At 44.6% G+C, this 1153433-nt stretch overlaps 17 protein-coding genes across 25 annotated transcripts; 12 read left to right on the forward strand and 5 right to left on the reverse strand.

Annotated features, from left to right (window-relative positions):
- Positions 1-2429: 2429 nt before the first annotated feature.
- Positions 2430-47673, forward strand: UBTD2 (ubiquitin domain containing 2). The gene is made up of 3 exons (XM_065734557.1): positions 2430-2503; positions 27323-27559; positions 47183-47673. Exons 1-3 carry the CDS (start codon positions 2434-2436, stop codon positions 47578-47580), a joined length of 705 nt encoding a protein of 234 aa, XP_065590629.1. The 5' UTR covers positions 2430-2433; the 3' UTR covers positions 47581-47673.
- Positions 47674-57943: 10270 nt separating this feature from the next.
- On the forward strand, positions 57944-99221 carry STK10 (serine/threonine kinase 10). Its single transcript, XM_065734568.1, has 19 exons — positions 57944-58135; positions 68514-68678; positions 81856-81904; positions 83555-83704; positions 85427-85499; positions 86225-86419; positions 87172-87253; positions 88367-88501; positions 88994-89545; positions 92793-92923; positions 93664-93787; positions 94920-95099; positions 95339-95431; positions 95574-95703; positions 96112-96236; positions 96790-96978; positions 97134-97259; positions 97450-97563; positions 97680-99221. The coding sequence occupies exons 1-19, from the start codon at positions 57980-57982 to the stop codon at positions 97818-97820; spliced, it is 2910 nt and encodes a 969-aa protein (XP_065590640.1). The 5' UTR covers positions 57944-57979; the 3' UTR covers positions 97821-99221.
- A 3920-nt stretch (positions 99222-103141) lies between these two features.
- On the forward strand, positions 103142-166542 carry SH3PXD2B (SH3 and PX domains 2B). Of its 4 annotated transcripts, XM_065734569.1 has the most exons (15): positions 103142-103258; positions 114520-114600; positions 131914-131989; positions 141499-141575; positions 143966-144057; positions 151550-151575; positions 151934-151969; positions 156981-157115; positions 158622-158726; positions 159400-159483; positions 160987-161104; positions 162294-162520; positions 162739-162788; positions 163431-163556; positions 164439-166542. In XM_065734569.1, exons 1-15 carry the CDS (start codon positions 103187-103189, stop codon positions 165867-165869), a joined length of 2736 nt encoding a protein of 911 aa, XP_065590641.1. In that variant the 5' UTR covers positions 103142-103186; the 3' UTR covers positions 165870-166542. The 4 variants fall into 4 exon arrangements, with proteins under 4 accessions (XP_065590641.1, XP_065590643.1, XP_065590642.1 ...); XM_065734571.1 differs by lacking the exon at positions 159400-159483; XM_065734570.1 differs by lacking the exon at positions 151934-151969.
- A 4065-nt stretch (positions 166543-170607) lies between these two features.
- Positions 170608-196620, reverse strand: NEURL1B (neuralized E3 ubiquitin protein ligase 1B). Its single transcript, XM_065734577.1, has 5 exons — positions 196492-196620; positions 176226-176786; positions 173244-173951; positions 172662-172787; positions 170608-172412 (listed from the first exon to the last, which is right to left on the reverse strand). Exons 1-5 carry the CDS (start codon positions 196520-196522, stop codon positions 172168-172170), a joined length of 1671 nt encoding a protein of 556 aa, XP_065590649.1. The 5' UTR covers positions 196523-196620; the 3' UTR covers positions 170608-172167.
- Positions 196621-301837: 105217 nt separating this feature from the next.
- Positions 301838-304402, reverse strand: DUSP1 (dual specificity phosphatase 1). 2 transcript variants are annotated; one of them, XM_065734560.1, is made up of 4 exons: positions 303970-304402; positions 303704-303852; positions 303372-303591; positions 301838-302865 (listed from the first exon to the last, which is right to left on the reverse strand). In XM_065734560.1, the coding sequence occupies exons 1-4, from the start codon at positions 304337-304339 to the stop codon at positions 302495-302497; spliced, it is 1110 nt and encodes a 369-aa protein (XP_065590632.1). In that variant the 5' UTR covers positions 304340-304402; the 3' UTR covers positions 301838-302494. The 2 variants fall into 2 exon arrangements, with proteins under 2 accessions (XP_065590632.1, XP_065590631.1); XM_065734559.1 differs by having other exon boundaries at positions 303704-304402.
- Positions 304403-329053: 24651 nt separating this feature from the next.
- Positions 329054-383593, forward strand: ERGIC1 (endoplasmic reticulum-golgi intermediate compartment 1). The gene is made up of 10 exons (XM_065734578.1): positions 329054-329183; positions 349483-349544; positions 355876-355948; positions 365515-365609; positions 366233-366357; positions 369031-369135; positions 373080-373140; positions 373884-373984; positions 376871-376993; positions 382707-383593. The coding sequence occupies exons 1-10, from the start codon at positions 329164-329166 to the stop codon at positions 382812-382814; spliced, it is 873 nt and encodes a 290-aa protein (XP_065590650.1). The 5' UTR covers positions 329054-329163; the 3' UTR covers positions 382815-383593.
- A 3719-nt stretch (positions 383594-387312) lies between these two features.
- RPL26L1 (ribosomal protein L26 like 1) lies at positions 387313-391999 on the forward strand. The gene is made up of 4 exons (XM_065734579.1): positions 387313-387365; positions 388523-388695; positions 389338-389478; positions 391828-391999. Exons 2-4 carry the CDS (start codon positions 388528-388530, stop codon positions 391954-391956), a joined length of 438 nt encoding a protein of 145 aa, XP_065590651.1. The 5' UTR covers positions 387313-387365; positions 388523-388527; the 3' UTR covers positions 391957-391999.
- An 812-nt stretch (positions 392000-392811) lies between these two features.
- ATP6V0E1 (ATPase H+ transporting V0 subunit e1) lies at positions 392812-401370 on the forward strand. Its single transcript, XM_065734561.1, has 4 exons — positions 392812-392970; positions 394533-394580; positions 397990-398127; positions 400860-401370. The coding sequence occupies exons 1-3, from the start codon at positions 392867-392869 to the stop codon at positions 398081-398083; spliced, it is 246 nt and encodes an 81-aa protein (XP_065590633.1). The 5' UTR covers positions 392812-392866; the 3' UTR covers positions 398084-398127; positions 400860-401370.
- A 2627-nt stretch (positions 401371-403997) lies between these two features.
- On the forward strand, positions 403998-919920 carry CREBRF (CREB3 regulatory factor). Of its 4 annotated transcripts, XR_010622094.1 has the most exons (10): positions 403998-404097; positions 411850-412026; positions 412888-413013; positions 413796-414873; positions 418872-419066; positions 420813-421002; positions 421413-421486; positions 421624-421746; positions 421987-422260; positions 919909-919920. XR_010622094.1 is itself a non-coding variant. In XM_065734573.1 (9 exons), the coding sequence occupies exons 2-9, from the start codon at positions 412018-412020 to the stop codon at positions 422100-422102; spliced, it is 1911 nt and encodes a 636-aa protein (XP_065590645.1). In that variant the 5' UTR covers positions 403998-404097; positions 411850-412017; the 3' UTR covers positions 422103-425389. The 4 variants fall into 4 exon arrangements, 3 of the variants coding, with proteins under 3 accessions (XP_065590645.1, XP_065590648.1, XP_065590646.1); XM_065734573.1 differs by lacking the exon at positions 919909-919920 and having other exon boundaries at positions 421987-425389; XM_065734574.1 differs by lacking the exons at positions 403998-404097; positions 919909-919920 and adding an exon at positions 409687-410071 and having other exon boundaries at positions 421987-425389.
- Positions 427931-432804, forward strand: BNIP1 (BCL2 interacting protein 1). Its single transcript, XM_065734563.1, has 6 exons — positions 427931-428017; positions 428155-428247; positions 428382-428473; positions 429023-429124; positions 429794-429912; positions 431971-432804. Exons 1-6 carry the CDS (start codon positions 427931-427933, stop codon positions 432165-432167), a joined length of 690 nt encoding a protein of 229 aa, XP_065590635.1. The 3' UTR covers positions 432168-432804.
- On the reverse strand, positions 452714-454346 carry NKX2-5 (NK2 homeobox 5). The gene is made up of 2 exons (XM_065734973.1): positions 453935-454346; positions 452714-453334 (listed from the first exon to the last, which is right to left on the reverse strand). The coding sequence occupies exons 1-2, from the start codon at positions 454200-454202 to the stop codon at positions 452727-452729; spliced, it is 876 nt and encodes a 291-aa protein (XP_065591045.1). The 5' UTR covers positions 454203-454346; the 3' UTR covers positions 452714-452726.
- On the reverse strand, positions 478730-486689 carry STC2 (stanniocalcin 2). Its single transcript, XM_065734974.1, has 4 exons — positions 486353-486689; positions 484378-484520; positions 482580-482791; positions 478730-479331 (listed from the first exon to the last, which is right to left on the reverse strand). The coding sequence occupies exons 1-4, from the start codon at positions 486504-486506 to the stop codon at positions 478938-478940; spliced, it is 903 nt and encodes a 300-aa protein (XP_065591046.1). The 5' UTR covers positions 486507-486689; the 3' UTR covers positions 478730-478937.
- On the reverse strand, positions 582827-587805 carry BOD1 (biorientation of chromosomes in cell division 1). Of its 2 annotated transcripts, XM_065734564.1 has the most exons (4): positions 587517-587792; positions 586536-586660; positions 584849-585049; positions 582827-583687 (listed from the first exon to the last, which is right to left on the reverse strand). In XM_065734564.1, the coding sequence occupies exons 1-3, from the start codon at positions 587760-587762 to the stop codon at positions 584851-584853; spliced, it is 570 nt and encodes a 189-aa protein (XP_065590636.1). In that variant the 5' UTR covers positions 587763-587792; the 3' UTR covers positions 582827-583687; positions 584849-584850. The 2 variants fall into 2 exon arrangements, with proteins under 2 accessions (XP_065590636.1, XP_065590637.1); XM_065734565.1 differs by lacking the exon at positions 584849-585049 and having other exon boundaries at positions 587517-587805.
- CPEB4 (cytoplasmic polyadenylation element binding protein 4) lies at positions 666161-704551 on the forward strand. Its single transcript, XM_065734566.1, has 8 exons — positions 666161-668955; positions 677835-677916; positions 692228-692401; positions 694599-694688; positions 695324-695442; positions 696302-696416; positions 696632-696813; positions 700117-704551. The coding sequence occupies exons 1-8, from the start codon at positions 667834-667836 to the stop codon at positions 700342-700344; spliced, it is 2112 nt and encodes a 703-aa protein (XP_065590638.1). The 5' UTR covers positions 666161-667833; the 3' UTR covers positions 700345-704551.
- On the forward strand, positions 712158-719767 carry CUNH5orf47 (chromosome unknown C5orf47 homolog). Its single transcript, XM_065735059.1, has 5 exons — positions 712158-712443; positions 714051-714139; positions 715627-715729; positions 718392-718441; positions 719448-719767. Exons 1-5 carry the CDS (start codon positions 712158-712160, stop codon positions 719472-719474), a joined length of 555 nt encoding a protein of 184 aa, XP_065591131.1. The 3' UTR covers positions 719475-719767.
- On the forward strand, positions 727173-761986 carry NSG2 (neuronal vesicle trafficking associated 2). The gene is made up of 5 exons (XM_065734567.1): positions 727173-727374; positions 727691-727841; positions 740685-740804; positions 759668-759778; positions 761312-761986. The coding sequence occupies exons 2-5, from the start codon at positions 727713-727715 to the stop codon at positions 761501-761503; spliced, it is 552 nt and encodes a 183-aa protein (XP_065590639.1). The 5' UTR covers positions 727173-727374; positions 727691-727712; the 3' UTR covers positions 761504-761986.
- Positions 919921-1027007: 107087 nt separating the features above from the next.
- Positions 1027008-1033149, forward strand: MSX2 (msh homeobox 2). Its single transcript, XM_065734580.1, has 2 exons — positions 1027008-1027630; positions 1031063-1033149. Exons 1-2 carry the CDS (start codon positions 1027276-1027278, stop codon positions 1031485-1031487), a joined length of 780 nt encoding a protein of 259 aa, XP_065590652.1. The 5' UTR covers positions 1027008-1027275; the 3' UTR covers positions 1031488-1033149.
- Positions 1033150-1153433: the final 120284 nt, after the last annotated feature.

Consider the following 1153433-nt stretch of genomic DNA (forward strand, 5'->3'; position numbering starts at 1 on the left):
TTTGGCAAATAACCCCATCTCTGGTCTCCCTCTCCCATCTGTCAAAGAAGGATGAAAGAGAGCTGGGCAGACTTTCCCTTACAGTGATAAGACTTCGACACTACAGCCCTGGGTAGTGCAGATGAAAATCAAAATGTTGATTCCTGAGACAGAAGTTTCAGCACTGGTGTAATTTGTCGGCATCGCATGCTTGTTCCCACGCAAAGATGAGTCATCAGAGAACAGAGATTTATCATACTGTGTCATCATGTGACAGCAAAAACCACCACCAGTGACTGCAAGCAAACAGTAAGATCCCAGTTGGAGACAAAGCTGGGTGAAGCATACCAAATGTTTTAATACATAGCAATGTATAGGAAATAACCCAGGCAATACAAATGGAGGCCCACTTAAGGCTTTTCCAGTGCCTCATTCCTTGGGCCAGGCATCCCATCGCTCTGACCCTCCTGCTACAACACACAGTTCAGCAGCACCTTGTACCAAGAGAAGACCCTGCAGCCATCAGCACTGTAGGGTTTACAACTGCAAGGAATCATTTCCAACCGTATAGGGTCATTGCACCTGCATGGAATAGCCAATTCATTACACCATTTAATTTGTGAAATGGCACTTCTGATCTTCAAAGTGTTTTACATCCCACACATTGCAGCAGTTAACAAGTAATGAAGAGTAAGAATTAATTAATCCTAACCATACCCCAAGAGATAGGTAGACAAACATTAATCTACCAACAGAAATAGAGCAAGTGAGGTTGTGTGATTTGTCCAAGGCCACAGTGATTATCTAGGGCAGAGCCAAGATTAGAGTGCAGAAACTTCCATTGCAAAGTTCAGTCCTCGCTTCTCATGAAACATGCTTTGAGAAGGCTTTCTATTGCTAAAATTTTGATTACGTTCAATCAAAATTAAACAAACAAACAAAGAAAAGCAGCCAGTGTATTTCTGATTACGACTCAAACAACTGAGCACTGTGTTTTCTTCCTCTGGATTCAAGTTCTGCACAGAAAAGGAACTTTTCATTTTCTTGCAATTAGTGTGTACACAGGCAGATGTTATAATCTTTGCCCACATTTCTTACAATTCCTGACATTCTTAGACCCACAGAGCAGGTCAGCTCAACGTCTTTTTGTTCTCAATGAAGCGCTCAGCTTTTTGCACTCAGCTTATCTCATACATTTGGGATTTTAATTAATGACACAAGTGCCTTCCCAAAAGCTGGCTGGTCTTCCAGAATGAGGAATACATGTGAAAATTAATGCTAGAAATGGAGTTGTCCATGTGTTGTTCTCACTGTGGTGGCTATGAGCTCTACCAACAGAGACCGTATTTTAACTCTAAAAAAAGTCATCTTTAAGGATGTAAAATACGTTCAGCTTCAGTTCTGCTTTCTGCTTGTTTGTGTACTGAAAGATTAAGCTACTGTGTGAGGCAGAATGTGCAGGGAAAACAGAACTCGGACTGTTACCACGTTTTATTTTTTGCATCACTTTCACTTTTGAATGTTCTGACTTATTGCTGGTTGTTCCAGAGAGCACCTGTACATCTGGAGCACACAAACTCTTAAGTCTCCAAGCCCAAAGCGAGACTGCTGCTAGAGCAATACAGGATCACTGAATTGAGTTGGAATGGACCCTTAAAGGCCACCTGGTCCAACTCCCTGCAATGAACAGAGACACACACAGCTCCATCAGAGCTCAGAGCCCCTCCAGCCTGACCTTGGGTGTCTGCAGGGACAGGGCACCACCATCTCTCTGGGCAACCTGTGTCAGTGCCTCACATCCATTATTGTAAAATTCCTCATATCCAAACTAAATCTGCCCTCTTTTAGCTGAATTTCCCCTTGTCTTGTCACAACAGACAACGCTAAAAACTGTCCCCTTCTTACAGCCCCCTTTAAGAAGCTGTAATATATTTACGTATGTATCTATAAATATAAGCCCTGCGGGCACAAATAGAAAAAATTCCAGCCTCTCCTCTCAGAGGGCTGAATGCCCAGATCCATCTGACCAAGAGGCAGCGATTTCACTCAGCTTTCTTTCTAATTCAAACTGACAGGCTGCAAACGCAGAGGTGTTCCGATTATTAGCAGGATACGGATTTATCTGAGCCTGCGTGTACTTCGTTTTCGTACCCAAACATAAAGAGCACAGGGATAAATAAATAAATAAAAAGGGAACGCCCGCAATCTACCAATGCGCCGGGCTGCCGAGGGCCCGGCCAGGCGCGGAGCACCGACCCCGCCCGGGCGTGTGTCCGGGGCGGGCCGCGGGCGGAGCCGCGCTCCGGGAGCAGGCCGCGCCCCGGGGGCGGTGTTGCGGAGCGAGGAGGCGGCTCCGCAGCCATCGCGCCTGCCCGGCCGGCCGCGGAGCTCGGCTGCAGGGGGAGGGGGGTGGGGGGGCGGCTCAGCGGCGGGTCTGCGGGCCGGGCGGGCCCCATGGGCGGGTGTGTGGGCTCCCACCACGACTCCTCGGGCAGCCTCAACGAGAACTCGGACGGCACCGGAGGTGAGCGCCGGGCCGCGGGGAGGGGCGGGCGGGCTGCTCGCGGCGCGGGGACCCCGGGCGGGCGCTGCGGGCCGGGGCCTGCCGCGAGGCCGGGGCAGGCAGGGGGAGCCGCGCTGCCCCGCTCCGCGCCCGCCTTCCCCGCAGTGCTCCCGGCCGCGGGGCTGCCGCCCGGGCCGCAACTTTCCCACCGCGATGTGCGGGCGTGCTCGGAGCCCTCGGCCCCAGGAGGGGCTGCCCCCGGGTCTCGCCGGGAAGGTGCCGGAGCACGTGTGCGCTCCGCGGGCGGATTCTCCGGGCTGGGGGCTCTGCGCTGCCCCCCCCCCCCCCCCCCCCCCTCCCGCACCCCGCCCCGCAGCGCTCCCGCAGCACACAGGGGCGGGGGAGCGGCCTGCCCGGGGCTCCGGAACTTTGTTTTCTTTGGGCTCAGCTCCTTGTGGTGTGTGGAAAATAATTCTTCAGATAACTTAGGTCCTGGCACTGCCGTGGGTTGGGCTGTGTCCCCTCCTCCCCTTTTTATTATTATTATTTTCTCTTTATTCTCCTCGAGAAAGATGGATGCTTTCTTCTAGCCTGGATCACCCGTGCTAGCGGTCAGTTTCCAGTGACTTCGGAAGCTGGAGCAGTGTGTTCTCACTGTGTGGAAGTGCACGCCTCCTGTGTGCAAACACTGCTGCGGTGTAAGTGCCTCAGCCCTTGTGCTGCCCTCCACCTAAACATCTGAATGATTGCTTTTTCAATCTGAGGTTTGTGGACCCCTGATGTTTTCCAGCAGAGCTTTTTGTGGTGTGCGGTCGTTTAAAGTCAGCCTACCAACAGGACAGTTGTCCTTGTGCATACAGGGGCCATGGATTCCGGGCTGAAATGCTGACCTGGATGTACGTCTTCCAGTATACCTTGCAGAGTGTTATCTATTGCTCTGATTTTACTTCAGACAGCCCCGCTAGTTGGTGTTCTGTCACATCAGTGACTTTACTATCGTTCTATAAAATACATACAAAAATGCAGTTCCTACAGTTAGGGCTGAAGCAGCCACCTGCTGATTAATGCCACATATGTAGTTTACAGAACTACGGGGAAGTCCAGCTGTGTGGGATTTAATCACATCATTTTCATTAAAGGGAATCTTATTGCTTTGTCTAGTACAAGTCTTTCTTGCTCTTCTCCTCTATTTAAAATAGGTAATTCATTTTTTATTTTTTTTTTAAGATTTTCTTACAAGCTCTGTCCAGTGTTAAGGAAGCTTACCAGCCAGTACGAGATGCAAAACTGAGTAAAGGACATGGAACTCAGGGAAAAAGTGGCAGAAATCATCACTTACCTATAACATCTTGACCAAAGACCACGTTGGCAGTTTTTCAGGCAGGTGTTATGGGGCAAGACTGTGTCACAGAAATGGCTGTGTTTTAATTTCCTTACTCTTATCTTGCTTCTGATGCCCAATGAATGAGATAGGGGAAACATAATTATCAGGGTTTTGCTAATGTTGTGAAATAGTGCTTAATTACATGCTTGGTAGCGATGCAGAGGTAGATGATTTCCATTCAAGTTGTCTAAAGATTGCTGTCCCAGGAAGACCTAGTTGGAGCACGTTCCTGCATCGTGTTTATGTGGCGTGACATGCTGCAGCTCTTGGGTTAAGAACCTATTGTGCCTGGTGCATCAGAACAGCAGCTGGACTGTTTGAGATGTAAGATGCAGAATGCATGTCAGCTGGCTCGTGTTGATTCACGCTCTGAGGATAACGTTCCTTAAGGTTGTCTTGTTCAAGTGAGAAGTGATGTAATTTCAGTTGAATTATGTCCTTCTTAGGACTGTCTTAAACAGTGAGCTGCAGTGTGCTATAGCCTGTTTTGTAAGGCTGCATATCTGTTCTGTTTCTCCAAAACAAAGGGGAGGTGGGGATATAGGTTAAGGGGCAAGAACTTCAGTCCCTCTTCTGTTACGTTTAACTCCCAAGGTGAAGTCCAGCCTTTGCTAATCCTTAGGGTTACAAATTCTGAAAGTGTGCCCGTGCTGGGAATGAAATCTGACTTGAACTCTGGAAGGAGCATATGTCTTAAGGCATCAGAAAATGAACCAGCTGAAGCCCCAAGTGAGTGTCATTTTTGAGCCCTTCCTGGACGGAAGGGCAGCCTGCCCCTTAAGATAACAAGGCTTACTTCCTCCAACTGCTGTTTTGTGACCAACTCAAGTGTAATCACTTTCAAATTGCTGTCAATCAGCAGAGCTACCTCATTTTATAAATCTCAGGAAGATGTTATAGAATAGAAGTGTTCTAGCGAGAATGTTGCTTCTGGTAGTCTTACTTTGGAGGAGCTTTGTTTTTTTTTTTTTCTCCCCAGAATAGGAAAGTTTCTCAAAGAATGACAAGCAGTCATGAGATTGATTAGATAGTAACAGCAGTGTTTGATGTTGCATAAAAGCAGGAGCTGGATCTGAAGTCTAATTCATACCAGTCTCAATCTATTACAGTACAGTGAAGAGCTGATGAAATCCTGCTAGATGATATCATTGGAATTAAAATGAGAATTTGTCACATCCCTGTATTGTCCTCTGAGCTTTTGTCAGTCACCGGCACTTCCAGTTATTTTCCTGCTGCTCAGCAGAGCTGACAGTGCCCTATCTGCGTGCAATTCCTTTGTTTTTTCCCATTGGGAAGGTCAGAGAGATGCTTGCATTTATCCAGAGAACTATATAATGTACTTAGGTGTGTCTCTGAGTGTAAGAACAAGTACTGCCTCGCCTGCGTGTGCACAGCTTACTGTGTGTTCTGTTCCCATTGACCAAAGCAGGAGGAGTCTGTTCCTTGGCAAGAATTAAACAGATGCTGTTCTGCCCATCCTGCTGGAGATGAAATGTTTTTTTCAGCTCGGTACCACCTGTTTCATTATCACTGCTCTTTTTAGTGGGTTTTCATTTTGATAGAACGGTTTTGTTGTATTTAGAAAAAAAATCCTGTCTCAAAGCTCGGGGCGTTACAGTCCAGCAGAGATGTGTGGTGGTGTGTGGATGTCCTGGATGGTGAGGAGGATTTATTGGCAACTCTTTAAAGGAGATAAAAAGAACAATGTGAGATGACTGTATGGAGACACAGATGTTTTTTCCCATTGCTTTAGCTCAGCTGTCTCCCATCAGACATTCCAAGCTTTCAGGAGCCAAGCAACAAATCTACTCTTGCTGTGCCTTGTCAGAGGTGGTGGAGTTTCTGCAGGACAGGGAAATCAGGGGAGAAATAGCTGTTCTCTGGCTGTGTACAGGTAGTGTGATGACCTCCGCTGTTCAAAAAACCTTTGAAGCATTGGGTTTGGAGTTAGCTAACTACTGGAGAGCACTTCAGTGTGCTCACAAGTATGGTCTATAAGCTTATCAGGTTATGTTCAGCTTGTCGTGAACCAGAAAATCTGCATCTCTGTGTAGAAGTCCTTTTTGGAGGGTTCTTCTTAGATTTCCTTTTCTTGGAGGGGATGATGAGGGAAGGTTGTGAAAGAGAAAAATGAATCCATTCATTATCTTCTGGTAGACTCTTTCTCTGTTACTAGTTGCATATTACTTTGTCTTACTTCCCAAAGTACAGAGAGACTGCTATCTGTGCAGAGTAGCACAGGGCAAGAAATCCGATGTCTTGATGTGCTGGCATGAGGAGTCATTACAGATTAAGTCTCTTGGCTGCAGCTGTCTGATTGCTGCTGTGCTCTCCTTGAAGGGATGTGAGCTGCCTGTTGGAGCTCTTACTGCCCTCCTTTGTTAGGTAAGACTCGTTCTGTTTGAAATTTGTCTCCATTACTGTTGCCCCTATCACCCAGCAGTGATAATGGGTGCAAGTGGAAATAAGGCTGCACATCTGACCGCCACACCAGGATGTGTGAAAGGTATAACTGATTCCTGCAATATTTGGTACAGTGCTGATGCTATAAGTTCTAGCAAGCCACGTGCCAGGCTTGACCTCTGCTTTCAGTGGCTGGATGATGGTTTCTGAAATATCTTCAGCTGAGTGCTGTGTCGTGCTGTATATCACATGTCTGATCTGGAGTTACAATAACTGCTTTCATGGTGCTTCTATGGAAGGCTGACCAAGGGAATTTGCATATTAAGTAGTCAGATTTGTTGCTCACAATTGGGCTAATACAGTGGGCCCATGCACAGCTAGCACAGGGTTTTTAAACAAGGATCTTATGACTGAGCAGTTAATAGCATTTGGTGCGTACCCTGTGTGTCAACATACAAAGAATCTCCCAGATTGCATTTTGCAGTGTTTTAGCTGCTGATGGCAAGCAGAGGATTGTGCCTGCCAGCTCGTAGCACCTTCCTGGCATTGTAGTGTTCCCAAACAACCTGCTTTGGAGACTTCAGGTAGTTCCTGCTGTTTTATAGTGCAACCCTAAGATAAGATGCTGGGTATGTTTTTGCAACTGTAATACTAAATTTGGAGCAAGCATAGGACGTCACATCCTGCTGTGTTTTTTAGCTTTAAAACAGAATAAAGAAGGCTTAGTATGGTTCTCGCAACTTGTAAATCTCTCATGATTTCAACAACAGTACATGTGGTTTTTATCAGGGCATTTTAATAAAAGCCATTAATGAATGACTTGGTTTTCTAATGGCTGGGCACCCACAGCCTGCTTAGATTCAGTGGGACGTGCAGATTGTTGAAGAGAGCACCTGAAGATCAGTTTGGTGATACCATTTGTAACCTCATAGACATTGTTTTTCAGGTGTTAACAAATAACTCTTAGGAAAGGAAATAAGGTATAATTTTTACTGTTAATAAGGGCTGACTAATGCAGCTGTTCTGTTTCCTTTTTGGCATTGTTCCTTTGCATAATTGTTTGTTTGGTTTCTAGATGAAGCAATTTGTTTTAATTTCTCTGTTTGGGATTTCGGTGTTGAAATCACTGAATATTAAATATAATAAATTGAACATTCTTTATGCCTTGGAGATTTTTTGATAAATGAAAACACACTATTCATTGCCTGTTTGAATAAACCCTAAAAAAAAGTCAGTAATCCCCTCTTATTGCAGTGGGATAATATGATAGCTATTATTTTTCATATGAATGTCAAACAATACAGTTTATGAGTCACAAGTTATAATGCAATTGAATCCAGAAATAAAGATCTGCCTAGCAGTTAGGTCCTGGCCACTCCTGCAGGTCCTCTTGTGAGCGCCAGGAAGGATCAAGGAGCTGCAGCTGATCTGGTTGTCCAGCTCTTAGAAATAGACATCTAACTGACTCTGAAGAACTTCTGACAGGATGATGATTCCAGCAATGGATGCAACTGTTGCTTTATGTATCACTGTCCTTTTTTGCTCTGTGGGTTTTAAGAGGCACAATTGCTCTGTCTTGTAGGAAATGCTGTGTATGTCACTTAGTCTTTTAGGTGGTTGTTACCAGCTTGTAACCAGTATGTTACCAGCATCTCCTTCACTTAGAATTCAGGCTCAGTTGAAGCAAATTCTTACACTTTATTTCATTTTTCTTGTTAGACTTTATAGATTTTTTTGGGTTTTTTTGTATTTTTTGTCACACATACATAATTTTATTATATATATGTAAATGAGCAAATTTTGCTTGTGCCTGCTACAACAACAGATGTTTTCCTGGTCAGTCAATGCCTCACAATCCTCCCAGTTCTTTCTCATCAGATTGCAGTGACTTTGAGCTTGACTGTTGTGGTATGGCCATCTTCTGCTGCAGAGGGGCTGGGTACCAGCACATACACTGCTGTGCATCATGACTTTCCAAAGGAGTGCTCTGAGGAAAATGCAGGATGAAGTTGGTTTCCATTTGTGCTGGGGATAGTCCATGAAAATGTAACTTAAAAGTACAGCCAAATATGCAGCTGCATGCTTCACTTTCCTAGTGCCAGTGGCATCTCTGCTCCAGGAAGGGAAGGACAGGAGCCTTTGCAGCCAGAAGTCCTGCAGCTGAAGAGACCATGTGGCATCAGTTGGATGTATGTCAGGGAAGTGTCAGCCTGAAGGCAGGAGCTGCTGGTTTGCTTTCATCTTCCCTAGGCAGGTGCTTAGGGTGTAGTTCATGGAGGTTTGTTTTTTCTTCTTCCAGCTGGAAGCTCTGTAGGTCTTAAAGGCACATAATGAAAATAAGCCTTTCTGCATGTTGCTATATCTGGTTTTAAAAGCCATTCCATTTAGACAGCTCTTATCATCTTACTCATACTATGAACACAGCAAGCAGGCTGAGCTAGATGTCTCCCCAGTTTGGGGTGCTGGAAGGTAGCTGACCTTGGGTGGATGCTGGGCGATGTGAGCAGTGTGTGTGCACACATTGGGCTCTCAGTCCTCTCTGCATTTTGTTTACTGCCAACAGACGGTCTGTATTTACTCACAGTGAAGCTAAGCCTTGGATGTTTTCCTTGCCACTTGGCACTGTGGAGGGGTCAACAAGTTGAGCACACTGACACGTCAGAGTCGTTCCATGGGCAGCAGCAGTGCCACGGCCCCCTTTGCCCTCCAGCAGGCTCTGGTGTGGGGACTGAAGTGGTCATTGTGTGATACAGGAGTGTAGCAGGGCTCACTGACCTGGTTTCAGTGGGGCCACCCTTTCTATGAAGAACAAAGAGCAGAAGGAAGAATAAAAATGAAGTCAGTAACCTGGTTTCTGGCTGTTGGATGAACAGCTTTACTTGGACTTTGGGATTTCCAGTTGCAACTTAATCTGCTGCCTATATGTTGACTGGCTGAAATTTAAGATTTGAAGGAACAGAAATGTTCCACTGCTTGAGATGCAAAAGAAGTGAATATTTGTTTATTTATTTTAAAGAAAAATAGTTTTTTCCTCATGCTGTTACTGTGTTTTTGGTGTGGGAAGTGTGGAATTCAGTGCTTCGTACTGGTTTATCGGAGATGGGCAGAAGCAGTACAAATGACACATCCAAAAGCTGCTGGAGTGCTCATGTTACACTGCTTGTACGGTTAATGGAAAACACCTATAACATCGCATGTAACTGGATCTTTTACTGTCTTGACCTGTGTGCAGTAAAATATGCAGGATGTCTGATGTGGTTTGAGGTTCAGCCAGATCCTGAATTTTACATTTCTGCCTCTGCTGACCCTGGGCTGATCTCCCAGCTGTCACCTGGCAGCAGCTCTCTCCTGGCAGGCTTGGGTTAGGGCTGTGCAAGTGAGCAATGGACAAAGACAGGGCAGTGCAAATCGTGTAAGTGGATTCTAATCTGTTTCCTACCTTCTGAAGTGATCTAAAGCCTCCATTTGAAATGCTGAGTGGTGCTGGTATCTCTTAGGCTACCTTAAATGTTTGAAATGACATAAGCAGCCTGTCATCCTGAGATTTCACAGTAGTCAGAGAAGCAGAGCAACTGCAGATTCTGCAGGTAAGAGGTGCACGAGCACTAATATATGCAGTTAATGAATCTGAATCTGTTTGACCCATTGGGAGCTAATGTGTATTTGAAAAGTACATGCAGGACAAATGCAGGTGGACGGGGAGGCCTTGCCCGTTACACCACTTTATCAGCTCTCACATTCTTCTTTTTCCCCATGTCTTTTTCTGTTCCCTTTTCCCCTCCTCAGTGAATGTGATTTAACAGGAAAAAATTCAAAGCATTGCTTGGAAGCCATTTGTGGGAGGAGATGGGCACAGTTTAGAAGGGAAGAATCTTTTCTTCAATAGGAACTCAGGTGTGTGTGTATATGTGCATACAGACATCCTTGTGCTGAAAGTGAGGTAGAAAGGAGAGGGGCTGGGGAGTTCATGCATGAGCTATCACGTGGTTTTCCCACATTCTCAAATGTGAAAGAGAAGGCTCTTTACAAATGGCAGTGAGGAGTACTTCAGTGGTTTTAAATGAGAACAGGTGCTGCCGTGGAGAAAAAGATTATAGACTAGCACATTTGGAAATGTACAATGTCATATTGTCATCTCATGTTTCATAGAGTGTTTACGTTCAATCTCCCATTATTGACATTTATCTATAAATAACTGAAATTTTGCTCATAATGATGAACATTTTATAATTTGTGATTTCTAACAAACGTCACAACTAAATAATTTGTGTAGTGCAGACAACCTATAATGTAGGAAGGCATTTTTCACCTTTTTCTCATTAGAGATGCGTGTTCTTTGAGAATACTCTCAGGGCCTGAAATTGCATCAGAAGCAGAGCACAATAGTTCGGGGTTGGAAACCTGCTACCTTTGTATTTTTAAAATTCAGTTGTGGAACTCAGTTTCTGCTCTCACGCTGTGATCAAGGGCACTCCAGATTCATGAGAAGGATCTCTCGTGGCATTTACTTTGTCGCTTTATTTTTCTGCCATAGAACTATCATCTCCTGTGATTTCTCGTCTGTAGGGATAAATACAGTCTTTTTGTAAAGGAGTACCTACAAAACAGCAGATAGCACCTGCAGCTGGCAAATGCCATTTCCTCCTGCCAATTTTTATTTGGCAACGTGCTGCTTTTGAGCAACTGAGCTTACTGTGGAACACTGGCAACTGCAGGGTAATGCCTGTCTGGTGAAAAGGGAAATAGTTGAAGAAAAATGGCTAATTCTCACACTTATCATAGACTCATAGAATGGCTTGTGTTGGAAGGACCTCGAGGACCGCCCAGTCCCAAGCCCTGCCATGGGCTGGCTACCCTTCACCAGCTCTGGCTATCCAGGGCCCATCCATGGCCTTGGGCACCTCTAGGGATGGAGCACCCATAACACAGAATGAACTGTGGGTTGAAGGCAAAGGAAAATAAGCTGTTTGGAAATGTTAATAGGAACGAGGAAAATGATTTGGAAACGATAAACATTGCATGGAGGCTAGACTAACAATTTCACCAGCATTTGCTGCATGTACTCTCGAGGAAGCTATATTTGGTGGCAGCAGTCGTTAAGCATAAGTTGAGATGAAGCTTTGCTCTCCAGTCCTTCACACCTCTCGCTAGCGTCGTCCTTCACTCCTGCAGCTTTTGGTGTGGTTGTGTTTGGGACGTGAGCTGAACGCCCTGCTACAGAGGGTGAGCAGAGCTGTGCTTTGCATTGCACATGTGTCACGTGCACCGAGTGCCCACCACAGAGTGGGGAACCACCGTCCCATTTGGGAGCTAGTGCTTCCAGGGCTGGGGAAGGCTGTCAAAACGCTCTTTGAACTTTCTTTAAGGAGTTGGAACTAATTTGAGTTATATGTTGATAACCAGGCTCAGTAAAATGCATAGTGGACTGTTTTTTTATTTATTCTGTATGCCAAGAGATTTACCATCAAAGAACGTGGTTTGCTGTGTATGTTCTGCTATTCAGTAATGGCTTGTGTTCTGTGAAGCGCTTATCAATACTACTCTTAGACAACTTATCTCAAATAATTATTTTCTTATTTGCTCATTTTTTACATCAGTTTTTCACATCTGTGAATCTCCGTTGTATCCCTATCCAAATCTAAAACTAGTTCTGGTGCCAAAACAGCTTGAGTTCCAACAGAAAACCACATGTGTATTGAAATTGCATTGCTCAATTGAAGTCACATGCTTTAAATCAGTCACGTATTGTATAGCCTCATGCTGATGGTACTTAAGACAGCGATGGAACTTTGCAACTGAAACAAACATGTTCATTGTACGTATCCAGGGCATTTCGTCCACTGCATTGATACTACAGCACAAAAATAGCTCCAGAAGTACTACAGACTCAGTTTCTGGCCTCAGCAGAATGCCTTTGGAAGGGAACCAGGGGGAATACAGAACTTTGGTCTTGTCTCTGGGAGAAGCAAGGAGAAGCAGCACTGTCAGGGAAGGCAAGCAAGGATGTGTGGTTCAGCATCGCGAGGCAGCACTGCAGCAAGGGACCTTGGGCCATAGGGAACCCACCAGATCTCCAACTGTCACCCACAGGAGAGGCTCTGAAAGTCTTGGTTTTCCTCTCAGAGTGAGGAAAACAATACAGAAAGCAGTTTATTTTCCTGTAAACCTCTCAAAGCAGCTTAACTACTTTGAAATTTTTGTATGGTTTTTTTTTAATGGTGTTTTCCATTAGTTAGTGCCCTGAGGTAGTGGCCTTGTGTAAAGTCTCACTTCTGCAGTGATTTGTGAGCGTTCACTCGCTGAAGTCCAGTAGAGGTGAAGCTCAAGTTCTGTGTGTTTGTCTTCTTGGGATGTATCACACCCTTTCTAGTAGGCTCGCTGGTCTGTTGTGCCTTACTCTCCCAAGTAGCATTCTTTCTAATAACTGGTTTTAAGTTTGGAGGGAGGAGAAGTCAGAAGGAAAAATGCTATATGGGTAGTTGGGGTGGTGGAGGCAGTTCAGTTCCTGCAGGCATCCTGTCTTGTTAACATCTGCTGGCAGCCTTCATGCAGAGATGCTGTGGGAACTGCTGTCTGATGATCAAACCCGTTAATAGTTTTTGTTTATTTGTTTTTATACAAGTAACGACATTTCAGCTTGAAGCAAGGCTGTGCAAAGTCCAAGATGACAGTGCTGGCAGAGGTGTCTGTGTTTTCTAGTTCAGTGCTGTGTCAAACAATTAGAAATGCTACCAACCAACCTAATCTTCTCTTAAACTCTTTCCAGGGTTGCCTTCTCAAGTATGCTGTCACTGATTGCTCTTCCTGCCAAATTTCCCAGCTGGATTCATCTCCCATTGATAAAGTCTGCTTCTAGTGGCTCAGTGCAGCTGCCCTTCCTACTTTCTCATGTAGTATTTTGTTATTATTAAAAAATGAGAAAATAAGGGATTTTTTTCCAGCAGGAGGTATTGTTCCTTGCAGGTCAGATTTAAGTATCTGCCCCATTTTTGTTATTGTCTTGTTTTGATGTGTTCCAATGCAAATTCCCTTGTTCATGCTGAAGGTTACTAAATAAGGAACATAGTTTCCTGGAAAACAGGTATTTTCTAAGAAGAGTGCAGACTGTTTTGTATGGAAGTCAATTTTAATGCTGAATAATGAGCCCATATGAATAAGCTGTTTTCAATTAGGAGAGTAAATGCTGGTTTTACTCCACAAAATTTATCTTAGGATGATTCAGTGAATGGTTCTGGGCAGTGAATATTCTGTATTGCTTTTTAAGGACTACTGGAAGGCTTAAGAAGAGATCCTTGCCTTGAGAATGGGATTTAAAATAGTTCTGCCTGACTTAAAAACAATGAAAAAGTATTAATTTTAGGTTATAACTCTATTGAATGATGTGTTAGAGGGGAATAGAGAATGTGTGATGTTAGCAAGGCATGCTCATTACAGGTGCTTAGAAAATTTCATCTCAGCAAATATATGCTATCTAGGAATAGGCATACCTTGAACATTGTTAGCCAGAGGTTGGTCTTTTTTTTTTCTACTCAGTTCCTACCAAATGAATCAGAAGGCACAAGCTATTCTGTGACAGCTGAGAGGAAAACACCATGATCTGGGGAAGGGAATTACAGCTCAGTTGTAAAAATAGAAGTCTGTTCAGAATGCAGGAAATCAATCTTTTAGGTTTAGAATGAAAAGAATATGAACAGTGACTTATTCTTTCTGGTGGTTTTTCCACCCGTTTCTAAGTAGCTTGTACTCATCATGGACATACCCCAGCAAGGATTACTATTCCCACGGCAAGGGAATCTTTTGTTTCTTGCTGCTTTTCTGGTTATTTTTAATGGCCTCTGTTGCTAGTAGTGCCTAAATATTGCTGGAAATGGGAGGGTACTGATGCTGGCCATAGTTATCTGAACCAGAGATAAAGCCTAAATAATAAAGAGAAACTACTGTTGGAAAAAAACCCTTGCCTAGGGGCTGGCTGTGATAACAGTGCTGGATTGATGGCTTCCAATCCCGGCCGTACGTTTTTTAGTTCTTAGTTTTGATACAGGCTTTTGAAAGCAAGAAAACTTAAATAGTTTCTTTGTGTGTTTGTTCTATTCACTGGAGGATCTGAATGGCTTTCTGTCATGTTTACAATGGGATTGCTAGCGTCAGGGAGGCAGCAGTGGGGTCCCTGCTCGGCTGGGCCCTGGATGCAGGGTGCCCTGATCAGAGTTTTGCAGAAGCAGCGTTCTGTGTGCATAGTTTGCTCAATAGAGCATAGCAATTAGTACAGCAAGAGGGGCCAATCAGAAGTGTTCTTGCAGCCAGCTGTTCTGTGAGTCCTTCCCTTAGTCCCCTGTAAGCAGCATTTTGCTGAAGACTTTCAGTAGTGCCTTCACCTGAACCAAAGGGTTGCACCTGTGCAATAAGTGTATGGAACTCTGCAGGAGATGGCTTGTTTTCAAATGGCCCAAATAAGAACTTCTTTTTGCCAATGCTGTCATACTCATTACCTGTTGGTATTTCTTATCCTTAAATTAGCTTAAGTGTATTTTCTCACTAAGTAAGGGAAAAGGATCGAGGAGAGGTGGCTGTCAGATGATGCCTTAACCTCAGGGCCAAAGACTTCTCCTGCAAGAACTAAGCTCTCAAGTTCATTGTCAACATAGACTTGCTTCAATCTGCTATTACAGCGCTTCTTTCTTAACTTATGTGGAAATAAGAGAAGGAGCATGTTTTCTGTCAAACAGTGCTACTTTTGCTTACAACGGGTGATAACAATAGAGGAATAAGCTCACTCAAGTCTATGGTGAGCACTTCTTTGAGAAGATGGAGGTAGCCCACATTCAAGGCCTGTTGCAGCTATTGCTGGGTACTCAGTGGCTTGTACCTTTGCCAACATGATCATTGCATGGCATGCTTTTAGCATGCGCTGAGCTTTTGAGAATTAAATATGTAAATCCTACTACCTAGTTATCCATTCCTTACAAAGGAAGAGAAGTTCCTTAAGTGCTGTTGTGTCTGTTGGAAGTGCTGCTCTTCGTTACAGAGCAGGCATTGCTCTGTGCATTCATAGAGCTGAAGGCTCCTGCATTTGGGGCCATTTGAAGGAGATCAAATTAATATACTAAAGGTGGAAGGATTCTGGCTGCTCTAATCCATCTTACTTTGAGCAATTTCAGTGAAGAGAGCAGTTCCTTGGCTCACCCTGGGTCCTTCATCTCACGTGGGCTCTGTAGGAGGCTGAGCTGGGACTGAGCTGGGCACTGCATGAGGATGCTGGGCTCACTGGCTGTGGGGATGTGCCCCTGCTTTCAATACCTTCAGTTAAATGCTTAGATTTGGATTGTGTCAATAGTCCTCAAATAGAGGCTACAATTTACCTCCTTTCTTTTTCCCTTTTTTTTCTTTTTTTCCTCCTTTTAAGTGCATCCACCAGGGGCTAAAATGTCCTCAAAGGGATGTGATTTTAAGGCTGCTTTGTGCAAGCGCTCCCATTTAGGAGCAGTTTTATTTCTGCCTCAGTGTGAGACACAAGCTTTTTTTTTTTTTTTTGCAGACTTTGCATATTTGTGTACACTTTTCGTTTTGGGTTAGGATGACAGATGATAACTTCCTAATTATCAAAGCAGCGCATTAAGGACCCTCGTTATTACAGCATGTCTCTAATTCTAGGATATGGATGGTTTTCTTAACAGAAGGTGTACTTGGAAAGGAGTTCTGTGTCAGAGTTTTGCATGCCTAATACAGACATGATCTTTGCAGCTCGGTCTTTTAAGTTGTTTGGGCATTATTAGCAAACAGCACATAAAATAGCATGGATATGCTTTGTGCAGTTCTAGAGAAGTTCTGCTTGTGGGTAAAAGGTAACAAAAGCTCCTGTGGGTTGTTCTGAAGCTTCACCTGTTAAACAGCCTTTCAGGAATGTCTTGATATCTGACCAGTCCTGTAAATCCTATCTCTAATCTGATCAACAAGTGAAAAGTGACTGAACCAGCAGAACATGTTCAACTTGGCCTCTGCTAAAATACAAGAAGTACCAAACAAACCACCCCAGCCCTTGAACAGAGTTTGTTGCACATTGGCATCAGATGGTATTAGCTTTGTCATCTTGCATTATACACGTGTAGTGCACAAAAGAGAGGGATTTCTCTGCATTTACCACAAAAAGAGAGATTACTCAAAGGTAGCTGTGCTAATTAATGATGAATTATTATCGTTGGACTGTAGCTACTTATTAATTATGTAGCAAGACAATATGGAAAGTAAACCTTTATTCTGATTACAGAATAATAATTGGCTGAAAGTTGTTACCCAGAACTCTGATTCTGTGTAATATCTTCTCTCCTTTACATTTAAGGTAGCGATTGAAAACCAGTTTTACCACAAAAACTCAATTCCTGGCATGTTTTAACCTTTCTTCAATGATCTATATGTTTCCATGTGGAAACCAGAGCCAAGAGGATGGCTGGCACCGTGTCACTGTTGGAGCCTTGTGGCACCGTGCTGCCTTATAGCACAGGAGGGAGTTGCATGCACCAGACGCGAGCTGGGAAGCATGAACAGGCACTGGTGGTAGTGGGAAAACAGTCCAGCTTTGCTTATAGTCGAGAGAAAGTGATCCTGGTCCTGTTCTCAAGATGTCAGGAGATGCTGGTATGGACCTTCCCATATGGAATTGCTGTCCTGGAGTGCCATGGCACTGCCTGCCTGGAGCCTTCTCTTCTCCATGCTGACTAGCCCCAGCTTGCAGCCTGACCTCATGGAGAGCTGCTGCCGTGTGTGTGCCAGCTGGGACAAAGCAGAACAGCTACTGAGCACGAAGCAAAACTGTTAAAACATCTCTTAAATGGGAAGCACATCGAAAGCATCTAAAAATTGATAAAGAAATGATTTGTGAGTGAGTGAGAAGCAGTGATTTCATCATGGAATAAACTGCCTTGTAAAATAGAGCTTAGTGAAGCAGCAAGTGCGAGAAACAGAGCTTATTGATTAAATCCTTAAATGTTTGCTTACCATGGCTTACCCATTCCTTACACTGAGCAATTGCTGTTTGGCTTTCTAAATGGCGCCTGTGGAACATAAAGCAGAACTGTAAAATTAAATCATTAAGATAATGTATGTTTGGTATGTGTGTCAGGTGAAATGCCTATTTTCAGTTCATACTGATCTCTTAATTAACTGATGAGCTTAAGTAGCTGAGATGCAGTAGCAGTGCATTTAATTAATTGGCTAACGTGAAATTCTAGCCCTGCCAATAGCTATGTCACTGGAATACATTCAAGATATGGAGTTGGGCCCTGTAACTAAGCTAATTTAATCACTGATCTTTGTAAAAATAACCGTCATTAACCGGGGGCTTTTTGTTCTTTCCCCTCTGGAGTTTGTGACATCTGTGCTAGGATCCTTCCTGAGCACACCTGGCCCCATGCTTCCCCTCTCAGCTCTTTGCTGGGTCAGGAGATGGGGCAGCAAAGGGAAACTTTGTATTATCATAGGGGAAATTCACTGGTGGTGTTTCATGAAAGCCTTCAGAAGTAGCAGCATCAGAGTGCATGCGGCCATATGTGATTCAGCTGGCAAGAGCTTGCAGGCTGCATGTCAGCAGGATTGCACCTAATCAGGGTGGAGCTGGATGCATTGTTTAAAAAAATTATTAACTTAAGAATTCTTATCTTTCATCCTGCTAGAGTTATAAGGCTGCCTTTGATTTATTATTCTTTTCTGAAGTCCTTCCAACGTTAGCAAAATTGTGGTGCACTAGAGAGCAGACTGACAGCTGATGACCTTGCCTGTCACTTGGTGAATGCAGGGAACTCGTGACACCCCTGTGCTGCTCCGTTGCACGGCAGATCCTCAGCGATGGCACTGCTCCATGGGCACAGCCCCTGGGAAGTCAGGCTATGCTGAGCTGAGCACGGTGCTGCCTTTGTCTCGCTTGAAGCGCACACAGCTCAGCCGTTGGCTTGCAGGGAAGCACTTGCAGCACTTTGGCTGCAAGTTTTCTGGTTCTTGCTGTTCCCTGATCAGCAGCAGGCATGCAGCTGGCTGCAGGAACCTCACTGTACGGTTTTACCAGGTGGCTGAAGTTCCCTTGCTGATGGAACAAGAGGGAGAGGCTACAACAGGATTTTGGCATGTTCGTAGTGAAACTGCTGAATTGCATTCTTCCGCATAATAGGAGACAGAGCACACTGGGTTTTTAGGTGATTCCTGCAGAAGCTTCCTGCTGCGTTCTCACTATGGTTTCCAGCTCTTCTGTGCAGTGTGCTGTGTTTTGTTTTGCACGTGAGAAGCTGCATTGGTGCCAAGCTCTCAGTTGCAACCAAGCCTGAACTTAACCACCTTGTACAGCCTATCTCAAACAGAATCATAGAACATCCTGAGTTGGAAGGGACCCATCAGGATCACTGAGTCCTGCTGACAGCTTTCTTCATGGTGGTTGCCATAGGTACCCAATGAGATGCCCAGGTTATGTGCTGTCACAGTGCACAGTGAAGGTCTTGGCGCTTGCGTGCTGCGATTTGGAAACGCTTTCTCCTGTTCTGAATCAAACTGAAAACAAAATGTTCCTATCTACCAGAGATAGAAATAGTTTAGATTCTAGTGTAAAGAGCACTGAAAGGTAATTATGTTGATAAGGGCAGTCCCTTGAAGCTCATCTACCAGAGCGGGGCTGAAGCTGTGCAGTCAGTGTCTCTGCACTGTGCTCCCTGCCTGCTGCAGAGCAGGATCTGTGGCTCTGAGATGCCTCTGGGGTGCAGCCAGGGCAGGTGGGCACCATCTGGCCATCAGCATTCCTGACAGCATGTAGTTCCATGTGCTGTCCTCCCTTGGTGGAGGTGCTGAGGATTGGATGTGTTGACTGCTCCCATGAACATTTCTACTGTCTGAAGAGATACCGTATCAAAACTTTGAGGTGAAAATCTTTTGCTTGTGCTTCCAGCAAGGACCCAGTGGGCAGGCAGGGCTCAGAAGTAACCGTAATGTTCATTGAAGCTTCTGCAAACAAATAATAAAGCCATAAAACTAATACTAGGAAATAGTGCTGAGGTTTCAGTGACAGACAAGGCAAAAAAAAATCCCCTTGAAAAATTGTTTGAGAAGTTGAGGCAAATAACAATAGAGAACCTCACAGTGCCTTTTCTTGCATTATTGCTCTATCCTGCAGCATTTAGACCATTTGTAAATGTCAGGGTTCGTCGTCCTATTCTTGCAGCCTTGGAAGCAGAGAAACCATCCTCATAAAATGTGAATGAACAGACCCGAGGCTGACTCTCACCTCTCACCAGCTGGCTCTCTGCTGCATGCTGCACCTCACAGACAGAGCACAGATAGGTTTCTGAGTTCTGTGAAAACCACGTTCATCATCACAGTGCAGACAAGGTGTTAAGACTGCTGGGTAGCTGGGCAGAGCCTGGGTGTGTTTGGGGATGGGCTGGGATGTTTGGGTCTGAGTTCTCACAGCTTTGAAGCTTTGACTTCTTGCTGCAGTACTGTTAGTTTCCTTGAAATGTGAGAGGTGGTGAGATGAGCTGCTGGAAATCCAGGCACTCTTGATTTCTTCTGCAGTTCCTGTTGAAAATGATGGGAGCAATGGAAAATACAGTGTAATAGCTGGTAATTAGAGTCAACTCTCTTTGTGTAGCACATTTGTACGCCTTCATTGTTTCGTGTGTTTTATCTCTTGCTGTGAAGCCTCTGGATTGACTCCGCAGGGATCTAGTGCCTTGTGTCTGCAGAGTGCATTCTGTATGACTTGTCCAAAGCTGCCTACCTGCATAACTTACATTTTTTACCACTCTGCTGTTTCTGTACAGTTAATTGCTTTTAGAGGAAGATCTCGGGTAAAAGTTGAAGAGAAACTTTGAGAAACAAGGAAGGTGTGCTCCCTGTTCCTGCTTCGAGTGATGCTTTGTGACATCCACAGTCCTAACAGCAGCCATTGGGATGGCACAGGGATGGCACCTTCATCCGCAGTAGACTGCATGCACTGCTTAACACCAGCATGATGATACATCTGTTCAAATACAGAACTTGAATTCCTCTCGGAAGGTATAGTTTTTCTTGGTAGTTTTCATTCCCTCCCACTTTACGATCTCCCTTCATGGAAAACTTAGTTTCAAGCATTACCAGTTGGACAGATAGACATAGGCATTTGGAAAGTTTGTAACTTTCCCAGTCCTAAGCATCCCTGGAAGCATTACCCTGATTTAAATGCCTTCATGGCTGTCCTAATAGACATTTCCTTCAGTTTTCTTGTGAAATCTTGATGTTCCTTCCTTTACTTGTTATAAAAGTTGGACTATTCGGTGACACGTAGGGCTGAAAACCTTTTATTACAGCCCAGGGAAACTTCCTTTCCGAAATACTGTTCTTGCCTTGCCAAAATGTAGCCTCCAGAAGAAAAAATAATGTGGAAAGCAGTAAACATCGGATTCTGCTATTTTCCCATTGTTGTGTAAGTCTGCATTACTTAATGCAGTTTAGATTGTATAAGCCTATGTGACTTAATGTAATTCAGATTGTCATCCTCCTAGATGCAATGCGTTTTTCCCTACCCCCCTCCCCAGTTTCTCTGTTCTTCTGCACCTACCCTTTGTAGTAACTTTTCCTCCAAATGTGATTGTCATTCACTGTCTGGATGGATTACACCAGAGACGGTTACAAAGACAGGTACTAGATATTGATGCTGAATTGCAAAATGCTTTATGAGGAAATTGGAGCAAAATAGATTTAAAATGAGAGTCATTTGATGATAGAGTACTACTCTGTGATTTTGGGGAGGGAAACCCTTGGGACCATTACCAAAAGAAACTTTATCGGTAGCAAATTGTTACTTTGCATTTCATTTATCTTAGAGAAGTATTTTGTTAGCAACCGATCCTGGACTGCAAAGCAATTCTTCAAACGTTATTTTTGATTAGTTCAATTTGTATAATAGTTAGTTAACGTCTCATGACTATCTTCCAATAATTACCCTTTGTTTCTTCTTCTTTTGTACCCTATCCCTGAGAGGATATCACTTCCACTGTTGAAGCAGTGCATACCTGCAGTTTAAATGAACTGAGCAGGAGCTGCATGCTGTGTTCCTTGCTGGCTCATGCGGAGCTTGGTCCTTGCTGTTTCCTCGATGGTTATTGCTCCTGTCCTCCCCTGGAGCCTGGCAGTCATCAGACATTGCCTCTTCACTGAGAACAGCTTTGGAAAATGTCTTTTTTCTTCCTATTCAAACAGTCTCCGTTGTGTTAATTTTCTGCCCTCATTTCAGCACTTGTGTTAAATGTTCCTGCTCTTTTCCCCACATTTCATTCACAATTTTTCCTTTCTTAACACTTAAGCAGTTGTCTCCGTCTCTTAGATACATTGGGTGTTTATTTTTAATATGTTACTACATTTTACCAGTGCTATTGTCATTTCAACATTTTGATGTTCTCTGCTGACACTTGCCCATATCTGCTCTTAACCTGTGCTCTCCAGGCTGAGGAATCCTCCACGCCTATCTTCCTTTTGCTCATTGCTTGATGTGCATCACTCTTGCTGTGCTTCTGCTAAATGTGTGGAGATCACCAGCTTTGGGCCTGAAGCCCCAGACCAGAGTTTGACCAGTCCACAGGACTCCTGAGAACTGTGCTGTCAGGCTTTCCACACCCTGTGGGCTGTGTGCCCATGGAGACATTTCTGATGCATGCTTTGGCCAAATTTGGTTGTGTTTTCTTGCAAGAGTAGCAGAATTCTGATGCTACAAGCAACAGTTTCGAAAGAGAAGGAAGAAATTCACTGTGGAGCACTTGCATGAATTTAGCAGGCAAATATTATTCCTAACCCCATTTAAAGAAATAGATGTAAGATTTCCTAAAAAGTGGCATGAGAGGGAGGAAGCTGGCATGAGGATGACTGAAAGCAAAGGGACCTTTCCCTACATGGTTATGGTTCAACTCAGTTGCAGGAGATAACTCAGGCAGTTGCAACAGACCAAATCCTGTGGTCTTAGGGGTTTACCTAGGTAGTTAATAAGAGGCAAAGGAGGAAGATCAGATTCAGCACTGAAGCAGAGATCCACCCATTCTTCTGTGTAGAGTGTACGTTGTCTGATGTCTTGTTTGGCTGTTGCATTGTGTCATTTGATTTGACAGTAAGCTCTCTGGGGCAGAAATATTATCCCATTTGGTTATTGAGTGCTGCAGTTCATGAGTTTATAAACTAGGAATTACGAGTGCTTTAACTGAATATTGGCATTCAGTGTGAGACTTTGCTACCAGCTGCTTCTGCTCATCTGGCCTGCTGCAAAGGAGGCAGCAGTGCTGTGATCTGTGGTGACAGAGGCATAACAAACACAGTAGCTGTCTGAAAAGAGTTCTGCATAGACACTTCTTGACATTCTGTGAGGAAACTGCTTTAAATATCTGGATTTATCCAGATGTAAGCTCAGTTGAGGCATAGATAACCTACTGATTCTGTTGCTTTGCCTGGGAAGTTGAAGGGAAAGGAAACAAACCTGCAGAATCCATGTTGTGAAATATGTGAATGTGAAGTGAAGGCATCATGTACTGCTGCACAAGCAGCTTACTTGTCTCTCTGAAATAGTCTTAGGCTGCTCTGAGGGATTAAGCAGCCTGGTAAGGGACCCTTGGCAGGGTGGAGACCTGATCAGTGCTTGGATTCTGCATCTGTAGGAACAGCACATCACAGCTGTCCCTTCTCCTGCCCTGACCCCCTGTATCCCACAGTGTCTCTGTAGACAGGCATTTTTTCCCCCTTTGCATGCTGAGCCCTAGGAAGTTCAAGTGTCTGTGAGCTGTTGAAGCAAGAAAACCTCAGGTTTTTTTTGTTTTGTTTTGAGGTGTCACTAATGTGCTGACCTTTGACTTTTTGAAAAGCAGACTGTTAATGGTCTTTGCGCTTCCATCTAAATAAATCTCTTGCCAAAAGATCAACCATTGCCATCTATTGAGACTTTCAATATTACTTTAGAAAGAGCATGCCTTTTTGGCATTTAGAAAACAGTTTCACATTTTCAAGAAGGGTATTAATAATTTCTTAGTTATGTTGAAGTGATGTAAGGTGAAAATTTAATGTGGATTTGACTGTCTATTTGAGATCTTGCAAGCTGTTGTGCCTCTGATGTACATGGTTTAAATGAAATCAGCGTTTTCATCTGAGCTGTAGTTAACTTCTGAAGTGAGGATTATAAAACTGGCATTGTAAATACCTGACAAACTGCTAACATTCATTTCAGCGAGGATTCAGCTCATTTTTGTCAGCCTTATTACAGCTTTGATGTTGTCTAAAACTTTGATGGTAGAAACATCACTACGTGAACTTCTCTTTAGTTACTGAAACATCAAGAGGAAAATGAGAGATTTTGGCTATTTTGCACATTACATTTTTTACACGTCTTACTGCTTTTTGTATCATTTCTGCTCCATCTATTCACACAGCTGAAGAGATATGGATATTTCTTCCACAGGGCCTAAAGCTTTTAGGGGATTCTTGAAACGTTTCCAATAAATAGTAAACACGTTAAGAACCTTTTTGAATAGCAGCTCATGAAGCCAAGTTATGTTTAAAGGCGTAGTGCTGGGATGGATGGCTTCCATCTTTCCAGCTTGGAGAGAAATTAATGCTTGGTTGTTCATCCCCGCTGTCTATAGGCAGGCTTGTCTTTCTAGGGAAAAGTTACTTAAGACTACTGAAGTCTCTGTCTCTTTTGATCTCTGCCCTGCTGTTCTTGTGTGGTGAAGACCCATCTATTTAGGTGCTGTCTTGGGCAGGGAGGGATGGGAAGGGGAGAGAAATGGCCTCGTGCAGCTCCTGCTGCAGGAACAACCACTGTGCTCAGGGACTGCAGGGAGTGCCTTTAGCCTGCTTCCATAATTCATGTTGGGCAGGAGGAGAGTGCCCTGTGGGATAGATTAACATCCATTGAATGTACGTGCTAACAGATGTTCGCTGAAGTAAAATGGAAGAAAAGATGCCCACTGACCCAAATTTGTTGTGTTGCCCTGTTTATTCTGTCTGAAATTTCCATGCTCTGACTGCTAACCCTTAATAAGGAAACAATTCCTTGCTCTCAAGCATTTTACCACATATGTTTTTACCATTTCATAACATACTGTTTAATGCATGCAGTGCATCTTGTCTGGACTGCCTCCTTTGCCATTGTTCTTTGCTGAGCCATCAGCAGCTCCCTGCCCGTGTACCCAACCAAGACTTGGACCATTAACATGGGGACTTTGCCAGGAAACTTGGTGTTTTGTAAACACTTAGGTTTGCTGTTCTGAAGTCTGTTAAATGGTCAGCACTTCTTTGAAAAGCAAATGGAAGCAATCTTGTGGAAGCAGTCCCATGGAAACAACAGGCAGTAAATGCTTGTGGTCACTTGAAAGGATTCTGTTTCAGAAGTTTATTATTGCTAGTTTCTGCATGGGATGCAGAATAACGTCTGGAGTGCCATGCAATTGTCATTTGTTACTTTTGATTGTGATCTGACTTAAGTTTCCAGTGCAAATAAATTCTCTACCATCATTTTCTTTCTAGATTTTAAGAAGCTTCATGGCTTCGCATAGATGAGCCTGTCACCTTGCCATCAGAAGTTCCATTAAATACTCTACTTCTAATGACTTACGTCACCGCTTCTTAAGTGTGAATGTCATTCTGAGCTATGAATTGAAGTAGATGCTTCTGTGGTCCTAGAAAATCAGACTGTATAAGGGGGCAAGCTCTAACCATGAGCGTGTTTTAATTTCCTTAAAGGCTATGTGAAGTCTAAGGCCCTTCTGCATCACCAGACACTGGTGGTTGGTCTCAACACACAATGCTTGCTGTCCTGAAAGCAGAGCTGAACGTGACTGTGGCAAGAGAAAAAGATCAAGGAAGGAGGAGTATCAGAGTAGGATATTGAGGCAAAGTGTTACAGCTCACCTGAGACTAGTATTTCCAATATATTGAAATTTGATGTTCCCAATCTTGTCTCTCCCCTATTCCTCACATATACTTGTGTTAAAGGAACTGTAATTAAAGGCAAAGTACAAGCTGCAGCTAAATGTGGGGTTCACAGAATCATAGAACCATAAAGGTTGGAAATACCATTAAGGTCATTGGGTCCCATGCCTGTGACTGCTCTAAGCCATGTCCCTCAGTGCCACATCTGCCCTTTCCTTAAACACCCCTGGGGATGGTGATTGCGCCCTCTCCCTGGGCAGCCTATGTCAGTGCATCACCACTCTTTCAGAGAATAAATCATTCCTAATATCCGACCTGAACCTCCCCTGGTGCAGCCATCACCATTCATCTTATTGCTAGTTACGTGGGATGCAGTGTAGGTCTAGATCAAGAGTTGTGAAGGATATTTAGGCATGAGATTATCCTTTCATTGAATTCTGAGCACTAGAGTAACACTAGGGAGAGATACAAGGCTGTTTAATAGCTATTGCCAACTCTCTGACAGAAAAGTCAGTGGTTCTGGAGAAAGGCAGTGTGCCTGCTTCTGTGCAGGCACAGCTGTGGGATGCAGGATGCTGAAGGTAAGCCTGTGTTTGTCCTGCTGCTCTCCAGCCCTCACAGACTAACCAGGAGCCTTCCAGCAGCTGGGAAGCTGCATTCCCATGTGAGGAGTTCAGGCCTCAGCCCCACAGATGTGGGGTGACAGGAGGTTGGCTTGTGCTTCCACGGCCTGGTAGCAGCTGTGGTCCCTCTGCTCTCCTGGGACTGCCCAGATGCTTCACAGAGACAGGATGTCATGGTGGGATCCTTACTGATACTCCTAGTAACATTTACCTGTCCCTCAGGAACGTTCTGGAGCCGTCATGTAGTGTTTGTGACCTTTCCATGTTGATGCAGCTGCTTATTTTCAGCCCCAAACACCCTTAAGTACACTATGACTGCTGAAGGACATCTTGCTTCCTCTGGAGCCATCTAAGCTATGTACTTGAGGTTTTGTGGTAGATGAGTGGTGGTGAGATCTGCTTTCGTGGTTTGTCATTGTTCTCTTCCTGTACTGTTGTCACAGAGTCCCATTTCAGCAAAATTTCTGCTGCCAGCAGGGTTCAGATTCTTGCCAGGGGAAGTAGCTAGCTCCCTATGCTGTAGCTCAATTCCTTCTTCGTGCCTCAGATGGCAATAGAAGTTTCCCTGGTCCATCTCAGTGTTGGACAGCTAGACTGTTGTTTTATTTGTCAGAGACTAAAAATTGTGAAAGAATTCTTGGAAAGCACAATTTTCATTTTCATTTTTGTAGCATACTGGAAGCTAGTAATATGTATCTGGTTGCTCTCACAGCGTTGAAGTGCTCGTTCAATTCTTTTATACTTGGAACGGATGTCTCCTAGCTTCCTCACATGGACCACAACAGAAGAGCCCAAATGAAGGATTCTTCTGTCACCAGAATATATTTGGGGCAGATACTAATGACAGAGCCTATTCCATGTGTAGGGAAGAGGCACTCACACTGCTCCCAGGCACCTCTGGGCATTCTGCTCAGACAGGAATCAAGCTTACACCTTGCTTGCAGAAGCAAAAAAATGGAAGAAGTCTTTCAGTGTGCTCTCAGCAGTGCTGTAAGTGACCAGGTAGTTTTAATCCACCAGCATTAGACCTAAGTGATTATCTTAACTGGCTTTTGCATAAACATAGCTGTAGTTAAAGTAAAACAAACGCTCTCATGTTTATTGTGAATGAAGAAGCTACTCATTAAAGCTTGACAGATTCCTGGATATTCTTCAGGGATTCATCTCTGGCTATTCTAGTGTTTGCGCATCTTATCTGCTTTTCCACACTTATTCTGAATTAAAACCATTTAAAAGAAGATGCAAAAAAAAAATCCTTAGGCTTGTAAAAGTCTGCACTTAACAGAGCATTGCAGTAGCTGAGCAAAATGCAAGGTAGTCCCTCAACTTCTTCAGAGTGCTAAAATTGGATCCCAGCAGAAGGAAGGCGATCTCCTGGAGAAGGTTGGTGGGACACAAAGGATCAGGGTTGCCCAAAATTAAGCTTTCTCTTTATAGAATAACCAAGGGACACTTGAGTAACTTTATGCTGGAACTTTTTTTCTGAACTTTTCTCTTTTTACTCCACAGTTGCTCTTGGTCGTAATCAGCCCTTGAAGAAAGAGAAACCGAAATGGAAAAGTGATTACCCCATGACGGATGGACAGTTGCGCAGTAAGAGAGACGAGTTTTGGGACACAGCACCAGCTTTTGAAGGCCGCAAGGAGATTTGGGATGCCCTCAAGGCTGCTGCTCACGCTTTTGAGAGCAATGATCATGAACTGGCACAAGCAATCATTGATGGTGCAAACATAACACTACCACATGGTAGGTTCGTCTGAGATGGATGTGGCCTGTGAGAAGCATATCGGGAGGTTAAGCAAACGAGTTTTTAATCTGAACATCATTTGAGAAATGCAACAGGTTTAAGTACTCATATTTCAGCATCCACAATATCTTTCTATTTGGTGTGTCAGAGCAAAATGATTGTAGAGGGACCAAGGAAACCTACGTTTCTGCAATTATTTAAGTATGAATGTTTGATCTGTTACATTTTATCGTGGGCAGGTTAAGCTCTGATCTCTGTGAGTAACAGTTTTATCTTTTCCTAATCCTGTAAAACACTTGAATGTACAAAGATACAGTTTTTCCAGTCTACCTTTCCAAGGCAGTAGCTTTTTGCCTGATCCCGTGGGAATCTGTGACACTTGAATTTCTTCTTAAAGTTTCTTTTCTTAATAGTGTGAAAAACCAGAAACTTGGTGCTGTCAGTCTGCTGTAAGCTCTCACACAAGACAGTAAGCACTCACCATTTCAGTTGCTTTCCCTTTCGCTGTTGTTCCAAATCCTATTTCTGTTCTTATTCAGTCTGCCCCTCTGAAATGAATCACTTCTGTTTATGCTCAATACAAATATGGAAGAGAGAAAACAAATGGGAGAGGGATAAAGAGGTTTATACCAAAGAATGGGCTGTTGCCCCAGACGCATGGAACTGAGTGCTTTATAAACAGCACTGTATATATGCTGACTTAGGTCTCCTGGGAAGAGGAAAAAAGTATAATTCAGAATCTTCACAAGGTTGACTGCTCATACAGCTAGTTCTTCTTATCCTTTTATTGTCGATGTTCAGGATCTCAGTTTCCTTAAGAAGTCACTGTTTGTTGCATTTCCTTTGGAAAGTGGATTTAGTAGTCTTGCTGTCTTTTTTTCCATACGGAAGCATGAAGCATTGCTAGTTGTTGTGCCTCAGGATGACGTTCCCACTCCTGTTCAGCACTCAGTCTGTAACCTAGCTGAGAGGTGGAAAGTTTCAGGGCCGCAATATGACCTGTCTTTTCCATAATTCATGGGCAGTGTATTGTAGTCCTCCAGAACATTGTTTTCAAGGAGGTTTGTATTTTGCTGGCTTGATTGTCAGCTTCAAGGACAGTTACACGTATGGAAATGATTTCTGTAGTAGCTTTAAAGAGGAGTTTGTCAATTATTTTCAGATCCTGACAATGCTGAGTAAATCTCAGTTTTTCTTATACAAACCTGCTACAGTTATGTCAATAATTAGTCCTAATCAATTGGAGAGAGAAGTAATTCCCTTCCTTTCCTAAGATGACTTATTTCTCTAAAACGTAACTGATGTCAGAAGGCCTCTTTCTGCAAGTATTTGTCATACCACATATTACCTCTCAGGGTTCTTGATTTTATATATCAATACTATATTTTTAATAACATATTATATTTATGATGTCCAGAAAACAAAATGTTCTCCTTCTAAATAGACAAAATTACTGATTCTTTTTCCTTCCCAAACATCCGTGTTGCTGAAAACATCCCAAAAGAAATTAGATTTTGAGACAGCTAGTGAGCTAATGATAACTGTATGGTTGAGAGGGGTCTGGCAAAGTAGGTTAGTGAAGATGGCAATAATTTTGAGTTGCCATTCAAACCCATGGGAATCATGTCTCAGAGACTGAGGATTTGCAAGGCATAAAACAGCCATCACATTGTCTTGCTTACTTGCTAAAAAAAATGTTATAAATGGATTAAGTCCAACAAAATATGGATTACCTTCCACGGTGGTTTCCTACTGCATATATGAGCTGTTCTCCAGGTCAGATTTTAGCTTACTGTGAAGAAAAGTCTTTGTCTATGAACACTCACTCTGCAGAGAGGGTCTGACTGTGGTTATATCTGTACACCAGACTGACAGAGACATAAATTGTTTTGGAAAACGATAATCTGAATCACAGAGCATGCTTTTGTGGAGAGAGGGTATTATTTGTATAATGCAGCACTGGAATTTGACAAGACCCTGATAATGAGCTATTTTGACAGCATTAGAATATGTATTCAGTTTAAATGTTGCACAAGTGTACATGTGAACAGCACTTCCAGGAGGAATGTTATATTCATGGCATCCAGTCATGCAGAGAAGCTGCTTGACGTGTTAGGTCTCTGCTTCCACTCATTAGAGTGGCACAACAGCTTGTAATTGTGGAGGAGGATTTCATTCAAATGGGAAAGTTTCAGCAGTTGAGCTCTGCTGGGAAAAGAGTGTCTGGATTCTGAGATGGAGTCACCTTATGTCCATACACTTCACCCCTGAGGAGAGAGATTGAGTTGTGAGTAGTTCTGACACCACCATGTTTTGAATCACTTAATTCCTTGACCAACTGCTTGCTGAGCCCGGTCAGAGTTTTGGGCTTTTAGTCCCAGTGCTTTCTGCTTGCAAGTAAAAATCTGAAAGCACGCAGATAACTCTCATTTCTCTTCTTTGGACGATCTGAGGAATTCAGAATGAATGCTTTGCCCTGGAAATGAGCCCTTTCAGTGTCATTAATGCTTGAGGGGGAACAGGTATGGGCACCCTGAAGGTTTGGCCCTTGAGCAGATGGTTTGGTGAGGATATTGCCTTCTACTTTCTGAGCCCCACATACAGATGATTTGTGGAAACAAACTCTATAACCCAGGGTTAGGTTGTACAGCAGGTATGTTTATTCAGGGCTGGGCACATACGCTGGGTGCAAGGGGGGTAGCCCTGCCTAACTTGCACACTGAAAGGAGAAGTGCTTACATCTTTAAAAGCACAAATCATACATATTCAGTGCATTCCTGAGAGTGGGGCGGACTATTACAATCAGTTTTCAGGAAATCATTTCCATAGGTACTGCCTTTTAGGCTGAGCATGTGCAGAGCCCTCTGGCGGTCGTGGGCAGGGGTCCTGAAGATGAAGGCCATTCCTCGCTGTGTCCTTTTCACCCTGTTGCAGGTCGAGGAAGTAATCCAGTTCCACCTGGTTGTTAACTAGCTGTGGTTTTGCAGTTTACTGTCTTTGCTTACCCACCATTCAGCCGTTACATTGTTTTAACCCTAACCTCCATTAATCTTGTCCTCCCTGTCCCAGGTGGTACCTCCATTAATCTTTCTTCTCTTAGCCTGAGCCATCTTAACCCACTCTTGCCCCCAGTCACAGAATATTCCAAATATTTCAGCAATAAGGCAGGAATCAAGCTTGAATTAGAGCATCTGTTGCCTAAGCGGACTTGGCCTTTGGTCAGATTCCAAACAGTGTGAACATTTTGAGCACTTATCCAAAATCTCGAGTTTGGTGCAGTGATTTTGTATCCACAAAACTGAGTTACTTGCTTTTTATCCATCTTTTTGCTTGTGGCACTTGTCTCACTCATCGGCTGCTTGCATAGTTCTCTGTCGTGTGACCTTTCCACTACAGAGAAAGCAACTCCATGTAGGGACTCCAGTGCTTCCTAGTCAGCAAGCATTGTTGGTGTCATGCATGTACAGATGATGATGAATGCCTTCTGTCTGCAGGGCAGCTGTTATCAGCTGAGCTTGTCTCCAGGTAGGTAGAACAGACAAACTCTCCGTGTTCCAAGTAATGCCAGAACTCTCCAGATCTTTATTTACAAAAACTCAATTTGTGCAAAATTTAAGAAGAAGGGAGCTGCTAAGGCTTTAAGGAATGTGGCTGCTGCTTGTGCATTAAATACTGAACTCTGTGCATTCCTGGCTCGTGCCACCAACCACAATTTATGTCTGCTCACAAATGTCATGCAGAGCTCTTCCCAGTGCCAGTAGCTCTGTCTCCATGGGGTTCCCTGCTCTCTGCTCTGATGGTGCAGCAGTGCAGATGTCACTCATGTTACCTCATCCAGCTTTGCACCCTTCTTATTTCGTATGGCTGCTTACTTGTCCTTGCAGAAAAGGCACTATGGTTCGGACTGTTCAAATTTAGGATGCAAACTGAATGCTTGCAGGCCTTCCTGAGAGAACATGTATGCATACCCACCTGTTTTGTCTTTAAGTCCACTACAAACCCTAATAGGAACTGCCTGGGTGTGCCAGCGTGCCTCCTTGGAGCTTAGGTTTTGCTTCTTCACATGAGAGGAAAATAGGAAATAGATTGCCCACACTGTGCATAAAATATTGTATTTCCTCAAGGAAAGCAAGCATTTTGGAAGATGAAGTGTAGGAATCACATCAAGGCTATTTTTTTCTGAGTAAAGCGTTTTGACAGTGTAGTTCTGGTAATTCAGCACATGAAAATCTGTATTTGTGATGGGACTCCTTTGTCAGATGGGGATGAGACATTCTTTCTTTGATCTCATAGTTCACCAAAGAGTGTTGATTCCTAAAGGAAACTGTTACAGGCACCAACTAACATACATTTATTTGACAAAAAAAAATAGAATTATGCAGTACATCAGTGTGAGCCTATGGCATTTCCTCACATTTATTTTCTGTGTACAACTGAGGCTTAAGAAAGAACCACACCAACAGAACAGCACAGCCATTCCTCTGCATTTTGCCTGTCCCCGTGTGCTGGCATGCTGTGTGCCACTTCCAGAATTACACCTTCAGAGGTGTGGGAAGAGGGGCTCAGAGCAATGAGTGGAGGCAGTCAGCAGCTGGGGATGCTAGCCTGCAGGAAGGGAATTGCTCTTTCATTCCAAAAACCTAGGGGGGTGTGGGGGGGAAACACATCTTTTAACGTTGCATTCGGCATTTTCTCACCTGGCTGAGGACAAATCAAAACGATGTAATTTTTCTAATGGATGCCTTCAGCTGTCTTCTGCAGTTAAAAATAGCACCTAAGTATTAAATAAATAAATAAGCTTGTAGGCTGGGCTTAGCACTTCTCATCTATCTTGGGTGCCTCTGTGGGATGTGTTTAAAAATAGAAATAACATTCTCTCCAATTTATACGTTTTTCTGATGTCTTAAAGTAGCACATCCTCAATATTTTATTAATGAACCCATTTAAGTTTAATGAATGCTTTTATATACTTCTCAGCTATCAAAAAAAATGTTAGAAAGTGTAGTACTTTATTAGGGTCTGCACCAAACATTAGTGTCAAGCTGAACTTATACTGAAAGTAGTTAATTTTAATGAGAATCTGTCTGGGGTTAAGTGGAGTTTTTACATTTCAGTATGGACACTTAATCTACTGTAGCATAGTAACTAGAGTATTGAATTTAGCTTGTTTAATACTATTTGAACGATAAATGGTCCCTTCTGTTAAGCCTGGTGGCTTTGTGCTCAGGAGCGGTCAGCTTCTCTGTGCCTTCAGGTGCAGCTGCTGCATCTTGCAGTGTGCTTGCTTGGAGAGCAGTGCTGGCTCTGTGCATGTAAGCAGAACTGTCACATTTACTCTGTGTAACACGTGAGATCATGAGAAGTGGGGACGTATTTACCTTAAGTGCTGGGGAAAAGCAGGTGAAATCACTGAAATGTTATAGCAGTGGACTGAGCACTTTCTTCCCCTTCAGATGAAATTCTCAACAGGAAACCATGAAAAAGCCTCCTCAAGCCAACAGCAGTGGTGTTGCATGCTTAGCCTGTTCTCTTCACCTTTACACTAGCTCAAACACAAATATCTGATTGTGGCTAAGCTGTTTTTCCCCTGCTGTTGAGCTGTAGTTCTGCATCATGCTGCAGTACTTGCTTGCCTGCTGAACTGAAGATTCGCTCCTGATGCCTGTGCCTGAAGTCATGCATCTTCTGTGCTACGCCTCTCATCTGTGTGCATTTGCATGTCTGAGGCTTTCATCATCTGAAAGGACATGTTGTGTGGCTTCCGTCCTTGTCTTGACTTAAAGTCCTGCATCTCAAAACAGCACATCAGGAGATGGTCACAGGGAGCCATGGCTCAGCACACCATCAGGATGGATGTGCTCCACACTGATTTTTGTGTGCTTGACATTCATAGTCAGTGCTACGGCAGTGCTCACTGGTTTTATTTTATGCAGGAAGTTGCCCTCTCCTATGTTGAAAACTGCTCCATTTCTGTTTGTAAATGCTTTCACGCTGTCAGATGAGACTTTTGAGAGTACAGGGTGAAGGGGAGAGAGGGAGATGGCTGAATGTGATCAGACGCTGCATGATATTGGGCAAGTGGGAGAGCAGCCTGTGGTCTGTGTGTGTTTGGCAAAGTGTCAGCACTGCTTTTAGTGCTGATTGCACTCATGGCACTGAAAGTCCTGAGGACGTTGTTCTGCTACGTAAGTAAATCACTGGGAGAGCTTCTGTTGACCGCTGAGGTGGGTATTGCACCTTCCTCACTGGTCTTGGAGTGGGCCGTAAGAATTTGAAGGTTCTTCGGAAATGCTTTTATTGAAGAGGAACCAGTCAGCTCTCTGTACCCGTGGAGATAAGGTAGCACTTGATCTTATTAGCTTCTGGGGCTGTGTCAGCACTGAACTGCCTGTGCTGCTTACTAGTAATTTAATGCAAGGAATTACATATCACAGACACGGTCTTCTTTGTATTAAAGCCAAATCCTAAATCAGAAGAGGGCTTCTTTATGCCATACTGAGAGAAAACAGACCTTTTTTCCTGAGAGGTATTGAAACATCGTCTCGAGATCAGATGTGAGTTTTGTTCTGCTGTAGAGCTTGTACATCACCTTCTAGAAAATGTACCTGCTCTGCTGTTTTCCCTGCTCGCTGGGGATACCCGTCATATTCTTTAGTCCTCTGTGAGCATTAGGACTCCTGCCACACAGCTGACCTTTGCTGAGGTCCAGGTGTTGCACAGGGATGCAGGGGTGTGATGCTGCTGTAAGACAGCTTCCTGCAAAGGACCCTGCTTGTCCATCTCATGTGCTGTGTTCCAGGCTCCCAACCGAGTGTCGCAAAAAGCGAGCTGCCAGACAGGGCATGGGGAAAGGAGGCAGTGGGAGGTAGTCAGCAGGTGCTCAGATGCTCATCTTTAAATTTGTACAGTAATTCCAGAATATCCACAGCAAAATTGTATGGTAGATCTGTAACAGCAACTATGTAGTATGTCTCATTTAAAGTGAGTCCTTCCCAAAGTGGAGCTCTGATTTTTGCCCTTCTTTGTGTGCAGTAGCTACGTTTGACATCTTAACTACTGCATTGATCAAACTATAGCTGCAAAAATCTATATGGTACATTTCACAGTAGTACCCTCAGCTTTTTAAGTTTAAGCTGCTTCTTTGAACTGCTGTATCCATTGCTTAGTTTTTGCAGGCCAGTTGAGCAGCTTATTTGCTTTCTCACAGCTTATTTGTCTGAAGAGACCTTTTAAGTGTCATTAAGAAAATATTTTTTGATGCATGGTCTGCACTCAAATTTTGAAGTAATGGTGAATTGTGTTTTTCTGTGGATCCAGAACACTTGGTCAGGTTTTTGGGATGTCTGTTAGAAATGCTAGTGGTATTTATAGTGGCTGTAGCTGTCTAATTGTAGGTTCCGCACTAACCAGCGTTCCCTTTGCCGTAGGCTGAGCCCATCCATCTGGTGGGATGGCTCCTTCCACTGGGGAGGCACCTTTTACCAGGAAGGCACCTGCATGAGTGGTGTTGGGAAAGAGAGGATGTACTGTGCCTGTGCTGCAGCCCTGGTGCATGAGCAGAGGCATTATAGATGTTGGGCTTGTGTCAGGAAGGTCCCCTTTGCTTTGTCATTGTTTATGGCTGGCCAGATACTTATGTCTAGCAAGTTGTCTGGTAAAAGGAAGAGAAGTGTTTAATTTTTGTCCTGGATGCATGTGAAATTTAAAAAGACAAATAAGTATTTCTACCAATGATTTCACCTTTTGTTGTCCTTCGAAAAGGAATTAAGTATAGATGCAAGCTGGGAGATGCTTCAATCGTTTCTAAAGGCCTTGCTTCACATTGTTTCCAACCATTTTGTAGTTGTTTGGTTTAGAAGTCCACAAGCTTCATCACATGATCTCATTGCATGACAGGCAGCTACAGCTACTTATTTTTTTTCTTTAAGCTAAAACTTCAAGGAGGAGATTTTCAGTTTACAAATGTGAGTGAGATCAACTCCTCCAAACTGAAAATACTGCACTTTATTTCAGTTCCTGGATGTTCAAAGCAATGCATTTGTTTACCTTCACAGTGAGAATGGGCGAGTGTGCTGCATTCATTTATAGACTACAGCGCCGCAGAAACAACTTCCAAGTAACTTCTACAGAGCTGGTATTGAAAGCTTTGGAGAAACCTTTGATTTGATTTTTTATGTTTAAGTGGAGCTCTGGATTCTTAAGCTCTTGAGTGCTTTGCCCATTTCCCTTTTGAAAGCCTTGTAGCAGAGGAGGGCAGGGAGTTAACTTGAAGAGCACAATCCTGCATTGACCTGGAATCTCCCAGCCAATTGTTTCTACTCTTCAGTTCCATTTTCTCCTGTGTTAGCTCCAGGTTTTGCTCCAAAAGGACCCATGCAAGCAGAGCCTTATGTGAAGGTGGCTATTAGACACAGAAGAGAAAGCCTTGATTTTATGCGAAGTGGTATAAAAGATTGCTTTCCTAAATAGTAAAGCCAGCTGCTGGTATTTTTTTTTTCATTTGATATAATTCCTTACATTGTACTTGAGTCAGAAGAGGGATGTAAGGAAGCAGAGTGTCAGTTCTGTACAGCAAGATGGGGCTGCTTGTTTGCCATGCCCTCATCTTGAGAGCTTTTCATACTTTGGAGGGGAGAGTGTGTATCTTAGCAGGGCATATACTGAAAACTACTTACGTTAGCAGAGTGTGAGCGTATGTTCACACTTTTTTTGTACAAAAGGCAGGAGAAACGTGCATTCTTGATTCAAGAGAGCAAGGGTGAAGTGAAAGAGTTGACTTCCCAAAACCAATCGTGGCTGAGGACCCTGAAAGCTTTAAACAGTAGAGCAGATCTAAACAGGTTGCTTGCTTTCCTCTGTGTGTAGCTTCCTTGTTCCCCCAGTACATCTGTTTGAAGGGACACAGCAGGGTCAGAGAATATTTCTAGGTTTAAAATATCCTTCACCACAACTGCAGGTTGACTTCACTATCCATTAGCAGTTCTGTTTTTAATATAGCTCTGAGCGCCTCTAGCAACTCAATGGATAGTGCAGGAGTTGGGAGTCAGGTGGCTGCTAGGACAGTTCTGCAGCCTCAGAGGTGGTTGTGGAAGGGATCATTTGTGAAGGGCCCTTGCCATTACAACCAGCAGCTTGTGGGTATTTTAGAAAAGCAAGGATGTAAGCCAGCACATATTTAAAGTGCAGTGCACTGCAGAGGAACCCTAGTCTACCACGTCCCAAAGTGATTCTTAACAGCACTGTTAAATGGATTATTCATTTCCATTCCCTCCCAGCTGGGTGTGATGCCAGGTTTCCAAGAGCTCAGGGGTATATCCACTGTGTGTGAGGATGGTGTACACCAGCAGTGTGATTGAAGGGGGGAGGGAGAAATGTTTTGGTCATTGCCCATTGCCAGGCTGTCACTCAGCAGCTTGTGGCCAGATCAGAGCCACCTGTTTGTATATCATTTGAGAAATGCCTGTTGTAAATTGAGCCCTTCAAGAAAAATGCCAATATATTCTTTTGTAATTGGTGAATTCTGCTTGAGAAGGCTGCATTTAGAGTGCCTAGCACCTGGTGCTCTGAAGAGTCTCTGTTTCTTTCCATCTGAAGTAAAGAAATAACAAGCTAGGCTAACATTTGTCCTGTTGGCTGGGTTTTTCTCTGTATTGCAACCCTTGCATAGTATGCAGTGGAAAACTGAGCACAGAGACCTTTGAGTTAAGAATGAGAGGAAATGACAATAGCTAATGAATGAGGCAATTAAAGATAATTGTTTCAATTGGGTTAGCACATCATTACTGCAAGGGCTTTTATTTTATTGATGCACTCCCTTCTTTTATTTTCATTTTGTTTCCCATCTTCTTATTTCCAGACCAAGGCATAGAATGGCTTTTTCCAATTGCTTCAAGCTAACAAGCTGGGGCAGTACCCAGATCCCTTCTAGGGATGTTGTTCATTTCCTTATCTCCTTATGGCGAGTGCTTGGCACCATGATGCTCCAGCAGCAGCTTTCTCATCACTCGTGTTTTCAGTAGGAATCATTCATTGCTGCTTCTGGTGAGGTGTGTTGGTGCCAGCGAAGGATGTGTCCCTGATGCTTGTGTTGGATTGGGCACTTCACATGACTCCTAACCTTGAAACAGAGTGTATTTTCTCAAAAACCCCTCAAGTCCTGAGTTACAACTTTAGGTGATGCTCTCTGTCATGGCTGCCACAATTAATGCTTTTGAAGTAGATGCACAGCATCCTGTCTGAGGGGTGCTGGATTTCCATATTTTCCTTGTACAGAATGTTGAAGCAAATCATCAGGATATGAAGCAGTGTGACTGAAATATTTATAAATCTAAGTGAAGGTTAGAAACGATCAACCCTTCAAATAGAAACCCACTTACAGCTACATCCTACAGTTGTTTTCTTTAAGTATTTTTAACTGATGCTCTTGTTCTCTGAAAGGTATTTTGAGAAGTTTCATCAGCGTAATTGCTTGGACTGTTCTCAAGTCTCTTCCCCTGGTAGCAGATACCCGTCTGTTTCCTGTCTTTGGTTTTAGTTTGCCTTTTCTGCTGTGGTGAGGATGACTGTACAGTGCTATTTTCAAAACTGCAGCTTGTTTGTTTGTTTCTTTTTTACCATTAATATATGATCAGGGAAGTACAGATAACTCCTTCAAGGAAAAAAAAAGCAAACAAGACAGACTGTAGGTTACAACCATAAAATACTCAAAATAAATCGGCCTCATGATGAAAAGATGTCTCAGATCCTTCTCAGAAGGAGCTGCAGACTGTCCTCGTTGGTGTAGCAGTGCAGATTGTGCAGACAGGAGTGTATGTTTGCCTTAAGTGAATAATGTTCCTTTGGTGTGTGACAGTGGTGAAGACATGATGCGTGATTTATTAGATACTCCACAGTGGACATTTACTCCATTCCTGGATGCTTACAGCCAGGAAACTAGGTATCTGCTTAATGTGCCTTGCTGTCTGCTAGTAAAATGAGAAAAAGAAATACGAAGAGTTTAAAATGTGTTTGTTGTAGAAAATGTCAGTGTAAGCCAGTGAAAGGTGCTGCCATTTCTTCAAATGAGCGATCTTCAGAGGGGGAGATGTTCTAATACTTTTAATCTTCTACATCCTTTTTCAATAAGTACCTTGGGGAATTAATCTCAAGACATTTCAGGGTCTCAGTGTGTGGGTGATACACCTTTAACATTCAGTCTTCTGCCTTTATTCTTAATCTATATATGTATATTTCATTATAAATAATTCTAAAGGAACAGCATCTTGGAGGTGAAGAGGATATTACATAAAATAAACTTTCTGCAGTCTTGCCTCAAATCTTTCCCATAACCTTGTTTAATCATCCCCTTGCCCTTTTTAGATAGTCCTTTGCTGTAGTCTTACTCTCATTTTCGGATGTAGATACTAATGTGGGGTTGTGTCAGTGTGCTTGGCCTCTCTGGAGCCTTTAACATTTTTCATGGTTATCCTTGGAGGCTGAGCATGCAAATGAATGACTCCTGCACTCATTAACTTGGCTTTGAATGTTGACTCAGGGATATGAGCAAGCTTGGGAGCAGTAAGAAAAGAATATTCCAGGGCAAACTTGTCTAGGTTATTCTGTGCTTTCTTTCCATCCCCTGCTACATGCAGATGGGGGGTAGCGTTGTTTAGTCTTAGAGAGCAGAAATTTTCTGCGTGTCCATCTCTCATTGCAAACAGATGTGGGACTTCAGCACACTCCATAAAAGCCTACATTTGGTTTTATGTTAGTCCATGGAGTTGTCTCCACTGCTGTGTTAGCTCAGGCTATAATAAGTACTGTCTTGAGCCAAATTTCCATCCATATCCACTTCTAGCTCAGACTAAACCAAGTCTCAAATATCATTTTGCTGCTCAGAGAGGGCAGTGTGGCTGGCAGGGGATTGCTCAAGGTTAAGCACACTAACACTAGTCATGCAGGGATGGAGTGGCTCGAGTTACAGCAGTCACTAGTTGCTGTTTGAGCCTCCCTGTGTACAGCAGTACTTCTCCTGGTCAGCCCATGCTTCCTTTGCCTGATAAGCAAAAGGACATGCTGCATCTTGGGGTGGATATGTTAGTGAGTGGGTGGATTGCACCTGAAGAGGTCAGTCCCAAGCAAAGGTAAAGTTTCTTGCCATGTGTTACTTGGAAGGGAGCTCAGCCGGCTCTTGTGTATTTGTCAGATGCTGGAGTAGTCAGCGGTATTGATCGATAGTGTCCCTGCTGATCTCAGCTAAAGGAAAATCCTTTTAAAGTGAGATGCAGATAGACAGCAGTTACCTTGTCTTCCAGGAGTAAGTGGAAATAGCAAAGTGTCGTGGTAGGAAAGTGAGGCTGAATGGCTGTATGTTTGGTGTATTGTTACTCTGCAGTGTCCTGTTGTATAGGACGGAGGCTTTTTTTTTCTCAGCGCACCTAAAACAGCACCCACAAAACACACCACTGTTCATGGAATGATGGAGTCCTCTTGTAAATGTGGTTTCTCCAGTCTGAATGGCACCTTCTCTTCTATTTCTGAAAAATGAAGTGCCTGTATGCTGAGAGCTCTTATGCTGTGTTTTGCGGTGACCTTTCTGCTGCATCACGGTCAAACATCCATGAGTTCTGCATTGGAAGGAGACTTACACAGGCCTGAATCAGGAGAGCAGAGGGAGAATTTTGCATGAGACCTCATTGGCAAGAAAAACCTCTTAACAGTTGTACGAAATGCTGTTAATAACCTCCCATCCAGTATTCCATTTTAACATCTTTACTTATAGGGTTTTGTATGCTGAGCGCTAAGTGTTCCCTGCTGGCAGAGTGCTTGAAAATTCAGTGGTTGTAGAGGCAGTGACAACTTTGTGGCTGAGTTCTGCTTCTGTGCATCTTCACACTGAACAGATAACCTGGTCCCATTGCCTGCTTAGCTGTCTGCAAGGGGATGTGATCGGGATACTGTACTTTTTACCCTAGCACCAACTCACCCCCTTGAAAGAAAATGGATATTTGCAGCAAATGCAAATGAAGAGGGCATACAAAGGAGCTCTTTTACTAAAAAATAAAAATCTGGTTATCCAAGAAGCCTGTCTAGACAGACATCCATTTTAATGAAATGCAAAGCAGGATAGTGCATGAATACTTCATTAGTAAAAAAGGCTTGTCATCTATGAACCCTGATATAACATTTCCTGGAAGCTGTTACCTTCTTGCAATATTAGATCCAAGTTCTTAGGGAGTGATAGAGAAATGGCAGTACATATGGTACTGTTAATGTGACAGCTACTGAGCATTAATACATAATTGACTTTCTCCATCCGACCTCATTTGGATAAAGAAATACTCAGTGGTGAATCTGTTCTAAAGTTCCTATAACAGCAAAAGTCTGCGCAGAAAGGGAGGTGGAAACTTACTGGCAGGAGGTGCTCTGAGCAGTACTACCATTTGAAATCTGAAGAAAAGTGGATTGCTTACCTAATTTCTATCTTTCAGAAGGCAGTGTTAATTATCTTTCACCTTCAGCTCAGTTAATCAGTGCTAATGAAATAACTGATGCTGGTGCTCTTGTTATGATGAAGGGAGAGGATCTGCATGTCCAGAGATGCACCTAGCAAATCAACACCAACATTTTCCCAAAAGAAACACCATTGCACCTCGCTTGTCCCCTCTCTCCCCTTCAAAAATACAACCCAGTACAAAAAGTTTTCGACAAATGCAGGTAGCAGTGGTGTGCAGACCAGTTGGCTTTAATTTGCAACACATGCCTGAGATGTACCTCAGATTGGGTAATGCACATCCCTCTTAGGCAGCACATTATTGCAGAAAGAGCTGCACAAATCTCATTTCCTCTCAGATCCTTTGGCAGAGGAGCATTCACAAAATACCATTGTGGAGCACAAGCACTGCTCTTTGCAGTGCTGCTGCTTCTTGTTCCTGTTGGTATCTGGTGCTGCTGATGTAGTGATCATGGTTTGGGTTTCCCTCCTGTGTGCCTAAACCTGCAGGTTAGGAGTGGTCTCCTATGTGATTGCCAGCTTGGTTCCCAATTCCTGCCTTTAACACACACCCCTTCCCTGTCTGGATGCTCAGGTGGAGACTGACTGTTGGTTATCATTCAAGTAAGGGGCCTCAAGGGGCTGTCCAGTGCAGAGCTGTGCTGCAGGTGTGTGCAGCTGATTGCTTTGCCAAGCTTCTTCAACCAGCTGCATGTACATTATTTTATCAGTCATCTTGGAGCCCAGGTGAGCTTTGCTTTATGGAGAACGTCCAAGTGTGGCTGTGAGCACAGAGCAGCCACAAGGTAGTCCTCCTGCCAAGGAACAGGGAGGTATGTTACAAAGGTAGCAGCAGAAGGCCCAGATGTCCTCCTCCTCCCCCTAGCTGTGCTGTCCCAAGTGCCATTGTTCCCTGTCTCCTGCACAAGCAGCACAGAGCTCCCAAAGCACGGTGGTCTCCTGGCTCTGGGACAAGCAGTGCTGAGGAGCTGAGCCAGACCAATGATGGTCCCCTAACGGAGGAACTCTTTTCCATTGAACTTGAAATGGTATTTATTAACAGTTATTATCTACAAAACCCATTCTTTATGATGGTGGGGTAAGTTCTTTGGAATAAAAGAGGCTGAAGAGGAGAGCAGAGCTGTGTGAGGTGAGCGCTCGTGGAGCACGGCTTTGTACAGTAGCCTAATGGTAGTTGGAGTTTGCATAGCCTGTGCAAGTGTAGCAGGAAGAGGCCAGGAGGGCACTTGTCTGTGTGGCTTGTTACGAAACGCTTCATCTGCACCATTAATGATTAGAGCAGGTTTATTGTTCTCTATACGTGATGTGAGGCACAGCATTCCACAGCGCTCCCATGCGGTGCCCTCCAGAAAATGGGAAAGCTCCCGTTGTTAACTGCAGAGCTAATCTGTTTCAGTGGTTATTAAGTTATATGGGCTTTCGTGTGAAATTGTTTTGTTTTGTTTTTTCTTTTTAACTCCTCACAGTTTGCATTGGTTGTAGGTGAGCTAGAACAGGGCACTGCATGTTTTCACTTGTCTCGACCCGTTCTCTTACTGAGCAGTCACCCTGCACCACTCGTGCATGCTGTTGACGTCAGTGCACTTTTTTTCCTATAGGATTCTGTGTTTCCCAGCCATGACCTGGAATCAGCTGCTAATGAAGATGAAGAGAAAGCTCAGCTTCTCTGCCTGACCTTAATCATCACTCTCTAAGAATTGTACTGTAGTATTCAGAATAGGACCCACTTGTTTTCTGATGCTTGTAATGAGTTTTCAGGCATTTGTGACCTATAATGGGATAGAAACCAATAGTATACAGGTGAGAACTCTGCTCTTGCCAATTTATTCAGCAATCCAAGCTCAGCTTGGTTTTGGAATGGAGTTTTTGGTAAGAAAAACAGATGAACCAGCTGTTCCTTGGGCAAATGTGTTATACACAGACACTTAAGCTCCTTAAAGTAGGTAGTCTCATTGCAGTGCTAGATTTTGTTTCACGTTGGTTTAATTCCTCTTCGTGCAGCAAGTCTGGCTGAGGGAGGGGAAGAGGAAAAATCTGCTCAGTTGTTAGGGCATTTCTGAACAATGCTCCTCAAATTGCTTAAAATCTTAGAGAAATAAAAGCCACTTTAGAAACAGAAGACAAGAAGCTCACAGCTTTTTCTGAGGAGGGAATAGCATGTAGCTTTCAAGAAATGTCATTAAAATGCATGAAGACTTTCTGTGTTTCTGAGTGACTGTGATCATGTCACCTGATTTCAGTAACCAGAGAAGTTTGCCTTCATGCCACTTAGGTCTGTTAAATTGCTGGTGCATGCATGTGTGGAAGGACAAAGTGTCCAAGTACCAAGCTGCTCAGGGGTGGAAATGCTCTCCCAGCCAGTCCTTTTCCAGAAAAACATGCACATCCTCATCATCTTAGGAAAGCAACATTTTACAGCCTGTGAAGCAGCTTGTTTAGGAATGATCCAGTTCCACATGCTCCATTCCATGAGGGATCACATCTGCTTATTCTTCTGCCCAGAACTATCAAGCTGTCTCCTACCTGGGTGGCAACCAACAAGAAGCTCTGTCTTATGATTCTTTCCAGGATTCCCTGGTCTCCAAGTTTATATTACTTCGAAACACTGAAAAAGAAAACCAACAAAACACACACGAACACCTTGCTGTGTTTCTAGCATTGGAGAAGCTTATGAGTTTAGTGGGGCTTTTTACTTCTTTCTCTCCTTGGCTTTGCTCAGAGGCAGTTCTTTGTCTTGCTGTCTGGGTACTCTGTGCAGGAGTTTATTAAGTCACGTTAGCATCTAGAGAGCTGCTTATATACTTGAGTATTTACTGCATATTTACAGTATCGACACGCTTGGTCTGTGCTCTCCTGGCTGTTGCTGTAAGCCTTTCTGTAACACTGTGATCTTCCACGTGAGCAGCAATTGCTTCTCCTCCCTCTGAAGGAGCTGCATCCTTGCTGTGCCATAACTGGCTGCTGGGGGCCCTTGTTGCCTGGGTAACAGGGAAACCTTCAAAACATTATATGTAATTTTTTTTTCATTCTGTTTTCTCGTGAGAGCTCCACGTTATTTTCTGTGTCCTTATGTGCTCAACAACTTCAGTGTCCTAAGCTGGTGCATCATGCAGGAGGGCTCAGAGTTAAAACAGCAGCGTTGTGAGGGGCTGCAGCTCAGGCCTCTGCTTGCTGTGCTCAGTGCAGGGCTCACTGCGTGGTCTGGGTGGGAGCTCTGACTGGCTGCAGTGATGGGAGCACCCCTGTGGGCAACGAGCTTGACTTCTCCTTCTCTCCAACAACTTGCACTTGCAGGCATTGCTTAAAATAGCTCCAAACTCGCCATGCCTTCTGGTAAATGCACTCAGCCTTCCCTTAAATTTTGGACTCCAACCAACATGATGCTTCTTCGCACCCTGCCTTTGAGCCATTTACAACATTTTAAAGGTTGTCAGTGGAGCCCAACCCTCTCCAAAAGTCACAACCAAAAGCCTCACAACCACAGAGCTGTGCTTGTCCCACTGGGCTTCTGCAGGTGGGTCTGACGTAGGTGCACACCCATAAAATGAAAGCTCTGCTTGCACTGGGCTGCTTTTATGCCTTAATCCACATGTCTGCTTTATGTCCCATTCCATGTTCTGGATGTGATGCGGCTCAAGAGTCTGGAGTATTTTTACCAACAAGACAGAAAGAATGGGTTTCTCTTGGCTAGGTTTCTGGTAGCTTGTGACATTAGCAACTTATCATAGGCTGATCATTAGTGTAGAGGGCCCTGGGCACCCTGAGCTGGTGAGGGGCAGCCAGCCCACAGCAGGGACTGGAACTGAGTGATCTTTGAGGTCCCTTCCAACCCCACCCGTTCTGTGAGGCTATGCTGCATTAGGGCTGTGCAGTTGTTATTGCGAGAGGTTTCCTCTACGGTGTCTTGGAAGAACTAGAAAAGCAAACCTAAAAACACACACCCACACTTCCAAGCTGGCTGCTCCTTCATAGGATTTTTTATAGTCTTTACTTATCTGATGATGATTAAGCAATTGAATGTTTGTAGCATGTGCCTCGACCTTGATGTTGGTTCAGCTGGGCAAGGATGTAAATGATGAATAAATTCCACAGCAAGCTTACCCCATTGTATTGAGAATCAGCTCTTGAGTATACTTCTCCAAAAGAGGGACACTCCTGTTAAAATGCATGGCTCTTGCAGAATGAGACAATTTTAGTTGCAGTAGCTAAATTTAAAAACTGTTGGGGTTTGGCTCCTTTTTCAGCAGCAAACTGTCTGCTTGGTTCTGTGAGCCACGATCCAGAATTCAGCACTGCGCCATTTACGAAATTGATGAGGTGTGCAGAATGAAAGGAACGTTTTAAAGCTGAAGGATGAGGACTTCGGGCTTTACTACGTAAATCACACACAAAGTATCCTGGAAGCTCTGGAGCCGATATGGTTTTGTTCAAGCTGGTTTGCTCTGAGATTCATAAATGATGCAAGGCTGCACTGAGTGCTGTATTTGTCTGGATTTCCTTCTTTGCTTTGTTTTCTCAATAGATGTTACAGCACGGTGTTCTTGGCACTACAGGTACCAACAGAAAGTCCCCTGAAGGGGCTGATATTTTAGCTGAACATCTCCTCTGTGTGTTTTCATCAGCAAAAATATATATATATATCCTTTAAAAAGTAGTTAAAATAAAAAGCAGGGGGGCTAAGAGACAGCACATATCCAGTAAGAGTGACACGGCATATCCCCAAGTTACAGTGTTAACAGTGCGCTCATTTTGCTGATCAAACAGCAAAGCTGAAGGGAGCCCACTGTCAGCGTGTAGAAGCTTCCAGCCTGAAAAAGAAAAAAAAAACAGAGAAACAAGAAGCCATCGTTTCTGACACGGAGCAGCTGGGTGTTTGCTGTGTGCAGGAGGGCCGAGTCAGAGCGCTTCTTTAAATATTCCGTAGCTCAAGGACTTGGCTTCTCTTCAAACGCTCCAACTACAGAAGGATGGATAATGCTGCAAGTGAACGTGCCCCCTCTAGGGGCAAAAATGTGGAAATTCGCAGCAGCAGGTAAAGCCGAGGCACTGGGGAAGCATTTCCTTGGAGTGGGAATATCTGTTTTATTTTTTACTCCTTCGAGAAGGGATTTCTGTTGTGGTGGGGATGCAGTTCCCTTGGCATCTTGTTTCCCTGGCTCACTGCAGGCGGTGACGTGTGCTGTGCGTAGCAGGGCTCACTTCTTGGCTTCTGGCACTTCAACCATAAGCTGTTACAAAGAACGTGCTGCTGCTTTTCCAAGGTAGCTCTTGAAATGCCTTTACAAAGGGTGTGTTTCATACTGTGTTTAAAAAAAAAAATCAGCTTACATTTATTAGTTCTACTGGAGTCCTGGTTCTTGAGCTGTTTAGTGTGTGTGTGGTGTGATTTCGGTAGGGAAGGATGTGCTGTATGCAAGGCAGCACAGCAGCTCCCCATCTTTTATGGCAGCAGGCAGGTTATCCTGGGGAACCTCTCAGGAGTCCAAGGAGATGGAAATCACTCCTGACACTACAGGGATGTGGGACTGCTTTTGATGTGCTCTGGTTCTGTGTGTGCCGCGTGTCACTGCTCCAGCGATGACACCTCACTCTGTATGGAAACAGAGCTGACCACCTTGGGAGGCTGTGTTTGTTTTCTCTGGCAGTGAACACTAAAACATAAAGCCTATATGAAACCAGTTCAGCTATTTCTCAGTGTTAGAGAAATTACAAAGTCTTTTTCTTTTCATAGTGGTCTTTCGCTTCCAGTTTCCGCTGTCTTTTCATTACACGTTTGGGATCACGTAACTCACCGCAGGAGTATTTTCTGAATGTTTGCATGCCCTAAATACCTGGTCATGCTGCCAGCAAAATGCTCTTCTGTATGGTCCATGTAGAGAACAGCTCACTCCATCTCTTCCTTTATCCAGCTCTGTCTGGAGGACTGGGTGCATTTGGGGGAGTGCTTCAGTTCAACCCCAAGTTTCCACATGGAAACGAGGTGAAGAGAACTTAAGGTTGATCCTTTAAGACCTGAAATGAGGCTTAATCAATGTCTTAATAGCGGGGTTAATGCTCCCAAGTGTGACTATTTCAGTTTTAAACATGAAATGCATCCACACTCACTGTTTCCTGTTCTCTTCCCCTCCAGGTGCTCTTACAGAGTGTTACGATGAACTGGGCAACCGGTACCAGCTTCCCGTCTACTGCCTCGCTCCGCCCATCAACATGATCGAGGAGAAGGGCGACCTGGAGACTCTGGACATCCCCGACCCACCGCCCAACTCAGGGCACGAATGCCAGCTCCGTTTGCGCCTGTCCACAGGCAAAGACCTCAAACTCATGGTCCGCAGCATGGACACGGTGTACCACATGAAGAGGAGGCTGCACGCCGTGGAGGGAGTGGAGCCCGGCAGCCAACGCTGGTTCTTCTCAGGCCGGCCACTTGCAGACAAAATGAAACTGGAGGAGCTGAAAATCCCAAAGGACTACGTGGTGCAAGTCATTGTGAGCCAGCCCTTAGCAAACCCAACCCCGGTGGAAAACTGATTTCTGCTTGTTTATCGATTCTCCTCCTCTCCCTCTCTGTCGTGGGACTGGTTTTCACTGCCCTCTCTTCTTTCATTTTGTCCTGCTAATGGATTGGTTTCAAGAAATGACCAGCAAAAAAATTCCATCTGTGATGGAGATCTGCAAAAAACAAAACATAAAAATGTAAACTGGCCTTTGGGGTTTGCCTGATCTCATATTTAACACAACAGCAAGCAGCGAGGGGCAAGGGCAAAGAAAGAAGTGGGGAAGGGAGGGTGTGCAAAGAGGGAGGGAAAAGGTTGTCTTTCACTTAATAAAAACACATAATGACCCTTATAACTGTAGGTGGTGTCCTGATCCATGGAATAAGAGTAAGAGCACTTTGATTTAAAAAATAAAAATGGATATTTCGTATCAGCACCACCTACAGTTAACACAGGACTCACAGCCGCCCTGCGTAGGTCCCGCTGTGTGGTGTGAGGATCTTGCTGGCCAACCCAACGCACGGCTTCATCCAGGCACTGCTGAGACACCACCAGCCCTGGGCAGGGAGCAGGGCTGGGGCTCAGTCCCTATCCTTCTGGCAGCTTCTGCCGTGCTCAGCCCAAGCAATTGTACATTCCAAGGTGGCGGTGCAGTCCTGTGCCATTGCTGGTGCCAGCGCTGGGGACACGGCCTGCTGGGGCCTTAGGCAATAACTTCGTAAACGTATTCTCTCACGTACTGTACTGTAAACCTGCTACAAGACTGACTTTGCCTGAAGTTTACTGGCTGACTGGCACCCGGGTACGTGCCTGCCGAAGTACTGTATAGCACTCAGAGCATTAAAACTGACTTGGAACAAGCTAGCTAGGAGTGGTGAGCTGGTCTGCAGTTAAAGATGAAGTGCACAGCTGTTGTCTGGTGGCACCGGTGTGCCCGCTGCTATAGCTCGAATGCAGTTCCACCCAAATGCAATGGATTGCAGCCTCCCCTGCTCCGCTCTGGAGGGCTCCGTGTGGAAAATGGTAAGAGCACAAGAGCACACACAGTTCAGCTTTACCTGTGTCATTTGAAGCAGCAGTCATTCTCGATCTGGAGATACCCTCACCAACACACAGCAGCAGCCCAGCGTGTGGCTGTGGTGTCCAATCACCAGTACTTTCCCTTCAGAATGTAAGAGGAGCCCTTGTGGCAAATGACAAATCCTTTTTTAGCCTCAAAAATCTGAATCTGACAAACATATCTGGGGGGGAAGAATCTGATCGTCAGTTACGCTGGGTAGAGATGTGCTCTGTTCCTCAGCCTTGTCTGGTAATGCCTTTGCTTGAGATCAAATCCACTGTTCCTTTTAAACTTCATTTCTGGTGTGCTTGTTTTTTCAGCCATCAGTGAAATCACTTCTTCGAGGGTCCGGCACGCTGGCCAGGTTGGATTTTTTTTCATAGATTTCTGCCTTCCCTTTCTGAATCTGCAATCTAAAGCTCCTGTTATCTCAGCTCTCACTCATCTGCTAGTGAAACTGCTGGGTTAGGATTGGCCATCTGACTCCAGATGCATTGCATAGAACTCACTGTGTCTGGCAGTGCAGGAGTTTCTTGCTGCACAAGTATCAGTGCAGAGCCAGCAGGACCAGGGTCCCAGCTACGACATCACAAGTCTTACCCAACAGGTGGAAGCAGATGCAGGCACAGGCACAGCCAGCTTTCACCTCTTGGAAAACAGATCCACATTTCACGCACATTTCTTCTCTATCTCAGAGCAGCTTTTATTTTGGTCCCTGTGCTGCACACTGCGATTTCCTTACAGCTCCTACAGTTTGTGCAGGGTGATGGAAGTGTAGTGGCAGAGCTGTGTAAATGAGCATTATTCTTGTTCTCACAAGCACCCAAGTGACTTGGTTTTTTGCTTTTTTTTTTTTGTTTTGTTTATTTGTGTTGTTTTGGTTTTTTCTTTTTCCTTTTCAGAGATTAAATCAAGGCTGATAAATACTGATGTAGAACAACAGTTTTCTATTGTGCAATTTTTTATGACAAGTATGCTTTCTTGTACTGGGGTTTTGCAGCCAAATCTTTTGCATTCCAGAGGGAAAAATATTTATTTGATATAAAAACAACTCAGATCTCTTTGATATCTCACTGGGCAAAGGGCAGCTTTGTGCCAGGAAGACTCTCCTTGTCTCGTGAGGCGTACTTGTACATCTTTGTGTGAATGGTCACTCCCCTCCAGTCCTTTCTGGGAAGGGGAAGTTGTGCTGAGTGATTAAGAGAGAGCAAAGCTAAAACCAGGGCGACGTTTCTGAAACTGAACACTAACGCACTGCTTTGGGAAGGATATGTTTTGGAGGGTTGTTTTTATTTTATTCAGGCGGTTGTCACCATGTCCAGCTTTTGAGATTAGACCACGTAGGAGCCGGGAGACGTTGTTCTTTCCTTCTTGCCCCTCTCAAGAGTGGCATCAGTTGCATTGTGCTGTAGCAGATGATGATGTTTGGTGTTAACTGCTTTCCTGGCAGGGTGCAAAGTGATGATCTGAAGGCTGTGTCACGTGTGCACTCTGAGCAGAGCAGAGAACTGCTTGGTGAAGATGCTCTGTTCTCTGACAGCCTCTCCTCTCTCCTGGCCACTTAAGCACACAGCCAGAACTGACAGAGCTCCAGTGGTAGAAATGCTTTTACAGGTGGCAGCGAAATCTTTTCATTTCTTCTCTATAAAACGTGCAGATGTGCGTAGCACCCACCCTACTGGAAACAAATTCCGCAAGATTAATGTGAGAAAAGTTCCCAGTTGCAAATACATATATATATATATATTATAAAAATCAGTAAGGAAAGCGTACAGCATGCTGACTAACTTATCCCTTGTATATTCCTGGAGGCTGCAGTATGCATTGAGAGAACAGTCACTTCTGTCTTTGTCCTCTGAGGTGGTCTGCAGTGTGAATGCCAGTGCAGGGGACCCAGGCTGGGTCTGCATGGAACTCGTGATGGTTCCCAGAGCAGGGCAGAGGGAAAGGCTGGTTCCAGTGCAGAGCAGGGGAGGCATGGCTGGAGCAAGGCTTACCGGATACTGAAATGCCCTGGGGAGAAATAGGATGGAGGCAGGGTTGTGGCTGCTCAAATGGGGAGGACGAGAGGAGCCCGCTGGGGCTGCCCCTGTGTTTAGCAGTGTGGGCATATGCTGAGTGGTGAGCTCAGTGCTGCTGGCAGCCTGGGCTGTGCAGTGCTGTGGGCAGAGCACAGGTGGTGCAGTGGCTTTGGTGATGTTCACAACCATGAACTGCAATGCCAAGTGCACCTAGATGAGGAGAAATAGGGCTCTATTTTTTTGTTCAGCCCATCAGCCCTTTATGTCATTGCTGATCAACTCTGGCCACGAATTGAACCAGTCGATGACATTTTTTACTGTCTGATGTGCTTCAGATTTTTCTGCCCTTTGTTGTTGCTTCTGCCTGATCCAGAAGTGAAAAAACAGTAAAGACCCACACTCCTGGGTGGCGGGGAAGGCAGGGGACAGGAACAGTGCCTGCTGCAGGATGGTGGACACTTGCAGCACGGTGCTGTGGGTCTTCCACAGCCAACTGACAGCACTCGTGCACAGTGCCCAGCACCTACAAGCCCAGTTCACTGCATTGGCTGCTTGTGCTTTGCTGGGTATCCTGTACAGAGAACACAGCTGGGAATAGCCACACTGTGAATGTTCTTAGTTTTCTGGAAGCCTTTGTTCTCTGGAGCTCAGATGTACTGAGGTGAACCAGCAGTGTAACGAGTTGGGTTTTAAAAACCACACAAATGCTAAAAGGAATAGAAACAACGCAGCAAATGAGCTCACCCACCAGGCAGCTCCTCTTTGCCTTCCTCGGTGAGCTCACAGCTTGGCATGGGGAGGGGAGGGGTGGGATTTGCTGGCACAACAAGGCAACACGTGCAGAGCGAGTAACACTCCATAGAGCAGATGGCCAACCGACAAAAGTATTGCTGTAGTATGACATGCTTCTGCATATATATCTATTGTTAGTGAGTAACATAAAGACTTCAACAATACCCTTAAAGATCCTAGCTTGTTTGAGACGGCGGGATGCTTTTAGCCATGGGATTTTGAAAGCATTTTAGCTGTGTAAGTGTTGGCAAACTGAATGCTGTACATTTCTCCATTTCTGTCTTCAGAGACACGAGGTAGCGGCGTTTCTGACTCCTGGTCTATATTTTACAGTTTTTTCTGTATCACTGTAAATACCTTCCAGGCTCCCTGCATCTTTTGCAGATCATGTTTACGTTGGGGTGGGGGGAGGTGGGAGGGAGGAGAGGAAGATTTTTGTTGGCTTTTTCACTACGCTGCTCATTCTGTTGAAATAAAAGGAGGCTCTGTTGGAAAGGGGCTTTTTTCCTTCGCCCTTCACTTCCCCATATCCCGACCCCTTGTGGCTGGCAGTTCTCGGGCAGCTCGCGCTCCCTGGGTCAGCATGGAGAGGGATTTTGAGAAAGGAGGTTTTGAACAGTTGCTTTGGGGAGGAAGGATGAGCTTTCTATGCTGTGCAAACTTGCTTGGACAAACCAAACAAACAAAAGATCTCCCTGAGATGTTGGTGTTCTGCCTTGCGAGTTAACGGTTGTAGGAAGACTTTGGGCTAAACTCAGCAGCTGCGCTCCCACCTTCTCCCAAAGAAGATGAATGTCCTGCTTCATGTCTGCAGCTGCAATGCTTCTGTTGGTCAGTGGCTGTATATACAAGTCTGCCTGCTTTGAGACTTCCATTTTCATCACGCGTTTTGGATCGCTCTGTTCTGCCCATGGCTCTCCTCCTCCACGCTTCATCCGTTCAGACGCTTCGTAGCCGCATGTGTGTGTTGCTCTTGTTCATAGGAGCTGGAGCTCCTTCCATGGGAGACGTGGCATGGTGCTGAGCCTACAGACATCAGCAGTTAGAAGATGAGACTTGTTTGACCAGCAGGCTTCTTTCTGTGGACTTTGAGACCTGTCATAAACGTGTCTGCTGGACTGTCCATGAAGAAGTGTTCCAGCAGGGGCACCTGTTGGGTATTTATCCGGTAGAACTCCGTGTTTGTATATTTTACAGACGTTGACCATTCGATCAGAGCCATGGGGCAAACAGAGAACTCAAAATCCTGACTCCTGCCTTAAGACTCCCAGTTCACCTTGAGCTCCAAAAATTCTGCACCTGCCCATCTCGAAGTCCTCGTTTCCATAGGAAATTGGAGTCCAGTTAAAGGCTGGAGACAATTAGATAAAAATTAAAACAAATTAATTCTTAGTGGATGGCTTCATTAAAATAACTAACTGGTCTTGTAATAAGAACCCTGTTTGTGCCTCACAAGTCCAGGGAATGTCTAAAAAGCAGAGGTGGCTTTCGAGCAGTGATTGACATGATGGCATTAGCTGGTGATTCGTAAGACACTTGCTTTCACATGTCCTGAGCAAGAGACTTAGGTTTGTGTCCTCTCTGCCTCATGGTAATGGTTTTCAAAGATGGCTGGTACCATCAGATTTGTACTTCTTGAATAAATATCTTCATTTTTATGGTAAAACCTTTTGTATGCAGTTTGTTTGTGTGTGCCATGTAAGAAAGAAGCATCCGTATTTCGTCGGGCATGGTGCTGGAGCTGGCACTGACACGGAGCGCACGCGGTTCCAGCACACAGCACAGGAAGGAAGGGCGAGGGAATCCCAGCGATGTGACCTTTTTGATTGCTTCTCCCCCTGTGATTTTTATAAAATCTTTTAGCATCCAGCACACTGCTGTGTAAAACACGCTTTTTGACTTTGCCCCCCTCCCTGGCTCACTCCATCAGTGAAGAAGTCCCAGCCTACACAGAGACGCTGTGAACATCAGGTCACTTCCAATGCCTTCCGTGGTTTTGTTGTACCTCTGTTTCTTGGCTGATGTGTGGCAGTAGCGTGTGCACATTTTTAATCAGTGGCAAAGCACAAGTAGGTTGTCTTTTGACTGTTAAATTCTGTGTTGTTTTATTTTTTTTTAACCTAAGGAAGATCTTTTGCCACTGGGAGCAAACCATCTGAGTTGGAAATGCTGTACAGAATTTCCTGTATTGAAAACAGAAAAAGAGCAATTCTTCTTTTCCTGCATCTGAAAATAAAAGTCATAGTGGAAATGCCATGCCTTAAGGAATAAGCGCGGCGTTGTTTTTCTCTTCGAGTTTCTGCAGCAGGGCCTTGAATTCTGAATGGGAACTCCACAGCTTTTCCATGAGCTTCTGGTGCAGCAGTGCCTCGTTCTGGGGCAGGCATCACACGCAGCGGTTGCAGCCATGGGCTGGCAGTTGGACCCGATCATCCTCGTGGTCTTTGCATTCTTTATGGTCCTATGTTGGTGTGTGACAGAGTCCTTTGCCATGAGGTGTGCTGTCCATGGAGAGCCCAAGGAAAGCAGCGCAGCGCTGCGCCCAGCGGCAGTCATTACTCTGTAATTACATTAGCTGGTACGTTGTCTTCATTCAGGTCACCACTTCGTAGTCTTGATTAACTGCTGATTGCATCAGAGGAGCATGAATAATTGTTTTGTGAGCCATGTTGGTCCAATGGTATCACAGCAAACATTTCAGTGATTGGGGTTTCTTCTAATCTTCTTTTCCAGGTAGAATCAATGTGAATTAGGAAGCAAACAGTTTGCCTAAATTTATATATTCCCTCTATGTGTGTATATGCATATCCCAATATATAGAGAAGGGATTATTTATATATGTAATGCATATACCATCCCTGGAGGTGCTCAAGAGCCGTGGAGATGTGGCACTGAGGGACATGGTCAGTGGGTAAGGTGGGGGTTGGGTGAGGTTGGACCTGATGATCTTCGTGGCCTTTGCCAACCTTAATGATTCTGTCATATGAGCATGAGGGAATGTACAAGGTATAGAGCTGTGTTACACAGACTGCTTCTGTTCCACTCCAGCTAACATGGGATGTAATTAATGTTCATATTGGGACCGTACTGATAGTTCTTTGCGCTCTGTCACGCAGAAAAGTCACGCAGTGCGCTGGGACCGAGGAGGCATTCCTTCCCATGGTGGGTGCTGAACGCTGCCAGCTGCTGGTTCTTAAAAATGTAGGGCACGATGGTCACATCCAGCTTTGCAAGGAACTGTTCATTGCATTCTCTTCTGTTCTGTCCCTGAAAGGTGTGGGTTCAGCTCTCGGTTCTTTTTCTTCGGAGCAGAGGTCGGGGAGGTGGATGCTGCGGGCGTGCGTCATGTGGGGTCAGCAGCTGTGCTCACAGACAGGAAACTTCTGTCCTAATTAATCCCTGATGCTATAGCCTCACAGCTTCATTAGGGGAGGTCTGTAATGGCAGTGTGTTTGGAGGAGGTTGAACGCTGTGATGCCGTGTGTAAGGTGAGAGGGGAAATACATTCAGCAGCCTGCTGCATCCAGGGGGTAAACAGCCAACATTTAGCAGGAGAAATTGCCTCTCTGGCTTTCTCTCCACATGGCTTTAATTAAGTGTCTGAGTTAACATAGAAAGCAGCGTTTCCTTCAGTCAAACCACTCCTCATGAGCAGTAACGAGGACGCAGGGACTGCCTGACCCCCAGGCGTGTGCTGCTAATGCAGAGCAGAGCAGCAGCAAGCTGACAAACCCGAGTGGATCCAGCACTGAGCCTCAGAGTGCCTCTGCGCATCACAGAACGGCTGCGGAGCATCGTGTGATGGTTTGGGGGGTGGGAGAGGTCATCCCTAGTGCCACGAGGGCCACTGTTGTGGTACATGGAGGGGAACCGAGTTGCACCCATTCTCTGATTCTGTGTGATTCCTCCTCCTCAGGTGCCACTTTGGTACAGCAGTGGAGATGTGAAATGGAGGAAACAGAACACAACATTTCTGGGCTCCATTGCTTTGGTTTCTTGCCTTGTACACTGTCATCCCATCCGCTTGGTTGCCGTGAGCTGAGCCCAGAGGGGAGGAGGAGTGTGGCTGCAGTGTTCCCAGCTGGGGAGGGGGCTCCCACTGGGGCTGCTGGGAGCTCTAGCTGGCAGGATGGCCGCAGCCCTCTGCCTTCGACTTTGCTTCTCCTCTTGGATGTCAATGCAGTGCATTGCAGACATCCCCAGTTCTGCGCAGCTCAGTTTCTGGTTTTGGAAATAGTTTAGCAAAACAGCCTTGGCTAATTCAAACTCAGAGAGACCCCCGAGCCTCAGCCCCTGTCCCCTTTTCCAACACGCTGTTTCCCAGCTAGCTCAGGAGAATTTGATTCCAGCTCCTTGCCTGCGGCTCATCCCAAACATGTTACATGCTAATGGGGCACCTCCCTGCCATGTTTCTCCACCACGGCACGATGAGTTCCAGATGTGGCTGCGATTCATAACATCTGGGGCTGGGCGTGGCTGGCACAGGGGAGAGCAGAGCCTTCACAGCCATGTCACACAGCTCGCTCACAGCATCCCTGTCACCAGGCAGCCCCTAACAGGGGACAGCTCCAGCACGACGCAGGCAGATCCCACTCCCTGCAGGAGTACACAGAGAACTGGCTCCGTCTGGGGGCAGAAAGATTTAGAAGCAGTCTGTGAGCACTGATTTCCTGCTTTGAAGAATATGTGGACTATCAGGTGATGCTGCTGTCCAGAGAATAAAGGTGACCTCTCGTTGGCTGTGCCTGCAGGAAATCCTGAGCTCCAGCGCTTCCTGCACATGGGCTGTCCCATCCCTCCTCTGCTTTCATGCCTGCACAGCAGCATCATGGCCACGTCCAGGCCCACAGACCCTCCCCACCACACGTATGTGTAAGAGGCAGACAGAAGTCGGCCCCACACCTGGAGCACCGTTGAAGTCACTGTTCCTCATCGCGTTGTGGCCCAACTCCACTCAGAGTTAACAGACAGCATTAATGAGATGTCTGATCTCTGAAGCGGTTTCTGCACGGAAGGCAATGTTAAAGCACTCACACATTTCTGACTTCCTCCTCCTCCAGCCCACGCCCTTGAAAGGGGAACAAAAAAGAAAACCAAATCAATCAACAGGAAACATAGGGAAAAGAATTCTCTTTTGGAGGTGTCACTCCTAACCCACGGCCCACCCACAGTCCCTTATAGTCCATTCCCATCTGCCCCAGCTGCCCAGGAGCTGGGGGTGCCAGCTGAGGCCAGCACTTCTCTGTCACCTGATGGAGAGGAGGAGCGACCTGTGGCTGTGAACAGCCCCATGCAGAAGCTGTTGGCAAGACACCTGCCCGCCCTGTAGCACAGAACACGGCTGCTTTATGGAAAGGATTACACCATGAGGTCGTGGCTGTGCTGAGGAATGAGCTTCACTGAGCCAGAATCCCCTCTTGCCCTATGTTCCTGGCATCTTGCTTGTACAGTGCTGAAGACCTTCTTTATCTCCCACCTTTTGTGTGTCAGTTATCAGCTCACGGTGGCCAGGAGCTGGCTATCATGTTTGTGCAGCACTGGAAGCCGACCTGGGGCTGGTAGTGACAAAATCAAGGGGGGTTATGGGCTGTGAGACAGCAAAGAAGGGGGGAATGCCTTCAGTGGGGGCTGAAATCCATCCCAGTCTCTGGGAGTGGTCCCGTGAGGCCAGGTAACCTCCAGAGAGCTGCGCTGGAGGGCCGGGGCTGTGTGCTGGGACTGCAGCTGCTCTTCATTCCAACCCCCCAGTAGCCAAGTCCCGTGTGGATGAAGCCCAGAGACAGCAGATCTGCTTATGGGGTAGCAAGCGTAGGGTGAAAAATGCCACAGTTTGTTTTCAATGTTGTGCTGAATCGGAGTTGCTTCAGAAACTTCCAGAGAATTAAGTTGGGTTTGCAAAATGAACGTGAGCTGAGAGCTCTGCTCTGCCGGGGCTGCCCACAGAAAGGCAGAACCACAAGCCCTGAGCATGGGGCTCATCCTGAATTCCCTGTGTTCACAGAAGCTGCCAGGGATGGAGATGCCCGATAGCCGCCCGCAGCCTAGAGATGATGGAGTCAAATGCTCTTTGGGGAGGTAGACGATGGCACGGGGAGAAGGACCATAGCGAGGTCCGGTAGCTCGGAAAAAACCCCCCCGGCTGCACCGTCGGCTCTCTCCCCTAGATGTCCCCATCCAATACTCGATTTCACTGCGGCTTTTCAGAGGGGCTTCAAGTTCTGCCGGGCAGAGCGCGCGGACCGGCACCGGGCCGGGTCCCAGCAGCGCTCAGTGAGCCGGCTCTGCTGGCGGCCGCCCAGCTCGGCTCGGCAGCGTAGTGCAGCACGGCAGTGCCGAGCCGAGCCGAGCCGAGCCGGGCCGGGCCGGGCGGGGCGGGTGCCGGCCAATGGCACGGGGGGGCGGCGGGCAGGCAGGCCAGCAGGTGGAGCGGCTCCGGCTCCGTGTGCGCGGCTGCGGGCGGCTCCGCGCTGCCCCGGGGCGGCTGCCGGTAGCTGGGGCGGGGGGGAGGGGGGGTGCGTGGGAAGCGCCGTGCTCCCGGCTCTGCCGACGGCCCCGGCAGCATGGCTTTCGCTAATTTCCGCCGCATCCTGCGCCTTTCCACCTTTGAGAAACGGCGTTCCAAGGAGTACGAGCACGTTCGGAGAGACCTGGATCCCGGCGAGGTGTGGGAGGTCGTGGGGGAGCTGGGGGACGGAGCCTTCGGCAAGGTGTACAAGGTGGGTGCGCGCTCCCAGGCAGCTGCGGTCCCCCCGCGGTGCTGCCGGGACCCCCGCTCGTCCCGCCGGGCTGTGTCTGCTCGGCCCAGCGGGCGGGGACCGGGGATGCTTCTCCTCCTGCAAGCGGGGACAGCGGGAGAACTCTGGTTCAGTGAAACCGAAGTGCGGCCGTACTTGGGTCAGGGGCAAGAAGAGAGAGGAGCTCGCTCGTTCTCTCTCTGTTTCTCTTTTTTTAGCTTTTATTTTATTTTTTTCCTTCTCCCTCTCAACTGTCAAACTTCTAACCCGTGCCAGGCTGTCGGAGCAATGAATGGAGAGAGCTCGCCGGGAAGGCAGCCGTCTCGGGGCTGCCTCCAAGTTTTGCGAGCCTCTAGGGGTGCCATTACGTGTGTGGAAGCTCGGCGAGCAGAGGAGCGCAGCTCCTTCCGATGAGTACAGTGCCATGATAGTTTCACCTTTAGGGTTCTCAGGGCCAAATACCGAACCGGACTTGGCACCCCAGAGCTCACCCGGTACCGACGATGCTCAGCTCTGCTGCTCAGCACTGGGGTGGGTGGGATGCTGGGGCTGGCTGGAGGAGCAGGTTGTGCTCCAGCTTCTCTGCCCTGGTTGCAGAGATCATTTGGAAGCGGAGCTGTGAATGAGCTGTTTGGCAGCAGCTTTCTGGCAGGCTCCTAAGAACATTTAGCAAGGTATTGCCATTTCAGAACTGAGAAGTGTGCAGTGGCCAAGAGAAGGGCAAGAAGGGAGCTGGCTGTTTTCAGGCCAGGACAGCACTCTGCCATCCATTTCATCTACTTATTGCCGTGTTATTTGAGAAAAGGACTCTTAAAAATCAGGCGTGAAGTGGAAATCATTGGTGAAGGATCCATGCTTCTAATATAACGCAATTGCTTCCAATTGTGATTTAATCTCTAATATATTTATCACTTTAAAAATGCCACCTGTGTTAATTAGTTCTTCTGTGACCCATTTGCTTGGTGTTGTATATTGGAAACCACTTTGTATATAGCAACGCTCACTCTTGCCCGGGTAATCATTCGCTTGTGTTTGCTCAGGTTTCTTCTGCAATGAGAGGAATGAGGTAAACATTGTAAAATAAGTTAATGGGCGCCTGAGACAAATGAAAACTCAGAGGAACACCTCATTTATATCTCCTCCACTCTAAGTGTGCTCAGCATATCCAAAACAGTGAACTTTCTGAGGAAAAAAAAAAAAAATCCACCGAAAACCCTTAAAAGCAGTTGGGTTGGTTTTTAAATCCGTTGTCAGACCTGAATGCCTCTGCTCTGCACCCCAGCCTGACACTGCCTCAAACTCTGGAGGTAGCTTCGCGTGCTGAGCCGACAGCCTGCCATGCAGCAGGACTGCTGTGTCTGCAGCTCATTCCATCTCCTTCCATCCCCTCTTCAACCCAGAGGAGGACGTGGGCTGTCGCGCGTGACGCAGTGCGGGCCGTGAGGTTATAACCCGAAGTTCACTCTGTCTACAGCTGGAATTGTACTTTAACAGCTAAATGTAGGCTTCGGTCTGCTTTGGGCGTGGGGTGCTGGCTAACCTCGTGACGGAGGAGAGGGCTGTTCTGCTTCACTGGTCAAGCTTCAGTTCTCCATCTTTGAACTCTTCTGTGCCCACCCTTCGTCTTGAAGGACACGGTTGGCCTTTAAGAGCTCTCGCACAAGACTTTGAGAACCCAAATAATCCAGGTGACACTAAAGCCTTGTTTCAGGTAATAGCCAGCAGCAATATTGCAGGGCTGTTTCCTGCTGCGTTAAGGTTTAACTTGCATATTGTCTTCCCTTGTCGTTCTAATCTGGAGCACGACCCTAGTGATGATGCTGTAGGATGGTGACGTGAGAGATTAGGCTTGCCTTAGTGCTCAGCTGCCAGGAAAGCCCAGAACAAACAAACCAGCCCTTGTGCACAAGGGAAATGTAGGAGGCCAAGGTGCAGTGACAAACTGTAATCCTCTTTGAGTTGCTTTGAAGTCAGTTTGCTTTTCACACCAAAGCAATCACTGGGAGCGAGTCGGCGTGTTTGTATGGCACTGAGAGTTTCAGGATGCTTGAATGAAGTTCCTGCCCTCCACCCCTCCATGCAGGGATGTGATGTCACCACCTGTGCCTGCATCCTGCCCTACCTCCCTGTGTTCAACTGGGTTGTGAGAGCAGCACAAAAAAATGGGATTTATTCATACCCAGAACAGTCTGAAACATGACCAGAAAGCTCCAAGCTGGGAGAAATTTAGGTTTTGGTAGGAAAACTGCGTTTATTGGAGTGGGTTTAATTTTTATGATGCTGGGTTTGAGCAGGGGAAGGAGGGTTCAGCTGTGCAGTGCTGTTGCTGTTGTTTGTGTTGCACAGCACTCGGGAGCTGTTCTGGACTCACCAGGCCCTCAGCTGAGCAGAGCTGAACTGGTTTGACACTGTTCACAAAAGTAGGATGGGCTTGATTTTGGTGTGTGTTAGTTACAAATAATCAAGAGCCTGAAACATATATGGTTGACATTAAGAAACGCACAGTTACAGAGAACTATAGGGATTCCCCTATCTCTCTATAAAGCCTCCTCATTTTTTTCCAGCAAAAGGGGACCTGATTGTACGAGACAACAGAGAAAACTTGCTGCAGAGGGTAATGAAGCTGAAAAGTAGGAAGGGGGTGGGGAGAAACTGTTTCTTCTTTGCTTTTACTCTGAGTCCTTTGGTTTTGGTAATTCCAGTGGATGTGATAGGGCAGTGGTAGCAGAGAGCTCACTGTGTGCCAAATGTGCTTAGTTAGGCTGGTGGTCAGGAGCTGCAAGCAGAGTATGAAGTTAGCAAAATAAATGCAATATAAACATAAAAACACACTGTCCTAGCTCGGACCCTTTTAACGTCAGCAGGAATGGATGCACCCTGGCTCTCGTGGGTGCTGGGAATGGGTGAGCTGCTGGGGACGAGGCTGGGTCTAGCAGAAGCACGGGCTCTGCAGGAAGGAGCCTGCAGTCTCGCCGCCTCTCTGCTGTCTGTTGAACCATGGGGTCGTTTTGCTTTCCCCACGCCTCTTGTTGAATGCTATCTCCTCTCTCCAGTGTGTGCTGATGGGGTGCTGCCCTGATAACGCTTTCCTCTAGCAGGGTGGGGATGGGATGTCCCCTCCAAGCAGAGCTGCCCGCAGCCACCAACACTGCACAACACTGGGGCAGCTCATCCCACCCTGCTGTCAGCATGCGCAGCACGGAGCTGTGCCACAGCACTGCCCAGGAGTGCCTCTGGCACTGCTTCTGCTTTCCTTTGTAAGATGCAGCTTCAAGAGCTGTTTGTGTGGGTTATCTGATGTGTTATGGTGGCATTACTACTTCGTGTATAGCCCTTCAGGCTCTAAATGCTCTGTTTTGGATTGAGGGTGGCAAGGAGCTCGTGATGGAGGTGCTGTGCAGTTGTGGTGTAAACCCAGCGCGGGCTCAGGGCTGCTCCCAGGTCAGTGGGGCTCACTTCTGGCAGTTTGGTTCACAAAGAGTTTAACACCCGGTTCCTGGAAAGGGTGCTGCAGAGGGACGTGGAACTGCAAGCTTTGCTTTTTGCTGAAAAAAAAAAAGGAAAAAAGCTGAAGTTGAGTGCAACTCGGTCCATAAAAATAGGGCAAAAGTAGAAAATAAAAGGTGAGAGGATGATTTTCCCTTGTCCCTTGGACTAGTTGAAAGGTTTTCACGAAGTGTTTCACATGGGGAGAGAAGAGGAATGAGAACACATCACTCCTTTACTGAGGGAGCAGCGGCCCAACGATTTTAAACTTGGTTGAACTTTAAACTTGATTGAACTTAATGTTCACTTGAAATGCACTGACACATGCACTGCTCCGTCCCCACTGAGGGCCAGGAGAAGCCTGACTTCAGCTCTGCTGAGCTGCAGCTCTGTGTGCAGGGGGAGTGGGATCGCTCTCCATGCCCTAAATATTTTGACAATGACTTCTGTGTCACGGCCAGGAGCTTGGCAGTGCTGTGCGTGGTGGGCTGCATGGAAGGGAGAGCTCAGAGCAAGCCCTGGGGCCTTTCATCCTCGGGCATGTAGCAGTCGTTGTCTCTTAGAAAAATCCCTACATGTCCCATGATCTGTTTAATTTTTTTCTCTTGCATGTGCAGTTTCTTTGAAGCAAGGATGGGGACAGTGTACTTTCTCCTGTCTTTGAGATGCTGCTGTCTGTAAATCTGGGGCTTTCCTAATAAACCTTAGGTGAAACCCACCCCCACTGCTGCACGGCGTGGGTGCTCATGTAGCTGTGAACACCCACAGCCGTGTGGCCTGTCCCCTGCCTGTCCCAGCCCTGTCCCCTGCCCCATGCACAGCTGCTCAGCCCACTGCCAAGCACTGTGTGCTAAACTCATTGCAAAAAGATGCAAACACTCCAAAGTGTTCTCATGGTATTTTTGTTGTTGCTTTTGATTTTTTTTTCATGTTCTAATTATTATTTTCAAAGCAGCGGTGGTGACTGAATGAAGGCATGATGAACTTGGGCCACTGTGCTCTTCCAGGTGGTTTGGAGGATGGTCTGTGAGTCCATACTCTGAGACTGTACAGGCCAGAAGAGTTTCATCTGTGTCAAGCTTTCTTCTTCCCTCTCTTGGCACCTCACGTGGTTTGTTCTTTTTTTATCTTTCTGGCTCACGTTGGGACCATGCCTCCAGCTCAGTTCCTGCTGGTTATGGTGTGGTGTATCAGCACAGAAGCTTCTCACCATTCCTTCAGCTTCTCCTGCTGTGCTTGGGTACAAGGTTCAAAGCGCTGCATGGAGCTTTTCTGCACCTCAGCCAATATGCTGCTGCTTGGGTATGTTGGCACCCACTGCCTTCTGCTGGGCTGCTGCTGAGCCTTTAAGGTGGGAAGGGGTGCGTGTGCCATGCTCCGGTCACTTTCTTTGTCCACGTAGAACAGAAGTCCTTGGTCACTGCTCGAACTTTCTGGCTATGTCCCTTTCTGTTGCCCCTAGCATGTCTAAACCAGAGGAAGGCATCTCTGCATTTTCACTAACGCTTTTCTGTTTGTTTTGCAAGCCACTTCCACTTCCCCTTAAACTCTTGCAAAGGCGTTGCCACAGCTGCCAGCGCAGCAGTGTGGTGCAGCCCTCCTGCCCGGCCTGCTGCCTGCGTTGTGCTGTGTCTGGTAGGGGTGCCAGGCCCATGTAGCTCCATGGCTCCAGCAGTGTGATGGGTGCAGCACATGAGGCTGCAGGCGTTCAGACGGAAGGTTTGAATCTTGGGTGGTCCTTTGTAGAGCCAAGAAGCGCACTCGACAATTTTCATGTCCCTTCCAGCCTGGGACATTCTGCATGTCTGTGATTCTGTGCCAGGCTCAGCATCTTGGGGGCTCCACACTGCTGCACTGCTGTGCCCACTCATCACTGCCAGCTCTGCTGCCTGCTACTCTTGGGTGGGGTGAATTCAGCATTTCCAAAAAAGAAAAAAAAAAAAGAAGCAGTAATAATAACTTAAAGAGAGCTATTGTGGCAGACTGAAGTGGCTCTGTGGGGCTCATCGGACATGGAAGTAATTTCAGCTCCCATTGATTATTTGGCAATAATAGGAACACTGACTTGAGCCTGTCTGCTCTGTGTTTATTGATGCAGACAGCTCAGGCAGAGTTCATTGGAAGCCAATTAATCATTGTGCTATCCCTGAGAAATACCTAATCAAGCAGCTGCTTGCATACTAAGACAAGCAACGGGAATATGCTGCATGGAAAACCAAGCCAGAACCATCAATCCCCAAATTCAGCTTCCGCTGGAGGGAGGCCAGGGGTCTTCTGGTTCCCCCAGCTCAGTACTACCTGAGGCATCAGCTCACAGTGCACAGAGAGAAGGGACAGAAACGTGACTGCACATAATTGCAGACCAGCTCAGAAAGGGCCATCCCAGGCTCGGGAAGCCCCCAGGCATCCATGTGGCAAACAGCACTGGCAGGACTGCTGTGGCACTGCTTGGAGCACGCTGGCTGCCAGCTCTGTTCTTTGTCACTGGTGGGTGAGAGCTGGCGGGGATGTTCTCTGTGCTGTGCCATGGCAGTGCTGCCACCCCAGGAAGGACAGAACAATCTGCCTTCCGGCAGCGCGTTCTGTATGAGCTTGACGTGGTTCCTGTGTTTGTCAGAGCCTGGGTTTCACAACAGGGTGAGTCACAGGCAAAGGCCAAACAGCCTTTTGTGTCACCTGAACAGCCACCTCTTAGCCCTTACATGCATGAACTGAGCAGTGCTTTCTCTGCTGCCTCCGAGCAGTGCTGGATCCCTGGTGCTCCCAGTGTGTTTGGGAGCAGGATGCCCCACACCCATCTTTTCCAGAGGGCTGCAGCGAGGTCCTTCCTCCCTCTTGCCTTATATCCCAAGTGTTGGCTCTTCGCATGGCTTTCTGGAAGCTTGGTAACTTCTATTTAAAATTGGGTAACTTTTATTTGATTCGTGTTCTCCCATGAAGTGCATGCCCTGTTCCTGTCTCTGCACAGACCTGTCAGCCTGTGTCCACGCGGTGCATTGATCTTCAAAAAGGCACATAGGGCCAGAAGGGCATTTCGGGTTTTAAATACCAGGACTGTAATGAATCCAGCTACAGCTCAGCAGCACATCCTGGGCACTATGCTGGCAGCTGTCTGCTCTATATTTTGTGCTAATTAGCACTCCAGGGACAAATTATCTGTGGCATTAGAATGCCCAGCAGTAGACAAGATATATGATGGAAGTGAATTTTTTTTCTTTTTAATTTAACTATTTTTATTGCTGACTGACCAGCCTTAGGTCACAGACTGGCATCAAACAATTTCTGTTCTTGGGATGTCACCAGCAAGCAGTTCTTCTTTCTCTTCAGCCCACAGATTTCAGTGGAAAATCTGGTGGTCTGAGGAGCACTAATTCATCAGAGTGTGCATTTTGGGGTATTTTGTGCAGGAACAGAAACTCTTTCCTCGTCTCTGCATTCTGTAGAGGTTATTTCAAATGCTGTGGCTGTCTGACAATCTCACTGCTGGTCCAGTCAGCCTGTGGTGCTCTTGAATCTTTTTGGTTTTCTTTTCCTCTATATTACTGTCTTTAAATCCCAAAGAAATGAAAATAGCTATCGTTAGATGAGTTATCATTTCCCTTGATGTAAAATGAGGACTTACACTCTATTGCACCTCCTGATGAAGGTGAAGCTGTAGAGATGCAATTGTCTTCTTCCATCCTGTGGCTCTCAGAAAGCAAGCAGTGGATGCTGCCTTCCCAAACCCAGCACCGTGTCCCCTCATTGTGAGAAATACTGCCCAGGTCAGCAGCTCACAGACAGGAGGTGCAAGTTGCTTCTGTGTGACTGCTGGTTTAGCTTTTTGAGGCTGGAATGATCTGCATTTTGCTTTGTGCTGTCTTGGGGTAGGTTCTGACTTATTGCATGAGGGCAAGTAGAAATCAGGAAAGGCCTTTAAGCCCTAAAGCATCATTGCTTGCCTCAGATGCCTGAAACTGGCTTGCAAACATAGCAGTGTCAGTATTTGGCCTATTTAACATCCAAACAAACCTTCCTGGAAGAATATCTCTGCAGGAAAATACCAGCTGAGAAGCTGGAGGAGATTGCCAGATGTGAGTTACAGGGACCGCACAGCACGCTTAGCCAAAATTTGACACTGCCTGTGCACATCTGGCTGCTGCAGAGCAGGGCTGTGACACACACATGATGGGGGACAGCTGTCCCTCGGCTGCTGCAGGGCTGGCACAGTGGGAGTGGGAAAGCTGCGTTTGGGTTTGGTGAGATCATGGGCAGCTCAGGAGGGGTCAGCAGTGCTGCCTGGTGGGGCCTGGGTGCTCTTGTCACGGTGGAGGAAATTTGTGCTAGTGAAAGCCAACTTGTGCAGCTCGTGGGGTCCTGTCCCTTGCAAAACTGCAACCCCAGTGTCTCCCCTAATGCAGAAATGGCCAGGAGCGTGCTCTCACTCAGGACAGTCCGCAGTGGTGGGGAAAGGCACAGCTGATTATGTTGTGGGCATCTGTAAGGTCCCAGAACTGCTGTTCTGACACGTAAGATAACCCTTGGCCTGTGCCAAAGCCACATGGACCTCCCAGCCCTTCCTGCTGGCCTCGTGCACAATGTGGTGAGGCACTGTGCAGGGCCAGGCGAGTCGAGGAGAAAACAGCCTCTGCTCCGAGGCTGTCACCAGCGGTATGATTTCACCCATAGCATGTTTGCACCGAAAGCAAAGCAGTGTGCTAACAGGCTCATATCTGGAGAGGAAGCCGTATCTGGATGTTGCTGGGCTACTCACCGTTAGTAACACGAGTAACGATGAATAAGATCAGATCGCAGACTGCGATTGCACCCCCACCCACTGCCTGCTTTGCAGGACTGTGTCCTCTAGACCTGCGTGCACAGCTCTGTGCCAGCTGGGGCTGCAGGCTGGGTGGGTGCTGGGACCATGGGGACCACGTGCTTGGGGTTGGTGAGCATCCTGGGCCCTCAGGACCACCACCCTGGGCCCTTGGCAGTAGGCTGAGCCCCTTGGGCTCCGTGGGTACCTTTAGGGCCCCTGAGTCCTGTCCTGAGCCCCGCTGGTGGGCCCATGCGGTAGCTGGCCTCCAAGGGAAGCCCCACCTTGTCTCACAATATTTACTTTCCCTCCTTGGCTCCCTCCCAGGGCGGTAAGTGCAGAGCAAACATGGTGGGGCATTTGGTGCGGAGGTTGGGAAGCACCATGTGCTTCCCTGTGCTTGCTGCTCTCCCGGCTCCTTGCCCCGGCCTGCCTCTCTCCTCTGGTAGCTGGTGGCAACTTAAGACACAAACTGGAGGGGAAAAAGTCCCCGCAAATCCAATGAAAAATGTTTTTCTTCTGAAATTAGCATGAGCTGCTGCCTTGCATTTGGGCAGCAGGCCCAGGTAGAAATGGGTTTTTCCCCTGTGGTAAAGACACAGAGGTTGGTGCCAACCAGTGTGAATTCAGTCAGGACCCCCATGTTCTCCCTCTGTCTGTTATATGGCTTTTCCCTCATTCCCTCCTCCTTCCACAGGCTGGCTGGTAATACACAGTGATATTCTCACCTAAGCCTTGTAAAACTGTTCAGCAGGGCTCATGGTGTTTACGTGAGGAATTAATCCTGCTGCAAGCTCCCATGTACGTTTTGCAGACACGGATACATAAACCACAAAGGAGTAAGAAAGGTTCCAACTGCTCCTTCAGCACGAGCATCCCCACTGTGACTTCTGCCTTGAGAAGCAGTCATGATCCTGGGAGGAGCGGCCTGGAAAAGGCACAAGGAGTGGGAAATGAGCTGAAGTCATACTGCAAGGGCTCCCCGTGTCAGTAGAGGAACAGAATGGGTGAGCTAATGGGGATTTCTCCTGTTCCTCAGCTTGCTGATTCAGTGCACTTCTGGGAATGGCATTCAGCTCCTGAGTCAACAGCTCCATCCATCTCGCCCCCTCACCTAGCCCATGACGCTTTGACAGCAGAGCTCTTTGTACAGATGTCTTGCAAACACACCCTTTTTGCATTTGGTTGCAGATTTTTGCAAAAGCTGTGCCAATTTCCAACTGCAAAATGCCAATTTGCCGTGACAGTTCTGGGGGAAGCAAATGGACATCAGTTGGAGAACATCTGAATGGTGGCACTGCATTCATTGCACGGTGCCTCGTGCTGCTGGCCTAGCATTAGCAGCCTTCTGGTGCATAGCATCTACAGGCAGAACAGTTTCTATGCAGCTGTTGGTGCTGCTTGTAGAAGAGAGGTTGGAGGTGATGGATTGCCCTAATCCCATGCTGTTAACCCTTAGAACAGCAGAGTTGTTCTCCCCCCATAAGGAGTGAGAAAGTCGGCAAGGTTTCCCAAGCAACAGGACAAAGGTTTGGACGTGTTTCTAGGTGTTGGGTGAAACAGGTTACAATGAAAAGATTAAATGGGACTGTATGAAATAGCGGGGCAGCTTGATGAGAATATTTTTCTTACCATGATCTGAACAGCTCACAGGAATGCTGGACAGTCCTCAGAAATGGAGACGCTTCCTTCTCGGTGCTCTACCCACTGAGGAGGACATCCCGATGTTTCCACTATGCACTGCAGAAACTGTCCTGCTGAGGAAGAGTGTGGGGAGAGTGGTGATGGTTCACTGCTGTACTGTGAGTTTGGCTGGATATTGGAGCTATCGCCTACAGGGTGATCAGAGAATTTCTAGATTCTGAGGTTTTCGTGCTTCCATCTCTTCTCACGCTACAAACAAAAGGAGATATCTCCTTGTCAGTGTTCATCCCTGGTCTATAGCTTTGCTCAGGCTGGGGGGAGCAGCAGTGCATCTGCAGGCTCCCATCCTTGCGTTGCAGATGATACTGGAGGAACTGTGCAAGCTCTGCGTGTTCCTCCCTCTCCTCACCTACTGATACTGGTTTTGTCTTGCAGGCTAAGAATAAGGAAACCGGTGCCTTAGCAGCTGCCAAAGTCATTGAAACAAAGAATGAAGATGAACTGGAGGATTACATGGTGGAAATCGAAATACTGGCGACCTGCAATCACCCGCACATCGTTAAGCTGCTGGGAGCCTTTTATTGGGAAGGAAAGCTGTGGGTAAGAGGTGGTTCCTGTGTGTGACTTGTATGTTTCTCACTTGGCAGAGTGAAAGTGGGTAACTCATGGTGAAGCAGAACCTCTGGAGCACCTTTGAGCATCAGTGTGAATTAGTAATGCCTTGTAGACTGTGCTCTGCTTGCTGGATTTTCCCCACTTTCTTTGACAGGCAAACTGTCATCTACCTAAAGCCACTTATAAATAGCCCAGGGAAGATCAAGAGATCTTAACTGTGAAGCGAAACTCAGACTTGTTAGATTTTTCACCTTTTGTAGCTTGAAGAGGTAGAATATGCAGCACTGATGAGTTCCTCTTTCCCAGCCACCCCCTCGTTTGAAGGATCTGATGGAAGCGTAACCCCATTTTTTTGGCTCATGCATTATTTCTGGCTCAGCATCTATAGCACACAAAAAGCAGGTACACCAAAAAGCAGCCCAGTGGGCTAGTGTGAGGCCTGGAACAGCAGCTCCCTGCATTGCTTTCCTTTAGCCCAGCTGCTACAGTCTCTACTCATCCCCTCCTCTCCCGCTCCTAATTTTCTGCTAATTCCTTAATTTCAGAAGCAGGTTAGCATGGAAGGCACTTTCCCAGCACAGGTGCATAACCCTATGTGTATTTGCCCTTGCTAGACTCAGATAACTCCCTGTTCACGAGCTGTAGCTCACAGCTTGTCCTGCCTGCCCAGAACCAAGGGCAGAGCCCAGGCTGAGCTGCAGATCCACCACCTGAGTAACACAGCTCACATCCAGTTCGTTCCTTGGTTAAGCATTGCTGCAGAAATATTGTTTTATTGTCTTATTGCTTGTTCAGCAAGCACCTCTTGGAATGCTAGTGTTGTCAGTGTCCCTTCTTCAAAAAGAAAGCATCAGTGAAGCTCCCAGCTGCTCAGTGACATCCTTCTCTGTGACATCCTTCTTGGCCAGGCTGCCGTGCTCAGCACTTCCTTCTGTGTGTTGTCTTGCTTCAAGGGAGAAGGCTTAGAAGTTGTCAGAAGACCTAGTGTTTAGATGGCTGCTAATCATGGTGCTGAGACGCTGGGTGTGTTAAAGGACAAAAGTAAATATGTGCTGTTCTAAGTGAAAGGCAAACATCTTCCCTAGGAGGGGACTTGGGATTTGGACAACACTGCAGCAAAATAAATCCTGGCAAAATGAAACAAGCAAATGTATAGCGAGCTGAGGTGAGGTGGGGCAGACTTGTACTGCAGAGTTCTGCTTTTCCCTCCCCAGTCTGCCTGTGTTGCACACGCTGACCTCGCCAGCTCACTGAAATGTCAGCCCCCTCCCCTTTCCCTTCCACCTCCTTCCTGCAATAGGAAGCTTTGCCTTCCTTCCTGAAGGGAAAATGGATTGCAGATCTCTTTTGCTCTGCTTTTGTCTGCAAAGTGCTTTGTAATGTCATATGCTTGCCGACCTACTAAAATTAAACAGCCTCTTTGAATCTGATGGAACAAGAGCCTCCTGTATGAGGCTGTCCCGTGAGGGCAGACGTGACAGCCCTGGCCGTTGTTTCGGAGAGAGGATCGTTCCCTTGATTTAATTATTTGAGTGGCATTTCCATTTCAGTGCTCAGGGTGTTCCTATTAATGCTGTGGTGTTTTACTGGCTTTAGGGGAAGTAAATACACCATGCTGTTGTCCTGCTGGAAGGTTTCTAGTTGCTCTCAGGCCTTCCCTGAAGTCAAAGGTTTTTGCTTCTTGGTCATCAGCACTGCGGGGGAAGATCTGCAGCCGTATATAAACGTCTCCCCATCTGGCCTTCTCCATCCCACTGCAGTTTCTGCCTGTGCAGTCCTTGGAGCAAGGCTTTCCTGGAGCATTTGCAGATGTTCTGCAGGGTGGGTGTGCAGACCCCGCTGCAGTTTAGGGCCCAGAGGATGTGTGTCCTATGGTTTGCTGTGTGGGGAAGGCAATGTTAGGGACAAGGAAGGGGCAGGAGCTGGCACACCCAGGCTCCAGATGTGCCCAGCCTCCCACATGGCAGGAGTGCTTTGGTCTGAATAATTTATGGCTTGATCTGTGCCACAAGCGGTCTCAGCTGGCAGTGCTCAGAAGTGCTCTTGCTATATCAGTCTGTTGACTCTCCTGTTGAGTTTTGAGTTAATGAGGAAAATATGAGAAGAAACCCGGGCTGCCTGGACCCCAGAAGTTCTCTCTGCTAGGTGGGGCTTGAGCTGTGCTGCGGGTAACAGAAGGGGATGTTCAGTTTTCGTGGGGCAAGAACCTTTCTGTGTGAAGGGAAGTGGCATAGCTTGGAACAGCTTCATGTAAATACACAGTGCTGAAATGGCACTGTGAAAAGGCATAAACCAGCAAATTCCTCTTGCTTTTAAATCTGATCTATACCACGCTGAAGGAGGAGAGCCCCAGTCCTCACCCACAGCAGAACAGAACCCCAGTGCAAAGCACAGGCTGGGCCTGGAGGGATTCAGTGAGTCCCTAGTGATATAACTTGTGACATGACAGTGTCCAGCATGAAACTCCTTCCAGTATATAAATCCTTTGCAGAGATGCAGGGCCCTCGGCACCGGTTGCTCTCCTGTCCCAATCCTCCCCCATGGTCTGCTCTGTGCTCATGGCAGAGGCTGAGCAGCTCAGCAAGGCTTGCAAAACTGCAATACTGGGAGCTCTCGTGATTTGATTTTATTTTTATTATAAGCCCTGTGGCATTTGATGTTCTTTTGCATAAATCCCAGCTGCTGGAAACGGGGGCACCAAATGAAAGCTGAGAATCACAAGCTATTAAAAAAGTCTGGTTTAAGTCCTTGTGGCTGGGTCACATTCTGCATGTGAAGTGTATTGTGGAAATTGGAAACACAGAGGCAGACACCCCCTGCCCAACTTGTGTGCAACTTGAAAACAAGGCTTTTTAACATTATTTTGTGATTGCAAAATGGGACAACTAAGGTGTGGGTTTCGAATGCTTGGAATTCATGGTGCTGAATTTGTGCTGATAATATTGAGTACATGGGAAAGGAAAACAAACCTCGCGTGTTCTGTCCCTCTTGAGACTTTGGGTTTCTTTGTTATGTTGGTTTTTTTCTTTCTTTCCACAAGAATGCAGGCTGAGACCTCAGAGGAAGGAAAGGCCTTTTGATCTGCTTCTGAGCATCTCTGCAGCTTCCGAGTGCCTCCTCGTGCAGACAGAGGAGCAGCAAGGAGATGGGGAGGAGGGTCTCACTTGGATGGCGAGGAGGTCTGTGCTCCCAGGGCTTTGTGGTGTCTCCACCAGCACATCCCTGTCGAGATCCTCCAGCACTGAGGCTGTAGGGTGCTCTGGAAAATACTCTATCATTTGGCTGCAGTATTTAATATATGACTCCTCCAGTGGCTGTACAGCTTTTCTAGTGAAGCACAGGGGGATTCTTTCTTCACCCCCACTCCTTCTCTATAAACCGTGGTTGCTATAGCAAATGGACTTTTGAATAAACAGATGTTTCCTGGAGATCAAAGCATAAATTGCTGTAGCATGCAGGTAACCCTGCCTTGCCGTGGTGTTCTGGGGATGGTTAATTCAATCAGCTTAGAGTTTCCTCTCACTGGCCCACTGTGGGGGTATGTAGCTTGCAGTTAGGCAGCAGCTCTGTAGCCAGTCTTTGTACCTCCCATAGGAAAACATTTTGCATTTTCTGTGGGCAGGCCCTGACCTGTTCAGCCAGGGACTTTTTGGGTTGTTACCCCTTTGATATGGATGTTGACTTGGGCATTCTTGAAAATCCTGTATTGTGAAGAGATGCTCATTACCCCATGCACTAGACTGCTGGGCTACAAAAAGCATCTCCAGCTTTTAATTCTCTTAAGTACCTTTTCTTAAAAACAAACAGCAAAGAAAGCTGGTAACAGTACTGGGTTCCTAATGAGACTTTCCTAATGAGGAGGGGTGGTTACAGCCTGCAGGGAAGCAGGGGTGCTTTGCAGGGTGAGCAGCCTTTCCCAGAGATGTGGGGTTCTGACTTCTCCCCTCCCTGCTCTAAGCTGGGCGGTGTGGTGCACAGCAATGGGGACAACGTTCTGCAGATGAGAGCTGGAGCTGTTGAGCTGCTGGCAGTTCTCTGGCAATCCTGTTCTGGGTAAAACTGGGGCTTTCCCTTAAAGCAGGGACTGACTTGAAATGATTTTGATAAAGCACCAGGGATGACTTATGCAGCAGGCATATGACCGTAGCAAAGCCAAGTTCAAGAGCACTTCTGCAGGTAGCAATGTGACAACATGAACTAGAAAAGAAGCCTTTGTGTATCATCCACTATAGAGGATAATGTGGCAAGAAAAGGTTACTGAAGCACTAATAACGCCTAGTGATTGCATCCCTTTGTCATATACACTGTGGAATGCTTTCATAAAAGAGACTAAGTGTCATTATTCTGGTTATTAAAAGAGAGAGCTGGGGCACAGACAAGAATTTGCCTAAAGTTTACCCAGCAGGTAAATGATACCTGGGAATGAGTCCTGCGTGCTGAATCCCAGTCCAGGGCTCTAACCATCAGGCCATGACTTTATGAAAAGAAAGCAGCACACAACAAGCCTGTAGGCAAATTCACTTTCAAAGCGTTTTATAACTTTGTTGAGGAATGAATCGCAATGAGCCGCATTCCCACTGGGCTGGCTTACCAAGGGAAATGCTCAGCAGCTATGTTTGCATTTAAATGAATATTTATGAACTACCTGTGTATAGGAGATGGTGCCTCGAAGCACAGCTGTGCCCCGGAACAAGTGACAGACTGCAGTTTTAGACATCTTTTTCTTTTTCTTTTTCATCAGATATAGTCTGGAAGTTTTTATCTGTGAGGGAGGGATGTCACTGTGCAGACCTCGCAGCCTCGAGTGGTTTCCGCTGGCTTCAAAGCCTTCACTGAACAGTTACATAGCAATAGCTCGTCCTGTGAGATGGATCTGGGCCTCTTCTGTTGTCATCCTGGGGATGGGCTGAATGAAATATTGCTTGTTGCCTAAGGAAGATCGTTTTAGCTCATTGCTCATTTTAGCTATTTGGATTTTAAAAGATTGTGTGCTTTTTGCTGCCCACCCAGTGCCAAATGCTCCTGGTGAGCAGGTTGAACTTCAAATGACTTGGTGGGAGAAGGGGAATCTCAGCCCCGCTGCTCTGTGCCTGGGCAGACAGCTATCACCTCAGTGTGGTTTTGTGTTCCTATAGCCAGGGAGAGCGATGTCAGGAACTGTGAATTCAGTGGGGTTGGCTGTCACTTTATCCAAAGAAATAAAATGCTCTGTGTGATTCCAGCAAGGGGAGGGATGCTTTTTGCAGTGTCAAAACTCTGTGGTTATCCTTAACATAGGTCTGATTTGCTCTACCAAAATTTCAGTAGGAATGGGGATATTTCTGCTAGCCAGGGGGTGTTAGTTCAAGTAAACAGTTGGTCAGCTCAGAGTGATGTAGCTGTGACAGAACCCATCCGCAGTCTCCACGCAATCAGCAGGAAGCTCTGTGCTCCAGGAGGAGTATGCTGTGCTCTCTGACTTTGGTCTCAGTGACTCTGTGGTACTTGGGTTTTCATACTTGCTGCCCTGCCTCTTTCCTTCATTGGCTATGAGGACAGACCTTTTTTTATTTCAAAAAATATTTTTTTTCTGTAGGTTATTTTATTCAGAAGAGGGGAGGGGAAAAAAAGGTTTATTATATTTAAAGTCTCTGAATGGTGTCCTTGTCTATAGGGAAAATTGGCAAGCTCGGAGCGCTCTCTTACAGAGAGCTAATTATTTCACTTCCACCTACAGCATACTTGCTGTGTCAGGCAAGCTGTTGACATTTATTCTTCTCTGTGGCAGCAATGGATTGTTTGATGGCACAGCCAGCACGTGTTATACAGGGTAGCACAGTGCTGGGCTTCTGTGGGTGCTCATCCACCCATGGCTGCTGGGGATGGCTTGTGAGCAACCCTAGTGTGCAACGAGAGAGGCAGACTGTGCACAGGGCTCCACCACAGTCCTCTCTGACTCCCTGCTCTTGTCCCCTCTTCCAGCCAGCAGAGCAGTGTAACTGCAGTGTTAACCAGCAGAACTTGGGTTCAGATGTCAAGCAGACGGAGGAAAGGACATGCCCCCTGACAGTGTCTAAATGTGGTTTCTGTGCCTAAATATATCACTTTGTTCTTTCCATTGATGGAGCACAGCTCTGTCCTGTGGGGTTTGTGTTGGTTGAAGCTCAACTTCCTTGCTCGTACTCTGAGGATTGTATTCATCCCAAGCTTTTGCTGCAGCCACAAGGATGGGCTCAGCTGATCAGGGGGAGCATCAGCTGGAGGGGCAGTGATAGGGGTGACCTCCACCCTACTCTGGTGCATTGGAAGGCACTGGGAATCACTGCTTGCCCTGGAGCTAGTGACAGGGCAGTATGTGCTGTGACCTGCCTCAATGTGGCTCTGATGAGGTTCACCTGCTGCCAATCTGCCCTGGCTGATGAGCTGGAGGCAAGCTGTGCTGTTTGACAGAGGCAGGCTGCCCTCTGGACAGCTGTGCCATGGGCAGGACTGGGCTCTGCGCTTTCCTGAGGTCCACATCTGTTATGGTGGGTGGCTCTTGGGCAAGAGACCACTGATGTTCTTCTTGCTTCAACTTGTATTTGCTTCAGCGAGTGTGTCTGGGCAAAAGTTGTCCCCGCCACTTGTTTTGTGCAGATCTTGTTCTCCATCCAGTTGCTTCTGACCCCAGTGGTGTCCTCTTGGTGCTGCAGTAATGTGCAGTTTTAAGAACAAGATTATCTATTACCTCCATCCTTCATTTTCCCTGCAGTTATGAGGTGAGTGGCAGTGTAGGAATTCAGGACCCAATGAATGACTGCCATGGGTGAGGGAGCAGGGAAATGTTCTGCTCCTCTGGAAGCAGTCCTGAGTGCTGCAGGATGATGCTTTCCTGGATTGTTCCATCCTGATGCTGAGTCAAGACCAAAAGCCCCAGAGAATGTCTGGACACTTTGCTTGCCCTGCTGCTGGAGGGCTGGGGAAGAGCCCATCCCATCCAGGTGCCAGGAGGGCAGGCTGCCGAGTCATTGCTCCTTGAGTCTGTCACAGATGGGGGAAGTCTAGACTGCTTCCTCCTTTCCCTTCTGTTGCACTCCACCACCTTAGTGCCAGGAGAGTCATCCTTTGTGGAGGGTGAAACAGTGCCAGGGTTGACAGCATGGGGAAGCTCTGGGAAAGCCAGGCTGGATGCTCTGAAGGGAGGCTCTGTCCCACTCTGAAGCCGGGAAGTGTTTTTGGAGGTGTGGGTGGCTCACAGAGGGGCTCTGTTCCCCAGGTGGGCTCCAACACATGGCTGAGTGGGACATTCTTTCCTGCACATTTACTCTGCAGGGCTGGAGAAGGGGAAGGAAAGCACTGGAGGCTGATGCCCTTTCTACAGGAGGAAGGGTGGTGCTAGGTTTTGGGGCTGAAGCCTTTGCTGTTGTGCAGCACTTGACCAGCTGAGCAGGACTAGGGGTTCTGCAGGGACCAACCTCGTGCATGTGCGCAGCCTAGCTCCTGCTGAGCGGGGTCTGGCAGCTCTGCAGCTGCAGAGGCTGTTGCTCAATGCAGAAGTCTGTTGAAATGCAGGCGGGGGTAGGTGCCTTGTGGTTTTAACCCGAGGTGATGCTGCTGAGGAGTGCCCCTGCTGAAGGGGAAGAGGACCCAGACTTCCCTCTTCGGGTAATCCCCATGCAGAAAAGAGGGGCCAGCTCTCTTGTGGCAGGGCTGAAAAGGAGTTCTGAGGGTGGGGTGTCTGCTCCTTCCTTCCTTCTCTCCCACCCCTCCCCAGGGCAGCTGGACCCAGCACATGGCTGGGCAGGGCTGTGCACCCTGTGCCTTCTGCAGGAACGAGAGGTCGGCACAATGCTAGAGGCGCTGGGGTTTTGTTCATGGCAAGCCCTGTAGCTATCCCTCACCATCCTCACCCATCCTCTGTGTTGGGCAGCTCAGCTCATTTGCAGCACCGAGAGTGCCTGGAGGCAGCTGGGGCCTCTGTCTCTTTTCCTTTTTTTGTGTGTCTTTGTTTTGTTTCTTTTCCTCTTGTACTTTGCTGAATGTGAAGGATTTGTAGTGACCTGGTCGGTCTCCACCCACTACCATTTACTATTTCTTCTGCTTTCATGGAAGTGGGTGGGCGATGCCAGCGAAGCCCTGTGCTGGCCAAGGGTTGGTGTGCACCATTATCTGCATCTGCTCATCCTTCATCCTTGAGCCTTTCCCTCCTAAACAGGAGCAGGGCACGGCACAAGAAAACTCTGGGAAAACAGGGATATAAATGAGAGCTGTGAACTGCAACATCCCTGTGGGAGCTCTGAGCGTCAGGGGCTGTGATCGCTGGCAATGTGGCAACCTGAAAAGCATTCTGCTTTAACAGCTTGGTCTATAAACAGAGCACAGTTTACACTCCCACGTGTGCTTTTCTAATTTCCCCACAGGGGGATGAGGCAGGGGAGCCAGACGGTGCTGGCTGTGGTGGTGATGGAGAGCTGAGCTGCCCCAGCAGCGTGGCAGAGCACGTGGTGATGTGGGCAGCACAGGCACAGGATGCTGTGGGTTACCTGCTCCCTTGCAGCAGGCTGTACAACGCAAATGAAACCCTTCACTACACATTGAGAGAGGAAATTGCTGAAGATCTGAAGCAGTTTCATGGCCAGGCAGTGTGAACTGGGGACAGCATCAACCTCCTGTGCCTGCTGGTGCACAGGGCTGTGAAGGGAGGTGGGGTGCTCTGGAGCAGTCTGGCTGCTCAGTGTGCCACTGTAAAAGCCACATCACAGCAAGAGCCCCTGTTGTGCTAGGAGCAAACATCTGTCTCAGAGTGCTCCTCCAGCCCACAGAGACCCAGTGGCATCGTGCAGCCCAGTGTACTGGTGGGAAAAGCCTGCCCAGGGCCCCCACTGCCATGATGAGCTGCCCACAGCTTTCCCAGCTGATTGTTTTGGTTTTTCTCCTTTTCTTTTTGTCTGCCTGTGAGAGGCTTTTCTCCAGTGCCGTTGCAGAGGGAACAGTTCACGGGCCTCTGCCCTCTGACGTGCCAGTTGGATGAGTAACAAGTTGGCTGAGCTGAGGGTGTGTGCTCTAATGCTTCAGTTACAAACCTCAGTAAAAGTTCAGGGACATCAGCTGTTCCACCCCAGGCGACTATCCGGTGTTTGCTGAAATACCTTTTGAGATAAGATTTGTTTTGTTTTTTGTAGTTCTTTTTCTCCTATCGTTGCAAGCTCCTGGAGTTCAAGCACCCAGGGCAGAGCCAGCCCTGCCTGAGCAGGAGGAGGACAGCAGTGTCTTTAAAGAGTTTGTAATTGAAGTCGTAGTGGCTTCAACAAATGTACGTATGTTTATTCTTCTGGGGAACACCGTGATTGCTGAGCACATCGCTCACACTTCAGTTTGTTGTGTCTATAATCTGGGTGCCCAGATCCATCCTGTGCATGCCCCTCGTGTGTCCTGTTGGGCTGCAAAGCAGGCGGGTCCCCTGACTGAGCTGTCAGAGCGAGGGCTGCTGGGCTCTGGCTGTGTGGGAGGGTCCCCTGTGTTGCCTTTTTCAGCATCAGGAGCTGATGGTGAATATCTGCACATGTTTGTGAGATGTACTTACAGCTTTGGGCTTATAAACGCACTTGGAGCATTTTCGTTTTATATACAAACTGCTTTGGAGCAGAGGGAGGAGGGAGGGCTGGTGCTGCTGCTGCTTCCCCTCCGCAGTGGGCAGGCTGAGCAGGCAGCAAGGAAGCCCCTGGCTTTCTCTCATGGAGGAAGTCATTACAAACAGGATGTTTGTCCCGGGCTGCTCGCTGGAGACCCTGCAGCTGGCAGGAGGATGCTGGGCAGGGGGGCTGCACACCCAATGCACATAGTTTGAAGGAGCTGCTTTTACAATGCCTACATGGGGCTACAGCCTGGTTCACAAATACACGGGGCTGTTTGGGCTGTGCGTGGCTGCTGAGACTCAGCAGCAAGCCCTGTCCCCACGCCTCACCCATCAGCTGAAGGCAGCTGAGCACAGGGCAGGCATTAGCTTGGCACGGAGTGGAGGCAAAGGGCAGCTCAAGATCAGCACTGCTGATAGCTAGGTCACAGATTCAGCCCTGCCTTGGAGACACGTAGACAAAGGTGTTGTCTGCCTGTGAATCAAGGAATGTAACAGCAGTCCCAAGCAAAGCATTAACCCATAAGTCACAGCCCTTGGGTACGTCTCCTTGTTGCATGGGCTCTTTGCCAGCAGCTCGTTTGTTTGTTTGTTTTGAGCTCCTCCAAGTTGCTGCTTCTTTGCAGCCAGAGCAGTGAGGTGCCCACCCTGGGGACAGTGCATGGACTGCTTCCCTGCCTGCTCCCAGCTGGGTAGGTGCAGGCACAGCCCCCTGCAGCCCCCATCCAAGTGCTTGCATGCAGAGGAGGCTGCACGCTGCTGACACCAGGCCTGTGTTCCCACCTGGCTTGATGGTGAAACTTATTTTTAAGCTGGCCCTGCTCCTGGAAGGAAGGTTTGTACGTGTGGTGTATGAGCTCTGGGTTTGGGAGTTGGATTTATTTAAATCAGGATTTCTGGGCTGAAATGAGCCCATTAGGTTTTTTTGGATGTTCAGACTATCTAGCCGCACCCATAATTATTATTTGGCATCTCTGCCCTTGTTGAAAATGCATATTTTAAAATTTCATATATTTTCCATATTCCCAGTGGCTGGCTTGCAGCCTGCTGTGCCTGCGTAAGCACACACATTCATGCTGTTTCAGAGGTAATATTTCCCTAATATTCTCATTGCTAGCCTGTGAACCAGAATGGAACACTAATAGAGATGCAGTGTAGCCCATGCTGACCCAGAGTGGGGTCTGTCATGCTCAGCTCTTCTCCATGGAGCAGCTCTTTCTGGAGCACATCCAGCTGTGCCAGTGGTGCATGCAGTGCCTGTGCCCTAGGGCAGGAGATCTCAGCACTGTGCCCACCTGGCTTGGCTCTCACTGAGCCCTCTGCTTTCCTCCCAGTTTCAAAATACATTCCTCAAGCTGGAGGCACTGCAGAGGGAGCTTCAGGAAATGCTAGGTTGGGGTACACAAAGAGCTGTGCAGCTTCTTGTTGGGCATTTGCAATAGTAGCACCCATGTCACCTGGGTACTGCATTAGCAGCTGATTTGGATTGGGCTGCTGGAAGTCTTGGGATTCCCAAGACTGTTCAGAGCCAAGAGCTGAGCCTGGTGGCACAGGAGGGTTTCTCATCACGTCTCCTCTGCTGACTGAACCTGAGGGTTGAACTTGGAGACTCCTTGTCTTTGGGCAGGTGATTCCCAAGGTGCATGGCTCCAACAGGAAAGGATTACTCACGTGGGATGAGCCAAACTGCAGCTGTGATTCAGTGATGAGACAGGTTAATTTGTGCAGGCAGCTCTCATGCCAGTCAGAGTGGTGTGAAGAAGTGATGCTTGCACTCACAGGTCTGAGTTGCATGTGGATGACGGTGGAGTTCTCCTCACAGAGGCAACTTTTGCCTTTGCTAGTGAAGTGCTGATGCTGTAGTTAATGGTACAAACTCAAGTAAGAAGTGTGATCGCATTGCCTGTTACTGTGAGGGCTCTCCTGGCCCGCTGTCTTCCTCCCTGCCAGCCTTGTACTCAGCTCTGAGTCAATACAAATTTGTTCTCCTGATTTTCAAATCATTTGAGCGTCTTCCCAATTGCTTCTCTCCATCTGCCACTTCCCCAGCTTGTTCAAAACACTTTCCCCCTCCTGGCCTCTGGTTATTCTTCTCTGCTTCCTCCAACTGTGCCTGTGTAATGCTGCCCAACCTGTCTGTGTTTCTCTCAGCATTGTCTCCCCTCTTGCTCTTGGACCAGGGCCGATTCTCACGGCACACTTGGAGGTGTGCTGCATATCAGTGGATCCCTGCTCCTGCTGCCCCGTCTCCAGAACAAAGCAGCCATGTCTTCCATCGTGGCCCAGGTTGAGAAATAACGTATGTTGTGACCTTGTGTAGGAAGCACAGGATGAAGGGCTGAGCTGTGAATCACCTGTAGCTGCAGATCTCAGACCATGGGGAGAGGGAGATTGAACCTCCTCCTCTCGGATGGAGCAGCACTGAGTGACATGAACTCCCTGTGAAGGGCAGTTTCAGCTCAGGGAGCTGTGCTGAAAAACAGTGCCTGCAATGTGCTCAGTCCTTGTCCTCAGAGTAAACTCTGGCATATTGCCTCTCCAGCACGTCACCCTGCATTGCTGTAGCAAGGAGTAGAAGAGCTTGCTGGGGCACTAGGCTGTGAAGTGTCTCTTGTCCTTCTTAACCCCTGCCTGCTTGAAATTTTTTGTTTGCTTATCTAAGCAACTCTGTCTGCCTTGAACATAAGCAAGGAGCTGGGGTCAGCACCAAGCTGGCCCCAAAGAAGGCTTCAGAGACAGGGGTGCTCCCTGCAGACTGTGCATCTGTGGGCTGAGGTTTAGTGGTGCTGGACTATGCCGTGGCCCTGCATCCTGTATCTTGCACCTTGTGGGACTTGTGTCCCCAGTGCCTGCAAAGTTCTCGAGTGCTTTGTGCCAAGTATGTTTAATGCCTGGTGGATGCAGCCCTGTGGGGCAGGAATGGGGAGAAGAGGGGAGGGCAGCAATGGGAGATGGGCAGGGTTCTGCTCGTGTCCCTGGGAGACAAACAGCAACGATCTGGCAGATGCACTCAACCTCTTTGTTCACATATTTTTTCCTCAAATTGCTCGAAGTCAAGAGAGCAATGAACTACTGAGTAATGGGAGGTTGGAAGACCCAAATAGCCCTTCCCATCCCTCCCAAACAAAATCCTGCCTGATTTCTCCCTGCCACGTCAGCTCACAGCTATGACAGCTATCTCATCCTGTTGGCAAGGCTGTGTCTCTGGAGCAGCCTTCGCTCCAAAATGCGATGGAAAAAGATGTAAACAAACACGGGGAGCGGAGCTGAGGCCGACTGCTCTGGCTAGGCCCGCAGGTAGGGCTGGGGGCCGTGAGCTGTGGGATGGGGCCGTGCTCAGCTCCCTGGGGTGCAGTGGGATCTATGGTTCACAGTGGGGACGTGTCTTGGGGAGGGCCGGAGCCTCAGCACTGCCATGTGGGCAGTGAGGAAAGGTGCCTGTGTGCTGTGAGCGGGCGGCTTTGTCACGCAGGAATGGCAAAATGAACGCTTTGTATTTCCTCACCCCTATCCCCCAGGCTTGTGTTGGTGGCATCTGGAGCTGACTGTAATTCCTCTTTTTTTCCACAGATCATGATCGAGTTTTGCCCGGGCGGAGCAGTGGATGCCACCATGCTGGGTGAGTGCCCGGCCCTGGCGGGGGGGTCCCATCCTGTGCGGTGCCATGGGGTGCACCCCAGGACAGCAGGCAGCCCGGCTCTCCTGCTGCTGCTGCTCCTGTCCCATGAGTTTGCCTATTTCCCTACCTGGAGCACAAGGTGTGGCAGCCCCTGGGTGTTTTCCAAGCTACTTTTGATGTCCTTTTGTGATGTAAATGCTGCTGGGATCAGCAGATCACAAGGCATGGGGGAGAAGGCGGAGTCTGACTGAAGGGCTTTAAATATTTATCTGCTTGGGGCAGGGGTGCTGGTTCCCACAGCTTCCCAGGGACGGCTGAGATGCTTCATCTGGGCTAGCTGTGGTGGATTTCTCAGGGTCTCCTCACTGACTTCTCCGTATGGTATCAGTCATCTGGAAAACAGCCCAAGCATCCAAATAAACTGCAGTTTGCAGCAATTCCTGGAATCTTCCCGTTTTTAATTCCTCCCTTCCACATAGCACCACTGGGACTGGGAGTGTGTGAGTGTACCTCAAAACCACCCTAGGGCTCTAAGGGCCCAGGGGAGGTATTGTCCCCTCCATGAGGCCAACCTGGCTTGTACCCCTGGCCCAGAGTCATCTCCCGGGCACTATTCCCTTCTGAAACATAGATAATTCCAAAGGCTTTGCTTTCTCTTTTGTTTCCAGAATGTGCTCAAAATTATTGCCCACAGCAGTATTCAAAGCTTTTCTTTTGCCAAACGCTCCACAAAGAGGGCTAAGCCAGTTGCTGGGGTCCACCCGTCAGCCCCCAGCTCCGCCCTGGAGCTGGCTCACGCTTGCTTTGGTTTCAGCGTGCTCTGCTGTGCACCCAGCTGTAGTGCAGGGGGGAACATGCACTGCAGTGGGCTTGCGGAGAGAGGGAGCAAGGCTGGGCCGATGCTAACCATCTGCAGGTCTAACGACTTGCAGAGCTGCTGCTTTGGAAAGTGGTCTTAGATGGTGAAGGCAGTCAGGAAAAACTTAGCAGGGCAGTCGTGCCAGTGGTCGCATGACTCCCTGTCCAGAAGCAGGGACAGACAGTGGGGTGTGAGCTGCTGCTACCATAAGAAAACAGCTTAGGGATTGCAGTGCTCATCCTTTCCTCACTGGGGAGGCAGTGTCCCTCCACTCAGAGCCGTGGGCAGGGGCACACTACATTGCTGCGATAGAGGACAACTCCTGGGGTAATGGGGTATAGCTGAGGAGTGTTCACACTTGCATTCAGCCCTGCTGCCACCTGCAGCTGAGTTCAGCTCTTTGCTCCCTGCAGCACTGTCCTCTAGTGTCCCTGTGCCAGGTGAGACCCAGCTTGTCTGCAGTGACTCAGTTCTCAGTCAGGGACCTGTTTTCCAATCATGCAGGGACTGTCATGCAGCAGCCCCTGCAGCCTCGCTTGTGTCCTTGTCCCCATCATCTGCTGATTCTGGACCAGGCAGCTCTGCTGTGCATCCCAGTAGGAAGCCATGGACCAGGAGCTCCGAGCTGAGTGCTGGCTTTGAGAACAAATTATGCTAGTAAGCTGATTTGCACTGGTCTCCATGGACAGTGGTTTTTAAATGGTCTGACAGGATTGTCCATGCCTTACTGAGGCTCAGGGGAAGACAGTTCAAGTCCCTGCCCCGTTTAACAGCCCTTTCTTCCCTCACAGAGCTGGACCGGGGCCTTACTGAGCCCCAGATCCAAGTGATTTGCCGCCAGATGCTGGAAGCTCTCTACTACCTTCACAGCAAAAAAATCATCCACCGGGACCTGAAGGCTGGCAATGTGCTCCTCACACAGGATGGCGACATCAAGCTGGGTGAGCACAGGGTTTGTGTGAGCACTGGCTTGATGATGGTGCTGCTTTTGTGACCATTTTACACTAAGTCACTGGGGGAGGCTGTTGTGGTGCTGTGTTTCAGTGTAACATGATTGGGATCGATGGATGCAACTCTTATATCAGCTGTATGCATGGGAGTGGGACTGGGATGGTGTGCACATTTAGTTGTCCTGCTTCTCTGCTGATTGATGAGTTAAGGCAGGAAAAGATGGGAGAAAACTTTCTGTTATGCAGTGGGGCAAATCCAGCATCAAGCAGAGTGCTGTGCTTAGCTGAGGAGTTCTCTCAGTATCTGCTGCAGATGGAAATACAGTGTATTCTGTAGCCTGGTAGGGAGTTAAAGATTACAGTAGGAAAGAAGTGGTTGAGAAGCATCACTGCCTGGTCCCAAGCAGGTGTCTATGGTCAGCTCTCGCTCACAATGTCCACAGATGGGCTGCTGGGAGGGCAGGTGGGGAAGGGATGTCACTGCCTTCCTTCTTGGGGGTCCCAGTCTGTGTGTGCCCCATGAGCTGACAAGGGAAGTGGCTACAGTGGGTGCAGCACCTTTTGGTGGGAGGGTGCAGCACTGTGAGGGTTCTACACTGATCAACAGAAGTGGTGTGGAGCAGGGAGGACCCTCCCAGTTCACCCCAAGCCAGAGCCTTGATGGACTTCTCTTTCATGAATTTGTTTAATCATATTTTGAACTTGATTTCTATGCATTTTGTCCTGCTGAGCATCCTGTGAGGGGTGCCAGTTGGCAGGGCTGGGAGCTGAAGGAATTTGTCTTATCTCCAAAGCAGGTCTGGTGGTGACAGGGGGAGTGGTGCCAAAGAGAGACTTTGCCAGTTCACTTCAGATCTGAGTTAAATTGGTGTCCAGCTAGTTGGGAGGATGAGAAGGCAGCCTTCTCTTTGGAGTCTAGTTGGAAAGGTACAGATCCCTTTTAGACATTGCCTGGGGTTTCCAGTGGGCGCTCATGGGATGTGTCTGTGGGTGCCAGTGGAGATGCGTGGATGGCCTGTAAAATGGGAACCCATGCATAGCCAGCCCAGGATGTTGGACACCTTTCTGTGCTCTGGCATAAGAGGTGCTCTGCTGCCTTGAGCCAACAGCGACCTGTGCTTAAGGATATTTTGGGCTCAGGCTGTGGATGGACAGCAAGTCCTCTGAATGTCATCACTGCCATCGTGGAGAGAAAAGGGACATGGGGTGAGCTCAGTGCCTCCCTCAAGTCTTACTGTGTTGGCTTGGCGAATGTCTGTAGGAGGACAGAGTCAGGGAATGGCATCATGCAGCTGCTGCTGTGTACAGGATTGAAAAGAAGACAAAGAATACAACAGTGCTTTGTCTTTTGGGGAGTAAAATGAGACTTTTTGTTATGAAGTAGTAGTGTTAAGAGAAATTTGTCATGGAGCTGCTTTTGTTTGTTTGTGGGAAAGATCCCAACTTCCCTTTAAATGTATAATGTTTGGGTTACAGCAGGGGTGGTTTGTTCGGCCTATGTCATACATAGCACATGGGTGGGAGAGGTCCCTGGTGGTTGTGTACCCAAAAGCAAGTTTAATTTCTGATGCTCTGTATATTGGAAACAGCACGTAGTATCGCGTTCTTTCTTTAAGTGTGTGTTTGCCTTTAAATCTGTGTTTCAGCCAAGTGTGCTAATTCAGAAGGGTCTTTCAGTTCTCCTGCAGCATCTAATGTTACTGCTCTTTGCAGCTGACTTTGGGGTGTCTGCCAAAAACGTGAAAACCTTGCAGAAGCGAGACTCCTTCATTGGAACCCCTTACTGGTGAGTGACCTGATGAGGAAGAAATCCTGCCTTCGTAAGGAGCCGCACGATGGATTCGCTCTTCTGAAAATGATACTTGCTCAGAAACGTGGAGCTGATGGGATGTGCGTTTTTTGTCCACGTTGTCCTACCGAGGATTTTAACAGGGAGACTGGGCCACCACTAGCATGTGCAAGGGTTCCTCTTGCCTGAAGGGAGCCACGAGGAACCTCGGTGGCGTGGAGCACTATGCAGTGTCACAGTGCCCCGTGGTGCTGCCGTGCCACAGGCTCAGAGGAGTGAGGTACACACATGTGCTTGCGTGTGTGCTCTGGCTGCTCCCCTCTGCCTGGGTGGTGGAACGTGCTTTGAAGCAGCTCCAAGCACATGAGCACGACTCCTCGCTCCAGAAATGCAACCTCTAAATCACCCAACTTGCTGAAGGAATGGAGTCGGCAAGTATTAATTTATTGTCTGAAGCAGCATCTGTGCCAGATGTCAATGGCCTGGGGGTTCTCGTGGGTTGCCTGGGCTGCCTCAGCTGTTCTGCAGAAGAGGGAGGACCGTGACCCGTAGACAAGATGCTGCTACTTCCCAAACCCAGAGCTGGGAGGAAAGGCCTTTTTTTTTTTTTTTTCCAGTGCTGCACTACTGATGATTTTAAGTGTTTTTAATCTTTGGTAAGAGGCTCCTGAGTGCGGCAGCAGCTGTGGCATCACCCCTGCTCCTTGTTCTGCCCCTTGCAGGATGGCCCCAGAGGTGGTGATGTGTGAGACCATGAAGGACACTCCGTACGACTACAAAGCAGACATCTGGTCCCTGGGAATTACGCTGATCGAAATGGCCCAGATCGAGCCGCCCCATCATGAGCTCAACCCCATGAGAGTCCTGCTGAAGATTGCCAAGTCTGACCCCCCCACACTCAGCTGCCCTTCCAAATGGTGAGAGGGGGCACCCCGGGATTTGTGATGCGCACTGGGCAGCAAAGCTTGGAGCACGTCTTCCAATTTGTGTAGCACCTCAAGAGAAGAGCCAGCTTTTATCACAGCAGTGTTTAGTTTGAGATCCTAGTGTGGGATCTGGGGTCTGGCTTTGTGCTGGGACCCCGGGAGCTGCTGTCTGAGGGAAGCTCCTGGCTCTGTGACAGACAGTAGACAGGATCCCTAAGGACAGTGAGCCACCACTGACTGCTAGTGGGTCAGTGCTGCCCTTGAGGCTGCTCGGAAGCCAGAACTGAGTCAGAGATGCACTCTTCATCTGGGAGTTGTGCTCTGTGGGCTGATGGTGCCCTCCTCTGGGGTTTCTGGTCCCTTGCAGTCATGCATGGGGCTGAAGGGGGTTGGGTCCTGGAGCATCTTTGTTCCCAAGTAGTGCCTCTCTTGGGATTTTTGGAAAGCCAAATGTAGGTGTCCTTTCCTGATCTCTCTGCACAGGGTGTTGGCACAGCAGCTGGCACTCTGTCCTGCTGCCTGTTGCCATCACAGATAAGGGAAGATCTAGTCCCTCGCTTGGCCATGTTGCTGATTCTCTTACAAATAATCTGAAAAACTGAATGCTGGGCTTCCCATGCTGGGAGTGAAGCAGGGATTGTGGCCAGCTGCAAGGAGATACAAAACCCATGAGAGAGAGCTTTCCCCTGAGGTATTTAAGGTCTTTCTGTATTCTGAGCTGCTCTCAATGACTGTGCTTGAAGGTCCCTGGAGTTCAGAGACTTCCTGAAGACAGCACTGGACAAGAACCCAGAGACCCGACCCAGTGCAGCCCAGCTGCTTGAGGTAGGAACCAGCAGTACCCAGGATGGGACTGCCCTGCTCCTTGGGTCTTCACTGGGCCATGGGCGTCTGAACTTCACTCTCTTTTCTTTTTCTGGGGGGAAAAAAAGGTGATGATGAGCTCTAGATGGGTTTCAGATAATCTTGCTCTCATTCAGCAATGCCACAATACTGCTTAGCCACTAAGATGCTCCAAAAAGCAACAGCTATGTTTTTTTCATTGGTGCAAGCTGCAGAGTTCCTATTGATGCCAGCTGGAGTACAAGTGGTTCCCATTCCCTAAAAAGGCCCAAGTGGCAGCCAGCTCACTTTATAACTAGTTATACCAAATTTAAATGCAACTGTTTTCCTCCTGTTACCTTCTAAAGTAACAAAACAACCCTCCATGGAGTGCAAACACTGCAACATGAGAATGTTTGCTGCATCCTTCCCACCCTGCATTCAGCTCAGCCTGTGCAGAGGGCTCTGTCCCCATAAGCACTGGGAGCTGCACAGTGACAGATGGGAGAGGAATGGCTCTGGTTGTCACTGGGGCAGCCCATGGCGGATGCGTGTTTACCTGAGTCAAGAAGAGGAAGTGCATGATGTACTCTGCGAACCACAGGGACTCCCCAGCCTCCTGCTGAAGCTCTGCACAAACATGCCACTGTTTACTGAGTGATCTGAGCTCAATTTCAATTAAACCTTCCCCTCTCTGTGTTTTCACAGAGGCTTCCTGCTGCCCTGCTCTGCCCCAGCAATGCCCTGAGGGCTCAGACCTATACCCCAGGGTCAGCCCACCCGCAGCAGGCAGGAGGACATCTCCTTGCAATGAGAGCTCCTTGTTTAAATGCAGCTGGTGCTTTCTGGGAGGAATGTTGACATAACTGAGCTTTGCAGAGGATTGCACTTTGAACATGTTTACAGAGCTGAGGTTTAACCTCAGCATCGTTTCCTCCCTCATACAAAGCTGTAAATTCATCTAGGGGGTTAATCCTAGTGATGCTGGCAAAAACCATGCCCTTAGGTCTCTGCAGTTGTATAAAAGCAAGATGTGTACCTTACTGTCATCTCAGCACCCTTGCTCTGTTTGTTTTTTTTTTTTTGGTGTCTCACATGTTGTACTTTGCTTTTCAGCATCCCTTCGTTAGCAAGGTGACCAGCAACCGCGCCCTGCGTGAGCTGGTGGCTGAGGCTAAGGCGGAGGTGCTGGAGGAGATCGAGGACAGCCGGGATGAGGCAGAGGATGATGACTCGTCCGAGTCAGCCTCGGTGAGCTCTCCCCTGCCAGCCTGGTGCCAGGCTTGGCACAGAGTGCAGTGGATGAAAAGCCCCCAGCCTGGCTGCAGAAGGCTGAATCCTGTGTCTTCTCCTAGATCCCCAATGGGAGCAGGCTGCTGCCTTGCTGGGTTCCCTCGGGTGTATGGGAAAGCAGTTTTGTGACCAGAGAGGGGCCAGTTTTCAGTGGCTGTCGAGGACATAGGGAATCAGTGGTGCTGGCGGGTGGCCCAGCTCATGGGAGGGGAGCGCGCAGAGCTGATGCTGTGTGCAGGGCTGTGAAGGATGAAGAGCCTGAGCTTTCACTAAGCTACCTTTCTTCCTTTGAAAAGAGACATCAGTATTCCGGGGAAGATGTCCTAAAAGGGAAGATTTCTTCACAGTGTCTCTTCAGCTGTGGGCGACTTTACTCTGAAGCATGGGGACTTGCAGATATGTTGAAGTAGTAGTGCAAAACCCAGCATCTTCTGTTTGTTGTCTTTTCAGCTGCCTGGGAAGCACAAGCGAGACCCCTCTGAAGCGAGTCAGCTGAGTTTTGATGGGGACAAACCTCCAGACTCTTCATCACTCAAGACAGCTAACGGTCCTGTAGGGACTGACAAGGAGTTGGTGAACGGGCAGCGTGATAAAGTCTCAGATGAAGGGATAAGCAGTGACAGTGACAAGCTGGTGAACAGCCACTCCACTAAAATCCTGGTCAGCTCTGGTCCAGATGAAGGGAAAGCCACCCCAGGCAAACCAGACATCATCTCGTTGTCTGCACGGCGGGGTAGTTCAGCAGGAGGGGACAAGCAGCCCATGCCAAGCAGCAAGGAGCGTAGGAGCATGGTGGACCGGCCAGAGAGCAGCCACCTGGAAAACTTCCCAGAGGAGAAACTTGCCAATGGAAGCTTGGATTCATCAGCAGTGTTCCCTGGCAGCCGGGCCAAGGGGGACTCGGATTCTGGCAGCACATCAGCCTCAGAGAGCATGGACCTCACCATCTCCCTGTCTGCTGACCTGTCCCTCAACAGAGAGAGTGGTTCCATCTCCCTGAAGGTGAGAGCACCGGGTAGGGGATGTTGAGCAGGAAGAGCAGCAAACCCACAAGAAATGCTGAGTATTCTGTTTAGCCAAGTCCCTGAAATTTAGATCCTTTCCTTTATAGACTGTGTGCATGTATGCATCTATACCTCATTTAACTCTTTCCTGAGAAACCAGAAGGTTTTTTGGAAGATTTTTTTGCTCCGTACATTGGACTTCCTGACTGCAGAAAAAATGAGTGAATTGCCCCAAGTCTGCCATGTGCCTGGAGGGGGGGAGTGGGTAACAAGGGAGAGCACAGAGGCTGGATGACAGCAGAGGTCCAGGAACATTGGCTTTTATCCCTTAGCGTGACCTAAAGATCTCTCAGTGCCACGCAGGAGCAGAGTGCTGTTCGGTGGGATAGCCAGGAAGGTTCGTGGCAGTGCTGGGTTAAGCTGTGCCATGAGCATGTGGCATGTCCTCAAAGTGGGGAAAACCTCCCAGTGGAGCTGCTGCATGTCCCAGGCATTGAAATCTAATGAAAGATCAGTGCTCTGTGGCTAATTTTAGCTCCTGGAGAAATCTGGAGGAGCCATGCCTGACTTGTGCAGTTGTGTGCAGTCTGATCAAGCTCAAACAGAGAACTCAAAATATCACTTCCTAAACGTTATGTATTGCCCATCATTCCCTGCTCTTTCCTAGAATACCTACCCCCAGGAGGAAGGCACCAGTCCAGAAAAGACTTTCTTTAGTTCTCCAACCTGCTGTACATCTGGCATGGTTTATGTCAGCAGTGATTTGCTCGAAGGCCTCCCAGGCTTTTTGGCTTTTGCAGAGTTTTTCTGGAGGCTGGGAATGCTTGTGAGCCAGAGCCAGCCAGGTCAGCGTGTCTTAGATGAAGAAGCAAAATAATTCAAATGATGTTTGCTGAGCTTTAGGGGAAGAAATGTGTGTGACTTGAGGGGGCAAAGAGATATGTTGCACAAGATGTTTATCCAGTAGCATTCATGAGGGATAACTTCTCAGCACTGCAATGTGCCCAAATTCCATTCTTGGCAAAGCTTTCCTCTGGTTTGCCCTGCAGGAGCCCACACTCAATGTAGATCTGCCAACAAGGGAAGTGTGGTGCTCTTGCATAGTAGTTTACCCCTCATTGCCTTTCCTGTGCCACCTGGTCTCCTTGGATCTAGCTGAATACACATATGATGCCACGTGTGTAATTGCTCTCCTGGAAGGGGAAAGGAGTTGTCTGACTTTACAGAGAGTAAATATCAAAGAGACAGGTGTGTTAGATGGCAGTTTGGTCTGCCCCAGTGAGAGACTGGGGGCAGTCTCAACAAACGATATCATATCTCTCCAAGCAAGGTTTTTGAGCAGAGCTGTTCTCCAGGAGTAATGCTGCTGGAAGGTCCTGGATTCCCTGCTGGTGTCTCTTCCTTGCTCGACAAGCTGTTGGGGCATGGGGAAGTACAGCCTGTGCTGCTCCTTCCTCAACCAGCAGCATTTGTGGTGCAATTCATTGCTCTCAAGCTTGCCTGCAGCTCAATTCCTCTTCCTCCCAGCTGCTGGGTGTTCCTCATGCAAGGATGTTTTGTGATTTCCAGGGGCTCCTGTTCTACGGTTGAGGAAAGAGCACTGCTTATTTGTTTACTGAAAAGATGTGGAAGCAGGTTTCTCTTACTGCCCCTTCCCTCTGTTCCATACGGAGTATTCCCCCGGGCTTTGCTTTGCAGAGAGAAGCCCTGTGCTGCCCTTGTTTCTGATGCTGCTAGGTTTTGTGCACAGAGAGCCAGGCAAGTTGCAGCCAGAGAAGGGACAATTTCTATGTTGTTCTATCCACTAAGGTACTGCTACGTTGTTATTGAGTGGATAAGTCATTACCCTTGGTGCTTCTATTGCTCTTCGTTTTGGTTTGGTTGGGACAGAGTTCATTTTCTTCATAGCAGCTCACAGGATGCTATGTTTCAGATTTGTAATGAAAACAGTGCTGATAACACACTGATGTTTTAGCTATTGCTGAGCAGTGCTTGAGTCACTGAGTCAAGGTCTTTTTGGCTTCTCATATTGCCTGCCAGCAAGGAGCTGGGATGCACAAAGAGCTGGGAGGGGACACAGCTCTGGGACAGCTGACCCAGGCTGACCAAAGGGATGTGCCCTGCCATAGGGTGCCAGCAATAAAAGCTGCCAGTGCTTGGGATCTTGCTTGTCATCATTTGGCTGCTGGTGAGCAATTGCACTGTGCATCACTTGTTCTTTTCTCTTTAGTTGTAGAGTTCTTTTGTTTTCTTTTATTTTTCTTTCTTATTTAACTGTCTTTATCTCAACAGTTTTCCTACATTCACCGTTCTGATTCTCTTCCCCCCATTCAGCTGCAGGGATGTGAACAAGCAGCTCTGTGGTGCCCAGCTGTTTGCCAGGGTTAAACTTCAGCTGTCTCTGGTTGCTGCAGGCTCTTTGGGTGCTTGTTTGGACTCTTGCAGGCTCATGGGAAGCTCTTGTGCCATGTTCTCTGTAGTGGCCATCAGTGTAAGAACAAGAGGACTTTGGGCAGTCTCAGCCCATTTCATTACTGCCCTTTTCCCATAGGACTGCACAGCTTTAAAGACATGGCTTAGTGGGCATGGTGATAATAGGTTGACAATTGGACTAGATAGTATTAGTGCACTTTTCCAACTTCAGTGGTTCTGTGAATCTAGGTATCCCTGCCCTTATTTATTTGCCAGAGAAGCCCGTTGCCCAGTGGCAGCCCTTCAGCCAGGCTACAGATGCAGGCCCTGTAAATGGATGCAGGCTTCTTCGCTTTCCTCAGCCTGAGTAGAAGTGATACCATGCTGTGCTTTGTGGAGGTTGCTGTAAGGAGCTTGGAGCTGCTTGTGATTAGAAAAGCACTGTAATGAGAGCCAGAGGGACATGAACTCAGAGATGTTATGCAGGGTTGGCTCAGTTCTCTGTAGCTGTGTTGGAGCCACAGCCTCAGCTGCCTTGCACCTGTGGGTCAGAGAGCCCAGGGGACTTAGAAGGAAACACTGCCAGCTTCATTGCTTGTGCATTTCTAGGCACTGCAGTTCTGCTGGGTGGAAATCACACTACTCCATCCATCATATAGAAAAGACTGAATGATTTGAATGGTGACTCCAAGCCTGCTTTGATGTGTTTTCCTTCTTGTGTTTATTCTTTATCAACAACGGCATCAAAAATGCTCTGAGATCTCCAGCTCTGTACCCTGTGCAGCAGTGGGGCTGCTTCATGGCCTTTTTCTTTCCTCCTCTGCCAAATGCAGGATTCCAGGATGCACAACAAGACTCTGAAACGCACCCGCAAGTTTGTGGTGGATGGAGTAGAGGTGAGTGTCACCACCTCAAAGATCATCAGCGAGGATGAGAAGAAGGATGAAGAGATGAGGTTTCTCAGGCAAGTTGGCCTCCAGGCTGGAGGGAGGGCAGGGAGGCAGGCTGGGCAGCGTTATCTTCTCCACAAGTAGAAGCAGTCCTGTCACTATCTGCCTGTGGAAAAAGTCTGTGTCCATCTCATTGATAAGGCCCTTTAGGTACTGGAAGGCCACAGCAGGGTTTCCCCAGAGTCTTCTCTTTTCCAGGCTGAAAAAGCCCAGCTCTCTCAGCCTTACTTCCCCTCAGTGAGGGGAGTGATGCAACATCTTGGTAGGTAGGGCAGGGTTTTGTCTTTGTCTTTTTTGCCCTTTCTGTCACCCAGGTGTGAGCACAAACGGATGCAGGGTGTTGGGAGCAGGCAAGCACAACACTAGCTTGCCCTGAGCCATGTTTTCAAGACATACATGCAATAATCTGGATAGTAGGCATTGCCTGCAGTGTCACCTTAGGAACTTTGTCAAGGCTTGTTGGAGAAGGCTTGAGTGCTAACAGTCTGTCCTTATGAAAAGTGACAGCCTGCCAATAGTTAATGTAATTAGCATCTTGCTTTCTTGAAGTGATCTGGTGTCACAGAGAACGATGCATATTGCTTTGCTGGCTTTTACCTCCTGCCTGTGCTTCCAGCAGTCAGTAGCTAAGGGATGCCCATGCAGTTTTCATTCACTCCTGCAGTGCTTTGGTTATTGATTCTGCCATCTCCACTCAGGCACGCAGCTCATCTGATGGTGTTTCTCTCTCCTTCTCTCTTTTAACCCTCTGCAGGCGCCAGGAGCTGAGGGAGCTGCGTCTGCTTCAGAAGGAGGAGCACCGAAACCAGTCCCAGCTCAACAGCAAGCATCAGCTGCAGCTGGAGCAGATGCTCCGGCGCTTTGAGCAAGAGATGACAGTACGTGGGCAAGGGGAGCTGCTGGCTATTAGCTGCTTTGACTTTTCGTCCCAGCAAACTCTGTCACAGGGCAGTGCTGTCTGGGTTGTGGCAGAACAGCTGAGAAGCCCTTTGGGATCTGAGGGATGGGATGTGTTTGTGGAGGATGGAGCCTTTTGTGGGTGATACATGCTTAGGGAACACTGCTATTGCAGAGTGTGGCAGGGGAAGGGTTGTTCAGGACATTCCTCTTTAGTGGTCTTTTCTTGCGTGTCTGTTTATTGCTACTGTGAGAAAAGAGTTACAGTGCTGTAGTGTTTAACAGCAACAACAAAAAACCTCTTCACATAGGAAAGCAGTGTGGTCAGGATCTGAGAGCAGGAAAACTGGCAAGTCTTTGAGTATAAATTGGATACATTATGCTGACTTACTTAGTCCCTCTGTGGGCAGCGTACACAGAAGTGAAATGGTTTTGTAGTCAAGTCTCTGTAAAGCTTTAGTGAGCCATCTTTAAAATACCCCTTTATTAATTCACCTTAGCTTGTGCATCTGGTAGCCCCATCTTCCTGCAGCAGGCTGGGAGGCATCAATCATTTGCACGCTGTTAGATTTTTAAAGTCTTGATGTGCCACGTCTGTGAATTGCCATCTTAGGAAGTCACTTCTCATTTCTGAGGTTATTCACCACATGGTGCAATGTGCAAAAGCCCCACATATGCTTCTTGTACCATTTCCCTGTGGCAGCTTGCAGCCCAGCCCCACTGATGCTGGTGTTCTCCATCGCTGCTGCTTGCAGGGAGTTCAGACACAAAGGCTGTGTTGGAGCAGAGAAAGAAACATTATGTTTGAACTCTGCTGCCTGTTAATATTTGCTCAGGGCTGTGTGTCTCAGTGGGATGCTGCAGATCAGGACTTAAGCAAGGAGAAAGTGTTGAAATGCATCATTTCTAGAAGAAATTAGAAAATGGTTCAAGCTTGTGCTAGAGGTGGCTCTGCCCTGTGCACTTCGTGCATCATTCTGCACGAATTTCTTTCCTCTATTTTCAGTAAAGAGGCTCAGTTTGTGTGAGGACACCTACACCTGCCTTTAAAAAAAACTGAGAAAATGAAGCTCAGAGGGGACTGAGGTTGACTTGTGTTCCCTTCCTGTGCAGGCTAAGAAGAAGTTCTACGACACCGAACTGGAGAACCTTGAGCGGCAGCAGAAGCAGCAGATTGAGAAGATGGAACAAGATCACTCGCTGCGCCGGCGGGAGGAGGCCAAGCGCATTCGCTTAGAGCAGGAACGGGACCACGTGAAGTTCATGGAGCAGCTGAAGCAGAAGAAGAAGGAGGTGTGTTTGGGGTCAGATGGAGGGAAGCTGGCTTCCTGCATCTGTTCCTTCCAGCAAAGTGTAAACAGTTCTCCATAGCAGCTCTCAAGGGAGAAGCAGCTGTTGGCATTTCAGCAGCAAGCTCTTAGGTTTTCTTCAGTATTTTAGGGTGTTTCTTGTGGTCTAGATGTTTAGCAATGTTCCACGGTGTTTTCTTGGCCTAAATTACCTGCTGATAAATCTCCTTTCCCTCTCTGAAGGTCAAGAATGAGGTTGAAAAACTGCCACGGCAACAGCGCAAAGAGAACATGAAGGTGAAGATGGATGACTTTGCCCAAAGAAAACAAAGCATGGTAAGGTTTGAGAGAAGTGCCACTACTCGAAGATAGAAGCATCCTTCTTCCTTGAGGGATTGGCAGCTTGTAAAATACCAGCAGATGCTTTTCACGTTGCAGTAGGAGGAAGGCTCATGCTGTTATTGCTGTTTCCTCCCAGGAACAGGATTTTTTGGCCAAGCAGAAGGAAGATCTGGAGCTAGCCATGAAGAACATCACTGCCCAGAACAAAAAAGAGATCTGTGACAAGGAACGCGAGTGCCTGAACAAAAAGCAGCAGCTCATGAGAGGTGGGTGGCAAAGGCTGAGAAAGAAGAAAGCAAATGCTGTGACAATGGCCTCATCCACTGCTGGCTCATCCCACGCAACAGCTGCTGTGGCAGAGTTGCAAGCTGGCAGGGTAGAACTTAGAAAAAACAGCCCTGCCAGATCCTGTCGAAATGTTTAGCAATAATAATAAATAGTGCTTTAATCTTCAAAGCACTTTACAAATATAGACCAATTGACTTCATAATTGCAAGAAATGATTCTCTAATATGGTTTGCAACCACTTTTGCTCGGAAAACAGGTGGTGAGTGGTCACACTCTACATCTGCTCTGCTGCTTCCACCTGTAGGACCACTCATGCTCGAGGTGCTGTGTGTGACTGAGCCAAGGGGCTGGGATGGGTTTTTTCCTGACTCTCTTCCTTTCCTTAGACCGGGAGGCGTGCATCTGGGATCTTGAGGAGCGTCAGCAGCAGGAGAAGCACCAGCTTGTCAAGCAGCAGCTAAAGGACCAGTATTTCCTCCAGAGGCATGAGCTGCTCAGGAAGCATGAGAAGGTGAACAGTTAGCTCCTTCTTGTAATGGTCCTGTGTGCTGCTTGGTGGGTCTTTGGGTGTCTATGTAAAGGATGTTTCCTGTTCAGGATTTAAATGAGAGTGGAATGTGGGCTAGGAGTTGAAGGTCTTGGTCATTATTAATCCAAAAGGACAAGAATAACACTCAGGTCAGATAACTGAAAAGAGTGGTCAGGCACTGGAGTGGGCTGCTGAGGGAGTGGTGGAGTCACCAACCCTGGAGGTGTTCAAGGAGCGTTTAGACATTGTGTTGAGGGACATGGTTTAGTGAGAACTGTTGGTGATAGGCAGATGTCTGGACTGGATGATCTTGTAGGTCTTTGGTGATTCTATGGATTGCTTGGGATCTATATTCTGTGCTGCTTGCATTTAACATACAAAAGAAGCAGCTGTGAATTTTGATGGGGTTTATGGCTTGCTTTTTTTTTCTGGAAACGTTATCCTGTATGTCAGCTGGGGGATTCCCACAGCAGTGAGCAAAGGTTGGCACATCTGACGCGTGTCTCCTCCTGATAGCTTGTCTTGTACATCGCAGGAAAGGGAGCAGATGCAGCGGTACAACCAACGCATGATAGAGCAGCTGAAAATTCGGCAACAGCAGGAGAAAGCTCGGCTCCCCAAAATCCAGCGGAGCGAAGGGAAAACCCGCATGGCCATGTACAAGAAGAGCCTTCATATCCACTCCAGTGGAAGTGCAGCTGAGCAGCGGGAGAAGATAAAACAGGTCAGACCACGCACTTGGGTCGAGGGTTGGCTTGGGGGTATAGTGCTTCACTGAGGAATTCAGGTTGGAAAGAAGAAACCGTTTCCCAAATTCTAACCTGCTGCAGTGATCAGAGCAGCGATGCTCACACATGCTCCTGCTTTCCTCTCTTCCAGTTTTCTCAGCAGGAGGAGAAGAGGCAAAAGGCAGAGAGGCTGCACCAGCAGCAAAAGCACGAGACACAGATGAAGGACATGCTAGCCCAGTGTGAAAGCAACACGAACGAGCTCCAGCAGCTGCAGGTACCTGTGCCCCTCAGATGTGCAGAAAAGCTCCAGCCACTGTAAAAGTGGCTGCAGTGAGCTAGAAGTGGCAAAGTGGCCCTGGAGCTTAGTGCTCTGGATGCCCTCTGGCTACTGCAGGTCTTGTTGGACCACAGGATTTACAGTCCCACTTCCTTAATGAGTGTTTTGCTTTGTGGTCTGTGTTAAGAATGAAAAGTGTCACCTCCTGATTGAACACGAAACGCAGAAGCTGAAGTCCCTGGATGAGAATCACAACCTGCACATGAAGGAGTGGCGGGACAAGCTGAGGCCACGGAAGAAGGTATTGCACCCCCTGCAGATTGGGCTGTGTCCTGCTGGGATGGTTGGAGGGGGGCAATGTCCAGAGCTTTGGTACCCTCTCAGATGTACCTTTTGTTATCTTTCCTTTTGCTTTAGGCCCTTGAGGATGAGCTGAACCAGAAGAAGCGTGAGCAGGAGATGTTTTTCAAGCTGAGCATGGAGGCAGATGAACAGACCCCAGCATCCCCAACCAAACACACCAAGTTCATCCCATTCAGCTCCACAGAGAGCTCGTAACCCTGTGGCTGGCAGGACACCAGCTGGGCCTTGCTGCATTCTCCTAGGCTGCAGTGGGGCATCTTGGACTTGGAAGACTCTCAGCAGCCTCTTCTCACGGCACACACCTGTCCCTGTGCTGTCTCTATCAGAAACGTGCCTCTATCCTTTACTGGGAGATGCTACTGGATGTTTTGGAGGCTTTTCCAGAGTCTGGACCGCTCAGCAGAGCTCATGACTTGGGGGGGACAGTTTCTGTGGTTTACTTGCACTGTTAGCTGAATGCATTGCCTGTGCCGTGAGCCTGGTGCTCAGCGGGCTCAACAGCTGGAACTGAAGAATACCAGCCCTGAGCAGGAGCAGCAGACAGGGCCTCAAGCACACTGCCAGTGGTTAGGCTGCTCCTCCCCAGTCCTCTGTAACCAGCCAGCCTGGGACAAAGCATCCCTGGTGGTGTCTTATGCAAGCTTTGGCCTTGTTGCCCCCCACGCTTGCCTTAGATTTATTTGTATCTGCCATGGCCCTCTTTGTCTCAAGGGAGACAGTGATTTGGATGTTTTTCCTTTTGGAAGAGTGAGCTGGGTTCGTTCTTTCCTCTTCCTCCCAGCACAGACTGTGAAGAAAAGGGACCTGCTGGGCAACCTGTCAGAGTGCCTTCAGTTTTTCACTGTCATTTCATTTGCTGTGATTGCAGGCACCACAATCCCTCTGCACCTGGCTAACGTTATCTTGCCAGGCTTCAGACTTGCAGCTGATAACACGGGGTTCATCACTGTGCCTCTCGACTGCCTGCAGGTTTTTGTCTCCTGAAGAAGTGCATGTGGGAGTTTGTAATGGTGGTCAGTCCCACAGTGATGCAGAGAGGGGTTGGCCACGGGGTGTTACTGCAACAGCTCTTGTGGTCACAAATGTGCCTGAGATATTTTTTTAAGTGTTACATATGTGTGGGCCATGTAAGTCAGCCCCTTTGAGGTCAGGGTCACAGGAAGAAGCAAAGGAGTCTTGAAACAAGGGATACAAGGGAAGAGGAGATGCAAAGACAGGTCATGGTGGCTTGTTAACCCTGCTTTATCTCCTTGTGAAGTGAGAAGGTCTCTTGGATGGTTCTCCTGGCCTTCAGCTTAGTGTCAGGCTGAGCAGAGCAACAGCAGGCCAGCCTTCCATCCCTCTGTTCCATGGCAATGTCTCAGGTGGGTGCTGTTCTGCATCAGCACAAGGCACTGTGTAGCTGAGCTTTGGGTGGGACCCAGAGCACGGACCTGGGAAAGGGAACAGAGACCTCACTGAGCACGGCCCTCTTCATGCAATGGCAGTGGCCAAAGGGTGTCTGGTAGCACTTGGGTTTTTCTCTCTTCGATGTCTGGATAATTGTTCTGTGTAAGAACAAATGTCCCTGCTAAAAAAATAACTTTTATAATGTCATGTATCGGTTCAGAGATGTACTGCCATTTCAGAACAAGGTGGTGTGTGGCACTCTGTGCTCCCAGCTCTCTTATCTGAACGAGTCAGCCTCCAGGTCCTTCCCAGACCTTTATCTGAGGAGTGCATTCTCTACCCATTTAGAGTTCATAATACGTATTTATAAGCTTCCTGCAAACTAGCAAGACTACATTCATTTGGGCTGTTCCAACATTCTTCTGAATCCACATCATTAATGTCTTAATAAACATAGCCTAGAGATGTAAGTGCTGGGTCCCTTTGCAAGCAGACTGCGTGGTGACTTTGCAATAAATGGGCTGCCCGAGGGAGGCTGCCTCTCCCAGCTCCAAAAGCATGGTTGTGCCTTTCAGATACGATGACAGAACCAGTTTGGGACATGAAAATGAAGGCGGGTTGATCCTGAACCAGGACAATGTGCTTGTTTCAGCCTTTTAGTATGACAGAAGTGTATGATAGCAGCCCCGGTGGTTTAGTTCCCTGTCCTGCTGGGGTCAGGCTGCAGCTGTTCTGTAAGATGATGGTTGTTGCAGGAAGCAGTACCTGGCATGTGGCTTCTGGTTCAGAACGTGTGCCCTGCAGAAGGACGTCTTGCAGCTCAGCATTGCTCCCATACCTTGTCCAGCTGAAGGGGGCTGCTGCCCCTCTGATGGCCTTCTGAATACTGTGCAGCTGTGGCGATGGATGGGGGCTATTTCTGGAGGCTTTTAAAGATCTGGTTAGATCCTCTGAGGGAAATGGGTTGCGCCTTCCTCCAGTTCCAGCTTACTCACAGCCTGAAGTTAGCAGCATGGTTTTGCTTCTGCTAATAGAGGATGGGAATGGTTTTGTCCCCTGCCTGTTTCTGCTCCTCCAGGTGCGCTGGGGCTGTAGCACCAAACCCTCTCCTGGCAGAGGGCAGGGGAGCACATCTGACGATTGTCACGTTTATGGGGAGGTAGGTTACTTTGCCTCCCTTGAAGAAGAGGATGTTTTGTTGTTTCCTGTTCAGAAGTAACCACAAATAAATCCGGGTGGGGAGGTGGGGGGGCACTTTTTAAATGTGGGTTTTGAATCAAAGGATTTTTAAGTGTTTTGAAAAACTTCTTCAGTGGACTCATCACGACGATGTAAAGAGCCTTCTAATAAAGTAACACACTGAGAAACCCGGGCGTGTCTGCATCTTCGCGACGATGCTGGAGCTCACTCTGACCCAAACCCTCAGCAGCTCCTCGATGGGTGAGAGCAGTGCTCGGGTGCCCCTGCTTGGTGGAGAGCAGCATTGCATCCTGCTGGGGAAGGACGCAAATCGCTCCTTTTCCTTCTTTTTCTTTAGACTGCCCGGCTTTAACAGAAGCTGCACGGGCTGCAAAGCACCGGGCTGCCCGTCTCCTTGCTCCGTGATGCAGTAAGTCAGAGATGGAGTAGCTGAGTACACGCAATGAGCCGTCCCCTGGGATGCCCTGGTGGAAGGTGGCCTCATTCAGAGCATCTCGGGAGTATTTCATTCATCCGCCCGTCCTCGGCAGCGCCTGAGGGAGCTTCCACCGTGACAGCTCTCACTTATAAATAGGTGGAAAGTACCGCTGTACTCCATAGCCATTATCTGCCAAAGTGAAAAATCTTTCTTCATAAAAACAGAGACAACATCCCGGAGAAGCAGCCTGTGCTGCACGAGAGCTGTGCCGCTCTCGGCTCTGCTCGCTCTCCTCTGCGCACCGTGGGCTCCGAGCCCCCCACGGGAACGCTGCGAAGGCCTTCGGGCAGCTCCGGGGAGAGAAAGGACTGCGGGCTGGGGGTCGGGCATCGCCTATTGCAACGTGCCCCGGGCCGGGCAGCGCTTCCCCTCGCCGGGCAGCAGGTGGCAGCTGCAGCGGGCTCCCGGGATCGGGAACCTCAGCAGCACCGCAGCCCTGCCGCTCCGTGCGGATGCTGAAGTGCTTCTGACTGATTTTGGGCGGCCACGTGGCTCTGCCAGCGTCCGCAGCCTGGAGGGGGTTTGCACTGGAAGACACAGCAGAACCTCCTGCGCATAACGAGCTGCCTGTTCCCTTCGTGTGATTTACAGACTGCATCGCTCACTGTGGGGCACATCCAGAGCACAGCGGAGAGGGGCTGGAAGTGGGCGGGCAGCGAAGCACCGTGTACTCCTGAGGATGGGCGCGGGTGGATCCGAGGGCCCACGAGAGCTTGTTCACATGCTCTGCTTCTGCCTTCAGTCTCATGCTACTCCACGTGGGGATGTTGTAGCATTCAGGAAGTGAAGTCAGCAGCAGAGGAACGTCTGAAGGCTCTGTGCACTGAATGGGGAGCTGAGAGCAAAGCTGCCCAGGCAGAGCCCGGCCCGGTCTCCCTGGGCTGCTCAGGTTTCCCTCTCACGGCCACTGGGGTCTGATGGCTGTCTCTTGCGGCTTCCCACCAGCGGCTGCAGGGCCAGTGTTAAAGGCAGTAAGCCAGCATGCAGGGCACTGAAGGGCCTGTCTTGTACTGACGCTGAAAGCAGCAGTGACAGCTCACTGTGCGCGTGGTTTCACACCGGTGCTGACACTCACTGACATTCCCAGGCACGTGCGGGCTGATCCCGGGGTCCATAGCAGTGAGTCCAGGGTGTGTAGGTGACAGGCTCTGTATCAACATCCAGAGGCAGCGAGCAGCAGAGCGATCAGCCTGGCTATGTTGCTTTCAGTGTGCGAGGGATGTAGGGTCAGCCTGTGCGCTCCGTTAGATCGAATTAACGGCATGCAGGAGGCCAGCAGTGCATGCAGGTGACCAGCATGCCCAGCACCGTCACTGCAGACACCTCGCATCCCGCAGTCACACAGCAAGCCGGCACCCAAAGCGAGAGGGACAGCAGCAGACGTGGCATTTCCGACTCCACATCTCACTGAATTCCCCTCACCTTGCAGGTTAACATCTGTTGTCTGCACCTCCATGGCTCTCTGCGGCAGCGATAGCAAAGTTAATAGCACAAGCAAGCCGCATTTAAGGAGCAGCCGAGGAGTGAGATGAGTTTATGATTAAATTAAATTCATATGAAAGTTAATGACCTGCCAGCGTGATGCTTGGGTAACTTCGTAATGTAATTAAAAGCCCATTGGGGAGGAGAACTGTTGGTTATGCCATGTGTTGAGTCGCTGCTGGGAAGAAGCGGGCGATGGGTGGAGCTGCTGCGGAGCAGTGCTGGGTTGCTGCCTTGCCTTCCCTGCCAAGGAGCGGGCTGCTGGGGGCAGGGCAGTGCAGTGCCTCAGCCCCCAGCTCTGAAGTGTCTCGAAGTTTACCTGCGTAGGACAGTTCACCTCTGCGTTCTACTCAACTCATTTCCGAAGTGCTTTAGGCATGTTGCTGTTTGTGACCAAACCAGGAAAGCTTGGGGGCAGTTGTGGAAGAGTGGGGTCGAGAGGTCCAGGTCCTCTAAGCCAGAAAATACACACAGACCTGGACCCGTCCTGCATGGATGGCAGGGCGAGCAGCCGCAGGCTGTGGCAGCAGGAAGCCGGGCCGGCTCCCGCTCCCGCTCCCGCATCGCCCCGGGGCGCTGCTTTGCAATATAGCAACGGGGTGAAGAAAGAGCGGCACGGCGCGCTCGCGGAGCCCTCCAGTGCTTTTTCCACACGCGCTGCTTAGAAAAGCACCGCTCGTGGGCCGACGCAACTTCTGCATTCCCGTGCGGAGCCGTGCAGCGGCTCTCCACGCCGCGTGAGCCGCCACTCCTACACCACCCGAAGTGGGGCCGCACGCTCGCGGCCCGGGTGGAGCCGCGCGCCCCTTTAAGCGGATGGCGGCGGGGCCGCCCCTCCGGCTGGGATAGGCCGGGCCGGTGCGGGGCCGCCTCCCTCCCCCGGCAGCGGGCGGGCGGCTCGGCCGGGCTCGGCTCGGCGCGGCGCTGCAGGCTCCGGTCCGGGCTGCGTGCGCCAGAGCCTCCCCCAGCGCCGCCGCTCCCCGCCGGGCCGCCGGGCTGCGAGGGCAGAGGCATGCCCAGGCGGAGCATCGCGGAGGTGAAGGTGCTGGACGTGCAGAAGCGGCGCATCCCCAACAAGCACTATGTGAGTGGCTCGGCTCGGGGAGCTCCGCCGCGCCCGGCCCGGCCCTGGGCAAACAAAGGCCGGGCGCTGCCGGTCCCGGCGGAGCTCCGGGCGGGAGGAGGGCGGTGCTGCCGGCTCTGTCCCGCTTCTCCCGGGGCGCCGCCGTGCGGGACGCGGAGATGTGCCGGGGAGTGGAGCTGCGGGACGGGGCGGCGGGGGTGGGTTTGCCGGGAGGGTCCGAAAAGCGCATCCATCCGCCGTGTTGCGGGTGGGGGCCGTGGGACCTGTTGGCTGCGGGGCTCCGGTGCGAGGGGAAGCCGGCTGCTGTCCTCTGTGCCTGGGACGGTGCCGCCGTCCTCTGCCGAGCCGTGCCCTGTACCTCTTCTGCCTGAGGATCACGTTCCTACACTCTCCGTGGCATCTTCCGAGCAGCCGTGGGTTTGCCTCTTCCTCGAGGGGGTTGAGGTTTTTTTCTTTTCTTTTTTTTTTTAATTGTTTTTATTTACACTTTGGTGTGCTTCCAGGCATCCACGGAGACTTTGTGGGGGAATCTTGGCAGTAGCAATAAAGCACAGACTGAGATATTCTCCCCGCCCCGCTCGCCTTGGAGCAGGGTGACCCAGTGACACAGTGCTCGCAGCGCTGTTGGGTTATGGGGACACAGTGTTCCTCCACTTCTGTCGGGCAGCCGCAGTTCTGGGCAGTCATGGGCTTTTCAGGGGTTCCCCTGAACCGTGTGTGGCAACAGCCTGAGGAGAGCAGTAGCCAGGATTAAGGAAAGGGTAAGGAGGACTGATAGCCCTCCCCTTGTGTCCAGGGAAGCGCCTTGGCTCTGCAGCATGGTGGCTGCCTCCCAGCCCCTTGCCACCCCCTTCCTCCTGTCCTTCCCTGGCTTTGTGTCTGTCAACCCCAGCTCTGGCTGTGCCCCCTTCCTGCTGCATCCATCTCAGAGTTACTCATCCTGGCTGGGCAGCGCATTGGATCCGGAGCACCATGTACATGAGGCAGCTTGATGAGCTGCGTGCAGTTGTGTTTGTATTGGCAGAGCTGTTGCATCGTCCTCTGGTCCTGCAACGGGTGTGCTGGGGTCACTTGGGGCTGCTCCTCCCTTCTGCGCCTTCCCATACTTTGCTGGGGCTCCATGCAGCCCTTGGGCTCCTGCTGTCCCTCAGACCCATGTCCCTGTTGCTGGGACGTGCAGCCTGAGTGCTGGGTGCGATGTGCTTTGGGCAGGGCAGCTGGGCACAGGATGGGTAATCCTATCAGGATGGAAAATGGGACAGCAGCACTTTAGAGAAGAGAGAGGTGCTGCTGGCTGGGTGGCAGCTCCTGGGTCTGGATCCCGGGGTTGTGGAGGCGACAGCAGAGCGTTTACATGGAGCTCATGACAGTCAGCTGTGCAGCCAGGGTGCTCAGCCAGCTGCTGCCTGCACTGCTGGCGGCTCAGTCCTCTGCCTCCAGCCTTCCCCTGTACTCATCTTGGACCCAAGCGTGGCCGCGTGAGCCAGCACGAGCTGAGCCTGGGGAGGGCAGGGAGGGGCGGGCAGCAGCGTGCCAGGGCAGTGCTGGAGTGAATGGAGCACTCGCCTTGTTGGAGGGGATCGATCGGAACGAGGCAGACTCACAACGCCAGTTAATTGTATGGAGTCAAATCCTTTTTTTTTTCTTTTTCTTTTTCCCCTCCTGCAAAGAGTGAGAGAGGAGGGGCAGCAAATCACGGCTGAGTCATCTCTTTAGACTGTATCTGTTGGCAGTCTGCGAGCCCAACTCGGCCACTAAATGTTATGTGCTAAGCCTTTGCACTCTCGTGTCTGTTCTTTGGGAACAAACGCTGCGCTGTCCCTGAGTGCAGCGGCTCCAGGGTCCTTCGGCTGTTCCCCGTTGCCCCCACTCTGCCCGACCTGCGGCTGACCTGGAACGCTCCGCTCCGGCCTCTGCTCTTCATCCAGCAGGACAAAGGTGCAGTTGTGTCGGCTGTGTGAGGCCGCAGCAGAGCCGTGGCATTCCAGTTTCCCGGAGAAGTGAGATCAAACCGCTGTTTCAGAGCTGTTGTTGATCCCTGCGGTGGGGCAGGGGGCAGAGGCCGGCTGTGCTCAGGCTTTGCCCATCACCGTGGTGATCGGTACAAGAAGTGTTGTGTAACCGAGACAAAAACTTGTGCTTTCACAGCTCTGGTCTGAAGCAGGACACGTTTTCCCATGCTGGGGGAAGGGCTGGTTTAGGAGTGTATATATCTTCTCAAAAAATGCTCTGATGCCATTTTGGAGCTGGGCAGCAGAGTTCTCAGATTTACCCAGTGCTGCAGTTCTCCTTCCAGCCCTGCCTCAGCCTTCATCCTCCAACACCTCTGAGTTTTGCAGCCCCACTAGCGATGTCACATGTAACAGTTTCCAGGGACAGAGGCTGCACAGGGCCTCTGTATTTCCATCCTTTCTAACCCTTTGTGGCCTGTTCCCAGCTGGCTGAGGCTGTGTTTCTGGCTGTGAGGGGCTGGTGTTGCTCAGACGGAGGCGGAGCTGTGGGAAGCATCACTCCCTGAGCCTTTCTCTGGGCTTTCCCTTTTCCCCTGGGTATGGCAGCAGTGGAGGGTACCCCCTGGGATTAATGGGAGAGCCAAACACAGCCCAGTGTCTTCACTGAAATGCCCAAATGTGTCTTTGTGTGCTTCCAGTCCTAGTGTGAGAGTGCCAGCCTGGTGTGCTGCTGCCTTGCTGCTTACCCCTGCAGCTGACCTTGTGCTCCTGGTAGGATTTTACTTCTGTGATGTTGGCATGGTGTGAGGCTGACACTTCTGCCTCCTGCTCTTGTCAAACCAGCTCAGATCGTACAAGCGGAAGGGCCGAGAAGGGAAGGAGAGCCAGGCTTCCAAGTTGTAGGAGCCTCCAGTTCGCTCTGCAGCTGCAAAACTGTTTCTCAGCCTCCTGACCTGCTAAGCCTGGTGTTTAAATTGCAGGTGTGCCATTTGCATTTTTAATTTGAACGGTAAGGGGAAAAAGGGGTAGTTGGAGAAATGCTCCTTGGGTGGGTGTGCATAGCAGGCTGCGCTCTGTCAGGAGAACAACTGAGTGTGGAACTATCAGAGCCCGTTATTGGAGTGAAGGAATCATGGAATCCTTAAGAGTTGGAAGGGACCTTTAAGGGTCATCCAGTCCAGCTCCCCTGCAGTGAGCAGGGACATGCACAGCTCCATCAGCTTGCTCAGAACAAATGGGCCCCTTCTGTCAGGCAGCGAGCGGGGGTCAGCCCGCTGGGACGTTTCCCTGCAGTCACATTTGCAGGGATTACAGCTCATGTCTTGGCGCTCTGATGCTCGGGAACGCTGGTGGTGAGAGCTCTGGGTCCATACTGCATTTGTTTCGAAAGGCAAACTCCAAAAGCGGAGTTTAAAAATATTTGTTCTGGGCGACAGAGTAACGGACTGTCACTTCTATTGTCTGGCCACGTCTCAAATTCTGATAAATGAATGTTTATTCAGAAAAGACCCAAAACAAAACCAGACGAGATTTTCCTTTAAAGGACTCCATGTGAGATCTTTTTATAGCTTTGTGTTGGTTACTCTCTAGTAGAAGTCCCCGGAATAAGGCTTTGGCTTACTGAATCTAGACATTGGTTGTTTTCTTGCAAGCTTCGGGAGCTTTCTTCTTAACGCAGCCACAGTTTGTGTGTTTTGTTCCACGTGTTAATTACCGTGCAGTTGAATTGTATTCAGTTTCCACAGTCCTGTCTGCCAAGAACACTCCCTTAACTCATATGGTTCTAACTGGCTGCTCCCAGGCACAAAACAGAATTGCATATACATCAATCAAGAAAGAAGGAGCAGCACGTGCATGTTTTTGCTGGCGTATTGGGCTGTGCTCTTACAGGCCTTCCTTTCCCAACCTCAATGCATACATATGTCACTTGGAAAAAGGGAAATTTCAACCAAGTGTGCAGCGTGCATTTATTTTGTAAGCCCGGTTAACAAGATGGCAAACTTGAAACAAGGCATTACCCACATGTGTTTAATCACCTCATTGGGATCTGCAGGTGCCTTGTGAAAGTAATTAGCGGTGTTGGGATTTGGTGTCTAGATTATAGAGTTGATAGGCATTTAAAAACAAGTTTGACTAAAACCACATTAAAAAAGTTATATTTTTTAATTTGGAAGTTGCAAATTAATGGTGGTAACTTCTCTGCTTCTGTGCCCTGCAGTTAGGAGGCTGTTTGTGGTTAAATTTATCACACAGCCCAACCCCATTGCTTATCTGGAATTGATTATTGAGTATTTGGAGAAGAATGCTCAGCTGGGGAGAGGAAGAGGGCTGCTGATCTACAGAGTCAGTTGTTCCTGTGTGCTTAATATGTATAGAGCAGAAGATGTCTTCTGGGAAACTTGCATCCCATGGGCTTGTGTCACAGCCACCCAGTGCTGAGTTGGTCATTGGGTCAGAGCTCTGAGGGGACCTGGCCCCATTGCACCATGTACATCTGCTGTACTTTTCCCTCTTGTGAATCATAGTGGTTGCTTGGATTAAGAAGAGCATTGGGGAGTGACTCTCCACAGTGCGATGCTCTGTGGAGGGCTACTGTGCTGCCGGCATGGCTGGAATGTCCTGTGGGGAGCCAGGAGGGTAAAATAAATGGAGTGAAATCCACCCGGTGGCTATTAGCTGAGCTGGAAAAATGAAAATAGACTGTATAAAGTAATGCTGAACCTGGAATGCTGGAGTCTGTTTGAAGAGTTTCTGAGCATCTGGCATTGGCCCTGAGAGTTTGAGGGCTCTTGGTGTTGTTTTGATGCTCTATCTCCTCCTGTTCCCTGTCAGCTGGCTGATGCTCTGCTTAGGGCAGGCCAAGGGCAGCGTATTTTGTAGATGGGGAGAGATTTGGATCCATTCTTGCACCTGCTGTTGCTCTGTTGCACGGCACTGAAGAGCTGATCAGACCTTCCCACTCTTCACTTCTCAAGAGAGCTGAGGCTTCAGGGAGCACAACCTTTGCAGGTGAAACCACCAATCCAATTCCAAGTAACCTTCATTTTTCTCCCATTCATGTTACTTAAGGCTGGAGAAAATCTTGAATGTCGCAGTTCAGAGGAAGGGCCAAATCCTGCCCGGCAAGCATCTGCCAAAGCCAGTGCAGATGGTGGAAAGCTGATGTGCAAGCTCAGCAGTGAGCCCCAGCCTCAAGGGCCATCGCACTGCCTGCTCGGAGGTCTGTGACTTGATCCCTCACAGCTTTGCTTTGGAGGGTGTCTCCATTTTCTGGACATTTCATGTAGCTGTGGGAAATAGGAAACAAATGCATCCATATGTTTGACCTTCAGTGTGACTCAAAGCAAACAAGCTGGTGTGCACGCTTTGTGATGGGAGCCTGCGCCGTAACTGAGCAAGGCTCAGTGTGTTGTCCTTGGGGTCCCTGCATCCTGCATGGCCGTGCACTTTTGCACAGTGTTGTGCCCAGGTGACCTGTGTGAAAGCAGGGCAGGATGAGCTGTTGTTGAGGAGGATAGAGTGGAAGGGGCGAGTCAGAGGTAGAGGATGTGGTTGGTTGGTCCTGGCAGGTCCTGGGTGTGTGGGCTTTGGATATTTGCTGTGATAGAGGGAATGTTCCTGTCCTCATGCTGCCTGTGGCTGCATTACCAATGTCTTCCCTGCACTCTGCCTTGCTGCTTCTTCCTCCCTCCTTTGCTAAAATAGAGAAACCATGGTGGCATCTTGGATGTCCCACTGCTATCGCTTCTCCTTGCTGCTCCCATCTGAGCCAGCAGGGCCCTTCTCCCAGCTGTCCCTGTCTGCAGAACAGGGCTAACATGGTCTCCAAGGATGGAGCTGGTGCTGATGTCCCAGCTCCAGTGTCTGGGGCACAGCAGCCCTCGCTCCCCTCAGCAGCCCTGTGCTCCTGGTGCGGGGAAGGCTGATGGAGAAGGGCCAAGCACAGCAGCTCGCTGCCAAGAACTTTCTTTGTTTCCAGCCACCTCCCTCTTTTTTTTTTTCTTCCCTCTTTTCCTTTTACAATTTCCCACTCCCTTTTCTCTATTAAACCCTGCTCTGCTACGGTTCGTTCCCTCTGCTGCGGTTCGCTCCCTCTGCTGCTTTGGTCTCTTTGGTCCCTTTGAATTTCTCCTTGCAGCCGGGCTCTGGGCTCCCCATTGTTTCCCCATGTCTCAGGGTGTGGGAGAGGGCGGGTGGAATAAAGAGACTGATGCTTTTTCCCCTCTGCTGGCAGAAGATGCTTGAAATCTGTGGAGTTTTCCACAGAGAGGTTTATTGTACGTAGTCTCTCTGGACCCAAGACCACACAGGCTCAAACCCATTTGAAAGAGCTCTGCAGACAGCTCTGTCTGCTGGAGGCTGTTAGGTCTGTCTGTGCCCTTGGAGCCCTGTGCATGGATGCTGATGCCTGCCAGTGATGGGTGGGCAGAGCTGGGTGTCCTGGGGCCCCATGGAAGTGTCTTTCCAGGTGACAGCAGCATTGCTTTCCAACCTGCTGCTGTTCACGTGCCTCTGGTTTACATGAACACCAGCGAGCCTTGGAGCATGTAGGGGAGCTGGCATGATGCTGCCCCACAAAGCTGTTTTTTGGGCCTTTCCATGTGCCCCTGTAGCCAGGACATTCTTCAGGTCTCCTTGGAGGAGCCGTGGGAGGTGGTAGGCTGCAGCACTGGGTTTTCCTGCAGCTGCACTCTGCCTTTTCCACGAACTTGAGCAGTCCAGGCTGTGATTCCTGGTTGTGCTCTGTGCGTGTCCTTAGTGTGTTTACATAGGGAGTCCAGAAATGATTATTCTAGGAGGTCACACGGCCTCGTGTTTCAAGAACAGGGAACTATTTTTATGTATTTGTTTTTTGTATCTGTTCTTAATCCCATTGCTTCAAGTCAGCCGCTTGAGCAACCCGCTCTCCGTAGCCTTGCATTGGGACAGCATGCCTCTTGGCAAGGTGTAAAACTGGGGGCCTGAGAAGGCTTCAAAAGTGCTCAGCCACTTCTTGCTGTGAAAGTCCCCAGAAATCACTGCGATCTGCAGCACTGAGGCTCTTATGAGTCAGGGAGAGCCCTGCCATGCTGGCCCTGATGTCTGCCCTTCCCAAGAGGGACGTCCCACCGCAGCCTGCTCTGCAGGGAGGATGGATCTCCCTCACAGAGCCAGGGAAGCCTTCTCCAGCTGCCAGCACGTTTCCCCTGCAGTTGCCAGAGCCCTTGCTGCCACAATGGCTGACGGTCAGCTTTTGTTGACAGCTCTGTTACGGTTGGCCAGGTGCCATTTGCATTGCTTTTAGCAACCTGCCACTTCTGACAGTTCCCGTACGAAGAGTTTCAGTCCCACTTTCCACTGGCTTGGTCTCCTTCTGAATTGCATCTCAAGGAATGCTGGAGCAGGGGGAGGGCTGTGCTGCACACTAGGTTGTGGGAGAGGCAGTGGGGACCGAGCAGAACAGCCTGGGACAGCTGAAGCATCATTTTTCCACCTTTATATTCCCATTTAATGCACTCAGTTTCAAACATGGGGTCCTGATGGTAAACTCCTCGATCAGTAATTTTTAAATAGTTGGTATACGGCCAGTTATGTGTAATGTAGAGCTCTGCAGGAAGTCTAGAGAGCCAAAGCACCACGGTGTCTGTCAGAGTTCAGCCTTCTGCATCTGTTGGTTTCCATTCCCTGCACAGGATTTGTTCCACTCTGTCCCTCCAAGGGATGGGAGCAGATGGTGTGCTTTGTGTTAATATGAAGCGCTCCTCTCCTCTGATGCTAAACAGGACCCATGTGCACCTCTGAGGCTGTCCCTGTGGCCTCTGGTCTCCCTGCTACCCATGGGAGGCCCCGTGATGAGACGTGGCTGTGATGGAGTTGCCCATCTAAGCGTTCCTTCTGAAGCCTGCAGCTCAGGCTTATGGGGGCAGCCTCACGCTTAGATTTTGCAGAATGTGGTCCATTGAAAATTGAAAACACTACACCCCTCTTCTGTGCCATGCTGTAGTCGGACAAATGCTGTGAATCACATTTCAGCAGTTTCTGAAGCAGGGGCACTGTTCCTGTGTCCTATGGCTGCAGTTCAGTGGGAGGGTTCAGTCACGGTGATTTCTTCCTGTCCCAAAGCGTGGCCCGGTGCCCTCAGCCATCCAGCCCGGCTCCATGTGATGTGCGTGGGTTGGAGCAGGGCAAGGGATGGGGGATCTCGGGGTGGAGCAGACTGAGGTTTCCTTTCCTGACAGGGTTGATTGTTGGTTCCCAGGTTTCATGGAGTCAGCTAGATCCCGTCTGCCGTGTAGAAACCAGTGCTGGCCCGGGCAGGCCTGTAAATATTTAGATAGCGTTGCCTGTTGGTTTTGGCCATGGCCCAGGCCAAGCGATGGGGTTGTGGTCCCTCCTGGGCCTGGCTGCCCACCATCTGCTGGGCTGTCCCAGCCCTCGGTGGAGCGGGGCCTCCCTGCCAGCGGAGCAGAGCTGCAGAAAACCCATGAAATAACAGTTTCCGTGTGCCCTCAGCTGCACAGCTGGGCCTGGAAAAAGCCTGTCCTTGGGACAGCCTCTGCAGGAGCAAGCTGCTTCGTGCCACACCTGTGGCTGCGAGGACAAAACGGAGTTCAGGGCTGCTGCTGCTGCCTGGGCAGGCATTGTGCCTGGCAGGACAAGGCGTAGTACTAGGCCATTGTGCAGCCTGAACACAATGCTTTCCAATTGGCCTTTATCACTGAAGGAAGCACCTGAGGAAGGGATGGATGGGTGTCTGTGGGAGCTCGATAGCTCTCGTCCTTACAAAAGGCATTACAACTGCACCGTTCATCCCTTACAAAATTTGCTATTTCCATGCTAATTAAGGAGCACCTGAGCTTTGCTGCGTGGTGTGGTTTCTTTCCTTTTTTTCAACAGGTGGGATAGGGCCATTGGAGTTAAGGACAAGGGATATTCAGAAGGAAAGAGGAAGTCAGCTTTGCAAAGGCAATATTTTTATGGATATTGAGGATTTCCTTTTTCCATGGGTTTCCTCGTCTCTTCTATTTTCAACAGATAGATGGGGAGTTATCCCCAGAGGCCAGTCAGCTGTTTAAGTAGGATGAGCAAGAAACCATTATCCAGACTCCTGGGAGATCTGCACTCCAGCAAAACAGGAGCAAGTTCATCAGCTGGGAGAAGTGCCCCTTCCCTCCATTACAAGGATGTAATAAAGCTTGGTGTGCCCTCAAATCTCAGGGCTCTATTACTCTTCTGAGCACTGAATTCATTTGAGCTTGAGCAAATCCACATCCTGATTAAAATCCAGTCTAATAAACAGTTGACTCCAAATAAAGGCAGGATAGGAATAAACAATGAAGAACAGTTGGCTCTTAGTTCTGCCCCAGTGGAAGGTGTTCTCCAGGCAGGCAGCCAGTGGTGATATAACTCTGTGAAGTGCTGCAGACTGGTAAGAAACCTGGGATATCTGCTGAACTTCCAACCAAAACGAGCTCATGCTGGTGTGCTGTCGAGTCCTGGGTAAGGGTAAAGGCAGCTTGGATGCTTGCTTAGTATGAAGTTAATGCTTGGTTTGCTGATGGTATGATTCCTCAAATGTAAACAGCAGGTGCAAGCCTTGAGTTCAGCCAGGAGACATCTCCGTGTCACTGAGGGGTGGTATCTGTGGAGATGCTCTCAGAAATTTCAGAGGCCACATTGTCCAATGTAACCTCATTGTAATGAGGGTCAGCCAACTTGTCTCACCTGTTGAGATCTAAGAGTATATGCTCAAAACAGGTGTTGGCCTGACCCAAAGTACTTGCTAAGCCACTTTTGGTGGTAAGTATATTGTATGAGCCCCTCTTGTAACATATTGTACATCAAGGTCTTCACAGCTGCTGCAGGTGTGTTACTGCAAGCACCCTCTGTCTTCTTTGCATTAGTGTGCAGAAAGTGCAGGTCCTTTGGTTTTTAAAAAACTATATATTATAAATGGAAGGAGGGGACTGTGGTTAGCTTCACCAGGAGGTGAGCTGGGAGATCCTGAGTTTGCTTTTTGGAAGGTAGTGGTTGCAATGCCCAGTGAGCTCCCTACAAGACAGCAGAGCAGCAGCTGTGCTTGAGCTGAGCATCTGCTTTAAGGCAAATGGTCATTGAACTGCTGGCTTGAAAGTAATGAACTTATTTTATTAGTAAGCACTTGCTTCATATCACTGCTTCTTTCTCTGTCTTAGTTTGGAATTGATTCCACCAGGAAGTTTGTGGTTTGTTAGGGGTCCCCTCACGTTGGTAGCTTGTGCTGCATCAGCCCTCTGAGAAGAGAATGGCTTTCCATTAGAGTTTTAGTGCGGCATTCAAGTAGGTTTGATTAGTTCAGACAGTTTAGTGTTGTGTTATCCATTTAAGTCTCCTGGTATTTGAGTTTCGCTATTGGACTGGGATTTTGGTCACATTCCAGCATTGGGAAAAATGCACGTCTCTGTAGGAAGTGTTTTGAAACTCTTAAGAGATTGTGTTTTAAGCACCAAAACATCACTGTTCTAAGAGCCTTCTCTCTTTGTTGTGTTAGTCTGAAGTTCCTACCAGGTCCCTCACCTGGGCTTCTAAGAGGTTTATTTCTGCATCAGTGAATTGATACTGGAATTTCTTTGGCGCTCTGTGAGACGTGAGAGTAAAAAAGAAAATGGACGTGCCCTTGTTCATTTTACTCAATCTGTTATCAATTAGTGAAGGCTGAGGTTTACAACACTTGAGAGTTATGCTGGCATCTCATCATGGGTCATCTCTGGTTTCTGCGAATAACAGGCAAGGATGTTAAATAAATAATTGCCCAATTCTGTTATTTGCTTGTTATCCTTCATGGAAGATCAGTACAACTGGGGTGTTTTCTTACTTTTTTCCCCCTCTCATTCATCACCTTTGAAAGCCTGATTGTATGGCCTGTGAATAACTGAGGATTGCGAGGATTAGTTGTGTAGCATTTCATGTAACCGGAGGGTAATTTGCACCACAGCAGGCTTCGGAAAACAAAACCTCAAGGTGACAGCAAAGCTGTTTATGGAAAACCAGATGGAGTTTTGAACTGTGTAGGCTTGAGTTCTCCTTGCAAGTCTCGTTCTGGGGTGCAGAATTTGTTGTGTACCTGTACTTAGGGTAGGGAACTCTCTTAATTACCAGCTTGGAAGAAATGTCTAGCTAAGTCGCAGCAATGGAGCGTAGTAATCTAAGCTTGTTTCTTTTCTAGTATTGCTGAAACTACTCTAAGTGCTCCCAAGCACTGCCTGGTTGATGCTCAGCCGTTCTGCAGACATTGGTGTGTCATGGGTTATTCTGTCACTTGTATCTGATGTCTTCCTTTGTTCCCTACAGGTGTACATTATCAAAGTCACCTGGTCCAATGGATCCACAGAAGTTATCTACCGACGGTACAGCAAATTCTTCGACCTGCAGGTAAGCACTTCTGCAGTTCTTGTGTTTTGGATTTCAGAGGGCTGACAGACATGGTAAATTGAGAAGCGTGGTTTGTTTTGTGCTAGAGGTAAGCATTCCTTTTGTACTCTACCAGGAAATGTTTAGATTTGAGGGAATTTAAGCTTTGGACATTCTTGGGAAAGCAAGAGCAAAGCAACCTCCAAGGCTGCATTTGGCACCAGTGCCATTTGCAATGTGATGTGGGGACTGTGTATGTCTCAGTGTTAAAGTTCATCTCTTGTTCCCTGAGCTGAAGGTGTGTAAGGGATCATAGGTATGTTTGAGTTTCTCCAGCTGAAATCAATGCAAGTGGTGGTGGGTTTGTTTGTTTGGGAGTTCATCTGAAATTCCACTCCTGTGGAGCTAATCCTGTGCCTTTCCCAAGTGCTAGCACACCGAAACAGGGCTGCTGCTGGGAATCACTGGCTCCCACCATTTCAGATAGCGCGTGATGGGAAGCTCCCTTTAACCAGCACTCACTGGATTCACTGCCAGCCTGGAGGGCAGCAGGCAGCAGCTGCCTTAGCAATTACCTCCTGGTGTGGAGTGGAGTGGGGAACTGGGAGGAAGATGAGGAAGGAATGGAGGGAGGTGGCTGGAAAGGCAATCTGGGTCACACTGGGTTGCAGAAAATCTGATGCAGTTGTCTGGGTGAGCAAGCAGAGGGTGTTCTCCACCCCCTCCTTGTACTGTGGAGATGAGCCAAGGGGTCTGTCTGAACTTTATGAGCCAAAACATAAACTGAGTTGCAGAAACAGGCTCTGTACAAGTGCAAAAGGAAAATGTGCACAGTGATCTATGGATATGCCAGAGAGCTCACTGGCACATCCCTCTTTCTTGTGTGTGGGACTGGGAGGGAAGCTAGGCAGCCTTCAACCTCCTGCTCGTGTAATAGTCAGATGGCTGCAGGTCAGCTTGGAAATCCTTTTGTAGGCTTGGATGTGCAGGAGGGTTTCTGTGGGATAACTGCTCCCATCCATGGTGCTGGGCTCCTGCCCAGCAGGGCTCTTGCAGAACCACGAGCATGGCCATGGGGATGTCCATGGTGAGAGCACAGGTTGCTCTCCTGTGCCCATGCTGTTGGTTCACACATCGTGCCAGGCCAAGGCAAGGTGGGCAGTGCTGTGGGTTACTACTGGTGCAGGGAAGGGTTAATCTGTGAGCAGCTGCCGGTGTAACCAAGGAAATATGAAAATAAATAAACAGGGAACAGCTGTTGGGCAGTGGCCAGGGCTGGAAGGAAAGGGAACTCAGCTCTTCCTTGTCCCAGCATCTCATCTTCTTTGCTGGTGCCCTGAGGTTGTAGCCAAACTCAGGATGTCCTTTGCTACAAGAGGGACATAATTTTGGGATTAGTGTCTGCCAAAGCAGCGCCTGCCTCCAGCTGCACTCTTTCCCTGTTGTTGCATGGTCTGCATTGTTGCTTATGGAGAAGGGCACACAGGGCCATCGTGTCCATCCTTCCTCCCTTCCTGGCTCTGCATCTTGGCTGGGGCTGTGCGTGCTCCGAGGTGCACAGCATTGTCGCCAGAAGCAGCTTAGGGGCAGAGTTTGGCTGCGAGCACAGGTCTGCAAAGCATCCTGGGGCAGCTCTAGAGGAAGAAATGTTGAATGTGTAGCGTGGTACAGTTGGGAAAGTTCAAGCCAAACACCTTCCCCTTCCCTGCTGCCCTCAGCATTTTCTTGCAAGAAAAAAATGTAACCACTCCTTTCTGGCTTTATTGAAAGAATGAATGAAATTGTGGTTTTTGCCTTCCTTCCCTGTTATCACACGTTTCCTGGTGTCCTTACTTTAAACTTGTGATGCAGTACAGTGGAAATTGGACTGAAAGGAGAGAAGTGAAACAGATCCTCTTAGCGCAGTGGAAAAAAAAATGCTGTAGGTAGGCTTGGTAGCAGTGACTGCTGCAGTTGCTGGAGGCCTTTATTGAATGACTGTTTTATGATTCTCTGCCAATTTTAGCTCTTTAGGCAGAAATTTTCCGTGCTGGAAATTATTCATGCTGCTGGTTATTAGATTAGAAAAGGAAAAAAAATGTAAAAAGTAATTGGCTAAAAGGGTTTGATTGCTTCTGAAAATGTAGAAAGAAGGGAAGAGCTTTGCCATGTCCAATTCTGATGATCTTGATGCAGTGGAGGAAGAACTGGAATCTGGAGTCCCAGGTGATCCCTGTGTCAAGAGTCTCTCTTTGGGCTTGTCCAGACTTACTCATACTCATGGCTCTGAGAAATCTCAGTAAATGCATGTCTGGGTAGAGAGATTTGTTAATTTAATATGTGTTCCAGTGATCCTGGTTGCGCTTTCCATGCTCCAACCAGAAGCCAAGCATGGGTTTGTTGTTTTTTTTTCAGTAGCAGCTCTGGCCACATTGGGGTGGATGTTGGTGTACTTTCTCTCGCAGTCATTGAGCCTCCTGTCATCCATGCAGGGTTGGGGAGATGATTTTCTTGGGTGTCAGAGTGAGGGCAGTGGGACCTGAAGGTGGCTGGGTGTGATGGCAGTGTTTCAGAGCAGCCCCAGCACGGTTCCATGAGTGCTTGGGGATTTTCTCCTGGTATTCCCCTGGTGGGGTTGCTGCTGAATCATTTGTCACCTTCCATTGTGGCCAAACAATTGTTTTAGGAGTTGGGCCAAGTAAAACACATGCATGCTTACTACTGACTGGCTGGCTGTCCTACTCCCACTGCAACCAGAGGCACCGTTCTATGTCCTTCTGCTTTGTGGGATGAGGGGAAGAGGCCCCTGGTGTGTGGGCCAACAAACAGAAGTGTTCCCAGACACTGAGCCCTGCACGACACGTCCCTTGTGGCACTTCTGAGACTGGCCAGGTCTGTGATGGTGGAAAGCCATGCAAGTTCAGTATTAGCAGTGCATAAGGTTGTAGAATAAAATAAAGCAGCAGCAAATGCAAATATAGTGATAAAATAAATAGGTTAATATCTCAACAATAAAGACCTTGCTGGCTAATTAGTGTAGTAAGTTGCACCATGGCCTTGGGCAGGGCCAGGATGTGAAATTGGGAATGTTTAAACTGAGTAACACCTCCCTCCTCCTATGTACTGTTAATTGCAGGAGTGCACTCAGTGCTTCAGAATGTTTTTCTGCTCTCTGTAGATCTCTGGGTTCCTACACAATCTCCTCCGTGCTTTCTCTATAAGTGTTTTGCATCACACAGCAGTTTATGTAACAGCAGTGTTTTAGGGATAAAACCAAAACAAATAACCCTACGTGAATTTATAATTCTGGAATTTGAAACCTCAGGTAACTGTGTGATTTGTACTAAATTTGTAACTTCAGATACTAACCTCAGTTATGCATGGGTCCCTTGGCTGGACGAGTGATTTCCTTCGGACAGGATCAAGGCTCTTTTCTAATGCACAATATGCCAGATGTGAGCTATTGAGAGCAGATGGATGCTGTTCCTAAGAAATAAAGCAACGAGACTGTTGCTTTCAAGAATGCCAGTTGTATTCTGGACACTAATTGAGCCTGGCAGGTATGCTGGAAGCTTTGGCTGGCATGGAAACTGGTAATTGAATCCTTGAAGGGCTGTCTCTGGTAGACAAAGATCAAGTGTGAGGGTCTGTGCCCCAGAGGTGCTCCCAGCACTGCCCCTGGGTGAGGAGAAAGCTGTGATTGTGGGACCCCAATGGCTCACGTCAAATGCAATGCCCTGGAGGCATTTAGCAAACCTTTGGGAAGGATCCTCTTGAAGCTGTACTCTGGACTGGCAGTATTGGTTAGAGAACAGACACTGGCTTGCATTTTGTGGTTGTTTTTTTTTTTTCATGGAAACCCCAAGAAAGAAACACTTTCCCCACTGTTTTGTAATTATGAGCTCAATCAGCTGCAGTGGTCTTCGTTGTGAATTTCAAGTCCTCACGTGACCAAGAGTCACCACTGTCTTGCTGCACTTGTGATGTGCCCTTATGCCCAAACTTCACTCTTCACCAGTGACACTCTCACGAGCAGCTGCCTGTGCTGGCCCTGGGCAGGGCTCCATGGGGCTGTCCCCTTGGTCTTCCAGCTGCAGCCACCCTAGGTATCTCCAGCCCTGTTGGCTTTTGCATCCTGGACAGCAGAATGGATGTTCTTGCAGTTGGGTGTGGATCCAGTGCATCAGGAAGCTGGGTAACCAACCTCCCCTTCAAGCAAGCTTTGCCATTCACATCACAGCGTGCCTCCTCACCACCAAGGCAGAAGCTTCTCCTTTGTCAGGCTGCTGCAAGCCCTTAAACATCAAACTGTCATACAGGGGTACCCTTCCTGGGCACTGGTTGCCCCTTGCAGTGAGAAACTTTTCCTCAAGTCCTGCTCCCTAATGAAGGCTGAAGGAAGAGAGGGTGATGCCTTGTGGCTGCTTCTCTGCACAAAGGTTTAATTGTGAGCCAAGGGAAGGAGACGTGACATAGTCTGGAGTAAATGTGCTTGCTGCATGGTTCAGAGGCAGACAAAAAGAGAATGTTAAACATACTTAAAAATGGCTCTGGCTCTCACCCGCTGCATGCACATTAAGTGCGTTTCCCAGTCCTCTGTTCTGTCCATATGCTTAACAAATCCTTCAGGTTCTTAGCTGGAAACTTTCAGCCTTGACCCACCTGGAGCTATGTCATCTTGGAGAGAGTCCTGAATCCCTCAGGCCAACAGCTTTGTGTGTGAGAGGGGAAAAAAAAACACAGGCTGTTGAAGTGGTGCCTACTTCAATGAGAAAATTGGCAAAAGGCAGTGGTGTGTGCATGTCATCTCTATGTGAAAGGCAGATTAGCTGTTCTAGGGTTTTTTTCACCTGCCCTGCACGTGCAGCAGTGAGGCAAAGATGGGGTGGGGGAAATGTCAGCATCTTGGTGATCTAGACTGCTTTAAAATAAAATGTTACATGAAAATGTGCTCAGAAGATGCTAGCTGGCACAGGGGTGAGTTATTCTTGTAGGCCTGTTGGCCTGAATAAAAGAAAATAAACTGAATACATTCAAATAAGCCTGGTGCATTGCTTCCAGTGCTGCAAGATGCACCAGTGTGGGATGCAGACCCCCCACCAGCCTTCCTCTTCTTGTCTTCTTGCCTCCTCCTCCTGGGGCTGCAGCCCATGGCAGGTCATGGTGTGTTATCTTCCTTCTCCAGATGCTGGAAACTTGGGAATGCAGAGCAGTTTGCCCCCACCAGCACCAGGCTCCTTCAGGTGTAGCACAACCTGCTCTCTGCTTGTACCTCATGCCTGCTCCAGGCTGGTGGTGCTATTTCTGATGGTCTCTTTGATGGAAGGCCCTAAGGCAGTGCAGGCACTCTGCTGCTGGAAGATGGATGTCTTTTCGTGTCCAGGGATTGTAAACAGGGCTCGTTCAATAGCTATTTCATAACACAGATCTTATTTCAACACTTTGGGAATTTCTTTTTTCCAGGGTTTGCAGAGTTCAGTGGAATTCTGTGCTGTTGTGTATGCTCAGCAACTGCATGCAGCCACAAAAATAAACCAGCAGGATCTGTCCCTTAGACAGCTGCTCTGTGAAAGACAGGCACTTGCGTGACTAAAGACAAGGAAAAAACCACAACTTCCTATGGTGAGGTTCCTGCTATGAAGCACCAGCAAGGATCTTTCCTTTGTTCTCTGCATTCAGACTTTGCCAGGAGCCACAAGCTTATGCACTGCATGCAGAAGTACAGAAAAGGTGAACTGTTGTAATCTTACTCAAAAAGAAGAAGCAATTCCCATTAAGAAAAGACAATCTCTGTCTTTGTAGAAGAAGCAGCCTGGATTTTTCCAGCAGCACATCAAAGATCTTACTCATTCTCTCTCCTCTCTCCCTCCACAAAGAACACGTACAGCCCCATGCACTTCAGCCTAGTTAAAAGTTGGCTCCCTTCATCCTTTTCTCTCCAAACGTCTCCCATTTATAGCTTTCCAGCGTTTGGTAGCGGGTAGCCAGCACATTCCCGTGCGTGTTAGCGCCAAGGCAGGTCAGTTGAGTTATAATTGGCTCTTGCTGGCTCTCTGACTAGCTGCTAAATTCTTTACCTGGCAGCTGTGCAGGGCTTTGAGCTGCTGAGAGCTGTGCCTGATGCTGGGATGCTGCAGCCCATCCTCCCAGGGCTCCTCTCACCTACTGATCTCATCGCTCCCAGCTGTGCTGAGTTCATCTTCTCAGCTTCATCCCCCATCCCTGGAGCTGCCAGAGTGGCCCCAGGGTCCACCTTCATTCTGTGTTCTTGGCCCCTGCCTGTGGAAACAGGACAGGGAGGGATGGCACTCAGCTACACACTGCTCCATGGGTGTGCTGTCACCCTCAGAGGTTCCATGGTGGGGTGATTAAAGCTCTCTGGGCTCCTTGGAGACCAAGCTTAAGTTCTCTTGCTGGCAGTCCAATGTGTTTTTATTTGGTGCTGCTTTCAGTTATGTGTTTAAAGATTGTCCTGTAAAATGAGGAGATGGGTTACACCCCTCCTTCTGCCTGGCTGCAGGGCTGAGCTCATGTCTTTTGGCTTTCTGGAGGGAAGACCTTGCAATTTATGTCATGCAAAAGCAGCCCTGGATCTGAAGCACATCGTTTGATAAGAAAGCACTCCTGGTGCTGCTGGGGAGGAGCTAAGGGCTGGGAGCAGGAGGTCGGTGCAGAGTGTATGACTGTGCCTGCTGAATTTGTGGTGAGGTGGCTGGGAGCCATACACATTGCTGAATCTGTGCGATGCACGCATTTTCCTTTCACCTCTGACTTCTCATCACCATCTCCAGGACCTAGCATGGACTTTTCCTGGGTATGAGGCACTCTTGAGGACAGCAGCAAAGAATAAGGCATGTCTGTGCCAGCCAGGCTGCTCCATTGGGTGGGGGAGGATGTGTGTGCAGGATCTGCCCTTCCTCTGGTTTGTGCCTTCCTTCTGCTATATTGGGACAATATCTTGAGGTCTTTGCAATGGTGGTGAGCTACTGAGCTCACCATATTTATGGTTGTCTTTACCTGGAAAAGTGGGACTCAGAACCTAGGTTTGGTAGATGTAATTAAAGTTGGTGGATTTCTTGTTTTAATACTTCTTTTGGTAGAAAGTTTAAAGTTGGGGCAAGAAGTAGCTATCATTCAGATGTTTCTTGCTTTTCCAGTGTTGGTACCATCATAAATTAGCCAGATGAGGTGTGTTCAGAAGCATGCAAGAATTCCTTGTGCTCCTTGTTTTCTCTGCAAGCTGGGCTGGCCATCAGCCAGCACCCAACCCTTCTGGAAACTGAAGATATTTTGTCATAACATGCTTTGAGAAATGCCCCCAAGTCCAATGGATCTCAGTGTGCAGTGCAGCATCAGTTGAAGGTGGAGGACCTCCCCACCTGCAGAGCTGTCCCGTCCATGCAGGCTTAGGGCAGCTCTGAGGGCCAGGAATGAGGAAGAGGATGGAGGAGGTCAGACCCCTCCCTATATTTTGCTGCAGGCAGAAGTTCACTTGTTTCAACTGCGTTGTGCAACTGCAGCTTGTCTCAGGCATTGGCATCCAGAAGGGTTTGGCCAAGGCTCACAGAATGTGGCTGCCATTTATCTGGGAGTGTTTCTAGGGTTGAAAAGATGAAGGAGAAACTTTATAGAAAGCTTAATTTGTGGGTCTTCCCACAAGAGAAGCTGTGTATTGGGCATCTCCTTCCCTTCTCCTGACTCCAGCTACCGGTGCTTGTGGTGGAGACACAAAATCTTAGAGTTCTCACCCAATCTCATCAAGCAGAAATCTGCAATCCCATGTTTCTTCACAACTCACATGCATGATGAAAATGACTGATGAAACAGCCACGGAAGAAGTCTTTATTCCAGGCAGAATGATCCCATTTCCTTATCCTGGGTTGGGAGGAAAGTCAGAGTTTAAAATTTAGCAAAGAAAGAAATTTATTTCAGTATGTGTGCAACATTCCCTTGTTTTTAATTTAAAATTGGTTAATAGCTACTATTAATTATTGCTATTAACTGTTCATTTCAAAAAAGAACCTTTTTATGAATGCGTCACAATGTAAAATTCCTTTTAATTTCTGTGGCTAGATTCTGCCATTTAAACTGCAGTGTTTATTGAAATGGATACCCATCCACTCATCCCACCTCATGGCACATCAGCACTTCCCAGCCCCCCACCTCCAGGAGCAGAGGTCCCGTGCTGGGGAGCTCTGAAGCCTCTGCTTGGGGGTGGAATATTTCCACCTGCCAACAGGTGAGCCCCCAAACTGTGGTGGTCCTTATGGCAGTGGGTTTGGGCAGCAGCTTTCCATTTTTTAAAAGTCTCTGGTGTAGCTGTGCTTAGAGAAGAGCTCTGACGTTCCCCAGATTTGGGGACTGTCAGAGTTTGTGCTCCTTTAGGGGTTTAGTTGTGCTGACAATTCTTGGCATTGCTTTCTCTTCCCCTATCCCCCTGCTGGGTCCTAGAAAAGCAGATGCAGTTCCAGCTATGTGGTTTGTGTGTGTGTGGAATCTGTGCTCATGAGCACAAAGCACTGAGGCTTCTGCTCTGCAGGGCTGCTCTGTCTGCTGCAGGCTTTGTGCTCACATACCCCAGTGCCCTGGAGAGGGAGGGACGAGCATCCCGGGTCAGAGATGCTCTCCGTGTCCCCTGCAGAGGCAGTGCTCTGTGTGCTCTTGGAAGCTTCCCGTTACGCCCGCTCCCTGCTATGTGCATTAGCTCCTCGGTGAGCTGCGGGGCCGCTCTCCCCCACCAGCTATCGTTTAACAGCAGTGCTCTGGTTTTGCAATAAGCAGAGCTTCTTGGCGAGCTCCAGCCCTCTGGCAAAGACTGTCTGGACTCCGAAGCCCCAAAGCGCGTGTGTGTGCGCTGGCTGCCGAGGCTTCCTGCCGAGCTTGGGTTTTGGGCACTGCTGAACTTGGCACCTTTAAATTCCCTTTTCAGTAAACAGGGCAGTACAAGGGCAGCCTGTGGTGCTCCTAGCCACCCAGCCTGGAGCCCTGTGCTCCCCGGGAGAGATGCTGGGAGTGGAAAGAGGGGAAAGTGGAAAGCAGCAGGGTCATGCAAAGAAGACATATCTGGTTTATATGGAAACTTTGGGTTTTGGCAGCTAGACCTTAAGGGTTTGCCTTATCTCATTTTCCTGTCCCATCTGTGTAGTAGTGGCCCTGGCTCCCATGGAGCTGCTGGTGACAGGCACCTCCATGAGCCCAAGCAGGGTGAAATCTTCCCTTGCATGGAGGGAAAACAGCTCCTCGCAGGCGTCTGCTGATTGTGCTTGCTCAGCTGGAAAATGGGGTATGTGTTTAGGGAAGAAACAGCAGGGAAAACAGCTGGTTAGGAAGAAGTCTGATGCAACAGAAAGGTCATGAGGCTGCTGTTTCTGACCAGCAGTGCTCTCTCAAGCGGTAGGACTGCAGCTTTGGCAGCTCTGCCTCTAGCTCAAATGCCACCTTCTTTGTCTCATCATGTTTGGGCCTGCCACAAGTGTAAAACTGCACTGAATTCAGGAAAGGAATGCACGGCAGTTTGCTTTACCTTGTGTGCTGGAGCAGGGAAGATTTTTGAGAAGGGAGAGGTTGAACAGAAATCACATTGTGCGTTACGCAGGGGAGAAGCTGGTGAGCAGCCACCCGGAGGGTTGGGCAGGCACGTGGTTGGAATAGGGTGGCATGCACATCGGGCAGCCCTTGGTGGCTGGGAGCTCAGAGGGTTTACTGGGGGCTGCCTCTAGGTGCAGAGCGTGGCATTCTCTGTGAAGTAAGATCTGCCTACTGTCTTTGGGCTCAACCCCTTTATCCTTGCAGATCAGGAGATCCACTTTGGGATGCTAGAGGGATGTGAGTGAGCGTGGATAGGCTCTGCAGCCTTCCCTATGACCGCTGCTGCTAAACAGCTCAAGTTGTGGTGTCTGCTCAATGGACTTTGGGCTGATGCAGGTGGCACAGCTCTGTCCTGCTCCCACGCCAGGCTCCAGCCAGGGGTGACACATTGTGGGTGTGCTGGAGGGAAGTTCCCAGGGACGGGATCTGGAAGAGGAAGCGGTGCAGACCAGCATCACCCCCGGGTATTGCTGCTCAGTTCCCAAACACGTCTACTGGCAGGAGTCATTTCCCATGGCTGGGTCGCTCTGGTGAATGATGGATGCTTATTGATTGCTTGGTGGTGTTAATGCTCTGCTCTCGGTGTGCTCGTGGAGTGTGGAGCTTTTGGTGCTCTTTGATATGGTCTGGGACCTGCCGACCCAACATAATGCCAGCTAGTCTGTGCTGCAATTATCAGAAATTGTGGGAAATGTTTTAGTAAAGAACTGTAAAGAGAAATACAGCTTCCAGGATGTACCACCTCCAAATCAGATGTAAAAAGCTATAAATATTAAACACCCACTAAGCAGCCAGGGAGGCCAGCAGCTCAGTGAGGAGGCTGTGTTAATGGAGATCAGTGCTGTGGGATTGCTGGGGGGCAGAGAGACCTTGCTCTTCTCCAAATGGGAGATGTCTCTTCTCCCCTTTTTTCTCCTTTCACAGTTTTTAAAGCTTCGTAGTCTCTCTCAAATATATTCTTGGCATCCCAGAAAACAAACAGTAAACACTTCTCCAGAACTGTTGGTGCCATCGTGACATGATGATTCTGGATCCTATCATTTTGGGGTGTCTCACCTAGTGCCTTACTACAGGTGGGCTCTGGGAAGGTGCACGTCTATCTGCTTCCTTTCTGGGTGCCTCAGGGCAAGCCCCTGGAGCTACTTGTTGCTTGTGAAAATGCAGCTTCTGATGACCTCAGACATAGTTCTCAGAACCCTTGGAAATGCTCTTGGATTAGCACAGAAGTTGCTTCAGGAAGCAGAGCATGACCTGAACAAAGCGTGTTGTGTCTGAAGACCAGGGTATTCCTCCTGCTCTCTTTTCCTCTTGGTCTTTGGACCATCTGCTGCGATCAGCATGTGGGGTTGTGATGGGGATATCGGTGACAAGCTCCCATCCTCTCATCACAAGTGACTACACTGATAATCTCTTACTGAGCTCTGGGGTTTTAAGTTTCAAGGCTGGATGGTAAAATACAAAGCTCATTACCTTGAGGTTAAATAATGGCTTTTAGGGGTTAAGATGCTTAGGGCTTTCATTGACTGGAGTGACACTGCAGTGCCCCATCTGTTGGGCATGGTTGCAGCCGATGGGTGCATCAAGCAAGCACTAGTGAAGTTCTATGTAGAGAATCAGTGTGTGCTCTGGCTGGAAACATCTCCAGACTTAAGCACAGCAGCTTTTTGACTGGTTCCTCTTGGAGACCTCACATTGCATTCAACCCACAGGGAGGATGGGAGCAGGAGGGCTGGGGGTGCTTCCTGCCCGCACCCGCTTCCCTTTCCATGTGAGTGAGCTATTCACAGCCACTGACATCTCCCTCTGTCTAACGTTTCCTGTGATTTCATAGGAAATTTCTCTTGCTGTGGCAGCTGCTGCCAATTTGTGTAGCCCTTTTCTCTGACCTCAGTTAATTCTTTTTTGTCGTTGCTGAGCCATGCTTAAAGTTTTCCATCAGGTTTTCACAATTTGGCCTCTGTGATGTCATTTCCTCGTGTTGAGCAGGTCAGGATCACCCTGCCCAGTAATGCGTAAGATGCATTTCAGTCTATCCCTTGCACTAGAAAGGCAGAAACAGGAGAGAAGCTGTGGTCATCAAGACGCTGCTTGGTTGTGCTGCCCATCAGCAGCAGTTTCTCCCTGAACATCCTTCAGCTCACACTGTGTGGTCACTGTGAGCTGAGTGTTCTGGGACCAGTGTCTGGAAGGTCAGAGTGGTGGTACAGCACCAGCAGTGAGCCCTTCTCTGGGCTCAGCATCACCAGCACTTGGGGTCCGAGCTTGCTCCCTGTTGGTCTTTCTGTCTTCGGGGCTGCTGCTTTCGTGTCTTCCTGTCTTTGCAGGCAGTCTGTGGGGATGAAGGGAAAGTGCCTCTCATTGCATGATAAAGCGACTGAACACCAGCAGTCCCTGAGCTTCCAGATGTTCTCCCTTTTGCACAGCGTCTCCTTGGCAGGCGTTCCCTCAACATTGGGATGCCAGGGTGCTCTCATCTGCAGAGGCGCATTTCTGAAGTCTTTGGTTCATATCTGAGTATCCCCATGGGTGCTGCTGTGACAACAGGCAGTGTCTGGACCTGAGTCCCTTTCCCATTGCACTTCAGGATGATTCGGTCACATCCTGAGGGGCTGAATGAGGGAGATGAGGAGGTATGAAGAGCAAATGAATGTCCCTGGCTGGAGCAGGCCACCGTGGGGACAATGGGGCACACAACACAGCCATCCGCCTGCTGCCTCCCTTTCTCACAAGGAATGGGGCTGAGGGGAATTTGTGGGGTGAGAGCATGTTTGGCTCAGGCCCATCTTTTCACCAGCTGCCTATTCTCACTGGGACGTGGTTGCTCTCACAAAGAGGCTCCTGTGACTGCTGCCCCTGCCCAACCGGATTGTGAAGGCTTTTGTTGAACTTTTTTTTTCTCTCAAACTTTTTCCTTGGGGCATTGTCAAAAGCTGACTGCCCTGCACTGGATCATGGCTGTGTCTGGTGCGGTATGGATTAGGTCAGGCCTTCCATGTGGGACCAAAGCACAGGAACGTGGTTTTACTCTGAACCTCCATCTCGGAGCCAAAGCAAATCCTGCCGATAAGAGAATGGGGAATTTCCCTCTCTCCACAACCGCAGCTTGCACGTCGTGTCCTCTTCTTAAGCAAGAGTGGAAGAGTTTGCTCTCCTTGCCTGAGTATTTCATCACCACCGTCCCGTGGTGTTATTTCACGCTGTTCGGTGACACGCAGCATCCCCTTCATGTGCTGGCAAAGATTTGCTTTCCCTTTTGCAGTCCTGGTGTGAGCCACACAAGATGCAACACTCCAGAACAGAAAACCCAAGCTTTGAGCTGGCACAGCAGCTCAACAACAGCAAATCCCACACCCCCACCAGCTGCCGAGCTCTGCTGCAGGAGCCATCCCATGCCCCTTCTGCTGCATTGTTATCAGGGAACGCATTCCACCTTGACAGATGCTTTTCTTTCCACCAGACAGTGCCTTACCAGCTACCAGCACTTGGTCTCAGTGTGCAGACTCCTCTGGGTTTGGCTGGAATTGGGAAGCACCCTCACAGCCCTGCTCCTCCAGCAACCATCCATCCCTCCAGCGTCGCTCTGTCTGCATGAGCAGTTCCAACTTAGGCAAAGCCCATCCTGAATGTTCTCCTTCCTGGGAATACTGCCCAGTGTGTTCGTTGTCCCTCCCCTAGGATCACGAGCAGCCTGCAGCTCTGATAATTGATTCAATTAGGATGTTATCTTACGGGTTTCCTGTTAATGAAGAGGCTGCCTGGCAGTGTTCTAGCTGTATAAGCATCTGGGGAAGGGCTCCTTGCTCTCCCTGGGTGCCCTCATTACCTCCCGCCTTGTTAATGGGCTGCTCAGCCACAGGCAGGCGTGGGAATGTGGAGCCCCAGGAATGTGGCTGCACAGGCAGCTCTGAGTTAATAGGGAACTGATAAGATAAGACAAATCGGTGTTGGGCAGTGAGAACCACGGGTCTGTGCTCTGACGTGCTGTCAGGAGGAGCCTTGAGGTGCTCTGCTGGGACACCCATACCATGGTGCTGGCAAAGGGAGCTGGCATGGGCAGCAGTGTGAGCACCATCCAGCCCAGCCTTCACTGCTAGTAAAACAGTGAGAAGTGCAATGCAAGACTTCAACTTCCTGCTTATCAAAAACACCAAAATGCTTTGAGCTGCACCCGCTCTAATTTTTTGTTCTGAAGATTTTGTCTCCAGTACTTTTAAATAATCTTGGAGGGGAAGAAACAGTAACATTCTTGTTTCTGTCCTTTGTTTTCCTTCCCAGTGTAGCTGACTGCATTGCTGGGAGTGAGACTGCTTCGTGGCCCTGTCCTGTCCTGCTCTGCATGGATAGTGGTGCTCCGAAGGGCTCTGCAGCTGCGTGCTGCTCCTCTGCCCCATTTCCTTCTCCCCCTTGGATCTTGGCTGGCTGGGAGAGTTTTCCCTTCTGGGAATGTGATGTGATCACTGTTATTTGGAGCTTGGATGGAAACCCTGCCCGCTGACATGATTTGTGGGAGTCTCCCCATGCTGACTGCCTGTGTTCCAAAATTCCTTGTCTGCTTGGAGTGCGTTTCCCTGCTGGGGCTGAGGAGGAGGGTTCTCTGCAGAGAGAGCTGCCTGGTCCTCCTGCTGCATGCTTCATGTTCTGCAGCTCGTCTTCTGGTGTGTTTGTGCATCCCCCCCCCAGCACCTGTGGGGCTGCTGCTCTTTTACCATCTTTTGTCTCTTTTTCAGGACTCCTGGGCAGTAGTGATGGAACAATGTGTGCTATAGCCCCTGTCCTGCAAAATCAGCTGAGACAGGATGTGCTGAAAATGGCCCAGGGAGCCTTGAAACACAGAGACTTGCAGCTGGGTTCCTCCAGGGCTCCAGTGTCACCTCTCAGCCCTGAAGCCAACTTTTTCCCATTGCTGTTACATCTCATTGCTGCAGCTTTGTGTGCCACTACAGCGGAAGGACTCTCAGCTCGTGACCAAGCCTGGATTTCTGCAGACGTTTGCTCTTGTATCACTAATGCAAGCTGCCTGCTGTGGTTGGAGCAGGCTCTGGGGCTGTTTTCTTTGGAGTAGGTTTCAAGCTGTTCCTCAGCCACAGGCTGATGTCTAGCAAAACTGATGAACCAGCACGTGCTGCTGCCTTCTGTGGAGCTGCGTGATGTGGCAGCCAGGCTGGGTGGGATGGGATGAGGAACACCAACTCCATGGTCCTTCCTCATCATCCTGTTCCTTCTTTGCTGCAGGATCTCTCAGCATCTTTTCCTTCCTTTTTGCAAGGGAAGGGCTAGCAGGCTGTGTAGAGTGTAGGGCAAGTCCCAAACTTTGGGCAGCCACTGTGAGACGTGCTTCAGTTGAGAAGCAGCAGGAAATGGGTAACTTAATGGCTGGAGTTCTGGCCTGGTTTGGTGGGATCACATAGCTGGGAGCAGCTCTGGCTAAAGTCATTGTCAGGCACGTGTGCATGAGGAAGCTGCAGCCTGCATATCCGTGCCTTGGAGGCTTCTGGTACTCAGATCCTCAGCTTGCACTCAAAAATGAGAGGAGGGGAATGCTTCCAGTGACTCAGGGATTGCACTGCTAACAGCAATCAGATGTCAGCGTTTGTGACTTGTTTTGTTTTGCTCGTCCTGCACCAGTCACAAGCTCTGAGGAGCTCTTCCAAACAGGAAGAGTGGGGTTAGAGCAGTCAGACCCCGTGTGGCACAGTGCTGGGGCTCACGGGGCAGCAGGACTGTTGGGACATCCTTTGTTTTGAGAGCTGGTGGAAGAATGGGACATGACTGTATGCCCGAGGAGCTCTTTGCTGCACTCACTAATATTTATAGTGGAAAGAAGCTGTAAGCACAGTGTAGTGTCATCCTGGTTTTGAGATGGCTTGTTTTCATTTTGAAGAGAATATTTGAGAGATTTTTTGGTTTTCCTGTTGTGTTTGGGGACCTTCTTTAGTTTTTATTTTAATCACAGTGTAGGAAAAGCACCTCTTTCCTTCTGCCCCTTCTTCACCAAACCTCAGGAATTTTATCCTGGTACATTTGAGAGACAGTAAATAAAATATTCAAGTTTTGCATGTGCCAGAGCTGGGGTGCTGTATGAAGGGACTCAGTTGCATTGTTACAATACTTTATATAAGCTCGTGACTCACAGTTGAAGAACCCACAGCCATTAGCTAGGAGCAGATGCCCTCTTTAAGTGTGGAAAAATAGGTGCCAAAGATCAAGAGCCATGAAAACCAGGGAGCCAGGCAGGAGGACCTGCCCCAGGGCTGCAGGGACTCCAGTCCCTGGCCCTTTGTGAGCATGGGGAATGGCTTCCCAATGTTTTGTGGCCAAGGAGGAGGCATGAGGGAGCATAGCTTGTCTGTCTGTCCACTCAGAGCTGCCCTCCTTCCTTCCAGGCTGCTTCAGGGCTGCCCACAGACATCTCTCGTGGGGGCACCATGGGATGGATGCCTGTCTCCCTAGTTGTGTTGTTTCCTCTTTGCTTTAAATATTAATTGTGCCAAAGGAGAATGAATGTATTGGCTTTGTAGATGCTTAGGGCAGTTCCTGGGCAGATTGTCTCCAGTGCTTCCATAAGTGTTTAGTCATTTATGTGGAGTGCAGCAGGCTCAACAGGAGAGGGTAAAACCAACTTTGGATACCCTGGGGACCAGGGAGCTCTTTAGGTGATGGGAGACTGCTCAGATCCATGCCCCAGAGGAAACAAGGGAGAGCTTGCATCTCCATCCCATTCCTTCCAAAGTAGAGAGTAGCGAAGCTGCAGGATGGGTGGATGAACACAGAGTCGTTAAGATTGGAAAAACCCTTCAAGACAGTCTAATCAAACCATCATCCCACCCCCCACCATGCCCACTCACCCATGTCACTGAGTGCCTCATCTCCATATTTCTTGTACACCCCCAGGAGCAATGACTCAACCACCTCCTTGGGCTTTCCGTTCAAATGTGTTACCACTCTTTTTGAGATGAAATTTTTCCTTACGTTGCACTGTTAAATGCAAAGTCCAGTCCTAATGGTGTTTAACAGCAAGGCCACACAAGGAAAGTGCTACAGATATGAAGATCCTTCTGGAATCTGTTGTTAAGATCAGTGGCAGCTGCAGGCGGGTTGCATGCATGCCCTTGAAGCACCGGTGTGAACTCCAAACAGACACCAGCAAGAGTCAGAGTTGTCTATCACCTCCTCACCTCCATTTGCCAACTGAGCTTAACTGCATTTTCTGTGCATTTGCATTCAATCAGGAAATTATTTGTTCAGCGCTGAAACTCTTTAAAACCAATCTCTGCAAATTGTGTAGCACAAAGCGTTCTCTAAAGTTGACATTACTTTACAGTCTTTCAGGCAAACATGAGTTTGTGCTCTGGTTCCAAGCCAGCCATAGCCCAGGAGCTCTGTCAGTGATGTGCTATGCTTGAGCTAATAAGCCTAAAATGCAGCTATTTTGTGGAGCTTCTCAGCTCTAATGGCTGAGATTCATCGGTATGACGCTTTGTAATTGCAGAAATGCAGGTGATGTTAGTCACCCATGCTGGGCCAAATGATAGTGGTGAGCACAGCAGTGGTGAGAAGTGACTTGAAAATAGTAGAAGTAACAGTAAAAATCCTGTGCTTCTGGCACTTGGTGTTGTGCATGGCCATACCCTGGCTGATCGTGCTGTGTACAGTGTCTCAGGACGCTGCTGGTTTGGAGAACAGTCTTAGCCTCCTCCTGGGGGGAGAAAGGTTTTGCATTGTGTACAGATTACCTTTGAATCACCTTTCTTGCTTTTCTTTTTCTAGATGCAAATGCTGGACAAGTTTCCGATGGAAGGAGGGCAGAAGGACCCCAAGCAAAGGATCATCCCCTTCCTGCCAGGTAGGAGAGTGCAGTCCTGCAAAAACCGTTCAGGGTTTGGTGTGGCTGTGAGCTTTATCTCAGTACTGTGCCCGTTAAAACATCTGTGTTTGTTAGCAGGGTATGCAGTGGGTGTTAAACCTCTTCCCTCTCTCTCCAGCTAGCATTATTGGGTGACATCAGCCTCTTGCACTGCCTCTGCCAGGAGCAGCCCTGCAGCAGTTTGCAGGAGGGGCACGGCACAGGGCTGAGCACAGCGTGAGGCTCCCCAGGAACTGCTCATGTGCTGTATTTCCTGTCCTGTCTAATTCGAAGGGATGTCCAGAGAGGAGGAAATGACAATTGAATTCCACATGTTAAATCAAACTGATTGACAGCCTCAGCTTCCTCCCATGGTGTTTGGGGTTGCTCAAAGGAAGGAATTCTGTGGTATGACACGTGCCCTCCAGCCCGACGTGCTGCTGAGGATTTTGTGTGCCCAAGTAACAGATGCAATGGCCCGTTTCAAACTTTGTGGTGCAGGGGATTGCTTGTGGCTGCCCTTTGAGGCTGATGGTATGGGGGGGAAAAAAAAGCCCTAATGTGCCATGCAAAAATATCCGAGCTGGGGGCACCCTGGGAGTCTTTCATACATCCATAACTAATGGGTTTGACCACAAAGTTGTCCTTACCCCCTTCCACAAGTAGCTAATGGGCACATTTAGAAATGTCACGGTACCATAATCACTTCCAGTGACTGTCAAGCTCATTTAATGTAGCCCTTTGTACTGTGTTCTGCCTCCTGGCTTTTTGAGAAATACAAAGCATTCAGTGGGGTTTAGTTTTCTCCGACTGGCACAAAGAAAGTCATTTACACCCCGCACTGAGTAAGGGAATCTTGTCTGGATTTCCCACAGGGGGATTTGTGATTCTGGCTTGTCCTTGAGCTGTAGCATCAGCAAAGCACACCTAACATTAATACAGAGGAAGAACCCTTGCTGCACGACTACTCCTGCCAGCAAACTAAATTGCCAAAGGGCATAACTTGGAAAAATTGGACTTAGGGTTTGGCTAAGCTATATTTACAAAAAATTATCACCAAAATGCTGCTATTTTTGGAAGGTAACATTAGGCTCAGGTGGCCTGTTTGGAGCCCTACTTTTGCAGCACACTCATCAATATTTGTTTCTTCTTCTTCGTGCTGAAATATTTTTGCTTTGCTAAGAGGCTGTGTTTTCCATTGGAGGAAGAAGGGGGTTGAAGTTGCTGGAAGAGTAAAGCCTGAGTGTTGTGTGATAAAGAGCTCGGGGAAGTTAACGATGACCATGCTCTGTAGGAGCTTGTGTATTTCGTCTGTGAAGGTATTTGCCCTTTTGCTCTAGTCCCCTTTTTGCAACAGGATTAAATAATACAGCTTCCCAGTTTGCTTGCAGCAAAACCAGGACTTTACCAGTCTGTGCAAGGGGTGCTGCCATCTCAGTGAGCTCGGTGCACAGCCGTGGGTCTCTCTACAAAATGCAGCTCTTGCATGCTCCAACTTGGAGATTTTTGATTATGTTCAGCTTCAGAAAACTGCACTTTTCTTCCAGTCCCATTTTGAGCAACGTTGTTAGCATCTGAATTTCATTACAAGTAGAGATTTGGCTCCGGAGGCTTACTGAAAGCGTGCTGCTGCCTGGGAGATGGTTGTAGAGCAGTGTTAGACGCTGTGGCCACTGAAATTCTCCAGTGTCTCCTGTGACCCTGTGCCTTGTGCAGTTCTGCCTTTCCTGGCAAAGCCCTCGACTTCCCAAACTTGGGGTCACCACCACCACCATGACGGGAGGAGGTGCCACCTGGGTTCGTTCATCAGGCTGCTTTCCTGGAACTGGAGTACAACTCCATGACTGCTCATAGTTACAGCATCCAGCCCAGAGGAGCTCTGTTAGCTTTGTGTCACTTTGTTTTGCTAGTGCTATTTGTTTCGAGGATTTGCTTCTTGGAAATTTCTAAAGGTTCAGGGACTTTTGAAGTGTATCAGAAAACACTTTTGTAAGTGTGAGTCTTTCAGCTCACTCAGCTCTTTTGAAATGAAGCCATAAAGCTGGGAACTCTGAAGGGGTGTGGAACCAACTGTAGTGTTTGAGGAGTTTGAGGCCAGGGTTGTCCCTTCCCAGGTGTAAGCTCCATGTTCCTCCATAGTAGAGCTTGGTTGGGTCGGGTTCAGCCTCACTGCAGCTGCAGCACTGTGCCTGGAAAGCCTCTGCTGCCATATAGGGGAATCTGAAGTGGACTCTTGGCTACTTCTGCTGGCTTTGAGTCACCAGCACAGCCTGCCCAGCATCGTGTGGTGTTGAGGATGGCCCTTTGAAACAGTGCTGGCTGCACCCAGCCCCTGCATGGGATCGCCTGTGGTCCCTGGGGCAGAGCCAGGAGCCACTGGTGGGAATGGAGGGAACGAAGGCCCCAGGGGATGCTGTGCCTGCAGGATTTGTCCCTGCCTGCAGGACTTCCCGCTAAGGGTTACGTGTTTGCTGGCTGGGGAGATGGTGGGATGGAGACCCCAGGAAAGAATGAAATAAGAAAACAAATGAGCTCAGTTGGGTCCGTTGTGTAAGGGCTGCGCCAGATCTTTCAGGAAACAGCTTTTATAAGGAGAGCAGAGCCTTCCAAACACTGTACAGCCCAAGTGGCCTGGAGCTGATCCTGGCCAGCCTGCTTCACTGGAAACGTGAATCAGGCAAGGAGGGGTTGCCTGAGGCTGAGCTCACTTTGGCTGTAAAATTGCTTTTTAGGAAGCTTTAGCTACAGACAATAGCAAACTCCCAATAAAGGAGAGGGAATAGGATTTGGAGGGATCATTTTAAAAAGCAGAATGATACCTCTTTTCTACTCTCTTCCCAGCCTACTAACCTGCTTGGCATAGGTGTCACTGCTACCACATCCTTCAGGGCTTTTCTCCCAGCGGTGAGGTTTTTAGCAGTTCCCCACAAAGGCCTTATGATGGAGATGGAAGACAGCTCATCCCTTGTCCAGCTGTGGTACCTGACTTTCCCCAGTCCCACTGCATCTGCTCAGAGCTGGAGGTGGGCGAATATCCTAAATACTCTTTTCTGTTGTAGCTAGATGGGAGCCTCTGCCATTGCAGTGTTGTGTGGAGAGTCCCGGGCTGATTTGCAGCCCACAGTCTGTACAGCTGCCTATTCTGTAGAGTTTCAGTTGATCCTGCTGATGTGCAGTGTTACCAAAAGCATAGTCCAGTAGGGAAGCAGTTGTTCTGCTTCTGACCTTTGAGCTGTCTTTAAACAAACTGTCTTGTGCTTTAGCAGGGGTGTTGGACTCGATCTCTTGAGGTCCCTTCCAACCCCTACAATTATTCTGTGATTCTCTGTTTTTCTCCATCACATGGCTCTGCAGGCCCTAGGTTCAGTGCCTTTGGAAGCGTGTTGATTCAGGGAACTCTTGCATCTCTTGGTGGCCTACTCTGTTGATGATTTGCAGAAGTGCTTTCAGGAAGATTTTGAGGCATCTTTCCATGCAGTTTCGTTCTCTTTCTCATGGACAGCAGCTGCTGAGTCTGATGGAACAGCCAGAATTCACAAGGGAGAGGCTGCCTTTCCTCCTCCTTTTTGTTCCTTTCAACCATTTCTTTTATCAGAGATCTTTCTTCTCTTTTTTATTCCTTCAGTAGGAATGGTAATGAGGCCATTGCTGTCCTGCAAGTAGCAGGGAGCATGGAAGCCAAAATACTGGGGTTTGCAGCAAAGCAAAAAGAAGAAAAATGGAGAAGAAAAAGCATCTTCCCTTGCACCATCAAACGAATCCAGCAGCACCCTGAAGAGCTTTACTGTTTTAGTGTGGACCAGAATTCCTATTTATGTACCCACAGGAGCCTCAGGTGCTCCCCCCTCTCTTTTCTTCCATGGATGTGTCATCTCTTCAGATCCATTCTTCTGGCCATCTCACCCTATTGCTGAGGCTTTGCCAAACAGATGCTAAGTACAAGGCTTCTGGAAATGCTGTCTCCCACGCCTGCTTCCCCATCCATCCTAGGAATAGCCTACATCACTGGCTGCTCTGTCGGCTGGGTCTAATTATGTGTACCTTTGGGGCTGCCTTTTTTTTTCCCTTTTTTCCTTCAAAGTGAGTTGGGAACCTGTGCCAGGGAAAATCTGGATGTGATTTGAAAGGTGCAGAGAAGTGAATTCTTTCCGAAGCAGTGGGGTGGGGGGAGTCCTTCGGGGCAGAGCGAGAGGAACAGACGTTTTTCCAGTCTCAAAATCTCTGCCTTCTCTTATAGCTGTGATCAGCAGGGTGATGGCTTCCCTGCCCCTCCAGCTTGCTTGAGATCCAGTCACAGCCTCTGGGTCAAGAAGACCCTCAACTGTTTTGCTATGAAATTCCTCTCCATCCCTTCTTCTGCTCCTTGCTCCTGTCTGCTTTGCCTGGAGAATTCCCATGGACAGGAGTAACCAGCACAGCTCTCCTTCCCTACCTGTTTGCTTGGAAAGATTGATCCCTCCCGTGGGCTGCCTGCTCCATCTCGTACCACATGGAAACCCATGTCCTTATCAGTTCTTTCCCCTAGCTCTGTTCTGATGCTGTGCAGTCCTCAATGAATCAGCACCGTATCACTCCCCACCCCCTCTCTTGTGCTCCTGCAGTGCCCTTTGCTCTCAGTCCATCAGATAAAGCAGCTGTGATTATCCACAATGGATTGGTTTTCTTTTCTAGTCCTGACTCCAGATGGTTTTTGTGAGCAGACTGTGTGTCTTCAGCAAGGCTTCCCTGACTGGACCCAGATGCCAGCTCTTCTGCGTGGGGGCAGAGCTCATGCCCTCCAAGTATCCTCCTGCTCCTGTCCAGCTGGTTGTGGAACAGCCCAACAGTGTTATTTCTGCTGTACCATATTTCTGAGCCCAGTGCAGCTTAAAAGTAGAGGGACAACCTCTGCTCCTGAGAGTTTCCTGCTAGGTGGGGAGTAAGAGATTATTCCCCTGTGTCCTGGCTGCCCTGTGTTGTTGAAGGTTACAGTGGGGTTTTGTTGGGGGGATTGCAGGACATGAAGCTTTTAAGGAGGGATTTGAAAGAAACCATGCCAATGGCATGACCGTATTTCCAGGAAAAGTCCCTCGGGTGATGGGACAGAGCATGAAGATGCTCACTTAGTAATCTGTCAACTTGGATATGGAATGAGACAAGCAGAAACCAGATTCGTGCTTCAGACCATCTGGAAGTGAAGATACCTCTTCTACCTTTGAGTGCATCATCTTTTGTTGTCCCATGCATGTCCCCTCATCCCTGGGCACATGTATGGCTCTCTTTGGGCAGCCAGCCAGCAGCTTACGGTAACTGATGGCAGTGACATTTGGAAACTGCTGTATAATTGGTAGCAGAAGATGCTCTCTACTGTGTTCAGCTCTTCTCTTTGCTGCCCTGGCTCCAGCCACCAGTACTGGTGGGTGGAAATTGGCAGGGAAGACTCAGATGGGTGTGAGGATAAGGGAAGTCACTGCCTTGGATGTGTGCTTCTTGGTCCCCTGGGGAAGGTGGAGAGCAGAGGGATCTGGGAGGCAGCCAGCACAGCACTGGGCTGTGTTGTGGGAATGCATGATGCTCACGGGGATGTGTTGGATGGATTTGCTGCCTATCCATCATGTTGGGTGAATTCCTGACAATGTGTGGTGTACCTCTGGCCATGGTGGGTGGAAATGAGTGGCAGTACTGCAGGAAAAGGAATGTCCCCGCAAGAGAAGGGGAAGAAAGGAGGAATGCATCTACTCAGAGCTCTGTAACCATGGAGCAATGTGCCCCTGGAGGTTGTGAGCTGTGCTCACTGATAGAGTCTGAAAAGAGCGACAAGGCACTCGGTGGTTTTCCAGGCTTCCCTCTCAGCAGGGCACAGAACAGTATTGGCTCCCTCCTGTCTGCTGAGAGCTTAGAGCTGGGAAAGAGGAAATGGAAGAACTGGAACAAAGTGAGCACCAGAGTGATCAGATTGTGTCAGCAGGTCAGACTGGGAGGGAGAAGAGGTCAGGCAGGGCAAGGAGAAGGAGCAGGAGGAGTGCCTGCAGCTGGCATCAAGTGCCCTTGGCAGTTCTCCCCTTTGGTGAATCCCCTGCCCAGGGCTGCCCCTCATTGGGGTGTTTGTGGGGACAGGGTGCAGCTGGGGACACCATGACAGAGGTCTTTCCTTTGTCCTGACTGCTTCTGTGTTATGCACAGAGCACGAGGTGGATGCTGGAGAGCCTGGCACAGACAGCTGAGTACTTTGGTGAAGTTTGATTTTGGCTTTGATGCCCTGTTGATGTGAATATTTATGGTGTTTTACTTCTTTCTAAATGAAACTAATCCTTGTTGCTTCGGAGCAGTCCTGTAATGATCAACCATTCTGCATTGCTCAGTTCTCCCCAGCAGCTGCAAACAGCCAATAAGTGTGTGAATGTGGTATCAGGTGTAGGTGGAGATGCAGGTAGGGAGCATCCTCCTGCTCTTGTACTGAAAACTAGTGAAAAGAGACTTCATTTGCTTTGATTTCTATGGAGTTGCTTATATTTCAGCTCTCTTTACAGTTTCATTTCCTCTAACTTTAAAGGATGGATTGTGCTAGTCAGATTTCTCCAGTTAGAATACTAATTAAGAATAATAATGCTGCCAGGTTACACTTGAAGAACATATGCTTGCAAGACACCTAACTTCTGCTGTGAAACAAATACATATCAAACAAGGCAGGTGTGATTCTTCAGAGCAACTACAGTGTTAGTAAGGTAACGTAGCACTTCACAAATGTATTCACTGGGATAAAGTGTATGTTAAACTGAAGAAAAACACTTCCTAAATTGTTGACTTGTTTGACATATTCCCAGGTGATAAAAAACCTGCTCACAGCTTTGTGTCCATGAAGGGCATTTTCCTGCGTTGTCTTGTGTGGTGACATTTCTTGTGCAAATGAGGGAGACTCATTGGTCTGTTTGTGCGTGCATAACACTGCATGCAGGTTAACGAAAATAAAACCATTTCTAAATGCTGGAGATGTGGCAGGAGTGAGGAGGTGGTGGAGATTGCAGCAGCAGTTGGTGAGACGTGCAGGATTGCCTTCCTTCATGTTGTCCCAGTTGTTTTCCTCATGCTGGGGCAAGGAGGGATGCAGGCAGGACATGAATAACACCACACACTTCTCTTGCACTGTATGGTCTTCAGCCATGTGAAAGGCCCCAGTGGCAGCACTCTTATTCCCATTTTGAAGGTATGGTTTATAGAAAGTGTGCCCAGGAAAATGTTGCATCTCATTGACCCAGGAGGGAAGCAATTTCCTGCTCTCTCTTGCTTTTCAAGTAAAGGATTTAGACAGCTGTATTTGGCAGCACTGGAGGGCCTGCAATTATGTTAATTAGACATTTTGATGGGAAAACAGCTTTCTGTTAGAAAATAAACTTCATTGTTGAAGAATACTAGATGCAGAGCCAATCAAGCGACGAGCTGGGTTTCCTGCTGTTTCATATGCTCTGTGCCTGGGCTAATTTAAGATCACTTCAGTTGTTGTGATGTATTTATCCCCCCATAACTATATTCTTTTTTATTATTATTCGCTAGCATCTGTTTGTTAAACATTTAAATATTCCCACACTCAGAGTGTGTTATTTTAGACATTTATAATATGCACACCCATCAGTGATTTTGGCAGACCTAAGAACTAAACAGCCACTCTTTACAATTGGCAATAAAACTACTCCGATCCATTCGTCTTTTGAAAAATCATCAATCATTCAAATAGAAATATATGCAGCAAATACGCCATGACTGCAGATGACAAAACTGTTGAACGTTTGTTTTTCTGATGGAAAATCATTGCTATCAAGTGAGGGAGCTCCGGCCTGCTTGCAGCTCCCTTTTCCCTCCTGGTCGTTCCAGACAACTTCTGTTCCCAGACTATTCACCCTTCTAAAAGACAGATCGAATGGAGGGGGATTTTTATTTTCCACTGAATCACAAAGGCTGCCAGACTTGGCTGTGGCGGGCTGCAAGATGGAATGCATTTCAGACAAGAGTATTTCCCACTATGAATGTCTCAGCCCTTCGCTGTCAGTGGAACATAAATGAGGAGCAATCCTGGTATGAGCAGTCTGACCCTTGGAGTTTCACTCGAGGGCAAGCACGTACTGAGTGTGATTGCTGTGTGCTCCCTTTGAGAACCCAGTCTTGAAGGTATTCTGCATTAACTGAACCTAATAAGAGATTTGGCTTCTCCATAGTGTTCTCATTCACACTCTTTGTGGGCTGAAATTGGGTTGTTTTAGTTCCTCTCTACTTAAAAAAAATGTGTTGGCAGGCTGCACAAATCATGCACATTGGAGTCGGGGTGGTGGAGGGTATTAAAGCTGTGATAGGCATGGGGCTGTTTTAACCCATCCTGTTCTCAGGTAGCATGGTAGCATCCAGCCCTGATTCCAGTGCTGCCATGGCTCCTGGCAGGGCTTGCTGGAGGGGTTGAGGAGAGCCACAGCACAGGGAAGGGCTCAGTGACTTTTCAGAGTGCTTTCCCATTTTGCGGTGTTGCATTGCTGTTTGGCTTCTGATTTACCTGCTTGATAAATGAAGGGGCTGTTACATCAGTTACGGTTTGGTGGTGGGGTCAGAAACCCATGTAGGGACAAAAAGAGACATAGGTAGAGGAGCTGTCAGAAAGAACTTGTGGGAACTTTATTACTCCCTCCCAAAACGCAATTTTTTCATGTTCTGTTGCAGAAGTGCCAGTGTAGGTTCATGGAGCACTGAAAGTCTGAAATCCCACCACATACCAGTGCTTTTGATCACGGAGTCTCCGTGTGTATCTGTTTCACTGTCCACTAATGGCTTTTGTCTCATTAAAAGCCAGAGGAGCTGTTCTCTGTGAAAGCAGCTTGAAGCACTTAGGACTCATTAGGCTTCAAAGGAAACAGGGCCGTACCACAAGCAAGAGTGGAGGAGGCGGAGTGGCAAGAGGATCCCATTAATGGAGAACAAAAATAAACCCCAGACAGGAAGGAAAATCCTATAGGTCTGACTCAGGGCTGCAGTCCCGACGCTGTGGCTTCAAGGACCGATTCAACACTGGAGCTACACGGGGAGAACCCCCTGGTTTGGCAGCTGCCCACGCTGGAGCTGAGTGCTGTGAGTGAACCCAGAGCCTGTAGTCAGCAGTGGGGACAGATGTCCCTGTTGCAGAAGTCCCTGTTGCAGGGATGTCTGCCTCTCTGGCCAGCTGGGGTTTGTCAGTGGGCTTGTCCACCCACAATGTGCTTGCCAGCAGGCAGTAAGGTATCAGGCATGTGTTCCTCCTTCGTTGCCACACTGGTGAGGGGAGATAGGGATGCACTTTGCTGGTAATTGGTTCCTCTTCTTCTACTTAAACGTGCTTGCCGTTGTAAATATACTTCGTTCTAACATGGGATTTAATGCACAGGAGGGGAACATGCTATAGGTACAATGCTTTTTGTGAGATGCATGAGGAAAAGGTCCTGATGAAGTGATTCAAAAGAGCGTCCCCAAGCATTGCATTGACCTGCTCTTTCCTTTTGTCTCCCCCATTTCAGGGAAGATCCTCTTCCGCCGGAGTCACATCCGCGATGTTGCAGTCAAGCGCCTGATACCTATTGATGAGTACTGCAAGGTAAGGGAAGATTTCTAGCAGCAACCAAAGATGAAACCACCTTGATCAGGCTCACTCCTGTCTTTCTGATAGTATATAAAGGCACTCCACTACTGGCAGAATGCAGAGGGTAAGCTCTCTGTCTCACCATCAGACCTTTTCAGTAATGAAAACCCACCCACTGGTCAAGCAGAAGCAAGAGACAGCTGATTGTGACCTTTTTCTAGTAGGGCTGAGGCAGTTTCATCCATGTGCAAGACTGTGCTAAGGTGTAAAGCAGATTGTAATGTTAGAGCAGGTTGGGCTTGCTTTTTTGTGTCGTTTGGTTTTTTTTCTGGGAAAAATAAAGTCCACTGAAAATTATTTCACATGATTCATACCACATCTCACCACGTCAAAGAAGGGCACTGATACTTACAGCAGCCACAAGATGGTCTGGAAGCAGGAGTGATGCTTCCAAAATCTGTTATGAATACTGTTGAATGCATATATACAAAGACTGCAAAGCCTGAGGGAGAAGATGGGGAAACAGTGAAATGCTTGTCACGTTCTGTAGGAGTGGGAGGCGTAGCGGTGACTTTGCATGGTGGGAGGAACTATGGATCTGGGGACTCAGCCAGACCTAGGAGAAGGTTGTGTGGCTGCAGGAGCAACTACAAGGGTAAAGGTGAATTAATGAAGGGGTCTTGACATCTGTGCTGTGGGGATGCAGGTGAAAGCCATGGAGGGCAAGAATGGCAGCTGACAGGAGAGTGATGGAGATGGAGTGCAAGGTGAGCTTGGACCTGTGAGGTCCAAACAGAGTGGCACCAGGAAGCTGGTGGTGCAAATCACTGCTTGGCTCCAGCCAAGAATCATCAGCCCCTTGTCATCTGAGTCACTAAAATGCACCAGCTCCACGCAGACACACACAGTCGTAAATTTAATTTTTGAGAAGGTCCCTGAGTGAAAAGATGCTGCAGCTGTCTGTTTCAGAACGATGCCATTAATGGTATAAAATATAATGAATCCATTTGACTTAACAACTGGAACGTAATGGCTGATGTTATATGACCCACTTAGAGAGCTGCTCTCTCCTCCTCACGTTAATGCATTGCTAAGTAAAAAAATGCACACTGAGCCTGGCCTTCCAGTAGCTGCTGTTAACCATAAAGCTGCTGCTGAGCTCAAAGTGTGTGGGACCAAAGAGCTGCAGGATGAGCAGAGGGTCAGCAGGAGCAAAGACAGCTCCTCCAGGGCACATTGCACTACAGGACTCAGACCTGCAGTCCCAGCATGCTCCCCCTGCTCAGGTTATTGTTGCAGGGGGACATGGTGTGTTGGTGAAGAGCGGAAAAGCAGAGTCTCCCCTGGCCTGCTGAGTTGAGGGCTATACAAACCTGTTGTGAGTGGGTTCCAACAGGAAACTGCATAGCAAAGATTTTGCTTTCTTGCTGTCCCCTGATAGAGAAATGGTATAACTTCATTCTCTGGGAGAGCCCTGAAGAACGGATTCTGAAGCAGTGAGGTGTGTTTGTCTTCAGTAAATGACAAAACTGATTTGCTGTGATTCCAGCACAGAGCTGTGTACTGACGACCCTTTTCAGTTCTGTCTTTTTGGTGTCAGAGCCAGAAGTGGGACAGAGATCTTGTGTTCGTGGCTATGGCTGCAGCAGTCCTTTGGCCAGATGCATCCTGACATCTTGAGAAATGATCTGTGGGTCTTGCCTTCTGTCCTCCCGTCATAAGATGTTTTCTGCTATCAGAGGGTGTGGAGCCTTCTCCACACTGAAGAATCCACACTGGGAATTTTGGCACGGGAAAATGTCTAGATCACGGGATGCTTGGTGCTGGGGAGTGGCACCCCCATGGGGATGGCATCCATGCAGATCCTGTGCTTCGAGTAGCTGTTCCCTGCACAAAAAAGCCATGGAGTGAGTGGTTTTCTCTCTCCTGTCTTCCTCACATGATCTTGTTTGCAGCAGGGCTGTGATTAGTGGTCAGACCGTCTGCTGTGCTGGCAGTGAGTGATCATATGCTGAATGGCTGGAAGGCTTTTGGGGGCCAGCAACTAGGTCAGGATGGAGCCACATCTGATCTGTGTGGTAACCCCAGGCCTTTGCAGATGTGGCTTTGTCTCTGATACAGATTCAGTTTGCCCTCACTCCTTTTCTGAGACTGCTGTGACAGCAAATGGAGGGTCAAACATCTGCTTTGGGATGAGGAGCAGGGCTGCAGCCCTGCTCCATGATTTCAGATCTCCACTTGCATATCTGTTTCACTTTTTGCAGTCACCATCGCTGGTGGCTCTGTTCCTTCCAATCAGCACAGTGCTCCACAGAGCTGTGGCCCATGCCCCTGCACTCTGAGGCTCCTTGCTCAGGTGGCAGTGCTTCACATCACCAATGTCTCTGTTTCTGTTTCACCTGCAGGCTCTTATCCAGCTGCCTCCTTACATCTCCCAGTGTGAGGAGGTTCTGCAGTTCTTTGAGACCCGACCCGATGACTTGACTCCCCCAAAAGAGTAAGTTGGTTGGGTGGCTGCTGCCACCATGGTGGTGATGAAAAGCAAATTGCCTTCAGCTTGCCAGCATCCAAGAGTCCAACATTCCTTTACAGACCCTCCCAGGAGCCACAGATGTGGGATTTCAGTGCTTTCTTGGGGAGGGAACAAGGGTTGTGCAGCTCAGGTGGACACCCCCACTCCTGTTGTACCATCCTTGGCAGTGAAGTGCATACATCACTCTGGGACCCATCAAGTGTTGGTGTTCCCCTGAGCCCACCAGGCACAGCACTGCTTTCTGCTCATAGGATGCTGGTTTCAGAAACGTGGTCAGACTGAAAGCCTCGTTTCACATGGCAGTGCCCAGGCTGGGGCTACTCCGCCTCATTCAAGGGCTCTTTCCCTCAGCCATGTCTGTGAGCTCCATCCATAATCACTGCTGACTTTTTCCATGCAAAACATGTTTGCAAGGAATCTCGCGTGCCTTACGCAACCCTGTGTGGTTATAAGTCTTGTGACTATGAGCTGCCTTGGCCAGGAGCCACCCATCTCTTACTAATCACAAGCAGCATAAATCTGAGCAGCTGCTTCCATCTCCTGCTATGCAGCTCTCTCTTTATGCTGCTTGATGCAGCTTGTCCCATAGCTGACACTGTGCGCAGCTCTACTGAAGGTTGAGCAATGGAGGAGGCTTGATTAATTGTACAAGGGTAAGGCAGTAAATTGATTTGACATCATTCTGTATTGGAAGGGTGTGGAGAGAGATACAGGGATTTTGTTTTTCTCCTTTGAGCAGGAACATTAAGTCTTTCAGGTCTTTAGTGAAGTGTTATGCATGGTGGATTACATCTTCTCTCTGGGTTTTAGATTTTTTTTCATGTGTTTGCTTTAATTCCCCCCTTCCTCCATCCTTGTTTTCCTCCTTTGATTCCCCTTTCTTGGCCTGTTGTCATTTGTCACAGTCACTTGATGTGATTGGTCTGAGGGCCCTGCAGCCCATTAACTAATTGCATGCTGTCAGCCGGTCCTCTCATCCATCCTGCCCCGCTGTTGCTCAGCACTTAACCTGCCTTGATAGTTGTCCCTCAACAAAGACAGCAGCTCAGGGCAAGCAAGAGACACAAGAACAAAATGAGCTTGCGGGGACACTGGGTGGGGATGGGATGTGCTGCTCTCCTGGGAGCAGAGGTGAGTTTGCAGCTTGCAGAAAGACTCAGCAGGTAACTCTCCATTTGCCTCCAAGCTGCAAAGCGTTGCAGCATCTCAAGGACGTCTTTGTGGTGTTGCATATCCCAGCTTGAATGCCAGAGGGGTATTTATTAGCTACAATTCAGAACGCTAATTAATAAAAGTCCTTGGCTCTCTCCTTTGGGGAGATTGGTGGGAGCCCTTTCCCGAGCCCTGCACGCTGGTGTGCAGCCAGCTTACCAATAATGATACGGGAACGGTGATGGGTGGCTGGGCTGGATCAGACGTGATGGCGTGTCTGGGGTTTGGCCGGATGTCATCATTCATAAAGCGGATAAATACTTTTCTCCGGGAATTTGAAAGGGAGCCAGGAGAAGAAAAAAAAAAAAAAAAAAAAAGGCAGCTTTTATGCTGGGTGGCTGGAAGGTGGGAATGAGGGAGGAAAAAAAAGACTGGTCAGCATGCTCTGTGCCAAGCCAAGCCGCCGCTGATGTTGCACTGTGGCTGGGAGTGTTCCTGCTCCCCGTCCCTCAGTTTCCCTGGCTGATGACTGGGGACTGCCCCAGGTTTCAGCACAGAGCAGCAGATGGTGTTGGTGATGAGGATGAGCCCTTAGGTGCTGCTGGATCTGTCTTCTGCTTTCCTTTTCCTGGGGTAGGCAGTCGAGGATCCTCCTCGCTCGCTTCATGCTGAGATGTGAAGCCACTTTTAGAAGCTGCAGCAGACTGCAGCCTATGGATCTCTGTTTAACTGCAATGGGTGAATTAGTCCTTGGATGTGGCAGCCTTTGCAATGGAAAGAGGAGGGTGGACAGTCTCTGGGCTCCTCTGGTTTCTGTTTCCCCAGCACTGGAACTCTTCCTGGCTTTCCTTTTGCTCTCCTGCAGTGCAGCTTCCATACAGTGTCTGCTGGCGTTGAGCATGCCAGTAAAAGCCAGTCACCAGTTACCAACCTGAAAACTGTTGCTTTTCACAATCTTTCATTCATTTTTACAGCCTCTAGCACTGCTGTTAGCATGCACAAAAGGAGATAGAGGAGGAGGAGACTTGAATGGAGAGGGAAAGAATCAAATGCATCCTTTTTCCCCCACTGCTTCCAATTGGCCAGTAGATCACAGCCAAAAGCCAAGCTGAGACAGGAGTCTGCAGCACTCGAGGGGTGGAAGAGGGAGGTGAAGCCCTTGCTCCATCCCCTCTGCACACACTCACCAACTTCCCATCATCCTCCTTCCCAGAGGGACCACTTCAAACAGGAGTGGGCTGAGGCTGTGGTATTTCCACTGGCAGAGATGCTTAGTGGCTTTTGTGAGGTGGAGCTCTGTCCAGCAAGCTCTGGACTGAGATAACTCAGTGAGCCCACAGAGAGCTGCCCAGCAGTGGGTAGAGCAGGGCCATAATCTGGAGGTTCAGATTGAATTTGGTAAGAGGTGGCTCTGCAGAGCTGGAGTGAGGGAAAGAAAAGAAATGCTTGTGGAATGAGAAACATAGCAATCAGTGGGGCTGTGGAGTTTTTCTCCCCAGTGTTGTATGGAAGCCCTATGAAAGCCAGTTTCAAAGAAGAAAACTCATCACATTCCTGCTCGCTGCAGATCTCAGCAGGTCTGACCAGCAGCAGGATACTTGACTATTAAGGTGAGAAGTTGCTACGTGTGCCTCTCGCCCCTCAACCACACTTTTTCAATTTCAAGCAGTTTTTGACCACAGCAGAGAACTGCTGGGATAAGGCTGGGGACATCTGAGCTGCTGGGCACAAAGCCACTGCTGAGCCAAGGCATTCAGCTGCTCACCCACGGGAGCCCACGTTAACTCTGTAGTGCAGCAAGGTCCTGAGGGGCTCTTCAGTAATTGTCTGTACTGTACAAGTGAGGAGCAATGGGAATGGAGCTCTCGTGTGCTTCCCGGGGCTGTGGAGGTGAATTCCTTGTGAGAGGCATCTCGCAATAAAGGCTGTTTTCTTTCTTGTAGCTAGGCATCTTGTGTCTTGTGTAAGATGCTAAAAGTTATTGTTCTGAACCTTTCAGCACATGAACCCCCAATTGTTATCGGGTTTTTTCCAGCATAGGCATGCACCTTTGTAGAGCAAATTTATTATCTGTTGCCATGCCTAAAAGTTGTCCTCAGGCACCTCTCTGCACTCACTGTGGATTCATGATTTGAAAGCTGCTGGCTTCAGGAGATTACAGTGCCTCCAAAATATGTAAATTCCTCGTCCTTCTATAAAGCAGCTTTTCCCTTACATGCTGTGTGTGCCCCAGTCCAGTGTGTCCTCTAGAAAGGGAGGACAGGGCTGAAAGTGCACTGTGTGCTCCTTGGCCAGCATGCTGCTGCTGTGGGAGCAGTCCCTGCACCAGCTCCCTGAGAGACTTTTAAGGGATGGGCACCCTTAGAGCAGATGGTAGTGGAGGTGGGTACTCCCAAGTTGATCTGGCTGTCCTGTGTGCCTAGAGCTGTAGGCAAGCACAGTCAGGATGCATTCCTCTTGCAACCTGGCTGTTAACAGCAGCCGAAGCCCAGGACATTTGTAAAATAAATTCTTTTCCTCATATATGTGCAGGAACCTTCTGAGCTCACATCCGCGGCTTGCAGTCCTGCAGTTCTCCCAAACAGCCCATGGTTATGGAGGGGGATCTGGGAGTGTTCCAAGGGCAGTGCAGTTCTGCTGCTGGGGAGGAGGTCTGCAGGAGGTGCATGGTGAGGAGCTGGGGCACAGCCAGATGTGAGCGTGTGCTGCTAATCAGGTTATGCCTCCAGCAAAAGCTCAGCAGCCCTTCATGATTCCATTAATGCTGAGCTTCTGGTGCTGGGTGGTGAGGTGGGGGTGGCCATAGTGTAGCAACGGATCGCTTCTTGTATGCAGACTGAGGACTCCAGGCAGTCACTAGCCCCAGTATATCAGTGAAGGGAGAGCTGAGCCAAAATAAGAGTCAGGGCTGGTGAGATTTAATTGTGCCAGCTTGTCTCCATATGGGTGATTGAAAGGTCCTGCTTAGGGCTGCTGTGCCAGCAACCATTGGCAGGTGAAAGATTTGTGTTAAGTCCAAAGCACCAGAAGTCAATGCTAGACAAGCAAATTTCCATCACTGCAGTAGAAAGCAAATCTGTTCCTTTGCCTTATTTCCATAAATGTGAAGAGCAGACTCATAACTGATGTCTCCCCCAAAAAAGTCTCTTTCCTTCCTGCTCCCCTGGAGCTTTTCACCTGCTTACCTTTTCCTGTAATGGAGTTGTCCTAGGAGCAAAAGTTTTCCTCATCGTGCTCACGTGGTGTCTGAGGGGATAGGGGCTTGAACTCCTGGGCCGAGTGAGCAGGAATTTAACAGAAAAAGGAGAGCTCAAGTCCCTCAGTGGTTGTCCTGTGTAGGGATCTATTCCTTTTGCCCATAAACTCGAGCTCCCTGAGTCGACGGATGTTGGTTTGGATAAGGCTGCTTGTTGGTTTGTGGCTTTTGAGCTGTGTCCTGCTCTCCAGACAAATTACAGCTTGTATAAAGAATTGTTTGTTTTGCGGTGCTGCTGGTGCCTACGTGCAGATTCACCAGGAGCTCAGGCTAGACCTCAGCTCCAAAATAGAGGTCTCTGTCATTCTCAGCTGAGAACTGTCCTTTCCAGGTGACAGCAGAAAGAAATAGTAATGGGATTGAAGCCACTATGCATAAACATGGCTTGCTCCATCACAAGGTTCTTGCATGGACAGAGCACTTGATTTTCTGTGCTTACAGGGCACAGGACAGCCTCCTGAGCACAGAGGTTTGGCTCAGATAGCTCTCCAGCAGTTCAGCACAGGAGTGGTACTGGCACTGCAGTTTGGGGACAGGGGCCCCCTTTCAGTCTTTTGTGGAGCACTTCATGTATATCAGCTCTTAAACAAAGCCCTGTTGTAGCCCAGTTCTCGGCCAGTCTTGCTTGCATATACCTTGCTAAGACTCCTAACATCTCTATGCTTGTTGAATACTTACAAGCTGAGCTGCCTCCTGAGAGTTATATTTGATGGTTTATAGAAGGGCTTATTATTATTTACAAGAAATAGACTTCTCTGCAAGAAATGTTTTCTTGGAATGCTGATTTCAGACCTCTCTCATCTTGTTATTGATTGAGGGCTGCATGGTTGGCATTGCAGCAGCTGGAGTTGTCACCCTCGTGTTTGTGCTCCGCTGCCCCTTTCCCACTCTGCTGCTTGGCTGTGGGGCAGCACAAGTAGTGCTGAGGTCTGCAAGTGCTGTGTTGTGCCAGGGCCTTTGTCCCAAGACCCTTCTGTGGGGTCTTCCTCCTGTGAATCCCATTGCAAGGTGGGCTCTGCTGTGTGCCCAGCACAGCCACCTGCCTAATCCAGCAGCCACCACACCCCAGTGGTTGTTGGAAGTCAGGCAAGCTTGTAGCAGCTCTTCTCTAGGCACTGTTGTACCTTTCCTGGTTTTGTAATTAACATTTCATGCCTGAGTTACAACCTTGGAAGCCTGTAAAAACCTTTCCACAGCATCCTGAAGTAGGAGATTAAAGGCTTACACCTACATATTGTTGTAGAACAGGCTGCTTTTTTGGTTCCAAACCTGCCTGCCCGCAACCTTGTGTTCCTCATCTCCTTCCTATCACTGGTTCCAGGGAGATGCTGTCTGACACACTGCAGAAGATGGTGACGAGAAATCTGACTTTATTTTCCTAAAAAGAAAAAGTGACATTGAAAGTATTAACTGATCCTGAGTGTTCTCTACTATTAAAAGCTTCCTGTAAGGATTACACTTGGGGATTACTACGTTCCTGAATGATGCTGAACTGAGCCTACTGCACCCTAAAGCTATTTGGGTCAGTGTTTTGAGATTCTCATTACACAATAACCCACACCCTTGATGTTCCTAATAAGGAACTGGGAAAGTCGTGGGTAGTGGCTGGACAACTCTCCTGGGTGTTGCCTCTTGGAGAGCTCTGTGTGGCTGCTTGCTGGCACTTTGTCACTGTGTGCCTGTACCTTGCCCTTGTGCTGTGGCTGCCTGGTTCATCTGCACACTGTTGTGGGTGAGAGCTAGATGAGTTTCCCAGCAGCAGGCAGCATGGCCTTCTCCTCTGCTTCCTGTTTCCAGGAGGCTGTATGTGCACGCTGCTGCATGCCTTTCTCTGGTCCGTGGGGAATGGAGCAGGAGGAGATGCTGCCAGCAGTCTGTCGCAGTTTCCTGTCCTGTCTGAGGTCTTGTGCCCTCTGAGGTGGTGGGCTGGTGTTCAGAGCTGCACTTCTTTGTTTCTATGCCAGGAACAACCCGGCAGCAAATTGACATTGCAGCTCCTTCCTTGCCCCCTCACCCACACAGCAAAAGGAAGCAGGGGGATGAGTTACAGCAATAAGTGTAGCAGATGTCAAGGAAAAGCAGCAGCTCTTCCTATCAGCACAAGGAGGTGGTGCCCACCTGCTCTCATCACCCCATATTAGTGCAGCTTTTCAAGGCCATAGGGGCAAATTGTGTTAAAGTGTTGAGAACTCTTTTGTAGCAACATGGACCGCTGCAGTTGGAGCTGTGGACAGGGCTGGTGCATTTGTTTGGATTTCAGCCTGTTTTTGTGCCTTGGTTTATCATCTGTGATCGTGTGAGGTTTCTCTCAGTGCCTGTTTTCTTGGGTTCATTTGCTTTTTAATAATGTAATGCCCCATATTTTTTTTGTGCCTGAAGAGGATTGTGCCCAGGGTGTGAGGCTGTCCAGCAGCCATGCTTCTTATCAGCATTCTGATGTGAGCAAGAGCACAAGACCTCTGGTTTCTAATCCAACTCATCATCAGTGTGGCCAGTGCTGTCCGTAGTGCCTCCTTGAACCTGTAAAATGCTCCTGCTTTGTGTTCATCCTCTCAACACCACTTTAATGAGTTGTTCTGTTTTAAGGCATAAATGCTTGCCCTTTCCCCAGCCCTGCTTCCCACCCTTGTCCCCAAGAGAGGAGCAGGACACAGAGCAACTTCTGTATTTCCCTCTTGACATTCAAAGTGGTGTCCACTTCTTTGAGAACTGTGGACTGTGCTGAGGGGATTTGGGTTTCCCTCGTGCCTGGCTGCTGCCAGACCATCCTGGTCTGCATGTCTTTTCTGTGTGACGTGCTGGGAGTTGTGGCTGTCAGAGCAAGTCCCTGAGGAGCCAGGCCAGCTTCCTTCTGGGGAAGGCAAAAGCATTAAATTACTCAGTGAGAGGAGGAGAGATGCAAGGCTGGTGTCTGGTCCATGGGATGTTAGCTGGTGTGAGGGAGGTCAGCAGCACCACTGGGACCAGCGCTGCTGTACTGTCCTGTATAGGTTTCCTATGGCCAGCTGTCCCCATCCCTCTGCTGACACTCTTCCTTCTCTTTTTCAGGGAGCCCATTGGAAAGAAGAGATCTGGTAAGCACTCCTCCCCACTTCAGTTACCCATCTCCTCCTTTCACCCACAGCCTTAGCTTCCCAGTGCTATGCAGGGGCCTAGCCCCATGATGAGCCCTGCTGCCAGCCCCTGTGGGGCTCTCCAACACACCATGTCCCCTCCCTGCATCCCTGTGTGCTCCCAAAAGAGGATGGCAGTGAGAACATGAAGACTGAAGTTCCTCACTGTCTCTGCAGGCGTCCAGGAGGGATGGGGTGGCAGGTACCCGCAGCTCTTGCAGTCTGCTCATTCAAGTCATATCCACCACTGCAGTCACCCCCACATTCGTGTCCCTCCTCCCCTCACACCTTGTCTCCCCTCGTTTTGTTCCTCCATCAGGGTTTATCCAGAGAACGTCCTCTTTCCTGCAGAGAGGTAGTAACCCCCGCTCTGTCCCTGGGCCTTGCTCTCGCTTTGCCTTTCACTGGGGGACACTTGCTCTGTCTGGGTTTGCATCAGCTGTCACATCCTCATAGCTTTCTGTGGTGGCTGGTGGACACGGGGTGGTAGCAGTGAGGAGGTGTGACAGGCACAGGACCGTGTCACAAGCCTCCACTGAAGGACAGGGCTTTGTCTCCAGCCAGGAATGTGCCATCATGGTGTCACAGTGCCTTCGGGCCTGGAGGAGTGTCTGAGCTGTGAGGTGACCACTATGGTGCAGTGGCACTTTCTGCTTCGGGGTTGTACCAATTCGGGAGCCTCTGGGTGGGTGGATGGAGCTGGGATGCTCTGCTCCTCTGGAAAGGGGCATATCTCTGAAAGCCCTTTGGTTGATGGGTTTTAGTGGTTATGTGAGGGCATCTTACAGCTGGAGGAGTTTCAAAATGGGACCAGGACCTTTGGAAAGGGAGATCTGAGCCGTGGCTGAATGGAGATGCTGCTGAAATAACTGTGGAAAGATTTTTGGCCTGATAGTTGATGCTGCCTTAAGCTGTATAAGCAAATTTACTTGTAGATAAGTGGGTTCCTCTCTAAGGCGAGAAAAAAAAAGAACAGGGAAGACTCAAAGACTGAATTCTGCCTTATTTTCTGTTTGATCTGGAAGGCAATCTCCCTTGACAGCTGCTATGTCCCAGCCTCTTACTAAGACAAGTTATAGGATGTGCATGACAAACAGATGTTGTCTGCTCCAGTAGTGGCTCCTGGTTTTGCTCCGTCCTTATAGCCAGGTGAACTCCTGACTGACTAACAGGGGGCTGCATGTGGTTAAAACCTTTGGACATGTCATACTCTTGACAGATACAAGGTATGTCTGGTGAAGCTGGGCCTTGTGAGGGTTGTTTTACAGCTCTCACAAGCCTTTTGCAATCAGAGGCTGCAGTTTTCACACTAGCTTTCTCCTGCTGTGGTGGTGTGTCTTACATAGCTTTGTCGAGAGATGTGCTCAAGGTTTTGCTTCAAGCTGAGTTATTCCTTTCACTATAAACCCATGTGGTGGCATAGAGAAGCATCTGGCTGTGGGTGGGATGAAAACAGGCTGTGCTTTTTTTTCCCATCTCCTCTCTTTTGATAGAGCAGAGGCAAAATAAAGACACAGAATCCCTTGTCTTGCAAATGTCTCTGGTGTAATGTCTCAGTGGGAATGTCTGCTGGGTAAGGGAGGGGTGTTATGTTTCCCTGTGAGAACAGAGTGTGTTTAGATCAATTTTATTAAGCAGGAGAAAAGAAGACCTGTCTAGGATTGAGGAGAATAAAACAAAACAGTTATGCAGCAGAATTTTTTAAGGACACTGGCTGTTGGAGAAGCAGGAGCTTTTCTCCTGTTTGTATGGAGCTTTGTTCTGCCATCTCATTTCCAATGAGCCCATTTAGCTAAGTGGGCTTATGGGAAGCTGTGCTCTCCCTCTTGCCCTCTAGGCATGGCAGGTTGACAAATGATGTCGTGAGGGCTATGCTCATTGGGATGCTGTTTGCTTAGCACCATTGAGAGAGAGGGAATTGAGACTTTGGTTAATTCCCAAGCCAGAGCCCTGTTCTGGCAGGACAGGCTGCAATGCTTTGACTGTGGCACTGGCACTTGGTTTGGCCATGGCATTTGTGCAGGGAAAGGTGTGTGCAGTAACATTCCAACGAGCTGATGCTGTGTGCCAGATGTGTTCAGAGACTCCTCTCACTGTCATGCATTTTCTGGCAGAAGAAGCAGAATTTGGTTCTGTTACCATCACCTGCAGTCCTCTCCTGCCTTGAGGAAGCCCTTGATGGTTCATCAGTCACTCAAGCCAGGCCTGCTTTGAGATGGCAGATAAGCAGTAAGGCGCAAAAATAAAAGGCTTTTGTAATATAACCTCCTTGTGGAGGGGGCAGCTGATAAATGCTAGCAAAGAAAAATAGCTGGAATTGCTTATTTCTGCAGCACTGCCAAAGGGGGCTTCAGCTGCTCTTCTGAGAAGTGCAGTGCTTCTGAGCACCTGGCAGGTTTCCCATGGGCTTTAGCCAAGCACTGGGTTGCACAGTGAGTTAAAGTGCTGCCCACAGCTTTCTGTGGGGACTAGGAGGCTCAAGGGATGTGAGTGGCTGTGGGGAGGCCCAGCGACAGAGACTCGCCCAATGTTAGTTGGTGAGGATGGTTTCCCATTTGTTCCCCACGGTCTGGGGTTCCAAAGACCGACTTGGCCACTGATTTAGGTACACCTGATAGCAGTTGTCATAATCAGTCCCCAAGATTCATTCAAACATTTCTGTTTGTTCCTTCTTTCTGAATTCTGCAGAGGCACGATTCATAGGTTCATTGTGGCACCAATACAGTGCATAGAAGCCTGAGACCGTCTCAGCAGTTTTTATTTGGGTGGAGCTGCCCTCGAAGAGCTCCCATATCCCTGTCAGCTTTATTTCACACGCCTTCTCGTGTGGCCGTATCCCTTTTGCTGTGCTACACATTGTTCCCACAGTGGCTTTTGGTCTGAAATTTGTTTTATTTGGGACAATAAGCACAGCTCTCATATCCTACAGCAGCGATAGGAGGACTGTTCTAAAACTCCAGAGTTTCTGGCACAATTTTAGATGATTACATTTATCCCATTGCTATTTTTAAGAGACTGAGTCTGCCCATAAATAGGATGTTTTATTGTTGACTTGGCCGTGTGTTTTTGTGGTTGAGGACGATTACGCCAGGTGAAGGTGCTCCTCAAATTAACTCCTACTTCTTCCTCCAAGCTTGGTTTACCAGTTCTGTTGCTGGTTTAATAGGTACATTGGAGGATCCAGAATTGCCCACTGAAACTACAAATAGCCTCAGAGCATTGTTTGTAATTAGAGCTGGGGAGGCAGAAAGGAGAGTATTTCTCTCTTCCTGGAGCTGTTATTCTGCTCTCAGGGGCTGAGTAAATCCTCTGATCACTTTAAGCACAAACCTTTAGTTGAGTTAGTAAAACAGATCGTCCCCAAATTCCTGGCATCCTCCATTCACTTTAGGGGCCTATTTTTAATTTTGTCTGGGGCCCCACCTCTGGGTTTATGGCATGGAGGAAGTTTTCATTAGTGGTAAGAGATCCTTTGTACTTGGCCAGCTCACCTGCAGCTCTGCAGAGGGCTGTTTATAGCAGAAGGGCATGGACAATTTGCCTCTTCTTCCTTTAAATAAAGACTGTCCTGAAAAAAGACATTGTTCATTTAAATCTTTGTTGTGGTCATTCTTCCTCAGAGCCAGTTGGAGAGGTGGTGACCTGAGGGAGCAGAGTGTTCCAGACCTGCTGTTAGATCTCGTCCATCTCTTACTCATCCTTGCTCTGCTGATTGCAGGATCATGCCCTGCAATAGGTTCCATCATAGGAAAGATCTCAGACCTCTTACGGTGGGGAAGCCATTAGGTGGTCCTGTAGTGTAGCAGCACCAGCCTGTGGAAGTGTCTCCTTGATATGTAGCTTCATTTGTTTTGCCTTTATATCCCAAGGGACCACCACTCTTTGTACTGTTTCTTTCTCACACCTTCCTGAGCTTGGGAGGTCACTTTCTGATGTATCTGCCATGCCCTAGCAGCCAGAAAGCAGCAGTGATTTCTGCCTCTGATCCACAACTGGAGGCCCCCACAGCTCCAGTAAGCGTGACTTAACAGCCGCACTCAGGTGTGTGAGTCTTCTGTATCCTTGTGCTATAATAATTAATACTGCTCTATTTCCAAAGCACTCGGCAAATATTAATTAATTCTTACTGCACCTGTGAGAATTGGGTAATATAACAGTATCCTCAGCTGGCAGGCTGTGAAGCTGCATAGCAAAGTGCTGTGCTGGAGGCTTGGGACAGCAGGGAGAAGAGTACAGGCACTTCTGGCACCTTTTTGCTCCTCAGAGGCTTTCTCAGGCAGATGGGCAAGTGCTGCCCATGCTCTGAGTAACAAAGTCACTCGGTGCAAGGCTGAGCCCAGGGCAATGCCCTCAGCAGTGGGGCTGAGTAGTCTGAGTTCAGCACTGAGCATCCTCAGCTGTGCAGAGCCCTGGGTTGCTTCGTGATCACCCTGCACGTGTGACAGCAATGTCTGTGCACTTGTGGGAGTGGGGGAGTTTTGCTGCATGTGGAGAGATGAACTTAAGGGCACGTTTCTAAAGCAGAGATTGATTTGATTTGAAAGCTCTGTTCTAGTGCTGCCCTGGTAAGTGATGCCAAGCAAAGGGGATGGGTCCATAACCAGAGCACTCTCCTAAATGAAAACGTGCTCAGGAGGTATAAATGAGCAGCGCCTTGCTGTGCCTGACAGGTGCCCGCAGGTCCCCTGGTGCGGGGCTGGCTGTCCCCTCGCCTTAGCCTGCAGTGCCACCTTCAGCCTGGCCAGCTCAGCACAGCCAGCCGGAGCTCCCCAGCTGCTTCCATCCCTGTCAGGTGTCAGGCCCCTTGCTGACTCAGGGCATGCTTTGCTTTCTGTGCCTCCTGTCTGTCTGCCCCTCCTGGGTTGCTTTGTCTCAGTGGACACGGAATGGGGATCTTCTGCAGGAGCTGAGCAGTGTTAGTGGAACAGAGAGCTGAGACAGCAGGCTGGTGGTGAGCAGTGGGAAGGGCAGCTATGGGGCTGCTGCTGTACCCTGCAGATGCCTCTCTACCCGGGTGTGCAGGCGTTCAGCCAGGAGCAGCAAAACTCTGTACAGGCTGTGTGTGCTGGGCTGGGTCTGAGCAAGTCCATGTGCTGGTCTCGTGGTGGTGGTGGGCTCGCTTGGATGGCTCTGTGTATCTGAGCAGGAGGTGGGAGCAAGTGCAGGGCCTCACCTGGCTGTACCCATCTCACCTGGCTGCTGGTTTGGTCCCTCTCGTCCTCACTCTGCCCAAGCCTCTGGCACACTTCTCTCACGCTGGGGTGCCCAGGGTGTCCTGGAGCTGCTCGCAAGGCTGCCTGGGAGCAGTGCTCTCAGGAACTGCTGCTGACCTCAGCACACGGCCGGGTTCTTGTCCCCCTGTGCAGGAGCTGACTCTGCCTCGGTCGATCCCTTGGTGCTGGAGCAGTATGTCGTGGTGGCCAACTACCAGAAGCAGGAGAGCTCCGAGATCAGCTTGTGCGTGGGCCAGTTGGTGGATATCATTGAGAAGAACGAATCAGGTACAGAGAGCCTGGCTTGGCAGAGGGCTGCAGGTCTGCTCTGCACCTCAGAGCAGGGCCAAGAATAGCAATCCTGTGCTGTTGGTGTTTTCTTAATAGGAAAGGAAGCAGAACAGCCTCCGGGCACCTCACAGGGATGTACTTGGATGGTCATTTTAAGTGGAATGTGGAGGAAGCAGCTTCAGTCTTGCAGGATTTCTATGTGAATATGGACAGGACTTAGGGATTCTCTCTACAGGAAGCATCTGATTACCCACTGTGCTGAGCGCTAGGTGCCATCCATCTTTTACACTCTCACTTGATGCTTCTTTGTGCTGAGAAATGGGGCCAGTGGATCCCACAGCCAAACAGCAGTGCCAGGGCTGGCAGGCAGGTTTTGCAGACGAGGGGACACTGGTCACAGAAGCCCCATTGTATAGCAGTCCCTGCCCCCTCCGAGAGAGAACGTTGTGCAGCACTCAGCCCTGGTGCAGGAGCACCCAGCCCAGCCCTGTGCTTGCTACAGCTTCAGCAGGCTCTTTCCCTCTGCAAAGGGAAGGTGTTGTGTCATGGGTCCACCTTCTGGAGTTCACTGAAAAGGGGAATTTATTCCCCGAAGTTAATACAAGTTGCTGAGGGAGTTTAAGGGTAAATTATGAAAATAGATTTTAAAATCCCTGAAACCTGATCCCAAGAGGATTAATTGAACCAGCAGCTTTTTGAGAATGAGAAAAAATAAAAGCAACCCTAAAGCAAGTGAAACCTATTAGCACAGCCAATTGCACAGGTATGGCAAATCATTTATTTATGAAATGTCAGCTCTGATTTTCCTTTCCATGCAGGTAGCTGCTGCTTCCCTCCCTGACAATCTAGTTGTGTTTCTAAATGTCTCACTGGTGGGATTCTGAGAATAATGCTGGGTTATTATTTTTTCCCCTCTAAAGACGCAAACAGCTTGTGCTTTTCATAACTGAGGAGCGTGCATTTATTTTGATTGGACACACAGGGTGGCCCAGGATTGCTATGGCCTCTGTGGAGCTGGCCAGGTTTCCACTGGGAGAGCTCAGGTTTTAATCCTGCATTTGCTCTTAGCTTTTAAAATTTGCTGTTTCCACAAATGTAAAGAAGGCGAGAGCACAGCAGGAGTCAGTTATCGATTTGCAGACAGTGTATTCATCTCTGCTAATTAGACTGGGTTTGCTGACCCATGCTGAGGGAAAATGAACCATGAAGAGGAAAAAAAGGAAACCAAATGAGGTGGCTGGAGTCATTCAGTTCTCATACTCTGTCCTGGTTTTTGTGGCTGTGGGGAGGGAACCATACATGTAGATATCGTTAAGCTGCAATTCTCCCTTGCTGCTGTCTGCGCTCCCTTTCAGATAGTGCTTGGCTCTGTTGCTTTGGGGTGACCTCAACCTCTTGTGTGGCAGCACGAAGGTGGCAGTGGGCCGCAGACTCATGGTTGTAGGAAGGGAGGTGGCTTTGGGTTGGTGTCCTTGGCTGAGCTACTTGCTCTTTTCTTCCCAGGCTGGTGGTTTGTGAGCACATCGGAGGAGCAAGGCTGGGTGCCAGCGACCTGCCTGGAGGCTCAGGATGGCGTCCAGGATGAGCTCTCAATGCAGCCTGATGAAGGTAAGAGGTGGCTGGAGACATTTGTCCCAGCTTCTGTCTGCTGTGCTGAGCAGCTTGCAGGACTGTGTACTGTCTGACCTAGTGAGAAGAGCCCTGGGAAGAAGAAAGCCACAAGTGGCACAGTTAAATCTGCCCATAACGATCCTGCCCACACAGTGCTGCACCAGGAGTGAGGCAGGTGGATATTGGCAGTGTAACTGCTGCCCTTTCTGTTCTGCTAGAGGGGCTGGAGGTGCTTTCTGCAGAGAAGACCCAGTCCTGCTATCACGTCTCCTGTTACTCCCAGGGAGCACTGGAGGAAGAGCAAAGGTCCTAGGACAGTTCTTTTGTCTTCTAATCTCATGCAGAAAGCAAGAGAATGCATGAGGACACGTGAGAATAGCAAAGTTGCAGCTTTTCTGTACAGTAAAACTGTATACAGTAAATTTAAAATACCTCTGGAGAACACATCCTTCCCTTAGATCACTGAATGCTCAGAGCAGTGCTGTAGTTTGCTCAGCCCCTTGCCTGGGGAGGTGGGAGGGGGGCTCAAACTGGAAGGGCTCCCAGCATGATCCCAGTGAGTACAGTCTCTGCCTCTCTCTGGTGTCAGCCTTATCTCCTCTTAGACCTGAAGTGCTGCCTCCTTACATCCTCTCTTATCCTCCTGCTTCCCCTGACATGCTCTCCCCAGTCCCATGGAGATACTGGTCTCTGCCCAGGCATGTTGGCCGCCGTCGGACTCTTGGGGACTTGTACACAAGTGGATGGGGTCAAGGTGGACTTTGTAGAGATGTGTTTGGCTGCCGTTGTTTTGTGCCTGGAGCCTTGTTGTGTGCATGTTTGATTGCTTTGCATGTGATGAACATTGCTTGAATACTGCTCAGTACATGCTGTACATGCTCCTCAACCTTCTACCAGGCCTATTCACATCCACTTCTCTTTCCTCTGCCAGCTATTCCTTCTAACATTTTTAGACTTGCTCCAGGTACACAGGCTGAAGTTTCTGCTTTCACCCAACACATTCATGTAGATTTCTTCCAACTGCTGCCTTAGTCCCTGTAAGAGCAGTCCCTGCTGTGAGCCATGGTCCTGGTGTTGGTGGCTCAGCCAGCATCAAGAGAAGAGCCTGCCTGGTTGTGCTGAATGGGGCAGGACATTTTCTGCTTTAATTCATTGACACAAAGTGGGTGGAGAATGAGATCTTTCTACACTTTTGCTCTTCTGAGAAGGCAAAGACATGAAAACTGTGCAGTGAGGATATAAGAATGGCCAAAGGTGTGGGTTTTGGAGACGGTGTAAGGGGCATTTTAAGAAAAGTCTATTGTAGCACTGCTTAAGTACAGAATTCCAAGCTTTCTTGGACTTATTTCAGAAATTATAGGTCCAAGTGAGGGAGAAGGAGTAGGTGGGTAAACCATTTTGGTCTGACAAGCTGCACATGTGGCTGTTAGGATGTTTATCTTTCTCCTTGAACGGCAGAGCATCATGTCCCTGCTTACTGTTGTTCATCCAGCAGACACTGCAGGCCTACTACGTGGTGTTTGGCAATCTCTTGGGGAACACACCTGTTGAATAGGGAAATTCATGTAGACTTGCTGTCATAGAGCAGTTTGAGAGCTACATCTGAAGGCACAACTGTATGTGTGGTGTTACTTCCTCAGGTCTGTGGAATTCCTTTCCCTGTATAGCAGAGAGTTCTTTTCAGAAAAAGAAATCTGAACTGAATGGATACAAGGACCTCTTTGAAGAGCAAGTAGAAGGAGAGTTATTGTGTAAATCAAGAGAAAGAGATCTTCATCTAGATTGTCCATGTTGAGGAGAGTTGTAATTTCTTTCCCTTCAAACACTGGGGCTAAAACTGGAAGAACTGTACATGTAAAAGTGCAGAGGGCCAGCCATCCAGTTTGAGTGTATTTTCTAGCCCCTGGAGGAGTATATTTGCAGCAACAGTAGCCATTTTGGAGAATGAAGTAAAAAAAGCAACTGGAAGGGAAAGCTTGAACAATGTATGAAAGGGATGAAAGGAAAAGAAGGGGCATTCAGTACCTCCTCAGGCTGGCTGTCAGCAGGGAAAGTCACAAAGCTTACATTTCAAAATGCATCCAAGTTTCTTTTGACATACATTTCACTGACATTTCTCTTCCAAATGGTTGTGTATCTCTGTGTGTTTGCACCTACATTGCAAGAACTACTGTTCATAGGAAGCACGTAACCACTGTTAGACAGAGTTCTGGTTTCTGTAGAATGTATCTGTGAAACTGCATTTTCTTTCCAACAGAGGAGAAGTACACAGTTATTTACCCATATACAGCAAGAGATCAGGATGAAATGAACCTGGACAAAGGAGCAGTGGTGGTGGTGATCCAGAAGAACCTGGAGGGCTGGTGGAAAATCAGGTGCCGTCCCTGCTTCTTGCTCTTCCCTGACATCGTAGGCTGTATAAAGCAGAGACCCACTGCACCATCCAAGGGCAAGTCTAGGGCATCAGAGAGGGCAGAATAGCAGAACTCATCTCTCTGCATCCCTACATATTAAAACTGACTGAAATTCAGGGCTTCAGCCAAGCATAGTTGTGGTTAAACATCTTTAAAATCCCTCAATTTCCTGTGTTAAGGAGGTGGACTGCATCACAGCGTCACATGCCCCAGCAGCACAAAGGGAACCTGTATAAGAGTGTTAATGTAACCTCATGTCTTGCTGATAGGAAAAGCAGCAAGCGTCCTGGAGGCAGGCTGCATCCTCTGGCCGTGTTAGGAGGTTCCTGAGGAGAAGAGCCATTTTCAGGGCCAGTTCTGCTGTGTACAGGGTGTGCTGAGGCCAAACACTCCAGTCATCCCAAGTTGATACTTGTTTTCTCCTGGAAGCTCATTTTTGCTTCTCTGTGATCTAGCAAGTGGCTGAACTTGAGCAGGGGGGAGCATATACCACCATTTTCTTAACCTTAAGCTGAACCTGTGATATTGGCAGCAGCAGTGGCCCAGAAAAATGTCCATTGACTTCTTAAGCACAGGAGAGCTGCCATGAGAGCTCTGAAGGCAATTACAAGCTCAGGAGCCTGTGCCATCTGAGTGCAGTGGCTGTATCTCAGCCAGCAGGAGGGCCGCTGGCGTGAGACCCTTGAGCATGGCAGGAAGGCTCCATGAATGTGGTTTTTCAATCAGATCGTGGACTGGTTTTTCTCCTAAAGAGTGCATATGTAGAGCAGGGAACGGGTCCAGGCTGTGCTTCATCCAGAGAACAGGTACATCAATTCTAGCAGCAGCCCTCTGGTTTTCCCCTTTTCTTCCCCCGCCAGTGCATTTCATTCCTGAATTGGTTCCATTTCCAAGGTGAAAAGGAACCTGGGCTTCACGCCACTTCCAACCCTCAGCCCTCTGGCTGCAGTCAGGCATTGCTGTGGCTTTCCAGCTGCCCAGGGGTCACAGAGCCTGATTCTGAGCTCATTTCACTCAGGTCATTGCTTTTGCCACACTCTGTCTCTGGGACATGTGGCCCCATGCTGCAGCAGCACAGTGGGTTGCTCCGTTGTGCAGGCTGGTGGTGGCACTGTGGCTCCATGCAGTGACAGTGCCATTGTCACCACAGGTACCAGGGCCAAGAAGGCTGGGCTCCCGCCTCCTATCTCAAGAAAGGGAACGGAGAGATGTTCTCACAGAAGCTGGGGTCGGGCTCCTCCACTCATTCCTGTGCCTTGGATCTGGATGGCATCTCCCGGCAGCAAGTGGTCACCAGCCGAGAGAAAGATGGGCTTGCTGGCCAGAGGGATGGGAGGTTTGACAGCCGTCCCCTGCCCAACGCTGACATCCGCCGCAGTAAGTGGCAGGTTGGGAAGATGCTGGTGGTGGCTGGGTGTCAGTGCAGCCTTTCCTGCACGCTTCTGGGCAGTATAGCCCAAAAAGGAGGCAGAAAGCTCTGCAGCAAGGTCTTGAGGTGGCACTGCCTTTCTGTTCCCTTTTTCACCTCCCTTCTGGGAAATCTCACAGAACCAAAAGCTAGACCCTCAACAGCATCTGAAATTCTTCCTCTGCAGAGTCGCCGAAGATGAGGCAGAGACCCCCTCCTCGCCGAGATCTCACTATAGTAAGTGTATTCTGAGCCCTCCCAGAGGCTCAGAGACCCGAAGAGGGGAGGTGCCACATACAGTGCCCTGTTCGTGATTTTTTGAAGCATCTGCTTACTGTTTAAGTCATCACTGGAGAGAGAATACTGGGATAGGCAGTCCCTGCCTGGGACCAGTGCAGCTGTCCCTACATCCCACTTGCTAGCTGACATAGGAGAGCAATAATGGAAAAGGAAGCTGAAGAGACATGAAAAAAGAGCTCTGTTCACTGGTTACTCTTTGCTTGGGATGGACTCTGCTCTTGGTCGGGGCTAGAGCATGCATGCTATCTTCCTGCTGTCTTAAAACTTCTGTTTGCAAATAGTATTTAGGTAAACTTTTGGCCAGTCTGTCTGCAAGGCTTGGTTGCCAATGCAATGTAGCAAGCTGTCTCCCTCCTGCTGGAGAGAGGAGTTCTGCTGTCAGTGACAGCCACACACAGTTATCTGTTCATCCTGAAAGCATTTTGCTTCTTTGCCTTGGTGAGGATGCTGTGTGGGCTGAGCTGATCTCACTGGCATGTTTGGGCTACCTGGTTGCTCTGCAGGCTGTGGGTCTGTGCATATGTTGTGTTGCACCTTCTGTAGAAGTATGCTGATGGGTTTTCTTTTTTATCCTCGTAGCCACGTGGTTTGAACCTGCCTAAACCTCCTGTCCCTCCTCAAGTGGAAGAGGAATATTACACCATTGCTGACTTCCAGACCACCATCCCTGATGGCATCAGCTTCCAGGCAGGAATGAAAGTAGAGGTGAGTCTGTCACCTGCCCTCCACACATCTTCACTTCCTGATTTCCACTGCTATGGGACTTCTTCCAGGCAAGAGCTCCCTTTCCAAGCAGAAAATGCCACAGTGTTCTGTGTAAAATCCAAGTACATTGGTGTTTGTGACCTCTGGACACTAATGTCACAGGCTCTCTTACAGCAGGAGAGAAACCTGTATGAGTTTGTGAGACTTTGGAGGCCCTGGTGCTTTTGTGGCCTTCTGGCCCCTAAGAGGTGTGTTGTCTGAGCTCATGGAAAGTAAAACTACATTACAAATAGGGGTATAGATGGTGGTTTTTGTCTTATTTAGGCCAGGTGTAACACTAAAAGCCCGGAGCTGCTTACCTGACACAGTTAGTTTTGCTCGCGGAATCACATGTGGCTTTGCTTTTCAGACTGTACTCTGTGCCTTTCCAATGGGGATTTTTCCTCTATGGTTGCCCCAGTTTGCTCGTCCAACATCCCAGTCCCACTTCAGGAGTACATTGAGCCCAGCTGGCTGCTGATCAGCGTGGTGACATTGGTTCCTCACTCCAACAGTGCCACACAGTGGCCATTGCCAGCACCCAGCATCCCAGCTGCGTGTGCTGCAGCATCCTTGACGTGACTGTCACTCCTCAGTTGTGCACATCCCCTTAGCAGGATTCCCTCCTGTTTGGATACGTCTTGTGCTTTTCATGCTGAGCTGAGCATACAGTTGGAAAAAATGTTTTTTTCTGGATTTTCACATGATTATTTTGATATCAAATTAGGGAAGTAAAAACCTCGAGTGTGTGTGTCACCATGATGTCATTTTAGAGATACCAAGCATCCCATTGTTTGCAGAGGGTGCATGAGTGCCCATCTGAGGTTTCCTTTCCTCCTGCAGGTTATTGAGAAGAACCTGAGTGGCTGGTGGTACATTCAGATTGAGGAGAAGGAAGGCTGGGCTCCTGCTACGTTTATTGATAAATACAAGAAAACCAGCAATGCATCCAGACCAAACTTCTTGGCTCCACTGCCCAGTGAGATGGCCCAGCTCCGGCTGGGCGACGCCGCAGCAGAAAGCGGTGCCGTAGAGGAAGCAACAGGACCATGCAGGCCTCTGCCGGAGGCTCCTCCTAATGGCATGGATTGTGGTGTGAAGTGGGCCAAGGACTGGAAGGGGAAGGAGCCTACTGAGAGTGGGGACCTGGCCTTCACTTGTGGCTATGAGGAGATCTCAGACCGGGATGTGGAGGAGAAGCCCAGCCTGCCACCCAGGAAGGAGTCCATCATTAAGTCAGAAGGCGAGTTGCTGGAGAGGCAGAGGCCCCCCCCCAAACCCCCGGGCATGATTTTGCCCATGATCCCCCCAAAGCAGTCAGCAGCCCCAAAAGACAGCAAGAAGCCAGAGCCCAAACCTGAGAAGGGCAAACTCTTCCAGCTGAAGAATGAAATGGGGCTGGAATGCGGACACAAGGTGTCGGCCAAGGAGGTGAAGAAGCCAAACCTCCGTCCCATTGTCAAGCCAACCAAGCCGAAAGCTGAACCTATGGAGGACAAGCCTGAGCCCATCACCCAGAACCCCTTCTTGAAGTCAAGGCCTCAGATCAGGCCCAAACCGGCTGCAGCTCCTCGGACTGACCCTCCTCCAGCTGATGACAAACTGGACATTTGCAGCCTGCGAAGCAAGCTGAGGCCTGCCAAGGGCCCAGAGAAGCCCTCTGAGCCGGACCCCGCCGCCAGTGAAAGCTCCTGCAGTAACCCTGCAGTTGTAACAGAGGCTTCTGGAAGGTTTCAGGAGCGACCGAGCGTGGAGAGCAAAGCCCTTCCCAAATCCCCCCCAGGCCCGGCCGTCACCCCGCCTGCCCGGGAGCCCGCACCGCAGCGCCCGGTTGTGCCGCCCCGCCGGCCACCACCACCCAAGAAAACAACATCTCCTGCCACCGGGCCTGTGCCCGAGGCCAGGGCATCCCCGCTGCCAGGCAGGCCCATGCTGGTTCCCCCCAAAGCCAGGCCCTTCCTGTCTGCCGCCATCCAAGACGAAGCCAAAGTGAAAAGCAGCGTAGGCCCAAAGGTAATATCCAAAGCGGTGGAGAGAGGGGGAGGCAGGGAGAGGACGTCAGCCCTCTTCTCCAACCCAGACGTCGCCAAGGAAGCTCTCTACGTGGCTGTGGCGGATTTTGAAGGCGACGAGGAGACCAACAGCTTTAGAGAAGGGACTTTGTTTGAAGTGCGTGAGAAGAACAGCAGCGGCTGGTGGTTCTGCAAGGTCCTGACTGGGGGGCCCTGCTGGGAGGGCTGGATCCCTTCCAACTACCTGCGGAAGAAGCCATAGCCTGTCCTCTGTTTACACGGTTGGAGGTTCCCCGTTCTCCCACCTGAGTATTTAATTAGCATCTTAATTTATAGTTTTCCATAAGGCTGGCTTTAAAAAAAGATAATAATAATTGAAATCCCATACATTTCAGCTGGTGCCCCTCTTCCCAGCTGTGGGCTCCCACCCACTGCCCCCACCCCGAGCTCCTGCTCTCTCTTGGCCCAGCAGGGCAGCCCTGCACGTGAGGTATGGTGGCCAGCCCAGATCTCCATGCTGGGGAGAGCCTTGGTAGATGGGTTTTGCCACCTGTACAGGGAATTCCAGTAGCAGCAGCAGCTGCCGGGGAGACAAATGCAGCTTGGTTTGGTATCAGTGAAGGAAATGTGGCCTCATGGATGGATTTACTTTTCCCTGAGTCATGGTTGAATGTTTTATGTCCTATTGCTTGGTCCAGGTGTGTAGCACAGTCATAGAGGAGATGTGGCAAAAAGGGGAGGGCTGTTGCTCAGAACAGCGTGTCCCCGTAGCCCTTCATGCATGTGCAGACACGACTGCACGCTGCAGGTGCTCCGGGCTCTGCCTTGCTTTCCCTTGCACGTGCCATGGGACAGACCCATGGTCCCTCCCCACTCTGCAATGACAAGTGTTAACTTAAACATCCTCATGGTGGGAAAGAAAAAAAAGAAGGAAAAGAGAAGAAAAGTGCACATGCACACACAGATACCACATCCTCTCTGCTGACCCAGGGCACGGTGCAGGCTGTACCTTGCTGTGGTACAACCCAACAAGAGGTGTTTTGCTTTGGTAGCTGAAGAATACTATGCAACACACAGAGGACCACAGTGACCCCAGAAGCCTTGGAGAGAGGATGCTTTGCTTCCCTTCCGACATAGACTGTGCTGCCTGTTGGACTAATAGGGGACCACCCGTTCCCATGACCCGCCAAGCTTCCCAGGGCTGGCAGGCAGCAGCCAGGTGGGTCTCCCAGTAGGTGCTGATCTTATCAAGTGCAATCCAGAATGTGGGAGCTCAGCTCCTCATTGCATCCAGTTGTGAGGTGTGTCTGGTGCTCAGGTGCTCCCTACTTTGTCACCCCAGCTTTCTGTCGTCCTGTCCCCAGGTGCTTTCAGCTCACCCTGTGTGTTGGTTGGCTTGGGGGGAATCAGGTCAAACGGAGCCTGTTTTATTTCCACACTGACACCTCTGCCTTCTGGGCCTGATCCTGCTGGCAGTGATGTTTGTCCCAGTGGGAGGATATATGTGGTCTGGTTGGCTGCCACTGCTTTGTGCTGCTTTCTTTTGCAGATTCAGAGCTACATTTCTCTCTCTAGAAGAAGCTTTGTGCCCTTCAATTCTGTGAGTTTATGGTCGACCATGTGCCCTTTCTATTCTAATTGAGTGGAAGTGCTGCAGATGTGGCTCTGCAGCCACTTTGGCTGCTGAAAATGATTAATGTTTTCCTTCAGATCTGGGGTTGATGGAATTGAAGACACGGAGTACCAGAGGAGTGCTGCCCACTCCCCTGTGCCTCTCTGCCTTCCCTTGTCCCACACTTTCTGCCCTGGAAACGTGAACTTAAAGATACCTCTTCCTATATGCAGAATGAATATGGTGGTATCTCAGGGCAGGGCCTCACCAGGAAGGTGATGTGGCAGTTCATCCCAACCCCACTGTAGCTATAGAGAAACCCCAACCACCCTTTCTGGAAGCCTGAAGGTTCAGTTCCAGCTGTGGGCACTCATGTACCACCATTTCTGGCTGATTTCTCTCTTTCCCACCTGCAGTTTTCTCTGATCACACATCAGCTTTCTCATCAGGCTGACTCACCTGAGCTGGCAATAAGCAGTGCATCTGCAACCCAACCCAGTAAGAGCCACTTGTGTGGCACATTAAGAGGTGTTGATGTGCTCCCTGAAGAGTTGCACAATGGGTTTGGGGAGCAATGCTGCCTTGTCTCCAGTAAAACTCCTTTGCTGTGGCGTTGAGCGGGGCCAGGCTGAGTTAAGGCAGAGCTGCCCAGCTGAGCCCTGCAGGACATGGGTCCCATCCGCTCTGGCTGCTGGCAGTCACACTGGGGTGACAGCAGTGTGCCCTTGTCCCATGACCATACATCCTTGCTCCCTCTGTGCTGAATGTGTCTGCCTCGTGGACCTCACTGATCCCGCTGTTCCTCACACAGAACAATGCTCTTTCTGTTGCTTCCATACTAAATGAGGGCTATTTCTGCTTCCCTCCCAGACTGGGCCTCAGAACTGGTAGTGCTTCATTTTGCTGACACAAGTACTGTATTTGGCTCATTGAGCACATGACAGCATCGCTCCCTTGTACCCAGAGAGCTTCCCAGCATCACAGAGGTGTCACCTTGTTGGTGTGGTGCTGGCAGCAGGACCCTTACCCCTTCGTACTGCTCCTCCATCTGCAAACGGACCACAGCCCCAGGGGGGAGGGAGCCAGGTGCCATGGTGCTGGTGACACGCTTGGTGGCCGTGCAGGTGAGCCAGCCCCATGTGCCTCTGGCTGGTTGTAGGCTGAGCCCCCGCCTACCTCGTGACGAGGAGGAGGAGGAGGGTGGCCCAGGGTACTCGGGCAGCTCAGCAGGACCCAGCTCACCTGCAGCCTGTGGCCAAGCATGGGGGGGGACATGGGGACCTGGTGGGAGGGGGGAGGGGCTGGAGACCCCAGCTCCATCTCACTTGCTCTCGAAGCCAGCTTGTCTGTCTGTCACTGTACTACGTAAGCGTGAATAAATCTACATTACTGTGGGCGGGTGGGGGTGGCAGCAGGAGATAGATGTAGCTGTGTAAATGCCGTATCTATACTTTCACCATTAGGGGTTGGGGTTTGTCGTTTTATTTTGTTGTCTTTTGTTGTCGTTGGTTTTGTTTTTTTTTAATTCAGTGGGGTTTGGAAGTTTTGCTTTTATTTTACTTTGTTTTTTGGTTTTTTTTTTAATAAATAAAAAGAAATTGCTTGACTGGTTTCAAGCACCCTTGTGACCCCTGTCTCTGCCTGGAGTGTGTCTGCACTGCTCGTGGTCCCCAGCTCTGCGTGGGGACTGCTCTGGGCACTGAGCACTATGTCACCTGAGCGAGAGGACATAGTGAGAGCAGTGACATCCAGCTCTGAGCACTGGCTTTTGTCTCACAGTCCTCAGTCCCCACACCTGGCTGCTCTGGGCCATATGAATGGTAATGCTCAGGCTAACGCCTTCTGGCAGCGGGCAGGGTGCACACAGTGCTTGGTCAGTGGGCCTTGGGGCGGGCTGTCATTGCAGGATGAGGGCAGGTGCAGGGGATGAGAGCAGGCAGTGGCCCTGCAGGCCCTCCCCGGGACTCCTGTGAGTGAAACTCACTGCCTGGTGGCATCCCAGATAAAGCTGGGCAGCACAGGCTCCAAAGAAGCACTTGGGCACCCGTGGCCGCTGTCGGCTTCCTTCACCACCCGCAGAGTTGGAGTGCAGACAATTCAGCGTGGCTGTGCCCTTGCCAGGACAGAGTTATGAATGAATGCATGCACCCTTCTCCACACCACAGCCGAGGCTGCCGGCCTGCTCCCTGCCTGCAGCTGGCCACGGGGCTCCTGTCGGTTCTCTGCTAAATACAGAGCAGCTCTGCAAAACAGAAAGGATGGAAAGAAAGAGCAAGCAGCTCCATCAGTGCGGCTGCAGCACCGTGCTGATGACTGCAGTGGTCTGCCAAGTTCCCAAGGGTTTCAAACGCCAGGCAGCCCTCCGTACAAGCGGAAGTTTTATTTGTTTCATAATCAAGTAAAATTAATTATATTAAATGTAAAACAGGTAAATGGACAAAAATAAAACACACACAGCACTGAACACAACGCTATAGAGTACTGACATGGAGAAGTGCAGCTCCCCCCCGTGCGTCCCCCCCACCCCACTCCCAATGAGGCGCTTGAGAAGCCCAATGCAGAGATCCAACGTGAGTCAGCTCCAGCATGGTGTGCAATCACAGGACTGAATCATAAAGGTAACAACAAGAGCAACCGCCTCGAAAGGGGGAAGGAAAAGGGTTCCCCTCACTCTGCTGTTTCTCTCTTCCTTTCTTTAAAAAAAGAACAACCCAACAAATAGGAGCAGGGGGGAAAATCCATGGAAATAAACACTTGTTTTCACTACTATATTTATATATATATATAACTTCATATACATATATATAAATATACACAAAGCAGGATTCTCAGTGAACACAAAACTCTATAAAACTACCATTGATCTGTGTTATTTTCTCCCCGATTTATTTTAAAAGTCGCTTTAAAAAGGATAAAAAGTGCACGGACACCCTTATAAGGCACAAACAGATCTTCTGTACAAATCATATATCATCAGACTGTTAAAAAAAATAGCAACACGAGTACTAACAATTAAACCCATTAGAGGCTGCCTTCTCCTGGACGTCCTGTTGAGAGGCCTCCGCCACCTACTTAAGAAAACCCCTGCTGCTCTCTGATGGGGTGCACCCACTGCTGCCTGCTCCCCACTCTGCTGGGTGCTGGGCTCTGCTCACTGCCCACAGGAGCTTGCTGCTTGCTGAGCACTGCCATCCTGGAAATCACTTGCAGCTGCTGCAGCAAAAACCTGTACATTCAGCTTTCCTTGAGCTCCTGCTCATGCAAAGGGTTCCCACTGCAGCCCGCACACAGCAAGGCACAGGGCAGCCCACCTGGCCAGGTGTCTCCCTGCAGCCCCATACTGTGCTGTGCCCTCTGACCACAGCTGAGCCTCGAGCTATAAAGGCTGGGGGGTCCAAAGGCACGCGGCCTTGAGCTCACTGCAATGCTTCAGCTGCTGGAAAACGGCCCAGGCCAATGGACTATGCAAAGGTGATGCTGCACGGGCAGGGATGAGCCAAGTTTCCCAAAAGGGCTCTGCGGTACCAGCAGGCACTCGTGTCAGTGCAGCAGGGCAGTGGCTGAGAGATCTCATTCTGAAGCAGCCTCTCATTTACACACTTAATGGAAGTGCTCATTAGCTCTTGAAGCTCCCACTGTGGCAGCACAACCCGGCCACCAGCAGCAGTGGCAGCTGAGGGGTGGCAGTGCACCCATGGCACAGAGGGACAGGAGCACCTCTGCACTCAGCAGCCCTGCAGCACAAGGGGTGCTTTTCTCCATTTTTGGCTGAAATATGATAACTGCACCCTTCTTACTCACTTGGTGGCACACGATCACCGAGCTAGAATGGCATTAGCCTCCCTCTCACCCTCTGGATTGCATCCTGGAAATGCAGCCAGGCTTGAGGCGTGCACAGGAGGAAGGAGAAGGGAGAAGGGAGGAAACCTGCAGAAGTGCAGATCAGAGAGGACACCGAGCCCTGCACAGCCCCACTGCCCACCCATACACTTCTCACCTCCTCTGGGCTGCTGCTGCTCGTGGCTATCTAACATCACAGCTGAAACCCATTTACCTTTTAAGTCTATTAACAGCCTCAGAGGCTTTCCCTTCCTACCTCCCATGCAAAACCAAGTTTGACCGCCATTCATCCCAATGAGTTCTAGTGTGTGGCTGAAGCCTCCCCTGGGAGCCAGCGTGCACACAGTGGGAGCTGTGCTGGGAAATCCAGAGAGACAGCAGAAATATGGCTCAGGCCCCAGAAAGAAAGTGAGCCCGCAGGAACTGGCGCAAGGTAAGAGACATGAGCCAGGCAGGACCCCGTGAGACTGCAACTGCCCCGTGCTGGGAGGAGCAGAGCAAAACTTGGGCTCTGTTCTGCCACAAAATGCAAGAGCTGCTGCAGCCAAGCCCAGAGCAGCTCCTCCACGTGCCCCAGAGGCCTGCTCAAAACCCAAACAAATGACAGTCTGGTTGTGCTACTATTCTGGCCTTGGCTAGTTCCCCTTAAATGGATGGGTATTAAATTTTCCAATCAATTTTGTCTACTCCAAACCCTCCCACTGGGCCACGTTCTAATTTTGCTCCACCACAGCACCAGCAGCACAAAGCTGCCTGAGCTCGGGCTGGGCAATCCAGCAGCACCCAACAAATAGCAACATTCCCTCCCAACCCACATCACATCAGCCTCATACTCTGGAGGATAAAAGAGCTTGGCACAGGGAATTTCCCATCTGCAGCTGAGTCAGGTCCCTAACACAATTCCCTCTGTGGGCACGCAGCCCAGCAGGGCGGCCCCATGTGATCCTTAGCTCAATTTGATCCCTGAATTGTGCCCTACCATTCAAATAAGGAAACACAGATAACGAGCCACTTGATAACGACTGACCAGCACGATAACCCATAAGCAGGGACGGAAAGGCATGGTTACTGCTAGCGGCGGTCTCCCTTCCCCAGCCCGAGCCGGGCGCTACGGGCGGTAAATCTTAATAACATCTTTGATGACCCGCCGGCAGATGGGGCAGCAGGCGTTGAGCTGCTTCTTCAGCTTAAGACCGCAGGTGTTGCAGAGGCACATGTGTCCACAGGTATAGATCACCGTGTCCACCTCGCTGTCAAAGCAGACGGTGCATTCCCCGTTCTTGCTGCCGGATGGCTCCGGAGGGGCAAAGACAGGAGAGACGGGGGGGCTCAGGGGGGAGCTGGGAGCAGTCACTGGAAGGAGGAGGAAGAACAAGGTCATTCAGTCACCAGGAACCTGCCTGATAACGTGGGGATGGGTGATGGGTTGATGGTTGGACTAGATGATCCCAGTGGTCCAACCTTAATGATCATCCCCAGGGTCTACATTTAAGGCCCCTCCTTCCAAAGCCTTCCCCATACATGGCCCAGCGACCTCCACCAGCCAGTATCCACAACCCAGCGTGCTGCCTGCTTGGCAACCCCACGCTAAGCCCTACTCACCGAGTGAAGACTCCGAGGCAGATGATGACCTGTTGACGCTGAAGGCCATGTCAGAGTCGCTGTCGTACTGCGAGCCGCCAGGGGATCCTGAGGGTGACACGGTCACTGGGCTGGACTGCACAGTGCCTGCAAGCACAGGAGAGGACTCAGCCCCCTCAGGGCAGAGGGACACGCGGAGCCCTCTGCTGAGTCCCGTGGTGAGCTGGTGCCACCCCAAAGTACCAGAGCTGTCCTCACAAAACCCATTCCTCTTAACAAAGGCAGGAGTCTAATGCCTGCTGGCTGGACCTGTGGGCCTAGAAAGAATCTTCTCTAAGCACAGCTCCTCTGAAAACCAGTCAGCTGCACACACAGCTCTCCCAGCTTCCCTACATGCTGCTCATTTTACCTCTCAGATCTCAGCCCTTTCTGGAGGGCTCACAAAAGCTGCATAAATCCCCATGACAGCTGCCATGAAATAAGGTTGGGTCAGGAGCTGCCTATGCTCATCAGTGAACACCTCACACAGGCAGGTGATGGCAACCCATAGCTCCCTTTTAGCAGCCAGGTGCTCCCTTGTTTTTCTTTCCTTCAATAACTTACCCAGTATTTTCAGCTGGTTGATTACACCATGGATTGTAAAAAACACCCAAAGAGACTGCGAGGTATCCACGCACATCAGCATGCCACGGCTCGCTCCATTCACCCCATGGTGCACCTCACCATTTGGCAAGACCATGAAACTGAGGATGTCACCATTGCTGAGGACCGGGAAGGCCCGGTACACCACCCAGTACTCTTTACGGTCCAGGAGAAAGTCAGGATCTGCCGGGAGCTCGTTTGTCCGTAAAGTACTCGGGTCACAAGAAGTGATGCCGAACGAGAGGGCCCCGTAGTACGGCAACCCAAGGTGTCCCACTTCCACAAACAGGCTCTCGCCGATGTGCAAAGGGCGGTCAGAAAACACCAAAGTCCTATTGCTCTCTTGCCAGTTGGTGGAGGCAACCATCCGGTCCTGAGAAAAGGTGATGTCAGGTCCACGGGTGGGATGGAACCGCAGGTCTGTGTCCAGGAAGGCCGGGACCCCCTGGGCACGCGGCCGCCGGTTCGGGCAGCAGGGGATGATGTGGTTGTCTGTCGCGAGTCCCGGCACCCGGCTCAGGTTCAGGTTTGCGATTTTGGCCACCACTTGGTTGTTCTCCAGTTCATTGTTATTGAAGTTGGCTGAGTCGTGGTTGCTCTGGGGAAGGCAAGTGCTGAGCCGGGCGGTGCTGAGACGGGCAGTGGTCATGGTCTCTGCAAACATGCTGTCTGTGAGATAAACCCAGCGATAAGCGGCGTTACAAACAATTAGCCACTTCTACAACTACTTGTGTTGTTATTTCAGCCTATGGATGCCCTGAATTCTGTTCCTCTGAATAGAAAAACAATGGAAAAATTAGACAGAGGTCAACCACTAATAGATAGCACTCACGCGGAGCAGGCAGAGGAACGACTGCATCTTGGCACCAGCTGAGGTGTTGTGAAACACTCATCTATCTGGGAGCTCCCTGCACTGCTGAGCTGGGAGAAGCTGCAAAGTAGCATGGTCCCACAGCTTTCTAAATCTAATACCTAAACCTTTCTTAGGTCTAATACATTTGAGGCTGTTCTTTAAAGGAAAAAATGTCACAATATCCCACTGTCCAAAGGTCTCGTGCAAGCCAAGTCTGCAACACAGTGATGGGTGAAGGAGCAGAGAAGCAGTTATGTATTCATTTTGCATATCTTCATGTTATTGCCCTACAGGTGTGCCTAAGAGAAGTCATTCTACAAAAAAAGCCTTAGAGGAGTTCATACCACTGCAGAGACTTTGAACTGAGAGCTGTTACACTATAATGTGATAGAAAGTACCCCAATAATAGCAGAGTGGCAACGTCTTTGCCTGCAGAAAATGAGGATGACCCCAAATGCAGCAGCTGAGAACACAGAAATGAAGGAAAAGAGCTGCTTACTTTTAGAAGACCTCAGGAAGACAGGCATCTCCAGCAACATACCCTCACCTCCTCTGCCAACCCTTCAATAAGGTCTGGGAAGGGTTGGATCCTGGCTCCGCCCCTTCCAGTCACTCAGGAGCATTGAATACACCTGAGCTCCCCTGGGTTGGCCCTGCCTTCTCACCAGGTGCTCAATCACTGCTTCAGGCCATGCCTTAGCATTTCTGCTTTAAGAGCTTGTCACAACACCTTGCTGCTGGCATCAGAAAGATTTTTTTTTTTTACAGTAAGAGTTATTTTCCCCTTTCACAGCAAAGGGCAGTTCAGGATGATGACTCTTAACTCATTTCTCCACCTTGGCTATGCCAGGCCCAGGGGGGATTTCAGAATTTGAGGAGGTTCAGGAGTTACCTTCCTTCTCCATGCCACCCAAAGTGGCATCTGACAATAAATACTTCCCCAGAGCTGCAAGCTACATCCAAGCTTCATGATGCTGAGAGATGCATTTTGTGCACCTGTAAGCAAGCTGCATTTCACAGCTTTCTCAACTTGCAGAGTTTGGGGAGGAGGAGACAGAGAGATGAACAGGTCTGCTAAGGCACCACCACTCCTGAAGGAAGGAGCATCTACTGGTGCCCAGTGGTTCAGAATCACACTGGAGCCTGGGACAGCTTACAGGGCCCGGCACCCCGATCAAAACCAAAGCAGAACACAGGTACCACTGGCACAGGCTGACTGTGCACTTGGCCTCCACAGGCAGGGTGGAGTGAGGGCAGAAATAAACAGCATTTTATCTGTCTAACTATAACCTACTGAGGAAGAAGGGCTGCTCTGGTGAAGCAGCTGCACTGGGCAGCACAGCAAACACCCTCTCACCTCCGTGATGAGCACCAGAGGCTGGAGAGTGTCACGGTTGCAATTGCAAGATAAGCTACTGGAGAGGTTTAATTACACATTTGAGACAGAGCAGGCAGCACAAAGTGTTGTTTGTGCGTAGCTTTCTCGGCTGTAAAATAATTGGTACCATTCTGAAGAATTCATGTCAGAGCTGCCTGCCCCTACACTAACCACTTCGCAGCCAGCAGCTGGGACCTGGCTGTAAAGTAATACCATGCTTTTCCACACCACAGGAGCACATCAAGCTCAGTACAAGCTGGGGGAAGTTACATGTAAAGATTTCCTTCTAGCCCAGCACACAGCTGCTATGACGTACCACGGAGATTTAGAGGGCAGTGAGGCAGGGGCACTGCTGCCCAGAGCTGCAGGTGCCCCATCCCTGGAGGTGCCCAAGGCCAGGTGGGATGGGGCCCTGGGCAGCCTGAGCCCATGGCAGGGGTTGGAACTGGGTGATCTTCAAGCTCCCTTCCAATCCATCACATTCTGTGACTCTGAGACTGTTAGAACTTTCCATGACTGACCTCTTTGAAATGTCCTGCTTTCTGCATCCCATGCCAAAAGAAAAACCATTAATTTGGCGAACAAAACCAACCGGAAATTAGTTTTTAAGTGTCCCACAGACATAATCAACCCGATATCATGTTCTCCATGAAGATGCTGCTGTGGAAAGAGCGACCAGAAGAGCAAGCCACGGGCACAAATACACACTTACCTAGTATTTGCACTTCGTGGGTAATTCCATAGACATCTATGAGTGCCCAGAGAGGACCGGAGACTTTAATACCACAGTGAAACAATACTGGCTCCTCGTCATTAATACTGTAGAAGACTCTCCCGTGGTGGTCAACCCAGAAGGCCAAGATGTTGTCCCTGACAGCAAATCTTTCTGGCAGGGCTTTGGCCCAGTAGCCAGGACGGGTCACCAGGTCCGGGCAGGCGTACTTTGGTATGTCATCAGAGCTCATCTGCGACGGGTCGTGAATGGTGAAGCCGAAGCGCAGGGCCCCGCTCCAGCCATGGTGCACGGCCACCAGCTTCAGCCGCACCTTCTCGTAGACGTGGATGGGTCGGTTGGTGAAGGTGACCCCGTTACAGAAGCTGTTCCTCCGCATGGCCCGTCGGGAGTGGGCGTCCAGCCGCACATTCTTGCCCTTGGCATGGGAGTGGAAGCGCAGCGGCTCCGTGACGGCGAGGACTGAGCGTCGCTCATGGCTGCTGTTGGGCAAGCTGTAGTAGGGACGGCTGGACACTGAGCGGGTCTGGTGGCTTGTGTCTGCAAAGGGAGGAAACAGCAGCCTGTGAGAAGGGCCTGAGCACGGCCACCTGAAACTCCACTACCAGCCTCCCCCACTGTGTGCTAGGAACTGCAATAGTCTTAAAACGCTGGGCTCACTCTCAGCCTGCTCTCTGTTACGCCAGTTTGGCTCTCTGCTTTATGTAATTACAAAGTAGATGTGGCTCTTGAGTAGAAAGGTTAGCAGCTTCCCTCTACGTAAAGCTGGACAAAAAACTTCCTTCTTTTTCTCATCGAATGCCTCCATCTGCATTCGGAAAGGCCTGAGACTTTCAACTGCAGCTCCCCATTTCCTATGTAAAATGCACGTGTTGTTAAATCATCGCTCAGCCTGGCTAGGGACAGATTCACACAATCTCTGAGAATCGTGCTAGTTAAGATCACAGATCTCAACACGAAAGGCCTAAGGAGGATTTTTGCAGGACGTGCATTCTCTGCCCCTTCATTTTGTAATGATGAACAGGAGCTTTTGAGCAACACAAACAAACCAAGACATTTAGCAGCTGTAGGACTACCTCTGCATCACCAGAGTGTTCTTCCAAAACTTTTAGCCCAGCCCTTGGTTCAGACATCAGATCCAGCTGGCACAGGAAGGAACATTTCATCCCGCAAAGGCTTGCCTTTACACAGAACCTCCCATTTCAGCTCAAAGCACTCCATAAACCATGATTGTTTGCAGCTTCACAGCACCACAGATGGCACAGAGATCCTGCCATCCTCCTTTTACAGATGGAAGAAGGAGAATTTATGGGTGAGATGTTGCAGCGTTTGAAGTCAATAGCAATTTTGAGACCAATTTCAAGAAAAGCAGATCTGGGGCCTAAAGTGAAGTGCAGACAAGCGTGAAGCAGAAATGAAAAAAGGGCCACTTTCAGTGTTAGAGCCCCAGCTGGAAGTTCCCTGAGGCTGAGACCCTCCCCTTGCACATCCTGAAGGCAGGTCCCTGCTCTGGGTCAGCAGTGACCACCACCACGGCGTCACCACCACTTTGGTCTCACCCCCCCACCTTCTCTTCTTTGTAGATTGTTAAAGCAAAAACATGTGGCATCCTGGGTGCCCAAAATCACGCTGTTAAATAGAACACCACGTCACACGCACACTGTGACTTTCTGCCACGTTTGAAGCATCAGAAAGCACCTGCCTGGCCCTTCCTTCAAGCTGCTTCCTCCCTGTGTGCAGCCCCTGGCTTTGCTCCAGGACAAGGGAAGGATTTTCTGACGCCTTCCTCTCATGGGAAGAAACATCTGAAGGCACCAGGAGCTCAGCTGGGAAAGCTGACAAGGGGAGCTGTGCTGGGGCACCTTGTTAGCAAGCCAAACCAGCTACAGCAGCGAGAGCCTCATGCTGCCACTGAGCACAAGGGGCACTCCTGAATTATGACAGGCAAATGCAGCGGTGAAATAAAAGCTCTTTTGTGTTCTCCACATTCAAATTGCACGTGACAACGACTGCTTAGCACAAGGTAATGGTTAATCCCACCTGCACGCTCATGTAAATAGGTACATCCCTACCCTAATGCCAGCAGGCAATGTGCCACTGCGATGCCAAGGACAAGGAGTCCAGGGGCAGATGGGATGGGAGCTTGGGGCTTGTGGACATCCCCACGCAGGACCTTCTCCCGAGCACAGTGCAGGAAATTCCCCTTGCCTGCTCTCCCCCTGCCAGCGGGGAACTTCCGGACAGCGTTCTGGGGGATTTTTTTTGTTGTTTGTTTGTTGTCAAAACAGGAAAGCACATTGTGACTGAACAATAGGAAAGTCTCCAGAAGGAAATGAAGGGATCATTTATTTATAACTATGTTCCCTCTCCTCCCCCCTCCCCTGCATGAACACCTGTCGGTTGCCACCAGCAATAAAGTCTGGCAGGGCCCCGGGCCGTGTGTTTCGCTCACCATGTCCCAGAGGGACCAGCCAGCCCAACAGGATGTCCATGCATCGGGATTGCCCTCATTTCCTACTCCACATCGTGTTTCAGTCCCGCTGCTATTTCTCCAACCTGCCCTCTCTGACCCATGCTTGCCCACGCAGAAGTGCATCAGTGGGATAACTGCCTAAAAGGATTCTGAGCATTCATTCCTGCAGCTTGTGGGACTGTAAAAGCACTACAGACAGTGATGTTCTCTGCAGCTGCAGAGCCTTGCAGCATGCCAATGGGTTGGCTGGGTGATGCCCCATGGTCTCACCCACTGCTCTTCACTCTGCAGTTCCCTGCTTCTCCTCTCTGCTCTCACCAGCTGCACGCAGGGTGCTCGCAGCACCCGTCTCCAACACATGGAGGGGGCTCCAGGAGATGGAAGAAAAAGACGAGCTGAAGAGCTAAGAAGGATTTGGTGGAGCTCCTCGCTGTCACCCCGGGGTAACAGGGACCCACACTCCCAATTATAGTGGTCATCATACATTTGAAGCCCCTTCACCATTTTTCCAGAAGCCCAGCACACTTATTTCTTAGGTTGTGCTGAACTTTGGAGAGGGTTTTTAATACGCACACACTTAGCATTTCAAAAAGATACAGCAGGCAGACCCTGGACAGATTGCACATATTTATCATGGTTCCAGTTTGAAAAATCAACATTTTCGCATCCCTTTGACCCAAGTGATGGGTCAGCAGGTGCCCAGCAGGAATGCATACTGGAGAAAACAAGGATGTGAAGGAGACAGAAAGCACTGGAACAGCTACTACACAGCTCACCAACATGCATGACCACCATGTGCTGTTCACGCAAGGAGGGAGAAAAGGACAAAGGGTGGCAAGCAGCACAAAACCCATCCAGTAACGCTCGTTGCACAAGCAAAAGGGAATTCAATGAGTGCACCGTGCCTTATCTTTATGGTCGCTGCACTATCAGCAACATGAGGACTTTTTCCTATTACAGTAGATAGGTCGCTGCTGCAACAACCCGGTAGAACATTAAACAAGACTTCTGGAGAGCGGGGCAGGTGGCTTTTTCTTTGAAACAGGAAAATGCCAACAGGTGGGAACTATGCAGGCAAGCTTAATGCCCCTATTGCACACCTGCAGAGCCACCTCATGGACCTAACAGCATCCGTGCACAACCCTGGTCCTGCTGCACGCTGGCGGGATCTTATCTGCTGAGAACAAGAGATAAAGCCTGGTCACACAGAAATGTAGAGCACTGACTTTTACTCTCTTTTTTTTTTTTTTTTTGCTTTTATTATTTTTTTCTTTTTTGAATACAGAAAATGTGTTGGAGCTCTCTGGGAAGTGCCAGGTTTCCCATGTTGCACACTCAGCCGTGTGAATGTGAAGTTGGGCTCCCAGAGACACTGTCCTGCACAAAACCAGCCCTGCTTCCAAACCCCTGACTGATTCCAGCACGCACCAATGGGAAAATGCAACCGTGCAATTAATAAATATCCCCACTTGAATTCCTGCGGTTTGCATGAGCAGCCCAGAGCCCTGCGCGGACAGAGGTCTCAGCCTCCCACCACTTGTTCTGATCCTTCTCTGCAGGTAGCAAGCACGGGCAGGGAGCGTGTTAGAGTCCTGCAGAGACACCAGCATGTACATTAAGGTTACTCTTTAAGGCAGTGAGGCAGTGGCACTGCTGCCCAGAGCTGTGGGTGCCCCATCCCTGCAGGTGCCCGAGGCCAGGCTGGATGGGGCCCTGGGCAGCCTGATGTGGTGGGGGGCAGCCAGCCCACAGCGGAGGGGGAACAGGGTGACCTCTAGGGTCCCTTCCAACTCAACCACATTGCGACTCTATCACTCTCATCACTAAATCCAGTGTAGGTGTCACTTTGATGTGTGGCATTTTCAGAAGAGGGTTTGCTGCCCCAAAATCCCCCGAGGGGTCTGTGGGTATCAGCAAGTCCCCCTGCACCCCCTGCATTTTCTCCTGCTGCGCCTCTCACCCTCACTGTGTGCATGCATGACTTCTGCTGCAAAGTTGGCCCCATCTTTATTACAGGTTTTCAGCTCTCCCGCATATAAATAGCACTAAGAATATACAGAAGCCAACGATTAAGCAGAGAAAAAAATCTCCTCTCCCCCGTATTATTAGCAAATCTGGGTCAATGAGTCTGCAACTCTAGTAACAAATTCTTAGACTCGATTAAGGAGAGACAGAGCAAGAATGAGCAGGAGAGAGCTGGAGAAAAGGCCGAGTTCGTGCCATAATCCCTGCTGAAGCACTCCAGTGCACGCACTGAAAGCAGTGGTGTGATGGATGGGAGCACAGAGGACAGTACTGCTTGCTGCACCCCAGCCCAGGGCTCGTGCTGTGGCCATGTTCGAGAGCCAAAGAGCTCCAAAAGATTTTGTGATCTGAGAGCAGTATAACACGAGATGCAAAACTCGCCTCACTTTATTTGCTGGCCCTGAGCTGCAAGTTCATAGCGTGGTTTTGGGAGGTGATCAAAATCAATGAGAAATAAGTAGCTGACATCTGTCTAAGCGACTCCACCAATGGTTGCTGAGGACAGCTGCATGAGGAAACTAAATGTTTTCTGAGCCTGAATGCTCTGCTTGTCAGTTAGCAATTAAAGTATGGATCACTGTGATTTATTATTGCCACTGCCTCCCAGAAGCAGACAATAAAGCACACCATGAGGCAAGGAGCAGCGGAGGACCCAGCACCTGGGGTGGGCAGCAGTGAGCTCAGCTGGGGACTAGTGATGGGACAGGGGCAGCAGAGGCGTGGAAAACCCTCTTGTTCTGCTTGGTTTTACTAAATGCATACAGAAATGAGGTATTACCATCCAATTTCCATTGATCTGCAATACTAAGCTATTTTTGTTTCCTTTGGGCAAGGCTAGAATCCACTCCCATGTCCTGATGAATCACTTTTGTTAGATCAAGTGCACTGTGCTCACTGCCAGTTAGACCCAGCTTAGGCCAACACCCAAGGATCTCACTTTCAGCAGCCGTTCAGCTGTTACATCACACACCGTTTTCCCTGCACGTTCCCGTTCTCCACAGCCTGACTCGAGCACAGTCCCACAGTGCTTCTCACTCCAATGACTCCTGCAGTCATCAGACTTCATCTTGGCTGTGCAGCACAACTCAGGTATGGATTTTCAGAGAGAGATTCTTAATTTTCACAGCACATCGTGCCTCTGGGGTCTGTCTCACGTGTGCAGACCACAAGCACAGCCTAAGTGCAACCCAAAGACCCCAACCCAAGGACCCTCCACATCAGCAGTGTCCCCAGGGCAGAGGAGCTGTGTCTGTGGGACACCCACTGTGTCACTGCTTCATCATCCTGCGTGGGATCCTACTTACAGAATATCTCACAGACTAGAACACAAACCTGGTTTTGTCTCCTTGTCCCCAGTTTCTCTCCACTCATTAATTCCTAATTTCCAAGACAACTTTTTTTCTCCTCCTTACAGCACAAGCAGCTCAGAATTCTTTTTCAGAGCCATGCTTTATGCTCGAAACCCATCGCTTTGAAGTCGTTTCTTTCCCCAGACATGACAGTGATTTGTTAAAGAGTTATGGGCACACGTGGCCAGCAGAACTGTTGGCACTGAAATGCTCCACGTCCCCTCGCTGACGGCCGAGCACATAATGACCATGAATGTGAACAGCCTCCCTCTTTCCATCAGACCTCTTTCTTCTGACCAGCTGTACCAAGTCATTTGCACTGGGGGTTTATAAATAGTGGCCATGTCATTCCAATGCTAATGGCTTTTAATGAAATTGGAGAATGAAATGCATTCCCTCCTAATACTCTCAGAGCAGCAGTTTTATTCCATTGCAGAGCTGCAATACGGGGCGCATGGAAAGAGTGCTGCAGCTCAGCACATCCTTCCCATTGGCCCATCCAGCACAGGCAGGAACAAAGAGGGAAAGAATTTTGTTGTCTCGGACGCAGGAAACCCACCCATCCCCTACAGACACACCAGGAGGGCAGCTTGTGCAACAGGAAGCAAACAACACGTGAAAAGCTATAGAGGTGCCTTAGCCTAGCTTTGATTCCATTGTTCCCTGCAAACACCCAAAATGTCGATGTTTATGTGGTCTTCAGCACCAAATTCGGGCTGTGTACCACGCACACCTATCCCATTCCCACCCCCAAGCAGTCTGGTGGAGGCTGGCCAGCACCTGATGCGCTGCCAGATCCCAGCCCCACAGAGCAGTGCTGCAAGCAGGGATGTGCGACCAGCCCGACTCCCAGACCCCAACAAAAACACTTGAAAACCTCCCCGTGAGCACTGAGCTTGTTCAGGGACAGGGCTGCACAAAGGAAGAAAAAGCACAGGTGAAGAGTGAGAGCGGCACTTGGAGTGATGTTACGGGAGCAGAAAGGAGAGCCAGGCCATTCATTTTACCTTTCAATTTTTTCCAAGAAGGCCTCACAATAAAGGGGAAAAACCTGCTATTTTTCTTTGCCTCAGATTTGGTATTGAAGCCACTGTCATCTTTATCTCCTCTGTACACAGCACTTCTAAAAGTCCTTTTATTTTTTTCCCTCTCTAATTGTAACTTCTCTAGATGGAGGGCAGGAAAGAACTCAGTTAAAAACGATGGAGCTATTTCAGTCCATACAGGGATGGATAACCGTCAGACATCACAGTGGCACCCATACAGGGCTTTCATCTGTCCTTAGGGAGCCACAAAACCGCAGGGAAAGGGGAAAAAAGGCCTCTAGGAGGCTGTGCTCCCAGCAGCCCTGCGCCCAACATGGTGCAGCGTCTCTAAACTCTGTCCATAGCTCCCTTTATATTTACACACAGTTTAAACAGTGATCTGGCAGAGAGAGGGGAAAATGCTTTGGGAGGAACGCATGGCTGAGGAAGCTAAATAAAGAAGTGGCCAGGTCTTCAATCATCCTATATTTTATATATACAAAGGCTGTGATTTCACCAAGCTTTTCAGAAACAATATGTAAAGAATCCAAAGCAGGGCAAAGAGATGGGAATAACTGGTTACAATTAAATCCAGGGGGGAAAGCACTGCTCTTCCGCTGGGCCAGGAGAGTCTCCTGCAGGATTCACAAGGTGTAAGGAGAATGTTCATGGTGGGAATGGGCCCTTCTGGTTGGTGTCCAAGGCCACCACATCCCTCCAGGGATTGCACAGTTCATCAAGTGATATTGGCCGAACCCTGACACCAGCCATGGCTGAGCACACCCAGCCCACGTGCAGCAGCTCTCCTGGCTCTCACAGCTCACACCATCTCTCTTGTTTCCCCTGATTTGGATGTTTCTTACCAAGAAATATACACTCTGTGCTTCCAGCTACGACAGACAAACAGATTTTTCTGGGGTGCATCTCAGCATGTTGTTTTCATAGAATCGTAAAGGTTGAAAAGACCTCTAAGATCATCAAGCCCAATCACCACCCATCCTCACCATGTCCACCTACCACGTCCCTCAGTGCCATATCCCCACGGTTCTTGGACACCTCCAGGGACAGGGACCCCACTCCCACCCTGGGCAGCCCATTCCAGAGCATCACCACTCCTTCTGAGAATAAATTTCTCCTAATATCTAACCTTTTTTCCATTCTTTCTTGCTCCTCCTCCTTCCCTGTCCTGTCGCTTGCTGGACGTTTTAGTAGCTGCTCTAAATAAATTCAATTCTGCAGCACGGAAATGAGTATGGGAGGGTCCTGCTTGCCCCTACTGTTCTTGGTTCTCCTTCCTTCACCGCCTTTATTCTCAAGCCATTTGATGCCTTTGCAGTTTTCCATGGTTTTTATGATCTCATCACAGCTGGAAAGCAGGATAATTTGTTAATTATTTTCTTTACCATTCAACTTGGGGATTCTTTTATTTATTTTTTATAACAAGTCTTTTCCTTGCCTCTTTCTGAAATTGCTCTTTTTATGGCAGCGTTCCCAACTGCTCAAATCCCAAAGACGGAGATTGGGTTTAACCACAGCCCCAGCATGACTGGAAGAAAGGGGCTTTCAGGCCAAGCAACTGAAACTGCTCAGGAGGAAAATCTCCGGCTATGCAACTGCAAATGGACACCTTGTCAGGGATAAGGAGAATCACTGCTGGAGATCCTCTCAGATATTCCAAGCAACGTAATGTTGAACAAAAGGAGCATCTGTGCCACGATGCTGTAGTGTTTCACTTAATCGGACAGGTCTTCAGAACATCTGACCTCCTCACCACAAATGTGCGGATGTGACTTCACCCGACTCACGTATACCTACAGCACATCTTTGCTGGCTGCCTGGCTTTACATTCGGCTGAAGCTACAGCTTTTTTCTAAATATGTACCTTCAGAAATAAAGCCAGAAGACAAACAAACAGACAAAAATAAAAGAGAGGAGAAAAATAAACAATGGAGCATTCTTTGCCGGTGAAAAAGCAGAGGAAAACGTTCTGGGAAAAAAAAGTCCAATCTTTTTTTTCCTCGGCTGAAGCTCTGTGAGATGTGTAGCCCCGCGCGGCGCTGCAAAGCACTGTGAGACGGACAGTTGTGCAACGCTTGGCTGCCACATGGCTGAGCCCTGAGATCCTTTTCCACGATATTTACAGGAATTAATAAGAGGAAACAAGAGCCACTTCAAGACATTAAACTGTCCAAACAAAAGAAAATACAGTCATACCAGTGCTGGACACACAGTGACCTCAGCCCCTTTCTTCAGCTCAAAGACCTTCAATTATTTCAACACAAGGATTTAAGAAAGAGGTTTATTTTTAAGCCTCCATGTCAATCTTCTCAATACCGGCAGGATTGGATCCCAGCACAGCTCAACAGACACCTTCCACCCTTTTCTCACCCTTTTCTCTCCCTTTGTGGCACCACGTCCAGAAGATGACAAAGAGAGAACCCTGGAGGTGTGAGACGTTTCCTCCCTTTGCTGAAGATTAAACTTCTTTTTTTTTTTTTTTAGCCAAGAAAAAGGGCAGAGCACTTTGTCACTCCCTCCTTCCAAGGGAGGAATCACTCCTGAGAGATGGGAGCTAATGTGTGAATTACAGAAAGCCCCACAGCCTCAAAGCTCAGAGGGGCAGGCTGAGCGCAGCACGGCTTTGCATCACACCTCCCCACCTCCGGGATCGGAGCTCGGACCATCGCTCAGCAGAGCACACTCTGTGGCTTCAAGCAGTTTGCTGCAGAGGTGCAAGCTGCTGCTCTTTTTACAGCTGGTTTACATTTTTTGTGTTCGTCACAGATCACTGACGCCGATAAAATCCCACTGTATGGTCAACCAGCACACTCCTTGCTAACTGCGGGACTGGGAATTCTAGAAATCACAAATGAAACAATATAAACAGCTGTCTGAAACCTCCCGTTTCCACCCAGATGGCTCTTGTTTCAATTAACAGAATCAAACTTTAATTCAGAGTCAGTCACTGGCCCTGTTTGGATTTACTTGGAAAAACACACCTATAAATCATGAGAGAAAAACCGTGGAGAGAAAGAATTTGTTTCTCTCTGGGTGTTGCCTTCTGGTGTTATTATCAGACAAAGACTCCACAATGCTGTGCTGATGGCTGGGAGCCTCTGCTGGTCCTCAGTACAAGTGAGGCTGTGGCACAGACGTGCTGTCCATCCACTACTTTGACACTCATGGCACCAAGTGTCCCCCAGATGCACGTGACATTCCCAGCAATTTCTGATATGCAAACATACAGAAAAAAAAAAAAAAAAAAAGGATGCCAAATGCATGGAAAGCCTGAATCCACCAGAACAGGCCCAAACGAGAGCTGTCCCCCAGAGCTGGACCTGCAGGTCCAGTGTCTTCACTCACAAAGCAGTGCCCTAAAACCATCCCAGCCATTGGAGCAGTGCTGGCTGGCGGTGATGGTGGTGGCACGTGTCTGTAGGGGACGTCCAGCACTGCACAGTCACAGCAGGGTGAGCACACAGCTCAGTACCTGGCTGTGCTTCCCCCCAGCACCCACAGCAGGGCACTGCCACCTCCATCCCAAGGAGCCATCTGCCTCGTGGTGACACCTCATGCCCCACAGCACTCAGTGTGACCCTCTTGTCACTCCAACGAGATGCTCCCAATCAGGCAAAGCCCAGTGTGCTACACCCACCCATCCCAAGGCCTGCGTTCACCTCAAGGGAGGAAACACGGACTGCTGGGGGTGGTTTAAAATGAGAAGTGGTTCTGCCCTCTTTGTGAGGAGCACACCTCTGGCCCCCGGATGCTTGAGGCGGCTGAAGGGCAGGGGACATCCCCGGGGAGCTGGAGTGCTAATTTCCTTTTGTGTTTTGCTTCTAAAGCTCGCTTTTAATACTTCTAGAAGCAAGAGATATTTCAAAAGCAATGTGATACCTTGAACGTCGCTTCTGAAACGGGGCTGACTTTTAGTGAAAATAAATTTTAGAAGAGAAAAATGCGAGCACTTCTACAGAGTGACACATCCCAGCTGTTCCAAGCGGGGCCTGCGCTGTAGGGGGAAAGCTCTTCCCAGTGCTCCCAGTGTCCCCATGGGGCCACTGCTCAGTGCTACCACCACTGAAACGGAGTGAGAAGGGGATTGCTGAGTGCTTCAGGGGGTCCCCAGCCCTGGCACCCCCATAGCACAGATGGGAAATAGTGCTGATGGGAAGGGGTGCAAGCCAGCACAGCTCCTGCCTGAGGGGGAAAGGGACTTCTTTAACCAATGAATTAATTATGGAGGTTAAACAAATGAAGTTCTGTTTGTAGCTGCCCGAGCTTCCATTGTAGTTCCACTCAGTGGAGTCAAGGTCTCCAGACAGCATCTGTCAATCTGATGGTTCTGCTGTTAAATGGGGGAGGAAAAAAAACGTCTCTCTCCCACCTGCAAAAAACTGCCTGTGCTTGGTAATTTGTTGCCTTGATAAATTCAATTTGCTTGACTTTCCCTTTCTAGATTTGGCTGGTCAAGCTAAACCGTGAGCATTATTCATGGAAACACAACCACAGTTGGTTACTAGGATACAAAAAATCACTCTGTTATGTTTCTTCAATGAATTATCCCAGCAGAACACACATAAATTCAATAAATTATGAATTTCTCTTTCTCTTTTGCATAAGCAGTGCGGTTGCAGAGGTATTTCTTGGAACCTTTTAAAATAAATTAATATCTTAATTACTGTGCAATAGCAAAACAAACAGGAGCACCAGGCGAGCCCTGCAGGTGAGCCACATCTATTGTCGAGACATGCATGTTATTTTGGAACAAAGCAAGGTGCAGACGGGCAGCACAACCACTACTCCTGCATCTGCGGTACATGCTCTTGTGCCTTTTCAGAGCGGATAACATAAGCAGGAGGCTGAGTTAATTTGGAAGCAGCCATTCTTGTTTCAGCAAAAATCTCTCTTCTTGCACAACAAAAGGTCTCACGTAAAACCATCTGCTGCTCAACCTACAGGTGAAGCAGGAGTTCTGCTCAGGGCTGCAGCGGGGAAACACTGCTCAGGGCACAGCCAGAGCAAGGCCGGGGTCTGGCACTCAGGCACCTCTGGAAACAACACCCAGCTTTAAGGATTGATTAAGGATACTGAACAGCATTTGGTCTTTTTTGGTGCGTTTGTATTTTGCTTTGTCTTTCCCTCGCCCTCGTAATGTCCCCTCAAAACAGCAATCAATCCCCAGGGACGACTCGGTACAGACCGCTGTTCAAGGCTGCGGTATTTAAAGACACACCAAAGGCTCTGCTGGCTAAGATCAGTTTTTATAAACTTTAACCGAGATGGATTTCCTTGAAACTGCGACTTGCAAAGCATCTGTCCTTCTCCCCCTCTCCCTTTGATCACATTGGCAGCACTGCTGCTATGCTGCTGGCAAACCGCACGGCAATTGCTATTTCAGACTCACAAATCAGACGCCCGCATGAAGATCTGCCTTGTGTTCTTCAGAGGACATCTCCCCTCCAGAGGAGACCAACCGAAATGCCTGGCATTCCGAAATGACTGCAAGCCTTCTCCCACCGCATTCTGTTTCCCAGCTGACGGGGTCTCACTGTGCAGGTCCCTGTTCCCACATCCCCCTGACCCCAGTGCTGCTGGCACGCAGTGACATTTGTCAGTCACCGGCCCCAAAGAGCCCTGCTGCTTATGGCCAGGTAGTGCCAGGCTGCTCGCATCCTCCTGCCATTGTGCACCTGGTCCCTACAAACCATTGCATGGAAGTTGTCTCCGTTTTACAAGCCCACCCAATGGACACCGCATTATTTGTGGGTTAATGCTATAAGTGAAGCAACAGGCAGTTAGTAAACGATTTCAAATCTCATACTTGGAAGTTCTTTCACTTTCCAGGACGAAGTCATCAGGAGTTTTTGATGGCATCCCAATGAGAGCCACAGAACAGCCCTGGCAGCATCCCTTAGGAACACGGTTAGTGGACACGGTGGTGGTGGTCAACAGCTGGACTTCATCTTACAGGTATTTTCCGTCTTAATGATTCTATGATTCTAAGGATCACCTGGCCCCTCTCACCCCAATGGGCCCAGCTGATGAGTGACATGCTCAATAAAATCTCCAGGGACACAGATCACTTCAGTCCCACATTCCACCATGGCACTGCTTTGCAAGCCCCAAGGTGTGGTCCTGCCCCCTCCCCAAAACTGCAATGTGCTGCAGTTTGTCCCCTCCTTCTCTGGCAGCAATTTGGTCACCATCAGGACACCAGTCTGGGCATCTTACGCCAGTCCCAAGGGCCAGCTGCAGCTGTGGGGCAGCAGGAGGTGAGGCAAGCTGGAGTAATGCGTCTGCAGCTTCAGCTCCACTCAAGGGTTTTCTCTCACCAAAAAAGAGCTCTGCCCAACCGTGTCAAGTTCAAGACCCCAAGAAATTGCAATTTCCCCTCATTAGGAATTATGCTTTCAACCTCAGCATCGCACTAAGGAGATAACTTCTGAACTTCACTCCATAAATTACAAAGCACGTTAAGCTGAGAAGCCAGAGACCCCGAGAGACCACAAGAGAAAGCAGGCTGAGAAAAGCTGCTGCCACAGCGTAGTTATCACTGAGGAAAGAGAGATAAACCTGAACGAAATTATTTCATTTCTGCTGCCAAATGGGATATTCTATCTTTTATCTTTGGCTTGTCAAGCAGGGTTTGGAAGATGCAATATTCGAGTTATGGAGGAGGGCAAAAAATCAGACAGCTATTTTCCCTGACATTTGGAAACCTGACGGAAAACTTTTGCTCAGGAAATTCTCCCTTGTCTGCCTGCCTGCCTTCCCATGTTGTTGTTACACAGGCTGAGATTTGCTTTTATGTGATCTATCTATTTCTCCCACATAGCAATAAGACATTATGCCATCAGGAATGCAATCACAAGAAAATAGGAGACTAGGACAAGTGGATGGTTAAAATAGGACAATTCCTAAAATACAAAAGTCTCATTATTATGCAAATATCCACAGTGGAACAAGAAAATGAAAGTATTTTATGCAAGTATCTAGAAAACAACCCCACACACACAACTGCATCCATTTTCCTCTCTTCAAAGAATAAGTAGCTCTTAAAAAAATCCTAAATGTGATTTCCCTGCTGAAAAGCTCTGAAACGCAGTTAAATGGCTTTTCTTTAAAGAGTCTTCCTGGGTAATTCTCAGCAGCAAGCAAGAAGTCATTGCTACGTTCTGATTTGCCTTCTTCACGCCAGTGCTGTTGGTGTAGGAAGGAGAAAGACATGGGGCAGGGAAGGGATGGGCTCTGCTCCTCCTGGTGGGAGAGCTCTGAGCTGCTCTGCTGCCGGAGGGCTGAAAGGATGGGAGAGAAAACGCACCCGGCAGCAAAGCAAGCCCAGCTAACACAAAGCAGAGGAGGAAATCTCCCTGGACGCAGAGGGAAAAACAAATTAACAAGCAAGAAATCACTTTCCCCTCCCTCGCTCTGCCCAAAAGCCCTGCTTCATCTGTTCAGACACCGGGAATTCAGCGTCCCAGTGCTCAGAGACAACAGGCGAACCAGCTCTGGGGAGAGGAGCTGGCACAGGTACACCGAGATGCAGCTTTCAGCCAGACGTCTCAGCACCAGTGATTCATGTTTTTTAATGTATAGGAGAAAAAAATACAGCCTTCAGCAAGATAAGGAACAAGGCAAAGGGAACCGCACCTCCTCCTCAGCTGGCACACACCTCAACATGGGACCCGTGGGGAGCTGACACCAACCAGCCCCACTGCCTGTGCAGCCAGGTGGGACAGGGAGGACTGCAGGGTGGTGGCAGCAGCTAGGGGCATCAAGGCCACCAAAACACGCACAGTGACCACTACCCTTGAGGACATGGCAAGCTACTGATGTGCATATGCCTCTGGGTACAGCCTGGAGAAGCAGCAGCCATGCTGTGCTTTGGTGCCAGGAAGCCCCAGCCGAGCCAGCTTGTTAGCAGCCGGGAAGGTGCTCGCACAGGGCACAGGGAGCCAAAACGCTGTGGGCACGAGAGAGGAGAACAAAAGGGATAGGCAGATGGGAAGGCAAAGAGATGGAGGAGATTGCACACACCTGCGCCAGGAGGAAGCTGGGGTGAGAGCTGACGTGTGTTCCAGGGATCACATCTGGCCTCATCGCACCTCACCACCCCACGCATGTCCCTGCTCGTGGCTCCAGCCAGCTCTGCCCCTGCCTGGCACATCCCACCTCATGCACACTTGCCCTGTGTGACCCTCCCTGGAAGCTGCTGAGGAAGAAAATGTTTTCTCCCAAGGCCAACGGTACAGCAGGACAGTGAATGTCTGAAATGGCAACTCGGAAACTCAATCAGCCTGAATGCTAAATGCAGTGGGGCTAATGAGGAGCAAGGTGCTTATTTTTTGTTCCTAATAGAAAAAGTATTGAATGTGATATGTGAGAAGGATCCTTACTAGAATGGAAAGAAAAGCATGGCATAAGCTTTCAAGTGACTCATCCTTTGCATGCCAAGTAAACATTAATTCCTGCACATTCAAACTTGACTGCCTCAAATTAAACACCTTAAGCACACTTAAGCACCTCCATAGGCTGTCAAACCTTCACAGGATGGGAAGCAGCAATTTCCTTTGCCTGCGGTGAGGGCTCTCCATCAGCATAGCCTACAACCATAGCCCTCCATGTAGCATGGTAAGGGTCTGATGGTGACACACACATCTTTACCTATAGCAATCACTGGAGAAATGAAAAAGTGCCAATTACCAGATACTCTACCTCCTCCTACAGCAATTCCCTTTCAGAGTTATAAAACAGGAGGGAAGGTACCTGCACGACACAGCCCAGCATGGAGAGCAGCAAAGTGTGCCCTGCTTTGATGACACACTTGGCAACGTGCTGCTTGTGTCTGGCAGCCCCAAGGGCTGCGGGCACAGCTCTGTGCAGTGCTGCCCCGCCGAGTGCTGGCCTGCCAGCCCCAGTGCCACACCACCACAGATGCCAATGGCAACGTGGAATTAATCATGCCAGTTGGCTGTGGCACATTTTTGGGTATGTGCTGTGCGAGGCTGGTTAAAGATAGTCCTCAGTATGAGATCAACCTGTTCCAGCTCTAAATCACGGCGAGGGCTGAGCAGTTTCACAGGTTTCCTTTTGAAGAGTGGAAAAGGAGAAAGCTACAAAGGCAGCAGTGAATTAATCTATTCTTTGCACTTCTGTGACCTTTCTCCTGGAGATGCTTCATGTCTGCATGTTAATTAATTAACTCTCGTATGCCCAAGTGAGCTGGCACTGCCTACCTCCCCAACTACAAAAAGAGACGCAGGGAGATAAAGCCACTTGCTCAAAGGTCGCACAGGGAGTGGGCAGCAAAATCAGTGACAGACTCCAGAAAGCTCAGCTCCTGGGATGAGAGAGGCAGGAGAGCAGGAAGAATGGGGCTGTAATGAGGGGCAGCACAAACACCTGTAATCACAGAGAGGAACCGAACCCAAACCAAGAACTAGGCTGAGCAGACACCTTCTGCACTCAGACCTGAGCACCTGAAGTGTTATTCTGTAGTTTTGCTGAAGTCAAGCTGGAACCAAACCAGGAACCTTACTGAGCTGTCACAGCACTGACAACTCCTCCTAGAGTGTATCACTAGCAGCTAAACAGGGAGGAGAGACAAGAGAACAAATCTAAACAAAAACGCTTCTTGAATCTGAGATTTTACCCCTGGAAACTGCAGAGGGATTTCTTCCCACTGAGTGGTCACTGCTACTCATTCCATTCAAAAGAGCAGTGTACATTAAGATAATGGGCAGAGGATACTAAAAAGGATGCACAGGAATATATTTTATCCACAAGCTAAGGATTGCTGCTGCTCTGCTGTACCTGGGACCCTCTGACCATCATCACTTGGAGCCAATTCAGAGGTTGATGCACCAGCCCACGAGAGGTTTAACAATTGGGATTTCAGACTTGCTGGGAAAGAGTTAAGCATTAAAAGTGTTTTTCTTAAGAATACAAAATAATCTCTGAAAAATAAGAAATTGAAGCCACTTCTCCTAAAACAAGCCCCATTCTCTCTCCTGTTTACCAGTCACAAATGCCACTCATACTTGGTATTCCTCGCAGTTGTGGGAGAAGCGCTGCACCCAAATCCCAGCCGGATTCTTAAAAGGGAATTTGGCTCCTTTGTTAAATACCGACGGCTCTATTTGGGCCAGGATCAACAACTGCATCCCAACTGCAGTGTCCTCTGCTCGCCTCCTGCCCTTCTGTCCAGCTGTCCCCTGTCCCTGGTACCACTGCAGGACACTTGCTGCTCATTATTCACCCCTCCTATCTCCCACACCTTCCAGCTCCGTGAAGGGCTTCTCCAGGTCAGGGCTATTTTACCCTCTCCCAGCCTGCCTGTCCTCATAGGGATCCCTGTTCTTCGCGCCCAAGGCAAGCAATTAGCGTGGAGAAATGAGCACCATCCACAGCAGCCCCAGCATCAGCAGGGCCACGCAACCCCGCAGCAGGGTGCACTGCTCCCGGCCTCCCCACCCACCCTGCATGTCGGGACAAGTTCCTCCCGTCAGCTGCAATGCTGCACGGCCCGTTCGTCACCTGTACGAGACAGAAAAACGAGTGCCTCAGTCACCAGGAATTCGCTCTTGCCCAACTGCCTGCCTGCAAATTATCCTCAACAACGGGCAAGGAGCAGAAGGCAAAAAGCCTATGGACACCCGAGTGTGAATTCCCACAGCGTGCTCCGGGAGGGCTGGGAGGCGAGGAGCAGGCACCTATGGAGGAATGCCACCCCGCAGCCGCTGTCATCGCGATAAGAGCACTTCCACCAGCACGCAGCCCGGGGCCACTGTGCAGCGCGTCTGACACATCTCAGCCCTCTTCCATCCCAATGCCTCCTCAACCGGTTCAAATATAGAAGCTGCCTCTTGTTAGCCTGTGCCTATTGCTCATTTCAATGCCGCTCCGGGTAGAAGCCTTGCTGCTAATTTGACAATGCCTTCATCCGTTGTGTGTTAACCATGAGGCACTTGGCAAGCACAAGATTCCCAAGCTCCCGATACAAATTTCTCCCACGTCGACGGCGTGTGCTCTTCTGTCATTGAAAGGAAATGTGGACAGAGAGGATTTAGAGCTGCAACGGGCGCAGAAAACCTCTTTGAACAAATTTGGATTTCAAAATGAATTGAATTGTGTTCAACAGGATTTAGAATTTAATTCCGCTATTTGAGAAGAGTATGTACACTTACGCATAAAACCCAAACTGTTGATGGTTTGGCTTTTTAGGAGCCTAAGAATGAAGGCCCCTCCACATTTCCTCTGCAACTGAAGTCATTTTCCACCTTCACCTGTTTATGGTGAAGGAAAAAGCAAAAGTGGAACAACGTGTGTAGGTTTCATCTGTTGATCAGTTTCACATAACAAGTAGGCAAATATTGGTTCGGAGGAGTTTCGTTTTCATTTTATGTTTAAATAATCTATTGAACGTTGAGCGAAGAATAATTCCTTTGTTAGCTAAAACAAGAGTGAAAATGCAGAGCTCAGCCCATTAGGGTGAAAAAAGTGGTGCACATTGGACAAAGAAAAGGAAAGACTTAATTCTGATTGATTATCTTTGAGCAATTCTGAACAGCCGTGGCTTTTCCTAGTAGGACTCCCTCCAATCATTCCATCTTCCAGAAAAACTTTGCCGTTTCAAATCTCCTGTTCCGAGAGCAGCCCTCAGCCCACTTCCCTCCCTAATGCCATTTGACTAATGAAACACAAACAGTGCACCCAAGAAGATCAATATGAAAAACTGCTGAATTGTGTCCAACTCCAGAAAACACATTTTCATACTTCAGAACGGCCAACGGCCAAAATCTCTTCTGCAGCCATGGGCTACAGCAGCTCCCTCTGACTGCCATTATTCCTTACCAACAGGACACAGCTCTGTGTGGGGAGAAATGCCTTCAGCATCTATCGGTGAGTCAGCAAACAACGTCCAACTGTCCTGCGTGGCTTTGCGCAACTTGACAAATGTCTGCAAATGGACTCTCCCCAGCAAGGCAACGCTCCGCAGACAGCCTCCACCTGGCAGGATGGGGCCGAGACTTTCTAGGCCACGAGAATGATGTTAGAGTTGGGAGGTCTACATAAATCAGGCTGTAAGCTTTTTTTTCCATCAAACTTTTTCCTCTTTCTCAACGACTTCTCAAAGCGCCACGCGGAACTCCTTCATCGCAGAACTGCGGTACCACTTATGTCATCCCTTTTTATAACTTCACGTGTGTGAGGCTGTGCATGGGAAGGCTGCTCAGCAGAGACAGCTCTAGCAACAGCAGGCACAGAGCTCAGCTCCTGCACAACAGCTCACAGCGAGACCCTGTGGTCCCCAGGGGATCCGACCCCATTTTCCAGCCATGGCTCTCCGGGCTTTTGGCATACGTCCCTTGGCATTGCCTCCAGCTGAAAAGCTGACCCACGAAAAGCATTTTCTCCAAGGTTATGCACTCCTCACTACCCCGATTTGCAAGGTGTTTTTAAAAAATGTAAACTTCCTCCTCGAGAAATAATCTGATTTCCCATTTAAATGTAACAGAGTGAGAGAGGAGATGCACAAGATTACAGCCAGCAATCTAACGACAGGTTCATAGCCAAACCACAAGCCAGAAGCTTTCTTTTGTGCCTTGAAGGTCCCAAGTAGCCTCTTTGGAAGGCACATCCAAATGCAAATCCATTTTTCCCTTTATTTCTATATTCAGCTCTCTGGACGATTACAGAGGGACATGTGTGTGCATTTGGTAGGTCCTGCTGCTTCTTAAATAAGTTTAATAATACCCTTTTTATTCACGGGAGCCCGAAGTACAAAGGATGCAATGCAGGAGCAAAGAAAAGCCAAGCAAACTAGCTGAAGATACAGATGGGCAAGTGCTCAGCAATTCGGTACTGTTGATACTATAGGGACCACCGACTTTGAGGAGAAAAAAGCCCAGCAATTACAAACTTGCGACGAAAAACGGATCTTGTGTTAAGAACAGAATTAGCTAAAAGATCAGATTAAAACCGGGGCGGGCTACCACCCATTTCAGTGCTGCTTCCCAACGCCTTTCCTCTGGTGCCCGCCAACAACTGGTGGCTCCCCGCATCACAAAGTTGCGTTAAAAGAAGCAGCAGCGGCAGAAGAGGGAGAAAAGGAGGAAATGAAGCAGAGAGGCGCTGACAGCACCCGCCGGGCAGGCAGGGATCCCTAGCGGAGCAGCGAGAACAGCTCCGCTCCGCCGCTCCGGCTGCTCCCACCCGGCCGAAGCCGCGCGAGCATCCCCGCGCCGTGCCCACCGCACCACCCACGGAACATCACCGCCGCTCCGTCCCCGCTCCGAGCGGCTCTGCCGAGGACCTCCCGCCCTCCCCCGCCGCCTCCCGCTCCGGGACGCCCCGCAGCCCCTCGCTACCTGCCAGCGTCTTGTGCACCGTGTTGCCCATCGCTCCGCTCGGCGGCGCGGCGGAGCCCGGAGCTCGGCAGGGCCATGGACAGCGCCCGCCTCCTCCCGCCGCCGCGCTTCTCTCCGCGCCCAGCCCGGCCGCGCCGCCCCCCGCCCCGCCCCGCCGAGCCCCCGCTTCCTGCCTCGCTGGGACGGCCGGGGCCGCGCTCCGCCCCGCGGGGAAAGAGACGGGGTCAGCGGGGCTCAGGGTTGCCCCCCGTGCCACTCGTGACCCCGGGCACAGGCACTCCGCTTCCCCACCTCGCGGCACCGAGGGCGCTAACGGGCACGCCGCGTGGGCAGCTCATGGCTTAGCTTGAAGCCCACCGATGCCACGGTGACGGAGGACACCCACAGCCCGGAGCGCAGCGCTGCCGAGACTGGTGGCGCGGCCCTTCCTCCTCCTCAGCTCAGCCGTGACGGCGCAGGGTCCCGCTTTCCTCCCGGCTTCACTCGCGCTGAGGGGTGATGCCGCCAGGTCTCTCCTCCCTGAGGCTGCCTTCTTATTGTAAGGATGGAGAAGTGGGAAGGTCAGAGCCGCGAAACGCGCTGCAGCTGACACCGGGATCCCTTGGTGCCCTGACAGAGGTCACGCCTGTCGCGTGTCCCGACAAAGTGGGATGAGGGGGAAAGCCCAGAGCCAGCAGCCCGGCACAGAGCAGGCTCAGATCTACTGCAAGGAAGCTGAAATACCGCCAAGCCTTTAATCCCTAGATCGTCTGAGCGGGTCACGTGTGGCTCAGGAGATGAGAGGGGACAGACAAACCTAATTTCCAGTATTTTGTGCCATCGCGGGGATTTGTTAAAAATGGGATTATCAAAGGAGACACAAGCAGCTGTTCTTACAAGCGCTTGCCCCCGTCTGCTGTCATCTCAGGTTAGCACGTGTCTCCCAGTGCTTCGACACAGGAGCTGCGGGAGGGCAGAGCTGTGATCCAGGCATGAGGCTGCCCTGCAGGGAGAAGGGGAGGGAAGCAGAGCTGTGCTCACGGAGGGGAAAGTCCTTGCTTCACTCCCGAGGCTTTGGCTAATCCCAAGCAGTTTCCCTCGGTGGGGAGTGGCAGTTGTTTAGGGCTTAACCGAGGCTCTGGAGCCAGCGGCACCCAGGGGTCCTCGCAGCGGGGCTCTGTGGCTGCCAAGGCAGCGGGCATGCTCACCCTGTTTCAGCTGTGTGCCACCTCCCACAGCCTGTCCCCAGCAACGCAGGGCGGTCAGTGCCTCACCCAAGGGTGTTCCAGCCCTTCCTGCCCCCCAAATAGGGACAAAAATAGAAGACAATGAAATGGCAGTGAGTATCCTTAAGGACAACAGAGGCAGCCTCCAGGAACGCAATCAGCACTCCTACTTCTTGGCACTGTAAGAATGTAGGGTTTGTTAAAATAACCGCTTTGCACGACGCTAAACAATGAGCGTGAGAAATAGTTTGGTGAGGATGACTTCGTTCTCTCCAGAAACCACAGTGAGGAAGTACAAGGGAACCATAGGATGACACTGAGCAGGGAGTGAAAGGAGATGTGGAGTCACCACCACTCAGCTGCAGGAATCGTTTGGGTCGGACGGGACCACTAAGGGCCACCTGGTCCAACCCCCTGCAGCAAACAGGGACACACACAGCTCCGTCAGTGCCCACAGCCCCTCCAAGCCTGACCATGTCTGCAGGGTTGGGGCACCATCACCATCTTAGAAAGGACATGGACTGCCCAGAGCAAGGCACCACGGTAAGAGCTCATTAGCATGTTGAAATTATTTCTGCTCCAGCAAGTTTGGGTAACTATCGATAGCACGCTTCAGTGATTTCCTCTGTAAGCCTGGCAGATGGCTGCTTCACTGCAAAATCCCTGTCCCTCTGGCCCCCTCGTGCTGACCAAGGGACGGGATGACCTGTGTATGTGTCCTCTGCTTTACTACCCGCATTCTCACTTCCAGACATAAAAAATAATAGCATCCAAGCTCTTCCCTAGTGTTTTTTATTACTAGATCTTAAACCATTCTGCAGATGAGGTGGGTGACATTATTCTTTTTTTACAGGTGATGAAACCAAGGTGCAGGAGGCACACACAAGGTCGCTTAGCAGCAGCTCAGAGCAGAGCTCTGACCAGAGCAGCCCCAGATGGACCTGTGTGGGGATCAGCCCATGGGATCAGCTGCACTGAGCCACACATACTACACTGCTGCTTCTGTGCCTTCTGGGTCCCCCATAAGGATAATGGCATGCAAGAGAAGAAGGATCAGAAAGGCATTCTGTATTACACTGTTGTAAGACATCTACTGCCCAGCTCACTTCAGTCACCTCTCAAATCTGGGACAATAAAAGGAGCAGACAGTCAACCTTCTTTCTGAATCAAACATGGGTGAATTCCACCTACGGGTTGTTACAGACAGGGATACGATTCAAACCCTCCTGTACCACATCGACCTTTCACAAATGGCATGGGCTGTACCCAGTGGTAGCTCTCACAGAAATGTACACATAGTGGCTCCAGAGATGGCAGTAACTCAAAGCACGGCTACATTTCTACCAACTGACAGCAACCTCAGGTGTAACTCTCCTTAGGACATTAAATGAGCTGCACTGGCTGTATCAGTCCCTTTGGGGCTTGGGCTTTTTAGGATGTGGGACAATGTGAGATGTAAGGTATGTCCGTTCAGCCATCATAGATGTGTATCTAACAGATGGCAGTAAGTGATGCCAGGCTCAGCTCTTTCTGCAGCAGCAAGTTAAACCTGACACATCTGTCCATCCCTGCCCTGCAGAGCAGCCCCCCACTCCTGCTGATCTCCCTGCAGCTGTGTACTGGGTGCTGCTGGAGAGCACAGTTCTGCTCTCCTTTCCCAGTTGGCCACTTCTGTCATGTTCAGAGGCGAGCTCCACTAAAAACCTCTCTCATCCCATTCCCACATCCTTTTGCTTTTGTCACCTTTAGGGATTCCCCAGATCTTTTTAATGGAGGTCAGATTGCTGCTTGCAAGCATTCGCCTCCAGATCTGTACTTAGCACTGCTCCACAGCCCCAGGGCTGTCCCCTCTCGCTCCAGTTTCACACCCCCACACCTTCATTTCTTCTCTTTCTTTTGTGGCTCTAACTCTGAGTAGACAGTTGGAGCACCCATTCCTTTCATCCCAGCTCTCAGGAGCATTGAGATGGTCCAAAGCACTTCCATCACATCTCACTCTGAGCCCTCCCACCCTGAGCAGGAGCTCCTGGGAATTTTCAGAGGTTACAGATGGAAGATACCATGAAAAAATACGTGAGGTGATGGCTGGAGCCTCGAGCACTCTTCCAGCATGCAGATATCACCACATCTTAAAGCATTTGGCTTGGGACACAGTTACCCTGGGATGGCACCGATGACATGGAGCACACCTACTGCAACAAGCATGCATCCAGCATCAACACACCAAGCAGTGTCACCAAAACGGCTTCCTTCCTACTGACAGCACAGCAAAAAGCTTGTTTCTGTACTGCTGAGTGGCAAGACGTGCTTCCCCCTATGGAGGTCACTCCCGCTGGCACCTTGTGCTTCCTCTCCCCAAACTGCTGGCTCAGGCAGCTGCCCGGGGACACAGCGCATCTGACTGATAAGAACAGCTATTTCTCATCTCCCAGCCTCAGCACCTCTCCTCTGGAAGGAGAGAACTAACGAGTCCCACTCCCTCTCGGAGAGAAGCAAAAAAGCTGTTCCCTGAATTCCCACAGCACGCACTTGGGAGGTATTTGTTTAGGAGGGATGTGTGTACAGAGCGTCCTCCAGCACGGCACCACGCCGTCCTGCCACCCACACGTTCCAACTGCTGTGAGCAATCGCTTTCCATTGCTTCCCTCCCTGCTCCAGCACTAGCACAGGATGCACAGGGTCCCCCGCAGGTCACACAGAAACTGGCTTTTACTTTCTTTTTTCCATTAAAGAAATCAAGGGAAGCGGGAGCTTCCAGTGCAGCAGTAGGAAAACCCACACCTTCCCAAGAGCTTCGTGAACTGGCCTTGACTGCTTGGCCATTGAAGCTGTTTCCTTTGCTGCCTGATGGAAATGTGGCCACTGTGAGGTTCACTGACCCAAACCGGGGACGTTAAAGCACATTTTCTGGGAGACAGAGCAGAATGGTGTTGGACTAGAGGTGACCCATGGCCAAACAATCCCACTGTGCCTTTGAGAGGAACAGTGTCCACTCACACAGACGACAGTGCTTGCTGTCCAGAGGACCAAAACGCACCAGCTCGTGTCGCTCCCTGCCCTTTCCTTTTGGCATGGGGAGAAGGCACTGTGGTTCCACAGACACAGCTCTGCTGGGGGTGCCCCATCCTCCCGGCCCAGATGGATGCCCTTTCCTTTGGCGGGGGCAGCGGGTGGGTTGGGCCCCTGTAAGGAAGAATTTCCAATTTAGCAATGAACAGAGGCAGTTCCTATTATTCTTAGTGGAATGTCAGCGTCTCTGGTCCCAAGCACCGCTGTCAACAAATATACTCACAAACGCTCCTTCAGCTTCAGCCAAAATAAAAATACCCCCCCCACACCCTGTTTCTTTCAAGGAAAGCATCTCTAACTCAGCATTCATCACACACATAACAAGCTCTCTTTTTTTCTTCTTCAACCCAGTCTTGTCCACGTAATTTTAACATAAAGGAACTGGTTGTGGGCTGTGTTATCAAATGAGTCATCAATTTATGTGACAGTATAATATGATTTCGAGAATTCCCGGCACGCCAGCATGGGTTATGCATTATAATCTCCTAATTTTGACTGCACAGCAGTGACCGGAGCAGGAAGGAAGGAGCAGGTTGTCCAAATTACAACTGCTCTGCAGTGTGACCTTTGCAGACAAGTTACCTGCTGTATGCCTTGCTTGCTCCAGCTGCATGCCCGTGTGTAGCAGCAGGGTGAGCTGATGCTTGCACAGGAGATTGGAAGAACAGTACTGAAGTGCAAATTATTATTTTAACAGGAGGAGAAAAGCAGAAGCAGTTTGTTTTGGATGCAGCAGGCTGATGGCCAGCAGTACTACCAGAAATTCCCAGGGCATGATCTCTGCATGCTGTATACCAGCCACAAGCTAATTGAGGGTAACGAATGACTTTCAGGAGCATGAGGAATAGGAAGTGCTAACAGGAAACCTACTGATTTGCAAACTGCAGCTCTCGGGGAAATAATTTCTGAGAAACATTGACACACAGAAGATAAATAAGAACCCTTGCAGATGCCCTCTCAAGCATTGCATGGTAATGCAGTCCAGACTGGCTCTGGAGCTGAAAGGACTTATTACCAAAGGGGAAGAGAGACAGTGACAGAAGCAGGATGAGCTCCTGCTGCCCCCCAGGTGCGGGCTGCCCGGGTGAGCAGGAGGGCTGGTTGCCTGGTGTGGCTTCGTCTGCGTCACTCTGCACAGTCAATGGTCTGCTGCTAGCAAGGAGCAGCCAGGAAGACGAATGTTAGGACCTAAATACTAAGTGAGGAATTTGGAGAGACAGAGAAATCCTCCCAGAGTGAAAAATCCCATTCAGAAGAAATTAAACCCACAGTCTCTGTTTGTTGGCAGGAGAGCATCTTCTGAGCTCTTTGAAAAGCAGCATCCTCCTGCCAAGGCAAATGTGTCAGAGCTGGGGCTGATGGCCACCCCTCCCAGCCAGCAGGCATGGAGAGGTCACCCGTGGGGAAGGGATGAGTACAGAGCAACGCAAACATGGGATGTCCATCCGTGCTTCAAGTTCTCTCCCATTACTCATTTCCCCAGCCAGGGCAATGACTTTCAAATGCAGTAGCTGGTAATGGTTTCTGTCTTAAGAGCTCGTGTGAAAACAAAACAAACCAAAACACCCTTCTGTAATACCTTGATATATTCCAAGCATGGAACCAACTTCTTAAGTTCTTACTTGAGAGTTATTCCTTTGAAATCAAATAGAAAAAGGAAAGAGAAAGGAGGAATAATGGATAGCCCAGAAAACCATCAAAGAAAAAAAGATCTTTCACTCCTTGCCCAACATTCTCAATCTTTTCATACATTTTATAGCGAAAGGGAGCTGACCCTCGGTGGCTGGCATTTGATGTATAAACAGAAAGTTTTGTGCACAGAGGATCCCATGCTGCTGTGACAGCTGTCGGGAGCAAGGCTACAGCTGTTCAGGGCTGGAACAGAGCAGAGCCCACCAGAACCCACATCTCTGCACCCATCGTGCCTGGGCTGTGCACAGAACCATGCACGTCACTGTGGGAAAATACGCACACAAGGGCCAGAGAGATGCATGGAGAGCTACACAGGAACGAGCAAAGCCTTTTCTTCTGCACATCCTCTGCACCACACACAGCACAAGCAAGGGGAGATGACTCACAGCTCTCATGCACTCTGGATGTGCCTCTGCCAGGGCTGAGCTCCTCAATACCCCCAGGAGGCAAAGCATTGCTGAGCAGGGACAGCACTGGGCACAGTGAGCAAGGACAGGACTGAGAGCAGTGCCACCAAACACCTGGTGCTTCCGAGTCAGAACCTATGTGCTGCTCTTATAAAAAAATCCCACTGGGATAAAGGAGAACCCAAACGAGACAAACTGTGGACTTTCCCTTAGGTGCGAACGCGTCATAGCTACGTGAATGTTGTCCTGCTGTCAGGTCCAGCACTCACTATTAATGTTATCTCCCATCTTCCACAAACTGTCGTTCCAGAGCTGTGGCATCGAGTCCTGACCCCACGTGCAGAACACTGCTGCCTTTATCCCTAGCCTGGAGAGCATGAAATCAGTTGACAAAGAATCCAACCTCAGCTGTCCTCTTCAGGGCAGAACAAGCCACGATTTATAGATTTATATACACACATGCCCATCTATTCATCCTCTTAGCAAACAGTTCATGAAGTGTGCCTTAAGCCTTTCTGAATCGGGCAATTCTCTGTGTGGACAATCAATCCCTAACTGAGAGTCTGCAGGGAAAGACATCATGTTGCAGGAATGCTGCAGAAGCTGTTGCATATACTGTTCCCTTTGTTGAGAATAGCATCTTTGCCTTGGATATATTTTTTTTCCTCCTTAGCCATCTAATTCCATGAAACGAGGCCCGGTTCCAGCAGGCAAGAAGAACATAGCTAGATTTTGCTTCTCCTTTCCTGAAAGGCTGAGAAACCAGATTTAAAAAATGTGTTTAGTGGGCGTTTGGTGGGACGAATTCTCTCCCATAGTTTGGCATTTTTGAGACAGAGCAAGCAATAGCTACATTGCATATGGTGCCTGGTTTTCCTTCCAAAGCAGGTAGCCTAGGGAGCTGTAGCTTCCCCTGCCCCCAAAAAATCGCAGTAGCTGTTTTAATTCAGAAAACCAAACTTTGCAAGAGGCTTCAGCTTAGACCTCTTGCAAAAGAGGCTCAGTGCAGAAATGTCTAGCAATTTGTTTAATGTGCAGTGCAATACGTAATGCAGCGTGTAATGAATAGCAGATCTACCTTTACAAAAACCCAAAGGGCAAATGGGCATAGCATACCTCTCTGTAGCCCAGTGCTAAACACAAGGTGGATTCCTGGCACAAAGCTGGGGCTATTGCTCACTCATATATAACCACAGGAAAAATAATAGTGAGAAACGTCTGATTCATCTCTCATACGGACTTTAAACCTGATGCAACTCCCTTGCATGTAACGAGGGTGACAGAAAGATCAAGGCCAATGTCCCTACCCACATACAAGCCAAGGGTCTCGTTCAGCATAACCATCCCCACAGAGCTGGCAAAATGGGAAGCGTGACAGTTCTGACCCTTTCCCTGCTCTGTGATGCCACCTGCAGCAGCCGTGGTCCCACTGAACGCCCAGCCAAGCCTTTCCTCTTTGTGCTCAGTAGGTGGAAAAGGTGTTGGAGGTTGGGCTTAGAGACCAAGAAAACCATGGTGATTCCATTTTAAGCCACTGCACATGTCAGGTGTGCAGAGCTGACTCACTCAACACGCCAGACACTCGCCCGCTCAGTTTGCAGAAACACAGATGGGTGCTGCAGAGATCTCTGGGCACCACTGGGAGAGGGTCAGGAGAGCACGTAAGGAACACACACAGGGAACAAAGCAGGAGGATTCCTAATGAATGATGTTCTTAGTAGGAAATTAAAAAAGGGAGAAAACAATTGCCAAGATGTGCTACATCTGCAGAATCGCCTCCAAATTAAATGTGTGTACAGGTTTCATAAAGCATTTGTAATTCTTAAAATCTACTGGGTTTTTTATGTGCCAATTTTAGAATTTTCCCAGGAGATTCAGACCTAAACCTGTTATCTCAGCTATTAAAGAAAGACATGAGATTAAATAAAAAAACCCTAAAACAACAAAACCCAGCACAAGCAAACAACAAAGCAACACCCCTGAGACTCAGCAACTTGGCCTGGAGAAAACAGCCCCGCAGTCATGAAACACAGTTTGAAAGAGACTCCATTAAACAGCTCCAGTTCCTAAATCTTACCTCTACATTGCATCTGTTTGGCCAACATTCAGCTCACAGGGAAGCCCTCTGGCACCAACCTGCTGCTGAAAACCATCTCTTTGACCAACACACACCTCTACACAGCCCACCTTGATTTACGGCTATTTGCCTACGTTTTAATTTTTAACAGGCAATTTCTGGTGATGATTTCCAATCCCATGACTGCTGGGATCACAGCCAGCTCAGGCAGCACTTAGCTCACAGGGCTGTGTCCCAGCAGACACTCAAGACACTGAGCTTGCCCCAGTTCAGACCCAATCCATGCACCTGGTGAGTCTCCCTCCCACAAACAAGGCTGTTATCTGAATCCTGAAGCCTTGTTTTCTGTGGCTGGGAGCAGGATCCAGGATTCTTCTTGCGTTTGGAGATAGGCAGCTGATCGACAACTACTACAGTGCCTCGTGGATTTGGGGATGTTTACAAAACTGCAGCTGTCTAATAAAGGGAGAACACTGAATTCATTACACCCCCAGACTGGGTTTGGGCTCAAAGAAATTTCAGATGAAGGAGATGTTACAAAACTTAATAGGACATTAAAGCCTTTATTTTGTGGTGCCAGAGAACCAGCCTTTTGTCTTGACATTTAACTCTTCCTTTTGAAAAGCCCAAGCCCCATCCTAGGCTTCGCATACACACAGATAGTAAGACCCATCCCAGCAAGTCTCTTAGTCCATGTGTGCCTCAAGAGGTGCACACCAAACCAGCACCAAAACAGCCCAGGGATGAGGAGCAAGGTGGTGGTCTGACCACACGCACTCCTGGCAGCTGATTTTCCCAGGATAAGGGCTTGGCCCTTTCTGGAAACCTGCCCTTTTTCAAAGCATCTCAGGTATTTTAAGTGAAAAAAGAGGGAATTCAGCACCGAAGCATGGGTTTTGGTAGGAGCTCCACAGCTACCAACTCCCAGCAGCTCTGGGATGGGGGCTGTGTTGGTGGGCATAGCTTGGGAGAGACATTCAGGCTGAGCACCTCCTGGCAGCTTAGATCTTGCCCCTTGGACCAGCTACTCCCTGCCAAGCAGTTACACGATGCCAAGTCCCCTGCTTGGATTTCTTCATCATGCACCTGTTCCAGCTCACCTCAGTGGTGGGGTCCTTTGGCCTGAACTGGGTTTGCCCAGGGTAGGAACTGCATTAAGTTTTGAGAGGAATTCAACAGAAAATCTGTCATTGATTTTCCTATGGCCACAAATTCACACTCTGTATTTTAAAACCACATCTATTCCTGTTCTGAATGGAAGGATCCATTCTTGCAGAAGAACACTTTGTTGCTCAAGGATTTTATCTGAGGATAAGAGGAAGCAGCATCTATTTTATATCTCTGTGCAGTGAAAAGGAGGAAATGCCTTGCAATACTGTGATACATCCAGGTATTGAAGAGAACAGTTTGCAAGACATCACCTCCTCTGCATGGCAAGGGCTGGGTCTGCTGCCTTCGCTGTGCTCTTGGCTTGCTCTGGCCCATTCATCACCTGCCTTTTCAACTTGCAGTGATGAGGAAACTGCGCATGTGGGCAGCCACGTGCACCACAGGTTGTAATTCCGAACATCCCATAGCAAACATTTTTCCTGGTGCCAACAGGTGTTCCAGTCCTTCATCTGGACTTCTATGAGCAGCACCGCTGGTATCTCCCTCCAGTTGCTCCTGTCAGCTGTGTGCCAGCTGGGAAAGACGGCAGGGATGGTTTATGGGGCATCCCAAGCATCTTGGGGTGCACTGAGTGTGTGCGCTGCCACCACCATTAGCTAAGTTGTAGGGGCTGGGGGAGGAGGAAGGGATGGGATCGGTGGCTTCTTGTGTTCCCTTGGACTCACTTCCCTTAGACAGCATAGGATAGTGTGTTGTGAGCAGGCCTGGGACACGAAGTCATAGGAGCCCCACAGCAATGCTCACATTGATCTGAGCTCTGCACAGACAGTCTGTGGTCCCCTTCTTCTTGCTCTGTGTTCTAACAGCTGCTCATAGCCATCACAGATGCATCCAGCTTTCTGGGACTGAGTAAACTGCACTGTAAGCAAACTGTGTAGCAAGAAGCATTACCTCCAAGCCCTGCAGCTCAAAGAAATGGAGGTCACAAGCACTCAGGCTGTGCCTTTCCAGGGAGGGGTTCTTTTCCATGCATCTCAGCACTTCATAACATACAGACAAGCCTCAGAGCACTGCTAGGAAGTAAGGGCTATTGTATGGCATTTCTGCACAGAGAAGCCCAGCACAGAGACTTCACACACTTGACTGCAGCCCATAAGCCACTGGAAAGTCTCCCTACTGCTCTGCTGCATGTGGAAAGGGCTCTGTGCTGGGGACAAGCATCACATCAGGCACCAAAACAACTATCATCTCTGAGCTGTACCAGACCCAGAGGCCAACTCTCCAGAAACCAAAAGGTCAGACCACATAGCTCTACAGTGGATGGTATTTCTGGGTTTGCAGCTGTGTAAAGTTCTCAGCAATAAGAGAGGTAGGGCCCCCAGTCAAATAGCCGATTAACAAAAATGGCATAGGGAAAAACAGGATATGTGTCTACTTTTCTTATTTCTTTTGCTGTAATTGTTCCAGATCTGTCCAAGGAAAGCATCCCTCAGGGCTTATCAGAGCAGCCACCGCAAAGGAGAACAAAGGAAACACCAATCATTTCCAGCAAATCAAAAAATGACAAGCTTTAACCTTCAGGAGGGAGCAGATTATTGCAAAGGGTGTGGCTGCTCTGTCTTTGAGTTTCCTTTTCCCCAGTCCCAGTTTCCTAGCAGAGGTCTCCTCAAACAATAGAGATTGGCATCAAAAGAAAAAAAGATATTATTAAAAAAAAAAAACACCCCTCATTTCACAAATAGTCTTAAAATGGAAAGATGTGGCTTGTCACTTGGGAGCAATCAGTTACTCTGAGGAGTTCATGTCAAGCATCGTGGCCCTGCTGTACCACCACAGAGAGCTCCGAGGTGCTTCTTGGCTCCCTCTCCCTCCTTTCTGTGAGCAGGAGGGATGTCAGGGGACCCTTTTTGACACCAGTTCCCTCTGTACTTTCTCTCAGCTCATGTGCACACGCTCAGATGTAAAACAGACTTACAGAGGTTTCTAAAGGCAAAATGAGGGCTGGCCCAGACACAACGGTTGACCCTGTTCTCCTTTCAGAAACCCACGAGATGTTGAGCGAGATGAGCATGAATGGGAATTCAGTCCAACCTGAGAACACACTCATTTAAAAGGATCACCTGAATCAATAGAGGTAAATCAACTACGCAGAAGCACACGTCTGTGACTAAAAGAAACCATGCAGAGCTAGGTAACCAAGTGGCTCCCTGAGAGATGCAGATGTGAGATACAGCTGCATAATCACTCTGGATGCTGTTAATCTGAACTCAAGGGCCTCCTTTTCATGGAGGATGCTTTTCAAAGCCATGCAGAGAACAAGAAGTCCTTTCCACTTTACTCACCCTGAGAAGACAAAAAATTAAAAACCTCAAAACCTTTTCTGGGGAACAAGGCACTGTGGTGCCCTGATCAGTGCTGTTCCTGGGCTGTTCAGTGGGCTCACTGCAGGCAGGGCATGCACTGGGCAGGCTTGTTCCTTGTCCCAGCTCTCCCTCCATTGCTTTGCCATCCTTTAATCTACATGGGCCACGACTGATAAGAAAGATTTGTTCTCTGGGAAAAAATGCCTCAGTTGACTGCAGCTGAAGCAAGAACTATAAAAGGGTAAGTGGCTGCTCCCAGGAATGTGCCCCAGCCTGAACAACGGGCTCTGCAGAACTCTCTGCTCAGACCTCTGTTGGGGCCAGTAGCTGCACAGCACTGTCGGTTGGGCTGTGCACAGGCAGTGATACTCAGCAGTGCGTGCAGAGGGCTGTTCTGGTCAGGTCCCAGTGCCCCAGCAACTCAGCATCCTGCCTCACACAGGGGTTGGGCCCTCACTCCTAAGAAAGATGGAACCAAGGGGACTGTAGCCAAGTGGAACTTCTGGTATTTTCCCGGTTAACAGAAGTCTTCATGCAAGGGATGACTGGAACAGAAGGGAGAACAGGTTTGCTAAAGTGAGGAACGGGCCACAGAAAGATAAGAGACAGCCCAAAGTTTTGTGTGTGCCTGCCTGGGGAGGTCCTGGCCAAGGGCAGCAATGGGCTTCCCTAGGAGAAGAATACAACTGCACTAACACTGCTTTATAAATATCCATGTGTTTGCCCTCCTTCAGCGAGCTGAGCCATCGCAGTCATGATGCCCCTGTACAGCCTGTTTGGCAGCTCTGTGTTTGAGACATGACTCACCAACACGCTACTGGCTCACTGCATCACGGCCACCACGGCCACCCAGACTGCCCAATGCCAGCCGGAAACATCCCTGCTGAGCTGGCAACGGCCCTGCCAGGATCTAGGGATCCTTGCAGAATAGTTTTTGATAATGTTGAGAGAGAAAGATTATGACTGTGTGGCTGCGCCGGTGCTCGCTGCAAGTACAGAGTGGATTGGGAGACTAAGAACAAAGCATTGGTCATGGAGACACTTCATCTTCCCTCTACATCTCCAGGATAAAAGGATTCTAGAATCATAGAAAAGAATCATAGAATCATTAAGGTTGGAAAAGATCTCTAAGATCATGTAATCCAACCATCCACCTACACCAATACTGCCCACCTACTCATGTCCCTAGTTAAGTACTACATCTACCCTTAAACACCACCAGAGACTCTGACTCCTCCACCTCACTGGTCGACCTCCATGCTTTTCAAAGACACTTGAGCCTCCCTGATCCATTTGCTACAGCTGTAAGCTAGGAATAAACTGCTAGAAGCTCACTTCTGTGCTATGGAGATTGGCCTTCAACAGAGTGATCCATCCCAGTGACTTCCCCACAGGCAGGGGGCAGTGACCCTGTCATTAATGCCAGGCTCCAGAAGGCCCAGCATCTCCAGACAATGGCTGTTCTCAGCATTACAACACCCCAGCAGGTCACAGGCTATCTGCAGGAAAGGAAAGCACCAGGAAAGGAACTTAAACTTGTTTTGGGTAATTGACCCAAACACAGTACCCATATCTCTGGAGTCTGCTCCGATAACAGCTGCTAGCTCCTGAAACACAGCTGCAGGAACAAAGCTCCAATGCTTCGCTTTGCAGAAGAGCACTGCAGTGTCCCAGCATCAAATTCAGACTCCCCATCCTTCAGTACCCATCACCTCCAAGACCAACCACAGATCTGCTGTGTGCTGCTCAGGGGCTCCACAGCCACAACCCCAAAGCCTCAAAAGTCTCTGACATGATGGTGCTAACACAAATAAATGCTACTCCTGGGGGAAAGCCTTCAAAAGCAAGCTGCCAAATGACTCTGTGCTCATCTTCTTACCCAAGCAAGGTCCTCAGCAGATAGGTGCATGGAGTCAGTGTGGAACTGAACTGACTGAAGTGAAATAATATCTCAGGAAAAACTCATGTTTACACATTAATTTGTTAGAGCACTAAGCCAAAGAGACACTTTGCTCTATGTGTGCTTTGGTTTTCCCCAACAACTGTGCTGGGGTTAGCCGTGCTCCTTGTCCTAGTCCAGCCTCAGTTCTCACTGAGGAAATGTTGAGCTTTTTCCTGCCAAAGGTTAATGAAAATGAGGTGAATTCCCTGTCAAAATGGTCAACTATGAGAATAAGCTATCCCACAACAATAATAAAGCTTTTGTTTGAGAACTCAGAGGCATCGTGGAAAGGAAAGGCTTTTCACCAGTATTGCATGCACTGTGATATAAATTTTGCTGTTGTAAAATCTCTTCTGCTTTGAAGTTGCTGTAGTCTCAGAGCAACCTGATGAAGTTTCTGTAGTCTCAAAGCAGACTTAATTATGCTAATGAGAATTGGGGCACACAAGGAAGCCTTTCAATAGGAGTTTTTGCATTGTTTGCCCTGCTGTTCCATCAGCTGTTTAATTAATTAAGATAACCTCAAAAAGTCTCAGAGAGAAAACAAGATGAAGGAAGCCCTTTGGTTTCAGAGCACCCAGGCACAGCATTGCTTGGCTCAGCCCCGAGTCCATCACTGCAGGACCTCATGAACACACAGAGCCAGCTCACACCAGCAGTGACAGTGACATAATTCACCCTTCTTTTGATCTCACCTGTCCTTCCCTGCAGGTTGGCTTTAGCCCAGGACACTCATCTAATCAGCTCATGCACTTGCACATAAGGGAGGAGCCAGTGTGAGAGCAGATGAATGCAGGTTGCTTCTTCCCTTGGCAGAGGTGCCTTTTGTCCCTGAAGTGCAGGTGAAACCCTGCCCATGGGTGTTTTCTGTACCTGCAAAGTGCAAACCTGGAGGACTGACAGCATGAAAAGCAACTATGGCCATCAGACGGCTGTCCTGAGGGGTCACATCTTGCAGCCCTGCAGGCTTGGTTGATGTGAAAAGAAGCAAAAATTTTTAATGATTTTTGTTTGTTTGTTTGTTTGTTTTGCACAGGAACAATTAGTAATTTGCCTCCATTTCACTTAATTTCCTCCAAGAAAAACATGTGAAGATTAGCCTGTGTCTGAGCCATCACCTCATTCATTGCAGGGGAGAAATGATCCCTATAAAGGAAATGGTAATGGAGGTGAACCAGAAAGACACTTCTTAAAATTAAAAAGAGAAAAGAGAAGCCCATGAATTTTATATAGATGGCACTCTATGTTTCTGGAGGCTTTGAAATCCCATCCACTGCATTATTAGATTTACAACCTAAATACTGTTCTCGTTTATTTTCCCCAGTATGCCTTTTCTCTTTTAAAGATGCAGCAATGAGCGACTGAGGAGCAAGAGCAGAAGCCATGAGCAGCTCGATGCATGAGGACAGGACAGCAAACCCCTTGGGAGCATGAGCTGGCTCCTTTGATGTGCCATGAGGACTGCAGATAGGCCTGAGTCCAAGAAGAGAGTGTTAGGGTAGGTGCCAGCTTTATGATTTCTAGGATGAAGATGGTGTCCAAGAATAGTCTACTTTGTCTCCAGTGACCATCCAATGAAGTCACAGATTGGGCGAAGAGACACGAAGCAACATACAATATTGATACATATATACCTATAAGCTCAGAAAGATGTGCTCAAGCCTCAGTTTATGGCTCCAGAAAAGGGCAAAGAGTTGGATCTGGTGTTTCTGGTGCCTGGCATGCATTTCAGACTGAAAAATGCCTGGAATTCATAGGCTGAGAATCACCACTTAGAGACATCAAGGGACTCTCTCAATGCAAACGAACCAGGTTCCTCTCTCCCAGACAAGGACTTTCTGCTGTTTTCTCACCTTGCTGTGGAGAAGGAAAATTCAGATGGCGTTTAAACCGTGCAGGCATTAATTAGGAACAATTGTCTTGCATGTTCCTCATCTCTGCTGACTTTAATTAACAAGGTGAGGCCCTTAGTTCCTTTTGTCTACTCGCAATATAAGTCGGAAAGAGTTAAAATATCTCTTCTGGGACAGATATCCCATTTTTCAGTCTTACTTTGTGTGACCACCTATAGTGTGTACAACATGCAATGTACAAATCTACATCTCCAAACTTGACAAGTATGGGGCAGTGGTGTCTCTGTGCATCTATTCCTGCCCACATACCAGGCCTGAGTTAACACTGCTCCAGTATGCCCCTTTTGGGACAGCGATGCGACTGGTATTCGGGGACTGGAGATGAGCAGCGCTGGTATGTGGCATCACCCAGCCCCTGCTTCCCTCTGCCAGCTCTCTGTTCTTGTTCCGCCTCAGGGCTTCTGGGCGTGGGCATTTAGCAGCAGCGCATGGTTCAGATGTCTGCAGCTCTTGCTGCCTGCTCCCATCCCTCTGCGCTGCCAGAATGTGCCCATGCCCCATCCCAGCTACTTCAGTCGAGCTGCCCTGGGCGTGCTGTAAATCCAGGGTCCAGACTGGAGGAAAGAATTCCCTACTCCCATTCACAGTGAAGGTACAGTGAAGTAAGTCTTGGTGCAGAAGTGGGAATAATACGGTGCTGCGAGCCAATGGTTTATGATATAAATCTATTGCCTTTAATAAAATAGCCCATTTGACCAGAGCAACTGCCATGCAGTCCCTGGGCGAAAGACATTTCCAATCCAAAAGACAGAAAGGACACGCCTGGAAAAGGGCCATCTAAATATCATTTGCAAGGTGGGTAGATGTAGAATTAACCCAAAATGTTCGATCCTTGTTTCTCTTGACCCAAAGCATCCATTACCCAAAAACCAAGGAGCAGGCACACACATCCACCATGCTTGTTTTCTGCCCAGCTCCTGAATGCAGAATCAGGGTTTAGAAGAGGATTTATTGCTATGTTCTACAGAGATCAGTGGGAAAGCTGAATGTGAGGCCGGGTCTTTTCTTTGTCTTAGACCTAGAAAGGGCCATTATAGTAGGGTAGGGTCTGTGCCTCCAGCTGGGGCCTGGGAGAGGGGGAGGTATGAGACAATGATGCATTGCCTCACTCTACAGGGACTGTGTCCTGTCTGCATGGCACACACTTCCATATCTCTGCAGCCTTTTATAGGTAAGCTTAGAATAACTATTTGGTATTAAAATTAAGTCTGTGAGTATTGCTGGGCTTAAGACAAGATCAGAAACCATGCCAGATCCAAATGTTATCATATTAAGAATTAAACTTGTAATTAACCGATTCTTAACCAAATAGTAAATTGAGCAGACAGGCTCCTCTTGCTGCAAGCACAAACCATGGCTGTAACCCTAGCCCAAAAAGCTGCCTGAGGCTGACAGGTTAATGACAGTAGAAAGCAGGAGTTTCTAGGGAGTCAGGGATTTTCCAGAAGAAAGCATTGCCCTCACCTGCACGACAAAAATTGAGTTGCACAACAGAGCTAACATCATCCACCCACTTATTACGTCTTTTCAGACTACAAGCACAGATTCAGTGGTGTGACTCCTGGGACAACGGGGTTTTCCCCTTCCCTACAGAGCGTCCAATTTTCAGTGGAATTCAAAAGACCATTTCCTGAGCCAGTTCAGCCTGGGAAGGCCAAGCAGGATGCTGGGAAATAATGCCCATTCCTACAGCAAACAGCTTGTTTGTGCTGGGAGAGCAAAGGCAGCACCGCTCGTAGCTGGGCTGGTGCCAGGCAAGAGTGACTTCGTGGGGAGAAGACACTCCATGCTTCTACACATACAGCCTGTTATTTTGCAGAGCTCCTTTTCAGACTTGTTAAAGCTACAATGCTCAAGCAGATATCCAAAAGATGGATGGATGAGCTAAGATGTGTGAAATGAATGAGCACTGCTCTCGTTCCTGAAAACGAGACGCTTCACATTTGGCAAGAGCATACAGCCAGTCGCTCAGCTGCTTTCCCTATGGCCACACCTGCTTAGAAAAACACCCATGCTGGCTGCAGAGTTTCAGACTCTCCTCCAGAGAACGGACACCAATAAAGCACAGGATGATCCCACACAGAACAATCTTTGTTTCATGTTGCTCTTCCTATTCTCAGACAGATGTTTCTGCCATTCCTAACAAACCCTAACATGTTTCGTTTTGTTTTTTTTGTCTAACCTTTTATATACATTATTCAGGACATCTACGTGCAAACAGAAGCACCTCCTGGACACCAAGGCCATCCTCTCCCTTTGGGAGAGCTATCCAGAGAAGCAGCAGCTCGTGCGGGATACATCTGCACTCCTGTGGGACAGCAAAAGTGCAGAGACTACTCTACTTCAGCTACAGGTGAAAGGCTATTGGAAATAGTGTGCATCAGGGCACAGACTCTCTAACTTTTCCCATAATGGCAAGAGGAGGCTGTGAGATACTGAAATAGTGTAACTATCAGGGTTTTCAAGAGGAATTCTATTTTGGGACCCGGAGGAGAACTCCTTAACCTTTACTCTTGGAAGGAATTGTTGATGATCTCACTGCATGGCTATCAGTGTCCTGGGCCAAATACTCCTTATGCTCTTGGACTTCTGATCAGCTAAGAAAGCAGATGCATGGACTAATTAAAGAAGCAGAGCCTGTGTCTTCTGATTCTTACAGCTCTATATTCAGTAGCTGGTACACGACACCTCATGAGCTGATGCTTGTCTGTCTGTGATCTAAGATGAAAGAAACATTCACAAAATAACCCAGGGGGATGGGAAACCAAACACTCTCTTCTCGGGCTGTTTCAACATATGGAGAAACAAAATCAATTACAGGATCCCAAATTCACAGGCTGTAGCTCTCAGAAATGCTATTACAAAAATAAGCTGACCTCCTCTGGATAAAAGCACTACATACATGAGATGATGTCCTGTGGTATTTGCAATCTGATTTTGCATGAGGATAGACTGTGACCAAGTTCCATGGGTCTTTTCAATCTTTAATAGCTATAGGATGTTTAATCCTATAGCATATTCCATAGGAGACAAGAGACAATAAGAAAGCTGCACTAGCTTGACTCTGGAAGAAGCACAGATAATTTCAATGCCACTAGCCTGTTGCTGTTTGACATAGGCTCTCAAGGAATTTTTATAGGGCACATGAGGAATATCATTAAAAACAAAGCAAACTAACATGCGATTTAAAAAAAGAAACCTTCTCTTCTCTGAGTTATTTATTAACCAGTTAAGAATCTGCCAAGGCCTTCCTAGCTATTAACAAATGATTCCCAAGACCAAGACAGAATCTCAGACCAAACGGCACGATTTAACGAGATGGGATTCTGAATTTATTGCTCTCCTTGGGCAAACACTGATCTGCAGCTGCACACAACCACCTCTCCCCCAGATCTCCGAGAGGAGGGCAGAGCACGGGGTCCTGCTCCCAAAAACACCGCTCCCAGCACAGCAAGGTGAGGCAGGACTGGGGAGCCATAGAAACTGAAGGCAGACAGAAGCACCCGATGAGAATGACATTCTCACACACCCACTATTGAGAAACATATTTAGCTGAGGAAGATGTATGCGATTGCTTGTTTTAATACAGAAAATACGCCACACATCTAGCAGGAAGCCAATAGACATGACAGACGTGGTAGGGCACACCTTGGGTGAAATAATGACCAGGAAACCAAAGCTCTGGGCCTTAAGTGCTTCTGAACAGTTGAGAGCACTAAGCCCTGCACCATCCCAGCTGGGCTCTCAGACCAGCTCACAAGCAACAAGGCTGAAGCAGACAGTCATGAGCAGCACTGGGTGAAACACAACCAACATAAGAGAAAATCAATAACGTGAGTTTGTATCACAGCTTCTGGAGTCTATGTTCCTGGAGTTCAATTTAGAGAAACGTGTCATTTCAGCTTTCCTTTTTTCACCCACCAATTCCACATTACAAGGGCTGCCTGTGCTGGCCTCTGCAGCATAGAAAGGTCCCTTGACCGACACAGACAGGAGCTGCTAGGTGTCACACATCGCATCACCCTCTTCCCAGTGCTCCTTACAACCAGTTTACCATGTGACCCAGGTTAGTCCTGAGGGCAGGTATTACTCTGGCCTCCAAATCCAGGCACTGCTTCGCTCCGTGCCAAAATATCAACATCAAAGGAGCATGGCACAGGTGGTCACTCTGTGTATCCACCTGCAGTTCTCTTTGAAAAGGCATCAGAGATGGCGGGCATTAAATTCCCCTACCAAAGTTTGCTGCTAATACTTCTCAAGAAGTCGTGCTCTGAGGAACATCCTTCTGGACAGCATCAGCAGAGGAGAATCAGTCAGAGAACCTAATAACAACCAACTGGCCCAATTTCATGTCCTGTATGATGATTGCTTGTATGGGTGGAAAAGAAAACTAAGAGCAATTTGCTTACCACTAGATATGTTCTCTACAAAATAAAGAGTCTTGGTTCAACAGAAGACTCCTTTGGGCAAGGACGTGGCATTTAAGTTATGGCTGTGGGCACAAAGCACATGTCTGATGTACCATAAAGATGTTCTCTTGACCATTATCTACAAAGCACAGTGAATTAGCATTGCTGGAAAGCTGTATTTTGACATTTCACTCCCCCTGCCGCTCTCATGGGTGTCCTTTGGGCTCATCCCAAATTACAACTGAAAAACACTCTCTGCTTCTTCCTTTTTCAGCCTTTTATTAGCATTTGGATGTCTCTGTCCTCCCCGTGGGGCATAAATGATCTTTGACATGCACGTCCTCCTCAAAGCCTGTATCATGGCACAGCGAGCTGTTGTGCTGACTAGCAGAAATCTGCCTTACTTTGGTTTGTCCCTAGAAATTTCAAGCAACATTATCCTAATTTATTCACATTATTCACCTCTAAGTCAACATAATCCAAACTCAGGTTGAATATTAGGAACAATTTCTTCTCCGAAAAAGCAGTAATGCTCTGGAACAGGCTGCCCAGGGAGATGGTGGAGTCACTGTCACTGGAGGTGTTCAAGAAACGTGGAGATGTGGCACTGAGAGACATGGTTACTGAGCAGTGTTAGCAGTGGGTGGATGGTTGGGCTAGATAGGTTCATAGGTTCATAAGGTTGGAAAGGACCTACAAGATCATCTAGTCCAACAATCCTCCTATCACTATCCCTACCCAACTACTAAATCAAATCCCTAATGATCTCAGATGATCTTAGGGATGATCTTAGAGGTCTTTTTCAACCTTAATGATTCTATGATAATCACTTATTATCGGGATCCTTCAGCTGAAAAATGCCCAGCCACGTTTCTCTTGGAAAATGGGCTTTCCTCTCCATCATCTGGATGTGTTCTTAACTAGGAACAACTACTCTTTTCCCCATTGGTTTAATGCCTTTTCACTTGAAATATATCAGCTTGTGCTATCTCCTCCCCTTCTCAGGGAGTACATGCCAGCACAGTTCTGCCTCATTCAACATCTTTTTCAGGAACATCATCAGTACTTCCCATCAGCACTAATTATGCTCTAGAAACAAAACTTCTTCATGACAAAGGCATGCTCTGTGCTGCTTACAGAAGAGAGCATGAATACTGCAAGGTTCCAGCAACACTTGTTTGGATTACTGTGACCATTTGATTTCCTTGATACCAGGTCAGTGAGCTCTCCTTGGCTGTTCTAATTATGGATCCTATAAGCTGCTGACATCTCCCAGCTAAGTATTTTCTTGCATGTCAGATCATCCCCTGGAATAAGGAGTCAGTGCTTGGGACATAGCTGTTGTGGAGGCATAAGGTGACACAAAATCCAGCTGACAATCTTTGTTATTTCACTAAACATTATGTCAACCCAGAAGAAAGGAGAAGAGTTACTGAGTAACAGGAAAGTCATTTCTTACAGTCATTTTCTTAACAGTTGCCACATCTTCCATGTGCAGTTCACTCTTCATTACGCTGCTCTAAGTGATTGTCAGTCCCTGGTTGCTACCATTTCCCACAAAAATACCCAAGAGTGCTCTACCTTAGCATCTCTTTCCTTCATAAACACCTTCAAAAAAACATTTCTTTTTTGCTTGTGTTTTGATCAAAAACAGTCATCTGATGCTCCTGCTTCTCTGCAGACATCACCATCCCTGGGGCAGCTGGTGGATTTTGCACTTGGGTTTGTCCAACCCTTTTCTCCTGCATGCAGCCCACCTTCCCTTGCTGCCCTAAAGCACACAGGTGTGGATGAAGCAGCACAGCCCTATGCCAGCTGCTCTGGACAACAGAGTTTGGAGTGTAACTGCTTCAGAAATGGGAGCAGAGACACAGTTTCTTCCTTAGGCACTTCATAGGAGAATATCTCTCCATTTACATTTGTCTTTTAATGTCCAGCATCCTCATCCCACATAAAGGGAGATGGCAGGTGCCCTTGCCCATCACGTAATTGGTGGATGCCCACAAGCATCAGTTCTTGGAGAGGTTTTTTAGCCACCGTCCCTGCAATGCTGTTTCCTTGGAGTAAAAAACAGACCTTAGCTACACCTGTGAAGCTTTGACAAAGCCATCACAGCTGCTTGGCACAGTGCATGACAGCAGTGCGTGGATTTACAAAATGTAAAATCCTCGTTTGTGGAATGTATCACAGAAGATGGTTTCTAACTGCTACCTCGTACTACCCCAGGGGCATTCTTGTTCTCTGTATGAGAGACATGCCTAAGGTTGTTGGAGATGAGGATGCTAATGGAACAAAGACAAGACACGCATGTTTTCCTCTCTACAATTGCCAAAATTTTGCAGTTCCTCAGGACAGAGTTTAAAAGCTCTTGGAGACCACATCCTGCTCCCCTTTCCATCGGGATTAACCCTAAGAGTTGCTTTTCCAGGGATTTCTTTTTATTTACAGAGGGAAAAACAAAAATCAGGACTAACAGCAGTGCATTCCCACCATGCTCCTGCTTAGAGCTTAATTTATGGATGCGGGATTTAAGAATCCCTGATCAAGCACAGATATAATCTGGAAGAGAAGTTCTAATTTCCCAACTTTGTTACCTGTGGACCTGGCCTGCCACTGAGTATCTGTGTCTTCATGGGAGGGCACAGTACTAAGGCAAATAAAACGCACAGCTGTTGTGACAGAGAAGGAGGATTCTCGGAAAGCAAGACATTTCCCCACCCCTGTCCAAAAGGACTTTGTGCTCATTAAGTTCAGATTCTACTGATAATTTCCAAAAGCATGGGGTTACCTGTGGGAACCAAGCAGAGGCACTGAACGCCCTGCTGCCTTAGTCACATCTGGTACTGTTTATGACGCACAGGATCGAGGCAATGAGAGCTAGTGCAGGGCGATGTCAAACCATCTCTGATCTTTTTGCAGTGTTACTGACATCCCTGACTCATTTCTCTGTGAAGGACACTGCTGTGCAGCTCCACCTGACTTCCTTTCACGAGTCTTAGTCGCTTTATGGTAACTCAAGGATCCTGCTTTAGGTCACCCATCTGCAGCTGTACTAGGTTTCAGAAGACAGCTTTGTAGCAGTCAGAAATGCTTGCTTTCATCTGTGCAATGGCATTTTGCACCCCAAAACACCAAGCATGTGAAGCAGTGATGTTCAGATTTTCCCCCTCTATTTTCAGCCCTGGTTTGCCTGCTGTGTTATCTTTTATTGCTTGAGAATGAGTTTAGATCTCACCAATCCTGAGGTTTTTATGTCCTCTCTGCCCTAACACCCCAGTTCAACTGCAAGCCCTACTTGTATCTAGTTGTATGCACCTTACACTATTAGCCTGTTATAGTAGACCCTCCCCACACCATTAATTTGATCCATATTTGATCCTGTATTGCAGCTTTCAGTGTGTGTGAAACAGGTTTGGGTCGGCAATCGCCAAACACAAAGCTATGGACAGTAAATCCACTTCATAGAATAGAATCACAGAATCATAAATGTTGGAAAAGACTTCCAAGATCATCTAGCTCAACCATCAACCCACCACCACCATGCCCATTTACCACAACCTTCAGTGTCACATCTCCACATTTCTTGAAAGCTCCAGGGATGGTGACTCCACCACCTCCCTAGACAGTCATCTTGAACGTTAACCACATGGAAATACAACTATTCTTTCACAAAAGCAGACTAGTAGCAATGAAACCACCCAGGCCTACAGATACCTTTAACTTACATTTAACATACACATGCTTTTGCCAAAATCCCACAGCTGTGCAATACTGTACTGAGGGTCTAAAAATCCAAATCTAACTTCAGAGAGTGGTTTGCAGATTGGACACTGTTCCCTGTGTTATTTTAACTTTCTTTCTAGCAAGACAGATCATCATCCATCAAAAGAAACCCCATTTCTGCACATATTTATCCCTAATCCCCTGCCAGGACTTCAGAAAGCGTTGCTGTGGAGACCGGCGTATGGCCACGAGCTCCAGCATAGCACAAAGAAAGGGACGAGGGCTGTGCTGGCCAGCCCGTGAAGTCCTGCCTGCTGGGAAGGCTGTGGAAGAAAGCTCTGGGCCAATACACTGCATTTGGGACCAAGCAAAAAGGACAACTATCAGTGATGGCAGAAAGAGTTGCTCTCAGATGGCCCCATCAGAAACCCAGGGCTCTTTGTGGGATAAAACTTGCACAGCTGCAGAGCAGAGAGAGGAGCTAACATCCCTTGAAGTCAATGCCAGGCTTTACACCAGCTTCACTGCGCTTTGGATGAAAGCAACACGCAACTCTTCTCCTTCACCCCAGGGCTCTGAATTACCAGACTTTTTCTGAGGGGTAAAAGAAACTTGATTAAATTCTCTGTTAGGAAAGAGACCAAAGAAAACACAGGTCCTGAAACCCTACTGGTCTTGGGTGAAGGTGAATGTCTTTACTTCTGTGATGCTGTTCAGATCTGGAAAAGGAAAAGCAGGAAAAAAGATCGTCTTCTAAAGACTCGTCTCAAATCAAGCCCCGTGCTCTTGTTGCCAAGGTATTCAGGATGTTATAAAAGACAGACTTCAGTGGGTGGAAATGAGCAGAAAGATCAGCTGAGACTCCAGTTCCATACAGCAGAACATAGTACGAGAGTGAAAAAAAGTCCCCATGCAGAGAAACACAGAAGATGTAAGCAAGCTGGCTAGGGAACAGGCTGACCCTGACAAAAGATCACCTGCTCCTTAACACCAGGCTGAAGGCTGTATTTCCTATTAGGAATTACCATAGCATAGGAAGCATTCTAAATAACTTTAAATATACATATATATATATATATATATCTGGAGGAGGGGGAGGAGAGAATACATGTAAGTACAGATCCCTGCAGCCAGTAAGGCTCAGAGCCAAATCCACTTCCTGCTGTGCGTACTGAAGCACTCAGGACTCCAGACTTGCTAAAATTGGGTACCTCCAAACTAACATTTTAACTAAATCCTATTTTCTGATAGCAGAATACATCTGGGACCGCAGCTGAAGAGCTGCCTCTTCTTTTAGCATACGCAAGTAGCTCATGGAAATCATGGGCTCCATCTTGGGTGTTCCTAGCTAAAGGAGGTACTCTACCACAGGCAGACTAAATGGGGCTGTGAGCACCCAACTGAGCTGTAGCCATCCCTGTTCATTGCAGGAGAGTTGGTCTAGATGACCTTTAAAAGTTCCTTCTCACTAAAACAATTCTATGAATCTATGACATTTCAGAACTGGGGCAGCACAGTCACCAGGCTGCACCCTGATACAGCTGATAAGACAAAAAATAAATAAATAAAATGTGTATATCAAAACACCCAGTCACTGACTCATTTTCAGTGTCTGGGCTACTCTTCTATTGGCCACAGCAAATCCCTTCTCCTTCAAGCCCTAACTGTTGTGAAGGAGCCAACACTGTGCTACTCAAAAGCCCACTGGGAGACTGTTCCATGGTTATTAATAGCACTGAGTCCAAACAAGGACTACTGATGATGTTTAGCTCATTGACGCTGGATTCAGCAGAGAAAACACTGCCTTTCCACAGCCTTATCAGTGTGTTACTGTCAACAGCAAGGGTAAGCAGAGGGACAGAGAAAAGCCTTGGAACCACCTCAGCCATTTCTCAATCAGCCCAATCTGTTTGTATTTATTCCCCTCCCCTCTATATTTAGTGGCCTCATTGTCTGATACTGTGTGTTGTTAGGATTCTATTGGATAACAGAACAGTGGGTATCTCAAGTCCTCCTCCTCTGTGGTCTTTTTTTTTCTCTTTCCTTCTGCCTAAAATCCTCAAACAATTTCTTGCAAGTAACCTTACCTCCCCTCCCAAGCAGTGCTATCAGCTGTCATCCAGCATCACGTGCTTCTGCCTTAACTGGATCCCTTACACACCCCACACCACTCTCCCCAGGTCTGTCACAGTTACTAAAACCTCCTAACAAGCTGCTTTGCATTTAATCCCATCTGTCATCAAATCCTGTTTAAACACCAAGAATTACCACTTTAATGCGACTGCTTCCTCAACCATGACAGCTTTCTTCCATTGATCTCAGAGCGCTCCGCAAGAAAAGATGAGCTTCTCTGAGCCCCTTCTTCTGCGTGATAATTGATGCACAGAGAAATAGGACAGCCCAAGCTCAATGAACAACCCGATGCCAGGAGACAAGAGAACCAGATGACATATCCCAGCCTTGATTTGCAGCTACCACATCTGGCTGCCCACAGTACACACCTCTCTGGTGTGGGACACAGGCACACCAACAGCACGTGAAATCTGGAAACACCACAGGTCAAAGTTGGTATGCATGCAGCAGGGAGAAAGCATCTCTTGATGTCTGCAGAGAAACCATGTTGGACCGTACAAGCACTCCCATACCACCAGAGTCTATCTGTAGGTTCCCATGTCGTGCCTGCATTGCAGGCTGGAGCAGCTGAGCCCATGTGGGAACTGTGTCCCTGAGGCAGCATGGAAGGCAGGTTGCAGAAGCAGGCAATGGTTGTTCTTGTGCAAGAGAGAATGCAAAAAGAAAGCTGGGCAACTGTGCTTGTAATAACATTCATTAAATGTACTAGAGGTGCCTTATGTGCTAAATGTTCTTACCCTGATGATCTTACCAGCTAATTAAAGAAGACTGATGAAGTATGATAGCAGAAATGTGTTGGTACTTCCAAACCGCAAATGGAAAATTGAGGCAGAGAGAGCATACGTATATATAACCTACATGAAATAGAGAGTATGAAAATCTGTATGAAGCTGGCCCCGTCCCTTCAGATCAAAACACTCCTTCCTCTCTTTGAAACTCTGCACTAGCATGACGTGTCAGAGGTGTCCTCCTTGCCAAAGTAATTACCTGCTTTGTGATGCAGGCCAACAGATTTGAGGAGTCCAGGATTACTGATCAGAGAAACTGGTATCTGGAAGCACGAAGGCTGGGAAAGTTTTGCCAGAAATACAGTAGAAGTTGTCCCCGTAGAAATGCTGGCCTGGGGCCACTTTCAGAACTGAACATGAATCAAGCCTTCTGGAAGGGCTTATTTATACTTACACAGGTTGATAACACCGTGTACTGGGATACAATGAGAAAGCTGGTTCTCATGGAGTTTTCCATCCTACATTTAGGTTGTTCAGATCATTCAGTGGTCCAGAGTCCTTTGAAAAAATCCAGCTTTGTACTTTTTGGGCTTTCTCCAAATAGGAGAAATAAGGATATCTCAAGTTATAACTCCAGTTCTCAATATTCCATCCAGATGAAAAATTCCCAGTTAGGTACTCAAAAGACTAATTCATAACCTGCACATCGCAGCTTCAGCCAAGAAAAGGAGTTCAGATTCCAGTTTCACTGTTCAGCCTCTACCTTACTGATGTTCCTGTATTATTATGAATACTCAAAATGCTAGATATTACTGCAATGACATCCTTGGCATCCATCCTTAATGACTGGCCATAAGTCTCAAACGAATTCCCTGTGGTTTAGCTCCTACTTCCAGTCAGACTGGAATTCTCACAGAACGGTGTCTGTCAGGATTTTGACATCAGAAATTACAGATGCTTATGAAAATGGAAACGACAAAAAGCCAACTTGAGTTTTTTGTTGGATTGTTGTGTTGTCTTTTTCTGGACTGAGACTTCTCAAGGGATTTAAGTCCAGTCTGATTCACAAGTCTGGGCTGGTTTCTGCTTTATCCTAGTCTGCTTGTCCTTAGTATGGCAAAAGTGCTGGATCCTACTTTCACTGACTTCAAAAGAAGGAATATCAAGCCCAACAGTCACGTTAAAAAACACAGATCACATAATATCTTTGGATTCTGGTCCATCAAGCCACATCATAAACAAGCCTCCATCCACATTCAATAATGTTTGGACAAGCACAATCACAGTTCAATGTTTATCAGCTATTTGATGGTTCAACAGCAAAGTTCCTCCAATTGCAAGCACTGCAGCACTGCCAAGCTTTAAACAAAAGACAGCTATGTGCAGCATGGATAACATGAAGCTCAGATGAGGCACAACCTGCTCCTTGCTGTGCAGCCACTGTGGCATCACCTGGCCCCAGAGCCACTCCTGTGTCAGGAAGGACCCTCTGTTGAGCCAAAAGGTGGGGGACAAGGTCTCATCTTTCTATTTTTAACCCTTTTCTGGCATCCTCTCAAATCTGTGTGGCCATCATCAGCCACACTCTTCTGTAAATGAATCATCTGCAGGTACTGGTTCACATCAGTGCCAGAGTGGATTTAAACCCTCAGGCCTGAGGTATGTGAGTCTAAAACCCACTAAAAATCCCCGGGGCAAGAAAAAGGCTCTCAAACCAACAGATCTGACTTGGATTTTAGAGTAAGATTTTTTTCTGGGAAACAAAAATTCCTCTCTGCTTTCCTCTGCATCATTCCCAGGTCACAGCTGCACAACAGTTTTGTAACAGGGAATTTGACCATGTGGGCTGGCACAGTGCTTATTCTGCTCCACACATTCCTAACACCAAGCTGTGGTTATCAGTGTGCCCAGCACAGCAGGGGCTGCAGCTCAGTGCAGGACTCTCCTTCTCTCTCAACACACCAAAGGGTATTTGCTTTCTCCCTTTCCAGCTGCTCAGCCCTTCCATGGTGCTGACATGGAAGCCTCAGGTAGGGCATTGCATCCAAATCCAGGTGCCTGAAATACTAGGGCTGCTTCTCAGAGCTGTGTGCACTGAAGGTGAGAAAAAGAAGTTTTACCCCTTCATCCTACCACTTCACCCTGTGGCACAGGACTGGCCTTCAGGGGCTGTGATTTTTCAGTGTCTGGGTTATTCCCAGTTTCTTTTTCAAACTGAATAGAGGTTTCCAGCATTTGTCATTCCAGCTTGGCAAATGTAAACTGATCCCTTGGTTGGTTTCTTCTAAAGAGCCTAGAAGACTTCAGCTTTCTGAAAATTAGCTATCAGAGCTGGGAGGGACAGGAAGATGGGGATGGCAGATTGGAGCAGTGTTAAAATGTTAACAAATACAAAAGCTCTTTTCCTCTCTAGACTGAAAGGAAGTTTACCAAAACCTTCACTACAGATGGAAACCCTGGCAGCACAGTGAGGGACCCATTCCTCCTGCTGCCCATGGGCACTATACAAAGCCTCAGACCCAACGAAGGAGTCAAGAAGGAGCCAACAAAAGCATCACCAGGGACTCAAAAACTATGGATAGGGGTCTGGAAACACTAGAAGACAGAAGCAGATAGGGTAAATAATGACCTCACTTTACATTTGTCAGCTCAACCACATAAAGTCAGCAAAGGAACAGAGGAGGTCTGGTGAGATCATTCCTGGGTGAGCTCCACTGAGGGGAAGAGAAAAGCAAGGTACCGAGGAGGGTACAATTCTCTCCAGGTTCACACGTAGCAACAGTGCAAGTTTCTATAGCAACACCAGGCTTATTTTTAGCATTAGTCATATTTTAACAGTAACAGCCCAGCATGGATCTGGGGTGGAGGGCTGCATTTCACCCCCATTGCTTCTTCCTTTCCTCTTGGAGATGCAGAAGCACAACCAGAGAACTATTTAAGTGCATATATATGAACTCATTGTACTTGCAAATAAATGAAAGGCAGGGGCAACAGGTAGAAAACCCCTTCACCTCCCCTGCTCCTTTGCTGATGTCCCCTCAGTGGGTCCCATAGGTGAGGTCCAAACCCAGTGACAGCATTGCTGGGCACTCAGCACACAAGAGGACAGTTCTGAGGCATTCTCACATCTCCCTTCAGTCTTGATAAGTTCTAAAAACATACAGGAAGGAGAAGAGGAGTCACAGGTCCATCTGATAGGACAATGATATAGCAGGGTGATGGTATTTCAGATGGGCTGTGTTCCCAGGGGTGCTTCTACATCACACTGGCTGCAGAAATTTGTGGCAGGAGGGCACAGAGGCAGCTCCTGGGCATAGGAGGGTGCAGAGTGAAAGAAAAGGTGCAGAGCATCTTTCCCACCCTTGAGGCCATGGGGTAAAACACAGCCCAGGTGTGCAGCCTTGGAGAGCGAACAACAGGATCAACCACATCCTGCAGCTTCTATTTTTCATAATACAGATATAAGGAAGGCCAAACAGATACAGCTATTGGGCTCTACAGACAAGCAAGCATCCTTAGACAAGTTCAGAAATTCTCATTCTTGTTCTACAAAACCCAGTGCAGCACAAACAACAGTCTTTATTAACGGTTACAGGAGCTGGCGACAAACAGAGCAGATCCATGACAGTCTTGGCCGTGCAAAAGCAGGAATGCAAATTATAACATCTTCTAAGTATCTGTTATCCACCCACACAGCCACAGACAGTCCCTACTGCCACTCAGAGCAACCCAAATCATTAGCAATAAAAATATGTGCAGTGATAATTAATAATTTCCTTCGCACAGTTTCTTTCACGCAAAGAAAACCCAACGGTGTTTCAGAATTCATATCATCTCCAAACTGCAAGCAACTGTCAGCTTTCCAACAGGAGCAGGAGGTGTCCATGCACACGTCAAGAGCATCCCCAGCACTGCAAGGCACCTGCTTGGGCTGGGACCTGCAGGCAAGACCTGCTTGATCTACAGTCAAGCCAAAGGAAAAAAACAACATCTTTCCCTCTCTGTGGGTCTCAACATATCTCAAATTTATCCCAGTATATGTTATCACACTGTTGCTTCCAAGGCAATGTGAGCATGTACTGCACTTCAGGCTGGGAACAGATATGATGCTTCCCAGGCTCTCTTAACAGAGAATAAATTCCTTAATGGAAACAGCTGCTAAAGCAACAGTGGTGCATTGGGTTCCCCAGCCTCCTCACTCTTTTGGACAGTGGGTCCTGCTTCAAGGCTCAAAGATCCATGGGTTTATACATGGAGTTAAAAACAGAACATCACCCTTTATACAGCAGCTTATTTACCTAGCAGGACCCACTAAAGGGGGATATCTCCACCAGCAACATAAACTAAATCAGGTTTTAAACAGCTGTCAAGTGAGTCAGATCCTGATCGTATCCATGGAAAGCATTCTTTGCTCTTCTCTTACTCAGACTGATTTCTGCTCACTCCTGAGCTGGTGCAGAAGGAAGGTCACCATGGAGCCCTGCTTGGAATAACAGGGAACCACTCCTAGAATTGTCCTCACGAGCTGGAAGCAAGTTTTCCACCTTTATTTTCTGCACTGAATACAATGTTAGTCATGCCATCTACATGACTGCATCCAATTGACTGTCCCACCAGATAGCAAGTCAGAAGCAGCACTCACGGGCCCCAGCACTGCTAAACAACGTGGCTGGCATCTCCCAAAGAGCACAATGCCCTGAATGACTAGAGAAGTCAGTCCTTTTTTGACCACTGGCTTATGCAATCTGTGGATCCTCCACATATTCTAGAACAGAAAGAAAGTACAAATGCCCTTGGGGAAAGGCCAAGTTTGTCTTGAGAGTTAATTGCCCGTATCCACGGCATCCAAAGAAACAGAGAAGCTCCTTAGAGACAAGCCTGCTGCCTTGTGAAATTATGGATGCTGCCTTACCACTTCAGTAAGTACTCCACGTCCCCAAAAAAAGGGAGGTTGATTAAAACAATTTGCTCTTCAGCCTTGGTCCATCTGCTACAACACACTGATCTTCCCCCAAGAACGCTTCAGCATAAGCCAAGTCAACAGGAACAGAGAAGATGGGAAAGGCTCAGATAATTGGGCTGTCACTGACATAAGGGAGCTGTACAAGCTGGGAGAGACAAAAAGGCAGCCTGGCTGCCTGCCAGCAGGGCTGTCATACCTGCAGGTGAGCTAATATTAGGCTCTGGGAATGAAGTCAGAAGAGGCGGCTTGCTCTGCTCTTATGCTGCCTTCCACACTGCTCTCAGCCCTGGCCCGCAGAACTCAGCCTCGGGCATCACATCATGTTGGGAGCATGTTATCCTGCAGCTATTTTCAGATGTGACAATGAAAAGCAGAAGGACCTGTGATGCCCCAGCTGAGAGGCAGCCAGTAGAGCTGCTGTCCTCACTGCATGAAATCCTCGGCACCTGCTACCTCTGCCTCTGGCACCTCTCCCCCAATCTCCCTACCAGGATGATATCATCTGCTGTTCTGACTGCATTTCAACATCTACCTGACACTGAGTGATGTAAAACCCCATGATTAAGTCAACACAAGCAGTACCCAGAGAATTTAAGGATGCTCCTGCTCTGAAAGGCAGGGATCACTCTGCTTTGGGGGCTTCAATCCATACCACGGCTCTTGGCTGCAGGCTACAAGCAATACCAGACCCCATTAGCTTTTGGCAAGCTCTGCAAGCACTCTGGTTGGAAACCACTGGAGAAAGACCAGACCTTCTGGCATTTACCCCTTACTTTCCTTATTTCCCCATGTCACCAGGGCTCTGCTTGCAAAGAACATGCATTATCTCCCTAGGGCAGATAGTGGCTATGCGGGGAGGTTCAGATGCACAAGACTTGAGGTTTAAAGGAGTTCTACAGCACACTGGGCCTAACAGGAGTTAGTATGAACTAAAGAAAAAAAACACAAGGCTCAATCCTACGTGGTAGAGGCGGGTCACTGGGCTGCCTTGGATTTCCAGATAAGCAGAAAACCGCTGACTGAGAAGCCTTAGAGAGCACTACCCACACCATCTGGTGCTAAACCCACTACAACAACAGTTTAACAACTAGCAAACCCTGGTCCTGCTGCAGCTCTCAGCATCCAGCTCTTGCTGCTGAAGTTTGGCAAAGGACAAGCTCCCCTGGTGCTAACTCAGAACAAAGACGAGAGCTGGATTTCAGGCACTGGATCTGGGCAGTAGAAATGGCAAGAAAGAGGCTTCTCCTGGCCAAAGCTGTCAATGGGAGACTGCAAGAGAGCAATAACAAACATCCTCATCAGAACTGGGAGCAAGAAACTGCAGCTAGCTTCCATCACTTTAGGCAGCCTAGAATATAATTCCAAAGTTACAGCAGAGCTGACAATTCAGGAAAATGATGAATCAATGCAAGCTTGCACATGATTATTCCTACAAGATGTGCAGGTGTTTTTTTTGGTTTTTTTTTTGGGGGGGGGAGGACACTACACAGACTGCTTGTGGGAAAGACCTGGAAGTATCATACTGACTAGCAGTCTGCACTGGATCTCAGCAACCTTGCTAACCAAGGAAATTAATTTGTATTGTTCTTTATTCACTCCCCTATTATTTTACACACACAGGGACTTTTTCACAAGCCTGGCTGAGTCAAAGCTGTTTTCCAGAAAAAAAAATCTACCTCTTGGCCAAACTGAGATGTACAAGGGAGGAGATCACAGGGGATGAAGGCGCCTGCCATCCAGCCTCTACTTCTTAGATACTCAAATTCAGCTTAAGCTCTCCACCCTCCATTGCCCAGAACAGAGAACAAGAATGTGAGAAGCAGCACATGTTTATGGAAGGCTCTGATCTCCCGCACTGCATTTCCATGAGGAAGCTGTGCTGGGATGATGAGGAGCAGCATGCCTGGCCTGCCCTCAGCTGCAGCACATCTTGTCTTCCCTGAGGAAACAGAATTTTTCTAATTAAGCATTAAAATGATTCAATTATGAGGAATGCTCACTTGTTGAGTTAAAATCCAACTCAGACAAGAGTGCAGCGGGGCTGTGGACAACTCTGGGGAGGTTTTGCTGAGTAGTAGGTCAGGAAATATCAGATCTCAGAAACTGGAGGGTTTTTTTTCCTTTTAAGAAGGAACTGCAACCTCTGCAAGCATAGAAGACTGTAGAGGATGTTCTTTACATCCTGTCCCGTCCATACTGGCCCCAGGGCCACAGCACGGGCTATCTCCTGCTTGATTTGCTCAAAAGCCTGCTGCTGCTCAGGACCCCACACAAAATTATTCTTCTTCTGCCTCACCTGATAGAGGGGGCTCACAATGAGACTGTAGTTAGGAACATGCATTCTCCAAAAGCCCACTACACACAAAAAAGCTTGGGTCTCTGTCTTACTAGTGGGTGGAGACATGACAGTGATTTTGTTAATCACATCTGTAGGGAGATCACATCCTTAAAATACCCCTTCTGAGGTAATCAATACCAAGTATAGATGGAGCCCCTGGGCCAGTCACAATAGGATGTTTTTGCCACAAGGCAATACGTGACATAGTCTTACTGTTGTCACTTGCTCGAGCAGGAGAACATCCTCTTTTGATAGCTGAGACATTGCTGTTTTGGGAATCGTGGTTCCCATCAGATCCATCAGTTTCATCAGAATTAAGCACAGTAGTCAGTTCATCCATTATATCTTCTTGATTGCTCTCTAATCTGAACAGTCTTTCAGTTAGCCTTGCAAAGATTGAAACACAAGCTCATAGAGAGGTTAAACGTTACTCAATGCCTTGAAGTTTGTAAATCAGTTCACTTACAAGGGGTTTTCTTTCTCCTCTGCCATACATTGCTGCTAATGTTCTGGCATACCTGTCTGGTGCAGTCCTTGTGAATATATGCCACATATTTGGTGTACATCTGATTCTCTCAGGATCATGCTCTTGGTCTGGTTTGTCGTGAATAATGCAGGTCATGTAACATTTCCACCACAGCATATTCTCTCAAATAATGTATCCCCTTTTCCATATCAGACCATTTCTTTTTCTCAGGCATCAGATAATCTCTGAAGGGGTATTTTTCTTTCACGGCTATCAGCATCCGCTTCCAGAGAGTGAAGGGTCTATTGTGGCATGTACTGATGCCTCTGTCAATGGCAAAGTCCCTGGCAATGCTACCCAACTGGTGAGCTTCGTTACCGTCTAGCCACACACTAGGCCTCACTGTCCCAACAGCGTGGTAACCAGGTGACAATAGGTTCACTTGAGTGGCATGTAAAGTCTTTTCTCAAACCTCGATTTTCATTCATTTTTCAGAGGTTGAGTAATATTGTTAACAATCTCTCTCTCACCTCCTACTCTATCAGGACTTGTTGCCCTCCTAGGCATTGGTGACCATGATCTTGCTGGGGGTGATCTCAGTCCTCCTAATGGAAACCCTAGAGCTTTGAACTACTCCTCTGGATCTCTTTTCTCCTCTTCTCTTTCAGTGCCTGCTTCCTCTACTTTCTCCTCCTCTTTCTTCTCTTCTAAGGGAGTCCTTTTTCCATCCTCTTACAGGGGCAACTGACATTGATTCTGGTGTCACCTGTGGTTGATCAAGTTGGTCAGTTTCAATGCTCTTTCTCTCTAGCACAGCTCAGAGTCTGTCTTGTTGAGACTGGAGGGAGTCTCTCTCAGATTGGAGATATTTTCTCTCTGCTTGGAGATCTTCCCTTTCAATTTGGAGGTGTTTTTTCTCAGCTTGGAGATAGTCCTGCCAGGTCTTGAGATCCTCTTTCCTGACTAGGAGCTACTCTTTCTCGACCTGGAGATTCTTCCTCTCAGCTTGGAGATTCTCTCTTTTAATTTGGAGACCCTGTTTCTTGACTAGGAGACTCTTTTTCCAAGCCTGGAGATTATCCTTCTCGGCTTGGGCTCTCTCCTGGAAACTCTCTTTCAACTTGGAGACTCTCTCTTTTGGTCTGGAGGGTGTCTTTCTCAAACCAGAAAGTGTCTCGCTCAGTCTGGAGGGTGTCTACGTTGGATTGGAGAGTGCCTTGTTGTCAGCTAAAAGACTGTCCCTTTGAGAGCAGTTTTAAAAGAGAAAGCATTTTTTTTATTCTTTACTAGAACAAGCTGGCAGCACCCAAAAAAGTTTACAAATATCCCAGAAAAATTGGCGATACGCCTGGACTTCAAGGCCGTGTTTTTTAGTACAGCACCTGCAGTACAGATAAGCTTCCTAACAACAGAGAGATTCACTCTAAAAGTATGTCTCTGCCCAGCTAAGGCAGCTAAACTGCCCCACGTCGGGTGCCAAAAATGTCGATGTTTTACAGGCAGGTTCGGCCCGGTTCCGTGACAATTGGTGCGGGGGACCCACGGACCCACATCCCATAAAAAGGGGAAAGGGAAGAGGGAGATGGGCCTAGAAGCAAAACAGCGGCAACGATCTGAGGAGAAAAGCTAATTTACTAACTAGGATATCAGAAAGCAAAATAACACAATATAATACAATATAATTGAAATTAAAACTAATAAATTAAATAAAATGAGCAAGAGAGAGTGTCCGATAAACCGAAGGCCTTACACTAAACACTGAAGGTGAGATGGCAGCGAGCACCCACTGCTGGGGAGATCCCAAAGGAAAGAGAGTGTCCCGTGACTGCAGACAGTTTTTATCTTTCCCTCTGAGCGGAAACACATAAAAATACAAAGCAATGCAAAGTCCTCTGGGGAATGTAGTTCTCTTCTGGGACAGGTACACCCATAACTATTGATGATCCATGGAGCTAGACACTGATTCTTCTCAGTGCACTACATGATGTTATAATGTGGAATACCAATACCAAAAAGCCATGACATTGACAGCGGAAAAACATGAGAAATTGAGACAGAGAATAAGAGACACATACAGGCTTCTTGAGAAGCATACACCCAAGTATTTCAGGCTGCAGGCACGTGCTGGTCTGTGAGCAGGGGATGTGCCCCAGTCCCTCCTAGCCTGCCATGGACAGTAGGAAACTGGGATTTGTGCAAATACACAGGATAGCTTTTGCCAATGCAGTCCTCATAGACCATCTCAAAACCCTTGATGAAATTTGTGAACTGACACATCAAGCCTCTATGACTGACAGCTCCCTGTTAACGCAACCTCACATCAGCTCTGTGATATCCCATGAAAGACACATCACTATTTCTGCCCTGAGAACAAGCAGACCCCTTCCTGCTGGGCTGCTGCCTCTGGCAGGCACATCTCCCATTGGCAGCAGCCTCAAGGGGCTGTGGGGTTTGGTCCAGCCTGGGAGGAGCTGCTGGTCCTGTGTGCGCTGTGGCTATAAGGGGACAGCCCTGCGGCTGCTTTCCCAAGCAGGACTCAGTCCAAGTCCTCTCCTCCCAGATGTGAGGGAGGAGCAGAAAGGCCTCCTGGGCTCTCTCCCAGTGCTGCCAAACCAGCCCTCTCTGCAGGAGCACTGTGTGAGTCCAGGGCAGGAGCCAAGGCTGCACTCTCAAACCAGAGAATGCACGCACTTCCAATTGTAATGTTCAATATGGACTAGGTTTGGGGAGGGGAAAATCAAAATGTAAATCACAGACATTGTCTAGACAAACACAGCCATCTTCCAAGATCCCCCTTCCATCCAATGACTCCATTTGCCTTCATGCTCTCCAGCTGGCCCATCCAACATCCCTTCCCAGTCTGCTGCTCTGCGTTAATGAAGTCCCCATGTAAGCGTCTGGGAGTCTCCTTCCAAGCCAGCACACCATGCAATCACGGGGCCAGTCAGCCAGCAGCACAACTGCAGCTCATGGAGGCATATCTGAGCCAGCTGTGTATAGACAAGGTGGTACTGATAGGAGCAGAGCTGTGGCAGGAGCTGCGGCAGCAGAGCTCAGTTCAAAATCTGGCCAAGAAGTTGAAACAAACAATCAAACAAAAAACTTCTTGCAGGCAGTGTGCCACAAGCTTCATTATCCCTTCATTGCCATCAGCCTCCAGTGACCAAGGTACATACATAAGAAGGTGTTTTTCCACCAGCCAGCAAACTTCACTTGAAACAGCTTAGCAGGCATGGCTGGGTACAGCCTGCTCAAACCAGCAGTGCAGCTCAAGCCCTTCCCCAGCTCTGTCCCCACTGTTTCGGTGAAGCTCACACCCTGGGGCAGCAGTGGGAAACAAGCAGCACGCAGAGGGCTCCATAACAAGTCCATAGCACAGGATGACCTTGCACGACCCAGGCAATTTGTGCCCTACTTAGATTAATCCCTGGAAATCCTGGACCATAACCTCAGGACCTGCCTGCGGCATGCTATGCTAAAATTAAACCAAGCCTTTTCCAGTGAAGTTTGCAGACCTCAGGCATGTATTTTTTCTGCTCAGAAGCTTTGCAATTTAACTGTTTCCAGCCCAGAAAGGTGAGTTAGGAATGGGCATGGGCAAGAACTGGCTCTGTGGCAGCCTCAGTGGGGGCTGGTTGAACTCTAAGAGCTGAAAGCCTCAGTAGTGCCACCTGCAAATGGAGATGACCCTCCACCTTCACAGAGCATCTTATGGACCCCAAGTGAAGTCACGAGGAAACATCTGAGGATTATTATCCTGAAGTATAATTACCAGGACAGAAGAGACTCTGAGACCATCGCCTGGCAATAAGCAGGGATTATTTCTGACACATTATCTCATCTCCTCCTTTCTGCCTACCCCAATCCCTTGGCATGCTGTTCCCAGTTCAGGCCTATGTTTCCCTCCAGCCAGGACAGAGATGGTTTCCTTCACAGCTGGAGAGTCTGCTGACCAAGAACCCTGTTCTCTTGCCCCCAGCAGGAAGCAGATGCCATGTTCTCAGGATGGAAGGTACATCCTCAAAGTGACAAGCCGTATCAAACGAACAGTTAGACAAGCCACAGTTTGGCTCAGGTTCAGCTGACCTAAATTCTGCCTAAATTCCCAGCCTAGTGTGGGAAGACCCACAGCTTTCAGCAGCATCTGCCAATAGGAAACATCAGATGGAGACAAAGGTGGAAATTAGGCCATCTGAATCTGGGCCAGTGCTCTTCAGTCTTGAGATCCCATCCCCGCTGCTGGGGCAGGATGCCACCAGCCCAGCCATGTGCCATCGCAGACCTCATGCTCTCTTCCTCCGCTGTACATGACAAAAGCCAGGCATAGCAAGATGGAGACCTGGAACTTCAGCTGAAAATCAGGAGCTGCCATTTACAAGCGAAGTATCTCTCCATTATTCATCCATCTCAAGCCATGCATGCTACTCTTCCTGCCACTGTGCCACATTTCAATCATCTGCAGTAAAGCAAATCAATCATTTACATGACTTATTACTTGGCTCAACCTACACACAGCTGAAAAAGGCGAGGGCTCTCCCTGAATTGGGACAACGTGTTACTGGAGTGAGGCTGACGAGAACAGCATCTCTTTGGCTCATCTCCTGCTACTTGCTGACAGTGATTTAGAAAGGGCTTTTTGACAGTAATTTCCCCTTAACATTCTTATGCTGCCTGACTGCAAAACTACCAGTGCAGAAACCAAACAGTTCAGAAAAACAACCATTTGAGTCAGGTGCCTCTCATTTCTCCACCCAATATTTTGGGTAATTTTTGATCAAAATAAGGGAAGAGCACAGGCTCCAAGGCACACTTGAAATACTTGCTCTCAGCATCCTCCCCCTTTCCCCAGGGATGCTGTGACTGGTAAGCATGCTGCGTGGCTACGGCGTGCCTCTACCACCGGAACCTGCACGGATGGAGGTGCACAGCTCCTTTTGGGGCACGCTGCACTCCTTGTGCCAACTACCTGCCTGCTCAAAGCACACTGCCCTAGGCCTGGTTAGATTTGGAGAGCTGATTTTTGGAACCTGGCATATTCTACAAGCGCACTTTGCTACAAAGTCTTTCTGGTGCTTTGCTATTCTTGAGATCTCACCTCTTGCAATCTACCCAGTCACTAAGCCACTCTACAGCTGAACTGCCAGAGGATTTGCTTATACATGTCTTCTCCCTGGAACAGCCCCAATACCCATGTCAGTCATGATCACACAAATTCCACATCAGGCAGCTTTCTTCATCTGCCTGGAAATATTATTTTAGCCTGCTGTCACGAAGACGCAGAGCAGTATCAATTTTAGATCAAGCTATTTAAAATACCCAGGTCACCTTTTTAAAGCTTTCTTTCTTGTCTGACTTACTGCAGGCAACAAGTACAAGACACCTGAACTTTTGGTGCAGACCGTGGTATAAAGCCCACTTCCTCCACCCCCAAAAAGGAAGGATGGTGCATAAAAACGTAGCCCTTAGGCTGCATTGTTTCCACAATGAGATTCACAGCGAGGGTCAGAAGTGCCTAAGATGACTAAGATGACCAATGCATGCAAGAAGCCTTCTTCACCACAGTATGTGTGCAGCCCAACGTGTACTCACTTATAGATACTAATGAACACAGTGCTTCTCACTGGAAGCAGTCCTTCAGCAATGATCAGGACACAAGAGTCCTTACTGCATCTTTTATGATGATACTGATCCACACCTGGGGAGGAAAAATCCCCTCTCGTCTGCCTACACCCCGTTCCAAGCAGCTTCATCAGACGTCTATAGCTGCAGAGGTTGTTGGATTAAACCCAGCCCTTTGCAAAAAACCTGACCACTATATTTTCCAGGAGATTTGCCTGTCTATGAACCTGCTTGGAAAAGTAGCTGCTTGGGGGGAACCCTGCAGCCCCAAGCACCACTGACACCAGTGCCAGCACCATGCACAGGCATGAGGGAGAGCACTGGGGACTCTGCTGCTGCCTGATGTGCCTTGTCTCCTCTGTGATGACAGAAGATCCCTGGAGGAGCAGAAGGAATCAATGGGGAGAAGATGAGTAATGGGAGATTCCGCTGTGAAAATACCCTTAACACACACAGGAGGAAAAGGTGGAGAAGCTTTCGTCACTTGAGTACCTTAAAGGCAGGCAGTCAGGCTAAAGAGATGTCACATTCACTCTTTCTCTTTGCCCTTTTCAATGAAGATATTCTGGTTCAGTTCTGACATTTACCTCATCAGAGTGCAGAGAATAAGGAGTACAGCCATATCAGCCTGTCTTCCATACTCAGGAAAAGTAAACAGAAGGAAACCTTTAAAGAACATGTTCCCAGGCTCCCTCGCATAGTGTGAAGAAGGGCACAGAGCTTCATGCCCCCACTCTTTCCCAAGACACATTCAACACAAAGTGTGCAGCATGCTGCAATCCTGACTCTGGAATTAACCAATTTATGGGACCATAGCATTGCTTCTATGCTGAACAACCAGTGCCTCAGCACGGAAACACCTCGCAAAGCATTAGCCTCACTTTCTTCCTGCTGCCCTCCTGCTTGTGAGGGCAGGAGGTACCTCCTCTGTGCTCTGCTGTGCTTGGCAGCATCTTGAGAACACTAAGTCAGGCAGATTGCCTTTCAGGCATGGGAAGATCTTGATGGAAAGCATAAATAGATTATGCGTCTCCATCCGCTACTTACAGTGAGCATATAAACAAAATGAGCAAAGACACAAACACATCTCCAGCACTGCAGTGGAGTTCTCCCTGTGCCAAACTGTGCCACTGTCGCCACAGAGGGGGCACAGCATGAACCCCCATCTGGGACCAACCAGGAAGAGCAGCAGAGCTCAGGAATTCATGCTGAGAGGTTTTCAGAGGGTGATGGTGGGTGAGGAGGTGGCAGAGGAGAAGGCAGACAGCTGTAGAGGATGGGCACTGCAGGAACAGAGCCATGGCAGAAAGCCAGAACAGGCAACAAACTTCCTCCATTTTTTATTTTATTTTTTTCATTTATTTTACCCTTCTGCATCTCTTCTTGCTCTCATCTAGAGCTCTTTGCATCCAGGCTACATTTCTCAATCCCCTGCTTGGCACTGCATGTTGCTCCTTCAATTTCTCCCAGCTCTTTCCTCCAAACATTCCTCACAAACATCCTTTTCCCATTCAGAAGGCACTAAAAAAACACACGAGGGAATGCAGAAAAAAAAATCTAAACAAAAACCAGGGCATCGTAATCTGAACTTGGGATCACTGACGCTTTGCCATTAGTCTTTCCAGTCCCCACCCTTTCATTTGTATGTTTCCATTTCAGCTGCAGACTCTTTGGGGGCAACAATACCTATTTCATTCTGCCTTTGACGTATTTATTGGGAAGCGATTAAAATCTGAAGTGGATGGGAACAGTCTTCTTGGAGTACACAAGAGCCCAGCATCTCCTCACCTCTTATTCTGCAGACGAGGGTGTGAATGGTTGCATGCAAAATGCCAAAAGCAAGATCTTGAGCTGAGCAACCAGCTAACCGGGGGCACAGCAGCTCTCACACACCATCTGGAGCAAATCACAACAGCTTGGAGCTGGAAAGTGCCAAGTGACACAAGCTGAGGCCCAGCCCTGAAAGCTTTGAGTGCGGCTCTGTCAGCAAAGACCAGGAGGTCAGCTCCCTTGGCTGGAGCTGGAGACACTTGGCAAATAGATATGCTGCAACAAGGAGCCTGTGGGTCTGTCCACGTGCTCAGGTCAGTAACAAACTCTCCCAATTCCTTCCTGCTCATAAGCAGTCCCAGTGATGTGCCCTTAATGGGATAAAGGTGCTAAAGAAGATGATGAAGACAAATGGCATTGGCTGCTTGCAGTGCAGGGGAGCAGCAAAGGACAAGAGATATGGCACTGACATAGGGGTGCATGTGCCTGCGTGCTCCTCAGCAGCTTCAGAAACGTTCCTCAGATTTCCTGGTAGCTGCAGTACCTCAGAGGTGGCAGGACAAGGAGACTACCTGTGAAAGAGAACACACCTTGTCCTCCCAGCCTGATGCTGAAATCCCAGAGCTATCAACACTGGGAATCTAGCAATAAACTGTCTTTCTCCTGTCTTTCTCCTGGCTGCAGCCAAGCATGAAGCTCCCTGAAGGCACATGCATGCTCTTTGTAGGGTGCTTAATGTGTATGGCTTGCTTGTGGAAGGTCAGCTATGTAACACAGCAAATTAAAGTGACTGAATGTTTTGCTGCTCTCGGTGAAACCATGTCTAATAGATACAGCTCTTTCTTCTACTAACAAGTATCCTTCCCAGCTCACACATGATCAGTATTAAACCTCAGGAGCTTCATCAGCCTGTCCTAGCACTCTCCTGACCCCTTGTCACTCCAGGCAATGTGAGCCTTGGTCCCACTGCTGTGCACACATCACTCCTCTCCCTCCATCTCCCCGCTGGTTTCCTTCTGACATGAAACATCAGCAAGCCTTCTTCTCACCCACACTCCCGTAGCAGCTCTGTCAGTTCTGATCTGCAATATGCTCTGCCATCACGTTTCCCCTATTCCTTTTCCCTGGCACTTGGACAAAACACCTCAGCGTTGTAACATTTCTTGGTTTATTCCTTCCTGGTAGGACTGCCAGTCGTGTTGCACTGACCCACATCACACAGCTATTTCTGTCAGGCAGGAGTGTGGTTTTCAGGAAACCGATGCTATTTTACCTTGCGATATCAAAACAGATTGGAGCACAGGTTCTTCCTAGGTGATATCAACTGTATGAGTTATTTACACAACCTCTTGGCTGTTTCAGATGGAAAGAAACACAGAAGAGAAAATCAAATAAGTAATAAAAACCTCCACCAGCCTGCATTAAAGACACTTCTCTCAGCGCAGGACTGAGCTGGCTTTGCCCTATGAGCAACACACGGTGACCAAGCACAGCAAGTGCAGCATAGACATGTTCCAGATCTCAACATGAGAAATTATGCCCCATAACGAGTGGGTCAGAAGACAGTGGTGAACTTGGGACACAATGGATCCTAACCAGCTTTGACAGGATGATAGAAAAAAAAGTCATAAATAGAAAATTGCTGGAGTGTTTTCAATTTGTGAGAAACCCACGGAAGATTCTTAGTGACCTGACCCAAAAGAGAGAGGAAATCTGGATCAAGGAGGTTAAAATGGATTGAAGAAATAGCTCTGGTCTTCTGATGTAGCTCAAGTAAGCTTGGGAAAGCCACATCTTGTGTGGAGCACCTGCCAGGTCTGCTCTATGCTGAGCAGTTACTTCTTCTATGGAAAGGATGGTTGGGAATCCAATTGCAGATGTGTGGCGATATCAGCAAATCAATTTCTTTCATTGCTTTTGTGACATTCACAAATGAGTGAACTATTCTAAAATTTCATCCTAAAGAAAAAAAAATGTTTCCATCCTCATTCCCATGCTCTCTTACACAAACTCAGGTTCCCCACAGAAGCTACACACTTAGTGCCATTGTTTAGGTCAATTTGCAAAGCCAAGATGATAAAGAAGTATTCTGAATCCACACAAAACTTAGCAACGTCTGTAAAATGGTTTTCAATTTATCCAACACATTCGATTAAATTTGACCTATGCTTTACATTCAATTTAAGAGCCAGGAAAATCTCAAAGATCCAAAACCAAAACCATTAAAGTATTTATCCGTACCGTGGCAACAAAGAAAGGCTGTGAAACACCAACAGTGTGAGGCACAGCCACGGGCCGGAGCCCAGCACTGGGCTGTGATGGGTTCTGTCATTCCGAGTAAGTGAATTAACGTGCCGTGCACATCAAAGCGAGGTGGTCTAAATGTGGAGAGTTAAATACACGCTGCAATACATCTTGTGTTCACCTCCACATCAATTCACGAGCCAGTAATTCTTCATCTGTGGCCTAGCATTCAATTTGCTCAGTTAATTTTGTAGCTTAAAAGGCTATTGAATACCTCGGGGAAAGAGAACTACACAGACAAATAGAATCTCGTCAGATCCTCTGCCCGCTGGCCACATGTGAAGCATTAGCACAGCCAGTTCAGCTATTCCTGCTACACAGCAAGCTCAGGGCAGCTTAACCAACAAAATCACTGCTGTATGCAGCCTCTCCAGCCAAACCTGGAAACCTTTGCTCTTTGTTCACGCCTACTTCATCCTTTTGCAGAGCATCCTCTTTACAGAGGGAGCTCCAGTACGCCACTGCAGAGACAGAACTACAGGGTCTGGCATCACACATCACCGAGCTGAGACAGCCAGAAGCTGCTCAGGATGTGCAGGCTTGGGTACCCACAATGTGCCCCTGTGCCACCAGCAGCTTTGCAGTGGCGATGCAGGACCCAGAAGGGAAAGGCATCCACGCCTTAGCACATCTAAGTGTCATCCACTGTCTCTTGCACAGCAAGAAATGAACTCTAGCTCTCACAAGTCTGCTTTACCTAGCAGGCCATCATTCCTCTCCAGGAAATGCTAGGCATATTTCCCAACTAAGTAAACTTGAACCCTTAGCACAAGGGAAAGGAAAAGAGGCAGCTCCCACTGGGCTTGGGGTGAATTCTTGGCAGGGGTTGCGCTCCTCATCGCCAATGCAGCCACAACTAATGTTTCCTTTAGTGAGTTATCTTTACAGCCAGGAAGTGGGTCTTTCCATCTGGACAGTGTCAGTCTCTTGGCTGATTCTGCCTAAATGTTAACAAATCCCTGCTGCTGCCTTTATTTCCCCTCCTCAGGGATACTTGGAATTTTTATTTTTCTTCATGACCACTGAAGAATACATATTTCACAGAGTCCTATGATCTTCTAGAAGGACTAACCGGGAAAGAAAATCTCACTGGGTCTCAAGGTTATCTGTTTAGCCTAAAAAAAGCCATAATGCAGAACAAGAAGCCAGAGGTTGCACAAGAGATTTGCAAGGCCTCAGGGGACAAAATATTCATTTACCAAATGGATTTCACAGAGAAATCCCATAAGAGAAAACAGATATAACTAGATATAAACATATTTCCACAAACAATGCAAAGCTCCCGTTATAAATGGGTATTCACACAGTTTGTGTGAAGTGAGATGGGGGAAGGCTTGTTGGCAAGATGAAGTACCATGGCTGAGCTGTCATGAGAGAGTAAGAACCCCGCTATCCTGACAGCAGCTCAGGCAGCTCCCTCTCCTTTATCCATATGGAGGAACCATGGCTCCCATTCTTTTCTCCTAGCATGGGCCCTGAGCCAGGAGGGCAGAGATGGAAGCATACATCCATCGTGTTCCTCCAGGCAGGGCTGGGATGCAGAAGGGGAATGCTGTGAGATAATGGTGCTGCTGGGAGCACTGTGCCTTGGGGTGTGGAGGAGAAGCAGCTGTGCCTGCAAGCTGCAAGTGATCACACTAATTAGGGATGTGCGAACTGCCTTTGCTGTCAGCCAGGCTCAGCTCCTTCAGAGCAAGGGACTTCGTATTTACACCCACAGCCCATCACTGCAGCTATTTTATTCCCCACCCAGGAGGACCTGAGGTGCTAAATCAGGAGGTCACACAATGGCAGAGGAGCCAAACTTTCCTTAAAGTAGAGAAAAGCTCACATCAGGTCCTAGCCTTTGCCATGAGCATCTGTGCAAAGTTTTCACCTCTCCCACATTAGCTGTCATTTAGCTGAATGATTTTCATCAGTATCCTCTCTGTTCTTCCATCCCTGCTCCTCCTCAGTATTGAGGGACACCAGTGGAAGAAGACAGCCCCAGCTCTGCTGCACCAAGCACAGAGCATAGGTCTCCAAATGGAAGTTAACAGGACTCCAACATATCCTCAGGGCGCCCAAAGCCCATGAGCTGTCCTGTCCCTCAGTCCTTTCCCAGGGAGTTTCCCTTTCTTTTTCCTACCCAGTGGCCAAAAAGCTCAACCAAGAGGAGGTCCCATAAACACATCACATGCATTTGGACCAGGTGGAACTTTTTATGGGATTCTTCATGGGATCCACTCCCACGGGATCCTCATCAAAGTCACTTTTCTACTTGGGGCAAAGGAGCATCCATTGGGCAAATGAATAAATCACAATAATGCATTTTTTTTCCATGCCATGGGCATGTTTTCAAGCCTCTGGATGAGAGGGGAGCATCATTCAGTCCAACTCTTAGTTTCCTTTGGTTTCAGTCTGACTGACCCAAACAAAAACATTCTGGAATTAACAAGAAACGTCCATTGTCATATCAAATTAATGAAAAGTTTAATCATATTCCAAGGCATATTTTTTTTCCCCAGAGATAAATGACTCAGTAGGATCAAAATACTATTTTTATGTTAAGTTCATCTTCACCACAAAAAATATTCTATTCCAAACAGGACCTAAGAGGGCAGGTAGTTGCTATGCAACTCCTGACAGAGGATGGCAAGTCAGAAGGGCACTTTCTCAGAATTAAGATCTTTATAAGAAGTTAAAATAATCCCATCAAGAATTATTTTCCTCTTCTCACGTTCTATTTAATAATTATATAAAGCTGCTTCTTGGAGCAGATGAGCCAGGATGTTTAACTAGGGAAATTCTGTCTTCATAGAGAAATACCTCTATTTTCACAAGATAAGAACTGCACTTTTCTAAAGGAAAAAACACAGAACGGCCAACATAACTGTCTTGCCAAGTTGGAGCACTTTGCAGACCCACTCCCAGCACAGGGCAGTCAGCACCACTCACACCCATCAGTCTGTGCTGCCCAAAGCTCATGGACGGATAACCCTAAAATCATATCCCTATTGCACTCAGACTGCTGAAAGCACTCTGGCTCGTTTCAGAGTGGAAGCTGACAGCTCAGCCAGTCTTCAGCATCGAGGAATATAAAATACCCAGGAATACTCAATGGAAACAGAACTCTTGCCCATACTGTGCTTTTATATGCTAATGGGATTGCTTAGTGAAATGAAGCTGCTGTCTGCCCTGCAGGGAGCATCCCTGTCAGTGGTAAGGCAGTGCCTCTGCTTGCATAGAGCACCGCAAGATTTCTGCACACACCATAAGTCATGCCAACCCAGATAGAGGAGTTTGCATTGCCTGAACCTGCTGGTAGCTTCCCAGCTCCACGGGACTCTGCTTTGCAGAGCCTTCAGGCAAAGCTCCAGCAGAGCACTGCATCCCGTGCCTTCACCTAACCAACCCTCAGGGAGCACATGAAGACTAACAGCTAATGATGGATACCAGAGGTAACTCAGTGGGATTTGGGAAAGACAGAAGAAATGCGTTTAACGAAACACCACCACCCAAAAAAACCCACACAAAATATAGCAGTGAGGAACAGCTCTCCAATGGCTGAGAATCAGCCACTAACACATCAAGGTTACCCCAGATTTACTCCAGCCATGCAAACACCCATGGGCTCATCTTGGGCCACTCTGCACAAGAACTGATGACAGGACTCGGGGCAAGGACAGATGAGCCCTGAGCAATTGGGAAACTCATCCTTACCCAGACACTGTTCTGAACCTCACTACCCATGTTGGACAAGGCTCCAAAATCCTTTCAGTTCAAGGTCAGAACTCATTCCTGGGCATTTCTCTGCTATCTCTATGCCAAATTCAAGCTCTTGACTTTAATCGCCTTTCTTATTCCCTTCCATGAATCACAGATATCTATTCTCTGTCATTTCAACAGTCAGGCACAACATGGCATTGTAGACGTGACAGTTACTAGAAGGAATTCAGACTGATTTTGGGACAGGCTGACCCAGATTATTCATATCCTGAAGCAACATAACCCCCCCTCAGAAAATGCTGTCAGGGAAAGAGAAAATAGTGCTAGCTGCAGCATTTTAGCTCTCCAAGAAGCATAGCTGCATTGATCCTAATGAATAAATCAGCTACAAATGGGCAGTGAGAAAAACGTTAATGCGATGCAAAATGGCTCCAAGTATGCAGGAACTTTTGGCATCAGCACTTCATAAGACACTGATTGTGCTGCCTCTGCAGGTAGCAGGCAGATGCTTTCAGACAGGTAAGAGAAGATCACTCATCTGATGCAGAGATGCCTAAGCCATCACTCAAACACAGCTATGGCTGGAAAAGGAAAGGTTTGCTGGTTCCTAATCGGCCCCCACAACAGACTAATGCATGGTTCCTATTAATCCATCATGATGGAGCAAGTGAAAGACCCCGCCAGGTCCCACCCCAGCCAGGAGCTGCTCTCCGGCTCTGAACAAGAGCTGAGTGCCTTCTTCCTCTCCAAAATGAAGCAAGGAGAGATGAGAAAGTCCTAGCACAAGCACCCTAGCACCAGCCACACTGCCTGGCCAGCTGCAGCCATTTCTGGCACAGCTGTGCGGCTTCATGCCTTCCCCAGCACTGCAGTGCAGACATGCATGCTGCACTCCCCAAAGCCAGCAGATGCATTTTAAATAACATACTGAACACGTACAGCACAAGCAGCACAAGCAGCACAAGAGAGGAGACAAGTCTGCATCTTCATTCCAGTAACTGAAGCCCAAAGTGCTTCACAAGGGAAAACAGGGCACCTCTCAGTCCAGCCCAACTGGGATTGCCAGTATTTTCCTTACCCACTTGACACCAACCCTGAACAACAAGACCAAGCAGCCTCTCGTTATTTGTTTGAACGTGACTGATGCTTTAGGCCAGACATCAGGCACATCCTCTGCTCTGAAGAGTCTGCCACGAACAAGCATTAGGTCCAAGAATGGACATTTTTGCCCTCTTCTTTCTTGGAAAAAAACTAGACACGATTCTTTTCTTTTGTCCAGAGCTTCCCAGCAGAATCAGCAGTCCCGGGTCAGCCCAGCAGCACCACCAGCCTGCTGTGTGAAGGAGAAGCTTCACCTTAGAAGCACACAGACTGGAGAGAACATGAGAGTGCTTCACTGCAGAATACAAAAGCCACCCCACAAACCCGGGCATCAGTACCAACACTAGCAACAACAAAGAAAGCCATCGCATACAATTCCAGTAGGTAATCTTACTTTTAAGTTTGAAATAATTTGTTTGAAGATGGAAGATGGGAACCGCATCCAGCAGGGATGGGGGGGAAGATGTGTTATTTCTGTTCAGCAAACCATGCCATCCACATACTGTTATTCCCACAGACTTCAGGACGTCAGCACAGAGGAGCTGGGTGGCTTTTTTCCCTGAAAGGTTCTCAGAGAAGAAATAGAGGAAAGCGAGAAGACACAGCCCAGCCTCGAATGCAGCTCTGCTGGCTGCTCCCAGATGGGTTCCCAAACCTCCCAGCAGGATGCTGTTGTGCATTATCAGCAAGGCACAACTTTCCATGTACATTAATGAGAAACACTGCTGCGCTACCAATTTGTCTGGCTTGGTCTTGGCAGTGTTTCTAGGTTGGAAATCCCATAGTTCACATAACTAGTCTATTCACCCTGCTGCTTAATCTGTCTTCACTTGAGGAGATGAACTCCATATATAAACATGCAGTGCTGTATATAAACAGCCCCCAGGCCCATGGACAGCAAGAATTAAGCTTCACTTTGCATATATATGTGTACATGTATATGTGTGTGCTTGGGAAAGAGGCTGCTATTTGCTCATGTATCACAGCACTCTAAATTGCAAAATGGAAAGTATCTGAACCCCAGGCTGGGCTCCAACCTCAGAGATAAACCCTGAGCAGAGAAGGGCTGCCAGGGGCAGACTCGCAGGCGGCAGGATCCTGCGCTGCTTGTTGTGGTTGGCAGGTCAGCAGAGATTTCACTCTAAAACAAGATTAGGGGAGAAAAAAAGAAAAAAAGAAAAAAAAAATTAAACAATCCCACCCTAAAACCCAGAGACTGACCCTGACTTCTGGAGCAGAAGATTAAGAGAGGAGCACAGACTGTGGGAGACACAGCTCCTCGGCATGGAGCCCCTCCAGAGGGCACAGCCCCTTGCACATGGCTCAAGCTGTTTCCCATAAAAAAATGACAACGGGGAAGATCATGTTTTCCTGCTCTGTATTTACAGCATTTGCCAACTTAAATGAAAACAAATTCTTTCAGTTCCTTGTGGTTGTTTTGTTTTTTTTTTTTTGGGGGGGGGGGGGGGTGTCGTGCTTTTTGGTTGGTGGTACAGTTATTAATTTGCACTAGCTTCCCTTGGAAACATCAGAAATTATAAATAAAGGGGAAAAAAACAGACCCTAAAAACTAAAAGTGGGAGGGAGGGAAATCCCATGTGGATCAGGGATCAGAATTCACCTAGGTCACCAGAAACACAACTGGCTGCACAACCCTGCTGGTCCTTGGCGGAGGGAGGCAGTGCTGGCTGTGCAGTTCTGAGCACACACGTCTCTCCTTTCCCCTCCACAAAGACTGAGAGGGGAAACAAAAGAGATGAGAAACTCCAAATTTGGCAATTCTAAATACTCCGTATTTGAGAGGGGGAGTTACAGCAGGCTGCACATGTTCTGTGGTGCACATGGAGAAGGGGCAGGAGTTTGTCAGCAGTTCAAGGGACACTTCTGTTGCTGTTCAGGGAATGGTGGAAGCAGCATTTTTTCCTTCAGAAGCTGAGTTTCCTTAATGGAGGTTACTATGTCAGGCTTCTATGTCAGGCTTGAAAGGGATTTATTTTAGGCTCTTCTGCAGACAGAAGGCTATGAAGGAGCTCCAGAAAAGACCTGCTCAGTGTCCCAGCAGCAATGCATATAATCTTCATGCCAAATCTTTGCTCTAGGAGCAAAAAAAAAAAAAAAATCCTCAACACGTGAACACTACCAGCAAGGCTCTTCTGCAGCAGGATGCTTGTCAGGAGCAAGGGGCACAAGAACTGCCAAAATCAACCACAAACAACTTGTTCCTAAGTGCCTCCAAACAGCCTTCCACAGAGCACCAGTGGAGCAAAGGGGACCGGGAGGCAACAGAAGGAACAAACTGGTCACGAGCAGCCTCCTGCCTGCCTCTCCTTGTCCCTTCCCAGGCCAAGGGCTGCACCCCAAGTGAATGCATCTGTTGTTTAACCCATGCTTACTAAGATCTAAGCATCAGCAGTTTTCTTGCAGGAGCCCAGTGCATGCTGGAGAAGTTGAAGAGCAAGTAGCTGGGCCCAGAGGCCACAGCCTAACAAAATAACACAAAATCCTGCTAGGAAGCTGGAGAAGCTGACTCTGCTCCAGGAAGCCTGGCTGGAAGTGAGACCTTTCCACAACTTGCAGCACAGCCAAGCCCCAAGCAGCATCCAGGGAGAGCAGGCAGAGGCAATCTGGGCTTTCTGCAGGAGCCAAAACGTGTGCTTCAAAATAACCAACCCAGCCAGAGGGGGAAAAGTGCAGCTTTTGCCCTAGGGGCTCCACAATATGTTTTAATGCTTTGCAAAGAAGAATCTAGAAGCAAACAACTACATTGCCAGCTCACACACACCCAGGAAGATCTGTAGCAGTCCACCAAGGCCCAACAGCATACCAAGTGTCATTCAGCTCAGATACATTACTCCAAATTTGATGCAACATGGCGTATCTGGAGCATACAAAGTGACTTATCCAGTCTGCCCACTCCCATCCATCACAGAAGACTGTAAAGCTCCCCAGCACAAGGCTTCTTCCAGAGCAGAAGAGGTCAGCTGCTTTAGTAGCACAGACAGACTGCAAATGGAGGAAGCTGCAAAAGTGGGAGAAATTACATAGGAGTTTTTCCTCCGCTACCGTAAGAAAAGGTGCAGGGGTTTTAAGTACCCTCTTGCAATTGTTACCCAACTGCTATATACTCTGGCTGCACACACAAGTTCTAACGGATAACCATCCTGCCAAACCCCTGCATGTATTAATTGCAGTTCTATGGCAGATTTAGCTTTCCTACCTTTGAAGCTGCTGTATTTCCCTCTCTTTGCCTCATTCCTTAAGGACATGGTGCCATACATGTCCCTCTTCCTCTGTTGCTCACCACCAGAGCAGTGCTTCCCATCACAGGAGCCCCACACTCTCACAGCTGCATATCAAGGAGGGGCTCAGCCCTGGCTGTCACCCCACTCCTCCTGTGTCCCAGGCTCCATCTAGAAACCCAACACTCAGGTTAAGACCAGGATCAGATCCCCAAAGGAAAGCCACACACCCGCCCACCATATGGGCGCAGAGGGATTAATTACAGCTGTACCAGGGGACAGAGTATTCATAACCCGAGCCAGGGCGCTGGCAAGTGGATTTCTGCACTGAGGGGATCATCAATGATGCAAAGGGATATGTAGTTAGTGTAGCTTGACCCACCCATGGGGCTGTAACTCTCCATCTCATTAACTCCTGTCTCACATCTGCCGTCTGCTAACTCAGAGCAGCCTTGGCAATGAAAGTTTCCCATTTTCAGTGGCTTTCCTCCCAGGGCTGTAAGGATCCAAGCCAGACTTCCACCTGTGTCCTCTCTCATGGTGTGAGGGATCAGCCAGGAGGCAGCAGTGCCCCTTGGGGAAGGACAGAGGCAGTTCGCATGCACAACCGCATCATTACCTGAGGAGATTCAGCTGAGGTTACCCAGGTCTCACTGGAGCTGTCTAGAAGTAAGAAGCTCTAATTCAATTTCCCAGTGCAAAAATGCATCCACCACAGAGGTTTGCATTAACCGTTAGAGAGTTTCAGATATAAAGAGAATTCCCTGCAGCCTTTCCATCAGGTCATTAAGAAACTTCTTATTCTTACCACTGAACAACTAAGGTGCTGTTTCTGGATTGGACATCCTATGATTTCATTTTATTTCTTTTAATGCAAAGTGACTTTCCAGATGCACTTAGAGACATTCCTCAAAAACCTCCCTTGCCTCAGGAGGTCTGGATCGAATCCCAGCTCCCACACCAATTCCTTCAGACCTGGAACAGTTCTCCTGCCTTGCTGTTGCTCAGCAAGTACTTTACAGGTCTCAGTGGTGCTGTGAAGGTTAATTACCTAAGGTCATGCGTGTTAGGAGAGAAGGGTATGATCTGCATGTCCACCAGATGGTTTAGACATCAGCTTCTCAGGATGGGTTACGATCTTACTATTATGCCAGTGAAAAATATTCTGGGAAAATATGTTTTAAAAAAATCTTAATTGAGATACTTACTTAAGGCCTGACCCATTTTTCCCTAATTCACATGAATATGCTTATCAGTCAGACAAGCAGCAACACAGAGAACCTAAAATGAAAATCAACAGACACACAGACAATAAAGCAGATGTCAAAATCTTTGACTGTGAGTGTTCTAGAGACATTGTGTATGTCTGCCTTGTATCCTTGTCCACGAGCAAAGGTCCTGCTGCTGCTTCTTTGCAGCCAAAGTCTCAGCTCAGAAAGGAGGTGGGAGTATTGCCATGGATTTCAGGGGGTCAAGAAAGTCCTCCAGATGGGAAACTCTTTGCTACTCATGTCACGTACTTTGATGAATGGATATCCTGCAGCAATAAGTCTGGACAGACCCATTCTGCTTCAAACAGGTAAGAGGGCTACACATCCCCAGAAATCACAGTAATTTACATCTAGGTTGCTTGAATGCCCTTGTGGCTTCACAGTATTACAGCCCCCTTAGGAGCAGGGCTTCAAACTAAGTATAGCCTTTGCTTTCCTGCGTGCACGTGGCCTGCAGGCAAACCACAGCGACAGTCTGCTGTCCGGGGCAGGCAGACTGTACCGTGTTGATTCCAGTAATGAGAAAGACAGATGTCACAGCTAAAATCTGATCTGTCTACCAAAATAAGGAGAAAATATGTCTGCTTCTCTGGACTAACCTCACCATTTCACATAGGAAAGGCAAAGGCAGGAGCTGCAAGCATCCATAATCGTGCCTTCTCCCCCATCTTAAAAAACCTACACGATTCAGATGAAAGCTTGGACTAGCTGAGTTCAGTAATCTGTGGTTTGTGATCCCTGAGAACATTTCCAGCAGTGGTACAGTTTGGTGGGCATGTATGACCACAAACATGGTCCTGTCCTCAGCCCTGCCCTACAGCAGCTGCCAGCAGCTGCCTCCAGGCTAGTGTTCAACTTCTCTCCCCTTCTTTCCCACTCCCCCTGCCCAATTCACCACCACCAAGACTACCCATCCTGTTTTGTTTTGTTTTGTACCACCCTGTCTGTTCTGTGCTTGCTTCCTAGGTGGGATGGAGGCAGGAGCCCAGGCCAGCACATCACAGCAATAAGTAATTAATTGCAACTACTCTAACAGAGGCTACAATTTGGGCTGTTCAGCCAGACACATGCACTCTGGAAATAATGGCTCCAAATCACAACTCTTATTTAGCGAGCTGTCAAGGTCCTGGCTGTTCTTTAGTACATTAAAGCTGAGAGCATAGCATGGTTTTTAAATCAGTCTATGATGCATACTATGGGTTAGTACAGCATGTAATACTTTATCTAGAGCAACACAACCCAGAAGGGCTTTTCACTTTACAAGTGTAAGCTACTATTGCCTGAAGAGGAGAATTAAATCCATTAGGGCTGACTCTGAGGCAGGTCTTTATCCAGAATGCCAGCCACCCACTGCTGAAGACATGATCTCTATACGTTCAGTGTACATAGGTAGAACAAGGAGTGCAGCTGACTGTGGCAGATCCAGCGCACTGCCTTGCTACTGCAAGAATACAACTTCATTAAAACTGTACAGGAAAAAAGAATCAAAATCATTTCAGTAATTTTAGCACACAAACCCCATATATTTTCAGGGTAGATTTAGTACCCTAAGGCACAGTAGAGAGCAGCACTCTGGTTCCTCTAGATGTCTAACCACCAGTTAAAGTAGTAAATAAATAACCATGTCACAAGCAGACTTTCCTTGTCCAGAGCTCTGAGGTCACTGAATGACCCAAAAGAATATATTCCTTTGAAAAAAATCTCATCTGTCTTCAGAGTTTTGGATTAAAACCTCATTCCAATCATAATGCCACCAAGACAGACCAGTGCTTTTATCTGCAGCCAATATCCATATCAACAGACATAATACTTGTGGAATTAAGCCAATGCTAGTTAGCAACTTACTTGTGCTTTTCATCTCGTATAGTTTCAAAGTAGCCTACAAAAGCTGCTAAGAGCTATGAGAATTAGCATCCCATGGAAAAAATTAAGTTGCAAGACCTGTATGGCTTGCCCAAATTCACATACTGGATAACCATCAGATCTAGACTGCAAGCTATAAAAAATGGCCAAGTAAGAATGGCGTGAATACTTTTTATTTTATGAGTGCTAGACAATCTTACCAGCAAGCTCTTGAGATTAATTAGGTACAGATGTAATAATTTATAACCCCTTGGAGACACTTATCTTAAGTGACATCACATGTGTTACCTGCTTAAAAGAAACTGAAAGAAAAAATATCCAATTCCTATATCCTTTGAAGAATCAGCTTGTAAGGACAAAAGTACAAAGGCCTTGTTGACTGATGACACAGCTGCACAAACTCACTGGTACACAGATTCACTTTCAGAATCAGTTTCTTAAGGACTGACATTGTGGCAGGGGGAAAGTTTTGGTTGAGTGGGGGGAAAGGTGTTGCTCTCAGTGGGGGTCAGTGGTTCCACTGCATGTATGCTTTGCAGAGGGAATTTGCTTTTCTAAGTCTTAAGGATAAGACTTGGAAGCAGCACGTCAGCAAAGAAAGCATCCTGATCTCAGGCACGGGTGAGGAGATGGGGCTGCTGCTTCCCAAGCGTGAAAGAATTTGGAAGGACAGCACAGCTCTAACAAGATTAGCAGTTCTTAGGAAAGGGGTAGCAAGGAGCTGGAGCTTTCACTTTGTTTTGCACTGCCGCTATTCCCAGAAATAACGATAACAACATGCATTAAACAATTAGTGTCTCCTGACCACACATTCCCAAGTATCAGCTCTGTATCACCTTGGGCTGAGGCAGGCAGCTGATACAACCCAATTCTATCTGAGTACGGAGCAAAGGTCTGGCACATGCCAAAAGGATCTGAGGGTTTTTGTGGGAATGGCAGGTCACAGCGAGATGGGGCAGCAGCACTCAGTACAGCCCTTTGGCTGCCCATCTGGAGACCTCCATTTTTATCTGCTCAGGTCAAAGGCAAATTGAGTTCAACAGCCTCATTCCTCCAAAAACACAGCCGGCACACCATGACACAATTTAGTATGATGGATCATTCTCCTGGGCCAAAGCCCAGAACTGAGAGCAGATAGACTGCAGGTGATGATCACAACATCCTCAAGCAGTGGGTGGAAAGCCCATGGCCAGGGCAGAACTCCACATGAGCTTGGGGAGCCTGGTGTGGGTGACACCAGGACAGAAGGGAGGAAGGACATGCAGTCCTAGCATCCCAGCCATCACCTGTCCCTGGGAAACTAAATCCAGCCTGCAGCTATTGCTCCAAGTGGGTAATGCTGTGGAGCTTCTAAACACATTGCATGAGATTCCAGATCAAACTGTCCTTAAATTCGCAGAATAAGTACACAAAGGACCCACTGTCCTCTCATCACTCCAGGAAACTTTTCATGTGTTTTGTTGTTTTTCTTTTAAATACTACGTGCTATCAAACAGTTTTGGTCCTAGGCAGCTTTTTCTTTCAGAAAGAAAATGTACGTGTTGAGGTTTCTATAAGTCCAGATCGCCTGAAGGCTCTGCTGATGATCAGGATGGAGGGTCAGGGTCTTCAGAAATGCAGTTTCATCCCTCTAAAATCACCTCAAAGGTGATTTTTCCCCAGCAGCGTGGCTGTGCTGTGAAGTCTGGGGGAGTCACCGTGAGGAGCTGCAGGAAACACAGCAGAAGACATGGATGGACACCTACCTGTGCAAGCCGGTCTAGGGAGCCTGCTTTGGCAGGATGTTGGACTCTATGGCCTCTAGAGGTCCCTTCCAACCCCTACAATTCTGTGATTCTGTCATGGCTTTAATCCTGAATAGAGAAGGTAACACGAAACTCAACAGCTGGAAGAGTTGCACATTCTGAGCCAAACAGTTAAAAAAAATAAAAAAGAAGAAGAAACAAACAGGAACACCAGTAAAAGGCTCAGCAAGTAGCTCCATTCACCATTTCTCATACAGTAACTTATCTGTGACCTGTTGCATCTATGTCTCATGAACGTGTCTAGATTGCTCTGCAACTCAAAGTGAGCCTCAGACAAAGAAAGCAACTCTGGAAGATAAACTGAGGCCATCAGAGCATGTCTTTTGTGATAGAATCGTGCAAGTGATGGAAGTGCCTCTTCACCCCACATGGACCCTGTCCTCATGGGGTCACTAGGCCTCAAGACAAGTCCTGGATATAACTGATGGATAAAGTCTCATGGCAGGTTGCACAGCAGCTGTTTTACAGGTTGGGAAATCAGGGCAAAAGAGCTCAGCTGAGTGCACAGCTCCTTCCCTCCATCCTCAGATAGTGTCCTGATTTCTGAATGGGGCTGTATCAGCTGCCTGCCTCAGCCCAAGGTGATACAGAGCTGATATTTGGGAATGTGTGGTCAGGAGACACTAATTGTTTAATGCATGTTGTTATCATTATTTCTGGGAATAGCGGCAGTGCAAAACAAAGTGAAAGCTCCAGCTCCTTGCTATCCCTTTCTCAAGAACTGCTAATCTTGTTAGAGCTGTGCCGTCCTTCCCAATTCTTTCACACTGCAGAAGCAGCAGCCCCATCTCCTCACCCGTGCCTGAGATCAGGATGCTTTCTTTGCTGACGTGCTGCTTCCAAGTCTTATCCTTAAGACTTAGAAAAGCAAATTCCCTCTGCAAAGCATACATGCAGTGGAACCACTGACCCTCACTGAGAGCAACACCTTTCCCCCCACTCAACCAAAACTTCCCCCCTGCCACAATGTCAGTCCTTATGAAACTGATTCTGAAAGTGAATCTATACCTAATTAATCTCAAGGGCTTGCTGGTAAGATTGAATTATTGGAGAACCCATCATCCAGGATGGACTAGGGGGTAAGATGTCCTGCAGGGCAGCACACCGTTTCCACAGCCTTCCAGTCTGGGAATTTGCACCTTCAGCTGGCTCAGGAGTGATACAAGAGACACTGGTTGAGTAGCATCATAAAATATCACTATGACTCCCTCTTTCCTGAATAATGGCAGAGAATGATAGAAAAGAGCTGATTATTTAAAATGCCATTTTTTTCCTGCAGCACTGCTGCTAAAGCACCTGGAGCAGGCACTGTTCTATTAATGGATGAGGTCTTTCTGAACACGATTATCACCCCCCCCAAACCCCCCCCCAAAAAAGGGAAGAAGTGGAGACAAAAGCAAAAGGAATAGAGATGGAGGAGGGTTCAAAGGAAGTGTCCATTTCAGATCAGAGCATAAATCTGACTGCAAATAGGACAAAAAGCAGATAGGAGAAGTCATCAAAGCCTATTCATGAGCATGACTGTCTTTCCTTGGGTCTCTTCCTCAGTCTGCCTCCAACCATCCCTGGGGAATGCAAGGACACATCCCAGCCTGCACAGCCATCACACTAGGGCTCTGGGGTTATTTTTATGATAGAGTCATTACAGCTCTTGTGACTCACTGACTTGTAATGATGGAAGTATGTTGTTTGATGTGCACAGACCCAGGCATCCAAAGAACAAAACAACATTAAGAACCCTGGGAAAAACTAAAAAAAGTTCCACTGAAAACAGCAAGGCAAAAGGAAGATGGTTCAGCAGGGCAGAGCCTGGTGCTGACCCACACGCACAGTGCTGGTGCTGCCCTTGAAATGCAATTTTCACAGCTCCGTGCTATCCACAGCTTCCCAGGGTCCTTCACAGTGTTGCTCCAGGGTAGTTAGTGCATAGCAGTGCGTCAGAGAACATGCAGTGATTGGGGAAGTCTGAACAGAAAATAGAACAGATTGAGGTCAATCTCTGAAATGATTTTCCTTTTCTCTCTGAGCACCCCTTCCACAGGAGGCTTTGGTGGATCTGGTTTGTTCTTGTCCTTCACGTTTTCCAGGGATGGTCTTGGGCTGTCTTTTCTGGCTAGAAGTGGTAACAGAAGGAAGCTGGTAAGAAGGACAGCCAGAGTGAGCCCCAGGGTGCTGCTGTCTGTGCAAATACCAAGGCAGGCTCAAAGTATTGCCTATAACTTCCAAGTGACATTCCTAGATGAGTAGAGACTGTGACACCACAAGCACTTCATCCACAGCATGGCTTGAAGGCTGATTTTCTAATGTTGGCACGAAGAAGCCACCCAGTGACTTTGGCCACTGCAGCTTTTTCTTTGATACCACAGAAATACCCAGGGTTAAGCCCAGCACAATTAATTTCACTGGTCTTTCACTCTTCTTCACTTACATAAAGGTGCAAAGCAGAGCTGCCCTGGTTTCTGCTAAATATAAATCATATGGCCAGGGAGTGAGCATCATTTTGACAATGAACTAATACTTCTGGGCTGCTATTTCTGTTCCTTTGTTTGTCCAGACAAAAAGACTCAGCCCTTTGTAGTTCCCAGATCACAACGTCTATGTTGAATGAGATCATGTTTGTGGTTTTGGACACATCTTTTTTTAACAGCGCCTATTGAATTCCCTCAACTCAGCACTTTCCTTCCTCTTGCCCTCAGAGGATCAAATAATATCAAACAGAGCATAAACATGTCCCACGTGTTTTTAGTAGGGCCAGAGGAGCACCTTGCTCTTCATGCTAGCTTTTCAGGTGGGTAAGTGGAGGACAGAGCACCTGGCAAAAGCAGCCCAGGGCAGCTGGAATAGAGGTAGGAACCAAGAAGTGAGAAGCAGAACAGAGTAGTTCTGAAAGAGTCAGCAGTAACAGCAAGGACAAATAGGATAAGAGTTCGTCTAGGCAAAGATAATGAATTCCTTGCTTTGTACATCACAATAATCTGTCAAGAGATAACACTGAGCAAGGAATAACATCACCAGGCTGGGAATACAGTTCCAGCTCTTAAACGGAAATAATTGGCTTTCAGGTAGTTTTAAAGGAAGAGCACAGAGTTGTCCTGGGCAGCACGGTGCCCATGGGGTCAGGAGCAGAGGTCCTGTCCCAAACGTTCTGCATGTTCACGGCCACTCTCCTTCAGGAGAGCTAAATGTTCAGACAGCCTTGAAGACCCAGGGCTGTTTGGGATGGGACTGGGAGGCTCTCCCAGTGCTGACACCGCAGAGGTGCAGGGCAGCAAGCCAAAGCAATACTTAGTGTGCAGCAGAATGTACAGAGAAATTGGTTTTAGAAAGACAGAGGCTAATTCACTCAGACAAATCTCTGATTTCCTGGCCTTCCCACAGCTGGAGTTTTCAAGAGGAAAGGGGGTCACAAAGCACCGAAGGAACAGAAATCTCATCTCTACATGCCAGCTCACATCCTCCCCATAGGACCATAAATACCATAGCCTCCAAACACAGCGTGCAAACAGGAAAACATTAAATCATGAGAGCCAATTAACAGTCTCCATCCAACATGTTCTTAATGAACATTTCTCATCAGCATCTCCCCCTGTACAAGCAGGGAGGTGCGCCAGCCCTGGCTCCACGCAGGGGCTGCCACCAGCATCGCACAGCGATGAGGACCATTTATAAAGAGTTGATGAGATTCTAAACAACTGCTACCAATAACTTCATCTCCTTCCAAGTTTTCCACTGACAGACGTCTTCAGTTTGTTTTCATTTAATTGATATCTTATTAAATTCCCTATAAATAGAGCTCAGGAGAGTAGAGCTACACACAAGTGGGGGGGGAAGACCAGCACAGCACTGAGATGCCCCCAGGGAGGAGAGACAAGCGGCTCACGGCTGCGCGAGGGAAGCGAACCACCTTCCATGCGGAGCAGGCCAGCCTGCCACAGGGAGCACTTGTGCTACTTGGGACCTTTTCGCTCTCCATTTACCCTGATGTCAGCAGGACAGCTTCGAGCAGCCCCAGCCCTGTTTGTGCAGAGATGCTGCTGGGGCCAAGCTACCGTCCTGCAGTGCACATAAAAGTCCCACAGCGCTCATCTGCAGGAGGGACTTGGCCTCCTCTAAGCTCTGTCATTCTTCTTGGCAGAACTCCAACTGACCTCGATGGATGAGAGACACAAAACATCTGCACCCAGCCATATACTTCTCAGCAAACAATTTTTTTCCTTAAGCTCTGTGCTCCCATATCCAGGGCAGTGGCCAAGACAGAGCCAGCTGGGTCCTGGTCCTGCACAATTTCCCCCTTCAAATTGAATGACAGCTCTGACCTGCTCACAGCACCTCCCCAAAACCCCATCACATCAGCTCCATGCTCAGGACAGGCCTGTCTTGAGGAGCCATTTGGATGTTGGGAAAGAGGAGAGAGGTCACTTCACCTCCATCCTTGCTTTGATAAAGACATCTATGGGACTGATCTCTGAATCTAAAGGTGCAAAGCTGGAAACTGCCTGATAACCATTTTTTAGGTGGGAAATCAAGGAGCAGAGGGAATGAGTGGCCCATCTGAGCTCCCACTGGAAGCAGGAGGCAGAGAAGGGGCAGGCCCACAACAAAGCATCCCTCCCCAGTGCAAGAGTTTCGTACCCACTTCCCATCCTCAGAAGAAGAACATTACAAATAAAATAAATAAATAAAACAAATACAAAGGGATATTTTTGTTCCTTTGCAAGTGCAGCTGCCCTAGCAGTGACAGCTGCAGGGCACGGGCACGCAGCGCCTGCACGGCCCTGCCATGGCTTCCACCCAGAAACTGTGCAGAGTTTATAATACTTCTCACAAGGCGGTCAGAGAGCTGCACATAAATAACCAAGCGGAATGTTAACTGACTGCAAATTGCTTTTATTCTCACTAACCATTGTTAGTTTAGATCTAGGAGAGGTCTGGGTTTTTTTACAGTCACTATCTGATAACCATATGGACAACTTCAGAGCATTTTCCCAAATTATGCTCTGTGAAGCGCTCGCTGGAAATTAACATTACCATTAAAGTTATAATCAAAGCCGAGAAATAAATCATTATTGTGCTAATTGGAGGTGGAGAACTGCAGCAGAGCAGGAAGTTGAGTGACCCAACCGGAGGCACTCAGTAAATCAGCCGCAGTGCTACGCAGTGAGCGTGCTGCCAGCTACACATAGCTAAATCAACTGCACACAACTAAGCAGCGTCTTGGGCCGAACAGGACTTCCCTGTCACCCCATCCTCAAACTTCAACATCACAAGTTTTATTAATGTCTGAAGCCAGTGGGGTGGCCAACAGAAGGGCTTAGGATGTAGACTGAGATAAATTCCAAACAAACTGTAACGTGTTGATGTTAACAAAATACAAAGTGACAGCACCGTGCTGCTAACAAATAATAAATCGTGGGGGGGAATACCACTGGCCCTCCAATGGCTTTGTATCCACAGAACATCTGCGATAAATCGGGCCCTGCTGTGCCATCCCTGCTGCTGGGAGCCCACCACAGTGCTGGGCTGGGCACACATACTGTCCCTTAACCAGAGGAGATGCTGAAACAGCCGGGGATTAATTGCAGCCCCAAAAATTCACACTGGGAATCTCTAACAAAACCAAACACAACAACCAATGCTGTGCTCAGACAACTGCTGACCTCCCACTGCTGCTGCTGCTATATGATAAATTCCAGTTTCATGGTTGTTGTTTTGGGGTTTTTTTCCTGAATGAAAATAATCTTTGCCTGGATACACACGGATCACAATGCCATATCCAAACAAACACCTCGCTTGCAGGCAGAGAGTTTTGTTGACACAACTAAACACGCTGGCTTATGCCCACGAGTTGCCTGAACACAACGTGTCGAAGTTGCAGTGATTGCCTGGAGCCCTCCATCCGTTACAAAGCCACACTCTGCAGGCTGCATTCCTACTGCCTCACTCTGCAGCACCCAGGGGTGCACGGCACTGCTGGCAGCTGCACAGCAAAGCCCCTCTGCTCCCATCCATCTCCCTGGTGCAGCTGCTCAGGGAGGGGAAAAAGAGAAGAGGAGGAAAAATGAAAGGAAACGCGGCAGAAGCATTGATCAAAGGATTTTTCTCTACATCCAGCCTAGGCTTCACGGTCCCCGAGCTGCTTTGCATTTAACAAAGAACTCCTCACGCCAAATCATCCAGTCCTCAGCCATGGCTCCATCTTACATTGGAGCACAAGGAGGCCCCAGGTCCTGTTGGGAGAGTCATCCTGGGCCTGTGGACAAGCAACTCAGGTTTCCTTAGATCCTCTTTTCTTCTCCCACAACCAGCACAACTCTCACCTGCTGTACAGAGAGGGGTCCACCACACCAGCTCCTTTATCTGCCAGTTTTCATTTTCATCTCCCAGCATTCCCAAGCCATTATCGTTCCCTTTCTTTGCCTCACACACTGTAAAAATAACCCAGACTGCAGCAAAGCTTGCTTCACGTTTATAGGGCACTGTGGAAACTTACAGCTCAAGATAATTAACTTTAAATAAAATGTTAATCGACAGTAAATACAAAATAGAGTACAGGTTGGGGAAATGCTCTGAAATCCACTGGTGGAAGACAGCGCACTGAGGGTACAAATTGGTAACATCTATTAATGGGAGGATCTTGCTGGATTAAGCAGACTAATAAAAGTGATAATAATTAACAACATTAGTCACATAAAAAACATAATTGACTTCCAATTGCTTCTAATGTTATTTTTCTAATGAAGTCACTGGAAACTAATCAGAGCTGGCTGCATGGCTTATCAGGGACAGCCGCAGCCAGCAGGATTAGCACCCAGTGTGATTCAGCCGAGGCAGAGCTGTGTGCCCTCCCTGGGGCAGGAAGGAAGCCCTGGGCAGCCCACCCTGCAGCACTTCTATCCGCAGCCTGGGGACACTCAGGGACCTGGCACATGGAGACCTTTACATCTCCACACTGATTTGCTTGTGATCACAGGCAAGGTCCTGAACTCCTCATTCTGTTGTTTTTTCCTCTTTTTTTTTATTTTTTATAATAACATCTAACTTTGTTGGCCATAGAGAAGAGCTCAATTTCGCCACCCCTGGACATGAGGACACATATTTCCACTCACAAGCTCTGAATACTTCCTCTAGGGCCAGCACCTTTTCCATCAAACATTCTGCAAATAGCAGCATCCCTCAGATCTTGAGAGAACACCTCAAGCTCTGATACGGTCTAACATAGCAGCTGCTGTGTGACACCAGCCACACTCCATGCTGGAAAGAGAGGCAGTGCTCCTACGAACACATCCCATTCTGGCCAGCCGTGCTCCGGGCAGGCACAGACACCACCGGACAGACTGCAAACAAATTTCCAGACAATACAAAGATTCCTTTTGCAGCAGTCTTTCCCATGCCCCAGCACACTGCTGCCCAGCTTCTGCCACCACTCAGGGGCCGTCCCTGCTGGCCCATCCAAAACACACCCCACTATCACATGAGACGTTTCATTAGCCCCAGGGATCCCACTCAGTCATTTACCAGAGCAGCCCTGCTCCCAGCAACCACAGGGGGCCAGGATAACAAGGGTGACATGGAACATCATCTGTCCCTCCCCGAGGAGCAACACAGCTAATTGAGCATTAACATCCTCAGCGTCACACAATGTCACACTGCCATTCCCCTGCTTGATAGCCTTCATCTGACATCACCTTTTTTTCCCCATTCAGCAGCAGGAAACCACCTTCAACAGCAGCCCTCGTTAGCGCCTGCACAGAGAATCTGGAGAGGACGTTCCCACCCACCTGCCCCTCATCATCCCCAGGGACCAGGAGGCTCAGACTTTGCCAATCATTTTGAAAATCCCATTCACGCTGGCTCGGAGAGCCCCAGGCAGAGCACACAAGTTTGTTATGGAGAATCCAGATCACATTTTTCCACCTGAACACTATCTTGTTCACACCCTCTCCACCCACTTGCCCTTCCTCCTTCCCTCAATCTGCAGGAAGCTCACTGGGTTTTTCCCTGCCCAAATGTTTCAGCTGATCTTGTTGCTCCAAGATGCACCAGTTGAATGCTGGCAACAGGCAGCAAATTCTGAGCTGCAAGGCTAACGACAGGCATCTGCATCCTTCATCAAAGAGGTGGGGAAAGATGCATCCATCAAGAAAGCACAAATCCCTATTTCTAATTGTTTTGTGCTAGCAAAACATTTATTCCCCATGATTTCCGAGAAGGAGAAGAGGTGAGTGAGTAGATTGCTCAGCACCTCCTGTTTACTGGGAGGAGATAGGAGCAAGGTTGGCTGAACATTTCTTGTTCTATGCCAAAGAGCTGGAAGGGATCCAGCTTTCATTCTTTTGTCTTTAAGAACAAAAGGGACCACTCCCTTTTTTTGGAGAATCTCTGCGGGCTGTGACATGACCAACACAGGCAGCATCACCTTGCAGTGATGGGATGCTTCCTAGATACCTGCATACAGATGGTGAGGGATGCCCATTCCCAAGCCAGCACCTGGATTCTCACCAGGAGTTCCTTCCTGGTGGCCAGCAGAAGTCTGGAAATGCTTAGAACTACAATATCATGTCTTGTCTACCTGCCATTTTTCCTCAAAATCTCTGCAGACAACGGGGAATTTAGTACAAGGATATTTAAAGCAGCAAGTCCACAGCAACCGCTGTCTCCTGATAGCTCTCTGCTCTGCTTTTCCTTTTTTTCCCCTCCTAACTTCTCACTTTGCACTCACATCCATTGTTTTCATCATTTAGGAGGAACAAATGATCTGTTGCCATCCTTGAGGCAAAGAAAGTTGCCAACGGGCAGCTTTTCCAAAGAGACCAGCGAAAGTAACCTGACATACTAAATATTTGTAAGGTTGAGAATACAAAGGAGAAAAAAACCCCTCAAAAATAACAGTAATTTCAGCTTTCATAACAAAGAGCAGCAAGCACAAATTACCCTACAAGCCACCTTTAGGCTACAGCCATCTATTTTTAATGACTAGTCTCAGGTGCACTGCTTATGACTGTTGCCTTGGTGTAGCAGCCAGGTCACAAAGCCTGCAAATGAGGCAGAGGGGGACCCACAGCCCTGTATAGTGCATCTCTAACCAGCTTCCAGCCCTTACCCGGACATCAGGGATGCCATGGGGCCCCAGATCCACCAGGAAGCCTTGTAGCAACACCAGCACTCAGCCAGCTCCCACCACCCACCCACACAGGACTGGCTCCATCCTTAGGGAAAGCTCACAACACCTGCACTTCGCAGCCAGAGCCCTGCCAAAAGCACTCATCCCTCTGCACTGCCCTCCCTCCTGCTGCAGCAGTCCCAGCTCGCACATTTCCCAGGAAAGAAGATCCCATGGGGATGCTGTTTTGCCTTGTACCCCCCTGCCCCCCCAGCTCCAAGGCCTCTGCTTGCCCCAGCCAGACCACACAGCATGGGCATGGCAGGCATCCCCAAGTCCCCACACAGGGCCAGAACTCTGATGTCCATTAAGAAGATGTCTGCTTCCTGCCTCTTGACTTTCCTGATTTACAGCTGCTAAAAATTCGCTTCTTCAGGGAGCTGGGCCAAAAGCAGCAAACTGCTGCTCCTTCCCCCTCCTGGGGGCCCAGAGCCCAGCATGCAGAAGAAGCATTACAACTATGTAACCTGAGGTCACGCTTCACCCTGGACTCAATTAGCAAGGGTTAAAAATGGAACAAGTCTTTACTTTCCCATAGGAAAGTTGTACTCGGCTGCCCACTGCCCCCAGGGCCTGCTGACACGTGTAGAGCAGGCAGCAGCATCCTTGTCTCTGGTAAGCAGGGATTATCCCCCCTCGTCCCACCACCACATCCTGTTTGCGCAAAGCATCTTTGGGCTCCCGAGGTCCTGCTGCAGTGAGAAGCACCCATCAGTCTGTGCACAGCAACAGCACAGCACATCGCAGCCCTCACTCCCTGCTCACAATCCTCACAAAGAGGACAGAACTGATATGCACAGGAAAAATATCCTGCAGGATGTCAAACACCATGCTGTACACCCCTGAGGGCAGCAGTTTGGGTAGTGCAGCCACATCAAAAAAACATTTGCTAAGGGGCTGTGGTACCTTGCACCACGTTTTGCCCTTCCCTGTCCCACCAACCTCCATCCACCTAAGAAGCAGACTCAAGGAACTTCAAAAACTGGGGCAGATCTGAGGGGACACTTGACTCAGAGCCAGCTGACCAGAGGACACGTGGTTCTTCAATGTCCCATCTAGGAGTGAACAAGGAAGCTTTGGCCACCCAGTGGCTCACACATTAACAGCTGCAGCCTGCTGCTTCCCCCCTTCCTATCCTGCCTGCAATTTCTGGGTGGATCCCCGGGCATCACACCCCTATCAGCATACACCCATGGAGCACAGAGCTGAGCAACTCTTGAGTGCCTGCACAGAAGCCACCCCACAGCAGGAGTTGGAACTGGATGGGTTTTAAGGTCACATCCAACCTAGGCCATTCTATCATTCAGATCTCACTCTCAGGGACTCTCACAGAGACAGTGTTTCTGCATAAGAAAATAAAAAAAAAAACCTTCAGGGCAGCCAGACAGAAAAGCTCTCACCCCATGTCTTCCCAGCTTCAGAGCCACCAGAGAGGGCAGAGCAGGCACCCAGCTGCAGCCAGCTCCAGCAAGGGCACCAAGGGAGGGATTTTCAAACCCACAACTTGTGTATAAGCAAAGCAAACCTAGAGCATGCCTAGAGACAGGAAATTGCATGCAGAGAGAAGTCACATCCATACATTCAGTTGCCTTATCCCCCCCAGAGCTGCACATCCCAGAGTGCAGAGCCTGCACTGATGCAGCAAGGATGCACTGTTCCCATGGGCTTCAACTCATGCTAAAGGGGATCCATTTGGGAAGGTCTGGGCTCTGCCTCTTCACTGTGCAAAACATGAGAGCATCATGCTTGCTGTGTTTGCTACCACCCATTTACCTCCTGCAGTTCCTGTGGGCTGCTGGCTGTCAGCATCAGCCACATCTCCCCTGAACGCGACACAACATGCAGCAGAAGAAAAATGGGAGAAACGTTTTAATAGCACAGCATCTGGGAGCAGAGTGAGAAAAGGCAGCAGCCCTTTGACTGGAAGGGCTATGCAGCAGTCTGGGAGGTTTCCCAGCTGTGCTGAGGGGCTCCGGAGCTGCTCACGCACAGCGCTCGGACCAAAGGGATTACGTGCGATGTGATTAGGCAGGAGGAGGAAGAGTTCAACGTACAGATACACAGCAGTGAGAGGAGCCGCTGCTCTTTCCTCTCTCCATGGAGCCTTGTCAGCTCACACAGCCACGTTGGTGCGTGCAGCTAAGAAAGCCCACGTGTGCTTTGCACAGCCCCCAGCGCTCTGCAGAGCAGCTCTGCTCGGGCTGTGCCCCGTGCACACCATCGTTACAGCAGAGCCACGAGGTTGCTCAGGCACAATGACTGCCACCTGGCAGGGGGACGCCGGCACCATGGGATCCCCTGGCTGGGGCAGGGCCGGGGTTGCAAGTGGTCAGTGCCTGCTGTAAAGTCAGATTTCCAGCAGTGCTGGCTGCTGCCATGGGACATCTCCCAGCACCCATCTCCAGAGGCATTTGGAAAACCTAGCCCCACCACCCAAAGGACTTCACAAAAACACATGCGGCAGCATATTATCCTCTCTCCCCCACACGCTGAAGCATGTATGATTTCCACCACAGTAAAGGGAGAGATCCATCAGTGATCCTCCTTCATTTTTCTCGCTGAAAGACTTTGGCTGCAGGATTTGGCACCAGGGAGCAGTGGCACAGCTCACACGGCTGCACTGGGTGGGTTCAAACTCCACATGCAGCCCCATCCCCCATCCTCAGCCCCGTGGCATACCACACTCAGTTCTATCACTCATAAAGAGGGATAAAAGTAACCTTTAAAGGTTGCTTTCATGTGAATCAAGTCCAAAGCCAAACAATGACTTGGCAAAGAGTGAATTGGATTATTGAGAGCAATGCATTTCAGTGAAAGTCTTATTTCTTCCCTTTATTTCTTTTCCCTCCTCCTTTTGAGCCTGATGGTGGATTATTTTTCCTTGACACAATCCCGCCTCCGCTGTGATAGATGATGGCACATTTAGTAGTGTTCAGCCAAAACTTTTTATCTCCATATGGAAGATGGATGGATGAGGACTCTGAAGCCTGCATCAATCCCTTCAAGAACAAACAAGGATCCAGCCCAGACCCCCTCCTAGGATTGTTTAAAATACACAGAGCAGAGGGTCAAGGGCAGGATCCTATAAAGCTTTATCCAGCAACATCTGCAGTGCTCACGGAGCAAAATGGAAGGAAGCCATCCAGGACCTGCAGCCACTGCAAGCAGGAGACACAAAGGGCTGCTGGAGATTTGGCAGGTATTGTGCACCTCCTGCACCTTCCCATGCTGGGAGTCCTGAGGGTGTTTTCCCAGTAACCTGAAGAGCAGGGACCAGAAGCTGGAAGTGCCAGAGAAGCCAAATGGCCCCTAAGCAAAGCAGCAGGCACTCCACCTGCAGTCCTCACTGAGGGTGGGCAGTGCAGGAGAATCACCTTACTTACTGTGGGATCACTAGCTTGAGGCAGGCAGGAGAGAAAGGAGAGCATACAGGGGATGCAGAGGCTGACAGCCAAACACCTGCAGGAAAATGTTTGGGCCTTATCCTCACACAGCAGTAGCAACAGCACCAAAACCAATGCATGCACCAGAGCACATGCACACCTCATTAATAATGCCTAGAGCTCCTCACGCAGCATGCCAGAGGAGTTACCTAACCAGTCATGAAAACTTCTTGGGCCCCTTCTCAGGTACAAAAGCCAACACTTCATCTTGTAAGGCCAAAAGCCCCCCCACTGATGTTTATAAAGCTCTGCTGGGCAGTTCAATGCAAGCTCCATTCACCACTGCAGCACTAGGGATATCACCCAGCCATCAGCACCTCCTGCTCAGCCCCACATGGCTGATAGCAGCTCTGCAGTCACCAAGCAGCACTGTGACACCCCCAGCCTATCTTGGTGCCACCCCCAATGACATGCTGCTGACCCCACCACCCGCAGCCACTCCAGCACATCCAGCAGGGCTCCTTCCAAGAGCCAAGGGCTGTGTGTGCCCCACGGCACAGGGACGAGGCTCCCAGCCCACGGTCCTGCTTGGTCGGATGGGGGACCCCAGGGCAGCCAGTGACGTGGCATTACGCACAGGAACTCCTCTGGCATTTCCCAGTGACAAATGCCATCCCAGCTCAATGGCTACAATCAGCCAAGAAAGCACAGTGTGTATTTATTGCTCCCAGGAAATGCTTTCATTTCTTCCCCCCCTCCTCCTCCATATTCACTTCAAGACAGCAGCAGCAAACTAGGAAACACTCCCTCCATTTGGTGCTGCTAGCCATGGAAAGCAAACGCGTTGGTTGGGCAGATCATTATCCCTTCATGCACAGGGCTGAGAAAGGGGGTGGTAGTCTATAATGACGCTAATTAAGTCACTAAGTGTCTCAGTAAAAAGCAGGTAAGGCTTCAGCACAAGGCAGAATATTCCATTAAGGAAGGCTTCACCATAGACACAATGCTGCATAATGGGATCCTGTAATTATGCCTGCACTGCAGAGACTTTAAAAAAAAAAAAAAAGAACCCTGTTTTACATTCTCTAATGCAAACAGCATGAAGTGATGTTGCTTAGAAACCTTTACACTCCTACAGTGCGTGCAAAAAAAGTTATTCCAGACATCTGTATTTAAAGTAAAATTTAAAAACAATCCTACTGCACACACTCACATGGATTTTGGCTTCACGTTGAGTGATGAAGCCTATGAAATGTCAGAGGAAATTTAAATTAAAAAAATGGCACACGCATTTCTAAACTTCAGCAGCTCGTTAAGTCATTTCAGGTTACATCTGGTACTGTTCCACCTCACCTGCTCACGTGGGGCTGTCACTGCAGATTGACCGACACACACTTGCAGGACCATAATAATTTACCCACTCCTGACCTCAAATATCTGAAAATATCACTCCAGAACAGAGTATTGCCCAGGAACACCCGTGCAGCACAGCAGGACCTATAACGGTATGCACGTGATTTCAGCAAGACCAGCTTCCAAGGGGATGGACCCCAGGTGAGTCCCTGCCCGCTCTGGAGTGATGCAGAGTGTGGCATGGATGGATTGCCTCATCTCCCCTCCCCAGCCACACAGCACATGTGTCTCTGGCTTCCTTTTTGTTACTTCCTGCTGGCAGAGGGGCATGTTGGGGGGGTGCGTAAGATATTGAGCCACAGAATCATTCTGGTTGGAAAAGACCACTAAGATCATCAGATCCAACCATCAGCCCATCACCACCATGCCCACTAAACCAAACCCTCATCAACAGAGAAAAGTGTGGTGAGGCTCACCTATTCTATGACATTCTATGCCATAGAATCACAGAGTGGCTTGGGATAGGCTGTAAGGGACCTTAAAGATCATCTCACTCTGACCCCCTGAAATGAGCATGGTTGCCAGACATTAGATCAAGTTGCTCTAAGCCCCATCCAGCCTGGCCTTGAGCACTTCCAGGGATGGAGCATCCCTTGTGGAAAGTCCCCCCTGATGGGACACTGAGGTGTCAGCTGCTGTACCTCTGATACAAAAGCACAACTCAGGGAGGAGATATCTGAGCACTGCACACAGCAGACTGTCAGCCCTGCTACTGCTGCTATCTCACCCATGGACCCTCAGGGGACTGTGCTTCTGCCCTGTGTCCTTCATCCCCTCTGATATACAGAGAGCCACCAACTGCTCTCACCTGGATACAGCAAAATCAAACTAAGGATACTCTGCAAACTTTCAGTAAAATAGGAAGGAAAATTATCACCAAGTTGCAATAATTTATACTTCATCCAGAAAGCAGATGCTGGCCAGCTGCTGAAGACAGAGGGCTGGCAAATTCCCCACTGCACACTGCTCATCTCCAACTGGAGCAAACAGCAAAGCCATTCTTCCTAGGGAGAGCACACCGAGTTCCAGGGCTGGGCAGGTCTCCCTCTACTGGCAGTTCTCCTTCAGCCAAGGAGGTAACAGCCTTTTGATTTATTTTTTATTCTTATTTTATTCTTAAATGATTCCCAAACTTATCAGTTCTAATTCCACAATTCACAGTGGATCTGAAGTCCAGATCAGATCCAGTGTAATTGTGCAGGCAGAGTGCTGCTGTTTCACACTATCCATTGGAGACACGTACAACTTCAGTCATCTTCCACTCTGGCATCCATATAGCCAGCTGAGAACTCAGTGTGTGCTCCCTGAATTCCCCCTCATTACCAACGCTCAGTTGCTGACAGTAACATGTTTTGGGGTGGATTGGGGTTGGTTTTTTTCAGAAAAATAAAAAAAATGTCCTTTTTTTTTTTTTTTCTAATCCTGGTAAAGTGAGAACATGGCAAACAGTTAAAGAACAAGTCTGAAAGATAACACTACAAAATTCCATGTGCTCGTAACTTTCACATATGCTCCACTTTCAAGATGCTCCAGAACAAACCCTGGAGCAGTCAGGAGGTCTCATGCCCTAGCTGTGCATTTCCACTTTTGAGGAATCCAGAGGACATTGGATGTTTTTATTGGTAATTACACAGAGCACAGGTTTCACCTGGCTGCCCTTCGCATGAATAATGGACCTTTTACTGAGGGTGGGCAAAGGGCTGAGAAAAAGTGAAACTCAAAGATTTCTATTAGAGATTGGATTAGAGTACCTGCAGAGCCCACGGGATCACTTCAGCTCCTACCCAAGAAATGAAGGCCACGATCCCACTGCTGGCTATATCTGTACCACAGTGTTTAAGAGCTGCTCCAAAAGACTCCATTCATTGCTCACAGCAGAGCAGAACACTTCCCCACCAGCTAGGAAAGAGTTAAACACATGCAACCTGTTGATTAATCTACAGGCAACAAGCTGCACTAATAAAGCCCCAGGGACCTTAATCAAGCTGTTTGCTGGATGCCAGACCACAAAGTAGGAAGATGGGCAGAGCTGTCAGGATGGATTAGTGTTTGCCCACCGGCAGCATTTCTCCTGAATGAGAGCAGGGGAACACAAAGGGGAAATGAAGAGCCCACTGCTGGCTGGCTGAGGGTCACAGGGCCGGATGGCTGCGGGAGCTCTGCAGCCCACACAGGGCAGTTAATTGCAGGAGATGATTTTGCATCTTGAGTTTTACACTCACCTCCATTGTTTGCAGTTCCTTCCGAGAAGTGGAGAGGAGCTATTGCTTGTTGTTTGGGGAAAAAAAAAACCTCATATTTTCCACTCAGTAAGTTTCCCTGGCCCCCTTTCTCTTCCTATTCCATCCAGAGCTGAATGAAACAAACTTAGTTATAATTGACCCCATTTTGAAACACAAGTTGGGGTTGAGGATATTTTGCAAATTCAATGTCAGTTCAAGACGGAACATTTCCTTTCATTATTAGAAGGTTTGACCTGGGTGCCTTTTTCTTCCTGCAGCATTTACTGCTCTGACACAGCACTACCGAGTTAATGCAGCAGAATCCAACTAAACCTTCCACCTCCCCATCCCTTCAAGCTGCAAGGAACCTAATTGGAATTAGTGCCAGGAAAAAAAAAAAACAACAAGAATTACAGATCTGAACTCTGCTTCTGGTTACACGCAAGGAAAATCTTCAGTTTAAGTACTTAAACTTTATTTAACCCAACAGTCCCTTCCATCAGCAGTATGAACCTGCTTGCAGCCAGAAAGCATCTATCTTGGGGCAGTCTGTATAATATGCTGCTCTGTGCCCAGGTGAGTGTACAGAACTTGTAATACAAATGACTTAGGAAGGAGTAAGCACAGCAGACCTAAAGATTTCTTGCTAACCCCAAACAGACAAAACAGAGAAGCAGAGAATTGCTCAGCTGTCTTTTACTCATGTCAGGTATGCTTGAATTAAGCCCATTTTCTCCACCAGCTTTCTGCCGTTCCAGCCAGCAGGAATGAAATAACCTGTGGCCATTTCTGCAGCTGGTGTAAATTGCTACAGCTTCACTCTTATCGGCACAGCTTTGATTGTTTGTGCCAGACAAAGTTCTTCCTCTCCCGTGTTTACAGCTCCACCCAGCCTCACAAGGGACTCAAGGGACAGGACGTTGACACTCCCTAGCTTGTACCCATGGATGAAGGCAAAGAGGGACATCAGCACTGAGCGAATGCAAATGTAGCTGAGGATTAGCAAAAGCAATTATGAAAAACAAGTCATGAAAATAATGATTCATGAGGAGTTGAATCAGATATTGGTCCCAGTCCTGTACTTGGTGGATTTGGTGACAGCAGGAAGCAGTAAGAATGCTAACCCTATAGAGATAATTTTTAAAGCTTTTTTAATATCCAGAGCAGCTGGTGTTAGTTGTATGAGGGCCTTTTTGCCCACCCTGCCTTCCAGGCAGCTCATTACCTTGGCACTTTTCACTCTACAGATCTCTAACAGAAACTTTGGGTCAAGAAGAACCACTTCATAACACAAGTACAATAAGAAAAGTGACAAATTATGGCTTGCATTAAGCCAGAAGCCCCACCACAATACCATAACCTGCATACACCATTGCTCAGCAGATCTCCAGCACACTTTACAAAATACTGGCAATGTCAGTGGTATCCCACTACAAGGGCTGGAAGATGTGGGGGCAGAGACACATAGAAACTTTGCTAAAGGACACGTCCTCCAGCAGAACAGTGGGTGCTCCCAGGACCACCAGCTCTGCCCAGAGGTATCAGACCAGTCTGTGCACTGAGCCTGGCCCAGCAGGCAGCTCCCAGCCATTGCTGGGATGCCTTCTCCAGGTCAAGAGCACCAATAACAGGGATGCTCCTGACCCTCTCATGGTACAATATTTCCATTGTTTTCACTGGGAATTGGATCAGGCCCAAAGCTAGGGAAGGACTGGTGTGGAAACCTGACAAGGACTAAGGAACATCAAACCCTGAGTTAAATCTTCTCACACCAACCAGGCAAAATAACACTATTCTAGTACTGCCAGCTCCCCATCTGCCGAGTTTCATGTCAAAAAATGTCACTATTAAAGAATAAAGTTAAGTGTCAAGTCAATCATTAAAATAAAGACAAAATAAGAAAGCTCTGCTTGAATTCCCCATCCCACTCCACAGTCAGCAGCCAAGACACTCCCCATCACCTGCAAGCTTTCTGCACCACCAGAAATATTGCAAGTGAAAAGCCAGTAGAACTGTTTTGCCCAATGCAGCAATTTGATTCCCCAGGCTGCAAATCCACTGTCCCTTAGCTAGAGGCTCTGCCAGAAAGGCGTTAACACCACACTGACATGCTACACCTGCCCCACTGCTTCTGCTCCAAGCACCTTGCTGAGGAGCCATGCATCCCAGGAATAATTCATGATGCTCTTCCTCAAACTGGGAGAGCTGGCAAGTAATGGTTGGTTGTGCTGCAGCCAGAGAGGATACAATTGCTGATGAAGAGTAGACTTTGCTCACAGGCTACATCAGCCCTGAGCTGTGCTGCTCAGTCCTCTCTCATGGCTGAATTACTTTTTGGATACCAAGGCACAGTGTCCCCAAAGCACGAGTAGGCCACGGGAAGGGCAGTACTGCTATTCCTGACCAGCTCTGTTCCCATTAAACAGACTGTTGGGCTATTTCAGTGGTTCTGAAACAAAACCCCAGGCAATGCTCTGCCATCAAATAGGAGATAAAGCCTGGCTAACTGAGAGGGAATCAATGGTAACAACTGAAATGCAATTTTCCAGCAAAAAGCTAGAATATAAAGATAGCAGAGGGAGTCCATCATAAGCATAAGAAAAATAAAGATGATTCAGAGGAGACAAAAATCAATGGGGAAAAGGGTGGAGGGAAATCCAATATTCAGTGCTCAGATCACACAGAAGAGTAAATAGACAAAATATCTATTTTTCCTTCTTGTAGTCTAACAGGAAATGATATAAAAGCATAGAAAAATAATCTTACAGAAGCCAGTGGAGCATGGCCATAAATTATAGCTGCCAGAAAGCTGAAAACAAAGTCAAACCAGGGAGATTATTTGCAGGAGAATTTTATATGGCTCTGTGGGTCACCTCGATCTCCAGCAGTTAAGGAAGAAAAGGAGGGGAGAGAGCAACTAAATTATTTATGTCGATCAAGCTTTCCTGTCACAGCACTACACCTTTCCACTGCTGCGCTTTGCTAGGATTAATGATCAGGCACTATCTGGAAGTAGGCATGAGAAGAAAAGCTGAAGCAATTTGGTGTTGGAATAAAAAAAGATATGTCACCCAGCTCAGCTAACACACTCTGGAACTCACAAGAAAACATTCCTGAACTAGCAGAAGATGAACTTTGGGGAAAAAAAAAACTCAGAAAAAGGAACTCTATGGGTAGCGAGAGCTCCAGCTCTACTGGAAAGGGCATCCAGAAGCAGCAAGTCAGTTAGCATGGTGTCACTGCCCGATAAACTAATTAAGATGCTAATGAAAAACAGAGCACTTTCATGTCTGGGGCTCACATAGAGACAAGCTGCAGCCAGAACAACTCTCACCAAGGAAAGAGGATGGGGGAATGAAGAAGGAAATGCAGAAGAGCTGACTGACAGCAGATTCAGACATTCACATGGTCCTCAATGAGACCCTACAGAAAAGGCTGCTACAGAAACCAAGTAGTCACAGCAAAGGAAATTGGTTATGGATGGGATAAGGAGGAAAAAAATGAAGTTGAAATAAACCAATTAGTGATGTCCACCACATGAAATAAGGGTCACAGACCCAGTCTGTGGCAACAGAGCCCAGCACTCCAAATAAAAAAGGACATCAAAACCAGGGATGAATGAATCCAACTTAAGAAAGCTGAACAAGGGGAAGCAAAGTAAGCCCCACTCCCCCTTTCTCCTCTCCAAGTAAGTCATTGGTTAAAGATTTAGGCTGCAAAATGAAGGATCTGAAAGTCAATAACTGTCAAAGTTTATACCACGAGATCTTAATTCCTGGATGCTCATCTGGTACTGTGAACACAGCAGGTGTTTGTACGGGGGGGGGGGGGGGGGGGGAAAGAATGCATTTAAGTGCAACCCATTTAAGGGCAACCTTTGCATGTTTATCTTTGTGGCCTTTCAATGTGTTTATTTTTGTTTGGGTGTGGACAGATTTGCTGGAGGAAATGATTTAAAAGACACCATATAATTGCACAAAAGTGCATTGTGTTTCATTGCAATCATCCTCCCATTAAATACATTGCTCAGCGTCAGCAGCACCAGGCTCCCATAGAGCCTGCAGCACAGACTCACTGCTATGCATGGTCACACCCTGGTGGCACCAACACAGGTCCCACACAGACACCTGGCCCCAGTGACACACAAGCTTGCTCAGGCCACCAGCTGTGGTGACATCTGCAGGAGGTGACAAAGCTAACCACAAGTTAGATGGTAGCAGAAGAAAGTGGTAGCCCAGGAAAATGTCTTGCAGAAGACAAGAGGCAGAGTAGAAGCAGGTAGCAGAGATCTTCTGTCCCTCATCCCTCCCAGGCTCATGGGAGAGCCACAGATGGAGGCCAAGGGAGGAATAACCCAAGATGCTCTGTCTTCAGTGAGCTACTACTCCCACACACTGCCAGGGACAGCTCCAGAGCAGCGAGGTGCCAGTGCCAGCAGCCCAAGACAGGGCAGGCAAGGTGTCCAGGGACATCTGCTGTCACCTGCAGACCAGGTACATGGAGACATGCAGCAAAGCCAATAAGGCAGCACTGATCCCCACATGCAGCCCTCACAGGCACAGAAGGAGCAGGCCTCACAATTATCTTAATAGCAGAACTAACCAGAGCTATGAAAGATGCTGATAATAGGATTTTCTTAAGTGCTTCTAGGGCACATTACCACTGCCCTTCAGAAATCATCTGAAAGATTCCAGTGACAATTAGGGGCAGATCACTTCACCCAGATGTCTACCATCCCATGAACCCATGGTGAGGGGGAAGGGTCCCTGCAGCAGGACACCAGCACCTGAGAAAAGCTCTGTCCCACAGGCTGCTATGCTGAAAAACGTGGGTGGAGGGGCAAGGAAAGGGTCGCTTAGGGTTTCCACTGGCACCAAATGTGCTTCTGGCACTTTCGTAAGTTTTTTTTCCATAATCAAGATAGTGAGTTTGTTTTTCTTAAATTAACAAAGGGCTATAATGGGGCATCTGTTCTGTGCTATGTCTGGAGCCTCCAGCTTATCAAAACCAGCACAGGACACAGAACTTTTGTTCATTCTGGAAGAGAAGTCAGCAAAGCCCACAGACCCAGCCTGCAGCGTGGGACAGAAACTCCCCATCTCCAGAAGATCCTGGGCTTAGCAGAGCAGCATTAACTGTAGGATCACAGCAAATAGCAATCACACAACCTGCTGTGGCCACCCCAAACTCTGCTGTGAGACTCAAGCACTATGTTAGGAGCAGCACAGAAGGCAGTCACAGATACCATCTCCAACTGCATATTTCTGATCCTGAGAATGTGCTTTCCCCAAATACTCTACCCAAAGGGGTTTCTCGGCATCCTGCCCTGGCTCTCATATTCTCAGCCAGGGGCTCCCAGGAGATGATCCAGCTTTCCCATGGTCAGAGCGGGTGAGCAGCGGACACCAGGCATCCAGCACCAAGCTGGCACAGAGCCACAGTGCTGGGACTAGGAGGAAGGCAGCAGGGACCACATGGGGGCAGCCCTTCCCCCATGGGGTCTGGCTGCTCCTGGACTCGTGCCCCCCCTCCCCCCCTTATGCCCACACACTGTTGAGGAAGGGGATGCTGAACAGATGCAGAAGAGCAGATAAAACTGTCTGCCCTGAGTGTGTTTACGCAAAAGCCACTGTTTTACGAGGAACAGCTCAAAGGCAGCACACAAAGAAACACCCTGTAATAATTAAGGTTTTTTTTTATTCCTTTGAGAAGCAAAAGGTTAGCAACAGAAATGGAATGAGGCAATTTAACAAAACAACTGCTGCTTGTTTCTCTCATCCTGCATCTCATCTTCCACCCCCCTGCCAACCCTGTCTGCCCCAGCTCCCATTGCTTTTGGGTGTACAGTGGGATCTGGTAAGGAGAACCAAGGATCTGAAAAAACCTGCACTCAGGAAGGGGAAAGGCCCCAAACAGCATTTGTCACAGAGTGGCCAGAACAGCCTAGTTCACATCTATTTCTGTGCATGCGCATGAAGAGAAGGAGGGGAAAAGAAGCTGCTCCCAGACACAAGAAGAAACGCAGTTCATCAGTGAGACACATCTCATCTTCCCAAACTTCAAGGCAGCATCCCAATTCATCACCAGGCTGATGGCAGCTGCAACAACCAAGCCCAGGGACAGGGACTAGAAAGCACCCCAGGTCACAGCCCATGGCAGGAAATACTTGTGTTGTTTCCTTGCTGTATTTAAAGAGGTCTGTTTGTCTGAAACCCATTAACAGTCAACAAATTACTAATTAAAAGAAAAAAAAAGCAGAGCAGCTCACAGGCTTCAACCAACCTGCTTTTCCAGTTCACAACATCAACTCTTTTTTTTCATTGAGTGTCAAGTCTGGGGAAGGTGAGAAATAGTTCCTACCCTTATAGCATCCCACTGCCTTCAGCTTCCCTCTGCAGGCCATTAGCAGGGAAAGGGCTCCAGCCACTACCTGGCAGCCCTTGGCAAAACAGTCCTGCCACAGCTGAAGGCAAGGAGGTCACGCAGGGCCCCACACTCTGCCAAGGCTGCAGACAGCTGTGTTTTCTCAGAGTGCCTGGCAAGTGAAAGGTTTGGATTTGTTGGCATGTGAGTGCCACACGCAGGAGAAGAGATGCACACACATTTCTGGGAGTTGGGCTCTCCCACTTGTAAGGCTAAAGCAGAGAACAAAACCTGTTTGACAGAGAACAAATTAATTCAGCATGAAGACTTCCTAAAACAAAGTTTATGCCATTTGACACATGAAAAATAGATAAAACATTGCAGGAGATTACTTTAACAAGGCTGAACATCCATCACAAAGCTGAAGATAGGAAGGTTCAAAATGCATGCAGTATTCTTCTACCTTAGCTTCAAGAAAGCAGCACAGTTCAGAGATGACAGCAGGGATCCCAGCCAGGACTCCTGGTCTACCCCAAGCTGTGGGAGGACTGCTGCCACCAGAATAGAAGCTCTCCATCAGAGGCTTTATCCTCACCCCTTTGTCCAGCACCCCTCCTCTCTGGGAACACTGCCCTGTGGCCCTACACACCAACCATGGGCAACCTTCTTTTGTCACACTCTGCCTTCTTGGCTATAATGGTCTGGGGTTTAACCTTGAGGGACACACGAGAGTCACTTCTCTCAACACTGATACTCTGTTTGAAATCTTTAAATACACACTTAACAAAAAGGACTGCCCCATCTCCCCAGCAGAGCACATCAGAATTTCTAATGGCTCCTTCAGATTCCCACAGTCCTGTTCAGCTTGCAGGCTCCCCTCCACCTCACAGCTTGTGCAAGTCCCATATTCAGCCAGGCTCTCCAACCTGTGTGAGCAGCTGCAATTTCTTATACATCCCTTGTTTCGTCCTTTCCTCTTGGGGAGTCTGCAGCCTCTGTCCCATGCCCCAGCCTCAAACAAACAGGTCCCTCCAGCCTAGCCTTTAGGAAGTCCTTTTGCATTCATCCTATTGCCAGAACAAAGACATTCCAGGTTAGCAGCCTCTGGGATAGTTTTGTAGCTGCTTTCAAGCAGGGCACATGTTGTGACACTTCACATCCATATTTATAGCTATCAAAATGTTTTACGTATGTATTCACGGCCTCATTATACAACCAAGGGCACTGAAGGGCACCACCAGTGCAGGAGATTCATCCAAGAGTCAAACAACACGACAGCAGAATCGTGAGTGGAAGATAAAGCCTCAGCTTCCAGACCCAAAAAGAGCACCCGGGAGCTGGCTGTGCAGGTTATTGAATTGTACAGGCTGCAGTGTATTGTATATAATGCTTCTAAGTACTCTTCTATTGTCCGATTACAGTACTTAGCCTTGCATTACAGAAATCCAAGCTACCTTAATAACAGTCCCAAACCTCCATCTTCCAAACCCAAGTGTAGATCACATCTGACCTTTGCAGGCATTCTAAATCTGCACTGTGAAGTGCATATTGTATTTTGTTATGCTCCTGTATGTGTTTTCCATAGATACAATGACACAAAAGAAGCAGAGTCTGAGAGCCAAGCCATGGAAAGATGGTGGCTTTAAATAGCCTCTTTGTCTCGCTTTTCCTTGCTGAAATATTGTGCGTTTAGAATCAAGCTTCAGTTTTATCAGAAACCCCAAAATAGAGACAATAGAGGGCTGGGTGAATTTCAGCGTCATTTGAGGTCTTAAAGTTTCTCATTGCTTTCTCCCCTCGCCCCATCTCATCCTCCATGTGGGGTTTGTGTCTACATCCCAGCAGCCAGCTCCAGACTTTCCTGGGTCCCAGAGCCCAAGAAGTGATCTCTGCCAGAAAGGAAAGGGGTGCTCCTCTACAAACTCAGGGCTGGATTGCAAATCCAAAGCTGCTGTCCTTCATGGGGGGAAAGATTGCAGCTTTAACAGACTTTCAGGCTGGTACCCAGATGAAGTCAGAAAGGGAAGGTTTTCTGAGCACTAAATTAATGGGAAAACTGTCAGGAGAGTAACAGAAGCAATAAACATTTATGTTCCAGTTCAAGGCAAGAGCAGACATTTATAACTGTGCTATTCAAATGTCAAACTGTGAGAACTGGAGTCCTCTCTAGACAGGGCATGGGGATGCTCCTTTTTAGGAATGTGCAGCAGCCTGCAGAGAAGATAAAGCACTTCCCTGAGCGAAGAGCCCCAGATAGGGGTGCACCAGAGTGACATAATGGGAATGCCCTTCTTGGTATATTCCCATCTCCTTCAGGAGCTGTAATTAGTCATTTCATCGGGGTCCTGGTACACTTGCCTGTGCACTGACAAGGAAACACACCATGTATTCCCTCTCATTACCTTTGTGATAAATGAACAATGCCTATGTAGATCCATCAGAACAAACAGACCTAAGGCTATCATATACAGCAAGGTCCCAAGGTGACAGGTGACCCAAACTTGGCACAGCATTTTGTAGAGTGCTAAACTGTAGCTCTGCAGCACTCTGTTAACATATGGTACAAAATGAAAGCACTGAGCAAACCATACTTAACAAAATGAGAATTATCTATTTTCCTCACAGCTAAGGGAATCCACCTGCAGCCCAGCATGAGCAGGTTAGCTCAGAAATGTAACTGCTGTTAATCTGTGCATGACAGGCAATGGATGAAAGCACCACTCGTGCAGGAATTAACTATGGCACACGTTATTTGGGCAGCTGGGTACAATGACTTGGGGTTAGCAAAGTTGTGAGGACAAAATATGCACAAATAAGTTCCCAGCTGAGAATGCAAGACATCAGTTGAATATTGTGCTTAAAAGCACTCAACTTGGCCAGCTTCCCTCTGCTCAACTCATGCATAGCCACACAGGTGAGGAAGGGGCAGCCTGGGACCATGGAGGGGATTTTGGGGGTCTGACAACACCTAAACACAGTAACTCTTGTTTTGCTCTGGCTGTGAGGCTTTGTTCAGAGCAAGTGGAGAACAAAATCTTCAGAGACAAAACTCCCTTGCTTCTGCAGCACAAGGTCTATAGGGAGCATCTTCAACAAAAGGAATCTTGGAGATACAAGCAGTTCAAAGGTCCTGCCACGCTGCAAGGCTCCCTGCTGTCCTGAAGGATGCACATTGCCCCTGGAATATGCTGCATTTGGTCAGCATATATATTTTAAAAAGAAAAAAAGGAAAAAGGAAAAGACAGGCGGCATATATGGTGAGTCAGAAGCTCTTGGGGCTCTTTCTGAAAGGAATGTGCCTTTGAAAAAAGAGATAATTGCTCCCCTGGAACTTGTCTGCCCATTGCAAGCTCCTTTCCAGGAAATAAACCAGACATTGGTAACTGACCTTTCTGTACAGATCTCAACCCAACCACCTCATTCAGGCATCAGCTCACAGCCACTTCCATTAGACACTGCCCTGCATAAGCATCATTCTGCTGAGATGCCAAGAAAGGCCTCTGCACTCTGGGCTGAAGAATTAAACATCCACCCAGACGTAAGCAGTGCTCACACCATGAGCACAGCAAGGCCACCACAAGCTGTCAACCAGTACACACAAACACATACACAAGAAATTAGCACCCACTCTCAGGTGAGCCCTCCCCAGGTAGCAGGAGAGATCTCTCCTAGGGACAGACTGCTGAGTGGCATTTTCTCTCCAGCAATAGCAACCCCTTAAGCGTCTGCTTCTCAGCATCCTTCTCCCAGTATTTATGAAGCTCCTCCTTCCCCGTCCTGCTTGGTCCAGTTACCCAGTAGCAGAGCTCATTTTCCATTTCCTAATGACGGCTGCCCTCTAGTGAGAATCGCCACAATGGTACTTTGCTGTCACCCAGCCTCTCCAAGCCAGAAGAGTCTGGGCCAGCTGTCCCCTGACCTTGTCACCCGGTCCTATGGTCTGCAAAGCGTCGTGCAAAGCTATATTTATAAACTGTCCTTCATATCCTGGTGATAGCTCCAGCTCGTAAGGGCAATCCATATGAAAGGCAGCAAATCAGCACCAACACACCAAACTATATCACAACTGGAGCAGATGCACTGCTGGCCAGAGCATCTCCTTGCACACTTCAGCTCAGGATCACAGCAGAAGGGGATGCATTGGGTAACCCCTCAAATCTCCCCATCTCTAACAGAGTACAGGCTGCAGGAACTGCAGCACACAGCCCCCATGAAAGCTGTAGTGCATGAAGGTGGCACAGCTGGAAACTCAGCTATGGGATACAGTATAGAAACCAGCTGGAAGTCAGGCAGTCTGGGCATGAGCAGCACTGCTGGCTTTGGAAAGTTTGATGTTTCACAGAATCACAGAGTTGCAGAGGTTAGAAGGGACCTGTAGAGATCATTGAGTCCAACCCCCCTGCCAAAGCAGCTCCCTAGCCCAGGTTGCTAGTCTGGCCTCGTCCCTTTGCCTTCCACTCCTTAGATATTTATAGACGTGGATAAGATCCCCACTGAGTCTTTTGTCAAGGCTGAACAGACCCAGGTCTCTCAGCCTTTCCTCCTAAGAGAGGTGCTCCAGGCCCTTTATCATCTTTGTAGCCCTCTGCTGGACTCTTTCCAGGAGATCCCTGTCTGTTTTGTAGCAGGGAGTCCAGGAGTGGACACAGGACTCCAGGTGAGGCCTCACCACAGCAGAGTTGAGGGGGAGGATCACCTCCCTTGACCTGCTGGCCACGCTCTTAATGCACCCCAGGATCTCATTGGCCTTCTTGGCCACCAGCTGTTGGTGTTTGGTGGCTGCAATGTTCAAGTGGAAAAATTACTGCATGTTGAGGGCAGGTTGAGAGTTTTATGTATTCTTTCTCAGTCCTTCACTGTTAACTCCATGTTTGTTCTGATATCCAATACCGGTACCAAGTGCATTTATTTACCTTCTATGTAGAGCACAAGAGTGCAGCAGTAAATGTTGACACAATGCATTACTGAGGTCTGACTTTGCCTGACAGTGCATTAAACTTCAAAAATGTTATCTCAGATACTGTTTTGTAAAGCTGGCTTTATAATCAGGACTTTGGATTTCGCAGCATTAGGGAGCACAGTTACATATCAATTAGAAATGATCTATTATATAGCAAACTGATAAATTTAATGAGGACCATTTAATGAGGACCAGCTACCCCAAAAAACAAACACAGCATTGGCAACTCTCAGGAGAGAGAACTACAAGGAGCAGGGGAATGAGCTACTGATCATTGCCCACACCCAAGGCACACACTCACTGGGAATACAATCAGCACCTGATCCCAAACATTAGCAACACCCTGCAGAGCAGCAGAGACCCTCCCTTAATATACATACACACCTGAACTCAGTAATGCCCCACACACCTGAGAGCAATAGGAATAGGACAGAAGGATCAAAAATCATTGGATCTGTTTCATTTCTCATTCCACACTGCCTGCAGTCACATATTTCCTGGGGTGGAAACCTAAATCTGCAATAGTTATCCCAAACCCTGCTCTGCATTCCTTTTCCTTCTGCAGAAAGTGGCACTTGGCATCGAGTGAACCTGCCTAACACAGAACAGCTGGACCTCGGCAAATGCATTTGCTATTGAGCAGAGAGGAGAGCAGTGTGACCTCAGGCTCACGGCACAGCCCCAGGATGACCGTTCTCTTCCCACGTACCACACACACTCAGGTGAGAGCATCCAGCTCTGCAGCTGCACATCGCTGCAGGACAGTCAAGTTTTCAGTAAATCACAACGCTGGCATGTTCCCAGCAGCCAAATATTCGGTTTACCCCAGCGGAAAGGAAAACAAAACAAGGTACTTAAAACTTTTGGAAAGAAGTCATGGAGCCACATCACCCTGTGAACACCTGAAGTCATCCGCGTTTCTAACAGCGCCGTTAAGAGTCAGGTGTGAAGAACGGCAGCGCTTTATTTAAAAAGGAGCTCAGGGGAGGTCACAGCATCTGGAAGTGATGTGCCAATCCCAAGGGCACGCAGCCAGAAGGACGTTAAGGAAACAAGTTCGGTCTTGTTGAAGTTTGTTGCTCGAAAGGAGCGGCAGCGACAAGACGCAGTTGGAGCACACGTTACCCAAAGCCTGGCTCCTTCCAGCCCGCGTTATTCGCGTTGTGGAGCGCGGGTTGGCTGAGCGCAGTTATCAGCTCCCTTCAAATCCAGCCAACCAGGCTGCCGGCCTTCTCGGACTCATAAAAGGCAACAAAACCTGACACCCGCCGCACGGACAGCGCGAGCCCGAGCGCTCTGCCAGCTCCGTTTCCCAACCGACAGCTGCGCTTGGCGGGAGGTTTGGGAGCGGAGGACTTTGCATCGCAGCAGGCGGGCTCAGCAGGGCTGAGCGGGACGACAGCGCGATGTCACCGCTGCTCCCCTCGGGGGGACGTGGGAGCCCCACGCAGGGCAGCCAAGAGGCGAACAGCACGGCTGAACGCAAGCACTCGGACGCAGCACCCACGGCCACACCGCAGACGCTCTGCCTCCAGCACCAGCGTCACGTCGCACGTCCCCACCGCCGTTGTCACTGTCACGACCCGCGCTCCGACGGACAACGCGGGGCTGCCCCTTCAGCTCCTCACCCTCTGCCCACAGCCACACCCAACCCAAGCGGCCGCCCCGCGCTTACCGATGCTGACAGCAGCGCCGTGCAGGACGGACTCGGCGTTCCCCATCCCGGGCCGGGGCAGCGGGCGGACAGCCGGGCAGAGCGGCGATTCTCCCGCGCCGCGGGTTCGAAGCTGCCGCCCGCCCCGCCCCGCGCCGCCACCGCCAACCGCAGCGGGAGGGCGGGGCTCGGGGCCGAGAGGGGGCGGCCCGGGTCCCTCACGTCAGCTGTTGGCTCAGCGGAACCCGCCGCAATCTCTAAGGGCTTCTCCAGCCCGACCTGATGCTTTGGGTGCTCGGGCGGTGAGCACGGGGACGCACTTCTCTGCGGTGCCCGCAAAGTGACGGTGGAAGTAATAGAACTGGTCAGAAGGAAAGACTTCCAAAAGAGCGGTCCCGCAGTGGCTCTGAGCTATGGCGGCTTCTGGGACAGGAGAAGGTCACTGTCAGAGCAGGGTGAGGATTTCTTCCCATCTCAGACAGTGCCAGAATGCAGGGACGAGTCCCAGTGCCCCAGGATGCTCTGTTCCCCATTATATGATTTGCTCTTATGTTTTGCACGGGACTGTCGTGGGGTTTGAAGGCAGTAAAAGAGCAAAACAGAAGGTGTGAGATTCCTGAGTGTTTCTACTGTCACCACTCCCAGGCCATCCCGGAGGATAACAGAAGGAATGAAGGGAATGGCAGCAGGGAGGCCACCACTTACCCCACTGCTGATTTCTGTTGATAGATGCAACCAGGAGGTTACTGGATGCCAGCAGCTTTGAATGGCTTAGATGCAGATAAAAGCACGTCCTGCCCTGAAGACCAAAGACAACAATAATGAGAACACAACGTGCAGATGAATGTGCTGCTGCTTTGAGCCAGGGGAAGGGCCAAGTCCTGGAGAATGGGGACAGCAATGTGTTCATAGGAGCACTGCTGCCATCGTCCCCCCAGCTTCCCAGTGCCCCTTATCAGACAACGCGGTCATGCGATGAGAGCCCCCCGAGGCACGGATGTCTTGTTTGAGTGTGAGCAGGCAGTGACTGGAACACGCAGATGCTCCTTCAGCCGCTAATGCACTTCTTATCTTCTCCGTTAGGTGGGAGCAACGCAACAAGGTGTCTATCGCTCCGGCAACCTGCGGAGCTCTCGGTGCTGTCCTCGCACAGTAGCGACAGCCCTCTCACCACCAGTTTTGGGGTCAGTCACGCAGTTTGGGTTTCTAATAATAGCCCTTGGAACACCAAAAGCAGCAGCACGATGCGGAACTGCTGAACCCGTGGCGTTCCTAGCAAGCCCAGACTGGCAGCAGGAGGAGAGCTGGAGCCCTGAGTAACTGCAGCAGCGACAACAAAAGGGTGCTTGGTTCTCAGACTTTCTCAAAGCAAAAGAGACGTCTTTCTCTCTTTGTTCCCAGAAGACAGACACGCTCTCATTCCTGAGGAGGGTGAGTAGTGCCCTGAGAAGCTTTCCCAGCCCTCTAATAACAGGGAAGCTGCAGCTACCTAAGCAGGTGCAGTGGGAACTTGAATTCATGAGCAGCGAACGCACGGCTGCCTACCACCAGATCACCCCACTGCCAGGGAAATGGACCCTGGAGCCATCTGATTGGCATACTCAGCACGCTTCATTACTCAACCATCTTGTTTCCTGCAGTTTAGCCAGGACCTCAGCCCCTGCTGCCCCAGCAAGTATTTCCAGATGGATTAGAATGGCCTCCATTCATCTCCAGCTTGTCCCAGACCTGCTGGAGCAGCCCTGTCCCCAGGAGGAGCAGGAACTTTGGCAAGCCACTCTCTGTCCCTCTCTCCAGGCACTCAGGATAAGCTGAAGGGATCCCAGTGTTCTGCTTTGAGGGCAGAAACAAACCATCAGAGGAGGATGCAACACCCACCTCCAATAAGCTCCACTGCTGACAGAACTGCTGCTGGGACACAGGGTTGCCAGAAGGTTCAGCCACACCTGCTGGTCCTGGCAGAGCTGCAGTCTGGAAAGCGGTGCTGTGGCTCAGACAAAGGGCTGTCCAGCATCATGCTGCCTAAAACAGCCCTAGTGCCATTCTGCGCAGTTCCTGTGTCGGTGTCGTGCTCTGGAAGAAGGCCTGATTAGGGTAAATTTTCATGATGTTTTTCCACAGTTACAATATCACAAAGAGAGCAGATTTCCCGTGCAGAGTTGGAGCCAAAATGCATTGATCCTGACCTTTTTTTTAAATTCTTCTGTGCTTATTCAAGCTCTGACCTTCCTACTGCTGCCAAGGAGCAGTCTGACAAGTAAAGACCACAGTAATGATTTTTTAAAACATGAACATCTGTCCCCATTGGGATCCAAGCTGAAGTTCACCGACTCATTTCATACCATCAAGCAGCTGTCAGGCAGTGTTAGCCCTCAGCACGCATTACTGGACTGGAACTGAGAGCCTTCAGAAAGGAAAGCTTTAGGTCCCATAAGCAATCACACCTCAGCTCTAGGGATACAGCATCTGCACCACAAGTCAGCCAGCTATTGCAGCTGCATGGTGCAGCCCACAGCTTTCCCAGCAAGAAGCGAGGAGGATTTGGAGCTCACTTACACACCCAGCCACTCCTGTCCTCCAGTAAGGACAGTGCCGGCCCCGTCTTTGGTGCTACAGAAGCAGGAGGATGTGATCTGTGGGTTATGTGAGGCCAGATCCTCTGAGCAGCAAGACAGTGAATTACCTCAGCAAGTAACAAAACATGCCCTTTGCATGCTTCTTCCCTTAAGCCCTTGCTCTGGAAGCACTGGAAGAATAACACAGTATGCCAAACAAACAGAAAAGAGATCAGAGCTTACATAAGCAGAGCACTGCAGCTACCGCCCAGGGCCAGTCCGTGTTCTCAGTCCAGTCCCTGCAGTTGTGTATGGTTGCACATATTGTCACTCTGCTGCTCGTCCTTGAGTGCCCATGAACTGTCATGTAGTTGTGGAGGTCACCTCGATTCCATGTCCTGCAAGGAGAAATTTTCAGCGCTGTCACACTGTAACCCTGAATAAAAATGCGTATCTTCCATTCTGAAACACTGAAAGCTGCAGCACTAACAATATGAATGCTTAGCTTCTGACATAACTATTTTATGAGCAGATGTAAAAGCACTCTGCAAATCTTGATCCCCAGACTGCAGAGGGAGTGCCCCATTCCCAGGGAACACGAGGAATAATGCTTCCCTCGAGGTCTCTCAGCTGCAGCCCTGGTACAAAGCCCCAGATCCCACAGCACTGCAGTGTTAGGGAAAGCTGTTGCTCAGATCTCCTGTGTTACTCCCCCATGCCCTCAGTAAGGTGCTGCTGAAGAGCATAGAGTACACTTCACATTTTTCAGCGTGAAACTGTTAAAGGCCACTTGCAGAATGACAGAAAAGTGTTCTTTCTGCGAACACCGTCTGAGTGATGTGACAGGTCAGACTCCCTCCAGCATCTCCGAGTCCTAACCTCAGGTGACTTCTCCGAGCAAAGTCTTTCCAGCATTTTCTCCCTCTGAAAGCACAAAATAACGATAACAACAAATTCTGCGCTCAAGATGCTGTGGGAACTGAACACTTATCTTTAAAATCACAAACGGAAAACTAAAAGCGCTCCGCAAGCATTGTTACAGCTCCATGACATCATCACCGCCCTCCTCGTCGGCCGGGCCAGGGCCGGGCTGTGCCGGCAGCTGCCGGGATCACCGCTAGAGGGGAGCTCGTCCCTACGAACCCGCAGCAAAGTTCTCAAAGCACGAACCGAGCCTGGGATTTACTGGTTGAGTTTGCACCGACAGCGGTCCCGGCCACCTCTCTCCGGCAAGTGAAAGAGTTTCTCTTGCAGCTGAGCTGATGTCGCTTGGGATTGGGCTCGTTACATCTGCTGCTCGCACACGGGTCTGCGAATATCTCAGGGTTCGTCTCTGTACATTGACATTGCTGCTCTGGATGCACAGGACATCCAGCACCAGCAGAAGGATGGCATCCTTCCAGCCAGTGAGCCCTCCCCAGAGCCAAACACTTTCTTATTGGTACAGCATTTTGCAAGAGGGCAAAGGCTCTGGGGAAGGTTTCAGTCTGGGGCAGCACTGTGAGCCTGGTGAGAGGAGGAAAGACACTGTGTCAGGCAGACGTGCCTTCGCTCTTCAAAGTCTGCCCTAAGAGAGCAGAGGACAGGAAGGAAGGAGACATCCTCGCTGAGACCATAGCAAACTTTTCAGACATCTCTGGTAGGTCACGCATCTTCACACTCCTAAATGTCATCTGATAAAAGCATGGAAAAAAAAATAACAAAAAAAAAAAGACCAAAATAACCCCGCGTGGCTGCAGGCCACGTGGAAAGAAGTCACTGGCTGTTCCACACTGCTGGTCCCAAGGTTTGTCCCCCAGATCCCTACCAAGCCAGCCTCTGACAGCTGCATGGAGTCATCCCATTTTGTGCCTCAGATCCAGCAGATGGCATAAAGACATGCAAGGATGGAGAAGAACATGCTGCTAATTGCAAATGTGGCTATTACTTGTAGAGCAGTACCCAAAACCAGATCCCTGTCACAGTTCCAAGTTCCATCAGGCTGAGCATGACGGGATGATATTTCTATGGTGCTTTTCACCCTAGAGATATTTCAAGGATGGACATGTAAATACCTGGCCTGGGACACGTGCACTGTTAAATAAATGCTTTTTGAGTTCCATAGCACATATGTGCTGCACTGAGGACTAGCATGCACCCTACACAGGATGTCCTTAGTGAGAGCTCAACCCATTCATCCTGATCCCCTGTCCCCAGCTACCCACAGCCCCCTCAGTTACATTATTCTGGCCTAATGGCATCCAGGAATCGCAGATGAGTGTCCTTAAATTCAGCACGGAAAAAGATGTCTATGTAGGAAAGAAGCTACTTCTAAAAAACACCATGAGCAAGGCAGCCACTTTTAAACTCTTGGCAGCTATTTATTTATTCATTCTGCAGTAGCTATTTTAGAGCATGTTGCATGAGAGGGAAACTAAAAAAAACCCTCTCAGCTAATGTGACAGCAAAGCTGGACAAGACAAACCTCTGTGAAGGAGGGATCGTGTCCTCTGTGGGTGTGCTGGCTTCCACCCACCGCTTTGGTTTGAATAGGAACAGTGGTTTGGCAGTAACAGCAATGTCATATAAGAGTCTATGGTAGGAGATAAAAAAAAAACCCAAATCAAATTACAAGTATTAGGGTTCCCAAAAGTCTTTCTCTAAGATGGAAAACTTGGGTATGGCGTTTTCCTTATTGTACCTCGAAGACACACTGTTTACGACTGTTTATCCATCCCGTAATGCCATGAAACAGTGGCATAATGTTGCAGGTCTCAGAGCAACCCCAAAGAAGTATCAGAAGTTCGACACAGGGCTGGAAGTCCAGATGTGTAAGGTATGTGACAGCAACTTCTGCTTTGGCTTTGTGTGAGTCATTTGGACTTAGTGGCCTCTCTTTTAGAATGGAAAAAACAGTAGTGGAAAATGTGCTGAGGAACATTTTGAAGCATGTGGAAGCTGATAAAAGCAGTGGCAGCTGGTGCCTGGACCTGGCAGATGGACTGAGGAGGCACCAGCCCTGCTTCTCTCTTCCCCCCAAACATCACTGACTGTCTGGATGATTTTTCACAAGTTACCTCATGACTCAGACACCTCTTTCCTCTGTGTAAAGCTGGTGGAGACACCTCAACAGAGCACGTCAAAATCTACACTGATGTGACTACTGTCTGAATAACAGCTTGAGATCACAGTAACTCGCCGTATCTCTGTGGTGGTCACTGTGCTGACGCAATGTCTAACAGAGTGGTTTCACGTTTGCTGGCAAATCGGGTATGTGCACATCAGGTGTGGTCACACAGCAGTGCCTCTCTGTGGTGACACTGCTGGGGGACATGCACACCATCAGAGGCGAGGTTTCCTCCCCAGATTGCCAAATTTGGGCTGAAGAGAGTTACCTGACTCGTTCCTGTTTCATTAGCAGGCTCCAGGTGTCCTGTCAGTACATCAGCATCATCCTCTTAATGTCTCAGCATGGCTTCTGACTGCAGCCCAGACAGCCATGATCTGCTTTTCCCTCCTTAACTCTTTCTGAAGACTGCATTCGCTTCTAGATTCCAACCATAAAAGCCCTGAGTTGTTTACACACGCCTCCCGGTGTCCTGGGAGCAAGCAGCTCTGAGACCACACAGTTCGGTGACACAGGTGACACAGGAGATGGCATCGTGGAGGCAAGTCTCACCCCAAGCTGTGTGCTGCTCCCAGGCAGAGGGAGCACATGGCAGGAAAGCAACAGGCGCCTGTAAAGTCCAAAAACAAAAATCAAGCAGCAAGTAAGATTAGCACTGTGGGCTGCACTTGCCGAGCTGTGAGAGCTGATTTTGTGTGGGAAGGGGAAGTGCTGGAGGTTGTGTGACCAAGGTGTGTGGGAGGAAGCAGAGAAGGAAAGCTAAGCAGCCCTGCTCTGTCATGCTGCTTCAAAATATGAGACCTAGCTGGCTGAGGTGGAGGTTATAAATGGCTGGGCAGCTGGGGTGGAGTGAAGGAAACAGTGTGTCCTGCAGGACGCAGGGAGCTGGAGAATATATGGCCAGAAGGGTCAAGAGAGCCAAATTGTGCAAGTGGGTTCTGAAAGGCCAGCCTGCTTTGCTAACTACTAATAGCATTGGAAGTTATGATAGCATTAATCTTAGCTCTTGCATCAGCCGATCCATCTGCCCCCTGCTGCCCAGCATCAACAGGAGGTGGGCTGGGGCTGGTCGTGGTTTCCATCCATCCTATGCAGGATGAGCAGAGGGTAGGACAGTGCCTCTGAGTGGCTGCGACCCGCAGCAGTGCTCCATCGGGACAGCTGTGGGTTGGAGCTGGTACAAGAGCTCTACCCTCTGCCCCAGATGTGGGTTTGGATCCCCTCTCTGGAGCTCCCTCAGCACAATGTGGGCATTGCCATGGCTGCTACCAGGGCCCAGCACTGCCCCAGGACACCACTGGCAGGGCTGAGAGCTTTCACAGCACTCAGCCTGACCCACCCTTTGCCTTCTTCCACACTGCAAAGCCCAGGCAAGCCTGAAGAACTGGTTTGGGTTCACCCCGTGCTGGTTTTGCTGGCGCGGGTGCAGGCCCTGCTGCTGCTGTTGCTATGTTTTGTGGTGGTTAAGCACAGCGTGCTTCCCACTCCAAGCGCTGACGTGAGCCCTGCTAATCTGGAAGGAGTTAAAGCAGCCCTGATGAGAGGGACAGCATGGGGCAGCTCCACTGCACAGCTCCACACCACTCGGGGAAGGCTCTGGCCCAAAAGAGATGGAACTGGGCTTAGAACCTTCCCAAAGACAGTGAATGTGGGGATGAAGGGTTGTGTGCTGCTCCAGGATGAGCCTGTCCTGTGAGCCTGTCCCCAGGTCCAACACCACACAGAAACCAGCTGAAGGTTTCAGACTGTTTGCTGTCACAGCACAGCAGGCACTGGGGTGTAACTGCTGCACAGAGACCCCCAGGCACAGTCTGCCTGAGTGGTGAGTGTCCACCGCCCTGAGCAGGAATCTGCAGAGACAGCCTTGCAGCGTTTCACCACCTTTGGGATGTGGGAGAGAGGGAGTGACAGCGGAGGTGTGGACACATTACTCCAATGCATTTGTGCTGGAGAGACTTGGGGGTCCCCCCTGCACCTCATCTTCCCTCTTTTCTAACAGGAGTGAGGAGGATGCTCCACCTCCCCCCCCCCCCCCCCCCCTTTCAGCCTCTCTGTGTGAGCGGGGGTTGGCTGCTGGGATTGCAAAACCTTGAGCTGTGCCATGTTTAAGGCTGGTTTTCGCCAACGTTTCCAGGGCACTGGTGACTCATTCTCTCCGAACTTTCAGTTTCAGCCTCAAGCGCTGCCTTCCAGAGGGACCTGGTGTCTGTTGTGTGAGTAAAAAGCTCTGAAACATCTCAGGATCGCAGCTCTCTAGGGCAGAAATGTCCGTATACAGAAATTGTCCCAATAATCGCCAGTGCTGCCTTGACTCGGCAGGAGCGAGCCTAGCCCCAGGAGGCAGATGTAGAAGGGACGAGCACGCAGTCCCATCACAGAAACCATGCTGCAGCTGCCAAAGCCTTTGGCCAAAAAATCGTGAGTGTACTTCTAAGTCATAGGAAGGAATGAAACAAAACTGCTGCAAAAAGGAGAACGTTCACAAACACAGAAGTGAGCAATGCTGCGAGAAGCAAAGACTTTATGAAATGGTTTTTCTATGTTCAAAGTGATCTCTGGTCATTATTTCAACCATAACCAGTGAATAGAAAAAGGGATGAAGGGCACAAGGACACGGTGCCTTCCCTCATCGGGGCCCTGAACTATGCCCAGCCCCACGCATCTCCTTGCCCGCTTTCCCCAAGCATTCCTCAGAGCTGCAGGGCTCCCCTCACCCCACGCTGGAAAAGTACAGCCCATTCTAGAAGGCTCTGGATTAACTCCTCAGGGGGAGCTGCTTCCACCCTCCTATGTGAGAAGAAATACAGGCCTGGAAGCGTGCCACGGCCACGGGCTTCAATAATAGCCTGAGCACCCGGCGGGACGCGAGGGGCCCCGCAGAGCTATGGGAGGAATGTCCCCTGCTCCCTCAGGAACCCGCTGTTCCTTCCTGCCGAGCAAACGTCAGCACCGGCCGGCAGGAAGGCTCCTCCGCCCCGGGCCCTGCGCAAGCAGCCCCCCTCCAGGGGATGCAGGGGAGAGGGGGATGCATGGGGCCGGTGGTTGTGCCCCTGGGCTGGGCAGGACAGGAGGTAAGAGCTGCCCAGCCCTGTGCTGGCTGCACCGCGTGGGATGCGGGCAGCTCCAAGCGGCACACGGGGAGCTGGTGGTCTCACACAGCCCTCTCTGATGTGAAACTTATCCCCACGAGGATCACAGAGGGATTCCTGACACAGTTGGCACCTCGTGCACACCAGGTTTGGTGAGCAGCTTCTTCATCGCCATGTCCAACCACCCCCTGTTCCTCTTGGATGCCTTGGGCTCCTGAAGGAGGGCTGGGTGGGACGGGGCCACGGCAGTGAGGTGCTCACTGGCCCTGTTTGACCTCCCCTGCACTATGCCCAGCTCCCCACATATCACCTGTGTGCAGGGACAGCTCAATAAGGAGCGCAGTGATGACACCTCCCATGCAGGCAGTGATGCTGGCACAGTCACCACAAAGGAGGAGCTGGCTGTTCAGCTGGCAAGCAGGACCTGAGCCACCCAGGTATCCTTTGCACCTCGCATGGGCTCTGCACCCCTATTGCATAAGCAGCCCCCAGCAGAGAGCTGTTGGCACAATGGCCAGGCCATCACTTTTTGTAGCCTGCGATCTGTGGGGCCTCATGTGAACTTTGCAGCACAGGGAACAACCATTCAGGCAGCTCAGGATGAGGATAAACACATCACAGCAGCTACCAGGCAACGAGGCAAACAGCACAGTTGCATGCATGGCCCAGCCCCATTGCTGTGACAAGTGGCAGCTCATCTATGGCCATTACGCTCCTGCAGGCAGCCACCAAGTCATTACTCTTCCGCAGGTCTTGTTTCTTTGCTGCCTCTCAGAGATCCAGTGCTGTCCTGAAACAGAATGGGAAAATAAAAAGTTTAAAAGCACAGTAGGAGGATACAGAACTAGTCCATTTTTCCACTTCCTAGTCTCAGAACAGTTATTTCCACAGGAAAAGGTGACACAAGAAAAGACTTCTGACATGGTGATGTCCGACGCCTGCTTTTGTCATGGAGGGAAGAACAAAATTGGTCTTTGGGATCCCAGGGGTTAAACTGTCCCTCAGAAGTGCCAGGGGGAAACAGAGCAACAACACAGCTAGGGCTGCAATAGCAGGGAGAGGCTTAGGCAAACAGTGACGAATGTCAGGCTCTCCAGTGCTGCCAATAGAATCCTTAAATCACCAACAAAAGATGGCACACGGCTCTGCAATTTTGCCTGAATTCAGCTTCACCTTCTGTCTTTATTTCTGCTTCTCCCACTTGCATAAGGAATAAATGCCTGGAAAGCTGGAAGTGCTGCAAGACCACGTGCAGCACCTGCCCGTGGGTGAGAAACACCAGAGCTAGTTGCAAAGGGGGAAGAATCTTGTTGCAGCAACACACAGCTGAGCACAGGGCAGTCTGCTGTGAATGGAGACATCCCAATGGGGCAGCCCTTCCCAGGGACCTATTGGTGCTGGCAGCTCAACACATTGCCAAAGCACTCATGCTCAAGGAGCAGGGCAACTTCCCACTAGAAACTCAGTGAAGCTGGAGGCAGCAGGCAGAGTTCTGGCATATAGGAAACACGTATTTGATCACAGAGCTGTTCATGAAAGGAGATGTCCTAGAAAGGTAGTGCATTGCCAGCCTCCACAGGACCTTGACATTGAGCAATGGATATTTTGGTGAGCCTCCCGAAACAGAAGAATAATTTGAAAACAACAGCGCTGCCCAGGAATGCAGAACTCTCCCCATGAAGGATCCAGAACAACCCAAGTGGTCAGCTCTGAGGGAGAACACACAGTCCCCACCTCTCACCTTGTTATGACCCTTTCTGACCTGATTTAGGTAAGCTGCGCTCACCCTTGCAGATTAGAAGCAAGTTTTTCCCCTTTCTGCACAATGGGGATACTTCTTTAAAATACAGGAAAAAAAAAAGCCTTATTTTTTCCTGTCCCTGAGCCCCCACTCCAACCTGGCAGCATTGAGAGATCTCTCTATCACATGTGGCTTCCAGCTGCCTGCTCTCAGCCCCATCCTTTCTCCCTCTTTTCCTTCTCTGTGCCTCAAACGTCTTTGATTCATTCATACCATCCCCCCTCACGTTTCTGCCCTTTCTCCCAATAATCTCCAAATTTAGCTCACTTTCAGCATCCATTGTGATAGATTTGGCATTCACATTGTGGAGTGAGCCTCTGGCATCCAAGGACTGCGTCTCACATTGCAGATTCATTCTTCAGTGTACCCGTTCTGCCTCCTTCTTAAGCCCATGGTTTAATTGCCCCCAGCAACTGCATTTCCCTTCCCTTGCACAAACCCTCCTTGTTCTCTCATCCAAACCTCTTTTTCTGCTGCCTTGCTCCACAGCTCTCCACCAGGACCTCAGCTCCCTGTGCAAGGGAAAACCACCACCACCACCACCACCACCACCAATAGGAAGCAACCTCACTGGAAGCCAGTCCTCTCCAGCTCCACTTACAATGACCAATGGAAAAAGGCTGATGGGTGTGTGCTGTCACCAGCCAGTGATCTGCCTAATCAAAGCTGACAGCATCAAGGCTTAGCATCTCAGTCTTCACTTCAGAGAAAAGTAAACTGAGTTAGAAAAGCAGGAGGTGAGTTGGTGTAAGTAAACCATGTTAAGAATCAGTGATTTCTGACTGTCCTCTAAAGAACCATCCAAAAATTATACAAAAATTATACCTCCATCATTAGAAATCTTTCTTCAGATGTGCCTTTCAGAAAGGGACACATCTGTCAATGTGAAGTTAAGCAGGCTTTAGATTGCATGATCAGAATAGTCCATTTTGGCCACAGAAATCAGGTTGTATCTTTACATCTGCTACCATTGGTAACCAGAAAATTTGATGGGAAGCATCAGCTCCAGCCCAGCCTGCTGAATCTGCTTATCTTTACCTACAAACAGACCACATTCTCTTTCTAAATGTTATTATCCCTTCCTTCCATCTGCTTTTTGGTAGGAGGTGGAAGGGAAGTGTTGTGTGTCCCTACCTGCAGGAGCCAAATGGTTATACACAAACAGTATTAAATCAGCACCGATCAGAAATCAGAAAATAGAAACACTTCATCCAGCCCCCAAAAAGTAAACATTCCCACAGACCATCAGAAAGGAAAAGCTGCCATCAGCCTCTCACTAGGCTTTGGAATTACCAAACATTTCCACGTGGGATTTATGTGATTGGAAAAGCCCTTCCTGGTGCACAGGTGAGCGGAGGGTGAGAACAGCGTGAAGAACTTCGGTCAGCATTAGTGCAGCAGTCACAGCACTGTTGTGCCACCTCCAATTGGAGTGGATTTGAGGGACATCAGCCTTTCCAAGTTAGCTAAAAAATTAAGGATGTCAAATTCCTGAAGGCCTGAAGGAAAGGAGCTTACATCCTTCTCCATTTTCCTAGAAGCCTTTGTGCTCTCAGCAGCCCACATGCGCCGTAAGAGTAGGAACAATTTCAGACCTCTGGTTTCCAGTATAGGTGCAGAGGTCGTCCTGGCAAAGCATGCAGCCACGAGGCATCGGTCCATGGCCAAGCATGGAGATTTTCACCTGCAGAATAGGTTCCTGCACTGAGCAGGCTGTGGTTATGATCTGGTGTATCTGTTCAAGCACCTGGAGGCAGGAGTAAAGCCATTCCCTACCCTGTCAACATGACATCCCTGATGTAAAGAAGCCTGCAGCACTATTCAGGGCATCTTGATATTACTACAAGGCATAATAGTAAACTAACAACTCTTTCTGATTAATTCCTTTATTGGAATTTCTTTAAGCTCCAGCAAAGAAAATAAAAAGATGTTCTGCTCTCCTTGAGATTCAGTCAATCTGGAGTGAGATACAGGTCTTAAATTGATGAAAGCAACCAGCAAGGTTATGCTCTGCATTTAGCATCCTTGTTCATCCTTTTAGCCCTGCTAAATGTATTGAAATCTGAAGCTCACCCATCAGCCTGTTTCAAACAAATACAAAGTCCTATGGTGTCCTCAATACACCCCAGCTGTAAAACAAACCCAGCACCTTCTAATTCCTGATCCATGAGAAAAGCACTGGCAGTGAGCTCCCAACGTTGGCAGCGAGTGCCGAGTTCTGGGTAAGGCCTCCATAGCCACCAGCCCTCCTTGCTTTTCTTGTCCTTCTCTTCCAGTTGCATCCAGTTGTTTCTCTCCCTGACTGCGTGCCCAAACCCACGCTTTTCGTATGAAAAAATCCCTGCATCCCCCACCCAGGAAGATCATTTTGCACCAGAAATAGAGCGCACTATACTTGGGTTGCAGCCCAGGCTCCTTAAAAATAGCTTGGTGTGTAGCTCATAGTGCCATGTGCAGCTCTGCCAGCTGCCTGGACAGACGGACAGGGTGGCAGGGGCAGGTCCTGCCCACACATGGCCATAAATGACCATGGTACTCTCCAGCACACCAATTGGTGCCCGGCAGGGAGAGGTGGTGGGCACTGTGCTTCGTCCCAGCACTGTGCCTTCCTCCCTCCCACCCCCCATCCATGTTCCTGCCACTCCTGGAAGGCATCAACAGCAGACAGCAGCCGTGGAGCCCAAATGGAGTGCCCTGACGTCAGCCGGCCCCAGAGCTTGGAAGGAAGCTGCACACGGAGGAACAAAAGGCAGTTATAAAAGGCCATCTCCTTTGGTGCTGGTGGCCAAGAAGAGAGTGAGGGAAGGTGCTGAAATCTGGGGTGCACTCAGTGCTGTCTGCTGGTAGATATCCTGCAGGGAGGAAGATCCCCTAAGGGAGACAGAAGAGCAAAAGATTGGGGCTGACTGGGTGGTTTTTTCCTCCTTGCGAACTGTTTTGTTCTTTTTGTTCCTCCCAGTCGGTAGGAAAGGGTGGGAGCTATTGTTCAGGCCATGCAATGTGCTGCACAGCTGGCTCCTTGCAAGGCTCTGGCAGGACATCCCACAGCTCCCAGCCCTAGGCTGCCGCAGCAGCAGTCCCAGTGGCAGCCACACTCACGTGCCCACCAAGCAGCGAGCACGCTGCTCCACCTGCACCATCACAGCAGAGCTCATAGTGTACCCTCAGCTCCCTGCCCAGAGCAGGCTGTAGAAGCAGCGGGTACACAGGCCTGGCTCTCTGACCCTACTCAGACTGCTGTCTGGAAGCTCTGATCTCTTGCAACACCAAAGCAGAGCGCGGCGACGCAGGGGGAAATTCCACATGTACTCAGACGCAGACAGAGTTCGCAACTGCTGCTGTCACCGCCAACATGAGTGGAGGACTGCTGACTTCTTGTTTTGACAGCAAGCAAGAAGAAAACATCCTCTAATGAAACGTTTAAACCAGTACTCACCCAATAAGAAGTGCAACCCCCAGTTCATGCCACTGGTGTATAGGCAGTGACCCCACTGTCTGGGCAATGGAGGTGAGAGATGGGCACTCTAAACCAGTAAGAAGCAGAAAAGTTTTCACCTTGCTAGTGGACATTTTATACATATAGGATGTTTTCAATCCTGTGTGCATATGCAATCACATACAATAAATAGCAGATGCAGTTCTGAAACATTCATCACCCAGAAGCCCCTGAAAAATGCCTGCAATCAACAAGATTTCATTGCAGAAAGCAACAGAGAAATCTCTACTTGGTCTGCAAGTTAATCAATTAGTTAATGAACATCTGCAGTGTATATCCTCCCTGAATTAGAGAAACCTGCCAACAGAGCCATGTGGTACTTGGCTCCATGGGCAGTTAACGAAACCATAACACGATTCAAAGATGAGGAAAATAATTTAGCAGCAGTGATCTTTCTACAAGAAGACACTGAAAAGAAATTCCCTCTTTCCAGTACATCAAATACCCAGAAATGTTTCAGCTGTATCTACCACCAAATTAACAAAATTAATTACTATCAGAAGTTAGAACTCTAGATCACACTGTAGCTTATTTTCTTTTAGTGTAAACAAGACATATTTGGCTCTAGGAAGGACTCACACACACACACACACACACACACACACACACTTATGTATTACTTTCCAAGTGTCCGTATCTGTAGACAAGTGGTTACGAAGTTAGACAGTGACTACATCATATCAGTGCCCTCAGGGACTTTATTTTTAAGTGTGCCCCATAGTTTGGGAACCAAAAGGTACTGAAATGAGGGAGGCTGGTGTCATACACAACCAGTTTTTGAGAAATGAAGCGTTTTCTGTGGCACTTGGGATAGTCCCTGCATGGATTTTGGAACAAACCAGCTGATGAAGCAACAGACCTCACTCATCCACCCCCGAGCACCCAGCAAGCCCTGGGACAGCCAGGGAAATGCAAAGGGGATGTTGACATCTGTGCTCAGTAGCTGTGCTCCATCCCCACTTCCATACAACGTTCACGAGCCTATTTTGGCTCTCCCTACAGAACACCCTCAGCTTTCCCAACTCCGGCATGGCACAGAGGGCCCCCCAGCAGGGTGGAAGGGGAGCTGGATGTCACCTGCAGGCTGTGCTGTGTCTCATCGCACCCACTCATCTGCCTCCCAGCAGCGCCAGGGAGGGGAAGCCCAGAGCGAGTCATTTCTGCCTCGTACAGGAAACACGCAGACATGGGGCCTTGAGCGTGCTGTGCAGGAAACCCCCGGCCCGGCGGCATCCTGGGGCTTGGCCTCATCCCATGGGCTGTGCCATGGGTGCCCGGGGAGCTGAGGGCACACACAGCCCTCCAGGTGGGATGCTCAGCTCCATGGTAGCTGGAAATCATAGGAACCACAATCCCAGTATGGTGAATAGCTCTCAAAATAGGAATTCTTCACCCAGCCCAGTGGCAGAGTAACTGCACCTCTTCATCCTGGGTACTAGGGCTGTCCCACAGCTGTTGCCCTCAGCATTGCATGGCCTCAGCCTGAGCAAGAGCAGGACAGGGAGCTGAGCCAGATCCCCTGGAGCTCCCTAGCCAGGCTGACAGCCTTGCAGCAGTGCCACGAAGCTCAGCAGAACACCAGGCCCTAGCTCTATCCCTCCGTGTACACCTTTCATCCTTTAACACCTTGGTCCCACTTATTCCTGATGCGTGCTAACTGTGCCCACCTGTCCTTGGCTGTGCTCTGCACACAGCAAAGAGCACAGAGAGGGGAGGTCACATGTGTCTGCATGCAGCACAGAGCTTAGATCATTTGTTCTTTCAGCATGAATGAGTGTGAGCCTGGGCTTTAACTGTTTCCCTGACCTCTCTTGAGCCTTGGATTGGAGCGGATTTGGGGAAGCCAGGATTGCACTGAGATGCAATTTCCAAATGACTTGCTGTGTCCTTTCTGCTGCCCTGGAGCCTGACAGTGAAAAAAACAGGTGCTAAACGGGCAAACTAGATTTGCCTGTGAGGATCAGGATGTAATGTTCTTTTTCAACCTAAATGCATAACATAGCCTTGTGGCCCCCCTGCTCTGATACCAGGGTGACTAATGCAGGATAGTCCCTAAGCTTCAGCGCACCCAGCGCCTTTCACAGTGCTGATTACAACAGAAAGGCAAAAGCCCTGAGACAAGGGGATTACCCCAGCGCTCTAATCTGGAGCTCTGTCTGTTTGTCATGCGATAACCAGGCACTCCGCATCCCCTATTACTGCCTTCTGCTGGAGGTGTTGTGTGCCGCACCCCCACGGGGCTCCTGTGCTGCCCCCGGGTCGCTGGGACCATCCGTGGGTCTGTGCTGGTGGGAGATGGTGTGTGGGGCAGCTGCGAGGGGCCGTCCTTGCTGCTGTCTGTATGCACTGCACTGACACGGGGGTCCCGTCTGCGCCTGCCGGCTGCTGCTTACCTTCAGGGATGGCCAGCAGCTCTGGCCTGGGAAGAACAAAGCCCGGAGCCTGCTCCTGCAAACACAGAGCATGCTTTTTCTATCACTTTGTGACAGATTGGTTTGTCAGCAGCAGGAAGTGATGTTAGCACCGTCCCTAGTGAAGGGAAACTCCTCATGGTTTCCATGGGGACATAAGCAACTGTATAATGACAGGTTTACATAAGCTGAAACTCTACTCACGCTTGCTGTGTGCTCAGTTCCTGGGGTCTCAGGCTGGAGAGAAGGGCAGCAGCTCAGCTGAGTTCTACTGGCATGCAGAGAGACAGGGAAATGGGAGTTGCAAGCCATAACAGCCACACATGGTGAATAATAGAGGGAAAGAAGAGGGAAAACATCCCTCCAGCACGTTCTCAGATTGCTCAGCTTGGCCATATCCATCCATCCATCTCCCCCAGTGCTGTGGCACTGGTGTGGAGCTCAGCATCCTGCCCCCACCTTCCTGCCTCTTCTGCCTGCTGTTCCCACCTTATCCTTCACCTGTCCAGACCTGGAACAGCTCAGGCTCCAGGCACAATCCCTCTACAAACAGTTTGCAGGAACTGTGAGCACTGTGTGCAGCACTGCTGGGGGGGGCAGTGGGAGCTCATTGCACAGCCCACAAATGTCACACTGAGCTGTGGGGGGCCGTGCCCCAGCTGGTATGGAGCCATGCTTTGTGCTGCCACAGCTCTGCCCACCATCAGGTGCCTGCTTAGGTTATAAAAGCTGATCGGCTGCCAGGTAATGAGTTTTATTGTTCCAAGAAACACATAAACAAGCTGCCCCAGCTGATGGGGAGCGGATTTCTGTTTGAACTGTGATTAACAGGCAGGATTTTTATCACTTGCACAGCCAGGGCTGCCAAGGTTGTATTTTTCCACTGAACAAGCTCTGCTTTGCTTTGAAGGTGAAAGTTTGTTCTCCAGGTGCAGAAAGGCTCACATTTTTAGAAACAGCCTTGTGCATCTTACTGGGAGCGCAGTCCCATGGAGCAGCTCAACCTGGACAGGGAAGCTCCACAGGGGGAGGAAAGAGAGAGATCTGGGAAGGCAACGCACTTTGAGGTTCTTCATGCTGCAGAAAGCTGCTTTTCTTACCTTCAGCCCCTGGTGAGCATTCCTTGCTCCCCTTTGGCTGCTCTGTGTGCTCTATCCCCAGCGTCAGGCTGGAGCTTGCTGGCTGCCAGTGGCTGCTGACGACAGAGCTGCGCATGTGGCTGCGCTTCCAACGCAGCAGTGCCTTGCAGCAGCCCAACCTTCAAGGGCACCTTCTCCTGCAAGAAGGCCCCTGGATTTGGCACTGCCAGTGCTTCAGGTAGGGTGCAAGGCTGCAGCAGCAGTTGTGCTCAGAGCATCCTCAGTTACATGATGAGACTGCAGCTGCCTCGTGCTTAACAACCCCATACCTGCAAGCTTGGACTGAATTGTACCTACCAATTTGCCTTTATTTTACAGAGAGAATTGTAACCTGCTGCTGTCTGCCTCAACAAATCCTTTTTAGATGAGGCAAGTGTAACATCAACTCCGTGAATTTTGGAGATGGGAGGACCAGTGCCTCCTTCCTGGAGCAGAGGCAGAGCACCCTGCATCCCAGAGCTCTCTTACATCCAGGCAGGTGGCACTGCCACCACCACATGTTAAGAAAGCAAGCCTCCAGCTGTCCAGCTTCTCCTGGTGGGACATGTCACAGCAGCACTGCTCTCCCCTACACATCACACAGCAATGTCATACCCAACCCTGCACCACTGTGTCACCCACAGCTGCTGCCCACAAGCTGACAACCAAAGCTCACCTGGCTTTGGTTATGCTGGGCAGAACTCCTCACAGTGCCTCAACATAAGCACTGGATGAAAGTCAGCCCAGTGGGAAGCTGAAGCAAGAGAGTTTATTCTAGTCTGTGTATAAAATTAGGTGACTGCAGGTTACCTGATCTGCTGTTATGCCCTGGTTTATTTACAGAGATAGTACAGTAAGCCAAATATCTCACTGTAGGGATCAGAGGGAGTTTGGGTTGCAAAAAAGAATTAAGAGGCAAGACAGAAAAAGAAAGCACTCTGGCACAACCTCATACATGCTGGAGATCAGTTAGCAACAGGTTGATTTTTAGACTTAACCTTCAAAGCATTCAAAGTAAACAAGCAATAAGGAAGCTTCTTCCTTCCTGGGAGAAGACACTTTTATACCCACTGTAGTCCACACTCAGCTGGTTCCAACTCTCACAGCTCTGTGACTGCTACCACAGCCAAAGCCACCCTACAGCTGAGATTTGGCCCTGGCTGCCTGCCACAGCATATAGTTACAGAGGGACAAAGCTCAGGTCAGAGAGCAGCAGAAATTTCTAGTAAATTCTAGTAAAGTATGAGGTTTTTAAAAGCCCCGTTTTTTCTATTTAGTTAAGACCCTATTTAATTGCATTGCCTGAGGTCAGACTCCATCAGAATTCAGACTTCTTTCACCTGGAAGCTCCAGGAGTTAAGTTCTGGGATAGTAAAACACACAAGATTCTAAGTATATCCAGCTTTCACTAGAAATATCATAATTTATTCTGTTTGTATAAAAAGTTATAATCATGTAACAAAACTATGTCTTCCTAAGAAGAAATATATTATTTCACATCATAAATAAACCAAACATACAACCCTTGGCGACTCAAGAAGCACTCGCCTGGTGCTTTCATGTCAGTGCTTGGAAACAAGGAGAGCTGACAGATATATACACACAGGATTACAGTACCAAAAAAATACTGAGGTATTTGGTTTCTCTAGAAATGCAACTTCAGGTTCATGAAGGCAAAACAACGCACTAACAAAAATAAATAAATAGGACTGTCATGAAAAGGGACAACATCAGTGTTGCTTAAAGTGTCCAGGAATGGGAATACTGGTGAGCACACTACTGAACATGCAGCAGGCTTGGGATGAACAGAAGACAAGGGGAACAGCTCAGGAAAACACAGCATCCTCTGATTTCTGTGTAGGCATCCACACATTGGCTTCAGGAGTCAGCAGAGTTGGCATCACACAGAATATTGGCGAGCTCCTCTGTGTACAACAGCCTTCTAGGACACATGGATGGTTCCCCACAAGACAAGAGGCTGATGATTCTGCCCCCATACTTATTGCACTTCTGAGACAAGTATTCTGAGTTCTGGCCATGCTTCCGCCTGCCCTTCAGCAGCTCGGGGAGGTGGTGATGGGGCTCTGAAGGTAGCTTAAAGCACTGGATGAGGTGTGAACAGGGATGGAGACTGGAAAGTTAAAGACCGTGGTGGTAGATGCTCCTCTGTCCAGTACTGACATAGCAGGGCTCCCAGCTTCTGCAGAGCAGTTGGGAGCAAGGACCTGCGACTCAAACTGCAGCAGCTGCCCCATGAAGCTGAAGTTTGGGGAGATGATGCTCCTTCTCTGCTTCACAAACTCAAAGGCTTCATCCAGCTTGACTCTGTTGGTCCTCATGAGATAAGCAAGGCAGATTGTCGCCGACCGGGAAATACCAGCCTGGCAGTGCACAAAAACCCTTCCTCCATCATTTTTAACAGAATCTGAAAGAATTAAAACGCCCAGTTAACAAACAAGTCCCACTGCCTCCGGAGGTGGGAAAGCACAGGCTGCTGCTTTACCATCTCTTTGTTTCACTCCCTCCACAGGAGCCCAATAGGTGAGCCCCGTGCTTCCGAGACAAAGAGCCTTTGTCCTGAGGGAAGCAGCAATCTAGCTATTCTCATTGTGGGCTCCAATTCCAATTATACTAATAGGTCCTCCGGGTCACTTTAGCAGTCTTGCAAGATTACTTTAATACTGATCCACTTAAACTCACTAGCACTTTTCTAGAGGAGCCTCTTGATTCAAGTCTTCTAACGGTTTCATAAGGACAAGATTATCCCCCTCTCAGCCCGCAGAAAATAATGGCACATCCCCTGAAAACACCTAACCGTGCAACAAAGGTTCCCCAATCCCAAATGCAGGCAGCGCTGGGGACAATGCCTTAAAAGTCACTCCAGAGGGAACGCTATCCGAGACAAAGGGATCGCAGGGAGAGCTCATTTACCTATGAAATCAATCGCCTCGTTAAACCAGGAGCTGATATCCGCTTTGTGGTTGTCCTCCACCGGGATGCTTTTGTACTGGTAGTGCCCCTCAAAGTGGTTGGGGCAGTTGGCCGACACGTTGATGAGCGCCGTGATGCCCAGCGCATCCAGCATGTCCTTGCGGGAGGCGTGGTACGCGCTGCCCAGGTACAGGAACGGCAGGATCTCCACCGGCCCGCCCTGAAACAAGAGGGGCAGATCCGCGCTTAACATCGCTCGGCGGATTTATGACTCCCGTCCCCTCGCCCCGAGAGGCGGGGCAGGGCAGCGCCCGCCCGGAGCCCGTACTCACCTGGTCGTACAGAGGGGTACCGCAGGAGCTGCACCCCGAGTCGGCGCTGCCGGGCGCGCTGCTGGCGCTCAGGGGCAGGCTGAGGCCGGTGGGGGCGGCGGGTTTGGTGCACAGCTCGGAGCACGCGGCCGAGAACGCTTCGTAACCTCCTGCGGGCAGAGGGGAGAGAGGCGCGGGGTGAGCGCGGAGCGGAGCGGGGCGGGCAGAGCTCTCGGCCGGCGGCGGGGCCGGCTGCGTCTCGGCCGCTCCCGGGGCCGCGCACTCACCCTTGAGGAAGCAGATGCGGGCTCCGCGGGCCTCTCTGCACAGCGTGCCGAGGGCCAGCAGCAGCGTGCTGTCGCGCTTGGGCAGCTCCAGGTCGGCGCTGCGCTCGTCCAGCAGCACCACGGTGTGGACCTGCCCCTGGCGCAGCCGGGCGCGGAGCTCCTCGTTGGGGACGACGTGCTCCAGGGCCAGCACGCCCTTAGCGCGGCGGCGGACGATAGTGCTGAGACGCACGTTGCAGGAGCCGCGGATGTGCGCGGCGTTGAAGGAGAAGAAGGAGCGGCAGTCGAGGACGACGCACTGCGCGGAGCGCTCCTGCAGCAGCCCCCGCAGCGCCTCGCACTCCAGCGCGCACACCCGCAGGTTCACCATGGCCCCGGCGCTCGGTTCCGTTCGATTCGGATCGCTCGGCCCGGACGGAAGCAACGCGCCGTAGGGTCGCAGAAGCGCGGGGCTCAGGAGCGGCGCGGCTCGGCACGGCCCCGTGCGCCCGAAGCCGCCTTATATAGTGGCGCGCCGCGCGGCCGCCGTTTTCTCAATGGGGCCGTGGTCACGTGATCCTCGGAGCAGACGTCACCTTGGCGGCGCGCCAAACAGGGCGCGCCCAGCCCCGCCGCCATGACGTCATCCGCCGCGGGGCCGCGGGAGCGCGCCGGCGCGCGCCGGTTGTGTGAGAGCGTACCCGAGCACGCGCACACACCTGCCTAACACACACAGGCAGGCGCGCGCATCAGTGCGCGTAGCTAGCGCGTTTGCAGCTGTGCATACACACACACGCACCGTAGATCTCGGCATACACGGCTGCAGAAACACAGACGTGTTCAAGCAGCGGCGGCGGGAGCGGATACGGGCGTGGGAGTGGGCACGCTGGTTCTCCGACTGCACATACATAAAGATAAGTGCACACAGACAGGTGCTGGTGTTTGTGCATACCCATATGTGCATGTACAGGCACATCTACGCATCAGCATATGCACATGTGTGCATACATTTGCGTGTCTAATGTAAACACGCCTGAGAGCTGTTCTCATGTTTCATATGTAAGGAAAATATTGCAGTAGACTTGCAGAGGTTCATTTTCCGCACAGCAAGCTCCCCAGAAGTCAGGGCAACCCAGTAACCGGCAGTGAAGCAGCTGGAGCTCTGTTTTTCCCCCTTGGTAGTGTATCAGCACTTCCCAAAAGTTTACTTTTCCCCGTGGGCGCCCGGCTTCCACCGAAGCACTCGGCTGCCTCTTGCTTACAGCTTCCCGTCAGCACCGCGCTCACTTCCCCTGCCTCCCCAGCCCTCCTCCCCAGCCCTCCTCCCCAGCCCCACACGCCCGCTCCCAGCACCATCCCCGACTTCAGCCCTTCTCCCCCATCCCCTTCTCAGCAATTCCTCTTCCCCTGCACCACCTGCGTTGCTCCTTTCTCACACCATTCAGCATCTCTCTGCTTTCTCTCATCACTTGCTTCCAGAAGACATCCCCCAGCCACCCTCTCCCACCACCACGATGGTTCCCCAGCCCCCAGCCCAGCGGTCTGTCAGTTCTCAGCCTTCTCATATCTTCCAGTTGCTTCTCCACTGGTTTCCACCAGTCTTCACCCATCTCAACCTAAAAGCAGTCCGGCTCCTGATCGGGTCAAGTGCTGCAGGACTTTCCAGACTCCCCACAGGTATCAGGAGGAGGGGATGTAGGGAAGGATGTGAGTGAGTGAGCACCAGCGCTGGGCACCCTTACTGCAGAGATGTCTCTGCTCTGCTGAGCAATGTTGGGATGTTATTTGCCAGAACTGCAGTCTCGAAGCAAATCTCTTTTTTCAACGCATTCTTTAAACATAAACACTGGATTGTGCTTTTCGTTCTGTTTATTTATTATTGTCCTTTTAACAGCAGGTTGGAAACAGATTGTGGGAGAAAACATCCATATGCTTTCAGTGCTGGGAAATGACTTTGCCTGACCACACAGTCACTGCTCTGTTACTGGGACACAGTGGCAATCCACAGCCATTGCTGGGTGTAAGGGGTGGTACCCCGGCAGCTGGGTGGGTGACACATGTCCCTCCACACCGTGGGGACACAGGAGGACCTGCATGTCCCCCTGTGATGTGCTCCAAGGCAAGCCTTCCCGGAGATGTAATATCACTGTGACACTTCGTGGCCATGTTCTGTTGACCTCAAACACCCATCCCAGATTTCTCCAAGGAACAGAACAGTAGGAATTACTAGTGATCAAATGCTTGCCAGCTTTTTCCAGAAGAAAACAGTGCAGCAGATGGCCATAAGACAGGCCTTTAGTCATCATCTTTTCCTACAGAAAACGTCCTCTTGTTGCTGTGGGCCTCAGACCTGTGTGTAAGCTCACACCAGAACCACATCGCTGTGCTGTGTTGCTGTGGCATGGGCACAATATCGGGTGTCACCCTGTAAGGACAGCTCATCAGGAGCAGTGTCCTTCTCCCAGGGGATCCCACCATGATGCTGAACTCCTCCAGTGAGCCCACAGCTCTGTGTTCCACAAGTGGGAGCATGGGCTGGAAGAGGTCTTTCGATACCTTAATAGAAAGTGATAAGTTAATGGTGCTGTGCCAGCAGCAAACCAGCCATGGCACACAGATGCAGATATCCCTGTGCTGCTGACTATGTTTTCCCTCAGAGTCCCAAACTCTTCTCAGTATCCCATACAGAAAGGGACACTAAAAGAATGAGTTTCTTTTTCCCATTGGCAACCTCGGTTTCTCCCAAGTTTAAAGCAGCTGCTATGTCTGCACAGCAAAGCATGGTGCTCTCAGTGTCAGCCACCTTCCAGTTGTGCTGCCAACTAACCTTGTCCTGACACCATACAAACTGTGGAACAGACACCTCTGGCCAGGTACCCAGGCAGACGTGTCAGCACAGGAGGTGTTCAGCTGTGGCCTTTGCAAAGGGAAATCTGCTTCCATGAGTGTGCACAGCAATGGTCATCACTCTGGGATGGACTTATAAAATCATAGGACTCCTGTGTCTGCTCTTGTTTACACCCAGCACAAATCAGGAAGAAAAAAATTAATCACATGTGGCAGTGTGTATTTAATCACTTGTAACCCTGTACTAGCTATTTCCCTGCTTTAGTCTATTTTTGTTTTCTTTTCTTAAATAAACCTGCCATAGAATGAAAGAAAGGAAAATACAAACCAGGACCAAAGAGGCTTCTAGAGCTCAGCCTGACCTGAGTGACTTTCTTAAGGGTTTGATTTCCTGTCTTAACAAAAGCCAGGAAACACAAAATTAACCCCTTCCTCCAAAACAAATCCATGTTTGCTCTCAGGCCACAATGCCATTGTGAGGGTAATAATAGCAGCAGAAGCACGAGGCTGCACTCAGTCTGGGATGCAGGAGATGCTTTTTCTCAGCAGGTGGGACCCACACTTGGTGTTACTCTGGGCCTCCACTCTTCCCTGGGCTTCAGCAGTTCCTACGGAATCATAGAATGATTAAGGTTGGAAAAGATCTCAAAGATCACCAGGTCCAACCACCAACCCACCCCTCCGTGCCCACTGACCATGTCCCTCAGTGCCACACTTCCACGGTCCTTGAACACCTTCAGGGACAGTGACTGCACCCCCTCCCTGGGCATCCCATTCTAATGCATCACCACTCTTTCAGAGAAGGTTGAAGTTCCCACGTTGCTCTGTCAAAATGTCTAATGTCCATAATGACACGAGAGGCCCATGAGTGTGATCCTGCACTCATGGGATTCTGGTCATCTTGGGAAACCCCCTCAGCAGTGTCATTATCTCGGCAGGACCAGGACCTTGCTGCCTTTGCTCATGGGCTGTGGGATCTCCCAATGTTTGGCTGCGAGGGGAAAGAGAGGGCTGCCTACAGCTTCTGCACCAACACAGTGGTGCCAATTTGTTAGCAGCTCGGTGACAAGCACAGATAAGCCCTAGCAAGGAACTGGCCCATTGCACAAGCCCAGTAAAACTGGCTCGTCAGGCTTTTAACCACTGACCCACAGCCAAAATCAGCCCTGGACCGTTCCAGCAAACGCAACGTTACGGCACCGCTGGGGCCGACCCGAGCCTGCCCTCACTGCCCACCGTGTGAGTTCTGCCTCGATGGAGGCACAGAGCATCGGCCTCAGCCCTTGAGACAGAGCACAAAAATGCACGTGGGAACACTTGGAAAGCGTGCGGGATGCATTTCTTCTGCATGTGTAACATTTTCTCTGAATTCAGTTTCACAACCCAGCATTTCCTTTTGTAAATATTTGGATGGATTTCACCAAGGCGTAAATTCATATGAAACAGAAGGGGAAAAAAAAAAGATGGGAAAGATAGGACAGAGAAAGATCAGAAAATGAGAAAGTGGAGACGAAGAGAAGGATCAGCGATGGAAGGTCACAGCAAGCTGTGTATGAACAGCATAGAATTACTGATGAGTCACACAACAGCGAAAACAGTATTTTTGATGCATTTAAATCCCAAAATAGAACCTTTTTGCAGGAGTTTGCTGTGCTCAAAGTGCCTCGGGTTCCGCGTGCGAAAGGATAGTGCACTCCCATCGAGGACAAGTCCTGGGTGTAGATGTACAGCTGAGGAACACATGGCACCTCCTGGCCTCGCGGCCAAGGGATGGAGTGCTCTGCTGCGGACCGGTCCGTCCCTGGCACCGCTCTGCGAGACGCCAGGCAGCAGCTCTGCTTTCTCCTCTCCCAGTGACTCACCGAGAGCCCGGGGCAAGTTGCTTAGTGCTGCGCCTTAACGTGATTACAGACATTAGGCAGTCAGGCTGGAATACCACGGGTTTGATATTCCAAATCATTAAATACCTGCTTCCAAAGGAAAATTGCTGGGAATTAGTGGCACTGATACAGTCCTCGGCACCAGGCTTGGCTTAGTAGGGCAAGTGGCTTAAGCAATTTAATCTTACACTTAATTGCCTCTATTAATCTGCTATGAATCATGCACCAGGCATAAGAGTATTTATTCAATAAAATCACTGTATTCGTTAGGCTCCCATAGTTCGAGATGAAAGGTATAAGGTATATAATAAAGTACACTTGTGGGAAATTATTCTTCCTCCTGTCAGAGCGGGTGTTTTCTCACCGGCATTGTCTGGTGGCCAGCACGGCGAGGCAGGGCTTCCGTGGGAGGAGGGCGAATTTGAATAGAAAACAAGTGACGTACCCCGCACCGAGAGCAGGGAGAGGCGTGCTCTGCTACCCAGAGCTGAGCCGCGGGGTTATTGCTTGCCATGTGATGTCAGTGCTTTGTGGGCGCAGTGACTGTGTATGAGCTTCCAATTCCCAGAACCAACAGCTCTCATAAAGATTGCGATCAGGGCTGCCGAGGCACCGCGATTGGCAGGTGGTTCTGCTGCTCTTATCCATGGGATCTTTATGGGGAGGCGGAGGCTTCACAAGTGTGTGTGGCACACAGCAGCCGGCAGAGGCAAGGTTGGGTGGATGGAGGTGGCTTGGTCTCTCCAGGCTAAGGCTGTTTAGCTGTAGGCTCTCAAAGTGTGCTCTCAGCACCAATTTTGCCTTACTAATGGCACTGAAAGGGGTCATTAGCCGTGAATCATGGAATAGAGTTGGAAGGGACCCTTAAAGGACACCTGGTCCAATCCCCCTGCAACGAGCAGGAACACCCACAGCTCCATCAGTTCTCAAAGACTCTCCAGCCTGACCATGGGTGTCTGTAGGGATGGGGCACCAACATCTCCCTGGGCAACTTGTGCCAGTGCCTCACCTCCCGTGTTGTAAAGAACTTTTTTCTTATACCCAATCTAAATCACACTTATTTTAGTTTGAAACCGTTTCCCCTAGTCCTATCACAATTCTGCTAAAGAGTTTGTCCCCTCCTTTCTTACATTCCCCTTTAGATACTGAAAGGCCACTCTCTGGTCTGCCTTGGAGCCTTCTCTCCTCCAGGCTGCACAGCCCCAGCTCAGCCTGTCCTCCCAGGGGAGTTGTTCCATCCCTCAGATCATTTCTGTGGTCCTCCTCTGGACAACAGGTCCACATCTCTCCAGTACTGAGGACTGGACGCAGTGCTCCAGGTGAGATCTCACCAGCACGGAGCAGAGGGGCCACAATTCTCATATCTCAGACTATGGAGTAATGCTGTGCGTAGCCTAAAGAGTACACTTTGTAAGAAGATATAAAAAAATACAGAAGCTTATAAAGGAAGCCAAGCATGAAGATGTGCCACTGTACATTACATTAACACGCTCCATTTGAGTGTCTCAGTACTCATTTATTTTCTGTGCTTTCTTGGAACGAGCTTCTAAGTTGTTTATAGCCAATCTTTGTGTTTAATATGTAACTGTCAAAAAATATCCCCATATCAGTAAATACAGAACTGCTTATTCATTTTCTGCCGTGCAGTTTGTTAAAATATTTGCAATATGACACAATTCTCTCATGTGATAGAGTGAGGTGATGCTCGTGTGTAATAGCGGTTAGTGAAAACACACTATTAGTCATAGCAGAGAATAACACTTGACTGTTTTGAATGTGAAAACCTTTAGGCTGTGGAAAAAAGACCAACTTTGGCCCACTGTGTTGTTTTCAGAAGTACATGAGAACCTATAGGGCAGAGTGAGTCACGGAGTGGTGTCCCAAGTGCCACTTCAGCTGGGACAGACTGCGATACCCTGGAGGGGCACACATGGACACACTTCTTAGAGAGAGATGCAATGGCTGCCACAGTGTGAGAAGAAAACACACACACACACACAAAGGAAAAATAGGGAAGGCCCCTGGGTTTTAAAGCTGCACTGAGATGTTTATTATTACAGTGCCACAAGCGGGAAGCAGGGATGAAAATTCAGGTGTTTTCCAGAGCCCTGCCATAAAGATTTCCTTGTGTTCTTGTGCACTCCTGCTGTGAGCAGCCAGCCCTCTCCTGCAGCTGGATGAACCACGGTCAGCTCACAGTGCTCGGCCTGAGACAGCTGTAATGGGCTTCCTGGGAATTGTTAGGGCTGAGTAACTAAATAGAATAAGGGACCTCTTTAAAACAAGCTATACTGGAATTGTCTCTGGACACAATCTGTTGCTTGAACGCACTGATTTTTGAAAGCACGTGAAATGTGGGCCATGGGCTGAACTGACAGTGTGGGCTCTGATGGATTTCATAATTCAAAGGCTTCACTCCTTTTTCCTCTGTGCTGGATCAGGCTCAGTTCACACACTGGGTCCCCCAGTGGGGTAGGTGACATCGATCCTCCACACTCTTTTTTTTCTCAACAAAGAGGAACAAGAAGTGAAATTAGCTGCAAGAATCAGGATCATTCTCAGATGGTAAATACAAGAGGAGCATGAATCATCTTATAGAAATGACGAGAAGGGATGGAAAAGGTAGTGGTTTGGGAGAAGAAAGTTGTGCTCTACATGGCTGATTCAGCTCGCTGGACCAAAAATGAATCATCAGAATATTTAAATCATATTACCAGTAAGAACACACACAAAACCCCCAAGCACTGGAATCTTTGTTATGAAACAAAGAGGTAACGGATAGGAAGAGAACAGAAGGGCTTCTCCATACCAGCACCACACTCAGGTTGTTGCACGTAGGACCCCAGCAGAGGTGGCTTCACGGCCAACGCAGCAGCTGTGTCTGGGCCATGGCAGAGCCTTGCAGCCCCCAGGCTCTTCTTCACCCTCTGGAGCTCCTACACTTTGGCAGTGGCAAAGGTTTTTGAAACAAAGGAGTTGCCCAATGGAACAGTGTAAGAGCACTCCATGGGCTGCGTGCATCGCACTACATAACTGAGTGGGAGGTTTGACATTGGAAACACAGCTCTTCTTGTCTAATTGTGCCTGAGCCCAAGGTACAGTGTTAATGAAGCTGTGACACAGGAGATTTCAGGCAGGCCATGGCAGGGATAACGAATAGATTGATGATGGTTTAAATCCCGTTGCTTTCCTCCCACCCCTATGGCACAGCCAGGCTCAGCTGGGACAGAAGAGCTCTGGGGATGTTCCATTCCAAAGGGAAGGCAGCACCTCCTGCACGCAGCACAGCAGAGGCAGCAAAGCAAACCACAGGATTCTTTTACATAACGAGTTGTATTTTGCAGGAAGTGTCTGGTTGCTATAAAGTACATCTGTGTATTCCATAACAGTTTGTCATGTTAAAAACTCTTGATACAAAAATAAATGTATCTGTTCAATAGCTGGAAACCTCAGCTGGATCACAACGAGGTAGAAATCCGTCTCCAAATATTTTTAGTGTGTTTTCTTGTCTGAATCTTCTAAGTTCCTTTTCATGTCCCCAGTTTAGCCTTCAAGCATTAACACTAAGAAACTACAGCTTTCAATCTCCGCTAGCAAGCAAGAATCATAACGAAGATTAGCCAAAATTCTGACAAGCATTTTTTAACACAAACTGTTTTAACGAAAGAATATATATTACTGAAGTAAACATGGACAGGAAAAGCAAAAAGTGAGAGTGACAGGCAGAGAGACAAACACTGCTTCACAAAGAGGCCTTCGAAACATCTGGAACGTTGCAGAGCAGTGTTATTTACCAGGGACGTCAGCCAGTCCCCGCGCAGATGGTTCCCATTAGTGTAAGATCAAGAGACCAGCAAGGCTAAAAATATGTGTTTGCTTTTTTAGAAACTGGTCTTCTTTTTCTGCGCCTTAAAAATAATAATCACTGTTACGCAACTTCTGTAACTTGGAACTATTTTCTTGGAATATTGTTTGGCATGTTGGCTGGGCTCAGGCCCCGTGCCATTTCTATTACTCACAGCCCTGCTCCCTCAGGACTCCGTGATCTGTCTTTTACTTGGAAATAGGAGGGTGGCACATGAAGCTGATGCCGATGACTTTTGGTTACAACGTGCCATTGACAAAATGCTGAATTGCTGCTGAGGACAGATTCTTGCCTCAGTGTGTGCAGTTCGCTGGGGCCCATCCGAGCACCATGAAAGCCATCAGGGGACTGTGGGGAGCACAGGGCCACGTCCCCATCGCCAGAGCAGCAGAGAAGAGAATGCTGATAAAGAATTATAGAATCTTCAAGGTTGGAAAAGACCACTAAGATCACCCAACCCACCCTCAGCTTGCTCACTGACCACGTCCCTCAGTGCCACATCATGGTTCTTGGACACCTCCAAGCATGGTGACTGCACCACATCCCTGGGCACACGTACAAGCCAGTCTATGATTTCACAAAAATGACACAGCTGAAACAGTAAAACTTTCAGGATTGTTGAGAAGATGCTTCGAGCTCTTCACATTTAGTGTTCAAAGCACACAGCAGCTGCCGGTATGAAACCAAGAACTGAAACATGAATGTAGCCTACTAAAAAATGGCTAACTGAACAATCTGATCTTCTGCAAATGCTAAAGGAAATCGTTCTTTCCTATGGGCCCCAAAAGAAAAACAGGTTTTGAAAGAATTCCTTCGATAAAACAGTTCCCTCTATCATCACAGCTAGAAATCTGATGGAGCTGTAGGTATCCCTGTTCATCACAGGGGAGTTGGACCAGATGGTTTTTAAGGTCCTTTTCAATCCAAACCATTCTATGATTCTATCATCAGTCTTCCAGTGTTACCAGCTCTAAGCAGAAACAGCAGGAACGTGTTCAGCTCACTGGAACTTGTTACTAAAGGCAGTGATTTCATCTGGGAAAGGGCTCAGGAGGGAGCCAGAACCAGGGACACGGGGCAGCTCCATGCTCCCACAGAGCCCCGGCAGCCCAGGACTGGTGCAAGCATGCCAACCAGTGCAGCACAGCCATTGCCCCCAGACTTGGCCTCAGCCGTGGCACAGCACAGAAGCATGATCGCCAGCAAGAGCTGCCCGATGGTGAGCTGAGTGACCCTGTCAGCTTGTTTTGCATCACATCCCTTTTTTTAAATTTTATTTTACTGGCACTGATGACAAAAAAAAAAAATAATAATAATAAAAGCCATACATTTTAATGTGATCAGCATTCCTTTTGTTAAAACATTACTGTATTATCCAATACAGTTTCTCAAAAAGGCCAACTGCTATTTGAGAACAGAGGATCAGATTCTGCCCTGGCCCAATCCCTTCTCTCCTAGTCAGGTGCCCTGCAAACATGAGCCTGGGGTCTTCCTCAGCCTCTTCTGAGCAGAGCAGTGCAGACTGCACCTGCTGGTCTCCTTGTCTCAGGGGCAATGCAACTCAGCTGGCTGCAGTGATGGCAGGGAAGCCTCCTGTCTCACTGTGATGAAGCAGAGGCAGCCTCAGCAGGCACAGGAGAGCACTTGAGCATATCAGAATGATGTGTGGCCTGCATCCATAGCATCAAATTCACCACAGGGCAGGAACAGAAGCAGATGCAAAAAAAAAAAAAAAAAAAAAAGAAACCAAACAATAGTCTGAGGTAGCAGGAGGGTGGTGCAGAATGAGTAAATGAATCCCAAAGGCATTCAGTGACAAACTCCGAGTCCTCTCATGGATGGAGCTCTTTCTTTTTGAACCACCACTAACTGCTTCTCGAAATAACCTCAGCCCCACTGCCAAGCACCATCCAGGCTCTGCTCAGCAAGTGGGCGACCTCCTGTGCCATGTATAATTCAAGTATCCAATACACAAATGATTGCAGAGAACATGCAAATGATGTCCCACATCCTGCTGTTAGTCATCCTCCTGGGGGAACTCACCCCTACAAAGCCAGCATCCCAGAACACACTGTGTTTCCTAAGCTTCACTTTCTAAATGTTTCAACAGCAGCAGAAATCTTCTCTTGACAGTGACTCTCAAAGCTGCCGGGGTGAAACACTCCAGTTTTTTTCCCCTAAAAATAGCAAATGAATTATTTGTATTTCATTTTACTGCTGCATAACAATTAGAAGCATTAGTTTAAAATATTACAGCAAATTACATAGAATCTTTCATCCAAAGGGATTAAAGTGGTTTGCAGATTAATTAAATCTCAAAATAAGACCGAGTTAAGCTTTATTATGGGAGATAGTGACTTCTGGGGATTCATACAGGCAAGAGGAAATCAGGACACCTGGAGATTTGGGACACGGGGCCTGTACAGTCCCTGCAGGCTCTGTGCCTCAGCTTGTCTGTCTGTAGGAGAAAGATACTTAGCTTTGTTTGCAAAGTATAAAAAAAAATCCTCTGGCAAAAGTGATGCTGATTGTTTATGTGGCAATTACAGTGCCTGGGCGTAGCGTGTGGGCAGGGACGAGCTGACAGACGTATCCAGGAGTTGAGAAGCTGCTCTGTCTCCCATCCAATTTCCCAGGCGTGACAGGCTGCAGCCAGCACCCTTCTCCAGACTCTTTTAAACACTGGCACTGAGCAGTGCTCACTGTTGCAGCCCTGACAACTCACAGCCTTGGGAAGCTGCTTCCTTCACAGCAGCTTCCCAAAGTATTATCTGCTGTTCCCATCTGACAGTTCAGGGCAGTTTGGGTATTCAGGAGATGTCAACGGGAATTCGGTGGCAAAGTTCCCTTTCCATTTCAGTTAAGAGAGATCTACAGTGCAAAATTTCGTCCATGTTGTCCTGTCAGTGCCATATAAGAAAACTCCTTCCCTTCCCAGGAGAGACTGGAAGGGAAAACCCACCCAGCTCTTAGCCCAGCTTTCCATGGAGACCTAACCTAGCATTAATTTCATCAAGTTGTCCCTTTCAGAACACTGACTAATGGCAGCTGATGAAAACAAGGATCAATATCAAATGCCTTAAACAAAGGTCATCTCCAGTTGTACATTATTTAAATAGTGATTAAACAATGATTTTATGATTCTGTGTAGAATCATAAAAGTATCTGACTAATCCTGAACAGCCCAACACCATGAGACCAGTGATAAAATTATGAGAATTGGCAACAGAGAAACAGCCCCAGAGTGGTGGAGTGCTTTTTCCTTGCCAAACACATGAGGAACACGCCAAAACACTTAGTGCAACCTCAGGTGACTACAGGGCTAGACAATACAGTGCTTCAAAGAATCAGAGAATCACAGAATGGCTTGGGTTAGAAGAGGCTTTGCTCATCTAGCTCCAGCCTCTCTGCCGTGAGTAGTGTTAATCTCCATGCAAACATCATTTGTAATGTCGCTGCTAAAATGTTGCTGATTTCTGTTTGCTTTTTAGCGGGTGAAGTGGTATTTTGGAGAAGGATCTGAGTGCACTGAGTTGTTTTGAATTTTGTTTGCTCTCATACACGAGCAGTACAGCTCCATGTGTTGGGAGAATCTATGTTGTCCAATGTCTACTTTTCTTGTTTAATGATGTACTGGGATTAAACTCATTTCCCACTGAAACAGTGACGGGGTTCCCATATAGAACACCAAGAAGCCTCTTGTTCTTCTCTTAGAAACTAGATCTGGCCAGCATCTGGGGAAGGGCAACACTGCTAGTCCAGTGCATTGGGGCAGAAATGGAGGCTTGAGGAGGCTGGAGGCTGTGGGGTAGAGCAGCACTTTGGTGTGAAAACAACCTTCTGCAGCTAAAGCAGTGCTCCACACAGGCTGCCTTCCCTCTTACCCATCTGAAGAAGAGGGGCATTGTCAGCAATGCGGCCAACAGAAAAGCCACAAACGTTGCTGCGGCTGTGCTCAGTCACGTTTGGCAACTGTCAGAAAGCCACTTCCCCAGACAACGGTTGTGCAGTTTGGGGCAACACCGTCCACAAACAAGCCCTTAGTCACACAGGCCCACGGTCCCAGCACCATCCAGAAGCACGAGATGTGCCCAGTGACCCATAAGTCCTCATGGGATGTGACAGAGCCCTCTCTCCCTCTTGTCTCATCCTCATGCAAACGAGGCACAGCATGACGAGCAAAAGCGAGAGCCCGCAAGGCTCTGAACTGCCACTGCCACCACTGTGAGCACTTGGCAGAGCTGTTCTGAGATTTGGCTTGCTAATGTCTGAGGAGCTGAGATGAGAGCGACTATGGAGATCAGAGACAGAAGTCTGGGACGAGTGTTCCTGGATTGCTTCTTATGGTGCATGTTCTCATCGCTAGTCCTTTGTAATTGCAAAAATGGTGCCTTGCAGATACCTTGAAGAGACTGGAGACAGACATATGCATGTCATCATCAGGAAGTCTGTCTTGATAGTCAGCCAAGATCCCAGGGGAGTGTGCATTATTTATTATTATTATAATTATCACTGCCACTAACCTCATTTCCCTAGAGATTTGACTCCAGTATAAATGCATGAGACCATATCCTGGAGTTCTTACTTGACTTTTTTAAACATTTGCTCATACAAGTCACCCCTGTTGTCTCTGGAAACTTTGTCCATGTAAAGAATGGGCTGCACACTGGCTAAAGTCCTCTGGACACTGCTCTTTCTTATTGCAAGCTTCACTCGAGAGATGTATGATAGGAAGGCAAAAACCTGGATGTGCTGCAAAATGTCTGCAAGAGACTGCCTGGCTCCCTGCAGACATCAGCTCTATTGGAGAAAGGCAGAAAAGCAGAAAATCAATAGCAACAAGCAAAATTGTTTATTTATGCAACCACTGAATTACGAGTCCCGAGCTTTTTGCATTTTGCATGTGCAGGAACATGATGTCAGCACCGCTGTGCTGCAACAGGAAGCCAAAGATAAGACTTGGAGAACCATCAGCTTCCTGAGCACCAATCTGTCACTATGGTTTTGTTTATGTTTTACCAAGTTGGTTGGCTTTACAAATCATCTTGGCAACATTAGCCTTCTTTTTTTTTTTTTTTTTTTTTTAATTTCAGAAACTTAAAGCCATTGCAAATACATCTTTTCTTTCAAAACTCTTGCCTCTACCGTTTGTGATATATGGCCACAATGTAGAACTTCTAACCCTTCACGAGATGACAAAGAGAAATAGATCCCAAAATGAAAAATGACGTGCTAGTCCTAATTAGTGGGCATTTCAGAGTACCTTTCTAGAGATGTTATTTGTCCTAGAGATTCATAGGCCTTCTGTATAATTGTCAGATGACTACACAAATATTAGCAGTGACATGACAAATCATATTACCTCATGTATGGAAATTAGGCGGAATCTAAATTTACAATCTCTTTGCTTTCATTATTCATCTAACCTGAATCTCAAGCACGAGAAAAATCGCTGTAAAATCCACTGGGTGCTTGTTTTTTTGTTGTTTTTTTTTTTCTCTAAGCTGAAAATGACGGGGCTGCTTCCTTATTCTGACACCTATCTGAATATCACACGTGCTGCTGGAGGTGTTCTCCCGTCCATCACAGCTGAACTGAAACACTGGAGCTCCTGGGACACCGATGCTCAGTGGCACAGTGACTCCCCACGAGAAGCAGACCAAGATGCCCTGTGCTGCTCATCAAAAAGAGCAGCAGCCGGCACAATGGAGCCACTGATTAATGAGAACAATTGTGGAGGATTTCCTATTATGCCAAGCTTCAGAGGAAAACAGTAAGCAACGCAAAGGAAATGAGTGCGTTTGTTCAAAATGAAAAGGTCATCCAGCCACAAATTTTCGGCTCTGATATACGTGTAACATTTTAACTCCCATTTTTATCACAAATTATAGCTTCCCAAGGTCTTCAGGAAGTTGACAGAGAGATTGGAAGGCTACTGGGTGGTGTGAGAACGGAACTAACTATGATTTACAAACTTGTCATTGCAGCATATCCACTTCTGTGTGACGAAGAACAAAGCAACCACCCCAACAGCAACCCCTTGGCATCTTCATCACACAGTCTTAAATAACAGCTTCTGCTGGTGTCACAGAGACTCGAGACCTCTCTCCCCAAAATACCCTGCAGAGTCAGTTTAACAGAGTACAACATGGATGTGCAAAAACAGGTACCCTCTTGTGAATTGCAGATGATGTTGCAACTTGACAGAGGTTCTGCGGTTCTGCCAAACGCTCATTCACACTGACGTCACTCAGCCACTGTAAATGTGGCAAAATCCTTTAAAAAAATATTGTTCTGTTGAGAAAAAAAACCGTACAGGACTCCTGTGTTTCATCCACAGTATTTCCATTACCTCCCTATCACAAGCTGAACTGCCTCACCCTTAGTTCCTTTGTATATAAAACAGAAATAATAGCATTTATGGTTCTGTCATGGGACATTGTAAGAACTGGTGAATCTTCACTGCGTGTTTGAAGGATCACCGAATTAGCATTGCTAGAGCTAAAGGACTATTTCTGTTATTTCAATAGTACCAATGGGATCCATATTACTTTACGTATGTCTGAGTCCCCTTAGCTTTCACATAGCCCAGAAAAACAACTGTGAACTATTAGTGTTGGGTGAGAACAGAAGCTGAACATATCATGATGCAGATGTAAAGGGAGTTGTGCGTTGTTTTAGATAGGAAGCACACTGTGCACAAAGAGTGAAAGTATGGAACTATTGCTCTTAGTGGATATGCTCACAGAACATAATAAAATACACCTACTAGTACAGCATCTATTGAATCTCACAGAGCCTTACTGACACGTAACTCAAATTCCTAATTGAAAATTGTATCTCCACCAGACTGATAGGACAAAATTTCAGTCTATGGCTCTTGAATTTACAATGAAAATCCATTAGTGACTCACTTTTTCTAAGGATAGAAGACAGCATACCTTATGAGTCAGCCTTCTGCTGAGAAAAAAAATGCTAGCTTCAATGGGCAGAGAGATAAAATACTGAAAAGAGCATAATTATCAGCCATCACATTGGGGAACAGAGTGGAGAACAGGCAATGGACAAAAATATATGAAGGACTTAGCTCATGGAGGACCTCTTAGCATCATAAGACTGACCTTTAGAGGATCAGTGAGAAATATGAGCTGAATCAGTTCAGCACCTGTCTGGGAGCTTTAATGCAGACTGGAAGTTGGAGCACACAGATTAGTTCCACAGCTGCGATGCTAGCAGGAGTAGGGTTAAAATAGGTAGGACTGGTTGCCACATGCAGAGGCCTGAATCAACTAGAAAGGGGGAAAAAAAAAAACAGACAAAAGTAAATGAACTAAATATATTCAGCACTATCAAATGAGGACGACTGTAAAGTATGATCTGTAGTTTTAGCGTCTGCTTTGGATTAGAAGAAAAACCATCGTGTTTCAGTCAGACAATACCTACAGGTAAAGAAGAACCACATGTAGGAATAAATACACATAATGCTGAGAAACGCTCAGAAATTATTTGAGGGAAGCTACCTGTGCCTCTCTGAACAGGATGATACGGAGTTTGCAGAGAGCCTCTCTCCTGTGAACTCAGGGTTAGGGAGAGACAATTTCCATCCCTCGTGTCAGCTACTAAGTCCTTATCCAAGGAAAACTCCAACTGAACTCAATGCAGTCTCCTTTCTAATTTTAAATGATGTACACAGTGCAAGACAAATCCTATCTAGTTAGCCATTTTTTTCAGCCCTTTTTTTCTCTGCAGCCCTCTGCAGGAGTACGATGTGTAATATACACACACGTGAGTCACTGCACCCTAGAAATCTAAGGAGGTCGACATTTTGGAGTTCAACATTGTCCTGTCGTATTACTTTCATGCTAGATTAATTCCATTGTCTTTGCTGAACTTCAGCATGACTTTTTTTGTGAGTGAGTCAGAGAATTTGGCCCCCCACCTGAACTAATATTATCTGTGCCTTTGGATAGACACAATTCCTCTGCATTGCTTTTTAGGGCTTTCACTCCTCCTCATCACTCTTGAATAGGATAGCTGCCTATGTGAGGCTGCTGGGAGGGGGCATGCAATGTCATGTCACTTAGCAGAAGGGATTTTGGGGTTTTTTTTTATGCTTTGAATAAGCTAAATGAGATAATTAGCTGTGTCACAGATGACCCCCACATCTTACTAAAAATGACTAAATCCCAAGGAGAGAGCAATGTGCTGAAATTCCTCACTTCCCCCTTATCTGGCTCCCCTTCAAAGTTTACGGTCAGTGGCTCAATCACTTTTGCAACAGACAGCAAAAGGCGACAGTAAACTTTCTCTAGACATTGCTGCTGGGAAGGAATCTTCAGCCTGGTGTTCCAGGGGTTTCACATTCACATGCACTGTTGGTTTTGATCTGTTGCCCTCTCTGGGGGAACCACACCGATTTCACCCCACATCTCCACGCTGGCTCAACAACAGAGGGGACATGGGAACGCAGTGTCACTGACGTGAACTTTACGTGGCCTCGTTGGTACAACAGGAAGCAACAGAAGCTGTTCTTCATTTACATAAAGCTTCAGTCATGAGTCATCTCTATCTTCTGCAGCTCCAGCCTGTCACACTGATGAGCCTCAGGACGGTGAGCATACGCACCATGCTGTTGCTCAGTCAGATGCCCACAGACGTTGCCTGGCTGTTTCGGCACCTGCATTGGGGAAATAGAAAAATGTAAAATGGGCACACAAAATTTCCCTGCAGAGTGGGAAACGGGTGTGCCTAGCTTCCCTGACAGTGGAAGGGAGCTATTTGTTAATTGTTAACCCACGCTGACACAGTTCAATGTCTCAGCTTTAAGCCTTTGGTAACTACAGTTGAACGTTTATCAGCTGTCCATCTCTGTCCTTCTGGAGGAAAGTCAGAGGTTAGTTAACATCAAAGAGTACATGATTTCCCATGCAGAAAACTAAGGCCATAAGGCTGCCCACTCAGAACTGCTTAGAAAATCAGCTGCAGAAGTGGGAACAGAATGGAGAGATGATGTCCTGTACATCAAACCAGCCATTACCCCACTGAGAACACCTTTTGCCACATCAGCATAAAAGGCCAATGCATTTACAACAGTGTGAGTAGGTACTTGTCTGCTGTAACTCCTCTGAAGACAAGAATGGATGGCGACCTTTTTAAGATACAGAGTTTTAAGGTCTCTGAATACCCTATGTTTTCTGTGGAGTGAGGCTCCTGCTCTGAACTGCCTACGGAGGAGCTTTTCCCTGACACAGGCTAAGTGAGAAAATCTAGTAAAATTATTAGACTAGTGTTAACCTTTGTGAATACTCTTGTAATATGGTTTTACATCTTCTTCATGCTGCTCATGCTACTGTCTCCAGCAAAAAAACATCCACCAATATGGAAAAAGGGCAGTGGGGAAATTCCATTGATATAAGTAGAATTGGAAACTTCTCTCTTTTCTTGCCTAGGGCTGTTCCCCTGATGATTTCAGGGAAGAGAGTGTGTGAGTAAGAAGAAGATGAGGAAGAGATTGGGGAAAAAAAACAAATAGCCTGATGTACACCCTCAATGGATGGACAAAATTTGAAAAAAGTTACTGTAGAATGGAAACATTTGGGAAACAGAATGAAAGAAAGTGAAACACAAATGCTGATACTCACAGTTCAGTGCTGGAAAACTTGTGTTGAACAGGAGTCATCTTTGCTTATGTGTTTGTTATATCAATGCTAAGAATTCAACCAAAAGGCAAAATATTGTAACATTGAACCCAACCAAATACACCAAGATTTATTTCTTTCAGCTTGATATTTTACTAACCAAAACCCATTCAGATCTCAGGGTCAGCACAGGCCAAATAATTGCCCTGGACATTATTATTTTGACTGAAAATGTTGTAGGTTTATAAAATATGAATTTCAGGAGAACAGAATATGAATGTTTTCAAGGCCATGTGCTATTACTGAACTTCATCAAATACAGGTAGACTATACATCAACTGGTCCCGGTCTGCCTGTGTCTCAAACATATTCCCTCTGACACTGGGGTGGAAAAGGTATAGGCATCTTATTTCACACCATAGGATGCCACAGAGCCAAACTACATTAACACACAGCAGCTAAGATAAATGTTTGGAAGTGTCCCAGTCTCTGAGTCAGACTGATCCTTTCCGTTCATGAACTTTAAAGTGCCAGGAAAAAAGTTAAAAAGTCCAATTAAAATAAAACCTGAATAGCTCCACTGCAGGCTTATCATCAGCATGTGAGGAGGGCAGCATTTCGCCGTTGTGTGAGAAGCTTGAGCAAGAATCTTGAAGTGGCCTCACAAGAGACAGGCTGAAAGGGGTCTTCTTTGTTAAAGGTGAGTATGCAGACCAAGGGGCCTGGCTTCCTTTAAAGGCTGGGAGATTTTTCTGTAAATGTTTGTTAATTTATTCAATTAGGTTTACTTATTTCCGCCTTGTGCACACTCATTAGAAAGGGATCTCTTGCTTGAGCTTGGTTTCTGATGAACCAGCTTCCCAGATCTCCATATACATCTCCTGTTAGCTCCCACCATAGAATGAAACTTATTATTACCTCTAAGTTTCTGCACAAGTCAGCCTGTGTGTTTGCTCTAATTTCTTCCCAATTCCCTTTTGATGAGCATTCACATCTTGAGCAGGTTCTCTCTTCATTTTTTCACACCTTTCTACACTTTTTTGTGTGTTCTGTGTATTTACAGCACTTGCTTTTTCTCACTATCTCCTTTGACAATAAAAGCCAACCCTCAGAGATTATCGCCAGTTTGGAGTCTCTTTGTGACCAAACTGCAGATGGCTGCAGTCAGCAAGAAGATGCCAGATTAGATCCCATGACATCTGAAACTGTCGACCCAAAACTAACCCCGCTCCTAATCTGAGGCCCTCACAATGGTGTTTCAGAAATGCTGAGACCACGTCTCCAGGTGCAATCAATACAAGGCAGAGACAGCCACCTCTGGTTTCATTCTTTAGAGGTTACAAAAAACTCTTTTTGGAAGATTTTCTCTGGCCACACCCTGACTTCTGCAACAGATTGTTTAGCACTGAGGAGGCCTTCCCAATCCACTGACCATCATCACACTGGCAAGCAAGCAAGGAAGAGTGATGAAAACACAAGTGTTAGTTGCAGAAGAGGCCACCTGCTAGTAAATCACAGAAGAAGCGATTAAAAATCCATATTCTCATTATGACAAAAATGAAAAAGAGTAGGAATCTCTTGTCTGAAGAGTCCCACTGGGCTTATTCAGCTCCCCAAACACTACACAATATTTGGAGGAAACCCCTGAGAAAGCTGATAAGGCAGCACAGATAAGTGTGCCAAAAGTAAATCAGTGAAGTGCTATTCAACGTCTCACGCACACGGCCAGTCCCAATGGCTCCAATGATGGATGAGAATGCTAAACTGCAGTACCATGACTGGGTGCCCACGGGTTCCCACAGAAAGATTTGGCAAGTTTTCCAACAAAGCTTCCAGTGCTTTCTTTGAAAAATTCCTCTTTGCCAAGCTTTTGGCTTGTTTAACTTGTTCACTGCCTGGGGAGGCACTGGGTGGCCCAGTGCTGTCGAATCCTCACACACACATTCCATTGAGAAGCACCATTTTCCATACATTGCTTAGCACAGAATAGCATTCCCTTTTGCTGGGCAGCCACCCGAGCTCAGCCTGATGATGCTCAGTCTGCCTTCCACAGCCCATGTTGAGAACGAACCCACCCACTCTCAGGTCTCTCTTAACGCAACAAACCAGGCACTCAGCATCACCAGCGCCCGCTGAGCTCTCACACTGGCTCCCCACTGACGGTATGCCGGTACGAGGTCTCTGGGAGAGATCCAAAATAGCACTCAAGCATCGAAGTGCAACTTGTGCAGACTGCTGGCGCCGGTGCTCCTGAGAGCAGCCCCGGATAGCCCGGGCTCCCCTCCCGCAGCTACGTCAGATGCTCTAAGTGCCTACAACTCCTGGTGAAAGCTTCCTCTGGCGCCTGAAGGTCTGCTGCCTTTCTCTGCCCAGAAGCCTCACTGCTCTGCCTGGGCTACATTTTCATGCTTGCTTTTTTTTACCAGTAAGGCCTAAAGGACCCAGTGTGTTAGGCATGTTGTGACTGAATAGGACACCGAGGACAAGGCTGAAGGGAAGGAACTCTTGGAAGTACTTATGTTCTGATATGTATTTAACATTAGTAAGTCATGGACACCTGCCAGACCAGTATCACCAGTATCCCAGCCCTAGTATCATCGTTTCCCAGAGAAAAGCCCTAACCAGGCACCCTATTCCAGCATGACAACTTGCACTCCTGGTTACACAGTGGCTCAGCTTTACAGCACTGGATAGAGAACTCTCTCCTTTTTTCTCCTGAATGCTAGAAGTTTCTCACAGCACTCCCTGTCCCAATAAGTTCAAAGGTTCAGAAGTGGATTTGGGAGTACGTAAAACAGAGGCAGTGGCTTATCTCCCAGGAAAATTTCCACAGAGAACTCTGATTTAAGTGTCTGTGCTAAATGTGTGACTTACTTAGAGCCACAAACAATCACTTTTTTGTCCCATATCAGGGTTTCATAGGGACTTACTCAGACAGCCCGTTCTCCCAGGTATTTCTTGCTGGCTGATGTGGGCATCTCACCACTCTGTACTAGCTATGGGCAAAAGTCCTTAGGTTCCTAACTATTCCTCTCCCAAGTTCAGGGAATTTAGGCATTCAACTCATTACAGAATATTCCTCCTTTGAATTATTGAATTAATTGAACTCCTTTAGGGGCTAAACTGCAAGTCTTTGTTACTAATCGAAATCTCTTTGAGATTTAGCCCTCTGTTTTTGCGTTCAAAGTCCTTGATTACGCTGCTTGCCTCTAGTTAATAATTAACTCGTATCCGGTTAACTCAGTTAACTCCATCTCCTTTGGCCATGACCCTGTGCACGATTTCATTCTCCCAAACCACACTGGTCACTGATCAGTACAGAGGAGCTGTGTGAGGAAAGGCTGACAGCAGCTGGAACTTGTCCGTGGAGTTCATTTCCACAGTGGAAAAGGAAGCAAACAGAAACTTTCTGTTCACTGTGGCTTTGCCATAGTAAATTCCTGACATGCCGAAAAGTAAAGCAAACAAGCAAGCAAAAAGAAACCATATTAAACACAGGGTACATTTTCAGGGGCTTTAAAAGCTGAAGATTTCCATTAACAGTGCCCAGTTCAGTGCTCACTCAGTGTCATGGGGCAGGGAAGGGACCGTGTGGCTGTGTGGGTCCCCTCCTATGTACACACACACACACAGAGGCTGCGGGCAGCCCTAGGGTCCATAAAATGATCATGTGGTTACCTCAGTGTATTGAGATGGAAGAAGAGAGGTTGACTTAATGTTGTAAGGGAAAAACTCAGACACTCAATGAAGAAGGACTTTTGTATAATTTGAACAGATAGGAATTTATTCCACCATCCATTCAAGATGCAGTCCTGTAGTAGATTGACAGCTATAGGATATATGATAATGACAACCACATCCTACACTGCATGAAAACTTAAAAGTTCGCTTTTTTGTTCCCTGGTATTTGGAAAGAGCTATCAACAAGTCGCTTATTAAAATGCTAAGAGGAAGGGCTGAGCTTTCATTACTGCTTATACTTAGCACAGCACTTGTATTTGAATTCTTCACCTCCAGGCGCATCCTGTTCCTTCAGAAATATTTCCTCACATGCTGTTATTTATATTTTTAATGTTTTATAACTTTTTCTGTTCGTTCTCTGAAATGTTTTTTCCTTTTCCTGAACGGCAGTTGTGTTTAATGCTCCATGCAGCCAGAGTCACGCCCTGCAGAATACAACACATAATCAAGTAAACACACCCTGCGTAGCAATGTACTCACTTAAATCCCAAACCCACCCTGACACAAGTGCTGCAAACATGTCCTGTGAATACATGCACAATGGTAAAATGTAGCAGAGTGCATACCCTGTCACACGCTGTTCCAAACAAAAAGCTAGTTCAGCTGTGAGCAAACACCTCTGTGGCAGAAGGGGTGAAGTGAATAAGCACTGTACCTTCCTTTACAGTCACCACACATTCCCAATTAATGAACGAAATGAAGGTGACCTAAACGATGACTGTATGCACCCTGCTTTACCCTTAGCAAACACTGCTGCTCGTGACCCAGTCACAGCACTTGCAGTATGTTCCCAGCTCAGGGGTGGTAGCACAAGCCAGGGGCTAATGTGAAGCTCAGCCATGTGTAAAGAGTTGCAAACAAAACCAAAGAGGAAACTGTAGAAGAGCAATTCAGAACATTTTATTGTACAATATTACGGTGAATGTGTAGGGCCCTATGTTGTGCTTCCTTGGGAACAAGGAAATTTTAACAAGCTAGAGATAAAAAAATCATCACAGATTTATATAAACTGTATTAACATGAAGATAAAAGTTAAAAATAACATATCATCTAGAAATCGGGAAGATTTAGGAAAAACAGAGAAACAAAACTTTACCTGTAAGAGCAAGTTTATGACTATACAGATGATTCAAATAAAGCATGTGTGGCTCACTTGTTTCTAGGAAGGAGGCAGTAGTTTTTTTCTATGAAGCATGAGTTAGGAATCCTGATAGAGTCATCTATGATCTGTTTTATTTATAAGAAAGTGAACTGAAATCAGGACAATACTCCTTTTTGTGAACAAAACTATGAGCACAGAATTAGGAACTGGAGGGGGAGGGGGGGTGTACTTGCTAATTTTAGAGGTGAATCTGACCTTGTTCTGTAGCCTTAGGTCATCCAATTCATCCCTCTGCTTCATCCTCTTCCCTCGTGAAAGAGTTCTGAAAAATCTTACTTGCTGATTACAAAGGAGTCAGCTCAGTTAACATTACTAATGTTATCTGAAGAGAAACAATTTTTAAGGCTACTCGTATTCAGAAATGTTCGTCTATTACTTACATGAAAAATAGATGACTTTTAAATCAGTTGTCAGTATCAGTTTATTTATTCCAGTTCTAACGATATGTCAAGCACCTCAAATAAACCCAGGCTTTCAGTTCCCATTCTAATACACAACATGATCTAAGCAGCCGCACCCAGCTGGACTGAGAACAAATTCCTGTGCTTATCTCAGGCTCACTAGAAGTCTTATGTAATTAAACAATATTGTGATGAGGGTCTTATCTCAGGGCATTAACTTCTTCTTCCCTTGGCAAGGATGTAAGTGAACTGGATCAAATTGGAAAGCTGTCTTGGCGCTGCTCTGAGTCCATCAGTTTCTTCGGTTTGACCTTTTAGTTGGAAACAAAACTTCCCAGTGTGAGCTCTTACTGCTTTGCATTCTCAAGTCTTAGGTCTGACAGAGGAATGAGCGATCAAGGCAACCTCCCAATTTGTCTACCTTACAGGTTAAATACTTTTGTAACCACTTCAGCACTGCCTTGGCTCCTGAGTTGGTCTTTGCACAAGATGGTTAATAATAGTTAACAACACAAGGGCCTTGCCAGGAGCCCAGACTAGCACTCGGTTGTGTAACTGTAACTAGATAGGCACTGTTTTGTTGCTGTTTTTTTTATTATTTTTATTTTTTTGTGTGGGGGGGGTTGTTGTTGTTTTGTTTTTTTTTCACTACAGGTAGCACCCTCTGGCACTGCCTAGGTAATTGGTTTTGGTTTGACCTCTTGAGAGATGAGAATTGTCTCATTAGTTTCAGCGGGTTGTTCAATTTTGGAGCACAATTCAGTGTGGCAGGGTTTGGTGGCTGACCAGTTTGCAATCTGCTGAATGCACCTGCACAATGCAATTCAGGTAATTTAGATGCCTGAGATCAAAAAGCCAATTAGGCTTCTTTATCTGTTCCCTGGGGGCTTTTGAGGGATCATGCCTAGTTATCTCACCCCAGGATTCCTCCACTTTACTTTTAAATATTCCTATCAAGAATTATTCTCTCTTCCTTTGGAAGACTATGGCATTGAGTAGCAGCTCTGATTGTTAGGTATTTTTTCCTCTACTTATTACAAACTGATTTTTTTTGTTGTTTTCCAAGTAGGGGTCTGGTTTCTGGGTGAAAGGGACCAATGGAAAAACGTGAATCTCAAAGCCTGGAGATTGCGACAGCAGGTGGAAGAGAATGAAAGCCGCAGAATCAATGCAGAACCAGTGAGAACAGCAGCATGCTTCTCTAAGTATGTATCCAAATACACACACAGCATATTTAGCTTGCTGCCATCTCCCTCTTTCTCTTGCTCTGCTTTTAGTCTGAGAAGACAGAAGTGGCCGTATCATGTTCCCGTGGTATAATCTAACACACACAGCATGAACCACTTCGCTCCCTAATGCGGCACCACTCACAGTTTATCCGCAGCATAGACCCTGACAGAAGCTATTATGTACAGCTGTTAAGGCAACAACCTGCGGTGCAGCAGCGTGAGATCAGTGACGTGCAGTAAACCCGGCAGGGCTGAGGTCAGACCGCAGCACGCAGCCCCAGCTCCCGCCGCTGCCCGTAACCCGGCGGCGGAAGCGGCGGCCGTCCCCAGCCGCCCAATGGGCTGAGCGCTGCGCGGCGGCGGGGCCGTCACTTCCTGGCCCTGCGGCCGGCGGCAGCGAGGCGAGAGCCGGGCCCGGGGGCGGCGGGGCCCTCAGCCTGCCCGCCATCACCATGCCCTTTGACTTCAGGAGGTGAGTGCGGCCGGGCGGGCTCGGGGCCGCCGCTGCTCCCGCTCCTGGCCATGCCCCCCCCCCCAACCCCGGCGGCCTTCGCGCCTCCTGCCCGGGAGCGGGTGATGTAAGGATGGCTGCGCGCGGGATGGGGAGGAGCGGCTGCGAGAAGTGGGTCTGGGCCGGGGCGTGGGAACCCGTGCCCGGTGTGCAATTATCGTTATATAATGGCGTTGTGCAAAGCAGAAGGAGGTGAGAGGAGTTTCGAGCGGCCCCGGGCGGCGGTGGGGCCTGCGCCTGGCGGGAGGGGTGAGGCCCGCGAGGTGCTGGGTTCAATGCCCACTCCCAAAACGAAGCCAAGGGACCCCTGGGCTGCCGTGGGGCTGAAGCGGTAACGGCGGGTTTGATCCCTTCCCGAACCAAAGCTGTGTAACTCTCCTTGTTGTCGCCTCCCACCTGCAGAAGGTGCTCATCTGTAGGAGCCTTTTCACGTAGCTTCTACCCGAGCCATAAAATACACCAGTCTGGGAACTGTGGTCTGTGGGACTGCGGTTGGCGTACTGCATTCACGTGCGGAATCCTCAGCACAGGAGAGACACGGACCTGTTTGAGTGTTCAGAGGAGGGACACAAAAGTGATCCAGGGGATGGAACACCACCCCTGCAAAGACAGGATGGGAGATAGAGCTGTTCAGACTTGAGAAGGCCCTAGGGAGACTTGAGAGCTGCTTTTCAGTGTGTAAAGGGGGGGCTGTGAGAAAGAAAGGGACAGGCTGTTCAGCAGCCTGTTGTGATAGGACAAGGGGAAAAAGGTTTCAAACTAAAAGATTTAGATTGGCTATAAGAAAAAAGTTCTTTACAGTAAGGATGGTGAGGCACTGGCACAGGCTGCCAGAGAGGTGGGGGATGTTCTGTTCCTGCAGACACCTGAGGTCAGGCTGGAGGTGCTCTGGGCACTGATGGAGCTGTGGGTGTCCCCTGTTCTTTGCCAGAGTTGGCCCAGATGGCCTTTAAGGGTCCCTTGCAACTCAAATGGTTCTATGATCACCTCGTGTTTGGCATGTAGGGCCACCATGAGCCATGCAGGATTGTCTGATTTGATTCTGTCACTGTTCCATACAAAAGCTGGGCACTGTGTTTTTGATGTAACTCTAAATCAGGTCTCTCATTTATACAGGATGACAGGATCTTGTATGTGATCCGTGAGGCACTGTTGAAAATGGAGCAGTTGCTTCTGAATGAAAACTTGCTGAAACTGGAAACAGCATCTGCTGGATCATTTGGGATCGTGGTCCCAGAGCCCTGTTTCTTCCTTTGTATAAAGCTTGGTAGAAGAACTCTTCTCAGCTTTGGAGATGTTCTGCCAGCTGCAAGTCCTGTTGCCATCTGTTTTCAGACATGTAGAATACATGAATAGTGAGGGATCCTGGGTTGTGGCTCTCGCTTTGTAATAGCAGATAAAAATGTTTATCAGGTGTCCTAAAAATGTAAGTTCTCTTGGGTCTCAAAATGCACACATGGAAATAAGCATCACAAAGAGTAATCATCTGATGAGAAAGCACTAGTGCTTTGCTTCAGAATGGTACACAGGTGTTGAATAGAAGCTCAGAGTTTGGATTAATGAGTTACAGAAACACAGAGGCATTGGTTCCCATCTGCAATTTAAAGATTCACAGGTGCAAATAAATTCTTTGTCATCAAGCTGGAGGATTAGAAATAGATGTGTCAAAACACCTACTCATATAGTGTGAGTGTACTGAAGTTCATGTTGTCTGCAGAGATGACACTTTAAAGGCTGCACTTGGTGTAAGACAAGAACTTTATAGTACAGAGGAACTAGTGTCATGTGCAACGAATTGCTTTCCTCTTTCATCAGCTTGAACAAAGCTCAGGAACAACATTTGCGAAGGTTAGCGACAGTCTTTTAGCTGACATGTTTTTTGATCATTGTGCAGTCACTGGAACAAAATCTGTTGAGGTTGGAAAGTTTTACTCTAGTAGGTTAAGAATGATGCATGCATTAAAAATTTGCAGCTACTTCCTGACAGTGATATAACATATAGCACAATAGGCTTAAAGAAGGGAAGTTTCCACCTGTGGTATGTTTCTGAAGGAAGATGTGATGCTTTTTGTCATTTAAATGCAAGGATTTTTTGTCAGAGATTTCAACTGGCTGTTCCCCCTGAAAGGCTCAGTTTGGCACCCTGTCTTTGCTGATCATTTTGAAGGGTGTTATCCTTGTGTATGATTGGAGTGTTAGATTAAAAAGTAAAATAAAATAAAATTGCACCTATGTATCTTCTAGAGTCCAAAATTTAGAATTCCCCAGCAGAAAGGTACTGTTTTTTCTGGAGGCCACAGCTTTCACCAATGAAGTCCCTATTCTTCACCCTTTTAAAGCTGAAGAAAACGTTTCTGGCCATTTGACTTATCTTTCCTGTCTCGCAGACTTAAGGACTCAGTTTGCCCTGATTGGAGAACACAAAGTGCTTGGACACATTCCTTGGAAGGTGTCTCCCTTGGGTGCAGTCTGAGGCGTACTGGTTGGTATCAGATGTGGAACCAGCTTGTTTTATTGCTTCTGCTGTACTTTTTCTGTAAGACTTCTGTTTTCTTGGCTTATCAGAGATTCCTTCTGCTGGTATGAAATGCACTTAAATTATAAATTAATATTTTTACCATAAAACAATTTCAAGTGAATAAATAATTATTTTCTTCTGAGTGTTAGGGTATTGATAATCCTTAGTACTTGCCCAGTGCTCTTCATTTTACAAAGCATTTCACGTGCCCTAATCTCTGCGGTCCCGTGATGTTGGTAAGGAATTGAGGTTTTGCTTTGTAGACTGGAGGCTTTGGTACAGTGCATGTCACAAGACGTCAGCCCTCCTGCAGAGCTCCAGAATCAGTTTGTATGTACAGAAGGCCTGGTTCCTTCTTAGTTTTTAAAACAGGCTGTTGCTTCTTGCCACCCCCTGGTTTGTTAGCCCTCATCTCAGCACAGCTGGAACAGAGAGGGTGCTTTTTCCTCCAGCCCTTTAGACACAGTGTCACCTGCGTATTTGCAGATTCTGTAGATGTTAAAATCATAATTAGATTAAACTGTAGAGCTTGGGTAATCTTGGATGGTGATTGCAGGCCATAGGTTTTCTCACATGTTATGTGATCCGCTCAGCAGGAAGGCTTAGCTTCAGTGGGAACAGCAGTGCTCGAGTTCAGCTTGCTTGTATGCTGAGAGTTATAGGAGTAACAATGAGTAACTCCTGTGCACTGAAAGTGGACACGGTAGGGAGGAACTTGCTGCACGTTCAGTTGCTTTTGAATCTGGTGGCTTCTCTTGGCATCTGCCTATTTGCCTAACAGAGTTATTGATGGCTTTGTTGCAGTTACTGAAACTCCTCAACTATTCTGGTAGCTGTTACTGGGCTGAGACAAACTAAAATAGACTATTCTGAAATCAAGTTTTTGTTCTAACTGGGGGCAGTTCTCAGTTGTGCCCTGACCACTTTTTCAGCATAGAGTAGCAAACATCTGCAAATTTCTCACTACTAATCATGGTGTTTTGATTAGGGCTTCTGTTGTGTATTTTTCCCTTATGCCTTAGTTGCCTAAATGGAGTACTGTTTTTTCACCAGTGTGCTGAACCTGGATTTTAGAGGTCAGAAGGAAGGAACCAGGCTTAGAAGGGATTTTGGTTTAAGTGCTGATTTAGAGTGGAAGTTCTTAGTGGCAGACTTATTCCCTGTGCACAGTGGGGCCCGTGGTCAGCTGCTCTTTGGTAAATCTGCAATAAATGATACTTTCTCCATGGATGTTGGGATTGACTGCTAAACAGTGTTCTAGTTGTTCTGGGCCATGGGTGGGTCTTTGCTTTGGTTCCCATTTGTTTTTTTTTTTTTTGTTTTGTTTTTTTTTCAAGTCCAATCATCCAGTCAACTGAAACTGACACACTTTCAGCATTATTGCCTTCAGGAGAGGCAGTGTGATTATGAGTGTTTTTAATTTCGACCTACGAGTTGTGATGGCTAATAGGCAAACTGATGCCCGCGACAACTGGCCTGCCATAGTTGCGAAACTGGTGATAGAAACTGCTTCAGTAGCGGCAGGGAGCTCTGTTTGCCCTCCTTTGATTCCCAGGCAGATTAGTGAGATCAAGCTGGCAGATAGTAGGCAATTTGCAGTCTTAAGAGAAAAATCTTTTTCAGCACTAAGCTACCCCTTTGACAACCGTTTCTCATGCACTTGTAAGCTTAAGAAAAATAGCTTGCTTTCAGTCTTGGGCTTAAGGAAAGCAGCAGAGCTCTCTCTCATAATCCTACCATTTTTCTTTTGACGGGTTTGTGAGGCTCATGACTTAACAGCTTTCTTTTAACACCTCAAATCTTACTTCAACTTTTAGGGGAGTTGTTCAGCTTATATGTGAATGTTTGCCAATTGTAAAGAAAGAATAGGTGAGATATTAGAAGAAATTCTTTACTCAGAAGGCAGTGAGGTACTGGCACTGCTGACCAGAGCTTTGGGTGCTCACGGCCAGGTGGGATGGGGCCCTGAGCAACTTGATCTGGTTGGGGGCAACTACACCACGGCAGGGGCTGGGTCTGGGTGATCTTTAAGGTTCCTTCCAACCCAACCATGCTGAGATTCTGTGAAACATGGTGAGTGACATTCTGGCACTGCCTAATGGCTGTCAAATGCTGGTGGAAATGTACATATTTGTTCAGGAGTTTAATTTGCAATCTTTGTGAAGTCTTGAACAGCTCAGTGTTTCTCATGGGATTGTAGTGCTCTGTACTCCATCCACCTGCGCTCTCTCTCAGCACATTGTTTAACAAGCTGCATTAATACATAGTGGTTCATTTGGCAAGGTTAGTTGCTGAACTTACTTTACAAATGAGCTGTCTCTCCTGTAGAACTGCACGCTGGTGATTGCAGCAGGTATCACCTGTTCTTGGCTGAAAGATCGCGGGGAGGACACGAACGAAGAGTGCGGCCGCAGCCAGCTGGAACGGTTTCTCCTGGTTGGATGAGCTGTGCCTAGAGGTGTGCATGCAGCAGTATCGAGAAGGTTTGCATGTGCCCTGTACTGAGTTGTGTGTGGTCGCTTCCACAGCCACAAACCACAGCCGTTTATAGCTAGTGGCTGAAACAGTGCTCTGTGTTGGTTAGATGGGTGCCTCCTCACACTTCGCAGGGACTGCACTTTTTTGTTTAGCTGCTTTAATGACAGCTGCCCTCTCCTGTGAGACTGGTGGCTCTGTGAGCACGCTCCTGGCCAGTGTGTTCCACCTCAACACGTTGTGCAATGCTGCAGGGAGGCAAGGCTTCGTGGGCTGCTGCCTTACGTAACCGCCAGAGCTGGGCTGGTGCCTGGCTGTGCCATGACTAACTGCATTTCAACAATAGCCCTTTGAGGGCACCTGAAAGATTATTCTGCAGTCACAGCAGTCAGATGGGTACATTGCAGTTGTACAGACAGAGCCTGTTGATGTCTGTGCCACAAATAACCAATTATACCTAGAGTGCATGTGTGTAAATATTTCTCCCCAAGTCTCCTTAGTACGTTATTTAGCTTAGAATAGCTGGAGTGGAAAATTGTTCTTGAGTAAGTACAGGAGTATTAAATTTTGGCTTTGTAAGAAAGTTTTGGATTGTTCCTTCTGAGCTTCAACTGTCCTGCTTTGTTCCCTTGTTGATGACACAGATGCTTTCTTCGTGGCATCATAGTTCGTTGCTGTGAAAATGACTGAATCACAGTAAACAGAGCTGAAGCAATACCACAGAGGGAGAAGCTGTGGAAGTTGTTGGGCTTGTATTCTGAAGTGTGCAGGAGTATTTTTTCTTTCTGTTAGGTATGTAATTGAAATGTCAGAGGTGGTAAGAAAAGAACGTTCTTGTAATGAAGGAAGAAGTAGTGGAATCATCTGGTTTTTTTGTCTTGTGTCCAAGCACAAGCTCTAAAATGTCTAGGTATTCCTGTACCAAGCCAGCTGCCCCCAAGATGGAAAATGCTCTGCCAAAAAACCTATTAATAACAATCTTGTCACAATCCACAGGCCTTCCTTATCCCTTCCTTACCCTGAAATGTTGGAGTGTTTCAGTAGGGACCATGGCACATGCACACCAGGGAAGACCGCAGTTGGATGGACTGCATTTGAATTGAGTGTGTTCAGATGTTTTTTGTTGGACTTTTTTTTTAAAGGTGTTTGTAAATGCAGTGTATCTGGTTTAATCCAAATAAGCCATAAACACAGATTGCCTTTTAATACAGGAGTCATCAAAGTGTTGTGTTAGCACAGGCAGGCATGCAGAGCTGCTAGCAGAACTTCAGGCTCTTGGGATTGCTTAGTATTTATTTAATAGTCATATCCTAGGGCAGACACTTATTTTCTTAATTGCTGTCTGTGTCCATAGACCACTGTGTACTGTGAATAAAAGGCTGGAGAGCCCACTAACATGCCAGTGCTGCCAATAATCTGAAGATATAGTCCCATTACAGGTGAAATCTCAGACCTTCATTGATTCCACATCACTAAATCAAATATGACCCTGCTGAACTGGCCTCTGAAGGTGGTTGCTGGAGTATGGCAAGTTGTATCTTGACCAGCAAGGACTGGTAAACCAGGTCCACACTGCATGATATGGGTGTACAATGGGTTTGTCAGTCACGTTTTTCTGGCAGGGTGGGATCACTGGGCTATTTCTTGACAACTGAGTCAAAACCAGGAACTTAATCTGGAAGCCAGATGTTACTTTTAGGCTGTACTTCCTCGTAAGGAGTATGATTATAAGTACCTAAGAAATAGCACTAAGTTCTAGAATCATATACAGAAATTCTTAGATTGGAATATAAATATGAATAGGAGAATCTGAACTGGTCGCTTTCATGAATTTTCTGGCTGATACAGAAAAATAGGTCACACAGTAGGGTGTGGACTGGTCTTCATGCTTTTAAGGGGAAACATGAAGATGGAGCAGTTTTCTTAATTTTTCTTCCCCTCCACTTTTCTTTGGCAGAGGATATTTGTCTTCAGGCAGTTCTGGGTTATTTTGAGGGTCTTAGATTTGTGCACTGTCCTGGCACAGCTAGGGTGTGCATCTTCCAGATGGCAGCGTTCAGAATGGAAAGACGTGAGATTCTGCTGTTACTTCACTCTCAGTTAATCTAATTGTCTTGTTTGAAGATGTTCAGCAGTATTAGACAGAAACAAAGTCTTAATGTTTTGTGATTTCTAGAAACTATGAGAAGAATATATTTTATTTTTTTCTCCCACAGATGTGTCCTGGTTTTGCTCTGAATTCCACGTAGGTAATTTCTTGGAAATTATAGTTTGAGTTTTGTGGAGATCAGGACTCTGTCTATGGGGAGAGCTGAGGAGAAGAGGGGATGTGCCCAAGCACTGAGGCCAGCAGCACTGGGAGCTGCAGGAGCTGTGAGCCAGTGTGATGGAGCTGAGGGAGCACGAGGGGAGGGGAAGAGAAGTTCTGCTCTGAGGGGCATTTCCTTGGGAAAGGGTGTTAAGTTCAGGACAGAGAGGGAATGGGTGATGGTCAGGGCTTGGGGGATGCTGGGATGTGCTGCAGCTGCAAGAAGTAAGAGCTTCCAAGCTTAAGGGGAATGGAGGCTGTGCGACAGCATTGCTGCAGTTTACATAGGGCACTTAAGTATCTGTACAATTTAATTAGCTTGTGGAGAACCGTATGTTTGATCCTGTTCCCTCTTCTCTGTTCCCCCCTCCTCTCTTTCTGATCTCCAGAATACAGTGCTACCATGAAGACATCCAGTCTCTCTTGCCTTCAGCCCAGCAAAGGAAGGGTTGGGTCCCTTTAAATACCAGTCCCCTTACTTGAACATTTTTTCTTCATGACACTTTTCTCCTGTTTTGATGAAGCAAAGTTTAGTTTGCTCACTTTATTAAAAATACATTTTTTCATCCCTCATTTTGACACCTGCCTTGCTGCCTAAAAGGAAATAAAATGCTTGCTGGCAGGATTCCACCACTGAGTTTCTAAGATTATAAATACATTCCTCCTCCTAATTACCTTTGAAATATGCTTAAGCCTAACATTTTATTCAGGAGGAAATAAAAAAACCCTTCATGTTATGCTGCTTCCTCTCTTCCATTCATCAGTGACATCTAAAATAGTTTTCACTTTTGGAGTAGTTCAGTAATAGCAATTGCTGTGTATTTGTGGGTAGTAGAAAAAACAGTCCTTACGCACTGAAAGGATAAGAGCACAACATTTCGAACATGGCTGACAATAAGGTATGCAGAACAGGACAGTGGAGTAAAGGAGGCTGGCTGAAAGGAGAAAGCAGCAGGAATAGCTCCTTGAAAAGAAATGTCTGAATGGAAGCAGAATCTATTCATTTTGTGCTGCCTTTCTGCAAGTGTTGTGGGGATTCAGTCTTCTGTCCTAGAAGTAAATGGTTTTGCTTGTTCTCTATGTGAAATCTTTCATGTACCTGCTAAATCACCAGAAGCCCAGATGACATAATGCCACAGGAGCTGCTGCTGAGCGTGTTTCTCTCAGCCCCTTTCCCTAAATGTCCAGCTGCTTAAATGCTGAATTATATAATGAATGACAGTCCTCATGGATAACCTTGTTTTCTCATTCTCTGCTCCTCCTTGTTTCAGAAACTTCCTCTGTTAGTTTCATTATGTACTTGGAACTCGGATTAAGAGGGAGGAGCTGGCTGGCAAGGAAAATCATTCCCTCATTTCAGTCCTTGGCCTTCAAGTGTGGAGAGTCAGCAGGACAGAAAAAAAAAAAAACATACTGGAGGATTGTGCTTTGAAAAACGGTGTAATGTGAGGATGAAATGTAAGTCACAGAGTTTAAGAATTCCAGTCTTTTCTCACCTGCAGTATAGATAAGCTAGTTTAAAACTGCAGTAGTTCCTCCTTGTCCAGTCCTTTGTGTACCAGAATTGGCTCCTAGTAGTTCAGGATTAAACAGTTTCCAGTGTGATTTTGAAGCCTTGTGCATTTGTTCATCAAAGCTTGACTTCTGCAGTGTTTGTGTTAATGCACCATTGTGTGTAAACGAGGACTAGGTGATTACTTAATGTTTATGTATAATCTACTGTTATGCAGGTGTTAATCTTATTAAATGTGTTAATAACTGCTTGGTATTTACAAGTATCAGTTTATTAGTTGGGCTTTCAATCAGAATTTGCATCTCAAATTTGTATTTAGGGCCGAACTTTGATAGTTATATGTGTTGTGCTTACTTCCCATATGTAAACTTCCATTAACAGGATCACTTATTTTACTTTACATATGCTTCAGAGTTTGGGTCAATTCAGGAAGCTGTTCCTAATCAAAATTGTTCACAAACATGCACTCTAGGTACAACTCTGTGACTGAACCGAGACTTTTAGACTTGGCTCTTGCACTGCCCATCTACTTTGTCTTCATAAGCATCTTCCCAGAGCTTTCCTTCTGGAGATCTTCAAAGTCATTGGGGCTTTGATCAGTAATACTTCATATTTGTGTAGAGTTTTTCATCTGTGTATTTCAACATGTTTGGTGAAAAGCCAGCAGATGTCACCAGGTGCCACTCTGCAATATGAAGGAGCTGAAAGTAGAAGACGTAATGGACTGGAGCAGCAATTACACAGTGAGTCAGTGCTGGGAGCAGAATAGAATTCAGTTCTGCTGGCTCCCACTGCTGTGTCTGTCCCTGGGACTGCAGCGTGGCTCTGTCCCAGAGGCTGTCTTGAGCTGCTCTCTGCACATCATGTTCTCATCCGCTGTCAGACAGGAAACACAGAGATTTCATTTAAACAAAGGATTAATTGCAAAAATGAGAGTTCAGAGTTGGTAGTTCCAATTCTCTTCCCCTGCTACTGACTTCCTGCAATTGTTCTTCTTTGCCTATAAAAGAGTTTCTCTGTTTTGTTGGAAGCAGAGTTACTTCTTTTTTAGATCTGCTGGATGGGCAAGAGCTGAGTTCTTGCAGAGGTGTCAGAGAAGTACGTGCCTTTGGACTGACAGAAAGGCAGCAGCATCTGAAAAAGGAATACTTCCTCTATATGTGTAGGGGAAGACATTAGTGTAAGGCATCTGTCAACTTCCTATTGACTTTGTGGAGTGAATTTACGTGTGTGTGTAGAAGTCCTTTGGCGGATCTGTGCAACAAAATTTTGGGTTCAAGACTGTAAGAAATTGAAAAAGCATTGACAGGTGAAAGTCACTGCTTTTTAGTCTAGAGGTTTTTACTTAAAAAGCCATGCTGTTCTGAGAGCTTTTCCTATTTCAATTGAAATAGAATCAGCCAAGCATGTTAGCTCTGACAGGATTTCTACTCCCTGTTTCCGTGGTCCTCCCTGTGCACCTGAGGAGTGGACCCTCTGGCATTCTGACATTGCTTGGAGGAAGTACAGCACTTGAGGTTCCTTTTCCATGTCAATCAGGGATCTTCAGTCCCTCCTATCATTCAGAAACTGCATCTTTTTTTCCTCATGCTTTCCTAACACAGGGAATTGCTCTGGGTTGCTAGTCAGGTCTGGCTTTGCTTTGGAGCAGCTTTCAGACACCTGGGGTGTATGATCCCACCCACACAAGTGGCTGTGTCCTTCTGTGTCACCTGCCCAGCCGGCTGTGCACTTCTGTCTCACCCACAGGAGCCTGGTGACATCCAGGCCCTATCTGGGTCAGTAGGCAGAGGAGGCCTGTCCTCCTTGTTCCTTGATCATCGTTGTCCCAGGTAGCAGCTTTCTCTTTCACTGTTTTGATGATTTCAAGCGTGCTGTCAGTAGGTACACGCAGTGGGGTAATTGGTCTTTCAGGCCATCTTTGTGCCCTAGGGGTCAGCCTGTTATGCTGTTGAACAAAATCAATTTAACAAGTAAAGAAAATAATCTCTTTCTCTCTGTGTATGATCACAGTGGCTCTAGGTGTGGTTTTAACAACTGTGAATGGTAACAGTGCCCCAAGCAACTTCAAATGGGTGATTGAGATTTTATTTTTAAGTAGACAGCTTTTTGTTAACCAGAAGAGTAAGCTATGCGTGCAAACCTGCCTGTGCTATTTGTTCCACCTTGACATTTCATTTGGCTTGAACAGTCAGACTGAAAACTAAATTGGTGGGTTTCTGTTTTTTTCATTATACAAATGCAACAGCTTTGCTTTTAGAGATCTTACTGTGAGTGTCTGATGTGCTTCGGAGAAAAGGAACAAAGCTGGAGGGGTCTGCTCCGTGTTAGAAGCACCAGCCTGTTTGTGTTTTAGTCTGCTTGTTTCCTTGGGAGGTGAGCAGCCCCTGAAAAGGTGAAAAGCTCAAAAACTACGGCTGAATGCACGGCAGCTCATGACTGGCTGGTGGTGCTGGGCCTGCTCTTACTGCCCTGTTCTCAAAGGCTGCTCCGGCAGTGTTATTGACAAGCAGGGATGAATTGTCCCTGAGCCATTATTAGAGAGCAGTGACCCAAGGAAACAGAGGAATGGTTGCTGCCTGTTAAACAGCTTTTGTGTTTTTGGTGGAATTTTTTTTTTCAGCTCTTAGCTGAGTGTTTTCATTTATTTGGATAAAAATCTCTTGCTCTTCTAGTAGTACTGGAGCGTCCTGCATATTTTCCTAGCTTCTTTTAGTTTGTCTAGCACCAAGTTTGTCTGTCTCTGTTAAAGGAGCACTGAGATGTAATACTCTGAGGCAGCAATTTCTTCCCTTCTCTGTCTTGTGCCTACAGCCTGAGAATCTGCTGTACTTTGTGTTGTGGAACATGAGGAGGAGGATGGGGCTGCTGGTTACTGGGTGTTTCAGTGGGTGCTTTCTGTAACCCAGCATTCTTGTTAGGTTTGCTTCCTGAAACTTCTGAAGTGTTGGTGAGCACAGATCCCACAGTACCTCAAGCTGTTGGGGAGGCGGGTTTTCGCTTACATGTTTTGTTCTTCTGATTCTTGTTAGGCGATGGACACCTCTTTCCCCAAGCAGAATATCACAAATATGTAAATACTCCCTGACACAAAGCTGCATGCCTTTAGTGGGAAGGTTTCTCTAGAAATACTACTGGGACTGCAAGAAGGGTATTTCCCTTCTGCCATTAGTCTCCAGCGTGAATGAGCTTGCTCTGACAACAGTGTGCTGACATATTCATTTTGATTCCCTGAATTTAGGCGGAAGGTATCCAGTGTAGGCTCGGTATTGCATGGTTTTCCTTCTGGCTCCAAGCTGCACTGATGGTTGAAGGCAGAAGGAACTTCCTGAGACACACACAGTCACTAAATGCTGTTCTGCCTTCTTTTAACACCAACCTCCTCCAGAATTTTCCTGGAGAGATAAAATGGAGTCTTCTTGCACACAGCTGTCTTTGAATGTCACATGGACTTAGTCCAACTTATAATGAGTGAGTTTCTTCCTGCTTCCCGTGTCCTCCTTATAAATGATAAAACATTTCATGCAAAGCGGATTGCAGAGCTCTAAGCTGTAAGTAGCATCTCTAAGAGCCTTAAAAGCAGCAGGTACTGAGTGAATCATAGTCCTTAAACTCTTCTGCTGTACCCAGGGATGCATCTTCCAGAGATGATAACAGCAGTAATACAAGGAAGGAAAGTTGTGCAGTATGCTTTGCTGTGGACTGGTGGAAAACTCCAGCTCATTTTGTGTGCACTTAAGCATGGTTCCTGAAGTGGGATTGAGCATGCTCATTCTCTTCTTCCCTCTTCACACCTGCCTTGGTTTCATGAACTGCTAATGCAGCTCTTCTGTCTTTAAATGACAAACTTAAAAATAGATGCAGCTATGTAAATCTTATTGGAAGAGTTAGTTGTCTGTCTTTGTGCATGGGTTTTATAGCAGCCAGTTAAAGGTGGATGAACTCAACCATCTCTGCTCACTGAATATGCCTGTAACACAACAATAAAACAAGGTTTTGAGGGGGCAGATCTTTCTTACTTCAACAGTAAGGAGAACAAAAGAGCAGGAAGAGTGATGAATCCCATGGTTATGTTCCTGTCTCCAGGGAAAGTTAATCCATTACAGAATCACAGAGTTGTAGGGATTGGAAGGGACCTCCAGAGATTGAGTCCAACCCCCTGCCAAAGCAGCTCCCAGCCCAGGTTGCACAGATAGGTGTCCAGGTGGTCCTTGAACGTCTCCAGAGAAGGAGACTCCACCGCCTCTCTGTGCAGCCCATGCCAGTGCTCCATCACTGCACTGTGAAGAAGTTTCCATGTAAGAGTTAAAGGTGGTTTGTCTCTTCTGTGGCATCTGAATAAAAATTGCCAGGTGGCTGAATTCACTGATGTCTGCATGAAGTAATTAAAGAGTGTAGTGTAATTCAGAAGGATGCATCTTGAAAGTGCGTTTATTTAGAATGTCTCAATAGTAGATGCTTACAAGGATGAGAGGATCTTAGGTGTTTTCTGTTACCAGACAGAGCTGCCTTGGGATGATCATTACCTAAAGAATGTGTGCAGGGGTAGGTGTAGCTGTCCAAGGCAGTTTGATGGCTGTGTTGCTCCTTGAGTCCCTTCCCCAGTGTATGTAGCTGTCATCAAAAGAAATCTCTGGTGGCTGTTTTGACTGAATAGATGTTCCTAGAAGTGCACCGTGTGGTGGTTTTCCTACTCATCTGAAAAAACAAAATAGTGAAATGAACAAATAGAGTGCCTTGTCTTCCATAGATGAAAAGCACCTTTTTCCTAAGAATGAGTTTCTTAGTGTCTAATCTGCATCAGATACCTCTGTGTTGTATACTTCTTGAGCGTACAGCTCAGGGGACAGGGTGTAACGGTAGAAGTTGTCTGTTCTATGTTGTAACCTCGTTTACTGGTGAGCATGCAATGAATGCACTTTGTAAGGAACAGGCAAGCTTTGTTGTGCTAGTCAGGAGTTGGCGTATGTGTGGAGAAATACTGACATCAAGCCCTCTTGGATTGTTTTTACTTGAGGCCTGCAGCCATACTCTGATTCACTGTGCTTTGGTTTGCAAGAAGGACTTGACAAACAGGAAAAAAACAGCAGCAATATTGTACTTGAATATATCTCTCATTTTTAGGTACTGTGCTACTCACTGTTCAGCTCGGTGAGGGCACAAGGGCAGAAGCTTATTCAGTCTGCTGCCCTCTGTTTCTCTGAGCAGGGATGCTTCTTGCCAAGAAGAAAGCAATTGGGGATAGTTCTCACTGACCCTAAAAGCTCTTTGGGACAGTTCAGGCTGAGAGGCCACATCAGCTGGCCTTTTCTTATATTTCTCTTTATCTCTTGGGAACCCTGGGGAGCTCTCCCCCACTGCCTTCTTTGTGCCTTCAGCAGACGTTCTATGTGATGGGTTATGATGCACCCTGCTCATGTTGAGCCAGTACAGCAGGTGGCTCAGCTCCACCCAGCTGCTTGCTCACTCTCCTTGGGTGGAACTGGGGAGGGGAATTGGAAATATAAAACTGGGAATTCATGGTTTGGGGCAGTTTGCTAGGCTAGGCAATAGCCATGTGTACAAGCAAAGCAAGGCAGGTATCCAGCCCCTCTCAGGAGAGCAGGGCTCAGTGCTTGTAGTGGACTCATGAGACGATGAATGCTATCACCCTGATCATCCCTTCCCTTCCTTCTCCTTTTCACCAGTTTGTATCACTGGACACAACACTACATAGTATGGGACGTCCCTTTGACTGCACCAGGTCAGCTGTCCTGACCGTGTCTCCCGGTGCACCCCTCGCTGGAGGGCAGCACGAGCAGCTGAACTGTCCTTGGCTCTGTGCAGCACTGCTCAGCAACAACTAAAACATCAGTGTCTTATCACCACTATTTTCATCCAAAATCCAAAGCACAGCATCATATGAGCTTCTGTGAAGAAAATTGACTCTTTCCCAGCCACAAACACAACCCTTGTCCAGCACTGGGCCTCCAACATGCAGCATGCTGGAATACAAACTCTGGCTCTGCAACTCTTCAGATTTCTTGCTGTAGTAGCAACAGAATCATTACAGTGTGTTCAAAGTTATCTCTATGTATTTATTCTTGATAGTCCCTGCCTTTGTTCAGTTTGGTCAAATCTGCTGTAGAATCTTTAGTTGTTTGTCTAAGCAAATCACTAAGTTAGATTTCTGCTGTTACACGTGTGGTGCCTGCAGGTCGCTGCCAGGGACATGTATTTGTTAACAAAGCAGATTGGTTCAGTAACACCACATTGTTTTTTGTCCAACATGCTATCAAAGCTACTGATGTCTTGTAGAATTAAGGTTGTTTTTCACTGTGCACCGGGCCAGCTATTGGGAATGAGTAACGTCACCAAAAATTAGTGACCTTGGCATCAAACGTGGTGTCTGCTGAAGAACAGGTGTTGCTTCTAAATGCTGGTTAACGTGGGAGGTGGAGGAATCCAGCATTGTTTAAACACCCATATTCTTCTGTGTAAAGCAGAGCCATGGACCCTTGCTGCTAAGGCGACCTGATGCATTTATGCCACTGTTGACCTGCTAAAGGTGGAATGTCAGCTCTTTTATCGTTTTTTTTTTTTTCTTTAAATGGTCTTTGACATCAGAAATGTCTTTTGCTGTAATGAATGATAGTGCCGTGTAGACACCTTCCACCTTCAGTATGTGCTGCAGACTTACCTGTGATAGAGCCAATATGCTTTGAAGGGAAGACTGGTGTTTAAATGTTTTGGTTTTTTTTTCCCTGGGAAAAAATCCTATCTGCCTAAAGCACAGAAATAATTCTCCCCCATCTGTGAGCATTGAAGCCGAATTTTTGAGTCACCTGAGAAGTGGTAAGGGAAGAAAATTAATTTGCTGCTGACTTGCAGTGCTTGAATTTTGTTCCATGACCAGGTGCAACATGAATGTGTTGCACTTTTGCTGGTCTGCTTGGTTAATTACAATCCAAAATGCAGTCCCAAGAGCTGCATTCCCTTGCCCCCTGGGTTAAATCTATACAAACAGACCTTGCAGAAGGATGCGTGAAAACACTACACTGCTCCTCGCTCCAGGGGTCCATTTCAGTGCTCCCCAGAGACTGCTGAAGCCTCTTTGCAGTGGCTCAGCATAGTGGCACAGGCAGGTTTATAAGGCGTGCTCGCAGTGTGTGCTTCAGGTAGTGTGGCAAACACATTGCTCCTGTTTTCTCCCTCGAACTGCCCTGGTGAGGGCTGTGCACACTTGAAGCTTGCAGCAGATTCTGAGAACTGAAGAACTCTGTCCTCTGATATTAGCTCCTTTACGTATCAGAGTTTCCCTTTGCTACACAGCATTTAAGTTCAGACATTGAATGCTTACAAGTATTGATTATTATTTTTTTTCCTCAAGTTTTTTTGCTTCTTGCTCTTGAGAAAAATAATAACATCTTACGGAGATGCAACTGTAGTATTATACTGAAGCTCCTTTCGGACTCCCAAGATAGTAGGAAGGATTATTCTATTCAGGGACATGGTTATCTTCAGCAGAAGAATGTGTTTATTACCTAATTTCCTGCAATATTTCAGTTCCAGACTTGAAGCTGTTGAGGTGCATGTGAAGCACGTGATGCAGGGTGCCCTACCTGGAGTAGCTGCTGCTGTGGCAGTGAGTTCATCCCTGCTCTGAGGGCAGGCATTTGAGGTATCCACATTTAAAGAAAATGCAGTGTTTGGGCAGGCATCTTCTGCCCTCTCTGTCACCGGTCTTGCACTGTCAATCAGATAGATTTGAAAGGAAAGCTAGGAATCACCCTGAGGCTGGTGATGTCAACCTGTGTTGTTCTCTTGGGCTGACCTACCTTTGCCTCAGCTTAGTTGGCCTTGGACATAATTGCTTGTGGCTGCCCCAGTCAGATGAGTGCTGCAGTGTCTGATGGTGCCTAGTGAAACACTCGGGTGCTGTTCAGGGTCTCCCAGAGCCATAGAAACTCAACAGAAAGAGCACATACTTCTATCCAAAGAAAAATGTTTGGAAAACAACATGTTAGTATGGATGTAGCCTGAAGTGCGTGTGACTTTTGCTGCCACTTCAAATATGCCATCCTTTCATTTGTCTCCTTTGAGGCACACCCATCTGCAGTTTCACCCAGCCATCCGTTTGTGCCACGGCAGTAAGATGAGACCACACCTGTCCATCAGATAGAGCTCACCTCCCACCTCCTTTCACCATTCTAGGGTTTATGGATTCTGTTTGAACCTCTCAAAGGAAAGCTGCACAGGGATCGTGCTCACAGATGCTGTTTGACCAGGTCACTGACACTCCTGTTGGGGAGATGAGAAAGTTTCTGGTTATGTCCTCTCAGCTTTGGATAGGAAAAAACTGTAGCATTCCCTGATGTTAGTCATGAACATTGGTTCTGTGGAACTCTGACATTACCAAACAACCTCTTTTTTTTTTTTTTGTTTGCATCCATGCTGCCCATTGAAACAAAAGACAATAGATACACTGGATGTGTCAGGAAATTCCTTTGTCACACTGATGGCAGCTCAGTGCTATCTTTAGCCTTGTGCTCTGGTACTGCGAGGTCCAGCCCTCCCTTTGTGAGGATCTGTATGACTTGGAGGAAGAGCTCTTGTTGTTTCCATCCTACAGCTATGTCAGCTGATGGACTCAAGGTTGTTCCTTCAGCTTACAAGTCTCGCCTTTCTGAGCAAAGGAAGAAAGTTGCCAAAAGCCAGGTATAAGTAACCAGCTGTCCAGCCCATGGAAACTGTGCCTGTGTGCTTTATGAGTGCAAAGTCATGTCTGCCTTTGTGAAAGCGGGGTTAACTGCTCCACAGTACTGCCAACTGAGTTCACTTTGCAGTTACTTGAGGCTCTGAATGTGCTGGAAATCTACACCCAGGTTTCTCGTGTTTGTTTAGGATGTAAATGCAAGAATATCAAAGGGGATAGTCACAGTGCAGTACAGTGTGTCTTGCTGTGTTGTGGGCTAGCTGGTACATTTCTGAACGTCCAGTCTCCCTCCTGTATTAGTAATACCTTCCATTGTGTTGAATATTCTGGTATCAGAAATCTGTAAGGCAGCTTTTGCAATAGAGAGGGCACAAGGTTCCTCTCTGTTCCCAGCATGTAAATACTCTTCAAAGTGACCAATGCTTCAGGAACTTTGAGGCTTGCTGGAATTTTTTTCCTTTAAGTGCTTACAGGAACATTTGACCTGAGGGCAAGTAAAGCCTGTTCACTTTTCCTTGTGTGCAACTCTACATCCTATAGGCAAATTGGATCTAGAGACTTGCTTAAATCTCTTAGTTGTGTGTAGTGGTCAAGGGAGATAGAATGTAATGTAATTGAAGAGGTGGGATTGAAGGGGGTGAGAAGCACATCGAGAGTGAACTGTCTTTTGAGCACTTAAAGCTAGCTGCTGAGCTTGGCTGGGAGCCATTGATCATGAGCTTTCTGTAGTGCCTTTGCGTGTTCCTAGCTTACTTGCACCATTTAAAACTTAATTTGTTGGTTTTGGGTGTTACTTACATGGTTAAAATGGAAGGCAGAGAGGAGAGAAGCATGCCATGCCATCAGCTTTACACCGAGTTAAAAGATGGGATTATTTTGTTAATCCTGTGATGGATCATCGTTTTAAAACTAGTAAGTATTCCTGATAGTAAGAAAATATTTCCTTTTATAGTATCCACAGGCTGCTGTTTTTACTGACTCCAGCGTGGAGGTATTTCCTATCTCAAATTGTTCACTTGCACTGAAAAGCTCTTGCATTTTCATGCTTTCTCTCATCTCTTTTAGCCCTGTTGATCTATTATTGTGACCATAGTGAGATGCTGCCAGCTTTCAACATTTTATGGGCTGGGAGCAGAAAAGATCAGCTACTTCCTCTGCCCGTGAGACCATGATGTCACCAGCTGCTCTGGGCTGCTTTATCATCCGCTGCTGCTGTTGCTTTGGTGTATGTGGAAAGAATGTAAACAGCACTTTCCAGATGTTCTCAGGGCAGCTGGAGAACCATAAATGGACTCTTTGCTTCAGGAGTATTACTAATCTGGCTAGGAGATGGCAGGGAATAGAGTCATGAAAACATATAGCTCCGTGAGCATCCTGTGCAGCGTGCTCTGTCAATTATATCACATGAGCAAGAGCTGTGTGCAGTTAGCAGATGCCGCTCTGTCTGCTGCCATGGCCCTGGTAGCTGTGTTTGGAAATGCTGCACATACTGAGTTCATCCTCACGAGACCCTGAACAGATGTACTCTTTGTATTTCATAGGTGAAGCAGTGGTTCATCAGGACAGTTAAGTGGTTGCATAGCAAGTTCAGGAGGTGAACTGCATAGTTTGATGCTCATGATACCAGCTCTCCTTCCTTCTCTTGTCCTTTCTTCCTCCAGTTTCACATCCTGAATAAAACAGCAATAGTGTCCTCATCTAGTGTGTGTCAAGTGCAGCCAGTGTGCATCCAGATTGCGCTGATGATTGACATAGGTACAGAGTAAAGGAAAGAATGCTGATATAGTTTCTGAGCTCTCAGTGTAATGTTTGGAGTAGTAGCAAGTACTGAATCAGTGCGGGGATCTTTCATCTTGGTGGCACATAGAGGAGGAATTTGGAAGCCGGTGTCTCTCATGCCTGTCCAGGACTGGAAAAAGCATCAATTCTCACTCACTAGTGCTATTTCCAAAAAAAGTCTATTCAGGGGGAGAAGCAGTCACTTCCTTCTTTAGGGTGTGTGTGTTTTTAATGCATTAATTAATTTTTATTGAGTGGTGGAAAAACTGATGTCAAGAGCTGCATTGCGGCTGGACATGCGGGAACACAACGTGGTAGGAAATAATACAGCAACACCAGGGCAGTGAAAGTTTAACCATAGAGAGTTTAAAATAGCAAAGCTGAGCCATATGGATATTAAAAGATATGACTGAATCTAAACAACCGTCTGATATTAAAATGGATTGTTCAAACTTCTTGGGTTAATTTTTCTTGTGTATCCAGTGTTCAAGGGTCAGTTTCTTGCCTCAGTGTCACAATTTCTGGCTCTGGTTTTGGTGAGCTTTGGCTACCATGGCATACAGAGTATGGGTTGTTTCTTGCTGGATTTTTATTTTTTTTTGCCAGGCCTTTATATTCAGGAGTCTGTAGAGTATCCTTTTCCTTTTACGGTGGTCTGTAAAGTCGTCCAGCGTGACTTCTTCCCTGGCACCTGTAGCAGCTCAGATTGCAAAGATTCATGGCAGCAAAGCCAAGGGAGGCGGAGGGAAGTGCTTTGGAAACTGGAGCCCAGAAGCAGAGCAGTTACATAACTGTACAAAAGAAAAAGGACTTTTTGTTTTGTTTTGTTTTTCCTTCTCATATCCTTCTGCAAACTCAAAAAAATGTTGGAAAGCTGGATGGAAAAAACTTCATCATTGTTCATTCCTGTGAGGATGTGAAATGTATTGAAATATTCCACCTGTTTTATGGCTGTTGCTTTTCCTCTTTCAGGTTTGACATCTACAGGAAGGTGCCAAAAGACCTTACACAGCCAACCTACACAGGGGCTATTAGTAAGTAGCACTTCTTTTTGCTGTCCTTGCATTCCCCTGAGCTAAAATTAAAGATCTTTTGGCTTCTGTGGCTTAGAGGGTATTTTTAAAGGGGTATAAGAGACTGGAAATGATGTCCTTTATTGCTAAGGCAGCTCATTTAACCCAGTACCTAAGGTTTCATTAAATGATGGAGGAATTTGCATGGATTTGGAATCTTGGTATCAAGAAGTAGCAAAAGTGTCTTGTTATGAGAGGGAGCTCCTAGGGGCTAAAGCTGGAATACCCATCCTGCTAGCTACTGAAGTAGTTGCAGAGTTTCTGCTGGAGTCTTCCATGGAATAGAAGCTATGAGTATGCTCCAGACACTTGGGGGAGTGGACAACTGATATTTTTTTTGCCTGTCTCTGATGGGCATCTCGTTATTGTGAAGAAGTGCTTATAACTGTTGAGTTCACAGTTACGTTTTTGACTTGCTGAAGAGATTTGAGGTACCAAACTGCTGCAAGTAGAGAATCTGGATTTCGGATTCTGGTTGTGTGTGAAGAGTTGAGTGGATGGCATCAGAGTGGATGGTTTGGGAAACAGGTATTTCTGTCAGGGTGTACTTAGAGGATTTAACTGACATTGTAGGTGGGACTAATGAGCAGAGATTTAATTTTATTGCTATTTGTCATGCTTTTAAAGGAGAATAATTAGTTTATCAGAAACCACTGATAGTGATCCACTCTCACTCCTGTGTATCAGCACATAGACTTCAGCTGATACAAATCTCTTGCCTCGAGCCTCTCTTCCTTCCTTCCTCCTCTTGAGGTAGGCTGTAGGCTGAGTAATGCAATTTCACACAATTATATCCAGTGAGCGCACTGTGCAGTGGTAAACATTGATCAGGTTGGTCCTGCCAAGTCTGTAATTAGATGCCTATTGCAGCTTTCCTGTTCCATTGAACAGTGACTTCCTTTGACCATACAGTTGTGCTCCATTCATCCGTTCCTGTAGATGGGTCAGTAGTCTTGTATGTCATTGGTGACGTGAGTGATGTCATATCCCTTGGTGACAACAGGCACCAAATAGAACTGAGTCAATAGTGAATCAGTGGGACACAAAGGAGAGCCTTTTGTGAGCTGAAGGAACTCTTGCTTCCTACTGTGAGGGCAGTTGAGCCCTAGAGCAGGTTGCCTCCAACCTTGGGATATTCTAAACAAGCAGACCTGGCCCTGAGCAACACGCTTCATCTGATCCCGTTTTTTGCTGGAGCATTGGATGGGATGATCTCCAGAGGTCCCTGCCAGCCTCAACTACGCTGTGTTTCTGTGAAGATAGCTTGTTACCCTAAATATTGACTTTCAGAGGGTCCTTGTCCTCTCTGTTATCCTGATCACAGAATTGCACGTCAATTCCCTCTTTGGTTTGCTGAGACTGTGAACAAAGAGCTTGTGTAAAACTGGTCAGTAATTTAGAGGTATATGAGATCGAGCATTTTGAAGGAACACTTTGAACTTGTTTAGTGATCCTGCCTGCTCTTCTGTTTTGGAAACGAAGAGTTCCCACACTATAACTGGGCTGTCTTTGAGAATTTGTCTTGTTATGAATCACCTGCAAAAGGGAATGTTTTAGAAACAAAAAACCCATCAAAGGCCATCCAGCCACATGAGGCTTTCAGATCTGCAGTAAACAGCTCAAGTGATAAGTGTGTTGTGGGAAGGCTTGGAGGCTGTGACTCTTACTTAAAATTATTAACTGACTTATTTCTCTCTATTGTTATGTGCAGCTTCTCAGGCTTTGATTTTCTTCTCTAACTGGTTCTCCTTCTTTTTGTCAGTGTTTGCAGAAAGGCTGATAGAAGCTTTTGAACCACACAGACAGCCAGCAACCTGTGGTAGTTTTGCATGCGAGGATCCTGAATGCAGCTTTCCTAATGGATTTTCTGTCTGACCAAGCCTGTGACTTGTAATTTGAAAGCTAGTAATCTTGAGTGTTGCAGGAGGCTATGAACGAGACCAGCCCATTGCCATGGCAGTTTGAAGCCTGGGAAGGTCCCATGAGTTTGTTATAAATGCTTCAGGGGATTCAGATGTTAACTGTAATAGAGGCTTGGAGGTAGAAGGTACTACTCTTCTTTACAGAATAAATACAAAATAGCCTGTAGTATCTGACTATTGTAGTCCTTCCTGTGTGTTTTCCAGAATCGTTTCTGGTGCTTTCTGGAATGGGAGCAGATTCTTCCGATTGTGTTTGTATTAGGGGAAAAAAAAAAGGCTTTTTGTGTGTGGGTTGTTTGTTTGCATTGTTGTTTATTTGTCTGGGGGGGTTGCTTTGTTTTAGAAGCTTGACTTAGGAAGGAAGGAATAGATCAAATTACAAAAGAAAAGAGATGTAAGTAGCGACACAGCTTCCTACGAACCAGGGTGAAGGGGCTGACTGCTAGGAAAGAGGCAACTCCTAATAAGTGTAAAGGTATTTTGATGGAGAAGAGCAGGCAGTCTGGAATGCGGGCGAGTTCAGAAGCCAACTGTGGGTTTCTGTTCGGTAGGCTTTTGTAATTTCGAAAGCACACTGCATATAAGATACTTCAGATCAGTGCAACAACCCTTCTGTAAAAGATAGGAGGAACAAAGGAACCAAGAGCAGTCCCTCATAATTTAGTGTGGTGGGGTTTGCACAGAACAACATATACAAAGGCTACTCTGAAAGGCAGGCAGTAGTTAGACATCCCTTGTTCTTAGTAAAAAACCTCTTCTTTCAGACTGTGTTCCAGTTAATGTGCCACTAAGACAGTCATGCTTTTGTTGTCTCTCTTCCACCAGGTGTTGTGCCAGTCCTTACAAGCCTTCTGACCCCGGTGCAGTGTGTCTGTGCTGCCAGCACATGGCCATTCTAACAGACCTGATTAACATGGTGACAAATTGGCCATGTTTGGGAATGTAGGCAGCAGTGGCACATGCCCTGGCTGTCTGACAGCTGGCATCTGGACAGCAGCAGTCTGACTTCTTGAGAGAGAGGCCTGCAACTCCAACAGCTGCTGTAGCAATCCTGCCTAACAGTCAGTGCATAGTTTGCATGCACGTCTTGTATGCACACATGGTAACCTTATCCAGAAATACTCCATGCTGTTTGGAGGCTGGAGTTTTAAATACACATCAGGAAATATCAAAGTTATGATTCACATGTCATCTGTAACAAGACCCAATCCTCAGACTTTATAGCAGTTTGCTTCATTGTACAATAAATACTATTAATTTTATGCCTTAATATAGACAAAGATTCAGTCTTTCAGTCTGTATGTTATTAAATGGTTTGCATTTCTTACATTTCTTGAAGGGTGGAAAGGAAGAGTCAGGAATGTACCTAGATGGGGGTGTATGTCAGAAGGGACATGTACAGAAGGGTTAGAAGCCAGTGTTGAAAGAAGTGCTTGGTAGAATTTCTCATCATTTTGGAGTTTCTCAATAACAGCATGTTCTAGTGTGTCTACAACAAGCAGCCTTGGATGTATTGATCACCCTGTCCTACTGGAGTTTTAAAAAGCCTGTCTTAGATTGTCCTTTAAGCTTTGAGGGAGCATCATGTGGTGCTCTTGCAGTTAAGCTAAGCTTTATGCGTTAATTTTTGCTGTTCTATCTGATCCCAGTCTTTAATCTGCTTTTCCAGATGCAATGTAGTTGTCATATGTAAGTGACTGGAGCCTTGTGTTTGCATGGAAGCAAGGACAGGTCTTCACTGTGGAATAAATAACTGAAACACTGCGTGTACATTGTCACACTGAGAGTGCTGTATGTGCCTGCATACAGCTGCATAAACTAAGGAGAGTTGGCAGCAAGAGATGGTTCAAAGCAAAAGGCTTTTGTGTAAGTGTGATGCCAGAGACACCTGGCATCCCCTACTCTGGAGATGTGCGTGTACAAGAACACTTCTAGGGCTAGCAAGGTCACTGCAGAACTCCATTTAGCCAAGTGTGCTTTTTAAGGTAATGATCAGCAGTAGGTGCTGAGAAAGAGCACAAGGACAGGTGAAACAGTGCCCAGACATCCCTTATTTGGCAGCTCTGAGCTTCCTGATACAGAGGTGGTTCTTCTGTGTGTAGTGGTCATCAGTGGATTTCTTCTGGGCGTGCCTGATTCTTTTCTTTTCAAGTCTTTTAGACTTTTCCTAGCATTGAGAAGTTTCTGAACACTAAGTGTTGTGTAGAGTTAAAACTCCCTCCTCTTGTTTTAAAGCTCAGCCTCCCATTACATTCCTGTACTGGAAGCAACAGTGAGTTGTTGTTCCCCATTCGTTGTCTCCAGACCTCTCTTGTGTCCACTCTCAGTAATCTCTTTTGCAGGTTGAAAACTGCCTGTGCAATTCAAACACTGACAAAAGTATCAAAGCCTTTGGAAGTTGATCCCCAGCAGGAGTTTCAGGACATTCTTGCAGGACTTCTTACGTGCAGGTTCTTGTAATTTTACTGTACTGTAGTTAGTATGTATTGTCACAGGTCTTACCTGGAAGGGCTAGATTGGAAAATGGACTTAGAGGAGATAGTACTTTGTATACCAGGAATGGAGGTAATTTGATGATGGAAATGACAGAGAAGAAAGTGAAAAGTCAAAAGAGGAGGAAAGCTCTGGGTGAGAATTGACATCAGTACCAGGCTTGCAAAAAAGTGATGGAGAGCAGAGAGGTCTGTCTGATGCTGTGGAAAACTGTTACAGGATGAAAACACAGAAAATTGGGATGTGGGAAACAGCTGAAAGAGTTGTCTCAGTCATACATTCTCCCCTGTATGCTGCCAAGATCAGAGATCTTGTGTATCTGCTGTTTGGTGATTAATGGTGAGAAACACTGGATCAACTAGTCTTGTGCCTGACTGCTTTTCTGAGCTCTTACGTAGGTGTATATGTTCTCATAAGCATTTGTTGCTGTGTTTTAAGTAGATCTTTCTCCACTCCCATGACGCACTGTGCTAGTGGCTTAGCTGGGCTACAGCAGTATGGTGGTGTTCTGCATCTTCACAGCCAGGACCTGGAAGCAGGAGTGTCTGACTATCTGAGGTTTCTCTTTTCCATTGAATATCCTCTCTGGCTTCCCATTTTCTTAGTGATCTTTGACTTTATTTTCCCCTTTTTCTTCATCCTACTTAATGGCTTTTTGGTATCTCTTTTAATCCGCTGGACTTCTGAGAGGGTCAGTAAATGAATCCACCCTTGAAATGACTCTGATGAAGAAGGGGAAGCCATGTATTTTTCTTACCTCAGAAGTACAACTGACTAATCTGAAGAATGAGGCACAGGGCTTTAGGTCACACAAGGGTCTATCTTGGTATTTGCGTTAAGTACCTCCTCTTTCCTTCCCATGCCTCCTATTGCCCTGTACCAAGAGACTGTGGACAGGCACAATAGTTTGATTAAAATTGCTCCCCATCCAGTTGTTTTGCTTGAGCCTTCTGGAGGAAAGGATATTCAGGCTGTTTAGGTCATGTGGAATAAAGTTGAGGAACAGGGCTTTTCTTACGCATTTCTCAATCTTAATTAGTGGCTGTGGTAAAATGCTTGTTTCCAAGGAGTGCTTGGTCATTGCTACTCTGCTGGAACCAAGGGGTGAACCAGACTGTGCCTGTTCTCATGCCATTTCCTGGTTTACTCTTTTGTATAATGATTCATGTTGAACTTGGATGTTTTATTTAATACAACCCCATCTCCTTGAGTTGGTATGTCCATGCGTAATCATCCCTAATCAGTGAGATTTGCAGCCATTTCTTCCTTCCTTCCAGCCCCTCCTGTATACGAAACTGTCTGTTGCTGCTCCATGAACGTCATTGTACAATGTTTTGAACAGTTCTTTGATGAAGAGTAACAAACACTACGCCAGCAACTTCGGGCTTCCTTCTTTCAGTATAGGTTGGCTTTCTTAGAACGGACACAGGACTTGTCTAGGTTCTTAGCAATGACTTTGCAACAAATTTTTCTTTCCTGAAGAGTCGGAAAATGAGAGGAAAATGAGACATAGTTTAGACTAGTCCATTATCACAATAGTCTCTGCAGCTCTGTCTCATGCGTAGTGCAGGCTGCAAGACATGTGTGTAGCCTTAGAACTTGACAGAGAACCAAAATGTTTCCTAATCCACAAAACACCACATAGCTGACTGTGTGCTTCTGAAGCAAGGAATACCCAGCAGGATGCTGAGCGTTGGCATGCCACTGAAGTCACTCTGATGGCCTGGTGTGAGTCGTGGTCTCTACAGAAAAATTGTTAATTGTTAGGTGCGTCTGGGTGGCATGTTCACAGGGGGAATGATCTGCCTGTGTGAAAACAGCTTGTGTCTTTGTTCAATATATAAACTAACCTTTCCCTCAACTTTCCTCTTTTCCAGTCTCTGTCTGCTGCTGTCTCTTCATACTGTTTCTCTTCCTGTCTGAGCTCACCGGATTCATAGCCACTGAAATGTAAGTAAAAACCATGTTTTCCTTTGTTTGAATGTACATTTATATATGATTCTTTACAGATGTACTCCATTACCTTGGAAAAAATGTACTGGTAATTTCACTAGCCCAGTTCATTGTCTAATGGTTTAGGATTCCTTTTGCTTGAGTCAAAATACTCAGTCATCCATTCAGCTCTTTATTTTACTGAGATAAGCTAGGCAACGTTGTTCTAAAAAACTTATATTACAGAAAACTGTTCCAGACCTGCCTGATCCTTTATCAGCTGTGTACTAGATTTGTCTGTTGAACGAGATGGGTAGGCCTCCCATTCCTTTCCAGTTCTCTGATAACAGATGGACATAAGGCACTATGATTGCTAAGATAGGAGCCAACCTGCTGCAGGGTCCCTCTTCCTCCTTAAGTTCTTGACTTCTTTTCCTCTTACAAGGTTGACTTCCCCTCTCCTCCTGAGTTTCTGAAGTACATTTCTCTGTACTTGTTTATTATTCCAGATTCACTTGATATCAGTGTCTTTTTTCATCAGTGACAACTTAAGTTTAAATGTGTGGTGCCTACTGGTTGAGATGACACAGCCTGTGCTCTTAGAGTGTGGGATCTTGTTGCAGATCCCTGGGATCTCTGACAGTATATTTTATTTTCCTCTAACTTCTCTGTGGGTAGAATGAGGATCATGTTCTGCTAGATTTCCCTGGATGTTTTCAGCGATGCTTTTTGAGAAAATGAATTGTTTAAAATAGGAGATCTTATTAATATACTTTTTTTTTTTTCTGATATCAGCTAGAACTGAATGTCTGATACACACAGATAGCTTTACCTGTGGCATGAATTTTATCTTCATTCTTTGTGCCCATTAAGCCTTCCTTGAAAATTTAGTTGACAGCTTTTGTGCCTGAAGAGGTATTGTCCCCAGGTGATCTCTTTTGGACCTGCTATGAGCAAAACAGTAATAATTTGCAGTTTAAAAAATGGCTCACAGAATGAGTATTTTCATTGATTGGATTGTTTTTTTTTCTGTTCTGACACTCCTCTTGCCTTAAAGTTGACTTTTCTTGGTAACTATTAACGTAAGTACCTTTGTTTGGGGTTCTAGGAAACATTCTCCGTAATCCTACTGACGTGGCAGTGAGCTCACCTGACTGTGATGCGGTTTTCCTGGAGAGTTAGGAAGGGTGGAACTTCTGTCAGACTGCATGATGGTCCACACAGCCACAGATGTCACTGCCAAGCACAAAAGCTCTGCAGTATGCAGGACTTGTGTGCCATATTTTGACCAACCGAGCTTTGTGTTGGTTCTGATCACTGTGTGCCTTCTCACTGTTTTTATGATCTCTGACTTGGATCAAGAATTTAACTTAAAGAATAATGTTAACCTTGAGTAATGTTTAACCTTAGGACAGTAGTGTAATCTAGCTCTATCTGATTTTTATGCCTATTGCTTTTTTGTTTCAGAGATGATATCTCATGTTTCTTCCTTTCTGTTTCTTTGAACTCAATTCCATGCATTTTTTGGGGGAAAATACTAGGCTCACCATATCAACCTACTTTTCTCAGGAGCTAAATGTGACAAGTTCTTGGTTTCCTTGTTATTTAAAGAAATAGAGACATCTCAACAAATTACTTCAGGTAAAAAAATACTCTTTGTTGCTCTGCTCTTAGAACTCTTCTACTTACCTGATTTTTTTTTTGTTAGTGTTTTACAAGAGGAATTAGAAATATTTACCTAATTTTGATCAGAGTACATGTTTCTGTATATAGTGATTATTTCCTGACTATGGATTTATTTTTGAACAGCGAAGCTATATGATTCTCTGACACCTCTTTGTGCTTGCTTCATATTGTGACTTTCTGAACAAGATGATAATTCTCCATGAAGATGCTAGAGGTGCTGTGAGTTCCTGAATACTGAGGATTCTCGCTGAAACCTCAGAGAGTTGGTAAGCTGTCTTATCCAGCAGGGACTACGTAGGGAGGAGGTGTTTGTGAGCAGTAAAGCAGTAAAATTTTAGAGAGGATGTCATCGAAGAGACAGTGATGAATGCAGGAAACTGCTTTGTCACAGACCATCCAACACAATAGTGTGCTGAATGTGAGAACCATCTTTTGATGAGTTGTAGTTCATCACATTCTCTCTTATTGGGAACAACTCACCCACTGTGTTTGTGAACAGGCTTGCTCCGTTACAGCGGAAATACTTCAGAATGTCTCATAACAGGTGCTTCCCAGTTCAGTGACTTCTGAAGTAGAAGTACACTCTTTCCATTTCTTACTCATTGCTTTCTCTTCTGGGAAGCCTGTAGCATTTAGAGGTGCTCAGAGATGCTGCTGACCTCTCCTACCTCCTTTTAAAATGTACTGCTGACACACTGTAGTGTCAATGTGAGGCAGCGTAGTGTCATGATTTGAAACATGGGTGCAGATGTGTGGGGCTGTATGTGGTCTGAAACAGTGTGAAAACTCTATACCATCATTATAAACTGAGTGATGGTAGATAACTCAGAAGACTGTTTTGAGCCTTGTCTGCCAAGAACCAAATACTTTTCAAGATGCAGAAGATTCCTTTTGTGCAAACTGCTCAATACCCATCACCTTTTACTGCAAGCTTCAAGTTTCTTTTGTATCAAGTTTCTTTTATATCTCTTGTATCTCTTGTGCAAGATACTCTCCCAGCTTGAAATTTCCTAGTGCCAGCCGGAATTTGAATGATTAACTGGAGTGTGCTTTTGTACAGGGTGAGCTTTCCTGCTTTGCCAGTGCCAGGTCAATTATGAGACTGCATCAGTCTTTCTCTTCTTGTGTAATATTTTCCCTAAAGCAGTCATGCACTTTACAAAGCCAGTTTGCATGGGAATAGCTGTACATTTTTGATGGCAAGTTGAAATCAAGAGCACCTGATCTGGTGCCTTATATCAGAGACAGGCCAGGTTCACTGATGTGAGTTCATGCTTACTTCCATAGCCCTGTTATGCCCAGTAATTCTGTGGTGTGTGTGTGTGCACTGACATCCTGCTTCAAGGCAAGTCAGCATTAACCTCAACAGCAGGGGTACCCACAGAACTAGCTGTCTGACTCTTACCAATGGGTTTCTTTGGTATCCAGATTTGAAGAGAGAGATTGGTATGGTTTGCTGAGCTCATATGTGGTAACATGAGAAAATAAGATCTGCTCTATACCACATTAACCCCTAATACTGGCTAGCTTCTCCCCACTGTTAGACTTCCTTCTGCATTCATAGGATTGTAGCAATTTAAAGTCCTGTTATTACTAGAAAACTGTGTGGTCACTCTTGCCCAACTTCAAATCTGTTTTTCCTTGACCAGCCTGTTATCTTAGTGCTTGCAGTCTCAGCTACTTAAAGCCTTGTCTAGGTGGCAGAAGGCCAAGAAATTACACCTTCATCTTGAGGATAGCAGTCATAACACTAAACCCAAACAGATTATCGATGTGGGGAAGACTGTGCATAACAGTAGGTATGTCATAACTCAGTGTGTGGGCATGTTTAATGAGCACGCAGATCGCGTCTGTGGCAGGGAGGCACGCTTCAGCTAGGAAGCTGGATTGAGGTACTGTACACATTACAGTGGGCATGCAGGAAATTAATGTGGCATAGGTAACATGCTATAAGTGCACATCTTATTTTGCTGCTTACTGGCTTCCTGTGTAGATGAGTCCAGAGGAAGCTAGAAACTTTCTGATTTCTCATGTTAAAGATCCACTGCATGACCATAACAGTCAGTCCTGTGAGCATCCATGAAGGAAGCTGAAGCTTGGTTCTTAGATGGGATTGTGTCCTTTCCAGGAAAAGCGTTGTGAACTGCTAGTGAGGGAAGAGGTTTTTCTTCCTCAGCTCAACCACAACCTGTCATTGCAATTAAGAGATGGGTGAACTCCGGAAATCATGGATGTTCATGATTGTTTTCTTCTTTCCAGACCAAGAGTGACTGAAGACTTGAGAACAAACAAAGCAAGAACTTAGATCTAACCCCTCAGTTCAGTAAAAGGCAGATAAAGGAAAGGAGGCACATACTCCACATTTGAACATCTGCAAAAATGATAGTATCAAACATGTTTGTCCCACTGAGCAGATGACACAAATGGCTGAAGACGTGAAGCTCAAGTGTTAAATGTGTCAGGTATTTCCTGAGCAGGATGGGCAGTAGGTTGAGAGCACAGTGAGGGCTCGGAATTGCTTGGCCTACCTTTAACAGCCTTCCTCATTCATCATGCTGTTATGTTGCAAATCAAGAACGAAGAGATCACCTATCTCTTTTCTAATTAACCCAGATCACTTCCAGAAGTTAATAGCTGGCAAGATGATAATCCTGAGTTTTATGGCTGTAATTAGGTCATGAATTATGTTCTGTATGATCAATAAGAGTTTTCCAAGTATTCCATCATTAGGAGGAGAGATGTAATTAAGTAATCTAGTGTGCATTGCATTGGCAGCCAGGGGAAGGGGTAGGAGGGTATGAATGTGGTATTTGTGTTATGAATGTGTCTGCTAAACAACAATTCATCTGGCACACGCATAATATGTAGACAGCAGCAGACTGTTTCTGTTGGTGTTGTTGTGTTGGTTTTTTTGTTTGTTTGTTTTAAATGAACAAATGAAGTAGCTGGCACTAAACAGGCTCGAGTGACAAGTGTGCTGTTTGAAAGTCTGTGTCCTCCTGCAAGGCAGTTCATTATGTAAGCACAATACCTACAGTAAAAATACTGCCTCTCAATATAAGCATAACTCATCAGCGATGTCAAAATCAGCTGTTCCCTTAAGGTGGCCAGCTGAGGACACCACCTTGTTTTAATCTTTTGAAAAATACTTGTATCTATTATCATGTATCATGTAGCCCAGCTCCAGTACTGCAGCCACACTGCATGCAGCAAAACTGGACTGTTTGTGGAAGCTATCAGGTACTCCAGAAATGGGAGGAAGCAAAAAGCCACCTGATTTTGAAACTCATATTACTTGGTCATGTGGGGTTTGTTTGCGTGCCCAAGACTGATCCTGCAGTGAAGCAGAATTGTTATCACACCCTGACATCTTTTCTGTCCCTTAGGCTCTCCAGGTACTTGAAACAGGTCTTTGTCCCATGGGGATTTCTCATAATGACTTGCAGGGTCAGGCTGTAGCTGTTGTGAGCAGCATGGGGCGATCGTGGTGCAATAAACATTCCTCCTGCAAGAAATGGTAGCCTCGGAGCATGAGCTGTCTGCACCAGGAGCACAGTGCTGCAACTTACCATGTTCTGATCTGGTTTCCAGACACTAAGCAGGAGGTGCAGGTTCAGCTCCACTGGCTCATCCAGTTGAAGCAGATGAAATGGTGGAGCAAGCAGGTGGAATATGGCCTGGTGGTCTGTGGGGAATGGAAGTTGTAATCCTGCTCTCGCTATGGACTGACCTTGAGACAGACACTTTTCTGTGGGATGTAATGCTTAGCTGACTACCTCAGAGGTGTTAAGAAGCTTAATTAATATTTGCGTAGTAACCTGGAGATTACCTAATAAAAGGTGCTCTATTTGTGTTGTTACGCCATTTGTCCTAACGTCCATGTATAGGTGAGCAGGAAGCGGAAGGTGGTGTCATGATGTCATTTGCAATTTCTGATTCAAATCTACGTTGACGTCTTTGGAAGCCTTCTTCTTCCTGCCTCCTGGAGAGCTGCAATTCCTTCTGTTGTAGGACAGTGTGTTTTCTGTGCTTCACAGCTATGCCAAGGACATAAAGTGGGACGGAGACCTTAAAAATGGTGAACTGATTTAGATTCAAGGCAGAGAAAAAACTTAGAAGCGGCAGGGAGATAGATAGGCACAATCTATTACACAGCAGCGAATTTGCTGACTTGCTTCTTGTTCCTTTTGCACTTAGGGAGCACCAGGCAGTGCTGAAGGGCTGAACAGCCAGTGCCTCATGGCTCCTCTTGTACTCACAGGGCCATGGACTGTTCAGCTGTGGAAGTGCAAAGCATCTAATGTTAGTGGCCAGGGTTGCTGGGTGGGAATAAGTTACACGAGAAGTTTTGTTTCTGGGGAAACAAAGCTGTTGTGTCATAAATCTAAGCATGGAGAATGGGTCTGTCTGTCTTTGGATAAAATCCTAAAGAAACACTAAGCCCTCCTGCTGCTCTTTCCCCCTCTCATTCTGTATTGCATACCATTGCAAAATTTGCAATCTTAGCCAACTCTTTCTGTGTAATGCTGCAAGTTTGTAAGCAAATGGTATGAGCATCTATCACCCAGAAGCATTGCTCAGGAATGGGAAGTATTTCAAAGTGGCTCTTTCTAGAAGTGAAGCAGATTCTTTCTGCGTGGATCACTGCTCCTGCTGCGTAGGGAAACTTTCCTCCGCTTCCTTGAAGCGGCGATGGGAGGCCCTGCTCAGGGTGAGGTGCCCTGTTAAGTGTCCTATTGCCCTATTACATTTCCACAGCTCTGCGTCTTACCCCTGCTTTATTGTTCCTCTTTTGTTCAAATGGACTTTAATAAAAACCAGTAAAATGCCAATTCCTACTTCCTTGGGGTCTTTGGAGGAGGTATGTGCCATCTCTGGTTTTACAATATGACCCTATATGCTGCCTGTCCAAAGAGCTATAGAAGCAGCTGTGTTTACAGTGTCCTTCTGCCTGACCTCAGATTTTATTTCCCTTATGACCATCTCATATTCACTGTTAGGTACTGTTGATCTAATCCTGGGATAATTTATGTTCCAGAATGGACAGCAGTAAATGAGAGCCAGCTTATTTTTTTCTACTGGAGACGTTATTCTTTCAGGGGGAGTTGCTAGAGGTACCAAATGCTGCTTTTCCTTAACATCCCAGGATTGTCTTTTGAAATTATAGGAAGGCTGTGTGCAATTTGGATTCCTGGCCTGGGGACGAAGCTTACAACTGAGACAAGAGCACCAGTCCAGACTTAAGCAACAGTGATTCAGGTGGAGATTCATGAAGTAGCAGCTTAGCTCTGGATGTCTGCCTTACCTGTGAGATTTCCAGAAAACATTTTAGGAAGAAAATTTCCAGTTTGTTGAAAGAGGATGAATCTTTTGAGGTTTGCCCTGGCAAGCTTAGCCTGCAGTATGTTGTCACTGTGTCCCAGGGTCCACTTCATGAGAGGCACCTCAGTAACAGAGCAGTTCAGTGTAGAGTGTGATGTGGAGCCCCTGCTAAGGAACCTTCTGGGAATGTGGTTAAGGAGAATAGCAGGGTGAAGAGGAGGAGGAAATGGCCGTGAGCCTTGCCCAAGAGACAGTCTGGGAGCAGGTGGTTTCATGACCAGAGCTCTGAATGGGAAGCTAGAGTCCCTTATCTCTGCAACTAATGGGCTGCATGACATGGGCATGGTGGCCTACTTCTCTTTGCCTCAGTGATCCAGTCTGTGGTTGAGTGATCTCACCACTTTGCTTTCCTACATAAAAGCTTTGAGAGGCTCTGTGTGCGTGGTTTATCCTTTAACATCAACCAGCAGCTCCTTGCTCACTTATCACCAAAAGGCCTATGGGCATTTGTTCCCACACCACACCTGGGAGCCCATTCTGTAAGTTGTTAAGAACTGGAAATTTGCAAATACAACTAGTGATCTTCCTGAGCATTTTATTCCAAATTGCTGGGCTGCATCAGCTGAGGTGTCAAACCTGATGTCCTGCACTAGCCCTGACACAGATGCTCCCTTTCGCCAGGAGCACGGATTTTAGTCAACGCTTGGCCATGGTGCTGGCCAGGCATGATCGCACCTGAGGTGATGAAGAGCTGGGGAGAAACCAAGTGCTGCTACAGAATGGGCTGGGAGGGAGGAGAGAGGTGCAGTGCTTTGGAGGAGTAATGCCTCTGCTGGCTGGAGTTCTCCCTGCCACCGTATTTGGACATATGACTTAATCCCAATCTCTGCCTATTCTGCCAGTGATGAATACATAGAAGATTTAACACATTCCACATGGAAGGAGAGGGATCAGCCAAGAAGCTTCTAACTAGGTCGTTGATGAGCAATCTCGCCCCTCCCTCTGTGTCATTTTTGTTAATCACTTGAAAAATACGTTGAGTAATGATTGCAAGCAACTTGTCAAGCCAATTAAAAACAGAGAAAGGTAGGGCTGTGAAGCCAAAGACAAATGCTGTGCTGGTTTTAAATGAGTGTCTGCAAACCTCACTGACCTGTGAGTAATTACCTCAGAAAAAAATTGGCAGCCATGTGTTTCTCACTCTGGAGACTTGTTTCTTTTGAATCCACAGGGCAGGCAGTTCACTGTGGTCCAGAGATGTATCACCCAAACAGAATCGCTTTGATTCTGTCTTGTTAGCTGCCCTCGGCCTGGGCTGTCTATTAGCGTATATACTCTTCAGCAAGGGCTAGTCAAAGGATTTCACACACTTTGAGCATTAAATAAAAACAACACAGAGCACTTAGTTGCAAAAATAGTTTATTTTATGCAGCTTGCTTGACTGTAAGTTCCCATACCTCTGTTATCTCTTACGCTGAAAGATAAATTTCTCAAATCTCCCTTGAGACTGAGCAGTGTCAGACTTGGATGGAGATAGAGCTGTTGGGTACCCTCCACATCTTCCTGCCTCAGTGTAGTGCGTTTTTCTGGAGTGTATTCTCTTGGACATGTGGCTGTGCTTGCATTGGTTCATTTGGTTTATATTTTAGCTGTCAGATGGATTGTATGTGCCAACTATAAATATTTATGCTTCTGTATTCTTTTTGCTCTATATTTCTGTTTTCTCTTCTGTGAGATCTGCTTCATAGCACCCACAGTGCTGGCACATCACTACTCTTTGGGAGGCTGTTGCGTAGTGTTAGATCCTGCTGTCCAGGATGTTTCATCCCATCTGTTTCCTGACTTGAATCCTTTTCTCAGTTTTAGTCGTTGATTTTGATTACAGTACATGAATGAAATACTTAAGGGAGAAAGGTGCAAGTAAGGGAGAAGTGAAAGAGGAGACCCTGGCACCCAAAAATGGAGCACCATTGATGAGAAGTGAAGAAAAAGCTTTTGTACCTGACGTGGTCAGACGCACACGGGGGCTTTTATGCCCTGTGGCATGCCATGCTGTCTTCTGCCTCTGCTGTCTCAGCTGGGTGGCAATAATAAAGGACAATTAGTTACACAAAGATGTTTTCCTGTGGGATGGCTATTAGCCTTTCTCTAAAACTGTTAATGAAATAAGTAGAAAGCATATGGATTCTTCTTTCTGAAACAGTCACATCCCAGGTAGCAGAGGGCTCTAGCCTGCCTCCTCTCAGCATTGGATTCTTGTTCTGTATTGGCTGTGGAAGCTTGGGTTAGGGAAAGGAGCAAGAAGCATGAGAACAGGACTTCTGTTTTCTGTTGGGACAAGGATGTTGCCTAAAGCTTCTATATCCTGAATGTATCAGACAACAAGTAAAATTGAAGTGACTTGTCCCTGTGTGGCTGTCCCTCTGTCTTCGAATTCAGGCTGTCACACAGTGACCTCTGTGCTTCGAACTCTTTTTACTTCACATGCAAGGCTGATTGTTTGGGGTTTGTTTTTTGACTCTCTCCTGTGTAAAGTTGCTATATGCACGGACCCATTGCTGTCTTCTTTCCTTTAGAGTTAATGAGCTGTACGTGGATGACCCAGACAAAGACAGTGGAGGTAAAATAGAAGTGAATCTGAACATTAGTTTACCAAATCTGCATTGTGAATGTGAGTACCTTCTTTCTCTTATCTCTTTTAATTTGTATTTGAAGTACTGCTTGGAATAGGCCTGAATTTGTACAGTGGACCCTCTGTAACAGGATATCACATCACTGCAGCCTTTGCCAATACCCTCTCACTTTGTATTCCAGGTGAGGCTGGGCCACCTGTTTTCCTGGACCCTTTGCTCTCCCTGCAGCCTGTGTCAGTGACTGACCTTCCTTGCTATCTTCTAAGTCATTTCCCTTTTTACAGTGACCTCTTAGTGTCTGGGAGCCAGAAGTTTCATTTGTAACTCTGAATACACCAGGCAGTTGTTGGCCTTTCACAAATCACTTGCCTTGTCTATCTCAAGTTTTTCTGTTTATGCAGTTCACGTTGATGTTAACAGGCAGGATATAGGATATGTGTTTCTGTCAAATAAACAGTCTGAAAAGTTTGGTTACAAAGTTAATTCTGGTATAACAGCATTTGACAGATGATGTTATTTTATTAGCACACTTTAGTCAATTGTCAGGGAAAATAATGTGGACTTTTTTTTCCAGTAAAAGCTGTGCATGCTTTCCTGTGCAACCTTTCCGATTTTTTTTCTCTTCATTTTTTTTTTGTCTTTTCTCCTTCCTCCCATGCAGTAGTTGGACTAGACATCCAAGATGAAATGGGAAGGCATGAAGTGGGTCACATAGACAACTCGATGAAGATACCTCTCAATAATGGGGATGGCTGTAGATTCGAGGGACATTTCAGCATCAACAAGGTGAGTAGGAATGACGGTGAGTTTGGGCTTACCCAGGAAATGGCTTGTAAGATTGATTTGTAAAATGCTATGAAAATTTGTGTGTCTGTGTCTCCCCTTCAGGAAATACATTTAGGGAGTCCCTACTCAATAGGTGAGGTTGATTCTCACGTTGGTGCCGAACAATACTGGGAGAGGAGGCTGTGTAGTTATTGCCACAGAGGGCATGTTAGATCAGGCTTATTCTTATCATTCTCCAAATCAGGTAGCCCGGATAGCATTCCTTAATAGTAGAGTGGCTCTGTGTTGTGGCCAGTGATGTATCTTTGAACGCAGCAGCCTAACGTTTAGGGGATATATAAGTGCCTGTTGAACGCTGAATGGCTTCTTTGTTCACTTGTCACAACTTTGGGACCTCCAAAATGTGATTCACTATGCAGGTCTTTGGCAGCATCTCTATCCAAGGGCTCTTTAGTTCCAAGAGCTGCAGAATGACAGGAATGTTCCTGCTAGAGGATGCCAGCATAACAGGAGCAGCTCCATGCTGAAATGTTTGGAATACGTGCACGAGGCCTATGCGCATGCTTTGTAGGGATGCTTTGCTTCTGGCTCAAAGATTGAAAATCAGGGCCTGGAGGAGGCTCCTCTCTGGGATGGGTGTGTTCAGGGTTGAATAATCTTGCTATGTAATGCTGAAGATGACTAGATGGGGTGGGGGAGGCAGTGGTGGGGCCCACTGATGTCCTGAGAAGGACGCACCCTTTATTCACGCCTCCTCATGTACCACAGGCTACAAAATCCTACTTCCTTCTTCCCCGCCCAGGTCATGTTAAATCTCATCTAAAAATAACAGGCAGAACCTCTTACTGATTCTGTGACATGGAAGGGATTAGGGATTAAAAAGATGATGTTTCTTTCTTCACCTCTAAGTCACCAAAACTACTGGCAGCTGGTAGTCTACAAAACTGGGAAAGGGCTTCTACGAAGGTAGGTGGTTCTTGTTCTGCTAATTGCAGAAGCACAGTGCACAACTGGGGCTTTTTCTGGTTTGCGTGGTGCATTCTGCTCACCAAAATCAACTAGAAGGGGGCTGCCATATGTGAGTACGAGAAACTCCCTTCTCTGTTTCCTTTTTGCAAAGCTTCTCATTGTGTGGTCTCATATAGTGGCTGGGACTAGAAGGAGGGAACTCACACCAGGACTTCTGGCTCTGAAAATCTGAGCCTCTCGTGTCTGAGGGAAAAGAAAGTCTTCAGTCCCTTGGCAGGAATTTTACAGGCTTCTGTGTGAGCTAGCATCTAGAGTGGGATGTGGCCCTGCTTTGAAACATGACTGTGCATTGGCATTGGACACTGTTCTGTGGGACTCTAAACTTACATAACAAAGACACACCCCTTTTTAAAGAGCTTATGTGAAGTTAGTTATAGGAGTAACTCTTGGCTTGATTAGAGCTTTGGGCACATGGTAGTGCATGGCAGGGCAACAAACCTGGAGAGGGAGAACAGGGCAACATTGTGTGTACTTACTGCAGACTCTGCCATTCTGTTTACTGAGCTTGTGGATGACACAGCTTATGTCCACACCTGAAAGTGTTCCCAGAGTGCACAACTGCACATCAAGTCATTTAATTCAGTTTTCCTGAAAGCACATGTAATCAGCATGTGGCCTCCCTTGGCCCCGACACTGAAGTCTCTACAGAGAGAACAGTGTGCATCTGATGTGTAATTGTTGTTTTGCTGCTGTTTGAGACTGTCAGAATCACAGAATTGTAGGGGTTGGAAGGGACTTCCAGAGATCATCTAGTTCAACCCCCCTGTCAGGTTGATTCTTAGTGCTGTTAAGGGGTTTGGAAATCAAGACCAGTCCTTTCCTATCTAGGAAAAAAAAGTCTTGCACCCTCTGTAACAGTGATTGAGTCGAATTTGTTGAAAGACCTCACAGTATAGGGCTAGTGACCTGAAAACTTCGTGCATGCTAGAGTGATCCAGTTAGAATGACACCAGTGCTCATTTTCTGCCTTTGAACTCCTTAGGTGAAATCTGTATTTTTTCAAAACTTTGTATTTCCTCCAGTTAAAAACAAAAACCAAAACCAAATAGAAAATCTTGTATTGGGAGCTAAAAACCAGCTATGAGCCAGGGCTAGAAGGTAAAGTTGTGTCTTTGTTTCTGTAGGATGTCCCAAAAATTTTGTGAGTAAGAATGAGTTCTGTATATAAATAAACCACCAGTCTTCTGAAATGCAAGGTACCGCAATAAAAACATGTGCATAGCTTTCTTAGGATGTTCTGCAACAGTGGGCCTGTTTACAAATGTGAGATGTGTGACTAAAATGTTAAGCAGTTTTTTATTGAGAGAGACTTGAATCGTATTTTAATGGGAAAGAAAGACATAGCCTTAAGTGTAAGGAATCCTAGGACTAAGAGTGATCCACTCATCAGTTCCTAGTCAGCAGCTGTAGCAATGAGAACCTGACTCTTGGGATGTAACAGATCTTTGCTCTGCTGCAGTATGGTGGTGCCGGTCAAGTACAGGAAGATACTTCAAAGTCTCTCCAAGGTGTCGTCCACTGTTAAGTAGGTACTGCTTGCCAGGCTAGATGGATCCAGGCGTTTCAGTTTCATATCACAAAGCCTGGCGATGCCTTGCGGGATAAAATGAGAAATCCTCTCTTCTTTGTCTTGACTAATTTTAGGTCCCTGGTAACTTTCACGTGTCAACACACAGTGCCACTGCGCAGCCTCAGAATCCTGACATGACTCATATCATCCACAAGCTCTCATTTGGGGACAAGTTACAGGTGAGTTTGCTTCCTGAAAATTCCATGTCTCTAGGGGATTGAATGCAACCACAGTAACTTTGATATTGATTGTTTGGTTTTATGGAAGGGCCATGTACAGTGTGGGGAGCACAAGAATATTCTCCCTGGGTAGGCAAGCTCATCCCTTGAATTCATGCAGTATGCATTCAATCCAGAAGAGTTTGCAAACTGTACATGCCATTACTTCAGGAAAGAGCAGTGTTTGTCATAGAGTAACTTTGCTTTCTCCATCTGAAACTGAAAGTGCCTTTGGAAAACTGTGGTTATGTTTCTGCTAGGAGTGGCTCAGCAAAATAGCATGCAGTGCTGCTTTTAGTATTAATGTAGCAAATGTATCTTGACCTTCTTTGCAGAGTAGCAGTGAGTAACTGAGGGAAGATGTGTGCTCTCTACTGTCTTAGCGTAACACCAGTCAAGTCTTTTTAGTGCACATCACCATACTTCTATAGCAGACACCTATCAGTCAGATTTGTTCTGTGAAACACAAGTTAGACTTGGGTTTCACCAGTTCCCTGCTGGGAAGAAGCTGAATGTATGCACTTACCCTGTGGATAGAGTTTCACCAGGTGTTGCAAGTTATGTAATAATTCCTGATTTCTCAACGAGGATAGATTACAGCACCTCTCTAGCCTACTTCCAAGGAGCTAGCATCACAGGTGGGAGTTGTGTATGTGCTCACCCAGTTTGCGACTCACCCAAAACATTGCTTACCCATAGTCTCTCTGTAATCTTCTTTCCTCAGCACAGACGTCTCATTAGTCTGCTTCTTGTACACCCACTTCCAAAACCCTTTTTCATGCTAACAAGTCTAAGCGTTGCTTTGTAGTCTTCTGACTCTGCTCCCGGCTTCTTTTAGGAAATATCTTGTGTGGGAACGCTGAAATATTAGCATATAAATAAGCTTGGCTTAATGTCTGTAAAGCACACGGAGATTATGGAAAATATTAGGTAAGTGCTAATAGGGAGTTCTGCAGTTTGTGTGGGAAATAGGCGCTGTAATGCACTGTTCCCATTGTTTTATCATGAAGTCCATGAGCCACGTAGCCCAATTCATGGTGTAGCTTCAATTCTCAGTGCTGAAAATAGGTATCACTGAGATGAGAGACTTGGACAGTTGGGGGTGAAGGAGCGAGTGTCTTCCATGCTGGTAGTGAGAAACCTGTTCAGCAGATGTGTAGCTGACTCATGATTTGGACAAGCTCTGATTAGTTTTTTCAAAGCCCAGAATAACTACTCATCATCTAGCATGTAGGTGCTGCTGATCCTGTAGGCAAACATAAGTTTAACAGTACAAATTAAAGAAGGCTGTGTTCAGTAAACAGGTGCTATCAAGACTCAGCAAGCAGTGTAGCAAGTACTGAGAGCTTTAAAGCTATGTAGATACATTTTAGGCTATTATGCTTTGTCTCCACCTGCTTTGATGTAATATATGCTCATATTTCTTGAAGGGAGTGAGACGCTTGTCTCAAATGCTCAGACCTAGTTCTTTGTAGGATGTTGCTTGCTCTACCAGAAGTGTTCACTAAGGTACATAGCATGTTCTCGAGAAGGAACAGTCTGAAATAAAGATTCAAATCTTGTCTGGCATTGAATGAGCTTCAGTTCTTCAAAATAGCTAATGGGTAATAGTGGCAGATTTTCTGTTGATTTTTCCTAATGTAAACAAGACCAAAATGTTATCGCGTGACAGGTAACCAAGTAAAGAAATGTGAAAAATAGGATGTCCCTTCCAACCACTGCGATTAAATTCTCTTGAATGCTAGATTTGTGTTGAATAATAATAGTATTCAACCTTTGCAAGAGGTCTTCCCCTTATAGTTGTATAGCTGCAAGTTATTTTAGCCTGCAGTTGGACTGCCAGATTAGTCAAGTTGTCAGTCTTAGACTGCCTTTGTACAGGCTAAAGGCTGAGATGCTCAGGAGCCTGGCAGGTGTCTTCTGGATGTCCATCTCACGGAAGGATCAAATGTTGGCTCTAATGAACTGCTGATTCGCTTCCTTCACTTCCAATACTGCTGCTCAAAGCACTGGGTTTGGCCTTAGTACTGCAGCACAGTCCTGAGAGCGTCTGACTATGCACCCTTGCTTGTTTTCTCTTGCAAAGCAATTTTGTTACTGTGGCCAAAGTTTTATTGCTTCTTGAAGTCCCTCCAGGTACTTAACAAGGTACAAACAAGTTAATGTTCCCCCAAGGAATGCACCTGTGCACTTTGTAGAGCAGTGATTAATTAGCAATCTATGGCAGCAAGTACTGTAATGGGAGTCCAGAATATTCCACAAGGAAAATCATGGTAAAACGTCAGGCTGGGAGTCACAGATGCCATCTGTGCTGCAGAGGCAGGAGAGGCAGGTGCAGCAGAGGACCTGATGACCCAGAAGCAGGCAGCTGTACTGGTGTCTGGTGACTGTGTCTGTGTGGAAACTCAGTAACTTGCAGCTTTGCAAACTTGTTTAGGGAAACAACAGAGCGAACAACTCTTACATATAAACAGAAGTGTGGATGGTGGGGAGCCAGGGACTAGAACATGAGCCCAGATAAACACGTACCTCACCGGACAGACATGGCTGTTTACTGAGCAGCAATTCAAATATTTACTGTTTGAGTGTTCTGAGGGAACCTTAACATCCCTGGCTCCGATATGCAATAAGCTGCTTATTTCTCAGCAGCACTAAGAGTGGAACTTAATACTGTAGCCCTGTCTGGCAGCTTCTCTTTCTCTGTAAGCTTTTTGTATTGACACTGTCCATGTGTATGCAATAACCAAGTAAAGAATGTATGGTCTGCAAGAAAATGAAAATGGTTTCTGTTGCATGAAATATTTGAAATCCCTGGGGAGGAGAAGATCCTGTAGAAGGTTCTGCTGATAGTTTTTCTCCATGCCTATTACTAGCACCTTGCAAGTTGAACTTGCTGTTAGTTTTGTGTCTTTAGTTTAGTTTTCTGTCTGAGTAGAGAAACTAGGTCAGTTGCTTCTTCCTCCAAACCATCACCTGCTCCATTGCATTCAGAACAGGACAATAGCCACCAAGATCAGAGTAATATATCCGCATGCTGTTAGTTGTTAAGAGGACCTGGGAAGGAAATGCTTGTGCATTGTCCTGTTGGTGAGTTTTACTACACGACAACTCACATATTCATGACCAAATACTTATTTTGAACCTTTCTTCCCTGTTTTGTGGCTTAAGGACTTTAGGTTGAGGATGTATTCATCCTTTCTCTATGGCTTACTGTATGTTTTGTGAAAGATGTAACACAGCTCTTGCTGTGGGGTTTTTGTTGTTGATTATTCTTTTGGTGGACGTTGTATTCTAGATGATCAGAGTATGTGGAAGGCATGGGGTGGAAATCCTGTAACTCTGTGCAAACAGATACTTGCATGTCTGGGACAAGCTGCAGGAAAAACTGAATGGATGGCAACGTAGACATGTGACCCTCTCATCTCCAAGGACTTGGTGTGCACAGTGTGAGGGCAGGGCTAATGAGTAAAGCTGTGCATAACAAACTGCTCTGACACAAACTACCTTTGCATGAAGACTCTAGAGTTTATCCTGAATCTGATTCCCATTTGTTTCCCTTCAGCCTGATAGGTGAATTTCACAGTTAACTATGCAAAGCTCTTAAGTAATGTCTCTCAGTGAAGTTTCACAACTGGCCTCTTCCAGCTGCAATTCCTTTAGCTTTGGAGTGGTTTTGTGGAGTTTCATCTTGTAAGACATTGTGAAATCAACTTTTTTTTCCATTGAACCAACCCTTGCTGGACAGTCACTGAGAAATATTTCAAGTCATCTTTTACTGCATTGAGGCTTTGTTTCTGAAAAGGCTGAATCAGGCTGATCTCCTTGTAACAGGATAGGATAGGGAAGCAAAGGTCAAGACTGTCAAGTTAGAGCAGGACTTCTTCATGTGTCTTTCTTCTTGCCAGGTCCAGAATGTTCACGGAGCATTCAATGCCTTGGAGGGAGCAGACAAACTCAGCTCAAATCGTATGTATTCTTGGTGATTACAGATCTTAGCTGCTCTCTTCAGGAAGGAAAACAAGGCTGTTCATGCAACACTGGTGTATCCATGAGTCCTTAATTTGCCTCTGTAACAGTTGCTGACTGTCATTTACATCTTTTCTAGTACATGCTACATTTCAGCCTAGTTTTTCTTCTGAAATTCTTTGGGTTTCTACAGGATATTAGCCTTGTCCATTTGTTGGAACAAAATTTCCTTGTCTGCTGCTGAAACTAGACAGCATTTTTTTTTTCTCTTAAATGTCATTGTGTTACACTTAACCAAAGGATTCTGCAGAAAAACAATTTACATTCTGTTTTAAAACTGTTTCAGCAGACATAAAAAAAAAATCACCCTAAGCCATTTAAGTAATGAAAAAGGATCGAGTAGTTGTTATCAGCTTTGGGAGAAGGAAGGAAGGAAAGAAGTTGGGTGCTCAGAAGAAATGGGACCACAAGTCGTGGTGCCTTAGCACTTTCTATCAGAAGCAGCGGAGTGAGCTGCAGTTCTGACCTGAGCTAGTTCTTGATCTCACCAGGACAAGGGGTGCCAGTCCTTTTAGCTGCAAACAGGTAGGAATTTTCAAGTGACCCAAACAAGATGAGGAGGGAGATGCCTTTTCTGTGACCTTACATGTTTTAGTTGATTTCCCACATTCACTTTGAAATGTTATGGAGGCTGTGATTCCTTTCTCCAAATGCTGATTTATATTTTCCTTTTCTCACCACAGCCCTAGCTTCTCATGACTACATACTGAAGATAGTCCCAACAGTGTATGAGGACATGAGTGGCAAGCAGCGATACTCGTACCAATATACGGTTGCTAATAAGGTAAAGAAGCAGTTATTTCTTGGAGAAGCTCCTCATTGCAGCCCAGTGGATGCCTGGAGGATCTTCTGTTATTGTTCTTCCTCTTAACACATCTGCTCTACAGCCATGTACATTTGTTTGTAGGTGAGCAGTAGCCTCTGCTGGGAGAAGGAGGAACTGAAGCTCTTGAGAGCAGGGCTTGCTGTTGCTCCTGGTGCTGGTGCTTACCCAGCATTGGGATTGTCAGGGCAAATCAGAGCAGATATTGGCCTTCTTTTAGAGCACATATTGGTCTTCTTTTAGAGCACAGTATTCTTATTTCTGACTGTCTCGTGTCAGTTTAGCTAATGTGGATATCTTTAAGTTATGTCGAAGATTTGTATGTGCTGCAGGAGTTCTTGTGATTTGAGTCAAGAGGGAATAGAATGGAAATTGGAATCCAGCTGAACGTGCTTCCACAGTCTTGTTAATAAAACAGTCTCAGCTGTGATGGATGTCTCAGACAAATAAATTATCAAAACATATAACAATGAGAAAAGATTTGTCAGTCACTTCAGCTGACCGAAGGTGCAACTTTCTGAAGGATTTTATAACTGGTGGATCTTTTCTTTTTACATCAGCGTTTTTAGTGCATTTCATTGATTTCTCAATTCTCCTTTTTAACTCGGGAGATGGATAGGTTTATTTAGCTGCTTTTATATGGGCTAAACATAGAAGGTAACACTCTGAATTAGAAGAAAAGAATTTTGTTGTTCAGAGTTTTTAGCATTTTACAAAAGTTGGTTTCTGAAATTTAAACTGTGACATCTGCAGCATCAGATATGTAGTGCTTGACTAGTTCATGTCACCTACTTCATTATTGTGGATTATGATACTTGTGACTTTATAATTCATGAATAAAATAACAATAAGTAGATTTAAGTAGACATTATAATACAGTGTGTTGAGAGGCTGGAGGGGAGAGATCCGATTTACTTATTAAGGTAAAATTTCTTGTTCAGTTAAAGACAATTTGCCACTCAGATGTGAAGTGAAAGTCTAGAATCTTTTCCTAGTGTCTGATGACTACCAGTGTGTCATAGCTGAGGTTCAAGCACACGCTCTCATGGACTAGTTCTCAGATTAGCGTTCCTGTCTTGCAGCTTTGGGGTTTGCTTGTACAGTGTGTCCCAATGATTTGGATGTCTCTATGTTCAGTTTACAATGTATTTTTTCTGCTTAATGTCACCATTGCTGTTCTGATAAGACTCTTGCGACACAAGTTCTGAAAGCAATCTGGAAAATAGACAGCAGGAGCTTTTGACACTTCTGTGATTATGGTTGCAAGTTCAGCCAAGACTGACTCATTGCAGCAGAACTCTTGGTGGGGAAAAGGGGAGAGGAAAGAAAAAATGAAGTCAGTTCTGTCAAAATGGAAGTGTGGAAAAACAGCGCTGCTTCTGCTGTTTCTCATTAAAAACTAAAATGTTTGTATTGCTGCATTTAGTCTTTGACTCCCATACTTATTAGTGGGAAACAGAAATTGGAAGCCATTAGAACAATTTGCCATAGGCTGGCTAGTGTGATGAGATGAACGAGGTGTGACTGGCTGTCTTCTCTCCCCTTTTACCTTCTAGGTCTTCTGTTTCCCCCACTTGCCCAAGTAGCCACAGTCTTAACATATACTGCAGAATGTCTGCAGCAAGAGCACTGAAAACACTTAAGCTGGGCACTGCAGCACAGTTATGCTGCTTTTATTATCTTTGAGAAGAAAAAAAGACTAGAGGGAAATTCGGGAGTTATACACAATCAGTTAAGTAATGATACTGTTTCACTGGCTCTCTCTGAGCTCACATAAAGTTGTCTTCTTTGTATCGTGCTCTTGGGTGTTCTGTTGCTTGTGGACTCTTCTTTTTTACAAAGTGTATGAGCTTGTCTTTGCCTCTGCAGGAAGGAGAACTGAAATTGAAAAGGTCATCTGAGTTTGGCAATCCGTCATAGGGATAAAAGAAGGGAAGAACAACTGGGTAGAGGTGCAGGGTATGCTTTGCATGTGTTGCTGCCTCTGTGCTGAGACCTCAGCAGAATTTTTTTTCTTGTCTGTTGAAATTAACGCCCTGATCTTTGAAACTGAGAGCACAGACAAGATATTAGCTCAGAAAGAAGTGCCAGTTGATGCTGAGCTGATGTTAGAGATTGTTCTATGTTAGTGTTGCGCTCTGTGACTTTACAGGGTATTGTCCTGTTGCTGATACACTGCACTATAGCAACCATTACAGAAATTAAGTAAATGAGATTATCACTTGAAGTCTAAAGATGTCTGTCTTCATCCATCTTGGAACTGTTTTGGAACCTTTGGCAGCATTTTTCTGTATATAGTTGCATTCTATTTCTCAGCACGATTTTTAAATGTATGAAATGAGTCTTTAAAGGATCCATTTCAAATTGCTCTTCATAATTCATACTTAGTGGGCAGAGCGGCCTCACAGGCAGGAATTTCTGCTTGCTGTTCTGAGTGCACAGACAAGCAGGAATTTTCAGGTTCCTGCAAACTAAATTCTGTTTGTTTGATGATGTATTTTTTTATGGTTTGTATACCAATGGTACAAAGCCTTCATCTACAACCATTTACAGACTCCTTGCATTTAAGTAGAGCAGATCTATGCTAGAGGAATCAGTTTCAGGCTGTTTACTACTAAGCACCATCACTCTGTTCCCAGCTGTGTCACAGTCAGAATATGAAGAAATTGCATTCCTCTTTGATAAGGATAGGGAAAAAAGGGTCATAGCAGAGGTAATTGTTTACTGTAGTTGATCTTTAGTACAGAACAGTAGATTAAGGACCAGATTCACATAAGCAGTTTTATTGCACTCATTATGTGGAATGGGATTGTTCACTCTGTCATTTTTCTCCACTTTCTTTTCTAGGAGTATGTAGCCTACAGTCACACTGGCCGCATTATCCCAGCTATCTGGTTTCGTTATGATTTGAGTCCCATCACAGTGAAATATACAGAGAGGCGACAGCCTTTGTACAGGTTTATCACATCGGTGAGTTACTCAAAATCTCTGGTTCTTCTTTCTCCCACCTGCTTTCCCTTTCTCTTCTGAGCCTTACTCTCCCAGAAGGAACTGAGTTTCTGCTTCAGAGCACTGTGACATGATTGAAATAAAACAGTACATCACCACGCTTGTAATATGAAGAGTAAGTTAGGTAACTGGCTAATCCTATACTCTGGCAATTTGATTTAATAGTTAGGGTCAAGAATAAAGAAAATTATCCTATTCCAGAAGTGCCAAACTCTGTCTAGGCATGGTGAACAAGATTGCAACATGCCAGAAACTTGGAACTAAACTAATGAGGTATGCAGTAATGCAGGCTGCAATAAGCTGCCTCACTAATGATGAGGCCTAACTTGCAGAGAAGGCAAGGTGGCAGTTTGACTCAGTATGGCTGCTTGGTTTAATATGGGTATGCCAGTTCCAGGTGTCTACTCTCAGGCAGAAGTGGAGAACTGCATCATAAAATTCCAGAAGTGTTTCCTGACCAGCTTTGTTCTGATCCATCCACACAACATCCTGCAGTACTGATCTCAGTATCTGTAACAAAGCTGCACTGCCCTAAGTGCTAAATAGAAAAAAAATTATTTCAAGATCTTCCTGATCTTTAAAAAATATGTCCTGAGGAAACTGGCTTAAAATATTAACTGCGATCAGTTGTGTCAGTGAGGCATGGTAGAATGTGAAGTAGCTAATAAATTGGCTGGAATGAAGACCTCAGATTTTGATTTTTAAACATTGAATATTATAATAAGAAGTAACGTAAACAGCATGGCTGTACTGCATTTAAGGATTTTGATTTTGCAGCATTTGATGAACACTAAGTTCCTTTCACTTAACATCAGAGATGCGTGTGATTTCTGGGATATACAAATACCAAGACACTGGGGCTTGATGCAAAGCCTAAATGTCATGATTTAAGACTTTCTTTTAGCATGTCTGCCTGACTTCAAAATGTAATCCTCATAAAGGTCAAGCATCAGCATTTTATGATTTGGCATCTCATACTGCCTCTACTTCTTTCCCTAACAATATACTTTCATAGGTTTCTTAAGCTTCTTGCTGGGGGTGGAAGTGTGGAGGTGTTTTTAACAGGAAACAGTGTTTAGAAGTCACAAATAGCTGGCACTATTCTCTGTCACGTCCATTGCTAGCATTGCTAGCATTTAAATAACATCTTTGTTGAATGTGGTGCTATGCTTCAGAGTTCACGTATGAAGTCCACAGAAGTGGCTTTCCTCACTGATTGCCACAATGACCTTAGGATTTGATATCACCCAGCTAGGGTTTTGCCCTGTCCCATCTGTAAAGTTTGGCAGTTGTGTGCTGCCTCCTCAGCTGCTAAAGAAGTTTTAGAATTGTTATCTACTTTGATCTCAGACGGCTGTAATCTGAAGCAGCTCACTTATGGTCATTCCAATTTAACATCATTCCTACAGAGACATATGAATGACAGTATTGGCAGTAACTGTTACACAGTGTGTCAGACACAGCTTTGCCAGACCCCTGTCAGAGGTTGGTGATGTAGAGGCAGATCCTTGTTACAGATACACTGTACTATCAGTGTGGCTCATCTGGTGCAGAAGATATTCTCTTGCACTGACTTAGGCTGGCAGTGTTTTACACTAGGGCAGCCTTGGCTGGGTACGTGTGCTGCACTTTAAGCTATACAGTATTCAAGGTGGCACTGACAAGGTTGAAGGAAAGCAGGGCTGCATGGGGTTAACACACCTTTGGTCCTAGGTTTCCATGTCCTGTTTTGATGACACGATCTGCTCTGTTGTCTTTTCCACTGCTTTAGGCCCTTCCTGTTTGTCCAGTGTGGATTTGTGCATCACAGTTGCTCTGGAGACCAGTTCACAATCAGCAGCTGAGGCTGCAACTTCCTGGCCCAGGAAGAGGTGTACTGGGGGGCATCTGGAGTCATTGCCCAATGGGGCTGTGGGAACTCATCATCTATTTCTGTGCAGCAGCTGCTTAATTTAAAAGAATGCACAAACTTGGAGTGGGTGCTGTGGCATCTTTCATGGAGCAGATTGTTTGCTAGGGAGCCTGTATGACTTTCAGCAAATTGAAATTTGTCCTGGGATGTGGGAGACTCCTGTGGGTTTAAAAGAAGCATTAGCAGGATTGGAAATGTGAACACTGTGTGGCTGGCTGCCTGTCAGGGTAAATAGCATTGATGTTGGAGGGACACTGAGAAGGGACGATACTGTGTGGAGCAGTCAGGTGAGAGGAATGTTGACTGATCAGTAGAGAGCCAAAGGAATTTTTGCTGCTAGGAGGGTTATCTGATGTTCTTTGTTAGTATTATGTTTGCCTTCCAAAAAGTTCTGTGCTGCTCAGGGCAGCGTGCCTGATGTTGGTCCCTAGTTTTTGTATTCACAGCTTAACCACTGTGCTGTGTATTCCAGCACTCAGACTCATACATGCTCCATGGTTTTTGTGATATGGAGTTATTCTTGTATTCTGTACCATGCTAGAGGTGCTTCCTATGCAGGACAAAGGCATTGGTTTAGGACTGAGTTTACTTCACATTGGGCTCTAAAAAAAATTCAGTACTAAGTGAGAATATTGCTTCTAAGTCAGTGCTACCACTCATGCCATGTGGTGAATTTGCCATGGATACTGGGGTTAACAACGCAACTGGCTCAGTGTTGAACACATGAGTTTGTGCCTCTTAAACCATATTGCTTAAAATGAAGGTATTTCCCAGTAAAGATAAGACATTCATGGACTTGTGGTTGAGGTTAAGGACGAAGGGAGAAAGGGAGGAAGTTTTGCTGCTGAAAATTCATGAGTTGATGTAAGTGGCCAAGCTGAAGGAAGGGTTTTGTCATGAGGCCAGCATAAAGACTGGAAGGGGACAGCAGGCAGAAAAGACAACAAATTTCTGGTGAAGCATTCAAAATTCAAGAGAAGAATGAAGGTTTTTTCCTGATATGAGAGGACTGGTCAGCCCACTAGGTATGAAAGGAATTAAGCTGGAAATAATTGGAAAAAATGGTTGCAGGGAGAATTATTTCCACTGTGGGACTTGTTGCTGACAGGTAGCACTGATTCAATCCATGGCATTTTGACAGCCAAGATAGTGGCGTTCTACGAGATGTGCTGCAGGTCAGCCAGAAGCCTCTGGGTTTCTGCAGCTTACCATTACCTGGTGCTCCCATAGGGTCTCCTATGGGATTTAAAATCATCTTCAGGTTTTAAAACTTGATTTTACTCATGAAATGAGTTCCACAGTCACCTATCTGACTTGCCTTTCTGTCATCTGTCTTGCTGCCTCTGTACCCACCAGTGTCCTTGAGCCTGCACACCAGTCACTGTACAAAAAAATAATACTCTGTTAAAAATCCTCCTGTGTATCCCACGTTGAATGGTCTCTCCATTCTGTAGTTATTACATTTCTGTATTCCTTTTCCTTCCTCTTTTAATGGTTAGGCCTAAATCAAGCTCATGAGGCCAAACACACATCATTCCCAGTATAAAACTCCATTAAACATGAATAAATTCACGATGCCTGACTTCCTCCTCTGTGAGCATCCGAATGGCGATGACTGGGAAATGTGATGGTGCAGCTTCTGTGCTGACCCAGAGCCCAACCCCGGTGCTGCCTTTATTTGTTGCAACAAAGCAGAGCTGTGTGTGCTGGGAGGCAGGCTCCGAGCACATGCCAGGTGTGTGTGAGTCATAAACGCTGCGCAGTACGGAGCAGTACAGTGCAGATGAATATATATTTTTTTTCTATTTCCCTCTCTTGCAGTGCTGCACTGAAATCAGATTTTCCTACCATATGATGCAGAACCTTAGTGTTGGACAATCTTTCTGTTTGCGGCGTAAACATCCCATCAGCTGAGCTGCCCAGAACTGAAATAACCCAACTCCATTGCTGTCATTTTCCCTGAAAAGCATCACGCTGAGGGGCAGAGGGCAGGCAGAGGGGGGGCACCGAGGGCAGGAGCTGGACTTGTCCCCTAAAATTATTAGCATTGCCTCAGGCTGCTGCTCTAGTTTCTGAAGCCCTTATCTTCTGGAATGCCAGCCTTCCTGCGAAGGTCATGTTTACCTTGCCTTGCTATCTCTGCTGCTTCTCCTCATCTCACTGAGCTCACTGAACACAAATACCATAGTTACATATATGCGTGTAAATGAGGAGTGTATTTCTTGCAGCCTTCTCTCAGCGTTAATGACCCGTTGGTTGTGTTACCACTGCTAAATCACTGCCAAACCCAATGCTCTTGCTCTTCTGTTACTCTTTTTTGTGTCACTTAGCCTGTGGGATTCAATGTTCTGTGGGGATGCACAGTAGGTCCAGTGTGGCTCTGCTTCCCCTTTGTGCTAGCTGCCTTGAATTTCCTTTGTACTCTAGCTTACTAATCTGGGCTTCCTTGCTCTCCTTCTCAGCTCCTAGGTCACAGCAAGATCCCCTTTCCCGAGGCAGGCCCCTTTCAGGAGATAAGCTCTGCGTCTTGCCCTGCCCTCCCTGGCACAGTGTCTCTTGCTCTCAGAGCCACCTAATCCTACACAGAGAATTACGTGCGAAAGACCAAATTCAAAGAGCACCACAATTAGGAAGGCAAAAATGTGGGTGTTACGAAACGCCAGGTCTTGTGTAATTATAACCTGGCTGTTAAATGTTATTAGGTTTCATTACTGCGTATCATACTTTCCACGTGAGCATAGCCTTGTTCAGTGCTCGCAGTAGGGCAGCACCCTGCAGGCAGCATTTCTTCCCATCACGCAGGGTTTGCCTGCTGCCTTGCTGCTGACAGATGCTTTGTATGAACCTGGTCCAGCACACAAGCTGTGTGTGACAGCTATCGTCATAGTATCAAGCACTTGAGATGCATTTTCCTTCACAGTTTCCTTGGGAGGCAGCTATGTCATTGTCCTTATTTCATAGCTAAAAGAATAGAAGCAGTGTATTGCAAAGTCTGAAACTGGTGCCCTCCAGTTTGAGGTGCTCCAAGCAGGAATTTCAAACCTTTAGTTTGAAATGTCGTAGTCTGGTGTTTTTCTAGCATTGGAGAACTGGCCTAGGCTGTTACGATAATCAGGAGACAAGTTTTTTCCCTAACTGTCTTCTTGAAAATGATTCTATGTTGTTGCTGATTTTTTTATAATTCTACTCACGACTTTCTGTATGGAAAACTTTGGCCCACGAACAGTTAAGTTGGCAGTGCTTTAGTAAGCAGCACTTGTAATGGAAAGTGTTAGACAGGCTTAGCTGTAGGTGTTGTTGGTAGCTACGCTTTTCTGTTAGTCACTATCCTTAACGTGTTATTTAAGTGTGTTTTGCCTGACTGCAAATGCTGTATCTTGTGAAATAGGGAAAAGACTACAAGGCCGTGATATTTATAATAGAAAACAGAAGTAGGAATACATGAGCAACACAGGGCTTCTAGAAAGCTCTGTTAGGTGGAGTTTAGCCCGGGAAGGAACTGGATTCATTCTGTTCTCTCTTAGGAGCTGGGTTTTACGATTGGCTCAGGCCACAGTGATTCCAGATAGCACTAAGCTATTCCACTGTAAAGAACAGTTTTCCTGAATGAGTGTCATGTAATTATGTCCCTGGTACCATTACCCAGTTCTTACTGTGCTTCCAAAAGACACTCTACAGTAGGCAATATCTTTCCCCTCAGTTTCAAGCTGCGTAAATATTTGCCTCATCACTGATATTTGTTTTCTCGTTTGTACTTTTCAGATATGTGCCATCATTGGGGGAACATTTACTGTAGCTGGGATCCTTGACTCCTGCATTTTTACAGCATCAGAAGCCTGGAAGAAGATCCAGCTGGGGAAAATGCAGTAGCAGTAAAACTCTAAACTAGTCTTCAAGGACAGGAGCAAAGATTGAGAAACCTACCACTACCTGTTTTTGTCTTTATTTTCTATTTGATTGATTCAGTACGTTTTTCTCTAATCAGGCTGTTATGTGAAGACCTCTTCAGCTAATCAAAGAAATCTCCATGTGTTTCAGAGCTCTGAGAGCAAAACAACAAAAATTGATGCAATCATGTCTTGGATTTCGATTCTCTACCCCCAGAAAGAGAAGTTGAAATGTCATACATGAAATACGCTGTCAGATCTAAGTAAGGATAATAGCATCTTCTTGGAGAGGTTCCTATGGCAGTATACAAGCTCGGTAGTAGATTGCAAAGAGTTAAGCTGTCTTGTGGCACTTTTTGGAATTTTTTGGATTTGCATGATTAGACAATCGACTTACATATAAAGCAAAATTATACATTAGGGAGAAATTCCACCCATGGTGCCAAAAAGGTGATGTATCTGTTGGTGAGGAATGGAAAGTGTTAGTTCCCATAGCAGGCTTTAGAGACAGAGGGCAGAAATAACGTCAAGAAATGTTTTGTGCTTTTATGGAAAGCTCTTTGGTTCAGATATGACCTTCTCAATGAGATGAGCAAATCTGAAGAGGACACCATCCCCCAGCTACCTTTTCCTGGATAATCTGTGATCCAGGTGGAGGAGGGCCCTTTACTCTGGATGTAGAAGTGATCTAATTTCTTCCCAGAAACTGAATATCCAGTCTTGTGTTTACAGGTGGCAAGAAGTAAAAACCAAACTGAGCAACACAGTTTTTATGTGGCCTTTGCTTTGAAAGGGAGTAGTTGTCTCTACAGCTTTAGCTTTTATTCCTTCTTCTGTTTTTGTTTTTAATTTTAAATTTTAAACACAGACCACCCAGAAATCTGAACTCTACACTTCTGCATTATTATTATTGCTGTTGTTATTTTGAAAAGTGGTTTTCCATTCTGTGTGTTCAGAAAAAACGGTGCAGTCTTCTGGGTGACTGAGCATGGCTTACTGCCTTGCTTTGTGTGTGTATACTGAACACACCTGTACAACATAGAAGTCTCTTCTCACGTTTAGAGGTGCCTGCCTGTTTCTCTACCATTCAGTCAAGCATCTTTTCTGAGCCCTACACTGGCACTGCTCACCCACAGGTACAGCAGTAGCGGGGCAGGCATTCCCACAGACACCCCTGCTCGTTGTTCTGTTCTGCTCCTTAAAATGGTACCTGAACTTCCATGCCCATTCTTTCAGGCCTTGTCTTCTGAGCCCTCCTGTAACTGGAGGTGCAAGGGGAAAGCTATTGCCAGGTGCGGCTTGCATGCAATGGTCAGTGTGAGTTCACTACTATGTAGACCAATGCCCACTGGTGCATTTTTCATAGCCTCCTAGATGTCCCTTGGTTAGTAGCCGTCTCTGCATGCTTTGTATGTGTCTGAGCTGAGGATACACGGATTTTAAGCATTCCAGAATGGATAAAAATCCTTAATCAATGCTATAAATTCTAAGACAGGTGCAGGTTTTCTCTTGGGTAGTGTCTGCTGTGCATTGCCCTTTCCTGGAGGCAGAAGTATCCGAACATCGTGTTGGAATAATATGAATCTTCAAATGATCAGTGTTAACACCAGAGTCAGGTGCATTTCAAAAGTATTCCTCATACATGTCTGTTGAAATTGTCTCTTTGCTTTGGAAGTAGGGGAGGTCTCCAGTTCTATACACACACACACGCCAAAAAAGAAAAGTGAAAAGGCCAACAGCCCTCCCTCCCCACCCGCCCATTCTCTGCCCTGTAGTGACTTCTGACAAGTTACAGCATTGGAATTATTCCCTGTTCTTATTATGGACTGATTGCTGTTCCTTTAGGTGTAAACTGGATTGTGTAACTTCCTGTATCTGTTAATGTATGGATAGATTTTATACATTTTTTCCATTTACAAAAATCAACTTGAAAACGGGATGCTTGTCTTCATTTCGGTGCGTGCGTCCGCGAGCGGTACCCACGAGGTGGCAGCGATGCCTGCTGGCAGCCTGGCCTTTTTCCATTGCAATTCTTCCTGCCGCTGCCTGAAGGATTTCCTCCAATCCATTGCCAACAACTGAAGCTTAAAGCAAAGATGTCCTCGTTTTTCCTCTTGGATTTGTTGAGTTTTTGCTCATAGCTTGTGAACCTGGTGGATTACGAGGCCGCGATTCTAATCTCTCAGTGGGGCATCCATGTAGCACAGCGGGTTGTGCTGTTAGTTTTGTGAAGGTTTTCCCCCTTAGGATTTCTTCAGTACAAAGTAGCAAAGTTGGTTGCAGATTTCTCTGCGCCTCGTGCCCTCAGTGTGCTTTTTCTGCCCTCCTCCTCTTTCCACGCTGCCTCCTGTGCAGTCCAGGCCAGTTCTTTAAACCAGATCACTGAGATTGTTTGGCTTTTTTTGGAAATAACAGATGCATACCTCAGCGTGCTCGCTTTCTCTGCCAAAATGTCCACTGCAGTAATGTAATAAATCACTTTTTTATTTTTGCTAAATGTGGAAATCGAATTGTACTCGAGTTCTGGCAAAAGAAACAACCCGCACCTTCATTCTGTGAGCCAGGGCGAAGGCTTTGAGTACTGCCAAGCCAGGGCTGACTCCAGGCTCTGCTGTACGTTGCAGCACCTTATCCTTCGTTGCTGCACCATTTGTTTACAGAAGAATTGGCTCTTAATCTGCCCAGAAGTGAAGGTGTGGTGGTTACTGCTGTAGCAGTACTGCCCCGTGCATGCACGTGTCATTGTGTTTCCCTTTTACTCTCAAGCACATTCTAGAGATAAAGTGAGCATAGGTACACCTAAAGTGAGCATAGGTACACCTTTAAACATCAATTTCTAGCCACAGTGGAAGGAAAAACACTGTTCGTGGGTGTTCATCCATATGCTTGAATTTGCTCTTTAAATTCAGTATTTTGATAGAAGCGTTTGTGGTTTTCCAAGAGAGAGAACCGTGTGTATATCCTGGTTTAAACAAACCTGTCCAGAGCTGTGCTCCATCGTGCAGTGACCGGGCAGTGTAGGATGCTTTGCAGCACTGGGGTCAGAATTTTTACTCTGGGGAAGCTGCAGAGCAGTGCTTTGGTGGGGGCAGGCACTGTGTGGGCTGCTGAGGAGTTCTGGGGGAAAGAAAAAGGACACTGGGTAAAAAGTAAAAAGCAGATGCGTGTTTGTGGATGTTTGAGTTATCAGGTGTTTGCCTTCAGCTGCTGCTCTGTAAAAAGCAAAATCTGCAGCATAGCTGGCAACGGTTAGAATTAATTTCCTGAATATTTCTCGTTTAATTTTGCTTTTTGCTTGTGTGATACGCAGACTTTTGGAGCTGGAAGTGACTGTGGTATCTGCTTCAGAACAGGAGGTTCAGTTGAAGGATGTCAGTGGGGTGTTTCCCAATAGTCCTTGGGAGAAGAAAGGGGAAGGGGGCAGTGTTTGTCATCCTGCAGCGTGTCAAGGCAACGTGTAAAGCACAAGTCTGCTTTTTTACAGTGGAGCTTATTACGGAGTCCACACATTTCCCTTTTAATTTGCAACCTTATGTTAATAAACTATTAGCGTTTTTTTTTAATCCTGTAATTAAAAATAAAACTCTTCTGTGTTTGGATTGGCTTCTTGTTGCACTGCCATTGCAAAATCAATCCAAAAGGGTTTTTTTGGTTTGTTTTTAATTATTATTTCAATGAAATTCGCATTATCACACAATGAAATCACTTCAGGCCAGGTTTCACCCTGTCGAAAGTTGCCACGAGGCTCTGTTGTAATCAGTACTGAGTCATGTCTGGACATCCAGTGCTGGGTTTGAACAGCACCAAGTGTCCTAACCTCTCCTTATTATTTATTTCTTTGATTGAGGTGTGTGGATTGTGCTTGGAGCTTGGCTTCACTCGGTGCTTAAGTAACCCCCTTTTGTCCTCCCTCTCTTTAATTTCCTTTTAGCCTTGCTTCACAAAGTATTTAGAAACACATTGAGACAATTAGCAGACAATTGAGACAATTAAGTACCAAAATGTTCCTCGCAATGAATTTGGGCTCCATTTGATGCCATCTGGGATGGCTCCTGCCTGCTCTGGGAACCCAGTCCTCCCCGAGGTGCTGTGCTGCTTTCCCCTGGGGGTGGTTTGGGCCCAACAGCACCTCCTGCCATGAAATTATTTCCTTGAAAATAAATCAACTTGTGCCCAGGACGAACAGCGAAGTAATCGCTCGGTACCTGTCAGGAGCACCGGCAGTGTGCGCAGGTACGTTGCGTGGTGAAGGCGATGGTGATAATGACAGCGCACACGGTTGCAGGGAAGCTACAGCAATGGGAGTCTGAGCTGAAAAAATTGAATCCGAGTGATTTCCAGGAGCGTGCCCGGGTGTGTACCGGGCGGGGATGCCGGCTGGGAGCCCGCAGGGCCGGCCGGGTACCAGCAGCACCGCCCCCTGCGCAGTTGACCTCCGGCCGCAAGGGGGCGCAGCCGGCTCCGGCGCCCGCTTTCGGAAGCGGAAGGAGTTCACGCTCCTTTTTCCGGGTGTCCGGCGCGGCGGCGGCAGCGGGTGAGCTTTCCGTGCCCGGGCCGCTCCTTGCCAATCCGTCGCCATCCTGCGCGGGGCGGCCCCGAGCTGTTCCCCGGTGCCTGAGGCGTGGTGGGGGCTCCGCGGCGGCCCTGGCGGGGCTCGATCGAGGAAGCGGGAGGGGGACGGGAGAGAGCTCGGTCGCCTCGGGCCTCATTGCTGCCGCCGGGCGGCCCGAGCCTTCCCGGGGCTGTCGGTGCGGGGAATGGGTCGGGCCGCGCTTGGCGCCTCCGGGGGAGGGCTCCGCGGGCGGATCCGGCACGCCGCGGCCTGCAGTCAGTGCCGGTTCGGGCTGCAGACTCCGTATAGATGTCGCTCTCCTCTGACGCGTTCTTTGCTGATGGGTGATTCAATTGAAGCGGTGCGCGCGGCCGCCTCTGGTCTAGGTTTGCAGAGTTGCGGCGTGCTGTGCAGCCTGGCTCGTGTGGCTGAGCGGAAGCACCCGGTGCTGCCTGTGTCAGTTGGGTGTAGCTGTCACAGGCCAGCGCTGAGGCCATTAGGAGTTGGACAGGACCAGGTGTGCCCTGTTACACACTGCAAGGTCTGGTGTTACGTGTTATTAGGGAACCCTAAGCTTTGTGAGTGTCGTGCCAGTTTGAAATACACGTTCACTTCTTAAAGCAGACGTACAGTAGTGTGAAATTGAATTTTAGATTTGAGGAAGAATATTTTTCTCAGAAAGAGTGGTCAGGCACTGGAATGGCCTGCCTGGGGAGGTGGTTGAGGCACCATCCCTCGCGCTGTTCAAGAAGCGTTTAGATGAGGTGCTAAGGGATTTGGTTTAGTAGTTGGGTAGGGATGGTTGGACTAGATGATCTTGTAGGTCCTTTCCAACCTAATGTACCTATGAAATTAGCAGCACTCAGTCAGCTGTCCTGACTTGTGACTACAGGGAGCTTTGTTATACAGAAAAACGGTCTCGTGTGCACACAGACACATTTGTCAGTTCACAGTCACTCATGGAGGGCTTAAAAAAGAATGCAGGTTTGAAATCTAAATTGAACAGGTATACAAACTGGGAATGAGAATCAAAGTGTTAAACTCAGTTAAAAAACATTTTTAAGTTTTAGTTTACTTTGTGTGCATGGATGATAAGCGTAAGGTACAAGTCTCTCTAACGGCTGCTTTTCTTCCTGCAGCCAAAATGAAGTTCAATCCATTTGTGACCTCAGACCGCAGCAAGAACCGCAAACGGCACTTCAATGCTCCTTCCCACATTCGGAGGAAAATCATGTCCTCCCCGCTCTCCAAGGAGCTGAGGCAGAAATACAACGTGCGCTCTATGCCCATCCGGAAGGACGATGAAGTCCAGGTAGCTGTGCTGCCTTTCTCGTGTGTCATACTGTCACGCTTTAGGTTTCAGCCATATTTTGGTTTTTAGGACCAACTGAGGTTGATCACAGAACTTTATCACAGCTGTTGCAAGAGTAATAGTTGATGTAGTCATAGATTTGTCCTGTTATGTATTTCTCACATCAGTGAGCTGGAAGAGAAGAGAAGCACAAATTGCTAGAAGCTGTGCTATATGTGTTGGTTATCACTCTGGATTAAAGGTTCTGGGCAATAAAGCACAAAAAAAAAAAAAGTTTATTTATAGACTTATTTGCTACTTGTGATATGGGAAAGGTCAGATTAGAGAGCAGCTCAAGTGGTCTTTTTGTTTAAAAAAATATAATAGAGGAAAAATTAAGATGAAAATCTCTTTGTCTTCCTGGTTGAAATGATTTGAAGTAGGTTGATGAGAGATTACTGCAGGCTGAATGAGGTTCTGATCCATTTCCATGGTCACTTGAATTGTCTGTTAGTATGCATCTTCCTGACACAGAGTTTGCAGTTCAGCCTGTGTAGTTCTGGTTTTCTGTTAGGATGCTTACATTGCTCTTTAAGGTCTGATATTTGCTACAGGACTATTTTGGATATACTGGGACAGAATACTTCCTGTCTCCTTGTTTAGGTTGTGCGGGGACATTACAAAGGGCAGCAGATTGGCAAGGTGGTCCAGGTGTACAGGAAAAAGTACGTCATCTACATCGAGCGTGTTCAGCGTGAGAAGGCCAACGGCACAACTGTCCACGTGGGAATCCACCCCAGCAAGGTACGGTGTGTGGAGTGAGCTCTGCAGGGCATGAAGGGACCTCGCTGGCAAACAGGAACTGCAGCTGGCATGGGTAGAACCTGGCTGCTGCACGTGGAATGATGGATTGAGATCGCTTGGGGTGCATGTTAGTAATCGAGGAAATTGTAATGTCATGCTAGAGGAGAGGTAATGGTTGGGAGCAGGAGCTTTCTGAGGGTTATTTGGTGGAGAAATTGACACAAACTGTAGAATGTTCCAACAGCACTTTTTGATGAGGTTTGAGTTCCTAAAGCACAGGTGGTTTTTTAAATGGGTTGTTTAGGGGATACAATCTTATATCTTTGCTAAATGGCATTTGCACTGATGAAGGAAGTGTTTGAAATGTTTAAATAGGTGCTCAGAATGGTGATTTGTTCTTGTGACTGTTGTGCACTAATCTTGTCTGAATCCAGTTTCAGCCTGGAGTGATTTCACAGAGTCACAGAATCATCAAAGTTGGACAAGACTCTTAAGATGATTTAGTCCAAATGTGCACCTGTCACCAGCATTTCCCACTGACCATGTCCCTCAGTGCCACATCTGTTTGGTTCTTGAACACCTCCAAGGACAGTGACTCAGTCACCTCCTTAGGCAGCCTGTGCCAACACTGCCGCGCTTTCAGAGAAGACGTTTTTCATAATACACAACCAAACCTCCCCTGGTGCAAATTGAGGCCATCCCTCTTGTCCTGTCACTAATTAGAAGGGAGCAGAGGCCAGCCCCCATCTCACCACAACCTCCTTTCAGGCAGTTACAGAAAGCAGTAAGGTCTCCTCTGAGCCTCTAAACAGTCCCAGCTCCTTCAGCCACTCCTCATAAAGCCTGTGCTCCAGACCACTAGCAGCTTTATTGTACTTCTCTGGACACGTTGTGTTTCTTGTATTGAGGGGCCCAAAGCTGAACGCAGTAGTTGAGGTGTGGATTCAGCAGAGCTGAGTACAGGGGAACAAGCACCTCCTTGCTCCTGCTGGCAGTGCTATTTCTGATCCAAGCCAGGATGCCATTGGCCCTCTTGGCCACCTGGGCACATTGCTGGCTCACGTGCAGCCGAGCTTCCACCAACACCCCCATGTTCCTTCCATGCAGCCTTCCAGCTGCTGCCTGGGGTGGTGCCTGAGGTGCAGGACCCAGCACTTGGCTTTGGTGAACTTCATCCCTTTGGCCTCAGCCCAGCCATCCTGCAATGTTTACAGTCTTTACAGTTAATGAAAACCTGGCAAAGCCTGTTAAGATTGTAACAGTAAATCATTTCAAAGTGAGCAGAAAACCTAGCCAAAAACCTGGTTTGAAGCAGATGAAACTAGCGTGCTTCAGACCTGTCATGTGAGCATGTATATTGAAGTGCTGGTTGTAACAGGTTCTCTAATCAGGTTTTGTTACTTAGGGGGAGAACAGAATGATTCCAAAACAACAGTGGCCTGTGTACAGTAATAACATTGGAGGTACAAGGTGACATTGTGATGGAACCAGTGTATATATAATTGGATATTACTTCTGTGGGTTTGTGCTGCTCCTTCATTTCTGTCAATGCTCTCCTGCACTGGAAATGAGACTTTAAAGAAGCTTTGTATGAAGATTGTAGTTACTAATGCAAGGGCAATGTGTTGTTGCAATCTTGCAGTGGGATGAGATAGGCAGGAATTAATGGGAGTTAATTCCTGAGAGCATGCTGTACTGTGGAGCTAACCAGGAGCACTCAGCTGTACCAAAGCCTGCGTGGATTTCTAGGATTTGATTGCCTTGGTGTATTTTTGAAGTGTTCCTCAGGAACACAGAGTATTTCCTTGCCAGTTTTGTGGGCAGAGAAAGAACTGAAGGATGCCCAGGGGCTGAAAATCAGTTTTGATACAAACTCATTAAGGATCGTTATGGTCTGCACAAATTATCTTCTGTCTGGCCATGTTCTGTTATAATCAGCTGCCCACGTTCAGCTGATGAATAGCAGGTCCTGTTCACAAAGGTGATGGCCTCGTGTGAGCCAGAGGTGTGTGAACTTTGTGTTGTTCACTGTAGTTAAGGCAGATGGATTGCTGATGCCGAGCAGTGCTGCAGTGATGTGATGGTGACCAGCAGCAGCATGCAGCCTGCTTTTCCAGCATTCCAGTGTTGTTTAAATTAAAACACGGACAAATAAAAGTAATCTTAGATTCATTTCGCTTGGAAAAGGCCCTTAAAATCAAGTCCACAACTGAACCACGTCCCCACGTCTCTCAGATACCTCCAGGAGCAGGGAAGCTGTGAAAGCTGCAGGCACTTCAGCCCAGCAGAGTGAGGCAGCCCTGTTAGCACTGCTGTGCCTGTAATGCTGAATTCCTTCCCCTCCTCTAGGTGGTGATCACAAGGCTAAAACTGGACAAAGATCGCAAGAAGATCTTGGAGCGCAAAGCAAAGTCTCGCCAGGTTGGCAAGGAGAAGGGCAAATACAAGGAGGAAACGATTGAAAAGATGCAAGAGTAGATGGTTTTCTATTTGGCACCATTAAAGAACTGCTAAAATTGAACCTGTTGTTGCGTGTCTCCTTTAGGAAGTTTTGATGCAGGATGTCTGGTCAGCGCTGAAATATTCTCTCATGTTTTAAACGTGGCTATTTCAGAAATGCTTTGTGAGCCCCTCTTCCTCCTGAAAACACCTCTTCCACACGGAGGTGTGGTTTTGCTGCCGTTCGGTGGTACAGTCCTGAAAGCACACATGACACACATGAGCAGGTGTGTGTGTCTGTCTTCTCACTCAGAAACGCCCACAGTGTATAATGAACGTGTTAATTCTGCATGTGCTTCATAGCTGACCTTTCAATTGAAGAAAGCTGTTCCTGGCCGTGCATCTTTTCATGTCGTCCTCTGGAGTTACGCTTTAGGAGTCGGCTGAGCACGTTGTGCCCCACCACTTGCACCGGGGTCCCTTACCAGCGCCCCAAGGAGGGCTGCGGGGCTGTGCTTCGGGAAAGGGAAGTGGCGAAGGGCCCGGCGCTGCCGGTGTGCGCCCTTCAGAGCCGCCGCACTGCGGCACAGTGAGAGCAGCCCTACAGTCAGCCGAGCTCTGCGTGCTCGGACGGCCAGCAGAGCGGCTGCGCTCGCACGTGGAAGTCTTTTCCTAGCATTCGCGTGATGGCTGCTCTGTCACGCCTGTCTGGAACGCCGTTTGCTTTCCGTGGGACCGGCAGCTCTCGTCCCGCGCTGCTCCGTCGCTCATTCGCCTTTAACCCCGGGCATTGCCGCCCGCCGGAAGCCCCGCCCCCGTGCGCTGCTGACAGCACCGCCTCGCGCTCGGGTGACGTAGCGGCAGCTGATTGGTCGGCGGCGGGGTGGGCGGGGCTCCGCTCTGAGCCGCCGGGAAGGGGCGGCCCCCTCCGCTCCGCCGCAGCCCCGCCATGGCGTACGGTGGCCTGACGGTGCCCATCATCGTCATGACCGTCTTCTGGGGGGTGGTCGGCGGCGTCCTGCCGTGGCTCGTGCCCAAGGGGCCCAACCGCGGGTGAGTGGCCGGCGGGACCCTGGTTCCCCATAACCGCGGCCGTGCCGGGCTCGGGCCGCCCCGTTCGCGCGCCCGTAGCGGGGCCTGGGCGGCCCTGCGGGCGCTACTTCCTCCTCCCTCGCGCTCCTGACCTTGGCCTTCCCGACCCGCAGCTCCGAGCGGGAGAGCCCGCGGGGCCTCGGGGCGAAGCGTCGGGCGGGGACTGCGCTGCGGCTGTGCGGCTCCGGCAGAAGGAGCCACGCTCTGTGCGTCTGTTTTCCCCAGGACGCAATGGCTTCTTGTCTCTTCTTCTCTCTGACATCCCTCTGCTCCGCAGGTACTAACGTCGCTTTCTCTCCGTTGTTTATCTAAACCCCTCCGTTCGGCTCTGCTGTTTGCTGCCTCTTTTGGAGCTGGAGTGGGTTTTGTGCCTTTTCTGCTCTCGGGAATGTCTTTCAAGTGTCTTCTAGGCGTGTCCTGAAGCGTTGGGAAGTAGGGAAGGGACGCCAGCAGATGATCTCGAGTTCTTCCCAGCTTTAATCATTAAACAAACGTGACTATAGCACTGCTGTCTCCTGATGCTGTAGTAACACTGTATAAGCTGGTAATTTTTCATCTTAGAGAAGAAAATCCAACCAGAGATGCCCCCAAAAAGCTGTTGGTTCATTTTCTAGCAGAAGTCAGTGTAGATCTTAAGTGGCCATTGGCTTTGCACTGCCTGGGTTGAAGTCTTCAGACAGCACCTGCTGCCTGTGGCACTGCCCATAGAGGGCTGCTCCTGGGGCCCTGCACAGGCTGTGCAGCTCTGTAGGCTCTGTTTGAAGCAGAGCAGTTGATTGTTGATGGAAAGTGTGGGAATTCTTTTAATCTATGTCAGGAAAGAGTTGGACATTGCTGTCCTAACAAGAGGTGTTGCTGCTGTTTGGGTGTGAGTGTGTAGAGGAAAAAGGAAAAAAACAACAGCAAAAAACCCCTCCATTTTCCTGCTGAGTTCCACAGGCTGCACAGAGCCCTCAGTATTAGAAAATCTCATTCCCTTCCCTCCCAGTTCAAGATGCAAAGCTGCAGATTCGCCTCTGTATCAGTCCCAGGAGCTGAGCTGCTTAACTGTTCCTTCTCACCTTAGTGGTGGTTTCTGTCTCAGTTTTCTTTCAGCAAGAAAGGAAATGCTGTTCCTGCAGACAAATCTGAGGGGGCTTTGAGGTGTTGTTTTGTTTACCAAAAAACCCACCAAACTTTTTGAGATTAAAAACTTCTGTAAGCAGTTTGGCAGATGGAGAAATCAGTTTACTGTTGGCATCAGAAAACCCAGCCTCAATAACTCGCTGGTGCAAATAGCTACAAGATGGAGCAAAGACACTGCGTAAGGTTTTCCTCCTGCTGTACTTCTGCCTGGCCAGGCTGTGTCAGCTGTGCCCAGCCCTGGCCTCTGAGCTCGCTCAGCTGGGAGAAGTCAGAGTGCTGATGTTGAGTCAGCTGCATGTGATCAAAGCAGAACTCATTCCTGGTGGTTATTCCTATGTACGTTGTGGTCAGTCATAACATGAGACCTAACCAGCTGTGTCTTTCCTTCCTTTCTGCAGTGTGATCAACACAATGCTGGTGACGTGTGCTGTTTGCTGCTATCTGTTGTAAGTATAAATAATGCTTTGCCTCTTAGTCAAGGAACCTTTCCATTGCATGAAATTTAGGAGGAAACTTGAGCAAGTTAGTCAGTGTTAGACACATGCTGTTGTTTGATGGCTCTTAGCTTTCTCTGTTCTGAAGTCCTCCAGTCCTGCTGAAGTAAATGTTTTTGTGGTGATGGAGGCTGCAGTAAAATAAACCCAAATCCTTCTTGATGTCCTCTGACACATGTGTTGAGCCAAATTTTACGTGCCAAGCAATTTGTCATGTGACTAATTTCTGTTAAAACGTGACCAGTGTGTTCTAAGGCTGCCTGCTTTCTCTGTGTGAAAATGAACTGACCTACTGGTGCTTCTTACGGTGATGTTTAAGTTTCTGTTTCTCACTGAGGTGTTTCCTGTGCTGTTTTAACAGAAATAGTGACCAAATTCCAAAATGCTCCAAGTTCAGGATTTGTTTTATGTTATTTTTGCCCTCGTTCTTTGCGGGTGGGTGGTGCCTGTGAAGTCAGGGCCCCGTGGTGGCCTCAGGATGATGGTGTGTCATTTGGCACAGAGCTCCTGAAGTATTCTGCTTCTCAGAGCAGTGATTTCTGCACTGAAGCAGATTTGTTCCCAGTCTCATGCCATCAGCGTGACGGATGATCTGCTTTCACCCGTCAGCTCCTCCATCTCCCCTGTTCATCCTGTGTGCTGCGACCTGGCTTCCATGTTTCCTTTCTCCTCCTCAGTTACACCATGAAAGAGAAGAAGCAGCAGGATCTTAATAGACCATCAATAACGACACCCAACCATAATGCAAATCACTCCAAAAATAATGCCTGCTGTTTATTGCCACAGAAACAACAGTAGCTACAGATAACACAGTAACACTCGGATAGAGCAAAGGCTCAGCTACAAAGCTGTTTCTCAGTGTGGCCACTGAGCATGCCAGCAGTGAACAAGAACATGCATTTTGGAGGACTCGGACTCTTTAAACTGTTTTTTTAAAGTCAGTCACGTTCACCTTGCAGGTATTTCTGTATTTAGATGTAAGGGGTCATTCTGAATACGTTGATCACGTGGTATTAATTTGCTTACTGTGTGCAGAGGTTTTCCACGGGCCAGTGTGTGATCTGCGTACAGATGATGTGCCCAGCACCTTCTGAAGGAGAACATAACAAGCCTCAGGAATCTGATAAAAGAGAAATCTGAGTGTATGGAGTTATTGCTGCAGAAATCCTGGGTTACACTGTGTTGTGAGGTGCTGTTAGTCTCAGTCTGTTTTGCTGTTTACAAAGCAGTGCCTGAAGCAGTGCTGTGATGTTCTGCTAACAGAGGACAGGATGTCTGAGAAGTGATATGCTTTGCTTCTGATTCATAGAGGATTAAAACATGCTTGCCCGATCTGACATTTAAACAGAGATAACAGGACCTTAATTTGTAACACACAGCACAGACAGATGGCAGTTATGGCAGAAAGACCTTTCAGAAGTCTTTCTGGTAGAACAGAAGGGACTTTAATTTCCTTGTACGAGCCAGGTAATTAACAGTAGCGGTTGTAACTGGTATCTGGCAGAGCTGAAGGACCTGTGGGTGGTATGAATGCCATACCTGATTTTAGCAGCTCTGGAACATGAGCTGTTGCATGCTGAGGGTCGCTTTGTTTCACTTTGAGCGCTGCGTTTTGTGTTGTGTTGTCATGATAAACTGCTGTGCAGAGCAGGTTGCTTAAGCAGTCTGTAGGGAGAGCTCTTCCCTGGCTTATCTCCAGTGCTGGGGAGCCACAGGGCTCAGTGCCTGTGCCTTCAGCCCTTCGGTGCCAGCAGTGCGGGGAGGAGGCGTGTGCTATTGCCCTGCAGTGCTGCTATGGCTCAGAGCTCGGGCATCCAGCACAGCCCCCACAGATTGCTTCTGGGAAGTGCCCGGTGCTTGCCTGCAGCGTGGCTGTGCAGCTGGGTCATGCTGATATTCCCAATGTGCTTCCAGCTCATTTATTTCACAGCCGTGCTGTGCTGATCTTTGGAGGCATGGAGAGGTGAGAGATTGGTGCACTGAGTTCCTTCCTTCGGTACAGCGGGGAAGAGAATAATGTGCTTTAACAGGCTTTTGGTGTTCCTGTCCTCCTCCCACTGCTGTTCTCTCAGGACACCGCAGGCAGATGGCACAGTGCTCTGGCACCCCTTTCTTCTGCCTCTAATTAACCATTGCAAAATAAATTCCGTGTGATTTTCAAGAGCTAATTTGCTTTTACCTCAATAGCAAACCTGAAGGATGCCAGCCTGGCAGCTGCTGGCTGTTCTGTGGGTACCTTGCTGCTGCTGCAGCTGCTGTGTGACTGCTGCCGTGTATTGCCAAGTTTGCATGGCTGATAGACCGCTGCAGGAGTTAGCAGGAGTCCTAATCTGTGCAAAACTAAAAGCAGCATAGCAAATAAATATTTGTCAGCTGTCAGAGGATGGGTGCGTTTTCTTTAAGTCTGGCCATCCTTGCCTGTGGCTGTTCCAGCCTCCTCCCAGCTGACCTGCACCTCTTTGCTGGTCAGAGCATCAAGGTTTGCGTGGAATTTTCCATGACTGCCTGAGCACTCTGATACATTTGTGGCAGCTCCCATTACAAAGCCGCTCTGCTTTTTCTCCTCCTTAGAAAGCGTTCTAGAAATAGCAGACAGATGAGCCAGTGTGTGCACTAAATGTGTTTATACAGTTAGTATTTAATGTAGATTTAAATCCGTGCAAGCATTCACGGCCCTTTCTGAACCTTGTAATATTTACAAAGCAAATGTATCTTGTATCAGTGGAGTATTTCTTTCTGTTTAGCTTCCCTGGATGTTTTCCACGGGCTGCATTCCTCTTGTTCTGGGTGGTGGCCGTGGCTCCTGCAGTGTTGCTTTGTGAGCTGCTCGGATGCCAGGATCCCTGGCTCTGACTGTCGGGGTTTGTCACACTGATTGATGATTATTTTTTGTTCCCATGTGTTCTCTGAGTACTCCTGCTCCAGGCTTGCTGGGGAGGTCTGCAGTGCACTGAAAATGGTGGTAAATGGGAGAGTAGTTATCTCGTATATATATATTTTTTTGTCCTTTAGAGGATGCTTCAAAGGCAGTAAGAAAAGGGTCAATTCTGTTATGTTTCTATGTTCTGAATCCATACGTCTCGTATGTTTCCTGGGGAAGGAAAAGTACATTGGAGAAATGCTGCCAGGTGGTTCTGTGTTGCTGCAGGCTGACCAGGACCACTTGTGTCAGGCGTGCAGTGGTCTTCATCGACAGAATGTGGTGTGTGCATGAGCTGGAGCACAACTTTGCTCTGAGGCTGTACCTTCCACAATACTGTTTTCCCCACTGATAGTACGTGTGTTTGGCCCAGCCTTCCCTGTACCATAAGCTGTGCACTTCAGCTGATGTTCTCTCTCGGGTTGTTTGGTTGTCTTGCAGTTGGCTGATTGCGATTCTGGCTCAGCTCAACCCCCTCTTTGGGCCACAGCTAAGCAACGATACAATCTGGTACCTTAAAGTTCACTGGCCTTAAGGATGGCAGTCCCCTGCTGCTCTGTGCTGCACTGCCCTGACCAGGTGAGTACGGTCAGATCTGTTGGCACTTTTGGAGGGGTGCAGGAGATATCCCTCTTTCTAGAGACTGCAACCAAACAGATGTTGGCTGTTAATTTTGGCCAGATGCTATGAGAAGCTCAGGCTGAATTCTTGTGCAGTTCCTGCCTCTGCTATTATGTCATGTGGTGTTGCTTTCAGTAAACAGGTGTGTGTAGGGAAGACACTACGTTTCTTCACCCTACCCGAGAATAACTGGGTGGGAGGCATTTTCCTGTTAACAGCTAGCATAAGTGCATTTCCTCGTTGTTACCCACGAAGCCCCTCCCCCAGGCAATCAGCCTCAGCTCCAAGAACCGATTCCCAGGGCAGAGTACAGTGTTGTCCATTCATTGGGGAAGTCTGAGTGAGAGCTGCAGCAGTGGTTCTCAGTCTCCCATCAATGCAGAGCACCAGCACCCAACCTGCAGGAGGCAGTTTTATTTCTAGTGGTGGTCTGGGCAGCTCATATTGCAGCTGAGCCTGCTGCTGGTCACCTGGTAGTGATGCTGGAATGCCACTGTGGCAGTTCTTGAGGCCTCTCCTGGTGACTTGCTCTGTATTAAAGCAGTGCAGTGACTTCAGGTATCTCTGTGAGGGCAGCACTTAGAATCAAACGTTCAAACAGAGGTTTTGTTGTGGAAAGAAGTACCCACGGTTTTAGTTCTTACGTCAGTAACACAAAGTAATTCAGCACACTTAGCTTTTTTTTGCCTGTCTGTCTCTGTGGGTTTTCTCCCACTTTTACAGTTGAATTGCCTACTCCTCTGCTCTTATTGCTTTAACTTTTGTTCACAGAAGTCCAGCAGCAGCAGACAAATGGCAATTGACATTATAGTTCAGTTAAATGCTGGCTGTAGAGCATTCTGTAAATCTACCCTGAAGCAAAGCTCCACAGCTCCAAAGCAGGATCCATCTGAGCTGTGGTAGCCTCAGTCTGTGGCATGTGTGTGTGTTTGCATCTGTTTTTAAGCAGCATGCAGAAGTTAAAGGTAGGTTTGATCCTGCTTCAGGCGGAGGCTGTGTTTAGGTATATCAGTCAAACTGAATTTCCCAGGTGTGTTTCCATTGCTCCTGTGTGTGTTAACACAAAATTAGTTAGCAGAAAGCAGTCTATTCTGGTACTGGGCACATAGATCCCTGAATCCCACAGTTCCCTGAGGCCTAAAATTGAACTGTGATTATTTGAACGAGTAGATGCTTTGGATTTTAAATGTGGGCTTATCTGGCTGATAGATGAACTGTGTGTTGCTCCCAGCAAAGACAAACAGGAGTTGGGTTACAGCATCTGTAGACTAAATGTCTGCAGAGGGGATCAGGGCTTACCCTGCTCTGCTCTCACCCCTTTGAAAGAAGCATTTCCCAGCGAGCTGGAATACATTTGCACTGAGGATGAGGGAACTGATACAGCTGGGGTGGACAGACATCGATGTGAGGACCTGACATTTTTAGACTTTCTGATGGAGAATTCAAGTTGTATGTAGTGCTCTTTGTGTACTATGAAGCAGTTTGATTTAATCTTAGATGTGTCTGGTTTCATTGACTTGAACTTTCATTTCATTCCAAAATTATTTACTTAGGAAAAAGAATGCTTTAAGGAAAAGTATATGATAATGTCTATTATTAGATACCATGTTTTTTCTTGTCTTGAGGTAGAAATAAGTAACTGCTGTCTGTGCAGTGCTCCATGGCTGTACTGGAATTACTCGTGCAGTTGTGGGTGAGCCTAGCTGCAAGGAGGGGCTGCAGCGTCTGGCGCTGCTGTGCCCTGCTGCACTTAAAGGCTCTGGATGAGTTTCTCACTAGACAGAAGCTGTCAGTTAGATAACATCTGAGGGAGTTGTGTTCTCTCTCTGACATTGCACAGCACTCCATAAATGCACCCACCATTTCTGTTTTTGACCAGTTATTTTTGGCTTAAGATGTGCTCTCACAGCGTCCAGTTGCCACGCTGTGTTCTTTTCTGCCTCCAGTCTCTCTCCCGCCTGAGTTGTGGATGGGTCACTATGGGCAGAGTGCAGTTAAAGAGAATGAAATGGTAACTACCAGGGAAGAGAAACTGTGTTTAAAAAGGAAGATAAGTATAAGCAAACCTGTTTCACTTCAGCAATAGAGCAGGCTGAAGAATGCCTGTGGGATGCTTACCACATCCTAGTGAGCAGTGCCTACAGATGCTGACTTGTTTGATCTTTCTCTGTGGTCACTATTCTTCTAATTTAAATGATATATGGCTGTCTACATAACCATGTTCATGTCTTGAAAGCAGTATGTAACAACATGCAGACTTTTTCAGCTGTGCTAAATATGGGTTGTAGCCTCTTTCCTTTTAATCAATGGGATGTAATGCCTGCTGTTATTCTGAGATTTGTCACTGCAGTCTGTATTCTCAGACCAGGAACTGCCTTTACGTGAGTGCAGGAAGGTCCCTCATGTAGGTGACTGGATGCTCTTACAGTAGACATATTTAAAGCTCTCTAGTGGTGTAATAGTTCTGCCAGCTTATAGAATAACTGAAGCTACATGCAGTAATTTCAGAAATTAAGCCATGAAGAGAACGAGGAAGTAGAGATTCGTCTTCTAAAATAAAGTACAGTTCTTAATAATAATTTTTAGTGCATTTTGGAATGCAAACAGTTTTGGATAACTCAACAATCAAGTCTTCAACTGGTAAATCACCTTCATGGAAGTGAGTAATTAAATTACTTTTTGCTTTGCAGGTAAAGAAGAGATTTCCTTCAGATGAAAAACTTCACAGATCCAAAGATGCCCTTAACATACCTGGTTGGATACCAGTCCTGCATTAATGCCTTAACACGTGTGTTGTGCTTCAGGTGGCTTGTTGAAAGCCCTCTATTTTTCCTACTCTACCATTTAACAGTGTGCCTAATCTAACTCCTATTCAGTACTGTATGTTTTTTATCTGTTAACTTCAGGTATGATTAAAGTTTCTAAAGTTTTTACAGGGGCACAGCCAGCTTCCCTGTGCACTTTACTCACTGTGTAGGAATGCTGTATCTCAGAGGTTTGTCTGTAGCTATTCATTCCTGTTCTGTTTGACTGCACTTGAAAAGAAATGTCTTGAAAATAAATGAAACTGTATAAGGAGAGCGAAACAGTGCTGCCACATGTTGATGGCATTTATTTTTTAAAAGGAGTTGTGGTTTTGGGAAATCTGGTCTTAAATTTCTCATACCCGGAAATAAAAGCAATGCTTTGCTTTATATGGAATGCTCTTGTGCCATGTTTAACTCTTCTGTTGTTTTATCTGTGCAGTAGTTAGCTGGGGGCTGCTGGTGAGCTGGAGGAGTGCACTGCTGCCTGTACCCACACTTCTTGGGTAGCATTAAAGCCAGGAACAAAATGACTGCTGAGGCCTGCAGGGAGCAGTGAGTGCTTCACTCAAAAGCCTCTGCTCCATGAGCTTCCCACTGTCTGATCCCAGAAGGGCTTAACAAGCAGAGTTGATGTGACTGGTTTGAAGGGAGTGTAAATAGTGGTTTGGATAGGAGATGAATTTACTCCCAGGCCTTCTTGGAGGATGCGTATAGCAGCAAGCAGTGGGGAGTGAGCAGAAGTCACAGCAGTGTGTTAGACTGATGCTGGTGGTGGGATGGCCGGCCAGTGTGGGGCACGTGGTGGGGCAGAGCCAGCACAGGGGGTTGCTGTGGCTCTGTCAGCTGAGCCTCGTGCTCTGGGAGTGAATTGAGTCAGTCACATGGCAAGGAATAACTTCAAGAATACAAACCCTGCTCCGTTCATGGGAGTCTACATGTATACTTTCTTACCTCCCTAAATCAAGTCCAGATAAATAGCAGTTACGCCTTGCTTTGCTTTATTGTTTTGCCACAGGGATGTAACATTTTTTCCTTCTGAATCTGCTGCTAACTTGTTTGGAGGGATGGTATTCATTAGTGTACAGGAAATTCTGAAATCCTTACAAAAAGCAGCAACATGCAGTGATCAGAAGCAGGACAGCATGAACTGCAGAAGCAGTAGCACTCGTTATTAAAAATAAGTATAATGACCGTTGGGACTGGAATGGTGGTTTTTTTCCCCGGGTTAGCTAGGATTGAAAGCTGTGTTTTAACATGCAAGAAGTTGTGCTGCACCGTGCTACGTAGTTTGTGACAGAGTTCTGAAGAAAATTGGAATCAGAGTGATCTTAATGAAGTGTAGGAGTTTTTTTTATTGTGTGGGGAGGGGGATAAGATATGTTGAAGCATTTCTCCTTCCCTCCCTTTGTGATGTCAGTACAGTGTTGAGGATTTTTCAGATACATTGATCTGCTGTCAGATTTTGGGAAACCAAAAACGAAAGCATCCACTGATGAGAAGTGGTATTGTTACATTGGCATTTTAACTTTTTTTTTCTTTTAAACAAGCTTTCCATTTTAGGTTTCAAGCTATCACTGTTGAAGATACAGGAGAAGTAAACCAGTTCCCAGGGTGTGTTTGGATGTTTTGCTGCTGGTGAATGTAATGCTAAGAGCTAATCAAAGCCAGGGTAAACAAGCCGTGCTTGCATTTATATTTAGATGCTTTCCAGATAAAGAAATTTCCCTTTATCTGAATGCTTAATATTTCCTCTGGAACAGATACTGGCAAGTAGCATGATTAAATAAGTTACGAGATAATGTTTTATTTCTGCTTTGCTGAATGTTGTGCATCCTGTTGTCTGCATCGTGATTGTCTGCTGCATGTGTGCCAGGAATTAGCACGGCTTCTGATAAGTTTTTATTTTGCATGATGGTAGGAAATGGGAACAGACAGATTCAATTGCTGGTGATGAACACACAGTGTGGGTATCAAAGCCTGTGACAGTTTCTTGCTTGGGTGACAATGGAAGACAACGGAAAACATTAAAATATACATGAGGGAAGCTTGTTAGTGCTTGAAATGAATGGAGAGCCAGCACGTACAGGGGTACAGTCCGACTTCCAGGTGTATCTTGATATTTTTCAGAAGTTAAAAATAAAATATGGAGGGTTAAGGAAACAGACTCCGTAGCGAAGTCTTGAAGACTTCAGGTCACAAACACTGGCAGCCTCTGGAGTGTTGTGGTCAGGGCCACGTTACGTGCTGTTAGCTTCTTGTGTCAGCACTGCTGGGGGAGTTCAGTAGCCTGCACAGCAGAGTGCTCTGAGCTCCATGGGAGTTTGCTTTCCTCCACTGAGAATGATGAAATGCTTCAGTCCTGCAAAGGGCTGTGATGCTGGAGCTGCATCTTTCCAGCACAGTGGGAGCACGAAAAGCGTTCTGTAGTGTCAGGTAAAGGTGGCTCGGGGTACGGTGGGAGGAAACGAGGTCGGTGTGGGTGAATGAGTTGCAAAAGCATATTCAACACAATCAAAAATTATCACAAATAGTAAGAAAGGAAGAACTGGGCTCTATTTTAATTAGAAATGTCTTCTGTTGTGTCTAAGTGACCGTGGCCAAGTGTCTGTAGCTGTAGACAGCAGCAAAGCTGATGCATGGATACACGTGGAGGTATGCAGCTTTGAGCAGGAGTCTCTCCTGTCTGGCCGCGTTCTCCCAAGCTGAACGTGTAGAGGGGAAGACCGGGAGCTGCCCCTTGTGGGGCAGGCCCTCTCGGCCGGGCTGTGTTGCTAGATCAAGGCGCCCTGCCCAAACCCACAGCAAACGCACGCGTAACCGCGCGGCCCGCATTGCCCGGAGCAGCCCGCCACCGCGCCTTAAATACCCCCTTCGCTGCTGTCACGTGACGAAGGACGCCCGGCCGGCTGCCTTCCCATTGGCCGACGCGGAAGCGAGCGGCGATTGGTTGGCTTCGCCTCCCCTCTCCTCCCTCCCGCCCTCCCCACGTGAGGGGGGCGAGTCACGCGATTTCCGGGAACCCGTCAGGAAGGGACATAAACAAAACAAACCCCAAAGCCGCATGGAGGGTCCGGGCCGGAGCGCGCGGGGCGGCGCCCCCTGCTGAGCCCTCGGCCGCGCGGTGAGTGCGGGCCGCGGCGGGCGGCGGCTTCGCGGAACGTGGCCTCGGCCGGCGGCTGCGCCCCGAAGGGGAGGGAGGGCAGCGCCGAGGGCTTGGGGGAGCCCCGCGCCCGCCCGCAGCTGCCGGCCCGGCCCTCCGCCGAGGGGAGCCGCGTTGTCCCGGCCGTGTTGGTGGGGGTGTGTGCCCGGCGGGCGGGGGGCTCCGGAGCGCGGGAAAAGGGGTGTGTCTGCCTGGCACTGGGAGCCGAGGAGCCGTGCCGGTGTCGAGCGGGCAGCCGCGCAGCCTGGATGCCGGGGGGTGTGGCTGCGGGCCGAGGTGCCCGTGTCCGTCTGCTTGGGAGGATCCGAGCGGGGCTGTGACTGAGCGCGGGGCGGTGGAGGGGAGCGCTGCCGCGAGTACTGGGGGTGGCAGTGCCTTCCGCGCTTCTCGGAGTGGCTCCGGCCGTGAGCTGCGGGACAGCTCGGCTTTGGCTGCTCGGCGCCGAGCAGCGGTTGCGGCAGCACCCGGCTGCCCCTCCGGGCCCGCGGCCGCCTTCCTTCCGCATTCACCTGTTGGAGCGCTCGGTGCGGGCCGGGGCTCTCCGCACCTTCGGGGCGGCGGTGTCGGGCTGCGGGGGAAGGCGGGGCGGGACCCCCCTGCTCGGCCGCAGGCTTTATGTAACTGCCAGGAGCGTCGCGGAGTTTCACCGCGGAGTGGCCCGACTCGGCTGCGGCCTCCGGGACGGGGCTGCGCCCCTCGGGTTGAGAGCTGGCAGCCCCGAGGAGGGCAGCCCGCAGCCCTTGGGAGAGCCGTGGGGCGGAGGCAGCCTCCGCGTAGGGCAGCGGGAGTGCTCCGCGCCCCGCTCGCCGCGCTGAGGCCGGGGTGGAGAGGGAGTCGGCGGCGCCCCGCGGGGAAACGGGGCAGAAGCGGCGCGGCCTGGAGGCGCAGGGCCGCGGTGGTCCCCGCGGGAGCGGCGGAAGGGGGTTTGTTTACATGTAGCCTCAACCTAGCTTGAAAGGGCCGCTGGGCGGGTGAGCGGCGTGCGCGGCGGCCAATGGGAAGGCGAGTCTCGGAGTTGAGAGCCAATGAGCGGGCGGGGAAGGCGGGGCCGGACGGCGGCCGGGTTAGGCTGCGCTCGGCTCCGGCTGGTGGGGCGGCCATGTTGGCGGGGAGGTGTGTTAGTGGGTCAGGGGCGGGTGCGCGGCGGGGCTGGGGCCGCCCTGAGCGGGCAGCAGAGCGGGGCGAGGTGCGCTGAGCTCCGCCTCCGGGAGTTCCTCGCTCCCGCGGGCTCCGCCGGTGCCCAGCGCTGTGTGCGGGCCGTGGCAGCCCGGAGCTCGGCGTCAGTCGGGCTGCTGCCCCTGTAAGCCGGTTCCTGCAGGCTGCTGTGGTCCGTGTATGAAGTCCCCGGAGCCGTGGGTCCCGCTCTCCAGCGCTGGGTTCACCCCACGCGTTACCGGCCCGGGACTTATGCTCCTGTGCCCGGTGCCTCTCATAGCCACATCCGCGGCATTGCTCGGGGCAGAGCCTCGCAGAGCTGCTCAGACATCAAACGCAGTCTACTGACCCCGCTTCTCTCTGTCGTGCTCCAATATAAACACGTGTTCATATTCAGGCTTCCCCACGCGTCATGCTGAACAGTGCCAAACTGTCAGGCACAGCAGCTGAGATATTGGCAGCTGAGAGCAGCTTGTTGAAATCAAGCAGTAAAACAGAACCGGGTTCTGGTAGAGTTAACTTTCTAACATATTAAAACTGTTATGAAGAAGGTGGGTGTTACCTTTTGGCCTAGAGTCCCTTACCCAGGTGGCTTCTTAGTTCCTGTGGGCAGTGTCAGTTCATTCGGCGTATGTTCATCATTCGGCGTATGTTGTAGTGACAGTCGTGGGTGGGTACATAGAAACTGTGGGGTTCTACTGTTGGCACCTTAAATGTGGAACTGGACTTCTGTAGGGGAAATAGGTTAGAATCATGGAATAGAACTTTAGAATCTTTAAGGCTGGAAAAGATCATAGAGCCATAACAGTCACTGAGAACAACCCCTGGCAACAAAGCACCACCCAAAATCCAAACCCTTTGTCTGAGAGCGTTGTCCAAATGCTCCCTGAACTCTGGGAGCTCGGGGCTGTGCCCGCTGCCCTGGGCAGTCCGTTCCTCACCCGCTGCTCTGTGGTGCAGACCCTTTCCCTCACCCCCATCTGACATCTGGCACAGCTCCGTGCCATTCCCTCAGGCTCCGTTCCCAGAGAGCAGAGGTCAGCACTGCCCCGTGAGGATCTGCAGCCGCCATGAGCCTCCACTCATCTCCTCTGCTCTGAGCTGAACAAACCCGGGGACCTCAGCTGCCCCTTGTATGTATCAAACCTCTAAGATCATGAAGTCCAGCCATCAATCCAACACTATCATTGCTTTAGAAAGGGAATCAATGCTCAGAAATAGTTCTTTTCAGAGCTCTCTGAGAGTGCTCATACACTGCTTCGTGGCCATTAGCTCACTTCAGCAAAAGAATTGCTCTGTTTGATAAGAGTGTTACGTGATGAGGAGAGGGATCTTCTGCAGAGGCATTTAGCTGCTGAGCATCTCACTATGGTTTTCTAAACACTGAGAGCTGCAAAAAAAAAAAAAAACAAACCAGCTGACCCTTTTTGAAGCACAGAGGTTAGAAGTCCCTTTGGGATTAACAGGAATTAATTGGGAATAAATAGAAGCTTATGTCTGACTGATAAACTGATAGCATGGTATAAATAAGTGAATCCATTGGCTTCGATTCCTTTGAGTTGCATGTCTGTGTTAAGTGGTCTGTGAAATCTAACTCAAGGATCATTTAAAATAAAACTTTTAAAAAGAAGTGCTTGAAAGTTGGTGTTGCCTTGAAAATTGAACCAGAAGGTTTCTGGAAATCTTATGTTCTAGGATTTAGACCCTGCAGGAACTGTTCCCTCATTACACTGCTATAAGAAAAGAATCCTCCTCGTGCTTTAGGACCTTTCCACTGGTGTGTGGCGGTCTTGGCTGACGGTTGCTGCCTGATTTCCTCCTTGCCCTCGTGTGTGTTCAGCAGTGAGGTGGTGGGTGCCTCTTGGCTGCCTTCCACGTGTGCTGTGCTGACAACCTGTTTCCAATAGAGGCATAACAACACCTCATGTTGTGCTATCAAGAGCAGACTGCATTATACCACTCTTTTCATCCTAAGGTATATTTCTTTTTGGTCAAGAAAAAAAACAACAAAAAGACCATAGAAACAACCATCACGTAGGGCTGTAGAATATTCCTGGAGACTGCAGGTTAAGTTGTTGCCTGGCGTTGCTTTTGTTTTCTGTGATGGCTTTGACTCTACTCAGTTTCAGGGGAAATTTCTGCTTAAAAAAACATATGTATAGAATGTTAGTTTTAATGAGGATTTTCTTGTGCATGTAGCTCTCCTCACTCTACAGTGGAAATTTAATACAATGTAATGCATTTCATCTTTTAACTGTAAAAGGTTTTTTAGATGGATTGAAGTACATCAGTATCGTTCTATCAAGTGTAACGTGCTGCATTTCCCACTCCTCGCCCTGAAGTAACAATAAAACCTCAGTCTTTGTTCCAGAACATACAGAAAAGCCACTGCTTCCAATAGAACATATTATTCTGAGCACGGCTGCTATAAAATACATAGATTCAGTGCAGTTGCATAGATGTTTTGTTTTTAAATCACTTCTGTGCCTCTTCCATTGTGATCAGTTATTGGCATTATATATTTGTGCAGTCGTGCTGGTCTGGAATACCCCTCCGAAGTGAGTTGCCTGGGGCTGGCACAGGACAGTGCAAGATTGCTTCAAGGTCCTGAAGTCTGTCTGCTCTGGACATGTACAGCTGAAACAAAATGTGAGGGGAAGATCAGTAGAGGAAAGGGAACGAAGGCAAGGAAGTGTCAGTTTCCGGCCCTGAAGGGAAGAGGCTTTAACAGAACTGAAACAGCCTTTGTATCTTCAGCTCTTTTAAAAGGCATCACTCCGCCAGGCGTGGGATCTGAATGGCTCGGGCAGCTGTTATTTATCCTCTGGGATACAGAAGGCAAAAAGTGTAATGTCTGAGGTGCTGCCGCTGCGTTTTAATATAGAAACATGGCTGAGGAGGTGGCAGTGCTCAGCTGGGTGAGCAGGGAATGATGCTGGGGTGGGCAGAAGCTGAGGACCTGCAGACCGCCTTTACTCAACAGCTACCATAAAAAAGGTCCAAAAAAAAACCAACCCCAAAATGACTCTCTGAGCAGCTTTGTGGTGGGGAGAAGAGGAAATGTGTTGGGTTTTGTGTTTTCTTTTAAGTCTGGTTAACAATTGAAGATTAATGTAGAAATAAGGGGAAAAAAAAACCAAGAATGTCAGACGGAAATAAAACTAAGAAAAATATGTTCTGTGCTTGAAGGCTGCACTGAGCAGAGCGTGTTCTGTAATAGGAAACAGATTGGCACAAACTGTGAAAGGAAAAAAAGTTTGAAGAGAAGCAGAGAACTTAATGCACCTCTTTCTAAAGCATCCAGGTACGGCAGAAGGTGCCTGGTACGTAATCATTGCTTTACTATACGTAGCAGAGGATGTATGCCTTCTCTGAGCCTGAGTTTGGCTCCAAATGCTTCAGCCCAGCACTGTCAGGCTCTCATGACGTGCTTTTTATTGTTACTATTACTTGCATGAAGAATCTGACTGTGGCACACGGCTCTGTATGATGCACAGCCATGAAAAGTGTAACTGTTGGCGTAATGTGCTTGCAACAAGCATTTGGCTGCTGTGATAATGGGCACCGTGCAGGCAATAAAATGGTATAGCTGCACTCGGTGTGCTTTTCAGAGTGTGCAAAATACACATCTGAATTGAGACAGGAATAGCAGCTCTGGTTATACCGCAGTACAAATGATTCATACAGGTGGCTGGGGAAGACTTTCAGACTCATCAAGCTGTACGGTGGCAGATTGGGTTTTTCTCTTCTAGGGGCTTCTCTGGAGGTAGTGTGTAGTTGCTGAGGGTGTTTTCCTCATCTGGGGAAGTGGCACACGCATGGCAAGTGCCATCTGTCTCCTTAATGCTGCATGTTTGAGTTTAGGTCCTGCTGGCTGACAGTTTAAAGACAGCTTCATCAGTAATGGTCTGTAATGAGCCTGGCATTAGAGCTTTGAAGTTGAGGCTTCCCAAGCACTGTGGGACCTCTGTTAGGCTGTTCTGAACGTGTGTTTCCAAACAGTAAATTAAAATACAGAGGGTTTTTATTAGGATTTGGCCTTAGATTAATGAATTATTAACTCTGTAGAGCGATTTTGGGTTACTTATTGTCTGCTTCTGGAGCTTTTATCCAAGCATGAGCATTGTATACATATGTGCCTCCATCACTTCCCTCAGTTGCTAAGTATTCAATGGTAGCAGGTGTTCCCGAGGCATCCTGCCCTTGCCCACACTCATGCCCATGCTGGGTGCACCACCTCCACCCACTGCAGCACTGTTTCCCCACAGCCATGGGGCGGCCGTGGGATTTCACCCTGAGTCTGAGAGGACAACAGAAGGTGTTAATGAAAGCTGTCCTAAAAGTAGAAATTCCTGCTGTAATTGACTTCAATAGTCTTGCTCTTGAGCTCAGCTGCAGATCATGTACTTCATTCAAATCTGTATTCCTCATAGGCAGCAAAACAACCTGCAGAGTTTCCACCACAGGTAGTTCAGAGTTTGCAGCTGTGTTCCCCACCTGGTATGCCCCTTTGAGCTGGGAGAGCACGGGCTGTCATTCTTACACTGTGCTGTAAGGTTGTAGGCAGATCAGTTCAGGGAGAGTAAAAAGTATTTTGTACATTTAATGTCTGTTTTCGGGGTTTGGAAATGAATGCAGATCTCCCTTGTCCTGACTCCCAGGAGCATCTGTTGGTTGTTGAGATCAGTGTCAGTAACAGTGAAGTTTAATTCCCCTTTTGCAGCTGTGTATTAAGGACAGTGGAATTTCTGGAGGGACATGTTCTGACCAAAACATAACAGTAAGTGGTAGTGACAAAGCAGACTTCTCCTTTCGTTCCCTCGTGTATCACGCAGTGGCAGAATGGATGGATGGTCTGCCACATGAATGCAGATGCTGTGGCTGTGACCCAGTGCTGGCACCAGAGAGCATCAATCGGATGTGCTATTGAAAAGACATCGATCTGTGGCTGTCTATGGAAAGAAAGAAGGATGCTGCTAATGTATTAAATCTGATATCTTTCTCACCTCTTTCCTTGCATATGGGAAAATAGTTCATTCGTTTTCAAAAGCAGCTCCTTCCTCCTGCGTTAGGCCGTGCTGCAAAGTGCATTTGTCATTCGTGCCACATTTACAGCAGAGGAAGGACTGGTTTTGTGGCTGCGTAGCCTCTGCTGTGCAGAGGAAGATTGAGGTTGTTTAGGCACGTTGCCTTGGGATGCAAGCTTAGCTTGCATAATGTCACTTTAAGATAAGTAAAAGGAGTTCCCTGGAAGCCTCAGAGCAAGAGGAAAATTCGGTCAGAAGGAGCTGGCTCTTGATGGACACAGGACCCTATGCAGGAGCAGCGTGGCTTGGCAGCAGGAGCTCGGTTTTATTGAGAGCTGTGATTTGTGCATGACTGGACTTGCAGCTTTTGTTTTCTTCTTTGTATTCTGATATTTGAGAAGCAGTCTGTTTTGATGAGTAAAGACGTTTTTTGTGTGGTATCTGATAGAATACATGCTGAGTTTAACAAAACAGCCGAGATGCTGTCTGAGAGCAGGAGCAACCTCCGCCATGTGCTGGTGGGAGGAGGCAGCTCAGCGGTGTAGAACACTTTTACTTTGCTGTTTGCTTTTCGAAGTAAGCAGACAAACAGCCTGAGCAGATTGCACTGAACTGACTTAGGAGCAATGTCTGGCGAAGGATTCTATTCAGAGAAACAAATGTATTTTCACTGTGAGTGCTGGAAAACTGTGTAAGCGTGGTGGTTCTGTTTTTGGGTTACAGTCTTCTGACAGCTGTTTTTTTTTTTTTTTCTTAAAGACACTTTTACGTAGGAGTAGGGATATCACAGGAAAGCAAGGCAGTAGGAGAACAGCCCCCATGAAGGCAGTGTAGTTACATTAGGTACTAATTTGATACCAGAGATTCTCTCTTCCTGTCTTTCCTTTCCTTTCTTCCTTAACACATTTTTCTTTTCTACTTCCTGTTACTTTCTCGTTCTGCTGGGGAGTTGTCCCTTCCTTTCCTGTGCTTCTGGATAGTGAGCATGCTTGCTGTAATCCCTCTGCCACTAGATGCTGCTGTGTGAGTGATTGATAGAATCTTATCTGAAGCTGAATGGATTAAACTTTTAAGAAAAGGAGTCTTGTTACTGGAGCAGTATTGCTGCCTGTTCTGAAACTAACATTTTGAGATGTCTGTCTGGGACAATTTCAGACTTCATTGGCTCAGTTGTATTAGTCGTAAAGGTTTTCAGTCTTAACCTCTCTTGTGTCCCCAGCAGTATGCTAGTCGTTATTTCCAGTCCTTTTCATATGTCTGTAGAGTTTGTGGTCTACGTAGTGAGGAAAAAGGGCAGCAGGATGTAACTCAGCCAAAAAGGTTTTTGCAGAATCTCTGTTTTGTCGTACCTGTGCCCTTTCATTTGGTGAAAAATGGCAGGGGAGAAAACCACTGTACATTCAAGCCTGAGGAATGATCACTGTTCAGAGAGAATTTTTGTCTTCAGTTCACTTAGGCAGTTTTTTAAGCCCTGTCTTGTTGGTGACGGAGCACTTACCTCCTTGGGGTTTGCTCTGTTTATTCTGCACAGAAAACGCAAATAGAAGAGCTCCATAAGAGTGAACTGAAGTTACCATAAGGAAAAAATTCATTACATGGATTGTGTAAACTCACTGAGACTGAGGTAAAGCTGGAAAGAAATCTCCAAGTGAATAAAACAAGAAGTTTGGAATTGGATTTGGGGAATCTGGGCTTGGAAATGCCTCAGGTAAGTATGGAATGCTATGATCGTATTTACTTCTGTAAATAACATTGCTTTCTTATTAAAAAAAAAAAGGGAGGGGGTGGGAAGAACAGCGTAAGAGCAAATTTGACTGGCATAAACGGGGAGAAATTAGAAGAAACTAAATGATATATGCTTTTTAGTGCCCTGGTGGTATTTGTGGTGGAAGCTGTGGGGCTGCTCTTGGTGCTGTATTTGTTTCCTCAGCAAGAATCAGCCAAGCTGTCTTCTGGCCACTGCCTGAAGATCTGCCCTTACTGCAGTGGTTCACACTGAATGGCGTTCAGCAGTACAGGGTTCTCCCCTTCCAGCCCTCAGAGCAAGTTTGTCTAGAAGGGAAACAGAGGTCTGGAATTGAGTGTAGCAAAGGCTTTGCTTCGTATCAGCTGCAGGCCTAGTCATCCTGCGTAGTGTTTGTTTGCAAAGTTATGCTTTGTTCTTAGGAGAGACAACACTGCTGATTTGGTTATGCTAATTTTGCTATTGTTACAATCTCAGGTAGAAGCTTTACAAGTTTTAATGGTTCTAAGAGCAGCCAACACTGCTTTAGTACACAGTGATTCCTACTAAGGTGAAGGCCTTGCATGCAGGTAGTGCATATTAATATTCTCAGGAGTGCCAGTACTCACTCTCCTCTTCTGCAAATGCTGATCTATCCCTAAATTTGGCAAACACCTAAGATTTTCAAACCAACAAAACAGAATACTCATCTGTAGGCAAACACCTTCCATACGCAAGCCTAGCATGAGTTCAGACACTTGGATAAAATAGCAATACTCATGTCTTATTGAGGTAAATATGCTTTTTAATGGTATCCTGCAATATTCACTATCAATTCTGTTGTAGCCCAGTGTGAGTGGAATGGACCCTCCTTTTGGGGATGCCTTTCGGAGCCATGTGTTTTCAGAACAGACTCTGATGAGCACAGATCTCTTGGCAAGCAGTTCAGATCCAGACTTCATGTATGAACTGGTAGGTCTGCTTTCTGTGTGCTCACACCTCCTCCTTGACCAATACCCCGAGTTCATGTAGTAATAAGGGGGTATTTGCTCACAAACACTGGGTGGTTATTCATTACTGCTTACTGTGACTGGGGAAGAGCCTAACTGCTTATTAAAGATGGCCATCAGGAGGGGCTTGATACACAAGTATCAAAGGGAGTTGTGTTGATGTTACATCATGGTGATGCAGACTCTTCCTTACAAACCGTATTCTCTTCAAGAGCAGTTATATACTACTTCACTCAAGTTCTGAAGGCAGGGGAAGCAAAATAAAAGTTCACAGTAGCGCTCATTTTTACCGCATGGGAGGTGAAAGGCAGCTCACTGCTGTCCACTGATGAGCTTAGAATGAAGTTTCCCATGCACTGGTAAATGTAAGCAATTTCTCTGATTCACATAGCAAAGTTTGACCTAGGCTAATGGAAACTAGAACATGTTGCTTGTGATGTTTTTCATATTTTAAGTACATGGATATTGGTCCTATTCTGGTTTCTACTGAGCAAATTAATAACAGAAAAAGAATCCAGAGATATTTTACTTGGATCTCTAGCAACCTTTTCCCAAGCATCTGCTGCTGAAGCAGGGGAACTATGCTCCAGTCTGACCCTCAGAGAAATTTTTCAGTTGGAAGTTGAGATATCTTTGTATCAACTCTTCACTTGAATTAAGCTTACCACGTAAGTTTAAGTAGGGGATAGAGATGATTTGATACTACTCTTCTATCTTAATTTTAACTTGTCTTTTGTTGCACAGGACAGAGAAATGGACTACCAGCAAAGCTCCAGAGACAACTTACTTTCAATGGAGGACTGCAAAGACCTTGAGAACTTAGAGTCTTTTACGGACATCCTGGACAAAGAAGCTGCTCTCACCTCAAAGTGGGAGCAGTGGGACACGTACTGTGAAGACTTAACTAAATACACTAAACTAACCAGCTGTGACATCTGGGGAACAAAAGAGGTGGATTATTTGGGCCTTGATGACTTTTCAAGCCCATACCAAGATGAAGAGGTGATAAGCAAAACACCGACTCTGGCTCAGCTTAACAGTGAGGACTCCCAGCCTGTTTCAGATTCACTCTATTATCCTGATTCACTCTTTAGCATAAAACAAAACCCTTTAAATTCTCTGTTACCTGGAAAAAAAATTGCAAGTAGAGCAGCAGCCCCAGTCTGTTCCTCCAAGAACGTTCAGGCTGAGGCACCTTTGTCGGACTATGTTCAAAAGGCAAGCAAACCTGCAACACAGCCTGCTTCCAGTACACAAATCATGGTGAAGACCAGTGTGTACAGTAACGAAAAGGTGAACATTCACGTTGAATGTAAAGACTATGTTAAAAAGGCAAAAGTAAAAATCAATCCTTTACCACAGAGCAGACCAGTGCTGAGCCAGACACACACAGACGCAGCAAAGGAAAACACCTGTTACTGTGGTGCTGTAGCAAAGAGACAAGAAGTAAAAGAATCCCCACACAGTCACTGTACACCTCCTATTTTGCCTTTTAAAGAGACTCAAGAACTGCTCCTCAGAGCACCCCAGGAAACTCCAGGACTTGTTGTGGGGGAGAGCAGCCTTTCTGCCAGCACATCGGTATCAGATTCATCACAGAAAAAAGAAGAGCACAACTATTCTCTTTTTGTAACAGATGGTTTGGGCGAACAGTCAGCCAAAGGAGACCCTGAAGAAGATGAGGAGGATGAGGAAGATATTGAAGATGAGGATCATGATGAAGGATTTGGCAGTGAGCACGAGCTGTCTGAAAACGATGATGAGGAAGAAGATTATGAGGATGATAAAGATGATGACATCAGTGATACTTTCTCAGAACCAGGTACCAGCAATGTTGGGGTTTCTTAACATTGAGCTCAATTAATTTGTCTTCCAAGAGAGAAAGAATGCTTTTGAATGCTTTGTAATTAGAGATGAACAGAACTTAAATTCTGACCACTCATCACAGATTCTGTAAGTGCTTTTCACAATGTAATGAATGAAAACTGCACAAGGCCTTTGTTTCTCCTGTCTTGGGGGAAAAAAAAGAAAAGCAGAAATGGTGGTCGTACAGCAAAAGTTATGATAGACAATTCAGGAGAATGAGCTTGTAGCTAAGGGTCATAGAGCAACTGCCTGCAATTGTTATCTCCCGTTCCGTGGTTTGATGGTAGGATGTGCAAAGCTTTGTAGTGCTTCAGTGGACTGTGCTGAAGTCATATCTCTCGATAGCTGGCACAGAATCATTGCCTGAGTTAAAGTGTTTCCTTAAGTGCTTTTGTGGTAATAGAATCATTTCTTGGTGGTTTTCAACAGTGATATTTAGTGAGTCTTTGAAGAATATGGAATTCTTCTGCGAGTAGAAATGGAGCATTAACAAGAAAAATGCAAGGTAACCTTTATCTAGAAGGTAGCAAAGTGGCAGCATTTTATGAAAAGAAAATCTACAGGGACAGAACTGTAACCAAGTATTAGTTTAATTGCAGAAAGTATTATACTCACATTTTATAAATGCTTTTAAGTGGAGCATAAGAATTAAGGTATTCAGATGTTTGTCAGTGCATAACGTTGGGGAAAAAGAAAAACAGCTGAAATTCTCCCTTTTTAAGAGCAGCAGCTTCCCCAAAGCTGTTGTTTGTCATAAAGAACTCTCGATTAAATTATTTTCGAAGTAGATTTCCTGAGCTGGCTTTAAACTTGTTAAGTATTATGCCCTTTATGTTACTTTTTCACATACCCAGCACCTACATATTAGCATTTGGAAATCTCTTCCTCCCTTCTTCTGAACTGAACTCTGTACCTCCTGAGGTGTGAGCAGCTATTGAAGCTCCGTGCTGCTTGCTGTGCCACGCAGCGCTGTGCAGCCCACGGAGGCTCGTTGCACAGAACAGCTGGTAATCTTGAAAAGGAGATGTATGGAAGTGCTGGGGTTTCAGCTGGTGGAATTGCATTAACTACTTGCTGTTTGTTCAAATGTTGATGACAGTCTCTCCCCTTCTAAACAAATCCACGTGGTGCACTGCAGTAACCAAAGAGCTTGGCTTTCACAAGCCCGTGAAGCCATTCACCTCGAGTACACTGCTGTTATAAGAGCATCAGCAGATGTATTTCATACATTAAGTGGTAATGTCTCAGGATATCTTAATTATGTCACTCACGCTCTTACATTTTACCTTTGCAGTGAAAATAAATACTGTGGAATTAGTTTCTAAAAAAGGGCATGGCTCCAGAATACTTAACCTTCCCTGCTTTCATTGGAACCAAAATCAGTTACTAAATTTAGAGTGAAGACAGGACAAAACCTTTGTGTTTGCTGACCTTCAGATATGCGTATTTTATCCACAGTTAGCTTTGGTTTATTCTTTTTTGTTTTGGGAATGCACGGTGCACTTTCTTAAAGCACTGGAGTTGGTATTTTCTGAGGAAATACATGGGTGCACTGAACTTCGGGGACGTGGGAAAAATAACTGAAAGTGTTACTGGCTGGTAACAATACTTTTATTACTACTGGGATACAGATGGAGCAGTTTGGGTACTGTTAAAGCTAATTTCTTATGGGAATGATCAGCCCAGGCCTGTTTCGGCACTGAAACTGTTTGCCCTTATTGGTATTTTCCCTATGTCATTTAATAGAAATATAAGTAAATGACTGCTTCTGCTACCAAGTAGTCAAGAGATTCCAGAAATGAGAGATGCAGCAGTTGATTCAGTTTTCAGAAGCACTGGGGAAGAGAGTTAAAGGGACATGTGCCTACAGGGACCAGGAGATGACCGTGTGAAGGAGCTGTGCTGTGTTTGGGTGCTGCACTGCCAGCTGGGGCTCCAGGAGCAGTTTGACAGAAGTCACGATGATTAAACAGTACAGAGAAGAGCTTTTTTGGGTTTGCTTTGGTGGAGTTCTTTCTGCATTTAATCTAGGACAATGCAGAAGGCAAATTTTAATCTAAAGCTTTGGTAAGGGTTGTGAGCAAAGATTTTAAGGAGTGACTTGGTAAGGGCTTGAGAGGAATTGTTTCAGGTTTCATAGAAGCTCACCCGAGAAGGTGAGAGTGCTGTATGATACTTGCTGGGAGGAGAATTCAAGAAGGATGGACGCAGTACAGAAAAGCTAAACTGATTTGCTGCACTGCTCTGCGTTACAGCCTAGGACAGGACATTGTGCACTGGGCTGTTCCATATAACTGTACAATGATAGCAGGTCAGTGTTAGACATACAAAGCAGGATGCATTAAGTCAACATAATTTAAATAGCCAATTTAATTATGGTTTGAATAAGCAAACAGGAAGCATTGATTTTAACCTCATTTTACATTTGTACACATCAGCTCTGAATGAGATTTGTTTTCATTGGCTTAATTCTGCTTTATCACAAAGTTGGGCTAAAGTTACACGTGTCCGTATAACAAGGTGCATTGCTTGACATGTTTTGTAGGTGGAAGGTGAGGAAGAGTATTTGGATATTTATGTCAAACAGTGTTTGGGTCAAAGGAAAGTACAATTAAAATATCAGTGGTACTTGAAACTATATTTAATGTAAATCGCCATAATCACTTTGGCTATACAAGAAAAAAAGTGTTTTATAAAACACATTTTGTTGTTCGATGTTTTCCCTTAAAACACTGTCCTGTCAATGAACAGGAGAATCAAACAAGTTTAGAACTGGTTTCATCCTTCTGTGTGCCATTCATGGTTGGGTTGTGAGCTGAGGGAGAGTCAGCCCAAAGCAAGAGAGTTTGCTTTTTCTTCTTTCGGCTGCTTTCTCAAGTGCAAACAGACTACTTGCATGGACTGCTCTAAAATAAAGAAAGCATTCTTTGTGCTGCTGCTCAAAGATGGTGCAGAGCTGAAGCATATGGGCCCAAGGTTAATTACATGTACAGTCCAGTTAGTGGCTGGGTTTTCCTGAAGCTTCATCAGTGAATGTGATATTTGAAGTTTTATTTTTTAATTAGATGTGAAGTGTGGTAGAGCATTTTTGTACAACAGGTAACACTGTATATTTTTTCCTACCTTAGTACAGGTTGTATTTGTTCTCTAAAGCATAGGTAGGATTTTAAAAACTATATTTTGTGTTTACATAGTTATGGTCTAAAGATATGGTGATAGTGTCATTACTGTTTCCATATACTTTTAAGAACAGTTTGCCATATCAGTGCATTAGAATACATCTCTATGATCTTGTGTAGCTTTATTGTGGATCATTTGTCTCCATCCCACTGAAGATGCGAAGAAAAGATTGAACAGGTTGTGTCTTTAATCCCTTCCATTTAGATGTTCTTTTCTTGTGGAATTGGGTCCAATCCCCATTCCTTCATTCTAATGGAGATTGATAGTGTGATCTATTTCCCAAGGATATTTAAGCTCGAAGCAGAACAATATTTTTGCTTTATTAATTAGCCTTCTGCTAATCCATCTTTATTTTTTTAATCCACCTCCATTTGTATGCTTTTGATTGGAAATTAAAATGTGTAGGAGAGTTAGGATTATGTTCCTGCACATTAAAGGAGTGGAGGAGTATTCTTTAACAGCTGTTGTCTGCTCAGCAGTGAGATCGTGGGGAGAAGAGCAACAGAACTGAAGGGGTCAGGAACTGAAGGGGGCTTTCCATGCATGAATCATTTGTCTCCATTCAGCTGATGAGGCACCATCACTGCCTTGGTGTCTGTCTCTGGTTTTAAAGCAAATATCCAGTGGTAGCTGAGGCTAAAACCAAGTAGAAGAGATAATGTGATACAGTCCATTCTCTGTCTTTTCTTACTGAAGTTTAACACTTGGTCCATGGTTAAAAGGCTCCAAACTGTCCTATGAACATTACACGAACAATGTAATGCATTCTTTTAGGATACGAAAATGATTCTGTGGAGGATTTAAAAGAAATGTCTGCAATAACCTCTCGAAAAAGAGGGAAGCGGAGATACTTCTGGGAGTACAGCGAGCAGCTCACACCATCCCAGCAGGAAAGGATGCTGCGGCCGTCAGAGTGGGACCGAGATACACTACCAAGTAACATGTATCAGAAGAACGGTCTCCACCATGGTAAGAACAGAGTCCTACTTACAGGTCACAGTCTGTCATGCTGGCACCTTCAGCAGCCAGACTTCCCCACCTGAAATTGCGATTCCACTCACGAGTTTTGACCAAGAAAAGAAATCACTAAAACACTGCAAGTCTGTTGCTCAGTTAGCCGAGCTCTGCGCTGTGTCCAAGGAAGGCACAGTGAACGTACAGTAATAACGTTCAGTGTGGTTTCTTCCAGGGGAGGTGGATGAATTGAGACTTGTAACTTCCAAGGGCCCTCAGTGGAAACCCCAGGAGTTGAGAATTTTCTCAGTGTGGTACTGTAAACACCAGGGATAGGTCTCATGACTGATACTTGCCCCCGGCTGTTAACACAGTTTCAGTCTTGCTTTTGTTAAAGTAAGCTGCAAGTGGCCTGAGGTGCAAAGTTGAGGTTAACTGCAGTATGAACTAAAGGACAGGCAGGCACTAACCTGAAGCTCTCTCTTTTTGTTCTTCCCTCCTTGTTCCTCCCACCCGTGTCAGTGCGATACAGCAGAGCAGTTACTTTTCTGTGAATGACCTATTTATTTAAAATACCCTCGCAGGAACTTAGCTCAGTTGGTCTAATAACTGTTTTATTCCCATGACTTTCTGATTAACAACTTGCTCTACTTTAAACACAGCTAACATTACTGAGAACAAGCCATTCTTAGGAGTAATATTTGTTTTCTTGTCACAGGACCTCTTTGATAGGCTTGTTCCATTTGATTGTGGCTCTGAAGGACCAAAATAAAGCCAGCTTCCCTGAGTGTAATGTTAACATTCCCTTGCAACTGAAAATTATTTTTAATGTTGCAGTTTAACTTCAGATAAATGAACAGGTTTTTGTATTTATTTTATAGATTTTTTTTTCTGGGAAGGAAGCTTTTTTCTTTTTCACGTGCTTGACTTTCACATGCTTATCTTGTAGTCCAATAACTGCGCCTAAAGCTCTATCAATACTCATTGTTATGAAGGCTTACATCTGCATTTGTTATAAAATAACAGATAAACAGGACTTAAGGACTCAGTCTCTCTAGACACTTGTGGGAGCAAGTGCCCTTTAATGATGCTAAATTGTCAGCTCTCTGATAAATAATTCTGAAGCAGGTTTTGTCAGTTTTATTATCACTTGCATACAAGTGATCTGTAGCCCTATTTCAAATAGAAATCTAGAACAAGACACAGCAGTGGCAAAAGATCTTAATAAGAATTTTGTCTCGAATGTGTATTTCCTCCGTGAAACCAGCCCCTAAATAGCATAAAGAGGGTTGAGTAGCCTTTATGTAGGTCATCAGTACCAAGTTGCTCCTAATCCAGAACTTTGAGAATGAGATTATTTAGGAATTTAATCAAGTTTACCATCCAAGAGAATGCATTGGCTGAACATATGAATTAACAAGTTACCAAGGGGGCAAAATGACTGGCTTTGAACTTGTGATGTACATTTTTCAGCACGGTTGTTTGAATACTGTCTATTACATCGAGTGTGTTTCTAGCCCAGCCAGCAGTATTTGCTCTTATCTGATCTGGATATAATACAAATTGTACAAAGCAGTTTGTCTGGAAATGCTCTTTCTATTGTGGAAGGCCACAGAGATCACATTATGCCAGACCATTCTCTTGCGACAAACAATGGAACTTAAACTGCACCAAAAATAATACACATTTAAGAACATTTTTTCATAGGCTTGCCTGCATCTTGTGTCACTCACTATCCAACTTCCTGCATATTCAAAACAGGTAAATACGCAGCGAAGAAGTCACGGAGGACTGATGTGGAAGACCTGACTCCCAATCCCAAAAAGCTTCTACAGATCGGTAACGAGCTGCGGAAGCTGAATAAGGTGATCAGTGACCTGACACCAGTCAGTGAACTTCCCTTAACTGCCAGGCCAAGGTCAAGAAAAGAAAAGAACAAACTGGCTTCCAGGTAACGTATCAATTAGCACTCATTGGATGAGTTCATTTGCATTACTGCAGCAGTGCAAGTAAGGCTAATTTTTGTCTTGAGATCCTGCTTCACTGTGACAGTCCCTGTTGATGGGTTTATCACCCGGCAATCAAAAAGCAGGGCAACTGGCACTGTGGAGATGTAGTCTACCTGTTCATAGCAGGTCATAATATACTTCCAATGGAAGATGTCTTAGCTGCGGGGCAAATTATTGTTAGAGTAGTAAAATCCACAAATGTAAGCAAATACAGGTAGTAGCACACTTGAAGTGAAGATGAGTGAGTCTGGAGCATTGGTTGCTAAGTTGGTGTGGCTAACTGAAATAGATGCTCTTAGTATTCTGGAACATTTGTTAAAATGTTCTAATTCTTCCACTCTTCTTGCTATAGGGCTTGTAGACTAAAGAAGAAAGCCCAGTATGAAGCCAATAAAGTAAAACTCTGGGGTCTCAACACAGAATATGGTAAATACAATTCTTCACATGTTAGTTTTTCTTATGTTCTTAAGGCAAGTCTGTGTTAACAGTGTGTGGACAACTAAGCATCTCTTCTGTTCCTGGGTGAATGCAGTGTATGTCTAACCCAGGTTCTTTCTTTGCAGATAATTTGCTGTTCGTGATAAACTCCATTAAACAAGAAATCGTTAATCGAGTGCAGATGCCTAAAGAGGATAGAGGAGTCAACATGGAACAAAGGTTGAACATACTTATTAAAGATACTCTTGGTAAGCAGAGCAAATGATGTATTCACCTGTATGTGAAGAGATGTCATCTGTGGTATGTTAGGTCAGAAACTATTTCTGGAACAGAGAAAGGAAGCACTTCCTCATTACAGCTGTAACCAAATCTTTTGTTTGGTTACTGACCAAACCATTCATTTGTCGGGCTTGTGTCACTTCTAGGAATGTCAAATACATATAATTTATAGTAACCTTACAGTGCATTTTCTTACCCTCTGTTTTCAGGACTTCCTGTAGCTGGACAGACATCAGAATTTGTGAATCAAGTTTTAGAGAAGACTGCAGAAGGAGACCCCACAGGTGGCCTTGTAGGATTACGAATACCAATGTCAAAAGTTTAAGACATGACTTCACCTGTTCTCATTGGTCAGATTCTTCCTGTGTTGTCATGTACTTCATTGTAAATTGCATTCTGGTCTGCATGTCAGTTTAAGCATTATGTAAACACTTACAATTAGGTTCCATTATTTTTAAGTAACAGCGTAGAAAAAAAAAAAAAGTCAAAGCATCGTATAAAAAATGCCTAGTAGCAATTTTGGAGCATAAACTAGATAGTTCTAAAGCTGCTTCAAGGTTGCATACGGAGATGAGGGTTCTTTTTAAAATTAAGTTCTAGGACCAGACTTACCACTTTTGTTTTAGAAGCAAAACCATATTTTTGCTAGTAAAATTTTTTTAGCACATGCCAGACATAGTGGCAGGTTTATGCTCCAAGCAAAATAAGAGGAAGCATTTTTTTGATAAAGCTGTTGATTTAAGGGTTTTTTTTGTTGTTTTTGTATTTGTTCTTGTTTGTTGTTTTGAAATAATTGGATTTGCTTCGTTCTTCTTAAAAACAGTAAGCTTTCTTTGCAACCATTAACTTGTACATAGCACACGTGGCTTCGGAGCTAGTGTGCCATATAAACTTTAATTTTCTCAGCTTAATATAGTATTTAAATGTCTGTGCAAGCAAGAGAAAAAAAAGTATATTCTTTGTGCCTTGTATTTTGAGGAGAGAGCTATCAGTATAAGCTGGTAAAGTTTTGTATGAAGAAAACCCCGAGGGGAAAAAACAAGATGTACAGATGGTGAGATTATAGGTTTTAATGTATTTGTTCCAGCTCTTAAAATTTTTGAATGTATATAGGAATATGTTGAAAATGTAGATATATGCCACAGAGTCTATGTATTGTATAAAAGATGGCTCTAGAAAAACTCAATTTCGGTACTTTGGCCGGAAGAAAACATATACTTGCACATTAATGCGATTGTTTATTTTTGTACCAAAGACAAATGCAACTGATATGGCGAACTGCCAGTCTAAGTAAAGTTTTGCACAGCTTATATGATACTGTACTGAATGTAAAAACAAATGAAAAAAAAAAGAAAAAAAAATTACAAGGTCAGGGTTAGGGATCTTACTGAACTGTGAATTTTTTTTTGTTTGGGTCCAATTATCTACAGAAGGAGCACTCATACATAACGATATTATTTTGCTGTTCTTGTAGTTCGCTTCCATGGTAGATAAGTTGGTGGCCGTCTTGGAGTCTTTAAATCTTTTTTCTCTGCACTTACTGTAGGAGATTTTAATATATTTGGATTTTAGTAAGCTATTGGTAAAATAGTTTTCAACTTTGAGAATTTAAAGAAATATTTAGCTTGTTGTAGTATACTTCCAACAAACAACCAAAATAAAATTATTTTTATTGTAATGTGTATATATGTAAAGAGAAAAAAGAGCTACAAAAATCTAATTCCTTAGTTGCCACTTTTCCAGTTGGTGTATTATTATGCATGTGATGTCAACACAGGCTTCAAACAAAACAAGACAGAAAAAAGAAGTTTATAGACTTTTATATTTTTGTACAGGTATTTCAAAACTAGCTTCTTCAAACTTCTACGTGACTTATTCTTGTTAATTCAGTAGTTTCTATCATTGGGAAATATTAACAGAGTTCTTATTTGCTCTTCTGCTAATAAGAGTTGGCTTTGTAGTCAGTGTTAACGTACAGATTAAAAGCTTTAGCCCTTGATGAAAGTCCTTTATCTCAAGGCAAGATCATTCTCTGGTTTCATGGACCCCCTTTTCCTCCCCGTTCTTTCTCTCCCTATTTAAAGATGACAGAACACTGTTTACTGAAAATAGAAATACCAAATATTTTCAAATGTAGCTGCTGAAAAAAATGCAAAAGTCCATGAAGGCTTTCTCCCCGCTCCCTTTGGGGAATCTCTCCACTTTGTTTCTAGTTTGTCTGTGTTTGTACTGTGATTCCTTTTTGTTTATATGTAGGTTATTTTTATATCCAAGCTTGTACTATTAAGAAGTCTGCAATAGTGCAGTGAGAGTTGCAGGTGAAGGTGGCAGTCCTGCCACGTGCTGGTGAGTGTGCACACAGCTTACTTTCTATCTAAATATTTTGGAAGACTCAAAAGGGAGGAGGAGGCCAAAATACCACTACTGAGCTGTACGGCAAGTTTTTCCTTTACGAGATTGAACAAATACCCAGAGCAATTTAGGCAAAACTTTGTAAATCCACTTAAGAATTGCAAAATCAGAGTGGACTTTGGGTGTTCTCGTTGCTCTCACGATGAGGTGAGAGTCGGCTGCTGCTTTACACAGTGGGTCAGATGTATTCCTATTGTAAGCATTGCCAATGTTACACTTATTCCAGAGATGCATACTGCCCATAAAACCCCGACTAAGAATGTTCCTTGTGAGGATGAGGCCATGTCTGTGCGAAGATGTGAATGCTGTCGTTCCTTTCTGATGGACGCGCTGCTCCGACAGGAGAGGTCCTCATGCTCTATGGAGGCAGCGTTCCTAAACGTTCAGAGCAGTTTTGCAATCAGTTAGAAACTTTTGTGACAAATTGAACTGACAAGGTATCAGAAAGCCCCTTTTTACTGCTCAGGAGTACTGGGCAAATATAACTTTATAGCTCTTTATTTTTATCTGAAAACCAGAATATGATTTTGGTCTAGCATTTCAAAGTAGACTTCGAATCTTTAGTGAATTCCATACCCTTTGCATTTCAGTGTTTTCTATGTATTATTTTAAGTTAAAGCTTTTGAATAGTTGAGCTTTTTAATGTTGACACTTTATTTTGTACCTATTTATATGTATGTATATCTTAGAAAAGCACTTTGTTTAAAAAGGAAAAAAAAGAAAAAAAAAAAAAGAAAAGAAAAAAAAGAAACTGCGTTTTATATGATTCCTGCCACTTGCTGCTAACTCTGGGCTGGTCAGAATGCTGCAGCGATACTTGATATAAATAAAACCTGGCAGTAAAATGTAGAGTACAGATAAGACCTTTTGCTGGTTTAACTTTATCATAAAGGTGACATAGGTGAGCTGTGCAGCTTTACATTTTAACCAGGGGACTCTGTGGCATTTAAACCGTCTAGAAATGGTTGTACTTTAATGCCAGTAACAATCTGCTTCCTCTAGTGTCATTACAATATATACATTTAGTGTATACTTATCACAGACAAAATCTTTTAAGGTTATAAAAACCAACAAATGTACATGTTCTGTTTCTTGGCAATTGTGGCATGCGTTTTTGGGTGATCTTTAGAGAAGACCATTTTCTAAAGATTTTCAGTGTTCATACATGGTATGTGGCTCTTATTGAAGTCCTGGATTTTTTTTTGTTGTTCATTTGTTTGTTTTTGAGTGTAGGCATTGTGAATATTCACTTTTAATCCTATATCCAAAAACAATTATACATCTTTGATTTAATACAAACAGAAGTTCTTCCTTTTTCTGATACACTGGATTCTCTAGGGTTTGTTTCCATATTAAAAGCATGCTGTTATAACTGCTCTTGTTAAAATCTTGTCAGTCTGAACTTAGGTGCCACACTTTCTGACTCAATTGACTGCTCGTTCTACTGTACCATGTATGATTCTTGTCCTTTCCTACTTCATGAGAGATTATGATGTGGCTTTATATTGTGCCTTACTTGTACATCTAGAACTAAATGTTTTTCATTACCCTTGAACTTTTCAAACCTAACCCCTCCAAAAGTGAATCCGAACTGGTAAAAGCATCCTGAAGAGAGTTTGGATAGATCTATTTTTGTTTCTCTCAGTAGCAGTTGTTTTCTACTTATATGGGATGACCAGTTTTTGAATGGCCTTGCAGAATGTGGGGGTGCTCACAAAGGGCATTTTTGAGCCCTGAACCCCTTTTTGCTAACACTTCTTTTGTGGTTTATTGAACACACTTACTGATATTTGGTGAGTTCTTTTCTTGGATGAGAGAGACTTATTAATAAAGCTGTTAGGTGTGAGTGGGCTGGATTTTCTTACCGTGCCAGCTGAAGCGTGATTTCATAAAGTTGCATTGCTGCAGAGCTGATGTGAGAGTCGGGCTCAGCTGTGTTCAGTCCCCAGTCCTTTCTAGATAGCAGACCCTTTGCCACTGTTAAAAAAGAAAAGAAAGCTGGGAGAAAGTTAAAAGCAGAAAAATCTAAAATCTGACGGATGAAGGGTCTTTTAGCTAACTGAAAAGCAACCAGTCACCTGCTGTCATTTTTTATCTAAAGAGTTCCCCCCTGCCCAACGTTTATCTGGTGTTTGCCTTCGTTAATAAAACAGCTTATTCACAGAATACAAAGAATGGATGTGCTTTTTTTTCATACATCATTTAAATATAGCTATTTTTTTAAAGCTGCAAAAGGCTTTATCAGGAAAAATTTTTAAGAGTTGTGTACACGTTGCCTTTAACAGAAACAGCAGATGCCATTCTGTTCCTCTAACTTGCTTGCTAGTCTTCCTGAAATTCTGTTGAGGTGTAACCAGTTGTGTACCGTGAATGTTAGGGTCTGGATTTGGCCTTGAGACCTGAATTTCAAGAATGCATCCAATCATTACTATTCTTAAGTTGGAGGCTTCAGTTGGAATTACCTAGTTAAGTGTGCTGCTAGATGTGGTCTTGGCTTGTTGATACAGCCTTGCACAGAGCTGAAATCTATTTTGTTTACCCCAGGGATCGTGTGAAGTACATTTCAGTTACTGCTTCGGTGACTGATTCTTTTTGTAACTGTATTAAGGGCATTAGTATGTTGAGAAAACACCACTCTTGAATATTTCCCAATACAAATTGGGATTCTTAAATGTCATTAATGAAAGATGGCACTTTTAGGCTATATCTTCTTTGCAATATTCAACAGTATCTCCATCTTGCATTTCACAACATGCCGTGTTTTTCCCCGGTGCTTCTTGCGTGTAGACCAGGTGTGTGTGTGCTGAATTACAATCCTCAGCCTCTTAGACATCCGTGAACTTCCACAGGAGTAAATGCTGGTGATGCATTTATTGTCTTTCTAATGAGTGGTGGAGCTAAAAGTGGAATCAGAACTATCTTAAGCCACGCTGGTTTTTTAATAAGATGAAAGGCTTTTCGGGTAACACCAGTGTTCCAAGGTCTTCTTGCCGTAGTTGCTAGTTACGTATCTGGATAAGTCAAATTTGGCTGTAATCCATCTACAGCAAGGAAAATTTCTGTGTGTTGGATTTAATATTGACAAAAGCACAATCCACCCAAGGAAAACCTTTTGGTTAAGAACCAAGCCCACGAGTAGCATTTAACTGTGATGATCTTTCGTGTCATACATTCTCGTTTGAGTACCTATCCCCCAGCACGGCCACGAGACTTCACTGCTCAGTATGTGCAGTCGGGGAACCCGAAGTGGGGGGAAGGCATTTCCCGCAGGACATGGCATACTCCAGCATCAGCTTCCAACGGGAGCTCAGAGAACCTCCATGAAAGTCTTGTCTCTGTTAGAAAATAAATTTTCCTGTTAAAAGCATGATCTGTTCAGAGTTGCAATGTTCAATGTCGGTTAATAGCTGTGCAGTTTTTATTTCTTTTTCTCTTCGAGAAGAGGCACAATTCCACGATTGACTTTGTTTACTGTCCCCCTCGATCCCTCGCACTTCTATTCAGACGCAAAATTTCATCGATGTACGCAACATCCTTTGTAATTTAAAATAAAAATTGTCGAGGAAACGCCGTCTCAAATCCCTGCGTGTGTTTGTGTGCTGGGGGTGGGGCTGCGCCCCGGGGCCTTGCCCTTTTCCTCCCTGGAGGACCGGAGGACCCCGCGCAACGCGGCGGAAGGGCCGGGGGGCGCTGCGCGGCGCCAGCAGGGGGCGCTCGAGGCGCCGGCGCTTCACTCCCAAGATGGCGGCGGCGGCCGGCAGCGTGCCGGTGCGGGTGTGCCACCAGGAGATCGTCAAGTTCGACCTGGAGATCAAGGCGGCCGTGCAGGTAGTGCCGCCCGCGGAACCCCCCGGAGGCGGCGGAGCCCTTGGGCTGGCGCTGCGGGGCGCCCGCGGCCCTGCCCTCTCCTCCCCGCCCGTCCACGTAGGGCCTCGGGCCGCGCTGAGCGGGCCGTTGTCTTCCAGGACATCCGGGACTGCCCGGGGCCGCTCAGCGCCCTCACGGAGCTCAACGCTGCGGTGAAGGAGAAATTCCGGCACCTCCGCGGCCGCATCCAGGTGGGGTTGTGCTGCCTGGAGCCCACACGGCTGTTTCTCAGCTCCCCGCCGCGGGGCCGCTGCCGCTTCGCACCTTTCGGAGCTGCAGGTGGCAGCGGTCCGTCTGATTGTCCCGTTTCTGTTTTTGGCCCAAGGAGCTGGAACAGATGGCGAGGGAGCAAGATAAAGAGTCAGAGAAACAGGCCTTGCTGCAGGAGGTGGAGAACCATAAAAAGCAAATGCTCAGGTAGGCCGGGCGGGCAGTGCTGCTTACAGGTCCTCAGAGGTACCTGAACGTAGCTGCCTTCCGGGCAGTCTTTCAGATCCTGTTTTGTGTGGTCAGTGACACGGTGCTGCTTTGCCCAAGTCTGAGAGCAGATCCTGGCACAGGTTGCCCAGAGGTGGTGGTACCCCGTCCCTGCAGACACCCATGGTCAGGCTGGAGGGGCTTCGAGCACTGATGGAGCTGTGGGTGTCACTGTTCATTGCAGGGAGTTGGACCAGGTGGCCCTTTAAGGGTCCCATCCAACTGGAACGATTCTATGATCAGGGAAGGAAAGGGGAGGGCTCCCATCTCCTCCCTGTCTCCTGCAGGTCTGTCCCTTTGAGCGACTGAGCCTGTAATGATACACATAGGAGAAGAAATGAAAGAACCGTGTATTGTTACTCTGTGGTATAACACAAAGAAAGTCCATGTGCATATGTTGAGCTTAGTTAGGGTGACTGCTTTGTGGAAGTGATTTCAGCTTACACAGTGTTACCATCGCACTACAGTATTGTACTCTTGTGATTTCAGCAATCAGGCAGCTTGGAGAAAGGCAAATCTGGCTTGCAAGATTGCTATCGACAACTCTGAGAAAGATCAGCTGCTGCAGGGAAGAGACTCCTTAAGGCAAAGGTATTGAAGTGTCCCCTTGATGTGAGACAGTGTGTGCCATAGTCTCTAGGAGAAACAGAAATGATGTAATGTTCTTGAAATTATTGGGTGGTACATAGAACATAGCTTTTATTTTAAAGGAGCATCACTGTCTATTGTGGAGGCTTAAACTGTTAAAAATTGTGATCATTCCTTTTTTTTTTTTTTAGCCTTGGCATGTCAAAGCAGAGATGGGGTTGTGGTACACTTCATAGTTGTGACAATGTTTTATATTACGCCCAGTCAGGGTCATAAACCAGTAGTGGATGGCTGTGCAAGTTCTTTTCCTTTGTGGATGCGGATATAAGTTCTTAAAACTTCCAAATTGAGAAGCTGGCAAATTTGGTGGAGCAGCAAGGAGGATACCTAAGATAATGAAGTGGTAGTTTATATCAGTGCTTCCACACCTCATGAAGTTGTGCCATTGCAGATGCATAACTGCCACAACGTGAGGTCTGTGAGACTCTGAGCTGCAGTTGTTAAGGTTTATGACTTCAGGATACTCTTTGGTAGTTCAGTGAAGGCCATCTCCAGTTCTCATGCAGTAAAACCTGGTTGTATCTTTTGTACACAAACTGTAGCCTCACATTCCTTCTGTACCAAAGACACAATTTTATCCCCTCAGTGTTTTTATTTCTTTTCCTTTTTCAGAAAGACTACAAAGGAAAGTCTGGCAGAGAGCGCAAGTAATATCACAGAGAGTCTGATGAGCATCAGCAGGATGATGTCACAGCAGGTCCAGCAGAGTGAGGAGACTGTGCAGACCCTAGGTACAGATGCATTTGGGGTTTTGGGTGTGGGTTGGGTGACTGAAGAACCTTTCAGCTGTTTTCCTAGGGTGGGGAGAGCTGAACTGTTGGGATAGTGAAAATGCACATTGCTGTGGGAGAACTTGAGGTAATTCAAGGATCGTCCAGCAGAACTCCTGCAGCGTTTGAACAGAAATGGAAAATGATGATGTGCATTGCTTGAAGTGCTTTTGCTGGAGCTTTTGTGTAATGTTTGTGGGTAACGAGGAGGAGGGGGCAGGCTGAGGAACTCAGTGTTATATAAAAGCAATTGTAAAAACGGTGTGAGTTCACACAGTGTGTGTGATGTTACTCTGTGTTACTGTCCTGACATGCATTTGACTACAGAGTAAAGAGGAGCACAAGTTCAAGTCCATACGCAGAGGAAACAGTCCGGGTAGAAAGACTGTTTGCACCCCTCCTCCAGCTGGGATGGCTAGGAGACAAGGTGCTCCAGTGACTTGAACCCAAGGTCACTTGTTCTGTCAGCAGCGTGTCAGGGATTGTGAACACAAGATTTTGCTCAGTTACTTGGCTTAGGCTCCTAAAAAGATAAATCAAGTGACCTCTGAAAATCGTTGGCTCATGAACCATTTAGCTCTCCATTGCCTGGCCCCATACTAGCTGTGCTGCTGGGCGGAAGAGAGAACAGTGTAAAGGCTGTGGATAAGTGCCACAACTTTTGCCCTCCTTTGAGGGTTTTCTGACCCCATCTGAGAATGGCAGCTGGGCTCAGTTTGTTCATGCAAAAGTAGCATGTTTCTTCTCCCATTAAAAAGACAGTTTGGCAGATACTTTGTCACCCTGCTGCTGACTGAACAGCGCTTGGAGTTCATCAAGGGAGAGATCATTTACAAAACCCAGCTGCACATTCTGAATCAGCAGTAACAATTTCCTTTTTTCCTGGGCAAGTCCTATCCCAGCAAGCAGCGAAGCTTCCCAGCGGCTGGGAAGCTTCGCTTTGTCATCTGCAATGGGAAGCAGCAGGTTTTCTATTTTCACTTAGACAGAATGTCTCTTTAAGATGGGACCTAATGGTTTGCAAAATACTGCAGAAGTACTTCCACTGTGCTTCTTTGATGAACCAGACAGCGCAGGTGAAGTTTGACCTTTCTTTAATCAATCAGTTCAGTGTGGAATGATGTACCAGCACTCGCTCTGTATACACTCTGTTGTGGAAGAAAAAGAGAGCTCCTGGACTTTTGCTTTCTGTCCTTAAGTAATTTGAAAGAAGGAAAGCTGCTGTGTCTCAGGGATTTGCTTGGTCGGTCGGCTGTTCTCACAGGGAAAACAAAGCTGGAAAGGACTGATGTTCCATCTTGCTGTTTTGGCATACTCCCAAATTCTGTCTTTAACCAAGACCGATTTGTATCATTTTTTCTGTAGTTGATTTTCTCTTTTTTGAGTAGAAAAACGAACAAACAAAAAGAACAGAAAGGATATCCATAAAAAATCCATTTGTCCATTTGTGATATCCATTTATGTCAGAAAGGATATCCATAAAAAATGTTTACATTTTTCAAACAGATTAACAAAGGAGCTCATGCTGTTCCATGCTGGTTTTTCACTCTCTCCTACCCCATTTGATTCACGCTGACCAACTGCTCTGGCTTGGGCAAAACATTTTGCTTGTCCAGTGGATGTGTTCACATGCTGCCCTGAGCTGCTGCTGCTGCTGCTGACTATGATGGCGATTCCTTTATCTTAACAAATGGTTGTAGCACTGTTCTTATTTCACTCTGCTTCCAGAGAGCTTTCAGGTAGCACTGTCTTTGTTCATAAAACTAGATTTGATCTGTAACCTAAAAATTAAAGATCGAGTAGTGAGACTTAGGGCCTTCAAGCTGTTTTTAGTTTGCTTTACATCTTTCCCTGTTGGATCGGGACTACTACATAGTCTGTGTTTGTCTTAGCCAGAAGTTTGACCAAGAAGGATCTTGTGGGCAGTATCCATATCACCAAAAGCTGCATGCTTACCTGTGACAAGTACATTGGTAGCACAGCCAGCTGAATCTCTTTTATTTTTTTTGTTCATTTCAGCCAATTCTTCACGAACCATCCTGGAAGCAAATGAAGAATTTAAGTCCATGTCTGGGACGATTCAGTTGGGGCGAAAGCTGATAACAAAGTACAATCGCAGGGAGCTGACTGACAAGCTGCTCATCTTCCTTGCCCTTGCCTTATTCCTGGCCACTGTGCTTTATATTTTGAAAAAAAGACTCTTCCCATTCTTGTAAAATTCCAAAGCTAAACTGGACTACTATGAAAGATCAGAAAGGGATAGTGTAATACTGTTAGGCTTATTAGAAGAGGGATATTGCAATAGCTGAGAGAGCAATAGAGCAGGCGTGACTTCACACTGGAGCTCACAGCCTGCCTCAGGAGAGCTTAAATGACCACAAGTTTGGAAGAAGTGGTTGGATGAAGGTGTGGAGAGAAGCTCCTATCTGCCCGTGGCGTTGCATGACCTGGAGGCCCTGGAGGAACTTTGCACTTGGAGGTGCCAGTCTTACCTTACCTATTTCTTCATTTTGCCATGAAAGTTACTTGTGTCCTTGGCTTGAAGTGAAAGCTGCATTGATACCAAAGTGCAGGGTGCTGAGAACAAGAGGAAGGATGGAAGAGAGAAATGAAACACACATACATTCCATTAATAAACTATTTATTGTATCCATGTAAGCTGGGTTTTGTTTCAAAACGAGGGCTGATGGACTGAAAGAGCCCAAGTACCTCACAGTGTAGGAGTCCTGCCTAGCACTTGCAGCAGTGGGTGCTTCTGGGATGGTTTTTCCAGGAGCACAGCACAGTTGCTTTGTTCTCTGGTGATGGAGGACTGACCAAAGCAAAACTGGAAGCCTTATTTGTTACTATGAATTCATGCAGTCTTGGAGAATTACATTGTTGAAATTACATTTCTTGTTGAAATTGAAAACCTTTTTTGCTTTTCTGTATGAAATTAAAGTTTTCAATTTGCAAAGCACAGACAAGTTCTGTGTTTGAACATTTTTCAGAAAGCTGATTTTTTTCACATTAAAATCATCTACAGTGACTTTTGTGCTCTCGTTCTGGGAGCTGATTTGATGTAATAAGGTAAATACCAGCATGCCACTCTTCGTAGCACCTTGAAGTACCAAAAGTGCACTGCAGCATTCTTAAAGCTGCTGTCCCTTTCTCCTAGTGATGTGAGTTCCTTGCTTTTCAGGGCTGACCAGTAAAGATGATTTGCTCTTCACAAAGTTCTCACAGAAGGGTTAAATATTGTTTTAATGTAGCTGTTGGAAGTAAACTTCTAAAAGGCCACATATATATTAAGAAATACTGCACTAACTCCTCAATAGCATGTTCAGAAAGAATAGGTGACTAGTGAGTTGTCATTGCAATACTGGTTTTCCTAGATCTTACCAGTGGGTACAGTGTACCCTTTCACCAGCAGCTGTTTCAAGCTGAGTTAAGTAAGTGAGGAGTAGTAGATGGTAGAAATCCAGACCACCGCAGGACAGTGGAAGTGCTGGCTGTGTGTCCATGGGCATGAACAGTAGAAGCTGGAATTTATTATCTGGGTCAGAATCAAGGCCTCTGCCTGGAGACTCAGAATATCTGAGCCGTTCTTCCTAGAGAAGTGAAAGGGATTTGGAAACCTTTGCACGAGGCCTGGTACGTCCCATAGAGGGCAGTGCTGTGTGTCTGCTGTGAGCATTTTCTGGCTCTGGCTGTCCCGTGGTAGCCAGGCACAGTGAATGTGGCTCTTTCTTTAGCATTTGTTCGTCATATTTCAGTACAGCTTTCTTAATCGCCTCTCCTGAGATTCAGGAGCACACACGCGTTGGAATAAACTGAAAATGTCCATGTTACAGTTTGGGTAAGGCAAATTATTCTGTTTAAGGAAAAGATCTGTTACAGCAGGTAACATTTGTGCGTTTTAGTAATGATGGGAGTCTTGCTTTGTAACAGGCCTGACAAACAGACTGCTAACCAAGGAAAGCACTGCACCATCCATGGCATGGGGCTGCAATGGAGCAGTTTCATCCAGTGCTGCATTCATACGTAGTGCTGGAACCTTCTCACCCCCATGTCCCTCTGCACAGGTGTGCAAAAACATCTGTGTGCAGTGTGGCCTTTGTCCTCCAGCCTTGGAAAGTCTTGAAATAACACTTATAACATCATCTAGATAATACATCTCAAGTAAGGATGAGCAGTGCAGCTTTATGCAACATTTTCCCACTATTTCTACTTGCAGGCAGCTGTAGCAGTGTTGTTTTATGTTTTCCATTGCACTGTGAGAAAGCAGCCCCATCTCTCTGAGATGCAGTACCTGCAGGTGGCCAGGCCCCAGCTGCCTCAGTGTTTCCTCCCTCGTGTGGATGCAATACAAAAATAGGTTGTTGCTAATCTCTGAGATACTGGGATGCTAAGCAGATGCTGGAGCTGTGCTGTAAGCAGTGATGCAGTGTGACTGTCTGCAGGAAGTTTCACTTAGTTTATCTTGGCTACGTGCTCCCATCAGGATATAGATGGACTTTAGGAATAAAGAAGCAGCTTTCTCATGGTGCTGAGTGCTTGAGTGCATTGTTTTTAAGGGATGGTTGCTACCACCAGGCATTGCAAAGGAGCAGTTCCAGGAAATGGAGAGTATTAGTGAATATGTTGTTTTCTCTGTTTTTTGGAATTAGAGGTTTCAGACCTTGACTTGCTGGAGCCCACTGAGAACAAAAACTTAACTGCAAAGGATCTTCCCCTGACATTTGTTTTCTGTCATACCCAGATTTCATTAGAAAAAAACTCCAGTCCTTTTGTGAACATAACTACCTTCAGTGTATAAACTGACTTTATATTTATACAGTCCATAGAGACAAGCAAAATAAGTGGGGGAAAAAGAAAAGCAAAGGCAACAACCTTTTGGGAGAGAGGAGGAGAAACTTTCCCAAGGGTGGTTTGGCAGCACTTGGTGCTTGACCTGTTCCTTCCATAGGGAGCCAGAGGCATCCAGCCTCCTGCTGGGCCACAGACCTGGAAACAAAGCGAGAGGAGGTGGTGAGGTAAATGCTATTTCTGCTTTGGGAGAAGATGGGTGGTTTGGGCAAGCACCATGTGCAGCACATGGGACCAAGCACCCCCAGTGGTGCCTCAGTATGCACCTGGGATTGGTGCTGGAGCAGAGGTGGGGCTGGTGCAGCATTCAGCCCTTATTGCCCACAGCTGGGGACAGCTGAGGGTATTCTGACCTCGTCTCTCCAGGCTGCAGCATGGTGTGCAGCTACAGACCTCTCTCCTGGCCTGAAGGTAGGTGTCTGCATTTTGATTTATTGAAGAATGGAGCAGTGGTTTGGGGGGAGGAGGTGATTGTGCCTAGATTGTAGTTGTCTATTATCTGTGATGTTGGTTTGGTAACTGTGGAAAGTTAGCCTGGTTTGGCTGTCCTGCTTCTGAAGAAGGGTTCTGTTTATATCTCCAGCCTTTGGGCAGTAGATGGTCTTAGTGGTCACAGGATGATGTGTCTCAGGGCTTTGCTGCCTCTGGTTGTGTTGTGGAAGGTAAAAGCTGGCATCACAGCAATTTATTTGGGAGGGAATTGTTGTCTAAGGCACTTGAGCCTGCAAGCTTGCCCTGCAAAGCATAGCAGAAGCTTTGGGAAGGGAGGCTGCCCTCACCATCCCTGGAGCATGTCTGGGGAATGTGGGTTGGAGCTCTGCTGAAACAGGAGGTGGGGGGGAAGCTCTGGGGTAAGAGAAGAAAAGGCTTTAGGGCTGTGGTTTCTTCGGAAGATGCCATGTGAGGACGGACACCTCAGCCCACTCTCGGACCCGTTTAAGGGGACTTTTGATGTTAATTAGATTAAGAGGATTTTTGGTGTCAGAGGAGCTGGTGCTTGGGCATGTGGCTAAAACACAAAGCTGCTGATGTGATGGCACTGATGCCAATGGTTCGTATGCAAGTCAAATTCAACAGGAGCTCTCTGAACCATACCTTTCCCTTGGCAGCACGTGCCAGATATGGTGGCTGTAAGCTTGATGGTTGGTTTCATTGTCAGAACAGCCACAGTTCAAAAACTTTTTCTTTCAAGAATGATGCTTCTTTGAAACAAAGATCACGTAACTGCTATAAGCTTAAAAAGGGACTGAAATCCCCCTGCCCTGCATTATGGGGGCTGAGACAGGCAGCTGGCAGCAATCAGGCAGCTGTGGGTTAATGAGCACCTCATCAGCTGAGCCTCATTAACTGTGCAGCCTCCAGCCCAGCAGGGCAGGAGGGGTTGGAGCTGTGTGGAGGACAATGGTGGCTGGTTCTGGGGCTGGAGCAAATGAGGATGGGGTGGTTCTGGTGGTTTGGCAGGTTTAGAAGTTACTTGTTCAAAAAGTCAAAAAGTCTGCTGGTTTGTGAGTTTAATTACAGAATTAACAATATGCATGTTAAAAAAGCACTAATAAGTGTGTTGCAAGCAGGCAGTGGTAGTGGTTAACACGAACCTGAGGGAAATGAATGCAGGTGGTTTTAACAAACAGCGTAACTGTGCTGAGAAGACTTATTTTATTTGTAAGCCTTTGACATTGGTTAGTGTATCAGCAAATATAGGAACGTTGCAAGATAACTCTGTGGGAGGATAAATGAGGAATGTGATCTTTTTTTCCCCTTTCTAAGAATTATGGTGAAATGAAGCATATATTTGAACTACTTCTTTCAAAATGCTTTCCACATAACTGGCTTTACCAAAATGGAAGGGTGAATTCATAGCTTGGAAGTTTCTAAAAATGTCTCTGCCAAATGCGTGCGGCTGCTATCACATGCCAAGTGGTCCAGAGCGAGCCAGGCTGGAATCTCTGGGGGCTGAGAATATCCAGGGGGCATGTGCATGCTTGTCTGCAAGTACATTGGGCCCTTCTTTTGAAGAGGAGGGGGGAAGAGTCAGCTAAATGTATTGGTAATAGTGTGATCCCACCAGGTGGGAAATCTAAAGCAAAAATGATAATGAGACCTGGTGCCTCTGTGGCTGTATATTGCTGTAAGGTGAGTGTTGTGCCTCTGTTCTTCGGAGGTGGGGTCAGAGCTCCCCAGGCAAGCAGCAGATGCTGTGCACAGAGGTGCTCTGCTCTGCCAGAGCTCAGTGTCAGCTGCAGCACAGGCTGCTCTTCCTGCTGTGGGGGTGAGGGCTGGGTGCCCCCAGTGGATTTGTTCTGGATGAAGATGGCTTGATGCAATTCCTTCTTCGAGGGTAGTCCTCGAGTAAAGGAGCTAATCTTCAAGAAGCACTTTTAATAGTGTTGGAAGGTTGCAGCTGTTCAGTTTCCCTGGGTGTCCATGTTTCACAGCCTCAGAGTAATGGAGGCTGGGGATGCCTTTGTGGGTTACAGGTCCAGCTCCTGCACCAATAGGGCCACCCAGAGCTGTGTCCAGCAGCTTCTGAAGATCTCCAGAGACCTTGTGTTCTCATTTGTGCCCATTGCCTCTTCTCCTGGCACTGGGCAGCACTGACAAGAGCCTGGCTCGCTGCATCTTCCTTTGGGTGTTCCTATACAGCGATGGGATCCCTATGACCCTCTGTTCTCAAGGCTGAAAAGTCTCATCTCTTTCCACTCATGTCCAGTCCTTGTTGGTACTATGGCATTTTTTGCAGTAGCTGAAAAGCAAGTCCAGCGTAAGAGGTGGAAGTTGCTCGTGTTCCTACTTTGTGTTGTAATATAACTTTCACTTTTCTAATGCAGCACTTCATGATGTCATTAAAAAGTACATGACAGAAAAATTCAAGGCATGCTCATTGAGGTGTAGCGGGATCTGTGGGTGATAGTATTATCTTTCCAAGACTTCATTGTGACTGGATTTGTCATGATCTATGGGGAAGCAAGACTGACCGAACCTAAAATGTTCACAGATGCTGAAGGCAGGCTTCCCATGTTTCTCTCTGATGTACTGTTTTTCTAGTTGCCCAGCACACTGCATATCCAAGCTTACACGATGCACCCACTGAGCTGACAGTTCCCAAGCTGCCAGGCAGGCAGCTATGTAGGGATATGCAAAAAGTCTCATTGACTTATGCACTTTTTTTGCTGCTTTATTCAAGTTATTTCCCTCCTTTTCTCATAGGAGGTAACCTGTCCTTCAGTTCTTCCTCTTTCTTCCTGCTGATAACCTACTGAGTTCTTTAGAGGATGCACATTCCTACATCTCAGCTGTAACTTCAGTGATGCTGCAGCTCTTGATAGGCTCCTTCCTTACGTGTTAGTTGTGGTATTGCCTATAAATGGGTTTTGTGCAGCCAGGGCCCTGTGCTGTGCAGCAGCAGAACTCTGACAAAGAGCAAGTCATCGCAGGGAAGGTGGCTGCTCGAGTCCTTTACTGTCTGTAATTATTCATACTGCCACAAAACAGCAGTGAAGGCAGTGCCCTCCTCCCAGGCCAGTAAGCGGTGATGCCTACATGTAAGTGTAAGTGGTGGATGCCTAAATCATAACCTTGCAGCGCTTGGGGTTGCTGCCTGTTCTCACTGATTCCACGTGAGCAGGAGTTTTCTGAGCCCTCTGTGTTTGGGTGGCACCAAGGAAAAGGGGCACTGCCAGCGTGGGCATCAGTGCAGCCGTAAAGTGCAGCGCAGCGATGCTGGCTGAGCATCCGTCGTGATCCTCCAATGCCAAAGGGAATCACGAGGCTTACGGGACTCGTGTTGTAGGGCTCACTCAGACCTCACCCGTCTGCTCGGGCTTCTTTTTATTTTTAAGCTCTGTAAGTGAAACCGCTCAGATGTTATCGCTGCTGACCCTGGTGTGGTGCCGGGGCTGAACCGCGCTCCCGCACACGCTCTGCCCCGCGCTCGGTGTCTCTGCATGAAAGGGAAGCGGCCCTCGGCCGCTGTGGGCCCGGCCCGGTGACAGTGCTGCGTGCGTCCTGCGGGCTGGTGATAAGCGCCCAGAGGGCAGGCAGGGAGAGCCTGCTCGGGGATCAGCGCACACCCGGCCCTATAGATAGAACCACATATATATAGAACAACATGAAAGCTTTTTGCTTTCCTCTTTTCAACAGCGTGATGGCCGCGTATCACCAGCAGGGATGCTTTCGGGCCTGACCCCTCGGGGGCTCTGGGTTCTGTGTAGCCACGGTTCTTTGCTCGTGTTCCCAACAGGAGCAGAGATCTGAAACTGAAACCCACGGCTGTTGCAGAGCACGGTTGTGTCGTCCTGATAAACATGCGCAGAGCGGAGAGCTGCATTGGTTTCCCTTTATCTTCAGAAAGGACAGTGGGGTAAAACATTTCTGTTTGGGTTATTGGCTTTTTGTAGGTGTCACCCAGCTCCCAAGCAATCATTGCTGCAGCTGAGCTGAGATAACTCTGTCAGTGGCATCTAGGTGCTGACATTATTGCTAGCTAGTCTGAAATGGAGATAAGATTTTCTATATTAAGTCTATTGATCCAGTTGGCCTCCCATCCTGTGCCTGATAATAGCACATGCTTGATGCTTCCAGGAGAAGAGCCTTCCTTTAGTCCAAGTCTGAATTCTGATACAGCGCTGTATACTTGGGCTCAAACAAATGGAGAATTCCTTTCTGAGCTGTGTTCATCAAAGCATTCTTCTTCTGCTTCTTTTCGTTTGGATATAACATTGCAAATGCTGTTAAGATCGTAATGTTAGTCAGGTTTGTTTAAATGTCAGAGACGGTGTTTGAAAATAGCTGAAGCAGAAGTGCAAGTAGCTTAATGCATGGAGCTAAGGCCAGCAACTCCGGCCATCACTTAGTGGCTTGTCTGTGCCAATGGTCTATCTGCTTATCCAAAACCAACTGAAAAAAAGAAAACGAGGGCAGAGTGGGGGAGAGAAAAGTTGTCTTTATCTGCTAATTCCTTTAAGATGGCTTTGTCCTTGCACCAGTACCTTGGGCAATGGCAAACCTGGGCCCAAACTTAGCTCCTCATCTTCCATGTACCAAAGTGTAAGCAGCTTTGTGTAGGTAATGAGATAATGCTCGCAAGTAGGAGTTTACTTTCTCTCATTAGTGCAAATTAATTAATTTCTATGAAGATGTGTGGATGTTCAAGTTTACATATCTCAGTGAGAGCGTCTGTCTTATCACCTTGTCAAACATACATTAAACAATGTCTGTTAGAGTCCAGATGATAGCAATCTTCAAGAGACATTCCCAGGAAGGTGGAATGACTGTAACAAACAGCAAATATAAAGTGCTTCTTTCCAGGAGAGGAAAATAACCTTCTGTGTTAATTAATAAATTCTAATTAAAGATTGTGATTCTATCTCCGCATAGGAAGAATAGCAGAGCTATTTCTGTGGCTTGAAGCCAATGTAACGGTCCTTTCCACACTGACCTGTGAGGAGTAAGGCATTGAAGTCAGTAGAAACCCAACGCTTACTGTCAATTAATAATCCCAATCTTATAAAGTGGGAATCTTATAATCTTATAAGCTCCAGGTGCATGGAGATGTCCAGTGTCTCGCAGCTCATGCACACCTCGAGCTGGCTGCAGTCTGCTCCAGAAACATGCTCATCAGCCCCAGGTGTTGCTGGTGACAAATAACATCACTTTGCCTTTGCACAGTTGGGCATATGGTATGGTGTTTCAATTCAAGATCAATTATTTTTAACTGAAGAATGACAGCCCTGTGTCTAAATTATCTTGGGGCTTAATTCACATCAGTTAAACCTTTTCAGAGGCTTATTAAAATTCCTTAAGTGTGTCCAACTTATCAGCAGTTGAGTGTCGATGGCATTATACAAATGTTGCAATTGGAAATAACTTGGGTTTTGTTTGACTGTATGAATCTCGTGTATATATATTGTGCCTGTGGCTGTTAATACTACTTAGTACTTACACGACTCCTTTCATCTGGCGATCAGAGGGCATTGCCCAGGGAAGTGAGCACTGTGATCCCCTTTCTAAATATGGCTTTGTCTCATACAGGGGTTTAACATCTCCCACTGGATCCTGCCAGACCTGGCTTTCTGAGAAGAAATTCTTCCTAATATCCAACCTGAACCTCCATTGGTGCATCTTAAGACCATTCCCTCTTGTCTTACCTCTGTTACCTGGGAGCAGAGGCTGACCACCACCTCCTTTCAGGCAGCTGTAGAGAGCAATGAGGTCACTCTTGGGCCTCCTCCACACTCAACAATCCTAGCTCCCTCAGTCACTCCCTATCAGATTTGTACTCCAGACCGTTCACGGCTCCATTGCCCTTCTGTGGACACAATCCTGAGTCTCAGTGTCTTTCTTGTAGAGAGATACCCAAAACTGAACACAGTATATGAGGTGCAGCCTCACTGGTGCTAAGTATGGTGCCGTGTCCTGTGCTGAGGTACCTGCTGCACAGAAAAAAAATGGATGGATCCAGACAAAAGAAGGGAGAAAGTGGTACTGGGCTGTGCAAAAAGCGGTGGCAGTGGTTGCTGGTCTGTTTTTGGGAGCAAAGGGAAGCTGGAGAGGTTCCAGTGGTGAGAAGGATGTGGGTGACCTGTGTTGGGAGAAAATGTAGGGAAGTGACAAGACGTTGTCTGAAGATCTCATCAGAGTGTGGTGTTGACATCTGGATACTGAGAGGATGAAAAAGGGAGGGACAGGATCTGAAAGCTCTGTATTCCTGTGCTGATCACCACTGATAGCAAGGGAGGATGAACCCTCATTACCAGTGTCAGGAGCTGCACCAAATGCAGACAGCAGCACCTTGAGTTTGGGTTGCTGATGTGCACGTGTATAAATATCCAGTCAGAAGAGCTTGAGTTCGTATCTGATGCATTTTTTCCTTCTCTCTACACCCTTCTCTCCTCCCACTGCAGTGTCAGTACCCAGTTCCTACTCTTCTTGGGCAGTTGTGGAGGTTTGGGTTTAAATGTATCTGTATTTGCTTCCCGTGGAGCTTCTGTACCAGGCTGGGCTTTGACTGAGTGATCATTCATTGCAGAAACCACTAGGTAGCACTGTGAAATAATGTTCTGCCCAGCCCTGCACTGCTCCAGCACCCACCTACCCAGCTCTGTCTCAACAGAGCAAAGCAAGCCTGAATTCTACAACACTCAAGTTAAATACGACCGAGTTGAGGGTTGTTTAAAAGCATTCTAATGTTGGGTCTGCAATCACATCTGGGAGAAAACAGTCGTGGCACACGTTGCTGTGTGTGCTCTTGGATGTTCGGGGCACCGTGCAGCAATCACGTCAGCATGTATCTGTTGGTGAAGGAGAGCAGAGGTTCACCCCAATGCAAACTCCAGCAATGCACTGTGCTTTATTGTGCATCTGAGTGACTGTTGGCACTGAACCTCTGCAACGCAGATGCTGCAAACGCTTCCAAAATGATTAATCCTTGTGCTATGGGAGGGACAGCTGTGTGTTTTAACTGAGATGCAGCACACTCAGATTTATCGCACGTTACTCTCATAATAATCATTTTTGCTCTCACTGAATGTGTCCATTAGAATGTAATTTTTTAATTAATTTATGAAAAAAAGTCAAATGTAATTTGCAGTTGGGTGCTCAAAACCATTTTAAGTTAAACTGAGTTTCTTCTATCCCAAAGAGATTTATTAATTCATAAAGATTTTTATTTCCTTTGGAATATACCACAAAGGAGAATTTATCACCTCGATCCTAATATATTAAGTGGTATTCTCCCAGAGTAAGAGTTGGGTACAAGTTGTTGGGTTTTTTATTATGACTTGTTTTTATTAAGATTATTTTAGTTAATCCATTGTATTTCTCTGACATATTAACCCCCAAATTATTCTAAATTAGCAAAGATGTTTGAGTTTCATCCTGTTGGCAAGTTAACTTTGCATGCTTTGTTCAACACAACTGTATTGTAGCTTCACTGCATGTTGGCTTACGTGCCCTTCCTATATTAACATACCCAGCAGTTTACTGTAATGTGTATGACTGCATCAGAGCCATAGTACTGCTTTTTACAGTCAAAACTCACTCTGACAGCTATGGGGAGAGGAGCACCATCATGGGCTGAGCATTTGGCATGCATGTAGGTGCAGAACCACCAGCACTGCTCCTGTTTTGGGGGCTGGGGTTGTGGTTGGACACTGGGAAACCTGAACGTGGGCATTAGTTGGAGAGCTGAAAATGAGGGCTGGGTAATTCCTTTCCCTGTATCTCCTCTGGCAACACCTGCTGGAATGATTTTTCCACTTGCAGAATAATTGTGTTTGCAAAAGTAGTTTTTGAGCCAGGCACAGCCTGGGGCTGTCAGGAAAATAATGCACTGACCAAAAAGGCAAAGTGTTCCTACTAAGACACTTCAATTCTATGAGCCAAAGGCACCCCAGGGCAAGCTGAAACAAACGTCCGTCTTCTGCCCTGACCAGGACCTCAGTAGGTCGATGTTTTCACCTTCTTATACATTTGTCCACCTTGGCATACAGAAACCAACACTACAGCATCACGAGGGCTCCAGTTCGCCTGCTGGCAGTTGCTCTACCTTATCTGGTTACATCTGTAACATCTGCAAGTACGTTATGTGGTTATTTTCATCCCCCCAAGGATTTATGGTGACCTCTCAGGGACCTCAGTCATTGGATCAATACGCTTCTGACACCTGTAGACCAACATAAACTTGACCCTTGGTCTTGATGAATCTATCACCACGATGTCCTTTATTTAAAGCATCCCCATGGCTGTGAGCAGAGGGGCTGGAGCTGAGCAGGAGCACTGCTGGTGGGCAGGCAGCCCGACTCAAGGTCAGGAGTCAAAGCAATACAGGGTGAGGGGTATAGTGTTGTGGGGAGGGCTCTTGTGGGGTGCAGCCAGCTCCCCAGTGAGGCTCCCCGTGGCCCCACAAGCATCCCTCGGCCTGGCTGTAAAGTACCACGTGGGGTGAAAGCTTTGCTCCCCTTCCAAGGGGCTTGCTGATAAGATGAGCTGTGCTGCTTTAAAAAGCTGCCCGTTGCGCTCATCCTATCTTTAGCTCAGTTCAACCAGAAAGCGTTTTCTCCTTTGAAAAGTCCGTTCCTCTTTGTGCAAGGCTTCCCTGTGCTCCCCCATCCCATCTATTTTTCCATCCATTTAGCACGTGAGCTAATCCCTGCTCCGTGGGTTTCTGCCCATGCCCTTGCGGCCTGCCTGCATTCAGAGGGCGAAGGAGGGCTTTGTTCCCACCTGAACCGTCTGCCACTGCTCACAGTGCCACACGTGAGGTCTCCTGACCACCTCAAGCTTCTGCATCAAGAGGGTGTCACAGCTGGAAGTGAACTAGGGTCTTCCCATATTCAAGATCTCACCGACTCTGAGCTTAATGAAAAATGCAAAACCATAAGAAGTGCGCCCTGCAACAGCAGCAAGTGTAAATAAGGAGCTTCCAGCAGAACAGCTATCAGCTCATCTAGGAGCATAAAATGAGCTCCTGTGGCCTGCGCTGTTTTTCTCAACTGATTTTGAAGGTGGGTGGCCTGCTGGTGCCCTGCTTGATACAACAGGAATGCTCTTGAGATGTTTGAGAGTGTGATGCTTTTCAACTGGCACACAAAAATCTGCAAAATCTGTTATTTCACATAAACTTATTGGGTTTGTTTTGTTTTGTTTTTTAAGCTGAAGTAACAAGATGGTGTAAGTGGGAACTAATTGCTTGAATGGCCTCTCCAGTGCCAGACACCTGTACCTCGGTCTAAACTTGACTCCTGTCATTTATGCTCTCTAAGTGTGTCCTGTTGACTTCTGGATGAAAGGGCTGAGTAGAGCTAATGAGTGCCAATGGCTTGATTTTGGCTGCAGTTGGGAACAGCTGCACACAGGGTAGGAACCTGCCCAGAAAATGAAAGGAATGGCCATCTGGGAGGCAGGGGGTGGAGGAGATAGGAGGCATTTCCTTCTGCTCTGCAGTTAATCAGGCTCTCTGCCTTTCGAGACAAATCTTGGAGGGCCAGCTTGGCTTTCCTGGAAAAGAACCTTCACATCTATGTTTTCTGCTTTTGCAGGGAGTGGTGTGTTACAGCTGGAAGCAAATGAGTGCCTGTCTTTAGCAAAATAACGTCTGTATTCTATTTTGGTCAAACATGGAGGTTTGGGTGGCTCTACCTCTCATTTTCTATGTGAGACAAGTTGAGCATAATGGTATTAACTCTCATCAGAAGATCACAGCCTCTGGGACTGTGCATCTCTGTGCTGCAAAGCTGGAATAGGGTCTCAGACATATGCTAGGGTCTGAATTACATGACATCTAGAAACATGTTTACTATGTGTACTCTTTGAATTTAAGGCCAAAAACTATGATGGTCTAGCCTGGTATTTTCCTCTTATTATTTCTTATCCTTTCCCTGTTTGAGTAAATAAAATGATATGATACCTACCATCCAGTACAGCTGTCCTTGCACCAAGCCCGGTGTAACTTCTACTGTGACCAAGAGGTCACTAATGTCTCAAAGAAGAAATGTTCTGTATCATGAAGTGTAAACAGAGCCAGAGGGAAATGGAAATCCCTGTACAACAGGGTTCCAAGCAGCAGAGCTGTGGGACAATGAGAGGAGCTCAAGGTGTGTAAACACACAGGAAAAAAATGAAACAAAACCCAACCAGTTTTACTTTCCTGGCTGTCCCTGCAGAATGTAGAATGAAGTGAGCGTCTGAAGTGGGTTCTCTTGTTCAGAAACATCCACTCAGCTGCTGGTTCAGGATCTGTGGTATGAAAATTTGGGATTTTTGTCTATAATCTGTGTGATTTGAGTCAAATCGCTCTGTCCTGATGCACCGTTTCAGCAGTGTGTGACACGGGGGCCTCAGCAGTTTGCATGGAAGGTGGTGCCCAGATAAGAAGCGCTGGAGAATGTGTTGGTTTAAAATGCTGAGTTAAAAGAACTGAAGAGGTATTGGTGTTTATTTTTTAATGGGTTCTGAAATAAGTACTTGGAGACTGTAGCTGCCTGGTCCTGTGGGTGCCCCAACACACAACAGGTGGCTGCTGCTGCACAGGTTGATTTCAGCACGCGTGATCTGGATGTGCATGGCCAACAGGCATCTGTCATCTCCTGTGGTGACCTTGTACCACCTGTCCATCCCATGCAAGGCCAGCAATTAAAATGTAAGGTAATGAAGACAGCAAGACATGAAAGGGCTTTTCGTGGACTGATCAAAGGGGCAGAGTGTGGTGTTTTCACAACCAGAATATTGAGACTAATAGGATGAGAAATGCAGTTGAGAAAGAAAGAAAAGCAAGCCAGGTGTTTGGAAATGAACCTACAGCATGTAATGTTTCTGCTGGGTATAGTTCTCCTGTGCTACTACTTCACTTAGTGAGAAAAACTTCAATTGCTCATTTCCATCTTGTTACTTGGGGGATAGCTCTCGTGTGTGCAAAAATGAAATGCAGCCATGTTGGTGCAAAGTGCTGATTAGGGAAGTTTGGCTTTCAGTTCTGATGCCTCATCCTACAGGAAGTCATTTTGATGGAAGTTCTCAAGGAGAAATATGGCTGGGCTCTGGGTTGGTGTCCTGGGCCTGGCACTCTTGTGAGTTGTTTGTGCATCATCTCAAAGGAGGAGTTAGCCCAAGGTCCCAGACAGGCACAGGAGCAGTGGCTGAGAGAGATACCGTAGAACATCTCTTTCAATAGCGGCGATTCTGCTTTGGTGTTTTAAGAACTACGGTTGAGTAACATGAATTTTTGGCATTGCTTTGAAAGGGCTGTCTGTAAAGATGTCGGCGGAGAACCTGAGCTCTTTGTGTCTGCAGTGGTGATAGCATGGGGCTCTCACAGTGCCCGCTGGAGTGCGGGGTATGTATGGATTGCTCTCTGGACACATAATTGGAAAGAGAAACTCAGATATACACCGTACCCCAAAGCAAGTATAACCCCCCTGACCCTCACAACTAGAAATAAGTAGCAGGATACGAGAGCCTCAGCATGGGAGGGTGCCAGCAGTGCAGCCGGGTGTCAGCGTGTCCGTCTGCTCCTGTGAGCCCTCGCGCTGCCTGCGCCGGTATGGGAATCTTCAGTGGGATTATCCGTGTCCGTAAAGTGAAGTGTGTGTAATTGGGGGGTGGGTCTGGACGTGTCTCTGTGGGTATGTGGCGAGGAGGAAGCAGCAGCTGACACTGCACAATGCATAAAGCAGTACATGAAACCTCAAGTCAACCAAGATTTATACTTTCCTTCCCAGAAATAGCATAGATCATCCCATTGATATCATTAGAACTGAAGCCAGGCGGTACAAATTTGCTCTAATTTTTTGGTACTTAAAAATATGAAAAACTTGCTTATTTGACTGAAAGTTCCCCCCCACCTCCTTTGGTGGCCTGTTTTTTAGCTGCCCTTCTCGATGACAGCCGACCAGCACTGCGTGCATGTTTGTGTGCTGCACCTCCACCGGCTGCAAGGGCTGCTCTGAAAGCAGCTTTTATTCCTCACAGACAGTCAGGAGGACAACAGTCCTGGCCAGGAAGATGGGATTTGGGGGCAACTTTTAGGAGCCAGCACTGCGACTTTCTCAAAGCTTATGCTGGAGGACAATGCAATCTATTTAGGAAACATCTGCCATGCTAAAATAAACGGTGGTATATTCCTGCAGCAACAGAGTGTACTGAACTGTATTCCCAATCTGCAGAACACAGAAAATATTTCTGAGATGAGATGTTTTCAACTGTGAAACAACCAGGTTTGTTGGTTCTAGGAACAGAGCTCTAAAACACCCTTTTAAAATTGTTTGTTTCTCAAGAGGTAACAGAGTGGTTCATAGACTATGAAATGTTTGACAAACTTGCTTTTCTTTGCCTGCTTGGGTCTGCTAACTCCTGACATTACCCACTCTACAGTAGCATCATTCATGTTTGTTTCTCCTGCAGCCTTGCCATCTCCACAAATAGCAATTCAGCTCCAGAATGTCTCCCCAAGACCAATAAATGCAAACCAAACCCAAACTTTGGCCACTACGAGCTTCTGCCCCTTTGCAAGTTTGGACAACAACTTTTTGCAGCACATCAAACCACACAAGCACTGAGCAACCTCTGCAGACCCCGTGGCTGGATCTGGTGCTTGTGCACCCCCTGCTCACATCTGTGTAGTTGCAATGTCTGCACTGACCCTCTGCAAATGCAATGCCCCCCTCTGTAATGGAGCTGGGAAAGCTGTGCTCATCTCCTGCCTTGCAGAGCCGTGTTTTAGCCATTAGCCCCTGCTGCCTGTTTGACACCAAGCAAATGTTATTTTAAGCAGGGGTGACTTAACAAATGTTTTATAGGCTTGGTGGAGTCGGTGCATCAGTTGCTGAGCGCACAAAGCTGCATTAAGACTGTCCTGCTTTGCTCTTCTAAATTCTCATCTCTCTTCCTGGGCTTCTGTCATCTTTTCCTTTTGCTCCTATTCAGGAAACAGTTTATTTTTTGTCTCATTTTGCTGCTTAGTGTATTCATCCAGGCACCATTTACTCAGCTTGTATGCGATCTGCAGTTCCAGCAACTCCTTTAAGCAAAGACAAAGAAACTTGCCTGTTTTCTACTGATTTCAGTCATCCCATAGGTGTTGGTCTGCTTTCTGGGCAATAGTTGGGGCTAAGTACATGCAGCACTGTGAGACACTTCAGAGCTGCCTGGTTGGCTGCTCTGAGCACAGCACAGCAGTTCTGGGAGCACTCTGCTCTGTGCTTTCTGAAGATGAGCAGCAGTGCAAGGGAAGAGCAGGGTTGGGGAATCTTAGAAGTCCATGTTGATACCAGAAAGAAAAGATCAGCGTGGGTCAGTGTGTGGCGTGGAGGGAGCAGTAATGCTGTGTAGGCTGGGGTAGAGGTTGGACTACGATCATAAGTCAAGGTGTTCTCAGAGAGGGGAAAATCACTGACACCCCCTCTAGTGTGAGAGCAGGAGGAGGTTAGGGAAGGCCTTTGGATGATGGGATGCTCTGAGAAGACCTCGTCTCTAAATGGAGCTTTCTGCCCAGCGATGCTCTGGAGGAGGCAGGGCGTTAAGTGGCTGTAATTCGCACCCAGCCCGTTCCCCATCGCTTAGCTGAACCTTGACTGATTAACTTCCACGGACACACTGCCCGCGCTTACTCTTTTGTTAGGAGAAATCTCCAATTCTTTCTCTCTCCGCATCAAAATGCATCGCACAGCCCGCACTGCACTAGGTAACCCCCATCCGGGAGGTAGAACCAGACTGAAAGCTCCACCTCCCCTCCACACACAGCGAGGAATCACATCTTAAAGGTGTTGATTCTTCTTAATAATCCCCATTAACGAGAAATCACTTACTGCTGATACTGATCTAAACTGTTGTCAGTGAGATGAATTAGGAGTGGGGTGGGGTTGTTTTCCTGTTGTTTTCCTGCCGGGCTTCTCCAGAACACTTGGGCTGATTCCTGCCTGGACCAAACCTCCTTTTCCAGCTCCACGAAGTATGCTGTGCAAAGGTTCCCCGAATTTAAGGAATAAAGTTCTGTCCGCAGATGCACTCTAAGGAACATTACATTATTCAGCAATTATCTCGATTTCCACAAAGCTGCTGGAGACTGGGGATTTGCTATCAGTCCCTTACAGCTGGCATGTTTGTTCATTATTGACCTTGTTTCCTTACCAGCTGTGTGTGTTCTTGGATAGTTTGAATAAACCCACCGTACACCATTTGTCTGGAAAAAAAAGCAAAAATGGTGCCGCGCTGCATTTGCTCCTGTTACTCTCATGTGGAGTGTGGGCACTGAATTCTTCCAAATGAAGCTGGTGTTGGGGGGAGGGTGATGCTGGTGCCTGACTGCACCATCCAAAAAAAGCTGAGGAAAGGGCACTGAGATCAGTTCCAAGTGCAAACTTTATTAAAACCTGTTTCTCCCCTTAGCTTGCCCCCAAGCGCTGAGAGAATCTCTGATTCTGGGTTTCCTGGAGAAGTGCTGCTACTTTATGCTTTCCTGTGGAATGATGCTTTCTAAGCACAGTCTTTTCCATATTTTGCTATACACCTGAAGCCCTTGGGGCTCAGAGACCCATGTCAGCTTGAGCACATTCTGCTTTTCTAAGTGTTGGAGAGGGCTGGACTCTAGAGAGCACGCTGTGATGTGTGTGACAGCCTTAGTGCCACCAAAGTCCTGGGGAAATCTCACTGCCTGACCCCTTGCTCTGGGGCTGCTGGACTGATGCAGAGCCAGCAGCAGTGGGGTGCATGGTTAGGCCAGCGAGCCCCCACATGCTGGATGTTCATTCCTTATTGGAGATTAATTCTGTCATGCTTCTCCCAAGCCCAGCTAAAGGAAGTTCTCCTATCTATGCTTCATGCCATGGCTGTTGGAGTAGGGCTGAGCACTGCTTTGGCTCCAGCCAGCTGCGGCTGTGTCCTCTGTCTAAATCACAGCCTCGAATTCTCTGGCTGCTGCTCCAAGCCCCGGCCTTGTCCTGCCATGCATCTCCTCATGATGCAACCCCCGCAGGGAAGTTTGGGGAGGAGGGGAGCATGTGAACAGCCCGGGGCTGGGGGTTACATCCATCCCGCTAAGGAATGAGCACAGCACAGTTCTGGCAATTGGACCCAGAGCCAGTGCCCATAACAGTGATCATCAGGCCCTGTCCCTCTGACAGCTGGAGTCCCTGATAGCCAGAGCTCTGAGATATTCCTGGAGAAAATAAATGTGAAGAAGTGAACATGTGAGGAAGGCGAAGGATGTTTGGGGTGTGTGGAAGTGAGATGGATGCTGTGATGTTGTGTAGAGTTACTTTTGTTCCTGGACTCTCTCTGCAGTCCATGCTGGTAGGTCCCTTAGTAAAGGGTTAGGGCCATGCTCTGAATTTAGTAATTCATATTTTAGGCAGTCTTGCTGCTTTCCCTCGTGTTAACTCAGGACTTGTCCTCATCTCCTGGGGTCTTGCTGTCAGCTCTGATCCTGGCCAAGCTCAGCAGCAGCAGCAGCAGCATGGTCTGACTGTGAATGGTGCCAGCAGGGCAATAGCATTGTGCACACTTGGCAGATAAGGAAACTGAGGCACAGAGTTGCCTGTGCCCCACAGCACCTGGCAGTGGCAAAGCTCAGATCCTGCTCCTTCCCGGGATCTCTTGAGCAGATAGGCACCCTCAGCTCAAATAGAGCAGCATGTTTCCTGTCTAACCTGCTCTCTCTCTACCTCCTACTGGGTTCTGTGTGTCCTTCCATAACAGGAGGTGTGTGGGAAGAAGGCAGAAGTTAGCATGCAGCCAGCAGTCCCGGGGCAGGAGAGGTTTCACGTCGAGGCAGCCTTTGCTGTCTCCACACTTAGAAGTGTGCAGCCGTGAGTCCGTGCACTTGTGTCCCCTTTGGTGTCACAAACCTGGCGTCCTCTGCCAGTGCTTGGGGGCAGATTCCCACGCGATGACCGAGGGCCAGCCCTAGCACGGCTCACAGCCATCAGCATCTGTGCTCCACGCAGCGTTAGGGGCTTTGGGAGCGGAGCAGCACCCGGCTCTCTCCTTCCATTAGCAGAGATAGGAAGGAGATGGGAGCCCCTTATCTGCGCGATCCTACCCGGGGGTGTGTGCGGTTGGTCCCTTCGGGATGGAGGGGCAGGGGCTGCAGGAGGCTCCGTTCACCCGCAGTCTCTCATCCCTGTCCCAGGGCCACAGCCACCCTGTCTCCATCCCTGTTTACTGATGGGACCGATACGGCCAAGACAGGAGAGGTTGCAGGTTCCCCTAATCGCCTTATCGCCGGGCCGGACAATCTCAGACACTCAGAGGATGTTTTGACTGCGCTGAATTACAATGTTTGTTGTTTCTCACTCCCAATAATTGACATTTAATAGCGACTACTGTAAAAGCGGACGAGGGGCTGGGGCTAAGCCAGAAGAGAGGTGCGGGGGGGGAGGGGAAGGGAGGTGGGGCACTCACTGCCTCCGAGCAAGACCCGACCTGCTGTTTTATGGCTCGGAACGTTGCTGCCCTCGCACTGCCGTTCTGTGCTAGGAAGAAATCAGCGTTCCCCACTCCCCCGCCCCCCCTCCCCGGCCCCAGTGTGCCCGGGGACAGCAAGCAGGGCTCCCCTTCTCCAAGAGCCCCACAACAACGCGGCCGGCCCGGCCCCTCCCGCGATGGGACTGGGGGTGGAGGGGGGGACAAGGCACGGCGGTCCTGCCTGGGCAGGGTGCGTTCGAAACAGCTTTTAAATTGCTTTTGAAAATACATTAACGGGCGCATCAAAACGGGAATCACTGCGATTACCGAAGGGGTAAAGGAAGAGAGAGGAGGGGAAAAGTAATATAACATAAATAAATGAAAAGGTGAACGGGGGCGGCAGTGGGAGCCCCGTGGGCTCTCGGCTGCCCAATGAAGGCCAGGGACGCGCAAGGTGAAGCCACTCTCTTTAATGACAACTCGCTGATCTCCGTCAGCTCGTACAGCAAAAAGGAAACACGTCCGAACGGGCAGCGGGGCGAGGAGCGGACAGTGCATCTGAATCCTAACTCACGTCTTAGTGCATAACCCTACAGGGAGCGGGTCGGGTCGGGTCGGGTCGGGTCGGAGCGCCCGGTCCTCGGCCGTCCCCATCCTGTGCTGGGGACAGCGACCGCGGGGTGCGGCGCCCGGACCGGGCAGGAGGGGGGAGGAAGGAGGAACCGGACGGGAAGTGCAAAATTAAATGTGGTTCTCAGTAATAATTAGGATAAGAGTTAAAGAGAAGAAAGAAAAAAGAAAGGAGAAAGAGTTGTAGGGCTTGGCTTGCCGTTGTTTAGGAACAAGTCAAGCGAAATGACCGACTGTATTGTAGGAAGGAAGGAGGGGAGAAGGGAACGACCGGGACGAGCACCGTGCCCCAGAGTCCCGGGGAGCTCCCCGCGGTCCCGCACCGCGCTGCCCTCGCCCCGCAGCCCGGCGATGCCCCGGACCCCCCCTCCCCCCCCCGCAGCCCCGCGCTCCGGGCCGCCCTACCACGCTCGGATCCCGTGCAACGTGGAGATGCCCGCGTTCCCCTGCGGGATGGGCGGCTGCACCGAATTCAAGTCCCCCACGCTGAAGTTCATGAAGTTGTTGCCGGCCGCCGAGGGCTGCACAGGCTGCACGGCCGGGTAGCTGCAGTTGTAGTTGGCGTTGCAGGCGGGGCTGTTGTAGTTGGGGTACGCGGGGTAGGCGTTGTAGCTATAGGGGTTAATGCTGACATTGTAGGGCGAGCTGTATGGGGAAGACTCCCCCAGGCAGGGCTTCCCGTCCCGCACCAGCACCGGCACTGCTATCCGCCGGGGAGGCGGGATCCCCACCATCTCCAGGGTCTGGTCCTGTCTCTGCCTTTTGCATTTGTACCTTCTATTCTGGAACCAAATTTTCACCTGGGTAGAGGTGAGCTTTAGGACATTCGCTAGATGGTCTCTCTCGGGAGCTGAGAGGTATTTCTGCTGCTTGAACCTTCTCTCCAGTTCGTAGACTTGGGCTTGAGAAAAGAGGACGCGTGGTTTCCTCCTCTTCCTCTGTCTGGGCCGCTCGGGATCCTCCAGCTCTCTCTTCTCCTGCTCCAGGCTCTTGTGCAGGGAACACAGTTCTGCAGCAAAATACACGTATAGAGGAAAAAGAGAGAGAGCAAAGTAAAAAAAGAGCAAAGTGGTACTACCGACCCGTGTGACCACGAGTGAACCCCGCAGCACTGCTCACCCCCATCTGTGCGGGGTCTGCCCCGCAGCACCAGCTCCGTTTGGAGCTTCTGAGCTAACCTCATCAGCGATTTGAAGTCGTTATTATTATATTACCATGTTTGTTTATTTGTTTTTTTTAATTGTTTTTAGGGTTTTGTTTGTTATAAGCAAGGATCCGTGCATCCCTTTTAGTTCCGCCACAACTTGGGCTCATCTCATACTTGGATCTGTCTCATATTTGTGCTTCTCTCGTAGCTGGATTTATCTCATATTTATATCCCTTTATATTGAATCTCACCCCACAGAGGTACGCTCGCCGTGCTCGTTAGGAAAAAGATTCACCACCTCATCGCTCTGCGGCCACAGCCGAGGCCTCGCGTACCCCTGCACATCCCCCCGCCCCGTGTCGCGGCCCCAACCCCGCTCCCGGGGGGTTTCTCCCCATCGTGGCAGCTCGGAAGGCCTTCGGGCCGGGCTGCAGAGGGCCGAGCGCGGTGCCGCCGTTTTACCTTTCTTGTCCGCCTTGGAGTCCTTGGCCGCATCCATCTCCCCGTAGCTCTTCACGTAGTAGGGGCCGGGGAAGGCGGCGGGGGGCTTGACCGGGGTCGGCTCGGGCAGGGCGGGCGGTTCGGAGCCGAACGCCTCCTGCTTGAAGGTGGCCAGCATGCAGGAGGGCGAGGAGAGCTCCATGGGGGCCAGGCCGCCCTGCTGCTGCTGCTCCAGGTTCAAAATATCCTTGACCGAGAAGGGAGTCGTCGTCACAGGGCTAGGAAACATTGCGGAGGAGAGCGGGGCAGCGGCCGCAGCCCCGGGTCATGGAAGGGGAGGAGAGGAGCGGGCGGCCCGGAGCGCTGCTGCAGCGTGGGCTGCTGGGGGGGGCACATAGCATCCCGCAGGAGCCGGCCCTGTGCGCTGCACGCAGGTAGGAGCGGACCATAAGGGACGGGAAGGAGGGACTAGGCAGTTTTTGGGTGACTTTAGCTTTCTATTGGCCAACATTGCGGTGATGGTATGAGAGATGCAAAGTTCCATGTCACCTAATATAGTAATACATCGCAAAAACATCCCCGCTCATTTAAAGGGGCGGCACTGTATTTATCCAGCTTTCCCCGCTCGGTTTGTTGATCCATTAAAAACAACAACAAAAAAGCCACTCCCGACCGGACTGGCCCGATGTGTACAGAGCCCCTATCTGATGCCATCTATCATACAGTCAGATTAAATAAACAGGCCGGGAGGAAACCATCAACCAAATATGTGCTGATTTCATTTTTCTTAAGGAAGGAACGGAGTTTTCGTTTTTAGCGCTCTGCAATAAACTAAAAAAAAAAACAAAAAAAAAACGGGGACTTCGCTGCGCTGCGGGCGCGTTCAAGGGGAAATCCGTGCTAAGGGTTACACGGACGCTGCGGTGCAGCACAACCGCAAAGCCCCGCAACACAGCGGCCCTGAGCAGCCCCGGGGGGCGGAACGGGGTTGTTTTTTCCACCCTTGTTTGTAAAGCTTTCAAACTAAACCAAACCCTACGAAGGCTGCTCCTCCGCGGCCCGACGGAGTTCGGAGCATAGAGGGGTCCCGGGGATAGCGCAGCCCCGGGGTGGGGGGGGGGGGGGGGGGGGGGGCGGCAGCCCCGCTCCCGGTCCGGTCTGAGTGCTTTAGGGGGCGGCCCTGTGTCCCCCGCAGATCCCGCAGAGCCTCGGTCCGCCCGTGAGGCCCCGCACGCCCAGGGCGGCAGTGGGCTCGGTGACTTCACGCACACGGAGTCGCTGAAGGGAACCGTAGCGACAAACCCGCAGGCTGAGGAGGGGCGGTACGGCGCTTAGGGGTGAGAAGCATTAAAAAAAATCCCCTTGAGCGATTTGTTCGGTGCGACGGCGCGGCTCCGCGAGGCGGTGGGACATGGGGCCGGGCTGCCAGCAGAGAGGCCCCGCGGCCGCGGTGAGTTGGTGAGTCCCAGGCGGACCCTGACCGGAGGTGTGGGACACGGGGACGGGTTTTGTAGGTGAGGGGCAGTTTGCAGAGTTTGTCCCCGCAAACCTTCCTCCTCCCGCACGTGAGCGTGAACGGTCCGAGGAGGCGAAAAGCAGAGCACCTGTCCGCAGCTGCCCTGAGCTGCCGCCTTTCCCCTCCGGACAGATTTTGTCCTTCTGCACTTCCGAATCCCATTCGGGGGCACTGAGTTAAGGGCTCTTTTGCGGGCGACTTTGGGGCCGGGGTCGAAGCAGCGCTCGCGATCTCCCTACAGCCCTCCCTCTGCCGCCCGGGGAGCGGTTCTTTGTGAAGCAGATCCGCATCTCTCGCTGACAGTCGGAGCGATGAGCGTGCGGGGAGGCCTCAATTATGGCTAGTTAATGAGGGAGGGCGGCGGCCATCCCGCTCCGTGCGGCTGCGCTGCCCGAGGACGTCCCTGAGAAACCGGGACCCAGGGGACCGGCGGATCGGAGGGGACATTTTTCGGCCGCAGGAAAAGAGATGAGGGGCCCGGGAAGGGCGAAGGCAGCTTCCCAGAGCCTCCTGGGTCAGTGGGGCACTGTCCGACGGCCCTTCGGATCTCGTTGCCCCCCTTTCATCTCTATGTAAGCCACTCGAGATAGCTTAGGGAAATGCTAAAATAACGAAATGAGCTCGATCTCCTTCAAAACCTAGCCCGACGGCAGCAGGCCCACCCGCTTTAAGGGCAGCTCCTTCGGGACGGGAGAAATCCGGGTGCACGGGGTTTCGGGGAGACACAGCTCCCGTCCCGGCTGCATGGAGGAGCTCAGGGCGGGGAGAAAGGTACTGCCCACCCGGGGAGCCCGGAGAGGAGCGGTCCCGGCCCGCAGCGCATCCCCGTCGGGGCGGCCCGGGGGGCACGGGGTGGAAAGCGGCCGGAGAACGGCTGCTGATGGAGCACCGAAGGGCTTTCCTGCAGCCCCCAGTCACACGGCCGCTCCCGATCGATGTGGGCCCGGCTGCAGAGGGTGGAAGTGATTAATTGAACGATAAGCCGGAGCTATCATTTGGAATGTCATTAATGCGTCGGGGAGACATTCATTGGAGACAGACAGCGTTATCTCCGCTTTATCTTTAACAATGCATCACTTTTAATACTGCAGTTTAGAAACAAATGGGGGCTTTAGCCTCAGCCCTTCTCCGCGTGTTTATATTTTTGGAAGAATCACAACTAGTGGGAGTCCCGGGCTCGGTCCCCTGATAAATGAACATTAGCACTTTTTAGAACTACTGTATCAACAAAAAGAGCTGCAGGGCCGCAATAATTGGTGAAAAAGCAAACACTCCGCAAAGAGAGGCCAGGTCTGCTCTGTGTCCGGCTGATTGATGAATAAGTCACTGACACGCTGCAACTCACGGACTTTCCGGGTCGGGGCTCGGCACCCATTCCCCCGCCTCCTTCCCCGCTGCTTTCCGGCTCACTCCTGGCTCCGGGCACTGCTCCGGGCCGTTCATCCCGACGCACCGCGGCTCTCTGCCCGCTCAGCCCCGAGCCCGACCCCCGCGCCCACGAACCCCTCTCTGGCTGGCGCTGGCTGCCACACCGCCCCATTGCTTCTGTTCGGGACTGCTAAATGAAATTCGTTTAACTTTTATATTTAGAGGGCTTTTCTCGCTGTAAAGAAGCAAGCAACCGAAAAAAAAAAAAGTCACAAGAAGCTCCGCAGAGCACATCCTCCCTCCCCCCGAGCTTTCGACACCTCGGACTGTTTAGAGAGAGAGAAAAGGGGCCTTTTGGAAAAGTTTTCCTCTTACTGCCACCCGGGTAAGGTGTCCAGGGCCCCCTCCCGCCCTAATTCCCGGCTATCTCCCGAGGACTCTGTTTATACCTCGCCGGTAAATGCTGGGTTTTAAAACCTTGTCACTAATTGAGTGCTAACACTTCAGGTGCTATAGATTTGTTAAGAGCCAGTAGTCCAGAAATAGCCTATTAGGGTTTCCTTGGGTGAGCTGGTGCCAATCTCCCCGTTCCCGTAGTGGGACCTCGGCATCCTCGTGTCCCCTCGGGGCCGGGAGAGCTCTGCTTTCACCCCTCCACGTTCCTGCGGAGGAAAAAGCCTTTGGAGCTGTCCAGGCACTTCTCCCTGCTGCAGCCACAATCCCCTCGTTCCCTTGCTGTGGTTCCTTTGGGCCTTTCTCGCTGGAACCGGGCGAGCTCCCAGCGCTCATTTCCTGCGGGGAGAGCATCTTCCCTCCCCCAGCACCTCACCGCGGGGATTGCGCCGGGAAAAGAGATTTCTGACCTTCCAAGCAGGGCAGAGCGCGGCCGGAAAGCACCCGCTTGGGTCTCCTCCCTTATTTCGGGGCGATTTCTAGCCAAACCCAGAATAAAACAGTTTTGTGATGTTTCGGTTTTAGAGCTCCTTCTGCTTTTTTAGGGAGAAGAGCCCGGGGGACGAGTGGCGGCTGCTCTGTCATCTCGTTCGGTGACTCGGGACGGTGACAGGGGCAGGGTGACTCGGGCAGCAGTTATGGGCTTTCCCTGCTGCCCTCGCTGGGCTCCGTGCCTGGAATCCGGCAATTAGGCTGGCTGCTGCTCCGCGCCTCTGGAGGTGGGTTTCTTCCCCCTGGGCTGAAGCGCAGGCTGCGAGCCGCTCAGATAAACGAAATGTTTGAATTTTACCTTCCCTGTGGCTTTTCTGTCTGTGCCGGGTTCGCTGGTGGGAGAGTAACACGGGACTTCGCTCCCGTCTTAGCACCCGAGCACTGCCGCAGCGATCGCGCTTCGGGGTCGTCTCCGGTACGCACGGATTACACGTGCTCGAGTAAAACCTTTTTAGTGGAGTGAATTAATCACCAAAGCTCTCGTTCGTTATGGTTTCAAGAGGAACGCGACGCGATACAGTTCTTTTAGGGACAGAAAAACTAAGCGAGGAGACTTTCACGTTTAGGAAGCACAACAACGGTTCGACATGCGAATCCTGTAGCCAGACTGCAGCGGTGGCAGTTGATGGGTAAAATCGTTTTAAAAACGATTTTTTTTTTTCCGGACACAGAGAGTCATGGGTTGGTTGGAAGGACAAAGCTGTGACGGCGGCGGCTGCCCGGCCCCAGCCCTGATACTCTGAACCGGGCGAGTAGAAGCCGCCGCGGGGATCTCAGAGCATCCGCAGCTTTCTCCTGCCTGTGCAAATCTGATCCATTATGCGATGTCACGCCGTGGGACAGCTCTGGGGCTCCAGAGCAGCGGGACCCCGCTCCCAGCCCTCCCCGGGCCGGGGCTGCCCTTGGTCCTGCAGGCGGGGTGTACGGCTCCGGGTGGGGGCACTTTTAGAGTGAGATGGTGTTGGGACTTTGTCCTAAAAGGCATTCCCATCTCCCTCTCGCTGTGCCAGCTCCTCGGGGCTCCCAGCAGCCTGCAGCCCCGGGAGAGCCCCGTCCGAGCCGGGGAGGGGGGAGGTCGGAGGACGAAGCCGGTCGAGTTACAGAACCCTGACCCCTACCTCCGCTCCAGCGTCTCCCGGCGATGTCCCCTCGGCTCCTGCCAGGGCCCAGCTCGTGACCCACAGCCGGAGAGGCATGAAATCGGCTGCCGGGAGGGCACGGACGGGCAGTCGCTGCTCCGTTCTCCGTCCGCTTCCCCGCACTCACCGCACCGCAGCTGCCCCAGGGGAGGTACGGGAGTGCCGGGGCTGCCGCTGCCCCGCGAAATCCCCCACCCGACCTCGAGGCTCACGGCCAGCTCTCAATCAATTAAAAACAATAAAGAAAACGAAATAAAACCCCGCAAAGTTGAGGCGGTAGGACGCGCTTTCACTTTTCGCTTTCCGTTCATCTCGCGTTTTACTTTTGCTCTTCTCGTGTCGGTTTAAGTTGCTTCCTTTTCCCACCGTTGAATCGGGGAAACGGACGCTCCGAGCAAACGCGCTCCGTGCGGGAGGGCCGCACCTGCTGCGTGCAGCCCCGCGGGGCAGCCCGGCCCCGGCCGCGGTCCACTCGGGGACTCCCGGCTCTGCCCTCCCCCCACCCCCCGGGCCCTGCGGCTGGGGCTCCGTGTCCCCCCGAGGTGGGGAGAAGGGCTGAGAAGTGTCTGGAGCCGTACGAGAAAGTGGGAAATAAACACACACAGTTTGCACCCGCCCGATGAGCGGTTCACGGAAAACACGGTATATTTATGTCGAGAGAGTAAGGGAAAGAAACGAAAATCTTGCGAAAGTTCTTTAGAATGTTTTAAATTCGTTTTCCCTGGGAAACGTTTCTCGCATCTCGAGAAGTTTCTTTTTACGTCTCAAATGAAAGCCGCATCCGCATAAAGCAGACCGCATAAAGCTGTGGTGCGGACCCCGAGAGCATCGCTGAGCTCAGCCCTTCCCCGCAGGGGACATCGCGACAGAAGGGCGGAGAGGGGCTCGGGGGGGGCTCGGGGGGTGGGACTGCTCCAGTCCGGACACCGCCCGCGCTCCGTTTGGCAATTAAAGAACTGGGGAAAAAAAAATCAAAATTAACTCAGTGAAATGTGACTTTATTTTGTGGACGAAGTTTATTTCTGAAAGAGATCGGAGGGTTTTGTTTTCGGCTGCTGGCTTTTTTTCACGGTTCTGTGTGCTTTTCTCCCGGCTTTCTGTTTTTTTTTTTTTTTTTTTTTTTGGGGGGGAGGTGGGGGGGTGAGGGGAATGTGGCCGCACTGCTTTTGGGAAGGGGGATCCGATGGGAAAGGTGAATCCCGGAGGCTGCCCCGCTTGGTGCAGATGTTGTAACCCGGGCCCGAGGCGCCCGCTGCTGCCGTGATGGGTTAGTGCTGAGCTCCGGCCCCGTGCAGCTCCTGGGCAGCACCTGCTGCGGGCAGAGGGATGGGGGAGCTCCGTAGGGTGGGCTTTGTGGTTACAGCAGCGGGGTCCCCATGCAGGCCGTGTCCTCAGCCCTCTGGGGCAGCAAGCTTGGGAAAAAATTCCAGGGCTGGCAGCGCAGCCAGTTGAGGCATCATTGTGCTGAATATTAGAGCCAGAGGCAGAAAACATCCCTTCCTCCCTTCCTCCCTTCCTTCGTTTTCTTTTTTTCTTTTTAGACCCTGACCCATTGCAGTTCTAATATGCAGTCCTGATCAGAGCTCAAGAGGATATTTCCTCCTCCAGTGTTTCTCTGGGCAAAGAGGCACCAGCAGATTTTTTCCATAATGATGAAAACATCTGGCCGTCCCCGAGCTGTCAGGCTCCGTATTGCTGCTTCCCAGATGCCGCCTGCCCCAGCACAGCCCCTCTGTGCCCGGGGCACCCACATGGGCCCTGCACTCCGACCTCCTGCAGCGGCCCGGGGACACCCGACACTGCACACGGGGACCCAAACCTCTGCAGTTCTCTCTCCATGGCTCTTTGGGTTCAGAAATGCAGTTGGAAATGCAATTCTCCCTCCCCCAACGAGACCGGGGGAAAAAATTCAATCCCTAAGTGTTTTCTGAGTATTTTCCCTTTGTGTTGTCCAGAAGTTGTTTCCACCGCTGCCCCCATGTGTGGCAGTGAATCCTAAGAGAAATAAAGACATAGTAAGTGCTTGAATATCTGGATTATGAGGATCATTCATGTGCTTGGAGCATCATAACAGAGTAGAGGCCCAAACAGTGGATTCTGCTGCACGTTGTAATTTTGGTTGTGGAACCGAACTGGCCCTGGAAAATGAACAAAGATGCATCCAAGTGGAATGGCTGAAAAAATAAATACTTTCTTAGGTCACAAGAAAACACTCTGAAAGATGCATTTGGCTCCAAGTGGGCAGAGCAGCCTGGGCCCTATCGAGAGTGACTCTTAGAATTTCAGTATTTAAAAAGGAAAGAGGGGGATGTACTATGTTTAAAAATATGACTTTACTTAGTCCCAAAGAAGAATAAACAAAGCAAAGGCAAAAACCTAAATGCCTCTAGAGAAAAAAATGTGTTTAACCACATTTCTAAACTATCCCTTTCCTTCTCCGTCCCCGCTTTTTAAAATATGGACAAATAACAGTCACACTCAGAACCATTGTGTCCTATTCCAGCCTCTCTATCTTTACTCTCATTGATGCCAAAGTCCATAAAATAACAATAATATTTACAAAATATGAACCTGATCCAGTAGTTCACGTTCGGGCAGAGCTTTGCACTTAAGGTGATGGAAGCTGCTGCAGACAGCAGAGCGGAAAATCACCACGTATTTCCCATCCTGGGAACTTCAGATTTCAGCATGGATGGGAAAGCTCTGCAGGGCTGAGCCTCGGCCATGTCAGTGCTGAGCTGTAGGGGTTGTGCAGAAGGAGGCACGGCGGGTGTAGCTCTGTGGAGGAGACCCAGTGGAAGCAGTGAAGATCTGCTCACTGAGCCCAATCTTTCCTTTTCTCATCCCACATTTATTCTCAGGGACTTGTTAGCATTAGCTGGATTAAGGTTCCGGTAGGGAAACGTATCTTGCCGTACAGACTTCTGTTCTACAGTTTGATGTGAGTAAACAGCGTTGGCTATATGTATTAGTTCGTGATAAGCCTCAGAAGCTCTGGAGTAAATCTGCATTTTGAAGTTGGTCCTTTCTTTGGCTGGTTGCTGGGCTCACTCTGAAACAGTTTTCACACAAATAATGCACAAGCAAAAATGAAGGAAAGTGGTTGTTGTGCAAACTGCGAAGTCAGGTGCTCAGCACCCCGGGTTTGACCTTCTGCTGTGTACACCCACAGCCAGGAGTGAGGCTTTTGGCTTTATTTTAGCTTGGTTTCCCCCCGCCCCCCCCCCCTCTGCCTCCCAAAGTTTGCAGGATGAACAGCGCTGGTGCAGCAAGCTGCCATTCAGTATTTAGTTTTATGCTTCCTGTTAGCATGTGGCCCCAGGCCTTGTTTCACTGTGAGCTGTTAGGCCGTGGAGGCAGAGCTTTTCATTGCATCACTCATTGCAGGAGTGTCTGAGGGCTTTGGTACCAGGGATTCTGCCTTCCCATCCCACGTGTGGGAGGGAATCGTTGAGGAGCATTACCCCTATTGCTCAGAGAGTGCAAGGTGCAGAGATAGAGGTTAAAAGCACCCATTCCTCTGGGGCAGTCAGAGGTAGATGCAGTGTGACTTTGAGTACTTGGGATGCTAAAAGTTGCTAGGATCTTTAAAATATGTAAAAACACAGAGGAACTGAAATTTACCTCCCCTGAGGTTTCCCAGTGTGGGGGCAGGTGTCATTTGATCTCAACTGATAGAAAGTACTCAGTATGAGGAGATAATGGAAATACAGGATGAGCCCTTTCGAGGCTCTGTCCAGAAGTGGCCACCAGCTTGTCACACCACTGTCCCTCACTCCATGGCCAAGTGCCACCTGGTGGGACCTGCAGCCCTCCTGGGAGCTGCTGTGCTGGGAGATCTGGGGACAGTGGGCACCCGTGCTGTGGGTGCAGCTGGGGAGCAGCCACTGGGCTTCCTTGGGAGCTCACAACAAGAGAACAACCAGGGGCATGAAATCAGAAAAAGCCCAAAGCAGAGCAGAGTGCAACACAGCCCGCAGCTGGGTTGTGCATTCGCCCAACGTGCTGACACTGGCATCGTTCTAAAGCTAGAAACACTGAGCTCCCTGCTTGCTTTCTTTTTGATCACTTTCTGTTCTGTGAAAGTTGTGTCTATCCAGCCACACTTATTTGAGTGAACAGTCTGTCTGTAGAAACATTAGCATCCTGCCACTGCGTTTCCAGGGAACGCTATCTCTGTCTGCTTTGTCTCACCTCTATCTGGTTTTGGACACCCCATCCTCGGCATGGCTTTCCTTCTATCAGTTGTGGCGTGTGTTTTTATGATGGGAAAGGCTATCCTTAGGAGCAGAAGCTGTTACCTCATCAGGAAGATGTTAGGTGGATCTGGCTTTTGATCACTTTGTTAGCTAGGACTTGATTTGACTGCTGTGGCAATCGCATGGCCAATACAGCGACGCGTCCTGTCAGAGCCATCCTGCTCTCCTCACTGTCATTGAAACTCTGAGATAAGTGGCAGTGAGATGTCTGTCTGGGGGTGGAACCAGCAATTTCTGGTTTAATCCACACTGAGCTACAGCACAGGTTTCTACCAAGGATCTGAGAGCAGCACAGTTTATACAGTGCATGCTGGTGGGTAAATTTAGAGTTGACAACTCCCTTCCACAATTGCAGAACTCAAGGACAGTCCTATCAGGTGGCAACTGGCTGGGGGAGTATTTATAATCCATTTGCTGACTGGAATTATTACAAACCTGTCATCCCTATTACCACTTGGGAAACCACATAACCAAGGGTCGATGATGCCAATGGCTGTTGGTGATCTTTTTGGCAAGAGCTGAACATGTTATTCCTGACTGCCAAACGGATTTCAGCCTCCACAGAAAGCTGTCACCAAGACCAAGTGCTGTCTGGATCCTTTCCTTAGAGCTCTGCTGACCTGGGGAAACGGGAGATCTGACACAGAGACAGATTGCAGCCTGCCCAGGCTGAGGTATGGATGGAGGGCTGAGGAGCTGACAGCCATCTGTGAGGCAAGCACAGAGCTTCTTTCCTCTCCTAATGCCGAGCAGCATCTCGTGCTCGTGCTTATTTCAGCAGGTAGTGCTCTCTGTTCTCTGTGTCCGCATGCCCACATGCTCAAATCTGTGATGCATCTAGATTTGACTGTGCCCATTTATCCGAGAGCAAGGCCTGCTGCAGCTTTGCAGTGGGTGCTCAGCAGGGCCGGGCTGACTACCTGCCACCTGACTCGGCTTTTCACACAACCACATTATCATTAATTTACCACAGTATCATTAAGGTTAGAAAAGTCTTGTAAGATCATCAGGTCCAACCCCAACCCACCCCCACCATACCCGCTAACCATGTCCCTCAGTGCTACATTTCCAGTTCTTGAACACCCCCAGGGGTGGTGACTGCACCCCCTCCCTGGGTTCCAGTGTCTGACCACTCTTTCTGAGAAGAATTTTTTCCATTTTTTCTTATTTTTTCCATCTCTGCAGAACTGCTGCAGGCTGTGAGACATCCAGCACCAGCAGACACCCTGCCCTGTGCCTCCCAATTATGTGTCAAGGGCCCTGCTCCAGCTTGGCAGCTGGATGAACTAATTGTGCTTGTCTTCTTCTCTCAAACAAATGAATCTGGTTTATTGTTGGATTATCTTAGTGGTCTTTTTTTAACCTTACTAATTCTGTGGTTCTATGAAACCCAAACAGCACAGCTAGCTAACCTCTCCAGGAGCTCCAGATCCATCTCTTCTTTGCTGTCCTCCTCTATCTTCTTTATTTCCTTCTTTCTTGACTTGAAGCATCACTCTCTGTTGGTCTTTCCCTACCAGTTTTCCACAAAACAACATGTACCCAAGGTGCACCCACAGCGCAGAGGTCTGAGGCTGTGAGCAGCCAAATTCCCACAAGCTCCTGCTCAACAGCTGATGCCGTGATGGAGCTATTGCTTTTGGGGGAGAAAGGAGAGGTTTAAGCTCTCATGACAAGTAACATCCCTTGCCCAGTTTCATAACCCAGTACCCTCAGCACGTATCCTGCTCTTCACATGGCTTCTGCAGACATGCACAGTGGGTGATGGCAGAAGGGGAAGAGCCATTACTGGGTATCAGAGTGCCACAAAATCCCAGTGCCAAATACAGGTGTGTGGGGTGACTTTAGGGCAAAGCATGAATGAAGTGACAGTGGTTAAAGACAGAATTTACCACCCAGCTCAAGGCTGTGTCCAAAGGGACTCAAACCTTTCTCATTTGATGTATTGCATGCATGTAGAACAGTACCATGGCCCACAACTTGCTTCACATCCCATCTTTTCAGTATCTGAATTTAACTTCAAGCCCACGTATGTTTCAGAAGAGAACTATATTCTGCATCCGCAAATCACATCAACTGCTGGAAATTGGCACATGTTTGTCCCCAAACAGAAACCAGAGGAAAGGCTCCACTCCAGAAAATCTGTTGCCAGATGGCATTTTTGAGCAGAAGGAAAAGAAGAGAATGTTAAATACTGCTCTGCTTTGAAAAGTGGTTTCATAAACGATTCTGATTCTATGATAAATGCAGCTTAGTGCGCAGTAACGCTGTCGGTTGTTCTTTCCAGAGAAGTGTCAAGAGGTGGATGTCTATCATTCATCAATGTATTCACTGAAATGAATGCAAAGGACACATTTAATGCTTCAGGCTCTCACATTTTTCTATGTCATGTCTCCTTGCCTCCTCTATGGCTGCACCAAGCACACTGCTGTGCTGTCCTGCTCGCTGCTGGCCATGCACGGGTGCTGTTATCCATTTGCTTTTCCTTGAGGCACTCATTCCTTCCTGGAAGAGAAGCAGCTAGGCCTAGAGTTGCCTGGTTCCTCCTATCCCCTGCTTTGACAGGAGACGCTGCCTTCGCCCCTTGCCCGTCCGCTGGTATCTCACCTGTCCCTCACAAGTTCGCTAATGGCCGAGATAACCGCGCTCCGAGTACCCTGGGATAAAATTCCTTGGGGACAGCCGAGTAGGAAACATCGCCCTTATCTACCCATTTCCCAGCTTATTCTGTCCCCACTCAGAATTAAGCTCCTGCTGCTGTCACTGCCGCTGCTTTCGCTGAGGAGAGCAGAAATAGGCAGCGAGCGCTCGGGCATCACGCAGGACCGCTGCTCGGCTGCGGAGCATCCCTCTCCCGCACATCATGGGGCCGGGGTGGGCCCGCAGCAGAGCAGTGCAGGGGGCGGGGGGGTGGGGAGGAGGGTGGGCTCCGCTCGGGGAAACGCGGGGTGCGGCCGCCGCCAAGCGGGGTGCGGGGGTAATGCGGGCTGCGGGCTGCTTGCCCTCAGAGCGGCTGACGGTGCGGGGGGCTGCTTTTCCCCCTGCCCCCACCGTGGGCCGCTCTGAGGTGCTCTCACCGAGCAATGAATAAATCCCGTGTCTTGCCGATAGCTGGCTTTGATCCGTCGGGATTATTGCTGCTCTTGTTATTTGTATGTCACTGGCTGCAGAATTGATGGCACGGTCTGTGAGTTGCGTTCCAGTAAATAACCTCCTTAGCACTTATTCTCTTTTACTAAAAAGGCTCTGGAAAGGATCGCTTAAAACTTAATTAAAGTTAATATCACGAATCAGTGTTCCAGAGCTCACCAGACATTTGCTGTTCTGGATGAACACTGTCCCTTTCACTGACCCACCCCTTCTCTGCTGTTATCTGCAAAACCCAGATACTGACATCCGAAAGCAGAGCTGTTCTCTAGGAAAAGTGATGAGTCCCAATTAAGAGTGTCATCAAACAAACTGAGAACCTGAGTGAACACCTCCACACGCTCAGTTCTGGCCAAGTCTGATATCAGAGGGATGCAGGAGCATTAAGGGCCGTCTTGTGGTTGCTGCTGTGGTTCCAGTTGCATCCTTTGCTGCTTCAAATGCTCTAACACTGCGTGGGAGAGAGCGTGGAAGATCTGGCGCTGGGGAACAACGCATCTGCAGCTGTGGGGACACCACCACAGGAAAAGCAGGGGTAGGTCTTCTCCCATCCGCCTTCTAGGGCCACGTTGCCCCCTCCGTGCAGCTGACTGCCGGCTCCCCCCCCCCAGGGGTGAGCAGGCGGTCAGAGAAGGGCTGCAGGGAGGAAGAACACAGCCATCAAACAGCGCACGTGGGGTCGTGCAAAGCGTTCAGCCGAAGTCCGCTGCTGATGCTGGGTTTTGTGGCCGTACTGAGGGCCATCTCTCCATCCCCGGCCAGAGCCCGGAGCTCACCCCCCCACCCCCCCGCCCCGCTCCTGCTCGCCCCGTGCCGAGCTGCCGTGCCCGCTCCCGCTGCAAGGTGGTGCTGCGGAACAGCGGAACGGCCCAACCAACAGCGGGAGCTGGGAGGGGGGGGGGCACCCCACGGGTCGCCTTCTCTAGCCCAATACCTTGTGCTTTTTGGGGGTAGACGGACCGTTGCCGGTGGCTTAAGCTGATGGGATGAGCTCCTCGCCTTGGGGAGATGGAGGTGCGCGTCGCACGGTGCCGGTTTTGCTTCCAGAAGTGGTGACTTATCTGCAACCGCAGCAAAATCCTTTGGGCGTCTTAAACTGGTGTGCTGTGGTTGACCAGAGGATGTAGGTCGGAGCACTAAGTACAGCCCTCGCGCTGCAGTTCTTGGTTTTGCCCCACCTGCATGTGTTCACTTGCACCGTTACGCAGCATTTACTCGGATCTCAGTAGGAGGTTTTACGGTGCAAAGTGTCTTAAAATTCATCAGGATGGACATGGGAATTCAGAAAGGGAATCGCAGGAAGGAACTGTTATCTAAATGAGACTCTCTCATATATCGAATATATATGGGAGGCAAAGTAAGTGTATAAAAGCCCATTCTGCATGTAAAAGTGGTGTATTCAAGGTTGTTTAAGAAGCAAGCTAAATTAGATTTACTTTTGCTGATCAGAGTTTTCAAGACTTTTAGCATGAGCAGAACATGTTCTGAAATACTTTTTCACAACTAGAAAACAAAAATTAATCTCTCCTACTCCTCAAGCCATTAACTGGAACCTGAACAGCAAAGTACTTCAATTGAATTAATTGAATAAATCAGAATGAGTGATGCTGATTGTTTTTTTCCATCCTTGCAGTAAAAGTTGTTTCCATTAAAAGCTTGTTGAGCTTTTTGGCAGCTTCTGCGCGTGCCTTCCACCTTCTCAGCAGTGTGACTTTTCTGCATGGTGTTATCACATGCAAAGAATTTCATGAGATTATGGTATGGGTTTGATCCTACTTCTAATGTCACTTGAAATGCGTGTAGGTGAAATTAAGGAACCAAAACTTACTAAGTTAGTGTTAATTGACAATGAGTATCTACCAGCTGTCTATATATACCCCAGCAGGTTGCTTTTATGCTGACACTGACTTTGTTAATGGCATTGGCCTTGGCTGAGCATAATGTCTTCTTTTCTATTCTCATCCTCTTGACATTTGCTCCTGAAGCACATGGCCCTGAGAGCTGCTGTGAGGGCTTTGGAGCTTTATCCTCAATCCACTTCCAAACGTTGGCTGGAGTTTCCCCAACGCAGACACGGGAAGGCAGCCCTGCCTTGGGGCTTTGGGCACTGCTCACAGAATGAGCCTGCTGTGGATTTGCAAACCTGGGTGTCCTGCTTGGCCTCCAGAGGCAGCTCCAGAAGAGAGCGGCCTGGTGTCCCAACCCTGTGTGGATGTCCCCTGTAACCCAGCTCCTGACGCCTCCATATTGGCCACAAACACCTTCCATCTCTCCCTAGACGCAGCTGTTGCTTTGTGAACTGGAGCAAGTCACTTGTCCCTGCTCCCTCCAGCCTTTGCTGTGGCTATTTTGAGAGTCACCTCCTTGGTCCGTGGACTCTCCTGTAGCATGTACTTAGCTGGATTTGAGGAGTCATAGCATCGTGTGGCCCAGACCCACTGCTGAAGCAGCAGGTCCAGCAGGTCTGACCTGACGTGCACGTGTGCTGCAAGCTCTGGCTGTGCACAGAGCTTAGGACTCATGCTGGAAACATAGTGGGTTGCTGTGAGAAGTAGGGTTGGGACACCAGGAAATCGGTGTGAGAATGCAGGAATTGCAGGGAATATGATGCCAATGGATGTGAAGTTAAGAGTGCTTCGGCTTTCTCTTTCCTCCCTGGGCCTTGGCACCCCTCTGCTCTGGGGCAGGTTTGCAGGCACAGGGACAGTGTTCCTTCTGTGCTACACGGTGTGTACAGGCATAACCTCATTAGCAGCTTATTAATGGTGATCTCACTTTTTTCTATTGCATTTTTTATGCTCTTTCACCCATCTATATGTGGTGAGCGCCGGTAAGAGTCTGCAGCAGAGTGGAGGTGATGTGTCTGAGTAATTTCTGTGCTCCTGTGCCTACCACATCTACTCAGCAGTAAGCAGAGGCAAGATTACACCCTGATTTCTGCCAGCAGCTCAATTCCCTTGAAACTCTTTCAAGAGAAAACCATGGTGCAACTCGGGGTTCCCATTTGCCTTGGCTTTCTTCCATATCTTCTCTGCTTCTTCCCTTTTTATTTATTTATTTATTTAGTTAATTTTGGCTATTTTTATTCTTTTTTTTTCATTTTGTTTTTCCCTCTGTTACTTCTTCAGTTTTCCCCTCTCCTTTCTCCTCCTTTCTCTCTCTCTCTCCCTTGCTGCTGGATATTATGAGCAGTGACAGCAACCGCTGGGAGCTGGAATCCAAGCAGATAACAGCACAGCCATGAGAATCCGTCTGCTCAGCTACAATTAGCCCTGCTGATATCTTTCACCTGGACAGAGCTGCCTTATCATCGCTACTTCTTGGAAAATGAAGGGTCACAGATACTGATCGCAGATAGCACGACTCTGGCATTTCCCTCTGGTTTTCATGTTGCTGGAATCCCTTTTTGGCTCCCTTCTCCCTGTGATTAGTTTTGCATCTCTCTTGTTCAGCTGTGCTGCTGTCAGATGGAAAGCAGGCACCGCCGCTTTCCAAAGGGTATATGGCTGAAACAGAAACCCGGGGTACATTTACCTGATGTGAGCAACAGCACACGTCCATGGATCCTGCGTGTTTCTGAAGTTCAAAGCCAGAAATAAAATAACGCGTCAGTGCCCCAGGGCCTCTTTATGGTGAGCTGCTGCCCTGTCTTTGGAAACTCCGGAGCGGGGCTTGAGCCAGAGCCGGCTGTGCTGGTGGAGTGCTGGGCCGATCCCCAGCCCTGCTCCTGGCTGCCTGCGCAGCTCCTGCCCGGCACTGTGAAGATGTTGGCAAATGCTTCCATTGCTTTTTTTTTTTTTTTTACATCGTGGATGAGTTTGAGAGATTATTTCTTGAGTCTGGAGGCAGCATGCTGTCCTTTGTGGCCTTTGTTTTGGTGGCCGGTCCATCCTTCTGATATAAAGACAATTCCTTGCTTTGCATTTCCTGTTTGCTCTGATATCTTTCTTTCTATTGGCCTTGTGCATACAGTGGGAATCACAGAATCATAGGCTCATTTGAGTTGGAAGGGACCCTTAATGATCACATAATCCGACTCCTTGCAACAAACAGCAGTACCCACAGCTCCATCAGTGCTCAGAGCCCCTCCGGCCTGACCTTGGGTGTCTGCAGAGATGGGGCACCACCACCTCTGGGCAACCTGTGTCAGTGCCTCACCACCCTCGTTGTGGAGAATTCCTTCCTTATATCTAAGCTAAATCTGTTCAGCCTGGAGAAGAAAAGGCTCTGGGGAGACCTGAGAGCAGCCTGTCAGTATCTAAGGGGGGGCTGTAAGAAAGAAGGGGACAGACTCTTTGGGAGCGTCTGTTGCAATAGGATGAGGGGAAATGGTTTCATACTGAAAGAAGGAATTTCCCCTGATCTGGATGAGCTCCAAGTCCTTTTTTGCTGTATCCATATGAACCCACAGTGGTGCTGCAGCCTCAGTTGGGGTTGTTGTGCTGCGGCTGCCAGGAGCAGCGTTCCAGTGAACTGCACGCTCTGTGTGCGGTGACACTGCTGCCACAGCTCCCGTGGGCTCAGCAGCACACATCCAGCTCAAATGCACCGCGTGACCGTGCTTATGTTTTGGTCAGCCGGGGCACACTGTGTGGAGCCAGCACTGTGCTTCTGCAGTGACTTTGGTTTGTTGTGAGACAGCGATCGAAGGATTTCTGCCGATACGAGATAACACGGAGGGACACCATCACGTGTTGCCTTGCAGTCGCATGGAGGTCCCTAACACCAGACCTGAAGTGTTTCTGCTGGAGGAGCACAGGGGATGGAGCAGCTGCTGCATTCCAGCAGTGCTTTGCATGCAGAGCTGTGCCTCTTCCCTTGCTGAGCATGCACAGTGCCTGCTGCAGATGAGCTGCCCCATGGGACAGTCCCTTCCTGCTGGTGTTCCTCCAAAGCAAACCTTCCTTTGGTTTATAATATTCCTTTGGTGAGTTTTATGGCTCCTGAAGAATAAGTTCAGTCCTTGTCTCATCCTCAGGAGAACTGCAAAGATCTGAAAATACACTTTCTTCCAAAGACAAGGGTGGGTGTTGCTCTGGAGTTTCTTTATCCTATGAGGCTTTGACTTTCCATTGCAGCCTCTGCCCTTTCTGTCCTGCTGAAGCCTTGTGCTGGTAGAAAATGTGATCCTCCTATTACCTGCCCACCCACCCTTAGTCCAGACAGAAGAAAACATAGGTGAATCGCCAGAGGAATGCAAATCCAATAAATTGCAACATTTCTGTGTTTATCTGACCTTCAGTGTTTACAAATTTGGCTGGCAGTCTTATGAAAGAGGATCTGACCAACTTATTGGTCAATTGGATCTTAATGCTCTTCTTGTTTCTGGTCTGTCTGGCAATACTGTAAGAACAGTTTGTTCTAAGCAAGCTCCTGAATGAGTTTGTGTGCTGAGATGGCATCATGACATATTCTCAGTGCTGTCTCCTGGTCTTTTTTTACTCCACCCTTCCAAATTTTTTTCTAAGTCATTGCTGAGAATAATTGCTGTATTCACTCAGACCAGCGGTGGCATCCTGCTGCCATCCTCCGGGGGGAGGGGTGCAAAGAGCCCCGGGCCATTTCTCAGGCTGCATCAAAGCTGTGCTGCTTTCATGCATGTGATCAGCTAAAGGGAAGAGAGAGAGCACCCCATCTGTGTAGGATGGCCAAAATTGAAGTAGTTTGGTGTATAAAATCACAAAGCCTAGCAAACTTCATTTCAGGCTTCAGAAAGCAACACCGAAGCCTCCTCTCTGTAATATTTAAAGTGTCTCATGCAATTCTGAGTGTTGTTGGGTGACACCGTGGATGGATTGCCTGCTCTGCCACAGTTTGCAAATTGTGCAGAGAGAGAGCTGCAAAAAAACCCGCAGATTCAGGCATTTCTGAATGTGGGATGTTTGAGAACAGATTATTTTCAGCCTCATCTATTTTCTGATTTTGTCAGGATCCTTCCTGATAAGGCTGTGCAGCCAGAAAGCTTCAGTGATTCCCAGCTCCAGATCCTAAAGTCCTGCTGCTATCAGTAGGATACGTTACCAGAGGCTTTGGTGAAACCAAGATCGTGCTGTTAATTAGCATCCAAGCCTCATTCCCTGCTCCTGCATCGCCAGCTGTGGCTTTCACTGGTCCATGTAATGCAGCCAGCCACAAAATGCATCTCTCCTCTCCAGGAATCTGCACAGTCAGCAGGCAGCTGCCCTTCCTTGCTGCAGAACAGCTCAGTTTTTGGGCATCTCCACCGGGACACCCTGGCTGCTTTCTCTCCCCCTTCTTGCAGCCCAATGTGCCTTTCATCCCCTTTCCAGCCTTGTTGCCTTCCTGGCAGCACACCCTGCAGTGGGGGTCCCCATGGCTGCGGTTGTGGGCTGCAAAACCTGGCAAAGGTGCACGAGCAGATGAGATCCTGGCTGATCCTACTGCACAGGGAGACTTCTTATTTTTTATTTGTTTTTGGACTATATGATACGGTATTTAGTTTTAAGTAATAAAAGCATTTTAAAGAATGCTTGAAACGCGTGCACCATGCCTTTCTGCAGATAGATTTCATAGTGACTCGGTTTCATGTCAGTTTAACAAAATGCTGAATGTGCATAATTCCCCTTCATTTTGTCTTAAAATAGGACATCTAAATCAGTCTCTCTGTGGGCCTTTCCCAGTCTCTCCTGGCTGTCAGCTTTCACTGAGCTTCCCCACACCTCCCACCACATTTTTCTCCAGGGTAGGAAGAGACTCTGCAATGTAAGTGGGATTATGCCTGGGTGACAAACGCAGCCCGGTGTGATTGCAGGGTAGAGAAATGCAGATACAAAGTGAGGAAAATCTGAGAAATGGCAGTGGGCTTTATGGAGGGGATTACGTGCCATAATGCCTCAGATAGCAGCGGGTGGATGCTGGTCCATGTTACAGCACAGCCTGCTTTTAGCCCTGCCATCCGTGTGACACTGCTGCTCCTAACGGCAGTGGGAGGCTGGCGCTGGCTGTGCCACGGGGGCATTTTGTTCTTGTGCTGTGTGAGCCCCAGGGCTCCATTTCAGCCCCACTGCAGTGCCCACCGCGCTGAGCTCTGAGCCTCTGAGTTTGGCCCAGTGGAACTGCCCCAGGAGCTGCTGTCCATCAGGGGAGGAATACCCCCCAAAAAACCCTAAATCCCCATCCACGTGGAGCATCTCCCAGCAGCCTCTCCAAAGACGATGACTTCTTATTTTAAAAGAATTTCAAAATAAACTCCAAGCCACATTTTATAAGAGAGGATGGTATTTGCAGAAAAGGTCAAGGCTATAACAGTCGGCATCCTTGGAGATAGGAATTCTCAGCCCCTGCAGCTTCCCATAATTTGTCATGGCTTTAAACCCTCAAGTCCCCATTTTACATTCCCGATCAAGACAGCCATGAGGTTTTGATTTCCAAACGAAACGCTCCACTGTTTTTTCCCTAAAGAAACATATAGAAAGAGGAATGGTGAGGATTTCACTAATGATATGGTTGTGCTCTGTCCCAAACCCTGAGCCAGGACCCACTCGTTAGTGCTGCAGCCCTAGGAGCAGTTTTGGGTTGGTCACAGCACGGGTGACCCTGGCAGGTCTGTGCCCAGAGGCTCTCATGTGTGCATGGCTTAGCACACAGTGCTGACAGCAGGTGTGACAGAAGCCTTCCTCCACAGGGCTGCGGGGTGAGCTTGGAAACATGAAAGCCACAGTGAAAATGGAGTGGGTTTTGTGTTTCTGGTGAGGGATCAGGAAATAGCTTTTAAAATGCACTGGTGAGAGCTTCCCAGTGAGCACTGGCTCCTGCTCTGCCCGTGGATGGCTGTGTTGGATGCACCTGATGAGATGCATCGTGGAGCGCATGGGGTGTGCGGAGCCACTGGTGGCTCCTGGCACAAGCTGGAGATGTAAATGGCCATGTATGCATTTATAAATGTTATGGCATGGCAGGATCTGGAATTAATTTTGTTCTTCTGGGAGGTGAGACAGGGGCTCAATAGAAGAAGAAATCCAAATGGACCAAATGTTTGAGTTTCAGTGGGGTTTGTTCATGCAGATGAGACCTCTGTATGGAGATGCTTCTGCAATTGGAATGGCCTTAATTTGGGTTATCTTACTCCGCTCGTGAAGTGACTCATTTTGAACTGAACTAACATCACCCCAGTTGTGGAGCAGATTTGTGTGCAGGTGTTAAACGGATTTGATGTAATACGTTTCTCAGGGATGTGCAATGCAGCATTCCTGCTGTGCAGTCTGTGCTAGTGCTTCTTCTTCCCTCTGTGCTCAGTACTTCTTATATCAGCACTCTGTTACTGCACTGTTCTGTGAGATACAGTGCCCGAGGGGAAGGGCCACTTCTCCATCACTACTGCACAACCACTCCCTGGAGCAGAACACAGCCTCACCACTTCACACATGAGGAGGTGAAAAATTACTTTTCTGGCTGAAATCGCAGGAAGGGCAGAATGTGCTTAACTTGGCTGCAGTGCCATGGGGGTATGGATGAGCTCCTGGAAGAGTTGCAATGGCATCTGTAATGTCACGGGTGGTCCAGCACCAGCTCAAGCTGCTTTGTGGTCTATCCCATCCCAGTGAGCTCTGTGACACCCTCCCTGGCACGATGTGCTCTCACTGTGCCATTTGATGGCAGTTACAGACAGCTTTTGCACCTAAAGGCAAAGAAATACTCCTGGTCCTTAGTTGCTGCAGATCCCATTCAGGCGTGCAAAGCCCATCTCATCCAAAGGCTGCAGCATGATGAGTTATTTTTAAACCCTACAGAAGGAGTGTTAAAAATGTGCCTTTTCATGCAAACAGCCTTAAAAAAATATCCCTGTGTTATGTTCTTGAGGTGATTTCTCATAATTTCCCTGTCCTCTTGCTGCCTACACCACAACGCTGTATGAAAATGACTTTGAAAACAACACAAAGTGCTGTTTCTGCAGAGTTTTGCTTTTCTGCTTTGCTGAAACTCCATTAAGCATTTAAGGTTTTGATACTGGTGACTTCTGGGATGTTTCATAGACCATAGAACGGCTTGGGCTGGGAGGGACCTCAGAGATCTTTTGGTCCTGTCATCTATGTCCCTGTATGGGGGCACTGCCTGACCCTCACTGACACACTACTGCTGGTTGGCAGCTGATGCCAAATGGATACCCTTGTCTTTGTGATAACATTGTAGAGAGGAATCTCTTGTCGTTTCCCAAACTAGTGGGGTCTCTGACATACCCAGGACAAACCTTATCCGCTGTCACAGCTTTTAGGAAGCGCTCCTGTTGTGTTTGTTAATGGGTCTGGCTGAAGCTCAGTGCTTGTGCCTCCTACCCGGCTCGGTGCTGCTGCTGCCACTCCCCTTTCCCAACCAAACAGCATTTGGATGCGGAGCTGTGAGCAGGGCTCGGCTGGGCCACCTCCCTGGGGCATTTTGGGCAGCGGGCAAGAGGAACTACTTAGGCACCTCCATCCGCATTCCCATCTTTGCTCCAGCCCAAGCTGCCAGCACCCAGCTCGCCAGCTGACAAGGTCTCCATCCCAGGGGAATGACATGCCGGTAATGAGGTCCCTGTCCCTGGCACGCAGCGGGGACAGCGGCTGCAGGGAGGGCTCGAGCTGCCCCTGTCTGGGGACGGCCACCTCAGGTCCCATGGGCCGTCCTTTCCCTCATCGCAGCAGCCAGAATCCCAGCTGAAACAAAAGCCAGCCCCAGACTTATTCAAAACATTTATTAGTGTTTAAGGAAAATAATAGTGTGAAAGGTACAGAGCTTTGTGTCTAAAGCCATATGCTTTTTTTTTTTCTTCTTTTTCTTTTTTTCCCAAGCTTATTTGGCTGCAAATTCTACACGAGATAAAACTAGTATGTTTTTCTCCCAGAGATTTGGATTTAAGGATTTTTGTCTTTTTTTTTTCTTTCTTTTTTTTTTTTTTCCTTTTAGTTCAGCACTTTAAGTTAGGACAGCATTTTCCAGGGTTTATTGGTATCTTTTTCCAGCAGGCATTTTGCTTCTCCCAGTATTCTCATTCCAGAACAAGGCTCATTCCAGATGCAAAGCGTAAAGGAAACATTCATACCTTGGCTTTGAAGCTAAACCTCCTCCATGAACAGTGAGTTCATAAGGAATGTTAATTAAAGCATCATACAGTATCTAAATGGACTTTTTTTTCTTCTTTTTTTTTAACTTTATAAAGAATTAAGGCTATGTAGATGTCACAATAGAATACTCTCAGGTAAAACGCACCCTATTTGTTAGACATGAAAGAAGGTTTAACAATAAATAAATGTTTTATGCTGTCAATAACATTATGGAACTGTATAAAACTATATTTACGTAGCTTTAAACATTAAAAAAAAACATACTAGTGGCATGAATATATACAACACAGGTCATGACATACGTTTAAATTATCATAGCCAGCAGTGTTCTTTTTTTTTTTAAATGGAGACACTATAATAAATAGAAATGTTAAATATTTACAATAATAGCATACGTGGAATCAGTAGATGAACACATAAAATCTTCACACACAGAGGAAAAAAAAAAGTTATGCCTTATACAAAAATCCCTCCCACCCACTGCTTGCCCACCCGCCCCAAAATGATTTTCATTGACAAAGGGGAACATACAATTTTCCCCACTCAGAACAAATGAATACAAATAAAACTGTATGCATGCTGAGGTGATATGTTGATGCGACATTCAAGGATGTATGGATCTGGATGTTTGGTTCCCATAGATGAATCAGACCTCCAATGAGAGAGGTCCTGCTTTACTTTGATGCGTGAACATTATGTCGGTAGTTATTTGTTGGCTCTATTTTGTGACTTTTTGTGTGTGTGTGTGTGCTAAAATGCCTGGATTGTCTTTTTGGTTCGAGCTTGTTCTACCTGGTGGCCACGTGCCACCAAAAAGGAGAGGACGCTCACTGGAAGGAGCTCTGCTCCTTGGGTCAGGCTGCCTTTGTCACTACACTGGGTCTGATCCCACATCTTCCCAGCTAAGTTGAATGAAGTCTTTGTCACAGAACGTAGCTAGAACCACCGGGATCAAGGTCACTCTGAACAAAGGCATGGTGATCACACGGGGACACCTCTCCAACTTAGCGGTTCTCTCTTGCTTCCTACGTGGCTTCTATTAAAAGTACTGCCTATAAATTCTGCAGGTGGATCCATGCATTAAACCCTGAATATAGCTATTAGGAGCTGTGCTCACTGAGCAGTAGCTAAAATCTGAGTTGGAAATCGTAGCCAAATTCCAACTCCCTCTACTGTTTATACAGCTCCTTCCCACCATGCGATAAACGTACGTTGGTTCTCTGGGTACGTTCTGTCCCTACTCAACTGCCTTCCTGCCCCCACAGCTCTCCTCCCAAACTTGCTAAATAAGAAGGCTCAAATCCCTGGTGCGATTCCCACTTTCTAAGAAAACTCACTCAGCCTCCAGAGGAAGATAAAATACTCACTCTCGTGTCCCCACGGGTACTGTCCCCTCCCTTTGCAGTACAATATCTGGGGATAAAGGATTGCAGGTCTGCAACCTGAGAATTTTAATTGCATAGGGGGTAGGAGAGATGCATCCGGACACCTCATTCACACTTATAACTGCTTAGAGACGATAAATTCTTGGCACTCTTGATCTCCAGTAAGTCACAACAATTAATGAAGTCAGCCCTCTCTCCCTGTCTTTGGCATTTTGATAAACCACAGCTGACAGGTGGGTTATAGTGGGCTCTACGTCCCAACAAACCACACTATGTTAGCTGAAGGAGAAAGGTTTCTGATGGGCTTCCAACACAGCCCTGTGAAGAACTTTGTACATGGGGTCCTCCGAGGACAGAGCCTGTGCACATCCTCTAACGCTTGGGCTCTGCATAGGGCGGAGGAGCTGAATCTGAGTGGGGGATTTAGAGGTTGGTGAAGGTGTTCTTGGGGGCCCTCCATGCTGTGGAGCTAGGTGAGTAACAGTCAGACCGCTCTGTCTGGAAGCCAACTGCCTTCGATAAGTGACTGGATAAGCAAGTGACAAGTTATGCAGTGGTTAAAAAACAAATAGGGGGCACTTTAAAGACAGCAGCGCTGCCCGGTGGGGACAATGGCTCAGGAGATACTCAGCAGACAGCACAAAGCTCCAGACTGCGTGGTCCCTGCACGAGAGGCAGGATGGCTATTTCACTGCAGAGTGTCACGGGCAGCTCTGAGCTCCTGCCTGCCCGGCCACAGGCAGAAACCAAACCCCTCTGGAATTCAGCCATCTGCTGCAAGGCTGTGCCCGGAGCCCTTGGAGGTGCTAAGCCACGAGCGGCTGCGTGCCATCTGCCTGAGCCCTCTCGTAACCTTCTCCCCAATAGAGGGGACCAAGAAAACAAACAAACAAACGTGCAACCCTTTCCCAACCCCCCTCCCCCCAAGAAAAAGAAAAAAGGGAAAAAGAATTTAGTTGGGAGACATTTTGCCACATTTGGTGGCTGCTCAAGTGTCGAGTTTGCTGAATCAATAACCCACTGCCACTGCTCTCCCTTTGCTACTATATACACGTTGCTGAGGTCCATATATCTTGCAATGCCCTGTGCTTGACCTCTGAATGGGAAATGCTTTGGAATGTCCATAGACAGGAAGATGGACTCAACGGAGGAAGGTTCCAGCAGAGGGGGAGGACGGGGGGTAACGGGGGTTCGGTGCCTTTTCTCACCTCCGGATGTCTGAGAAGTCGGACAGTTCGTCCGTTCGGTCCACGATCCCATGAGCCCCTTTGGGACCATGGGCCCCAGCCTTCACCCGGGCATGGGCATTCAGGTGGCCCTTGGTACCTCTCTCTCCCTTGGCTGCTCGTGAGCTCTCCCTGTGCTCAGGCTCTGCAGGGACCAGCACGTCCCCACGGCCAGCAGCGGCTTTGCCGGCTTCACCCGGCTTCTTCTCGGCGCCCAGAATGGCATCGCCATGCACGGATGAGGTGCAGAAGCTCAGGATAGAGCAGAGACTTCCCCAGTTCTGTTCGCATTGGGCCTGGACACTTCTTGTTATTGCCTTTTTCACCTCCTCGCCACAGGTGAGCAGGATGTTCACTAGGTCAACGTATGGCCTGGAGGTAAAGGAAACAGCGAGAGAAGAGTCAATAATTATACAAAAGGGTTGATCCATCAGTAAACTGGGGGAATGGCCTCCCTGCCTTCTCCTCCCCTCACCCTCAGTGCTGATCAGCAGTTCATCTCCTGCCACCTGCTTACTTGGCAGCCAGGGGGGCACAAATCTCTTCCCTTGTGGGCTAGTTCTGCACCATATGTTTATTGTGCAATGAACTGTATTCTAACTGCCAATCACACAGCAAGAAATGCATTCGATAGCATCCTGTGGAGCTAAGCTTCACTTCAGTGAGGAGTCCACCTTGGTTGTTCTCCCAGTGGAGGTGCTCTGGGAGAACTCTAACTTCTACCAGAGGAAGACAGGAGGTCTACAGCCTTCCAGTGTCAAGCTGGATGGGGCTCTAAGCACCTGATGGAGCTGTAGGTGTCCTTATTCACTGCAGGGGAGTTGGACTAGATGGCCTTCTGTGGTCCCTCCCCACTGGTTCTATGATTCTACACAGTTGGCAAAAGTGCTGTCAGACAGAAGAACCGCTACTTTCCCCCGTCTCCGGTTCTCTCTCTCTATGCTCCTTTGTCTCTATTAGCCAGGAGACACAACAAAGGAAGACAGCCCTCATACAACAGCTTGCTGTCTGCAGGTGAATACCCAACGCAGAGCACGCCCTGATCACCAGTCTGCAAGAGGCAGGCAGGCATTCCCTCCTTTGAGGAGAGCAGCACACATTCAGGTAGAGCTTCTCTGGCTTTTCTCACCACCTTCAGACCCCCCCTGAAGCAGCAGGTGCCGACTTCTGCCAGCAGCAGGATCCAATCTGCACCCAAGACGCCGCTGTCACCAAGACACATGGAAACCCACTTTGGTGGCACCAAATGTTTCCTTCATTTCCTTACAGAGTTAAGTACAGCACTCAGTGTGTCCCTTGTCCCAGCCAAACAAGGACTCCAAACAAGCCAAGGCCAAATCCCGCTCTGCTCCCACCCATGGCCACGCACAACGCGCCCTCTGAGCACAGGCGGCTCGCTTCCTCCGCCAGAGGTCACCGAGTGCAGCAAGTCTAAAATAGTTGTGGTCGCAGGTTTTGTGGGTCAATATTGATGTTGTCTATTGACACAACCACTCAGCTGTTTGCAGGCAATGCAAGTCAGCCCTAAGGACGTGCCTCAGCCTTGTTGGAAGGAACCATCCAAACAGCAGATCAAGAGTTGCCTGGGCTCAGCGGTACAGGCAGCTGTGGTGGGATGTGTGGGGTGCTGGTGGGGCACCTTCCACCAGCCCTGTGACTGTGACAAGCCTTGTATGACCACCTCTTCCCAGGAAGTGAGTCAGGGGAGATGAGAAAAAACCAACCGATTATGATCAGCGTCAGACACTACCCTGACTTTCTCTGCCCAACTGCTTAAGCTCATTGTGAATGACTAATCTTGGAAAGCCCTCCATTCTCCTATCTCAAAATATTTCCCATGTTTGGATTGTTTCTGTCATGAAAAAAAAAAAAAGAAAAAGCTATTTGGAATGCAACAGCAAAAAGTCTGCCAGGGCCTGTCACCACTTCCACCATAGCAAATGGGTCTGACCCACATCCCCACAGCAGCTGACTCTTCAGGAAGAGACTCTGCTGCCCGAATGTGCATCATGAGTGCACAGCCAGAAGTAAACAGAACTAGTCTGGCTTTGGAGCTCTTCAGTTTTGTCTTAAACACAAAATATAAGATGGAAGAGAATTGAGCGTACGAAGGAAAAGAAAAAAAGTTAAAATTGGGTATAACCTTTGCATAAGACCTTTGGAAGAAAAAGTTTGCTGGTATGACTAAAAAGTGGCTTGGCTGCCAAATATTTCAGGTATTCAAAGCCTGCCAGAGCCCTGTGGATTAATACTAGCCCATTTCTCCTTCACTGTTTTACTTTCTGCATTTCAGCTGGCCCTGACCATAGTACCTGAACTGAGCACAAGGCTGCAAGTCAGCAGATGTGATTTTATTTCCAGCCCTGCCACACTTGCCTATTGATCTTGAACAAGTTACTTAGGTCAAGAATTTCAGCAATGGCCTCTAAATTTAGGGGAGGAGGCTGGCTGGCTTCTATTTGGGGAGCCCCACGTAGGAAAGCTGAGCTCCAGTGCTGTGAAATGCTGAAAATGAAGTGTAAGAGGCTCTAAATGAGATGATGCAAATTATAGGTGCTCAGCTGAAAGACCTGTTCTCAAACCAAGAACCCCCCAGTTCAACTCCCCAGAAATAAGCAGCTGCCTTTGGCCATTCCTGCCTTAGCCTACTTATAAAATAAGGATACCTCAGCTCCTCTTTCTACAGCATTTGGCCCTCATAGTTCTCATCTATAAACGATGGCAGGGTGAATGGGTACCAAGCACCCAGCTTTCAGCCTCCCAGCGCAGACTCAGGGTGCACACGGTGCTGTGCTGGTGTGCAGGGTGAGGCAGAGACCCCTAATCCCAGCCATGCCTCTGCTCCCAGCCTCAAGAATTCCAACCTTTGCTTTCAAGCCACCATGTTCAGTGTGCACAAACCACAGCGAACAGCACTGCAACTGAGTAACCGGGCATCAAAGGGCCCCTCTTCCTCTCTGCTGCTGCACCTATAGAGACCACCAATGAAAATGCAGGCCTAGCAGTCAAAAATAGTGGATTCTGTGAAAAATCAGTGTCACAGTCACTGTGATTCTGTGCTGGGGATGGAAAGGCACAGGGGTGTGGGAGGGAGATGTGCTAAGGTCAGCTGCCATCAGACTGCAGATCTGCAGCCTGGCTTGCTGCTGCCATAGAGCAGCTCTGATCACTTTCAGCCAGGGTTTGTGCTGTCAGTGCTTGGAGGTAGGCATGCTCCCCCCATCAGAGCCATTCAACATCTGACTTCACTTTGCACACCTCTGTGTTTTATTAAAAAGCATCCAGGATTAATAAAGGATAAGATGAATGGGAGATTACTGGGGGACTGCAGCCCCTTCAAGGACAATTAACTGGGAGACATTTGGAAGTACGTATTACAGAAGAAATTACCCTGCTGACAACTGTGCCCAGACCTCCTTCCCCCTTCTGCTCTACCTGTCATGTAAGCAAGCAAGTCTTCCCTGGCCCCTGCAAAGAAAGCATTCCCTTGGTGCTGCACATGGGAAAACAAGGCCAGAAGAAGGCAAAACAGCTTTTGGGCAGATGCACAGCCCCTTGGCACCACCGTGCTCCTGGAAGGAGCTCCCACGCCTCTGACTGCACCGTGCAGCGGCACTTACTCATGCTGCAGCAGGTCTTTGAAGTGAATCATCTCCACAATGACCTGGACGTTCTCCTTGGCAGCGGAGCAGAGGTCATGCTTCAGGTAGCACTCCCGCTGTAACTGGAACACCATCTCTTTAATGGCTGGGCACTTACGGCTGATGCAGCTGAATTTATGCCTCAAGGCATGAGCCTTACACTTCAGAGCGTCTTTAATGAAGGATTTTCCCTGAGAAGAAAAGAAATGGAGGAGGTCAGTGTTTCTGCCCATTAAGTGTGGCAGCTGATTTATACCCAGCTAGCTGCTCTGCAGGACACTGTCAGGGGTTATTACACTGCTGGGGACATCACTCAATAGCTGCATCTCCCCTCTTCTCTTTGTTTCTTTGCCCTCAAAGACCACACCGAGTAACCCTGTTCCAGAGGAGCTGAACCCAATGGGCTTCCTCACAGGCAATATGAGGCTGCTCACAACTTGCTCATTCAACTACCTACAGAGAATCAGAAACATCCCTTCCTTTCCACTTTGCTGCTCACACCACAGCATGTGTGTCACAGCCTGGCAGCTCCGCTCACTCCCTTCACTCTGCTGAGCAACAGATGCATGGAAGCCTCCTGCATCTCTTAATTGCATCGGGATCTCTTACAGAAATGCTTCTGAAAGATCAGATTCCCACTGCCCTTTATCCAAAGAGTGCTCCAGCACAGTTCTGCTGATACAGACTTCAGATTCACCCAGATCTGTGAGCAGGTTTCGTCCCCAGGTTGTTTCAACCCAGAAATGTTTTGTGCTCATCGAACCACTCCGGCTGTCACTCCCTTCTGCTCCCCCTGCCCCACTCTTCCCCTCAGGGCAAAGCGTGCCCAGTATGGTGGGAAAATGAGGATAAAAGAGAAAACTGCTATGCAAACCCAACCTGACATCTTTTCTTGTGTTTCTGAGAGAGCAGAAAGCAGAGAATGGCTAGTGCTAGCCCTGCTGCCTAACACACTCTGAACTCGGAGGTTTTCAGATACCCACATGCTTTAGGAGAAACAACCCCTGTGTCAGCAGGTAGCCAGACCCTCTGCACATCCCTGGCAATGTGAGCCTAAGCTCCCCTACGCCACGCTTTCAGCAGTGCTGTGGAGCTGCTGCTGTGCTGTAAGCTGTGCACTCAGGCCAGATGCCGCTGGCCTGCCGTCACGCTCTCTCCCCTCCACACTGAAATGGGAGAGGAGGTTTACAAGACATAATAACAGGATGTCTCAGTGATGCATAAACGGTCTGGGGAGAAATTGAAGGAGACAAACTTAATGCCGCATACCATCCAAGTAATGTATTTTAATGTCAGTGCTTGAACTGAAGGCTTATTTGAATGTGGCAGCTTTAGGAGGTTGCCTGTACTGGCTGTGTGTAGGTCTGGAGAACCATGCTTTAATAACTGCACGTTGGGAAATGCTTTCTGATACATCTAAATGAGCTTGGGAGCCCAAGCTGCATTGCAGAACCATCTTTAAACAAAAATGACGTAGCAGCTTAAGCCGCTTAATGCTTCTGAAAACCATGCACATCTATGTTGCTGCTCTGATTTAGTTATCCGGGGTACAGCAGGAAAATATCCTCCCACAGAGCTGAGCAAGGGACAGCCTGGCTGCTGGGACACTGCTCCTGGGTTTTGGTTCTGGACCCTTCAATAGAAAAAAAAAACCTACTGAGGCTGGTCATGTGCAAAAGCAGACTGGTCCTTCACGCCTCTTCCTTAGAGGTGCTGAAGAGCAAAAATGCGTGCAAAACGTATGTGAAACCAAGCACAGGATATCCTGCTGCATTACCTGGGCATCGAATTTTCCAGCGTTGTGCAAGAAAGTCATGCAGATCTCGTGTAAACCTCGGATCTCACAAGAATTGTTCTCAAAGCACTCAAACACTCCGCATCCCACATCGCCGGCATTAACCAGGCAGTGCTGGATCTCAGCTATAAAATGAGCATTGATTACAGTTAACCTGAAGAACTGTTCAGAGGAGCTGCTGGTGGGGAGAGGGGAGGGAGAGAGAGATGTTGCTAACATCATCAGTTTAGAAGAAAAACCACACATGACAAGTTATGGTGCCCACAGCATGCCCTCTTTCTGCAGAAATTAGGCCAAAACTCGGGTGCATTATGTTATGAAAGTGATATCCAAGAAGCAAGTGCCAAACCCACTGCACTTACGTCAGGCTACTTCACATGAGAACTAACGCTCTGCATTCCTCAGGAGCAAAGGACAGGCGGGATTCCTGCTGTCTGACCGTACAAAGCCCCCAGCAAACCCCAGTGCTGAAATGAGAGGACCCTGAGAACCTGCTGCCAGCCCAATTGGGCTGCTCCTGGCACTGGGAGGTGGTTCCTGTGCTATGCCACAGCATTCTCCCTGGCTGCTGGGTGTCCCCTGGGCTGATGTCTATGATGTTAATGGCAAAACTCCCACTGATAAACAAAGTCCTTTGCACTGAGCGTTGCATAAAGCTGAGACTATGTCCTCACCTAGGCAAAACAAAAAAACAATTGAAAAGACATTTTTAGTATATTTATAGCATATAAAATAGATCTACTGGACCTAGCAGTTACATACGTGCTTAATTCTGCCCTGTCAGATGTTATGTAATAGCATTAAAGTGATGCTGGCTTACACTTGGGGGGAAAAAAAAATGTAACCAAAAATCTAATTCGCCTTAAAAAAGAGAAAGAAAAAAAAATAAGATATCGGTGGCACTGCCAGAGGGAAGCGGGCTGCTGAAAAAGCCCGGGGATAAAGTGAAACAGGGGCAGCTTTTAGACCGGGACCGAGGATGCTAAGAATGTCTGCGCTCAGTGCCCTAGTGGTACCTTTAATTAAAGCTCGCTCTTGGGAGCCTGCCTAATCCCCCTCCGAACCGCAGCGTGTTCCAGGCATCCCCTGTGCCGTGCGGTCCCTCTGCTGAGCAATCGCTGCAACTTCCCGGCCCGGCGCAGTCTCCCGCACGCAGCGCGGATGCGAGTGCGGAGCCCGACGGGGTTCACGCGAACCCGCGGCTCGGAACCAGAGCACGCTCCTCCTTCCCACCTGCCCCGGAGTGCTGCTGGGGGGCACAGGGCGAGAAGGAGGGGGTGGGGGGGGTTGGGCAGGGCTCGGCTCCGCGCTTCACCCCGGCATTGTGTGCCGCGGAGAGCCGCCCCGACAGCGCGCACCGGGGAAAAAAATGGAGCTCTTTGTGGAGCTGCGGAGCGCGGAGCCGGGCTTTTTTGGGGCCGGGAGCTCAGCTGTAGTGCTTGTGTTGGCATCCGGATGCAAACCCTCGGCGGATCACATGTCCTGGCTCCAGCGTGCTGAGAACTGCACAGTGCCGTGATTCACATGTGGCAGTCCCTAATGGGCATTCGTGCATTCCTGCTCGTGTGTGTTTAAACACGTCTCGCAGCACGGAGAGTGTTAAAAAAAAAAAGAAAAAAAGGGGGGTGGGGGGAAAGGAGGTGGTGGTGGTGGGGGAAAGCAGAGGGGGGAAGGGAAGCACTGGATCCCGCGCTCTATGTGCACGGCTGGGAAGCGATCCAGCGGAGCGCACGCTCTTTCGAGGCAGATAACGCCCGGGGGAAACGGAGACCCCCGCACACCCCCTCCTCCAGATCCGCTGCATCACTGCGCGGATCCCGCGGGGGACGGCAGAGCCGCGTCCCTTCCCCTCCGTCCCCGGGCCGAGAAACTTTCAGCTCGTCCCCGGCCACGCGTGCCGGGCAGCTCCGAGCTGTCAGACCCCACCGAGCCCCCCCTCCCCCACCAACAGCCGTACCTGTGTTCTGCAGGGACAGCCGCCCCTTCTGCTGCGGGGTGCGCTCGGGCGGTCCCTCGGGCGGCCGCGTGGCCTCAGTGCCCGCCGCCACCGCCCGGGCGAGGAGCAGCAGCAGAGCCAGGGCCGGCAGCTCGCCGCGGAGCCCCGCGCACATGGTCGCGCTTTGCCCTCCTCCTCCTCCTCCTCGCCGTCTCCTCGTCCTCCTCCTCCCCCGCGGGCTGCCGCTGCTGCCGCCGCACCCGGGCCCAGCGCGCTGCTCGCCGCGGCCCCGCGTACCGCATGTGCCCGGCGCTGCACGGCGCGGAGTGTCGGCGGCGGCGCCGGAGGGTGCCTCAAATATCCCCGCCGAGCCCCGGTGGCACTCGCATGAGGGAGCCGAGCAGGTGTCGCTCCGCGTCGCGGCCAATGGCAGCCGCCGCCCGCTCCGACCGCCCGCCGGGGGCCGGCCCTGCCCTGGCGGCAGGTTGCAGCCTCCCGCCTCCCCCAGCCCCCCCTCCCCGCTCCGAGCCGAGCCGAGCCGGGCTGCGGGGGGTGACGGAGCGGGGCGCCGGAGCTGGGGGTGGGAGGGCCGCTTCCGCTGTCCTGCGGCACTCAGCCCTCGTTGCATGACTTGGTTAAAAAAATAAAACATCTCTTCTTCCCCCCCCCCCCCCACCCCTCCCGCTTTCCCCTCCAACCTCCCGCTCCTTGTCCAAAGCAGCTGTTGCACAGAGTTTCTTGGAAATCTTCCCCTCCCTTTTTCCTTTTCCTTCCTTACCCCCCCCCCCAACCCCTCTATTTTTAAAATTAATTTTTATTTTTCAAAGATTTGGGACTATGTGAGCTCTGCAGGGAATAAATGGGACAAAGCCATCGCTTGGGGGGGGGGAGACATGGTGGGATGTGGCACTTGAGCACCCTGCCTTTCATAGCCCCAGAAGTGCACACGACAGCCTCCCCCCCCCCCGCACCGCATCCCCAGCTCTCTCTGGTCTTGGTAGCTGAGGAGGGGGTGGTGTCGGAAGGAAAATGTACAGCAGGTGATGGGAAGTGCTGTGCTGGCACGGACAGGGCCGCCTGCTCCCCTCGCCCTGCTGTAATGCACATCAGATGTTTCATCAGCCCCCGGTACTGCACGGGGCACGCTGGGCCGGGGGTCCTGCTGCAGGAGGGGGAGTGGGGGCACAGCCAAGAATGTCTCCAGCTGCTGCCGCTGCCTTCCCCACAGCTGTCAGAATGCACTTGAGGAAATCCACTCACACCTCCCAGAGCAGGGGTCTCCTCGGCGGGACGTGACGCCGCGCTGCAGGACCATGGCTTCACTGCAGCACAGGCACTTCATCCCCCAGCTCTCTCCCTGCTGGCCCAGCACCCCCAGCTCTTCTCTCCTGAGCTTTCCCTCCTGTCCCAGGCTGGAGCTTTGCTCACTGGGTCCGAGCTGTGCGGAGTTTGCTTATTGTTCTGTAAGGTTTGACTGCTGAACATCATTTTAAGACTGAAATTCTCAAGCTGTGCCAAGCTCTTGTGGAAATTCCCTATTATCAATGCGCTGCTGCCTCAAAAACTGCAGCGTGCAGCTTCCCCCTGAGCTGACTGTGCTGTGTGGATGGCTGCAAAGCTCCCGTGCCCTTTTGACAATGGAAAAGAGGATTTTTTGTGCATATTTGTTTGCTTCGTTTTTACCTTGCCCTGGTGTCCGCTGGCCCTTCTTCTGCCCTTGTCCTCCTGCTATTTATACTGCTGAAGAATTTTGCTGTTTAACTGCCTATGCTGGGTCTAACCACCTGCCTTTAGCAGTTCGCATCTCCAGCGCTGGAAAACCAGGGGCTGAGTTAGCTCAGATGAAGATGGCCAGGAAAGCTTAAGTTGCAGCAGGAGAGAGAGGTAGCAACCGATGTTTCCAGACAGCAAATTTGTATTTGTATGTGCAGTAAACATTTTTTAAAAGATTTTTTTTCCACGTCTCACAAATGGTACTTCTGTCATCTCTCAGCTGCTTCAGGTCAGACGCCCTCCTGCAGCCATCCCCCACAGACCCCTCTGCCCCTCGTTAAAGTTACGATTTTTGGATGGGTTTTGCCCTTTTGACTCAAAGGAATTCCACACCTCCTCCATCGCAGACTCCGCTCCCTCCCTCTGGGCTCCTCCGTGCTCACAGTGTCCTTTGAACCACGCGGTGTCCGTCCTCCCCTTCTGCCCATATTGCATCGATTCCCTCCTCCAAGGTTATTTGCACGTTTCGCCTCCTTTCCAAACCTGTGCCTATCACAGCACCCCCTCGTGTCACTGTTTGGTGGAGGAATCTGACAGCGAGCCGAATGCTCCCCACTGTGTTCTGCTCTGCAGTGCTGTGGGCAGCGATGGGATTTTCTCCCTCTTCTCTCACTCCTCAGGACGCTCTGGGATCATAGGATCCTTGCCCTTCCCGAGCAAGGCAGGGTGCTGTGAGTGCATCGTGAAACCAAGAGCTGTCAGAAAAAATGCTCACGACACACAATTCGTGCTCTAGCAATTTTGGCATCTTCTGGAGCGCAGCATAACTCGCTCTCCGGCTGCCAGCACGAGTGCCAGGTGGTTTTATAGAGCAGTTATCAATTCCAGCCTTTCGGGGCTAGTTTCCAGCCGTCTTGGGATGCTTCCGAGCTGTGATGTGCCCAGGCAGTGGGGAGCTCTCATCTGGCTGTGGGATAGGGTCCGACTCTGAGGTGCTGGGGTTTGTGTGAGGAGGGACCTCAGAGGGTATTGCAGCTCATTCCAGCAGCCTGTTGGCTTTGGGAAATGCACTTTTGAGCTCCCTTTGACTAATGTACATAGGTGTTACTTTATAATAGTGTTTCATGCTTTGATCAAACCATGATCAAGCACGAGCGTTTTGCAATGCCTTTAAATGGGAAGCATTTAATTGTTTGGGGTTTTTAGGGAGAAGAGGTGCTTTCATGATTATTATCAGGGCTGCGTCCCTGCAAGGCCTTCTCATGCTGGTGAAGGCTGAAAAATGCTGTGCAAGAGGCACACGGGGAGAAGCCGGCGACTTGAAAAGGGCAGAGGATGCTGTGGGGAAGGTGTGCCGAGGTCTGGGTTCTGGGATTTTATCGGTGACTAAAAGCGTTTCGCAGCAGAGGTACAATGAGCCGTGCCGCGCAGCCCAAGCAGCGCTCCGTGATTTCATCAGACTTGAGAAGAGAAGCAAGACGGGGGAATTTAGAGTTGCCTCTTCTCCTGGGTAATTTCCCCACCTCGGGGCTTAGTGCAAGGTGCTGACTTGCAAATGACACATCATTACGAACCAGCCCAGAGCTGCAGAGCATCGCTGGGAAAGTGGTCGGAGAGTGGAGGAGCTGCCTCTTGGACCTCGCTCCTCCCGGTGTGGGACCTGCGCTGGGAAGGTTGATTTAATTCCCACAAGTTGGTTCTTGGATGGTGTGAATAAAGCTGCTGACGGTGTCTGAAATGGGATTTGACACTGGAGAACCTGTTAGGCTCGGTAAATGTGGGCCTGGTGGGAAGCTTCAAAGGGCTGTATTTTAAGCTGCTTTTCCTCCATCTATCATCGATTTAGTATTTCTGAGTGTCTGTCACTGTCGTTTTCATGACGAGTGAGCAGAAGTTGACGATGAAGCTGCAGAAAATGAAATGCAAGAAAAGTCAAGAGCTAATTATGTTACAAATGGCACCGACTTGTTTTCCTGATTATGTGAAGCCAAGCATTTGAGAAATGGCCTCAAGTTACGCACCAGGTTTGAAGATGGTCTGGCTTCTGTGATAAAATATGGACTATTTGAAAGATTTATAAGGGTCAGAAATCCTGTTGAAGGTTTTAGTATTTAGAGCAGCAGGAAACCACTCGCGATATTTTTAAAACAGGTATTTACTCAAGTAATTGGTTACTTTTTATGTGGAATGAGAAAACCTGGTGTAGCTATATTGGACTTGACATAAAAGAGAGGTATGTAATTTGTGAGCAAAACAGGGTGGAATGTACACATTGTACCTGGGGAGGTATTTCGAGAAAGACAACTCCTTGAGACAAAAAGCCAAAACAACAGACAAGCTGGGTTGCATGCCAGCATTGTTTATTCCTTGGTTAATCAGCTGCGTAATGAGTGTCCAGAAACAACCCCTGCTGCCCAGGTAGGTTAAGTTTCAAACTCTGCAAGCCTTGTGGACTTCGTAAAACGGATTACATGGAAGTTGGACGAGAAACACATGTTTCTGAGAACATTTTGGTTCAAATAATAATAATAATAATAATAAAAAAGCGGCGATGTTGGTGCCAACAATTTACTACAGAATATATGAACCAGATGCCGTTAAACTATAATTCCAAACAATTTGCCAGAATTATGTATTGATTTTATTCCTACAGTCAAACTGAAGACCCGCGTGTTTTTTATTACTTGTGGATATAAACAAAAATGCGGGGCGATTACAACTAATATAAGGCAGATAATGCCAAACAGACACGATTTCTGTGACTACTGCACTAGCTGAAGAAAAATGGAAGCTCTGTTGATAATTATGTGCAAAGGGGTCGGCAGAATGCGGCTCTTCAAATTGAGGCGTATCAGGCCGCAGTCTGCTTAGTCACCAGATAAGAGCTGTGGCCAAACGCATCTGTTTCTCCCCATTTCTCACAGTAGTACTTTTTTTTTTTTCTCAAAAGAATGGGAAAGAGATCTCTAAGACATGCTGAATTACTTACATTCCTCACTACTATTATACAGGGAAGGGACTCTTGTTCTCTGTTTCTTGCGGGCAATCTCTGCCTTGCCAGTTCCTACCCAGATGAGCTGCTTTGTGATCCTTAAAAAGACAGACATTGACGTCAAGCCTGCCATCTTGAAAGGACAGAATGAGTTTTAGGAGGAGTTTTTATGCCATTACTTGTCATTCAGGTTATGAAGAGCTCTGGCTGGCAGCTGAAACAGTCTTTACCTACTGTCCAAGAGGCTCTCAGAAAACCTCAAATAATTTCCTTCAGTGAAGTAGCTGCCTCAGTCATCTGTGGCTTGACGCAGAGAAGTGCTAAGCATCCTGTATCACCCATGTCCCCAGCTTGTCCTCCAAGGCAGCCAGGAGGAAAATACGCTGGAAACTCAAGAAAAGAGGTTTGAGAAGGAGCTTGGATTCAGAGAATTGTTCAGTGAAGTCACCCAAGCCAAATTCCCCAGTGTGTGATAAAGAAAAGAGTAATCTGCAAAAGATTTTCAGTCGAGTCTTTGGTCTCATCCAGGCAACTGGCTGCTGGGATGTGGCATCCCAACTCTTCTGCAGAAATTGTGTTGTTTTTCTCAAAGAGAAAAACTTTAAAAAAAAATTTTTTTATTTTAACATATAGAATAGAAGGTGTTCTTTGAGCTCCCTGTCACAAGACCACCTGGTATAGTAGGTGTCAAAGTTAACATGCTTGAATGGGGGCAGGATCCAAACCCAGAAATGAGCATTCACCTGCAATGCAAGATGGCTTTGCATTTTAGAACCTGCCAAGTCCTGAAGCAGTAAGTTGTTGGAGAGAGAGCTGCCTCTGCAGTGTTAATTCCAAAGCCCAGTGCAAATAATTTAGCTGTGTCACAGCTGACACGTTTATCAGACACACCCAAATTATGTGTGTTTATGATGCAGTTATACGAGGCAGAAGTTAAAGACAAGTGAGATTTGCTAGTCCTTGGCAGTGCCAGGTTCTTCCTATGCGCAGGTGCCTCAGGCTTTCTCCACACATGGAAGACTCAATTTCATTAGAATCTTGATATTTCTTTTTCCCCTTTTTCTTCCCTCCCCTTTCTTGTTCCTGGTAACATCCACATCCAGAAGGAACCACAAGGAATAGTATCAGGAAGCACTTGAACAGCGCTGCATAGCTGCTATCAAACTGGATATTGACCACATTATTTTACTCTGTAAGAAACTGTCTTGGCATTCCTGTCCTTCCAGCTCATACTAACCCTACCAACTTGCAGCCAGGCAAAAAAAAAAAATTATGCTATTGTCTGTCATGTTAGGAGTATCAGAAACCCAGGTCAGGTAACGGCACTATAACTCCGTGGGGCTCGCCAAGAAGGAAACATGCCAGTGTAATTATAGTGGTAATTATAGCACCGTAGTCACTGCCCACAAAGTACAACTCTGCAGAGTACAATGATTCCAGAATCAGAGTCTAAACAATCTAATGCTCTTCAATTTACTTACCCGCCAATCCTGGCTCTCAGTCTGATTGACCTCAGATTGAAAGCAAATCCGCCTCTCCCGTGAATGGCCGTACGGATGCCAGGAACACAAACTGAATGGACGCTGTGCTTGCCTCACTGAAGCTTTTTCCCCACTGACCAGCAGCTGATGCTGAAGCTAGGGGCCAGTTTTTGCCTTCATGCTGGATGTGACAAATTGAATGCATTTCTACAGAGTGAGTGAGAGCAGACATACACCTCTGCAGTCCCACTGTGGGCTTCCATTGGCTTTGTATAACCAAGTTTCTGTTCTTCCCTCAGCTTTGGGAGTTCTCAGCACAGTTCAAACAAGAACCAACCCATTGCTTGATAGCCATTCCCATGGCCTAACAACATGGCCCTGGGAAGATGGGACCTCTCGTATCACTCGTATGGGATCCAGATAGATGCTCTTACACACAGCAGTAAACTTCGAGGTAATGTGTACGATAGTTCCCTTGGGACCTACATGACACATATGGGTTTGCATTGTTCCCATGAAATAAGAACTACTGTGGGTTGAAGTCCACATTAAAATAAATAAGCTGTTTGGGGAGTAATTATTTGCTGAGCCTGAGCGGCTCAGACTAAGAACATTCCCCACATCTTTCCAGATCCGAGCAGGACTTGCAGAGAGCCCATATTAAAACCAGGTCTCCTGCAGTGAGCAGCCATAGAGCCGAGGCCATGCCTGTGGGTGCTGGAGGAACCTCCAGGTACCAAGGAAACCTGTCAAATCCCATTCTTTTGGGATTGGACTGGCGTACCGAAGCTAACATCTGTTTTCAAAGTAGCTTTGATTATGTATGTTACTATTGCGTTTCATGAAGGATTAGATTTTGTTTTATGTGGAAACCTTTTCTTTTGCTGTGCTGTGGTGGTGGGAGCTCTGTGCTGTTGTTTGTATGCTGCCATTTGCTCTGGGTATGCTGTGCAGTGTATCCACAGGCACGCATGCCAGCTTCCAGTGGGACCTGGTGCCAGCAAAAACATTATTCAAAGAGATAGGTAATTACTTAAGACTTTGTTTAATGTTATAGAAGGAGCAGTGGACTACTTGAACCAGTTTAGCATTCATATTCATACATGGTTCGAAGATAAATAAAAGGCTATAATTCTTTTGAGGGATTCCACTGACATAATAAACCACGAGAGCTCAGCTAGTCAGCAGAAAGCAAAGATTGGATTATAGCTGGGCTCGTCAGCATGGGACCGTAGATGGCAGTATCTCATGTCTTCAAAGAAAGTATTTCAAAAGGTTTTTACTTTGTATTCTAAATTACTTCAAATCCATACCCTGAAATGGAAGACTTTGCTGGATGTATTTTCTATGAGAGAACCCTCAGAGATAATCCTTGCTTTCTTCACTACTCAAGTGTAATCAGATTTTATTCTGGAAATGTGTTCATGAATGGAATTCAGTACTTTCATGCATCCAACCTTAAATGTACCACTGCAACTTCAGGTCTGGCCAGTGCATGGGTGTCCCCAGGTGGCTCCGCTCCCATGCAAGAGTTTTGCCTGCCTGTGGATGCAGACCAGAACCTAGCATTATTTAAATGCACTCTTTACGTGTTCTGGGTAGATTCCGTGTTTGTTTCAGCTACACTTGCTTTCATAGCCAGTAAAGGGTCCCATGTGCCAAATATGCTTTGACTTTGAGTTGATGTCATCTTGCATTTGTAAGTAGTTAGGGACCATTTCAAAAAAAGAGATGTGTTTATATAAATATTTATATAATTTTGGGGGGATTGCCTCAGGAAACCAAGTCAACGACTGAGGAAATAAATAGGCATGGAAAAAATCATAAGGGTATTGTTTAAGAGCAGATTATAATCAGATGATAATAACAAGCAGAGTGAATAAATTTGAGAGACGGAATTGACATGACGGATACTAGCTTTAATACCATGTACTAAGCTTTCAGTACATCTTGTTTTAGGATTCATATTTCTTGAAAATCCACAGGAAATAAATTGGACTCTGGGTAAATGGCTCAGCCAGAGCTGACTGGAGGCTGGAATGTGCAGAATGAGACCACAAACAGCATGTCCATGGTCTTCTGCTGTCTCCCAGCACTCCTCTTTTCTCTGCCTTTTTGAAACTATGTTTAGTCAAGTTTGTGTTCTGGAAATTCATGCACATTGGATGAGGTAAATGCTATCTCTTCTCTAATGTCTTCTTTCAGCAGCAGCTTTATTGGGCACCCTGCGAGCATCTGCTGAGCCCCATGCATGTGTTTGTGTGACGGTCTCAGCTGGGAGGTGGGCCCAGTTCTCCCCAGCCTCCTGTGACACACGAGGAGTTTTGTCCCAAGTGGAAAACTGGCTTCAGTATGGCATTGCTGTGGAGCAGACCTTGCTCCTGGGGGCAGGGGACACAGCTCCTGGTGGCACGTGGCTGGTCACATTGCTGCTTGTCAACTTGTCTCGGTTTGGGGGATGTGATGAAGAACGGGCACAGCAGCGTTAACTCTGACTGCCTGTAGCTGCCAGAGTCTTTTTGGGCAACTGTTTGCAGGGCATGGTTTAGAACAGACTGGAGACTGATATAAATTGCTCTGAGGTCAGCCTCGGCTTGGATGGCACGAGGAATAGATTGCCAGGAGGTTTTTCAATAATAACAGAAACCATCCTGACTAGTGACACAGTAATACTCATTTATATGATTTATGGGAACACTGTACGTAATGATTCCAGCATATACAAGCAGGACTGAACTTCTTTATAGCCTCTTGAATAGAGGGAGCCATGTAATGCACACAGCAGCTTAGTACTTGTAGGAATATCCAGCGCTGCCTGTGGCTGGAGGAGCTTGTTTACATCCATCATTTCAAATGGCCCCATTAGGAGATCTTGAATACAGTGAGGAGATTTTGCTGGTCTTGAAATCAGGAGACCAAGTAGCCTGCAATCTACATTGCATTTCCACGTTCATCTGCACTCTTGAGTAGGGTAGTCAGGCATGGGGACGGGATGTTGTTTGTATTTGGTTTGATTATCAGTGAGCACAGAGTTCATATTGTCTTGGCTAGGCCCCTCATTGTGGGCAGACTGTCTGACTGCAGTGGGTTGTGTCCTGAGATCGTACCAGCAATTCTTCATCCACAGCCAGTCTCCCACTAGAGAGCTGTTGGAACACATTGGGGTATTTCCAAATTCTTTTCTGCATCTGTCTGGGAGGGTTACGGAGTTCCCTCAGCATTTCCCTTTCTTTCAATGAACGTGTGTGGCAGTCTTGATGTACTAAATGGGCCAAAATCTTTGTTCTTGCATTCGCAAAAATAGGCTGTCCAGTTCCTCTATTGCTGGATAAGGTTTGTTAGGTACAGAAGCCACAGTGTACCCACACCAGAGAGCTCTTTACACAGTGCAATCCAGGGCACCCTCGGAGATGAATGGCTATACATGTCTATATATACTGCGTGTGTATACATTCCTCACCGTGTGCCTGGAAAGCAGTGTTCAGGACAGATGTCCTCAGCAAGAATAGATTCAGACTGGCCTTGTGACAGTGTTATGCAAGAACAAGTCAGGGAGCCTGACTAGTGTTTTGTGCATCAATAGACCTAACAAAAGAAACTCCAGAGGCCCAATGCAGCGCAGAAAAGAAAAGAAGCACAGATACACTGTTCTGAACAGACTGTCAGGGACTCACCAGTAAGCACAGGCCCCTGTTTAGTAGTTGAATACTGATTTTACTGTCACAAACTGTGTTAAGTCCCTTGAGCTGTTCAGTCGCTGCTCCCTGAGAATCTCAACTTGAAATGTTCAGATCACCTTCAAGGTATTTTGAGGGAGATGACTTGGATTTGTAATTTGAGATCTGCTTGGTTTTGGTGTTCTTTTAGGTAATGAATTGTCCAACTTGCATCGGGTATTCTTTTTTTCCCAGTCAAAATCTCAATTAATTAGCTGACATAATATATGTGTCACTTCTGTGAAGCTTTAAGCAAATCTGTATGATTTTCCGGAGCCTACTAGCAGCTGTATCACCTTAGTGTGCCAAATTATGAATCCTGAAATAACCAAATGATTAAACATCCCACTCGGAGGATGCAATTTATCTCAAATTGGTGTTTGCTCCCTGCAAATTTAAACTTTATCACACTGAAACAATTTGGATTCCCTTACTCTCCTTCCAAATGTTCCCTCTGTGTTTAAAACAAAACAAAACAAAACAATCTAAGTGAAGATACTTTCACTTCTCAAGTTTTGGATTAGGTCATGTAACATTCTCTGACATCGCTCTTGGATGTTTATGGGTTTGAATGATATCTGACAGATAAGGGTATAATTCGTTGTTTCCCCTTGATGTTTGGGAACTGCAGATGTTATTGCAGGAACCATAGCTCAACTCCAACATATTCCACTCTTAGTGTTCTATCCTGGTTGTTTGCTGCATGGAGACAGCAGATTTATGTGTAAATGAAGGTCTCAGTAGCTGATGGGTTGGCTAGATCTCCCTTGGCATCCCTTACTGCTGCAGCTGGATCTGCTGGGGGCAATTTAGGTGGTTGCCCCTGGCTGTGCTCCAGGGCGTGGTTTTGTTTCTCTTTCATTGCCATCTGACCAGTGTTACGATGACAGAGCTCTTGGAGAACTCTCAGTTTTAAGTGTGGTTTGGTGTTGTGTGAAGGGTAGGTCCTAGCTTCTTCATTCCTGGAAAGTGGGCTGATGGTCCTCATCCCATTCTTTCTCTCCTGCTGTCACATCTGACAGCTTTTATTTCACAGAGCTATTTCAGAGCCAATCTCTCCCCTTGTGACACCAGGTATGTTGAGATTTGTCCTGGTGATGTGTTTTCACCAGTACTCATTTCATCCTCCTGCAGAACATGCACAGACTGCTCCAGCTCTGGGTGCTGGTTCCCACCAGTCTGTCAAAACAGCATCAGTCCATGAAGAATCCATTGGGACATCACTGCATCACAGCATAGTTTCACCACCATTTTTCTCACTCTGCATGGAGAGCAGCTCATCTCTGCTCCCCTGTAGGAACTACAGGGAACAATGAGTCACCTCCCAGAGCCAGCACTCGATTTATTCCCATCCACTGGAGATGTATCAAAAATGCCCACAGAAAAATGTGTTAGCACAGTTAACAGACAGGTGAGGTCACTCCAGAACAGCACCTCACTCAGTTAATTCAGTTTGATAACAGTTAGCTGAAGTAGACATCCCTCAAGACCCAAAAGCACCAGATATAACAGACACTTTCTTAAAAGTCCACTGATTTTAAAGGTGGGTTTCACTAAGAGCTGGGTTTCTCATGCAATCTGATGTAGGCAACAATTAGTTTCTTTCAGTTGCTGTGTACTTCAGCACTGCAGGTTTTCTGGGGCTCAGAATTAGTTCTGATCAGCAACATGGCTTTCAGGCTGTCAGCATCATACCTTCAGTGGTGGTGGTGTGGCCAGGATTTTATGTGGGCTGCTGATGGTGACATGCTGTTCCAGCAACTTCTGTTTTTCCCGATGTGGTTTCCATACACTTGGGCAATGCTGTCGATGGTGACCTTTGCCTCTGTTCTTCCTAAAAATGTCATCTGGCCTCAAACCCTCATGGAAAACAGTCAGTCTCCTCTGAACCATGGGACACCCACCACAAGCTCTTTCTTGGGCCACCTCCAGTTTTCAGCCAGAGCAGTAACAACCCTTTTTTGAAGGGCTTCATAGAGACAATAGGAATGGAAATTACATACAGCTGAGAATTAACAGCTGGTGCTTTAACAAGATCTCTATTCCTGCTTTCCTGGGGAATTCTGTTTTCTTTAGGTTCATTCAATACCTTCTTAATCTTCATTGGCATTGGTTTTGAAATTCCTTCATTCAATTGGTTTATGACCTAACTTTTCACTTCAGCCTTTTCTTGTAAGAAAAGCATCTTTTCAAGTCATGAGTTTTGCATTCAGCTGAGTACCAGCTTCTTCTCAAACCCACCTCCTGGCTCAAGTGCTCCATCAGGCCCTACCAAAGCAGTCTCCTCACTGCACGTTATGTGCCAGGTCCACCTCATGTCACTTTCTAACATTTCAAGAGGTTTTAATCAAAGCTATCTCCAAAACTGGAGTCTGTGCAGGGGTCAACAACAACTAAAAGAATTACTAACAGCCATTGCTACAGCACTTTGTTTAAGGACCGAAAATCCACCATAGATACCTCAGCGACTTCTCAGCAGCCTTCACTCTGCACAGAGGAGCAGTCTCACCTCTGATGTGCTCTTGTACTTCCCTGTCCACCTGCAGCCTCATGCATCCCCTCGCTGCAGAGGTTCTCCTTCCTGGCTGGAAGGCCCTGCCAGCTGTGCTAACACTTGCTGGTAAGCTTGCCTGCAGAGATTTCACAATTCCAGCAGGCAGGACTTTACTCTCAGCCCCTGCTTAAAGTGCAGGCTGAAATCCTGAACTTGGCCCTTTCAGAAAAGTAATTTGTTTCCTCTATGGGCGCACTGCAAGGAATGTGCTTTCCTCATTTCCTCATGTAAACCAGGCAGCATTCTGTGAGTTTCAGCTAAAACACACATTGACTGTGTTCTATGCAGGGAAATAAAGAATACAAATATCCTTCACAAAACATTTCCACCTTCTTGGAAGAGTTTGTTTTTGCATTGATTTAAGTTTTGGCGTTAAGGTTATGATGCTGGGCAAAGTATGAGGATGGGTGCTGGTGTTACGTGGCTGATCCTGATGGACCAGCACCAGCTAAGCAGCTGTTGCTTCCTTATCATCTTTTCCAAACACGTTCCTTTGGAGACACTGTCTGAGACCTTCAGGGAAACTTGTGCTGTTGCATGCATGGGCTGTGTTCTCAGGGCAACCTCAAGTATTGTTGTTGTACTGCACTGGGTGGAAAGCTGAGATCCATCAGAAACAGATGCAACACAGCAAGCAAGGGAAGCGTCCTGGAGAGTCAGCGTGTTCCTACTTACTGCACCCACACCTGGGACATTCCCCAGGACTCTTTCAGACATCACTGACACCTGCAGCCCGTCTGTTCTGTTTCTGCTTTGTCAGTCATGAGATAATATTTTTTCCAGGCTAACAGGGAAATATACAAGTTTCTTTTTGCTCTTGAAGCCCTGATTTCATGAAAAGGGAAAGTTATCTTGGATTTTGGCTCTTGTTTGTGTCTCTGAGTGCAAATTTCCAAGATCAGGGTCTCCTGAATTGTAGAATCGAAGGATCATAGAATCACAGAATCATAAGAATATCTTGGGTTGAAAGCTCCAACCCTTGCCCACTTTTTCATTTCAGAATCCAGCCCAGCAGAGATCACTGTTATCATGATTAGTACTAAGTCTTTCTCTTTCATTATTTTTTTACTTTTTTTTTCTTTTTAATTTAAAAAAGTGGTTTTGGATATTTCAGTACATAATTTACACAAGGATATTGCTTTGATTTTTTGGTTGAGGTAGGTTTTAATGATGTGTTAGTATTGTGATGGTAAAAGAACAGTATGTTTTCATCCATGATGTTCCTTTCCTGAGCAGATCAATCCCAATGAACTCTTACTCAGCAAATGACTGAGTCTTACCAAACATTTGCTCAGAAAATACATTCTGTGGTTAGGTATACGGGCATGTTTGCTGATACAACCACCCTTCAACAGTATGTGATGGGAGCTGGGCTGTGATTTATGACTGTGGGGTTGATTGCAAAATGGCTGTTTGTTGGTTCTTTATTTTAAAATGTATAGCATAAATGTAAAAATTAAATCACGCTTTAAAAGTAGAAGTAATTTAAGAAAGAAAGACAAGAATGATTTAGATTTCAATTCTGTGAACCTCAACAATGTCTGTTTGAGGGCTTTGTGCCAAAAAACCAAATCCAAATGATTCTCAGTGTGTTTAAAAGAAATGGGAGAAAGAGTCAGTCTTTTATGAGTCTCTGCCAAAGCCTCAAGTGGATGCAGACACTGATGTCAGAAAAGAGCTGCTGTGATTGTCTTATTTCCTACGTGATTGACAATATGTGTGACCGAATCTCTGTGCCCAGTACAACTCAGTTGGAGTTTTTCCATTGGCTTCAGTGTGAATTGGCTCAAATCTGATGTCTGTGTAATGTGTTAATGTGTTAACCGTGTCGAAAACTTTGTGACACCATTGACTATTATGCAGTTGATGATCTATTGGTTGATAACTGTATCTGAATAGGACAGACGACCACAGGAATTTCCCTCAATGTCTGTTGCATTGTTATTAAAGACAGAACTATCATATGGTTCTGACAGTGCAATTTCATTGTAAAAACAGTAGATTTTCCAGGAAGTTAACTTTTGGGTTTCCACCTAATTACCAGAGCAATGAAGTGTTGTTAGACCGTACTGAGAACAATTTGCTTTTGACTGAATGATTATTATTTTTAACCATCACATCATTTGGTGTTCTTATTTTTGGTCAAGAATGAAAAACAAATCTCTGGTTTCTGTCCGAGCAATAGATAAAAAGTATAGCATAAAGTATGGGAGGAAAGTCATATGTGCCCTCCCTGACATTGCTGTCATCAAAGGGTTTATTGTTAAGGGTTGAGTATGTCTAATGGAATGGCCAAAGCACCTAATTTGTAGTTTTAGTATTTAATTGGTATTAAATTGTGAATCAATTCAGCCTTTCCTTCTGTTCTTGGTACCCCTGCAAACGAGTAGCCTCAGTCAGGTCTGTCTTATCATTCCAGCACATTATTAGGACAAACAGTCCCTGTACATTCTAAAATGAAGCAATGCTTCACCCTTCAGCTGTGCAGATTGAGCCTGGAACCTGAGCCCTTTCCTTTCTCACTGCAAAGCAAAGCATGCTTTTTTCTTTTTCTCCAGCTCTCTCTCTCTTTTTTTTTTTTCCTGCTGTTGCTGGTGATGAACTTTCACTGCCTACACATTTTGTTCTGTAAAATCAAAGCTCTTCGTTTTCAACAGTTACAGCCTCTCAAACTCCTTGTAGTGACCATGGCTGAACCCTGAGATCTTTTTCTCAGGTTTGACTCTTCCTCTTGGTCATACTGTGCTCCAGTTGATTTAAATGGCAGTTTTGCTCGAGGAAGAGAAGGAATCTCAGGATTTGGTGCAGTATGTCCTGTGAAAAGATATTCACCCATAACCTATATTGCCTTAACTTGGCAGTATTGTTTCATTTTGCGTATCTGACAATCTCCCTTTCACTGCTTACGTAAGAAAATCGTTTGTACTGTCAACAGCTCTGTTTAACCTTTAATAATAAAATTGGTAACTAATACCAAGAGGTCTGAGTCCTGAGGCCCACTTTTGGGTAACGTTTCCATTGAAGTCAGGAGTAGCTCTGGGTAAGCCCCGAATATTGAACTCAAAGTTCACTCCAACAAGTTTTTTCAGTAGCCTCAGTTTCTGCTCTACAAAGAGCAGCCAGGGCTATGGTGGCAGAGAGAGGTGCATTAGAGGAACCTTGTTGTTTTTTTTCCATTTAATGGCTTTCTTGGATAAGATGTCTGATGATACCAGGTTTTTCTAATTCTCATTTTTATAAGCTATCTAATGCGCAGGAACGCCAGTTCTGGGCATATGTTCCTGTCCCTGGAGTCTTGTTCAGACATTAGAGAAACATTTTCTAACTCAAAAGATAAACACTTCTGCTAGAGTTCAGGGACGGAAATTGTTTTCATCGCAGCAGGTGTTGCCTATTAGTTCTACTAGAACTAAAACCCTAAGCTGGGCTTTAAGCGAGATGCATAATCAAGCTCTTACATCATTGTGAGATGTACCGTACTTGAACCTTTTGCTTGCTGAGACTGTATTTCCTCCAAGAAACATCCTGTTTTGCAATCCCCCAAATTCCCCATGTGCCATACAGCTTTAGGGATTTCATCACCTCCTGGGCACACAGGCTATGCTTTCTGCAAAAGATCCAAAGGGAGGGAGAGAGAGAAATCCAGACAAGTCAGAGGTTTCCGTATTTCCTGGTGGGACCATGTGATCCCTGAAAGATGGCTTTATTTTTATTTCACACCCTTTTTCTTTGCTTCATGCTGTTTCCATTCTAGGCCTGAGTATGCCTAGCAGGCTGCTGGAGACTGCTGGTTGCATCATGTTGAAGAGGAGATTGTGCTCTGCTCACTCCTGCTCAGGTCCTATCATTCAGGTCCTATCTTTCTTTTAGTGGCCTTTCCTAATCCATTTCTGTCCTTCAGTTTGCTGTCACACCTGCAATAAACAAAATACTCAGACCAATAGAAGACATCACTCTTTGTAGCTTTATCTCGAGCTTTTGTCTGTGTTTACTGTTAAAGGCAGAGGATTTATTTACAAGCCCCAGTTCTGTATTTGTAGACAGAATATTTCTTCCTGGTTCTTCTAATTTTGCAACTTGCCTGACTGTAAGTCTCATTTCTTTTGGACCTAATTTGACTCACTTAAATTCACAGAGGTTGTTAGTCTGGGTTTATAAATGTGAGGCAGTTCTGAGGAGTACCCTAAGCAGCTCCACCTGGACCCTTGTCCACAAACCCTCTGCCTCCTGGTTCTGACTTGACTTAACTTAGACTTGGCCTTGCCTGGGGAACTGGGCCATTGCTGACCCTGTTTGTGGCCATCAGACCTGCTCAGCTCTTGCCCAGGCATGGGGTGCTCTGTTCCCAGCTGATGGGGCTCACCCTCGGCCCTGTTGGACTGTCTCTTGCAGAACAGTCAGCTGTGGAAGGGCTATGTAAAGCAAAAGCTGGCTTTCATTCACTTAAAACACTTTCAAGACTGTCTCACCCTAAGCACTGCTCACTTGTTATGCTTTGTACATCTGACCTGAGTCATGGTTTGTAATCTGTTTACAACTCTGTTGCCTTCTCATGGATTTTGCCTCAGCTGTAGTGCTCAATGGTTAGCAATAATATTCCATTATTATTTCTGCAGTCAATAAAATTGGTCCATCTAACAGATAAAGAGAAAGAGGCTGAATCTATTTTACTTTTTCCCTTTATAGTAAAAGAAGTGTATGATGACAGCCACTGGTTCCTTGGATTAATCAGTGCTTAATCACCTATGAAAGTGTAGTTAAAATGACACTAAACTCTTGGGGCCATTACCATGTTCTGGAGCCCAAATCTCTCATTAATGCATATCTTACAGATGACGTTTGGAGTGCAGAATGAAACAAAAAAAGTAATCATGTCTGCCCTACGAAAATGATCTTTCAGCAATAGAGCAAATTGGGCTGTGTTGTGGGATAATGTATGCATAGGGGGGAATCCTATTTGAGACTTTGAGGACAGGGCTCTAAAGCAGCCCAGAGAAGCACTTTTTCCTCATCCCACTAGAGGGTGGGTGCAGTTTGGACAAAGTGAGGCTTTGGCTGACTGAGTTCTGCCTGCTTGGCAAGGTGCACAATGGGAGTGTGAGCATCAGTTTATCACCTAACAAGGGTGAAGGGGCTGCCAGAGCTGGCAGTTGGTACTGAAGAGAATATTCAGCTGAGAGATGGACACAAGTATTTTCCCTCAGTAGCTCAAGCTCTGTAATCAAAAGTGATTGCCATGGGTATTAATTGATATAAATTGAGTGAGGCAAATGTTTAGCAGTCACTCAAAACAAAAACTGTCACTACATTTTTTTCAGAAGTTAATCATGTTGATGTACTCTACCAACCTCACAGGCACAGCCAATAAGAGTAATTCTTTCAAAGAGACAGGCAAAACAAAAGAGTAGAATAGGCTAGACTGTGTTGTCTTTTGACTTAATATATGTAAAATCATACTTTTTGTGACAAAAAGAGGCACACAGTAAAGCAGTCCTCTCATCACACACTCCACTATGGAAATGAAACAGTTCATGCAGAAAATAAATGATGGCTGTAGTTTAGAAAGAATGATTCATTGTACAGCAATCAGTATAATCTGAGATGACTTCCCTAAACTCTACTTCAGATAAAGGCCAGAAGATATTGTTTCAGTTATCTTTTTTTTTTTTTCCCTGTAATCTGTTGATTTGTATTGTAGGAACTGCAAATACAATGCTGGCTCAGGGAAGATCTAAGTATTTTTTAGCTGACCTTTAAATGTCTAGGTTAATGTGGAATAAGGGTAGAAAAGAATAAAAGCCTACAATATTTGGGGGAAGAGAATCCCTAAAGAGATTAATTTGACCAACATTAATTTGGTATGGCAAGGAAAAGGACTATAGCTCTGTGATACTGGGAATGGGTTGAGAAAGAATGCTATGAAATTTCTACTGTAAGTGAAGTCATTAATGCTATTAAGATAAATGCCACTTTTGACACGAAGTTGAACTCACCTGTAAAGTCCCATCTTGCAGATTGCAGTGAGAAGTCAAAGATTCGTCTTCTAGAGACAGTGAGTTACAATTATATTAACTAAGCTAAAAATGAAAAGAAGAAATGACAGTCCTTTGACTTTGACATATGATAGACCATCAGGTGCTGTCATAAAGAAATAGATCTGGCATAATAAAGTATAATATAACAGAGTTGCATATAATAGTAGCTTAGGTCTCTGCTAGGTCAAGGGAAGAATATTGCAGAACTGACCCAGGTGCCTTGCAGGCTTTGTAAATCCATTTTTAATCTTCTATTAAAGCAACAGCATTGGCCTATGCTGGAGACAGAAGACAAGGGGAAGATGGATCACTGAGTCTATTCTGGCATAACAGTTCCTATGTTTTGTTCCATAGAAAGGGTTGTGATCAACAAAAGCACTGCCAACTTGGTTCACTTGCCAGTTTATGAGCAATAGGATTGTTTTGCTGGTTTATGCAGCCCTAGTTATTTCTACTGTTACTGAAATGTGACATTGGCTGACAGCTCTGTGGGATCTCACATATGGAGACTTTGCTCCACAGGGATGGGAGAAACTGGGCAAATTGTAGTGGGTTTTCCACATATGGGGCCAATTCATGCCTGATGAACCCCCTGTGGAAGATGCTGGCACTGCACCAGCCAAGAGGCTGTTTGTCATGATTAAAGCACTTGGATTTTTCCCCCTAATGGGGGATCATGCTGAGTTTCAGTGCGTACTGCTTTGCTGCTGCCTGTTTCTGTTGTTGCTAGACCTTCTGTAGTTTGTTTACTTTTAAACAAAAGGAGAGTGGTGAACTAAGCTGGTGGTTGAAGTTGCTAATATGGCCTAGTTGGATAATAAAAAACTTTTGACACTCTTTATCACCTTCAGCATGTGATGTGAATGGGTGTGAGAATAGACAATATGGATAAAGAAGAATTGGATGATGGAAATGAGACTAGAGTGGTGGAAAGCAGAAGAGATGAAAATATCATGGTGATCCATTCAAGGACAGTCCCAATCCATTCTGCATCCATGTGGTATGGAAAACTATAGTAATGCTATAGCAGTGCTACACGTGTCCAGAGAAGATGGAGGCTTAAGAAGATGATCAGGGATGGAGGAGAAAGGAATGTGGTGGGATTTATGGAGCTGGGAAGGAATGGGGTTGAAAGATCCATGGGGGGAAATTTTTCTATGGTCTATATTGCTAGACCTGCATGTTGTTGTAGCAGAAATGCTAAGTCATGGCCTGAAGCAGTGATTGAGCACCTGGTGGGAAGGCAGAGCCAACCCAGGGGAGCTCAGGTGCATGCAATGTACCTGAGTGACCACAAGGGGTGGAGCCAGGATGCACCCCTTCTCATTTAAGGGTTGGTAGTGGAGGCAAGGGTATCTTGCTGAAGGTCCTTGCCTACCTGAGGCTTTCTGAAGGTAAGCAGTTTTTTTTTTTTTTTTTTTTGGGGGGTGGGGTGGGTGGTGTGGTGTGCATGCGTGCTGGCATTTGTTCTCTCATTTGCTGCAGCCTGGGATTGTGCCACTCAGCTCTTATTGTACTTTCCATCAGTATTATAGTTGTGTAAGGCTGAACTTGTCTGGTTGAATTAATAGGCTGTGCTTGAAGTCCATCAAAAATCGTGATGAGGTATAGACATGGTTTAGAAAGCTAAGAAGTAAAGATGCTAGTTGAGTGATTTGGTAAAACCAAGCTGAAGTCTATTTTTATATGTAATTTCTCAATGCATGTTATGGGGTTCGCTTCCACTGTTTGCAGTGTGCTCTGAAGGAGGAGGCTAGAAGAAGAAAAGCAAAAACACAGGGATAACATATGTAGAGTAGTAAGGTCTTCTTCTTGAAGAGGATCAGAGAGTTTAATTCTTGCCTAAGTAATTTAAGATGCTTCAGATAACAGGGTAAAGATTGATCTGTCAGGTGGAAAAAATTAATATTATTATTCCTCAAAGAGCTAGCAGTAATACAGGCTACTAGGGAGGGTGGAGGCAGTCAGACTAAGATTGATGTGGGCAGTGGAAGGAGAGAGTATCACAGGATAGTGAGAGAACTGGAGGCACCTTTCTTTGCATGAGGCACCTTTCTTTGCAGGATTCTTTGCACCAATCTTTCTTTCCATCAGTGATGTCCATCCATAATTTCTCTCTTTCTCAACACTTGCTTGTTTTTTAATGTATTGCTAACTTTGGGCAGTAATGTATTATGAAAAAGGATGAAGTAAGTACGGCCCCTGAGCTATTGTTGTGTTGCTAAGCCATTACCTTCCTGTGCTTGGCTTAAAACAGCTGCTTCTTCCAGTTTGTTAACTGGACAGAGACAGTGTGAAGATATGTGAAGCAGATAGGATAATCTCTCCTGCAAGGTACTGTGGTTAAGAAAAAAGTGTTCTTTTATGCTAAGTACTTAAATTCTAGCAAACTGCAGTCAGTGGTAGTTGCTCTTGCCCATGCACTTAAGAACTTGAGCTCATGCATGAGCTCTGCTTTAAATCAAGTTGTTAGCACGGTTATTGCGTATAAATGAGCACAGCAGGCCCCAGAGAAAACACAAATGTGTGAACCTTGAAATTCCAGAACAAACACTGATTTCTGTATGTTTTCTGAAAACCAGCAAAATTTATGAGCTTTGTATATGAAAGCAAAGAAAGCACCGTCTAATATCAATGTTTTCTGCTTTAGGAAAACTTTATCCTGCGTATTTTAGAAGCAGTGCTTTGACACTTAATGGATTTTTCTCCATTCATATTTTGAGACAAGGGTTGGTGAGGCTTTAGTTTGGAATCAGAAGGATGTGAGTGAGAGCCAAGGAGGTTATACAGATAATGTTGTCCTGCCTGTAGACAGAACATGAGAAATAGGTGAGGACAATAGGAACCAGGGCATACAGCTGTCAGTGGACAGTAAAAGAGAAAAGGGGTGTGCAAAGGTTTAAAAAAATTAGAGAGATACACAGGCTGAAATTCAAGCGGAAGTTAGGTTCAGATGCAAAGGAAATTGGTTGCAGTCAGAGATGGTCAGGGTGCTGAAAATGGGAAGTCAGGGTGATAGATATTGAGCATTCAGAATTAGTACTCTAAGTTCTAACTCTTTTGTCTTCTTGTTATGGTCTGGAGCTGTGGGCCTCACTTGCCTATCCTCCCATTGAGTGCAGCCTTTCCTGGGTGAACTGCTCTGCCTGGAGCCCCTGGCAAATGCAGCCCTCCAGTTTGAGCAGCGAGCTCTAAAGACCATTCCTGTAGAGCCCCTGAAATTCCATCTAGAGATGGACTTGGGCAATGTACTTGTGTGTGCATTCAATATGTGAGCTGGGAGTATTGAGAAAAAGCAACACAAAAAGGCTGTTTGGTTGCCTCCTGCATGTTGCTTGTGGAGTCTGCCAGCAGTATCCCAGGCAAGGCTTCTTCCAATCTGGAGGTAGTTTTGGTTTCACATAGCTAGTTTTTGAAGGGCCACCTCCATCAGCCACCATGCGGTATTGCTGTAAAATAAGAAAAATAATAGTCTTGCTCCCTGGAAGCCAAGTAAAACCACAGTACAGATCTGACAGCTGTCCAAGCAACTGAGAACAATCAGTCATAAAGCAAACGCCTTTAAGTCAACAAATAGAGAACCAAAGAAATATCAAGTGAGATTAATCACTATCAGTTGTTCCAAGGTTTTATAACAAAGGGGCAGGAGGAGGAATTAGTCTTGCAGACTTCACATACTTTTTTTTCTTAGGGGCAGCAGTTATCCAAGTCAGTAAAAATGAGGTAATTATATTGCAAAATTCTTTGGATGAGAATGAGACTTACGTTCTAAAATCCGAAGCTGCACTTACCCACAGCAGAAAATTGCTGGAAGTCAGGAGAATAGCAGCTTGCATGTTTATTTTTCCTAGAAGAAAACAATTGACTCTTCAGAACTCATTTTGGAATGACTGAAAACAGATGGCAGTGGAGATGCCTTGCAACCCAGAAGCATCAGGGTGGTTATGGATTCCTGGGGGCTTGTGTTGTGCTTGCCTGCCTCAGGCTTAAACAAATGCACACTGGACTGGGAAGGAGAAGGGACTTTTCAGGAAGCAGACGTTCTCAACTGTTTGTTTCTCATACTGAGAGAACGGGAACACTGCATGTTCCTTCTTCTGCTGTGATTATTGTTTGAACTGTAATGTGCTAGGTGCTGGCAGATCTGACCTCACCTTCCCAAATCCTGCAGACCTCCTAGTTAAATTCTGCAGCAGGAGGGAAAATGTGTATTAAAAATTCCAGACAGAGTCTTGAAAATGAGGAGTCCTCAGAGATTTGTTGATATGCATCAGGGGCAGCACATCATTTTGGGAAATGTATGTCAAAGTTAACCTGCAGTAATTCCCTAATTGTAGATGTATAGCAAGTATATTACAAGTAGATTACAAGTATATAAATAACAAAAAATTCCTCTGTAGGCTGTGTTGTTCTTTCAGTGTTTATGGGGATCCCTGTTCTAGAGGGGATCTCTGCTATGGATTTCTCCATCAGCACGAAGGTGGTGGTTCAGTGTTTGAAGAAAGAATAACAAAACCCAGATCGGGGTTTTGTTTTTCTATTTACATAGACTTCAGGTTGCAAGTAGCCACATTGGGTTAACAGGAGATCCTACATGAACAGGGTAGCTTGTACTCCTGTGCTTTGCAGCAGGGAGCAGGTGTGCTTTCTCTCAACTCTGTTTCTTAGGAAATTAAGATACTGTGGGGAGATACCAGATCAGATGCCAGTTTCCAGCCCAGACTTATAGTACAGCAAATTCTGCCTTGGATTTGGAAATGGAGCTGTCACACTTCTGCCATTTTTTGTCCTTAATTTAAAATGTGGAGGTGAGCCAAATCTGGCTCTCCCTTGCAGCTTTGCCCGTGCTGCAGTTGCTGGGGCTGTTGTAGACTTTCAGGGTTTGCTGAGTGTAAAGTTTGACCCTTCTCTCTATGAAGTCACAGCTAAGCCCTTGCCCCTTTTTATTTACCTTCCATCTCATGTCTTTGTTCTCCTCTCCCCAGGAGCCTAGTTTTCCTCATGGCTTCTCTCTCCTTGCTTTCTCTCTTATTGTCATGCTGAGCCTGTGGAGCTTCTTTTATTGAAGAGAGGTTAGAATGAGAAATCCCTGCAGCTCAGCTCTCACATCATCTGACCTGAGCTTAATCCAATTTGTTTTGGCAGGGGGTATCACCATCAGGATGGGGTGGCTCAGAGCTTTAGTAGAGCAAACCTGGACTGACTGCACTGTACCATGCTTCTGCCTTGCAGTATCACAGTGTTCACAGGATGCAAGGGAGAAATGAGCCAGTGGAAAGTCTTCGTGGTGGATGAGACAGGTCTGTCCCCTTGGTTGTTAGTAAAGGCAATGTCAGCAGTTTGCTTCAAGGAGAACCAGTGTTCTTTTGCCTTTTCCAGGAATCTGAAAGAAATGCTGTTCTTCCTCTGGTTTCAGGCTGTTGAGCATTTTGGTGGGATTGGAGCCTGAAGCAGTGGAGAGTGGTGTAAAACTACATGTTGCCTGCCCACTCGTAGCACCAGAAACATGGTTTCTTACAAGTTTGAGATCTCAAAAGTTATCTAAAGTTATCTAAAGAAGTCTGAACTTATTGGGTAGTAAAAGCATAGAGGCCAGACTCAAACCCTGCACTCTACGTGGTCCAGATGTGTATTGAGATTGGAAACTGGGGTTTGAAGTGCAATTAGGGCCCCCTCTTTCAACAAATAGTTCTTCAGGCATTTACTGGTTTCTAAAACACGGCTTTAGATATGAGGAGTACCTTATCCATATTTCCAGAGTCTTGCAAAGTCATGGAATAGTGTTCCTTGTGTTAATGTTCCATTTAATAATAGCAGTCAGCCCCTGGAGGTAGTCCATTTCAAAGCATTAATTGAGCTTCTTGGATGCTCAGGGTCGTTAACCTTTGACAGTGGCTTACACCGGAGGCAAACGAGTAACACTAATGTTCTCCCCTGCATGCCTTATTGCTTAAGCACGCTGCAGGAATGTAGTATATCACTGGATAAATCATTCACCATGATATCATCAGAACTGCTGGTTTGCCATTTAGTTCTAGTGGAGTACAGAATGTTTCAAACCGTGGCAATCAACATTTACATTGACTGGAAAACCTAGTTGGATGATATATTCATTAAAAAAAAAAACGGGGGGAAGAACAAAAGAAACAGTAAGGTGCACGCTGGCAGGTAGCTCTGCATCCTTCTCCAGCAAGGTACTTTATCTATGTGGCATGCTTACTGTTATCTGTACTGGCCTGGGCTGTCTGCCAGATCTTTGTCATTAACTGTGTTGGAGTCATGGGAGCATTTGTGACATGATGTTATAAATGAGAGGACTGGGATGTAGCTGTGTGTGCGTGCAGAAAAAATAATGGAGATACTCTGGTCACTAGGAAGTTTATTTTCCCCTCTGTTTCTCCTGCTATCTGGGGAATTTCTCTAAGGGATGTTAGTTTTGAATATTTTTAGAAATTGTATTAAGTTGAAAATGTTGATGAATTTGCTTGCTTGGACTGAGGGTAAAACTCTCCTTCAGCCCTAGAAAAGCTGAGTGTTCAAGGTCTCCTTGCAGGCACTTTCCTGACTGCTGCAATGAACTGTGGCTGGTAAAATCACTAAGGAAAATGTGTGAAAAGATGCTTTCTCAGCTCCTCATTATCGCCACAGGTTAAAGATGAAACTTAAAAATCACTTTTCTGACTTCCCTTCCCCAACCCTGCTACTTCTGGTCCCCGGATTCCTGTTCTAAGCAGAAGAACTTCCTCTTCAACCTGTCTGACTGCTCTTGGCATCCCCTTGTCCTTTCCTCTCCTGCTGGCTGAGTCCTGTAGGACAATCTGGAGGTTCTCAGACCACTGAGAGCAAATCTGGGGCTTTCAGGGCTGAGATACCTGCAGAAACTTTTCTGGGAAAGACAAGACTCAGTCTATCCAAAGCCAGAGGCAGAGAAAAATTCTCATGTTTGATGCCTGCCTGTTCCAAGGAGTAATTTTGGGCTATTTTCATGCAGCAGTGGACTCTGCTGCCCTGCATTGCTGGGCTTCTGACAGGTGCAGGAGTGGTAGGCCCTAATTAGCACTCATGCCTCCCAACGAGAGGGCCCTGGGTGCCAAGGACAGTAATATTGTCTGTGCCATTACCTTGTAGTAATGGGATCAGAAGGTGGAGTTAGCCAAGTATGTGGCCAGTGGCTGCAGTCCTGACAGAATCCAGAAACCTCCAGTGTTCCTGTGCTGTGAGCAAAATGAGGAGGGATGTGTAGCTACTGGCTTGGTTGTAGGATACTGCAGTCCCTAAGTCTAGCCTAAACTCATTGCCAGAGCAATGAAGGAGTAGAGATGAGTCTGAGAGAGTGCAGAAGAACATGAGCTCACCCTGGAGGACTTAAGCTGCCAAAGTTTTCCTGAAAAGGGAGACTATTTCATGCATACAGAACACAAGGACTTGTATGTCCCCAGTAGGAAAGTTTCTATTAAAAAAAACTAAACCCAGACATGCACTTTCATATTAATGTGAAAATTCTTCTGTTTGTGAAATCCCCTCTTTAAGGGGGATGGAGGGGTGGGGGCAGAAAGAGAAAAGAAGCTGTTTGTTAGCATAATGAAATCCAGACAAATATTTATAGCTACTTCCAAGTGGCTTGTTCTAACATGAGTCGACCATCCCTAATACCTTCCCTTTAACACCATTAAGTATCTCCCTGGCACTCGGAACAAATTTATGAATGTCTTACAAAAGTCAACAAGCTACATGAAAAAAATAAATAAAGAAGAGCCTTGTGCAAACAGAGCTTCATCACAAGAACTCAAACAAAGAAGGTCATATTCATCACTCGTTCAGAGAGAGGCAAGCCAAGGGGACTGATGATAGATGACACAAGTATTGGCTGACTTTTAAACTCCACCTAACAGGGCTTTTTATAGGTGCTGCCAGGGTGACCACACTCTTTGTGGGCTGCTCCCCTACCTCCTGCCACATTTAATGGCTGGTGACTGCTTTGCTTCATCTGAGAGTTGTCTTTGGTGCAGGTGTGGAGATAGGTGTGAACTGTAGGGTTTGACATGCAATGTCCAGTTAGGGATTCCTGGAAGGGGTAGAGCTGTTTGATGTGTTAAAGAGAACAGCTGGGTGGCATGTACGTTGCTGGGCAGGTAGGTAGGCATCTGCACAGAGGGGCTGACGGTATATCAAGAGTTAATGGCACTGAAGATGTTAAGTGAGTGTCACTTTGGCTGGATTTTTGGTGAAAGACATTTTTACTGGATAAAACTCCTTCCTTTTGTCACCTGTGCTGCTTCTAGTGAAACAGTGGGCTGTTCTGCCAGCTCTCAAACCTGTCCTCTATTTTCACTTTCCCCTGCTTCTGGAAGTCTCTTCAGAATTAAGAGGAAGTCTGTATTCTTCCCATAGTAAAGGATTGTGAGTGATCAATGGTCACGTCATACAGATTGCTGATTCGGTGCAAATAATGCTGAATTCCACTGCAATGAGAGTCAAGTTCTGGCCCCATAGTGGTGGAAGTATGTGTCCCACAAGGTGACTATGCAGTTATGGAGTAGATCTCATCTTTTTAGTCTCCAGAGCTATGCAATGCTTTGAAACTGGGGAAATGCACATCTTCATGACACTTCTTTTTCTCCCTGTGCTAAAGCTGCCTAGCAAAAAGATTGTTGTCAGCATGCATCCCTTAGTTCTTGCTTGGTGACTGCTGATGCCAAGTAGAGAAGATGGCTCTAAGATTTGTGCTGCAGAGATGATGGACTTAACGGCAATCTGAGCTCTGACTGCTTCATAATGTGATGGCTGTGGGATATCAAGCCATCAACACCCTGCAGCCCACAGTGGATATGTAGAGTATGTGGGTGTGTTAGCCTGTTTCCCTGCTCCAGGGCAATATAAGTGTAACTGGTCCTCATTTTTCTGTCCCTGTTATTGTTCTTATGCAAGGGGAACTGAGAAGATCTGCCACTGAACAGTCCCTGTTCCTTGTCAGGGTTTATTGCTGCCCTCAAGTGCTTAAACTTTGTTGGTTATATATGGACAACATACACGTGTGTATTCTAGCTCACAGGATCTAATAACCCTGTAGGAAGGAAGCTGTTACAAGATGCTTGTCACTTTTATCTATTAACTCATTTTCAAGCAAAACTAGATTTATGCTCATGAGAGAGCCTGAAAAGTTCAAGTGAAGGGGAGTAGAAAAAGCAACCCTCAAACTTTTTATAATTCAAACAGAAAAGAACCAAACAAAAAAAAACCTCAGGCAAGGGATGATGAAAGAGCCTCATGATTTTGAAAAGTTTTTTTTTTTCTAGGGTTAAAGTCTGCTTTGCTGCAGAGTTAGACTTTCTCCTGCTCTGAAACCATGTAAAAGTTAAACAGTTCAAGAGTATTTGCTGCTGTAAATTGTTATCCAGAATCCTGGTGTTCTTGGCTGCCTATGTTTTATCATTTATGCATGTTTTTTCCTTCAGTATTTAAGGTCATTTTCTGGTTTATGGCATGACATAAACTGATAACAAAACCCTACAGCCTCAATAGTTACTTTAACCACTTATTTTCTTTTAAACATTTCATCTTGCCAAATTATTGAGTCAGCTGTAATGACTTTGATGTAAACATGTACTTTTGAACTTACATGAAGATCAAAGACCATGTTAAATGGAGACTGGAATCTGGAAGTGACCCGTGCAAAGTTGGCATTGGTGTTCCATCTCTTTACGTTCATTTTTTGTGATGCAGAGCCCAGAATAATTTCATTTCAAAAGCGAAGAAAAGACTCTTATAGTTGCCAGTGCTGTGAATATTATTGTGGTGTATGACAGTCTGCTTCACTTCTTGCTTTAGCATGAGCATTGTTGAGGGAGATCTTGCTCAAATGACAAGGGGGTTGGGGGAAAGACATGCTACTTTCTGGTCACTTCTTTGCTTGGTTTCTGTGATCAGAGTAAAATGGTAAGCAGGGAAAGTAGTAGGCATACAAGGCTTGCTCCAAAAGTAGTGCCTCCTATTTTATTATACTGGCTCATGATGTCAGAGGCTGATATTGATGGGATGAGTTGAACCTTTGCACCAGTATCCCATTACATGTTGCTGCTGTATGACAGATGGCAGCTGAGGGGCAGTCTGGCACAGGTGTCTGACATGGAAGTGGGTGAGGAGCAAAGGTGAGGAGCTGAATTCCTTTGTGTGGAGAAAACTGCACCCACTGACATTTACTGACGCTTGCTGAACATTTATGGAGACCGAACAGTGGATGTAGCACAGTGAAATGGTGCATTACAGCAGTGGCAGCAGCAGCGTGAAAGATAAGCTACATCACAGGCGGCTATGCACAACTGTCACATGATGAAATGAAGAATGTCAGTTTGTCTGTGTGAATCAATGAGTTATGTCCAGAGAATTGTTTGGAGCTGAATAACAGCTTTGATGCATTGTTAACAATGGTGGCAATGTCAGAATATGGCAGTGTTTGTGCCAGGTAGGTCTCAAGAGTGCTCATGCAGGAATAGATAAAATATTGTATAAGAGTTTGTCAGGACCTATTAAACATATGAGGCTGAAGGTAACAGTTTCCTGGATTGCATCATTACTGGTGATGAGGTGTAAGCACTAAGAGCCAGAGCCAAAACAGCAGTCTGTGTATAGCAGAAATGCTAAGTCAGGGCCTGAAGCAGGGGTTGAGCATCTGATGGGAAGGCAGAGCCAACCCAGGGGAGCTCAGATGTATGCAATGTATCTGAGAAAACCAGGCCTGCTTTGTCCCTTAGTCTGCGTGCTTGGAATGAGGAGACATTAGAGCATCCTGATGTACCTGTGTTGTGAGGGCAGTCAGAGGGCTGGAACAGCACAGACTGCCACGCTTGGTCTTGCAGCCTGCTCTCACCTGTTGTTAGTGAGCAGCAACAGAGGGCTGGCTGGGGTTGAGGACACAAGTGGCTTTATCTTTAAAAAGAAAACAAGCCACCCACCTCACACATCTGATGTTGAAAGGAACAAAATCTCTGCCATAGCTATCAAATCTCTTTCATGGGTTTGTTGTTTTTTTTTAATTTTGTGTGTAAGCATCTTACATATTTAACATTTATAAAAGTTAATTTTCCAGGCTCTTAGTGGCATTAAACAGTAGATAGATTTTATGGAAACCTGGTTCTCCAGCAGCTGTAAATCCCTCACAGTAACAAAAATGGTGTTTTTTTTTCCAGCCACACAGTCTTTAAAATAATAACGAAGTTCTAAAAGTTTTATTTGTACCAGTAGTCATTTTTCCAGCTGTTGAGCTGACGAACACTTTCAATTTTTCTTCTTTCCCAGCCTGTCAGACACTTCTACATTTTTATTTTAGTTTTTAACAAGGAGGAAGTTGCGTTGAGTTCTTGGCCTTATTCCTAAAAATACACTGAGTGTGCATAAAGGAGGTTTGTCACCAATTCCTGGACTGCACTCTGGTCCCATGGGACGATGTTTTGCTGCCTTAAATACAGAAAAGAGTTTGCTGCCATTGTGGCATAGCAACAAAATACTTTGTGTTTGTTTGTACACACTGGTCCAGTTCTGACATCAATGACAGCAGCATAGAGTCAGACCAAAATTTCTTTGCAGGACACTACAGTTGATTTGTGCTGTGGGACACTGTTGGGCCAGAAAAGGCTCCTGGTTCCTTCCACTGGCCTTGTGGGATGTCCTCTTAACTGGAAGCATGCTGCACTCTCATTTCATATGTTCTACCACTTGCACAGTTTTTATATTTAATCAGGAAGATTTGTTGGGCTGACTGTAGAGTGAAGGAGGAAAGACATTTCCAGTATCACAGAATTGTAGGGGTTGTATGGGACCTCTAGAGATCATCTAGTCCAACCCCCCCGACAAAGCATCTCCCTAGACCAGGCTGCACAGGTGAGCATCCAGGTGGGTCTTCAACATCTCTGGAGAAGGATTCTTGAGGGTCCTTGCCTCAAGGTCTTCTCCAACTTGTTAGAACTGGTGCAGAGAGCAGCTTTTGTCTGCATACTCCTCTTGGTTGAATAAACTGCTTGATGCTGATGTGGGGGGGAAGTAAGCTGTTTGGGCTGACCAGAGCCCTGGGAGCTCATGGTGCATCATCCATGCTTCTAGGAACATTAAATACCTTCAGACCAAGCCTTCATGTTGATGTGCCATTTGTAATGGCTGCTGAGGCCTTAGCACATGCTGGTAGTGCTACAGGAGGAGACTGAGGGGAGGTGAAGAGGTAAAGCCTTGAGGTGGTGGGTAAATTCAGAAGTTGTGTGCTATTTGCTAGTGCTTGGCTGCAGCTGATGCTCTAGCACTAGCAGTCACATTATCTGCCTGTGAACATTTTATAGATCTCTCTTGATTTTGTTGCCTTTAGACAATTGACAAAAGGCATCAATTGCATTCTCGACTGATGAGATTGCAAGGGGCATGTGAGGAAATCGTGTGTGTCCTTTGCAATATTCAGGTCCTTTCTAGTCTGTAAAATGAAATGAGGTGTACCAGTGAAGTTACGCAGTCTGGAACTTGAATGGAAAACAAATTGGGCTCATGGAAACAGATTATTCTCTGGAGAGAAAAATATACACTCGGGGGAATTAATGGCTCAGTATTTTGAGCACACGCATTATGAGAAAATGGGAACTTAACAGATGTGGTTATGTATGGTCCTTCACTCCCTTGCTCAGCTCAGAGTTTAGAACACTTATTGATCATGGCCAGTAGGGTTTTTGTGGAGTGGAGCAATGAGCCTCTACCCACATATATGTTAGGGAGTGACTGAGTTTAGGTTGGATTTGGTGGGTATCACAGACTGTGCCTGACTTGCTCTCAATTTTTTTCCTGAAGCCAATGTCTCTGGTTTGTCAGACAGAATGAAACAACACATTACAGCAATTGCAGCTAAGTGATCTAAGCCCCAGAACCACCCATTCCTGCTGGGTGTATTTCTGTTTTCAGTTATTGTAGAACAGGCTTAAAAGTAAGCTGGCATTCACTGGTCTGTAGCCAGGTTACCTCTCTCCTGTCTCCTTTCAATTGGCAGTGGGTTCTTGGGCAATACATTTGAATTTCTTGGAGGAGGCTATTCTTCACACCCTCTGATGTTAAATGCTTTGTGACCACAGCTCTGCATCTTCTCTCGGTCCTCTGAAGACTGATACAGGACAAGATCCTACTCTCCTTTGTTTAGTTGTTCTAAGGATCAGGCCCTTTTCTTGGACTGTTGCCCAAGTATTTTTACAAGCTCAGACTTTCACTCTTGAGAACTGCTGGGGTGGGCTTTTTTTCAGGTTTTTTTTTGTCTTCCCCCAACCCTGGCTATTGGGGGGAAGTGAGATACACAACAAGATCATGATACTGCAGGTTATTTGTAAATGGAAAAACAAAACATCAGTGCAGGTGCATTTAACTGAAGGACAGATCAGTTGACAATTAAACTTTTGTACAAAAATAGGGGAACATCTATTACTGATGCATTCATGCTATATATTTTTCCTGCCTCATTAGAACTAGGTCAGTATGAAATCCAATTTGCCTATCACAAAGCCAATCCTATCATGAGACAGCTCCTTCCAACTCCTGCTGGAAGGCAGGGTTACATCAGACAAGGTGAAATTGCTTCAGCTTGTACACTGTTACCCAGAAGTCACGTTCCAGATGGGCATGTGGTTGGATTTGCTTCCCTGTTTTCCCTCCCTGTGGCAGCATCCTCTTCTCCTGAGCCTGTGAGCAGAACTGCAGGCTTTGCCCCTGCTAGCAGGAATGTGAACTCTAGCTCAGCAATGTGAACTCAGGCAGCTGGCCTGCTGTTGATTTTGTGTGGCTGGTCAAAGCTACCTGCCACTGTGCTCTGCCAGCTTTCAGTAGACTCAGGTGGCAGATGCTTTGGTTTTCTCAACCCCTTGGAGTGCTCTCCATCCCATAAGTCAAGCCATACCCAGGGACTACTGTGATTCAGCTGTTGTGGATGCAGAGGCCATGAAAGCGACTTGGTGTAGGACACAAGCCGTTTAGAATGGAGCAAGCAGCTGGATCTTGGTTTTCCAAGTCCATCAACTCCCAGAGTCCCTTTCAGGAGGGAACACATTACTATTTTCTTTCTAATAAGATCCTTGCTTGCTTCTTTTCTCTAAATTGACAAAAGTAGAACATGTTATTGCAATGAGGATTTGCAGTGCCCAGCATTCTCCCGTAGGCAGATACATCTGGACTCAAAGAGCAGAGTTTCTGTAGAGCTGCACTGTACATAGGCAAATGTAGTTTTAACAAACTGGCATTATTACTGCTAACTCAACATGTTAATGTCATCTATTATTTGCAAAATGCAGCCCACTTCTATTTAAGACAGATGTCAGTTGGTGTGTGCTCTGTGGTAGAGCTTGAGGCAAGCAGGTGAAGGAGAATAAATGCAGGAGTAAATTATGACCTCACCTTTGGGTTGCAGATGCACAAATGATGCTGGAATGATTTTCTGTTGAGTTTTGAGACTGAATGCTTTGTGTAATACTTGTGTATCTTACTGGTGATTTTTACCTACCATAATTACAATTCCACAGTCCACTTTAGGAATGATGCCTGTAAATTATTTTGAATCTAAGTCTGAAAATGTAAGCATGAGGATCCAAGGAATGGTTTGTGGTAGTTAAACTGTCTGACAAGCAGCTGTTGAAGAGTAGCAGGCAGACACTTAGGACTCTCTTTTGCTGCTGAAGTTGGGAAACACATTCAGGAAATGAGGGAGAGATCTTTAATTGACCTTGAAAGCTGTGATGAACCCAAATGAAAACTTCCTGGGAAGGTAGTAAGAAGCAACAGATGCTTTTTCTGAAAACTTATCTTTGTCTAGAGGCCATCCAAGGCAAAAAAGGCAGAGGCACTCTTCCTTCACTGAGTTTTCACCTTCCATATGAGACATCACGCTTCATTTTAAGGAATCGTATATTTCTGCAGTTAAAACCATTTAGTGAAATTCCCAGTGGTGTGAGTAAAGAGACACGTGCAAGGAAGCTATATGCTCTCTGCTTTGAAGAATAGGAAAAATGAAGTTTGAGCCTTGTCTCTTTCTTTCTACATCTTTGCACGCTTCTCTTCTGCTTTGCTGGTTCTGGTGGCAATGAACTGATGCCAGCAGTGTACCTACTGTTTTTCCTCCCTAACTGCCTGCCTGAGGTTCTGGAATTGGAGATGTAGCTTAGACTGTAGTGGAGTATCAGTTCAGTGAACTTCTGCATCCTTGGTGATGAAGCAGGAACGCTGCAGAATACCAGCCTTAACTGGACTGTACAGTCTTCAGAGAGCAGTGTTTTTCTTTTTTTTATGGGAATTTGCTTGGTTTCTCTGTGGAAGTCTTCTAAGCCTGCACAGCAACGATGAGACCATTTATCAGAGTATTTGACAGTGCTTTTGCAGTGACTTGCAATCATTAGGACTTGATTCTGCTGGAAAGAACAGAGTAAGAGCAGTACTGAGTCATCCCAGTAACACAAGTAATCCTACCTTGTGTCTGGGTCGCAGCAGCTGTGTGAGGAGGAATCTATAGCACATGGTACTTCCCTTGATCTTACCTTCCGGGCTGGCAGTAGTCTGCAAGTGAGAAACGTTCTGAACCGGAGATTTGTTCTTCCTTTTTCCTCCCTGAGATCAGTGACAGCTGTGGGCTCTGTAATCTCTAAAACCCACGCTACTATATTTAAATGCCTAAATATAGATATAGAGGCCTATGTGGGCACCATTGAAGTAGACTGGAAATTTCCCATTTGCCTTTTTGCCCCTATTTCAGGTAACAAGCTTGGGGAAAAAAAAAAAAAGAGGAAGAAGGATCGAGTGCCTTGTACAAGGCGGATGAACAAATGGTTCAAATGGCTGGCAAAGCTCAGGAGCTCTGGATTCCATTCCCGTGTTCTGACTGCTGAATTGAATTTGCTCTTGTAGAGAAAGAGCTCATGCTGGAAAGCATGCAGTAGAGGTGCAAAGGCATCTTAATTGTATCTTCTCAAGGTACAGTGCTGCAGTGTTATTTCTTGTGTGTTCTTTCCAGCCGTGTCTAGTGAGAGCAGGAGCTTGTAGGACATTTTAGTACAGCTCCTTATGTTGTTAACTGAGCATAACTGAGAGAGTCTCTACCTCTTGTTTTGATCCAGAGAGAAGATTGGTGATTTTCAGCATTACTGTCCATCCCAAAGTGTTTGTATTTGTCACTAGTGCTATGGTTTGGTACCTCTATTTTTCATAATGACACTTTAAAAAAGTGGAAAACAGAATTGTCAGAATTTGCTGCATCAAGAAGTAGATATAGCTTGGGGACTTGTTCTGTAGAGACTACAGCTACTAAACTCATCTCAGAGACAAGCCAGCCTAGCGGTGATCTATGGTGCAAATATGCTCTGAAATCCTTTTCCCTTCGAAGCAGGGTGAGTTAAATGATTGACTTTATTGCAGCTAGGTTAAGTCTGTAAATAGTTGGTAATACTTATGTATTATTAGTTACTCTCATGGCCAGATCTAAGCATGCTTGATCTCTGAAGGAGTTTGACTTTGCATACAGTCAGGCATTCCTCATTTCTCATTAGCTGGGTAAATACATGTGAAGAGAAGTGTGGGTTTGACATCTTAGCCTAGTTGCTTCTTCCTGAGAGGGTGATGAATGCTTTTTTAGAAACTGGGAGAAATATAGCATTTTTGGAAAAAAAAAAAAAAAAAAAAACCCAAAAAACCTCTAGTTCATCTCCCAGCAAGCTACATCTGTGACAGCTGAGCAGGGAACACTCAGGCTCTGCATGAGTTGAAGTCTTTTATGATGTGGGACTGTTGGCATCTGCTCTGCATGTCACAGAACATAAGGACAGCAAGTGGGTGGTTCAACAGCTGGGATGGGAACTGGGGGGGCAAGGAGCGAGCTGTCATCTGAAGGCTTATAGCAAAGGGAACAATATCTGTATCTTAGTATGATTTGTTTCATAGTTATTTCAACACTCATTTTTAATTCATCACCTTCTATTCCCCAGTACAATTGCACACTTGTTCTTACTTCTGTCCTTTCACAATCATGCACACAGACTTTGCTATGCATCCACTGTCAAGAAAAGTGACCAGCAGATGTACATGGCACATCACATGCAAATGAGTGGGCTCCAATACTAGTGCAGGCAGAGCAGCACGAAGGTGGGAAACTGGATGCTAACCAAAAAAGAATGCCAAGGCCTGAAGTGCACTCATTCTCCATGGGGAGTGATCACAAGGTGGTCTGGCATGGTCTGATTGGAGATGGCAGGAAAAGTTGTCCTGCCATGGCTTGACAGGAGAATAGCTTGGATAAGCAGACCTGAGACTTCCTTAAGGCTGCTGTTAATGCTTGCAATTGGATTTTATCACTCATTAAGTTGTTAGCCTGTTTTGATCTTTATTTCAACAAGGCTGGGTTTCTATATCTTTATTGATGCATGACAATATACTTAGAGTCTGTGTTCCTTTTCTAAGAAGTGAATGAGTTGCATCTCGTCTGGGTGATATCTCTGGGCAAATTCCATGCAGAAGACATTGGGCAGCCACACCCTGCACCAGAATTTTCTCAAAATCACCACCAGTGGTTTTTTTCCAGTGCTACACATGCAAAAGTAAAACATGAAGCCAGCCATTTTTTATTTGCGCTTTCCAAGTTCAAAGGCTTGGACTTGGATGTGTGTGGGTAGAGAATCAGTCTAAAAATAGACTTACCTAACCTGACCTTGCTATTGAGCTTGATATCTAAGAATCCGTGGGAATGATCCCCAGGCCTGAAGTTACTGCCTGTTGTGATTTGAGTTGTTTCCCTGTCGGAGGGTAGGACTGTATTGTTCTCTTAAAGGTTGTATGAGTCACAACTTCTGTGAGTTGCTTTATCACTCTAATTAGTCTGGAGATTGAAAAAAGGAAAAGTATACACAAAAGGTCGAAGGCAAACAGTATTAGTAGTCCTTGTAAGCTTACGAGGCACTCCATATGATATTCTGTTCTAGAAATAAAGCACTCCTAATTCCTTTCATCTAGGCCACTACATTGAAATGTCTCTTCCATGTGTCAGTGGTACAATCTGTATAATGAACAAAGCCTTACAGATGGACTGGCTGATGCAACTGACATTCTTTTCATAAATTGCCTCTCACTTTTTACAATTTTCTTGGTTTCCCACAAGATTATTGATTATTACTGAGCTATTACTTCCCATATTGCATAACTTTTAAAAAGTGCTACAATTCAATGAGATGAGATTTTGTGCCAAAATAATCAGTGGCATAAAATAGCTGGAGGAAAAGAAGGCAGACATCAAAAAGGGGAAGAAGAAAAAACATTTTAGAATGGGTAGCATAAATAAATCAATCCACCCCAATTTTACGCTTTCCTTTTTAACATATGTCATTAATATATTTATTTTTTCCTCCCCACAATTTATGCAGCGTTACAGCTCTTCTGACTATCTTGGAACTTCTTTGTGCCTTTGGCTTCTGAAAATTTTAGCACTTGCATAGGTTTTATTATAAAGGCTTTTTAATTTATTTTTATTTCTTTAAAACTAAAGGCCTTTTAGGAATGCAGGAAAATATTTGTTTTGAAGTCCTTCTTTCACCTTCACTGCTTTTCTTGGCCAAAGATTGACACTTATTCGGATTCACAGAGTTCTAGGACTTCAGATTTTATTTCTGCAACCCTACGTGGTAGGTTGGAGATCAAATCCTCTCTGGTTCTTCTCCCTTAAACTTTCTCCAAAGACTGTTGGTAGTGACACTTTCAAACTCAGGTTCAATCTAGTCACCCCATTATTGGATCAGAGAGGATGAAGTCAGAGGCTGAATTTGTGATGACCATGTGTCCTGGACTTGGAAAAGCTCTGTGGAAAACAAAAGTCTAGTTTGTATGAAAGAGAGCATTTACTTTTGCTGTGTTAAAAGGATGCATTATCCCAGCCAACAACCTGGAAGATATTAAGGTAGATGTGATTGTCACAAACATCAAGCTTTTCATTATTTTTATGGGCCATTTGCACTTTTAGAGAGTATGAAGTGGAATTGCAACCCACAAGGAGGTATGAAGGTAACATTTTTGTTATCCAGCAACAGTAATATGCAAGAGTTCTCATTAGCTATGTGTACAGGGGGAATATAAAACTTTATGTAGTGATGGCTTCCAATAAAAGGGAAGGTATCTCATTCTTGGAGTGAAACTCAGACGTTCACCAGTCCAAAAGCTTGCCTAAGGCCTCCCCAAACTCACTCTCCTTTTTGTCTTTCATAGCTGCTTGACTGCTGGGTCTCCAGCATTTATTCTGCCTTGCAGAGTATGCTTGCCATCCAGCTGAAGATGTGGTTGTTCCACCTCATGTATCCATACCAATAACGATGTAACTGCAATGGCAGAGGTTTAGCTGCTGAAAATATTCCCAATAGCTCAGACAAACATACCCAGTCTGAGCTGGAGTTCCCACTGCTGCCGGCCATATGTTTATACTAACAAGATCAGTATTAGTACCAACATCACTCTTCTACACTCCCCAAGGTAGTTTTACTTTGAATTGCACTGCAATTTCATCTTGAGAAGTTTCTGCAGTGAAGATCAAAGCTGTACTGCTTCCAGTAACAAGCAGGCATGGAGAATGTGTATTCCCTTCTCCACAGATATGTATAATCTTTCTGTATTTTGATTCCTTTTGATGGAATCAAGCCTAGTTTTTAAAACATAGGTGCCAGAATTGAGATACAGATACATATTAAGGAGCATTTCTCAGATATGCTGTCTACCCTCAGCTTCTAGAGCTGCACCTACCCATTCCTTCTCTGTTTTGAAGTCTAATGGCATAATTGTGCCTGTACAGCTTGTGGGGATTTGCAAATGTGGAGCCAGAGTGAGGTCTCTAAGGGCCACCAGTATCTTCTTGAACTTAGGAAAAGTGTCACTGTGTGTTTCAGGCAGCATTTGTGCTTTGACTGGTTTGAGATTTCCTTGGGGAAGCAAAGAGAAGGGAAGTCCTCTTGGTCTTGTCTCAGATGATGGAGGGAAAGGAGCTCCTGATTTATTTTTGGTTTTGTTGTGTGGTGTAACTGCTGTGCATAGAAAATAAGGTTGCATTTGTTGACTGGATGATTTGTAGTGGATATCCATTCAATCTTGTCCTTTCCTGCTTCCTCATCACTGGTACACAGTCAGAGATATCCTGTGATGTGTTTTAATTACATGTTAACAACTGATTTGAGCTGTTAGTATTTGGCCCTTTTTTTCATCTTTCTGCACTGACAGTATAAAAGTAAATCAGGACCCAACATTGAGGTTGGTGAAAACCTCTGGAGGTCTTCTAGTTTACCTTCTTCTCCCCATGCAGATCAAAGGAGGGATGACTAAAATAGCCTGATCTTGTCCATGCTGAATATCTCAAGGGTAAAGACTCCATAACCTCTTTGGGCAATCTGTTCTAGTGTTTGACCATCTTCACAGTAAAAAAAAATATATATATAATCATGAGAAATTATTATTATTTAGAGTTTCCTGTATTGCACTTTACCCTTTGCCCCTGGGATACTGCTGAGAGGAGTTTAACTTGGTCCTTTTTATTTCCCTCATCAGGCACTATCCATCAAGCTCTGTGTTCTTACAATTATACAATTTCCTAGGTGCTTCAGAGTTCAACAGAACTTTTGCATTCTCATTTGAGGAGAGTCTTAAACTTCTATTAAAAGCACAGGATCGAGGAGCATGATTTAACTGGGGTTAGAAATTCAGACCTATGCACTCCCATACAGAACACTGCTGCATGCTGACAGCTCAGCTCTGCACAGAGATGCTTACCTGTGGCACCATGCCGTTTTTGTACCACAATGTTAAGCAAATGGCTTTTACTCTACTTGCCTGTGTGCACTGAATCCTCAGCATGAAGGAATATTATGTGTGGTAGGAGAGGAAAAGATGCATTTCCTTTAGTAATTCATGCTGGGATTCTGCTCTTGTCTACCCCAATCCTTTTTGTCTTCCCCAGGTCCCATGCCTTATTATTTCTTTGTCTGGGAAAGAAAATGCTGTCTTTCCTTGTTGGTTAGTGCAGTGGCAACTATATCTTAAAAGTAAATAAATAAATTCTAATTAAAGAGTTGTCCTCATGATTTGTGGATTTGTATACTGGAAAGCAGGCCAAAGCTGTCTGATTTCATTTCTGTAGAAGAATGTAACTCCAGTTCCTTGCCAGTTTATACCATTCCCCATGCTGGGCAGTAGATAATTTCTCATGGTCCCAAAGCTTTCAACAATACTCCATTATGTTTCATGACTCATAAATGGGCTGGTGCCCATGGAAAGCCATGTGTCTCGGTGCAGGCAGCACAGCTCCCAGCAGTATGTTTGAGCTGATTTCATAGCCTCCAGACCTAGCATGGTTTATTATTTTCATGACTTGCTCACTGTTCTCACTGTTGCTAAGACTGTATTGCATCAGTAGCAGAAATAATATTGAAGACCTTTATGTGTTTTGATACGAAATTAAAAGCGCAATAAGCGGAGCTTCAAATGAATGCGGAAGAAGACAAGATCAAACAAATGACTGAACTAAAGTTCAGACCTAATAGCTCTTGGAGATAAGTAGCTCATATAAACTGCAGTGACAGTGATAGATAAGATGATATTACCTGGCCCGATATAGCTGTGGTGATTTTTTTTTTTCTGCATTACCTGTGTGCTCAAGGTCACACACTGATGGATGTTGCACACGTCCTCTGTGTTAGATTGGAGTAAACTGAAGGATTAGGAAGATATGATATGTAATCTCCTGTCTGCTCCCGCAACCTTTATTTGAAGGAGCTGGATCCATGAAGCCAACTGTTACTTGCATAATTATTGCTGTATGCTGCCTTCAGCCTGCTGTGCACTGTGCAAACATACGTGAAGCCACAGTCCATACCTCTTCACCCGAGTAAAGGTTGGGAGATTATGGCATTGGGTTTATGGTCTGATTCTGCTGTTATTAATGTCCATGACAAAACCACTGGTTGGCCTCTTTCCTCAGCATTTTTTAATCCTATTGTGATTTCCTTGGGTTTGGGTTCTGTTGGCATGATCTGGGCAGCCTTGTGATATGGGGAGGGCTGTTCCAGGGGGGTGGCTTGGGGTGGGAGCCAAAGGGAGCTCAGCTGAGCAGGGCTGAATGGAGCAGTTTTGTAATTCTCAGATAACTTTGTGAAACTGCTGCCAGGTGCTGTCGCAAGCTGATGGCTGTGGAAATAGCTGCTTGGGTAATGAGAACAATAGAATCTAGAGGAAAAGAAAGAAGGGAAGAAAAAAAAGATTTATAGCATTTTTTTTGTTTTGGTGCCCTTTATTTATTAATTTATTACTTTTTTTTGTCTCAATAGTAAAAGTGAAGATGTCATTATTGCTATAGTCGGGTATTTAAATTCTTTCTCATATACTTACATTCCAGCATTAGGCAAAATGTAGGTCATGAGCACTATAGATGAAGGCTTTCTAAAATAAAATCTTTCCTTCCCGTTTTCTGTTCTTCTCTGTCTCGAATGGAAGTATTAGAATTAAAAAAACAAAAATGAAAAAGGCTTTCAGATTCAGCCTCAACAGAGCACAAAGTATTTCCAAATGCACGTTCTTATTGGACTTGCTCTTAGTTATGTAATTTCCCATTTGCTATTCCATTTTTTTCTGATTTAGCCAGTTATCAAGTTTTTAATGTACACATTTATTTGAGAGGGCTGAATATATTTGGTCTACTGAAAGAAAAGTATGTTCTATAAACAGATCTGTTCCTTCGGCAGAGCTTCATCTGTTTAGCTATTTTTTTGGAAGGAACAGCAGCAGTAACATTGGAAATGTGCTTGGTTTCTTGAAACAATCACTGGGCATTTGTACAGAAAACAGAGATTCAAGTCAGGAAGATTTAGGAAGCAAAGCATGTGTGGATCTGTTGTGATGCTTAATGATTCATTTAGTGCTCTGCGGTTAATGATTATAATGACTATATGTGGTAATCTTGCTCCCACCCTCATCTCCTCCTTCATCTCCCTCACCCTTTTCCCCCCTGAAATAGGCAAGCACATGAAAATCCTGCAGCACAGAGTGTCAGAGATGGCTTGCACAGAGTGGCTGGCAGCAGGTTTGTGTCATCACCACCCTCAGGAAGGCTCAGCGTCGATCTGGGAGCTCAGGCTTCCCGCAGCCGGGCCCACGCTTGTGGCTCCCGTTGGTTTCTGCAGGCCGCAACAGGGAAAACTCCCTGCTGTGGGCCGAGCTCGATGGCTGCAAACCATGGAGGATGCAGCCCCCGACTGTAATTATAAGTGCCTTCCTATTAGTTCATGTAGCTGGAGCCAAGGGACCTGTCTTCCTTCTCTGATACTGAGGGAGGCAGGAGCAGTAATTAATTAGTGACATGAGCTTTTCCATTGTGCAGTCTGGTCCTATGGGCCCTAGATAGGTTTTGTAGCAGAGCTGAGGAAAGATTTATTTATTAAAGCTTAAGGCAAAACTACGGAGAGCTAGGTAAAAGTTTTGGAAACAACCTAAAATCCTTGTGGAGCACAGCAGCCTGGGGGACTGCTTACCCAATGTTAAGTGAAGAATGCCCTCCTTCCATCCCACCTCTGACCAACCCCAGGCTCACTACCTGCCCAGACACGCTCCGTGGGGATTTTTCTCTCAGTTCCAATGCAAATGCTGTGCTGATAGCTTGCTTGGCAGGTGAGCAGCTGCTTTACTTGGGGTGCAGTTTCACAAATGTTTTTCCCAGCAGCAGAGGCAATTCCCAAGTTTTGCCCCCAGCTCTGGCTGCTTGCTGCTGGTACTGCACCATGCTTCATTCCCCCCCTGGTTTGTGTTGAGACAGGTCTTTGTGGGGATGTGAGGTGATCCAAAATTAATAACTACAACAGACAAACAGAAAACCAAAAAGCTCTGCTATCCTAAAGGTGGTTTTCTGACCCATTTTACAGTGCAGTCCCACTACCAGTTGGGGTTGTTCATCAGTACAATTGAACAGGAGGAAAACTGGTGTTGGGATAGGACTGGGAGGGAACTGTAAGCTTCTCAAACCTCACTTCTCCCAGGGGGGAAAATGGCTGTGTAATTGCAGGTGGTGTTTAGTCTGTACTACACTGACGCACCCAGAGGATCTAAACTGATGTGTTTAAGGGAAGGGAATGCAGCTGCTTTTACACTGAGCACAAGATGTTTCAGTTTCTAAGAGGGAGCTGTGAGAAAGAAGGGGATAGACTCGTTAAGGAGGGTCTTTTGCAGTAGGATAAGGAGAAATGGTTTTGAACTGAAAGAGGGGAGATTTAGATTGGATGTAAAAGAAATCCTTTACACTAAGGGCAGTGAGGTACTGGCACAGGTTGCCGGAGGTGGTGGGTTCCTGCAAACACCCAAGGTCAGGCTGGTGGGGCTCTGAGCACTGCTGGAGCTATAGATGTCCCTATTCATTTTGAGGAGCTGGACTTTGTGGCCTTCAAGGCTCCTTTCCAATTAACTCATCAGAGTTGATGTAGGATTTGTACAGACCTTTGCATTTCATTTCAACTGTGTGCTGGTGGTAAGAGGGCGGAGAACACTTGATCCAGCGTAAAGTCAGTGTGATGCAGGCAGGTGATATTTAACCTGGCATAGAGCCTGCTGGTACAAAGTTAACGTGTCGAAATGTTTTGAACAAATTTGAACCAGCACAGCTCACACCCATGCAGCATTTTGTCTTGTGTGGCTGAAATGTTTTTGGTCAGGCAACAAAATAGATTAAAACTGTGGCCCAGAGGTCTTGCTTATCTTCCTACATCTCAGCTTTTTGCAGGAAGCTTTTGAGCTCCTGGAAAAGATCTTTCTTTCCTGCCTTTGTCTTCCATGTGTATCCTTATCTCTGTTTGAAGTTGGTGTTATTCCATGCCTTCTCTGTCATCGAAAACATAATTAAGGGTGCAGACACTGCTACACCCTACTCAGCTTCTAGCAGAGGCCACACAAGATCTTGACTTAAACATGTAACTGAAGCAGCAAGCGGACAGACATACAGTGTACTGCTCTGGACACAAGATCTGAGGACAGATTTGCTCCACTGTCATGGTTTGGGATTCCTAGAGGGAAGAGAGGAAGCAAGCTATCTCACCAAAATTAAGGAAGGTGAGAGATGTGGCTCTTTTCTCTGCTACTGCAGCAAAGTTTAGGGGCAGTAGGTAGACTGAAAATGCAGGCAATGTAGAGCTAATCCTCTTGACCAGTAGCTTTTGTGGAAGAGGCGTAGCATCCTCTGAAAATTGTTCCAGAAAGTCTGGTTGTTTCTGATATTCTAGTTCATGCTGTATTTCCTGGCCTAACTTTGAGCTGGCAGATGTGAATGAAAGTGACCTCTTGGCATGATGGCTGGTTTGGTTCTGATGTCCATTAGGACCAGAGCCCCTCTGGTGAGGCTGCTGCTGAGGAGATGCAGGGCTGAGGGTGGCCAGACAGTGTCTGTTAGGGAGCAATTACTGTCATGGATCAGATTTGTCCATGTAATGAGTTAATGACTAAATAAAATTAGTCAGTCTAGTTTAAAATAGCGTGCTGTGTCTGAGAAGTGATATAAACTGATGCCTTCAGATGCTCATTGGAAAGTGATTTCTGCCTGTAGGGAACATGAAGATGTTGAAAGGCCAAGTGTGGCCTAGATATGTGTTCACTAACACAGTGAAAACACAGGCCCAGATATTCATTCTGGGGTGCACAAGTGGGAGAATTGTTTCTGAGAACATGGGATGTAAGTCTAAGCACATAATAACAAGATGTGTGCAGAAAATTAATTAGGTTCATTTTCCTGAACGCTACCCATACTCCCAGTGCTTGAAGAGGCAAGTCTGATGTGTGAATGTGAGCATCAGGCCTGGCAATGCTTCTGTGTGGCAGTATTTGGACATGCAGATCAACACACAATTACTATTGTTTCCCTTTTCCTCTACTTTTTTTTATGACTAACTGAAGGTACCTAGAGGATGCTTTGTTTCCCTATGGCTCCCTTCACCTCATTCAAACAAACTTAATATGCTTTTCTGGACAGCAACCAAGTTTATATTTGTGCCAGCATCCCAAGCTTGTGCTGACTTGTACTGTTGTGGCAATAACTGCTAATGAGTGCAAATGTGTTCCTGGAAAACCCTTGATGCTGGAGAGGCATCTCTGGCTGGAATGATGCTCCTGGATATGGAAGAGCTGAACACCTGTTCCTTGCTCAGTGCAAAGACTACCAGGGACCCTCAAGAAGCTCTGTCCCCTTTTTAATTCTCTAGTGCACCCTTAATGCAAGGCCTGCTGTTGAATCTCAGACTTACTGCTTTTTATTTTTTTAATGCCAGTCTCACAAATACTGCCACATCTCATTTATCAGCTCAGCAACGATCCCTGCTCTTTTATTAAGGGCTCTCATGATCCAGCAGATGGAATTGAGAGTTGACCATCAAGAAACAACTACTGAATGCAGAAGACAGTGGGAGGAGGAGTAATGTTTGGAAGGCAGTTTGGCTCAGTGACATGAGGGTTTTTGTGTTTCAGTGCTGACCTGTAGCTGTTTGAGTCCAGCCTCATCAAAACTGAGCCTTGGGCTATGCTGTGTTTTTTCTCTTGAGTTTCATTGTTTCTTCTTTGAACAGATTTTTCCTTGTCTTGGCCAATGAACTGACCTGACTGGGCCATTTAAAATTGATTTAAGGCAATGTGGTCCTGCCATGTGATTTTTTTAATTTTTTTTATTTTTTGCTTTCCCTGTAGCTATGTTGAATATCAAATCACCGTAAACCTGTATTGGCTGAAAGCGCACTCAGGATAGGTTCAGCCTGCAGTAGCCATTGCCAGGTACTGTTAATGTTAGTATAAACAAAAACCAGTCTAGGAGTCCACCCAGGGGCATGGACTGATACAATTCAACTCATTTCTGATTTTGCCCTTTCAAGATCCTCCACCATTCCTGAAAAAAAAGCAATAGGAAGATATTTCAAAGGAGCAGAATGTTGGAGCACCTCACGTGTAGATGGTGCAGGCTACGTGGTCTGCTGGTGCATATGGACCTGGGGCTGGTGGTGGCCAATGGCAGAGGACTGGATTCTGTCACCTCAAAGTGGCTAGAGGAAGCTGATTAGAAATGTACTGACGATTCCCTGCAGTGGTGGATTTGGGTCAGATACGCACTCTCTCAGGCAGCATTCTTAGGTAGAATCTCTGCACTGTTATTGTCCCAGGCTTTCCTCCAACTGACATTCCTTCTCCATTGCCATGGTGATGATGCTGTTGAAGACTATGGTAATGCCAGCTTTCCTGCTTCTCACCACAGAATACAGCTTCCATTGACAAGCATGAAGTCCTATCTCTTCTCTCACTGAGGGAATGGGTTAGAGGGTCTGCTTAGCTCTTTGGGAGCTGGATCTGGAGAGGAGGAGAATGGATGTACGAAGTTTGCTTTATTATTGCTTTTAATACAAACAATCAAAACCTACCACAAAAAAAAAAAAGCCAAACTCATGAAATCACACTATTGAACCATATAAAACTGGCCTTAGTCCTTACAACAGAGAAGCTGGCCTGTGTACATGTACACATGTGAATTCACAGTTGGGTCTTCCTTTCTCCTTTTATTTTGCCATCTTTGTGATTTTTTTTTTTTAACAGTATATGCGTCACCTCACCTCACAGCTTTGAAGGGTCTATGGATGCACCAAAATGGAGTTCCACATCCCCTAATCCTTGAAGGGGGTGGAAGCTAAAGGATCTTATTTCCAGATTCATTTGGCAGCTATGGTCCACGTCAGGAATCCGTAACTCCTCCTGGGCTGGGAACAAACAGTTCTTGACTGTTTTCAAAATCTATTTGTACCAGGCACTTCATCATTTTGACTTTATGATACATGTGTTCACAGAAATATATAGAACCATTTTAATAGCTTCAAGCTGTTCTAGGTTGACCTACCCTAGCAGGTACTGGCAAAATCTGAATCTGTTACTTCATTAGCTGTTGTTCATGAGACCTGGATGGAGACAGAGGAACAAGAATAAAAGATAGCTTTTCCTTTCTTGATGTGAAAATGTGATGTGAATTTGAGTACGAGGCAGTCTGAATGGATTTACATTCTATAATCTGATTACTAATCTGATGGATTACATGAGATGAATTGAAGGTGTCTCAGCCCAATTTCTGGATAATTGTATCAAATAGCTGCTTTTACCTTTGCATCTGTGTGGAGAAGTATGTAGAATTTTGCTCCCTATTATATCTTCCTTTGCCAGAAGCAGTTGCTCAGAATAATATTAAACAGTGACAACATCAACAAAAGAAAGAAAAATAATAATAAAAAAAACAGCAGTTGTTTCCAGTGATTAGTAATGGTGTGGAAGGGAGGCAATAGTTCAGGATATTTTCCCGGCCTGGAAAATGTGCACAGTTTTTATTGCATATTTCTCTCTCTCTTGTCTGAAAAACATATTTCCAAGTACATAGGAGTGGGCAGAGACAGATGCAGGGCTGTGTCTGGGGCGGTCCCCTTTCAGCACTTGATGCTGAGGACTGGCACTTGCTATGGATGGTTGGTGACAGTGGAGACTGAGGCAGTGCCTCACATGGCAGCTTTTCATGCTCTGGTTTGCAGTCATGCAAGAGTGGGATTTAGGGTCCCTTGTTTTTAATTAGAGAGATCCTATACTTCTTGGACTTCTAAGCTGAACTCAGGTTTTGGACAGAGTCTGAACTGAAACTTTCAGTCCAAACTTATGGCAGCAAGAATCCTTGTATGAGCTTTGCAAACAGACCATAATTTCTGCATGAAACCGTATTGATGCAGCTACCTTTTGAAGGAGATTTTGAGAGCAACTCTCGAGCACAAGCAGTCAATATTTGTACACTACAGAATTAAGCTGTTCTCAGCAGAAAAATTATCTGATAGTTAACATCCTACAGCTTGGAAGAGGGAAGTCAAATACTTTTTGCCTACTGTTACCTTAGTTACTCTGTCTATGCAATGGGGATAAAATGAGAACCCCCTATAGCAGACCCGTGGATATGTTGCAAGCGTTAATAAATGTTTGCAGAGCTCTTTAAAGTTTAGATTAAAGTAATTATGAAAATCTATTTCTAAACTTGGCTGCTGTGAAAAGGACTGGAATAGAAGAAAGTGGATCTCAGTGCTGAGAAACTATTGTAAGCAGGATTTAAAGGAGATTAGTTATATGTTAAATGGTAACCATGAGAGATTTTTATATATTTAAAGAAAGGCAGATCCTGTGATATTGACACAATACATCAGGCTTTTTTTCCAGTCTGCTAAGACAAACTACTCAATTTCCTGGCAGGGATTCTGAGAAATTTACTCTTATCTTCTATTTAAGGTGTAATTAATTAGTATTATCCATAAGGGACCATCAGAAGCAAGACATAGATCTGTCCCATAGAAGGTATTCAAAAGAGACATTCAAGGGGAAAGGGAATTCACAAACAGAAGACATATTCTCAGAATCAGAGCCAGAACACCCTGTCTCCTGCCTTGTTTGTGTTTTTTTTCTTTTTGTTTGCTTTTTTTTCCTTTTCTAATTTACAAGCTAGGCAGTGACTGTCTACCTCCCTGTGGATGTATAGAGCCCAAAGAGCCCCATTCTTGGCCCTTTGACAGTGCTATATTAAAAATGTTTCATAATAATAAAGCTTTCAGTGTTAATGGTAAAGAAAGAAGACTTGACTTTTCTCCACTATAACTGGCTTGCATCCTCCTCTGCAGTAGCCAGTAGTAACAGAGACCCTGTGCCAAGCTGTAGCATCAGTTCCACCCAGACAGCCTTTGGACTGTAAGAGAGGGTAGACTGGGCAATGTGGCTCTAATATCTCCAAACTGGAAAAAAAGTAAAAATAAAGCTAGACAGTTTTTTTTATTGCGTTAATATTACCATCTATATTCTTTTAATTGAGAGACTAGAGTTAATAAATCTTTAATGATCTGCTTAGAAAACTCCAAGCCAAGCTGCAGACTTATGAAGATGGGTGTGGGCAGAGATGTTAGTAGAACAAAGTGGCTGTCTGAGTTGGCCAGATAGACTTATGCAATTATATCGATGAGTGGAGCTACCTACGTAAGTGAAAAATGAAGAGTATTTCTGTCACCCGTGACTTGGTGCAGAAATCAAAGCAAGGAAGCTCAATAACCATTACAAGCAAGAAACTCTGAAGTATGGCATGTTCCAAGGATTTGAAATGTACTCTCTCCTGACTGCTGGGAATAGAAGCAAATGTCTTGGGTAGTTTGCATGTCGTGCCAGACAGCTCCACCGATTGAAAACTGGATGACACCAGGTTACATGGAGACAAATTATTGGGGAAAAATCGGTAATCAAGGTATTTTGGAAAGTATTTTTAGCCAGGAGGATGGCAACATGAATGCTGCTGTCAAAATGGAGGAGACCTGAGGAAGGCAAATCCCAAAGTGTGCAGAAGGACATGTAGCTAAATACAGAGAAGCCTTGGGGAACTCAAACTTAACTCATGCTGGCAAAAATATGCCCTTGAAAAAGGTGTTGTGACAACCCTGCTAGGGTTTCCACAATGAACTTCTGTACTGAAAAAGTCTCAATGTTACAGTTCAGTTCCCTTTCATTAGTTCATTTCTGAAAGTATGTTCTTTTTCTCTGGCTGTGGAATTAGTACAAAAGTGATTAGTGATGTCTTCAGTTTAATGACATATCAAAGGAACATTGCTGACTGAGGTTTGCTTTAACATATGCATCTGCTGATTTACAAAACTGTTTTTACTCTAGTTTTCTCGATCCATTGTAGCCGTTATTAAAGATTTGATGAGTGGCTCATAAGTTCAGTTTTAGTCAGCTCCCTCCTGACATCTGCTAATCAAGGAGCCTTGGTGGGAAAATATAGCATGGGACAACAAAAGAATGAGGTTCTAAATTTGTTTATTGAAATAAATGAATGAAGTATATAAGCTTAGATATTCATTATGAAGCAAATATCCTTACATGCAAGCACAGCAGTGCTAGGAAATACCTAGGATGAGTAAGGGTAAGCCAAGGCTGCTTATTTGTGGAATCGTCTTCTCAGGAAAGTAGGGAACTTCCCAAGATATTAAAATGAAATGAAAAAAAGAGCTATGATATATCTCGGTGGAATGCACATGCAGTGACAAATAGGTAAGTCAGAGATTCCAAAGATATCTGTGCATAATCTTCATCATTAACTTCCTTAGCCAATACAGCAACTTTTAAGCTTGGATGAAGGGTAAATTTTTGAAACTCGATATCTATGGAGGCATGATTCACCTGACCAAATACTGAGATCTCCATCTGTGCTCACTGTCTAGACTGCTGTTACAGTCAGCAGAGAGAAAACAGGCATTTCTAGGGCATGATTTATCATCTTCTAAAATAGATATCTGGTATATATCAGGCAACTGCTTGGAGACAGAAGTCCGAAGGTGACTTAGCACTACGGAAGTTTGCAAGCAAGAAATTTGTGCTCTGTAATGGAGAACTTAGTTCTGAAAAGTAGCTTTTTACTATGCCTATCTTGAGTGCTGTAAAACATGAAGCTTCAGAAGCCCAAGGTGATGTGAACTGAGAACCCTTACCCAGTGTCATCAGAGGGGAGCTGGTCTGTGTTGGTTAGAGTTGCTTCCTGAGGGTTGGCTGTGATGGGAGTCACTGTGCATATGTCCCATCTCTCCTACCATTTTGAAAGACCTCTTCCCACTGGATAAACTGCCTTTCAGTTGTGCCTTTGTAGCTAATTTTTAATCTTTCCTTCCAACAGAGAGTATCCCAGTAATTATAGATGAGCCTGTCAAAATCAGCCAGAGGAGGGCACTTTTGAGCTATGGGAGACCTTCTCCAGATCAATGGGGCCGAAGGTGCTGCTTGTTCCATTATTGTTATTATTTTTTGTGGGACGTTTCTTCAAAATCCTTCATTGGTAGGTTTGGTTCTGTGTCTGCCCTCAGCACAGGTGTCAGTGGCCTTCTCTCCATTTCGGACCTTTAATCCTGTTGGTTTGGCAGTTGTCATTATGTCTGCTAGGACAGAAGAAGGCTCAATGCTTTATCTAGGAAGACTGGTGGACTTGTGCTGCAGAGTTTGGGTTCAAATAAAGGCACTGGTACCTCACTTGCAGGCTCTGGGTGTTGCAAGCTTGACCTGTAGGGGATGGTTGGGCTAGCCAAAAACTGTGAATACCTCTGTGCTAGTGTGCTCAATAGGACCAGGGGACTAGCTTAAGGCCTGCCACACAACCAACTGTTATGGTGTTAAGCACCCTAGTGTAAAGCTTATGGCCTGAGCCAGTTATTGCTCAGTCAGATGATACCTGCCTTTGTCTGGAGATAGCATGGCCAAAGGTTTTCAGCGTTGACGTGAGATGCTCGTTTTCAGCGTTGACGTGAGATGCCGAGAAAGAACATCTAACTCTCGGAACAAGTTACTCAGCCCCATCACCAGAAAGTGGGTCCTGGCTTTTATAGATTACCAGTATTAGGATTTGCCTTGATATTCATCAACTTGCCTTGCTTGGGAAGTGAGAGCCCTGTTATGCCACATACGTAGCTCTGTTTGGGACATTCTACCCTTGAAAAGGGCAGGCCACTACATTGCATAGCAGCAAGTTTGGAGATCTGCTTAGCAGCCGTTCTTGCAGGGAAGCATTTTCAGGGAAAGTATTTAAAACATTAGCTGAGGGGGGTGGGGTGGAAATCTCAGGGAAAGTAAAATCCGTACGTATTGTACATATGTTTGCTTTAAAGAGCGGGTGACCCCTGCTGAGTTTCTTGGCAGTGAAAGCCAGGCCAATGAGGACATCACCAGATGGGTTCATTACCAAGGCATTTTCATTATCACCCCTTGGGGCCAGCCCCTCGTCGTCCTCCTGGTCGGAGCATGGGAAGGAACACTGTGTTCCCGATCCATGGAGGTATGAGAACACAGGGGGAAGTGCTTGTTTCTGGGACAAAAAAGCTGTGGTGACTGATCACGCCACCCAAGTTCACGTGAGACGCTTGAGGCCAGTTTGCTGGCCCTACAGCCCCCCTCTCTCAGCCTATATACGTAAGTACACACACTCAAATGCGTGGTTAAGATCCAGTAAGTGCCAGTGGAAATCTGGTTCATCTCAGATGAGGCTCCCCTGGCATGACCCTATCAGTACATTAATTCCAGTGGAGCTCATTGGAACTTGTACAAAGACAACATGAGCAGAAAGAAGAACATAAGCAAACCAAGTAAATCTTGGTTAATCCAGTCTGAAGGAATTCCCTACTGAAAATGGACTAATGCCTTGAATTTATTCTGACTTATCTTGCAATGGCAGTTCTCTGAGTGCAAGAAAATGATAATTTTCAACGCTCAGACTCCTTTAAAAACTACATTTACAGAAACAAAGACATCAATTAAACTAACAGTGTTTTGGTTCAGATAATTGTTATGCATTATGCAGACTGTTATCTTTCCCAAAAGTTCTCACTTGCAAACAAAATACATTAATGTAAGACTTTGCTTCCCTTATTCAACCTGTAAGGGCTATATTGGTGCAAAAGATTGTTTTATTCAGCTAGAGTTGTTCTCACTTTTATTTCCCTGAATGTATGTGACCCTGACTTTCTGGAAGAATTGCACTGAAATTGGAGTGGCTGAAGGTCCATAGGTGGATTGAAGAAGGGCTCTGAGCTGGGATTTAGTGGAGTGGGTAACCCCTTTCTAACTCAAGCAACCTCAAATACTGCAGAACTTGTGTGCTAGACTTGGAAGCGTGCAGAGTGGAATTTCTATCACCTCTTTCCCAATTATCATTGTTTATGCGTGAAGCCACCTGTCTTCTTGGTACCTTGCCATGGTGAAAAGAAGTTTCTTTCCATGTTCCCAAGAGAAGGAGAAGGCTGGTGAAAAAAAGGAAGGCATTTTGACATTTATGAAGAAAAAGCAGATACATATTGCAACAGATCCGGAAGGGTCAGAATGGACTGAATGTTCCTAAACCTTTATGGTAATTTGCTGCAGTAATTTCCATCATAATTAAGAAGCTGATACTGAAGCCGTTATTGCTGTTAGTCAGACTTGCAAGATCTGCTTCTACAGCACACATAGCTGCAGGCTGCCCGTATTCAGCATTAAAATGCTATTAATTTAGAAACAGTTACTAGAAATGTCTGTTAAATGTAAAGTTTAGAGGAATACAGATATATGAAACTGATAACAAACCCCAGCTGCAGGGAAATGCAGGAATTCTTATGCACACCTTAAGTCTCTGCATCCACCTTTGCCCCCAGGAATACATGTTGAGTAATCGTGAAGGATTTTTTTTAGGATGCAGTGTTCTGGCTCTCTCCCCCCTGCTGGCTCTGCCCTTTCCTGTAGGGTGGATGTGAGGGAGCAAATCAGCGTTCAGACTGGTGAAGGCAGATGTAGCAAAGGTCACCTCTTTCCCATGCTTATTATCTGTCCAAGCCACTGTGGTTATCTGCTGCCTGTATTGACTTCCATGAGGGCCAGTGGATATTGAGTGCTTCTGAAAGCAAGGTGTTTGGCTGAGGTGCTAAAACAGGGATGCAGTCTTTGTGTTTTTCCTTTGAGTATTGTGGGGCTGTTATTAGACAGATGGTTGATACAAACAGATTTCAGCCCCAGAATTGTTCATGAGTTGTCCCCTTGAAAATGTACTCATCATTGTTTCTGCTGCAAGATAAGATGACTGACTTTTTCTGAACAGAATAGGAAATAGTGAATAATGGGAAATCTGATTCAGCTGTCAACTCCCTTCCTGACCTGCAGATCATGTTACTGGTAAGAAGAATGGTAATTACCCTGCAAAACACCCATAAGAGTGAATATGAACAAACAGCAGGATAGCAGGGTGTGTGGAAACGTTTGGAATTTGGATAGTTCTCAGTACTTCCTATGTTGAATCATCCATCTCTTCAAGATGCTGCTTTGATTCCTCCTCTTTGACACAGGTGTTTGCCAGACTTGTTGTGTGATGTGCACTGCTGGGAGCAATGAAATTCCCTGCCTTCGTGTGACTTTCTTTTCCAGAACGGTCACTGGGAACTGACTGAACAAGCAGCATTGTGCTGATGCCTTCCAAAGCAGCAGCATGCGTTCCTCCAGTCCCACTAGCATGAAAGGGCCTGGCTTTCTGCTAAGTCATTTTATGTTCTTTTCTTTTTTTCAAAATAATTCAACTTCGTGTTGAAAGGGGATGGAAAATGACTCAGGGAAAGGTCAGTCCTCTGCTCTTAGCTGTTAAGATCTATATCCAGTTGCTTTCAGAAAACTCTGGGAAGTCTCTTTGCAGTCACCGTATCGGATTTCTGGTGTAAAGTGTCTGGTGAGGTGGAGTGTCTGGGGTGGGAGTTCTTGTGGCTAGTGTAAAGGACAGAGAGTTTTAAGATCTGTCCTCTAGGATACGTCTCAGAACACACAATGAACTGGAAAAGTCTCTGGTGCTTTCTTGCCTGGCGTACTGTAGAAAGATATAATATGTGTAGTGCACATAGAGTTTCTCATCATCCGTCTATACTGTGTGTGCTACTAGGAGGGCACTTTCTGCTGTGACATCAAACTTGATGCCTGTGGATCGCTTCAATACCAGGCAGATGCACTGGGGGGAGGGCAAGTAGTTCTATGACCCAGGTCACATTTAAAAATGGAACTTCAGCAGTTACAGCATGGTACGTTTTGGATGTATCTGAGAGTGAGCTTTGATGGGTCCTCTCTTGGGAAAGATGTTCTCCTGTCAGCTACAACAGTTTGGTTCTGCCTCCCCTTGGCAGCCTGTGCTGGGAACGCAGAAGATCTTTGAAGGGTTTTTGAATCATATCTCTGATATCAGTTGTCTATCAACCCTAAAAGGTAACAAAACACGCTTCTGCTTCCACATGGAGTGAAGCCTGTAGTGGTATTTCTGCCCTGGACACAGCACATGTTGATGCAGGTGGTGCTTGTGCACTTCAGTGTTTGCAGCCCCGGCACATGCAGCCTGTGAGAGCATTCCCTGCAGCACATTCATACTTCACTGCACAGAGAATCTCAAATATCTTTTTGGACAGCCAAAGAAGAGCACAGAAGTGTGATCTTTTGCTCTGAGAGCAAACGCAAGATATTGTAAAAAGCTTTCTCAGTGTGACTCAGCATCAAGAATTACAATGTGCTGTCTATTAAGGATTTTCAAGTTCCTATAACAGAGTTTTTCCATTTCATGACTTACCAAATCCAAGGTTGAACTATTAGCCTGTATTATAGCTAAGGAAACAGACACAGAATTGTGTATCAGCACTGATTAACATTACTTTTGAAGCTAAGTTCAAGCAGAAGTTGACAATGTGATCTGAGTTAATAGTGACTACATAATAGTGAGAACAGTTCCTTTTGGAGCTCTAGGTTAGATCCTGGGGACATGAATGAATTGCACATCTCAGCTGTCCCTTCCCTTACTTACATAAACTCTTGGGGAAGATAAAAAGTCAGTGTAACTGAATAACCCTTTCACACAAGATTATCAGATAACTGATGAGTAGATTTGTGCTCCTGATTAGTTTTTCAGATTTTGCGCAGCTGATCTGAAAATTCAGAAGGAGAACATCTCAATTTTGAGTCAAGTAAGCAGGCAGGATATTAAACAAAAATAAAGAAAAAAGAAAAAAAAACAACAACCAAACTAGCTTCACTTCAGGTCAAACAAAACATGTTTGGCCCATATGTTCTATTTTATTCAAACTTCAGATTGTTTTAAAAACACAGTGAAGTCCTTTTTTTAAAATCGCCAATATTATTGATTTTGAAAAGATGAATGTTTTGATTCCTTCTGAACCCCTTTGAAATCTTTATTTTTCAATAGAAACAACTGACCACAGTTGGTATATACCCAACCAGCTTACTACTGGCTGGTTTGTTTCCCTTCACCAGCAGCTCTGAGAAGAGCACTTCATTCCCCTGGTACCAGGGGCTGGATAATCTCACTTGGCTGAGGTGTGTAAATGAAGACTGTGGAGAACCACTCCATTTTAGAGGAATCTCCCCCAGAAATCACTGGTTTTGGTAGGACTGTATGAGGAGCCTTGCTTGCTGCTGGGGAGCCACTGCAACAATAGGAGTTATGGCTTTCAGGAGCCACTGATGGAACAAAATGTTCCCTTTGTCCCTGGCGTGGGTTGAGATATGGCCAGGCAGTGAGCTATTGACCCAGCACAGCATGTCTGTGGAATGGGAGGGAGATTTTTTTGGACAAGAACTTTGAGAAATTCTGCAGGAAAAAGTTCTACAAACAACTGGATTTAATCTCAGTTTCTGCTCAGATGTAGATACTCGTGGTTTACAAAGTTTGCTCAAGAAGGGGTCAGTCATGCAACCCAATCATGATGGACACTACAGGCAGTTTATTCCTTTATGTAAAGATTTTATGAGGGCAAAATGGCCGTAAGCCGACAGTAGGATTCGAACTCAGAACGTTGGCTGCCCTCTGCTTGTGGTAGGTTCAATAACAATAAATATGTGTGTTTTACACTCCCAGTAATAATCCAATTAGAGGCACTTTGAAAGGAGATAGTGCTTGATCTTTTGGTTGAGAAGTTGTCCAAAATACAGGAATGAAGAGAAAAAAGAACAATTTTTTTGGAGCTCACATCATTAATAATGTTTGGATTGAGCAAACAGGTCTTGTTTCAGTGGGTTCTGACTCTCCTTTATTCAGCTTGAGGAAGGATTAGAGAAGTACAACTCAAGAATTCTGTGCTGACAAAATTTCTGTGTATTTTTTGTCCTCAGTCTTATCACAACAGCATAGAAAGCATTTGTCAAAAACCTGTTAAGCTGTTAGGACCTTTCTGGTTGAAAACGCTATTGGAAGAGAGAAGATTTGCAGCATTGAGAGCCTCCCCCAACCCCCAAGGGTCTATGCCTAGAGATGCTATTTATGCATTACTCACATCAGTTTAGGTTTTTAAATCTTACTTTTCTGTGTGCTCTCCAAAAAGCTTATCCCTTGAGTGATAGAGGCTGAAGCTTCAGCTCTCCTGAACTGGGCCACTTCTACTAAGATTGAACATGATTTGCTCAAAAAGTAATGTCAAGATGGTATTACAGTGTTAGAAAATACTATACAGTATAAGGACAAGTATGGGTTTAGGTTTGGGTGAGAAACTGTAGAATTCATTGAAAATGTTGGGGTAAGAGGTGTGCTGAGAAAGATTTGAACAGTGGTAGAGTATTGAAGGCAGACACATTTATAATGCATTTATTATATGTACGTATGCGTATATATTCATACACACATATGTCTGTAAAAACTAGGTGAACTGTAACTTAGCTGCATAATTTCTAATTTTGACTAGAACAGTGGGTGAAGGAACTTTGATCTCTGAACCTATATAAACCTATATTTTCCAATCTAAAGTCTTACATGTCAGACTTGCAGCCTGACCTATCTCAGCTCTTGGTTTCACTGACAAGACTTATAGTGAAAGCCTGGATACTTCTGGCACAAATCAAATTGCAAGGATAGGTTTGTTTGTTAAATGTTTCTCTTTCACTGAAGGAAACAAAAAACCCAACAGCTACCCACCATCAAACAAAAAAAAAATTGTGGCTTCTAGTTGGGCTAATGGTATGTGCAGGCTCCAGAGATTTGTAGCCAAATAGGTGAGTACAGAAGAAGATGTACTTTTCGCTTTACTTGGAGTGGAATGAGAGACAGATGAAGAAAGAGAAAAATCCATACAGTGCAATATGAGGGACAGAAAAAAAAAACAACACAACAGCCTTCAGTGTGGAAGAGCCATGCTGGGAAAAATGTGAACAACTCGTAAGGATGTTGCTGTTATTTGTTCCAGTACTTAATATTCTAGACAAAGGGCTGTTCTCTGTACTTCTTTGTGTGACCTTATTGTGTATTTGGATGTATTTACTGATGACCTGGAGTTTTGGATGGGCATTGGCTGGAAAATATTTCCTTACAGACATTGTTTTCCTGTTTCATAATAGGAGAAATTTAACTCTTCTAAGAAAGGACAACTGGGGCCTTAGCTCTGTGATAATGCCAATAATAATAGTTTCTATTTTCTTATCCAAACATTCTTTCGACACAAATGACATTTTGTCCAAAATAGATTTTTTTTTTCCAAAAATATTTAAATTCTTTGGTGAATGCAGTGGGAGTTTTGACATTGATTTAATGGCTGGAGTATCAGGGCCTTTAGGGAAAAAATGCAGTATGTTCTTTGATCTCCTATTCATCTTCTTGCTCTTGTCATCTTCATTTCGGTTACTCCGTTCTGTACAGGGATGAAGTTGCTGTCCTGTCCTCAAAACCTCGGGTGTTCCTCCCTCTTTCTGATGCACATGAATGTCACTGTGGTAGCTTTTTATTTTTATTTTCATTTTTATGGTTTTTTTACACACACAGGCAAGAAATTGAAGGAACTTCCTCTATACTACTGGAAAATAGAGATGAGGTTCTCATTTCTGACAGAAACAGGAGATAAAGCAGTAGATGACAGGTTACTGCTGTTTAAACCGCAAACAATCCCGGTTAAGATTTGCATTTCTTTTTGTTTATACCTGAACCTGAGGTGAGCTTTCACCACACAGCCAAGAGCTCATTTTCTGGTTGCTAGTCATGGCCTATGAGAACAGTTCAGATTCATGAGAGGAGGAGTGTGGAAAGGAGAACAGAAGGCTGGAGCTGGAAAAGCACCTTAGATGTCTTTTTGCGTCAAGAATAAACCTGCACTGCAAGCTATGTTAAGGCACATGTGAGATAAGGAGGTGATATGAGACAGCCAGCATGGCTTCCCCGAAAGCAGATCATGCCTGACCAATCTGTCACTCTGAGAGTGACATCAGTGGATGAAAGGAGGGCAGCTGATATCCTCTGCCTGGACTTGCGGAAAGCTTTAACATGGTCCCATACCACATCCTTATCTCTAAACTGGGGAAGCATGGAAGGCTGGACTATTTGCTGCATAAAGAATTGGTTGAATGGTCACAGTGAGAGGACTGTGATCAATAGCTTTACATCCAGGTGGAGGTCAGGCATGAGTGGTGTCCCCCAGGGATTCATCTTGGAACCAGCGCTCTTTATCATCTTTATCATTCACATAGACTGTAGGGTTGAGTACAACCTCAGCTAGTTTGTGGACGATACCAAGTTGAGTGGTGCAGTTGATGCAATAAAAGTAAGGGAAGCTATTCAGAGGGACCTGGACGGACTTGAAAGGTGGGCCCATGGAAACCTAATGAGACTCAGCAAGGCCAAATGCAAGGTGTTACACTGGTGTTGGGGCAGTCACAGTATGTATACAGAGTAGGAGACTAACTCCTTGAGAGCAGCCCTGCGGAGAAGGACTTGGGGATCCTGATGGCCAAAAAGCTGCATGTGAGCCAGCAGTGCGTGCTTGGATCCTGGAAAGCCAGTGGTATCCTGGGCTACATTAACAGAGGGGTGGCAGTAGGGAGGGAGGGGATTGTTCCCCTCTGTCTTTGTGAGGCCCCATCTGGAGTACTGTGTCCAGGACTGGAGTTCCCAGCACAAGAAAGATGTGGAGCTTTTGGAGTGGGTCCAGAGGAGGGCCACAAGGATGATCAGAGGGTTGGAGCACCTCTACTATGAAGAAAGCCTGAGGAAGTTGGGCTTGTTAAGTTTCAATATGGCTCAAGGAAGACCTCATTGTGGCCTTCTAGTACTTGAAAGGAGCTTGTAAGCAACAGGAGGACTGATTTTTACACAGCTGATAGTGATAGGATAGAGAGGAATGGCTTTAAAATAAAACAGGAGATTTAGGTTAGATGTTAGGAAGAAATTCTTTACTCAGGGTGGTGAAGCCCTGGCACTGCAGCCCAGAGCTGTGGGTGCCCTGTCCCTGGAGAAGTCCAAGGCCAGGTCGGTTCAGGCTCTGCACAGCCAGCCCATGGCAGGGGTTGAAACTGGGTGGGCTTTATGGTTTCTTCCAACCCAAGCCACTTCATGATTCTATGATATATGACAAAAAGATAAAATTTTCTACTGTCTTACTAGCAAACACTGATAACTCCTGCAGACAGCCAGATGCTGGCTGGATGAATAAACATTACAATATCGCACTCTTGTGCTGGTGTACTATGAAGTGAGTGCCAGAACTGGGGACCATCCTTGTAGAGGACCTGGCCTTTCCCAGGAATTCCTTCTCCAGTGCATCACATAGCTAGTTCCAAGTACTGCAGTAAGAGAGTCATGCCTCATGCCTTCCCAGATTCTATAGGAAGCAGCTAGTACCATGAATCAGATCCATATGTTATTAAAGCTGGCTAACCCTCATATAGTCAAAACTACAAGCTCAATAACTGAAACCTTGCATCAGATCTGGAAAACAAACTATTCTGCTTTTGTACCCCTTCACCATCCCCAGTGCGGGTAGCAGGGATAACAGTTCAGCTGGCAGGGCTGGCTATGAGGTTTAACAGAATGCAGCTTATTCTTCCATGACTCTCAGTCCTGGAGTGCTGACAGCAAGAAACTAGAAGTGGGCCAAGGAAATTGATGCTGGATGTGAGTCAGGTACAAGGCTGAATTCAGCTTGGATTTAATATTATTGAAATACCACAGGTGGTTTCTGTTAGGATTTGGCCTCGTACAGCAAGGCTGAAGTCAGGTCAGCTGTTCGGTGAGATCCAGCCTTGAATTCTCATGAGCATGGTGAGTTGAGTGAGATTTCAGTCACACCTGAAGTAAAAAATAGTCCCTTTCCTGTCTGGGTGTCAGCTTGTGACCAGAAATCACAGAGGCTGGTGTGAAGTGTACATAGACAGAAGTGTGGGATGGGCACACACACATTTTTGTTTCCTCTAGCTTAAGTGGGATTTGTACCAGTGAGGTCTGACACTGGGTCTTGTGACTGGAAGTTGACCCTTTACTCTGCTAATCCAAAATCAGTTGTTTTATCTGTGTCCAGCTGGTTGCAAAGGGACCTCAAAGGTATATTTTAAGAAAAGCCATGATAATTAAGATGTATGAGGAAGAAATTGCAGCAGTTCATCAGGCTGTGAGTTATGTCCATAAGTTTGTTGAGGCTGGCTGGGCCACGTGGGTGCTAAAATGCTTTTCATGCTGCTGGCTGTGGTTTATCCCATGCTCTTTGGACCTCACATTTCTCGTGGCTGTCCTGACAGATATTGTGAAAGACCCATCAATATAGAGAGAGGGACTTTCCAAGCTCTTCAGGACTCCACTTTGCTACTTGTCAATCAGGTTTGGCTCCTGTTGACCTGGTTTTGTTAGCTATGCTCTGGGGAAGTGACAGAGTGGCAGTGGAATTATAACTGAAGTTAGGTACAAGTGGTATGAAGTTATATTCCCATGCTCCAGTGTTGTTCTGTGAAGCAAGGATGACTTCTGTGCTTTCCAAGATAGGGAATATAAAAGGAAAAATGTGTTTGTACTGGGCTAAGCTGATAACTGGGAATGCAGAGAAACCTCTTGATGTGAGATACAAAGTAGAGGTGACATCACCAAACTTTGATGCCACTACCTTCCAGAGTGTGAGTCGTGTCAAACTTGTCTCTCTTCTTTGTCATAAAGTCCCTTTAGTTCCTTTATTCCTATTTTGTCACTGTAGAAAGTACACTGACTAGTGGCTCCCTCAGGTGTGTTTCACTTGTACTTTTGTAGAGCTAATGAGAAAGTAAGAGTTGGAATTGATAACTTTTTGTACAGAGAAAAACATCATTCTAATATATCTGTTCTTAACCCCATTTCTGAGCAACCATCCCACAAATCACACTGAGCCTGTGAAAGACAACTAGCAAAGCTCTAGAGTATGGAAAAGAGGAATCAACAACTGTTAAATATCATAGATAGATACACTGGACTGAAAGACAGAGAGAGTGAACCATACTCTTTGTTATTTGGCCCCTGGAAGACTCTGTAATGGCTTCAGGGACTGAGAGGTGGTACCAACCCCATCCTCAATTTTCCAGGCTCACTGTTTGTAGGAACTGACCCTGCTCTGAACCTCATGTCTGCTGCATTATTGGCTGACTTGGTCACTGTGGATTTGATCCAGTATGGCCATTCATTAGCTTTACTAATGAAATGCTAAATGAGCTTTACTAAATGAGCTTTACTAGCTCATTTGCATTTTTACCCACTATTTAATAACTATATTCTATTAGTTTTGACTAGTTCAACAGCAGCGGAGTCTCAGTTATTTCAGGAAGAAATCAGCGGGCTGTCTTATCCATTTCTAATCACTAAGAAGCATAGAGGGCTGTTTTTTCATCTGACTTTCAGCAGGATCAGTCACGAAGGTGCAGAGTTTTTGAGCTATTTGACTCCTTCTAAGAAAAGACTTCTCTCCTTCACACTAACTTGCTTTTAAATATTCAGCCTGCCCTCTTTCCCCTCCTCCCCATGCACAAAGGGTTTGGAGGATTCTGAATCTCAGCATCTGGTTTCTGCAATCCTTAGCCAGTAAAATCGCTGAATATGGCTTCCAAAATACACAAAGTACGCAAGAGCTGCTTTTTACCAAAAGCCTGGGGTTTTTTTTTCTTTTTTTTTCTTTTTTTTTTTTTTTTTTTGCAGAGTCATTTTTTGCTTATAACTACCTACTAGCAAAGCCCAGCGAAACTGTAAGGTGGCTTTGTGGAGCCAGGGAGGTTGTGGCTTTTCTCACTAACCCCCTTGAGCTCCAACTGCATTTCTGAGGGTGAATCATAAGCAACAGAATTTCAATTAAAGCCAAATAAGATGTGCGAATCCTTATCCTCCAGCTCTGGGTTTACTCAGGTATGCAGCTATACTGTTTTATCACTGAAGCATCCATTGTATTAGATAGCTTTGTTTACATGAGCTTAAGCTCCCATCTGACACATAGAGAAGTTTCAATTTCCCTCAGTCATTCTCACTACGGATTGTATATTCAAGGGAAAATCCTCACCGCAACACTGGACATGCCACACTCTTAGCAGACTGACGTTTATTAACTAATACAAAGTTGCAAATGATGTACAAACACAGCTAAACAAAAGAGCCCAGTGTTGAGCCTAAATCAAGGTCCTAAATCATAAGCTGTGGTGTGACAAACTGCACAATGTTTGCCAGTACTTTTAAAATGGGGCTTTCTTGCCAGGCTGAGAATCCATAGAGCCCAGCCAAAGAAAACAATGGGAGGGAGCCAGGGTTCTCCCAAGCCTTGGCATGAAATCCACAATAGTAGCTTTGGCCGAGGTCCATGGACTCGAGCACATGCTCCATAAGGTCACTTCAGAACACCATAATTACTTAGTATTTACTTCAGCGAGTTTTGCAGACAAAAATAATAATAATAACAAAAAATGCCATCACTATGGCTAGGGGACTTGGTTCCCATCCCAGGTTGCTGCCATGTCTTTGTCCCTGTCATTGGTATGATGCTGCCAAGAACAGTAGTGCGCACCCTGGTGCTAGAGACAACCATGGTGGCAACTGGTGTGGCACTCCATTGCTTGAGGAGTTTGAGTGGACTTTCTGTCCTGGCTTGTCCCCAAAGCCGTCAGCAGTGTTTGTCGCTGCGGCTCAGAGCCTGTGTACTGACCTTTGAGGACTGAACTGGGGGGTCACTGCCGGGTTCATGTAAGGCGAGTGTTTGCTTTTTCAAATATCCTCTTTGCATCCTCTCCTTACTGGCAGCTCTTGCCAGAGAGGTCAAGATCTGAGCAGATCGTTAGGACTGGAAAGCAGCCCCAAATCTGGAAAAATGGGAGCGTTATGGGGAGACTGGAAGGCAAAACTTATTCAGAATTTGAGAGCCCAGGTTGAATGGTACAAGAAAACCTCGTGATCCAAATACATCTGATCCAGAAGCTTGCAGCTGAGGATGCCCACTGACAGCCTTGCATGTTCCTTACCCTTAGAAACGATCCATCCATAGGGAGCTGTGCTGCAGTGGGGCTGAGGAGCCCCCCTGTCTGGGGCTGGGTCTGCTCGTATGTACACTGTCTCCAGGCATCAGCCTCAGTTCACTAATGCTCAGCCCTCACTATTTACATTAAAAAAAAAGAAACCACATTTGATTATTCAGCATTCTTCTTTTACATTTTTATTGCTGTTTGCAGAACTCTTCCGAAGGCCAGAGGAAACCTTCTTGCTTGACATCTTTAATATTTTAGCACTTCATAGTGTCTTTAGACAAAAACGTCCAACAAGCACATGTGTTTTGGCAACCCTGCTCATGGCCTCTGTTCTGTCTCTGGCCATGAAAAGCAAAAGAATGAAAGAAAAAAAAATTCAAAACTTAAATTGGGTCAGAGATATTCTTTTTATTTTTGTTGATAGCTTCATTTGGGATTTAAGCGTTGATAGAGGACAAGTAGGGAAAAACATATGCCCCAAGCATTTGCCCTTGAAAAACAATGTCACATCTTAATTTTCTTGGACTGGCAATGCACGCATTCCACACTCTCTGTGATGTAGAACTAATGAAGATAGAAGTGCAAGAAAACCTATAATCAAATCCAGTACATACCAGGCATAGCACACCAAGAAGCACACCCGTCTGAAATCTCATGGTGCTGGAAGGAAAATCCGGGCTGTGAGGCCACAGCAGCACAGTATTTCTTGCTGGGGATTTTTTTAGGCAGCATTCTACATCAACAGAAAAACAAAACCAAGCAAAAGTACTTCCTGGCATCGCCTTGTGTCAAATACTTGTTACCAGCAATATTCGGAGAGCGGATCAAGTACGCAGCAGTGCAGTTGTTGAAAAGCATGAATTGAACATTTTCTTCTGGTGGTTTAGGATCTGTATCCCCGTGCTTTAATCCACTGTGTGCATCACAGGAGCTTTGAGCCTATAAACTGTGTGTTGCTAATGCCATGGTGATGATTAGTAACCGAAAAAGAGAGTGTCCCTTTTGGCCAAGTCGCCCTGCAAGCCTGCAGCAAAGGAGCAGCGCTCTCTGATCTGGCTGTTCACACTTTTCTTGTGTTTGGGGGCATAAATCCCTCCCAAGACAAGAGAATTGAGTTTGTTTGTTTGTTAGTTTACAGAATTGTGTAAACAGTTATTTGCACAATGAGGTTCTGGTACCTGACAGTGGTTCCTGTGGTGGTGCCTGTAGCAGCAGCAGTAGTAATAATAATTCTAATAACCTAAACCAACAGCTGGCAGGGGAAGAAGCAGAAATGTGATACAACTTTACAGGAGTCACATAGCAGCTCGGTGTCAGAGTCCTGAAAATGAACTCCTTGTTTCCTGACTGCCTGACTGAGGCAGAGGATAGTGCAGGCTGGTGATGTTTTCCTGATAGGGACTGATTTATAGTCTGCAAATCCAGGGAGAAAGAGAGGAATGCAGATTGTTCCTCCTAACTGAGAATTTCCATTTTTACCATTTTATTTTAAACTCTCTCCTTAAAATCCTGTTAACCTTCAACCCTGTTAAACTTAACCCTGTAAATCCTGTTATCTTTTACCCCATATTATGGTAATTCAGCTAGCATCTTAGCTGCCTTGTGCTTTAAGAAAGTGGCTAGTGGTTATTTGCCCAGGTGCTGGGGAAAAATGTTTAATTTTTCTCTCTCTTTTCCAGGTCCACGTTGTTTCTAGAGATATCCTGAAACTTTCTTTGCTTGCTGAGTCTAAGGTGCTCATATGTAAAATAGGAATCTTGTCCGACCAGCATTAGATAAATGCATCAAAAACTGGGGATGCCCCAAATTACTTGTCGTGTTGGTTTCATAAGCACTTTCTAACCGTAGTGTTTTATAAATGGCATCCATCACTCATGTCTGGTCCCTGCCGGCCTGCTGCCAGGCAACTGAGTCTTCCTCTGATTTCTCTGCCATTGAATTGTTCAGTCTTTCCCTAGCACAATTTTTCTCCTTCCACCTTGTAATCCCCCGTGCCCTTCTCAGAAAGAGGTTAATGGAGCAGTATTGAGCCATTGCCTTTCCATCCTCCAAAGAAATAAGTCTTTCTAGTAAAAGTAAAATACTTGCCTTGAACCCTCTCCTCTCCACGGGCTGCTGCTGGTTTGTGTGGGCCCTTGCAGAGATGGAGGCTTCTCCACCTCCCCACTGGCTCAGTCTTGTAGGGAGTCACTCTGAGGAGCACCACAGCATTGCGTTACTTCTACTTTTGCAAGAGTGTTGCAGTCAACACACGCTTGATGTTAACTTTGGAAAGGCCAGGATCTTATCTATTGCTGCTATCCCAAGCTAGGGGAGAGACTCCACGGGCTCCAGTGTGATTTTCCTACCACTCACCCAGTGTGATTTTCCCAGGTTTGCATGGGTGAAAGCATGGAAGTAGTTAATTTGAGATGGTTGTACAGGATCCCCCTGCCTGTCAGTGTTACATCCCTCCCAGATGTGACAACTGAAGCCACTGGTGGGAACTGACAAAAGGATACAGAGGAGGCAGATAAGGAGTAGCATGAAATTGTCTTTTGCTTCCCTGTGAGTGCAAGGGGAGAAACCAGCAGGTGTTTTCAAGAAGCAAATGGTTTGAACTGAACACCAGAAACCCAATTCTCATCTCAGGATACTCTTCCTAAGCCTCTTGTGAACCTAACTTCTTGGCTCTGGCTGGCAGCTCAATATGGCTGTTGAGTAGATTCAGATATCTGCACATCTGTAAATAATGAACAATAACAATTACATGTTCCTTCCGAAAGACAAAGCAGCACATTGAATGCTGTTGGCAGGGAGTAAAGCCCAGCAGGACCAAGCTTAGAGCTGCTGATTTGAACTGTCCCATCCACTAAAGGGGTGCAGTTGTTACGGTGGACTTTTCTGAAACTCTATTCTTCCAGCCTTCGTCATTCCTTTTGCTCCTACCTCTCCCATGATTTTTACTCAGGCATAGTAAGCTGACTAATGCTGGAAGGATTTATTTTTCCATTCCCTATTTTGGTTTACTTTTCAGTGCTCCTTTCTTCAAAAATGCATGCAGCAGCTTTGATTTGCAGACCTGCAGGAGACAGATGGGGAAACTGAGGCACAGGGAGATGTACGGTGCTGAAAGCAGGTTGGCATGTGAGGAAGCAGCAGAACCAGGCAGAAAGCCAATCTCTCCTGATTCCTCGTCCTACGCTCAAATGTTAGAGATGATGCCATTTCATCTCTGGCAAAGTTAATAACTCCTTGCATGCTTTGTACCTGGCACATTTCATATTCATTTTCAGCTTGTGTAGAGGCACAGATAGCCTTCTGCAGTGCCATGGATTTCAGAATGGCTTACCTTTTGCACATTTGGATCCCTTATGTCCACCCATCCCAGGGCTTGTTTGTGTTGTATGTTTAAACTCAACAGCATGGAGTAAGCCTGGTTTGGTGCAATGAGTTCATACATGGAAACATGCCAAAGCTTAATGAGCAATCAGAAAGGTGAAGGAACATTCACCATGCCTATTTGTCACTGCTGCTACTCCCAGGGGTGTCCTTTAACCCTGTGAGTTCAACACAATATTATGCAAGTTTTGTTTCTGTGCTTAGTGGAGTGTGTAATTGTCCCTTCAGTGACTTGAAGAATTTCAAACGTTTGAAGAGCATTTAGGGAGTTGCAGGGAGGAGGGGGAAACCCAAGCAGATGGGTAACCTATTTAGGAAAGATGTGCAGTGATTTCACTTTCTGTTTGATTTGTGTAACTACTGGTGGTGTGAGCATCTCTTCCTCCTGCACCAAACTCCAGAGCTGCCAGCAGGAGTTTGCCCATCTCTTGGTTGTTACCCTTCTCCGTGTTACACTGTGGAGCCTTCCAGGCATTGAGCCTGATGCACTTGGAGTTAGGTTCCAGCTAAAAGAAGCTCAAAATTAAAAATAATTAACTCTTTTATCTGCAGCTGGAGTGAAATCCATCAGTTCCACATTCTGGAATCTGAATTCAGAATACAGTTTGCTTGGGGCTAACTAAAAGGATAAAATGGAAGAGAGTGTGTTCCGTGGCCCCATGAGATACCTGGTGCTGTTTCCTTGCCCTGTTCTGAGCCCAAAGCCGTTTAGATAGTTTCTAAGGCTGGAATTTGCTACTGCGTGAAGGGAAGGAGTGGGGTTTGACGGGGGCCTGTTGAATAATGTTTTTGCTGTGTGCAAAAAGTTCTGCTTCTACCATAAAGATGGACGATCTGAGTTTATGTCGGCTCTGTGCAGGTTGAGAATATAGGAGCCAGCAAGATGCTGAGCAATGAGGAAAAGAGGTTTGGGCAGGTCGTGTGTGAGGAGGTGGCCAAGCAGAAGGGCCTCTGGTGGTTGGCTGGCTGTGATGTTGGTCACCAAAGCCAAAACTGCATCAGGACACCTGGACATGTGAACAAGGCAGGTTTGGAGAGGAAGACAGAGGGATGTACTGGCTTGGGAATTCAGCCCTGGACAAGGAACTTTGCTGAAGGCAGAGTGGAAGTGCCTATTATAGGTAACTGCTGCTGTGGTTAAAGTGGATCTCAAGGGCAGCCATTGTTCAGGCAAGTTGAAGAGGAACGTGGCAACTTACACCTGCAAGGAGCACGTTCACGTGGGTCTGGGCCAAACCCTGTGGAAACTGAGAGGAATCTTTCCACTGACTTCAATGGGCTCAGAATCCAGGTCCCTGATGACTGGTTTGAAGTGACACAGAGAGTATTTTCATCTGACAATTTTTTCCTTTCAGTATTTTCCAGAAACACCAGTAATAGAAAATTTAATCTGTTTTTCTAAAGAACTGAGGGTTGTATTATTCACTGGTATCCCAGGGCTGTCTGTGCAGATCATGGGCTGCATAGCTGCAAACTCAAGATGCCTTTTTTTTCCCATTTTTTTTCCTAATGAGATATGTGATCTAAAGCTGCTTACATTCTTGTTTTATAGAATGAAAAAATGCAATGGAAAGATTCCTGGAAGCATTAGCTGTATTACTTACTCATTTTAGAGCATTAATAATGACAGTAGGAATACAAGATTTTAAAAAGATTAGTAGCAACTAACAAATTCTGCAATGATCTATGACATGGGACATTCATCAGAGGTATTCTCACACACTTGGTGGTGGTATAGGGCTCAGTGTGCAATTGAGTTCTGTTCTATTTAAGTTCCCTTTACATTTTCTTCTTCACTTGATGTGGGCTCTCCTGCTGCTACCAGCAATATCGACCAGCTGTGTGATTAAGATTTTAGATTGTTCTTTGCTGCCTAACTGGGGGAATCTTAAGGAGTTTAGATGGAGCTCTGAGGGATTTTACCTATGGGTAGGTTGTTATTCAAACCTTCCTGTTGCTTTACCAGGGAATGTGCAAGAAAACGCTGACTGATGCATCTCTAGAGACATCATGCAAGAGCTTAACTTAGTTCTTTTTTTAAATAGAAACTTGGATCTCAAGCACTACTCTTGTGTGATGATGGGTGAAAGGAAAAAAAACTGACAGGGTTGCTTGCTTTATAAATCCCTCAGTAGCCTTTGAAGGGGGGCTTTGCTAAGGACACCAGGAATAAGGGAGAAAAGATGACCCAAGTGCGGATGAAAAACATTTTAAATGCAGTCAGAGTGCCGTGATAGATGGGGACGTGGGGACTGGCAGCCTTTGCCAGCCATGTGTGGGGCTGTGTTTTTGTAGGTCTAACGACTGGCAATGCCCTTCCCAAAGCCACAACGATCCAGATAACCAGTGCTGCTCACCCCCAGTGAGAGGCGGTGACTGTCCCTGGGTGTGGGCCAGAGGCTTTTTGCTGGGACCTCCCTGCCTACCATTCTCCTCTTTGAACCCAAACTCCAGCTGATGTGAGTCTGCTGAACACAGATGTGGTGATGGGGTCCTGTTATGGACCCCTGGAGCAGGGACAGCAGTGACAGCCCTCTGATACAACATCAGGTCCCTGATCTTCCCCGCAAGTCCTATTTCCAGCAGAAGAATGGCTTTTAGTGCCTTAGCTGACCACTTACAGTTTTTGCAAAATCACAGTCTTCCAGCACGTGAAGCTTTGTGAAAGTGTAAACCCTGACTCTATCCACAGGAATTTATCTCTGTATTCAATCTATCTTGTCTTTGATGCAAGCTGCTGCTAACAGCTTGGCAAGGGATATGCCAGCTCACAGAGCAGGGTGTATGGTGGCAGAAGCAGTGTGTTGTGCTCTGAAAGAGCTATTATTTCTGCTTGCGTTTTCAATCAAAGAGTTGGGCTTCTGCTCACTACTTCACAGATTCCAAAACCATAATTACCGTCTGCTGCCTCTGCTGCGAAACACTTTATTAAGTCTTTAGTCATTAAGGATTTTCAGGAAATTTATGGGAGCTCAGGTCATGTTGCCTGTTTGTTTATATATCTCAGGATCTGCCAAAACCGCGGCCTGCAGAGTTTCTATAGCGAAGGCCGTGCTCACCCATGTCTGCTTCATACTGATGGGAACTGCCTGCGTTGTCTTACCCTGTGGTGGGCAGAGGGATGCAGTCCTGCATCAGAGCAGCATATGGTTCCAGCAATTTGAAGCAAAGCCACTGTGAGCTGAACATTGTTTTTTTCTTGCTGGAAGCATCAGACTCTACAGTGGATAGGCCCCAGGTGCTCATGCTGCAAACTTGGGGTGTGCAGTGGGAGCAAGGACTGAATGGGAGCTTGGGAGTTGGTCCTGAATGTTTTAAGGGAGTGTTGTTCCCTCCCACCTTGGATGCAAGGGAGCCAAAGGCAAGTGGGGTCTCAGAGCTGTTAGACCCACACAAGGTATGGTATTATATGAGGTCACGGTGACAAGTGAGCACTGATATTCAGCACTGATATTCATGGCCCTAACCCAATTCATCTCTTTGGTGTTTTTTTCTGGGGGGGGGGAGGGGGGGTGGAGGAGAGGACTGATCAAAATTTATGCTTTATCTATGTAAATGTCTTGAAGTGTCATAACCATGTGGAATCAAACCAGACTTGCCATGCTGAGCTATCTTAATGGAAAACAGCCTCTCAGACATACTGTACTGTGATGACGTGTGGTGTTTGGAGGTACCCAGTTATAAGAGAAGTGGTACTATGGACCTCAGAGCTAGGTTCCCCTGCTGTTAAAGATCTGTACTTTTAAAGCTGGAATTGAGAGTCCAAAGTGGCAGCGTTTGGTGTAAAATAACTGTCTTGGTCTATAAGCAGCCATTCATTATGGGATTAATAGCACTTGTAATGAAGAGGGCCAGTTACAACTGCAGTCTATAATCACAGTCTAAAGATATCCTTACTGCAAACAGCTTACTTCTGACACCAGCCCTGCATGTTCTGTACCAGCGTCAGAGTGGGGGCTGATGGCTGTCGCTGGAGGAAAGGTTTACCCCATTCTTGTGGAACAGAAAAGCCCAGTGTTCCTGTGAGCAAGCCAGATTAGCATGTCTGCATCTAGACTGCCTTTGCAGCCAGCCCGTGTAATTTATCTCTGGGTGCTGCTTGAGGTTTACCCAGCTGGTCCCTGGGGCTGGGGCCATGGATCTACCTTCTGCTTTTGAGCACCCCTGGTGTGGATTCTGGCTTGCTGCTGGTAAGCTCTGTGTCTCTCTCCTGGACTTGCAGCAACAGTACATGCGCAGCATCAAGCACCTCTGAGATTGCCTGCTGAAAGCTCAGCAGCCTGAGCTCAGCCTGGAAGGGAAATGCCAGCACCTCTGGATCCCAGGAACGCCTCAAGGTGCTCCAGACTCTTGAAAAGCGAGTTTGAGACTGGCACTTGTCCAATAACACAGACACGACTTCCATTATCCTTGTGTTAATGATAATTGCAGTTAGCCATGGCCCTGAGCCTGTGAAACTTTCCATCATTTGTCTTTACAGACCAGTAGGTGTGTAATATAGGCTAGTAATGATACTAATTATTATCTGTGAATTTCAAGGACGTAGAAGTCTGTGCCAGCAGAGGCTTAGATAGCTCCTAACTCTCAGACCTTTAACAGGCCACTGGTTTCTCTTTCTCACCCGCGTTAATTGGAACAGCTTTGCTGACGCGATGGCAGTGTCTGCAACAGCAAAGGCGGCTCTGCCTTGGCAGCATGCCTCGGAGAGCTGCAGGCAGGGGAGGATGAGATATACCATACGCCTCCATTTCCTGATTTGTAGTGTATCAAGATATAGACAGATTATTATTATTATTTTTTTTATGTGAAAGCTGAATGAAAAACTAGGTTAAATCAGTCTTGAGGGATATGAAGCCGGTTCTCAGGGAGCCTATGCAATTATTATGCCTCATCCCAATCTTCTTGATTGGGAACATGCCTTTAAGAACATGATCAGCCCCTGGAGATCTCCACTGCAGCCTGGGAATTCCACCCCGTCTACTGACGAGGAGGAGGGCTGGGCCACAGAAACTCTCCATTCAGAAAGGAAAGCTTTTCTTCGTTTTTATTTTTTTTTAACTCTCCTCTTTTTTTTTTTCCTTTGGCATATTATAAATGTACACTCTGGATTCTTTTGTCAACCAAATCTAATGGGACTGGACTGAGCTGAATGGTTGGTCTGTGTGATGCTAGGACTGGGTTTCTTCTCAGGTGCTCATTGCCTGTTTCCATGGGATGATGATTAGCATCTGCCTGTGGGCTTAGAGCAGCTGCAGACACTGTTCTGTGCTCATGGTTGGAGGGTGCTTGTGGGAAATGCAGTTATATCACACTGTCTGGGGTCTTTGTCTGAGGAGGTGCCTCTGTAGCCCTGGTATTATCATGGGGCTGCGAAAATAGTGCAAAGCCAGGAACTTAGGCTAATTTATTATACTTAAAAGGTGGTAAACCCTTGAAAGTTTGGCTTTTAAATGCATCCTGAATTAAACAGCCATTTCAGATAGGATGAGCTGGTTGTGGAGATGATGCGGGTAGAAAAAATTAAGCAAACCTCTTGTTCTTAAGACCAACACGCTGGTTTCCTTTTCTTCCTTGTGAATCTCCTGAGCTGGCCAGGGGTCCATTCATTGAATCTGAAGTCTTTTTCCATGATATTTAGAGAACAGGCACCCAGGTAGAACACCCTATAGTTTCTACATTCTGATAAAAGCTGCCTGAATCTGAAATTCCAAGTGGAGAAAAACAACTCCAACCACTATGATTGAAAGAATGTGAAACTTTCAACCTAGCAACTGGAGCAGGCTTCCCTCGCTTCGCCCCGGGGAAACGTGTGGTTCATGCACACGCACACTCACAGCCTGTTCTGCTGGGAAATCTGCAGTTTGCCTTTGAGAGTGACCATCCATTACAGTTCGGTGCAGCTGTTCATGTGAAGACAGCTTTAAACTCTTCCAGAAATTGCTGGTGTACATCTGGGGATGTCTCACCCTCTGTCCCATGCCTGATCCCTCAGGGCAGAACTGTGCTGCTGCCCCCATCATCTCAAGGACCGGGGCGAAAGCCGGTGGCCCTGCACACATCCCACCTGCCAACGTTGACCACTTTACCCTCATGCCAGCTCTTTTGTATATGTAACCACATGCACATCTTCGTGCTCTGCTTTCTGAACAAAGCAGCGATCTGCTCCTCTTCCAAAACTGAGCTCCTGGCATGGCAGTAAGTTTTCTTGCCCTGTGTAGGGCACCTGCATGACCCTGTTCCCTGTGCAGGGATTGCTGCGGTGCCAGGCAGCACCAGGATGAATTCGGGTTGCTGTGACTTTCAGGTACACAGAGCATCCCTCCCCTCGAGGCAGAGAGTTTGGTGGGTCTGGTTGATGTGCAGAGGAGGACAACTGAGGCTGTGCCCAGTTCCATGTGCTGGGCAGCCCAGGACTGACAGCAGTCTCTGCAGGGTGCTGAGTATCCTCTGATAGGAGCACAGGTGGCACCGGTGTCAGAGGGTGACAAGGGTGGCACAGCCACAACCTGTTGAGTGCAACTGGGATCCCAGAGTGGGAAAAAATAGGCACTGTATAGCCAAGAACTATGCTTTAAAATGTAAAGCAATCCACTCGTTTCCAGCCAGTGTCTTTTCCCCAGCTGTTCTTTTCCAATAGAGTATTATGATCAGTAATTGATACTCTCAGATGTCTCTGCACAATCCCCAGGGAAGAATGACCAGGGCAATATTTTTTTTTTCCCAACTCACTGGAAAATTGAGCCCCAGCTGGGGCTAATAAGTGCTTTCATTAAAATACTGATCTTAATCCAAAGCTGAGAATAATGTCTCCTCTGTGCTGCAGCTCTCCTCAGCTCTGACATAGGCTATGGTTTTTAACAAGAAATGAAAGGAGGATAAATAGACACTTCTCACCCCAACATCTTAATAGCACCAATGTTAGGTCCTAATGAGGTCAATGTGTTTTTGATTGCACCAGTGGAATGCGTTCTTGTTTTTTCTACGTGACAAACTCTTTCCAGTGATGGAAAAGGGATATATGACTGCTGTACACCTCTGTCCTCTTCCTGAACCCAACTGCCTATGCTGCCCTTGTGTGGACTCATCAGGAAGAAAATGGGGTGCAAGAGTTGCCTGTCTGGTGCTCTGTGTATGTTGCAAGGCAGAGACAAAGCATTTCATGATTTCAGCCCAGGGGTTTGTTTTGTCCTCCCACTTCTTCATTTTCCTTCCGCCAGGGCAGAGAGATATTATTACCAATATTTACCTATACAGAGCTCCTCAGATGGAAAGATGATTTGCAAATCACATCTTGAAATATCAGAGGATTTTTCCCCATTCTCAGCTACCTGCATGAAAGCAAAAGGAGTGATCTCCTTTTTTTTTTTTTTCTCTGGAATAGGGCATGTAAATTGCCAAGGAAAGTTCAGGAAATAAATGCAAATGACAGACTAATTTTGTGGGTTTGGATACTGTCCTGTTTCCAAGGCTGGATATGAATTTTCTTCTTCTGATCAAGAGCAGGAGGATAAGGCATTTCTTGCGAAGGGTCCATGGTTCTTGGCAAGCCACTGAGGATAACACAAAACACAGCTTCTCTCTTTACACTTCCCTGGCTCACATTCATCCTGCTATTTCTGTTGTACCACTGGTTTGATGATGGTCCTCTCTCTGTTTGCATCTGCTCTGTGAGAAGTCTCGGATATAGTGGGAAGAGACAGTCTTGAGATGTTCTGTCAAGAAGATCAACCTGAAATCTCATCATACCATCAAGTTTAGAATATATGAAATGGATTGAGGATGAACTACTGTGACTCAGGACAGGAACACACTTCCTGGTGGCCCTGTGATGAATGCTCCAGGCATGAACAAATGAGGTCCTGAGAGCTGAGGAGCATGATGTGGAGCAGCCGAATGGAGGGATGCTTCCCTTAAATGAGCCCTCCTTCCGTCATCCATTATGTCTTGGTGTCCAGCCTTGTGTACAGTTTTTCTTGAGGCAGAATATGGGCATTCCAGGAGCTTTGTTAGCATAGAAAGTGCACAAAAAAAGAGAATTAATTAGATGCATTGGAAAACGTGGATATTCCCATTTGTTCTTGAAGGAGTCATACAGCTCTGGGGAAGACTTTTAACTCCTAAAAAAAAAAAAAAAAGCAACTGTTGCCTGTTTAATCCTCTTCTGTCCTGAAACCAGGATGTCCTCTTTGAACATCAGATCATCTTTTTTCTCTCTGGATGGCAAATAAAAGTAAAGAACCAGGCTTTGATAGTTATCCTGAAAACAGGTTGCAACTGATTCCTGGGAACTGCCCTTCACTTCATTGACACTGTTCGTAACTAAAGCTCAGTTTTGTTAGGGATTTTGGAGTCTCTAAGGCAGTGTAACACCCCAAAATGTACCTGGTGAAAGGGGTCTCATGCAACACTGAATGCAACAGGACTTTCATGTGAAGGACCAGTTCTCCTTATCCTGCTTCATTCCACTGGAGTGAGTTACTTATTCAGATCATTGCACCCAGATCTGGCATCACAGTAGCCCTCTAGCTCACAGCATCCTGCCCAGGTCTTCATTCTACTGTTTGAAAACATCAGCACTTTTGCCTCTGCCTATAGCATCAGCTTGTATCTGGGCTGTAGGGTCTTCAGGGCAAGAACAACTTTTTTTCTTTTTTTTTTCCGCGGAGCACCTGACACATCTAAACCTGCTCTGCAGTGCTGCAGCACCGCTATGCACTTGCCTTAGGGTTTGGGCATAGGATGTCTCCTGTTACCAACGCAGGGTAACCTGCAGTGAGTATCCCCAGTGCAGCTCTGTGCTGCTGCCAGCTGAAATCCGCTCAGCTCTGCAGCCAGCCAAGGACAAGTCAGTCTTTGAGTTTGAACGTAACCCTTTGCAAGCCAGGAAGCCGAGAATAGCAGAAGGGGCTGGCAGACTCCCCTGTGGGATAAGAAGGAGCTATTTGTTCTCATAATTACCTGTCTAGGAGAGGGGTCTGTTTGACAGTGCTTTCCTGCAAAGCATCGTGTTTGCCCTGAAGCCAAATAAAACCTTAGTGCAAACTTCTGCCCAAAGAGAAGAAAAAGCAACTCAGAGTGAACTTAAGTGAATAAAAAGTCTGTAGCTGTTTCAAAGCATCTCTTGTGTATCCAGCAAATGTGATCCCTAAGATCTCAGATGCCTAAAAGGCTCTTTAATATCCAGGAATAGACACAAATGGAGGCTGCTTTCCCATTCCCTTCAGTAAGACTTTTTCGCTGTGTGTGTCAGACCCTCTCCCACCTCGCTCCTTTGCCCACCCAGAGGGTTTTGGACACATATCCCAATAGATGTGAGTGCTGAAAGCCTGCAGGTTTCCTTCCCTAGGTAGCACTGGCCTGGAGCTGCCTCCTGGGGAAGGCAGAGGGATCAGGTGCTCCCTGCTCACTAGTTCCCACAAACACAATGGTTGTGATGGCTGAGAGCGATGTGGGCAGAGTGGCTGCAGGCTGCTGGTAATTGTGGCTTTGGGGTTTTGTGTTACCCACTGGCTAATCCTGGGCAATCTTCTCAGGTTTCCCAAGCTTAGCTTAAGTCAGACTGTCCACACTGCTGCTCCCTTCCCACTGTGATGCTAATTCAACTTCTGCATGGGAGGGGTACTTCATTGCACACAGAGCTGGCCTCTGCATCGCATCTGCAGTGCTCAGATTGGGCTTTTGGTCTTTTGTAATTTCATCACCTTTAACCACCTTGCTGTCCCTTCAGTAACAAGATCACCCAATCAGTGGGTAGAAATAGCGTTGTCCTGTGGGTAGTACAGTCCAAATTGCTCAGCTGGAGGAGAGGGAAATCAGCTGTGCAGTGAGAGGGGTTCTGTGTGGGCGAGTGGGCTTTGGAGCAAACCTGAGCTCTTGGTGAGTGATGGTGGGGAATTTCAGAGCAGAGGGGTTGGATCCCAAGTAGGAGTGGAGACCCTGTTGGGAAACTAGTGAGGAAAACAGACTCCTGGCCTCTCTGGAGTTATACTGGCTCAGGGGAGATAACAAATGCTAGATTTGCTTTTTGCCAGAAAATCCTGCATCTATGACTTAAAGACACACAGCAGGCAGGTGCATTGTGCAGGGAAACAGCCAGATGATGACTTCTGTAGTTTTTCAACCTTTCTTGGTTCCCCTTGTATTTTCTATGACAGATGTGTTCCTTCCATCCCTGCAGTGCCAGAGCTGAGGTGGGCACACACAGAAGGTGCAGCCCAGGCAGAGGGCAGCTGCCCTGTCTGCATGGGGCTCACCAGGCTGCTGGTGGTACTTGGGAACCCTGATGAGGAAAGATGCATGGTGATCTGGTACCTGCCTCAAGCCAATATAACTTCTGCCTCAAGCCAATGTAACTTCTATTTTCCTTGTCTTCTGTGCAATGCTTGGTGGAAGAATAATACCTGGGCCAAATCCTGTTACTTTACATCAATCTAATCGAATTGTTGGCTTTGCTGACTGCTTTAGGATAAGCTCTTTCCTCCCTGAATGAGCCAGTTCAACCTCCAGTTTCCCCCCTCTTTGAAGACTGAGTAATTTGGTGGATGAACATCCACATAAAATATCTTCCAATAAAACACCTTTGAACGAATGGGAATACACTTCTGAAGGCATTTGTCTGTGTAAGAATTCGTCTTCCTGTGCCAAAGTCAAAGCAACACTAAAAGAGATGGGTAGAGTGGAGTGGGGGATAATGTAGATGGATCTTCAAACTGATAGAGAAAAATTTGAGAACCTCTAAGGAATGTTTCGAATAAACATTTAAATACTTGGGTTAATATTTGGTAACTGGCTGTTGGGTCAAGCTTAAAACATTCTCTGTTTTACCAATTTTACTGTTTCCACAATCTTTTAATGAGCTTTTCTGATTAGATTTGTGAGTTCTCGTCAGTGGTAAATTGTTTCTATATCCAAAAGATTCTGGTTCCCTTAAGAGTGAGTCTTAGCCATTTTCGGCAGGAAAGGGTGCAGTGTCTTCTGCTGAAGAGGCCTCTGTGCACACAGGTGATTAGGTTGCTATACCAGTTTGGTTACTTGATTACCTTTTCAGATGCTAAACAAAAGCTATTTGTGCCTTAACTTCCTTCTCTATGATTGCTTCTCCCTGCTGCAGATGTACACAGGTGGATACTATGTGGAACTGAGACTTAGCTCTCAAGTATGTTGGGATTCATTGATGAATCATTCTTTCCAAGACAGAAGCAATCTTTGGGACACCTCATGTTGTGTTCTTGTTTTCATCAGAGGAGGATATACTTTTTTTTAACCTCGATGTAGCACTCTATAGAAATCTGCCTCTCACTATAGACCTATAGTGGAATCTATTTACATTACCTCAGCTAAAAGAAAGACTGGAATTGGTCTAGAACACTGCGTTAGAGGGTTTCCAGATGGGCAGACTGCAGTGTCCTCTAGTCTGTAAGAAAACCCTACAGCCATTTCTTAGACGAAGGTCCATGCTTTAAAAACCCCAGTTAATCAGAGCTGCACCTAGACAGGTGCCAACCCGTCAGAGCTCAGGTGTGCTTAGGTCAGTGGTGTGGCTTCAGCCATGTTTCCTTTGTCCCTCTTGACAGAATGCTGTGAATAGGATCACTCTATACTTGTGGAATTTGGCCTTTTGTCAAGATTTCTATGATAAAGGAGGCTGGAAGATTCTGGAGGGAGATTTTCCACTGCGCTGTGTGCAGATGGTGGCTTGTTCCCATGGGGAGGCAGGACAGGAGGAAGAGGTGGGGTGGGCCCTGCACTCACCCATAGAAGCATGGCCTGGGTTTGGAAGGTTCACAACCCTCCTGGGTGAAAGCACCCAGTGTCCCTGACTCTCACAGGAACTGGTCCTTAAAAGACCCTCTTTTCCTTCCCACAGCTGTAGACAGATACCCAGCAACGATGAGCTGTTTTTCTGTGTTTACTTTATTTGTCACGTCGAGCTGGCAGTGCTGAGTGCCGCAATTGACGGAGCAGCCGAGCTGGCAGTGGAAATGTCCAGACAGCCCATGAACAGCAGCTTAATGCAAGTGCAGGTACGGTATGTATTTATATCTGAATGCATAGTCTGTGTGCGCGCACATGTGTTCCTGGGAAAGTTTTTGAGAGAGTGGCTAATGCATCTCAATTACACCCCAGTCTGAAGCAACAGCCTGGCTGAAGAATTGAAAATCTGTAAAGAATCCGCCGGAGTTAAAAAACACCATTTGGTTTCCTTCGCCGGAGGGACACTCATCAATATCTCCTTCTGTTAATATCACAGGGTTAAAGCCTTGGCAGTGCTCTCGGCTGCCAGATGCAGGCAGAGTTCAGATGCAGGCAGGACTGTCTGTGAAAGGCGATTTCATTGCTGTTGGGTTCATGCCCCGCTTTTGCCTGACGCTGCAAGTTTTTTTCAAGCAGTGAGAAGGAGTTTGGTGTGCAGACTGCTTGCTGGCTTTTTCTCTTGGTGCACGTCCTGTGAGTGAACTGGCCTCTTGTTCTGTCTGGGGATCTCCTTACAGCTCGCTGCCCACTTGGGACCATGTGAAATGCACTTTGCTGAAGTGGAAGAGCTCTGCTTTGACGCTGGTGCTGAGCTTCTGGGGAGCGGTGGTCACAGGGTCTGAGGATCTTGGGGACAGGTGTTTCCTGAGCCAACTTTTACAGTGCACTGAGGGAGGAGGGAATCCTAACCCAGCCTCAAGCTTCTCCCCACTCAGCCCTGCCTCCACGAGTACCCACAGTTACACATCTACTCTTTGGCTTCCCACTAAGTGGCCAAAGCGGCCTGGTGGTATGGTGGCTGTGTTCCCATCTTCCCAGTGGAGAATTTCCTGGTGCTCCCAGCCCAGCAGCACCAGTGTCTGCTGCCAGCAGCTGCCCGCAGCCCGTGGCACAGGTGGGGACACCTGGAGCCCCACTCCTCAGGGGCCTTGCAGCCCCAGTGCGAGCATCTGGTTTGGGCTGAAATTTGGCACTTGGAAGAGTTTCAGTGTTGGGAGGAATATGTTTATTTTGTACTACTTTTACTTTTTTTTTTTTTTTTTTAAGTTTAGAATGGAGAAGTTCAACCATCTATTTAGTCTGGTAACAGCAGAGCATGCCAGTGCTTCTGGAAGAGCCCCCAGCCAACACAGATGGTTACTTGTACAATACTTCCTATAGGAGATGAAAAAAAGATGCTTTATTCCCTCCTCTTATTCACCCATGTCCCACAACACTGAAAAAAAACCCCAACATTTTTAGGTTCTAAAGAAACAAAGACATTTCCATGCAGTTGTGCAAAAAACTTTCTCTTTAGGAAAAATCCTGTTCCTCTCAATGGGTTCTGCTGTAAAAATCTCAGGATGTTACTGTCCTTGGCTAGTCATGGCTAAACTTGATCACGTAGTGCTGCAGGCTCTGGTTTTACAGAGTGACTTTCAGCCAGCTAGCTCTGATAGCAGAGCAAAGGTTGACTTGCTGGGATCAAGTGTGAGGTTGAAAAGCATATTTATGCCCTATTACTTAAGAAAAACATAGCTGAGACTGCTGTGTGAGTGGAAGTGGTGATATGAACATAGTAGAGTTAGGGTGCTGGAGCCAAAGCTGGAGTGCATGGGATAACCCACAGAGCCAGGGAGGTTCAGGCACTGATGCTCCATGGAGACGGGGCCTCCATCTCCTGTTCTGAGCCTGGAGCCAACCTCTGGGCTTCAACCCTTTTTGGTGGGGCCTGAGGTGGGATTCTGTTGTTACTCCTTGTGAACAGCTTGAACAAAGTCAAGGTCTAGTAAACATATTTCTATTTTCTGGGAATTCTGGTTGTGGTTTTAAAGTGAAGCCCAGGTATCATGGGGGTGAATGGCTTACAGCTAGCATCATCTGTAAGAGCAGGGTGGGTTGAGTGGTCCCATTGCTCTCATTGTCCCCATTGTCCAATCCCCACTTTGTCCCTTACTGCATCACCTGAGACTGTGAGAATCTCTATTTGTTGGTAAAGCTCCTGAGTTAGTCATCTCTATGAAACAGGGATAACACTTGTTTTGGCAGGGGTGAGGAAGGTGGTCTGTATGGAAAAGCTTCCTTGTCATAACTGGGAAAAAAAATGAAAAGTTAGTGTGTGGTGCCTGCTCTCCCTTGGTTCAGCTGTCAGAGACAGAGATGACACTCACTTCAAAGTCATTATGCATCATGTGATAACTATAAAACCTAGAACATGAGACTCCAAATACTGAGCAGGCAGCACAAAGCCTGCAGTGGCCCCATAGGTATTGTCTTGCTTCTCACAAATAATCCTTTGGAGAACAGCCTCCTGCTCAGTGTAAATTTCTCATTGCTTAGCAGGAGTTCTTCCTTGTAGGGCACTTAGAGCACGATTAACTGGCAGTGGGTGGGATTGTTCCCTTAGTACATAGTGATCTGGCTCTAAATTCTAAGAAGCATGGAGTTACAGCTTCTTATTTAGAGCCAAGTGCTGAAGGGGGGTGGTGTGAGCTAGTGTAAAATCTTGGTCCATCTTGGAATGGATGTTATAGGGATTATAGGTTATGTGGAAGTGGGATTTGTCATTTGTTTCTCCCTATTATTTGTATAATGCCAGGTCCCCTCTGAGCCACCTCCCTGGGGAAATGGTTAATTACCTCTCACTGGGAGGTACTGTTTAGTTTCTAACATGGGCTTCCTCTGTTTCACTGACAACTTCCAAAGCCAGCATGAAGTGGGTGAAGCAGCTCAGGGATCCGGCTGGGATGTGCAGCATAGCAGAGCAAACACTTCTGCAGTCCAGGCACACAATGGGACGTGCTGGTCTGTCTTGCCAAGGCAGAGAGAGGGAGCAGCAGCTGAGTGCAGACGTGCCCCCTCCCTCCATCTCAGTGCTTTCAGGATGAGGGTGTTGGGATCTTGCTCGACACATTTTGCTCTTATCGAAGACAAGGCATTTGGCTTGCACTTTCTTTTCTTCTCTTCCTTTTTGATCTGAGGGTAAGAAGTACAGCAAGGGGAATGTGTGCATGCTCAAAGCCTTGCAAAGCAGCTGAGGGTTTGGGCCACCAGCTCTAATTCCAGCTGAGGAATACAGTGACTGTAGAATTTGCGGGAGGATGGGCAGCCATGAGATCAGAGCAGTCCTGCTTGCTTGGGGAGCTCAGATGACGCACGTTTTGACACAACCAAAGGAAGAGCAAACATCTGCAGATATACATCCTGACAGGAGTGCAGTGCTTGACAAAAAGGGTTAACGTTGTCAGTGTGTGTTTGTGTGAACTGTAAGTGCGTGCAGGGTGAGGGTCACTCGGCTCCTGCTGATTTCCAGGGACAGCTAAATGGACACATCTGGACTGGCCTGAGAGGATTATCAGAGGAAACAAGAAGTGTATATGAGACAGATATTTTCTGGGCAGCCATCCAAACAGGTCAGAAAAAAGGATCCAGTGACACTCATCAGATGGCTGTTTCTGACCTCAGATGTTTAATCTTGCAGGTATGCAAACTTCCAGTTCTGGGAGAGCCACAGCTCCAGTTTTAAGCACTGCTCTTTTTTTCCCATCAGTTTTTAAACAAGTTTGTCAGCCTCGATGTCAGCATCGCTTCTGACCCTTTGTTTTAGATTTGCAATGGCAGCCACAGGAGAAGAAAAGGGGCAAGGAGTGTCCCCAAGCAGCTCCAAGTTGATAGAATATATTGCAGGTTGTTTAATGAGAAGTATGACCTTACTATCCAGGTTCTTATAGTACCTGTGTGCAAAAACACAGGTTTTGGCTGTGAGCTCTGACTTGTGGTCTCTTCTGAACCTTCCAGTACATCCCTGAGACAGGGCCTGAGGATCAGGAGACAGCACAGTGAGGAGGATGATAACTGCATCCCATCCTCGTGCCTGCCCCTTTACTCCTGTGCTGGCCCCCTAACTCCTGATAGAAATGGAGCTGTAGCATTAAGGAGACTTAGGGCTTACATTTTATGCATTAAGGCTGAAAAAGGCACAGCTAATTGTGTCTTGAGACACCCTGCCAAGGACAGTGACTGTGCAATGTAGAGCAACAGAGGGGAGAAAATATTTGAGGCAAGGAGCAGTGGCATTACAGAGGATTATAAAACAGATAGGATCTCCCCACCCGCTGCAGTAGGAAGCTAATATGTCAAATGTGTGAAAGCAAATGAGAACTTCACAAGAGGAGGGTGTAATGACTCAGGGGAAGGCTTAGCTGTTATACAACCAAGTATACTAGAACCTCCAAAATATTCTATAGCAAAACATTTCTCCCTATTGTTCGAAAAAAAACAAGCAAGTTCTCCCTCTTAACATCCAATCCAGAGGTAATCTGCTGTCTTGCACTTTGAAACTGCAGTTTATATATTCTGTCTGTTGTGCAATTGTCAAGAAAATTGAGGCAAAAAAGAAAATGCTGAGTTTTAAAAAATGTTATTATTCCCTGACACAGTGCATAAAATCTTTGTGCTTTCTTCTTTGCTGCCACCTTTCAGGCATATGGGTTCCAAGAAATGTGTTCAAAGAAATGGTGGGCAAAAGGCAGGGTTAGCTTATTCCTAATGGATAGGGCAGTCTGGAGACACATGTCCAGTCCTACTGAGATGAACCCAAGTGACAAAGAAGGGAGAAGTGTCCAGACCAGCCTTTACTGGAAAGTAGTAATGCTGTTGTAGCAGCATGCTTCAAGAAAAGGTCAAGTTACCTTTTCCAGAATGATGATAATTTCCATCAGGAAAAAAATCAAATGCTTTCGCAGAGGTGGTGGCTCTGCAATAAGGACCTGTGTGCAATGCAGCTGCTGGGAGCACTTGTTCAGTGCAGGACTGGGGCTGGGGGCAGATCTCTGCTGCTGTGAAACCCTTCTGCCAGGTGCAAGGGCCGACAAAGGCTCGCTTCCAGAGACAGCTGTATGCAGTTACTGAAGCTGTCATCAAGGCAAACTTGGGGGTGCAGGTTCCTGCTCTGCTGCTGAACTGCCAGCCCCACGCACAGGGTGTGATGTGCAGCACGAGATGCTTGCCCCATGGTGTTACAAGGCAGGTTATGCTTAGCCTCCTGGAAGAAATCCCAGCCCACCAGGAGTCACTTCTGACTAACAGGCACCCCTTAATCTGTCTTAATCCCTTCTATAATTTTACACTTGTTTAGTTTCATCCAAATAAAAGCTTTTAGTTGCTCATGTAATGTTTGACGCAACCTCCCATCTCTCCTGGGAAATAAAAAATATAATCTCTAAAGGAGCAAACAGTCCCTTGGTAAGGTGAATCACATCTCAAATGTGGGAAAACCAGCTCTGATGGCAGACGCCAGCATTCTGTACCCACAGATCCCACTGTGAGGCCTGTGGGCTGGCTGCAGTGCAGGGAGCACTCCTGGGCCAATTATGGAAGGGGACAAACCATCTCCAGTCCCCGGTGGCGTAAATGGGAGCAGGGCTTGTGCATTCGTGGGGGCTGTTGGGAAACGCTTGTAAAATGAAATACTCCAGAGATGCCACTGAGTACGGACTGTAATATCTGCAGAATCTGGCATTGTCAGCAAGCTATAAAACATCCCAGCTAGTTTGCTAGCAGCTGCTCCCAATTTAAATTTGCCGAAGAAGGTACAGAAACATCGGGGCTGAGTGCACAGCACCTTGCGCTGCCCCTTGCTTGAGCTGCACTTGTTCCAAGGAGACAGTGGCGTGACAGAGCCATGGTGCTTCTGCTCTAACAGACAGGCTTTTCCCAGGGACTTTTCTGAGTGTTTTTTCTTCTGCATCATCAGCTCACCAGGATGTAAGTAACTCTTTTCCCTTGGCAATGAGAAAGAACAGCATGTATTCTTCATCTGCTGCTTTGCAGTGCTCCTGGAATGAGGGATCTGATGTGCTTTTGTGAGGTTATACTGCATTATCTGAAGCTGAGCTGAGCTCACATGGCTTTCCAGAGAGCATGGGCGTTTTTTTCACCTGCTGTGAGGCATACCAGGACAAGTTGCAGGAGAAGTCCCTGCATGAGGTGACCTAAGCACTAGAGAGCTGCAGGCTTGGAGGGAGGAACAGGAGCTGGTGCAGGTGGTTGATAGATTTCATAGAATTGTTTGAGTTGGAAGGGACCATTAAAGGCTATTTAATCCAAATCCCCTGCAAAGAACAGGGACACCCACAGCTCCATCAGTGCTCAGAGCCCCTCCAGCCTGACCTTGGGTGTCTGCAGGGACAGAACATCCACCACCTCTCTGAGCAACCTGCATCAGTGCCTCACCACCCTTACTGTGAAAAACTTTCTCTTTATATCCAATCTAAATCATTCCTTTTTTAGTTTGAAACCATTTCCCCTTGTCCTATCACAACAGAGCTTGCTGAACAGTCTGTCCCCTTCTTTCTTACAGCCCCTTCATATAACAAAAGGCCACACTCCGATCTCCCCAGAGATTTGCAGTTCCCAAATACTAGACATAAGAATGTTAAAGACAGTTAAGCTTATACAGGCACCCTATGAAGGGGGCTCACACTTCCATAGTTTATCGTGGTAGCAGAACAGATAGCATTGGCTGGAGAAGAGGGGGTAAAGATTCAGAGGCGATCACACTGGCAACACCTGAAACAAATTCCCCTCCTACATTTTATCACTGGAATCCTTAGGTGGTAAAGCTGCTTGTGTGGTAAAGCTGAGGGAGGAATTTGTCTTTCTTATCAACTCTTTTTGGGTGTTGTGCCTTTCTTTCCATAAGACAGAATGGATAGCAGAAAAAATTGGTAACAGATCAGTAGCCACGGTTGGGAAACACATTCCCTGACCTGCTGGCATGCCCTGTGGCCTCCAGATATTACTCTGAGTTCAGGGGGAAGATGGTAGGATTGACCTGAAAGATATTTGGGCAGGTGGAAGAGGGGTTAATTTTCAAATAATTTTTTTAACCAATCCCGCAACCCAAACAGGATTCATTTTTATAGAATGTCCTCAACTCTGATGGAAGATACAAACACAGCAAGAAAAGATGTGTTCCTTCTGGAACTTTTGATGGAGAATAACAGAAATTGTTTTGTTGAGTTTTGATTTAGCAGCTTCAGAACACAAGGCAAATCCAGGTCAGGAGGTCAAATTACTCCATGTTAAAACATGAGACTTAATTTTGTTTTCCATCTCTTGTAGTGACGTGGAAGAGATGGATGAGAAGCACAGTGATTGAATTTGCCCCCAGTTCTACACTGGGGGAAGCACTGCAAAGGGTGGCGAGGAGAGAAAAGAGGTAGGATGAGATTTAGCAAAATCAGAGTGTGGGCAGGAAACATAACATGTATTTTTTAAAATGGAAATACTGTATTAAAACAAAAGGGAAAAAGTCATCTGAACTTCAGAACTCGTGGCTCTGGTAGTCAGGACTACTAAGTAAGGGGACTGGGAGGGACAGAGTGAATTTGTTCTGCAGCATTTGGCCATGGAATCTTGTCCCCCCAAAAAAGGACAAAGAAAATAGGTACAGGTACACTTCTGGAGGATGAGATAGATGTCGCTGTGCCACTCTGCCTGTGAACATCAGCTCTGAGCGCGGCTTCTTTCTAAGCCACTGCATTAAATAACGTGCAGCAGTGTATTGGTCACAGTCTGGACACAGCCCTTGGCTGAAAAATTTGAAAGGAGAGTAGCTGAAGTGGAAGAAGCTGCCTCATATGGATGTCTGGAAGACTGAAATCTAATACAGGCGTAATCTCTCACATCCCGTCACAGTGTCTGGACTGGCATTTGAAAGGGCACTCTCAGCTAAGGTCAAAATTTGAAGTTTTGGAGAAAGGCAGAAAAGTTGTATGTGGAAAAATTTGCCAATTCCAGGCAGCTTTTGGCTCCCTTTCCCCGATGGGGACTTCCCTGCTTGATCCCAGGCTGCCCAGCCTGGGTGCTAAGGATGTGTTTTCCTCTTTGCTCTTCGCAATCCAGATACAACTGTGAAATGTAAAAGCGGAGAGCAAACCCCAGGGTTTATTGTAGTCAGTTTCAATGGATCATATTCATGCTTACCAGACCAGGTTCTTCTGGCACTACCTGTTGCAGAGTTTACAAAAAGCCCTAGAATAAGAAAGGTTGCAAGAAGAGGGAGCAGGGACCAAGAAATCTGGCCATGTCCTCACCAAGAGGGGCTCTGAGCTGCCTGATTCCAGGGCAGTCTCAAGTGTTGTTCCTCCCATTGTTGAGAGACTGAAGGGACTGATCCAGCAGCAGGGAAGTGTGAAGGGGCAAGTACACCCAACACACTTATTCCTTTTGCTCATTTGGGAAGACTTCTTTCTTTCAAAAAAGATCTCTAAGAGGTCCAGGTTTCCCAGGGAGACGTGATCAAACTCGCACACAGTGTGCAGGCAAGATCTGATTTCAGTCACATTTCCACCCGAGAGGGATGAAATCCTGTGTCAGTGCTGGTTTTTATGCAGCAACAAAAAGGATCCAGTTAACTTGCAGCATGCAAGGAAGAGAGGGTTCTGAGTCAGTATGCCAGTGCCTGGGACGACTGCAAAGAGCCATGGTCAGTTAGCTGCTTGTATTAACAAGGAAGGTTCAGGAACAGAGGATGTGTCATGGACCTCAAATGAACCTCAACCACAGGTTTTGTAAAGTCATCCACCAGCTTCCTAATACCCTAATGAAGAAGATGGTCTGCGCTGGGCTGTGGGATCACCCTGCTTGGGTATTAGGAGAAATTTCTTCTCAGAAAGAGGGATGATGCACTGGAATGGGCTGCCCAGGGAAGGTGGTACAGACTGTCCCTGGAGCTGTTCAAGAGTCGGGGAGATGTGGCACTGAGGGATGTGGTCAGTGGGCATGGCAGGGGTGAGGTGGGGTTGGATCTGATGATTTTAGAAGTTTTTTACAACCTTAATGATTCCGTGATCACTGGGTGGAGATGCCACTGTGGGCTCTGCTGTGTGAGGGTATCCCTGCTCCCCTTGTGCAGGGCTGCTGGCCCATGAATGAAAAATACAGCCGAGCTGATGGAACACCGCAAATACAACCACAGTCACCAGTGTTCTCCCCTGGCTTGGAAATAAATCACCTTTTGTTGAAAGAGTCTTAAGTTGAAGTCAATATAGGAATCAACTTCTGAGGGCATTATTTTGACCTCTCTGCTGTTGGGGGGCGGCTGTCTGCTTAATCCCAGTGATGTATGGAGGGTTCGCTCCAGTGTCCTTAAAGTCAATGGGATCCGACCCACAGCCACATTCCTGCGGCATCTGGCTACGTGGCAAGAGAAAGGCTGAATGATAAAGCAGCAGAGAAAGTGAGGGCTGTAAGGAAAAAAGCCTTTCTTCGAACAAAAGCTTGCCTCGAAGGTACAGTGTTCCTCAGAGCTCTGAAATGCACGCACTGTTGCTTTCTTTTTTTGGCTTTTCAGCGTTCTACTTTGTTTTTTAACGGACAGTCTGTTCTCGCTCCCGTTATTACTCTATAGTACTGCACCCCCATTGGTCCGGGGTGTTTTGTAAATGACTTCATTAGCATTTATTTAGATGTCTGCCTTAGGAAGCAGCCTTGATTGATGGGCTTATTGTCTGGACCTTCCAAATGACTTTAGCCTGTACTTATCTCCATTAGTCCATTCAATTTTAAGCAACTGTGACCTTTTTTGGGGTGTGTGTGTTGGAGCTGTTTTTAATCTTCAGAACTTTCTTCAGACCTTAATTCTCACAAAGCAGAGTGCGGGTGAAAGTTGTTGCCTTTTTCCCATTTATAAGCTGGGGGAATGGATGCGGAGAGAGCAGAGGTTTTGCCACAAATCAAGCACAGCATCCCAGCTGGAGCTGGAGTCAGAACAAAGGAGATCCTGGCTTCATCCTCAGCGTTCAGGCTGAGTTCTGGGCTTTGCGCTTTGTAGCAGAGTTAGGAAACACAAAGGCAGCAGGTATGGGCACGTGGGGATCAATTAAGTTTGTGCTGTGATTTTTCATACCAGGAATAGTCTCCCTGTTTCATGCTCAGGCCTTTGCAGGATGCCAAAGTGGACATCAAGGGGACACAGGCTGCCCTGTGGGTAACCTGCAGCCATAGGAAGTGATGTGTCTGAGTGATGGCTCCATGCTGGGCAATGGCTGAGTGAACTGGGAGAGATCATCCACCTTCAGTTGAAGTTAGAAAGTCCTGGAGCTAGTTAGTGATGTTGTGAACCTATGATGGCTGCTGTTAACTGTGTTTCTCATGAGAGGTACAAGTGAGGTACCAGCCTGCGAGAGCAGTGAAGATCCCACAGCATACTTGGCATGGTGTAGGTTATTACTTTTACGAAAGCAGATTCTGATTCTGATCTTCTGATTCTGCAAAATACTGCATGTCTTTGGCTAGCTGCGATTTCACGGAGAGCAGAGCCCTGTTGGACGTAAAAGATGCTATGAAAAAAAAAATCAAAATAATTGATGCTTTCAGTAATTTAATTTATCTCTGTATCTTAATTTACTTTTAGCAGAAATTAGTGCAGAATTAGTACCTATAGAGAAACAGGGAAGAAAGCGAGTGGCCAACAGGCACCTTACGTTTGGCACATGTAGCACAGAGCATTTTACAGTGGATGAGGACAGCTGAAAATTCTCACTCTTTCCTGCTGCTGGATCAGATTCCTTCAGTAGAAAGAGGGCAGGCTGCCCTGGGAAATATCTCTGTAGGCCCAGGCCCCCTCTGACATGGGGTCAAATATTCCGGGTCATATAGCTGAAGGCCGTGTGATGAAACTCAATATTACAATAGATCAAGTGCTCCTGCCACATGGAGCTGACGTGCTGCTGTGTGAGCAGAGGTGCAGTGCTCAGCAGATGCTCGGGGACGACCAGGGCTTCAGGCAGAACCACAGCTTGGCTGGGCTGCAAGGGAAGCAGGAGCCTGGGGCTTGGGGGACTGCTTTCTCTGCCTTACATGGAGCTTGAAAAACTGGAAGCCTTGAGGTTCCCCAGAAGAGAAAGTGGCACTTTCCTCTTGTCCAATGCCAAAGTCTTAAATTAAAGCTTATTAAACATATGGGTCCAAAGAGTGAAAAACTATCACTCATATTGAAATGTGACCGACAGGAGTTTCAGTGCAGACTGATCCTGCACCAGGCATGTGAGGCTGCCTGTCCCCTCTTCCAGAAAAACAAACCCCCATAAATTGCCTCCAAACCTCATTTTCGATGCTCAGATCACTTTACATCAATTTCTGCTGCAGATATCAAAGTAAGCCCCCGTTTTCATCTTTTTGTTTTCAGATAAAAAAGGCTTATCCTCTGACATCTGGGAAAGGTGAAGGTGTTGCCTAGCACTGAGCTGTCACAGTGTGCTCTCTGATTAACTCCCATCAGTCAGATTTTGTTCTTCTGTTCCCATCCCTGCCAGAAGTGCAGGAGCTGATGGCAAGGACTCCCATATTCCGCAGAAGTGGCACATACAGTTTTACAAGCTTCTTCCCTGCCTGCAGCCCAAGGCACGTTGCAGGCTGTACTCTTTAACATCTTAAAATCTCAAAGCAACGTGGAAAAGTAAGATTGAACAGTGAAACCCCAAACTATTTTTACTGCAGTTCACCTAATAAAATGCTCAGAATTCCTAGAACTTTTAAGACTTTCTGAAACTTTACTGCCCCTTAGGATTGTTTCTAATTTTCGTACCAATAAAATTCAGATCTTCAGGATAATATGGCAAGTGTCAGCAGTATTAACGTTACTTTGTGGAGTGAGATGAATGCTGGTGGAAGGAGCAGGATGTAAGCACACTGCTCACAGGGTGCTGCTATGGCATGGGCAGTTTCAGTATTCAGTTTCAGCCTCCTTCTCCTGTTGAGGAGTCTCGGTGTCCACTCAGGTTCTTTTTCCCTTCACTGAAACAGGTAAAAAACCCTTCCCCTAATTTCTACTGGAAGTCTTGGGGCTCTGACCAATTCTTTTCAATGTGTCACTAAGCTGCTTTTCAGTGAGAGTGATTTAATTACTATTATGAGCCAGTATCTTGTAAACTTGTTTCTTTTGGAACCCTCTCCCAATCCCCAAGAACATTATTTCCATGCCTTTATTTCTCTTGGATGGGATCTCACATTGCAACCGCCCTGGGTTAACACTACCAGAAGTCTGAAGTGCTGGCGTGGCTGGGAGCGCTCCCATTGATCACCTTCCAGTAACTCCCAGTGCCTCGGTGTCCTGCAGGCTGGTGGCTGAGCTCTGCCTTCACGTCAGCTCAGTTGTATTACATCCCTTTGATTTCACTCTGCAGTAAAGTGCAGCCACAGAAGTAAGGGCTGACATATGTATTACAAGTATGAACATTACTAATTCTTCATCACAGGAAGATTCAAAACTGTCAGGGAGAGGGCACATTCTGTCCTCCTTTCTTCTACGGTCTCTCAGAGCTTCTCTCCTCCAAAACTTGATGCCTCTGGGGTAATACTGATCTTCTGGATGGGAGAGGGACTTTGGGCATAACAGCAAGTGCTGAGCTGGAGAGGGACAGACTCACAGCTCCAAAGACTTCTCGTATCTGAAGCACTGACCAGGAAACCTCCTTTCCATGGGTGCTCTCAAAGGTTTCATACAAGCTTCCATGAGCAATGTGCTGTAGTGCAGACGTGCCAGACTCCAGAGGATACTATGCTGTAAAGATGGCTCTTCCACTCATGGCAGCAGTTCATTCCTCTTCTTCCTTGAATTTGACAAATGGATCCCCACTCTCTCTCCCTTCAGGCAGCTCTGCAGTGTAGTAGGGTTTTGGTCCATGCACCACTGCCACCTGTCATGCAAGATCTGAGAGTCACCCACCAAACCTCCACTTTTCCTTTTTTCTGGCTTCTCAAGGCAGCTGACTTGTGCACGAATGCAATCTGAGAGTGAGTGAGGCTCTGAGGCTCCTGACCATATAAATGGTGTATTTGGGGGTCTTGGTGGATGAAAAGCTGGGCATGAGCCAGCAGTGTGTGCTTGCAGCCCAGAAGGCCAACACTGTCCTGGTCTGCATCGACAGGGGTGGCAGTGGGAAGGGAGGGGATTGTCCCCTCTGCCCTCATGAGGTCTGATCTGGAGTACTGCATCCAGGACTGGGGCTCCCAGCACAAGATGACGTCAAGCTGTTAGAGTGAGTGCAGAGAAGGGCCACAGAGATGATCAGAGGGCTGGAGCACCTCAACCTATGGTTGAAGGAGCTGGGCTTGTTCAACTTTGAGATGAGAAAGCTCTGGGGAGATCTCATTGTAGCATTATAAAAGAACTTATAAGCAGGAGGGGACTGACTTTTTACTCAGTCTAATAGTGATAAGACAAGGGGACATGGCTTTAAACTATAAGATGGGAGACTTAGGTGAGATGTTAGGAAGAAGTTCTTTACTCAGAAGTTGGTATGACACTGGCACCGCAGCCCAGAGCTGTGGATGCCCAATCCCTGGAGTTAGCCGAGGCCAGGTGGGATGGGGCTCTGGGCAGCCTGATCTGGTGGGGGGGGCATTCAGCCCATGGCAGGGGTTGCAACTAGATGGGCTTTAAGGTTGCTTCCAACCCAAGCCATTCTATGATTTTGTAATTTCCTGCCCCAAATGCTCAGGAGCTCTCAGTGAGCTGTGTTCTGGCATGGCCAGCATTGCCAAATGGTAAATATGCCTCAGGACAGCACCTGGTTTCACCAGAAAAAGAAAAAGAAAAGAAAAACCTGTATTTTTATGACAACAACAACAAACAAAAAAAAAGAAAGAGTAAAGAAAATAAAAATTTCATGCCTTGAATGATGCCTCGGGGTTGCCCTTTCTGTCTAACACTTCTTCACCGGGTTGCACTCCTTTTTGCAGAGCTGTGCCGTGCTGTGAGCCAGGGCCGTGAACCCAGCGGCCGCAGCCCCCCCCACGCTGGCTGTACCCTCGCCGGCGCACGTCGGCAGTGGCGGCTGGGAGGAGGGCGAGGGGGGTTAAACCACGGTTGAATAAGGCATGCTGTTCCCTCAGCAACCCCCTCCCTGCGAGCTGGAGCGCGGGGGCTGCTGGACCCCTGCGGCTCTCTGAGACTGATGGAGATGAGACTGGGGAGTCCTTGCCCTGCTGGGTTGCTGGGGAGGCTGTGTAAACGTTTTCGAGGCAGAGCCTCCTCCTGATGCCCCCAGAGAAATGACACTGGGTTTAATCATGTTTGCAAAGTGGAAAGAAATCTGTCCCTGTAAAAATGTAATGAGGTTGGCTGCCAGGCTCCCTCTGCACCTTCACTGCATCCCTAGAGGAAAGAAAGAGAGGAGATATTTCGGGGAGCCAGGAGACATCAGGTATTGCTCCCGGGCTCAGCAGCTGCCCAATACCACTTTTCCATTTTTTACCATCATCTTTTGCATCAGATGATGGTGACATTCAGGCTCCCCATGGGAAGAAGCCCTTGGAACCAACTCTTGCTGTCTGGAGGTGACACCACACAGCACAACCCCAGGAGGGAGGGAGGGCAGAAGCTCAGGTGTGTTCTGGGTGCAGGTGTGCTCAATCTGTGTGCCTGAGCCCCTCAGCTGGGACTGAGCTGGGTGAGAAGCACGGTGCTAGGGCTGAGGGTGAGTGCAGTGGTTGTCTCTCCAGAGCAAGGTAAGGTTGAATGGTCTTTTCTTGGTCTTTTTTTTTTTGGTCTTTCCTCACATTTGTGGCATGGTTTCTACTGGTGGGAGAGGCCAGTAGATGGAAGGCAGGGAGCTCAGGCTAGCGCTGGAGGATGTTTCCTGGGGAAGGTCGTCTTGGTTGGGGCAACCCTTGCTTTGCTGCGTTTTGGTGGTGAGAGTTGGAGATAACTTACCTGGGGCACAAAGTCAAGGCTGGAGGACCTGGAAGTGGTCATGAATGTGCTGGTGCCCCACTGGGAGTGCTGTGGGGGAAGTTTTAAGGCTGGATTTTAGATTTATTTTTTTGTTACAGATGTGTTGTCCTCCTGGTAGAAAAAGTGAAATCCTCAGAGGGTTCTCTGAAGCGGGATTATTTTATCTCTCTTTTGCAGAGTTTAAATGAAATATGAAACTCATAGATGTCATGGTTTTCTATTTCTGTTGTAAATCCTTTCTGAAGTCGGTGCATTTACTGCATGGAGTTACTTGGCTTTCCCAAGGCCCCAACTCTGCGAGGCAAGCTGCAGAACTGTGCCCTGACATGAATTCTGTGGGCAGCAGCTCCCAGCCTGGTGGCTGCAGCAGGACACTGCTGTGCTGTGTTGCCCAGACGAGGGCAGATAATGTTGTTGTGGGCACTGCCCAGCTGTATCTCAGGGCTGGCTTGGTGCCGGTGTGGGCTCAGCACCAGTATTACAAGAATGCAAGCTACCATTCTGACATGATCCCATGGCATTGACGTCTGGGGCTGTGGGCACTGATGTGACTGTTAGAACCCCAGTGTGTTTGTGCCTGACCAGATCAGTGAATTACAGACAGGGGAAGGTGGGGATTTATAGGATTTCACCACCTAAATCTATGCTTTGGAGCTGATTCTTTCCTCCCTTCACTCTCCATAATTCTGCCCAATACGTGGTTCTTGCTATTGAACCTCTTGAGAAATTGAAGTATTTGCTGTGTGATTTGCATTAAACACATATAGCTAGAGCTTATGGGAAAGCTTTGTGAGTTCTTCCTGCACACCTTGCTGCATCATTCACCCAACGGCTGAGGGGCTTTGCCTCTGCTCTGGCTTTCTGAGCAGACGTGGAGACCGAAGCAAGAAGCGATGGTTTATCTCCCTCTTATGGCCGCGCTCAGAATGGCTGCACTGCACGCAGCCTCTTGGTAGGGAGCAAAGGGAGCAGGGAGTGCCTGCTTCGGTGCTTGTGGAAAGGAGACTGCTCACAGGGAATTAAGATGACTTCCCCTTAAGGAAGCTCATTAAATTGTGTTTTGCAATACAATATGAATAGGAAAATACTGTGAAGCGGTCAAACTGTTCTGGTTTCTTGTGGGTTTGAACTGGTAGCGAGAGAAACTGGTCTCCAGTTTGGCAAGAAGCTGGGAATGGGATCCCCTTTGGCTCAGGATCCCTGTTGAAAGAGTCAAATGCTCCCTTAAAGGCTCTCATTGTGATTTCTACCCCTTTGGCACTCCTTTCAGCAGAGATAACAATGATGTATTGATAAATCTCTATTGCAGGCATATTGTCTGTGTCTTGTTAGAACTAGCAATGCATATCCAAATAACAGGAGAGGAAGTGGAGCTGGATGTAGTATGTGGTATGAGATACCTGAACTGCATTGGTGTCCATGTGGCTTCAGAACACTTTGGCAGAGTGTCACATAAATAGCAGCATCACTGATTGATGCTGAGATGCCTCAACTGATCATGTTAAATTAATGTTGTAGTGCTGGGTCTAAACCAAATGAGCCTGTTCTAATTGAAGGTTATGGGCAGGAAGTCAGAAGCAGTCACGTTATCATGATTCCTGAAGTTACTGCTTGTTCTTTCAGATGTGTTAACTGATACAGTGCAGGCCTCTGGCATTTTGTAGCAGTGCTTCAGATGCTCAAGAGCCCACTTTGCACTTGCAAAAGGACTAGGAGAATGTCTGCGTCCAAAATCCAGGCTCAGGTGACACACTGTAGTCTCGATAAGGTGGTTAGCAGCTGTGTATCTTGCTGATTGATCTTATCAACATTGGAATGCCATGTCTGTGAAAACCTTAAGCATTGTGTCAGTAGTTTTGGATTAGAGCTCAGCACAGCAGCACTTACTGTATTGCTGGAACTTGGATCCATAGGCTACAAACCTCCAGGACACCTCACTTTGCAGGAAAGCTGCAAAGATGTGTGTCATACACTGTCCAGACTAATTCCTCAAGCCTGCTTTTGCCAGAAGGGTCGGCTGGACAAACTTAATTAATACAGTCCACTTCCTTGTGCTCTGCCATGTCTGGCTTAAGTGACTAGAGCAATCAATCAAGCCCGGAGGCAGCCCAGGAAAGTGCAGCAGCTGATGCAAAGAATGTATGCTCATGGCTTTTTCAGCGGGTTTCCATCGTTGTCTTAACCTTCTTCATCCTCCTTTGTTTGCTGGAAGTCTTTCTTTGGAGTCTGTGGTACCCTGCTTTTACTTATTCTATTGCTCCCTCTGAAGATTAGGACTTTTTTGCTTCACTGTATTTAGGACACATTGGGATGCGTGGCAACTCTTCATCTCCTGTACCTACCTGCTAAGGCAGGCTGGCCCCTGTACCCTCTGGAGTCCGCCATTTCCATAGGGCAAAGCAAACACTGAACAGCAGGTCTGGTTTTCCAAGAATGCAATTACCTGTTTTCTTTAGACCGCAGTTAGTGTCTTGTATGAATATACTGATCCAAGAAAGCGAACTTGATGTATTAAATGACTGACCAGGAACATTCAGCTTGAATGTATGACTGTGAAATCAGGCCTGCATCTTCCCAGTGCACTGTCCTGTCTCTTCAGCTCCACAAATATCTAGCTGCTCACTGAATTACTCATCTTAGACCTGTCAACCTCACTAGACTCCTTCGATAGCATTTAACCCATCAAGCATAGCAATGTGAACCAACTAGTTAACTTTCTGAAACCCTACTAGATCAGGAACAATGTCACTTCTTCAGTAGAACTGTATTCTCAACTCATTCCTTGTTCCAGTATGAAGCTTGTTTCTGACAAACATATATAATCAATGGACATTATCCCCCCACTGCTTCATGATAAAGACTAAAGATGTGTTTCCAAAGCTTGTTATCTTATAGCTGCTCATCTGTGGTTAACAAAGTATTGTCAGAGAAAGATTCATTCATGAACTGAATAAGGTTGCACTTCCTTTAGGGTTCCAGCATTTAGGATTCCTGGATTTTTTTTAAGTACTTTTTCCTTAGAGGAAAAAAAACCAAAACCAACCAACCAAACAAAAAACCAAGAAGCGTGACTCCAGCTCTGTCAATTGCTTTTAAAGTTTTTTTATTGCAAAAGGTACAGACATTTGCAGGCAGAATACTTAATTGCATTCTCTACTTGACTGTCATCCAGGGGACACTGCATGCATTCAAGCTGAAAGCATTGGGCAGTTTCCACGAGGCACCTGAGAAATTTCATGGGAAAGTCTTTCAAGTTGAAAGAGACAAGTTTCAAACTGATCACCCACTCTGGTGCCCTTTGCTTCCCACAGTTACCTGGGAAATAAGAATTAAACCAGCTATAGTCATAGCTAACTGTAAACATTTTCCTGTGATGCAACAGAAATTATTGGGATAATTGATCCTGAAGTGTTCTTTCCAGTTTTAAACAGGAAATGTATTTTTAGAGCAATCAGTGCAACAGATTACAGCTGACTTGGCCCCTATACTCCCTCCTGCATTACGCAGTCAAGGTGTATGATGTCTCCTCTCATTTGGACTATATAAATGTTACAGCTGGCATGTGGTCGGTCACCAACAGGCTGCCCCACACCCCAGAACAGCTATTCTTCCTGCTCCCAAGTCTAACATCAACTCAAAGCACTTCCTTGTTCCCTCCAAACAAGATAAGAGTTCTGCTTTTTTCATCCCACCCTCTCCCCTGAAGGCATGATTAATAAGAACACACGCTGCTCTCTGTACTGCCATTAACAGCAAAAATATCTTCACGTTTTGGCTGTCCCTCCACACACAGAACTCTGGGTACATCTGAATTTCTGTCCCTTCCAACAAGTCAGATACAGGGTAATCGTCTTTGGCAGACAGCAATCCTGCACCAAATGGAACAACTAATCCATTGTCAATCTAACAGGACGTGTTCTCCAACTGCAGCTGCTTAGTATCAGGAACTCACTGCAAGAAAGAAAAAGAGTTTAGAGGATGGTACTCTCAAGAATAAATGCATTTGCATATGTAAGAATATATTAACAGCAGTGCTTAGCTGCAGGTCATAGTGGATTTCAAATTAGTTGAACCAGACAAATGCAGAGATGTTCCAAGGCACTGTGTCTGCAAGTCACAGATGACTAAGTAACCTGGGATGGTACTACAGCCATTTTTAACTTCTATCACTTCATTAAAACCCCATGCTAATTGCTGTAATCATTCCAAGCATAAATAACCAACAGTAGCTGTTCTTATCATCATCTGTATCAACTGTAGGTTGAAGGGAAAAAAAAACCTGCTTTCAGAAAGTACTAAGAAAAATTCACAATTAAAAGCCATACTGCATGAAAGAAGCAAGTTGAGCAGCAAAGCTGCAGATTGAAAATTTCTATCAAGGCAGTATTCCTCAGTAATGTGGACAGTACGAAGCAGGGCCTTAAGGATGGGGTGCACAGTCATCTGTGTGAAGACAGAGCGGTAATTATTGCTCCCTGAGGCCCCTCGTGTTATTTTAATCACAAAAGCCAGAATGAACTTGTCTGCGACAAAGGCACCTTCAGTCCTTTCAGCTGGAAAGATACAGGTTGCTCTATTTAAACCAGTCAATTGGAAATGAAGTTATTCACTCTGAGACATTACCCTTACTGAATATTTCAGCCACTAACAATTCAACACTCCAGTGTAAGTTCTAAAGAAGAGCTATCTAAAAACTTCAATGCTAAAGCGCAATAACTTGTCACCACTCCACTCTCAGTTGTATTTCAGTAAAAGATTTATCTTTTTAATCCATTTGATGGTGTTCTGAAAGCTGTCCAGCCAATTCCTTGCTGATCTCTAGCAGTCACGCTTTCATAGGAGTAAAAGGCCTTTTGTTCTGATCCAAAACCAGCACCCGCAGAGCCCACAGTGTTCCCTGATAGCTGTTTTACATCATACCTATGTTTTCAGTTCTAATATATTTTTAGCAAATAATTAAGTGGAAGCAGCTCAGATGACAGTCTGACACAGGCAACATGCTGATGATCATAGTGCCCTCGAGTCAGAAAGAATACGATGCCTTCTCTATTTTACATTACACAAACTACAGATGTGAGGTACATAAAAAGCGTAAGTGCAGAAATACAAGACCTTTAGGATGCATCCTGAGATGGAGCAGGAGGATCTTTATTCTCGGGCTCTGGAGGAGGAGCTGGCACACTTTCCTCTTTCTTTTGTGCAGCCAAAAATTCATGAATTGCCCTCTCTATCTGGGGCCTGAAGATGTGGTTTAGCTTTGGATCCACCACCTGAGAAATAATTCTGTCCACTCCAGCTTCCAGCATTCCTGACCTTGGACAAAGACAAAGAAGTCATTCAGTTCCTCTGAAAAACTTCTCCCCAATCTCCTCCAGTAACTCTCTAGAGCCCTTCTGTCAACTGCAATTAGCATTAACATGGTGAGAACTGCAGCCCACTCAGAAGATCCTTAACAGGGAACTGTTTCAAACACCTATTTCCACCCAACCCCCTCTCAATTCTCTCCATGGAATTAATGACTGACATCTGGTCTTCCAGGTACTTACATGGTACACTGGACAAGAGCCACTTTAATAGGGCTTACGTGGAAACGAGGTCAACATGAAAGCAAATAAACACATTTGGGCACAAACAGGGGAAACAAGCTATTCTGAGGAGGGCAGGTGAAAGCAGTAGTCTTTTTTTGCTGATGAGGGAGGAAAGGCCTTCCCCCTGCTAACATTACTGTCACTCACTCCTTGTAACTGTTAGTCTAGACAGATGGGTATTAATTAAGAAAATAAGCACACGTAGCACACGGCAAAGTTTCTGGAACTGGGCACTAGTAACTCAAATGACTTATTGCTTCAGGGGCTGTGTCACACTCTTGGACTGCAGGGCACAGGCAGTCTAGAGGGCTTAAGTCATGTCTGCAAGGGAGCAGGGGCCAGGAAGTGGAGACACTGCCTGGTGTTTAGAAAAGCAGCCACAAGACTAATAATATTGGTGAGCAACTGGGTGCAGGGTCACTGCACGTCATATCACCTCCAAGTAACAGCATGTGTGTACGTGCAGCCAACAAAAAACAGCTATCTAGAGGCACGCCTTGACAGCCTGCAGCACTCGGTCTTGCACTTGTACTGACATGGACTCTTCAAAATCCCTATTGCTGCTTTTTTATTCCTTATTCCAGTAGCCTACATAGAGTGAGCACTTTATGTTTTTCTAACTATAGACTCTGACACAACACTTTTCTATCACCATTTTATTTCTGTGGTTGATTAGCATGAAATAAGGAGCCTGAAGTCACAGAAGTGCCAAGGACTTCAAGCACAGACAGGAAATTCTGTAATTCCAGTGAATATCCTCTTCTCTCATTAAAGAAGAAACACCAAAACTAACATTAAATACTATTGATTCATAGTGTCCATCAAGAGAAATACAGCTTCTGTGTGTGAGACATACTAATGACTTTCCTTATGAGAAAAAGTGCCATTACAAAGTTCATTACTGCCTTCTCCCCAGAGCTGTACTGCTCTTATTCATACTTCAGCCTATGAAACAGCAAGAGGTACAAAACCTAAGTGTCTAAGCAGCACAGTTCAATCAAGCCTTTCTGTCATGCTAGAAGCATATCTTCAACAGCTGAAAAAAGCTACTCTGTGTATCAGGCTAGCCTAGTTCCACTACTGCCTGCTAGTGGCTGCAGGCAACAACAGAAGGTTGTTCTGCAAATTATTAGTCCTGGGTGATGAGATAGATGGTTGTACGCTGCTTATCAAAGAGCATTACCAGTGGTACACGAACACCGCTTACTTACTGAATCACGCTCTGCCTTAGCCCGTTTCGTAATTGGTTTTTGTTCATTGTTGGATTCCATTCCTGTTTGTCCAGATGGGTTGATACAAAGTTGTCCACCTTCTGCCTCAAATTTTGATAGGCTGGCTAAAAAAGAGTAAAATCCAGTTAAACCAGTAAAATCCCAAATCCCTTGCCAGAATCTTTCATAGTACTTCTTTTGTTGTGTACACTACTGTTTTGTTGCCCACATTCTCCATCCCTTCACCTTCTGAACAAAGGTGAGCTTGTACTTAACAACACAACTGGTAATTGCAAGTAACAGTTTGTTGGAGTAGCATTACAATAACTGAATAGCAGGATAGATTTTTTTAAGAGTGGCTGCCTGCTCATAATGCTACTCAGTGAAACGCAAGCTGCACGTGCAGACAGGTGTTGTTTAAACAAAGCTGCTCTTGTCTGGAAACCCTCTAACAGAGAATTCCTATGGAACCAACTAACATTATAGCTAACAGAAAAAAGTTACTCGTCTCTGTGAGGCTTCTACAGAAATAAAAAATTCGAAGAGTTTCATCAGTAGAAACGGGTGAAGGGCTGGTCGCAGGAATCAACGCTCAGGAACAGCCCGTACTGTGCGAGCAAAGCGTGTGACAACACATTTTACGATTTGAACGCACGCATATGGGACTGTGTGCACACGGAATGATAAACGAGCGCTGCTAACAGAAGTGCACCTATCCGTGCAGCCCTGGCGGTGTGAGGGACGGTTCTCAGCTGCTGGGCACGGGCTGGGATGGCTGCAGGCGCCGGAACGTGGTCCTGGCTCAACACATCGCAGTTTAAGGGAGCAAAGCGCCGTTGTGGCGGGGAGCTGACGGCGAACGGAGCTCACGCGGTGGCTGAGGAAGCAAACCGAATTCCGACACGGCCGCTGGATGTGTAACCGCGCCGTTTCGAGCGGACAACGCACCCTCGTGGGCACAACCCGCTCCGGCGGCGTTACCTTGGTGTCCACGTCGGCCAAGCAGTCCCGACGGAAGCCATCGAACAGGCCGCGGCTCTTGAGCTGCTCCACGATGATGGCGATGAGCTGCGCGTCCCCGGGCGGCAGCGAGGCCGGGTTGGTGGCGCCGGGCCCGGAGCCCGAGGCCGCGCCGCCCGCGCTCCCCGCACCGCTTCCGCCGCCCGCGCCGCCGCCGCCGCCTCCACCCCCCGGGGCGGCCCCACCGGCGCCGCCGCTCTCGGACATGGCGCACGGCCCGAACCCGGGGCCCGCCAGCGGCTGCGGCCGTTCGCGGCGGCGCGCCGCGTTTTGCGCAGGCGCGCCGCGTTGCATCACGGAGAAGCGAGTCCTTCCCAGGAGCGGCCCTTATTGGGCCGCGAGGCGCGGCCTGGCGTGGGAGAACTACAGCTCCCAGCGTGCACCGCGACGGCACGCCGCCGGATCCCGCGGAGAAAGGCGGCTTCCGGCAGAGGGCACCCGCGGCCGTCTCTCGGCGGTGTCCGTGGCCCCGGGCCAGGTGTGGTGCGAGGTGTATTGATTAGACCATGATTTTTCCATTGCCTGCGTGTTCTCAGTTTGGGAACAGGGTAAAGGGGAGAGGAAAAAAAAAGTAATTTGTTAGCCCCAATGGGAGATTAGGTATAGAATCATAGGAAGGCTTGGTTTGGAATGGACTTCAAATATCATCTAGTTCCAACCCCCTGCTCCAGGCAGGGTTGCCAACCACTAAATCAAGCACTGTATTGCCCAGGGCCCCATCCAACCTGGCGGTATGCAGGCTGTCCCTTCTCTGAAGAAATTTTTCCCCATAAATCCAACCAATTTATAAAAAAATACATTCAAATTAATTTTAAAGATTTCCTTTCTAATATCCATGTAGGAAAAATCCCCCAAGGAATCAAAAAACAAGGGGAAACCATGGGAAGTAACATAAATGTCAGGTTTCATCACCACTGCCACCTTCAGTTTGTCCTGCAGGAATGGCTTTCTTGTTGGACATGAGGTCACAGGAGATGGAGAACGCTCATGATCTGTGCCCCTGCAAGTTCCTAGTGGAGGCAGAGATTATACTGAACAGCTTTAGTGTGTGCAACATAAAAACCTGCTGCTCCAGAGCTGTAGGAACCACCTCCCTTCCTCCCAGCGCTGGGACCTCCAGCAGTACAAGACCCAAATCTGTTGTGCCCTTCTTAGCAGCTGAGCTTTTTCCCTGGTGTGTTTGCAACCTAGATATTGCCCTGGTATGCCTGTGCATGAGAACTTTAAAGTATGTTTTAGTGCAAGCTGACTCGGAACAAAGGTTAATCTGGCAGAACACGTGCAGTGCCCACTGGCTTTGTGCCAGGTTTGCTTGCTCTGCAGAGTGTTACTGTTCTGCAGAAGCTCAGACTGCTCTCTTCAGCTGTGCTGAGGAGCACAGCCCAAGTCCCCTGTGCTGTGCTAGTGACAACAGAGCCATGCAGAGAGCCCCGAGCTGGCTGTTTGGTTTTTCTATCAGACCTTGAGTCAGTTAATGAAGCACTTGTCGTGCACTCGGGGCGCTGGGGTCAGTGCTGCAGCAGGCTTGCTTTGACAACCAGGGGAAGTGCTAGTGTTTTTAGATCCTGTGGATTTACAGAGTGAACAGCTTGGCTACACAGGTGGCAAATTATTGGAAGAGTTGAGAAGTCAAAGGAATGCTCACCAGCCCATAATTCTCTCCTGAAGAATGCACACTCAGCTTGCCAGCCAAAGCCCCTGGAAGAAAACGTGTATTCCCTGCATGTTTGCCATTCATGTTGGGCAACATATCATCCACAGAGCATGTGTTCTAAGTATTACACACATTCTGCATTGGCTTTCAGTCAAACTAAGCCCCCAACCCTGCAAATGTGGATATGGCCTAAGCATACACCCAGCTTTCCTAGTGGTAAGGATTCCAAGCACAGATTTATTCCTGATGTTTGGTTTTCATGTATTGTTTGCAAACTTGGGCCCCACTGCATTATAATTATTACTGATCCGATACTTCATATTGCAATTCATACATTGGTTTATTTTTACATATAAATGCCTATACATGAGTGTACATACGCATAATGGACCTGCTAAATATTGGAGTGTTATAACAGCAGGTACACAGAGACTTAGGCAAACAGATTTTGAATATAATTATATATTATTTTTGTATATATTATGCCTATATTGTAGTTTACACCTTGTTGCTGAAGCATTTGGGAACACAGAGTACTGTAGTTCTAAGGACCTAAGAAAAATATGTAAGGCAGAGCTGCTGCAGAACTTTTCAGAGGTGATGCATGCTGTGTCCTCAAACAGAAATGTCACTGTTGTTCATTCTTATATCATTGTTTCCATTATTATGAAAGGCTGAAAGCATGTGGGAAAAATAATATAAATATTATTGCCGTATATGCAGAAGGGGGTAATTTTCCACTCTAGACTGTCAAAAGAAACCTTGTAGTGCCTCTGTGTAATATAATCCATTGGGGTCATTGGCTTTCATCTGAAGTCTTCACATGTTTTATAAATGTTTATTAAAAAATGCTGATTAAGTTGTTAAATTCAGTAACTGCCTTGCTTTGCAGGGAAACGAAAGCTTTTTGGTGGTAAGGTGAATTGCTTGCAATGGCTCTGGAATGCAGTGTCAGAGATGAGAATAAATAGTGGACTATCTGTGCGAACTGTTGGACTAATTCAGGTTCCTCAGAGTGCAGTGTTTACCTTTCCTGGAGCCCGTGCTTGCACTGAGCAGTATCTCACTTTCCATACTGTGAATTTTACCAGTGAGGGCAGTACTGCTGTAGAAACCACGCTGAGGAGTGGTGTGCGTGGGATAAACTGCTGCTTATTCCCAATCTTTGTTTTAATATCTGTGTCAGGATAACATGCTAGTGGAGCATTGCTTGTTTTCACTGCATTACCTTTCCTGAAATGCTTCCCTGGCACTTTGTGTATTGAACCTGAGCAGTGTTTGACCCTTTTCTTCTCCTTGCCCTGTCCTACCTCAGCCTGGGGAATGAAACCCCATATTTAGAGCTTCTGAGCGGGAGGAAAGTGTGACATGCTGCAGCATTTAGGGACCTAATGCTGTCTGACAGCTGATTGGAAATACACTGGTGTCAGAAAGGGAACCAGCTGTTCCCTTACCTTCTGGAGGGAGGCAAGGACTGCGCTGACACATGCTGGAGTGGAGCAGCAATTACTCTGATGTTAGAGGATGAAAAGATGAAAATGAGTAGGCTGAAAATTAATTTCTTTTGCCCCTCTGTTTCATGCATCCATCAGCAGTACATCTGGGCACTGTGGATCTAATTTAAATGTGTCATTTCTGTCCCAAAAGATCATATTTGCTGTACTTTCTGCTCTCTAGTCAATGGTACAAGCATGAAGTAGAGGTTATTTCTATGTTTCGCTTTAGCCTGTTTCTTTGTGGGCAAGTGCATATGTACATCTATGCAGAGACTCATAACACATGTAAGTTACTTGTCCCTTATTTACAGCTTGAAGTTTTCCTCCTTTCTCCAAGGACCTGCAGCTCTTGACCTTTTAGCCTAGTAAATTATTTACACATGAAACAGTGAATCAAAATGATGGGTCTCAGGAAGATGCTGCTTACTCTCAAGGAACAAAACCACATTTCTTCATGAAATCTCCTTCCCGAGGCTTTCATGGTAGGCTTGTGTGTCCTGTCCTCCTCATCCCACCCCATTATGAGAAGTAGAGGCCCTCCTTTTTCACACGGCTGTTTCATTTGCAAAGGGAAATATCTTTCTGCCTCCGATTTAAAAATATCCCCTTGACATTTTAGGGATGAGGTGAGAAGATATTAATTTGATATCCTTCTGGAACTGCAAAACAATGAAAGAATGCAAAGAAAAGGTGTGCAGAACAGCCCGAGTTGCTACAGAAATCCTGAACTGAGATAGATAGCAGCAGACTTGGAGATGCTTACAGCTCTAAGCTAAAAGCCATCTGCTTCGTGGAGCTTCTGGCTCATTCCTTGTGTGATCAACTCCACCTGACAGGCAGGCTTGTTGGTTGTGATGTGCTGAATGTTGTGTCTGGAGAGCACAGCCATGGCTGCACAGTTCTGCTTTCATGTGGGACTTGGGAGGCCATTGGTGCTCCCGTGTCAGCACTCGTGTTTCCCCATCATGGCTTCAGGCCATGTTTTCCAGCATGGAAAGCAGTTTGCTTTAGATACACATCACTAGCTGGCTGCCCAGGTACTGGGGCTCACTCTGAAATCGCCCAAAGCCCCCTGCTCCATCTCACATTGCAGTAACCTCATACTTTTGATGTCAGAAATAAAAAATGCTTCGAGCTGGATATTAAAAAGAACTTCCTTCACATCAAGGACTTCTAAAAGGTTATTTTTAATGTGCTGTAAAGTACACGTAACACTACTCAGTAAAGCTCTTTCAGATTCGTTGATGAAAGGCGCAACTATAAGTGGGACAATTGTGCACATGGGGTGCTGGGGAAATTTTGTCTTAGAACTGTATGAATCGAATGGAGAAAACTGTGCCACAGTCTTTGTAGCAAATACCTCGCTGAAAGTCACACGGTTTTATCTGCAGCACAGAGAAAACACACGCTCAGAAACCTGAGCCCAAAAAACAAAGTGGTTTAAAAACAGAAAGTTATCTAAATACTGCTATTCCTTACCACAGAATTTTGCCTGTTGTGAGACTGTGGGAAAAGAAACAAGAAGACAACATTTGAAAAGCTAAGGTTTTTTTGGAATTATCTCTATCACCTTTCTTTTTTTTAATTAAAAAAAAAAAAACCCACAGTGTTTCCCTTTACATTAGAAGCTTGGAACATGTAGAGAACCTCCTCTGCAGAAACAACCCTGGTTCTGAGTCAAAAAAGGGTAAGAAAGCATTCTTGTGTTACAAAGTGAGCATTTTCTCTGATTAAAGTGGTTTATTTTCTCAAGAACATGAGGAATTTTATAATCCTTGCATATTTCATGAGGAAAATGGCCACTCTGAGAATTTCTACATTATTACATGGCCAGGGAATACATTGAAAAAGGAACAGGTATAATTTTTATGAGAACTTTTAAACTCATCTGGTGTAATTTTGGATACTATGACATGATCTTATAGCCCTGCTGTTGCTACCACTCATGGAAAGGTGAGTGCTACAGCTGACGTGTGGCAATGTACAGCCAAACACTGCATCAATGGAGAGGAGATCTTTCATATTGCTTTTGCACACAATGTGACTCTGAAAGGAATGGTAGTTGTCTTCTTCAAGTTTACTTTTGGAAAAATGAGAAAAGCTGGGCACGATCACGTAGTCCTGAGAGTGAAAAACGCCTTATTTCTTCTTCCTTATGTATAGCACTGCCTTCTGCTGAGCTTTGTGCAATGCTCAGAGCCCATCTCTTGACCAACGCAGAGCAGCCACCACACTGCAGCTGCTATCTGAGATCCTCTTATCCACCCTTCTTCATGCACACGCACACAGAGACAAAAGTTGGTTTCCTTCAGGCAATCCAGAGCCCTGGGAGAATGGCAATTTCTCTGATGGCTTATTGTAGCCGTAGCACCGGAGATAAAAGTTTAATGCATTCTTATTGTCTCAGGCCTTACAAGTATTCAGCTGCAATGAGCAATGCATCCTTATCCATGTAACCAACTGAATGCTGCGGTTTAAGATTAACAGATACAATGTCAGTGCTGTTACCTTTTTTTGTTAGCACTCAAATTATTTGCAGCTGAGATGGGCATAGCTGCAACCATCTCTGGCAGATGGGAAATGTACAGCTCAGGTATGAGACAATGCAAAGAGTCTGGCTCACAGAGGCAATAGCAGCAATCCCCAGATATGATATTACTGTAATAAATGATGGGCAAAGTGGCTTGGAAACCCCGGGGCTGACCCTAAATAGCAAACTGCTGCATGGGCTGAGCGTGCTGGGTGCTCCTGTCTCCATTGCCCCTTCTATCTTCCCAGAGCAAAGCTCTTAACCAAAACAGAGATCGCAATGCCACTCCCATTTGACAGAAACAAAAGAAGAGGGAAGCCAAATTTTGTGCTGTCCTAATTTTAGATTGACACCTATGTATTTCTCTTGCCTTTTTGTCACTGTGTTGGTTTCCCCTTGCAGCTCCTAGGAAGATGCTTGTTGTGCTATTTTCCTGGCATTTCCTCTCCTCTATCCTCAACACTATTCAGCTCCTGTTGCAAAAGAGAGGTCAGGAGAAAAATGCCCTGTTGCTGACACTCAGGTAACCCAATCCCCCGCCCTGTTGGTCTGCTGTGATGAATTCCAACTCATCTGATTGCACTGAGGTCTATTGTACCAGCCCTGCCATCAGAGCTGGGTAATTGATATGCTTGAAGGGACTTTAGTGAGAAAGAAAGCTAATTAGTTAATGTAAGGAGTGAAAAATAAGTCTGACAACCTTGTAGTCCATTTTGCTCCAATGTAGCTTCCCACAGTGCTTAGCATGGAGTCTAATTTTGAGCCAAGCATGGCTGAGCTGAAAGATTGGCAAACCCCAAATGCTAGCAGTGACTGTGGAGCAGGACAGGGTCTAAGCTCAGGGTTTGTGACTTCAGATTGCATATTAGGAAAAATGTCTCAGAATGAGTGCTGATGCATTGGAATAGGCTGCCCAAGGAGGGGGTGCAATCACTGTCCCTGGAGATGTCCAAGAACTGTGGAGATGTGGCACTGAGGGATACGGACAGTGAGCATGGTGGGGGTGGGTTGGGGTTGGACTTGGTGATCTCAGTGGTCTTTTCCAGCCTTAATGATTCTGTGCTTCTGAGACTTCAGTGTGCTTGATGGGGCTGGGGTGCATGCTGGCCAAAGAGAAAGCACCAAAGCAGAGGTTGTGTCTGAACTTCAGGTGTTTGCAGAATTTTTCTGAAGATGGGAAATTGGCAAAGCATCTGATGGACTGATCCAGGCTGGAAACTGTGTCTTTCAGGTGATGCTCAGGATTCCAGTGACGCTTTCTCTCTCTCTCTATTATTATCATTATTTGTAGTTACTGTTAAAACAGAAATTATGGTCAGAACAGCCTTCAAAGGTATCTTTCCAGTGTTTTCTGAAACCAGTGTGATTGGCAAAGCACAGCCCTCACCTCTTTGACCCTTGGAAAGATAGTCTGGAATGGATCAGAGAGAAGGGCCCCTAGGTAATATATCTCCCCTGGCCCTCATTTAGTTCACAGGTTTAATGTTCTCCCCTACTTGCCCCAAATCTAAGTGAAGTGATTGGTATGAAATGTTTTGGAGGCTACCGAAAGCTATGGGACCTTCTTCCCTGACTCTGATGGGTACTGGCCTGTCCTTTAAAGATGAAAGGACAAGGAGGAAGGAGAGAAGGATGGGAAAGAAAGGAAAAAAGAAACAGTAGGAATACGACAGCGAAGAGATACACCAATAAATACAGCTGAGTAGGCTTTGGTCTGGGTAGATTTTGCTTCCCAGTGTGGCCTTCACATATGTATTCTATGCAAAGAGATTCAATTCCTTATAGCAAGTCCTGTAAACACCACCTGCTTCTGGTGCTTTAGATAATGAAATGGGCTGGAATGAGACCAGACCTTGGGCACAACTGGGGCCGAGGCCAATCAAAGAGGCAGCAAGAACTTATCAATTATTTGAGAGAAATGTCTCAATACAAAGTCCTTTTCAATATAAATAGTGTCTTGTTGAATGTGGTGGGATACTAGGGAGTGAGTTGTTCACATGAGATGGAACTCTTCTGGCTGCTGGCAATAAATAATATTTGAAGACATCTTTGTGATATAGATCCAATGCTGCATTCTTGTTCTCAGCCCTCTCTTGAGGGCCTGGGGTTGTTGCACAGCTGCACTCTGAGAGCCAGTGCATGTCCTGGTCCTGCTTCTCTGTTATACAGTCCAGGTACCCTTTTTACCATCACCAAATTTTCTCTCCAAAGTTACTGTTCATCCTAGGGTCACGTCAGAGCTGTAAGGCAATGAGAAAGAGGTCTCCAGGTTTAGGAGGAAAGTATTCAACAACCAAATGCCCTCCACAGTGCTGTGGGCACTGTCACCCTTGGCAGTACGTTAAATACTCTGTGCTCTGCAGTGCTGTGCCCCTCTCTGAGCCCCCACAGAACAAGAGACTATCACAGAGAGGCCCATGAAAAGCCACTCTTGTATTTTAGGGACTGGAGCATCTCTCAGATGAGAAGAGGCTGAGAGCTGGTACTGCTCAGCATAGAGAGAAGGCTCGGGGGGGTCTCATCATTGTGTACAAACACTCACCGGGGGAGGATGGGTTCAGAGAGGCTTTTCTCAGTGGTGCTCAGTGACAGGACAAGAGGAATAGGCATAAACTGAAATGTGGGGGATTCTGTCTGAACGTATGAAAACAATTCTTCACTGTGAAGGAGATGGAGTACTGACACAGGTTGTCCAGAAAGTTTTTGGATTCTTTATCCTTGGTGATATTCCAGAGCTGTCTGGATACTGTCCTGGGCAACTGGCTTTAGGCAGCCCTGCTTGAGCAGGGGGCTGGACCAGGTGACCTCCAGAGTGCCTCCAACCTCAGCTGTTGTGTGACTCTGTGATGTGTGTTTGTGTGTGGCTGCTTTCTCATCAGAATGCTAGTTTCTGTGTTTAACCACCTGCTCTTAAGCAAAGGTGAGTAGGGAAGTAGGTCGGGTGCACTGGCCCCAGTGCCTGTGCCCCCATGTATCCCTTGCTCAGAAATGCCTGTTAGTGTGCGCAGCAGTGCTCACATCCCACTGCAGTGCATTCACAGGTGCTCCATGCCCACACTCTCCCTGTGTTGCTAGTGCTGCTGAATGTCTGTTAGCAACCACTAGAAAATTTCCCAAAAAGCCCTTCCTAATGGGAAAACTTGAGAAAGGGAAGGCACTTACTCTGCTGCCTGGTGGAAGAGGTGCAAAGCTGCCATTAACAAGTGGCCAGCTTCAAGGCTTGAATTTCTCAGAGCTTTTCTGTTCGTTTTTGCACTCTGGACCGTGGCATTTTAATGCTGTGTCATCTAAATTGCAGCATCCTGATGTGAATATTCATTACATCAGTGTTCTGCCAGCCACACCTGCCAGGTCCTAGGTGTGTTCATTAAACATGTCAGAAGAATCATTATCAGCTACAAACGTGACCGAGTATCTGAGACTTATTGAGCATTGTTTTCTTTTACTCTCTGTCGTTTTGGTTGCGAAATGTGGGTGGTTCTTTACTGTACACGCTCTCTGCTTGATTTCCAGGTTGTGCAGTTTGCCTGTCTGCCTGTCCAAGGCTGCCTGTTTCCCTCAGAAAAAACAAAAAAGCTTTTGGCCAGATTTCAGCTAGACTCATCAAATCCCAAAGAGAATGAAATTTCTACAAATTTTATGAAAACCGATGACTGGATAGTAGAGAAAGTCCAAAATTAGTCCCCCAGCGAGAGCAAGACAGGCAGAATTTAGCAATCAGCCACTGTTTGTAGCTCCCAGCCAGCCAATAAGCGAGTTTATAGTTGTGACCCAGCTGTAGCTCCTGCTCCCTCATGCCATGCCAAGCAGAAGGGAAACGGGAAAGGGAGATCCTGGCTTTTGGGAGAGGGAGGGCACATTGCTCTGGGAAAACAGCTTAGGGACAAAGTACCCAAAGCTGCAGGCTGCGTTTCTTCTGGTGCATGTGGAATAACTTGTTTTGATATGGAGTTCAGAGACATTAAAAAATAAATAAAAAATCAGTGGTGGTAACCAGTGCTCCCTAGCAACCCTACAAAAACAAAGCAGTCTGCGCAGCTTCGCCTTCGTGAGGAGCAGTATTTGCCTCATTGCAGTAACAGATTTCAGCTTGAGCCTTTCAAGGGGTTCCAGCAAGCAGGGAGCATGGGAAGGAGCGCTGGCATGTCCCTGTGTGATGGTGTCCAACCCTGCATTCCTCGTGTCGGGGAGTTACTGGAGGGCCAGGGTGTGCAGGGATAAGGCTGGAGGTTGATGCTGTGCTATTTAAGTGAGCAGCAGCAGTCATGTGTATGGACAGGAGATAATTATAAAGGTCCTCTGTTGCCTTGCCTTGTGTTTTGTCAGCAGAGCACAAAAGATACAGGAACTTAATCGCATATTAAACTACTTCTTATATAATAATTACTGCAAGCGTGCCCATGAGATGCTCTCGTTAGGGTTCAGTATGGATTGCTGAGCTGAGCACAGCGCTCTCAAATCCTCTTCAGGCTGCAACTTTCTCACTGGCATTTACTTAAAGGCAGATGTACCCTTTTAGCTATGTAAGCTTTGTGAGATGAAGGAGCACGATTTGATGCTGGATCATACATGGCACAGGGGAAAAGGGGCAGGGCCCCTCCTGTATGATTCAGTTTGTACCTGTGTGGGAGCAGCAGCCACTTGTGCATCCCATGGCACTGAGCTCAAAGCCTCTGTCGTTAGGTACTGCAAACGGCTCTTGTGCTTTCTGGGTCCCGATGGAGCATCACGTGAACCACATTACCCTGGGAGCCCTATCCCATCCCAGGGACTGCCTGCCAAAACGTGGCCCCTCATCTTGTGTGTCGGGGAATAAGAAACTTTCCAGGTCTGACAAGCTGTACAAGCTGTCTTGCAAGACAGTTTGTTAATATTTACTAAGTTTTGTAACGACCTCTGGGCTCCCTGAGCAGTTTTGGGCAAACCATTCGAGGCTTCTTTTCTGGCTGAGATTTATTGTGTGCAGAGCAGATTCAAATCCCATCTCAGGGTGGGGGAGGGAAGGCTTGGAGAGGGGGACTGGATTGAGCAACACATGGAACAGACCCGAAGAAGCTGCTCCAATCCTCTGCGATAGGAACCATCTGAATCTCACATGCGCCGTGTGACTGTGTGATGGGCCGTGCAGGGTCCCTGGAGATGTGAAACCTGCAAATCCCATCCCTTTACCCCAGCACGACTTTCCAGCGCGGTACAAAGCTGCTGCATCACAGCATGCCTATGCAGCGCCGTCAGTCCGGCATCAGCTCGCGGAGCTGCAGTGCGTCCTCCTTCCAGCGGGCGAGCTCCCAAGGGGAAGCATCCCCAGAGCACGCTCCAAAACAGGCAGCCGGGAACGGAAAGTTCAGCGCGAGCTCCGAGCAGTTCTGCTGCAGTGTCCTTGAGTGCCCTCCCCCTGCCCCAAGCCTCTGCCTCCAATGCTTCCCTCCAGCCTAATCCATTTTACAAAATGTTCCCTTCCTGTTTCTCTCCAGTTCTGTTCCAGCCTCATCTCTTCCAGCCTTTCCCTTCTGCCTTGCCTCTGCCTTTTTGAGATCACTCTTTCCTATGAGGGTTTTAGATCCCAAGCTGTTCCTTGTGCTGTGGCTCTGCATCCTGTTTTTCTCTCATTTTGCTCCCCTGATTGCTCTGTCATGCAAAGCGTCGTGGTTGTAAGATGTGATTAAGCATTCGATCCTGGCACGTAGGGCTAAATCCCCTATAAAGCTTTGGGTTGTTGGGAGGGTGAGGATAGTCTGGTTCAAAGGTACATATTATGAAGTCAGTATACATTTTAAGCTATTTTTTCCTAATGCTTGTCTCTCTGGAATAAGAAGGTGCTGTTTGTCTTAGTACTCTCTGTAATATTTATAGCTTCCTTTGCTAAAAAACAATGAATCCAGAATGTCTTACAAGGTGAGAATTTCTAGCTGTGTCTCCTTAGTGGTCACTGTATCAGGTCATCATAGGATGAGACAGAAACCTGGAGGCAGATTACACACAGAGATCAGGAGCTGATGTTGCTGAGGGCTGGTGTGAAACGGGCAGTAACAGAACCACTGCTTAATGCAGCGCTCAACATGAGCAAGCAGAAACCTTTGTATTGCAGCACTCAGCATTCCAGGTATGCTGGGTGGGGAATGCTGGCTTCCATGGGATCAGATATGTAGTGCCAATGGAAAGCTGTCCTTTGGAGAAGAATTCTTTCAAAATTTCCCCGAGACTACAGATAGGAAACCTCACAGTCAGAGCTTTTCCACTAAGGCAGAGACATGCCAAACTCCTTTTGATCCTCCTCTGTTCTCTGTAATAAAATCAAGCCAAGTTCTGATTTCATTTGGACCACTGGAAATTGAGATCTGTTATTTCTAAATACTTGGAAAGTTTTCAAGCTGTGAGCTGACAACTGTTCTGGAAATCAATAATGTTAGCAGCAAAATGTCACTGCAACTCCTCCTCATTGACACAGGTACAAACCAGTCAAGATTTGGCCTGTATCAAGAAAGCTTTGTTATGGCTGTATAGCACATATGGAGAGAAAATTTCTGTAGTAATGTGGAAATATTAATTTCCAAGTGTTCCCCATATGGACTTTAGTGCAAACACCCCAATCTAGTGGCACCTGAAGTGGGCTCGCTGGAGATGAATGGTGTTAAGAGGGGCAGTGACAATATTAGCATGATGTTTTATCTTCTATTGCATCTAAAGCACCTGATGCACAGCCCCAGCTCTGAGTATCTCTGGTGTCACTGCCTTGGGCTGTGCAGAGCATTGGCACTGCTGGCCTGGAGATGCTCCCCACCTTCCCTGTGCTGCCCCCAAGAATGCTGCAGCAGCTTGGGAAGAATGCCAAAGAAACAGTACAATATATGAAGAGCTGACCTTGGGCTGTTTGGCTGCGTGCCATCGGCTGAGACACTGCCATCCTGCAGAACAAACACCTCCTCGTCCTTAGCACAGCAACATCTGTGAAGGATAAAGGCCAATCCAACTGCTGATGCTGCCAAACTGTCATCCATTGCAGCGTGGGGAAATCTCAGCCCCTCATCCCGGCCCTGACGGATGTCCCCCAGCCTCACAATGAGATGCGCGTGCTTTGATTTGCATGCCCGCAGCCGCCGGGCTCATCCCAGTGGAGCGGCCATATGTGCAAACTTCAGGTGTCCTCTCTGTGGCTGCATATGCTTTAACGTGATTTATGATGATGATTTTTTATTTTGGAATTGTGTTTCCTTACTGCCAGGCTATGTAATGGCTTTTCAGCTTTTCCCCTGGCACCCTGGATTGTATTTTAACAGAGTTTGTCTCGTAGCCCTCTAAAATGAGATGTCAGCGGGTGACTTCTCACTTTTCTTAATGGGGCGCATACTGACCTCCCTCCCAGCCTGCACATTGGCAAAGATGCCTATAGGTTCTTGGGGGAGCAGAAGGGACTCAGCATCTAAAAGCTGGTCCTGTTAATCTGGATTAATGGAATGTCCATACTAGATACCTGTAAGCACGTGGAATGAGCATGGGCTGAAGCTCATGGTGGAATCATCCTGGACGAAAGCAGCTGTACCACGATTTTTTTTTTCTGATTTGGAGCTTTAGTTAGTGACATTGGTATCTGGGGTGTCCTCAGTCATTATGGCTTGAGGGTGCTGCCCTGCTAAAGGAAGCAGCTTGTAGAAGGGCATGGTAAAACTTCCCCCGGCTCTCTGGCCTTTGCGTGTACACGTGTGGCTCCACTGGGTTCCTCTAAGACAAATTTTTCATGTGATGCCCACATTATATGGGGGAACATTGAAACCAAGACATCTAACAGGGGCATTTTGGAGGTTTGTTGCCACTGATCCCCCTTTCAGGTGTCTCTTCTTTGAATAAAAGGTGTTTTCTGAATGATGATATACAGTGTTGACATTGCAGATTTAATTCTTTCTTGGGGTAACACCCTGGTGACCTTGCTGTGAATTTCAGTCTGCCATGCTGTCTGTCTGGCTGTATCCTCTCCTCTTTACATTGCTGCGTTTCTTGTGCTCTCTGAAGGACTCCGCTATTTTGGAGGACAAAGGATTCTTGTACAAAATTAGCATATTTATAAATTATGTAAATAGTAATATAATTTATACCAAAAGCATTGTGTGCTGCACAGACGTAATGTCTGCTGTCCCCATCACACTTACACAATGGATCAATAACTACCTCAGGCTTTGCTCAGATATTCCAATCAATCAGTGCAAGGATTCTGAGTGCAAAGAAAGACATAGAATATCTACAAGAAAAAATCACGCCTCCTGTTTTCTCTTCTCCTTTAACCAAGAACCTCCCCAAACTCATACAATACCTCAGAGTAATACCGATAGAAACATTTGCTTCACGTGGACGTGACAGGCCTGTCTCCTGCTGCCCACAGGTGCCCGTGGTGGTGTAGGAAGCAGGGAGCAGCAGGGAGCAGCCATGCTTTGACCTTCAGGGTCATGCAGACAGAGACCTATTGCTGCCACGTTTCCCAGCTCCCGAGGTACAAAGGAGCAAATTCACATTGTTGGTTTTGTTTTTTTTTTCTGGAAATGGGGCTACCCCAGGGATGAATTTTGTCCCGGGAGGAGGCTATAAAGTGACAAGAAACAACACAGAGGTGGGAAATGAGAGCAATTAAAAAAATGAACCCGCTTGACCCTAATTTTGCAAATCTCTAGCTGTCAAAGAACGTAGCTCAACTAATTATGTTTGGATGTGAAATTATAGAATCATTACAGCTCTGATTACACAGGTCCCCCAGCTCTTGCTTGCCATGGTACTGAGGTGCATGTGCTTTCTAATGTGTTCATTCATTTTATGTTTGTTTTCTTGTTTGAGTGGTCCAGTTCTCCCATAGTAACCAGAAATAGGCCTCCAAAAAAGAAATAATTGCAGGAAACATCTGAGATGTGCTGCCCTCAGCTGTCCTCTCGCTGCCCTCCTTTCTCTTTCTCCTTTTGGCCTTTGGAGACTGGAGCCACTGCTGCAGTCAGGCAATTAAGCTTCAGAGCTGGGAACTGCACTGAACTTTGCCAAAATCTGCTGAAGCTGTGAGCGCTCCAGCTTTGAACATGCGGTGTGCACATGCAGTCACTTCCCAGACTGATGCTTCGGGGTGAGATGAGGCGGCTACATTAGAAATGAGCTCATGTGAGTGTTGGGTGGCCGGGAAACTTAGAGTTTGGGTGGTACATTGAGTAGTCTCTCTGATGCAAAATGTTTCTCCATTTTTGTATGTACATATATATAGTACATATATATATGCTTTATTTATATGTAATTTTTCCATTCTCTAACAGCTCCTTACAAAATCCTCACCTTTTTCTCCTCTATTAGTCAGATTGCCAAGATGCACAGTATAAGAATAATTTGGGAATCCAAACCTCTATCAGGACCTTGCTCTGTGATACCAGTATGACCTGCCATTCCCAAGTAATCTGCCAACAAATCAGTGCCTGCAGCTCTGATAACAGGAGCAGTGCTGCACTTGTTGCTTTGAGCCTCTGCATCTGTGCCCCAGGGAGGGCAGTGGAGTGAGGAGGACACAGAATCCATCCCCTTATCCTCATCAGCAACTTTGCATTAACAAACCGTATGCCTACAACACAGCAGCTGGAGAAAACAAACCAAACAGCCATCTGCTGCAAAATACCACTCCCAAAATAGAGATTATTACATGAAACAGAGCACGGAGAGGGAAGGTTGATTCAGAAAATAGCTTGCAACTGTCCTTTACGCAGCTCAGTATTGTATGGTAAATAATGCAGGAAGGAAGGGAAACTGCAGGCTCAAAGTGGATGTGCCGGAAAGTCTCACCAGCACCTGAGACATCTTTGGAGACCTTCCAGCAGCACAGAAGCACATTGCAGGCATAACCGGTTCCTCTAACAACCCTTGGCATCCCTTGCTGCTCTGAGGAATAGAGTTTCTGAGCATTTGGGGAACCCTGAGCTTCAGCTCTGTGATCCCAGCAGCCGTGCACAGATGCAGAGGGAAGGCTTGGGTATGTTCCATACAGTTCCAGCTGCAGGCAGAGGTGCACAGGGAGTGGTCATTCAAGGTTCAGAGGCAAGAAGAAGCCCACATTATCCTGCTGTTTCATGCATAGCAGGATCATTCATGGCACTTCTGTGCTCCCAGGTTGTGACAGCGCTCCTGGGAGCTCTGGCTTCAGCCTGCAGGCTGACCCTGCTTAGCTGCAGGCACGGGGCTGCAGCTGCTGCCCAACAGTTCCTTCCTGGCACACGGGGACTGCTACCAGCTTTCCAGGATTCCGCCTTCCTGGCTGCTCCCGCTGAGTGATCATATCCATATCCCAAAGTGATGTGATCTGGCAGCATGGTTAATTGGGTTAACTCAGCTGATACAGAACAGGTATCCCATACTGCAACCACCTCTGCTGAGAGAGGCATTGCTGTTTCTAGCTCTCACTTGGTGACTGGTTTTGATATTTTTGCTTTCTCCTTTTCCCTTTCCTTTTTTCCTCTTTTTTTCCTCATTTTTTCCCTTTTTTTTTTCTTTTCCCTTTTCCTTTTTTCCCCCCATTCTTTTTTTTTTTTTTCCTCCAGATTTCATGGCAGCAAATTAAAACACTCGAGCTTTAATCAGCAGAGTGCATCTGCAAAGTAGGGCAGAGCTGCAGACCCAGAGGGCGAGCGCTGCGACAAGAACGCAGCAGTTAGGAACAGGGCCACGTGCCCCTGACCTCTTATCACCCTCTACAACAACGTGGTGACATGAAAGCAGCACTTCTCTTACAGTGACAAGAAGGCTGAAAGCAAACTAAAACTTCACTCCCAAGGCCTCTTTGTCCTTCTAGAAGCGGGATTTAAACCATCGCTTGCGTGAGCCCATGGAGCTGTCGAGCTGCTTTCCACAAAGAATTCAAGCTCATTACAGAAGTGGGCAGCAGATTAATTCATGTATAGATTTTCTGCATACTGAAAATAGTTTGTGGAAGCAGGCTGCGTGCTTCATCCTAGTTCCACACTTGCAAATGTATCCTCACTGAGATGCTAATGTATGTCAGTGTGCGTGTATAAGCAGCAGCATTTGCATGCTTAATCGGGCACGTGGCCTTTGTTAATTAGACAGTCAGTTAATGCTTTATGTCTGTGGGTCTGCATGAGCAATCATTTGCCCAGAACCTCATTAATTTTACTGGCTGCCCCTCCTGTTGTAGTTCACAAATCAGGCTGAGCATGCACACAAATCCCTTTGAGTAGGTTTCTCTAATAAAGCAAATCAGGCATCAGAGGAAACTCTCAAAGAATATTGAAAACAACAAAGCTGTAAGGGCCGACCTGGTGATTTTGCAAAGCGTCTTTGTGCGATCAAATGAGAGCTGCCAAGAACAGCTGAGAATTCCAGTTTGCAGCTAGGGGCAGGCAGGGCTGCTCTGTCATGCAGTTATGTGCTGTGCGTGTCTGTGTCTATATGTACAGCAAAACACAAACGTGCAGTCATTGTCCCCGGGAATTTTTTGTGAGTACTCAGTGGAGATGTCTCTTCTGATACCTCTGCCTGCAGGACACAGCCTCTGCCAGTTACTGCATCCACAGAAACAGCGCAGTGCCCAATAACCCAGGGAGCACAGACCTGGTTGTACAGGAGGGCTGTGTGTACGCAGGGGCAGAACGGTCTCACCTGGCTGTTCCCACTTGTGATGCCCTCTCAAGCTGCCCAGGAAAGGGGAAAGCAGCCAAGGGACTTCACTGAGAACGCAGTTAGAGACAGAATGTGTCACTCGCTGTTTTAGGCTGTGTCTGAATGCAGCAACGAGGCCCCAGGACTGGTGGTGGCTGTGGACATTTTCCATTCTGGTGACCAGCAGGTCAGTAGGCTGGAGGTGTGAGATTTTTGCTTTCTTTTCCCTCTGCATTCACTCATCTACAAAGCAAAGAACATCACTGGAACACAGCCTTAAAATGATCCTGGGGTGAAATCCTCACTCCCAGTGACTGCAGTGCAGACAGCATCACACTCAGGATCTTCCGGACATTGTTCCATGTAATTGCGACCTCAGACAGCATTTTCTATAAATAGAAAGACAAAGGTGAAATTTTTCCAGGAGCAGCAGCAGCTCTTTCCCTCTTTTCTGTTGGTGTGTTGCTTTTTTCAGCTGCTCTGCTTGTGCAGTACACCTCGAGTGGCGGAGCCACAGTATGAGTTGTGCCTGTGCTTTTGCCATCTGCACTGCAGTCCCCATTACGGATGCAGCGCTGAGCAGCTTATTTCACAACTGACTGAAGGCAAGGGGAGAAGCACGTGCGTGTGTGAGGTTATTCCTTTCATCATTCAAAACTGATTTGGAGGTTGGCAAGGTAAACTGCTCGCTTAAGTGTTCTCTGTGAAAATAAAAACATCAGTTATCGTTTCCAAAGGACCAGCCTGCAACGCAGATTTGGGCATAATTAAAAAATGGGTCTGTATTGCACCATAAAAAAGATGTGCTGGATGCTTTAACTGCATCCCTACACTGAGTTCTTTGTTTGAACTACCCTTGCACTGGGGAGTGTTACTGCAGTATGAGAATTTATGTGGAAATGTGGTAATTACGTGGCTAGGTTCCGCCTAGATCTCTAAGCTGGACTGTGTTATTACTGTGCAAAGGGATATCTCTGCTGCAGGGAGAGAGAAGTGGCAGTGGAACTGAGGTCTTAAAATAGAGGGTCTATTTTCTTTCTTCCTTTCTTCTTAATTCTTCCTTTCTTCCATTCTTTCCCCCAGCTGTGCTTGCATAAATCTAGCGTTAGTTCAGACATCACAGGAGTTCCAATTGCTTTGGAAAAAAAAAAAAAAAAGCTGTAGATGTTGTGAAATGAATCTCTCTCTGCCCTGGCTTCGTTGCTGGGAGGACAAGGGTGAGAGAGACATGCTGATGTGTCTTTAGCTGCCCTGAGCCAGCTCCAGAAGTAATGTTTAATCAAAGCAAGCTGACATTTGTCTATTGAATTGTTATCAGAATTGCTTAGTCATTCATGTGCCATTGTGTTTCAGAATGGAGAGCAGGGGATTTATTCAGCTTGACATGAACTGCTCCCAGCCGTTAGCATTTCCCCCAACATCTGACTGATATCTCCATTTCACACTGCTAAAAGAGTCACCTTGAGGCCAAGGTGCTGCTGACCCCTGTGCACAAGGTTTCTTGTTAGAGCATCCCTGGGAGATGCTTTCTTCTTTATTATCAGTGATCTCCAACCTCTTGGAGGGGCCTGGGGGAACCAGGGGTTCTCTGTAATGCTTGCACACTGCCTTGGTTTCATGTCATACGTATATAGACTAAACCCAATTAGATCCCCCTTTGCTGCAAAAGGGTTGGAGGATCACTGAGGTTTGAAATCAGCGTTGATGAAAGCCTCTGCCTCCTCTTCTGCTGGGTCTGAATTTTCAGGCTGTGAGTGCGAGGAAGAGTGGAGGTGTTATTTGGAGGGGAGGAAAGAAGGGATGTCTCATTTGTGAGTGCACACATGAGGGAGATGCAGACAGACAGACAGACAAGACAAAGCAGTGTGCTGCTGAATTCACGAGCAAGGGAGCTGGGGAGAGTGTAGCCATAGAAACACTGTGTGCTTAATCGTGATGGCTCAGAGCAATATAGCCCATCTCCTCAGCCTGGGGGAGCCAGAATATTTCCTTGAAATTTTGAGTCTGCTTATGTGACTGCCCTGGGCATGCAGGTGCATATTTCAGATGTCTGTGGCTGCTGGTAATGTATGGGTGACCATGAGGACGGAAAGAGGATAGGTGACATGGTGCTGATTAAAGGATATAATGAAGGAAAGAGAGGGAGCACTGGGCTTATTGCAGAGCCAAGGAGAAGGGGCAGCAGGGTGATGGCAAAGGGCACAGCTGGGCAGAGCAGGTAGAGAAAATCTGGGGCACCCCAAGGAACAGCTTTTCCCTCTGGGAGCAAAACAGTACCATAGTAAAAAACTCTGCAGAGAGAGGATCTTTTCATGGATGGTCACAGGATGGGCAGTGGGTGTTCTCTGTGGGTACAGATTTCTGCTTGGTTTATGCTGTTCTAAGTCCATGCTGCTGGGTCATGTGTTCTTCCTTGTGCCAAAATCAGCTCTGGAGTGATCTGCCAGATTAGGAATCTGATCCCTCTGAACACTACCCAGCGCACAGGGAAAGGCAAACAAATAGTTTCCAGCTGGATCGGTTCCTTGGCTTGGCTGATGCTCATGCCAGCAGAAGGATGCAGGTAGGGACAGGAGAGAGGAGAAAACAAAAGTGCCTTTTTTTCCTGGCAGTTTGAGCTAGACTCAGCTCAGTTACAAAACCTTTGATACCTGAGTCTCTGCTATCTGCACAGAAGAGCCATCAGCTGGGACAAGATGCTATGGGCTGCCTTTCCCTCTCTGGTTGCTCAGTGGCAACACTGGACATCCAAATGGTCAGCAATAGTGCAACCCATACCTCCAACCTCTGGCACAGCGTGCATGAAGCCACACAGTTAAGAAGGATGATGCCCATGGTCTCTACCTGTTGCTCCACAGCATTCCCAGGAGGTCTGGGAGGAGCCATGCTGCGAACTGTATTTTGGTCTGAAAAGTGTGATGTCCATTTCTGGATAAGAGGAAAAGGAAAACTAACACCTCTTACAGCACACAGCATACTTCAGCAGCATCTCTTGAATCAAAATGGTATGCTGAAAATTTGGGGCCCTCATGGGTGTATCCTTCCAGGAAAAATTTACATTGGAGTTCACCTTCTTTGATGCAGTTCCTGTTTAGACATGGCCGTGTCTGTTCTGTTTTGTAGTGAGCACGTAGAGTGGATGGGTGCCCACAACAGTAGGTGCCACATGTGCATGCTGTGCCCCAGAGGCTGTCCTGTGCTCAGCACTGCTGAGCACTGCCAGCAATAGCTGCTGTTACCTGGGCTCAGCTGTGGGCCTACGCTCTGTGCTCACCCTGAGGCCAGGCTAAAGCTCCCACGGCCAGGGCTGGTGCTTTGCCTCTCTCTTGCTCTTCTTCCATGTTTTGTTGTTCCTTCCCTCCCCGTACTGCAGTCCAAACCCCAAACAATAACCAGAGGAAACCTCTGGCTGCATAGTTCTCATTCCTGGGCTGAGCTGTATGTGGCTGTGCTCAGGATGGAGGCGTGTGCATTGTCTGGCTGCTGGGATTTTCTCCTGTTGGTTCCAACCTGGGCAAAGCACAGCTGCTCTACACTGGTCCTGTGAACCCAGGAGCAGAACTGGGCAGGTGGTATCAGCCATGCCCTTGCTATGCTCTGGGGTCATTATAACTACCCCCAGTGCTTGCACTTGTGCTCTTATATCCTTTTTTGAGAACCTATCTGCGTATTTGAGGATTAATGTAAGCATGATCAGTTCCTTTACATATGTGTTAAAGCGTTACATCAGTGATACAGCTTGGTTTAATGGTGGACCTGATCTGACAGCTCTAACTTGGATAGACCTTCTGTTGGGGGGAGTGAATATAATCAAGGAATCACAGAGAATCGTTTGAGTTGGGAGGGACCCTTAAGGGCCACCTGGTCCAACTCCCTGCAATGAACAGTGACACTCACAGCTCCATCAGTGCTCAGAGCCCCTCCAGCCTGACCATAGGTGTCTGCAGGGATGGAGCACAACCACCTCTGGGCAACCTGTGCTACTCCTCACAGCCCTTATTGTAAAAAAACTTCTTCCTTATATCCAATATGAACCTCTCCTCTTTTATTTTGAAACCGTTTCCCTATGTCCTATCAATCAGACTTGGGATCTCTGATTCTAACCTCTTGTACTTAATGGTAAGATCTATTTTGTATAGAATTGCTGTGAAATTACATTTCCATAAAAGTGGATTTTTTAATGTCACAAGCTTGGGAATGGTTTTCTAAAGGAGAGTGCATAGGCGACCTTAATTTCTCCTGAGTGAGCATATAGCAATAGTGCTGCTTGAAATGTCACTGGTTCCCCTCTCTGGGAAAAAAAAAAAAAGAAATGAATGCAAGGTAGATAGAAAAAATCACAGAACCTCAAACTCTTGTCATCTCTTCTAGAAAATACAAGTGCCCCCAGAAGTTAGCACCAGGAATAATAAAGCTGTGCTTGAAACAGCCACGTGGGAAAAATTGATGATTTAATGGGCAGCAGGAAATCCTTTTTCCTGCTGCTGAGAAAAAAAAATAATGGAGTGTGAAACAGATAAGTTTGCTGCCTGCACTCCTCTCTAATTGGGATGTGCAGGAGCACTTCACATCCTCTTTCTGTCAGTGGGATTTATCCAGGCCAAATCCCCCTTGTTACGTGCTCTCTGGGAACAGCAACGGGCAGAGAGAGCAGAGGAGCTGCCCTCCATCAGCAGTTGTGCTTCACAGGAGGTTCAAGGTGTGAAACCAGGGGATCTGACCCACAGATCCTTTTCCTTGGTGCCGATGTGAGCCGGCTGGAAATGCCTTGCTGCCAGCCCTGCACCCTGCCTGTCTCCTCCCAGCCCGCTGCTCCCAAGCTTGAAGGCTTTGAGGCATTTTGTGGTAAACAATAAATCTGATTGAGTTTTAACACTGAGTGCTGGCGGCAAACGGTGTCTTCAGACACAGTCCCAAGGGCGATGCAGGCACGGCACACGGACCCAGCTTTGCCCTGCTCATTCCCCAGGCTGCCTAAATGGGGCTGATTGTGATGTTGGCTTTACAGTGGCAAATAACTGAGGAGTAATTATGACTGAGATACCATCTACATTTTTTTTCTTCAGTGCTTCCATGCTATAATAGAAATAACAACAGATTTTCTCATGCTTTCTTTGTTCTGTCTTTCAGCTCTTAGCTCATACTCCATATCCCTGCAGCCACACGGCAATATCCGGAGCCCACGCAGCTGCAGTCCTGGGAGAAAGGGGGCAGGTGATGCCCAGCATGCTGCAGGGTGCCTTCAAGCCAAGCCTTCCAGAAAGGGGAAGGTATCATGTGGTGCTGCAGCAGGGCTCGTCCTCAGGGTGCACTGCTTGCCATGGGTGGGCTCGCTCCCAGTCATGCCCTGCCTGAAGGCACCGGGAGCCGAAGAGAGGTTTTGTTATCTCAGGAACCCACGACTGGGGTCTGGGTAGGATCCTGTCACGTGGCCCCGTGACAGCTGCTGGGTGGAAGATCTGGGTGTGCTGTTGCATCAGAAATAAAAACCAAGGCCCCTCTGCACGGTAAACACATTAATTAATTAAAATTGGCCTAAGCATTCTCAGTATTGGTGAGCACATCCTTCATTTTTACATCTTTCAGGAAGAAAAAGGGAAAGGCAGCTTTTTTCCTACTTTCCCTGCAATGAGCTTGCTGCGTGCAGAGGGGTCACGAAGGACACAGTTTGTGTGCGTAGCAAAAAGCAGCAAACACTGCCAAAAGCTCTGCATCTACAAATTGAGACGTTTCCCTGCTTCTTCATTGAATTATCCAGTGCTCGTGGGTCTGGGAGGCTTAGGCTGGATGCTTGATGGGAACAGATGTTCTTCCAAAATGTCCGGGACGTTGTGTTTCAGATGGAACCAGGAATAGCACAAGAACAATCGCTCGCAGTAGCTGGCACCTCCGGCCCTGGCCTGGCCGCAGTGCATGCGGAGGCTGACACTGCACTGAAACATGCTGAAGGGAGGGACCTGGAACCTTCTGGACCTGGAAAAAAGGGCTTTCAGCCATGGGCCGGAGCCTGTAGGGTTCTGCTACTAATTCTCTAGCCTGGCTTTAGTAACTGGAGTTTCAATGTGGTGTGTTTTGAAGGGGAAACTGGTTACCAGGGACAGGCCTGGATGGGAATGGATGTGCTGAATGGATAGAGATCTTGGTTTGTATTTTTGGACTGGGCTCGTCTGTGCGTAATTTGTTCAAATGGTGCCTCTGTTCTGGGGAAATACTGATACAGGTTTTGCAGCTCGAGCCCAGCTGTTCCCCAGTTCTGACTTTCTGCATCCCTGCTGTGCACCGGGAGATGCAGCTCTCTTCCCTCGGTCTTCTCACTCCCATCTGGTGTCAGCAGCATGTAGCTGTCTTGTAAAAGTGTTCCAGGTCAGTGGGTAGCAAGCAGCTGAGATAGCTTCAGTGGATGGACACTTCTGGAAGAAGCTTCCCTTTAGGAGAAAGGAGGTTTAAAATTATACACAAATGAGGGAAAAACCAACCCAGCCCAACCCCAAATATAAAGTTGTCGCAGAAACTCTCTGGTGTTCTCCATGGGCACACCAACAAAAGGTCACTCGTCCTTTTGTTTCTTGTTCCCTACTGTGCAATGCAGTGTAGGATGCAACACGATGTTTTTCCTGTCCTCCAGACTCTGATTAGAGGATCTTCCCTTAAGGTACAGTGGGATATCCCCATCACCACGATCTCTTCCATAATAGCAAGCATTTTTAGCAGCCTACCAGAAGCTTTCAGGACTGAGACATCACAGTTGGTCTTTGTCCCATGTTTTCTGCAAAGGATGGCAGATCCAGGTTCACACTGGCTGGTGCAGAGAGATATTAGTTTTTCTGAGCTGCAAAAGCCACTTCCCTCCCTGAAGAGCTTTGCTGGGGGAGAAGCTGGCTGCATTTCCAGCCTTACCCTCCCCTGGGCCCCTGGCAGGGGTCAGAGGGGCAGTCCTTCTGCTCAGGCCGTGCCCCTCCAGCCTGCTCCATCTGTTCTGGGACCATAAGCACGACCAGTCCTCACCAGAGGGGAGGTTAAGGCTGCTGCTCGCTGTTCATTTGGGCAGATTTCTTTTCTTTCCCCCTTTGTTAGTGCTGGGAGCCGTGCACCCAGGCTCCCATTAGCAGAAGCTGGCACAAATTAAAAACAAATTTAGCCTTGGTGTCTGTGTTCTCAGTGAATTTCACCTCAGCTGATTATTTTTATGGCTTGTTGACAAAATGGTACGTGTGCATGGGGAGTCTATTGCAGATCCCTGGAAAATGCCAAATTAGTCACTTTGGGAATGCTGAAACACCCCAGCATCCCTCCACGTGGAGCGTGCACATGTGCCCACATTTGGGAGAACAGGTCATCCACTGCAATTATTTGTCTCAGTAAATGATTTTTTCTTTTTTTTTTTTTTTTCCTGGTGCGTGTTCTCTCACTGCTTTGTCGTGATAACTGCATCTGCTGTTTCAGGCTCATCATAATCACCCCCCCCCCCCCCTCTCGCCCCCTCCTCTGAGTTGCCAGGCAGCGGACTGATGGCTTCAACGCCCATTGGGAACCCATTACTCAACCCATCGTGTGCTCGGGATTATTCACATTCTGCTGATGATATTTACGGTCACAGCTGCTAAAACGGTGTTTGCAAATTTATGCTGATTTGATTAGCCAGTTTAGTCATCATAGCTTCTAAGAGCAGGATCTGGCCATAAAATTGCTTTCTGCTGCATGTGACTCGCTAATGGTGTGTCACATGAGAGCACGAGCCTCAGTGCGGTGCAGGGGCCGACAGAGACCATATGGTGGATGGAGGTCCCCCTTTGCCATCTCCAGAAAATGTTACACCTTCTGCAACTGTGCAGCAAAGGATTATCAGCTCTGTCAAACCATGTAACCATTTATCCACCCAAACCATATACCAGCGTGTTAGTAGGGGTTTGACCAAGCTAGCCCTAAACCAGCTGTGCCACTGAGTGCACACAGCTTCCTTGCCATGCAGTATCCTTTGTTCCATGGGCTGGTCCAAGGCTGCTCTGCCCATTGCAGAGCTGTTTGGGTTTGTGCTGCCACAGTTATACCCAACCTGCTTTTGTTTCTGTGAGCTACCCCATAGACGCAACCCTTAGTTACACTTCATACCTTTTCCCAAGGTCTCTCCCCAATGGGTTTGGGCACAGCTCACCATATGGCTTTGGCTGTGGGTGACAGGGCTTTCTCTGCAGCAGCCACAGCAGAAATAAGTTCATTCCACCTTAAAATCCCGCCTGTTGACGTTAATAATAAAAAAAAAAAGTAAAATTCTCTTGTCCTCCAGAGAGCTTTCTAAATCACTACCACTACTATAGATATGCTTTAACCATCTGTGTAATTTTGAAGACTCCCTGGATGAAAAAGGAGCGTTTGTTTAATAAGTCCTATGTAAGGAGTGATGTGCTCTTGGTATTTTAGGGCTACTTTTGCACTGGTAACATATCAGTTCACCCTTTTTTGTGGTGATCTGCGTAGTCTGGGCTGGGGTAGCAGTGCTGTAGTAGACCTGCAGATGTTTGCTCCTCCTCATAGTGCTGCCCCATGGCCTGCCATCCACCACCCATGCCATTGCTCCCCTCCTGTAGTATCCTTTCAGAGCCACCTTCCTCATTTTCTTCAATACCATCTATTTAGGTGTCTTCTCAGACAAATGCACCACACGCTGCCATGCCTCAGGTTTTTTGCTTGCTTTCTTTGAGCTCGTCCTCTCCTTCCTCTCATTCCCCAGGCCTTTCAATTACTTTTTAATGTTCTTCTGGCCTTCCTGCATTACCTTGCCTGTGGCCCCATCCAGGCAGTTTTTGAGCAGGGTACGAGGCAGTCGCTCAGCTGGGATGCCAAGATCAGAGCTTGTGACTGTAAGGCATGGGTAGAGCTGGACCTCCTGCTCCTCCCTGCTGGAACTGGAGGTGTCAGGGGACTCAATCCAGCATCTGCTTATGCTGGAGGTGGGGTTGGCTTCTCTGGCTGCTGTAATACCTCTCTATATTCTCTTCCTCCACTTTTCTCTTCTAGCACTAAGTGATTCATAAACCAGCGCCAAGCCTTGTGGCACATTTCTGGGAGGAAATGGCATCAAGTTGTGATGGCCAGGAACCATGAAGCAGGAAGCCATAATTTTCCACCATGGCCTTACTTTTCTGTCTCCTGTAGTACACTGGCTGGCTGGGTTAGGAAGCAATTCTGAGCTGAGGAGCAAAGCAATGTCCACTTCCATTCATAGAATCAAATAATGGCATAGGTTGGAAGGGACTTTAAAGATCATCATGCTCCAGTCACTGCCATGGGCTGGTTGCCTCCCACCAGATCAGGCTGCCCAGAACCCCATCCTGCCTGGCCTTGAACACCTCCATTCCCCCAGATGGCTGCATGCTACCTCAGGTCAAGGGTCTCCCAATCTGTCCCTGGTCAGTGGATGGATGTCCCCCCAGAAGGAAGTGGCAACATCACTGCAAAGGAGGGAGTGGCCCCTGCTTAATGATGGCCATGTGTGATGGACAAGGAGAGAATGTAGTGCCTGGTTGAAGTGGGTCCCAGGTCTCTGTCATGAGGAGCACATGGATGTAGTGGGGAAAGATGGAAGAGGAGGGAGATGTTGGGAAAAATAAGTACTAAATTTTGGGAGAGGGCAGCAGATGAAAAGGGAGCTGGGATTTGTAGTGGAAATGAGTTCATTAGGAATTTATGTTTGGTTTTAGAGCTGTTCTGAAGAAAAGGAACTTCTTATAAAGAGTTTGCATTTCTTCAGAAATTGAATTGTTTTAAAATGTTTAACGCTTTGGGAGTGGATGTAACAGCTCACAAAAATGAGGACTTTTCTGGAGTTTTTAGGAAACAATATGACCCAGGTGGTTATCCTGTCATTAAAAAGGCAGTGCCACCTTCGCCTCTTCAGTCTGGAAAGGACATCAGCGCTGCGCTTGGGCAGATTCTGCTGCTTCAGCCCTGGTGGCCCTGTGGCAGTGTCCCTGTCACAGGCAGCCCAGAGTCCCTCTGCCAATGGCACTATGGTCCTCACAGTGGTGGCACGGCTAGAGGAGGTGGTTCACCTTTCTTTCAGAGAAGGGAACAGTCTGGTGTAATCAGACAAAGCAGGGAGGGAAAGCATGGCAAAGCCCAGGCACCCAGGTGGTCCTGCTCTGAAATGGGTTGCTAGGGGATTTAATGACAAAAAAAAGGGGTGCAATAAGGAGCCCAGTTCAGTTCCTTAACCATGTGTCAATGTGGAGATCCTAACCAGAACATCTTTCTCCAAGCTGCATGGTTCCCCTCCTGGGTCAGAGATCTCCAGGGCAGCTGCTTGGCTGTGGCTACAGAAGCCCTGTTTGATGCCTTTATTGTGTTTCATTTCAGCAAAATGTTTGGCTCCTTCCTTGCCGTGAGTATTTAACACCTTATCCATGGCACTGTGTTTTCTGTTCCCAGCCTCAAGCTGAGGGTAGAGGGCAGATTTTGGAGAGAAGTGCCCAGATTTGCACCAGGTTTTGATCACGCTTATCTGTTCTGCACAGATTGCTTGCCCATATGAAGCAATTCCTCCTCTTGCCTGCATTAACATTTCCTGATGAGCCAGTGTGTTAATTTTGTGCTCGGTGGCTCTCTGCTCCCAGGCTGCTGCTGGCAGCACGGCTGCCTCCCTTCTGCTGAGCAGAGCCATGTGCCATGCCCCAGCTCTCACCGGGCTCCAGAGAGTGAATCTCTTCCCCAGCCAGGCAGGTGACACTTCTCCCCCAGATTTTATCCAAGAGGAGCCTTTTGCATTATCATATCTATAAAGAGATAGACTTGCTGACTTGGTCGAGACATAAAAGACATCTTACGGAGCTCGCTGGCACGGCACCAAGTAGTGTCCCCCATTTGAGCTGATAAATTCAAGGAGAAGCTGCTCTTTCAAGCCCCTGGAAGACTAAATAGCAAGCCAAGATGTGATACTGCAAGGCCACGATAAGAAGACACTAAATCACAAATGCTGATTGCATGGGAAGAACAAAGAGAGCACGAGCTCTGTGCTCCAGCGACAGCGATGCCCAGCGTGCGTCCTTTGTAGAGCACTCCTCGCAGCTCAGGTGGAAGCAGCAGCTTCTCTCCATCCCAGCACTCTTTCCCCTCCACTATTTGCTGTCATCACAGGGATGAGGAGCCAGGAAGGGGAAATGCCTGCGAGAGATTGGCTCAATTTAAGAATAGAGAGAAAGTCCCCAAAGCTCTGACATGGTTTTGTCAGACAGGACTAATGACAGATGATTCTGGTGAGGATTTCTCACCCTTGGGAAATGCTTTGCAGTTTGTCATCACTGGGTGCAGGGCAGCAGGAAAAATGCAAAGAACAGAAGCTCAGGAAGAGCACAGAGGGAGCCAGCCTTGGGCTGACTGTAGCAAAAAATCAACATGAAAATTGCCTTAAAAATGTTCTCTCTTGCTGTATGCAGCCCAGACATTGTGACAGTCAGGGCAGGAACTGAAACTGCCTCACTACAGCCTGGTCCAGGGCACAAGACTTGTGACTCAGTCCTTCTCCATTCCCCCAAAATCAGGGAACAAGAGTGAGAACTGCCCACCCACCTGCCCCTTCACCACACCTAAAATGACAAAAGCATTTCAACAAACCCATGGGGACGGGCAGGACTACAAAACAGAAGTGGCACAGCGATGCCATGGTGATGGTTGCTACTGAAATTCCTTTGCTAGGTAGGAGCTGATAAAGGAGGGAGCCTTCTCCCAGCCAGGCTGGGGCGCAGAGCCCAACAAGAACAACCTCAGAGCTTTTGCTCACTTGAAATTGTCCAACTCCTTTTCTATCCTGGCACTGCTTTAAAGGAGCATGCTGCTATTTATAACACATGTAACATCATTCAATTTCAGTGTTTGTGAGCCAATAACCAGCCCACACTCCAGGGTGGGCCTTCCTCTCCATCACCTTGTGACACCGCAGGGCCATATTTTAGGACCACAGAAGAGTACAGGCTAGCTGACCTCCAGCCTGATTGTAGCAGAAATGCTAAGTCATGGCCTGAAGCAGTGATTGAGCACCTGATGGGAAGGCAGAGCCAACCCAGGGAGCTCAGGTGCGTGCAATGTACCTGAGTGACTGGAAGGGGTGAAGCCAGGATCCACCCCTTCCCAGACCTCATTTAAGGGTTGGCAGTGGAGGCAGGGATATTTTGCTGGAGATCCCTGCCTACCTGAGGTCTTTTGAAGGTAAGCAGATTATTTCATTTCTTTCTATCGTTTCTGTCCTCAGTTGCTCTATTTGGGCTTGTGCTCGCTTGCTGTATCTTAGGACTTTGTTATCCTGCTATGGTTGCTGTGCTTTCCGTTGCATTGTAGTGTTATACTGATCAATCCCTCCTTCAAGGTGTTGTGTTTTTACTTCAACTGTTGCTAAGAAAGTGCTGAACTTGTGAAAAATACACCTCCTATAGTGATTCCTTTTTGCATCTCCTCATTCAAGCTGTTGCTTCTCTATGCAAATTGTGTCTGTTCAGTGTGGCACTGGAGGAAGGATGCTGTTTGACTGCATGTTCTTTGCAGTGCATCAGGACCTCTTGTCATGGCAGTCTTCCTTCTTATGAACACCTGACTCAAGCCATTCAGGCTCTTATGCTGTGGGACACCAGGGGGCTGCTATTTATACCAACCTATTTGTTTACTCACTGTAGCAAGTATGTGGGAATGTGCAGGAAGAAGAAAGCTTCCACTTTTCCTCTGTAGACATGTTGGAGCAATCCTTATCAGATCTGTGGAGTTCAGATGCTCAGTCAGAAAGATAGGGTTGCTTTGCTCTCAGCTTTTTGTATATCCTAATGGATCTCATTTGCTCATTCTTGAAGGCAGGTCACCAACCAGCCTGTCTCACAATCCATAGCCTGGGAAGGAGCTGCAGGGCAAGGCCAGTAAGTTGGCATGCTGAAGGATGACTGTGCTTCATCTTCAAATCATAGTAGGGTGTGTTGCAGCGAAGTGAGAGCTTTATTTGGCTGGCATTGCAGGAGCCATGCGGTGTGTAGGGCACAGGTTGTGTGTAATTTGAGATCTTGGTCATCTCTTGTTGAGTGAGGCTGGGATTGTGTGTGCATGCAGCTGTGTAACTGCCCCAGGATAGGGCTGGTGCAATGAGGCTGTGCATGCTCCCAGGACAGCTACTTCTTTCTCAACAGCTGAGATGGAGGACCTCAAGGTTCCTGAGCAGTGTTTGCCTTGCACAGTGCTGGGGTCACCCCTTGGGACTTGTTTCAGCCCTCTTTCTGGTGCTCAGCTGAGCATGGTTAACCCCAGGGAATGGTTGTGAGTTTGCACATCTCAAAACCCATTTATTTTCCTGGGCTTTTGAGGTGTTTTGAGGGCACAGGTGTGATGAAATCCCCCTACTTTGTTGCTGTGGCTCTGAGAGCCCACTCTTTTTGCCCATAGGGACCATGAAGAATTCTGCAGTGTATTTTTGAGGGGTCACTGCTTTTATCACGAGGCTCTCAAGCTTATTTTCCATTTTTAAGCATGCTAAAATTGTGTGTGTGGTGCCAAGGTTGTTGTGTGCTCAGGCTGCCTGCACAGCCATGAGCTGCATCACTTCCAGCTCTGGGCAAACTCCAAACCTGGCCAGTCAGCCCTGTCTCCACAGGAAAGAGAGAAGAAAGCCACATCTGTGGTATTGTCAGCTTTCCTAACCACTTCAAGCCATTAGCTCTGAAGTCTTTAACTTCATCCATATAAAATGCATTCTGCCATTCTATTCCTGGTAATATGTGCTAGACTCTTTTTTTCATACTGCTTTCAGAGTTTACAGGCAATATATTGGTACTGGAGACGTGCTGTCCCTTTATTGGGCACTCTCCAAAATGTCTGAGGACAGCAAGCACCTGATTTCCCCTGTAATTCTCCAGAGATTTATGTGCCACTGTAATGAGAGTGAACATGGAGCAGCAAACAGATGTCAGAGATGTATAGCTCTACCTATAGATTTGGAAGAGGCTGACCTTTGTATTCTTGGGTTGTACTTTGAGCAGACTGGGTGAAAATAACTGTGGGGAGCCAGAAAGCCTAATTGTGCTATGTGGAAGGGATAATCAGTGCTCTGGGTTTGAGTGTGGATCGTTCCTTAGGTTCAGTGGGGGTAGGTGATGGTGAGGAGATTTGCATCCCTCAGCCCAGCTCTTGGGACTGGCTTCCATGTGAACAGGGAGCAACTGGGAAACCTTTCTGCTTGAGACCTCAGTCCTGGCCATTTCTTATCTGCACAAGCGTAACTTTCCTCTTGCCTGCCCTTTCTGAGCTTTTAGTTTTGCATCTGGAAGCAGTCTCTTCTCTGTATCACTTGCCTTTGTAATGAACTTTCCAGGTGAATGCAAGTTCAGGGGAGAGCAGAAGACTCTGGTGCATTACACTCAGTTTGCTATAGTGCAGCACAAGCATTACCTACAGCCTCTAAAAACTAGTGTCAGCAGAGTGTGAATGATGCCAAGGGCAGGCACTAAAGCAAGTAATGCTTTGAGGGGAATCAGTGCAAGCAGAGATGGTTCCTTTCCATGCTGTTTAAGGATGGAGCCAGGTAGATACAAGAGAACACAGGGTCTTAATACCATAAATAAGCTTACAGGTTTCAAATTGGACCCCTCGTTTCTGCTAGATATGTTGCTGGTGTTGTTGGCACATCCATCATGTGGCACTTGTGCTGCTGCACAGGAGGGACGTGCACAGCTGCTGTCCTGTGTGCTTGCATGGGCCTCTGTGTGAACTTTGTATAAAAATACCTTAGGAGTGCCTGAACTGCAAGCTCTGGTCTCACAGTGATCCTGTGCCTGGCTAGTGGATGTCACATTAGTATCAGTAGATAAGGTGTAATTTTAGCTTTGTAAGTCACTTTCCAATTTGGAAATAGGCTATGAAAAGCCTGTGTGTAATGAGACATCTGGGACTTACTCATCTGGAGTCTTGTATGGGCTCATTTGGTGCTGTGGTTTCTTTCCGGAGCGATAAAGCAGAAGTTGTCACTGTTAATTTAATGGAGAGTCCCAGCACCCTCTTCCAGATGTATAAGCTGCCATGTACTGAAGGAGGCGAAAATCAGAGCTGTAAAATTCAAATCCAGAGGCATATACCATATTAAGTGTACATCACTAACTGCAGCCCCCACCAGCTGCATCCCACAGGTAATGCTATACTCCTTGGCATAATTAGCAGTTGAGGCTTTGTGCATCTCTAACAGATGATGTGGCTATGCATGATTTATGCAGCACGGAGACAGCTTTGTACGTGGCTGGGATGTGACGTTGGAGCCTCTTTATGTGCCTCAGTAGCACAAGGCAAGAGCCTAATGAGGAGGTAATTCATGTTCTGTCTGCTCTGCAGGTTTGCTGCAAGTATCTGTGAGACCCCAGGAATGTCCCCACATTGCTCAGCTCTCCTCTACCCGCAGGGTGACCCACGGGGAAGGGTTGTGGGGGTGCTGGTGAGCTGTGTGGTGGGTATGCAGCTGAGCCAGGGTGGGGAGCTGAAACCTGCCAGCTGTGAGCTCTCCCTGACAGCTTCCCATGGACTGGAGGAGGCAGTCAGGTGTGGGGTGGCTTGCACCCTCTGCCTGGACACATCCAGATGCGTTTCTCTTTCCCTGCTGCAGGCGTGTGCCTCTGGTCTGGGCTTGGCTGTTGCCTAGCTCCTGCTTTCTGTCCCCAGCACAGTGAAGGCAGCTCTGGTCACATGAAGGGGTGTTCTGAGAGCTCCTCACCTGTCACCTCTCCAGGTGTTCAGCACATCTGACTTTGTGCCATTGCATTCCGCACTGTCTGTAACTGACACAGGTGGAGTTCACCTTTCTGAGTTGTTTGTTTGAGAGAAAAATCCTCATTTGGATGAGCAGCACAGAATTTGGGGAGAGCTTTGTCCTCTTCAGCAGCACTGCCTAGGACTGTTTCTTCACCTTGTGTTTCCTAGGAAAAATAGGCAATGCTGTAAGAGAGAACGTGAAGGAGTAGGCCGGATAATTCATTAAGAGTGTTGCCTCTCTTACAACTGCTATTTAAAGGGAAATACAAGTCTTAGACTCATGGTAAGGGAAATTAATGTTTTATAAATATTAGGAATGTTGCGTTAAAATACAGCTTGGTTATCCTGCTGGGAGCTGAGTTGGAAGCACCTGCAGAGACACAAGGAACTGGAAAGCACTAGGGCGTGTCCTCAGTGAGGGCAAATTATGGTCCCATACATGCTGCCTTTCTATCTTAAAGATGCTGAGTGCTTGCAGAACAGAGAAGGAATGGAGCCTGGTGTGTACCAGGTGCTGTGTGGCAGCCTGCAGGGCTGTGTCCCAGTGCTGAGAGTCCCCACCAGTCCCTGTGCCAACTGGTGCAGGGGGGAAGGCAGCACATGGGGACTGAGAGCAGTACTGGGAGCCTGGGTCTTGGTGTCGTGCTGTGCCGGTTGTTTCCATGAGGTGATTTCATTTCTCCTTGTGTGTGTTGGGAAGGTCGCTTTGTTTGCTTTTATTTTGACACTGCTTAAAAATAAACTCCAATCTGCTACAAATTTGGCGTTTCCCTCCTGCTGGCTGGGTGCTGATGCGTTCCAAGATAAGGGTTTGAAGCTGGGAGTTGTGCAGGTGGGATCCTGGCTTTGTGCTGGGGTGCCCTTACGAGCTGTCCTGCTCTGCATCATGGGTGTGTTCTTGTCCTTCAGGTGGCTGGGGGCCCATGGGAGCCAAAGTTCCTGCTTTCATGGAGGGATGTGTGTCATTCAAGGTACAGCTGTGAATAGTAACTGGATCAGAGTGAGCGCTGATACACTTAGAGTAGCTTTGGAGATGAAGCAGTGATGGTTGTGTCCTGCTGCTCTGGTAAATGACAGACCAGGTGGGATGTGGGATGCTCAGTGCAGGACACCTTCAGTCTGAGCAGGGGCTGACAGTGTTACAGGCAGGAGATGTTCTTATGCGAAGCTGCACAGATATCTCACATCAAATCCTGTGCATGCAGCTAGCCAGGCTCCCTCCCCACCTCTGCATTTTGCAGCCAGAACGCCCACATCTGATTCCCTGAAGAGATGAATTTCCCCTATTCCCCCTCTGAACCCATGCTACCAACGTATGCATGCACACCCACACTTGCTTTGTCCTTCTCCCTGCTGCTGGCACGCGGAGCATGCAGTACCATGCCCACACTCAGAGCCCCATGCCCTCATCCCCATACCATGGGACACAGGAACATCACTGTCCCCCTGTTTGGTCCAAGAGCAGTGATGAGGTGGGTGGGAGGAAGGCAGCCCTTTGAAAGCTGTGTTGCTATGGCTCTCAGAATCACACTGGGAGCACGGGGCGGAAGCACTGCTATCAGATATGTTTTGTTCGGCTCAGTCCTTGCACAAAGATGAGGCTTAAAACGATATTGAGTGAATGTGCTGACAGGGGCAGAGGGTTGGCAACAAAGGAAGTTCCTGAACTGCACTGTGCTCATCGAAGCGTTTTGGGAGAGCTCGTAGTGCAGTCTTTGTGAACAAACTTGTCGTGTAAGGATGAGGCAGGTTTGGGGATTGTCAGATAGAAAATGAGACATGCTCTTCCTTTTCTACAACAACAGCAAAATCTAGTCTAGGGCTGTCCTGCTTGACAGTTTCTTGAAGGATTATAATAAGGAGTTTATTCTGGGGCTAGATATAAATGTTATACATGAGTGGCTGCTGGATAGAATTGTTGTAAGGGTCACATCCAGTACACAGAGCACCCTTTGCACCACTTACTTCTACAGATGCTGGCCGTCAAGTGTATTGAGCTCTTATGTTACCTTAAAAAAAAAAAAAACACAAAAAAACCCCAGAAAATTGTATACATAGCTTTACTTGTTTCTTGGGAGAAAGCTTGGAGCAGCCCGGAGCCTGGCACCGTGGCAGAAATGTGTTGCACGCTGTGGGTTGTGTAGCTCAGCACCCTGTATCCTTTCACCTTGCAGCATCCATTGGGTAATTCCTGAGAAGAGCCTGGATTTATCTGCCTGACAGTGGTGAATGCAAAGGGATATATGCATGGTGACAGCTCTCTGCCTTCATGTCCCTGATGCTTGTGTCCTCCTTGTCCCACATGGACCACAGAGTAGGCTTCCTACTCAGGAGGCACTCTGGGGCTGGAATATGAGCTTGTTTGTTTCAGATGTGCTAATAGACATCAACATCGTCATCTTACCACTTCTGTCCTCAAAATTCCTTTCCAGAGGAAGTAGCCCTTCTCACCGGAGCCAATTATGTCAGTGCAGCACTTTTTTCCTCTGCTATTTCCCCAGAAGCATGGTACTTTTTGTGACATATTTCCCCCCAGATTCTGCCCTCGTTGTCTCCATGCGTTAATGCAGAGTGTGTTTATAGACCTAGTTCTCCACAGGTTCTAAGTCCAGAGCAACTCTGTTGGAGTTAAAACAAACATGTGCACGCTTTGGTCATATGAGCTCTGGTCAAACTTGGGTAAACTTAAAATTTAACCAAGACTTATTCAGGTTTTGATGATTGAACTGTGTTTGAATGGATTTTATCAGATTTTCCCAGATGATTCACCTCCAGGCTAAAAAATGAGCAGGGGGCAAGTCAGGGTGACTTACAAAAGCAGGCTCCATCCTTCCATGGAGTGCAGGTGACTTGGGGATGTGGGGCAGCCATGGCTTGCACATCCCTATCCCTACCAGGTGCCAGATTTCCAGGATTTTATTATTTTTTTTTCCAGGAGGGGGAAGATCATGCAACCTCATGTATCTTCTGGCTTCGTTCATTTTTTTGCCTGGACAAAGGAGAAATTAGTCAAGTGGATCTCATATTTATTGAAGGAATTGTATTTGTTCACTAGACTGGGACTGTAGCAGGCAGCACTATAAAGCATAGAGGATGCAAGCCCAGTGAGCATTTTTATTTTAACAATGGAAATATGCAATCTGTCTCAGGAAAATACAGCTGCTGAACAAATTAACTTGTGTTGAATGCTTACTGGGGGTCTGCAGCTTATTCTTTTGTTCTTCCTGTTCAGCAACCATGTTTTTCTGACTAAGAAATAATAGGCTGTGGCTCTGTAGAGCCTTTCAACAGATGATCTCCACGTACTTGACAAATATTAGTGATTTGCTTGGAAGAGGCTAAACCTTATCATAAATCCAGGGGATATTATCTGGAGAGCAGAGTGAAAAGTACATTGCAGCAACTGGAGGGCTGCACAATGGTGTGTTTAGTAGGACTTCCACATATCAGGGGATGTGCCTGCTGTCAGAGTTGTGACATCTGTTCTTTCATTCACGAAGGCATTAAGAGAATATAATAAACAAGGTTTTAATTCCTTTTCCAAGTTAAGGTGCTTGCATCCACCCAAATATCTGATTCACTTCATGGCAGTCTATCCAAGCCCTGGCTCCTGCCCAGGTCTCCGTTGGCATATCCCTGTTCTGCTCCTATGGGAAGCAGCCCACCCCACTGACAATCTGGGAATGTCCCTGACACATGGCCATTCTCTGGGAAACCTGAGATTGGCAAATGGTGTTGTGTTGCAAAGCTCCCTGTGGCCAAGCAATGAAGCATGTCAAGAGTGCCTGAATATTCACTATCACAAGAGTTTGAGCTGTAGCCTCCTCATGCTATGTCTCCTCTGTGTTGCAGTCTGTAGGCACTATATGATGTTAATTAGGAAAACCTTAGCGCTATCATGATTTAAGCAGGGGCTGGAGAGGTCTCTAGGCAAGTTCCTGACTTAAGAAGAGGCAATTTTTTTTCCCCATCTTCTGCTTATTTCCACTCTGTCTTTACTTAAAGGCCACAGGCACAGCTGACATTGCCCTGTATCTGCCTTTGGCCTGCAATTTTTAGACTCCATTACTGTTATGCTGTTAGTCACTATTCCGTTGGTGCTAGATTGGAGCTAGAGCTCTAAAGCTGGTACTCCGCATTCATTTATTTCAAATTCTCAGAGGGGAAAAATGTAACCTTTTGTATTTAGAACTATCCATACAACTTCCTGACTGGTGAAGGCAGCAGCCAGCGATACTTGATGCTGTCCAAGGCAGCAGAATCCTTAAATATACAAATCCTTAAATATACAGTCCTGAAAATACCACAGAAGGGTCACTTTGAAAATACTCCCTTGTAGGAACACTTCTGAAGCTTGTGGACATTGGATCTAAAAATGCATGCTCTCTTTCAGATCCAGCTATGAATTAATTGGTAATGCAGTTTTGTTATGCAGATATCAGAAGCCTGCATGCATCACCTCTGCTGTCCCAGATCCAAACCAAACCCCTAAGAGCTGGAGTTTCAGTTTCATGCAGTGCTGGCATAACCCAGTGGGGCAGCACTGTGAGCAAGGCACCGGGTGCAGCCCCTGAGAGGAACAGAAAACTTCAGCTCTATGAGGGATTTACATAATGCCAGGAAAAGCAATTTGAATGCAAATAGTCTGGTAGGATTGTTAGAAAATTTGCAGTACTCTGGCAGCCAGGTGTAGCATAAAGAGAAAGGGAACTAAACAAATGCTTCCTTCCTTCTGTAAGTTCATTTATTCACAGCCCAGGTTCATTTATTTGGCTGCGTGTATTTTCTCCTTCATCTTAAAACAGCAACAACACAAGAAAACCCACAAACCAAACCTAAACAAAAGAAGGCTGCCTGCCCCCTCCTTCCCAAATGCACGTTGTAGCAAAGCACTCACCCACCTGCAGACAGGTTTCCATGCAGTATATATTACTGAGTTTGCCATCAAGTTCTATAAGGTGATCCAGACACCAGCATCTTAACTGGACCATTTGTGGTCCAGCTCTCTTCTCAGTTCGTTTGAGATGCACAGGTATTTGGGGAAATTATGAAATAAGGTTTTTAATACTGCATGTTTTGGAGACTTTACAAACAGGGTTAAACTCAAGGTGGAAGCAACTTATGTGGTGACTGAGGCACTGCTGCTCCTTGTGCTTCAGCTCCCTACTTAGCTGCTCATCAGCTATGCTAAGGCTTTGCCATGGTTGCTTATAACTCCTAAGGACAAACCCTGGCAGAACAGAAAGCCAGAGGTCTTTCTGTCATTGGTTAGCATCAGCTCAAGTCTTGGTGCCCGTTTCATACTTTGTGAGATGAAGATGCTAACGTTCTCTAGAAGTCTGCTAGGCTCCGTTAGTTTGTTGCTGGTACAATTGTGATCTGGTGGTAGATCACTAAACAAGAAGAAAGACAAGTTATACAACTTGTGTTAATTAGTTTGCATTCACTGTTAGAACTATGCTGGGCATTCTGCTGTCTTCAGGTTGCACCTGAAGATAGAGGATACTCCCAGTGGACCCAGATTGTGAAGAGCTGGCGCTAATCCCACTACAGCAAAAGTTTTGTCTGCTAAACTACTCTCTTCATGACATTGCAAGTGCATTGGTTCTCTTGAGAGATTATGTGTTTAGGAATTTGCTGTGTCTCCTTTGCATCTAACTTTTTTTTTTCCTCCTGAATAAAACAACAAGGGATTTCTAATTCAAAAGAGCAGGCATCTATTTTCCTTGCATATCTCCAAATACCTAGGCAAGCTTCAAGTACTGTATCAATTAGGCAGAGAGAAAATGCACATCTTCAGAGCTAAAGCCATGCAGCATCTGCTCAAACTTCTGTCGGCAGAAACAAGCTGTGTTTCACAGACAGGCTATGTGATTTATCCAGGACAGCTCTTATCAAGAGCACAAGCAGCCTACATTTGCAGCATTATATTTTGGGACTCAGGAAGGACTCTGTGGTCAGTCTGTCTGCTTGTTGTCCATGTGTCACCAGTGCAAGGGCTGGTGACGATGGAGTGGGTGTGAGCATATTGAGCATGCCTCCCCTTGCCATTAGGGTTTCACGTTAATGGGTGGCAGACTTTTCTTCTCACAATTTTGCAAACATTTGCTTATGCAGGGACCTGCATCCCAACCGTCTGGTAGGCAGAATTTAGATTTGAATGCAGACGGGCTCTGTATCATAAGCACACCCAGCAAACCTGAGATGGTTTGGTTGTGCCCCAAATGGTCACTATCTGGTCGCATCTCTAATGAGGTCTCAGTTTGGCTTCTGAAGAAACCTCAGGATGAGGAATGTGTTCAGCTTGGGCAAGAAGCCGGGTAGTGCCATGGCTGTGTCTTCTCTGCATGACATCCCTGTCTGGCTTTGTTAGAGCTGCAGGCCCTGCCCTGCTTTCTCCATGTGATAGCCCTGCTCTGCAACAGCAGGATTGTTATAATTACTATTGGTTTTGTCTGGACTTTTCAGTTTTTTTCCTCATGTGAGATTTCCTTCTCCAGACTCTGCTGTTTGCTTCCTGAACTTCAGACCATTGGCTCCAGCTGAAACTGCTTGCTTGGCTCAGGGAAGCAGGTGAAGGTGTCTTAAGATAAGGAGTTAAGCCTCCACCTCACTGATGGCTGCGTTTGGACGTTCCTGCAGCCTTGGCTGTCCTCAGAGCCTCCTATCCCTCCACATAGATCTCAGCCTGAGCTTCCCCTACCAGAGCTTTCACTACCAGTCTTACTGCACCCATAGGACTGGAAACGTATCTGTGTGATACGCAATATAATATGTGAGTACTAATTTAATCTAGCAATTATCTCCACTTGTGAGGGCAGATGAGATTATGCACTTCCAGAAAGGTCATAACACCAGAGATCCACCATCATGTGGTGTTTGCACACACTGATTGTTGTTTTATTGCTGGGTACTAAGACACAGCAGTAAGACTTATCATGAAGTTGATGTGATTATAGGTATCTATCCCTATTGTAATTGGATTTCTCCTGGTAACAGAGGAATGTTTGTGAAGGAATCCACACTTGATGCTGCACTTTTGCATGTTCCATGCAGTCTATACACTCTCTTTGATCTCCAGTGAAATCATGCTACTAAGGAGAGTAGGTTGCCCTTTGCTGGCACTCAGATTTAAACAGACAGCCAATGATCTCATGTAAAGTCTTGAGGCAAGAAGATCAGAAAATCTTTCAGGAAGATGTGAGCATGGGATTTGAGTGTGCTCTATGGGATTTTTGTACTACTCTGTGTGGCTGGATCTTCTCCCTGAGTGAGGGAGACTTGCTACTGTTCTTGTAGATAATCTTTGTAAATTATATGCTCAAATCTACATAAATAGCCAGGGGACTGTTAAGCAAACTCTAAAACTCCATACTATGTGGAAAATCACATTGTATTAAAAAAAAAAGTGTAGCTCTGCTGGCTGAGAATGAATAGAACTATAGGATCCCTACAAAGTGACAGTAACTTGTAATAAAGGATGTTGTGCTACTCCTAACCCAGATCTTGCTGTCAAACATACTCTAATGCTTTGTTTGGTTTCATTTTCTTCTCTCAAGTTCATTGCTGCTTGCTTCAGACAGGTTAATCAATACTCTGAAGACTATTCTTGGATTCAGTGACAAGCTGACTACACCCTGAAGGCAAAGAAAGTTTCCAGGTCTCTTTCAGCCCTTGAGCAGCTTTGAGAACAGCTTTGTTGGAGAGAGAAGGTGACACCTTTCAGTAGCACAATATTTTTAGCCTTGGTTTGCTGCTGTGAGAGTCTCAGGTTTTGAAATGTGTCACTGATGGTGGAGGAACATGATTGAAGCTGCCATTACATTGGAGGAAATGATTTTACAGCCCTGCAGTATCAGACGATGGGATGTGTGTCCAAAGTGCTATGCCTGCCTGTGCTGTGCCTCTGCCTCGAGGTTGGCAACTCTGCACTTGCTTTTGTATTTAACCTCTACCTGTTGGCTTAGCTGGGATTTGAACAGATCACTGCATCCTTGTGCTAATTGCAGTTTAATAATTAGTGCCTATCAAAATGCTGCCTTTCAACTGCCATTCATTTTGCTTCTTGCTTGCCAAACAACTTCACCTTTCCCTTGCCGCAGTCACTGTGTTCAAGGGTGACAGGGTTAGTATTTCTTAATTTCACATCCAGTTCCCTCTCTGTCCCACATGTTAACCCCTTGGTGGTTTCAGTTTTACTCCCCAAGCTAAAAGACACTAATCACTCTGAACATGGTTGCAAAGAGCTGAAAATCTGCTGCAGTCACTCTGAGCCCACTGCCTTTCTGTTCAGCTGCACTGGTAGTCCTTCAGCAGCCGAAATGCATGGGAGGTGGCAGGCGAGCAGGTCAGTGCTATTGTTGGTAGCACACATTTAACTAGGTTTAATGTATTTTTGTAGAACCAAACGCATGAGAAACCATAGGCAGCCTGTTCCTTTTTCCTAAGATTCTAGATGAAAGGAAGGGAGTTGATAAGGAATTGGATTTCCTGACTTCGAGCTCAGTGATCAAAATGGTTGTTAAAAATCTGGCACTTAATCTAGTGATTTGGTGACTGTGAAGACTGTGCAAATACCTGTTGCCATGTATTTGTTGGTAGTGTGGTTCATATGCTGCAGCCTCTGCAGCAAGATGCAGTTGTTCCTGAGTGGCAGAGTGTACTGAGGACATGGAGAGAGAACAGATTTGCTTGCATTATAAATCATGGATCAGGAGGAAGCTGACATTTGGTCTGAAGAATTTTCTTGAATTCCTGTTACATTTCATTAGATGAAATTATAGGCTAGTCAAAGATAGAAGTGCTACAGACCAGGATCCGTGTTATGTGAGCTTCAGGCACATTCACCTCTTTGTGCTAGAAGCTATTTATCTGTTCCTTTTCTTTTTACTTTATTCAATCAGCACAAGCAGCTCCTCATTGTCCGTGATGCTGCAAAGCCCATTTCTACTTCCAGCAGTGGATCAATAAATGTTTGCCTCTCACTGCTTCCTGCCCACTCACTCGTATGTCCTCCAGAACCAGAGACATCAGGGCTTTTCCCCAAGGCAGCCTGCAGCTGTGTCTGCCCAGGCAATGATAAGCATCCAGGAGAGCTGCAAAGAGAACCTGTGCTGTCACTTTCTGTACAGCTTTGAGGTTAAAAAAAGATTAAAAAGATGCTCCAGGAGTCATTAAAAAAAAAAGAGCATTTAATGTTGTTGCAGCAGTAATGGATGGGAGTACGGCTGACTTAAAGCCAAGAACTTCATGGTGCCTGAAGCTGCACCTCCTGTTTCTGTTGACCTGAAGTCAACTGAGCCTTGGGAACTCTCCTTCCTATCCAAGCCAAGAAACTTTTAAAGTCACCTGAAGATCTCTTGCAGGGGGCTACTCTGATTATTCTGCTCCTCTTTTGTGGTTGATTTATCTTTCCTACTGAAATGACAGCGGTTCGGGTTAAAAATGTAATGCTTGTCCCAAAGGTTCATAACCCTGAAATACATATGCTAATTTGATTCCTCTGCTCTATTCAGCCATGGAGAGCTACCAAAAGCAAAAAACAGAAAATGAAATACAGATCTGTTTAGATCCCAGGTTTGAGGCAGCACAGGAACCAGCTCACCTCCTGCAGGGCATCGCTCAGCCCTTGCCTGCTCAGAGCTGCTGTCCAGAGCAAGGAGCTGCACAGGGAAAGGGCAGGTGGACCCTGAGCACATAGTACAAATCATACAGATTGAGTTAGTCTAAACAGTAAATATTAAGGGCCAGCTTAAAAAGCTCTCCTCCCCTGGAGGAGGGCAGGATGCACTGTTCCAGGACACAGGATGCTCTCCCTGGTGTTCATACCTGCGCATGCAGTGCCACTGATGTCCACAGGCACCTGGCTCTGCTTGCTATTCCTCCCCTGCAGCTGTTGTGTGGCTTCCCTGAATCTCATCCATTAGAGAGCACAGAGGGATGGGGAGGAGGTGAGTCCCCTGCAAACCCAGCAACTCCCCAAAAGGGAACAGATGTGGGACAACATACATGTGCTTGTATAATCCTCATCTTTTCTGCAGTGTTTGTCCTCACATTAGCATCCACAAACAGACTCTGACCTTGCCTGTTGATGCTTTAAATGCCCTGTTACACAGCAAGCATGGGAATGAGTTAGTCACATGGAAAGTACTTAGTCTCACATGGGCTGTTCATGTGCAGGGAGGAAAAAAAGCCAGTCTCACAAATACAATAATCTCTGCAGGAATCTCTCTCTCTCCCCTTCTATAATAATGAAATACAGGCTGGATTTCTGCTCTGAGGGAGAATCATATCACTGTTTCAAGCCATTTAAAAAACACAGACAAATCAATACTTTATTCTTCCTATCAACCACAGGATTAACTTTGTCACACAGGCCTGCCCTTTTTTGAAGGCACCTCTTTAAGAAGCCACCTTGTTAACGTATGATGCTTCAGTTCAGGGTCAAAAAAAAAAATAAAAAAATCCAAAGCCTCTGTAAGGCCAAAAAGAGCCCAGTCCTTTTTCTGCTCCTTGCTTTCAGGCCAAAGGTGAGCGAAGACTGTGAGGAGGAGATGCATTTTTTGGCTGCGATGCCTCATTCCCAGAAATGTGCTCTGCACAGACCCATGCTGAAGGCACTTCAATGCACTCTGAACGTTGCTTTTCTATGCTCTCAGACCCTTTACTCACTCATCTTTACCAACTAGCCTCAAATTCCCTGAGAGACAACGCACATCCATAAATCTGAGGCGTGAAGCAGAGGGCTCCAATGTGCGTTGCACACACATTTTTGCTGCATGGATACACCCATAAAGCCCAGCCTGGCCTCAAGGATTTCATTCCTGTCTGGTGGCTCTGCCAGGTAGCCAATACCCTGCAGCCATCCAGCAAATTCTTTCCACATATAGGGGAACCCACAGCAGGTGCATGGACAATATAACCTTTCCCCAGCTGGGAAACCTTCATGAACAATTGTGGAGGTATTTATTTGGGTTGTGAGAGGATATGGTTCTGTCTTTTGTTCCAGCTCTCAGAATAGCTGCACACAGCAGGGCTTGGCAGCTGAGATACAGCTGAGCAGGACATGGGACTTTGTGGTGGGACACAAACCAGCTCTGTGTTTTGGGCTTTGGAGCATCAGTGCTGGTTTGTTGGTTTGTTCCTTCCTTTCAGTTCTTGTGCCTGGCTGAGCAAAACATCCCTGCGCCATGGCCAGTGCTGTACATTGGGGTGAGTCCTATAGCTCTTGCTCCTCCAGCACTTGTGCTGGTGATGGATTTGCTGCCCAGTCTCCACCAGTCACAGCCCATACCTCTGGTAAAGTTATTTTTCTTGCAGCCTAGCACTGGCATCACTCGTCCCAGTGGGATTTCTTGGTAACCTTTTGTTTGGCTGCTGGTTCTATGCCTCATTGCTGCTGCCTGTGGGACTCTAATTTATGGCTTCTGTGTGCACGTGTCTCCCTCTGCCCCTTTGCCTTCCCCACCTCTGAACCTTTGTGCAAGCACCAGCACCTGCTGCTGCTTCTATCTCCATAAAATCAGAGCTTTTGTTAAATTTCTCCATGTGTGTTCTTGCAATGTCTTAATGTTTTAATCCCTGAAATAGTGACTTTCTTGAAAATTTGCTGTTTGAAGTCACCTTTATCTGCAGTGCTCACTACTGCTTGTTCTTTCTGGAGCAGCAGAGCCGCACAGCCACATTAGCTGTGCAGTGGCTCATGCAATACAAGGCTGCAGTGCATCAGAGCTGGCAGTTGCTCTTGCTTTCCCATCCTGCCTGATGCCAGCTGGCCTGAGATGTCGATTATTCTTTGTGTATTAGAATATGATTTTATGCAGGTTCGGGGCCTGATCACGGCTCGGTGCGGATCCTGATGGCTGTTGTCTGGGGTTGCACAAACATGTGTGCAGGCTTTGGCTGTGTCGTGGCTGGGCTCACGTGGTGGGTGTGAGAGCTGCTATACCATTATTTGCCAGGGGAATCCAGATAGAGGCATGTGCTCTTTTTGGAGCAGCCAGAATTTCACCTCGGCTCTATGAGCATTACTCAGGGACGGTCTCTTTCCACTCTTGGACTCATAGCGAGTTGAGTCCTGATTGGTGCTGACAGTCCTCAGAGAATGGTTCTGACTCTCCTTTCCCTTAGCAATGGGTTTTCCCACACACTGCCCCTTTCAAAGAGATAGGTGTGTTTGAAAAAACAAAAGGGGAACCTAATCCAATATTAGTTATGATGTGCAACTCCCCTTCCTCGGTGTGTGCTTACAGAACATAATAGAGCAAATGCTGCAAATGCACGTGGGAGCCCATGAAGAAAGCATGACAGTAGTTGCTCATGGCATTCTTTTATTCTCAGTACATTTGTCATTCAAGCAGAGAGAATCCAAAGAGTGCCTTCTACTATTTAAATAGAAATCTCTCATTTTAGTGCAATTGCTGTTAAATTAGACTAATGTTTTGTATACTGATCTTGCAGGACACCACGAAATAAGTTCCTGAAGGAGCTCACATAAATGTGGTGTCTTTCACACGTGGCATGCCATGAGTGTGAAAAGACTCTACACTCAGAGAGGGAATTGTAAATGCAAACACACAAAGGTGTTCTACTAAACTGGAAGAAGCAAAAAGCTCTCTTACTGGGAACAAGATCTGCTAATGCACGCTGCAGTGAAAGGAAACTCTTGACTTTTCACGTGAAATGCTGTAGTTTTCTGATTACACATTGGAACTGAATTCAATTTCTGACCCTCTGCTACCTATTTGTGATCTGCGGGCAGCGTATGTCATTCCTGGCTATTTATTGGTCAGGGCACAGTGTATTGTTCTCTGTGTAATTACTGATGATCACAACATGGAGCTGTACATGGCTTTCCCTGCTCGCAGACTGCAGAGGTAGTACAGCTTTGCTCACGTGGGGAGTGCTGCAATGGCTCGTTTGCTGTTAGCCAGTCATGACATTTAGCGTCGCCTTGGTGATTTTCTGGGTTCTGCAAAGTTAGCCTGAGCTTAAAAAACATTGTCTTGGAAGTGGAAAAAAAAATTTGGGAAAACCAACCTTTCTTCTTTCTTGTTGCTCTCTCCCGATCCAAATTTGTTTTTCAGATTCAGCTGATAGGCAGAAGAGTTTGCTGAACATAAGCAAATAAATTTCAGCCTATGAATTGTTTGCAAATCTGGTGCCTTGACAATCTGTGGTGGGTGATGGGCTGCCAAAATTTCAGTGCTTTTCCCAGGAAAAGTGGCTGCAGGCTTCAAACCAGAGAATACTATCAAAGTACAGCAGGTGACAGATGCAGAAGGATATGAAAGACATTGGCTTTTGGTAGTTATTTTAGTTTTACTGCAGTTTATACAAGGTCTCAACAGGCCCAGAGGGTGGGCTTTGTGAATGTCAGCAGTATATGAAGGAACCAAAAATAGCGTCTGTGCTTGAAAAGTAGTGTGGAGGATGTGACAGGAGTAAAGAGAGGACCCCCAAACTGGCGTGCCTGGCTCTCAGTACCTCTTTACACGGACTCTCCACGTTGAGCAGTGCAGAGTTGCACTGGCAGCTTTTAATTAGAGATCTTTTGCTAATGGAATCACCGTCGCCATCTTCTTTCCATAAACGAGGCTCTGTGGCTGGCCACCCCACCAGCAGAACTCCCCAGCCTGGAGCGTGCTTCATTTCCTGGGGAACATTTTGTGCATGTCTGAATCACACGCACAAGTGGAAGAATAAAATTCGCTGTTAGCCTGATTCAGGGGCTGCTGCCATCTGGGCTGAACTCACCAGCACACTGGTGAGTAAACAATCAGTCCTGAGTAATAGTGGTGTGATTCTGAGGTGAAACACCTCAACAGGGCTATCTCATATGCTATCTCCCAGCCGTGTTTGCATTAATGACTGTCCCTCAAGTAGCCTCTTCTCTCCTTAGAGAATCTTATTCACTCATTACGCTTTTCACTCGGAACCATTCAACCTTGTCGCTTTGATTTTGTAATAGGACAAACTACCAAGTCCTAGCAGGATAAACAAGATTGCATGGCTAATGATTTGTGAGCTTGGCCTGAATGCGATTTACTGCAGAAATTCCAGCCTATGAGACTTTGTAACCTGCTAGTGAAGCAGTTTTGGCAGAAGCTGTGCAAATAGAAAAGATTTCATAGCCTCTGATTTTGGGGTCACATCACTCTCCCAGCTAACAGAAATGCTTGTTCAATGCACAGCTTACAAATCTAGTAACAGTTGTTGGAATTAGACAGGGTTTCACTCCAGTGTGATTTCACTCACAAGATGTAAGGGATGCTTATTTCTGTATTTTACAAGTCTGTTTGAAGCCGGAGTCCAAAGGTGCCTCTGAAGAGAAATGGGACTTGTCCTTATCAAGCAGCAGTAATAAGCGCTATTTTGCAGCAGCGCTGGGATAATCGATGTTAGGAACTGTGACTCAGCTTCTTCTCAGTTTGGTTCCGTGGGCAGAGATCACAGGGCAGTGGTGCAGTGTGTCACATGAAGATAATCTGCTGTGGCAATCGGTTGGATTAGGCATTTCCTCAAGAGCCAGAGGTTGCCACTGTGGCTCTATCACTTCCGTGTTTGACCTTGGGCATGTCACCGTGCTTGGAGATGGCTCTTCTTTTCACAAAGAATGATTTTGGGACTCTCGCAGTTGTTTTAATCTGCAATGGGTTCCCAGCCTTCACCATTGGGTGGACACCTGGCACTCCTGACCTCCTTGGCTGGTGGAGCTCCCAAAGGTGCCAGGAGGAGAACGAAGGACACAGCCAGATGCTGAAAATTCCAAACTTGTTTCCTCCACTTCTTTAAACTGCTGGAAATCTGAGGGTTGACCTGGGATCGTGGCTTTGTTTATTTGCTGAGACTGAGAGGCCGACTTTGTTGTATTGATTGCAGAGAGCCTCCCCCTCATTCATGGATGCACTCCACTCAGATTTTAGATGGGCTGATGAGGAAATGTCTGGTTATCCATTTCTTTGTCAGAGTCAGAAACCCCTTCCAAACAGCATTAGCTGACACAGGCAGACTGCTAGCTAGACAAACACTGGTCTGTGTGTCGCGTTCCAGTAAATACCTGCATTTGATTCCAAAGGGCTCCATTGATTAAAACCAGCTCTCCCCGCAGACCCAGGGAACAATCGTCACAATAGGACACTGAGCCATTAAACATTGCCACACAAAAATGCTGCTGGATCCTTTCATGTTGTTGCTGTCCTTATTATTGTTGAGATCTGGAAAATTACCCGTCAATCACTCCTTAAGCTGCTCATGGAAGTTTTGCTGAACGCGGGGTCTGAGTTTGCTGCTGAATTTGTTAATGTGTGCTTCTGAAAAAGAAACAAAGCCACAGGAAGCTTACTGTATTTATACCGGGTTGTCCCACTAGCTGTTCTTTCTGGCCCATTTCAAATGCACTGATCCTGGCATACAAGACCAGACAAAAAAATCTCAAATTCTTATGGTAACATTTCTTGTAGATGTCACGTTTTCAGGTTGTCCCCATCACTTTGAGTGGACCTGCATTGTGTTTGCATTGGCTAACTTGTTAGCCTCCTCTTGCTAGGTCATACAGTGGATGTCTTTATAACGCATAAGAATAGGGCACAGTTTGTTGTCTGACCATGTGGTCACCTAGCCCAGTATCTTCTCTTCAGCAGTGGTTGAGGGTAGATGTGATGTTTAAAGAAAAGCTATGAACAAGCTGAACTTCCAGTAGTGTCTACTTGTTAAACATGCCAGGCCACATGCGGCCAGCAGGCCACAGGTTGTTCATGCCTGCCTTTAGCAGTTTGTGGCTGAAGCAGAAATACACTGCTGTTGAGATGGTTTTGGTCTATAATATTGAAAACTAGAAGAAAAAATGGCATATATCCTCTGAGTAATGGGGTTATCAAAGCTTTTATTTAGCCTATGGAATGAATAGCACGTGTGGAACTTGGCAGAATAGTCAGAGTATTGACCTGGCAGATGAAATGCCTTTGTGATAAGGTGGGTTAGCGTAGGAGTCAGACCTAAGTTACTGGACTGCTGATGTTTTTGGCTTCCATCTTGCAGTGGGTGGCTCAGAAATGTTTATTAGGAACCACAGGTGACTCTGAAGGAGTCTGTCAATCTCTGAAGGAGTCTGTCACTGCCAATTGCAGAAAGATGGAATGGGACTGTAGCTGTGCTGCTGCAGCCATGACTGGGAGAGGATAAGGTGGCTTGTAAAACTGGCCTGAAGGAATGCAAAAGCTTTGAAAGGAACAAGGAAGCATTGGCAGAAGAACTGGCACATGGCTTTTCCACCTCCAGCACTCACAACAAGCTGAACAGTGCTGTGGACTGGCTGCATGGTTAACCCCGAGACCAAAAAAGCCCCACAGTTGTTGGAGTCTGGATCAAAGGGAGGCATTTGCTTTAAAGACTTGATTTTTCTCAAGTCTGAGTTAAATCTCAAAGTAAAAGCTGCTTATTTGCTTGTTTGTATGTGGCCAAAAAGTATAGTAATAACTACCCCGTGAGAGCTTCACCACAGGACTTAGGAGAGAAGAGACTGTTGTGAGATTTCCAGCATTTTGTGGAAGCACCTCACAGATCAACTTCTACAATAATGATAGCACTGAATCTGAACCTGAATCTCAGTCTAGATTTGGTTTCAGATCTTTCAGTAATTCTAAAATTAACTTCCTTTTCCAGCTTGCACATACATATGGGGAAGAGAGGAATAGAAAGCTATCATCAACCGCTAGCTAACGAAGGGAACAAAGCACCTGTGATCTCATGCATATTATTTCAGTTCTCAAAGATGAATGCAAAGTCCATTGGGTGGAATTTAGACCACTGACACTGAGCTAACTGTAGGAACACAGCGTTACTATGGAAAATTCCCGATTAGAGTCTGCATAGAATTTCCTATGCAGAGGCTGTTTATTAATAGGTACCTCCACCCTCGCATCTGACATTGACAATTCTGCCCTTTAAACGCATCGTTTTGCAAGCAGCGTGATAAAATACTGCACACTTTTTTTTTGTACTGGGAGAGAGTCTGTCCCAGCCCTCCCCCTTGGCTCCACTGGCAGTAACCGTTACAGTTTGCTTTGCTAAGCACAGGAACAAAAACTGCAACCATGAAATTATTTTAACAAGACCATAAAAAAAAAAAAAGACAACAACAACAATTTGCCCAAGTGATGCTTGGAAAAAATAAACTCCTCTCTCTAAACTAATTAAACTGTACTATGTGTCCTTGTGAAGTTCCTGATGGTTTTCTGGTTCACTCAGTTTCAATAGATGCATGAGGACTGGAGCCAGCGCTCCTGAGTGACTAGCTCAGAACAAAAGCAGGTCTCCTGAGTATTCTTGAGCAGCCAGCAAATTGAGGGAAAGTTATTTTGGGTTAATCAATGTACTTCAGTTGCAATCACAGTTAGCTTCTAACAGAGGGGCCTGCAAACAAGGAATTACTGTTCTGAGCTTAGCTATGGATGGGACTGGAAAGTGTTACTGGCTAGACTGTGCTTCTCAATGCTTTTTTTTTTTCTTTTTTTCTTTTGCATTTGGAATTTGGCTTGGCAGTTTTATGTGTCCTCTCCACTTGCACTTTTTTCCTTGTTTATTTATTTATTTATTATTGGCACCGAGACCCTGGGAAATTATTGGCAGTTGCTAAAAGTCCCTGCAGGGGAGAATTCCTACTGTGTTCTAGCCAGGGCTACCGTATGGAGCTAGAGCAATTGTGGTCAGTGCTCCGTTTATGGCAGTAAATCTGTTATTTATTCAGGTTTATGTTTATAAGGGCTGGCAGTCAGAGTCACTGAGGTGTGGCAAAGAAGGGGGTTGGGTGCCCTGAGCATCCTGGAGGACAGGCAGGACGTGGTGGAAGCTTTGCTTCAGGCTCTCAGCTGAGTTATCAACCTGTACTTGGGTGTGTAAAACCAAAAGAATTTCTTTTGGAAATAGCCTCTCCTCTCAAGGATGTTGAATGTTGGAAAACAGGATGCTCTGCCCCACATCCTTCTGCAAACCTGGCTGCTGGGTACAAGGGATAAAGCGTGGCTGTGCACCAGTTTTGGCACATTATTGCCAATGTAGTCCTTAGAGCAATCCCACCAAGTCTTTCTGTTCCTGTAAGCAGAATCTTTCATAGGTATTTACAGCCCTGAAAGCCATCATCTGTTAAATGGAATCCTGAATTATTGCTTCTCCTGCAGTGTTTTATTCATTCAGCCACTCCTTACCGTTCATGTGTTGTGCTGTTACGCAACAAAATTCCAGGTGTCCAGGCACTCAGGCTGTGCTGGAAGAACCAGTTCAATAGATCGTATCTATCGGTTCAGGTAGAGCCAGTGCTCAATGCAATCCCCAAATCCAACTCCCCCGTCCCCATGATTGCAGGCTCTCCACCCCTTGGCAAGGAACCTGCCCATGGCACTGATGTTTCATTCACCCATTCAGAACTTGATCTATTAAAGGGTTGAGATGCTCTCATCCACCCAAATTTGTGGAGGAGTTTGGGGTTTCTGAAATGTGGGAGAAAAGTCTGCATTACTTCATCTCTTGCAATTAAAGGTTTCCCTGGGCAGACAAAAATCCAGGCTGTTTTCCAGGCAAACTTCTCTTACACCCCATCTGTCCTCCTGATATATTCCAGTATAGGTTGCCTTAAAGTTTTCAGTTCTTGAGGTCGCTCTTGAGGTCAACAGAATGCTGTTTCTGGGGAGACTTCTTGAATAAAAACATGTTTTTTTATCAGGTTTGCACAAGCCTAAACCCCAGTGTTATTGTGCAACACTGCGTGCTGACACCTGGCTGTGCCTTGTTCCCAGCCTGTACCTCCCATAATGGATTGGTGAAGTGTCCAGCAGTGGACTTGCTCTCTGTGTGGAAGAGGTGGGCCTAATCCATGGTTTCACATACAGATACTAAAGAACTCTGTGTCTAAATCCCAGTTTTGCAGCTTTATGGACCAGCACATTGTTAAGTACGGTGTGAAGGGTCCAGTGACAACCATCCTGACCAGGATGGGGTCCCTCATTAGCTCATGGTCCTGCCAAGGAGCTCCCATTTTACTGCAGTCAGGTCCAAGTGTTCTTCTGTGTCCCATAAACAGCTCTGTGAGACTGATGGCACTCAGCATGAGGAGAGTTAAATCTCTGAATTTGTGCACTGAGACTCTCATTCTCTTATAGGTAAACTCACACAAATGCATCCTCAATTCTGCTTTTGTTGTCTCTCGTACTCTAAGGATGGATAGGAACTTCTGTGGGTGAGACCTTCTGTTTCAGAGACTTACAATCCATCTGCTCTGGAATCACATGCAAACGTTTTCTAGTTCAGCTCCTTCTGCTAATTTCTGCTTGGAGGGGCTGTTTAAAAATGGCTTTATCTGGATTTGCTTGTGCCATGCTTGTAGGATTCTTGGGAGGAAGCCATGTCTTGGAATCCCATAACTTTCTCAGATGTGTTTTTTCAATGCTTATTGTGCTCCATTTCAGCCTCTTTTAGTTTTCGGCTTTAAAATAATTATTTCGGCTATTTTTCCATCCTCTCCTTTTTCTTTGTATATCTTTTCTTAAAGCAGTATTCCTTAAGCTTCTTTGATTAAATGTGCATTTGAATGCTCTGCTTTCTGGAGTTGCATCTGAACCACGATTGCAGACCTGGGCGCTAGATCATGCCGAGGTGAAATACCACTCTGTTTTCAGTACTCCCGTATTCTGAACGTGCTTCCTTGAGGCCACATTTAAATCTGAAACAGAGATCTAGACCTGTAAGTGTGAAAACTTACCTATTTAATTTAAAGTGTTTTTGGAGGCCTGTTTCAATGCATTTGAGAACTGAGTGTTACAAGAGTTACTCTGGTGAAAGTCTCAGTGATTGAGGGAAACTCATCTTTTTGGCATTAAGATCAAGCTTTAGTACCTCTAGGCAGTTGTATAGGACTGAATCTCTTCAGCCTAAAGCTCAACCCCTTGGTTTGGGGATTTTGCACTGCTCACTCTGAAATAGTCAATCTTAAAGGCCATGTCAGGCCTTAGGCACTGACAGCTCTGTGCAGGGCACAAAGCACACCAGGCTGTGCCTTCAAAGCCCTGGGAAATCCCCACAGTCCCACACACTGCACGGACACGAAAGCAGAGAAATGCAATGTCTAATTTAATGGGGACATGGGAGGGGTGGGCTGCAGGGAGCAGCGCATTTCGTGCTGGCAGCAGCAGGGCACAGACCTCTGGGCCCAGAGCAGAAGTCCCCCTGAGCCCTTCAAACTCCACCTGTCCTATCTGCAATGGGCTAGCATCAGTTTTCAATAATCAACAGCGACAAAGCTGTCCTAAAATGCAAAGAGCATAGGGCTGCAATGAAAGGTGCTTCACAAGGAAGCAGTCTCTGCAGAAGTGAAGTGTCTCCGCAGCCCAGGAGCTCAGGCAGCACGCAGAGGTGCGTGTCCCACAGCTGACCCCCAGTTTGGATCAGGCCTCCCCTTCTTCTTTAGGCTATCTTGGCACAGCTGTTTGTGAGCCTTACTACAATGGGCATTTATTTTATTCCAATAAGTAGCTTTAATTAAATTAAGCTGCTTCTGCGACCAACAGGTCAAATTTCTCAACTGAAATTGACAGTCACGTTCTTACTGTGTCTTCCTTATTGGATTAAGTCTTGATCAAGGAAAATCATTTACGGGGGCAGCATTCAAAAAGGGACAAAACACAGTTCTGTGGCCTGCTTTTTGCTTCAGTGGTTTGCAAGGCACCACAAACCATGCAGTGGTGCAGAGCTCTTTTCTGCAGCCAGCTGCCAGCTTGCTGGCTGTTGGTCAGCAACAGCTTTTTGGGACTGAAAGCTGTTAGCATCAGGTGTATTCATTTATAGGCCCTGTACGTTCTGGTTGTGTCATCGATGTTTGTGATTTTAGCTCCTCTGTTCTTTCCAGGAATGTCCTAATCTGTTGGCAGTTTTGACAGAGGCCAAGGGGAGACCATGTCTTGACAATAAATTCTCTCCACAATTTAGAAGGGACACACAAGGGCAGAGCTGAAATACACTTTATATATATTACATGGTATTCCTTTATGTGTATAATACTTAAATACACATTCCGAGTGTCGAAGAACCAAGATTTGTTTCTGCAGCCCTCAAGTTTCTACCTGCAAAAAAGAAAGATTCCCGGTTGAAAAAATAAAAAAATAAATGCCATGAGCTCTCAGTCTTCTATCTCTTTTTTTAATTTATTTATTTTAATCTGGGATGTTTGGGCTGAGCTTAAAAGAGAAATTCTTTAACTTCTGATTTATGAGGCTTAAGGGTCATGTTTTTAAGCTTTTCTCTGCAGCCATGAGCCCTAGGAAAAAATGAAAGCTCAGACTTTCAGTTAATGAGAGGAGTCCAGGAGTTTAGGCTTCAAGAAAAATGCCAAATTCCACAAGGCTTGCAGGAAAATTGCTTGTGTTGTCAACTCCCACTGTCCCCTGGGGAGGGTTGTTAGGAAACACCGCCCGTGTTGTTGCTTTTAGTAAGTGAAGATCTTTTAGGGGAACAAAGAGGACTGACTTTGCACCTCCCAGGGCAGCAGCACCTCCAGCCTTTGCATGTCCCCCATAAATGAGGTTGCTTTGCTCATGACAGCACTATAATCCCATTCAAGGGAAAGGTTCTCAGCTAGGTTATAGATTGGCACTGGTCCAGGGACATGACTTGCTGATACTGAGGAAGGCATTAAAAGCATTTGGCTTCCTGACACGGTGTGTGTGCAGGTCTCCCACAAGCCCTCTCCATCTTGGCTTTGGGAAAGGAGGCATGGCTGGCTTGTGTCCTGGGGACAGGGGCACTGCAGATACTTTTTTGGCCTTCTCACCAAAACTTTGCTGAGCTTTATCAGAGTTCAGTATCAGTTCTCCTGCATGGCAGCAGGAAGTAGCTTTGAGCATAGGAACACCTGCGCACCCGAAGGCGCCATCACCTTGGTTGCAGTGCTGAGGGCTGGAGCAATACGAGGTGGTAGAGATGCTGATGTGACAAATGATGTTGGCACGGGCAGCTCTTCATTTCTATGGTAACGCTTTTTCTCCTCCTGTGTATGTTACTTTGCACGTGCACACCCAAGTCTGCCTTGTTTATCCCCATCTACGTGGGAAATGGCACCATTTTCAGCCCTTCACCGGTCTGTCTAAGGAATTAAACATGTCCCTCCTCTTGCTATGTTTTAAAATCCTGAATTTGTGAAAAGGAAACCACTGAGCACTTGGGCCGTAGGATTTCTTTAAATCATTATCCATGGGAACACAGGAGAAGGAGGGATCCTTGCCAGGAGTAGGGCAAGCAGAGCAGTGCCTGGGACTGCGCAGGAGGAAAAGGTGATGGCTCTGCTACTAACGGACTGGTTTAGCCAGCTTTTGATTGTTTTGGATACACTCGGGGATGCTGCAATGACTCAGACAAAATTGCTGCTTTGTCTGAGAGACACGTTTACTTCTCAGGGTAATGAGTTGATCTCCGCTCTGATTAGATTTCACTGCAGTGCTCATAACCAATGGGTGTTGGCAGTGATGGGAGTGGTGGAAGGTTTAACTCAAAGGAGAGAGCATAGAGGAACCTGCTCTGCAAAGGGGTATTTCAAAAAGGAAAAAAAAAAAAAAAAAGAAAGAAAAAGAAGCATTAATTGCAGCGCAAGCTGATCACGCATAATAGCAGACTCTTCTCACCTTTGCTCAGACAGTTTTTCTTCAGCTTGAGGCAAACTGATCTGGAATTCAGCAGGAATCAAAGGTGATTTGCACTCCAACCACTGCTGTACTCCCCCCCCCCCCCCCCACCATCCTGTTCCCACTGCAGGGTGCTGCCCACCTGCACCCCACACCCACAGGAGATTTTGGACAGGTTGAGCTGAAGCGCATCCAGTAGCTCCCAGTTACCCCATGGGTGGGGCAGCAGCTCCAGGCTGGATGAGGAGCCTGGTGTGGAAAGCCCTGGTGAATATCACCACCATTTCATATTCATTCTAAATATTATGATAAATTACAGTACATGGGAGAACTTTGTCTCAGGCAAATATGACATAAGAGTGCAGCTGGGTGAATAATACCGGTGACATTTTCTACAGCAATTAATTAAACTGAAATTCCAGTTTGATCCAGTCCTCTTCAAAGGCCTTCTCCAGGCATTCCCACACAGCTAAGCAGTCTTCGTGCTGGTATGGGTGGAAATACTGAGCTCACGTATGCAAGTGCTTATGGAGGAGCAAACTTTATATGGGCTCTCTGTGAGCTTTCACAGTGGGAAAACTCCCAGCAGTTTTATTTCTCACATTACAGTGCAGGAATGAATTCCAACGGGATACCTGAATATCAAATAATAATTAGAGGGTAAAAAATAAATAGCTTGTCAAATGATTTTGAATAATACAGAAAAATGCTGCCCACTCACGGGCTGCTTCAAACAGAGGGAACAAGGAGTACTGCTTGCCAAGGTCTCTTGCAGCCTGTGTGACAGCCCAGCCCTTCTGTGGGTGCCGATAGATGTTTTTGCCAGCTCAGGCAGAAACCGTGCTGGCTTCTCAGACCTTTGCATCAGGGCCCAAATTTTTGGTCGCTGCCAGTTTCCATGTGACAGCACACAGTCTTCTCTAAGCCTTCAGCAAACATTTGGCCAAGGAGGTCAGTTTCTCCTTGCTGTGCTCACCACAAATGGCCAGGTTAGCTCTCCACTTCCGTGTCAGTACGATACTTTCCACATTAACCTCTGCAGCCTCCTGAGGGCTCAGGGGTCAGCATGAGTCACAGAGCATTGGCTGGTCCTATCCCTTCATGTTGGAAATGGCATTTAGTTTCTTGAGCTGAGATGGCAGTATTTCTGTCACAAACAGGGATCTGTATTCTGACTTGTCACTTGGGCTACAGCATCCCTCGTTGTGCCTCTGCCCTGGGAGTTTGCTTCTCCAGGATATCCTAGGGAAAGGACTGCCTTGGTACTCTATCCCAGTCCTATCTGTCACATCTGCAAGGGCGTAAAACACTCAGATCCCTTCTCTGTTTCACCTCCCTCATCCATTTCTTAAAACACATCCACCTTCCATCTCCATCTTTATTCCCAGAGCCTCTTCTCTAGTGCTGCTGGGTACCATTGAGGCTGCCCTCTCCTTTTCCATATTCTTCCTTGAAATCCTCCTCAGGGCAGAAGCACTGAAAACCTCAGCAGTGGTTTGGCAGCTGACATTCTATCTGGATAACGAGGCTTGTTTCCACGTGGTCTTCCTGGAGAGCTGGGTGATATGCTTTGCTTCCAACCCAGCTGTTCCTCCTGGCAAGAACAGAAAATTTGGCAAAAAAACACGAAACCCTAATCTGAAACCCCATTTTTGGTTTCGTTTTGAAAAAGACACAAAAGCATCCAGACCGTTTCACTTTACATTTCAAATGAAGCACATTCCTTTCTTCTCATTTTGGATTCAGACTGACTCTTCATTTAAAATAGCTCTGGAGCTTGGTTATTACGAAGTCCAGAGAGAAGCGCTTTTGTCCATTGCCAAGCTGCCTTTTAACTTTCAAAATCACTGATGAACAACTTTTCTTATTCTTGCTTACAGAATTGTCAGCAAACTGAAAACTCTTCTGCTCCTGTGCTCCCTTTCCTGCTCTCTCTGTGCTTGGTTGTTCCCCTCGTTCTCAGCTCACAATGCTCTTGGTGCCATGTGCTGATGCACCGCTCAGTGCCACGGAGCCTCTTTCATTATGGAGGCCCTTTGGGCACTGTTGTATTACAATAATAATATTAAATGGCTTGATCCACTTCCCTCTAAAGTCGGTGGACATCCAACACAGGGTTTCTCTCTCTTTCAAGGCACATGATAGACAGTCTCAGGAATCCCGTCTTTGCTGTTACTTTATCCACCTGTGCTACACACTGATTCAGCATAAGCTTATTAGCAGCTACCAGAAGAGATGGATGCTGATTGTGGAAAAGGCTGAGTGCCAACCTGTCAGATGGAAATGGTTTCCAATAATTCTCCAGAGGGTGTTTTCTGAGAGCATGCATTTACTTGCACGATGGAATCGTCATTTCAGCCTGTATCTGGAACAGTACATTACCATACCAAACCATTCTACTGGCTCCCATGCACCAGGGGGAATTTCTTTAGTACTTAAGAGTGAACCTAGCAAGCTGTAGTTCTGAAGGTGAGTGAAAAAAGGGATACGTTTTACTAGAGGGGGGAGCAGAGACAATCTCTTCTCACCACAAAGTGTGTGCCAGGCAGGCTGTTCCCCCATGCTTGGTGTTGCTGTGACTGTGCAAGTTGTATGAGATGGGAGCAGAGGACATGTTCTCATGACAGGGACAACATTTTCCCCCACTCTCTGAGTGCTCTCCCTGGGCAGCAAGCAGCTTTTCACAAGCAATTTTTGTATGAGAGCACAGGGGATGTGTTTACTTGCCTGCAGAGTAACAAATCTGAGACTTAATCAGGCTTCTGTTTCTTTCTTTGCCTGAGGAAACCTGCAAGCCTTAAATAGCTTTTCAGGTCTTGTTCTTTATGTTCTAGAGGGGACTTTTGCAATTCACTGAGCATTTTGCTTTGGTGGGCAAGTTACTTCATGCTGCAGTATCACCAACTATTGCTCTTACAGCAAAGGATCAATTGCATTTTCCACTGTGAACGTGCTGTGTTCCTTCCCTGGTCCCATTCTTTTTGACTTCGTTGGCTTTATCTGCTAGGCAGGCAGTTCCCTCTGCTTTGGGAATTGATATGTTCTCCCACGTAGGAACTTCGTTTAGCTTGAGGTTTCCAGTGCAGCCTATGGTATATAGGCCTGCAGAGGGACAGAAGCTGTGCCAGGAGCTGTCCGTGGGCCAGGCCGAGTAGGACTCTGTGGGCAGCTGAGTTGGATGCAGAGGTGCAGAACCACAGGAGATGTTCTAGGTGAGGGCTGAGGCAGAACGGTTTATGACGTGGATATGGCCAGGGGCAGGTACCCATCTTGTTCCTGACAGGGTGTTTTGACAGCTGTGGGAGCTGGGAACTGGAAGAGCAAGTAGAGCCTTGCAGGAGTACAGGGCTGAGCACTGGCACCCAGGCTGCTGCCAGCAGCTCTGCCCAAACCTCCTGTCCTCACCCTGCAACTTCCCCCTCTTCATCTGTATGCACTGTGTGAGGGCACAGGTGCAAGGATGCAGTTGGTGGGAGACTCTGGAGCAAGAGCAGGAGCAGGCTGGGTGGTTCGAACAGGTAATTCCAGCGGCTGAGGCAGGAATAAGTTTGCCACAGGCAAGTCACAAGGCAATTTGTGCCTGGGCTCATTTTCTCAGTGTGGGAAGATGGAGAAGGCTAAAGCTGAATGTATAGTTATGACATAACAAGCATCAGAAATAATGTTGAGTCAAAGGCTGAGCCAAGAAGGAAGCCACGGTTAAGTCTGGTAAAGAAGAGATCTCAATATTTTCTGCAAAAGAAAATGTAAGGATAAAGGAAGAGAGAGATCACACACATGCCAGTGTGGCGTGTTACAGGCCAGCTGCCTCCTGCTTTGACTGCGTGTTCCTCAGCAAGGCGAGCTGTGGTCTGTCTAGTGTGTGGCAGTGTTGAGAGGGGACAAACCTCCACTGTCACAGAGCACCCAGAGCTCAGAAGAGGGAAAGGCAAAGCGAGAAGCTCACCACTGAGCACCTCCAGATACGGCCACTCGCAGAGCTTGTGGAGCAGCTCATGAAGTTATCGCAAAGGCAGTGCTCCCTAAGGGACTATCCCAGCACTCACTCACCACATTCACCTGCACACAATGCCAGATGAGGAGTGTACATAGTAATGGATTTTGCAGAAGATAGCTGAGTAAATGTGAGTTGGTTTCAGTGCAGATCTGTAGTTTTTCACCCAGTTCTACAAAAAAAAAAAAAAACCCAACCAACAGGAACTGAGTCAATCCCATCCTGCTTTGAAAGATGGGACCAGGGAACAGGAACAAGGACATAACCAAACTGGAAATCATTACAGCACAAGGCTGCATGCACATGGTTTTAAGAAGGCATTCAGGTCAGCCTCCACCCTGGAGGGAACCAAGCACATTCTGTGCTGGGAAGGGAAAAGTCTGAGCCAACTATGTAATCATTCTCTACCTTATCATTGCCCCAACATGACTAATGAGCTGGGGACAGTCTGGAGAGAATGAGGAACATAGAAACAGCAGGAAAAAAAAAAAAGTAGGTGTTTGCAACACCTTTTATTTCGAGCAAGGGTGCTGAAATTATGCAGTAGTCCCTCCTGCAAAGCAGAGGGAATGGCTCTAGATTAGGCACTAGCTGATTTCTTAATTTCTTCCCCAAATAAACAGTTGTTTTCTTTCAGGTTGAGGTGTGTGCGTGTAGAGTTCTTCTGTATTTCATCCTTGATCTGTCTCATGACTTCATTTCAATTTTTACTAGTAGAAACCTGAAGTCAAAATGAACTCATTTTTATAACCAGAGTTGCTGGTTACGTGCATCGCCTGCATTATACATACGCATGGCCCAGCTGCCTATTGCTTTGAAGACCAGGTCTGAATGAGGCAGAGCAGTCCGAGTACGAGCAGTCTGCAAGCCAGGGACACGCTCTGTCATCAAGGCATCAGTGCTCCTCATCTTTCTTCTCAAGTGGTGAATCCCACAGGTCAGGGGTGAAGATCCTCCTACCCGGTTATTTATAAATTGCCTATTGACAGAGGCGAGAGGGAGGGAGAACTGGGCTGTGTTGTCAGTGACCAGAGCAAAAAAAGCCCTTGCTTTCAGGAACACTAAATTAAGCACTAAATAAATAAATAAAATGAAGAGCTCTCTCTTGTTATTGTGCTGCAGGCATCATTTATTAGATGCTGCTGTAGTGCGGAGTCCTTATCTCTCCCTCCAGATAAAGTAAATCAGACCTCCCATAGCTGACACCCTGGGAGTGTTCTCATCTGTCAGAGATTTAGCTGCCCTTTTCTTGTATGTTTTCCCAGAGAGTGATTTTTTATTTTTACTTTAACCCTCAGCATACTCATCATTCATGGCTTACACACTCAGGAAATAAAGGGCCAAGGAGGGATGCTCCAAGGTCTTTTGTTGCCGTTGATGAACGCTTCTTTCCGTCCTCAGTGAGAGGATCTCTGTCAAAGGCAGATGCTTTCACCATGCTAAATGAGCAGTGCCTTTTGCAGTGCAGCCAAGGCTTGCAGGCTGCCTTCTCCCTTTGGCTCCCCATGCAGCTGCAGAAGCAGGCTGCACCCCTGCACTGGGGCTTTCCATATTATTCCTTTAATGGGGTTAATGATTTTTCCACTTCTGAAACATGAATCAAATACACAAATTGCTCTTGAAGGTACATGGGAAGAGTTGTGATTTTTTAACTCCTGTGGCTTCTCTCTCTCTGACAATTGCTGGTAACTCAATTGGAGACACAAACAGCAGATACTACGTGGAGGAGATCCACCTCAGAGAGCTGCAGGTTTGGTAATTCATCACCTGGTTTAAATGTACTTCCCATTTTTCTTGATGGCTTACTGTGGAGATTGGGCCAAATAACATACATGAATGCAAAAAGGTTTGTTTATATGCCCTGTTTATACATATATATACATGTATCACTTTTAATGTGAGAAAAGGTGAATGTTTTATGTGTGTGCATTGCACTCTGAACTCAGGTAGTCTGGTCCAATTTTACTGCAGTTGAACAGTGTCGAAGAAAACCCTGCTTTTTGTTCATGAATCTTTCAGAGACCGATTCAAACAGCAGTTCTGTGCCCAGAAAATATTATTCTCAGGAAAATAGAGAGTCACAAAATCCAATTCCTTTTTATGGCCATCTTGATCCAGCTGTATTTAGCTTTCAACATTTTTCGAAAATCCAGACAAAGCAACCCTCACTTTAGAAGAACTGCAGAAGGCAGCTCTGAAGCCTCCTAGCAACAACTGCTCAATTAACTCTGCAGGTCGGTATTCTTGTTTCAAGCAATGGTAAAGCAATCTGTCACCAACCCCAGCACTCAGTGCTGTCATTCCTGGAGCAGTTTCTGGTGCTGAGCAGGACCTGACTGTTGCAACACATTTTGCACAGAGAGCAGACTTTGGCTTGAAGATCTACAGAACTGTGGATGTATTTCTGCCCACAACCTATGGTGTAGTTAACTCTGGGGCAAGTCACATGCACTTCAGAAACTGTCAGAATAAGTCACCACTGCACGAGAAGAAGCCAGTGAATTTTTACTAGCCCAGTAAGTCAATTGTACCACTTTTCCAATCTTGAAGAGCCATCTATTAGGATGCCCAACCATGATGAGAGGTAATGAGCTCAAGTTGTGCCAGGAGAGGCCCAGGTTGGATATTAAAAAAAAAAAAAAAAAAAAAAAGATATTCTTAGAAAGAGTGATAATGCCTTGGCACAGGCTGCCCAGGGAGGGAGTGGAGTCACTGCCCTTGGAGCTTCTCCACAACCATGGAGATGTGGCCCTGAGGGATGTGGGGCATGGTGGTTGGACTGGGTGGTCTTAGAGGTCTTTTCCAACCTTAGTGATTCTGTGAGCCTATCCTTCTATGATAACAGTAGCATTTCAGGTAATAGCAGTGGAAACTGCTATTGTGGGACCTGGGGATACCTGATTTACTGAGTGAACAGTGACCAAGTCAATGGGGTCGAGGTGACAAGAGATGTTTAGATGCTCGTAGGATTTCAGGGATAAAAGACTGTGAGGTGCCTCTTTCAGTCATAAAGAGCTTTTAAGAAGAGGTGTGTGCTTTCTCTGACAGGTATTGGAAGAGAGCACAAATGCACTGGTTAAACTGGACTAGCTTATAGCAGATTAGGATGTAGCTGTCTCTCCTTTCTTGTGTTGTCTTGTTCTGCAGAATCTGTTTTACTGTTTCTTTTAAAACTGTGCTTTTAAGTCTGTGATTAAAAGGTTATTATCAGACTTTCACACACAGCACAATGAGCCTGGGACACCAAGCTCAGGGATTGTGCAAGTGCACTGCAAGAGAGGACTTGCCTTTACTATACAGAATTGTGGTAATGCTGAAGCTCAGCAAAGGTATTTGTAAACCTGTCAGCCTGAATAAGTAAATACTAGTCAATATCTCATTTAACACCAGCAGTAGCTGATAACTGCTGATTTTCATAGATTGTTAAATTAACTATAATCTTCAGCTGAATACATGGAGAGAAGTGGGGGAATTATACCAATGCAAAAAGTCAGCATAATCAGCTGTCTTTAATATAACCTGGAAACACAATATGGCTTGGAATGGGATTGTGTGGCCCAAAAGATATAGATAGAATCTTTCATCTCCATTAGATATAGGCCAGAGCAGCAAAGTTCATCTCCAGTTTTTGTATCACTGAACTAGTTCAGCATTTTCCATCAGGAACATGACTTCAGTAGGTATCCAGTGTGTTGGAGGGATTTTGGAGATCTGCTTCTCTTGCACACTTAGACATTAGATCCAGATAACAGTGTAAAGTGCAGAGTTAGGTCCACCATCTACAGTACTGGGAACAAATGGGAAAACCACAAAGAATATCTTCTGCCATTCTAGTATGTGGAGTTAGATTGCAACAGGAAGTCTCAGTTCTGTTGCTGAAAGATTTGAGCTACTGTGTTTATTTTTGTTGCTTGTGGCATTTAGGGCACCAGTATTTTGTGGGATACTGTGGAAACACAGAGAAAGAAATAGAATAGGAGAGAAGGATTAGAACAAGTCAAAAGATACTCCAGAGCAGAGAGGACACAAAAGGGAGGAGGACAGATGTTAGTGCATGAGTGCAATGAATGAAACTGGAGGAGGATACTTGAAATTTGGACTCTTCATGTTTCTGATGGTTTTTTTGTTTTTTTTTTTTTTTGCTTCTCCCCCTTTACATGGCACACCTACCATTTGTTTTTCAGAATTACAGCTGTACACTTCAAATTCTTTTCATCCTTCATCTATCTTATGTGCTTCCAGAAGATTTTGTGCTTCTCTGAAGGCTGACGTGCCCTGGTTTAAACTGGAGCTGCCCTGAGGATGATTTTATATTTAGTTGCTCCTTATAAGCTGCTGTCAACTGAAGCAGCCCAGAATGCCTGATAGAATATTTGCTGTACTTCTTTCTGTCCAGTATAAAGATTGGGCTGACCTTGAGAAGGGGCCAATGCCTTACCCAAAATCTACCCAGGCAGCAAAACCTCCCAGGGAACCATTTCTAGCCCCTATGCTCCATCAGAGTAACCCACAATGTCTGGAGTGAGGGATATAATCCTGTCCCATAAAATCTGTTGCCAGGAGAGCACAGCTATCAGATTATGTCACTTAGAACAGATATATGTGTATAACAGGCCTAATCACATGTAACCTCTGATTTTCTCCCCTCATGTATTTTCTCGTATTTATTTCAAGAGGGTTATATTGATTAATAAGAGCTTAAGAGAAAGAGTTCTTCTGCAGGAGTGATACAAATGCACAGTCACCTGGATTCTGCCATCCCTGGGATTAGCATTTTAACAGGGAGCTTTCAGGAATTCCCTTCTCAGCTTTTATATAAAGTTCCTGGTTTCAGCATCCAGGTGCTCTGAGATGACCACTGCTCTTCATGACAAGTCCTCAAAGCAGTGGTAAGAGGAAGCTCTGCTACTCAGGTTTCCTCTCTGCAGTGGAAGTTTAAGGCACTGTGAAGAACACAGCCCCCTCCAACCCCACTGGGTTCCAGGCCCCAGAAAATGGGTTGCAGACTTATAAAACAGTCCCTATTTCGAGCCTGTGAAGCTTTTCAGTCTGACAGCATGTGGGTGGGCAGCGGTGTATCAGATGGAGCACAGTCTCACTCACAGCTCTGTGAGGCTGCAGAAGAAAGAAACAACACTGCCTCAGTGGCAAGCAGCCTTTCCTGGAACATCTGAGTGAGGCAGAGATGTGGTTACATGGACCCTGGTCTCTCCAGATTGGGTTCCTGGAAGAGCCATTCAGTTATTGATAAGGGTCGCACTGACATCACCAAAAGACAATGAGGATCTTGCTTCCCTTTAATAATTTCTTACTCAGCAGATCTTTCACTTACAGCTCAGCAGAATCAGCATTGCAGGCACATCAGCTGAAACACAATATGCATGCTGTAAAGGCAGACAGGCGACTGCCCAGCTCTTTTATTTGTAAACTAGGAAGGGATGTAGACATGGCAGCCTGGGTTGATTTTGCTCTGCAAAAGCCTAAATGCCACGATGGAGTTGGCAATGCCAGGCTTTCTTTGCTGAAAGCATTTGGTCCTTGTTCTTTGTTCAGAGCTGCTCTTCAGTTCCTCCTCCCCCCATTTATTAAATAGGCTGGAAATGAGGATTTCCCAATAAAGGTAAAGGGAAGTGGCTGATACTAATGCTCCAGATCTAATTCAATTTAACAAGCACTATTCTAGCTCATAAAGCTGCTGCTGTTTTGTTCAAAGTATAGTGCTGACAGCTTATGCAGGGAGGAGCATTAACCCCATCTGCTCCCTGTGCTAGGTCTAGTATTCCAGGAAAACTTCTTACACTACATATCAAGCTTTAAGCCTACACATCCCCTGGAGATGTGGGACCAACTGGGAACGTGGCCCTACAGCACCAGATCCATGCTGGAAACAGGCTGAAGCCTCAGAGGGCTTTGTGAGGCTCTGGCACACATAAGCCTGAAACCATGGTGAGTTTGGACCAGAAGCTGAACTGGCACCTAAAATAAATACCTACAAAGATGTGGGTTTTATTTTGTTATTATTTTTTAATGTTTTGTATTTTTCAGTGACATTTCTGAGTCTTCTGCTACTGACTGCTGTTCACCTCACTAATGGGATCACTATCCACCTGTGAAGCAAGGAAACTAATCATTGAGGCTCATTAGTGGAATAGATACACTCTCATATCAGCAGATCTGAATGTCAGACAGGGCTCCCCATCCATCTGAAAACATCAGACCACTAACTTGCCGGAAATGTCACACAGTGCTGCAAAATCAATACCGTGCACCAGTGCTGTGCCCGGGGAAGGGCAGCCTGGTGGCAGAGCTTTATTTCAGCACTTCCATTTTGTTTGAGATTTCTGAAGCCTCAGAAGCTGTCATGCCAACTGCTTTCCCACCTCCATTTGGTTTTAGCAGCAGTGGAACATGCATGTTTGAGCAACCTGTCTGCCGTGCAAAGGTAAACAGTCAGGTTCCCTTTTCACAATTAGTCCTGTGTTAGAGGTACATGCAAACACTGGGTTGCCAGCACTGCTGCGTCATGGATGCAAACAATTTTCATTGGGGTGGAAGCCCGGATGATACCACCATGGCAACCAATTTTAAATAGAAACAATAGGGCAGCTCCTTTGCTGAAATAAAGGCACAGGACCACAGGATCTGGTTCCATGTTTGTACGAAGCGCAATGCAATTTTTGAGCATTTATACTTCTCGTGGTTTTGTTGCTCAGAGCATCCCAATCTGCTCTGTGCAATTTCTATGCAGTAAATTCTAAGGAAACAAAGGCATCTCACTGTGGCTAGCAGCAGTCAGAAAACAGCATGGCAGAGAAAGGGAGCTCTTGCCAACTTCTTTATCTTTGCGAGTATAGAATCTTTAAGTCCCATGCAGAGTAGCTGGTTCAGCTTTACCTTGAAAGTGACCAAAAAATAAACAAGCCTTTGATGTTGGGAAGTTGAAGTGCTGAATCATGCCTCCCACACTTTAGAACTTGTGTTCCACTGAGTCTCATTATTTCACACTTGCTACATGGATCTTTGAGCAACCACTTCTGAGAATACTCATGGTGATAAAGAGGAAGCTCTGATAAAAAGTCGAACGCTGGGACAAAAGTTCTGGTCAGACTCACGGGAACCTAATGTTTACTTATCTCCCAGGAATGGTGGCACCAAACAAGTTAGGCAAACTTGGAATTACAGTGAGAGCAGAGCAGTCAACATGCAGCTGACTGCGTGTGCTGGAACCTCAAGAAAATGCTGAACCATAAAAGCATTTTAACCGGTTCCTCTTGTGTATCTGAGGTGGGGTGAGAATATGTTTGAATTCCACCAAATCCCTCTCCTCTGTTGCAGCCAGCATGCCCTGAGCAGAGCAGAGAGGCAGCAGAAACGGGAGACTACTTTTTGCTGTTGCTGGAGTACTGAGGATAGGGAGTTACTATTTGTTTAAAAAGAAATAATTACTAACCTACAGCAAATTCAGGAAGGGAATGTATCAGGTGCTTGACAGCTTTTAATGCTGAGAAGGAACTTCAGGGCTTTGTTTTCCTGTGTGCCATTCTTATCTGACAGGTAGTATCAGCTGCCAGAAACAATGTGGCTTTACTCTGTACTTTGTATTGAAGTATAAATGGAGCTGAATACTTGTCATAGTCCTTTGGGCAGGGCTCCTGACTGCTGCAGAGTTGAATATTGAGATTGGCAACACAAAGTCAGCTGATGTAATCTTTTCCATTACAGATATTTACGGCATGCCATATTACAATGCAGAGGCAGAGGTTTAGAGACTAGAAGAATGTGACAAGCCAAAAAGCCATTTAGAACTGCGGCTGGCACTGAAGGGCTCCTCTCACTTTACGTTCACAAAAATTCCTTTTAATGCCATTAAAAGTACACAGGAAGCAAAATTCAGGTCAGGCACAAAGCACATGGCAAATAAAGTCTCTGTTTATCCAAGCTGCATCGGACTGCAGATCTGTCTTTAGCATTAGCTAGTGACTCATGATCACCAGCATGCCTTGTCCAAAATCATTCCTAGGTTTCCCCATTCTTTGGCCAAACATCACAGCCTTGGCTTCCTGTAGTGCCGGGGGAAGGAGCAGCACAGAGGCATTTGTTCCTTTTTCTAGCAACCTCACAGTACTCCGGAGTAACCCAGGAGCTGCGGTGGTGATTTGTGAGCTATTACAAGTCACAAAGCTTTGTGCAGTTTACTCATACTTTCGGAGTCCTGGATATTTCCTTCTTGAATCTCTTGCATGCCACCAGCCTCCATCAGAAGCCAACCTTTGTCAAGCAGCTTTTAGACCTGAGGGTGCAGGCTGAGTGACTCCCACCTGCTGAATAACCCATTTCTTTCCCAGAGCACTCCTGTGGCATGTGTTGAGCAAAACCAGCACTTCCACTGATTTTAAGGGGGCATCTGCTTATGGAAGGCACTGGAGAGGCTTCACATGCAACTGAGGAGTTTCTACTACAGGCCATTGAAGGAATACACACAGCTCCTGGTGCTTGGGATTGGAAGAGGAAAAAATACTGGCAATGTGCTTTGAATCCAGTGCTGTCTTGGGTGTAAATAGGCCCCATGTGGGTGCATCTTTCCCCAGTTTTCTTCAAAGTTCAAGGGAGCCTGGAGCCCAAGTGATTAACTGAACAGTATCATTATGTGTTCACTTCTTTTTGTGAGGGGAGCAGGAAGAAAAAGAGTATATGAGTATATGAGACAAATGTTGTTTGCTATACCATTAAATCAATTTCTTTCCTATTGCAGTGGTTTCTAAGTGTTGTTGATAAAAATAATGTTGCTTTTACAATATATCACGTAAAGTGATTTCAGCTGCAGTTTTTCTGTCGCTGACCTTTGCACTGCTTGCATTTCAGACAATTTTATACATTTATTGATTACCCGATGTACTGTTCTAATTTCCAGGAAGTAAGAACATAGCTCTTAAATCATCCAAACTCTCCAGAATGCTTTAATTTCCTAAAGCAAATAGGGAATATTTTGCCAGGAGTCAGCTCATGGATCCGATTCCTCTTTTGCACGGGTGGTATGCTTGTACAAATCCCTTCACTTCAATGAAAATAATCCCAATTAGCATTTAGAATCAGGTCTGAAGTGTGGGAAGGAGGGCAGGTTAATGCCTTTTTTACTTGATATTGAGTACTTTAAAAGCACTCTGAGACTGTAACATGTTACCATTCCACTGTAAGTGCCCTCTGAGAGGACTGAGAAGGAGTTTTTTACCAGCAGGTCCCTCCAGGTCTTTCACAGAACAGTGGACATTCAGTCATTTCCAGCTACTGGCTATCTGATGACTACGTCAGTGCCAAGTCCAAGCAGACAAGTGTCCGCACCCCAGCCACATTAGCTCCACTGCTGGCACTCTGGGAAGAGGGTGAGAGGAACACGCAGCTGGTTCTCTTCCCTATCTTTGCAAGTTTTCTATAAGACATCCTATAAAGTGTTCTATAAAAATGCTTTACAAAAGTATATTCTTTGCCTCGTGCAGAATTGTCATGCTCCAGCAGCTAAATACACAGGCTGATATTCTCTAAGTACCCTGTCAACTCCCACACCATGGATGACTGCTCGAAGTTATAAGCACTCCCAAAATAGGGCTGGATTCTCGCAGAGCCACCAGGGAGGCTCTGTAGGTGGGAGCAACAGCAGAGACAGTAGTATCAACAGTCAAGGATTTTCACCAGGCTGTTATCTGATTCTATTGTAGTGTATATACCATAATCCTATCAATGTATAGCCTTCCTTTAGTGGATGTCTCATGTACACGGTTATGGACCCATTTGTTTTGCCAGTGTGAGGTCTCAGACAGCTAAGAAAAATCCTTACAACTGCCTTAAGCCCTGGTTCAGGAAAAAGTTAGTATTTGGGATTGCACTTAAACTTTATGGATGTTGCTAAATCTTGCTGGCCTCAGTGAACTGACAACTAGGAAAAAAATCTTCCTGTAGGGTTTTGTTTTTCTTCAAAATGACGTTTACTAATTTTTATTTTCTGATTGAGAAGTAGATGTTCACCTCCTGGTCCACCTGAGCCTCAGCCCAGCCTGCCCCTGCAGTAAGGCCACCTGGTTGAGTCCATAGGTACAAAGGAAGTCTATGACTGTGCACTGTCCTACAAGCACCTCCCCACCTGTCACTGCAGATCCTCTCAGTCTCTTCTTGGAGCCACAGAAGCAGGGGTTGAGGTCTTCTGGACAGTCTTGGAAAAAGGCAGCTCAGACCTTGCTTGGGAAGTTGTGCTTGGGAGCAACGAGCATGAGCTCTGCAGGTCCCTGCTCACCCTGCAGGTTGCAGGACAGGGCACTGGACATAATCATCATCTGACTGCACAGAGTATCAGATGGTCTTTATTCTGTGCACAACTCAGCTTCTTCATAGCCCACCAGAAGGCACAGACACATCAAAGCTGGTGTGAACAGGGGATCGCATGGTTGACGTCATCCCGACTTTGCCAACAGATGTGGCAGGTCCAGTCCAGTGCCACATCCATGGCCCCAGGATGTGCTGTGGGCTGGGGAGAGCTGAGGCTGGGAAGCTGTTCCCTTCACTGGTGCTACAGTGGGCAGAAGAGAGGGAAAGAGAGACCCCAGTCACTCATTGTCCCAGGGTTAGGCAGCAGCAATGCTCCCATCTCTCATCAGCAAATCCTCCTGGCACAATCAAGCCAAGGCCTTGTTTGGGCCCCCAGTTCTTGTATGTATGCTTAACTGGAGTCCAGGCATGAGTGCACACCAGTCTCTGCTGGCACTCCAATTTAAGCAGGGAAAGTTAGCAACATCACAGTTCTCTCTTGCTGTAGTTACAACCCCTTGGTCAGTGACCTTACAGTCCATCACTGTGTGTATTTGGGCACCTGCCTGAGCCTCCCTCACCCCCTATCATTCAGTGATTTTCCTTTGTAATAGTGATATATTTGGGAAAATAAAAACTGCACACGTTTACTCTCTCCACAAAAGAACTGCAAAGGTTAATATCAGAATATTTAAGTGTGAGTTAAATAATGAGAAGCTAAACAGAGTAATATTCTCAGTTACTGTAAGCAATGTGTTGTTCTTTTGGGACTACGTGGCTAGAAAGATTGAATCATAAAACACTTATGGGTCACTTTCTTATCTGCCTCACCACTGTCTCAATCAAATAATGCCAGAGCTGCACTGTGGTTACTGCTGTTGAGATCAGAATCTGATTATAGATATTCTGTCCATGAAGTTCTCAAAGAACTGTTATATCTCAAAACAAAGTGAAAAAAAAAGAGAACAAATAGCACAATTTATTTCTGCAGATTATTTTTATGCCTGTGTGCTCCTTTTATAAGAATAATCTGTAAAATGAATTATTATCACGAAAAGTTATTTGTTTGCACTAATCAAGCCTTAAACTTGCAGGCATAATATGGAACTAATTATTTTTAACCAACTAATCAACATGTTTCATTCATAAGTTGGGATTTATCAATACAGCACATGAAAGGAGAGAACATATTATTATTTCAATTTAGATAATATGCAAAAAGCTCTATGTTTGTAATGACCTGCTTTCACTGAATATAATCAAGCTCCAAAGCTCTATTACAGGCTGGAAATAGCAGCAGCTTACTTTAATGAGATTTCTGGCTCTGGGCCCCAGCTGTTCTACGCAAGGCTCTCCCTTTGCTCTATGACCTAGCAATATGTGCTGTCACCAGTAATGAGACAGGACCTATTTCCTAACATGGGGAAAAATTGGAAAGCATGAGTTCACTCTTCTGTCAGCGGCAACACACCCTCCTTCCCCTGCAAGGCAGAGGTGGGGAATGCTGAATATGCACTGTCCCCTGTCCCTGGCCAGTAGGATACAGCACAAAGACTATAAGGTAGAGAACTCCAAGGTGAGACTGAAATTCTCTTCTTAACTCACCCCCCAGCACATGGGTGCCAGCATTCATTAGGTATATGTAGAATATGTCCCTCCCCTGTGAGGTATCCCAGAAGAGGGCTCCGTCTGTGAGATAAGGGATAACGGGAGCAGTCTTAGACACAGAATGTTATGGATTTTGTGGAATTATGCTCAATTCAGAGCTGTACAGGGAATGTGCCAGGAGTCAAAGAGCTGCACTTAATTTGCCTAAATGGAGCAGATTAGCACTGCTCTCCTTTTTAATAATGGACCTGCAGCCTGGAGACTCCTGATCCAGCAAGCAGAGCTCTACAATGGCAGTGCTGGGTCCTGGTGCACTGCATTGAGGTATATGGTGACTCCAGGGGAAAAAGCAGATCCATCACATCTTTTCCACTCTGATCTGGGCTCTTTATATTGCTTTCCTTACTCTTCTTTTATTACAATATACCATGGTTTTCAAAAGCGAAGGAAAATTCTGTTCTTGAAAGTGATTAGCTAACAACTGTATTTTGCAATGCTATTTTTATCTTTAAGCTGTCACTTGAAATCATTAACACTTTGCACGTGAATCTGTGATTTTTAGGACAAGAAGACACCGCTGTTTTTTTTTTTCCCTGAACAGCATTGTTAAGTATTTCAGGAATCGAAAATCTGCAAACTATTTCTGTGCCCTGAATACAAACCTCTTTGGAAAAACCAATGAACATTTTAGTTAGAAAATTGGAAAGTGTGTGCTTAATGCATTTCAAAATTAAATGATTCGGTGCTTTTCAATTTGTCTTTTTGCCCTTCCCAAATACCCAAAGGCACTAGCCCACTTTGTAAATGAATAGGCCTCCAAATCTTATTTTGAGAAATGAAGGTGTTACCGAGTTGCAGTAAAAATTATACTTAGCATTGGCGCACTTTGTAAGCCCTAATTGGCCCTTGCAACAACCCTGATGCACTTCCTCCTTTATCAGTAAGAGCTAAGGAGGGTTACTTTATTTCAGAAGTGAAAAACAGCACAGGCATTGGAAAGTCAAGTCTGTGCCGTACCAGCAGATCCCACCCCGGTGCAGCTGCTGCACCGCTCTTGCCATCCAGCTGCCCCTCAGACACCATGGGTGCCATGGGCAGGCTGGCTGGCTGGCTTGGGGCTGGCTCACCTGCTGCCAGGTACTTGGGAAATGGCACTTGGCTGTGCTTGGGGCCATGCCTGCAGGCCAGCAGGGTTTGTGGCAGAGCAGCCCTGCTTGGGGCAACCCTTTGCGTGCAGACCCGGCTGTGTTCTTAAGTGAAAAATGAAAGGCCACATTGGCAGATTCTGAAGTATAGCACTAAGAACACCACTGCTGTCACAACACTATTTCCTCTTCTAAATTATTTATGTATTTATTGTATTTTACATGAGCCGTGGAAGCTAGAGGCATTTTTGCAGTGTCAGGTCATTCTAAAGTACATTCCATACAAAGAATAGGGCTGGAAAGTACAGTTGTACGTGATATTGTTCATTAATATTACATAATTACTGCACGCAAAATAGTTCTCTGAGCAGTGATAAGGATTTCTTTTCATAAAGGCTAAAGACTCCAAGGCAATGTACGCCATTAAGGGGTTGCTTAATGTATGAGAGTGTATCAGTATACATAGCACCTTCATCCAGTAGCAGAAAAATGACAAAGCTGGCTTAGCCAAATGAAGCCATTAGCATGTATAATGTGTTTTACACAAGAGTTAAATGGTTTACTGGGTTTATAAAATCATACTTTGATATTGCAGTGACCAAGCTGAGATACGATCTAAAACACAGCAGTTGCAGCTGCATCAGCACAAAAACGAATAGTTGGAGTTTCTCTGAGGCCGAGAACACTTTTTGCAGTCTTTGAAAATTGCCCTGAAATTAAAATTTTCTCTGTGTGTAGGCTAATATTAGCTACTGACAGCTTGGCTGGAGTTTTTAACTCAGCCTTCCTGGAGCAATCATTGAGGATGAAATGTCAATGCAGCTTTCTGAGTCTGTTGGCTGCCTTTATTGCTATTGAACACAAGGAAGTTCTGTGTCTTATGTGATCCGTTAGACCTAATGTAAGGTGGAGGAACACCTGAGTGACAAATAATCCCATAAAGGACCCTACTGAATTTTAGTACAGTCTAGTGCATTCCTTCTTAAGTCCTTATGCTCAAGTACAGTGTTAATTTTGATTTTTGATTTCATTTACTAAATTATGTTTGTATGCCACAGAATTTGGCAAGGACAAGACGTGCCAATACTTATTAATATAGAGCTGGAGATCTGGATGTCCTGATCTGGCTTTTGACATTCAAGAAAACATCAAGCTTTGCTACAGCATTTGGTACAAAAGATAAAGTTGATAATTCTGTTCCCAGAAAAGTGATTCCTATCCTTTCTTTTTTTTCTTTTTTAAATCGGAAGATGGTATTATGTTCACAGCAGTGAGACTTGCATTCTCAGTTTCCCCACCACCAATGTTAAATAGGTGCATCAGCCTGATGTTTCTGCAGTTGGCAGTGTGCAGTGTTAACACCGAGTTCTCATGTTGAGTCATCGAGGGTTCACCTTTCTTTCCGGATGACACCATGACAGCTGCAATCAGCAGATGTGTGAGAGCTGACAGTCCTTTGATTTAAAAAAAGAAGAGTTTTGCTGGCAAGGCATTTTCCATAAGGAGTTCCTTCTAAGCTCTGCAACTCAATTCACTTCTCAGCTCAATAGGGCTCTGATTTGCGAGCGCTGGGGTATCATACATCTGCTCCTGCAGTCTGTCAGGAGGAGCCTTCTTCTTGGGGATTCCTTTATTCTTTTTCAGGTTTAGCGTATCTTTCAACTGAGTCTATTAAATTGTTGTTAATAATTACCCTTCTTATGGTCATGTGGTTTTCCCAAAGCTGTGTGGTCCAGCTAACAAAGTTCTGTTTTGCTCTGAAAATATTTACCCTTTGCTGTGTTTTATTAAGTGTGTAACACACACTATTTGAAAGGCACCATATTAGATCTAAGCAAACCACAGATCTCATTATTTTTTCGAGTCAAAATGTGAGTGAATGATTTTTCTACTTCAGATCTGCCTTCCACAGTTTTTCTGTGACCTAAATCATAACTGAGCATTTATCGGGTGATGTGTTACTGTCAGAATAAAAGCAGGCAAGGAAACCAAATCCTCAGCAGAGAGCTGTGTGCTCCTGCTTGTGATGTAGTCTCCCTTTAAAGAGTTTGTGAAAGGCTTTGGGATGTCGGTGCCACTGGTAATCATCTGCCATGGGGGCCAGGGAATCCTCTCCTGAAAGATCACCAGGAGAGTGACTGCTTCCAGAAATGAGTCCATTTGGTGCTGTTTGTGATTAGTGTGAGTCACCATAATGACTATTCATGTGTAATTTGGTTTGAAAAGCCTCTGAGGTGAAACGTGTTACATACCCCATGGCCAAGCTGCAGGAGCCTTCTTGGTGGATGTGGCAGCTCACCTGTATGTGAACAAATGCCACTGGGAAAACTTCCCCTTCATTTTAATTATTGAGGTAAAGGGAAATTTAAGGATTCAATCCCTAATTTGTTTCAATTCACATTATTTAGATGTGCGAGATGTTTTGTTTTGAATTATTACTGAGTTGATCTAACATTTTAAGTGTCCCTGTACCTAACTATAGTCTGCAGAAAAGAGCAACAATGCTCATGAAGGGACTAGAAAATAATACTATGAGGAACAGCTGAGGGAACTGGAAGTTACTCTGAGAAGAGGAGGAAGAGGGAAGGAGACCTTATTGCTGTCTACAGCTGCCTGAGAGGAGGCTGCAGTGAGGAGGTGTGGGTGTCTTTTCTCAGGTGGCAAAAACTAGGACATGAGGAAATAGTTCCAAGCTATGTCAGGAGGTTTAGACCTGGATTTCAGGAAGGATTTCTTCCTGAGTAAGGTGGTCAAGCCTTGGAACAAGGTACTCAGGGAAGTGATGGAATATAGTGATAGGACTCTGTAGATCAGGCAGATGTTTGGACTTGATGATCTTGAAGGTCTTTTCTGACCTACATGACTGTGATTCTATGATAAGCTATGTGATAAAGGACTAATCTGACTGCAAAGTGTGAGTTCATGGTTTATGATTAAAAAGAAAAAAACAAACGAAAAACAGAAAAACATCTGCTTGACCTGTCAGCTATATGCTGAATGAGAGCAACAGGACAGTTTTTAGGAATGCTTGTCACTATCTCGGTGTGCCTGTAATGGAAAACAACAATAATATCTCAATCACTCCATGGAAACGAGCTTGGTTTTATAGCTAGGCAGCTTGGAAAGTAAGATTCTCTCCTCTAAAAGAAGATGGCAAATGAAATCCCATTGCTGTTAGTAATAAAGAATTTTTAAATGTTTGACAAATATGTAAGCTAATCATGTAGCTGACTTGATGATTAGCTTCTGCAAAACTTCTGTGGCAATTCAAAGTTCCTTTGTTTTTTATGCATTCCAAAAAAACCCAAAAACCCTCAGATGCATTATATGAGACTCCCTTTACATCACCAATTCATCAAAGTGCCAACTTCCTCGCAGGTTGTTAAATACACTTTTTTATAGACACTGCTCATTTTCTTTAGAGATTTATCCTTTGCAACTACACATAGCACCTGCAATCCCTGTATTTTGCTCAGGCATTTCTCTTGTCAAAGAGGTTGAATAAAATGACACAAATGCTGCTGGGCAGCTGACACCAACAAAACATCAGCTGTAAAGAAGCCTCCCATGGTTTGAGCAAACCTCATTTGTCAGGCAGAGTGAATGAAGTACCATTTTGGAAGTCCTTTTCATATCACTCACACTGATCTACATCCCCCTGCATTGCGAAGGTGTGCCTAAAATTAATTGAGGCCATCTACTCAGTCTTTCCCAAACTATTCATGTAATAGCAGCATACTGATAGAGCAAGGTTCATAGCTTTCTGACATAAGTGCTTGTGAAGTTCGAATCTGATGACGATATTAATGGTATAACTAGAAAAGTACAGAAGAAAATAGTACTTAATATCAGATGTGCTCACATAGGTTGCAAGTAGTAAACAAAAGGGGAAATTATCACCCTGTAATTACATGCTCACAAACAATGATGTTTTCATGAAATGTAAACAAGTACATTTTCACACATGGATGTAATGTATACATGACTACAAGGAAAAAAAAATCATTTAATAAAATGCTTGAGAAGTAATGGGTTTGGCAAAAATGTCTGTACAATCCAAATCCACAGCAGGGAACTGAGCAGCTGAGGAAGAGTCTTGGAAAAAGTAGCAGTGAACAACATACCACCGAATGAAAAATTTTCAGGACTGTTTCTATTCTCTGTTGATTTTTCCACTGATAATATCCAAATGTGTCTATTTTAACTTCAATATTTTTGCCATTTAATTTTGAACTATATTTTTATTGGCAAATTTTAACTTCTAGATGTGCAAAAAGGCCATCCATCTTTGGAAATGAACTACAGAACTGATGTACAGTAGACCATATGTATAGTAGAGTCCCATATGTATAGTAGAGTTTTGAGGTATGTCCATGGATAAGCCCTATTTCTGTGCAATAATTAATTTTAAAGAAAAGAAGCACACGTCAATTTTGGATGAATGTTTGTGCCCATAGCATATGGGCATATACAGAAAGTCAATCAGATGTGTGGTGCATGGTGTTACTCCTCTGGTAAGTCAAAGGAAAACTGCAATTTCACTGTGTGCTCCTGGCAGGCAGGGTCAGTCAAGCCCTCTACCACATTTGCTAAGGTAGATGAACTAATGATCACTGAATATTTAATAAATACCACAGTCATATTGAAGGTCCCTTCCAACTCTAAGGGTTCTATGATTCTACGATAAGTAAAATTAATGCTGCATTGATACTGCAGACAGCACAGCTTGCTGTAACATCTATCCAGCATTGAGGTGGGCTGCTCAGGGAAGTGGTGGAGACCTCATCCCTGCAGGAATTTAAGAAACATGTTGGGTATAACACTAAGGGACATGATTTTATACTGGGGCTCAGTAAGTCTGGTTGATGGACAGGAGTTGGACTCAGTCAGCCATATATCCCTTCTGACTCGGGATATTCAGTGATTCTGTGAACTCTAACTTATTGTACATTTATTAGCTTCTATCTGTCTATATCACTAATTTGTTGTCTCTTTCAAACTACCATTTACTTGGGAAATCCTTTAAAATACGAGTTAAACTTTCAAAGCAGAATTTTAGAATGACTATCTTAGGAAGCTCCTTTTTTTTTCTCTCTCTCTTAAAAAAATATTTCCAGCAGAACTTCTTGTCTTTGTAAACTATTTCCATGCTTCAAGAACTGAAGTAGCCATCAGAAGCCAGGTACTATGCTATCTGCTGTACCACACCTCTCTGAACACCGTCGTTACTGACAGAGCAGAGAGGGAGGGAAAGGTTCACTTGAGATCCTCAGCCCCCGGCTGTTAAAAGCAGGCAGCGTTTCAGGTATTTATTTAATTATTAGATATTAGACATGATATTGCAGGACGAAACGCTGTCAGCGGCCTGCCTGTCACAGCCCTGCCCTGGGAGGTGACGCTGCCCTGATCAAAGATGGCCGCCCGCGGAGGGAACAGCGCTCCTCGCTTCAAGATGGCCGCCCCACCGGCTTCCGCCTGACCTTTTGCCCTCGCCTACGATAGCCACCAAGCTGCGGGCGACGTGCCCAAAACAAAGGTGGTCGCCCCAGCCGGGAGGCGGAGTGGGGGGGGAGGGGAGGGGGGGTGGGGTGTGCATGCCCTTACCAAAAATGGCGGCGGGCGGAGGAGGGCGTGGCTTGTGCCCGGGGGTGGGGCGGGGGCGCGCCCGGCGCCGAACCGGAAGTGCGGCGCTGCCTCCTCCAGCTGGTTGTCATTTCGTGCGGCGGCTCGGTCCTGAGGAGACGGGGCTCGGCAGCGGCCGGGCGGGGAGGTGGGAGGCACCGGCTGCGGCACCGAGGCAGGAAGCTGCGGCCGCTGGGGGGGGAGGGAGGGGAAGGGAAAGAGAAAGGGGGGAAAAAAAGAAGAAAAAAAAAAATAGAGGCGAAACGAGGCAGCGGAGGCTCCGCGAGGAGGACTCGTCGCGACCGGGCTCGCCGGATAGCGCAGCTTCTCCCGGCGCCGTCTGCCGCGGAGCCTCCCCCTCCGCTCGGCCGCTGTACATGAGGGGGAAGGCGGCCCGCCTGGAGCCGAGAAGACGAGCGGCACGGGAAGGACTGCGCCGAGGATCCGCCGGACTCCGCGCCCCGGTTAGTGCGCCGGGCCCCTCGCTGCGCAGCGCCCTGCGGCCGAGCCCCCGTCCCGTCATCTCCGGGCGATTTGGGAGAACCGCTTAAACACCTTCCATGGGGGAGAGAGGAGCCCGGCCCCCCGCCGCCTGCACCTTCCCCTCCCTGCCGGAGGCTGCTCCTCTCCTGAGGTAAAAAAAACAAAACAAAACAAAAAAAACAACAGCGACAACAACAACAAAAAAAACCCCTCCCGCCTTCCCCGACAGACAGACGGACTCTCGCGGGGCGGGGGGGACACCGCGGGGCAGCCGGGCCTGGGAGCGCAGCACCGTCCGCTGCTGCCGGCCCCGAGGGGAACAGCCGGCCCGGAGCGAGCGCACGGATCTGGGTGGAAAGGAGCGAGCCCGGCACCGCGAGCACCCTCCTGGCAGCACAGAGAGCGAGAAAACCTCCTTCCCTTTCCTTCTGCGCAGATCGCTGTCCCCTCCCTTCCCTTTTCCATAACGCTGAACGCTGATTTCTGAGATGAAAATCCTCTCCGGGCAGCCAGGGCTCCTCTGAAGGACACGCAGATACCGGATCGCGAATGAGAAGTGAGTCTGGCGATCTCAGAAACCCAGCCCAAAAGGAGCAGCATCGATAATCCACCCTTCTCCTGCTCAGCTCACTCCCCACCCAGCACTCACAGAATACTAATTTCCTGAGATAAGATCTTACCCCTTTAAACGACACACACGCGCACACACACACACGCACAGAGTGTATATTATTTCTATATAGAATAGGTTAAACCCAGCAGCACGGTAAAAAAGCCTCCTCTGCAACTCACCCCCCTCCTCACCCCTCTGAATGCTGAAATCCTGAGCTAAATTTTTTCTTTTACCCACAGCAAAGACTCTTTTAGAGCAGGACACAAATATATATTAGATTATAGAGATGTATTAAATTATTCCAGATTTAAATCTATTTTTTTGCTGCCAAGGGGTCGGGGGACCAGACGTCATTGTATATATTTTTTTGCTCTTAACTCATTTATGGGCAAGTCAAGGCTGCTGAGGAGGAAGAAAACAGGATAGTTAGAATCTCTTTATCCTTATTTCCCAGAAGCTTTTTCTGTCATTGCTGTGCATTTCCTTTAGGGAAAAAAAAGGAAGCCTCTTATTTTGTGAACCAAAGATTTATTTTTCCCTTTCTCCTGGCTGAAGGGAGGAAGTGGGCACCAATTTACGCGTTTAAATAGTTGAAGAGGTCTATCTTTTGCAAAAAAATAAGATAAATATCTATGATCCAAATCTGAGGCAAATTTGCTTGGAGGGAGAAACTGGAATATCTAGCTAAAAACAGTCTACTTGCTAATCTCTCCTCAGAAGAGGAAGAGGTAAACACTAAACAGCAACTTGTTCTTACGGAGAAGATTCAAACCCTAAGTATAATAAATGGGGGATTACGGGTTTGGAGTGTTAGTGCAAAACAACACTGGAAATAAGTCAGCTTTTCCAGTCAGATTTCATCCACATCTGCAGCCTCCACACCATCATCAAAATGCAACCCCCAGCCCTGCTGCTTTTATAAATAATAACACAGCTGCCAATGGCAGTAGTGCTGGGTCAGCTTGGCTCTTTCCTGCTCCAGCTGCCCATAATATTCAGGATGAGATTCTGGGGTCAGAAAAATCTAAAACTCAGCAACAGGAAAAGCAAGAGTCCCTAGAAAAACAGCAACTTTCCCCTAGTCAAAGTCAGGAAGCAGGCATGCTCTCTGAACCCGAGAAAGCTAAAACTGAAGAAAATCAGGGTGACAATTCTTCGGAGAACGGCAATGGAAAGGAGAAAATAAGAATAGAATCGCCGGTGTTGACAGGATTTGATTACCAAGAGGCTTCGGGGCTGGGTGCTTCGACGCAGCCCTTGACATCCACCGCATCCTCTCTGACTGGTTTTAGTAACTGGTCTGCAGCTATAGCTCCTTCTTCTTCTACGATAATCAATGAAGATGCAAGTTTTTTTCACCAGGGAGGGGTCCCTACTGCCTCAGCTAACAATGGTGCTCTGCTGTTTCAGAATTTTCCACATCACGTCAGCCCTGGCTTTGGTGGTAGCTTTTCCCCTCAAATTGGACCCCTCTCTCAACACCACCCTCATCACCCTCATTTTCAGCATCACCACAATCAGCACCAACAACAGAGGAGGTCTCCTGCAAGCCCTCACCCACCACCATTTACTCATAGAAATGCTGCTTTTAATCAGTTGCCCCATTTGGCTAACAATCTAAACAAGCCACCTTCTCCATGGAGCAGCTACCAAAGTCCATCGCCGACACCATCCTCGTGGAGCCCTGGTGGCGGTGGATACGGTGGGTGGGGTGGGTCCCAAGGTCGAGACCACCGCCGGGGACTGAACGGAGGGATAACGCCCCTCAACTCCATCTCGCCCTTAAAGAAGAATTTCGCCAGTAATCATATCCAGTTGCAGAAATATGCTCGACCCAGCTCAGCTTTTGCTCCAAAATCCTGGATGGAAGACAGCTTGAATAGAGCTGACAATATTTTTCCTTTTCAGGCGAGTATACTCTATTACACCCATAAGGAAAATAGCATAACTGCTTTAAAATACCGTAGAGAGGGTGGAACTGGGGTTTGAATAGTACGCTGTAATTGTGTTACTTCTGTGTTTGCAGCTAAAAAAAGCCACACAGCTAACTTGAAATGCCACAGTGTGAATTACACTGAGCTGTGAATCATGGTGTTTGTTTTTTTTTAGTAGTGGTGATCATATAAACACGTATTTCCCACCGTACATCTCCGATTAGCCAGTATCCTTCTGCTTAATACTTACACACGTTAAGAAGGAACCGATGAACAGATCTACTTGTAAGCAGCATGCATATCCAGTAAAAGGAGTGAGGAAAACAGTGCTGCCTGATGAGGTGTGGGAGATCTGAGGCCTTCTGAAGTATTTGAAAGCATTACATATGAGAAAAGTATTAAGTGATTGTGTTTTGCTTTAGAGAATCATATGGGCTTGTAGTTCAGTATGATTTTTGTGGCGTTTTTTGGGAAATGATCTTTTAATGTGATGATGATGATCAGCACATTTTGCTTTCCTCAGCAGTGGCAGCAAATTTTAGTTGCAGGCCATTAACTCATAACCAAAAATAGATCCGGATGAGTGTCAGGTGGTGGTCTCCTTATTTTCATACGACCTCATCCTGACAGCAGACAGGTTGTGTGACATTTCAGCCCCTCCTTCCAGGCTGACTTTTTATGAATTTGAAATGAACTGTATAATGCTGAGTCTAGCCTGCAGTAAAATTTAAAGCTCTTCATCTGACCACTGATCAAAGCTTGCTGGTTATTTGTGTGTGTGTGTGTACACCTTTTGTGAAGCCCTTTAAAGTGGGTTCAGAAGACTAAGAGTTCTTTAACTTGAAGTGGGTTGCTTTTAAAGGCCTTCAAATGAGGGCAAAAGTGAAAATTTCAAAATGATGGTAGTGTTGTTAGCCATGGTGCGAGAAGCAGGGTGACCTACTTTAAAATCATTTGAAAGATTCGTAGATAAGAATGGCGCAACGTCTCATCTTCCAAACCACCTGAGAGATATAAATATGTGTAATAATGGCACTGTGGATTCAGACGTAGGAGCATTCAGTTCTCCTTAGTGAGCTGTTCAGTTTCTGTTTGGTTTTCAGGGCCAGCCTGTGCAGCCTTCAGACAGGCAAGCAGCTGCTGGCAATAACTTTCCATTAGAGACCTCTTTCTGCTGCAGAGCTGGCTGGTTCAGTATCAGGTAGAGCCCATGTAAATTTAGAATGCACAGTAGCATTTGATGATAATATCAGGATTTGTAATTCGTATAATGATCCCCTGTCCAGCAAACTAAATTTATACACTGAAACCATTAGAAAAAGGGACACAGCTGGAGTCGGTCTTTTTTCAGCCTCACTGCAGCACGACTTGGCTCTGTGTAATTCATTCTTTACCCTGACACGTAGCTGATGTACAGAGTGACAGAATGAGATCAAGCGTGTCCTTGCTGCTGTGCGTAAGGCCCAAATGTGTGTGCACCAATAGAAACGTGCTTGGTTTGATACCAAGGAAATTTCAGGAAAGTGACAAAGTCAACCTTGAATATCAGATACGTTTATTTTGAACACGGTAAAGAAATATATTTTGTGAGGCCTGTTGGTGTCTGTTTACATGAACGCTGCAGTGAAGCTGTACATGTCAGGACCGAGTCTGACACTTCTTTATGCCAAGAAAAGGAAAGTGTTGGAGTGAAGTGCTTTCCAGTCTGTTACTATTGCTTCTGTGAAGAAAAGGGCAGGGCAGCAGAGCAGGACTTCATCACTGCAGATCTAGAAAGATGCTGATTAATTCTGAAGCCATCTTGGACAACTGCTTTTAATAACTTTTTTTTTGTGCAAAATCTTCAGCTCCCTTGGTCACTTAGTGTGTTCTGTTTTGAAAGCATAATTTTTGTATTAAACGCAAACAAAGCAATTTTTTTTTCTTTTTTCTTTTTTTTTTTTTCTGGATTATTCTGATTGTATGCCTGGCAGAAATAAGGAGTTTTGCTTGTTGTACATTTGTGTTCATACATGTATGTGAACTGTCCTAAGTGATGCAATCATGTACTGGTCAAGGCTATTTTGTTACTGGAATCTTCTTAGATTCCTATTTAGGAAATAATTGAAAGCTGTCTTTGCCGCAGCAACATAATGGGGTAATTTGATACAACTATCCTTATCATTCAATATTTATGTTTTGCTGCTTCAATCATTAACAAGTGTTGCTGCAGCCTACTGAAAATTAGTTTCTTTAGAGAGCAAGCTATAAGCCAGCAGTTGCAGCTACTTGTTTTTACCAAAGGCTGTCTTTACTTGAAGTCTGTGTTTAGATGCAAATCGCAGGGTCGCCAAGTGTAAGTGCTAGTGCTAATTCCCTCTTTGGGGAGGATGACATTGCATAATGTCCCTGTAAGCCACCAATGAGAACTGCTGCTCACTTGAGAAGCGTCTGACTTCTGAGATGAAACAGGCACTCCAAGCAGTGCAGAGAGAAGGAAAATCCTGTGTTGATCTGCTTGATAATCTTACAATTTGGGGGTAGCTTGCTTGGTATTTGAGAGTTGCATACACAACGCCGTGTTGTTTTGCCACACGTGTCTTTATTTGGAATTCTGTCTCATAACACTTCAGAAGTAGCAGCTCTGTAGGGACCTCGTGCTGCAGAGATGGAGCTCGAAGCGAGGTCGGAGAAGACTTCTACCAAATGTGTTAATGAAATTAAGTTTTGATATTGTGCTTTAACTGCTGGGCAGCCTTCCCCCTTCAAAGATGTTTTGAAAGGAGAAAAGCCATTGTTCTTTGTGTGTTCGTTTGAAAAGGAAGTGGTGTCCAAATGAAAAAATGGTTCCTGAAGAACAAAAAATAGTTGTGTGTTTTTGAACGCAGCAGTCTTCCCTGGGAATTAATGCATGAAAATGTCCCAACTGTGACTGCTGCATCTTAACCAAGTACTGCTTTTTAAAATTATTCCTTCTATTTCCCTCCTCGCTGCACTGACGAACTAAGTGTTGGAACTGTGTTTTACTGCAGCATCGCCCTCAGGATTGTTTTGGCTTTCCTTTGCTGTGTGCTTGCACTTCCTCATGAGAGTGGAACATCCTGCCTGTTACGCAATGCATAAATCTTGCTTTGATAGGCACTTCCAGGTTTCCAGATCTCATCTTCCAGTGTGCTGGGATGTTTTTTAAATTGGTCTTTGAAGGCAAGTTAAGCAACAGCATTCAACTTTCTGTAAAAAATAATTTAGAATAATTTGCGTTTCTTCCTGAAATCGAGCTCGACAGTAACTGCTCATTTCAAAGAGTTTCATGCTGGAGAGCACTTCATTATATCCACTTGTTCAAAACTGTTTTTTCCTTTCTTCTACAGTGGCTAGTTTCCAGGTACATAACCCCTTCCAAATCCGTCGAGGGGCTGTGCCAGAGGGACTTTCTCTTCCTTCAGGCTGATACGGAATGTTTGAGAAATCACATACGTGATTACAGACTGTGTTTTAATTCTGAGCTATACGTCATGGTTTGTTTGCCTACAGAAATGGGTTGATTTAAGAAGTGCATTAAAACAAATGCCCAGGAATTTGGAATTAAAAAAAAAAACCCTCTTGAATACATTTGCCAATCTTTCCTCTTGAAGGAACATTGCAAGTGAATTTCTTTACCATGCCTCTTTCATATTTGCTCTTTGTTGCTGAGGAGCCTTTCCATAAATCATGATGGCTGGTTGCATAAAGTGAGGCTGCTGCTCTTGCAGGGTTTTGTTGGATTTTATTCTCCCATTTTAGCAGCAGCAATGGTTCTGAGAGATTTCAGTCTCTCCTTTTGAAATAGAGTAAATATTCAAAGTTGGATTTTTAAATGTCAGTTCACCCATTTTTCAATAAGGCCATCAGCTGTGTAGTAATTAGTGTTTTGTCTGCTGCTCCCCACAGCTATTGGCTTGTGGAATTAGGAGTGCTCTAATGTGGTACGACATGCACAAGTTAAGTACTGTGGAAGTTAACGCTGTTCTTGTTTTATAAACTTACTACTGACGTTAATACCTCAGCTTTGGCCCTCCTGTGCATTTTTGACCTCAGGGTTTCTTTTTAAAGGAGCTTTTGATAGAAGCTATTTGAATTATGTTTGTATTTTCCAGAGATTAAAAGGAGTACTCTTATTAAGCGTTTTGCTTTGAAAATGAATTGCGTACTTAGCAGCCCGGCACAAAGGCTGCGAACACAAGATACTGTGAAGTATTGTAGAAGGTGCATTAAAAAACTGAATGAGTGCCTGAAATACAGTCAGACAAGTTACTGGAAATGTTGAAGAGGGTCTATAATTCTTAATGTTTAAAAAATAGCTTGACAAAACCAGAAGTGGTCCCTCCCCAACCGCCCCTCTTTGCCGTCGCTTCACTTTTTCAGCGTTTTCTTATGGTTCCCTGGGTGAAGCTATGAAGGATGAGCAGGGCAGCTCATGGCAACATCCTTTCAGGAAAAACCTGTTTATTCAAAGCCTTTAATTCACTCCCTTCTGTATGAGGAGCTGGAATACAGCATTTGCAGGGTACTGGGAAAGAGGAGAAGCCTATCCAGGAGTGTAATCAAGTCCAAATTTGTTTTGCAATTAATAGAGAAATGTGGAACCTGTATGAGTGCCTTCAATTTACCTCTCACCACACATCTTACTTTGCCTCAGACATCAGGCTTTTTAATTGTGGGAAATAGGTATGAGGTTTCAGAAAGCTTCCTGCGCTATAATGAGAGTAGCAAATGTAGTTATAAGTTTTCTAATTTCTACAAGCATTCTGGTTTTACAATGCTTTAAATAAAATGAAGCCTCAGTTTTATAGCTGCGCCTACCTCATAAATCCTGCTAAGTCACCTTCAATAAATTGCTGAATTCAGTGGTAGGTTTTGCACTGTTATTGATTCCTCAGTCTTCAGAGAAATTGTGTTTTATAAAATTAGGTACTCAGGAGCTCCTAGCTTGCCGTGCTTTACCTGTTGGATGCTTAGGGGTTTTAGCACTGGACAGGCTCATCCTGGGAAGCCCTGCATGGAGACTCTCATCTTCTTCAATCTGAATTGCTCAGGAGATTAGAGTTCCGTGAGTGCAGATTAATTATAATGGATCTGTGCTTTACTCATTAAGCTTGACTTACATTTTTCTGATGTGTAAGAGAGATTAGGTATGGGATTTCGGAGTGCCTTCATGTGCATCAAATATTCACATGTATTTTCTTTTGTATAGGAGTGTATTATATCTATTTGTACTTGCTTGGTTCCACTAACTTTTTTTTTTTTTTTTTTGAATGAAATGTCTTTGGGCTTGGAAAAATAAAAATGGAATAGGAATTAGGATTTTGTGATCTCTCGTTTTCAAGTGACTCCACTTTTCAGAAGACATCTAATTGTAAAACAGAGGGGAAACCCCTTTAGTTGCAGAGATGAAGTGCTTTGCCCTGCGTGATCCCACGATGAAGTTGTGACTTGGAAGTCCTGTGTTCTCCAACCTGTGCTTTAGCAATGAGACTGTTATTATGAGCTCTCTACTACTTATAAGTGCTTTCTAGACGGGTGGAAAAGCAGGATCCTTTTTGTTTTTCTGTAGATATAGTTGTCCAGGATTTAGTTCAAAGCTGTTGTGCTTGCTGCTGTTGAGTGCCAATAGTCCCAGTAGCTCCCAGCTCCTGATCTACTAGTTGTCCCCTCATCTATATTTTGTGAAAACAGTGCCACTTTTTCACAATGTTGTTTTACAAATATCTTTTAAAATATTGGATGACATTTAAAACAGTCATATGTTAAGACTTCAGGTTGTCTGCTTTTTTTTCCATTGTCTTGTGTTCAGTTTGGTCTTTGTACCACTTTTCCAATTTCTCAGTGGTAAACATGTGCTCTTTGAGCTCTCTGAGAAGACAGAACTTTAGATGCACTAAACCAAACCTGTGTTTGACCAATGTATGTAACTAATACCAGGTTGTAGTTAACTTCCTTTGTCAGTGAAGTGTATATACTCTGCTTGATTCCAGGGTAGTCATTGCTTATATGTCTTTTCCTTATAAATAAGTACATCAGAACACAGGAAGCAGTCCAGCTCCACGGAAAGCACTGTGACTTGTGAACAATCAATTAAAAATGCCACTATGCTGTCGTTAATTCTTGTTGCATGAGGCTTCTTGAAGAAAAACTTCACTTTTCCCTACTGTGTACAGTGTGATTTAAGTGCTTTACAGCTTATAGTTAGTGTGTGTATCTGAGAATTGCTCTTCCCCATACTTCATTTCCAGCCTATGATCAGTATCTCAATTGTTACAACTTCTCGATGTCACAGAATTAAATGCATGCTCACAGATTTATTTGGCAGTGTGGCCACTACTGCTAGCTTGTCTTCAGTCTGAATTTCCTGATATATTAGGTGAACTATATATGCAAATTGAGCATATAATTCAGATGTAATATCTGTTCCTGGTAGAATCTCAGACTGGCAGAGTTCATGGTACGGTTTTCAAAGAGGTCTCCCTTCAGAAGTACAGCCAAACTCCATGTAGCACTAGTAGTGGTTCTTACTGCTTAAACTCTCTGTTCTCAGTGTTGAGTACTACCCACTGCAGCAGGTCCTTCTGTTTGCTGCTGTAGCTCAGTCCAACATAAGACATTTTAGAGACCAGAGGCTTTCTTAAGGCTCCTGCAGTGCGTACAGCGCAGCACATGAGAAGATGCTCAACTTTTTTTCCCTTCATTTGTATCAGACAGCTGACATGTTAAGTGCCACAAATTTACTGGAGACCTGAAACTGCTGAGGTTCTGCTCTCTGTGAGGTAAGAGTTTTAGAGCTGTTTGTGGCTTGGAGCAGAGGTTCATCCCATCCATAGAAACACAATGCCGTACAAAAGCTGGAATAGAGAAATGAGCATCCTCTGAAGGATACACAGTTTTTAGAAAGTGCTCCCATTTGTTGCTTAGGCTGTTTTTGTCACTTCAGGAAGATTGCTGCAAATGTGGAGACTGTCTTCCGGTGGACAACCCTGAGCTGTTGGATCCTGGTGGGTTCAGCATACAAACCCAAGTACTTTTACTCAATCCTCATAAGATATTTTAGTGCAACTGAAGTTTGAAATGGGAACTAGTGAACGAACTAAAACAACAAACTAAACATTACTAGCAAAGTAAGAAACAGGCTGGAAATGTTAAACTAAGGAATCCAAATGCTTGCAATACTTCCTCTAAGGTACATCAGTGAGCAAGGAAATAAATGCTGTGGAGAGAAAGGGCAGTGCTATGCTTTTCACAGCAAAATTGATCGGGGCTAGGCTAATAAAACAAATGGTTCCTAGCTCTGATCTTGCTAATGCTATTTGAAATGCAGTGCAATTGAGTGGAAATACTTCACTGGTTCTGTGTCAGTAATCAGCTGTTCTGAGGAAATTAAAAATGAAGAAAATTTAGTTGGAAAACAGATTTTTTTTTAGCAGTCAGAATATAACTTGCTTGGAAATGGATCAGGACTCTAAGAGCTAATGGATTCCTGCTCTTAATATAGCATTAAGTGTTTTAAGTCCAAGATGACTGATTACTGTCTGATAGAAAGAATGGCTCTCACAGAACTGTCGATAACTGCTTTAGCACTTCATTACTGGAAGTAGAGGGCATTACAGCATTCTGTTCTGGACCAGAGGTGCAATTCCCTTTTGAATTCAGACTTTTAAGCACGATCAAATCTGGATCTGTTTGCTTTGGAGAAATTTCAGCTTTGCAGTTAGAGCTGGGGAGAAAAATTGTATTTTTACTGCAGTAATAGCAACAGTTGTAGAGAAGCAGATCAGACCCAGTGTGTGTTGAATTACATTCATATTTGAATGGATACCTTCTATGCTTGATCTTTGTTCAGAGATGAATCCCTTAAAACATGCATGAAATAGAACCTTCAGAACTGATGTTAGTTTTTAGACTCAGAAAAATTAAATGTGAGATTGATTCATGTATGAAATGGATAATAGAGAGGTGAGTAATTTGGAAACAAAAAATCTCCCCACTAGCAACCTTTTATGATACTGCAAACATTTTGAAGTTTGGTTATCCTGAGTTTGAAAATGAATATAATGCAGTGCCAGGATATTGTGTGTTGTCTTATACTGGTATAGCATCAGATTTGCAGGATGAATCTTGTTTTAGCTGGGGAAGTCTGAGACATATCTGTGTTTAATGGTGTATTTGGTTAATGTGTAGGAGAAAGATTCGGTATGTGTACTTCAGTCGGGTTGATATAATGAAATAGTAAGGTGCAAGAGGCATCCTGCCTCATGTTTTCTGAATCCTTCCAATTTTAGTAATACTTGGAATATCAAACTTGTGATTTCAGGGACTTTAAAGGTAGAGCTAACTTGTCACCCAGTAAACTGGTCTGCCACAGCACTACCACCTGTGTGAAATGCTTTGTAATTATGCAGAATTAGAACAGATTGTGCAGAATTACTTTGTTTGTCAGGTAGTAATTCAGGTGAGAGGAATTCTGTGTGTCTCTGGAATTCAGATCATCTTTAGTTCAGGCTGAAATACCTATTTTATGACTTCCCTTTGCCATTCTGTCTCCTAGGAACTGATCTTTACTTCCTAATGGTGAACTTAAATTATTTTTAACATAGTTTATATACATAGCAAGGAATGCAAATTAAATACTGGAGTTCCTAAACGAATGATTGGCTGTTATAAATATATACCAGATTTATATTCCTTCTATTCACATTCCAATACATAGTTCTCTGTATTAGACTGTCTTTAGTGGTGTAAAAGTATGTGCTGTAAGTGTCATAGAATAAAACAGAAGCTTTTATGTTACAGGTGACTTTTTTAACACTGTATGACCTAAACTGTCTTTGTATTTGCTTGCAGGATCGCACAAGGACTTTTGACATGCATTCACTGGAGAATTCACTGATTGACATAATGAGAGCCGAAAATGATTCACTGAAAGGTAAATTTAGAAGGAGTCCATTTCCTGCAGTAAATAATTGGGAAGGTGTGCTTACTTAGGATAAAAAAAAACAACAAACCCTGTTGTTTTGGTTAGGAAAAGTAAAGTTGTGTTGTGCACCCTGGTGCATGTAGGTCAGCTCTGGTATAGGACTGCTATTTAGGCTGTCCCTTGATGGGGCTATTGCAGCACATGGACACTGCAGTGTGTTTTGTCTTTGTATAAAACAATGCAAAACACAAGCATAGGCTGATCTTCTGTAAGTTACCAGTGTTATTTTTAATAGATACTATGTGTGCAGCCTGTAAAAATGGTCAGCCTCACAAATCTTAAGCAGACTGATGAGACGTAGCTTTCAGCTCTATAGTATTTTCCTGCTTGAAGTCATAACTCTCAGTCCTGGGGAAGAATATCATTGGGAGAACAGAGTATTTCTGACTTTATATTTCATTTTAGAACTCTCTTTACCTTTCTTCTTCTTTCTTTATTTTTGCCACCTTGATTGCGGAGCTCTTTTTTCCATTGGGAACAGGAAGGGGGGCAGACTGAACCAACTTGCAGTTTGGACTTAACTATTTTTACTTTTTACTTTTGGCAAACGTAATCTTTCTTTGAAATTACCTCAACTGACAAAGTACTCAAAACATTGTCTACATACTTGATAGAACCCTGATTAGAAACTGCTTATGGGGTAGAATTCAGAAGTGTAGTTTCATATTCTGTACAATGAGAAATCTGTCTTTGAAGGTTAATCATGTAAGTGAAAGTAGCTGATCTCTTATTTATGCTCGTTATCCAAGAATTCAGTTCTGTAACCAGTCATGAGACCACTAAGAAACAAAGCTAGACTTGTGGTTTCTAGAAGTAAATTTCTTTCGATATCAAGGCTTGTGGTGTTAATGAAACATGACTTGGTCTAGTGCTGACTCTCTCAGACGACCAGCCTTTGATTTATTGGCAATGGCTTGTTTCTTGCAGTCCCTGTAGCCTGAAATGCAACTTGCACATCCCCAGTTCTGCGACTGCGTGATACACCAGAAAATACACTTTGCTATTGAAATGACAAGGGGAACTTGGTGTGGATGCTAGCTAATAACAGATGAATTCACAGAAAATAAAAGAAATTCCCACCTTATGTGGTGATATCCAGGCTTTTATTAATCACAAATAGTAACAGCTTTTGTTTGTTTTCTATGCTGTCTGACAAATGGCAGCATCATATGTCCCAACATTGTGTACTGATCCAAGAATAGGGTGCTCTTCCTTGACAGCAGTGCTGGGGATTTGCTCTTGAGACCTCATCTTCATCTGCCATGGAGGCCCAACCCAGGTTTCAGCTTCTCAGATCTGGCAGCACAACACTGAAAGTGGCACAGCTGGAGGCAAATAAAATTTCTCTTACCAGTCTGAATTGAATTAAATTTTTATATATTTATATTCAACTACTAGATAAGGATGGTTCTGTACAGTAGTGTGATACTTTGTTCAAATGCTTTGAAAAGATTATTTGCAACTGTGATCTTTGGGGTTGGTTTGAGTGCTTTCCATGTTTTAAGAACCATGGAGTGTGTGAGTGAAGAACACATATAGTTCTGATGCACATTAATTCCTGCTCGAAATTGTTAATCTCCTTTGCAGAGTTACTTGTGTTTTATCTTGAGTTTTGTAGGCATTGCATCATGCTGATCAGAACACAGTGGTATCAGTCTGATTGTGTTCTGGATGTTACTTCTTGAGTTCTTTATACATTTTTTTGTTTCATAATTAATAGGTGTAAAGCATAAGGAAAAAAACCTCAGAACTAAGAAGAAAAGTTCAAGTATTCTCGTGTGAAATACTTTGTTGTTGTGAAGTCTCTCCATTTTTTTTCAAGGATTTCAACAGCAAAAGTGTTAAGCTTGCTTATAGTCGTATGTGCAGAATACTAAACTTGGCAGCTGTTTATCTGGCGTAGCAGACCTGATACAGAAATGTATTTGCTGTAATATACTTAGAAATGGATCTTTATTCAAACTAGCATCTCCCATGTTGTGGTAATGCTGTAGTGATCATCTGTAAGCAGGGTGGGATTTCTAAGGAGAAGAAATACTTTTAGCTAAATGAAGTGATAGAGCTGGAAAGAAATTGCAGGTTGCCAGTGCAAAACACATTTCAGCTCTGAAGAAGGATTCTCTTGTTTTTTTTCCTATCAATCAGTATAAGTCAGTCAGTAGAAGATTGTCTTAACACAAATTCTCTCTTCTGTTTTCTTTTTCTTGCCTTGCCTTTATTTAAACTGGTTGAAAGGGAGCTTTAAGAACTTTGAAAGTAAAAATCTAAACTTTTGCTGATTATGATTGTTAGTTCAAGATCTCACTTTCCATTTCAAGTACCTGCACTTAGATTATCAATTCCATAGGAATATTTTCATTTTGTATTTTAAAAGAGCTAATTTATGCATACAGTGCTTTTAAACTGAGGTTGGATACTCTCAAAAGGGAAAAGTTCCAGGGTTTGAGACTTTAAAAATAGCCTGGACAAGACACTAATAACACATGCTGAGGAGAGCAATCTCAGAACGGCGTGGAAATAATTTAGATGATCTAATAGGTCTCTCTGCTATCTTCCAAGTCCTTGAGAGGCTGTAATGTTGACTTAATGCAAGTTCAGTGCTAATGGCACCCTCTTTCATATTGTAATGGACTTCAAGAGAGAACAAATGTTAAAATATACCTTCACAAGAATTTGAGAGTATGGACAGGACAGTAGGTACCAGCCAACCTGGTACCCGATGGCTTTTGGGATTTGAAAGAAATCCTTTCTATCTTTAAATGCTGTGTTCAAAGCATCAGATTTTGTATCCCGCAATAAAAATATTAAATAGGAATTCTTCAAAATGTAACTCTTCAATTTAATTAATTAACTCTAAAATTTAATTCTTCAATTAAGTTCATTCACAGTGTGTACTTCTTGGCTGAGGTGATTAACAGTGCTTTGGATTTGTTCAGAAGCCTTATAGTTATGTCGAGTTGTCTTACTATACAAAGCAGTGTTTCCTGCGTGAGATTCAAAGGTGAATCTCAGCTACCACTAATCACTATGTTCAGCAGTACCATTTAGCACTTCTGATAGGCCTTTTGACATTTCTTTTCCTCATTCTGATGTATATTTTTACCCCTGCGTGAATCCTCTTCCTTTGCGGAGCAGCTGCCATTTCAATATGTTATTTTTATCCACACGAGCGAGTGCTGCATTCTGCATAGCCAATGACAATCTGCAGAAGCCTTTCCCCGGAGACTAATTGCATCTTCTCCGCAGTGTATTCGGCCTTCGTGTGCTGAGCCTGGGATCCGGAGCCTGATTTTTGAATCTGGGTCTTCCAGATGGCAATTTGAGCATTACTCTAATAGTAGTAGGTTGACTAAATATTTCCTTGTTAAGTGACACTGAAATGTCTTTAAATACTTTATCGCAGCAGGCTGCTTTGTTACTGAAATGGTTTGGCTCTAAGGCTTTTTGCCTGCAATTCATGCAAGGTGAAACTGAAGCAGACCAGCACATCTGCTCATAGCACTACAAAGCTCTCTAAAATTTGGGTGTGAATTGCTCGTTATCTGTATGAATGCTGTGTGGTAAAAAAAAAACAACAACAACCAAGCGTAAACACACACCAAAATAAATGTTTCAGAGGCAGGGCAAGGTCAGAGCCCACATACAGATACCAGCAGAGCGAGTCAAACAGCAGCTCTACGTTTTAGAGGTGAAAAAGCCAGAATGATGAGCACTGCCACCATTTGGGGTTTTTCTGACTGAGCTGAGATATACCCAGTTGTTTATTTAAAGAAGTCATCAGCCTCTTATTATTGATCCAAAGAGCTATTTCAGCCGTAAAGAAAGTAGGTGGGGATTCCACAGTGAACCTTAAAAAGTGTTCTTTGATCAAAAGGAGGAAAATTGTTTTGACAGCATTTTCAAAGTGCTGGAGAAGATGAACTAGTTGTTTCTCTTCTAGCTGTATGGATTATGCAACACATTCATATTGAGTAAAATGGGCCATTTCCTTTCCTGTGTGAACCAGAAAATTAGTGAGAATCTGGCCCAATTTTTTGCTGAGGGCTCAATAATAAAGGCTGTGATCCTTTGTAGGTAAGTGGTCCTTCATGCTTGCGTAGGCAAACTGAACTGGTTTAAAATCTAAAATAATAGACTTTTCTTTTTTAAGACATCTCTATGTTTTCATAGCAATGAATAAAACTTTAATTTGGCAGCCAAGATGAAACTTTCTTCCCTCTTCTTTTTGTATGCAGTTAGATGACCCAGAGTGGCCTGGAGCTAGATGATATTGCATTCCCTTCCAACCCAAGCCGTTCTCTTTATTGAGCCCTTTGTTGAAAGTCAGAGGCTCTGGCAGATGTGTGGATCTGCAGCCCGATGCTGTAGGTGTCCTCACGGCTTCTGTGAGTGTCCTGCCCAGGGGAACTGTGGTGATCTCCCCTTGATCTGTGGGAGCAGTGCCAGCACTTGTGTGTCTGCCGTCAGCTATCTTTATCTAAGGATCGCTCACTTGCAACATGGATGTACCCAACTTACTGTAAATTGTGCAAAAACTTCCTCTCTGCAGCTTTTGGCACCAGCCGGGTTTGCTGTAATGGTCTTCAGGACTTGGATATGTTTTTTGCATGGCATCTTCCTGAATTTCACCTCCTGTGCTGTAACCAGGAAAAGCTGCCAGGACTTTCAGACTGAGGTGCATATTAATTAAGAGTAAAACCAATAGTGATGTTATCTCAAGGGACTGCTGAACCGCAATAACTCACACCCTGTGCTGACAGAGCTGTGGTGGGGAAGCAGTCTGCGTGGTTGTTTGCCATCAGCAGCTCCCATTGCTGTTCTGGGCATGGTTCTCAGCTGGCTTAGAACAGAAGTGCTTTATTTGCAAATATATCTGCTGTTCACAGTTCTGGGGCAGTATTCAGTACTTTAATTGCTTAGTCTTTTGCTATGCTTTTCCCCCAGCTCCTCTCATGCATTGATTGATGCACTTTGCTGAGCTGTTCAGAGTGTACCAAAGCCCTCACCTACAAGCAGCTGCAGCAGTGCAGTGTGACAGCAAAACCCCCTGGCAGTGGGAATTCACAGCTCTGCCATTAGCCGCTGAGCTCAGTTGGAAGGGACCCATTAGGATCATCAAGTCCGACTGCTGTTGCTGCTTTCTTTACTGCTGGCTATAAATCTTCATTGTACCACGAGTACTACAAAAATGCCAGGGCAGGAGTGCAGTATTTCAGATGTTACATCATAAACACTTTAGCAGTCATCCAAAATTATTTGGGAGCATACAGAAATGTTGTGGTTTAGTGTTTTTCAGTTATAGGAAATAGCTGTTGGAAGAGCTGAATTACTGTTTACATTAAATTAATTCCCCTGGATTTATTGACGCCCTTAATTTTAAGTGTTTCAAGTAGCACAGTGGTTATGGCACTGCTCGGAGAGTTTGGGGAATTCTTGAAAATGAATGTGCCTCTGATAACCTTTGCATTTCTGTAGAAGTACAGGATTTGATGATGCAGATGTCAAAGAATGACGTTTATACTTCTGTGGGATTTGGGCTAAGGTGCTCAGCTTAGCAGGAATAGCACCTCAACATGTGCAGCCATTGAGCAAAGAGTGAGAGGGTATTAATGTAACCACCCTTTGAGGCCAGGAAATTCCTTCCCCTGCCATCACAGAGCACTACAAATATCCCATGGTTTTCTGATCTTGGTCCAGCTTTGAAATCAATGTGAAGATTCCTGTTAACTTCATTAGGATATGAGGTCTATGTTTTTTTTGTCTGGTCTTGAAACATTTCTCGTAGGCCCCTCGTCATGCAGTCCCATCTCCAGTCTGCCTGGAAAATTAAATAAAATACATTTTGTAGTCCTTATGGAAGGTACCTTCTAGAAATATACATGCTGCAAGTGATAAGGCTGTCACTGATGTTTAAAGTACTACAAAGGAACAACAATACTGCTACAATATTTGGAGTCAAAACCAGTGACTTGCTAAGTGTTAAAGCCAACAAAATTGTGCTGAATGCCACACCAGCAGCCTTACTAATCTGGTTAAGTTTTTTTCTAAAGTTTTCTTGGTTTCTGTTTTACGTTTTTTATCTTTTTCAGGTGAATACTTTTTTAAAGTGTTTTTAATCTTTTTCCTTATTCAGTGTTACTGTCCACCAAATGCTTTTATTTCTTTTCCTTTCCCTTTCCTGAATTCTTGCTTTGATAATCTCTGGTCATTCTAGATCATCTTCAAAGAAGCCTTTAACTTGGAGCTGTATTCTATGAGTAATTTCTGTTCGTGTTTTTAAAAGCCAGAGCTCTCCCTGCCTCTCCTCCCAGGCTGATGGAAATAGCTGTCCTTTGTCTTTTTGCTCAGTTTGTTTGCCTTTTTTCCTTCATGTTGAGTTGTTTGTTCTTTGAATCCTTCATTAGCCACGTTTTGCATACTCTCTACCATGTTTATCAGGATAGAAGTGCATGAAAGGGGCAAAATGAAAAGGTTGATCTGCTTTTCTTAAACCTGAGGATAAAGAAGAAATGGGAGATTTATGAAAAGGAGTTTAGAAAAAAGAAAACAACAGATGAGACCTAGGTATAAATGGGACAAGAGCTCATGTAACAGCGCTGCACTGCCACTTCTGTGGTGTGTTAACTATGACTCTTCTAGTGAAGACAGTGACACTGCTAAGACAGCTGTCTTTTAGGACAGGCTGTTCTGAAGGTATTTTTGCCATCATCGAAAGTGATCAGAAACAGGAGTTTAATTGGATTACTTGTTAAAGACTTGCAATTTCCCGGAACCTATGTTTATTCGCAAAGCAGCAAACCTTTCTATTATACTCTTTGTATCAGCCACTGGTTCTGTTGGACCTCTATCATGTATCTAATAGTGGTTTTCCAGCTGTAGCTCTGTAATCCTGTAAGAAATCCAATTTGGCTTGGTTTGTCTTGAAAGCTTGGGTATGAAAATGTGGGAACTGGATCTTGAATGCTTGTCAGTTCAAGGCTGTGTAGCACAGGAGACTTCAGCTTACTGTGCGATGGCCTAGGAGGAACCAAGTAGAGTGTACATGCCAACAAGTGTGGAGTTTTCCACGTTTGAGATATCTGGTTGTTTCTTAATCATTTGAAAATGCTCTTTTTTGGCGGATTGAAGAGGAAAACTAAGTTTCAAATGCTGTTTAAATTTTTGGGAACAGAAGTAATGATTCAGCAAGGTCTGTGCTTGACTGTTGTGCCTAGATTCTGCTTTTTGAAGAGATATTAAGAACCCTTAATTTGTTTTTTTCATTTTTGTTTGAAATTCAAAATGAATTACTTAATTCTTTTAGGCTGGATACTACCATGTGCTTTATCTTAAATATTAAATAAATTCAAATTATTTCAGCAATTTTTATAGGCTTCTTGGGAAGCATAAAGATGTATATTCTTTATTTTCTTTAGAATATAAGCATGAGACATAAGAAAAACTTTTGATTAGAGGAGTCTGAAGGTACATCTTAAAGTAGAATTATCCTTACTAGGCTTGAATTGTCACTTACTGGAATGCAGGGGGGTTAGCTGTGATGCTAAGGTGCAGTGGGTTTTGTTTTCAGTAAATGGAATGGTTGTTTTTTCAGATGAGCAAAGCAGTCCTTTGCATATCTCTGATACCTGTAGGTATGCTGATGCAGACGTACACAGGAATGTATTCTTTAAGTTTTACTTTGCTAGAAATCCTGATAACAGGAATCCTAGCTTGGCAGTCAGGTTGCATAGATATGGGAAGAATGGAGTGTGGGGACACTTGTGATAGACAATGCATACTGCTAATAACAAATAAATAGATGTCCAATGTTTCGTAGTGATGTTGCATACAAATATTGTTAGTGCACAAACAGGGAGGTGGAGGCAACTTCATGAAAACATTCTAAATAATGTCCTGGCTGTTCACATGTGATTTAAAGCTGTTGTGATAAATAGTGTTGCTGTCCTGTATCCAGGCAGAGGAAATGAAGTGCTGATTCCTTTAAAGTGCAGTTTCTGTTTGTCTTGCTAGCTGGAGTGGGGCTGTAGTATGGTTCTGTCTTTTATTTTTCAAATAAATTACTGGAAAAATTAGTGACTTTTTTACAGTTACTGTAAATATGAAAAATAGGGAAATGTTTTGTTGCAGAGACTTGAGTATGGGTGTGTTACTGTTCCTTATTGTTTAGGACTGAAGCAAGAGGATGCTTAAAAAGGGAACAAAGCTGTCATGTTACATTCCAGGCTGCCTTGTGATCATTCCTTCCACAGACAAAAATAAGTTGCTTTGAACCTATTATTGTACTTAAGGAACTCTGGTTTTAAATCTTGCAACATGTTGGTCTATGCCAATGTAAATTGAGCTTTGAGTCACATGCAGGAATCGTGTTTCAAGTTATTCATTAAAGCATGGGCAGAGCTCAGCCAGCCCCTCTGCAGAAGTCGTCAGGCTGATGGCGTGGGCAGATATCTGCCTCTCTTGAGGGTTTGCTCTGTGTAAAGGACCCAGGAGCAGTGTGTGTGAACCAGAACTACACACGGAAGGTTTGTGAAGTTTTTGATCATTTTCTACTTGCTCTGGTAAAATCGGTAGTAAGTTGTTATGGGTTAATGATATCTTATTCTGTTGCTTAGTAAATAAATTCTACCTACTCATTTTTAGTATGTGGCATCCTTTTTCCTTTCATCCTATCAGGAAGTCCATCCTTAGTGTGCATTCTGTAGCTGAGAACTTGTTTTGTTCTTTATTGGCAAAGTTGTTTAGTACTTTTCCTTCTCGCAGCTGCAAACTGCCTTTACCTTTTTATTTTTATAGTAGGCAGAGCAATAGCATATGTGTTTGGAAGATAAATGCTCTTAGTTGTTCCATTTCATAAATTGAGAGATGTACAGAGGGAAAAGATTGGATATTTTTATAACTTGTATATTCCTTAGAAGTCATACATTCAAGTAAAGCAAAGATCAGTGCCACCAGCAGTGGGGTGGCTGTCTTTCTGAAGCACACATATAATTCAAACAAACATCCGTTCTGCAACAGGGGAGTGTGCCTCATGATTTGCTTTTCTGCTTTTGATTTTTATTATTATTTTTTTTAATCTCTGACCCTATGGGGATTCCTGGAGGGAAGGGAAGAAATATTCAAGTATCGGTGATATTTATGGGTTCCACTTAGACTGATTTGCTATAACCCACCATAACGTAGTGGGAATTATAACAAATGAAATAAAAATGTGAGTACCTTCTAGACAAAGTTATAGCTGTGTTTAGGCTTTAAAGCAGGTCTGTTTTGGAAGAGATTTCTGCATTATTCTGTTTGATAGCGAAGAAAACTTCAAAGTCAGCTTTGAAGCTTCTATATTTTTGTGAGGAGTGAGGCTGGATTTGGTTTGTCAGCTTTCAGGAGGAGTTAAGTGGTTGTTGAAATGCATGAAAGATTGTGTTTTGAGGTTCAGACTGCACGGCACTGTGTTAGCCCAGCAGATTACCTGAGAGCATCCGCAGTAAAGGAATAAGGATGGTGGTGGGAGCTCTCACACAAGCACCATTCTCATGTTTTAGTAGTTACTTCTCACTGTACTGTTTCTCAGCTTCTCTCCTTACTGAACTGACCCCGCAGTGTTTGTTGTATAAAGTTCTCTCTAACCAAACTATAAGTTGTGCTGGTAATCTGCTTTGGCATAGAAGTCTACGCTGTTGAAATGGCGAAGTCAGATTCTAATTCAGTTATTTTTCCATAATTAAAAGCAAAAAAATAGAAGCATAAATGTTGCATACATCATAATCAGTGCCTAACACAAGAATCAGAAACAGTGGTGTGGCGTTATATTGGCATCTGTGCTGATGCAAAGAACAGAATCACTGCATTGAGAAGCTTGTGAGCCAAAGATGTGAGCTAAGTGCAGAACTGGACAGGTGTTACAGTAACCTAGACTATAGCAAGGAAGTGAGAATGAAGATACAGCCATCATTCAATGCTGAGCTTTCACTTGGTCTGTTCATTCCAGGGCATGATGTTTATTTTAGTACTAAGTATGAATGCTGTGTTTGGGTGCTTGTATAGTTTTCGTGGTTGTGGTGTGGCCCTGTGTGGGTTGGGATGATGTTCTCTGCAGAAGATAGAGCACCTTGCTTGCTTGTCCCTTTGCTTGAAACACTCCAGCCCTGATGCTGACCTTTTTGTGAAAATCCCCTGCTCTTAATGGCACAAAATACAGTCTGCAGAGTGGGAGGCAGCAAGCACTTCAGTTGTGTGGCAGTTTAGCTAGGATAAGCTTTCTCTTAGTGTGAAATTATGAAAGCCAGAGTCAGAGCTGGTAGATGGCAGCTAGCTGCCTTCCTGCGCTGCCAAGAGAGAGCTCTTTTGTTTCAGGGTTGTATTACATTGTGCGAAATTAATGACATGTGATGAGCTCTGAATTCAATGAGCGGAGAAAGTTTGTATCTGAACTGCACTGTGGTAATTTACAAGTGGCTCTTGAGAAACGTTTTGAAATGTCAAGTGTTGGTATTTTGTGGGTTAGAGGAAGCAAATGCAGAAAACAAGTTAAATGAAGAAAAAAAAAGCCTCAGTATTTGGTTCTCAAACCTTCTTCAGTGCTATTTGGCACTGAAAATGCCTTATAGCTGGTGGCCGAGCTTTTTTCACTGCTTTCCATGCCAAGAAAGGAGAAAAAATCTTAGATTCTGAGTGACACAGGTGGCAGAGCAGCGAGGAGGGAGTCTGATGACCTGAGTTGTGCACACAGATCCTCAGTGGGAGTGCAGTCTGTGCCGAGCGCAGTGCTGCCAGGAGTGGCTGCTCCAAGAGAGGAGTTCGTGCGGTTTGATTCCGACTCAGGAACCGCAGGCAGGATTTTTATGGCTTTATAGGCAGGGCTGGTTTTGAAAGTGCTTGGTGTTTCTGAAGCGAGCACATGCTTCTGATCTTGGTCAGAATGTTGGAAGGTTGCTGACTGCTTCCCCTGAAAGCCGTGTTTCCCCACGCTTTTCACTTTGTGTGTCCTGGGTTCTGTGCACAAATGAGACCTTACGGCCCCCCAGGTCCTTCCATACAGCCGAGATCTGTGCGAGCAGCTGAACACAAAGGCTTTGTTTTTTAATCTCAGTGTTAATTGTGAATGTATCAGCAAAACATCAGGCATAAGTGATCTTACAGGTGCCAAATAATTGTGAAGGAAATTGGATTGATATGGTCTTTTTTATTTTGAAAGCGGAAACTACTCATGTTTTATTGTGGTTTGCAGACATTTGAATACTTAAACTAATTGTCAGCCTCAGTTTTGAACGAGGAAGCAAAATAAACTGTGTGATGTGCTCCGAGTTTCTCACAGTACTTGCCAGCAGAGCCCGACTCTTACAGACGGTTGGCCTCCTTTCAGATACAGACTTTAATGAGCTTGGAACAGAAAGAATGTGCAAATTTGATGACAAAGTGTAACTGTGCTGAACAGGTACTGGAAGCTGGCACCAAAGAATGTTGTACTTGTTGCTCGTAGAATTGATTTGTTTTGGGAAATGAAAAGTAGGGAGCAGCGGGAAGCTGTTGAATTATTACAGTGAAGTACAAAGTCAGTGTGAGAGATTCTGTACTGTTGTGCACAAACTGCAGGAGGTCAGAAAGCCAGATTATCCACCCAGACGTTTTCTCCTTGAATTTCAGTTTTTCAGCTAGTTATTCACCAGTAGTAATTTCAACCAAGGATTTTGAGAGTTACACAAAGTGCTTGTAGCAAACGAATTTGAAAACAGAAATGGGTGCAATCATCCTTCACGTTCTTTGTGTTAGGGCTGGTCCTGCAGGTCCAGTGTGCTAGTTAGGGCTGGTCCTGCAGGTCTGATGAAGATCAGTGGCAGTGCTTGACGTTGGTGAGGAGGGAGCGTGGGGGTATGGAGGGTGAGTGCAGGACTCATGCTGCATGAGAAAAGATGGATTTATGTAAGGGTGCACATCCAGCAGGGCAGTGAGGTGTAGATGCTGCAAGGAATGTTAAACTTAAGAAGTAACACTGCTTTCAGAAAGTCTCTGACTACACATATACTTTGTCAGCTTCACAGCAATGTGTATTGTCAATAAGAGATGGTGCAAGGCAGGCATGGTGTTGTGGGTGGGAGGGGAGGTCAGCTCATGAACACCAATTTAAATGACCTGGAATATGAACAGGCTGGAGAATCACTGAGTTAGTATAAAGGCAATAAATCAAGGTCTTTTGGTCCTTATAACAATGTTTGAAAGGCTGTTTTCTTTCTCATTTAACATGCAGCAAGGACATATGGGAGAAGGCGAGGTAACAATATTCCTATTTAATTTTCTAATGTTGACAATGTCTCATGGGAGAAAAACATTAAGTTGTCACTAGTGGGCAAACTCCAAAATATCAGATTATAAAGCATCAGTTTCACATAAGTTTCCCTAGTCTGCATGCCATAAGTAAACATTTTAACTGAATTAGGCAGTACTCTGCAGTAGTGCTACTGAGGCTGAAATGATCGCAGTCCTTTCAGCGGATGTCTGTATGACATGTTATACCATAGAGCTGTGTTGCTGTTTGTGTGTATGCAACGAAAGCCAATGCTGGAGAAGCTTATTTTGGTTCTTTGGGTGCTGATGGTTTTTTTGATGCAGCAGAGATTGCTGTGAGTATTTGTCCTGGCCTCTTAGGTTAGAGAACCAGATGCTGCAAGCATGCATATTGAGTTATCTCACAGCAGTGGTAATGCTAATGAACCTAAAAAGATATGTTTAGGTACGGAGAATTGCTCCCCTCCAACAATGCCTGCAGGACTGGGGCCTTGAGGGATGAATCAAATGAAATACATGTCAATTCACTGGGGAAAGACAGAACATCAGTTAAGCATATATTACTAAATTTTTATCGTAGTGCAGAGCCAAGTTTACCTAGTGGCAGAAGTAGGTCTTTTTTTTTAATATATAATATATATATATAGTTATTTTAATCAGAGAAGTAAAAAGATCCCTGAAACTTCAAATAAAAAAATCTGACCAAGTCTTCCACTCTTTATTTATATAAATAGTATGGACTGTTCATTTGATTTGATTTTATTTTTGCTTTCAACCTGTGAAATGTTTGATTTCTTTGCATGGGAATAGTCAGGATATTGAATCTGGTCAAATTTGCTGCTTTCACGATGTTGTTTCCTCTTTTCAAATGAAGTAAATGAAAGTAATTCCTTTTCAAAGGAAGGAAGCAAAGCAGTGTAAATGAACCTTAGCAGTGCACTACTGTGGCGGATTGTAACGAATTCTGGAAGGCAATGTATCCCCAAACTTGTGGCACACCTCATTAATTGGTTACTTTCCCTATGTGCATTTATTCCTAACGTGCTCATTAAGTGAGCAGAAGTCTGTTCAGTTTGTTGTCTAGCTGCTGAATGCTGTGACCAAACAGAGCATTCAGGGTGAGATCAGTTTGTGCACCCAGTTTATTTCATTATGCAGTTGCATTCAGATAATCTTATTTAAGAGTAATGAACATTATTAAAGAAATCTATGATAAAGGGATTATCACAGAAGAATGGGGCAGTGAGGGGAAGCATGCTTACCAACATTTTCTCCTAGAGTGAGTTAACGAAATTCTTTTGTACCATCCAAGTAAACTTGCTTCTGAGAATGTCTCGGTACTGCTGAGTTTCAGTCTTCGTTTGTGGTAAATTAGAGTGGGTCTTCCCAGATTTATTGGGATATTTTTGTTATTTGCAAGTGGGTGGCTTATGATTTGTTTTGATATCAGGAGATTTAAATGTGTAATATATCTAGTTGGTAGAATTCTATCTCTTGCCATCTGCGCTGTGAAATTTTCTCTCTTCCTTGTAAGAAGCTGTTCACTGGGAAGTGATATCTACAGCTTAGGTTTTAGTGTCTGCTATTGGGAAACTCCCTGAAAAAGAGGTGGGGGGGAAGCGGGGCTTATGTTCTCTTTCATTTTAAAGTTCTTCTAAAAGAAGTTTAATTAGAAACGGGACGTTTATGGAAAGTAGCCAATCTGAGCATCCATTTGAAACACCATTTTGTTTCAAATATTTGTTAGCTATAGTGCCTTTCTGAAGGAGATCGTGACCTTTTCTTGAAATAATACATTTGAATTACTTAACAATAATGAAAACTTCGAGGGTCATGTGACAGAAGTGCTCATTAAAAGGGAAGACTGCAAACAGCTCTACTGCCAACACAAAAACATTAATACGCATTAGTAACTATTGGAACAGTTTGTGCTTTGTTCTGTTAGTATGTTTTTTCCTTCTTTCTTTTCTAACCCCCTCTTCAGGTCAGTCTTCGCTGTTTCCGATGGAGGACGGGTTCCTGGATGATGGGCGTGGTGATCAGACTCTGCACAGTGGGTTGGGATCACCTCACTGCTTCTCCCATCAGAACGGGGAGCGGGTGGAGCGCTACTCCCGCAAGGTGTTCGTTGGCGGGCTGCCCCCGGACATCGATGAAGGTACGCTCAGAAAGCCTGACCCAGAAGAGCTCCTCTTGTCTGTCAATTGACTGAACGTATGTTTTTCTAACGGCGCAGAGAAGCTTTGATGTGTAAATAGGGCTTTGTATATCGCCACTTTTACTCTGTGGCAAACCTGAGGTCACTCAGAGTAGTTTTGGCTATGAGGTTGTTTTGCTGCTGAGGAACTAACTAACCCTTATGTTGTCACACGTGTAACTGACATCTACAGTATAAAAGGTATAACAAGGGAGTGGTGGTGCAACACTAAATAAGTAGATATCCCTGTTGGAACTCACGGTACTTTGCAGTCATTTATATAAAATATAAGAAGTTAGTGGCAGGAAAAGTATTTCTACAAGATTTGTAAAGTGTATATAGCATAATAATTTATGTGGAGGTTTCTGTACGGTTTCTCAGAGGTGATTTTTAGCAGTGGTCACATCCCGTGGTAGCTTCTAACACACGTATGGTGAAGGCCACAGTTGTTGTGAAGGTTTTTTGTCACCAGAAATTTCTGTTTTTTTGTATATATAGAGCACAGTATGACAGTACTTTTAACCATTACGACTGTAAATCTGCAAAGGTGTGGGCTTTTTTTTCCAATCACAGAATTATTTTTAATTTCCACTTTTTCTCAGTTAGAGAGCTTGTAATACACTGCAGTGTGTATTTCTGCAACGTGACAACTGTCAGGTCCAACATAAGAGCTACAGTTATCCTGCTTACCATAGCTTATGCCTTCAGCACTGAAAAGGTCAAATCTAACATGATGTTTACAAGAGGAAAATATTGCTATAGTTTTCTGTTTCTTTTTTTTTCTGTTTGTTTGCCACCTTTGTTGATTTAAAAGCAGATGAGACAAATAGTTTTGTCTGTGTGAACCCTAGCTACCGAGGCACAAAACCTTTGCTAAATGCATGCTAGGAGGATAGCTTGAATTTGTCAGAGTTGCTTCACATCAGCACTCTTGCTAAATGCACGAGTGCGAATTAGAATAAGGACAATGTGATTCTCACACCTGAGTCTGAACTTTTTCTGATTGTGATTCCAGGATGCATTTTATGTGATGTACTTCAACGTGAAATTTGTCTTAATGCTGTTCTGAATGAAGATCTATTATAAGAATAGAGATGGAATAAGTAGTGTTTTCACTGGTTAATAACTTCATCACCATGTAACCTTGACACGCTTCCTTTCATGGGTACATTTCTGATGATCTGTTGAGTACAAAGCAGCTGTCAGTACGATGGCTTGTGAGTTGCTGCTCCATTAGCAGTGTCATCAGTGGGTATAAACAGACTGAGAGGAACATGACCAGTAGCACCTTTATAGATTTCTGACCCCCACACTGTGATGCTGTGAGAGGGTCTGTAACACCTTAGGTAGAATTCAGCTAAGCGTTGTGCCAATTTAGATGGCACTTCAGCAGCAGGAAGTTTGTTCTTTTTGTTTCCTTTTTTAATGAAAATTCTAGTTCGGAGATCTTTAACTAGTTGATGGTTCAAATGTTATTTTTTTGTGGAGAAGGGAACAATCACTTTCAACAAGAACAGAATTATAGCTGGAAGCCTCCTGCAAGGCTAGCATATGCACACTTTTACCAGCAGTGTTAGGTGGAAGGCAAATTTGAAATGGATGCGAGAGGTGCTTCTTGATATCTGTTGTTTGCCACCTCTCCTATAATGTTGTATAGCACTGTCATGGCAGTTTGCTCTCTATTAGTTGGAGGTCAAGCTCAGATAGTATTTGCTGATGTGGCATTGCTGTACAGTATGGACAATGTGACTGAGTCCTGTGATAGTCCGTTCATTTTTCTCCAGTCTTTCTGCAGTTTTAAGACCCATTGACAGAGTTGGTTGCTTACTAGCAAGTCAGCAAGCTGCCTTTAAACACTTTGTGGGAGAATAGTTGAAACTGTGTTATGATAGCTGTATAGACTCAGTTTCTGTCAATTAGTGGGTTTGAAAGCAACAGTAAAAATAAAAGTTAGATCTTTGAACTCTCTTGTTGTGTAACGTGTGTTCTGACTTGTCCTAAAGATTCCCCATCAGCTAGTAAGCTATAATTTGGTAAACCATTAGGGTCGTGGAATGTTTATTTAAATAATGAAGCTAAAAGAAGTCTGTGTTTTTCAATTGTCCTGCATTCAACTGATTTTAATTTCAGTTTGTGCCTTTTTCCTCTCTCTGTATAGATGAGATCACTGCTAGCTTTCGTCGCTTTGGACCTTTGATTGTGGACTGGCCACACAAGGCAGAAAGCAAATCTTATTTTCCTCCTAAGGGTAAATATCTGATAATATATCATATAAGTGTTCTAGAATTCATTTTTCTTGATAAGACTCAATTTCAAAAGAGATTTCTGTAATGATGACCAAGAATGATGAACCCAGGGGTTATGAAGTGATTTTAGAATGGGGTTTGCAATTATTCTGCACTAAAATAATTATTCCCTTGCTTCCTGTTTTTACTTTATTCAGTTTTCCTTTTCTTTCTTTCTTTTTTTCCCCTTGTTCTGCTTTATCCTTTTTTATAATAATAATCAAGGCCAGTTTTCTGTAAAGCAGCTAAATACTGTGCACAGAAGCCAGAGAGTACTAGCACCTTATATTAACAGCCATGCTGGGAAGCGTGCCTCCACAGCTGTGGCTTTTGTTCAGTTCTTACTACTACTGGCTTTTCCTTTTCAAAGGAAATGGGGAGAGAATGTGCTGATTAGCAGTCTCCCTCCCTTCTTTCCTTCGTGACTGTCAGAGGGCTTGCCAGGAAGTTTGGTTGGGAACGTGTGAGGGCATCTTAAAGTTTGTCCTTTGTCGTATGGGAGCATGATGACACAGTGCCAAGCATTATTTTGGGTTAAATTACCCTACTATAAGGTGAGTAGAGGAAAGAAGTTATGTGCTTGTTTCCCTTTTGGTAGGATACGCATTTTTGCTGTTCCAAGATGAAAGCTCTGTGCAGGCACTGATTGATGCATGCATTGAAGAAGATGGAAAACTCTATCTTTGTGTTTCCAGCCCCACTATCAAAGACAAACCGGTAGGTAGAATTTTCAGGGCCTGCACAATTCTTGTACGGTAACCAGAAATTGTATTCTTCAGATGCCTTTTGTTTTTCCTCTCTTCAGAATGCTCATGTTTAAATTTGCCCAAATCGTCAAATTAAGTTTTCAAAAGGGTGAATAACATATTTTTAAAGTAGACATCAGGAAGCATTGAAGTCTATTACAGTTCACATTTTTGTTAGAAAAAGCTTTGCTGAATTTCACCTTTGATGTAATAAATATATTTGCAGGCAGGTATTTTATGCTTCTTATGGAATAAAATTGTTTGTAATATTATCTGTAGTGTTGTATGCAAACTGTTTTGACAGAGACAAATAAAAAAGAAGCATAATATGGTGTAGAAATATGCATTATTAATACAGATGGTTTTGTGACTGATGCAAGTCTGTTAATAGCTGGGAGGCTTCTGTGATATTCTTGTACTTCAAATTCGGCCAGCTGTAGGTAAATATAAAGCTCCTAGTTTGTCACAGTAAATAAACACACACATTTGAGCCTGTTCCATTGAGATAACACTAGTCTAGTGCTTGCACTTGCCAGGAGTGCAGATATGTGTGCAGCAGTGTGCTTCGTGCAGCACCGTTCGGTCACGATTAAGTGCGTAAGTAAAGGGTGAGTTTCTTCCCAGAAATGTGGGTAACAAGGAAGTGGTGAAATTCGGTACCATCAAGTGGAGCTTCTTAATGTTTCACTTTGGGATACAATTGCTGAATAGTGAGTGAAAAAATAGCGTAGTTTAAGAGGCTTTCTACTTTGTAGAATACTGTTTTAAGTTATATTACTGATATACTTTGAATTGTGAATGGTTAAAAAAAAAAGGCTTTTTGTCCATAGGTTCAGATCCGGCCTTGGAACCTTAGTGATAGTGATTTTGTTATGGATGGTTCACAGCCTCTTGACCCACGAAAAACCATTTTTGTTGGTGGTGTTCCTCGGCCTTTACGAGCAGGTACACTGCGTGTTCCGCAGCACTGGGCATGTTGAATATGCAGTCTGATTTGGGGAGCAAGGGGGGAGAGAAATTATTTCAGCAAATGCACTATTAAGTGTTCCTGACACTTGCAGTGGGGTACATGAATACAAATGAACTATCACATTTGATGCTTTTAGAGGGGGAGAAAAAGTAACCAAGTGTACACTGTTTCGTTTTCCTTTCTGGTTTAGTGGAACTTGCCATGATAATGGATCGACTCTATGGAGGGGTGTGCTATGCTGGAATTGACACAGACCCTGAGCTGAAGTACCCAAAAGGAGCTGGGCGGGTTGCATTTTCTAATCAACAGAGTTACATAGCTGCTATCAGTGCTCGCTTTGTTCAGCTGCAGCATGGAGAGATAGATAAACGGGTAAGGTCTTCAAGCATATTCTATTTTTTCTTTTCAGTGCCTTCTCTAGAAATGGCTTTCCTTGTAAATGTGTGTCATTGTGAAGACTGAAAATGTTATATCAGATGCGTTGCATATTTAAGGCTAGATCGTGCCACTAAGAAACAACACAGAATAAAAATGAAGGAGTGGTGCAAAGCTATTGATTCTGGAACGTGGGAGGCAACTGTGAAGCTGACTTTCTCAAATTGCTTAGCATAATGGGAAGCATGTCAGCTGCCTTGCCCTTTTAGAAGAATATTACACTCGTCATACACTCCCACTGCAAGGATTTGCATTTGTAGTGTTTGTATAATGTCAGGGAGGAGGGTATCTGCTAAGGGTGGAGCAGTTTTTACTCTCGTTCTGCATCTTTGTAGAGAATGGGCAGAATGTAGCTCTACTGTTACGCATTGTATGCTGAGTGCTTCTGAAGAACATCACAGTAATGCACTTCAGCAGATGTTACAACCTTGCAGTTGTCCTCCATGTCTTAAGTAAAGGCTGTGCCCAGTTAATCGTTTCAGTGATAGTCTTCTGTAATTATTTGTTGCTTGATTTGTTAACATAAATGAAAGGAATTTATCAAAAGGATCTATAATCTGCTTGCATCTGCTCTCTCATCTATATCAAATGTGACTTTGTCCGTTGCAATGATCGTTGGGCCTCAGTTTTGAGAAAGTGAGATCCCTCTATCTGTTGTTCTCACTGGTGCTTTGTCTCTGAATTTTCCTTACACGACTGTCACTATTTATTTCAATTTTATTATTACTACAGAAGAAAACCCCCAAACTTGGCTGATGAGCTGATTATCATTTCACTTCTCCCTTGGCTATAAAGCTTGGGTAGAAAAACTGTTTGTCTCAGGGCCTGTGAGTTGGAATGTCTTTGTTCTGATCTTGGCTCTGAAATAAGTTCTGTATGGCTTTGAACAAATAATTTGGGCTGCCCTTGTGCAACTTCTGCTTGCATAAGCAGACATTTGGGTGAATAGGTCCATTGAAGCTGTCGGGACTAGAAATTTAAGTAATTGTGAACTCTGGCAAGTATTTTGCAATCTGTTTCCCCTTCCTTCTCTCCTTCTCCTCTGTATTTCCCCATTTTGGGTGTTCAGAAAAACCATGGGGAGATAAATGCTCAGAGGATTCGTTATAAGAGCGTTTGGTTGCATAAAACATTTAAGGATGTAACAATGGAAATAATACCTTTTATTAAAAACTTGCTATTTGTTATTACTTTTTCCTAATAGTTTTTCTGTACAAATAAAAATGAAATAACGAGAAGGGATTTCTTGTAAAAATAGGCAAGATGGTGCTGCTAGCAGGTGTGCCCTTCAGAGAGGTAATGTAGGGTAAATGCTCAGTGTCCAGCAGTGCCCACTGCTCCCGAGATTCTGCTGTGTGCTGCCACTCTAAGTGTGCCTGATGAAGTTGCTGTACTTTAAGCTGCTTCTTGTAAAGCCTTCGTGTACCCAGCATGGGTAATAAATGCAGGCCACGTTGGTCCTGTGCACTACAGCACACACTGAATAAATGTGCTGAAGACTCTGAGTCATACCTGTGGTTTATAAACTTGCACAAAAACCAGTGATGCAGTAACAGGCCAAAGCAAGCAGAGGTATGATTACCTGTGCTGTAGTATGGCCGTTAGGTCGCAGCCTAAGTCAGCCTCTGAACACAAATGTTCAAGCACAGTGCAGCTGTGGAGCTGCCATGTTAAGGAGGTCAGCACAGCATAGCTGTGTTTTCTCCTCGTAGCTCATCACTGATTACCCAGCCTCAAACTGCTTAGCAAACTAGATGACGAAGGGAGAAAGTGAAGCTTCCTTCTCTTCAGTCTGCCACTGCTCTTTTATAAATCCATTCCTCTGAGCTGGCACAGAGGAGTGTATGAGGAACACTCTAGCAGTGAAAGAGGAGAAAAAGAGAAGGGGGGAAAAGGCTGCTGTATTGTCTCCCAAGGAGTTTGTTTGTAAGCACAAACATGACACGAACCTTCTGCAGTGCCTTCTTGGGGGCGTGTTGGGATTGGGCGAGTTTAAAACACCAGGAATGAGCTGGCACACAAGTGGGTTGTGAGTTGGAGAAGGAGCCATCCCAGAGCCGACGCAGAAATAGCGGGACAGCGCAGAGATGCCAGTTACAGTCTGGATATTTGGAAATGTTTGTGGAAATGCCCAATGGCACAAGCTTCAGAGAAGGCCCACAAACACTGTCTGGACAGGAACCTGTTTGTATGCTTCTTTAAGGTGAGGTTGAAGGTTTGTTGCTGTGCTTCTGATACGCACGGGGACCTTTCATAGTCCTAGGGAGTGAAGGAGTGGGAGCAGAGGTGATTAGTGGTTGTGAGGTGAAGCCCAGCCTGTAGGGGATGGCAGTGTATGTGATTTGAACACGTAGGCATGTCTAAACGAGCTGTACTCCAGCCAGCTTGTGTGCTGAGAGCAGCGAGCTTCGCCTTCCTGTCACACAGTCAGCATTCTGTGCTGTGCTGCGGGCAGGGGTTTGTTTTTGGTATGCAAATGCCTAGATTAAAAGCTAGTAGCCTGCAGGTGTTGCAGTGTAGATGTATCCTTGGAGCACCAGCTGGTAAGTTCCTGTGAGTCATTATCAGTTAAGAACTCAAAGAAATGTTTCTTCTTTCTTGTCTGCTGCTCATCTGGCCCTTGGTGCCAACTGAGTAGATGGTCATCAGTCCCGTTCTCAGCTTTGTGTTTGATACCAGCAAGAGTAGGTGGGCCTCTTTCTGCTGAGTGGACTGAACCACAGAAAGAGAGAACAGGGATGTGCTGTTTATTGAAGATAGTGAATTTTTTTAAAGCTGGGAATTCAGACGCTGAAATTTGCAAACAACATGAACATTTAATCTGCAGGCACTGTTGTGTAAACAGTTTACATTCCTACCTGAACGGGTAGGAGCTTAATTGTGCATCACACTACTTAAAAATAAATCCCCAGAATTCTCCAGTGTTCTGATGTGAATCTGTGTGTATCAGTTCTGCAACAATGCGTTGATTGTTCCTTTCTGCAAACGAGTGGCAGCTCATGTGAAACTGATGCTGAGCACTGGATTCTGGTGGCTTCTGAAGGATCGAGACAGTGGGAGCAGGATTGTTCTCACGTTAAGTGCCTGTGAGCTTTGGCATTTAATTCTTGTCTGTGTTGTTCCCTGCTAGAAAACTGTGTTTACGATCCTGCCAGAATACAAATAGTATATGTTGTGGAATGGTCATCGTCTGCACTGTAATTAAGAGTTGTAAACTTTCTTCTCGTTCTCTGTATGCAGGTGGAAGTTAAGCCATATGTCTTGGATGATCAGCTCTGTGATGAATGTCAGGGGGCCCGTTGCGGTGGAAAATTCGCTCCATTTTTCTGTGCTAACGTTACCTGTCTGCAGTATTACTGTGAATATTGCTGGGCTGCTATCCATTCACGTGCTGGCAGGGAATTCCACAAGCCCCTGGTGAAGGAGGGAGGAGATCGCCCGAGACATATTTCATTCCGCTGGAACTAAATATCACTGCCGCGCTCATACGCAGGCCTCAAATTAAGTGCACTCTTCTGTTCTCCTGATGGTCCCTACCCCGCCCTGCCCTTTCTCTTATTCAAGATAGCATGTCCTTTTGTAGTCGTCTGTAATTTAACAATAGTATAATGAAAGAATGACCTATCATATGGGTATTTTGTAGAATCCTGTCATTGAAAACTGTATTGGGAACTCCTTTTCGTATCGATAACGTTGCAGATGAGTTGCTCTTGTCTTCGCTAGGGAGAGAACACTGAATTCCATGCAACATTTTCTTAGAGGAGAGAAAAATATTAAGAAAAGAGAACTGAAACAATAGAGTATTTTGGTTTTTTAATTAAATTATTGTTAATAAAGAACGTAAGAATACTTTTATTAAAATAACCATGTAACAATAACACTATCAGTCTGTTCTGACACTTTTCCCCAGGGAAGCCTGTTTTTGCCTCTTTGTTTTGACTTTGGATTTTTCCAGCAACAGATGAAGTTAGCATTTACCTGTCAACAGGAAAGAGCATGTTTAAAGCAACAAAAATGCATGAGTAAAGTTAAAGCAGCATTTTAATACCGATACTTTCTTTCTTTCCTTCTTTCTTTCTTTAACCTTCTGAGGGTTTTGAGGCTGCAATTTTTGCTCGGTATATATGTGATCTTGCCTCTGACTACCACCCACATCCAAATTAGTAATGAGATAGGCAGAGCTTACTATATTTTCATCAAAATTATTACATTTTAAGAATTCCTGAATGTAAAAGTTGAGTAAAGTTACTACTGAGGGGGGAGTGCACTTTTTTTTTTCCTTTTTGTTTAAGAGAATTCAATTGTCTGGTTACAGCCCTAGAAGTCCAACCAAAGCTAGAGTAATGACAACTAGTTAACTGGCATTTCCTCTCCTGAAGGATAGATATATAGATTTTATTTTTGATGGCTATATATAACTCTATATCCTAATATACTAACATTCATCAGGGGCCAGCCTTTGCTCTCCATTTTGACATGAAAAAACTAGAAAACCTAAAGATACCTCAAGGATATCGCTGATTTTTACTGAAGTTTTGATATTCCAATGTGTCACAGAAAGTAAAATGGGCTGCTTACTGGTTTCCCATCATGGATGTAAAGTTAGTTTTAAATGCTCTCTTAGTTGTAACAGAAGGCATGAACCTCCATAGTTTCCAGGTCTTGTTTTGCACTGTTTTGTGCATGAAATGGTGCAAGCATGCATGTGCCGTTCTTACTCTTCTTGTAGAAAGAATCCCAGCTGAAATTCTTCTTCAGAACTTAATAGGAGAAAATAGAGAAACACAGGTATTTGAAGTGCCAACATTGCTAAGTTAATGCGTGCTTTACTACGAATCAGTTCTACCTTGAGAAGCATTAACACAGTGCATGTTAATTGAATGGCAGAGAGTGGGTGCAGGGGTTTAGTTTGTAACAGCTGAATGAAGGAGTAGTTCTGAAAATGATTTTCCTTACTTTTGAACTGACGCCCCGGCCAACTTCTGGAACAGCTCTTGAGCAGTGTGCAGACCAACAGGTTCAGTGGCAATCTTCTAAACCGCCCGACTGGCATGGTACCATCCTAGATTCTCTCAGACCAAAGACTTGCCTCAGCACTGCTTGGACAACATCTGCTCCGCTGAAAGCTTTTGCCGGCCCCCTCGTCCCGTCCCCCAGCCCAGATTATCTTTATGAGAAGCAGTTTTTATTTTCAATACAGGCTTTAATGAACTATACCTTCTCGAGTTCCAAAGGTCAAAATGGAGACATTTGCTGTCTATTAGTCAACTATAGAAAGGGAGCTGCTTTTAATGAAATCCCTGAAAATATTGACAACAGTGATGCAAATGCAGAGTGCTCTTGTGTAGATTGTCAGGGACTTTTTTTTCTCTGAAGTACATAATTAGAGTTGGAATGTTCCTTTAATTTTTTTAATGCTTGTAGGTGGCTTGGGGTGTGCTATTGTGCCGATCCTACCCAGTAAACAGGTGAGATGGGTTACCATTACAAGAGATAACACTGTTTGAGAACTAGCTTTGAATAATAATTTTCCCTTTGTACATGACCTGCTGAATTTCGGTACAGTGTTTTTGTAGCTAACTTATTTTGTCATGCACATAATGTATATTTGTTATGCACTACTTTTGTATATCTTGTTTTTCCAACAGTGAGCATTTTTAGGCACACTTTTCACTGACGGGATATCTCTTTATGCAATACCTCAATTTTTCATATTGCAAAGAGTAGCTTTTTGTACTTTTATTACTGAGAGATCTTCATATACTTCATTTTTTAATATAAATAATTTTAATAAATTTTATTTTCTTATATTCTGCTTTTTATACATTTCAGTGCTCTGCATACATTTTGAATTATGGATGTTGTGCACTGGCAATGCTATTTTAGAATCTGCAGAGAAAAGAAAGCATGTTGCTTAAACATCTTAGCCCAGCACCAGGTATTTGGTGTACATATAATTTAAGAAATAGTATATGTAAAGTTGAGAATTAAAGAAGAAAAGCATGAAAGTGACAAACGACACTGTCTTTAGACCCTGAAATTTAAATGCATAAATATAGCGTAGAATTTAAAAGCAAAGAAGCATCAAAATTGTCTACTGCTTCTTACTGAGTTTTTAAAACCGATACACAAACGCAGACGTTTTTGGTGAATGTTTAGCCATTTTTAATATTAATAAAAAATTGATGTTAGGTGTTTGATGCAGAAATGTGTCTACTCTTTTAAATTATATTTAAAGAATAAAAAGAGAGCCTGCTAGGTGGCAGGCGTGTAATGTTAGTATGCATGACTAATGTAAGAAGTTGTTATTCTACTAATATTCACTCGTGATTGTGTGACAAGCGTGTTTACAGATTCTTTGGTTACACTTGGATTTACAGGGCATAAACAATTATAGACATTACTCTGTACTCAAATAGCGACGGCGTGTCCTGATTACATGGGAGTTGGAGTTGGGGTTACCGTGTAGCTCCAAACATGATTGACATGTAATTAGTGTACTGGTCTTGGGGCATCACTTGGATTTGCAAAGGGGTTGGTAAGCATGTGGTTTTATCACACTAGCATGGCACCGGCCATGTATTTACAATGTAGTTACAGAGTAATTACATGGTTATTTTTGCAATGTAAAATAAAGTGTTTCTGATTCTTTTGTATGTAAAGGAACCCCACTGCCCCGTGCTTTTTGGTATAGTATATACTTCTCCATACACAGACCTCTGCAGAATGCAAATTTAAAACTTGCAGTGAATGAATTTAGTTTTTTCTAAGGATGCTGTTGGAAAGACTTGATAATTCACCCCTTTTGTTTTTAGAGGAGTTTAAACCTTCTGTTTAAAGGTGATTTAAAACTTGAATGTGATGAATTGTGGCAAGTTAACTTCAAGTTATGTGCAATACCTATTTCAGACTTCTGGAAGATCTTTGCAGTGTAATTCTTTGTTTTTAATTGCAGACATTTAAAAATGTCGTTTTCTACTGTTCTCGTAAATCCTCTTTCTTGCTGGCGTTTCTAAAGAGAAGAATCAGAAATCAATCTTTCTACTAATGTAAATTTGAGATTATTTTTAAAAACAAATGGAATAAAAGGTTTTGGTCATTTGCTTTATTTTATTATTTTAAAGCTACTGTGATAGCGTTGTAAGAATTGGGACAATATTGTATTCAACTGTTTTATTTTTTATATTTTTAAATTTTAAAGTATAATTAGTTTTTATAATTTTCATCAGATTTTTTTGTTATATTTTTTGGAAGTGAAACTTTTAGCAAGTGGGTGTCTAGTTTTTACTAATCCCTAATATGTTTTTTCCCCCCGATGTATTGCTCATATTATCAGAAGGAAAAGTTATTTAAGTATGTCAGTTAATTGTACTACTTGGCTGAATTTCCATATAGTTTTTACTGTGTATGGGGAGGTTGTAGTATTTATTATAGCATTTTAAATAAGGGTAATTCATTTTTTATTAAAGTCATTTTCACGTTTAAGTTCATATTTTTGTATGTTCTACTCTAAGTTATATAACACAAGTTACTTTTTTTAAAGAGTTCATTTGTTGAAGTGCTAGTGAAAATTAATGTTATTAAATAGTTTGCAAATGACTATTTATACCAGTATGCATATAATTTTTAAATATTTGTAATGTGAGATGTTGAATGAATAAAACTTTTAACTCAGTGCTTCTTCTTAACCTTTTCATTTGGAGCTTCCCACTGCTACGTGCTCCTTTGTGACATGGAGGCAGCAGGTGTGTGACTGCGTGATGTGTGAAGCACTCGAGGCCGTGTGCTGCAGTCCTGTTCTGCTCAGAGCACGGAGCACAGCTGTGCAGTGTGTGAGGGAGAGGCTGTGAGTGCTGGGGGGATGCTGAGTGCCCTGAACGCCGCGTTAAATCGCTGTGAGATAAATGTGCGGCGCAGCAGAAACGGGAAGGGCGATGTCTGGGGGGCTGTGGAGCTGCTGGTGGATGAATCAGGCTGTAAGGAGAGCCGTTCCTACAGCCTACGTGCAGATGTTGTCTTTAGGGAGCGCTGAATGCTAACTGCTTAATTTTGTGAATTTGGTGCTTGTTGAGAAATCTTGTGTAGCTCTGGAAAAACCTTTCAGCAGCTTCAGCACTGCTGTTTCTATTTTTTTTTTTCACAGCCATTTGAGTATCAACCTAGCCAAGAATTGGATCCTTCCTGCTCTCTGCAGCTAATTCATAGGGACAAAGAGGAAAACCAGTGTGCGACTGAGAAATCGTGCTAACTGGGCAGGTGACGTGTTCAGTGAGGAGAATACCACCGAGGCATGTGCAATGCATGACACAAGTCAGAACCCACTGCGCAGCTGGGACAAAAAGATAACCGTGCAGGGACCTGTCCGAGCATGGCACAGGCGGACGAGGATTGTTTTTCACTTCTCACAGCTGTGATCTGATATTCCCAGAAGGAAAAGGTCTGGAATTTTAAAGAACGTTCTTAGATGAGCTTGCTAATGTCAGCATTAATTGGAAATATCTGATCTTGAGATGCCTGAGGAGTCTTGTGAGGGGTTGCCACCTACTGCATCTGCCCCTCAGAGGCTATCCTTAGTACCTGGGAGAGCCACTGTTTGCTTCTTTTGTTTGTTTTCTAAACTTGGATACAGGAAGCATTGCACTCACCAGTGCTCTGTTGATGGCATCCGAGCTGCTAAGCTCTTGAGCCCGCATCTGAGGAGCGGTGCTGTAAATGTTTTATAGATGTTGAGTAGAATTAATTCCATGGGCACTTCAGAAAAGGCTGAATTGAGCTGTAATGGGATTAGTTCTGCGAGATGCTAATCGCTTGAATTCCCATTGGCTTCGCATGATGCAAACTTAGAAGCTAATGCCTTTTTAACAAGAAAAAAATTGCTGGTGACTCCGTGTGTATACTTTCAATCCCTTGAAAGGGCTATTTAAAAATAATCAGAAAATGCTGGTAAACTCTGGGAAAATACAGAGGCTGGAGGTGGGAGGTCTGCCTAGTAAATGGTCTATTCCGCATTGTTGCATTGGCTGGTAAGGGGAGTACCTCCGATCTCTGTGCTGGTATTGCTGGGGAGCAGTTACAGGTTGCCCTCTCGCAGTGTGATAACGAGCTCTTGACATTGCTTTCAAGTGCAGAGTGGTCTTCTAGAAAGCATGTGCTTATCAGTGCTTTATCTGATAATGGCTTCTAAGGAGTACGATCCAGTTGAAATTTGGTCCTGCAGTATGGGCTTTTAAAGTCTCCTGAGCCATGGTGGTAGAACGAGTGATGTCTTCCACAGACACGGCACTCCCACTCTCATTTCAGTCCGTGGGTGCTATGAAAGTATGGGTTCTTATCAAGATATGAAGTCTGATTGGTGTGTAAGTTAATTAAGAGCTTTTCCCCTCTGGAGACTGCAGAATATTTTTGTGAATATCTGCCTGTGTAATGAAATTAAATTTATAAGAGCCTAAAAGCATTCACCTCAGTAAGGTGAAGTACCAGAAGTCCGGGTGTTCCGAAGGGAAAATAATCACTCTTTGTAGCAATGGCCTTGGCTGATTCTGAATTGCTCCGAAGTAAATTCTAGGAAAGATAAAATATCAAACCTCTTTTGGGTTTCAGTTTGTCCTGAAACTATAAATAAATGCTCCGTGCTGACTCCAGAAGGTGGAGGTATGCTTGTGGGGTAGAATTTCAGAATTTCCACAGTACATGAATCTCAAATATTTTCTTTCAGCACAAGCTGCTCGTTGAGCGCAGTCAGCCACCAGCTTTCTCTGGGGTGCTGCTTTCACTAAATGAACTGCTACATTCCGCATCAGTGAAGAAACTCAGTTTGGGTGGAGATGGGTAAAACCCATCTAGTGCAGAGTTAAAGGCAAAGGTATGTTTTAAAAGAGTCTCCTGGCTGTCAGGTTGTTGTCGGACAGTTTCTACTGCCTGTGCTGGTTCTCCAGCTGCTGTTTATTCAGCACAGTGAAAGCCTACTCAGCCACAGTCCAAAATGCACATTGCTAGCCTACAGGAAATCTAAGACAAATAATAGCCTTAGAAAGGATAGATGAGGAAAAAAGCACTGACATCTCTTCCTCTGTGCAAAATAAGCTGATTCAGTCTGCCAGTATGAAAAACAGCCTCTGGGATAAGAATATACTTGCAGCTGTCTTCCCAGTCATAGAAATTGAAGGGATGTGGAGGGGCTGAATCGGTGCTCCCAAGGTGTTATTTTGCTCCCTAAGATGGAGAGGAGGTCATTCTGGAACTCGGTGCTTTCGTTGGTGCTGTCAGGTACTACCTGCTTCCATGACACCCGAACTCTAATTTGATGACTTTCTGTGTGGCTCATCAGAAGTTTTTTAATTGCGAGTGTTCATTCATTTGAATGTGTTCATCACTAAAGGAAGCTCCCTCAGTCATCTTGTTTAAGGCACTCAGGAAACCATAGTGAACTTGAAGCACTGATTTTACACGATGGACTGAGTGTACACGCAGCTCACGCTTCCCTTACTAACTCTTAACACAGTGCTGTAACCTGCAGGACACCGATTCACACACGGAGCAGAGCATACCAAAAGGGGTCTGCCAACCTTCTCCAGTCCAACGTTTCAGAAAATGTTTTCTCAACCGAAATCGCCCTCTCTCACTGCTGCTGACTCACGAGCCAGGACCAGTTTGCTCAGCGTTCGCTCGTGCCCCGCTGTGCGTGTGAAAGCATCGAGCTGTCAGTTTAGCAGTGTCAAGACAGGGCTTGTCACTTTAAGCACGTGCCCAGTACCGGTTTGTGTGTGGAGTACATTCCTGCCAAGCGTTTCTGGATTTTCTTTCAGTGGGTTAAACGTGGTTTCTAGGTATTTGAGGAGCACTGTCACAGTACGCAGCAGGCAGTGCCCCCAGCTTTGCTGTGCTGAGCCAGCTGTTCCCAGGCAGATGCTGCTCAGTACACGCTCCACAATCAGTTCTGCAGTCAGTAGAAGGGAAATTTGCTCTAGGGGTGCTTACACAGAGGGCTGTCTTTGGAGGAATTGGATGGCAGAACAGAGCAGTGACTGCTTCAGTTTTCTGTGCAGAGCTGGCAGTCCCCGCAGACAGAAGCCCTGCTCTGTTCCTTTCCTGGCAGCATCTTCGTGTCTGTGGGAATAGAAGGGAGTGACCTGGAACGTTCTGCTAAGGCCCAACTGCTGTTACAAAGTGAACTCACTGCTAAGGCACAAGCATGCTCAGTGATGTCTGTGCTGCAGGTAGATAAGACTGTCTTGCATGCGCAGACAGGTGTGTTGGTGGTTACATTAGACTGCAGGCACGCTTTGGGCTGAGATCGTGTTGGATTTCTGAAGCTAAGAAAACATGAGTTTTTGTGCTGAGACAGATGGACTTGGAAGACCTTGCTTACGTCTAAATTTGGAGGATGATTTATTGCTTTCTGTTTTGTTTATGTACTGAGCTGGTATCCTTCCACAGCGTGAGAAGACAATCTGCAGCTTTGTCTCAGGTAGGACTAAGCTTCCCCATCTGTGTGCTCACACAGGGTCCTGCTGCACACTGCCCAGAGGTACCACTGTAACATTTCCTATTATAGTGCCTGCAGCTTTTGGAAGAGCCGAGGGGAAGTTCTCTCTCTTTTGGACACAAAGTATGTCATCTTTAAATAACAGTAGTTTGCACATTTGCATGGGAAAGTGAAATCAGAGAAACAGAAGTCCTTACCTGCCTCCTGTGATAACCTCTGGACAGTAAGTCTTCCCCAGAAAGAATTCCCTTTACTTCTTTTGTTACTGGCAGTGATCTTTTTTCCCCCCTTCTTGAATCCCTGTTTCAGATTGGGAATCTTTATTTGAATACCTTAACACAAAATTCTTCCCAACCAAAGGCTTCAGTCTTGTTGACTTGGGTTTTGATTTCAAGATCTATAGATCTTCTCAGTGACTTGAAAATCTCTCAAGGGGGGACTCAGCCTTTATGTAACAAACTTAGTTTATGGTCTGCTAAATATTTTTATCTGCAGTATGAACAAATGGGAAAACGTGCCTCTCCTTATGAGTGGTGTGGATGAAGTGATTCCCACATGTATGGTTTGTATGGCAGTGTGAGATGTGTGGGTTCATTAACATGAAATGCAGGTGTGCTCAAATGGCAGCTGGCCTCTTCACGTCTGTGCTGTGCTGCTTTGTGACTTACATCATTAACTGTGAGATCTGCTGCGAATTAAGAAATGTTACAGGTAAGCACAAACTGAAGGCATAATGCATCGCTCACCTTTACCAGACCTGGTGAGTTTTGTTTTGATAATGATTCCTAGTTATACTGAGAAATGTTCTCTTCTGCAGTCACTGTGTCCTAATGCAATACCTCAGTCCAGCCGCTCTTCTCAGGTCCTCTGTGAGAATGACAGAGATACAGTAATTGTTTGTGCTGCTGTTGAGGATATAATGAATGAGGTTTGACTGGAGCTGTTCTCAGAATTTGCATATTTTTCACATAAAAACCCCTGTTAACAGTGTTAAAATTCATATTTCAGATGAATTCACCATTTGATCAGGTTAGTAATATTTAATAAGCAACCTGCCTTGCCAGAATTATGTTGAATAATTCCTTGTGGTGCACTGCGAAGAATCCTCATAGAAGAACGGTTCTCAAACGAGAGCAAGTTCTGTTTTTGCAGGGGGGTGACATGAGATGTGTCACTAGAAGTGCACGCAGCAATGCTCTGTTGGCTCCTTCCTTCCTGGCATGTATTGAGAGGCATGCTACCACCAAACCCATCTGATTGTGAAATGGCATTTGAGGTTAGCACACGATGCACGCTTGACCGAAGTAAAACCGAAACAATAGAATTCAGGAAACAATGCAAGTTCTGAGCTGGAGAAGCTGACATCTGAATACAAAACGAGCAGCGTGATGAGGTGCACGCTGAGAAATACTGCCTGCTCTATTTTTACCTACACAGCCAACGATGTGGTGAAAAGCTGAGCTGTTTGTTCACAGCAACAAGTAGTGAAGCAGTGGCTCACTGCTGGTCTGGTTGCACTGGGATGGGGTTGGGGGGGGTGTGCAGAAAACACCGAGCTGCAAAAAGAGCTGAATGATTCAGTTCTGCAGATTTCTCAGATATTTTAGGGGGGGGGGGGGGGGGGGGGGGGCATTGTTTTTGTCAGCAGAAATAGTTTCTAAATGAGGTCTGAGCTGAATTTGCTTTTGACGTTAAAGTCCTGGCAATGTGCTGTTGAGGAAAGCAGGCAAAACGTGTCCCACGAGGGATGTGTATTTGCATTAAAAGGATGAGAGAATACACCATAAATGCAGCTGAATGAATCACTGATTCAGCAGCTCTGATGCCCTGAAAGGGCCATAGGAAGAGAGCAGCCTGCCAGCTGGCAAGGAGAGCTCCTGTTCAGGAACATACAGCAGCAAGTGTTCATGCAAAGTGCAACAAGACCAAGTACCAAAATGGGTCCTCTTAGGTTTGCATGTGTGTATTTCTGTGCTGTGGGGGATGTCGAATGAGGCCTGTGTATTCCAGCAAAGGGCAAGCTTTCTTTACCCAGGCTTTGTGATTAATGGACATGATGAAGTTTGCGCTGCAGGATCATTTTTTAATTGGTTACCTCACTCTGTGCTTAATTCCCTCAAATTAGATGCACTGGCTACCTCACCAGGCCAAAATGTCAGCTCAGATCTTTGAAGGGGAGAGAAGCAGTCCCTGGTGTATTTTATTAGGTTTTATTTGAGATGACTGGCTTGGTGGTTATACTATATATCCACAGCTTCCTTTCTGCTCCTTGTGCTTTGGAGCCTGCAAAAAAAAAAAAAAAAATATATATATATATATATATATATATATAAAAGCCCTTCTATCACTGGGAAGTGAAAAAATACTCTGGCAAACTGTCAGGTTGTGCCTCTGGAAGTTATTTCCCTCGTTTTCGGCTGTGTACACAGACTGCCGTTTTCCGACAGTGTATAAAATAGCTGAAAATCCTGGGATACTTCGCAGAAAGCGTTGGGGTTTTTTTTGTTTGTTTTTCTTTTTTCCCTCCCCTCGCCTCCCTGAGGCAGTCCTGCAGGGCTGGAGGCAGCAGTTCGGTAGGTAAGGCTGCCATCTGCTGGGGTCCTCCTGCACAGCACCCTGCCCTGCCAAGGGGACACGGGACGTCAGCTCGGAGACCTCGAGGGCTCTCACCGTCCTCTGGTGGCCTCTGAGAAATAATATGGGGCAGTGTTTCAATACCAAAGCAGTGGGATGCGTGCTTTTAGGTGGGATGGTTTGAAGATCCTGCTCGTCACCAGCGATACCTCCATGCTCCGGTGCTGAGGTGGCACTCTTCCCATGGAGAGCCTGTCTGTAGGCTGTGATGTGTCACACAGTGCCCGTGTCCGCCAGCTGCTGCTTGAAAGGTGCAGTGACAACACGTAATTAATGTTCCCTGTATGCTCACGAGGTAGCTGGGCACCCACCCAACCTTTGTCAGGCTGGCTGTTAGCTTGGGGCATACTGGTGTGAAGCTCATGGTACCAATGCAGGAACTGCAGGAGTGCCCTCACTAAAGGGATGCTGCTTGCTCCTCTTCTGGAAACAGCAGCCAGGGCAGTTAGCCTGGAGCCTTGTGTATCACTGTGTCAATAAGCTGTATCAAGTATGTTATGTATGACTTCAGGCTGCGCACATAGTGCTAAATCTTAGCTAATGGAGAGTAGGCTGAGCTTAGACATCAGAAATTTTTTACTATGGGTGTGCAAGGCACTGGCGTGGGCTGCCCAGAGAAGCTGTGGGTTCTCCATCACAGGAGGTGCTCAAGGTTGGGTTGGACAGGGATTCGAGCAACGTGGTCAGGTGGGATCTATCCCTGCCGTGGCAGAGGGGTTGGTGCTCAATGGTCCTTAGGGTCCCTTCCAACCCCAGCCATCCTGTGTTTCTGTACTGGTGGCCAGAATCAACTTTGTGAAGCAGTTTACTACCTCAGTTGGGGTGTTTTTTGTTGGTTTTTTTTTTTTTTTTTTTTTTGGTAGAGAACTGAGTAATTCCAGCTTGGAGCAAGATCATGTAACCGAGGGTTTAACTCTGTGGGAAACCATTTTGTGCCCATGTGACTGGCTGGTACGAGGCCTGCTTCGTGCTAAGCTCATTGTTCCTTCCTGCTCAGACGGCACGTCCTTTCCGTTTCTCATCACCGAGCCAGAACGCTGCACCACGGCGCTGGTGGCCAACGGTTTGGGGCAGGAGTGCGCTCTGCAGCCCCACACTGTGCCCACGTTCCCGCCGGTGCTGCTCCCTCAGCTCCTCACAGCACAGCGTGCTGCACGCCGGCATGCAGCCGGGCCGCGGCAAGGCGAGGCTGCGTGTGCAGCACGTTTACATCCACAGCTTCGGCTCACACCGCTGCGGATCCATCATCCGTTATGGCAGTGGCTGCTGGCAGGCCGAGAGGGACCGGGCTGGGAGCGAGCTGTCCCGGCAGAGCCTCACGGATGGGACCAGGGGGCAGAGGGCTGCCCGGGCGCTGAAGGACCAGGCTGAGCCTGGGCCGTGTGCTGCTGGCGGGGTGCAGGCTGCACGGGGCTGCGGTGGGGCGAAGCACGTCAGGCTGCGTGGTGGTACGTGCTCTGAGCATGGGCAGCCCCCGGCCTCAGGAGAGCACGGGCTGTGTGCTCAGGTCTCTGCCATGTCCTCCTCTGGGGGCTGGATGTTTCCATGTGGTTACCCCACTGTGTATGCTGGGAGGTGAACACAGCACCCCGGTTTATTTGGGTTCGGGTAGACTGGGTGCTTAGTAGGGAGCTGGAATATGGTGTTAAACTTGTGCGAGTGAAAACTTCTTTACTTCTGCCCACAAACTCTCACGCTGCTGAGCCGCGGTGTCACCATCCTGCTAGGTGAGGGGGACAAGTATGGGGCAACCGACCTCATCCCTTCCTGTGATGAGACCAAAGTTAACCATCACAGAACATCTCAAATTGGAAGGGACCCATAGGAATCGTAGAGTCCAACTCCTTAGCACTGTACACAGAGCTGCTGTGTTACGTGCTTTATTTCTGGGCTCTTTTTGCCTTTTCTCAAGCAGTTTCTGAGTGCTGCTGTACTGCTTGCTCCTGCTTGAAGATGTTTCCTAATATTCTTTCTGTGTGGCTGGGACCAAACAAAGCTGGGATGGGCATGGGTGTGGGTGCCTTTTATTTATTTAAAGAAAAGGAGATTGAGCAGTTTCCCACTGGTTGCAATCTGTTATGAAACATGGCTCTGCTGCGTAAGATGAAATGGAGTGAGAATGGAGACCGTGACCTGGTTTCTGGATGAGAGGTTGGGGTTGGGAGTTGGAATAAATAGAAAGCATCACACTGGACTGAGCAGCTTGTGTCAAACTGACATCAAGATTCAGTGTCTTGATATTGCACAAGTCTGGAAAGCCACAGTCTGAAATGTCTTATTCTCTGTGGATGCTCTGTTCCTGGAGGTGCTGAAGACCAGATTGAATAGGGCCCTGGGCAAGCTTATCTAGTACCAGATCTGGAGGTTGGTGGCCCTGGCTGTGGCAGAGAGGTTGGAACTTGATGGTCCTTGAGGTTCCTTCCAACCCAAACCATCCTGTGATTCTATGAAATACTGGGTGACAAAGGTAGGGTGGTCCTGAGTGTTACTAACTTGTTGATCTTCAGATGTTTTCATTGTTTTGTATCTTTTCCTCCTCTTAAAAGTCATTTTTCTCAAGATGACAGAGGGAAATGCTACAGTAGCCTGTAATTAGTAGCAGAAGTTCTGTTGTATTGTTATCTAAGTGATGGATGCCACGGGGGCCATGGTGGCCTTCAGGATGCTGGTTTGCCTGCAGTCCTGCTGCAGGAGGGAACATGCCTGCAGAGACTGACTGAATTCATCATCCCCACGTAACTCATGCTTTCACTCAACTCTGCTGCTTGCCCAGCAGCTCCTTGGAAAGTCGCTATCCAGAATTCTGGAGCCCAGAAGCCTGTTGTCTTCATTTTTAGTTGCTGTATTGTTTTGAAATCTTTTCAGTGAAGCCTGAGACTTGCCACGTGGTTGTAATGCAGACAATGAGCTAGATGATAGTCAGCATGACGTGAAGACTGATGTTCTGTAACCTGCTGGGGCCAATATTAAGTGTCTCTGGAAGATGGGGAAACTACAGCTTCCTCGGGGATTTATTGTAAGCACTCAGGATATGCTTTCTGAACTCTTCTCCTAGGTGACCCTCAGAAGGAAAAGGCTGACGCCTTTGACTTTCCCTTCCCTTCGAGAAATGTTGACAAAGTAATTAAACGAAAGAAGAACAAGGTATGAAATGGGGGAGCTGAATTAGCTGCCTTTGCATTTGAAATAATAGCTTCCTGCTTGCTCTGTGTATGTCTATATGAGAACATAAGGGAGATCAGAAGATTGAAGTGGTAGTCTGTTACTGAAAGCCTTACTGAAAAGAAAATGGAATTACTTTCCCTCTCTGGGGGTTTTAAAATTCTGGCTCTCATTCAATAAAGCACTTAAGTGTGTGCTTACCTTGAGGAATGAGAGTATTCTGTTGACTTAAGGCATGTATTGAAATGCTTTGCTGGATTGGGGCCGGGGCTCTGCACACCTTGCTTGGTGAAACCTGGTAGGTAAAAACTTCTGCACATCCTCTTCTGCTCTTGTTTTAAGCAAAGAAATGTCACAGGCTAGAAAGAAATAGGTATTAACATGACAGGAACAACGATACGAAATTACTTTCTGTTTCACAAACGTATTTCTGTTCCTGTTCAGTAGTTCAACAAATGCTTGAAATTTGACAAGGCACATTTATTAAAAGAGTAACTCATGACGAGGTTTTGTAATGTGTAACATGTTAGGTACAAGTAATCAGCTAGACTATAATATAGTCATGTCAGAGATACTTGATTTAAAACCAGAAGAATATCATGGACTTCAGAGGAGCAGCTAATAACGTACTGCAATATCACTCTTCTAGTACATTATGTAGTCTTCAAAAAGAATGAGGAAAATGCATTATGTTTTAGCAATAAATGTCCATGAGAAAGGAATTACCTTTAGATTTAAACTAGTTTCACGGATGGGGTCCAGCAAAAGTCGTAACGTTAGCATGTTAATATCCATTTCTGTCTGTTAGTCTGCCTCTTTGTCTGAATGCCATTGTCAACAGTTCCAATTTAATATTTTTAATGCACGCTTGAAATAAGCCCACTGTAGATGGAGTTTTATGCCTCTGAAATAAAAGTCATCAGCATCTATGAAACAGATTAATACCAGCTTGATATGAGATAGGCCAGGCTACTGTTATGCTGGGGTCTGAGTCCAGGATCTGAATTACACTGCTGGTGTGGAATTAGGCAGGAAAGTTTTCTTGAAAAAAAAAGAGCAATTTATTCTATTTTTTCTCCTATTTTGAATGACTTTAAAGAGATTTTAATGTCTCTGCATGGGGTTTCATAAGCTCTATTTATCTATAAGGGCAGTTCACAAGTCCTGGATAAACAAGAATGTCAGGCAAGAAAGTACTACGATATCTCATGTGGAAAAGCACAGAGTGATTCAAAGTTTGTTGACTTTTAAATTGAGATGACTTTTCCAGTATAGTCCATGTGTAAATCCTTCCTCCAATTTTCCTCCTTGATATCACCCTCCCTCAAAAATCCTCCACCAAAAAAAAAAAGACCTAGACTTCATAATCTTGCTCAAGAATTCAAGGTTCTGCCATATAAGAGATGTTTTTACACAAACTTCTTATATGCTTCATTGAGAAAATTCATTTTTATCTTGTTATCCTTCAGCCCAAAGTCTGGCTTAAAGTCTGGAAAGTAATTTCAAAAATGCTTGAAGAAAATGAAAGGTTCAGACATCGACTGTTGAATTGCAGTCAGTTCAATGGAGAAGGTAAGTAATGAACTCATAACATTCGTTATGCTAGAGAAAATGAGCTACTGATACAAGTCCTTTGACTTGAGATCTGTGGGTTTGAAGTCTGTTAAGCTGTTTGTTTTGGGTGGCATGCTTTACAACTCACAAAGTATGGAATTCACTGCACCCTTTAAACATTTCTAGCTGTATTTTATCAACTCTTATGTTTCATTGAAGGTCCTGTGAGAGGTATATGACTTTGTAAGAAGGATGGCAAGAATGTTTTCTGCAATCTGTATGATTAAAAATACGAACCCAAAATATCTGCAAGTTTTTCTGAAGACATGAAATATGTAATTAAACTATTGTTCTCAGACGGACCTAAGGCAGCACTTGGATGAATAATAATTTCTTCACTCTGCAAAAGTGGAAAATAGTAGTTGGTTTCATACTGGCAATAAATAAATTAGATGGTCCCCAAAGGTAACTGTAATACAATTTAACATAACCATCAAACCTGTCCTCACACTGTGCCCTGAATACAGCTATGCCATTACTGGCAAATGACTAGGGAATTAAAAGTAGTGCTCTGCCCTGAGACAGCTTCAATTAGAGACGCTGTGGTTGCTGCACAATTTAAGATAGTGCAGTGTATGCTTACAAATGTAATTGGAATTTCTGGCCTTGTGGTCCGATGAGTTTTTAGGATAGAGCATAAACTAATCCTTGAAAAGTTACTGGGTAAATTAAAAACAGCGTATTCATGTGCAGTGCTTCTGCTTAGTTTACATTTGGGCTGAAAGAAGTTTTCCACAAGAATGCATGTTAAGAGCTACATACCAAAATTTATGTCAGTTGTTGCCAGTTTTCATAGAAGTTTTTATGTTGCTCCTCAACGTTCTTCACGATAACAAAATAAGTGCATTTCTGGTTCAGAACAGGAATCTATCTAACACAGTGGCCTGTCCTATGCAACCTGCAATGGATGTTGTTGGAACAGTAGAAGAAACTCCACAACATCAACTGCAATTATTCTGTAAATATTCACTGCCTTGTGGGAAAGCACTTCTGTTTGTTTTAAAACCAACTTCTGGTTAATTCTGCTATTACAAGGTGCAGTATATTAATTATGTTCTGTTGTATTATTTATACCAATCTTGATTCCATTGGCCTTTGTCAAATTTTCTACCTAGTTCTCCCTCAAGCTGCTGAAGTCCAGCCTGTGAAATCTCTCCTTGTATGAAAACTATTTCTTAGCTCTTAAAATCATTACTCTGTTTCTTTATCATATAGAATGCTATCTCTCTGCTTCTCTAAATGTGATATAGTTTATCCTTATTACCGTTCATTTATGCGTGGTGATGAGACACACTAATTAATAGCATGTCCAACACTGTATGGGTGTCATGCTTGCACAAGTGCGGAGCTGTGCTGCCTAGGAACTCCACAGAGGTGGGCATGGGTACTCTTCCTCCTGAGCTCAACCATTCCTCCCAGCCAGGAGGGGCTTGCCTGGGTCAGTCAGGAGTCTTTCACAAGAGGTATTGAAGGACGTTATCCCTGAACAAACCTGTTGCAGAAGCCATTGTAAAACTGTGCTGCTCTACCTAACTTTAAGGTTTTTGATCCAGCAGCTTCCATGTGCTTTCTCCTACAGCTTGGATCTTTGCAAAATCTTAGTATGCAGACGTTAATGTGTATGTAGAACTTAGCAGACAGTAAAGAAAAAAGAAGTCTTTTAGGATTTGCCTTTGCTTGCTTTTAAGAAAAAGAACAGGGAATGGGGAAAAAGGAATAGAAATCTTTAATATGTGATTGCCTTCAAATTTTCACATTATTATTAAAAAACAACAACAACAAAAACCAGCTGAGAATGCTGCTAATGCAAAATCTCCTCTTCGGATTTACCATCTTGACACTGGTTGCTGATTTGCTTTTCTGGTTGTTATGGATATGCAGTGTGCTACTTTGTTGAGCTTGTATTTATTGTGGGACTAAGCAGACATGGCCCATTTTTGTTTTCAAAAACTCATTTCTTTTCCTCATCTGTAGGGAAAATATTACCTTTCTATGTAATTTCTACTAACTCTTTAAACAAACAAACAAAGAAAACCCCAAAGAAGTAGAAAAACAAAAGCAAAAGCCAAACAAATAATGAGTAAACAAAAACCAATCAACCAAACACCACCACCAAACAAACAAATTGACAAGAAAAACACAACAAAACCAGAATTAAATAAAACAACCTAACACTTCTTGTATCTCTAACTGTGATTGTACCTTATTTTTCACGAGCTTTAATTGAGAATCTACTATTAAGCTCTATTTAGCTGGAAACCATCAGTTCTAACACCTTTCTAATTAACAGGTTTTACACAACACCAAATCAAGGAGATAAGTCTCCTATTGATCTGAATGCTTCATTGAATGAGAAGCAAATGAAATAGCTCTGGACAACTTTTAGATAGGGATCAATAATCTGAGTAAATTTGCATCATTTTTCCCTTTTTTCTTTTTTTTTTTTTAGATTAATAAATCTAGAAAATTAATGCTGCTTTTTATTTCCTCTATTAATAATTATTTTGAGAGAGACAACCTATGCAGCTATTAATGCTACTTATTTTATTTCTGGAATGCTGCAAGATTAGATTCAGTTTACTGAAAGTGTTTATGTGTCTCCATCTGATATTATCCACAGGCAATGACATGAACCAAAGTTCACAGAAGGAGGCACTCTCCCTGGACAGGGTATGTATGGAGTCATAGGATTGCCAAGCAAGACTAAATAATAAGCAAAACAATCAAAAAAGATGCACTGATATAGTTTAATGTTACCAGTAAGTGCCAGCCTTACACTTCACTCACTATTAATGATGTTGGGCTCGCTTGTTTTTCAAGATTTTGATCAGAGGAGGTATTGAGCAGAAGGGGGCATGTGCTCATCAGAAAGGGCTCTATGCACTCCCAGCACAGGGAAGTGGGTTTCCCCTTACAAAGGCACAGTTCGTGTTCCTGCCCTTCAGTTCGTTGTGCGTGTTGCATTAATGATGCTTCTAAGGTGTTCTCAGCCAAGTCTGCCACTTGGGCTGTTGGCTTCCTCTCATCTCTGCAGCTCATTCATGGCTTTCTCACTGGAATGGGAAATGTTTCATCACGCACTTTCTTTCCTTTAACCCCAAAAGATTAATCATAGCATGTTTAAAAACTCAGGTCAATGTCCATATGGTGTCAACATTCAAATGTATGCACACAATTTGTCCCCCCTTCAGCAAACACTAGAGCAGGCATGCACTGTCTGCAGAGGACAGAAAGGTACAGCATTTAGGAATTGCTTCATGTATAAGTTTACATGCTCTCATGATTTCACATTTTAGCTCTATGGCTATACTTTTTTTCTGTGATCCAGTGAGCAGTGTTGGTTGTTGGCACTGAGAGCACTATCAACAGAAATATATGTAGGTCTGCTCTGGGGAGGGGCTGAGTGGAAATAGTGGGCCTAACAGCTTGGGGAGAAACACTAGTGTAAGGCTGCCCTTACACTTAGATGCTGTGGAAGCTTCTTGTGAGCTCTAGCTGGCCCCTTACAGCAATGTCCTGTACGTAGCTTAGTGGTCTGTCTCTGGGCTTCCTGTACATGTGATGTGTGTCTGTGGATCTGAACAGAGCCTGCTTGTCATGCTTCGCATCTAACTTTCTTTTTTTTTTATGTTAAAAAGAATGTACTGCTTCACTTCTGTTGTCTCTTTTTCTCTAGGAAGAGTCCATCTTTGGTTGGGTGTAGCAAGACAATTAAGGAAGATGCAACCAAAATTCAATTATAAAAGTAGTGAAATTATTTTGATCTAGTTCTTACTAAAATTAGTGATAAGACTACAGATGATTCAAATGAACACTGCTTCTCTGTTGTTTGTTGGGCATATGTTTCTGCTGTTCAATAGGTTTGTTTTTAGAGTGGCTTTAAACAGCTCTGTTGGAATACATTTAAGTCATTAAATCTAATGTTTAACTTAGTTATTAGTTTTTGAAAGCTTTTTAATGAGTACAGCATTGTGTCAGTTTGCTCATAAAAGAATAAAGATGCACATTTAGTGTTGATGTCTATTTTATTCTTTTTTTTGTAGCCCGTCAGAATCATAAACATAAATTCAGTAAAGCAGAACCCCACATGGTATATAGAAATACTTTTGTTCTCAGTGATTTGAATAATTTTTATTTTGTTATATTAATATAACACACAATTATCTTTCTGTTCATTCATCCGTCCATACATGAATCTAAGAAATATTCTGGATTTGAAACCAGGTGAATGTTTTCTGCCTTACTGTTCATCATGAGGCCCATAATGATACCATCATAACCAGAAGGCATTTATCTAACTGACTTCATTAGCACAGTATCATTTTCTTCTGTTTTGGAGTTTTATACTTGGGCTCTTGATTGACTGTTAAAACCTTTTAAACTAGCAAACTGCATAGATGGAACACAAAGACTGCATAAAAATAGTGAGTATCCGAACTTCATAGTTATAACATTCACCTGTCACAATAAGACATCTTAGGTTTCAATAAAAGGATGGTTTTCTCATTGCATAATGTCTTACTGTTTGCAGATATAATGACTGGAACATCAGAGTGTTGAGCTTTAATAACTTGCCAGTGATTGTGTCATTAAGCAGCAAAGCATTTGGACGGGTTTAATCTCTGTTTACTTAACAGCACAACTGCAAATATGGAAGTGGCATGTGTCCTCCTGATGACGTGTTTGGCATCGAGGTTTTTTTTTTTTGTCTGATTTGTGGTTGAGTAATATTCTGATTTCGCTTGAAATGGTTGGCATTTCAGCTTGTAAAAGGCAGTGAGAAAGCAGAGTATTCAATCAAGACGTGATCATTTTTCTGGCAGAGCAAAAATGTCATAGTTCTTTGGTATTTGCACAATTCATGTTTGGAGTCATGCGAATGTATGTACGTATGTATTTATTTATTTAAGGAAGGATATAGTCTTCCACTTCTGTCAGTGAAATCTTTGCATGAAGAGTAGTTTTTAGCCCCAGACTGTAAAGTGTAGAGTTGCTGCTCTCATGTTTCTTTCCTTGTAAGCTGCAGCTGCAGTTGGTCCCCTTACTCACTGAGATAGAAGTGGCCCTGGAAGTGAAGCTTTTGTGCTTCTGGTGTGCTGCAGCTTTTTCATCCAGGTGTGATGGTGATTTGAGGAGAAGGCCCATGCAGCATTAACCTTGCCGTATGACTTTACATTTGTTACCATCCGTCTTCTTACCTACTTATTTTAGCCCTTGTTCTGCCTTCACATCACTTCCAGCTCATTCAAGAATACAGCTCATATCTGGGGGAGAAGGTGGTGAGTGGCGGTGCTTCCCAGCCTGTGAGGTGTGAGACAGCACAGGCAGGGGCCAGAAACCCCTTCCTAATGACTCGGTGGTGGTGGCAATGTAATGCATCAGTTGGGGTCTGCTAATAGAAATGAACTTCTGATTGGCAGTACTTTGAAGGGGATCTTATGTTTGAAATCACTCTGGGACGACAAATCAGCAAATGCAGGAGAACAGAAAGATATCCACTGCTTTAGGTTCCGTTTCTAACTCTTTGCATGATTTCTAATTGTTGGTGGCTTGATTTCTAGCTCTTTGTCTAGCATTCTGTTGCAGAGATCAGCTTTCAAAGGCACTGTTGTGAACAAGGGCAGTCAGAGCAGTTAAGCTACTGAGAAACCAATCATGAGAACAATCGAGCTCAGGGTATACAAAGTGGCTCAGCTGACATGTACACTGTTGCCACCCTCAGATCCTTGTTGCAACGGATTCATGTTTTCCTTCATATGATCATTTAGGTAAAGCTTCAAAAAAGAAAATAATTGCTGCGTTGTGTTAAAATACACTTATGGGATCTAAGTGGCATGGAAAAAAAATGAGTTGTTTATACAGGAAGAACTTTACTTAAACTTTCTTTATTAAAAGGAATCAGAAATAAATAAGGGAAGCTCAGGGCTCTAGATCATACACTTGAGATTCATCAAACAGCTGACCCTTCTCTGAAGTCCTTAATCATCACCGCAGAAGCAAAACCAAGTGTCATACCATCGTGCTGTGGATCCTGGGTAGCAGTGTTGTTCTTTCACATTCTTTAAAGCACAGATCAGTTACCTGAAGTTTTTAATAACAAATCTCACTTGGAGTGCGAGCCGAAGCAGATGTGCGAATACAGAGGTCATGATGTTTCTTTGCTCTGCAGCCTTTTTTCTCAGGATATAATTTACCTTTCTGCACAGAACAAAAACTCCAGCATATTTGTAAAGTTCAAGAACAATTCTTTACACTCAGCCCTGTGAACAGTTGCCAGGAGATCTGAGGAGGTACGTTGTGGTATAGAGGTGGGAGGGAGCAGCTGGGGCTGGCGGAGGAGCTGAAAGCATTGCTGCTGAATTCCTCTGTCATAAGCACCAGTGCCAGCCTTTGTCTCAAGATCTCAGAGCTGGTCTGAAAAAACGTTTTGTACCATGTTTTCATTAATACAGATGACTCTGTAGGAAACTACGTGATGGAGGGTAAGATCTTCAGTTAAAAATCTACTGGTAAAACAAAGTTTAATGGGAAACAGCACATCTGCTGGGCCTGAAAAAATTTCCAACTTGGTGAGTTATTTCCAAATTGAGGACCCCTGGCTCCTGAAGCGCTTCTTGTCTGTCATCCTGGGAGCTGAAGCCTCTCATATCTGCCCAGAGACAGCAAGATTTGAGGGCTTGAAACTCTCGCCCATGCTGTCAGGCTAGCACTCCCAAATTACTGTAAAAGGATAAAAATCCTGGGAGTTTGATCTCCACTTTGATTTCCGTGCCTGGAAGTGCTAGGAGGCTTGGCCAGAGGCAGGCCCCTGATGAGGAGCTGTGACTTTGGGCAGGCTTCCCGAGGCAGACCCCAGTGACAGGGCTGCACCGTGCCAGGGGGGCCTGGGGGCTCCCACTGCTACCACGCTGAGCTGCTGTTGTCAGAGGCAGTGCTACTGATCAGCTGAGGCTCAGGAACTTTGGAATCTGTGTCTTGATGTTTCTGAAGTGACCTTTCTGGGAATTTCCAGTTAGTGGGCACTTTCAAAGGAGTTTGTTTCCTGTCTGATTTGGAACAAAGCCACCAGTTCAGATAAAACCCCATTTCCTGCAAACTGGAGGCTTGGCTTGCCAGGCAGCTCTTCTACTCGTGCCCCATCTGCTCTGATGTTGAGATGAATCAGATTCTTCTGCCCTAACAGCAGTGATTCTGCAATCCTATGGCCTGTGAGGTTATAACTTGGCCATCACCAAGGCTAATAGTATTTCACTGCTGATTCCTTCCATACAAAGATTTCAGCTCTTGAGAAAAGTTGAGACATGGAGCTTCTACCATGGTTGGAAAGTATAAGGTGACCTTTGTGTTCACTGAACATTTATACCAGTAAATGTCTTTGTCTTTAGGGATCTTGCTGGTAGTCAGTGTTCATGTTTTAACTGCAGAACATCTAATACAATTTTCCATGGCCTCTGACTAAAGAATAGCCTTCAGCAGGCAATTCAGTTCTATTCTCTGGGGGGAGGTGAGGGGGAGTTAAAAGAAATATTGTGCATAAGTGCCATTTTATGTATGTGTGCAGTAGATCCTTAGATACAAAACATTCTGCTGTATGCTTGTTTTCTTGTTCCAAATAGGTGTATGAAATGAAGTCAGCATTGCTAATGGGATTCTGCATAATGGATGATCTTCATAGCAAAAGCTATGAGTAGTTAAACCCAACTTAAAATATCCACAATCAATTTTTTCACCCCTTCATATTTAAAATTTCTTTAATTCCATATGGGATAAAAATTCTCGGCTGCTACTGAGCAGAACAGGGACATGCAATGAGGAGTGTGGCTGTGCACAGAGACTTGTCCTGCTATAGCCTCATAAGGTTTACTTGGGATTTCAGTTGAGGATATGGTGAGATTCCTTTCCATGTTGATGTGCTCTAAGTGTTACTTTTTATCACATCATGGTGTTATCTAGAGGAGAACTCGGTCTGAATTGGTGACTGCATAGATTTCTTGAGTCAGAGGACTCAGATAAGGGCTGAGTTGGCCTTGAGCTGTCTCCTGAATGCCTCCACAAGCTCCTCTTGAGCTCTCTCAGTGGTTGTTAGTGCTCTTTTGGACTTATTTTGAAATGAATTAATAGGAATGTCTGAGAGACAATCCTGATCTTTCACTGGAAGTGCCCGAGGCAGCTGGTGTTCTAGCATTGCCCTACCTCCACTGCTCTGGTTTCCCGAGACTGTCCTCGTGGTATGCCTTCAAGTTTTGCAGTTTCTCCTCTCAGTAATTTCAGCCTTCCCATCTGTTTTCAAACACTTCTACTCAGTACCTAACACCACTTTTTCAGTGCTTGAAAGCAGATAAAATTAAAGTTACCTGCAAGAATTTACAAGAACACTATAAGGAAACTGCACAGTGTGGAGGAGATATATTCGATGAAGAGAGATAATGAGCATAAGAACTTCATAGGTCATGAAGCAAATATGGAAACTAATGTTTGTGAGCACTGGAGAGCAATTGATTTCTATGTTCAGACCTGGAGTGACTGACATTTTGTTTACAAGTCACAGAATCCTTGAACACAGTGAGATGTACTACCCAAACCTTGCTGCAAATACTCTGCCTCTTAAAGACAGACAATAATCCTCAGCGTAAACAGGTAATGAAAACAGTAATTCCACTTTGATTTGTTTAACTGGAAATAGAAAATAATACATCATGGGAGTCTTATTAAAAGAATCAAGAGAGGGATATATTTTTGTTGACAGAAGGCATACGTTGTTTATTCCTCTGGAGCCTCATGTTGCTGCTCATACTGTTGCTTTGTCTTACTGCCATCACTGATCTGCTCTGTGTGGGTGGAAATGTCAGATTCTGTGTTTGCTCCATAAGAGTGAATTCACTTGTCATATTCACTTGGGTTTACTTTCATGCTGTCTGTAGAGAATGTTCTCTTTTAGGATCTTGCTGGCAACTTTTAGTGTGCATGCTTTTCCATAAAGCACCCCGCTCTTACTGACTGCTGGTAGTTTGTGTCTGCCTGTGAAGCTGGCATTTGGCAAAGAGATAGTTTCAAACAGAAATCAGGCATATGACCTGAAGTAGTTACAGGGCTGGTTCAGTCTCATGGAGAAAACAAATGGCAGTAAGGGGACGTCATGCAAGAGACAGCTTTGAGGGACAGAGTATCTCTCTGCACACCTCTTTCTGTTACTTTGCCAAAATTCTCAGTTGGTTCTACTGAAAGATATTGCCTGAAATGCGTTCCTGTTCTGAAAAGTTGTAAGGTAAAAGCTGCATCTGCTCACTTATTGCAGGTTCTCACTGCTGGGATTCTCCTGGTGATAACGTGGCTCTATCTGCCAGTGCTTGAGTGCTGGCAGATTGATCAGCATTCTCTAGATTATACAGAGCATCCCCAGTGGAATGTAGTTCTCTTTACCTATCAGATTTGCAGCTAAGTGGAAAGTTTTTAGCAGTGGTGGCAATGCACAAGGTATGGGATTCACCTCATCGCTCCTTAGCTACGTCACTCAGAAGAATATTCAGGTATAAACAATAGAAGTTAATACATTAAATTCTGCAAGCGTATCACAGCAGTCATGGGAGAAGACATGCTCAACAAGCAGGTGCCTTATTTGCAACTTCATTTTTCATGGTGCAACCACACTTCCCACGGGTTTGCACAAGTGATTCTGGAGCTATAATGTGACTGTGTTTGCGAAAACTGTTGCTTAAGGCATTTTCTTAAGTAAGAGGATTTATCTACTTGTTGCTAGGACAGTATTTGGACAGCAGAACATTCATTACTGATGTTGATGTGTATAAAAATGATTTGGTTTTCATGTCATGGTATGTATTTTCAAGCTATGAAAGGCATCGTTTTGCTTTTCAACATAGCACTCTCATGTCCCTTTATAATTACCAGATAAAGATAGAAAACCACTGAACCGTTTCTGTGGAGTTACAATGCAATTGTTTCCTTAGCATTTTTGATAGTATTTCCCAATCCCTCAATTGAAAACAGCTCTTTTGCTGAGAGAGGAGCTGGAGTAGTTCAAATGTATGCATTCAGTAGAAGGTAACTACAGAGCCTGTTTCTCTCAAATCCCTTCATGTGGTATAATCTGTAATGTAGTGAATGTTGGGGAAGGAGTTGCTGCCATTGCTTTTTTTATCTTTATTTATTTTTTAATCTATCTTATAGGAAGAGGCTGAGAGAGTTGGGAGGATCAGGGACAGCCTTTTCCGGTTGTGCTCAGGGTCAGGTCAAGGTGCAACATGCGCAAACTGGAACAAGGAACATTTCTTTTAAACAAAAGAAAAGTTTGAAACACTGGAACAGGTTTGCCAAAGCATTTGTGGTGTCTACATCCTCTGAGATATTCAGAACCAAAGTAGACACAGCCTGAGCTGCCTGCTCTTGTTGTTTCTGTTTTTAGCAGAGGGCTTGAAGTGGGCACTCTGCAGAGGTTCCTGCCAGCCTGAGGGATGGGGTGCGTGAATGATACGGGATGGTCTGATTGGAGCCTACTCCAGCACACCTGAAGAGCCCTCTAGGGTTTGGTGTAGAATCTGGAGAGCTGATAATGTCTAGGACAAGGCTGGGCTCCTGTCATCATCTGCTTTTTGTGCTTTTAGATTTTCTTAAGACCTTCACACTATGAAGGCCATAATGATCATCCTGAGCCAAACGATCAATGTGACATTCATCTCTGTGCAGAGCAAGAGCAAAGGGCTTTTGGGGGTTTATAAGTTGTTGGTTCTGAAGAGGTGCTGGCACAGCCTGCCCTTGGAGGTGGTGGAGTCACCGTCCCTGGAAGGTGTCCAAGAGCCGTGCATGTGTGGCACTGAGGGACGTGGGGATGGGTTGGGGTTGAATGAGCTGATCTTAGTGGTATTTTCCAGCCTTAATGATTCTACAGTTCTGGGATGTATTTTCACAGATCCCATCCGAGGTGGATATTGATGGTTGATTTCTGGTATCTCTGCAACCGTAAGTAGCAGTTTAATCAGTAATTGTCAGTGAGTGGCTTTGTATGCCTCTTCAGACCCACAGAGCATAATCCACAGTGGATTACCACTGGATCCATAGACTGATGGCTGAGCTAGACGACCTTTTCCAACCTCAATGATTCTACGACCCATATGACGGATTCTACAACCCCACATTTTCCCCTCTCTTTGGGATACACTTCTGCCTTTCATTGTCGGTATCTCTTCCTGTCTGTTCTGCGGGAGCCGTAGTCACAGTGAAAGCCTTGCTGAGCGTCGGGCTGAACCCACGGGACCGCGCAGCCCCCGGGTCCCGCCGGTGCCTGCAGGGGGCGCCAGGGCGCGCGGCCGTGCGCGGCGGGAACGCCAGGGGGTGCCCGAGGCCGCGCGGGGGCGCGCTCGCGGCGGCGGCGGCGGCGGCGGGAGGAGGGAGGGTAGGAGCGGCCGCCCGCGCCCGCCTTCAGTCGCGCTTGCGGAGCCGCAGCCGCGCGCAGCGCTGTCCCTTCAGCACCGCCGGCACGCGGCGGCCGCCCGCTCCCCCGCTGCCTTTATTTCGTCGCGGCGAAGAAAAATTAAGAGGAACCTTCCCGCCCCCGCGCAGAACCGCCGCCACTGACCGCGTGGTTTGCAGTAAGTAGGGGCTGGGGGCGGCTGCAGCACCGGGGCGCGATGCGCCTTCATGGGGGGTAGATGGGGGGGGGGGGGGGCTGCAGCGGGAGGGAACTGGTCCCAGGGATGGGGCAGGAGTCGTGGTGCCAAGCAGGGATGTGTTTGTGGGGTGGCCGTGTGCGAGGCATTGCAAGATCCGTGGGTGAGGTCAGCCTCGGTGGGGCACGCTGAGTGCCTGCAGAGCCAGGAAAGCAATACGGCGAGGCAAAGCGAGCTGGGCAAGGCAGAAATCCTCTTCCCGCTGCCCCTGTGATGTTGATCATCTTGATGGTTTTAGGTCTGGAAAGCAAGGTCCAAGCATGGTGAAGCTGGGGAGTAATTTGAACGACAAGAGCAGCAAAGCACCATCCAGCGAAGATGGGTTTCAGACAGTTCCTTTGATCACGCCTTTGGAAGTAAATCACCTGCAGTTCCCGGCTCCGGAAAAGGTAAAGCAGAATCCAACTGCGCTCCTCCATGGCCGTGCACACAGACATCCCCCTGGGGTTACTGCCCCGTGGCTTCCACTGTCGCTTGTCAATCGGTGCTCTCTGATGAGAAGGGCTGTGGCATAGTGTCTATACAGTAAATAAGCAGTTGTCTTTCGTGCCACGTTTATCTCCTTTAATGAGGCAAATGAGCACACAGCTGTCCCCAACTCCTTCCCTCCTCAGAAAATATCCAAATGTTCCTTCATCTGTACAACTGGAAAATGCTTAGTGTGTTTCTCTTATAAACACTGGATAAATTGAGGAGCCGTTTACAATGCATAATTGCTATCAGTAAGATTGATTGCCTGCCTTGAGAGTAATGTGATAACTCTTTCAAAATAAGAAGCTATTTTAATTATCTCACTCAAGGTTTGTTTTCCTCTCTGTGGCTGTGCAAAGCTCTTTTGGGCATCTGTGATGCTGCTTTTTACCCATGAATTGCCCCATACATGGGCTGGTGATGGACCAATCCCGTGTTTGGTTTGGACCCAGCTGGTTCCTCCTGCCAGGGACAGCTGCCCACTCAACACTCCCAGCACTGAATACAGCACTAAAATGTCCAGAAAGGTGCCCCAGTGACTGGCTGAGGTTTGGTGGTTGGGGTTTCTTAGATGCAGTATATGCTAGGAAATCTTTTGTCTATATCGATGCAGCACCAGTGCACATCAATACGACCTAGTGAGGACACGATGAGATTGTAGAAATATGTATGCCCCAACTGTGCCTATAAAAACAAAGCCTGTCTGCAGTGTAGTTCCCAGATATCACCGAGATGGAGCCAACTCACTCGAAAGAACACAACCGAATGATTAGATCTCCCAGGATAATGGAATAATAGTAAAATGAACACTGATTACGAGTGAATATACATCCGGTTTTTACTGTAGTACGCAATGAACTTTCTCCGAATACATTAGAACATGATGATGATGTGATAAAACTGTCTCAATAGACAGACTTAGTTTATGATGGAACTGAGTCAAATGCCTTGATGTCCTAGGAACCAGAGGCAAACCACACAAAGGAGTTAGCTTCATTCCCCATGGGCCTTATGGCAACTAGGAGCAGTTTTACTGCATTCAGGAGTTATGCTCCCATGAATTGTTGTGAATGAGAGGATAAACTGGCCCTTATCTATGACTGACAAATACAGTTGGGTGAAATAACTAAGGTAAAACAATATGGTTTATGACAAATGTCTGGGAAGCTCAGAGGAAAGTATAGATGTGTAACAGTAACTCATCTAATGCTAGTACAAATGGTTTATTGATGTCACACACACACCATTGCATGATGTGAAATATAAGTGACTTGTGTATCAGGTGAGACAAGGACAACCTAACAAAAATCCTTTCAAGCTAATAAAGTGGTAATGAGTGTTCTCACAACCATCACATTCCAATTACCTGTTGGTGAACAAATAGTGAAGTGTATTGGTCTGGTGTGATTCTGTGCTGATTTTCTGTTTAAACATGCCTACATCAATAATTCACATTGTTAGCTTACATTACCTTCATTAGCATACATTACTGTCAATGCATCTACTGACATCCGTATTTTTCTTTGCTGGGAGAGTGGGATGTATCTCCTGGAGAGCTTAGCATGATTCAGAACTCATTAGAGTCAATGGTATTGATTCCTGCAGGCTGTGGTTCAGCTCTGGTGTGCAGCAGACCCAGAACTGACAGCAACTGAAGGTCTGTTACCAAAAAGAGGGATTATTTGGGATAAAAGCAAAATAATTCACTGTCTGTTTCCTCTGTGCTTTGTAGAACAGATTCTGTGAGGGTGAGTTCACCCTGGGGCAAAGGGTTCGTGTAAAGACCTGATAATAAGGAGTGGGGCCTCAGGTGAAGAGCTTGGCTGAAGGTTAAGTGGTGGGGGAAACTTCAGCTTTGTACTCCGAAAAGCAAAGCTGCTACCGAATTCAGTAAGATTGTGAGCCCGAGGTAGAGTAAACATGGATTTCAAGTCTTTCAGAATGAATTTTTGTTTGGACTTGCCCTGCAGTCAGGAGGCAGAGTTAAAAAAAATAAATAAATAACAACACAGAAATCAATTTGACGTTTTTCTGTGTATTCGCCAAACCTGCCAGCAGTTGATTTTAACTTGTGGGAGTGGAAACACAAGTCAGGGTGCTTTGTGTGCCTCTTGCATGGGGTGTTGCAGAAATCACTGGGGGTAAAAGCTGTTTGGTATTGGGGTCTGTGTGGATGAAGTCAGAAGGGCTTTGCTGTCATTTTCCTGAATGCAAATCCATTGCTGCTCGCTTTTATCCACCAGGAGGCAATGCTCCCGGCCTCCAAGCTTCCTCCAAGGATCCACATCGCCTGTGCCACTGCAACAAAGGGCTGTACCCCCTGACATTTTCTGTAACTGAAATCTAGAGGGGAAAAAACCCAGACACCTGCTTCATACTCCCTTTTCTGAACTTATCTTGGCCATTAGTGATGCTGTAAGGTCTCAACCCAGATCTGACCTGCTTTGTTTTGCAGTCTAGGGTGCATCAAAACCAGAGCAAGAAGGTTTGGCAGCAGCTTGGGTCTGTGCATGTTCGTTCTAGTTCCAGTCTAGTAAATGTGGAGTGGGGAAGGCTCTGTGATTCAGGATATACTAGGTCTGTGCTAGGCAGCCCAACTGGTGTTACTGTGTGCAATAATGCCTTCACTTGTTGTATGTATGGTGCATGGCAAAGATTTTCAAGTGCTGCTAATGCATAGACCCCTGCTTTTATTTCCAGCTGAGTCTTAGTCACATGCAAGCACGTCAAAGAACAAATCTGTGGTTTGTCAGCGTACTTATCTGTGTATCTCCTGAAAGCAACCCACAAAGCTCGTGGCATCTACAGACTGAAAATCATTCCTGTGGGTTTAGATATCTGAATTTTTCTCTGTTTTAGGAATATTTTTCTAACTAGAGCTATTAAAGATATTCCCAGCATTGGCCCTGTAGGTGTTTCACCATAGCTTGACCTCTTTCCAAGTGATTTTTTGTGTCTGTCTCCACTTTCAGAGAAAGGATACAGAGAAAGGCCATCAAAGTGAGCCTTGCTCATGTGACACAATTCCTGAAGCCCATCTCTTTTCAGACAATTCCTGATTAGAACAAATCATGTGGTGTAGGGGAGAAATACTCAAAGCTATGTACAAACTTACTGGCTGTCCTTTTGGAGATGCTTCCTAACAAGTCTGTGTTTTGAAGGGCTGGTGAGCTTGGCAACTCCCTCTGACTCTCACCTTGATGCTGTTGGTGTTGATGCACCAAGCGAGGATGTCTCCTGCAAAGGCTCATGTTCTTCTTTCTGCAGCATCAACATTCTGTTCGTTTTGTCTGCAGCTGTATGGCGGCAAGGGGAGAAATGTTCCCAGGACAGTAATTTCCCCCCTAGGGTGCTAAGCCTGCTATGCATTTATATTTATTGACTATCACCAAGCTTGTCTCTTGCTCCTCCCTTCTCTTGCTGGTGAGCATTTGCAGAAGGCAGGGACAGATGCTCTTGAATCATTTTTACAGGAATAATAGCTGTCACTGGTGACAAGCCTTTGACCTGGCTTTTTGTGTTTCTGAATATAATTTCTTTTGTATTCAAAAAAGCAAAACAAAGTCATCTTTCTTTCTCTTAGGAGCAGAGTGGAAAAGGGTAGCTGTTCACTTGTTTTCCTATGTGTAGGCAAAATGCTTTGGCTGTAATTGTGACGTGTCCCTACAATGATAATGCTAACAGATCTGCAGCTTTTCACAGCCCACACTGCTTCACTGAAATCTTAAATGAGACCAACAACCGGGGACCTCTTGGTCACAATGGCTTCAGTGTAATCCAGCAGGAAATGCCTCTGTTCTGGCAGTAAAAATCCTAATTTTACATAATACCAAAGTTCATGAAAGCTATTGTCAGGGCTGAAAAAAACATCCGGCATGTCTTCTGTGGGGAAGGCTGCAGAAAGCTTATCATGTGGTCCATTGTTCTTCATTTTGAATGCATCTGGAGGCTTGAGAAATAATTTCTCTGGTGACAAATTCCTGCCATCAGCCCAAGAAAGAAACAAAATTGATGGAAGTGCTCTCTTCGAATGTGCTTCCCACCCCGTGGTCCTTTGCTTATCCTCCGTGGCCACACCCCGCTTTGAGCAGCACAGACCGTGCTTTTACTTTGTGTAATCAAGAATTCCTGAAAATCAGGAGGGTCCCTTGAGCTCGCAGCCTGTCCCCATCGGTTTAGCAGAAGATAATGTTTTGTCCTGGCCAGCTGAGCAGGCGTAATTAGTAGTATGCTGGATGAGTGCTCCTGGTCCTAGGGAATATGTGCAGCTCTGTCCTGAGCCCCTCAGAGCAGTCAGGGCATCGTGGGTCAGGTTTTGGGTGCTGCTGCACGTTGTAGGGGCAGAGCTCAGCCCTCCCTGCTGCTGTCTGGGGGGGCTCTGAGTGTTCCTGCTCACCTTGCTGGAGAGCTTTGGAGTTCAGTGAGCATATAGTAAAAGAAGTGATGGGGGAGGGTTAGAGATTGTGGCAATTGAAAGAAAGAAGAGTAAAAAGGAAGAAGAGTGAACAAAGGGAAAGAAATCATGAAAAAAAAATGTTATTTCTTTCATAGCGAATGTGAGGGAATGGGCAGGCTGTCCTGCCTCATTCTTTCCCTTCCTGCACCTAGGAAACCATGCCTAATCTCCACAAATACCAAGCCTGAGCCTTCCTCCCCACTGACATTTGTCCCCCTTCTGCACTGTGCAAATCCATTTGTCCTCTAAATGTGTGTTTGGATGTAAACACCGCCTCTGCTCATTAAGCCATAATAAATATTTGCAGCAACACTCAGCACTGCCAGTGCCGTGTTTCTGGGGTAACCTTTCCGATTTTATCTGCTCAGCTCACACAGCCTTTCTTGAAGCTTCATGCTCTCCTCTGGACACGCTGCTGTTGGGCTGCCCTCCCCTAGCACACTGAGCACCTCGGGTGTCTGTGTCTGCTCTGAGCAGCACTGTGCTGCAATCTCAGTGTGCTCGCAGCCTGCGCAGACACTGGGTAGCATGCTGCTACCTCGCTTGCATACAGATAATGTGTTGCTGCTGCAGTTCTGAAGGATGGAAAGTCTCTGGATTTGTGTAGCCTGTGCAGAAATTTCTCTCCTCAACTGCACTGCTGTTGGTGTCTGAATTAGGCAGGTTAAGGCCAGCTCATGCCTGTTTATGTGAGCTCCATTGCCTCTCTTAAACCTGGTTGTGTCTGTACTGCATTTCTTAGAGCTGTGTTCTGCAGAAGCAGCAGAAATAGACACAGGAAAAAATGTGTTAGTGTATGGGTGTTTGGTTAAGCCTGTTGCAATCCATTCTTTATTCCAATGGGAAATGCCATGGCTGCAGGTGTAAGTTATTTCAGCAAGGCTGTGGGTTGAACCCCACATACCAGTTGCTTACTGGTTTATGAAGTAAGACTGGGAAGGATTCCTATCTGGTGTAAATCTTTGTGGTGGTTTAAATGAAATCAATGGAGCTCTGCTAGTTTACCCTGGACAATTTTATTGTCACTACTGCTGAGCAATTGATTCTTTTGTCTGCTTTGCTGTACCCTTCCTCATCTGAACCTATGGAAATCAATTTTTGTTGCCCCTTCACAGCCTCCCATGTGTTTCTGTTGGTTGTAGTAACCTGGGGATTTGTAGGAAGACTTCACTGAATAATTTCCAATCACCTTTGTGCTTATGAGCTGTGCTTTTCCCTTTTCAGCTGCTTTCAGCTCCGAGTGCAGCCTCTGCATTCTGTTCTGTCTTTCATTGGTGATGCTAGGGCTGATTACATTTGCTGTCTTTGTCCTTTTGTGATGTTCCTTATGCCTGGAATATCCTCCTGGCACTGATTCAACAGAACACTTCTTTTCTACCATCCTCTGTGACAGCCATTTCTAGTACAACACCCATTAGTTGAGCTGATATAGGAAAAATTCAAAAATGCAGGCTTTTTCCACTGACTGTTGCTTTCTTTATTGACTATAGAGACTGGATTTGATCCCTGGACATCCTTTTCCTTTTTCATTTTCATTTCCTTCTTTTTTTTTTTTTCTTTTGCTGATTGTTATTTCAGGCATTTTGTGTATTCAGATAGTGTGTGTGGTGTCCTGGGGACCACTGTTACATCCATCCTACACACCGATTTTATTATTAATCTCTGGGAAGTATGCCTGCTGAGGTATATCATCCTGTAGCTTTGGAAGCACAGCACTGCTGCCTCTCCCGTGGGGTGAATTATGGTTGCAGTTATTTGGGAAAGTTTTAAAAGGCTGATTGTCTTTCAATCTGTCAATCTGCAATAGTTGATTGCCAGTCTCAGATCACTGGTCCATCCAGACCAGCGTGCCCTATTTCTAGCAGTAGCCCGTGCAAGAGTCAAAAGGATATATAGGCGGTGCACTGGTAAATATGGAGCTGCTCTGCTCTGTGAATGTTTCATCCTAAGCCTGTAAAGAAAGAGGTTGTTTTAAGCCCCCAAATGTTTTTTTTTTCATCTCTTTTACTACGAAATATTTTAACTTCAGTTGCTGTTGGCAGTGTGCACAGCTCGTTTGCCCTTTGAGGCTGGCTGTGTGTGAGGATTAGAGCTTGTAGGTCACTGGAGATTTTCACATGGGAGCAGGTGGTGAATTTTAGCCATCCTTTGGCACAGAGCGCATACACATAGAAACAGACTCACAGCAGATTTAGTGCCAAGACTGGGAGTCACCATTCTGCTATCATCAGTAATGTGGACAGCATGCTGCAGCTGAGACTTGGTGGAAGGTCTTTCTCAGATACTGATGCTCCGCTGGGTAATGATAGCAAAGAAAACCACCATGTCAGTGGCAGTGCTAAGATTTTTTTTCTGTACTCTCTTTGCAAGGAATGAATACAGGCACGTCTTTGCAAGCTGAGAGTCTTACTGTCATTTAAAAATGAGCATGACTAAACCGTAAGGAAACAGGGGTGGGTTACAACCATTTTGTGGGACTACAGAGGGTGGCTTTGAACCTGGCTGAAACCTTTCTCCTTGGTAGAAGTGCATTTTGTTTATCTCTTCTGTCAATCTGAAAGCCACTCTGAGTGAGAGACTCTTCATTATTAATAATCCTGGGAAGTAGTATTTTAAATTTTTATGGTCTGCACTTTGCAGCACCTGAACCACAATATATTACATGCACCGTGGCAGTGAAGTGGGAATTACAGCAAGGCTGCATGTCCTTTTCCAAATGAATAATTTAAAGTTTTCACAATGCCGTTATGTTAAATATTATTACTCATTTCTTCAGGGAAAACCATTGAGCTCAAACGCAAATATAAAGTGGCAATAAATGATGTTACATTTAGCCAGTGTGAGACAAGACTCAGAATTCATATCAGTTCATTTTCTGAAACACTTACTTCATCCCACTGCAGGAAGATCTTTTTTTAAGTCTCCATGCTCAATGTGGCGTTTTTCCATTCGTCACGTTTCACGTCTGGACTGCTCCTTCCCCCTGAAAGCAAATTCTTTTAATATAGTCCATTTGGTGAGAAGCTGCCCTTGCAGCATCCCAAAGGTCTAGATTTCCCAGACTCTCCTACTGTTTGCTCTCTCAAGGTTGTCCACGATGAGTTTCCTGCTGGTGCATGCAACCTCTGATCTGTTGTCTCTCACCTCAGCATACCTATAATTTTCCAAAGCAGCACTGCAGAGAGGGTGCCTGGTCTTGCATTCATTACAAACAAGGAAAGGTTTCCTGTTAACTCCACTGGTCAGTAGTGTTAAGCATAGAATAGTGAGTGTATTTACTTTTGGTACTCAGTAAATGTATTAGCAAACAACATCGCTGGAGAAATCTTGCTTGTGTGGTTGATGTGGCCTCTCCTATTGCGTTTGGTTTTTTGTAACTTAGTTCATACAGTGTAGGCTGCTACTAGGCATTTGAGGGGTTACAGCGAATAAGCAGAAGATGCAAGAAAGCAAATAGAAAGTAAAAACCTTTCAAGACATAGTGAAATTGCATCTGCTATCCTATAATGACTGAGGGCAACAGTTCTGCGAAGGGCTGTCATTTTCCGTGGAGCAGCTGACTTCTCCATCCTAGCCATTTCACTTGCCAACACTTAATCCCAAGAATGTTACATTTATATGGAGCTACTATTGCCCAATTAATGAAGACCTGAGCACTGGCAGCAGCAGCAGCCACCGGTTGCTGGTGTGACTCAGCACATCACTAAGCTTTTCCCCTGGCTCCCCCTTGGAGGTATTGTCCCATGCTGCTGAGGGAAGTGCTTGGAGTGGTCCTGCAGAAGAATGCCACAGGAGCCCTATGCCTCGTAGTTACATCTGGCTGTGTGAAGGTGACTGGAGCAGGTTTAAGCTCTGATCTGGCCAAAGCACTTAAATGCACACTTAACTTTAAATATCTGACTAATCCTGCTGATGTTAATAAGACTACGCGCAAGCTTAAAAGCTTCACTGAATTAGAATTTAATGAGTTCAAATGCTAGATAAACTTAGCTTTGGAGGAAGCTGCCAGGACTAGGCATGTGGATTCTTATAATTAGATGTGTCTTTTTGCTGCTCTATGGATGCCCTTTTCTCTTGTTGCATTCTTGTAATCTCCTCTGTAAACTTCTCACGGAAGCAACTTTCAAAGAACTGTTTAATCTTGGGTGCAAAATGAAGAAAGTTGCAGGTAATTTGTTTGTGTCCTCCTTATTTTATCTGTCATAGCACAGTGTATCTGCAGTTAGAAGCAGAAGTTCTCTGGGAAGCAGTGTGAGAACTTTGAGAATGGGATAGAGCAGTGGCCTAATTTGCAGGGAGATGTTATGAGATGATATTTATTCAGACTCCATCCACAATTCAGGCTTTAAAGACATACAGCTGGGCTGGGATGGGCTGGCAGGACGGCTGCTCTTATTCATGGATGAACTCAATACAAAGTGGGGCATAAGAATACGTTGGGTCAGGGCTTAGATGGAGAAACATGAAGGCAGATAGGTGTCCAAAACTGTCCTAAGGGTATTCATCCAGCTGTCACCAAGTCTCAGTTAGTCCACAAGGCTGATTGGTTGGACAGTTCTTGCTTTTTAATATCCATTTACAGATGTGCAAATGGTTTTGTGTGATGAATGGAAATAAAAGTAACAATTCTCTGCCACAGAAAGCTCATGCCATTATGGGTGGTGACCCAGAACAGCTCAATTTTTAATCATGAGGAGAACGAGTTTAAGATTTAGGGAGCGTGCAGGAGGAGGTGAGAACTCAGGGAGCCAAGTGCAGAGTATGGGCTGAATGGTGTTGCTGCAGTAGGAGTGGCAAAGGCACTAATTGTCTAGTTTGGGAATATTCAAGAGGCTTCTTGTCCAATGAAACACTGATTTGATTGTTTGCGTTCGTTGTCTGTTCTCATGAGGCTGGAGCACAACCAAAGCCCTGCTGCCTGCTCTGGTGCTTACACCCTTACTGCAGCACATTTCCACCATAATAGCACTGCAGAGAAGGGAACGAAGCAATGGGCATTTCTCCAATTTCAGTTTGCTTTGAATTGCAACCTATGCAAGACCCCAGTTGTGTATCCCCTTTCACCAGTTTCAGTCAAGAGCAGCTCTACCAAAATCAGCAAAGAACGAACATGAAGAGAGAATCAGGATTGTTGTTTGCTGTGGTTTGTAATAAACGCTCATCCCTCACCCAAGAAACATGTCATGGAGTGAGATGGATGTGCCTTGTTTGCAGTGAAACAGTAGGATCCTGGTCTCTGATGGAACTGCTCTGGGGCAGCCGGTGATAAACGAGCTCTGATCATTGCCACGGCTGTGGAGTCAGTGGGGATTTTATTACTGTCCATCCAACAGCAATTTGGTTAGAATTTCTGGAAGGCTTCGCTGCCAGGGATTTTATTTTGTTCCTCTGTGGTAAAATGGAAAGAAAAAATGAAAAAGAATTGATGGCAGGGGAACAGGAGGAAGGCAGATAACCTGTCCCATCCTAACACCTGAACTGGAGCTCTAGAAAGTGAAAACAGAACAAACAACCAAAATAGCAGTAATCAATCATGCAAAAAATATAGAAACTGTTTCTTTATGAGACTCGCTATTCTTTCTGTGCGTATGTTACCATCTGATAGCGCTCACTCCTGTTCCCAGGTGCTGCTGAGGCAGCCCTGCCTGGGGTGCTCTCACTAGGGCCGGAGGCACAAGCAGTTGATGAACACAGCTCAGTTTCCAGAAGCCTTAGCGTGGGCTTCCTGATGGCAGTTTGTTGGATGGAGGGGGTGAGCACTGCTGCACAAGTGGGATCCGTACTCTGGTTTATTTATTTAGACTGTAGGCGGCTGAACAAGACGTAGCTCTTTTCTTCTAAATGCGTGCCCAGAGCCCTCAGCACAATTGCATTTTTATCCTTACTGCCACAATATTGAGCATTACCCCCACGCTCCAGGTCTTCAGATTTCTGTTTTTCCTTTGTCATTTCATTTCTGTGCTCTCCTTTAAGAGGAGACCTCACTGACCGCCCTTTCTTCTGCTGAGTAATTCCACCAGGTGTCTGACAAAGATATTTCTGCAGAGCAGCTATTTAGCTTTTGCAATGCCAAAAGGCATTTAGCAAAGGTATTTCTTAGGTCCTCTGCTAAAACCTTCTGATACCTCTGCAAATGTCCCTACAAAACACTGATCAGTGATGACTGTGGCTCTGCACACACACATCTCACTGCTGGCACAGTCAACAAATTGGGTTTCAAGCTTCTGATCTGCATGGGAGCTGATCTGATTTACTTATTCCCAGACCTGATAGACATTGCTTCTGGACTTGAACCCTATGCCTTATGCGGGGTTGAGTGGGTTTATTTTCAATCTCATGCATGTATGTGGACAGCATATTTCATACTTTCCTGCTTACAGGATATTCGTTGAATGTAATGTCAAAGAGTGGAAGAAAATGTCAACTATATATAAAAACATGTCAGGCTTTTAATTTCTTTTTTCTTTCTGGCATCACAGACCTTCATTAAGACTTAACGTTAGAGCTTATAGAAAAGTCCTATTAAAAGACTTTATTGGCAACAGCATTATTTACCAAGCAGGGTGAGCTTGTCCTGACTGGAGAGGCAGTGTTGTTTCGTTTGGTTCAAAGTGTGCTGGGCTGCATTTCAGAGCACGGCAGGGATGGGTTCAGTAGTGAGGTCATGGAGGAGTTAGAGTTCATCCCAAATATGCTGAATCAAACTTGTTCCCGTGTGTCATATCCCAGCTATGTCACTGGAAGTCCTGAGATCCAAAATGCTAACATAAATATATTTAGGTGGTTTTTATCCCCTGTTCTTTGCAAGACTTAATGTTGCAAATACTACTGTAATAAGTGTTATGGAGAGGGATTTACTGAAGGATATAAATATTCATTAGTCTTTAATGATTTGCATTTGAATCCAGAAAATTGGCTTATGATTCCATGCTGATTTTCTCTCACTCTGATTTCCACGTGGCGTTAAGTGCTGGAGAATTAAATACCCGGGGTTTTCTCTGGTCCAAACCACACTTTACTGTCATTATTTGCATAAAAGTTCTTCATTAGCTGGTAAATCAACCTCATACATCGCTTTATAATCTTTTCCTACAAACCTTCAAGACTTTGTTTCTAATATGGGGTGTTAGGATCCGCCTTGCCTCTCCCCTGTGACCTGCTGTAGTGTTTTATTTTCACTTGCATAGCTCTGCAATTTAGAGTGGGAAGCCCAGAAGTGAAAGTGTCCCTGTCATGTGGAGCTTTAATATATTTAACCTCTCTGACCCTTGCAAGTCGCACCAAACTGTTATATTCCTGGAGGTCCTTGGCTGATGGAGTCCTGTGCATCTACCATTGTTCATGGTTACTCACAGCCACAACCCTGCCTCTTCAGGGAGGAGCTCAAACCCATGGCCAGTGCTGAGGACAGAGACGTTTTGCCTCCTCCAACATTTCCTAGCTACATGAAGACAGTGCATCTATTGTGGCATCCTCTCCCAATGTTGTTTACCTGCATAGGCTCATGGTTGAGTAGTCTTTTGGGCATATATAATAGGCTAGATATGCTCACACTAATACCTCAGAAGGGTTATTGATTTCAGAGCAGAACCCTCTGGGAGCAGTTGGCATTAGGTGTTAGATTGTCTGTGTTTGTGGTTGTCATGGTGACAGTGTTGGATGCATTTTACCCAAAATATTTAGGATTATTCTAGGTTGCAAATAAGTTCAATGTAGATTGAAAATGCAATTTTGGTAATTTGACGGTACCCTTTTAAAAACAACTTGCAGACATCTCCACGGGCGTAATCCACCTTGGTTTTATAAGATTAGCAGAAACTGGATTAGTCAGCAAATGGCACTGAGATCTCCTGGGGAAAACCCAAGGTGATAGAATGAGATTAATATAGATAATATGGAGCCTGAAAAAATGAGAGGCCTAATGGGCTAACTTTAAGTTGGCTTTGGTGGAACTTGTTAGGCTGGGGCTTTTAGTAGGTAAGAGTCTTCGTTTGTTTGGGCTGTTTGCTGTTTCCCATGTTCTGCCCATTCAATACGGTGTAAAAATTATATGCTTGGCCCTAAACAGAGGTGGGTGTTAAGCATTTTGCTCTCAGCTATTTTAATACACACCATTCTAGGTCTCTGTTATCTGCTTCTCTGTTTATCTGTCTTTTAGTTCCTGAGAGAATTATGAGCTTGTTTTAATTGACAGTTATGAGATCCTTTTGTAGGTTCAGGGGAAGGTTGGGGTAGAAAAGCAATGGCTTAGGGAATTAAAAAGCACACACTGTGCAGGAACCTTAAATGTGTTGATGTTTTCCAGGTAATTGTGAAAACAAGAACAGAGTATCAGCCTGACCAGAAGAACAAAGGAAAACTCAGAGTGCCCAAAATCGCTGAATTCACAGTCAGTTTCACTGATGGTGTAACAGAAAGACTAAAGGTAAGAAATGGTTATCCTGCTGCCTTCTGTTGTGAATACCGTTCATTTTAAGAATGCTGAATCAAAGTGACAGTAAAGATATAACAAATTTAATGCTCCTGTCATCACTTGCGCCAAGGAGAGGTTTATCTGCATGAGTATGAAGCTGTTTTTTGTTTGTTTTTTGTTTTTTGGGTTTTTTTAGGACAGGCTTGAAAATATCTTTATAATTAGATGTAAATAAGAAATGGTTTTCTTCTTCCAGGAAGAGTGGTGAAAATGTTTTCCAGCACAAACTGGAAGCTAAAAAATAAAAAAGACTTGAATCTTTTTTTTTCCTCCTCAAAATTTGTGGTTAAGAAAGAAAGTGAAAATTGATTGAAAAGGTTTGTCACCTTTCAAAAATTCTTTTGTTTTGTAGTAAGGTAACCCTGTTAATATTTAAATAGTTTTTTATTATGCATTCATTTCATTATAGATGAGAATTCAAACTGGATAAAAGAAGAGATATTAGAAAGTATCCAAGCATATCCTGTTCTGTAAGCAGTTCTGGTTCACAGGAATTAGGATTTTCTGAGGAAAAGTGTTTCCTTGAGAAATTTTCAACAGGCTCTACTGAAACGTGGAAAGAAACTCATGAATTATTGAGTGCCTTCAGTTCCTGTTGACTGCTGCAAATTAGAATGGCTCAGTTCCTCCTAAAATTAGACTCTAAGCATGTAGCAGCTAGTACTTTCTGCCTTTTCATTGAGAAGATATGATGCTTTTACTAAAGCACAGAGCATGTAAGTTGAAAAAAAAATGCAAGATCTCATTTCACAGTTTCAAAGCCAGAGGAAATATCAATGATTTAAACAGAAAATGTAGAGACTTGGCAGTGCCTAATTATCAGTTCTTCTCCTTGAAAAACTAAGATAGGGCTTATACATTTTCAGAATGGAATATCATCCTCGACAATTAACAGGAATTCACCCAAGTGACTGTATAATTGACTGAAGTAGCTACCATTTGGCCTAGTTGTTCTTAATCTTGCAAGAAGTAGAGAAGTTTATTATAATTATTTTCTAGTAATTTAGAAGACAGTATTACTTTCAAAATTATAAAGTGATCTGGGAAGAATTGTTATCTAAAATGAGGGATAAGGCTTAATGAACTGATTGAAAGGAAAAAAATTCAGCTATTCTTTCTGAAGCACCACAGAATGGTATTGTTTCTGTTCTCTCCAGAAATTCACTAACACATATATATATATATCCACTGGAAATCACATACTTTGATCGAAATTACAAAGGATTTACATGCTATTGATTTTGACTGAATTCTTCACTGATCTTGTTGCATGCGTAGCCAAGTTCATTGTTACCGCTGGTAAAGCATACAGCAAATTAGCTATGCTGAAATCCCTAGTCTTGGATACCACAACAGACATTTTCCATCATGAGCAACGTACAAATCAGAACCAGACACAGTGTGCCTGAGAAACAACAGTAAAATGTGGAGTCTCTGGGAAGGGTTGGGCTCTGACCCTCAGTGAATGGCATTATTGTTGATACTGGGAGTGGTGGTGCATCACTGGGTATTTAGAACTTAATCCTGCCGCCCTGAACAATGTTAGTGTGGCTGTAAGATCAAGGTTTGGTGCCATCAAAAGTTACGGCCCTGTTAGTTACAAAGCAATCGAGAGCATCTCTTCCTTACACACTGTGTACTCTGAAGGCCCAGAAGTTAGAAGTGTAGCTCATCGACTACAGAGGATATATTTCCTTTCATCAGCTCCTTCCATAATTTATTTTCCCCTTTCCTCAAACCCTGAGCTTGCTGTTGCGTTCATATTCTTTTGGATTACATTTTCCTTTTCCCTTCCTATTTTCTGTGCTGTCTGACCATTGCTTTTGCTGGTGTGTGCACAAGGAACTGATGAAGCAGCAAGCAGAGGAGAGCAGGAGACTCTGGGAGTGTGCACAGCACTGGCACCAACGTGAAAGTTCATGCTGCCATCCCTTTTGCTGCACAATGGGGATGGCTGTGGCTCTTCCTATGCAGTCTGGCAGCATGACAGTTTAATTTTTAAGCTATTTCCTTTCCCTGAAGTCCATATGATTTCCATTCTCTGCTTTTCAATGTCGACTTATTAATCAGTCAGCCACTCGTCTAATGCAGGATAAGACTATAAGCCTCTCCCTGCCTGCTTTTCATAAGGCTTCCATGTATCATATTAAGTTTGTAGTATTATTTTCTGACAAAAAATGAGCTGAGATAATAGGTAATATTTCATTACCTTCTGTACTTTTTTTTTTTATTGCACCACATTTTTATAACAGTTTATATTTTTAGTGAAGTTATTAAAAATACTGCCCTCTGGTTATAAGCAAGCCTATTATCTGGTACTGATGAAATCATATCACATTTGTTTCTTGTAAGAGGAAATCATAGTAAATACTTAACTTTTATTGTCTCAGTTTGGCTACAATTTTAAAAGCTTTTTAAAAAAAAAGATAATATAAATGAGATCACCATATTTTCTGTTGCTGGCTGGTTGCTTTGTGTAGCTTTCCAATAGATTTTGTGTTGGAAACATCCACACATTCTTGCTAATTCACTGATTAAAATTGAAATATTTACTTATACCTGAGCCAGTCTATTGGCTGAGCACACTCCAAATATATGTGATCTGTATCCAATAACATCTACGGGACTGCATGTTTTTCCACTCAACATACAACCAAGTGTGAGCTCATTGTAATGCTTAAATTCAAGGATTTTCATAAGGAACCATTTTGATACTGCAGTTCTACTACTCTGTGTATGAGGAGCAAATAAGTGTCTCTGCACCTTGTACCTGTACACTGGGGAAACAGGCAGGATGGTATGACAGTGTGGAGAAATAGCCAAGAGGTCCTCTTCTGCCTGCTATCACTCTCCTTTGGTGACTTTCAGGGTACAAAGTGAGATGTGTTTCATTTTTCACCCAAAGTGTAATATTATCATCAGTTCAAACAGGAACCTGGCAAAGTGAGTCCCTATCATTAACAAGTGTTTGTGGAAAAAAGCTGGTGGGACCCCATACTTATGATCGTGCTCCCTGCTCACCTGTATCTCTTTGGAGCAGTTTTTAATGTTCTTCATTACATCTGGGAAGTACTTTACTTTCTGCTCTTTTGATCACTAGATATGGGAGCATTCTTAGAGAAGAAGGATGCTTCCCAAGTTCTTGCTGTTTTTCTTTTTTTTCCTGAGTTATTGCTGCATTACAAAGAAGACAAGGATCTCTGGGGAAGGCGTGGGACCTTATGGACATGGCAGTCAAATCTGTAGATGCCCTTTATTCTGCCTTTTGGCTATCTTTTATTGAAGAGTCTAATAAATTATTAGGCAACTTTTTAGCATGAGCAACCCAAAGCCAGAATCTAAGCTTATGCATGCATATTTTTCATCCATCCAGAACAGGACAGATCTGAGCTCTTTAATTATTGTAAAGAAGAGACTGTCCCTAAGGCAACAGTTCTTATTTCACACTACTTCTTCCAGGAATTTTAGATAGCTTCTGCAACTTGTCACATCTCCTAATAGATGAGATTATGATTCCCTATTGCTAGCACACAGTGTCCTGGAAGTTTGACCAATTAGGCTTATTCTTCAGCTGGATGAGTCACCCCAGACATACTTTATAACAAATGTTTAAGTAGTTGCGTGTAGATGGGTTACAAGAAAGTGATGTAAAAGAGCATTATGATTGACCCATCCATACATAAAATACATTTCTTTTATTGTTTTACTCCTCCACAGAGAAGCAATGACAACAGTTTTTTAACTAAGCAAACTGGCAGCGATTTGCAGGCCGTGCCTCCTCCAGGTCTTTGGAGTGCATTCCCCTATGGAAGCTTTTGAACTGCAAACATCTTATTGTGCAGTAATGATATAGGCCTTACTGCTTCTTTTTGACAACTATATTGTAGGTTACAGATTTTGAGAACAAATATCTCATGCAAGTAACCTGAATCGTGTGAGTTTCTGCCCTAATTTCCGTGAATATCAAAATGAGATTAAAATTTCCTTTGGTTTTTGAGCAGATTATCAATTGAATCAAAAATTATATTACTTCTGGAGGACAGGTTTTCCAATCCCTCTGTCTTCCAAGCAGCCCAGATTTCACAGAAACCAGATGGATTTATGGGATGAAGAGCGTGTTGCTACTCTCTTTTTTGTCTGACACTTATCTGGTGCTTGGGCTCAAGACATCAGCACCTGCTTATGAAGAAACAAGATGGAGAAGAGTTGCTGATGGGTTTTTTTACTTGACCTAGTCAGAAATCAGGAGTGCTGGTAGATATGTGCTAGCCCTGGACATGAATTTATCTATCATCTCCTAATAGCACCAGGGGCTGGGCTCGAGCAGCCTTTCAACATAGGCTTAGAATTCACAACGCGGAGAACTGGGCTGATACAAATAACTGCTTGTCAGCTACTTGTTTGTGGAAGTTGCACTTCTCATTGCACAAGCATGTGTACAACCAGTTTGACCTCTGTTATCACAAAATGCCACAGAGCTATTAAGTACTGCTGTTTCAGAGAGGCAGTGCTTCAGTGATCACCACCTAGGTGTTAGTTACCAACTGTAGTTGTCTGACTTCTCAAATCTTTCACAGTTCTTTCCTTTTCTTGGAACATTTTCTTAAGAAAGCTGAACTTTTCAGTCTCTCGGGGTTGGAATAATTAAACCATGTACTTATCTTCAACAGAATAATCTGGGAGTGGGTGTATGGGGAAGAAAATGAGATATTTAAGAAGCAGTGTATCTACTTGGAAAAATCAGCTCAAGGTATTGATCACTACTTCTCCGAAGAATTCTGGGAACTTCACTCTTTTTGCTACAAGTTGGGAAGATTCATTTTCAGAGTCACTGGCTGTGTAATCTGTTCCTGTTGAGTATGCAATGTCAATACATTTCTTATCTCCAAATCAATCCTTTCCCCTCTCTCCACCCTGAAACCGTTTTGACACATGCAATATCCAGTGGATGTAGTGATTCAACAGTCTTTTCATCAAGTCTTTAAAATACAGTGGAACCCATTCAAACGTTTCTGTTATTGAAATATTCACATTGGAACAATTATTTTTCTCTGACCTAATGTGGAGGATGTAGAACAGAATGTTTGTCTCCAGCCACACCCTACAAAGCTGACTGTGATGCAATGTTTGTTCTTTATCAAAAAGAAGCTGGTATCTGACACACTTAATTAAGAAAGATTTTTCAGGGCCAGGGCCAGAGCTTGATTTCATGTTGGTAACAGCTTTGCCGGAATGAAAGGTGCTTTCCCTGCTTGCACCACCAGAATGTAACCCATTGAATCCCAGCATCTTCAACTTGACCTTGCAGTGGCAGGTTCCTTGTGTGACAAGCACTGAAATTCAGAGGGAAAGGCAGGTTCTGGGCTTGGATGCTTGTGGAGGAAGATGAAGAGTTTTACTCATGAGCAGGAGCGTGGGTCTGGGTTGTTTTATCTCTGTGGGTAAGATCCACTGATGCGTGAGCAATAGTGTCTTTACAGAGTGGTGCAGAGAATTGCTGTGTGACCTCTACAGACACTCTGCCAAATGACTGCACCTTGAGTGTAGCTTTGAGAAATGCATCATTTCCCTGAATGCATATATTTATCTACCTGTCCATCCTGCCCTTGGTTTTAAAGGACACATCATCATTGCAGCTGGATAGATGGTAACTCTTCCTTGCTCTGCAGCACCCTCACAAAATGTTGCTTTCCTGTTTTTTCACCCCCACACTGTTTCCCAAGCCTATTTTCCTGCAATTGTCTCCACAGTAAGTTCTGCTTCCATTTGTATTCTACTGATTTATACTGACAATTCTTTCTCTAACCTGCAAAGGCATGGATCCCAGGAAAATGGCACGGGGCATTTCATCATGTCCGTTCAACAACTGTATAAAGTTAAAGGTTCCTTCAGTTGTTTAGTTACCACAGAGCAGGAGAAATGGCTTATCTGAGTGTGAGGTGGGCAATTTTCCTTACTGCTTTTTAATACTAACAAAACAATGTCACCATGGTGACTACCACATCACATCAGAAATCTGGAAGATGCAGAGTGGCTGCTGAAAGATCCCATTACACTGACTAATGTGAGTGGTGCTCGAGGGAGGGAACATGTTCTAAAACAGAGACTTTTCTCACTTTGGTGATAATTGCTACTGTGGCTGAGATGTTTCCAGGCTGCACAGCATTCGAGTGAACAGTGTGATCCTGGAGAACAAAGGAAAAAAAATGGAGGAAAACTGGAAAAGTGGTAGACAGTGTGGAACACATGAACACTGGCAACACAGAGAGTGTTGCAGTGGGTTCCTATTGAACTTTTATTTTCAAAGAGGGGCTTGAGGAGGTGTCTGAATGAGGAAACTGATTTGGGGGCTTATTCAACTCTTTGCAAGTTCCCAGTTGTTATCAGGAAATCTCAATTTCTTGTGGGCTCAAGTGCCCTTCTCCATCTGAGGTTGGCAGATTCTTTATTCCTTGCTTCACACATGTTCTTCTTGCAAGGGTTAGCAGGCAGTCCTTGCTCCACCTAAGTCTTCTCCAAACAATGTCAAGTTGGATATCAGGAAAAACTACTCCAAAAGAGTGGTGAGGCATTGGAATAGGCTGCCCAGGGAGGTGGTGGTGGTGTTAAAGAAGTGTGTAGATGTGGTAATTGAGGACGTGGTTCAGTGGGCAGTATTGGTGGTAGGTGAATGGTTGGACTAGATGATCTTGGAAGTCTTTTCCAACCTTAATGATTCCAAGAGTCTGTAGAATGGCTGATCTGTGGAGTTTGAGCTTTGAGATGTCTTTGGGCTGAGTGTTTTTCACTGCAACACAAGTTCTCTGTTCCTCCTTATTCACATATCCATTGCCCAGCCTTGCTTGGCCTTGATCTGATGTAAGCTAGCACCTGCATGAATTCAGACTCTCACTTGTGCTTGTTAAAGGAAATGAGGAATTTTGCTCATCATCTTCCTACCTCTGCTCAGCGATTGTTCTCCTCCTCTGGCTGTAATAGGAAGAGAAGAGAATAAGTCACATCTGTCCTAGTCACTCTCGCAGCTTGCATGGAGATAGACTGATGAAGACATTTGTGATCATCAATGACAACTCAGAGCATTGAGCTGAGTGTGGATTTGTGATAGAAAGCAGACATTTCTAATCTCATTCCCAGGTTTGGCGCTATAAACACTGCAGGCTTCCCATTGTCAAGTCTGTGTGAAAGCCTGAGGTTTCTATGAACGTTTCTAAGTAATACCTAGCTTTCTGGTACAGGTGAGGTCTGGGGAAAAGCCAGAAAGAATTTCCATGTCTGAAACACAGAAAAGGCAAGTACATTTTGATTCAACTAGAGTGCTCTGAGTCTGGCTTGAGTGCTGCCTAATAAAATGAAGAAAACACATGCTCTCTTTTGCAACAAAACAAAACAAAATAAAAAAAAAAAACAACCAAAAAAACCCAACCCTCAAATATATTTTATTTTTGCCATCTGTGAGCACTGGCAGAGTAATCAGCAGAAGAGAATTTTTCAGGTTTTTTTTTTCTTTACTTGATATTTAGAGAGAAGAAAGAAGTTAATTGCTATGCAGAAAATGTCTAAAAATGGAAGTCACAGAGTATTCACATGACTAAAGGTTTGTAAAGTAGACCTGCTGAATCTGGATTTTCTAAGTCATGGTATATTGGAAGAAGAAAGAAGTTATAGAGCAGGAACCCCAGCCAACCCTTTGCTTTGGAATAAAATAGTTGGAAAAGATTTTCATAAGAGATTACATGGAAATACCCATTCTGCTTAAAAAATGTAATTGCAATTTCTATTTAATTTGTATGATTTCTTACACTATATCTTTATCTTCGGCAACACAATGCCATGGTACTTTGCGGTATCTTTGCTGTCCCATGGTAAACCCAATTTGTTGAGTAATTTTCTTGTTAGCATTTGAGGTGGAATGTAAGATGCTTAACGTTTTGGCTGTTGTAGCAAAAAGAATCTAATGGAATGGAGAGGGAAGAGATTTCAGCTAGATGAAACCAAGGCACTTTGTTGACAGTTGTGGAGTGCATTTGGAGTGTTGTAGCCAAACCACAGAATGCTAAAAAAAAAATCCAACAAAAAACAGAGATATGAAATGCTTTACTCATATATTTTTTCCATGTAATGTTTCATTCTTTCCATTTATAAAGCAGCACAGGCTGCTGATTGAATGCTAAACAGACCTGAGCTCTCTCTTGTTAGCACTTGCAGACATATTAAGCCTGTTGGGCCAGCTAATGGAACTGGCCTCATGCCTTTGAAGGCATCATAATCATCAAGATTGTTTATTTTTGTTGTTTGTTTTTAAAAGAGTAGATTTTGTAAGTCATTTGCAGCAATAAAGCTTTGTATTTCCAATTTAAAATGAAAAGGCTTTTAATTCACATGTTACCTAGGGAACACTTCACTCTCCAAGTCCTCACTTTGTCTTTTATGTATCAGCCACATAATAAGTTTTTAAAGAGAAGTGGATGTACTGGAGCATGAATGCTGCCATATTATTAGCTTTATTTCCTGACCTGTGATGGTAGACATAGAATCTGAAATGTGAATATGTTAACCTTTTTGAAGGAAAAAACTTCCAATCCATTTTATTTTAACCACAAGAGTGCAGTGAATGATTGTGTTTCAATATATGCAAACTTGACCTTCGATTTCACTTTATCTAAGAAGTGTGTAGGACTGGGGAATGGTAGGGGGAAGTTATCTCGTTCCCTGAAATATGAGGAGCTTAAATTATTCTCGACATTTTAAAATGCAGTCTTCCGTTGTGATGTGAAAACAGTAGTGCCATATGTAAAATCAAAATGTAAGAAAGTGGTTGGAGAGGAAAATGTATGGGAAAAAGTGCATGGAAGAATACAATTTTCTGCCTTAGACTTAGTATGTCAGTACTTGAGCCTGAAAGGTTTGCTTCAAAACTTACCCTGTGGAAGAAGGTAATTTCATGAAACAAACAGGCCTCAGCTTTTCTCAGAGCCAGGCCTTGGCCGTAGGATTGTGTCAGTGCTTGCCTGGTTTTGCTGAGAGTTAGGTCTCACGTGAAGCCAGAAATGGAGCAAGGAACACAACTAGCCTTTCTCAAATGTGCAGCCACGTGCCAATCTCTGGACCTATTCTTAGAGCTTCTAACACTTTCCCTGTGCCAAATCCAGTTTGAGGGAAGCAGGAAGGGGAGAAGATTATGCATGCATAAAACTCTTTGAAGGTTGAGTCTTGGCAAAGGGTAGGCCAGGAGACATTTTTCTGATGACTTGATTTATCTTGTATTCCTGTCAAAGCATTTTAAAAGGCATCCATCATCATGTTCTGCTCACAGCAACCAGAGGAAATGTCACAGCTAAGACATTTTCAGGATGCAAAGAGGAAGGCTTAGCTTTTGGAGATGTTTTTTGCCAATAATGGAAAAAAACATTTCAAATTAGTGGTCTAAAGGGAAGTCTCTTCCAGGATTGCTCAGATCAGCTTTTTGTGAAATGTGTACCATTTCATGAATGAGACCATGGGTTGGGGAAGAAAAGCACCATTACAAATGGTATTCCTGAGTCATTTCACTTGTTTATTTTTAGGTTTTTTGCTTCTCTGCTCTGTTCTTCTAAAGGCAGCAGAGTAACAGAAATAATGAGAGAAGGCTTGTGTTGATGAAACAGGAAAAAATATTCTTGTGGGAGGAGGGGAAAAAGACCTTTTAACACCTTTCCAAAGAGGCCATGTATTTTTTTGGTGTTCCTAGAAATAACTGTACACCATCTCAGTATACACAGCCATACACAGCCTATCCTGAGCGTAAGGGACTGTTCTTGGAGCCTATTGTAAGGAGAAGAGCTTTACATTTTAACAGTAGGAATTCAAAATATGACTGTTTGTAGTAATGCAGCTCTTGAAGAAGTCATCACATCTTCTGCACACACGTAACATGGTTTGGATGATGAGGATCCTGTGTGTCATGTGTAACATGGCACATTTGGAAAGTACTTGTTAGCAAGTAAAACCTATTTGGTTTGTCTTCCAGTGAACTTTTTTTAAAGTAATAGAGGAAATATTTTAATGGCACTAAATGGCAGAAAAGGAAAAGCAAAACAGAGCCTTTTTATCTACACCTAAGCAGAAATTCACTAACACTCAGCAACCAAAGTGTCCTCATTGAAAATGGCATTTCAGAACTTCCGTAAGGAACAGTTCTTAACTGAGCCATGAGTTTTCCATTCAAGGGGGTTGACTTGGCACAGAAAGACATCATACGGACCACAGCTGGCATCAGACACAGTTAGACGATCTGAGGTTGTTAGTGCCTAAACAGCCACTAGAAATTATATTACATGATGGAGACTGGCTAATATAATTGAGCCAGCTAGTTACTGTGCACGTAATTTAATTATTTGACAAATTGCTTAGAAACACAGTGTTCTTGTTCCATGCTTGTGTTGCACTTGTAGTATTAAGAGGCGCAGAGCTGAGGAATTGCTGGCGGGTATCTAGTCATCTCAACAGGTAGATGCTTATTTTAAAGATTCGTGAACATGAACAGTTTCTCTGGGGGGTGCAGTAATGTATGCAGAGATGGGTAGAATCAAAAGGAACACAGCAAAGACAGGAAACCAGCTCAGAGATAGCTAGTGCTTTTTCAAGTGCCTACTTTTGGTGCTTAGGATGGTTGGAGAGATCGCTCTACCCTGTAAGTCCTTTGGACTTTGAGGGCTGGGTTGTGTGGGCTGAAGGAAACCTTTGAAACAGTTGAGCAGATGGGAGATTTTTTGCACCCCAAGACAATATTAATCCACACGGATGGTGTTCAGCAGTCCTAAGAAAACTGGGGCCAAGTTATTTTGTGGTGATGAATTCAGAGATAAGAAAACCAAACCAAACACAAACCTTTAAGCTTCATGTAGAGGCTGTGTAGCGCAGAGGAGTATTTTCCCAGAACTCTGAAGATTTAGGCACTTGACAAAGCATCTCCTAGAGGTTACTTAAGAATCTGGACACCATCTGGAATAAAGCTGGGCTGTAATAATGGAGGACAAATCCTACATTTTCTTGAACAGTACTACAAAATTATGAAGGCTCTATTTTACCACTTTATTTGTTACCCTTTCAAAATTTCAGAGGTTGTTCTCAAAAAATCAGCAAAACCAGCAACGTGTTACAAAAGGGTTGTTCTAAATCAGGACAGAAATGCCATTTTTGAAGAAGTACAGCCAGAGGAGTTTTATTGGTGGAGCAGATCACTTTGGTGCTGCTGTACTACATTGCTTCTTTGACTGTCTAAACAGTAGAGTAGCTCTTTTTAGGGTGTATTTCAAGAGTCCTTGTCTCCCTGGTCGATCCATCTGAGTAACTGGTCACACAGTAGCCCTCTCTCTGCCTGTTTCTGGGTTTTCTTACAGGATGCAGAAGTTGGAGCGGTTCACATTTGGATTTCATCTTGGCATGCAGGTAGGAGGCAGCCAGGATGGACAGCTGGATCTGGAGCTGGGAGCTGCTCCAGAATCTTTCACTTTAGCTGTAGCTTTCATGTCAAGACTTAATGTTGTCAATCTTACATCTAATTATCATTTGGAAGTAGTTAGGGAATGAAGGGGAATAAATTACTCTCCTAAATTTTTCACTGTCAAGCATAAATCCTTATAATAAGATCATGAGCATATGATAGTAGAATGCAACGTCCTTACAGCTGAAAAATTTCTCCTGAGTAGCAAGATCTCTGGGACTGGCCCAGTGGCATATTAACTGATGATTTTGCCTTTTTATTGTAGGTTGTTAACAAGATTGTCAGTGGGTTGATAGGTTTCCATTAGCATAAACCATGGAAAGAGCCCTGTTGCCTATCCAAGCATAGCTCGTATGTAGCTCTTCTGCAAGAATAATCTTGACAGAATTTCTGCCAATTTTGTTTGCATCAAACTTTGCCTCATTCCGAGTCTTTATTTTATAAAGAGAACATTTGATCAGATTTTCTGTAGCTGAATTGCTTATTAAAGGTCACAGAATGCCCAATACCTGGGAACACTGGATGATGTATCCTGAAGAAACATTCACAGTGACACCATTTCCTGATGAACCCCTCTGCGTAGAGAGTAGACTACAGTGTAGGAAGGGACAGAGGCATCTGGCTCCCGAGGTTCCCTATTTCCATCACAGCTGCTAAGCTTAAACTATGCAGAATACGCTAAATAGTATTTACTCAGGAATCAAACTGTGATCTCCTTGACTGCAGCACACAGCTCTGTGCCCTCTGAGAGCATTATTTCTTCTCTGGATGCTGTCTGGTTCTTCACTAGATAGCAGTGATGTTACTGCTGATGCACCTTCCTGGATGCTATCTCGAGCATGTATAAGCAAATACGTTGAGTGCTCTGAGATACATGAGTCTAACAGTTGTTAGCTAGGTTTAGAAAGAAAAACTTGATAATGTCTAAGAAGTCCTACCCCAGTGGATGAAAACATGGGCTTGCTGGTATCACACAAGCATTGCATGAGCTCTGGAGAGATTTTCTCTGTTTTGTTTTTATTTTTCAAACGGATAGAAATCACATTGTCTTTTTGCATCCTGAGAATGTTTCACTTTGGCAGCAATTGGAGGATGAATTTAAAGGCCGTTGCACCCAGGTTTTGTGCCTGCTTCACAAAGGGCTGGAGGTTCTTGCTGAGTTTCTCCAAGGCTGGACTCACTGTGTTTTCCTCTCAAAGAAACAGCAGCACAGTGGTCTTCCAAAGAAATTTCAGACAGCAGATGATAAGACTGCTGCCTGAGTATCGACTGTGATGGGACTGAGCCTTGGTATCGGAGCCCAGGCATTGTAGTGTTATACCAGGTGAGCTGGTGTGATGAGTTCTCAGTTGAAAACCCAGACTGACAACTCAAATGCAAACAAAGCAATGTATGAAAACCCCAAATGGACAATTTCTTACCTGTTTGAAGACACCTGTGCCTACAGATGTTGCAGAATTACTACTGATTTTTGTGTCCTGTAGGAAACAAAAGCAGATTTCGACATTTGTAAGTCTGAGTCTGAAGGACTTGTTCAATTATTTAAATACAAAAACTCAGTGGGGAAAGAGGGAACTTTCCCTTTATTTTTACTAAGCTCTAGTTTAATCTACATGGAGGATCTTCATATGAATGTCTAATCTTCCTGGAATTTCACTGAGACCTGTGCTGACCATATTTTACAGAGCGAGTTTGTTAGATGAATTATGATTCATTTTGTAGAGCAGTTATGATTTGGGTTACAAAAGAACCCCTTCCTTTTTCCAATAGGTATTGCTTCACAGTTTTGTGAGATGGCTTTCAGTGGAGTGCTCATGTTCTGTTCTCTCCCTACCCAATTTTTTATTTTTAACCATTTCTATGCTGAGTTCTCACAAGATGAACAGTGGAATGACAAGCCCCAGCACCAGAGCCATGATTATGAGTTATATTTCTCCAGCTGGTAATGTAAGTAATATGTTGTTTAAGTGGGAAAAAAATACCTGCAAACCCCTCAACTCAACCAGCACAGGTCGGATGCCAAATACTAATAGAGAGCAGTCTGCATTCAATCTCCACCGGGAAAAAAAATATTTGTCCACTCAGTTCAAACAGGGCATAAATTTGAGGGAGCTGCCATCTGCTGACAGATCCTTCCCCCACCTCCACTGCCTGAAAAATATTCCTTCTGAATATCTACTTTATGTGGTAGTGTTTCCATCAGCATTAGCTTGGGATCTGCCTTTCTTTGCTTCCTTTTGTGTTTTCCCCAGGTAGTTCCAGAGAATTTAGATTCCACAGGACTGTAAGGCACCAGATCTATGCAGCACTCAGGAACAGCCCAAGGCTCTGTATCTCAGCAGGTCAGCAATGCTGCATTCAAATCCTCACCTGCAAGTCAGAGCCTTCAGGTTTGAGTTTTGAAGAGATTCGCTGCACCCAGGCCTTGTTGACTACTGTGGGGAGCAGTGGGTGCACACTGTCTTTGCAAAAAGAGGCCAGCAGGAAGGATACCTCAGTGGGTGGTACGAAGGCCAGGTAAATGGAACACTGCTGCAATAAGATATCATCTCACTGGAGCAAAACTTAGTGGCAACTCATCTTGCTTGGTGAGAATATATCTTATTTTTGTCTGTGCCGTTGTCAAAATGCAACATGTACTTCTATGGGAAAGATGGGGAGGAGCTGAGCCAACGTGCTCGTGTCGATGGGAGCTTAACGTCTTCCAGTGACGCTAGGGGCCTCAGATCAAACTTTTTCCCATGTTTTGTGGTGGGTGGGGAGACGTTTGGTGTAGTAGTGATGTTTTCTCTGCTCTGTTCCAGCAGACACTCTCCTCTTAGGGGAACCTCTGGGAGCTGTATATGACTCTGGGGAAAAGGTGGGCAAGTATCCCCTTCCAGCAACCCACTCGAGCAGTCGCACATGACAGATTCATGCCTGTAGCACTTCTGGGTTTTATCTGCTCACTAAATTTTATTTCCCCTCTGTGAGTGTTTATATTGCTCAGAGACTGCCAAGGTTCATGTTATTCATAAAAATAATAATAAAAAAAAAAGGTGGAGGTTTATTAGGTATTGCAGCTCTGTGATTCTTTGGTGTTTGAATGCTAATTAAGCTTTGTGTTCTCTGGAATAGAGGTGATCTTAGCTCTGACTTGGCAAAATATCTGGGGATGTCTTTTTCCTTCCTTTTCCTCTGGGTTTTAACATTGTACGTGACATTTCATCCCAGAACAATTTTACACTATGCATCATCATGTGTAATATTGTGTCACGCTGTAATTTTGCAAGTGCATGAAATGGCAGGAGGGAGGTGAAAATGGGCTCAATTACACCCAGGAGGGAGAAGAAAGCTTAGCGGAAGGGACCTGCTCCTGGGAGGTAATGAATTGGGTGTCAGCACTTTGCTGGTGCACAGTGACAGAGCAGATGGGAATTTATTATTTCAGGGGCTCAGTGGGCAGAAAAGAGGAAAGGAGCCGGTCAAATCACATTACTAATGGTCATTTCCTTAGGCTGTGTGCACACAGGGGATTTAGAAAAAGAGACGTTCATTTTAACTTCAGACAGCTCAGTTCCTTCTGGTTTTGAAGGCCAGAAGAAGAATTTGGCCATTTTATCTAGCTCAGTGAGAAGCCTTCAAAGCAACTTTGGCGAGAGCTCCTGGGGAAGGCAGACATGGAGTTGTTGTAGGTGGGAGAGACATCCCATAGCTCAGGGAATGTTCCTCTTTCACAGATTCTTCTTTAGCTGTGGTCAGCCCTGAAGGATTTTATTTGAAATTGGCTTTAGTCTTCTTTGTTGTATCTTTGCATGCCCTGACAATGTTCCTTTATTTCTCCCATGTTACCAGTACCCTTTTCCACACAGAGTTGCTTTCTCACCAAGTTATGCTCTGTGTGTTTATGGGTGGTATAATTTCAGTTTCTTCCTTTAACCTGATCCCAAGTTTTTTCCTCCAGGTGAACCCAAGCAAGATATCTTCATTCACTGTATGTTGTAATTATGGAGGACCAACCAAACTGCAGAACTGAGCATTTCTTATTTCCTGAGCTCGCTGCCAAGACTGGCCTCTAAACACTGGCTTTGGTAGACCAAGGTGTTCTGTCTTGCTTTTCTGCCTTCACATGCGTATTCCTACTTACATGTTATGAGAGGAGTTACCAGGCTATGTTACTATGTTACTGGGCTCTTCTTTCAATGAGAAAGAACTGGTGGACATTTTTTCTACAGCAGACACGCTGTTTAACATTGACCTGAAAGATCAGGGTCTTTGAGGAGAGGTTCTTTTCTGCAGGTCTTCTGTTGGGAAGATTACAGAGTGTAGGTGTACATAATGCAAGAAGTATTTCCTTTTGACTATACTTTTCCAAACTGGCATTTTTTTCTTGTTTATTTACTTATTTATTTTTTGGAGTGTAATATGACTTCTCCTTGGGAATAGAAAACACTGCAAAATCTGTTTCCATCTCCCTTGAATCCATCTGAGGCTTCTTCTGCAGCGCTATGAAAAGGGACATGACTTCCCTGGGTTAGGAACTCCTGGATTATGTTAAAACTGTCTTGAAACATTTCTGTTCAAACTTGCAGTCAAACATGTTATGGTGACATTCATACAGCTGTACTCCTCTTTTACCAGTTATCTTTTCAGCATACCAGGACTTTTACACGTCCTCTGCTGAGACCCAGCAATAAGTTCTTCTCCCTCTGCACCTGTCTTTTGCTTTATTAACCCATTTTGCAGCAGATTTAGCCCCATGGAGGAGGTTAGTATGAGAAGTTATTCTAAAAGGAGAGTCAGGGCTTTAGTGAACTGTTCACCACTAGAAAAGCTTATTAGCTCCAATCTTACCCAATCATCTTACCTTTTTACACTTTTATTCTAAAATATTCTGATTTAACAATGAATTTATGAATCACTCCTGCTAAATATGATCTCCATACCTCTCTTTTTCCTGGGATTTGAACAGGATGTGATGGGTCAGGTTTGGCATTGTACATGCAGATATAACTTCACTCTTTCGTTTCGTCTTAAAAGAGCCACCAAAATTGTAGCTCTGCATCTTCTAGCATTTGCCAAGGCTGCTTTAGCTTCCCTGAGAAACTGTGCCAGTTCATTATGTGCTCGGGAATACATCTCACCAGTCATTGCAACTGTCTCTGGTATGGAAGAGTGTGGAATTTCCCCTTCTGCACAGCAGAACAATGACAGTGGCCCCTCTGAGTCTGTGCAGGGATTGCGTATCTTACACATTCTCAGAGTGACAGCTACTGCAGTGACCAAAGGAGGGAGTTAGAGCAAATTTCAGTGTGAGACAATATTAAGCAATTAGCATCCATGTATTGATCTATTACATATTATTGATATATGAATAATACTATATTGATGACCTCTGAGGTATATCCAGCATGTCATTTATTAGTTGCTACTCTTAACAAGCCTAGTCACTATACTGTAGGATTTGACTCTGATTTTCCCCTCTGTACTATGACCAATCTCTTACACATAGTTAAAAAACAACTTCTGCCTGTACAAACCATTGAATTTCTTTGGATACCTTTACAAGAAAATCAAGATAGTTGTGATATAACTGTAACAGCAGAAGGGTGGGTGGACCAATAGCTGAATAATTAGATAGAAATGGAAAAATTGTGGCTCTTCCTTGCTGGGACAGTAGGTGACAATGGCTGCCTTTCATGCAGATAAATGCAGCCCTGTTATTGAGGAGGGGTCATATTTTGGATGTCTGTTTTGTTTATAAGGATAAGCACATGCCTGGTTTGATGGGAACATGCATGTAGGGTAAGCACACAGCCCCTCCCTCTTCCTGCCTTTGAACTTCTCTCAGTGGTTTGATTTTGAGGCAACCAGTGAGAGTTTGCAGCCTTGTGCTCTGCTCCTGGTGGGAAAGTTGGAGTAAGGAGCAAGCAGATTGAGGCCGGGGGTAGGAAAAAGACTCATGAATCCTTATTCCTCTTAGAAACTCATGCCTGACCTCAACATTTTCTTGTAGGATTGTCCTCCGTTCATGCTCCCATAGCTCACAGAGCACAGGAAATGGCAGCACCTTCCTCGTGCAGGCAAACATTCTGACAAATCCTGCCTGGTGGTGCCCAGCTCCAGCTCCCTGCCCATGGTGCTGGCCATGCAACAGCTCCAAACGATCCTGTACTGCTGTTCCCACCCCCACCTACTCAATAAGTGAATCTATTTGATTGTGAGCCCTAGTTTGTGTGGCAACACTGAAGCTCCAGGAATTACGATTCTTTTCATGCCAATCTGGATTGGTGCGAGTCAGCAGTCTCAACAGGATGGGTTACTGTCATGTAGGCAGTAGAAGTCTTTTGCACTGCATTTGTTGTACTACCAGCTGGGACCAAGAAAGCTTCAGGCAAGGGGACAAGGGAGTTGGATCTGGTGCTGTTCCAGCTGTTGCAGACATACACCCATGTGCATACCTTCAGGGAGTGATTATCAACCTCAGTGTGTTTAAACAATGTGTATTTGGGACTGTAGGAAGGACACAGGTTTTAGCTCAGCTAAAACCAAGTGGCAGGGCTTCAATCCAGGCATCTGAACGGGGAGAGTAAACTCACTGTTAAATGGGCAATCTAATAGGAGCCTAGCAGGACTAGAAGGAGGGAGCTGCAGCAAAGAAACAGAACAGTGCAGCAAGGAGGCCTGCTCAGAAATGAAGGACCCTCTGTGCCTGGTACCTCCAACAATGGGATCTGGAATGCTTACAGAGACAGCAGCCATGCCTCCTGCCTTCCTGCTCCTGCACATGTTGCAGGTATACGTGCTGGCTTTCGTCAGTGGTTGGCTGTTCTCTTTTTACGGCTTTGATAAATTGAGAAGGATTTCTCCCCCTTTTGCAAGCTACTCGATGAGTATCTTAGCCTTGCAGCAGAAGGCACAAAGGGACGTGCTTCTAAAGCCTCATTCTTCCTACCTGCTCACCTACCTCTGCTATCAGAAAACTGGTATCTTGCCATGGCTGTGAGGCAGCTTACCTGCACAGACTGGGCTCTGAATATTGGAGCCTCTGGCTGCTGGTGAGTCCTGCTGGGCCAGCAGATTATGAGAGCCTGGGAACACAAAGTCTCCAAGAAGACCAAAAGCACTGCAAGGAGTTAAACACAGGAACATGCACTCTGGGGGGAGGGAAACGATGTGATGATTCAGGGCTATTGGATCTAGCCTTCATTCAATTATCATGCTTAGTTAAGTACTGCACAGTGAAGTGAAGACTGCAGTCTGTTAGGATGGATGTTACTAGAAGTCATTTAATTATGAGGTTGCTCATATGCCATTTTAACATATGTAGAGTAACATTATCCCTCTTTTGTAGGTCACTATTCTCATAAGTCTGGCTCTTGCATTCCTTGCCTGCATAGTGTTTCTTGTGGTATACAAAGCCTTTACTTACGACCACAGTTGCCCAGATGGATTTGTTTATAAGGTAAGAAGCTTGAGACGGATGAATTGCCTGAGTTAATGATAGACTCTAAATGACTACATGGTTACAGTCTGGTCTGCTTTTTTGACCAGGCCAAACAGAACATTTGGCAAGAATGTGTTGAAATGGGAAAAGTGTTATGGGAAATGTGGGGTTGCATCTGCTTCCATCAGCTACTGTTACACTGTAATTGTTGGGATTAGCTTTTATGAACGCTACAGACAGATGTTCAGGAACAATCCCTCCTATTTGTGAATGGATTTATTGCAGCTGGAATATCCCACGTTTGCTTCCCACACATTGAAGTGACCAAGGTTTACTAGCATACATTTTAATGCAAACTGCAAACTCCCAGAGTGCTGGCACATGTGTCCTTTCTGGAAGAAATCCAAATTTGCCCATTGTGTTCATTGTGCTTTTGAGCATCTATCAAGGACAAAACCATGTAATCTAGTTGCTGAAAACCTTCTGCCCTGTGGTTTTACATCAAATACTCACAGACAACTATTTGCTTGCTCTGTTAAAATAAATTTTTGCAAAATTGTTCACTCACTCTTTGCTACAAAGAAACTGATGAACACACAGGAGGCTTGACCACACCGAGGATGTTCTGTGAGCTGGAAAATAGAGTAAGCTTCTTTGTACAGTAGCTATTGTGAATTATTCTCTTAGGTTGTATAAAAGTGAAGTTAGGGCTCAGATGTGAATTTCACAATCAGATCCAAACCTGAACTCTGAAAAGATTAAAGGCTTTGAACTCAGATTTCAGCTAATCACATTGATGTGGGAGTTGGGTTGTCTCATCACTTCATAATAATCATACCTAGGAACCCTTCTGTCATTGGTGCCACTCTGTGAATGCCAACCTGATTTTTTTTTACTGTTTCATTGCTCTTTTACAGTTGTTGCAAAGTGAATTATCTGTTCAGTTCTTAGCACACAGGTGCCCTCAGCAGAGTAGAGGAGACCACATTGGCAGTGTCTGCACAGCCAAGAGGCTCTGACAAGGGGCAGGCACTTGGCCATGCTTCCTACCATCCTTCCAAGGTGGTTGTCCTACAGGTCAGGGACAAGACACAGCAACAGAGCTGTACATCTGCAGCTTACTCTGCCTCTGTCTGTCCTCTGCCTGGCTGAGGATTGATTCTCAGCTTCACTCCATGGAGCTTTCACTCCATCAGGACAGAAGGTACACTCAGATGGGACTCCTGGCAGAGGTCTTGGTCCTTGTGTGTGCCAGTAACATACCGAACCCCTCAGATCTTCATTTTACAGCCCCCCATTTCCAACTCATCAATGAAATGAGCCTGCATCCAGGGTTGCCAGTAGCAACAGGCTTGGAAGGCTGCTGCCTAGTGTAAACTTTGTGCATTCCCACATGGCTGCTGAAAGGCTGTAGGGGTTGTGCAGCATATGCTCTCACCACATCATAACAGTTGAACTTAGTCTACGCAAGCACCTAGTAAGACTTCTAGAAGGAGAGCCTAAGGCTGATGGGACCCTTCTTTACTTCTCTTGCTTTCTCCCTCTTTCCAGCATAAGCGGTGCATCCCGGCCTCCCTGGATGCCTACTACTCTGCACAGGATTCCAACTCCCGGGGCAGGTTCTACACCGTCATCAGCCACTACAGCATGGCCAAGCAGACCAGCTCCCGGGCTGTATCGCCCTGGCTGTCCTCAGGGTCAGTAAACCATGAACCCAAGGCTGCCAAAACAGAAGGTCATTAAAGTTAACGAGCGGTGATGGGCAAAGTGGGAGGGTGGGGGGACAACACCATGTCTATACTGCATTGCTCTAATTGAGAGTGGGTGCTGTGCTAACAGCACGATGGGAATAAATGAGACCCAAGTGTGGGAGTCATCTTAATGGATATTTCTTTTTGTGCATTGTTCTCGTTGATTTGTAACCGAGTCGAGCTCTTGTACAAAGGCATGTTTGATGTTGACTGTACCTTATGATGTAAAAATATTTTTAAATCATTGCTTAACTATTTGTTAGAAAAAGAAATTAAAAAACAAAAAAAGCAAAGTAGATCAACAGCCAGAAAGGATAAAAGCAGCAAAGGGAATCCTGCAAAATGTTACCACTGCAGGAAAGCTGTGACACAGGCTTAACATGCAGTTGAAGAATAACTGAAACCCTTTTAGAGAGGCAGGGTAGAGAGAACCTGCCAGAAGGACACTGCAGTGTTGTTTAGCTTGCCAAAGGGGGGATATACTGAATCCAGTATCAGTGTGCATTTGCTGTTATCCCCTCCTCCCTCAGACATACACGGGTGCAAAAAAACCTGCACACACACCTGAACAGGAGCAGCAGGAGCAGAGTGCACACGGAGGGCGAGGTTTACATCATACTAAGGCTGCTTTTTTCATATTTGTGGCTAGACTGGGATGGAAATTAGGAACTGACCCCTTCTTCCCCCGCATCGGGCAGTTTTGTCCTCCATTTCACATACATAGACACTAGAGGGTGTAAATGAGGGCAGAACTCCTCAGTCCTAACAGGCATCATGACAAATAACTGTATAGTGTAGCTAAAAATGTAGTGCCAAATGCCACTGTCTGATTTCCTATCCTCCCTTCTCCTTCCATCTGTAAATTCATTTCTCACTCACAATGTACAAACCACTCCCTCCGCCAAAAATCCAAACTCCAGCAAACCACTGAACAGTTTATAATTTTGTGGTGTATTTTTTGTCAGTAGGTAGCAGAGACTGAAGTATTTTTTGGTGTAATTCTTGAACTTTTCTGACGGGATTAAAATAAAGCTAGATGTGACTGAGTGTCTCTGTGCTTGGGCAGGTTTCTTTGGTGACATGTTGGGAGGTGGTGGTGGGGATGGTGATGGGTGCATGTATGGATCTGCAGAATGAGGCTGAACCCATTACTCTATCAGAGGCCTATTTTTCTTTTCCCCAGTGTTTTGACATGGAAACTAGGCAAAAATACCTCTCTTTAGCCTGCATCATCATGTGCTATTATGTGCTATTCCTGCCAGGATGTCAGCACTTGCTGCAGGGCAGCAGAGATGGTGGGACAGAAACACAATGGTTGCAAATTGATTCTCTACAGACCTATCCTGTGACCTTGAGAAAAGACCTGAGCGGGTTCTGACAGCCTCAGAGTCAGGATGGATCTGGGACAGAATCTAGGCTTAGAGCAACATCAGTCTTTTCTCCAGCATCCTCTCAAACACAATGATAAAACAGCTGAAAATAAGGACTAAAGCTGGTGATTCTTAACTTTACAGAGGGACTTCCTTTCCCCTGCTATTTTAAGGCCAATGGCTGCTAGAAACTTTGGCTGGCAGCACTGTGTCCTTTGCCATCTGCTCCCGGGGCATGTGTCCTCTCCTGCTGCAGCAGGCTCAGGAAGGAGAGCTGCTGCAAGAAGGGCACTGCAGAGAAATGCTGCTGCCAAGCCAAGAGCCACTGCTAAACTTTGGGAGAGTTGAGCTCTGAATGTAAACTCCACAGCTTAGTTTCTAATGAAACCACAACTTATTCATCTCACATTGTTCAGAAAGCAGATTGTGTTTCTTCAAATCCTTCAAGTCTTTGAAATGGAATGATACCCTGGCATTAAATTGGCTCAGTCCCAAAGGCTGAAGCATGATTTATAAAAACCTTTCCTTAAAAAAATAAATAAATAAATAAAAAGAAAGCGTATTCGAGTTGTGAAATTGAATTGCTACTGTAGGAGAGAAACCACTCTGGTGTTAGAGGTCACTACTGAGTACTTGTGAAATGTATTAAATGGCTTCAGTGCGCTTTGCAGAATTGAGTCACTGGATAATTTGGCCACGGTATTTCTACTGCCACTCTCCCAGTAATACCCTAACCATATATTTACTTTAATAACTCATTTGAATTGAAAGGGTCTAGTTATTATTAGATAAGTGAGTCAGTGGGGATAGCTATTTCTATTTAATAAAGGAAAGATCAAAATCTGTATGAAGCAGGGTGGAGGAAAAAAAAAGACCCAAGGAAGACTCATGGGAGAGCAAAAGAAAGCAAACAACCCAACTCCAGCTGAAAGTTCCATTACTGCAAATGTTGTTATTATGGTTCTTGTACAAGCTGCTGTAGAGCTTCCAATAACAACAACATATTTTAAACTCAGTAACAGGGAGAGGCTATATTGAAGTTGTAGCATATCTTATTTTAGTCTTCGAAAGCCTCCTTCAGGGTTGATCGCATGTTTTCTGTGGTGATTGCAGTAGCATATTGGTGACACTGCAGTCTCATCCTGGCTGTTATCTGTGAAGTCTGCAGCTCCTGACTGGTTCTACAGAGTCGTGTTTTCACAAGTTATGGCCTGGGTGGGAGCTCCATCTCAGCTTTTCATGGAGCTGACTAAAGTGAGCCTTCCCTGTGCTCCTCCAACGTGTGTGTGGTGACAAAGTCATCTCCTGCTTCTTCATCTGTGACTGTCTATGCCAGCAGTCCCTTTGGGCTGGCTGTTTCTGGCCCATGGGAGACTCCTATTCTTTTTATTTTTTTGTTTGATTGACAACCATTGAATTCTCCACCAAATATGTATTTGAGTCACTGGGACTGGAAGAGTTGATTTCGCCTCCAAATAAGAGATGGGTTCGAGACTCTTTGTTCCATCTGAAGTTGTAGGAAGGGATGAACGAGAAGTATCAGCACGTGAATGAGCTCACCTGGAGGGGTGAGGGCATCCTGAGCAGGCAGCCATCCCATGCTGTTACTGGCAGAACATGTGGAAAAGGTACGGAATGAGTAAAGGTGCAGGAATGCCATGATGGGAACTCAGCTGCACTCAGCCGAGGCTTAGGAGGGGGAGGAAGAAATTGTGACTGTTTGAGCCTGAGAAAGATCAACACCAAGAGAAAAAGGGACTGCTACCAGCATGGAAATAAGCATGACTTTTCTATTTTATCCTAATGACCCTGAAGCGCTATATCCTGCTTGACTAATACAGATCACCTTGTTTTGGAAAAGCTGCCCATTGTTGCTGTGAACATCTGCTGACTGCAGCACACTCGAGGGGAATCACTGCATCAGAAATGCCAATCCCCTTGGACTGCCTGGAAAAGCAATGTCAGAAAGAGAGGGGCTGATGCAGGACCCTGCTGGCTGGTGATGACCCCTCCTGAAAACACAGATGTCAATCCAGGGGCACACAGAGGACTTTGTGCTCTGGATCTGCGTGGACAGACAGCCCAAAGTGCTGGCAGTGCCTCGTGACAACATCAGAAGAGGAGCAGTCCGCATTCCTTCGCATGTGCATTTTTTCCCCCTTTATCCTTCTCCACGTTTGCCAGCTGTTTCTGGTTTGTAATAATACCTCAAGTGATAAGTGTAAGGGTCATGCACTGAACTGCCTACAATCACATTTTATACGATTAGTCAGGGTCTTTTTTGAGCACCCTAATTATTACAGTCAAACCGGATTAAGCTATTGCTCTAATAGATTTCCAGTTCCTGTAAAATAGGCCAGGAGGACGACTCACGGGCGAGGACAGGGCAGTGGAAGCTCTTTCCTGCTGTATCTTTTGCCCCATGTGCTTTTTTGAAAAGGCTGTGCAGTATCAGGGCATACTGGGATCCCACTGGGGGCACTCGGTGACTGTGAGGGTGTCTCAGGTCCCCTTCTGAGAAGGGCTGGTGCTTTTTTGGAGGCAACAAATGTAAAACTCCTTTTGATTAAGAATATTACTTTACCTGGGAGGGTGGCTGAAATGTCAGTCAATGAATTCTAGGTTGCTCCATCATGGATAGTAATCTATGGCAAGCTGAAGTACAGGAAGGCAACAAATGCAGTGGCATTATGCTTAAAGCGCTCGTCAGGGCTGAGCAGGATCAGTCCTGAAGAGGCTTTTGTCCCGCAGTAGGCAGACTATGGCTGCTAAAAGCCGAGCGAGAGGAAGTGGAAAAGCCTCTTAGCAGCAAGTTACACAGATCGTTGGCACGGCTGCTGCCCTGCTCTGCTCTGATGTGGTGGCATTGCCCATGACCAAAGCAGAAGCCAGATGCTGTGACTGCACATCCCCTCCACACTGCACCCCATGGGCACAGGGATAAGGGGTGGGAAAAGACAACCTGCACGGTCCCTTACTGGTAGCACAGAGTGGGAGCAGCAACAAAAATGATGAAAACTGAGCCAGTAATATGATATCTACACTTGTGAGCAGCGGAGTTACAGATGAATCCAATGCCAAAGTGTCCCCATGGATATTGGGGTTGATGATGGCATTATTTACCCCTCCACTGCCCTTCTCTATTGGTGTGACTTTTGTAGGCCAGTGTTTGCCCTTGGCCAAGGAGCATCCAACACTTCTCAGTCCTTGAGATTAAGAAGAGCAGTGCTCATGCTACATAGGGAGTGAAGTCACAACAAGCCTCGCTTTCCCCCAGTAGGTCCTGAGCTTCCATTTTGAATGTGCTTCAGCCTCGTGAAAACCTTCTTAGGCTGCTGCAGGGCATACTTACTTCTCATCTCTACTTGCACAGCACCAAGTGCAGTTGTGCACAGCATGGTACCAACCCACAGGAGGTGCTGCCTGCTGCAGCAACAGGCACAATGCTCAGCAATGATGCCAGCAGTTTCCAGACATGGGTTGGGAGCTCTGGTGGCACCAAGTCTCTGCTTGTACTGGTGCTGGGGTCTTCACCAACACCTTTGCTTTGCTGGACGAGTGCACAGCTACTGGTGGCCTTCAGACAACCTGAAAACCTAAGCTCCTGAGTTCTCACAGTCACTGAAACCTCTCAGTGAGCTGCTTTGCAGGCCTATGGGTGAACCCTGATCAGCTGGCCAACAGCCAAAGCAGGTAATTAGCTCTCACAGCCATTCAAACAAACACAGGTTTCTGCTGAGCGGTCGCTTGCTTTCAGCCCCTCCAGTTGTGGCTACATTTCAATGGTGGGTAAATTGATTTCTGTGCATATTTTGTATGCCAGGTTATTACAATTACTTTTCAGCATCCTTTGGGATGAAAGCCTATTATAGAGATGAAAGCTCATTAACAATAAATATAAGGGGTCAAAACTCCCTATAAAAATGTATTAGAAACAGATTCTAGTTTGGAAATGTAAATATAGCATTTGGCAGTGGTCCGGACTGGCTAGTCTGGTGAGCAAAACAGCTTAATCCACTGGGAAGATGTGGCTATTTTAATAGCAGCGAGCAGAATTACACTGTGAGTTATGGACTTTTGGCTCACTAAAAAAAAAACAAAAAACCTACCCTCATCACAAAGAAGTAAAGGAATTGTTGAAATTGTCTTGGGGATGTGGAGTAGAGAAGAGAAGAGAAGAGAAGAGAAGAGAAGAGAAGAGAAGAGAAGAGAAGAGAAGAGAAGAGAAGAGAAGAGAAGAGAAGAGAAGAGAAGAGAAGAGAAGAGAAGAGAAGAGAAGAGAAGAGAAGAGAAGAGAAGAGAAGAGAAGAGAAGAGAAGAGAAGAGAAGAGAAGAGAAGAGAAGAGAAGAGAAGAGAAGAGAAGATGGAGAAGGGGTATATGAAAAAACTAATCTTCCAAATACTAGCTGATAGTTTTGATATGCTGGCATAATCATTGAGACCTTAAGAAGAGTGATTAACACTTTGAAGTCTTCAGGTCCTGCAGATGACAGCAGTCTGTGTGTGCAGAGCTGTCACCCAGCTCACAGCACATCCCGTTATCTGCTTACTTCTGCTTCTTGACCTCACTTTGAAAAGCTGACTACGAATGTTTTGTTTTAAAAAAGTGAGGCTTGTCACTTTAAATACACAAAGAAGGGCAGAAAAACCCATTCTGCTTCTCATTGAGCACAGTGGTTTTGCTGCCTTTCTCCTGCCGTGCTCAGTCTGTAAGGCACTGCAGTGACTGCCTGTAAAGAAGGGACACCTGGCCCCCTCTACAGCCCTTTTATTTCCAGTAATATTTTGGCATGTGTCAGGTGGGAAAGCTGTTGCTTTTTTGCATAGGCCCACATTAATAACCTGATGGACAACAAGAAAGGGTAGGAGAGTAGGGAGGGAGGAAGGAAATAAAACATCCAGGTCCCTGCACCAGCTGACTTTTAGTAGGTATCACTGGTTGCTTCTGCAGTATGTTATTATGAGGCCCATTAAAAATGCAGCAGGACTGGGAAGGTCTGAGCTCACCATCAGAGACTGACAGGAGATGGACTTAAGGATGGGCTGCTGTGTTTGGAGGGAGTTCAGAGGGGCATAGCCAGGCTGGCACCTCTGCAGATGCATGTATATATGGCATAGACACATCTGCCTGCACAGGTCTGCCTTGCTGAATAGCTGTGTACACACAGCACTCCCCACAAATTTCCCTGTGCAAGGAAGAAGACGAAACTCTGCTAAAATGTAAGTGTGTCTTCAAGGAAATATCTCCTGGTGGTACTATTAGTACCTCTTTAAGGAACATACTTACAGACATAATACACCTGCCAGAACTAATTCTGAATCAAGGGGGACTTACTGCTACTGAAATGCCATCACTCTTTACAAAATGGGCCCTATACTCTCCTTTGGGCCCCATCTATGCACCACAGAGGGAGACCTGGAGGCCCTAAGCTAGATCGGTATTTTGCACCCATACTAAATACCAAAAGGAGAAAATAAGCTCAGCAGGCACTGTGAGCCCTGGGCACCTGAGTTCAGGTGTTCTGTCCATGGGCAAACAATGGACTGAGATGTCAGCTCAGGAAGCAAAGAGTATCCAGGACTGATCTTGCTTACCACCCCACCAGCACTGGCTAATATTCTGCCCAATTGAAACTCACGGATCAGTTATCTGCAAGAGTTAGTTCTCATTCATTAAAACGAATAAATGGATGACACTGGATGAGACACACACCGACCTATTTCTTTGGTGTTGCAGCCTGATGATGTTTTAAGCATCAAGAATTGAAGTAACTCAGCCCACAGACCACCTTGATTCAGGTGTGAAGAAAGTTAGAAAACAAATGGGTTTTAAAAACGAAAGATCAACACATGGTAAATATTCATTCCACCTGGCCCAAGAAATGCTGAATGAAGAAGTGCAGGATGATGGGATGGTCCCCACGGGGGCACTGTGTGTCAGGTAACCTGTGCTGGGCTTTGGTGTGCTCACGTTGGTGAACCACATGCAGAGGACTGAAGCACTGGAAGGCATTACTGTGAGCTTTGTGTTTGCACCTCTGGGTGCCTGTGGGAAGTAACAGGGAATTAAGGGGTCACAAGTTTTTAGGAAGCGCTGAGTAACCTGGAGAAGAAACAGTGTAGTTCTCCATTAGGTTAGATCACACATCTTTTTTTTCCTAAGCTTTTGCATAAACCATAGGGTGAAATAGGTAGTGTATTTCCCCTAGGGTGCCTTCTTTTGACTAGTGCATATGTCCATTGGGATGTTTTCCACATCTGCCTCCAGAACGCTACATCCCTGCACCAGCAGGGATCCTTCCAGCAGCACACAGGGCAGAGCCAGGACATGGGACAGCCTTGGGGACAGCTTAGGGCCCTGGCAGTGCTGCTGGGGTGTCCTGGGGATGGGGGCTGCAGGGTGGGTGTAGCCAACCCCAGTGAGCAGCTAGGCCACGCATGCTGCCCCAAAAAGCAGCAGCAGGCAGGAGCTGTGCCTGAGCTGTGCTCAGAGAAAAGTCCTTCAAAGAACATCAGAAGCTCACGGCAGCTTTTCATCTCCCAGCTGGAAGTCAGGAGCACTTGGCAGCTCCTCTGTACTTCCAGTGCCTATTGACTTCCTGCTTGTTCCTCAGGTTACTTAAGCCTTTATGTCCAAGACTGAGTGAGAGAAGTCTTTATTAGCCATGTGCTGCATGCAGGATTCACAGAGCCTTGCTGCTGGTTTTGGTGTTGCAGGGGCTGGGAAGTGTTGCTGGTCCCACAGCATGCTGGACCCATATGGAAGGAAATGTGGGGCTGCACACAAGTTTCTGCATCACCACTGAGCAGCATGGCCCAGCCACGCATCGTGTGGTTCACTGAAGAGATTTTCCCCTCCTTGCCTTTAAAGTCTCTGAAAGAAAGGCACCAAATTCAGCCTCAAATCCCCAAACTGGCTCCCTGCTATCACACCATACAAGCAGAACTCATAGCCCTGCACTGGAAAGTGGCCTGTTCCAGGAATTTGAATTACAACCTCATCAGAGAGCACTGAAATCTGCCTCTATGCACCACAGATAATATAAGGGCTCCTGAGGGAGCCCTTTAAATTTCACACCAGACAGAGAAACACAACAGAGTGGGGGAAGTTTGGGGGATAGAAAGAGAAGGAGAATAACTGTAGCAGGGGAGTGTGGAGCTACATGTCTCTATGGTTTGCACGCTGGAAGTGGTGCTAGCAACTCCATAGAGCAGAGCATGCACAGCCCTGTGCATGGACACAGCCCAGGTGCTCAGCCCAGCGGGATCCTTGGTCTGGGGGCTCGGTTGGGAGCATCTGTGAGTGCAGGCTGCTTCCAGCCCTCTGTTCCTGGCCTCTGCCTGCAGAAAGTGCTCCCTCTGCATGGATGGGTAGCAAACTGCTGAGCTCTGTGCCAGGCAGTGGAGCTGGAAGCCACAGCTGGACAGGGAGACAGGGACTGAAACGTGACCTGCGCCATCTGCAAGTGAGGAAGGGGCACCTGAGCTGTGCCAGCAGTGCTGGTGGTCCGGCTGCCTTTGGCCATGTGGTTTGCATCCCTGGGCAGGAAGATGAGAGAAAGCTAGCTGGTGTGGTTGGACTGTGAAATAAATTAAATTTCCATTTCATTTCTTTGGACTGTCTGAAAATCGTTGGATTCTGTGTAGGAAGAAGAGTATTGTCATTGACATGATGTGCTGCCTCTGTTTTTCCCTCGTTACTTTTCTCTCTCTGTATAGTACACCTTTGTAGGCCTCAGCAGAAGTCACTTTTGTGCTGTCCCCTCCTCAAAACTGCTTTAGTTCAGATGTTTGGTGAGGGCTGGAGCCCCTTCACTCCCTGCTTTCAGTACGAAGCTGAAGTATGTCTCACCTTTGGAGGAAGCTCAGGGGAGACCTTATCACTGTCTACAAGGCACTGAAAGGAGGTTGTGGTGATGTGAGGATCAGCCTCTGATCCCAGTAACAGTGATAGGGACTGGCCTCAAGTTGTGTCAGAGGAGGTTCAGATTGGATATTAGGAAGAATAACAACTCCAATATAGTGGTGAGGTGCTGGAACGGGCTGCCCAGGGAGGTGGTGCAGTCACCATCCTTGGAGGTGTTCAAGAACTGAGATGTGGCACTGAAGGACACAGTAGTGTTGGAAGATGGTTGGACTATGTGATCTCAGAGGTCTTTTCCAACCTTAATGTTTCTGTGACTCTGTGACTTACCTGTCAGCCCGCGATCGAGTCTACTTGGACTGGGAATGCCACCACTGGCCACAAAAACAAAGGTAGATTACATAATCAGAAAAGCACATTGAAAAACTAAAACATTGGCTATAATCTCACCCTGACTGTGAAGTGTTGCTGGAAGCAGTCACTGAAGTTTAAAGGAGTTCCATCACTGCTGTGAGACGACTGGAGAAGTGTGCTAATGGCTCACTGCTTGCACCTCTGAGATAACAGCAGACACGTAGACATTTTTGGATTAATTATCGATGTAATGGCTCTGTACTATAAAAAGGACCTGATGCTATATAACACAGAGTGAGCACAAGCACCTACTGACAAATGGCTCGATGGAGAAATAAGAGCATGTAACTGCCAGATCCCCTGGAAAATGAAGTGTGCCGAGGCTATCAAACGTACCCCAAAGTAACCTCCCCTCCAAATTGCCATAATGGGAATTGGGTGGGTGCTGACTGCTGAGGTGTGCGGGAAGGAGGGACATGCTGATGCCCTGGGATTTCTGATGCCCATCCTTACACAACCCATCAGCCAGCTTCAGGCTGCTCCCTGATCTGAATTCAGGCTGACAGTTCCCAGGGAATTTCCCTTCTGAAAGGCAAAGCCCCGCTGGCAGCAGCTTGCTGGGGTGGGATCCCCTGAGCCCCTGGACTGGTGTGCATCTCCTCTGCTCAGACAGGATCACGTGGAGTAGTTTTAGTGGGGAGACAACTGGTGAACCAATAACCAATGAAATGATGATTTTCTTTAAGAAACTCTGCCATGTTTGCTGGCAATTATCTCACAGCCATTCCCAAATTGTAATGAGACAGCTTTTTGTTTTATCTTTTTACTACTTTCAAACCTGTCTAGCTGAACTCACAGTTATCTATATATCCTAAAGGTGCTGAGGGCCCACACTATGTTAACGGAGGCTCCGTACGCCTGCTTTTTAATAGCTCACACCTCTGATTTTCTACCTGTCTGTATTCCTGCAGTCACCTGCAGGTTTTGGAAATTATGATGTAAACCCGGGCAGCTGTTTTGTGGAGCTGCAATAAGATCTGTTTTTCCATTTCTCTTCTCAATGGTCTGTTTATGCCAGCTATAACTCTCTTTAATAGTCCTGTCCATTTTCAGCAATTTTCCTACTCAGGAGCTAAGCATACTGAAAAGAAATGATTTAATTTAGGGAGGCGTTGAAATAAAGAGCAACTATTTCAGCTATTCATTATTTTATTTTTCACTCTCGGCACCTATATTTTGTCAAAAAATCAACACGAGGCACTCGAGTAAACACTTTTATCCCACCTTAATTGCATTAATGTTTAAGATTACATCTCAGGCACTCCAGGGGTATGGTGTAGTTAAAGGAGTGCTGACAGAGCCTGGCGCACAACATTTTCCTCTGCACTTGGTCTGCTTGCTATGACCACAGGGAGTCTCAAACTGACTTTAGAATCATAAAACGGTTTGGGTTGGAAGGGACCTTTAAGATCATCTAGTTCCAACCTCCCTGCTGTAGTCAGGAACAACTGCCATTAGGCCAGGTTGCTTGAAGCCCCATCCTGCCTGGCCTTGAGCACGTCCAGGGTGAGGGCATCCAGAACCTCTCTGGGCAAGCTGTTTCACTCTCCTTTCCACCCGACCATTTCCCTCTTTCCTTCTATGGGGAATGTTAGCACTTGCACCCCAGGTAGGGGGCTTAGGAATGAGAGAATGACTTTGTTGTTGTCACCCTTGTTGCAGCCAGCTCTGCCATGCAGACCTCATCAGTGTTAATGTCCCCTAGCTCTTAATCAGATTAATACACAGGATATTAAAAGCTATTTGCACTGCTAAGCAACACTGCAGGAGGCTTCCTGTGCCTTCAGACTGGTGTCCTTTGCAGTTATGCCCCATGGCATCCACTGTCAGCCCGTTGAGCTTTGCTATAGGTGAATAAGTAGGCATCCTGCATGGCTGCAGGAGCACAGGAAGGATTCCCATTGCTAGGAAGAATCAAGACCTCTGTGGTCCTAGCTCTGGCTTTCAATGACTGTAAGGCAGGGTGACGTACTCTTTAGAGTATACAGGATGCCTATTTATCAACCCAGCTTGCAACCAGAGCCTGCCATTTTTATACAAGCACATCTATCATTTGATAGAGTCCCTCTCAAAAACGAGTGTGTAATGCGAAGCCCTGACCCCCAAAGCACTCTGCTGGGATTTATACCAAGCAAAGGATGCACCATCACTGCACTTTTGTTTACAAATCAGAATTTCATACACCTGCATGGGCTGCTAAATGTGAAAAGGCTGCAGTAAATTGTACCAGCCAGCAAAATACAAACTGCTGAGCAAGGAGTTTCGAGATATTGAAGCACAAGTCTAATTGCTGGGCTGGGAGCAAGGGGAATGACTGTAAATGTGCAGTGTGGAAACATGTTTGAGATGAGAGATCCTCCAGTGATGCTAGTCCTGACATTCCCTTCTTTCCAGTTTGACACTACCATGACACTACCGTGACATAATAACAAGGATATGGTCACCATCAGCCACTGACTTACAGGGTGCACAAGGGCATGGATCCTTTCAAATACTTTCCTCCAAATTACTGACACTGCCAGCAGTACAGCTCTCAGAAGGGCTCCTTAGACTCAGCTTCTGGACATCACAGACGTGTGAATAAGTGGCATTATTTTTACACTTATCTGTTTTTACAATTCTTACCAATTTACGTTTATGGCTGTAGTTTTACATAGATATATATTTCTGTTCCCGATGAAACACATGCACTGAGTGGCAAAGCCCACAGTGAAGATGATCATACTGTATGGTTATGCTGGCCTTGCCAGACCTTTAGGAAACATTTTGAGAAAAGCAACGAACAAGAAATTCCATTATTCTTATCTTCTTATTCCCCATCATTTTGTCAGGCTCACAGTGGAACGCATATCTCACACCAGCAGAGCTTCCAGTGCTCAGTCTTGCTGCTGTTGTCACACTGTGCTTCATACCCACCTCTGGCTCCCCTAGTACATCCTCCTGTAATACAACCAATATACCCTGCAGCATGGCTGCATATTTAGTATTGCGTCTTTCTACTTTTATCTTTTCTTTTGCATATTGGTGCAGACATGACTATGCTTGTAGCTCTTCCTTTTAAACCAGCTTGACAAGACTCTCATTTACTACATTCTTTTCCAACTTGGTCTTTTCAAAGATGACCATCACCAGATTGGATTTCTTTTTCTTTTCTTTTTTTTTTTTCATCTTTAATTATGAATTTCTTGACATTGTCTAATTCTGTCTCAGTTACAATGTACTCATTTTGCTGTGGTCCTAGAGAATCAGTCAGTCTACTGCTGATCTCTTACATTGCTTGCTTTCATTATATGCTCCTATTCTGAGACACATCCTTTCTCCTAACCTTCTCATCAGAATAAAACTTGCTTTATACAGCTTATACATATACATATACAAATGTCTCTGTATAACTTCACAACTGTGTCTTTGTACACCCCTGATTTCCTCTTAATACTTTTGCTTTTTCTGTCCAGTTTATAATTGTATTTGAATGTTATGTAAATGTTTCTTCCCTTGTTTATGCTTTAAATGTGAAGATAGACATAAGAGTTTAACTAGCACCCCAACACCCTTCTTTAATACTTCATTTTATTGTACTCAGTGGTCTTAATATCTATAAATATCTAAGGTGCAGGAGGCAAAGGGATGAGGCCAGACTCTTCTCAGCAGTGTGTGGCAGTAGGACAAGGGGAAATGGTCACCAACTGAAGCATAGGAAGTTCTGCACAAATATGTGTGGGAACTTCTTCACAGTGCAGTGGTGGAGCACTGGAGCTGCACAGAGAGTTGGTGGAGTTGCTTCATGTCAATATTCTTCCTATATATTTTAGAAATTACAAGGAACATGTCTGCTGCTTTATCCATAAAAATCACATCAGCCCCGTAATTCCAGATTCACTATTGTAAGAAGTTCAAAACAGGCCTTATTTTTAGGAATTAAAAGCTCTTTCTTTGCATGTAGCAGCACTGAATCTCGTTTTTAACTTTGTACAGATACTGCTATTATGAACACTGCTGCAGTGGTTATTTCCCACAAGAAAAGTTAAGAAAAAATCCTACTCATATCTATTCCTGGCATAATTTAGCTCCTGATCAGCCCATCACTATGGTAATAGCACTAGGAGTGATGTGTTATGGCAAGGAGACAACGTGGAGAGGGAAGGGCCCCATCGGAGCAGGTTGATCTGACCCAGTTGCCTTGGGTAAGGTGGTCAGAAGTGACGTGGGCATTGCATTTCCCCATCTGCAGGCAGCAAGAGCCAATTTGCACAGCTTTAAGAAGCTGATCTGTTGGATATATCTCTGGAAACCTAGTTAGCCTAATTATTATGATTGGTAAAGACTGCTGCTTGCCAGGGACAGTATGAATGAGATCCACTCATGAGGGGCACAGTTCGGCACTGCTACACGGCTAAAAATGATGCTTATTTAAGGATGCAGAAAACTGGCCCTACTCCTCCTTTGCAATATCCCCAGCCCACACCCAAAAAGAAGACAATGTGAAAACAGGCAAAATGAGCTGTCCAGCCCAAATGTAAGCCAGGGACAGCTTGCTGAAGGATAAGACATACGAAGAAATGATAGCTCTGCTTGATTCCTATTTCTTATTCCCTTTTCTCTCTGATTTATAGGCTTTTTTTTCTTTCTTTTTTTAATATTTTTTTTTCCTCCATGGCCTAAATACCATAGCTTTTAAAAAGCATCCTCTTTCAGGCTCAGCTAAACCGCATAGTGCATTCTGACCCCAGTGCCTAAGATGAAATGGATTAATCCAGTCCTGAAACAGATTCCTAATCCAGACGAGGAGCTGGGACTACTGCAGATGTCAGCTGGGCTGGGGGAGCTGAGGATGGAGCACGGGGCCCTGAGCCTCTTTTATGGAAGGGAGTGGGGAGAAGGATGCTCAGGATGGAGGATACAGTGCCAGCTTCACCTAAGGAGCAGCCCTCAAGAGGAGGAAGTTTATGAATTTCCCCTACACAAATGAGACAGAAAAGAGAGCTGAAGCAATGCAGCAGTGCGGTGATGTTAATGGAGAGCCTGCAGACACTGAGCTTTCTAAAGCCATCAGGAGCACCCAGAAGACACTGTCACTGTGGCAACCATAGGAGCATCCCATCGGCTACTTCACACAGCAAGGCACCCCACAGCAAGAGACAGGTCCAGCCATGTCCAACAGACACACTTTAGCAAAGGGAAAGGGACATAAGGCCATGAGAGAGGGCAGGCCCAGGGTCATGCAGAAACAATAGCTCACAAAACGTCTCCTGGCTTACAGGACACTGCTGAGTTCATGAAACAGCAACATGTCCTAATGCCTGGTTGTACTCATCTGCCTGGAATGGTGTTTTTCTTGCAGGATATGTTCCAGTTTGGATGTGTCAGCTGTGCAGTGATGGATGCTGGACCTGCAGCCTGGGCTTGCATCCTTCAGCCATGGGATCTTTGCTACTTGGAGAAGCAGAAAAATGCCATTAACTGTCTGTAACATTCAGGGAATGGGACAGCAAATGCCTCTAATCAACAGGTGTTTCTGCTAAGCAGGAATGAAACATACTGTGTAAAGGGGAAAGCTCAGATCTCCCAGAAATATTTGCTGCAATGCTTTTTCACCTACTGCCTTTGAATTCTGCTGTCCATTACCAAAATAGAATTCATTCAAAGTCTCCCCTTGCTCGTGACAGTTTCTCAGAGTTAGAAAGAAGTGCAATGACCTCATAGTGCCTCGGATCAGTTGGTGTTGGCTGCTCAGCTTTCAGAGCCAAACAGCAGAACCTTCCTTACAAAGAGAGGGAACATCAAAATTCAGCATGGTACTTGGATTGCAAAATGAAAAATGTACACCGTTCCCCTGCAACTTTCAGGATGGTTAATGACAAGAGTGTGGATTTATTGAATCGCCACTTTGAACATTTACTTCACATGCTGTCTCATCCTGCAAAGGGCTGAGTGCCTCCTGCTACAAGCAGAGGACCTTACGCTCCCCGTGAGGAGCTGAGGACACTCCACATCACACACAGAGAGGTCCCCAGAACTAATTTGATCCTGACAAATAGTTCTTGTAGAGAAATAGCCCTACAGAGCTTTGTATGCAATAAGGTAATTAACAGATCATAGGACCACTTGGGACATTAAAGGCTCAGAGAAGCCAATAGACCAGAGGGCTATAAATTCTGCCAGGGCTAATCCAACTGTGGTGCATTAAAATAAGAAGAGGGAGAAAACAGAAATAAATGGGTTTAGAGTTTCTCACGTACCAGCTCTGAGTTTCTATTTTTTCCACTATACAAAATCTTATTAACCTATGAGTGATTTTTCTAAGAGGGATCTTTCTTTTCTTCTTTTTTTTTAAATCACATCCATGAGTGTAGGGATGCTGTGGTGCTCTGTGCAGCTGAGGTGATGTCCTCCACTGTGCAGACAAAGCAGCATCCCAGCAGCAATAGGCAGTAGGGGCACTACACATTTCTCATGCACATGAGAGGATCAACAATTTCCCACTAAGACTGGAATTCAACTCACTTCCCAGAAATGGCACCTACTGCACCCCAGTCACCTTCATCACCTTGTCCTGTGCCTCCTGCCCACTGCTTTGGGAGCTCCTGCTTTCACCATGTGCCCCTCCCTTCTTCCCAACAGTGGGGCTGCTGGAAATGTGAAATCATCCTGAGTGCCTGCTCCAAAAAGCAGCATTTATGTCACCAGTATGCCATGAACTGCCAGCAGCTGTTCAGATGATATTTTGCAGTGACATACTAGAGAAATGTCAGGTCAAATGAAGCTCTAAGACAGTAGTTTTAAAGGGGTTAAAAGACTTTTTCATAGGAAATCTCTAGCAGCTATAGACCCAAGTCACGATGTGCCAGTCCTCATCAAGCCACAGATTTCAATTTTCCTTAATTCTCATTTAACCCTTTTACAGGGACTGATGTCCCCAAACAGTTTCCAGCACAAGCCCTTGATCAAACCAGGTTAAACCAGGTTGACCATAGGATCACAGAAGGTCCCTGGTAAACCTAGGAGGAAATATATGGAGCTGACTTCTTGTTTACATCACAACACTGAAAAGATCCAGATTTATTGTTGCTAAGTACTTCATGCATGTGTAATATGATAAAACAGCAGGGACAGAGAAAAGGCATTTTGGCTCTTCCCCATCAGTCAGATTGGGAAACTGACATCTAAAGGGATGTGTCAGCTTTGAAAGCTGAGGAAAAGGAGAATAAGTGAAGATCTCCTGGGTGCTTGCTCCAGGATTTCAGCCTATCATCCTGAATGCACTCCTGGGTAGGTGAGGTGCTCACAGAGAAAATCCTGTCTCTTGGGATCTCCTCGTGTTTCCAAGGAGATTAGGGGGAGATGCTCTCAAAACTGCAGCTCACTGCAGGGAGGACATTAATCAGGTCTGTGCTGCAGGCACCCATTGGGCTTCAGTGGCCAAAACCCGGGCAGAGCTCCCCCAGTCTGCTGACAATGACCTTTCTACTTGGGTGAGGAGAAAAAAGTTCTTATCTCTTATCACTCATTCAGGCCGATGGATTGCTTTTTAAGTCACAAAACCATTTTGCTGCTCTCCCTCAGACGCTTCCTCCTCGCAGCCCCAGAAGCAGTGCCTCTGCTGGAGCGGCCATCAGATGCTCACTCTCAAGTCTGGAGGCGTGAGGAATAGCTGCAAGGGCAAATGTATCACGGAGGAAATTGTTTTCCTTTCCTGACATCTCTATTTTCTCATATGAGGCTCAGATAACCCAGTGCCTTTGCTGAGGACATCTGTTTGCATGACATACTACAGCACACACCTGTCTCCTGGCATGCGTGGGTGCGCAGGTGTCATGTGCCATTAGATTTGCTCAGCCATCAGAGATGCACTTTGTCATCCCCCTAGGGACAAGCTGTAACTTTCTTCGTGTTAGAACACAGTGGAGACTCGGGGCCAGATTTTGTTTCTATTTTTTATCTTGCTGATGCTGATCAAAACAGTTCCTACTGTTGTCAGTGGAGTGGTATCATGTCAGCATCTGATGCTATGTAACTTCTGAAAATGGGACATGGAAGAAGGGCCAATTGGCAGGAGAACTTCAAAATAAAAAATGAAGCAGGAATGCTGGTTCTTTCATTGTTATTGGCTTTCCAGTGCTCAGTGCTATTGTGCATCGTGCCTGCATGCTACAAGATGGAACAAGCAGTGCATTTTTAATCTGACAAATAATCTGTTGTCCCAATTTCCTTCTGCAGAATGAAAATCATTAAGTCTTTTAGGATCATTCCTAGCTGAACATCTCTCTCTATTGCTTTTCTAAACCTCCTACCACTCTACTGTCCGGATGCCAACATAAATAATCTTTTCTCCAGAGCATCTTCATAAGACTTCAAACATTATGGAAATAAAGAAAATAAACCCAGTTATTGTCTGAATAATCACTTGTTTATTGATGGAGACAAGTATGCTCATTTTTCTTGCTCTCTGGTGATTAGATTATGATAAACTGTGACATTTAGTGATAAACTTGATATGGTTGGTTACATACAGCTTAAAAAAGAGGCTACCCAATTACTCTTTCGTGTGCTGGTGGAATGCATTAACCACTTGTGAAGGGTACTTCAGCAGTTATGAAGCAAACTGAATATCTTCTTCTCCAAGCTGCTGTGACAATGCAAAGGTCACACGTGGTCCCTGGCCAACAGATAGTGTCTCTTGTTGTATCCCATTGTTTACCCACGTTACAGCAAACCCTGAAACCCAAGTTGGAATGGTGATGTTCTTCCTGTCTGTAAGCCATTATGTCTTCTTTGTCTCAAGCGATGCTAGACCTGCCCTGCAATGCCATTCCTGTTATTCCAGCCCATGAGATACCACTGAATATCTCTCAGATGTTCCCTCATGACAAAGACTAACTGCACATCTTTACTGAGATCGCTGGCATTACACATCCATCCTGTCGAGCTGAGACCAGCACACTGTGCTGTTGGCAGATGGTCACGAGATGCTATTTCTTAGCAGCTGTGGAAGGATGACTCCAGTGCCCCAGAACTGGAAGGGAGAGGTCCCCGGACATGACCTTCTATTTTGCATGGAGAACATAATCTTCACAGCGCATGTCCTCTAGGAAAAACATCATCCAGTGGCAGTGCAAGCCATCTGACACTTCTCTGTTAGTACGTCCTGATGTTCTCATTGATGTTGTTCACTGAGCAAAATCAACTGTATCATCAGGAGTAGACTGCCATGAAACTGTGAATTTTAGAACAGTATCTTGGCAGAAGCAATAAGGCATGTAGGCCAGCCGAGGGGCTGAGCCATCCAAACAAGCTGATAGGGATTATTTTCAACAATGAAAAAAACAGCAATCCCCTGAGGGAGCAAGGTATGTGCTACACGCAAAAATGGCATGTAATTAAATTCTTGGCTGTGGACTGAAAAGGTTTAGAGGAACACCTTCCTTTGTCCTTCTGTATTCCTTCCCTGGGGCAAAGAGGCTGTGTGGGAGTTTGCCTTTGCTGTACTCTGAGATGGGAGAGTGGAGTCTGCTCTGGAAAGATCTCTTGTGAGAATGCTCCTTATTCCATGGCTGCCTTTTGAGTTTTTATGTTCACCCAAGGAGAGAAACCCCATATGTACTGAGGAGACCCAGCAGGGCAGGGAATGGCAAAGGATTTGAGTATACCTTCCTCCTGAGTTCAGTGACTCCTCCTGGCATCATGGCTTACAAATCAGCATCAACAACAGGTGCACTTGAGGGGTGAGGATTTGAGTCTTCAAGTTCAGCAGTTCACCTGCATCACTGAACAGCAAGGTGTCTGATGGAGCAGAATAAATCTCAGACTGTAATAAGGCACTTTATTATCCAGGATGAATGTCTCTCTCCCTCCTGCGTTCCCTGCAGTCAGCAGGGACAAAGGCAGCTCTTCTCTCCCTGCTTCCTTTGCACAGCCCTGAACATCCGACCCATGCACCTTCCACCTCCCCATGGAACAGGATACCATAGAAATGCATTTTTACAACACAGTGTAAGAATTCCATTACTATCTTTGGTTTTGCACATGTGATGTCCACTTTGCAGCTCTAGCCCAGATCACAGCAGCACATTATAGCACACGCTTTCCAGATCTCAGCCTGCATTTCTAACATCCATCTTGAGTCTGCTGGGCAAGGGCTGCACAGACAGGAGCAGAAGAGAGTCTGCATGGCTCCCTCTGAATGCAGCATTGAGAAGCACTGAGCACCCTCACCTCCCTGCTGCTGCTGCAAATACCCAGCTGGCATTGTGACGTGGTGCAAAGGATGGGACTGGAGTTCTGACAATGTGCGTGGTCATCTTACAAGAGAGCAGGAAGGGGAAAGGAAAATAGTACATCTTGTTTGTTAGGGCTGCCTCCAAAACAGCTACTCTTAATAATAACAATAGTACTAATAAACATTTCCAGTTGTCTATCCTGTCCTGTTGCTGCAGACTACAAGTCATTTTTTATCACTGGAATATTAACTCATTCTTAATAAAGGTGGATAGGGGTTTTGCTTTTCATTTCCAAACCTTTTGGAAGACTATGTTTATTTGGGGTTTGCATTGCTCAAATTTTCCATCAGCTACTTCTGAATTCTCCCTTTCCAACTCCCAGTTTAACATCTAAATTTTTTTTCCTTTATTTCTTCTGATATTGATTTCAGCTCTGTATTTCATGTCTATGTGTTATTTTAGTTTCTCCTTTGCTTTCTTTTCTTTCCTATTGGGCTACTTTACTTTTTTTATTTTTTTCATTCCTCCCACCTGCTTGTCTCCTTAGTCCAAAAATCCACCCAACCATGTAAGCTTGCATAGGATTAAGCTTGTGATTAAGCACTTCCCTTAGGGATAACAGATTCAAATCCTTCATTTCCTGAAGGAGAATCACTGTATGAACCAACCATGACCTGGACCTCAGCCCCATTCCTGGGAACATTTCTTTTCTCTCTTTTAAGTCAGCTAGGGCATAAATAATCAATATCCCCATGGCAGAGGCTGAGTGGTGGAGCCAAACCAGGTCCAGCAGCCCCGTGAGGTGCAACGTGGGCAACTGAGAGGTTACAACAAGCCAAGATGCTGGGAACAACTTTACGTTGCAGAGATCTTTTTTCTGTCTGCCAGACTATGGGAACTAGCTGATATATGCTGTACTGTGCTGTGGTTCCAGGCGAGCTATACACGGAGCTGCTGGAAACAATGATTGATCCCACTGGGTTTGTTAATTATAAGATAAATGGGCAACCAGAAACATATTAGCAAGAAGAAAAGAAACCAGTGTGCAGAGACCATATGTTCCTGAGATTTATTCTAAACATTCCTCAGCCATTTGGAGCAACACATCTTTGATTTTTTTTTCATGTTTATGGATGTTTTCCCAGTGTAGCCCCCAGTTAAGCACACACCTAACTTTAAAGTCAAGAGGAGTTTCACTGACATCATCTGGGTTTGTCATGAATGTGCACCAAGGACGATGGAGCTACACTGATCTGGAAAATCCAGTAATACAGACAACTTCTTAGCACCTAAACACCAGATACAACCAGATTATAGGATGATATCCTCCTCTTTGTGAGCATGTGCCCCTAGAGCCACCTGCAGCTGCATGGATGGAAGACCCAGAGACTGCATTTCCACAACCAAGCGTTTGTTCTATTTTTTTACATTGTAGCTTTGGCATTGAAAACACCTCCTTGCAATTAATGTTTTATTTTGGCGGTGGCCCACAGCATGCCCTCTGGCAGTACATAAAAACAGTGGTAGATGAGCAAGAGACATTTGTTTGGGGATGCCTTCATGTCAGAAGTTTGGGAAAGAGTTAAGAGCGTAAAGAGAAAACACTGCTACACCAGCTCGGCTGCTCTCAGCAGTGCTCTGCAGAGCTAAGAACTCAAACCCCAACCTGGAAGCCCAGGCAAGAGGCTTACTGCATGTACTTAGCTCTTCAGAGCATGGCAGCAAGCTCTGGGAAAACACAGAAGCTTAATAATTGAGACATTGACACTCATATTTTCCATCTGTTCAGAACTGTCACACAGATACTATTTCCGATCCTACCCGTGGTTAAAGCAGGAGGATATATGAGCACAGACTCGCAGAGAAGCAGATTTTCAGCTGAATGTGTTCAGATCAGACATCCATGCGAACAGTGAGGGTGCAGCTCTGCTCATACATTAACGCTGCAGCTTCTGACACCTTGCCAGGATGACATACAAAGGCAGTGGAAGAAATGGCAAAGCCAACATCCAGGCCTTAGCTCACCACTGCTCATTTTCTGTGTTTCTCATGTGGCTGTCACATGGTGTTTCACAGCATTGCCAAGGACTGTGCAAGCAGGAGTGCAGGGTCACCCCCAGTTTGCTGACTGAACCATCTCTTATATTGCACTGGGCTCACATCAGAGTTTTTATAATTAAAACTTCTGAAAAAAAATCAGAAAATCTCCCTGAAGGAGAGGAGGGTGTCTGCACCAGCTGTAGCAATGCACGGTGAGCTCCTGGCCATCCAGCTGCTCTGGAGACCTTCCTGCAGCTCTGATTCCTGCAAGACTTATTAGCAGCATGATGTGGGATTGGAACAGGTTGGCAGGCTGCTGGTCAAGCCTTCTGTTTGCAAGGTATCTGCAAAATCTCTAACAAGCTTTAGATTATTTTGGAAGCTGTAGTCTGCTGAGCTTTGTTAGCTGTCTTGGGAACAGAAGCTCTCTCACTGCACTGTGAAGAATAGCTGTGTATCCTTAGATCACATTGTGAATTTAACCTGGGATTGCAGAGAGGTTGGAATTTTGTGTTTGATGGTTTGGCATTGCTTACAACCAGAACTGAAAAGGAATGAGTTTTGTGAAGATCTCTCAGAGGGAAAGAGGAGGATAGCACCTCCTCATCCTTGACTTTATAAATGTTGGAGAGTCACTGGGTGCTCTGCTCCCCCTCACTCCCAGCACCCGCTGTGTCTGACAGCAGGCCCTAGCCCTCCCTTCCATGTGCTCCCTAACATGGCTCTTAATTTTGTCTCATAAGCACATTCATCAATTTAATTTGATACAAAAGCTTTAGAGCCTTCCAGTTCCACTCCTGGCCCCTACAGTCGCTGGGGAATGGCAATCTTGCTTGCAGCATGGCCAGGTGAGGGTCATAAAGAGTAAAAAGCAATTCTGATTTGTGAAAGTGATAATAGAAAACCAGGTACCATTTAACAGCTCTTCTACAATATCTTGGACTTTATCTCTTATCCACGTATCTCAGAATTTATTCAAATTTGTTTTGAATTCAGCACCAAGAGCACCCTGGCACCAGAGAGGGCTTTTACCATTTTAATTTGTCATGTCATCAACCTGCCTTGGAAATGAGATTCACCTATGAAGATGGAGGACCGATTCTTCGCCACATTTTTTGTTGCTATTTATTAGAGGGAGAAGAAAATGATGAGAGAGAGATGGGGGTACTTCTTGAGTTCCTGTGGCTTTAGGATTTGCTGGAAAATCAGTTACCAAGAGGTGGTCCTTTAGAGGAGATTCAACTGATATTATGGTGTTCAATTAAACTTCTTGAAAAGAATATTAAGATACAATTTAATCACAGTTCGTGAGTACCTACATGGGGAGAACATTTGATACAAGAGGGTTCTTTAGTCTAACTGAAAAATACATTAAATTGCTGAAAGATGAATTCAACAAAGATTCAATTAGAAATGAGATGAATTTATCTATTTACTTTTAATGGTGAGGGCACTGTAGATTCAAGGACTATTCTGGCCACTGGGTACAAGGAAATTAAAAACAAAGAGTCAAGCTATTTTAGTCAGGGTTTAAAATCCTAAACTATTTCTTACCCTGAGCTGTGAAAAAAATATAAAAAAAAAAGCTTCCTTACTGAAGCTGTACAAGCCACCTCACACCACAAAGCTGCCAGGAGCCATAAATCTCTCAGAAGAAAAAATAATTTCTCCTAATTTTCATGTTAGCTGCATTTGACTGTCTTCCCATTACCAGCTTTGGCATCTAGGTGTAGTAGTGATGTAAACATCAATACTTAAACGTCAAAGAAAAATACAAAATGAAATTGAATTCCAGCAAGTGTAAAGAAAACACAACAATAGCTTTCCTACTGAATCCTCTGCAGATTCCAGTTAATGGATTATTCATAGACCTTCAGCTCATATCAAGGTGCCCTTTATTCAAAGAATCATGGATTGGCTTAGGTTGGATGCAGCCTTAAAGCCCATCCAGATCCAACCCCTGCCAGTGTGCAGGGTTGCCCTCCAACAGCTCAGGCTGCCCAGGGTCCCATCCCACCTGCCCTTGGGCACCTCCAGGGGTGGGGCACCCACAGCCTCTCTGTCCAGACTGTCCCAGTGCTTCCTCACTCTAGGAGTATAAAATTTCTTCCTAACGTCTGACCTAAATCTCCATCCTTTTAGTTTAAAGCCATGCCCCCTTGTCCTATCACTATCAGACCATGTGAAAGACCTGTCCTCCTCCTGCTTATAAGCTCCTTTCAAGTACTGGAAGACTGCAATGATGGCTCCCTGGAGCCTTCTCCAAGATAAACAAGCACAGCTCCTTCAGTCTTTCTTCATAGGAGAGGCATGCTGAGCATCTTTGCAGTACTGCGGACCCCAGGTTTGGACATGGTGCTCCAGAATGGTCCTCACAAAGGCAGAGCAGAGGGGGACAATTTCCTCCCTCACCCTGCTGCCACTCCTCTATTGATGCAGCCCAGGATTCTGACTGGCCATGAAGACCAAGGAAAAGAACTCTTAAGCACCATCAGCCTTCTCCACATCTGAGGAGGCCAGCTCTCCCTTTTCATTTATCAGAGAGGGTACATTCTCCTTTTCTGGTCTCTTCTGCTCCATGTATCTAAAGAAACCCTTCTTGTTGTTTTTCTTATCCCTTGCCTAGTTCAATTCCATCTGCACCTTGGTTTTCCTGATCTCATCTCTGCACATCTGAACAGCATCCCTATAATCTTTCCAGGCACTCATCCCTGCTTCCACTGCTTATACTTTTTTTTTTTTATATATACTTTTCAGGTCCTTGCTCAACCATGCAGCTTTCCTGCCTCATCTGCCTGATTTCTTATTCTAGAGGATGAAGAGCTCTTATCTCTCAGAAAGGCATCCCTAAAGTGCGACCAGCTCCGTTCTGTTCCTTTGCCCCTGAGGAGAGTTTCCCAGGGGACCTCATCCAACAATTCCTTAAACAGCCTGAAATTCACTCTCCTGAAATTCAGGTTTCTGACTCCACTCTTTGCTAGGCCCATGTTCCTTGATAACACAAACTAAACCAGGGCATGATCACTGCAGCCCAGGCTGCCTCCAAATTTAACCTCTTTAATGATCTCTCCCGTGTTGGTGAGGATCATGCCCAGCAATGCTTCACCTCTGGTGGGTCTGTCCAACACATGAATCAACAAGTTGTCACTAATGGACTCCAGGAGTCTCCTGGACTGCTTGCAGGTCATCATGCTGTTTTCTCAGTAGATATCAGGGCGATTGAAATCCCTCACTCCTGGAATTTGAAGCATTTCTCTCTCAAACTGTGATTACTTTCTGATTCAGTTGCTAAGTTCAGTTTTGACACAGTGGTAAAGTTTCCTTATCTTTCTCTCAAAAGTCGCTGTCTTATACTGCGTAAATGGAAACAGCAACATTTTCCCTGTGTATGTTCTTCTACGTATGTGATGTATCTTAAAAAAATAAAATAAATCAAAGCAGTATTTCACAGAAGAACAATGTGGTATGTGATGGGAAATGCAGCTGTACCTTGCAGGTGCTTCTAGCTGACATATAATCAGTGCTGCTTGGCCACACATAGCAATGACTTTTAACAAACAGCAGAAGCATCTGCAACTCCAGCAGAGGCCACCTGAAAAGACAGCAGAGATGAAGGATAGCTGTAACAGGTGTGCAATGGTAATAGGTGCCATTCAGCTAGGGATACCAACCTGGGTTGAGTGCACACCTGACCATGTGCTCACCCAAAGTCAGATGTGTACAAAACCTCTCTGCTGACCATAGCTTTCGTTATCAAGGAAGAAAACATCAACTCTGGAGATTTTGGTGTTTTTTCTCCCTTGCTCAATACAAGAATCTATTTCTGTTTAGCTATGCCTTGCTGTGAAAACACCATGCAATTCAAAGCCCTTTGCTAGCTGCTGAAATCTGTACTGCTATATAGAAGATAGGATTTGTCTTTCACAGATCAAGAAGTTCCCTAATTACTCTACTCGACACGGTTCCTCACGTTTATATAGATGTTTTATTTCTCTGGCATTTTTTTAAATGGAAAACAAGAGCATAGATTGATTTCTCAGTTAACACCACACTAAAATCATCCTAAAAGCCTTATTTTCTTTTAAAATGGGATTTTATAACCTCTATTGCACTCTGTTCAGCCTACCATTCTTTAAGAACAATCCTGCATTAAGAGGGAAGTGACCCAGTGTTCTCATAGGCTTTTCCCCTCCCTGGGCTTTATGATCCTTTGCCACTGATGTTCAGACAGGCTTTAGACAAACTGAACTCTGAAGGCTCCATTTTCATTTGTTAAATGTCTACTAATTCAAGAGGGTATTAGATAACTTAATTAATGCGGTAAGACTTTTGATAGGTTCAGATGTTATACTCTCCAGAAGAGCAGGATACAAAGCAGACAGAATCACGGTCCATCATCAACTGTTCCTTTTTAATGAATTTCAAGCCCTGATCAGAGGCATGCAAAGAGATTAGGTTGCCTTATTGTTTGCCTCCATGCTGCAATCCTCTATGATGCTGGTGACATGTTAGTGCTGTTTTGAGGAAAAGGCACAACTGAAGCAACTTCAGCATTGAATAGTCGCCTGTTTAATAATAGGGTTTACCAGAAGCAGCTCACTTTGCAGGAGAACTGTAGCACAAGATAATTGACCTTAATACAGTTATGTGCCTCTGCCTTTGATTTGGGCCATACAACTAAATTTGTGGTCAATTACAGAGTCTGCAAAAGCGAGCATGAAAGTGTAATTAAGGGTTAGTGAGAGGTGGACACAAAAGGAGTAGCTTTGAAATTTAAGTCCACTAATTCATTCTGGTTCCAGGGACATAAACAAGGTTCAAAAAGCCATCTGCACAGGTAACTCCAGATTTCCATTGCCAGAAGTCTCCGGGGCAGCAGAGACACAGAGTGCCCACTTCATTAAATGGATGAAAGAAACTCTTTAATATGACAAAGTTTTCTTAGTATTAGGAAGTACACTTGCAAATAAAAAAAACTCATCCCTGTCTTTCCATTTGTGGAGCCTATAGTCAAGACATAGAAACCCAATCAAACTCTACTTGGGTCCCCATAGACCATAGAAAAATGCCCCAGTGGTTGTACATCAATGTACAGCCCCCTGGGTAGAAAGGATGCACCATTCAAATTTTAAATTAATGAAGTGAGATTTAGGAGGTCAGAGCTATATTCAATTTCATGCTATACTATTCTATCCAACACTGTTTCAGCACAACATTAATTATGTTACCTTTCATTTTCATTACTCAAATTCCTTACCCTTAAAGAGGCACTAATAATATTTATACATTTCCAGGAGTGCTACAAAATCCATTTGGTACTGTACATTTGGATATCTTCATATGGAAGTTACTACAGGAATCACAAAGTTTTGTAAGAAATCTTTCAAAAAAGGTTGATTTCAGTATTTTGTGATTAAAAACAACCAAGTGAAACACAGCTCTGAAAGAACCCATGGCAAGCTCTGGGCATGACACAAGTTGTTTCTCAAAGGCCTCCAATCCCTGAGGATAAATCAAGGCATGATCAGAATTCATGAGCTCACAGTACGAGCAAGTACCACATTCAGGAGAGATATATACCTGTTCTGTGATGATTGCTTGTTGCAGTGAGAATACAGAGAAAGCAATACACAACCCAAATGATTAAAGGCAAGAAGCAGAAGTCCACTGTAAAAGCTGCAGCACAGAATGCGTGTCAGGAGTGAATTATGAAAATAGCCTTGTACATCCATGGCAATTTCACGGAGCCATTCTGATGAACACGACAGCATGCAATAAGAATAACAATGCCTGGAATTATTTCAAATGATATAATTTTTAAGGACCGTCACTTTAGTTCTCTTTTTGTATCTGTGCATGGTAGCTGAATTAATGATAAATATGACTCCCGCAACAAAAGAGTCAGCATTACATTCTATTATCAGCCCTCCTTCCTGCCTGGAAATAGCATAAAGATATTCCTTACAACTGAACTGCAGATGATCTTGTACCCAGTGAACCATAGTTTGTTCAGAGAAACCAAGAGGCTGAGGAAGAACAAGAACCTCATGGGTCACTTGGTGCCTGCCTGCAAGGCTGTAGTACCTATGTTGTTAAATATTTCACAGTAAAGCAGTTTCCCTGCTGAGATCTCTGAGTTCATTGCAAACCAGGATTCACACACCTCCTTGGGCAGGGAAAGGCAACAGCCTCAGTGCTGCAGGGCCCCCAAAAGGACATGGGGGTGATTATTTTCTGGGCATAACTGTGAGTGGGAGAGGGATAGCAGGGTGCTCAGGCTCCCATAGCACTTCTCTGGGGGTGTGAGTGGTGCAGTAATGTTCCTCTCACCTCCCCAGCATAGAAACACAGTGGTGTGCATTGATGCAGCCAGGTACTTGGTGCCTCCAGCTCTTCTCAGGCAGCCGTGTGCTCTTCCTTCTCCCTCTGGCTTCATTACAGAATTCAGTGTATGGCAAGTGCCATCACCTTGACAGCTTTTTCCCACTGGATTCTTTTCTAAAGACATTCAGAGCTTGAGTCTTCCCAAATACTTCTGCTCATCTTGGATTTGGCAAGAGGCAAAGTCACCCCCTGCCACTGCAGCTGCCTTCTCCCTCTTCCAAGTTTTTGATAAGAGCACATAGCTGCTTTAAGAAAACTATGCCCTAACCAGGCAACCATGCAAGCCCCACTGCAGCTCGTGTTCAGGGAGACAATTTTGCTATAGGCATCAAATGCCAGCTGTAGAGATTATTTGCCTTTTGCTCCTCTACCTCTGTGTCTCAATTGGATTTAGACCCATCACTCCAGAGCAGAACATTTTGTTCCTGCTCTACTCAGATATTCAATTTTGCCCAATCTTGTAGGGAACAGCCTGCAGTCAGCAAACGACTGAGGGCATTACTTCACTTTCACCAGTCTGCTTTAAACAAATATTAGAGAGCAGTGCTCCCTTGGGTGCCATTACAGCAAACAGCAATTTTCAAGCAAGCTCCAGAATAGATTGCTTCTGAGATGTTCTGTGTTTGTAGGATGTGTATTACGCATTTATGAGGGGGGCAGCAATGGGGAAGCTTGCTGACCTGATAGAGGAACAGGGCACCGAGCTGATATGCCCCACAGTTTTCTCAGCATGTGCAGGTTTATGCCTGTTTCACACAACCTTATTTTTCACTTCTTTTCTGAGTGCAGAGATAGGGCTCAAACAGACCTTATGCATAAAGAAGGTGGCACAATGGTGGGACAGATGATGTCTGCTGCCTCTATAGATGAGTGATGTATCCTTTCCCAGATCCTCTGTCCCCATGGGAGAGATCCAGTCTGTGGGCAGCAGCTTGATTCATCCAAGCAGTGTTTCCCAGCCTTCCACAGATGAAAGCGCTGTGGTCAGGAAAAGTCATCTGATGGGGGTGAGCCAAAGTAAGAAAGGTTTCAGCTGGACTCTTCCAGCCTGTGTTCCATAGTGCTCTGCAGCATTTGGTTCCCCTTGCCACAGAGCGCTGTGCCTCAGTTTCCCTCCACACTTGCATTTTCAGCTCATCTCCATGCATGGCACCTGCCACGGAAAACATGATTTCCATCAAACTGCCTCCTTCCCTGCTCTCTCCCTTTGCATCCCTGGGCCATTTGCCTCCCCAGGCCCTGCTGGGCTGCCCAGTGTCTGTCTGTCCTGTCCACTCCTGGAACAGCCAAACCAGAAGAGAATTTCTTCTCATCCAAAACTTCTGGAAGATCTGCAAGGATAGCACTGTGACTAGAGGTCTGCTCCTCCCACCACTAAGCAATGGGTCAGAATTTATTAAGCTTCAATACCTGTCGTTCATCTCATGTCAAGGGTCTGCCCAGAAGTGCTCGAAGTCTCTATTAACAAACGTCAGTGTGAAGAGACCATCATGCAAGTTAAACATGCTCCATTTTATGTTAAGCTGTGCAAAGAAACCTGACGTGCCTGACTGCACAGCTTTCTGACCATGACAGGGAGAGAACTTCCAGCATTCCTGATTTCTCTCTCCATAATAAAGAGCCCACAGATGACCAGAAGTTCCTCCACTCATTAACTAATGACCTTTGGTAGTGCTGGGCTGGGCTGCAGAGCTGGGTGCCCTGAATGCTCCATGCTGTGAGGGCCAGCAGCTCCCTACAGCAGGGACATGCTGTCAGACAGCACTGGTTTTGCTGAGCAGCTCAGCCTGCAGAACTCTGCAATGATTCCCACTGGGCACAGTGAGGGAAGCACAGATTTGGTAGGGGCTGCATACTGCCTGATACTGGATCAGACCAGCCAGTGAAAATAGAGTTGCTGTCTCAGACGTACTTCATTGGTATTCTGGAGGCAGCCAGGCTAGAGACTGCACAAAATTATTTTCAAACAAGAATTACAATTGGAAAGGCAAAAAGAGAGAGAGAGGGAGAATTCTGGGGGCATTTGTCAGCTGAAAGCCTCAAGGTTGTATTCAAGCTGCCTTGCTGATGACAGAATAAAGACAGGAAAACCTGAAACAAATGGTGCTTCGAGGATCAAAAAGATGAGATTCTGCCACAGATACTTAGCGTTAAAAAGCTTTCCATTGTGGAAAGGGGGAGTGGGACCAAGCTGAATCCATGATGAATGGAAATACAAGACTGTTCTGCTGAAAACAGGCTGGCAAGGCACTGCTGGATGGGGTAAACCCTGCACATCCTTCTAAGCCCTATTTATGCAACAAAGCAGCCATCCTTACAAGCTGTAGCCCTGTTCCCCTTCATATCTGCTATTGGGCTGATAGACACGATGCTTAATTCTGCCAAATTTGTCAGCCTTGACCTGCGAGTCTGATCTTTGGGAAATTCTATTCATTGCTGAATAAATAATGCATGGGAAGCCATGCATTTTTCATACTAAGACTTTTAAAGGCCACTGTAGTGATGCATGTAAATTCAATTTCCCCCCCTCTGCCCTCTGCACATTCAACTGTTAACTAATTATTAACATCTGACTCGTACAGTGGCAAGCTGCACCATCCACAGCACCCACTGCTGTGCTGACACTGCTGCCTCCTCTCCATCCCTGATAGAGTTGAAGAGAGATAACGCCAGGCAATAGCAAAGCAATCTGTCTCTTTTCCTCCCCCTCTCCCTCTGCTCCCCTCCCCTCCCCTATTTTTTTCATTTCTTTTTTATAAGGCTCAACAAAAACACATGTGTACAAAGTAGAGCAGAACAAAAGGACCAGCTTGTGGATTTGATATTCTTCTGGAAGCACACTAATCCCTTCCAGAAAAGCAAAGCTGGTGCTTTTACTTGTAGCTGTTGGCTAATCTGTGTGTCAGGGAACTGAGTGGATGCTGGGCTTTGTGGCAGTTTTTTCAAGCGAGGGGGTAAAGGAGGCAGGAGCAACGCTGCTAAATGAAGGCTTAGGAAACGGAGCCAGAAAGCAAATCTGGCATGATGGAGGCTGGCCATGGGGATGCAAAACCCTCCAGGTTAACTCTGCGCACGTCAGTGTGGGTTGAGCTCAGGACAAGAGCAGGGCCCTCCATGGGGCTTGGGGATGCTGCACTAAACTACTGAGCAGCTTTTCTGAGAGCTGAGAAAGGTGTGGTGATGTGAGCATCGGGGTTTCTCCCAGCTCCAGGGGGCACTGCTGGTGTAGAAAGGATCAGGAAATTCCCCTCTGTCCCACCCAGTGTACTGGATAAGATTCATCAGGGAACTCTGGTCCTCCTTTTGGGGAAAGGATGAAGCAGAAAGCCTCTAAATCCTTCTTAGCTGAAGCTCGACCATTCAGAGCCCGGCCAGACAGAGTGCTGAAGCAATAAATATGGAAAAGGCAAACCACTGAGTTGTGTTTCAGTCTCTATCCCCTGGGAATGAAGCAGCAGTTTTACTTAAGTGTTCAGGATCTGCCACAGCAGAAGGTAGAACGGATGCACTGAGGAAGTCACCTTGGGCATCAGAGCATTAATTTTAGCTTAAAAATAAAAAATAAAATGTGAATTTTTAACAACTCTCAGACCCCCTGGCAGGAGCCATAGTTACCAAACTTGCATCTATACTTCAGGAAACTCTCCAATAACAGCTTAAAGATAATGATTTACATATACATTTTCCTGGTTACACACCAGTATTTTAGGCTATAAACTCCCCAGTGAGTTCTTTCCCACCACAACTCAGTTTCCATACACACTCAGTGGGATTACTCACGTGCTTAAATTAAAGTGCACGCTTAACTGATCTGCTGCCGTGGGATCCAGCTTTATCATTATATGCTTAACTTGATGACATTTCAGACCTGAGATCTGATGTTAAATCAGGGTGAAACAAACTGAAGAACGGCCTGCTTCAGTGCTTTTTGGGCTCTTAGGAAATATCTGAAGCCATTCCACAGGTCAGAAGAGGTGAATTTGCTTCTTCCAAAAGTCACAGCTGCTCTCGAGAGAAGGGCACAGGGACATTTGAAGGGAGAATTGCGTTGGCTTTATTCAATGGCAGCAGAGGGAGGTCAGGAGGGAAGGAAAGAAGAAAGAAGTGAAGATGGATGCTGAGATCTTGGGGGGAATGGAAAGGCAAACGCAACTCAGAGGCTCTGCTGCTCATCTCCTGTGGGATGCCGTGTCCAGGAGAGCGTGGTCTTGTGTATGATCAGCAAAGTGGAGAAAAGGAATCTCTCCAGGCGTAACTTAATGCTTACAGCAACACAGCAGCCTGCATTGAAAGATTCTGTGGCTAAAGCCACTCACAAAACACACAGACGTATAAACCGTTTACGAATTCTCCTCTCTGGGCTGAAGAGCATTTTGAAATATGGATGAGAGCTGACTGCAAATACATCTGGAGAACTCAGAGAGAAACCTCTCTGAGATCAATTATCATGGGATGATGGAAATGAAATGCCCATCTTTATGGATGAATGTGGGGAGTCCCTGCTGAGGAGTGCAGAGATCATTTACCAGACATCTCAGCCTGTTCACCGGGATTCAGCACCAAAGTGCATTGGCTGCTGGGGGTGTTACTAAAAGTGTTGGCATCAGGGAATCAGTCCCCTGTACGTTGTTTGTGGACTTCTCTTGCCCATTTCATCTGAGCCTTTGGCCTGGTAACAGATTTGCATTTAGATGAATGCAAAACTGGTCACAGTAAGCATGGAAAGGGAAGATGACCGCTTATTGATCCTGACGGCAAAGCCTTCTCCTCAGCAAGCTATTTAAGTGACGGTGAAAGTGACAAATTGCTCAGTGTGCCCAGGAAAGGGACGCTGTCTGTGGTTCAAAACCCTGTGCCACATCACATGCTCACACTTGTCATGGTGGCCACATCCCTGCCTTACTCCCAGAGCAGAGCTGTGCCCTGTCTTGCTCTACGTTGTCCCTTGCAGTCACAAGAGCTGCTCTGGTACGTGTTTTCCCTCCTGCCAGTGCACTCAACATGCAGAGTTATAGCTGGGGATGGAGGTGCCCCCTCTGCTCTCATCCCTTAGCCAGCATGCCAGAGCTCCCCTCCAGCTGAGCCCTCCTTGCTGCCACCTCCAAGGCTTGTTTCAGGGAACCCCCAGGTCGTCTGCTCCTGCATTCAGCATTGTTGTCAGTCCTTTTAATAAAGAGGCTGAGGATTGGGGTGGGAAAGCTGTTAAATAAATCATGGCCACACTTTGCATTTTTACAGGTGTTTTTCATACCTAGCTTGCAGAATGCCACACAAAGGGGGGTAAATATCATTGTTCCTCCTTCCCAAAGCTGAGATCAGAGACCTGGCTCAAGGTGACCCACGAGCCCATGAGGAATGGCACAGCCCTCACCTGCTGTTGCCCGGTGTTACACCGAGGGGTGGGTGATGCTACCACCACTGCAGGCTCCAAGAACAGAGCATTTAAAAGAAGGGCCAGATGTTATTTAAGGGACATTGAATCTCTGCCATGCAGTCAGTTTGAAAGGGCAGCCCTGTCAGGATGCGACATGAGAGTTTGATGAAGCACCGCTGAAGCTTCCAGCAAAAGCCCCATGGGCTACGAGGACGCAGACTGAGCCCATAAATTGCACAAGATTCCCTCCAGTTATCATGTGAATCTTGGCTCAGTGTGCGTGAAAGATGTGATTAGAGATAAACCCTCCCGTTAACACAGGGTATATGGGGACCATTATAGGATGCTCTGACAGCAGAGGCATTTTTCTTCAGGTGTAACTTCCTCTCCCCCAGTCCTAATAAATTTCAGGTCTTGCTTTCCACCCCGCTGATACAGACAGGATGTCAGCACCTCTATAACTGCATCAATAAGCTGCAAGCCCTGTCCTGGAGAACAGCCACAATAGGAAGGAGGTATAAACACACCCACAGCCCTCGGTACATCCTGCTCTTTGGGCACAACTTGTCCGCATCCTACCACTGCCCCCACAGCAAGAAAAACCAGGTCCTGTGCTGCGTTCTGCCTGGACCAGCCTCAAATAGCTGCACCCTGTTGCTAGGCTACCCGGCTGCCTCCTGCAAATCCCCATCGCTGCTGGTAACCTCGCGTCAGATTGCAGCTCACATGCTGGGCTATTTTTAGCATTTTGGGGGGGGAAATGGGGGATGGATGGACAGACGGGAAGAAAAAAGGAAGACATTCAAGTGCTGGGATCCTCTGGTCATTGGGCTCTTTGCTGTATGTCAGAAAAAAGCTTGTGAATATGAATGTGTGTGGTTCTGCTTAAACAGGTAGAAGATATGTGGGACCATAATGAAATATCTGGCTGACTAATGAATATAACATTACAACTTTTGTGCTATTTTGAATCCTTGATAATTTGTCTTGTATTCCATAAATGCCAGAAAAGAGCTGGAAACGGCTTTACAAAATGCACTGATGCATCAGAAAACCTGTGAAGGGTTGGCAAGTATGGAATGAAAAGCTCTTGGCATTTACACAGACACAAGGTCTTTACATGTTGCTTGGATTCAGATGATCTCATTGAAAAGAAGGCAAGAAGATGGGTAAGAAAGTGAAACATGGATGCAGATAACTGATTTCTGCCCCAGACCAAGGGCTAAAGCCTATTGTGCTTAGGCACCTGCAGGACCCAGCCCTAGGCAACCTGAGCAGCCTTTTGGGCTGCACTCTACAGCAGATATACTAGGAAACTTGTGAGCAGGGAGGATCTTATGCACCACCTTCCATATATGAAGAACCTTATCTATGCTGCTACTAATGCACAGGACTGTGTGTGCTTCTTTGCTTTTTTTCATAGATGAGGAAACTGAGGCTTACAGCACCTTGTTGACACCTGCCCAGCAGCTGCTCACTGAGGTCTGAGTAAAACCATGGCTGGATCATGGTTCATGCCCCACTGAGTTCAGAAGGTTCTATAGATATCACCTTATTTCTTTCATGGTGGCTTACTGTGCAGACAAAAGACAGACTGAAAGAAAAAGGAGGAGCTTTAGGTTTACTCTACCTCTTTTCATTACTGCAGTTCAGACCACTACAGTATCCTGGGTTACAGGATAGGATTCTAGCCTCTGCTTTCAGGACTTTGGAAAAAGAAGAAGGAAAAAGGCTTAAAAAGTGCCACCAAGCACTGCCAAAGGGGCACTGGCACAGGTTGCCCAAAGAAGTGGCAATGCTCCATCCCTGCAGACACCCATGGTCAGGCTGGATGGACTCTGAGCACTGATGGAGCTTTGGGTGTCCCTTTTCATTGCACTGGTTTGGACCAGATGGTCTTTAGTGGCCTTTTCCAACTCAAATGATTCTGTGATTCTTTAGCCTTTCTTCCTTTGTATTTGCATTAACTGAGGTGCTCTATTTGAAGGTGGATGGGGAACATCATCCTCACCCTGACTGTGGACGCTCTGCTCACCTCAGACCAAAGCCTCCCAGAGGGACACGGGGGGACTGTAATTGCCATTGGGAAATAACCATTACTCAGGCAGCAAAATGTTACTCACAGTTATTGCAGCTGTGAGATGACAGTGAAAGGGTGCAAAAAAGAGGAAAGAAACCCCACACTGTCTAGGGTCTACTTAAACTTCACCCCATGAGAACCCAATCTGCACTAGTCAGCAGAGACTCTCTTTTGCTTTCAGAGATGGATTCCTCCTTTAGTCCTGGGTGCCAATTATAGATGGAATAAATGCAATTCATAGAACTCAGTCCAAATCAAGTCTCCTGCCCTCATTCAGCCCTGGGCTGAGCCCCAGCACTGCCCGAGCGCCGCAGCAGACGTATCCCTGGCACTCGCAATCACAGGCTCAATCAACCACGAGGAGATTATTTCTATTTCCTCAGCAGCTGTCTGAAGGGAAATAATCCTGGAAGAACCTAATGAATTAGCGCTATGAGAGTTATCTGAACTAATGAGAAGGAGTGAAAGTGGGCTGAGAAAAAGGGGATGTGTTTCATGGAGGCAGTGCCCTTATTGGCTCTCTTCTGCTTTGGTTGTTCAAAGGCCTTTTTTTTTTTTTTGCTACAGCAATTTATTTCATGAGCGGTTGAAGAACAAAAACAATTACAGACTGCACCGACTCCTTTTTCCCTCTCTAAGGTTTCTCATTTTCACTTAGTGAGATGCTCAAACAGACAACATTCCCTTCCTCCTCTTCCCTTCCTTTTCTGTAAGACTCAAATAATTAGAGGCCAGCTAGAAACAAAAGACAATTCAGAGTAGCAATCACCTTTTGAGCTATGCTGGGTTAGGTACTGTGCCAGGGTGTGCTTGTGGAATTAAAATGGAAAAGAAAAGGGAAAGAAAAAAGAAAAAAAAACCCATCTTTCCTAGTTCCTTCAAGATCAAAGGAGCAACCCTTGAAATTTGATGGCTGGGAGCTTCTGAGAAAGGAGGTTGTTAAACCAGTCCTGACTTCTGCGTCTCCTTTATCAGTGAGGAGACAGTGACATTGTTTGAACTCCATACCAACTTTCCCCACTGAGGCTGTGTGATGCTTTCTGACTGCACTCCCCAAGGCTAAGAGCTTGCTGTGGCACTCCAAGAGCAGGGCTATGCTTGCACTCAGCACATGACCACACAAATGGACCTGGGTGCTTCCTGCACTACTTGTGTCCAGTGCCCTAAGCAGGAGCAGCGGGTAAGGATGCAGATCCCCCACACCAATCTCTGGTACACACTGCACAATTACTGCACGTTTCCTCTGGTTTGCTGGAAGATGCTGGTGTGCACAGCTGAAGGCAGCAGCTGCTTTTGCAGCACCCAGCTGTGTTGTCACGCACAGCCAGTTGCAGCACCGGGATCAGAGTCCAAACTGGCATGTGCATGTGCAAAGCTGCTGCTTCGCTTGCTCTGAGCTGCTTGGTGCTGGTGCCCTGCCTGCCATACCCGGTTTGGCTTCCTTGTTTGATCCTCTTCTCCCCACTGCTCACAACACAGCATTTGCATCCCTGGAAAATATATCCCTCCCTCCTGCTCATGTTTGCTGTTTTTTTCTTGCCGCCACACAAATTATTTTTATAGCAAGATGTTTGCTGTGAAGACAGAGAAGAGTTGATCTATTAAGATATTAAGGAAATGGTTTGGGTAACTTCAGTTCCTCCCTGACAAACTGAGACCAGTGCTGTGGACACAGGTCTTCTTCTGGCACCATCTGTGAAGGCAGGGAAGGAATGCATCCCCACTGTCTGCCACCTGTCCTCAGTGCCCTGCAGCAATGGCTGAGCTGCCGTGGTCACTCCTTAATGACCTTTGATCAAAACAAATTAAGCTTGCGGTGATCTACTATTTAAAGTAGATCACATCCCTTCACTGGAATAAGCTAAAGAGCAACCAGATGAACACTTGGCACTCAAAGGTGAGAGCTCAGTTGTGAGCTGCTGGTGTGACTCCTTTGGCAGAGGAGTCACTAGAAGGCTACAGACCTGTTGCTTCCCCTGCAAATAAATCTGCTTATCTGCACTACCTATGTCTGCTTGTTCTCTCTCTGTTGTTACTTCAGGCAGTCTACACCGCGGGATCTTCTTTTTGCTTATGGGAATCTCTGGATGTTTGCTCTATGTTTTTCCCTTCCCAGCTTCTCTGGTCCATGTCAATATTCCTGCACTGTGCTGAGGTCAGCTGGAATCCTAAGGGTTGGGTACCTGAGCATGAGCAAATGAACTTGCAAGCTTCAGATTGCAGCTGGTTTTGTTCAGAAGCCCATGGGCCATGTGACACAGCAGCACCCACACCTCCCTGTACTTCTGTAATGGAGGGGAACTGAAAAGGGAAATGGGTCAGAACACAGCAAAGTTTCCTCTTTGCTCATCAGCAAGCACTGCCTGGTTATTCTGTGGGATGCTACAACCCTCCTGGTGCCCTGCCCCACCACATGACCTGGAAGGCAGCCAGCGCCCATTCTGCTACCAGTTTCTGGCTTAGCACAGACTGGAAGGTGGTGCTGAACTAATAGGTTCACCACTGCCCACTTAACTCCAGTGCAGAGATGCGTTGAGATGGGGAGAGCCATGGCCCCAACGTGACATGGTCTGAGTGCATGGAGCTGGTGCGTGGTCCCACAGTGGTCACAGCCAAATGAAAGCATCCCACTGTAGCTGTAGAAAGTGCAGGAGCCATCCGGGAACCAGGTCTTCTCAAGGGTACAGGAGTCCCTAGATGGTTCCTCATTCCCATCTGACCTAACAATGAATAAATGTAAATGCTACAAAGGAAAAAAAGAATATCAGCCAACCAGATGGATATGTACAGAAAAGGGCTTGGCAAGGCCACCTTTGAACGCTTGTTCTCTGGTTCAGCTTTACTTTACTGAAGTCTCATACTCCAGAAATGTAAAAATAATGCATGAGAAGCAGAACACTTAAATAGTTGGAAATGGAAGTGGAAATGACTGATGGAGGTTCATCTCTCAAAATGAAATGTGAAAAGAAAACACAGAGCAGAAGAAATGGAGAAAAGCTAAAATGTAAATTAGGAGTTTAAAACTCTTCCCCTCATTTACAAATCTATGGTGGGAATTTGTTTAGAAATAGATTAATTTTATGTTCTCTGTCTCTGTAAAATTACAGTTTTAAAATTACATGAAATATTCATGGAGAATGGGGAAGGTACCAACTTCACCTTTGCTTTACTGTTCAAATGAAATAAACTGAAGTGAAAAAGACAGTTAAGTGACTAAAGAGCTATTCATTCCAGGAGTGTATTAAAAAAGAAAATTTTGCTTTCCTGTATTCAATGATTACAGTGATAATGGCCACATAAGAACCTAGAAAGAGAAATTTCCAGCCTCTCTAAAATTCTCTGCAGCTTGCAATTACACATAGTCAAATTTATCATGGATGCCAGATGGCACAGCTAGCATATTGGCAGGGATTTTTGAAATAAAAGAGGAAAAATAGCTGGCCCCTTCTGTGCATAGCTTGCCTTCCTTTCTCCCACCCCTCCTTCCCTCACTCCCACAGTAACCTTCCCCTACTTTCTCTCTGAATGTAAATTTTCCCTCTTCTTCATAAAGCAGCAATCTGTGGAAAGACACGGTCTGACTTATCTGGGGTTAGACCTTCATTTGGGATACCCACAGTAGTCTGACTTATAACTGGATGAAATCGCTTAGTTCAAAGGCCTTTCTTGCAATTAGCACTATTATTTGCGCTGGAGTGAAGGTGAGAATTGAAAGAAGAAGGTGATTTTGCACGAAAAGACCCTGAGACTGCAAATAGAGAGCAGGCTGCTGCCAGGATGGACAGACAGAGTGGAAAGAAGTGGTGTCAAAAACTGAAGACAGCAGTGATGTTTCTCAGTTGTGATGTTTGCTAAAGACCCCGAATCAAAAGATGAAGCTGACTGCAGGCACCCTCAAATGCCCAATATGGGATTTTTGCAAAGGCTTAGAATCGCATTTGTAAGTGATCAGCAACCAGCTGCTTCTCCTATGTCACTTGTGGCCAGATTTTCAAACCATCTCAATACCCTCCAGGAGCACTGTGACATGCAATCTGCTCCCTGTCTCAAAGGAGACAAAATTCCTTTGAAAATCTGGCCCAGATGGTCGATGCCAATCAATTCTGGAAAAGCCTATCATGCCCAGAAAGTACCAAGATATGCGGAAGAAGGATGAATGAAACTATGGCTCCTGGAGGGACACAGACCTTATTATCTGTAACAGGGTGAGGAATTCATGCCAAATCTCACTTTAGCTCTTTGTATTGATACAGACTTAGCTCTTCCAAGGTATTCATTTGAATGATTCCATTCGGTTTCTTTAAGAGTTACTTGCCTAGCTGCTTCAGAGATACAGATCCTCATTTATATGTTTAACCGTGTGTCGATCCCTCCCTCCATCTGCTTCATTTCACTCGATTATTCATGTCCCACCATTTCAGAGTTGTTTTCATAGCTCATAACAGTGTTGTCAAGTGTAACATCTTGGAACCTTTTTTTCTGAGCTGTGTTGACAATTCTCACTATCAGGACATTACAGGTTAAAAGCTTTTGTTTCCCTGTGTCCACAAGCTCTCTCTCTCTCTATTTATACGAACATCCAAAGGAAAAAAAAGCAGGCAGGATGCAAGTAATGCAATTTACTCTGTCTTTAATCTCAGCCCTTGTGTATAGCACTGTTCAAAGAAAAGGCACTAACCCTGCAGATACAGAGCTGTTCCACTGTTCTCTTTTCTGATTTACACTCCTTGCCCTGTGTAGGTTGGTGCAGATGTATCAGGAGAAGCAAAGAGACTGCACAGGCAAGAAATGGCTGCTGCCAGCTCTCAGAGGTCTGAGATGTGAGCAAGAGCATTCTGCAGCAAGTCCTGGGAGATGAGCTCAGTTTCCCTTTTGGCCAGGCTTCTGATGCATATTGATCCTGAGTATTTGGGATGTGGGTTTACGACGGTCCTGTGCCCCTGGCTCTCCACAAACCCTTTGTCACTTAGAGGTCCATATGCAGGTTGCAGTTCATAGAAATGCAACAAAACCATTTACTTCCCTGAGAGAGTTTATCCCTCTGTTGAGTTAGGATAATTTTGGTTCTACCCATCCAGGCAACTCATTTCTCCTGGACATCTTCTTCAGAAACCAGACTGCTACTCAGTTTAGCTTTCCCTTATGCACTAATTTGCTGTTTGCTGTGTGTCTCTGAATGTGTGTGTGACCCTCCAAAAAATCAGTTGTAGTTATGAAACAATCTCCAGAGCATCACTTGGCATAAAATAAAGTCAAAAAAGAAAGAAAGGGAGAGAGAAAGGGAGAGAGAAAGAAAAAGAAAGAAAAAGAAAGAAAAAGAAAGAAAAAGAAAGAAAAAGAAGGAGAGGAAGGAAAGAGAGGAAGGAAGGGAAGGAAGGGAAGGAAGGGAAGGAAGGGAAGGGAGGAAGGGAGGGAGGGAGAAAGGGAGGAAGGGAGGGAGGAAGGGAGGAAGGGAGGAACAATTATCAACATCAGAAAAATCAGGACTACAAAGAAATCACTGGAGATAGTCATGGCTTTGATGTAACTACATATGCACACTTAGGATATAAATATAATTTGAAATAATCTATCCCCTCCATACTTAAAACAAGAGAAAAATACTACCTACCAAAAGTCTATCTACCTGCTTCTCAATTACTCATGCAATCATGCTTCATTTCAGTCAGATTTACTCTGCAAAGCCAGCTGTGATTACCTTATTGTTCCTTTAGGGCCAGGTCCTGATCGCTCTTTTCAGCCTCAACAATACATAACCTCTTAAGCACCAGCCAGGAGGGTTTCCTGAGTTGAAGAATAGGAATTAAGCAAACAAGTGCTCAATTCTGGGCAAAGTTCTTGCTCTGTCCAATCTTATAGTAGACAGTGCAGCTCAGGTTTGGGCCGACAAGCATTATCAGCATTTGGGACAGGGTGATAGAGATTTGCTTTTAGCTGTTTCAATTCTTGTAACAGCAGCTTTGGTGAAGACTTTCTCTCTTTCAAGTGGAAATGCCAGAATCTGGCCTTTGCCTCAGTGTGCAATAGCTTTTTAGGGTTGAGGGAGACCATCTGACCCTTTATTTTTTTGTCATCTGACATCCTGGATTAGCAGATTTACAGGAGGAATTTCTGATCAGAGTAAAGACCTTTCAGGAGCCACAAATGGAACCTGAAGTCACAGATCAGAGTATTTAAAGGTCTCCATGAGCAACACTGACGCCTACAGGATCTGCTGACTCTGATCTTAACTTATACATTTGCCAATGGGACAAGCAAGCATACTACTGACCTCTGAGAAGTATCTCAAGTCAAATGCAGAGCAATCCCTTAAGCAAACAAAATTCCTGTTTTCCTTCTTCTCTTGTTCATCTTCTGGTGCTAAACATCCACTTTAGTGCTCTTTACTCCTCCCCTTACACCATGTGCATGACCTGGGAAGCTCTGTGAATTCACAGCACACTCTACCTTAGAGTTCAGGAAAACTGGGTGAGATAACAAGAGACATGTCTGCTTTGAAACTGCAAATTTCCCTGTCTTTTCTTCTCTCCTTTGGTTTGAATCAAAGCATTGCTGAGCAGTGGGGAGGCCTTCCTCTCCACCCCACGTTTGAGCTTGTTGTTATTTAACAGTGCAACACTCTATTTATTAACTCCTGCCACTGTAAATGTGTCAGAAATGCACAGTTTCCATGTGTGTGGGAGAAGCATTTGTGAAATGGAAAAGAAAGCAATGGAAAAAAATAATGCCACAAATAATTGTCTTGGCATTCTACAGAAGAAAGGCATGGGTTTATGCCTGGAAAACAGTTTGTCATTTGTCTTTAATAAGAAACGATTGCAAACAGATTTCCTACAGACACTGGCCACATATTGAACTGATTAAAAATCATCTGCTTATTGATCGTTGCATTCCTTCCCCGTGCTGCATTTCCTCCCCTCAGCCACCTCATCCCTGTGCCCTGCCAAGGGCAATACTTCATGCCAGCACACAGCACGAGGACAGCTGCCAAAGACACAGTGCCATCACAGGAGAGTTGCCCCAGGGGCTGTGGGGGTCAGGGCTTTGTTCCCAGCTGGCCCAGCGTGGCTGGGGGTAAAGGTGAAGCACTTGGTTACTCCAGTCCCAGTTGCCTTCTCTGTTCAATTGGCCCTGGTAATACTGCCCCATTATCAAAGGCTGTGAGATCTTTTTGAGTGGAAGGAATATGTGCATCTGTTCCCACATATTTGTCTTGGTATCTAAAGAATCTGATGTGGGTAAGTCTGGGTTAACTGGGCTGAAGTACCCCTCACCCATCATGTGGTTACATGGCTGCTTGGAGCCACAGCAGTGAAGGGGATGAGTTAGAGAGACGAACACTGCTTTAGGAAGTCCCAAAAGAGGGGCTACAGCCCCCCCTACCATCCAGCTCAATCTGTTACTGTCTTAAAACACAAAGAGACATGCAAAGAAAGACATAAATTAAACCACAGCATCCTTGAACATGACTTAAGATTAATGATTCAGTTTTTCTTGCTGCCTATAGAAAGGAGCATTGGATACTGGGGGTTGGTGGTCCCCCACCTCTGGTCCTTCCCTCCATCCTCGCTTTCATTGTCCTGTAACTGCATCAGCACTCCAGGAGAGCAACCAGCACTTGCCAAGGCTTCATCCTCGAGGGCATAGAAGAGAAGACTCATAATCATGGAAGTAATACTCTTGGTTGATTTGGCCTTTTTGGTTTGGTTGTTGTTTTTTGTATGTTCTTGTTTTTGTTTGTTTGTTTTTCCTTGAAATAGTTCCTCTCTGTGTTGTTTCACCATTTTCTGGATGCTAGGTTTCCTTTTGGGCTTGGATAATTAATCAGATCTCAACCCCAGATCCTCTGGGACCTTCTACTGTTGAGAGACAGCACAAATATCCAAGTGGGTGCTGCAGATCAGGACAGGACTCAGGCTGATGGGGTGCAGAGGAGGTGGCAGCAAACCCTGATGGATGATGGAGAGGTGCTGAACTTGTGTTCCTACACAAAGCCTGATGTGACCACACTCCTGATGCAACTGCCACAGTGCTCACCCAATGTGAGACAGGGTGAGTCCAAGACAGGTCTTTTTTAATGCCAGAAACACGCTTTTGTGTCAAAATTTTAATGACTCATTTCACTTTGAAGCCAAAGATCTTTCCAAAGATTGGCATCTATTTCTGAAGTATCCATAAAAGACCTGATTATTAAAAAAAGCACCCAAACAACCTCCTTCCAAAGCCTGGACGTGCTGAACTATCAAGCAGGAGCCGAAGGACTCCAGGTCACTGATCAGTGTTCAAAACCACATGCTCAGCTCAGCCCAGGGTATTGCAATGGCATTACAAAACAACCCGAAGTCCACAGATCCATAACTGCGACAACAGCTGACTGTGCTACTCCAGGGAAAGCATGGCTGAGGAAAGAGTTAATTCTGCTTTCATGTTTTTTAAAAAATAATCATTTGTTGTCACCATGAAGAGCAACTTATAATAACAGTTGCAGCTCAAGTGTACTTTTCACTCCTTTTCTGTGGAAGAGGACAAGTGCAAATCAGGTAGCCCAGGCTTTGGTTTCTGGTGGAGATTTTTGAGAGCAGTCATAATTAGGTTCCTACCATATTCCCTCTTTTCTTACAGAAAGAAGGAAAACTGCCTTCTGAATTATCAGAGAGAATTAAACACACACAGCCAGGCAATGGTGCATACAAGGACTAGACGAAGGGCACAAGCAGATGTCCACAGACAAGAAGACATTTTGGTTGAGAGCTACATGATGAAATAGTGGCAGCACAGGAGAAACTGCCACATTATAGCTAGGTTCTTTTTCTATTAAGGCCTATTCAGTGGTTTCTTTATTGATATGTTAAAAACTGCTTTGTAAAACAGGTCTTCATGGGTTATTTTATTTTAAACATTCTTGTTAAGGTTGCTGGCAATGCTACTATCAGTTCATGCAGCAAACATTTATCTATCTATCTATCTATCTATCTATCTATCTATCTATCTATCTATCTATCTATCTCTCTATCTATCTCTCTATTTATTTGAAGCACATATATACCGCCTTTTCAGGTTTCACTTCTATCTAGTTCTATGGATATTTTTAACCTTGGGGCCAAGTACAGTGGATGGCAGAGACTGTGGAGACAGAGGTCAATATATAAAACTTTCCCTATCTTGTGAGCTCACAGAAGAATCAGAGGAGTGACTTAGTTTCATTCTTATTTTTGAACAGGAAGGGCAAAGGATTAGTGCAGCTTTATGTGTTCCAAAGCATGTTACCAAATTACCTTTTTTTTTTTTTTCTGTCTCCCTGAATCATAGAATCATTAATGTTGAAAAGACCACTAAATCATCTAGTTCAACCACCAACCCACCCCCACCATGCCCCCTACCCATGTCCCTCAGTGCCACATCTCCACAGTCCTTGAACCCCTCCACGACAGTGACTCCACCACCTCCCTGGGCAGCCTGTACCAAGGTATTACCATTCTTTATAATAAGAAGTTTTTCCAAATATCCAACCTGAATCTCCCCTGGTGCAACTTAAAGCTATTATCTCTTCTCCTACCACCTGCAAAAAGAGACCAAGCAAGTCTCAGTCTATCTCTAAAGAAAGGTGTTTGAACAGAGTGAGCAATGTGACCACCAAACCCTTGAAGAATGCAAGAAATTCTGTGGCACAAGCGTTCTCCCAGAAAGCTGGTGCTAGAGTGGGTGGTTTTATGGTAATTACATGAATACAAGATCGGTCTTGAGAAGAGAATTCTGCAGAATGCCTGGTGGACATGTAAACAATAGGGGAGTGTCTGCAATTACAATGGAAAGCACTTTCCCTAATGGGAAACATCCTCATCATTCATACCATATCCTCACACTGTGTGGTTCTTTGGGTGGTGAAATGTAGGGTGGATCCTAGACTCTGATTGCAGCTGATCCAAGTTCTCTAATTGCTGCTAATGTTTTTCTTGTTGGTGGATGCAAGAAAGTTGTGTAATGAAAAACAACATTAAAATAGTACAGGGAATCTATCTTACTGCACGAAGGAAAAAGAGGATGTAGTCCTCCTGCATTAAGGATGCCAGCCACTCCAGCTCCCCAGCCAGCTCTCTTTGAACATTTTGTACAGTATCTACAACAATGCTAATGAATGCAATTAGGATGAATCACGTAACAAGGATGAATCAAGGGTACAGAGGGGATCTGGCTACTCAAGAAATCTAAAACTAAAACCACCCACGGCATCCCTTTCAGAGCAGCAATGGTTTGACTGGACTATATAGTAATATTTTATTTTTCTGTTTTTTTTAAGGTTTTTTTTTAGGCCTAATGCTATACCTATGGCCAAGGAAACCTTTCTTATTTTCAGTAATAGAGCCATACTTTTAGAAGGGCTTGACGCACAACATGCTTCCATCCAAATGATATGACACCAACTTGACGCCAACTTTATTGAAGGCAAGCTGCTGCTAAGCAAGGGATGCTCTCAGCTTAGTACATTAGCGTGTGGCTGGACATGTACAGCACTTTCAATGTTTTTCCCTGCTGGGGCTTCCACTGCAGAGTGCCTTCCTGCAGACTCTCAGAAGAGAGCACAGAAGCAAAAAAGGATGTGGGAATTAATATTCATGACAAAATCTGGAAGGCAGACAACCTGATTGAAATTACCTTGATTTTTCTGTGGCCATGACAAAACATAAACCACCCTAAAAGTACAGAGAGGAGGCAAATCAAAGAGAAACTGCTAGCAGAAATCATCTCTTTCCCGGCCTGCGAATTCTGAGCAAAGAGTTGGTTTACCTCCATTACTTCGCATTCTTCATTGATGCAGTTGAATAAATACTGCTGTTCCATTTTCTGGAGTATGCATTAGTTGATTGTTAAGTGTCAAGCCACTAGTCCCCAAGGGTGTGCTGGAAAGTACCATCCAACCAATTTCACAGAAAACAATTTATTCCACAAATATTGCTTCCCTTCCCAGCTCCTGAATTGGTTCTGAATGGTTCACAAAACTCTCAGATTTATTTGTTATTCAGAGTTGCTTATAAAATTCTTCCATGAATAATGAAATTGGGCTGGGGTTTGTTCACTAACAGCCTTTTGTGAATAGTTGTAATTTACTATACAAAATTCATGTTGTGATTTGATATGTTCGCTATGTTTTGTGATACCGTCTCTGACTGGATGAATTATATCGCTCACCAGGGAGTGTGGAGTGAATTGTGATTGTAAAAGTCTTGATTGGCCATTTCGAGGCAAAGTGGGAAAAATAATGTAAGCGTGGATGCTTGTTAATGGCAGGTATGTTTCTCCATCCACTTACAGTGACATAATTGGAGATTGCTTAACTTATGTCAGCAGAAATGCTGGCTGTAAAACTGAGGTGAAAAAGGCATTACAGTCAGTATTTCTGAAATAATGCAATCTCCAAGGGTTTCCTAGCTGGCATCTGGTCACAGGTAAAAAAAGACAGAAGCAGCAGAATATTCTTTTAACCATGTTTTCATTTCATTTATATGGGAATACACCAGTGAATGTGGTGTACTGTGTATTCGTGACTCAGGAGAAGGGGTTCATAAAGGCCTCTGTGCTATTTGCAGCCACAGCTATTTGCTTTATAGCAGTACAGGCTGCAGCATTTTGTTCCACTGGCAATGCTCCCTCGAGGTGAACAGCAAGAACAAGCCTAAACCACGTCCTCCTTGTTCCAAAACCCTAACTCAAGTTCTCAAGCATGGGCTTCTTTGCCCTTGTCCTCTCCACTCTGCTTTTAGCTGACTCTTCCCTCCAACTCATCATTTCCCATTCACGTCCCCTCCAGCCTCTGTGGACACGATGAATAGTGACAGCAGTCAGTGTCCTTCCTGTGCTGCACGTGGGGCTCTATATCTCCCCCCAGCATGGATCCAGAGGGAGGTTGGAAAGCTGAACCCCTGGTGCTCTCAGTATTATGGGTAAAGATTTTTAACCTCTTAAACATGGCCAAAGTCAAACTCCCCAGTGCAAAATGTTCGTCAGTCCCTCCCGATGTGGGGATAAACTAAAGGGCAGGTTGATGGGACGAGGTAAAACTAGCCTAGTTAAACAGAAGAGATTTCCCCTGGTAGAGGTTATGCATCACCTCCTTCCTTTTTGTTTTTGATTTTGTTCATGTGGTGGTGTGTCTTTTTTCTAAAATGTTTTGATTCAATTGAGTTTTTCAATTGTGTTTATTTCATTTGTCACAGGGTGATAGGGCAACCCAAGGTGAGAGGAGGGGAAGGCACAGCTAAGCTTAATAAATCCAAAACACTCAATTCTGACATCAGGAACATCGAACACTGAGGCTCTATAATCAGAAACACACATAAATAAACACATAAATCTCAGCTGTAGCTCCCCAAACATTGCTTGTTCTCCCCACTGCATTTTTACCCAGCAAGGTTGTCCACTATGATTACTACAAGAAGTCCTTCGTTCTCAGCTCTTACCCATTTCCAGGCGTTGGGAGAGGAGATAGTGCTGAGCTGTGTGTACACAAAGGGCTCATCTGGATGCTGAGTGCACTGCACAGCCACGCTCGCTCCTCCAGCACATCTCCAGTTTGCATGCTTACAATCCCTCCTCCTCTGATTTGGATGGACAAAGGCACTGCTATTTTTGTTTTGTTTTTGTCTAGGACAATGATTAGAATTTGACAAAACACCTTTAGAAAAAAAAAATTAAGTGGACATTTCCTAAAAAAAAAAAAAGGAGGTGGAGGAGGGACATGCTGCTCTTAATTTGGCAAATCTTTTTTTGATCTGGAGTGTTGTTTTTTTTTGTTTCATTCCCCTCCTTTGCTAATGAAATTCCTAAAGATGAGATGGGCTGTTGTTGCCATAGAAACTTAGCGCTGGCAGAAACTAAGACTGCAGATTTATTCATGCGGCTTGTTAGTCAAACTTGATGCAATAACAGAGAATTAATATTTTGGTCTCATCGAGATCTTGCTGCTCTTGCCTTTCTGCAGAACCTGTGAGCAGAAGGAAACGCCAAACTCTGCACTGCTGGGCTAAAGTCCTCAGTCATCCTTGAGCACTGCACTGTGGGCAGCTCTGCTTTATGTGCAGAGAGAGCTGAAGCCCTTTGCTGCTGGCTGCAGTGGGATGCTCTTGCTCCTGGACATGGCAGACACAGGCCTGAGCAGTGACTGCAGGAGATCTGTCCCCTTTTTCTTTTCAAAGCCTCTAGGATGAGTTTGGCAGATAAATGATTCCTCTACTCACAGTCATCTTAACCTTCTGGTAATACAAAATATATTTTAGATACTCAGGAACATGTATTTTGCAGCTAATGATGGATGCATCTTTGTCCCTTCCTGCCTGACAAAAGAGAAACTGAAGCAAGAAAGACAGATGAATATGCTACACATACAGCAAATCTAAATCCATCCCAGCAGAGCAGAATTTGGGTATGATGTCTGTTCTTGAAGCTTAGACTATTAGGGACATGATTTAGTGAGCATGGTGGTGATGGGTCAGTGGTTGGACCAGACAACCTTAGAGGTCTTTTCCAACTTTAATGATTCTATGATTAGACTGCTAATTTTAGTTGGGCACAGGCTCTCAAACCAGCTTTTTTTCTGCCTCCCAGACACAAATGAACCAATCAGCATACATTCATAACATGATCACCTGTGTGTCAGAAGTTCTGCAGCAATACCAGACACTGCAGAGACTTGTTTAGAGAAGGAGTTGACCTACTGACTGTTCTACCTAGACACAAGTTTACTGCAGATATCTCAGCTCAATGAGTTCTGGTGAAAACTGAGTGTTAAGAGTCACACCAACAACATGGATACGAAGCGTTCCCCACAACACTCAAATGCACTTGGCTATGCAGGTGTTTGCTTACAGACACCACACTGTTATACCTACACAGATTATGTTGCCCTTTTGCAGACAAATCACCGCTAAATTCTATCTAATGGATCACCAATACAAGGATGGAAAAAGAGAACTCTAAAGGAAATAGCTGAAGTGGCTTAGAGTCCAAAAGGGCAGAAAAAGCAGAGAATATTAATGCTCAGTTGAGATTTTAATTGTGGAAGATTACACTAACAATAACTGAGCCTATATTTTAATAAAAACACACACATTTTTGTCATGGGATTAGCAGTTCAAGCCCCCTACCAGGCTTTCATTACCACCCTTCTCCAGAAAACTAATTTTTTTTCTCTCTGAATGAGTGAATGCTTTGATTTAAACGGGCAGAACAAACCTGAAGGTTATTTGTTCTTACAGAGAACTCAGAGACCTCAAGGCATGCCAGTGCCATTCTGAGAGGGACTCAGCAGCATCCATCCCCACTGACTTTGCAAAGCATGGTTGGCACTCAGGGAACTGTTCAAAAAATACTTCCATACCAAACTGCTACTCCTACTTCATAGCAATTGTTCAAGTTAATGAATTTGAAACCGAAGTCAATAAACCTATGAAAAGTAGGTCTTTTATAAACAAGTACTTGAATGCCAGGTGTAAATGTTTAGGGCTGGGGCTGGGGCTGGGGCTGGGCCCTCCCGGCCCTCCCTTGACTCAGAATACTTCAGGATTAGGGCATACGGGGTAAGATCTTGTGCTTTATTTCCCTGGATTTCCTAGAGGTGTAAATCAGTGAAGCACCTTCCCCACAGTCATCAGTGAAATAAATTAGAATGCTTGAAGGAGCAGCCTGATTAGTAAGTGAAGTGATCACTAGCAACTATTGTCAATGTTGTGTGCTTTGTTACACTTACAAGGCTAATTACTGTAACAAAGTAGATCATTTTAAATGGAAATTCTGGATAACTCTCAATGCAAATGCTCGTGACTTTTTCCTGGATGCCTCACAACCACATAGGGGAAACAAGAGACAATGGAAATAATCAAAATACAACTAAATTGAACAAACTATTCAATGGACTTTTGTTAGAGCTCAGCACAAATGTGCATTTGTGCTCATTCTTTATGAGTTCTTTGTCTGAGGTCCTCTATCAAACGTTACCATCTCTGCATCTCCTTGCAAAACAGCACTGTCCACCCAATGAGCCTATTATGCTTTCTGACCTTGGCCCAAAGAATCCAGTCCACTTCCCAGGGGAACCACTGGCTGAACTCCTGTTAATCTCAGTGTCGTGGGACCGAGCAGAAATTCTTTACTCAGGCACGTTCTTCACTTGCAACACATGTCCACTCTTACTCAGCCATGCTCCTCAGCACTGAAGCTGCACTTCAGGAAAAGCTGTGAGTTAATCACCTGTTCAAGTGTTTGGCATATTTAGCCTAAAGCCCATATTGGCTGGCATAACCACCTGACGGTCGGGTAACATCCTCCTGTTTGCATCAACTGAGCTGGTTGCTCAGCGATGTGACAGCTGGGCATGTGGCAGGAAGAGGCTGCAGGGCTGAGCCAAGTGCTGCCTTGTTTTCTTGATTCATAGATGGTTTCTGAGACAGGAAAGAATTTTAATAAGGAAGATTAAAGAGAAATACAGTTTTCCAGGAGCATATGTTAATCCTCTTGAATGGTCTTCAGTATACTGCGGTCCACACCCACCAACTGACAAGACCCAGGGCCATTTTTAATAGTGTTTGTACTTATAGAAAACTTTTTCATTTGAACGTATGCCTTCTAGACTTCTCATTCATTTCCAGGGGCAAAATTAGAGAGGAAAAAATTCTCTATTACTTTAGACAATATATGAGAGAGCTTTGAAATCATTCCCTGCCAAGGCAAAATCACATTCTGACATTCTCCCCTTCTTTTGGTGTATTTACTCCTGATTTGAGCTGTAATGTTTACTCCTGGGAAAAGCACCTTAGAATAACTGCGTAACTCCACGCAGGAAATCTTGGCGAGCTTGGACTGACAGCTGTTTGCGCTCTGAGTGAATACACATGCCTGGGGAGAGCACCGAGCTCTAACGAGCACAGCAAAGCAACAACTTACGACCAGTTCTCTTTTAAGCGAGGCTGAAAGCACACAGACCAGGCATGCTTTCACATTCCCACAGTTATTTTCTCGGGATTTTAAAATCACACCGTAGGTTTCCTTTTATAACTCTTCTGAATTGGTCGTTTTATTTATTTATTTTGAGCACTAGAGGTAGCCAGGAGGTGTACAATTAGTCTCACCACTGCCTGATCCTGAGAAAATACCTTCTGCCATCGCTGCCAGAGCTGGGAAAATGGCACCCAGCATTCCTGATCTGAAACTCAAGTGCAGTAAAAATACAAATACATACATATTTCTTGTAAGGAGTGGACACTGGTATGCCAACCCTACTGCTTTAGATGATGCATTACTGCTTTTAAAATTAATCTGCACATCCACAGAGTTCACTCCACCCTCAGTACATCAGATGTGCTGCAAACCCTCAGATCAATTGTGCCTGCACAGCAAGTCTACGTGAAACCTATTGGTCTTATCTTCTTTTCGGATGTGCAAATTTGGTTTGTTCACATGTTATAGGGGAAGACTGAAATAATTGTTAGATTGGACTCTTTCATCCCAGGCAGTTCTGTGTAATGGGAAAAGTCAGAACACATTCAACTTTATCTTAAACACACAATGTCAAACACTTTTCAGGCCACAAAAGCAGTTGTCTTAATGGTATTTTACTGGTCTGAGTCTTATGTCAAACCACTAAACGAGGAGAAGTTACTGTGATAACTGCCATTAAGTGCTGTAAAACTGTTGCAAGCAGGATGAGAATCAGCCTGGCCACGCTAGTGAGAAAGAAAACAAATGCTTATAATAAAGCACAACTTCAACTGCTGTGGCTCTCAGTGATGGTACAAAATGATTACAAGTCATGCACCACAGGCAGAAGAGCATAGCAAACAAAACAAGAGCATGAAGAGCAATCACTAAAACGCATGATTGTTTCTTCACAGCTTTTTGACATCTGTGTAAAACCACTGACTTCCACAGAGTTACCTATGGCAACTAAATATAGAAGGAGAAAACATTATGACTTGAGAACCAGGAAATAAAAAGTATTAGGATAAAGAGCAAAGCAGATTAATCCAGGAGAAGTCAAACTCCCTGATTCCTAGACTGGCTCAGTGTGACACCAGTTTCAGTTGTGTCTCCTTTATACGCCAAGCAGATTTGCCAATAGCATGTTTTATCACCAGGGGGAACAAATTCCTGATTTTGCCAAATGAGTTCTAAGGAAACTGGGGACAAAGAAAGGTAGGGAGTGTTGAATCAAGCAAAGAAGATTAATAAGCTTTTGTCCTAAGCCAAATACTTGCTATTCTCAGTAAAACATTAGTCCACCACCTCTGAGAAGATGGTAAACAGTTTGTCCAGGGTAAAGCTGTGACAGTCATTGGAACACTGAGTGACAGCAAAATGTGTTTGTTGGTGTTTCGTTTTTCTATTTGAGAGAACACATTGAGCTGAGTTCCTGTTCTGCTGGGCTCTGCCTGATAGAAGCTACAGAGGTAAGCTCTAGCCCAATTCAATCAATAAACAAATGGAGGTGGTATCTTCTGACATTTGGACTGATTTTAGCTCAAAAGGTTTTATGAATATTCTGAGTTGCTGTCTTCCACTGCCATCAGTTATATGATTATGGTATTCCTGAAAGATTTGCCAGCACAGCAGAAGCAGCACTTTCAGTTTTGATGCGAGTGCAGCACTATTAAGTTGAGAAAACTGCATGGCTCCATGCCTCTGGCAGTTTTGGAGCCAGAAGTACATTCTTGATGAATCTAGTTGAGAAATTCTTCAGCCTAGCTAAGCAAATACAAACCAAAGATTTTCTTTGTGAATATATGGGGAAAGAGGGATAATTAAGCCCATGTACTGTAATTGGATACCCCTGCAATGTTCAGCAGCAGATGTCTAGGCATTTTTCAATTGACAAAACCACTTGACTACTGTCCTATCACAACAAAGGCTTCCCTCAGGAAAGCCTCAGCCCAGTGAGAGTTATAGCCAGCTTTGAAACACACTCACATTCATGGCTGCTTGGGCCAGATTTTCAGTTGAATCTCTCTATTTCCCCTGAGTTCAGTGATGAGGGTTTTGACACTTATTGTCAGAGCAATCCACTTGCATGTCTAGAGGCAGGGCATCATAGCAAGCAGTGCAATACCTGTGTCATATTTACTCTGCTTTTCAGCTGGTCCTTTTTCTGCTTCATCATTTCAGTCATCATTTTCAGCTCGATACACTGATCCTACAAAAGACAATTTCTCACATACCTTCTCATCGTTAAGAATTGCTACATTATGTACACAACAGCTTCAGTGCCTGAGGTCTACAGCCTACATGCTTAGCTAGCATTTGTATCTGGATGTTTCCTTAAGGAGAGCAAGAGTTCATAAGGTTTGCTGCTACTCTTTGGTCATATCTTTTACAGACCTTTAGACTTCACAGAATTAATCTCTGGAAGGCTAAAATCACACATCCTCTTCGCCTGCAAGCCAGTGTGGACCCAACCAGTGTGCTGGGAAGTCAACTGCAGAATGCAAATAGAAACCTTCACTGCCAGTTCTATGATCACTGTCATGGGGGAGTGTCGAAGTCACCGTGACCTCCGGCAAATCCATCTGGGATAATTGTTCAGAGTGTTGCTAAATGTAATTAGCTTATGCATTTCAGCGTTGATACAAACAGCATTAGCTGCTGCCTTGGTAGCACAGGGAAGCTCGTATTTTTACAGACTGTTCTGCCATGACCTGCAAGGCTGCTTGTTACGTGGAAGCTAAAGGCCACATGCTCCACCAAGGAGACGTGAAAAGTGCATACTATTTAACTGAGCAAAGTGGGGTGGGTGGGTGAACATTATCAGCAGGCTGAGGATTAAAATGGGTGAACAGGTGAGCCCCCAGGTGGGGATCTGCATCATCCTGCTTGAACTTTAGACTTCACATCCCTTTTAGTCAATGTGCAACAGACAGGGGCTCAGCCATTTCAGAAAGCTAATTGTCCTGGAAGTCGCTTCTCCAATCATTTGACAAAATGCCTGTGATGTATGTTGAGGATAATTATCAGTTGTTCTGCTGTCCTTAAACATCCCTTACAAATGTCAGCCCTGTCAGATGAAGAAGCAGCATTGAGAATCCCTGTTTCAGAGTGCACTGGAAAGCAGCAACCATTTCCATATCCGTTAGAATAGTGCATATTAATGCATTTCATTTGTGCTGAGGTATTTTTAGGTTTTAGAATTATGTAAATTGTTCTCCAAATTACACACAGGCCTGAGATAGCAGCTAGTAGCAGTTGCAGCTGTCAGAGTCATATGGTATTGAGCACACAGCGAGTCGCAGAAGAGAACGTGGAAATGGTTCTGGGCATCACCACAGCCCCAGATATCTGCTAATGGACAGGCAAATCACACTGATGTAAGAAGGGAGACAGAATAGAAAATGGGCCTCTCCACTAACGTCAGGAGGTATTGGATGTCATTATTACTATGAACTAGAATAGACAGTTTTATTATCAAGGTCAACATTGCCATTAAAATACTTCCAGGCATCAATCCTCCACTCCTAATAGAAAGTAGCACAAAATAAATTAGCTGCCCACTTAACCAGCTGGTAGAGATGGGACAGAATGGCAGGTTTGTTTCTTTTATTTTTATAGGAGGCAAATGTTTGGAGTGGATAAATCCATCTGTCCAGCTGCAAGTGCACCAAGACTCTAAGTGCTACTTTTTACAGATTTTTCCTGAATAATGTGTATGAAATGGAATTTTCATGGGACAGATAGGGACAGTACTCCTGAAGGAAGAGGCTGTCTAGACACTGCTTTCCTCCAGTGCTGAAATCCTGATACACGGAGAGTCTGGGATCAGAATTCTGCCTCAGTCCATTACCTGGAGCTAAAAACTGAGGACCCATTGTCTCAGCTCTCATAGCTGACTTGTTCAAGTGCACCCAGTAAGTCTGTAACTGAATTGAGCTGGGAACCCTGGTTTCCCAAGTGCCATCCTGATGCTTAAGAGCTGATGATGAAGGGGGGAAGTCACTTGCAATTAGCCACACTTCCCTGGCTTACAAAAATCGAGTTGCTATTTCACTCTGTTGGTAATTGCTCTATTTTCTGCCTACAAAACTTCACTTATATATGGCTGACTTCAGCTGAAGAAAACCACGTTGAAAGAAAGAACAGAAGCAAGTCTCTGCTTGAAGATTAGTATCAGAGGTGGTTTCTGGTGGAGGTTTAATTCCACAGAGCTCGGATTTCCATTTACTAGTATATTCAGATTAAAAAGTGGGATTTATTTTATTATTAAAGCAGTTTGGCATATACAAATTTAATGTAAATACTTTTACTTTGAGAGTATCAGTGGCAGAGCTTTATTTTTGTAATCCTGTGGCACACTCTTCTCTTTTACCACTGCTCTTTGGATGCCAGCCTAACATCCACTGGACTTTGCAGGACCCACACGCTGAAGGACCATGCTGATCAGCAGTGAGGTCTGAGCAGAACTATGACACATGGAGAGGGGCAGCAGGATAAAAGCACAGGAATGACACCCAGCAACTCAGCAGGGTTGACAACTGGAGGCTGAAGAGCTCTGGGGAGGAATGTGCATCCTTTATTCATGGGTTAACCTGGTCACAGTCAAATGTAGAGGGCTTATTCACGTTGCTAACCCAGTTCTTAGTCATGAGCAGCGAAAAATCAGTTACCATATTTTTATACTCTTTTTGCAAAAAGAAAAAAAAAAATCCAGCAGCCAAAGATAATAGAAGAGGAATTGATGTAAATCAACATGAAATATTTTAAGACTGCAGAGAGAACTGCAGGTAAATATGGGCTTGACGGTCAGCAGCAGTAGATGTGAGGAATGAATGGGATAGAAATACAACGGTTCAGGAGGGACAGACAGGTTGTCACAATAACTCTTCTAAATTGTTTACTAAATTCTGTTTACAGTATAAACATTTTGCTCAAGGGCTGCTAAAAAGATTTAAGAGAACCGAGTAAAAATGTTCTCTGCTCTATAAACTGCTACTGCTTTGCCTTTCCTGTCTGAATAGCAGAATAAATGAGAGCTACAAAAATACTGTTGCAACTAACACTGCACATCATTTTTCAATTGGTGAAGTGACCAATCTTTCTCTACTTTGTGATAGAAAGAAATAAGAGGGGAGCCAAAACTCTTTGAGGGGTCCAGAAGTGCTGTGACAAAAGGTGGCGTTTGGGATTCCCTTTCATAGCACTGTGGTTAATTGTTTGAAGATGCCTAAGTGCATAATGTGGTTGCAAAGCTCATTAGAGAAATTAATTCACTGTGATTTATTCATTTTTTTCCAATACTGACATATAGCTATGGAGCATTTCACATCCAGAGTTACTTGAAAATAAAGTAATTCTCAAAATATTTCTTCTGGTTGTTTTTAGTAGAATATAAACTGGGTGTTCATGGAAACCACAAAGGTTTTTTTCCATGTGGGATCTCCCACATGACACCCTTCATACTGAACAGACAGTGCTGTTCCAAAAGAATGAGGACCACAGAGGAAAAACAGAAGACTTATTAACTATAGTTCACAGATATGATAACAGATATTGGATCACCCACTGGTTAGGAGGTGAACCGAAGTGTGGAGGCCTGGCTGCTCATGTTCAAGGTTTTGGTAATCACCTGCAAGTCAAAAGTGCTTACACTATGCTGACGTGGAAAAAGGATTCACATAGTCAGTGTGTGCAATGAATAACAATTTCCCCAGTAAAGGGTTGGGGATAACTACAAAATTTACTTATTGGTGTGAGAGAGAGGAGAAAGGATGGAGGTTAATGAAACATTCCCTGCTATGTTAAGCATAAACCAAATCATAGCAATTCAGAAGACAGCTTGCCTTGAAGTCTCTCTCCCTTTGTTTGCAACCTAGCATTTGGGTCAAATGCTTCACTGCCAGAGGTAACTTCATCAATTGAAAGCTGAAATTCATCCAATAAAGCCTGCAACAAAAGCAGGCACTGAGCACTCCTGTACAGTGCTACACAGACATGTTTCTTCAGGATAGCATTTTCAAAACTGTTAACTGATTGAGATCTCGCTCTGTGAAATTCAGTGCAGTATTTGCTCCAAAGTCATTAAAGTGGTCTTATGCAAGACACTCCTCCTGCAGTTAATTAACTATTTGTGTGGGCATTTATTTATCCAAAGACATGAAGCCAGACCCTCAGATGACATAAATGATTCCAACTCACGTTTTTTTCTTTACCACTGGAAGACCAAGCCCAGAAATGGAGCACAAAGATAAGCTCCCAACTTGTGGGTGGCTTCCAGTCATTTGCTGTCATATTTCTGCCTCAGTTTTCTGATCTAATTGCTTTTTCAGTCACTTGTGTTTTAGGGATATTTCTTTTTTCCTTCTAACAACCCAAATTGCTCCAGGAAGAGTCAGTTGTCATGACTCCCTGCTTTTAAGGCTGGTGCTGCCACCGTTTCCTGACAATAACAGGAACAGAGGACCAAAGCAGACAGGAAAAAAAAAAAACAACAAAAAAAAAACCCTAATTATAGCTCAGACTCCCTTTCTCTCTCTAAAGTGGGAAAGAATGTAAATTATCATTCCTGGATACAAAATCAAATAGAATTACTTATCCCTTGAAATCCCCGCCGATCTGGCCACTGCACAGTTAAGCAACATGCTGCCTCATTATTCCAATGACATACTACTGCAGGAGGAGAAACTCCCAGCGAAAATACAGGAGTTCACAGTATTCCCCTGTTCCCTTTACCAGGTAGATTTTTATATTTCTCTTTCAAAATAAACCAAAATAAATTTTCAAAAATCTTAACCAAGGCCATTCTAGGGAGAAATAAATGCAAATGACCCCTGGAATACCAGACAATGGAAAAGCCATAGCATGCTTGTTATTGGAGACAGCCAAGGTCAGGCTGGACCAGGCTCTTAGCAGCCAGACTGAGCTGTAGGTATCCCTGCTCATTGCAGGCAAATTGCACCAGTTGACCTTTAAGGGTCCCTTCCAACTCAAATGATTCTATGGTGAGACTGCAGCCGGGAGAGATGGCATCAGGATTATTAGGCTATTTTCTGGAGAGATCTGGAGCCTTTCAGTTCTTTTTGTTCATGACATTGATATCTCTCTAATTTTGATGCCTCTCTAATTTTGATGCATTTTCTTTTGCTATGTGGAAAAGGTCAGTACCACATATTCATATAATGGAATAATGCTAAGTCTTTGCTAAGTCTTCCACTGCATTATCAGAATGCTCACTTTGTAAAGGTATTAGGTAGCCAACGAAATGGAGAAGTACCTACTGAATATGCAAAACTACCACATGCTTCATATTTCTCTTTAAGCCCACAGAGATTATAAGCAACTGAAAGGACATATTGGCCTGGAAAAAGGCAATGAGCTCTGATACAATATGCTCATGAAGGATCTGGAGGAAATGGACAGGGGAACATGCATTAACCAAACCACTTTGCCTTGCTAATGCTACTTGCTGAGTGTGCAGGCTTTGGTGGGACCCAAAGGGTAACATTAGGGCAGTTAGCGTGAGGGCATAAAAACCCACAGTCAGAGATGACAGAGCTCCATAATAAGCATTCTCCAGGAGAGCTGTGATTTAAACCTTATTGAAAGCATTAGCAAGTGGTTGGAAAGATCAAGACAGCACATACTGCAGTGGTTTTCGTGACATTTCTATTGCAGAGTTGAGAACCAGGCACCAAACGATTCAGTGTATCATAAACTGTAAACATGAAATACAGCAGGGGAGCTGCAGCCTCAAAACACAGAACAACCCTCCCGACGAATATTCAGTTGCACTTTCAAACTCACAGAAAATAAATCTCCTCTTCAGCCACGGCTTACAAAAGCAAGGAGAGATCAGGGAGTGCACACCCGGGCTATTCCCAGTCCCTCTGGTGGAAGTAGCTTAACGCGTGCTGGCTGACATTTCCATGCCAGCACTTTCTGCCTCCCCCAGCAAACAGCCATGCAGGATGCTTAACCCACCCACTGCAGAGGGTGTGCACCTGAATCAAGGCTTTGGGATGCCTCCATCTGCACTGTTCTGCATGCACACACACATACACACCCAGCCTTTGCTCGCTAATAGTGGTGGAAGCAATTTGCATTAATCAAGCCAAGTGTATTCACATCAGATCTCCCTTTACTTAACACCGTGGCTCTTTCAACAGAGAAGGTGCGGGATTTAGGAGGAAACAAGGTTTCTTCTTTCATCCTTCACAGGATGTGCTTTGCAGTCTCCATTCAAAGCAATGCAGGAAAGATTAGACCCTTTTTTCCCTAAGTTCTTCTGAGTAGAGAGCAATAAACATAGGGCTTGAGAGTTTTTGTTTCTTCCCCTAGACTGCAAAGAATTGATCGGCATACTGCTCCTGGAGCACCTCTGTAAAAATGGGTTTGCTGCCCTTAATTCTCCTGGGAAGATGCTCTGAATGTGTGATTGTTTCTGGATGACCTATGGGACTCTGTCACATGTATCACCCAACTGAACAGAGGCATGTCTGCTCATTGTAAAACCACTCCTGCACCTCTGCCAGCTGTGTGCTAAGGGTATGGAATGGTTAACATACAGTAAGTACATGCGGGTATGAGCACAGTCACACTCACAAATGTTCACATGTGCTAAACTAATCTGCTGGAGAAAATAGCAGTAAATATCTAGTTGTGACACTGCCAGAATACTTATATTCCTCACTGATTCCTTGCCTCCTTCTTTCTGACATGACAAAGGCTGTTCAAATAACAACTATTACTCAGGGGTTATCTTGGCGTTTTGAACATGACATGGCCATAAGACAGACAGCAAAGAGCACACAGTCTCCTTCAAAGCAGAGTCGGAAAGAAAGATCTGAAAGATCCTAACATCGTTTTTTCTCCTTCTATCAGTATCAGTCCTTTTATTTCCAGTTGGTACCTCAAGGAAAGCTCAAGAATTAAATTAATTAGCTTCTAGAGCTGGGGGGTTATCACTTGATCTGTGTAACAGCATTCTATCCACACAAACGAGATGCTGCTGCAATACTTCTTTTGAGTAGATGCAACAGAACTTGAGGGAGAAGAATGACCGAATGAATGACCACTGGTGCCCCATCAAAGGGACTGCAACACTTGATAAATTCCTTAGTAAAGCTTTGTTGTGTAAACCATTAATACAGCTCTGGGTACCAGGAAATAGAATCCAAAGGATATGAACAAAAAATGGTCTCCAAACAAACAAACAAACAAACAAACAAACAAAAAAGATGCTGTGGAACAACAAATGTTTCCATGGAAACTTTGGAGCTGCTCGCAATGGAGGGCAATGCTGCTGTTTCCTTCCCACTACCATATGAGTCTGTGGGAGCTGACACTGCTTTGTGCTATCTCGGACCTGGAGGAGCTAGGGTAACAGAGCAGGTGGAAACAAAGACATACAACACGATGTGCCACTCCTTGAGGGAGAACAGGAAAACCATCTGTGCCATTGCACATCAGAAGCTGGTCAGAGGACTGTGAGGACTCACCAGTGAGAAGGCTGATGGCTTGAAATCATTACATAGCTCCCAAAGCCAGGCAGCTGGGAAATTTTAGCATGAATGCAACAATCCCAATAATGTTTGCTGGAGATCCTCCTCCAACAGTGTGGTCACCTTGCTCTGGGCATGTAAGATTAAATGGTTTCTCACTCCCTCTGGGTTTTCAGTTGCTATAATGCTGAGCAGTGTGTTTGTGCAGTGTATGGATGGGGACATATGAACATGTACTACTGTTCAAAATGGGAAAGATGGAATGAAAGAGAAGGACAAAGCCATCCAGAGAACAGAGCTGTTTGCTCTAAGACTTCCTTTTGAAAGGCTACAGACAGTCCCACCCCAGTGCATTACAAAGCAAAATAGAGCTCATAAATAATAAAAATAATAAAAGCAAAGCTCATAAATCTCCAGCATCCTCCAGATGCTTCTGGGGAAACGAGGGCGAGGAGGGATCTGCCAGCCCCAAGCTAAGGGGTGTGAACAAAAGCTGAGACCCCTGTGAATGGAGACTAGGAAACTTCAAGGGCAGAGGATGGATTTCAGTGCAAAGGGCTTCTAGGGCTGTGCCAGAACAGAAGGGAAGGAACAATTACATGCACATATAACTGGCAGGGCAGAAAGAGAGGGACAACTCTTATGAAGAGCAAAAGCCCTTGAAGATTCCAGCAGGTAAGTCCATATGTTTTACACCTCACTACCATCGTTCCAGGACAAGAGAGTTTTGTTCTTAAATGCAAGTACAGACTAAACCTCCTACAGTTACATGCACTGAGACACTAACTGGATATAAAACAGTAGATTTTTAAGAGCCACGATCTTAAAAATAAACCACCTCTCATTCAAGTGTAGAAGCAAAAGCAGTTTAAAAGGACTTCTGACCTCTTCTTTCCTGCCACTGAAACTCCTGTGAATAGCATATCTGCAGTCCTGAAATATAGCATATTATTATATTTTGTCTTGGCAATAGAGTACATCTACTCAGCCAATTTTTTACTTATTCTGTGCTGCTAGAACACTTCATCCTAAACGCAATTATACTTTCTTTATATGTCATCATGCATTTATGTACATTAACCTTGTGCTAAGTTCCAAAGGCTGGAAACAACCACCTAAATCATGCTAATTAAGACAAATTACTGGAATGCTTTGAAGAACGCTTGGAAATGCATTTTGCTTCATACTACAGTAATGAAAACAAAGCTCAATTCCATACTACTTATTAGCTCTTATTTCAATGCTTTATTTTTTCCTAATCTTTTTCAGCTCTCCTTCCCCTTTTTCAGGGTTGCAATTTAAATTAATTTCCCCACTAAGACCTCAAAGAAAGTACATCTGTGCTAGAAGATGGCCATTACAGAGAAGTTAATGGGCCGAATTCATCCCCAGGTATAACACCTGAGTTCTGCAGAACTACATAATGATGAATACAGCCCAGGTTTGGGAGATGCACACTCCTTAATTTTCTATGCTCTGTGCTTCGTAGACATCACAAGCAAACAGAAAAAAGGCAGAAGCTAGCCCACTGAGATGAAGACAACTCCCAGCTGAGAGATTACTTCAGCTGACTTCAGCATGACCTCTCTGTCAGGGAACTTGGTGGTGGAAACAAAGGCAAGAACACAGGAATGGTGCAATGCCAGAGCAAGAAAAGAGCTTAAACAACACACATTTAATCGCTTTAGCCTTCAGAAGACACCTCATGATCCTACAGGCCCAATTTCTGTTTCAGGTATTTATAAAAAATTGGGTTAGCTCCAGATTGCTTGTGCAATACATTAAACAGGTAGCTGTCCTCATATAATAAAGTGTAACAGTAGGACACAAGAAATACACACAGCAATAGGCCTCAGGGCAATTCTATCTCTCCACATTTTTAAGAAAAAGGAAACGACTTCTTACCCCCAGCCTGCCCGAGCAGCCGAACACTCCAAAGGCTTTAAATGTAGGGAAAGAAGCAGCATGAAGAAACGGTAGACTAAAGGAAATAAAGTGCCTCTGCAAGACATCAGTATGAGACTATCCATGCCATGCTGAGCATGTAATAGAAATTAATTTTCTCCTGGAAAAAGATCCTGTAATTAGATCTTTATGTCACCTTTTTCTGTTTGCCATATAATCAGGCTTGAAGTTGCTGCTCTAGGAGCAAACTCTTAGCAGGGCCTCCCTCCGCCCTCTCAAATTAAAGGAGAGAGAATCTATAATCATAAAAAAAAAATAATAGATGCTGACTGCTCCCTAAATTCGTTTTTGAATTTTATTTTCTAAGCAGAAGCTAAACAGTGTCTACTGTTATTCATTAAGCAGTCAGCATCCTCCCCTGAAGAGCTGACGTCAGTCGGCAGCCTAGGACCTGCAATTATCATCCCTCGCCATTGAAGTGGATGGCTGCTTAGTTACAGCACGATGCACATCTGAAAGGATCTGGCTGACACCAGCTGCCCTCCTTCAAAAAGTTTCAAGTGGGAGGTGAAGAATGAGAACAAGTGAAATTTAATAATTTTTGACTTCAGGAAAACTTTCACCAGACCACATGATTTTCCCACCCTTACTCCCCTCACAGGGCATATCAATTCATTGCTTGCGGGAAGTGAAATGAGTAATAGTCTATTTAAAGTCAGTTCAGATAAGCATCAGAGCTTCTACATCTGTATCTAAACTCTAGACCTTAGGAGCTGTAGTGGAAATGCTAAGTCACAACCTGAAGCAGTGACAGAGCACCTGGTGGGAAGGCAGGGCCAACCCAGGGGAACTCAGGGGCATGCAATGTACCTGAGTGGCACGAAGGGATGGAGCCAGGATCTACCACTTCCCAGTCCCCATTTAAGGGCTGGCAGTGGAGGTAAGGGCATATCTTGCTGGAGATCCCTGCCTATGTGAGACCTCATAAAGGTAAGTAGCTCCCCTCCTTTATGTCTTTGGCTGCTGCATTTGGGCTTGCTCTCATTTGCTTTAGCCAAATTTTGCCACCCTGCTACTACTGCGGTACTTTCCATCCCATTATAGCATTACAGGAGTATTTCAAAGCTGTACTCATCAACACACAATGAAAATGCAAAGGTGGCTTTGTAAACTGCTAAGAAAATATCCAGTAAAGCTTCTTCATGCCTACGGACAACACTGGGTTTGGAATAGCTACTGGGACTGGGTTGAAATGACAAGCAGGACAAAGGACTGTTGGTAGGAAGGCTAAGGAGAACGCCCAGTGTTAGAGCCCAGAAACATCATGGACAGCAACTATGATTATCTGATGTTAGCTCCACTGCATCCCAACTAGACACTGGGACCTGGATGGAACAGATTCCCTTCCAGGTATCTTACAGATATCTGACCTAGGCTGTAAGAGAAAAGAAGCAGAGAAACCACAAGGATACCAAAACGCACCTGCAAGGAGACTGTTAACACCCTAAATCCTCCACTATGAGTACCAATGTTTGTTAGCTTTTTTTCTCCAGTCCTACTGGAGAACTCTTGCTTGTCCTTAAAATGTGAACTGCAAAGACACACGCATAGAGCAGGGAATAAACCTGGGTCATGCAGAGGGACAAGAAATCCTCCTCTCTGCAAATAACAGGCAGGTGTGCAAGCATGGCAGCGTGGGAGCTGGAGAAGAGGGACAGGTGATGTTGGAAAAAGGATAAAGCAAGGACTGCGAACTTGACTTTGTAAATACCATTTTCCCAAGTTTTTCACTGTTATTCACTCAGAGTCAGGATTCTTGATTACCTTTGGCAAAAGCTAAAAACTTTGGCCACTATTTGTATGGGGAGGATATTCAGCCAGGTCTGTTTAATGTGCAAGTTGCACCCAAAACAGGCGATAGGACACAGCTTTGAAAAATGACAAAATATATTGTTTTATAACTGCCAAGGGAGAGGGTGTGCTTTGCATGTGTAGTAAATCAGAGGCTGATGATGACTTTTACCTTACACCTTGCATTATATCACCCATTCTTCTTCTGTGACACTTTCCCCTAACGACTCACATTTGTTTGATGAATATCTAAACTCTATCAGACATTCCTACTCTTGTTCCTTTCGAGCCATCTTACTAACATTTGGTTGCTATTAACTTCAATACATAATAGCCTGGTATTTGCATTCATTGCACTAAGCCATTCATCATGCATGCTTTTTTTTTTTCTTTGTTTTTGAGACAAGTACAATTATCCAACTGCAGCAAGGACTTAATTATCTACCTATTCTACATTTTTCACTATTAGGTAAGCACAGATTTAAATCACAGTATTGTTTAGTGCATAGGGCTGGACTCCCTTTTTTTTTTTCCTCTGTATGTTCTTACTGCTGTTGTGCTATTGCTGAAAAAGTATCAGAAAATGCTGGAACTATGTGGTAGAAATTAATAAAACCAGTGATTCGTACCCACACAGAAACAGACACCCAATTTCTAAGTTGTTTCTATGCTTAATAGTGCAGGACTCCTAGCTAGGATTATTAGAGATACCTGAGCAATAGAGATGCCAGAGGATGCCTAATGCTTAAGAAATCCCTTTGGACATTTTACTGATGGTATACAGACTGATTATATTGTGTCAGACAGATCCCCACTGTTTTACACTCAGTAGAGATGACATGAATCACTTCATTCTCCATTGAAATTCAGTGTCTGCTGGATGGAAAGCAGGATATAGATTTTCTTTCAGGGCATTTTGTGAATAGAAATAAAGATGAATTCCATAAACCACTGAAATTACAGGTGGACTGTAACAAAGCAAAACGCAGTCTGACTGGGATGTCACTGCTGCAAACCACGCTATAGGAGAACTAATAGCTCTGCTTTGGCAGGACCTTGCCTGTGTGAACAAACCCAAGGAGCAAGGTGGGACGTGAGGTGACATGGATTTTCCAGTACTGGGGAAACCAAGGCACTGATTATTCAGAACAGTCTGAACTCAAATTAGTAAGACTACTGATGAGTCATCCTTCCACATCCCGTTGCGCTTCAGAAGGCCATTTAATTAATAACGCGGTGCCAGAAAGGTCATGGAGATGGGATTACTGCACGTTAAGTGCTAGCTGTGCAGGAAGCTCTGACTGGGTACAAGCAGGCCTCAGTGCTCCTCTCGTGCATGCCTGACCTCATCAAGAAGTTGCTTCTTAGGAGACGCCCTTACTGAAAATAATCTGAAGTGATTTTTTTCCCTCCTTCTTCTTGTTGGGTTATTTTTAGCCTAGATCCTTCCAGCAACTCCTTCAGAGCTCAGCCTGATAGAGACCTGTGCTGCCAAAAGCAAAGTGGTGGTGAGCTGCAGCACAGAAGTGGGAACAGGGAACTGTTTTGTTGAACAACCTCCTTTTCTGCATAGAGGTCCCTATCTTTCTCTTAGTCGCAGGTCACTTCTGCTTAGAGAGATCTGACACAGGGAAAGACACTGAGAAGACGACAACTAGGCTGTGTTAATTCAGATGTTCAGGCTGCTCTTCTGAATCAGAGATGGGCACATGACTAAGCTTCCCTGGATGATTTATGCTGCCTCAAAGGGTATTTTGTGGAGACACAGAATATAATAGACTAGGAGGAAGCTGAGTGCAGTGTCTTGTGAAGGGATCTCCTGCGTCACAATTTGTGTTAAACACTGCTAAGGCATCTGAGAATAATTCAGGGAGCTGGGGAACTGCTGTGTCTGTCAGTTCCTGAACAGTTGAGTCATGTATCAGATCCAATCTCTAACCCGTATCAACAGCCTAAGCAGGCAAATTAGGCCAAGCTGATACCAAGCAGTTCCTGACAGGGCATCCAACCTGAAGATAACGTGCTCACAAAAGCAGAGACATCAGTGCAGTTGCTTACTCCTGTATTTCTTGCACAGATCCCATTACGGCACAGCCTCTTTTCAGGCTGCATTACACACAACCAGTCTACTAAGGGACCAGAGAGACCAAGCAGCTTGCAGTGATGCGTGGTGTCATCTGGTCACAGTGGCAGCAGTCAGGCAGAAGGCCATCCCTGAAGGTCTGTGCTGTCTTCCTCAATTTACCCCAACCACTCACCAGGCCCCAGATGTCTGGGAGCTTTATGGATTGTTATAGCCTTGCAAGTGAGCTGAAGGGCATACAGGAGTCTGATCTGTTCAGCAAGGGAGGGTTAGCTCCCTGGTCACACAGTAGTTTATCAGGCCAATGGCTAAGCTTGTCAATAGATGACAAGTGAAAGAAAGAATACGCAGGACTTTCCAGAGCTGCTTTCAGGGGACCTGCAAGACTTATCACACAGCTGCTTTTGTATCAGGGGGAAAAAAAATACAGAAGCTTTAAAAATTTGAACTGCTTTCTCTTTCTGTAATACTTCTGTTTCACCCCAGAACTTGTCACGCTGCACTATGCCTGAACTCTGGGTGTGCTTTTATTCCACTCCCTGGTGCCTAGAAAATTGCTTCCAATGTGCTCAGCAAGCAGAGGAACAAGTGGTTGACTGCAAATCCAGGAAATAAGACAAGAGGCTCAATTTCTCATGACAATACCCTTCAGATGGAATAGTCAATGTCTTTGTATGCCCCAGCACAACCAGTGCAATATCTACAGCGCATCCTTGGATACCAGCATAGTAGTTTGTGGGGTCAAGTTAACCTGCAAGAAGTCTTGAAGACCAACTGGTGATGCTTATAAGTGACCTGATCATATCAGCAGCAGCCTGCTGCTAAGAGAATGAAACTGAATAGAATAGGAATGGCTGAGCCATTAGATATGTGAGGGCCAGAGAGTGCCCTTGGGTAGTAGTATCTCAGGAAGGTTTAACAGACCATCTGTGCCTCTTCAAGGCAAAACATCTTCCAAGTTTTGTTCTATTCCTTCAGGTTTTCAAATTCTAGAGCTTCTTGTGTCACTCATGTTCACAAAAAAGCTAAAATTGCCTTAATTCTTCATTTGCAATTCCCCCACCACATAGTTATCCTCTTGCAGCCTTTTCCACTTAAAATCTTATTCCAGTCACTTTTTTTTTATCCTTCCAACTTCAGCATATTTTGAAGTTTTAAAATAATTTCCTTTTATTTGATCAGTATCTTTCTGTTCTATATTTGTGGTTGCAAACACAGACACCTGCGTACACACTCATACTCTAATTCAATCTTTGTTTTGTTTTCTGGGTTCATTTCACACTTTCATTTGTCTCTCACCCTTCTTCAGTCCAATTTCATGTATTCTCTTTATTGCTGGAGACTTAATTTTGTTGCTCATCTGCTATCTGACTCCTACCTGCCTGGACTCTCCTATCTTTCTAAGGCTTGTTTATCTCTACACATTTCACTTTATTCTTTGTCCTTCTGTGATGCAAGCTCAGAGAATTCAATTCATTTTCTCCCCTCCTCTGTACCATTTCATGCTCCTGAGGACACACAACATTGATGTCTCTTCTTGCTAGAATTAGCACAGAACATCCTGTTCAACAACACATTAGACATTTCATGAAAGCAATTGTTTTTTTGTTATCTGCACTGATTTATCATTGTGCCTTTCTGTGATGCTCAGCATTAGGGTATAGAAAGATGGGACATTCAGTTGTGACACGTGCAGAAGTGCTGCACTTATTTTCAGTAGCTCTTGCAGGACTTAAGAACAGTTGATATTAAAATGTCCCATTCACTTGGACTTGCCATTCAGCTGCAGACTTCCTTCTGCAGACTTGCTGAGCTATTTTTAGTTCAATTATTTGTTCCTCTGACTCAGACTGCAGGTTAAGCCTGAGTTTCCCTTTATGCAGTATGTGCAAATGAACCTCATTGCTTGCACTCATCCTGACTCAAACAACATGTAGATTTTAGCAGGAAATCACTTTAGTTACTCCGAGATATAAACTTGTATATTTGAGCCTGACAGATTTTCAGGCTAATTTAGTTACCATCTTGCTTTTATAACCTCAAGTTCTATTTTATGCTTACCACCTGCCTTTGGTGACAGGAGCTACCTGCAGGTTGATTTACCAGCTTGAAGAATAGTTGCAGGGGAAGCACATGCATCTAATGACAATTTCCCAATCACCACAATATGCAGGCAAAGTTAATCTTTAAAAAGGGAGAGGGAAGGACAGCAGGAGGTTTGTTTATCATCCTTAGAGGCTGAAGTGAGATAAACCTTTTCTCAGACTCCGCAGGAGTAGCTCCAAGTATGGCTAAGAGGAGATGTGGGAGCAAAGCTGCAGTAACATCTGAGCACTGCCAGGAACAGGTTCTGCTCTTTGTTGCTGGATGGCTGTACCAAAGGCAAACAATACTTGTGCACAGATGCATGTTACATTTAAATTATTCACCATGTTCTCATTTCACTAAATAAGGGCATTCAAGATGACATCTCAGAATTGCTGGTACCCAGACTCAAAGCAGCCTTCTCTACAAATTTTTTTGAATAAATGTTTGCTCTCTAATCTCAATGATTGCCCTTCTGGTTAATTTCAAGCTTCAGAAAGATGAGAAGAGAGCAGAGGGTACATTAGTGATAAAAGTGGAGCTGAAAAATACGAGCATGTAATTTTGAATTGTGAAGAAATCTTCATAATGTTTCAGAACACATGGACAGTGGAGGAAACCTAAAGCTGATTTGGAAACACTGATATATCAAAATTCTGAGCTCCCACAAACGGCTTCCATTAAAGACTATTTCCCATAATGAGTTGTCAGTCTACTATTAGAAAACACAAAAAACTGAATGAGCATGGAGAACCACAGCTAAATAGTGGGCTTTTCCTGAGAGATGAAGTAGCAAGTCCAAAGTTATCTCTTCTGTTCCTCATTGCTGCCTAGGAATCTGAAGCATTCACTCCCGGTGGATGCCAAGAAGTGAACATCTCATCTGTGCAGGTAAACCATTAAAACTGTGTTTAATGGATGTATGATGCAAAGAATTATGTCCACTACTTCTGTTTTTCACTGCCAGACCGAAGGCAGGTAAGAGCAGGTAAGTAATCACTGTATTGGAAATTGGTGAAGGTAAACAGAGCCATTACCCCACCAAAATCTACCAGGAGGTACCACGGGCTCGTCAAACACTGCATATGCTATGCACACCAGCTTTATTTTGCATTTCCACCTTTGTACCAAACACTTGAACACAGGTTATTTACCAAATAGCATTTTTAGTGACAACACAGAATATTTGTAACAAGTACATAAATATTACCAGCTTTCTTTTTGCTGTCATTTATTCGTTTCTTATCAATTAAGATATCTTTTTTTTTTTCTGGTTAGATGCTCTTTTTCTGGCTACTCTATTATTACTAATATCTTTAATCAACTGCATCTTTTTTGTTCCTCGCTAAATAGATTGAATGGTGATTCTGCCACTTTGGAGTTGCCCCTTTCTATTTACACTCTATACTTATCTCTTTACCCAATCTCTTATTTCCTCTTCCACGAGTATTTCAACTGATGAAACAAAGATCAAGTTAATGTAGGTCACATCCTATCCTCCTCTGGGGGGACACTGGTCTGCAATGTTGTTTTTTAACAACTGTTGTTTGTGCTCCACAGCTGCCATCACCAGCTGCAGGTTTTAGCCACTAAACTGTAATGATCTCACTGATGCTAGAACTTCGTATCTCCTTGCGTTTCTCTTGAGGAGCTCACTGAACCACAAAGACATTTAGCTCCACAGAGAAAAATCATTTTTGTCCACCTGTTTTCAGAGCAGCAGCAGAAATGAACTGAGCAAAATGAAAACCGTGTCTGAAATCTGGCATGGATAAAAGCTGAGCTGCAAACACTGGAGAGAGGTAGAAGGGTGGGAACAGAAATAGGACTGCATTGGGTATGGAGAGAAGGAGCAAGCCCTGAGAGAAAGAGGCTGTTCTGCCACTGTACTTTTGAAGCAGATTCTTGGGCTTCCTCCATCTCTACTTTGAAGGAGGAACCATCTTTTCCTGTGTCTGTATGGCAGCCATTAAACCCCCTCTGAGATGGCTATAATTAAAAGGAAGGATGTACAGGAGACCTGTCATGGCACACGGATCCTGTTTCCCAGTTTTCAGAAATGGGAAGTTGAGTGATATTAAAGTAGGTGTCTAAACCAATGACACTCTGAGGTGTCATTCCCAATTTGGCTTCACTAACCACAAAGAAAAACTAGAGGGTAGATTACAATTCACTCCAAATCGTTAGATGGCTTAAATTATGTGTGAGAAGGCTCAGTCAGTACCATGGTTGCATTGCAAGAAGGAACTGTGCTGAAGTGCAGGAAGGATGATCAAGAACCAAAGCAGCGCATGATGCAGGTCTGCACCGATCAAATGCACTCATTCCCACTCTGTCTGGATTTACTCACAGCTACAGACTTATATGCACATATTATATTATGACAATTTTTAATTGGATGCTGCTTACAAAAACACTGGTGTGAGGAAATGTCTTTTTGGTCAAGGTTATGCTTTTGCAGGGTGGCCTCTTCTGATTACTTTTTATGATCCAATTTCTATCAAACAGTCCCTCTCACAAGGGCTGTATCTGATCATGCTACTGCACATATCTCACTAGCAAATTCTTTTGTCTTGGATATACTCCCATGGTCTCTGCTATTTTCAAAATTTACCTCTTGGAAAAGAATCAAGATCAACCCTCCTGCTGAAAAGAAACTTTCATCTTCTCAACTTCCAACTTTTCATCTTTTAATCACTAAATACTCTGAACTGTTAATAATGATGGCCCATAATGACTGCTACTAGCTGCCATAACATCCAAGTCAGGATGGATTGGGCTCTGAGCACCTGATGGAGCTGTGGGTGTTCCTTATTGTGCAGGAGTTGGATTGGATGATCTTCAAGGGTCCCTTCCAACTTGAATGAGAGATTCTATAGTGTGACTGACTTTCTCCCAGTTCTGACTCTGTCAACATGAGCATGACCAAAAATCCTCAAGTTGAGTACACAAACTGTCCTTGTTATCAACTCATCTTCTGTCTGTGACTTCAACCAACACACCAGTGTTTACCAGGTAAGTTTCACCTGAGAGCAGTCTTCACAATGCAAGTGTTTGAGCTCAAAATCAAATTTCAACCATATCTTGTCAGACTTTCATCTAATCTCAGTTCCATGGGACATGTGCTCACTTTACGCATAACCAGCACTTCACAACACAACACGGTCAAGAAAGGAACAGCTGCGTAGGACTACACAAGTACTACAGGTGAAGGCTGAAATCCTTTTTCTCCTTCCATCTGGATAAGAAACTACTCCCATCATCCTCTTCTCTTACTACTTCATTTCATTTGCATGCCCAACTCACACTGCAGGGATAACGAATGTGTCTGATCTGGGCAACAAACAGAGGCCCCTTCCTCAGCCTCTCCCTGCGGAGAAGCATCATGGGTATTATCAGATGGAATAGGCTCTGCTCAGAGAACTGTGTTTGTTCATTTATTGCTTATTACAAACCAGCAGGGGGAAGTCAGTTTTTGAGCCCAATAAACAGGTTGGCAGATTTCCTGTAAATCTGCTGTATTTTATTGCTGGCATAAAATGCAAATAACCCTGAGTACGTTGCAGAACAGGCCTGCTTCTTTCTGCAATAAGCACAATATTTCCTGTCTTAACAGGAACCTGCTTCAAATGTGATTCTTGTCATAAAACTGAGTCTGAGAGCAGCTCCTTTGTGTATGCTATGTGCATGTCCCCTGAGCAGCTCCATTTCCTCACTTGAAAGGCGGTTAGTTCTTTAGGGCATCCAACAGCTGCAGAGCTATATTCCAGCCCATCTTGTGCAAACATCAGTGAGCTCTGCTGAGCAGGGTCTGGTTCCAGGATCCTTCCTATTGAAGATGATGAACAAGAAGAAAGCACAGCATAGCTTTCCCTTCCCCAAGGTGTGCTACGAAGCACCAGAGCTCTTCCGCTCATCCTTATCACTAGGGTCAGTTGAATGAAGATAAAGATCCTAAGACAAGATCTCCTTCTGCAGCAGAAGCAGCCTACAGGAAAGCATTTTGGAAAAAAATCAAGGTTGCTCTGGACTTTATCTGCAGATGTCTTTGTATTTTAGCTGCTGCTCCTTTTAAAGACGATGGGACAGTCCTCTGACCAGGACAGGCAAACAAGGCCTCACACTGTTTGCTCTACTCACATCTGATCTTCACAAAAACAGAACTGGATTGATAGAAAAGCATATTCTCTACAAGATCTCCTTAGGAAAGTAATAAAAGCAACACTAGTTGTGACCTCCTGTTGAATTTGAGAATTTGGAATTCAGGGCTAAGCCACTGTCGAGATGGCAGTGATGCCATGTTGAAGCCTGAGACATATGCTGTGTGGTTTTTCTTGCAGTTTGTGGGGATTCCAGTAACTTTCTGGTTTTTAAGTCCACACTGACTCCAGACCTTAAACTTTCCTATAAGAGTTTTGCAGAAAAAAAGACCATATACATGTAGGCTTGGGGTACACACAGATCAGCATCCATTTTTGCCTATCTGAAACCTGACATCTCCTTTGAGATCCGGTGGGAGAGATTCTTTACAATGTCTGAGAGGCAGGCACTTCCAGAGGGCTGGTCACCCTGGTCACCTATGTTAGCCTGGAACTTTATCCAGGTGCTTCTGGGAATTGCAGAAAGCTGCATGTCAAGTGTAGATCTCATGTTTTGCTGCCATCAATGATGGATTTGGCTAAAATTAAATAAACAAATCCCACTATAATACCTCTGTTAAAAACTGCATTCGTCTAAAAATGCAGTCACATTACTTTTTCCCCTCCTGCCAATTGATGACTTCCACCCCCCCATCCCCCCACCCCCAAGAAAAAGCAGCTTAGGGATTTCTGCAGTCCCCAGTTGCGTCTGAGCATCTTTACACTCACGGCTGTCATCTCAAATCTAGCCCTTAAGCCTTCCAAGTGTTCTTATTTTTATCCCAGAAATAAGAGAAAGAGGGAGAATTACTGGGTTAAACCTTTAATACCAAGATAAGGGACCCATTTCCCTCTTTCTTTCTTAACCCTTAATACTTCCTCCCCATTATTCCACACACTCTGCTCATCTCTCCAAGCAGCATGCATTTAATCCTTCCTCTTTGCTTTGCAACATGAGCTGTTTTCTCCCTTTTACCTCTGAGAGCATCTTTGTTTTCCAGGCATTGCAGTATTTGTTTGAACAGTCTTCTTAAAAGTCTTCTGCAACATCCCAACCACAGTGAATCCTGCCCCATCCCATTAATGCTGTGTTTGTGGCAGGAGGTCTCTGCCATCAGCACAGCCAGCACTGCTCAGCATCCCATGGCTTCAGCAGGGTGTCCGGGACACCCAGCAGCTCTTCCCACTGCACAAACAGAGCAGCACAGCCATCATTTACTCCAATTACACAGAAGATAGGGGGAAATACAGGATAAATTGCCAGCATTTAAGTGAAAAATGTTTTTGAGGCAGCTAATAGGTCAAAGTCCACGCTCACACATTTGCTACCTTGGTGATGTGCATTTGTTTGCACTCCACCAGTTATTCATAGCAACACTTTACCCACTACTTCTTGAAGGCAGCCTTAACCAAATCAGCCCCAAGATGATATATTTCATGTGTTTGTGTTGCAGGACACTGCTGTGGAAGGACCACAGGACAAACAACATGAACACCTTGTGGATCTCTGGGGATTTAGGCCAAGCAAAGCTTTTAGAAATAAAAAAGCAGTGGATTTATATATATGTTACATCTCAGTAGTAATATCCATACATACACAAGCATGTCTGTATAGCTGACAGGTCTTACAACAGAAATAGAGAGAAATCCCTTGTTCAGCTTTTGATCAGGTGCCCAAGGCCAGGTGGGATGGGGCACTGGGCAATGTGATCTGGTGGGGAGCAGCCAGCCCATGGAAGGGGCTGGAATTGGATGTGCTTTAAGCTCCCTTCCAGCCTCAGTCATTCTATGATTCTGTTGCTGAGAGCATGAAACAAATGAAAGGGAAATTAGTTGAAGCTGCAACTGGCTGTGCTAAGTGCTAGGTACATATCAAGGCCATGACATAGAGTGGTAGCTACAGCTGATCCATCAAAAGCATAGGTCCTGGAATCAGGTGGGTGCTGCAGAGACGGCCACAGCCAGAAACAGCCCTCAGCAAACCCCAGTACTCAGACCAAATCCAGCCCAACTGCTTGTCAGCATGAGAAAATTAGGGGAAGAAGCTAAAATTAAGAGTGGATTTAGACTTATCCTTAACTCACACCTTTGGGGCTGGAGCTGTGACCATGCATTTGCACAGAAGTGAGAACAGCAATATCACCAGGGCAGATAAATGCCCTGAAATAAAAAATCAATCTGCCATAGCTCTGCAGTAGCAAAGCACTGGTTTCCCAAAAAGCAGCCTGGTCACAAGGGAGGGGCATGCTGTCCAGTGCCCTGCTGCTTAGTTTTACAATCAAACTGCTTTTTTTGCCTCATCCTTGTTTTATTTTTAATTACTCGCTGTCTCTGCTTGGTGTTGTCAAAGTTTAATGGTTATTTAAAGAGCTGCATTAAAATAATCACCAAAAAGTGTGCTAAATGTGCTAAACTATTCCTCTAAACACCTGAAGGCTGTTATATTTTGCGGGGCTAACAAGTCAGACCCAAAATAGGATTAGGCACTAATATACCTTGAATTAGCACCTGCAGTAAGTTACTGACAAGGAGAAGAAGCATCAACTTTTGACCACGCTTTGGGCCAGAAACAGGTGATGTTTACTATGCTTAGAAAAGGTAAGTCTCTAAGGTACCCCAGAGAAAATAGTTTTTGTGCAGCCTGAGAGCAGAAAACCACCAATTCTTACCAACTGGAAGATAAAATGCTCAGTTTTCAACAGCATGGGTTCAACAGGCAAATAACATGCTTAGCCAGAAACAGGTGATGTTAACTATGCTTAACTACCTCCACTGTTCCTAGAGTGAATGGGATGGATTTCTCTCCATGGGAACACATTTCTCTCCATTGGAGAAATAGGGAACTGGAGGTTCCAGCACCAAGCCCCAGTGGCTGCACTGCACGAGATGAAGCCTCCTCCTATCCTGCTGCAGCACACACTCACAGGGACATTTTTAATTGTATCCTGCTGGATCTGCATCACATAACTCAGCTAATCAATGGAAGGCCGGTTCCTAAGATTCCAGTTTCTTTTTTCTTGCAGAACTTATTTAAATTAGCCACTAGAGATATTATGGGTGATACGGTAAAAGTCTGAGCTGTCTGACAATGGCAATTGCAAACTCACAGTTAGAACTGCTATTAGCACGAGAAGATGCACTGTTCCCCAGACACCATTACCAATATACTGAAAAATCAAATTTACAAGGTCAGACACCCTGGGATAGTCTTGCTGCTCTAAACAAAACATTGTCACAATCAAGCTGACTTTGTAAACAGAGAATGACTTTTGTCCCTAAGGGCTGATTGATTTTTTCAGCTGCATTTCAGCAGGTCTGAGCCCAGCTCAAGGTGCAGCTGTTTTGGAACATCAACAGCACAGAGAGGGACTGGAAAGCAGGAGAGATGAGGGATAGATCTGCCTTATCCTAGAGGTGATCATGGCTGGGGAAAGGCTGCCAAGGCGTTTGGCATCAGAGCAGCTTTATATGATGGGACCCTTATACACCTTCCCAGCACACAGCCTGGAAAAGTGACAGCTTGCAGGAGAGCAGACTCTCCATCTGTCACAGGCAATGTGTCCAAAGTTTGCCACTCGATCACAGGCAGCCTGTGCAGCTTTGTGTCACTCTTACACAGGATATTCCCTCATAAGGAAGAGTTTTGTTTTTTTTAATCACCTCTATAATATAATATGCAATGCTAACCATAGCAGAAAGACCAGCCTCAAGAAGGAATACACAAGGCTAAAGAGTGTGAGAACCTTGAACTACAGCTGTGGAAAGGCTGTGGCTGGAGTCATCTGTGCTCTGTGTGCTGCACAAAGGAAGCAGATCAAACAGAGGCAAACAAGTGCTGTGTACAGTCTAGAAAAATCTGATCCCTAACAAAAGACTAATATGCAGAACAATCTGAGAATGTTACATACTGCTTACTGTATATTCAGAAGAGCTGCAGTGCCAGAGAAAGAGTGTATCTGTGTTTGTGCCTGTTCCAAAAGGATCTGGCTAAAGTGACTTAGGGATGTTGTTGGTGAAGCATTAGGAAATGCTTTCCATAGGCAGTAAAGCTGTGGAAAAGGCTTTCTGCAGGCTGGAGGACTCACTGCTGAACAGCCTCCAGCAACAGGTGACCAGATTCCTGCCAGGGGCAGCAGGGGTGTAAGCGATCCTGCTTTGAGACAAGGGAATGGAGTATGTAATAACTTCAGAGTCCTTAAATCCTAACTCTGGGACTAAAAAATTAAAAAATGCAATTTTTAGGTAAATACATATACCAAAAATGTGAATTTGTATTCACCACTGAAGCTTTTGCAGCCTTCCAGAGCTCTTCATCCAGCAACAGCCTCCTTTTTTTCCTTCCTTCCAAAAAAAAGTAAACATGACCTTTCTTCTTCCTTTTTAAAATTCTCCAGCTGCTCACTGTCCTCCTCCTAAAAGAATTTAGGTTTTCTAAAACAATTCGTATCTAAATTGCAGTCCAGAGCCTTGCAATTAGTTGCAGCAATTCTTCTTCCACTCCCTACAAGCAAACACTTCCTCAGCCTCACCACCAGCCCTCTGCCTGGCAGCCCAGCTAAGCAAAGGCTCCATCTCTTTGCATTCGCCTCCCACACCATGACACCCACACAGAGCTGCTTTCGACATGAGATAGGAGAAGCAATGATCAGCTGAATCCCTGGCGAGCATGCTCTTGTTTCTGAACTGTGTGTATCAGAATAACCCTGCCCTCCCTCCCCTGCTCTGCTGTGATTAACTGACCTTGTCCTGGTACCTGTCAATTGCAAGATAGGATTTAGATAACTTTATGTATCTGAATAGCAGAAATTGAGCTTGAAACCCAGGCAGAATTGCTTTTGCTCATGTGGTTGCGCAAATCCCTCTGCTGTACCCAGCAAGCAATCTCAGCCTGTTTCATAGTGAGAAGATATACATTTAATCTTTTAGTTTATTACATTTTTTCACTAGACATAGTGCTTGTACTATCAGATGCTGTTAAAGTATTTATGTTTTTCCCCCTTCAGAAATGTTCATCTTCCCTTACTGTGTACCCCAGGTTGTATTTGTTTTGTTCAGATCTTCCAGAACCCAATGTGGGGACTCATCACATCCCTGTCCTTCTGCCCATCTGCTCTTGGTGGAGAAGATTTTTACCTGGCTGCCTGTGGCAGTGAGGCTGCTCACGCTGTGCAGAGCACCTCACGTATAAATCACTCCTATTTGCAATCTCCTCTCTACCCTGAGTTCAATTCTTTACCATTCCCCTTTCTAAAAGGCTGCCCGGGGAGGTGGTTGAGTCACCATCTCTGGAGGTGTTCAAAAACCATTTAGATGTTGCACTGAGGGACAAAGTTCAGGGATAATATCGGTGGTAGGCAGATGGCTGGACTAGATGATCTTGGAGGTCTTTTCCAACCTTAGTGACCACATTTGCTATGTGGTTTGTTAACTGGTTTGCCCTCATTTAATACTGCGCCTGTGATCAGTCAACATCAGACATTTCATGATGTCTTTGCTAACTGACATTTAATAGCAGGTGAAAGTTCTTTTTCTGAGTTATCTGAGATTGAACATGACAGCTAAGCAGCTAAGAATTAAAAGGAAGAGCAAACAGCCTCCCAAACAACATGAGACCTTTTACAGTCAGTGAACACTTCTGCAAACAGTGCATCTCTACAATTATAGTTCAGATCCTAAATCAAGCCCACAACGTGAAGGTTCACATACTGCAAGATTTTATATGTTCAGATACCTATTAACACTTCTTGGGTATGACCATCCATCTCTTCATAGTAACATGTTTCAGATACTGTGTACTCATAATATTTTAAAGGGGCTCAGGCATATTGGGCTACATCTGCTGGTTTATTTTTAGGAAGATGAGCTCTGGTAGATTTGCTTAGAAACAACTCACAGAAAGAACTATGTGAACTTCGCAAGCATATGAATATTTCCAGTTCTGGGTCTATGAACCCTGACAGCGTTCTTTCAAATAAATTACTTGTTGTGAAACTCATGTTGACCTCTTCTCCCCAAAGGCAGAAATCTAGAAGTCATCCCAGTGGTGTGAAAGGTCTATCCTAAGCCAATTTAAGCCTCTAGGAAATATGGAATTAAGGCTGACACCAACTTTCCATCTTTGCCTGTGACAGCACAGTGATGATAGCAGAACACGAACACAGTGGCTGTATTAAGGATGACTTGACTGCTCTGAATGCACCAAATGTATACATCACGAAAGAGGTTCAGTGCAAATACATCTTGCTATCAGTTTTGTCTCAGCAGGTTAATAGAGAATAGAGAAGATGATACAATTTTGAAAGCAGCTTACACAGCAGGTGCCCAATTCCCACCACAACTGGAGCTTGGAGGCCTATTTCTCAAACTCTGATCTTGCAAGGGCTTATGTATGCACTTGTCTTCAAGAGCTGCATACAGAGCAACAACTTAGCAGCATATTAGAGTATTTTGAACTATCATATCTATACAGTCCTGAAAATAGAAACAACTGTAGTAGTTTCCTATAATGTAGCCTCCCTATAAATCATCCAAGTACAAACCTGAACTAATGTGAACTGCACTTGTTTAGAATTTAACTTTGCTTATTCAGAGATTAAGCCCAGTCATTAATTTGTAAAATCTATATTGCAAAAGCTGTGATAGAAAAAGGCTCCCTCTTCCACATGGGTTTTGTCCACACATCTCAACAACACCCAGATAATGCTCCTCCAGTAGGCAGAACCAGCCATCTTTAGAAAAACCCAGCCCGATTATCACAGTTGCCAAAGTGCTTTGAAGACAGCGGGGCTGGATTGCAATGGCATTTTTTCCTCTCTGAAAAAATCAGTTGTGTACATGGGTCCTTGTGAAAGCAGGAAGACAAGAAGCCTGCTCTCACATCTCTGGATAAGTCAGAGCTGCAAAGGACCTCAGAGAAAACACCTGCATTTGGGCATCAGTGGGACTAATGAACAACATTGTTTTGGCAGCTCTAAAGGTCTAATTGTATAGGGTGACTCCACAGTAGCATGTTTTTGTCTAGCATAATAAACTACTTTTTACTGTAATGGCTGGGCTGCTATCAAATTACAGCTCCTCTTTGAGCTGAACTGACCTAATTAGTTTTTGTTTTGTGCAGCTACTGAATAAGCATGAACAAAGGATGTTTTCCCTCTTGCAAGAATAAATCAGAATTTAACATACATATCCAGGAGGCCCAATATGTCTTGTCCCATCTTGCCAGCCTCAAAAGGCATAAATCCCTGCAGTACAAACACAATGGCACCACAGTTGCCCATGCCTGCCTTTGAGCAGCACCGCTCCCTGAAGCCTGGCAGCTTGAAATGACCAGGCTTGGTAGCACTGCCTGTTGGTAAACAGGATGAGGAGCTGCTCTGGGGCAGGGGGCAGGCACGGTGGGGCAGCCCAGCTGGGGAAGGAGATCTCTAGCCCCATCTTTTGGCAAAGCTGGGTTTCACACCTATTCATCTAGGGACGTTAGGGTACCTGCCTTGTCCAGGAGAACTGTGCTTAAGCTGTTTCCTCTGCAGATGGTTGCTGCTGGGAGGCTTCGTAGTAAAATGTAGCCTGGAGACAGACAGCTCTGTGCTGCTGTTACTTCTGGAAATTCAGTGACACCTTTCCTAGCTAGCTACTCCCTATTATTTAAGATTTGTGCTTTGTGTAGTTTACTTACTGATGTAACAGTGAAAAACCTGGTGTGAGAACAGTTTGCTGCAATCTAGGGTGTTCTTTGCAGCAGCCTAACATCTTACAACAGTGCAACAATTTTGTTTTATGACATTTGCACATGTATCGCTTCCTTGAACCAGCACTGTTAGCAGGACAAATTGCGTGAGAAGATGTAGTTTAGCACCCAGATGGTGTCATTATTAAGTTCTCATTAGCTGTGCTTCAAAGCACTCCAGATTGAAGGAAAGCTGTGGTGCAGAGTGCAGCAGGTACAATACCAGATCTGAAAATGGAGTGCAGGGTTTTGTAGAGGGGAACACTCAGAGGAGCTGAGGTTTGGCACTGGGGAAAGAAGAGAGATGGATGTATTCAGAGCAGGCTCAGCTCTGGCACAGCAAAAGGAATGATGGAAGCAGCTCTGTTTCTAGGGAAGAAGGTGGATATGAATGGTCCTGATGGGAGCAAGTAGATAACTCGGACAAACCAAACCAGCCATGAGAGCAGGAGGGAAGATTATTTCTCACCCACATCTCCTATCTCTGCGTGAGTTCTCTAAGGGGAACCTTGTGAAGGATTAAGGTAATACACAGAAAAGGTGCAGGATGACCATCTCCCACGGTGCCTGAAGCTGCTCCATCACCAAGCTTAGCTCTGCCAGCCAAGCACAGATTAGCTTATCTGGACTGGGGCAGGGGCAATGGGGCTTGGTTGTGCCTGACAAGGAAAAAATTAATGCTTAGAGCAAGTGCTGAGGACGACATTCTCAGCCAGGCTTAAAACAAAGCCAGCATGTCAGAAAGTGACCAGCTGGGAAGGAAAACAAGGAAAAAATAAGGAATCTATATCCTATCAGGAGAGGGAACAGTGGGCAGCTCTTGTTTCTGCTGCTTTTAATAATGCATGGAGATCACTAACAAATGTGCCATTTTCACACTGCTAATTGCTGAAGTGTTTGCCACCTCCCCAGGGCATTTCTCACAGTATCCTGACACATTATTATTTTTCCTTCCTCCTCTTCCGCCCCTTCCCTCGGCTCCTTCCCTTTTCCAAAATTTTTTGTTTGTTTTGTTTTGTTTTGTTTTTTAAGATATCTGCCTGCCATTGAATCAAAGACTGAAGAATTTAATCTCTATTAAAAAGATTAGAAATGTTGCACACTGTCCTGCCTTCAAGGGTGCATCTTAGTAGTATGAAAAAGTCTTATGTAATCAAGCAGTAAGGACTTGCAGAGCACTTTTCTGCATAGAAATACTTTATGTTCAAATATTCACTTCAACCTCCTGGTTCTTCTATAAGATCTTGAATCTCAAATATTTCTTGACAGAAAGAAACAACCACAGGGTTTTCAGGATTTAGCCATCTCTCCCTCAGAAATGTTCTACTTTATCAGAACTCCTAAGCATCATTGAATACAACAGCTTTGTAGCTACTGTTTGCTTATCTGGGATAAGACTTTGCTGCAAAAGCTTATTGATTTAGGGAGAAAAGACAGTGAAAAGGTAAGAGTTCCAGAAAGCTGTGGTGCTGATTTAATGTTTTTAGGAATAGAAGTGAAAGAGGACATTGATGTACAATGAAAATATCACAGAACCAAAGCCCTGCATAAGTACATAAAGTTATAAAAGACAAGTTGCAGAAAAAAATCTTCATGCAGCCCATTTTACAAATCTTAAGGCCAGTGCAAGCTTCATCCTCTCATTTTGTTGATCTGCACATCTCATCATTAATATCACTAAGGGCTGCTGCCTTTAAAAATACTTCTAAATTCTTGTAAAGTTCAGACAAAGGAGGCCAAAACTTGCAAAACCAGAGTCTATATTCTGTTATTCTGAGCCAGGAAATGGTCCCTTGCAGGTCAGAGGAAACTGAAACAGCTGAAACCCCTGAGACACCATTTCCTGCATAATGTCCCTTGGATCTTGAGGAATCTAACCGTGGTGATATGAGGGTGTGATTAAATACCAGTTGTATCTAATAATGGGTATGTGTAGCTGCATTAGGAGGAGAGCTAGTAAATCAATTAAGTGCCAGTATAAAGCCCCGTCGGAATCAACAGAAGAAATTGCCATTGACTTTGTACCATATCTTAAAAGAGCTGAAAATCTACAAAGGATGAGCAGTGACAACCATCTCTGAAACACAGCAGGACTCCACAGCAAAATCCTGCAGGTTTCAAAAACAGCTATTCTTTCTATTCAAGTCATTCTCTCACAGGGCTCTCAGAGATCACCTAATACACCCCAATGGTTTGGGCAAAAATGAGGTAATACCCATAACAGGTTTTCCCACTCCAGACAATGCTCTTCACTAATGTCAAAGGAACACCTATCCAACAATTCTGGGAAGTAACACTGCTTCGATTCCCACTGTTTAAGGACCTGATGCACACAAGCTGCTGTGAGCTCTTCCCCCAGAAGCCAAGAGATGCTCAGGGCCTGTCTGTGTTCATCAGTTGAAGTCCTTCCTGCAGACGCAGAACTCCAGGCTCTCTGATAAGGAGGAGCACTCACTGCATCTCTTACATAGCCCTACTTAAATCAACAGCTCTACAGTAGCATGCAACCAATACAATAGAAGAATCAAGCCTCACAACATTGGACATGTTTAGTAGTCTTCTGCTGTAACAAATGCTTAGGCATAAGAGGTTATACTTATTTCTTGAACTGCCCTTATTTCTTGAATCAAGCACAAGAAGCAAGGCAGCAGTGATGTGAAATCTGCTCGCTACAAAAGTCTATCCAATGAATTTCAAACACTGAGGCGGATATCCAGACTGAGTAGCAGCTAACAGATGGGAAGGCAGAGATAGTGGATTTATCAGTGCTATGCTGATCCTACAGAAGTTCAACCTCTCTAAGGTACCCCAGAGAAAATAGTTTTTGTGCAGCCTGAGAGCAGAAAACCACCAATTCTTACCAACTGGAAGATAAAATGCTCAGTTTTCAACAGCATGGGTTCAACAGGCAAATAACATGCTTAGTGAGATAAAAGGTGCCCATGCCCATAGCTCTGCTTTCTCTGCTCGCTGGTAGAAGCAGCAGTGAGAGAAATTGAAACAAAATTTTGTCAAAAATCAAATCTTTTCAATTTACTTCTGAAATGGGATTTTTTCTCTAAATTAAGTGGTTATGCAAGGGCTACAGTAACCACTGTTGCCATAACTGATATTTCTCAGATTTGATGGAAAAAAAAAAGATTATTTTTCCTCCCTTTGAAATAGAAGAAGATATCTAAAGTTCTGGAATGGGACAAAGCAATACCTATAAAAGGACACAGCTCAGTCCTGTTGGCCATTCTCCTCGTATGGTCTGACCTCCATGATGTCAGGTGAGCTGTTGCCATCTCATATAAGATAGCCCCTTTCACATTGATCTCAGATGCTGAGATGACTACAATGTGCATTAGAAGGGAATCCAGGACAGCCAAATGCTGAAGATTGCCTATAGCAGTGCACACAGAATGTGCATTCTGCAGGTACAACTACATGATGTAAAAATGTCTATTAAAAACTATTTAAGGCTACATTCCTTTTTCTTACTCTGGAAAACTGTTGGCAGCAGAAACTTGCTTTATGTGTTCCATTCCACCCTTAGTTTTCTGCCTCAAAGTCATTTCCAGCTGAAACGTGAGAGGTTAGTGGACAAAGAACAGTGGTCCAGAACTGTGTTTCGTAAGTTAAAATAGTCTGTGCTGAGATCAGCCCAGAGGAATTTTTTCACCCAGCTGCTCAGGTCAGCCAGGCTGGAGACTACAGACTTTCACAGATACTTTTCCTCCTACATCACATACAAGTGATACAGCCACATCAGAAAGTAGTTATATGAGCTCCACACTCTGAACCCAAATGATCATAAAGCCTGACTCTTATCCCTTCAGTTCCCCTCGCAGTTTCTGTCTGTGGGGAAACAGCCTGTTAAGAAATATCCTTCAGCCTTTTTGTACTCTGTTCTTTCTGAGTGAATCTGGCACTGTTCCCTACCATCTCAGAAGCAGTGCATATGTTTTGGGGATCCCAAAGCAATTCTGTTTACTGCAGTGCACTGGGAACTTCACCTCCTGGGTAGCAGCAGAGAACAAACCAATTGTTCCTGGGCCAGATGCAAAAGGGGTGCTAACAAAAACAGCACGAAGCACAGCCCTGATGCCTCACTGGGCCTGTTGTTATGGTTATTTACTACAGCCTTCTTTCAGTTACCATAAATCTTGGCAGAAAGGGCTTGGTTAAGATATGATTAGGTGGGGATTATTGCATATGAGATTTTTGCTAGGGCTTATAAACATGACAAACCCTGAAATATGGTTTCCTCAGAAGAAGAGAGAGAAGGGAGGAAAATGGTGCTTTAACTGAAATATACCACAATTCCCTAATTACTCCTCTACACTAGTGACTCTGAGTGGTGGATAATAACAATTAAAGGAACATTCTCTGTTCTGCCCTCTTATGCCTCCAAACTTATATTCTCTTCGGGGACTCAATTTAACAGCAGCTGCAGAGTAAGACTTGAATGAAATTAGGCTGATTTAAGAGCCTGCATGGAGCTCTGTAACAAAGGGAGACCGCATAGTACCATTTTGGAGATTAATTCCCCTTGCTTGCGCTTTACAACCAGGAATTAAGTGGCTAGAACTGACCAACCAATTCTTGGCAAAATATTTTTGAGTACAGAAAAAAAAAAATCCATTACAGGCCTTTCTGAGGCAGGGAATTCATTCTCTTCAAAACTTTCATGAAGGTCGGGGCCTAGTTCTTCCACACTCCTTAGAGGACTTTTTATAACATCTGAAGACAAGATTATTCTAAACCTTATTGTTCCTTCACTATAGCTGGAATAACAATCATTACCTCCCAAACTGAGCTCATTCTGTAGTGTTGAGCATTAGATCCTACTTATACCCTGACATGGACTAAGCAGCCTTGCAAGAGGCCTCTGACCACCCTAATGGGACTCTATAAGATAGTTATAAGTTAAGTTATATGTTAGTTATAAAGAGCATGGCAAAGCAAGGAAGTTGTTTTTTCCTGGAGTAAGGTGGAATATAAGCCAACTGATGCAATTCTGCCTATACCTTCTCCATAGGCTTTCTGTGAATAACAACATTTAAATATCACAATAAACAGATATTTAAGATGTGTGAATTAGTCCTCACCATCTTCTTTTGATCAGTGACCTTAACTATCAGTGTTGAATTTAACACCCACCCCTAAATCCCCTGTTCTGAAATATTACCCACTTGGGGGGCAGGATTAAAACCTGGAAAGTTTTCTGCTTTGACTTCTTGCCAGAACCATTAAAATATTCTCCGCATTGTCACAGCTTGTGCCACCTCCCAGGGGATTTGATTTAGAAGTAAATTACATGTAAGTGTTGGATGAAAAGAGCTTCATTATCTAATTCTTCCTGCACCAGCATTTCTTTAAATTGCTTACTAGGGACAGAAGACAATTAGTTCTGTGTTCAAAATGAGAAGTAATAAGTATCTGTCACTCACATTAACCATGATTATTTTTTGATATGCAAATACAAGTGCTTTCTAAACCAGTGAGATAGGGCAGCCACATCTCCACAGGACCAGGTGCCAAGTATGATTCCGCCAACTCAGAGCACACCCAACCACCGTGAGCTGTGGAGGCTGTTGGCTGGACCAAGTGTCTTTACAGCAGTCTGCACATCGAATCAGCAGTGCAATAATAGGAAAAAATGGATGTCCTTCATCCCTTTGCAGCAGCTGCAAGTACACAAATGCTTTCATGGCACCAACAGGTTTCTAAACAGATTTCAGAAACAACTTCAAGGGCTCTGCAATCAGCAGGAGTCTTCCTCACAAATTTGAATTGACATTGCTCTTCCAGGCAGATATCAGGACATGGAAGCTGATGCCAGTGATGCATTACTTGCAGAGATCAACCAGAAGCCTGCTTTCCTGAGTCACTGCTGAAAAGCCCCACTCAGGCCTGCAGCATGGTTGTCTTCACAGAGGGATTCTCATTTGACTCTTCCCACCAATTCTAACTTTTATCTGTAATATTCTTTTCTCCATGCTTACAGGTAAAATTCTTAGGTGAGGTCAGGATGAGAGAGACGGTTGCAAGCACAGCCTCATGTTCTTGTCAACCCCAAACCTTACTACAGGTGTTCTTAACCTGCCATTTGAATGACTTGATTTTGTTGTTTATTACACTTCATTTGCTGCACCCTCCCCCAAGATCAGCCTACCTCAACTACTGGCAAGCTAGAGACTTCCCTGGTACATCAGTAGTTCAAAGCAGAAGTTAAGATATTCCGTTTTGCAGAGGAGCCAAGATGTCCCTCAGGTTCCAGAGCTCACGTACAGTATCTTCTCTCCAGGGCTGGGTATGCAGTTACCCAGCTAGCAGGTACAAGACTTTTTTTTCAAGTTTCAACTCTGTCATGATTACATCTGACCTTCTCTACGTTAAGTATTTAAAACTATATAAAAATACTTTTAAATTCTTGTAACGTGCATACAGTGTTTCAGGGACAGACCTTTGAACCAAGGTCAAATTTTGTCACCTGAGCAACACCTGGTTCACCACTAACTTGTGTGCATCCAGGCAAAGCACATATACCCACAGGGATGTTTAGCTGTGTTTTACTGCCTCTGCTTTCTTTGATTTCCTCAGCATTCAGAGTCCGCAAGATTACTGCTGCCATACAAATCATTCTGCATACTTTAAAAGGGAAGCTGGTATTTTATGAGGTGCTGAACCAAATTTGCTGTAACTGATGACATATCTGATTCTATGGTCAGTCTTTAAACAGACATGCTAAAACTAGTGGAGAATTGGCAGTGAGAAATACTGCCCTCAAAGCAACAGCTTTAAAGCAGACTGAGCTAGAGGCAGCGTTTGCTGGGGTATAGTTAAGAATTCAGACACATCGGATTTATTTTTGGCTCACCCAAATATACACAGAAAGTTTTGCAGAGTGATTAGGGTTCATTAAACAGAACACTTGAGAATGAACTTAAATGATTTACCTAATGGGGATAAACTTGTTTGTGTTTACAGTTACCTTGCCAGAAGTGCCACAGATTTCTCCCTCTTAAGTCAAGAGCGTTAATATTTAATCACTGTAAGACCAAACTCAGTGCCACCCTACGAGACATGGCCAAGGTCAGTGCAGCAGAAGGGATATTTGTAAAGGCTGCTTTGTCTTGCTCTGTTCATTTGACAGCCTTGCCACTGCATGGTACTGCTCAGTATTTTCTTTATTCCCGTGAATAAGATGAACCTTCTCGCCAAGTCACAGCTGCCTCAGCCAAGCACAGAGATCTCCTGTTCACACACATCTCAAATGTGCACTCACCATCAGTGGGCAGAGCTTAAATAGAACTATGCAGAGACCACAAAGGAAGTTATTCTATATTAAAGTTACTTGAAAACGCTGAAGCTTCCAAGTACAATTAGTAGAAGCCTCAGCCATGGCAACTATTCTGGATACGAGCACTGCTGTTAAAGTTACTGCAGTTCCAATGTTAGATGGCTGATGCTAAGTGGAAAAACAATGTTAGATGTAGTTAGTTCACATTCCCTATAATGCATCTGGTATAACCCTTGAATTTTCTCCATTCCTGTGTGAAACTCCAGAATTTCAGACTTATTTCAGTTTCTTTTGTTTCTTAAGCATTTTTTCTGAAAACAAGGCTTATGTCATGACACTCCGATAAAATACTGAAAAGCAAAGAGGTGTTCAAGATAAAGGTCTTTTAGGCTGTGTGGAATTAAAAAAGGCTAAAGGGAAAGCTGCAATGTTAGCCTACAGAAACAAGCAATAGAACGCTATTCATGTCAGGGCTATATCAGTAAGTAAACAGCACTAGCTCTGCCAATGCAAACCTTATTGTGTCTGCCCTAATTCTGCCCTACCTCATTGCAGGCACAAGGGTTGCTTGAACAGACTGCAAGTCGTCTGCTGTTTTTATGAAGCACACAAGGGAGCTAGGATAACACAGACAGATTATTTTTTTCAATTTGTGATTTGAAGCTAAGATTTGAACAGATGCCCCTGGAGATGAGCATCCATTGTGCTATTCTTTTGCATGTTACACTGGTCTCACTGGAAGGTTCATTTTGAGTAGAAAGTCAAACAGCTTCTTAAAATAATAATAATAGATAGGACAGTCATTTTCAGTATCACTTCCCTTCGCCTATCCCTTCAGCCAAGAATCCTTCATCCATTTCCCTCCCTATTTCATTGCCTGGATAAACATAAGTGTAAGGAAATGCTGCTCTCCATCCCAGAGATTCAGACTTTAACCCGACTCCTGCATTTTACTGTGTGCAGAACTGGCCCAGTTTTGCCAACAGTTGAGTGCATTTTGTAGTTCATACCATTTATCTCTGGGAATGTGTCAAATCTGCATGTCAGACTGCTTCAGATACGTGAGCAATACAATATCGGAGAAACCTCTCAGGAGTCAATGTTCTATTAATAAATTTAAGTTTCCATCACAAACTCTAGTAGAATAGAAGAAAAAACATGGCTTTACACAGACACTCAAACTGATTGTCATTTTGTCCATAAAACAATTAATGTGCAGTTCGATAGCTATCGTTCAGAGATCCTAAAGCCTGTTGGCGAAGATGTATAAACAAAGTCTCTGAAGAAATGGAATTTGGGAAACGTCAGGACAAAGCTCCCAGAATAACCCTGACTGTAGTGAGCACCTTCACCCACAGAACACTCCTCTTGACATCCCATCATGAAGAACCAGCACACACCATCCCTGTATGCTACAAATTTCCTACAAAGAGTTTGATCAGCTGTTATCTCCAGCTTCCACAAAAGCTTGAAAGGACACTGTTGAAAGCTTATCTGTTCTTTACACAGCCCAGTTGCTCGGCCTGTTCACTTATTCCTTCCCCTCTCAAAATAGAGCTCAAGTTGATATGAAAATAGCATACCTCTCTCAGAGGGGTGCAGAACCAGTAAAGCATTGAGAAGAAACAAGGAAAGCTGACGTGAACTGGCTATATATGCATTTGAAAGGCTTCAATAGCAGACTAATTAATCCTATTGTCGATGCTAATATCGTTCTTTTTTCAGAATTCACAGTTCACTGCTCCAAGCAAATTTACCTTTGATCTTTATTTAGCTCAAAAAGGCGATTGAAGTTTTTATCAAATGCATTTGACTGCCCTGTGCTCATGCACAGATTGGGGCAGTGCAAGCAAACAGGCGAACTGTCACCATCTCACTGGGGAAAACGGAACTAGAGTATCTGGCTGTCAGTGGAGGGAGATGAGCTCTGTGCAGCTTCTGTAGCTCTTGCTCTCCTCTAAAATAACTGCATGGAGACCAGGAAGGTGGAGAGTCCACAGAACTGAGAAGTGTCTATTTTTATCACAGCTTTTGAAGGCTTCTCCCCTGCCATGCTCACTTTGCTCTGCTACCTCTGATTAGACTTTTCCTCCTTCGTTTATCCCCTCCAAATAGGATTAACCCCATGTTCAAGATATGAAAGCTCATACTTATCAGGCCTTTCTGGTCTGCCAACTGTCATAAAAAGAAATGACAGAGCATCTGCTTGGATCTCTACAAGTTTCTCTTTGCTTTTGGCCAATCCAAACCTTGAGAAGCCCTTGCTCCTTTTTTATTTACATAAAGAGGAGATGCAATTAAATCAGAAATCAGCCTTGGCCTGGTGACATCCTCACATTCAGTGGGTGCTAGCTGCCATAACTACTCCCAAGCCAGATGTTTCTCCTCAGAGTAATAGCCATTGAGAGTCACTGACTAAACCAGAGCGGTACAATCCCTGCAGCCTTTAGATCAAGATGAGCAAGTGCCATGAGCTTGGTGTCCTCCGTGATCTGTCTGCACACAGTTCTCAGATCAGTGCTTTGTGGGGTCGCTGAGGACAGCATGTGCTGGCCAACCTGGCAGCCCACCTAGCTGCTTAACGAGCTGACATCGCTAAGCTGCCAGGCATGGGCTGTCTCCAGATACCCCATGGAACACCACCGACTGCATACAGTGCCACTAGGACAACTGCCGTCTGGATAACGAGTTCTGTGACATTCCCAAAGGAGATCACAACCACTCTCCAAATGTTTCTGCAACCACTGGTTTTGCTTGGCCATGAAAATGCAAATAAATCCCTTAGTTTCATGCCAGATACTCCTTTTCAGAAATCCCAATTTTGAGACCAAGATAAGATCTTTCAACACAATGTGTAAAACCAGCTTAGTGCAAAAGAACAGTACTTTTCCTTTACTTTTGCACAGTAAAAGCAGCCGAAAAACTACTGCCTGGCATGAAGAAAGTAAACTGTCAGATGTGATGAGTCAGAATAGGACTTAACACAGCAACAGCATTTAACTGTGTTTAGGCCTTCTTCACACTAGTACTGACCCTGTTTAGGCATAATGACTGTCACAGTAAGGAATACCATGTAGAGCTTTGTGGAAAGCAGTCCAGTTTAATCCCCCACCTTCTTCCAGCCTTGATCACACTAATCAGCACACATTTTTGCACACAAATGCAAATGTGTTTGAATTACTGAGTAGCGATGGAGATTATGCATAACTGATGACAGTGGAGCAAAATATGTGGTCTGCTGTACTGCATCTGGCAACCAGATCTGTGGTGGCAAGCTTCCATTACTGATGTTTTGGATGTTTTGGGAGATCCCTGAGGTGAAGAGACTAAAGATAATTTGATATGCATAAACTTAAAGGGAGGGAATAAAGTGAGCAAATAAAGTAAGCACAAGCTGCATTTGCAAGATGAATCAGTATACAGAGATGAGTCTACGCTGTCAGAAAACAGAACCTTTTGTGACATCTCCAGTTTTTGGTATTTTTCAGTCTAAGACCTCAAAATGCCAATGAATTTCTGAATTACCACCTCTAAGGCAAGCTATCAACCCATGCAGAAAAACAACTCAAAGCATAGCTACAAACAGAAGTCATAAGCTTGCCAGAATTTTAGACAAGTCCAAGATTGGCTTCAAGTACAATACAGCCCATTTTTCTAGTCATCTTCAGCAGTCATAAATCTGCCTTACAGCCATTTATGGACAGCTTCTTACACTCTAGCAGCACCAAGATGCTGCAGTGCATCATCTGACTTCACTGGAAGTCTTGGCAAGATCTTCACCATAAAGTCAACTTCTAAAACTTATTATTTGTGACTTGCTGTATGGTATAGCCACAGATGCAGCACAAGGTTGCTGCAAATGCTGTGCCAAGTCCATGCTGGGGCTTAGAGCCATCTAAGTACGTAGGGTAGCTACTCATAAGAGTAAGCTCTTAAGTGCTGATTTTTTGTGAAAATGTATGTAGGTTGCTCTAAAAGTAATAACTCTTATTTATTTCCATGGAAACTACAACAAAGAGCATGAAAACATTGTTAGATTCAGCAAATTCTCAAGCACAAAACACTCCTTTTCAGCACACTCACCACCATTAGCAATGCATTTTCACCAGGAAAGAACAAGAGTCTGTATGGAGCACTCATAACAACCCAAAACAGCAGAGCTGGTGCACTGTCACTGTCCCCACTACACCACCCACCAGTTCAGTGCACTCACATCCACTGTTTGGTCTCCATAAATGTTCAGAAATAAATGTCAATGGGCACCATTTTTTCCTGCATAGAGGAATCCTGTGACACACCTTTGCTTCATCCACACTTCCATGTCAAACGCTGCTGTGTCGGACTGCCCCTGTGCTGCCATCTGTCACACAGCCATAAAACAAAACAGGATATTGGTGGGAAGGTTCAACCTCTGCTGCCATACCTCTGAGATCCACCTGTGATGTTGTGGGCCAACAGAATAAAATAGATCCCTTTTGGAGCAGCCCTCGTAAGTTTGGGACATTCAGTGAAGGCTTCTGCCACTCAAAGATTTGCATAGAAGGACATCAGAGTAAAAAAAAAAAAATCCATCTTGGAGCAAATATTCAGGAACAGACCACATTGTGCATGGTGCTGGCAGCTGCCTGCCCATTTATGTCTGGATGACTCAAGAAAGCCAATCATAGGATTGACCTCAGAGTTCCAGAATGGCTTTGGTATAAGCTTTGTTCACTTAGAGCTGCAGTTTGGCTTTGCAGGAGGACAGGGAGAGGCAAAGAAGGAACAGTACTGATGATAGCCATAGGAGAGGCACGACTATGCAGAGGGAAAAGGTTCTGTCTGCCTTCTCAAGCTTTCCAGCTCTAGATTTGTCTTGCTATCTTGAGGAAGGGAAGAGGTCTGCTCTTATCTTCCGTCGAGAAGGCTAGGCAAGGCGGAGATGAACTGTGAAGCAGTTTAGCAGAAATAAATCACACAACTGGGGTCAAGCTAGGGGAGATACAGAGATGATTATGGATTATTTTATTGAAGTGCAAAGGGCTGGCATCTAAAAACCATCCAGGATGTCAAAGGACAGCCATATACACAGAAGTTGTACTATAGATGGCATAGCTGGTGATTAATGCAGGAGTAATCTGCTGCCAGCCTTGCAAATTGCCTGCTCCTTTGTAGATTCAGTCACTTATAGCCTCTGCCAGACCTTGTCTCCATATACACACTTTCAAATGCATTGGAAGACATTATATCACTGTAGATTTGCCTAGCAGTTAGACTTTAAGCTGTGATCCCAGCCCTGGAGAAATTGCATTTTGATTCAAGCTGAATAAACACAGCATATAGAATATAACAGTTTGGAAATAGATTTACTGGTGGCAAGGAAACAAGACTGCTTTAGAAAGATTAGATTGAAAGAAGGATAAAGATATAGGACAGTGCTTAATCAATGAGACCTTCCACTACTCTGGTTCTCAGGCATACCTCTACTGCAGGTTGCACTTTTACGCTCCCTGGAAGCTTATGCCTAAAGCTGCAAAGGCTTTAAAATCCAGATGAAAATTTAAACTCATGAAAAAAACAGCAATAAGTCAATATAATAGGCAAGTCTCCTGTAGCTTTGAGTTCAGCTGTTACACTATTTCCTCTGTTTGCTTACAGGAAGATGAAAAGCAGAGCGAGTTTCATTTAGAAAGGACTTTTTACAAGCGGTGTACGTGCTAAACCACACAGCATATCAGGTTTTCCCTACAACCAGTGCATTCCTTGTTAAAAACAGTGACCCAAGTAATAGTGACTGCAAGTCAATTAATTTTGCAGAGCTGAAGACAGAACTTCATTCTACTCCTGGTCAATGGAGAAGCCAAGGGCTGACACTGCATTCACCAGAGCACAGTTCAAATCTTCAGCCTCTGAAGTCTGATTTTCCACTACCTGACTTCAGAACTCTTCAGAAGCATGATGATTACGTGATACTCTTATCTTGGGTGCAGTCAAAGAGAAGGCATCTGAGAATCTAAGACCTAATGATGAGAAAACCTAAATCCTTCAGGAAGCTTTAAAAAGAGACTGAAGCCTAAATACCTAGTTATTCAGTACTGCAATACAGGCTGAAATCACTAGAGGATTTGCTCCCATCATTATGGTCTTTCTGTTAGACCACACTGCCTCCCAGTTAATTAATTCTATTGATTCGTTTGTTTTTATCAGCCTCTCCACACTCAGCAGATATTTAGGACTTACATGGGTAATGCATTTTCAAGTTAAATTGATCCCACTTTTTATATCCTTCCACGTACTTACTTGAAATATCCTTTCCAAGTCTTCTAATGTTTTGAAGTTGAATGCTGACTCATGTTATTTTAAATATCCTGCAAGATGTAGTCTGTGCACAGTAACTAATAAAATGGACTCTTTATTCCTAATTAATGATGAACAAGGCTAAAGCACTACCCTCAAGCAAAACTAACAGAACAATCCCTACCATTGCATCCAGCAGTACACCTGCTGAGACTGAATTCAATTTGCTTCTACAGGGCCATGTTAAAATTCTCATCTGCCTTCCTGCTTGTGTTCTGTTTAAGTATCTAACCAATTTAGGTCAATGAATTTGTATTTTGAGTAGTATGTCAAGGTCAAACTTCCAGAAACCACTGTTACCTTGCCAACATGGTGCCGTCACCCATGGCGGACAAAGCAGGCAGCATTGGGTATGACTGTGGTCTGCAGTCAAATCTTAAACTTAAACTAATGAATTCTCTCTCAGTTATCAGTAGTTTACTTCTGTTGGAAGAAACTTTTGCACATAGTTATCAGAGCATTTAAAAGGCCCTGAAATATCACAGAACAGTTTAGTTGGGGTGATGTGGCTCAGAGCTTCTGCTGGTGGTGTCTGTTAGCTTAAGTGCAGCATTTGGTAACAGATATCTTGAGGGAGAAGGAAGCCAAAGGAAACATGTGAGATTACTATCACTTACACTAATAGTAAAAAGAAGACAAGCTATTGTCAAGCTTCAGAGAGATGCCTCTACAATTTTTGCTTATTCCCACATAATAGCATGCATACAAAGTATTACAGATTTAGGTGTCATTGAGCCAAGGTCAAACGCAGTGTCAGTTGATCAAATGCACCAGAAAATTCTTATTGCTTTAGACTCAAAGCATCCCTTCTCAAGAAATCTGACTTTTCTTCAGTCTGTGCCCCACAGCTGGAAGATTGTCCATCTGTTTATCAGTCAGCCCTGTCCCATAAGATAACACACAAGCTAGATATGAGTAAAGCGTTTTGGAAATAACTGGACGGCTGCTATTCACAAGAGTATTTTAGAGACAGACCAACCTCTAAAGTACAGTGATGCTCCTCTGTAAACAGTAAGATAGGGAATAGATTAAACGTAGTCTGGTGTCCAGTCATTTAAAATGGATTGCTCTGTGTTCAGTGGGAGGGAGCCTTCCAGGGTGACTGACTTGCCCTTGCTTCCTTTATTTATGTTCCTTCTAGTTTTCTGGTCCTCTTATTTTCCAAATCTAGTGATCCTGAAGCAAGGTGTCAGGCTGATGTTAACTCCTTCTAGCCTTTGACTCTTGGGTTCTGATGGCCAACATGAAATAACATCAGTCTTTAAAACACTATTAGGGCAGTGGTTCAACAACAGGTTCCGCTTGGGAGTCATCACCTCTTCACTCTGAGAGGCTGCAGTGCAGCCCATATACAGACACACTATTGTAGCTCCCTGTCTGTACCTTGTGCAAAGCTAATTTGGGAGAGGAATATTCAAGATGACAAGATGGACAGCATGTCAGAGCATTGCACTCCACAACAGCACCTTTCTATGAACAGCACTGACATCTCCATCTCTAAGAAAGCAACATTAGAAGTAGCCTGTCCCCACACTGTACATATCAGCATGCATAAATAAATCTCACGAATACAAGCTTTGTCAATCTTTCTGACAAAGATCACAGCCTTTAGATAAGGAGCCCAGCCAAAAGCACATTTCTGTTCCTTTCCTCATCATTAAACTTGATAGCTCAGTGATAGACAGCTATTCCATCAGATTAAGGCTTGCAGGAGAAAAAAACCTCTCAGTGGCCACCATGTCTTTCTCTTCCCTTTCTCATATAAAGATTTTTTTTGTTTGTTTGTTTAGTTTAGAGTAAGTGATCAGAAGCAATACACAGGAGTGTGATCTCCAATGGAGAAAAATCCCCAGTCCATTTATAATTAAATCCATTATCTTAAGTTGTTCAGGCTCAGGAAGGATTCTTGCCATGAGGACCTGTGGACAAAAAACAGCATTCATAGTAGTTTATTTTATCAGGTGGGATATCTTTTAAATCTAAATGAGTTTTTGGAGGCTTTTCATGACAGCATCTCCCTGGGTCTTATGCAGAGTATGGGACTGGACAGAACAGCTCTTATTCTGGCTGGGATTCAAACTAAGCCTGACATTTTGATGAGCTTCTTAAGCAGTTGTCAATTGGCAAGTCTTAGAAAAACACTCACTGGCCAGGGATAAGAAATCAATGCAAACCTCAGATAACTGCCTCAGTCAATGTGTTTGAGACACTGGTGCACCAAATATTTATAAATGCAAAATAACTAAGTTCAAGGGCACCTTGCTGCCAAGTTATTAACACCAGCAACAGTGAGGTGGTTTAGAAATACATTGTGTAGGGACTCATTTGTCTAATTTTAGACATCTACAAAGTTGACTGGGGAGGGCAGATACATCTGGTCTGTTTTGGAGATCTGGATTTGATTAATCTGAACTGTTCCACACGAGAGCCTTGTCCAGTGACAGCTATAAGGAAATTCAAAATTAATGCTAGAGAAACATCATACTAGAGATGAGCCTACACCTTTTTCAATTAAAAGCTCCCTCCAAAAAGATTTCCCAATAGAGAGCATAAGCATGGGTACCAGCAGGTGCACTTGTTACAATATCTTTGTGAAAACAGATTTTCCTGAAGAGAGTACAGCCCTCTTGCAGTACAGTTAGAGACAGTTCACCTCCCCACCCACTTCTGGAGAAGTTGCACTGACTACATCTCACTTTTCAGAAAGTCTCTGAGTCAGAGCAGCCATAGGAATCAGCTGCAGTGGCACCACAGAGCTGAATAAAAAGGTATAGGACAACTTCACTTCTAAGTCCTTATGGCCTGAAGGTGCACATGACAACTACATTGCAGATCTCTTAGAAGGAAGGCCAAATGCCTCACAGTACTCAACAAGAGTCCTGACTGCAAACAGTGCTGGAGCATCAGCCAGCAGCACAAGTGAATCTCTCTGTAATGACACTACCTTTTGTGATGAGCTTTATCTGAAGCCACAATGAACATAATTATATAATCACTTGCTCTGCAAGTCTAGATTTTTTCCTCATATTTTAGTATGGCTTTGCTATATTTTCAGAGGTAGTAGTAGGAGGTATAACACTGCAGCCCAGAAGAAATTATTAGTTGAAGACTCATGATGGGTACTCACAAAGCAGTAGGACATAGCTCTCATCAACTGATCCACTCGATGTCAGAAATCCTAACTGTCCATTTCATTAAAGTTCATCTTTAAGCAGAAACACACTGTCTTCCTTCTCTGCTTCAGTCAGCTGAAGTGCAAGTGCAGACAAGGTCTGTGAGAAAAACAGTACGTGGGTATCTAACGGGGAGGACTGTATCCTCAGCCATCTTTGCATTACATTCCATCCATTCCAAATGAGATGCTGTTGTACATATGCCTTAGACAATCAGAAGCAGAATGCCAGTGGTGAATGTGGCACAGCCCTGACTTGTTCTTGACTTGTAAGATGATGTTTTATTTGTAATATTTAGCAGCTGATGCAGTATTTCACAGACACTGTTTCTGAGTACATTTGGGCCCTCAGTAAACTGCAGTGTGCTAGCAGCTGGCAGTCATTGCTAGTTATGTTGAGACATGCAGTCAAAACATCACTTCCTTGCTTTGCTCACCAATACTGAATATCCAGAAAGTTTAATCCTTGAGACGCTGAGACAATTGGTCTGTTAATTATGAGTACAATTAAAAATGACTATCCCCAAAATTCTAAAAATAACTCAGTCCCTCCCACTGAAGCTTGAGGCTTAGGAACTGGGCAAGAAGCTTCTTTTCCATACATTACTTTGGGTGGACTTTTCAGCTCCTTCGTTGGCAGCACTTGCCAGGGACCTGAACTTTAAGGTTCTCTGCACATCTCCATGCTTCTGTAATGTTGTTCGACTTGATGCTTATTAATACTCCTTATTAAAGTCTTCTAGAATAATATCTTTCCTAATTAGTAATGTTGGAGTGCCTTTTCCATTATTCATTAGGCAGAAGAAATGGGTTAGTCATTTGCAACATCTTCCAGAGAGTAGAATTATTGAGGTTACTCTGATACAGTTCAAGTGTTTCCAGGCACAGCTGTAAATTTCCACTCCATTTTTCTGTCATCCCTCTTCCTCAGTGCAGTGCACTCTTGCTGCTAATCTTCCCCCCTGTGTGCTGCCCATTGCACACGCTTCCAGATGCACATATATAAAACAAAGCACAAGTTCTTTCACAACATACCAGTACACTTGCAAACATAAACATATCCACACCATGCATAGCCTGCCACATACTTATACATTCTTTCTGGGAGGGATCTGAGAGGACACATGGTACACTCACTCTGTTTTGTGCATTTCAGGATTAGCACCCCTATACTCAACATTCAGCATACCTGAAGAAAGTACTCTGCTGCTCAGGGTATCTTCTGTTACCCAGTTTTGTCATGGGACAGCACTTCAGAAAGGAGTTAATGATGGGAGCAAGAAACACCACAGCAGCCTAAGGAGTTTATTTTTCTAATTCCCTACATTCCCATCCCCTGATTCCTAATTAGGCAATTCACTAATTCCCATTTCATCCACAGCTAAAAAGGACAGAGCGATCATCTGTCTTTATGGTAAAAAATACTCACTGATCTAAGAAGTGTTCTATGCTCTCCACATGAAAAGAATATGGGGGGCGGGGAGGGAGGGGGATGTTTTTGTCAGCTCACATATAATGTACTGGGACAAAGCAAGTGGAGAGAGGTAGAGAAAAGATGGGGTAGGGTTTGCAATTTAAGAAAATACCTCACCTGGCAGAGTTGAATACATGGATTTTGATATATTCAGTCTTATAATTCTAACCAGCTTGTAGAAATAATTCACAGGACTAAGGAATACAAGCAATGGCTGTGAGCACTGTGATGCTGTCTGCCTATTAAGTCAAATGTGATTTAAGGTAAGCTTTCAGCTCACAGGAAAGAAGCACTGAGGGGAAATGATACGTAAGAGGCATTACAGCTTTTTGCCTCATACATGGAATCTTCTGCCATTTTTCATTTTATCCATTTCATCAGTACAGTGCTGCCTAGAGCTAGGACCTGGCAGCACTTGAACAACATCTACTGAAGGATCTCAGAACCCTTTCCTTGCAAAACTCGTCTATTACTGGAGAAACAGCTTTTTGGATGGCCTTGTACATTAACAAATCCCAGTGAGATGCAATGAACTGTAAGGGTTTCCTCAATAACTTATAACTGCAGCAGGCAAACTGCACGTCCCTCACAAGTGCTTTCTTGTCACTGAGGGCAGGAAGAGTGGGATGGGGGCTTCCAGTTTGGTGGTCACCCCTTGGGTTCTTGTCTGCAACCCAGCATGGCCAGCCGAACTGATAAGGGATTCAATGTGTTTTTTTCTTTCTTGAAAGTCATGGTTTGTTAAAACAAAAGTAGATTTCTAAATTGCACCAGTTTGACAGCTCCTTTCATTAGGATTATGGAAGTATTTATGTTTTGATGCTGAGCATCAAACTGCAATCACTCTACATCTATGAGGAACTCTGGCTCTTGACACAAGTGGCTTTTGTACCCAGTGCAGATGTTGAACATAGCCTGGAGTAAACTGCCTGAACTCCTCTTGCATTTCCCTGGAGCAAAGGGTCCCGTCTGTCACTAGCTTCATCTGCCTGTCCTGTAATTATCAAAGAACTTCCCTCCGTAGGCCCCCTCATTTTCCACAAACACGTAGTTTTCCATGTAATCATGGCAGAAGGGCAGTTTCTTGACCTTGTTGCAACACTTAGGGGCATTTGCTGAGCTACAGTCAAAGAACTTCACAGTACCCAGTTACTCATTGGTTGAGCAAAACTCATTGAAATCCATATATGTTTTGACTGAAGAACAAAGGAGTTTAGAATAGATTTAAAAGAAATTAAAATTGTTTCTCTGCCATGGGCTAAAAAAAAAACTCCCTTCCCTTGGGCTTTGAGTTTGATTTGTATTTCAATAAAAATAAATCAAAGTGGACAGATTAGTGTGTTTTGAAGTGCAAATGCTTTGAAAACATTAAAGGACAAATAACAACGTGGCATGTTCTTATAGTTTATTTTTGGTTATTATTTTTATTTACTCTTTGTTCTTAAATGATTATGTATATCCTATATGCCTAATGGAAAATTTTGTTCTCTGCAATAAAATGTCTGCAGGAAAAGAAGCAAGAATTTCTTCTCCAATATTTTATTACCATTGAACAATGCAAAGCAGCTATCTGAAATATCCATGTAATTTAAATGTTGATCCCAAGGCATGTCCTAAAGCATCTGAAAGTTACTGGGTTGTTTTGACTGAACCTGAATGCAAGTAAAAAGCAGCAAACTGTTTTTCAAGTTACACTCAGAAATTGAGTTTTGAGGGCTTGTTTCTGATTTCATTTAACCAGATGAAAGACCAGAGAAGCACCAGAGTCAGTGCTGAAAGGAAACAAGACCTAAACCAGACCCAAACACGGTTTGAAGAGGTAGGGCACCCATTCATAATTAAAAAGGCAGCACTGTGATTCCAAACTAATCGGCATTCAATAGACAGTAAATAAAATACTTGCAGAAATTGTCTAGGGTAAACAATACCTAATGTCAGAGGAAGTGCAGAACAGTTCATATGTTTTCTCAGAAAGCTGTTCTGTACAGAAACATTTGCAGCCTTCCAGTACGATGAGGAGAGCTTATGAGTAGGAGGAATAGCGACTTTTTACGCTGTCTAATAGACGTAGGACAAGGGGGAATGGCTTTTGACTAGAAGAGGGGAACCTAGGTTAGATGTGGGAAGAAATTATTTCCTCAGATGGTAGTAAGGCACTGGAACAGGCTGCCCAGAGAAGCTGTGATCCTATGATATTCCAGTTATATTTGTCTGAAACAGCCCTAAATAACACTCTTGTTACTGCTACCAGAAACCTACCAACACCAAAACTCATGTACCCTCGTGTATGGCATCGATATGAGAATTAGAATGAGAATTCACCCTGACACGATCCTCTGAACCACAGCACATCTCCATTCACCACTACAAAGGAATCAGTCCATGCACATAGCAAATCCCTGATGTCCTCCACTGACAACTGAGCCAAACATGATGGATTTTTTTTTCCTCACATGGAAAACTGAGTAAACAGAACTTTTAAGCTATTTGCTTTTATTTCTTCAAACAGTTGAAGAGTTGAAGGAATGCTTCCTCTTTGAAATGGATCATAAGATCTTATGAAAGCCCAGCAAATAGAAGGAAGAGAGCCAGAAAGGCTTTCAGTGTGTCTGAGTGCTGAGGAACAAAGACCTTTCTAAATTCCTCAGACCCCTCTGTGTTCCTCCCAAGACAGTTTCATGTCAGAATTAGAGGGAGACCTTTAAGCCCAAGTATGGCTCCAGCTTCATGTTCTTCTAAACCACAGAAATATCTAGAGCTTGGCTCTGAGATCCACTCTCCTTTGAATGATGGATATTTCAGAAATTATAGATGTAGATTAAATGTTATATCCTGCTTGAGGCTGTCTAACAGTAGATATTTGTTTGGTATCATGTGCAGATACTCTGAGAGAGCTTGCAAATTTCAGTTAGCTAAGACTTATTTCTCATAATGTTTGAAATCCTTCAGAGAACAGAAATCTTGTGGACACATTGAAGCTGTGAATACAGGTCTAATGAGGGAAAGGCAGAGAAATAAACTTGCAGTGTCCAGTTGTCACACTTAAGGCTATTCTGTCCTGGGGAGTGGTATAAACCCCTCATGTATGCTGTTGTTTCCATGTGCTCATGTTAATGTGCTTACCTACTAAGATATCTTAAATGTCCCTATGAAGCATGGCTGTGACAGACTGCTTCTCATATTTCTACTTGCTGTTGCCAGGGAAGCACAATAAGAAATGCGCTTCAGTGGGATATATCAAGAAGGAATTTGGCCCACTAAGTATGTGCCATCTACACACCCACTAGCATAACTTGTCCCTAAAGATAAAGCATATTCACCAGCTTTGCATTGTACAGTCACCATTGCAACCCCTTCACAAAGCAGAAGAGCAGTGGAATGACTTTTTAGTAGTCCCATCTGCCTTCCAGGAATTACCTTCTGTGTGATAAATAATTTAGTCTTATATTATGAGAGGTTTAGATCCTCTCACTACTTTGGTGCATCAGTACCACCTTCAGACCTATGAATGACTTCAGTGTAATAGGGAAGAACCATTTAGCCACTTCTTAAATGATCATTTAAGGCCTTATTTGCATGCTCACGATGTTTAATATCTGCACATCTGAAGCTTGCTATTCAGTACCACTTTTATCTAACATAAATGATATTTAATTAGAAGCTGAGAACATTAAACTTGTCTTTTGCAGCAATACAGTATTTCACAACCATCTTAAGTGATAAAGGAGTGCCAAGATATCAAACTTCCCATATTACCACTCTGAGCAATATGAAAGGAGCCTGAAGAAATACAATATGCCTAAAGAAAACCTGAAATTCCCCTTTTATTCTTTTCCCCATGCCAGGCACAGAAGCCTTTTCCAGAGGCAGCTTACAAACCAGTGTGTGAGTGGAGTGGGATATGTAACATTTTAAAAAACACACACCAGCCTTAAAAAGTTACTGGCAAGGAAAAAGGTGATATCGTTTCCTGTCATTTACTACAGTTTCAAGAATAGAAATGGCTGAGGTACTCGACAGGCAGCTGCCAGAGGAAGGCAGCCTGTTGGCCAAGACACACCATCTCGCACGGCACAGCACTCACCAGCTGGATGCTCGTGTACATCCACATCAGCCCTGCTCCAACACTGAGTACGCAGACCCACGGAGCACTCAAGTGCACTACTACAGCTCAGTTCCCTACTTAGCAGCTAGAGAGACTGCTGAAAGCCACGGCCCCTGCTACACAAGTAACAGTGGAAAATACAGACTCAACAATGCCGCTGAGAAAATAAGGGTACTGTTAAAAAAACTGAAACGTTTTAGAGCTGTAAATGCTGTCCTAAGAAGACATCACATTCCAGAAGCAGTTACAGAGTACTCTGTTAGTTGAAATTCAGAACTAAATTGTTTACCACTCTTCCTAGGAGGCACTGTCACTGTGCAGCCTTAGGTCTGGCTCCGTGCATAGCCCATGGAGCAGCCAGCCCTTGCCAATGCTCCCACTGCAGTACTTGGCTTTGCTGCAGCACAGGGCCCTTTGGCTTCACCTGGAGGATGCAGCTAGGAATCATCTTTAACAAGGAAAGCACAGTTAAAAATTTGTTCTGGTACACTGCAGACCTGATTCTCTACCTTTTCTGTTACAGGCATCTGAAGTGTTTAGCAGAGCTGTACCAGGCTGTGTACAATCTATCAAGAGCAGCACACTGACATTGAACTGCAGCCCTCAAGAATTAAATGAGTGCGTCACAACAGCATGCACCAGGGAATGAGAATGAGCTGGAAATAGAGGAGCCTCTCTCCTCTGCAAGTGGAGCACGACAGGCACTGTGCAACACAAGTGCAACTGCACTTTGTCATCTCTTTGCACAGATGTAAATACCAGACCATCAGAAAAATTGGCCCATAGTTTAATATATCAGTAAGGCGAAGATGATCAATGTGTTCCAGAACATAATCTTGTTTAATCCATTAGCTTTTAGGATAATGCAGTATCACAGGCAGCAGCAGTTACTACAGTATGTAAGATACCTTCCAAACACTAAAGCTTAGCTCTGCTCTCTCCATATATTTTTTTTTTATGAATTCAGCAGAATATCACTTGCCCAGTTTCAGCAAAACTGCAGCCAGATGTCAGCTTTGATCTCATCACCACATAATGAGAACAGATAAAGGACAAATAGGTTATACTGTGTTTCAGCAATAGGAAGAATTAACTTCACTGTTCCTTGCAGCACCATCTGGGTTTGGCAAAGTTAATTCTCATCCATGTCAAGAGTTCATTCGAGGAAATAATTTTGTTTCCCAAATGCTATTCCTTCCTGCTTCTTCTGGATATGTAATACCTGATCCCCTGACCTGCTCCTTCTGTCCTGATTATTCATACTTTAAGCATCTTAAAACAAAAAGTACTGCAGGCAACTGCCAGAATTAGCGCAAAGCATTTAAAGCACAGTCTTAATATGTTAAATATCATGCTACAATGTATTTCTTATACCACTTGAAAAGAGAGGACCACAACTCCCTAGTACTTCTGGAAACAAGATAAACCAGGATCCTGCTTTCTAACTGATGCCAGACACCTGGCAGACACAGCCTCCCTCCTGCAGAGAGGAACCAGCTGTGTGCTACCTCAAAACACCCCAAAAATACCAGGCAGCGCTTTCAGAGTACTTTAAGAAAAAGTGCTACAGAAACACAGAGCGCTACTACTTCAGCAGACAAAACCCAAACTCTAAAAGCAAACAGGTCACAACCTCTCCAGGCACCCACTGCTCACTATCCATCAAGCCAGTAGTGGGTCACCAAATCCTTTCTTAGGCATGCACTGCATTTCAGAACCTCCAAAAGACAAAGTAATTTCACTACTCATCATCTCTTCACTCAGATGTCTCCAGCAGTATCCTTGCCTTGGTGGTTGCCTTCATACAGTTGGGCAGCCAACACAGTCTAAGCACAGTCTAAGCAGCCCACCAATACAATTTGATTACTTTTTCCATTCATATTATTTATTAAATTAAGGTTGTAATATGATTTGGGGAAAAAAAAAAACACTCCATGGTCATAGCAATATTCTATTTCTGGATAACTTCCCCACTTGGTTTAGTCTGTATTTATTGTATTTTCACTTTCCTATTTCTAAACTTGTGTTTCAGTATGTCCAACACATTGATGCTTAGATGATATGTCACATGACATCATCTTCACCTATGCTTTTCTCATTAAGCATGTAGCAAGCATGACAGATTGTAACATATTTTTCCATCAAATTTATTGTAAAAATCTTTAAGGACAGCTGCTAGTTAAAACAGATCTAAAACACCTGACTTTTTACATCAAAGTATCCCCCATTTGAGTTTGTAATGAAATAGGCTAATGCTTTGAAGAAGTATATTAATTGGAGGGAAAAAAAGTTGTCAGTGTCAGTGGACAAGCCTGACATCTCTTTTTTTTTTTTTTTTTTTTTAAGTACAATTTAATGGACTTTCAGTTTCACTGGAAAAGCTAATATACCAAAATTTCCAGGGAAACAGAAATTCAAAGTTTCAAGTTGCACTTGTAACTTACTGTAACTTGCTCGTCTTGTGGTTGCTCCATCCTTATTGGTTCCAGATGCCAAAGGACTTCAGCTACAAAGATGAGTGATAGCCATTATTTCCTGCACTGTCATTTCTGCCAAATATCCAACAGGTTTATTGATCTGTCTTCATCTCACTGCATAAAGACTCAAAATATGATGGCATCAGTATGTTCTCTGCTGCATTACATTTCACTGCAGCAGATAAAATAAGGGGAGAGTAAACAGAGCCAGGGCCTTCATGGCTGGCAAATCTAGAGTTACATCCCCCCAAATGGATCAGATATCTACAGAGACTGGCAAAGCACAAAGATCATGTTAGTGGTTCCAGGAAATCTGTGGGAGTCGCACCGCCAAGAATTTGACCCAATGAATTTTGTGTGGTTGGAGGCATATGTTTTGCTTCTCCTGGAGTGTGCTTGATGGCACAGTGTGGCTTTACTTCTTTTCTGCTTTTTACTTGCTGTCTCAGGGAATCTCCAGTAAGTCAGAAAGAGCACATTGTTACGATGTCGTGTGTGAGAGAATATCAAAACAGAAGAGGAAATCACAAATCTTTTTAGGGTGAGGAAAAAAAAATTCCTTTACAGGTATTTTAAGTGCATTCACTGGGGATGTCAGTCTGCACACACAGTGTCATATCTGAAACTGATTCTGACAATGCCATGAGGTTTCCCCTTAAGGTGTGGAAATTTTGCAAGAAGAGATGATGTAAAGCAGCTCAAGACTTAGGTGTATGGACAGCATTGTGTGAGATATCTGATCCAGCAAGAGTTCCCTAGTATTGAGATGGATATATAGAGTTCTCTAGTGAGATGGATGTGTTGTAGGGCAGGCAAATTATGCTAAGAAATCATTCTTGACTCTGCAGTCATTGGAAGGTTTTTAGCGCTGAAGCTATGTTAGATCTCACTGCTACTTACACTAACTGCTTTTATAGGTCATTTAATTATTGCCTCATTGTAGAAGATTGGACTTATTAATATGCAGGAGATAAAATCCTCTACATTTTAAAATGCTAATTTTTAGATGTCCATATGGCAATAAAATCAGGCTTCGAGCCATCCATCCGTATCTTTATATGTCTGTCTATATAAAAAACAATTTTGTGGTCTAGTGAGTAGGGTACTGAGCTAGGACCTGAATCTGGGTCTGTTCTGTATCTGCCATTGACTTTGAGAATGGGAGCATGGACACATTAGTATAGGGTATATTTTGCTGTGAACTACCCATATGCCATCAGCTCTTGAATAATGGTCCCAAAATAAACTTCTGCCCTGTAGAAAAGCAAAGTAATTCTCCCCTTTAATGAGAAGGACTGCTGCTCTGTGATCATTGCAAGGCACCACAGCTGATTGAGGGCTGAGTTACAGTTATAACAGTTACAGTTGAGTAGCAGTTATCCTGCTGTGCAGGATATTCATATCCTCAGATGGAGCTTATTCATGCATCTCCTGCATTCCTCTGTTCTTTGGACAAAAAGTTTTGGATCTCTGTGCATTTCTTTTCTGTCTCTTGCATTTGTACTGCTAACTCTATGATGAGGCTAAAATCTCCCAGTACATGTAAACACTGGGGGCAAGTGGTGAGGGAGGATGGATGCATGCTCTGCCTGGGCTCCTGAGCACTGCCACACACCAACTACAAGCATGGTAAAGGACATCTCTGATTTTCAACTAAGGAGCATTTTCCTGTGATTGAGTTAAGAAATGTACTTTAGGTACCATGAAGCATTAATTGAACTGATAAAAACTGATGCACATGAAGCATTGTTACTGTTTCCTCCGCTCTTATTCCTGAATTTCTACTACTCTATGTTCACTTCCTTGTGATGGTTTCCCTGTTGGATTTTACATTTGTTTTCAAACACATAAATGAGGGCTTGATTTCTCTAGCTGAAGACTTTAGATAACACTGGAACTGTTCTACCTGGTGAGATCAGAACAGCATGTTCCAGCTGAGATGCTGAAGATGGCTCCTGTTGGGATAGCTTAATTGTGTTTCTGTTAATTATCTTTCCTTCTAAGTCTTACTAAGTCTGACTTAGTTGCTCTATGTCAAAACCTGCACAATTAGTATTTCTAAATTCTGCCTTTCATCTACGTCTGTATTCCTTATTCAGACCCAGGCTGGAAGAGATAGAGAGATCTAATTATGCAGCTCTTCTCAGACAGAATTAGTGACTCATGGGCCATTTGTACTGATTTATGTTGAAAGATCACCAAAGTTAGCCTCTACTCCCATGGAGAAGTGAACCTATCTGCTCCATTCCTTGCAGAAAGCTTTCTTAGAAAAGGGTAACCTAATATTCCCCCCTGAATCAGCAACCGCCAAATTACTTTTCCTGTCACAGGAAACATTTTGGTAGAGAACATGGGCTACATAGCCTGCAAAAAGTTTTTTTAGTATTGCTGATATCTCTGAAAGCAGACAGAAGCTTGTTATTGGTTAAAGACTGGTCATCGTGTACTGGCTAAAGGAGTGACTGTTTTTTCTTTGAACTACTCCTCTAAACTGAAGCCCCGTTCAACAGAAAAGGCTTCTATTCCTCAGAAAACAAATTAATAAGATTTCTTTCTTCTCATTATGTTTTGGTTTTTTTCCCAAAACAAAAACACTATCTGCAACTGCTGCAGACAAGAAATGACATGAATAATTCATTCTAATTTCACAGCATTTAAGCTACTTTACTAGCTTCTAATTAACATGTGTAGATTATTTAAGGACAAGAAAATTGCTTTTAAATGCAGGTAAGACTAAGCTGACTATCCCCAAGTATTATGTGATTTGATGCCTTCTCAGAACCCAGCTGTGCTGTTGAAATTCTCAGGGTCATAGTAGCTGAAGATGAAAGCCTATTTTTATAAGATTGGGCTAATGACATCACTACAGAGACCATTAAATGTCTGGGATGTGATGCAGACTGGGATTTCTTATGAACACTGTTTAACTGCCATTTCTAACTGCCATTTCAGCAGACATTCACAGTTACACAGGCTAACTCTTTTTCTGTCATCCCCACATCGCATTGCAGCTGCGATTCAATGCTGTGTTCTCTTCAGTTGACAGGAGTGGGACAGGAAAACAACTGAAGCAAGCCTGGCAGCACATGATGCCTAAAAATCAGTGGTGCAACTGGTCCTTACAATTCAGCCCACTCGGATTTTGTACATTCAAGAATTGTTTTCTCTTTGAGCATTCAGAAGAGTCAATTTGACTGTCAAGTTTTAGTGAGAAGGAAAATGTTCCTTCTGCTGGGAACCCTGAACTTCTTAGGCTGTTTTCTTCCTTTACACACAAAGAGGAATGAATCCATCCTCACATGGAGTTATTCTCAAGGCTCTTTTTGTAGACTGCAGATAGAGAGAGCTCAACCACACCTAAACTACTCAACATCTCATCTCACAGTAGTCATAAAACAATATGAGTGTACTTACTTTGTCCCCTGGAGAAAAGGATCTTGAATAGGTAGCTCAGAAGTGGACACCTGCACTGGGTATGAGTGGGGGAGGACATGCACAGAGTTCCTCAAGCTGGCATCTATCTCCCACGTGCATGAGTTTTTGCATATATGGGATCATTGTAAGGACTGCTTAAAGACTGCTTATGGATTAAAAGTCTAAAGCAAAAAGTTCATCTAACTGACTGAGCTGGAATGAGATTTATATGGAGTCAGGGCCTGAATGTCAGCCAGGAGGAACAGTGAACTCACCTTAAGCTCAGTAAATGGGATAATTGTATTTAAACTGCATTTTGTAATTAAAAAGATACATTAAATGAATCAGATCTTATCATCAAATGAAGTTATCTGAAGGCCAGGATTTGATCATTGCAAAAGGAAACAGTGGTTATCAGATTCACGACAAGTGCATTTTTGGTTGATTAGTTAAAAAATTAGGAAAATGGAAAAACTAATAAGGTGCTATTTACATAGGACAATCTGAGCATTTCCATACCATTAGATGAGAGGTAGGATAATAACATTCTCATTAAGCTGCTGAGACCTATTTGTTTTTGTTTTCTATTTAAGGATATATTTTAACTCTGCAAACAAGCAGAGGCAAAACTTGGGTTCACGCAGGGTTTTAATTGCCTGTTAATGTTTTGCCAAATCCAACATAATGCTTCTGAAAAGCTTCTGCTTGTCACATGCCCTCTATCTGACTGATCCTTGTGGATGGATCAGAGAATCATGCTGGTGTGTGTTTTGGCAAGCATCACCCTGATAAAAAAAATAAAACGACATGATTTTATTTCAATTTTGGATCACTGAGGAGAGACTGTACTGAATTAGTTCTCCATGTGGAGGCAAATGGCTGAGCAGCCTAAAGGAACAGTCATATATACAGCCTACTTCTTACTGTCTCCAGAAGAAAGATTTTGATTGTCAGCTGGGATTAGTGGGGATGATAATGATTTAATACTTTGGGACCTGGAAGTCCCAGCTGGAATCACTTGGTGCTCAGTGCAACAAATGGTGCTGAGCAGCAGACACTCCGCTGAGGGCTTTACAGTCCCGAGCCCCTGTCCTGCAGCAGTTCTATGCATTGCTTGTTTTTACTAATCTGCCTAAAATTAAACATGGGTAAATATTTACCAGATTGAAACACAAATGGACAGAACAGGCAAAAAGAATGAGAGCCGGGAAGAATTATCCTCATTTTGCAGCTGCCCTGATCTGCTGGCTTGGAGTTTATCTGTGCAGAAAGGCAGCATAAATCACTCCTGATCTGGATCAGATGTGTCCTGCTGGGAAAGCAGCAGAGCACAGATCAAAGATTAATGATCACCAAAGCACAGACCTGGGCCACTCCACCAGGAGAAGATGAAGCACCCTCTGGGGAACTCTGTCTCTCCCTCTGCCAACAGCAGGAGCCATGCAAAAAGCTTGGAGCAGCCGCCAAATTTTAGATGGCTGAAGTTAGGTCAGATGAATTTCCCTCCTGAGGAGCTAAGTGACTTGACCAAAATCAAACATGAAGTCTTGGGCATAAATTAGATCCTGCACTTGTGGAAATAAAGGGATAGGGCTCTTCAGGCTGTGGAATTACATCAGTAAAACAACCAAAATTTCACAAGTTCAATGCTAACTGTTCATCTACCATTTGTACACATTCTCTCAGCACATATACACATCAGGGTTAATTTTGCAGGCTCTTTTTTTTGCCACTGTGGGCCAATAGAAAGATCTATACAATAGAAACAAATGCAGATGAATAAAGGATGTGTGTGCAGAAAGCTCATTTAAATGGGTGGGGGCATCTTTCAGTGACTGCATTTTTAAAAATAAAGTGACCACATCTGTCATTGGAATAGATTAGTTGACTTCAGTAGACCTACGTCAAAGGTCAATATTTGGGAATTTAAGTAGAGAATGATCATTATCTTAACTGAAATGTTAATTTTCTCAGAAACACAAATAGAGGTAGGAAACAGGGGAAGAGTATCCTTCACAGGGCACATGGTACCAGCTCTGTAGGTTTCACAGCTGCAATGGCAAATTCTGTGTCCTTTACAGTGGGAGAACGCAGGTACATGAGACAAAATTCATTAACTATAATCGTGGCTTATCTGCAACTATTTCTTCCTTCAGTTACCATGCTTCTGGGCAGCCTTGCTGTATACAAGAAAACATTTTGCAGCATAATCATCTATTTCAACCTTGTGAGAGATGAATACAGAAAATAAAGAAAATAAAAATAGCTGTTTTGAATAACAAATCCTTCTGTTTTGGGGGGACTTTCAGAGCTTTGCTCTTTGGCTGAGATTGGAGCCAGCAGAAGACCTCAGCCATATCGTTCCTTGGTATCTATCTGGGGAGAGGGAGTTGAGGAAGAAAATGGACATGACACTCCTGGTGTCCCCATGACACTGCTGTGCAGTGACAATTATCACATACCTCCTCCCCTCCACAGCATGACCGGAGAGAGAATACATGCCATACTTACACTGAATCCTCCAGTTCTCAAACAAAACGATATTTGGATCTAGTGTGCTCTAGAAATGTCTTAATTTACTACAAATTATAACCCCTCTGCACTGCCATCTACCCACTTGAGCAGTTGAGTGATGAGGTGTGTTGCTCACCTTTACTTCCCCCAAGCCAGTTGTTTCCCACAACGCTGCCATCTTGCAGTTACAGGTAATGTGATGTTTTACACTCAGCACTGCTATTACCTCCTTGCCGTACCTTTACAGTCTGAGCATTCAGATAGAGATGAAACCCATTATACTTCACAGCAGTTTGAACACAGGTCCTTGAGTTGATTTATCTCCTTTATGCCTGTGTGGTTGGGTTCTCTCCACTACCTCCCTCACTTCTCTCTGATTTTTTAACTACAGGATGTAAGTAGCATCTGAATTGTAATTTTCCATGCTTTCAGATATGGTTAAGGTATAATAAAATCCTCACTCTCACTGGCTGCATTTGGATCAAGGTGAGTGGAGCTTAAAATAGTCATTTTAAAAAGAAGCATTTTTTTCCTCTAAATTTGCAATGCTGAGCATGTTTCTATTTTGCTGAGGCTTTGAACGTTGTTTTAATTGGATGATGCTTTATGGCTTTTACACCCTTTCTTCTCCAGCACTGAAGCTGTCTCTAAATATAAATACAGATACAAAATTCACCTCTTAAATATGCTGCAGCTTGGTTAATGACAAAAGACAGGTGTAAGACTGCAACCTCTCTGTGTTCATTGGAGGTTGGGCTGTTCAGTGCTTTACGGCATTGAACCTTATTCCATTTTTGCACTCAGCAATAGAAACAGAATTGTAAGTAAGGTAAAACTGGGTGCTCTCACCCAATTTCAGGTTAGATATTATGAAAGAATTGATTTTAAATATTGACAGGCTGCCATGGGAGGTGGTGGAGGTGTTAAAGAAACATGGAGATGTGGCACTGAGGGGAATGGTGAGTGGGCATGGCAAGGATGCATTGGGGTTGGACCTGATGATCTCAGTGATATTTTCCATCCTTAATGATTCAGTGATTCTGTGATTCCTTGATTCTTTGAATATTTTCTCCACCATCTCCTTGATCCCAGTGCGGAGCACATAGGTGTTCTCCATCTTGATGTCTGGGGTTGTGTTTGTCCCCGTGGTGTCTGAGAGCTCTTCCTTGCATTTGCAGTGCAGCAGTCACTCTTGGCATGGGCAGCCACTTGCCAAGGTGGCCAGGTCAGCTGTTGATCGTGCTGTTTTTTTCTAGTGTTCTCATGACAGCCGTGACTCACACTGGCTGAGCTGTGACATCTGCCTGCCGGAGATGTTGGGTTTTTTCCTCTGAAGGTCATTGCCTGGATCTGATCAAGACATCGCTTGCAAAATGTCATGTCAACAACTGCACAGAGGGGGGGAAACAGGGAAAAAGAAGGCCTCCTGAGTTTACACTTAAACACGGTGCAGTGAAGCCGGTGTTATTATTAGCCGGCAGCATTTTGGGCCATTATCTGGCTTGACAGCTCCAGGCCTCCAGGCAGCTCTTCTAAATGCTGGTGCTGATTTGTTGCAAATGTTAAACAGACACACTGCAATTGTTTGTCAGCAATATAACTCTCCCCTGTTGCCCTCTGGTCCTCATGTACATACGGTGATGTGTGACTTTCATGAGAAATGATCATGAGAAATGATGCATCAGGAAGCAGAGAGCTCCCAACACTGGTCTTCATGACAGAGCCATTGGATGACAAACATACATCAGAGAGAAGCAATTGCCCATCACAAAGCCCTGTCAACCTGGCAGCAGATGTGATTGCAATCTTCCTTTAAAATGAATGTGAAGTGCTTCTTCTGGCCAAAGCTGTTTGCACTCTTCTTGCTGGTGCTGCAGAGCTGCTAGCAAAGGGAGGTTTGCCTGCTTGGTCTTACTGAAGTCACTGAATAACAGCTGAAGCTGATGAATTGCTTTCTTGCTTAAAGATAAGGCTGTACTTAAATGCTTCACTGCACTGGTTTTGATTCTCATACAGCATTTAAAACTTTAATTTTCACAAAAGAAGGAGCATCAGAGGGGAGTTCCATTTATTACTGAGATTTATATGCTGTCTGAGAATCACTCAAAGCCTTTTTATTTCCTCAACTTACTTTTTGTATGAATAAAGTATAAATAAATCTTGAACAAGCTTTTGATTTATAATAATATGCTAGTCATAAGTAAATACTGCTCATAAGTAAATACTGTTATCCATAACAAAGAGTTTTCCTAGCTCAAATTTTATCTAGATGTAAGGAGAGCCATCCAGGACTGCTAAAATGTTAAGCTGAGGGGTTTCAGTGTCTGGGAACATATTAAAAAAAGAAAAAGGGTAATTGTACTTTAATAGAACACTAGAATGAGCAAAGATGAAAATGAGAAAATTACACTAAAGATGATCTATGTTCGGTTTTAGAAAATTTCACTAAACCACTATGAAACTAAAACCACCCTACAACCAAATCTTTTGGGTGCCTCTTGAGCAGACGGGATTCTTTTTGTTGCAAGTCTCGGGCTGTTTTAGAGCTATGCAAAACATCCAAAGCTGAGTCATGGGTCTGTCCCACCCCATGCCTTCCAGAAGCTTGGGGGATATTTCTGGAGATGAGTGCAGGAGCTAGTATGTGCTCTGTGCCTACGTGCCATGCAAGATGAAGCAGCAGCATCCACCTTCCCAGAGCAACCATGGAGACCAGCAACCCGCTGATCCCATCAGTAAGGCATGGGCTGCTTTGAATTGCTAAAATAAATCAGTCATGAAATGGAGAGCAGAGTCTTTCTGCCTCACTGAAAGATCAGTACTGTCAGAAATGCTGGAACGATCCTATGCATGTTCTATGTTGCTAAAGTTTCATTTAAATAACAAATAAATTAGGGCTTCTGCTTAGCCCTCAGGGTTGCCATGATTTTTCTGCTTTCATGTGTTCGGTGAATCTCCTACTGAGGCAGCAATGTTACCTCCATGATGCATAGTTTTGCAGATCACGCCCCGAAAGTCTACAGTTTTCAATTATTAGGATTATCCTGATGGCAATTTCTGGTGGACAAGCATTATTTTTACTGACAGAGGAATGTAGATCAACAAACTCAGCCATGGCTTTCAATGCCTCTGCAGTCATTAACCAGTGTCTGAGTAATGATTTGCCATCACTATTCCACAAACGTGTCTACAAACAAATGAAAATGCAACAAGTGGTTCTTTGGTAAAATTTCCCAGTATTGACTTTTGGATTAAATTAGTCTCATTGGCTAATACATTTCATCTGTGTACAATGGGCACTGGAGTTCCCCTTTCTTTCTTTTTAAAGATACACCATATGCTGAAATGTTTTTAAAACATTTATTTCCCTGTTACAAATAGAAACACACATTTTTCTTTACAAATCAGCCTATGCTTATGAAAAATGCTGACTCAGGTCTTGTGAAGGAAAGAATGAAGGTTTATATCAGGATTTTGAAATAACTAAGTGTCAACATTGTCTTTCATTTCATCTGCCCCTGGCCCATTAGGGGTCACCTCAAGAAACGGTACATGAAATCAGGCCAATGGTAGGTTTTAGATGAATTAGAGAGAGATCTGGGTCAGGTATTGTCTGGTGCTGAGCCATCCCTGAATAAAGTCAAATTATCCACTTCAGAGCCACTCATTATCTGATCACACTTTTGAGTGGATGATGATGGTTTTTCACTTCGAACACAGTAACCTCCACTTAGATCCTGGCATTGCTGATGTATGTGGACATGCACCCACAACACAACATAGATTTGAATAAAATTAGCTGCAGAAAACCTATCTCTAAAATCAAGCAGATAAGTCTTCTGTTCCTCTGCCACGGCACAATCTGGCTATCTTTCACTTAGTAAACATCTTCTACATTCAGACGAAAGAGGAGACAACAGACCAGATTCCTCTGAGATGAACACGGAAAAAAGTACAGGCTGTTAGATTTTGAAAGTTTCTATCTTCTTTCCCAACACTCAAATTCATTAAAAATACATTAAGCACTGGGATGCATTCACATAAAAAAGTACAGCAGGTCACAGACGTACATTCATACATTGTCTCATCTGTGTTTCAGCTGCTCTGCTTGCACAGTAGGTTTGTTAGAATTGGAAGTATGTGGATCATTGTGTGCATTGTTCAGATACCTAGATATGCATATATGGCTAAAAAAATAGTCCTAAGTTAAGTAAATTTAGGCATGTGAGTAAATCTACTGAAATCACGACACTAAGACCAAAGTCAGTGATTTGGGTGTTCAAATATGGGAGATGAACATCTTGCCTCTATTCCCTTTGGAGGAGCAAAGTCACTTTGAAGCTGTTTGCCAGCAGGAGCTCTGAATGCAGGATGGACCTTTGATCAAAGATGTGTGCTCCCAAATGGGGCCTGAGACCAGAGCAAGGTGTTTGAAAGGAGGATTGCAGAATGGTCTTAAAAGACTCAAATATGTAAGACAGAATTTCCTGACACCTGGGTGTATCTTATTATTCATGAAATGCCAACTTTTTAATTCTTATAAACAGCAGTGTGTTATCTCTCCTTCATTCATTTAAGAAAACATCTGGAAAGAGCAGGTATTGTTTGAAGTGTTGAAGTGGCACATTGTTCTTCTCACTTTCCATGCCTTTTTCAGATCGCTCATCTCCCTGCTCACTTTTGAGTACATTCTGAGAGGTTAGACTTTGAACAGGGCTGAATCGTATTTATTTTTAAATATTTTCCCCAAAAAATACAAATAGTCTTGAAACATGAAGGAATATTTTATAAAGTAGGCTTTAGTTTCATGGATTAGCCATGCCTGTCTTTTTAATTCAAGGACAGAAGATGAACTCAAACAGTAATAGCTCCCTAGTAGCAGGGTTTTTATGAATATAATTAGAATTTTCTCTCTTGCTCTATCTGTCCTGCTTTTTTTCTACTTTAGAACATTTCTTTGTTTAGAATTGTAATGATTTCTGTTAGAAATAATATTCATTTCAGCTCCTGTCTTTTATAGTATTGATGGATGCTGTTAAAGTACAGCTCTGCTCTGTTCAGAGCTGGCTGCATTTTAGCAGTGCATTGAAAGATTTCTGCATAATGGTAGACTGCAGACTTGCCAGCCTTGAAGAGGGGTCAGTAGAGGCAGTCATTCTTTCGATCACCCCAGGGATATGCAGGATGTCACCCTTGATGTTTTTTTCTCTTTTCACATTCTGTGCTCAGCTGTGCTCTTAGCCCATTGCTCTGTCTACAACTGTTTCTAGCAACTCATCAAGAGACAAAACTGTCACCCTCAGTGCAGTAGTTATCACCACCATACTACTCTTGTTGTAGAGTAGGCAGAATGGGTGGTGTGTTCCCATTTTATGTAACCACCAAACTACAGGCCGCTCCTGCAATGAGCAAAAAGCATGGGTGCACAGGAGATATGGGAAACCTCAGAAAGGCTTATGAATATCAGCTTGATGAAAGCATAGAAATAATAATACAAACTTCCCCTGTCACATCATGAGCCAGCAGCCTAGCAGGAGCCTGGAGAGCAGGTGGGTCCCTGGAGCCCCTGAAGAAGATGAATTATGTACATCAGTCCAGGTCAGGAGTTCAGGCAAGGTTCCTCACCAGAGCCTTTCTATGTGGGGAACAAGGCAGAACTGCCTCAAACTCAATTGCCAGTAGAAGAGGTCTAGGGATAAATGAAAAGAACACAAGTAGTAAAAATTTCCTTGAGCAAATGGGTTTTGCTCATGAGTTCAAGAGGTACTCAGATAGAAAATTAATCAGCTGTTAATGGGGGGATGTGAATCTGTGTTTTACATCATCCTCAGCACAGAGGAAGCCAAGGTATGCTGATTTTTCTAAGGGTTGCATGGGAAGGGAGTCTGGAAAATTTCAGGCCAGCAATCGTTCGGGTGCAAAGGACAAAAATTGTATTAAAGAATGGAAGTATAAAACAGAGAGATTAAGATGGCAAAATAGTGAAGAATGAGCACTGCTGTGCAGAGAGAAGCCATGCTTAATAAAGTATTTTTTTTTTTTGTTTTTGAGAAATCAGTAAGCATGTAGGTTGTTATAATACACTATGATTTTCAAGAACTTTTGGCAGCTTCCCTCCCCAAAGGATCCTGAGCAGGTTAGGCTGTCTTGGAATGAATGAAGGTCTGAAGGTCCTTTGGTTAGTAAGTTAGTAAGTGGATGAAAGCTTGGAACAATGGAACAATTGGAGGGAAGTTATCCAATGTCATTCCACAGGGATCTGGGGCTGTGTTATTCAAGGTGTTGGCAAACAGCATACAAAGAGCTGCATAACAAGATAATACCATTTTCTGATGATATTAGTTCCTTCATGACAGAAAGATAGAATAAGTGTAAAAACCTGATGAATATTCTTGTGGTACCGAGGGACTGAACGATAAAACAGAAGATGAAATTCACATGTTAAGAAATGCAGAATAATGACCATTGGGAAAAACAACAGTAATTATAACCTACACAGTGATGAACTGTAGATTAGCTATTAGTATTCAGGAAAGAGATTTTGGACTCACTTTGAACAGTACTATGAAAACATTAGCTTAAGGCTCAGTGGGAATGAGTCAGAAGGTGCAGAGAATTTTAGAAATTATCAGGGAAGAAATGCAGGACATACCAGGAAATGTAATTAACCACTGTTCAGATGTCTTGAAATCTATGTATAGCTTTGGTTCCCCCAAGATGAAGAACAAGAAAAGGCACACAGCATAGCAGTGATGGAGACTGAAAGTACAAAACAGCTTCCTCATGGGGAAACAAAGCAAGGCATGATTCCTTCCCATTACATGAGTGATCAGGCCTCAAACAAGAAGTCAGAAAAATCAATGGAATTTTTTCCTATACAAGGCATCATTGGGACTTACTGCTGAAGGATATTGTGGTGTCATGTTCCTTGGATGACCATTCCTTGGAGACATCCAAGGTCAGGCTGGACAAGGGTCTGGGCAAGCCAATCAAGCTGCAGGTGTCCCTGTTCTAGCTGGGCAGTTGGACTAGATGACCTTTAAGAGTCTCTTCCAACATAAGGATGCTACGATTCATTCACGTTAAAAACTACTAGACTAATTAATATAGGGAAATTCCTTGATAAAGTGCTGATAAATCCATGGATGTGTACAACTTCAGTAAGGTACAGAGTGAGGAAAGCCAAGAATACGGACAAGAGGAAGGGTCACTTCATTTCTCCTGTTCTTGAATCTTTCCCCTTAACATCTGGGAAGGGCAACTGGCAAAGACAGGAGTTGGGACACTGGGACCTCAGTGCCACCTCTGCATCCAGTCTTCTCTTATCTATACAGAAATTATATTCACTTAGAGGAAAGAAGTGAAACTTCACATTACAGGAATCAACCTTCTATATGGAATCAACAAGCAGCAAACAGATGGATTTTTTGTTGCTTCCTCTGGTACTGCCTTTTCAGATTGCATCCTTGTCTTAATCTCCTTTTTTCATTTGACCGTCTGCTGCCTCCAGTACCATGTGATTCCTCTCCTTAATTATGCAGGGACAACAAGAAGTGCCCCACCAACTGATAATATTTAATCTATTTCTAATTATACTGCTTTTCCAAATGAACCTGGCACACTGAGTGTAATTCTGCTGTTGTTGTTAACTTTGGTGTAACTCTGTGGGATGCCCATGGCAATTACTGAGGAAAAGATGACTTCTTATACAGAGATCTGAAGCAAGCCACAGACCCGTGCTAGAATTTCATCATTCTGACTAATCACTTTGAAGACTGTCTTGTACTGCTTCTTTGGATTCTTTCCATTTCCTTTAACTCTTGGCTGAGTAGAGCAGACAATGTTACATACTGAAAGGAATCTTGTGGAGTTATTTCTCAGTGCACTTAACCACAGCCACTTCTTCCACAAACCCTTGGCAACCTAAGAGCACTTCTCTCCTTGACACCATACACCCTCTGAAAAACGTTAGAAAAAGATTTTTCCGCTGTTTTCAAGTGTTAGACTCTCACAGCCTTTACAAACTAGAACCTCCAACACTTCACTGTCACTTATGCCAGGAAGTATTGTATTTAACAGCTAGATTTTAGTTGGAAGATGTTCTTTCTTTATGGTATTTTCTACCTTAGGATCATATAAAACTTTAGAAATTAAATCTCATAATTCCATTACATGGATTTCATAACAGTTCCGATTCACAGAAGGGAAACAGTGGCAATCAGAGGTGTTGCAGGGGAGTTTCAAAGGCAGCCAGCTCCTTAGGGCAGGTGGCATCCTCAAAGGCAGCTTAAAACCTCCCTCTCACTTGTTGGCTTCAGCTGGAACTGCTCAGGATGATGCACTGGGATTTTACTGGGTATTGATGCTCAGTAAGCAGAGCTTCTTGAGTCTTTAAGTAGCCAGTATGGGAATCAGGCTGAGCTTTCCACAGCAAAGCTCTTGCACAACTACATGGCAGAGTCTAGAATCAGCTTGTCTCTCTTAGTGTTTCTAGACCATGCTTCCCCTCCTTAGGGATGTGTGCACTGCGTGATGCAGTAGTTTCATTGTAGGAATTACACTGTCAGACTGTGTCATTCCATTAATCAGGTAGGTCCGATACAGAGACCTAACAATAACATCCCTGTTATACATACAGGTGCATACACACACACGTGCACTAGAAAGATGAATTGTCAAGTGATTCAGTTTTCATCTGAATTAATGTCTTCATTCAAGCTGTGGCTCTGTTCATGTGAGGAATGCTGGTGCATTTCTAATTTCCTTTTCACACTAAATTGTCAGCATAATCTGCTGGCAGAAACCAGAACTGCTGAAAAGAGGACAAAGAAGAGGGCTTGTGGAGGAGGTGGGAAAAAACCATATATTCTGTCAAACAGTTAGACTGTCACTCGGGGTGTGGGTGAAAACAGACAGCTGATCTATGCGATGTGAAAGTGAGCCCTAATAGGGGCAGGAGAAAGTACCAGACAGATGGCCTGAAGAGCCAGCTCCTGCATATTCCATTGATTTTGTGTCCTCATCACCTTGTGCCCCCTACCCACCCATTTTGTTCTGCATACTTGATTCTAGCTGTTTGTATTTACAGCTCCTTGACCAGTAAAACCTCCCTCTCTGGCAAGACTTCTTGACAATGCTGGAGGCACGTGAATGCTTATACTTTGTACTGTCCTTTGGCATTTTCACTGCTTTCACTACCCTGTTCAAAAGTTATTCCCTACTGCATTATTATTAGTTGTTTCATTAGAAGACAACTTTTGAATAGGTCAGTAACTGCATGTGAAGCAAGATTACTGAATAATCTGGTGTTCATATTCAGTTTATATGACTAGAATGACTTATTAGTCTCTCTTATTTTAAGAAATATTAATCATAATTAATTAAGGATGTGTCTGGTCTGTGAATAAACAGATAATATATCTTGAGAAAAAGACAATGTCACTTATTAAAGACATGGTCTAAACAACCAAACAAGAGGGATGTGTTCATTTCCTTGCCCCAGCCATTAATTTAATTTGTCCTGTGAAAGATGCAAAAAGGTCTCCCACATTCTGTCTCCTTTATTCAAGATAACTCGTAGTCAGAGTCTTGACCAGATCTGAAAAGAAATTCCAGACTGCATGTGGGTAATTATTCAAAAAGAATATATATATGTGTGTGTTTGTATGCATTTAATCTAGTAGATCTCCAGGAATAGTTCTAGTTTTGTGATTCAGCGCTTTCTGGAGGGTTCAATTTATCATAGACATTGCTGACTGCCTTTACATGAACTTCCTTTCATAAAGTAATCTCTTGACTGCTACAATGAGCAGATTTAATCTTGGTAGCTGTAGGAGAAAATCGATGCAGTACCTCCAGCCATGATGCCTTGCTGCAAAGTAACCACATTATAAACAATTTCAATGAATATTTATGGAGAATGCTTTGCAGTTTTTACTCGCTTCTAATCTCTGAGTGATGATCTAACAGGACTGGTGTAACTGCTCTTCCATATGTCCTGGTGATAGACATTAATAAGTGTAATAATGCATGAACAAATTCTGTGATGGCAAAGTGAAATCTTTCAAGTCTACAGTTTCTGGTACCTTGGCTCCATATCTTGACACAACAATTCTGCAAGTGCAGACAATTAAAAATGAAGGATAGAATAGATAGCTTTCACTAGTATCAGAACTCACCAGACCTTCACTTAATGATACAGGCGGGGAATGTCAAAGACCATTCACAAACAAAGGAAACAGCAATTCTCATTGCCTTATTCACCTGAGACAGATAGGACTCCGAACAGCAAGAGAGTTTTGAGAAAACTACACTGGAAAAGCTCTGAAAAAATGAGTACTCATAAAATATACCTAAGACACATATTTGCTTTGTTATTATGGCTAACTCAGAGATAAAAATGTTGTATTTGTTCTGTGTTTCTGAACAACAAAACTTGCTTTCAAGAATGCATATGATGCTAACTCCTGGGCTGTTTGTCTGCTGACACCACTAACTGGTTGTGCAAGAATGTGATGTATCCATGCCTGCTCTGGGAATGACCTCCTGAAGGAGCAAGGTAAGAAAGGCCAGTGTTTTGTTTGATACCTACGCTGCTCTTGGTAGTATCATTAAATCTGTCCTGGTTTTCTCCACTGGAGAAGGGTCACTTCTCATATAGCCAAGTGGTAATTTCTCAGCATTTATCAAGGGGAAGTGGAGAAGAAGACAGAGGTATCTCACAGAAACAAATTGTAAAACAGTAGAGAGGAAAATGAAAATGAAAACTCTTTTCTTATTCCCCTGAAATGTCCCTGAGTCTGTGAATTTGGAGCTCACTGCAGCAGACCTATGTTCATGTTTGATATTTGAAATAGAGTATTATGGGCATTGTCCTTCCTTGAGTAAGAGGGGCCATGGCTCAAAACAAGCTATTTCCACTTCCATCTCTCCCTAAAGTTAATCTCTCTGATTGCAGAAAACAGAACAAAATTTTTTTCATTTTGTGATGAATAACAGAACAAGACAGCGCATAAATCTCTTACAAAACCAAGCTGGTTGCCCTTACCCAGTCTATCCTCTGCCTACAGATGCAAATATCCAGCAATCCATCCTTCAGGACACCTGTGTAGATGCAGGTTGTCATATGCTGAGACAGGATTATGCACAAGGAAAACATGTTCACACTATGCAGCCTTGATCACCAAGACTGCATTTGTCTTAAAGAGATCCCCCACTTCCCTGCAAAGCAACATCAATCCTTCTTGAACAAAAACCATTATTAAACTGGAGGGAGTTTAGTAGCACAAGGGTATCCCTATGAAATGGGCATTTCCAAGCATGACTTGTTTGATTATGACAAGTTCTCAGCCTCTATGGACATCTCCATGCTGGTCTGAAAAAAAAAAAAGAATCCCTACTTCTCCAGAAAATATTTCAAAATGTATCTTAATTTCTGGACTGCTTTGCCTCAAAAAAAAAAAGAGAAATATAGTAATATTTCCATTTTTTGCTGGAAACTATTTTTACAGCATTTTGACTTCAACATAAAAAGTTCCTTTGCGCAGCTGCTCTCCTTTTTTCTTGAAGGCACTAAAATAGGATCCAGAAGTCCCTCAAAGAAGGGAAACAATTTGCAGTTTCTCAAGGGGTATAGCTTAGGACAAAACCACCAGAACAACCTCAGAATGCACTCTGTGACAACCAGTAGCCTGAACTAAGAGCCACACGGGCAGAGCAGCACCGCTGGCTGTTTACCCTCATGATCTCAGCCACCAGTGAAATACATGCTTTGTTACTAACAAGACTGGGGACTGTGGGGTGAGAAACTTAGGGCTTACCTTCTACATGACTGCATGCTGTTGACATCTATTCATTGCAGCCAGTAACTGCTTTTGGAAATGCAGAGCAGTACTTGGCAGTTAGATTTTACTAATAAAGAAAAATGAGAGATGCCTGGATATACCTTACACACAGAGATGAGCATAGCCCGTTCTTAACTCTAGCAATTTTCCTGTCATGTGATTTCCTTCCACTTCAGTGACTGCTCCTCTTTCTGAAAGGGTAAAATACTGGACTGTAAAATACCACCATGCTAAGTGAGATGCCAGCAGTCCTGTTTGCCTCTTAGCTTGACTGGAGCAGCTGAGAGATCAGACTTTGGAACAAATCTCTCACTGATTTGTGCTCATTTATGCTTCCCACTCAAGGGAGGGACAAGCAATATCTTTCCATGCTCAGGTGCAGTGTGTTACAAATGATGATGGAGGAGGTTCAGCCCTGCTTCCACTGCAGGATGTTGAGCAGGGCAGGAGCCAGCCTTAGTTAAGGTGAGATATCAGGAGCAGATAATGTGCTTGCATCCTGGAGAGAATTAGGAACACCACTGTGTCACTACTCCATGGCTAATCTGCTTTGCTGGTTTTAAAGTCTGTTGCAAGCTAAGGAAAGTTCTATTGAAGGAGCAGTGCACTTTTAGACTGGGATGGACACTGCCTTATCCCCTCTGGTATCTCCTAGGCTGGTGCTCCAAGACATAAATTCCATATGCATTATCTGAAAATCCCTCTTTTCCTTCTCCCTCTAGCAACCCCTGTGGCTCTGTGTACCACAGCTGGTGTATGGCCATAATGGGGACAGGGGGGTTTGGGAGGACAAAACAGAAAAGAAGGAAAAAGGAGGAGAGGTGGGACAGAAATGGTCAACAACCAGCAACTTCAGGAAATTAAATGGTCCAGAGTCTTTTTTTTTGTGTGTGTATATGTTATATTAGCACTTATATGCACATATAATTAGGCCATATGCATTTATATACATGCACACATTTACAATATAGTTAGGTATTCTGCATCTAGGGTTCACAGGTGACGGCTTCTCAACTGAAGACAAGTGTCTGCAGAAAGAACTGCCTCTCCTAAATGGAAAGAAGCTGTACCTTCTGTTCCCTGTGGACATCATTTCTCCCTTTTATATCTGGTGACCTTTAGTTGTAGAGGTGCTGGCTGCTTTGAGAAGGGAGCCCTAAAAGCTTGCTATCAACAAGCTATGGTTACAGAGCCCTACATATGAATGCACGGAGGTTTGCTGCTTTCTCATTGATCTGAGTCTTGGGTATTGGCACTGACAGACTTTCAAAGGAATATTTAACATGTATGTCCTCTCCTTTTTTGGCAACAGTCTAGGATGAAATCTTAGAGGAAGCAACCATAGAGTGTTTGCTATGTAGTATGTTTCTGCTTGTTGCAGTCTCAGAAATAAGATAAAGCAAAACTATTCTCAATCCTCAGAGCCTGGAAGAGGAAGTTGTGCAGGAACTACAGTACAAATTGTGTAGGAATTATCAGGTACCATAAAAGACTCAACTCATGAGCTCACAGGAGCAAAACATTGCCTGCACACTTGTAAGGTAAATAACTCCCAATGATGGTACTCCACAAGGGGAGAGTATAGAGGATGGTATATTCTAAGTAGTTCTATATAAACAGCATACAAATAATACAAAAGAGAAGATGGCTCACCTTTATGATGACAAGGCTCGCAGGGGACTCCACGTGGGAGGGATCTCCAAGAAGAGATCCTTCCCTGGTGGTGGTCAGCCCTTAAATGGGGTTTGAGAGAGGTGGAACCAGGCTCCACCCCTTCCACTCACACAGGAATATCACCTTCACCTGTGCCGCCATGGCTGACTCGGTGCTCACCTCAGGTGGCCAATCAGTGGTTCAGGCTGTGATTCAGCAGTTCCCATACAACACTCCAGAGTATGCCAATCTAATCCCATTTGACTTCAGACTCCCAAGCATCCAGGAGAGCAATAGTACATGTGGGCTTATAAACAGGGATTCAAATTTGTTTTGGATTCAGACTGGGTCTAGAGTTTCCTAGAAACTTATGATCTTGTGAACAGGACATTGCAGGTTGGAGAAATGGGAGGGAAGAAACGACACAGGGCTGAAATGTGGTTCTCTTCACTCCTCTGTATTTTATCTATAATAAGTTGTGCAGACAGCACTGTACCAGCGGATGGTATTATCTCCTATGCTTTATAGTGGCAAGAAAAACATCCCCAGAAAACTACTTCTCTCTGTCAAGCAAGGTGTATCTCATTCTGTATTACTTATGGACTTGGCCACAACACTCAGTAGAGTGGCCTCACTTTGGGAGCTCATAGTTCATAAGGGACTGGGGTTTCCTTTATTTTATCATATTCTTTGTCTAAAGCACTCATAAATTGCAGACTGTTTAAGCAGTCAAAGACAAAAGGTTGCTGCTGACTGTGGAGGAGCAATCTGTAGCAAGCAGGAACCAAGGTTCAGCAGGGCAAAAGATTCCACTCAATTTCCAAAAATATATGCTGAGATTAAAACCAGCTTCATGGCTCACAGCACCAAAGACACAGAGCACACACTGTGAGAAGAAGTATGGCTTTATCTTCTCTGTGCCCATCATGTGGGGCCAGCTGCCCTCAGGAGCACAGTGCCTGGACACAGCAATCCCACCATGGCCCATGGTGTGCATGCATATCTTGTGTCCACATCACTTGCAAAGTTCTTATCTAAAGGAGCTTGAGCTTACGGTGCAGACAAAAATGCTGTACTCGCCTGCACAGTGTTTGAGGGGAGTCAAAGATTTCTATATAGTACATCCATGTGTCTGTCCTGGAGAGGCTTTTTCCATCACTGATAAGCAGCCAAATGTGGGAATAAAAATCTCTGTCATCAGTGCTCAGTGGTTCTCCCATAACTGTTTCAGAGAGAGTGATGAATACCATGTCCAAATGAGGCCACTGGGGAAAATTAAACTGCAAGTAATGACCTAGATTGGAATTTGGCTGTGACTCTAGGACTAATGACTTGCTCTCCCACGGGAAGTAGCAGGGGAGCTTCTTGGAGATGAGCAGCTCATGGCCACCCTGGAGGGCAGATCCATTCTGCCATGTACCACATCCTGTCCTGGGGCCCAGCTTACAGGAGGCTGAGGTCTTCTGGCTTGATGCAGAGAGTGAGAGAGCTTAGACAGATGGATAAGCAAAGGCATGTTGTTAGGATCTACAAAGGAATATAGGAGTTTTTGTTTGCTGTAGCATTTTAAGTACTTTATGTTTCACATGAGGGTCTGATCACTTTTAAATTAGGTGCTTTAGGATATGGTCAGATGATCACATGAAAGATTTAGTGTTTTTTAGGAGGTACTGCTTGTTACTACAGATTGCCATTTCTCCTCAGGGACATGGTAATTGACTGGAAGTGTGCTCCCAGTCCACTGCGATGGGAAATCTGATTATTTTCTGAGTGCTGGTCACCAGCTCCTTCACGAGGGCTCTGGGAGCAACATTAATACTCAGTGTGAAATTCTTCAAACTTATAAACACATTGTGTGTAGTTTGACCCACTCGTGGGACATGCAATATAAATATTAGGTCTTTCTAACCTGATTTGCATATGAAATTAAAACTTCTTAACATGTTACCTAAGGTGATCTGCAAGCATAGAGATGAGATCAGCTGTGCTGAGGAATATGCATGTATGGTCCATCTGAGCAGGATAATTCATCCAGAGATGTTATCATGAATTAGGTCCCAGGATATGTGGAAAGATCTCAAACTATGTAGGTGGTTTAGAATCATAGAATTGTTTGAGTTGGAAGGGACCTTTAAAGGTCATCTAGTTCAACTTCCCTGCAATGAACAAGGACACCACAGCTCCATCAGGTGCTCAATCTAAATCTCCCTTATTTTAGTTCAAAAAATTTCTTCTTGTCCTATCTTGACAGACCCTGCAAAAGAGTCTATCCCCTTCTTTCTTATATTTTCTGGACTGGCTTTGCACCGAAGCAGAGTAAAACCTCTTTAAATGCAGCTGAAAATGATTTTCTTGTGTTTTCTTTCTTGAATGAGACTCTAGCTGTATGAGTTATCATTCATTTTGGGCTGTGGTGATTAATTCTCACTGGGTGAGTAGCAGTGATCCGTGCCATGGCTGACTGCTTGTTTCTTACACTGCACAGCTAACTTACATTAATATTCAGAAATACTGAATTTGAACATGCTGTTCCCTCCCAAAAGCTCTTTGGTGATAGATTTGACAGGACTACTTGCACAAAACAAGCACTGTAGAAAATGCAGAGAGCCACTATTTTTATTCTCATCAGAACAGAACAGAGAAGGATTCTCTTCAATTACCAACAAGAGACCCCTGGCAGGCAGATGTAATGGTTGCAGGAGACTGGAGTTCTCTGTGTGCTGGCTAAAGAAGCTGTGAATTCACAACCACAGGGATGGGCCTAACCACCTCCAACTGAATGATATGCAGAATTTCTTATTGCTGCACAGCGCTTACTGTGCTTAAAGCATGGGCGGGAGTGCAAGCAGCAGGGTGGCTAGAGGAGGGGGAATTACATTTATTTCATCCTGACAGATCACTCCATTTTATGAGGGTTATCTGCTGCACTAAGCAAATATTTAAATTAGATGGCCCAGAGAATAGCTCAGGGGGATTTACTACAATGCAGATTTCATCTGAGATTCATAGATTTTAGACCTGAAGATCACATAGCAATTGCTATGACTACTTCTAATTTGTGTTTGTTACTGCAGTTTTTTTATTTTTCCTTGGCCATGGGCACCTTGGACAGGCTTGCTGCAGCCATGAGTTGAAATGCGGTGAATGGGGGTGTGCTGTTGGCTGCACCAGCTCCATGTAGTACATACCACTGAGATACATCTGCCCTAAGCATCTAGGCACAGATTTAGAGACTTTCCAATTCCCCAAATACACATAACGTATTTATCTGATTTTCTGCATGAGAAAGGGGATGAAGTCATTGGGTTTCCTCCCACCTTCTCCATGTAGCCAAGAAGATGAATCAGTCGCACCAAACAGATTTCCTCTATCCTACCTGGAATTGCTTCCTTGGAAGGCTCATTTTCACCCCTTGGTCTCCTGGGCTACGTTCTGAGTGATGCCCATCTCACCACGGCAATGCTGTGTTGCTTCCACATGTGGAGCTTGGTCTGAAACAGACATCTCTGCTCCGTTTTCCACCTTTCCCCAGAGCAAATGCTATCGAAAAGGGAATATTTGGCATGTGTACTTCGATTGCCCTCTAGTGTTAAGCAGTAGCCCTGGACAAGATCCACTGCAGAGGCAGAATTTGGAACTGCTGAGAAGATTCGATTCACGTTTAGGATTTTATTTTGACAATTAAAATGCTTTTTGATGACTGAAGGGAGGCTGTAGGCTAGCCAAGAAGCAACATCCTGAGTCAAATAGCAGAAAAGCAGTTTGAGAGTGATTTCATCATCAGCTGATGGGAAATTGAACTCTGTAATGCAGATTATTCCATCAGATTATCTAAGGCAGTTTGTTCAGATGGTAGAGAAGCTGCCAGCTACTTGCTGCACTGAACATATTGCATCCTGGAGAATTCAAAGATCCTTAATGTGTTAGACCATTCAGCAGTAATTTGTTATAGAAATGCACAGGCTACTGTCTTTATCAGACTCCATGTTCAGTAAAATATCTTTCTCCCAAACTGTTCAGCTATGGTACATTTACAGTGCTTTGTTTAATACCCCATAGCAAAGCTAGTTTTCTGTTACGCAAGCTGAAAGAAGAGAAGTATCTTTCAATAAATCTTGGTGTCTAAATTATCATTATTAAGCTTCAGAGTTAATATAGGTAGGCAAAACAAAACTGTTTGGTTTTAGACTGTCAGCTGTAGGATGGATCTCTGAAGAATAAGCTTCATCTGGAGTTAGACTCAACATTGTCTCATGTTAGGCAGAGAAACTCCCCCTCCAGACTCAAATACACACTTGGAAAAAGCCCTGCATTGGTCCTTCTTTTCTTGTGAAAATATTCTTTCCATTAGATAATTGAATACCTCATTAAAACCTGCTCCCTCCATCCCTGGTACTTAAATAAGTTCGCCAGGTCTCTGTGAATGACATTCATACTGAGATGTGAAACTTGACAGATAATCTGCATGCCTATATCATCCCTGCAAGACCATCCTCCTCAAACGTAGCTAATGAGATTTCATGGCTGTGTTTTTATTTTCATTGTACTTCTGTATCACGAAGAATCTCGAGTGTGCCAGGACATTTTAAAAAGCAAATTATGCTGAGATTTTTTTTTCTCTCAGTATTACAGAACCCTACAGATGGAGTATAAGAAAGCTCTGCTTTAGTAAGAAATTCAGGCCATCTGTTCAAGTAAGAATTGCAAAAATCAGTGAACAATATAGGTATCGAGTACCTCAGTTCCTTCTTCATTTTATTATATGCATGTATCCCTGTATATTCCACAAGCTCTGGTGCTGAGAGACAGTAGTTTTCCAGTACGTGCTATGCTCTCTGAAAAATCATGATCATGAATACCCACTGTCTTGCTAAGAAGAAAGAGTTAAGAAACGTATGTGTCTTTCAGAAATCTACCTGTGCATTAAAGGCGGGGAAATAAAGCCTTTAAAACTTCCTAAATAGGAAATGCCTGTTGTATTTGCTAACCAGAGAGTAAACAATCCGAGCATTGCACTCTCTAAAATCTCCACATATATTTAGCAACAGTGGCCTCTGGTGGAGCTTGGCTAAACAGAGTACTAATAAGTTACTCCAGGTCGGAGATGACTGCATCTGATTATAGCTCTGTGCTAATGGACTGGAGCTCAGGAATGCACCTCTAAGCATAGGTCCTCCCAAGGATATTGACCTTTCATTAATACTGACTCAATTTTAGCATGTACCTCAGTATGTGGTTAACATTGCTGCAGTGATTAGCACTTGGAGATTCAGGAGTGAATCTGTTCCTTCCTCCTAAAACATTCAAAAGGCAGTTTTGGGGCCACAGGAATCCAAGCTGTGCTCTTTTAACGCAGGCTTTGATTTACACCTATCATGTAGGACTTTGCCTGAGATTTCTGTGTCTCTGGTGCATTGGGTAATTGTACACTGTTTCAAAAGTTACTGGAAGATGGGAACTGAGTAGAAAACTGCAAGAACAAGGACTGTGAGAAGCACGATTGCTTTTTTTATTATACTAAAAATCTCCCAGCATTTTTAAATGAGCTAAACTACTTCTTATGCTTTGGTTCAGCAACCTGTTCTCATTTAATAAGCATGTAAACATATGCTTATCCTTAAGTACCAGTTTACATCCCATCTGGCTCAAGTCAACTGCTTGTGTTATGTGCTTTTCTAAGGATAACCTATGCATCTGCTAAAATCCTTTGCCAAATCGCTGTCTCCATTTCGTGTTTGGATATCTAGACTTACTTCCCAGACTTATATCCATGTCACCCATGTCTTACAAGTCCGGGATTTAAACCATTAGATCATATTGCTTACAACACTCACCCACACCCTTCTACATTTTAGAATACATTATGATAGTAGCAGAGCTTCATTTGATTTTATCATGGCAATATAATTGTAAGCAGCTGATCAAAGTTAAATGCATTCTGTTTAATTAGCTTTCCCAGTGACCTGAGTGTGCTACTGTGAGAAATCACCGTGAGTCACTAAGGTCTTATGTATGTGTAAAAGACATACACCTCTCCCGACATTAAGGACACTGTCAGCATTTGCCCTCCAGCCTGGCAGATATCTGGGACATGAAATACATTTCATGAAACGCTATTCTTTGCTCAGCTAGCACTTAATGACTGCAGCTCCAGGCCAAATACAGAATCCTAAAATGAGGCCATCAACATCACCCAATTACTGCTGTTATTAAAAATGCCAAATGTAATCATAATAATAATTAGATACTTATTATGCAGCGCTGCCTAAGGAATATACTCCATGTGTGTAAGATGTCATGCAAGTCCTATTAGTAGAGCTGGGCAGTCTCACCACCTCCATGTTACTGCAAGAGAGATGTATTGCATCTGAATATGATCTGCCTGTGTAAATCCAGTTTTCTTGATCTTTCACCTTCCAAGGGTTTATTATTGTTCTTTTAAAGCTGCAATAGTTATAGCCTCTGAGCTTTGTGTCTTGCCACTAACACCCTCCCAGAGACTCTTAGCATCCAAAGAATATCTCACTTTGATCTGTTATTTATTATCAAACAATCATCCAGACGGACAAGTTACACCCACAGTAAGTTGTTGCCTCACATACTAGAAAAGCAGTGGTGCAGAAGAGAAGGAAAACGTTCAGTGTCAGATGATTTTGACTGACTTCAGGCAAGTCCTTCTGCTCCTTGAACCTCTGTTGGCTCATTTATAAATTGGGCCCAAAAAACAGTTTCCTTTGTGAAAATGCTTTATAATTCTTGAGTAGATGTCCTACAGAAATGTGCTAATTATAAATGTGCTAGTTGTAAGTGTGTTAATTATATTGAAGATTATCATGTCCACAGTTGATTTATTCCTAAACTGCCATTTAAAGGCCAGGCTCCCATTTCCTTCCAAATCTACAGAGGAAACTCATGCATCTCCTTTGTCCCAGTTTGCCGCATCACATGCTGAGTTATCTCTCTGGTTTTGCAACATTCTAGCAAAATCACAGCTTTTGAAAGAGATTAGATGGCGTTACTTGGCTCCACTGATTGTTCCATCCTGGCATCTGTTTTATTGCTTTACGTATTGTGGAATTAAGAGAGATTATCTTCTAATTATTCCCTGTAGTCTGCAAGACAGATGGGGAAAAAAGCGAATAGTATTTTATGTGCTCAAATCTCTTTTCTGGTCTTTGTCCCAGAATGACAGAAGTATGGGAATCATCTGCAGATGAGATATGGATCTGTAAGACAAAGGTCAGTACAAGGTTCACATAGATCATGCCAGCAGGGCTCTAAATGTTAGGGAAAAGAAAAAAAAAATGAAGTTGATTCCATTAAGATCATGCAGTCAGTCTCACTCAGTGAAGACCTCCAGCAAGAGCTGTCTCAGAACAGTTTAGAGACTATATTTGAGATAATACTTCTGAAGTCAGGACTGCTGTACCTGCCCAGGTATTATCAGGTCAAATTAAAGCTATCTTTTCCCCCAGAGCATTCCTTGCTCTTTTCTTTGTCTATTGTTCTGTGCGCCAAGATTGTATACTGCAAACAAAGCATGGCTGAAGGGAAGCCTTCAGGAAATCATATTCCCACAGGAGCCACGTGGGCAGATGGCCTTTGGACAAATCACTGACCAGTGACTAGAAAACTGGCTGACTTGGGGAAGAAAGAGAGGGTACAGGAAGAGTGGTGAGGCCCACATACCAACCTCACAGATAACACTGTCACACCATGGTTGAGCCCATGGACAAGCTGCTGCAGCTCCCTTAGTGCCTGCACCCAGGTGGAGACCATAGACATCACTCCACTCCCGCAAACTTTGTGCCTTGAGGTTACAGAAGTGAACTGCTTCCTACGGATTTCACTCAAAATTGCCTCCAAGCCATAGCATCCACAAAATGTTTACAATAAGAGTTCTAAGTTCTTTATCACAAGGTGCCTGCAAACCTTCAAAGCAAAGGTGGGCTGTCATGATAAATGATAACTCCTTCCAGGAGTGAAAAGAGCAGAATTCCCTCCTTCCTCTCCTCTTTTACATACTTCTATCTCCATGCCCAAGGGCCTCCTGCCCAGTGCAGGAGCGCTGTCTCCATACCACAGCCACGCTCTCATGCTTTCCCTGTGTGTATCTATTGTACATAAACCACCACTGCCACCACAGCCTAGTCCGATAGGCATCAACCTCACTATGTTTGAGGTTTGTTTCCTCTCCCAGTCACTGTGTCTGCCTGATTTTCCTTAGTTCTTACCAGCTTGGAAAGTGATTTTAGGCTCATCTTTCGATTTTCTCTCTAACCTTCCATCTGTGGAGCCATAGACTCATTGATCTTCCAGATGGGGAAATTATTCTTTCGGATTTGAAGTGTAGATATCTTCCTGTGTCCAACTGATTATTCCAAAATGGATCACGCTCTGCTGTGGCTAAACAGAATGAGACACTGACAATAGAGAGCAGGAATACAGAGCAAGAGGATGTGGGATGGCAGAACCCAGAACAAAACTAACAAATTAATAGTGATAAATACACAGGAGAGAAAAAACAATCTGAAAAGAAAGCAAGAAAAAGACACAAAGGTTCAGATGTGTTCCTAAACACAATTTCAACTGTCCACTACCCGTTTTGTCCCAAACATGGCTAGCCATGGGTAATTCCTGCTTTTCTTTCAGGTATAGCCCCAGAGGGAGCGGAGCTTGTTTGAGTACTCTAATCCCCAACATAATGATGCATCCTGTGAGTTTCATGACATCAAATGCTGGGATGGGAGGGGGTAATTAGTGCCCCAGTGACTGTAACAACCCACGAGTGGTAATGCCAGTTCCAAGTATGCAGTTTTATTGCATAAGAATATCACGTGTGGCTGGTAGAGGAGTCTCTGCTCAGCAGGAACTAAAGGAATGGGCCATATTAAGTACTAGAATGGAATATTAATGAAATATCACCTGGTATGGAGAATACTGCCTTCACAACCACACCTGAGTATAGCTGCAGTGGAAATTGTGGCTACTGCAAGGAGAAACCTCTTAGCCCCTCCTTCCAAGAAATCCACACCTATCTATAGAAGTATCTTTGTGTGTCCAGGCACACCTCTGTGCTTGCCCTGTATTTTAATAATATTATTCTGATAAACAAACCCTAATGCTCAGGAATCCTACAAATGTAGGTTGCCAAGCAAGGAGCAAGCAAGGCTGAGACTGGCTCCTGGGCTTGGGAGTCAGAATAGCTGCGGGAGCAATCACTGGAGTCCCTGCACAAACAGGCACTGACCTACTTCAAAGGCTAGTACGGACAGAGCCCATAGCTCCACAGGGGTCTGCAGTACTGACAGCTTATGCTAGAGGTTGCCAGGTAAGCATGAGCTGATCTGGATACAAACTTCACACAAAGGCCCAGTGCCACTAAATGTAACACATTAAATGACTTGATTTATCACTTTGGCTAGAACACTGGGCAACTGTTTTCTGGGCCAAGCATGGGAGAGTGAATTGTGACAAATCAGTCTACAGATAAATACAAGACACATGCAAAAACCCCATAACAACTCAAACACACAAACACCACTCACAGCCTTACTGCAATTACTGCCATCCTCTTCTTGGCTATTTCTGAAAGCATCCAAACCACGCAGAAAATAAGCAACTATGCAGAGAATAAGCACCTCTTTGCTAGATCATTTCTAATGCCCATTCAGTTTCCTCAGACTCTGTGACTCAAAATCTTTCCTAATACTTGCACATCTCTTGCAGTGTATGGCAGAACCCAACATAATGACGTCTGTCAGAGGCTTCAGACTACTGGGTAACACCCATTCCTATGAAGGAAGAATGCACAAGGGCTACAGATTCTTTAAAAGTAGTTGCAGCAGAGGCAAACTGTTTGCACAAGCTGCTGCAGGCAGTGGGAGCGGGGAGAAGGAAGAGATGAGAGGACCATTTGTGCACGAGGGGAATAACAGCATGTGAGATTTGAGATTCTTTTACAGAATTATAGGTGGTATCTTGCAGAGCTAAACCACCCCTCATAAATGAGAACCCACACCAAATACTGTCTTCAATTTATTATATATAAGCTCCGTTTTTGAGGGAGAGAGTTGTTTAAGATGAAAGCTAGTCATTGAAGAGAATGAAATACTATTATATTAAATGCCACAAGGCTGTGGTGGCCAGAAAGGTATTTGATTTCAAACCACACTTTTCAGAGAGACCAGCCTTGCTTGAATTTTAGCTCACTTTGGAAATGTCAATCACAGTCTATGATTGCCATCTCATCAGGTTGCTATCAAAGCCTCTAAAGAGTTGTACCACAGGACATTGGCCAAGGAATGATGTGATCACAGAATAGGTACCCAACGTGATACACAAACTGAATTGAATTTTCACACCCAACTCTGATGAGTGTGAAAACAATTCAGTACTGACAAGTCCATCTAGGCATACCATACTCAGCTCACCATCCCGTTGGAAAATAGAAATCTAAAACACATTTCTAAGCATATTTGGCTTTCCAGCTGGAATGAGGGCTGCCTGTCATCTGTTTTGGTGGAGCAGCCCAGCATGGGAGTCTCTCAAACACAGCATTGCATTGAAACAATATTATCATTGCCTTTGTGAAATATTTGTACAACCTTGCACCTGCAATTAAAGCAGTTAAATTAAATGAATCATGAATTCAGAGGTTTTAAGGCCAGAAGGGACCTTCCTAATTATCTTGTCTGATTTCTTGGTCTGGCATAATAAAAGCCAGAGAATTGCACCCTGAGGAACTTCTGTCTGGCCCAGAATATCTATGTGGACTAGAAAGAGCATGTCTTTCAGAAAACACTCTTTCATGTCGTTAAGCCTTCACATCTCTAGATAAGGGTATCAGTGAAGTCTTCATACGGTTGTTCTCCCTTAAACTTTTTGGGCCTCAGCTTTGAGTCACTATGCAAGGATTTGGTCAGACAGACCAAGCAATATTTCACTTCTACCTCTCCTTTCTTTAATTTTTGTGATCAAATTGCTCTTTAACCTCATCTCTGTTCAAGTAAATACTCTGCTCATTTGAAATCTCAAAGTTTGAGTAGTCTTGAATACACTTAAGACATTCTAGATTCAAAAGAAATGTCATCTCTGACCTATAGAGTAGTAACAGATCCTGCACGTTATTAAAATTGAACTATCTATGATTATGCCATAGAAAGTTGGCATAGAGGTGTCAGATCCGAGAAAAAAAAATTGTCTGCCTAACCCATTTAAACTGACTCACCTTTTGGTGTCTCCTCTGCAAAAATGCTTGTATTTTTTTCTGTTTAATCAGAATAATTCTAACTGTATTACAAGCAGTATTACCCCAGCTGGTAAACTGCTCACTGAACAAGGATGTATTTATTTTTAGTGTATGACTGCTTAATCCCTTCCTATTGTTACTGCTCTGATGCTGGGTGAACAGTGAACATAACTGAAATGAAGAAGCAGAGGATCTATCTATATCCACAAGTTTTTGATGCTGTTAGGAAAGGAGTAAAAAAGACTCATAGAGTTAAGGACTAGCACGACAGCTTGGAGAAAAGATAGGTGCAAAAAGTGACCTGATATCCAATGCACGAGGCATAGAAACACAATGGATTCAACACATGGAGAACTTTCTCCTCTGCTGAGTAAACTCTAAGGGGCAATCCTCTCCCCATTCCTGCTGATAACAGCCTCACCTGGCAGTGTACACATTTATTTATTTTCATATGGCACTTAGGCAGGGGAAAACGTCTTGATCACATTCATAATCATCTTAAGCACTTCTAAGAATGAAGTGCAATCTATATAGCAAAAGTAACAATCAGTCAAATTAATGCTACAACTGTAACTTAGTTAACAGTCATGGACAGCACAGACAGATTTTAGAGTATTGCTTCCTGCAATACTCTAGAGTACTTTAGAGTATTGCACTGCACTTGAAGTATGATAAAAGAAATGACATTTCCTGTTTTATAATCCGTTATTCATCAAAGACCAGTATGCAATGAAAACAGAAGTGTAAGTATAAACATCTGTTTTCAAGTTAGAACTTTCTGGAGATCTGATTCCTCTGAAGAGCTTAAACACAGAAGTCAAATATCATAAACAATTAGACAAAAGGTGTTGAAAATTACAGTGGAGTCAGGAATATCTCCAGTGCCTTTCCAGGCATTTTTGAAATGTCTTCCATGGGAAAAGAAGGGCTTTCAGCTAGGAACGCCACGTAGCACAAGCAGGTGCTCTGACCCATTTGTAATTCTCAAGCAAACTAATACCTAAGCTGATCAGACTGTTTTATTTCATTCTATGCCCTCTTCAAATCACAAATAAAAGGTGGTTACAAGGGGGGAGAAGGCTGTAATATTAATACATCTGGTCTTGTTGATGTTCTACAAAGGGAGAATATGATGACTAGCTCAGCTTTTAGTGTCTCACTATTAGGCTTTCATGCTAGGACAAAAGAATGTTACGTGAAACATCACAGTAACCTGTAGTTGCCAAACAAAAAGCAATTTTTGTGGTCTGCATCCTATTTATATAGTTCTCAGTAGCTGAAATATACGGGAGAAGGATGATGAACCAGTTTACTCGGCAAGAAAGCAGCTAAGCCACAATATTTTAATCATCTCATATAAGGATGCAATGTTATTGACTAAATTTTGCCTTCACTTACATCTATAAATACATGTGGTTTCAAGAGACAGAGCAGAGTGCAGCCTTGTCTTGTAAATATTTGGAGTGTACATTATACCACATGATAGCAATTCGTGTGTGATTCGCCACTTGTCCTTTTAAATAGGTTATTTTGCAGATGATGAGAACAGTCCCTTGTCATTAGAGCTATGAAGAAAAGGATTTGTGGTATTCTACACTAATGGCCCCAAACCTCATATCCCACAGCAGCCAGATTGCAAGGGTGTGGATATACTTTATTGAATTCTATTTTTACAAGAGGATATCTCTTCATCCTCATGTGCCAGGCAGATCATTATGGGATTTATATCGTCACTTAATCTGACACTGAAGGAAGTCAAGTCCAACATCTCAACTGCAACGATTATCTTGTTTTACTTATTTTCTTCAGCAGAGGGAGCTTGAGTCTTCATTAAAGAACTGCTGCCTCCTCTGTCACGTTCTTTCCAGTCTATTATCATAAGGACACCTCATTGCCACAAATATCAGCCAGTAAATAAGAAAATAAATCATGATGTTTAGGAATGGTTCTGAAAGTCTGGCATGCTGTCTGGATTGGAAGAACAAGGGGTGATCCTGTATGGCCTAGATCCACCCAACCCACAGCCCTTTTCCAGAGGGACTCAGTGTTGGGTTCAAGTCTGAGAGCAGTTGGACATAGGGGTGAAACTACGTGCAGATTAATTCTGTGCTGTTCCCAGAACTGGTCATGTCAGTGCAGTGCAAAATAGGAATGCATTCAAGTAACTGAAAGGCTGCTCAGGATTGCACTAGGGATGGGATTAAGTACCCCTGTGCCTCCCCTTGCAGACTGGGGCTTGAAACATAGGTCAGGAATAGAGCTGGAAGACAGTCACCAGCCAAGCTGAAAAAGGTGACATAGGGAATTGATCTACAAAACTAGCTTCTTTGGAAGCTTTTCTGGCTGTGGGTTAGCACAGTGGTGCTAGAGGGTTCTCCAACATAGCACCTGCAGAGCATCACCCTGGGGAAGCAAGCAGCAGAGGTGCTGCTTTAGCAAGTGCTGTGAAAATGCTCAGTATGCTCTGAGCCAATGTCTGGCACTTATCACTCTTCCAGTTTAGCAGAGGAATTTCTGCTTCATCCATGGAAAATAAATCCCCACGTGTTCCTGCAGCACTCATGGTAATGTTCACTTGCATCTCAGGGCCACTTGCAGGATTGTTCAAAGTCATCGTTTGCAGCAGTTGGTCGCTGAGCAGGGCACTTCCATGCACCCATGTCAGCTTGAAACAAACTGGCCTGAACATCCTAATGTTTATAAATGTAACAGGATGCAATTACTATTTGTAGCATCCCTGAGACAACTGCAGATGGGAACACACATTTCAGAATAGGAAGTTAGGTACTCAAGTATAAAAACCACTTAAATAGAAATATATGTTGGAAGAACCAGGAACAAAACCCATAAGATTAGATTCTTAGGCCTTTATCCGAAGCACCAGAGAAGTAGTTATCCGATTTTATTTCACTAACAGGCCATGATACGTGGGAAAATGTTTTTATAAAACAACCATTAACTAATTAATAACTTTCTGGCTAGAGTTGCTTACTTATAATCTATCTTTTCCCACACATTCAAATAAGTTAAAGTCATACAATTCTAACCTCAGATTCACTTGATGGGCAGCTCATTTGTTGTGATGGAAAGACCTTGAAGAACTGCCTACTGCCCACGTTATTTTCAAGGTAAATGAAACAAACTGCAAATCAGGGGCACCATTAAAACCCGCCCATATAAAGCAAGGCCTGGTTCAGGACTGCCTGATTGGGTATGCATTGGATCTGGCCCAAATTGCAATTGGTTTGCATATTTCCCAAACAAACGCCTGTATATAAAATGCCCATGAATGCAAATTGGTTGTGTTTCTTCATTTGTATAATTTTACAGAGGGTGGCTTAAAAATGAATGCACACAATAGAATTATACAGTATTCTCAGAGCTTCAGACAAGTTGCTGTCTGCCTAAGGGAAGGCCGATTTAGTGATTAAAGCATAACCTCCAGGGAGGAGGAAATCACAGTTGTACTCCCCGAATGGCCACATATTTGTGAAGTCACTCAACTTTTCACGCCTCTGCCCTCCAAACAGGGACAGAATTTATTTATGAACCTTCACCAGCCCATCCACATTTGTATGGTGATAGCAGAGCAATGAGAGAGAGATGGTGTTGAAAGGTAAATTACCTTTTGACTTAGTTCCATATATGCATTTATATTTGTGCCACGGATAGAGTAGTAACCAGTGCACATATGTCTTTGCTTATAACATGTATTTTTACCCCATTCATTCCTTGCCTTCCCCCATTGGTCTCTCTGTTCATAAGCATTCATAGCTATAATTCCCAGAAATATCTGAAAACAACAGGATGGCATCACACTCCAGTTCCCCCTTCTCTGCCTCTCTCGAGAAGCTCTGTGTCACATTGTCAGTGTTTTATATATTTACACCAACAGAGGAGGCCTGGGATGTGGTCTTTTTCGTTTATATGAGTCTCACCGCCACAGGGGGTATTTAACTTTCTGCCCTGGTTGCTGTAATTCTCTCTCCAGTGGATATACAGTTCAGATCAGGTTCCTATTGCTGTGATGACAGGCATTCAGCAGGCACTGTAATTGCAGAGTTAAAACAGCTCATTTTCTTACTGGCAAGCTGTAGTTAAAGAGGTGCTAGGAGGCAGCCTGGCTGTCTGCAGAGGAACTGATCAAAGCACTGAAAGGCATCTGGCTTGTCTCTGTTTTCTTTCACCACCCCCCTTGCTGATGGAGGGGAAAAAAGAGAGAAGGAGAGAAAAAGCAAAAGAAAAAAAAAAAAAGAAGAAAAAAGAAAAGGAGGAAAAAACTATTTAAAGGAATTTATTAAAATGAGTACTTGTCCTTTTCCTGAGGGTAAAAAGCAGTGTCTCATTAGAGATAGTAAACATGCTTGAGTTAGGCAATTTTTTAACTTTTGAGATATTTTTGATGAGAAAATTGGGGCTTGTGAATGTTCATTTGTGTCTATTTCCATTAGCCATTGCCAGTGAGATAGCTGAACTGCTGGGTACTGCTTTTCACACTGCAAGGCTTTCCTGAAGGAGAACAAACTTTCCCCGTCTCTGTATCAATGTCATCCTTCCTTACCAGATGCAGCTTTTTCCCCTTCTGACCTCTACCCTTCCTTGAAGGACACGTGGCTCAAGCAGAGCACTATGGACAAAGGGATTCTGTACCCTGGATTAATTGCAGAAGTACAAATGCAACACATTTGTGCTTTACTTTTATTTGCACTAATTTGCTACAATTCTTCCTGTCATAAATTCCAGCAATTCACAAAGGAAAAGGTAAATAGAGTTGACAAACCACTTGAGATGTTCATATGAAGGATAAAAGAAGGAAAAAAGCTCCAAAAGCAGGGGAAGACATCTATCAAACAAATTGAGATCAATGATCCAAAAGGCACTGAGAAGTCAATCAAAATGTTTCCCTCAGTGAGATAAGGAACCCCCAGGCAAGGAATGGCTCTGTTTCCAAGTCAGAAAAGAGACAGTGCATCTTGCAGAAAAGCACCAGTCAAGTGAAAAGAACTTAAATGTGGGAATCACTTTCTACGAGTCATGAGGATAAAAGTTTATCAGGACCGTAAGAGCCAGCAGCTGAGGGCACACACTCTCCTCCTGTAGCTCTGCTAAGTGCCTGCTTATGGCAGCTTTGAAAGGAAAAGAAGTGGAACATGATCCATTAAATACTATTTGACAACATTTTTCAACCAGGTTTCCAGGCTGGCATAGTGCAAAAGCAGCAGGATTTCTGCTCTCTCTTCTGAACCTTCCGTCATCAGAAATTCATCACAGAGAGAGCTCATTCTTCGCTTTCGTTCCCCTCACACTTCATTTTTTTATCCTCTATCTCCCAAAGGTGACACCACCATATTCCCTCAGACAAAAGAGGAGTTTGGAGTCTTTGAAAGCAGAAAACAAACTCAGTAACTCAGTGTGGAGCCTAGACAGGCAATGTTGCAAATTAAGTTGAAAGAGGACCAGTTACTGCTCCATTACTTGATTTCCCCTTCTCTAATCCCTTGCTTGTAATTAGCATAATTTATTAACATATTAGAGCCATGCATGTGAATCTCTTTATAGTTGCTGAGTGCTCCCTGAGGCTGCCTACTGAAAGCTTTCCCCACTGTTTAATAATATGTTACATAAGGAAAACCAGCTTCTGATATCATTTAAATTATGACTTTCCTTTCTGCCTCTGAACACTCATTTCCTTTAAATGAGGTTAATTTCCTTAAAGAATGAAAATCCTCCGATTTCAGTTTTCCATTCATTAGAACCCCTTAGTTCAACATGAAAAAGTCACACACAGAAAGGGAAGAGAAAAAAAGAAAGAAAAAATCCCACTGAACTTCAAACATAACCATCTTGAGAAGGATTTCTGTGATCTTGGCTCCTCCTCTCCTTTCCAGGCCATGAAGGGCTGATGCAAGCTATTATGAGACAAAGGTGGACAATGTGCTTTACATGAAGGTAGCTTCTCTCATCCACGTAAAGTCCACTTAGAGCTAAGGGCATTTTCAGTGTTGCAAACACACAGCCTTCCTTTGGGGAAATAACATAATGGTTTAATGAGCCAACATCCACACTGATTTCTTTGCAATCCTCCAGTAGTTTCCTTCTCTGCCACTGATCCACTGCTGGCATTTAGGAGAGGATAGGCTAGCAGGTGCACTACAACCCCTTCTCTGATGACCAAAGATAGTCCATCTTCAGGCACAGAACACACTCATCAGCACAGGACTGCATCATCTTGACCACTTCAAACAACCTTCACCTTCACTCCTCACACTCCCAAACTAAACTTACTACTACCTCATGAATCAGGCCCTTTATCCCAGTACTTTTTTCATACCATTCTTCTTCCAGCTGTTCTACAGCTTTTCAGTGGTATGACCGCACAAACTGAAGCCAGTTTAAAGACCCAAAATGTCTCTTGAAATATGACATTTCCCTCTGTGCAGAAATGTAAATGCATTTTCTTCTTGAAAGCTAGCTCAGGACTTTGCTAGCCCTAAGAACATGGCCAAGTACTAGCTAAGCAGAAGACATGCTCAAGAGAGACAAAAACAGTGCACTGGTTTTTGAAGTACCAGCCAGAAGTTGGTTTTCTGCTCCTCTATGGACTGCTTGTGTGATGTTTGGCTCTCCCAGTACGTAAGTAAGTGCTTGACTCTAGCTGAGTTCAACATGATTTAACTGCTAATACCTTTGAGGATTTAGCCCTCTGTTATATTTCAATAAACTGGGAATAAAGTAATTTCTGCACCTTAAAGAACAGCTGTGAGCTATTAAAGCTTGTGGCTGTGTACATTAGGTAGATAATACCTCCTCCTGTCATTGCACTGAGCATATCCCTACCACAGATGGCATTTGTAGCTGTGGAGTGATGTGTAATAGCATCATCATTCACAATGATGATTATTTAAATGCAGGGGTACCATGGTAACCAAAAGAGCTCCCTGCTTTTTTATTATTATTATTATTATTTTAAATAAGTTTGTGAAGTAACAAAGTATCTGGTGTCCTCCCCCTGAAATTCATTTTGAGCACATCGTTCTGGAAACAGTAACAGAGAGAAACCCTGAAGAGAACCAGGTTCTGGTTGCTCTGCCAGCAACCTCGTGGCGGACACCCTGTCAGACACCAACCGTGTGCTCGGATCCATACGAGGTTTCATTAAGGTGTAAATAATGACATGGGCTGGACAACATTCTGCTTTGCTGAATTTGGGGCATAATTTAGGATCAGAGCTTATGTTTTCAGCCCCAGTTAAGCTTTCTCCAAGGAAAAAAACAATCTCAATGACATGAAATATTAATAAATAAATAAATAAATAAATAACTGTCATTTACAGAGGAAATTTTTTCAGGACCTCAAAGAAATAAGAGAATGTTATTGTTGTTATTATAAGTTGTTGTTATTTATTTATTTATTTATTTATTTATTATCGCTGGGAAAACCCAGGGACAATTTATCTTTTCTGCCTCATGCTAGAGATGTACTGACTTGGGGATTTCAGGGGCGATTCTGTTGAGAAAATGCCAGGTTTTTTTAATAAGAATTTTTGTGCAGAGGCAGCCTGGGTGGTGGCGAACGACTCCTCCTATTTCAGTGAAGCTTCACCTCAATGGGAGATGCTTAGGTTCAGAAATGGGACCACCTGAGGGAGAAGGACTTACACAGCTTCAAGACAGCTCAGAATGGCAAAACAGGATCCCACCCCACTTATTTTTGACTCCCAAGCCTTGAGTGAACCAGTGTCTATGTTCCCTCTTCTCTTTCTGAACCCAATTTACTCCAATATTTATCTCATTGAGGGTTGCTCTCCTCACGAGCACCAATGTCTGGGATGCTGCAACATATATATAAAGCTTTCTGGTGTACTTATGTGTATTGAAATGTACTTTTCATGGTAAAACTGCACACGCCCTTTCCACTATTCAGCCTCCTCTCCTCCCACTTGAAAACAAGCCTCTTGAAAGCAGAAGGGAAGAATAATTAAAAAAAATTGTAATCTGCCTCAGGTAATGACATGATTGAAACATCACCATTTTGTCTGGAGGGTCACAGGACGGCTTTATGAGAAAGCTTTAAAGCTGCTAACTCTAAAGAACCTTTGATATTTGGCCTTTTGTTGTTGTTAACGTATTCTGTTTCCTGGCTCTTGGAAACAAAGCCTGTACAGTGAGCCCTGTCGCTTCAACAAATTTGGTGCCAAACATGCTACACCACCAGGCAGTCTGACAATCTGCAAAAATTAATTGAGCATTTGACATCTTCCAAGCTGAATAAGTAACTTAGATACTTGACATAAAGTAGACATCACAGCACTGTAGTCGTATTGAGAATGTGATCCTCAGTCTTCAATATTTCAGTTAGATGTGATGTGGTCCCTATGTGGTGAACTGGGTTTTAGCAAGAAGAGATTATACTAATGGTGCCTCAAGTTTCGTTGTAACAGAAGGAAATTTAAGGGAAAACCTAACCAATCTACAGCAAAAAACTTAGGATAGCAGAAATAGTAGGCCTGACTGGCCAAAATGAGATTCCCAATCTTTAAATTACAAAACAGTCACTCAAAACTAGTAATGGAGATTTCTTTAGCCGTAGGATAAGTCTTCATGTCTGTTTTTAAAGAATCATGAAAGCCTGGGAACTATTTCTCATTTAGCAGTCAATATCATATCATTTCCTCACTACTTCTGTCTTTTACAGTGATCACGAACTAACATTTCATAGAACTTTATCTTTACGAAAGTGTTCAGTTTCCAGAATTGTTTAAATCTCATAGGTACGAATAGTTCTCTAATAGTTTGCTTTTAGTCAGCTTTGAAATGATTTGAGATTTGCTCATGCATGGTCAAAGTTACTTCTAGCAGAACACTAATAAATATAAAATCTAAAAATAAATATTAAAATTAAAAATTAGTTAATTAGACTAATAAATTCCAAAAGAATGAAAGAGAATTTAGGGGACATAAACTCTACTTAGCTAACTGTAAGAAGGGTCTCTGGGTATGTTTCCTATATATGTTTCACTCAACAGCAGCTTATTCAAATGTTTGCAAGAAACAAAGAAGATGGATCGTGACTGCAATTGAAAATAATGTGTGGATTTTACTTGGAAAGACATTAGTGAATACATTTTACAATCGTGCTGACTTTTAGACTTGTGCAAGAGTCTATTTGAGGAAAATGCCTGTGCATTTTGTAAGATCCAAGAGCTTTGGAAAAGATCTAGAATTTTGCACTCTAGCCAAAACCAAATGAAGACAAATGAAAATGAAGTGGCGCTAGCCAAAAGAAGCCAAGGCAAAGCATGGACACTACTGGGACCTGTCCATCACAGGCTTCTGGCAGAGGCTTAGTAACAGAAAACATTTCTGCCATTCCTTTTACAATGTGAATGATCTGGTTTCCAGAAACAAGTGTGTGTGTGTGTGTGTGTGTGTGTGTGTGTGTGTTTCTTACTTGTATAAATGGATGGAAATATTTAGCTTTTGGGTAGTGGTGGAAAGCTGCCTTAGCTGAGTTTGGCCAGAGACTCAATAACTTTGCCTAGTAATTGTCTTCACCAGCCAAAACAAGATAGATGATATGCATAGGCTTGCAGTGTAACTATTGCTGTCTTTTGTGATACCGATGAGAGGACGTTATTCTGTCATTTTAGAAAAATTAACAATAATTATTATACATTATTATATGTCTGCTATCTTGGGAGAAAATAAACAAAGAAAAGTTGCCCTGCTTCCTTTTGATACAGAGTAATAAATTATTTTTCTCTCTCACTCTCTTTATTTTTTCTCCTGGGCCCACCCAAACTCCTGTAGGCTATTTCCTTTAGAAGAGCAACGTACAAGCAGCTTATGTAATACATGAATTCTATTTGACATATTATCTTGTCAGATACATTTAGCAGAAATGGGTGCAAAACTTCTGATGGAATTGACAACTTATTCATAGGGGAAATACTGATTTTTGACCATCTGTAAGTGATTTTGTTTTGATTTTAAATACATTTTTTTTTTGTCTTCTCAACAGGCTCATACTCAAGCCATAACATATTGAAACCATAACATACTCAAACACAGAATTCAGATCACCTCATAGCCCTGCAAGGACGAACTCTAAGATGTCATGGGAACCCCTTGTATAATCTAGAAGCTGCTATGAATATTGGGCACATTCATAGTTTTAAAGAACTTCCATACATTTTAGGAAGAGTAGATGAAAGAACACAAGAAACCATGCAGCATGGAAGGAAGTTACGATCTGGAGCTTTCTTAAATGATATGTAGAACTGATTCTTGTTTTTTGGAATAAGTGAGAAAAACTGCTTTAATAGACATTCAACTGATTAACATATTGTCATAGTCAATATGTCAGTCTGAGAATATCTGTCAGTCTGAGAACATCTGTGGAATATGTCTACATGAAAGATGCTTCAAAGCCACACAGTAATATAAATATTTTATACTTTTCTGTCTTCTATCATGTTGCTAGCTGCGAAGGTGCTATCTTTTATGCAAGAGTTAATTCAGATACTGCAGGCAGAAAACCCAGATTTCTTACTGAACAAAGAGGTAAGCAGCCTACGTGTGTTCTCAAACGTAGCCCATAGTCATAGCAAGAAGCTGTCTTGGTAATTTGTCTGAGTTTTGTCATTCTGGTGGTATTCAGATATGAAAAAAATGTGTGTATAGGCTGTGTGGCTTCAGAGATTTTGGTTGTCTATTACTGGTAAGAAATTAAAATAAAGTTCCATAAGTTGTTTAAGATGATGTGATGTGAAACCCTAGCAACATGGAAAATAAATGGTAACTCTCTGGTCACTTGAACTCCTTCTCCATGTCTTGTGCCAAGAAGGATCTTTTAGCAAGCGACTGAGCACCAGCCAGCAGTGCGAGCCATTCCTCTGCCAAATGGAGTGGCTCACCAAACCATGGCACAATCTACTGTTCAAATGAGCAGATGTGAGTGAGAGGATAGATGACCAACACCACTTCTGTGGCCAGATATGAAGAAAGATAAGTTTTCCATTTCCCACAAAAATGTCTCTCTCCACACTGCTAGGAAACCTGGCATACGTATCCTGTACAATACCAGAGAAAGTTAAGTAATGAGATAAACACCAGTATGAAAGCAAGGGTGAGGCATACATACTGTAAAGTCTGCTAGGAAACACAGGTTTATCTTGAGCCATAACATCAGCACAGAAGACCTGGAAAGAAACCTTTTTTGCCAACAGAGAATCAAGGCTGACCCTCTGTGCCCTGCTGGACTCTAGCCACTGAACTTCTCTTCAGTGGTTCGCAGGTTTTGTGGCTCACAGATACTAATTGCTATATATTTGGGGGAACAATATCTTCTGCGATAAGACAACATTTTTCTCCTCTTTCCCATTTTTCCTTGAATTTTAAAATTGGGCATGTTTCCTCATTGCTCCAGCTCTCACAGAGCAGAACCAGAATGTCCCCATTTAAGTGGAGCAAACGTTTTTCCAAAGGGTCAAAGTTCATGACGAGCTTGTAAGCAGATTATGGAGCTGGTAGAAAGGCCAAAGGCACCCTAAGTCTTTACATTCCCAAAGTGCTGTGTTAAACTCTAGCCCAAGGAGGTACTTAACCCCAAAGAGAACGGAGGTCAAGTGAACTTGCAGCGTTTCAAATGCAATCAACTTGGTAAAGTAGCTGTTTATAAAGAAGTATATTACAGAGACAAGCTAATGTTAGCATTCCCTGGCTAAAAAAAAAAAAAAAAAAAAAAAGCCTGACCTATTGCTAGTCTTGTCAAAGATCTGCCATGTTTGTTTTACAGCATCAAACAATACGACTTCATTTCAGTTTGGGTTAATTCCCAGGGAACATTTTGACTTAGAGGCATTGAAAGTCGAAGGAGATGTGGGAGTAGTTAAGCCATCTATCTTTAGGTACTTAACTCAGACTGGCCCCCTACACTGGAGGAGAAATGGATGTTTCCAGAGGGCAGTTGGAAGTACAGTAATTGCACCCTGACCAATACCCTGGTGATCTCTTTCCACAGGGTTTGCAGAGCTCAAAGTGCAGAGACACTGCTTTGCACTTTCTCTGTATTTCCTTTAATCAGAGTTGCATGTAAGGTGCTAATTGAACCTCATAAAATCTCCATAGCATTTACAGCACCCAGCTGGTGCACATGTGCAAGAGACAAGGCAGGCTGCAGCACAGCCAGTGGTGCCGCGATGCCATGAGCAGAGCCATGGCACAGTGCAATAGGTCTGCAGCCTAGCACACATCTTGGGCTCAATATATGACATGCCACATCAGCCCTACTTTTCCTGGGGAATCTTCCACCAGGCACAAGGACACCTAAATGACTGTGCCATGTATGACAAACAAACACTAATGAGCTTGCTCGCTGAGGATGCTCAATGGTAACCATTTTGTCATTTTTGTTTTTGGATGAAAAGGAACAAACATATAATTTGACACAAATAACTGTTTTGAATGAGAAAAACAATATAAATATATAATGACATACATACAAAACAATATAAATATATAATAAATGTTAAGTTCCTCTTTAAGAGCATCTCTTCTATGAAGGCTTTATGCTGTATGTGTCATTAGTTATTATTACTGTTCCTATAACCTTCATCGTTAATATTACCATAACCACTAGAATGACACTAACAATAGCACTGAGGAACCACAGTCATGAACTGAGATTCCTTTCTGTGGGTGTCAGCAGGACAGCGTGAAGTCAGCATGGGAAGTCAAGTGCAATGTTTTTTCAGAGGCAGCTCAACAATACCTTCTGCTATCAGTGCAAGGAATCAGTTGAGAGGCGGTGAAAAGCAAGGGATGAGTGGGCAATACACCTCTCGGCACTGATGTTTTCCCATCATGTCTGCGTCCACAGTATTCACATGTTCCAAGAGCCAAATATTGCTTCAGTGGACATGAGACTTGTACAGGTATTTCAGGGGAGAAACAAGTCTTTTCAAGCCATTCAAGTGTTGGTTGGGAGGTTTTGCCTCTTCGCTTTTGTTTTATTATAATAATAATCTTGTGTGAAACTTTCAAAATTCAAGTTGTTCCTGTAAAGCCCAGAAGTATGCAGAGTGGAATGTGTAGAATTTTAATATTGTGACATTTAGCCTCAGAAATGTCTTTGTTTTGTCAGAGAGACTGATTATTTTTGTGCCAAGAAGCAATTAAAATACGTAGTATGAATATTTATTCTTACATGTAGACTTGTTTCCAAAAAAGGAAGTTTCAAAAGCCTGGTCTGAGTAAGAATTTAAGAATACATTACACAAGAATTTCTCATGGAAGATCCAGGTACACTTTGTATGGTTTATGAGCAGGGAGATCTGGGACACATTCTAGATACAGTGAAACATCTCCATCCAGGAGAGCACAATGCTCTCAGCCTTTCAGGGATGCCACAAAACTTACTCAAGAGCCCTGAGTGTTGAACAATCCATTAAGAAATGCTGTCTTCAGTATAGCTCTCTCAGCTCTTTCACAAGTAATTACCTAATTGAAAAGGTATCATTTATAAGCTTCTTTGCTTGAGGCTTCTTCAGCTCTGCTTCTGCTCTTGGGCATCCTCCTTTGAATTGTAGCATACACCTCAGCTAATTATAATGTGGTATCACTTGATAAAGCCAAATGAGATCATAATGGGAAGACACTGAAACATCTGCCAGGATTTGAAAATTGTGTTTTTCTTTTTACTTATGCCAAAGACAGGTTACCCGTAATTAGCTCTAATTTATGAATAAGTGCAGGCTGTACTTCTAAAAGTTACAATATCGTGCCTTGCCCCCCATTTTAGAGACAAGTTAGGAACCATGTATCTCAATCAACTGTATGCCTTTTCTGTATTGTCAGGAATAATAGATCTGCATGAAAAATTACGTAGGAGAAAGGGAATTTTATAAGCACCATTTAAGAAATTACGGGACACCAGTTTCAAGTGATAAACAGTAATAGCTCATGTCTCAAAAATCAAAGTCATGGGAGTTCCAAGGCTGTTGATACACATTCTTTTTTTATGCTCTCTGAATTTTGAATGTTTATTATTCAGGTTTTCTTCAAATCCCTTCAAAACCTTTGCCATTGTTGTGTTTTATCTGGGATTCTCAAACCATCACAGGTCTCTGGGAGCTGGAGTTTTACACACAAATTTCACAAGAGCTGGAAAACTGAGATCAGACCAATTGTAGCTTGCATTACATAAGCGTGGGATTTATTTTCATTTTTATTTTTAGCTATGCTTGTTCTTAAAGTATCCAGATGGTTCTTGTGTTTTGACACAAGCTGCAGTTCCAGCAGAACGGCATGGGTAGACGAGCAGTGCCCCGACCTTATACAGTCCTATAGGAGCTTCAAGGGGCTGTGGAGAGACTGAGGTACAGCAGAAAAAAAAAAAAACAAAAAAAAAAAAAACCAAAACTAAAACCGTCTATGGATTTAAAATAACTTTGCAGTTCAGATTTGAGACATTCTGACAGTCAGACACAATGAAAGCTGCTTTCACCAACCCTTGTTGTATCGTTAATGATTATCAGCCCTTCCCAGCAGACTTCTCCAATATAGATTTAGGAAGGAAAGAGAAATCACCTTAAAGCTCTCAACACTTGACATCTACCTTCTCCCCACAGCTCCAAGTAGATGGTGTGGAGAAGCTACACAGTGTATGAGTAGGCAGCACTTCTTGTTTTGCAGATGCCTTCCTATTGTCCAGAAAAATCTCTTTTATTTTCCTGTGCCACTTGATATGCTTCCCAGAACACACCCAGGCCTCTGGCCACCACCCTTGAGATGGACGAGGTTGAACAGGCAGTCAGAGATGAAGTGATGACTGCTGCCTTCAGCCTGTGACATCCCCTTTGGTCTGTTTTTAGAAGGCTGTTGAAGATAAGCTGTTAGCAGGCTGCTGAAGTCAAACAACAAAAAAAAGATGCAAAGGAAGATGTAGATGTTGCGACGAGGACACTGATCTGAACAGAAGCAAAGAGAGTGCTTTCCAGAAGGACTGTTCCCTTTGCATGCTCATTGTGTGCCTCTGAATGCCTGCCTGTTTTTCACCCCACATGGGAAGAAAAGGGGGGATACTGGTTACAAGTAGTTTTAATGACTTGATTATACGTTACAGCAGTCATACAATCCAGGATCCTAGCTTTTCCTCACCACCCCTTTGGACTCTGTAAAATCTTTTTTTTTTTTTCTCAGCTCAATCACATAATGATCTGAACCAGAGAACAAACACAACTGCATCAAGATAAAAAACTTGGCTTCTTGAATTTCTTGACTCACCCTGGAAATGGATTTTATGTATGTGTGTGATTTCTCTTTTCTTTTTTCCTTATTTCTAACAACCACTTTGTATGAAATATTTCATCACAGACATTTGGTCATCTTTAGTGAATACTTGCTTGTGTTGCAGTTTGTGCACAAAGAGCAGAGTGAGTAATGAGAAAACAAGCCTTCCTCTGTGCTGCTTCATTGCTTCTCTGCTTCTGCTGTTGTGGTTTGACCAGAGGAACTGTGGGCTGCAGAGCTTTCTGCACCCTTGCAGGAGACAGAGTCACGCGGAGGAAAGGAGACAATTCAGCATCCTTGGCTTTGCAGTTGAGAATTAGGAACCTGTTTTTAGTCAGAAGTCCTTCAGAATCCAATTAATGCCAGGTAAATTACAGACCAGCTATTTACAACTTCTGACTGACTAATACGGTCTATTTTAAAAGCAACCCGCTCATATTCCATCCAAGCCATCACCATCCCAGTCTGTCCAAATGACTGACGAATCTTTATGATAGGTAGGTGTTTTACATAGAATCACTGAGGTTGGAAAGGACCGCTAAGATCATCCAGTACAACCAACAACCCACCACCATCATGCTCGCTCAGTGCCACATCTACACTTTTCTTGAAAACCTCCTGGTGACTTCCACCAATTCCCTGGGCAGTCTGTTACAACACCTCACCATTCATTCCAAGAATAATTTTTTTTTCTTAATATCCAGCTTGATCCTCCCCTGGTGCTACTTAAAGCCATTACATCCTTCGGAGTCAATGTTGCAAATTTGCATCAATAAGTGATGTTCTTGCTCTGTTGACCTTTGTAGGGATCATCCAGTACATATTTCTCTAGAAAACATCTGTTTATATTGCACCAAGTGCTGCTATAATCCAGAAAATTTGATGTTTATTATATTGGCTGCTTGATATATTTCAAATAATTTCAGTGGACCTCAAAAGTTTTCATCTCAGTGAGGTACATTTCTAAAAACCCTATGCAGGTTGAACATTGCGAATTTAAGAAAACAAGCTCAAGAAATTTTAAATAGTACCCAAGAAGATCATTGTGTTCTACAATTTGGCTTAATACAGTGCAAATGGGTTAGAAAGCAACCACAAACACTGTCCATTTCAGTCATTCAGGCATAAACTTGAATGCACAAATATCCTAGCTATGGCAAGCTCTGGAGTGTCGATTTACATTAACTCCACTAGCTGTTCTGGAAATTGCATCTCAATTCACCAAAACTAAGAACACATTTTGAAAAAAATACCTGTTGGTGTTAATTTGGATTTTCTTGTTTTCAACCATGGGTTAATGACGATGCAGTGATAACCATTTTTTAATTTATGTTCAGAAGCAGCGAATGCTCACACAGGTCTGTGTGTATCTGAGATCATATTTATCCTTTTTGTGAAGGTTTTGTGCCCTTCAGAGGAGCAGTACAAAGCAATTTGGTTAGCTCAGACCACCATACAGGTCTTCACAAGCCCAAGTCCAAGTCTAGGTTTCAACAAGGACATTCAGTGAGCCACTCTATCTCCCCCTTATTCTCTTTCCCCTCTTGCATATGATCTTCTGGTTTTGTTACTACCACGAGCTTTGAAGGATAGAAGTCATCCCAGATGAATTTTTGCACAGCACTCACCCATGACTGTCAGTTCACCTTGTAGCACTGAGGGATATGGTTAGGGGGCATGGTGGTGGTGGGTTGATGTTTGGACTAGATGACCTCAGAGGTCTTTTCCAACCATAATGATTCTATGATACTGTGATCCTTGTCTCTCTCCATCTTCTCACTCCACATCCTGACACAGGTATTCCCAGATATCTCTCAAAGTCCCCCAGGTCTTGGTGCTCACCTGGTGTTGCCATTGCAGAAGGAATGGCGGTCACCACCCAACCCTGGTACAGGATATGCAATGTCCCAGTGCCTGCAAATCCAGTGTTCCTCAGAGCAACAGGAGTTTCACTGGGATTAACCTAGCCACTTGTTTATTCCCTGGGTTAATTTCACACGCCATGCACCAAGCTTGTGTTAATTATATGATTTATGGGGCTGTGTTTCACTTTTCATTGCATCGTAAAAAAAGGCTTGAATAAAGACGCTTGTTCTGGTAAATTTTCACTTGTTTGTGAATGGCCTGGAAATAGTTAACAGCAAGCACATACTCTGGGCTAGAAGAGACCGGAAGGTTCAGATTATTGCCTTATTTATTTTATTTTATTCCTAATTAACATTTTACAAGCTCTGAATATGTTTACAGAAGCACATGCAGGAAAGGGCACATGAACAAACAGAATTAATAGCCATTGAGTGCTCCATAACATACCCAAAAGATTAAGATATCATAGAGCAGTCTTGCTGTTTCTGGTAGATGCCAGGAGGGCCTAATTACAGTGACAACAAAATTTCACCTTGCTGATTTAATTTTCTAACTAAGCCCAAGTGTTCAGTAGGAAGACTTGATCTACTGGTAGGGAAATGTATTAAGTGTTTTGTTTTTTTCAGAGGAAGCATGAATAACAAAGATGATTTGTTTTGTTGTTATTGGCTTATTTCTGATTGATAAAATTAGGAAACAGTCAATATTTGCAGACAGATATAGGATAAGCCTTGGGTCTAAATCAGCCTTATCTCAACCTCTATTACTTAGACTTAATGTGGAGTTTCCATCTTTCTTGTGAGCCTATTCCCATCCCACCCACTGCAGTAGCAGTACTGAATCATCATTTGAAACAAATAACCTCCCTCTTCTCCCTAAGCTTTGTCAGATGCTTGCATAAATGCAGGTGCTCTGAGTCCCATCAATCAATTGCCCAAAGTGACTTTTAGTGACATTTTTTGTTAACTGCCAGTGGAAAGGCCAAGGCTGTTTGTCATGTTGCTGAAAACACTCATCCTCCAAAAAAAAAAAAATAATATATCTTTGGGAACCTTGTTTGACTGATGTGTTTTTAAGCTGTTCACTACTTTTATTCAGAGAACGAAATAAAAGATGTTACCAAAAATCAGGGTTGCCTAGGGTGACGGTGGAGTCACCATCCATGGAGGCGTTCAAGAACAGTGGAGACGTAGCACAGGGGGGCATGGATAGTGGCCATGGTGGGCATAGGTTGACAGTTGGACTAGATGATCTTAGTGGTCTTTTTCAATCTTAACAATTCAATGATTTTACGATTCAATGATTCATTCTACCATTTTGTTCTGTGATCTTGAGCAAAATATAAATGTAAGTAAATTGCTCATCTATTTTCACCAAATTTCAGTTGGACGAAGTTCTGAAAGGTGTTTTACTTGCTTTTATATTCATGTTTAAATCCATGAAAGTTACAGATTCAAATTGCTCAGGTATCTCTTAGAAACTCAATGAGTACTTGTCAGCTTCTTTAGACATGTAGGTGTTTTCTGCCTCCTCACTCCTTTGTGAATCCCAGTTTTAGGACCAGACACTCAACATATTTCCAAAACAAGAATTAGTTACCACTTGGTAGTATTTGCATAGTTTTTCCCTTCTTCCAAATTCTCACGGTTTCTGATGTCAGCGTAGCTCTGCCAGAAGTAAGGTGGGAATGCTCTTGTAAGCAAGTTGTCGTTCCTTTGTATTGCTTTTACAACTGAGTTGCCTTTGCTGACTCAGAAGGGCTTCATATTTCTGCTTTTTCCAGCAAACTGCAAACTGCCAGAGCTCTCTTACAGGGTAGCAACAGAAGAAGGAAATTGTAGGAAAGAAGTCAGCATCAGCAGAGGATAGAGGAACAGTACCAGATCCTAATCATACAGGACACAGCTATTTGAAGCATGAGCAAATTTTAGCCACTGCTCTAACCTTTTTGGCTGAAGATAAACGGATGTGATTCCTATCTCTACCCAGAGGACACCATGAGGTTCACCATCTGTGGCAGCAGATGCACATACTAGCAGTCCTTGTTGCCTCATCAAGACCATGATCTTGGCTCAACTATGAAGCTACTGGCCAATATTCTGCTATTAACGTTATCTAATTATGCAGGGAAACCTGCAGATCACGTTTGATTCCCAGACGGGGGGAGGACAAAAAAAATCACTTGAAACTGGTTTATGTCAAAGGGTGAATAACAGTGTGGCATAAACAAACAGTCCAACACATTATCCTGTTTACATGGGATCAGAGAACGCTTGTGAGTCCTGAGGGAGACACTTATAGTAATAATGTCCAGACTTCCTTTGCACAAGGTTCAGAAATTCAGGAGAAAGAAAGGGAAAAATGAATTTTAAGTGCTTTGTAAAAAGAAACTGCATAATGGGAAGTTGATATTGTTCCACTTTGCAACATTTTGCGTAAATGTACAGATGTGAGTCTCCATTTGTCTTCTTAGAGCCCGTTGGTGGAGATTCGTGTAGCAGCATCAGGATCAAAGTCTTTGTAGCTGCCCCAGACTTGTTTCATTTTTTTATTTCTTGGATTCCCACTCTCAGAGATAATGAGCTCAGGTTTTTATACAGGAGTAATTTAAAAACACAAAGCTTTTACTAGGTGAAAGTGAGCTACTCTTGCCTCTATTGTGAAATTGCTGTCTGTGACTTCATTCTTGAGTTTCTTGTATTTTTCTGCCCTGCTTTTTGGAGATGACTGGATTCCAGGAGGAAATTAGCCATTATAAAATACCTTAAGATGTTCCATTACTACAAAATCAAATTCGAGACAAAGTAGCTTACTCCTCTAAAGAAGCCTACGGTATGAGTAAATCTTGCCCAAGTTGTGCTCATATGTTGTAGGCAACTAAAGATAGATGAATTCAAAAATACTATGAGGCCAATGACTGTAGTCTCCTATGGAGAACAGTCCATGAATGTCTTGTTTTCACACAAAACATGAGTGTGAGGTAGTCCTGTGCAGGATTTAAGTCCTGCCTGCTTTCCATTGACCACTGCAAAGGAACTGCATATGGTGTTATCTCCTGACCTGCTCATCATGAAGGAGCACAGCTCAGGTGCTAAGCTCACATTCCACACTGAGCATGGATGGGAAGAGTGAAAATTTGTGGAGTTCTGAGTAGCTGAATTACTGTGTGGGGATAGACAGTGTTTGCTCAAATGGAAATGCTGTTTCATGGGGTCTGAATGTGTCCTGGACACTTGTTCTCACTCAGTCACAGCCTTTTCAGTGTACTGCATTTTCTGCCAGGTACTGCAGTCTTCTCCCTGTACTCTCTAACATGTAACTCAATCAGGCACCAGGCTACTGCTCCCATGATATGGATTACTGCACATGCTCACTGAATTAAATCTATTACTGTAGAAATGACAAAAAGAGGAATTTAAGAAATGAAACTATTCTAAATCCTTTCTGTGAAACTTTCTGCCTAGTGAAAACTGTTCATCTTTCATCCTGGACTGGGAGTTGAGAGGTTCAGATAGATCAAAGAAACAGTTACAGTCCTGAAAACATCCAGAGGCTGGAAAATGTCTTAAATAAAATTTATCATAAATTGCTCCAGATAATTTAGCAATTCTAAATTGTGTTCTTCAAGAGCTGACTCTAGGCCATGTCCAATGCCTTGGACAAGCAGAGCCATCCCAAGTGAGAAGAGTTGGCTCAAATGTCTGTTCTAGCATGGGGTAAACCGAGAACAGACATGGCTGTTGGAGCCACTGTCCGCATCAGCCAATGAGAATCAACTCTTTTCTTCAGGAATTAAGTAGAATTGCAAGTGGTTTATAATTGAGACTGAAATCAGGAATACATTCTATAGACAGCTTTTTACTCTTAATTTCATTTGTCACTCTGTAGTTTGACATGCAGACCCTGGCTTGGGAGTTTAAAACCAACAAATAGCAAAAACGTTCAAGGAAACATTTGGAAACAAAGACCTCCTGACTAATGGTACTTATTTGGACTCCCTTTGATCAAGAATAATGATGCTTAAAAGATAGAGTATTTGGTTTGAGAATTTTAAAGTGGAAATCATATTTAATGCTCCTATCACTGCTTCTTAAGGGAAAGAAAAGAATTGCAATAGGGACTTCAAGGTTTCCTCCCCTTCTCCCATCCTGGTTTATGACAGAGGTGAAATCTTTTGCTTTGCTGTTTATTGACTTACTTTAGTGTTCTCAGATGGAAACATTATCAGACTCATCACTACAGGATAGATCAAAGACAGCAGATCAGACTCCTCCCTGGGGTGAAGATAAACTGCTGCACTTGACCTATGCCTGGAATGTTTAATGGGGTCAAAATGTAGAAAAATAATAGTATTCATTCCCTTCCACCTTTGCAGCAGCCTTCCCCAGGATCTTTTTGTGGCTATTGCATAGAACAAGGCAAAGGCCTGCATTCCTTTCAGACGCAGCTCATTTCTACAGGTAAAACTGAGAAGTCTGTTACTTTTTGCCTTCTTCAACCAAGGACCCCTTTTTTGAAGTTCAGGAAGAGACAGGTACTGAGTCCTTTCAGTATTCTTTAAATTTCTGCCTACCATACTTTTCCTCTCAACTAAGAAAATAAATTTGACCCAATCCTCTTTTTCCTTCCTGTTATTTTCTTGCTTCAACCCTTTTTTCCATCTTGGCATTGGTGGAGGAATGGCTGTAGAACTGAAGGGAACTGTCTTATTTCAGGATCAAAGCATGAGACTCTGCTATATGAGCAATTTCAACCTGAGCAAGGGCCTGAGTGGGCAGCCAGTGGCGAAGTGAAGCACATCAGGCAGCTCTGTAACAGCAAGCAGCAGAGATAGCTTATGTCTTCTAATGACGACCTCTATTTTGCTTGCAAAAATCCTGCTACATCAGCTGCCTCTGGCCACTTGCAAAGTACCCCTGCCTTTTGTTGTGATTATGAGCTCCAGGATCCTGTTAGTTTGCAGTAAATCACTCACAGCAGCCCCAAAAAATGAATAATATGGTCAAGTCATGCGCCAGCTGGTGTCCCGTAGAGAGTCTGTCTACAGACACCTTTGTGGGTTGCCTCTTCTATTTCCTGAGCCTGAGAAGCCCTATTTCAGATCCCAAGCTTGTTGCAGCTTCTGGGTGACTGCCATGACCTCATTTATAATGCTGCAAAGCTGCACTGATTCATCTCTTCAGGAAATATGGTCTCACTAGGCTTGTCCAGCAAAATATGGACAAGCTGTGATTGACTCTACTCCCAGTGCATAAGCTCTCTCTAAAGGGAAATGGTCTTTTCTTAGCACTGCCATCATTTCTTGAGTGCTGAAGAACTCTTCTGAAGGGAAAAAGTGTTCAACATTGAGGACAGTGATAGAGTGATATGATAATAATACATGTACAACACAGGCAGCTTCGAAAGCAGAGTTTGAACAGAGTACGGAATTGAAACATGCTCTGCAAAACCTATACCATTTTAGAACCAGCTCAACTCGCTGCCTTCTTCCTAAAGTCCCTTCAGTCCCAGTTTTAGCAGGAACAAAAGTAGGCTATTCCATTAGAGCTATAACTTATTTGTTGAGAGGTTCCCAGCATACATCCGGACTGTTTCATAGTAGCACACGGACAATAGAGTCACTTACTGTGTTTTGGAACTATCTATACCAAAATCTTCCAAAAATCAAATGCTGCCCACCCTTCCTGACTCTGAGCATGGAGGCACATACTAAGCATGTTTTTGAAAAACAATCTGCATATCTCAGTTTATCTGTAGCCATCACCAGTCCTTCCTCTTGGTGTACAGGTCTGATCTGACACATTAAACAGGGATACAGGATTATCTGGGAAATTGCATTTTGAAAGACAAGATCATGGGAAGCACAATGGCACCATCTGAAGGTCATGTGCTTTCATTAGCTGCATAAACACTTTCCATATTTAAGCCCACCTTTCTCATAGAAACATATATTAGGAATATACAGTAAGCACAGTAAGCTGCACACCTATTGGTACGCACACTCCTGTCAACAAGCTGTCAGAACTTGACTCCCATGGCTTAGAAACTATAATTTGCTATTTGTGTTTTGTTACCTTCAGACAAATCCCCACCTGTCCACCTGCAGGTATTTGTTGCCTGAGGTGCTCAGAGAGAGATATGGCTAACAGAAAAAAAAAATCCACTGACTATACCAAAATAACATTAAGTGCCAGATCTAGGTTATATGCAGGAAATATCCTTTCTTCTGCACCCTGCTACCCAACCACATGTTATGGAGGCCGACACATATCGTCCTGCAGGGTGATGACAGCTTAGGATGGGCATGTTTAAGAAGATTGCATGATATCGTGGAAGTGGGAAGTGTGTTCCAGCATTACCCCTTGAAGCAGAGTTGATTTATTTGGATCGTCTTTGATCTTTTAATTACAATATGTTTTCATTCTTAAAGCCATGGGTCCAGTTTATCTTGCTATAATTCACGTGTATTATTTTCCTGACTCTTGGCATCTCTGAGTTGCAAGTCTGTGCCTCTCAAGGAGAGGTGAACCTTGCATCTTGGCTTAGGAGTGCTGCTGCCTGGGCTATTATGGAGAATTTGAGGTGATTCATTACTTATAGACTTTTGAGCCTATTCTCCAAAACTGGAAGGAATTCTAGGCAATTTGCCTGCTCTACCCAAATTTGCTGGTGTTTTCCCAGAAAGTATGCAAAACTGAAAGCAAGTTGTATCAGTGTGTACTCTGAAAGAATAACTGAACTAAAAGGCAAAGATTGCATTTTGTTTCCTAATTCCCTTGTTTGACATTTCTTAACAAGATATGCCAGTGCTGGAAGTAAACTAGTTTACTTCAACCCATCATAATGGAATCAAATTGTTTTCCTATGTGCTGCTAGCTCATTGTAGCCTTAAAGAACCTCTGTTTCTTCACAAACGTATAAAAATGTCCAGTTTGAATCCACAGTAGGTATAAGATGAACAGGATTGTTCACTGCAGCAGCACAGTTGTATTACTGTCATGACTTATATACTAGCTATTTCTCTCAGATCTAAGTTTTAATTGCATCTCTTTTACATTTCATATGAGGACATTAAAAAGGAGAACATGTTAACTTGCTTTGCTAGGAATTACCATCAGTTAGATACACAGCTAGCTAGCTAGCTAGATAGCTAGATAGATAGATAGATATGGCCCCCAGGAGACAAAAAAAGCCTAGGAGAAAGCAAGCTGGTTTTTTTTCTATTTAGGTAGATACTGCTGAAAACCAGCAACTTGTGTGACTGTTTTCTCTAGTTGGGATTAACAGAGATATGCTAGGAAGGCCAGTTTTCATGCAAATGAAAGTGGAGTTAGTCTAGAGCACAGCATTTGCTTACCTGAGTCATTCAGTAGTTGATTGTGAACAAGAGAGGTGAATAATGATTTCAATATTTAGTGCAATTCTAGTTATGGATTCTGTAACTGAAAAACAATCCAACTATAGAAATTTTGGTATTTTATATTCATATATGGCAGACCCCAGCAGATCACTGGTACATTATAATGTACAAGCCTGGACAAAGACATCCTGGAATGACTTCTGGAGAACTCTAGATTATTTTTTCAGGTATTTATTGTCCATTTGGCATGGCCTACAGAAAAGAAAAGGAATGTTTCACTACTCATGTCATACTCAGCTACAAGCAACATCTCAGCAGTAGAACACAAGAAACTGTAAATTCTTTGGTGTTAAAATCATCCAGTTTCAAACGCATATGAGTTTGCTCTGCTTATTTTTCTGCATTTTGAAGTGTCTCAGCCTTTCTAATATCTTAAATTGAATACATTTATATTAAGCCATTTTAATCTTTCCTCCTTTGAAAACAATCTACTGGTCTTAGTACATGGTATAGAATATGCTAGTATTCTGTCATCCATTCTTAGCTGTGTCTGAAGACTACATACTTTCCAGCTCACAGTAACACTGTAAACTGTAATCTTCCTGCTTTGGATATGATCGGATATGCTTAGTCTTGAAATACATGTGACTTGTGCAGTGGAAAATTTGCCATAGGACTTTTCCCTCAGTGATTAATTGTTCACAAATATTTGGGAAGCTCCTTTTTCATCTCGTGATTGTCTTTCTTCCATTTTATGAGGAGGAGATTCTTGGAATTGGGTTATCTGGCAATGGCAGCATAAAAATTGCAGTATTTTTCTGACATTTTTTCTCAAGCAGTCTTAAAGTGTGTAGTGGCAAGTTTATTCTTTAACTAAGGTAGAAATTCTTGGTCTGTACAATATCTCTGAATCACCTTTAACTATTTTTTTGGGGGGTATAACTAGTTCCCCTTCAGTCTTAAGGGAAAGAGCAGGTATTTGTTTATGAGAGGGCATTTATGTACTTGGGGAAAGTTGAATTTGGCTGAGAAAACATAAATATTTTCAGTGGTTTGCTCAAAAAAGACAAGATGTCCATCTCTTTTAAAAGAAGGAATGCTATGAAACGAAATCACAGGCTCCCTTGTTTGTGTGCTTTCATTTCCATTCTTCTAAGTTTTAACTAGGATTTTACATAAGTCTCTTTTAAGCAAGGCAGTTACCCTGATCTGTGAACTGCCTGGAACAAAATATGTGAGAAGTTTCTCCTGAAACATGGGGAATAAATTTTCACATCTGAATTCCAGTTCAAACTTTAAATGCTTTCTCATCTCTGTATTCATTTAAAAGTATGAATGTCCACTTGAATACTCCCTACTAATCTACAGCCCACCCAAACATAGCACATTAAGATGACAATATCAAAAATCAAGCCTATCTTTCATTTCCAAGGAAGCTTATTTAGAACCTGAGGTTCCATACCCGATTCTTCAACCTGAAGAATCTGATTTCTGGACCTCAACTGCATGAGATGTGGAAAAAAAAATTATCTCAAAGGACCTGCAGACTTTCTTCAGTTCTCATCTGGAAAACTTGTTTTGAACCAGCAAGGTGAAGTTCATGTTTATGAATATCTCTGTTTTTCTTTAATACTTAGCTTTTCTCTCTAGCTGATGGAATGAGACATGCTGCAGAGTAACGCAGAACAGTTAAACTAACAAGTGCAAAAGTCACTTTTATTTTTATTGGAGGTAAAGGACACTTTCTTTCTTTTTCTTTCTTTCTTTCTTTCTTTCTTTCTTTCTTTCTTTCTTTCTTTCTTTCTTTCTTTCTTTCTTTCTTTCTTTCTTTCTTTCTTTCTTTCTTTCTTTCTTTCTTTCTTTCTTTTCTTTCTTTCTTTTCTTTCTTTCTTTTCTTTCTTTCTTTCTTTCATTGGAAACATGACATTTGAGTGATGGTAACAAAAAGCAAAGATAAAATGACACCACAATGCATTGACAGTTTTTGAAAGAAAAGAAATCTAACTGTTTGGGATAGAATTCACTGTAAATAAAAGAAAAGAACAGAAATTAACGTTTGTGGTCAGTTCCCTGCAACTACGCTCTTTAATGCAAACCAATTGCATTTTTACCTGAAATATATGACAGATAGCTAAGGCACTAATGTTTTTCTCTGTTAATAAGCTCGATATGGAACAGAGCTCCTTTAGAATATGTACGGTAAAGTGGAAATGCATGCTTTGGTGACTGTTATAAAGCAGGCCAAAGATATGTCAAGTCCAATTAATGTCAATAAGGAACATCTGTATTTAGGCACCCAAGTTACTTAATGCAAACATTTCATAATTATATACTATAGCACACATGGAGCATTATGAGATGTGGTGTCCCAGTGTGAATAATATTCACATTTTTCAGATCAGTCAGCAGTCTTGGTCTGGCTTTGGCTCAGCTTGCAGTCTCCCCGTAAGAGCATTTCTTTATAATATTGAATTAAGTACAATCCACATTTTTTCTCTTATCTGTGAAATCTTGTGGTTGTGGCTTGACTGTTTTTATAAAATGAAAGATCCAAGTGCATGTAAAGCTAGGGTTTTGGGGGCTTTTTTTTTTTTCCTTGAGACATCTGGTTTTTTTCTTATGTGCTTTAAGTCTGGGAAGGAAAGGTTCAAGTGGATGAAGCATAGCATGAAAGACTCCATGTCTAAAGGATTCTTCATCTCACAGAAAGACCAGCAAAAGAGTAAAAGAACAACAGTGGAAACCATTTCCTTCACCTGAATCATTAGGTGCACTCTGAAATGGTGGCTTAGCTCAAGTCTGGAGAGAGTGGAATAGATACCAACGTTTATAGTCTGGGAATCTCAAAACTTCCTAAATACTTGTAAATTTGAAACCAGCCACGCAGCAATTGTTTAAACAAATGGAGCAGACACTAGTAAGCTCAAGTGCCACCCACACATAATTTTCTATGGTACATGATGCCTCTTTGAGCTGGGTGGGTTTCTTGAACTTGGTGGGTCTGTTGGTGTGGAGCTCTGGAGTTGTGTGTTTGGGATTTTAATCTCCACTTTGGAGGAGCTACTAAAAATGATGGAAAAGTCATCTGGTGCTTAATGTGAAACACATCACTTGCATCCTCTGTCGCTGGTAGTGCTTTCCACCAGGCGCTCCCTTGAGCTGCCCAAGTCCCCCCACAAGCCATTATTCCAGACACAAATGGCAGCAAATGCTGAGGCACAAGCTCTTCCAATCACTTAGCCTCACAAAACCACCACAAAACAATCAGCAGGGAAAATATGGCGAAGCTGCCATATTAAAATCAGACTTGCAGGTAAGTGGGCAGCTTTACGTAATCTGACAAGTGCTGATTAATTCAGACTACAAAGAAACAGGTGTCAAAATTAGATTAAAGAAAATGGAATATCTGCCATTCGGTGAATATCTTGCCCAAGTATCAGTCACCAATATTTCTGCCTCCTTCATCCACCCATCTTGGCAGGTTTTCACAACCCCACCTCATGGACTGCCAAAAAGAATGCTACCATGAGCTAAGCTCCCACACTGTTTTTAGCAAGCTGCTATTGAGACCCCACCTATTTCAAGAAACATTCAGGCCTGAATACCCACTTCCCACTCTGTATATGTTCTGTCTTGTCTGGCTTTGTTTTTCTTCACTTGTGCCTTTGGAATACAATCACTGCAGGGCAGGGTCTAGTCATCTCTTTGGCACTTGACCTGCTTTACCTAGTATATTTATTGTTCAGAGTTCTTCTGTGAACTTCAGCAAGAACACTCTTTAGTCTTCTGTGATTAATAATGCTAATTAATACTGTAATCAATCATATTGACTTGTGTTCAGAGCAGAGGAATGCACAGTCATAAAAAGATAGCTAAGTACATTAAAACTTTTTTTTTTTTTTTGCATTTAACTCCAGAAAACAGTTTACTCATCTGGAAATTAAAAGTTTGATAGTGCTAACCATAAACCAGCGATCAGCACTGGAAGATGATCTATCCAGAACACCACCCCGTTGCAGAGCTCAAGCAAAGCCTTAACACAAATGTTGCTGCTCTCATAAGAAATCATAATGGTGGCACCTGTATGCCAACCTGGACAAATTCCGCATGATTCAAAACAGAAATAAAAGTTTTGCAATAGAGGAAGAGGAAGTGAGGTGGTAGCTCCATGTGCTGGGATGCTTACAGTTTGACCAGGTACAGAACTGTGGGACAAGTGAGGACCTAGATCTTAGCAGAGCAGACAGCCAGGAAGAGGTTTTCCAGGTTTTGCCTATGAAACCTGCCCTGAAGTCTTATTAATGACTAATGGGAGTTTTGTGCCTTCCTTCCATGTACCACTCTGAACCTACAAATAACAGGATTTGTGTGATCCCCCTCCTACATACTTGCTGCTCCCTCTAACTCACCAATAAAACCTTGGGAATAAAACAAACTTCAATGTGTGCACATTCTAATTATAAGCAGACAGAAGTAGAGCTTGGATCTAAGCTGGCTGAGATCCAGGGATACCAGCAGAGGGATAAAGACAGTGGAAGTGGGCCTTGTGCCAGGAGAAAGAGTGAGAGATTTCTGACAAGTTTGAAGGGGAGAGTGATAGCAAAAAAAAATTGTGGATCCATTGAGTGTGGGTGAAGGATAATCATGTGGCTAAGCAGTAAGATTAGGAAGTACACCGAGGTCTGGAATCCCAGGTCTGCTGATAGGGATTTCCAGTCTGACCTAGCAAGACTTACTCCACCAGTGCAGGCAAGGAGAGAAAAAGGGTTGAGGAGGGCATTCCCCAATGCACTGCTCTGTCCGGAAACAGGATCGACATGGACTGAGTCCTCTGCTCAGCCTAATCCTGCACAGAAAGAGTCCCTTTTTTGCAGGCATCCCACTGGGCACTTCACCCAAGCCCAGCATATGGGGCTGGTGCCCTGTTAGATAGCTGCTGTCCCCCACTGATTGTCTTATTAAATACTGCAGTAGAGTACGATGTGTAACATGAGGTATCCTCCATATCACAGTGATCAGGCTCTCAGCACAGTTTTATGGGTTGCCAGCACCTGCTTTTCTATCTGATAGCCACAGGGAGGGTGACTGGGAATTAATTTAAGTGCTTTGAGATCCTTACTATAAACAAATCATTTAGACAAAAAAAAAAATAACAACAAACAACAAAACAAAACAAAACAAAAAAACAATGTAACAACAAACATTAATAAACCTGATTGCATCCAGATCTCTCTGCTGCGACGCAAGCTCTTTTACTTGCTTCCTATAAGACTGTTCTAAGCTTTTTCCAAAGTTTCTTTTTTAATATTATTGTTGAGGGGGATTTGGTTTTTTTTGTTTTGTTTTGTTTTTTTGGGGGGGAGCTATTAAGATATCCAGAAGGTTTTCAAAAGTATCTTTGGGTACCCTTCCAAGTAATTTATCTTAATTTTTAGGATGGAGACAAACTTCTTATTTATGTTTCAAAGATGACATGACATCAAAGACTTTGAATATTAAATGCCTTAATTACAGATGATAGGCTGATAAAAAGAGATCACCTGTGGAGTTTTATTAAAACAATATTACAACTACATTCACAGAGATTTAGGACTACAACAACCGACCTAAACCCATATGTCAAAAGATTATTTTGGGAAATAAAAAACAACATTTTCTCCAGTATATGGACACCATGTACAACTTGAAATTACTAGCTTCCAAATCAATAACTTTACCACCATTCTGAAATTTCTCATCACATTGACCATTTATCTTCTGGATGCTGCTTTGCTTGCTCTGAGCAAGTCCATGATTTTTTTCCTTTAGTGAAGACTTTTGCTACACCCAGAAGGTCAGAAACAGCATCCTGAGATGTGCTTCCCAAAAAGTCTCACTTTTCCTCAAGTGCCCTAACTCAGGATAACAGTTACTCTTTGTGCTTCCATTTTGACATACTTGTAGCTGAGGAATTTGCAGGGTGACACTGGTGCCAACACCTTGAACTGTAAACACTGATTTTCACTGGGGGGAATACCAGGAGGAAACTTATCACAAAACCTCAACAATTTTCCTTGGTTGTGTGGGAGTCATTAAATAAACTGGGGAAGACATTTAAGACAAAAATTTCCATCAAGAGACAAGTGAAGGGGATCATGCTTGTGGTGGGGCGTTGTTTTTTCAATCCCAGCTGACACACACCCATACATAATTAGCAGAATCTCTGTCAATATTAATGTTACAACTGGATTCATAATTTGTGGGTTTGGCTTGTCCATTACTGGCCAGGGTATGAAAGTGGCAGGTTAAAAAGTCTCCTTGTGGAAGTACGTTTGTGTGTTTAAGAGGCTTTGATTGTGTGCAAATCACTTGCAGCAATAGTATTACAGGATAACCAGAATCTAGAGGTTTTCCAACAATCCTGTTCAAAATATGGTGGAATCAAGCTTTGTAAGCCCCCATCCTGGTAGCAAGGTAGGTTACAGTTGCCCCTCTTTTAAGATAGGAAAATTTTGTCAGGGAAATGCTTTACAGCCTTCAGTTCTCAAACTGAGTTGAGGCTCAGGTGTACTCAGAACTGTCAGAAGTTGCAGGAGCAAAAATCCCACAGTATGTGCATAGCTCAGCACTGCACGGAAGCACTGTTAGTCATAGTGTTGGAAGTTGGTCATAACACAGAAGTACTCAACTAAAAACTTGAGTCTCAGTCATTTGTTCAAAATCACAGATAACACAGGTGAGAGGGTTTGGACCAGGACATCTTCCTGTTCTCTAGTGACCTAATGCTTGGGTTCTCCCTTTTGCACCCTATACTCAAAGGACTGATCTGTGTAACCAATGGACAGTGATTCAAAGTACAGAGACACAGATCCAAATCACGGGGACAGTAATAGATGGCTTGAACAGTCTCAGCACCATTAACATTCCAAGAATGGAAAATCTTCATTTTGTTTTTGCTGCTTTTGCCTGAGATCAGAAGCTGAAGTTTCACTGACCTTTACTGATGTCAGAGTGTGAAATTGCCAGCTCTGCTAGCATTCAACCAAAACAAAAACAATGGGAATGTCTGATCCTGTTCTTGCTATTTCATTCTGCACTTCTCACAGTAGCAAGGGCATTTCTGCAATGAACCTGGATGTAATGCTTAGTTTTAACTTGCTGGTGACTAATTTTAACCACATACAATGATAACAATTACTTTCAGCATGTACTAGCCCATATTTGTGAGCTTAAGGAGTTGCTACCCATTCCTTCTATTTTCAGGGTTGTTACAAGAAATAACCTTTAATTGGTTTTCACTTTTTTCTTCAAAACACAAAAATATCTGGGAAGAAATTTCATAGTCATGGTTGAATTCCCAAATTGGCAGCAATGGGAATACTGGGTGAGTGAGTTATACCAAGAACAATGTCTGGAGATGACAACTACGAGCATGTTTTCCCCCTAAGAAATCGAGTTTCCAGAGTAGCATATTTGTCCACAAACAGCAGCATATTTGCATTTGGATAGACCCAGGTGGTGAAATGCCCTCTAAATCTGCCCTGGCACAGCCATAAAAACACTCCAAATACTTCCAAGCATTTAGGCCAAGTCCTATCTGGTTTAGCAGCAGTCCACCTGGTTTTCCTTTCCTGCTTGCTTTTCTTGTTCTGCTCACTAAGCCAAAGCCTCCTCTGTCCTTCAGACCATTTGGCATGGTGAAATAGAAAACGATGGTGGGAAGCACAGGCACCCAGGGTGCTGATGCCACTGCGGCCAGCAGAGCATAAGCTGGAACTAACTCATGCTCTTGGTGGTACTGAGGCTGCTGTGCTGACAGTGGTGGTATCTCCCAGGTACAGGCAGTGGCAAATCCCAGGTACAGCCAGCCCACTCCCCCTGGCACACTCATCCCATTAAAACCCATGGCACGCTTTGCTAAAGTAAATGGCTTTAGCCTGAGTAATCCTGTTCCAATTTCAATTTGCATAATTGCCTTCTGCTTTCATATCTCCTGCAGTTCCTTTCAGGTAAAGACTTCTTGCCTTCTTATCCAAGATAGTTGCTTAATGCTAGTTTGCTTTAAGACAGCAACCATTTTGTCCCCCCAAGCTAGCTGCATTACCAAGGGTGGGTGCACATGTTCCAGTGCACTTCATAAAATTAACGTATTTTGGAAAGGAAGTATTACAAACTTGATATCAACATGCACAGCAATAAATCTAGGGTAACATCTATTCCACATGCCTAAGGATGTTCATGGCACAATTCTGAGCTGCAATTACAGCTCTTCTCCCAAGTTTTAATTTCACTATCTTTGCAATTGGTAACTGTGGCACACTGAATGTCAATACAGGTTGTGTATATGTGCTTGGGTCAGCAGCAGGAAACCAAGGGGCCATGGCCTGTTTGTGGCAACCTGGGTTAGGCAGGTACCTGTTAAGACCGAGGAGGGAGTAAGAAACAGAAGAACTGTTTGCAGCAAATGATTTTGAATGCTTCCTCATTGTCTGGCATGATCCTCACACCTGACACTTGTAAGTCTGCAACAAACAAGAGCAATGCTTTGAAAAGCTAATGATCAAATTTGCACTGAGGGCAGGGCAAGCAAAGACACGTTTGGTGCACTGGTCTGGGAAAACTCACAGGAGACGAATAGGACTTTCAAATAATGCCCTTCCTTAAGAGAAAAAATAACAACAATAAAAAGATGCCTGTGAGGATAAACAATTGCGAGCAGGTTTTATTCTTCCGTGGCATTTGCCAGCATTTGGTTCTTGCCTTGCACTCCACCTGGTTGTGCTGTTGACCATGAAGCCCCAGCCAGCAAGGTTATCTGGAAAACAGGAAATAGCTTGTGACTAATACCATCTCCATGTGCCATGAGTCAGAAATCTTGGCGACAGAAAAAAAAAAAGAAAAAAAAAAAAAGAAAGAAAAAGAAAAGAGGAGACAAGTTTCCTGGGCCAGAGAAAGGAAAGAAAAGAAATTAATTTCCCTTTAGAGCCTTGTGTGAGGCTGCTGAATGTCAAAGGCAGGTGTCACATGGCTGGCACAAGAAGCCACAGATGAAATTTGGAGCTCTACAATAATCTATTGCTTCTGGTTCAGCTGATCTGACTAGTTCTGATGTAAAGAGCACCTCAAACTGTTGATTTCATCTTTCTTCAGAACATGTTTCTCAAGCAGCAGGGTTAGTGCGAGGCTTTGCTCACCAATGTTCTCTCCAGGAGGAGGAAAAAAAAAAAGGTGGAAAGGGAAATGAAACCTACTCTCTTCCTCTTGCCCTTGTCAGATTTTGATTCAGGTTTTATGTCTGCCACCTCAAGTCTTGAAATTCACTTATTTTTCTTTTTTTACAAGATATTTTACAAGACCAGAGCTTTGCAATTTCCATGAAGGGAAACTCATGTTTTTGGCACTCCTATTTTGTTTTTCTACACATCTCTCTGAATTATAAAGTAAAACTCAGTAGCATAATGCTGTCCGAGGGAGGATACAGTGCCTGTAGCGTTATCAACCGGGAAAACACATGGTGAGCTGCAGTTCTGGACTCATCTAGGGCAAAATGACTGTTTTGCAATATACCTGCCCTAAGTTTAATATGCAACTTGGCATTACTGAAATCCTCTCCGCAACATGCTTTTAAGCCCTATTCCGAGTCGTATCGCATGCTAGATCTAGTAAACAAGTCTGCATAAAGCCGTTTATTAGCTGAGTCCAGCAACACTTCTGTTCTGCTGAAATCTGTCTCCTAGCTGATGGCATGGCTGCTAAAACCCTGCAGCTAGAGGAGACGAGAGTAGAGGTTCCCTTCCCAGGTCTCCCAGGTTTCTTCCACAGCTCTGCCAACGATGCGGTGTGACTTAAATTAAGTCGATTAACTTCTCTGTGCGTCAGCAGAGCAGGACATATATTTACTGGGGAGGGGGAGTTGAAGATTCCTTCAGCAGCCTTGTAAAGTGTCTCAAAAACCCAAGGCAGAAGCAGCAGTGAAATGCAAAGAGCACAATCATAGAGGCAGCAACTTGCTATACAGAGTGCAGAGAGCTGTTCGACATTTGGGCTGATAGCATGGATGTGATGTGAGAGTCCTTATTTTAGCCTGCTCTTCAGCCCAATCTCCGAAGTGAGTGAGATACACACATCTTTTCTGTCTCATTCAGGGCTCCAGAAAGGCACAAGGAAAACCCTAGGATAGTGGCAGCCCTTTGCCTTTGGCTGTGCAGAAGGACCAACACCCTACTGAATACCCTTAATGCAGAAGTCCCTGCCATGATCTTTGTATGTCTCTTATTTACCCACCTCTGCAGGAGTCAGACAGGAGATGTTTCATGGGTCTTAAAGTACTTCGGGGTATCATGAGATGAAGCATTTTGTCATTCGATGTCAGGCACTGGAAGAAGGATCTCACACCATGCTTACCTCTGCAGTATGCCCATTTTGCAGCACACTCTAAGGCTCTGGAAGTCGGGAAGAAAGGAAAGGAAGAGAGAGGGAACACCTCAGAGGGTTTTAAAAACCCAGATAGCTCCAGCACCACTATTAAAGTCCATTTGCCTAATTAATCCATGCTTTTATATGGGTTTCTCAAAAGCATCTGTAATGGCACAAAAACCTGGGACTTTGAAGAGCTAGCTGCTCTTGTGCTTGTGTGAATGTGGTTCTTGGGTTTCAGCTGACTTCAAGAATCCAAGGTTCATGGCTTCTGAAATTCACATGAATTTATGTTTCTCAGACACTCTGCCTGTTGGGTAATTTTTGATGCAATAAAGTTGGTGCTGCCCATGTACCCAGGATGTTGCCGGAAGAAAGAGCTACACCCCTGCTAATGACTCCAGAGGAAAAACCCACAGTTGCTACATGCTGCATTTGAGCAGAGTTTGAATCCGTCAGGCAGTACAGGTAAAAGAGTTTGAAATCCTACAAATGCAAGGGGGTGAAACAAATTCCCCATGTATGTAGGCTCCGGAATCAACGTTAAGATGTAGCCCTTGACAATAGCAACCATCTCCATTTGGCTATCACTATCTCTGGAGAACAGAGCTGGCAACTTTATGAAGGAAGGGAACATTACGAGGGCATCGTCTGAGTTCTTTTCAGATCCTCCCATGAGCAGCAACAGACTTCAGTGTTAGGAAGAGTGGATGAAGGTATGGATATGGGACAGCTAGAGAAAGATCATTTCTTGTGCTCAGGTGGTCCTCAGGAGAGTGTTTTGCATGTCTGTGTTTCTCATTTGTCTTGGTGAGCCCTTTGTAGGAGCAGAATGCTATGGCATATGACCTCAGATGATCTCACTTCTTGGATGTAGGAAATGCCAGAAGAAGGCTAGACCTTGCATTCTCACCACCCACTGAATGACTCATACTTACAGAGAGAAAACTGGGATTATCTGGATGCTTAGGAACCTCAATGCACAATCAACATAGAAATAAAAGGCCTGACCTACCTACCCCATAAGACCATTCAAATCAGTTTAGTTTAAAATATGAAATTAAGATGTGGCTTGAAATCAGGAATCTAATGTACATAGACCTAACCCACTACGAGATTTTTAACACAGGAGATTTTCCTACTCCAGAAAACTTTAGGTTTCTTATCATTGCTGTCAAGGAACTACTCAGGCTTGCAGAAGAAATCCTTAGAAGTTCCTGGTTATCATAAACCCTTTTTTCACTGCTTCTGAAGAGGGGGAAAAGCTCAAGGTGGAATGCCCTCAGGGCAAAAAAAATATTTATTTTATTGAAAAAAAGAGCACTTAATTAAGAATACGGAAATCTATTTAAAAGAGTATGCTTTATAAACTTCACGGCACTGCAAAGAAAAATTCTTTAAGTATTACAGATGCAAGAATTTTGAAGAATTTACTGCATTTTTGCCACTTGTGCTTGTTTACCTTTAAGAATTAGATCAAGACTTACTTCACACAAGACACGATCACAGATGCTCAAACCACACACTTGGTGAAATCCAAGTCACTCTAAAGTCAGTGGGAAATTTGCCACTGAAAGCCAACAGTTTCAGTATGCCACCCGACCAGAAAACCCCAGATCTAAATGGCTCAATGTATTTAGCTCTGTCAATATCTTCTGCACTAGACTTGGTTGGAAAATGCTTTATTGTGCCATGGAAATTTATAACGAGAAAAGTGGAGAGAGGGAGAATGCTTGTTGTTGCCAACCTCGTTTTTGATGGAAAGGATTTCTCCTCCATGGTGGAGGGATAGAGAAAACCCAGTCAGGGAGCTGGCAGAGTCAGGGATGGTAATTTGGTCATGCCAAGTAAGACTTCCAGAAATTTTATGAAACATGTACGGAGCTAAAAAAATAAAGCAGAAGTTAGGCAGGAGATGCACAATCTAAAAGGAACATTCAGGAGTGGGAGAAAAAAAATGTAAGGCTTTAGTGTAAACAAAAAATACTTCCTGGATATAAGCAACAGTTTTTATTAAGAGAAATAGTCAGACCCTTGGCCCCAGAAAGAAAAGTGAGAAAAACAAAGTATGTGAAAATAGGAAAACAAAACAATAAATAAATAAATAATAAAAATAAAAAATAAAAAACAGCCAACTTTCAGCAATGAAAGATGAGGGAGAAGCCCATAAGATGAAAAAGTCTTTAGTAAGGATTAATGCAAATAAGCATACACACGGGATACTTTAAACTCAAATGGAAAATACTCCACATGCCTTTCTATTGAAATCCCACATATTCCTGTAGAAAACTAGTTACCAACAAAAAGAGCCAGCTGCAGTTCTAAAAAGCTTGCTCTCCATGTTGTTAGGGTGGGACGTGCTTCCTATTTGCCTAACTTTTAGCTTGCCGGCCAAAGTAGAATGGGAAAAGCAGAGTTTCCTTTTGGCCCAGTTTTCCTTGAAGCCTGGGAGCTGAATTCCACTTCTGACTTTGAATCATTGAGACTTGCTGTTGGAATACAGTCAAGTCACATCCCTCACCTCCCTGCGATTCAAGAAGCCTGGCTTTTAAGAAAAAAAATATACAGAAACAGCCCATAAAGGCAGGCTCTGGATCCAAGATGAGTTGCTGTGGATAAACAGATTAAAAGTGTGGATGTCTGTACAGCAAAATTCAGAGAGGAACACAGTGTAGTTTCTCTGGTCAGCCAGAACATGTGTCCCCTTCCTGTATTTTGGAGATATTTTAGCTGTCTTGTGAGACAATTTGGTTCAAAAACAGACTATGGTAATGGAGAAGACGTATGAATGCATCCAACTGCCAGCCAGGAACCAGCTTATTATCTAAATGGGTCTAGTGTCCGGTTGTAAACTGGGTAGATGCTTCTCCCACCTGGTAAATTCTTTGCATAATAGAGGAAATAAAACCCATTCTTTTTATGAACTTGTAATTAACTAATGTAAATGGGATTCCAATTGGCTCATTATACACAGTCAGAGTTTGGCGATGGTGCCTAATGCAGTTGGCCTGACCCTGACCTGCCAAGTGACACTGAGAAAGATGTGTCCCTGTTAGCCTCAGTTTTTCCATTGTAGAATAGGGACAATGATACATATCTTCACCTTGCTTATGATGATCCATGCACAACTTCACTAACTAGTGCTCACAACACCATTTGAGTACCTTGGAGGAACAGTGTAAGAGGGGGTCACAAGTCACACTTGGCCCCATCCCATTACTGTGTTCTCTGAGAAGCCTTTCAGCATACTGGCACAGTGTGGCAATCACCTCACATTTGCCTGGCACCTCCAGGGTGTCCTTCAACTAGGAGCCATGCAGTGCCCATTGAACAGCTCATCTCTGTCGAGGGATGGAGAATCCTTGTGCATTTGTATGTGTCTTTATTTAATGAAGTAATTATGCGTGCTAACGACATTCTTCGAGAAACATCCTATCTAAAGTTTCCCACCATTCTTGCACTGGTAGTTTTCCCCCTTCCCTCCTCCTTTCCCTTATTAATTTATGAAGCAGCTAATTATGATCCCTCCAGGCTAAATAACTGTGCAGTTAGAGATGCACTAGATGAGTGGGTATGGCAAGGCAATGCAAAGCATTTTTCTCTTCGCCTATTACATGTATTGTTTTAGGTAATTAACATCCACTTTGTAGTGGCAACACAGACGCCTTGCTGTCTGTACAGCTTCTTGGCTCAGATCCTTTCAAATACTCCCTGGTACACTCCTTGCAAAACCATGTGAAGTGTTATATAATTCTCTAGGTTGAAAGGCAATTGTGTACATCCAGGTTATTAAAGGAATCTATATATATGTACAAGGCTAACAAATCTGGCCTTATCCAAGGTAACGTCAGCTTATGGTCAGTTCAAATGACTAAAAACATTCAATAAAAGCTAAGGAGGCTTGCCCCCTTCCTCCATTGCCTGTCCTTCCAGTAGTCTTAAGTTTATACCTGGGAATACTTCGGAAAATATTAACAAAAGTATTACATGTTTCAGGTCAACACTGACAGCATACTTGGCTCTGGACAGTAAAAAACCCAAAGACAGTCCTCATCTGCGAGACATTCCCTCTCCTAAAAACAAAGGCACATATAAACCAGCCTAAACTTGGAGATTTAGCAGTAGGGGCACCTTTGTGTTCTTGCAACTGCTGCTAATCTTGATTTAGTGTGTTTATATGAAAGCTTTGGAAGAAGAGAATGTGGTGGATTAGTAAAGTGGGAAAAGAAAGCCATGAAGCCTTGGGAAAGGTAAAAAATGCTAAGCTGTGAAAACAAGGTCTGACAAGGTCAGGATAAAGACAGCTATGAAAGCATTAAGTCCAGCTATACTGCTACCAGTGAACACTCAGGTGCATCGGAATAAACAGTACTTGGGACAGGAACAATTTGTGGGCAGCTACTAAATACGATTATTATTATTATCAATGAAGTTTGTGTACCTCGTATGCGCTTGCAGATTTTCACAGTCCACTGCCTGGGACAATCAGTGCTGTCTCTAAGCTGAGTGAATACCCAGAAGGGCAGTAAAAGACCACAATGAAAGAAGGGTCTCTTGTTCCTTTGTGTTTGCACAAACTTTCATTCTGCTGCTGTTTCATATCTGCACAGAAAGCTAGGAACTGTTCTTGACTCAAATCTGCTTTTGTGATTTAGCTAAGAGAGGTAGAGACCAACACTCAGACACAGTAAGGTTTTACTACGAGGACCAAACACGGTCTTTTTTTTTTTAACTTCCCTCTCCCTTCCAGTCAACAGTGTGTGTCAATGTGGTTGCTCATAAAGTTAAGAATCAGATAAGGCTGTTTAGAGTGTGGGCTGGTGCTTTGCAACTTTAATTGCACAACTTTGCTCATGGCTGCTGACCTGCAGCACTCGCAGCATTTGAGCTTGAGCAGGGCTATCCAGTTCCTGCACAGGGTGACAGTGGAGCCAACCAGGCTCACACGAGTGGAGGATCTTGACCAGCAGGTAGAAGGACAGACAACTCTGAGTCAGGACAGAAACATCTGTCCCACTCCTAGCTGGGACTTGCAAGTGGCTCTCTGATGCCCTCCATCCTTGCTCAACATCTTTCTCTCCAGTTTGTCACCAGGGCATGAACTCTGTGTTTTGATTTGGATGAAAAAATGCTCATCAGCATTTTTAAGACTTGTGAGTATCATCTGCTACTCATCTCTTTAAGATAGAGATCCATCCCCTCCCAACAGATATGAAATTATTAATTGCTGCTGTAAATCAGCAGAGTGTGCTGTAAGCCAGCCGTGACAAATATCCTGGGGAGCAGCTATGCAAACAAGATGGTTGATAAAAACAGAGGAAGAAATACATGTCAAGATGTGGAATGGAAAGATAAATTCTTTTTTTTGTTAAAAAAAGGAAAACAGTACTTGATGGGAAACTTCAAGGCAAACATGTATAACCTCTCTTTTTCACTTTTGTTGGTGTAAATTGGAAGTGTACTTGGTGAGAATTTTTCCAAGGACAGTAGAAGAAAGGGTGGAAGGTATGAATAATGTGATATAAATGAGCAGTCCCCAGGTTAAGTGTGTGTATATAGGCGAGGAAGCTCTGAAAAGGCCAGAACATAAAGACAGCATAAAGATTTCAAGTCAAGATGCACCAGATTGAGCAAGGCAGAATAAAAGGTTTCCATAGAGACAATTGGAGTGTGCTGGTAACCAAGTGAGAATGTAGAAAGATTAAAAGGTATAATACAAGTGAGGATACTCGGGAAAGTCTGGAGGAGTGGATTTTTGTCAGAATTAGACCAGCAGGACATGCAAGATGCAGCTGTGGGACAAAGGTTCTTGCAATGCAGTGGGAGAACTATGTAGGTCATTCCAAATTTCATGTCTCCTGTTAATTTCCATGGCAACTACAACAGGTACAAAGAGCACAATAATGCTATTTGATGGAGCAAAGTCTATTTTTCAACATAGTCACCACTATTAGTTGAACATTTTTGCCAGTGGTACAGTGACAAAATGTAATAGAATATTGATGGGAAGGCTCAACCTCAACAGCCATCCCACCAACATCCATCGCTAACATTGTGGGCCGATATCATAAAATAGAAGGCATTACTTTTGGAACATCACTCATACAGTGGAGAAACCAAGATATCTGCAGTCCATGCAGTGCTGCTCTAGCCAGTGCTATTAATAGTTATTCATGAGTTTCAAATTCACTAACAAATTATTTTAGAAATATATATCCTCTCCATCTGTTTTCCAGCTTCTTTACCAAAATTCTAATTTAAGACATTAACTAAAATGGAAAAAGATTTTCCTTTCATTAACTTTGAGTGTATCCAATTTGTGTTTCATGTGTTTCCATTTTTTTCTTCCTGAAGGGTTTGTTTTTCTGAAGCACAATGGAAACACCACACTTATTTCCTTTTTTTGAAACCATTTCTGAGACTTCAGAAGGTGCACCTACATTTTATGAACCTGTCAATGACTCTGGCCACCTTCCAGGTCCCCTGGGGCAGGTATAAGTTAAGCAATGGTACCTAGAAGAGGTACCATTATGATCTAGGACTACTCAGACCTTAATTGTATTTTTTAGCACTGCACCTGACAGTAAATACAGAGCATTCAAAAGCTCTCAGAAATGGATGCATCAGTTGCACGTTCATCCTTTTTAAATAAATGTTTGTAGTTGTTCTTCTTAGAACTAGCTAGTTCAAAATGGACATTTAGCAGCTTTTCATAAACACACTTTGTCCTGCTAATGATATACATGAAAGTGCTTTTCTGCACGTTTGATGTTCTGAGAGCTCATGGTTTGGCAGGCGCCAACTCTGGTTTGAGATATCTCTAAGCCACTAACAGCTGGAGGCAGAAAGCAAATCCTGGGGAAGAATCACCACATGCTTGTCCTCTTCACATGCTCAGCCCTTAATATCTGCTGCTGGCCATGGCTGGAGACGTGCTTCTGGTCTAGGCAAACCTCTAGCTTCACCAGTGCAGCTGTGCTTGTGTTATCTGTGCCATACAGTGCCCAGATCAACTACTGAAAAAAACTGAGTGCAAAACAAAAGAACCGTAAGTTCTGAGCAGTTGTGTGGAGCTCTCTTCTTATAACTTACAGAAGGCACTCTCATTTCTCTGCCAGTTGCAAGTAATGCAGCCATCCCAGTGCCATGCCTATAAAAGCATCTTACGAAAGTCTTGTACATTCCCTAGACTCACAAACTGTAGCCCACAGATTAAAATTAATACTTTGAAGTGTTATATAAAAAAGCTCAGTAACTCTTTTCTGGAAGACGAAAAATAGGTTGGCACAAATCAAAGGGACATTAATTGCCAAACTAAGTTAACATGCATAGGTTGATTTGAAAGTAACGCCTCCTATTTGTTTCCATGGAAACTACAACAGATAGAAGGAGCACGATGACACTTCTTGATTAAGAAATCCTCAGGTACAAAATGCTGTTTTTCAACATAGTCACCACCATTAGCTATGCATTTTTGCCAGTGATGAGCAGGAGCTTCATGCCATGCATGTAAAAATCTGTACCAGTAGAGGTGACCCACTGTCACTGTCCCCACTGCTGAAACACATCACCCACTGCTTCACTGTGCTACATCTACATCCACTATTCGGTCTCCACAAACATTCAACAAGCATCAGTGAATGTCAATGGGTGATGTTTTTTCTGCATGAAGGAATTCAGGTCCCCACTTTTGTTTCATACACACTTCCATATCAGAAGCCACGGTGTCAGACTGTCCCTCTGCTGCCATCTTTCACACAGCAACAAAATGTAATAGAATATTGGTGGGAAGGTTCAAAATCCACTGCTGTCTACCACCATCTGACTCTGACATCGTGGGCCAACTGAATAAAATAGGAGGCATTACTTTTGGAGTGTCCCTTGAAATTTTAACCAGCACACAGCATAATTTATACCATTCTATTCTGTTCTATAAAAACTGTTCCCCTTTTACAAGAAAGCAGACACAGTTCAATTGGCTGGATTTTTCCTGTATGTTCTGAAATCTTATTTACTAATGTAAATACATTTTCTTTCCATACTCAGGCAATCAGTCCAACATACATATTGATATAGGAGCAGCACTGCCTCTTTGCAATGGGTAATGATGATTTATGCAAAAAGCTTACTTTGTGGGAAAATGAAGCTTTGTAGGTTTACATTTCATGTATTTGTTCTTTTCATGTTATGAATAACTGCTGTTTCCTTGAACTAAGTTATTACTATGGGGATATGAGTATATTTTCCTACAGGCCAAATCTGCTGCTATTGTCATTGTGCCATTAAAAGTAACATGTCCTGAAGACAGTGAAACTGTATAAAACTTTTGGAGAAGAGTTCCTCCAAAAATAGAAAGGAAAATAAGATAGCGATCTTTCATTTTGAAGCTACTTTTGCTGTTTCTTTAATTTGGAGGGTGGTTTCTCTAATGAAGACACAGTTATGCACACAGAGCTGATATGCATGTCCATGGAGCATTTTGTGAAACACCAGCTGAAAACCATTTTCGTAGACTTAACATCTGCCTAGCACAGAAACTGCAATATGTCTGAGATTAACTGGTTTTGGCAAGAATCTGTTGCTGAAATTATTTACAGTAAGGGAGCTGTACTGTAGTCACACTGATGGTGTTCAGATTGGGGCATTCTTCATAGCTCTGATGTCCTACATTTCAGATGCATTGCTAAACCTGGTGTGACACCACTGAAACCAACATGGCTGTTTTGGAACTTGTCTCCCTGTGCATTATTGCCAGTACAATAAAAGGCATATTTTCTCAAGGCCTGAGAGGTGTTCACACTGGATTTATTACATACATAGTATACAGTTGCAAAGACTGAACCTCCTCTTGAGCTGTGCTGAGTGAATGCGGCAGCAGCCTCCAAGTTTACAGAGATCCATAGGAACTTAGCTAATAAGGGTTTTCAGAGTTTCACCTTCGAAGTTATTCAGGCCCAGTTTCCATATCCATCTCTACGAGCTAACTCAGAAACTCAGTGTTCTCAGATTTGCAAGACTTTTCTTAGATCTGGGGAAAGTTTCCAGGTTGCAGTACAGTTTTTCAGTTGAGTGGAATCTGTGTGGGAATCTGGGGGGCTTCATAATAAAAAATTCTTCCAAGGCAATGCTGTCATACATAACCAGGAGGTTAGTCCCAGGTATTTCCTCATCCTAACATACATACACAGGCAGCTCCTTGTAAAATGTGGCATAAGCCCTCCTCCAAGCTCACATAGAGAACACGGTGGACAAAACAGCTTTTTATCTAAGCTCTGTACGTGAAATAAAGTTGCCAAACACAAATTAATGTGTAATTATTTTTCTTGCCTGAATCACTTTCTTTCATGTGTCATAACATGCAGAGTAAATAGCACCACACCTTTTTACTTTAATTGTGGTAATCTGATCTCTCAGCCACAAGAAAGCTTTCCCTAATGCCTTCTTTAGAATGGACTTTCAAGGCAAAGTGAGCACAGTAACTGTAATAATCACCTCTTCTTTTCTTTTGCTGTCAGAAGGCAGGGGAGTTGTTAGCTAATTAGGAACCAGGACCACACTGCAAAAAATAAGTGCCCTAAAAGAGAAGTGGAGATAAGTGTTTGGCAGGTAATTTAAGGTAATGGTGGGATTTTTAATCTTTTTTTTCTGATTTGCATGGTGTCTAATTATTGATGTGGTAAACATAAGACTCTCCAGCTTTATAGCAATACCATAGTGGGATATATGTTATATCATTTATCTGCTAAAATTGTCTCAGAGTTTTGAAGAACAGAATATAGTAGTGGCACATGTCATCTCAATTTGATCATCAAGAACCTTCTGGCTCCCAAATATCATTGCGACAAATAGAATTTCATTATCTGGGTTTGGTCCATATCTTGCATTGGGTCCTTGGAAAAGAAAGGAGATAGGGATTCACTCCAGAGCAGAAACCTGGCTCCTTTTCTCCTTATTTTGTATCACCTTCATTCCCTGACTAGCCATAGTTCCGAAATAAGACCCTAGATCCAAACCTCATCTTATGAGAGTGTTAAGTCAGCGAGAACATCAAGAGGAGTTCCCTATCCAGTAGCTAATACCTGTTGAAGTGACAGAAAATCTTCCTAGCAATTATGGTGTGTGCTGAGTTAGGGCCCAGATACTCAACAGAGGTCTTTGGGGAGACTGAGCAATGACTATAAAAGTCAGTGCAGTCCTGACCTAGCACAGTGGAGGAACTTACCCAGGACAGCATTCAAGTTTTCATAGTGCTAAAGACCTTGTTAGAGTCCTCTGTTAGCTCCAGAAAAATCATTTCCTTCTGCTGAGGTAGAAAGCAACAGGGGCGAGTAATTTGAGATAGCAGGCAATCATTTATATTTGTGGCTAAGCAGTACCTTGTGAGTCACCTCACGTTCTGGTAGCAGAGGAGAAACCTTAGACCCCGGCTGGGGTGCTGAAGTAGATAATGCAGGAGGGGAGAAAGTAAGATGAAGCAATACACACATATATACAGGAAAAAGCATTCATGCTTTTCAGTTAGCAGTGTCCTTTAACACGGTTATTTCTAGTACAACTTAAAACTTCAAGTCATGTCAGTGTATAATACTAAATACAGGAGAAAGTCCTTTTCACATGGCTGTTGCATCATGTGAAGTGCTTAGTCTATTCCTAGGGCCCATGGTCTCCTGGGCACCAAACTTCTCCCACATGACAGAAATGCAAAAAGGTCATAGATAGAGCCAGAGATTACAGACCCTCCTCTGTATTCCTCCATTGTGTAGTGGAGACACTGAGGTTTTTCTTTGCAGATCACAGCAATTTGGCAGAAACTTAAACCATGCTTATTTGTGCTGTGTGTCCTGTACTCCCTGTAGCTCCCTGGTATAGTCGTGCTGCCAAAGGTTCTTGTTGGCCTTCCACTTAGGTAAGAGTCTAATTACATACTTGCTGCTTTTGCTAGGTTTGTTGCTAACTAGTCATGCTGAAAGCTCTGCAAGTCATCACATGCTAATTCAAGTTAGTTTCTTGACATGTGTCTGGAATTATTTGTTCCCAGAATCCAAGAAGCAGCTCATCTCTTCCATATGCACCATCCTTCCCCAGCAGAAGGCATTTAGAGAATAGAGAATTTTGCAGGGGAAAGCTCTGGAAAACCATGCCTTTTCACAATTCAGCATACTATGTCTAGAACCATCTATCCTACAGTGTACCTGGGGGTAAGCTATTTCATTGGTGAAGTATCTGTTCATTTATATCATTTCTGCACAAAGATCTTAGAAATATCTTATCAAACTCTTTGATGTCAGATTTACCCAACATAGCAAATGATTTAACCAAACATCCTCATCACCCAGTGCCAAAACATCCTCCTCACAGTCTAAACAAATTCTGCTAGTACAAATTAAAACATGACAAGGCCTTCTTCCCTGAATGACAAAATAAGATTCGCCTTCTCTGTTAGAGGTATTAGACCCATCATCCTGCTCCTGTTTCTACTGAAGATCCCTCTATTGAAGATTATACTTCTTCCTTTATCAGTCACCAAAATATCTCAAATTGTCAGTAATCCCTATAGTAGATGGCATTGTATGTGTTTTCTGTTCTCTAATGACAGCCAGGAAAGAAAAAAAAAATGGACAGAAGAAAACATTCTGTATTACCCCCAGATAAGGATCCTTACTCTTGCAATCCCAGGAATGAATTAGTGTTACCAGACTTTTTGCACGAGATGCAAGATAGACATTCAGTTTGTGTTCTGAAGACTTCATTACTTATTTAACATGCTTGCCAAATATAACTGATTGTTTCTATCTACTCCAAAAAAAAATTATCATAAGGTGTTGCAACAGGTCATATTTTATAGAATTTAAAGTGGTAATATTAGATGACCACAGATGGAGCTAATACAGTACCAAAACCCACTGTGCTGGGACTGGCTACTACAGTGTTTTTTTCCATTTTATGAGTGTAAAATCCACCCACGTAGCTGCACCCAGTATGGGATGTTTTATAATAAGTGTCGCTTTCATCTAAAGTAATGAAAGCCATTAGTTTACAGGAATCACAGTATCTGGAGAGATGCCTCCACCCTTTATGTGAGAGCAGCCTATTGTAGACTCAAACAGGATGGAAGCTGCATATAAACATTTAAGCAAATAAAAAACTGTGAGGAAGACAAGAGGAGCTATAAACTACTACCACCCGGAGGGCAGGTGTAACTTTCACAAGGAAATTTTGTGTGGCTTATTACACATTGTGCTATGTATTGGGAAGAGTTCATCTATTAAGCAAAAATACTTAACTCCTCATAATTGCATCAATCTACAAAATATTTTTGAAGTTTGTGTAGCTTCATTGCATGAGATGACTTCATTTTTTATGCTGTGATTATCTCAGCCTGGAGTAGATAATAGAGCTGAGCTTCTCAAATGTCACAATGGTCTGATGCTTTTTATTATTTTCTTAATGTTTAGAACCTCAACATTATATCTGAGTGACATTAGAAGGGATGAGAATGATGTAATAAACACATGGAACATCACTTGAAAGTAATAGCACTGTTGGCCAAGTGCATTTTTGACAAGAGAAAAAGGCCAAAGTCAACTCCCTATCTTCAATCTGATGCTTTCTTTCAGATCCATCTCTAAGATCAACAGTAGCTGCAAGAATTGGATAAATAAACAACAAAGTGAAACAGAGAAGCACAAACAATATGCAGTATCTACATATTAAAAAGATTCTTTCTAAAGGGCATGCACTCACAAGATTTCTGTTATATGCCTATAACATTCTGGATTAGGGAGCTCGTATTTTCATTTTAAATTGAATACGTATAGAACATATATAATATGTATAAAATATATTGGATAATTTAAAGTGCATACATATTTCTATCTTCATCCAATCCAGGTGATTGAGATGCAAATATTTCCTGTATATTATTTCAAGCTAGTGAAAATTTTGCCTTACATGAAAATCTCTTGTATAAATGATACTGTTGATTATATTAAGTCATAGAGAAGCAGAGAGGTTTGCTTTCCTGGGTTAAGAGCAGCAGACAGTCTTCAGAACTGAGCTGTACCTAGTCAGAGGATGACAGTAGCTCCTTTGCCTGCATACACTGCTGGGGCCAGCTGTATTCTCCTTGCTCCTGTGATACTGCCACAGGGCATTTTGGACAACACGTGATAGAAGAGTCAGAGACACAGGCACAATTTGCACATGCTGTAGACAGGGAAAAGAGCCCCAGTTCCCTCTGTCATTGTTTCTTGGAGCTTTCCAAAGTTCATAGCTCTGGGTGAGTATTAAAAGCTCATTAAAAATGGCCCAGTATTTGAGGTATTTTACCCCACCAGAAATAATCTACTGATTGAGACTGCTGATCCCAGATAGGAATGGTTAGATTCCTATCACCTGGAATCTAAAAATACAAATGTATTTCACTGTGGGAATTTAGGTTTTTCTTCTATTTACAATAAGACTTTATATATATATAGATTTTTAGGATTTTTAGATTTTTCTAGTGCAGCTGGACCTCTTGTAGCTGTACAGGTGATGGTGATGAAATATTGTTTTACCTTGCATGCATTGACTGAAACTTACAAGAATTGGACACATTTCAGTGATTTAAAGTGATGTCTCCAGATGGCTTTTGCTATGCTCTCTACCTTACTCTATCTGGTGTTCCTAGACTTCCATAGCTACTAGGGCTGTAGAAGAATGACAGATCTGGTATCACACTACTCAAGGCTCCTTCTGTGACTTCTTTAGGGATGGTACAATTATAGACTATGTGCAGAGGATATCATTTCTACATACAGAGAATTTCCTTACATGAATAAGGAAGAATTAGATCTTCCTTTTCTCCGACAAGCAATGGTGAGGAAGTGAAAAAATGTCCCCACCCATTACCAAATTCCTCCCTAACTTCCTAGGAACCTGAAACCATTTTCCAGAAGTCCTCCTCACAGCTGCCAAAATCTCATTGATGTTTCTGTTGGGTAAGGATTTACTGCAAGCTTAAGACAGGCTTCTACCAGAGTTTTTTCCACCCCACCCAACCATCATGCAGATAAATAACAAGGCAGTTATTCATGGTCTGTGCACAAGATGAGATGGAAACTCTTGAAGCTGTAGATGGGATTCAGACAGGCTGTGGAATGTGGCAACTTAGGAAAGAAGTTGGCCAAGAGCTTAGGACATAAACTTCTTGTAGAAGTTAGGCAACAAATTCTGTTGCCTGTTGTTCTGGTGGCTTATTTTTAGATTAGTGTGGTACAGGATACACTCTGCCATCCCAGTTTCCTCCTAGGATGGAAGATGAGTTCTGCAGGGCACAACACTAGCTAATAAGCTGAACCTGAAGAAGTAACTCACACGTCAGCATACACCATTAATGCGACTCTCTTCTGTAGCAGCAGGTCTCATTTCTCATGAAGTGCAAACAAGCTAGGTGGAATGCTGAACAGCAGTGAAGAGCAGCAAGTTATGACATCCAGGACGGCTTGATACGAATCAGTTTGAGCACTTCTACATCAAACTGTTTTGTATCACATAGGAAAAGGAAAGTCTTAATGTATTGAAATGAAATGAAATGAAATGAAATGAAATGAAATGAAATGAAATGAAATGAAATGAAATGAAATGAAGTGAGAGAATAACATATAGCATTTAACCCCCTCAAGGATCAAACACTGTGCAGAAATAAACTTCCAAGCTGCCAAGTCAAATTTGGAATCTAGACAATCCCCAAATCCTCAAAAAATAACTCCTGAGAAACATGAGTGTATATAAAATACTAGGTGAATCAATTTCTCTTTGCAAGTCAATAGTTCTAGAGGAAGAATGCTGGAGGTGAGGGACAAGAACCCTGTTCTTGGATGGTGAAAGCCATGTGTGGGATTCATTTTCCATTCTTGTGCTTGTTTTTACTATTGGAACACAAGTCTGATTTTGTCTTTGATCTCAGCTGTGGCTTCCAGGTGCAGTAAATACATAATAACAATGTCATAATCAGTCTCATGCCCCATGTATTCTTGGGGATATCATGTACCAATAGCAGCATTCCTCCTTCCATGTGGAAAGATCAGACTGGAGATTACCTGCCTCTCACTAATGCATAGACTTCTTTTGAGACCTTCAGCTCTACTGCTACCTCTTCTGATGCCCTTGTAGTCTTTAATTTATCCCACCCTTTTTAGTAGGACAAGATTACTAGTTCAAGTATTAAAGGAACACATGGAAACTTCTCCTGTCTTCTTCCAATTATCATACAAGGAGACAAAGAGCAAGCTGAAAGCTATCTTCCTACACAGCATCAAGTGAGGAAGGCATGGTGCAGGAAAACGTGAGAGAGAACTCTGGGAATCAAATTATATTTAATATATGCACTTAACAGGAATCTAAGAGTGGGAATCCTAGCAAGTGTACTAAATCACTTCCCTGAACACTGAAATTCAGGTGAAGATTCCCATCACATAATCAATTTCAACATATACAAGGTATGTGGCTACACCCATCAGCCAGTTTTCTCTCCCTACCTCTCAAAGTCATACCCATGATCCAATTTTTCAGTTTTAGATTTCCTACATCTCACTTATTGTTTTCTCAGTTCTAGTTCTAGAGTAGCCATGCACTGAGCTCTGTTGCTGAACATAGGACTGAATGGCTGAATGGCCAGAGTAGACTTTTGCAAGATCTGCATGTTTGACTGCTTATAGCATGGCTTCAAATGTGAGTTATCATTTCTATACCAAAATCTGCTTCTCCTGTTTGTGACATCCCAGAAGGCAAGATTTCTTTCAGCTGAAGAAGCCTATTATATTCTTAGGCCTCTAGTACCTATGCCAGAGGGAGGGGTCCTTTGATATAAGACTTTTTCAGGACCTAAAAGCTTATTGAAGTCTGGTTTTGAGCAAATACAGATTACTGTATCTGCAGTTTCTGAAAAGGGAAGCATCATCTTCATGTAACACTAAGAAGCACCTAAAGGGGAAATTTCCCCACCTCCAACGTGTAAGTTTATTTCACGAAACACAAGAATTAACTTCAATGTTCTCTTCTGTGTATCAGATATTGACACACTGACAAGAGGTAACATACAGCTTTGACTTTGTCCTTCCAAACTCTGCTCTTCCCCAGATTTCAAGCCCTCCATTGGCAAGAATACTGCTCCCTTAAGGAACCACTCCAGAGTCAATGCCTTCTGTTAAGTATATCTATGATGAATACATTACTATGTAATTAAAAATAAATTCAATGCTGCTCTATCCTTCAGAGTTTGAAAGATGTGACAATAATAACCAGAGGAAGATGGACACTGACTAGAAAGTTTCCATCATGTATTTACATACAGTATTCTTTGTGGAAGAAAACGTTTATTTTAAAAGCCATGTAAATTAGAAATTAAATTGCAGTTCAGGGATGGGGAAGGCATTTTCATCAAGAGGAGGAGACAAGAACTTAGAATTTCGAGTTCTAGCAGGTTATTAGTTCCTGTTTCTCAGAGGCTATACTGAGCTGTTGTTCTGACTTTTCATCTTTGCCTCAGTATTTTGGAATCTCTGTCAGATGTCTACTGTAGCCACCACTGGGAAAAAAAAAACGCGCACACACACACACACACACACACACACAATAAAAAAGAAATAAAAAACATAAAAAAAACTTTTAAAAGCAAAAACATAATGCATTCAGGTGTTCAGACAAACATTAGCACTGCCAGAAAGCCTGAGATCAGAATAACTATTCCTGATCCTCTGCTGGTAAAAATTTAGGGAAACACAACTCTTCTGTTGCAAAGTATCTCAGTCTTACAGCTTAAATTTAAATCACTCCCCCCACACTCACACATTCATAGATATCAGTATCACTGGTAAACCTCACTAGCTTGCTCAAGTACCGATTGAACTCAGTGCATGTACACAGAGATCCCAGCCAAAGATCTGTTGTCATTAGCAATACTAAGATGGCACAGGAAAAAGACAGGAAATCCCAGATAGCTCAATGCATTTTCACAGTAAAATTATTGTTCCCTTTAGAGATACTAATTTGTTAACAATTGTACTGAAAAAGGCAAAGTGTCACGGTGAATTTAAATATCATAAAACTTAAGTAGGACAGAAAGGAAGATCCAACAACCTTCATGGAAATTAAGGACTTCCCCCAGTTCATTAACATAAAGCCAATATTTAGCTATGTGTCTCCCATACCTGTGCCCTTAAAGACAAAGGATAAGGCTGATTCATGCTGGTCAGCTAACCCATCAGGACATACATCTGGGATTATTCAACACTGTGGGTCAGGAAGGTGTGCAGGTAGTGTGTCTTCTCTATCAGTCGAGTAGATACACAGCCCACAGGCAACACTATGCAATGCCCAACTCATTTGTCTTAAACACATCATCAGACTCCCATACTTTAAGTTCAGTCCTGATTTTTCATCAGTGGTACCTAAGATTGCTCAAATCTTATTCAAAGACATATATTTAAAAGAAAATACCAGATCAAGCAGTTTTTCATTTCAGGTTTGTTTCAGCTCATTGGTCTCACTGGTGAGCCAGAGATATCCCCTTTCAAAGAGGAGCAAGATTCCTTCATTTATGCTTGCCCTTTTCTTATGCCTTCCCTTAGGTATCTGCTGTCAGGGACAGGATGCTGAGCTAAAGAGCTCCTTGGCCTGACCCTGTGTCATTGACCTCTCTTAAGCCTGTTTATTACTTCACCTCTTTGTTGACCTCAGCTGGGAGTAAGTGGCTCTAGTGGTAGGTTGACAGAAGTTCTTCCATAGGTTCCAAGAAATCTAAGAAAAGAAGATAGGTGTGTTAATTTATTTTTGATACTTTTGGGTGGAGCCCTCCTACTCATGGCAAGCTGCCATTGGATCACAAACATACTGTACTCCTGCTTCCTTTCCCCTCCCCCAGGTTTGGCTTGATATGATTCCCACTGCAAATGTCTTTGAAAATGTTCAAACTGTCACTGGTAGATGGAAAAGTAGATGCACAGCGTGTGACCCCTTTGTGAAGAAACTGTCTCTCTGCTACAACACACACTCAGATCTTGTTATTATTCTCTGTGGTGGTGCATTTTTGTTTCTTTTTTTGGAAGTCATCCCTACAGACTAGTTGTGATTAAATGTCTGATGTTTAAAGCTTCCATGAGCCTTTAAAGTCCTGTTTTGCAATTTGGGCTTTAGGCCTGGGAGGTCCACAGTTCAAATCTCAGCACATTCCTCACTGCTGTTTTTAATTATGATTTGATATGGACATTATTGCTGCAGGGATCTCTCTCACACTTCAGAACACACAGTTTACTAGAAGTCAAGAGACGCCAATCAAATTGGGTCCTAGTTCAAAAGAACAAGGCCTGTAGCGGCTTCATTTTCTGCCTATAGAAGTATTTGGTTGATGTTTAGATGTGACATACCTAGAGGAGAGGAGGAAAAATGAAAAAAAAATAAGGGTCAACCTAAAAAAAAAGGTTCTCAGTGGGATGAGATATGCTTAGTCCTGGATCATCTAGGGAAGCATTTTACAAACTCAGTAGTCTGCCTCTCCTTGTCCCTCTTTCTCATATAACTGTAATGTAAGACTGCATTATTGCACCTTCCTTTCTACAAGGCCTGAGGATTGAAACAGGAACTGGCAAAGTAATAGAAGGGAAAATAAGCTGCTTTGTTTCAGTTTTATGAGATTAATCAATTCTTAGTCTTAGAGAGAATGTATTCTCAGTTCATTTCCCCAGCTCTGAAAACAAATTTGGTAGTCCAAGGCCTGCATTGAGCATTTTCTCTCCCACCAACTGATAAATGAAGCAAAGCTACTAGAAGACAGTAGAGAGCTCTCAACAGACAAGTGACCATCTCCAACCTCATAGCTTACACCAGACCTGCTAAGCCTTAATTCTGGCTGGTTTGCAGTAATTTTCCTAAATTTCAGGCTGGTATGAATATCTCCTTCCAAGCACTCTCTGATTTTAACACATAATGCTAAACCAGTGGAAAATGTGTCTTAATTTTACACCCTCTTTTCTGCTTAGTTTTGGTTTTCTTGGGAGTGGATTGGAGACGTCCCAGCTGAGAAAGAAAGTCCTTTTCACCAATGCATGCTGTCGGGTTACTGATGACTTTGGCTGCAAAGCAGCTTTGATCAAGACCTCTACACTGGGTTAGTATAACCACAGACACTTTAGTAAAACTGCTTCTTATTAGGCAAACTATACCCATGGCTGCCCTGAATTAAAACAATTTTCAGATGGGAGTCCTTCTGTGAAGGGACCATTTCATTTCACTTTGCTTCTTTTCTGGTTTCCTGCATTCAAAAATAGGGAGCCTGAAATAGAAGTTGTTTCAAATATTGCATATTCATTTTATGATCTGCCACTAGATCATGCTGGATCAGCATCTTCTGCATCCATCAAGAAGCAAAATTTTTATTTGTCAAGCTTCTATTTAATTTTGTGGCTAGAAATAACAAGAAAGAGGGGAAATGGGATAAAATATGTTTTATGAAATATAATGGCCTCGAATATGAATTTATGAAAATTATGAAATATAGTGGCCTCAAATATATAATCTTCAAATATATAGTGATCATCAGAAGATGGTTTTATAAGATTTTGAACGAATGAGAATGTAACCTGTATCTAACACTGATGCTATGGAAAGAAAGTACTCAGGATAGGCAGACACTGAGTTCAATAAAGGGGTATTTGGACTAGACCATTCTCATTTTATTTAGTATTAACTGGCCAGACAGTGCGAGAAACACTTTAGAATCATTATACAAACACTATATAAATAGATGGATTTGCATTCTGTGGGATTACTCATTGCAATTTAAACATTAATTTGCTTTCAGTAATCTTCACCTCTATATTAATTTTAAGGGCAAGTGAAGCATCAGATAAGTCCAGTTAAAATTAAAAAAAAAATGTCAGAAAAACTGGTAGGTAGGAATGTCAAAATGTCAATCTGGCCTCTTTCTTTACAAGAAGTATTTCAAAATCTCTTTTGGAGCTTTCAGGCCTAGAAGATTGTTTTCATACTTGTTTTGTCCTCATGCTTAGCATTCTAATTAAGGATGGTGAGGGATTTTTATCATGGTACAGCATTGAAATTATTACAAACATTTTGTTTTCCCCCTGAGAATGGATAGGTAAGATCTAGGTTCCCAGCTTACTGAAGTTCATGTAATATCTGTGTAGTCTTATTCTTTATCATATTACTGTTTTAAGAAGGCATGGAGTAGCTGTCATTTGCTTCAGTCCTTATCATTTTTATGTGTATTTCAGTTGTTATGTAATTGATAGCTACTTTACCATCATAATCCAGAAATAGAACTGGATGTACTCAGGACTGTGAGCTGCATAAATGTGGTATTTCTGCTTTATAGGGAATCATCTATGACTGTGTAAAGATATACACACAGCTGACTGCAAACTTCAGGACCTGAGACACAAGGAAATTTTCTTACCTGCTTTTTTCAGAAACTTTAGCAATGATGGGTCATCATCTTAAATGGTCTTTTTGTGTTTCCATTTAACATGACAGAAGACTCTGGAAACTTCACAGAGTCATGGTATCATGTTTTGTCAGTAGCTGAAACACTAACAGGTGGGCACACGTTAGCCCAGGGAGTCTTGATCTGTAATGAGATGATCTGCCTTGCATATAGATCTTTTTTTGATTGAGATTCTCCACTCTCCTCTCCTAGACCATCCACTGCAATCGTGCCAGTCTTGTGAGGCTAGTCTTGCTTGTCCTTCCAGCCAACTCAAAAGCAAAACTAGAACAAAAGACAGAAATATCTGACTTCAGTTAAATTCATTTTCTCTTCTGGTTTCCTATGCTCCTGTACTAAGTTATGATGTGCGCCACAGTAAAAACACTTACATACTACCAAGGTATCTGTGTTCAGAATCATAAGAATACTGTCATACTTTGTGAGTTTGCCAGCAAGATTTGCCAGACTTTCCAGGCTTCCAGCCTCAGATATCATCATATTAGCAAAGAGGAAATATCAGACATTGGAGAAAAGTACTTACAGGAATTCAAGTATCCTTGTTTCTCAGCCAGTTTGTTGTTTTTATGAATGCTGATCTAGTTGCACCCAGCTACTGAAGCAAGTAATGGGCTGGGCATGCCATGACTTCCCAAAGCCACATGGTTACAGCTTTACTTCCCTACTACTTGAACATTTCTAACAGTTCCAGACAAAGTATGGGGTTTTGTGATGTCACTAAGACTGTGTTTCTTGCTGTTCTTTCAGTAACTAAAGCTTCTGAGGGATTTTTATAGTCATTTATTTGTTTTTAAGGAAAATGTAATTTGCAGGTTAAGAAAGAGTGCAGGGGGTCAGGTCTCCTGGGTGTATTCTTCTCGGCTCAGTTACCAACTTTTCCATGAGTATGAGTGCGATAGGAATTGCACTTAATGACTGTATATAGAGTCCTTTGAGATCTTGGATGATGCAGGTTATTGATATGCAAAATATTCTTTTGAAGAAGAATATTTCCTCATACTTTCAAGCATGAGTAAGAAAAACAAAAGAGAAGATGACGAAACTCTCGTCCTACACTGCCAGCTCTAACTGCTCTTCAAACTGTGCTGGTAAAAATTCACACTGCTTGCATGCCCATTCCTAGGTGACCAAGCAGCACAGAAGCAACATGTGCAGCTAGCCTCATCTACTGCAGCTTTCTGCCCCATTCAGGAGTCATAGATCTCAACCTAGTTGGTATTTTCACCAGTCACCCTTTCCTTGCTATTAATTAGTCTGCAAATCCACTCCACGTACCTCAACACAGAGCCTCTTTGTCAACAGAACACCTTTGCACAACACAAGAAAATCATTTCCAAGGTAGTTGATGTCAAGACAGGGAAAGAAAAACCTAAAGATATATTCATGGTCATGGTTGGATGTGTGCACCAAACAGAAGAGCTGACAAGATCAGGTACTAATGCTACTATGCCATTACCATCAATGAGTCTATTGAGAGCAGATGAAGTACCTCCTAAGCAGCGATTGTCAATCTGCTTTTTTTTTATCATATTTTCTCAAAGTCCATCAAAAATCTTTCTCTTCAGGATGAGTGCTGGCAGTGCTACTCCCTTTTGACACTATCCTAGCATCTATTTTAACACTTCGACCATGTGCTAGAAAAGAAATGTCATACAGGCCTGTTCCCTGTATTTTTTTTTCCAGTCATAAAAGATGTTACATATTCTCAGAAAACTAAATAAGTGTGATCCTTTCCTGCAGATGTCTTAAAAAAATTTACAAGCCTGCTGTGGCTTCCATCCCATGTCCTAGTGCTTATGCTGTTCTGGTGTACAAATTAATACTGCAGAAGGCAAAAAAATGTACCACTGAAGGATAAAGGACAGTATTGGAACCTAGGGAAATATCCAGTTCTGGGTGAAAGAAACCCAAACAACTGAAGCATGAAATGAAGGAAAATAACACAGCTGATTTTTATAACTTTGTTTATATATTCTGTGTGTATACTAAAGAGAAGGTTTCCTGGAATTGTGGGGTAAATCCATGGTAGTTTATTTGACTCAGAGCTATCATGCTGGCCTAGTCACAGTAGCCATGTGTTTTCCATACACGAGCTCTTTTTATGATTAAATGTATTGAACATATGTAAAAGGAGCATGGCAACATGAAGCATCTGAAGTTCAAATTATTAAGTAAGTGGTTGCTGGACAGGAATTCACTCTTACCCAATGTGTTTTAGGTGAGGACAGAAGGAAACAAAGCCATCCAGAGACATGAGTGATGAGAACCCAGGGCCATCTTGAGGTTCCCTAACTAGGCCTCAGTCCTGAGTTTTGCTGCTCCTGGGATGAGAGGAGGAGGCCAAACTCATGCTTCACAGCTTCTGCCAGCAGATGGGGAGCTGAAAAAATTGAGGCGAGTTGTGATGCTTCTCACTGCTGCTGTGGGTCTCCAAGCCCTGCTTTGGAGGGGCAGCATCACTGTGCAGGAAAGCAGGCCTCCAGGATAGGACAGGCTCAGCAGGCTGTAGGGCTGCGGTCATGCACAGAGTGGGCCGCGGGGCCACAGCAATGTACAGCAGGCCTCAGGGCCAGGGCCCAGCACAGGCTGCAGAGCCAAGCATGCACACAGCACGCTGGGGATGCACAATGGGCTTCAGGGCTGAGGCCACACCAAATTGTCTATAGCAAAAGCCAGCTTGAATGCTCCTGAGCCTGGATTATTTCTTAAAACTCAAGTGCTAAATTCTCACATCACATATGATCCCTACAGCCCCTGTCCCATCCCCTGTGGGGATGTTATAGGTAGCATTTTGCTTCCCGTCTCCTTCTGCCATCTCAAATGGAAGAGGAAGAAAATAATAGACATACAGAAAGGTTATTCTTTCATCTTCATTATACTTTCAAGCTGCTAGCAAATGAGCTGATAGTTATCACATAGGAGAAGTTGTGAAAATTCAGAACAAGACAGTGAAGAAGAAGGCTGAGGGTATGGGTGTGTTTGGATCATACTAGAAATGGTGCAGCAGTGTTCTGAGGTGGAGAACACTAAAACTATGCGTAAAAAACATTAGTTTGCATCAGAATCTGAAATGATTAGTCTTTTTAAATTTCTCCTTCTTCACAGGTCTTTTTTTATGAACTCCATTTTTCCACACATTTATAAAAGCATTACAATACCATTCATTCTTAGGAAATCCCGTTTAGCCTGTCTATACTCTGCTGCCTAAAATTTTTTAGGTGACAACAGCAAGATTTACAACAAAATGTTGACAACAAAAATACTGCCTGAGAAAGAAGTAAAGTCTTGCTAAGGTCCTCATACTCTGTAATCTGTTAGATGATTTCTATTTCAACTTGTGTTATTTTTGACAGTTTGTCATATGAGCTGCTTAGCACCTTTACCACAAAGCGAGGATTAACCTGTAGTCTAGGAGATGCAGAAATTCTCTGAGCTTCCCAATGCAGAAAAATAAAAAGCCAAGCAATCTACCACTGTCATACTTTACCTTTGTGTGATTTTATAAATGCAGGCAAGGGGGAAAGAATTACACTTTGCCCCCAGGTTCAGACTGATTGGTAAGAATCTCAGACACTTTAAGTAGGCGCCACAAATTGTGTAAGCTCTGACCTGCTGGCTCACTGCCTAGTTCACATGACAGAGATATCTGATGGTTTTGGCAAGGCAGATTGAGGCAGAAAGGTGCCTAGAAACCAATAGAAACAGAGCAACCATCCTACAGATTTTGAAAGGGAGACAAACAGGCATGTAGGATGCTGTTCTGTACTCTCTAGGGAAGAGGAAAGGGGTGAGTTTTTTATTGTAATAAACACAATTGACTCCTTTCCTACATACAGATGGAAAGCAAAAGGAGTACACTAATATACTGAAGACAAAGGGCCTCTTTGATCCTCTGGGCAGTTTTAAGTTAGTGTAATAATTTTGAGTATGTGTGTAACCTAAAACGAAGTGACTCCACTCTTGCTATACAGCTGCTTAAATTGTGCAACATCTTGTCTCCAATATTTTGTAGTCTTCAAAGCTTAACAGAATATCACATGTAAAACCATTGCTTCTCTGGTATGCCTTTCTGATTCGGATACTTCTAGCTTGTTTTGGGATGTCAAACTGTCAAGAAATAAGGAGGCAGACATCCTGGTGGCTGCCAGGTGTGATGCTGTCCGAGGTACAGTGTGGTATGAAGTGTGAAACAAAAAACAAAACAAAAACAAAAACAAACCCATAAGTTGGGTGCATGGAGCACTTCACATAAAATTACTGCTCCCAAAGATTATTCTACCTTTTGTCCAAGAGCCTCTGTCTCCTAGTAGTCAGCTGGCCACCCTCAAGATTGATCCTCAAAGAGGAAGTCTTATTGCAAATGCAAGGGTCTGAGGAAAAAAGATCAGTGAGGTCACCTGTCTTCTGCCATGACAATCTTCACCACTCTCATGCTTGAAGACAACGGAGAACAGAGAGGAAGAGAAACCCTTAAATCCAGAAAAGTGAAGGGAATAAAAAAGAGAAAAAAAAGCCCAAACGTTCCCCTTGCATGCCCTTTCTCAAACTCTTCCTTTTGGCTTTTATACTGCTAATTTTGTATTGTTTTCCTCCAGATTTCTTCTTTGCTACATTTCCTATGACGCAACTGAATGGGGGTTTAGCTACTATTAGAAAATGAAAGATGGAAAGATAATTAGGAATCGGAATGTCAGAGATGAAGAATTATTTGCTGAGTGATATATCGACGAATAATTTTATACTAATGTTCTTGCACACACTGAGGTCATATTACTAACAAGAAGTTCACACCAAAGCAATTCAAAAAGAAGCTTTGTTCTCATCATGTTTGTATAGGTACATAATACATACAGGTACATAATACTATTTGCCATAGGCTTGTCTGACTTCTCCTACCACAAAAGTTTAGTTTAAAAATTTTGTTTCCTTCTGCCATATTTATTTAATTTATGTGTAAAATCTGTAAAATAGGCCTATTAGAAAATGAATCCTTAAAGCATCTTACAAAATCTATAACAAAAAATATTCACCATTGGACTCCCCTCTGCTATTTGTATTTATACTGCTGTGGTGCCCGAGGCCCCAGCTGAGATCAAGGCCCCAGTGGTGGCCAGTGTACAACTACATAATGAGAGACAGGTTTCCCTCACTGCCCCACAATAACAAAAAAAATTAAATAGGCTGAGAAAAGATGGCTGAAAAAATAGATATCAGAAAAGACCCCACTTCTCCTATTTCTAAGTCAGGGACCTCATTAAGAAGAACATTTAAATATGTATCCAAAATATTATTGTGAGGTACCCATCGAGAAAGAGACTTAGATGATCCAGACACAGGAGCTGTGACAGCCAAAGGGCACGGAAGCAGCAAGTTCCTAAGTCACATCTTTCCTGGCAAATGTCTGAAATGAGAGTTTGTGAACAAAAATAGCTTATCGCTTCTCTCGGCCACTGATTCATAGTGAAAGAAGCTGGTACCAGATTGAGTGAGATTCTGTACACCAAAATTGTTGATCTTACCTGGTTTGGCAATACATTGCATCAGACAAGAGCAGAAAGGTAACCTCCAGACTAACTTCAAGGACTATGAGGTCTGTAAAGCTCATGTTACTAACAAGACATCATTACTATTTTTTTCCACTGCTTAGTTTTGATTTAGAAAATCATTTGTAGACAATGATAATTCATCTACTTAAGTTCTTAAATAGAAACCCACAAATTATGCAATTGATTCTGTCATGCCTGAGACAACAAGACTGCCTTTAAGATTTATCTCAAATGATTACAACGTATTATTGGCAAAATATCAATTCCTTGTTATTCCTATGCACTGGGGAAAACAACAAAAAAATACCTATGTTATGTTAAATTGGATTAAAGGTCAACCATGCATAACAGCAATTGAGTGTGATAACAATGTTATCACAAATATTTTATTACAAAAGCAAATCTATTGAACTCCAAAAGGTCAAAATTAATATTAAATTTGCAGAAAGTGAATATATATATATAGTATAGAAATTCCATTTAATTTCTGTAATTGGTCTCTGCTCACTTTCATGGAAAAAAAAATCATGTGAAATATATCATAAGTCATCATCAAATGTTGTTATCATTTGCTCTCAAGAGGATATGTGTACTGCCTGGAAGACTTCCCCTTTTACCAGGATAATCAGAGAAAAGATAGTCTTTCATGTGAGAGAAGACTCGAAGAGCTTTACTTTGTTTAATCAGAGTGAATCAAGCAAGATCTAGTGAGGAAGAGGATATAATTTTTCCTAATAAACATTCCAGTTTACAGAAAGGGAAGAGTAAATGTTGCAATAACGCACAATGAGAAGGGATGGTAATAAATTGCCCATAAGTGAACTTAGTTGTAAGTGTTCCTTGCTGTCATCAAACTTACATTCTGAAACAAGCTTGTATTTGTGAAAGGGAAGCTGCAAGCTTAACTGCCTTTAAGATATAGATTGGTAAATTCATTGGATTAATTAAAGTATGGGGTTTTCTGTGACAGTACTGACCTCAGCTAAATAACCTAAGAGATCTTTCTCCTTGTCCACAATTCAGCTAGTGCCAACAGCTGTTTTGCAGAAGAGTAAAGCAAGAATTCTTTGTTAATAGCTGCCAAGGCTTCATAACTTTTGAATTAGATGTTTTTTAAAAGAACATGGCCATTCAGCTGTGTACAAATTAATACTTCATCATGACTGAGATCAATATGAAATGGCAGGCAGTCTGAGATGCGGAATTTGTGTGGCATTCCCTGGGGAATTCTCTGTTGGCTGTTTTGGCGGCTTTTGCCACAGAAGGAACTTTGAGTTACTAAGAAAAACATGGGGAAAAAAATGACCACGAGACCCATAAAATGGATTCAAATATAGCCCTTGTATAAAATTCCCATGAATTTTAATTTAATGGAGAATGTCTATAATATTCTATTTAATGTTTCTGGATAAGGAAAGTGAGATGTGGAAGGCAAGGTACCGAAGAACCTATTCCTTCTTTATTTTAAGTTCCACAAGATGAACTCCTTTCCTTATGAGTTTTCAGAAGAATTAATTCTGACATCAAAAAGTACAGCGTTTAAAGATAGAAAAAATGTAAAAAGCATGAGAAAATTAACAAACCTGCACTCCTATGAAACATTCAACAATAAACACGTAACAGTGAAAAGCATTTTCACAGCATGAGCCTTTAAGTGCATTTGATGTTTGTGAAGAATAAAGACCCCAAGCTTTCCATGTGACTTTTTAAAACAATTTTCAATAAAGAACAAAGATAGCATTATGCCTTCTAGCTTTCTTACTGAATGATGACTCCATGTGTTTGTTGCCTTGCCGTTTTGTTTTTACTGTAAAATATGGTGGCCATCCATGCACTTCCGTGTCAGATGCCATGGTGTCAGACTGCCTCTCTGCTGCCATCTGTCACACAGCCACAAAACATAATGGATTATAGGCAGAAAGATTCAACTTCTACTGCCATACCAGCAATATTAGCCTGGGACGTCACAGGCCAGCATAATAAACTGCAGTAAGTCCTGAGACTGGGTAAGTTTTTCACTTTAAACAACTGTTTGTGCAAAAGCTGTTTCAATGTAACGTGTGATAGTGTTGGTTGAGATAAATCACAGCATACATATTGCAAAACAGATCTTGTATCAAAAGTTCTCAAACATTTCCACTTGAGGAAATAGATTTTCTCATGGATAAAACTTTTCATCCTTGATTGTAAAATAGCTGGTATATCTAGAGTAATTTGCTTGTATATAATAAAAAGTGTAAACAGGAAACAATTGATGCTATTTTGCATTGTTAATTAAATTTAGCAGGGAGAAATTAGGAAAGGTCACTGAATATGCTCTCAGAGAGGAACAGACACAAAGACACAATGCAATAGAAAGCAGTAAAAGCTTATAGGACAGTAAAACAGATAAGGTGAGTGAACACAGTATAAGCAAATTAAGCACAGGACACCTCTCCTTATGGGTTAATAGTCTATTATTTATAAGCAGAGATTGCTGGACCTAAAACATTTTTTCTTCACTTCATCCTTAGTCAAGTGAGTAGCATTTAAGTAGGAAGGCCTTTTGTAGAGAGAAATGCCATTTAAGAAATTAAATTTTAGAGTAACTCGAAGAGCTGGAATTTTATACTGCAATTTTGCTTCAGGGGGTCTTAGCTTTTATTGAATGATCCCTGGATAGGAATAAAGTAAAATATAATCTTGGCAAGAAAATGGGATAACGTAAGAGAAAAAGACAATGGTGCAGGAATCCATGGCAAAAAAAAATCAAAGGCAAGAATTGTTTCACTCGTCAGACTGAAAGGAGTGAAGAAAAAAGCAGTAGATGCAGGACATATCTGTGAAAATAGACTCATCGTTTTTGTATTCTAATATACCCAGTAAGTCATACTGGCAGTATATTATCCAAGTTTTTGGCTTGACAATTCATTTACCCACAGTGACATAAAAAATGAATACTGGCACATTCCTTATTTCTTGGCCCATATCTGACATTAACTAATTAATTAACTAATAAAATATCGCTAATTGCAGAGACAGTGGTACAAGCCAAGATTCTAGAATATTTATTTTGATAGCAGATAGCACTGCAAATCACTGCTGAGCACTAAGTTTGGTGGGTAATCTGATGTGTTTTGCAGACAGAAATGCTTGCCTGACAGAGCATCACATTAATGAGGCAAACTACGACTTTTGCACAGTGGAGAGATCAAGACGTAAATATCAGGGTGTAACCCTGCAGAGGAAAATCCTCTAAAGACTTGTTGAAAGATGTGGTATCAAATGAATTGCTTACTTCTTACAGTCTGCTTTGATATTTATTGGTTCAAATTGCTCTACTGACTCACTCTTGCATAAGCTTTCATGCCCCATTTTAATCTTGACATTTTGGGAAGCCAATCTGAGGCAGTGTAATGACTAGGTTTACAAAGGATCAAAATGAAAAAGGAGAAGCTGGGCTGTAATAATTATAGTCTGTGCAAAAAAATACATGGAGAGAACAGAGTAGGAATGATCATACAGCAATAAGATGAGTGTTAATGCTAAGTTGTTTAGAAAATAGAGCACTCTGGGAAATTAGTCAGTACTCTGTTTGCATTTTAAAGTACCAAACAGTCATTTAGTATATATTTGAGCTGAGGAAGAGGGTGGAATTACTATTCTCTATGCAATGTCATGAAGTTGTGCAGCTCAGATATTGTGCTGAGAGTCATCACTCGGGAAATAAACTATATTCACTCACTGTCTGAATTTGGGGTACATAGGAAAATAAAGGAAGAGAAAAGGAACAAAATGTGCTGAAACCAACCTTACCCCTCCAAAACAGATGATCCAGCTCTAGAGCTTTCACCTCTCTCATTCACACAAAACCAAGTGGTAACGAGTGGTAACATGGGCAGCTGGTGAACATCAGCTAACTGCATTTTACAGTAGTGATGGTGTATGTGAGGAAGGTGTCTGTGACACTCAGGAAAGTTGTGTCTTACTCAAACTTGGGAAAGATGTGATTTGGGGTGAAACAAAGCAGAGTGATGCCAGCTCTTTTTTCATGTTTCCCACTTACCTCTGTGATAATGTATCTCATCCTACCTCCACTCCCTGATAGATGAGTAAGGGTGACAGTTGGGTTTAGAACAAAGTGCATCAGCATCATTAAGACTGCAGGGCTAATAGTTTTCCTGTCATAAATACTTTCAGTAGGGGAAAATACCAACATGCTTGCAATATTAGTAAACAAAAGATTCAAAGCAGACACTGAATCCCACAAGGACAGTGATTCATTGCCCTAAGAATTCATGCCAATTTTAATTTTCACCTGAACAATATCCATAGTTCATGGATCGACTGTAGCAGTCTGCAGCTCCCTCTCTGCCACTTCTTGGTTACATTGTCTGGACATGCATGTGAGAGCTGAAACTGAGAATGAAATCAGAAATAGCTGTGGTTAATCCATTCATTTAGAGAAAGATATGTGCTTTTGCATTCAGAACAAATGTGCCTTCTTGGGACTATTTGTACACTTTTTTTTTTTTCCAGTGCATTCACTGGATCTTGGCTTTCCTTATGCACGTCACAGAGTTTTGTCTGTGTTTCCTAATATATATAAACTGTCCAGTGCTGTCTAACATATGAATGTACAGAGTTCTCAGAAAGACTTGGAGAGTCTGAGGCAGTCTGAGAAGAAAGGCAGACTGTTTAGACAATCCCATGCATATGCCTAGAATAGATCTATTCTGGTAAACTGGGTTTTAGACAAAATTTCATTTTAAATGTGTTGTTTGTGAACAATATGATTTGGATTTATTTTTTTACAGACATTTTAAGCTGTTTCTTCCTATAATTTTTCTGTGTAATTCTAGGAGGGAATGTCAAAAGCTGGCGTAAAAGAATGCTGTTATGATGACATGACCTGATTTATCCTACACCTCTTCATCTAGATAAAATTTTCATCCAGCCCAGGAAATAGGCAAAATCATGCTTTTAGCCTTCCAAGGAAAACCTGGTGTCTACTCATTGCAAATCTGTTCTTCACAAATGCTGACATACTTGGAGCAGAACAAGTCCATAACATAGTCAGGTTGTTTGTTGTTTCTCGTTATTTTGTGAGTGAAGAATTTGCCAACTTCCTTCTAAAATGTAGGCTACGAGAGCGATGACCTTTTAAGATATACTTTTCAGTTTTATGTTTGTCTAAAGCTGTTTCCTTGAAATGAATTATTTAGTGACCAAGTTTCAGGACAAATGATTCATGTAGATTTATCAGGGAAGCAAATATTTCAGTATTCACCTTTGGATAAAATTAAGATCTCTATAAATGGAGATGAATCTGGAGTAGTCACTTGGCCTTAGATAGCCACAGCAGAACAAAACTCAGCAAGATGTGGAAATGAAGGTTGTTTAATAATGCTTTTGTTTCACTTTAACAGAAATAGAGTACTATGTTCTCATTACTGCTGTTAGCTAGGAATAACTATGTTAAATCTGTATGAGCAGAATAGTTAGGCACAAAAACACCAAATCATGTCAAATCTGTTTTCACCTGTTATATACATTACTGCACACCAAGACTAAATGTATTATGAACATAAATCAGCTGGCATTAAAGCAGAAAAATGCTAGAATTGTCAGCACCAGATCTTGATGGTTCATAAAGCACAACTGAGAGATGTGATTCACCAAACACAGAACCATAAATGTTGCACGGTTATTGATTACACCCTGAATGGTTACGAATTCTTCCTAGAAGTTCTTTAAGCATTAAATACCATTGATCTATATTTAAAATTCAACAGTGTTGCTCTAGATCTAGGCTGGGCTTGATCCCTTTTCTCCCAGATGCTCTCACCTCCCTGCAAACTTGTGATTGAACTGTTCCAATTTCTTTTTTCGATGCAGAATTCTGTCTCCACAGAAAACAAAAGAAGGGTCTGTCGCAAGACAAACTGAATCAAATTCTTCAGGAGCTTTTCAGTTCAATTAAGCTGTAGGATAGTCCATATCATAGGTGCAAATCTCTCTGTTCATTATAAGACAACAGACAGGGATATGGCAAAAGGTAAAACCAGGAATTATGTCTTTAAGGGCTCGTTGTAATCTAATTTTATTGGTGGTACCCTCCCCAACATAATGAACTTTGATGAAATAATGAAGTAGTTGTGGCGCCTGTGAAACTGAGCAGGCAGCTCTGCCAGTTAAAGACCTCCCATGAACACAATCACCCAGGCAACAACTCTGGGCTGCAGTGAAGCCAGAAACTCTGGCAAGTCAGCTCTTCCATCTCTTAACTCCTTGCAATTCTGCTTTCTGAGACTTGGAGGAAGAAAAAAAAAAGAGAGAGGGAGAAAATGAAGAAGAAAAAAAAATGATCATCCACTTTAATCTGTGGTTGAGGGATCTAGCTTAAAAAAAAATAAATTCTGTCAGAATCCACTGACTTATTTAAAATGACTCCAAGTTCAGCAGCCAGCAAAGTTACAGAAACCATAAGGCTGGCTCTGCCACTGAATAAGTTCAAATGTCTAAGGAAATGAATACAAGGAAGACTTTAAATAGCAATATTTTTAATTCGGCAAGATTTCCACCCCCTGCTAGACTTGGAGAGAGTGCAACAGATGGTTACAGGAATCTGTAAATTTATCATTGTTATTTTTAAGAAGTTGGATCTGTGGAACACAAACATCTAATAATGGATATAATTAAATTCTTTACTAGTTAGTTTGACTTGAGTCAATTGGCACTGTAATTCCATTTCATTTACATAAAATGTATAGCAATTGTGGTTCAGAGAACTGTGATTTTACAGAGTTGGAACTACAGATGGAATAAAGATAAAAGAAATCAGAGTTAACAACACCCCTATGATCTCAGATAATTTCTCACATTTGGAGTTTAGGTATTCAAACTCTAATCTTTATAATCAAACTCAGGTCCAAATAGAAACACAAGCATTTTCAGTATGACTAATGACTTTGGGCATTCCAATTTCCAGATGATTAAATGATGATGTTTTCAAGTGACCTGCTTTTGACAGATGTTATTAAAGCAAGTCTGAAAATTAGACTCCCCTAGTGGTGGAAACCCCATGGCACCAGTGAATTACATGAGATTTCTACTACCATGATGATGAACTTTTCTAAGAACTGTGACCACATCTTCAGTGAGTACAAAGCTACCTTTGAAAACTTTACCTAAAGTTGATCCTAGTTAATCTGAAAATCATCTAACTGATCTGTCCCTCAACACAAACAAATTCTTATTTTGTTTGAAACTGTAGCACCTCCCTATTTGTTTTTTTAAACAAACATCGAATTATTTTAAGTGGATAAGGCTGATGAAAGCTCACTGTAATATTGGTAGGAATTTTTACTTTGAAAGCAGCTTTTTTTAAAGGGTTGATTCTCGGTGATTCTTGAGATAGTGGCCTCTGAAAGTAGACAAATAGGAGTAAAATCACAGCCAGGTTTACTGGGAATGTTCAGCATATCAACCCCCATTATTGCTCCTCAGGTTCTGGGTCTTCCTGAGGCCATGCAGTCTTGTGTTCATCAATAAACACGATAGTTGCTCCCACACAAAGGCTTGGAAGCCTTTCAAGGGATTAAATCATCCTTCCCCAACTCAGCAGAACGTTCAGCTACATCAGTGTGTGTACAACTACTTCTACTTGTGTTTACACAGGATTGTATGTGAATTAGGATACGGGTATCCAGGATCTGTGCCATTCTATGGAGTTACAAATTAGACCAAAGCTAACCAGATTGTTATGGATCTGGGACTAGTCATTACACTGATTTTGTGGTTATGAAGCAGGAGGTTGTGCCTTCTCCACGATAAATCGCTGATTGCTCATGAAGGCTTTTGAATGTTTGTGGCAATGGATTAGTGACTCCATTTCTCATTGCCTGCATGTCAGATCCATTTCCTAATTTTACTGGGACAACTCAAACTGCCCATCCAAATTAAAGTGCAAAAGCTATCATGTAGGCTCGAAGCCAATGCTTGTCAGCAGCCAATAAAGGAGCAGCTCCCCAGTGTCTCTTTTACCTGAAGAAACTAGAAGAACATGGTGCCCTTTTAATCTAGAAACAAAAGAGAACAAAGGCAAACAAATGGAGACCAAATTATCTAGCCTTGAGATCTGAATTTACTCCGTATTGAACTTCTGGTACCTAGTTAATGAGCCCGTGCTGTTGCTCACTAGTGAATGAGAACAAAGAAAAGTGACTCATGCTGCCTTGTTATTGTTACATAATCTATACGAGTAATTTATTTTTATGGTTAATTACTGGATTAGTAAGGCATATTGGAAATGTAAAAAGATGTGGCAGAAGGAGTTACGGGAGATTCAAATGGTTGTCTGTAAAACTGTGCAAAAATATCTGTTGGTATAACCTGGAGGAAAATCTACAAAAAGCATGTCTGCTTTCAGGGTTGGTCATTTGTGTTAACACCTCAAAGTGTGGCTGGATTCCATTTAGCCTCAGTAGGCCTTTGTCCTTACATTGGTCTATTTTTGCAGTGACAAAACTCCCTTTATTTTACCTCTGTGAATAACTTCTGCTCTTACCTGTTGGGGAAACCTAAACCTGGAGTCAGTATTTGTTCCTTCTCACGATTACACACGGCCATTTCTATAGCTTCTTAAAATCCCTGCTTTGTTAATCACCACAGAGCTGTGAGAATAAGGGATATAAATCTTCCTAACCACAGTCAAACTACTAGAGATTGGTTTATGCCATTTATAAAAAGGTAGAAATAATCATTCTGAAGTGTCTGGATGCATCTAAATATGCACTAGACATGCAAGTATGCATCTGAAGCTGCAAAAACCCTTTGGGCACGAAATGACCTAAATTGGGATTACATGCTGAGGCATCAGTCTAATATGAAATTACTCCCGTGTTTTTATTGTAATGACCAATTAAGGATCAGCACCTCAGAAACCTCAGGTGGCAGTTTTACATGAAATAAACATCGACCTTGAAAATGTGCCCCTTCTGAAATCCTAATGCTGATGTATTCTGAAAGGGTCAGCCCGTCTCCATGGTGTTGGCAGGAGTGAGTTGTGTTTGGCTGCTGAGTGCCGATACATCCTCAGTGCCAAAGATTAGTTGTGAGCAGGGAAGTTGCTAGGAGCCAAGGATAAACACAAATGCTCCCTGCTTTCCACACATCTCTACTTCAAAGTCATGCAGCACGCTCATGAATGTACCCAGTGCTCCTCTTCCTTGCATTAACAATACATGGTGCATGGGATAAGGAGTCATATTGTGTTCTTTTGGGTCTTTATAAAACAAATTTTTATTTAACCTCTGCTTTGACCCAGCACGTAAGTGTGTTGCCCAGATATGCTCCATTTCAGTTTATTTAACCAGAATGTTTGCTTACTCAGTGACCACTGGAGGGGAACTACTGCTCTTATTAATTCCACAATGGGTATTTGTTGCTTCTTGTTTTCTGACATTTTCTTTATGACCCTAATTGCAGAGTTCTTGTTTTCAGATAATAAATGCACGTGTCTATTTGCTCAGGTATTATGCAATTGATCTCCAGCTATTAATTAAAGATCTAGACTCAATGTCTCTGAACCTGCCTCCGGATATTTGTCCTGATTGTGTCATACCTTGGATGAACAAACAGGGAAACCACTCACAGCACTGCATGCACACTCACTGCTCATTCTCTTTAATTACAAAGTCTGAATTCTGGAGCTTGCAAAGAAGGAATTAAACAGAGCAAAGAATATTTTTCTGATGGGATTTTTATTCTTCCTTCTTTCCCTGGGCTGCCAGCATTTCTCCCAAGATGCTGACCTGCAAGCATAATGAGATGTTTGTGTTGTTCTCAGCCTTACAGACCAAAACGGGTTTATTTTTTCCTTTATTGTTGCTGCTGTTAATAGCAGGACAAATTCAGTTGATGTTGCAAAGACAATGAAGATTTAATGGGTGAAAAGAGAAATCTTCTCTTTTCACTGGTTGCTTTTCCTCCCAAGAGCCCATTTAGGCAAATATGTTATATGATCCTGTGAACAAATTGTTACTTTTCCAGACTGCACTGTTTTCTGTGTAAACACTTTAATGTACCAATGTACAAGAACAGCAATTTCAGTCCAAAACTCATCAAAAATAGACCTTCCAGAACATTTGGAAGTTGTTAGCTCCAGAAGGAAAAAGGGAAAGAGAGGCTGTGAAATAAAAAGCTTTTCACCTTCTAACTGCTCTCTTTTTTATATTTCTTAATGTTCAAAAAATCGTACTACAGAGCTCTGAAGCTTTTCAAAGCTCAGAACAGCATGGGTCCCCAAACATAGCAAGGTGCAGAGTAGAGAGGCAGAAATTGTTTTCAGTCAATTTAGTAAGAAGTCATTACACTTGAAGAGAAAATTTAATGAGCTTGGGAAGCCAGGATTTGCTCCCTACCTTTTATACACTTCCTGTTCCCCTTAGGAAAATCACCCAACCTCTTTGTGACTCAGTTTCCTTACTGCCAAATGAGAATAGCAACACTTTCTGACCTCACAGGGAGTGTGTGTCTGAGAAACAGTTGAGCACCTAGAGGGAAGCTTCTGAAAAAAAAAAAAAAATTACTTTTAGCACTAGTAGATGCAGCTGGTATACCCCGCTGCTGCAAATTTCCAGGTGAAGAGATTTCTACTGGAAAAATGCAGATTCAATGCCACCAAAATGTTTGGGAAAAATAAATATTTTTTAATATATTTTAAAAAATGGATTTTGCTCTTGAGATACGTCAGGATTGGATCTGTGCAGTTTAAAACTATTTTCTCAGTTTAAATATTCTCTGTGACAGTGTTGATCTTATTACAGCCAAGTTCTACATTTTCACATTTGATGTTTCTACAATTTCTCTTTTGAAGTGCTGCTTCACAGGAAAAAGGAAAGCTTAGCATTTTTTTCTTCTAACCCTTGAAAAAAAACCCATCATTATCCCCCACAAAAACAAAAAAAAAGAATAAAGTTTTGGCTCTTATCTCTCTCAGTAGTCATAGCCACCCAAGGATGTGCGGGAGCGTTATCTGTACACAAGCTACAGTGAGAGTGCTGTCAGCAATCCGTAGTGAGCATGTCAAAATAAGAGATTAGAATTGCTGGTTTGATCAGAAGCTCAAAACACTCTTTTTTATAAAATGTGTTTTGTATTTCAATTCCCCAAACAAATTAAATCTTTTGCCTCTAGAGCTGTTACGTTATAGCTATCGCCTCTTTATGCATTTGAGTTATGAATTGTGGGCATCTCTGCCTGCTTCTTCTTAGATTAAAATGGGCTGCTGGAACCTCACTGTTCTGTGCTAAGAAGATATGCAATCCTTGTGATACAGTATCATAACATTTTGGCATCATTTCGTCCTACGTAAGAAAATGAACGCTATGAGAACATTGGCATAATCTTTTGGCTTCCCAGGCTTGGCAGCCGCAGGCTCAGCTTCTGAAGGTTTAAAAACTTTTATCCCAGTTCAGATAATATTGCCAAAACTTGGGTTGTCATCTATAGAAAATAATTGCTTGTCCAAGTCTTTACAGTCTCTATGCTAGTTTAATAACAAGTAATTAGTTGAATAAGTCCAATTAATGCCTTTGTACAGATCTGAGATCGGAGTAGGACTGTAGGTCAAGTTTCATTTTAAAATCCATTAGAATTTCTATCACCCTGTACACACCCAGGGCGAAGCTATTATGGGCTTTCCCATTAACACATGTGATTCATTATTTGGACTTGGAGCCCAGATCTAACAAAGTATGTATTTAAATGCCTAAAGCCTGTCTAGAACAGTAACATTCGCTGTGATCAGGAGCTCCTTTTTTCACCTTTCTCTGATAAATGTGATAGATTCGGTGATACCTGTGAATGACAATGGAAAAGAAATTACAGCACAATTGTGCATGTGGAACAGTGCCTTGAAACAAGGCACATGAATTTTATATTAGATGATACTTCACAGAAGAACCATTACGTTTCAATGAGCATATTTCCCTGCTGGATCCACACCCAACCAGTGCTGCATTTCTCAACAAACAATACTTTGGTTTCAAGAACTGTCGGTGTTCATGCATTCTAATGGGTGACTGTTGCTCCTTGCATCAGGGTGACAAACTTCACTTCAGCTCTTGGCTCATGCTTTGACAGTGCACAAGCAGGGAGAGCAGCTTGTACAGCTTTCTCACTGAAGAGCAACATTTGCTTTTGAGATTAACGGGCTAAGCTAGGAAAATTTCACAGCCCTCCAGACAAAATGTTGTTGAGCCATTATAAGTACAAATGGTTGTGTGTCTATTTTGCAAGCCAACTCATTTACTGAGTGTCATTAGAAGCTCATACACCTCCGTGTTGTGATGTTCTTGTTATTAAATTATAGAGGGTATCAGAGTAATTTGAGATGTGGGCTTTAAGTGTTATTTCTGTCCTCTATCACTCCAGTTGGTAGTCAAAGACTGCTTTGGCAGGAGGGTAGGATTAGATGATCTCTAGAGGTCCCTTCCACCCCCTACAATTCTGTGGTTCTGTAATTATTCTTGTCATGCACAGACAAATTTCCTCTGAAGTGTCTTTTCTGTGAATGGTTAGATTAATTGCTCTTGAACTTGAAACTCTCACCTAAGTCTATTCAGATATAAAAAAGAAGTTTAGATTTTATTATTTTTATTTCATTGGCACTCTGAATTGAGTTGAGTCATAATCCCCTTGGTTTTTGTCCTCACTGTGTCAGATGCAGATTCTGAATATTGAGAGATGACAATAGTAATGAGAATGACAATCATATGTCCCATTTCAAGATACAGAGATTCAAAATAAAATAATTACCGTGTGGTTTGAATAAAATAAGAATTTCTTGGATGACTTCAAGGTCAGTATGTTATGCAAAGTAATAAGAATTATTATGCAAAGGTACATTCAGCCCATATCCTGCATCTTCAGAAAGCAGACAAAGATACAGGGATATCTTCTTTAGTTACATCCTCCCAGCTTCCAGGACTGGGTTATACAAGGATTTTCTGGTCCAAAAAAATAACTGGACCCTTAAGAGCTACTGATAGACTCAGCCTACCAAGAATGTGACTGCCTTTTAAACTACTTCTTGGTTTTGGCCCTGCAACTTCTTACAGCAGTACTTTCCAGTGTTTGCTGACATGTTTTGTATGCAAGCACATCAAACACGTTCATTGCTGTTTTGAAAATTGCTGCCTGCAGAGTTTAGAAATCATCCCTTGATTCTTACTCTGAACAAAGAGAAACACAGTTTATGTAAGGTAAACTGACAGCAATCATCTCAGTATGTTATTATTGTTTATGATGCATAATTTAAGAGCCAGATTTTCCAACAATTTATGGATGCAATTATACATCTAATTTGCAGTTATTGCAGACATATATAATATCAGTTACTTGCATGTTCAGCTGGGCTAATGTAGGGCTGGAACAGCACTGAATGATCCCTGTGTACATTTTTCCAGGAGATTATGCCACATTTAGCATAATCTCTTCTAACAACATCAAGTCAACTCACTAATAGTTTCACACCAGATGCAAACCACATTATTTTTCAAGAAACAAACATCCATTATTGTCAGTGGACATTGTATTATAGAAGAAATCTTTGACTTTGGAGCTTAGCAGAAATGCATGCTGATTAAACAAAAATTAAAGATCAAGATATTCCTTTTAAAGTGTAGGTCACAGTATAGGTGCAATATCTGACTTTTCTGTTGGCATTTTCAAGCTGACTCACTGCAATATTCAGGATACATATATATGACTTACATATATATGTATAGTATGTAAGCTCAACGAGTTTTTACACTGCAAAGGCTTTGGCAAATTGCTTTAGACCACAGCCTCTGAAGTATGCAAAAGGCCACAATGCTGGACAGGCTTGTAAATCCTTGTCACGCACAACACAGCAAAAAGAAGTGTTGCAATTTGTGCTGTAATCCCGCCCAAAGCCAAGCCAATTATGGGGTCAAAAGGTTTTTTTTTTTAATAAAAATGTCCACAAAAATTCAGCCATTGAACCATTTTTGGGAAGATGCTTCAGCAATTCAAGCTGAACTCAGATGAGCCCTTAGCTTTGCCTACTGATCCATCATAGAGTAGGAAGTGAAAGACTTCAGAGAGAAACGGTCCCTTGATTGCTATAAAAGTCTGAAGATAATTAATTGACCTAATGGCAAAAATAAAACAAGTGTGATTATAAAACTGCAGTGACTCATCTTGTTGGTTTGATGTACTACTTTACACAGATCAGCTGAACTGAATTCTTCATAAAAGAGACTAAACTGAAGTCTCTCCATTTAACTGTGTATTACACTGATTTATGAGGAGAACCACATGAGTGTAAATCATCGACAAGAGCTTTTGTCTAGCTCCATCGTGGTAACAGAATGATCACATCATGCAGTAAGATATAAATGACTCATTTCACTTCATGGTAAGATAAATCCTGGAAGAAATGGAAGCTTTACAAACTTGAGCCATTCATACGCATTCACTCTGACTTCATGGTTTTAAAACATTTAAAATAACTTTGAAGTGAGGTTATTTATAAAGAGAAACTACAAACAAATTAAGTTAAATTTACAAGGTAATACACAATGGATATACAAATATCTGACCTGAATGAATGTTTGACAAATGTAATTCACAGTATGGCACAAAAGGGCATTGTCACAATTATGGAGCTTAAAAATAAGACTATTTTTTTCCAAGCTTGTCTGCCTTCAAAAGTGTTTAAAACCTGATTCTCCTCCAGCACGTATTAGTGTCAATCAAAAATAACTCTGCTCAGGTCAATGGATTTACACAATTGAAAAATTAGTATAAGTGAGAGGACAATCAGAGCTTTTGTACGCTACAAAAATCTCTCTTAATAGCAACAGCAGCAGAGAAGGAGGTAGGAGGTCCCTTTCCAAGACAGGCTGTGTGGACAAACAAGAAAAACCTGCTGATCTTGTGAGGACTAGGAGGAGGAGCTGTAGTATTATTTTAGCTATTAATTCACTCCTTCAAAATTTCCTCTTTCCTATCTTCCACTTCATGTGATATTTTTGGCAGGATTTGGGTTACAAATTTAGCGTTACACAGTTATGTGCTCTCCATCACATGAGACCAATAAAGAAGTTTTGAACTTTAAAATTACATGCTTATATGGCAGCAGTGCTTCTTGGGTTGTTTCTTGTGAAGCTGTGACAGTGTCCCTCCACTCTTGGGCCCCATTCATGGCTTGCCAAGTCACAGGCTGCCTTCTGCAGAGTGCAGCCATGACTCTGCCACTGGGGACCTTGCTTGATAGATGCATGTGGTTGCAGTGTCTGAAGGATTCAGGGAAATGTGCCCTCGGGTAACATATTCTCATCTCTAGACTCATGTTACAGTGTTGCCCCCACTTCACATGCCCTTCAAGTGCAGGCACATTTATACCATAGGACATACCTGTTCTTTAACTGAACAAAGGAGTCATCAGGATTTCACCAGCTCATAGTGACTGTTCAAGCATGTTGGTACCCCCGTCGCATTGACCGGTTTTAACTAATAATGTGAGTTGGTGCATTGCATGGAAAATAGTGATGGAAGGGGAAGGAGAAGACATTCAGGAAGCCTATTTTCTGTGTGACCCTGGATTGTAGTTGTACCAGAAGTGGACAATTCTTATAGTGGATCAGATTTCCAGATCATGGAAGCTGCTAATAATTGGCACTAACCATTATTGGAAGACCAAAGGCACAAAAAAAAAAAAATACTGGAAATTCAGGAGAATAAGCTTATACCTCTTACAGACGGATTTCCCCAGACAACAGAGAGTGTTTGGAGAAGGAAGGTGATTTAAGAAATGCTTAATTAACTCTAAACTATTGTATACCATCATTTCTATAGAAAAGAGTTTGCACTTGCATCAGTAGGTATTTAAACTTGTCAGGCAGAAAGGAAAAAATACTTGTTAAGGAAAAAACTTCTGTTTATATAACTTCCTTAAAACCATTGGGACTTTGCCAGCAAATTAAGCCACAAATAATTTACCCAGAGAATATGAAGTCAACAAGCTTTAGAACTGTGGGAACAGCAAGTGCTGAGTAAGTCACAAAGTCATAGATCAGACCATTACAGATAAACATGTATCAGGCTTTCAGCCGATGACACTGGAAGGGCTTCCTTGAATTCCAGGTCCTTCTGCCACTCTGGGACACTGAAGCAGAACAGCATTTGGGCAGTTTCTTCTCCTTTTGGGGTTCATGTTGTAACATCTGTTATATTCACTGCTTTAGAGGAGCAGAACTCTTTTCTGTCCGATGTGAAAGCCAACAAATTGAAAAAACAAACCAGTTTTCCTATAGAAGATAAAGGCCATGTGTGTGGAGGACAAGCAGTAGCAGAGCAGCCCTGTCCAAGGGAATCTTCTTTCTTCTGGCATAGTATCCTTGCCAGCCCAGGACTGTCCTGGAGATATATTTGTTCAGACTCTCTATAACACAGCCTGCATAGTTTTTATGTTTGGCTCTAGGGAAAGGTAAGAGTTCCAGAAGACATAACCATCCACCTGGGTGATGGCATTATCATCGCTCTCAGCAGGACATCCTCTTTCCTCACCCCCATGCACTTGTATGATCATGAACTGACACAGCCTAATGGAAAACAAATCAAAACATGCTATTATTTTCAGTAACCACCAGTATTAAAACCTGAGTTTTTGCCTAACAATGATAGGTGGTTGCTTTTTTCCCATCACTTCCAAGAGACAATAGAAAAAGAAAATACTGAATTCTCTGAGGTTAATTGTTATTCAAAGTTTATTCCCTTCAAAGCTCTTCTAGGCAATCTTAGTTCAGTAAGTACTGACATCTTAGTTCAGGGTACTGACATCTTTTGCCTTCTCCTGGTCTTGGTGACAAGCAGCAGTCGGTAAGTTTCACAACATCACCTCAGCTACAAGACAGTTTTTGCTCTCATTTCTTAACTTCTTAAAGATTTAGAGAGGAATCCCACTTCCAGACAACTCACAAAGTAATTTGTGACACAGGATGTCCCAGTTACTATATAGGAATGTTGAAAGCATTTTATTTTCTCCTCTTTGATTTTTATTGGTTGAACTCCCAGTCTTTTGTGAGTAATTGCACCATTTGCTTTATGTCTTGCTTTTATAATGACTAATACAAAAACATATATGTACAAGCAAATGGAATTATGTTACTAAGTGATTAACAATGAACAATTAGGATTAATTAAGGCAATTATTTTAATAAATAAGAATTAGTAAAATATATCCATAAACAAAACTATGGCACATATTAAACTTGGCTGATGCAGGCTAAATAAGTAGAGTTGTGACAGCTGGGAACAGAGGCAAGGAGGAGACAGAGATGGTTAAAGAGAAATACCCATATATATAAAAGGTTTAATTAGGGATAAGGCAGGAGAGACATATACAGGCTACTATGTCACTTGCAAGGGTAATTCATTTGATCTTTTACCGCTAGAAATGGGGTTCACGTACAGTCATCCATATTTAACCTTCTTCTTTTTCTTTACCATGATACAAAGTCAGAAAGGCATTAAACTGTCCGAATAAGCAAGGGAGAAAATATTCTTTTCTATAACTTTTTAGTAGCTCAGTTTTGAAAGCTGATCAGGGCATCAAGATTAGAATCTACTCTTAAGGCTCAGATCTAGAAATTAAATTAAAGCACCATCAGCACTGAAACGCTTTAACATTTCTGACTGAATTCATGTCATTGTTCATTAAGGAATTTCTTTACTGTCTGGAGTTTTGAATGTGCTGAAGCAACTCATCTTGTGCTATGCTATAGTGCCCCAGATCTCCCAAACCTCCACATCACCACAATACATTGGGTTGCCATGCTGAAGGGTGGTTCTCTTATGTGGCACCACAAGTGAGAGCTTTGCATGGGCTAATCTATTCAATTAAGTGGATATGGTCTATTAACACACATTGTTAACCTTTGGCATAATTACATTAACAGAAAGATGCTAATGAAGCTGTAAAGGCAAAGAAGTAAACTTCAAGATTTGATATGCTAGATGGTGCCAACAGTTTTCTTTCTATAATAAAGTGTTCCAGTAGCCTGGGGTTCTCAAAGAAGGATCAAACCTCTGTAAATAATTGCTATAAATTTTATAATAAGAATAAATATAAAAGAAGGTATAAGGAGGAAATATAAGAGAAGTTATAAGTAACAAACACTGAATGAAATTCCCAGGAATTTGGGGAAGATGTAGTGTCAAAATCTGTCTAGTACGATCTGTCTAGTCACGTGATATTAGCCAGTAAATAGCGATTACTCTGGTGTAAAACACAGTTAGTTCTCTTTTGATTAGATGCATTGGCAATATAAAAATGTCACATTCTCCCTTCCTGCAAAACTCAGCTGCTGATTCAGCACTGTGTTGTTGGGAAGAATGTCAAGTCTCAACCAACGCTTGTAAAACAACTTGGCTCCAGTAAACCATACTGTCTTTTTTTGGATGTTGAAGGTCAATGGAATGACATGAGCGTACACACAGCTAAGAAACCAAAGCCCCCAGCAGAGATTTTCTCAGTCTGTGTATTGTTGTACTTGAGTTCCTTGTCCTTTCTTTTGGCCATGATTGAGAAACAATCTTAAGAGCATGGTTAAGGACTTTCCTGAATTAGTGCCTAGATTCCCTTTTGTAAAGTTGAATTTTTTTATATCATCAAGATCTTCTCCAGTCTGTAATCAAGACTGTGTCAAGGATGTAAAGAATTGAGCAAAACGGAGACAAGAATCATGCATCCATTGTCCCATGCCCAACCTGAAAGCCTCCAAATACTTTACAAACTAGCAAATTACATGCTATGAAGGGTACCATGATTCATTATAACAGAGGTTAAAAGCAAAACTTTAGGGAAAAAAATAGTTTACCTCAATACAATCTTAGGAAGCTAAGAGGAACATAGTCCTTTTTTTTCTTCCCTAGCTCTGAAGAACATCAAATTGATACTTATCTCCCTCTTGGGAGAGATAGAATTAAAAGCACTTCAGTTCATAAATATCTCGCTTGTCTCTCTTCAAAAACTTCCTGACAAACCAGAGCAGAAGGTGCACTCTCACTTTATAGCTACTTCAGCAAGCTCAGGCCCCGCAGTTCACCTGCATCTTACAGCCATCAACACGGGCAGTTACACGAAGGGGTAACAGCTCCTGCCCTCTCTGCTGCTGGAACAGAGCTCATCCAGTGTGTTTTTGAGCATGTTACAACCAATCAATCAAGCCATCATTTGATCACACACCACTGGCTCCTGTAACCAGGCTCTTAACTCGCTTTCTTTCTGTCAATAAAGAGGTTCCTGTCATGGAACCTCTTTATTCTTATTCTTACTCATTATTCTGCCATGTGCAGTTTTGCAGGAAAGAGAAGGCATAAAAGGAAGAAGGATATCTTCAGGTTTGCTGTTTGGAACTGGCTCTGTGTTGTATTTCACTATGTAAGCAAACATATGCATGGTTTTCTCTTCAGGTTTTCAGGCAGAGCAGTTCAACAGGCAATTTCCTGTACTAAGTAGCGTTATAATTAGGATTGCCACTGGAATGAAACCCAGTGATCCCTTATTATTCTATTTCACCATGTTAGCATTTAATTGTTACATCTGAGAGACACTCGCCCACATTTTGAGTGGGTAACTTCTCATACCCTGCTTTTTTACATCCTGGCTTTAAGCTCCCTTTATTATTCCTCTGTATTTATATTCACATGTTGTAGAGAACAGCAAACAGCAAATCATGACAGTCTCATGTGATTATTTGTTATCTGTACAAAGGCACTCACACATACATCCATATCTTCAGTAAAGTGAAGCAGGAGTGACAAGAGAAAATGTTTGGATTTCATGATAAAGGGACATATTAATCTTCAATTCCAGCTCTGCCAGTGCAGGAATCCTCTCAGGTTTTGCTCAGAAATGTAAATCAGCTGAACCTGCCTAAGCACCACACCAGGTTTAAGGAATCACAGTTTCTGCTTCCACCCTGATGAAGAGTCACTTTGACATCAGCAGCACTATTCCTGGCCACTGTATTATTCACGCTTTGCATGATTGGTCTTTAGGCTTGCAGAGTAAAAAAAAAAAAAGAGGATGCTGGAGAGAATAAAAGTAATAACAGCCTCCAAAGTACAGGAATGATGTGTCTTAGGAACTGCTTGTCTGCATATCATTTCTGGTTGTAGGCAAGAGCCACTCAAGTTCATTAAGAGCGAACGGAAGTCCTTCAGCCCCAGATTCCTGTCATTTCATTTGAAGAGGAGGCCTCTGGCATGTAACCAGATATCTTCCGGGTTTTTCGGCTTGCTGATCTTTGCCTTCAGACTTCTGGCCAGTATTAATTTACATAGGCCTGAAAACAAGCGTGGCGCTATCCGTCGTCTTGAGTTACATGCAAGGAGCACCAATAAACTTCCTGATGTAACTAATAAAGGAAATTGGGAAGGAAGGAACAGTCTATCAATTATCAATTGGATAAAAGTTTCAGGAATTAGGCAAATTTAAAGTATATCAAGCAAGTACTAAGAGCTGAGACTCAAGAGGAAACTGTGAGCTCTTTTGCATTTCTACACACTGAACATAAATTCATTTACAAAGTGGCAGCAGAAGGAAAAAAAGAAGGACAGAGATGGGGAGCATAAAGGCAAGAGAAAGCACATTTCAGAGAGAAGAGAAGAAAATGGCCATTTGTTCTAGATGGGAGAGGTGCAGATCTGCCACATTTCAAAGCATGAGGAAATGAACAGCTCTTTGGCACACTTCTTGGGCCATTTGTTTGCATTGTTGTTGTTTTTTGTGTGCATTCTTTTACCACTCCTATTTTGCTCTGACCCCCAGTGACTGTAGTTTTTGCTGTTTCCTGTGAGAACAGTGTCTCCGTATTTCAGTACTGAATCAGTCTCTGACAGTCTGGAAAGCACCTGAAAAAGAAACTGGAACATCATGGAAAAAGACAGATCCACTTGTCTGAGTCTTTCTGTGTTTGATGCTCTATCACCATCTTCCAGTCAACATTTCTTTTACCCATGGCTAAATCTGCTCAATTTCCAAAGATAAAGCAATGCATCTCAAATATATTTATGAAGTTCTGCCTATGATCTAAGCCTTCCTCCAATATGTGTTTATTATCCTTTGTGCAACCTATTTCTGCTCGTTTCCTCATCAGGAATAATAGTAATAATAATAGTAGTAATAATAATAGCAATTATGTCTCCTAATGTATGAATGAGTTCTCTTTTCTTATCCAGATCTCACATTAATCCATAATATAAAAAAGACAGAGAAAGAAAGAAACCAGGAGAGCAAAACCACATGTTTTGCCTGCTAGACAGTCCCACAGCATGCTTCTGTAAGGTCATGGGTTAGAAAAAAAAACAGTGAAAAAAAAACCTAAAAATGTGACACACCCTTATTTGGGTACTCCTTAAGTGCATGCCTAAAACTGAGCATGGTTAAGTCCTCTTCAGGAAGACAGGATGAGCAGAGGGATTTCCTTTGCTGATGAGCTACTTGTTCTTTTCAGCTGTGAGAGTCAATTGGAAAAGTTGTTGATTGTTCAGCCTTCTTTTCGAAAGCAAGGAAAACACTGTTTATAAGAAACATCAAAAGCCCCTGTCACAGATACCAAGTTCATATACTGTGTGCATGTGCCAAGTCAAATTAGGTTATTTTACTTGATATTAAGTTTGACAAGCAAAGAGCCTATGAAAACCAGAATCCCAACTGGGTGTGTATCCCACAACTCACACGATTTTTTGGTGTTAAAACTCCTACAGTAGCTCTGTTCTTCACCCTCAGCTTATATTTCTGTCTCTGTTTATTTGTCTGGAAATGTACCTCATTATGTTCTAGACATCTTCTAATATTCAGATTTTTCAAGAATGTGAACAGTACAAGGAGACTGTTTTGGCTAGCAAACTGGTCTTACCACATGCGGATGTCTCTGTGGTCTTTGGTTTCTATTTACCTCAATAGATTATAAATTCTATTATCATGCAAATTTGCAGGTCCACTGAGTATATCAGACTTGTGGGCTCCTCGGTGCTATAAAAATACCCTTCTGCTAAATAGTTTCCTGGCAGTGGCAATGACAAATCAATTTGGGTATTAACAGCCTTACATAATTAAGAAAAGTACTAATAACATGTTGCATTTTAAAAGAGCAGGACAATCTCGCTGTGGACAGAGTGAGCATGAGAGATCTCATTCCATACTGCTTATCCAAGGAGAGCTTCTTTGACTGTGTACTGAAAACAGGATTAGGTGCTTGAGACACACAGTGGTCCAAACGTCAGTGAACTATTCAAGTAGGCACAATACAGCACTTCACTGAATAAACGTACTTTAATTGCAGAATGACACTTCCATGAATTTGGTGGTTTGCACATAACCCTTACAAAATATTCAACTTATAAAACAGGTACCCACAAAGGATAACGATTTAAACATCAACTAGTTCACTTTTATTCCGTGGTTTATGTTATGGAATATTTTTACAAATAATTGCCTTCATCTTGGACACAATATTCCATAAATATACATGGAAATGTTTGTACTTCTCTTTCTCCTCTGATGCCTGGTCCTCTCTTACCAAAACTGTATACATAGCCAAGTTGAAATACAGGTCTAATTTATTCTGACTTTGGTTTCTGTGTAGCATAAGCACATAGGCACTTATGCTAATGAGTGTTGAGGATGCTGCTCTATAATATTTTCACATTATCCAGCTTCCCAACACCAACATCTTCTAACACACCAAAATCCTTAGAGCACTCTCAAAATCTTTAGAGGAAGCTCTCAGCCATTCCTTGACTGACTATAGAGAGCACCCTTTCTCTAGCTTCCCAAGGAGATGCTTTTCCAGCCTCCTGCTTTCCAGCTTGTATTAGTTGCATCTAGACCAGGAGCTCTGACAGAGTGCAATGTGGCACATCCCATAGCTGAAGCTGACCTGCCTTGTAGTCTGACAGTGTCCCCAGGGAAAATGAAAATAGAAACCTCAGCAGCATGGAGTCGGGATCAACAAAAATCTCCATTTACTCTACTTTAAAAGGGACTCCAACTTCATCTTTGGAGATAAGAAAATCATTTCTAGAAGAATAAGAAATTGACCCTTTATTGAGAAGGAACCTCAATCAGTCAAACCTTTCCTAAAACTACTTAGTAAAGAATGGCCTGTTAACCACAAGCAACACAGAATAAGATGGGGCAATTCCGACTACTCTTGTTACCTTCCTATCAGCTTTGCTCCCTGGCTCAGTAATGGGTTTGGAAAGACTTAGCTTGATGATTTTACAGGTTCTTGCTGTTCCATATCTGTCAGCTTCCTGACTAGAAAGGGCAAGTCTTCATCATTGCCAGCAGGCAAAGTCTGAAGGATTATAAGTATTACAAGATCTGAACACTGGCCAAAATGTTTCCAAAAGACAGCCATTGCTATGTATTTCCCGTCACCATCTCAGGAGCCCACTAAACTGACATTCCTTAACTGCACAATTTAACACTGTTATTTCAGCATTTGTGTTTCTGGTTTGGGCAGCAAGAAAAACTGAAACAGAGTTTGAATGTGTTTTTAACGGATTAAAATATGAATCTGCATGAAATCCTTTCCAAATTATTCCATTAAGAAGCAGTATTGCCCCTTCTCTGATAACTGTCTCAGTCTTCAAGAGGAGTTCCTGGCATGATGTGATCCCCATGTCCGCAGAGGCAGCCAGCGGTAAAGGAACAGATCTGAGGTGCAGGCAGACTGCTTGTGGAGGTGACATACCCTTTATCTTTACACCCCCATTTCTGCTTGCAGCTAACAGAGCCATTTCTACTAGGCTGGGATAAAGCAACCCGTGAGATCTTTAACTCATCCCAACTACCAGTGGCTGTCAGGGGGCCAAAATGAGCTCTGGAATGGTGGAGAGGTGTCTTTTTGCCTCTGCTGTGCAATCACTCTGGCTTCACGCTGTTGGCTGGCACAGTAGTGCAATCTGGCCACTGCCTTAGAGTCAGGCTGGCACAAAGTGTCTGCATTGCATCACAAAACCCAAAATAAGAGACCTTACCACAAAGGAGGAAATGAAGGAGAAACACTGTAGTAGAACCCCATGCAAGTAAAAGCCTGCAGTTGTATAACCAAGCAGTAGGTCAGCATGTGTAAATTTAACTGTCGCAGTCTCATACAATTTAATCAGTCCACATAAAAAGTCTGAGAATGCCACTTTATTGACTACTCAGTAAATGCAGTGTGCATTACAGGAGAGAGTCTTGTCTTACATCCTGGGGATAATGTCACTGGTTTGGGATTCATAAATGAGGCCTGTACAGGAAGAGGGGATTATGCTGGCAATGCGAGAATTCACCACAAGGAATATTTACAAGCTATAAATCCAGTTGTTAATTTCAGGTTATCAAAACCAATCACTGTATCTCAGTTCTCAAACAACATCTGATCATCATCATCATCACACCAGTAATCAGCCACTGCAAAATGAACATGCAGTGAAGCAGAATTTCCTTAACTGTATTGCACTCGTTTCCTTCACTAAACATTGAATTGCAACCTCAATTAACAAGACATTTCTTCTTTAAGCAAGAGTGGGGGTAGGAGGGGGAGAGGTCTTCAAGATGGCCATGGAAATATATGCACAGCTTGCAGGAAGCAGAAATGTGTTTGCAATTTGCAACAGGAGGGAAAATAAAAGGCTGAAAAGAGAGATTGATTCCAGTTTTCAGACTATTAAATCAATGTCAACTTATCAAATCCTTGTATTTCCTGGAATGAGAACAAAGGTAACTCAAATGAATATACTTCCAGATTTGTAATCTGTTTACAGTTATATTGTGCACTTATTAACAGTATGACTATTCAACCTCAATTAGAAAGACTACTGTGTTGTTTTTTTTAAATTTCATGTGTAAATTTTGTACTTAGAAAAAAGTGATAAACAAAAATCAGTCTCTATGGGAGCTGTTCAGACAAGTACACTTCAGACTTTACTACCAACAGCTGTACTGAAATATTTATACAACCACAGTGTATAAGTTGCCAGCTGTTCTAATCTTACACACCCTACAGCTCACACACTGCCTCACAAGTTGCTCCGTAGCACCATCTCCCAGGCATCAGTTCTGAGACTGACTTTTATGTTCTATTTATCTATCTGTCTGTCATCAATTCCATTGTCTTCAAATGGGGCTGTGATCAGTTTACCCAGATATGACAGCTGATCATAGCCTATAAAGCCCTGTGATGGGGAAAGACCTGTTGGGTTGCAAAGACTGGTGTTTTCCCTACATCAAAAACTTGCTAACTATTACAATTAGAAAATGAAAGGAATGAAATGAAATGAAATGAAAGGAAATGAAATGAAAAAGAAAGAAAGAAAGAAAGAAAGAAAGAAAGAAAGAAAGAAAGAAAGAAAGAAAGAAAGAAAGAAAGAAAGAAAGAAAGAAAGAAAGAAAGAAAGAAAGAAAGAAAGAAAGAAAGAAAGAAAGAAAGAAAGAAAGAAAGAAAGAAAGAAAGAAAGAAGGAAAGAAAGAAAGAAGGAAAGAAAGAAAGAAAAGAAAGAAGAAAAAAGAAAAAGAAAAAAGGAAAAAAGGAAAAAGAAAAAGAAAAAAGGAAAAAAGAAAAAAAGAAAACCTTATACACTTATACAGATCTTTTACAGAACAAGACATCAGCAGTTTGGATCAACTCCGTTCTAAGTAGTAGCAGATATACTGCCTCTGATGCTTTTTTCACTTTCTTCTCACTCAGCCTTGTTTTCTGGTTTCATACTAATCAGTTTTTATTGTCTCAGTTGAGAAGATCTTTATGCATCCTTTGGGTTAGCAATCGACAGTGCTCTTGAGCTATCACCTTGATGAGAGATTGGCTGGGTTGAATAAACAGGTCAATCCTAACATGATGATTATCATTGAAAATCAGCTGTCAGAACTCTTACTTGATTTATTCTGACCTCATATCGCAAAAGCAACAGAACTCCTTTTTGAAATCCCAGGACAGTTCTGACATAATTCCAGCAATGACAAAGACATTTTGATCAATAGCTATGCATGTTCCTTTTACAATGAAATTAAACATGGTATATCTTTACCAGTATCCAACAAATGACTTCATGCTGTTTATTCTTCTTGAATCTTGGAATAGGATTCAACAGGTTGGATTTGGAGCTCTGTGGAGCTGGTAAAAGAGATTCCACCGGATTTCAGATAGAAGTCTTCGCTGCTGGTTTTCTCACAGTTCTGTGCTCTTCATGTTTTGCTTCCCTTATGATGTCTGACAAACAAGCCTCAGAAAACAGGAGAGTAAAATGAAATGTCCATATCTCTCAAGCTTTGCATTTTGGTATCATCTTTCACTTTCAGAAACCCATGAAGTGCTGGAAAATTGATGCATTTGACTTACTTTTTTTTTTTCCTCAGAACCACCCTGTTCCTATTTCAAACTTCCAAGACATTATGAAAAAATTAAAATCTGAGTAATTTCACTGCTGCCCATGGATGCTTCATCTGCTTCATTCAATTGAAGTTCAGAAGTTCAATTGATTTTTAGATTAATTCAGTCTGCTTGTAGTTGGAGATATGCAAATCAGAGGTCAAGTGCAAAAAAGATATGTGGAGTTATAATCTACATCAAATTAATAGATTGTACACAAGAAAGAGTAATAGATTATTTTGTTCAAGCATTATGCATATGAATAATTTTATGATCTTTCACAAAGACGAGTAAAAAACAAAACAGAAAATGCTTCGAACATTTGGAATACGTTTGGAATTGTTCTGATCTGAAAGTCGTGTGGGGAAACACATTCAAAGAAACAGAAGATCACAGATGCTCAGTTAGAGAGAAGATTAGTAAGAGAGGTACAGGAAAGTGTCTGAAAACGTTCACTGTTATGTATGGCCAAAACAATGCTTCCACTCTGCACAATACCCAAGAAAACCCCACACAATACACAAGTATAGAACCATTAAAAGAGGTCTTTACTTTGGCAAGTTTTAAGCTTTTGTCTTCAGTAACATATAGGGCAAAAAGAGCTTCTATCTAGGTGGCAAGAACATCAGATTTAAATGGATGGGAATCAGAGAGTGGACAACAGCAAACATGCTATTCCTGAATGCAAAAGTCAGCCTCCAACCATTGGAGCCTTTCTGGGGAAGGATGTTTCTTGGTGACTGCCTCCACTGCAGGGTTTCTCCTGTTTTGCTCTGAAGCAGATTGTAATGCTGTGATTAGAGTTCAATTCTTTTCAGACTGCTGTTATTTCTGCAAAATCCTGAAGTGCATGGCATGCTACAGACAACAGCAGTGCCTTTGTGTATGACAAAACGTGCCGAGGACATGGATGAACAGCCATGAGGAAGTAGGAGGACAAGTTTTACAGCCTGCTGATAAAGGAATTTCTTGGGAAGTGATGATTCAGGCTTCACAAGAATTGCCCTAATTGTGCAGAGATGCCCATCCAGCTGCCTCCCTCCTTGCACAGCAACTCAGACAGGAAAACAGTTATACCATGGGATCAGCTTCTGCTTCCCCATGACTGCTCCACCCCATGCATCCCCATGTGCTGTTCTGAGGAGGTACCAGCCATTAGAGGCAGGAATAGATCAGCTGACTTGTGCCTAGTACATGACATCTGGATGATTGGACTAGATGATCTTAGTAGTCTTCTCCAATCTTAATGATCCTGTGATTCTGTGATCAGAGAGGAGATGTGCTGGGAAGACCTCCCGCTGCCCTTTCTCTCTGGTCTGTTTGCATAGGTTGCATCCCTGATAGCTGAGCAGAAAGAAGAGAGTAAGGCACAGGATTATATGAATTCAGATGGCCCATGGGGGTGGAGAGGGAAAGGAAATGAAAGAATATTTAAAATAAACAAATTTACATCCCAGGAAGAGCTTTTCTCAAGAATCTGTATAGAGCTGCCTTCAAAATCAGTTAATCAGTATAACTGTCTGTAATTAGAGTCCAGAGGCATAGTGCAAACATAGCTGCTTTGCAGGAATTGGGTAGGGGTCTGGGGAGGGCAAAAAGGAAAAATTTTCCAACGCTCTGTTAATGACAATCATAACTCTCCACACAGCCAGGGAGTCTTCTGCTCTAATTAGAACCATTCTTGCTGAAATGGAAGGCGACATGATTTGTGAAAAAGACACCCTCAGCATGTAATTTTCTATGTAACAAATCTAGAAAGATGGATGCTCTTTGATCTCAATTCTCCTGTTATTGCTGTTCACACTGGGAAGGGCGCTTTAATGAAACAATCTCAAGGTAATTTACCGCCTTTGAAGTCCTGAAATGTGCTGCCAACAAAATTTCTGGTTTAGTGGAGGCTGCTGCAGCAGTCATTCAGGGTTGCTTAATGGAGCACCAAAACTGGAACATCAAGACATCAAAGGTGAAGGTGCCATGTGATTAATAAACTAAGCTATTCATTTGTTTCTGCCTCAGAGGCAATCTGACAATTTATTGTCACTAGCTAATTTACACTTTGTGAGTACTTGCTCTTGATAGTTATGCTGCCTATAGAACAAGATAAGTAATGTTTACATGAAGAGAGGAGGAGAAAAGACCCTTTTTACATCTGAGGAAAAACAGGAGAAAGGAGGGGTGTTTTTGGAGTCAATTGTGGGAGCAAATCATACTGGGAAACTTTAGAGATGAGAAGCTGGACCAGAGGCACCCATTTCTACATTATTCACTCCCCTCCCACTGCCTCCTTGGACCATCTTCTTGTTTACATACTGTTGCCAGGAAACAAAGTCCAATTAAAAGTGGATTACAAGGCAATGAAACAGCATTATTATGAGGGAAGAGTTACACCGATGCACTTCTATTTGATTTGATGTCTAAGCCAAGGTTTTCAATGATACTGGGCTAGAGAAGGTGAGTCATACAAATTTCTGCTAATGTATGGAGTGGCATCTAGTCTGGCTTTTGAGGAGATGGTGTTGAGCCCATCAGCTTCTTTCTTCAAATCAAAACCTATGGCATTCACTACCTACTGGAAATGTGCGGTCACCAAGTCCAACAGGACTTCACTGTCTTAAGAAAGCCTGCAGTGAAATGGAGTTGCACACACACACACACACAAAAAAAAAGTTGGGAAAAGATGCTTTCACAGAGAAAGTAAGAGCCTATTTGAGATAATGCAGTGACTGCTTTTGATTCTGCCTCCTCTCCTAATGAGCCACACCTCTCTTTCTAAACAGTTGAAAGCAATGGACTTGCAGATTCATTTACACTCTCCTATTCTCATGCAGTACCAAGTGGAAGACAAAATATTTGTGTAAGAGTTCTGGGAGTGTAATTAGGATGTGGAGTTTGATAACACTGCCTGCAATAAGGAGGCATTTGGGGGAACATGAAGTGGGAAGGCCTGAAGAACAGGGAGACGTGGGATCGGTACCTCCCAGATTAGATCTGCAGTTGAACTCTCACTCCCTGTTCCTGAAAGATGCCCTTTCTCAGGTATGCCACTGCAGCAGGAGGGCAGCTGGCTGCCAATCTGCCTTGCTCTAGGGCAAAGAAACAAGGGGCATCCGGTGGAAGGCACTGCAGGTCCTTATCTAGCCTAGGATATTAGAGCCTTCCAAAACCTCAGGCTACAGAGAGGTCATACACAAGGAATTCGGTTTGATGTGTGTGAAATGGCTAATGAATAGGACACTTCTCATAAAATGTATATCCTATTTCAGCCTTTCGGTCCTCTCTCAGGAACTGGAATGGTCAGATCCAAATTCAGTTTTGATTTTGCAAAATTGGGTTGTAAATCTCAAGTCAAAAAAGGTTCTTACTAAGGTGTGATTCTGAACATGTTTTTTTGTTGTGTTTCAAGTCTCTCCTGTGACACTAGCCCACTTTCCCATGGCAGCTTGTTTTCCAGAGTGGCCATGTCCTGTTTGTAGAGTGTATGAGCTGCACAGTGGTGAGTCCATGGGGATTCTGCCTAAGACTTGTACCCCGATCAGACAAATATCCCACAGTCCTTGAATACATTCCAGCGTGCCTGGAAAAGTTGTACCTTGGCTTGCTTCAGCAGCATGAGACAAGGCATCCAAGGTTATCCTCCCACACCCAGGTCTGGAGCACAATGGAGCAAGACAAACAGGTTACACAGGCAGAGTTAGGTGGTCTTGAATTTACAGCAAAAAATAATGTGCCAAACCAGTTTATTGGAAGATCTCCATATGCCAGGAGAGGATGTCACAACTACTAGCCAATATTAACCACATTATGTGTGGGCACAAAACATATTTAGAGTCAACCTTTTCATGAACTGGTTACGAGCTCAGTTCACAGTGGAAGTGTGGGCTATTTTTGGTCCTTAGAATGAGGCTAGAGATATGAGAGCTGCCTCTGATAGCATGTTGCTTTTCAGCTCTGGGTGGAAGGGGATGTTCAAAGGTATGTAAAACTAAGGAACAATAATAAAGAAATAAACTAAGGAACTGCTATCAAACCTGGGAGAGGTATTGTATCATGAGCTGTTGAAGCTGGAGGCATTGCCTTGGTTCTGGTTTTGAATTCCTTCTCTAAACACCACTGTGCAAAGAACCCAGAGGAACCACAAACTCCAGCATAGCAGAAAAGACTGATTATATTTTTCTTCTTCTTTTTTTTTAAGGAGAAAAGGCTGCTCATTTCTTAGCTCCATGGGGGTTAACATGTAGCATCCTGGCTCCTGTCACTAAGAAGCATGATAAGACTTCAAAGAGTACAGTGCAGGGCAGATACAGGCAGACAACAAGAATGGGGCTAATAAGTAGCCTGTAAAAAAATAAAAACAAAAAAAAAAATCCAGAACAACAAAACAAACCACCAAATAGAAAAGAAACTCTAATGAGCCACCCAGATCATACATGTTTTTCAACATACAGATTTTCCATCTTAAAAAGCCTCTTTTATTAGCAGGTTTAGAGGACCCCAGACAGCAGCAAAATATTATCTGAGGTCCATAGCCATGGGCATAGAGCAAGGAAAGTGAATTTGAAGACCTAGCTACATCTGGAGTTTATCAGCTCTTTTCCTGGCTAGTATTACAGTAAACAATTATCTATAGATCAGGAGACAGCAGGGACTTTAAAGACCCAAATTACAGAGAAAGAGAGAGAGAGAAGGAGAATACAGGAGATAAAAAGGAGTCTATGCATCTTATCGTACTAATGAAATCAACCTGACAATCATGGCAGGCTGCAAGGGTATTACACTGTCTGGTATTAAATGAGCAGTTACAGCACAGGCTCCTGTATCAAACAGCAAATAGACACGAAAGAGAAGAAAAATGTACCGCTAGGTCAAGGCAAGTGATTTATAGGGAGCAGTTAGACAGCTGGTCAGTTTTAAACCCTCCTCAAGCGTGCTGTCAGGATAACAACATATTCAAATGCTTTGATTAGCATTTCAAGGGACAGGGAGTGTTCTGCTACACAGGAGACCTCGGTGAGTCCTAAAATGCAATTAATGAGGAAACAGCAATTGCCCACAGCTGTTATTCTGTTTATGTGCAGAGGAACAATCACCTGTTGCAAAGGCAGCAATAATCCAGCCTGTTCTGTGGACACATTTGGATAATTCTGGCTGTTTCAAACTGTGATGCCTTGCTCTCCTTGAACTTACTGTGAAAGGCAACTCCTCCAGCAAGCAGAAGCAGCATGAGACACATTTGGTCCCAAAAGGCTGGTTTCCAAAAACATGGGAGGCACTATTACTGTGTTCCTAAATGGAACAGATGCAGTTAAGACTGTTAAGTCCTGCTGTATTTTTTAAGGGCCTGGTGGAAACATTACCAGTTCTTATAAATTTCTTTTTTTCTTTTACATCCATGCTGTTTCTAGATCATTTAAAATGGAGATAACAGCCAAATGATTCTACAGTGGGAAAAAGACATATGGCACCAAAACTTTGTTTTAGGACCAGCACTGAAATACTGCTGTTCAGAAATCCTTCTGAGGCACAGTGGGACAATGATCTCTGTATTATTTTTGATAAATATGGCTTCACAGTCCTTTACTACTACTGTATAAACTGAGTAAGGATGCAGGGTTTTTTTTAAATATTGAAGTATGCCACTGATCCCCAGGAAAGGAAAAAATGAGGCATCTCCATGAATACTTACCCATCTCTGAAAAGGAGGGAAATTTTGCTGTGAATCAGCTCCCGGAACTTGTGTGTGGTTTTGTGACAAGTTTAATGAGCAAGAAAATGGAGAGAAGCAGCCATTTTAAGCAACTTGTACAGAATGCTAAAGGTAAGAAAGTTATTGTGCATTTTTCACTGGTCTGAGGACCTAAAAGACACCTAAAGTCCTCCCATACACCACTCTTAATAGTTCCCAAAGTGTGTGTGTACCAAGAGGGAAGCATGCTTCAGGGCTGAAACATGACTTTGGCTGTTTTGCTTTGGCAAAATCCACTCCAACCAGGAAAAGCAAAGACAGTAAATGATTTGTTCTCATGGAGGAGCTAGAAAGGATACCTTCTCATTTACCCTCTCATCTAGACTAGGGAGCAGATAACCACTTTGGAAGCAGAACAAGACAGTATAAATAATTAGCCGTTTGAACCTGTTTTCTCTTTCCTATTTTTCTAGAATACGATGGATCTCAATGGCCTTGGGAAGATAGCAAAGTCTGACATCCTCCCCACCACACTGGACTGAAGTGCAATCCCCATTGCACACTGAAGGCAGAGCAGTGCTCAGAGGTGTCCCTTGGGTTTAGGATAATTTTCTGAAGATGCTCGGGCCTGTTAGGCCCATTGAGCTGACAAACCCCAGGCCTGCTGAGTTACTTTGAGGAGCTCTTTTCCAGAACATTTCCATTGATCCTCTGCTGAGATATATAGCTCTGATTTTGTATGTGTCATTTGAAGATGTCATCTTGATCTCTCTACAAGGCTTCCAAATAGTTTCATTTTGTTTGAAGGGAAAGAAAAAAGCAAGTGACAATGATCATTTAATTAGTATTATTCAAGATGTTTACATTTGCACTTGAAGATGAGCAACATGATGGATTTCTGTTCCTGTTCATGCAGATAAAAACCTTGTATGAAATTGCTACGACCTACTGTTTAAAAATGAAACACACTAAGGCTTTGTAATGGATCTGAATTATCTAAAGTACAAAGGGCAAGATTCTCTGGTTATACTTCTGACTAACCTGGATGACTGTGGAGAATGGATTCCCCTGAGCTCTGGAGACTTCTTTCTGGATAAGGAGAGTTGAAATTTGTGATAACCATCCTTCCGTCATGGGACAGAAGGCATTGTGAGGGTGCAATGCAACATGACAGCACTGGGCAAGCCGGGGACTCAAGAGAAGAGCAAGTGGGTGGAATCCTAGAACACATTTGCTTTGGAGCGGGTTTGTTTTGATAGGGCTGGCCCAAACTGCTTGGCCAAACTTCCCAGGCTAGCTTCTCACTCCATGTAAATCATGAAGAGCGTAAACTCATTCATTTTATTGGGACTGGGTCTATTTATAGCATCAGGACTGCATCCAGTGTTTATGATGATGTAAGAGTGTGAGACAGATATACCAGGAAGTTCTTTATCCAGGCTTGTTTTATTTAAGTGCTCAACTGAACAGAACTCATAAAGGATGATTAATAGTTAGTAAACAAGGGCTATTTTGTTCTACATGGCAGAATGTTAGATGTTATTTTGTACAGCACCTGAATAAGTTATTTAGTCAGCTGGTCAGGTCTCAAAAGGAAAAGTACTACAAATGTTCTCTCCCTCTCTCTCTCTCCTTATTTAATGGTTTCCATCTCTATCTCCTTATTTTTCCCGAGGCAGTTATCAGTGCATTTTTTTCAGATTTCCCAGGCAGATACATTATCTTGTGATACAGCCCATGGTTGTGAATGTCACAGCTTGCTGTTTGACATATCTCCTTAAGAAGGTGTACCACCCTGGGGGGCAGGGGTGTGGTGAGGTGTCTGTACCTTCCTCAGCAATCATTCTAAAATAAAATAACTTCCAAGTATCTACATGCTATACACTGCTAAGCATCTTACCATAAACTTCAATGAAAAGCAGTCTAGCTCTTCCTTGTTCTTCATCACTGTCCTTCATGGCACATCCAGCAGAAAAGACACATCGTCTGCCATTGGTACTTTTCATTATAAATGTCCCCCTTGGTTGTTCCAAAAGCCACAAAAAGTTATTTTGTTCTGTTTTCCATTGATTACAGCCAAGTTTGGATTGTTCTTTTGAAGAGGTCTGATCCTGGGAGCAATTATGGGGCTGATCAACAGTCTTTGGATATTAAAAGCATAGTACAACAGGAGGGCCTGCTTGAATAAGACAAAATATCAAAGCTTGAGCGCTTTTGGCCATTAGAAGTCCCACAACACTTTTCTCAAGATTAATAATTGTAGCCCTAGAAAAGGTGGGTTGACTGGTTCATCTGAAGTTACTTGCATTCTGTCTGCCACGGACCTCCTCAGTTTCACTTGCATTTGGTTCTGCCTTTCTTCACTTCAATTCCTGGAACAGTCATAGGTTGCTAAACAGCTGATACGTTGCATCCCAAAGGTGACTGCATTCCAGCCACAAGTAAAGCGATGCCTTTGTAATGCCTGCCTACATGAATGAATAACCATTACAAGTAACATTAAGAGACTCAATAGGAGCAGAAAATGGTCCTTGATCTGTAAAGTACCATGCAAAGCCTAAAGATACCTCAAAGCCAGAATGTAAAATGCGCCGATATTTGCGTCAAAGAAGAATTCTCTAAAATGGAATGGAATACAATTTCAACACTCTGAAGAGACAGATGGACAGATATATAGATGATAGATATGTGGATGGATTGATAGATAGACAGACAGACAAACTGATAGACAAACATACAGATTCCTAGAACTCTGTTGATGGGAAGGTTTCCCCAGACAACCATCATCTTACATAACCACTCCAGAGAACCAGTAGGTATGTGTGGAGAAATGTTCCGTTGTTTGGGAACTGTGGGTTTCAATATATCAAAACAGAATGAAGATGAAAAGGAATGGGGGAATTCATGTCAGTAAAGGATGGGATTTGTTTTAGGATTAATTAAACTGTGTGCAGAAATGCAATTTTGTTTGGTCAAAACAGCAAGGCTTCTCAAAGTAAAGTTCTTTCTTGTAAAGAAAATTAGTCCTAGGCTATAGCTCTGACTCATACCAAGCCAAATACAACAACCTTAAGCAGTTATCCCTTATAGTAACAGGAGCCCCAGACTAAAGTGGAATGAGGGAGGGAAGGATTAAGGAAGACAGAGCTGTCTTTACCCTCAGCTTTCTGAGGGTGCAGGGCTGAAGAAGGGCAGACAAGGAGAAACTCTTTCACTTTTCCAATCAGATACTGTATCAAAGCTTTAATATCCAGCCAAAGGGATCCTTTTTTAGGGCTAATGGTGGTCAAATCTCAACATGTTTTCAGTGTCAGTTCAACTTGAAAGAAACTTGCCAAACGTCAGATACTTCAAACATTGGAAAAAATGCCATTTTCCTTGAGGTCTCCCATCCTCCCCTTTTCTATTTTTTTCTCTAAATACAAAATTTGAGGGCTCCAACCTCAAAAAACACCTTACTGTAAGCAAGGTTCTTCTCATGCCAACTAGATTTCAAATGCAATCCCCGCTCCCAACCCTAAAGGAAACATCCAACTTAGATATTCCAGTTTCATTTTAGAGGCTATTTGCACTGTTCCTGAAGCTCATGGGAGTTCTTTATGTTATTTACTTATCTCTTTGATCCATTGTTCGCAAATCAGTGGTTCCGTTTATTTCTCTTTTCAGCCTATATTGCTTCACATCCCTTATTCTTAGCCATAAAGATATGGCTAAAAAAAAGTTGTTCTTTTGTTTTTGTTTTTCCTCTTTGGTCACTGGGAGTGGGGGGGGGGAGGGAGGGGGAAGAAACAGCTTCAAATTTTAAAAGTACAAATGTTTTTGGTTTTGTAACATAAGGCAAAAAGAGGAATGGTAGAAATTTTGTGTATTTTACAGCTTTCCTTTCTTTCACCATTAAAAACTAGCTTACATACCTTGAGGCCAATTGCTTAAATCACAAGGGCTAACATGCTCAATGACAAAAAAAACCCAAAAAACCCTTGTGCAATGCAAAGCACAATCAAATGGTCAGAAAGAACAGTAATTTCCCTGCTCTTTTTTTGTTTTGTTTTCTTTTAATCGCCAGCAGGTAAAAACCTCTACTTTATGTCTCATTTGAACTACAGAGGCTCTTCAGCTAAGTGAAGAGTCAGCTTAATTGTTGATGTGAAACCATTTAAATGCTGTTTGGTAAAGTCATTTGTTCCTTTTGCATCTTTATCTTCAGTCTGACATGGGCTTAACCTTTGATCCTAATCCGTATGTCACTCAGGTTTAGCTCTAATCTCAGAAAGTAAAAGTCAGTGCTGTGTTATTTTAAGAGGGAAATAAAATCTCTGTTCTCTAAAGAAGAATATTGAGTTATTCTGCTACTGACAGTAGCAGACCGTGGAAGATGTTTTCTTGGAGAAGCTCTTGAGAGGCTGCAGGAACCAGGGAACCAGGTGTACATCAGTATTTAGGGTGCCTCTAACATCCCTTGAAGAAGTCCATGAGGTTTGTGTGGCTTTGGAGAGCTGTTTCTTGTTTATTTATTCTTTCTTCTGAAGGCAGAAAACATCACTTATGCACCTTGGAGGTTCTAAAGATTCTTAGGCCAAATTAATCTCACCCAAATTTAGGTTCTTAAATCAGGAGCCCAGTTGCTTTTGGCTTGTCTTTATAGTAAAGAGAGAGAAGATACTTCCAGAAGGGATTTAGGCATGTTGAAATTCTGCCGTTCATCTTTCTAATCCTTTTTTCTTGCTTAAGCTGCCCAGCTGTATCCTTTTCCTTGGATTTCTTGACTTCTTTTGTCCATCACGTGTGACCAGTCACCTGGCTCTGAAAGTAAAATCCCTCATGATCCACTGGTATTCAAAGTGAATGCACCATTAGCCAGGGAACTGATTTCTACAAGGTCTTCTTACTGAGGCCAGAAGCTTAGAAAGATTCAAACACGTATCAGTTATTTGTATCAGTAACAAGACTAGCCAGGTATAATTATACAGATTAAAAAAATAAATAAGAATTTTGAGAGAGCTATAAACCTACATTCTTCAAGGCTTATCTGAATTTCTGACTAATGAGGGTTTGGAGGAAATTTTGTGCAGTGGAAATTCTCTGGGATATGTGTTTTAACTCACTTAGGCACTTTTGAAATCCCATCCCCTGAGCTTGCTGGACTTCTTATTGATCCAGGATGACATTTCCTGTGAGCATATGTTCCCAATCATCATATAATGCACGAATTTGTTAAAATTAAAAAAAAAAAAAAAAAAAAAGTAAACTTTTATTAATAAATAGTCACAAATAATTTGCTCAGGAGGATTCCATTCCTTAGTTCATGTAACTCATACAGCCTAACAGAAAAACCTTGGCCTATGGTGTATCTCTACTAATAGTTCTTATTTTTCATTTGGCACCAGAAACATATTGGATCCTTTGGAGACTGAAGTGAAGGTGATATACTTAGCTCGAAGAATTCCCATTCTAGGGAATACAGAATTCAAAGCTAATTGTGCTACAGGAAACATTAACCATATTCCTTCAAATTTCCAATTGAGAGCATGTTTCGGATTGCAGTTTGTTATATATGTTTTTAATAACTGCTGTAGTCTGAGGAAGTGCAAAATATGGTCATTTCAGAACTGGAGCGCAGATCATCATGGATATCCTCCAAATCCTGATGCTGATGGAAGTAGTCTTATTGTATGTTTTCAGTATACAGTGAAGTGTATAGTGGATAGTAAAGAACCAGTGCCTCCAGCAGGGAGCTAGAGAGGCAGAGTGATAGGTACTGAGCTCAGCCAGGATTAAAGGATGCAATGGCTGTACAAAGTAAGTTATGCCAAAGTGCTAAGTAGTACATGTGCTCAACATGCACAAAATCTCTTCTCACATAATGTAAATAGATGAGGTAATCACAAGAAAGGGAGAAGTCTCAGAAGTCTGAGTTGTCCCTTGTTCAGTTTCTTCTATGTGCTTAGCACGATCATAGTGCAACACTCCGTATAGAAAGGTCACACTATTATACACCCCACAAGTGTTACAATTATAGCATCCCTTGTACCTTCCAGTCATTGCAAAATAATTGTTGTGAATTCTTATAGAAGGCTTTTGTGGGAATTTTTTTTCCCCACTTCTTGATCTGTGCAGCTGACTCATGAAGCTGGAAGAGGAGAAGAAGGAGCTAATTGCTGCGGGAACTTACATCACTGAGTTCTTGGGCTCAGCAGCTGAAACTAGCTTCATTTCACTGAAACCATGACACTGAAGCAACTGTTCTGTCATTCTGCAGAGCAAAGCCTGGATGAGCATTACCATGACCAGAAGCAAACAAGTAACATCAGCAGCTAAAAGATTAAATGAACAGAAAGGCTCTTTGTGCTATATAGATAGCCTTCCAAAATTTACAAAACATCTAAGAGATCTTTTCTGTTTTCAAATGGCCACGTAGTCTCTGCTGGCCTTTTAGTGTCTTGACTGGTCATTTTATCTAAATTTCATAACTGGTCATGCTGAAAAAGAGTTACCATTAATGACATTCTTCTTTCAGATCACAGAAACTACCTCAAATTAAAAAATAATTCTGGAATTGGATCTAATTCTAGAGTTGGGCAGTGAGACACTGGAATAGGCTGCCCAGAGATGTCGTGGATGTCCTCTACATGGAGACGTTCAAGGACAGGCTGGATGGAGCTTTGAACAACCTGGGCCAGTGGGAGGCATCCCTGCCTATAGCAGGGGGGTTGGAGCAAGATAATCTTGAAAGTCCCTTCCAATCCAAACCATTATATGGTTCTATTACCTTTAGGGATGACAAAGGGACTATATACTGACCCATTTGCATCCATATGTGCCACGTGTGCCCTGGCATACAACAGTCTTCTTCAATATCTTTCTCCCTGTCCTATTTCACAGAATAGAGCATCCAAAGTTCAGTCCTTCATGTGCTGATGTGACTCTTCTAGATCAAGTTGCTTCCTACGTGCTAGGAAAATCATCTCTTCTGTCTTGGTTGCCTTCACACTGAGTTTCAGTCTCCAGAGGTCTTGTGACAGACTTGGAGGTATTACCATCATCCTTTGATTTTAAAGGAAGTGAGAGGTGTCACTGACACCAGTGAACTTATTTTAGTACACGATTACAAGCACTGTTGTGGAGCAGCACAACAGGACCTTTCCACCTTTCTAACAGAACGTTTAATCACATCTTTGCGTCTGTTGGCCTCCCTGACCCAACATGCACGTACGCTGCTCCCAGAAGTGAAAGCTGAGTGCTGAAAATCTGCAAGTTTGCAGACAAGTGAAATGGTGGGACACCTGCTCTAGATCAGTTCCTGTGCTCTGCGATTCCCAGCGGTGCTGACCAGCTTACTGCAGAACAGAGAGCTGTTAAATGCATCTTTAACAAGTCCCAGAGATGACTCCTAGTTCTGCAGCATGGGGACTATAGAGGAGTCTGGATGCCCACTGAGCTCTGAACAGCTGCTGCATCAGTAAAACCACATGGAAACTCTACAACTGCCCAGAAAGGAGTTTGTAGAAAGATGGGGTCAGCCATTTTTCCAGGCAAGCCTTTCCAGACAACAGCAATAGGCTGAGAGGGAATGGCCACAGGTTGCATCAGGGGAGGTTCAGGTTGGATGTTAGGAACAAATTTCCTCTCAAAAAGAATGGCAAGGTATTAGAACAGACTGCCTAGTGAGATGGTGAAGTCACTGTCCCTGGAGTTGATCAAGAAAAAGGTAGATGTTGCACTGAGTGACATGGTCTAGTGAGCATTGTGGGAGTGGGTTGATGACTGGTCTTGATGATCTTAGTGGTCTTTTCCAATCTAGATGATTCTGTGACTCTATGGTTCCGTGAAAAGCTGCTCTACCACAGAGTTGTCTCTCCCAGAGTCAGCTCAACTTGTGGAAATTGAGCTTTTCTGCTCAGGGAAGCGGAACTTGTATTACAAATTGCATCATAAGCACTTGTTTTCTCAGAGAACATGCCTAATTGAACAGCAGTGCAGTGAGTCTCTAATTCCTCGCTGGTCCTGGCTGCTAACCCACTCAGCCCAATGAATCAGTTTTTTCCCTGGTAGCTATGGGAGAATTAGTGGTGACAATATGGCAAGAACACGGTTCACACAAGATGCGTTTTCTCTACCACAAGTCCCATATACTATTCCCATTTTTCTGTTCACCAGCCTTCCCCATGGGTTCTACAGTTCATTACTCAGTAAAGCCAACCAGTATTCTAAATATAATAAGGACTGACTTGTTTGCTTAAGGCTTTAAACATAGTCTTTAGCTTGCCTATGGCTTCCTCATGTTGTGTTAATAAGCATCCTATGTAGTAAAAAAATTTAAAGCTCATATGTCCCCTATTTTATCCTATTTTGATTTACAGTGCATGTTGATTCCATTTGCTGTCTACAACCTATTAAATCACTCTAAGTAGGTGTGTGATAATACCTGACAGAGGCCAGGACTTGGCAAAGCATTTGTTAAAAAAAAAATGCTGAGGCCAGTCCTACATTTTAGGGCTAGAGCTGGCAGGTGGGTGGATGCCAGTTTGGTCTTCATTATATTATTTTAATTAAATAATACCAAATGCACTGTGGGCAGCAAGCAAGCACCCTTTTAAATGTTATCCATTGCAATAAACACATGTAGTTCAATAAATTGCTTCTGATGTTTTTCATTCCTGTTAAGAGCCTGAGCTAATATTCCACAAAGCAATTGAAACCACTCCTCTCAACTTGAACATGCATCAGATGTGGTCATGTCAATCAACTGTCCATCAGCATTATCTTTATCATTTTTATCATTCATTCCACTGTCAGAACGTGACTGCCTATCCCTGCACAAAGAAGCAGGGCCAGCAGTTTTACTGGGGAAGTGAAAAAGCAGCCTGTATTTAGCCTGTGTTTACATTCATCATGATTCCTCATACAGAATGATCAAATTCTCAATTTTTAATTATGAAAATATATGTATATTATTTAAATGTATTGTTCTGTCCCAGTTTTCTTGCTTCAGTACACAATGGATAGGTTGGTCTATAGAGAGGCAATATTCAATAATCTGAGCAAAGGAGAGAGGAGAAATACAGTAACAATGGTACTCAAAATCTATATAAATTAAATAAATATATTATTCATATATTGGACTACGAAGAAAACAGTCATAAGAGAGAATGAGGTCATACATGAAATGAAAAACATGTGAGTATGTCTGTGTTTTAAGTGTGACACTCTTAAGGTGCAATTCTGTTAATCCACCAGAGGATGATCAAGAGGCCAGAGCCAAACTTCTGAAACATGAACACCATCAGTTATTAACCTGTTCAGTTGACCCATGGCTTGGCAATGGGCTGGAGCAGAAACCCACATCCCCACATTTCTTGGGACCCAAGTTTCTTTCTAAACTTTCTGCTTCTTGTTTGAAACACAGAAAAGCTACAAATAACCTTTATATTTCTGGAACCTTGACTTCACTTATTTCCTTTTCCCTGTTGTTCTGTAAAGAGGGACTGAAAAATTTTGTGACTATTGAACATTTGTACTGCTTCTCAGGCATGGTCAGTTTCAAAGGTGAAGCTTTTGTACTGTAAGCTGGTACTTCCACATGGAGAGAAGGTATGCTGCCTGTTTGATGCAATATTATACATTTTGTTTGAATTAATTAGAGCCTAATTGGTATCAGATTCTTATTTCTCTTAGATTTTATTTCTCTGGTACCACCTGTGATCATATCATGAAGCCGTCTGCCTAAGAAAGTCGTGGAGTCACTGTCCCTGGAGGTTTTCAAGAGAAGAGTATATATGGTACTGAGGGACATGATTTAGTGGGCATGATAGTGGTGGGTTGGTGGTTGAACTAGATGATCTTAGTGGTCTCTTCCAGCCTTACTGGAGCTATGATTCTGTCATTCATAACAGACCTCCTTGTTGCACAAAAAATGGTTAGATCCAGGGACAAAGAAGGACAGGAATTCCTAAAATTCATGTTAACAAGAGGAAGTTTGAATTCATATGTCCAAAGGGCTTAGAAATGATTTCTAAGCCTATTAATAGATCTCTGACTGTTACAGTGTCTTAACATGTTGGGTAGGGCAATCCGATTCTTCATGCCATGTCACCATTTTAAATAAATATAAATCACATCAGAAACTATCACCAGCTCCCTGTGTCTGTCACTGCCAGCTTGCCATAGCAAACCCAAGAGGCAGGCATAGCCCTCCTGGGCTGCAACCAGCACTGCTCGTGTCATCTCATACCACTCTCCCCAGTGCCATGTGTACCCCCGGGCATTCTGCACACTTGATGATGACAACAGAAAGCTTTCGTTGCTTCCAGTGGGTGTGGGCTCCAATCCCACTCCCACAAAATGCAATTGGTTGTCATAGGTGGACTGCTGGTCTGAACCGGTATATCAAATCCCACATTACTGTAAAAAACATTAAAATGATAACTTCATCTCGAGTTACTTTCCTATTCATCTATAGAATTTCTCAATTATGTATGACTAATTTTGCACAAAGTCATTATTTGGAGCAATTTGTCTAAGTATGAGAGGCAACACCTTCAACCTTCCTGCATGGTGGGTGGGGAAAATGTCATAATCAGTTCTGCTTTGGCATGAGTTATTAAGCGGTCACAGGAGTTCAAAGGAGAGAAATAATGAACAGGTAAGTCATTACATGCAAAAATTCTTCTACTATATTATCAAAATACAAATTAATTACAGATAAGATCAGATGAATTTTCTTTAATGTCAGTTTTTTCCCAGAGATGGTAATGAAAGCGTACAGTATGTGGGAGGAGAGGAGTGGAGATGTATGGAAGGGATGTTTTATTAATGTTGGCTTGATTTCACTGGGAAGACGTTGCCTGTGAAAGCAGTAAAGGAATCAGGAAAGGCTCTGGGACATGCAAATAAAATCATTTTTATTGCACTTAGTGTGCTAACTCATGCATGATCTCATTCAGACTCTCAAAGCAATCATAAAACTATCTCCATGCAACAATTACTCCATCAGCCAATGCAATCAGCTGGTAGGGCAGCTGGCAGCCCCTGCCACAGGATCCTCCTGAATTCATTAGCTTGTGGTCGGGATATCTTCTCAAGGTTTCCATTCTCTATCTTGAAGGGAATGACCGTAACTAAAGAAGTGAACATGTGACTCATCACAGCCAAGAGAGAGAAGAGCCCACCCCACTCCCCTCCCCCTTTACATGCAATACTAATATTCACATGACAACAAACATTTTCAAAATAATAGTCCCATATACTTAAGATTAATCAGAGCGGGCGCCATCCAACTTGCAAAGGTAGCAATTTTCCTTCATTAAGGCCAAATCAGGAGAGAGAACTTCAGGATTCCTTAGGGCTAATTACAAGGTGTTAATAATAACAATATAATGGCAGCAATTTTCTAACTTTGCCCAAACCTATAATCTGCCCTGAGTGCCTTATAGGATTGTCTCTGAGTTTATATAAAGCCAAGTGTTAGCCTAAAAAATGTTTTAAGTAATTTAATTTTTACATCATGTCTCTCCTCAGTCTGTTTGCAACGATGTGGTAATTATTAGTGGAGAGTTTTTCACTGGGGATGTGGACAAGTAGCAGCATGACAGCTCCCAACAGCCCCGAACAGCCCTCTCCCATCACAGCCGAAGTTCTTGGGCCCCTCCTGCCCACAGCGGAAGACAGAGAGGTAACTGATTACAGGAGAGCTGGAGACAAACAACAAACAGACAAACGTACAAATTATTTTCACATCCACCTCCTAATTGCTTGCTAAAAGCCCTCTAGGACTCGATGATCAAACGCGGCATATTGCTGGAGCGGGGATGAGTCACCTGCCAAAAATTTTCAACTGCAATAGCAAATCAACAGCCTTGCCACAGTGAGGGATGTTTGAAATACAAGAGAGAACTGAGCTGCCGCTCCAGGGTGAATGCCAGCTGTCCCCGGGAACAGAGCTCACCCACATCTGGAGGGCTTTCAGGGTCAGGTCATCATCCTGAATGTCCTGTGGCCTCACATCGCAAAGGTGAGAAAGAGCGGGCGTGATCCAAGAGCGAAGCAGAAACCTGAATGGCTCATTAATCCCTTGTCAGATTTTGGAATGGTCCCACTATTGATTTGGGTGTTGTTCTCAGCCCCTTGGCGATCACTTGCCTTAACGATGTAATAGCACGATGTAAGGTGATCTGGAGAGCCTTGATACTTAAACTGGAGATATTGCTCTAAAGGGGAAAGATGTCATAATATATTTATCTTTTCCCCCCCCCCCTCTGGATAAATTGTGTTTACCTACGCTCTGTCACATTTTAGCCTGCAGCAAAATGATTTATGAACAAATTATAACCTACTTCACAGCTGACAAGTTAATTCTCACTGAAAAATAAGAAGGAATTATGACAACACTGAAGAATGTTAACACAGTACATATTCTAATTGAATGAAAGACACCTTAAAGAGCAAGCCCATATTAATTTCAATGCTTCCTGCGGGCTGAGAAACTTTATATATTTATATATACATATATATATTACAAAAAATTGGAGTCAAGTTTCTGTGAGTTGGGAAACTTTTTCACCTCAGACGTTCCAAACCTAACTGAGGAATCTCATACCAACAGTTTTGTCTAGAAAATATGATACTTCTCAGGTGACAAATATTGACTGGCTTTCAGGTGAAAACTGGAAAGGGAAAAAAAAAGAGAGAGAGAAATAAAAGAGTAACAAATTAAGGAGCCAAGGTCACCCACTGAAAATATTTTGCTCCACAAAAGGGGGAGGGAGAGTTAAGAGAAATCTGTGGTTTATGTGTGAGAAGGAAATATTCTTCATTTTTTTGCTCACCAGGCTCACCTGCTTAGGAAAGGGAGGAAAAACTGCCATAAGGGGTTAAACACAGGGCTGGAGTGAAGTCAGGTGAGTTCAAGTGGTGGCTCTTTATTTCACATGGTGACCCTGAAGAAACAAACAGCTTTTCATTTCTGTGCTTCATATACCTCATCTTTTCAAAAGCCCCACAAATACCTATTCAGGAGTACTACGTACTTTGATATCTAAAGATGAAAAGCAGTTTTTGAGGCAAGAAATCACACATTAATCCTAATCTAGAAGAATCAATGCCTAGTAATGATGAGGTATTTAGTTCCATAAGAGTCTTTTTTGTTTTGTATTAGTTTGGTTTGGTTTGTTCTGTTCTGTTTCTTTTTTGGTTTGTTTTATGAGACAGTTATCAGGTCAAATGGTGCAAGGTGAAAAAATCAAGAGTATTCCTTTTGGATAGCTGAGTAGAAATTACTTATTTTTCTGCTCAAATAAATTAGTACAGATCAGGATCCATTTTTTCTTGCTCATAGCCAGATGCAATCCCAGCACTAAGTAAACTGAGCACTTCACACCCATTCACTGAAGTAAATTCTTTCTGATTTATCTTATATACTTGTCAAAAGCTCTGCCAAGATGTATAAACAAACCATTTTCTTGGATTGTTTCAAGCTAATCATATTAACATATTTGCTTTATTGGTTTTGAGGAGTTTCCAAATGAAAATGATTGAAGTAGGGTCCAAAACCAGCTTTGTTTCATTGCCAGTCCTAGTGCTAATATGTCCCTCATTGGACTACTACTGTCCATGTAAATTTGTTTGCACTTTTGTAGAGGAGGCTTTCATCAGCAGCTCATCATCTGTTTATTTCTGCTAAATGTTGTACTTAATAGGTCAGTTATTTAGAACAGCAGGAAAGCATGACATTGGGTCTGCAGAAGGTGGTGCCCCCTGATGAACTAGAGGAGCTTGGGGGATTCCTGCGCACTGAAAAAGAAGCTTTCCCCATAAAAATACAGAAAATGTGCTGTACAGTTAGGACAATGTGTTAAGTTTCTCCCAGAGGAAGAAAATATACCATTAAAGACTGAAAACTATCATACCATAACCATGTGCTTTATCAGCACTCCAAAGAAGGAAAATGCGAGCCCAGAGGGGTTTTCCATCAAGGCAAAACTCACAGCAAAAGCTGAATGGACAAAAGGTGAGGAGAAAAATGTAGAAGTTACTGTGACAAAGGTATCTTTTATTCTGCTACTCAAACAATTTCAAGACGTTTGAAAATGTGGGCTTATCCTCTTCCTTGGGGTATTCTGAGCATTCCCACAACTGAATTTGTTGAAATTTATGGAGTAAGAGGATCAAGCAGGCCTCGGATGCAGAGCCCATGGTTTGGGATGAAAAACATCTAACAGATCCATTGACTTAATGATGCAAGTCACAGCTTGTAGCAAAAACAGTTTTCATTATGGTGAAACACTGAAGGTGAAATTCAAAGAGTTAAAAAGGATCTTTTGCTGGAGCACTGCTAAGGATGGGGAAAACAAACAAGACAACCCTATGAAGGCAAGTGACTGTCTGCCTAGATTTGCAGTACTGTTACTACCAGGCTTTTGATTTTGCTACTGTGTCTCCAGGTTCTTTTCCGAGGGTTTCAGCAATCACTTGCCCTGCTCTACACTGGATCACCACCAGACCAGCAGCAAGGTCCTGAACTGCTTTCCCAGGCTCAACATTACTTGTAAATCTTTTTCCCCTGGAACCATTTTATTTTATTTTGAGAAAACATGTTGGCAATTGTGTGCATCAATTCGTGATTATATCCTGACAAGCATAGAAAACCAAAACCACACATGGATATTTTCTATGGGAAGATGTTTCAGCCATCTCTGTGTCTGCCCCTCTGCATGCCTGCGCTCTGGCTCCTGATATCTCATGGTGGTGAATGCTGCAGGGAAGGTCCCTTTGGGCCTTCTGAGTCACTGACACAGCTACATTTGAAAAATAACAATAGCCTTAAAGGAGTGAATTCAGTGACCTGTCCTCCTCTTGCCATCCCCTACTTCTGTGCCTCCCCTCTTTCTGCACATCAGTTTCCTATTCTATTCTCATGGAAGTGGCCAGGATTAAAGGTTTACTGCGGCTGAATATTCAGGAAAGTCCCACTTTCTAAATCTGGTTCTAATTAAAAAGGGGTGGGAGGAGGAAGGGGAACAAAAAAAAAAACAAAAAAACTCCTTACTGTACACACAGGCAGCCTAATCCATCCTGCTGACTTTCATAGGCATGAGTTTCTATCATAGAATTAATAAACTATTTTCTGAGATTTATGTTCCTTAACCCTCTTCACCCCGGAGATTTCTGTGGATGTGAGCTGTAGATGTCACTTCCAGAAAAGATGGGCATCTGACTTCAGCCTGGACATCAGTTTATTTATGAGGGAGGGGGCCAGGAGTTCAACCCTTGTGTTCGTAACAGGGCTAAGCAAACAGCTCCGACCCAGCTCTAAGCCATTCTAAATAGTCGGAGGAGCTAGTAACCCAACTCCCGACCATTGCCGGAGTTCACGTTTAGGTTGTGATTTTACTCCATTCCCAAATGTCACTTTATCCCTGCTTTTCAAGAGCTTATTTTCAAGGATTTATGAAATGTGAGATGACAACCCGGTGCAATAATGTTGTGGAGATTTTGCCCTTAACTCACCCTAGAAAATACTCTGCACGAATGGTATGGAGGTAGCTTCCAAGAGCAGTCTTATTTCCCTTAGGAAAAAGAAAATCTGAGCTGTGTGCCATTAAAATGAAAAACTTGAAGAGAGTGGGAGGGTACTGAGCAGAGCATTAATCAGATATGGAATATATATATATATATATATATGTATATATAAAAGAATGAAAAGGAGCAAGATGAAAAAGAAATGAACTTGCAAGAGGAGAGAATAGTTCTAGAATTTGCTTATAAGTTACACAGCTCACAGCTTCCTCCACACAATTTGTCTTTCCTATAGGGCAAAAAAGTTCCCATTACTTCCCTTTTGTCTATATTATCATTACTAATATTTGTTACTAATAATACAGGACAATCAAACTTCATATTTGGATCCTCACAGCCATGGGAAGAGAAATCACTATGGTTTCTCTGAAAATACTGTAGAATTCTGGTCAGGGCTAAGTCGAAGTCATTACTCATCTCTAAAACTTTATTTGAAGTGGCCTAGTTTAGTGAAACATTTAGAAAAACAAATGACAATAAAGCAGTTTCTACCTCAAAATTCCCAGCTGACCTCCCACGGCAGTTTTACAACACACTGCCCATTTTAACCTCTGCATCATGACTGCTGACTGTGGTGTTATCACTTGACCCAAAGCAGAGGCCTCCAGTGAGAACAGAGGAGGTTCCCACATATGTTGGACTGTTCACAGCAGAGAAAAATCAAAATCAAGGGGTGATGGAAGAAACATTATTATTGGCACTTGTATTTACGATTTTCCGAAGTGATACCCTCTTTTCCCAGCTAACTCATTTACAGAGATTAATGACCCAAAATAAAGCACAGTCATATGAGTTGCCAAATTTAATGAAACTGGGGAGTTCATGAGGAACAGTTGATTAGAGCCACATTCTCAGAGAGCCCCATCTCATAGATTCTCATATTTTTCCTCTAAACCAAACGTGGCATCCATCAGTGCTGCCCCGCCATAGATGTCCTGCAAACCACTGGAGTCCAGTGGCTCTGGGTAACAACCAATTGGTTAATGGAAGCAGTTTTTGCCTAGGACTATTTTGTACCTTCTCTTGATCTATTACACAGCTTCATAAAGTGCTTTATAAGAAATGAGAAAGGGGAGCAGGTGAGGATTACCTTGCAGTCACTCTGTCCTGCAGCAAACCCATGCTGTCCTCAAAACATGGTGGCCTGTGGGAATGGAAAAGTAAAAGTAGCTGCTCAGAAAAAAAACAAATCTAATCTAATCTAATATTGTATTCTTCTCAGCAAACAGAGAAATAGAAGAAGAGGGGGCAGGTGGAGCTTCTGTCACCTGGGTATCTGTTTCCTGGACACAGCAGAAATGGAAGGGTGAAGAAGGTGCTCATCCAGGTTTGTAATCTTTGAGCAATAGTTCCTCTTCAGAATGGGCAGTAGCAGCTTGAGGTAGTTGAGCTTTCAGAAATATCAATATCCTAAGTCTGGGGCAAATAAATTTTTAAAAAATCAGCCCTTATCACTCATCCAGGGTCTCTTCTCTCCTTGGCAACCAGCACACATGCAGCAAATTGATCCTTCCTGACTTCTTTGGGCAGCAGATGCAGTGCTGGAGCAGCAACCACTGGAGGCAGCAGGGATGCCCATCCCCTGTGCCTGAAGGAAAACCCACAGGAGCTCTGTGCAATAAAGAGTGGCTGCGACCAGGAGGGAAGCATTTAGTTAACAGACTTATCTATGGAAATCCAAGCTTTTGGCACTGGATATAAAAAAAAAAAAAAAAAAAAAAGTTTTAAAAAGAGAAGTTCTGATATAAATTGTCACTGAAGTCAGTGCATGGGAGCATAGAATGCAAACATGCAAGCCATCAGATTTCATGGCAGAAAATAAAGAAAGAAAAAAATAATAAGCTGTCAGTGATATCTGCGTATTGGTTTCACATGTAGTTCACGTTATTGTTGCTTTGGGTATATATAGTGGACATTCACTCCTAGCAGATATAAAAGAAAAAAAATATCATAAATTTTAACTTCTTAGGACTATTGGACTCTGAAGCCAAGAGGGTGAAGACATCAGTGCATCAGAGTTGGTGGTTGCATTAAACTACATTGGACAGGTTCATATGAAACCAACCATTGGGATGTTTCTTCACCACATATGTTTGCGTAAATATCTGCATGTATTTATAACCCACCTCTTCTCTTAAAGATACAAAGCTATCTCCCCAGTGATTTATACTCTGTATCTGTAATCTGCTGCAAGGTCAAAGCAAGCAAGCTGAGGTCTGTGGAGCTCCTCCAGATTTACACTAGTCTAATAAAGATCAAAATCTGGCTCTGAATATTACCCTTCCTATTCACGAGCATATTTTTATGTTTGAGTTATCTTCTGTGCTGTTACATTCCTGAAGAGTTTTTCTGCTAACATACTTGGACTACAGTACTTTCCCTAATCATCCGATCTTGGCCCTTTTCTAAGAGGAGGAGAGCTGACAGCTGGGTTAAATTACAAAAATGACAGTATTATGTGACCAGAGGCATCAGTATCTAAATAATCTGAGTATCAGCCACTGCTGAGCATCTAATTACATTAACGAAATCCTACAAAAGTTCCACTTCAATCAAATATTTTTTCTGTACAACTAAGAAGGTAAATTATTCAGAGGACTGGAGGGAACTGGTTCTATCTGCAAACTGCACTTCCAACAGTGGCATCAGTCTGGATATGTCAGATGAATGTGGCTTTATCCTTAAAAAAAGAAAAGACAAAATGATCAGTTCAAAAGTATAAAAATGCATCTTTTTGATTACTTTTGTTTTTATTACTGGTGATGCGGAGATTTATACAAGTGTCCTGTTAGGAAACACAATTTGGAAACTTTCTGCAGTAATATTTCTGCAACTGTAAATGATAACAATCACGCAGCACTGGTCCAGAAAAGAGAGAACTAGTCGAAATCAAGATCTTAGATATCCTCACTAGTAAATCTGTTATCAATGATGTCTGAGGAGTAGAGGTGCCAGCACCAAGGCATGCAGAAAATTGTTTTCAGAGACAGGATGAGTTCCTCTCCTATCCACCCATCCATTGCACTGTTTAAGTCAATATGAAACAATAAAATAAAATAAAATAAAATAAAATAAAATAAAATAAAATAAAATAAAATAAAATAAAATAAAATAAAATAAAAAATAAAATAAAATAAAATAAAATAAAATAAAATAAAATAAAATAAAATAAAATAAAATAAAATAAAATAAAATAAAATAAAATAAAATAAAATAAAATAAAAAAGAAGAAGCATAAAATGTTGTGCTTATACTGCACCTTGATTTATAGTTCCTGGAGAGGCTTTAAAGAAAAAAAATTAAGCAAATAAGCTGCCATGGATTACTTAAGAATATTCTGTTCTATCTCAGAACAGGGTGATCCTTCAAGGTGAGCTTCATGTTTGCATTCTGTCAATCTGTACATAGGTAAGTTAAATAATGGTGAAAATGTTAGTTCCAGCCATAGCCCCTTTCACCAACAATGTTGTAGCCGTACCTTAGCCCATGTAATTTTCTTCAGTTAGAGTGTTTACACTTCGAAACGCCTACTGTCAGTGCCAGCTGGCTTGAAATGTAGAAGTTACAAAAAGGAAAAAATGTAATAAATAAAGAAAGAAATGGGGGGGGGGGGGAGAAGAAAAATAAAGTTAAATGCTGAACTAATAAAAAAAAGGAAGAAGAAAAAGTTGATTAGTACAGCTGATAGACTTCTACAGCCAAAGTCGCTGGATCATCACAGGCTAATGTTCCCAGAGACACAAAGAACTGAAAATGTTATCTCTCTTTTAGCTGTAATCTCTGATTAGAACGTTTAATCAATTAGCATTGCTGTTGTCAAAACTTGCTCCCAACAAAGGATGAGAAAAGCTGCCGGAGGGCAATAGCAATGGCTGGCCAATTCTGAACCATGCAGTGAGGTGGGAGACACGTCCCTGCAAGAAACATCATGTTTTACCTGGGTGCAACACTGAGCACTGTGTCCTGAGATGAGAACACTTATCTGATGTTATCCTTCTCAGAAGCACCAGCAGAATATCAAATAGCCCCCAAAAGAAGCCTATTTTCTCTTCCATTTTCAGAATGCAAGGGATTTTTGATCTTTTCTAAAGCATTTGTAGGCCGACTGTGAAAAAGTTGTGGCGTGTTTTCCTTCCTCTGTGAGTCACCTCAGTCTCTTGGAGCTGGTCATTATCGGAATTCCAACAAAAATGACATGAATTCTTTTCTTTTTTTCTGGAAGGTTTATTATCACTCTCATTAACCCGACCTTTGTGTTACGGAGTTCTCTGAGGTCTTGAACAAGAACAGGATCTCATTGTGTTAAGCACTGTACAAACATATAATAGCTAGTATAAACAGGCGAGGGATTGGGCAACAAAGAGCAGAAGGAAGAAAATACAATAGTTTCCATGTCATACATGGCAACCTCAGACCCAAGAGAGTCTGCATGACTTACTTAAAGCTGGGGACAATGTCCAAGGTTTAAAAATTCACCCATGTTTCCTGTGTGAATGTATGCAGCTCTAACCACAAAATTACCTTTTCTTTCCACCTACCTATCCGCTTATGAATGCAGTACTCATGGTGCAACACTCTGTCATTCCCAAAGCACATTGGAGCTTTTTGTCTTTGGCCCTCTATCAAAATCCTCCTTTGGGACTTCCTGAGTCATCCGTTGCCACGTTTGTACATCTGCTGCAGCAGCAAATGCCCCATGTTCCCCCTTTGAGCCATTGCTTTATCTGCACCACAGACACAGCTTCAATGCAGTGTAATCCTGGTAGCCAGCCAGATGGGAGTATTAATGACAAGTATTTCTTCACAAGAAATTCAAATGTAGGTCATGGCAAACAAAAGTGCTTGAATAGGGATTGTTAATTTAGGGACAGAGAGGCATTTTGTGGGTTTTTAGAAGAGCTTCAGTGAGTTTCTTCCATGGTGGGTGGCTATAGAAAGTTGCTTACCATTTTGTGTTGAGGAAGAAGTCATCTTCTTGGCTTGAGACTGCCAAGGAGCACTCATTACACCGTAACCCCAGAGCAAAGGAGACAGACCCAGGGACTGTTCTCATGTCAGAGCACAGAGATTTAATGTGTTGGCTTTCTTAATGAGTTTCAGAAAGAAGTGGACAGTGAGGTGATGAAATTTCCTGAGGTGCTGACAGACTGAGGCGTTCTTACTTAGTTATGGGAAATGCTGGAATATGCATGTTAATTGGTATGACTATTTAGGGTTGTATTCAAGCGTGCAGCATTCTTGGAAAGAACCATATTGGTTTCATGTGCAGCCTTTTTGATGTGGTCTTCATTCCTGAGCCACGACTCCGTCTCTTAAGGACTGAAGAAGACAAACAACCATGGAGAATGCAGCAAGGGCAATGGTAGAGAGGCACAAGATGCATTAATAGGGCCCTAAGGAGAGCTCTTGTAGGAGGTCCCAGAGAAAACAAGAGCAGGGGTAATTTCACTGAACCCCTCACCACGTGGAGCTGACAGCTCTCATGCTGCACTCTGCATATAGCACCCAGCGTTCATTCCCAAAATTATAGCCAAAAAACTATGCACAGAGATACGCGTTATTTTCTTCCAACATATCACTCAGCTCCAAAAAAAAATTAATTAAAGACAACAGTATATCAGTCAGCAAGATGGGATGAAACACCAGCACCACACTCCTGAGTATTGCAGTGCAATGGCACAGCCAAGAGCCAGAGCTCCAGAGTGGATGGGTGAAAGCCTAGAGATTAAGTGAAAGATCAGCTGCACAGTAGCACTCCCCAAATGTACTTGATAAAGGACAGCCATACAAAATGAACCAGAACATGACTGATGAACACAGGCTGCAGAGAGCAGTGGGGTCATTCAGCCGTTCAGAACTCCTCCCAACCACAGTCTGTGGAAGGGCTGGCAGGGTCCTGAGGAATTTCCAGAAGTCTGAGACAGTGCATAACCAAGAGGCTTAGAGGGAATGGGGAAATTCACAGCAGAAATGCACACGAGAAAAAATGTTGTTTGGTTACTATTTATTCACATCTTCATGTGATGGGCTTCTTTTCTTTCCTTTTCTTTTTCTTTTTCTTTTTCTTTTTCTTTTTCTTTTTCTTTTTCTTTTTCTTTTTCTTTTCCTTTTCCTTTTTCTTTTTCTTTTTCTTTTTCTTTTTCTTTTTCTTTTTCTTTTTCTTTTTCTTTTTCCTTTTCTTTTTCCTTTTCTTTTCTTTTCTTTTCTTTTTCCTTTTCTTTTCTTTTCTTTTTCCTTTTCTCTTCTTTTCTTTTCTTTTCTTTTCTTTTCTTTTCTTTTCTTTTCTTTTCTTTTCTTTTCTTTTCTTTTCTTTTCTTTTCTTTTCTTTTCTTTTCTTTTCTTTTCTTTTCTTTTCTTTTCTTTTCTTTTCTTTTCTTTTCTTTTCTTTTCTTTTCTTTTCTTTTCTTTTCTTTTCTTTTCTTTTCTTTTCTTTTCTTTTCTTTTCTTTTCTCTCCTCTCCTCTCCTCTCCTCTCCTCTCCTCTCCTCTCCTCTCCTCTCCTCTCCTCTCCTCTCCTCTCCTCTCCTCTCCTCTCCTCTCCTCTCCTCTCCTCTCCTCTCCTCTCCTCTCCTCTCCTCTCCTCTCCTCTCCTCTCCTCTCCTCTCCTCTCCTCTTCTCTCCTCTCCTCTCCTCTCCTCTCCTTTCTCTTCTTTTCCCTTTCCTAATTCAACAGCAAACATCCAAATTCAGTTTGCAAATATCTCAATCCAAATAATCCACCTCAGAGTTAGGAACTCAGAGCATTTTTCAGGGGTCACTCATCTTTGAATTTCTGCAGATTTCTGTGTCAGACAAATAAAGTACCCTGAAAATTCACTGTGACCCCATCCTTGTTTTATTTGTGACTGAATCTGTGTCAGTCTGGACTTACTGACACAACGAAGTTTGAAGGACTGAAGCAATAAACTAAATTAGAGTTTTTCTGTCGTCAGAGCTGACAATGGAATAATAAAAGGGCCATATTCAAACCTCAGTCCCGTGCTTTACTCATTTCTCTAATAGCCCAGAGGTTGTTATGCTAGAAAAGGGTGTAATAAGGACACATTGTCCTAGACATTGTGTTTCCTAACGTTTTGTTAACTGGACACATTTTTGTGGGTTAATAACCTCGCTTGTTTTCTGATGCTTACATTCAATTGCAAAATCAGCTGAGAGGAAAAAAATTGCAAGGAAAGACGAGAATAAAAGCCAAGAAAACCTTCCGTGGAAGTGTAGGTGTTTGGGCATGAGAGCCTTTTGGCAGCGTCAGATGTTGCTTTTTCTCCTTTTTTTTTTTTATATTCTGGGTGTTTAAAGAAAAGCAATTACCTCTGTGATGACACTTAATGTGCCAAAATTCAGCCTCGGGCAATTTTTTATGGCTGTGTTATAAACTCCAGAAACTCCAGAGCACACTGGATCCTCTGAAAGATGTTTCATTGCAGCAGTGCTGACAGGAAGCCTGTGGTTGTGCTGGCATCTAAAAATTCTTGAAATAAATAAATAAATAAATAAGTTTAAGAAAAAAACAACAAAAAACAGCGGTTTAGGGGGGGTGGAAATGCTGCATCATTAGCGGGGGCGATAAAATAAATGGACTGAGACTCTTTGCCTTTTTGAAGCTTATCTTTAAATTTTGGTGAGATTTTCCCATGTTGTTGGTGACCTTCTCCAAAGGTGTGGAAGAAGATAGGGGAACGCAGAAACAGTGCCCTCAGCTCTGCATGTCCTGAGCAATTGTGGAGTTTAATCCTCTTGCTGCTGTGCTCAGGTTGGGATGGAGCCCCTTACTCTGTGTGCCCCCCCATCCTCATTGACACGGAATACCTCGGGGCTGGACTTCACCTCAATCTTGGCTGAGAGACCACTGGGAAAATAGAAGTGGTTTTGTAACAGATACATAAAGACAGAAGGTTTTATATATATTTATATATACCTATCTAGATATATAATGACTTAATTCATGCTAATAACAATTCAAGAAAAAAATAAAATAAATGGGCTGAAGTCTGACACAAGGGGGAAACTGAGGACTTCTCCTGTGCACCCACCCCGTTCTGAGCTGTAAACCAGAAAAGGGGAATCATTGTGCAAAATCAGGGCAAGAAAAGAAATTCCTGGTCACGACCCTGATTTTGCCATGTTTGCTCTCTGCAGGTCTTGATCAATATTTTCCCTGCTATTTCAGTAACTGTAAACTGCCATTCTAAGAACCCACATGTTGCAACATTAAGTAGTGTTTTCAGATATGCTTATGTTGTTTATTTTAAGGATATGTCTAAATGGATCCTTCTAATTGCTTCATGGAAAAACAAGTTTACTTTATGGTTTGAGGGTGTAAGACCGGGTATCATATTACTCCTGTATTTGTATAGGAGTGGCTATTCAAATGGTTGTGATAAGCTACTGAACCTGAAGAGCTGCAATTAGATGTTTCCAGAAGCTTGTGCCATCCATCAGCGTGAGTGTAAAGACACCACACTGCACTGCTTGGAAATGTTTGCTAAAATAATGGCACTTTCACCAGCATCAAATTACCTTGGTTATTTTTCCCCCCTCAAAAAAAAAAAAAAATTAAAATGCTTTAATATCACTCTTCAGTAATTTGAGAAATCATACTGCATATTTCAAAATAACAAACAAACAAATAAATAAATAATAAAAAAGAGTGCGTGCTTGAACTTTGTGTCTATTCCATCTCTATAAGGGAACTGATGAAAAAATCTAATTTTTAAAAGAGAACAGACCCAGCCAAGCGATTAACGTGGGCACTGACTGATGGTGTTGTTAAAAGAAATGCCAAATCCAAAACGAAAGCTTGTTTTCAGCGTCTTCAGCATTTAAAAAAGAAAGGAGAAGCTCTCCTTCCTTAATAGCTCATCAAGGTGTTCTCCCAGCAGCGCAAATGAAGGTGTTATTCCAACTTGCAAACAAAATCCAGGAAGATCCTTTCGGCACTTGGTATAAAGCCATTATGCTGGCGATTAACCCATTAATTTTCAAATGTGTACGCTGTCAAATATGACAAAACAAACGAGAGGAGGATGAAAGCGGAGTTACCAATTACGGCGCTGCACAAAGGAGTACAAGCCGAGTGTAAGTGGCAGAGCTTTCTCCTCGCTTGAGGTGAGTGCTCCCAAAGCGGCACCGAGCAATTGGCCGCCTGTGATGCAAGTCAAATACCACTCCTGCAAACTCCATGCAGAGAACTGCTGGCTCAAAGCACTCGCGAGTGGCAAAACTGAATCAACCGACTTCAATGGAAGGGAACATTTGACTGGTTATTGCGTTTCCTTGGACTTCAAATGCAAATTGCTACGAACTGAGACAGATTTAGCTTTGGATGTGGGAAATGTGATTCAAATGTCGTTCAATGAAATGGAAGTCAGGGCTCCAGAGCCTAGTTTCTGTTTCAACCACTGATTTATATAACTAAGCTTTGACAAGAATCTTTTTATGCTCTTGTCTTCATGTTAAGCAGCTTTTAATTTAAGTCAGGATAATTTAAGCAGTGATTTGAGATCTCAGCAGATTTGAGATTGTGTTGTAAGCAGTTGCTGTATGTGCACGTATTATATACGTGGATTATCTTATGCACACTTGAAAAAAAAGTGCTTGGGACCAGATCTCAATGATTTGTATGTTACTGTCTGATGAAGGGATAATTCAGTGAACATAAAGACAATTTGCTTGGAGGTAACCAAATAAACCTGGGCAGCATTCATCTTTAAGTCACCAGTTACAGTGAGCACCAGGAAGCATTTTCCAAGAGCAAAAAACTTTTTAAGACACTGCCCCAGAGATATCACAAACACATTAGTTAGGATATCCAGGGAAAGTTTCAGGGCTGGAAAAGCCACTTTCTGCTGTCACTCTTTAAAAATATATGTCCAGTGTTCTTAACCTTTACTTGGTGATCAGAACTTCCCAGAGCAGTCCAAAAACGTCACCAGAGCAACAGCAGTCCAAAAACTACTTAAATAAATAAATAAATAAATAAATTGGGGGAAAAAAATATATCTTTAAGCCATTGTTAACTGCACTTGAGGAAACAGAATCTCTATCTCTCTTTTTTTTCCTCATTCTTTCTGACTGTTCCTCCTGCTTGTTCCTTTTCCTTGGATTGTGAAAGTGAAAATATTGCTGCCATTGGCATTTTTACTTTTCCAATCTTGGCACAGGAGAATTTGGGAGGCAGTGGGGACTTTAATTAGGTACGGTAATTCTTTTAATTGGAAAGCTTAATATCTCCCTGTTTATACTTTCTTACATTCTAGATCTAAAAAAAAAAAGCTGTTTGTTTGTTTTACAAAATCCATATTTGGCCTGAACAAGCCCATAGCAAAGCCAGTTAATAAAACTACTCAGTATTTATGCTTATTCCTAAAGACTGCACAGAGCAAGCAGGAAAACACACACATGAAGGAGTGTCTGTCTCTCTCAAACCGATGCTGGATGAGCTCATGTTTCTCCTGCCTTTTTGTATTGTTGTTGGAAGACTTTAGCTAAAGTGAGAGAGAGAGAAGGCAGGAGCTGGCAAGGAAATTCTGTTCTTTCCTCATCTCTGTTGGGTTGTGTTGGTGTCATCACTTTGCCTCCAACAGTGGACAACCTGCACCACTGCAAGGCAGAAGCCAGCTTACAGCTCAACAGAGAGACTGAAATGAACTATGGAAAAGTGGGATTGGGTTGGAAGCCTCAGAAGTGACCTTTCTGCCCCACAGATGTGAAGGCAGCCCCTTCAGTGGAAGTCAGAGAATCATAAAATCATTACGGTTGGAAAAGACCTCTAGGATCATCATGTCCAACCCCAGCCCACTCCCACCTTGTCCACTGTCCATGTCCTCAGTGCCACATCTCTGCCATTCTTCAACACCTCCAGAGACAGTGACTCCACCACCCTCTGCACAACCTGTGCCACGGTATCACCACTGTTTCTGAGGATAATTTTTTCCTAATACCCATCCTGCACGAGCTGGGAAAAGAGTCTGCAAGGAGGGCAGGATGGAACGAGCAGATGTTTCTCCTGGGAGAAAGGCATCAGCAAGGTGAGATGGGAGCTCACATCATCCCCACTCACACCCAGGCACCGCTCCAGCATCTGCTGAACTGAGCCCAGGGCTGAAGGCAGCATTTCAAGGCTGTGTGGGGGCAACAGAGGTAAGTGGGGAGACAGCCTGCTCTCTGCCATGGGCTGCTTGGAAGGGATCCGGAATGAAGATGAGGGCGAAACTGCTCTCCTTCCAGGGGTGGTGCTGCTGCTCGTGCAGTCCCACTCCTCCTTCTCCCTTTGCTCATCTGCAGGCACGAAGCCAGGTTGGGGAGAGGCAGCTGTAATACTGCTGTGCAGCTCTGCATGTAGGACCATGCTGCAGCCAAGGGATCAGAATATGTTCAGTGCAGAGAGTGGAGCAAGGGGCACCAAATGCCACCTCATGCAAGTGTTCTTCCATGTGGACATTTACTGCCTTCTGCTAACCTGCTTTTCTTCCCATGCCAGGGCTGATGCAAAACTGAGAATGGGTATTTTGATTTCTTTAGGATCCCTCTGGCCCAAGGAATGCCCGCTGTGATGTTCTGCACTGAAGCCAAGCAGTGGTGGGAATGGTGAAGGTAAATCAAGGACACCTCTGCCCCGTGATCTGCTCTGTGCTGTTTGTAGCTGTAGAAGCTGCTTTTCTTGGCATTCAACACCTTGAGAGAGAACTCTGAATTTTCCTGCAGACAGGTCTGTGGAAGGGAAATGCATCTCCCACAGAACTTGATTTTACACACTGGCTTTGTTACTAGTAAAGAAAAGCAAAGGAGTAATCACCAACATTAATGTTACGATTGGAATATAATGTTGCTATGGAGAAAAGCTTCTAGTGTTTCCCAGAAGGCATCAGCAACTTCCATATTTATTGAGTCTAATCTGCCTTTTTCCTCTTTGAATTCTACCACACCAATATTAACTCTAATCAAAGCATTAGCAGTTACCTCCAAGGTTTCCTGACAGTTTTTCCTGTTACTGACTGGAAGCTGTTCACAACAAGACATTTTCCCTCTTTTCCCATAATCGTGGATATCCTTCATCCTGTCCTGTTTGAAACATGACTAAAGAAATCCAAATCTTACTGAATAAACTGATACAAGTGAATGATGCATTTACACAGAGAAAAGGTGTATGATTGAGAGCACAAATGGAAGCACTAATGAGACAAAGGGTACTTCTCCTGTCTGATGTCCTTTACAGTAGTGTAGAGATGTTTTGCAAATCTAACATGAACTGGTCATGCTCCAGTACACCTGGTGGGAATTTTGGATCATGTGAAGCCTTTGTTAAAACAGTAGACCTTGAGCTGGTCAAGCTGGATCTAATCGGAATGGAGTTAAGTCATACTGGAGAGTGGCTTTGTTGGACTCACACCAACAACAATGGATAAGCACAGTCTACAGGGTGAGAATTGCCCCAGCACAGAGCAAGGATGGCAAAACTATTCCCATTGGTGTTGGTTCAAGATTTATCCCTCTGCAGCCTAGAAAACTGTTAACATAATTTTAAGATTATTTTCTTGGCATTCATAGATTTGGTTTTTGCTGTGCTGTGCTGTGCTCACCTTCTCCTCCCCCTGTGTATGGCTCTGGAATCCCAACTGCTGCAGATCCAAGCATTGCAGGGACTGTTATCTGCTGTGGCCCAAATGAAAATTCATTGCTCAGATACCCCTGCATGTTGGAGCTCTGGTTGCTATCTGAGTCTCTGTGTTGTGGCTGAGAACCATCTGGAGTAAATCAAATGAAATAAAACCTCTATTAACTGAACCTTAAATATCCAAAGCTCACCGATATCACAGTCAAACACCCTGACACTGCAAAAATGTCTTCACTTTGTACAAAGCTCAGTTTCCTGTGCTTCTTCGCCATTGTCACTAATGAAATTGAGACTGAACTGTTTGACTGCATATCCCTAAGTGTTAGGAGCCACAGCGTGATGTAGCTCTGTGGTGGAGGCAACCCATGCCAAACCACTGACAGGATCAGGGTCCAGCTACAAACCAAATCCTTAAGAAATGAAAGTGTCGCTGATCATAGTGGTCTTGGTAGCACCACTTTGCAAGTAAAAATAAAAATAAAAACCCACAAGAGCTGAACAAAAATATGATTTGACTGTGGGGCAACAGTGATTTTTGAATAATAGAAGCTATGGGGAGACGATACCCAAGGAACTTTCCACTGGGACAAATTGAGATTGTACGTTCACAAGGAAACACAGAAATGTAATAAAAAGCACACAAGACCCAACTTCTGCACGAGACAAAACTTCATATAATAGACTGCAGTGGCCTGAAGTCACTGAAAGTGCTCCCTCCCCAAAAATCTCTGTTTGCAAGCAGACACTTCTGGCTAGACAAAAAGATTAATTCTTTTTTTAGATGTAGAGACTATAAATGAAGTTATTAAAAACATACTCAGTAAGTGCATAGACAGAGGTTGGTTATATTGGAAGGAGGATTGTTCCCAGAATGGAATTATGGAAACTGAATAGTCTAGGATATCTCAAGCTAGTTAGCATGAGCAGAAATACATGCATGAAACCAGGGAAAGCTGCACTAACAGGGACTGAGGACTGTAAACTGTGTGACTCAGATTTCTCAGAGTCTGTGCAAAATGAAGCTGTTAAAAACTGTTGCAAGGATTTAAGTTCATCATCTGCTAAAATAATACCCTTCCAACGTCTGTTATATTCTAAAATGTGGTTTGGTTTGGTTACTAGAACTTCATTATGCATATATATATAAGATATATATATATATCTACACGAATAAAAATCTTTGCCATCTTTAAGTCTTGGAGCCAATATGACCTGCAGAAGAGTTAGGAGCACCCAAATCAATTGTAGGGACATTTTTAGGACTGTGATGGCTTTCTCTGAAGAGCTAATATCACCTCGAAATGCAATCAGGGTAATTAATATGAATCCCGTGAAATAACCCTGAATGTAATTAAAGTAAAGTGGGTGGGGGTTGGGGGGTGGAAGCCGGTAACCTTGGAGGGCTGGCAGGAATCCGGAGCGGAATGTGCTCGCACCAGGTCAGCTGCCCATCCTGAGCCGGGAATGCGCCGGCCAGGTCTGGTTGTAAGAGCACGACGAGGATGTCTAAGATCTCCGCAGACTCCTGCGGGGAACCCCGTGGGTTTGGCAGCAGCCGGCGGTGCGCTTCCACTCGGCACTGCGGGAACGGCTGCGGCGGTGCGGGGAGAGCCCGGAGCATCCCTCGTCCCGCTCCGCCTGCAGAGCTCAGCCGAGCCCCCGGACAGCCTGCTGCACCGATCAGCCTTTATTCTACCTAAATTATATCTAAATAAGGTTTATTCTACCTTTATTCTATCTAAAAAAAGTCTTAATCGCTTTTCATGGTTTTTTTTTCTTTCTTTTTCCTTTTTTTTTTCTTTTCTTCTGACGGAAATCTAACTTTTCTTTAAAGAAATGTTTTTTGTTTTGTTTTCTCGAATTAAGGAAATCAGCCAGGTGATCTCAGAGTCGGGTACTCCCATGGTCAGTTTGTAACAAGTTTAAGTCTGTAAATCCAAAGCGATTTACTGATCGGTTTGTTATATCAAGCTGGGTAACCAAAAAGGGCTGGGGCAACTACGGGAGGCAGAAAGTGAATCACAAAGCTGCCGCAACTCAGGGGACTCGGGATAGATTTGGAAAATAAAACCGTGTGGAAAAAGAAAATAGACAGCAGATAATGATAACTCAAAATTTCCAGAGGGTGTTGGATATGTCCCCACGCTACTAATGTACGGCAGAAATAGAAGGATTTTATAGCAGCCCCGTTTGAGCACGGGATAATTCAGTGTATTTTCCAACTCCCATCTCCTTGATGTTTCCTATATTGGTGGAGGGAAAAGGAATGTGTCTGAATACTGATAAATAAAACAGGCGTACGTAAATGAACTCGGCTCCTGGTTTATTTGCGGAGATGGGTGTACGCAGCGAATTTCTGGGAATAAGAGGGTGTTTCAATCTAAACCAATGCGGGATCTCTTAGTTTATAACTCTCCACAAATTATTTTCCTCGCTGGGATAAATCTTTTTGAGATATTCATAACCCAGACCAGCGGGAATGTGTGCGCGATAGCTATGATTCCCGGCTGCAAGTTCGACGGAAACTGATCGAGAACAGGAAAATAAATAAATAAATAAAATAATAATAATTAAAAAAAAAAAGAGCTCGGTTAAAAATAACAAAAGAAAAAAGAAGAAAATAATAAAAGAATTAAAAAAGAAAAAAGGAAAAGAAAAAGGAACATCAGAGGTCTTAGATCGTGTTGCTTTTTCTCACTTTTTAGGTGAAAAATAAAAGAGAGAGAGAGAGAGAAAAAAGAAGAATCCTGGAGATCGGGGCGCAGCTCCGGCCCCGACGGGGAGAGGGTCGCTCCGGCAGGGCTCACGTCCCTGTGCTCGGCTGGGGGCAGATCCAAAGGATTTTGTCGCCGTTATTTTTCGGTCAAGGATTTGGGGTTGTCCCTCTGGGACGGCTCTGGCCGGCTCGGCTCCCAGCAGCACGGCGCCAGCAGGTGCCCGCGGTCTCTCTCCCCGGGGCCAGACTCCGCTCTCCCGAGAGACGGCGGCTGCGACCGCTTCGAGGAGAGAAGGGCTCGGCCGTGGGCTCCGTGGGACGCGGGGCCGCGCACACTCCGCACCGCCGCAGTCCCCATCTTCTTGGCCGCGAGTCCCCACCAAGAACAGAACCTCCATCCGATTCTCTTTTGATCGCGAGATTTCTGCTCATAAAGATAACCTCGCAAACGGAGCTTTCCTCCCCTGAAAAGAGAGGAATATCTTTCCCGTGTGTTTGCTTAAAAAGCTATTACCTCAGAAAAATAAATAAATAAATAGATAAAAATCGTTTTCAATCCTTTAGGGCAAAACAGTTAAGTGTTCCGAGCGGGGAGACACCTGATCTCCCCCAGCTACCCCTTGTCTCTTGCCAAACAGAGGATAAATATCTGATCGCAGGTGAAATACCTGCGCAGGGAGAGGGAGAAGAACAACCCTCGGCGAGTGGAGGCGATGGAGACGCCGATATTATGCAATAATCACGGTTCATTGTACACTCACTGTCTTAACGAGAGGATGACACCAGTGCGATAAATAGGAACCATTGTCGGGTGACACAGAGGACAATTATAACGCGTGATTGCACTTACTGCCCATTTCCAGAACCGAATATAGAGCAACTTTGCTTCACCGCATCCACCTTCCCCGTGCAGCAGGACCCGGTCTCGGCGCGCCGGGCAGAGCCCTCCCCAGCCCTGGGATGTGTCAACCCCCCCCTCACCCCCCACTTCCCCCCCCCCCAAGCCCGGCGAGGATGGACGAAAGATGCTCAGAGTTAAAACTGCAGGGAGAGCGCTCTGGAGCGGACAGCTGGGCTCCGCTATCAGCCGAAAGAGTTTCACAGACAGTCCAAAAGACTCAAGAGAAGGGTCTAGACGGAAGCAAAGTAAACCCGATTCCTCGGAAGCTCTGATGTTTAGCTTGTTTTCACCCCTTCTTGCGTCGTGAAATGAATGTATAATATTATAATATCTATTGGAGCAACACCTCCCTCCTGGTCCCGGCTCTCACAAGGCGCTGAGACAAAAATCTCATCAAATCAGCCACTTTTACCTCGGCGTATGCCTCGTTTCGGGGTAATAGTAAGTAGGGACTTAGTGCATGCTCTAATTCCATTGACCTGTACTGATTTTTAGACAAATCGGAAGCCCTTTCCTCCTTTCCTAAAGGGCTTCCACACTCCAGCATCACGGAGGCTCGTTAAATATCCATATATAAATATATAAATAAGTACGGTCTCATCGTTAGAAAATGTCTTATTAAACAAATCGATTATAAAATGCTTTGAGGATTGATTGTCTCTCCCGAAGGATAAACTCTCTCCCCACTGCCCGCGGGCAGCGGATGGAGGACACGGGTTGGTGCTTGATTGAGGCATCACATGGGGCATCATCCGTGTGATAATCCGAATCGTCTCCCTCCTGATCTACACAGATAAGAGGGAGAGACCTCTGGAGAAACCGAACAGCCACCTTCCCCCCAGAGCCGCCGGCACCAGCATTCACGGACTCTCCAGGCGGAGGAAATTCGTGGTGGGGATGATGCCCACTGCCCTTCGGAGATAGCAGCGAGGATGCTGAGGCGGTGCCTGCCCGTCGCCTCCCTCCGCCCCCGGGCTGGGAGAGGCAGGAGGAGGTGGGCCGGGGGCAGCCTGGAGCCCAGGGGCAGAGGGGGAGGAGGGAGGCGGAGCTGCCCGGGACGGGCCGTCGCTGCTGCTGCCGCTGGAGCCGGTCAAACTGCACAGCCACTTCCCCCAGGAGCTTCCCTTTCATCTCCCCGCTCCTGGCGCCTGCAAAACAGCCTCAGTTTGTCTGCAACGTCTCTCCTCCCCCTGCCCTCCCTCCCTCCCCGTCCCTCTCCAGCTGAGAGCTCCAGCCTCGGCGGACGGAGGAGGGAGGCTGGGGGAGCGGGGGGCTCGCGGGCATCCTTGGGGTCCGTGTTCTCTTCGAGATGTTCTGAGGGCGGCCGGGAGATGGAGGACACACGGGAGTTGGGGCAGGGGAACAGCTCCGGAGAGAGCTCCCTCGGAGCTCCGACGGCCGCGTCCGGGACCGCCCTCCGTGAGAGCGCTGCGGACACGCGGGGGACAGCCCCCAGACTCACGTCGGTTCCCTGGGACGGGTGAAATCCCCGCTGATCTGAGGTCGTTCTGAAGTCCTGGGCCAGGGGAAAGACTGAATTCCGAGAGTTGTCACTCAACCTCTGTACTCGTGAGGCTGCCGTCTTTTCTAGCTTTCTCCTGTGTTTTACTGACAGGAGGAGGATGAAGGAGGGGAGGGGTGAGGGAGGAGAGAAACATCCAAGTTCATACTTTAAACAGAAAAGGTTCCGAGCTCGCTACGGGCTGACACTGACGGAGAGCAAACGCCACGAGCAAGCCCTGCCACGCTGTGCAATACCCATCGCCCCTGTGGCACCCCAAAGCCAACCAAACCGGGCTGGCAGAGCCAAATTCTGCCCCGTACTTCTCGACGCTGTGAGAAGTTTGTCCCTAGGTCCCTTCCCTTCTTCCACCTTCCCAAAAGGTGACAGCTCAGAGGGGGCTCCCCAAACCCACGGGGACAACGTCCAGGCCACAGCCAGGCAGCCCGGGAGCTGCACCCACGGGACGTGAGCACCGGGTGCTCGGTGTCACCATGACCTGCCCTCCTGCGAGCTCTCCTTCCCCAGGCGCCCTTCCAGCGGGCATTGACTTTGGGAGCTCGGTATAATTATCTGTAGCATTTTCAGCAGCCCCACAATGGCTTTCCAAGGACAGTGCATTGTTCTTGACACACATGCATTGTTCCTGCGTGTCCATCAATTCTCATTTACTTGTCACGGTGCAGGAAGCATGGAGAAGGGAAAGAGAAGGCTGGGGGAGAGGAGGGGGGGGAGCTGAAGGAGAAAGGAGGGACAGATTCACCCCGCAGCAGGAGAGTTTGCAGAGCCGGGGCACTGCAGTCCTGCACCTCCCTGTGTGTATCTCTCAGCAAAGAGAGATTTTTTGGAGGAGGTGAGGGAAAATTGGGATAGGAAGGGGAATGAGACATCTGCTTGCGGGAGCAATTGTTACTTTCTATTGCAGAGAGAAGCTCAAATCGGGGCTCCATTGCCTGCTTCAGTAGTGAAAGACATCACCCCTCTTTGCAGATCACCCCTGGCTTTAATCCTTGTTCCAGCAGTAACACTGCTAGCAATAAATAACGTGTGTGCAAACCCTACTATTAGTCGCACCGAAGAGTGGGGTTTTGTAACTCAGTTCCTCGTACGCATCCTCCACACTCCTTCCCACACCGCAGTCGCCTGACCCGCTCCCCATTTATCCTGCTTGGCACCTGGCAAGGTGCTGTCAGGGTTGATGGAGGGAGCTGCGAGGGGTCGGGAGGATCCCTGGGCCCAGCACAGAGCACTCATTACAGCCTCTCCTTCGGGGTGCTCCCCAGCCTCGCAACCGGCCCAGTTCTCCCAAAAATCAGCTCCCTAACGGCCCTCCGGGAGAAGTCATAAAACGCCCTACAAAGAGAGTGGGACGCCGTGTTTTGTGTTAGTGGGGCTAGGGACGTCCCGGACCGGCAGAAAGATCGGGAATCCCAAGTGAGAACCAGGTTCGCTAGTGAAATCCCGATCGTTTTATGCAGGACGTAAAGCAAAACGACGCAGGGAGTGCAGATCTGCATCTGATCAGGACAGAACCCGCAGCCTTGTCTGAATCTTTGCAGGAGTCGGGGCACAGAGAGCCGAGTGGAGAGCACAGCCCCAGACATGGGCAACTGCATTGCCATCTCCCATGCACACTTTGTTATGCTTTTGTTTTGTCTTGTTTTTAGAGCTTCATTTATAACAAACACAAAATCAGCTTCCAAACTGCGTTTCCTGGACGTTTTTTTTTTTTAAATAATAATAATAGTTATAATAAAAAGTTAAAAAAAAGAACAACAGAGAAAGTTGCAGGCACAGGACGAAATAACGCCCGGTGTAAGATTAAAATAATTATGAAAAGAATAATATGCATTCGCTTTTATCCACGCGGTAATTAGAAATGCTTTTGAAAGGATGCTCTTTAGTCATACCACTGGTAGGAAGTCAAAAAGTGAGAGAATCGCTTTCATAGTGCTAGTTTGATATACCTCTTAATTAAGGACTGCATGCCCCTAATTTATTAAAGTTCATCTATTCATCATCACGTGTGTAATTGACACTGGAAAAATAATAATTACAGATCTAACCTCTGCACAGTGTTTCTGCCCAACTCGGGTCCCGCTGCCGAAGAAGCGCAACCGAAACCCTTTTTTTCGGATGAAAAACGTCCAGAGTGGGCTCCCGCATTTCTCCGCGGGGATGTTGCACTGAGTGAGGGTTCAGCACCCCGCCGCCCCCCATGTGACCCCGGAGAAGTCCCCCGCTCCGGGAGGGCGGCGAGACCCGACGGGGCGGCGGGGGCGCGGCCGGGGAACCGAGGGGGCCGGGAAGGGCCGGGCCGGCGGCGAGAGGAGGCAGTGCCGCGATCTTCTAAAGTTTCCTCTTCGCCTAATCATCAGCCTTAATTACCCCGGCGGCTCTTTTCTTGCTTCGGTATGATTATAGCCCTGGACGGCTCCTTAATGGCACGGCTCCGCTCGCTGCCCGTGTCATTAACTCGTAATTCATTTCGGAGGGGACGGGGAGTGGGGATGGGGGGGTGGGGGGAGGGGGGAGGGGGAACACCCCAAACAAAATAAGCCTCGGAAAAAAAAAAAAAAAAAAAGAGAGGAAAAAAAAGTCCGTGCCCTCCCTCCGGCTCCTGAGCCAATAGCGTGAGTCACCCCGCGACGTCAGGGCCCAGAGCCGGCTCGGATTGGCTCGTGGGGCGTTTACTCCACTTCCCAAAGGAGGAAAGAGCCGGGGAGCCCCCAGAGGGGGGAAAAGAGGGGGGCGGCTCCGCAGCGCCTCACTCGCGCAGTCCCCGCGCAGGGCCGGGCAGAGGCGCAGCGCAGCTCCCCGGGCGGCCCCGCTCCAGCCACGCTCCGCACTCGCGATGGCTTCTCCTTCCAAAGCGAAGGAGGTTTTCTCCTCCGACGAGGAGGGCCCGGCGGCGGGCGCCGAGGAGCACCACAAAGTCAAGGTGTCCAGCTTGCCGTTCAGCGTGGAAGCCCTCATGTCCGACAAGAAACCCCCCAAAGAGTTGCCGCTGGCCGCGGCGGGGGGCAGCGCCGACGGGGCGGCCGTGGGCACCTCCAGGAACCTGCTGCTGCCGGGCCACGGCTCCCGGGACGCGCACAGCCCCCCCGGGGCTCTTACAAAAACCTTCGACACCGCTTCGGTCAAATCGGAGAACTCGGAGGACGGCACGTCCTGGATCCAAGAGGCCGGGAGATATTCCCCTCCGCCAAGTGAGTGTCCGGGGAGCGGTGGGGGGGGGGGGGAGGTAACGCGGGGCCGGGGAGCGCCGAGAGCACCGCTCCGACCCCGGGTGACACTGCGAGCCCCGGGCTGAGCTGCGCTGCTCCCGGCACGGGATGCTCAGAGCACGCTGGATAGCTGCTTTTATACACACGTCTTATGGATGAGCGAGTGTGTGTTCACAGTTTATGCTTGTTTAGTTTTTACGCGTTGTCTGGGTGTTTATGTAAAGTTTTGTGTTTATACCTTTACCTGTGTATATAAACATACGGTGCTTTTGAGCTGTGCAATGAGGAGCTCCCTTTCCCAGCGGCCGCTTTATACCTTTGTGCTGCCCTGCTGCACTAAGTGGGATTTCTCGTTCTCCCTCTCACAAAGCAATCTCCTCGCTCTTAAAGCTGTCCTTCCCAACCTTGTACGGTTTCTGCGCGCTCTGTCCCACCGATGTTTGTCCCTTTCTCTCACTACATACAGTCTGTCAAAGTCTCCCGAGCTGGGCCTGACTTCGTTCCCCCCTCGGGAGCTCTGCCCATCGCTTCAAGGACTCCCAGTCCCGTGCTGTCAGGTCACTTTCTAAACCTCTTTGCTGTCCGATCTGTGTTCTTGTGTCTGCCCTCCGTCCACTTTTAAGACAAATCTTAAATTTAAATTACTTTAAAAAATAATAGCAGTAATCTCTCCCCCCCCCCCCCCCCCCCCCAAAAAAAAAGAAGAAAGAAAACAAAAAAAAACCAAAAACCTACCATCAAAAAAGGTGAAAAATTATCCCAGCAATGCTGGACTCTGCCTTCCCATCGCCAAGAGCCTTTATGGACTGACACCTGCATTAAGATCGATCCATGCTGACTCCTGCAGTGTAAACCAAATTCTCTGCTTTCTTAAAGTGAATGATTTTACTAAACCGAAGAACTGGGTGGTCATGGAGAATTTGCTACTGTAAACTATCATTGCAAGGAAGTTTAGTGCTATTACAACTCCTTTATTTTGGTTAGAGTCACTTCGATTTGGCTTTCAGCCACCTCCTTTGCTTTGCCCCTATCCCGAATTAATTTTATTTCTAACATGCTGAGAAGGATGGGAGGAGAAAAGGCCTCCTCTGTCAGTACTGTGTAGCTCTGGGTTGCAATTTCCATGTACTCTCAAGTCCTCTGGAAATGTGTGAAAAGATAACTGCCCTCCTCTAACAAGACAAGGCCTCATCTCCCGGTTGTTGGCTGTTGTTATTGTTTTGAGGTTTTTTTTTCTTACTCGGAGATTCCACCTCTTTCTGTATTAAAATCTGCCGTTCTCGAGATCTGGAAACACTTCTATAAAGAATTTCAATGTTTAGGGTATTGAACCATGGTGGTTTCAGAGAGAATTTGAGGCAACAACGACCAGGGGTGGGAGCTGCAGCTTGGGAAGGTCCTTCAGCCTCAGTCCTCTTCCTCGCCGCTCGCCCCGGCTCTCGGCCCCGTCGGAGCCGCCGGGACAGCGTGAGACACGAGCGGTGCTCCCTCCCCATCCGTCCGCGGAGCGCTTTGACGTCGGGACTATTAACACTGCAGACGGAACGAGAGAGAGGGGAAGAGCTGCGAATGCTAGATTGTGAGCAACACGTAGAGGGAACCAGGCGATGGTTTTTGTCCTCCGCTGGCCGGAAAACGGACGATAAACAGGGGAGAGGAATAAAAATACAGAACAGAGCGAAACAAATCGCTGCGTCGAGAGCTGCAGGACGCGCGTGGGGTAACCATCATTACAGGCTCCGCCGAGGGGACCTCCCGGCTTCTTATCGGAGTTTGGCAGTCATCTGCGGGGCGGTAGGAGTAAAAGCTTTGAGCGTTTGGGTGTATTCCGAGAGAAATATTTCTCAGGGATTTAGTTTGAAAGCGCGTTACAGCACTTCCCCGTGCGCAGCCCCAGTCGGGATGGGCCGGGTAAGCCGACAGCCGGGGAAGGAGCCCTTGTAAACCTCATCCCTCTGGAAGGAGCTTCAGCAGCGGAGTCTTTGCAGATCTTCATGGAAAGGAATCTGTTCCGTTTTAAGAAGGGAGAGTGGAAAGAAGGGGTAACCGGCAGAGAATTAATGAAGTTTCAGCGGCGCGCCGAACGTCACGGTTTGCAGCTTAAAACGATCCCGTGTGATCGTAAGGCGGCGTTTGACAAGTTGTTTTCCAAGAGGGATTTATTTTCTGCATTCAGTGTCCGGAAGAATAGTAGGAAGACGCAGTTCGCTATTTTTTTTCCCCTGCTTTATCTGTTTTCTTTCTCCCCATTCTGAACACTTTCCTCGGGAGAATTTATTTTTCTCGCAAATTATGTGCTTAAACAGCATCGTGGTCTGGTTTATTTAGGAAGATAAATGAAAAAGGAAAATGAAAAGGGTTCAGGAAATGCGAAGTGAAAACACTGGCAAGCGTGTGAAGCAGGCACTCAGCACATACGAAATTCTGCTGCTGCCGTTTAAGAGCTGACAGTGCTTCATTTTCTGTATCAAACTGGGGAGTTGGTGGCTTCTTGTAGGTCCTGATTTGAAATGCAATCAAATTGCAGAGCTCTTCAGGGGTGCACGTCTTGGTCACTTCTTAGGATTAATAGTGAAATATAAAATGAATCGAAAGACAGCTCAACGACGTGCTGACTCAGGAACAAGTGCCCAACCTGCTTGGGGTTATAAGGAAAGCACAAAAAGTTCCAGATTTCCTGGTTTGTGTTAGCTACAGATTCTGCAGTTACGTGAGGTGAATATGGCAAATGTCATAAGAACAAATACGGAGTGAAAAGTGTGGCATTTTCTTCTTATATGATAGAAACAGAAAATATTGCTTGGGGAGAAAAATAGAAAAAGAAAGAAAAGAAAAAAGCCTTAAGTAGAAGGGAAAGCTGCTCTTGATTTCAACGGGAAAAGAAATAGGAATAACAATGCCCAGTTATCTGGAACACAGCAATCATCAGACTGTTCTTCAGCTGTCTGATGAGCTCTGGCAGGGCTGACATTGCTGTTGGTGAAATCGTGGCGTGGGCTTTTCTCACACCCTGGTGCTTTTGTGAATCTTCTGCTTTTGCCTACGGGTTTGTCCTGTGTTGTGCTGGGGTTACTCCCACAGTTCTGCTACTACTGAGACAGCTAATTTGTGTAGACCCCTATGATCCTAAAGCGATCTGCTGTGTATCTCTAAATCTTCTGTGCTCTGTTTGCCTACAAGCTAACTCCTTAGAATCAAGGAGGCCAGAATTTCAGGACATCTGCTGAAGTATTCAATATAAGTTTGTCCAGCAAGAGATTTGCAGTGACATTTGTGAAAGATCCTCTGTTCTGAGGATGTCTGATGGGACATCCTCTGGCACAGGTCCTCCCTGTACATCCCAAGTGCCACGCATCTCTGCAGAGCACCCAGATCTCCCCACTTTGTGATAACTGGCCTTTCCCTTCCTTGCAGGACACCTGAGCCCTACAGCCTGCACCCTGAGGAAGCACAAGACGAATCGGAAACCCCGCACCCCATTCACCACTTCCCAGCTGCTGGCCCTGGAGCGCAAATTCCGCCAGAAGCAGTACCTGTCCATCGCCGAGCGAGCCGAGTTCTCCAGCTCCCTCAACCTCACAGAGACCCAGGTCAAAATCTGGTTCCAGAATCGGAGGGCCAAGGCCAAGAGACTGCAGGAGGCTGAGCTAGAGAAGCTCAAAATGGCAGCAAAGCCCATGTTGCCATCGGGGTTCAGCCTCCCTTTCCCCATCAACTCCCCCATCCAGGCCGCCTCACTGTACGGAACATCCTACCCTTTTCACAGACCTGTGCTTCCTATCCCGCCCGTTGGACTCTATGCTACTCCTGTCGGATATAGCATGTACCACTTATCCTAAGAAGATCAGAAAGGCACAGTGACAGCGAGACAGACTTCCTGGTGGATTTCGTCCAGCCCTGAGAACGCAGTACCCAACCAGTACTGGCCGTTCTTTCTGCACGCTTCTATCTGCCATCCCGAGTGTACAGGAGTTCGAGTTAGCAAAGCAAGGCATCCTGTATGCAACAGGCTGGGTGCCTTCTGAGGGTGCTCTGAGCACTCACAGTCTGATCCTCAAAGTGTAAAAAAAAAACAAAACAAAAAAAAAGAGGAAAAAAGTAAAAAAAAAAATTAAAAAAATTGAGCAACTCTAGGGTTTTTATACGGTGCATGTAAAATTAGAATAAAAAGGAATGGGCGAAAAAACAATCTCACATTATGGAGGCAGAGATTTCTCAACAGCTTCCTGATGGAGCCCAAGCTGTGTTTAAAGTAAATGGGTACGTGCCCTAAATCCACACTCTCAAGTGTCATCATTTAATATGGGGGCAAGGGAAGGGAAATAAAGAGCTATAACCAAGGTGGTTTGGGGGGGATTTTTTTTTTTTTTTTTTTGTCATTTGAAGAAAGCAGAGCCCTTGGATACAGACACTGTGTAAATAGAAACTAGACCCAGTAGAGTCCGAATGAAGTTCAGGGCCTGCATTTTTAAGGGTAAGGAAAGCTTTCCGCATCCCAAGCCTCCACAAGATGAGAGTCGGGGCCCCTAAATGTATAGAGTAAAGCAACGGCTTAACCCACCAGTGGCTCCTGTAATGCCTTTCTTTATCTGTGTAAATCGCTTCTACGTTTTTAAAGCACTGTGAGGAGAGGTGAAGTGCAAGGCAGACTGCTCTTTATCTCTTCCGACTGGCGGGCGTAGAGTGTTTTTCTTTCTACAGCCAGGTAATCTTGGCTCTGCAATGCTTCTTGAAAACCAGGAGGGAGGGAAGGAAGTTTCTGGGGAAAGAAGACGTGGGTTGTTTCCACAGTGGTGTGAGCAAGGGTTGTCGAACTCTTCTGTGGAGATGTTTGGGGTTTTTTATTAGTATCTGCAACAGTCTGTGTTAAATAGAAGAATCCCTCATGTCTTCCTCTCCTCCCCTTGCAAAGGATGCCAACTGAAGTGACTCACGTTTCAAGCCCTTTTAAAGAGAGATCCAGGTATCAAAACCAGACAACACTACTTGTGGGACGGTGGGGTGCCAAGAGACTGCATGACCCCTCTGTCCCTGTGGGAGCTTCCCAAGTGCTGGCAGTGTCATGTCCCCAGTCCCCCCTTGTAACTATTGTATTATGTGTATTACTCTTGCTAAACTTTGTGAGAAAATTACTCCGAAGGTTGTGGAGCACTGAAGGCAGAGCTTCTCCTGGATTTATTTTGTTAGCATGTTGATAAGAAACCCTCCTCTGCCCCACTCCCCCTCCCAAAAATAGAAAAAGAAAACAAGAAAAAAAGACCTAAAAGATTTATAAAGCCACAAAGTTTTACCATTTTTGGTTTGTTTTGACCCAGGCATTCTCGCTGCCTGGGACCCACTGTAGATGAACTTCCCGTCTCCCTTCCCTTTACCCCCAACCTTCCATTATAGGAAAGTCCCTTTGAAAGGGATACCTTGTACAATTTTATATATTTTATTGAAGATTTATTATTTCTTATCTCTTATTTCGAATTAAATTAAAAAAGAAAAAACATGTTTAATTACGTGTGGGTCTGTGAGTGTTTGGAGTTCTTTAAAAGGTAATGTCTCCGTGTGTGTTTTGCACTGCTGAGTCAAGTTCAAAGGAATGTTTGGGTTGCCTTTATGATTATTTCCCCTTCTGAATCTGAAGTGAAGCCAAATTTGCTTCACATGAAGGTGAATTGCAAGTCAACAATTCAAAGTCGAGAGCCAAACCTTTTATGAGGTTTCCTTGTTTTTAACAACCCCTTTTAGGCGCCTCTGTTCTTTACAGCATTATATTCTGGGGTCGTTTCCCTCACTTCTCTCAGCTCGTGTGCCCTTCCCTGTTGCTCGGGCCTCTCCCCTTGATTCACCTTTCCCCTCACCTCAAATCTGTCTTTGGTGTGCGGCCGGACTCTGCCCCATCCATAGCTGGGGGTCATAGTTGGGGGTCCTTCAGTACAGGTCAGACCTGGCAGGGAACCTGCAGTACTCCAGCACAGGGCAGCTGTAGGGTTCCTGTGTGACATCAGCATGTCCATAGGTTTTGGGGTGGCCTAGGAGAGCAGGTGCCCAACCTCTGCCCCATCTAGCAAAGGGGACACGAGTTTGCTCTGATGAGAGCGGTCTCTGCGAGACTACTTTACCAAAGTACTACTTTACCAGAGACGACAGCACACCGAAGTGGCAAACCTGCCCTCACGTTTCACTGTAGGATTATTCAGATTAGGAGCGACCCCTGCGATCCCATCTGGTGAGAAATGCGCGTTTGCCTCTGCCAGAAGAACCGGGTTGATTAAATAGGGATGCACGGAGGAAAACATCCCCATGCCCAGCGTCTCTCCCAGCCGTGCCCCGCTCCTGGGGTCGAAGTGCTGTCCCCGCACCGCCCCGCGCCGTGCCCGAGCCCTCCTCGCTCCGAAAGAAACGGGGCCGCGGCTCAGCACGGGGACCAGAGGCGTGGGAGCTCCTCCCGAGCGGTGCTGCTGCTCGGTTAGCGGCTCTCGGGGCGATCCTTCCCCTCTCAGCCCAACTGGGACACAAACCCTATTCACCTTCCTGCTTCACAACTGGAGGAACAAAGCTGGGGGAACCCGATCTCCACGCAGACTTTCCTTTTTACTGCCACGTAAAACCGGAGACAAACTCTCCTCTCCGTTCCCCGTTTCCGAGGCATTATCCCCTCACTCCGGGTCAGGGAGAAGCCCTCTGGCCCCTTTCCCTCCCCGTGCGATCGTCTCGAGCACTTTTTCCTCTGGTTATAAATAAAGCAGCGGCATTTTTTAACCTTCGGTGTAAATCAGCTGTGTCAGGGATTACAGCTAAATCTTTTCGCTGGAAACTCATTGAGCTCGGGAGCTCCGTGTGTGTTATGATAGATCCTTAAATGGATACAGATTTACTGCAGAACACAAGGGTGTTGAAGGAAAAGCTTCCAAAACTCGGTTACAACCTTTGCTATGAGAAAGGCAGGACAGATCCGTGACACCCTCCCCGAGCTCGCGGATGGCATGACAGTTCACCCTGCGCCCATTATTAACTTGTTCCAATTAAAGCCTTCAGAAAGGCCGAGTTAATTGAGTATTATATTTTATTAGGAGGGAGGTGTCAAGCTTTACTCATGAGACTTCATCATCGGCCTAATGGGAGCTGCCCCGCAGGCAGATCTGTAACTGAATAAATTACAGCGAGGCAGGGAAATCAGAATGCTACCATTAAACGCGATGCACTTACTGAAATTCCTCCTCCACTTTCGCAAGAGGCTGGGGAGGTGTGGCTTTAATTAGTTATTTTAATGCAAAGTTAAATTGTTCCCAAAGTATTTTCTGACACAAAGCAGATGCGATGATTAGAAGTTGAGTGAGACTGAAAGGAGTTGGCATCTGTTCCAGTTACATCTATATATTTTAAATTTCCAATAGAAAGTGAAAAATAATTAGAGCAATAAATAATAAACATAAAAAAGAACGCGATAAATTATCCCGATCCTTAAAATCCCGACTTGCTGAACGGCGGCTCAGGGCAGCCGGGCACGGCGCGGCTCTCCCGGGACCTTAATTCACGAGGTATGGGTTTGTTGACACAAACAGTTAGGAATGGGCTCTCTGACTCGCTCCGGCCAAGTGTTCATTACAGAGAGCCACGGGCGCTCGGAGCCTGCATTTCATGTTGTCACATCGCCTTGTCAAAGCCCGGAATTCCTGCGTTTTATGGGGAAGGAGGAACGCTCGGTGGCTGCGGCGCGTCTGCGAGCCGGCGTGCCAGAAAGCGCCGGGTTTGATCTCCGCCGGGAGCCGCGCTGCGAGGCCCGGGGCGGCGGGCACCGAGCGCGGCGGCGCCGACGGGAGAGCCCCGGCCCGGCTCCGGCGGGGAGGAGCCGCTCCCGGCCGCGCACCGACGGGAGGGTCGGCGAGGGACCGGCCACCTGCTCCGCGGTTGAGGGACTCGAGATACGGCTGGGGCCGGGCGTGCGGCTCCGCGATGCCGCTGCCCACCGAGATCCGCCCGGCCCGCAGCCCCTGCGCGGTCCGCTGCGCCGGGGATTGACGCGCAACGTACGGGTGCGCGCATATAAATATGCACTGCGTATTCCCGAATAGTGTCCGCGAGTCTCTGCGCACGAATCCCGTAGGTACTACTGCCTGGGAATGCCCCTTTCGCGCACACATGGGGCGTTTAGGGATTTTGCGGGGTGAGTGCGGGACGCGGAAGGAAGTGGAGGGGAGTCCATGCAGGGAAGGAGAAAGGGGAAGGCAAAAGGTGACCCACCCCCAGAGAGCCCCCGGTTCCCTTCTGCCACTCCCGGGGCCGCAGAAAGAGACCCCCAGCCACGTCCCCGCCCCCATGCAATCAGCCGTGGGGAGAGCGCGGAGGTGCGGCTCGCACCGACCCCAAGGCTGCTCAGGCAGCGAGGTTATCGTTGTGCTTTTTCCAGATCATTTCCCTCCCCCCCCGTTCATTTCTATCTTAGTTTCACCGCGGTTCAATTTATATTCACTGATTAAAAATAAAAAGTTGCTAAACGAGAGGAAAGAAAACCAAACCAAACCAAACAGCCCACCGCACCCGGGGGCTGCGCACTTCTCTCGTGCCTACAATCAACGACTACCACCAGGGACTTCTGAAGGAAGCCTTTTCCGAGGGCCACCTCTCGATGTTACCCCGCTCTCGGCAGTGCCCGCATTCTTTGCGTCTCTCGCGGAGTCACAGCAAAGCGGTATTGCGACTTTTCCCTGCCGGAGCACGGAGGATGTTTTCCCACTGAAGTGCATTAAGAGAACTGCACCGTTCATCCCCGCACTGGGAACCCTGGGAACGAAGCGCTGAGCGGTTCGCGCTCCTTTTCGGTGTCGGACAACACCGTGGAAGGAGAGTAGATTTGGGGTCTTTTTTTTTGTTGTTTGTTTTGTTATCGAGTTTTTTGGATTTAGTTTGGAGTCCCTCAGCCCCTCGATGCGCGTTTCCCACCGTAATCCATGAGGCATTTGGCGGGTGCTACCAGTTGCACGAAAGGAATAAAAATCTTTCCATCCATTATATTTCAGCCTTTTAACACCAGAGCAATTCTGTCCCTGCTGTTTTAGTGGAAATACCGGTCTATAAAGCTGCAACTGCAGTATATTTTAAAATGCTACCAAATTTTTTAAAGGGGATTGGAATAATTCTGCTTCGTTTGGGAAGGAAAAGGCTCAAGCAGTGTTTGCGCGATTAATGTTTTATAACACTGTTCGAGGAAATGAAAAACATTCTGTGACAGTCCCACCGTAAAGGCGGCTCTTTCTTTTTGGCAAAATGATCTGTATATGTATTTCTTAGATTGCTGTGTTTTGAGTAAGCTAGAATCTCGTAAAGAAAAAAAAATAATAAAAAAACACGTTCCTTAAAAGTATGTGCTACCCATTTTATTAAACCGATTGTGCCAGCGTTCAGCTCCGAGTTTGTTTTAAGTAGGAATATTTTCCCAGACGTGTAATGGATTGCTTGAAAACAGAATTCTTTGCTTTTTAATGACCTGTAATGGCCAATTCATTTCAACTGCGCTTATCAAGGTGCTGTGTTAAATAACAAACCGGTTCTTGAAAACAAAAAAGTCATAATGAAAAATAAGCAGTCAGAATAATCTCCCATCTCCGAGCCAAAAAAATGCAATAAAATTAATTTAAGACTGTCAAAACATCAAAGCTGAGAAAAGGAGCTGCTAAAATAATGTCTCTTGATAAGGAAATAATAAAAACACACCAAAAAATGTCTACTCAATAAACTCCACTGGATTTGGGGGTCTGTGCTATATTTTATTTGGTGATGAAAGCACTTTGATGTCACTGTATTCCAAACAATTATTATTATAATTTTAAACAACCTGGTGTTTTCCATTACTAACGGCTTACGCTTTGAAGTTACACCTCATAATTTCTTAAATTAAATAAATCATTTTAAGTTTGCACTGGGAGCCTTTTAATAGCAGAGAAAGGAATATCATTATCTTATTGAGAGGCAATTGCAGTGGCTCCAGTTTGGCTGTAGCTGGGGGCAAAGTGGTGCACTATAACAGACATACTTTATTAGCCTCCCATAACTCTTGAAAGAACATTTTTATATTTTCTTTGATTCCCCCCCTCCCCCTCTTGTTTTAAAGCTGTCCCAACCTTTAATTACTGCCTAATATGAAAAGCATTATTTTTTAATGCTGTGTAATTTACCAGAGGCAATAGGCCAAGTTAACAATTGTTTATTAGGGTTGCTGTTTCACACAGGGCAAAGAATGCTGTTCCAAACCCAACTTTTCATGGGTGGTTGCACTAATTAATACAGTGTCTGAGACTCCTAGGGGGTTTTTAATATTAAAGCCTATGGGGCGGAACGGTTTTTAGAAGTCCAGCTCCTGCTGACGTCCTCCTCCCCTCCCCAGTGATTGCTGTTGCTTTCAAGCCGTTTTGATCCGAGGAAAAAGTCGGCGGACGGGAGGGCAATGCTCTCAGAGCCGCCCCACAGGGGGTGGCACCCTATGTCCCGCACTCCATGTCCCACAGCCCGAGTCCCGCACCCCACACCCCGCTCCCCGTCGAGGCTGCGGCGGCCGCCCCATCCTGGGGCGCGGCCCCGTGGGGTCCGCGCTGTCCCCCTCCGCACCTCCGACATTTCTCCCTCTCGTCCCACTCAGATTTCCCTCATCAGTCGCCCTCGCTGTAATTTAGGATGAGGCGGGAGGTGCCGCCGCGTAACGCGGATCCCCGAGGGCTCGCACCGCGGAACGGGAGCTGCTCGCACCCCATGTTGCCAATGAGAAAACTACGCGACTTCCACGCCCGCGTGTCTGCTGGTGCGTGTTTCTCCGTAGCCTTTACCCAAAGCTTCGCTGGGCTCATCCATTACATCCTCGAGGAGAATGATCGTTGCGCCGTCGCGGCCGGCTCAGGAGCTGAGAGCAGCGCTGCGAGACCGCTCTCGGGGCGGTGACTCGAACCCCTGCGCATCTCCGACCCCATATCCCTGACCCCACACATCCCCGGAGCGGCCCTACTCCGCAGCGCCAGGCAATGCCGCCTCCCCCGGCTGCGGGGCAGGAGACGCTGCGGAGTAGGGACACCCCGCTCCGCCCCCCCGAAGGGAGACACGGGACGTCCATCAGCTTGATAAATGGGGGTTACTCCTGTTCTTCCTGCTAGTTTATTTTCTTAAACTACCGGGCAAAAAGTGTAACGTCGGAGCAGACAAACACACTAACAAACAGACGACAGCTTTATGGATGGAGCCCAGCTCCGAGGGCTGAGGGGTGTTAAAGCCAGAGCACAGCTGCTGCTTTTCCCCATTCTGGCCCCGGTCCGGGACGTTTTAGCTTTTGAAATAAATGAACAATCAAACAAACAAATAAATAAAATCCTCGGCTGTGTTTTAAAGGAGAAGGCACTTAGGGAATTGTTTTATGGGCTGACCATTCTCTCTGCTCCCCTCGCTGTTAGCTCTGCTCCTTTGCAAATCTAATCTGTCCGGCTCCTTTGCTATTTTTCATGTTGGACCCATGCGTTTCTCCTCTAAGTCTTTCTCCTTTTTGATGTAGCGAGCCAATTGAAGAATGTTGGTCTCGGTTATCAATCACCCAGCTGGGGCTTAAAGGGCTCGGGCTAATCAGATTTAATTGCTCATGTAGCGCCACTCCTGCCCTGGGCCACGACCGACTTGCTCAATTAAACCCCAAATACCTGCAATCAATAAATAAGGAATGACAACACGTTTAAGGGATTTATCCAGCTAAGGAATTGAACTGGAAACAGATTACAACCGAAAAAGGCTCTTTTATAATTAAATGTACACCTCTTACAGAGGGAAAAGCTGTGTTAAAAAATATAATAAATTTTTTTTTAAAAAGTAAGAAAAAGGAAGATGACGAAGAAAAAAAAAATAGAAAGAAACTGCTTTGAAAGTATATGCAGAACCAATTTGCAAATAACACACACACACACACAAAAACTACTTTGGTCCATCCAGACATGCTCCTAGAGTCCTGAATTTCTATATTGGCAGCCGCTGTCTTTTCTTAGGATTAGGTTGTAAAACTGTCCCTTCAGCAGATCTGCTGTCAGTGCTCGAAGAAAGAACAGCAATGGAGTGTGGAGGTAGGTGGACTGTGGATGAGTCTGTTTCTGCTCTGCACTCAGGTTGGATGTAGCAAAGCTTGTGACTGCAGAGTTGTGCTCCTCTCTCAGTGCTTGAGTTAGCAGCCAGTGGTGATTCAAATAGTTTCCTGCATTATTTTGAGCAAGCAACCCTGCCAAACTAGGCTGGAATTCAGCTGAGACCGTAGGGAGATGCTATTCTTTATCGCTGATGCCAGGCTGCCAAGGTTGGAGCTGGTGCTCCCGCTGCACCCAGCAGCTGGCTCAGGGTTTCAGCTGGGTAGAGATGTCAGGGGGAATGCTCCTTCTGGGGAATTCCTCTCCCCCCATACACCCATTCACCACCCAGCTCAGCTCTGAGCTTTACTCCAGTTAAATATGTCCACTAATCACTCTACAAGAGATCTTTTGCACTAAGTGTAGAAGGACTGTTGGCATGACACTGGGGTCCCATGCTGGTTTCCCATGGCTCCCACTGTCTGCAGACTAGCTGGACCCTAATTTTAGCCTGCCTGCAGTCATGCCACTCTGATGCCACTTCTGCTCCCTTCTGCTGTCCTGTAAGACAATCTTTGTGGGAAGTGAAGGAAAAAATCATCATAGAAGTCAGGGTGTTGATTAAAAAATAAAATCCTCAACTGTCAAGGGAGTATTTCTGTAAGGACTTCTGTTTGTTTGTTCCTTAGCTTGGTTTCCAAAGGAAGCCAGGATTATATGATCAAACTGTTACAGCCTTTTGAACTCCTGGGACAACTCCAATCAAAATTGACAAGGGGGCAGAGGTCTCAGAAATAATCAGGTTGCTGTGATTTTCGCAAAAATAGACCACTGGATAGAAGAGAGAGAGATCTTGTTAAATCTCACTAAGCCTGTAACAAGAGCTCAACTCTTAAGAAACCCTAGAGAAGCTGACATTCAAATATCTCATCAGCTTCTACCTCAGATACAAGACAGCAGATATAAGACCCAGTTACCAAGAAGGTTTTGTGCGTTTTGCTGCTTGAGGAAATGTTCATTGGATATATTCACCTTTCTTTGCCACTTTCTCTGCCAAACTGCCCTTTGACTTGGAAAGCAGCAGAACATCAAAGGGCAGATCTGGGCACAAGCAGAGTCTCTGGGACAGATCCCAAACTGTGGTTAATGGCATCATCCAGGGCAGCAAGCTGTACAGACTCCTCCCAGGGCTGCACGAGGAAGCCTGAGGCTTGGCAGCAGCACAGGAGCCCGGCAGATGAGTGGTCAGGGTGTCAGTACAGCAGGGGCTCTGCCCTCGCTGTTGTCTGTGTCATCTCCTTTAATCAGTCCCTGTCTGCATCTTGTTTCTAGCAGATGTATCCGAATCCTGGCAAGAAGCAAGGAGGGAAGAAAGAATTCTCAGCTTCTTTGATGAGTTTCAAGTCAGTCTGTTGACCTTTCAAAAGTAGTAAAATAGATCAGGGGACAAATAAGCAGTTTTATTTAGGCTGTGAAATTTGAGCTGATAGCTTTGCTTTTAAGAAGGCATCTTTGTTTCTTGTACTCTTAGTCCAGCCTGTAATGCAGTTCTATTAAATCACGTTTTATACAATTAATACTCAGTTGGATGCTATGTGGCATTTGCTGTTGAAATTGGTATGTGCCATCATGCTTTCAGGTTTAGGGTGACGCCAGTAAGAAGGTGGGTGGTATGGTGGACAGGCAAATAGACCCATTCATAGGAGAGACTTGAATTCTTAGCCCAGAGAGAGCACGATTCATAACTCCGCAGCAAAGGACAGCAGCCAGTCATTCCTTCTACACAGCTACAAAAGCAATGAGACCTTCCTTGGCAAGCCAAGTGCAGAATGAGACATTTCCTCCTTGCTGATGCCAAGTCAAACTGGGCCAGTTTGGAATAGGTCAGCTAGCCAGGTTACCAGTTCATGGCTGTCTCAGAATCTGAGTCGTCATTTATAAAAACAAAAGCACATATGCTTCTGTTGCCATTGAAAATATTCCCAGCACTGACCGCTCTGGAAATTAATAATCCAAACAAGATCTTTAAGATTTTCTGTGTCTGTAGAAAAAAATGGATCCTAGTTTCTGAGGAGAGAGAGTTAATTTACTTTATGATGTTCGAGTGTTAACTCTGAAGCCTAAGGACTGCAGTCATGCTAGCAAGTATGATGCTGCCCATAGATGTTCGATATTTGAAGAGTCTCATTGAATGACATCTAACTTCAGCATCACACATAGCCTAACAGGGGATAAATTAAAGGAAAACTTAGGGAAAATAGAACAAGGGAAAATAAATATGACCGGATTTCTTCCAGAGCACACAGCTGCCTACGCATACTCCAACTAATCCCTTCTGGCAGATTTCCTTTTTTTCTCCAGATCTGTCCATTTCCCTTCTTTTAAGAGTTTTTGCTCTTTGAGGTAAAGGGGGAAGGGAACAAAAAGAATGAAAACAGGGAATGTCATGGAAGTCTGATGTATACAATGCATGGGAAGAGATAGATGGAAATGCCACGCAATGTCAACTAAGGGAACATTAAATAGTGTCCTGTCTTGGACTTAGAATTGAAATGGGAACTGGTTTCTGAAGGAGTAGCAAAGGCAGAGGATCAAATCACATAGGATGGAGTGGAATCCCCACTTAAGACACAAAAATGCCCCATAAATCTGGAGTAGTCTATTTGTACAATATTTATTTTCTCTCCTCTGAGGAATGTGACCAGAGTTTTTAAACGTTAGTACCAGTGCTGATGGGTTCTAACTTGGACTTCAAACGTGTTCACATTTGATGCAGTAAGGCCCAGTCCTCCCTGTAGCCTTGATCTTAAACAGGGAACAGTGTGAACTGGATATCTGCAATATGCCAGATTTATGAACTTGCTTTCTCTGCAAGATTATGCATGAGGCAGGACATTAGCAGTTGTCTGTAAGGTGATTTTCCAGTATATAATCATAGAAGGAGCTGGAAGGGATCTTTAAACAGTCTGGTTCAATCTCCCTGCAAAGAACAGGAACATCCACAGCTCCATCAGTGCTCAGAGCCCCCACAAACTGACTGTGGGTGTCTGCAGGGATGGGGCACCACTGCCTCCCTGAACAAACTGTGCCAGTGCCTCACTGCCCTTATCATAAAGAACATTTATTCTCACATTCAACCTAAATCTCCCCTTTTTTAATTCAACTGTTTTTAAGGGATGTGATTTAATTCTGATAGCTGGAAGTTAGTTTTACCCTTCTGACCTCTAGGACAGAAGGTTGATTCACACCACAGTCCCTGCCAACTTGCTCAAGCCTATGATGTCAAGAAGTACATTACTGCACAGAGGCTGGAACATAGGCTTTATTTGAACTATAGTTTTAGTCTCACCCTATCCTCTCTGCTCGCATGATAGCACCCAGGCTCTGCACAATGGAAGTGATATAAGACGTTACTGCCTCCAGCTGTCTGCCTCACCCCACTCCCAGAAGTTGGCAGAAGGCACTGTGTGTCTGTGCTTTGGCTGTTCCAGCTCATGGTCTGGCTTATTAGCTTAAACTGTTGGGAAGACCAAAGGTTGATCATGCATTGCCTCTAGGAAGGAAAGCACCAAAGGGAGAATTCAGTTGTCTCCTTTGGTGTTTTAACAGAATAGGTTTGTATGCATGTTTGCTTTGCTCTTTGTAAATTAAAGTATGTTAATCTTGAGAAAAGCAACAGTAATTTTCACTACTACAGACCTTCAAGTAGTGCCACCGGGCTTGCTTCTTCATCGTATCACGAGAGCATAAGAATCACCTGGGGCTGCTAAGCACGCACTGGCATAGTGACTTTGTACATTCCCTGGGCTCACGTGATTGAGTTTTATGGTTGGACTGGTAGCTTGGGCATAACCCGTGCCAGCTTAGAAAGTATGACCAAAGGATCACTGATTTTTCTTTGTCATTGCCAGATTCTCATGGCACAGATTTCTTATAGGCTGAATTTTAAGATATTATCACCCAGGTGATAAATGTAGTAGAAAGGAAAGATCATCTTCCTTTACCAGAAGGCAGCTCAGGCACAAAAAGAATAAGGAATTTACTCTGGCCATGTGGAAATCTCTGTTAAAGTCCCATCAGCTAAATCCTTGCTAGTCTAAAGCCGTCAGTGGCCAAACAGCAAATGTTTGTGCCAGTCTCTGCATTCTCCTGAAAGGGAAATAAACTCATATTTTTGCTTTCATTTCCTTTTCATAGAGATTTAATGGCTGAGAAGTTGTTGTAAGCCATCACATTAATTAGAGTTCATTGCTTATACTATGATGTGCACCAGCATAACACTAAACACCAATCATCCAAACAAAAATCAGTCTATTTCATAACTCATAAATTCTTTTTTTTGGTGTCAGAGGAGAGCTATCAATTCAGGGATTCAATCTGCTTCTGCCTGAAGTCAATGCTAAAGCTATTAATAATGGCAGGATCAAGTCAGTTCACTAATTTGCCAAACTCCCCATGATTAGTGTGAATTAATGAGATCCTACTGAAGCTGCCTTTTGGCTGTGGGTGAAACGGAACATGCCTGGCTGCACATCAGCATTATAAGGGAGGCTGGGGAGGAGCAGAAGTGATTTGGGGGGAGGGAGATGAGCAAATGGAAGACCCTTAATTCAGTCCAGATGGAAAAATTTGACCCTGACTTCACCAGTCAGGCAATGGCCATAGCTAGGCTGCTTCCTAGAGAGGGGAAAAAATAAAGAGACTCAAGTAGCAGATGAGGAGGCAGCTCAAATAAAATGACAGCTATTCACTTTGCCCCTAAAATGATCTTTTGCCCAAAACTGTAGAGACTGTGCTCAGAGTGGATGGCTGTCCTCGCTGTTGTGTCCAGCCTCATCCAGAACTAAAATGATAATAAAAAAGTCATGAATAAACTCATTTCTTTGAGATTTTCAGTGCCAAGAGGGTCATATGGAGTTTGGAGAAGCATACAAAGAGACATCAAATGTAAATTAATTGAACTTGGCTGCCATCACCAGCTACAACACATCATTTTTGACTTTAGCAGATCCTGCCAAAGCCAACAAGAGGATACTACTGCTCTGTTCCTTGAGATGGTGATGGCGGTTTAGCTGTCCATGAGTCATTGGTATAATAGTTATTACTTGAAAAGGATGTGCATGGAGGAAAGGTTGTTTTCATCTGACACATGTGTCTGTTGCTGGTGCCATCACAGAGACAATGCCAGGCTAATGATTATGATCTTTTAATGATGGCAGCCATAGCAGCCTTGTAGAATTAATTGGGTAAGTGAGAATATTTGCATGTCTTTATTTGTTCTATTTGTACTGGCTACAGAGTCAAACACATGCACTTCTGTTTGGGGCAGACAGACAGCTTGACAGTAATAGCTCAAATTAAAGACATAAAACACATGAAAAAAAAAATTGTTTCTTTTAGTGGTATGACAACAGCAAAACAGTAGTTTTGATAACATCATTACTGTGTTTAGAAAGGACCTTCAGAGAAATGCATGTGAGTTCCAGTCTCAGAATTACTCAGAAAAATCTCAGTGGTTATTCTTCCAGAATTTGTTGGCCAGGCATTTACTGTGTTTCAGACTTCTGACCAGAAATCTCCTCCTGAGCCATGCCTTACATCAAACCAGCCTCCAGCTGTGTGGGAACTGCGGGCTCCCTGAGTGGTGGATACAGAGGCGACCTTTGCAGCCTCTGAAGGTAGCTCAGCCCACTTTGCAGTTACCATGAGTGACATTAGAGCCATGGCTGTAGTGAGCTGAAAGGGAAACAGAGCACTGGAATATCTTGTGATGGCAAAAAAAACCCCTCATGAATAATGGACTGTCATAATCCCCTTCTAACTAGATACTGTCTGTCTGTCCTGCACTCAGCAAGAGCAAACCTTGATAAATATGATCCAGATCCTGCCCTTTCTCTCCCCAAAGCGAAGGCATGAGATCTTCAAATACTTTGTGTATCCCCTTGAAAGCGTAAGAGGCGTGCAGAGCCTAAGTGAATACACTCTTCTCCAGTTGTTCCATAATACATAGCATTAATTATCTCATAGTAAAAGAGCGGAGCAGGAGGAGATACATGACTGTGATCTCACCTATTATCTCTTGTGTGATTTTAAGGATCTAATTTATGCATCTGTGTCTTCAGCTCCACTGTGTTTTTCAAACTTCTCACAGCAGAGAGAAAATAAAGTATGTTAATTTTATCAGAATTTTAAAAGGGATCATTAAGTGTCCTCCACTTGAAACGAAGCCTCTGCAGGCAGTGTATTCCATCACTCACAGAGATAAGAAATGCTTCCCATATACAACCCACTTACTTTGTAGTTCACTTCTAATGGGCAGTTTGGTGAAAGGTACTTTCCAACTCGCAGTTAAAGTGATCCATTCAAAAGATAAGCTGTTCATTAAACCCAGCACGTTATGTTGTGCTGCAAACATATATTTAATGAGGAAATGCTACTGTATGCTCTTAGTGCTTCTTTTTCCCCCTCTGAGATCTAGAAAATGTTATGATTCATCATCATTTCCAATGGTGCCTGCAAATTACAGGCCAACCATGACAGCACAGCACTGGGACTTGGGGAAGTGAATGCACCAAGGAGCACTGCAAAAATTTTCTTGTTCAAACGTTCGAAGAACATTTTTGCAAACATCTACTCTTGCTTGTTTCTGGTTTCCTTTGATTATTCTGTACAACATGAGTTTTCTTTAAAAGGAAGCAAAGCTTTTGTGCTGAAGTCATAGGACACTCCATGTGCCATAGCAAAATTACTGACTTGCTAGGTTAAAGGAGGGACCAGCCACTACAGTGCATTGCAGCAGAGCTTTGAACTTGCAAGCACATACATAGAAAGCCAGAACTTACTTCTGTTTATTCAAATGTTGTGAGCTTGCCTACCTAAGGAAGCACTGAAGCACAAGACCTAGTTCATACATATAAGATTCTGCAAGTGTTTTTGCTTTTGGTATCATTTTTAAATTCATGGGAACCTAACCCCTTCTTCTGTGAACAGAGGTTCAGCTGCCAGATTGGAATTCTGGGTGGCCTGACCGAATTCTCTGTGTATACCAAGGCAGAGCAGAGATGATCCGTCTTGCCCTGCAATACACAAAATTAAGCAAGGTCATCCTGAGAAGTGATACAGTATGTCTGCAGAGGCAGCAGCAGCAGAGAAGGTAGCACTTCTCTAGTTACTTCAACTCAAAATCTTGTTCCAGGCTATGATGGAGAGCCACACTGTCCCATGAGACAAACCAGGCTCCCCATTCTTCCTGGAAAGCAGACTGCAAATAACCAACATCATGACACAAATACGCTTACCCTTAAGTGGAGGTTTACTACTGCTGTGTATTCCTGAGCAGTGACTGGGTTTCTGCATAGTTCATATGCAAGAGGATTAAAATGAGTGTGTGGGCTTTAAATGAAAGTCAGGATGGACCTTGGCTCTCTTCAAATGCTGAGATAGTTTTGATCCATGCTTTTCACACTTCTTTTCCACTTCCTTGAGGTATTCATAGCGGATTTCTCTTCTCATTTCTCTTCTCTTTTCTTTTCTCCTTTCCTTTTCTTTCATCCTGTGGGTAATACAGTCTCTTCATCCCTCCTTCCCTAAGTACAGAGTGATGCCACATTCTGTAAAGTGTAAATATTAATCTGATTGTGACAGATGTGGCTTCACTCTGTGCTTGATCCCATATGCTGAGGCTGTTGTTCATGATTTCAACTTGAACTGAGGCATTTTATAGCTCATTTAATGTTTAGGGAGCCCCATAGTCTTCAAGTTGCTAGGAGCTAAAGCATAGTAAGCATACCCCTGACAAAGAATCAGCTTTTAGTCTTGTCCAATAAACTTCTTTGTAAATCTTTAGTTTTTTTTTTGTTGTTGTTCCTGTAGAGCCTGAAATACTTGAATTAGCAAAGCAAAACAAAGCCTCTCTGAGAGCATTTCCATTTTTATTTCCTATCAAAGTGAGGACGTGAAGAGACAGAACAAATATGGGAAATGAGCAAGATGAAATAAAAAATAAATAAAAATAACATAAAATAACATAAAGCAAAATAAACCCCCCAAAACACCAAAATCTTACAGAACCTTTAAGAGGTATTTAGTTCCAATTCTGACTAAAGATGGCTTCAGCCCAAACATTACATATGGACCACTCTGAATGAGGTGTTCATAAATCAGACTTTGGCTTGCGATCTGTATTTCACAGCTGCCCTGGGTTATGCATAGCTTCTATCAGGGGCCAAAACAAGAACCTAATCTCTGAACAACTTCTAGCTATCAGGAAAATGTGAAGGTCAGGTGAAGACCTCCATTTTGTGGCTCTAAAACTAGACTCTCTCAGGACACAAGTAGTAGGATACAAAGGTCCTTAGTGAGTCTCTATCATGACTGATTCACTTACCTTCTTAGTAATTTTTTTAGCAAAAAGAAAACATGCTAAGAAGAAAGTCCTTTGTTTATGCTGCTTAGTTGTTAATGCTTATGCCAAGAGAACGATCCAGAGAACCACCAATTCTTTATGAATTTTGTGTAGCAACTGCTGAGTCATACCTGAACCACTGATTGAGCACATGGAGAAAAGACCCGTCCAGCCCTGGAAGCACAGGTGAAACCAATTCAACTGTGTGACCTGAAGGAGTGGAGCCAGGTTCAACCCCTCTTAGACCCCATTTAAGGGCTGACTGCCACTGAGGAGGGATCTCTTGTTGGAGATCTCTACTTTGTGGAGTTTTTCCCTGCAAGCTTCAATCTTCAGAGGCTTGTGAGCCTTTCTTCTTCTTTGTGACATCTTGTTGTGTTGGTCCTGTTGCTGTTGTACTACTACAGTTTTCTTGCTAAGAATGAGCTCTGTGTGAAGATGTATGATTTTTTTTTTTTTCTCTGCTTGAGTTTCATGCATTTAAGGAAATGTGGAGCTGGGTAAAACATTGCACTTGGGCTGTACTTAAGCCAGACACAATTCCTCCTAAGTACAACTCTGCATGCAATAGCAGCAACAGAGAAACCTGTGCAGAGCCCAGAGCTAGCATTTATGGGAAGTAATTTGCCCTTTAGAAAATGGGATTAGCAATGCAAAGCCCAGAGTTAGAGAAACACATATGAATTGACAGCATTAGTGGCAAGCAAAACCCCTTTCATTCATTTGTGGTTCTGAAAATCTGATGAGGAAGTTTAGGAGAACTGTCTGATGCAAGACCAGAGCTTGCGAAGCTAAGGTGGTGGAAGCACTCTTAGAGACTGGGGGAAGGGAAAGTGAGGTAATAAAGGCTTGTTTCCCAGTAGCACCTTGCTGCCTCATGGTTTGGCCAGGAGTTTGACCAAGGAGTTAAGTAGTGGGGACATTTCACCATAAATAAAGCTGAGAGAAACTTCTTTTTCTAAGTGTTTAATCATGTGGAACTCAATTAACGTGAGGGTTTTGTAGTAAATTTTAAGTGTGTTAATTGATAGGTTCACTGTGTTCTGCCATATCTGGCTGATGGTTCTGTGGAACTGGTGAGAAGTTGCTGAGTTTTGTTTTTTTAGCGACATGGGTGTTACAGTGTGAGGAGAGCACAAGTGAGAAAGAGAGAGGACTCCCAGTTTCTTTTTGGAAGATATTTGCACTGCTTTTCCCTTATTTTTCTCTAGCTATGAATTTAGCTCCTATTATTGAATGTTTCTCTAACCACTGGGATTTTGTGTAAGAACTTTGTTCTTCACCACAGTTCACCAGGAGTCGTACTAGCTACTAAAACATGAAGAAAAAGCACTTAAGAAGCAATGAAGAAGCAAAAGAACAGACATTACCATTAGCCTTTGTGTCAATTAAAGCATTAGGTAGAGCATCAACAACACCTGAGCTGGAGGGGATGTAACATTATTCACAGTATTTATTAAATTGTTCCTTAGTCTCTTTAAAACTGTTTTCTTGCCTGCTCAATTCAGGAAAAACTTAAAAACTTTGTCTCCATAAAATATCAGCCGAAGGTTGTGAGTGAACTGAACTCTTGCTCTCATGTATAGTACCTTCAATCCATTTACATTATGGGCCAAGTCTGCTCCTGCCTGTTTGCATCTGTAATCGATTGCGGGAGCTATTAATCATAGGTGTGTGTGATAATGTTTAGACATCTCTTTGATTTAGGGATGCTATTAAGGAATTAGGCTGTAATAAGGTAAGAGTTTTTCTCTGCAATTAATTGCTCCTGAGGTTTTGCAATCCACAGTTAAGTAGTGGTGCAGAAATCACTCTGACTTTTTAAAACTAACAAACACACAGAAAAAAATATACGGAAAAACAGGAAAAAATCCCTAACCCAATATCTGTAGTTATGTCCCTCATGACCTTCCATTCGCGGTCTACATATCGGTGACTAATTAGTTCTCTTTTGTATGTACAAGTTGTGAAACTAACACTCTGAGTCCATTTCAGTTTCTGAGTGTTACTGCTGGAGCTTGTAAAAGATATGATCAAAAGTGGATAAGGTAACTAGCAGGACTCTGCCTCCTGGAAGTTAATTAGATCTCCCTCTGAGTTCTACTTCAACAGGAACAGAAGAATGACTTGACTAACTACTAGCATTGGTCCTATTGTGCTTAGACAAGATCAGAATTACCTGATCCTATGCAAATTTATCGTAAGTTTGGACTCATGCTTTAATCAGAAGACATCCTTGTAGGTCTGGGGATTTCTAATTTCTTAAAAACTGTTATTAAAGATGTTTGGGCTGAATCTGTTTTTGAGCAGAAAGCTGGGTGAGGAAAAAGAAGAAAACATTTGTGAATCTTCAGGATGAACTTTCATTTGGAGTTAATTTCAAAGACCAGGACTGGTAGGTGCTCTGTTTTCTAGTGAGAGGTAAACAAACAAACAAACAAAACCTCTGGGTCTATTTGGTTGTTCATTTTTTTTTATGTTTATTACATGGAGCTATTAAACACATTGATCCAAGCTGATTCTAGTTTGTACAATTACTTTTCACTTACCCCAAACTCCTCCCAGTTATTTGAAGCAACTGTTCAAACTGGAAGACCTTTGTGGACAGGAGCTTGCAGAAATACTAGAAACAAATTTAATATTAGTATTCTCATCTTCTGTGCTGATTCTAATACAGTGTTGTCACTGAGGAACTGTTATATTCTACCCCAGAAGTAGCTGCATCCCAGCCCAGGATGAAATAACTTTCTTGCAATTATAATATTTTTTCAGCATTCATTGAAATACAATCTAAACGTAGTAAATTTTGTAATTCTTATTATGTGAAATGATCTTGCATTTTGAATGCCTCTTCCTTCCCTCCAGGGAAGTGGCTATAATGTAACTCTACCTGTTCCCATTGCAGTGGAGAAAATGGAACAAAACAGAGGTTTTTGAATTCCATGCTGATGTTTGCCTGCCAAGAGAGCCTGCCGTGCTCAATTCAAGAGCTAATCCATGACCATCACTCTATTTCAATAATTGTGGAACATTAATGACTCTGTTTCCTTATTACAGAGCTCAAAATAAGAGCATTGACATTCCGATTTAGCAGGGAACTTTTTAAGTCTTAGCCCAAGGATTGTAAGAGGAATGGATTTTTTTTTAATTAACTTTGCATTCAAAACTTGTGTTAAACCATCTGTTCTCATGCAAAGGGGTGAAGGAGGGGAAAGCTAGCCGCAGATTTTCATCAGCGAGCTGTTAAATTAGTCCCTTTACTTCACAGGGCTTGTTTTATTCAATCTGCCTTTATTAAGAACACAGGTTTGATTCTGCAAGGAACAAATTCTTCTGGTTCTTTAAGGAAAATGGTTTTAAGCAGGGTTTTATTAGGTTGCATTACTGGATAAGCGATACAACATGTTACCAGCGTGAATCATCTGATTTAGAGTGACAAGAAAGGAACTTAAAAAATACCCAGAGCCATAACATTGGCAGGCAAGGGCTAACAGGGCCAGATTTGATCTGCTTTTGCAAAGTTTTTCTGTTGCAATTGGTAGTAACAGTCTAGGGCTTTTAGATATTTTGACTAAGTCTCTCTACAGTCCCTAAATTAAGAAGCAGAGAAATTAGGGCCAGACTGCAAGTCTTCTAAGCAGACTGAATAGTGGCAGTGAAGTCAGCAGGGCTGCTGATGGAATGAAGCATGATCTGGGAGGAGGTCTAGCACTGTTTCATCCTGGGAGGAAAAAGGCATGCATAGGTCATCTTGCCTTCACAGTCAGCCGTGATCCTTACAGCATGATCATTTTCCTCCCTGCCTCAATCCAGCTCCTGTCAACCCCTGTGCTGCCCTGTGAGCAAACTCGGGCATTTACAAATCTGACTTCAGCCAGTCCAGGTGAGTGTAAAACACCTGAGAGGCATGACTGGAGATCCTCAGTTTATTTTCATTTTCTGCCCTTAAATAATTTTTGCTTGCATTATTCAGGTTTTTATGAGTGAGCAGACATGTAGTGGTATAGAGAATATTCACAGAAACAGAAACATGACTTCTCAATGAGAAATCACAAAGAAACCTAACGTTAAGCCATGTACTGAGCTACCACAAACTATACATCTCCTGCTAACCAAGAGAACCTCTTTCACTAAAGTTAGAATGAAGGTAAATTTGTAGATCTGCAAGTTCAAAGGTATTTCAGGTAACCACTAAGGGAAATAGAATATTTTCACTGAAAATCTTGTAACAACGAATAGTTGAATTTGCCAAATTTGATAGCTTTCAGTCTAAAAAAGGAATGCCTCTCACAATGAGGACATCAAATTTCATTTAGATTCTAGCCCAGAAGTAGTTTATTTTCTTCAGTGAATTCCTGAAAGTGAAATGAATCACTAATCCTGAACCAAAGTTCTTAAAGAAGCCCTGAAAAAAAAAAGAAAAAAAGACTGGTGTTGATGAAATAGAACTCCTAGGTAAGTTTCCAGAATGTAGCAGACCTCTCTACTGAATTTTCAAGCTATGCCCAAAATTGTACCCGCCCCTACAATTCCACAGAAGGGATGGTTTAATACTTCTGACCCATTTGAGCTCTGAAAGCAGAAAGATTTTTCCCTGGAGCTCAGTTTATCATCTTAGTCCTGTACTTAGGCTTCCCCTGTAAATTTTGCTGAGTCAGATCCCTCTACTTGTCTCAAGGCTTACAGACAAAAAATAGTACTAAGAACTACTTTAGCTATAAAGAAAGCTCCATAAATATGTTGCCTTTCCTTTCACAGCAATGAAAAGAGCAAAAAGAGAAACAAGTTTTGTAGAAGCACTGTCCCATTGGGGTGCAATGCTGGAGGTCCATAGCAGTAACAAGTGTCATTTGTCTAATGATGTCATTTTGAGGCTTGGACACTGTTTGCCCCAGATCATGGGAAACCAGTGGATTGAGATTTTATCACTGAAATTATGTTGGAAATCATCTGAAAAAAATGATTCAGTATCTTCTCCTAAGTATTTGGAGAATTCAGTGGTTTGGTTCAAATGAAATCAAGTTTAGCACTTTTTAAATCCTACATTTTGAGTTCCTATGGAGGAGTAAGCACCCTTAAAGTGAGCCTTCCATGCTGATTTTTGCAACCAAAAACAGAGTTCCCTGTAGTGGAACACTGGTGGAAGAATTGGCACCTGACAGATATATTAACAGTGCCTAGAGCATTCAGGTCAGATTGGCAGGTAACCCAAGCAAGTGGTCAGGCTCCAAAACAGCAAATATTCCTACAATCATAAGTAAAGTAGAAGCTTTACTTCAGTCTTTCAGAGTATTTACAGCTCTTGTTTGTTTCAGTGCTACGGACATGGTATGCATATATTCATATTTAAGACTGAATAAGAAGGAAAAATACAAAAAGAGGAACATTGCTGGAGAACTCTTTGGCTCTCCATAGGATCTAGGTGTCCATTCTGAGCCCAAGAGATCAGTTTCCTTACTGTGTGGTGAATGACTGCTGCCTCAGTTTCGTGACTAACCATTCAGTTTTCCTTTTTGGTGGGTGCTTAGTCATTCAGGATGCCTGACTCTTCTGCATCCTTTCCCTTGGAAGAAGCAGAAGAATCACATTAATGCATGCTGCAGTCCGTCTGTGCCAACAGGGCAGGAGTGGCTTGGGAATGACAGTCTTCCCTTGCACACTGTTATTAAAGAAATGATGACTACTAATTCCGAGAAGTCCTGGACATTTGACAATGCTTGGGAATGAATCTCCACCAATTTTCTTCTGAATGTGATGACCATTTCAGCAAAGGGAAAAATCCTTAGTGCAGCAGAATTTAGCATCTTCAGTCTGAAATGGCAGGTTTGACTGGAATGTTTGTTTTGGTAGCTATGGGATTTCAGGAAATGTGTTGAGGCAGGGATCCTGTGTAAGACCACAGATCTATTCACAGCATTGCTCCAGTCTTCTTTCTCTGGCCCATCCACATTCAGCCCAGAATCTTATTACAATAAGTAATAATGAATGCTATGAAACCCCAGACTTTTTTAAACATCTATTTACATGGAATTTGAACCTTGCTACAAATAAACCATAAAAATGACATTAATAAACACCGGAAAGCAGTAATGATGTGTTACTGCCATAGGAGGGCCAGTTAAACAAGTTAAAGGCTGACACAGTTTTCCAGATGCGGTGTTGCACAATATGCTTGTTTACCTGGATCCTTCACTCTTTCCCTTTCCCTCCTTAGAGACACAGGTACCAAATGTGAACACTGAAGTGAATTCAGATACATCAAACTGTGGATGATTTATTCCATGTAAGTTACAATTGCTCTCTTTTACAGTTTAACATCTGTAAAAGTCCATTTCCAACCACAATCTTTCTTATTTCAACTTATTCTTCCATTATAGGTCTAATTCCTGTATCTTTCCCATGAATCACAACAATTAAGTTATTCCCTCCATGACATGACCAACCCATCCAGAGCTCCTCTGTTGCTCCCCCCACAGCGTCATTATTTCCCATTTTTCCTTTGGAAGATTTGATTTCTCTTCAGTTTTGGTGATAACTTCTTTCTATTTTGTGGAAAACGGTCCAATACTGAAGTTTAGGAATGATTTTAGAAATGCAGATGGATTTAGAAATAAAGTTTAGGATTCCTGAAGAGGACAAAAGCAGGGCTAGGATTTATAATCATAATTTTTACTAGTCTTGATTCCAGTTGTATCAGCTATCATCATTCCTGTTTTTACGAATCAGCTGTCCAGGAAAGAGTTCTTTGGCTGCCTCAAACTCAGTCACGTTTAAATAAAAAATTCCACAGGGTGCTAAAATAATACAAGTGCATTCAAGTTAAGTTAATGTTCAACATATTCTTGAAAATTTTAAAATCTAAATACTTTTTTAAGAAGGGTTTTTCTTCCTGCTGGGAGAAGTGATACAAATACCAAATGATGCTCCAGGAGTAAAGAATCTGAATTAGATCACAGGCAGCAGACTTTCAGAGGCTGTCTTCTCACAACTTAATATAATCATAGAATCACTAATGATGAAAAAACCTTTAAGACCACCAAGTCCAACCTCAACCCATCCTCACCATGCCCACCATGTTCATCAGTGCCAGATCTCCATGTTTCTTGAACACCTCCAGGGATGATGATTCTACTCCTTCGTGAGTAGTCTGTTCCAGTACTTCACCATTCTTACTGGGAAGAAATTTTTCCTAATGTGATGAGACAACTCCTTGGAGAACCTCAGATGAATTCAGATCCATCCATGCTTTCATATCTTGCCAGTTTTGGTGAAATGATAATTTGAAAAAGTGTAATTATATTTTAACAGATCAAATATGCATATATTAAATTGAACTAATTGAAGTGAGGAATTTTGACATGTATCCTTTGAAGTCCTATAAAAATTAAACTAGGTGTGCCCATTCCATTTGAACAGGGTAAGTTCAAGATTCCTGAAAACACTATTGTTGCTATTTCATGATTTTCTTTTAGCCACCAACTACTTTTATTTATTTTTCCAGTATCAGACAGTTAACACATACAAGAAGTGGGGATCCAAAGAATGAGCTTTTCCCCCTTATGTCCTGATAATTACCTTAATCCAAGATTCCCTTCTGTTAGTTGAAATTTTGCTTCTTGTTTTCTGCCAGTGACATCTGCAGCTTTTGAGATGGATGTAGAACAGCATCTCTGCTCAGAGATTAGTTTGTTTATTAATTTTTTTGCTGGTTAGGATTCCAGAAGATTTTCCTTAATGTAAAAGTGCATAAAAATATACTAGATCTTAAAAGGTACATTTTGTACATGAGTGACCAACATTAGCCTTCTCTGTGAAGCCTCAAACACAAATGTGCTAAAAATGTGGTCTGTCTGCTCAGCAACTCACATATCTCTGTGTAAAAAAAAAAGGGGGAGCAGAAAGCATAAAGAGGAAGAAGAGCAACAGGATCAACAGAGTGTCTGTAACAAGACTGATTTCCTTCTTGTGGTTTTAAAAGACAACTTACTTCATCCATCATTTGGACTGTTACTATGCTGCTTTCTTAGAAGGTAGTCACTGTAGAGCAGTTCTACACCATTCAGTTTGAGTCCACCTTCCTTGTGTCAGTTATCTTTAGATCTTTTTTCTTCCCTTCAGCAGTTCTCTCTAATCTTAGGAACATAAAACAAGCTCCAACCTATAAAATGCCTCCCTGCTATGGAGGCAGCCTGGAAGCAGGAAAGGAGAGCACATCATTTCAGATACAATGACCTGTCTAGATTGTATTTGGCCATATCACCAATTAGCTTGGTTCATTAATACTGGAGGTACAGAGAAAATAGAGAGGCGTGTGAGTCTTAGCTCACATATTTATCAGTAGAGGACTGGGGGAGTGTGATCACAAACTACTAGTGTTACATGCTGTCTTCCAGATGCAGAGAAAGGCTGTATCTCCTCCTCTGTTTCCACTTGGTTTAAAAAGTCCATGAACCTTGCTCCTCCCATTTGCTTCTTCACATTCCTTGTCTCCATTCCCCTAGGGTCCTAGCTTCTACTGACTGACCTTACAAATGTAACAACAATAATTATCCTATTATTAGACACTCTAAGTCACGTTGTTGCTAAAGCTGTCGGTTGGGGAAGGAAGCAAGCAGTGCTTAAGGTAAGAGTTGAAGTCTCCTTTATTGTCACACCAGAGGTATTTGTGCCAAGCTGTGGGCATTTCATTAGATGGTTGTGGGGTTCCCTTCTAATTGCATCTCATAAGTTAGTGATTGCTGTTCATGACTCAGTGGTTGTCCATCCCAGCTCATAGAGATGGAGAGCAAAGGACATGTGGGGTTTCATCAGATTTCAAGTTCATGTCACCATTTTGGCCACCAAATTGAAACCATCCAAACTCATTGTGCTGGTGATCTGCCATTGATGATTTTAGTGGTGCACTTCAGTCTTCTGGTTTTCATCCCAGAGCACAGAACTCAAAAGATTCTGGCAAGTGGCAAATATATACAGTTTATGTGAAAACCAGATGCCTAGCAAATCTTTCCTGGCATTGATAATACCTCTGAAACCGTAACTCTCATTGTACCATCAGTGAAGGTGAGATATGGAGATGTTCTTGCAGAAGTGTCCCAGCTATGACAAGGGAGGGAAGTGCAGCTTTGGATTAAAGACAGTGAGTTCATCTGATCCATCTTTCCCAACATGGGCATTCCACTTCTCTGCCACCCACTCCCTTATTGCTTCTTCTAAAATTTGCCTTGTAAAAATGTTGTTTCTTTCTTCTCCCCCTAGTTGAATTTTCTCTGGGCACAGTACATCAAGGGTTGTCTGCAAAAACACACAAGATGGAATATCTGATTTTCTTGCTTTGTTGTCCACATTTCAACGTCATGCTGCTGAGACTGGTTATCCAAACCTCACAGTAAAAATATTATTAATGAAATCATGCATTCGTATCATACTCTGCCTCAGTACCAAATTTCTCCTGGCTCTTACATTTGCGTTATTGATAAGCATCAGGCAAAAGCAGGGTCCCTAGGTTAAAGCTATATTGCTTTGAATTTCCCTTCTATGCTTAACATCAGACGCCACCAACACATCTTGAACTGATTTAAGGCCCTGGGGTGTTACTCAGTGCCATTCAAAACACAGCAAGCCACTTTCCATGTGCTAGGGCCACTAGGGCTCGTTAGAATGGCATTTTTAATAAAACTTAAGTGTAACTACAACATTTTGCGGCTCCACTCTCCAGATAAACCACTATGTACGTCATTCCCTGCTTCACCTCCCCATTTACACACCCACCAGACTTTTGACCAGCCGGCCAAATTCATTATGGGTTTAAATCCATTGCAATCAATAACATTCCTTCTGCTTGACACTTATTGCAGGCAAAAGTTTCCATAGGGTTGTTTGTGTGTGTCTTTTTTTAACCTCCTATAACAAATGAGGTCTTGAAACAAAGCCTGAGTGCTATTATTCAGGTAAGGAAGTGCAAGAACATTAAAAACACTGTTTTCAGATGCAGATGTTCTATGTTACAGTTGTTTTCTGGTCCAGAAAGGGCTGAGTAGCTAATAATGCCTGAACATTTTCCTTTTCCTTGCCCAAAACAAAAATAAAATATACTTATCCAGTGCAACATCCACTAGGAAAAATCTTCTCTGTTTTCATGAGAGAATCCTGCCCACTGCAGAGAGGATGGAACTAGGTGATTACTGAGGTCCCTTCCAACCCAAACCATTCTGTGATTCACTGAACATGTACAGATGGATTAGTTCATAATTTTGCTGATCAAATCTGAATTTTGAAATTGTCACCCTTAGCTTGCACAGACAATGACACTCAGCTAAGTCAGAGCATGGTTACTTGGGACCATTTCCTTGGGAACTGGAAGGGAACTGGAGGGGAATTATCACAGCCTGAGGTGAAGTTGCTGGAGCAGGAGCCTCAGCATCCTTCTTCCCAGCAGCAAGATTTCCAGTGTTGGTTTTAGGGATGGTAAAGTTCTGCATCTCTTCTGCAGGTTTGCAGATTATGCCCCTTAAGATTTTTTTGCTTCTGCTTTCTGTTTTTTGCTCTTGTTATTAAACCCTATGCGTCACATGGGACAGAAGTATCAATACATGGATTCCCTGACTGTGAATCACAATGTACCCTGTGGGATTTGGATAAATAGACTGAGTCATATTTTCCTCATCTCTCTGGATTCCCATTTCAGATACACTTCACAGCCCTCAGATAAAGGATAAAATACTGCTGCTTCCAAGTGGTTTTGCCCTGATCAGGAAGGACCTACTCTAAGACTTTTTTCTTTTTTTTTTTTATCATGCAAATCACTGTTTTATGCCTCCTAATGGACTTCACCATGAGCAATGTCTGGCACATTCTGTACTCTTGATATTTTGGAAATCTTTGTGTACAGACAGCTGCATGTGTAAAGCCTCAAGCAGGGTTTTAAGTACTACAGCAATAAATATACGACTGGCTGTGTCAGTCCATCACAAGCAGCTCTCCCTGATGCCTTCTGCTCTTCCACAGCTGATTGGGAAGGGAGAAGCAAACTCATGGCAGAGCATGTATGGAGTGAGCAGCCAGCACCATAGCTCCCAGCTTACACAGTTACCACACGATGCTGTTTAATACCAGACCAATGAGGTGAATAAAACCTACAAAAGTTTATGGTGTGTAAATTACTGTTGCACCCTGCCCTCTGCCTCTGCACTGAACTGCCTGCACCAGAGATGTATAAATGAAAACAGTCCCTTTCCATGCAACAGCACGAGTTCCAGGGAGTGGAGAAATGAGTGGGCAGTCGTAGTGGGATGGGAAGTGGATGGGAAAACATGTCCTAGCCAGTTCTGGCTTTTGACATCCCATCCCATTCCATCCTTTCCTGACCCAACTCTCAAACACCTTTGGAAAAGGTCTGTGCTGGATGCTTGGGTGATTGCCATGGGTCTCCTCCAAACCTTCAGCACCGACAGACATGACAGAGAGCAGTACTGCAGCCTTGGAGAGGGAGAAAGAAGGCAAAGAGGTAAAAAGCATCAGAAAACAGTTAATTTAGGGCTTTTAACAGAGGATAAGGGTGAGGAACCCCGGAATACTTTAGAGGAGGGCTCTGCTGGAGGCTCTGCATGACAAGGACTGTTGTTTTGCCTCTTCTCATCTTTCAGAATTGTCACTGTTGTGTAATCTGAATAGCTTCTGGCCATTTCGTATCTTACATATTTGAGAAGACTGGAAAATTCTGTTTCAGAGTATCTAAAACTACCAAGGAAACATACCACTGTAGACAGGCATCTACAATTCAGCTCAACACATGAGGAGAACTGGCAGCTGCTGTGTTATCTTTGGAGCCATTGCAGAGTCTGTCAAACTGAAAACACGACAAAACATTTTGAGTAAACGTTGAAACTTTTATGATCTCTTGGGGAAAAAAGAAGTTTCAGATAGTGTAATCTGATGAGTGTGGTGCAGATGAAGAGATAGACAATGCCTGTTAGAAGATGCATATGCATGTTGTAAAATGAGAGGATGTATCTGTCTCCATGCTTACAATAAGATCTGAGAGAATGAATTCCTTTAACTATTCAAAATCTTGTTGCTCTGTGTAGGACTTCAAGAACTTTCTGAAGCATACATGTTTGGAAGAGGTACGTCTTTCCAAAAGCTGGGGTCAACACTAGGTGGTCAGTGTGCTTTCAGCAGATTATTAGCTTTAGACAAGTCATTTATCTTCCTTTGCCTCAGTTTCCCCATCTGTAAAACAAAGATGGTGAAATCATTTGCATGACAAAGTGCTTTGGAATTGAAAATATGTTCTGTCTAGGACAAGGTTTTGTTGCTCTCATATTTCCAGGTACATAATGGGCCACTACAAGTTTAAAGAAATTTTCCAAGTTGTTATTTAAAAATAGTGGAAAAAAAATCATTAAAAAGTAGCTCAGATACATCCAGGGGATGTCTCAGAAGCAAACTAATGCACAGCTCTACCAAATAGCAGCCTTTGCTTACACTCACTGTTGTGTGGCATTTCAAGAGCTGCAGATAAGGCTGATGCTGCTGAGTCCAAAGGAATTGTAAATCCTCAGCATCTTTCAGAATCAAACCCTCCCCCTCCAGCGAAGGGAAGGAGCAGCTCTCAGCACCACAACAGTCCCCCTAGTGCAGTTTGCTTCATGGTGTTTGTATGCAAGTGCACAGCTCACAATCAAACAGTTGTTCATTGGGACCTGGGCAAAGGCAGAGACAAAAAAAGAGTTAAAGATCATCTCCAAATTTCACATTTTATTCCCCCAGAGCTCATGAGTTTGACTCAAGCCTTTCTCTGAATTGTGCTGGTCCTGTGCTCTGCTGGCATTCTGGCTGCATTTCACTGGTGAGCAAAGAGGTTCTCATGTAGACACTTTGCACAAGCAATTAGTAAAGTAATTGAGTGTTCTGTGGGATGAAAGGTATAATGCATGCACACAAGATTATTCACCATTTTCATTACACACCATATCCGGGAAGCTGCAGGAATGTGATGCATCTAGACACTTCACGGTGAGGTAACTCTGAATGACCTGCTTTTCTTCGTTTACATTTGACTCAGTACCATTTGAATACTGTGCTTTATGGGTGATATTGCCTTATTGCTTTTACAACACCCAGAAGACTCGAAGAGCCAGCAGGTCTCTGCCCTCAAGAGTTTGTTTTATCTGAGAGAAAATGAGTGGAAGGTAATACACAATAGGGAGGAGATGGGTGGAGAGCCTGAGATGGTTGGACTGCAGTATAATCATTATTATTAAAGCCCTTATGGATATCATGGGAGAAATTAGTCTTAGGTAAGGACTTGAATGGAATGAGACTAACTGCTTAGCAGGCCAGAACTGGGAGGCTGTTTAAGCAGAGAAGGGTGGTGTAGGGAAACGCTTGGGTTTACATATATGTATGTGTATATATACATATGTGTGTATGTATATATTTTATATATGCATATATATTCATGTATATATGTGTGTGTGTGTGTGTGTGTATACACGTATGTATGTCTATGTACATTTAATATATCAGGTTATATAGCAGATGATATCACCAAGAGAAGTCAGTAAAGATAGAACTGAACAGATATCACACCTTTTTGGAAGCATCTTATCATTACTCCACTTTTTGAAGCTTCTCATAAATTTTTTGGATCAGGTTTTCAGGGGGGCTCAATCTAATCTGCTGGGAAAAAATGTGGCAGATGTTAGATGCCATGTTTTGACAACATACCACTCAAAACAGTTGTTTCAGGACATGTGGAGGTTGCCTGTATGGTGGAAAATAAGTACACATTTTGCTGCGTGTATTAAATGATTTGCTTTGGTATCCTCATCATGCTTGAAAAGTGCCAGTTAAAATTACTGTGCTACGGAGCTGCTGACTCCTCTGCCACAGGAGCACACAACATCCAACACTAAAGCTCTCTCTTGTGGTCATGATATGCAAATACATGGACTTTATTAGAGGAAAACGTGGTTCATAAACTACTTCAGCAAAACACAAAGCTCATGAGGAGTTGAGAAGTCTTGTCTTAATTTTATGTTTAACTAGAGTGACAGTTTCTACTCCTACTTCTAAAGCAAGAATGTTTATTATGGAAACTATAGGCATCTATTACTCTTCCAACATTGAATCTGTTACTTGAGAAACTCCTCCTTTTTAAATGAGAGGTGGTATTTTTCAAATCTATTCCTAAATTATTTCAAGAGACAGTTCAGGGGCTTACAACCACAACTCAATGCAGTTGTATGAGCAATATTGCCCTTGCTGGCTTTGATTTCCATTGCTGAAATCTTGTTTGTGTGCTGAACCTCTGTGACCATGAGGGCCAGGAGAACCTGGGAAAGGCAGAAAGTACAGCATGAGACAATGAATATGGAAAACAACTGGACACCCATTAGTTGTGCCGGAGCAGAACCTGTTCCCTGCAGATGAAAGCTGACTCATGTGACATTTTTCTGACAGTGAGCACTGTCTATGCTGAATAAGAAGTTGTCTGATCAGACAGTGAAAGTCTCACCTGCTTTGTCATCTCCTGGTAGAGCCGAAGTTTTGTGCTGCTGGGAATAGAGGCTCCTCCAAATCCCTTTATTCTAGCACCAAAGGGGGTTTGCCTTTGGTCTTTCCTTGGCCAAAGGGGAGCTGTGAATGAAACATTATAAACAAATCTGGATTAGCTTACAGATGCTCCTTCAATGCCTCGAGGTTGACAGAAAGTCTCCAGGAGCTGTGGAGCAGAGCTTCCTGCTGCTCAGTGCTGTCAGAGGAGAAAGCACCAAGCTTCCACTGGCATCAAGGCAATTGGCTATTTCATGGTGAGAAATGTCCCACTCAGAGAATTCTGCTTCAAACGCTTGCTTTTCCTCCTGGTGATAAGGAGAACAGAAAGGGAAAAATTCTGAAGGGACTGAGAGTAGAGAGAATGTTGAAGCCATGGGACAAGAGAATGGGTGTGTAGAGGCTTGTGAGTCTAATCAAAGGTGCAAAGAAAAGTGTCAATAGGAATGGATTTGGGGTGAGAGTTGAGTACTGGAGTCAAAAAGGAGGAAGTGGAAGATGCTGTTCTTTAACTGTCATAGAGACCCAGATTGAACTATCCAAGGGTGCCCATCCCTCTCTTGGTGCAGCCTCACCAAGTGATCACAGCTCCCCACCTCTGTGAGTGCCCCCACTAACACCAGAGACTTGTGTCAAAACTGTATTCCAAATAGCACAGACTAATCTGTCCCTCTGGGACCTTTTATATTTTCCTTCTGTGTAATACAAAATACAACCTTTTCCTTTCTGAACATTGCAAAACCTGCAGCTGAAACAGGAAAGCAATTTTGTGGGAACTTTTGGAATTCAGAGCTCCTTGTCTTCTGTAGAGCTCAGAAAAAAAACAACAACCAAACAACCATATTTTCAAAAGTTCAGAAAGTCCCTTGAAATGCTCCTGAGATTGTGGACTTACCACTTCATTCCCCTTTGTCCTGTTTTGTTATTTCACACCACAGAATGGATGGTGCTCAGATTATTTCCCATTTTCTGTTTCATGTTTAGTGGATGTTCCAAAGTTGATCAATTTTGGAAAGTTAGACAGTGGCCAAGTAAATAAAATCATAAAATCACTGAGGTTGGAAAAGGCCACTAAGATAATTTAGTCAGACCACTAATCCATCCCCACCATGCCCACTAAAGTAAACCAAGTAAAATGTCAATTAAAAAAAGAAAAAAAGAAGACAACTATTTTCTCTGCTGACTTTGAAAATGCCAACATTTTGAAAGTTTGATTTTGACATTTTTTCCTGATCTGTGATTATTTCAATTGTTTTCCAAAGGGTCATCACAAGTGTTCCAAGTGGACAACTTTAACTACTCCAATTATCTAAACTATGGAGGGGTCACTAACACACTAACAAATTCTCTAATACAAATTCAGGACTTGAAGCAAGATGGTAGGGTCAGGCTACACTCTGCCTTCCTGCAAAGTTGCTTATTAAAACTCATTTGATTTTTGAATGAAGCTTTTATTTTCCCAATTGTTTTAAAACAAACAATACTTTTTACTTAACAATTACAAGATAACAATTCAAAAAGACTGAAAGAACAAGTCTGTTGGATGAATCTGGCCATAGCTGTGATTGTTTAGAATCATTCCTTCTTTGGTAGAAAGGAACGATTTAGAAGATTGACATGCGTGCAAAGCTTCATCTTCTGAATCATCGACTCCCTTGAAAGGCAACTAACAGCTAAATTGCATTGTGGAGTGCTTATTAAAGGTGAGGAAGCTCTCAGCCTTTGCCAGTACTGGATCCTTTGTTTTGAGCTGATCCAAAACACAGCAGAGATGATTGGGAATGACTTAACACACAGAAGCATGATAGCAAGGTTAAGAAAACAAAGCTAACAGGCATGCAAAAGGAAGACTGGGAATGCTGCTGACTTCTTTAAAAATTAAGGCACAATGAAGTGCTTCCTTCATTAAGTTTCTTTAGAAGTTAATTTACCAAAACATTCAGTTAAGAAAAGAGCAGCTAGGGTTCAGCACGGCTGAAGGGCTTCAGAAAGAAATCTGCAGACAAGCTCCAAAACTGGACCAGCACCCATTTTGATCATGGAGAAAGGGGCAGATTTATGTGTTCTCATGGAGGGATGTGTTCTGGTTCTTCTCTGTGGCTGGGAGAGTCACATGCATCTGCCCTCTAGCCCCTTTCTTGAAGTTACATTTTTAAGGATAAACACATACTCTCAAAAAATACCCAGCCAACCAAAGAAAAAAACACCTCAAAATGAAAGACATCAAGGAAAATCAATTGTTTTAACATGGAACAGAAAATGAAGATGACTATGAAAGGCAAAGCCAACAACAGAGTTTACAAAGAGATCTTTACAGCTTTTACTAATGTATATATTCAGCCAGAAATATGTGTGGATAGCAAACTTGTTTTTCCTTCTTTGTCCTATAACACCCCATGAATGACTCACTGTGTTCATGAACAGTTGTGCTTGCTTAGAAAAAATGCATATTTCATATTGAAAAACATGCTCTTGTGATAAGCCAGAAATAAAAAAAGCAGCAAACAAGCAGCTCCAAAGCTGGGAACAGGTGATTTAATTTTACCAGTAACACTGTCTTTGTAACTGTTGACTTTTGAAAGTATGAGAGGAATGAAGGGGAACGCTTCCCGGGTTTCATTCCCTGGTGTCATTCCTCATCATAATGTAATTGAAGCTCTGCATTTTATACTTTTGCTTTGCAGGTTGCCTTTTTTTAAAGGTACACTGTCACATAAAATCAAACAATGCTTTACCTCTGCAATGAATAACACTTCCAACTACTAAAACTGATTGTTAAAACGTCATGTTAGTCCATTCCATAAATCAACAGTGAAATCCTGACCTTACTGAAATCAATGGAGATTTGCCACCAGCTCCCATGGGGTCAGAATTTAGCCTCCAGCCTTGGTGAATATCCAGACAGAACAGTATCTCCAATTACTTTCTTAGGTTGGACAAATGCATTCCTCACTCCCTGCTCTCACTGTCCCTCACATCTTGGCTGCTGGGTCAGTCTGATGAGCTGCCAAGAGGCACTGATACATCGGTGTGAGGAGCTTTGTCCTGCAAACACTTCAGCACATACAGAGCTTTAGCACAGAGATGCAACCCCATTGGAGCTGCAGCTTTGTCATAAGTGACATAGCTGTGGCTGAGGTTATAATCCATTTTACATCAGTGTGTCAGATATAGAAACAAAGCACAAAATGTTTTCTCTTTTCATTAGCTTAGGGAGTGAGTAATATGCTCAGTTCTTATTTATGTTGCCTTAGACAATGTGGGGAAAATATTTTACTCTTTGTTTTTGCCCAAATCATTCTAATTGCCCTCTGGAAAGTCCACTTCATAAAAGGAAAACACATTTGAAAGCATAGCTGGGAAGTTCATCACTTATAGATTGAAAAAGCAGCATTTGTTTCTCTGATCAACCTTCCAAGATGATGTGTTCACTGCAGGACACTTACTCATGCTTCAACTAATTTAGATTTAAATAGCTATTGTGCCTACTTAATGACATTATTTAAAAATTAGAAATGAATCTGAGACAAACTCTCATGTCTTACCTCCCCACAGCTCTGGCAAATTCTGGCCCAAACTTTGTAGTTTATTCTCCATTGCATACAAGTTTAGGAGGGGAACAGGGAAAAGGAGAAAGCTGAATGCCATATCAAGACATCTGCTGGGACTCCCACAGGTACTCAAGGCAGGAGTGTTCCCCCTAAAATGCTTTTTGACACAAGTCCATGGGCTTATTTCATTGCTTTCTCAAAGCCTGGAATCAAACACAGAGTGTATCGGATGTCTCCAGCAGCAACTAAACTCATGCACTCTTGTAAATCTCCCTCGTAATCCCCCTGCTGCTGACACTTTATTAGCCAGGCATTCTGGGCTGTGCTTTACTGGGGCACCTCTAAGTGATTGCAGATGGAATTACTGTGCTAGGGTTCAGATGTGCTACCAAATAGCAGTCTTCATATTTTCCATGCTCTGCCTCATCTGTCGGATTGGCTTTAACTGTGTTGTGCTCAGAAAATTGCCCACCTCAAACTAGGAGCTGTAGGACTGGACACCTAAGCAAACCCCAGGCAGTTTCATTGTTGTGCAGATACTCCTCCCTTCTGTACTCGGGAAAATCCTCAAGCTGAACAACTCAGTGCATTGAATGGCCAGCAATAAATGCTGAGCAGAGTGAGGAGGTGTGTAGGTCCTCGAGGGCACATCAGTGATGAGAAAGTGGGAATTGTGCAGAGCTGCCCAGAGCCGCAGAGATAAAGGTGATGAATCCACACCATGTGCGTTTGTTGGCTCAGATGCAGTGTAGCTCTGTCTCTCAGCAAGTGTCATTAGAGCACAGGCAGTGGTTAATCTAGAGGATGTTTCTGGGTTAATAGTTCCTTCTAATGCTGTGATAGCACAAATACATTGCATCCAGATCTAAACTGGCATGTAATATCCAGTTACAGTCTCAGCTTTGCAGTGCTTCATGCTTTCAGCTCTGAGCTGAATTATAATTTGCCCACCACTCTTCCTTCTAGGATATCCACTGTCTCGTTACCTATCCAGTCTTATCCCAAGTGTCTCCTGAGCATCTACACAGAAGGAAACAAAAAAATCTGCAGGTCAGAATTAACAGCTATTTGTTAGTAATTGTCATTCGGACTCAGGTCAGAGAAGGAATATTTGTTAAAGGAAGGGATGTTAGCAATTTCCTGGAAATGGGCATACATTCCACATAGTATCCAGGGAATGCCATCTCCAGGCAATTGGAAGAGAAGAAGGTTATCAGGAGTAGTGACCATGGGTTCACCAGGGGGAGGCTGTGCTCAACCAACCTTCTATGATGTCATTACTGGCTGGGTGGATGGGAGGAGAGCAGTGTATGTAGTCTACCTTGATTTCAGGAAGCCATTTGACACTGTCTCCCACAGCATCCTTATAACAAAGCTGAGCAAGTGTGGAATAGATGAGTGGATGGTGTCGTGGGTTGAGAACTGGGTCACTGGCAGAGCTCAGAGGGTAGTGATTGGCAGCACAGAGTCTGGTTGGAGGCCTGTACTTAGCAGTGTTCCTCAGGGATTGGTGCTGGGTCTGGTCCTGTTCCTCCTCATCAATGACCTAGATGAGGGGGTAGAGTCCACCCTCAGCAAGTTTACTGATGATATGAAGCTGGGAGGAATGGCTGACATGCTGGAAGGATGTGCTGCCATTCAGCAAAACCTGGACAGGCCAGAGAGTTGGGCAGGAAGGAATCAGATAAGGTTTAACAAGAGCAAGTGTAAAGTCTTGCACCTAGTGGGGAGTAACTGCCTGCACTGGTACAGACTGGGGGATGACCTACTGGAGAGGAGTTCTGAGGAGGGGGACCTGGGTATCCTGGTGGACGACAAGTTGACCATGAGCCAGCAGTGTGCCCTCGTGGCCAAGAAGGCCAATGGGATCCTGGGGTTCATTAAAAAGAGCATAGCCAGAAGGTCAAGGGAGGTGATCCTTCCCCTCTACTCTGCCCTGGTGAGGCCCCACCTGGAGTATTGTGTCCAGTTCTGGGCTCTCTGGTACAAAAAAGATGGGGATCTCCTGGAAAGAGTCCAGCAGAGGACTACAAAGATGATAAAGGGCCTGGAGCACCAATCTTAGGAGGAAAGGCTGAGAGACCTGGGTCTGTTCAGCCTTGACAAAAGAAGACTCAGAGGGGATCTGATCCATGTCTGTAAATATCTAAGGAGTGGGAGGCAAAGGGACAAGGCCAGACTCTTCTCAGCAGTACATGGTGATAGGAAGAGGAGAAATGTCCACAAACTGAAGCATAGGAAGTTCCGCACAAATGTGTGTAAGAACTTCACACTGAGGGGAACAGAGCACTGGCACAGCTGCACAGAGAGGTGGTGGAGTCTCCTTCTCTGGAGATATTCAAGACTACCTGTGAAACCTGGCCTAGGATGCTGCTTTGGCAGGGGATTGGACTTGATGATCTCTAGAGGTCCCTTCCAACCCCTACAACTCTGTGATTCTGTGATTCTGTGAATCTGTTGTTCCAGCAGTAGCATACTCAGCATATAAATTGCTTTAAAATGGATTTTTAAAATCAAGGCTCAGCACCTGCATATTTTAAGACACTGGTTTCACTAATCACTTTGTCTGAGAAATGCATGCTTTGGCTATTAAAAGAAGTCTTGTAATTGTGTAGGGAAATGGGAACCACTGGTTTTATATCAGCTATTTTATAGAGGCTGTGATTTCTCTGGTTAAATTGAGTATAATGAAGACAACAAGCCTGTGACAGTTCAATTGTGTCACCTGTGTTTCCAGATGGGGCACGGTATGGAAAATCTTGCTCTTCTTGACTATTAGTTTAGCTCTATTAACCCACACTGCCTGGAGTAACAGGGTGCCTATCAGACTAGAACAAGGGAAATTGCATTTATGATTCATGCTTATTTCCATCCATGCAAACAAGCCCTACTAAACTGTTTTACTCCATAAACTGGACTGCACGAGTAATATGATGAAAAGCATCATAATTTATATCCTGAAGAACATATGTCTTCCATATTGAAATGTTAGCAAGTCCCAGATTTTGGTTAAAAGATTTGGCCAATTTAGGCATATGTGCTATTGTGGTTAACATGAATTTGTTCTCTACATATGGGCAGCAGTCTGATCTCACATCTTGTTCTCAACAAGACTTACTGTGTTATCATGGTTGATTAAATACACATAAATTAAACCTGCAGCCAGCAGTAGCTCTTTTACCAGAAGAACGTTGTTTTTCATGTGTTATTACAGACAGATTTTCAAAAGAAATCAGCTCCCAGCTAGACTCCAGAAGAAGCAGCCTGATTTTTAAAGAAACTTAACATCATACAATCTGAGCTCCTGAAAATTCAATCATGACTACAACTCTACTGCACCACTCCCATGACTGTAGCTCATGTTAATATATTGACCATGAGATCTTCTGACATTTCCCACTATGCTATATGTTTCTTGACATGAAGACATATTTTTTCAGATGGAGAAGGGAAAAACATTTTCCGGTGTTGCAGGAAATCGAGAAGCTGGTGGTATCCCCTCCATTCCTATGTGCTGCATATTTTTGATTGCTGTTACAAAAGATCATAAGAAGGAATATTCTGGGTGTTGTGGGCCATGTATTTCATAGCTGCCAGTGTATGGGCTGTCCTAGCAAATTCATGAACAACACATCTATTAAGATGACTAGTAAGAGACCAAAGAGGACTGAACCCAGTAATGGAATCCTTTAAACTGCACCATGATCTGCTGGTCTGCAGAACTGATCATCTGCATGTTGATGGACTCCAACAATTATCAGTGATGCTATTCCTTTAGCTGAAAAGGTACAGAAAAGATGCAAAAACTCAGATGTGCTTTTTTCCTATTGCAAAGTTCTAGGCTGTGGTGTCCTTGATATTCCCTTTTGGAAGCATGATTTCCAGTAAGGTGCAAAGTTTCCCATGTAGGGAGCACGTGTCAATGCAAAATGTATTTTTCTATGCCGTTAACATATGGCTATGCTAAGAGAAGAAACACCAATATCTTATTTAGCTTGGTACATGCTACACTGAGCTAAACAGTATAGTAGGTCAGTGTGAGCAGTACTTATTTTAGTGCACCTTACAACTAATGGGTCAGTAAAAATCTTTGTTTTTTAAAGAGCTGGCTTGAATTTCTCTCTGTATTGAAGAAAAATGGCAGTGCAATATTATTAATACTGGTAGGCTAAAAAAAGATTTTCAGATCACCAAAAATTGGTCAAATCTTCACGACATATGCTCATGCATGATGTTACACTTGTACCTACACATGACAGACAGATATGAATGTGAGCAGCACAAAGTTGAAAAGCTGCAACATCCATTTTTCTTAGATATATCTGAAACTTTGGCACTGTGTGGGTGGGTGTCCATATTTCACAGAACCAAGTACTGGTCCTGCAAGACATTACAAATAGGTCAACAGCATAATGGCTCTTAATAAATATGTTTCCTTAAGATTTTCCATAATTATTGTTGGATCTACTTTTGCTCTTGTGTCAGCAGAAAATGAGACAAGAAGATTTAAGTCCCTTTGTACCTGGGAAACAGATGTAAAATTGCTTTGCTTACTTATGCAAGATTTAATCAATGATTGAGACCAGAGCAATACTCTCCAAAGCTCGTCATCTGCCACATCAGCATGTCAGAAAGTGCCATGTTCCAAAGGGAGCAACTCAAAATAGGAATATGGAGAAATTATTTCCACTTTTTTTGAGACCTTCCTCCACATTTCCTGCTTTTCTTTTCCCCTGTGGATTTTGCTGAGAAGCATTGGGTAATGCCTAACCTAAATGTTGCTTTAGTCACACACCACTAGTCACCCAGAAACAATAGAATGTTATTAAACTGCAGTCATTTCTCCTTGGGTTCCATCAGTTACCAAGACTTATGGTAGAGGGGTTCAGCCAAGGTTACAGCACGTGTATGTCTCAGGGCTGCAGGGAGCACTGTATCATTGCTCTGAGCCAACGTAGAAGGCACTGTGGGTTTGACTGTTTCTGGGGCCATAAATTGAGGGAACATATAAGTTCCAGTGATTCCTAACTCTCCCTGTAGACATAGAAAGGGAAGGAGGAGAGTCACCAACTAATGTTAGGAAAGCACTTCTCAGAGCAACTCACAGCAGTTTCTCTAATCTAGAGCAAGCTAAGTGGAAGCTTATTGCTGAATCACTCCATTTCATCCTTATTTACACACTCATCATTTCCATTTCTCTTTTGAAGTGTTCCTTTCTGTGTGTTTCTCTTCCCATAACTGACACAACTCTTAAACTTGTCATTGCTGTGGATCCACAGACAACCCCTGAGCTCCAGGACTCTGAGGAAAGAGAAGGACTTGGAAGGGCAGGGGCAAAATGGAAACAAGTTGAGAGCAGCATAGTAGTCCTTGTATCACAACCCTTCGAATCCTTGTATCACAACACTTTGAATCCATGTATCACGACCACAGACCTTGCTTTGCTCCTCTACCAACTCCACATCCACGGATCTGCTCAAGTTGTGGTTTTGGTCACAAATGTCAAAGCCATTCCCATGCAGCTTTGAAAAATAAAAGGCTTCTTTAATAACCTTTGGTATGCACCCTCAGTATATTCATTTTGCTGCAAATGATCTGTATTCACAGATAGTACAGAATTTGCCTGTAAATTGGAAAGCATGTGAAGATTTACACAGATGGATTCCGTGTCAACCAGGTACACATTTACCTGTAAATGCAGCCTGATTCTATCAGTTCCTCTCTGGCCATCTTGCTTCTACCAGATGGCTTTAAGTAAAATATGTGGTGGGGTTGCATAGATTCTGAGTGTGAAGGAAACAAACACCAACCTTAAGGTCTTTGGGGGCTGCCTAATATTAAAATGAGAAAGTGGAAACCTAATTAAAGCAAAGGTTATAAAAGCAATTTCATAATTTCCTTTCGTTTGACAATAAAAGAACATGTCTAGCATTTGTTGAAATGCCAGAGTCCAATATAACTCAACATGAGGATGTATTTGTAGAAAATGGCCAATCTCATCCAGTCTCGAAATTCGGTTGTGAATCGTGAGTTCCAGCAGATTTCCCACATCAGCTGTATGTTAAAACCTTTCCCAGCTGTTATAAGTTTCTTCATTTTTCAAAGTTATTAAAGGATACGCCCCTGCTAATAATTCTCAGATCGTGGTGAGATGCAGAAGGTTTATGTATTTCAACAGAATGCTATTTTGCATTTACAGTTCTGTAGAAGAGAATGGCTTGTTATTTCCCATGAGACTGATTAATGTTAGCAAGAATAAAAATGGTGAAAACTTAAAAGTGTTCTTTGAAAAATTGTCCAGCATTTCAAACCATCAACAAAACATAAATACTAACTTAAAACAAGTTGAACTAAGTACAATGTGATTTAAAACCTTCAGCAATCACCTTTCCAAATCCAATAAGCTCCTTATGTCTTTTTAATTTGGCTGCAGTGACTTCAACTGGATCAGAACAACAGGCAAAATAAAGAAACCACAAAAATGAATTCAGCTAGTGCAGCAAGAAGGTCCTTAGCAACCTGATTCCAGTTACTGGCAGCTGCCAGTTCATCAGCCAGCCCAGAGTACTCCAGATGTTAAAAAGCAACAGTCATTATGGGCATGGCAGTTAGAGCACTCTGAATTCTGTTTTTCTGATATGGAGAACTTTCTGTCTAAAAATAGGTGTATCTGACCATGAACACATCCTTTTTCCATAGTTTGGTGAACAAAACAAAAATGTTTTCCAGTTTCCAAAAAATTCTGGTTTGGTTGAATTTGTTTTTGCCTTTGAAGTTATTTAACTATTTTTTCTAAGTTTTTATAAGTACAGTTTCCAAGAACTATTTGTCCAATTCAACACAAGTTGCTGCAGTGTACAAACCACCATTGATTTTTTCTTTAAGCAGAACTACTATTTAAGAAAACACTCTTGAATGTTCTATTGCAGACTTTTAAAATCACACAGACATCCTTTCTTCCATTTAATTATCTCTTCATTGAATTTTTACTCCTATTTTCTTCTGTGATGACCATTGAAACTATGATTTCTATCTATTGCAAATATGTAATACATTTTTCTTAAAATGGAAAACTCTGACCTTGTCAGTTGTGCGATTGTGTGATCTTTCATCCAGAGCTCTGAAGACTTATGGAGCTATCTCCATAAAAATATAACTTTCATATTTCTGGGCTACAACTATTCATTTTGCTTATGCAATTCCTGATGATTTTATCTGTGTTAGTGCTTGGCACTTCTTCAAATTAGCAGACAGATTGTGCATTTTGTCCCTGAAGAGGAGGAACGTAATAATCACTTTTTTAAAAAGTTTGGTTTAAGGAAATTACTTTGCTCAGAGGAAATCAGTGGTAGTGACATGAGTAGAATTAGTTTTCTGGGACAATATCCAACTGCTTTCACCCAAAGGCTGTCCTTTCTTCAACACTTTGCCTCATTTGCTACAGAGCTTCCACAATTGCAGCAAATGAAACAGAGATCTTACAGGCAACTTTTAGCTTTGATATTCAGCCCCAATGAAACCCCAGAGCAATCCTATCCTATGCACCAATAAGGCAAGCATCTAATGACTTTGCATATACAATATATATGCACAGAGAGCAGATCAAAAATTTCCTGCCAACAGTAACACTCTTTTTCCTAATTTTCGATGTTTGAATTTGCAGCGATAATAACCTTTTAATGGGGGCAGCAGAGAGAGTTGGTTTTGCTTGGCTAATTTCCCAGGTAAACTGAAAATGCATGAAAAACAGAATTCAGTTCATCACAGTGGGAGGATATACATCAGGTACTGCCACCTGAGCCCATAGCATATCTGAAAGATATAGTACCCAAGCATCCTTTGCATGGCCCATGACTAGCAGGAGATGAGACAATTCTTGGCTTCCTAGAGGTTTGCTGGGAGTAGAGACCTAGAGTCCACTAAGCTCTCAGGAAAGGAGTGAGGGAGGACCATGGTACTCCTAGTGGGAATAAACTCTTTGCTCTATTCCCTCAAACCTGTTCCTTCATCAGTCTAAATCACAGGATTATGTAGGTGTGTTTACCCAAATGATGGGTAACGGTCAATGAGTCACCTAATTGGCTCCATATAATTGCAGAGATACATGTTGCACTGTGGCAGCAATGTAGCCATGATGGTCTAAGGACATAAGAGGAATTGCAGCTGATGCAATTGAAATAATCTTTCATATGCACATAAATGAGAAGCTAGTCTATCTAGGAACTGTTCCAATTGACTTAAAGTTTCAGAAATAATCTTGATCGTGGCCAGAATGCTCAGCCCTGTATGAAACAGATCCCTATCTCTTAAAATCTGATTACTGGTTTATTCTGGTTAGAGGTTAATCTATAACACAGAGTTTGTATTTTAACTGGAGGCACAGCCTCGTAACTACCCTAAAAAGTAAAGTCCTTTATTGGCCTTTTCTGTAATGCATGTATTTGATGTGTTTTCATCCTATGGTCCCCAGGACAGATGGCATGGGTTGGCTTTTGTCCAAACCATGTCCAGACCACAGTATGTGCTATTCATTAGTCTGCCTGTCTCCTTGCCTCTGTTGTTTATTCAAGGTGAACAAGGATGGGAAGTAATATACATGCACAATGAATGCCTGTGGGATGAAAACTCCTTGAGAAGCAGAGGTAACATCAGTGTAGACAGTCCTACAAGGACAAGAGGTAATGGCCTTAAGTTGTATCAGGGGAGGTTTAGGTTGGTGATTAGGAGAAAATTCTTCTCAGAAAGGTTGAAGTATTGGAGCAGGCTGCCCAGGGCGGTGGTGGATTCACCTTCCCTGGGGGTTTTCCAGAAGACGGCAGATGTTGCACTGAGTGACATGATTTAGTGGTAATGTGGTGGTGGGTTGATGGCTAGACTAGATGGTCTTAGTGGTCTTTCCAATCTTAATGATTCTATGATTTTGTGAACCCATTACCTCCCAGATCCCAGCCCTTGCTCCTCCAGTCCTCCAATGTAACACTGGAGGAATCTGTATGGTTTCAAGCTACCCACTTCAGAATTGTGTTTTAACTCACTTTGAATTGGGTTATTGGTTTGATTTCTGAACTGCTACAGAAGTAAAAATAAAAATCCAGATACTAGACAGACACTTGAAATGAATGGGAAGTTGAAGGGAGGATGTTAAAAAATCAAGAATTTAAGAAGCATCCTGCACTGCAAATAGTTGCTCACAAAATCACCGTATTTTGTTCTGTTTTCAAACTAATAGTCTGAAACAGGATCAATAAATATCTATGTCAATTGAATTATGTGAGTTCAAAAGCTGTGCTTCTTACACTGATCTCTGAATGCAAACAGGCTAATGGAGCAAGGGGTCATGTAAAATGAGAGAATAATGCGGGATTACTGAAATAAGTACTATAACTGCAGAGCCCTGAGGAAACAGAGAGCTAACGTACTCCATGTAAACCCTCCTATAAATAGTTTGGGTAATTAGAGGCTTAGATTTATTGAAAACAATGAAAAATGTCATAATTACCTTTACATATTTTTCTTTCTTTCACAGGTAGAAAATGATCCCAGTAATTTGGTGTTCAGTTAGCAGGGCACATTTTGTATTGTTGTTCCACCACTGTGCCATTCTGAGCAAGGAATGCTTCAGGGAAACCCTACTGAAAAGGTCTTTTTAAATCTTGTAGCAATTAGCAAGCATTTCAAGGACGATATCAGTCAAATAATGTAACTTGGAAAATGGTGCCCAGTTCTAAAGGGCTGTGAAGTATTTCCTTGTTATGAATGGGAAGAGTTTTTTTACAAATGAGAGATGTCCTGCAAGCTGGAATAAAATCAACCCCAATTTAAGTAGGAGGTTTGCTTCTCTGTTATTTTTCACAAACACAAAGTAGAAACTGTTACTGGTAAATATCTCTATTAGAAACCTCTGTGATACTCATTGCATAGCAGAGGGAAAACTCATAAGGAAGACAGTGAGTATTCTTTTATACAAATTGATGAAGGTGAAACCAGAAAACAAGAACCAATGAAGGCAGACATCCAAAGCCTGAGGCAGAACTGGGGCAGCTCAGCCATGAAACGTGGTCATATTTCAAAATAGGCCAGTACAGCATAAACCTGTTTATGAAATGCAGGTGGAGTCTAATTCTGAGTTTGTGGTTTGAGCTTTAAAACTCATTATGTTTTGATTTGCACTCCTTGAAGACCAACTGACTCCTTGTACATTAATGTCAAGATGTTCAGATCAAATAGAGGGCTGAAGTTTATAGCTTTGGTATTCTGATAGCAAACCATGCGTATAAGACAACTCTTTTCTCTGGAAGTTGTCATCATTCTGCAATATCGAATATGTAAATGATTGTCTTTCAGGCCTCAATAGATGGCCTGCCTCACTCACCTGACATTTTATGACTTTGTCTTCTGTGAGAGCATGTGGTTTGCAAGATAGGATCTGGCTAGGAAAGAGCAACCAAAGATTGGATGTGACAGTGAAACTAAATAAATGCTAACAGATTAATAAATGGTTTTGGGGAAATCCTGCATCATTTCAGATTAATCCATGTATTCTTTCTGGACAGCTCCACATGACCTTACACTAAGCAGGCTGTGCAGCATTCCTTGGTCACTGTAGATGCTGAGCTTACAAAGCACTTCCCTAACTGTATAAAGAGGTTAGGAGAAAGGCAGCATAGGAGTTTCTTTCTTCAGCAGGAAAGAAGGGACTGGATTTAGCTGGATGTGCTGTGGTATTTTCTGTTCTGTGCAAGCTGTGGAGGGAATTAAGGAATTTTTCTGTGAACCTTCTCTTCTCCAAGTTAAACAATCCCAGTCACACAACCTCTCTTCATAGGAAAGGTGCTCCAGCCCTCTGAGCATGTCTTTGGTCTCCTCTGGACCCACTCCAATGGCTCTACGTTTTTTGTTTGCTGCTGCCACCCTTCTGTTGATGCAGCCCAGGATACCATTGGCCTTCCACACTGCAAGCATACTCCGCTGGTTCATGTCCAGAATTTTGTCCACCAGAACCCCCCAAATCCTTCTCCTCAGGACTGCACTCAGTGAGTTCTTCTCCCTGTCTCTATACACACTTGTAACTGCCCCAACACAATTGCAACATCTTGCACTTGCCCTTGTTGGACCTCTTTATGTTCACATGGTTTAACTTTGTCAGCCTGTTCAGGTCCTTCTGGATGACATCCCTTCCTACCATTGTGTCAGCTGCACCACTCAACTCGATGTCATCAGCAAACTTGCTGAGGGTGCACTTGATTCCACAGTCTGTGTCAGTGATACAGTTGCCAAAGAGCACTGATCCCAAGACAGACCCCTGAGGAACACTGCATGTGATTAGTCTCCACCTGAAGGTAGAGCTACAGACCACAACACTTTGTCTGTGACCATCCAATCAATACTTTATCTGCTGAATAGTCCAGCCTTTAAATCCTTCCCTTTTCAATGTAGAGATAAGGATGTGTTGCATGACAGTGTTGAAGGAAGAGGAGTTCTGGCTGCCAGTCTGGGTTTTGTTCAAACTAAATGAACCAGCCATGATGTTCACCTTCAGTTCAGCACTTGACTATGATTTTACCGAATAATAAATGCAGCTCTTGCATAGTTCAGGAGATCTAAAACTGAGATCAATTTAATACATTGCACAGCTTAGTCAAAAGGTTCCTACTGGGCTACTTACTATTGAGCTGGAATAACTGCAGTATGGTACAGCAAAGTAATCCTTTTTCATTTACTTTTGGATTTGAGCCTTTTGCTCCAAGTTGCCTGCCTGTGTTTATGTTGCTATTCACTAGCAAAACTAATCTAGAGCAGTATAACAAAAGCAATATGTGAACTACAGCACATCAGGAATGTTCATTCTGGAACAGAGTAATCCTGATCCCCAGGGGCAGAGAGGTGTTCGTAGGAAAATATAAAATCTCACATCTGGTTTGGTACTACAGTAAGAGAAAAAGCTGTTTGCCACTAGAGGGTGTAACGGCTGCAAAACTGTTACTGGAAACACAGATTTTGTTTAGAAGCTGATCTTTTTTGTTCTGAAATTAATTTATGCAGCCTCAATTATCTGATGCTTAGTTTTATAAGCAATTAAGTTCTCAGCATAGTTCAGCCCACCTGAACCAGCCCATGGTGGGTGGCTTTGTCAACAACAGATAATTTATTTTGGTTGTTCCAATTTTGCTTGAAGGCAGTGTTTGCAGAGCCCCAGGCAAAACAAGATTATTTAAATGTACAAGATAGGAGAGTTCGCAGTATGCATTTGTGGCATCAGAGCCGTGGAGTCTATGCTCCCTTTTCTCCTTTGCTGGTGGGAAGAGATAAGGAGAAGCAGTCAACAGCCGAGGGTGAAAAGGGAAGGTGAGGCTGGCTGAACTCAACCCAGAACAAAGCAGTCTGGGAATGCTGCCCGGGTTAAGGAACAGACAGACCAGGTATGAAAATTCAGCTTCTTATGGTGCTTTGTGTCTCCAGTGAGAGATAGTAAGTGCTTCATTTTCAAATAATCAAGAATCATAGAATCATTATGTTTGGAAAAAAAAACACTACGTTCACCAAGTCCAACCCCAGCCCATCTCCACCATGCTCACTGACCAAATCCCCCAGTGCCACATCTCTGTGATTCTTGAGCACCTTCAGAAGCAGTGACAGCACCACCTCCCTTAGCAGCCTGTTCCAATGCAATACTACTCTTTCTGAGAATATTTTCCTAATATCCAATCTGAACCTTCCCTGGCACAACTTCAAGCCATTATCTCTCATCATTTAGTTACCTAATGATAAGTAATGCTGCCGTAAGCTCTGTTGGAAATTCAGCCTGAAAAAGCTGGAGTTGCTCTACTGGTGATTGCTGAGTGTCCCCAGACCCTGTGAAAGAGGTGTTTTGCTTCAGGTGGGTATGGGTCAGGCCTTTTAGCATGCATTTAGGCCTCAGAAAGAGTTTTCCTTGGAGGGTGACACGTTTCTCATTATACAAGAAAAAATATTAGAGCATGGAGGATTGAAAGCAAGCAGGAAAGTGCATTCATGGCTTATAAAGCCATTTCTAGTTATATAAGAGATGCAAAGCCTTGTAGTTCAATATGCCTAATCTAGTTCCCTTCTATTTTAAGCAGCCATCTTAAATAATTCTGTTCAGAAAACAATCAGAGCTCCATCTGTTTCTCTATACTTTGCTTCATTGAAAAACCCAAAGATAGGCTGCAAATTTAGTAGCCAGAAGGGTGAAATTATACTGTCTTGATCCCACTAGTTCTCTTGTGCTTCTGGCTCAAAAAACAAACAAACAAACAAAAAGATTCACTAAGAGCACTGTATAGCTCCTTAAAGGGCAATAGGAGGGATTTATGTTGTAAATGCAATCAGATACATACTGAAATCATAACTTTTTCCCCTCCAACCCATTGTGCAAAGAGTTGCGCTGCTCTCTGGGAACTGCAGAAGCAGCTAGGATAGAATTTGCCTGATATTCATTCAGCTTCTCCCCCTATGCACTGCAAATTTGGAGCACATTCAGGTAGGAGGATAATAAGGATATACACACATCCTTCTGGATTCCGCTTCAAGAGCTGGATACAAGGAGTTGGCTTTGGAACTGGCAATGCCCTAGACACTGGTGGGAGTGTTTTATGCCTTTTGTTGCCTCAGATCTGATATTCTGTAAATTCTGGAGATGGCGATGTCTTGTGCAGGGCCCTGTCACTGATCACCCCCTGTTCTGGGCCAGTGTCCAGCAGCAAAACCTCTCTGAGTTGGCTGAGTCGAGCTCTGCATACGCAGGTAGTGGTTGCAATGAGCAGAATGCAGAGTGACACTGCTCTGGTTGCCTGTGAAAGAAATGATCTCAAAACAGAGATTTTTAACACTTTAGGAACACAAATAGAAGTGAAGGGAGTATGCTGAGAGGGTCCAAGTCTGGGTAGAAAATGTCCTACAGTTCTGCTTTATAGGTAAACCTTCAATCAGTGGTGTCTTTCTGAAGCAATGATTTTATGTCCGAAAGGTTTTTACTTGCTTTAGTTTTTAGCCATAAGCAGCATTTAAAGGTCTGTCCCCAGAGATGCTTAGCTTCTGCCTGGTAGTGGGATGCTGAAGTTCCATTCATGCTCCACTTCTGTCTGGATTTTTAAATAGATGCAGTGGGGCAATTTCACTGCTCTCTCAAGCAGGTAGGACCCTCAGATCCTCTTCTAAACAGTACTCTGCTAGGGCTGAAATTCAGCAGTAGATGGCACCAGCAGGATTGCAAAATGTGTTATAAATACTTCCATAGCGCTATAAATTTCCCAAAATGTACATGTTGAAGTGCACATGCATGTAGTATAACTTTTCTAAGATAAACAGGGTCCAGCACTCGTCACTAACTGCTGGTAATTCACTGCAGACTGGACTCAGAATGAGATTGCCCACCACTTTGCAGTGGATCCCAGGCTGGGATGACATTGTGTGGGGATAAATTCTGTTGTATTTTCCAGCTAAGCACCTAAGTGACATTTCTGCCTCTAATGCTGAACTGGGCTGATATTGCATAGTTCAGGTCTATAGCCATAGTGAACAAAGAGAATCCATGGGTTAATATGCTACGGAACTATGGTGGGATTTTTTGTGGGATTTTTTTCCCCCACAAGAATGTGCCATAGAAGTAATGTCATTAAAAAAAAAAAAAAAAGAGAGAGAGAGAGAGAAAATAGGGCAGAAATAAACCAAGCCAGGGCAGTTTATGGTATCATAGAATCATAGAATCATTCCGGTTGGAAAAGACCTCTTAGGATCCTCTAGTCCAACCATCACCTACCACCAGTACTGCCCACTGACCATGCTCTCAGTGCCACGTCTCCATGTTTCTTGAACACCTCCAGAGATGGTGACTGCACCAAATCCCTGGGCTGTCCATGCAGTGCATCATCACACTTTCTGAGAATAATTTTTTCCTAATGTCCAATCTGAGCCTCCCCTGGTGCAACTTGAGGCCATTCCCTTGTCCTATCCACGATACACAATGGAAAGGAACGATCACTGGGATCTATGTCTGGCAGTATTTGATATGAAGGAAACCAGGACAAATAAAACAGCTCTTGCTCCTATTCTTTCCCAGTTAAATATGACTGTCAGGGAATTCAAGAAGTGATAAAAGGAGATTCAGACTGAGGATGCTACATTTAAAAATTCAGTCTCCACTTCAGGATCTGCATAGCTGTGCCTTCTAGGAGTGCTGCTAACTGTAGGGAAAGACCACCAACCGTTCCCAGGACCACAGCAAGAAGTAAGAGTTCATATATGAATTGCACTTCAGAGTTATTAGTGGCTTTCACTTCAAGAGGAGAACACAACACGAAATAGACAAGGGATTGAAAGATTGCTTTTTTAGCTGTAGCGGTGATGCCAACAACTACCTTCTATTTTAAACATCCTCAGAGTTTATCCACCACCTCTTACTTTCTGAAACAATGATTTCTGCGCAGCTCTGTAACCTTATGCTTCAAATTTTGTTTTGCTGTGGAGCATAATTTCATTTGGCAGAGTGGTCTGACCATCGTGTCTTAAGGTTGCTCAAAAAATTCAATTTATTCAAAAGGCTGGATGCTATATTTTGCACTGAAATAATAATTAAATCACTCAGTTGGTGAGAAGCTATGCAGTGAAACTGTTCCAGAGATAGTAGGAGGGATATTAGTATGCACGAGGAAAAGACTATTTCTCCAGAGACAGAAGAGTAGGGGAAGACCTTGCTTTCTAGCTCTCTGTAACAAAGGTTTTCTGAGAAAGAATTGCAAATGAACCACTCTTCCATAGAGGCAATTTGCATATCATTAGACTCTGGTTTTGTTAATTTTTTCACCTCGAGCAGGTGGCAGGGTTCACTTTGATTGGAAAATGACAGTGCCTTTGGAGTGTTGCACATTTTATTAGTGATAGATGCGACTAATTTTTAAAATAATTTTTCATTAACTGTTACCAATTTTGATGGAGATTATAGTGCTCTTTCAAAAGAAAATCAAGATCTTGTCGATAGCTCAGAACTTAATTTCCCTGTATTTCTATGGATGCAGCATTTTTTTCTTTTTAAATCTCAGTCTATGCTTGTTAGCCTGACTTGCTATATTTTTATCTTCTGTTCTGTAGATTTGAGTGAATACAACAGAACTTTGTTTTGCACCACTGAAAAAGACAAAATGGAAGAAAAGAGTCACAGATTTAGGACACAGAAGAGACGATCAAAGCTAATTCGTCAGTGTTACTGACGTGACTCTGACTCTGCTGGGTCTACTGACTCTAAGCTGGCTTCAAAACAACAATTTCAATTGTCTTTACTAATTCTGATCCAAGTGCTAATTTGTTAAATTAAGAGTCTCTGTGGCCACAGTCTTAAATGTTCTTTATGCTTCCCTGCATGTAGTGCATGTTGATCAGTATAGGCTTGAGTTAAGAGTCTAAACTTGATACAATTATTTGAGAAAGAAAGGTAGGGAGACTCAAAAGGGACTAATGCAGGCTGATAGATCAGAAAGAAAATAGGAAAATTCTTCTAATGTAGAGAGAACAGATACTTCTGAGTTGAATTTCTGTTCTTTTTAGTTTGGGAATTCTTCCCATGCTTAAAGTCTGAGTGTGTGTATTTGAAATAGGGACCTCACAACCTTTGTTGGTTTTTGACTTCTGATTGTTTGCCAGAAGCAGAAATAACATTGGATAAACCTGACCATTGGTTGCAATGATAATTAGTAAAACATTTAGTGGAAGGATGTTGGAATTCATGTCAGCAAGTGCTTCTGCAACTGTGCTTCTTTTTTTATTACTTGGAAATATTGATGCCTTATCTGACACCTCTTCTTCCCTTGACTTAAAGACCAAAACTAGGATGAGATACAGCCTTTCTGGATAAATTACATTTATCAAAAGAGGAAAAGGGTATCTGTCCTCTGTACAGCTTGGGTGCCAGATCTCTATTCCATCTTCATCTGTCACCCGGAGAAGGTTCTATTTATTCTATTTATTTAATTGCCTCAAGTGTTCAGTGTCCCAAAAGGAAATATTTTATTGCTCTCCAAGGATCCATTGTAAAGACTACTATTTTTTTATAAAGATGACAGCATTGAAATCCATGAGCTTTTGCCACTGACACTATTTGTACAAGTCTGAACTTTCAAGCCCTTGCTTCTTTTGCAGACAACCAAATAGAATATTTGTTTCCATAGTCACATATGTATGACTTCATCACAGTTCACAAGTACATTTTCTGGAGATTAGCTCCTTGATGTATTGCACTGGTCTGTGTATTAGCTGCTTGGATGAACTTAGGTTTCACAGCCTATTGGTCTGCTAGTGGCTAAAAATTTGCCACAGTCATATGATTAAATATGAAAAACATCTGTTTTAAGTAGTCTACCAAAAATCTGAACATCTGGAAAATATTGGTAAAGAAGCTAATTAAGTTTGTCAAGCTACAAATTGTTCTAACAGGAAGTATTTAGAAGTAGCAGATAATTGAGATTTCATTCCTTTGCCCCTTGTCTGTGCCTTTTGTTTGTTTTAGTATAACTGGAAGGACTGTTTTACTCAGCCTCTTCCAAATTCACCCTCTGGACACAAACTGAGTTATCAGGTGCTGTGGTGCAATAGGCTACACTTACAGTAGGAGAAAAATGTGCTGGAAGCAGACTTTCATTCCTATGTCTCATGTCTAAACCACAATGAAAGAAGGCAAGATATGGTCATCTTCCAAACACGCCTTTTGAATTTCTCCTTAATATTGCAGGGTTGATAACAGGCATGTTTACAGTTAGATAGCTTTCAGCTATCTTTGCTGCTTAGGTTCCTCTCTCACGTACTCTTGGCTAATGATTTTGCCACTGTTGCTCAAGTTTTTGACAGTTTGCACATGTGTAGGACAATGCAGTATCTTTAGACAGAAAGAGTGCAGGAGACTCCAGCTATCACTGGATTTGACAGAGGCAGCTGTGGACAACATACAAACACCATCTGCACTGGCTTTTATAAAGTATCTAGAACACAAGCTTTGTCTGCCAAGCGTTGCCTTACTCAAAAATAAATAAATAAAAAGAAAGATTTGACAAAGCAATTTTGCACATAGAAGAGCCTCTTTGTGTCAGAGAGAGATTTTCGTAAGCTATAATGGGTTGAACCCTCAAGAATCATCACTAATCTCATTCTTTTTTGCTCCAAGAGCAGGAGATACCCCTGACTTTTCAAGTGTTATATCACTGAAAATAAGTATATTTAAACATATTCTTAAAGGTGGAACCAAAACCTTAATCCCCCTCAGATTCAACTTCTTTCTCCAAAAGAAGAGACACACTTCTCAGTAGTGTGTGGAGACAGGACAAGGGGAAACGGACAGAAACTGCAGCACAGGAGGATCCGCACGAATGTGCGCAAGAACTTCTTTACGGTGAGGGTGACGGAGCACTGGCACAGGATGCCCAGGGGGGTTGTGGGGTCTCCTTCTCTGGAGATATTCAACACCCACCTGGACGCCTACCTGTGTGACCTGGTGTAGGGAACCTTCTTTGGCAGTGGGTTTGGACTCTATGATCTCTTGAGGTCCCTTCCAACCCCTATGATTCTATGATTCTATGATATATGCAGTCCTATACCTCTGTGGACTACTGAAACATGCCAACATACAACAATGTACTGTTCACAGGATTAAAAAATCTTTTGTTTATTCATTTTAAAATAATGTCTCCCTGTTATTTTGCCCCCATTTCCTATCATGTTTCTGCACTTTGAAAGGCAGTGATGTGTTCTAGCAATGTTTCTCTGACCACATCTTGCTTAGGCAAGGCAAAAAGTGAGAACAAAGCTTTTGCCACTGTGAGTAATAACCCTTAGATGCTAAGAAATTAAATATTAATGGCTTTGCAGTGTTACTCACACAAAAGGGAAGATATTAATGAATGGGCTTCTTTGAAAACACCCTTCTGCAGTTAAACCTTTAATGACAAAGATTTTCTTTGGATTTTCTTGCTGAACTATCTGCAGTGTATCTGTGAGCTTTATGGCTTTTATGACTGCAGCCAAAAATTGGCATTGTGTAAAACCAAGAAATATGAATAAATTAAGGTACAAATGAATGTAAATGTGAAATTAATCGTTCAAATACACAGTAGGAAAAAATAAATGTGTACATTGGTCTCCAGCAGCAAACACCCTGCTGGCTAGATTTGACAGCAGCTAATTGAGCAGTAATTGTTATTACTGTCTTGAATTTGCTGTCCACAGCAATTCTGACTGTGTAGACATTGGGAATGCAGCAGTAATTTTTCAGCTCCTTGGATGGAGCTGAAATGGCTTCCTTCCCGTAGGTCAAGAAATATAAGCAGTTGGGTGCAGAGATTTCTGCAAATGAGACTTGCTGCTTGCAGATATCTGCAGGGCCAGGCTGGCTCCATGGGCATCGGGTGCATTTCTGTTGTCTCTCCCTTGTGCTTTCTCTGGTGCCTTCACAAGGACTTTCTCCAGTGATTGTATTGGATTGATGGGCTATCCTATTTGCATAAAATTAGGAAAATAATACTTTTCCATCCAAATTCTTGTCAAAAAAAATGGTTTAGGATTGGCCAAGAGTTTCAAAAGCTTCTGGGAAGCAGATACACATATGCACACACATGGAAGTTCATACATCTGCATAGTATGACTGCACTTCCATATGAGAACAGTTTAAAAATGGCAGCAATCTCAATAATTCTCAGGTTGTGAGGGATTGTAGTTCAGATCCTGTGTGGTTTCCAGTAATGCTGAGAGGAGATTTTGCCCTGGCAATCCTCAAAGGCTAAAGGTTTTTAAGATTTGGTTTATTGCTGATCTTCAGGTGTGTGCAGGTATAATTTCCTTCTTTTTTCTTTGCCAGCAGGGACTCTGCAGTCCTCTGGTACCAACTGACTCAACCTTTCCTACCTTGAATTTTTTCTGCGCTAAGTGGCTAATGTTGAGTGCATTTGAAATAATGTATAAAAACAGCATAAGATTCTAAGCAGAAGGGCCAGGTATGAAGTCTGGTCTTAATTGGGCTTGCTTTTCTGTGCTGGCAGCATTTTAAGAATGCAATCCAGGTTATTAAGTGCCATAATTGCATCTGTAAATCATGTCCAAGTGACACAGTCTGCATCTGAAAATAACTGCAGAACTGAAAATAACAGGCAGGGTTTTCAAATCTAGTCCCTGGAACATTTTAACTTCTTTGGAAAAAAGAAGAAAGAAAGAAAAAGAAAGAAAAAGAAAAAGAAAAAGAAAAAGAAAAAGAAAAAGAAAAAGAAAAAGAAAAAGAAAAAGAAAAAGAAAAAGAAAAAGAAAAAGAAAAAGAAGAAAGAAAAAGAAAAAAGAGGATTATTCTGAGATTTAATTTCCAAGTGTAATAATGAGACCTCAGGTGAACCTAGATGCTCACTTTCTTTAAAGTCTGGAGCCTCATTGTGTATTCTCAATAACTTGAAGAGAAAAAGACATAGTAAAACATCTACTTTTGTCTTTCAAAAGTTGTATATCTAAACAAACATGAGCGTTATACTTTGTGAGTCTAATTACAGGTTGAAGGTGAATTAAATAAATTTAGGTCATGTTTCTGAATGTGTCACTTGTGTATCTCAAATGTATATTTAATATGAGATTCAAGATTTCATGTATTTTCAATTGTGGCTTCTATGAGTCACATGTGATACAATATATATACATTTTTCTTTTTAGGTTGTTGCCAGAAATGACTGTTTCTTTTGATTTACTTCTTTTGTTACGTGTGGAAGTTATATACCTAATTAAAATAGGATAAACTGTTTAGCTTTCTCCTGCCCTGTGATTCCTAATTATCCAATACTTGTATTTTTCCTCTGTCTTTTTTTTTTTTTTTTTTTTTTTTCCCTTATGAGTATTTTGCACAAGGATAAACTTCTCTATAAAAATCTGTTCTTTCCCTGGAGCAAAATGGCTTGAATACACTCCTGGCTGCAGATCTGACAAGGAGAGGTTTTGAACCATCAGCAACTTTCATGAAGCCGGTATTTCCCTCCTCAGTAGGGAATTTCTTTATGCAAGGACTCTAGGTGAGCAATCAATGCTATAACTTATTCCCAAGAATGACAACATTTCTAAACATGGTTTGGGTGTGCATGTTACCTGGAAGGAAGTGATCTCTAGTTTACTGTGCAAGTACACGCCAAGCCACTCAGTCTGTAATGTAGAATAGAAGAAACAGTGCTCAGTATCTGTCTTTTCTCTCCCCTTCTTGCTCACCAACTTCAGCTGGTACCAACAGGCTGGATACCCAGTGATTGTGTATGCAGTAGCAGTGAGTAGCCACAGGTCCCAAGCAAGTCTGTAACTTCTGTGACCCCCCCAAACCCTTAAAATAACATATCTAAAGACAGTTCCAGTGTGAGACAATGTTCTGCACTGGTTTAACTTCCAGAAAAGATGATCTTGGTGCTACTTTTGTATATGTAAATGTAAAGTAGCAAAAATACTCTCCCTTTGCCAGCTTCCAGCTTGACAGCTGTTTGTGCTCATGTAACAACTGCTTGCAGCTGTAGTTCACCTCACTTCTTCTCAGCTGGCTGGTACCCAATCTCCACAAGTCTTACCCAGTACTTACTGAAATCACAGCAAGACTTAATCTACCCCAGCTGGCTTCAGTTCAGGACACACTTCCCATTAGAAGAACCTTATGGATCCCCACTGGTGCTCTGGGCTCTTCAAAGTCACTCATGGGTTCCTGAATTGCTATTTTCAAGGCTTTCTGTACAGCAATGGCTTCTAAAGAAGTGTTTCCCATTCGATACATCATAGATTTCTGTAATAACATCTCTAAACAGGTACTTCCTCTGCCAAGCAGCTCCATAGGAATCTAGATGCTCTGAATGCTGAGAACTACTGGTTCAGAGTGGCAGCAATATGTATAAAGATCCTACAGGAGGCTGCTTCCAAAAGGATGTTTGGCTACTCATAAAAGCCCAGTTTGGAAAGATTCCAGCATTTGGAGTCTGGGTAATTCCTCTCTCAACCAGAACACCTCCACCTTCTCCCTACAGCCATCCACACAAATCTCCCTGCCAAGCAGCAGCATATGGACTATGGGTTTAGTTCTTTCCTTGCTATGTTTTAACACAGTTGGCACACAAGTATGCCAGCCAATCAGACTGGAGTTTAATGCAGAACTTTTACCTCCTGGGCATAGGCAAGTGTCTATGGGAATTTACACTCCACTAAAGAGTGTAAGGGCTAAGAAATGAACAAAGAAGAACAAGTACTCCTCTCTGCCTAGTATCAGCCAAAATCTCTTTAAAATGAAAAAGCGAACAGGAGATGTAAATAAATCTATACATACCTTTCCAGTCCCACTGGACTTGAGTTTACCATAAACATTTACTACAGCTATTAAAAAAATGTCATGTACTATCAGTCAGTTGATCCTCCCATAGAGGTAGCATCTGCCCATTTGATTTGAATTTCAATGCTATTGTTTTGCGTGTGTTGAACTACAAAGGGAAGAAATGGTTTTTGTTATTCCTCTTCATCAACGGATCTAATGCAAGAGGAAAATTGCTGGTAATTATCTTTGTAGCAATTATGCTGGCCCAAACACAGTAAGTGCAAGCACATTCCTTGTTATTTATTACAGAAAGATCTCAAACCACAAACTGTTTAGAATGCACAGCACTTTAACTCACGAACTTTGATGAAACTTATTTTAATATAGCTTTGTTTTCCTTATTAAATGACAAGAAAAAATAATTACAACAGATCTCATGGTTCTTTAATGTAGTAAAGGTGCTGAATGCATTTCTGTAGTTAACTTTCTTCCTTTGGATATGAACAGCATGGCTGCTCTACAGGTGTTTTCTCAACCAAATATAAATATGTAAGGCTTGAAATTTTATCAGAGTTTATGCCTGAACATGAAAAATAACACTCTATTGTCTTAATTGAGTTTATCTTAATCCACAGGGAGTTGATTTTATTTCTATAAATTTGCTTCTGATGTCTTTTGCCCTATAATATATTTAATAAAGTTTTGAGATGAAAGATATAGCTTATTTTCTAAGAGTTTCTGAACTGTGTTATCCGTTTTTGCTGCAGAACAAGCCTGTAGTACCTGCCTTTCTCACTTACTCTCATGGGAAGCTATTTTTCAGCAAATTATTTTCCCAGAAATATTTCCACTTTGGGGATTCTTCTGTGTTTTATTCAATGTTTCTCTGAAACTGTTGTTCTTTTTTTTCCTCCAGAAAATGAAAATGTTGATTAAACTTCAGTCAGTATTGACATTTGGAAGAGTTGCTGTGATCCTGATGAGAGCTGCTTCATGTCCACACTCATATGCCCCATAGAAGGAACAAGTGAGCTTCAGGGGTTGCTTGCTCCAAGGGGAATGCTTTGTTTTCTTCACCTCTTTACAATTTCCTACGCACATGTTTTATTTTTTAAAGCACTTCCAACATGTAATTGTATGTGCACATACACACACACATATTTCTGTGCCACCAGTGGACTCATACTGCAAACCCTGAGAAGGCAAAGTGAGATCTCTCTGTCTCAGTTTCTGGGTTGTTTTGTTCACGAGGAAAATTATCCATATGAAATACAGTCAGGTTTTAAAATTATCAATGCAAGGTGAGAAAAAAGGTTCATTTGGTCTTATGAGGCATCTCCTGGAGATAAATTCACTATTCATTAATACAAGTTAACTTTTAAAAGCTACAGTACTAGGTGTGGGGTATTTGCACTAATGTTTGTGCATTTATATTTATATTTATATTTATATAGTAAAATTTTACTTGCTGACTATAGTACTTACATACTTCTCTGTCAGATAAAATCACAATTTTTTAACAATCTTCATAGGGTGTCTTTTTGAATATCACTGTAGAGAAAATAGGAAGGATGTAGCCTTGTCTCCCACATGGATGTACATTTTTGGTGAGATGATAGGAAACCATAGAATTATTAAGGCTGAAAAAGGCTGCTAAGCTAATCTTGTCCAACCCCAACCCATCCCGACCACACACACTAACCATGTTCCTCAGTGCCACATCTCCATGTTTCTTGAAAATCTCTGGGAATGGTGATTCCATCACTTCCCTGAGGAGTGCTTGTACTCCTCAGAGGCTGTAACAGCATTTCTGATGCCCTACATGTAATTTTGGAGTTATTCTGTTTCTAAAGATGTTTGTTTAGGACATGCAGTTCTACTCCATCTCAAAGTATTGTCCTCACACACAAACTGATTGCAGGATGCTTGATGATAGATTAGAAAAATAATAATAAGGAAAAGATATAAATCTTTAAATACATATTATCTCAGTATTTATTTAATCTGAAGCAGTTTTTATTTTTGCGTGTACGTTTTAGACCAACAAATTAATGCTGGCAGCTTTCCTACATGGTACGTTCCAATTTTTCCATGCACAGATTTCCCTGACTTATTTGTCTCTACCACTGAGGACATCTACTGAGTGAGTAGGAGTAACTTCTCCAGATTTGTTGGTATTTTTTTTTTTTTATGTGCCCCGAGAGAGAACAGGATGAGATAATCATGTTTCACCCCGTGGCTGAAATAAAGGCTTTGAACAAAGGTGAAAGACTCATTTGACTTACTTCATCACCAAGCCTATATAAATTAAATTTCTACATTACTCACAGTAGGGCTTACAATTATGTTGATTAATCATATGTTACTGAGAGAATGGAAACTCATTTATAACAGGCTTTATTAATCTATTGTGTCATTTTTGGTTTCTTAAAGCCCTGTTGCAGAGACAATTCCATTCCCAATGAGCTGGTTAATTTTATTTCTCTTCCACCTTATTCGTAATTAATTTCTAAAATGCTGTTTACATGAAACACAATTAATTTAATGCAGTTCTTGAGAGAAAATAAATACATAAACTCATTTAAGGGTGTATTATTTTAATAGTGATATTGGAAATAGGGATGTTTAATTTTGAAATAGTATATTGACCTTTGAACTATCTTATAGAGGCGAATTGGAATAATCATGAATGGAATGATATGGGAAAGTATTTATTTAGCTAGGATGGTAGCAAAGAGGCTTGTTCATCTACAGAACAGCAGCACAGCACTGTGAGCATTGGGAAACAGGGAAGTCATGTACACTGACCTCCAGAAGACACTTATAGCACCACTTTGGTTGAAGAATTATGGGAAAGAGCTTTTGTTGTCTGTAAAATGAGAGACTGGCTCTGCATCAGGCAGTCAAAAAGCATCCGGCCAAAAAGCCATCCAGTAGCATTACTGAGAAAACCATCTCAGTGGATTAACTTAACATAATGCTGACATGTAAAGAGGATCTCACTTTCAGCTAGCCTCAGTTCCTATGGGTTCCCTCTTTGAGATATACTCTGGTTCCCGTCCATTCTGTCTTTGCTCTTCTCAATCTTGTCCCTCCTTCTCTTCTGCCTACTCAGCTCAAAGCAGTTTGCTCTGTAAGCACAGAGCCTATGCTGTGTCCCAAAGCATGGACCAACCACAGGCATGCGCTCCTCTCCTTCAAGACAGCCTGTTTCTAGTGACCCAGCATTTGAGTTGGAGATAGAAGAAAGTCCCAGGAGAAGGAGTTACTGGCTGGTATTTCAGTTCATACTGAAATGCCAGGGTTAATTGTATTGTTGCATCACTGTGTTCAACAGAAGCTGAATCTAGGCATCGCATAAGCAGGCAAAAATATCCAGAAAAGGCAGCACCTTACAATGTTGTTTAGTTTCAGATTTCTAAGATTTCTAAGGCAGCCATTGACAGTGACTGTGCAACTTTTAATTAGTGTATACTTACAAGATTTTAATAAACTATTTACAGATGGACTTCTCTGTCACATGGAATTATTAGCTCTTTAAACTTACGCTGTTGAAGAAGTCAAATGTGAATAGCTCATTCCAAGACTGAAATAAAATATGCCAAGAGTAATGCTTTATGGGGAGATGATTAACATTTCTCTATTCAACATGGCTGAGAGATTGTTGTTACATCCCTTTATTGATGTGCAAGTTTTCTTTTGCAACCAAGTGATACAGCCTTTTGTAATTTAGTTATTAAAGAGTTGTTGTTTAATAAAAAGAATGATAATTTATTGACACTTGGAGCACACAATGCCATGAGTATAATGAAACTGAACAACCTTATTTCATTCCTCCCCATGCACTCCATGTTAATTAAAAGCAACAATCAATATGGGTGTAGCATTGTCAACAATGGCATTAAAAGCCTGAGCTGTAGCCGAAAGGCTGAGGACAGTTTTCAAGGCTGAGCCAGATGGGCAGGAGGTCGAAAAGAAACCAAGAATGATGCAGAAGACAGAAGATGAAACTTTAATCATTGATATTTTTGGAGTTCTAGTTGAGTGTTTTTTAGGTTTTCTTCTTTGCCTTTAATAATTTGTAAAAAAAAAATTAAAAAATTGATAATATTTGTTTCAGTACATGGTAGTGAAACTGTTTCACTTCTGTTTTAAAAGAAAGTTCTTGAAACAGGGCATCAAAATGTAATGATGGGACGTAAAAAGGATCTTTCTTGAATGTGTCTGATCTATGAAATTTGGCTTGCAAGCTCATTGTGGATTGCTCAGATGAGAATAAAACAAATGTGGGATTCCTTTAGAGTGTTTTTTCTCAGCCATCAGTCTCTGGAGAGACAAAATTGGTGATTTCAGCTCCAGTAACACCTGATTCTCATTTAGTTAACCAATGGGCAGCGTCAGGGTGTCCCTTCTGGTGCTGCGGAGTTGGTTCCCATTCTATGTCTGTGGGCCTCCTGTGGGAATAGATAGGTGCACAAAGCTGAGGCATGGAAATAAGAAAAGTACAAAAGAAAACACAGATGTTGGCAAGGCTCTTTGGAAAGGCATCCCTGTGGTTTTTATGAAGTTACATCAGGAAAAACAGATCCTGCCTGACCAGTTTTGGAGTTGAAATTACCATATATTCTCCTTAGACTCAAGGCTCAAAATAACGCCGTGGTGAGGGAAGCCTTCAGGGAAGCCTGTGGAAAGAGCAGAAGAAGGGGAAACAGAGCAGATGGTTTTCTCAGGGAAATGATCAAAAGACTGATGGCAGCCTGTTTCCAAATTGAGGGGCTGTGCAGCTGGACCCAAACATCTGGTCAGTTTACAGTGAATGAAAAATTATTCACTTTTTTTTTATCAAAGGCAATGTATTCCTAAATGTGTTCTTCAGGGACTGTGTGGTTCATTAGCATGTTTGCAGAACTGAGTTGTGCAATCTACAATTCTGAATAAAAAGCTGTTGGGACAATTTGGTTTCTGCTTAAAAATCACAAGCTGGAGCCTCAGATGGAGGTAAACACGTACATGTCTATTGAGGTCAGTGCAATTAGATTAATTCAGGGATGCAGACGAGAATCCAACTCACTCTTATTTAGTTCTTTTCACCCCTTTACACTCACAGAGACAAACTTCTTCAGGCTGGGTCTTCCCAACACATGGATGAAACTTCTGAGTACCATGGACTCTACCAGGTGGAAATATTTACATACCTTTATATGAAAGAAGTCAGTGCTGAATATGACCCTCCATCACTGGGATCCTCAGTGCATTAATAGTAAATTTAATCACTGTGATGACCTTGAACAGAACAAGTGGCATTAAGAGTCACGTGATCTGCAATCAGACTAATTCCTTCTGTTTCAATTTTAGATTGCTGTAACTAATGGAATTAATGCTATTCCACTCAAGGACAAAAAAAAGGAAATAGGTAAATTGTTTTTTAAGAAGCTGGGCTCTGACTGATGCATGCACTTCACTTGTAGCAAAATGCCTGCTTGGAAAATAAAATTTATGGTTCAGTGGCATCCAAACGAATTGTTATTTCCACTTCTGTATTGATTAAAACAGAGGGTGCAATTGAGGGGATTTTAATTGACCAACTAGAGTTGCAATTGATTCACTCAGAGAAGATGTGATTTCCAAAATTTTCTATAAATGATGCGTGGAAAAGAGAAACCTGGAAATGCGTGATCAGAATGGCATTTCCTTAGAATTCATTAGCATTCCAAATAAAATCACCACCAAAGTTCTTATCTCTACAGAATTTCTTTCTATTAGGAATTCTCTTAAATACAGAAGTTTGAGGGCTGATCCAAAAGTAATGCTTCCTATTTTATTATATTGGCCTGTGACATCAGAGGTGGATGTTGGTGGAATGGCAGTAAAGTTTGAACCTTCCCACCAATGTCCTGTAACATTTTGTTGCTGCGGACAGATGGCAGTAGAGGGGCAGCCTGACACAATGGCATCTGGCATGGAAGTGCATAAGAAGCAAAGGTTTGGAACTGAGTTCCTCCATGCAAAAAATATGGTACCCATTGGCATTCATTGATGCTTTCTGAACATTCCTGAACAGTGGTTGTAGCATAGTGATGCAGTAGGCGGTGTGTTTCAGTAGTGGTGACAGTGACATGCAAGACAAGCCACGTTGCATACAGCCATGCAGATTGTTATAGAAGAGTGACATGCATGCTCTCGTTCACTCCTGGTGAAAATGCATATCTAATGGTGATGGCTACACTGACAAATAGTATTTTGTAGCTGATTTGTTCTATCAAATACTGTTACTTTGCTCTTTCTATTTGTTGTAGTTTCCACAGAAATAAACGGGAGGCATTACTTTTGGAGCAACGTGTGTTTTGATATCAGAATTCAGCCTTCACAAAAACAATTTTCTTCCTTAAAAGTCTGTTATTTTCTATGTGAAAATGCTAGCAACAGAAAACAGCTTTTAAAAAGAAATTTATTTTTCTTATGGTTACTGTGTGAATTCTAAATTCTGTGGCTGTGAAAAGGAAACGAGGCTGAGCAGTATAATTTTGCCTTATCTCCAATACTGGGACTTATTACTGTCATTTTGTGGCTACATTTAAAATGTATTTTTCTGCATCTGAGAATATCTCAGAGATTTTAGTTGTTGCCAATGAACTACACAGAGTTAAAGTCATTGCTTACACATGCTAATCAAGGAGAGATCCAAGTAAATATTTATATGATACTGCAAAATTATATTATTCTAAAATGGTATTATATCTTCTATATGTACACATAGAAACTGCACTAGAATATGAATATCCCAGATATTTTTTATTACCTTTTCCAGCTCAGGAGGATTCCAATGGTCATAAAATACCTCAGCAATTTCACAGTACTTAGCATGAGAGCAATTTCCTCCTGACCCTTCAGAAGCTGACTTAGGCTATGCTATTCACTTTATCCTCTGCATAGAACTCAGTGGCCCACTTCCAAGCTGTGTAATAACACTGGGGTTTGTCTGCTGCTCCATATTCCCAAATGCTACTGACTTGCTTTGCTGGGATTTCATTGCCAGACTTACTTGAGTGGGCTCTGCAGACTTGAAAGTAAATAAAGCAGAGAAAATGGGAGAATCTTTGAGATAAGAAGTAGTGTACTCATTTTTAATGCAAAAATCCTATTAATCTATGAATTATTCATACCATAGATAATTACAACTGATGATTAGTGCCTTTTTAGAAGAGGACTTGAGTTCGCTCTTCTCCACTGATACTTTGATTGTGTTTCTGTTATGTGTTGAAACAAACTGGCAAATCAGTTTCTGTTCTTCAGAGAAACTTACCTCATCCTGAAGCTTTCAAACAAACACACACAAATCCCATCTGCTTGGCAAGTACTTCAGGGGAGCTTATCTCACTTTAACAAATCACTCCCTCCCTGCCATCAGTTCTGCACAAAGCAATCAGTGAACTCCATTAAAAATAGAGCTGCTCTAGCACCCTTTTGTCAGCCTTTGGGGATGTAGCCATCAATGAAGTCGAGGTGCACAATTCAGAAGTTGGTTGTTTCTTGTTTGCATGCTGTGACTGACTTAAAAATTGCTTCAGAAGTGCAACCACCGTGTGAAAATATAGCAATGGGATCCAAAGGAAAATAATGTTCTTTTTTACATGTACATGATCTTACAGTACTTCTAGACCAGAAACACTTGTTCTAAACTCTCAGAATTCTTCTAGGGAGAATGTAGTGTTTCCCTCATCCACAGTTTAAAATGACCCACTGTCTGCATAGTTAATATTGTTTGATATTGTTTTGCTCATTCTTAGTGGGACTCAAAACTTTTAAAATGTTTTAAATTCCTTTAAGAACCATGAAGATAATTGTGCTTGTGAATGTAACAGTTCTGAGCATATTTCAAGTGAAACACCACTAAATGTGACCCTGATCTTTTTTTTTTTTTTTCCTAATACCAGTATCATTCCACTGATCTCTGTGGAGTTTTTTCAGATTTAATCCAAAACAAATGAAATCACAACTGGGCCCACTGTTTTTATACCGATTTTAAATGAATGGACAGTTGTTCTCAGCGTAGCAAGGTCTGTTCCAATTATTTAACCTCTCTTTCATCACTTCTGATCCCAGTGGCTTTATTAGTATTAAATTGGAGATTTCCAAGCTGTTTGAAAACATTGTCAAATGCATCCCCACCGACTTGGTTTAAGAACGCTGAGCCAAATCTCAATCTCTTGACATAAGACAAGGTTTGGCTCCTTGTGGTTTTAAATCATCTGCTCTTAGTTTTTATTAAAGTAATATAAAATAAAACAGTTTGATTATTTTCAGTAACACACAAATGCTACAGCTGGTACGAATGCCCAATAGGTGTTTTCATATATTAGACTAGTACATCTAAGCATGATATCTACTAGTGTTATCCTTCAACAAAACTCCCATATTTAAGGCTCCACAAGGAGAAAATCAGTCCAATAGATTAAACAATTCACAAAAGACAGCACTGCTTAAATATTGCAAAGCAATTTTGTTCTCAGTAACTATCAGAGCAGTACAAAGCTTGGTGTCTACAGGTTCTGAACCTTGTCTGTATTAATGGAGGCCAGGTCTCTCTGTCAGTTCTTAATGCTCCTTGACTTCTATCCTCTGATGACTTCCGTAGCAGTATGTGAAATCAGCAGTAGAATTCCCAATGAGGTAAATACTCCATCTTTCACTTCTCAGAAATGCTGCATAATCCTAAATGAACCTGAGATCTGTGGCTGCTCAGAGACACAGTACCATATGTTATCTTTCTGGTTTGTTCAGGCAAAACTTTCATCTTTCTGCCTTACTGGCCAAAAATCAGTCCACATGTCTCTTAACATTCCTTTATTTCAGCACTCTGACACCTGCATTTAAAAGTGCATTTCAAAAATGCTATAGAAAGAGGAGCAAAATTAAGCCCAACCTAGTGATTTGTTAAAGTTTCCACACCAAATCAATGACAAAATTCAGAAAAGAAGTATATATCCTCTGCCTACACTTCCTTGGCTTTTCTTTCACTGAGCAAAGATATCTGAGACTGCTAATATGAGTATAGTTTCTAATGGAGAATAAACATGTTCTTTTTAAAGGGTATTCTCACTGGCACATGTGTGAATATTCACAGATAGACAAGTTTGTTTACTGGGAAACTTTACTTTTAGCCACCAGTATATTAGCATATCATGGGCATGGCTGACAGAGGAGGTGGAGGGATGCAACAGGATGACTTGAGGTTATACACAAAGAAACCAACGTACCACACTTCAATATTTAAAAACAACCAACAATAACAACATATTTAAATGTGAGCTGTCGTGCTTGAAAACTGATGTTTGATCTAATAACAGATGTTTCTCCCTGCAAATTGCACCTCTCATTCATCCTTAATCATTCATACCTACATCCACACAACTACGACTTTTACTTGAACAGGATAATGCATCATAAACACACATGAGCTTAATCCACATCTTAAAAATGTTCTTAAAATAAATTCATCAGATGTTTATTGAATAAGGAAAGTTAATGCCACCACTGAAAGCTTTAATCACCTGTTAGCAGCTGTGTGATCCATATGCAGTTGACAACAGAGCTCTTGGTTTCACTCCCAAAATATTGCATTGTTTCCATTTGCTGGATATTTATATTTTAATACTTCTGGTATTTTGGAAATTTCAGCAAGATTTCAGTTTTCCAAAAATTGTTCCTGACTTTATGTTCATATCTGAGTTGAATTTTAGCTCTGATTGATTCATTTTCACTATTGAACAGATTATGACTCGTCAGGGACTTTGAATCTGTTGCCATTACTCACTGTCACTTGTGCGTTGCCAGAAACTTGGCATGCCAAACTGCTTAACAACATGCTGGGAACTGCAGGTGAGAGCTGGGAAATGAAAGGATCCAGGATCTTCCCATGTTTCCATAGCTATTCAGCAGCAGAGGTGCACATAGAATCGTAGAACCATTCAGGTTGGAAAAGACCTCTAAGATAATCTAGTCCAACCATCACCCACCAGCAATACTGCCCACTGACCATGTCTTTCACTGCCACATCTCCATGGTTCTTGAACACCTTCAGAGGCAGTGACTGTACCACCTGCTTGGGCAGCCCATTCCAGTGCATTACCACTCTTTCTGAGGAGTTTTTCCTAATATTCAACCTGAACCTCCACTGGCACTACTTGAGACCACACAGAATATGATAGCTGGGTAGTGCCTTTCTTGTCTGTGAATGCAGACCAAGGGTACAGCTCATTAGCATACTTTTCAATCAGGGGCCATTAAAAATTTAATGGGATCCTTCTAGTTGATGGATGAGTAAAACACAACTACCTGTATGAATAAATTTTCAATTTTCATTTGTTTTCTTTCTTTTGCTACCAAGCAACTTTTCTCACTTTCTCTCCTGCTCGTGGCTCTGCTGCCACCTAGCCAGCTCCTACCTCATGCCATGCTCACCTGGCTGCCTCAGAACTGCATCATTTCCCAGGAACTGAGCTGATGGAGGTGGTCCTTGCCCACTGCCCAACAAAGAGGGATGGCAGAGCTATCCAGCTGAAAGGAAAATGTGTGTCAGACTTAGTAGTTGTTCCCTTTCTGCTTAAAGAAACATGTATTTTTAAACTTTATATAGCTTTGAATTGAAACATCTTGTAGAAATTTTTTGTTCTTTTTACATGAATCTTGACAAGTCAGGAAACCACTGAGGAAATAATGTGTAAGTAAATACACAATAGAAAGCAATCATATATCTGAATGCATGACCATTTGATTTCAAAGCTCAGCCAAAGAGAGTGAGAAACTGCCTCAACCAGATAATGCTTTCTACTGCACAATTGTGTTGCAAACAGGTCCTGGAGAGCTGTGGCTAGTCCAGACACAAGTCCAAAGGTTTGGGGGCATGCTTAAACACTGGTGCTGTACAGATGAGAGGTTACTATTAGTTCCTTTTGCCTATCTCAAGCAGAAGAGCCGATGTACAGTTCCTTCTCCTGGGACTCCAAACACTGAAGTGCTCAGGAGAAAAGGAGCAGGATTGATATGGTTAATGGCATTCTGTCAAGGGTAGCTGGGCATAGCAAAAGTTCCCCAGGCTCTACAAGAGGCATAAGGATGGAGGGTTATGCTGCAAGTTTGCAGTCACACTCAAGCACAGAAAAACAGACAGGCAAGGGATATATCTTCTCATATATGATGATCTGTTAACATGGGTTCTCTGCATAGTAGACTCCTCTATAAAGTCTGTGTTTATTTCTCCTGTTCTTTCTCACCTATCATTACAGAGATTCTCTACTGAGACAGGAGAATGTGGCAAAGGCATGTTCTGAATGTATGGGATCAGCAGACTGGGGTCAGACCCAAGGGGTGGTTACACAAAATCTAATTCCCTACTAGAATGAAAAGAGAAGACTGGTAGGTGAAGTGAGTATTCACTTAAAAATTTTAAAGGTATCTTCAGTTCTTCAGGAATTAGCTTGAGCCTGTTAATCTACCAGTTTACAACTGTACCACAGCAAGCCAGAGGAGTAAAAAAGGGAAGATGTAAAAAAATGACTCTGCTGTCATAAACTATACAAAACACATAGGATTAAAGAAAGCATCAAACCCACCAGCAGCTCTTCTTTTAAATTCTTCCTTCCCCACCATAAGTTGAGTGGTGGAGATTGAGTAGATGGGATTTGGGCCCTGTGAGGTTCCTCAGGAGCTCTTGGTACAGAGACAGCCAAGCAGAGCCGAGGTCCATCTGGGGAAAGCAAATACCTGGATTTCCACTAGGTGGTGAAGTTGTAAAGCTTAAATGGGAGGAGAGAGCTCACAGAGCAAGGAGAGACCGTGGGGCTCTGCAGAGGGGGGGTCAGAATGGGGGGCTGCTGCTTTGGGGTTTGTAGTTGTTCATCTTCTCCTCAAATCCTGAAGAAGGGGGCAGCAAGGCTGCATCAGGGCCACCACAGAAGAGGAGTGGCACGGTTAGGGGATGCCACCAAAACAGAGTGATTTCTTTTAATCTTCTACATGGGGAATACAGTTAATCTGTAGATACATGGAAAAATTCATTCTGTGTATTACTTATGTAAAGACCTAATTGAATAGGGGAAGAGTAATTTATCCCACCAGAATTTGTCAGCTGCTGTCCTGAAATCATAAATAACTTGGTTTTGTTTTTGTTTTTGTTTTTATTTCCTCGGGCAGTTTTAACATCTGTTTTGATGGTGGCTTTGAGGGGGCTTTTTGTCAACAATAAATTTGTGCAGTGTCAGCACTTAAATATGGGAAGAAAGGGATAGGAACAAGCAATGAGTCTTTACATGAGGTTAAAACAACACAAAATAAACAGCTCCATTTATGTCAGGGTCATTAAAAGTGGAGTGATGCTTCTCTGAGACTTTTGACTCATAAAAACTAAAACAAGATTCAGAAACTCAGAGCTTGAAGCATCATTCTACTTTGTGTGAGCAGAGGGCTTGAAAAAAGGGAACATTATGCAAGTTTCATGAAGATCTTGGACTACACTTCACATTTAGAATGAAAACAAACCAAAATAAAAAAAATCCAAAACATTATCGGTTCATGGAAGTTCTGCATTTTGTTAAAATGCCATTCATTCTTCCACACATTACCTAGAGCTCTGATAGCACAATCTCAAATCTCAAGCCACGCTTTGTAAGCACTGAATCACATCCCAGAGCTGAGTCTACTGCTGGTCACTTGCAGTGCTTTGCAAGCAGCTTTCAAATGATCTGACAGTCTCCACTGCCCACAACAAGTTTCTGGAAACCACAGATCAGAGCTTGTATTTCTCATCGTATCGTGTGTAAAATCTGCTCGCACAAACGTGTGCAGACATTGATACCGTGGGGCAGGATCATCCTTTCCCTCTGTGGTTCTGCATGCTGCTTGCTTCACAGCAGTTTTACCTTCATCTGATTTGTGCTGCTGCATGCCTGCGTGCAGTTGGAAGCAGGGCACCATGTGCCACATTCCAGCCTTAAACACTGAAAAAATTTTTCTTGCGTGAATAGATGTTTACAGCAACATGTGAGTTTACTGAAGTGTTCTGTAATATATGCCTAGAAATGATTGGTTATCTCACATCCACTACAAGTGTTTGCAAATACATATATTTTCAAGTTATTCAGGGCAGTATTTAATGAACTAAGTGGAGGATTTAGGAGATTTCAGCCTTCTGAATGCAATTAGATGATGGCTGATCTTGAATGTGGATTATTTCTTTTCCTTGTGATTATCTGCAGATATTAGCCATAGGAGCTTATTTTCAACAGATGAAAAATAAAAGACATTAGATACTGTAACCCGTGCTAAGAATTGCTCTTTTTTGCCTTGCTTAAAATTAATATTCTGCCTTTAACATTTTTAGATGTTCAAAACAAAAAGTTCTTGGATTATTCTCTTGAAAGACATTGGCAAAATTGCATGGTAAATCTAGGAACCCTTCCTTCCTTCCTTCCTTCCTTCCTTCCTTCCTTCCTTCCTTCCTTCCTTCCTTCCTTCCTTCCTTCCTTCCTTCCTTCCTTCCTTCCTTCCTTCCTTCCTTCCTTCCTTCCTTCCTTCCTTCCGAGAATCCGGCATGTGTGAGAGCAGAGGGAAGAGTAATTAGAAGTTTCTTTACAACGTCGTACACCTCTTGCTGTAACGTTAGGCACAGAATGGAGACATCTGGAGATAGAGACCTGAGCTGAATACATGCTTCTAACACCGATGTTCCTGCATAACCTCTCTGTTCTTAGCAGGGAGTAGATCATCTCTGCTAGAAGTGTGTCAGCCTTTTCTCTTGGGGAATATCACTAAAACCATGATAGACATGGCCATAGCCTCCAACATCCTGACGCAACTAAATATAAATATGTAGCCCTTGATCCTGATGGCCCTTCCATCCATCTTCTGCATGCAGCAAACAAGCTGCTTTCACATTTGGCTTCCCGTCTCTTCTCCAAGGCCATGCCAATCCGCTGCAATCTGCCTCTTGAACAGCCACTCTTACAATATTGTAACAGCATTTACCTGAATAGATCCCCTCCATTAAAATCCTTTTTAACTTTCCAATGCTCATACATTTCCTGACTGCTGTTTGTTGGAACGGTCCTCACACCTCCCCGACAGTCACACCATCTCCACCCAATCTATGTTCAAGATGATCACATCCCTCACCCTCATCTCTCTGCATGTTGTACATCCAGGACATGCAGTCTGAACCATCATCAGTTTCCAGCATTGATTCAAAGAGAAAAGGACCATAGGAAGAAAGGAACAGTTGAATTGGAGCAGTGTTTGATTGCCTTGACATTCCGATGCATTGCCCACTTAAATTTCCACTTGCCTGTAGCCATTCAGTCTACATCAGAGCATATCTAATTGCTTTCTCAGATAATATACAGGGGTACCATAGCAACTTCTCTTAGATGCAGCAAATTTGTTTCTTCAGTAATTACTACTCCAATTAATTTTCAAATGTTACCAGTGCTCATTCTACAGATGGAATTTCAGTTGAGTTCTGTTAGTAGCCACAGTTTGAGACAGGAGAAGGTAGTCCCTAAATTAAGATCTATTTAATTGGTCTTTCCTAAATGTTCTTGTATTTTTATACATTTAGGAGCTATCCTAGTGTAGCCAATGGGGTTTTGCAGGATTGACACAAAACTGACTGTGAAAATGGCTCTGAAAATGTATCCATGATTGGCATATATTCCTCTTTTTTCAAACCCTTTTTTAGGTATTTCTTCCATCAGATGCCATGCTTTTAATACATTTCTCTGTCTTCAGCTTGTCTCCTCTATTTTTTATTTCCTTTCCTTGTATTTACTGATAACATACTGCGATTATTTCATGTCTCTCCATCTAACAAATTTTATGCAGGAGTGGCAGTCCTGTTTTTCTGTTTGATTCCTGCCTGTGCAAGCTGAGTGGATAGTATAGCCATGGTAGTTAGTATAGCATGTGGGAGTTAGTTCCCCTGAATGCGCCCAGCACCCAGAAGACAGCACCAAAATTGGATAAGGAGCCACTTGGGGATTTTAGTTACCGTGGATCTATGTCTGGTGGATAAGCTCAAATATTTAAATACTTCCAATGACCACTAGCTGACGGGCCCAGCTGCAAGACCACACCAGACCACTGGCCTACAGAGAAAGAATATTATAGTGTCATCATCACGAGTGTAATGAATGTAAAAATTCAAAGCACATGTAGATCAAAGATAAATGATTTCTGTCTATAGGTATCATTGTGATGTAAATAATATTTTTTTCCATCAAGTTAATGAATTACAAACTTCCTCTACCAATATCTCACTTTTGGAGGGAAAAATTCATCGAGACAAATGAGTTTTTGTAGCAGGAACGTTGCATGAATACCAAGTAATTTACACATCGTATTTTTTTATAAAAGTGTCTCAGTGTAACTATCTAGAAAGGTCTTTGTGAGTCGAAATGAAGCAGAAATCCCATGTGACTGATGAGGAGTGACAGATCCTGAGAAACAGCTAACAAAACCAGTACAGGAGTCATCTGTTTAAATTTTACCTCTTTTCAAAGGGCCAGCGCAGGTTCTGTCCTTCCTTAAATCTCATGTTTTAACTGCTTAAAATGCTCACAGTGGTGCACTTGCTGAGAGCAGAGCTGAGAGCAGGGACACCCAGGGAACTGGTTGTCAGCAACCCACTGAACTGTAATAGCAAACGTGTGCAGCATTAGTTAATTGAAAAAACATTAGTTAATTGAAAAGACAAATAACTTTCTAAGAACTAAAGCTGACTCCCAGATAAGTTGGAATTGTTTCCTTCAGGGAAAAAAAACGAAACAAAGCAAAACGATTTTTCTGAGTCCTTTTCAAACCAGCAACAGAAGGAGCAGCTGCAGTCACACAGCCTGCCTGCAGCCAGCACCTCACTGGAGGAAATCGGGGGACCAAAGGCTGAGGATTACCTGAGCAGCTGAAAACTGTCTTCAGCTGTTTCCAACCATTTATCACTTTCACTCAGTTTGATGTTCTCTGGAAAAAGCGTAAAGCTGCAATGGGTCCAAAAAGCACTGATAAGGAGCTGTGTCTTTATAAAAGCCAAGCCAGGGATAACATATAGTTATTTTTGTGCTCTTGCCTGTTTTAGTTAACGTTTTCCCTCAGGTGACAGTCTATGGACTTTTAAATCACTGGTTTTACTGATGTTTGCTCCCTTTCTTTTTGGTAACTTCAGACAAGTGATTTAAGGCAATTATGCCTTATTACATGTATTTATTCTTGATTTTCAGCTGTCATTTTTGGTCTCTTATCTACTGAGCCATTCAGCAGGTACAGAAAGGCATAGTATAGCGATGGCTTCTCTAGAGTCATGTCACAGCTTCAGAGCATAATCTCTCTCTGTAAACATTAAGATAAATCCTTAGATTACACAGAAGCATGGATTCTAATATTGGCAAAGATTTCAAGAGTAAATTTGGAACAGAGCATGCCAGCACTGTTTAGCCTTCTTTGGACTGCTCTGTTAGAACAAAAAGGAATAGAAACTGAATCTTGGGAGCAAGTGAATGTCCTCCAGGCCAACATGAAGTGTAGGAGTCCCATGAGCATCTATTGGACCACTGAGTGCCAGTCAGGAATAACCCACACCCACAAGACAGCGTGATGTTGGGTAAAGGCAGACCCAGGCTGTTCATCCCTGGGGCTGCTTTGGGCTGTGCCAATGCCTGGCAGCCTGAGAGTGGATCTTCAGGGCCAGAAAAAGAAGAGGGAGCTGCTCTGTGCAGGTGGGTTGAGATTCAGGGCAGCACCACGTGATGACATATTTGTAAGCCTCAGGTAGTTTGTTTTGTGCTGTCTTTTATGAGTATTTTCAAACCCAAAGAATTCAAGAATCTGTTAGATCGCACAAATTGAGTTTAATGTTGCTGGTCTGAACTTGTTCTCCTTTCATGTCCTGTCACAATGGGATGATAATGCCCTTTCCTTTTGGGGGAGGGAGGGGAAGTCATGACATGTGAAGAGTTTCCCAGGTAACTATAGTAAATGTGGTAAATGGTAAACATGTTCTGCTTACAGATGTGTGGATCAAAAGTAATGATTATGGAGCAATAATGGTGCAAAAAAGATGAACGTTTATGTGAGCCTCATAAAAAGGAGTCAGACCTAGAATTTGAGATGGGCAGTTAACATGGGAAGCTGAGATCCCACATTGTAAATACAAGCTTGCTCACATTCTCATTCACTTCTACTTCATGACACTTGTGTTTGCTAAAGAAAAGTTGCTTTAAAAACAAAGAAGTATTTTTAAGTATCAGACTTTATAAATGTGACTTTCAGTTGACTTAAATGTTACAGCATTCTTATGTGTCACTTCCGTACAATGAAAAGAAAAATGTCAAGGCTAAGCCATTGCTATCATTGATTTGGCCCTGGGTTGGTTTTAATTCAGAGGTGCCAGCAATGCTATGTTGTAATATTCCTGTTATAAGTTTGAGAAGATCCGTTTATCGTAAAGGTCAAGACATATTATCCTTGTGTATCCTCCTAAACACCTTTAATATTCTTAAAGCATTCACTAATGCCTTTGTGCATTCATTAATTCATGCCCTAGGTTAGAGATGAATGTACATAGTTTTCACATTCTTATTTCACCACTTGGTACACATATACACTTTTTTTTTAATTCCAGTCCTTTTGGAAGGAATGATTTATTAAAAATCACTTTGATAAGACTATTAGACTGGTTAACAGCATCAGCTCTCATCTGTGAACATCACATACTGCAGCCTTTTTTCACACAGGCTCCTTGTTCTCCAGCTCCTCCCCCCATCTCTAATTTCTTTCTCCTGACTGCTTTGTTAAAATGACACAAGAAGTTAAATGTTCATCTAGAGAGAGATGTAACTGTGGTTTTGGTTGCTGGTTTTTGTTTTTTTCTCCCCTTTGGTATGACTTGTTTTATATTTTTGGTTTTTTACTTCATTATTACATTACTTTTGTGTCACGAACTTCTGGGTGGAATTATGCTTATGCAAATTTAAGTAAATTAGCCCTCATTCATCCCCCTACAGATGTCACAAAGTTACTGCCAGTTCCCAGGATGGCTAGTTACAGTTAGATTCAATGTATTTACATCACATGTCATCTGATTTGCTGTAAGCCTGAAACAACATTCTTGGGGCTCGTGTTTATTATTGCTGGGCATAAGGGAACAAGAAGCAAGGTTAAGTATCATTACAGTGTTTGTGACAGTATATTTTAGTTAAAATACATTACTCTAAAAGTGAAACTACTCTTCAGATCAAGTATTTTAAGACAGAAAGAGATCAGCGAAGATGCAAATAACCTGTGGCCCCAGACTGCCTTCAAGCACCAGAAGTTCCAGCCAAATTAGGTGAAGGTGCTATTAAGATGCATTGCATTATTTTAGCTCCGCTTTTGTGAATCTGGCACCATTACAGAGATGAACTATGTTCAGCTGCTTAACATTGTCAGCTATCTGCAGAACAGGGCTGGTGCTTTCTCCCATGGGGAGGCTTTGCCCACCATCCTGGTACACGTGTAGCTTCAGCTCTGTCCTGTGCCTGCCCGTTGCCACCAATGTTTTGAAGACCTTCTCCAGACACTGCTCTACCACTGTGCAAATTTATGACACATATTTGGAGTCCTCAGGTGCCTCTTACCTCTTCTAAATCTGTAACATCCCCTTAGACCACCCCAGGAGGCTGGTAAGAGGTCTGGTGATCCAGTTCAGAAAGTGTAATTGAGGTTTGCTTAGGATGATGAAAGACTCGAATAACCATTTTAATTCTTACAAAATCTTAAGTGAAATGGCACATTTGAGCCTACAAACATTTCTGAAAGATGAAGTTGTGTGAATGCTGTTAACAATCATGCTGTTCAGTAAAATTGACAGGAGTAATGCAATGTCAAGAAATAGTTTTGATTAGCTTTGTCAGCTCCCAGTCTGGAGGGTGGACACAACTGGGTGTTTCAGAAAAGCATGTACATAGCTCTACATATGTCTGTCATTCCACAGATTGTAATTCTAATTTCCCTCCCTCACATGAAATAAGGATAGCAGAGAGAGTGTTCACAATGTGACAAACATCACCCATTCATTTCTCAGTGATGTTCCTCTTACTGCACGAAGAGCAGAGACCTAGCTGTGATAGAGTCTCTCAATTATTATTATTTCTTTTTGGTGTATGAAGTTTGGAGAAACCAACATTAATAACATTAAGTTCAGGACTACTTAGACAACTGCAGGTCTGTGTGCTGATGGATTTAAGATGTACGCCTCCAGAATGTTGCTATTTGTCTCCCTGACTAAATATCTGCTGCTGCTGGAGTAGCTGATGGCACAGTGTGAAGTTGCTGCTAAGATATCATTCACATACAAGTGACATGCAAATGTTTTTCACAGCCACGATAAACAGCGAGAACCTGAGAACCTGTAACCTCAGACTAATCAACAGATGAAAGAGGAAGGCTCTCTGGAACTAAATGTGGGTTATATTATTTGGGAAAATGGGACATGATTGGCTTCCTTCAGAACTCTTCCACCATGATTGAAGGAATCTGTCTTTATAAGCTGTGGTATTTTTGAGGACTCCATATTAAGTGACCCCTTAGAAACTCTTCTCTCTTCCTTCCTGAAAAGAGAGCTTTGCCTTCAGTCTGCTTACTTCATAGCAATAATTTCATGCTTGTAGCCACTTCAGTGACTTGTTGTCAAAATTCTGTACGCTGACAGTGAACTGAGAGGGCCACAGAAAATACGAAACTCTTGGCCTCCCTGCTGAAACCAAGTGTGCTTATTTCATCCTGAGTTCTGAGTTGTGACATTTACTTCCCTCCTGAAACATCAGTTGAGACTGAAGCTCCAAATCTTGCATTTTTAATGTGTTCAGTTCATCAGGACCTTATTTAACTCCAAGACCTGCTTTCTCTCTGAGATGTTGATTCAACATGATAAGTGCACTCTACAGGAAGGAGGAATCAGTCAACAAAGCACATGAGCCTGCAGAAGTCGTGAGCTTGGCAGCAGGCAGCTGCCTGCAGAGCTGCACTTGCAGAACTCATGGTGCCAGGGATGCCTTTTCTACAGAAGGGACATAAACATAAATCTTTCATCACAGCTTCTTTGCAGTCAAGCAACACATAAAAAGCCTCCTGTATCCTCATGGAGATTTAGAAGGAGAAAAATTGCTTTTACATCTTCTGTTGGCAAGGTGCTCAGCTCCCAAACCAGTGGGGTCTTAAAGTGTATGGAGTTGTGGTTTGAAAAGTAGTTTTTCCTGGTTAGAAGGGGACACATTGCTGTATTTTGTTGAGCTGTGGGTGTAGGCTAGCACTGTTTAATTGCACAAACTGTGACAGATATGGGATGTAATGGCTAAATAAACTGCTTGGTTTTGCTATCTAAAAATTGGAAAAAGGAGGAAGGAAAAAAGAAAAAAACAAACAAAAGAGTAGTAGTTGAAGATGCATCCAAAAATGACATATAGGGGTCACCTGTAGCAATGGTCCTTTCTCTTTACAGAAGAGCTCTCTTTCCACTCAGAGCTCAGACTGGCCTGCTGCAGATGGATCAGAGCTGCTGTGTGAAGAGGAACATCTCACTGCTCAGTCACTGCTCCCGTCTACTTGCAGCCCAGCTCCTCCATGCCACCCAGACTGCCTTCCCTGCAAGCCCAGAGATAGTTTGGGATTTTCACTCCAGAAGATTTTAATTTGTGGTATAAACAGAACTTCACCCAAGCAGATAAATCACAACTTGCATCTGGAGAGACGATGCAATTAATTCCAGACCCTTTACAGGACATGAACAAAGTTGACTCTGACTGGAGAGAACAGTGTGTGCTGAGCTGTATATCTTAGAGTTTAATCCTGCAGAGGTGAAACCTCATTGTTCTGGGGATTACTGTAGCTCAGAGATATTTCTGCAAAGCAGTTTGCTCCAGATGAGCCAGAATGGGCTCCAGAAAGTTGAGCTGTCTGTATCTGAAGAGAGGCTATCTCACTGCTGAACCCACCAATTCTGAGTCATCTTCTGTTCCCAACAAATGGCTTTGCTAATCAGAAAAAGATTTTTTGTGTTATTCTCTCTTCAAGCTCTTGCTTTGAAAAGTTCACTGAATGCTCCACATTTTTCCTATACTATAAATCTTTGATTATTTGCGTGTTGACTCACAGGCTCTTTAAGATGTATCTTTTACTGTGAATTATCACTATTTGCCCGTTTGAATACCGTTTTGCTCTGAGCTGCTGTATTTGCACAGCTTACTTGTTTTTGTGTATGCATGCTAAACTACTGTCTTCTGTAACCAAGAAGGTCCTGTTGTGCAGGTGTAATCCTTCTGAAGGTGGCAATGAAATCTTAATGACTTGCAGAGCAGATAAAAATATTGAAACCATGGCAACTTTCAAAATCCCATACTGATGCCCAAGTTTGCTCTTTTGAGAAATACAACCTGTTCCTTCATTAAATGAACCTAAAAATTACGTAGCCTGCAAGTAGAGGAATTGGCTCAAAACAAGTTGAAAGATCCAGTTGCCCTGCACATCCTCTCAGCGGACTCGGAGTGATCTCAAAGGAGGATTTCTCCTCTACTCACATCTTTTCTAGTTCCAGGGTATCTTCAATTTTCTTCTCTTTCTATAAGCCTATCAACAAAATTTCATACCCTCTGTTTTTATTTTTTTATTTTATTTTTTGTATTAGTGTACCTAATGAACTCTTTCTACTTAAAATTTTATGGCTCTTTTAGGTATATTCTGCCCTGTATGCTATGGAGTTAAATTGAGGCAGGCATATAGAAGAATTTGGCTCAATATAACCACACTGAGCTATTATATGATTATATCATATATATATAAAACCTGCGTGTTCTTAGGTTCATAAGCTAAGAAGTGTGAGAAAGATGATCACTATTTTTGTGTGGTTTATCTTTCCCGTGTACAAGATACACCTTGACTTTTAAGTATGAAGGTCAGGTGAGGGATCAGTAGAAGAGTATTTATTGAATGAGCGACTGGGGAGTGTGACATTTTCATAAGATTTAACTGCATACAAATTGTTAGTTTATTTCATTCCAGTGCTTCCTTTCTCCATTTCTGTGACCTGGGGAGAGTCTTTGAAAACAACAAAACACAGAGTGCATCAGTGTCATTTCACTGTTAATGCTGGAGGAGTAATTGCCAATGAATCAAACGCTAAAATGAATGCTATGTTAAATGTTCACCTCCAAGGATATCTGTTGATGGCTTCTGTCAAATAACCAGCAAGAGCTTGTCATTGGAAAGCCTACATTCAAAGTCAGAATTAGATATATTCCTCCTTTCCACTCTCTGCTGTTTGTACTGGGCCTTGTAATTGTGTGTTTATAAAGACGAATGCACCTTTTTATTGAACTTACAAAATCAGCTCAATATGTAATAAATCAGATGCTGAATGTTACTGCAAAGCTGATTTTATGAAAAAAATGGATCCTTCATGAGAAGAGTGTATGAGTCTTTCAGAAGCATAGATAGAGCTAAAAGTTGAGGCTAATTTTACTGTCTGCTCCTGAATCTATTGCACATTTTCCAGTGTGAGCAAGAATGAGTCCAAACTGGCAAGAGGAGATGGAATTGTGGATGTCCAATTGTATGCATGGAGAATAAATTTCGTAAAACTACAGTGATATCTAAACGTAATTAATATGCACCAAGAGGGAGATATGGTGCTCCAGAAAAACAAATGCAATAATTTTCATTTCGTTCCAGTGAACTTCCACATCAGTACTCACATCCTATTTCTTTGGTCTGGTGTTTGTGTCAGGACAAGTCTGCTGTCATTGAGTGATGCTTCTTGAAAACATCATTGAAACCAAGAGGTGTTACAGAACAACTGACTCAGATCATGTCAGGCAGAGACCTGGAAGAGACACTGTGGGTCAGCCAGGTAATGACATCTCATTCACCCCAGGTCCCCAGCAGGTGCCCATGTTCAAAATCAGCTCTTAACATATCTTAATTAAACCTACGGCCTTTATTACAGTATTTCAGAGGAAGAGAAGAGAAGTCTTGTGGTGCGACAGTTAGTTAAAAGGAGCAGCTTTGTGTTTTCATAACTATAAGCCATGTCTGTCTGATTAAGGGTACAAAATTCAGAGACAGACACACATGCAGATAATACAAAGAGCTGTTTGCTTTATATTTTCTTTCTAAGGCTCTTCGTTTTTGGTTTGGTTCCTTGCTAGCTTCAAGTGTTAAGCTGAAATAGAAGAGGAAACAAATCTCCCATTTCTGAGTCATTTTCTTTGCTACACAGATTCTTAGGTGACTGTGAGAGGTCTGAAGCATTGTTGGTTGCATCACTGTGAGCATTAGGTCTTACCTAGAATCCCATTCCCCTAACAGTTTTGTGATGATAACTAGAACATTTAAAGATGATTGACAGTGCTAAACCTTTGACTCTTAGGGGGAGAAAATACAATCTAAATTGATGTCTTGGTTGTAAATTTAATCTCACTTGGTTCATACTGAATCTTTAGGGTCAGCAAAGCAAACTTTTCCCTTTGGAATTCTGATTTCCATACAGTAATGGGCTCATTTGGAAAGAGGCAGCAGTGCTGGAGGAAAACAGCTCAAATTTAGAAGGTGTCAAGAACCAGAAAGCCTTTGAAATCATATCTGAATTTCTGTTGGTCATCACAAGGGACTGTTGTATTGAAAAATGCCACCCCTTGAAGGTGCTGTTAGCTATCTGCAGAGGCTGGCCTGAGGAGTTAGCAGCAGTACTTTAAGGCACTTTGAGCTATGACTAAGGTTCCCTTTTGTTTTGAAAAGTGCAACCCACAGACTGCAAACAGAAGACAAGATGGGTAAAGGATGTCTCAAGACAGTTCTTAAATAAAGTTCCAGCTGATGTTCTCCTTTACTTACTGACTCAAAAATATTAAATGGAGATTACTGGTAGAGATGTCACTGACTGGCATTTATTAATCATTGCAGTGTTATTAAAAAATCCTCAGCTCCCCAAGTTTTCAGACAGCACATAGTCCATACCATCATCACAAAGGATTCATTTTCCAGATTAATGCAGCTGAAATTTCTATCCATTAACACAAATAGAAAGCACTGTCTGCTGGGATCTGAGCAGTACCTTGCAGCTAGACAGCTCACTTTGATTTCTGCTTGAGGATAAGTTATTTTGTAAACATAACTTTGCCATTTACATAAAGCTGGTTCAGTTACAATTGAATGTCAGTCTTGGCTGAAAGCCTTTGGCAGAATACTTTCCTAGAATTATTGCTATCTTTTGAACCAGACTGATTTCATTTACAGCGTGATAATTTCTCTAAGTTCTCTAGAGTACTTTGCTATTTATCCCAGCAAGACTGGAATCAACATCTGACCCCTTGCACTTAATTTTTACTGAAGAAAGTCAGAAAATAAGTTCTGTTGAAAACTTAATGTTGATGCTTCTCATATTGGTACATTAAAGAGGTGAAATAATTTTATTATACTGTCCATGGCCAATGAAACAAAAAACTTATATAGACTGAGATATACAAACAAATGGACTTTACATGCTGCTATCACGATTTTATAATTTCAGGAAAGCTTGATGAATAGCTAGCTGGAGACTACGAGAAAATTCAGATAATGCTTATGCTGTGGTAAAGCAGCAGAAAGGTTCGAAAGCTATAATGGGAATCTGAGATTAGTTATGGAGATATGGTTCTGCGCTACAGATTGCTGTCACATTCAGATCAGCTAATCCACTAGGAATCAAACTAATTCATTAGATACAAATAGCAAATAAGTCAATCATCACTTGTCAAAGAAGTAAAACACCATGTATTCAAACATATGTTACTTCAAGATTAAATCATCATTCCTATTGCTAAAAAATGCATGACAAAAGAAATTGCCCAGGACCAGAATATTAACAAAACAGATGCTTGAAATATCAGTGCTTGCCTATCTCCTTCAGAGATTAAATAGCAATGCTTGCAGTAGTACAAAATGGATTGGGAATCATTTTATACAAAGAACATGGCTTATTTCAAAATGCAAAACAGACCCTGCAGTATGACATAACCATGTTTTTCCATACCATGTTTTCATATAGTGTTTTCAGTGTTTGCAGATGTGAACAGTGGCAGTTGTATGGAACATGTCTTGCATTGCTAATCTCTTAAAAGATATGCTTCACAAGGAGGCACAGACATTCCAAGTACTGAGGAACCGTCCTCCACTTTTGATTTCATACATATTCAAAATAAAGATCTTAAGCACTTTGGCTTCTATGGAGATTAGAATTGTAGATGAGACGTTTAAGTGTCCAGATAAAGTAAGGGAAGTGCTTGAATATTAGGTGAACTTGCTGTCCTCTACTCTAAGCCAGCATTACCAAATGTTTGTGTGTTATTGCCAGCCAATACCAGACACTTCTGCCACACCAACTTGCTGTACCAATTGCTCCAGTGTACCTTGGGTAGAATGCAAGATGGACAAAAGGCAATAAATAATGGCCTTAAGAAACTCCCAGAGAGATTCATGTTGGATATTAGGAGAAACTTCTTAGAAAGAGCTTCAGACATCAGCACAGGCTGCTCAGGGATGTGATGGAGTCACCATCCATGGAGGTGTTCAAGAACATTGGAGATGTGGCACTGAGGGACTTGGTTAGTGGGCATGGTGGGGTGGGTCCACAGTTGGATTTGGGGATCTGAGAGATCTTTTCCAACTTCAGTGTTTCTATAGCTTTAGTGCAGTACCTGAGGACATCTTCAGTTTGCCCTCAGCTGTTCGTTTGTTTGATAGCAACAGTGTTAAAATGAGGATGGCAAGGGGAATCTTGCTGGAAAGGCATACACTGCTAATCATAAAAGTAAAAAAAGTAAGGGAGTAACTGCTGAAACAGATAAAGTGAATAAAATTATATCACAAATCTCAAAACTGGGCTTAGCCTGGGCGTGATGTGCTTCTGAAGTGCTACTGTGGCTCTGAACCCTGCTGGAAACTAAATAGTAAAAGTATTTGAAAAATAATGAGTGTGATATAAACACATAAACTATTATGCAGATGATCTGCTCTGGAAAAGTAAAACTGCCTGATGAATGTGAAGCTCCATCAGGATAATTCAGAGCAGCATTAGAACAAATGGTAAGAGTAAGGTGGTTTTTATACAGGCATTTAGAAGGCTAAGTTTGAAATGTTTAATTTCTGTAGCAATGTAGTATTGTTTGTCTGTGTAGTGTTCTGGTCTGACTCTTAAAAGTAGGAAGTTCTTTATAAGCACCAAAATAAATTAGCTACTTCACACTTAACCACCGTTCAGCTCACAAATTACAGAATATTTAGACACAGTGTAATCACTTGAGAGGAATGTTGCTGATGCTGTTAGCTCCAAGAAATGCGATCAAGTAATTTAGTGCTAAACCTTATTAAACAAATATTATGCCTGCATTGTACAGCAGAACAGATCTTGCTGGAGAATGTATTAATGAGGAGACAAAAACAGAGCTGTACTCTGAACTGTGTAACAAAAATACAGTCTTGAACCAAGCGCCATTAGTGTGAAGAAAGTCTCTTTGCTGACTGTAATGGCTTTGGAATGAGAGTTGTATTGATTTTGTACTAAATGTGTAAGAAAAACATTTCTTCCAGGGTCCAAGGAGAAGCAGTCTAAATCTTCTTTTTGCAAAAGGTTTGTTTAAGGAAAACAAATTACCTTTCTTATTTTATGGACCAATGTTTGATGGAAGTTTTAGGGCAAATTCAAATAAAACCTGTGGAACCTTTGAAACTGTTGAAAAGCAAAGCAGGAATTTGTTGGAGAACCTGATTTCACAAGCACACAAATAATTTGGAGAATCTTGGTTAAAATGATTCTCAAATATTTATGTACATAGCTGAGATATATTTTATTCCATATGCTGCATTTTATTCTATATACCTTATTATTCTATATTCTCTCACACACACACAATCATTCTGGTTGAGTAGAAATAATTATGTAATAGTACTTATATAGAATTTGAGCTGCAGTGATGCAGCAGTTCTAAGGCAGAGTTCAGTTTCTGCACTTACATGAAAAAATCTCTGCAGCAGTCTTATGAGTAGCTTATTTTATCAAGGCACCTAAGCACAAAAAGCAGTGTCTGAATGTGTAAGTGGAAATGCATGGAACACAACTATTCTGTTAAAGATACTAGAGCATTTATGTATAATTTTCCATTTACAATGTAATACCTAAAGTTCTGCATCTTTAAAATTTGTGGACTATTCTCAGCAATGTTCACTTTTTCATAAAGAAAAATGCTCAGTGGTCAGCTCATGGAAAGTAATAGTCATTGTCAAACCTTTGCTGGAAGCTGTTTGCTTTTTCAAGTTGGAAGAGCAACTCCAGTGATGCAATGGTCAAACATGATCATTTTTCAGTGTTTAGAAGTCGCTCTCTCCTAGCTGAACATTTACAAAATAGTACGGATGTGAATGCTCACTCTACACCTGCTGAAAAAGTACTAGCAGGTGTGAAGCCATATTTGTTTTCATTCATTATTTTGTTGTAGTGCTTTGGGAAAGATATCTTCCCTCCCTGGGGAGCAGGAGTTCACTTCAGAAGCTGTAAATACTTGACAAACAACGTGGGAAAGCTGCTCTCATTTTAAAGTCACTCTGGGAGAACAGTTCCCCGATTAAGATGCAGATCTGATGTATGGTGAAATCTGTTCTCTGTCACATTTTCAGCTTGTAAGGTTCACTCTCCTGTCACTGAAAGCTTAATAATGTTTGAGAGACAGTGGCATATTTATGTATTGGTCACGAGTGTACGGAGATGTATGTTTTCAAAATCACATGAGAACCATGCAAAGAAGGGGCTTTCTTTGTAACAGCTGTAAGAATATGTTATGTATGTGAATATACACAGTTACATAACATTTGAAGCCTTCCTCAATGCCCAGATGTCTCATGTTTTCCACCTCTCTAAATTTCTGCTTGCTGCAAACATCTCTTTTCTCTTTTCAACGGCAAGAAACGTAGACAAAAAACACTTATCTGTATTACTTTCATCAGACAGAGTAATACAATTTGCCAAAGAAGTTGCCTGCATCATGGCTAGTTAATTACGTTAGTTACCTGCAATCACTCTAATTTGTTTGTTGTTCTTGACATCCATAATAAGCACATAACACTGACAGCTCAGAGAATTTCTACTGAGCTATCCATCATGCAATCTGCTCAGTCGAAGGGCTGTGCTGTCGGAAGTGCCAGTCATGTTGGGGATGATGAGAAGAGACTGGTGTTATGCAAGACTTGGCCCACTCTCACTGGGTTCTGTGGGTGACAGAGTAGCCAAAGAGATTACCCAAGACAAGCTTAAATGCATGTATGTCTTCAAATGAAAGAGAGGAGACAGCTGTTCTGAGCTGACCTAACTAGAGCACAAATTTCCTTCACACATCTCCTGATGCTGCACTTCAACTTTTCCTCGCATTTCTCTCCCATCCACACCACATTGTCCCCCTGTGACAGTGTGTACTGGGCTAATGCAACACACATCTTCACCCACTGCGCAAAGAAACAAATGAAACCTATTAACAAAATAGATTGGCACAGGCTGCCCAGGGAGGTGGTGGAGTCACTGGCCCTGGAGATGTTCAAGAAATGTGGATATGTGACAGCTGAGGGTCATGGGTTATTGGGTGTGGTGGGGATGGTTTGTTGGCAGACCTAGACCTGAATATGTGCATGAAGGTCTGGAACAAGGAGAAACTATGGGAAGCTCATTATTCTGTTCAATCAGTTTTGTGAGCCAAAGAGTTAATTATAAAGTTTAATTCTTGACTAACAAGGAAGAGTGAATGTTTAAACATATGGTGCCAGATGTTATTCCAGGAAAAAAAAACAACACAGCACAGAGGAATTGAACTGAAAATGTTATTGTAGTTCTTCAAATATGTTATTCTTCTCTTTGAAATTTTTAATTAATTTAGATAATAATAAAGCAAAAACAAATAAACAAACAAAAACCATTTGAAGAGACTTCCTGTCCAAGATAAGGCCATCAGTCGTCTCTGGAGGAGGAAGAAAATATTCAGATCTGAAGTTAAGGACCGCATAGTTCTACAGATGGAAATCGTGAAATATGTTACAGAAGTTCCACAAAAGTCTTATTATTATTTGTTTTCCTGGAACAAATACAAAGGAGATATCTGTTCAAAGATAAAACTCATTTTTCATTCCATCTTTACAACACATTTGGCAGCAGCATCATTAGATTTGAGTAGGTTCAAAGCAATAAATGTTTCCAAAGTATAGCTAGCATTTTGTTACATCTCTTAGTACTAAGAAATGTGCGTGGTAAAGGCCTAGATTTTATTCTGCATTGAGTTTTGCTCTATTTGTCTAATGTTTTCATAACATCACCTATGATTATTTCGGTCCTTCCCAAGTAAAGTGTATTTGTATATCAAGGTCCTTAAGCAGTTTAGAGATACTCCCCTTCCTTCATTTTGGAGTGTGGGGTATGTTGCAGACGTACCAGAATTGAAGAAAAATTAAGAAAAATACATCATGAGGAGCTTGCTGGATCATAGATGTAAGTGTAGTTCAGTATCTCAGTTCCTTATAATCCATATGTTTGGAGCACAGGCAGAGCATATGGCTCATGACCTAGTTAGTATCACTTGGAAATAGGTTTTTCATTTCCTACTTAGGAAAACTGTTGTCTCAGCTGCTTTTATATTCCCCTAATCCATTGTGGAGGACACCACACTCCAACTGATTGTGCTACCTACAGTTCATTGCCTGCTTGTCTGTCTGGCCACTGACAGATACTGCATACTGCCATCTTGTTCAGTTGCCTCCGAGCAGTTCTCAGTAGTCCCCACCTACAATGAGGAGTGGGGAAAGTGAGAAATGACATGGATAAGGAGACAGGGAACTAGTCTGTTTCTAGTGAATTCCTTAGAAGAAAACATGGGCTTGATGCCATCCTTTGGCTCTCAGCTAAACAAGTTAGGTCCTTGCAGGCAGACTTTTTTTTTCCAGGGAAATTCTCTGGTCTGAAGATTTCTCTCTTTCATTGGAAGATAGAGATTAGATGGAGATGAGATTCTTTTTAGGGCAGATTCTTGTGGTGGTGCTGTACCTGTTGCCCAGCTGAACAAGTTGCCAAACTCTTCTGAGACAAAAAGAAGCATCTATTAGAACTAAATGTGTTACCCCATCAACTGTAACCCGTTACTGCAAATTTGGATGCAACTCTTTTGGAAATTCCTTAAGTTTCCAGCCTGTTGCTATAACAACTACGTAACCTTGCCAGGAAACTGAAAACTTCTGATCATTAGTTCTTTCAGTCCACCCCACTTCACATAATTCCTTCATTATCATTCTGTGCTTTCTTTCAAAGACACTATATATAACATATTCAGAGGTTAAAACAGTATCCTGCTCTCTTCCACTCATTCTGGAGAAATTAACGGCTTAACCTCAGGAGGGATCAAACCAGCAGGTGACATGTACCAGCCAAGAGCTGCTGGCAATCCAGATCTGTTTGAACGTGTTGCTTGGTTTGCACTATTTTCAAAGAGTTCACAAAGAGAAACCAGTCTACAATACAGTTCCATCACACAGCAGCATTTGCACAACCAAATTTGACAATGCCACCTTGCAGCTTTTTCTTGTATTGTTTGGATAATTGCATTGTCAAAAATTACTTATCATGCATTTAGCACTTAATACCCATTTATTATGAGTTCATGTAACTGCTATTTAAAGAATAATACATGCTAACTTCTTTCTACGCCATCTGATGCCTCTTTGATTCTGTAATTGCTGGTTTCCTAGGATATTATGCCACAAAACCTGAAGAAATAATTGGTTGTTTCACTCCAGACAATACGTTTTGGAGTTGCATAGAGTTTAACTGGCAGATTTGTAACAGTGCAGCAGAGGCATAAAGGGAAAGAATGCAAACCACAGAATAAGGTTGCACAATGTAACTTGTGTAGCTACTGGTACTGTGCAGCTACAGCTAATATTGTACAAAGGAAGAAAAGATTCTATATGCAAATGTTGTAAGTTTTATGCCTTTGGGGGATGCTCTATGCAAGAGTATGTCAGTATTGCATGTCAGCACAGGGTGATGTGAAAAACAGGGGATGGAAAATCCCAGCTCTGACAATGCTCGGCTATAATTATTTCTCATTTGCAGAGTACAGGCTGAAATCTGCAGAAATAATTTTGTGGGGGATTGTTTTTATAAGTACACAAAAGCAAAATGAGGGAGTATTTTGCAAGTTTATTTAGAAAGCACTGTTTAGCTGAACTTGTGTCACTTGTTATCTGTGTTGTCAAATGGTGGTAAAATACTAATATGTTCTTTTTCAGCATCTTTGTGGTCTGCATTTGTTTTACAGAAAATCCAGGGTTTTGACTGTAAAATGTTGCTACTTTTATCTGACTTTTGTTTGTGTAAGTGTTTAGCTGAAAGCTAATCTTCTAAATATGGCTACTGATTCTTTCCATGATTTTGTTGCAATTTTGCTCGACTTTAACTAACTGGGCTTAAATCAGTCACAGCATGCAGCCATAAAGTGGGTTAGAGACCATACAAGATTATCAGTGTGGTAAACCTTTCTTTGAAAAATGACAGCATGTCTCCCACGGCATGAACTGTCACTCTTTGAGTATCTTTACATGTTAGGTTCCTTTAGGAAAGCATTCAAACTCATCACTGCCCAACTTACTGAGAATTGTACACTCTGTTGCAGATCTTGGATGGACCCAACCTGTGGTGAGTTCTGCCCCATGGATTTCTACTTAAATATAGTACTTCTTACAAAGCCTCCCAGCAGCTCAGCCTCTGTTTGGATACCTAGGGTGCAACTCCCCTAATGGGAGCATACAAAATGTGAACAGCTACACACCCACAGACCTCACCTTGGGCAACAGAGGCAGTGCAGCCTGTGCTGCAATTTGTCATATCTTAAAGTAGGTAGTAAAAACAGAGAGGTAAACTGAAATTGACCACCTTCCCCTCCCTGTAACTGTACAGGGAGCCTCATATGGGAAATTCAATATGAAAGGCCATCCTAGGGATATCTAGAGAGAGTTCTGATGAGTCCATTGAGTGTCCAGTATAACCAGTGATGCCCTGAGCTTGCAGACTCTTGGCATCACTAGAACTTAAAATAGAAACTTGTAAAGCTCTTAATAACAGCTGACATGAATGGAAGGAAACAGAGTACTAGCACTGTAGCTCAGATATCTCTTTCCCATGATAGAAGTAACAAACTGTTCATTGTTTTAATGAGGATTTGTGTCCCCAGAGAACGTAAAGATGGGATAAGTTCCAGATGCATGTAACTGCTCCTTGCCTAATCGGCATGTCAGAGTTCTGCAGCAGGAGGTGATGGATATATCACTCCAAATATTAAGTTATTAAATATGCCTCTGGGTGGCCTGACCAGAGACTGACTCATCATCAAATCCATTTTTTGATGACAGCTAGACAAATCAAAACAACTCATGTGGATTATAAGTCATATTCGAAAACAGACTATGGAGCTTTATGGTCACCTAATTAAACACAGCAGGGCTACCATCATCTAAATTAAAAAAAAACAACAACATCTCATTTCATTCAATACAAAGTAAATGATGCAAGAGAATAAAAATGAGGTTCCGTAAAAGGAATCATAGCTACCACATGACCTGACAGAAAATGTTGTTTCTTCCAATACATCCTACAGTTAGTGTATCTCACAAAGACAGAGCCAAGCCAAGTGAAATCAGATCAGACCTTCACCGACCAGCCCCAGCTCAGTATTTTCCTTCATTTTTTTGTCTCTGGTTTCATATTAAGAAAACAGAAAGCAGTCACAACATCAAAGGCTGTTTCTGTGCTTCACCTGACAGAAAACAATCAGGCAGTGCTGCACTCCATGTTTTCAGCCCTAAACCAGGCAATCACGTCTCTGGAGCTGAAACACTGGCTCCAAAGTCAATTCAGTGACTTACCTGAAAGGCATTTGCCATGAATCCCCCATGAAGCAGGTTGACCTACTGAGCTATAGCCAGAAGTGCTGATTCAGCCCAGTAGAGACACTTCATGAAAATGTTTTGTGGGTTGTTGGTGGAGTCTCCCCATCAGTCTTCCCAATGCAGATTCCTTTGTTCCCAGATTGCTTATGTGAGCTGCTGCAGGGAATAGGCCTGCAGACTCTGCTATGTTGGATCATGATGGTGATCCCACAGAACTGAGATTACAGAAATCAGAAAATCCCATAAGGTAGCAGTTGATAGACTGCTTCTAATTGATGTGCTGCCTCGTAGCAGCCAGAGGGCAGAGTGTGCTTTGTGTCATGATAGGTGCTGTGTCAGGCTGCTCCCTGATCTGACACTGTACCCTGAATGGGGCTTTGCACTGACAAAAACTTTATCTGCAAAAAGAAATTTGCAGCAGAAAAGGTAAACATTCTTCACAGGCTATATAATGTGAGTGGGTTCTTGGAGGAGCTAGAATGGGTTCAGAACAAGTGATAGAGTCCTGCAAAGGAAAACACATGCATTTAAAATTGATTTTCTGAATGGTAAGCATAAGGATCGCAGCACAAAAAGCATCTAAAAGCATTGAAAACTGGATTCCTTAAAGCCATTTCAAAGTGACTGGATGGTGGGATTTATATTAGTTTACCATGCAAACCAAGCTGAAAGTGTGTAAAATGCACCTGCACAGTATATATGTGATATGCAATTTAAAAGCATATGCTTGACCCAACATCAGATGGAAGCCATCACACTGGAAGGCATCCTGCTATATATAACCCAGCTAAAATATACTTCATTTCATCCTTTTGCAGACTGTATCCAGCAATCTGCCTTTATAAATTGCTGATGGGAAAGTTATCTTTATTGGTTGTCTGAGGCTTCAAATTGTGTGTGTGAATTGGATCGTTAGGAGATATTCTTTCTGTAAGCAGCACTTTCCATTTCTCTAAAAATCGTGGCAGATTGCTAATGGTTTTAAAGTCCACTTGTGTTTACCTTCTTGACATAGATTGCACGAAGAAAGTGCTTCTAAGAGAACAAACAAGAATAAAAAGAGTCAGATATGCAGCCTACAATGAAACTGAAACACAGTTTACTGTAAAAATCTTAGAAAAGGATTAGCCTAATAAAATGTCTGAGCTATTTCCCTTTCAACAACTGCAGCCTTAAATGCAGGAAGTGACCCTGCTCTTCAAAAAATAAGTTACAGGTTAATTCTTTAATCCAAGTGCATTAATTATGAATGTACTACCGAGTCAGAGAATGAGCCACCAAGAAGGGCAATACAGAAGTGTTTGTCTACAGACAAAGTGCTTATTTTTGTTTAATACAGTCATAAGGACTGAGTTGCACTATTTTTGTTGTTGTTGTTGTTTGGGAGGGTATTTAGATTCCCACCTTTCAGAGCCTGATGTGTAACAGTTTTTACTGCTGTTTGAGTGAAATTAGAATTGAGCGATAAACACCTGGAGTTACATTTCCATCCACTCAAGATTTTTTTTTCTGTCACATTTGGGGTCTGAGCAGGCAGCCATGGCCATCTGATTGCTTGTACAAATGCCCATGGGTCCCCAGGTGCTCAAGTGCAGCTGCTTCGTGGATGCCTGGCTGCACTGTATCAGTCATTGGGCAACTGCAAACTCAGGCAACACTCCGCACCTCGCCTTGGAAATACAGCTCTTACAACAGCTCTTCTGCATTTTCAAGATGTGCCCTACCCAGGCCACGCCATTCTTCCAGACTGCCTGAGAGGTATGTCAGAAATGAGACATATATCTAATAGGCATAATCATCCACAGCAGTTCTGCTTTTGAGTGAGTGAATGTGGGTGTGCACCAGATTGCCACCCACCAACAGTATGGAAGAAGGCTCCAGCACTGAAGAGTCCCTTTGCCTCTACTCCCCAAATGCATAGCTGCTGCCAGCAGATACCATGGCTGCAAAACAGAAACATGTCCAAGTCCAGACTGAAAAGGACGTTCCTATGGGAAATCATCACTTTCACAGTACTGTAACTTCACTGTACTTATTACTAATGACATGTAATCATTAATGATAGAAGTATTAGTTTTAGTAATAACAGAGGAAAGGGAGGCATTTAAATTAAATAGTCTATTAGGGCTTTTTTTGCCATCAACAGAATGATGTTGATGAATGCATCAAATATAGAGAACTCCTCTGACATCTCCTTTTGTGATGCTACCATAAGTCTTTTCATGGTACACATTGCACCTCTATTGACATTGTGCACTTTGATGCATACTTTTTTGTGGCAGATGAAAAGAGGTTGGGAGAATCTGAAGGTTTTTGCAAATACCGTACGATGTTCTCAAATTTCTCCATAGGGCATCAGTTATCTTGAAAACAAAGTGCATAGCAGACGCCTGATCCTGCTCTCAGCAGATCTCCCCTCTTCCATGTTAAAACCAATTAATCTAGAGTTTTGCTTTATTTTCTGCAGAGGTTATTATTAAACCATCAGCTTGCAACTCAAAGTTTCTCTCTTGTCTTGTGTAAATTTTTCACTCTATGTCCACCCACTGGGTAGCTGTTGCAGCATCATTGCTGAAAACTAGTTGTGAACGCAAGTTAGTTAATGCAGTTACTCAGGAAGATTGAATGCTGATGATTTTATTTCGGTAGAAAAATACAAATGTGAAAGGCATCAATGGACGAACATGGCCAGGCATGAGGTAGCCCTGTTCCCTCAAAAAAGAGCGCAGCAGCCTCAGTGCTGGAAGTACAGGTTTTTACAGTGATGGAGATATTTCAAGGAGCCCGAAGATTATGGGAAAGTATTTTACTCAGAGGGATGCAACCAGGACCTTTTTTTTTTTTTTTTTTTTGCCACCCTTCCATCTTTCCTCCTGTTCCCTCCCATGAGATGAGCCCAGGGCAGTATGCACTGAGAAATGCAACACTTGAGCCCAAGACACAATTTGCTTGAGTTTGCTCTCATGACAAAGCCTCTGGCTGGTTGAGCAGGAGGGGGCAGATACCACTGGTTCCCTCATAAATGTCAAGTGTAATTTGTTTGGCTCCTGTCTGAGCACACTGCATAGTCTTTTCCAGTCTTGGAAATTTCTTCTATCCTTCAATAACCACATCTCAAAGGCAGCTGGGAGAGGGAAATATCTTCCAAGAGAAACATGCTTGATGCTTAGCAAATGTGAGCAGGATTTTCTACATTTTATACCCTTGCTATATAGGCATATTGCATCTGCAATTTAATAAGTTATTAGATAATGTATCAAACAATAGAGCTAATAATGTTCATACCTTAACTGCTGTTTGTTTCTTGTTTTTCTCCCCTTTAACGGCAAGAAAATAAGCATAATAAATACGTAAAGAAATACATCATCAAGCTTTTTCTTTTTTACCTTCTCATCCTCAGGCAAAAGAGTCAATTAGTAAACTCCAGCCTCTTCACATTGTGGCTCCACACTGCTAATTATGAGAAATAAGAAAAGACCCCAACACTTCCAGGGTGGAGCCCAAGGGCAAATAGAAAGCTCTAGAAATTAGAGGACTGTGGGCAGCCAATATTTGAATAAGAAAACTGCATGGCTCTGAGTACTGCAGGCTGAAAGGATCAGCAGAACTCTGCTGCCTTTCATGCACAACAAAACCAGACAAATACTGACCCAGGATGCATTAAGAACTAAGGAAAGGGTCTTTGCTCTCTCTGCTCTTTCTGTTACTGAGTTTATTCTCTTACTCAAATGCAGAGTCTACAAGAAGCCTACAGCAACGCTTGCTCTCATTTTTCTTGCTTCACTGGTGAAAGTCTTTCAGAGCAGACCAGTCCATATATAGCTGAGGCTATGTATACATAAGGGCAGCAGTGTCATTGCTTTCCCATCTTATTTAAGGCCACATTACCCTGATGGAGGTCTTTGTGCCTTAGTGGCAAACATGCAGGATCTCCACATTCTTATGGAAGAAAAGGCTGCCAGACGATTTCGTAACCATGGAAATGAGAAAACAATATATGGCTTGTAACAGTATTTAAAGATTTTAAAATCATTGTATGGGACTCAGGAGCAATGCACAAATCCTCCATCCAATCGTAACCCAGACTACTGCTATTTCTGTGAAAGCCCAATCAGGAGACAACATGTTTGGAGGAGATTTCAAGTCCTGGTGCACAGGTAGCACAGCTGAGTTCTCCAAACTGACATTTCACAGACACAGTTCTGTCAAGCTAAAAAATAAGTCTGCCTGTCTTCTTCCAAGACCTGTTGAGTTCCTAGTACTGACTTCTAGTAAACTGAAATGAATTTATCTGAGAAGTGACTGAAGTGGCTTAGAAGCAGACACTTCTAACTTCCAGGTCTGTGCCCCTGATATTACATTGCAGGATATGATCTAGCATCTGTAACAAAAGGAAAAAGTGCCTTAAACCTTCTTGAACATCTTCCTTATGAATGCAGATTATGTCAAAAAATGAGAGGCTTTGGAATGCTGTTAGGCATTCAGATGAAGTTACAACAGTTTTACTTGTCATTTGTGGCAGTTTGTCTCTGAGCTTGTTCTGCCTGTTCAGGTCTGATTTGAAGGGTGGGCTGGATTTGCAGGGAACAAGGTTTTTGCTGGCACTTTTATGTTTTTATATTTTCTTTTTATGTTTTCAGCAATATTTAAGAGAAAGTCTTGCCAAAATCTGTTAAAGATTTAGCCGTGTGGGGACCACTAGCTCTTTTGACCTGCTGTGAAATGCCCAGTTCCTGGCAGGAGGGTAGAACCCCCCTGTGTTGGCCCAACAGGATCTCACCACCGGGGCAAAACACTGGGATCACTGTGAGTCAGGGATGTCACAGCAAAGCTGAAGCCCAGCCAGCAGCCCCAAGAGGCCAGCAGCACTCTGCCAGCAGAAATTTTTTTTCTAGGACTATGCCATGTCCAGGTGGGGTTAAGCTCTCTCCTTGGTGACTTTCACCCACTGATATCCTCTGATCTCTCAGCATCACTTTTAGTTGTTGATGAGTCAGTTGGGAGGTATTTTTGTTTCATGGCATTTGCATTTTCTGTAACTGGTTCTTTATGTGTTCTGATGTTTGCTGCTCAGCAAGCATGCCCCATCGCATTCAATGTGCCACGAGTAAAGCTGATGAAATATCTAAACAAAAACTGCTCTTAGAAGTCATGCTGCATCCCCAGGATTCAGCCTTGTTTAACCACAAAGCTACCCAAAGGAGCTTAGCCCCATTGTGCAGTTGATGTAAGAGCTTATTTGGTGAAGCAGAAATACAGCCTTATTCTGTTTTAAACTAAAAAGAGTAGGTTTAGGTAAGATTTTAGGAAGAAGCTCTTTGCTATTAGGGTGGCTAGGTACTGGCACAGAATGCCCTTAGAAGCTGTGGATGTCCAATTCCTGGAAGCATTCAAGGCTGGGCTGAATGGGGATTTGAGCAGCCTGATCTTCTAGAAGGTGTCCCTGCCTAAGAGAGATGTACTGAAACAAGATGATCTTCAATGGCCTTTTTCCACCTAAACCATTCTGTGATTCTTTCTGTGATAGTCTATATAAAGATGCAGGATGGAGGGAATTTGCCTCACGTTCCAGTTCCTTTCTGTTTGTACACCAGGTGTGGCAGTGGTGGGACAGTGACTGTCCAAAGGTCCCATTTGGTAATTCAGCATTTATTTCTCTTGATATCTTTGCAGATGTGCAGCTGAGTGAAGTTTGCTTCAGCAGCATTCTGGAATCACTTTGGAATTACATTGGTATTATCCAGAGATAAAGCTGTCCTGGAAGCCATTGGCAGGAGGAAGCACTTATTTCAGCTGTTATCTTCCAAACAGCAGTTAACACTGGATTACAGTTCTGAAAACAGAAACCTGGATTCAGTCAGTTAATAAAAGGAGAGAACTTTTTTAATTGCACTAAAATGAAAATGGATTTTGGCAGTAAGTGTGTTTCATTTGTCCCTTATATGAAGCGTTGGAAAATGCAGGATTTTGCAGGTCTGCTTCAATAGCCCTAAAGATTTTTTTCTTTCTTTCCCCCTTTTCTACTCTCCCCTCAGATAATTTATTTCCAGCCCTTGATGAATCCTGGAAATGCAGAGGAGATACTATAGAAATGCAAATAATTGAAAAAGTGTCAAGGTTGATAAAATACAGCTAAAAGAAGCCAGATATTCTGTGTGTCTCTGGGAGTGTTGTTTGCATTTGGTTCTGTGAGAGGAAGGCAATTTTTTTTGTATGACACTCTTATATAAACCCAGTATAGGAGAATTGTTCTCTCCGTTTCTTAGCTATTTTTTTCAACTAATTTAATCTCTGTTCTTCAGCTAGCCAAGTGAGATTTCTTCCTAAACAATATTGATGTCTTAAAAAATATTGGTTTCATTACTTTTTATAATGGAATTACACACTGCTTGTTGTGCATTTAAAATCACACCGTAAATTAGGCAGAAAGAACATTTGACATCTGCACAGGTGTTTCAATAATGCTAAAGCTTTCAAATCTTTCAAATACATTTCTGAATTCATTGATCCTAACACTTCACAGTAATTTGGGGGAAAATATTACCATAAATCTCTGGTACAGGCTTATACTATTGGAAAAGGGCTCTCATTATTTTCAGGAAGCAGTTCTATTCTCTGGCTGCAGGTTTCATCTCCATTTGATTCTCTCTAAATGGTTTTTATATCTGCACTGTAGACATCCCAAGTGACAATTATTTTGAAGACAGAGTGCAGATTAGCCAGTCCTCTTATTCTTTCAAGCATTCAGACCATTTTCAGAGCACATCCTTCTGGCCTTCAGTCACCCTTGCTTACAGCTCCAACCATAAATATTTCTGCTGATGGCTGAAGATTCCACCTGGCTTTGGCCCAAATCTCCCTTATGTGAAAGGAGATGATGGTCAGTCCTGCAGTATAGACGACTCATACATCCCTTGGTCCTTCATAACGTACAATAAAAGTTCAATTATCAGTATTTCATGTGGGTTTAGATCTGAAAACTTTTTGATTTCTAATTTAAATGTACACCTTGCTCATTTATTTGCTGATTCATGGGAGCTTTCTGGGGAGGGAGTTTTCATCAGAGGATGGCTCTTTTTTTCTCTCTTGGATGACCTTTAGCAGGTTTTGGTTGTAATTAAATTGCTTCATTTGAAATGCATTGTTGTAAACAAGAAGAGACACACTCAATGCATATTTAAAATATGCAATTAAACAAAAAGAAGTTGCATATCCCAGTGCAATTCCTCATTCACCCATGTAATAAATAGTTAAAGTGTACATTCCAGTAAAAAATAGTGCAAGTCCAACTTTTTTTCTCAGACTGCACACAGCTGTGGCTTCTGCAGCATTCTTCTCTACATCAGTCCTTCACAGTGCATTAATAACTCATCCGAGATGACTAAACAGAGGAAACTATTGACACGATCATGGTTCTGACAGCAGGATTTTGTACGCAGATTGAAGCTAATCTGATGCCAGTGAAGAACGGCAGGAACTGCAGAATAATCAATGAACCCTCACCAGGGTTTTGGCAGCAGAGTGTGATTGCCATCAAATTTTTGACTCAATAGCAATGGAAGTAATTATATCATGCTCTGTACTAGGCTACAAGCTGGGCATGCTGACTTCATTACAACTGTAGCAGTTTGCTTTCCATAACTTCTCATCCAAATAATGCAATATATTATTTACTTAAAAATAAACAGAATGAAATATTAATTTCCATAATAAGTAAGGAGCACAAGATGTCAGGAATGAAAGCATATTTCAAAGCAGAACGTCCACAGAAAAATAAAGTTAGAAATTTGCTGCCCAAATGAGGCAATCTGTTGCATAGTTTTGCCTGTCATGCTTTCTGATTTGTGTTCTTCTATAAAATGCTTTACCAAATCAGAGATCGTCTGATGTTTTAAAAACATCACTGCATAACTGTGATTTATGAATATTCTTAATAATGAAGGCTACACAGGCCTGTCTTTATTTTTCTCTTGAAGAAAAAAAGAATTGCATCCCTTATTTCTTTGTGTAAGTTTTTAAACTGACATTGATGGCATTTTATTTGTTATAAAATAATCCTAGTTCATATAGAAAATAATACTGATGTGCCAATTATGCTACTTTCAGAATTGAATGCATTAGTCCATTTGGTTTCTATAGAGTCTCTACTTAAATGGTGTGCTTTATTATTCTTAAATACATTTAGGAAGTTAATCTGCTGCAAAATCTCTCCCTGCTGCACTGGAAAAGCAAAAAACACAAAAAGAAACTCTGGCTGCTGGGAGCAACAGAACTTTGACTAATATAGCATACAGGATTTCTTATTTTTCAAAGGATTGGAAGATTACAATGGGGTCTTGTCACCAATGAGGGACCCCTTTTTACATCCTGATAGCCATCAAAAATAAGGAGCTTATTCATCTCTCTTTGTGAAAGGAGAGAAAAGAAGCCTCTCCAGAGCCACTACCAAGCCGTGGGTTTTGCCACTTCAAACTGATAAATATCCATCACATTTTCTTGACTGTTGTGATAAGGCACACAGCTCTGGGAGGCATTCAAGCAACACAACCTGCAAAACACTGAGGAGTGTTTAATATAATAGTAGAAATAATAGGGGTGGAATGTTCTTAAACAGCACAAAATTTTCTTCCATGTGCAAGGCACTGTGGTTGTATTCATTTTCATAAGGAAGATGTTGGGCAGTTCCTCAGACTTTTCATTCGAAATATCATTGATAATGCTATGTTCTTCAGCAACAAGGTCTGGCTGTGATGGATAATTAACTGGAACTGATAACTGAGTTGTATGTCGCCCTCTGGACAATGGGCAATGGGCAGTTCAAGTAGGCAAGCTATGGAAGGACGGGAAAGGTTTACTTCATTCTCATACTCCCATTCTTATAACAGAAAGTGGTTTCATGTGGATGCTTGCCCAGCTTTTTTCACCCAAAAATCAACACATAATAGAGAGGTCTCAGTTGCAAGTTTTAGTGAAATATAAAGTATTATGTGAGATCATCTAGATCGTATTAGGGGTATGTGAGTCAGTGTTGGGATTGAAAGAGATTTTCTAAATGAGGGGAGAAAAAGTCTTAGAATAGAAAATCATCCTTTGGTAACACTGCCATTACAAGATTATTTAAATTTAATGTAATAATGTTAATTAATAATATAAATAAGCATTGATGAATATTTGAAAACCTCTACTTCACATGCAATTAACAGAAATTACACAAGCAATTATATGGGGAGCCAAATTATTTAGCAATTTTAAAGCTATTTACACTCACGTTAGACTTCTGTCTGCATAATTAAGTCAAATTGTTGGAGGCAGTTTCATTTCCATTAATTTAATATTGTTTGCTTGCTAATTTAATAACAACTGAAGTCAATGTACCTCCTCCAGGTCTAAGTACATCAAGGTTAAGATGGAATAGCTTTGGGTTTTGGGAGCCTGCATGTAGCTGTAAGTGAGCCACAATGACACTGAGTTTTGGAACGAGGTTTCATTTACTCTGTGAGCTATTGGCTCTTTGCTTTTGTTATGACATAGGTTTTCAGTATATATATATATTTTCTATCTGTCCCATTATTCTTTCTTGCCCAGACCTTCAGTCCCAGTCTGCACATCACCTTGTTGTGTGCGCTGTGAGCTGGCACCAAGAGCTGCAGCCCCAGGTGAAGGACTATAAATCAAAGCCACAGTATGTGAAATTCAGCATGAACAGGTATCTCTGCCAGCAAGAAGCTGCAGTCCCTGTAAACTCACAGGCTTTCTCTCTGCCTATATGCAGCCTGATGGGAATCATGTTCAGCCTGGAGGAGTCTTTGGGGAGTCCTCATTTCAGCCTTCCAGTACTAAGGGATCTTACAAGCAGAAGGAGGATGGAATTTTAGAAGTCTTATAGCGATAGGGAAAGGGGGAATGGCTTTAAACTAAGAGAAAGGAAATGTAGGTGAGATGCTAGGAAGAAATTCTTTACTCAGAGAGTGGTGAGACACTGGCATTGCTGCCCAGAGCTGTGGGTGCCCCATCTCTGGAGGTGCTTAGGGCCAGGTGGGATGGGGCCCTACGCAGCCTCCTCTGGAGGGAGCAAGTAGCCCATGGAAGGGGATGGAACTAGATGGGCTTTAGGTCCCCTCCAACGCAACCACACTGTGATTCTGTGGTTCTATGACACGGTCCAGGAGTTGAGGAACATGGTGACTGCATGTCAGGACAGCACTTGTTTGCATTTATCCCATCTTCACTCAAGAAGCAAGCAAGTGTTTAAGTGCTTTCTAGATAAGAAAGTTTGCTTTGGAGGCCATTAGGAAAATCTAATCTTTAACACAGAAAGCAGATAAAACAGAGCTGGTTGATTATAGACCTTTTCTTTGCACTCTCTGAAACTCTTTTGTTACTTAGTGATTCGCACAGAACTTCTAACACATGTGAAGCTGCAGGCAAACATAATTAAAGGAATTATCTCATATCACAAAAGGTTCAAGTTCCCTCTGAACGTTTGAGTCAATTTAGCTGTATGCTTTTTTCAAAACATTTCTAAGACAAATTGCTGAAGGAACATCCATCCCTGTCTCTTTTTAATAATAGCTGAGACAAACTTCTGTTAGAGATGGGTAAAATGTGCTTGAGATCTTACTTCAGTGAGGGGGTTTCATGCAGCTCTGTGATTTCATGCTGTTCTGTGCATTTATGAAGACTTTGGGTATTCTCAAAAGTTTCACAGAAGATTATTATTAAAAATGCATATGATTCTTCATGGCGCTCTATACTTGAGACTCTTCTAGAGAGGGCTGTGTCTACATAGGAAAGTGCCTGAAGTTGTACAGCCACCAATGTGGCTGATGACCATTAGGATTAGATGGCATTTTCCAGCCCAACCTTCCCATAATTCTGTGTTTGTTTTCCAGTGAGCATGACTTATCGCCACATTTGTCTGAAGAGATATATTTCAGAGATGCCAATGGCACAGGTTCCTCTGAGCATCAAATCACCTGTATATTTCATCATCCTGTTTGTAAGAGGCGCTGAGTGGTCTTGCTTTATGAGATAACTCTATCACACCTTTATTATGATGGAAGTTTAAAGTCCATTCCAGCTTACCTGAGAGCTGTTCTCTAAAATTCCCACATTCAGACACCGTACCTCTGTTATAAATCATTTACTGGTCAAAACGTTTCATTACAAATTTAGCATCAGGTCACGTCCTTTTTTTTTTTTTTTTTTTTGCAGTCCAACCATTTTTTCTTATTTATTTTGCGATCCAGACACTCAATTTGCAGCATTCCCAGACAAAATAGCTACAAAAGCATTTGAGCTCTAAAGTTAAGTGGAAGAAGTTACAGCTTTAATCCCACTCCCAGCACTGGTAGAAAGAAGGGAGTAAAATGGGAAAAAAACCATCTACCCTCAATCAAAATTTCTTTGCACGCACACTCTTTGCCTACCTCCAGTACAGCTTTCAGTGCCAGCAGCACTAAAGCTGATTTGTCATAGTTCTGCAGCCCGAGAAGCAGAACTCAACCCCTCCCCACATCAGCTCAACCTCTGCTCCTCTCAGAAGTTGAAGCCTTTGGTGAGTATTGAAGGGCACCTTCAAAGCAAAGTCGAGCAAGGCTGTAATTCTGCAGTGAAGTGCTGGTCCCATTTGTAACCCTCTCCTCACCTCTGTTCTTGTGCTGTTTAAAAGCAAAACATTGTAAAATATTGAAAACATTCTGGTATGTCTTGTTGACTGCATTTGTTTCAGATACAAGCTGAAGCTAAGTAAAGATTTGGATGAGCAGCACTAAAATGCAGCTAAATTTAGGTCTCAGCATGTTAATGTTTCTATTTGTTGCACAGCCCTAAGGAATTCTTCAGATAGCTTTTATGGTATTTCTGTTGCCAAGGAAACGCCTTGTCATGTGTGTGTGCGTGTGGATAGAGCAAGCCTGCCCAACTTCCATCCCCATTTGCAGATGTAGAAATTCATGTTGTGTTGAACAAGACAAAGATGCAACGAAGAAATATCCCAGCATGTCTACAGGTAAACACAAAAGTTGGAGTGGTCCTTGTGATATCCCACCCATGAGACACATCTGCCCCTCTTTGGGATCCCAGGGATGGATCAATGCCTGGATCACACATCGGTTGAGGAAGAACCTCACCCTGTTGTGCCCACTGTCCCATAGTAGCACAGTGTCCCTCATTCAGTTATTTGTAGTCCGATAACCTCATTCAGGGGGGAAGGAGTTGAAAAACTGTATAGGGGTCAGGAGGGAGATGACTGATTTATTTTTTCTTCCCCTCCCTCCAGGGTTTGCTATATTAGAAAGTCATAATTCTGCCAAGTGACAGTCATGGGAAGTGACAACTCTGTGGAAGATTGAAGCATCTGTCTTACTTGGTCTGTGCCCCCTTGCACCAGGAGAGAACTGACGTGACATGATCAGAACAGAAGTTTGGACTAAATCTTTCACAGCCTGTTAGAGCAGGCTGAGATGGCGTTTGGAGGATTTTCTTTAGTAGTATACCACACTGTCAGCTTTGGGAGCAGGGAGGAGGCAGGCAAAGGAGGAAGAAGTTAAGAAAAAAAATTGCATTTTTAAAAGCCTTTCCTCACAGTGGCTTCTCAGCTGTAGGATCCCTTTCCCACAGGGCCAATAGGAAAAGGTTTTTCTGGTGCTGCCATTCCCTGGCCTGGTTCAGAATCAGCATATTTTTACTAAGCAGACATCCAGCTGCTTCCAAACCTCAAGCTGCGGGTGAGAGGCTTACAGCAAGCTAGATTTGGGCAAATTGGTGACTGCCTACAACAGTTCCACTGGCTCCTTAGTTCTTTATTTAGACACTGCACCTTTGGTTTTTCATCTTCTCTTTAATCCAGATCTCAGTCTTTAGGGTAAATCACGATGACACACATACCAGACACCCACAGAAATCTGTGAATCGTGGAGAATTTTACTGACCTTTAAAATGTTACTCCTTAGTTTTGTCATGTTTCTTGTTGTTCATAGTGAGTCTTGAGAGTTATCATTAATTTCAGCAAAAGCTTTCTTCTAGGCATACAGTATCACTGTATTTACTTCCATGAAGGAACAGCTGTTGAACAGCAGTTGAAATCTTGGTCTCCTGAGAACTTACTTAAAAGAACAAGTCCCAAAGCCTGTAACAGTGCAAATGCTGACATATCCTTTATAGGAACCAGAATCAGTTTGCTCCTCTTTTCACATCCAATAGCCAGTTCCATCTCCCTGAGCAAGTTAAAGAATGCAAACACAGGTGAAATCTAAATGACAATGGGATAATTGCCCTTTTCCAGACAAGTGAATTCTGTCCTTCACATTTACACACCAATTTTGCTATCCAGTTTCAGATATTGACTCTTTCCTCTGAAATTAATTCCCTGTGGTTGTGGCAAAAGCTGATGCTAGAGGATGATGGAAACGAGTTCAGGATATCAGAGCCATGCATGTCCTGGATATTGTTTTCTTCTCCAGCAATACGGCTGTCTCCGCTAGTGAGTTTGAGGTTGTCAGTTCAGATCAGTGCTTTACTTTGCAATGGAATCAAATACAAATAGACATGGCTTTAATTCACCTTGGAGTTCCCTGAAACCTGGAGCACTTCAGGGGACAATTTGGTTCATGGCATTGTTTCCAGAGGGCACTGGTACCTCTGAGACTGCTCTCCATATTGTCTGCTGGTGATACCTATCTCACAGTGATCAGTAGTCACAAACACCACAGTACTGCATTTTCTTTTGAAACGTGACTATGAGTAGAGGAATGTAGAAGAAAATCGATCACTGTGCCCCACGGCCTTCAGGGGTCTGCACCTCTCTGACTTGGTAGTTCTTTGCACCAGAAGAGTGGTGCTCAAAGAAAACAAAATATGTGGTCCTAAGAAATCAACAGACTCACAGCTGGTTCAGTTTCCACCAAGATCTTACTTTGATGGCCCTGAAGGAAAGCTTGTACAGCAAGAAGGATCTGGTGGCCAACCATTTTGTGTTGAAGCAGAAGTGGCAAGATTCTTACTATAGTAACATGCAGCAAGACAAACTTCAAATGTCTGCTTTTTCCCTGGTGTAGGCATTATAAGCCCCATTGTGTTGTACCCTAGGTACCTAAAATAATTGTCTTGTGTTCATGAAAGCATCATCAATGGGCCCCTTCCAACTCAGGATATTTAGTGATTCTATGATTGTTTGACTGAGTTTGCTTCATACCAATACCACCTCTCCATACCAATGCATACAATTTTCATATCTGTGTTTAAAGGCAGATATAGTTTCATATTACAAACGTTGTGGATCAATGCAAAACGATATAGGTAACTGTAAATTTGCAAGTTTTATTTCAATTTTCATCCACTACAATGAATGTGTGCATCACTTGCTGAAGAAACCTTTATGCTTCATCCTTTTAAGGGAGAATAGCTGAACAAGTGTCTGCCAGTGAAGGTAATGCTAATCATACTTCCTAAGAGGATAAACATTCACTCATTTAGATGTTATTTATTCCTTCAGTTATCTTTAACTGAAAGAAATGATTGCTTATCTTCATAGAGGTGTCAAAAGGAAGAGAAATCCTCTACAGCTGAAGAAAAACTAAAAGACAAAAAGTAAAATGGAAGCATCAGGAGGTGCTATAATATTACTTTAAAAGCACCCAACACCCAACTTGCAGCACAGCAGGGAGATAGGAGGGTGTTGTGTAATCAACCAGGAGGAACAAGGACACCACAGATGTAATGCCATCGAGTGCAAATGCTTCATACTTCACTCCTGAAGGCCATGAAGAAATACGTTTGGTTTACACAATAGCCAATCTTTGTGCAAGGAAGTGCACAGCCTGCTTGGGACCCATAATAAAAGGAATTCATGTTTTGTTTTACTTACCTTCTGAGTATCATTCTCATGCCACTACAGACTATGCAGCAGTATGCAACTGAGCCTCAGGACTAAGCGTGCTGGGACAAAAAATCCTACCAGACCAAAGCACATTAAATTTCATGGGAATCATTTGCAGGAAATTGCCTCTTTACTGCTGTCCAAGCTGTTGGTAGTTTGGTAGCCACTTACAAAAACAACTATTACTGTAATTAAATAGGAGGCGGCTATTAAACTCGGTTTTCCAAATTGTTTCTTTCAGCCACCACTGTGTAGAAAGGTGAAGCTTCACGGTGCTGCTGCAAAGAACATTGTAGGTTGTCTTTAGTAAGAGCATAATAGGGGTACATCACAGAATTAAGTAGCAATAATTATACATTTCCTTTTTCTTCTTTCAGAGGTCACAGTTAAAGTCATGGAAATAAAGTTTTCTTTGTATCACAAAAGGAGAGAGAAGAATTTCTGGGACTTAAGAAAACACTTTTTCTCTTTCTCCTTCTATTTAAGCAGAACTTTACAGTAAAACTGAAAAAATAGAATTGAACCTGAGTATTTTTGTAGCTCTGATGTTCTGTATGACAACAGAAATATATAGAGATACATCAGTGCATAAAATGCCATTATACTTCACTATTACTTGTGTGCTAATAAGCTGACACGTAGCAATTTAAATTTTAGCACAGTTTTTAAAATAAAAATCCTGTTAAATAAACCCTTAAAGAAAATTTGAAGTTCTGATATGAGTTTGCAAAATTTCCTGACACAAGAGGTATCAAAATGACATTTCAACATCTAGTTTCTATTGTGAGTTTCTGTTAAAACCTATGATTTCAATAAAAAAAAAGGAAAAAATCCTTTGAATATAGTTTTCAGGTTGTTTCAAATGTACATTTAGAGAATTCTTTTTATTTCAAACTGCTGAAATAATACTACAATTTTCAGTACCAATACTACAGTTGAAATCTGCTCTTCATACTGAAATCTTGTTTGTACAGAATTCACAATTGTGCAGACTCAACAGTAGAGGCAATACACAAAAGAGAAGAAAGAGTCAGGGAAGCTCCAAGGCTTTGTTTGCATACAGGATTTTTGTTCATGAAAGATAGCCATTTGCAGATTTCTCTTTTTTTCCTACTCATCCTGAAAGGTACAAATTCCTAAAAAATTGAAGAATGTGAGGCGACTGAACTTGGGTTTTGGACATCTTTTGCCATTGATGAAAAATTCAGTACTGCCTTTGCTTGTCCTCTGTTGCTCTAGCAAATGGGCTGCTAGTGACAAAGTGAGATCTATATTGAGAGATGATTTATTTCTTGTTCTTAGGAGACATGGACCATACGGTTGGTGGTTGATTCTACTGATGCTGAGAGAATTTTGACAGTGGAAATTTTACTCACCTTCTAGACATACTCTTCTAAAACAATTGCAATTTTAAAAATAATGGTGGGGTCCTACCAAATGTGATCTGTGTTTTATGTATGTTGCACGCATTTGTCTTCATGTATCACCAGTACAAGTCTAGATTAAACTCTTTTGTTTATTGACATCTTGACATGAATTAACTCAAGGTCAGAAAGTTTTGACAACAAATGAGATTTAAACTGCTGTCAGGAGCAGCTTAAAGAAGTAAAAGAGAGTTACCAAGGACAGCACTAACAAAATCCAGGTGATCCTCATGAAGTTAAGCAATGGAGGGCAAGAAAGTGAGTATCTCCCTCAGAGGAATGCTTGCAAGCTTTGGCTAGCTCAAGAGACTGTCAGCCTTTTTAGGGTGCTGATAATTGTTTTGGAGTTTTGCTGAACTGCATTTACCAGTGCAGATGTCAAGTTTTCTTTCTATTCATTCTGCCAAAGATCACCAAGTTCATGTATTTCTGGTGGGCTTTCATGTGCATGAAAGTCTGTAACAATTTTCAGGAGGCGTTCAGAGTAGACGTATAAGTGTTGATGTAGGCATAGAAACTAAATCTTTCATCGTAATTATCCTATGTCAGTGGGTTTAATGGCTTCAAAAATTGTCTTTGCTCTTTGATCTCTTAATCAAGTTTTCCAGTGAGAAGCTATGGAATTTACCTTAGACTTCTTTTGTAAAGCTAGATTATTTTTAATTTCCAATGTAAAGAGGGTTTCAGATTTTTCCCCAGCTTCAGTGCTGAATGTACCTAAAATGTGCTGGAGAACTTCTAGCTTGGTTTTTTTTTGTTGAGATATTTACATAGGCTGCTCTTAACTAAAGCAATTCAGCAGATCTTATTGCAGGATCCCTTCGTCACCAGAGTACCACTTTTCCAGTGACCTTTTTCATCCTTTTTCCTTATGTTTCCTATATGAACCATGCAAGAGAAATCTCAACCACTCTGTCTTTTCCAGATCTAAAGGAAGCTGAGGTTCCTGAGCAGCCAGCTTCACTCAGAGCACAGTATAATAACAGCACACTGACAGCACTCACTGCATACTCACTGAGCGGCAGGTAATTCAGGTAGAAAACAGCATTTTTGTCAAGCTTGTCCACATAAGCCTTTTCAATTTCCACTGTGTTAAATCTCTTGAGAGGTTAGATCCTGCTGTTATCTGTCACATAGTCAGAGTTCAGCTCTGATGGCTGTGCTCTGAAAATGCCATCAGCTAAGAGGTGACAGTGGTCAAGAAGAAATGGAAGTTGGGAGAGAAGCACTCTTCAGTATACTTTTGAGCATTCAACCCCATGAACTTACTTGCCTACTTACAAAGAGCAAATGGTGGGTTTGAACGGCTTGAGATTTCTGAACAAAAGCTTTCATAGAAGTTTGGGGATGTTTTGTGATTTGTATATGTACATATGTGTGAGGATCAGAAAGAATGAGAATCTGGTCTTGGATGGCTGTCATTCTGCGGTCTTGTATGGCAGAGACTCAGGCAGTGCCTGCAATGAGAGGATGAAGTGGCATGTTCCTACATAGCTAAGGGTGTAATGACTCTGTTTACTTTTCAAGTGAGGCAGTTTGCTTTCTCTGTGGACTGACAGACATGCTGTGTTGCCTCTATTGGGGTTTCTTTCTTATTTTATTCTTTTCTGTCATCTAAAGGAAACTCAAAGAAGGTAAGAGAAATCATCTGTTTCTGCTTTGTGTATGGTCAGTGGGATTTGTTCAAAGAGCTGCATCAGTTTAGAAGATAGGTCAAAGAATTTATTCCAGAGAAGTAATAGAAGCAAGCAGCAGTAGGTGCTACTGCCCATTGCTACAGATAATGTATTGCAGCTTGAATCCATTGGGCATTACCTGCCAATCTGTTCTGTATGCTGTGTTCTTAACTCATTTTCTCTTGACAGAAGGACTTATGGGTGAGATGTGCTTGCTAGAATTTACAGGGTTTAAATAAAACCATCAGTAGACATGTGTACCACTTAAATGTTACTTTGCACAGCACTGATTTTCACCAATCAGTGCAAAATTAAAATTCTCTGCCTGTAGCTGATATTTCGCATCACCAAGACAAACTTCTGTTAATATCACAGAATTGTAGAATATTTTGAGTTGGAAAGGACCCTTAAAGGCCATGTGGTTCAACTCCTTGCAATGAACAGGGACACCCACAGCTCCAGCAGATGCTCAGAGCCCCTCCAGCCTGACCTTGGGTATCTGCAGGGATGGGGCACCACCACCTCTCTGGTCAACCTGTGCCAGTGCCTCACTTCTCTTACTGTAAAAAGCTTCTTACTTATATCCAGTCTAAATCTCCCCTTCTTCAGTTTGATACTGCTTCCTATCGTCCTATCAATACATTCAGCCCTATTTAACTCCTCAGTCATCCTTTCCTCCAGTACTGCGTGTAGTAGCCTCATTGGCTGTTGGATCTGTCTGAAGTCAGCTGTTACACAAGGTTTTCTTTATAGTGAGAGCATCATCTGTTTTGGAGGCTGGATCCCTGCCTGGATTTGCTGGTAGCTGCACTGGCAGTTGCTGCTCCAGTTCTCTCTGAGCGGCTGCTGTGTCATCCACCTGGCACAAATTAAAGAAGGTAGCACAAGGTTGCATGTTAATTACACTACAAACAAAGCTTTGCCTGGCTCTGGATTCATATAGCACTATCAGTGCAACTGAGATTTTTCTTTAAACATGATCCCAGTAAACATGGAAGGGGAATCTTTGGTAGTACACCCTGGCTGAAACCTCTTTGTCATTGATGCTTTTCTGATGAAGGGCCATTCAGATTTCTTGGTGCCTGTTGAATCTGGATTTCCCCATAAGCAACTGCTCTTTGCTTCAGTTTTATTTCTGGGCAAGGTGGGTTAGCCCAGCCAAGTTGTATCTGGACACAGAACTGGTTTATTTAAGGCTTGGGTATCTGCACCTAACAGCGCACTTCAGCAGCTGCCATTTCTCTGTAAGCAGGTTTTAGAAGGGTTTTGATGCCCTAAGAATGCAGATAACCTAGGAGGTAATGAATGCCTAGTTGCCAGCCTTTGAATATAACAAGCTTTTGCAGCCAGTTAGCCATATTCAGAATTTATCGACTTCCATCATCTTCTTAATCCTAAGGTTCTTAAATACTACATTCAATGGAGGGCAAAGTCCTGGCTGAGCAGTCCTTGCTCTGTGCTTGGTAGAGGGCAGAGAAAGAAAGTGAGATTGCAATTCATATGGCTGGGCCAGGGGCATTTATTGTATGATGCTTTCTTTTGTAGGTGAAGTACCTGAAAAAAAGTGCAAAAAACAGAATATTATTTTCTTTCTAATTCAGGAGAAAATGTTTCCCTCTCATTTTAATTTCTTTCTCGTATGTGAGAAAGATATGTGGGAAATGCCACAGCTGCAAGATGAAATGACCTAAGAAAAATGAGCTATCAGAGATATCACACTACTACTTCATATGATCAACTTTTTGCACAGTGGGTTAAAGTAAAATACTTTCTTTAACAAAGACTTTGCCCAGGGCTCCACATAGCAGTGGCTGTGAGCAGTAACCTGCCAGCAGCCCTGCTTTTATCTCTCCTGTGTGTTTGAATGTTTCTGTCGCAGTTCAGAAAGACACATAAAAATCCTGAGTTTGAATGGTTGCAGAATAAACCTGCTCTTCACCTTTATTTGCCATCTAAGTCTAATCGTTCTCCTTTTATAACATTGCATTGATTTCTGGAGCCACAGCTTGTGTTGTGACATCCATGGGGTAATTATTGCTGTTCAGTGGGTATCCACTATGCTCACTGTGTTGTAGAAAAAGAAAAGAAGGAGCTTAGAGGTGCTTACAGGGCAGCTGTATACTGCAGTTCGGGAACACAAAATACAATGGATGAAGAGCTGCATTTCTGTTGCTTTGAGGAGGTCAGTAATCCCACTGAAGTCAAGTACTTTGTTGGGTCAGAGCTTCTGAAGGCTTTGGAGACAAATTTATCTAAAGGAGGCACTTGAAGAAGGAGGGGGAAATTATTTAAGGTGAGGTTGCTCAGAGAGGGAAAATGAAGAGAATAAGTATGAGAAACAGGCTGGACTTTGGCCATTTGTTCAGCAGCATCAAAGCAAGATATCTAACTCCTGTAAGGAAATATTCAAAGAGGAGAGAATGAAGTATCTTCAAAAGGAAGGGAGGAAGCATAAGAATTTTGAGCAAACTAGTCTGACAACAGGAGGGTGAATTGCAGAGAGAAGTAACAGAATCAACGAAAGAGAAGAAAAGGAAATGATTTGTTCTTACAGGAATGTCAGCACTGTCATTGGGATTCTGTGGCAAAGAAATATATTTTTACAAATGTGATTTCTTCAATCCCTTTTAGCACCACTCTTAGAATCATAGATTCATTAAGGTTGGACAAGACCTCTAAGATCACTTATTCCAACCCCAACCCATTCCACCATGCCCACTGACCGTGTCCCTCAGTACAACATCTCCATGGTTCTTGAACACCTCCAGGGACATTGACCCCACCACCTCCCTGGGCAGCCTGTGTCAGTGCCTTACTCAGATAGAATAACCCTAGATGTCAAGTTAGTATAAATCAAACTTACATTCCTCTTCTGTATTTAAAAAAATAAAAAAATCATATGGGACTAAAATGGCTTGTATGAAGAACCAGCTGCTCTGTAATAAGAATGGAAGAACAGACTGTATATATGGGATTAAAATAAATAGTGCTGTCTTGTGCATCTGTTTCTTCTAGAGGATTGACAAGAACTGTAAAGTTGATGATGCAAAATTATCTTAATTGGCATACACATTTGCCAGTTAAGTGAGTGTCCCACTCCCAGCCCTATGTACATATACAGTATATACTCACACCTGGAAGATATCATTACTTCTTCCATCATGGTGTAAATAGGCACAGAACAAAATTATGAGAAAAACAACAGTGTGTGGGGTGAAATTAAGCCACTAACGGAGGGCACAGGAACTAATATAAAGTAAAAAAGAAAAATACCAGAGACGGAAGCTCCTACAGAGATTTTATACTTGTGTAACATGACTAGTTGGTGAGCTTCATGAAGCCCATCTGCTTTTATTTTTCACAATCTGTAGGACCATGAGAGTGGCATCCTAGCACCACTCTGGCAGAGCTGAATCTCAAGGGTACTGTGCTGTACAGCAGGTCCCAGACTCAGCTATCTTTCATGGCTGTGGTAGGTGTAAGAGATTTGCTTCATCCCTTCTCATTCCACCAGGGATTCCCTACAGAATCAGACAGGAAGCCCTCATGCTGGAGTCCTCCATTCCCACCCCAGTGGCTGCTACAGGGGAAAGCTGGACTTCCCAATTCATTCATTTCTGAACAATGAAAGAAGGACAAGCCTTCCCCAAGATCACATTAAATAAATAAATAAATGAATATTCCTTGAGGCCTTCTGTGTAAAGTTACTCTTCTATCTTTTGTTTCTCTAAGATAATGATTTTTTTCAAGTCTTCATCAGCAGCCTACAGAGAGCTTACTTGTCTTTCTTACTATCACAAAGAAACATTATCCTTATGCCGCAGTGAAAGAGGAAATGCTCAAATTGTATCTAGGAGGACGGAACATTTTTTGTTCCCTTCTGGTGTATTAATCAAGGGCTAGACCCTCAGCATGTGGCAGGAAAACTGGCACATTCTTTCAGCCTTAAGACTCTACTACTTCTTCATTAGAGGCTTTTTTCTCCACCATACAAGTATCCACTTACTGAGCTAGAGTAGACTTGCTTTTGACTGATAGATATCCAAGAATGAGCAGAATCAGGCCCTGCTATTCCAGAATTTGGCTCAGATGAGTCACATACTGAGTAAGGTGATTACCAACACCAGGTATAAGATATTTATTCCTTCACACCTCTGCCAGCCTCAGGCTTAAAGATTTTTGGAAGAAAAAATGAATTTTCCCAGTTCCAAATAATAACAATTTGCGATCAGTTGTCCTAATACATATATCAGTATTCCTACTATTGCAGTTTCCTTGCAGGGACAAGCACAAAATAGTTTTTCTGTAGTGGGAGTTTGTTAGTTTTTTTCTTTGTTGTTTTTTTTTTAAGTGGGAGCAAAATGAGTAATCCAAGTGCAAACGTCCGGAATTTAGTATTTATAAATGTCATGCTGCTACTAAAAAAAACACCCAGAGATGGCTCTAGGATAACAGTTTGGAGAATCTGAATCTAGGGCAAGAGCACCGCTCCTATGGAGAAAGGTTGAAGGAGTTGAGCTTCTTCAGCTTGGAGAAGACTCCAGAAGACCTTATCCTGATCTTCCAGTACATAAAAGGGGTTTATAATCAGGAGGAAAATTGTTTTTTCACATGGTCCTACAGTGAAAGGACATGGGGAAATGGTTCAAACTATAAGAGGGGAGATTTAGGTTAAACATTATGAAGAAATTCTTTACTCAGAGGTTGGTGTGGCACTGGCACTGCTGCCCAGAGCTGTGGTTGCCCCGTCCCCTGGAGGTGTTCAAGGCCAAGTTGAATGGGGCACTGCATAGCCTAATCTGGTGGGGGGCAGCCAGCCCACAGCAGGAGGTGGAGCTAGGTGAGCTTTAAGTTTCCTTTCTATTTAAGTCATTCAATGATTTAATGATTCTATGATTCCACATCCTGCTGGTCTGCAAATTGATGCAGGTATCCCTTAAAAAAAAAAAAAAAAAAAAAGATAAACACGTGGGTATTTAATAATTATAGCACTTATGCGTTCAAAATGATATAGCAGATCTCGTCCACCTACTGACTGATTTGCTTTTTTTAGTAGAAAATCATGCCATTTATCAGTAATTCAGATATTGGGTCATAACTTTCATTTGATGAATGGAGAATTATGGACAATTTTTCTTGCAAACACCTTATTGTATGGTAATTTTCTCCTTCATTTCCTTTATGTGAAATGTTGATGAAGTGAAACTATGACAGGAACAAAACGGTTTTAATGTCAATATTGATGTCAATCTCTAGCTCACAAGTTGGGGTAGGATGTTATATAAACTTGCCATGCACAATTGCTTCATGTAACAACAGGATACGTGGCTAATGAAAACAAATATTAGCTCCTTGCCATGAATTATCAAGTAATACAAACATGTTTCTAGTTGGGCAAGCCACTACCAATGCATTAAACAGCTTTTACAACTGAAATGATATATCAGGCAATTGAATGATCACAGCGGGCAGCTATGAGCACTACAAGAGCAATTCTACTTGGCACTTTAATCCTAATGGAACACAACCTCCAACTCAGACCAAAAGTATCTAGTGGGAATATAATGATACATGAAATGTTGGAGATAATGCTCATTAGCTGTACATTTTATTACATATAGCATTGAATGAGCTATGAAAGATGCTGTCCTTTCTGGGCTGAGCCTGAGCCTTCACTTTAATATCCAGAAGGTTTGGGGACTTTTGTCCTTACCAGAATCAATGAAGACTGATAAGTAAATTGCACCTTGTGTTCTTCATCTTTCAGAACTGAACAATTTATTCTGTGGAATAAATATACAAGAGATAATATTAACTTTCTTCTGCATTGCCTGTTCCCACTGCTGATTTGACAGTTCTCTAGAGAATTTGGCCTGTATAACATTGTCGTTTGTTCTTTTAATATTCAGTTTAACTCACATTGTAAATGTGTGAGTATAGCCTTCAGGACTGAAGAAGTGAAGGCATGGATGAAGGTGAATTTGCACAAGTTCTGCATTCCCTACTTCACCTGCATTACATAACACCAGAATTTGCAGCAGGATGTCTGTATGAGAGGTTATCTATTGCTGAGTAACTAGTTTTTGAAAAGCTTTCTGTACACCATGCAGATAGCGTGGACATCAGGTTTAATCCTGTTTCCTTCCATCCATCTTTTGCCTACACTTCTGTAATATAGATTTTACTCCAAGCCAGTTGAAATAAGCATTCAGCGTATTGAATACAAGATTTGAACCAAGCATTCAGTTATCCTTTTTTAATATGTGAATATATAAATATAACTGAGTAATAAGTGAATCAAGGGAGCTGATCAAATCAAAGATGAGATTTGATGAGGATGAGGATTTTCAGTTGATTCAAACTATAGGACCTATGAAGAGGTCAGTTGCTTGATTCATGGAAACAGCCCTGGAGGGCATTTTGAGCAAAGTGTGGCTTAAAATAAAAGCCATGAAAACTGAAGAGACATAACAGAAATGACTCTCTTTGTCAAGGTTTTTAGATTTTCAATAATATAACACTTCAATACATCAGTCCCTTGGCAACAGTTTTTATTTTCTAATTGGCAATTCAACCATAGTATGCTTGAGTGTGTAGGCTCAGGGCATATATATTAAAAACCCAAACCTTCATTAGCATTATACACTGTCTCTACCACTCATGTGGGTGTTTATAATAATGCAAGATACAATCCTGTAGCTTTCCACAGGTCAGCAACTGAGAGTCAGCTTCACATATGGAGCTCAAGGACCTGTTCATTGCTTTAATAAATGGAAGTTACTGCCATGTTTTGAATATATCGCATGCAATCAATATATACCACACTGGGAGAGCTAACAACACTAATTTTTTTGAACAGATAATAGGCAAGAACAAAAGTAACTTTAAGAGAGAGCATGAAATAAGAAGGTTTTTTTTAATCTTCAAACCACTGAAATTGTTAATAAAGTGAAATGCCTAATGATTCACTGAACTCTTTGATTTGAAAGGCAGAAAGTCTAAAAGATTTAAAATACTGTTCTTTCTGAGGAGCAATTACATGTGGTTTAATCAGCCATGCATTTCAATAAAAAAGATGTCGAAGCTATTTTATGTAGGAAGCAAAATGACTCATTAAATGAACCTTCACCATAGGGAAAAAAAAAATCCACATTACCATTAAAGTAGTGAACGTGATTCAAAGAAATATGCAATGAGACTTAACAGTGAAGATTTGAGGGCTGCAAAGTCGCCTAAGTTCATTCTGAAGCCTTCAGCCAAAAGATTTAAAACTTGATTTTGCATTCATGCAGGGTGGGTATCTTGAAGATTTTTGTCAATACCGAGACAAGCATAGCAAGAACATGCAAGTCTATGTTAGCCTCTCTGTTTCGTTCACTGTTGAAGCTAGTACTAGCCCTCAGAGCTCTGTGACTTGGCAATGACTGTTCTCACCAGCTTTTGCAATAGTCATCAAGTAGGATAAAACTGAACTGACAATTAGGTAACATGACTGGAGAAGCAACCTGAACAAAGTAATTATGTATTACAGATAGGAAGGTAGAATGCATGAAGCATCTATGACTTTTTATATTTTTCTGCAAAATTACCTATATCATAAGCATGCATGTATGTTAACTGTTCTCCTTTTTTATTATTTAAAGAAGCCCTAACTCAGCGCATACAAACTAACAGTGGATATATTATAAACAAGCAAAAATACAGTGATTCTTTAGGTGAGACCAAAGTCATTTTCTTTCGCTGTCTCTTTTTATGGCTGGAAGCTCAGAAAGTACTTCAGTTGAAATATTACCTGAATAATTATGAGTGTATTTAAATATGGAGGAAGCCTGAACGTCGAGGTGTTTTGAGTACACAGAATAAAACTTATTTTTAAGTTTCCCACCAATTGAATATTTCATATGTATGAACTTACATGTATGAATGCAGCAACAAGGTTTATGGCTCTGTAAATCAATGTTTATTAATACCTACTTAATTGAATGGATCAAAATGTTATGATGAAATAATTTTGTCTGGAAGAAAGTACAGTTTAAGAGCTAAGAGCCATTAAATGACCGCCCATTTTGCATTTGCTGTATCCTGTATTTCTGATAGAAGTTCTAATTTTCTTGGAAGAACTAGCAATATTATACATGGAGAGCAATTTGCAAGCACCTGTCCCAGACCCACACTCTGTGTGCACATATAGCATGAGTTTAATAACAAACGATCAGAACTTGTAATTAACACAGACAGCTCCCTAATTTGCACACGAAGTCAGCATCATTGTTTAAACTAAAAAGGTACCTTGTTGCATGCACTGATCACAGTTGGATCTATTTATGTCAGTGGGAATTCAGTGTATCTATGTAAACACTGTGGTCCTGAAAGGTATATTCACTTTTTAGATAGGAAACAAAAGAAGAAAATTTCAGTTCTTAGAATAAAACAGTTTTCCCTCTGGGAACTCTTCGAAGAATGTTTTGGCAATCTTATTCATATCAGTCAGCCCAGTAAGTAATGGGAGGCATGCCCTTTAGTCTTCCTGCCACTTTGTTCTGCAAGATGATAGTCACCAAAAGGAGTTATGTTTGGAGAGTAAGTGTGGGAGGCCATGTGGGACATCTTGGATACTATCTACCAACCTACTCATCCATTATGGTACTTGGAAAGAAATAACAAGAGATAGTGCGTTGTTTTCTAACACTTGCAATGTGTAGATTAAAATTGTGCATAAATCACTGCCCCATGCACATTGACAGCTCACCTTGAGATGCTACTGTGGAACTACAGTAGGGGAATCTTCCTCACCAGGGAACACAAAGAGAAGAGGTATTTGTGCTGACATACAGGACCATTTGCAGATGACAAAAGCAGACAATTACTTGGCTTCCTCACCTGGGGGCCATATACCTTCAGGACTAAACGGCAATGTGAAAAGTGCTCACTGCTGATGGGCAGACCGTGTTTTATCCGTACCTGGCTCACTGTTTGCTTTTCGCAGTGCCTTAGGGGCTGCAACATGGAGACTGGGACACATGTTCCTACTTTAATGGTGCTTTAAATGGCACAGAGGAGCCAAGTTTGCTAAGATGAAATCATTCTCCCATGGCAACATGCTTGCAATTCTGCTTCAACCCTTTCAGTATTCATGTAGTTTATATCTTTCTTTTTTTTTTTTAATTTAAGAGCTTTCTGCCCCCTTATATTATTTCTTTATCCCTCGAGTTCCAAGTCCTCTTCTAAGCAGTAGAGTTGAGTATGAACATCAGCATTCACCCCCAAAATTTCACAAAGATCAGAGAATGCATTAATCTCAGCTCCGTAACTCTCAAGGGCCAACAAGATGGAAGCACTGTGGAGGCAACAGACAGAAGTAATAAAACAGATTTATTACTGAGGAAAGACCTTCTTGATCTAACAGGACAGTTGCCCTCATGCTTAGAGAACTGTTTAGCAAGGAAGTCAACCATTCCATTCATAAACAGGCTGTTATACCACAGCCTCACTGATGCAAAAACACTTGTAATCTTCATCCTTCCTCCAGGAGCCTGAACAGGGTTGGGTAGTGTTCGGTTAGATGTCAGAATATCTTTCTCCAGATTATCTTTGCCTGCTTGTTTCCTGACAAAATACTGCTATTACTGATCAAACACTCTTTCCTGTTAAACTTTTGTGTAGATTAACTATTTAGTACTTCCTCATCTCATTACAATTTAAGATGTAAGCCTTTTAAAAAATAATCTGGGTCTTAGGAAATTTCCAACTCTGTTGTTATGGTGATATTATTAAAATCGGTATTTTTATTACCATAATTCCCAGGTTTTACAAGGAGGAAAGTAATGAGTAATAAAATAGTACAATTGAATCATTTAACTCCATAAAAGTTTTCAGACTGTAAGAAAACTACTGAATGAAGCTGTGATAAGAAAGCTAATATCTGCATGTTCATAATCCTTCAATAATCTATAAGTACAGAGGCACTGAAGATAAAATGTTGAACGTAAAGATAATTTCCTCTCCTCTTTTAATTTGTTAAGCCACATGCAGCACTGTGACAGCAGCGCAGTGAGTGAGGGAGTTCTCTGTCTTTGCAGTAAAGGAAACACTGGCTCATCTATCAGTGGTCTGGATAAATAATCCTTGATGATATCAAATATAATCTCATTTCAGATGTGACCAAAACCAGCTAAAATTATATAAAATTACGTAAAGTTAAATAAAGTTATTTTCGCCCCTGTCTTGTGGAAAAAATACCATGAGTTAAGTTCATCTCAGTCATTCTTTGCCATTTGCAGCCAAGTCCCCAGGGGATAAAGTCTTGAGGAATTTGCACCACTTTCTCATTATTTTTCCCAGATATTAGTCCCAACTTTGAGCCTCTGGTGGCTTTCCTCCTGAAGTTTGCCAGTATAAGCTGGCAGATGCTCACAAAATACTTTATTGGGCACCCTTAGCTCCAAGGTGGCCAAGCAGAAGCTCTCCTTACCTTGTGAGGTTGAACATTTTGACTTATCCCTAAGTGCCCACCTGAACAGCAGGATCGCTTTCACAAGGCCTAAAGATATTTAGCTGTGGTGACATACGAGAGCAGAGAATGCAGGTTGTTAACATCAATAAGTGTATGTTTAATTAAGAACTAACATATTGAGAAACTACACTTTCATCTTTGTCAAGTTCGGAGACATATTTCATTATTTTCTCCATCAGTTAGCTCTTACCAATCTTTTGCTAGGACAGAACATTCATTATATTCTCCTCAGACGAGGGAAGTGTTTACACTGTCCTTTTGCTAGCAGCAAAATGCTTTATCCTCCAGCTGAATGGCTGTACCCTTTATAATTGCTCAGCCTAATTAACACTCCAGTAAATTACACACCTGCACTACCTTCCCATCCCTGCACTCCTCTTCTTCAGCACTGATGCTGTTGTTAAAAATGTTAAAATGTTTCCGAGCTGTCTGAGCCTTCCTGGAGACCAGAGCACGCTGCACGCTGTGCTTTTCCATGAAGAATGAGGAAGATGCAGGCTGGCTCAGAACTCTGTGACACAGACTATTTTTAGAGTCCCCTTTTTCTGAGAAACTGGTTTCCCATGGGAAATAAATCCTCCGGGGAAAAAGTCGTTTCCACCTCATTTGTTAATCTAAAATATCTTTGCTTTTGGCTTCCTGCTATGGAGTACAGAACTGCTGCTTCTTGTTAATTTTGCAGTATCACTAAATGACACTGAGATTTAGTTAGAAGGAAACCAATTTCAGTCCCATTAGTTCGTAGCAACCTTTATATGAAGAAGTGCTAAAAATTTTTAAAAAATGTTTTGCTCTTGGAAAAACTTGTTCTCTGATACCAACAGATTATCTATATGAAAGTTAATCAAAGCACTGACCCTAGGACACAGTCAAAGATGTTGCTGCAAGTGTTCAAATAGGGAATTACATCCTCTATAAAACTGAAACATCACATCCAAAGATTAAGCAAAAGATCAGAGTAAAAGGAGAACAGAGTTACTGTTGCTGGATCTATAAATGTCTGCAAGAATGAGACCTTCAGGCTGCTGCTGGAAGCTATAGATTTAAATTATGGGTATGTTCCTTTGTCTTGATACTGTCGTCTTTAATATCTTCTCTGTAAGATTGTACACCCTGGAATCGTCATCCCCCTGCAACATGTATTCATATTGACTGGGCTGGACTGTGTGCACAGAGTGACTGTGAGCAGAGCTATTTCTACCTTCACTTAAAATAACAGACTGGAGCCAGACTGCCTCTGGCTACAAGGGTGAGTTGTCACAGTAAGGCTGGAGATACCACACAATGTGATACATCATGTGATATCTGCAGAATAAAGCCAGCACCAAGGATATCAGTCAAATATATCCTGAGTAAGAGTCATTAGGGATATAGTATCAATATTTAAAGAGCGGTATAGGAAAAGGGATAGGTTAAAGAAAGATCAGCCTATTGGTACTTCAGATTGAGACACAAAATCAGCAATTAGCATAGTTTTTAAGTTTTTAAAAGAAGACTCACCGTTTCACAAACAACATTTCAAGTGAACATACTGTTAGCATCAATGATGTTTGCAGCAGGAAGTTTTCTGAGGTTACTGCCAGGCAAAGAAATAGCTGAAACAGATCGTATAAAATGTCTGAGCATGTTTTGACATGACTACATTCTTTTGGGGAAAAAAAATATGATTCCACCTGGAAAGACAGAATAACAAAACCAGAAATCTGCCATGAAACAAAACTACCATCTTCCATCTCCAGAGCTATGGAAGATTCACAGTGTGACTGTGACCAACCAAGTTTTCACCAAGACCAAAGTTTCAGGACAAAATTTTCAATATGAGGACCTTTCAGGTGCTGGGTATCTTTTGCTTGAAACCCTGTCTTTACATCTGCTACCATATACCTTGTTTAACAGAAACATCCACAAGAAAGAATTCCTGGCAATCTGTTTGGTTTTGCGCTAGCAGAACAGTGCAATAACACAGAGCACCATGGTTCTGCCAAAATGGTGAGAACTGAATTTTGCTAGAAAGTCAAAACATGCAAGGCAGGGATTGGTGTCTAAATGATAGTGCCATGTTTCTGTCATCAGGAAAGTCCAATTTGGAGCCTGCCAGGGGGATTTGATTGTTTTTATCATTGCACTTCAGATATTCGGAGCAGGCCAAGCATGGGAAGCCAAGCCATGCAACAAAAAATGAGTTTAGCAAGAGTCTGTAAAAGGCAATGAAGCAGCCCTGCAATTCACGCCGGCTCCAGCAGCTGCTCTGTGCTGATACCTGTCCATGCAGCCAGGCCATCTGGGTGACAATGGCAGAAGTGCTCCCCAAAGTCATCATGGTACACAGGTGACCTACTGGAAATTACAAAAAAAAATTGAAAAAATGAACAAAATATCAGAACAGATTTTTCCATGGAAACATCCCACTGTCTTAAAAACAACAGGGGAAGAGAATGAGGCTTGCATCTCCAGATCTATGGTGAGCTTCATGATATCTGGGGCTTTTCTTGTGTGATTAAAGCTCCAGAAACTGAAGAAATGGTACAAAAGCCATTGTAAATTGGAACAGAAAAATAAACAGATTCAGGATGTGCTTTCACTTCACGAATCATTCACTTAAAAATATTTTCATGTGGGTAGCTTACACTGAGAAATGAAAGTTGATTTAAAATTTGAGGAACAAAATTCCTCATTTAAGATAATCTTAAAATATTTTAAAAATTCAAAGTTTTATAAAAATGATGAGTGAAGAAAATTGTCAAAACAGAACTTTTCTTTTGATGGATATTAGAACAAATATAGATAAATCAACGTATTTTGTTGAAATAATTTCAGAGAAATACCCATCCAGGTGTGATAGTCATAGAAAGGATTACCAATTATGTCTTACTGAATAAGTTTGATTGCATAGAGGTGGCACTTCACTGTCAGTTTCTCCTAAATCAATACTGAGAATTATTTGCATTGAAAAACAGCTGAACAGCAGTATTAAGTCTCAGCAGTAGAAGTGGTCTTGTACAAGCTCTTTAAAAAACCAAAATATTTTTCTGCTTTCAGATTCAGTGCATACTGTGTTTGTAACTCCAGCAGTGGGAGATAAGTAGTGTGTCCAAAAAAAAAAATTTATCACAAATTATACAGCATTTGATTTCTTTTCTTTCCCTACAACACTGCATTTCCATAATTCTCTCTGACCCCATTATCATCTTCTTCTTTCCTATTCCTTCCAGTGCTGAAACATCTGAACAGACCTATTATTTACTGTCTTGCACTTCCTATACCACATCCCACTGTACACAATTGCTTTTGGATGTTTCTGCCTTAACATTACTACATCTCACAATTTCACTTCTGAAATTTTTAGATAGAATGCCTAAGGGTCAACGGATATTTATAT

This window comes from Cyrtonyx montezumae, unplaced genomic scaffold, assembly GCF_038088225.1.
Source record: "Cyrtonyx montezumae isolate F1298 unplaced genomic scaffold, pur_monq_1.0 scaffold_18, whole genome shotgun sequence".
Lineage (NCBI taxonomy): Eukaryota > Metazoa > Chordata > Aves > Galliformes > Odontophoridae > Cyrtonyx > Cyrtonyx montezumae.

What these genes read in the sequence shown, in the direction of transcription:
- NKX2-5 (XM_065734973.1), bottom strand. Translation starts at nt 454,202, where the DNA reads ATGTTTCCTAGCCCTGTGACGACGACTCCCTTCTCGGTCAAGGATATT. An exon ending in CTCCAAGGCGGACAAGAAAG is followed by an intron (nt 453,335 to 453,934) that starts GTAAAACGGCGG and finishes ATTTTGCTGCAG; the next exon opens with AACTGTGTTCCCTGCACAAG.
- STC2 (XM_065734974.1), bottom strand. Translation starts at nt 486,506, where the DNA reads ATGTGCGCGGGGCTCCGCGGCGAGCTGCCGGCCCTGGCTCTGCTGCTG. An exon ending in GCTGTCCCTGCAGAACACAG is followed by an intron (nt 484,521 to 486,352) that starts GTACGGCTGTTG and finishes CTCATTTTATAG; the next exon opens with CTGAGATCCAGCACTGCCTG. An exon ending in AAAGACCTGCTGCAGCATGA is followed by an intron (nt 479,332 to 482,579) that starts GTAAGTGCCGCT and finishes CTTTACCTCCAG; the next exon opens with GCCATACGTTGACCTAGTGA.
- DUSP1 (XM_065734559.1), bottom strand. Translation starts at nt 304,339, where the DNA reads ATGGTGAACCTGCGGGTGTGCGCGCTGGAGTGCGAGGCGCTGCGGGGG. An exon ending in GTACCCCTCTGTACGACCAG is followed by an intron (nt 303,592 to 303,703) that starts GTGAGTACGGGC and finishes CTCTTGTTTCAG; the next exon opens with GGCGGGCCGGTGGAGATCCT. An exon ending in CGAGGCGATTGATTTCATAG is followed by an intron (nt 302,866 to 303,371) that starts GTAAATGAGCTC and finishes TAATTCTTTCAG; the next exon opens with ATTCTGTTAAAAATGATGGA.
- ERGIC1 (XM_065734578.1), top strand. Translation starts at nt 329,164, where the DNA reads ATGCCCTTTGACTTCAGGAG. An exon ending in AACCTACACAGGGGCTATTA is followed by an intron (nt 349,545 to 355,875) that starts GTAAGTAGCACT and finishes CCTCTTTTCCAG; the next exon opens with TCTCTGTCTGCTGCTGTCTC. An exon ending in GACATTTCAGCATCAACAAG is followed by an intron (nt 366,358 to 369,030) that starts GTGAGTAGGAAT and finishes GACTAATTTTAG; the next exon opens with GTCCCTGGTAACTTTCACGT.
- BOD1 (XM_065734564.1), bottom strand. Translation starts at nt 587,762, where the DNA reads ATGTCCGAGAGCGGCGGCGCCGGTGGGGCCGCCCCGGGGGGTGGAGGC. An exon ending in TGGCCGACGTGGACACCAAG is followed by an intron (nt 586,661 to 587,516) that starts GTAACGCCGCCG and finishes ACTCTTTTTTAG; the next exon opens with CCAGCCTATCAAAATTTGAG. An exon ending in CTAAGGCAGAGCGTGATTCA is followed by an intron (nt 585,050 to 586,535) that starts GTAAGTAAGCGG and finishes TCTTTGTCCAAG; the next exon opens with GTCAGGAATGCTGGAAGCTG.
- CUNH5orf47 (XM_065735059.1), top strand. Translation starts at nt 712,158, where the DNA reads ATGCAGCCGGGCCGCGGCAAGGCGAGGCTGCGTGTGCAGCACGTTTAC. An exon ending in TTAAACGAAAGAAGAACAAG is followed by an intron (nt 714,140 to 715,626) that starts GTATGAAATGGG and finishes GTTATCCTTCAG; the next exon opens with CCCAAAGTCTGGCTTAAAGT. An exon ending in CAGTCAGTTCAATGGAGAAG is followed by an intron (nt 715,730 to 718,391) that starts GTAAGTAATGAA and finishes TATTATCCACAG; the next exon opens with GCAATGACATGAACCAAAGT.
- CREBRF (XM_065734573.1), top strand. An exon ending in TGATACTTTCTCAGAACCAG is followed by an intron (nt 414,874 to 418,871) that starts GTACCAGCAATG and finishes GCATTCTTTTAG; the next exon opens with GATACGAAAATGATTCTGTG. An exon ending in AAGAACAAACTGGCTTCCAG is followed by an intron (nt 421,003 to 421,412) that starts GTAACGTATCAA and finishes TTCTTGCTATAG; the next exon opens with GGCTTGTAGACTAAAGAAGA.
- NEURL1B (XM_065734577.1), bottom strand. Translation starts at nt 196,522, where the DNA reads ATGGGCAACACGGTGCACAAGACGCTGGCAG. An exon ending in CAACCAGCTGAAAATACTGG is followed by an intron (nt 172,788 to 173,243) that starts GTAAGTTATTGA and finishes CTGTGCTTGCAG; the next exon opens with GCACTGTGCAGTCCAGCCCA. An exon ending in TGCCTCGGAGTCTTCACTCG is followed by an intron (nt 172,413 to 172,661) that starts GTGAGTAGGGCT and finishes TCCTCCTTCCAG; the next exon opens with TGACTGCTCCCAGCTCCCCC.
- ATP6V0E1 (XM_065734561.1), top strand. Translation starts at nt 392,867, where the DNA reads ATGGCGTACGGTGGCCTGACGGTGCCCATCATCGTCATGACCGTCTTC. An exon ending in CCCAAGGGGCCCAACCGCGG is followed by an intron (nt 392,971 to 394,532) that starts GTGAGTGGCCGG and finishes TCCTTTCTGCAG; the next exon opens with TGTGATCAACACAATGCTGG. An exon ending in GCTGTTTGCTGCTATCTGTT is followed by an intron (nt 394,581 to 397,989) that starts GTAAGTATAAAT and finishes GTTGTCTTGCAG; the next exon opens with TTGGCTGATTGCGATTCTGG.
- UBTD2 (XM_065734557.1), top strand. Translation starts at nt 2,434, where the DNA reads ATGGGCGGGTGTGTGGGCTCCCACCACGACTCCTCGGGCAGCCTCAAC. An exon ending in GAACTCGGACGGCACCGGAG is followed by an intron (nt 2,504 to 27,322) that starts GTGAGCGCCGGG and finishes TTTACTCCACAG; the next exon opens with TTGCTCTTGGTCGTAATCAG. An exon ending in AAACATAACACTACCACATG is followed by an intron (nt 27,560 to 47,182) that starts GTAGGTTCGTCT and finishes CTTCCCCTCCAG; the next exon opens with GTGCTCTTACAGAGTGTTAC.
- NSG2 (XM_065734567.1), top strand. Translation starts at nt 727,713, where the DNA reads ATGGTGAAGCTGGGGAGTAATTTGAACGACAAGAGCAGCAAAGCACCA. An exon ending in AGTTCCCGGCTCCGGAAAAG is followed by an intron (nt 727,842 to 740,684) that starts GTAAAGCAGAAT and finishes GATGTTTTCCAG; the next exon opens with GTAATTGTGAAAACAAGAAC. An exon ending in GTGTAACAGAAAGACTAAAG is followed by an intron (nt 740,805 to 759,667) that starts GTAAGAAATGGT and finishes CCTCTTTTGTAG; the next exon opens with GTCACTATTCTCATAAGTCT.
- CPEB4 (XM_065734566.1), top strand. Translation starts at nt 667,834, where the DNA reads ATGGGGGATTACGGGTTTGGAGTGTTAGTGCAAAACAACACTGGAAAT. An exon ending in TCCTCGGCCTTTACGAGCAG is followed by an intron (nt 696,417 to 696,631) that starts GTACACTGCGTG and finishes TTTCTGGTTTAG; the next exon opens with TGGAACTTGCCATGATAATG. An exon ending in ATGGAGAGATAGATAAACGG is followed by an intron (nt 696,814 to 700,116) that starts GTAAGGTCTTCA and finishes CTCTGTATGCAG; the next exon opens with GTGGAAGTTAAGCCATATGT.
- BNIP1 (XM_065734563.1), top strand. Translation starts at nt 427,931, where the DNA reads ATGGCGGCGGCGGCCGGCAGCGTGCCGGTGCGGGTGTGCCACCAGGAG. An exon ending in CATAAAAAGCAAATGCTCAG is followed by an intron (nt 428,474 to 429,022) that starts GTAGGCCGGGCG and finishes TTGTGATTTCAG; the next exon opens with CAATCAGGCAGCTTGGAGAA. An exon ending in AGAGACTCCTTAAGGCAAAG is followed by an intron (nt 429,125 to 429,793) that starts GTATTGAAGTGT and finishes TTCCTTTTTCAG; the next exon opens with AAAGACTACAAAGGAAAGTC.
- MSX2 (XM_065734580.1), top strand. Translation starts at nt 1,027,276, where the DNA reads ATGGCTTCTCCTTCCAAAGCGAAGGAGGTTTTCTCCTCCGACGAGGAG. An exon ending in GAGATATTCCCCTCCGCCAA is followed by an intron (nt 1,027,631 to 1,031,062) that starts GTGAGTGTCCGG and finishes CCTTCCTTGCAG; the next exon opens with GACACCTGAGCCCTACAGCC.
- STK10 (XM_065734568.1), top strand. Translation starts at nt 57,980, where the DNA reads ATGGCTTTCGCTAATTTCCGCCGCATCCTGCGCCTTTCCACCTTTGAG. An exon ending in ACTCGTCCGAGTCAGCCTCG is followed by an intron (nt 88,502 to 88,993) that starts GTGAGCTCTCCC and finishes TTGTCTTTTCAG; the next exon opens with CTGCCTGGGAAGCACAAGCG. An exon ending in AAAGCAGCAGCTCATGAGAG is followed by an intron (nt 95,704 to 96,111) that starts GTGGGTGGCAAA and finishes TCCTTTCCTTAG; the next exon opens with ACCGGGAGGCGTGCATCTGG.
- RPL26L1 (XM_065734579.1), top strand. Translation starts at nt 388,528, where the DNA reads ATGAAGTTCAATCCATTTGTGACCTCAGACCGCAGCAAGAACCGCAAA. An exon ending in GGAAGGACGATGAAGTCCAG is followed by an intron (nt 388,696 to 389,337) that starts GTAGCTGTGCTG and finishes CTCCTTGTTTAG; the next exon opens with GTTGTGCGGGGACATTACAA. An exon ending in TGGGAATCCACCCCAGCAAG is followed by an intron (nt 389,479 to 391,827) that starts GTACGGTGTGTG and finishes CCCCTCCTCTAG; the next exon opens with GTGGTGATCACAAGGCTAAA.
- SH3PXD2B (XM_065734569.1), top strand. Translation starts at nt 103,187, where the DNA reads ATGCCCAGGCGGAGCATCGCGGAGGTGAAGGTGCTGGACGTGCAGAAG. An exon ending in GACTTGACTCCCCCAAAAGA is followed by an intron (nt 144,058 to 151,549) that starts GTAAGTTGGTTG and finishes TCTCTTTTTCAG; the next exon opens with GGAGCCCATTGGAAAGAAGA. An exon ending in AGGCAGGAATGAAAGTAGAG is followed by an intron (nt 163,557 to 164,438) that starts GTGAGTCTGTCA and finishes TTCCTCCTGCAG; the next exon opens with GTTATTGAGAAGAACCTGAG.